The sequence below is a fragment of the Symphalangus syndactylus genome, chromosome 9, assembly GCF_028878055.3.
Source record: "Symphalangus syndactylus isolate Jambi chromosome 9, NHGRI_mSymSyn1-v2.1_pri, whole genome shotgun sequence".
NCBI lineage: Eukaryota > Metazoa > Chordata > Mammalia > Primates > Hylobatidae > Symphalangus > Symphalangus syndactylus.
In genome coordinates, this window is record NC_072431.2 from 38,191,632 (window position 1) to 39,306,303 (window position 1,114,672).

The 1,114,672-nt window shown below is 35.9% G+C and overlaps 5 protein-coding genes and 2 long non-coding RNA genes across 16 annotated transcripts; 5 read left to right on the forward strand and 2 right to left on the reverse strand.

Annotated features, from left to right (window-relative positions):
- The first annotated feature begins 22,119 nt into the window (after window positions 1–22,119).
- Window positions 22,120–26,588, forward strand: LOC129490540 (uncharacterized). Its single transcript, XR_008660281.1, has 3 exons — window positions 22,120–22,228; window positions 22,569–22,697; window positions 26,449–26,588. It is a non-coding gene; the product is annotated as an uncharacterized lncRNA (long non-coding RNA).
- Window positions 26,589–345,541: 318,953 nt separating this feature from the next.
- KCNH7 (potassium voltage-gated channel subfamily H member 7) lies at window positions 345,542–821,478 on the forward strand. 3 transcript variants are annotated; one of them, XM_055291948.2, is made up of 16 exons: window positions 345,543–345,907; window positions 347,581–347,811; window positions 653,871–654,026; window positions 672,768–673,196; window positions 677,995–678,015; window positions 685,987–686,201; window positions 743,041–743,466; window positions 753,869–754,268; window positions 765,970–766,169; window positions 789,339–789,591; window positions 792,790–792,995; window positions 795,252–795,348; window positions 805,088–805,339; window positions 809,996–810,164; window positions 816,805–816,997; window positions 818,373–821,478. In XM_055291948.2, the coding sequence occupies exons 1-16, from the start codon at window positions 345,832–345,834 to the stop codon at window positions 818,637–818,639; spliced, it is 3,591 nt and encodes a 1,196-aa protein (XP_055147923.1). In that variant the 5' UTR covers window positions 345,543–345,831; the 3' UTR covers window positions 818,640–821,478. The 3 variants fall into 3 exon arrangements, with proteins under 3 accessions (XP_055147925.1, XP_055147923.1, XP_055147924.1); XM_055291949.2 differs by having other exon boundaries at window positions 345,544–345,907; window positions 789,348–789,591; XM_055291950.2 differs by lacking the exons at window positions 677,995–678,015; window positions 789,339–789,591; window positions 792,790–792,995; ... (3 more) ...; window positions 816,805–816,997; window positions 818,373–821,478 and having other exon boundaries at window positions 345,542–345,907; window positions 765,970–766,315.
- Window positions 388,153–415,094, reverse strand: LOC129489425 (uncharacterized). 4 transcript variants are annotated; one of them, XR_008659979.2, is made up of 7 exons: window positions 414,935–415,094; window positions 412,138–412,198; window positions 411,836–411,978; window positions 411,417–411,556; window positions 399,414–399,551; window positions 398,995–399,158; window positions 388,153–388,761 (listed from the first exon to the last, which is right to left on the reverse strand). It is a non-coding gene; the product is annotated as an uncharacterized lncRNA (long non-coding RNA). The 4 variants fall into 4 exon arrangements; XR_008659978.2 differs by having other exon boundaries at window positions 399,414–399,554; XR_008659982.2 differs by lacking the exons at window positions 411,417–411,556; window positions 411,836–411,978.
- Window positions 821,479–827,873: 6,395 nt separating the features above from the next.
- On the reverse strand, window positions 827,874–871,690 carry GCA (grancalcin). 4 transcript variants are annotated; one of them, XM_063609470.1, is made up of 9 exons: window positions 871,558–871,592; window positions 871,058–871,152; window positions 844,559–844,726; window positions 838,402–838,471; window positions 834,346–834,389; window positions 833,922–834,069; window positions 831,667–831,780; window positions 831,266–831,324; window positions 827,874–830,289 (listed from the first exon to the last, which is right to left on the reverse strand). In XM_063609470.1, the coding sequence occupies exons 3-9, from the start codon at window positions 844,694–844,696 to the stop codon at window positions 830,263–830,265; spliced, it is 600 nt and encodes a 199-aa protein (XP_063465540.1). In that variant the 5' UTR covers window positions 844,697–844,726; window positions 871,058–871,152; window positions 871,558–871,592; the 3' UTR covers window positions 827,874–830,262. The 4 variants fall into 4 exon arrangements, with proteins under 4 accessions (XP_063465540.1, XP_063465539.1, XP_055147929.1 ...); XM_063609469.1 differs by lacking the exon at window positions 871,558–871,592 and adding an exon at window positions 871,354–871,446; XM_055291954.2 differs by lacking the exon at window positions 871,058–871,152 and having other exon boundaries at window positions 871,214–871,690.
- Window positions 871,661–924,272, forward strand: IFIH1 (interferon induced with helicase C domain 1). Its single transcript, XM_055291951.2, has 16 exons — window positions 871,661–872,592; window positions 879,423–879,591; window positions 883,798–883,944; window positions 896,967–897,071; window positions 902,261–902,481; window positions 908,369–908,579; window positions 909,410–909,627; window positions 910,840–910,956; window positions 912,618–912,741; window positions 913,278–913,556; window positions 914,024–914,283; window positions 917,065–917,214; window positions 918,626–918,787; window positions 923,074–923,264; window positions 923,782–923,872; window positions 923,972–924,272. Exons 1-16 carry the CDS (start codon window positions 872,140–872,142, stop codon window positions 924,149–924,151), a joined length of 3,078 nt encoding a protein of 1,025 aa, XP_055147926.1. The 5' UTR covers window positions 871,661–872,139; the 3' UTR covers window positions 924,152–924,272.
- Window positions 924,273–949,682: 25,410 nt separating this feature from the next.
- FAP (fibroblast activation protein alpha) lies at window positions 949,683–1,022,564 on the forward strand. Of its 2 annotated transcripts, XM_055291952.2 has the most exons (26): window positions 949,683–949,877; window positions 950,207–950,291; window positions 966,540–966,638; window positions 967,571–967,665; window positions 968,608–968,682; window positions 969,493–969,545; window positions 973,251–973,323; window positions 973,994–974,114; window positions 975,034–975,188; window positions 977,179–977,282; window positions 979,103–979,238; window positions 983,158–983,202; window positions 990,062–990,166; window positions 990,265–990,335; window positions 992,590–992,643; window positions 994,341–994,465; window positions 998,473–998,520; window positions 1,003,456–1,003,554; window positions 1,004,036–1,004,105; window positions 1,004,839–1,005,033; window positions 1,009,760–1,009,814; window positions 1,018,283–1,018,382; window positions 1,019,461–1,019,525; window positions 1,020,027–1,020,099; window positions 1,020,362–1,020,435; window positions 1,022,172–1,022,564. In XM_055291952.2, exons 1-26 carry the CDS (start codon window positions 949,872–949,874, stop codon window positions 1,022,271–1,022,273), a joined length of 2,283 nt encoding a protein of 760 aa, XP_055147927.1. In that variant the 5' UTR covers window positions 949,683–949,871; the 3' UTR covers window positions 1,022,274–1,022,564. The 2 variants fall into 2 exon arrangements, with proteins under 2 accessions (XP_055147927.1, XP_055147928.1); XM_055291953.2 differs by lacking the exon at window positions 968,608–968,682 and having other exon boundaries at window positions 949,689–949,877.
- An 18,913-nt stretch (window positions 1,022,565–1,041,477) lies between these two features.
- GCG (glucagon) lies at window positions 1,041,478–1,051,187 on the forward strand. The gene is made up of 6 exons (XM_055291956.2): window positions 1,041,478–1,041,637; window positions 1,044,608–1,044,708; window positions 1,046,276–1,046,437; window positions 1,048,097–1,048,234; window positions 1,049,906–1,050,049; window positions 1,050,698–1,051,187. Exons 2-6 carry the CDS (start codon window positions 1,044,617–1,044,619, stop codon window positions 1,050,702–1,050,704), a joined length of 543 nt encoding a protein of 180 aa, XP_055147931.1. The 5' UTR covers window positions 1,041,478–1,041,637; window positions 1,044,608–1,044,616; the 3' UTR covers window positions 1,050,705–1,051,187.
- Window positions 1,051,188–1,114,672: the final 63,485 nt, after the last annotated feature.

The window sequence follows — 1,114,672 nt, forward strand, 5'->3', positions numbered from 1 at the left end:
ATACAATGGAATACTATTCAACCTTAAAAAAGGGAGACCCTGCTCTCTGTCACAACATAGATGGGCCTGGAAAACATTATGGTAAGTGAAATAAGCAAGACACAGAAAGAAAAATGTTGCATTATCTTACTCACATGTGGAAAAAAAAAAAAATATATATATATATATATTTTTTTTTTTTCTTTTTTTTGAGACGGAGTCTTGCTCTGTCACCCAGGCTGGAGTGCAGTGGCATGATCACGGCTCACTGCAAGCTCCACCTCCTGGGTTCATGCCATTCTCCTGCCTCAGCCTCCTGAGTAGCTGGGACTACAGGCACCCGCCACCATGCCCGGCTAATTTTTTGTATTTTTAGTAGAGACAGGGTTTCACCATGTTAGCCAGGATGGTCTTGATCTCCTGACCTCGTGATCCGCCTGCCTCGGCCTCCCAAAGTGCTGGGATTACAGGCTTGAGCCACCGCACCTGGCTCAGAAAATGTATATTTTTTTAAAGACCATTTACACAGAGAGAATGAAACAGTGGTTACCATGGAATGGGAGGAGCATTTGGGAAGAAATGGGAAAATGCTGGGTAAAGAATAACAAAAGGAAGATATGTACAATGAACAAGTTTGAAAATCTAGCACAAGGACTAAAGTATTGTATTAGGGATTTTTGTTAAATAAGTAGATTTTAGCTGCTCTCAATACAAAAAAGAGAACTATGTGAGATGACAGATATGTTTGTTTCACTATAATAACCATTTTACTATTTATATGTATCCCATAACATCACATTTGTAAAACCCAAATAGACAAACTAAGATTTCCTAACAAGAAAAGAACCATAAGCTAACAAATAGGTGTTTTTTCAAGCTTCTAAGTTTGTGATAATTTATAATACGGCAATAGATAATTAATATGAACACTATAAAATAAAACTCTCAGAATGTGGTATATTATTATTTAAGTAAAATGAAGTTTAATATTTTTCCAAAAAATTTAAAAATAGCCTTACAATGAATTTAAGCAGAATTTTAAAATATTCTAAGTTAATGATTATTTAAGTTAAACAGACTTAGAATTTAAAAATATTTAAATTAACATTTACTAAATTGTTAAATAGTTCAAAACATGCCAGGTTGATGTGCTTTTGTCAATTAAGCTATATGTTAGAATTTAATGTGAGAAACTTACTACTTTAAGTTGACAAACAGAAAAAGATAAAATACCCCAAACAGCAAACTGAGTATAAAGCCACATTAGGAAAATGGCCAGGTGACTAAAAAAGGTAAAAGTTTTAGAAATTAATACATGAAAAGAGAGCAAGATCTAAAATACACGAAGCAATAATACAGTGCGTATAAAAGTAAGGAAGATCATTCTTTAACAGTCTCCACAGTTAGACATCTTTTCTACTACACAGAATTAAAAAAAAAATGAAACAGAAAAACACATGTACAAATAAAAGAGATTATTGCATTGTCTGTTTATTAGTTTTGTGTTTTGTTGTTGTTGTTTGTTTTAAAACACACTTTTGTAGCACTCAGTATGAACCAGGCATTAGCCAATAGCTAGATGTTTTGCAAAATCAACTTATATGACCTTTAATATCACCCTATCAAAGAAACATTAATATTACTCCTGAGGCTCAGAGCAAGTAACAATTTGCTCAAGATCACATAGCAGTAAATGGGTGGGATTCAAACCCAGGCTGGCTGATTCCAGAGTAAGTGCATGGAACCACTATTATATTAGTAGCTCAACTTCTTCGTTTATATATATAGCCCCACCTATTTTTATATTTTCAGGTTGCTGCAAATAAATAGCATATCTGCTATATATACTATCTATCTATGTAACATCTATCTAATATTCAACTGAACTCCAATTTAAGCCAACATGAATTGCATGCAGTTCCTTTTGGAATGTAGTTTTTCCCAAAAATTTTCCCTAAGAAGAGAGAAACACATCTTATAATTCAGTTCTCACAAAGTCTGTTTGGAGAAGGCGAACAAGCCAGAAATAATTGTCACCAATGTTAGTTTTGAGTTATTAGATGTTACCTATAATCTATATAATTTTTTTAAATGAGTCAAATACACGTTAACTCTTTATACCTGGAACTAAAACCTACTGATTGTGTTATTAATAGATTATACATCACTTTATAAAGCAAGATAGTGACTGATTACATTGTGGAGATCATAGATTATTAAGATACATTACTGAAAAAACAAACAGGCAAAAGTAACATCTACTACTACGACAAAATCTGAACTTTCCTAGTGTTATGAAAATGGGTACTTGTAACTTGGGACAAAAGTTCCGGTGACAGTATCATATATTGATTCAAAAACTGTCAGTATAATATATCAAAAAGTCAAGGTAAATCTTCCTGGGAAATCTTTCTAGATGACAAAGATATGACTCAATTGATAAAAAAGAAACTGCATACTAAGTATTTAAATAAAATTATTTCATGGAATATGGGAGTGGAAAATGTTCCTATCTTAAAATATAATTTTCTGTAATATGTACCATTAGTTCAATAATTAAATTTTTGAAAGAAACACTGTACATGGACATCTGACTTTTGAATCTATAATGTTAAAAGTTTACATCCAAAACTTTTCAGGTGTATATGTGCTAATTATGCAGTTTTTTATATAAATTTGAGTGTGTATTATCTTAAATATTCTGCATTTACTAGTTGAACTATTATCCGTAGTTGCTGTCCTCATTGTTTGAACAGCATAAATGAAATTAGGAGGCTCATTCCACTAGATTTGTATCTAATTCTGCATTTTGTTGAGTACTGTTAAATGGCAATATTGACTCTTACGCTCTGCCTTTAAACATACTTATGTTTAAAACTTGCATAATATATGTGTACTTTTATTTGCATCAGTTTATAAGTATTTCATTATTTTAAAAAATTTTTGCATATATATAATATACGTGTACATTTGTGTGTGTGTGGCATGTGTGTCAGCATTAATAGTCTTACACTATTGGAAAATTGGGCTTATGCATTTATTCCCTGAACTTGCGTCAAGTACTAAATATATGTATTACACCACATGCTTGATATGATTGGAAAACACAAAATATTCTTGAGGGAAGAAGAGGCTGCATTAATTAGAGATCATGCCTTGTAAGTAATAGTCTATCATTAAATATTTTCTGATTATTTCATCATGTAAGTGTAGTTCTTATAAATGTGCCACAAGATGTAGGCTCATATGCTGGTGGAATAAGGGTTTAGTCTTATTCAAAAAGCTGGGCCTTGTGGAGAAATTTAAAGAAACTGATTGACACCAGTGAACAATGGCCTGGGTTGGGGGAATGACATAGTAAGTGTTAGGAAAAGGGCCTTATAACTGACAGGAATTCTCATAATATTTTTAAAGAACAGATAATGGGACTTGCCTGGGTAGACAAATGAGAAATAGTAGCTGTGTGTTTTATGTGTGCACATGAGTGCATGCACACCAGTGCCTTGAAATTAAGATAGGGTTGGAGTTAAGTATCGTAAGAATTTACATTTAAACTAATGCTTAAAAAGATGTCCACTGAAGATATCTGATTGAAAGAAAATACTCGATCAAAATAATGGCAACATGAAAATGGGCTATAAGTAAAAAGATTCTTATAATAGTGTGTATGAGAAACTAAAGCAGCGAGAAATCAGATTCTAGGCAAATCATGATGGGGAGATAGCTATGTCAGTAGAGGAGAGGAGCCTTTTCATTATATGATGAAAGAATACAGCAAGTTGTCTCTCTTGGAGAAAAGTGGTAACCATATATGTATTAAGTTGTCAATACAGTACAGTACCTAGGGGTTTTGTATAACTAATTATATAAAAATACCCATTGTGAGCTCAAAATTTGCATTTTTCTTTAAACTAAGAAAATAGTTCCATTCCCCATCTCATTACTAGATTTGTAAAAACAAAAACAAAAACAAAAACCCTAAAGGCAAAATTAAGAAGGCTGGATTATATAAATCATCAGTCTTGGAGAAATAAGAGAGAAAATGCTTAAACACAGACTTCCTCGTAAGAGACTGGTCCACAGTGCCACCTTGTGTTGATGACTCAGTTCTTCTGTTTTGTGTTTTGCATTGATTTCAAAACCTAATATTTCTTCCTTGTGCCAAATGACATGCAGAAGAAGTATGGGTTATTTTGTCCTAATTTCAAATTAGTCAACTGAAGTACTGAAATATGAAAGAAAAAAGTATTTAAAATAATTCTTGTTTCCTAGCTGTTTTGTTCACTTTGTTGCAAATTAATGCACTTTTTCCCTACTAGAATGTGGTTAATCTATTCATACCATGAAAAGTGGTATTGGGAACAGATGGATTCTGTACTGAATCTAAGGGTAAAGCCAAACAAAATATGATGTTTTGAAGTAATTGTAATCAAAGATGGTAAATGACTATGGTGTGCACATTCTAATATAACACTGAAGTTAATTTGTATTGAGAAGTTTATATATTTTTGTATTTATTATTAAATGGGTAGAAATGATGGATGTTTTAATGAAAAAAATTGTGAATTCAATTTTTTGAGAATCAGTGAAATAGAAACTGATCATATCTAAATTTCAAGTCTTTTTATTATCTCTAAGCCTTTATTATTTAAACTAATAGGTGATTACAGTTTCCACCAGTCAAATTGGATCACCTTCTATTATTCCCTGGAAAGCTAGTAGAAAAAATGCTTAGGGAAGAATATTTAGATAATAAAATACAAGCCCTATTTCTAAAGCTACTATCCAGAATTTACTTAAGCTCTACGTGTCTCAGGATGCTTTGGATTGAATATTTTTTCTCTGTAGAAAATCATAGTATCCGTTTTTCCCTATCCTGTCTTATTTCAATGGCTGATTCATTTATGGGAAAATAAGCTTAAATTGGCTTTCTGTATTTTTCCTTTTCCTCCTGTTAAATAACCTTTATGTCCTTAAGTATAGCCTGACATTTAATTAGAAAATTAACATAGCATGTGTAATCTATCTCCAGTGTAGTTTACCAATATACTAGGCCTATCACTAAAATGAAAGTAAATCCCTCAGATTTTAACTTATTCAAATTAGTATAACTTTTTAATTCAAAACTTAGCTATACTAACATATATCTGGAGTCTTTATTGTAATGAAACAAAAGATTTAGTGTATTTGGTTATATATGCCATATGTATATATAATTTTATATATTTATAATTATATGTAAATTTTAATATGTTTTTCAAGTGTATGTATAATTTATATATATATAACATATGTATAACTCTACTAAAAACTGTATTTCATATAGTGGTGTTATGTGCTGATAATGATATTATGAGTTCTGTATACTCACTACTATGCATAATGAGATTCAAGTATTCAAAAGTAATTAACTACAAGCAAATTATCTACCTAATAAGGATAATTTTAGTTTCTATATAAATTTTACTATAGGCAGCCTTCTTCCCTTCTAGCACTCAGTCAAAAAATTTTTTATTTCCAGAATTTGAGTATATTAATTAAAATTTCCTCCTCCTATGACCAATTCAACAGTATGCTTAATTATTGTCAGAGAATCTCGATTTTTATAAAAGCACATTTCTTAAATGACAAACAAGAAATTTGTCACTAACAATTATTCAGAATGTCATGTCTTTCCTTTTCATCATAAATACTGTCTTTTGCAGAATGCGTATTTTTGGCTATTTGAGGTGCATTATTTTTAGAGGAAAAGCTGTTCAACAGATTAAGAGAATCTGAGCTAGCCAGTGGAGAAGTTAACTACATAAGTCCACTACACCTAATTATAAAAGATGAAGGTTTTAAAATTTGCATAATTGCAACTGTTGGTAGGGGTCGCTAACATATTTGCATTATCTACTTATGTTCCACACCAACACTTTAAAGCACCACTTTTAAAAAAGTCAGCTATGTCAGATGCTTATAGGTGTCAGAACATCATAACCTACAATGCAGGCAATGCCTTTTTCTACATACACCCCTGGGTTCCAATGGCTTTCTAAAATCAATTTCTACATTTTGATACTATTCCATCTTCTAACTTTTAAAAACAAAGTCTTTCTATCCATATCTGCATGTAGCAAGAGAAATGCATAATGACTAAATCAAGTCCCAAGTATTCATTTATGCCTTTTACAAATAATCATTCCATTAGCTGTAGTTCATAATAATTAATATTTACAAAGATCGCATTCACACAGTGAAAGTGCACAGGTAGTCAAGAATAGGGGTTGGTATTCATCGTAAGGGCCTTTATACTTTGGAGGCTAAAAGAATACCTAGATCTTAGGAAAACGGATATCAAATATCCTTTTGTAACTGCCTACTGTTTAAATGTCTAAATAATATCTGAAATAATTGAATTTAAAAATGGAAAGGTGGATTAATAAATCAGTGTTGAAAATTTGCTAAGAAAAATAGTGATGATAATAGCTATCATTAATTTGGTGGCTTCTATGTTCAAGGTCCAAGCACCTTCCACATATTATTTCTAATTCTCATTAAAGCCCAGCAAGGTAGATTTTTTTTAATCCCTATTTTATAGGAGAAGAATCTAAAGCTCAGAGAAGTTCTATAAGTTGCCCAAGAGGTTATAGAAATTAAACATGAATTTATACAGACTTTTTATGACTCTATGGCCTGTGGTTTTTCCACCATTCCATACTGCTCTCTTCCCGTAAAATTGTAACTATAGTTTATGAATAACACCTTCATGACAGAACCTTAATAATCTAGTTAATACGATAGATCATTGCTCTAACTTTTTTTTGCCAGTAAAGATTATGAGTTGTCCCCAAAATAGCATCAAGTGCATTTCACTTATTTCCTCGCTTACTCAGCTAATACTGACTCCTGGCACTGTACAACATGCTACTATAACCATAGTGAGAGTATCAAGAAGTGAACAGAGGCCTAGAATATCATAACAAAACAGTAAACATTATGATACCAGTGGTAAAAAATAGGTGACTGTATAGGTGACTTTAGAACTTTCTTCATAAAAATGAGCAAACCAAAAAAAAAAAAAATCAAATAAGAATTTAGAGGAAAATGCTGTGGTACAGAAAGTGTAAACCAGTGTTCTGAGGCCTGGCAAATTGCTAAAATGCATTACAACGACAAGCCAAAGCATTCTTACCCTCTACATTACTGGGCCTGCTACTTTTATCATGTCCTGCGGTAGATTTACATGCGACATTAATGATGCAATATTGTGTATGAGTATTTGGAGCACAGTTTTTGATATTAGGAGGTTTCTAAAAGAGAATATTTTAATTCTAGTTTGTAAAAGAAAATGTGTCGTTCTTGGCCTGCTCAATGTTTAGTCAGGTATAAAGACTTAGAGAAACAATTAAGAAAGGAAGATGATTTTTAAAAAAGAAAGAAAGAAAAAGGCATTTTATTTCCACAATGAGTCATGCTTTGTAGAGTCACTGTCTGGGGAGTCAAATGGTCATTTTTTTTTTTTTTTTTTACTATACAATACAAATGTAACTAGGAGTTAATTTATTCAGTCATAATGCTATATTCGTAAAAAAAAGCATTTGCTTACAAATCAAGTATGACAAGAAGATACATTTCCTCTAATTAAAATTGCTTGTGGTATGTTGGCAATTTCCAATAATCAAGATTGCCACAGGAAGTAAGGTTGTTTTAGCTGGCTCCTGGTGAACGCATCCATTTACTTCGCACTTACAGTAAATATAGAGATATTTTACTTACATTGCCCAGGTTTCCTTCAGTTTCTGTTCTCCTGAGGTAAATTCTAAGCCCCGCATTTTCTGTAACTTGATTCCCAAGCATTTTCCAGGAAAAAAAAGTATCAATGAGCTGCTGGTTTTATTGCTAACTCCTTTATGATAGTATAAAGCATTTCATCATTTTCAGCTTTTTCAGTCATAGAAGCAAAAAGAAAGTAAATAAATAGATTCCCTTTTCCATAAAGATAGAATACCACTATTTCATATAATACAATCTATGCTCAGATTTTTCTGAGTGAGCATCAGAAACGTGTATGTGTGTGTGCATGCGTGTTTGGGCTCACATATGTGTGTAGCATGTTTACTGTCATATCTTCATCTTGATAATAACATAGTGTACGGCTTCGCATGAGAATTTCTTCTTCCTGCAGATTTTGATTTGCTAGTTTTTGAACTCTTGATAAATTTGGTGACACTGTGGCTGATCCACTTTATCCCTGCTTTGTTTGGGTATGGTCTTGCTCTCTGAGGCACCACTTCCCCATTCCCATTGACTTCAGGAAAGGTTCATTAGGCCTGATCTCTCTCAGCCTTTTTTCTTCCTCCCCTTTCTTCTCTCTTCTCCACGCTGGACTCTGGGGCTCTTTATTCCTCAGGTCCCCTGTAGGTTAAGCCTAAGCTCTTATCCTCTCTTCCCTTTAACTCACAGTCAGCATTGGCATCTGTATTCAGTAACCCTCCATATGAATAAATAAAAGCAGGTACCAGCCTCCCAAATCTCCAGGTCTGGCTGGACAAACAGCTTGAGATGCAGCTCCTGTCACAGTTTCGTGTCACCTTGGAGCAAAAAACTTCCCAAGGCTTTTGAGATACATCTGACAGTAACTTTAATTCCCCAGTGTTTAAGTTTTCCAGACTCCTACAAACCCTCTATAAAACCTACAAATAATTAATATCTAAAGAAAGCCAATTTATGGACCTAGATGTCACATCAAGGCAGAAGGAATGAACATATATGTGCATGGGATAATTAAGGGTTTCTTTATGCTTTTCAAAAGGTCTGATCTGTTGGTAGACAACGAGGGTCTGAGCCACTTTGAGCAGTTGAGTAATTTGCATTTGCCAAGAGTTTTCACTCCCTACTCTGTATATAAATGATTCTTGTTCTTTTTAGATATTCTGCCTTTTTCAAAGAGTATGCTCCTTCGAAAATATTTCAAAATGATTGCAGTCTGAAAACAAATCTTGTGGTGGGTAGGGCTAGTACTCTTATTTCTTCTGAGGTTTGGCTCTTTCTTTTGTTTTTATACATAAGGTTTAAACAAAGTTCAACCATTCATATTGTTAGTTCGCAAAACATTATCGTCCTTGGTATATTTAAGTCCCCTATATTGGTGAATTGGTTGGTTGGTAATTTTTTGTTTTGTTTTGTTTTTGTTTTAGTTTTTTTTTTTTTTTTTGAGATGGGGTCTTGCTCTGTCACCCAGGCTGGAGTGTAGTGGTGCAGTTTTGGCTCACTGAAACCTCCTCCTCCTGGGTTCAAGCAATTCTCTTGCCTCAGCCTCCTCACCATGCCTGGCTAATTTTTATATTTTTAGAAGAGACGGGGTTTCACCATGTTGACCAGGCTGGTCTCGAACCCCTGACCTCAAGTGATCTGCCCGCCTTGGCCTCCCAAAGTGCTGGGATTATAGGCATGAGCCACCATGGCTGGCCGATTTGTTTATCTTTTAAAAATTCCATTTTATCCCTGTTCCTCAATCCCATTTACCACTCTCTGAATGAGCAACCATTTAAATGTGTAGCTATTTATTATATTGTGTTCTTGGTAGGTGGATATTGACTTACGTGGATATATTTTAACATCAGTGATGTTGTTAGGTAACTTTCCATTTTCTACTTTTATCCACCATGTTTTTAGTACCCATTTTAGGTTTTAGGTATACAGCTCATTGACTGTTTTTAACTGCTGCATAATTATCATGTTGTATACCTATCACACTTTATCTATCTGTTAGAGTTCTGAGCTTCAACTTCTGAGTAAACAAAAACAGACAAATATCCTAAAGATTTTTTTTTTGCTTTTTACTTAGACTTTTTGTTTTCTTTTTGGTGTCTATGCTGATGCTGTGAGAAGGGGGATATAATGACTTAATGATGGAAAGAAAAGGAGAAATAATACCATCAGTATGAGTCATTTAGGATAAACAGGATTAAGTCTTGGGTGTTTGTGATTCAATATTGTATAGCAATAGAGTCTGCAGGTTTATATCTGTTCAGACTTCCTGGGTGCTAATCCTGGCATATCTACTTACCATTGACTGACTACTTACCAACTAGTAACCTTAGATTAAGTTACTTAAACCTTTGAGTATCAGTTTCTTATCAGTAATATGAATTTTAAAAATACACATCTTAATGTCATAATGCCACAATTTAATACTATAACTTAATGCCTTAACTGGTCATATGACCCTACTCAACACTAGGAGGCCAAAAAATGAAATCTCATTAAGTGCCTAGAAGTTGCAGAGCCTGAAATATTCAGTGAACATCCTTAATGACTACCATATGCCTCACATGGTTGCTGTAAGAATTAAGGGGTTTATTTCTTATCCCGTGGTTAGTACAGTACCTACAACACAGTAGACACTGAAAAAAATATTAGCAGTTATTTTACAGTTCTTAATAAGACATAAAAGACCTTTCATGCTTTCCAACACTCTCCACTTAAACATTGTGTTCTATTACTTTCCAGGCCTCCCTTTTCCCCACATGCGACAAGACAAATATGCCAACACTTTCATCATGTTTCAGATGAACAGTACTCCGCAGTAATACCTTGATCTTCATTTTATTTCTTTCGCCTCTCCTAGCCATTGACTCCTTGCCTGTCCTGCCATTATAATTACATCTTGACCATTGGATCTACGTGCCCTACTGATCTTGATGACAATTCACTCACAGATGTCTTTATTATGACTTTCTTTATATGCTTTATCACACAAATAAAATTATTGTCCAAGCTAGCACATTTTTAAGAGTGAAAGGAGAGCAATAAGTAAAAACCAGGGCTGTGTCAGGGAAACTGGGAGGGATAGTCACACTACTTTCTCCATTTCAGCAATAAATTAATGGGTGTTTTAATAGCATCCTGTGTCCTCCTTATTCTATAGGGAGTTAGTTTATCAGAGTAATCTTTGCCCTGAGGATTTTCTCATTTTTTTAGACACCTTGAGAATCATTTTTCTTGAGCTCCCTCTCCTTACTTCCTCCTTCCTCCAAAGTTAGTAAATTTCTTTATGTTCCCACAGCCACAGGGGTATACTTCAAGTTGTATGGAAATTATTTATTTACACATCTAGCTCCATTGTAAAGTTATGAGGTCCTTGAATTCAGGTATCTCATTTCATTCATCTTTGTATCCCCAAGAACTTGCAGAATCCTGACACATGGTAGGCAATCAATGTTTGTTGCATGGATGAATGCGGTCCCAGAAATGTAATACCTTAATTAAGAGAACCAAATCTTTAGTGGGTTTGGGAAGTGGGTATTTCAAGCATTGTGGCAGGACAGCTGGAGACAGATTTTGAGGAAGAAGGTATTTGTATATTGTCCTAAGATTTCATGTTAATCAACTTTCTTGTTTACATTTGAATCCTGGTTCAAATTCATTTGTAGCATTTGGAATCACTAGTTTATAAGAATTACAGTGTTCTAAAACTATATAGGATAATTTGAGATGTTTTTGAGCTGCAAATGTTTTAATACTATTAATAATAATCATATAAATCTTTAGAGGACTGAAGCCTTATAAATAGCTGGCATTTTTTAATTGAACAAAATCTCCTAACTCTGCCACTGATTGAATTGAGTGGGCTTCTGAAAAGAGTCTTCCCCAAAAAGAGTGGTGGCAAAACTTTTAAAAAGGTCAAAATTTGCGTTAACACTTGTAATTCTCATTGGGATCCACTTTCTCTATTTTATGCTCCCTTTTTTTCGCCTACCCAAGGCTCTTCATTATTTCAAGAGCCTCCTCATTTGGTTTCCCTAACCCTAGTCTCTGATACCTCCAATCCATGCATTCATCTACAGTCATGTGGCTAGTGACTGCAAAACAGTAATTAGATCATATGACTTCCCTCTTCAAAATTAGCAATGTTATTATTATAATTATTATCAAAAATAAAATAGCAGTGTATCCATTTAAATTCTTCATTAATTAGTTCTAATTTACCTTCCTAGAATAGACTCTTACTGCTACCCATCATAATCTTTGCCCTAGAGTCACACAACTTCCTGAATGTAACATGTTCGGTCACAGTTGTGTATCTTTTGTATATATTCTTCCTTCCCTCCTCCCTCATCCTACTGAAAAAAAAAAATCCCCAACATCTCAATTTTTCAATCCCCAATTTAAACGGCACTCTCTCCTCTCATTCTATTTCCATAGTTTTACAATTTTATCTTAATTTAGCTTTTACATTTCCAATGGATTTTAAGGTTCTTAAAAATAACTTATGTCTTTTTTTAATATTTACCTCTTCCAGCTTTGACTTAAACTCCTGCAAATTTTAGTCAATGACTTTTAAATTGTAATTGAATTAAATTTAATTGAAATAATTGTTCTGTAATAATGTATTAGACCTCCAACTTTGGGGAAAAAAGATAGTTTTTAAAAGTACTGATTTTTAGGAGTGAACTGGACTTTCACAAGTTACTTACCTTTCTCAAATTATTATACCTAAGCTCATATTTGAAGGCTGAGGATATTATTTGTTGTTTCTTGATTTCATATCCTTTACATCAACAGTTATGAAAGGTAAAAATGGAATATGCTTTATAAAAACAGAAAAAGGTACTTTGCAAGATATACACAATGAACATGAACACAAAATTGTTAATATTGGCTGAGGCTAAAATCTCTAATAATTTACTGTAAGGTGATGCATAATGACTCTAATAGTGACATCTGGTGGTTCACAGGGAACATTACATTAATACATCAATTTTAACCTCTAAACATGTTTCTATTTTAGTAAGACAGTTGTCTTTGTTCCTGTAAATTGGTCCTAATCATTTAGATATTTGTTTCATCCCTTACAGAGAAAATTAATATTATGTTATAGATTTTGTTCTAAAATATGCACAAGTCTTAAATTTGTATTTTCAGTTTGGAAAAGTAAGCTAAATTGCAGATCTGAGTTCTTTTTACACCTGAAAAATGCAGGAGGTGGCAGAATGCATTTTTTGCACCTGTAATCCATATCACTTTAACCTTGAATTCAACTTGCCCTAAACAACACTGGCCCCTGAGAATGTATGTGCTATAATCTATCCTTTCTACATGGATGTGAATCATTATGATATAAGAAAGCTCAGAAGACTGGAGTTCTCAACATTCTCTATTACTACTGAATTGTATGACCCTGAGTCAGTCATTTAACTCCTTGGGTCTCGATTTTCTCATCTGAAATATTTAGATTAGATATTCTCCATCTTGAAAATTCTTAATGATAAGGACTTAATAGACGGTGATGGTTAATTACAATGACATAGCTCTTCTCTGATATTTGGCTTTTGGTGCATAGAAGATAGGTACTTTTTTAACGATAATAAGGATTCTTTAAATTCATATTCAGTATTCAGATAACATCCATTACCAGAGCATCCAATGGGATAGCTCAAGAATCCCAGGACCACTGGCAAGGAGCCAAAGCTATTACAGTCACAATTGTGAATAAATTAGAAACAGCTTAGGCTTGGCTCCTCACACTCAAGAATGGACTGAATGTACCTGCTGCTGTATCCCCATTCAGTGATTTCCGAAGCCTGTTAAAAACTAGAATCATTAGAATCATCCGGACATTTGTTAAATCTATGTCTCTCATGCTCCCCTACGCCTATGGAAGGGAGATGACTGGAATCCACAATTTTAATAAGCTCCCCTGGTGATAATGATGGTTATCCTGGTTTGGGTACTACTTACTAACACAACTTAGAAACCACATAGATTCAAATAGAAAGGGATACTGATACCATAAAGCTGATGAAAGATTAAGTCTTTAAAGCCAGGACTTGAAAACCCAAGTGTCTACAGAGACCACACAAGTAACTTAAATTTAAAAATTAGCCAAGTAGGCATTAAGCAGAACTCTGGAGAGCATGCCCCATGCAAAGTAGGTAGCCTTTAATTAGCTGTAGTGGTTGTTGCCAGAAGGGGAAGCTTCCTAGGGTTGCCCTGTGCTTTGTAAAGGGAAGATGAAAATAGGATTCTTATGTGGAATCTCTAATCTGAAGGAGTTGGAACCAATTCAATGCAACTAAATGAAACACATTTGTGGGCTTCACATTTTTGTTCTCTATTTTAGATCCAATTCCTATTTGTCCCCTTTAAATCACACTTCACTTTTTCAGTTCCACTGCATTTTTCAATCTAATGCATCTAATCAGCTAGATGAACATACAGACTACACTATAGAGAATGGCTATTCCATCTTTTCTATTGTCATATCCTTTCAAATTATCTTAAAGTTTGTTTAAACTTTGTCTCATCCTTAAAGCATTTTGGAGCTTTATTCTCCAAACATTTTCAAACATACTCTTTCTAGGCACTACTCCCAAACATCTTTTCCTTTTCCATTTATTTAACAAATATTATTATAGGTATTATTCATTTTCACAAAGTAATATCTAGTAGAGGCTTTAGCTTAAATAGGTGGAGATAAACTATGATTCCAATAATAACTTTCATTAATAAAGTGTATCATATATAATTAGTCTCCACATATATTTAAATGTGGAAAACTCATTATTTACTCATTATTAGAGCCTTTGACTTCCTTGACATTACTTGATTAAAGGCAAAAAAAATTTCTGTATCTCTCTTCACTCTAAAGTAAGAGTCAGAATTTTAAAAAGATAAAAACAAAAGGACTTTTTCTCAATAGGAAATTAGAAAAGAGCCCTTACTATGAGGTGATCTCCTGAGCCTCAATCCTAAGGCAGCATAATAAGAAGACCTCTAGGGAAGGTGGCAATGAAGAAATTTAAATAGAAATCCAAATATTTTCATAAAATAAACACAACAACTTATGCTAGAAAGGAGTTTTATTAACTGGTCAAAGGTAGCTAACCAACAGATTAGATATGGCTTTTGGTTTTTGCTGGGTTTTGTTCATGATGAGTAGTAGAATGACGCTTCTAGGTGATGGAGAGAGATCTCAATGTCCACTGCAGAAACAAATAGGAAAAATAAAAGCACATGGCTCTAGCAGAAGATACAAAATAGTAGTATGAAGATTGAGGCATACTAAAGCACTATTAATTATCTCCACATATTCAAACTGGTCATCTAAAGGAACTTGGGGATTTATCATAACCTGGAATGCATCCAAAAGCCACTATTTCAGAATATATGACATATCACCAGGACTCATATCATTGTAAAATGATATGACTCGATTAATTCGAATGGAGATAAAAGATATCTAAATTTTATGTCCTATAATAAGCATCATTATATGACACATTAGTAGAATTTATGGAGGGTGATGATTTATTGAACATTAGCTATGATCACGGCCTTAGCCTTATATGGGATATTGGAGAAAGAATAAATATAAACACAAAAGATCTTCTCCACTCTAGGATATCTAAAACTCCAAAGAATACAAAGTACTAGTAGAAAAACACTTCATAACAAGGTAAGATTTTGAATAAATTGTGTATTTTAATGAGAACCGGGTCCATTGAGTTTTAAGGAAATAAAGAATTGGAGAGCAGTGGCAATAGTTAGGGAAATTAAATATGCTCTTTTAATTTGTCATCTTAACTATCTTTGAGCCTTCTGAGTAATTCAATCATTTATTCATTTAACAAACATTTGTTGAGTGCTACTCTGCATTTTTATTAAAAGGTAATGCATTCATGTGGCTCAGAAAGTTTTTTAAAAGGATATATCAAGAAGTCTCACTATTATCCCATCCCTAACTACTCTCATAAGAGATGATTTTTATTAATTTATTTCTCTCTTTTCTAGTATGTTTAGGCAAGTGCAAGAAAATATTAACTTGATTTAGTATTTTAATCCTTTTGTATACAAAAGGTAGCATATTATGCAAATTGGTTTTTACCTTACTTTTAGTATTAAAAGAGTTTCTTATAAAACTGAATAGTAGGCTAGTCATGGTGGCTCATGCCTAGAATCCCAGCACTTTGGGAGGCTGAGGCAGGAGGATCTCTTGAGGCCAGAAGTTCAAGACCAGCCTGGGCATCATAGCAAGATTACATCTCCACAAAAAAAATTTTTTTAATTGCTTGGTATAGGACGGGTGCAGTGGCTCACACCTGTAATCCCAGCACTTTGGGAGGCCAAGGTGTGTGGATCACGAGGTCAGGAGATTGAGACCATCCTGGCTAACACAGTGAAACCCCTTCTCTACTAAAAATACAAAAAATTAGCCTGGCATGGTGGTGGGTGCCTGTATTCCCAGCTACTCAGGAGGCTGAGGCAGGAGAATGGCGTGAACCTGGGAGGCAGAGCTTGCAGTGAGCCGAGATGGTGCCACGGCACTCCAGCCTGGGTGACAGAGTGAGACTCCGTCTCAAAAAAAAAAAAAAAAAATTGCTTGGTGTAGTGGCACACACTCGTAGTCCTAGCTACTCTGGAGGCTAGGGTAGGAGGATCTCTTGAGCCAAGGAGTTCAAGGTTGCAGTGAGCCATGATCACACCACTGCACTCTAGCCTGGACAACAGAGTGAGACCCCGTCTCAAAAAAAAAGAAAAAAAAAAAAGAAAGCTCTTGGCCAGGTGCGGTGACTCGCACCTGTAATCCCAGCACTTTGGGAGGCCAAAGTGGGCATATCACTTGAGGCCAGGAGTTCGAGACCAGCTGGTCAACATGGTTAAACCCCGTCTCTACTAAAAATACAAAAATTAGCCAGACACGGTGGTGCCTGCCTGTAATCCCAGCTACTGGGGTGGCTGAGGCATGAGAATCACTTGAACCCGGGAGGTGGAGGTTGCCGTGAGCTGAAATTGCACCATACACTCCAGCCTGGACAACATAGTGAGACTCTGTCTCAAAAGAAAAATCCTCAAAAAACAAAACAGAAAATAAGACCTGAATAGTATTCAACTAAGTGGCTGTACCATTGTTTAACCCATCCTCTGTGGGTGGATACAGATTATATCCCATTTCTTACTATTATTAATAATATCAACAGTACTAACCTTTTGCAATAATAATTTTGTAGAAAACTGTTTGTTCATATATTTTGTCTTACCAAACTCCCTCAATAGATTCTAATATTCTAAAAATACTTGTGCAAATTCTTACCGGTTCAAGGGAAAAGATGATGGGAGTGTGGAGCATAAGGTAATAAGAGAAGACAGGAGAGATGACAGAAGAAAGAGTTACAAGAGTAGGCAGGCACTGCTCTGAATGCTATTTTAGGGATGTTATTCCCCTTCCTTCTCACAGGAGCTATAGTTCCAAAAGTAAAATAGTTTCTTATCAATCAACTGTATAAACAAAAAAACCTACCTTTGCTGTCTATAAAATATAAAGAAAAGTAATTAAAAGGAGTGAACATACAAAATTCAGGAGAGGTACTAATTGCTTCAGAAGTCTTAAACAAGACATACACACACACATATATATATGCATATATACAACATATGTGAATAAAAATATTATGTCATATATAATTGCATACATGTGTATGTACAGAATTTTTAAACTTTTGATATGTTTTATTGCTCTTGGTAACAGCCCCTAATATAAAACCCAGCATGAAGTATCCTCCATTTCCTTTGAAGCAATTTTAAGAAACCCTAATATAACTGATCTTCAGAGAGAGATAACAATCTTTGGCTATCCATACCTCAACACTGTAATTTTTTTACTAGTAATAACCATCTTTTCTATCTTAATCTCTTGTTGGTTGTGGATCATTACACAGTCAAATCGTTAGCTGAATCATGTCATGTCCCATGGAGTTTTATCATGTTTAAATTTTCAAAACTTGACTTCATGTAGGAAAATGAAAGGTATTTTTTTAAAAAACCAAAGCCCAGGTTCTTCCCAAGCTCTGACAGCTTGAAAGGAACTCCAACAGAGAAACAGAAGCAAAATGAAAACTCCTGGAGCCTTAGCCCGCCCATACAAGACTCTAATTGGCAGCCTTCATAGAGAATTTGTCTGTCATTCAAGTGCTATATACTCTTCTATTTCCTGATTAACTTTGAAAACACAGACATTGCCTGGTACAATAATTTGTCTTAAAATTTTAATAACATGACATTGATATTTTACAAAATTTAGCATTTAATGTGATGGAATTTTAACACATACTCATTATATTTTTTATTACCTTTTACTAACACTGTTGTTTAAATACCTACTTTAGACCTAGTTCTTTTGCAAATGAGATCATGCGCATGATATTTTAATTATGGCTCATTTAGGAAATTATTTTTTTAATGTCTCTAATTTAAATGTAAAATATTTCAAAGCTCTTCTGTGTAATATGGGTACATAACAGAGCAGACCTGACACACACTTTGGGAAACTTGTGAGATTCCTTGCTAATTGAAAAAAAAAAAGAATGCTACTGCTTCAGAAGAGCTGAAAGAACTTTAAAATTATCTGGTTTTAAAATCCTCTACCCTTGTGAGGGATCGATATTATTTTGAAGAATATGTGACTTCTGAAAGCTCAGAGTCCGTGGTAGAGCTCAAAATAGAACCAATGAATCTTGACTCTCAATTTGTGTCTCTAGCTAACCACATTAACTGGACAATTTTCTTTCATCTGTGTATTATTAATAACATAATATCCTGTGACACAACAGACTAATTGCCTCTTTGGAGAATTACCTTAGAGTTATGTGGGACACGTTTTTAAAGAACACATTATGTGCATAGATGTATAACTTATGGACTATCCTATAATTAAATAATTGCTGGATATTTAGATGAGAGTTTTCCCTTCTAGTAGTCTTAGTTTTATAAATAGGTATGGGGCACTTAGAACAATGATACATCTTAAATTTATGCAGTAGTTTTTTTCTTCTTCTTCTTCTTCTTCTTCTTCAGGAAACTCCAGTACCCAGATAGCTAATAAAAAGGAAGATGATGTTCACATCCTATCTTTATTTTAGACTTGGTTTAACTGAGGTATGGACTGAATAAGTAACCATTTCTGGATCCAGAGGAAATTAATATTAAACAAGACTGTGAATTCAGGATATTTGACTTCAAATCAAGATCAATGTATTCTCACAACTTATATGCATTTTGGTTAGTGTTATTACTGTTAGGTATTGAAGTAACAAATTCATTACATTTTACTACATTTCAAACTCTTAGTGGTGGTTATAATGTGTTGCTAGGGTTGGGTTTTTTTTTTTTTTTCTGTTTCATTTCTTCTATACCTTAAATAAAAGTTTTTCTCTAGGAAAAACCTTGAACTTCTTCCCTTCTGTTACAAACTCCCATGACTTTAATTGTTGCTTACAGGAAGCTCATTTCTACATATATAGAACTAGTTTAACCTTACTCCTGAGATTTACTTGCCTTCTAGTCATTTCCTCATTGGTAGCTTAAAATCAACATGTTTTAAGCTCTCCTTTGCTTTTTACTCTTGAAGGTATCGGGCCCACATGTCTTCAGTATCTACCCTGTGACCCCATATGGATAAATAGCCTTTCCTTTTCCACATTTTCTTATAATCACAACTATATATGTATATTATTTCAGTTAAGTTGCAAGCTCATTGTGAACAGGGTCTTATTCATCTATATTGTCCTAGTACAACAGCCCAGTATAGCACCTGGAAGATGCTCAATAAGTTTTTGGTGAATGAATTAATGAATGATTGATCATTGGTTAAAGGCCTGGTAAACTTTCAAGGTACATGAGATGAAAGGAAATCTGTTTTGAGCAAGAAAAATAATGTAAGTTTTGCTTTTTACAAAATTGCCAGAGAATAAAATGTTAAAATCTAGTATGTTAAATACTGGAACACCGTTGTAACCTGTATCATTATCATGTGGTTTGAGGATATGATTTTAATAAAATTATATTATCTTGATGGTTCAGCTTTGACAATAGGTGTTTGTTAGTTTCTTAAAGTCAGACTTATAAAGAGATGTCATTCCATTAAAGTTTATGTTATGAAAGTGTTAGGTGTTTATAATTATGAAGGAAATACAATCGAGACAAAAGTATTTCAGATCAAATGGGATTTGATTATCCATTAATGCTAAATGGGAGGTTCATGACCTGAGCCTAATGGGCCCTTTACAAGTTGTAGTGGACAATTAAGCGACTCAGCAGTGAAACTGACATTGAGGAGCAGATTTTGCCTGCCAGCCGCTCTCAGGGTTTGGATTTCACTGGATCATGTTCTGAAAGGTCAGCACTGGCCAGATGACCAGTCCAGAACTGCAGATGGCAATGTAGTCACCTGACCACTCTGGGGCTCCCCAACCTGCTGCACAGGCTCAAGTTCACTGAAAGGTCATGGCAGGCCCTGTGTCACTACTCAAGAATAACATAATTCTGGGGTACTCTTTCTTCTATGTTATAAATATACGAAATAAAATAAATACTTTTGGTCTCCCAGCCAAAGATTAAAAGCATGACACTTGTAATAATTGCAAGGTAACATTTCAGCCTATAGTGAGCACCTCAATTTGGGGCATCATTCTTAAAAGGAATATTCATATTTTATAAATGAAACCGCATTTAAATACTCACCAGAAACTTGGGAGACATACACCAGCATTAAAGTCCAATTATACCAATTACAGACTGTATGTCCTTAAGCCAGTCATGTCATCTCCTTCAACCTCAGTTCTATCTTCAACTATAAACTGGAGAAGATAGTATTGTACCTATCCTGCTCTGCCAACTTCAGAGAGTTGAGAAGCACAACGCCTAAGTCATTGACACACTGGTGATAAACACATATGCTATCCATTTTCTTTCTGCTTGAATAAGTGTTTTTGTATAAATTTCCAGATAAAAAAAGTGAAAAAATATTTAAAAAATTAAAACTATGTCAGTAGAGTTAGTAAGTAGTTAAAATTTTATTTGTTGACCCTTAACTCTTTTAAAAGGAGACCCAAAGGAGAGAAAAGTGACCTAAAAACATATCTGGTCAATGATTCTTTTGTTTAAATGTTGCCCAATGTAGCAGAAAATTGATACTCTCTTTAACTTTGAATATTTTAACTCTCAGGCTCAGAATTAAGAAATATTTGTTTAAGCATGGCTTAGAACTATTGTATTATTTATGCTCAAATAGCATTAAGAAACATCTTAATGATAGTAGCGTGAATTGGAGATATCCAAAACTGAATTGAAAGTAGGGCAGAAATAAATTGGGGCATAGTATTAAATTACAATTGTACATAGGATTCAATCAAATATCTTTCTAGCTCTGTTATTCTCTGATCAGACAGCTTAGTTGTACTGTAACTGCCACTGCTTCAGCAGAGTGTTTAATTTGCCCACAGGCCAGGCCTGTAAACATTACTCACTCAAGGTAGGTGAAACGAGATTATGCTCATAGGTAGTAGAAGTACCTATATACAAAAGTGAGAAAAAGCTGAGCTCACGGTTGGTTCTGGAATTGTAAACAATTAGTTTTTTCTTGTAAAGCCTTTTAAGAATAATCAGAAATAAATTGCAGATTTGGAAAACAATCCCTACAACCCCTAGAATGAATTTGCAGAGTCCACAAATGTTGGAAATAAACAAATAGTTACTCTTGGAGGCCAGATTTTAACTTATTTGTTTTAAATTATTATGCCCAAAGAAGTTCTGAAAATATTTTAACTTAGAACAAATGTGAAAAATAATTTTTAATATCTAGGTTTGAGAAAATTTTCACCAAACAGACATCAAATTTGTATTGGTGCTTTTGAATATTTGCTGCATCAGCTTAGAGAACACAGGCATCTGTCTACAGCAAATGCAGTCTTCTCTGAAAGTTCTCAGGAAAAACAATCAAGAACACAATAGAAAGGAGAATGGATGTACAGTCCTTCAAGCCTCTGGTTGGCTTAGCTTGGTTTCAGGTCCTGGGAAACGGAGAGAATGCTGATTTGCCTGGTTGCTATAGATCAAAGGGACAAGCAGAGTGCCTTACCCGGTTGCTCGTGCCCAAGTAAACACTTCTGGTTCCTTGGAGCAGAAGCAAGCAGACAACAAATAGATCAGTTGTCTCCTAGAAACTGTAGAGTTAGAATTTTTACCTCGTTTTTGAGAAAACAAGAACAAAGCAAGTTTTGCAGCATGCAAGAAAAGAATACAGACTTAGAAATAGACAGTTGTGGATATTCCTCTAAGTGTCCCCTTTCAGTGCGTGGGCAGTTAACATTCTAAGGAACCTCTGTTCTTTGTGTAGCACCTGCTTTCCTATTGCCTTCTAAAAACTATGTCCACACATATGAGACTAAAACTTTCCTCTCTTGGGTGTCTCCTATGTGGACTGGAGGTGAGATTTGGTGTTCCTATGTTTCCTGCCCGGCCACCTCCCCAAGTATGGCTCCCACATACACCCCTCACCACTCATCTACTGTTTTCACCTTCATAACTGTCCCCAGTATCTCAGTCACCATGAATTCTTGCCATAAGGGATCTGTTGGGGCAGCTGGTGGGGACAAACTGTACTGCCTAACTCTTCTATTCTTTGCTCCTCAGGGACACTTCAATTAGAAAAGGTACGCTCTATGTGCCTAAAACTGCTCCTACGCAGACCACTCTAGAAATGTTTGAAACATATGCAAATATGTCACTCCTCTCCCTCTCTGAAGCCAACCCTCATTTTCTTCCAGCTTCGGTGTCTGCACAGTTCCACACGAGCCAAGCCCGGCTTGCAGGGTCAAGCTGTCTTTTCATAGTGGGAAAAAGCTGATGAAAATCCTTCACACAGAGGTGTTAAGAGCTTAATGATGAACACTCCCGTGAGTATCTTCATTTTGAAAGAGACTGCCTGGAGAGGTTATTGATTTACACAGAGAAATAGATTTCTAATCCTGGAATTTCATCAGGAGAAGGGAAGAAATTCACTTGGGTGAGGAACAAAATCATTTTTTTGGAATAACTTCAGAAATTAAACAGAAGCAGACATCTAATTTATCCTCTGGTAAGGTGTCCCCAATTATGGCAGTGCCTTTGACTCATAAGAAGTTATAACCTTTGATAGAGAATATGAAGGAGAAGAGAAAGGAACCAGTGGAGAAGGAAAACTAGAGATATATACTAAGTACAACTTTACAGCAGAATAATGGGAATAAAATTCTACAATGCCTACCCCTGTAAGGAAATGCATTTCTAGGCAATATTTGGATTAATTTGGCATAGTTCTTTAAGAGTGGAGTTTGGCAACTGAACTATATTAAATTTAATATGTATTAGCACAACATAAAAACAAAAAAACCACTAAGCTGCAGAATTAATATAATCAACTATGGCATCCTTCTCTTCAATGTACTTCCATGGATTGTGAAATTTTAAGAAATCTCATCTATCATGGACTATGACTCAAACAAAACAAAACAAAACCCAGAGCAAACTAGGACAAGATTAGATCACTGTCATTGGATATCAAAATGACATGAAAAACCAGCCACCTCATATCCAGATGAACAACTACAGGATGAATAAACAAGAAATAACATGATGATACTTATTTCAATAATGATAGTAATGATCACACAGCACTATTCTAAGTCCTTACATTATCAGGACAATTCTATGAGGTACATGCTAATAGCATTTTAGAGATAAGGGAAAGCAGGCACAGAAAGTTGATGGAGTTACCCAGGACTCTACAAATAGCAAGAGGCACAGCCAATACAAGAAAACCTTTGGTGTATTCTGAGGCTATGTATATTAGCATTTCAATGGAAGTTTGTCCTCAACTTTTGCTGGGCTTTTGAATCCGTCTTTAATCCATTCCTTGTTTCAGTGCTGTGGTAGTTCCTGATGACACAGCCCAAACAGTGACACACCCTCACAATATTTGCAAATCCTGCAAAATAATACTTCAGAGGGAGAAAGGACCAGTTGATTTTGGTATTTAAACTAATGGAAGGTGATTCCTTCAACAAGCAAATAAATAAATTGCCATTTTTTAACATTAAACAATGGCAACCACACTACTTAAAATTCTTGGTTTTGAAGTTTGGAAGACACACTGGAGATAAACTTATTCTTCACCTAAGTAAACAATTTTTCAAAAAGTAGCTTTAAGTGGCATTAACCATTGCGTCATTTAGTGATTTTTGATATAGTTAACTTAATCCAGGTTACTGAGATGGCTGATTTTAAATGGGCAATTTTGTCACTTTTTGTTGTTGTTAACTTTCATCCTTTCGATGAACTTTAGCTTTTACCTGGACGTTCCAGAATCATCATTTTTCTTCAGTGAGAATAAACACTGGACCCTTAGGTAGCTGTTCCCTCTTTCCTGTATCCCCTCTCATCTTTATTGTTATCCTTCACCGAAGAAGGAAAGCCTAAGCTTGTTGTTTAGGGATAAGTAATTATTTTCTTTTCTTATTTTGTTTTTCTTAAGTGTTTCATTTCCAGGACCAAAAAAAAAAAAAAAATTATGGGTTAAGATGCTTAGTTACTAAATGTTTGACTTCTTTTCCTACAATCAACTCCATAGTTCTAGAATTACTTATTGATTTTACTCATTATATTTAGTATAAAATTGCGTATAGATAAAATATATACATAGACTTATATTGACATAATTGTACGAATGTATGTGTATCTGTGTATGTGTCTGTGTGTGTATGTATATATTTACCCCTTCTCCTGGCACCTATCCTAGGCCTAGTGCTACCTGTGATGTATTAAAAAGCCTAGATTTTGAAGTCAAAGTTAGCTCCAATTCCTAGTGGATGGGTACCTTGGTACAAGTTATTTGTCCTCTTGACATTCTTGTTTCTTCTTATGAATATTAATAGTAGTAATTATTTTTCGTAGCTGTTTTAAGGATAACGTATTTGTGTGATTGCGTAAGGAGTCTAGCACAATGCCGGGCATGTAAGTGCTTAATAAATGTTACTTTTATTATATTTACCTGGACTATAGTAGGTGGTTAAAAATATTTTACTAGTGTTATTATTATCTATATCTTACTAGTCCCAATGTGTCTCACTACTATAGCAATATTGCTTCGTAACTACCAACACATAACTCCATTTTTTAAATAGAAAAATAGACAATATGTAATATACTTGTGAGGATTATGCAAGATGATCCATATATAGCTGTTGCATAAGGTCCTCAATAAGTATGTATATTATTATGGCTTTGATTGTCAACATAATTGTTGTACAAAGCTTGCTCTGAACATTTTTCCCTAGCTGCTCTAGCTTCTTAATTAGGCTTCGATCTTCATTTCTAAGCAAAATATAAAACCACTTATGATGTAGAAATCTGCCTATATTATCATTTGTGGCTTTGGCCAAGTCATTTATCATCCATAAGGCTCAGTTTCTCAATCCTGGAATGAAGTGTCTAAATGAGGTCTTGAATGTACTTTTCATCAATTTCATGCAGGAGTCATTTTCTTGAATCTGCTGTGTGAGTGAAAGCCATCAGACAACCACCGTTGGCCACAAAAGCATGTGATCAGTGCTTTCATTTAAAACTCTAAAGGGAAATAATCCAATCTGTAAACTTGTAAGATAGGCACATAATACCTGAAAGTCAAATACTAAATATTCCTACTTTAAATACAGTTTTTGTTTGTTTGTTTGTGTTTTTGAGACGGAGTCTTGCTGTTTCCCAGGCTGGAGTGCAGTGGCACGATCTCGGTTCACTGCAAGCTCCGCCTCCCGGGTTCACGCCATTCTCCTGCCTCGGCCTCCCGAGTAGCTGGGACTACAGGCACCCGCCACCATTTAAATACAGTTTTTAAACCACTATATTTTGCCTATTTCTTAATTTGGCCACCTGGTACAAAATCAAGATAAAGGACAGGGCATATGTTACTTAGAGAGTGAGAATCTCAGTGTAAGTCATTTGTTTTCTTAATGTCATTGCAAATTTTTACAATGTCAGCCTAGACCTTATTATGTGAAACCACAGAGAATCACAGACATAATCTGATGAGCCTTAATGCAATAGAGTTTTGTCAAAAAATCTATTTGTCGAGTAAAAGGCATTGCGTTAGTTGTCTTAATATATGGTGTATAGTGACATCTATAGGAGACTGTGTGTAATGGATGGCATTCATTTAAAATAGAGATTCTATGGGTGTGGTAAGCTTTTAGTGTGAGGAAAGTGCATTCAATGGAAACAGGAAAATATAAATTCAGCATTAACACTTAAAGTGCATAAGATCTCCCTTAAGAATTAAAGATGCCCAGAACATATTCCATAAAAGAAATAGCTTCAAATGACTGGGAAAATTGATGGAGAAGAGAACAATTTCCATGGTAACAATATAATGGGAATTTTTTTTTTAAGGAAGAGTAAAGTAAAAAACAGAAATATAAGTGAGTGCCAGAAAGGAGACTACACCTGGCAGCAAGTAATGGGGTAGAAATAGCTCTTTTTTTCAAATATCTGAGTAAAAACTATTTAATTCTCTGTATCAATAACAATAATAAAACAATTGTGGTTATAATTATAGTTACGTCTTGTGCTATGCCATATCAATTAAATTTCCCAACTAACATCATTGTGTCACAGACATGCCTGAAAAGCTCGAGGCCACATAGCATGGACAGAAGAGCTGTGGACTGGTGGTGAGGGGTGTGATTCCAAATCCCAGGGCTGCTAAACTATGGTCTACCGACCATAGTTATTTTATCCACAAAATGAGAAGGGATGACAAGGTAATTTCAAAGGCTAAATCCAGTTCTAAATTTTCCGACTGTAAATTTAAAGTAGTGATGACTTTCTTTTTTAATGATTCCATGATTAGTGGTTAACTTGATGTGCAACCTTTTACAAAGCACTTAACCTCTCTGTGCCATGGTTTTCTAACTTTTAATTGCAGTGTGTGGACTAGATGATCTCTAAATTGTCATCTCTAAAATATATATGATTACTCTAAAATACTGTACACCATATTCCTAACACTAGTTTGATCCCTGAGTGAGTTAAAATTCTACCTTTGGGTGGAATTACGAGAATCAGTGAAATCCCAAGCATATGAGTAAAAGGGCTACTTATATCCAACATGGATTTATCTCTAAACATATTTGTATGAGCTGCAAGAGTGTATTTGGGTTCTTTAAAATCTATACACCCACAGTACCTCTACTGTGGTTTGGTTTGTTATTGAGGACAGCAACAGAAAATGTAGTGTGCCTCCCCAGGGGTCATCCCCTCCCCAACCTCACTCCATGGCATTCAACAGATGAAGTGATCTAAATTTTTTAGTTCAACTCCCTGTTTCTTCCAAAAGCCTTTGTAGTTTAAGCTGAGCCTCATTAAGGGACTGCCTAAGGTTTTGAAACATAATTAAATAAGTATTTCCTATACTTGTTCTGGAAAGAGACTCTTCAGTATCGCAAATCTATATTCAAACTTCATTATACACATTCAGAAGAAAGCTACAGGTTACTAGATTTCTTCATATTCAACAAAAGAGAAGCTTTTTCCTGATGTTTTGTCTTGAAGCCAAGCTTACAATCCTCTTAGTAGTAAAGACCAGTTTTATTGGGTACATACCATATGCCAAGAATGATATTAAAACTTCAGGTGCGGAATTTCATTTAATCTTTATAATCCACTGAAGGATTTATAATCTTTTCATAAATGAAGAAAATACAGCCTTAAAAGTTTAACTTATTAAGTTTAAAACTGAATTAAAGTATCTTGAACTCAGACTTGGTCTGTCTCTTGGTTTGTGTGTGTGTGTGTGTGTGTGTGTGTGTGTGTATATACAGCACACACATATGTACATACACAGGTCTAGTTTAATTGGTTCCTATCATCATTATTAAAGGTTCATCTTTCTTATCTACTTGTATTACGAGCTCATAATCAATGGCATATTTAGAATCTGAATATTAGAAGAGTGTAGTTAAGTTTAGAGCTAACAAATAGTTTTATTTTCTATTAGTCCCATGTTATTTCAAAGCAAATTCTTAGCATCACAGCATTTCATCCGTGCAGATTTCACAATATGTGACTAAAATATAAGGAATTTTGTATAATGCTATAACAATACATTTATCACATGTACTCCAAAAACAATAATTTCAGTGAAATATTCAATCAATGTTTTTTGAAATACAATTGAAAGTTAGAAATTATTTTGAACTAAATTAAATTTAAAATATTATATATCAAAACTTGTGAGGAACAGCTAAAATAGCCCTGAGATAAAATCAATTCAATTCAACATATTATCAGAGAAAAGAAGAAATATATGATCATCTCTACAGATGCAGAGAAAATAAAATTTGACACCCATTTGTAATAAAAATTCTTTGCAAGTGAGGAATGCAAAAGAACTTTCTTAATCTGATAAAGAATGCCTTTTAAAAGCTACATCTTTAAAAAATATTATAATTAAAATAATATAATTAATATTATAATTAATGATAAATTTATTGAAAGATTTTCCATAGAGATCAAGAACAAGAGAAGGATGCATGCTATCACTGCCTGCAGAAAACATTGTACTAAAATCCCAGCAACTAAAGAAATCAAGAAAAAAAAGAAAGAGAAAAAGAAACAAAAAAGAAGTCAAGAACAAAAGACATTAGTTCACAAAGCAAGAAATTAGTTTTGCAGATGACATCTTTGTGTATGCGGAACATCCAGACTCTTTGGCAGAGTAGCTAGATGTAGCAAAGTGACTATATATAAGGTAAATATACAAAAATTAATTGCATTTCTAAATGCTAGCAATAGGCATATGGAAAGTGAAAATTTGTCAGTAATATAAAAAAGTGAAACAAGGAAAAATTCAACTAAAGTTTGCAAGACATCGAATCTACACATATTAACAAGATAAATTAAAGAAGTTCTATATAGATGGAGAGATATATGATGCTCACGGATTGGAACTCTCACTACCAACTCTCAACTCTCATATATCAACTATTTCCAACTTGTTCCATGGATAAAAGCCATTTCCAATAAAAAATACAGAATTGTGTGTGTGTGTGTGTGTGTGTGTAAAACTGACAGGTTGCTTCTACATTTCTACAAAAACTCAAAGGCAATTAAAAAACGACCATATTGTATTGGTTATTAAGATAAGCCCTTTTTACAAAGCAATGATAATTAAAATACTGGGAAATTGATGCAAAGATAGACAAACGCTGAATAGAACAAAATGAAGTGCAAAACACATTTATTTATTTATGATTTTAAGAAAATGACTTTGCAGAGAAGTGGGGAAAGAGTGGTCTTTTCAATAAAACTGTGCTGGGAAATGGAATATCCATAGAAGAAAGAAAAAGGAATTTTGCTGTCTACCTTAAAATGTATACACATACCCACACACACACATACACACACACACATTCCAGGTGGATCATAAATCTAATTGTGAAGGGTGAAAAATATAATATTTTTTGAAAAAAACAGGATTACATACAACATTACGTACAGTAATGCTTAAATATGTCCACTAATAGACAAATAATGTTTGTAGCAGTCCTGTAGGTGGTAGCCTAAAAAATGAAGAAATCTAGTTGTCTATCTATGGTAAAGTGTGCAAATATTTTGTGGCATATGTATAAAAGGAAATATTCTACTGCAATGAGATTTAACAAGCCAAAACTATAATTAACAACATGTATGAATACCACAAACATAAAGCTGAGCAAAATAAGCCAGATACAAAAGAATGCATACTGTATGATTCCATATATGTAAAGTTCACAAATAGACACAAATGTATCTATACAGTGTTAGAAGTTAGGATAGTGGCTACTGTATGGGGTTTAATGATTGGAAGGAGTTGCAAAGGGGTTTTGGCATGCTAATAATGCACTGTTTCTTGATCTGGATACTGGTTACACAGGCATGTTAATTTTGTAAAAATCTATCAAGCTACATTCTTATGACTTTTTTACTTTTTCAGGTCTATTCCTTCCATAAAATTACTTTTAAAAGTCTGAGGAGAAAGTTACGAAAGAATTAATAACATATCCTAGAACTAAGAAATATGTGTTTCCAAGATAAACAGAACAATAAATGATCTAGGTCAATGAATAAAAATAGAAGCACATTAAGGCAGATCATCATGAAAATTAGAATAAAAGGGAGAAAAAATCAAAAGCTATATGGAAGAGAAAAATTACATAAAACCATCAGAAATCATTGGCACTGGACATCCAGAGAGCAGCACAGAAAATCTAAAAAATAATAAAGCAATGTCTTTAAAACATTAAGAGTAAATGATGCTCAGTCTACCCTTCTATACCTAGCTAAATTAGCAAACATTAGGAAAAAGTAATTTTGAAATTAAGAGAGTTCTCAAAATTTTTACTTTCAATATGCCTTTACTTAGAAGTCACTAGATATGGTGCTCCATAAAATGAAGAAATAAACTATGTATGGCAAATTTTCCAAAGCAGGTCACCAAAGTATTTTCTATTTTATGTGCTCTCTGCAATACGAACTTCCCACTCCTTCATCAAGAGTCAGAATCTATTTCTATACCCACTTCAATCTGACAACCTCTGTTACTGCTTTGACTAATAAAATATTATATAAGTGAAGCATGACAGCTCCATGAATGACCTTTAACTGGTCTGGCAGCTGCCACTTCAGAAACCATCTGTCATGTAAGAAGGGCTCAGACCACCATGCTGTGAGGAGACGAAGCTACAGGGAAGACAATGGAGAATGGCAAACTATGTGGAATGTAGGAAAGGCCAGGGGACATTGCAGTAATCAATATAAGAGTGAAGAAACCATTTTGGATGTAGAACATTAAGCCCAAGCTATTTCGGTTGGCACTGGGTACACCACAGACAAATTTCTTAGTAAAGCCCTTCCTTAATACTTGACCTTCAAAATAGGGAAAAAAGGAAATATTTATTTTAATCCATTATGTTTAGAAATGGTTTGTTTTGCAGTAATAGATTATCAGATCACTTAGAAGGATAAATACGGAAATCCAAAACTCAATGCAAGAGAAGGGAGAGATGAATGGTCACTTTCGAGGAAGATGATGAAGTGGGGACTTTGAAGAAAGCTGCTCAAACAGCATCTAGTTCTAGAGGGCAAGACTCTAAGAAGAAAATCTAATAAATTTTAAAAGGGTATATTTGTATGTATTCAGATGAGACTTTTAATACTTTCTGAGAAAATTTGGGGTTATCTCAGAGTCACGCAGAAAAATAAAGCACATGTTAATTCAGGAATAAATAAAGTGTGTAAAAAGGAATGTAACAACATCTAAATTCTTATTTTAGATGTTAGTTACATAATTATTAAAATGTAGGTGAAATTACATAATGCAAAATGAAAATTTTAGGAAGTCAATGTAGACACTTAGAAAGCAAATTTATGTGTTTATATGTTTGGTGGACGAGAGGCCTTGGAGGTTTTGTGGGAGAGTTAAATTCTTGTCTACCTATAAGAAATACCAGAATAAATTGGTTGTATAGAATTTTGAAGGTAAATACAAGAAGAAATAGCTGAAACAGTTCAAAGTATTTGTCTCATGAAAATGGAAGTTAGGGATAGAAGGAAATCAGGAAATAAAATAATCTTTTTCATATTACTAAACAAATATACACGTTCCTTTGATAAATTTGTTTATCCTAAAATCAAGGAAAAGATACAACAAGCAAATAGTAACCAAAAGAAAGAAATATTTTTGATAAAAAACAAAAAATCATGATATACCAGTATAAGAAAAAAGTGTGTCAACCATATCTAAAAATTTAAAGTAAATATAAATAATATTTTGCTCCAAAAATAAAGCAAAATTTGATAGAACATCTAGCAGAAACATAGAAATCAACAAATACAGTGGGGGAATTTGATATACTCCATCTCATGCTAAGATTGATGATACAGACATAAGCAAATATATGGAAGATTAAAGTGCATTTAAACATAAGCTAAAATTAATTTTTATAGACTTTACATTAGATTATATATTATTTTGATGCATACACAAAATATTGACAAAATTGATTTATACTAAATATTAAATTTAAAAGAATATGATAGAGGTTCACACACACACACACACACACACACACACACAGACAAGACAAGGCCTGACAATTTCAACTGGTAAAACTGCGAAGATCCACTTTTAGGGGCTGAATGACTGCCATTTTGTTTAGGAACTAAATCTAGATTGCAGCGAAAGGGCTTTATGTTCTGCAGTTCTATTCTGAAGAAGGTGGAGCAGAAAGCCCCTAACTCATCAGATCCAGGATGGGATGAGAAACAGTGTTACAATAGCCTTCCATGGCAGATAAAGAGGTAAGTGGGAGATGGCCTCACAGCAACTCCTTAGGGGTCTCCCACACTCTCAAGTCTGGTGATACCATAAGATGTGCTGCCAAGATTCAGATAAACTGTATTTCAAGCTTTTGCCTAGCGAATACATTAAAGGTCACCAGGGTGAGCCATTCCCCTACAACTATGTATTCTGTGAAAAATGAAGTAAGAATCAAAAGCAATACAAAATATCATGTATTTGAACACTTAAAAATAATATCTTTGAGATAAGAAACACTTCATGAGGGAAATAATGACTTATAGCCCAAAGCCAAATTTTTGAATTTTAGTTAAAGCAGTATTTTTAAAAAGCAAAGAAAAACTTCAAGTACATCTACCAGAAAACAGGAAACAATAAAAATATGATATGAGCTAAATATTTTACTCATAAATATTGAAAAGGACAATGAAAATAAACCCAAAGAAATAAAAAAGAAAAAATATTTCTATATATAACCATTTCATTTACACTAAATAAAACACGAATTCTTAATGATATCTCCAAAATGAATCCATTACTATGTAGATCAATCCCCTCCTAATCTGTAAATAGTGAGAAATCTGGTTCAACAAAAGTGAAAAATCTGGTTCTCACGGTTCCCCATTCATTTACTAAATTGTTCAATTCCAATATCCTGGTATAGCAGTTTCAGAATTATTAACCTGTATTCCCATAGGAAACAACTTTATCAACTAGATTATAATACTAATGTGCAATACCTTTTAGTCTTGTAGGCTCTATTCATACTAGATATCTATATATTTGTAGATATGTACATATGTAGAGATTAGTACACTGACATATAATTTTTTGCTCTGTCAGCTGATAGGGCCTAAAAGAAATGACACTCAGTCATAACAGACATACCTAGAGTCCATATCTTGTTTTCTAATACCATTCTCCAATCAAAGGGACTAGGGATAGGGGTGGAAAGTATACAAGATGAACCTAGAGAATCTCGTAGTACCAGAAAGTTTAAAAAGTGCTAAAAACAAATAACAAAATGATGTTTCACATTGATGAGGGTATGTCAAAAGGGCACAGAAGCCAACTGAAAGCACACCCAATTGGCAAAGCTGAAACAACTGGAACAGCAAAATAAAGTAGATTATATCCCAAAGCGTGAAATCCATATTTATGAGTCAAATACTACTCAGAGAAAAGTGGTTTGGGTTGCTTCCCACAACCAATCAGACTGATTGCAGAACACCACTTCGTTTACATGGGGTGAAAAACAAGTGGCCAATGGGAAACCTCTAGAGGGTGTTTGGACCCAAGAAGATTCTGTATTGGGGGCCGTTGAGTGGCTGCTTGGCCCAGTCCCATCCTGTGGAGTGTACTTTCACTGTCAATAAATCTCTGCTTTCGTTGCTCCATTCTTTCCTTGCTTTGCCGTGTGTTTTGCCCAATTCTTTGTCCAAAACTTCAAGAACCTGGATAATTTGCAGTCAAGACCCTCTACTGGTAATAATATAAGAGATATGACATCACAAATAAGTGAAGCAAGGCTAGATTTTCTTATGGATAATGATGGAAACATTTTCCTTACTACATGGAGAAAAGTGGTTTGGGATGCTTAATTTATGCCATTTTTTTACAACTCCAAGTGGACTAAAGACTTCAATTTAAAAGGTAAACTATAAAGCTATTAGAATCATATTTGGAATTACCTTCTAATGATGTGGAGGATTAAGATGTCTCAAACAAACAGAAAATATAATGTGAAAAGTTATGGGTTTACCTACATTAAAAGTAGTGCTTTTTCCAGTACAAACACACAGAGATTGAGAGAAAATGTGTGCAATACTCCAAATCAGCAGAGTATCATTTGGCATAGGCAAACAAATTCTCAAATCAACGAGAAAATTATAGGAAACTCAGAAAACAATGGGCAAGAGGTAGAAATCTTAATTTGCAGGTGAAGCCAAGCTGGTTGACATATATTTGAAGATATGCTCAGGCTCATTAGTAATCAGAGAAAACAAGAATACTACTTTCATACTGGCAAAAAATTAGAAGTTATTTTTAACCAAGTGTTGGTGCCAAGAACTGTTGATGAGAGTGTCAATTGATGTAGCCATACATACAATGTTGTGGCTGTTATTACTCTCTCTCTCTCTCTTCCCCGTTCCCCTACACTTTCACTCTCCAACAACCAAACCTACGTTAGATGTGTACTATTTGCCAGGATATAATTGCCATTCTCATGGTGCTTATATTCTGCTAGGGATACATAGATCTACAAGATCCCCTAATAAGCATATTAGAGTTGGGATTTGGTTGTGCGTAAAGAGAAAAAAAATGAAATTAAATAAAACATAGGAAAAGCTTTTCATTGACCTAAGTGATAGTGCACTGTAAACTATCCAGAACAAACACAAACAAACAAACAAACAAAGAATCCCATCACTGTGAGTCTGGGCTTGGCATTTGTAATGTATCATGAGACTTAAACAACATTTTAAAATGTTAGGAGATAAGGGTACCCAGGAAACATTATTATTCAGTCAGTACACTGAGGCAACATCCATTAAAAGTGGAAAAATCAAACAGTCTGGTTGTTGCCAAGTAAAAGAAGTTTAGAAATTTAGGTCTAATGGCTCTGAATGATGGGAGCATCCCAAGATAAGCTACCCAAGACAGCATCTCTGCGTCTGTTACAACCAAAAGAATCTCATCAATAAAATCAGGTACCTACTACAGTTATGCAGAAAAATATCATGTTTTATCATCAGAGATATATTTCCCCCCCCAAATCAAACTTTTTCTATGCTTGGTGTACAGAAAAAAATAAAGATTATCAGTAGCTCAAAGTGTCCTGTCTTCCCAGGATGTACCCACAAAGAAGATTGGAGATAAAAACCCTCCCACTAGGCAGAATCTGGAGCAGCCACATTTGCAGACCCAGGAATTCACTTTCAGGACAGTGACTGAATAAACGGATGCACCTGAAAATTTGTTGGTCTTTTTATATGCCTTTAAATTCTGTGTTCTAGTATATAAGGTATATTCTAGTCTCATTACTGATGTGGGTTTCTTTCCCAGAGTTTCTGTCTTTATTCTCTTTCTGTAAATAATCATGTTTATTACAATCATCCTGTATTAGAATGATTGAATTTTAATTAAGAGTTTGATAGTAAGACCTTTTAGTATATCCAGTCCAAAAAAAATTGGAAGAGGAATGGATATAACTGGAAGATAGTATACTCTAAGAAATGTTGCTCCTTCATTTCTCAAACCTTTGAGTTGTGTCTTGGATATGAATAAGTTTGAAGAGTTAGAGTTGTAATCTGTTTTAGACACATATTTTAAATACTATAAATGTGTGTAGGTGGGTATGAATGCCAGGCAAAAAAAAGTATAAAATATACTAGAAATTCCAAATACATACCCCACCAATTGCCTTTGGTGTGGGAACTGAGTTGGTATTCAGAGTTGCCTCTCCAGGACTGAGTGTGAGGAAGGTTCTTTGCAAAGGTGATGTGGACAAAGGGACAATAAGATTGTCAGGTAATCTGGCTCAGGTTAGTTCCCATGTCAGTTCTAATCCAATAAGATGAATCAATGAGGTTCTCTTTTTCAAGAAATGTAACAGGTTGTCATTTAATCAATTAATCGTAAGATCTGAACTGTTCATTTTCTAAGCCCTTTATTTTAGCTAACGTTTGTGGTTTAAAAAAAATTTTATAACCAAATAAACACTTGAAAAAAACAGGACTGGAAAATGTGTCACTGAGTACTATTATCAGAAGCTCTTTACTTGCTTCCTGTTAAGGTCATGGTGCTCCGAAAACTCTTTTTGTTGTTGTCGTTCAAATTAACTAACCCTCTTTTTCTTCTTAAACCTTTGGTAATGGTATCTGTTATGCTATGTTACACCTTACATTTTTACAAATGAAGGAATTACAAAGAGCACACATTCTGAAAAATATTTAATAGAAGTCAAGTTAAATAATTGTGTTCTTTTTAGTAAAGGCAGTTAATGAAATGATTAACCAATGACCCCCTGTTATTTATTCCTTACATACATCAACTTACATATTAGAAAAGGATCTTTTTCAAAGCACATGAAATATTTTTTAATAAATAAAATATAAAGATGACTGCCTTTGAAACACTGCTAAAATATGTCAAAATAGTTAAAGAATTTATCAGATAAAAATACGCTATTGAATAGAACAGTAATGAATAAAGACTAGAATTTAGTTGTGGAGTGAGGAACTGAGAGAGAAAAACATACAGTTATGTGCTGAATAATGACATTTTGGTCAATGATGAACTGCATATATGATGATTGTCCCATAAAATTATAATGGAGCTGAAACAAATCCTATTACCTAGCAACACTATAGCCTTAGTAAAGTTGTAGTACAATGCGTTACTCAATTGTTTGTGTTGATGCTGAGGTAAACAAACCTACTGAGCTGACAGTAATATAAGAGTATAGCAATGCAATTATGTACAGTAGGTAACACTGATAATAATAATAAACTTTGTTACTGGTTTATGCACTTACTATACTATACTTTTTATCATTATTTTAGTGTGCATTCCTTCTATTTATATAACAATGGTTAATGGTAGAACAGCCTCATGCAGGTTCTTCAGGAAATATTCTAGAAGAAGGCATTGTTATCATAAGAGATGAGAGCTCCATGCCTGTTATTGCCCCTGAAGACCTTCCAGTGGGACAAAGTACGGGGGTGAAAGACAGTGACATTGATAATTCTACTCCTGTGTCGCCTAATATGTGTGTTTTTGCCTTCATCTTTAAGAAAAGTTTTAAAAAGTAAAAAATTTAAAGATTAAAAATTGTAAAATTAGAAAAAAATCATGTGGAATAAAGATAGAAAGAAAATATTGTTTTGTACAGCTAAACAATGTGTTTGTGTTTTAACCTAAGCATTCCTATAAGGGTTGAAATGTTTTTTAAAAAGATAAAAAATTTACAGACCAAAAAAGTTACAGTAAACTAAGTTTAACTTATTAAAGAAATAATTTTTAAAATAAATTTAGTGTAGCCTAATATAAGTGTAGTGTTTATAAAGTCTACAGCAGTGTATACTAATGTCCTGGTTCTTCACATTCACTCACCATCACTCACTGACTCATCCAGACCAGCTTCCAGTTCTTTCAGCTCCATTCATGATAAGTGCCTTATATAGACATACCAATTTTTATCTGTTATACAATATTTTCACTGTACTTTTTCTATGTTTAGATACACAAATACTGTTGTGTTAAATGGCCTACAGTAGTCATAGTAACCTGCTTTACAGATTTGTAACTTGAACTCATCCGCTCACCTCGGCCTCCCAAAGTGCTGGGATTACAGGCGTGAGCCACCAAGCCAGGATTTTTTTTTCTTTTTTTGAGACGGAGTCTTGCTCTGTCACTCAGGCTGGAGTGCAGTGGCACAATCCGCCCGCTTTGGCCTTCCAAAGTGCTGAGATTACAGGCTTGAGCCACCGTGCCCAGCCAGTTCACTGAATTCTTGGAGCCTCTGGCTGCTGGTTGAATTTGGACAAAGGGAGGCAGAAGATGGGAGGCAGTGAGGTGGAGGAATTTATTTCCTAGGCTGCCTTTCAGCTCAGCCACGGTCAAGTTGGGGTATGTGGTAGACTATAACATCTAGGTTTGTGTAAGAATACTTTTATGGTATTTGCACAATGATAAAATCGTATGCACTTCCAAGAATGTATTCACATCATTAAGCAATGCATGTTTGCAGTTGCTTCAGACATTTCTTCTGTTTCTTTCTCTTTTTCTTCTTTTTCTGGTATTCCCACTTTGTGCATGTTATGCCTTTTGTTGTCCCACAGTTTGGATATTTCTGTTTTGATTTTTTCATTATTTTCTCTTTTTTTTTTTTTTCCAGTTTTCCAAGTTCTGTTGATATATCCTCAAACCTAGGATTCTTTTCTTATTCATGGCCAGTCTACTAATGAACCCATCAAAAGCATTCTTCTTTCTGTTATAATGTTTTTGATCTCTTGCATTTCTTTTTATTCTTTGAGTTTCCATTCCTGTTTATATTACTCATCTGTTCTTGCAGGTTGTCTACTTATTCCATGAGATCCCTTAGCATATTAGTCACAGTTGTTTTATAACTATGGTCTGATAATTCCAACCTCTCTGCCATAGCTAGGTCTGATTCTGATGGTTGCTCTGCCTTGCTTCAAAACTGTGGTTTTTGCCTTTGAGTATGCCTTGTAATTTTTTGTCAAAAGGTAGACAGGGTGTATTGGGTAAAAGTAACCCTGGTGAACAGATCTTTAGTGATGTAGTGGTAAGGTGTGCAGGGAGGGGAAGCATTATTTGAGTCTGTCTTTTAGCCAGCCTGTGCCCCTTGGCTATGCATTTCACAAGCGCTCTTAGCTTGTTTTGCTAGTGCAGGATTGCTACAGGGGGACTGGAGTTGGATATTTCTCTTTCTCCATGTTAGTTAGCCACAATGTTTGGGCTCTGATAAAATAGTTTCTCCTGAGGCCAGGCCTTATTAAGGAGAACTGAATGCTCTGAGGTATTTCAAAGTGATTGTTTTCCCCTTCTCCTTCTAGAAGCCTGAGAGGGTTTTGCTCTGATCTTCACAGTGAGACCTGGTAGAGTTAAAACTTACAAAAGTATGACCTCCCCCACTGTATTAGTCTGTTCACACATAGCTATAAAGAACTACCTGAGACTGGGTAATTTATAAAGAAAAGAGGTTTAATTGGCTCACGTTTCCACAGGCTATACAGGAAGCATGGCTGCAGAGGCCTCAGGAAACACAATTATGGCAGAAAGCAAAGGAGAAGCAGGCTTGTCTTCACAGGGCCAGAGCAGAAGGAAGATGAGAGACAGGGGAGGTGAGACACACTTCTAAACTATGAGATGTCATAATAGATAACTCACTCACTATCACAAGAATAGCACCAAACAGGAGATTAGCCCCCATGATCCAATCACTTCCCACCAGGCCCCACCTACAGTTTTGGAGATTACCATTTCACATGAGATTTGGGTGGGGACACAGACCCAAACCATATCACCCACCTTCCCATGACTGGGTCCTTCTGGAGCACTTATCTCTCAGGCGCTCTACTTTAGGCTTCCAAAGCAACTTACCAATTACAGTTCAGGTTTTCCTACCCCAGTACTTGTTCTAGCGGAGGGTTCTGCTTATGGCCATTAAGTTGTGATTTTCTCTTTGTACCTATCTTGCTAATTTTGGGGGGTAGTGGTTTGCTCTGTAATCATACTTCTCTGATGGATCTAAAATGAGTTGTTGATTTCTTTAGTCTGTTCAGCTTTTTATATGTTAGGATGCAGTAATGACTTGTAAGCTCCTTATGCCCCATAACAGAACCTGGAAATTCTAAATCTATAAGCTTTATTTTTTTTTTCTTACATCTGACTTTGTAATAGAATTTAACTAGTCTCTTGAAATTAGTTGGATATTCCATCATCCTTTTTGCATCTTCTGTTTGCTGGAACAAGTTTATAAGGAGTGATAAGTAGTAAGTATGTGTTCCTTAAATGTTTGGTAAAAAGTACCTGCAAAATAGTCGGGGTCTGGGGTCTTATGCAATTTTTAAATATTGTTCCAGGTTATATTTCCATATAACAATTAAATTATTTGAGGTTTTGTTTTTTTGTGCTCAGCCATCATAAATCATTTTCAGTACCATACAGACACACACACATACGCAAAACCTCTGGGGCTTTGCACTTGTTATTTCTCTTTTTGGAGTACTCTTCTTTTCATACATTTTGCCAGCTAACGCTTACTATTCATTAGTTTTCTTTGATACTTTGCCTGCAATCAATAGCTTCTACCAGATGGTAGTGGTCATATATTATAGAGAACCATGCCTTCCAGAAAGCCTTGACCTCAGTCAGATCAGATTTGTATGCTATATAGAATCCTTCTCTTTTCTCAAGGCTCTTATCACACAATATTGTCATTCCCTGTAGATTCATCAGTATGTTCCACTAGTTCATAATCTCCTTGAAGGCAAGAGTTGTATCACTTCTTGATTCCTAATAGATTGACATATATTAAGTCCTTAACGTATTTGTAAAATAAAACATTCTGTACAACTAACTAGGTTATGGTGTTAAAGTGCAAGTGGTTGTTTTCTCCATACCTTTGCTTGATACTGACATTTGTGAAATTTTAATTGTTCAGTGTACACTTTAAGCAGATAACCACTACCATCTGGTGGCAATTACATGAATTACAGTCAATAACCTGAGTATGTTTCAAGCCGGTAGTTCTCACGTTGGGGAATGGGAAACCAGACCAGCAGAGGTGGGTAACAAATGTGTTTCTCAAGTACTTAAAAGGTCAAATTAGCTCATTATTTTCAAAACATTATGGGCATATTCAGTGATAACTCCATAATCACATATTTTACTTGCAAGCACATGGTTCAAATATTCTTTAAAGATATTTTATTAAATAGACATTTATTTTGTTGTATTTTTCAACTGTATTGACTTATCATTATGAAATCTTTTTTAATCTCTAGTTATTCTCCTTAAGTTTTACTTTAATATTAATAGAGCTACACTACTTTCTTTCAATTATTTTTTATATGGTATATCTTTTTCTATCAATCATTTTACTTTCAACTGATCTGTATCCTTATATTTGTAGTTTGTGACTATCCCTCTACCTGTTTCACTGGCTCCGTCTTATGTGTCAGGCAGTCTTCTAGAAGTGGTCATACTTATCTTCTCTAAGGCCATTCAAGACTGTTACTTTGCAATGCCAATGGGCCTCTAGTAGATACCTCTTGTCTTCATCAATGGGTGACATCATGCTCTCCTAGTTTAATACTAACCTGTGACACTCAAGGATGTATATACTTTGTGCAAACGGATTGCTCTTTTTGTTCTGCATGTGGACTCTTGCTTATCTTCCCTGCTTATCTACCCATAGACACCCTATTTCCCCGGCCATCAGTACCCATGAACTTCCTAGACCTCATTTATGAATTGAGTTTGGGTCAAAAATGTGTCTTTAGGGCTGTTGCTTGGAATCCTTATTACAAGCCAAATGCTGAGGTGAAGCTGGGGACTTGAGTCCTTCTCCAATAAGGGAGAGAAAAGGATGTCTTGTGACACATCCATATAGCTGGTGGCTATAATGATGCTTGCTAGGATTTGGGTGTGTGGTGCTTGGCCTTGGTTAGCTCCCTTGGTATTACTTTCCCAAAAAGAAAACCTCCCAGTGATGGGCATCCTATTTATTGCTATCACCTGGCAGGATTTGCAGGATAATTGCTCAGAGTTAGAATATTGATCCTGATTTCTACATTACCCATCCCTTTTGTTCTTTCTGAACTGTAGCTGGAGATTGTTGATAGGTTCACAGGAGCGAGCAGGGTTAGTCTAAAAATGTAGGCAAAAACTTAAAAACAACTAGTGAGTTTAGAATTTAATGACAGATGTATGATAAGTTGTAAAACATGATTTCTGTCTCTCCAGTACTCATTTTTATTAAAAAAAATCATGATAGGATTGAGTTGTTTGCAAAATGGACTTTAGTCTTATACTTGGCCTAATTATTGGCATAAAGTTCAGCAAGATTAACTATTTCTACATCGGCCTTTTAGATTGGCTTTGATGTAACTCTGTTCTACAATAAATCTCAGATAAGACCTTTTAAAGCCCAGCCCAGCCATGGGTTTCCATCCTCAAATACCAGTGAGTTGGGTGATCCTTTTCGTTTAAGGTCCCAAGATAAACTTGGAGTTCCTGGACCTGTGAGAAAGTGACATCCTTTACTGACCACAGGTCAGGAAACTTGTGTGGGGACTGTGTAGGTAAGGGTATGAGGCCAGTCTCTTCACAGGGCTTTTATTAGCCCTGCAAGACCAGTTTCTCCAATTGTGTCCTGCTGCAAAAGAAAATGGATTCTTATCACACTGATGCAAACATCTATATTGCCATAAGAATACTCACAGGTAGTTTCAAATTCTAGAGGAACCAGGCAGAGAGAAACAAACATGCTCCAAACCTTGTTCACAGAAGAATACCTTACTCAATTGTTAAAGGCCATAAATAGTTCAAAAAAGTTTCCTTGACTGAAAAACAAAATAAGGATCAGCAATATGCCAAGCAAAAGTTAAAAAGTTTGCTTCAGATTTCTGAGTTCTGCCCATTTAGTTCTTGTTTTGCTTGATTGTTGGGAACAGGCCCCCAAATCTGGCCATAAACTGGCCCCAAAACTGGCCATAAACAAGATCTCTGCAGCACTGTGACATGTTCGTGATGGTCATGACACCCACACGGAAGGTTATGGGTTTACTGGAATGAGGGCAAGGAACACCTGGCCCACCCAGGGCAGAAAACCGCTTAAGGCGTTCCTAAGACACAAACAATAGCATGAGCGATCTGAGCCTTAAGGACATGTTCCTGCTGCAGGTAACTAGCCAGAGCCCCTCCCTTTGTTTTGGCCCATCCTTTTGTTTCCCATAAGGAATGCTTTTAGTTAACCTATAATCTATAGAAACAATGCTTATCACTGGCTTGCTGTCAATAAATATGTGGGTAAAACTCTGTTCTTGGCTCTCAGGTCTGAAGGCTGTCAGCCCCGATTTCCCACTCCACACTCTATATTTCTGTGTGTGTGTCTTTAATTCCTCTAGAGCCGCTGGGTTAGGGTCTCCATGACCAAGCTGGTCTCGGCACTTGATATTTGTGAACATTTTAGCTCTTCATGGGTCTTGTACATTTTCCTTTGTCATTTTCCAATGTCACAATCTCCAAAGTTATCAGAAACCTGTATTTAAGAGCACCTGTTACAATTCTATTGTATCTTATTATAAATCATCTTTTGAAAAAGATTAAAATAAGACAACAATTGCCTGTGAATGGCAAAATGTCCAAGGTAGTTACAGTTAGAAACACACTTGACCAAGAAGTTTGGTTATCTCCACGGTTTATGATAACTTAACATAACAACCTTAATTACGATTGATAGTATATACTTAGACATCAGAGTTTTAGAAATCCCATACAATTTTGGAACACATATTAGTATTACTCATAAAAAATATAACCTAAGAAGACTGAATATCATTTTGGCAATCCCATGTACCTAAACATGTCAAATAATCCTCTTTACTTCTTTTCTAGATGTCTCAGTGGTCCTCTGATCTATAAAAAAAGCCAAGCATCAGGAAGGACAATTTTGAAACTAAAGTTAGATTAGGGGAAGGCTGCTTGATATGCTCGAAGTTTAAAACACTTGATATTATGAAATAGAATTCCATATTACCATAGATATTTGGCCAAAATAATGACTCAGAAATTTTAAATAAGAACCTTTTATAAAATAAAAATAAAAACCTTTTATAACCCTTTACAAATTTTGCCTAAGAGCAGGTTAGCACCTTAAGAATACCTTGTTGTACCTTACATTTTAATGCTTAATTTATGGAAAACCCATATAATACCTTTGTGAGTTTAGTTAATTGTTCACACAGAGAACCTCTTCTGCAAGATTAATTTCCACAGTCCTTCCACCACTTGTTCAAACCTTCAGCTTTATCCTAATTTAAAACAATCCTTTAACCTTAGGCAAAAAATTACATTTCTGTGCATTCTTACAACCTTTTACAAAAAACCCCCCACATTTTACTGTTCTTACACAACTTGCATATAAGTCTATTTCCAGTAGTCTCAATTACATGTTATAATGGCAACTCCTAGTAATTATTAACTTTAATGTAAAACCTGGTAAATTGTTTTAATTGTGTGGTAGGTGCAGCCATGGTTTGACTCCCAGCATAATTAAGGGCGTGTGTGTTCCATATGTACCCTGGCCTTAACAATTGTGGAGCTGGCAAGTTAAATACTTCTCAAAATCCAAAAAGCCGTTTATAACCTCAAAATATTTAGCAAACCTTACATAGAACCTGCATAATTTAGTCAACTTATTTACACTTTGATGACATCTGCCTTTTGCCAATAATCTTTAAGGCTGTTTTTATTCCTCAAAAATTAAAGTCACATGAACTGAAAGGTACAACAGCTTTTATCTTCCCTTTAAAAAATATTTGATCCAAGTGCTTGTCTTTCTTTAGGCCAAATTAATTAGAGTTCTTTTTACAGACATCACACACACACATATAACTACACACACAGGCAGGATAAAACCCATTCCACTGGTGGTGTGCTTTAAGATACAGGGCTAGGAAAACATGCAGATATCAAGCCAGAAAGGAACTCATTCCCTAAGGCAGGATTGCTAAGCAAAGCCTTGCCATGGAGTTACAGGCCACGCCCCCAGGATGTAAAATAAGATGGAGGCCTGCAGAGAAGTTTGCTATGAACCATACAGACATGCAAAGCACACTAGATTGGCTACAGCTTAAGACCAGCCTCACAAATCCTTTTTCACAATTAAAACTTTTCAGAGAATATAAACAGTGATCCTTATCGCTTCTAGCCTAGTAAAATACCTTCCAAATGGAAAAGAAACTAAAAGTTACCTGCTGATGTTGTAGGGAAAAGGATGCCTGGGGAAACAATGTCTTATTCTTACACAACTGGTTCCTCTACCAGGGAGAAAAGCTTAATTACTGTCCAATGAAGTTGAACCCCTTGGCTGGTGAAAGGCATGGACACGTGGCATTCCCCACCCCCAGCCAGGAGTGGAGGTGGAGTGAGGAGCCATCGCTCACCCATCCAGCCTGAAACAAGGAGAAAAAGGCCATGGAAAAGCCCCTGATCCTGAGAGTGACAGGGGTGGGGGCATGGTTTCCCCTACCCTCAGAAGTCCAAGGATTAAAAGGCTTAGAAGTGACAGTGAAAGGTTTTGAGTTCCCATTTTACTCACTCCTTCTAAGCCCCATGTTGGGTGCCAAAGATATTGCAGGACTTTTTCCTTAGTTCAGTTAAGAGCTGGGTTCTTGTCAAATGGCCAGAGATTGGGTTCACAGACAATTTGAAGGGTGAGAATAATGGAATTTATTGGGAAAAAAGAAAAAAAAAAAGGAAACAGGGACCCTCTGCAAAACCAGGGTCCTGCTAGTGTGCTTCCCACCTGGCAGGTTGAATTCCAGATTCTACCCAGGAAGAAGAGGGACCATGTTCCTCCCCCACTGCAAATGGCATGAACTTCTGTGGCTCCACTACAGTGTGCACTCCTCCCAGTGCACAGGCTAGTTGGAGTTTCTCTAGGGACCCCTTCCCACCAGGCCATCTCTTTATCAGAATTACATATGCATATATAATTTTAGTTATTAGTTGTAATGCCTTCTTTTATCAAAGCTTTTACCATTCTTAGAAAGAGGGTTCAGGTAACTAGCAGTAGGGATGGGTCCTGGGAATAATTTCTCTTTATACGACTGTTTTTTTCTGACTCTTAATGTTCCATCAGGGGCAGCACCGACGGCTTTAGACCAATGCAAGAATATGTGTATTTATAAGATGCCCACTGAATACTCTCTCTCTCTCTCTCTCTCTCACACACACACACACACACACACACTTTGGCACTCAGTTATCAAAACTTCAATTTTAAAATTTGTTGATAAAGAATACTGTGTTTCCCAACAGTAGTAGATAAATGAGGTCTTAGCTCTTCAAATAGCATAACTATTGACATATGATCACCAGCTTTGTACTTAAAATGGCATGAACTTTTTTTATAGGCCAAAACTACAGTTAACTATATTTTCTCTTCTTGAAGCATTATTGTAGGTGATACTGTATATGTGTAATCAAATATACTATGTATATACAATATGTTACATATTATATTATAAAATGCTTGCAAATGGCTAAAATATGACTAACTCCTCCTTTTCCTTATTTTGGTTTTTGATCACTATCAATTAATCTCAGGACCTGAGTTATAATTTCACAAGAATTTGAACTTTATTTTTCTGCAGAGAGTCACATGATTCGTAAGTATGAATCTTATCTATCATTTCATATTATTTCTTAATTTGTTGTTTTACCCTTAGCATTTACCAAAAACTATAATTTACATCCCCTGTATTATCCTATCATCTTTCTACATACCATCTTCTTCATTTAGAAAAGACATAAATTTGTTTGGAGTTATTAAAAAAGTAAATAATGATCATGGAAAAACTTTGAGGTCATAAGCGAATACTTCTCTGAGAAACGTATGTTTGACCTAGATTGAAAGTTTGCTCTATAAAAAAATGTGCCTTTATTCTTGTGCTCTGTTAATATTGCATTACTATAAAAAGTTAGACTAACAAAATCCCAGCAGAATATGTACATTGCAGCAGTTACTAAAGTAACCCTTTAAAGTTCTCTAAATAGAAAAAATTTAAAATATATTATTTGAGGGCAGATAAGTCTGTCCCAAGGCTTTCTAAGAGTATTTTTGTGTCAGCAATAAAAGACGGTAAGGAAAACATCCTGGATCTACACTGAGTCTGCGTCACAGGTACATAATTGACTGATACAAAAGAAAATAAAACAGCATAGGATAAAATCCTTCTAAAGTCCCTTTTAGGTGCCCACAAGGAAGAGTGGCCTCAAGGAGGACTAAAAATGAGGAAATTAAACTATACTGTCATATTCATCCCTTAGGGTAAATTCACTACCGAGATAGAAAGAGGCTGGGAATAATTTGCTCACTATATAAACCTTTCTACTCAAACTTTATCTTTCCTCTTGGGTGACCTTTGAAACTATAGATTTATTATATAAGAGCCTGAAATGCACATAGGAAAAATTTCTGAACAACATTAAATTACCATTTATTTGAGCAGTATAAAGTATCCCAATATATATTATTTAAAGAGACAGCCACTGGATGTCATTGTAATGCCATGAAAATAAAAGTTTCATAAATATTACTTTTATTCTTTACATTTGATAGCATTAAACATAGTTCAGTCTATATTATTGAAAACATCATCAAATATATGCGTTCTTTTGTTTATTGGTGACAGTGATAAGATATTCACTAATGGATTTAGATACCTTATTTATTTTGTACTTTTTCTGTTTTATTAGTCAAATAAGTAGAATGAAATACTTTATGACTTTTCTATTAGTATACTTTGAGTATTTTAGGCAAAATTTGTTTTAATAACATGAATGAGCATTTTCTTAACTAAGACATCATGATTCAGTAGAATCAGAGAAATAATGAAGACTTGGGGTCTGGCCCATGGGTTGCTTTAGTTTTTCTTAGGGCTATGGGAGATAAATGATTTACGAGGACTTCCGGCATGCTGGGCACTCATTTGAGGCATTAAGATATTGCATTTGCCAATAAAATTGGTCCCCTATACTACTTAGGGCATCTCATTCAAAGTACCATTCGTTCGGAAAAGCTCCTGATGGGTTTCCACCGTTTAAGCCAAATTTAATAACTCAAATGGAATCAGTCTCTTTACCATCCAGTTCTAAAGTCGGTCTCTGACAAAAGTACCAATGAAAGGAAGGTTTGGATGAGATCATCCTTATTCTATTTGAGGTCAGACCAAACAGCTTAGGAATTTAGGAAGGTAACTTATCCTATGTCTGGCATCTCTATCTTTTATAAGAATCCATAACAACTCTATTATTTATCTAAACAGATTTATAAAAATAAATTCAATGAAATCAGGGTTCTGCCAAGATTTTGTGTAAATAAATGGGCCCCATGGTCAAAATTTAAAAATCAAGTATACCCTGTGAAACTTTTGGAACTTTATAATGAGCTTTATAATATTAACAGCCCTGAGAAGGCCTATAGTAAAGAACTCTATCTACATATGTTTAATATATATTTATTGCATTTTAATTTCTATCATAATTCATCAGATCTAACATGTCATCTATCATGATGTGTCTTTATTGTTAGATTTTTTAAAGAAACAAACTCCATATTAAATGCACACGCACAATTATTAACAACCATAATATTTAATTATTCCTAGACTTAAACAGCACTTTTTTCTTCAACAGAAATATCTAAGTTTTAGTCTAGACCTTTTTCACATTCTGAATCAAAGACTCATTTGTAAGCTTTTTCCTACAACATGATATCATTTTATCAAGTTCATTTCTGTGCACCTTATCAAAGATTGATGTTTTGGGGTTACTTTGAGTCATTTTTTCTACCAAATTCTCATTCTGCAAGCGTTGGTGAATACTTGTCCTTTTAGTCTTACCATAAGCACCAGAAGAAAAAAAATGAAGATCACTATAGGTTTCATAACATTTCCTTAGACAACTAGTTCTCAAACTTCAGCATGTATTAGATACACCTAGAGGTCTTGTTAAAATATAGATTTCTGAACCCCACCTCCAGAGTCTGATTCAGAAGATCTTGAGAAATGAAGAATTTGTATTTCTATCAGGTTCCCAGGTGATGATAATGCTGTGTTCTAGGGACCATGCTTTGAGTACCACTGACTTAGATCTTCTCTAAATGATACGTTTAAGCATCAAGGGTTCAGTGTGGCTAGCCATGCTATCAACAATAACAGTTATGTAATAGAATTTTCTGCTAAACTTATTTTTAGTTGATAAGATTAATTGATTGTCCATGGAACTCATTCCAAATTTATGGATTGTGTTGACTAGAGATATTTTGTATAACTATTTGAGAAGAAATTTATTGTGCAAAAATCTTACATTCACTTTTTATGAAAACATAATTATATATTAGAGAAAGGTATTTCATAATTCTATGTAATATTGGTTTTAAATTGATACAATGTGGCAGGAGCACCAAGGCACCAAGTAAAGCACTTCTTTGCAAAACCAGTGCTTTTTAATTAATTAATTTAATTAGTTACCTTTAACAGCATTAAAATTGATAGTATAATTTTGAGGCATATTTGAGTCACACTTTGTCTATTATTTGATTAAGTTAGCTTCATTTTTTCCTCATTGAATCACTGAAAGTCATACAGCATCTCCAAGAAGTTAATCTTTAAAAGATGGAAATTTTTCACCTGACTGATACTTCTTCATGATGCACAAAATGGATCATAATTTCTTTTAGCTTTGAGAATTCCATGATTTAGTTATAAAGATTTGGCAATGTCTACTGTTGTTAATTACATTGCCTAGTATGTGACAAGCAAATATTTTGGATATATCTGAATAAAAAAAGAAACAACTTTATTTATTCATAGCTTGCATCGTGAAGTTCTGAAAATCTCTTGGTTATTTCTTCACAAGAAAACATAGAAATGTAGTCTTTTCTCCAGTGATTGGTGTTTAAATCTTATAGCTGTTATTTCAATGTTATTTTTTGTTTCATAATTTAATTGTAGTGACAACATTAATATGACATTTTAAATGACTTTGGAGAATACACGTGTAAACATAAACTGATAGATAAGATTTTATCAATGCTGAAACTGTTTCTATAAACTTTATAAAATCAACCAGGGAAGAAGGGAGAGGGAAACAAGAAAATAAGCCAAGCTTGCAGCACATTCAGCATTCATCATTAGGCCAGCTTGCTCTCTGGCCTGCTTTCTCAAGTTGTTTTCTGCCTGTTGCCTCCAAATCACATAGAACCTGTTACAAGATTATACTCCCTCTTAACTACTCTACAGATAACATCTTAAGCATTGTGAAATGTTAAGTTTTCCACTGAAGATATTCTTTCAAGGTCCTGCCTGCCAATAAAACTACTGATGCCAGCTGGTCCAAAGAACTCCATGAAGATCTGACTCACTAAAGAATGCAGTTTCCAATCCTGATGATTTCATCCCCCTTATCCCAAGCAGTCAATAACTCCTACTTTCCAGCCTCTTGTCCTCCATGATCCCCTCAAAAACTCTAGCCCAAAACTCCCCGGGAGATGGATTTGAGGATTCCTCCTGTTTGCTCACTCAGCCAACTCTGCAATCATTAAACTCTTTCTCTGCTGCAAATCCTGCTGTTGCAATGTATTTGTCTGTTACTGCACAGCAGGCATATGAACCTGCTGATCCTGTAACAACACTAGTAACTCAATGTAGGTGACAATCTAGTCATATTCCTTTTATGCACATCTGACACTCTGTAGGCATAAGTAAAGGCAATAACACATCTTTCCCATCTGTCAAGAGACTGGCTGAAAAGATGTGAGAAAATGTATATGCATGTATCTAGTATCGAGAAAATATGGTATTTGAAGAACAGAGAAATAATTATTAAACTGGTGGAAGTCATTATTAAAATCTCAAGAATTGTTAAGTAGTTTCTGTGTACTCTATTGCCTTTTTGCTTCATGTCTTTATAGAACAGAAATTATGAGGCAGTTTCTACTGTTGCCAGGACTATTCAGTGTGGAGTTTCTCTATAAATATAAACTGCCTCCCTTTCTTTATCTAACCTGGGTTTAAAATTATCCCAAAGAATTTGTTTTAGGAAATAAAAAATGATAATAAAACATTTCAGAGCCTAAGTGACATGACATAGGAGATATAAATTGTAATGCTTTTCTACTCCTTAGTTTCCATACAGACAAGTAAGTGGTATACAGGTTGTACCTATATAAAAAGGTACAATATATGTATAATATAGGCAGTATTCTATATTAAAAGGATACAAGAAAATTGAAGAATCACTGTATAGAAGACACAATAAAATGAACAAAGATGTGTAAGTAAACTTGAAACTTAGTAACAGAAAGGACTGTCGAAATCATAGAATCTAAACTCTTTTACAAAAGAGAAATTTCAAATCCGGAGAGGTTACCTGAGTTTTCCAAAAGATGGTTAGTGGTCACGGATCATAAATATCAAAAAGATAGTGACAAAAACAGGATTAGAACAAGACTTTTCTACTAAACATTCTAAAGGAATGTTTAAGATGATATGTAAGTCTCATTAACAGTTTCTATTCATAGTTGATCATGGATTTCAAATATAGACTTTCCCCAAGCCTTTCTCTATAATTTCTTTTCCTTCTGTTGCCTTCTGCATATCACCCATTCCCTGAGTTATCTACTTTTTTCCTCTGAAGCACCTGCATTCCTCATGGAGAAGAGACAATTCCCCAGGCAGGAAAATTGGTGGTCAGGTGGGAAGCACAGCTGCTTATGAAATGAATAAAGAAGAAGATAGGAGTTTGGGGGAGTGGGCATAGGAGAGAAGTCACAGGAGTGTAATTTGACAATGTTGGACTCAAATGTTCAAGCTTCTCCCTAAAGAGTCAGTGGTCACCCAATTCCTAAAGGAGGTATCTCAAAAATCCTTTGCACTTTAACATCTTATTCATCTCATACACATACATATGTGTGTATGGGTGTGGGTGCTTTTTTTCTTCCCTCAACCTGCAAAATTATAAATTCCCTAGAGTTGTAAAGGAACTTGGAATCTTCAGCATGGTATTGGACACATAGCAGATATTCTATAAATTACTTGTTGATTGGTTGGTTTATAATTTTATGTGCATGTTTGATGTTCTCAGATTTGGAATTGTAGATCCATCCTAATTAATTGTCTGAATTAAAAACATTCTATTCACTAGTTCACTTATTCATTGTTAAGTGCTTATTATGTGCCAGGCAAGTGCTGTGCTAAAACCTTGAAGCTGCAAAGATTTTACTGCCTCTACTATATCCCTCCACCACCACAACTAATGAAACTGTTGCTGCTGCTGTTGCTAAGAAAAATGATAATAAAGATGAAGGCAATGATTACTAACATTTGTTGAGTGCTTACTTTCTCTCAGACATTGTGCTAAGTGCTTTACACATATAATCCTTAGAGCAAATATAGGAAGTAGCTACTGTTATTATTTTTGTTCCATTGTTGAGAAAACTGAAGCTTATTGTCCAGCATCACATTGCTCATAGCTGACACATCTAGGGTTAGGTATCACATCTGGGGTTAAGCAAGTCATCTGGGTGGACTGCAAGCAGTTCAGCTCCAGAGCCACTTATGATAGAGGGAGCATCTCTACCCTCTAGGACCTCACAATATGGAGCAGGAGAATAGTAGATGACTGGCTGTGATGTGTCAATTATAATTTTTAAATTAAGTGCAGTGAATGCACAAAGACTGACATGCTGAGTGGTCTTCTAGAGAAGTTATGGAGTCTTCATAGAGCAGGTAAATTATGACATAGGTCTAACAGGAATTCTTAGCTTATTTTTTATATAGTACCTTTTGTAGTCTGATAAACTTTTCACAGACAATATTTTTAAATGCATGAAATAAAATACACAGAAAACTATATGGAAATATAGATATTTATAAAATAAAACAAAATTTTTATGTAGAAATAACTGTTTCTTCATTAATGAATTAAATAACAAGATCTCATGATGACTCTAATAATTATGCTAACTCAAAAAAGTAATGAACCTAAATGTTTTTGATATATCTACAAAAACTGTGACCTGTTATGAAAATACCTAATTTCTGTTGGTGACAAAGTCATATGTTCTGCTGATAACACAGAGGCTTGCAGCCTACAGATAATTTTTAAATATACCCTAAATTTCAGTTAGAGGGTAGCAAAAGTAAACATATTTTTCCCTTCCCCATTCAAAAATATATTGAATTATATTCATGGTCTATCTGAGGTCCATGGGCCTCAGGATAAGAACCCATGGAAAAATGAGGAGGCATTTATGACATGGACAAAGAAGGTATAACCTGCCATGCTGATGTGGAAAATGCTACTTTAAGGGTTATCTTGAGTTTAATCACAAAGTCCACACTCAACGAATAAGCAACAGATTATTACTTTCACACTATGAACTGTAAGAACAGCCTGCTGAGAAGCACCATTAATTGACTGAATATTAAAGCAGGTTTGCTCTACAAATTTTGTTCCTCTTTCACTACATCCAACTTAGAATTTACATGATCTTTCCAGCACTATCCTGCTGATTTCAGTGTCTTAAGAGTTTTATTTTCAAGGTAAACATTTGGTTCAATGAAAACATAGTTTCTACTTAAGTAGCTTCCAGAGTAGGGGTAAGTAAACCCAACATGTACTCATCAAAGTAGTCCCCAGTCACACTGGGACCAGCATTTTGGCAGATGACTGAGAGGGAGGATTCAGTGAATATCCAATTTGGGGCCTAGGAAACATATCGGAAGGGCTGATAAAAGATAAGAATGAAGAAAGGAAGGGGTTCTTGGTCACTCTTTGAAGGTAGGGTGGCCATTGGAATGTACTGGACATCACTGAAACAGAATGTTCACATACTTGCTTTCCATCCAGCCCCTGCTGCCAGGCTTCAGTGTGTGCTGGAAAGTTTCTCATAGCACATGCAAAGGCTCCAAGTAGTTCATTAAAGCTTCTCACCTCTTCCTTGCTCACCCTCATCTTTGGAGGTGTAAATTAGAGAGGCAGATGTACAATCTGGGAAGTTTTCCAGCTATATATATAGAACGTGGAATGTTCAGCACTGTGGGTGTTGAGCAGAGTTTTTCAGTCTGTCACACACCCAGACTCAGTGCCAAGGAAACCCCCCAAATGGCCCCTGAGTGCTTGGTTCTAGAACAAAATAGCAACCCCTTAAAGGACAGGCCACATTTTGCATATTCTTTTTATTGTATAATAAGTAACTGTAGAATATATTAGGGGAAAAGAGGTTTCCTATTGAAGTCTGGGAAGCTCTGAGTAATCTGGCCAGATGATATCTATTAGGAGAAATATTAAAGGGTTCCTTTATTGTAATTGGTAGAAAATTGCCCCAAGAAAAATATTGGATACCAGAAGGCTGAAATGGCATAAGAGTATACTTACTCATATTTGAAAAGTACTTTCCGGTTTGAAAAGTGCTTTAGTATATTTTGTTTCATATTATCCTTACAAAGTTTGGTAGAAAATCAGACTCAGATTGAGTAGGTCAGTCAATGTCATGAAGATATGTCATGGTAAACTTAGGTCTCAAGCTCTTCATTCAAGGAACTACTCAATAACTACATTTGTTAAGAAAATACACAGGGAGAAAAATAGAACTCTATAATCACCAAATTTTCTCCACTATTTCCCAAATAAAGGAATCATCTGAGAAATAGAAATAGTCAAGTATGAATGGAGATTAAGGGAAGCCTCATCAAGAAAAATTGTTCCTATGGGTGGTTTTAATGCATAGAGATCTGCATAATTGAGTTGCTTTAGTCTTTGCTACTCTAAAATTATCTGGTCTTCTTTTACTCTAAATTGTAGAGTCAGGCTCCACTGATAGAAAAAAAGAGCTCTCTTTTTAAAATTCCTCAATTAGATAATTCTGAGATGATTTCTGCATGGCTTTTCAGAAGCTTACAATAGGAATGAGGGCCAATTGCTTCCTGTGATGACCGTTGCAAGAATCCACCCTTTTAATTACCTTCCTTTCTTTCCATTTCGCTCTTTTTCATCTCTTCTCTTCTCTGAGGTCAGTTCCAAAATAAGCCAGTCGTATACGGGCACTTGTTTCAAGCTCTGCTTTGTAGGGAAAGCCTAGGTTAAAACACAGAGAACTGTAGGTCTTTGTTTTATGTAACCTAAATTTCTCTGTTGGCTCTATGTTTTTTAAAAAAATTATGTTACTTTATACTATAAACTCCAAACATTAATGGTTGAACCAAAACACCTTAAGAAAAAAGTGAACGCCGTATGCTTCCCACTTTGAAGGAAGCTGGAGTCAATGTAGCCTGTTTCAATTGCTCACAAACCATACCACAAAGTTTCAAGACCATATTCAAGTGTTATGTTCTGCCCATCTCCCATAATTAGAGCTCTGAGCAGAAAAAAAAAAAATGAAAACACCTTCTGCCCTGCAAGTTTTCCCAGCATAGATTCAGCCTTAAGGCAGATTTCCTTTCAATTTTGTAGGCCCCCAACTGAGGACTCTGCTAATATGCTCTATTCTATTTTTATCAAAAAATTCAGCTTGCCTTTCTTAGCATGATCCATTCCAAGTGAATGTGCTTGGAATTCCTGGTCTCTTTTGATTTTTCTCTGGTAGCAGAACACATGTAAGCATTGTTCCTGACAGCCACATTGCCACAGGCACCTCCTTATCTCACATTCTGCATTCATCAAGAAGAAATGCCTTCTGCCTACTTTACTGGTCCATTCTGCGTTGGCTTTGGAAATGATGACCACAGTGCTTCCAATGAACTGAACACTTCTGACTTAATCTAAGGAAAAAGTAAACTTCCAAACTCCTCACTCTGTATTTAAATAGTGGCCAGTTAACTGACATTTTTCAAAAATGTAGTAAAAAGTCATATGATTGACTTGCATTGTGACATTATTCACAAAAATTTGGGGAGGGGTCATTTAGCTCCTGCCTCCATTCATCTGCTCCTGAGGAAATAACTGTGGCAAAGTTTTGATTTTAAACATGATACCAATCTGTGGGAAGTGCACAAAAGCATTGGCTATTATATTTTGTTGTCTACTGTTAAGCCTCATTTAATTGTTTAAGTTCAGCATAAGGACATTCTATTTTAATGCCATGGTTGAACTCAAGAACACAAATAAATATTTGACAAACATGGTGCGCTACTGCAAAGTCCCAATAGTTGATATATTTTAAAAATTAGACAAGCATGAAATATGATTAGGTGATCATCTTTAGGTGTTTCCACATGTCAGAAGTAAATAAAACCATTCTGCATCTTATTTTTTAATGATGTGAAATGACAGGTTTTGTGGATTATATTTAGGTCAGGTATAACCATATATACTATTTCCATTTAAACACAAATTATCTTGAAAAAATTTTGCTGTTTTTTAAAGTGACCACTAGATGGTATGCAAATACTCTTTCTTCAGTTCTGGTTCTACTGTTTTTAGATTTTTAGAACATGAGATGTACCTTGTGTATGTGATGTTCTGATTTAACTTTGTTCTTGTCCTTGCAATGGGGAATAGGAGGAGGAGACATTGCTTAGATTAGGTATTTTTAATTAAGTATAGTCAACACTACAGAACCAATTTTATTTCCCTACATGTTGAAGATGTTATTTTGACTTTTAAAATTTTACATTTTTCGTATAATTTTCCCAGTATACTCAAGAATTAGTTATTAAACAATAACACTTAAAAATTGGCTGCAATTAGCTAATGTATTTCAAACTTAGAAGTCCTCTTGACTTGATTAACTAAAAATATTTTACATTGGGGTTTTAAAAATTGCTTAGAGGTTTACAAAACTACATGATTACCAAATATAAATGCCACCTCTACTCTGCAAAAAAAAAAATAATAAATGTTTTGTATGTAAACTAGAGAATACTTTTAATAGCTAAAAGTAATTCCCAAGTTAGCCTATGAAATATATGTATTTTCATGTATGTGAAAATGCTCAATGTCCCTCTGTCTAACTGAAATTTTGATTTTTTTTGTTTTGTTTTGTTTTTGAGATAGAGTCTCACTCTGTCACCCAGGCTGGAGTGCTGTGGCACAATCTCGGCTCACTGCAACCTCTGCCTTCCTGGTTCAAGTGATTCTCCTGCCTCACCCTCCTGAGTAGCTGGGATTATAGGCACCTGCCACCATGCCCAGCTTATTTTTGTATTTTTAGTAGCGACGGAGTTTCATCATATTGGCCAGGTTGATCTTGAGCTCTTGACCTCAAGAGATCCATCTCTCTTGGCCTCCCAAAGTTTTGGGATTACAGGTGTAAGCCACCAGGCCTGGCCTGAAATTTTGATTTCTTTTCCCCAACTAATCAATGAAATTGATGGGTTATGTCTTAATCCATTTAGTGCTGCTATAATGGAATACAAGACATTGGGTAATTTACAATGAATAGAAATTGATTTGACTCATGATTATTGAGGATTGGAAGTCCAAGATTGAAGGTCTCTGACATCTGGTGAGGTCTTTCTTGCTGTGACATAACATGGTAGAAGGTATCACAGGTATGAGAGGGAATGTGAGAGAGGGTCAAACTCACTTTTATAATAAACCCACTCCTTGGAGAATGACATTAATCCATTCATGAGAGCAGGGCCCTCATGATCTAATCACCTCTTAAAGGTTCTACTTCTCAATGCTGCTACACTGGAAAATAAATTTCCAACACATTTTGGGGACACATTCAAAACATAGCAAATTACTATCTCCCACGAGGTAATGCCATCCACTGTTGTACGGTAGTCTCCCCTATCCATAGGGAATATGTTCCAAGAACCCACAGGGATACCTGAAACCACGAACAGTACCAAACTCTATATATTCTATGATTTTTCAATCTGATTATCCACAGCCACTAAGTGACTAACAGGTGGGTAGCATATACAGTATAGATAGGCTGGGCAAAGGGATGATTCACATCTTGGATGGGATGGAGTGGGTTGGTGTGGGGATTTCACCACACTACTCAGAACAGTACACAATTGAAAACATGAATTTTTTATTTCCGGAATTTTTTACCTATTATTTTTGGACCACAGTTAACTGCAGGTAACTGACAGCACGAAAAGCAAAACTGTGGCTGAAGAGACACTACTGTACAGCAAATCGATGGTGAGCCTAAGTCATTCCAAAACCAACTGCTATCTGAAGTATCATGCAACACTACCTCCCATAATTAGACAGTTTATATCCATCATTCCCACTTTATTATTCCTCCTGTAAAGCAGGAGAAGTTTTGGGCAGCAGTCACCTGCCTATGGTCCCAGTCTATGGCCTCCAGGTGGCAGCAGTCATGCTCCTGTCATTCTTCTGCATGAGGGTTAATAAAATATCAGCAAAGCATAGCGGGGAAAGTGAAGATGACATGGATGGTCACGGGTATCCCTGACTTAAGTGCATATGCATTAATTGAACAATATCCTTGAATATGCAATATAGTTACATGTATTAGTGCAATTTCAGGGACAACACCATATTTAGTTACATTATTTAGCTGTTTATATAAGCACATATGCCTATACAACTATACACAACTATATATGTATGCACACTATGAATGTAAAAGGTAACTTACATACATAACCAAATAAATAGTAAGGAAACTCCTTAAATCCTAAATTATCTAAATTTTCCCGATTACCCATTCTCAGGTAATTGAGACTTCATCATCAGCCTGAACTTCATGTTCATCTACGTGATTCTTCTTTTTACCACATTTTTTCTAAATTCTTGGCCTTGTAATTTCATACTTGCTTTCTCTGTTCTTGTTCTGGGTCACAAAGTAATCTCAGAAGGAGATAGACAAACGTGGATTTCTCGCCTTACAGAGACCAACTCAATGGCAGTCCTCCTGCTTGTGAATTTATTGCTGAATCCCCCAAAGTAATTCTATCCATTGCCTAATTTCCAGCTTCTCTTATTCCACACAGATACACTATTTATGAGCTCACCTTTGGCTTCATTGAAAAGATGGAATCTCTTGGATCTTTTCTTCTTAACCTGATATTTTATTTTCTGAAAAATAATTGCAAGGGAATGTGTGCTGATCTTTATAACCCATAATCAAGTAACTTTTCATCCCATCATTTCCTGACACCTGAGAGCTTTGCTCTGTATTGTTTATGTTGAGCCACTCCTTCTACTTTAATACATGGTATTTTTTTTTATCTTAATAGACAACAACCAGAAAACAAACTCCAAAGAATCCTTCCTTTTCTCTGCTAGACTTGCCCCCGGTTATCAACTTTTATCTTTTATTTCACTGAAACCATGTCAATATGTCCAGCATTTTTCTTCCCATTTTTATGAACTATGACTTCTGCAATTTTACATCTGACACCCCTCTTCTAAAAAATGCTGGTTTTAAATTTCCAGCACTCCATTTATAGCCACCTCTCCTGGCACTTTGACTGGACCTCTGGTCTCTTAGTTTGTTGACCAAGCTTTCCTTTGTGGAACCTCTCTTGTGGTGTGGACTGTATGGATCACTAACCTGATATTCCTCCAATCATTTTGATACCATGTTTATTTTAGGTCTCTTGCATTTCCATTTTCTTCCTAATTATAGATATTTCTCAGGTCTCATTTCATTACTGAACCTTTGCTTTTCCATTTATTTTCCGCTTATTTACTTATTCGTTCACCCATTCCTTTTATACAGCTATCAGTTTATCCATACCACCACTAAGTATGACATATTGTATTGGGATATGGCTCTACAGGGTAAAGATTACTATAGAAGAGCTGAGTGGCAAGCGTTGAAAGAATGCTAACATTGGGAAATAACCATTTGACAACAGCATACAATTGTATACATAAACCACATAATCATAACAAAGATTAGTTTAGGCAAGAATCATCAATGGACATTAACTCTAGAAGGAAATTTTGGTGAGGTACAAGATATTTGCATTGTCTTAAAATGTCTCCTAACATATTGGTTAATAGTTGCAAAGGAAATTATAGGGATCATAGAATAGAGAAATTAAACATCACTTTGAGTGATAAAATCAACATCAGAAAATGAGACGTTGTCTCCCTGCATGCATTATGCCCTGATAAAATATGACTTAAGCATTTGGACTTCAGCTTCCTCATCAATAAATTGAAGATGTGTCTTGTGAATTCAAGAACACAGCTTGGTGCCTGAATTATAGAAAACATTCAATAAATGTTAATTGCTCCATTTCAAGTCTTCTCTAACATGACTTTATACATTTCATACATTTAATCCCATTGTTCCTCAGTATGTTTTCTTCGCCCAAATCCCATGTGTGTTTCTTTTCCTTAACTAGATTGGCAGCTAGCATTTAGCATTGTGTCTGGCATAGAATAGATGCTGATGCATATTTTTTTATTGCCATTGGTTTTTGATTACTTATGTACCATGTTTTGTCTGGCCAAGTGAAGGAGAAAGGACTCTTCTAATTTATACTAAATCCGTTGCTATAGATACCACATTTTCCTCTAGGTTTTCATTTTCTTACTTCTTTCTATGATAATCAGCAAATTATTTTCATCACATCTCTTTTTACCTTGATTTAGCTAACCACACAAATAACAAGAAATGTAATAATTTAATAGAAAAACAATCTAAATGTAAAGCTTAAAAACAATTGCCCTTATAATAAAGTTTACCATCCAAAACTAATATTGGAAGACATATTCATAGATTATGCTTTGAAGCATAATGTAACAATGTTTTAAAGTAGAGGTTTTATCCAATTGTGGCTAAAGAAATGAATTGCTAAGACTATGCGATGCAATTTAATTAAGTAGTTTTAAATCTCATCTGTTACATTAATATTGCATTGGCAAATACGTTTACTGATTACACAGAGAAATAAGGTAACTATAGATTTTAAACTACAATTATTTTCCATTGTGTCTAAGAAATAATTAAGCTATTAAGTTTGAGTGCATGACTCATTTTAATTATGCTCCCTCAGAACTTCATTATTTACGTTAAAAATCATCTGTCAAATTTAGATTTTTTGATTCGGAGAACAAAAATATGGTTTTCATTTGTTATTTAATATATTTAGCATACAGTTTGTGCTCATTAGAGCATATTGTAATTTGTCTATATTATAACATGAAACGAGGGAAATGAATATTGATTCAATACAAATAAAGTGAATGAGAGTCAATTTAATATTTTGAGTGATTTTCACAATCACTGCTTAGTAATTTAGTAATCTTTTTTCATTAATTGTGTAGCTCAGATTAAATTTTTAAGCTTTCTTTTTAGATAAACTTAATAAATGTATTGAGGTAATACATGTTTCATAAATTAACTACTTGTTCTTCAGTTTGAGAAATCGAATGCTTGCAATAGAACCTTAATTCTTTGCATATAGAAAATCAAAGCAATATTTTCATTTGGTTTAAAAAATTTGAAAAAGAAATTAGTTTTATGGCATCATAATCCATGGCACTTTTGTAGCTTGTTAAATGCATGGTAGTGTTGAATTCTTGAGATAAAAAGCAATGACTAACAAATAGCTCACCTTTATTTAGTCCTTTTTTCATAGTATTTAAAGCCACAGTGCCATAAGACAACACCTAGGGATATAACACCAATCTTCATCTAACTTATTTGTGAGTAATTTTCAATATCTATCAAATAATGAATAAAAAGAAGTGAGAATAAAGGAAATATTTTGTTCTAAAATCTATATGCATAATATTAATAACCTCTGTCAAATTTTACTAGATGAACAGCATCTTGTATACACTAATTTTCATCTTAACTCTATGAACTCCATTTGACAAATTAAAAAATAGTCCTATATTAACTTGTTAAGAGAAAAACTTTGGAAAAATTAAACATGGCAGTTTGTTTGAGCAAAGTATGATTTATGAATTGGGCAGCAATTAGAACCAAGAGAAGTTCAGAACGTTCTGCCCAGCATTGTGGGCAGGCAGTGTTTATAGACAGAAAAAGAAAGTTATACAGAAACTCAGCTTAATTGGTTACAGTGTAGAATTTGCCTTACAGGAACTTCTTCTAGTCAGTTGGCAGCCTATGAATGATTGAAGCTCAGCTGTGATTGGTTGAGACTCAGCTACTTGTTACAAGAATATACTAAGTGGAGTTCAGTTTGCTTATATACTAAGTTAGGTTGGAGTTCACCATGTAAGAATTCAAAGCACAGAGGAAGTTTTAGGCTAAATTTAATTTTATTTAACAATCTCCACATCCAAAGGTTAAATAACCTGGCCAAAGTTATGAGGCAAGTGCAGGCAGAACTAGAATTTAAAAATAGGCCAGTCTGGGTTTATAGTCTGTGCTTTTAGCCACTATGCATACTGTCTTCATAGGCATGATTATATTTAAGTGTAAAGACCAACCAAGTTTTAGTCTCTACTTTTTTCCTTTGATCATGGCTATATTCTACATTCATCTCACTAGAAACCTAAGAAATATATAACTTTTCAAATCATGTATTATCTTTTAACATTCCATTTTATAGAAATAAATTATTTGGATGCCAAGCTTTAAAATACCTGAAATCATTTTAACCTGATTTTCATTTTTCTGATGAAGGCTGGAAAATGTTTAAAGTGGGAACGGTAACATCTACCATCAAAGATTATTGTAAGGATTGAGGTGAGTAAGACGCCACGGAAGTTATGTGTAAAAAATTACAAAGTGTGCTTTATGAACGTGAGCAATATTTTTACTTTTCTCTGTGTGTTTTATGAGTGTTCATAATAATGACATAGTTACGACTAGAAAAAGGAGATTCAACTTTCGACTAACTAGTACCACAAATAAATTCCTAAGAATGGTGCAATAAAAAGATCTGTTTTCCCCCTTGAGTATGGGGGAGATATGAGTTATTTAAGGAATTTCAACTGGTACTCTGATACACTAGCTGGTTTAGCTCCTCTGCAGAAATAGTATTTCATGCTTTTTAACAATTCTTAACAATATTGGGTAGAACCTAAGTTTTTTTGTATGTGTGTGCATGTCCCTTATTTTGAAAGATATATATATATAATGTGTGGTTGTGTGTATATTAGATGAATTAGGTGCTTGCCCACCTGCCATAATAAATAAAAACTTGAGGGGTAACTGGATCATAGATACTTTTTCCTGAGATATATATATCTATATATATACACACACACACACACATATGTCAGAAATATATATATATATATTTTATATACTGCCACTCTTTTCACATAGAATGGCCTCTTTAGACAAGAATAAAAGTCATACTTTAACATTTTTTCAACAAGCACTAATTCTACCACCTGCACATCTGGTATCTAAAGCATAAAAATCTCCCTCTAATTACATGGAATATTAGCACTTCAGACATGTGTACAGAATTCAATCATGAATTAATTGTAATTTAATACTTGCCAGATGTTCACTTGAGAGAGCTAATGTTTAAGAGATGACGTAGAGATTCATTAAGTACTCATTCCTCTGAGTTAACTAACTTCCCTCGTTTCTCCATCCTGAGTTAGGCCACAAGGAAGCAATATTGATTTTCCTTACCATCTCATAAGATACTTCAAAGTCAGGAAATGAGACCACATCTCATATGTAGCCACTTCCAGCAGATCATTCCTCTTCTGTTGTAAAAACAGTTTTCCACCCTGACATGTAAACAGCTTGATAGTCATCACTCCCATCCTTACAACAAGGAAAAATTGAAAACGAACAACTCTTCTTGGATCCCTCAGATAAGTGGGATTCCAGGAAAACCATTGCCCCAAAACAGTAGAGATAGTCAAAGAAGTACAGTTTACCAGAAGGCAGAAGCTGGTGTAGACAGTGATTGGTAGGAATAATTAACAGAATTGACAAAAATGCTACAGGTGAACTAGCGTCAGAGTTAAAACCCCTGGAAGGCCCCACACTTTTATTATTTTTACCCCCAGGAACACTACCAGGTTTTTGTGGTGAAGATTAGAGAAAAAGCTTCCTATATGTTAGGCACTGGAAGGGGAAACACAACCACTTAAAAATACACCTAGAGCATTCTGCTCTCTTTAACAAAGATTGCTCTCAACTGAAACTACTATACTAGAGCCTCATCTGACCTGGGAGAAGGGCAATAAGCCAACTCTCAGCCCACTGGGCTTCCTGTCTCACATAAGTGGAGAAATAAAAAGGCTATGAGACTCTTCTGATGGTCACAACCCAGGGTCTCTGTTCCCCTAAACCCCCAAATGGAGATTTAATTATAGGATTATAGAATGCTTTCCTTCCCCAGCACTTCGCACACTGTCAGGGCTGTGGAATTATATAATAGCAGTAGATTACATCTTATAGTCTTTATATATATATATATTTTTTATTATACTTTAAGTTCTAGGGTACACGTGAACAACATGCAGATTTGTTACATATGCGCATACATGTGCCAAGTTGGTGTGCTGCACCCACCAACTTGTCATTTACATTAGGTATATCTCCTAATGCTATCCCTCCCCCCTCCCCCCCAACCCTACAACAGTCCCCAGTGTGTGATATTCCCCTTCCTGTGTTCAAGTGTTCTCATTGTTCAATTCCCACCTATGAGTGAGAACATGCGGTGTTTGGTTTTAGTCCTTGCGATAGTTTGCTGAGAATGATGGTTTCCAGCTTCATCCATGTCCCTACAAAGGGCATGAACTCATCCTTTTTTATGGCTGCATAGTATTCCATGGTGTATATGTGCCACATTTTCTTAATCCAATCTCTCTTTGATGGACATTTGGGTTGGTTCCAAGTCTTTGCTATTGTGAATAGTGCTGCAATAAACATACATGTGCATGTGTCTTTATAGCAGCATGATTTATAATCCTTTGGGTATATACCCAGTAATGGGATGGCTGGGTCAAATGGCATTTCTAGTTCTAGATCGCTGAGGAATCACCACACTGTCTTCCACAATGGTTGAACTAGTTTACAGTCCCACCAACAGTGTAAAAGTGTTCCTATTTCTCCACATCCCCTCCAGCACCTGTTGTTTCCTGACTTTTTAATGATCACCATTCTAACTGGTGTGAGATGGTATCTCATTATGGTTTTGACTGGCATTTCTCTGATGGCCAGTGATGATGATCATTTTTTCATGTGTCTGTCGGCTGCATAAATGTCTTCTTTTGAGAAGTGTCTGTTCATATCCTTCACCCACTTGTTGATGGGGTTGTTTTTTTCTTGTAAATTTGTTTGAGTTCATTGTAGATTCCGGATATTAGCCCTTTGTCACATGAGTAGATTGCAAAAATTTTCTCCCATTCTGTAGGTTGCCTGTTCACTGATGGTAGTTTCTTTTGCTGTGCAGAAACTCAATCTTTGACAAACCTGACAAAAACAAGAAATGGGGAAAGGATTCCCTATTCAACAAATGGTGCTGGGAAAACTGGCTAGCCATATGTATAAAGCTGAAACTGGATCCCTTCCTTACACCTTATACAAAAATTAATTCAAGATGGATTAAAGACTTAAATGTTAGACCTAAAACCATAAAAACCCTAGAAGAAAACCTAGGCAATACCATTCAGGACATAGGTATGGGCAAGGACTTCATGTCTAAAACACCAAAAGCAATGGCAACAAAAGCCAAAATTGACATCTTACAGTCTTGTAAGGCACAGGTTCTTTTTAAGAAGTGGTTTCTAGGGAAACCAAATTACAACAGGGTAAACAAAAGAATAAGAACACTAGAAGAAATTGAAACCTCTGACTCATGCAGCAACAGTAAACAAAATACAGTTTAACCCCTAGCCAGAAAAACTAAAAGCCTATTTACTTCAGTTCCTATTACCCAATATATCATGTCCAACATTCAACAAAAAATTACAAGGCAAGGACAAGCAGAGTCTGAAGAAACAAAGCAAACATCAGAACCAGACTCAGATATAGCAGAGACTTGGCCATTACCAGAATAGAAATTTTAAATAAGTATGTTTAATATACTAAGGACTTCAATGGAAAAAATGACACACAAGCAAAATTGTAACACTTTTGGTCTCTACCTGCAACACAGTCCTTAGCATTGTCTAGCAATCTTTCTGTGTTTCCCTACTTTGCTCCCTTTTTTTGCATTCTTCAGAGATGCCATTTTACTATTCTCAAATATCAGGCACTGAATCTTTCTTTTGTTTATAGCATTAACACCAGATTTAATAAAGAAAACAGAAGCTGTCGCACAATCACTTGACTTCCTATTGGGAAACTATTCAGAACATGGACTCCAGAGTCAGACCTATGTTCAAATCCTAGCCCTACTAAGCATATGGCCTTGGCCTTGGGGAGGTAACAACCTTTCTGAATGAGTTTTAGCTTCTATATAATAATAAAGATAATAAATTTTTTCTTCATTGAATTATTTTGAGGATTAAATGAACATGCATTTTAAATATTCAAAATAGTGCTTAGTACATAGTAGATCCTCATTAAATAGTATAAATTAAAATTATTGTGATTGTCACTGTTGTTTATGCCATCCATTTCTATAAGCCCGACTTCTTCAATATTTGTTCCCTTCTATTTTAAAGGAAAAGGTATCCTTCTTGGTACAACATGAAAAGCTCATCCTTTCACCTATATTTTTTATTCTATTCCCTCCTGCCTTTCAGTTGCTCATTTCTAGTTTCAATTACTTTTAAGTCCCGTTATCCAGTATCTTTCCTACTTATTTCTTCCTACCTCTTTCTCATCATCATTTAAGTATGCTTAATTCTGTCCACCTTAAAGGCAAAGGAAATGAATTCCATTTTCACTAGTGGCTTATATCCAACAAACTCTCCTAGAGACAACTATTATAAACTGTAGAAACACACAAAAATAACTGTGTGATGGCCCTAAAAATGACAAACATCAGAGAGAACTGGAAAAGATTCAATCCTTGAAAGAAGAAAAACAGACTGGGTGAGATTTACACTTATAGGGCTTTTCTCCTGAAGGCACTCCAGAGTCCCAGTGTCATGAGTGGCTAGGACTTAAGTAGAAATCTGAAGCCGTGTGCTTGAGAAGTAGAAGGGTAGAAGGCAGTGCTACAAGGGTGGTTGGAAACTGAGAGTCGAAATTTTCAAAAGGACAGATCCACAAAATGGGAAGCCCCAATGGGTATATAAGCTCCCCTGAAATATGAATTCTTCCAGGGCTGCAAAAATCCCAAGGGAAAAAAATTCAAAAACAAACAGCTACAAGGTTAAAAGAGTTGAATAGAGATTTCACCTGTTGCCCATTTCAGGGAAAAAGAGTTGGAATCCTGACAAAGCAGAAGCACTTGATAAACAACTGTGTATTGAAACTCCAGGAAAGCTACTTTAGGAGTGAAGACTGCATCTTGGACTAAAATAGTCTCCCTAGGACAGAAGAAAAACAAACAAACAAACAAACAAAACAAAATAGACCCACTCTTGCAAAGCTTACAGTCAAGCCTGCAGGTTTCCTGTCTGGCAATTACTGAGTAGATTTTATTGAATTAACTCTTCCAAAGATAACAACTTCTATATAAAACTCCAAACCAAACAAATAGATAACCTACCTGAAGGCACTGAATTACTAAAAACAGGCAGAAAACTGCAGGGATGTAGGCCCTTGGAAGAAGGGATCACACTGGATAGATTTTCCATTTTTCACAGCTTTACTGAAAATAGGTTGGACTTACCACAGGGACAGCCAAGCATAGAGAAAAACATCTTTAGTCTTACTTGCTCAAAGAAAGAGAAAGTAAAGGTATGGACACTCACAACAGCTGAAGTGAGACAGTGACAGCCCCAAGTTATCTCTGACCTCTGAACGGATCTCTGTCTGGTCACCGAATGACACACTGATAGGTCAGACTGCAAGTGACCTAGCAGTAACACAAAGAGCTACACATGGATTTCAGCTATCACCCACGTTAAAGAAAACAGAGCTTGTAAGTTTTAGGCTGGCCAATTTCTACTCACAATTTCTGGTATGTTAAGCAAATCATATTGTGAGCAGTTTAAAACTAGTTCTGTCCCTGCATAAATAGGATGTAGATTATCCTATAGCAAAAACTGCTAAGTAGTTAAGAATAAACACAAATTACAGTTTATACGTCTGCTTATTGTGAGCCATTATTATAATAAAAAATTAAAACCCTGAAGGGAATAGGTAAGAATCCAGAATCTGTACAATATATAATTTTTTTATGCTTAGGATACAATCCAAAATTATCAGGCATATTAATAAATATAAAAACATGACCCATAATCAAGAGAAAAGGCAATCAGTGGAGACCAAACTCAAGATAATCTAACTGTTATAATTACCAAATAAGGATTTTAAATTACTTACTATAACTGACCTCAAGGAAATATAAAGTAATAAATCAATTGGAAATCTCAGAGATATAGAAATTATAAAAAAATTGCAATTCAATAATATAATAAATATCTCAGTAAAAGATAGCAAAAGCTTTAAATAGGAAGTTTATGCAAGACGTTCTATAATTGGCAAAAATCATATTAAAATATGTTCATTATTACTAGTTATCTTCAATGTAAATTTAAACTACATTGAGATACCGCTTCACACCCACTGGAATAGCTAAAGTAAAGCCTGAGTATACCAACTATTGAAGAGGATTTGAAGCAAGTAGAACTTGCCTATACTGTAAAATGTTAATCATTTTGAAAGTTTAGCATTATCTTTTAACCTTAAACATATGCCTAACCTTTGACCTGGTAACTACCTAGGTATTTACCTAGGAGGAAAGATGGGCACTATTTTTCTTCATAGTGTACAAATAGCAAAGTCAATCTAAATATCCAGCAACAAGAGAATGGATAAACAAATGTGATGAATGAAACTCCATCCAGTATGAAAAAGCACAGACTATGGTATCTCAATAATATGGGTAATTCTCAGATACATTTAGCTAAGTGAAAGAAACCAGATCTAAAGGACTTCATAATATATAATTCCATTTATATGGAGTTCAAGCACAAACAAAACTAAACCATGGTGAAGTCAGAAGACTAGTTATCTTTAGTGTCACAGGTAATGAGTAGCTGGGTCAGCGTCACAGTCAGTAAAGGAATTTACCATGACAGTTGTATGTAAAGAAAGGCAGATATATTAGAGAAAGTATGAAATATGTTGTAAGGGTGCAACAGGCTGATCAGCAAGAGAGGAGCCGACTGCAAGGAGACAAAGGCTTGCTGGGGATTTTATAGGATGGTGCTTGTGCTGGAGAGAGCTACATGCAGTACTGATAATACCAAGCTAACTTGCATTTTTCTATCAGGGTCTGCTGATAAGCTGGGCTCAGGAAGATTGCAAGTCATTTGCAAGGGAGGGCTATGTGTCCTGGACCATGAAAAAAAGGCAGACTTACATAAAGCAGATATGCTTTCTCTTTTTGCTTTCCCCTCCTTGCCAAGACTGATTCTTTATCCCTTTAGGACTCCACTTTAGGAGATAGATTTGACTAGAAATGGTCATTAAGGAACTTAGGATGATGAAAATATTCAGTATCTCAATTGTGGTGGTGGTTATATGGATGTGTACCTTTGTACAACTCAATGCTCAAAACTTATTCTTTAATTAAGCAAATAAATTATACCTCAATTTTAAAAAATTTAAAAAAAATGTTTGTTCTTACATAAATACTGGCTAGCATGCTATCTGCAATCCATTCCCTGACATTGCCACATCCAATGCACAACTTCTGGAAATCTTCTGTGCTCTTTCTCTGCTCTGTCAGAACATATTAATATTCAGGCTCTCATTTTCTCTCATATGGCTTATTGAATTATCTTTTAATTAAGATCTCTGAAATGTAACTGAAGTTAGCTTTTTAAAATGCAAAATTGATAACATCACATTATTACTTAACAATTGATCTTAAGCTAAATCTCAAACTCCTTTCTGGGTTTTATAAGTGTCTTTATGTTCAGTCTGTGTCCCACCTCCATTTTTTACAATTTACCCACTAGAATATTTAGTCCCAGACATTAGAAATGTTTTCTGTTCAATTTCAAATCTTTATCTAGCTTTAAATTCCTCATATATGCTTATCCTTTGACATGAAGCAATCCTATTTTCCTCAACCTGACTAATTCCTACTCAATCATCTGGTCTCAGCCTAATTAACCTTTTGTTCTAGGAAGCTGTTCCCAACAACGTATTCTGTTCAGGGCATAAATGTTCTCAAAAATACCTATGCCTTTCAAACTATATTTAGTTACTCGTTTATTTGTCTATTTTTCTTACTAACTCCAAATATGTTATTTTAAGGATTATGTCTGTCATGTTAGGATTGCATTTACAACACCTACAACGATTTCTGGTCCATGGAAGAACTTCAATAAATATATAATTATTACTCAGTGATTGATTAAATAAATGAATGATGAATGAAATAAAAAATCAGTGAGTAATATTCTTGGCCTTGTTTTAAAAGAGGAACTACATAAAGTAGGCATTTAGAGAACAGTTGAAGATCATCTACAAAAGTACAGCCAAAAGTTTCATTCATAAATGTCTCATTGCTGCTTAAGTGTGCCACCTTTTGTATTGGCTGTTTTTAGAAACCTCTGACTGATAAGCAACATAGTCTTAACAATTTCTAATGAATTCTGGTAGATTGCACAAATAAGACTGTGGGTAAGTTTCTGTTCTTGCATAAAAAGGATATAAGTTCTGCTATAACAAACCGCTAAGTAGTTAAATAGTTAAACATAAAAATAAGAATAAAAGGTAACGGTTTATAAGTAGACTTTCCAGAGAAAACTCAAGGAAAGCAACATAGTTATTCGAAGAAAATTTCCAGCAGAAAATTTGGGATTTAATCCATGGCACCTCTCAAGCATCACAAGAATGCATACAAATCTAATGATAACTAGGTAAATTATTTCTCCTAATTTTATTGCTCTGTTACAGTCTATATTTGTTAAATCCTCATTCTTTCCCAGGTTAATACCTGGCAAACCCATCAGATATGAAAACATTTGAGTGAATAATAGAACTTTTAAAATAAAAAAGTGAGTTGTTTTCATTTTTTGTTTATTTTCTTTAGTACTAGGTGATAATGCTATTAGCTAGCATTTACCAAGTGGTTACTGCTTATCAGATAATGTTCAGTTACTGATCACTGACAGATTTTGTTCCACCTTATTGAAAAATAAGTGAGAAAAATGAATGATGGATAGATATTTATAACATAATATCAAGAAAAATAGCAGATTATAAAAAACAGTATATTTCTGATAATTTAAGATTATAGGTATACTGTGTGTGTGTGTGTGTGTGTGTGTGTGTGTGTGTGTAAAAAAAAGCTAAGCAAATTACTCACCAAAATGATGACAATGATTATAGCTGCATGGTGAGATTTCCAGTGACTCTTATTTTAAAAATTTATTTATTGTGTTTTCAGTGGGCATTTAATGATGAGCACACATTATTTCAATTATAAGTAACAATTTCTTCCTTCTCACATATTTTCACTTTGGAAAAATTAAAAGAAATATTATACATTTAGTCTTATTTATTAATCTTATATCTACTTCTATGTCCATAAACAGAAACCTGTTACTTCAAGCTTTATAAATTTAGGATATTTTTCTGTATGTTCTACGCCTGAGCCATATTTTACCAGAATCAGAGTGAGTGGGAATGGCTCACTGAAAGACAAATGAATAACGTTAAAGGGAATAAATTGTAGTTGTGTCTCGGCTCCTGTTTTTTCTACTTAGTATATAGCTAAGCAAATTAGTTTAGTTTTTAAATATATGAGCCCCACTAGAGTTAAGAACATAATCACCAAATACATTTATTTACTCTTACAAGTTTAAATGTACGTGAGAACTTATTGAAAAAGAATTTCTCATGAACTATATGAAAACCCCAGAGTATTAGAGACAAGAATTTCCCACTATTCAGACAATATAAAATTATTCCATCCCAATTCCACTTGATATATATATATCAACGTGCTACACACTTTAAACAACTGGATCTCTTGAGAACTCTATCAAGAGAACAGCACCAAAGGAAGATATCCACCCCCATGATTTGATTGCCCCCCACCAGGCCCTACCTCCAACATTAGGGTTACAATTCAACTTGCGATTTGGGTGGGGACACAAATCCAAACCATATCACTTGGAATAAACTCTCTTGACATTGATAATTCATTATTTCATATAATTTTTCCAGAATAATGGGTCAAGAAGGTTGTGATAAGTGTTTTATTCTACCGTTTATTCTTTGAATGAACACAGAAGGCCTTCTTTAGAAATGACTAATGACAAGAAGGAAAGTTTTATTTGATACTTATCAAGAATCAACTGAATAAAAAGTTTTCTGATTTTTCCACCACATATAAATACTTAATGCCTCCTAAATTGTTATTCAAAAGGAATGAGGGGGGGAAATTATAAATTTGATTTACAATTCGGGGTAATAAAATGTTCTCCTTTGACAAACTTTCTCCAAATTGGTCTAAGGATTACAATTTGCATCCTTTACTAATCACATTATACCATGAATTAAAATTAAACCACTGCATACTTAATATAAGAGCCTTATTATAGTACCATTTAATTTATCTCTTTCCTATTCTTTGTACTATTTTGTCACAAATTTTATTTCTACATGTTTCAAATACCACACTTTATTTTATAATTAAGCAATCAATTTAAAGAATTTAAGAAATGATAAGATTATTATTTTATATTTATCTGCATATTTACCACTATAAATGCTCATCATTTCTTCCTATATAAAAGAATTTCCATCTGGAGTTATTTACTTTCTGCCTGAAGAACTTTCTTTAGCAATGTTTTTGTGTATGTCTGCTGCAACAAATTCTATCAACTTTTGTTTACCTGAAAAATGTCTTTCTTTCACCTTAAATCTTTAAAGACACATTTCCTGGACACAGATTCTTTCTTTCAGAATTTTTAGAGTATTATTCCATTATTCCATTGTCTTCTGATTTATGTTGTTTCTTAAGAGAGGTCAGTTATAAATCTCTTTGCAGTTCCACTACCTATAATTTTTTTGACCGCTATGGTTGCTTTCATAATTTTTTTCTATTTATCAGTAGTTTGACTACGATTTTCCTATGTGCATTTTCTTCTTTATTTAAGCTGTTCGGGATTCACCAAGTGTCCTGCATCTGTAGGTTGCTCTTTTTAAATCAAATTTGGAAAAAATGTTAGTCAATATCTCTTCAAAAATTTTTTCCTGCACCTTTTCTTTATTCTCCTTTGGGGACTCTAATTACACATGTTATACTACTTGATATTGCCATAATGGACATGGAGGCTTTATTCTATTTTTCAGTCAGCTTTCTATTTGTACTTTAGTTCGGAAAATTTCTGATGACTTATTTTCAAGTTTACAAATGCCTTCTGTTTTGTGCAATCTGTTGTTAATTATAAGCAATGAATTTTATTTCAGAGATCGTGTTTTTCAGTTTATGGTTTCCATTTTTCCTTCTTTATAATTTTATGGTTCTTCTGAAATTTTCCATTGCTTCCCTAATTTTCCCATCTTTTTCTATATCTTTAACATATTTATCATAATTATGTTCAAGTTCTTACTGGTAATTTCAATATTTAGGTCATAAGTGAGTTTGTCTCTAGTGAACTGTAATCACATATCTGATTTTTAAGTTTACATTGTGCATTGTAGGGACTTGGGAATCTGTTATCTTCTGAAAAGTGCTGTATTTTTACAGGAAATCAGCTAAGTTACTGGCAGTTTACTTGATATTTTAAAAGATTATCTTTAGGCTTTCTTAGAATGGAGAATTTTGCTTTTTCTTTGAGTCTTACGGCAAAGTGTTTTGTCTTTGTATGCAACCTTTACTCCTAAGATGTAACCCTTATATTGTTTCAACAGAGATCTTGGGATATTTACCAATTTCCTCAAAATGGTGAAATTCTCACTGTAATCCTGTTTCTCCAGCAGTGGACAGCTACTAATACTCAGTACAACTCTTCTAGAGTTTTACATGTTTTCCCCAAATGGGCTTATTGATGTCTTGTTTTGTGCATGTACAGTTTAGGGGGTCATCCAACAATTTGAGAGGGATTAATATGCAGTATCTGTGGTACTATTCTTTCTGAGATTTTATCCTCTAATCCCATTGTCTGCCTCCTTAGACTGTTAGTGGCTTTCTTCTTGAGTTCTATCAAAGGTATGTCATATAAACTGGGTGTTTCCTCAAGGAAAAACCATATCAACGGGAATCTCACCCAGAGTGAGATGAAATCCCTCGTTTGTGTGTTTTTATTACTCTTTTTAAAAAATTATTTGTATTCAATATTTTGTCCATAGTATATAATTGTTATCAGCAGGTGGGTTATTTCATTTATAAGCTAAAAGCTCCCTTCACTTTTATTTGCTTGATTTGCAAATTATTAGTGAACTAGAAATTATTGAAATATTTTACTAAAATTAAGTTCATTTAAATGCAAAGTATCTCTTAATTACGTGCATCTTGGCACAACAAGTGAATAAGAGCTTCAGAAATTAGGTATGTCATTATATTAAAGTATATCAGGCATTATGCAATGGGCACACTACTGTTTACACAAACAGATTATTGAAAGATGACAATCAAGAATCTCAAGTCATCTTGATCCAAGTATTTGCTGAAGTTGCCAACATGTTTTCTGATGTTTATTAGTATTACTCTTGCATTTTACTCCGTATAATTTAAATTGTTTACATTGATTTGCTTAAGGCAATACTATGTGTCTTGGGAAAGATCTATATTCAACATAAATAATGATCTTTAAGAACACCTCACATTCACAAAATAATCCACAGTTTGCAAACAAAACAAAATTCACATATTTTTACACAATTTAATTTTCTTAACCACTGCCGGAGGCCATGGGAGCCCACCTTTTGCATCAGTGTGACCTAGATGTGAGACATGGAGTCAAAGGAGATCATTTCAGAGCTTTAAGATTTGGCTACCCCACTGGATTTTGGACTTGCATGGGGCCTGTAGCCCCTTCGTTTTGACCAATTTTTCTCATTTGGAATAGTTGTATTTACCTAATGCTGGTACTCGCATTGTATCTAGGAAGTAATGAACTCGCTTTTGATTTTACAGGCTCAGAGGCAAAAGACACTTGCCTTGTCTCACATGAGACTTTGGATTTGTACTTTTAGGTTAATGCTGGAATGAATTAAGACTTTGGGTTACAGCTGGAAAGCATGATTGGTTTTGAAATATGAGGACATGAGATTTGGGAGGGTCCAGGGGCAGAATTATATGGTTTGGCTCTGTGTCCCCACCCAAATTTCACCCTGAATTGTAATAATCCCTACTTGTAGTGGGAGAGACACAGGGGGAGGTAATTGAATCATGGGGATGGGTTTTTCCCATGCTGTTCTCTTGATAGTGAACAAGTCTCATGAGATCTGATGGTTTGATAAAGGGGTGTTCCCCTGCACAAGCTTTTTCTTGCTGGACACCAAGTAAGATCTCTTTGCCCTTCCTTCATTTTCCTCCATGATTGTGAGGCCTCTCCAGCCATGTGGAAATGTGAGTCAATTAAAGCCTCTTTCCTTTATAAATTACCCAGTCTCAGGTATCTCTTTATTAGCAGCATGAGAATGAACTAATACAACCACTCTGTGATAGCATGTCAGACTCTTTCCATCTTATAGATTAAAAATTAGAATCTTAAGTTATGGTGACTTTCCAGATAAAACACAGATACAGATAGTACGTGATGGAACCAGACCCTGGACACAGATATTCTACTCCTGGTAAAATTTTCTTTCCACTAATTCATAGTAATCTCAACATTTGGGTTCCACTTCGTTCTGCTTTGGATCTAAATGTTTTTCTTGGTGCAAGTCAAATACCTTGTATTACCTTTGATATAACAGAGTAACACAGGATATTTGATGGTACCTTAGAGTTGGAGCTTGGAATAACAGATGAGAAAATAGAATTTATAAAGCATTAAGAGACACATAGACTGACACAGCTTGGACTATAATTTGGGTGTCTTAAGTCTACTAAATATTACACTGCATCATTCTTGGCATAGTGGGAAGAAATAAGATCTGGTTCATTGTTTTCTACTATTCACATTTATATTTTACACCTTAATTAACTTAAAGCTTAATAAAATAATTCGTTTCCACTTTTGTAGGACAAATTTATAGGAAAAAAAGCAAAAGCAAATGAATGCATTTTTTAAAGTAAATGGTAGACTCAAGTCTGTCTGTCTTAGCCTTCGATGTTTTATATAAGGCCTGAAGACAAATTTTAAAAGTGTATTTGCCAGCAGCCTTTTATCTCTACAACCTAGAACTAGATAGACTGCTATTTATTCTCTGAGGCTATGGGTAGGGGTGGGGTGGGGGAACAGGAGATAAACATCATTCAAGTCTTTTATCTGCAGAGCTCATTTGTTTAACCCCACTTTGAAATTAAACTATTCTTTTTAAACATGTAGCTCTGAAAATAAGATACCAGCCTCTTAATCTCTATGCAATATACCATATTTTATTATTATATATATTATTGATTATTATCCTTCCATGTGATTTTTTTAAGTTGAATTGGATCTAAAGAAATTGCTGCCTGAGTGTCTATTTGGCTTCTCCCTCCTCTATACAATTGCACCATTACTTTGATTGTTAGATGTCCTATGCAGAAATTGAAGCTGCTTCTGAAAAGCTCTTGCCTTGCTAGTCAAGCTGAAGATGTATGATTGTAGAGAGAGTTCCTTAAAGAACTTATATGTGATTCTTGTTACTAGGAAACTATATTCCTAGATTAAAAATCTCTTTCATATAGCCACAGCTCAATATAGGCACAGATAGATACGTTATATATACATATGCATGTGCATTTCCAAAACTTTGCACATACATAAAACCAAGTTAAAATAGAAATAGCATTACAGAGATACAATTTCTACAACTATAGTTAAATCAAAAAGTTGTATACTTTTATAGTTGCATCAAAAGTTTGATATGTCAAACAAGCACATAATTAATCCTAGATATTTTATTACTGACTTTAGAAATACACAAAATGGAAATTTAAAGGATAAAACCAGCTAAATTGAAATCTTCCCAGTTTTAAGCTTTTCTGTATTGGAAATATGTGTGGAGGGTAATGAAGGGAGGCATCTGGTTAAATTGTCAGAGCTGAATTTAGATATATTACAAGATTTATAAATATGCTTTCTCTTAAGAGAGTAAGAAAGACATGTATATCAAGGTCATCAGTTTCTTTGGACTTAAAGAGCACTAGAGACCATGCAGTTAAATTATCTTTTTATTCCTGCATTTTTTTTCTTTTCTCCTAAGCAGAATTACCATGTAATATTCTTGTATTTTTGATAAAATTACAAAAAGCTGCCCTTTGCAAATTGATATAGTGGTAAAGTACATCCATCAAGTATTATTTTCCAAAAATTTGTACTGGTGTGCTCTTCTTGCAGATTAAGACTGAATACAGAGTAATACAAAAAGGAGGATTATTTTGACCCAGTGGCCAGCAGGACTGTGAAGCTTCTTGGGATACTAGAAAAGCTTCAGGAATGGGAACTGTCTTACACAGCAGAATGGCTACCAGCTTTACTGCATTTAGAGGAAGTATACTAGACTGGAAGTGATGTTTAATTCTGCCAGATTTAATATGTCAGATCACACATTCTAAGTCCTGAAGGTGATTGAGAGACTTCATCATGGCATCTTTTTAAGTCATGAGGGTTCCAAATGGTATTCTATACATATATGTGGTTCCTGTCCCCAGCACACTATACAACAAAAAGTATCATAGACAGATCTCAAACAATTTAGAGGTTTATTTTGCCAAGGTTAAGGACATGTCCAGAAAAAAGAAACAAATTCATGGGAACAACCTGTGGTCTGTGCCTTTTTTCAAAGATGATTTTGAGAGCTTCAGTATTTAAAGGGGTAAAGTGGGTTGGAGAGGAAGGAGGGAGAGTATGGTCACGTTACTGAATCCACATGTTGCAAGAGAAAAGGAGCACGTGAGGGAATAGTCAAATACGTATTAGTAAATTGGCACTTTAGATAAGGTAAAGTGAACATAGAGCAGCTACCTGTGTTGATATCTAGCCTTTTATCTGTAGCAATCTACTTAGGAACAAAGTGAAAGGCAGTTTCTTACATAATCCAGCTTTCAGCTTTTTTTTTTGTCTCCTGGCATAGCAAACTGGGGTCTGAGAATTTATTTTCCTTTCACAACACATACTCTTAAACAGAAATGACAAATATTCAGAAAAGTTAGTTTTATGAAAGTCAGTATGTAGTTGCTATGGTCTGAATGTTTATGTTCGCCTAAAATTCGTATGTTTAAATCCTAACCTCCAAGATGATGGTATTAGGAGGTAAGACCTTTTGGGAGGTGATCAGGTCAGGAAGGCGGAACCCCCAGGAAAGAAGCTCCAGAGAGCTGCCTTGCTCATTTTGCCATGTGAAGATGCAGTGAGAAAGGCACCATCTATGATAAAATGGGACCTAAGTAGACACTGAATCTGTTGGTGCCTTGATCCTGGAATTGACAGCCTCCAGAGCTGTAAGATGCAAATTTCTGATGCTGAGAATCTACTCAGTGGATAGTACTCTGTAACAGCCTCTTGAATGGACTAAGACAGCATTCGATAGATGGTGAGCAAAATACAAACTGTTGTGGAATATGAAAATTTGGGTCCCTTACTAAAGTATTTCTGTGCCCTTGTAAGGATGACAAAGGGAAAAGTTTTAGTGAGGAAGTGAATTGGAATTATGAATTCAGGAAGTATGGGTAGTTGAAGCAGGTCAGATAGTATAAAGGAAAGAAATATGAGGAAAAGTTGCTGAAGGAGTGCTAAAAAATCACAAAATCTTGAAGTTTCCAATGTAGATTATATTTAATCAATCACAGCTCTCAGATTTTACAGATCTGCATATTGTAAACCAGAAATTGATTGGTCGAGCTCCTAAGATGTAATTTTGACAGAACTACAACTACATCTTTATTCTCTTGATTCTCATTCCAGATTTTTTCCAATATGCTGTACTGAACTCATACTGTGTTCCCATAGACTCTTACACAATTTCATTATTATTTCTCTCATTACTGGGAAGCAGAATAACCGTATTTCATCCAGCTTCTAGGCATAAACAGATAGAAGCACCCGGATCCAGAGATAAAGGACTTTCTTCAAGAGAATGTCTGGACTTTAGATGGATTCTGGAAACAGAATCTCTGGCAATAAAGTTGTTGGGTTGAACACATCTACAAAATTATATAATTTTGGCTGAAAATGAAAAACGAAGTAATTCAGCATTTGAAAAATATTAACTCATTTAATATAACTCACTTGTTCATTTTTTTCCTTTCAGGGTAAAGAAGTAAATTAAAGGAATTGAGACACTGATAAAATGACAAGCAAATTTGTATATCACCTTCTAAGACTAAGACATCTTTTAGGTGTTTCTGAAAAGTTCTTACACAGAAATTATTTGATTGGACTAAATCACCCACTAAAAAATTAAACCTGCATGGGAGATATATACATTTATAAAATCAGGCAGGAAATGTAGTTATGTTATATTTAGATTGTAGCTGGCTTCAACGCTGCTTCCTGGATTCATCACGTGTGACTGGTGGACATTGAGAAGGTTATCCCTTTTAGGAAAACAATCTACCTTTGCCAAATATTAACCAGGAAAAGATTTATATGGCTTAAATGACCATCTTGGCACTTTGAAATTTGAAAAACAGCACTTCTAGTAAGAAAAGTTATTATATGGGGTTTTCCCTTTTTAAAACATTTTATTCTTTTGATGTAAGTTGATTATAACACAAAATTGAGAAGCAAGAAGATGGATAACTTCGACTAAAATAAAAATCATTCCACATAAAATCACTATAACAATTATAAAGGCAGATTTCCAAAATATGAGAGAGAACACTTGAACTATGCACTACAAATTAATGTATCATATCCCTAATATATGAAAGACTCTTTAAAAACAAGGCTAAAAGGCTGGGTGCGGTGGCTCACGCCTGTAATCCCAGCACTTTGGGAGGCTGAGGCGGGCAGATCATGAGGTTAGGAGTTCAAGACCAGCCTGGCCCATATGGTGAAACTCTGTCTCTACTAAAAATACAAAAATTAGCCAGGCGTGGTGGCGGGTGCCTGTAGTCCCGGCTACTCAGGAGGCTGAGGCAGAAGAATCGCTTGAACCTGGGAGGTGGAGGTTGGAGGTTGCAGTGAGCTGAGATCACGCCACTGCACTCCAGCCTGGGCGACAGAGTGACACTCCATCCAAAAAAAAAAAAAAATTTAGAAAACTGAGCAATTATCATGAATAAAGATTTCCCACAGAAATTACACAAATGGCCTTTGAACTCATAAAAAGATGCTCAATTTTACTCATTATAAGAGAAACATAAAATAAAATTAACTGCTTGATATTATTTATCATCTATCAGATTGGCAAAAATTCAAGTGTGACAAGACTCTTGCTGAAGTCATACAGCACCAGGCACTCTTAAATATTGCTGATGGAATACAAAAATACAACAGCATTGTAAAGAACTTCCCAATAGCTTAAAAAAAAAAAAAAAAAAAAAACACTGATATGAAGTTACTCTCTCACACCCAGTAATCCCACCTCTAAAGATTTACTCTTAAAATACATCTCCAAGAAAATCAAACAAAGCAAAAATTCACCCAGATAATTATTGCAGCAATATGTCTAATAGCAAAATATATGAAAAAAAGTTCTTTATAGGAAATTTGTTGAATAAACTAGGCTAAACACACATGAATGGACAACTACACAACTATGTAATAAAATGAGCATGATCTTCATGAATTAATATTGCATAATCTCTAGGATGTATTGTGAAGTGAAAAAAACCCATTGGGAAAATATGCTTAATACAAAACCTGTGTTTAAGTGTGAATGGGTATAAAATATGTATTTACATATATTTTTTTAAGATCTTATTTTTTAAAGAAAGAAAGAGAAAGTGTCAATCAGAATCTAAAGAAAATGGTTACACAGAGTGAGTGACGGGTATTGAGTGAAGAAAAAGGGTTGAGAGTGGGACTCTTCCAATATGTTTTTACTTTGAAACTATGTCAATAATTTACATATTTAAAAAATAAAGCAAGAGGAATGCAAATGAAGCAAGTATCAACATGAAAAACAAATAGAAAGAAAGGAATATATCACTGTAGCATTGATAGCATAATTATGTCGAAGAATTAATGCACTTATTCTAAAGTGGACTTTGTTCACTTTGGAACAGAGTGCTCTGAGGGGACATCCTCGATGGGATATACTCTAAGGAAAAGACAAAAACCAAGAGAAAATGCGGAAAAATTCTAAAAGTTACATAGTAGTTTTGATGTTGATAGTGGTAGGCATAGTGATTTCAAAACTATTTTTATGCAGTGTAGAATTGAACAAAGAAAGGAACATATTGATGCTATTGGGAAGTAGGTTCTCGTTATGGGAGAAGTGACATGAAAATATGAAATAGGAATGGAGATAAAGAGCCTTGTGATGGCCGGGCGCAGTGGCTCACGCCTGTAATCCCAGCACTTTGGGAGGCCAAAGTGGATGAATCACAAGGTCAGGAGTTCGAGACCAGCCTAGCTAATATGGGGAAACCCCGTCTCTACTAAAAATACAAAAAAAAATTAGCCGGGCGTGGTGGCACACACCTGTAATCCCAACTACTCAGGAGCCTGAGGCAGGAGAATTGCTTGAACCTGGGAGGCGGAGGTTGCAGTGAGCAAAGATCACGCCACTGTACTCCAGCCTGGGCAACAGAGGGAAACTCCACCTCAAAAAAAAAAAAAAAAAAAAAAAAGAAAGAAAGCCTTGTGATGTAGGAGAGTATTAGAAGTATCAGTACAGTCATGCTTCAGTATCCACAGGAGATTGCTTCCAGGACACTGCAGATACCAAATTCCATAGATGCTCAAGTCCCTTATATAAAATGGAGTAGTATTTGCATATTACCTATGCAAATCCTCCCATATACTTTAAATAATTTCTCAATTATTTTGAATACCCAATAAAATGTAGTCGTTATGTGAAGTTGTTACACTGTATTTTTATTTCATTTTTATGTAATAAAAAATTATTTTGTGTTGCATGTTTTAGAAAAATATTCTTTCTGTGATTAGTTGCATCCACAGATGCAGAACCTGAGGTATGAAGGACCAACTGTATAGCCTCTTAGTTAAAAAAAAGTCTCTCTCTTTATCTATCTAGGCATTTCTTAACAATGTCCACTGACAGAACCTAGACTTCTAGCAGCTATAAAGTGTTCAGATCTTTTAAAAATATATTTTATTCCCCACTAAAAATCACCAAGCCTTCTTAAAGAAATGACTACAGGTGGGGCAGGAAAAAGTATAAGTTGGGAGCATGCCAGAAAGAAGATAAAAGGACTCCAAAACACAAGGAGATATGAAAAGAACACAGGAGCCAACTTAAGAGAGCATGCACTGGCCAAATTTGGCACAACTGGAGTATCAAAATGAACAAAAACCGTGAATGGTTTTATAACTCATTCAGTAAAAGAATCCATGAGTTTATATATTTTTTAAAAGTTAAGAAAGTAGAAAAAGGGAAGTTATACTTTACAGAATGTCAATCTGTATAGGACTGATAGAAATATAGGACTGATAAAAATATAGTATCACCATAGTATTAATTAATTCAGCAACAATCACCAATGGATGGTAAAACTATTGCACAAAAGATTTTTGTGGAACAGGATTCACACAGTCTCAAGTGTTTTTCCACAGACTACTTGGAAATTTCAAAGAAAACATACTTTAATAGTTCAACCATTTGTAAGATAGTGTGGCAATTCCTCGAGGATCTAGACTCAGAAATACCATTTGACCCAGCAATCCCATTACTGGGTATATACCCAAAGGATTACAAATCATTCTACTATGAAGACACAAACACATGTATGTTTATTGCAGCTCTATTTACAATAGCAAAGACTTGGAACCAACTCAAATGCCCATCAATGATAGACTGGGTAAAGAAAATGTGGCACATATACACCATGGAATACTATGCAGCCATAAAAAAGAATGAGTTCACATCCTTTGCAGGGCCATGGATGAAGCTGGAAACCATCATCCTCAGCAAACTAACACAGACGAGAAAACCAAACACTGCATGTTCTCACTCATAAGTGGAGCTGAACAATGAGAACACATGGACACAGGGAGGGGAACATCACACACCAGGGCCTGTTGAAGGGTTGGAGGAAAGGGGGAGGGAGAGCATTAGCACAAACATCTAATGCATACAGAGCTTAAAACCTAGATAACATGTTGATAGGTGCAGCAAACCACCATGGCACATGTATACCTATGTAACAAACCTGCACGTTCAGCACATGTATCCCAGAACTTAAGGTAAAATAAAATTTAAAAAAAAAGAATAATGAAATCTGGGAGATGCCACACTGACCAAGGAATCAAGTTTGGCATTGCCAAAAATTTGGCACGCTGACTTATGAGCCTCACAATGTGATGTATTGGGAAGGAGGCAATATCACTTGCATAGTTTTCCTGCCAAAAATGTTAACATGAATCTAATCAAGAAAAAGTAACCCAAAATTAGAAAATTAAAATTAAAAGATTTTTACAAAACAATTGTGACAGGATGTTAGAAATGTCAATGTTATGAAAGATTACAAAAAAGAGAAATGGTCTAGATTATACATAACTAAAGAGCCATAACAATTAAATGCAGTGTGTGATCCTTAACTGGATCATGGAATAAAAAAAATTAGAAAATAAAGCATTATTGGGACAATCAGGAAAATCTGAATATAAACTTCTTTTCAACTTCAGCCAAATTAACCTTCTATAGATTGAAATTAATTTAAATGAAGTATCTAAGAACTTGTGTTAGGAAGGAAGGATGTTCTACTTTGGCATTACCAACAACAGAATATATTTTATGTAAAACTCATGAAAACATAACTAGTGATTTTGCTGAATTGAAAATAAAAAATATATATTTAATAGAATATATATGTGATAATGTAAACATTCACTTTGAAGAGTACAAAAGAATTCAAAAAAAAAAAAGAAAAAGTGCATCAATCTCTTTCCCAGAATAATTCTTCTTTGTATTTCAGTGTGTATTGTTTCAATCTTTTTTCTAAGCTTATTTTATTTTTATACATAATTTGGCTTTTCTGTACACTATTTAGCACAATGCCATTTCCAAATATCTTAAAATATTATGCTATAACCCCGTTTTTACAGGCACAATAGTATTTTATGATATGAATCTAAATCTGTATGGCTTTAATTATTTTCTAGATTGGTTTAGCAAGAAAGTTCTAAGCTTAAGTTCACTTTTTCAGGAGATATAATGTCTTCTCCTAGGTTCTGGTGCATATATCTGTAAATGAAAGGGAGCCTGCAGTTAGACAAAATAATTTAAAACCCAGGAAATGTCTTTTCATAAAGTAAATACAGTCAGCAGACATAACACACTAACAATCTTACATTTGACTTGATTGCTTTTCTATGTAAAAATATTTAGAGCCTGGATCTCATTAGTTAGAGACATAGAACAACAAATGAAAATGTGGCTTGAAATAATACGTATGTAAGTGCTTGACTTTGTGGCTTCTGAGCTTCTTCTGCTAGAAAAAATAAGGAAAGTTCTCAATGTGGGTAATTGGAGACATAGCTTAGGGACTGCAAAAGAACAGGGGTAACTAGCAAAGACAGTCTCTTAGACTCAACTTGGGACTGGGCTCCTGTACAAAAGATCCCCACACCTCAGACGTGGCTCTGACAGATCCCTCTCTCACCTCTGATACCTCTGTATCATAGATTGTTTTCTGGCTTCTGAAATGAGGCTCTGTCTCCTTACACCTTACGTACATAGTGCTCATGTACTCTCGCACTTCGTGCTGAACAATTTCATACTGCAGAGGAGTTTTTATTTCTCTAGTAACTAGATAAGTATCATTTTTTTGATATATATGCAAACTTATACATGAATCAATCTCACTCCAGATCTATAATTGCCAAAAAAGACCCAAAAGCGAAAAACAACCTTTTAAAAATAATAAATGACTTGAAATAACTAAGCTTACCTTGTTATATACTCAACACATTGACTTTGAAAATATTTGGACGTTAAAACCCGTATTTTTCTGTGTATGGGTGTAAACAACATGCTCTTCTTGTATATTATAGGAAACTCAGAGCAGAGCTCTATATTTGTATTCAGGCAGCCAGCAAGACAGAATTCAAGCATTAATATACGTATATATTTTTACATTTTAACTTAATTAACTATAAAATAAGCCCACAGTAACTATTTTCTCTGTATTTTTCTCAGGCTTATGCCCCACATCCGTCTAACATAGGGATAAACAGTTCTGCCCAATAGTTGGCCTCATTAGTTATTGCTGCATCACTTTCAGCTGGTACAGTGATGGCTGGCTGCCTGCCAAAGGGCAATATTCCTTCTCCGCAGTCTCTCTCATTCTCTCATTAGCTGCATGTGAAATTGTCACGTATTTCTTTTTTTTTTTTTTTTTTTTGAGACAGAGTCTCGCTCTGTCGCCCAGGCTGGAGTGCAGTGGTGCGATCTCGGCTCACTGTAAGCTCCCCCTCCCGGGTTCACTCCATTCTCCTGCCTCAGCCTCCGGAGTAGCTGGGACTACAGGCGCCCGCCACCACGCCCGGCTAATTTTTTGTATTTTTAGTAGAGACGGGGTTTCACCATGTTGGCCAGGATGGTCTCGATTTCTTGGCCTCGTGATCCACCCGCGTCGGCCTCCCAAAGTGCTGGGAATACAGGCGTGAGCCACCGCGCCTGGCCATTGTCACATATATTTCTGTAAGAAGACTTTTTCCGTGAGAACCTAATTCATTCGATATTATATCTAGCCTGAAATTCTGCCTATCACATGCTTCTGTGTGTTTCAAGATACTTTATTTTTATCTTGTCCCTTTTTGTGCCCTTTCAGCATTTATGGTTTGCCTTTCTCTGTAGCAAGGCGGTTAGGAAAAGCTAATGGCTAAAAAGAAAGAGCCATTCAGAGATAAGAGCCATTCAGAGATAAGACCCTCATGAATTACTGGGATGACTATTTCTCCTGCTTTGTCAAATATTTACATAGCAGCTTGTAAATGAGCATTGTTCAGTTGGTGTTATTTCCATTGGCACCAAAGGTCAACATTTCTTTAATAGATTCTTTTTAAATATATGTTTACACTCACAGTGCTGATTTTGATTTCTGTCTATTCATCATCTCAAAATGGTGCAACAATGTAGTTTTGATAATCTGTAAAAAGTCCTACCAGACTCTAATCATAATTCCGTCCATGTAAGTGGCAGACTCTCCTGAGCCACACTCTACCAATCTTATTCCTTGAAAACAGTTTGCCAAATTGAGCTACACGCTGAGGAAATATGAATTACGTTTAGACTTTCTTAGGGTGGGATGATGAAAAGGATTTACCAAATTCTGTGAAAAATTGTATTGTCACTACATTTTGAAATGTATTTGATTTGAGCCTATTTCTTACGTTTTAGGAAGAAGCCAGATTCTTACACTCCATTTTTCCATGTCTTCTTTAGTCTAAAGGACAAACCCTGAAGTCACAGATTAGTAACCTTAAGAATATTTGAGATATTCACTATCACTGCTGTTTGGTGAAAATAAGAGGAAATGGGTAGATATGGTCATTGGCACCATAACTCCAGACAACCACAAATCACAGCAAGGGACCAAATGGTTAAATCTAAAATAATTTGCAGAATTTTTCTTCTGCCTATAATCTATGTGAAGACAGACAAATTCCCTTGTCTTTAATTGCCACTGGAAATATTTTTTCTAGTACATTCTCTAATGATGAAGTAACCCATGGAGGTTCTCAGTATCATGCAAATATCTCATTCTATTTTTCAGAATTTGAACTTGTCACACCAAGAGAATCCAGAGTAGCTAAACACCCTCTACCCTATTGTCTACAGCTATACTCTACAAGAAGTGAAGTTGTACTACTTAAAATAATATGCTGTGGAATTCTGAAAACCAGTAAGTTTCAAAGCTGGAATAATTTTTACTCTGGTGGCTGTTGAAATGGCCAACAGGGAAAGCTCTGGGGCCGATCAGCTGCAGCCAAGAAAGACAGGAGCAGATTATTTCCTTCAGCACACAGTACAGAGTCAAAATGCTGATCTCACCAAGCCAACATAAAAGGTGTGAATAAAGAAACCTTCATTATAAAACTTAGCAATCATAAATCTCCTAGTGTTCAGAGTTTGGGTGAGCTCATTTCCATTATGCTTTCTCTTTCCAGTCATCTCTGATGAAATTACATATTCCTTCTATTCTTTTTGCGGTTATCCTTAGGGTTTTAGCAGGTATGTTGAACTAAGTTTAAAGTTAATTATTATTTCTACCTGACTGAACAATACAGGGAACATTTAATTATTTAACCTGAAAATTACCTTCTATTTTAATATGATCCATTTCTGATATTTATTTTTTCTCTCTATTTTTATCACCACAAATAAATCACTTATTTTTATTGAGTCAATTTTAATGTAGATTTACCTACATGTTTGCAAAATGTTTGCATACTTTTCTGTCTTGCATCTCAAATTTCATTCTCAAATATTTTTTTCTTGAAGTATACGTTTTAGAAGTTTCTTTAACGTGGTTCTAATTGAAGGTAAACTCTCTTAATTTTGTTAGGTTGGGGCAAAAGTAATTGTGGTTTTGCCACTAATAGTAATGTCCTTAACTATGTCCTTATTTTTACCTTTATTTTATTTTGTGTTTACAGTCCTATATGTTACAGTTATTTTCTTTTAGCAGATTGAAGAGGTTGTTCTACTACCATCTGGCTTCTATAGTTGAGAAGTTGTTTGTAAGTCTAAATGCTGATTGCAGGCTGTCTTTTCTCTTTGATAACTAAAGACATGGACTTTTAGATTCAGGATTCTCAGCAAAATCCAAGTAGGAAAAAAAATGAATGCACTGGACACGTCATGGTGACATTGTATCACTTCAAAGACAGAGTATCTTAAAAGTTATCAAAAATGTTCAGCTATTATTTCTTCTAGTATTTTCTTTCAAGCATTCTATTTTGTCCTTCTAGAATTCTGCAGGTGAGATGCATTCAATGTTCTAATTCTGATTGCTTAAAATTTCATGTTTTCTATTCTTTTGATTCCCTAGACTTCCATTTAATAGTGTACTAATTATCTTCAGTGTATTTATACCTGATGTTTGTGTGATCCAATTTTAGTTATTGTTTGCCTATTATAGATATTATATTTGTGTTTTTATTTGGTTTAATAGCTATCTCCTCTTTAAAATTCTCTCATTCATTGCTCGCTTAAGTCCCATTCTATTTTAAACACGTTACTTATAGTCTCCATCTTTCTATAATTGGAAATATTTGTAGAGCTAATGCTGTGGATGATTTCTGCTGACTCTTACTCCAGTGACTGATTTCTTTGTGTGCTGGATTATTTGGGATTATGAGCTCATATTCAGTTATCCTTTTTTGAACTAAGAGTGAATTGAGGAGCCAGGCAAAATGGCTCATGCCTGTAATCCTATCACTTTGGGAGGCCGAGGTGGGTGGATCACTTGAGGTTAGGAGTTTGAGACCAGCCTGGCCAACATGGCGAAAACCAGTCTCTACTAAAAATACAAAAATTAGCTGGGCATGGTGGCAGGTGCCTGTAATCCTAGCTACTCGGAAAGCTGAGGCAGGAAAATCGTTTGAACCTGGGAGGCAGAGGTTGCAGTGGGCCGAGATGGAGCCACTGCACCACTTCAGCCTGGGTGAAAAGGCAAGACTCCGTCTCAAAAAAAAAAAAAAAAAAAAAAAAAAAAAAAAAAAAAAAAAAGTGAATTGAGGTATGTCCTTCTAAACATGATCTGTCTTTGATACTGCCAGATACCTAAAACCACATGTCCTGGGACTCACGAGTAGTGTAAATTCAGGTATAAAACTGTGTGAAGAAACCACTGGCTATGAATTCTCAGGGGGCAGAATTTTTCTTCTGCCTGTAATCTATGCGAAGATAGACAAATTCTCTTGTCATCTTTAATTGCCACTAGGAATATTTTTTCTAGTACATCCTCTAGTGATGAAGTAACCCATGGAGGTTCTCCGTTTCATGCAAATATCTCATTCCATTTCATCGTATTGTATGGCCCGGGCCTGTTTTCTTTCTATCATGAGGGCAGTTACTGCTTCAGTTTTAGTTTTCCTTAACTCTTTCAGATTCTTTTCTGTTTTCACATTCTCTCTATTAGGACATTTTTTAAATATATTTCAAAAGTTTAACTAGTCATTTTAAAGGATGTTTGTATTATTTTATTAAGAATTTTTGTTTAACCAAAAAATTCAGGTTTTGTAATTCATCCTTAGCCAGAAATTGGTTATTTTTCTTCCAATGTGATCCAAAAGACTAATGAAGGTAAACATTAAAAATGTGGATTATAATCTTAAATCCATCACTGGTACTCTGAATTTTCATGTTTATGAGCAATTAGCAATATGTCTGAACTTATTTTCCTATTTAATGAATGTAATTTTACTGCCTTATTTAATCCAGATTCTGAGGAATTTTAATATGCCAAAAAATATTCAAGTCTGACCACTACTATGAATTATTTGAGGTATATTTTGGTATGAGGTATAGATAATAATATACATGAGTTGTTGACATAGTAAGACTTAAAAGGTAGCGTTCAGAAAATAGGAATGATAAGCCCCAAATTAAGCATATTCATTTTGTGTTAGTATACATTTGATACTTGTCATTATGTATTAGTCTGTTTTCATGCTGCTGATAAAGACATACCCAAAACTGAACAAAAAGAGGTTTAATTGGACTTACAGTTCCACATGGCTGGGGAGGCCTCAGAATCATGTCAGGAGGTGAAAGGCACTCCTTACGTAGCAGCAGCAAGAGAAAAATAAGAAAGAAGCAAAGGTGGAAACCTCTGATAAACCCATCAGATCTCGTGGGACTTATTCACTATCATGAGAATCGAACGGGAAAGACCAGCCCACATGATTCAATTACCTCTCCCTTGGTCCCTCCCACAACATGTGGGAATTCTGAGAGATAAAATTCTAGTTGAGATTTGGGTGGGGACACAGGCAAACCACATCACATTACTTGCAAACCTTTCTTTTTTTAACAACAAGAAAGTAAACCTGAACTTAAAGCCTTATGTAGTAGATAGCAATAACTACCTATAGATTTAAAAGCATTATTTCTGTGTTATTGCATATATTTAAAAGTTGTCTTTTACTTATAACAATTTTACCATTTTCTAATAGTGCAAGCATTTATGTATTTGAGTTTAGAAAGTAAATCAATTTAAAGAGATTATTAAGAAAATAAATATATGTGAGTTGTTGACATAGCAAGACTTGAAAAGTAGTGTTCAGAAAATAGGAATGATGAGTCCCCAATTAAGTATATTCTCTGAGGTACTAGTTAATCAGTAACCATAGATTTGGTTTTTACAAACTCCTTAGTTTGCTTCTTATGTTATAAACAAATTATTTTATGAGGCTAGAGGTAGAAAATTGGAAGAGAGTTATGCTTACAGAATAAGGTTCAAAGTACAATCTAGGTCTTAGTAGTATGAAGATCAACCTAGTCAAGGTAAACAAATTTGATTATAATTAGTTAGCACTCTATCTTAATAAAACAATACAAAAAACTCAAACTACCTCTAAAAGCTTAAAAATCAAATTAGAATTCAGCAAGGGAACAAATTTAAAAAAATAAATTATCTAGAGAAGTGACTGTTAAACCATCATATCAGAACACCTGAGGAATGCATTGATTGACTAGTTCACAACTACTGACTGTTTGACTATTCAATAGTCAATAGTTCACAACTATTGACTGATAAACAATTGACTTATTGATTCTAACTGCCTATGGCCCACTCTGAATACTGAATTGGAAGTTTTAGTGGTGGGTCCTCTTAAAAACGGATTGGAAGCAACTTATTGTAGTCTAGTACTTTAACAATATATTCCTGGCAATATTTCTTATCTAATAAATTTGACTATGTATAGATAGTATATATTATTTATTCAATAGCAAAATGTATGTTATATTTATACTTTAAAGAAAAGAGCAAAGAAATAGGCAATTCAGAATATAATTTTAGATATAATGCATATATATATGTCAAAATTTATTTCTTTTCTTGGTTAATAATATTAAAATATGCTATGATAGATCTATTTTATTTTGCTCTCCTTGTTATGTTACTGTCTATATATTGACTAAGTTCTCTAAGAAACTTACTTGAAACTATCTTCTCATGTTGTTCAAAGGCCAGTTGTCTCACATTTCCCTGTTATTATGGCTCATTATGCTTCCATCACCTACAACTAAGTTATTCTCTCTGGGCCTCAGTTTCAACATCTATAAATAAAATGGAGGTAATATTTTTATCCTCGTTATAAATAATGGATATTATAATATTAAGTTGGTGCAAAAGTAATTGTGGGTTTTGTCATTAAAATTAATGACCTAATATTATACTGCTGATTCATATAGTAAGAGATCTCTCAGTTTTGGAAGATGCCTTTAGATTGATATGAAACTTTTTTAGCACTAGTGGAAATATATTAGTTTCATTTTCCTCAGAAACAAGTGTTTTAAATTTCAAAACTATAAGAAAAGAAAGTTGTTTCCCTTGCTTGAAAATGGGCCGGGCGCGGTGGCTCACGCTTGTAATCCCAGCACTTTGGGAGGCCGAGGCGGGCGGATCACGAGGTCAGGAGATCGAGACCACGGTGAAACCCCGTCTCTACTAAAAATACAAAAAATTAGCCGGGCGCGGTGGCGGGCGCCTGTAGTCCCAGCTACTCGGAGAGGCTGAGGCAGGAGAATGGCGTGAACCCGGGAGGCGGAGCTTGCAGTGAGCCGAGATTGCGCCACTGCACTCCAGCCTGGGCGACAGAGCGAGACTCCATCTCAAAAAAAAAAAAAAAAAAAAAAAAAGAAGAAAATGACAAAATTGTTACCATCTAACTAAGAATGTGATACCTTACATAAGTTTCTTTTAAGCAGCAACTTGAGGATATGTTAGTAAAACATAGCTGAATTTTTACCAGGTTAATATTTTGAAATAACATTGCAAGATCATTACAATTTCTTTGTCAGATATTCCATGAGCTGATTTTAATCTGTAATGACTGAATATTCCATACTAGTATTATTTCCAATTGGTTATTTGAATATACTTTATTGGTGATCAATGGTATCATCAATAAAAAGAAAAATCCCTTCAAATATAAACAAAAGAAAATGTGAGAATTTTGAAATGAAAATATATTGAGATGGCATTGAAAAAAGATGGGATGACTAATTGAATGAAAAAGTATATATCATACAGTGACAAGAGAATATCATAAAATTACCTACGATAACAAATAATTTCTCAAATGTAATGAACTCCAATGTTAGGTTAGATCTAATACTTATCAATAATTATAAACTGATTAGATTATGTCAAGGTTACTCATCTTATATATCATTTGCTTTGAACTTCTTTAGAAGATACTATTGTTTGAGATATTTTTAAAGAATACATTAATAATTTTTCATAAATTTCTTTTAAGTCAATTAAAAGAAAATCCACACACACCACCACCAACAACAAAAACAATAAATCTGAATACTACACTTTGTTAATTTTAAGAATTTGAAAACCCTATAGTTGTAATTTTGTAAAGACTCTAAGCTGTGAGAAGTTTTCCTGCTAGTAATTCTTTTACTATTTCTGATCCTAAATTACTTCCAAATATTCTTGAACAAATATTATGGTTAAGGAGGCATGACAAAAGCATATGTGATAGTAATGGGTTATATTTTCACACTGACAGATGAGAATATTTGCACATAACAGGAACAAAATATGTTCTAGGGAATCCTAGTGCATTAGACTTTTGGATTAAAAATTTAACATATTAGAAGCAGGTATATTTTGTCATAACTGCAAAAGCAAAGAAGATGTGATATAAGAAAGTAGAATCAATGGCCAGAAAAATCAGTTAGTTTTCCTGCTTCATTAACGGAAAATAGAACTAAATTGCAGTTTTGAATAGGTCATCTTTGACAAGCACTAGGAAATCATGAACAGCATGGGGGAGAAAAGAGCTTGCCAAGACTGTGCTGCTGGCCACCACGTGAGATTTAGGGACAACTCATTACTGCTTTGAAACCTATCAGATCTAGGAATGAAGAGGACGTGGAACAACATCAGCTTTACCATGGAATCCCAGTGAAACACTTGTCGAAGCAAGATAACATATAGCGCTCTTTCACCATTAAGTGCGTGTATGTGCATTTACATATATGCTATATATATGCCTAAAATATTTTTAATCACAAACACAAAAAAGGGAAGGCTGTCCAAAATCAACATAAATTTAAAAGTGAATAAGACAGGGCCAGGAGCAATGGCTCATGCCCGTAATCCCAGAACTTTGAGAGGCTGAGGCGGGCAGATCACTTGAGGTCAGGAATTCGAGACAGCCTGGCCAACATGGTGAAAACCCATCTCTATTAAAAATACAAAAATTAGTCAAGGTGTGGTGGGGTGCACCTGTACTCCCAGCTACTTGGGAGGCTGAGGCAGGAGAATCCCTCCAACCAGGGAGGTGGAGGTTGCAGTGAGCTGTGATCATCCCACTGCACTCCAGTTTGGGTGAAAGAGTGAGACTGCCTCTCAGGGAAAAAAAAAAAAAAAGTAAATAGGACAGAGGAATTGCTCAAAAATTGGGTTGGTTGACTGAAAATTGTGACTTTATTATTACTAGTGCTTTCTACATGTACTAAAAGGAGAACATGGCATTACACAATATATAATCTCATGAGATGGAAGCCTTGAACCTGACCTAATGTTTTTGTCTAACTCATCTCATGAGAAGAGAGAAAATAAAGACAGAGGAGAAATTAAATGTGATAATTCACATCTACTCCATTAGACCTCATGTCACAACTTTTGAATGTATTCCAGAGTTGCATATACTTTCAAGATTCTTATGATTATAAAATAGATTGTAATAGTCATTCCACCACAAAGCCAACATGTGAACACTTCTGGCGATTTTTTTAAACCCCCGCCTTTATAAAAAATAATGAAGTAGGTCTATATAACATGAAAAGTAAACCTTACTATTGATTTATTTTTTCTTATTTGTATTTTGTTCTTAGGTGCAAGAAGGCAAGTTTTAAAAAGGCAGTGATTACTTGTGCTGACATTAAACTAGGGAAGCAATGAAAACTGGAAATTCTCTGAAATTGGTTGAGTACAACAAATAACTATTTTTAAAGCCCTACCTGAAGGCACACACTCTGATTTCAGTAGTGTTTTCAGACAATACCTTTAGGATCTAAGATCTTGCCTTCATATTTCAGATTAAAAAGTAAAAAAAAATCAAATAATGGCTTTTTGTTGAATTCTGCCAAAGTTGTTTCAACTGTCAAGAGACAAAATTACAACAAATTTAGTTATAGATTTAATTGACTTTTATTCGTAATTCATGAATCATGCAGCCTCTATTCTACAAAATATTATGACTATAAGGAGTATAATACCAAGAGTTTGAAGTGTGCTTCTCAGCCAGAGTGCTCAGGAACCAAATCAACTAAAATTAAATAGACTAAAAAAGCCAGATTAGGATTTACCTGCTTTAACCAAGTAGCTTGTTTGTTAATTTTTGCAGCTGAGTCACTACAATACTTGATGTATTCATCCACGTGCAACAAAAATATTAGCAACTGCAAGACTCCTTTCTATTCAGCTAGTAGGTAGCAAGTCTATTATCAAGCATCCCAAGGCTGGGTTAAATTGAAACGGGCAGTGAGAACATGTGGGTCTAGAAGTCTAATGCTATGTAAAGAGATCATTCACATAATTTGAAGCAGTTGCTTTAAAGCTGTTGCTAACATGAGCCACTAAGTGAACTGGAGGATCTCTTAGGTCATAAACGATTTGGGTTTGATATGAATGATCCAACACTCCGTCAAGTTTCCCACAGAAGCTATTGATTGTGAAATTCTAATTATAACATCATCTTGCCAAGTGAAAGAGGTAGGCATAAGCCAGAAAAAATTAAGGGACTAAGAGTCTCATTATGATGTGGAGTCTTGTTCTGATATCTTGGGTACAGCTGTCCAGAGTGAAGTCATCAACTTCTTATCCTGGTTTGCAGTTTCAGTGTCTCTGGTCATGGCACTGGGCATTTGTGAAGTCTGAGTGGCCCACACATCTGGCCTGAGAAAATTCTCTTGAAATTTACATTGAATTTTCAAGATCTAGCTTATGGAGCTTCTGGAATAGAAGTTCTGGTTAGCAATTCCATGGCACAACATTAGTTTGGAGGAAGCTAAAAGACTTCAGGATTCAGTCCAGTTTCTGCAGGTAGATTTCAAAAACCCAAAAACAATGAACAGGGTTACAATCTAATAATGGAGTTACTGTTTTTCCTCTGAAATACAATTGTTTTCTCTACAATTACCCCCATTTCTACCAAAGATAATCAAAGTAAGATGAATTTGTTTGCAAAGTAAGTTTAGCCTCATCAGACTTGGCCTGGTTATTTACATAAATGCGGTAAGAATAGTAATTGACCACATGGGCTCTTTTAAAGTACATTTTGCTGGAACTTTTGATAAGGAATATCAGATTAGACTTTTAAAATCCCCTTAGAGCAAAGATGCCAAAGCAAGGCCGACTTCAGACTTTACCTGCTGTAGCTATAGACACATATAGGACACACACAAATATGGCATTCCAGTCAATGTCTTGATAGCATAACCAGTATTTCCAATTCTATCCTATTATAAAAAGATAGTAGATTCTTTTTTTGTTGTTGTGTTTTTGAGATGGAGTCTTGCTCTGTCGCCCAGGCTGGAGTGCAGTGGTGCCATCTCGGCTCACTGCAAGCTCCATCTCCCGGGTTCACGTCATTCTCCTGCCTCAGCCTTCTGAGTAGCTGGGACTACAGGCGCCTGCCACCACACGGCTGGCTAATTTTTTTTTTTTTTTTTTTTTTGTATTTTTAGTAGAGACGGGGTTTCCACCGTGTTAGCCAGGATGGTCTCGATCTCTTGACCTCATGATTCTCCCGCCTCAACCTCCTAAAGTGCTGGGATTACAGGCTTGAGCCACCGCGCCCGGCCAAAGATAGTAGATTCTTATCAAGCAAGGCAAATAACTATGTTACCATAAAAACACAAGACTACTCACAAGTAGTTTCTGAATTTTAGAGGGGATCAGGTAGAAAGAAAGAAAAATGCTTGCATTTTTGTTCACAAAAGTGTACTTTACCCAATTGCTGAAAGCTATAGATAGCTAAAAAAAAAAAAAAAAAAAAAAAAAAAAAAACTTTAAATTTGGAAAATAAAACCGTTAAAGAACCAAAAAGATTCACATAAAAAGTCATAAAATAATTACCCTTTTCAGATCATCTGGTTCCATGCAATACATTTTTGTTTTGCTTCATATAGGTTAGCAGTTTCATGAAGCTATCTCTTCACTAGAGTTCTAGAAATTCTTACTCAGTCCAATGGAATGATCTTAAAGCCGTAAGAAATCTGTATTCCAAAGTACTTGTCAAAGTTTTTACCATAAATCTCCTTGAAAAAGATATAATTTTGAACTCTAACTTATTGCAAATGTTTTTAGAGAAGACTCAAAGTGATAACTGTAGAGGACAAAGACAATGTTCATGGTTAAAATATGAGAATTATAACCAGCAATTTAGAAGGAAATTTTATTATTTTTGTGGCGTACAGCATTTTAACAAAGAAAATTGTGACATAAGAGTTTTCTGGAAATTTCATACAATTTTAAAAACACATACCTATAACATACTCATAACTTGAAGGTTTAGCATTACTTATTTGACAATGGTTCCCATATAATTTAACATTAAGAAAGCGGAATTATTTTAATATTTCTCTCGTACAAGGTAAGAAACACATTATCCAAAATTTTCCAGGGACTCAACCTAAAAATTACAAAGTTAATTCAAGCTCAAAAAGACTACTTGGAATTTGATTTTTGGAAGTTTGTAAAAAATATCAAACATTTAAAACCCTTGATCAAATAGGATCACAGGTCACTGTGAAATATTAATTTAACCAGACTAACAATTACAAGGTCAGGCATGGTGGCTCATATCTGTAATCTTGCACTTTGGGAAGCCAAGGCAGGAGGATCACTTGAGCCCAGGAGTTTGAGACCAGCCTGGGTCACATGGTGAGACCTTGTCTCTGTGAAATTGTTTTTTTAAATTAGTCATGGGTGATGGTACATCCCTGTTGTCCCAGCTATTCGAGAGGCTGAAGCAGGAGGATTTTTTGAGCACAGGAGGTGAAGGCTACAGTGAACTGAATTCACATCACTGTACTCCAACCTGGGTGACAGAGACCTTGTCTCTAAAAAAGTAAATAATAAAACAATTAACAAGACTTTAAAAGGCAAATACAAACAGTTACATAGTTGTAAATAAAAAACTTTACCTCTTTAATAGAGAGGACCCTATTTTTTTAAGCAATCAAAGACCTACTGAAAAACAACATGAAGCACAGGGAATCATCTTGATAAAACATAGAATCCCTGTTTTCTAGGAGAATTGTCTAAAATTTCCTATGCTAATTGCCTATTTCTTATTAAGAACAGAGCAAGAATCCAAGAAAACCTTGTTGTTTTAACAGAGAGGACCAAATTGTAGTTTTGTATCAGTCTCATTTTGGAATTAATGCTCCACACTTACACACACAAATTAGCAAGGTGTGGTGGCTACTGCCTGTAGTCCTAGCTAGTTGGAAACTGAGGTGTGAGGATTGCTTGATCCCAAGAATTCGAGGCTGCAGTGAGCTGTGATTGCACCACTGCACTCCAGCTGGGGCAAAAGAGTAAAACCATGTCTCATTAACTAAGTAAATAAATAAATAATCCACCATAATATAACTTTAAGATTTATAGTTACTGAAAAAGTTTTAAAATGATACAAAAATTTTCCTTAGAAACTTTTATTCTATTTACACTCACCTAATTTACTTGATCTTAACAATTGTGTTGGTATTGCTCATGGAAAACAGTTGGCCATTATCTTGTTATTTTTTGACAAATCAGGTAAGTATCAAAAATCACAGTGTCAATTAAACTAAAAAGAGTTTTTTCCTTGTTTTTTACATCCATGACTGACATGAACCAAGCAATTTATTTTCATCATGCATTCTGCTCTTAAGTTGGATTTATAGTTTTATAAGCTTAAACATCTAGGAAATAACAAGCTTGTTTGACTAATTACTCTAGGTTAAAAAAAGCATGTTTGCCATTGAATTAGTGCTGACAAATTTGAATACATTTGTTTGTATTTTATCAAATCTTATAACTAGCTTTATTTACCAAAGACTACCAGAGATCACATGAACTAAAAGTCATTTTAGTTTCTATTTGAGAGAATATTTGATTTAAGCACTTTCTTTTCTAAGCCAGTTAAATAGAGTCCTTTACAAATTTTGGCAACATCAGCTGAGTCAGAAAAATATCGTATGTACCTAACGTACTTACATATACAGACATACAAAAACATACAGACAAAAACAGGTCTTACAGCTTTAAGATATTTGATTTGTCAGTTTCCAAATAGTATCCTTCCCCTTTTCAGAGTATAAATCTTTCAATTACCTCTACCATTGTCCCAAGCAATTCTTAGCCAGCGAACCTTAAATTTATACTTCCAAAGGGATGACTCTTAATTGAAAAGTTTATACCTAACAGGCATGCAGAAAGAATGCATGTATTTTTCGAGAAAGAGTTTAGGACATGTTACGTATTATTAGGAGTCAATTTTACAGAGGCTGTAGAATAAATATTAAATCTGAATGTCTCCTAAGCTCCTCTGTGTGGACAGAATTTCTAATTTCTGCTAAAATTATATATGATACATTTTCCTTTAGTTTGGTCTTGAGGTTTCTGTCTGGAAAGTGGCTATAAACTCTAGCCCTGCCCTGATGGGCCTATCAGGATAGTCACTCCCTAGGAGAGCCCTCACAGGAAGGAGACTTAGGTTCGGATATGTCAGTTTGGTGAGACACAAAGGATCGAAATGAAAGTTAAGGCCAGGTGCGGTGGCTTACACCTATAATCCCAGCACTTTGGGAGGTTGAGGCGAGGGGATCACAAGGTCAGGCGTTCAATGCCAGCCTGGCCAATATGGTGAAACCCCATCTCTACTAAAAGTACAAAAATTAGCCAGTGTGGTGGTATGCACCTGTAGTCCCAGCTACTTGGGAGGCTGAGGCAGAAGACTTGCTTGAACCTGGAACCTGGGAGGCAGAGATTGCAGTGAGCCGAGATTATGCCACTGCCTGACAGCCTGGGTGACAGAGCGAGACTGTCTCAAAAGAAAAAAAAGTTAAAAGCCAGACATAGTGGTATGTTCTTGTAATCCTAGCTACTCCAGAGGCTGAAGTCGAAAGGTTGCTTTAGCTCAGGAGTTTGAGGCGAGTCAGAGTAACAGCAAGTTACTCTGTCTCCTAAGCTCATCTGTCTCAAAAAAAAAAGTTATAAACAGTCACTATGAGATTTTAGAAGGATGTACTCAATTAGATAGGTAGGTCTTCAATTCAGCTCTTGTTTCTTAACTGGATTAGTGATTTCTTGGTGGAGCCCATTAACAAATAGAGCTGACAAAGCATTTTCTATGCTTGGACTCAGCATGGATAGTACCGAAGAAGCAAACCTACTTGATAAACACTTTTTACGTTCTAGGTGGCATAGCAACTAAGTGCAAAGGTTGATAGATTCGATTTTTGTCCTACCAATTAGTTGCTTAAGCTTTTCAGTTTTCTTTTGCAAAGCATCATTTAAAAGAGGCAATACAAATTTTTGAAATCTTAGAAGTTTCTGCACATCAACAGGCATTCCCTGGATGGGCCCAATTTTGAACCCCTCATTTTTAAATGCACTTTTTAAAGTACAGTGTTGTTCATCTGGTATGTTCCACATGATGGTGATTATAATTCTAAGTTATCTTTAGTAAGATTTTACCATTTTTGTTAGTATTTGCAGCTTCCAGGGCCTAATAGGTATACACATTGTGAAAGGCAGGCATACTCAGAAGGTGGAGTACTCAGTTCTTTAGAAATTAAAAATCCCATTTTTATGTTGAATCTTGGCTCTGTCAGAGCCCAGAAAAAAAGCCCAAGAGAGAAATGCTACAGAGTTGGGTTGTATAATGCTTTCGCAGTGCACCTTCTTGCATAAACATTTTCTTGATGCTGGCAGGTGCTATCCTGTTGTGTCCAGTTTATCTTTTCACAATAATCTCACTTTTTGGTGGTAGGTTGCTCTAATAGCTTTTAAGGGCCTGAACTGTGTCCACTAGTCAAGTTGTGACTTTGGCTGTGAGTTCTCTTTAACCAACTTAGCCAATGATTCCCCCTACCTAAGCAAGAAAAAAAGCAAAGAGGATAGAACGCAAATTCCTGCAAATTGTAAAAGCCAGAGTTCACACCCCTCACAGCGATCCTCTTACTGCAGCTGCTATCAGTTACCTTGAAAACTGCAGCTCTTGCCAGTGACTTGTTAGCCACCACAGACTCAAAGCTTTGTACTGTCTCACAGAACAAACTAACCCTTGGTACTCACCCTAAGGTAATACTCTCTCTCTCATAGTAAAAACTAACCCTGGATTTGAAAGCCAAAAAGATCTGGGAACTCAATGCAAAAAGAGCAGATTCTGTTCTGAGAGGGATTTACAGCCTTCAGGGCTCTATGAGGAAGACAAGAGGCCCTCTTCTGCATTTCTCTTGGGGTCTTAAAAGTCACCAGCAGTGTTCTTTGGGTCTCTTTGTCACCAGAACTATCAGATGACAAAATTACAAGGAATTTAGTTACATCTTGAGTTGGCTTTTATTCATGATTCATGAATCATGAAGCCTCCATTCTACAAAATAGGATGTGAGCTCCCTCTGGGCCGTAACAGAACCGTGGGTTTTGTAAGGTGGAAACAAGAAAACAGAACAATTGAAAGATGTCTCACTGATTAACATCAGGCTACTTCAGGTTACTTTTTTTTAAAGGTTAAAGCAGAGGAGATTTCCTTATACTGACTCGGGTAAACTGGAATATCCTGTTTTCAGAAAACAGGAAATTGGTCTGTTTGGGGATCTATCTGCTTCCTTAAAGCTTCAGTTTGATTATGTGGCATTTAGCATAAATATCTTCATTTTGATTTGTTTCTGGTCTGTTGGGCATAGTGCAAGAGTTCAGCCCCAAGCAATGACCTCCCATAAGATTCGTGTAACACAACTTTAACACTTTTTGAATTATGTAACTATACATATTAACTTAAATGAGTACTACTGAGTAAAAAGAGGCAATAATTATATTTTATCTTCAATCACCCTTGATAGAAAATGGGTTAAAGATCCTTCTCAGTTATTTTTATTCCTTATATCTACTGCTCATTTGAAGGAACAGAAAACATTCTAGCTAACTTTAAAGCATTTACACAGTAATTGGAGAAAGATTTACACTTTTGTAAATGGGTTCTTTTTGCCCATTGCCCAGATAGAGCTGATTTATCAAGACAGAGAAATTTCAGTAGAGAAATAGTTTAATACATGGAGAGCCAGCTAAACTAATAACCAGAATTTTAATATTACTGAAATCAACCTCCCTGGAACTTTGGAAGCTAGCATTTTTTGAAGGACAGTTTGGCAAATAGAGGGCTAGGAAATGTGCTGGAGTGATCAGACCCAACACCAGGTCGTGGGGGTAACGAGGTCTGGTGGAGTTAAAAGATTGAGAAAAAGACAGTTTGAGAGAGAAAGCTGGAAACAGACGGCCATCGCGATTGTAGAGGCTGCGAAGGCCCCGCGCGCTGGGAGCCCACGCTATTTATTGGTAATCCAACAAAGAAACAGGTGATGAGAATGTGGAGGTCAAAGGGGCAGGCACATGATCTACAGCTGTATTGGTAATCCAACAAAGAAACAGGTGGTGAGAATGTGGAGGTCAAAAGGGCAGGCACATGATCTACAGCTGTATTGGTAATCCAACAAAGAAACAGGTGGTGAGAATGTGGAGGTCAAAAGGGCAGGCACATAATCTACAGCTGTAATGGTTTAGCGTTTAAAAAAAACATGTTCTGCTACTTGAGATAGTGGAGAGCAGGTTCTTTTAACTCAAAACAATCAATCCTGGGAGAGCAAGGAGCAAGGAGCCAGCAAGTCTAGACACATTCCAGAACCACGAGCCCCGGATTCTATCCAAGCCACGAGGTATTTTATGTCCTGGGCTTAGATTATGGGGTGTCAGGGTAGCCTTCCAACCTTTATCACAGAGCTTGGTGTTCCAGAGGGCACAGGGGCTTTAGACCCTGGATCCTGGATGTGTTCCTAGACTCTTTTACGTTATGTCAGACATACAAGCCCTTCCTCAGCTTCTCCCAACACTCAGCTTTTCCCAACAGAAATGAGTGCTGCTGACTGGTTGAGAATGTAGTCCTAGGGGTGTGGAAATTGGTTTTTGTGCACCATGTCCGCTTCTGAATGGGGGCCATTAGAGGAGTTGCTGGTCTAGGTGGGGCCATCTGGCCATCAGAAATACAAAAGTCTGAAAAGATATCTCAAAAGGCCAATCTTAGGTTCCACAAAAGTGATGTTATTTGCAGGAATAATAAAGGAAGTTGCAAACCTTGTGACCTCTGAAATAATGGCTGGTGATCATTTAACTACTATTCTTAGGAGAATTCAGGCCCTTTTCCTTCTGTAAAACTGGTAGCCTTAGTTTTACAAAGGTAGTTTAGTCTTTGGAAGGGCTATTATCATTTAAACTATAAATTTCTCTCATAGTTAGATTGGCTCATGTCCAGGAATGACCAAGGGCAGTTTGGAGGTCAAAGGCAAGATGGAGTTGGTTAGATCAGATCTCTCACTGTCATAGTTTTCTCACTATTATAACTTTTGCAAAGACTATTTTAATTCCCCTTTTGGGGTTCACCACACATTATTTTTAAGGTATGAGCTATGGAGATGGGAAAAGGCCAATCACTGCTCTAACTTCTTCCTGCTGACAGGGGAATATTTGGGATAGGGGTTGGCTCCAGGGTAAGAGGAGTGAAACTGCTTCATAGCTGTCTGTGTGTATTCATGGGTGCCTGGCTGAGGATTAATAGTCAGACTATAAGACAGTGAGTGCTAATATAATGAGTGAAAGTCCTAGTTTTAGATGTCCTTGTAGAATTGATCTGAAGCCCTGAGGGATCGTGGTGAATAGCCCCAAGAACCAATCTGACTTGGGATCACTAGCAGATTGAGATTTGGGCTAGAGGTTGTTTGAAAGACAAATTGAGATAAACAGGAAATAGTAAGTTTAAATATTCCATCCCATATTTTTTATTCTGTTTTTAGTTCTGATAATAGATCAGTTCAATTAAACAGTTTTGCCCCATTCCAGGAGGTAGCATTGCAGATGGGCTAGGCGTTTCTATGCAATGAAGGCAAATAGATTTTTAATAAGATGCATTTCTATTGAAATAGAAGAAAAACAATGGTTAATGTTGGGCATACGTTTTCCAGATGCTAGACTCAAAGCATCTTTAGTTATAGAGGAGGAAGGCAGTGGCAATCTGACACATTTTTTTTCACCTGAATTACAAGGAACAAGCTTCATTTTGCAAGGCCTCAGGAAAAAGGTAACAGTAATTTCATTAGTCCAAGTCAGCAAAATGAAAGAAAAATTTGAAAGCATTAGTTTGGGAACTTCTAGTCCAGAAAGAATTGAGGATTCAGTCCAAATTCCAGAAAATAATAAATACTCAAAAACAATGCATAAGGCTAGAATCTAACAAGTGTACTGTTTGTTTTCTTTAAACATAATTTTTCTTTCTCCAATCCATTCTTTTACTAAAGACAAACCATAACAGATAAAAAAATGTGCATAGTAAGTAATAGTCTTATTATACTTGGCCTGATTATTTGCATGAAATGAAGCAAGAATAATTATTTGTCACATAGGCTTTTTTTTTTTTTTAATTTGCTTTGCTGGAACTTTTTTTTCCATAAGAAATTTTATATTAGACTCTTTAAAGCCTCAAGCCCAGTCATGGGTTTATTTGTGCCAACAATACTTATATGAATTGGATAAATTCCTCTCCTCTGGAGGTCCCAAGATTACTTGGGGTTCCTGGGCCTATCAGAAGGTGACATTCTTTACTTAGTACAGGTCAGGGACTCTGTACAGGATCTGCATAGACAAGGTATAAGACCAAGTTCCTAAGGGGCTATTGTCAGCTCTGTAAGTCAACTTTGATTCCTTAAAGCAATCTATTTATATCTGAAAGCATGTCATTCCAGTCAAAGTCTTGGTAAAATAACCAATGCCTCTAATTCTGTCCTGTTACAAAAGAAAACAGATTCTTACTTTACTTTTGCAAATAAATATCTTGCCATAAGTTAAGAATACTCACAAATGATTTTCAAATTCTGTATAAATCAGGGAGATAAATAAATATGCTCCAAACTTTCCTCGAGTACTTTACTCAATGATTAAAAGTTATAAATAGCTAAAAAGAAAAAAGATTTCTTAACTTTGAAAAACAAAACAAAAATAATCAGTAATGTATAAGCAAAAACTCAGAAAGAGTTCAGTCACTGCAATTAACCATTATTTTGCCCAATATTGGGCCAGCAGTCCTTATGAATACATTGGCTTTCTAGAAGAGTCCTGGTGTTGTGTTTTTTTTCTCTTTCTCTATTTCAATGGCACAATCTCCAAAGTTATTAGATACCTATATTCAAGAGTTCCTGCTAGAGTCCTATAATTGATTATAAACCTCCTTTTGAAAAGGATCAAAATAAGACATAATTGACTGTGGATGACCAAAGTCTTGAGATATCCACAGATAAAGATGCAATGAAAAAAGAAATCTTGTAATCTCTGTGGCACAGTCATTTAAGATAGCAATCAAAATTATTACTGATAACATATACTGAGATAGAATTATAGGAATCTTATATAATTTTGGAACACATACTAATAACATTTATATGAATATAACTCAAAGTTAAACATAATTTTTATATTTGACAATGCTTCTTGCATAATTTTAATATGCTAAATAAACTGAATATGTCTCCTTTGAACCCCAAGAGATCTAATACTTAAAAAATTAGTGAGGTCAAAAAAAGAATTAAGAATTTGATTTTAGAAAGTTTGTCAAATATCAAAGGTTTAAACACTTATCACAAAACAGAATCCAGGTAACTATAAGTCCAAAATGATAATTTAAAGTTTTTAAATGCAAAAAAGCAATACTTGTGGACACAGGGGAGACTCAGCTTTCCAAAAAACAAGACCCAATAAAGACAGCATGAGGCCACTGAATCTGTCTCTTCTTTCTCCTATAGTGTATTTGAAAAGCAAATAAAAAAAAGTTTACTATCTTTTAAAATTACGTGAACATCTTGTTTAAAAGAGAAAGCTGAATTTTACCTTCGCATTAGGCACCATTAGTTAAACTCAGTTCTTAATAATGTCTTATAAACAGGTCTATTCAATCTCAATCAGTTTGAACATAAGGTAAGATTTTCATAAGCCTTTTATAAGCCTTTACAATTTCCTGTTAAACAGAAGATTAATGCTCTTAAAAACCCTGTTATTCAGAAAGATAGGTGTAGATTCTGGCCCTGCATCAGTGTGTTCTTTTTTTAATGTTCAATTTGTAGAAAAACTAAATAATACACATTTAATTTTAGCCAACTTGCTCACACATAGAATTTTTTAAGCCAATTAATTAGAGCTCTTTCATGTATTTTGGTAGTGAAATATCACACATACAACACATATAAATGTAGACAGAAGCAGATCTGGTAGGGTGATAAGGTTCTTCATTTGCCAGTTTTTAAGTTTCTCTTTCTCATTTTAGACTTTCAGTTTATTACCTGTTCCCCGCGCTAAACAGTAGTCATCCAGGCAATTCCAAATTTGCATGTTTAAAGGGATAATGCTTAAGTAAAACAAAATAAAGAATTTACTTTTTATTTTAAAATGACATGAGTAAAAGTTCCCTTCAGATGGCCAGGAAAAGCAGACATATGGATATATTGTTACCTATGGATATATTGTTAAAGACCTGATTCTTGATTGGATTATTGGCTTTAGGGTGGAACCTTTTAAGGAACAGAGCCAGGAAAGCATGCAATTACCAGGGCTTAATAAGCAGGCACAGCTGGAAGGCAAAACAGATCTCTAAAATCGAGGATCCCATTTACACATCTAATCCTGTGTCCTCAAAAGAGGAAAATTCCATGGAACAGGAGAGTGCAATGCTTCCATAGTGTATTTTATTGTAAGGACATTTCCCCAAGGCTGCTGGGCAAACAAACACCAATTAGCCCACCCTGTAATCAGCCCATTCCTCATACCATACATTCCAGGTGTCTAACAGCATGCTTTTTTCATTTAAATGCACAAGAAAGGAGTATCACCCTGTAGTAATAATCACTCACTGTAAGCAATTGCTATTAGCAATTTTAAAACGTGTATTTCTTATGTAACTGTTATACCTGAAGATTAAATTTTCTCATAATGTAAAATAATTTTTGGTCCCCCCAAATTTCAAAAACACTAGATACAAGAGGAAGGAGGGACAGACAGGGAAACTGAAAAAACAGAATTCAGTTGACCAAGAAGTTTTTACAGAGAGAGAATGGGGGATTTATACCAATATATTTCACATATGGCTCAAATATCAGCCTTTATTAATTTTATTTTTAACTAAAGAGCTCTCAAAAAAATCCTTTATTTTCTTATCAGAGTTTAGCTAGGACAAACAGCTGATATTTCTGGTTTTTAACTTTACTAAAGATAAGCTCCCAGGTGAAAACAATTTTAAGCTTTAGTTAAGGTTATGACTTAACCAGAGGTATATGAGATAGTTTCAGAGAGATGGCAAGTAGTTTTAACAAGATTTAGAATTGCCCCAAGGGTAGCTCAGAGAAAAGAAAATTTGGGACAGGAAATCAAAAGCTGTTCATGGGGGAAAATGTAATGAATAAATGGCAAAACTCTCGTAAGTACTAAATCTGAAAGGACTCTGATATGGTTTGGCTGTGTCTCCACCCAAATCTGCTCTTGAATTCCCACATATTGTGGGAGGGACCCTGTGGGATGTAACTGGATCATGGGGCCAGGTCTTTCCCTCCTGGTGGTGGATGGGTCTCATAAGATCTGATAGTATTATAAGGGGGAGTTCCCCTGCGCAAGCTTTTTCTTTGTCTTCTGCCATCCATGTAAGAGGTGACTTGATCTTTCTTGCCTTTCAGACGATTGTGAGACCTCCCCAGCCATGTGGAAATGAAAGTCCAATAAACCTCTTTCTTTCGTAAATTGCCCAGTCTTGGGTATGTCTTTATCAGAATGTGAAAACAGACTAATACAGACTGATTTCCTAAACTGCAAATAGAATGCTGGCTGCCATTATAACAAGGCAAAGGTATAGCTACTGAGCTATACCATTGGCATTTACCATTACTCTTCCCAGAAGGAGTGTAGGACAGCCATTTTCGAGTGTACAAAGGATTTTTAACTGCCCAAAAGAATTCTCAAGACTAGCCATGACATGAACCTCAAAACTCCTGCCCTCTGGATGGCAGAGACCAAGAGAGAGTACCCCTACATGATTACAAACTCAAGTTTTCAAGGACATAAAACAAGATAAAAGGGAAATCTCATTTGGTTTTGTTTTTAGTTTCAGGGACCTACAGCAAAGTTTGTAATTGACTCACTTGAGCAGCGGGCTTATAGGAGTCCTAGGCCTGCATTCTACCCTGTGGTATCCCTCTTCATGACAACAACACAGAAAGACAAATTTATAGCACAAAGTACACCAGATTCACTACAGCCTAAGACTAGTCTCACAAATCCTTTTTCCTGTTAATCAAAACCTTGTACGGGAGACAAACAATGACTTTTAGCATTAATTCATCCCATTTACACAGATAATGAAAGGCCAGAACCCTGACTGGTAAGAAATTCTTACCCTTCAGCTAGCATGACAGGTTTCTGGGTTTCCTTTCTGTGAATGCCTTGGTGACTGTGTTCACTGTACCATAGATGTGGGGGCCCAGGTGTATTACCAAAAAAAAAAAAAATTCTTTCCTATTTCATGGAATCATAAGCAAAAGCCTCTCAATTTTGCAAGATGCAGCCCAACAGGCTTTATGTGGGAACTGATTAATATTTCTTATTTCAGCCAGAACAAAACACATATGACAAAACACAGTCACCAGTTACCCCACTCAGTGTCCAAGTATTTACCTGGTAAGGCTCAAATTTTGATCCATTGGCCCTTGTCATCTTTGATCCACTCAAAGTGGAGTGACATGGCCTCTGACCAGAAGTTTCAACAGGTGTTCTCTGGGTAAAATGGAAGAGTATATGGTCACCCTAAGTTAGACCTGTTGAACTAACTTCAGGACTTACCAAATGGGATCAACCAAATTAGGATGCAAACCAAGATTCCAGACCAAATTCTAAAATAGAAGAGCCTCTCAACAGGTTCCCTATTCTCCATTCAATTGGGGAGAAATCTCCCAAAACTGAGATTCTTTCTATAGTCCAGGGAGAGCTTAACAGTCACCATGACAGAGATACAGGACCAGCCAGTCCCTATGACAGGGTTACAGTACCTCTAGAGAGGCCAACAGAACAGAATAAGAAAGGGTATCTTGGCAGTACTGGGAATACTGGCCAAACCAAGTTACAAGATGCTTCCTGGACTATTTCTTCATTGCAGCTGAGTCTATGCACTACGGTTCAACAGTGCCCCACCTATACAGACAGTGCCAAAGACAGCCCTTAGTCCAAGAGAACTAGGGGGATGCTTGGGCTGGCCTCTGGATCTGTCACATGAAGGACTGCCAAACTGCAGGCAGGTAGCCACAAGGACTATCCCAGACAAACCCTTAAATTTGTAATCATCCAGTGGGTTCTTCCTGTCCATTGCACAAACAATTCACTGAAGCCATGGCATTGCAATAAAGAGAGTTTAATTGATGCAAGTCTGGCCATGCCACGTGGGAGATGAAGTTATTACTCAAATCGATCTCCCACAAAATTCAGTTGTTAGGGTTTTTCAAGGATAGTTTGGAGGGCAGGGGCCTAGGGGAATGAGTGTTGCTGATTGGTTGGGGATGCAATCATGGATGTGTGGAAAATGGTCCTGATGTGCTGAGTTGAATTCTGAGTGGGGACCACAGGAGCAGTTGAGACAAGAGTCATGGGTCTCGGTGGAGCCATCAGGTTGTCAGAAATGCAAAAGCCTGAAAGGATATCTTAAAAGGTCAATCTTGGGTCCTACAAGAGTGAACTCGGTAAGCTGCAAATATTGTGACCTCTGGAGTAATGGTTGGTAATAATTTAACTATGTCCACATCTCAGAGAGTGAGAATTCAGTTCCTATCATCCTCCTTACCTGGTGACCTCTCATTAACTTTACCAAGGCAGTTTAGCTTTTATAAAGGGCTATTGTCATTTAAAATATAAAGAAAATTTCTCCCAGAGTTAGCTTGGCCAATGCCCAGGAATGACCAAGGGCAGTTTGGAGGATAAAGGCAGAATTAAGTTAGTTAGATCAGCTCTTTCACTTTCATAATTTTTTCACTGTTACAATTTTTGCAAAGGCAGTTTCAGCAAGGAGCCAAGCCAATATCATCAAGACATGTATGCAATCAGTCCCAGCTCATGCAGTATACACACAAGATAGAGGAAAAAGAAAATGATTTTTATATTTTGGAAAGGTGAGATGTGAACTCCATGGGGATGGCATAAAGTGTTAATTTAAGGACAAATGGGAAAAGGACTTGATAGGGACATGGAAGAGAGCAAACATAATTTAGACTAAGAAGATCAGCCTCATTTGGTGGCTGTTAGCATTCTAACTAAAAGTTGAGAAAATGGGTGTACAAAGAATTTAGGGAATTTGCCTGAGATCACATGCTTTGCCAGGAACCAAAGTTTTGCTCAGCGAAGAATATGAATAAATATGAATAGGAGGTGCAGAGCCTCTTCTCAAAATTCGTTCCTGCAACCGATTCCTATTTCTCAGTAGACTTTCATTCTGGCATCCTTTATTTCCACTTTTCAATATTTTTTTCTTTTTCTTTTATTTTGCATTCTTGAATTTTCTCAAAATAAGATTTTCATCCTTAACTTGATTTCAGAGTTCTCTAGCTGCTACCTGGGAAACAACAAAAATACCTTTTCCCCTACTGAGCTTTCGGTATCTGCCTCATTCAAAGATTTTTCTATGAAAATTAAGAACAAAGGGCAAGTGAAGATCTGCAGAGGAAGCTTGGCTGGCTAATTACCATTTCAAAGAAATCTGATGGGAGGTTTTTTTTCCAAGTTAATTGCTCAACTGTTTAACAGCCTGTAACCATGGCAGTTTACACACATTTTAGAACCATAGAAATTGCTCACTGCCTTTAGAACCCTTCCTCTTTTTGTCTCAATCTTTTCCAAGCACCTCTCCTTTACTTTACTAGTCTTTCAATTATCTACCTGTATCTTTTAACCTCTCTTGATAATAGTTCCCTTTTCTTACATTTTGTCCTACTCGTTTCCCCACTCAAAAAATGCAATGTATATTGTTAGTGTAGTTAAAAATATCTATTGTACTTACTAAAAAACATTAAGTGATCATTTAAAAATTTTTATACTGGTTTCTTACCTTTTTACCTCTCAGAAGGGATAATTTATCTATATGAATTTTCCTTGAAACTCCACTTGTTCAATTCCATCTCTCTTATTTTCAGTATTTCACTTCCCTACAAAGAAAAAAAAATCTTACTTCCTTCTCTCCCTGCTTTATGAACTATATTTGGGATTTTTTCGTACAAAGAAATGCATGAGTACTAAAAAAGTAGCTCCCTTTCCCACCACACACACACACACACACACACACACAAACTTTAAATGTTGATTCTGAACTTCTACTTGTATTTCAAAAGTTTAGAAAACACTATTTTATCTGCATCTTTTCCATCAAGTAAATAATTATTTGGCGTTCTGTTTTTCCCCAATTATAAATCATTGATTCCATGTCATACTGTATACGTACTCAAAAAGCAGTCACATAATTTGTCATTTAATTACCAGTAATTGGTAAAGAAAGCACAAGATTGATTCATTGCAAAACTTCTCAGAGCTTTTAATGTAGTACTATGCATTATGAATTATCTTTCATTTTATTCCCTTCATAGCATCTTATAATAGAACTAGTGTTTCATAAACACACTTTGGAAAACATCATTGTATTTTCATATATTTGTTTATAGGTTATGTAATATAAACAAATATAACTGTATTTTTCTTTGACTATATAATTTTTTTTTTAAAGATTCTATTAAGGCTGTGTAAGAAAAATAAGATACTGAATTCAAACCAAGAAGTACAGTATTGATATTCTGGTGTGACCTAGAAGTACCTCGGAGAATTTATTCTAGGTTTCATGCTCCCTTGGTTCTTATGTTAAGAGATAAAATATAGATTTGAGTTATTAATATAAACAGAGCTGACACACTAACAAAAATAGAACTTAAAATGGTCCATACCTATTTTTCCAAGACACCTTGAAAGGAAATTTTACCTGATAAAAATAAGTTTTCAATTTAGAAATTAAAAATAGTGGCAGTGGTTTATTAATAATTTGTATATTTGACTTTCAAGTTTGACAGTTATCTTAAAGACACCAATGTCTTTTTCCCAAAATGGAATTAAAATCTGACAACTATGTGTTCTTGGTTTAAACACAGATATACAAAGGCATACACAAGGATTACGGCAAGATTGCTTTACTGCCTTCTGCTAACTCTGCATCAACAGGAAACGAAAGCTTTTCAACTTCGTAAGGTAATTTGAAAAGCCAGAAAAATTATGTTGAAATAGGATTTTTCTAATCCATGAGTTGCTGATGATAAATTATGATTTACTTTTAGGCACTCTGTTTGGGTGGTCATTTAGTTTTACTAATGGTTTGAAGGAAATTGTGGTTTTCCAACTAGACTCTAGTTGTGTACTGAGGGGTAAACAGAGTTTGAATAAATAGGTTTGCCATCTTTCAAATCAGTTTAAGCTTCCTCTTGAGAGTGGGACTGTGCTCATAGTTTTCCAGCTCAGAATTGTCAACCTATGTTTAAAGTGTCTCTTGCCAAAACTGATTAATGTATCCTAACCTTCAGAAAAAAAAAAAAACAAAAAACTTAAGCATTGTAGATCTTGGGATGCTGACTTAATGTTTTGAAACTTCAACACCGGTAAGATCTTTGTAACAAAAACAGAATCAAGCCTTCTTCAAAGGGCTTCAAAGGGCATTATGGTAAAATCTGCACAGACCTTCCAAGGTGGAAATTAGAAAATTAATAGAGGTGACCTTGGGTTCAAGGTACTATATTTCTGTTTTCTTTTTTGCTCCTCTTCCAGCTCCTACTGGGAAATTCCACACAGAGATGTTAATAAAAATTCCACTAGAACTTGTTTCAATCTTTTCATGAAGACCCATGAGTGAAAAAATGAGTGTGTGACCTATAGTTTGAAAACTAAGCCAATGATAGAGTTGCTATCTTAGAGCAAAAACCAAGGGTGGAAAAGTTTGTTAATGTTGTTTTATCACTTGATACCAACACTGATATTACATCACAGTTTTATATCTATGGAGTCCAGGATTGTATATGCTTTATTTTCTTTTCCACACCTCCTCACAAGTCATTTCAACAGAGGCATACAGTATTAGTCCTATTGCAAGAGAGGTCACCTTGTGCCAGGGAGTTCAGAGAGAAACTGGTCCTGCGCCATTCCAGATTTAGCAAGAAGATCCCACTGAGCACAGACATTTGGTCTACACAATTGCCAGAGTCCCCAGCTTTGTTATAGAAACTTGTGAAAACATGTTTCACTGTCCACCACCGCAATGGCCAAGTACCCTTGAGCATCTCTAGGTCCTGTGTTTAACTGAAGTTCTTCCCAGCAAAGCACCTACTCCCTTCACATGCAAAATTCTAGTGATATCCATGCAATGTAATCTGGCTGCAGTGGAGACACAGTCTCTAATGCAGCATGAGTTCAGCCCAGAATATAAAAACTGGTACTTCTACCAGAAATAAGGGATTCCTTTGACAATAGTATCTTGGAATAGCTGCTTAACTATGCCTTCTTGAAAATGTGCTTCAAGTTTGCTTTCAATGAGAAGAAATACATGATAATAAGTATCAAATGGTAATGAGACTGCTTTGCAGAGAATGATATAAGGAATGTACTATAAAAGTCTGATTTAGAGATAATGAATCAGGAGACTACAAAATGAATCCCACAAATAGAATTACTTTGTTCAGCCAGCTTGTCTTGCTTTGAGTTAGTTTCTAACATTTAAAACAAAATAGGGCGTGGTTTACTCAAAGATCCAATTCCCGCTGTTTCTTAAAATCAGAAAACCTGGCAATAGTAGGTCTACTATTGGTATTGGAGTGTTATAGGGTTACAGAGAAGACTTTCAATTATCAATTATAGGTTTTAAATTTACCCTGGCTTTTAAAGGAACAGGGTACACTTTTTTCTTTACTACATCCATATCTCTTTCTCTTTGACTTCTTCTTTGTCTCTCTCTTTCTGACTCCCTCTTTGTGTCTTCCTCTCTTTGACTTTCTGTGTCTTTCTTTCTCTCTCTGACACCCTCTTTGTCTCACTCTTCCTCTCTCTCTCTCTGACTTTGTCTCTTTCTCTTTCCCGTCTGCTAGTCTTTCCCTGCCTCTGCCAGCCGCTTATGCTGCTGTTCTCCCCCATCCTTCTTCTTTTGATGGCTTCGGCTGTGTAAGACTGCCACCTCCTTGGGTTTTTGCACTGCGTGCGGTAACTCCATGGTTTCCTTGTGGTATTTAATTGGGGTTCCCCCAGAGGTTAGGAACTCCCTTTCTTTCCATATTGCAGCATGGGCATGTAGGATTGGATAAGCATACTTGCTATCTGTATACACATTTATTCTTTTTCCCTTTCCCAGTTCTAAGGCTTGGGTAAGTGCCACTAGTTCTCGTAACTGGGTGCTGGTCCCTGGGGGAAGAGGCTTACTTTCAAGTAGGGTTACATCACTAACTATGGCATAACCTGCCCTTTGTATCCTATTCTCCACAAGTGAACTTCCATGGGTATATAGGTTAAGGTCAGGATTGGCTAAGGGGACTTCTAAGAGATCACCTCGGGCGGCATAAGTCTGGACTATAATTTGTTGACAATTATGCTTGATTGGTTCTCTGTCCTCTGAGAGAAAAATGGCAGGGTTGAGGCCCGCACACGTGTGTATTTGAAGCACTGGTCCCTCAAGGAGTAGCACCTGGTATCTAAGTAGGCAGTTGTCTGATAACCATAAACTTCCTTTGGCACCTAGTATGCCAGTTACATCATGAGTAGTCCAGACACTGAGATCCTTTCCTTGTATTATTTTGATAGTCTCTGACACTAAGACAGCCACCGCCACAACTACCTGTAAACAGTGAGGCCAGCCTTTTGCTACTACATCAATTTCCTTACTTAGGTATGTCACTGGTTGTGGGGTTGTCCTACAAGTCTGAGTAAGGACACCAAGAGCGATTCCTGCTCTCTTTGTGAAGTATAAAGAAAAGTTCTATCCTGTGTGAAGGCTTAAGGCTGGAGCTTGAGTTTGTTCCTTCCAATGCCCAGACTTCAGGGTTGAGTCACTCCTCAGGCAGGGGACAACAAATGGGTAATTTATTCCCCATATTCATGTAGATAACAGCTCCAGCTTTGGCTAATATATCCCTCCCTAATAAGGGTGTGGGACTTTCAGGCATAACAAGAAAGGCATGTGAAAAAAGCAAAGTCTCTCAATTACAACTGAGGAGGTGGGAGAAATACCTGGTTACAGGCTGTACCAGGATTCCTCGGATGGTAACAGACCTTGAGGACAGTCAACCAGGACAGGAGATTAACACTGAGAAGACTGTGCCAGTGTCCAGGAGGAAGTCAATTTCCTGGCCCTCAATGGTTAAACCTACCCGGGGCTCATTGAGGGTGATGACAGGAGCTGGTGCTTGCCCTGGGCACCCTCAGTCCTGTTGTTGGATCGTCTGATTGGGGGCTTCTGGCCCAGAGAACCTTTGACCTCTGGAGCAGTGCGCCTTCCGGTGATTGCCTCAGCATAGCGGACGTGGGCGAGGGGGCAGCTTGTTTCTCATTGGACAATCTTTTTAAAGTGTCCTAATAAACCACACTGATAACAAGCCCTACCAGGTGATTGGCCTGCTCCATTTTCTGTCCTCTCTGAACCACCAACATTTGTTTGTCTGAGGGCCATGACTAAGGCTGTGGCCTTTCTCTGCTCTCACTTTCCCTTTTGAGCCTGTTCCTCTTGGTCCCTAGTACAGAACACCGAGGTTGCCAGTTTTAATCATGCCTCCAGATTTTGTTCAGGGCCCAGGGCTTGCTTTTGGAGCTTTCTCCTGATATCTGTGGCTGATTGGATAATAAACTTATCTTTTAGAATCAGTTGGCCCTCTAGTGAGTCGGATGACAGTGGAGTATATTTTCTTAAGGCCTCCCGTAGCCACACAAGGAAGGCAGAAGGATTTTCTTCCTTTCCCTGAGTTATGGTGGACATCATTGAATAATTCATGGGCTTTTTCCTAATTCTCCTTAGTCCTTCTAGAACACAGGTCAACAGATGTTTACGATTCCAGTCCCCATGATCTGAGTCGAGGTCCCAGTGGGGATCCATACTGGAGATGGCTTGCTGACTGGTAGGGAATTTGTCCCTTTCTTCAGCTGTCATTCTATCATTTACTTAACTAAGATACCAGGTATCTCCAAACTCGGCTGTAGCTAAAGCTGCTTTCTTTTCATTAAAGGCCAGGGTTTGATCTAACAATAGCATGACATCTCTCCAAGTGACAGCGAATGTTTGCCCTAGACCCTGTAGGACATCTGTGTACCTATCAGGATCATCTGAAAACTTCCCCAGGTCTGCCTTGATCTGCTTTAAATCAGAGAGGGAAAAGGGGACATTTACCGGGGTTGGGCCAAATTCTCCTCCCCCTACAGCTTGAAGGGGACATAACTGACAGCCCAGGGCTTTTGTGGTCCTTTGGAGATTTCTTTGCTTATTTCCTTCTGGGCAGGGGAGATTAGAGGAGGCTTATCATTAATAGGAAGGGGAGCTATAGGGAGGCTAGGATATGGGGGTAAGCTGAGAGGTCCTCCTGTGGGATGTAAATTACAAGTTTTGCATAGTTGTGTATTTTCCTTCAACAAAAAGAAAACTTGGACATAAGGTATTCCACTCCATTTGCCTTCCCTCTTATAGAAAAGGTCAAGCTGCAGGATAGTATTGTAATTTATATTTCCTTCAGGTGGCCATTTTTCCCCAACAGAGAGAGAATACTGGGGCCAAGCCATAGTGCAGAAAAAAATGAGCCGCCTCTTTTTCAGGGTTTGTAGGTCAAATTGGTCCCAATGGCTTAGGATGCATTTTAAGGGTGAGCCTGTTGATGCTTGAGTGTTTCCTATCTGAAAGACAAAACCGCCCACGGTTTTGGTTTGTTTCTCCCCCTGCCTAAGAACCCGCAACTGTCCCTGGACCCTGCTGATCAGAATAGTTGTGCTCACCGACACAGCAGCAGAAACACTAATAGTCCTCCTAGACCACAAGGAGGACCAAGGAATGTCAGATTTTGTGGCCCTTGCCGATGCATTCTCGAAAACCTGCACCCTCGCCTGTCCTCCTAGACCACAAAGAGGACCGAGAAAAATCGGACTTAGTGGCCTTACTGATGCATTCTTGAAAACCTGTTAGAGTCCTAAGCATTCTCCTGTTAGTATTGGGACTTTACTTGTGTCCTATAAAGATGTTATGCCCCAAAATGAAGTGGAGGGCCATACCCTGAGGGAGGGACGAGATCTCCAGATTTGGAAGAGTGATGCCTTTTGTCCTCAATTTTTTTTGTCCTCACATAATTTTTGCTAAATTTTTAAATTTAAGAGCACTATGTTTGTTACATGATACACAGAGAAAGGACCTTGTCCTTCTCTAAATTTGTCTAAATTTTTGTTAAACCCCGGGTAGGTTTAACCATTGAGGGCCAGGAAATTGACTTCCTCCTGGACACTGGCAGACTTCTCAGTGTTAATCTGAATAAGAATAAGAAGGATATCATTTCTGAAGCTCCCAATATCCTAGCTTCCGGAATAGATTTTGTTAGGCCTGCTAGTCTGAGGAAGGATCCTAAAATTCCAGATAAGATACTCCCTGGCCCCAACGGGGCTTTGGGCAAAAATTATGTCTTTCTGATTGGTGAGCCAGGGTGCCTAAAGAAAGTAACAGAGTACTGGAGTTTATACTAGAAATCATTCTTATAGGAGAAACCAGAAAAGCACCAGAGACAGGGAGTGGTTTTTAGAAGTGGCACTAGCCTCAGAGAAGAGAGGCCAGAAGAAGTTTGTCTGACAAGCATTAGGACCCAGGAGGCAAGGGTCAGGATAGATAGAATAGAGAGTCTCGCTTGAGTGACAAGACTTTGAGAGTTCCGTTTTTGGCCGCAGGGTCAACCAAGTTGTTGTCGGGACCCCGGAGCTGAATGGCTTTCCTTTCTGTCAACCCTTGGCTCAGCCCAGAAGTACAGGAAAAGCAGAAGCTTGTTCCAGGCAAACCATGCTCCCAACTCCAAAGAGTCGGGGGTTACTAGAGAGCCCTTTCCCAGAAAGCCTGACACTTGTGTCTTTAGTCTGGCGGCCGCACTAGTTGCTATTAACTGGCTGACAGGTGCCTGGTATTTGGCCCCCAAATTCTAAGGAAAAATAGGACAGAACAGCAAGCAAAAAGGGTCCGATGGTGCTCACCGCTTGGTGATAGTCAATAGTTCCTTCATGGTCACCAAAATGTGTCCTGAATTGGTTCCTTCCAGTGGGTTCTTGGTCTCACTGACTTCAAGAATGAAGCTGCGGACTCTTGCGGTGACTGTTACAGTTCTTAAAGGTGGTGTGTCCGGAGTTTGTTCCTTCAGGTGTTCAGATGTGCCTGGAGTTTCTTCCTTCCGGTGGGATTGTGGTCTTGCTTGACTTCAGGAGTGAAGCCGCAGACCTTCTCAGTGAGTGTTACAGCTCTTAAAGGTGGCACGTCCAGAGTTGTTTGTTCCTCCTGGTGGGTTCGTGGTCTCGCTGACTTCAGGAGTGAAGCCACAGACCTTCACAGTGAGTGTTACAGCTCATAAACGTAGTGCGGACCCAAAGAGTGAGCAGCAGCAAGATTTATTGTGAAGAGCGAAAGAACAAAGCTTCCATGGTGTGGAAGTGGACCTGAGCAGGTTGCCGCTGCTGGCTTGGGTGGCCAGCTTTTATTCCTTTATTTGGCACTGCCCATGTCCTGCTGATTGGTCCATTTTACAAAGTGCTGATTGGTACATTTTACAGAGTGCTGATTGGTGCGTTTACAATCCTTTAGCTAGAGACAGAGGACTGATTGGTGCATTTACAATCCTTTAGCTAGACAGAAAAGTTCTCCAAGTCCCCATCTGACCCAGAAGCCCAGCTGGCTTCACCTCTCATTAACTCTTTCATTTCTTACAAAATCACTGAAAAGTATGAAAAGTAGATCTTACTGTTCCTTTTAGTAGACTCAAAAAATAAAAATGGGTTTTTTCCAAGGACAAATAAGTAATTTGAAAAGCCATGAGAAGAACTTTGGTTTATTTCCTACAAATAAAAAAATTTTGTAATGTGTTATTGAAATACCTAAGTTATCAGCAATTGAGTAAATATCGTTATACAGAGGTATAGTCATTAACAGTCTAAGTTCTAAAATTAACAGATTTGACTTACTACTCTGGGTGTGTTGCTTAACAGCTCTGAGGCCTTGGGTAATCTAATTTTTTTCATTGTTCTTTTATTTCTTTCATTTTAAAAATAATTATAGTTATAATATTATTATGAAAATATATGAGATAATACCTGTTAAGTACTTACAATAGTGGCTGGCCCACAATAGGAATTCAATAAATAATACTTAAAATTATATTAAGATTCATAGGGAGACAGGTAAAGTATCTGAATTTACCTACCTGGCTAAAAGAGTTATTTGGCCATTTTAATGTAATTTTCTCTGTCTAATGTAATTAATAGTTTGTAAGGGAAAAAAATGGCCAATGTAGAATTTAAATTGGCCGCTTAAAAAGTTGAATGTGCTTATGCAAAGGGCTCCTAAAAGATGTCAGAATGATACTTGAAAAAATTGCTTTGGATTCTAGTATTTTTTTGCTTAACACTTAAACATTTGTGCTTATTTATTGACAGAATATTTTTAATCCTTGAAGTGCTCTCAAGCACAGCAGTTCATTTCACAATTCACATTGAGTATGGAATCATTCTGTACTGATGCTGTCTCCTTTATAATTGTGACATATTTTGGGAATCTGTTGAACAGTTGCCACCCTCCTTTTAGATTGTTGACTGGCTTTTGTTCACCCTCCTGTCCTTAATAGTTCCTAGAATTCTCTTACTGGATAATGAGAAACAGGTGTACACGAGTCAAAACTCATTAAGATGAAAACCAATCAAGGTCGTTTCTCTTTGTACCATGTAACAAACATAGTGCTCTTACATTCAAATAAGTATAAATGTTAATTTGTTGCTTATTGTTAATTCAAAATGGAACCTGATAACAAAATTGCAATACTATTGATTTTCACTCTATACACTACACCCTTACAAACACAACTAAACTGTATGTGCTACACACCACATCACTCACACACTTCTCAAGTTACAATTGTACAGGTGACTGTAAGTCACTTTTCATTGTACTCATTGAATATTCTATCTTTTTTTAACTATCTTTCATATTATAGGATTTCATACAAAATATTACTATTTCATATTCAGTTATTCAAAACATCTCAGTCAAATTGATACTTTCAGTCTTGGCTTAATTAAAGCTCTTAGGATTTAGGTAAACGCATCCGGTTTGGAAGGTATTATTTGTTTGTTTGCTTGCTTATACTTTATTTGTGTGGATTTCTTTGCAAAAAATTTTAAGAACACCTCAAAACTTTGTAAGTATTAAGAACTATTTACAAAGGTGAAGCCAAAAATTCTTTTTCTTTAAAATGATCATCTTAGGAAGGAAATAAAATTTTATTTAAACCTGTAGGTTCTTTCAAATTCAGAGATTATAATTATACAGCAAAAGAAAAGGTAAACTATAATATCCTCTTCCAATAAGAGTGCTAATGTATTTTCATTGCTCTTTTAACTTACTTAATACTTTATCCTTTATTGTGCCTCCCTTTTCATATGACAAAATTTTATTGAAGATTCTGATGGCTATTTTTATAGATTTTATCTCTATCAAATTGTTTTTCAGCTACTAATAATGTTGAAATTAGTTTCATAAATACATTGGTCTCATAAGTGTATACATGTGTTGTGATCTTGCCAATATTTTATACAAAATGAAAGTCCATAGTCAATATATTTTTCATAAAAAGACTAGCATAGTAAACAATTTCTTAAAATTTTTAATGTTAATCAAGTAAGTTACAAGATATTTATGCCTATTACAAAATATAAATATGTATGTTTTATTATTTTATAAAAAGAACCCAATGACACATGATTAAATTATTACATATTGTGCTCTTTGTTTATAGACTTTTTTACTACAAAGCTAGTATAATGGAAAGTAGATAAATGAAAGGTATTATGGAAAAATATTAATAACCAGAAATAGAAATTAGACAGAAATTAAAGAAATAAGCAACAGATCCTTATTAATTGACTCCTTATATGAAAGTATAATGTAAGTTGCTGGAGAAAAATAAAAGAACCTTTATAAATATTAAGTTTTCAAAAAATCTTTTTTCAGATACACTTTATTAACTATATTACTTACAGTAGTACCTCACTATTTGTGAAAATACAAATAAAAAACAAAATACGAATAACTGAACTATCATAAGCTGACACTGTCAGTTATGTTTATATACATAGTCATTTGTTTTTTGAAGTTATATATAATTATTTCTAATCTTCATTTACTTCATTTAAAACCTATTTTTAAAAGAAAGAGTGCCCAGTTTTTTGTTCAAATGTTAAGAAATTTGCCTATGCCCACAATTGATAACGAGAACCTAGAAAGTTTTCATTATTGGGAAAGATGGACATCCATGCAGAGTTCAAGTATAAAAACAGTAAAGGCAGTATTTTTACTCCACAAGAAAAGTTTATGACTCATTTCATAGATTCACACATTCTAACTATATTCATTCTTATCTCTATATATAAACTGGTATTTAGAACATTCATCTATCTAATCACTTCTTGGCCTTTTGGTTAAGACCAAGTATAGAGAATTTGTTTATATATATCTATGTCCTTAACAACATGTAAACACAAACACAATGTACATATACACATACACATAAATAGAAAAATACCTGAAAGGACATATAATAAATTAACTCTGAAGAGAGATGAGAAATCATTGGGGTAGGCAGTGTGCAGAGGACTTACAGCTTTTTGCTATATTTATTTTTATCGAGGGATTTCATGAGAATGAATATTCATGTTTGACTTTAAAAAGAAATTAATTAAAAATGCTCAATATTTTGAATTTATAATATATAATATATAACATATTATTCATGAGTTTAAGAGTAAGAGGATTTCATGATTAAAAATGTGTACAGACAAGACATTTTTAATTGAATACTTATTAGACACTTTAAAAAGTTGTAGGTTTGGCCGGGCGCGGTGGCTCACGCTTGTAATCCCAGCACTTTGGGAGGCCGAGGCGGGCGGATCACGAGGTCAGGAGATTGAGACCATGGTGAAACCCCGTCTCTACTAAAAATACAAAAAATTAGCCGGGCGTGGTGGCGGGCGCCTGTAGTCCCAGCTACTCGGAGAGGCTGAGGCAGGAGAATGGCGTGAACCCGGGAGGCGGAGCTTGCAGTGAGCCGAGATTGCGCCACTGCACTCCAGCCTGGGCGACAGAGCGAGACTCCGTCTCAAAAAAAAAAAAAAAAAAAAAAAAGTTGTAGGTTTTCCAAGTGCACTTTACAATAATCACAGATTTCTCTCACTGTGATAGGTACAATATCTTTGAAAAAGACCTCTATCTGTGTTAACAGAGTTCTGTTTCAGGTTTTCAATTCAGGAAAAAATGAAAGCAATTCTTCTCAAGCTTTATTCTTTTTTAAATGGGGACCTTTTAAAAATCCAGATACTGATTCAGTAGATTGGGGATAAAGCCTGCATTTTTGAAAGCTAGCAGATGATGTTTTTTTCTGCTAAGGATGCCTAAAATTATCTACAAAATACTCAAAATATAAAAATTGAAATTTTAATTAACTAAAAGTTATAGCAAATTGATAGATTCATGTTTACAAGTTTCCAGGTTAATTAGATTTGCTGTTTTCATCTTAATGGTTGCCCTAGTGCTATAATGTCTAAATGGCCATGGAAGCATGTTATATCAAAGATTATTTGGCTGTCATGGTAGGTTTCATTCAGGGTTCATTAGCTGCAAGTAAGTGAAGCAGGCAGTTGTTTGGAAGGGAACAAGGTAGTTCACAAAATGTGAGAAAAAAAACAAATCATTGAATCATTGAGCTTAGAAATGACAGGTTGAAGGCAGCTGTTAATATATGGGACGAAGAAACTGTCAGTCTCTTCTGGATGTTATGATGGTAGGTCTTTTTGACATTGGTCATTCATCCTTTCAGTTCCAAGTTGAGTGCATCTAATGACCCCAACTTGGATCTTCCAAAGCAAAATGAGGGTGCTGTTAATAGAAGAAAAATGAGTAGAAAATGGGTGGGAAAACGATAGAGGCCTACAGTGTCATGATATACAGAATAATCTATTTACCAGGTAACTGGAAAGGTAACTAGACCAAAGTACTACAAATCATCTCATAAATGCCCCAAGGTGTGTGTGTGTGTGTGTGTGAGCACATTCAATAATTTTTCCCACAGGACAATTACAATTTATGAAATAATTATGAAAGCATATTTGGATTTATGGAGTAGTTCTATCAGATTGATTTTTAAATGCCTTTTTTTGCATTTCAATATCTCTAAAATTCAGATGTATTTTACTATTTTACAGCTTATGACATTTTAGCATTGGACATTTTAGCACTGATTGGAAGCATTTCCTCTAGTGACACAAAAAGTGATGATGGACCTCACAATTGATGGCATTGTATATTTTATGAAATATGATAGTGATGTGATAAAGCACGATGGTTGTGCTTTATAAATATTGATGGCCATGATGTTAGAAATGGTAATGATTATATACTAGCCTGAAGCAGTTAGCTTGTTGCAGGGTACAAATGCAAATAATTAAATTAATTTTACCAGTGTAATTTGAAACATCACACTTGTGAAATTTTGTTATCCAAATTATTTCATGAAATTCAAGGAAGATATACAACTATCTGACTTATATGACAAAATGCATTTTCTTCTTTTAAACAAAAATTGTAAAGTGGAATAGGCAATACATTCCCCAGTGAGAAATAAGCATCTGTGCAGCCCAAGTTTTTGAGATAGCCTAGGAATTCAAATGAATTACTACTTTTTCCTCATAAAATCTGTGGATAAAAGTTTGCAGATATAAATTTTGGGACTAGGAAAAAATGTATTATTAAGAAAAACAAATAAATAGTTTAGACTACTCAAATTCATGGCAGACTCAATTGATAAAGACATTTATCACTTGATCCAGAAATATCTTTAAGTTCCAATGGCTTACATAGAGTCGTGACATCATTAGGAGGATACTTGTTTTTGGTTATTACCTCTCCATACAATATCTGCTGAGATGATCCACTAGCTCTCATTGTTATTTGCAATCGATCCAGTCTCAGCCACACGGGAACATGTTTGCTCCTATTTCTCCACTGGGTTCCATGGGAATTTCTGAGATTGTAATAGTTCCATTTGCCTAGACACCCCCAAGTAGCCATTTTTACTCTACTCTCCTGTGCCATGGTAACATGAGAACACTTGCCTCCTATCAGATCCCTAAGCATGAAATGGGACATAGGCCTTTTCTACTATCATGTCTCTAAGTTTATCTGGAGTAGTTCTATTGATCACTTCTTCAGCACAAGGGGCAGGCATAGGGTCCTTTCTCAGCAGCTCTTACCAGTTTCTAACATTCTTACTACTTTCTTTGTTGCAGCAGATTTTATCTTTTGTAGGGTAGAAAAACTACCTATAGTTCTATCACCCCAGTTCAAATAATGATGCCCCTTTTTGTTTTCTTATGGAATTTGTTATGATCTCTCTCTCATATATATTAAACATAGTAGTGATAGTAAACAATTTTGCTTTCACCACTAAACTTTACATTCACAGTATGGGGTCCTCTAATTTTCTATTAGATAGCACATTATCAAGTTAAGGTTTCTTTTTTTATTTCTGACATTGTATTTTTAAAAATATCTAAAATTCTTTATGCTGGTTTTCTCTTTAGATAAATTTAATTACTTGAAGTTTCCTTAATGTTGAGTTATTTTTGCATTCTTAGGACAAATCCTACTTGGTTACAATGCAACCTGTTAGTATTCTGTTGGAGTCAATTTATAATATTTTATCTAGGACCTTTATATCCATATTTATAAGTAATATTGGTCTACTTTTCTTTTTCCTTCATTAAGTTTATATTTTTTTGTTTTAGCTTAGTATTGTTATCAATATTCTTCATATAAGAAATATGTGTCACTACTAAATAACAAATAAATAGTTGTTTTATGGGGGCTATTTTAATTAACCAAATAATTTGTCATATATACATATATACACACACATACATGTATATGTATATAAATATACATAAGAAGGTTATTAATCTTCTTTTTTGGGGGCCCTCTAGATACCAAATTCCTTTGCTTTGTGTACAACTTCAATCAACTGATTCTAATATATTTTTACCTTGCACTTGAACTCTACATTATTTTAATAACAGATATGTCACCAGTGTTGCCACTAAGACATTTTACATATTATTGTTCAAGTAATCTTCCCAAATCTCATCATTGCCACGTTTTGTTTCCTTTTCAAAATTTTCATTCTAATACTCATTTGTAAATATTGTGTTTTAATGAAGTAAGAGGTTAGATAAATTTATTTTTTGATGTTTATAATAACAGTAAAATATGCTAAAACTAAGCATGGTTTAGACATACCCTAATTCTGAATGTACTTTAGAATCTATTAGAACAAAGAATTTTCACTAAATAATTTGTATGATTACTGTAAAAATAGGGTGGGAGGAATTTTATGGTTCAGGATTCTAGATAAAACAATTTTATCTCAGTGTTCAAGAAAATAGTCAGATATAAAGTAACAATAATATATTTTTCACTATATAAACATATGTAGTATTTGCATTAAAGAGTTTTAAAAAGCAAATATTGTCAGTTGTAACTTATAAAAAAGTGTATATTTGTCATTCATCCAAAATCTGGAGTGCTTTAGTTTATATGTGATCTTGAGAAAATTAAATAAATCTTGGCTAAATACAGAGCTCAAGTTCCTTTGATGCTGCTGAATGTCTTCTGTCTTTGCAGAATGCACAATTTTCATTCATCTTAGGAAAAGATCACACATACACATACACACATGCATGTGCATATAGTAATATATAATCACATAAATTATATCTAAGTATATGCATTCATATGTATAAATTAATATAAATATACATGTAAATAAATATGACACATGATTATTAATAAATGCATTATATTAAGGTCAAGGAACAAATCGTTCAAATGCAAAAAGTGATGGAACCACAGTGGCACATAAAATTTCCAAAATATGTATTGTACAATGTACTTGAAACATGAAACAGCACGCATTTCCAGCATCAGAAAAATATACCAAAAACTCCCTGGTTGAATCTATTTTGGTCTGTAGACTGAATTCTTATTTATAAACCAAAGTAGCTAAGTTTAGTAATTCTTTCTACTCTGTTAAGAGCTGTAAATCAACACTCTTAGAATAAAATTTTCTCACTGTAACATGTTTAATATTCATTTTTAAGTTATCATATTCAGATGTAACCTGATCTCTTTTAGACAAAACCTAGATTCTCAATCTCAACCACTGCCTTATACCTTTCATCTGTGTTAACTCCAAGAATTGGCACACAACTCTAGGCTATGGATGTGGGGCTCAAAAGTACTTCCGGAATTAAATTTTCATACAGATTGTTGGAATATGTGCTTGAAATAAAAATTAAGTGAAATTAGACAAAGAAAATATAGTTTTTAGAAACAAGAATCTGTATAGTGAAATTCACACCTTATATAATCATGCAATTTTTTTGTTGTATTGAAAAGGGGAATATGAAAGAAAGGGCATTCCAGGCAAGAAGAGCTTAAGGAAGGCAAAAAAGTTGAATTTAATGTGTTCATCTTGTGCCCAGAGACTGGCATTGTCCCTGATACAAAGTAGCTGCAAGATAAATATTTATTAAATGTGTCAAATTAGGGTTGCACTGGTAAATAATCTTGCTTTTCTGTATAAAGAGCCTGTAACACCAAGTCTAATATATGCAAAAACACTCAGGAGACTTAACTATTGAGTTTCCAAATTTTTTTTTAGAAACTCTCATTTGTGTTTCCTGCCCCAATCTTAAAATCTGTAAGTTCCCTAATTATTTTCTTTTACTTCTCCTGTTCCAAACTGTTATTTTTGAATCCTTCTGCATCTGTTTAATTATAGCATATCATACATCTAATACTCTTGTTGAGGTATACCTGCAACCTCTTGAGTCTCACAATCCAAGCGTGCCTCTATTTCCATAGGCATCGATGAACAGACCATTTATTAGCTTGTAGTCAACAAACTGGTTCCACTCAGCTGACTCTTTTCTTCTCAGGCTTTTACCTATATGATATATCTATAATATTTCTGCCGTACAGTGGATATATTTCTCAAGAATCTTGTTAGTAACTTAAATTCATTCAAGATTTAATAAATAGATTTAATATTGTATACTCTCCTATCTCTTATACTTCCCACAATATAATTTTAGTTTAAAAAGTCTAACCAAAAACATAATACTTATATAAATCTAGCATAATATGTACAGGATCTATATAAGCAAAACTAAAAAGCTTTAATAAAAGAAATAAAAAAAGAACCAAATAAATGGAGAAATATTCCATGTTCATGGATAGGAAGATTCAATATTGTCAGTTATTCCTAACTTGACCTATAGACTCAAAACAATACAACAAAATCCCAGCAAATTATTTTGTAAGTATAGAAAAACTGATTTAAAAGTTCATATGAAGAAACAAAAGACCCAGGACAGCCAGCACAGTATTGAAGGGCAGGAACAAAGTTGGAAGACTGATGCTACCTGACTTTAAGACTTACTATAAAGCTATAGTCATAAAGATAGTGTAGTATTGGCAGTAGAATAGACAAATAGATCAATGGAACAGAAACAGAATAGGGAACCCAGAAATGGACCCACATAAATATAGTCAACTGATCTCTTACAAGGAAGCAAAGGCAATACAATAGGGAAACACTACTCTTTTCAACAAATGGTGCCCAAACAACTGGATATCATATGCAAAACATAAAATAAAATAAACTTAGAAACAGACCTTATACCTTTCACAGAAAAAAGTCTCAAAATGGATTACAGACCTAAATGTAAAACCAAAACTATAAAACTCCTAAAAGATAACATAGGCGAAAATCGAGATAACCTTGGGTTTAGCAATGACTTTTCAGACAAAAACTTAATCTACGAAGAAAAATTAATAAGCTAGACTTCATTGACATTAAAAATTTTGAATCTGCAAAAATAACTGAAGAGAATAAAAAGGCAAGCCAAAGACTGAAGAGAACATTTGCAAAAGACATATTTGATAAAAGGCTGTTATTAAAAACATACAAGGGACTCTTTTTTTTGAGACGGAGTCTCACTCTGTCACCAGGCTGGACTGCAGTGGTGCGATCTCAGCTCACTGCAACCTCCGACTTCCTGGTTCAAGCAATTCTGCTGCCTCAGCCTCCTGAGTAGCTGGGATTACAGGCATGCGCCACCACACTCAGCTAATTTTTGTATTTTGAGTAGAGACAGGGTTTCACCATGTTGGCCAGGATGGTGTCGATCTCCTGAACTCTTAAAACTCAATACTAGGAACACAAACAATACAATATACAAATAAGCTGAAGATCTTCACAGTCATCTCACTAAAAAAGACACATAGTTAGCAAATAAGGCTATGAAAATATGCTCCACATTATATGTCATCAGGCAAATGCAAATTAAAACACAGTGAGATAACACTACACACCTTTATAATGGCTGAATTTAGCACTAAGTACACTAAAGATATGGAGCAACAAGGACTCTCATTCATTACTGGTGGGAATTCAAAATGGTACAGCCACTTTGGAAGGCAGCTTGTCAGTTTCTTATAAAAGTAAACATACTCTTATATGATCTAATAATCATGCTCCTTGTTATCGACTCAAAGCAGTTGAAAACTTATGCCCACACAAAAAGCTGCATATGGATGTTTATAGCAGCTTTATTTATAAATATCAAAACTTTGAAGTAACCGGGATGTCTTTCATTCCTTTTTTTTTTTTTTTTTAACTTTAAGTTCTGGGATACATGTGCAGAACGTGCAAGTTTGTTACATAGGCATTCATGTACCATGGCGATTTGCTGTACCTATTAACACGTCATCTAGGTTTTAAGCCCTGCATCCATTAGGTATTTGTCCGAATGCTCTCCCTCCCCTCGCCCCCCAGCCCCTGACAGTCCCCAGTGTGTGTTGTTCCCCTCCCTGTGTCCATGTGTTCTCATTGTTCAACTCCCACTTATGAGTGAGAACATGTGGTGTTTGGTTTACTGTTCCTGTGTTAGTTTGATGAGAATGATGGTTTCCACAGGATGTCTTTCAACAGTGAGTGGATAAAAAAACTAGGGTACATCTGGTTAATGGGGTATTATTCAGCACTGAAAAGAAATGAGCTATCAAGCCATAAAAAAAGACATGAAGGAAACTTAAATGCATATTACTAAGTGAAATAAGCCAGTGTGAAAAGGCATACTATATAATTCTAAGTGTATGACATTCTAGAAAAGGCAAACTACAGAGACAGTAAAATCATCAGTGTTCGCCAGATGATGAATAGGTGGAGCACAGAAGATTTTGGGGGCAGTGGAAGTACTCTTTATGACACTGTAATTATGGATATGTGTCATTATAAATTTGTTCAAACCTATGGAATGACCACTAAGAGTAAATGCTAATGTAAACTATGGACTTTCCAAGACAATGATGTGTCAGTGTAGATTCATCAGTTGCAACAAATGTACCACTCTGGAGAGGGATGTTAATAGTGAGGAAGGCTATGCATGTGTAATGAGGGGATATATGGGAAATCTCTGTGCCTTTCACTCAATTTTGCTGTGAACTTACTACTGCTCTAAAAATAAAATCTAATTAAAAATGAATGAGAAGTAATTTGATATTTGCTATTATTCAAATAAAATATGAAAAATATAATCAAAAATTTTTTTCTAGCTAAAGTCTGTCCCTTTTCTTATTTTCTGCATACTGAGCACATACTGAACACTACCTCTTTGCCTTTATAAAAAGAGGGACGTTGGTATTTCTCCTTCTACATTTGAGCTTCACTGACCTTTTTTTAAATTATTGGTTTGTATTAGTGGCTAAAGCCTAGTTAGCTCTGTGGCCTCATAATAATCCCAATAAAAGCAAATGGCTTTTTGCAGCACATGATTATGTGTTCTAATTAATTCAGTGATTATTTTTATGTTAGTCAGGATAACTTTGACCTTTGCATTTCATTTTTTAGTACTATGACTTTAAACAAAATGTTTCCACAAAAGTTGAAGAGTATAGTAGACACATTTTAAATTCTTAATGACATTATGGTGAGGAAATACAGCAAGAACCATCTTCATATTAAATGAAGAAAAGTTAGGATTAACAAAGCAGGGCATTTTATCAAAAGCCATTGCAGACCAAGGTGGGAGGGTTGCTTGAGCTCAGAATTTCAAGACCAGCCTGGGCAACATAGTGAGACCTCGTCTCTACAAAAAATTTGGCCGGGCATAGTAGCTCACACCTGTAATCCTAGCACTTTGGGAGGCTGAGGCGGGTGGATCACGAGGTCAAGAGATTGAGACTATCCTGGCTAACACGGTGAAACCCCGTCTCTACTAAAAATACAAAAAGTTAGCCAGGCATGGTGGCGGGTGCCTGTAGTCCCAGCTAATCGGGAGGCTGAGGCAGGAGAATGGTGTGAACCCAGGAGACAGAGCTTGCAGTGAGCCGAGATGGCACCACTGCACTCCAGCCTGGGCGACAGAGCGAGACTCCATCTCAAAAATAAATAAATAAATAAAAAATTAAAAAATTAGCTAGGGTGATGGAGTGTTCCTGTAGTCCTAGCTACTTGGGAGGCTGAGGCAGATGGATCGTTTGAGCCCAGGAGGTCAAGATTGCAGTGAGCTGTGATCTTGCCACTGCACTCCAGCCTGGGTGACACAACAGGACCCTGTCTCAAAAAAACACAAAAACAAACAAACGAAAAAAGCCATTTAATTGATGCCATATTAAAAAAAGAATATATAATTTACTCTGAACATTTGTGGCCAAACTTCTGTTTCTCAAATACAACAATATCACACCACATGAATAGAAAATTAATCATAAATTCAGATTATAGAGGATTTAAATCTCGAAATAACGCAAGTGGAATTCTAAGTAGCATCTGTTCCCACCCACATCCTCTTCTGGTTTTCTTTCCCGAAAGTGTAAGGAAGTGGTGATTGAGGACATTCAGCAATGTTCTTATGTGCTCTACCTCCAAACTCAAGGTTTAAATTGACTTTGTGATGTGAACTACATTGCTTGTAAGGAACTGGCTATATTCTATAGTTCAAAACTCCCTAAATAAAAATAGTTCTTATGCAAAGTTTCAAAAAAATTGAATATAAAATGCAGCAATAATTTCTTATGGTAACCTTTGTAACAAAGTTTTACCAAGTATGACTTTGTATATTTTTATTATCTGTTTGCCTTTAAATTATGGTCTATTCATTTTTGTTTTCTATTGCAGGGTTTTTTAAATTTGCATATTATACAGGAGATGATCTGGGCTCATTCATATTTAGCACCCCATGACCTACAAAACAGTAACAACAAAGCATTTAGCTGATGTTATTGCATACAATTTTCACTTCTTTTTAATATTTATTGCCTTTCTGCACTAGTCACTGTGGTGCATACCGCTCTCATAGATGTTAGAAAGCATCACATGTGTGAACCATTGCCAGTGCTGCAACTAATAAAAATTAGTATCCATGTGCAGTCTGCTGTGCTTGTCTCTGCCTAATACAGTTCCCTCCTTTCCCTGGCCAGCAAGAAAAACAGGTTTAGATATTAATGGATAAATTTCTTGGGGTTCCATGGAGATAGAAAGTGAAAGGTGATGTTCTTTTTATTACTGCACTGTTAAGTACAAGCTTACCCAAAACTAGAAGGTCTATGTGTCAGTACCAAAGATAACATTCCTAGTTCTCGCTGCTTCCTCGGGGGTTTTACAATAGACTCACGTAAGCTTAAGAGTGGGATGTTGCCTTCTGTGGCCAGCAACTTATTCCTGTACATAAGAATATAGACTGGGGTCCAAATCCAGACTGTCACACATAGCACCATCTTCCTTCTTTATCTTTCTCCTCCTTATTTCTTATTTCTACCACTATTTCCATTATCTTCTCTCAGAACTTGTAAAAAGTAACAGAATCTGGAATTTTCCAGTAGGAGGTAATATGATAGACATTTCTCTAATTGGAGGATACTGAAGTTAAACTTGGCCCAAAGGGCTTTCATGTTAAACAGCTTCTGCGGTGTCTCAGAGCTGCAAGTGTCCAATTGTATCTACTTATTTATTTTGATTGTATTAGCTTCTATTCTACACAATACTTTTTAAGTAACATTTAAGGTCATTTATCTTTTGGTTAAGTAGTCAGGAAGCAAGAGAGAGAAGAAGGAGCATCTAATGTTCTTTTCCTACTTTATCACATTCTTCTGATAGCATCAGAATCACCGTGTCAGTCATAATAAACACCCGATAGCCCAAGATTCAGATTATTTATTGCAACCCTCCCTGGGAAAAGTGTGTGTGTGTGTGTGTGTGTGTGTGTGTGTACTGTGTATTCCCAAAAAGGAGGTTTTAACCAATAATAAAAACCCAACAGGGTATGATGGCAAAGATCCAAATTGAGACATTTAAGTAATCATGAAAGTGCAACTGTGAATTTCAATATCCACCTGAGAAAGCCCCCTTTTGTCTTCATGGTTACATTACACTAGAACAAAGAAGGTATCCATAATTAATGTACTGGGTTAAAAAAAAATACCACTATGAAATAGGAGTAAAATATTGTTATCAAAAGATCTCAGATTTCAAAGCATTTGCCAGTTTTTCTTTTATATTAAATACTTACATTCTTCTTTTGTCATGATCCATATTTTTAACAATGATTCTTGTTTTTTTTTAAAAAAAAGTATTAATTTTTCAGGAAATTTATCTTTTTTAGACTTTAGATACTAAAAATGGAGAGGTTTGTTGAGATATTTTTGGTATTATTGACCACATTCAGATGGAAATGACCTACAAAGTACTGTTTTTTCCCCATTTCTGCTCTTAGCTGTATCTAAAAGAAGAGCTGTGCAAACAAAATAAAAGTTAGTGCAGCTTATGTTTCAACCAGAGTTAATGTTTATTGGGTAGTTGCAGTGTGCTAGATACTATTCCAGGCATTTTATGCTTATTAATTTTATAATTCTAATAATAACCCTAGTAAGTTATTTTAATTCTCTAAGTGATTTATATTGGTGGCAATTTATTTTTTTATTTTTTTATTTTTTGAGACAGAGTTTTGCTCTTTCGCCCAGGCTGGAGTACGGTGGTGTGATCTTGGCTCACTGCAACCTCCACCCTTTGGTTTCGAGCAATTCTCCTGCCTCAGCCTCTTGAGTAGCTGGGATTAGAGGTGCCTGTCACCACGCCCAGCTAATTTCTGTATTTTTAGTAGAGACGGGGTTTCACCATGTTGGCCATGCTGGTTTCAAACTCCTGACCTAATGATCCACATGCCTCGGCCTCCCAAAGTGCTGGGATTACAGGTGTGAGCCACTGTGCCGGGCCTATATTGGTGGCAATTTATATAAATCCTTATTCAATCCAAACTAGTTCACTTTTTCAGTAGCAAAACTCCACCATGCATTGTCTTTAAATGCTATAATAATTATAAATTCAAAACATCCATGCCAAAATGAGAATATCAAGTTAAAATTTGGCATAGTGAATAAAGACATGGTAATATTATGATTACAAATCGTTTTCAGTAGTTCTTCCTTTAGAATTTCCCTGAAGGTTAATGACAAATACAATCTTTATTGCTCACTGGCAGGAGGCTATCTTAATCCATGAGCTGATTATTTTGGTCCTGATAAATAAAAAATGCAGTCCCTAAGTAAGAGTTCATTTAAACAGAGACTGAATATACTTAAGAAATTGACAATTAGTCTTTATTACTTTTAGTGTGTTTAGAATCTATCCTTACTTTATAAGTTCTACTGCTACATGTTTTTTTCTTTGTTGTTGTTTTGTTTGATTTTTTGTTTTTTGTTTGAGTCGGAGTTTCACTGTTGTTGCCCAGGCCGGAGTGCGATGGCACAATCTCGGCTCACTGCAACCTCAGCCTCCCAGGTTCAGGCAATTCTCCTGTGTCAGCCTCCTGAGTAGCTGGGACTACAGGGATGTGCCACCACACCCGGCTAATTTTTGTATTTTTTTAATAGAGGCGGGGTTTCACCATGTTCGTCAGGCTGGTCTCGAACTCATGTGCTCAAATGATCCGCCTGCCTTGGCCTCCCAAGGTGCTGGGATTATAGGCGTGAGCCACTGCGTACTGCTACTTTTTTTTTATTGTGAGTTATTTCACCAACCTGAACAATTACTGCTCCATCTCTTACTTCCACTCTTTTAATCCTACAATAGAGACTCTATTTGGGTCCTGAAACTGTCATTTTCTTGCTTAAAACTTCCCCTGAGCAATTTTCCATGTATGGAGGATAGTGGCAGCCACCGGAATCTGAATCTGTTCATATAACTTTCTAAAAAACTGCAATATCAACCATGAACACCCATAAAATTACTATTGGCCATGCTTTAGGAATTACTAGGGGACAGAGAATGCCAGGAGCTTCTAATTATTTGTAAGCAGAAAAATAAAAACCAAATTCCATCAAAGCTCTCATGACTGGTAAACGTCTGTATATATTGAGAGTAAGGAAGAGGAAACATAAAAGCTTCTGTGAAAATGAAGACTGGAAGAGAATATTTAGATAAAAGACAAAATCACTTTCAGAAAGAGAAATTATGATAGAGAGTACCAAAATGCCAAGCACAAGTCAAGGAATTGGTCATTCTAAACATTAGCTGCTGCACTGGGGGTCAAAAGTAAGCAGATCTGGAGGTATTAGCTTTTGGAATGCATTTCTTCTGGAGGGAGAATGTGAAAAATAGACAAGGGGCAGAAGTGAAAAGAAAGAAGTAAAAGAATAATTGAAAGTTAAGGCTCCCACAGAAACAAAAGACAACATGACAAACCATCTCTCCCCTCTTCCTGCCACCATCACTACCATCAGCAACATCATTAACTTTGTAAATGCATTTATTATACTGGTATAAGTGGGCAGTATTCCTGAGCTAGGAAACATTGTCAACGAAAGGCTAAGGATCGCAAAAAATAAACCAATTCAACACAAAAATACTGCAAAAAGTACACAGAAAATTCAAATAAAATATATCCTGAGATGAGTATTCTCTCCAAAAATGTCAATAAGGAAGCAGAACACTGTAGCAAACACTCCCAAATGAATTAAGTATTTGTCAACAAATATTTATTTATATTTTTTAAAATGCATTGAATCAGAAATTTTAAAAAAATAGCAAAAAGAACAAAACACAGGAAACAATGCAAAGAGAGTCAATCAAATTTAGAAAAGAAGTTAAAGACAAAATTAACCAGAAAATAGAAAATGAAGAAGAAATTAGAACGTGCCCAAGGGAGCACATATTAAGATAAAAATTTAATAAGGGAGATTGAAGAAAGGCAGGAAATTAACCAAGAGGGTACATTTGAGATTTTTAAGAAAGAGAAAAATGTTAGGGAGAAAGTAGATAAAATGGAAGACTGGGACAAAATAAAAATAAAATCCAGACCATGGTATTATATAATCAAAGTTCATAGAAAATAAAAACAGAAAGAACAGAAGTAATATTTAAATGTGGAAGCCAAGAAAACTATCTGGAAAGAAAAGGTAACCTAAATCTGTGTTCTGAGAGGGTCTAAATTGTACCTGGGAGAACAATCCAAAACAAATGACTGAGAAATATTCTAGAAAAACAATTACATTTTCAGGAAAATAATCACCAGTTTCTCTAAGCAAAAATAATCAAGTTACCTATAATGGGAAGAAAACTAGTTTTATGTCAATCAGTCTTCTTAAGAGCAACATACAACACAAAGCAACTGGGGAAGCCACATTTACAAATATTTAACAAGTGATAAAGTTAACCAAGGTTTTTATATGCAGACAAGCTGTCAAAGTATCAAGACTGGAGAGAAACAGTTTTAGCTTTGCAAGAACCCAAGGCACATTGTATACATGGGTCATTCATGAAGAATCTACTAGAGGATGAGTTCAAGCAACCAAGGCATTCTGAGGAAACCATGGTGAATTGATTGCTTGTGATTATTTAATATATTCAATTGTAAATCAAAGACTAAAACAAGGATAGGGAGATGGGTGAGAGAATAGTTTATAAGTGTTACATGTTCTGAGAATGTGGAAAGAAGTCAATAAAAATGAGAGGAGAAGAGAGGAAGAAGGGGAAATTTGAAAAACGTAATTGTTGTATATGAGTGTCCCTGCATACCATTTAAAACTGACAGACTAGATTGTAAAGGGTTATTAAGAAAAAGGAAAATGAAGGGCACTAGAACAGGTAGAAATTACTAGAACAAAGTAGGATCTTTCTGAAAATCCCAATGAAGTAATAAAAACGATTTTATTACACATAATATAAATAGTATGTGATACACATATCAATTATAGCATAAAATATGTCAGAATTGAATCTAAATGTCACTGATAACATTAAAGACAAATGAGCAAGGATGTCTTCTCCCACCACTCCTATTCTACACTATACTAGAATTTCTAGCTAGTGCAACAAGACAAGAAAAGGAAACAAAAGGTATACAGCATGGATAGGAGGAAATAAAACTGCTTTTATTTGCAGACACAATGATTCTCTATGTGGAAACTACTACTATTGAAGAATATGTATATTTAAAATCTACTGGAGCTAATAAGTGACTATGGTGGATAGCAGGATACGAGATCATATATAAAATCAACTGATTTCCTATGAAAATTTATTGAAAACCTGAAACTTAAAATTTAACAAATATCCATTTGCAATGGCACCAGAAAATCAAACACTTAGATGTAAATCTAACAAAGTATGTGCAAAATTTAGATAAGAAAATTGCTAAACATGGCTGAAAGAAATTCAAGATGACATAAATGAATAGAGAGATATTGTGTGCTGACAAATTGGAAGGCTCAATATAGTAAAGATGTCAATTCTTTCCAACTTAATCTATAGATTCAATGTAATCCCAATCAAAATTCTAGCAAGCTATTTTTGTCAATATTGACAAACTTGATTCTAAAGTTTATATGGAAAGGCAAAAAGCATGCAATTCTATTCAACATAATATTCTTTGTTCATTAGTTACCATGCTTTTGTTTTTAAAAGGTTATTTTTGTTCTTAATTCCAGACTTTTAAATTGTTAAAAACATGTCATTAATATCTCTGCAAAAGTGGAATGGTTCATGAAAAATTACCTTGGAAACCAAACTCAAGCATAACACCATGGGATCAACTTTTGCCACTCTTAAGGAGATTAGCAGTAAGTTGTTTATATGGATTGCTTCGGGATTCCATTTTAAATTTTTACCATACTATACCCTGAAGGATTACACATGCCTGGTGGCAAGCACGCTGAGTGTGTACAATTTGATTCACTCCTTTGCTCAGATGTTCAGTACACATCATGGGAATATATAAATTGAAAACCACAATTCTCCTCTTGCTGAACATAACAGACTTATCATTACTGATGATTCTTTTCACTCAGGGTTCTGTCCCCACTGAAATCTTTGAGACAGCTAATCAATGGCTGAGTGCCATTTGAAAATCCAATACGATCCCCAAGGAAGGTATAGCACTGTGTTTTCTTTTCATAGCAAACGAAACATGTAAAAAACCTGGCACCTACTTCATTTGACTTCTTATAGGAGGAAAGGCCTGTTTAGAAAATATGGACTACAAATCTAGAGAGAAATAAATAAATAAAAGAAGTAGACCTCTTATATTACAAAATTTTCCAAAGTCATAGTAGATCTCTACGGAACAAAGTTAGAAAGTTAAATATCATGATGGGACTAAAGAATTAGGTGACAATTTGTTAAAACAAAACCAAACCCAAGCAATTCATTGGTTTAGTCTGGTAACATAGTCTGCAAAATGAGAGGATTAGAGTTCTGTTCTTACCTAATCCTGCACATGTGTTGATTAGCCAAGACTCAGGGACTCTGCTATTACTCATCATTATACTTGCCTAACAGAAAGGCTCTTAGGTTTTCATTTACTGTACATCACAATCACCTGCAGAATTTGTTAAAATCACAGATGCTCAAATGTTACCCCAAACTTACTATATTGGGATCTCTGGGGGATTGGTCATTTATATTTTGAACTAGCTTCCCAGGTGATTTTGATGCTCACCTTGTCTTATCACATGGAAGACTCTCTAATAAGGAGCATGGAAGGAACTTACTATTGATTATTCATTGTCAGTGTCCAATACGTAAAGAACCTAGTGGCTTTGCTGCAACTGTACATCTCTGCCATCATTTTCTTGGCACTTTACTTTGGATTAATATACCTGTTCTATAGTGGCAAAGGAGGGAATGAGAGATAAAATAAAAATTTATTTATTCTGAAAGGTTTTGGCAAAAGGTTTTGTGAAAAATACAGAAGGGCATAAATGTTAAGATTACTTGAGGATATTGTTATCTATACACATGGTATCTGCAATAGAATTGGTTCTATTGTCTTGGATCCTAAGTAGACCCTTAAATAGATTCAAAAATCATATTACTTGAAAGTTAGCAGCAGTCTCAGAAATTATCTCAATCACCTCGGTTTCCTGATACAGAATCAGAATAATTTTTTTTTTTACTTTCAAACAGGCTTTCATTTTACTTAATAAATACTTCAAATAAATACAAGTCAGCAATATAATGTAGGGCTGTTGTTGTATAATTAATAAGCATAATGCATACATGAAGTCTTTTTTACATTCTGCCAACCTTATAAAATAGGTTGTAAAATGTATTTGGTATTGAGCCAACCAGTTTGAGATAAAAGGAAAACTCTGAGGAACAGTATGCAAAGAGGGATGTTGAAAAAAAGTGAGAAAAGTTGGGCATGGTGGCTCACACCTGTAATACCAGCACTTTGGGAGGCTGAGGTGAATGAATAATGTGAGGTCAGGAGTTCAAGACCAGCCTGGCCAACATGGTGAAACCCCAGCTCTACTAAAAATACAAAAAAATTAGCCAGGCATGGTGGTGGGCACCTGTAATCCCAGCCACTTTGGAGGCTGAGGCAGGAAAATCTCTGGAACCTGGGAAGTGGAGGTTGCAGTGAGCCGAGATCATGCCACTGCACTCCAGCCTGGGTGACAACAACAAGACTCTATCTCAAAAAAAAAAAGAAAAGAAGTGAGAAAAAAAGGAACGCAAAGGGTTTATAAGGATCATTATACAGGGGGAGGAAAGTGTATTTTCTTTCGATTGTAAATAATATGAAGGATGTGTTTTAAATTGCTTCAGGAAAGGTTGACCCTAACTGCTACTTGCAGTTTCCCTAAACTAAGTACACTATATCATGCTTCTGTCTCTTTGCAAATGCTATTTCTTCTTCTTGGTATGCCTTTTTTTTTCTTTTGCAAGTCTTTCTTGACTTCACCTACCAAAGTTTTCCTTCTCTTGGCTTGTAATAGATTACATCATCATTGTTCCTGTGTTTTGCTTCTGTATCTCCTCCCAGGCAGAAATCATATTTTATTCACCTTTAATTCCCCATTCTATCCCAGTGTCTTGAAAATACTGATGTTTGTTGAAAGAGTGAAAAGTTAAATGAAAAAAAAACTCTTGATTAAAGAGTTATAGGTTAAAAAAAATAAGTCATTGAGGGGAAAAAAGTGAAAATTCTGACCAAAATTGGTCAGAAGGTGAATGCATAAAGCCTCAAACTTACAGAGGAGGCAATGGGCATGTGGTGGCCACCAGAAGATTCTGTTTTTATTAGACCTTTCACTTTACCTGTGAGCACAGAATCTGGGGCCAGACTCCTCCTAATGATACTTTCTGTTGCAGTTCCTGCAAGACTGAATGACAAAAGGTATAAGGTGCAGTCTCTTATATCAGAGCAGCAGCTTCATAGCCTGCAACCAGAAAGCCTGAAATAATAAATACTGGCTTTACAACTAGGAGAGGTCAACTCCCTCACAGAATCTATCATAATATATAGAGACGAAAACATTCTGCATTTTATCTTAACCACAGTTTCACAAAATTTACAGGGCATAAACTTCATCTGAGGAACTTGTAAACCCAGATTCCCAAGGCAATTGATTCCAAAGGTATTGGGAACCATTCGGGAATCTTCAATTTAACTAGTGTCCTGTGATTCTAATGTGTTTAGCCCTTGAAATCACTGTACTATGTTAGCTACGGTGAACACTTTTTTGCTAATTACCTGAAAAAAAGCCTGGGCACTTACCCAAATAAATAAAAATGATTTAAAATATGTTTAGCTTCTATGGAATTCATCAAGTAATTCAGAAACTATATTAATTCCTATTTTGTACAAGGTAGAGGCACATGATGTAGTGGTTCAGAGACTGTGGTCTGGATTCTTACCATGTGGTTGGGTAACAGCATTTTTGGGAAAGATACTTAAATGTCTCACATCTCAATTCCCCCCACCTTTTTTTAAAGAATGGGAATAATAAAAGTACTTACAGAGCAGCCACAAGGATAAAATGTGATAATGCATATTAAGTGCTTAGTATTGTGTCATGCTCCCAGGGTAAGTTTAATAAAGGTTGGCAGTTGTGATGATGATCTAACTTATAATTTTGAAGAATAGATAATTGGGATAGAAAAAAAGAAAAACTATATATAGATATCTATGTTATGACAAGAGCAATGGTTTGAGCAAGGTATATGATGTCAATTTTATAAAACAAGTAGAGATAAAATTCTGTGGCACTCCAGAAATGAAAATACTGTATGCAGTTGTGGGGTAGGAGCTCTGGGAAGGCACCGTGGTTGAAATTCCACTCAATTTGGGTCCTGAAGGACCAGTAAACTATGAGTGTATATACAAGGGAGAAAAGCATAAACTAAGGTTTGAAAACATTGAAGCATACAGTGTGTATGGGTGTAAGAGTGGTTCTATTTTGCTTCATCAGGGGAGTAAGAAATAAAATTAAAATGTAACATGAGTCTGAATAAACTAGCAAGTGAAGGCCTTTGCTTATTTGATGACTTTTTCTACACAGGTGTGTCTAACAAACAGAGCAGCAGACACTTTTATTTCCAGCTTGAGAAGCGGTCTCAGGGGTGATAACTGGAATGTCAATATCACTGCCTTTTCAAAACGCAATGAGTCAATTGGAGTTGAGAAAAGAGGTCTCTATTAGTCACAGATAAATATTCAACCAAGCCTGTCACATGAACCTAACAAGAGAGGAGGTGCCAGCAGTAGTGAACAGATGCAGCCTTTTAATTCTATGATCCTCAGTCTTTTCCAAAAGGGAACATTGGAAAAATTATAGTATATTATAGTAGATAGAACTGATGGGAACTGACACAGCCTTTGGTAACAAGCAACACAGTGTCAGTATGGGCACCTGGGACCCATCTTGGCTCTAGCATTAACCCCTTCTGTGTTTTGGGGGAGATTCTAAAGCCTTAAAGCAACTTTCCTTCCAGGGCTGTGACTCCCAGCTACATTGAAAGGAAAGTTATTCCTATAAAAATGCCTCAAATCCTTGCATTAGGACAGTGATTAAGAGATACTTCTATTGGCAAAGATATATTAAATTGGTACTATGTTTTTAGACATAATGTAAAAATATATTACTCTCTTAATTCCAGCAGTGTTGAAGAAATTGAAACTGAGGTTTTGAAATTTGCAAAGAAGTAGTAATATACAAAATCCACGGAGTATCAAGTTACTAAGTACTTACAATAAAGATTTTCTAATTATATAATGTGCTTGCTTTTTTTTCCCTTCAGGAAAATTATATAATAAAAAAAATTGTGGAGCAGAGTTTGGATGTCATAAAAATATCCCAGGGACTGTTGGCTTTTTTTCTATATTAACAACTCATATACTTAAATTATGTACATATATAGATATATATGTTTAAAATATGTATTTAAAATGTATACATACAAATATACATGCTTTAAACATATATGTATGTGTTTAATTCAACAAGGCAAATGTTCACAGGATTTCTCTGAAGGTATTTTCATTACAATGTGTTAGTGTGTTATCAGAAGAATATCTAACCTCATTAGGAATCCAGAATTATGCATGCTATGCATTTATCAAAAAAGGAATGTTTTCCAGAATGCCATATTGAATAAACAACCTCAAATGATTTCTACGCTATGAAAGGAATGAGCTGGCCTCATGTGAAGTACTGGCCACATTATTATTTCTGAAGGTGATATTAACGTACTGAATGCAAGGAACATGGTATGTTGAATGATCTTTAGATTTCATTACAACAATCTTAAACTCTGACAAATTTGCTGACTACTTTAATGGATAGCTTAATTGATTTTTCTAATAACCCATCCTTTATACTTTCAAAATGTATACATCAATTATTGACAGCATTATCAGAATGACAAAATGACAATACAGTTTCATCACATAGATGCCACTTTAAAAAGATACACCATCTACTTAATTCAAAAATCACCACTAGAAGCAGGCACTAGTTTGAGTCTGAATAATGGTATCATGAGCCTAGGAACAAATACAGGGGGTAATTTCAGTAAACATCTAATTCAGTCTTTAATATAAAATAGTGAAAGGGAAGCTGAATATCTCAGAAAAGAGGAATCTCAAATGAGTTTATTGGTGTGGATTTGAATTATTTAATGAATCCTGTGATTTTGTTATTACTAATGTTTATACAGAGAACAGGCATTTAGTATGAAAGCAGTTGGGCAGCCAACATATTAGTAATACTTTAAAAATTACCATTTATGTTCTAGAACATTACTTATTGAAGACTTCTTTATTTAAGAACACTTTGTATACATAAATAATTTCTTTTTTTATTTTTCCTTTGAGACAGGGTCTCACTCTGTTACCCAGGCTGGAGTGCAGTGGCACAATCACAGCTCACTTAACCCTTGACCCCCCAGGCTGAAGTGATCCTTCCATCTCAGCTTTCCGAGTAGCTGGGACCTCAGGCACACACCACCATACTCAGCTTATTTTTATTTCTTATTTTTTATAGAGAAAAGCTCTCACCATGTTGTCCAGGCTGGTCTGGAACCCCTGGGATCAAGCAATCATCTCACCTCTGCCTCCCAAAGTGCTAGGATTACAGCCATGAGCCACTGTGCCTGGCTGAAATTTTAATTGTTAAAATGTACAGCTTGTAGAAGAAATGTATGCCTCTCTAAAATAAGCTTTGGAAAATTTCAACTTTTTTTTAAAGTAATATCTACTTCTAGTCTGATAGCAAAACATCATAAATGTGGCTTCTTGCAAATTTACACACTTTGGGGACTCCAGTTGAAAAAACTGATGTTATTCTTGCCCTTTATTTCCACCAAGACTCAATCCTCAGAGCTTGAGGACACAGCTTATGGTTTATTTGTAATAGTAATTAAGTGCCACTATTTGGCGTATTGTTTTATTCTGTGTCTGGACATGCTCTATTTATCAAAAACATATTTAGATTACAGGGTGTATTAGTCAGGGTTTCCTAGAGGGATGGAACTTATAGGATATCTATATATATATTTGGGGATTTATTAAGTATTAACTTACACAATCACAAGTTCCCACAATAGGCCATCTGCAAGCTTGAGGATCAAAGAGAGCCAGTCCGAATCTCAAAACTGAAGAACTTGAAGTCTGATGTTTGAAGGCAGGAAGTGTTCAGCATGGGAGAAAGATGTAGGCTGGGAGGCTAGGCCAGTCTCTCCTTTTCACCTCTTCCTGCCTGCTTTATATTTGCTGGCAGCTGATTAGGTGGTGTCCACCCAGATTAAGGGTGGGTCTGTCTTCCCCAGTCCACTGACTCAAATGTTTATCCCCTTTGGCAACACCTTCATAGACACACCCAGGATCAATACTTTGTGGCCTTCAATCCAATCAAGTTGACACACAGTATTAACCATCACAAAGGGTGAAATAATTTATAAGGCATAGAACAGTTTCACAAAGATTTGGTACATAGTTACTGTGTGTCAAAAATTGTTTACTTGAATTTTTTTTGACAGGTACTGTTCAAGAATTTTAAGCAGAGAAATTAACGTGGATGTTGTATGAGAGATGAATTGAGGCAATGGGCCCCTTTAAGAAGGTGATGCCAAGGTTCAGGAGGGAAATGTCCAATCTTTACTTTGGCTATGAGAAGGATGATGACAAAGGGGTAGAATTAAAGAAATATGTAATAAATATTTAGAATTATGCCTTTTACTTCCAGTGATTGCTTACATGTATGTGATGGAGATAACCAAGGGAAAGGAAAGGATTGAGAGTGATTCTCAGATTTTTAGCATAGATTGGGATGGTTGATGCCTTCACCAGATAAGATAAAGAATACGGGAAAAGTTATTGATTAGAGACACAGGAATATGATGAGTTAAGCTTTGGGCATGTTACTTTAGAGTTTCTTCAAGAAATGCAGTTAGAGCCAGCTATCCAGCAGACATATGAATGTCTGAAGCACAAGGAAATTTCAAGGCTGGATATAGGAATTCATCTGGGATTGATAGATGGTAGTAGAGTGAATGAAGTTACATTAGGAGAGAGGAAGGAGAAAGAATAAAAATAATTTGAGGGCAAAAACTTAAAAGGAATATTAATAGAATAAAAAGGTATTATAAAGCAAACTTTCTCAGAAAGGTAGAAGAAGAACAACAATAAAAAAATGGTTTCCTGAAGCTAAGGAGTTTTATGGATAACCAACCTCAGTGTTCACCTAAAATACCAGCTTTATGAGAGCAAGGTGCTTGCCTTACTTGTTCATTGTTAATCCCCAGCACTGGAAGTCATGTTGGGACCCTAATAGACACTCAATAAACCTTAAATACATGGGACAAACAGTGGTATAATACAGCACAGAGTTTTATTCAAATAAACACTAAAAAATAGCATTCATGAAATGAGGACATTGGCAAAAGCAATTTTAAAGAAATGGTGGGAGCAAAAATCAAACTACAAGAGAGGGTTAAACATTACAAACACTGACAGATGACGTTCTTAAAAAATTTTGTATATAAAAGAAAGTAAGAGGATGGCAGTTTTTAAGATAAAAAAAGCTTTAGGAGACAGATTATCAAAAAGGAAGACTCTTCTAAATATCAGCACATAAAGGATTGGAATCAAGTCATACTAAGGTGGAGCACAGCAAGGATAATTCCATCACTAGACTGTAACTGTTTAGTATCAGGGACAATGTCTCATCCTGCTATCTTCTTCCTAGAGGTTCTGACCTGAAGCAGGTGCTCAAATTCAATGTGCTTGCTGAATCAACTACATCTAACTACTCCAAAGTAAAACCTGTTTTGTACTTCCCCTCCCACTTCTCACCTCTGAGTTGGTCCTAGTCCCACACTCAAAGGAAAAATGATTGGAAATAAAGAGTGTGTTAATACCATCAGCAGATGGGGGCTTAATTATGCTCTAGTCCTGGGATCTCTGAGGAAATAGTGTGAAACCATTGCTCCTTATTATAGAGATTAATTCTCACTCATCTAGAGATCAGATTTGTTATACAGCACTTGAAAATTTTTTAATAAGATTTAAAGGATTTGACGCAAATACTAAAACCTGATATTGACAAAATACGTATTTTAGAGCTAAAGTACTTCTTAGTCCAAATAAAAGTTTGTTCCTATAGATACAATAAAATTACTTTTATACACTTGCCTATATACTGGAATATAATAATATTAATATTATTTTACACCTGGAATTCTTTTCTGTTTCCTTTCTCCTTCCTTCCTGTGCTCCATCATTTCTCTTAGAATGGATATACATGGAAGCTGGATGTTTTGGATTTAGGTGATTATATTCTGGTTTTGTTTTATGTTTCTCTCTTACCTCTACACAGCTGGTTTACAGTGTTTGGGTACATTCTTCAGTATCTGTAATGCTTTGACAAAAACCTAGTTGTAGGTAGACTGTTATATAAGTTACTGCTGCTTTGCAGACTGTGAGCATTTGGAGCTCTGTCACTGACAGTTGCAGATATTGGGAGCTATTTTATCTAGATTTACAGGATGTCTCAGCGGATCTTTAATCTGATGTAATTGTGCCAAAATAACCTGATGCCATGCATGTACAATATGCCTGTGCTAAAAATTCCCACAAAAATTTTGGATGCGTAACCTCACAGGCTAAGTAACTGGGATCTGCTATTTTAAAAACAGAACTAATGTGATAGTGTTTGTTGTTTTCAAATAGCAAAGAGTATATTATCACTAAATATGCTCAACTGCTCAACATCCCTTGCATAATAATGTGTTATGCTAAGACTTCTGTAAAAAATATCAATATAACATATAGCTTAAAGTGTTTTTCCCCATGGTCATGAAAGTAGAGCCCCTACTGCCTATTTGAAAGTTCATTTGTGATGGGTAACTACTTACACTCTCTCAAGACCTATTTTTGACCAAAAAAAAAAAACAAAGAGCGTATGGCCTTTATGGTATAATCAGCTTAAAACCTGCTATACAGACCAAATAATTAGCTATAAAAGGGTGAAAAGCATAAGACCTGGTTTGTGTCAATGTTTCTCAAACCTTCATGTGCCTAAAACTCACATGAGGCTTATAAAATTGCAACTTTATGGCTTCTGTCTCAGACGTACTGAAAGAGAATCTCTGGGTGGGGAGGCTTAACTAGGAAATTTTAGTAATCACCTTTGGTGAGTTTTGTGTCAGTGTCCCTAGGCCACACTTCTATATACACTGTATACAGAAATTTTAGAAATTTCTGTGATTCAATGCCAGATTTTTTTTTTTTAATTTTTAAATTTTAGTTGGTTTTCACATTTTTTCAGCTTCTATTCACGTAAGAAGGTGGCATGGGATTATAAATAGAACATGATGAGTCTGGAAACGTAGACAGGGTAAAAGTGAAGAGAAGAGAAAGGGTTGTGCTTTTCCATTTCCTCTTTAGACAGGGCCTGATGATAAGCAGGATTCCTGCTCATCAAACAAAGCACCCATTGGAGGCAACTGACCAGTGAATTGAGGGGAATTAGGTCATTCCCTGGGCAGATGAATTTGCTATCTGAATTATCTGGGGAACCGACCTGATTTTCTTCTTTGTCTTGTCCATGGAGACTTGGCCTAAATTTACCCTCACTGCATGTAAACGAAGTAGGATTAGTGGCCAGACACATCCAGACGGTCTAGGGTGTTCTTAGCACAGTTGAATTACTCTTTCATTAGCCTCAACACCATGTTAAATTGAATTTTGATAACTCTTTAGTTATTATGAAGTCTATATATCCATTTGAGCCTCAAAGAAGTACAGGAAAGGATTTTAGTGCAACATTACAGCTAAAAAAAAAAAAAAAAACCAAATCCCAGAAAAATCTAACCATTAGTTTTTTGGAAGACTCAGGTTTACTGACATATTACAGAGAGTTTTATCTTTGATTGTGTTTTGGTTTCTTTTTTTCTTGAGAAAGATTACTACATAATTATCAGTATTAATATGAATCCTAAGTCTCAGGATATTTTTAGTTGCAAGTCACAGAAAATCACCCCAATCTGGCCTAAACAATAAAGGCAATTTATTGGCTCCTGGTCATATAGCTAGTGTTGCTAGTAAAACCAGCAATGCTGGTACAACTAGTACTGTAAACAAATGCTACCATAACTAATATTGCTTAACATGAGAATTGATCTTGGTGCTCAAGTAAGGACCTGGTATTTTTCTCATATTTCCTCACCCAACTTACCATTGTTGACTCCATTCTTCATTTCCTTCTAATCCAGCAGGAAAGATAAAACTTTTTGCACTTCTCCCTGCCAACAGCTGGATGAAAATCTCATTAGCCTGATTTAGCTCATATGCCCAGTTTTGGGGGTGGGGGTAGAATTAATGCTGTGAGGATTGGTTTAAGTGAAACAAGGTTTACACTTGAAGGTGAAGTACTAAGAAACACAGTGTTGAGTGAGAAGAAGCTTCATAGGGGTCAGAAAAATTTGACTTGTTAAAATTCTGATTTCGACGTCCCAATATTCTTTACTCTTGGTTTTAAAAATATTTGCAAATTGGTTTCATTCTTCCCATCTTTTTCAGGTACCCTAATCAGTCACAGATTCAGTCTCTTTACATAATCTCATATTTCTGCGAGTTTTTTTCCCTTCCTTTTCAGTCTTTTTTCTCTATTCTTGTCTGTCTGTCTTATTTCAGAGGGACAGACTTCACGCTCTGAGATTCTTTTCCCCACTTGGTCTATTCTGCTGTTAATACTTGTGATTGAATTGTGAAGCTGCTGAGGTGTGTTTTTCAGCTCTGTCAGGTCGGTCACATTTCTATCTATACTGGCTATTTTGGCTGTTCAGCTCCTGCATTGTTTTATCATGATTTTTAGCTTCCTTGCATTGGGTTACAACGCGCTCCTTTAGTTCGGTGAAGTTCATTTTTAATCCACATTCTGAAGCCTACTTCTGTCATTTCAGCCATCTCAGCCTTAGCCCAGTTCCAAACCCTTGCTGGAGAGGTGTCGCAGTCATTTGGAGGAAAGTGGGCACTCTGACTTTTTGAGTTTTCAGCATTTTTGTGCTGATTCCTTCTCATCTTTGTGCTGATTCCTTCTCATCTTTGTGGGCTTCTCTACCTTCAATCTTTGAGGTTGCTGCCATTTGGATGGGGTTTTTGTGTTTTTTTTTCTTTTACAAAAATGAACTCAAGATGGAGTAAAGAATTAAATATAAAACCTTAAACTATAAAAACCTCAGAAGAAAGCCTAGGCAATACCATTCAGGACTTAGACATGGGCAAGGATTTCATGACAAAGATGCTAAAAGCAATTACAACGAAACAAAAACTGACAAATGAGATTTAATTAAACTAAAGAGCTTCTGCACAGCAAAAGAAACTGTGAACAGATAACCTACAAAAAGGGAGAAAACTTTTGCAATCTATGCACGTGACAAAGGTCTAATATTCAGCATTTATAAGGAACTTAAAGTTACAAAATAAAACCATTAAAAAGTGGGCAAAGGACATGAAAGGACACTTCTCAAAAGAAGACAGACATGTGGCCAACAATTCCATGAAAAAAAAGCTCAACATAACTGATCGTTAGATAAATGCAAATCAAAACCACAATGAGATACCATCTCACACCAAAAGTCAAAAAATAACAGACGCTGGTGAGCTTGTGGAGAAAAAGGAATGATTTTACACTGTTGGTGGGAGTGTAAATTCATTCAACCATTGTGGAAGAAAGTGTGGTGATTTCTCAAAGACTTAAAAAAACAGAACTACCATTCAACCCAGCAATCTCATTCTGAGCATATACCCAAAGGAAGGTAAATCATTCTATTATGAAGACACATGCTTGTGTATGTTTATTACAGCACTATTCACAAGAGCAAAGACATGGAATCAACTTAAATGCCCATCAATGATAGACTGGATAAAGAAAATGTGGCACATATAGACAATGGAATACTATGCAGTCATAAAAAGAACAAGATCATGTCCTTTGCAGGGACATGGGTGGTGCTAGAGGTCATTATCTCTAGCAAACTAATGCAGGAACAGAAAACTAAATACCACATGTTCTCACATATAAGTGGAAGCTGAATGAGAACACCTGAACACATAAAGGGGAACAATGCACACTGGGGCCTACTGGAGGGCAGAGGGTTGGGGAAGAGAGAGAATCAGGAAAAATAACTAATGGATGCCAGGCATAATACCTGGGTGATAAAATAATCTGTACAACAAACCCCCATGACACACATTTACATATTAACAAATCTACAAATCCTGCACATGTACCCCTGAACTTAAAGTTAAAATATATACATGTATATTAACTTTTAACTTACAGGTTCTATTGTATTCCTCATTCTGGCCAGCATTCCAGCAAAGCTTTACTTTTGATAATGAAGAGTACTTGGATAGACGGTGTACATGATTCAGTATAATCTGTTTTTCAATTTCAATGTGAAATCAGATAATCTAGAGTTCATGCTGTACAAGTAAATCTTAAATCAGTGATCTTCTGAGGACATGGGGGCTCCTTCTATGGGTTTATTCAAGCCCTGCCCTCAAAATCTTTACTGGGAGTAAGAAAGCCTCTTTGAAAGAGCATTGGCAATAATTACTAGAAACACAATAAAATTGTATCAGTAGAAGAAAAATATGGAAGGAGAAGACAAATTAGGAGGAAATTTTTATGGTTTCCCCTTAGAAATTTGTATCAAAAGAGCTCTCTAAAGTTTAGGAAGATTAGGTTATTTCAAGAGAAACCTTTTTAGTTGTAAGAACAACATAACTTTATACAGAAAAAGTAAGCATTAAAGCACTATTATTCAATGAACAAATATTTCTTAAACAACTCTATGCAAAGGATTTATTTAGGCATCCTGTTTGATTACTACAGAGGATAGATTTTGTTTATAAGGTTTCAGTTTTGTTTGTTATATGTGTGGATTGAATAGCTTCTAATCTCCAACTTTTCTTAGAAGGATATTGATTCACCTTTTGAAAATCACAGCTATTTAACTCACAGTTTATGTGACTGGGGCATATTGACTTTACTGCCATTCTAAGGATAAGCACATGACCATCCTCTCAGTCAAGAATAGAATTTTATATCTCCTTTCCAGACAAATTGGTTCATAGATTTACCCAAGTTAGATCTATGGCAGTCTTTTCAGGCAACTTTGCTGAAACTGTTAAGAAAGAGGCGTTGTTATTACTTTTTACCTGAACTACTAAGATACGGTCATCAAGCTTCTGGGGGTCACCACTGGGTAGAGTACCAGCTTGGAAATATAACCAACATGGAAGAGAGCAGAGCTGAGAGATGCAAAGGGAGATCTAGCCTTGATAATAATATCCAAGCAGCTGTTCTTCTCAGTGTCCAAAACTATGCTGTATACTTTTCAGTCAGGTGAGCCAGTACATTCTCTTTCTTGCTTAAACTAGTTTGTTTTGTGTTACTTAGACAACTAAAAGTATGAATTAACATAGTTGCCAATGCTACATTTATAAAGGTAAGCCCTTCCATTTAAACTATCAAATAATTAAATAATTAATAAGTATAGAATATAAATAGAATGCAGCAAGTTATACTACACACTATGTTAAATAGAAAGTTTTTATAAGTAGTAGAAATTTTTTTAAGGGATAGACCCAGTTTGTATGCAGTTTGCCCAGTAGATACCATAGCCCTCTCTTATGACAAATAGTCTGAGAATTCAGCCCCCTAATAGAAAGACTAATACAGAAAGAGCATCTTTGCAAATTAATGTTGTTTTTGAATGAAATATGCCTAGTTCTTAAAAGAAGTTACTCTTGGGTCAAGAAATTTTAGAAAGAGATGACCCCAGGCACACTTACAATTTAATTTTACCTTAAGGGATTAAGTATGGAATTTTGAAGTCATAGATTTTTGGTCTAGCATGTTTGTTAGGTGACTTTGTTTGTGATATTTGGAAAGTGCAAACCACAGAATAACAGTGTTTTAATAACTCCTGAAATAAATGGCATGGTATAAAACCATAAAACAGTGACAAATTGTGCACTCTTAGTTTGGGTCCAAATATGAAAAATCATTCTTTTTTCTTATTGAGGTAAAATTTATATATAGTAAATTTTTTAAAATTTAAAAAGCCAAAGTGTACATTTTGATGAGTTATGATAAATGTTTACATCATAGTACAACCACACTGGTAAACTACTGACAATTTCCATTACCAAGATAGTATTCTGGTATAAGACTCCAGTCAACCATCATTTCCATAGACAGCACCTTTCTGAGTTTTTTTTTTTTTCGATGACTGTAGATGATTTGTCTTGTTTAACATCATATAAATGAAATCATAGAGTGTTTACTCTTGCATCTTGTTCCATTTGTTCCATGTAACACTTAAGGGATTTATCTGTGTTTTGAGTGTATTAGTAATTTTTTTTAAATCAACTTTTTGGGGTATAGTTTACATAAAATCATATTTAACAATTTCAGGTGCATAATTCAACAATTTTTAACAAGTACATATATATATATATATATATATATATATATGTAGTTATGTAATCACCACCCAAACTATGATCCATTATGCATGACATTTCCCACATCTCCTCACCCTCCCCCCAACCACCTGTCCCTATTAAACCATCATCTGCTTTCTGTCACTATAGCTTTGTGTATTTTATGCTTTTATATAAATGGAGTCATACATTATGTGGTATTTATGTCTAGTTTCTTATATTTGGAATAATGCTTTTAAAATTTGTTCACTTTGAAATTTAGTAGTTTGCTCCTTTTCGTTGTTGAGAATTGTTCATTGTATTTCATTACATGGATACAATATGATTTGTTTATCCATGGGCCAATTGATGATTATTTTAGTCTTTTCCCAATTTAGGACTATTGAGAATAAAGTTGCTATGAACACTAAAGGACAAGCCTTTTATGGGCATTTATGTTCATTTAGTTACTTACACAATTAGCTAGGACTTGTATTGCTAAGTTCTATGATAGATGTATATTTGTCTTTACAAGGAAATGCTAATACATGTTCCAATGTTGTCTGTACTATTTTGCATTGCTGCTAGCAATGTCTGAGTTTCAGGTGCTCTACAGTGTCACTAGTACTTGGAATTTTCTGTTGTTTGTGTGTATGTGTATAGTTTTTTGTTTGTTTTTGTTCATTTGTTTGTTTTGTTTTGGACATTCTAATAACTGTGATATGCTATTCCATGTTTTTAATTTGCATTTCCCTAGTTACATGATGTTGAACATTTTTTCATGTTATTATTTGCTTATCATAAAACCTGTTTAGTAAAATAACTGTTAAAATATCTTGCCTATTTATATATTTTTAAGTTACTTTTTGTCTTTTTTATATATTGTAAATATAAGTCATTTATGAGATACATGTTTGCAAATATCTTTTTCATATCTGTAGATTGCTGTTTCATTTTCTTAACAGTATATTATATTTTGAAGAGCAAAATATCTTAATTTTGCTTAAGCCCAATTTTTTACGTTTTATGGTTCATACTTTAGTATACCATCTAGGAAATATTTGTCTAATCTAATTTTCTTCCTTTTTTCTAGAAGTATTATTCATTAGCTCTTACATTTAAGTTTGTTTATTATTTTTATTCAAAATTTATAATGGTGTAGGGTAAGATGCGAGGGATGTTTTGCGTATGGTTATTCAATTGTTCTAACACAATTTGTTGAAAAGACAATTGCATTAGTCTCCTATTGCTGCTGGACAAATGATCAGAAACTTAGTGACTTAAGATAATGGAAATGTATTATAGTTCTGGAGGTCAGAATGCCAAAATTAATGTCACTGAGCTAAAGGCAAGATGTCAGGAAGACTGGTTTCTTCTGAAGTTTCTAGGGGAGAATCCTTCCCTTGCCTTTTCCAGCTTCTAGAGGTTTTCTGCATTCCTTGGTTTTTGGCCTATTCCTCCATCTTCAGTGTCAGCAGAATAACATTGTCACTAATCCTTCACTGACTCTGATATGATCATCACATTGCCTTCTTGTTTTGAACCTCCTGCTTCCCTCTTCTAAAGACCTATGTAATTATATTGTCTACCTAGATAATTATACAGGAGGCCTACACTGCAAATCAAGATCTTTAATAGCATCAGCAAAGTTCCTTTGCCATATAAGGTAACATCTTTACAGGTTTAGAGGATTAGGACATGCACATCTTTGGTGGGATGGGGGAGGATTATCCACTCAATCACAGCAATAATTTTACTTACTGAGTTACTTTTGCTGAAAATCAATTGACCGTAGATGTATGAGTTTGTTTCTGGATGCTCTATTCTGATCCATTGACCTGTGTGTCTAGCCTTCAGCCAATATCACACTGTCTTCATTATTATAGCCTGATAGGAATTCTTAAATCCATGTAGTGTGAGTCTTTCAACTCTGTTCTACTTTTTCCAACATCTTTTGGCTGATTTAGATCCCCTGCATTTACATAAACATTTAAAATTAGTATTTCAACGTCTATACCAAAACTTATATAACAGTTTGAGGTGCTGACAGCTTAGCAATAGTAGATTTTCTAATTAACAAAGATGGTGTGTATGTGTATATATATATCATATATATGATAGGACATCATATATCATATATATCATATATACATATATATACACACACTATCTAATATATCTATATCTATCTATTCATTTTGATCTTCTGTAACTTCTTCATCAATTTCTTGTAGACTCCAGTGCTTGTTCTTGCATATTTTTTTAAGTTTATCCCTATGTATTTCATATATTTTATTATATTAAAGTGGCACACAAATACATGCAAATTAAACAACTTACTTATGAATAACTCCTGAAGGGTAAACACTGAAATTAAGGAATTAATACAAAATTATTTGAAGGTAATGACAATAGGGACACAACTTACCAAAATCTCTGTGGTGTAGTCAAAGCAGTGTTAAGAGGAAAGTTTATAGCCCTAATGCCTTCTTCAAGAAGTTAAAAAGATATCAAATTAACGATCTAACTTTGCACCTAAAGGAACTAGGAAAAAAAGGACAAACCAACTCCAAAGCTAGCAGAAGAAAATAAATAACTAAAATTTGAGAAGCACTTAATAAAATTGAGATGTAAAAATCCATACAAAAATCAATAAAACCGGAAGTTTTTCCTTAACAAAATAAGATTGACAGATCCCTGGCTAGATTAACAAGAAAGAGAAGATCCAAATAAGCACAATCTAAATGACAAAGGTGATAATACAACTGATCTTGCAGAAATACAAAAGATTCTCAGAGACTACTGTGAACAATTCTATGAATACAAATTAGAAAATGTAGAAGAAATGGATAAATCCCTGGAAGCACACAATCTCCCAAGATTGAATCAGGGTAATAATGACCTTATAAAATGAGTTGAAAAATGTTCATTTCTATTTTCTGAAATGGGCTAGTATAAAATTAGTGTTTATTAAATATTAAGCATAACTTTTATATGTATTAGGAAACCAAAAGTATAAGCATAACTTTTATATGTACTATCAAACAAAAAAATATGTACGACTTGCTTTACTGTGATATTTGCTTTATTGCAGTGGTCTGAAACCCAGCCTTCAGGATCTCCATGGTATGCTGTAGTTGAAATTTACTGTGAGTAGATCTCAAGCATTCTCACAAGAAGAAGAAAGGTAAATATGTGAGGGAATGATATGTTAATTAGTTTAATAGTGGTAATTATTTTACCATGTACACATCTATCAAAACATCTAATCGTATTTCCTAAATATATACAATTTTTATTTGTCAATCATACCTCAATAAAGCTGGAAAAAAAAACAGGCAAAATTCCGCTTTTCACAGTATGCATTTTAGTATGAGAGCCAGATAATCAATAAGATTAATTAAGTAAAATAGTTAATATGTTAGATAATGGCATGTAACAAAGAGAAAATATTAAAAAGGGGGAATATTCATGTCCCCCAGATGAGGATACCTGTGACATTTTAAAAGGGAGATTAGGCCGGGCATGGTAGCTCATGCCTGTAATCCCAGCACTTTGGGAGGCGGAGGCGGGTGGATCACCAGGTCAGGAGATCGAGACCATCTTGGCTAACACGGTGAAACCCCGTCTCTACTAAAAATACAAAAAAATTAGCCGGGCGCGGTGGCAGACGCCTGTAGTCCCAGCTACTCAGGAGGCTGAGGCAGGAAAATGGCGTGAACCTGGGAGGCTGAGCTTGCAGTGAGCTGAGATTGCGCCACTGCACTCCAGCCTGGGCGACTGAGCGAGACTCCGTCTCAAAAAAATAATTAAAAAAAGAGCTTAGGCAAAGCTTAGCTGAAGTGATTTTGTGGTGAGGACCCAAGGAAAGTGAAATTGTTATGCGGATATTTGGTTAAAGAGAATTGCGGGAACAAATAACATTGGGCTAAAGTTCTAAAGTAAAAATGTCAGGTGTATTCAAAGAATAGTAAGGAGGTGAGTGTAAGTAGAGCAGTGAGATTGATCAGTAAATCTCCCCAGAAAGTTACTGAAGGACCAGGACCCTGCTACTTCAGGGTAAGAATTCAGGTTGCTAAAAATAAAAATGAAGAAATAAATAAGCAAATAACAACTAATGATAGTCATCACACAAGAAATATGCTTTAAAAAAATAAAGCAAAGGCAAAGCTGGAACTCTTTTAATAGAAGAGAGAACTACAGGATCTGAACAATCAAATCAGTCAAAGCAGATCATCTTACATCAGTACCATTGTAGGCAGTAATAAAGAGATGCACATCTAAATGTTGAAATACAATGTGGCATTGACAGAAATACAACTGCAATGAGAGATTTTAAAATTGTATTGATCAAAGGCTGAATAGGTGGATAAATCGGAACATTTCGAGCAATATAGTTAATAAAAATTAATTAGTAGATGTGATCTCATTCCATTATGATTCTAAGAGACACGAAACCTAACTCAAAATAACTGCTCCCTCAAGATAGATCTGGCTTCAGAGTATGCTGACCTAAGCACTTAGAGAGGATGTCTACAGAATCCATTCTCATCAACTCTTTGCTCTGCTGTCTGCGTCGCGGTGAGGTATCCACATGACGATAAAACACCTGATTCTTATGCTACAGAAGACAGCCATGTTTTGCCCTCAGGACCCTCCTCTGATTGGGTCACAAGGGTATATAGCAGAATATGTGATGAGCTGTGTAGTCAGGCCTGAGTCAAGTATTTCTCTGTGAAAGGGAAAATGATCCACACTAAGATTCTGCACTAGCCTGAGATTGTAGGAGAAATTGGTTCCCCCAGAAGACAATTGGATTCTCTTACCAATAAAAATAGAAATGAACCCTAAATGTTAAAATGCAGCAAATTCTACTCACTGGCTCCATGACTTGTCTCTGGCCAACTTCAACCACTCTCCACCTTGCTCTGGTAACCTGGTCTCCTTTCTATTGCTGAACAGGTCATACTTATTCTTACCTTGCTGATTGCACTTACTGTTACTTCTGCCCAGGATGTACCCTTACAATTCCAACTGGCTACCTCCTTCTCAATCTTTGGTTCTTGGTTTGGACCTTCTCTCACCTGTTCTCCATCCTTTACTGTTCTTATTTTGCAATATACAGCTCTATATATTTACTTAATAGGATGCAAAGCAATCTGAAAATTTATTTATTTGTTCATTATCTGTACCTCTATTACTCATGTTTTGAAAATCACAGAACTGCGCTTCCTTGTTCACGGAAATAGCCCCAGCACTTATAGCAGTTCTTTGTTCATTAGCTTGATAAATCCTTGTTCAGTTAACACTTTATATTCTGAAAGAATAAAATTTAGGTGTCTTTGGAATATTTCTAATAATAATGATACTGAGTTTTAATCTAAAAAGAAAACTTTGAAATATCCTGTAATCTGATTTTCACAATTGAAAAATCCTTTTATATTCCTTGGTCAAATAGAAAACTGCATTTGTTTCCTAGAACTGTAGTATTAAAATACTACAAACTGGGCACCTTAAACAGCAGAAATGAATTGTCTCTCATTTCTGGAGTCTAAGGGACTGAGATCAAAGTGTCAGCAGTGTTGGTTCCTTCTGAGAAGAACTATGAAGGAGAGGATCCGTGTTTCTCTCCTAGATTATGGTGGTTCACTAGCAATTTTCAGCATTTCTTGGTTGTAGACACACCACCCTGATCTCTGCCTTCATGCTCATGTGGCTTTCTTCCTATGTGCATGTCTGTCTCTTCACATGACTTTTTTTTATAAGACTACCCATCATATTGAATTAGGCATCTACCCTACTCCAACAGGACCTCACCCAAACTAATTACACCTGCAATGACTCTATTCCCCAATCAGGTTATATTCTAAGATCATGAAAATTAGGATATCAGTGTATACATTTGAGGGGAACACATTCAACTCATGACATAAACCAACATTACAATTTCAGATAATTCAGAAGGAAACCTTACTTTATCAGAAAAATGTGAAAATTGGCTAAAGTAGTACCTGTCAATTCTTAACCTTTAATTACATGATCATGAAATGGATAATTAAAATAAATGAGGTAAATATTCAATTTGATAAGTTAACCAAAGGTGATGAAAACTATTAAAGAGTAGAAAAATTACAGAAATATGAACTGTGAAATTATGAAATGTGAAAAAATAAAGAGTAAAATTAATATATAAATTAAAACTTTTAGTTAAAAAATATATAACAATCTGAAAAGTCTAATCAAGGTGAAATATAGATGATACAAATAAAATAAGCAAGAGATGTAACAAGAAATGTATGTAGGAGATTGCAAAAGTATAATTGTATATTTTACATAATTATTCATAGAAATTTTTAATGGGATAAAAGGAAAAAAATTTTGTAATTGTACATGTAATACATCAAATATGTGTTTATACCATAGTACATATACATATTTATATAGAATATATTTGTACTGTGTATATATCTGTGTGTATGCATATATATATATACATAGAGGGAGAGAGAGAGAGAGAAAACCTAAGCAGATAATAAAACGGTAGTATTTTAGAAATCAGATACCAATTCAAAATTAGTGCCTAAGCCTTGACATTTTTACACATATTTAAACTTTACAATAGCAACTAATTCCAGTGCTATTTAATTTGTTCATATACAAATAAGTGTGAAAAGTTGTTTATTTCATAACTTGATTGTCTATGTTAAATTGAATATCACATAAAAAACATTTCAAAAATAAACTATTACTAACAAGCGACATGATCACCTATTTAGAAACCTAAGCAATTTAGATTAATAAGAGAGTTCTGTAACTTCCTCTGAACACATCAATATCAAAAAAATTATTAACATTTGTCATAATAACAATGACCTACTGGAATATACAGAAAACATACAGTAGTAACAAATTCTAAAGATAAATTGTGGGAAACATATTAAAATATATATATATTTTAACTTTTAAGTTCAGAGGTACAAGTGCAGGTTTGTTACATAGGTAAATGTGTGTCATGGGGGTTTGTTTTACAGATTATTTCATCACCCAGGTATTAAGCCTAATGTCCATTTGTTATTTTTCCTGATCATCTTCCTCCTACCCTCTGCCCTCCAGTAGGCCCCAGTGTGCATTTTTCCCCTTATGTGTCCATATTTTCTCATCATTTAGCTCCCACTTATACATGAGAACATGCAGTATTTGTTTTTCTGTTCCTGCATTAGTTTGCTAAGGATAATGGCCTCCAGCTCCATCCATGTCCCTGCAAAGGACATAATCTCATTATTTTTAATGGCTAAATACGTAGCGTATTTGTACCACATTTTCTTTATCCAGTCTCTCATTAATGGGCATTTAGGTTGATTCTATGTCTTTGCTATTGAAAATAGCACTGCAATGAACATACACATGCCTGTGTCTTTATAATAGAATGATTTCTATTCCTTTGGGTATATACCCAGAATGGGATTGCTGGGTCGAATGGTATTTCTGTCTTTAGGTCCTTGAGCAATCGCCACACTGTCTTCCACAATGGTTGAACTAATTTACACTTCCACCAACAGTGTGTAAGCATTCCTTTTCCTCTACAACCTCACCAGCATCTGTTATTTTTTGACTTTTTAGTAATAGCCATTCTGACTGGTATAAGATGCAGTTTGGATTTGCATTTATCTAAAATCAAAACTACAATGAGATAGCATCTCACACCAGTCAGAATGGCTATTATAAAGTCAAAAAATAACATGTTGGTAAGGCTGTGGAGAAAAGGGAATGGTTATATACCACCGGTGTGAATGTAAATTAGTTCAGCCATTGTGGAAAGCAGTGTGACAATTTCTCAAATAACTTAAAACAGAAGTACCATTCAACCCAGCTGTTTCGTTATTGGGTATATACCCAAAGAAATAGAAATCGTTCTACCACGGAGACACATGCACACATATGTTCACCTCAGCACTATTCACAGCAGCAGAGTTATGGAATCAACCTAAATGCCCATCAATGGTAGACTGGATAAAGAAAAGGTACTCCATATACACCATGGAACATTATGCAGCCATAAAAATGAAGGAGACTGTGTCTTTTGCAGCGACATGGATTGAGCTGGAAGCCATGAGAAGCAAACTAATGAAAGAAGAGAAGCTGAAATACTTTATGTTCTCACTTGTAAGTGGGAGTTAAACATTAAGTACACATGAACACAAAGAAAGGAACAGCAGACACAGGGACCTACTTGAGGGTGGAAGATGGGAGGAGAGAGGGGATCAAATAACTATTTGTTACTATGTTTATTACCTAGGTGAAAAAACAATCTGTACACCCAACCCGTGTGATGAACAGTTTACCAGTGTAACAAACCTGCCCATGTACCTCTGAATGTAAGCTAAAAGTTTAAAAAACTAACAAATAATATAAATAAAAAAGTAATAATTAAAAAAAGAAATATACAAATGATGCTTTCCAGAACTCAAAGACAGAAGAGTTAAAAGTGACAGGTACACAGAGTGCCTGGCACAATGAATGAAATAACACACACAAAGATTTGATATTAAACATTCAAGAAACCTGGGAAATATAAGATCCTAAAAAGCTTCTGAAGGAGAAGGTGAAGTTGTATATGAAATATCAGATATTAGAATGACACCAGACTTCTCAACAGTAAAATACCAGAAGATGATGGATAAACATCTTCAAAATTTTTGTTAAAAATTTTATTCCAGAATTTCCAATGAATTCAAACATATTAATTAAGTATGGGGAAATAATAAGCATGTTTTTGAACATGCAACATGCACAAAATTTACTTTCCATACACTTTTTCTGATTGTAAGAGATGTTTTGTCTTTTTGAAGCATTTAGAAAGAGGAAGCAATCAATACCGAGAAACAGAAAATCACACACGGGAAAGTGACGAAGGGCAGCACGGAATGATGGGGAAGGCAGGTCATAAGAAAATAGCCCCAAAATAGACTTACAGAGCAGGCAGTGCATATTGGAGCAGGGCAGGAGACTTCAGTGGTGTGTCTCCAAGAGTATGAAATTGAAAGAAAATCTGATGTGTTTGAAAATACTGAGATGGTTTTTAACCAAGTTAACTAAGTTAAAAATAAGTTTAAATGTGTGAAAAAGTACAAAAAAGAAATAGGAAAGCTCAATCATGAAGTGTTCACACAGTCATAATATGGCCCCTGACTATTGTCTTAGCCAATAATTTTGAATTTTCTGCACTAAGAAAATGTGGGAATAAAAGGGGAAGAGGACGTGTTTATTAGGGAGGAGAGAAAGAATGGGAATGGAGCTGGTGGTAAAAACTTTTTCTTTTCTCTTTTATGCCTTGAAAAACTATTTTTTTATGTGCAAAGCAAAAATTAAACTAAAACATTGAAGAGAAATAGACTGTTGTGAATAGCTGAGAAATGTTTCTCAAAAGTAATGTAATGAAGGAGAACTCACCCAGCTGTGTTAAAGCACATTAAAAAGCTATAATAATGAGTGTGGTATCAGTTAAGAATCAGAAAACATATAGCAAAGGCAATATATGTGCTCAAAATCACACACACACACACACACACAGAGAGAGAGAGAGAGAGACAGAGAGAGCAATATCAAATAGTAAAAAAATGATATGGGGGAAGTCGGGTATTTAGAAAAAAGCTTCAATCAAGGAAATAAACTTTACTGGGCCAAAGCAAACCTGCAATTGAGGATACGTCACAAGGGAGGTAAAGTAGGCACATTTTAAAGGTAAATTTTGCATTTAGAAACCAAAGACACATCCCAAATTACAACAGGTATTATTGAAGCAAATCAGGATATGAAAACTTGATCTGAAGCCAACAAGATATTACTGGTGTTAACAAGTCATAAGAGGAATGAAATAAGCCATGTCATATTATACAGGGCCCACAACCTCACCTGTGAGGAAAGAGTTAAGGATTCCAAGCAGATCTGAACACATACAGTATAGCAAAATAAAACCAGCATGTAGTAGAACAAATGTAAAATAAATAAATAGATAGCAATGTAAAATAAAATTTTGGCAAGTATTTGACCTCTCACAGTGGAAAGAACTTCTAAACCACTAAGCAATGGAAGAAATCAACGACTAATAAATTAGCTCTTTCAATAAAATTCACATCGATTCCTCTTTAATGCACATTATAGATAAAAGAAAAACCCAAATGAAAATTTGCAATCAATATGTCAATGGTTCGTATGAATGTAATATTTAAAGAGGTCATCGAGATCAATGACAACAAATACAGTTATAAATAATAACAGAATAAAGATAATACTGATAACCAAAAAATTCACAGAAAATAAAATGTGAATGACCAGTAGATGTGGAGGAAAATGTTCAACTTAAATACTAATAAAAATATACCTTTCATCATTTCAATAAAAGTTCCTACTCAGCACTGAGAAATTTGGAAGACATTCATTCTTACATACTTCTGGAAAGATGTTTATAAAAATCTCAGAACTGTTTTGGAACATTATAAAGAATATGTATAATGTTTATGCCCTTCTGATCAGTCTAATTCTTAAGAACATATCCCTGTGATAGTTAAAAATGCAGACACCATTTTGTGTAAAACATGCTTCTAAGGTGGTATTACCTTGAATAGTCCAAATTAACAAAAATCTAAATGTTAAACAGTAAAGCAACATTTTAAAACATTGTATAAAAGAATATTAAAATTGGAATAATTATAATCTGTTTACAAAGATTTTAATGCCATAATTTAATAAGTATAAAAGTAAGATATAAAAATATATTTTCATCAAAAATAGGGATAATAAAAAATGTTGACAAGAATGTGGAGAAATTGGAAGCCTTATCCATTGCTGATGAATATGAAATGGTACGGCTGATTTAAAAGTGTTTGGCAGTGCTTCAGAGATTTACCATATGACACAGCAATTCCACTTTTATGTATATAAGAAAGAATTGAAAACATAGAGTCACACAAAAATTTGTACATAAATGTTATTAATAATAGAATTAGTCCTAATAAGCAAAAGCAGAAACAACCCAAATGTCCATCAGCTGATAAGCAAATGTAGTATATCCATACAAGGGACTATTATTCAGCCATTGCAGGAAACTGCCTATACGTGTTACCTCATCATGAACCTTGAGAACACTTCACTAAGTGAAAGAAGCCAGACACAAAAGGCTGCTTATTGCATGATTCCTTTTATATGAATGAACAGGCAAATCTAGAGATAGAAAGATTAGTAGTTGCTAGGGGCTGGCAGAGGGGGAAAATGGAGAGTGACTACTAATGGTACAGAGTCTCCTTTTGGGTGACGCAATGTTGTGGAGTTAGGCAATGGTGATGGTTACACAAATTTGTGAATATACTGAAAACTCCTGAATTTTATACTTTAAAAGAGTAGATTTTGTCATATTTAAAGAGTAGAAAATATATACTAAAACAACAATTTCAATGATATAAAATCTATATCAATAAAGTAGAAAAAATATTATAATAACAACCAAATTGTTGATGACGGATATTTCTAGATCTTAGAATTTTGTATTGTCTCAGTCTTTTTCACACAGTTTTATAGTTTCCAAATTTTCTATGAAGAACACAGGTCTCTAAGTCAGAAAAGTTCAAATCAGAAATATGCTAATTATTAAGTCTGTGATCTTGGGCATATTCATAAGTTCTTTGAACTTTAATTCTCTATCAATGAAATTAGGAAAATTATGGTATATACATCATAGAAGAGGTAGAGTGTTATAAATCTTACTTGAGATATTGTGATATGCATATATACAGAGATACATATCTGAAGTATATATATCTGAGTTGCTTAATCCATTTTATGTGTTTTATAATCAGAAAATAGTTGTTTTCTTTTAAAAAGCATTTTATCTTAATTTTGTGACCTCATATGAGTTTGTGCCTTGACTTCAGTTTCTATATGTGAAAAATGTGAGTCTATGATTAGATGTTTACTAAGAACCTCTATGCTCTAAGGTTCTACGATTCTAAGGTAGTCATGATAGAAATTACCTCTTTATAAGTAGATATCTTAACATCTGGGCTTAATACAAAATAATGAAGGAAAGAATTAACCACTAATAAACAGCTGCAGAGGCATGGATGTTAGAACACAATGGCCACACCCAGCATTTATTGTGGAGTTTTGGGTGCTAGAACCTGCCCCTAGAACATGAAATTTAAAAGCTGGAGAAGAAACTAGTTAAAATACGCTAAAAAGATAATCAACTAATATTTCTCAAGCATACCTGAAGTCCCCTTGGAAAAGCAGCTTCTTGGAAGTAAACAGTGCTCTGCAGCTCCCAGAAAGGGTAGAGAGAGATCCGGCTCCCCATTTCTTTTCATTGAACATGTTAAGAGAGATTTATTTTAAGTTCTTCTTCCTGGCTTCCATGAGAAAGAATTTTTTTCTCAGCATACTATTCACTTCTCTTGGTCATTGGAAAGGTGAGATAAGTTAACTGACTGGCAAATTTGAGGCAATCAACCAGGCATGCTTGGCTTACCCCTGCCTTTCTGCTCTTGAGAGCAAGCTATCTGCTGCAGAGACACTCACTCCATTAAGGTTACAAGAGCGTCACCTCTTTGGGAGGCAGCCTAGGCTGATGATCCAGAGTTGCCAGCAACCTGTAGGGTAGAAGAGGTGAGTATAGTAGTCTACCAAACAAATCTAATACCATGCAGTAATCTGTTCACTGTCAGTATCTAAGGCAGTACATTTTTTCCCTTTGTTATCATTCTTTTGCTTTAGTTTTCTTTTCTTTTCTTTCTTTCTTTTTTTTTTTTAATCAGACCTGGGTAGGAAAGAACAGGGCTATTTACAGAGGATAATTTCTTAGAAATCCAAGTAAGGAAACCTCTGGAATGTCCTGGGGAAGAAGAGATATGTAGAGAATACTGGAGGGAAGCAGGTGATGAAGAAAGAGGGGAAGCACAGTCTAATCCACCTCTGCACACCACTTGACTCACCATCTCAAAGTCACTTTATTATCAATCAAGAGAGGTAGAAAACACTTGGAACAGTCAGCAGAGTGTTTAATAAGGAAGCCACGTTAAGTTGGCTGTACAAACATCCAAACAAATGAGGCCTCACTTTGGATTTGAAGACTTTTAATACACTTAGGAGCTATATCCTCAGGCTTGGTTAGCAAGAACACTGACCTTTATTTTCTTATACTTACTTAGTAAAGGAAGGAAAAATTATGGAGTTTTTCACCAATAAGAAATGTTAAAAGAAGTATGTATATGTTTACCTCAAACTTAAAACCTGAATGAGACTGGAAAGTCACGGTCTTATTTGCTTATTTCCTTTCTTGTTTTATTTTTATATTGATGTCTTCATACATCTAGAAACAGAGGAAAGTTTCACTGTTCAATAAAAGCAGATAATAAAATATATCTTATGATAAGGCATAATTTTTAAGCCTGTCCTTTGTCTTTAATTCTCAAAAGTCTACTGATGTGTAGAAATTTCATTGGCAGATATATTTGTTAATTTTTTTAAATGACAGTTAAAACTGTGTAACAAGGATTTAGGCTTGCTTATGAGATAATGAGTTTCTTGTCCTTTCAAAAAGCCAAACAGAAGCTGAATTAATAATCGTTTGGAAGAAAGGATAATAATTTCCAACCCAATGCTTAACAGGCACCCTGATCTCTTTCTGTCTTTCTGATTTTTAAAACTTGAATTTATAACATTTCAGCATTTCTTCTTTAATCATTGCCTAACAATACTAAATAACAATCAATTTGCTTCATCTGTCAAGCCAACACTTTTCAGAATTTTTCTCTTTTCCTAATTTCCACTTTTGGAAAACCCTTTCTTTGTATATATGACAGTCCAGTCTTTCCTTTATACGTTAAGAACTTTCACTTTATTTATGACTATTTGATATATTTTATCTGAGTACTCCAGTCTTTTCTTTGTAAGATGGTTTTACCATTTGAAAATAATTCATTTTAAGGTATACCAATAGTCATGAGCTCACAGCATCATACTATAAAAACACTGAACAGAGGATCAGGCAAGATGGCCGAATAGGAACAGCTCTGGTCTGCAGCTCCCAGGGAGACCAGTGCAGAAGGTGGGTGATTTCTGCATTTCCAACTGAGCTACCCAGTTCATTTCACTGGGACTGGTTAGACAGTGGGTACAGCCCACAGAGGGCAAGCAGAAGCAGGGTGGGGCATTGCCTCACCCGGGAAATGCAAGGGGCTGGGGCCCTCCCTCCTCTAGCCAAGGAAAGCTGTGAGGGACGGTGCTGTTGGCCCAGATACCAGGCTTTTCCCGCGGTTTTTGCAACCTGCAGATCAGGAGATTCCTTTGTGTGCCTACGCCACCAGGGTCCTGGGTTTCAGGCACAAAAATGGGTGGCTATTTTGGCAGACATCGAGCTAGCCACAGGATGTTTTCTTTTTTTCCTTCATACCCCAGCGGTGCCTGGAACCCCAGCCAGACAGAACCATTCACTCCCCTGGAAAGGGGGCTGAAGCCAGGGAGCCAAGTGATCTCATTCAGCAGGTCCCACTCCCAGGGAGCCCAGCAAACTAAGAACCACTGGCTTTAAATTCTCACTGCCAGCACAGCAGTCTGAAGTTGACCTGGGATGCTCTAGCTTGGTGTGGGGAGGGGCATCCGCCATTACTGAGGCTTAAGTAGGCAGTTTTCCCCTCACAGTATTAAGGAAGTGGCCAAGAGCTTCGGACTGTGTGGAAGTCATCTCAGCACAGCAAAAGTGGCTGGGGCACAACTGCCTCTCTAGATTCTTCCGCACTGGGCAGGCCATCTCTGAAAGAAAGGCAGCAGTCCCAGTCGGGGGCTTATAGATAAAACTCCCATCTCCCTGGGACAGAGCACCTGGGGGAGGGGGTGGTGTGGGCGCAGCTTCAGCAGACTTAAACCTTCCTGCCTGCCAGCTCTGTAGAGAGCAGTGGATCTCCCAGCACAGCACTAGAGCTCGGCTAAGGGACAGACTGCCTCCTCAAGTGGGTCCCTGACCCTTGTGCCTCCTGACTGAGAGACACCTCCCAGCAGGGGTTGACAGACACCTCATGCAGGAGAGCTCCAGCTGGCATCTGGTGGGTGCCCCTCTGGGATGAAGCTTCCAGAGGAAGGAATAGGCAGCAATCCTTGCTGTTCTGCAGCCTCTGCTGGTGATACCCAGGCAAACAGCATCTAGAATGGACTTCCAGCAGACGTGCAGAAGAGGGGCCTGTTAGAAGGAAAACTAACAAACAGAAAGCAATAACATCAACATCAACAAAAAGGATGCCCACTCAAAAACCCCATCCAAAAGTCATAAGCATCAAAGACCAAAGGTAGATAAGTTCATGAAGATGAGGAAAAAACAGCACAAAAATGCTGAAAATTACAAAAACCAGAATGCCTCTTCTCCTCCAAATGATTGCAACTCCTCTCCCGCAAGGGTGCAAAACTGGACGGAGAATGAGTTTGACGAATTGACAGAAGTAGAGGCTTCAGAAGGTAGGTAATAATAAACTCCTCTGAGCTAAAGGAGCATGTTCCAACCCCATTCAAGGAAGCTAAGAACCTTGATAAAAGTTTAAAGGAACTGCTAACTAGAATAACCAGTTTAGAAAAGCACATAACTGACCTGATGGGGGTGAAAAACACAGCATGAGAACTTCTTGAAGCATACACAAGAATCAATAGCCAAATCTATCAAGCAGAAGAAAGAATATGAGAGATTGAAAATTAACTTAATGAAATAAAGCGTGAAGACAAGATTAGAGAAAAAAGAATGAAAAGGAATGAACAAAGCCTCTAAGAAATATGGTACTATGTGAAAGGAGCAAACCTGCAATTGAATGGTGTACCTGAAAGTGACAGGGAGAATGGAACCAAGTTGGAAAACACTCTTCAGGATATTATGCAGGAGAACTTCCCAAACTAGCAAGACAGGCCAACTTGCAAATTCAGGAAATACAGAGAACACCACTAAGATTCTCAAGAAGAGCAACCCCAAGACAGATAATCATCAGATTCTCCAAGGTTGAAACAAAGGAAAAAATGCTAAGGGCAGCCACAGAGAAAGGTCAGGTTACCCACAAAGGGAAGCCCATCAGACTAACAGCAGATCCCTCTGCAGAAACCCTACAAGCCAGAAAAGAGTGGGGGCCAATATTCAACATTCTTAAAGAAAATAATTTTCAAACCAGAATTTCATATCTAGCCAAACTAAGCTTCATAAGTGAAGGAGAAATAAAATCCTTTACATACAAGCAAATGCTGAAGGATTTTGTCACCACCAGGCCTGCCTTATAAGAGCTCCTGAAGGAAGCACTAAATATGGAAAGGAAAAACCAGTACTAGCCACTGCAAAAACATACCAAATTGTAAAGACCATCAATGCTATGAAGAAACTGCATCAACTGATGTGCAAAATAACCAGCTAGCATCATAATGGCAGGATGAAATTCACACATAACAATATTAACCTTAAATGTAAATGGACTAAATTCCCCAATTAAAAGACAAAGACTGGCAAATTGGATAAAGAATCAAAACCCATCAGTGTGCTGTATTCATGAGACCCATCTCACATGCAAAGACACATATAGGCTTAAAATAAAGGGATGGAGGACTATTTACCAAGCAAATAGAAAGCAAATAAAGCAGGGATTGCAATCCTAGTCTCTGCTAAAACAGACTTTAAACCAACAAAGATCAAAAAGCACAAAGAAGGAGATTACATAATGGTAAAGGGATCAATGCAACAAGAAGAGCTAACTATCCTAAATATATATGCACCCAATACAGGAGCACCCAGATTCATAAAGCAAGTTCTTAGAGACCTACAAAGAGATTTTAGACTCTCACATAGTATTAGTAGGAGATTTTAAGATTCTCCTGTGCCGAGACCAGCTCAGTTGGGGAGACTCTAACCCAGCGGTGCTAGAGGAATTAAAGACACACACACAGAAATATAGAGGTGTGAAGTGGGAAATTAGGGGTTACACAGGCTTCAGGGCTGAAAGCCACAAACAGAGATTTACCCACATATTTATTAACAGCAAACCAGTCATTAGCATTGTTTTTGTAGATATTAAATGAACTAAAAGTATCCCTTATGGGAAACGAAGGGATGGGCCGAATTAAAGGAATAGGTTGTGCTAGTTAACTGCAGCGGGAGCGTGTCCTTAAGGCACAGATTGCTCATGCTATTGTTTGTGGCTTAAGAATGCCTTCAAGTGGTTTTCCGCCCTGGGCGAGCCAGGTGTTCCTTGCCTTCATTCCCCTAAGCCCACAACTTTCCAGCTTGGGTGTTAGGGCCATTATGAACATGTTACAGTGCTGCAGAGATTTTGTTTATGGCCAGTTTTGGGGCCAGTTTATGGCCAGATTTTGGGGGACCTGCTCCCAACACCCCATCAATATTAGACAGATCAACGAGACCAAAAATTGACAAGGATATTCAGGACTTGCACTCAGTTCTGGACCAAGCAGACCTAATTAACATCTACAGAACTCTCAACCCGAAATCAACAGCATATACATTATTCTCAGCTCCACATAGCACTTATTCTAAAATTGACCACATAATTGGAAGCAAAACACCCCTCAGCAAATGCAAAAGAATGGAAATCATAACAAACAGTCTCTTAGACCACAGTGCAATCAAATTAGAACTCAGCATTAAGAAATGCACTGAAAACCGCAGAACTACATTGAAACTGAACAGCCTGCTCCTGAATGACTACTGGGTAAATACCAAAATTAAGGCAGAAATCAGGAAGTTCTTTGAAACCAATGAGAACAAAGACACAACATACCAGAATCTCTGGTACATAGCTAAAGCAGTGTTTAGAGGGAAATTTATAGCATGAAATTCCCAAATCAGAAAGTGGGAAAGATATAAAATCAACACCCTAACACCACAATTAAAAGAACTAGAGAAGCAAGAGCAAACAAAGTCAAAAGTTAGCAGAAGACAAGAAATAACTAAGATCGGAGCAGAACCGAAGGGGATAGAGACACCAAAAACAGTGCAAAAAAATCAATGAATCCAGGTTTTTTTTTGAAAAGATTAACAAAATATATAGACCACTAGCCAGACTAATAAAGAAGAAAAGAAAGAAGACTCAAATAGACACAATAACAAATGGTAAAGGGGATATCACCACTGATCCCACAGAAATACAAACTACCATCAGAGAATACTATAAACACCTCTACACAAATAAACTAGAAGATCTAGAAGAAATGGATAAATTCCTGGACACATGCACCCTCCCAAGACTAAACCAGGAAGAGTTTGAATCCCTGAATAGACCAATAACAAGTTCTGAAATTGAGGCAGTTATTAATAGCCTACCAAGAAAATAAAGCTCAGGACCAGACGCATTCACAGCTGAATTCTACCAGAGGTACAAAGAGGAGCTGCTACCATTACCATTCCTTCTGAAACTATTCCAAACAATAGAAAAAGAGGGACTCCTCCCTAACTCATTTTTTGAGGCCGGCATCATCCTAATACCAAAAGCTGTTAGAGACACACCAAAAAAAGAAAACTTCAGGCCAATATCCCTGATGAACATCCACACAAAAATCCTCAATAAAATACTGGCAAACCAAATTCAGCAGCATATCAGAAAGCTTATTCACCATGATCAAGTTGGCTTCATCCCTGGGATGCAAGGCTGGTTCAACATATGCAAATCAATTAATGTAATCCATCACATAAATAAAACCAATGATAAAACCACATGATTATCTCAATAGATGCAGAAAAGGCTTTTGAATAAAATTCAACACCCCTTCATGCTAAAAACCCTCAGTAAACTAGGTATTGATGGAACATATCTCAAAATAATAAGAGCCATTTATGACAAACCCATAGCCAATATCATACTAAATGGGCAAAAACTGGCAGCATTCACTTTGAAAACCAGTGCAAGACAAGGGTGCTGTCTCTCACCACTCCTATTCAACATAGTATTGGAAGTTATGGCCAGAGCAATCAGGCAAGAGGAAGAAATAAAGGGTATTCAAATAGGAAAAGAGGCAGCCAAATTGTCTCTGTTAGTAGATGACATAATTGTATATTTAGAAAACCTCATTGTCTCAGCCCCAAATCTCCTTAAGCTGATAAGCAACTTCAGCAAAATCTCAGGATAAAAATCAATGTGCAAAAATCGCAAGCATTCCTATACACCAGTAATAGTGAAATCATGAGTGAACTCTCATTCACAATTGCTACAAAGAGAATAAAATACCTAGGAGTACAACTTACAAGGGACATGAAGGACGTCTTCAAGGAGAACTACAAACCAGTGCTCAAGAAAATCAGAGAGGACACAAACAAATGGAAAAACATTCTATGCTCATGGATAGGAAGAATCAATATTGTGGAAATTGTCATACTGCCCAAAGTAATGTATAGATTCAATGCTATTCCCATTAAGCTACCATTGACTTTCTTCACAGAATTAGAAAAAACTACTTTAAATTTCATATGGAACCAAAAAGAGCCCATATAGCCAAGACAATTCTAAGCAAAAAGAACAAAGCTGGAGGCATCACGCTACCTGACTTCAAACTATGCTGCAAGTCTACAGTAACCAAAACAGCATGGTACTGGTACTAAAACAGATATATAGACCAATGGAACAGAACAGAGGCCTCAGAAATGACACCACACATCTACAACCATCTGATCTTTGACAAACCTGACAAAAACAAGCAATGGGGAAAGGATTCCTTACATAATAAAATTGTGCTGGGAAAACTGGCTAGCCATATGCAGAAAACTGAAATTGGACCCCTTCCTTACACCTTATGTAAATATTAACTCGAGATGGATTAAATACTTAAATGTAAGACCTAAAACCAGAAAAACCCTAGAAGAAAACCTAGGCAATACCATTCAGGACATAGGCATGGGCAAAGACTTCATGGCTTAAACACTGAAAGCAATTGCAACAAAAGCCAAAATTGACAAGTGGGATCTAGTTAAACTAAAGATCTCCTGCACAGCAAAAGAAACTATTGTCAGAGTGAACAAGCAACCTACAGAATGGGTGAAAACTTTTTCAATCTATTCATCTGACAAGGGGCTAATATCCAGTATCTACAAGGATCTTAAACCAGTTTACAAGAAAAAAACAAACAACTCCGTTAAAAAGTGGACGAAGGATATGAACAGATACTTCTCAAAAGAAGACATTTATGCAGCCAACAAAAGTGAAAAAAAGCTCATCATCACCAGTCATTAGAGATATGCCAATCAAAACCACAATGAGATACCATCTCACACCAGTTAGAATGGCAAACATCAAAAAGCCTGGAAACAGATGCTGGCAAGGATGTGGAGGAATAGGAACGCTTTTACACTGTTGGTAGTAGTGTAAATTAGTTCAACCATTGTGGAAGACAGTGTGGCAATTCCTTTGGGTATATACCCATTACTGGATATATAGAAACTGTCATTCTCAGCAAACTAATACAGTTACAGAAAACCAAACACCATATGTTCTCACTCATAAGTGAGAGTTGAACAATGAGAACACATGGACACAGGGAGGGGAACATCAAACACCAGGCCTGTCAAGGCATGGGGGGAAAGGGGAGGGATAGCCTTAAGACAAATACCTAATGCATACAGGGCTTAAAACATAGATGACGGGTTGATGGGTGCACCAAACCACCTGTCACATGTATACGTAGGTAACCTGCATGTTGTGCACATGTATCCCAGAACCTAAAGTATGATAATAATAATAATAAAGTGAACAAATTATGTAAGTCAATAGTGCTTTGGTCTACACCAGTGCTGGAAAACGTACAGAAAAAAATGCTGTCACTCCTAGTTCCTTGAGCACTCATCCATCACTCTCTTTTGAAACAGAAAAGGCCCTTGACATCCTATTCAACATAGCACAGCCAGGAAGCAATGCCAATAGAGTCGATTTGGCTTGTTATCAAGAGTTGAAATCTAATTGCAATCTAGAGTGTTCACCGCTATGCCAAACATCTAGTCGTGTAATATTTTTTTAAATTAACCATTGTTGACATTGCCTCTACCACATAGCCTCTTGAAAGTTTCAACAAATTTACAGGATTTGAACAAAATAATGGATGTGGCTCTGTCTCTGGCAAGCAGCACTTGCCAAGTAGATGATAACAAATGATATGCACCTCTGTGCCCAATAACTATGAATTGCATAAACTTCACCCCTCTAAATCCAAGGAAGCTACAGCTTTACAATTTCATATTTGCCTGTTGTATTTGCATGAAAAATATTTAATGACTATATGAATGCAGCTCAAAATTAACAGCTGCTATGGGACAGACAAGCAACAGAAATAGGTAATATAACTAAAGCATAATCAATCAAACTTTTCAATTGTATAATTTTATTAATGCAATTTATATTATTTAAACAGCAAAGTTATTTTTAGGTGTCTAAGATAACATACAATTCATGTGCTAATTACCCCAAAGTACAAAACAGAATTAGATGATTGGTCACTTACATGCACAACAAGATACAAGAAACAAAAACAACTACAATGCTATGTGCAACATATTGTAATAAGAGTTCAAGAAGATACAAATTATTGAAAGCTGTAAATATATTTCAGAAGAAGCAGCAATAAGAAAAAATAAATACTAAAGAAGATGAGGAGCTGACATTACAATTCCTCAAAAAGAGGTCGTAGCTGGATGATATACACCTTTATTTACTTGAAGCATGCCTTCTCTCTCTGTTTTTCACACCAGTAGGTGCAAAGGAATACCAGGAAATCCAATATATTCCACCTGATTGACAAGCAAGGGGGAAATATTTGACAGTAAACAGAATTTGAAAAGAAGACTTGTGCCTAGAAGGCAATTGAAGGCCAGTAATTGAATCCACTCAGAAAGTGTGATAAATTATAAAGAAGGCCAGTAGCAAAATAATTACTTGTGAAATTGAAATAATAGGCTGGGAGAATGGAGGGTGGGTGGAGAGAAGAGAGAGATGAGAAAGAGGGGTGGGAGATAACAAGGGCATGGGATGAAGAGATTAGAAAAATATGCACACATGAATGTACATTGTAGAAAAATAATTATTTTTTTTTGAGAGTCTCACTCTGTCTCTCAGGCTGGAGTGCAGTGGCATAATCTCGGCTCACTGCAACCTCAACCTCCCAGGCTCAAGTGATTCTACCATCTCAGCCTCCAGAGTAGCCGGAACTACAGGCATGAACCACCATGCCCACCTAACTTTTGTATTTTTTTGTACAGGCAGGATTTTGCCATGTTGCCCAGGCTGGTCTTGAATTCCTGGGCTCAAGCAATCTGTCTGCCTCGGCCTCCCAAAGTTCTCTGACTCCCAAAGTCCCATACAGAGAGATAATGTCCAAAATAGCTGATCAAACTGAGCAATCCTGAAAACCTCTTAGCCAGCACCATTCTGAGTTAGCATTAGTATTTTCATTGTATTATATCTAGACCAGTGGTTAGAAGCTGGAGGGATGACTTTTAAATAGTAGCTAAATATTTTAGAAAAATATCTAAAAAATTTAAATCTGTCAGGAGTAAACATATTTAAGATAAAGAAAAAATTCAAACAAAATTTTATGTATAACCGATCAATTATAATCATTTTTTCTTAGATGTAATATGCTTTCAAACTTGTATTGCATATTTCTGGTCTACTTGGTAAACAAGTCTAGGTTGAAAAAATAAAATATGCATACAGATTTCCTTAATAAGGTATAATAGCTTAAAAGACCATAATTGTGCACATAATGTTTGCCTTTAAAAGAAGCGTTTAATTGTATAAAATTATTTTTCCATAAAATTACTTTTACTTATTTCAGAGTCAGCCTTTTCATTTACAAGCACAATAAGAAGGGGAGAGCTTATGAACAAAGGCCCAAGCTTAGGAAAGAGAATAGGTAGGGCACAATATGGGCAGAGCAGAAAAATTCAGTGTTTACACTGAGATGCTCATTAATTAATTCTTTGAACATAATTGTATTTCTATTTAATACATTTTGCTAGAACAAACTTTCATAGAGCTATCTGTAAGGAAGACTTAATTTTAATTTTTGAAATTATGTGTGAAAGCAAAAGAAAATTGTCCTAAAATTATGAGTACAAATTTTGCTTTAGGAAATTGAGCCTTCTCGGTGAAGGTGAACTACTGATTACTCTACTTTTTGACAGGTAAAGCTGTTTGCAAGAATTTTTCAGTTTCAGGAGAATTTTAAAGAACAGAAAATGACATATGTGGACACCAATAGTTTCTCATGAATATCCTCTGAACATATCCTTATATGGTTTACTAGTGCAGCTGCACACAGTGATCATTGCCTGACATTTTATTATTAATAGAATAATTCTACCAGCCATAAGAAGGAAAATCTTATTTTTTCACAGAATGTGATAAAACATTTAAAAGTTTTATATTATTTATTCTTCCTTTGAAGTCTTAGATACAGTAACTGAAATGATTCCATGTAGCAGTAGAATTAGGAAACTTTATGTGAGACTTAATCTAAAAATAAGATTTTAGCATGTTACTATAAAGCCAAATTTTATGTTGCTTTGACTTTTTCTGTTTCTATCAACTTAGTTTACACTTGGTTTGAACTACCTGACATTCCTAACATTTGTTCAAATAAAAACAAAACCAGATTGCTGAAACTCAAGAACCTACTGAAAGGCACTTTCCATATACCATCTAAGAAATCAGTATATCACTATCATATATATTTTCCTCTGTCATCTTATCATTCTTTAGTTGGTAGTTTTTCCTTGCTCACAAATATAAATTGAGAGGGTTTTGATTTGGTTATGGTAGAGTAGCTTTTACTGGTATAACCTATTCTCTCTTGGACAAGAAAAATAAATTCTGAATAAAGTTTTTAAAAATAAATATTTTAAGACATGCAGGATTAAATAAATACAGGCATAAAATTAAGAGGCATTAAATCTTAAAAGTGAGTTCCACATTTCTACTACAATCCACTTCAATCCATATAGTACAGGGTGACTAGAACTCTAGCAGAAAACTGATCAGCGTCTCAGTGCCTTGAGGTCTCAGAGGACAGAGTTTGAGACCATCGCAGCTGCTAGAAATTCAGGGTGAAAATTCTGGAAATTAAGAGGACACAGAAGGGATAGCCCCCAAATCTGTGTATAATCATTCTGAAATTATTAACCATTTCCTAAACTGCATGGATGGAGAAGACTGTAATGGTAATAGTGTAAAACATCAAATAAAAGACTGAATGACCTAGGCAAATATCTCAGTTTCCTCACACTAAAGGAAGATGAAAGTTTGAATTCATGTTCTTCTCAGTGAAACGCCAGAAGACAGCATTTTCAGAATATAGATGATGTAGCAGGACTAAAGCATTTATCTTGAACAAAGAACAAACCCAAAACAAATCTCTCCTAATAAAATATAAAGTCAAGCCCCCATAGTCCATAGTTAACAATCAATGCTTTAACTGTCTGAAAAACAAAAATCACTCTTCAGAGAAAATTAACAGAATCCAGAGTTTCTACAAAGTGCCATCTACTTTGTCCAGTTTACAATAAAAGTTACTAGATATAGGAAGAAGTGGGGGGAGAAACTAATATTTAAGAGAAAAACAGCCAATAAAAATGGATTCTAAGGTAGCTCATATGTTGAAATTTCCAGATAAGGACTTCATAGCAGCTATTTAAAAACATATTTAAGATGCAAATGAAAATATTATCAAAATGAGTGGTTATATGGAGAATCTGATCATAGAAATAAGAAATTAAAAGAAGCAAACCAGAAATTTAAGAATTTAGAAGTACAATATATAAAATAAATTTACTAAAATTGATAAACAGACTTTTGGAGATAATGATCATTGTGTGTGGTATTTACAAATTATCCAATCTTAAAAACAGAGATTAAAAACAACAAAAAAACAAAAGAGCTTCACTGATCTGTAACAGAAGATCAAGTGGTCTATCACGTGTAATTGGATTCCCAAAGGGACCAGAGAAAGAAAATGGGGTAGAAAAAGTATTTGAAGTTATAGGGTTGAAAACTTTTGAAGTATGGAAAGTAACAGAAACTTCTAAAAGCACAGCAAATACAAGGCACAATAGCACATATAAGACCACATCTAGATACAAATATTAAAAATGCTGATAACCAAAAATAAAGAGGTAATATATATAGTCAAACTGTTGAAAACCAAAAATAAGAATATCATAAAATTAGTCAGAAAAATGTATATTACAAAGATAGATATAAATATCTGGACATTTTTTATACATAAAGATATAGCTAGAGATAAGAGAAAGAGAGAGAGGAGAGAGTGTGTTTTGAGATGTTATCAGTTCTACTTCCCCCATAGTCTTATGTTGAAGACCCAACCCCTAGTACCTCAAAAGTGACTGTATTTGGAGTTAGTGTCTTTAAACAGGTTATTAAGCAAAATGAAACTATTAGCTTGGGCGCTTATTCAGTCTGACTGATGTCCTTATAAGAAGAGGAAATATGGACACATGGACACCAGACATGTGCATGCACAGAGGAAAGACATTTTAAGACACAACAAGAAGGCAGCCATCTATAAGCTAGGAAAAGGGGCTTCAGAAGAAACCAAACCTGATGATACCTTGATCATATGTTTTAGCCTCTAGAACTGTAAGAAAATAAATTTTTAAGTCACCTAGTCTGTGGTACTTTGTTATGACAGCTCTAGAAAACTTGAAGATGATATAGATAGATAGATGATAGATAGATAGATAGATAGATAGATAATAGATAGATAGATAATAGAGTGAACATATGAGGGGCTTCAAAAAGTTTATGGAAAATGCATATTATGCAAACACTATGCATACATTTCAAATATTTCTCTATCAAAATAAACTCATACAAATGTTATAACATATCTGAACAGGGTCTAGTTTGAGGCACTAAAAGGGATAAGACATCTACTTGAAGATAGCCCCTGTCAGAGCAACATATTTTGCTAAAATTGACAACAAAAAATATCAAATTTATAAAGAATGGTGACATCACTGATGTATTATGAAAAATGTATGGTGATAATGCCACAAAGAAATCATCAGTTTACAAATGGATAACTCATTTTAGAAAGGGACAAGATGATGTTGAAGATGAAACTCACAGCAGCCGACCATCCACATCAATTTTTGATGAAAAAATTAATGTTATTTATGCCCTAATTGAAGAGAGCAATGATTAACAGCAGAAACGATACCCATTACCATAGACATCTCAGTTGATTCCACTTACAGGATTCTGACTGAAAAATTAAAGTTCAGTAAATTTTCCACTTGATGAGTACCAAAACTGTTGTGTCCAGATCAGCTGCAGACAACAGCAGATCTTTGAATGGAAATTTTAAACAAGTGGGATCAAGATTCTGTAACATTTCTCAGAGGAATTGTAACAGGAGATGAAATATGGCTTTACTAGCATAATCCTGAAGACAAAGCACAATCAAAGCAACAGTAACAAGCAGTGGAAGTGATTTGGTAAAAGCAAAAGCATACCAGTCAAAAACAAGGGTCACGAAAACAGTTTCTTGGGATGCTCAAGGCACTTTGCAGGTTGAATTTATACAAAGCATGAAATTGACAAATCAGAAATAAATTAAATAAAATAAAGATACCTGGAAATTTTCTAAATATTTGGAAATTAAAGAAAATATTTTTAAAGAACCCACAGTTGAAAAATAACTCACAAGGCAAATTATAATGAAAATGAAAATATCACATACCAAAATTTGAATCACACAAATTATCTGCATTGCTTTCAGATAATTTTATAGCATTAAATTAAATCCTCATTTTAGAAAAGAAAAAAGTCTCAAAGCAGTTATTTAAACTTTAAAGAAATTTTTAAAAACTCAAGCTAAATGCAAAGTAAGTAGAAGGAAGGGGATGATTATACAAATAGAAATCAATCAAACGTAAAATGAAGTTGAAAACCAAAAAAGTAGAGAAAATCAATGAATGTAAAATCTGGCTTATTGAAATTACCAATAACTTGATAAATATCTGGCTAGATTCATCATAAGAGAGGAAAACAAATTACCAATAATAGAAATAAAATTGTGGGTATCACAGCAGCCATTAAATAATAATAAGGCAATGTTTTGAAAAATATCATGGCAATAAGTTTGGCTACTTACATGAAATATACAAATCCTTTTGACAGGTATAAACTCCCAAAACTGAATAAAAAAGAAATAGAAAACCTATTAACCTATCTCTCCCATTCTGCTATCCCCCAACCCTGGTGACAACCATTCTACTCCCTGTTGTTATGAGTTCAACTTGTTTTTTAGATTCCACATTTTAGATTCCACATTTTTTAGATTCCAACCTATTTAAAGATAAAAACTTTTATCTTAAAAAAACTGATTTATAATTAATGACTTTCCGATAAAATAATCTTCAACAAAATGGCAAATTTTATTAATCATTTAAGAAATAATATAAAGGAACCACTATCTTTTGGCAGCTTATATAGGGTCTTCCCTTGATGTTGATGTCTACTAATTGACCAGAGTGGTTGTTGCTGAAGGATGAAGTCACTGTGACAGTTCCTTAAAATATGGCAACAATAAAGTTTGCTGAATCTACTGATATTTCCTCTCATGAAAGATTTCTGTTTCTGCTGTTTGATACCATTTTACCCACGGTAGAATTTGTTTTAAAATCAATCCTTTCAAACTCTATCACTGCTTTATCAGCTAAGTTTATGTAATATTCTATATTCTTTATTGTCATTGCAACAAGTTCACAGCATCTTCACCAGGAGTAGAGTCCATCTCAAGAAAATATTTTCTTTGCTCATCCATAAGAAGTAACTCCTCATCCATTCAAGTTTTATTATGAGGTTGAAGCAATTTAGTCACATCCTCAGGCTCTGCTTCTAATTCTAGCTTTCTTTCTATTTCTAGTACATCTGCAGTTATTTCTTCTACTGAAGTCTTTAACCACTCAAAGTCATCCATGAGGGCTGGAATCATCTTCTTCCCAACTCCTGTTAATATTGATATTTTTATCTCCTCCCATGAATTATGAATATTCTTAATGGCATCTAGATGGTCAACCCTTTCCAGAAAGTTTTCAATTTATTTTGCCTAAATTTATCAGAGGAATCACTGTCTTATAGAAGCTATGGTCTTATGAAATGTATTTATTAAATAAAATTTGAAAGTCAAAATTACTCTCATATATGGGCTGCAGAAATGATGCTGTGTAAGCAGGCATAAAAACAGCATTAATCTCCTGTACATCTCCATCAGAGCTCTTGAGTGACTAGGTGCATTGCCAATAAGCAGTAATATTTTTGAAAGGAATTATCTTCTAAGTAGTAGATCTCAACAGTTGACTTAAAATATTCAGTAAACCATGCTGTTAACAGATGTGCTGTCATCCGTTTTCTCTTCTATTTTCAGAGCACAGGCAGAGTAGATTGAGCATAACTCTTAAGGGCCCTATGATTTTTGGAATGGTAAATGAGCACTGGCTTCAACTTAAAGTCACCAGCTATATTAGCCCCAACAAGCGGATGTCCTCTTGTTTGAAGAGGACAGCCTGTCCTCTTGTTTGAAGCTTTGAAGCTAGGCATTGACTTAGTCTAGCTACTAAAACCCTAGATGGCATCTTCTTCTAATATAAGGCTGTTCTGTCTACATTGAAAATATGTTGTTTAGTGTAGCCACCTTCATCGATGAACTTAGCTAGGTCTTTTGGATAATTTGCTATAGCTTCTACATAAGCACTTGCTGAACTTTTATGTTATATAGACACCTTCCTCCTTTAAGCTTCATGAATAAACTTTTGCTCACTTCAATCTTTTCTTCTACAACTTCCTTATTTCTCTCAGCCTTCACGGAATTGAGGAGGGTTAGGGTTGCTTTGGATTAGGCTTTGGCTTAAGGGAATATTATAGCTGGTTTGATCTTCTATCCAGACCACTCAAACTTTCTCCATACCAGAAACAAGCCTCTTTTGCTCTCATATTATTCCTGTGTTCACTGGGGTAGCACTTTTAATTCCCTTCAGGAACTCCTTTGCATTCACAACTTGCCTAATTGTTTAGTGCAAGAGGTCTCACTTTTGGCCTGTCTCCGCTTTTGACAGGCCTTCTCACCAAGCTTCATCATTTTTAGCTTTTGATTTAAAGTGAGAGTTGTCTTCCTTTCACTTGAACACTTAGAGGCCTTTGTAGGGTTATTAACTGGCCTAATTTCAATATTGTTTTGTCTCAGAAAATTGAGAGGCCTGAGGAGAGGGAAAGAGATTAGAGAACAGCTAGTGGGTGAAGCAGTCAGAGCACATGCAACATTATCGACTAAGTTCGTTGTCTCATATGGGTGCAGCTTGTGGTGCCCCAGAACGACTACAATAATAACATCAAAGATCATTGATAACAGATCATCATAACAGATAAAATAAAATAATAAAACAATGCGAAGTATTGTGAGAATTACCAAAATGTGGCGTGGAGACACAAAGTGAGCACATGCTATTGGAAAAATGGTGCCAATAGACTTGATTGACATTACTTCAATTTACAAAAATTACAATATTCTGTGATGCACAATAAAATGAATTGCAATAAAATAAGGTATGACTGTATACGTGATTATTAACTATAGTTATTATGGGGTACATTAGGTCTCCAGTACTTATTTTGTACCCTTTGGCCAGTATCTCTCCCATTCTGCTATCCCCCAACCCTGGTGACAACCATTCTACTCCCTGTTGTTATGAGTTTGACTTTTTTTTTTAGATTCCACATGTAAGTGAGATCATGTAGTATTTGTCTCTCTGTGTCAGGGTTACTTATCTAGCATACAGTCTTCAAGGTTCATCTGTATTTTTCCAAATGGCAGGATTTCTTTCTTCTTTAAGGCTGAATAATATTCCATTGTGTCTATATATCACATTTTCTTTATCCATTCTTCTGTCAATGAACATTTAGGTTGTTTTCGTATCTTGGCTACTGTAAATAACGCTGCAATGAACATAAAAGTGCAAATATTATTTTGAAACAGTGATTTTATTTCCTTTAGGTACATACCCAGAAGTGAGATTCCTCAATCATATGGTGGTTCTATTTTTAATTTTTGGAGAACTTCCATACTGTTTTCCATAAAGGATGTACCAATTTGTATTCCCACCAACAGTGTTCAAGTATTACAATTTCTCCACATCCTTGGCAACACTTATTATCTTTTTACTTGCTGATGATAACCATCCTAACATGTGAAGTGATATTTCACTGTGGTTTTTGTTTGGATTTCTCTGGTGATGAGTCTCGTTGAGCATCTTTTTATTTACGCATTGGCCACTTGTATGTCTAGTTTGGAAAACTGTCTATGTTGGTCCTTCACTCATTTTTTAATTGGGTTACTCATTTTGCTATTGAGTTGAGTTCTTTATGTATTTTGGGTATTAACCATTATCAGACATATAATTAAAATATTTACTCTCATTACATAGGCTGCCTTTTTTATTGTTATTTCCCTTTTCTGTGCAAAAATGTTTTAGTTTGATGAAGCCCCACTTATTTATTTTTACTTTTCTCACCTCTGCTTTTGGTATAAAACCGCAAAAATCATAGCCAAGACCAATGTCAAAGACTTTGTCTTGTATATTCTTCTTCTGGCAGTTTTACAGTTCTGGTCTTAAGATTAAGTCTTTAATACATTTTTAGTTTACTTTTATGTCTGACTTAAGAGTCCAATTTAATTTTTTTTTTGAGATAGAGTCTTGCTCTGTTGCCAGGCTGGAGTGCAATGGCATGATTTTGGCTCACTGCAACCTCTGCGTCCCGGGTTCAAGTGATTCTCCTGCCTCAGCCTCCTTAGTAGCTGGGATTACAGGTGCCCACCACCACGCCTAGCTGATTTTTGTATTTTTAGTAAAGACAGGGTTTCACTGTATTGGCCAGGCTGGTCTTGAACTCCTGACCTTGTGATTCACCTGCCTTGGCCTCCCAAAGTGCTGGGATTACAACCATGAGCCACTGTGCCCAGTCTAATTTTTATTTTTATTTTTGCATGTGGATATCCAGTTTTCCCAAAGCCATTTATTGAAGAGTCTATTCTTGTCCTGTTGTGTATTTTTGGCACCTTTGTTGATAGTTAACCATATATGCGTGGATTTATTTCTGAACTCTCTATTCTGTTTCATTGGTCTATGTGTCTGCTTTTATGGCAGTACCATGCTATTTTGATTAGTATAGGTTTGTAATATTTTTTGAAATCAGGAATTGTGATACCTCCAGCTTTGTTCTTTTTGCTCGAGGTTGCTTTAGCTATTCAGTGATTTTGTGGTTTCATATGAATTCTAGAATTATTTTTTTCTGAAAAACAGTCTTTGGAATTTTGATAGGGACTGAATTGAATCTGTAGATCATTTATTAATTCTTCCAATCTGTGAATGTGAGAATCTGTCCATTTATTTGTGTCTTTAATTTCTTTCCTCAGTTTTTTATCGTTCTCAGTGTACAGATATTTCACCTTCTTGGATTTATTTCTGTTTTGTTTGTTTTTTGATGCTATCGTAAATTAGATTATCAGTTTTTTTGAATAGCTCATTGTTAGTGTATAGAAATGCAACTGACTTTTGTATGTTGATTCTGTATCCTTTAACTTTACTGAATTTATTAGTTCTAATAGTTTTTTGGTGTTTTATTAACATCTCTACACTCAGAATCTAAAATATTGCCTAGCATATACTAGGTACTCACTAACAGTCATTGAATGAATTGAAGAACAAAATCCATTATTTAAAACTGTAATATTTAGTTTTGCCATGTGTCTCTCCCATTTGATGTTTTCGTCCTCCTTTTCTACATGGCTTATTTTTGTTTTCTTATTAACTTCTGAAGTTATTTCAGTTAGTCATGTGTTTTTAATTACATAAATGCTTTCTTTAAACCTTTTCCATGATATTTGTAAACCAATATTACACTATGATATATGAAGACTAAGATAAAACCCTTGTTTCAATACCTCCCAAATGTGTGACTTTAGGCAAGTTTCCTAACCTCTCTGTTTCTTAGTTTGCTTACCTGCAAAGCAGGAATTATAACATTACCCATTGATTGGCTGTGAGAATTAAATTAGTATATATGTGCACTCCTTGGCACACTATAAGCAACATTCAGTTGATAGAAATTATAATTATTACTATGATTATCATAAAATCATAAAAATAAGTAATAAACTAATAACTTCTTCCTCATTCTTATGGAAGACCCGAGTGTCGTTTTTTGCCTAATACTGTTTTCCCTTCTTTTGTTAATTTAATCCACAAATATAAACCTATTTTCCTTCTTGTTTGATTTAATAAATGTATTGTTTTACAAATAGTTAACTGAGCACAGTATTAGGCAATACGCTAAAGCAAAGTAGACATGATCCTGAGTTTAGTGGGAAAAGATGTAGTGAAGAAGTCAGTACAAAAAAACAAATAAGTATATACATGAAACTTACAAAAAATGTTCTAATTATAACAAACATTGTGCTATGATAGAAAATATCAGAAGGGACTTTAAAGTTGCCACATAAGCCTCTCCAAGGTAACATGATGGAAATTGAGAGCTAAGGGATGGGAAAGGCCAGGAATATTGGCAGTAGCAAAGCAGGTGGACTGGAAGTTTCCATGCAGAGGTGCTCACAAGACTGCCCATTTTAATCTTCCAAAATTCATGAGCATACATATGATTATCTTTTTATTAACTTTGCTTCCAAGAGCTTCAACTCTAAATTTTTAGACTAAATTTATCTTAGATAAAAGGGTTTAATGCTATTATTTCTTCTAGATTATCTTCTTAATTTCTATTTTTGTAGGTCACATTATCCTGAATCTAAGTTAAGGTTCTCATTTTGTTCCTTTATTTTTAATTTTTTTTTTCTTTTTGTCCCTTTGAATTTGAGGAAATTCCTTTAGCTCGATTTCCTTAGCAATTTGATTTTCTGCAGCATTCACAGTCTCAATTTTTAAAAATACAACAATTCTGTTTTAAATTCACTTAAAATTCCCCATAAGGTCAAATAACCCCATATTTATGACTACTTGTTTGTAACTCAAATAGTCTCTTTTGTACCTTATTGAGAACACAAATATTGTGTTTCTAATGTGTTTTCTTATTCTTTTTTTAAAATAGCTGTTTTAATGAATATGCACTTCTATGTCTTTAAATAAGTCACTCTTTTTTGAACTACAGAATCTTTTAAAAGATCTGATAGTTTTTTCTTTCAATGGGAACTTTCGGATTATTCAGTATTGGCTGGTCATTAGACAGAATCAAATAGCTCAGTGGCTGTCTCTGGCCCTAGGTAAAGGATATTTGGTCAAGTTCTGTTTATAATTATCTCTCTTTACACAAAGAAAAATGAGACCAAGTATGGACTTGAACATGGGAAATTTCCTAAAAATACTTTAACAATGATATTGGCTGGGAAGAGAAAAACTAATACCATACAAAATCTGTTTTGTTTCATATATTGGATAGTTTTGATGTAAAACATATAATGAATCTGATTATTTTGCATTGGTCAATAAGTCTTGATTCTAAAATTGTCTTTATTTTTACTATTTTATTAAACTTCTTGTTTCCTTTTCTGCATGGATCTTAGGGGGAAATAACCCAACAAAGGGAAATTCTGATATATTTTGAATAGTCCTATGCATAGAAACAGAAAGTAGATTAGTAGTTGCCAGAGCATGGGGGAGGCGGCAATGGGGCATGGTGGTATAATAGGTATGGGGTTTCCTTTTGGGGTGATAAGAATGTTTTGGAACTAGATAGTGCTGATGATTTCACAGCATTGCAAATGTACTAAATGCCATGAAATTGTATACTTTAACGTAGTTAATTTTTATGCTATGTAAACCACAATTTTAGAAAAAGGATCTCCCTACCAAAAAAAGCAATTCATTTTTCTTAAGTAACAGACTTGATGCTAGTATATAATAAAATGTTTTTAAATTTTTTCCTGATAGACAAAAACACAAGGAAAGTATAAAAGGCCAAATCCTGAAACAAAAAGATGCAGTTATGACCAGCACAGTGTTCTCAGTTGGAGGAGGCACCTTTTTGTCTGGTATTATCCACCTCCAAAACACATAAAATGGATTAACAGAAATACAAATTCCCATAAGTAAGATACCTGCTTGAATAAGAGCAGAATAGGAAATGCAGCAGTCTCTTCTCCATAGCATGTATTTAGTGCTAAGTAGAAATAACTAAGAGTCCTTGACTGTCTGATGGTGGCATCAACTTCTTTCCTATCTGAAATAGAAGATAATCGTTTTGCTTTCAAGGAAGAGCTCTACTGTGTTTCAAGACCACAAGGAGGACGGGCTCTTCCTGTGTTTCCACTGCTTCAGTAGTCCATTTCCTGTTGGAGTTAAGTTGGTGGCCTTAGGATGGAGCATTCGTAGGTTATTGCGAAGTTATTAAGTTTCTTTATATCAACAGAGTCTCCTCAAAAATCTAGCAGACTTTTATAATACTTATTTACTGGACTAATAACTGTCACCGAGATCTTAACTACACTGAATTTGATGTTATCCCCACATCTAACCTTTTGTTTAATGCACTCTACCTTGAATCCAATAAATAATAGCCATTAATCAGATTTCACTCTTAATCAAATCTGTTCATTGTTTGGTGAAGAATGCCTAATAAAAGGACCATATAATAGGCTTTGGTCTCACTCTCAACAATTATATTTTCTGCAGAATCATTTATATCCTAATTCTCTGAAGGCACTAGCTACATATCGAGGATAGAGAAATTGTTTTAGAAACCTTGGAAAGCGTGATACAAAGGGGCTTTGTCTGCTTAGAAGGCCTATTACAGACAAAACTCCTTTCTTAACACTGCATTTTCCATCCTTTCTCCTCTCAGATCAAATTTCTTTAGGTTAAATTTCTCTCTGTTGTGTAGTCCCTTGCTAAAACCTACATGATAAAATCAACTCAAACAAACATTTTGAAATGTTTATATGATTTTTTCCTAATTCTGTCTCTTGCCCTCTAGGAGACCTATTATGCTAGGAAGAAAGCAAAAGTGGTCGGGGGTGGGGATAGTAATGACTATTGATCAAACAGCCAGCAAAGTCTGCCAGATTCAGGGCTTAATAAATGTTTATTGAATTATTTTGCTTGGATTTATAGTTGCTACTGACAATTCCTAATATGAAGAATGTTTTGTCATTTTAGAAATCTTTCATTAGCTGTTTTTTTCTCCCTGTTGATAAATAATCCTGCATTAATCTACTTAGACTGCTATACAATATTCCACAGACTGGGTGGCTTAGACAACAGAAATTTGTTTTTTCATCATTAAGGTTGCTAGAGTCAAAGATCAAGGTATCAGCAGGGCTGGTTTCTGGCTGTGTCCTTACTGGCTTGCAGATGGCTGTCTTCTTGCTATGTCCTCCCATGGCATTTTCTTGGTGTGCACAAGTATACACACACACATAAACACACAAACACACACACACACACACACACACACACACAGATGTGGTATGTTTTTTCCTTCCTCTTCTAACAACACCAGCCTATTTGATTTGGGTCCCACCCTTATGACTTTATGTAACACTACCTACCTCCTTAAAAGTCCTATCTCCAAATACAGTCACATTCACAGGTTAAGACTTCAACATATATATTTTGAGAGACATAATTTAGCCCATAACATTCTGTCTTCTGGCCCCCTGAAATTTTTGTTTTTCTCAGATACAAACTACATTCACTGTGACCCAAGAGCCCCCAAAGTCTTCACCCACTCCAGTGTCAATTTCAAGTCCAAATTCTTGTCTAAATATCATTTAAATCACGAATGAGTGAGACTCGAGGCATGAATCACCCTCAGGCGAACTTCCTTTCCAGGTCTGAACCTTTGAAACCAGACAAGATATGCGCTTCCAAAATAGAATGTTGGGACAGACATAGTTTAGACATTCCCGCTCCAAAAAGGAGAAATTGAAAGGAAGAAAAGGGTAATGGATCCAAAGGAAGTTCAAAACCTAGAAAGAAAAAATTTTATTAACTATTACAGCTTGAGAATAATCCTCTTTGATTGGATGCTCTGCCCCCAGGGCCCACTGGGGCAGCAATATCACTTGTATGGCCCTGGGTGACAATTCTCTCCCTTGGCTCTGCATCCTGGCCTGCCTTTCAGCTCCGTGGGGTGGCCCTGCCCCAGAGGCACTGGGTGGTAGCATCTTAGCCCAGTGAAATGAAAGAGGAAACAACCTCTTCCTTGTGCCCATGGTGGGAGTGGCAGGCCTGACATCTCTGAATTGCCTTCAAGGTCATTCTTCTCTTCTCATGGAGGATAACATTGGATAGCTGTATTGTTTTATCCTGTAGAATTTCAGAATTCTGAAACCTTTCTTTCATTCCATCACATTTTCTCTGTCCCTGTTATTCTGGCAGTGTTTCTGGTGGTATAATCTCATTTCTATTTCTGGCTTCAGCTGAGATGGCTGATCAAAAGCACAAGTAATCTTTCTATGGAGTGATTTCCAGGGCTGCCCTTGATGTTTTCTCCAGGAAATGCTTTTTGTTATGTTTTGCAATATGGGTAAGCTGAGAATGTTCAAATCCTTGAGTTCTGGTTTCTTTTTACTTAATGATTCTTTCAATTTATATCTCTCCTCTTACATTTTACTATAAGCAGTAAGAGAAACCAGGCCACAACTTCAACACTTTGCTTAGAAATCTCCTCTGATAAATATCCAGTGTTATCACTCACAAGTGCACTAGAACATTATTCAGCCAAGTTCTTTATCACTTTATAAGACAGATCACCGTTCCTCCAGTTTCCAATAACAAGTTCCTCATTTCCATGTGAGACCGCACCAAAAGCATCTTTAATATTCACATTTCTATGAACCTTCTGTTTGCCATGGTATATGTGTCCTCTAACATGATATAACTTTCTCTACAGCTCTCCTCTTTTCTTCCTGAGCCCTCATTAGAATGCCCTTTAAAATTTAGAATTCTAACATCAGTCCCTTCGAGAAAATCTAGGATTTTTCTAGCATGCATCTGAAAACTCTTTTCAGGCTCTGGCCATCACCTAGTTAGTTCCAAAGCCACTTCCACATTATTAGGTATTTGTTACAGCAATACTTCATTCCTTGTACCAAAATTTGTATTCGTCCACTTAGGCTGCCATAACACAATACCATATTTTGGGTGGCTTAAACAATACAAATGTATTTTTTCACAGGTCTTGGTGACAAGTCCAAGATCAAGGTGCCAGCAGTGTTGGTTTCTGGTACTGCCTTTTTTCGTGGCTTGTAGACAGCCACCTTCTGTCTGTCTCCTTATATGGTCTTTCCTCTGTGCATGCATGGTGGGTAGGGACAGAGACAGAGAGAGAGAAGAAAAGAGAAAAAGAGAAATCTGGTATCTCATCATGTTCTTATAAGGAAAGTAGTCCTATCAGATTAGGGTCCTGTGATGGTTAATACTGAGTGTCAACTTGTTTGGATTGAAGGATGCAAAGTATTGATCCCAGGTGTGTCTGTGAGGTTGTTGCCAAAGGAGATTAACATTTGAGTCAGTGGGCTGGGAAAGGCAGACCCACCCTTAATCTGGATGGGCACCATCATATCAGCTGCCAGCATGGCTAGAATATAAAGCAGGCAGAAAAATGTCAAAAGGCTAGACTGGCTTAGCCTCCCAGCCTGCATCTTTCTCCCATGCTGGATGCCTCCTGCCCTCTAACATGGGACTCCAAGTTCTTCAGCTTTGGGACCTTGACTGACTTCTTTGCTCCTCAGCTTGCAGATGGCCTATTGTGGGACCTTGTAATGAGTTAATACTACTTGATAAGCTCTCCTGTATATATATCTATTAGATCTGTCCCTCTAGAGAGCCCTGACTAATACAGTTTCCATCCTTATGATTTCATTTAACTTTCCTCCATAAAGTCATTATCTCCAAATAAAGGCACATTGGTGATTAGAGTTTCAACATATGAATTTTGGAGGTACACAATCCTATCCATCAGAACACATTTTAAGCAACATTCTAATAATAACCATATTTCTTTTGGAATATCAGTTGCTCTCACTATGAAAAACATATTACCACTTATAGGTCAGAGCCATTGCTCACTAGTGTTGATCAGATGGAAAATCCTTTGGCAGGAAAGTTTACTAAATAAAGTAAAATTATTATAGAATATATTTTGTTAGAGAGCTGGAAAAGTATGATCATGTGATTATTGCACTTGAAAATGTATGTTGTTAGAAGTAAAGTATACCAAATTGGTAGTCTGAGTAAAAGAAGTCTTGGTAACATATACAAAGACCAAGAGATAGTGGAAAAAACTATAAAGACTCTGCAATATTGTAACCATGAAAATGAAGCATTCTGGGGGCCAGTACTACATCTGATCAAATGAGATAAAAGTCTCAACTAAGAATGGACCAGGCTAGTTTCATTCATGGTTGCCTTGGAGAGTGGGCCTCTTTACACAGGTGCATTTGTTTCAAGTGCCTAATGCATTCCAGGAACTGAAGATACAGCAGAAAATAAGACAAAGAAGTGGAGGAGATGCTGGTGATACCACATCTCTTATATCCTCAGCCAGTGACAGTGGAGGCCAATTTCTATGCAGGCTGACAGCTTTCCACTCAGGTACTTTTGCTTCCCAGTCTAACCTTTAGGCTTTCTTCAGGACTCATGAAGCTGTTTGTCTCACACAATGGGCAGTGCAGCAGTGTTGCAAATTCAGCATTCTCAGGACAAATGCCCTCACTTGGAAAATTCTGAGGTACAGTCAGTTCTGCTATAATGTTTGTTTTGAAGAGATGTATTAGTTTCAATGTAATAGAGATATTAAGAAAAAATTTAAATATGACCCAAATTTTGTGTTTGATTATGCGTGGATTCTTCCATAAAAAACATTAACTTAGGGGTTGGGAAACTCTGGCTCACCGCCTTGTAAAGAAGGTTTTACTGGAGCACAGACACATCAATTTTTTTTTCTTTGGTTCTTTTCTGTGACAGAGTCCATATGTTGCACAATACTGAAAATATTTACTATTGCTCGTTTAAGGAAAAGATTGATCATCTCTGATTTAGATAAATACAGAAAACAGCATATAGTTGGCCTAAGCCACATAAAAACACCAAAATGCACATCTGCACACACCTCAACATCTACCAGTGACCTCAGGGCACTTCACGTGTTATGAGTCACACTCAGCCAACCCTGGTGTTAACAGCTGTCCATCAGCTTTTGCCTAACTCTTCTTTCACCACTTTGCTATAACTCATCAACTACAACCCTTCCAAAATGCCCTTCCATATGCAAATGTCAGACCTTCTTCAGTATAAAGCACTGTATTTATTATAGATGTTATGCATTTCTTAACCACTTATCACATGTGAAATTATGCTACCATTTTTAAGGATTGTATCTTTTTTCTGTGTGACTGATACCATTTTTTAGTGTTGCACTCCAACTCCATTTCTCCCACAAGCCTTGTGGTTTCTACTGGATGATTTTGTATGGCAGTAATTGTTTTTAGAAACTCATATGCACTATTATAGCAGAACTGACAAAACTTTCTACATTCTGTTTCTCAAAAGTTCATCAGGGAAATTGAGCCCCAACTGGCCAATCAGGAACTTCCTCATTAACAGATATATTAATTGGCTTTGCCCTCTTCCCTGTCTCACTTATCCCACTCTCTCATTTGTGCTTGCTATCATGTCTCACATAATACTTACTTCCCAGTCCTTGTTTCCCCAGGCTCTAATTTTGGGGGGACACTAAAAAACAAGTTTCTGCCCTCATGGAGCATAAACCCCAATTTAGAAGAAAAACCATAATCAATTAAATGAGTGAAAAAATGCATAACAAACAAGCAAGACAAATACAGATTATAATAAGTGTTATGTAGGAAACAAACAAGGAGGTGAGAGGAAGAAAAATTGGGGAAGACTACTTTATAAAGGATTTAGGGAAAGTGTTTCTGAGGAGCAGCATTTGCATTGAAACATACGGGGCGAAAGCAAGCCCACTGGGGAAAATGCTAATGCTCTTATAATGAGAAAAACTAGGGGGAAATCACTGGATGCAAAAGGACAAGAGTGGTAAATAATAATATATTAGTACTTTAGGATGTGTTGGGCATTGTACCAGTCATAATTTCTCCCACTAGTATAGCAGCAATCAGTATAAACACACTGTCTAAATAAAGCCGTGTTATACTAAATATATACAAAGGACCACAGTGTGGAAGACTGAAGTTCATTCTTAGCATTTGTGAGTTGGCATAGGTGGGTAGAAACTGTAGCAACTTACAGCCTCAATTGCTCTCTCTGCCTTTTAATGCTATGAAAGTGGAATTTTCAGAAAATGATAAGGAGCAACAAGTAGAATAAGAGATGAACAAGCATGGCATAAAAATACAATATATGATACAGATAAAGCATCTTAAATAACCTTGGGAATCTTCAAGTTCCCAGTAGTGGGCTCTCAAAGAATAGTGGTGGTGATGACTTTGACATTGACATTGGCATTTATGGCAGAGAGTGGTGATAATCATGGCACTGATTGATGGTCAATCATCAGTGCAGAAACAATAAAATATAACCTCAACCATTATAATTCTTGACAATGTAGAAGATACACACAATTTTAGGATTCTTTTAAGACTGGTTCTTAAAACTTATGGTATCTCAAAAAGAAAGAAACAGAAGGAAGAAAGGACAAGTCAAGGAAAATGACATTGCTGCATGTCCACCTATCATCACTCTTAGTCATCTTTTATATGTTACTCTACTTATTCTCACAATAACCATATGCAGTAATTACTATTTCCCCAATTTATAAACAGGCAAAATGAATCTTGAAAAGTTTATCTAATTTGCCCAAGTTTGCATTGTTCATTCAAAGCATTATGCTTTATGCTAATAAAGAAAAAAATAAGTTACTATTACAGGCTGAACAGGTATGGACAATTTTAGGGAGAAGAAAAAAAGGGAATAAATGAATGTCGGACTTGAGTTTAAGACTTCATTTAGAAAAGGTTGGAAAGGAGACAAGACAGGAAAGGTGCGGTGAGATGTGAGGTCTCCTCATTCTATTATGTTGTCTTAAGCAATAGAGTCATTGTCGTGGATCATCACCTCTAGCAAGATACACAGTATTGGCTTACTGTCAGTAATTAAACATTTGTGCTGTCTTTGAAGAATTTTATGAACACAGTAGGGAAGCCAAACTAATTTAATTGTTTTGCTAATTGCTAATTAGCCTCAGTATAAGGGCAGGTGTTTGCATCTGTATAATTAGGAAGAGAGCCAGAATATCATTTGTAAGAAATCCTGCACTAAAAATTTGAAAAGTGACAACAATGTCAGTTGACAAAGTGTCTATACAATAAGGCAGGTGGTTTGCAATTTTTTAAATTTAAAAAGAGGATTAAGATGCAATGTGTTTTCCTTTTCACTCTTCAGAAAGTATACTGATACATATTCTTTTTTCTTTTATTTTTTTGCACATTTAGGAACGAAGTTGCAAATGGTTCAATGAAGATTGCTTAATACAATGGAGTATAGAATTAAATAAAGGGAAACCCATTTTTGGCAATGGGTTTGCCCCATTCTCCACCTTTATTTCTTCCTTTTAATTTTAATTTATCTTTCCTCAAATTTGAGTCTCCATTCTCTTTTAGATCCTTGTTCTTATTTATATTATACTATACTCTTTTACTATACTTTTAGTTTACTCTTAAAATCAACGAATGCTCTATGACAATAGGAATTCTGTGTGTCATAAATGCCATTTGAATTTCTTTCATATTCTGCTAGAAAGACAAAAATCCTGTTAATGACAGAATGTACTGTTGCTCAAGCAGGTTAATCAAGATTTCAAGAACATTAGGGAAATTGCCATAAATGTATACTGTGTTATAATATTATTTTTCCCCATAGCTTTGTTTCATTAGTATGCAGGAAGTGACGATGTTAATCTTTATGTGAGCCATGCACTTCTGGAAGACTGTTAAGACAGTTAAGAAATCCTCCTACCATTTTCTTTTCTGAAATCTCCTCACTATTTTGTTTCAAGAAATGGCTAACCTAACCACAAAGGACATTCTTTCTCTCTCATATTCCAAAACAAAAAACAAACAAACAAAAAAAACAACACTCTCCTTAACCCCCACCTTTCTTCAATGACTCAGATTTGAGTCATCTCTGTTCTTCAGTACTCCCATCAGACTTGATAATTATTTTCTTGTTTACCTGACTCTCTATAACTGTTCTTTATTAATGAACATTTTCTCTATCGCAATAGCCTGAATAAAATTATCTCCTTAACTGTCCCACATCTTTTTTCTTTAATGAAGGTTGAAAGAATTGGAAGAAATATTTGAATTTATACTTGACAAAGGCTTTCATCACACCCATTTTTCTTTTTATTTTATTTTATTATTATACTTTAGGTTTTAGGGTACATGTGCACAATGTGCAGGTTTGTTACATATGTATCCATTTTTCTTTGCCCTTTAGGTAACCAGGTGGCTGGAGAGCATAGCACATAGCCACAAACTGGTCCCTTATGCAAACTTGGCACAAATAAGGCTACCTAAGGCACAGAAGACTGCATTGCAGTTCATCACCACCAAGTGGTATGAATTGAATATAACAGGATGATCTTCTACTCCAAATATCTTAATCCAACCTTGCTGTTATAAACTCATAAACCTATCAAAAACAATGATGTGAAGCTTTTAGTTCAGTTCATGAACACACTGAATGCTCTATAAGTGTCAGTAATTTTTACTGTTGCTAACCAAGTGCTCATAGTTTCTTTCAGTAAATTAAACATTCATTTCTCTGGCTTACAGGCCTTCCGCATCTAAGATGTTCACTAGTAAATGTGAGTACTCCTGGAATGGGTGACATTTTTATCCATTACTGGAAAAGCTCCTGATTAGCACAAATTACATTAAAAGAAGGACGTAAAGCATTCTCTTTAGTAAGGGATTGTCAAGACAGGAGAAGGCACCACAAACAAACAAATTATATATTCATAAGTTGGCCTTATATTGGTCACTCAAGGTCATTGCTTCATCCTAGAGTTTCATGTTATTGTTGACAAGATCACAAATTTATACTTTATAGTCTGATGTGCCCAGAAAAATACCTTGCTCATTTCTGCTGATTTATTTAACCTTCCTTAAGAGCATCCCATCACCACATTACATATACATCCATCCAAAACAGAAAAAAATTCTACATAAATGTAGTTCAGTCTGGTAAACACAATTCAATTTGATATTTTAGTCTATTTTGTTTCAAGTCAAAACAAATCTTGAAGATTTTTCCTTTTTTCTCCCTACTGCTTTCCTAGGTAGATTTTAGATAAAATGAAAACTAGGGGGTTATATGACGTATCTGAAGAAAGTGGAGAACGAATGCTGGGCCTTTAATTCACTTTGTGCCTTTGAATGTTCCATGGCAAATGCTGTGGTATGGTTAGTCCGGGCTACTCTCCGGACTGGTGATTGCTGAGGTGAGGTTGGCCCTATTCAGCCATTAAAGTCTTCTAAGGACCACTCATCCTTGGTCAGAAAGTCCTCACACTTGGTGGCTGCTTTGTCCTCCTCCAGGCCTCTGCAGTCTCACCAACTTTCTCAGTTTCTCTGTGGCTCTTCAACCAAGGCACACAGGAACACCTGAATTCCTCATGCTTCACACAGGGCTTGGAACCCAGAAACATCTCAAAAGATTTTTCTAGGCATTTCCTTGTGGCAGTGCTGTGCAATACTGCCACATCATAATACATGCAACTGTGTTGGACTATGTTTAGTTTGCGGCCTTCCCAGGAAAATAGGCCACTCACTAGTGTCAATGATTTCTTTTTTTATTATTATTATACTTTAAGTTTTAGGGTACATGTGCACAACGTGCAGGTTTGTTACATATGTATACAGGTTTGTTACATATGTATACATGTGCCATATTGGTGTGCTGCACCCATTAACTCGTCATTTAACATTAGGTATATCTCCTAATGCTATCCCTCCCCGCTCCCCCCACCCCACAACAGGTCCCAGCGTGTGATGTTCCCCTTCCTGTGTCCATGTGTTCTCATTGTTCAATTCCCACCTATGAGTGAGAACACGTGGTGTTTGGTTTTTTGTCCTTGTGATAGTTTGCTGAGAATGATGGTTTCCAGCTTCATCCATGTCCCTACAAAGGACATGAACTCATCATTTCTTATGGCTGCATAGTATTCCATGGTGTATATGTGCCACATTTTCTTAATCCAGTCTATCGTTGTTGGACATTTGGGTTGGTTCCAAGTCTTTGCTATTGTGAATAGTGCCACAATAAACATAGGTGTGCATGTGTCTTTATAGCAGCATGATTTATAATCCTTTTGGTATATACCCAGTAATGGGATGGCTGGGTCAAATGGCATTTCTAGTTCTAGATCCCTCAGGAATCGCCACACTGACTTCCACAATGGTTGAACTAGTTTACAGTCCCACCAACAGTGTAAAAGTGTTCCTATTTCTCCACATCCTCTCCAGCACCTGTTGTTTCCTGACTTTCTAATGATGGCCATTCTAACTGGTGTGAGATGGTATCTCATTGTGGTTTTGATTTGCATTTCTCTGATGGCCAATTTTGATTTGCATTTCTCTGATGGCCAGTGATGATGAGCATTTTTTCATGTGTCTTTTGGCTGAATAAATGTCTTCTTTTGAGAAGTGTCTGTTCATATCCTTCGCCCAGTTGTTGATGGGGTTGTTTTTTTCTTGTAAATTTGTTTGAGTTCATTGTAGATTCTGGATATTAGCCCTTTGTTGGATGAGTAGATTGCAAAAATTTTCTCCCATTCTGTAGGTTGCCTGTTCACTCTGATGGTAGTTTCTTTTGCTATGCAGAAACTCTTTAGTTTAATTGATCCCATTTGTCAATTTTGGCTTTTGTTGCCATTGCTTTTGGTGTTTTAGACATGAAGTCCTTGCCCATGCCTATGTCCTGAATGGTATTGCCTAGGTTTTCTTCTAGGGTTTTTATGGTTTTAGGTCTAACATTTAAGTCTTTAACCCATCTTGAATTAATTTTAGTATAAGGTGTAAGGAAGGGATCCAGTTTCAGCTTTCCACATATGGCTAGCCAGTTTTCCCAGCACCATTTTGTAAATAGGGAATCCTTTCCCCATTGCTTGTTTTTGTCAGGTTTGTCAAAGATCAGATAGTTGTAGATATGTGGCATTATTTCTGAGGGCTCTGCTCTGTTCCATTGGTCTATATCTCTGTTTTGGTACCAGTACCATGCTGTTTTGGTTACTGCAGCCTTGTAGTATAGTTTGAAGTCAGGTAGTATAATGCCTCCAGCTTTGTTCTTTTGGCTTAGGATTGACTTGGCAATGTGGGCTCTTTTTTGGTTCCATATGAACTTTAAAGTAGTTTTTTTCCAATTCTGTGAAGAAAGTCATTGGTAGCTTGATGGGGATGGTATTGAATCTATGAATTACCTTGGGCAGTATGGCCATTTTCACAATATTGATTCTTTCTACCCATGAGCATGGAATGTTCTTCCATTTGTTTGTATCCTCTTTTATTTCATTTAGCAGTGGTTTGTAGTTCTCCTTGAAGAGGTCCTTCACATCCCTTGTAAGTTGGATTCCTAGGTATTTTATTCTCTTTGAAGCAATTGTGAATGGGAGTTCACTCATGATTTGGCTCTCTGTTTGTCTGTTACTGGTGTATAAGAATGCTTGTGATTTTTGCACACTGATTTTCTATCCTGAGACTTTGCTGAAGTTGCTTATCAGCTTAAGAGATTTTGGGCTGAGATGATGGGGTTTTCTAGATATACAATCATGTCATCTGCAAACAGGGACAATTTGACTTCCTCTTTTCCTAATTGAATACCCTTTATTTCCTTCTCCTGTCTGATTGCCCTTGCCAGAACTTCCAACACTATGTTGAATAGGAGTAGTGAGAGAGGGCATCCCTGTGTTGTGCCAGTTTTCAAAGGGAATGCTTCCAGTTTCTGCCCATTCAGTATGATATTGGCTGTGGGTTTCTCATAGATAGCTCTTATTATTTTGAGATATGTCCCATCAATACCTAATTTATTGAGAGTTTTTAGCATGAAGGGTTGTTGAATTTTGTCAAAGGCCTTTTCTGCATCTACTGAGATAATCATGTGGTTTTTGTCATTGGTTCTATTTATATGCTGGATTATGTTTATTGATTTGCATATGTTCAACCAGCCTTGCATCCCAGGGATGAAACCCACTTGATCATGGTGGATAAGCTTTTTGATGTGCTGCTGGATTCGGTTTGCCGGTATTTTATTGAGGATTTTTGCATCGATGTTCATCAGGGATATTGGTCTAAAATTCTCTTTTTTTGTTGTGTCTCTTCCAGGCTTTGGTATCGGGATGATGCTGGCCTCATAAAATGAGTTAGGGAGGATTCCCTCTTTTTCTATTTATTGGAATAGTTTCAGAAGTAATGGTACCAGCTCCTCCTTGTACCTCTGGTAGAATTTAGCTGTGAATCCATCTGGTCCTGGACTTTTTTTGGTTTGTAAGCTATTAATTATTGCCTCAATTTTAGAGCCTTTTATTGGTCTATTCAGAGATTCAACTTCTTCCTGGTTTAGTGTCAATGATTTCTAGTCCTGCACTCATTCGATGGTGTTTCTCCTATTCTGTTTTTCACACCTTTCATTTCTCACCTTTACAGACAGAAAGCAAGACACACGGGTGCCTCATCTTTCTACATTGTTCACATGTCTGTCTTTTTTGCCACCACACATTGGAGCCACAATAGGTGAAATTTCTTTATTATTTGCCATTCCATTCAAGGCAGAAAGGGCTAATATTCGCCTCCATGCTTTCTACTGGCACAGTGGATTGTAAGGACTTCAAGAGATGCTGCTGGCCAGAACAAATGGGCATCTCCAGGAAAACTGGCATGAGTAGAAAACCAGAGAGGCTGCCCCCCAAATGTTCTGTATGAGACCTGTGGTATTTTATATTACTTTCTGCAGTAGAGGAGACACAAAAATAATTGAAGTTTCCCAGCAGGACAACTAAATGAGGGTTCTTCACTGACCTGCACTGACTTTAACTAGGTTAAAGAAAATAAAGAAATAAGATATTCTTGCAAACTTTAATTTGTGGACCACTTGCATCTGCTACATAATGCTGTTCTTCTCTCAGAATAAGTTCAGAATTTCTGATGATTTGCTTAATATTCACATGGGCTAATGTTATGAATTTAGAAATTGATAGCTTTCTATCTATAACAAATTTTTTCCCTCTCAAAGCACAATTTGAGTAAATGTAAACCTTGTATGCTTTGCGTAAACTGTAATAGCTATTTATTCCTCCGAAGGAAATTGAACTTTTGTAATTTATTTTACTCAAAATATCTTTGAGTTTCCCCATCGTCCTTTGCTATGACAAGTATATCATATTTTTAATAGTTGTGGCTTTTAAGAATTTGAGAATTTTAGAGACAAGACATACTCAACTCACACATTAATGCTTTATGCTGTGAAAATTTCTAAATCAATAAACATTTTAGAAGAAAAAAATCAATACTGCCCAAACTCCAGTGAGCAGGAAATGCCCTTGTGTTTTAGATAAGTGCTGAAGACCTGTGAGGAGACCCAAAATTGGATGGATTTTGTTGTTTGGCTTTGTGATACAGCGTGATTCACCATGCTATATTCCCAACATCCCCCTTTGCAGGAACCTCTGCCTCCAGAAATAGGTCGTAATCTTCAAATGGATATGTTCACTGTGTGATGCCTGAGGGACATCTGGGGTCATCTGCTTAAGGCTATGAGGAAACAACTACAAATACAACATATTAAAGGTGATTTGTAGACTGATGATTTTTTTTTGTTTACTACGCCCATTCTCTAGAAAAGTATGGCATTTTACCTAATCCCGAAAAAAAAAAAAAAAAATGGAACCTCTGAGGTACTGGAGTTCTAATTTCTCAGCAGCGGACAAGATGAAGGCCCACCACTGAATCTCTACTAAGTTTAATTCAATTCAATAAATACATAAATAAGACATTTATTGCAAATCTAACTTAAAATGGTAGTATAACAATACTGTAACTTGGTAGGTAATGGGGTATAAATATATTCCCAGTAGGTGTAACCCTAAAAAATCATATTTCAGGCCATAAATAGTGACTTATGCCTGTAATCTTTGCACTTTTGAGGGCCAACACAGGAGGGTCATGTTAGGCCAGCAGTTCAAGACCAACCTGGGCAACATAGTGAGACTCTATCTCTACAGTAATAATAGTAACAATAACAGTAAATTAGCCAGGAGTGGTGGTGCAGTACCTGTAGTCCTTGCTACTTGGGAGGCTGAGATGGGAAGATCACCTGAGCCCAGGAGTTCAAAGCTGCAGTAAGCTCCATGGTACTCCAGCCTGGGTGACAGAACAAGACCCTATCTAAAAACAGTCATATTTCATCAGATATTAATATAATATTTTCATATTTTATTTACTTTAGAATCAATTGTTTTTAAAGTTAGACATCCCTAACTTCCCAAGCCAATGTTGCCGCATATGTCCATTTCAGTTATAATTAGGATCAGCTGGGTTCCACATGTATTTCTCCTTATCACCTGCTATGGACTGAATTGTGGCCTCTCCCTCTGCAAATTCATATGTTGAAGCCCTAAACTTCAATGTGACTGTATTTGGAGATAGGGCTTTTAGGAGGTAACTTAAGTTAAATGAAGTCATCAGGGCAAGGTCCTAATTCAATAGGATTGTTGGCCTTATAAGAGGAGGAAGAGAAAGAGCACTCTCTCCTCTCTCTCTCCAAGCATATAAACCAAGGAAAGGCTATGTGAGTGTGCAATGAGAAGGTGACCATCTGCCAGTTAGGAACAGGGCCCTATCAGAACCCAACCACATTACTACAGGGATCTTGGACTTCTAGCCTAAAAATCTAAAAGAAAATAAGTAAATAATAAATACTAACATTTTCTGTGGTTTAGGCCACCCAGTCTATGGTATTTTGTTATGGCAGCCCAAGCTGACTACCTCCATCCCCACTGCTTTTCAAGGTCATTCCTGAAAGTGGTGGTACTGCAGCTACCATTCATTTTAAGCTGGCACCATATGCCATGTTGACTCATTAGTAAACCAGGCTTGAGCTCCTTCATAGTCTCTCAGCTTGCCATTTGAGATGCTTCTCCCTGCTCCATGGGACCATGTGAGTGGGCTGGAGGTTGGATTCTTGTGCACCTTGGTGAGTGATACATAGGTTGGACCATCTGCTCATGCAGCTTACTTGCTCTGATCCTCTTCAAGCTCAAATCTGATGTACCATTTCCACCTTCTGATGATGGACTGCTGATGGGCCTGTTCACCTTTGTGGTTTGATGGGTCCAACAAAGATCATCTCATTTAAAGGAAGTTCTAGACACACAGTCATTTGGTACAGAGTCAGTGGTCAAGCATTCCTCTCCTATAAGGACCCAGCAACATGCCAGGAGCTGTTTTTTGAAAAAGTGCAACATTATCCACTGTGAATGGCATGGCTTTGCTTCAGCATCTCAGAAGTCTGCATTGCTAGTAACTTGGGCTTGTCATAAATTCCACACTGAATCTTTTCCCATCACTTATATTTCCAGTATTATAGGATCTTCCAGATGTTATGGCCCAAGAGAAAATCTGGGCCTTCTGTGCTGCCCTTTCCTACTCAAGATCCCACTCAACACTGGCAGCCTTCCATATCACACAGTATGGAGGCTGAAGCAATATTCCTAGGGTTGAAATGTGTTGACTCCAGAACTTGAAGAGGCCTACCAGGTTCTGTGCCTCCTTCTCTGTAATAGAGGATGTAAGATGCAGCAATTTGTCTTTTACTTTGGAGGGAATAACCTGACATGCTCTCTACCATGGATCTTCTAACATTTTTAACTAAATGGAAAGTCTCTGAATCTCTCAACTGTCCTAGGGCTTAATCTCTACTCATTTAATACATGTGTCTTACCAAGTCCTCCCATGTTCTAACCTCTTCATGCTCATTCTGTTTTGATCACCATGATGTCCTAAGTGAAATGATGATGTCAATGATTATCAAAGAAATGCCACATTTGGCAGAATGTCCAAAAGGTACAGATCTCTTCAAACTATATTATGAAAGATAATGTAAACCTTGGGCAAAACTGTAAAATGAATATTTTTTTCCATTCCATGTGAATTCAAATTATTTCTTTTCCTATTTTCTGAGTACAGGCTTGACACCTATAAAAGGAGTGAGGGAAGAAAGAGGAGTATATCAGGAGAGCTTCAGACTGAATTGGAATTGAAAATCTAGGCTAACATAATGAGGAGTCTTCAGAAAAGGTTTTCCTGGAGGAGTTCCATGCCAGTCAAAAATGGCTGGCTCTGGAAGTTCTGCCATTGTCAGTCATTGCTCTAAGCAGCCTAAGGGAAGCATGACCATGGTGTGGCTGTAATGGTGGATTAAAAGTGCACTGAAAACTCAGCCAGTTATGCTCTCTGCAGCAAATTCTCTTGAAGAGAGATTCAAGCAGTGCAAAGCCATTGGTACTAAGAACAGAAGAAAATATTGTTTGTTATCATTGCTCTCCTTATAAAGATCATTATTATTAGACTAGTTTCACTCTCACTTCTTTAGATCATCCCTCCAGGTGAAAAACAAACAAACATTTCTAACAGATGCTCATCCTCACTTCCCTAAATAAATGTTGAAAAAAATACATAAAGAATATGAATCAAAAGGGATATCAAATTATTATTCTGCCCAGGGTATTTGCAATCCAACCCTGTGAATATTTGTCTTCTGCCACTTTCTCTTGAGCCTCTCATCATCACATCCTTGCTTTTGTGCTGACGTATGTTGGTTGGTGGGTATGTGATATTTTAGGTAGCTGCATGCAGCAGTTTGATCATTTTCTTTATTCAATTATGAGAACATCGTTCATCTGTTAGGTATCAGGTTTGAGCTTACATCTGATTTCCAAAGGTGTAAAAATCAACCTTTTTAGCATGCAAGCTGACAAAATAACTATCTAACTGGAGATATGCCATCCTAAAAAGATTCCTTGTTTTGGCAGAAATATAAAAGTTTTGTGATTCAAAGCAAAAAAAAAAAAAATGTCACCAACTGCCTGGGGATGCTTTGGCACCTTAATGTATATGTTTTCCCACATCAAAAATATTTTTAATAGTATTTAATCTTGTTCTTGGAATTTTAATGAGAAAATATTATCTAGTAAAAACAAGACATTTTTTCTGCTAATTTTTCATTTTGAATGTGCTATATGCTAATAGTCTATTTGATACACAATGCAAATTCTTCTTAAATTTGTGGCTGTTCACTTTGATAGAGCAGTCCGTATGGTTATTGTTTTGATCATATCACTTTATTTACAAACTACCTCTCACATCTATTGTCTTTAAACTAATCTAAGCATCTGTCTGTAGTGTTTTTCACTGTTTACTGTTTCTTCCATATATAGTTTTATCAATCTGTGAAAATCCTAGTTTGTCTTTTGCTGTTTTTTTTTTCTGAGATAAATTTTCTCTTTCATTCATAATATTGTAGAAATCATCAAACAGATACTTTGTTTAACATAGATAGTAAAGTATATCAAGCTTTCTTCATTGTTATACAAATCAAATTAGCAATATTAACATGTATGTATATTGTGATTTATTATCACAACAATAAATCACAATATGCATACATGTTAGTATTGTTTGTTTGGCAGTGAATGACACTCTTTTAAGAAACTACTTAGACTCCTGAAGAAATGTAAAAGTACTATTGCATTTCAATTCAAGTAACATGACTGGAAGCTAATTCCCATACTATGTGTTGGAGAGAAAGATTTGTCCTATTTAAGATGGAGAACAAATATATCTCCTGAGGAAATTGTCTATAGATAAAATCTCTACTTCTATTCCCATTTACTCTTCATCTCAATCCATCCAAGTTTTTTCTCTACCATTCAAGTTGATTACCTTGTCAAAGCCACAAATGTTTTCCCAATCCAGTGAGCATTTATCAGTTTTTATTTCACTGATTAGACTTAGATTGCCATAGTTGAACACACCTCTTTTCTGACTTACTTTTCTATCTTGGCTTCCATGATGTTAGTTAGATGTAATTGTTGTTTTTTTCTTTTTTACCTCCCTAGCCATTGTAACTTGATCTTCATTTCTGGTTCATCAGGACATACTGCAATTTTCAATGAGGACTAATTTTGTCTTTCCTACCTTGTCATAGTGGACAGCTATTGCCGCGTAATAAACAACTATAAAATCTCAGCGGCATGCAATAATAAGCATTGTTTCTTACATGTCTGTGGGTTGGCTGAAGTGGCTCTGCTGATCTTGGCTGGGCTTTCTCATACGTCCATACAATGGGGGTAGATTGGACCAGGTAGATATTGCTGGGTAGTTTTGCTTGAAGCTGAAAAAAGTTGGCTGATCTACCAGTCAGCCAGGTGGCTCTGTTTCATATGTCTCTTATCCTTCTTGCACTAGTGGGCTGGGCACAGCATGTCCTTATCATGGAGATGGCAGACATGCCATGAAACCAGCCAAACAAAATTTGCAATGTTTGCAAAGATCATTCAGAATTAGCACACTGCCTTTTCCATTCATAATCCATTGATCAAAGAAAGTTACGTTGAGTCTAAAGTCAAAAGGCATGGAGATACACTCCTCTTTTAGAGTAAGAAAATGCATTTTTACATGGCAAAGGATGTCGATATTAGAGTGAAAAATTGGAGCTAGTAGCTCAATCCACCACATTGACCTAACTCACCATATTGCTCATCTTTAGTTCTTCAGATAGGTTATTTTTTCCCATATCAGGATTATTACACATAATATACACTCTTTTTGCAGTACTCTTCCTTATTTGCCTGACTGGCTCTTATGGAACATTCGTTTCCTCACAAATATATTTTCCAACCATTATAAAAAAAATCAGCTGTCATCTCTCATGCAACGCATCACAGCATCCTATTGTTTCCTTAGAGCAGTCAACGTATAGTATTCTATATATTATTTTATTTGTTTGTTAACTGTTCCACCATTCAGAATTCAAACTTCAAAAAAGTAGAGAGTATGTGTGCTATGTTCACCATTGAATTCTCAACACCTAGCATAAGGTCTTGCATATAATGTTCAATCAATAAATATTTGTCGAATAAATAAAATGATAAAAAGATTAGGCTATGTGTTTTTCTTCCAAAAATTATAAAAAATAGGTAGAGTCAAAAGCATTATATTTAGCTCTTTGTGTTCTACAAATTTATTTGTTGTGGATGAAAGGGGAACACCAGGACAATAGCTTTAAAATAGTGAATTATTATTACTCATCTTTTTAAAAATTCAGTTTTATTTTCAATTCAGAAAGTCTATTACTCTTAGAAAAATGTTGCTTTCTATCCCACAGTGGTGTAGCATCATAAAAACAAAGAGATCAGCTAGGACATTATTGCTGTGGTACAGATGAGATGGTGACTTGGAGTTGACTGGAAAACCAGAAACAGGAGAAGGTTTTGGAGGAATATAATGAGTTCTACCTTGGGCATAGAAAGTTTAAAAGATGTATGAATGAACATTTGAATGGAGATACTAGCAGGCTAGAGAAAGAAATTTGTTAAATGGAGTAACTGTGGCCAAGGGAGTGGGTAACATTATCTCTAGGAAATAAGCAAAGAGTGAGAATCAAAGAGGTCCTAGAACTTTGCCCCAAAGAGCTCTGACAATTAAAGCTTGGCTAAAGGAGTTGAAATCAGGCATAAAAATGAGAAGGGGGCGATTACAGAGGGGCAAGAATACTATGCCATCACACACCACAATGGAAGAAAATGTTTTCTGAAGGAGAAAATAGTTAACGATTTTGACCACTGTTGAGAGGGTAAGATGTGGAAGCAATAGTATCCACTGAATATGTACATATAGAAGACCTACTTTACGTGATCAAGAGCAGTTCAGAGGTGTTCTTTTGGTGGAAGCTAGAATGGAGCAGACTAGAGATTAAATACAGGCAAGAAATAAAGTCAGGAGATGTAGATGACTCTTAAGAAGTTTTTGAAGGAAGTGGGAGAAGTATAAATATAAAATTATTATGACATACGAGTCTTCTATTTCTCCTGGAATATCAATTATTTTTCCTTCATTACATGAGGTAGTCAAATATCTAGATATAAAATAGCTAACCATTAGGTTTGAATCTTAACCCCACAAATTACTAATTATTTTAATTATTTTATTTAACTTTTAAAGCCTCAGTTCCTCATATATAAATAGGGATAATAGTATCTAATTTACTGGGGTCCTTAAGTGTCAAAGAAATGGTTAATGAGAATGTGATTGGCATAGAGAAGATGCTTAGTAAATATTTGATCTTGAAAGGGTAAATTTTAGAACTAAGAAACAAAGCACACTTCACACTGAGGTCCTTTTAAGATATTAAAAAAAAAACTAATTCCTTTTCCTGTTTTTAACTTTGGTGCTTTGCTTCTACAGCTCGTTTTGCTCTTCTGCCATATTATCTTCATTTTCTTCTCTTTTTTCCTTGCTTCATTATTATTCATGCTATCAAGATTTGGAAATACTTTATGCTGTTTTTTTCTGCCTTTGACTTTCTAATTGCCTGAACCTCTCTCTCATCCACCCAGCACTTAATTCTTGACAAATAACATTCTTACTCTGAATATCCTTACTCTGAGCTGCAATTATGTATGTGGATGACTTCTCGAACTACAATTCCTTCCCTGACACCCCAAACTCAATGGGCATGGTACCCTACTTCTTGGGGGACAATTAATATTAAAAATGAAACAAAAAGGTTTAGTAGCTTAACTCTTTCAGAGCAGATCGTTCTTCTGCATGAAGCACTTACACATATAACACCATTTTTTCCTTATAATCAGCCTATGAGGTATATATTCGTATTATGCTCATTTTATAGATGAGAAAACTAAAGCACAGAAAGGTTGAGAAACTTGCCCAAATACACAATTACTAAATGATGGAACCACTATATCTGCAGTCTATAGACCTTTGGTCTAATTCTAAAATCTAAAAGTTCTAAGACCCAAACATTTTTGTAACGTCTTTTCTGGCAATAGAAACTTGCCCTTAAAGTGATTTAGTCCAGGAAATTAAGATGGGAGTTATATCAAAGGAACAATTTGTTTGGACATGGAGACCCACACATGTTTGCAGGCAGCAGGAAAGGTGTTCATGGAAAAAAATATGTTATTTTGACAAACATATTTTAGCATATTTTTATATTGCACACTATGCTAACCTCTGAGTTTATTGCAATGAACTCAACACAGATTCTGGCCTCGTGGAATCTATATTCTGTAGAGGAAGGATCCTTGACAGAACAAGATCTCAGAGGAAGCAGGAGATGGGAGGTAAACAGTGTGGAGCAAATAGCGAGCCCGGTGGATTGGAATGTTCATGATCTGATTCCTATGTAAGGGAATTTTGAGGGATCACATAAAGGGATTAGCCTTGCTAGGAAGGAAGAAGTAAATGGGAAAAATGTTGAAGGCTTTTCAGATTTCTAAGTTATTATGGATATATAATAGTTTATAAGTTTAAGAGGTACATGTGAAGACATACAATGTGTAATGATTTAATCAGTGTCATTAGGGTATCCATCACCTTAAGCACTTGTCATTTCTTTGTGTTAGGAACACTTTAACTTCACTCCTCTAGTTAATTTGAAATACATAATAAATTATTGTTTGCTAAATTTGCCCCTATTGTGCTACCGAACACTAAATTGTGTTCCTTCCATCTAATTGTGCTTTTGAGTTTTGAGGTATAGTGACATGAAGACAAGGTAGGTTACACCAGGATACCTTAACTTTTCATTGAAGTAGGAGTAAGGTGTGAAAGTGTGCCTCATGCCTTTGATTTCTCTGCAGTTGTGTCTCCATGTTCCTACATGGTGTCCACTCTAGCTAGTGTCTCCCAAATGCAACAAGCACCTATCTCCTAGCCTTTCTCATTTCTCTGAAGTGCATTCCCACTCCTCTAAATATATTAAGGTCTCCTTTTCCTACAAGCCATCTAGAGTCAGTGTAGACTTCTCATAGAAGAACTTCTATGAATTCCTGTTGCCATCTGTAGCAGTGTAGGTATAACATACTCATTAAGAACACAAATTCTGGGGCCAGATACCTGGGTTTATATCAGTTCTACATCTTAATGTGGGATTTTTGCAAAAGTTAGTTAAGCTTTCTAAACTTCAATTCTAAATTGCAGATGACAGTAATATCTACCTCATAGGCACATTTGTCACATGGTAAGTATTCATTAAATGTTAACATTTATTGTTTATTACCTACTCCACGCATGCACTCAGCATATGTTACCCATATAGTTATTTTTCTTATATATATCTCTCTCTATATATATTTAGATATGTATACATATATACATACGTATACATACATGCACACATATGGGTTCTCTTCTTACTTGAAAGCAAGGGTTGAATCTTAACTGCTCAACTCCATCTATCCAAAGACAGCTGGCTGGTCACTTAAAAAATGCATAAATGATAACATAACATTTTACCATTGCATACTTTCTGTTTTGAGTCCCAGGTCAAGCCATCCCTCTTAATGTATCTTACACAGTATCTCAAGAACTGTGTTCCACATTATTGCTTTGATGGATTATTAGTAGCCTCAGAGAAAAAAGTAATGTTGTGATAAGAAAAAAATTGAGCTTAGTGTTCAAATACCTCTGTTTTGGAGTTTGTCAAACTCAGTACCATGGAAATTTAGACCTAAAAAATGATTTGTTTGGGGGTTTGTCCTGTATGTTGCAGGATACTGAGTAGTATCCCAGGCCTCTACAAACCAGATGCCAATATTGTCCTTTTCCCAGTTGTGAAAACCAAAAATGTCTCCTCTGGACATTAGCAAATGCCCCCCTGGAGGGCAGAATTGCCCCTAGTTGACAACTGCTGATGTAACTACAGTTCTATTTATACTTGAGCTTTGTCGTTTTTTAGCTACATGCAATTTTGGGTAGGTCAGCTTACTACTGTAAGCCTTGAATACTTTATTTGTAAAATGTATATAATATTAGCTACCACATAGAAATGTTACAAAGACTAAATGAGATATTGTATTGCAGTATCTGGTATACAGTATATCCATAATACAATTTGTTAATCTAAATTTCAGAAGTCTCCATTGATTATCCACTCACAACAAGAGAAAATGTTAAAAATTCATCCAAAGGATGAAAAAGACCATGCCCGTTTCTAACTCTCAACTTCTATCCGATGCTAACATCAGTTTCCACTTGATTTGACCCATGTTTGCTGCAGAGCTAAAATTGGCACTGTTTTAAGTAATCTTCATGCACCACCTGTCTCCTCTAGCAACTCAAACTTAAAGAGCAGCAAGTCAGAAGTGGAGGGGAAAACAAGACACAACCACCAAAACACACTAGCAGCCAGCAGTAGGACGGGATTTTGTAGCGAAAGAGAAGTGAATTCTTTGTCTCTAAAGTATACAGCACGCTGCCTGGGTGACTTCACAGCATTCAAGTATTGAGACCAAACTTAAAGAATATTATTCTTGATATATGAAAAATAGTATGCCTTAATCGGGTAAATTAATCATTATTATTAAAGTAGAATATTAAATATTCCCATTATAGCTCAGGAGATTCATGAAATAGCTGTCCACATAGAATGAAATTATTCTTAAAAAGTTGTTTGATTCAGAACAGAAATTATATCTGTTCATGTTATTGAAACTATAAATAAAATATTGTAATACTAAAATAATAGTGAATGCTTTAAAATGTGAAACCACATTATATATGTCAAAGGGTACAGACGGGGTCCTTTCCTAAAGGATGTTATATCTCTTAGGCTTAATAAAAATTTGATTGACTGACATGCTACAGAATTGAGCTGTTCTGTTTAACTTGGATTTTTTTTCTTGGCTTTGACTTTGCAAAAAAAAAAAATCTCCAAATTGTTGTAAATATATTTTTGTACATTTTTCTATCTTAAGCAAAGCAACCTGAGACTTTCCTTGCTAACACAGAATCCTAAAATGCTTCAGGGATCTACATTCTCATGAAGAATGAATAATGAGGTAGAACTCACTGAAATGAATATTTACTGGCCCAAAGGAAATATTTAGAAAATTGTTTTTAATATTAGCCTTCTGGGACTCATTTTTTTCTTATATTTGTCTCTGCTTGATAGAAAGCCAAGCCCAAAAGTAGCTAGATGACTTAAATTTTACTATAGTAAATTGATTGTATCAGAAAACATAATTGAGGATCACTAAGGGTCTTAATGAGGTCATGCATCTCTGAGCTGACATTAAAATATTTGTTTACTTACTATAATTAGCCATAAATTACCAGAAACTCTTTTAAAAATGTACAATATACTGTTTTTAACTCTCCTTCCCTCCCTCCCTCCCTTCATTCCATTTCCCTCCCTCCCTCCCTCCCTCCCTCCCTTCCTTCCTTCCTTCCTTCCTTCCTTCCTTCCTTCCTTCCTTCGTTCCTTCCTTCCTTCCCAGTGTCAAAAGCATTATTTGATTATATAAGCTGTTCCAGAGGGCAAATTTGATCAACATGGATACACAGTATGTTACCACAGACCTAGCCACCTCTAGGAAGCGATTTATCTCATCGATAAAAAATAATGACTTTGACACTAAATGTGTTATAGCCATATTGTTATAGACAATGTTATACTCACTAGTCATCTAGCCATCATTATAATTCACCTTAGAATTATAACTCAGTCATAAACTGCCATACAAATAATTTGAATCTATTTTCTTTTGCATTGCTTCCCCTACACCTGCCGTTTTTGAGTATAGAAGAATATAGAAGAGAGAAAAAATTTTATTTTCTTTTTGCTCATAGATTGTCACCATGATTCTACCTTACATATATGCATATATGTACACCAACACACACAAATAATCATACATAATCTGCCACCTTACCCACATGCTGATTTGTTAGATAAGGATTTGTGAAATCAGGTTTTTAACTTTTTTTTTGCTATTTGTTAAAATGAGTTTTTATTGCTCTGATGGAAAACTTTACTTAATTGAAAAGGCACAGTTTTTGCCCATGTGTGACTAGAAAATAGCTTTCATCCTATGTGATCTAATTATTTGTGATAAGTTTTCTCTTTTTATTTCAACTATTCATTACTTTTATTTACTTTTTACTTACTAATAACCTTATTGCTTCACTGATGTTGCTCTTAAACTTGAATTTCATTGACCTTTTGTGTGAGAAACAAAAGATAAATTATTTTGCTTGGTTTTTCTATTCTAACTCCATTTTATGAAATTAAAAGGAAAACTTGTTCAGAATGTATATCATAGACTTAAATGATACATTAAATAGGAATGGAATGCACTTATCCTCTCTTATGATTACTCCATAGTTAAAATGCATTCAGTTTGTACCCATATTAAATTATAACTATGGTAAATATTGGAAAACCTACATACACTTTAATTATACTATATACACAAACACACACACAAAGATATGATGAAAATTCTAACTTAAGGAATTGTACATTCTACACATCCTGTATATAGCTTTATATATTTATATTTGTAGTTTGTAGTTTTTGCTATATTTCATATATTTTAAATACTTTTCACATGATTTTCATCTCAAAACATTTTCTTCCTGCTTGATGAAGGAAACTAAACACAGTTTGGTTAAAGAACATATCTGAAGTCACATAATTAGTCAGCGTTCAACATGAAACTAGAAACTGAGGCTTCTGATTTCTAATCTAGCAACATTCCCACTCCATATATTGCTGAGTGGGGTGTTGTAATTCCCCTGAGGGCAAAACTCATGAAATTGGCTTGTTTAAACCCAGTTAGGTACATTGGAAATATTCGATAGTATAAGACTGACATAGAACATTATTAACTTAAATTTCATTTTGTACATATTTTTCTAAGCAACACAGGCAAGCAAATTTCCTTTTACTACTGTATACTATTTTGGGGGATTTAAAATCTGTTTTGCCTCTTTATTCACTTCACCTGCCTTCTCACCACATCTTTCCCTTCACTATTGCTTGACCTTTATCTAGGAAGATTTCCCAGTTTAGGGTGTGTGTGTGTGTGTGTGTGTGTGTCACTCGCAGCTGTCTGTATGCACATGTTCCTTTTTTGTTTATCATTATATACTCCATCCCAGATTCTGTTTTTCGGTGGAGTGCTTCATAAATTGTTGTCGGCCGGGCGCGGTGGCTCACGCTTATAATCCCAGCACTTTGGGAGGCCGAGGCGGGTGGATCACGAGGTCAGGAGATCGAGACCATGGTGAAACCCTGTCTCTACTAAAAATACAAAAAAAAAAAAAATTAGCCGAGAGTGGTGGCGGGCGCCTGTAGTCCCAGCTACTCGGAGAGGCTGAGGCAGGAGAATGGCGTGAACCCAGGAGGTGGACCTTGCAGTGAGCCGAGATTGCGCCACTGCACTCCAGCCTGGGCGACAGAGCGAGACTCCGTCTCAAAAAATAAATAAATAAATAAATAATAAAAAATAAATAAATAAATAAATTTAATGTTCGCATTAAAGCTCTTTACAGATAAAATACCGCATACAAGAATGACTGCCACAAAACAGGTAGATGGGGTGGCTAATTACACATCTTTGCATTTATGATCTCCCTCAAGGAAAAATAAAATATGTGTGAGTTTAGAAAACACAGACAAGGTGAATACAAAATGCTTACTGTTTTGAGACAGATGTCAGTGAATGAACTCAACTCAGGAATAGCTACAAAATATTCAAAATGCTATTGTGCTGGGAAAGCAGATCTAATGTGCCCATGCACAACTGCCTGCAAAAAAGTGCTTCATATACAAATAGGCTATTGTTTCTTTATATTAGATATAAACTTGAGTAATTTGAAATGGGAGCCAGAAATACAGACTTGATCTTGACAATTGAAAGGGTAAACAAAGCTAAAATTTGAAGGTAAAAATATTTTTCTTCTATTTCACTTAGTGAGACCAAATAGAATTTTCATAAGTTATTGAACAAACGCTAAAGTCTATGGAAAATATCACTTAGCCTCTCCAACTTGTTATATAATATTCAAAAACAAAGCTGCACTAATTGTGTTCTTGAGCTGCTCCTGAACCACTGTGGTGACTCTTCCTAGTTTTATTTCAGTTATAGAAGCCACATATCATTGGGATTCAGAGAAGAGCGGTGGACATCTGAATCTCTTTGAATCATATTATTTCAGGTTAGTGATTTTAGCCGTGATATTAACATGCTAGGGATTTTAGTTTTAATAAGCCACCACAAATTACATTCAGTTTTGCTAGCATGGCTAATATTTTATTAAAACTGATGTCCTGTTAAATGGCTGGAGAACTTGTTGGCTATATGAAAGAAATATATTACATTTATTTCTTGGTTCTTAATGTAGTCAGTACACTGGTGAGCTGCTAAATCTTGCCTAATCTCTCTGTAAAACACAAATAGTCACCTTATAAACAATGCTATTGACACACCCAACTAGGAATATCTGGTGTTCGCAAAAGGTTTCCAAGGTAGTTCTCCAGCAGTTTGTGGGGTTTTTTTGCTCTTATCTGGTTTACTTTCTAGTGACTTGAATTGAAGGAGGAAAATGAAAAACTGGCCACCAAAGATGTCACAACTTAGTCTTTGGAAATAAAACCAATATGACATCTAATTTCAAGGAATATAAAGTAGTACTTCTATTTAAAGCCTGACAAGTATGAGCAAGGTAATACTCTTTTAGCTACAGTCTTGGGATGGACTGTGGAAAGCAAAGGAGAAATAAGGAAATTATTCCATATTACAATAAAACATTTCATTTGCTGTTTTCAAGTTGCTTGCTTCCTATTAGAGTAACCATAGTATCAAGGTTTGCTGTAATCATGGGAGTCTAGTAGATCAGCCTGATCCCCCCAAGTGATGCCCGAAGTGATGAGTTATCTAAATTTTGATAAGTCAATTTAACAACAATTTAGGGAACATCTAATTGGTGACAAGCTCTTGGTAGGAGCTCACAGCCAGAGCTTCTGTTGGCTCAGTGACACCATAATAAGGGAAACTCATGCCACACGGGAAGGACTTGCTTTAAATGTAGTAGGTAAACTTTTGTGTATTGGCATGGCCTTCATCCAGCCTGAATTACAGAAACTAATGAGCTAGAAGTTCTTTTGATCTGCCAAGATCTTCGTTCTACATAAACCATACTGATTACAAAAGTTGGGAGCCATCCTTATAGGGAACTGGGGAATTCCTACTTCTCATTAGGAGCTACATCTTCTTGGTGATTTGCATCATTGTTTCATATATTATTTATACTATTTGTTTGTAGTCTGATGGTAAACCAAAGTGTAAGCTATTTATGTCAAATATGATTCCTCATTTTAATGGATATTCTGAATGGAATAGATTTTGTGTGAGACTGGCTCACATCTTGCTAGGTGATCCTGAAGATGCAAGAGCATGTATATTCTAAGTAATATATTCACCACTGTGTGACTATACCACATGCATAGGTGGTGAAGAACTTAATATATGATATTTGCTGTTCGGTTTAAATTTAAAGATTTTATTTTGGTCAATTAAATGAAAGAATCAAACATCTTTTTCCATTAAATTAACTGACCTCAATTGGCCATACAATTAATTACATGTGAATGTCAAATATAGGAGTCCTATGTATACACAGGCTGAGCAACCACAATCTGAAAATTTAATTCTAAAATGCTCCAAAATCTGAAATTTGCTCTCACAAGTGGAAAATTTCACATCTGACCTCCTGTGATGGGTCATAATCAAAACTAAGTCACAACTTTGTTTCGTGCAAAAATTATTATAAATATTATATAAAATTTCCTTCAGGTTATTTGTACAAGTTGCGTATGAAAACTAAATAAATGTTGTGTTTAGACTTGAGCCTTATCCCTAAGACATCTCATTAGATATGTGAAAACATTTCAAAACTTGATAAAATCCAAAATCTGAAACACTTCTTATCTAAGCATTTTGGATAAGGGATAGATTGATTCCCTTATCAGAAACCTATATAGATGACTCAAAGCTTTCCCTTTGTATTCTATATAATTTTTTTCCCTTAAAGTCGTGTAGAATCAAGATACTATAGAAAATAAAGCTCTTCTGGTTCATAAATTTTCTATTTTGATTGCATATTGTATTTAACAAATAGAAGTTTTTGTATGCACACTATTTTTTAAAATCTCATTATTGAATATTTTAACCTACAAATTATTTTTTTTAAAAAGAAAGTTAATGTAGTACATGCATAGCTGGTGAGGGAGAAAATGTCCCAATGCTTCTATCTATTCTCATTGAATCTGGCATAAAAGAGTTAAATTATTTGCCCAAGATAACAAAGAGGCCACTAACCAACTTTAGAGTATTACCAAAAATTCTCCCAAAGTATTCTTCCGTACATATTCTCTTTGTTAACTAGTAAGAATACCTTCACCACCATATTTGAAAAACTTTTGTTATCCAAAGGTTGAAAAACAAATTTGACAAAGACAGGGAATGCCACATCTGAAGCATTGTCATGACCAAGAATAATTACATCCCTTTCTTCAAGATAAATTACAATTTACCTAGATAGATGTATTAGTTACAGTAAATATTTGTATCTCTTTAGGTAAAATACTTCCCATGTATTTGAGGTAAGGGAATACTAAAAGGTAAAACCTAGTCATATCCATTATATAGATGTCCCAAGAAAATTTAAAACTCTAAGAAGAAATTCAGAAATTTAGAAAGTCTATTATATTTTTAAATACTTAAAGCAATATTTATAGTTGATTTCCTATCAAATTTGAAATTCTCTTTTCTATAGTTCTGGGGATATTTGGGGGCAATTATTTTATGTAAGCAGATGTTTTGTTTGTTAAATGTCTACCTTCCATTTACCTTAGGGCACTCACTGCTAATTTATCTGGAATCTTTGTGCACAAAGAGAATTTATCTTGATGAAAGGGATGCAGTTAGCCTTGGTCATGACAATGTTTCAGATGTGGCATTCCCTTTGGGCAGATACACTCTCATGGGCACAGTGCTCAGTGATCTGAACACTGGCTGAATTTGAGTCTTTCCTTAGAAGCCCAGCTGGCAGTTTTGTGCAGTGTCCAGTGTGCACAATGTCCCCGAGTTCACTCTCTGTTCTATGTTTATTGTGTACATTCTCACTTTTTAATAAAAGCTCTCCTTCAGTTTATTAATCTTGTCCTTTTGTAAGAGATACCTGCTAACCAATAGATTTTTTTGCCTTTAGATTTCATTTTTTTCAGCCAAGATTCCAGCTTTAAACATTCTTGAATTTATAAAAAACAACAGTAGCAAACAGTCAAAACTAAACTCCATCAAAGATAACTTTGCAAAATGTGAAAATTTAAAGAGAAGAAAAATGCAGAAATCATCAGCAAGACCAAACAACTGTGAATTTTAAGAGTTTTAGTTTAAATTCAATCCCATGAGGGCACTATGAAATATTTATATTTTAATGTCCCCAAAGTAGTTTAATCTGATCTACCAAGTCAGAGCTACAGCATGATGCTGTGTCCCAGGGTCAGGCAATGTGCTGAACTCAGCAGGATAGGGCCCAGCTTCCAGTGCTAACATATGTCTTACAGACTGTGGTGAAAAGGTTGTAAGTTAAAAAAATCCCTCAACTCTCAGCAACGGAACTCTTCTAGAAATGTTCAAGAATTTTCTGTTTAGATTTCTGGATATATTATTTCTTAATTGATATTTTGAGTAGAAGAAGCAATATTTACAGAATTGCTACACACACACACACAAAACCAAGTTATTAACCTATTAAAAATTTTGAGACATCATTAATAATTAAAGCTATACAATTGCTTCAAAAATTACGTATTATTAATAAATAGTGGTGAAAACAGTTTGTTAAGATCGGTGAGAAGATGGTGCAAATCAATCTTAATTGATTTATCTGTTACTCAGAATAACACCATGATAAATAATTATCACCTAAACCCAATGAGTTGTACCATTTCCTTTAAGGTGATATTTGTGACATATTATCAGTGTGCACGACTTAAAAGCTTACATATGTTTTTCCCATCCGTGTAATCTAATCAAAGGTGCAAAGCCTGGATCTATGCCAGTATAAACCTTCCTTGTTACACAGTTGCAGCCGCATGGTCCATCTGGAGTTTCTGGTCTGCTTGATGTCACATGACAGATCCTACTGGCATGGAAGATGAAAGGATGTTCAGGCCACGTGTCTGGGGATGACAGTTTTCTTTGTGATGAACCCCAGAGTCACAGCTTGTTAAATAAGCCTGTAACAGTGATAAAAGACAAAGCCATCAGTTTGTAGCAGAATATGGCCTATCTTCCCATGACAAACTATGCTATCTCTTCTCACATACAGACATCTCATAAACCATTCCCACAAGTGGCGGTCAGAAATAGTGTCTGAAGGCAGCCCTACAAGAGTGTAATAGATTGCTGCTTATCTTTGAGCAAATGAATGGAAAAAATACCTGGAGTGCACAGCGCAGTTCTCTTAGCCTCATGGATGAAAGTGACTTTCTATTTAGAACATATTGCATGATGGACCTATTTCACATAACATTAAACTCCTGAGCAGTGACATAAAGATGACTATGAGATACCTGCTTCCAAAGGCATGCAAATTTTGAACTCGTCCTACTGTTCAATAAGTCCATAGGTTCAATTTACAAGGCTGCTTCTGTTTATTCAGAAACAATATGTCTATGAACCAAACAATTATGAAAACAGTAATAACAGCTACCATTTAGTGTTTACAATGTGCTAGGCATAGTGCTGATTACATAATATATACTGTCAAAATTCTCACAACACAGATATTACCTAGACATAACTGGATGTATCATTTCCTTTCAAGCAATGGCATTATTATACCCATTCTGCAGATGAGGAAACAGAGGCCCAAAGAAATAATTTTCCCAGGCCACTCAATAGGTGAATCCGAGGTTGGAATGTGAGAATCCTGATTGATCATTTCCACTCTATCAGAATAGTAACAAATGTAGTGGGAAATATTATTAAAATGGATGGATGAAAAATGTAAGGACTATAATCTTGGACACTTTATTTTGGGGTTATGCCTAAATTCATCAATGATTTAAACCAGGGCAGAAGTTGAAATAGTTAGGTCCAGTTATATTAGTATGTCAGAGCATGATATTCTTCCAGATGTCTTGCTGATGTGGGGCAATTCGCAAAAGAGAAACCAGTAGTTTAACATTTGATCATTCCTTCCCTTTATTTCTTTTTTCTTCTTCCCAATTTCCTAGTTTCTCTCTACCTATCTTACTGTTTAGATCCCATTTCTTTTCATCTGATTCTCTCATACCTTAGCCTGTCCATAGTTCCTTTGAATTTTCGTGTCTTCTCTTCCTGATGAGTCATTTTATATACATATGCACACACATTCTGGCATTAGGTTCTATTTAATCATATGATGTTTTCGTATAGTTCAATAATTGCTTTGTGAATGTAAATTTTGGCTTTTCACTCTGCCTAACAAATTTCTTGAGAATGTAAATGGGTCAAATACTTCTCCGTATTTATATCAGACTTTGTAAAGTCCTGGACAACTAGAAGCTCAGTGAATGCTTATCCAATTGAAGTGCTTTTCTCTGCTAATGCTTTCAAAGACCAAAAAGGATATGAAACCCCTAATGCTAAGAAATAATAATACCTGCCAAATCCAAATTCTGAATAAGCTTTTCAGTAGCAATAGAAGCTTGCTTTGAAAAAAAAAAAGACTTTCTCCAGTACACTAAAATTGAAAAAAAATGCTTTCTATCCTGTGGTTCTTACTATACTGAGGGGACTGGCTAAACAATATCGCTATTTTGGTTTTAATGGCCACCTTAATTTTAAGTGCTAATGATGGGATTTTAATAGAATTTACAGACACATTAGAATGCAATATTCGTACTTACAGATAGTTTTAATTATGAAATTATAAAATGAGCAAGTTTGAGAGTAAAATTGAACTTAAATATCACTAATTAACTAAACTGATTCTCAAATCTGCGTTCGCATTTGAATCCACTAAGATGTGCACACATGTATGTACACACACACACACATGTGCCATCTCCATAAATTACTAAGGTGGAATTTAAAGTGCTAAGACATTTAAAAAATATTCTCAAGTGATTCCGATGTGCATTCAGAGAAAGTAAATGACCTAGTTTAACCATTGTTTGTTCTAGTATTTCTTCCATAACATCTCTTCCCAGAAATAAGTAACCTATTTCCTTAATACTTTCAATGACAGAGCAGTGTCAGAGCATTTAATGACTCTCATGAACTGAAAGACTGGAGGTCACTTGCAAAATACATTATTTACAATCAGGAAGAGCAGCTCCCTTCTGATTATAACATACAAGGCTATTAAATTTCAAAATCAGTGTCCTTTACAATTCAAAATTATAAAACATATAATACAAAACATGCCTTTTAAACCAATGTTTTTTCCCACTGAAGTCTTTGTGTTCTTGTTGATAAAAGTAGGGGAATCAGGTTGAAAATAGTTGGAGAGAGGTAGGAGAAAGATTCTTAAGGAGAAAGTAATGGAAAAAGGAGAACAGGAAATTATCCTGGAAAAAGAATAATTACCTTTTAGTATTTAGGCAATTTGGCCAAAAACTGTGCTTAATTTTTGGCTGTCAGCTTTAAATCACAGAAGAACAACAGTAGAGATCAGATTGTACACGTATGGATGCATGTGTTGTTTACATTCAAGGACATTGGCAGGCTTGATAGAATAATATCAAAACCCACTATCAGATAAAATCACCTCATGTTTATGGAACATTTATTATATGAAAGACACTGTTAGAATAAGTGCTTGGCAAAAGCAGGACTAGCCAGTATGTGGAGGATCTGGCAAAATTAGGCAGGCTTGTTAAAGTGGGCCAGTCAGTTTTTAAAGAGTCCAGACGTTACCAATAGATGGAGATAGAGATAGAAAACTATCAGTGAGGAAAATAGAGCAATGAACAATGATTCTTAGTGGGATGTGAGCCTGGCCTTCTGAAATAGGAGAATAACACAGTTGTTAGAAAATAATTGCACAAGTAGGAAGATAAACTTCTATATAAGTTGATAATATTAAACTAGTGATTTTGGCCTCTAGCTTCTCCCAGACTAAAAACCATATTATTATCACCAAATTGAAGTTTAAAGATAGGGTGAGAACAAAGATATTTCAAGTGGTGGTATATGAATTTCAGCTGTAGTTATTTGACGTTTACAAGGAAATGGGGCCAAGAAGATCATTGTAGACTCTACGCTAGATACAATTGAAACTATATTTAGGTATCTTCTGCCCTCTAACAGACAAACACCTAAGAATATGGTAAGAAATAATAAACATAAAGTTCAAATATAATAATAGAAGAGGTGTCACAAGATAATAGAAGATTAACTGCACGATAATGAGTTGTTCATATAATAACAGCATTAAGACCACCAATATACAGATCCCATCCATCTGAAGAGCTTGGGAAATCTGGAGGAGAAGAACTTTGCAAATGGGTGTAAGGCAATGCTCCAGGGGAGAACCATTCTGTCATTAATGCTTAGGGGCAGGATCTTAAGACAGTTTCAATTAATAATTTATTTGATAGAAATGGAATTTTTGGCAAGGATAGGTTGGCTTAGGTGTTTAAACACATGCTGAGTAGTTTGGGTTTTATTTTATAAACAATGGGGACCCATGGAAGATTTTTACAGAGGACAGTTATTTGTGATCAAAACAGTGCTTTTAAAAAAATTGATAGTTCATATTGAATAGATTGGAGAGAAGAGAAATTGCAGAGCTGAAGACTCATTGTGAAATCATCATAGTAAAGTACACATAAGGCAATAAGGGTCTGAATGGGAGTCATGGCAGTAGGAACAGAAAGAAAGGGTCTGATGCAATAGTTTTTCTAAAGAAAGAACTGAGAAGATGTAGCAACTACTTCATATTAACTTTGTACTTTAATCATTCAACTGTAATCAGAAGTCTCAAATGAATCAATTTGGTGAAACATTAGCTCAGTTGAAATGTGTGACAATTTACTACTTAAAAGGTCACAAAAGTCAAACCTGAAAAGCTTCTTATTTGGATACAATTATTCAAACACCATTTGGAAACAGCACTTCACTCATACTCTGCCTACCAAAATTTAGCCAGTCCCCTCAATTAAGCCTTTTCATCTGTGGAACTTATCCAAGCCAACAATGTTCCTTGGCCTCTGATGTCCTTTCCAAATCATATCTGACAGGGAGAGAACCCTCTGTCTGCACTGAAGACAGAAAATGACATTAAACTCTACAGCAATGCAGATTCATTATCATTTAAAAGGATTTTAAAAACACAGAGGTTATGAATTTGACCATATAAAAGCTCCATTTAGCTTTTTGGTATTTAAGGTGATGCTGTAGACAGAGATCAGCTATGAAGAGGGCAAAAACAATAACAACAACAACAAAAAAAACCTCGAAAGTTCTTAAAACATTCTAAAAAGCTAAGAAAGAAACAATGTTACAACTGGATTTTTATATAGTTAAATAGTTTAAGCATATTGTGTTTGATAGGTAATAGTTAAATAATCCAAACGTTACCACCTGAAATGCATGAACTTTGGAGGAGTCTACCTCCTACATATCTCTTGAAGATCTATCGTCACATGATGTTGCAGTCTTCATTTTTGTCCTTTTTCTTTTGTATTCTTTGAAAAGCCCCAGGTACAGAAGGTGATACATTTAACTCTCTTATTCTTTGTCAGTGATATATTCTGTAATTTGTGCTATATAGAACATTCTGGGATGATACAGTTATCTCCAGCACATCCTAAAATGATAATACTTCACAGAATCATGACATTTTAAATATGGAAAAGATTTTGGAAATTATATAGCCAACCTCCTACTCAGGATAGAAATACCTTCTTTGACAAGGATATCCCTGACAGAAATTATCACCCAGACTGCGAATGCTTTGCAAGTATTCCATTCTAAATCTTCTACTAAAAAAAAAAAAAAACAAAAAAAAAAACAACAAAAAAACACTTCCTATATCTTTATCCAAGGCATTTGTAAAATTGTTGAACAAAGCAAAGACGAATGCTGCTTCCATAGCCTCAGTGTATTCATTCATTCTCATGCTGCTATAAAGAACTGCCTGAGACTGGGTAATTTATAAAGGAAAGCAGTTTAATTAACTCACAGTTCTGCAGGGCTGGGGAGGCCTCAGGAAACTTGCAATCATGGTGGAAAATGAAGCAAACACATCCTTCTTCACATGGCAGCAGGAAGGAGAATAATGACAACAGAGCGAAGGGGGAAGCCCCTTATAAAACCATCAGATGTTGTGAGAACTTACTATTATAAGAATAACATAGGGAAGACGGCCCCCATGATTCAGTTACCTCCCACTGGGTCCTTCCTGCGACATGTGGGGATTATGGGAACTAAAACTCAAGATAAGATTTGGGTGGGGACACAGCCAAACCATATCACCCAGAGACCTATTAGAAATATCACTATTCCTTGTTTATTTATCTATCTATTTATTTATTTATTTATTTAATTTTACTTTAAGTTCAGGGATATGAGTGCAGAACGTGTACGTTTTACATATATATATATATATGTTATGGTGGTTTGCTGCACCTATCAATCAGTCATCTAGGTTTTAAGCCCCACATGCATTGGCTATTTTTCCTAATGCTCTCCCTCCCCTTGCCTCCCTACTCCCTGACTGGCCCCGATGTGTGTTGTTCTTCTCTCTGTGTTCATGTGTTCTCATTGTTCAACTCTCACTTATGAATGAGAGCATGTTATGTTTGGTTTTCTGTTCCTGTGTTAGTTTGCTGAGGATGACGGCTTCTAGCTTTATCCACATCCCTGCAAAGGACATTATCTCATTCCTTTTCATGGCTGCATAGTATTCCATGGTGTGTATGTACCACATTTTCTTTATCCAGTCTATAACTGATGGGCATTTGGGTTGGGGTTGGTTCCATGTCTTTGCTATTGTAAATAGTGCTGTAATAAACATGCGTGTGCTTGTGTCTTTTTAGTACAATAATTACATTCCTTTGGTTATATATGCAGTAATGGGATTGCTGGGTCAAATGGTATTTCTGGTTCTAGATCTTTGAGGAATTGCCACATTGTCTTCTACAATGGTTGAACTAATTTACACTCCCACCAACAGTGTAAAAGCGTATCTATTTCTCCACATCCTCACCTAAATCTATTGTTTCTTGGCCTTTTAATAATCATTATTCTGACTGGCATAAGATGGTATCTCATTGTGGTTTTGATTTGCATTTGTCTAATGATCAGTGATATTGAGCTTTTTTTCATATGTTTGTTGGCTGTGTAAATGTCATCTTTTGAGAAGTGTCTGTTCTTATCCTTTGCCCACTTTTTGATGGTTTTTTTTTCTTGTAAATTTGTTTAAGTTCCTTGTAGTTTCTGGATATTAGACCTTTGTCAGATGGATAGATTAGACAATTTTCCCTGATTCTGTAGGTTGTCTTTTCACTCCGATGCTAGTTTCTTTTGCTGTGCAGAAGCTCTTTAGTTTAATTAGATCCTATTTGTCAATTTTGGCTTCTACTGCAATTGCTTTTGGCATTTTAGTCATGAAGCTTTTGCCCATGCCTATGTCCTGAATGGTATTGCCTAGGCTTCCCTCTAAGGTTTTTATGGTTTTGGGTCTTATGTTTAAATCTTTAGTCCATCTTGAGTTAATTTTTGTATAAGGTGTAAGGAAGGGGTCCAGTTTCAGTTTTCTGTGTATGGCTAGCCAGCTTTCCCAGCACCATTTATTACACAGGGAATCCTTTCCCAATTGCTTGTTTTGTCAGGTTTGTCAAAGATCAGATAGGTGTAGATGTGTGGTGTTATTTCTGAGGTCTAAAGTCTGTTCCATTGGTCTATATGTCTGTTTGGCCCAGTACCATGCTGTTTTGGTTACTGTAGCCTTGTAGTATAGTTTGAAGTCAGGTAGCATGATGCCTCTAGCTTTGTTCTTTTTGTTTAGGATTGTCTTGGCTATAGAGGCTCTTTTTTGGTTCCATACGAAATTTGAAGTAGATTTTTCTAATTCTGTGAAGAATGTCAATGGTAGTTTCATGGAAATAGCATTGAATCTATAAATTACTTTGGGCAGTATGGTCATTTTTACTATATTGATTCTTCCTATCTATCAGGAAGGAATTTATTTTTCCATTTGTTTGTGTCTTCTCTTATTTTCTTGAGCAGTAGTTTGTAGCTATCCTTGAAGAGGTCCTTCACATCCCTTGTTAGCTGTATTCCTAGGCATTTTATTCTGTTTGTAGTAATTGTGAATGGGAGTTTATTCATGATTTGGCTCTCTGTTTGTCTATTGTTGATGTATAGGAAGCTTGTGATTTTTGCACATTGATTTTGTATCCTGAGACTTTGCTGAAGTTGCTTATCAGCTTAAGGAGTTCTTGGGCTAAGACAATGGAGTTTTCTAAATATAGAATTATGTTGTCCACAAATGGAGACAATTTGACTTCTTGTTTTCCTATTTGAATACCCTTTATTTCTTTCTTTTGCCTGATTACCCTGGCCAGAACTTCCAATATTATGTTGAATAGGAGTGGTGGGAGTATTCCTTGCTTTTGTATTTGATCTCATGTCATCATTTTGTCCACAATGACACAAGAGATTATAAGACTTATTAGATACTTTAGAAGCAAATGCATTTCCAAGGAGAAAAGTCTAGGCATTGCATCTAGGGCAGTCTCATATACCAGAGAGAATCCACTTAATAGGGCATGACTTGTTCTTTGTAACTCCATGATGCCTTCTAGTCATCAGCACTTTAATTTCAAAGTACTTACAAATTATCTATTCAATAATTTATTCTGGATTTCTTTCGGGGCTCAATGTTAAAATCACAAGAATGTATATTTATAGTGTAATTTATTGATTCATCCAGTTTGACAAACAGTCATTAAGCACCTACTATATGCCAGGTGTGAGCATATGTTTAGTGCTGTGATGGCACATATGTTCTCTACATTCCAGTCTAATGGGGGAAATATGAAAAAAAACCCCGACAATTTCAATGCACTCTGGTAACGGATAAGAAAGGAGAAATAGATTTGGGGAAGCATATCAGAAAGTCATTTGGTGAGGTTAAGTTTTCCAGAAGATTTTAGATCTTAGTTGAGAAATAATCCATGAAGTGAAGTTAGGTAAAAGCAGGGATAGTCAACATGGAAGAATCTGCATGTTTGGAGGTCCCAGTGACAGAATTTCAGTTCAGCAAATAAGGTTAGCAAAGGATGTAGAGGAGATTATTAGGCTAAGTTGGAGAAAAGGTGGTGTGGAGGCTGCAGTAAGAAATAAGAGTAGGAGGAAACTATTGAGAGGAGCCTTAACATCCAAGGAATACAGTGTGTGTGTGCACGCGTGTGTGTGTGTGCACGTGCGTGTGCGTGTGTTTGTTTAAAAGAGAAATAGCAACCAAAGATAGAAGAAAAAACAGAAAAATGTGCTGGCAAGAATGCCGAAGAAACACATTTTCCAAGAAAGAGAGATGAGTTTATTAAGCTATATGTACTTTGTGAAATCAAGCAGGGTAAGGTTGGGATGTTTTTATTGGATCTAGCAACAGACTGGTTCCTGGCACCCTCGTGTGAACAGTACCAGTGGAGTTGGAAACGCCAAATCCAAGTTGCTATGAACTGAGAAGTGACTGCAAGGGGAGAAAGTAGGCACAGTAATTACAGAGAACCTAAAGGATAAATTTACTGTAAAGAGGAAGGATGAAGACAAGGCTGTAGCTAGAAACACATCTCAAGGGAAAACTTTTAAGTATGAAAATGTTAAAAATTGAAAATATTTAAATCTAGACTAGGCACAGAAAAAGAAAAAATAACTTATTAACCTGAAGAGTTGGAAGAAAATAAGATCAAGATAAAATGGAGAAATTCACTCTAGACAACAGATGAGACACCACTTTTATTTTAAAAGGAAAAAGAGAAAAAATATGAATGCAGATTCAGGGAAGTCAGTAAGTTTGGTGATAGCTATAGGAAATGAGAATGCTTATCTCATCTCTTCTACTTTGTCTATAAGATCATGAACTGAGATGGAGACAGATGTTAAATCAAATGTTTAAAGAATGAAGCTGCTGCAATGAGGAGACCTGGAGGATAGAATACCTTGCTTTCCAATTTGCTTGAAATATTGACAAACAATAAATTATTGAGAAACTGTAAAAGTATTATCTAGTGGCACTGGGCATGAGTTAAAACATTTATATGCCCACAGAAAAAGAAATTTTTCTACAACCCAGAGTAATAACTTACTTGAATTTTTTACTTCTTTCTTTCGATTCATTCATTTTGTAAGTATTTTTAAATAAGTGGTCATTATTGTGAAGAAAATTGGGAGGGTACAAAAAAAAGATCACATAAGAATTGAACTATAAGGAAGATTTTTTCCCATAAGAAGAATAGATATGAATATGATTATGATTTGTGAAAAATATTATAAAGGCCTTAAGACTCTCAGCATAAACTTAGTTTCAGTATTTAATGATAACTATGGGAATTATACTTATTATTCTCAATTTATCATATACTTATGGATATAAGAAACTAGCAGCAATTCTTCTGAGGTGATAGGCCAGTTAAGAAGAGTTAAAAAGGGAGTTTCAGAAGAATGCATATCCAAATCTCTGTCTGGGAGCCGTGTACAATTGTTAAAAGCTTCCAAGAGATCAGGATGTATTACCTCCTGCCCAGGCACAAATGCGCATTTTTTGAGGATTTAAAGTTTTCTCAGCTAAATAAAAAAAGGTTATACTGAGATATTTCTTTGTTCCTGGGTCTAGCTCTCTGATAATGAAGGCCTCATTTTTGGATTTAGTGAGTGAATAAGATTTGGAGTTTCCTGAATATTATTTCTTCCATGAGTTCCCAAACTAAAATGTATGCTTAATTACAAATATCTTAGTGATTATTATATAACAAAACTATTTTTTTCCATTTATTATGGTTACAAATATTTCTAGTATTCAGGTTAGTTTCTGGGTAGAATGGGGAAAGTAATTTGAATTTTATATTAAAAATGCACGATGAGCTTATATTTATGTAAGCTAAAGAAACAGTTAAGGACAGAATACAACTAAACCTAACTGGGTGGTTGTTTTGCATATGAAACGAAAATCTTAGTTCCAAGTTGCAAACTGCCTTGAATTTAATAAGCACAAAGATGTATCTACCACATATAAGATCATGTAGCCTTGTTAATCCACTATAACCATAGTGGATAGAGTTAATCCACCCTAACAAAAGTGAAGGATAGAATGCTGCTGAAATGTTTGATTTGAATAAGAAGAGAACTCTCCAATAAAGATACTGTTGTAGCAGAAGCTGGAGGAGGGTATAGTAGGAGAAGAGGTTTAGCCTTGGAGTTGCAAACAGTAAGTACTTAGCAGAAGGTTCCTGTGTTCTAGAAAGATGCTGTGTTGCAAACATAAGTATTTAGGATTAAATGGCCAAAGAGTTCTATACCTGCCAAAGATTTCTATACTTGCTGTGGTTGCATATAAGCATAAAGAAAATGTCCAGACAGATTTTCAGTGTTACCTTCTAGGTAACAAAACAAAGCAAATCCATAATTTCCAGTACAATTATCAACTAACAAAAGTGACCCTGCTTCTACCTATGGCCTTTTCCATTTTCTCTTTTTCTTTCTTTCCTTTATTTATTTATTTACTTATTTTGCTTTCTTTTATCCTTTCAGTAGTCCAATACTATCAGTCATGGCTACCAGATCTACCAAGTCTATTTAGTTTGTACCATGTAATTTATGACAAAAGACAAGACCAAAAATATTGGGCACATAAATACACATAAATATCTATACATGTAAAATAAAATAATATGACAAATAAATTTAGATGATGAATTATGAAGTAAAAAATCACTTAGAAAATATACCTTTCATTCACAACACTAACAAAAACATAATCGATCTTGGAGTGAACATATTAATACTATAGATTTACAGTAAAATAAAACACTTTACTAAGGTACATAAAAGAAAACTGGAATATATGGTAGTTACCAAATAAATGTTATTGAATTGGAAATTTCATAAGTATAAAAATGTTAATACCCCATAAATTAAAAGTTGAATAAAGTATTGAATTCCAATCAAAGTATTAGTTGTGGTATTTTTGATTTTTTTAAAAAACAATTTTTCCCTTTATACTCAAAATGTTCTTGGATATTTATGGTAAATAAATTTTAGAATTATTTATGAAATAACAAAGCAAATGGGCATGGTGGCTCACACCTGTAATCCCAGCACTTTGGGAGGCCAAGGCGGGTAGATCACTTGAGGTCAGGAATTTGAGACCAGTCTGGCCAACCTGTTGAAACCCCGTCTCTACTAAAAATATTAAAACTAGCCAGGTGTGGTGGTGCACACCTGTAACCCCAGCTACTCAGGAGGCTGAGACAGGAGAATAACTTGAACCTGGGAGGCGGAGATTGTAGTGAGCTGAGATCACGCCACTGCACTCCAGCCTGGGTCACAGGGAGACTCTGTCTCAAAAAAAAAAAAAAAAATCAAATGATCAATTGACTTGGTAAAAATTATGCAAGGCCCATAAATATAGAATGTAAATAAAAATAAAATGGCCAAAGGACATATGTAATTTCTATAATATAGAATGTAAATTTAAACTATATATTTTTCTCTTCATGTTAGCATTTTTTAAAGTTAGAATATCTTGTGTCAGTGAGACTGAGAGAAAATAGTAGTCTTCTATACTACTGTTACAAACATACAGTTATAAATAATAAAATCCTAATTAAAAAGGAAGAATAAGTACTGGTATTCTATTCCACAGTAGGGTAACTATAGTCAGCAGTAAGATAGCACATATCTCAAAATAGATGGAAGAGAGAATTTTGAATGGTCCCACCACAGAAAAAGACAAACGATTGAGGTTATGGATACGCTAATTGTCCTGATTTGGTCAGTACATAATATATACATGTTTTGAAACATCACAATGTACCCCATAACTACGCACAATTATGTCAATTAAAAATGAAAATAATTTTAATAATGAATAAATAACAAAATATTTCATCTGTAATGCTGTGCCTACTCACTCTCTTTTTTGCTACAACCATCCAACTTGTAGAAATGTATCTGAAAGAAATAATTGAGTGACAACCCAAAGATATATTTATAAACATATTCTTTGGAGTACACCACTTCACACAGGATAAGCTATAAAAAAAACATTTTAATTGACTAATAAACGTTCGCGAAAGACTGAAAAATTATGAATAACATTACAATAAAGCCTTAGAAAGGAATATACTGTAGCTTCATTTATTGATATGCAGACAGGGTCATAATTTATTGATAAATGAAATAAGACAAAGAAGAACAAAGGAAAGCAGCCACTTCGTATTTCATGTTTATGACCACTAGTGCAATTGATAGATAGCACTGAGGAGGCAAGGTAGTGTGGCAGAGTCAGACATACCTGAATCCGATGGCAGAGTCAGACATACCTGAGTACGATCCCAGTTCTGCCACTCACAGGCTGTGTGATGAAGATAAAGTTACTTAACTGTCTAAAACTGTCTATTTCTCACCCTTGAAATGGGATACAAATGCCTGTTACTTCAGATTCTTGTGAGAACAACTGTGATAATGTATGTAAAGCACATAGCTTTTTCTACACATGGAAGTTAATCACTGACAAAGGGAGTTACAAGAAAAAAGAGATATAAATTCATAATATATTTATGTAATACGAAAATTAAATATTTCTGTATGTATATGTCTATAGACTGCTTCAACAGAATATGTTTTTTATTTTATATTCTGTTCAAATGTCTTTTAAAATTGCAAAATGTTTATTATTTCCAGGACTGCTGGAAAAGTAGCTAAGTTTCAGTATATATAATTTTTGTATGTATATGGAAACATTTCAATGAATGATAATCTGGGAAAAAATAAAATTCTCAAATATTTAATTTTATCTGCAGTCTCCCCAATCGGCGTACACGTGGCCACACACACGAACACATACAAAACAGTGTTGTGTTTATTTATTCTTATGCTCCACATTGTTTACTATTTTACAAGCAGGTTCTCCAAATTTTCAAGCATACCCTCACAATAGCATTCATTACATGTCAAATTCATGAGCTGCTTTGGAGATACAAAAATATAGAATACGACTCAAGACTGATTGCCTCAGGACAGGTGTATTATTGCCGGCTCTTCCATTCCATTTCTCTGTGTTCTTGGCAGAGATGCTTACTTAATATAGCAGCCTGGGACTGTTTGGATATTTCAACACAAACCTCAGTTTAGTGTCTTACAAAGTACACTGATACCAAAGTCACACATAGCAGTGATACAAATTAATTACACTGTTCTCAAGAGTGCCAAACACAGGGTAATGTGGGAGGAAGGCTATTTGAAGGAGAACTCTAAACTCAAAGACAACCACAAGTAGGTTGAATACTCCTGTTCTCACTTCCCGAAGAGGGCATCAACATTTCTCTAAACTCCACTATTTTAAAGTCTTTCTGCAGCTTGTTGTATTTTAATCGAGAAACAATGCAATCCAGGTATGAGTACCACATCTCACTTATATTTGCTTCAAATAAAGAATTTATGTACAATCTTTGAAGATACAAATGGAAATAAAAAGCAAAAGTGATTTTGAGTTGACACAAAATGTTCTTAAATTTCTTACTAGCCAACCTATACTACTTCTTAGAAAATTTGGCAGGCTTAAAATTTCTAAAACTGGACCTTCAGACCATGTTATCCAGGATAAATAAGCCCTTCCAAATTGCTCTAATCCTTTCAAGACTGAAATGTAAGCAAAGTGCTGCTCTATTTCCAGTGCAGAGGTGGAGTTGCTCTGGGTTTTGGTTCTCTTAGGAAGTCAGTCATATGGCCGGTAATTCTTGCCATGGCTTTTGTGTTGCACTAGCTACATCGAAAATTCTCCTGGCTTGTGGAACTCCAGAATATAAGACTAATGATCTGTGGAACTGAGCAGGGTTGGTGAGAAAAATCACAGCAGGATATACCAGGATGTTTAGTGTACTTTTCTAGCACTTGTATTGTGTGGAGTGGTAAGAAACAAAAGTCATTTTGCATTTTAGTGGAACTTCTCTTGAAGAGAGTGCATGCTGTCCCAGCCTTAGGCACCAGAATTAGAAGTCTTCAGTGATCTCTGGGAGACCAAATATCTCTCTTAGAGAGAAAAAAGAAATTATCAGGATGGCATTATATTAGCATTTCAGGTTTGGAAAGTGATCTGCCATTCTTTATATGAGTTGTTTCTCACTGTAATTTGGGGGTTCATGAACTTGGTATAGATTGATGCATGACATGCAAAATACCACTGTGAAAAGGGCTATAGCAAAGCTAGGATCTTCTGGATTCTAAATTGAGGTTATATAATAACTGAGGAATAATAGGAAGAAGTGTATTTAAAGCATAAACATTCACATTTAAAAATGGAAGTAGCTTGTTTCCTGAATTGCAAGTGATATGGATCCTCTTTGAAGATATTGATGATCTGGAGCTAACTCTCTACCCCCAAAATCATTTATGTTGAGACTTGAAACATCTTGCACATATTTTGAGCTTAGTAGTAGTTGTATTATATCAGTTCTAGATATGAGTTAATTTTTTTTTCTTTTCCTTTTTTTTATTATTATACTTTAAGTTTTAGGGTACATGTGCACAATGTGCAGGTTTGTTACATATGTATCCATGTGCCATGTTGTTTTGCTGCACCCATTAACTCGTCATTTAGCATTAGGTATATCTCCTAATGCTGTCCCTCCCCCCTTCCCCCACCCCACAACAGTCCCCGGAGTGTGATGTTCCCCTTCCTGTGTCCATGAGTTCTCATTGTTCAGTTCCCACCTATGAGTGAGAACATGTGGTGTTTGGTTTTTTGTCCTTGCGATAGTTTACTGAGAATGATGGTTTCCAGCTTCATCCATGTCCCTACAAAGGACATGAACTCATCATTTTTTATGGCTGCATAGTATTCCATGGTGTATATGTGCCACATTTTCTTAATCCAGTCTATCGTTGTTGGACATTTGGGTTGGTTGCAACTCTTTGCTATTGTGAATAGTGCCACAATAAACATACATGTGCATGTGTATTTATAGCAGCATGATTTATAGTCCTTTGGGTATATACCCAGTAATGGGATGGCTGGGTCAAATGGTATTTCTAGTTCTAGATCCCTGAGGAATCGCCACACTGACTTCCACAATGGTTGAACTAGTTTACAGTCCCACCAACAGTGTAAAAGTGTTCCTATTTCTCCACATCCTCTCCAGCACCTGTTGTTTCCTGACTTTTTAATGATGGCCATTCTAACTGGTGTGAGATGGTATCTCACTGTGGTTTTGATTTGCATTTCTCTGATGGCCAGTGATGATGAGCATTTTTTCATATGTTTTTTGGCTGCATAAATGTCTTCTTTTGAGAAGTGTCTGTTCATGTCCTTCACCCACTTTTTGATGGGGTTGTTTGTTTTTTTCTTGTAAATTTGTTTGAGTTCATTGTAGATTCTGGATATTAGCCCTTTGTCAGATGAGTAGATTGCAAAAATTTTCTCGCATTCTGTAGGTTGCCTGTTCACTCTGATGGTAGTTTCTTTTGCTGTGCAGAAACTCTTTAGTTTAATTAGATCCCATTTGTCAATTTTGGCTTTTGTTGCCATTGCTTTTGGTGTTTTAGACATGAAGTCCTTGCCCATGCCTATGCCCTGAATGGTATTGGCTAGGTTTTCTTGTAGGATTTTAATGGTTTTAGGTCTAACATTTAAGTCTTTAATCCATCTTGAATTAATTTTTGTATAAGGTGTAAGGAAGGGATCCAGTTTCAGCTTTCTACATATGGCTAGCCAGTTTTCCCAGCACCATTTATTAAATAGGGAATCCTTTCCCCATTTCTTGTTTTTGTCAGGTTTGTCAAAGATCAGATAGTTGTAGATATGTGGCATTATTTCTGATGGCTCTGTTCTGTTCCATTGATCTATGTCTCTGCTGTGGTACCAGTACCATGCTGTTTTGGTTACTGTAGCCTTGTAGTATAGTTTGAAGTTGGGTAGCGTGATGCATCCAGCTTTGTTCTTTTGGCTTAGGATTGACTTGGCAATGCGGGCTCTTTTTTGGTTCCATATGAACTTTAAAGTAGTTTTTTCCAATTCTGTGAAGAAAGTCATTGGTAGCTTGATGGGGATGGCATTGAATCTATAAATTACCCTGGGCAGTATGGCCATTTTCACGATATTGATTTTTCCAACCCATGAGCATGGAATGTTCTTCCATTTGTTTGTATCCTCTTTTATTTCATTGAGCAGTGGTTTGTAGTTCTCCTTGAAGAGGTCCTTCACATCCCTTGTAAGTTGGATTCCTAGGTATTTTATTCTCTTTGAAGCAATTGTGAATGGGAGTTCACTCGTGATTTGGCTCTCTGTTTGTCTGTGATTGGTATACAAGAATGCTTGTGATTTTTGTACATTGATTTTGTATCCTGAGACTTTGCTGAAGTTGCTAATCAGCTTACGGAGATTTTAGGCTGAGACAGTGGGGTTTTCTAGATATACAATCATGTCATCTGCAAACAGGGACAATTTGACTTCCTCTTTTCCTAATTGAAAACCCTTTATTTCCTTCTCCTGCCTGATTGCCCTGGCCAGAACTTCCAGCACTATGTTGAATAGGAGTGGTGAGAGAGGGCATCCCTGTCTTGTGCCAGTTTTCAAAGGGAATGCTTCCAGTTTTTGCCCATTCAGTATGATATTGGTTGTGGGTTTGTCATAGATAGCTCTTATTATTTTGAGATACGTCCCATCAATACCTAATTTATTGAGAATTTTTAGCATGAAGTGTTGTTGAATTTTGTCAAAGGCCTTTTCTGCATCTATTGAGATAATCATGTGGTTTTTGTCTTTGGTTCTGTTTATATGCTGGATTACATTTATTGATTTGTGTATATTGAACCAGCCTTGCGTCCCAGGGATGAAGCCCACTTGATCATGGTGTATAAGCTTTTTGATGTGTTGCTGGATTTGGTTTGCCAGTATTTTATTGAGGATTTTTGCATCAATGTTCATCAAGGATATTGGTCTGAAATTCTCTTTTTTGGTTATGTCTCTGCCAGGCTTTGGTATCAGGACAATGCTGGCTTCATAAAATGTGTTAGGGAGGATTCCCTCTTTTTCTATCAATTGGAATAGTTTCAGAAGGAATGGTACCAGTTCCTCCTTGTACCTCTGGTAGAATTCAGCTGTGAATCCATCAGGTCCTGGACTCTTTTTGGTTGGTAAGCTATTGATTATTGCCACAATTTCAGAGCCCGTTATTGGTCTATTCAGAGATTCAACTTCTTCCTGGTTTAGTCTTGGGAGGGTGTATTTGTCAAGGAATTTATCCATTTCTTCTAGATTTTCTAGTTTATTTGTATAGAGGTGTTTGTAGTATTCTCTGATGGTAGATTGTAATTTACAGATCAACTATTCTAGCCTCCCAGTATAACATTTGGAGAAACTAAGTGAAATAACTTGCACAACCATATACCCACCAAGTGTCCAGATTGAGAATAGAATCTAGAGATATTCTTTTACTATAAAAAGTGGTCAGGAAGACAGATTTAAAGAGCCAAGTGAAATTTTCCTAAATATATAAACACACACACACACACACACACACACAGTAGGCAGAATAATGGCCCCCAAATATATTTGCATCATAATTCCTAGAACTTGGAGCCTGTGATTATGTTAACTTCTGTGGCAAAAGAGACTTTTCAGATGTGCTTAAAGTTAAGGACCTTGAGATGGGAGATCATCACAGATTATTCAGGTGAGTACAGTCTCATCATATGAATCCTTAAAAGTGGAGAAACTTTCTTGGCTATGTAGTCAGACATATAATGACAGAAAATGGAAGACAGCTGCTAGATTTGAAGATGAAGAAAGAGACCTATGAGCTAAAACTGTGGACAAAATTGAGAAGCTGAAAAAGACAAGAAAAGGGTTCTCCCCTAGAGTCTGCAGAAAGACACACAACCCAGTGAGACACAAGTCAAACATCTGACCTACAGAACTGCAAGATAATAACTTTATGTTGTTTCAGGACATTATGTTTGTAGTAATTTGTTATAGCCACAATAGAAAGCTAATACTATCTATTTATCTATCTATATATAGACATATAGTATATTATATACATTATTATATATATGTATAAATGTTTAATGATTTATAATACATATAGGAAGAGGTGTCCAAATTATAACTGAACTGGTCAGTGAATTATCCCAAATTGCTCACACATGTATAAGCACCAGCCAGATCAAAAAAGATATTACGAGCGCACCAGAAGCCTCCTTCATGCCCCATTCCAGTCACTATGCTGTTACCCAGAGTAACCATTATTATCACTTCTGACAGCACAGGTTAATTGTTCCTATTTTGAACTTGAAATGCATGGAGCCATATAGTATGCACTCTTTTGTATCTGTCTTCTTCTAATCAACATTATGTTTCTTAGATTCATATGTATTGTACTTGTAGTTGGTTCATTCTCATTTTTTGATAAAATTCCATTCATCAATATACTACAGTTTACTTATCCCTTCAACATTCAGGAAATATGGCAATTATCAGTTCGGAATTATTAGAAATAGCACTGCCTTAGGCATTTTTTGCATGTCTTTAGTGAATATATATCCATATTTCTGTTACATCTCTACTTTGGAATGGAATTTCTGAGTCATAGGATATGAGTACATTCCATTTTAGTGTATGCTATCAGTTTTTCAAAGTTTTTGAACCCATTGGCACTCCTCCCATCAGTATATGGGAATTCTAATGCAGTATATCCTTTCCAACACTTGTTGCTTATACTCTTTTATATTGTATTTATTCTTTAGTTGTGGTATTGCATTGTGATTTTAATTTGTATTCTTTTATTATGAAGATGTAGTTTACTGTTTCTAACATAACTAGGTATCTAATTTTATCAAATTATTTTTCTGCTTCTACTGAGATGATTATAAGATGAGCAGAAGATGGCAACAGGGCTCCCAACTCACTGAGTTGTTTTTATCCTTTTTTTTCAGATTAGCTCTGGGCAAGATTTTATAATGCAAGCCGAAACAACAAAGTTTCTTCTACCTCAACCCTCATGGGCCATATTTCTGATTGCAGTAGTGATTACATTTGATCAGGATTTTAAGTTCTAGAGTTTTCATTACAGAGCTAGAAAACAGCTTTGAGATCAATGCTGGAGGACACTGAGTGAGTGGTATGAATAAATTATGCAGTGGTGTATTGGCAAATATACACTACTGAATATACAGAATTTAATATTAAGGTATTGTGGCTAGCTTTTCAAATACCACTGCTAGAATATCATTAATTCTGTTACAGGCTATTTTTCAAAATAAGAGTCATCATTTTATTTACATTAACATTTTATAAACTGTATACCTAAATGGTGTGCTTCAGGGAACTAGCTGATTGCCTTTGGGACCCAGAGAGCTACTGTTACCCAAACTGAAAAGATAAATTGATTAGTAGCATAGTGGGCTTTTTCACACAACCCTGAAACTTGAGGGATTTTAAGCATAGCCAGAAGGAGAATATTCAGCTGAACAACTTAACAGTCAGATTCAGTGAGATAAATTTGATGTTGCTATCAGGGCAACTGACTTCTGTGTATATTTTATTTTTCTTTTTTCATTGTATCCTCAGCTTGCAGAGAAAGAAAGCATGGGGGAGACCCACAAAATATATTTTCCAAATCAATCAGAAAGAGCTACTTCTTTAGAATATTATTAGCTTGTCTCCCATGCAATCTACAGCTATTAAAGTCTTTTAAAATCACTTTTCAATTAAAAGGGTTAGATGAAACTGGGAAGTATCAAAACCCACTCTTCCCTGGCCCTCTATCCATATTTAAACTATTTCAGACAAATAAAAACGTTATTTTATTTTAGAACCCATGAACTCTTTGCCAATATTTATTGTTGAGGAAGATGGCACAGAGGACAGTAATGTCTAGGAATTTATTGGAAGTAGATATATCTTGCCAATGAGGCAAGGTGTCCCAGAGGAGTTGGGCTTGAATTGCACTTTTAAAAACTTATAACAACTGGACAGTCAGAGGAGATGAAAAATTATAATTTATTTTATTACAGTGATCACAAACAATATCAGTATATCAGACTGTGTATTTCATACAAAGGGATTAGTGAAATGTTAAATAACTGAAAATTGGCTGGGCATGGTGGCTCACACCTGTAATCCAGAACTTTGGAAGGCTGAGGCAGGCAGATCACTTGAGGTTAAGAGTCTGAGACCAGCTTGGGCAACATGGTGAAACCTTGTCTCTACTAAAAATACAAAAATTAGCCAGGTGTGGAGGCTGATGCAGGAGAAATACTTGAACCTGGGAGGTAGAGGTTGCAGTGAGCTGAGAGCACCCCACTGCACTCCAGCCTGGGTGACACAGTGAGACTCTGTCTCAAAAACAAAAACAAACCTGAAGAATATTTTCCCTCCTTGCTGGCATTAAAAATCAAAATGAAGAACGATGTATGGAGAATTCCACTTCTAAGTAAAATGGAGTAATTTGCAGGAAGCTAACACTTTTAATGTGAACACCTAGAAAACCAGATAAATTATAAAAATCATATTTTTAAAGGTTTCAGAGAGCTGTGGATACAAGAAGGATTAGACAAACTACAGTTTTAGAGAAAAGCTCAGAAAAAAATATTCAGAGGTGAGCTCAAGATTTGTAGATGCCTTTTCCCTGGGAGAATGTGATGATTTGTAGTATGATATGGAACCCGAGGACTTGGGTTTTCTTCCTAAAGAGAAGCAATGGGAAGGAACAAATAAACAAATAGAGCTTTTACCAGTCATCCAGGGCTGGAGACTTAAGCAGCCTCAAACCCATGACCAATTTTTCTCATAAGAATATATCTTGGCCGGGTGCGGTGGCTCACGCTTGTAATCCCAGCACTTTGGGAGGCCGAGGCGGGCGGATCACGAGGTCAGGAGATCGAGACCACGGTGAAACCCCGTCTCTACTAAAAATACAAAAAATTAGCCGGGCGTGGTGGCGGGTGCCTGTAGTCCCAGCTACTCGGAGAGGCTGAGGCAGGAGAATGGCATGAACCCGGGAGGCGGAGTTTGCAGTGAGCCGAGATTGCGCCACTGCACTCCAGCCTGGGTGACAGAGCAAGACTCCGTCTCAAAAAAAAAAAAAAAAAAAAAAAAAAAAAAAAAAAAAAAGAATATATCTTAACTTATAGATGGGCAGTGTGAGTGCTTAAAAGAACCAACCTGTAAATTTTAGAAAATTAGAGCAAAAATGTTGAAGTATCTCTGTGAGAGAAAAGGTCCATAAAAACACAATTTTTGAGAGCTCTGGAGAGAGTGGTGAACGGATACTGAGAAGCTACCATTTGCTTTTCTTTCTGGGGATATTTGTCTATTCTGAATAAAGCTAGAGATAGAATTAAGCCTGGCCCCATGGCAGAGAGTTTTTGGAGAACTAAGAAACAAGCAGGAATTCTGGCAGTCAAACTCTTTCTCAGGATGTTTGGCATTGAAAAGCTGCACAAGACAAGACTAAACTGAAAATCTCTGAAAGCAGGGAAGAAATTCCTACATTCTCTCAGAGGTCAGAGACAGATGCTTTCCAGGCCCTCAATTATATGAGCTAGGTGTGGCATACTCTAGAAATAGGGACAAAGCAGAAATAAACTGAGTCTCAACTTCAGTGCAGTTTTGACCTAGCTCCATTTCTGATTGGATAAAATTGATCACTCGGCATATTTCCTTTGCCTAGCACCTCTCTAGTGAAAAGCAGCATCTATAACCTGAACCTTTATGGTTTTTGTGTACAGTGTTTATCATTACATAAAAAAAATTAGATATGCAGAGAAATAGGACCACATGATCAGTAACCAAAAGAAAAAAGAGACAGTAGTATTAGAAAAAAATGTAAAAATTGGTATCATATGAAGGAGTTCAATATACTAGAATAATAAAATGAGTATTGTAGAAACAAAAACACAATATCTGGGATTTTTTTTTTTTTTTGAGACGGAGTCTCGCTCTGTCGCCCAGGCTGGAGTGCAGTGGCGCGATCTCGGCTCAATGCAAGCTCTGCCTCCCAGGTTCACACCGTTCTCCTGCCTCAGCCTCTCGAGTAACTGGGACTACAGGCGCCCACCACCACACCCGGCTAATTTTTTTTTGTATTTTTAGTAGAGACAGGGTTTCACCATGTTAGCCAGGATGGTCTTGATCTCCTGACCTCGTGATCCACCTGCCTTGGCCTCCCAAAGTGCTGGGATTACAGGCATGATCCACCATGCCAGGCCAATATCTGGGATTTAAAAACCATTGAGTATTTTTTCACTGACATTAGGACAGAGTAGAAATTTCCCAAACAATTCAACTCAAAGAGGACTTAACCAGGCAACATTATAATCAAATTGTCAAAAATCAAAGGCAAAGAGAGAATTTTGAAAACATCAAGGGAAAAGAGATATGTTATATACAACAGAACTTTAATTAGACTATCAGTGAATTTCTCAGCAGAAACCTTGCAGGCCAGGAGACAGACAGTTGGATGAGATATTCAAAATGCCAGGAGAAAAATTAAAATCTTATCAACTCAAAATTGTTTACCTAATAAATCTGATCTTTTTAAAAAAACTATTTTAGGCTCATGGGCACATATGCACTTTGTTTTATAGGTAAATTTGTGTCACAGGAGTTTGTTGTACAGGTTATTTTGTCAACCCAGTACTAAGCCTAGTACACAATGGTAATTTTATCTGCTCCTCTCCCTCCTCCCACCCTCCACCCTCAGGTTAAATACAAAAATTAGCCGGGCGTCACGGTGCACACCTGTAATCCCAGCTACTTGGGAGGCTGAGGCACGAGAATAACTTGAACCTGGGAGGCAGAGATTGCAGTGAGCTGAGATCGTGCCACTGCACTCTAGCCTGGGCAACAGAGCAAGACTCCATCTCAAAACAAAACAAAACAAAAAACAAACAACAAACAAAAACACCCACAAAACTTATGAAATGCAGCAAAAGCAGTTTCCAGAGGAAAGGTTATAGTGCTAAATGCCTACATTAAGAAAAAGGAAAGATCTCAAACTATCTAATGTTACACCTCAGTAAACTAGAACAAGAACAAACAAATCCCAAGTTTTGCAAAAGGAAATAAATTACAAAGATTAGAAGAAAAACTAGTGAACTATAGAACAAAAAATGACTAGAAAAGATCAAAGAAACTGAGAACTGTTTTTGAAAAAATAAACCAAGTTGAAAAGCCATTAGCTATACTAACCAAGAAACAAAGAGAACACTCAAATTAATAAAATCAGAAAGTTAAAAGGAGACATTACCTGATAATGTCTAATACCATAATGTCTGATATTTATGATACCACAGAAATGCAAAAGATGATAAGAGAATACTATGAACAAGTATACACCAACAAACTGTATAAACTAGAAAAAATGGATAATTCTTAGAAACCTACAAACTTTCAAGACTGCATCACAAATAGAAAATCTGAACAAATCAATAATAAGTAAGAAGATTAAATCAGTAATGAAAATATCCCAGTAAAGAAAACCCAGGACCAGATTGCTTCACTAGCAAAGTCTACCAAACATTTAAAGAAATAACACCAATCTTTCTCAACTTCTTACAAAAAATTGAAGAGAAGTGAACACTTTCAAACACATTTTATGAGGCCAGAATTACCCTGATACCAAAGCCAGATGAGGACAGTAAAGAAAAGTGAATTACAGCCCAACATCCCTGATAAACACAGATGCAAAAAATTGTTTTTTATGTTTATCAGGGATATCAGGCAAACTGAAGTCAACATCACGTTAAAACAATCACCCAGCAGGAAGAATTTCATTCCTAGCTGGCTCTCCCACTGGCTGAATATAAAGTGGTCTGGGGCCAGAATAAATTTGAGTGGCCGTCAGGCTACTTGGACTACAATGCTTCAGCGAGACCTGGAGGTTTGTCTGCATCACACAGTGCATTTGGGGTGCATGTGACCCAGTGTGACACCAACTACGAAGGCCAAGTAGTGCCTGCATCACATCTTCCCCAACTCCAGGCAGTCAAGCTGGAGGAGAGATTCCTTTTGTTTGGGGAAAGAAGAGGGGAAAGTACAGAAGACTTTGTCTTGCAACTTGGATACCAGCTCAGAACAGTAAAATTAAGCAGAAATAGGATTCCTGAAGCACCCACTTAGAGGAATTAGTTTCTACATGGCATTTCTAGACTCACTCTTGGCCAGAAGGGAATCCACCGCCCTGAAGGAAAGAATGCAAATTAGTACAACCACAATGGAGAACAATAGGTAGGCTCCTGAAAAAGCTAAAAATAGAACTACCATATGATCCAGCAATTTCATGGCTGGGTATATTGCCTAAAGAAAGGAAATTAGTATATTGAAGATATATCTGCAGTTTTATGTTTATGGCAGCACTAGCCACAGTACCACCACCAGTACCATCCAGGCATCGCACTGGGTTGCACCTGAAGCCAGTGTGGTACTGGGTCTTGTCCAAGGCCTGTGGCAACTACTGCCTGACTATTGCTAACATGTATTCAAGGACAGAAGGCTTTTTATTCAGCTGGTGGTGAATCCTGCTGCGACTAGCCACAGTAGCCAAGAACTAAAGAACATGGAGAAAATTATCAGAAATTTGTTCTTATTTAATTTTAATAAAACTGAAAAAACTCTTAGGAAGACTAATTTTTTAAAAAGCAAACACAAATTACCTATGTTAGGAATATTAGAGATGACATAAGTATAAATTATTTTAATATTAAAACTATAACAATTGAATATGAGAAATTTTAAACCAATAAATTTGAAAATTTGAATGAAATAAAAACGTTCTCTGAAAACTCAACTTACCAAATGGACTTAATAATAAATTAAAAATCTGAGTGATTTGAAATCTCATGAAGAAATGAATTCAATTTAAGAAATCTTCCCACAATGAACATTTCAAACTATAATAGATTAACCTGTGCATTCTTCCAAACACCAATATTACACAAAATCTACCAGATAATAAAGATGGTACACTTTCTACCTATTTGTATGGAGATTACATTACCGTGATGCCAAATCCCTACAGGAACAGGAAAAGAAAAGAAATTTACTGGCCAATATCTTCATCAATCTAGTTCAAAATCCTAAGTAAAACACCAGACAATAGAATCCAGTGATTAAAAAAGCAATATTCCAAGACTAAGCCGTTTACTTCAGAAAACCAAGGGTATTTTTACACTTGTAAGTCTATCAGTGTAATACACAGAATCTGCTCATCAGCATAGATGGAATTTATCCTTCTGAACCACGTGCTCCAAATATTAAAAGAAAAGGAATGCCTTTGATAAGATGAGCAAGTGCTGGTGTTTAACCAAGATGCGACATTTAGAAATGCACTAATGATGGAAAGTTTTTTTTTTTTTTTTTTTGGAGACGGATTCTTGCTGTGTCGCCCAGGCTAGAGTGCAGTGGCACAATCTCGGCTCACTGCAAGCTTCACCTCCCGGGTTAGCGCCATTCTTCTGCCTCAGCCTCCCGAGTAGCTGGAACTACAGGCGCCCGCCACCAGGCCCAGCTAAGTTTTTTGTATTTTTAGTAGAGACAAGGTTTCACTGTATTAGCCAAGATGGTCTCCATCTCCTGACCTCACGATCCGCCTGCCTCGGCCTCCCAAAGTGCTGGGATTACAGGCTTGAGCCACTGCGCCCGGGTGGAAAATTTTTAAAAATTCTCTTTAAAACGACGTTAATTTAGTATCAGTAACAGCCTTGGGACAACAGAAGTGAAGAAAGCTTCATAGAATGTTTCATTATCCATTGTTAAGTGCTTAGAAAGACAAGAGTTAGCTCTGGGATTCATGAGAATATTACAACTTTCTAACAAGATATGAGGCATGATTGTGATATTTTCATAAACAAAAATAAAAACAAAATATTCCAAGGAAACCACTGAAGTATGTCTGGTTAAACTCTTCTTGGAAAATATCTTATGAGTAAAACTCAGCACCTTCTCAGGCTTCCGACTCTACAGTGGGGTTGGCTAGAAATAAAGGAATATCATACTTTGCTTTTGAAAGGCAGAAAAATACTAGTTTTCCATTTTATTTGACTTAAAAATCTCCATCATATGTATTTAAGAACTAAGGTTGCCAATAATGTCAGTCCTTTTATTAATATTAATTTACATGTGTATTTATAATATACAAACTTTTATGAGAATATCTAAAGGATCAAGCACAAAAACAGGCAAGACTCCATAGGCTGATACAAATTTATTGAGGTTAACCCAAGAAAAATAAACTACAGATATAATAAATATTCACAAACCTGAAAGGACACTTTAGCAATAAAACATATAGTGTCTGAGTTTAATTAATTCCTAACATGTTACAGTATTTTCCTCAAGGGCAGGAAACACAGTTTGGTAATCTTGAAGTCATCTCATTGGTAAACATTATGTTTGGAACTATAATCCAGGTAATTGTGTCAATCAAGGTTAAACCAGAGAGGCAGAATTAGTAGGAGATACACATTGAGAGATCTATTGCAAGGAAGTGGTTTACACCATTCTGATGACTGGCTAAGAATATCTGAAGTTTGTAGAGCAGGGCATCAGGAAGGGCAGGCTGGAACTTTCAGGCACAGAGTGAAGCTACTGTTCACAAAATGTCTTCTTCTTTAGCAAAGCCTCACCTCTGCTCTTAACTTTTCAACTAATTGAATCAGGTTCATCTAAAATAACCTCCATCACTTTAAGTCAGCTGATTATGGATTTAAATCACATCTACAAAATCTACAAAACATCTTTAAAACAACATGATTTGTATTCAATAGAATAACTGGGGACTATAGCCTAATCAAATTGACACACCAAAAAGACAATCACAGTAATATATATGTTGAAACAGGAGGGTTTCCTGATTCCCCTCCCAGGATGTGAGACAAGGGTGTGGCTCGGCTGCTTGGTTGCCCCACAGCTCAAACCCCTAGCGGGAGCATGCAGACACCCAGGTGCAGAGGCCGGGGTGAGCGCTTTTGGGATCTCGCCCCACGGCCGGCATCTAGGGGTGGGTGTCTGCAACTCCCAAAGCCCAAGTGGGCATGTGTTACAAAGCTCTTTCAGATTTGCCGTCTGCAGACGACTTGTGTGTTAATCAGCTCAGTGGACCCTCTTCCTTACCGCAAGGGTAGAGGGCCAGTGTGACAGTCTTCTGTATCTCGAGCTCCTGCCGAGCGTCTCCCAAGAATCACATCACTCCCAGGCTCAAAGGATGAGTGCAAGGTTTTCTTGAGTGGTGGAGGTGGCTCTCAGCAAGATGGATGGGGAGCCAGAAGTGGGGATGGAGAGGGAAAGTAGTCTTCCCCTGGAGTTGGGCTGCCCAGTGGCTGTTCTCCGACCACCCCTGGCCAAACTCCCCGCAGAGTTCAGATGTCCCTCCTCTTCTCCCTTTCTCTGCCACCTCCTTCCACCACCGCTGGTCTGCTGGTCTGCTGGTTTCGACAGACATTCAGCTGCCTGTGTGTGTGCCTGCTAAGGTCTCGGGTTTATATGGGGGCACAACTGGGGGACACGGCAGGCCAAAAAAATTTTGAGGCTGGAAAACAGAAATGCCTGTCCTCATTTAGCGCTGCAGGTCTTCAGGCTTAAGGGTGGGGCCTTTGCTGGGTAACCGCCCTCTTTTACCCAGTATTTCTGTCTCCTATCCATATCATTTGAATTTAAGTATTGGTTGACTTCATCAAATCCCAAAGAGTGCTGAAGATTACTCAATTGAAATTCAAGTCCTGCTTTCTTGAAAAATCAGAGAATCAAATTAAGTTAGAGAAAGCTTAAATTTTTCTTACTGTAAATGTTTGTGTCAATCTTTATAAACACATATAATGGTGAAGAGAAAGTATTTCTGCATATAGTTTTCTATAACAAAGTGCAATTGAGCATGCATTTCTACTATCCCTCTTCCAAAAAATATTAAAATAAGAAAAAATAATTTTGAAGAAACTTCCAATATACTTGTCAATGATGAATAGCTTTAACACTGATATCCCTATGTATTGATACATTAACAGAGAATTAGAGGAGTTGTTATCATAATCCTTAATAAGTATGGTAAAACCATTGAACTATAGGAAGATAGAGAGGATTCTTATAAATATATACCATGTAAAAATACACCATGGAGTATCTACAACAGTTTAGAACAAATGGAGCAACTTTAATTCTTTTCTTCTGGCCTTATGATTGGCATTGTTTACAATTATGTGGTTTGCTCTTGGTGACAGCATAACAAGAAAGGCAACTAAAGATTATGGTAAAAGGAGTTATTAGTGTCTTAAAATTTATCTAAGTACAATTGACCTTATTTTCTTCTAAAATTGTAATATATATTATATATAAAATATATATATTTATTCAGGTATTCACTGCTACAGTCAGAATATGTATCAGTTCCATCTCCCCAAAAAACACTCTTGGACTTCTTACTTGTAATCAAGCCCCCTCTGTATGCTTAATTCCAGGCAACCATTGATTTATTCCCTATCCCTATAGTTTTACTTTTTAAAAGTATTTCAAATTGATGGAACATTCTGAGACTGTCTTCATTCAACATAATATTTTTGACATACATCCCTGTTATTGTGTCAATAGTATCAATAGTATTTTTTCCTTTTGGTTACTGAGAGTATTTAATTACATGGATGTACTGTGATTTGTTTATCCATTCTCCAAGGAATGACATTTGGATTGCTTAGAGGTTTTGGCAGTTATAAATAAAGACACTATAAACATTTGTGTGCATGCATTTGTGTGAACATATGTTTAAATTTCTATATGTGGAATACCTAGAATGGGGATTGCTGGATTGTATGGTAAAGATATGTTTCTCTTCACAAGAACCTGCCAAACTATTTTATGGAATGACAGCACAATTTTGCATTCCAACTGGCAATGCGTGAGAGTTCTAGTTGCCCCACATCCTTGCCAACTTTTGGTATTGTTAGGTTTTCTTTTTGTTGTTGTTGTTGTCATTAACGGTTTTAGTCATTCTTATAGCCTTGTAGTGATATCTCATTGTGGCTTTGGTTTGCATTTCTCAAATGGCTAACAATGTTAAGTTTTTCATATGGTTATTATCTATCTGTATATCTTCTCTGGTAAAGTATCTGTTCAGATATTTTGCCTGTTTTTTAATTGAGTTAGTTGTTTTATTATTGCTGAATTTTGAGGCTTCTTATGAATTATAGTACTTTCTCCTATGTGACTTCTCAGTTAATTAATAATTTCCTTCACATGAAAAAAGTTTTTCTAATATTGACGAAATCCTAATTTATCAATATTTTTCTTTAACCAATCATGCTTTTGGTGTCATATCTAATAACTTCTTAACACGTGGTTATGAAAATTTTCTTTTTATCAGGAAGTTTTATAGTTTTACAATTTGTATTTAGTTATTTGGTCTATTTTAATTTTTCTATAAGGTGTGAGGTTGAGGTTCATTTTTTTCTTTATAAATGGATGTCTAATTGTTTCAATACCATTTGTTTATTGAAACAAATGGTAAGATTGTTTTTGCTGTATTGAATTGCCTGTGGGCCTTTGTCAAAATTAATTTGTCATGCTTTGTTGGAGGAAGGGTTCTTTTCTGGAAACACTATTAATTTTTTTTTGTTTGTCCATATTACATCCTAAATACTAAAGCTTTATAAAAAGTCTTAAATTAGTGTGAGTTCTCCAAATTCCTTTTTTCCAAAACTTTTTACTATTCTAGCTATTTTGACATTTTCTATAAATTTTAGAATATTCTTTTCTCTGAATAAAAAATTCATTTTGAGATTTGTATGATAACATAGATCAATTTGGGGAGAATTGACATCTTAAATAGATTGAGTCTTCCAATCTGTATTATATATATCATCTTTAAATTCTTTTATTAGCATTTTGTCATTTTCAGTATACAGATTCTGTTTTAAAATATGCATATTTGTAAACCTTTTGGAGCCATTGTAATGGACATTTAAAAAAGTAGTTTCTAATTGTTCATTACTAGTAAATGGAAATATGACTGAGTTTTTTATGGTGAGCTCATATCCTATGACTTGCTAAGCTCACTTATTAGCTCTAGACCTTTTTTTTCTGTAAATTCCTTTAGATATTATCCATAGGCAATTGTTATCTGCAAGTAGAAACAATGTTATTCTTTCTTTCCAATGAATTTCTTTTATATATTTTTTACTGCCCTTATTACAGTTTCTGGAATATATACTACAATGTGGGATAGGAGTGGTTAGAAAAGTGGCAAGGACTTAATCCTGGCCATGTTCCCAATCTTACGAGGAAAAAAAACCATCTTTTCTCATTAAGCCTGATGATACCTGTTGGGGTTTTTGTGTAGATTATTGTTATCAATTAAAAGATGTTCACTGGTATTCTTAGTTGACTGAGAGTTTTGCTCCTTAATAGAGATTGAATTTTATCAAAAATTTTTGCATCAATTAACATCATTTGCTTTCTACTTTTTAAATTAATATTTGAATATTAAACCAGCCTTGCATTCCTAGGATAAGCCCACTTCATGTGGTGTATTATTTATCTTCTTTACCACTTCTGTGAAACTTTTCACTTCACAAGATCCATGCTTTCCAGCCCTCTGGCAAGAAAGCCAGGGTTTTATTTTCCCTACTCTGTTGCATACTTGGAATGACTGTGGCTGCCTTAGAGGCCAACCAATAAGAGGATGGGGAGAGAGGGAGGGAGGGAGGCAGAGAGAGAGAGGGAGAGAAAGAGAGAGAGAGAGAGAGAGAATATGAATTGAGATTTTGTGATTCTTTTCACACTCTTGGAACCAAAATTCCTCTGGACAGAGAGAAGGGCTCACCTCCCTTACAGTTGTAATTACCTGTCTGAATGTTGATGCCATTGCCTCCTCTACTGCCTGGGACTGGAAGAGGAGAGAATGGATGAAATGAAAGTACAAATATTTCCTTAACTCTCTCTTACCTGTTAGGGATTTCTTTCCCACTCCTCAAATAAGAAACAGAGACTTTCCTATGGCACCTTTTCTGAATGCACTTAGTGAGCATGGGTCTTAAGCTTCCTTTGAGTCCAGCCTCGGAACTAGTGGAAAGTATAAAATAAAGTGAGAAGTCTCCATTTTGTTGCTACATGAAATTCTGGCACTTTTGCCCAATTCCACCTTCTGCCATTTATTTTCCAGAGTCCTCAGAGAGCTTCTTCATGCATTCTATCTAGAAGTTTTAGGTGCATTCAGTGGGAGTATGCTAACTTCATCTTATTCAATACTGGAACTAATATAGATTTTTTTAGGTAAACATAGTAAATGAAATAAATATCCTTCATGCCGTGGATAGAATATACTTACTGCTAATGTTTTACCTTAAAATGCATTTTTATTTGACGTAGCTAAGATGGTTAATTCTTCTGCATAATTGGACTGTACAGTTTATTAATTAGCAAATTTCAGTCCTCAGAAATTACAGTAGAAAAAATGCATACCATAGATTTTTAAATAAAAAACCAAACAGATCTATAGACTACATATATAATAAAAAGCTAACTACTTTATAGTTTAATGGTTTGAAAATAATAGTATTTCCCTAAATTCTCATTAATAACACATTTGTTATTGGGATCAGCTTTTTGAATCTATCATTAGATACAGTTCATTATGTGGCCTTGCATTATCCACACTTGTAATCATCCACACTTGCTTAGCACAACTTATTCTTAGCAAGGTTGGAGCTTTTGCATTTTTTTCATCTAAGTGCTTTAGGTGGGATAGCAGGGTGATGGTGGGAAAAAAAGCAATGTGCTTGATGCATGAGCAAATACACTGACTTGAGTTTTCCTATTGAAAGGAGTTATCTCTCATCTGGCACCTTTTAGCTAAAAATATCTGATGTTTGTTTTGACTATTATCTCTGTTGCTGAACCCTGAGTTAAAAAAAAAAGTTACACATCTATAACTGAGGATTTCTAGGTTCCTGGATACTAAAGACTAACTGAAGAATTATTTGGCATACCTTTGCCTAAAATGCCTATGGCCAGAATTTCTTAGAGGGCAGTCAGCACAAAGAGTATGAGACAGACAAGCCAGAGCAACTGGGTTCTAGATCCAGTTTTCCCTAAAGCATTGCCTTATATAGGGGTTTGGGTTTTTCACACTAAAACACCCATTGTCTCACTTAGTCTACCCAACCCTGCTGTAGTATTTTCCCCATTTTAGGGATAAGAAACAAAGGCCAAAGCAGTTAAGATCTACTCTGTTAATCTGCTAATCTTAGATTCTTCTCACTTGAATGCTACTAGCCAGGAAACAGTTTGTTGATCTGTAAACTCAATTTTTCCAAGGCCTTTTCAAGTATGATTGTGTCACATTTATACATTTTAGAAACCTATAAACCATAATATGTTACTTTACAAATGACACCTTAGTAAAATGCATTATTTTTGGCAGTTCACCAATCTACATATGTCTCAGATTCTGTCAGTGAAATACAAAGCATTCCTTTTGACCACACTCCACTAAATAAGTACTGGCTGTGGATCATAGAAGCATATGTGACACATGATTAATATGATTAATAACATATGATTCATATGATTAATTAATTACATGATTGCTTATTGTCTTTACAGAATTATTTAATTGGAAAATTGTGATCTATTTTAAAAGCTATTAAATTTATTGGATTACAACCACCCGTCCAAATCCCTCTCAATCTAACTTGTCTCACTAACATACACATTCAATAGAATGGCAAAAATATGAATAGACAATTCATTGAAGAGGAAATGTATTTAGACAAGATAGAGGGTAGAAGATAGGTAGATAGATAGATAGATAGATAGATAGATGATAAGTAAATACATACTTAGCCTCGGTAATAGCCAAGTAAATACAAATTTAAATGAGACACCACTTTACAAACATATGGTAAAGATATATGGAAATGGGAAACTTCATATACTGGATTATGTTAATATTCTTAAAACCCTTTATAGAGTCTCTGGCATATGGTAAGAATTTAAAATTGCTTGTTAAAACTCAATCAAATAATTAAATAATTAAACTGCTAGTGAAAGTGTGAATTGTTTCAAACCTTATAGAAAGTTATCTGGAAATACCTATAAATATTAAAAGTTAACTTCTGAATGAACATTGCTACTTTTGGCTAATAATTTACAGCAATAAAAGCACCAGCACATAAGAATATAGGTAGAAGACATTTATTTCAACAAAAATACTGAAAGTAAAGTGAATATTCAGTAGCAGGGGAACACTGAATAATTTTATCAGCCAGAGTCAAAGAGAACAGAGAAGTCATGATCATTTGAAGAGGGTTTATCCATAAAGGAAGTATTTTAAAAATATAATTAGTATGTAGGGAAACCACAAGTGTTACTTCAATGACCAAAGTTTAGTAGCATTGGAGTTGCTACCCTCCCTAAGTCCAAAGAGAGGAACCTGTGCAAAGTTCAGAAGAAAGTAGAGGAGAGGGCCCAGGTGCAGTGGCTCACACCTGTAATCCCAGGACTTTGACAGGCCGAAGTGGGTGGATCACCTGAGGTCAGGAATTCAAGACCAGTCTGGCCAACAGGGCAAAAACCCATTTCTAGCAAAATTACAACAATTAACCAGGGGTTGTGGTGCGCTACTCGGGAGACTGCGGCAAGATAATCGCTTGAACCCGGGAGGTGGAGGTTTCAGTGAACCACTGGACTCCACCTGGGTGACTGAGCTCTGTTAAAAAAAGAAAGAAAAGAAAAGAAAAGAGGAGAGGAGGGGAGGGGAGGGGAGAGAAGAGGAGAGGAGAGGAGAGGGAAAGACTTCCTTGAGAGGAGAAAGTGGCATTCGGCTGAAAAACACTCAAGATGAGCCTGACTTGCACGAAGGTAGCCAGGGAATAAATATGCTGTCCTCACCTTTTTCTCCTCTTGTCAATCTCTTATTTGCCAACCCAACCAGAGAGCAAGGGAAACCATGGGAGTTTGCCTCCGGAGAGCAGCATAGAGGTGAGTGGCAAGCAGATCTGGGTAGTCAAGCAGAAGGTATCCAGAATGATATTAAGATTCCATGGACACTGTGGAATAATACACAGCTGCTAAAAAGATGAATTGATATGGATGACTATACATGATACATATTCAGGAAAAAAACTGAAGTGTAGAGTTTTAAATATTATTTTTTAAAAAATAATTATCTGTATGTATGTACACGTGTCTGTATATATTTATGTATAAACCTATGTTTTGTATTATTCTATGACATGGTCAGTCAATTATGGCCAGGAAAGGAGGGTCAGGGAATAAAAACAGTTTCTTATATTCATAGGTCCTGTAGACAGGAGGCACTGCACACCACACAGAGGTGCATGGAAAAGACACCAGGGTAGTCGGGTGCAAGAAGACAGGAACAACAACAGGAAGGTTCAGGCCACTGCCTTTACTGAGGTTTCCACGGTAAAGGCAAAGCAGGCAGGGTGAACAGTTTAGGATTGACGAATTTGCATAATTTTGGTGGGCTTTGACTAGAGGGGTTATCTCAAGTTGCTTGGTACCTGGCTCTGAATAATTAAAGTAGAGGAATATTGTATCCTTGGGTGGTTGGACCACACAGAGGCAATATGGCCCTAACTGGTCAGTTTGTTTATTAAAGTCATGCTCCTGGCTGGGCCCTTTGTGGTCTTTAAGAATTAGCTAACCCTTGTGGGGCAGTCTGTCTTCAGCCAGAAAAGTTTTTTTTAAGAGGTCAAAACATCATACTATAGAGAAAATGAATATTTACAGTACAAATATATATACACATACAATCATGTATATATTGTATATAAGTATGTATATATAGTGTTTGTGCAAAAAGTGATATTAGGAAGAGTGTTTTTCACATTGACTTGAATACACTGGATATTTGGTGTGAATGTGAAAGGTGTGGAAGAAAGGCAGATATAGGGTTAGAGAAGGAAGGAGATTGTTACTTCTCCTTTATGCCTACATCCTTAGAGTTCCTACAGAGTGCATTCACTTGTTATTTAAAAATCTAAGAGTTTAATGCCATGAGAAAAACAGGAAAGAAAAGAAACTTTAAGACATTGCGTCTATGAGCTAAAATATAAAAGTGTAGTCCAAGTCTCTCCAGCATTTCTTTTCTTCCTGAAGAAAATAAACACCCAGTGAAAATTTGATGGGTCTTGGTGAGTGTAAAGTCACTTTTCTAGAGTTCTTTTGTGTGTATACCTTGTTTTTTCTAAGTGATTCACAAGTACCACTCTATCTTGGAGGAATGATGTAACAAGTGTTCAGGAGACACCATGAGCACTACTTCTTAAGCGAGAGCGATTCTGGAGAACCTGAGTGGATTAAAACACACACACACACACACACACACACACTCACGCATACTGTCTTACTCATACGCATAATCTGCTCCTGAGATAACCTCTATTTAAGTTTCATTAAATCATTTACCATTCTAGAAAATATTGACTATTATGTGAAAAATATACTTTTTGTGAAAGAACATAATATTGAAAGATAAGTAAGTTTTGCAAAATTACATACTGAACGTATTAAAATAATTTTAAAACACCTTTAAAATAACTACTTTAAACCATTAAGATATAAGTAAAGTCTATTCTCCTATGTTCCCAGCAGAGTTTAACCTTTATCTTATAAATATAGATGTTCCATGTAGATGGAAATTCCTGAGGACTGTAATATCTGGGAACTAATATTTTTCCTTTAGGCTGCAGGAGTGTACAATCTTTTGGCTTCCCTGGGCCACACTGGAAAAAGAATTGTCTTGTGCCACAGATAAAATATACTAATGATAGGTACTGAGCTAAAAAAAAAATCGCAAAAAATCTCATATTGTTTTAACGAAGTTGATGAATTTGTGTGGGGCCGCATTCAAAGTCTTCCTAGGCTGCATGCGGCCCATGGGCCGCAGGTTGGACAGAATATGAGATCAATAGCTTTTCAAAACTCATCTTGGAAGCCATTATCCTTAGCACACTAACACAGAAACTGAAAAACAAATACTGCCTGTTCTCACTTATAAGTGGGAGCTAAATGATGAGAACACATGGACACATATAGGGGAACAACACACACTGGGGCCTTTCAAATGGTGGATGTTGAGAGGAAAGAGAGGATCAGGAAAAATCACTAATGGATACTAGGCTTAATACATGGGTGATGAAATAAGCTGTACAACAAACCCCCATGACACATTTACTTATGTAAGAAACCTGCACTTGTACCCCTGAACTTAAAAAAAAGAGATATGAGTGCCTATACATACTATGAATTCATTTGTGCTGCTTCCATCTTAAATGAGAAATATTGAGAAAATGTTAATACCATTAGAAGAGTAATGGATTAGAGGAGTAATGGAGTAAGAAACCAAACTGCTTCTTAAGGATTTCAAAATCCAACTGTAATTTAAAGTCTAAAAGGAATGGTGACCTTTATTTACTTGTGCTTGAAAAACAGCTTCCCAATCCTCAACCACAAGTAATTACAGTCATGCATTGCTTAACAACGTGGGTATGTTCTGAGAAATGCATCCTTAGACAATTTCCTCATTGTCCAAATATCAAAGAGTATACTTACACAAACCTTGATGGTATAGCCTACTACAAACCTAGGCTATATGGCATAATCTATTGCTTCTAGGCTACAAACCTGTACAGCAAGTTACTATATTGAGTACTATAGGCAATAGTAACACAATGGTAAGTATTTGTGAATTAAACATATGTAGATATAGAAAGGATACCGTAAACATGTTAAATAAAAGATTTTTTTAAATGGTATACTTGTATAGGGCACTTACCATTAATAGGGCTTGCAGAACTGAAAGTTGCTCTGGGTGAGTCAGCGAGTGAATGGTAAGTGAACGTGAAGGCAAAGGACATTACACCACTGTAGACTTTATAAACACTGTACACTTAGGCAACACTAAATTTATTTTTAAAACTTCCATCTTCAATAATAAATTAGTCTTAGCTTACTGTAACTTTTTTACTTCATAAACTTTTAATTTTTTAACTTTTTGCTTTTAATAATAACAGCATAAAACAATGTATAACTCTACAAAACTATGTTCTATCCTTATAAGCGTTTGTTTTTAATTTTTTTTTTCTTTTTAAACTTTTTTTTTGTTAAAAATGGAGACACAAACACATTAGCCTAGGCCTATACAGGGTCAAGACCAAGATGTCACTAGGAGATAGGAACTTTTCAGCTCCATTAAAATCTTATGGGACCATCATCATATATGCAGTCCATTGCTGACCCAAAACATCATTATGTGGTGCATAAATGTAGATGCTTACTCTCTGCTCAGTCCCAGTTTTGGATAAGCACTGTTAGTAGTATAAACATTCCCTTTCATCTGCAATGCCCAAGTTTCTGCGTAGCTTGCATTAATATTCAATAGTCTAAGGGATTCTTGTGAGTGAACTATTGAGAAAATATGGATTTTTCTCTTCCTATGCAAATGATATTTGTAATTTGAAGATCAAGCAGAAGTTTTCACTAGGGCTTATATCTGATTTTAAACTACCAGGTGTGTGAAATACAGCAGGTATTTATTTTAGTGTTTCTATGTAGTCTGAAATACTTTAGAAATATAAGATGTCTTAAAGATTTTGATACCGTTAAGAGTACTTTGCATGTTCACGGTAGGTGATTAGCAACACAGATGAAGTGGCTGAAGATGGCTTCAATAAAGATAGATTGCTCATAATTCACATAAACTAATTTAGCTTTGTAATACAAGTAGGGAAAAAAGACTGTGCAGATAAATGAACCTTCAAAAAACAAGATACCACTTCTATGTTTCTCTCATATCAGCCTCATGACTGGAATTTAAATGGAGCAAAGCATACTGGGATCTGACCTACTTTTGAAACAGGGAAACATAATAATCATTTGTAGGCAACTGTACAATGAGGGAATTCAATGAGGCCCTTCCTTCAGCAGCAACTTATCTCAAAGTCAGAAAGTTATACTTTAAGTCTGGAATGTTGGTTAAATGTTAATCTGGTAATAATTTCTATTTCTTCTGGTCAATTGGGATTCCCTAAATACTTGTGAATTTTTATTGTTTACTGGAGTATTTTGTATAACTCCACCCCCGTTATTCACAGATACCCATGTTTATAACACGTTTTCTATTTTTAAAGTATTTTCAAATGTCATTGACTTTCAAATATTACCTTTCACAATGCAACTTGCTGATCTTATTTAAAAACACATGCCAGACTTGGACTTGCTACAGATAACACGCTACACTGGCACAGCTGTTTCATCAGCCTTACCTGGGATCATTTTCAAAATTCCAGGGCAAAGCAGGAGTCTCACAACTAAATGCCTGGAATATTTCCAGTCTCACAGCGCTGAGTCAGTATGACACACAGACAGTGAGTCAAAGCCACATTAGGTTCTCAGGTCTAGAAGATACCAAACAACTGGTGCTCTCTCTGTTCTCTCTTCCTCTCTCTGTCTTTCTCTCTCTCACGTTGAAGGAAATATGGAAACTTTTACATTACGGGCCCAGAGTCTATTGGGAAGAGTACTAAGAGAGCCAAGCTGTATGTGCGAGCTCTGGGTAGGAACATAAGTCACACTGGGATCTTTCCAGGCATGGATGCAAATGTGGAGTGTGTCGCCCATCATTAGTATCAACTTCAGACGCGAAAGGTGGCAATTATATAGCTGATTTTTAAAAAGAAAAACATGTGTAGCAAAGAATTGATAAAAGGATATTAAAATGTAACTCTCCTATTTTAACTCATAGGATCGGAGCCTGGAGTTTAGGACGTTTTGTTCATACTTAAGCAATGGACTTATGTACATTAATGTGGGGAAAAACTGCATCAGGTTTAAATTTTGATGATATAAAATACATAATCTACCAGACTGAAATTATACCCTTGACGTTCCAGAATTATAACTTGAGCTAAAAAGATCATTACTAGTGAAATCAGAATGTTGTTTATAATCACAAATTCAATATAGGAAGCTACACATCAGTAACACTGAAATAGCTAATCTCATAATTGCTTACTCTGTTTTAGGAATTCATCTTCGTACTTCTGGGTGACTGAAAGCAGTGGTATAGGAGGAGGTTCATAAAAGTATATGAAAGGTCTTACAACAAAGAACAAACAGGTGATTGTTACTGGAAAACTTGTATAAGCATGTCCAAGTTTGAAAATTGTAATGTCTTCCCATACCTTCAATCACCAACATTTGAGCACATAGAAAGCTTTCATTCTGGTAGAAAATAGAACAGAAAGTAAAAGAGAACAGTAAGGAGCTAAGTGCATAAGTAACCAGTAGAGAAAAGCAAAGACCATGGCTATTTTGTGATGCTGGGGAAGGCAGGACAAATTACCACCAGATGATATGACAAACCTCTTGTGAAATATGCTGCTAGAGAACACTTACAGGTTAATATCACAGGAAGGGTGCTAGTAAAAGAGTCTTTACCTGAAGAAAATAATTTCAACTCTTTTCTAAGTACTTATTGCTCACAGTCTATTTTCTTCTTTATTCCTATGGTGTGTCTAGTAAAGAGATTATACCAGGCAACAATTTTTAACAGTGTCATGTCACACAGCGTGTTTGCAGGTTGGAGCCTACTGAATATACTTATTGACTAGTGCTAAATTTTTAATGGTAGTCCATGATTTAATAATGACCTATACAGGTCCCTGCTGCCTCTCAATGTTACTGATTTTCCCTCACTGTCACTGGCTCTCTTCCACTCCCCCATACTGTGTTAGCTCTTGGGGAAAAAAAATCGCTATCATTAGGGAGCCTGTGGATTCAAAACAAAGGAAGACACAAAGATGTGAAAAGGCAATAAAATATTACATATATATATATATAGTGTGTGTGTGTGTGAAATATATTTTAGGAGAAGCAGAGTTTTATACTCTTAGACTGGGCTGATAGGCCCACTCTGTGACCCACTGCCAAATCTAACTTCTTCATATGCTTGCTGGCTGAATTTTTCACTTAACTTCATATTGGGTCAAGAGTTCAAAGGCCTCTTGTTGGGTTCCAAGAATTAGCATGAGTGTTTTAATAACTATTGAGTGACTGATAAGTAACGAGCTCTGTGATAGACATGTATTCTCACAACTACCCTGTGAGCTATAATAATATTAATCCAATTTAAAATAGAGGGGAGCAAAAGCTCAGAAAAAAGGATTAAGTAATTTACCAAGACAAGGGTGATGGAGCCAAAATTCAGATATGTCGAACCCCAGAGAATATCTCTGCTGCTTCTTCTGCTATTCCACATTGCCTCTGCAATGTTACCAGCACTTTATATTTTAATGTGATTTAACTCAATCTGGAGCCATTCATTCATCTGGATTCAACAAACACTTGTCGAGCACTGTGTGGAGTACTATTTTACTTCCTGAAGCCTCGCTGAGATGAGCGCACTGAGGAATTTGAGTTTGGTGTGGGAGTGGGTTAAGTGGCTGCATGTTGATTATTTAGCATAAGCATAGGTGGGCAATACCTGAGAAAGGTCCCTAAGGACTTCATGGACTAAGAATTAGAAAATAAACTAGATAATGGAGAGTAAGAAGGTACTAATGACTAATTTTACATCTTTTAAAAGCATCACCAGGTTTGATAGCTTTTAAATTGTCAACCTGGCTAAGTTGAACTACATTTCCCTAAATTCCTTGTATGTTCCTGGTTAAAGTAGGTACCAACAAATATTTTAGGAGAGATTTTGAGGGCAAGTGAAGCAGCACCCATTTTGTCTTTATGCTCAGGTCAAGGCAGGCACTTTTGTAGCTTATGCATGTTGTCACTACTCTGCTTGCTCACATTATGCCAGTAGGAGTCCTAGCCAAGCTGCACTGCCTCACCTTCCCTGACTCTCCTTTAGGTTCTCTGACTTCTGGGCCAGGGCATGTTTAACTCCATGACGAAGGGTACCAGCTTCTCCTGGAGGACAGCCACTTCCTCAAGGTTGGAGGCAGTTCCCCTCTGTCCTCGTAAGTTTACAATCACCTCCTGCTCATTGGTTCCGGATTGTCCCAGTGCTCCGCCACTTCATATCCATCTTCCCTTCGCAACTGTCTGTGCCTATTGTATTTCAAGTTCCAGCACCAGACACAGAAGAAATGGTCTGAGACTGTTTAATCAGCTTCCACAATTGTGTGAAGTCAAATTGTGTCCGGAATTGGTGGGTTCTTGGTCTCACTGACTTCAAGAATGAAGCTGCGGACCCTCTCAGTGAGTGTTACAGTTCTTAAAGGCGGCGTATCCGGAGTTTATTCCTTCTGGTGTTCGGATGTGTTCGGAGTTTCTTCCTTCTGGTGGGTTCGTGGTCTCGCCTGCTCAGGAGTGAAGCTGCGGACCTCCGTGGTGAGTGTTACAGCTTTTAAGGCGGCGCGTCTGGAGTTATTCGTTCCTCCTGGTGGGTTTGTGGTCTTGCTGGCTTCAGGAGTGAAGCTGCAGACCTTCGCGGTGAGTGTTACAGCTCATAAAGGCAGTGTGGACCCAAAGAATGAGCAACAGCAAGATTTATTGCAAAGAGCTTAAGAACAAAGGCTCCACAGTGTGGAAAGGGACCGGAGCGGGTTGCCACTGCTGACTCGGGCAGCCTGCTTTTATTCTCTTATCTGGCCCCACCCACATCCTGCTGATTGGTAGAGCCGAGTGGTCTGTTTTGACAGGGTGTTGATTGGTGCGTTTACGATCCCTGAGCTAGACACAAAGGTTCTCCACATCCCCATCAGATTAGCTAGATGCAGAGTGTCCACACAAAGGTTCTCCAAGTCCCCACCAGAGTAGCTAGATACAGGGTGTCGATTGCTGCATTCACAAACCTTGAGCTAAACACAGGGTGCTGATTGGTGTGTTTACAAACCTTGAGCTAGATACAGAGTGCCTATTGGTGTATTTGCAATCCCTGAGCTAGACACAAAGGTTCTCCACCTCCCCACCAGACTCAGGAGCCCCGCTGGCCTCACCCAGTGGATCCTGCACCGGTGCCGCAGGTGGAGCTGCCTGCCAGTCCCGCGCCGTGCGCCCGCACTCCTCAGCCCTTGCGTAGTCGATGGGACTGGGCGCCATGGAGCAGGGGGCAGCGCTCGTCGGGGAGGCTGCGGCCGCACAGGAGCCCACGTTGGAGGGGAGGCTCAGGCATGGCGGGCTGCAGGTCCCGAGCGCTGCCCCGCGGGGAGGCAGCTAAGGCCCGATGAGCGCAGCGCCGGTGGGCCGGCACTGCTGGGGGACCAAGTGCACACTCCGCAGCCGCTGGCCCGGGTGCTAAGCCTCTCATTGCCCGGGGTCGGCAGGGCCTGCCGGCTGCTCCGAGTGCGGGGCCCGCCCAGCCTACGCCCACCCGGAACTCCAGCTGGCCGGCAAGCGCCGCGCGCAGCCCCTGTTCCCGCTCGCGCCTCTCCCTCCACACCTCCCGGCAAGCTGAGGGAGCCGGCCCTGGCCTTGGTCAGCCCAGAAAGGCGCTCCCCCAGTGCAGCGGCGGACTGAAGGGCTCCTCAAGTGCCGCCAAAGTGGGAGCCCAGGCAGAGGAGGCCCGAGAGCGAGCGAGGGCTGTGAGTACTGCCAGCATGCTGTCACCTCTCAAAATTCCTATACTAAACCTTGCTTCTCTGATAGTATCCTAATAGGTGAGGAAGGGAGAGATCTAGATGTTTTCCGTCCCACTTTCTAGACCACATGACCTACCTGTATCTAATACTCGTTCAACATCAAATGTTTATGTTCCCCAGAGACTGCATGCCTCTTTTCTCCTTGGTTCATTTGGTCTCCCTAAACCACCTCCTACAGTCCATGTTTTCAACTACCTCTAAGAGCCACTATAAACTAAAACTACCACTCAGTATCGGTAGGTTGAATTTGTCTTGCAAGCTTCAATCCTGTATATCCAATTGCCTATTGAACATGCCCACTTAGATGTTTGCACTACATACAAACATTTAATTTGTTCAGAATCAAAGTTATTATTGCTCACCCCATCCTCTGAAAAAAAAAACAAACCACAAATGAACTGAAAGATAAGCAAGCAGCCCTCTTCTCCCAATGATTTTTCTTGTTAGAATGACCATCCATCTAGTGGTCAAGCTAAAATGCCAGTTTCCTTTCATACCTCGCTATTCTCCACACCTAATCACTCAGCCATACGTTTTCTAAACATCTATCAAATCCATTCACATTTTTCCAAGCCACCCATTCTCCAAGATTTATCTGTTATTAAATGTGCATCTTGTAAGACATACAAAATACATATATTTGCTGTATACATTATATATAATAACTATTTGCAATATGTACTTTGTATATATTTACATATATGAGCTCATGTTATGCATACTTTTCTGAAACTTGCTTTTTCACTTAATTTTTGTAAACAGTCTTTTTAACTATTGAAAAGTATTATGTGTCATGAGAGTACCATTATTTATTTAAATTATGGAACTAATAGGCACATGTGGTTTAAATGCATGCAGAAATCTATGAAATAGAGAGTAAAATCTACCATTTTTCATGGTTTCCTTTCTATTCTGCTGTTGCTGCCACTGCTAAAAGTTTATTACACTGGTCACACTGAGTTTAATATAACAACTTTAAATCTTGTGCTATACTTCTATTTTTTGATTTGTCAACATTAAACAGTAACTACTTCCTTCAATAAAGTTTGAGAATTCGCTGTAGTTAGACTAGTGTCCATGACCCTGCTACAAATTCAACATTTTTTACTGATTTAGTTTTATTTTTTTTTGTGTAGTAATTTCAACTTTAAACTAAACCATATTTTTATGGCTTTATGTCTTCTTTTATCAACTTTTAACATTATCTACTGAGTCTCCTGTATGAAAGATGAGCTAATGATTAACACACTGGCTTTTTCTCCATCTTATTTTTTCTGTTCCATGCCTCAGCTTCCATCATCTCTATCATGATTTTGGCAACATCAAGATTAATAATATTGATCAGTATATTCAGGTACATCACTCCACTTAAATTTACTCTCCTTTATTTGTAGGTTTTTAAATAAAGGCTGAAAACCAATAAATAACATTTTTATATCCACATTTAACTACTATTTACTGTAGAATCAAATAAGATATATGGGTCATAAAAAGAGCAATAAAACCCTATGTAACTGAAGCTTATAAATGGCAAATGGCTAATGGCTTCTGTTGTTGTTTTATTTTTTTCTTCCCAGAGTCCTTCACTTTTTCTAGGTCATATTCAAATTTTTCTTATGTCCTATGTAATACTTCCTTGGATTACCAGGAGCATCTGCAGCTGGAGAACTTAAGTTCATTATTTATTGCAGCTGGAAACTGTAGGGAAGCATCTCACTCACTAAGGAGTGTTAGAATGAACCTACTATTGGATTTATAATTATTTTACATGATTCGGGAGAGTTTAAGTAAGTAGGGCTTTCTTTAAATTGTATGCTCTCAGGTAGTGAAGTAATTCTGTGATCGGATGTCCTAGTAAATCTATCTAGAAGGAGAGAACATTAAATAAAGGTTAAAGATATAATTGATAAGGAAAAAACTGGCACTCTTACTAGACGAGATAGGAAGATGCTGGTCACATTTGTGGTTTGAAAAATATTCATGTTTTGTCTGTGTTCAGACATGATTACGTAGTAGTCTTTATTTCTCTTATTTCATCATGGTCACAGAGTGAACTTGTCTCATCTTGATATTCTATGAAACTGCTTATGTTCAACAGGAAAAACCAAGGCCTATCTGTGAGTGCTAGGACCAGCACCAAGACTTAACTACTACCAGGCCACCTGTTCCAGAATGCTGATTTTGGGCTGCTATTTATCTATCTATCTATCTATCTATCTATCCATCCATTAATATCTATCTAATCTTCTATCTATTGTCTGTCCATATATTGCTTTCACCCTTGAACAACACAAGTTTGAACTGTTTGGGTCTCCTTTTGCATGGATTTTCTTTCACCTCTGCCACCCATGGGACAGTAACACTAAGCCTTCCTCTTTCTCCTTTGTCTTAGCCTACTTAATTTGAAGACAATAAGAATGAAGACCTTTATGATGATATACTTCCACTTAATAAATATTAAATGTTTTCTATTCCTTATGATTTTCTTAATAGTTTTTCTCTAGCTTACTTTATTGTAACAGTACAGTATATAATACATATAACGTGCAAAATATGTGTTAATTGACTATACCATTGGTTAGACTTCTTGTTAACAGAAAGCTATTCATAAAAGTTTTGAAAAATAAAAAGTGATATTCAGATTTTTTACTGCATGGGGGTCAGTGTCCATAACCCCCATGTTATTCAAGGGTCAGCTATATATTATGTATACCTTGTATAAAATCTTACATATATACATATATATGTATGTACAGGTATATACATAATCTTATATATATAATCCTATACATATAAAATCTTACACATATTCCTATACGTGCATAACATGTGGTTTTTGTATATGTGTTTGTGTATATATAGATACATATAAACACATATGTACATATACATATATATGTGAGGATACCAGTGGTTTCTAACTTGAGGTGATTTTGATCCCCTGCCTTTACCAGACAATGATGCTGCTAAATATCCCACAAGGCACTTGATAAATTTTTACAATAAAGAATTATCTGACCCAAAGTGTCCATAGTGCCAAAATTGAGAAACTCTAATATGCACATATATATGTGTGTGTATATGCATATCAAATCATATATGTACATACATATTCTTACATATAAACATATATGTGTATGTGTGTGCTTAATAGATTAGAAATTTTCTGAGTTCCTCCATATCCCCTAATTTTTATTTTTTTCTCAAAATTTGTTTACATATAGAATTATAGGCTTAAAATTAGAAAACATGACTCCACTGTCTTCTATTATTCATTATTGCTGATGAAACTAAGGTAAATATGATATGTTTCTTAATATTTTTTTACTCTCCCTTTTCTCTCTTGTGATCTTTCAGGGTTTATCTACATGTCTGTCTTTTTGTAATTTTTCTCATTAATTCTGTAGGCCCTTTCAACCTAAACATTTGTACTATATATATTATACTATAATATTAGTTTTGAAAATTTTCTATTAATTTTTAAATGTTTTTTCTTCTCCATTATTTCTGTTAACTACACATTCTGAGTCTATCTTCCACATATTATAACCTTTCTCATATACTTTCTTATACTTTACCTTTTTATCGTGTAGTCTAGGAAACTTATTTTATTCCTGATCACATATTTGCTCTTCAGCCATTTTTATAGTATCAATCAGAAAATTCATTATTTTTGTTCTCAAAAATGATATTTTAATTTTAAAGAACTTTTTGTCATTCTTTATTTTATCATGACAGCCTGGTTTTGTTTTAAAAATGCAGTATCATTTGAAAATCTCTAAAGCTATTAAGTATATATTTTAATTATCTTTTTTCTCAGATGATTTGTTTCCTAGGCAGTCTTATTATTGTTAACACCCATGGTGCTGATTGTCCTCAACTCTCTTGTTAGTCTTGATTGCCTATTCATAATTAATTGAATGACTAGATTGATTAATACAGGCAGGGAGCCTGGAGACCCACACAGTTGCCAAAACAAGAAGTGACTCTTGAGGTGAAGTGGGATAAATTCTTTCCCTCAGGGGCAGATTATAATTTCTAGTTTTCCCCGGTCCTATCTGCTGTGGCAGTTAGGACTTGTCCAAAGCTCCAGGGTGCTTTTCTCTTAGGACTTCAAACTCTTCCCAGACAGACCAGAGACTTTCTGTAATTTGCTCCAGTGTTTTACCTTGAGAGCAAATCTTTTCTTACCAGTCCTTCTGTTTGGCTGTGGGAGGAAGGAAAGGCTTACTCTCTGGGCTGTTTTGTATTCAATCATTTAATGACTTTTTCTATGGCCCCAAGGCCCACTTCTGCTCTTTGAATTTGTTGGCTTTTATTTGGGACTCCTTTAGGAATAATTTGAGGAAACAACTCATTAAGTATACCTTGGGCTGGTGTCTCCAGGGCCTCTCTAGATGTTTGAGCAGGTTAAACCCTGCATAAGTCTATGCAAATTGAGCCCCTAGAGTTATACAGTACACAGCTTGAAAAACATAGCTCTGGTATTTCATCTGCTGTGACTTCACTGCCAATCTTTATCTAGCTCCCAAAATGTCTGCAAATGCTTACCATTGTGGTTTCCCAATGATCTCACTGTTTTATTCTCTTGAAATATTATGTAAGTATTCAATACGATCTTGGAAGGAAGAAAAAAATAGTAGTACTGGCTAATGACTTGAACCAGAAACTGTATACTATATTTAGTAGTATATTTTCCTCCTGATATTACCTATAATTGGACTATGTCCCCTGCATATTATCTCACCAAAACCCATAGAAGGGAGAAACAATAAAGCTTAACACAATAGGTATATATAAATTTTTCAATGTTATTTATGAAAAACTATGGCTTATCCAGAGTTAACACAAAAATCACAGAGATTTTTTGGAAACTATGTTTGTATCAGCCTCTGATACTTTAAACAAAGAAACATAATAAAGGTGCATGTATATAAGTGAGAGTCATGAGGATAGAAGTTATTATTTTTTAAATAATATTTACATGTCTGTATGTTTCTCTATTTAAAACTTTCAGCTATGTAAATATGATTTAACAAAAAAATGATTAGACATTCTTGAAACTTCTAGTCTAAGAGGGAAGAAAACAGAGTTAAAAGGGAAAAAATAAAAGACTTATTATTGACTGTTTCTTCCTTTCCTATTCTAACGAATGGTATAGTCAGTTGTGGCTTTACCTTAATATGTGTCCACCAAGGATAAACAATGTGTCGCAGTTTCCCCAAGAAGCAGAATCTGAGATGGAGACTAGCACGCCATATATTTATGAGGGGGTGCTGTTAGGATCAATGCCTATGAAAGGAAGAAAAAGAAAGTGCGGAAAGCATAATTGAACAAGGCTGTATTCCCAAACAAAACCTCAGCCCACCCCACTGGAAGCTCCAGAACTCATCTGGTGTTTAAGAGATCTCTCAAATTAGGATGAAGGAGCTTGGCTGTTATATTCCCAAATTGACCAGACATTGAGTGTAGGCACACCCTAAAAAGGTGTGACTTGACTAAGGCAACTTTCTTCCGAGGATAACCCCCTAAAAAGCTCATAATTGAGGGCTATCTTATGCTATTCCTCCTAACAGTTAGGGAAATAAATACTTTATTCCTGAAGGGGGATATGGGCAGTACAACCTCATACATCAACCACAGCTCACTCTATCACTTGGATTCACTTCTTATAGGTTCTGGGAACATCTTTATTCTCTAGATATAAAGTGGGGGGGGGGGGCATTAATAGGAAGAAGGTTAGTGGGACAAACCAGCCCAAATACCAGGTCACAGTATCATACAAGGAAATGTTTCTTGAAGGCTACAAATCTCCAGAATACTAGGGGTCTGCATGAGATTCTCCCACTAGGGGCTTGCCATAAAATCTGTATGGCATTCTTTCCAGTCACTCATAGCTCCAAAACCACAGGGCCTTCCAAGTCATATAACCCAACCCAAGCAGCAAGATTGCCTGCACTGAAGCCTGGAATTACTGCAGAGCCTCCTCCTGCTCTGGAGCCTGTTGTGGGTGTGACTGACTGGGGCTGGTGTCACAGGAGGTAAAAGAATTTGCCAAGACGGTTGTGGGTAAAGAAGACAGATTTATTAGAGGAAGTATGACGATACCTTGCAAGAAAGCAACAGGCAGCACAGCATAGAAGGGGCTGACTGCAAAGAGTCAGGGGCTGCAGGGACACTTTATAGGATCGTGCTGCTGGGGCTCCATGCAAAGCTAGGTAGCTGTGCCAGCAAGTTGATTAACTGACTCTCAGAACAATTGTTCTCCCCTACCCAGGGCCCCTTCCTTGTTGTTGCTTACTTATTAGGACTCCACATTCTCACCCCCCCCATCCCAACTGACACAACAACAATGACAAATCTTTGACATTGGGGTGGAGGTCTCATCTTCCAACTGCTTCCTGCTGGCCTCGGACATAGAATTGACCCTACCTATGGTTACTGGTCTATCAGGAGACGCTGTGTGTTACTGTTACTGCCCTAGAATGTGGGACTTATGATATTGGATCTTGGTGGAGGAAGGGGTTCATCAGAGAGGGAGAACATGTCAGGGCAAAACTGGTGTCCAGCTGAATCCAGGGGAGATTTGTAAAGATATCAGACATCATTGGGGAGATACTGACATCCTGTTCACATCATCATTTGAAGTTGAAACTGCCGAATTCTAGAAGACACAAATTTGACAAGTAAGTTACTGGAAAATGATATCCAGGGTTGGGATGTTGGGGGTAACGTGACGGAGAAGGAGCAGTTGGAGTAGGTGTAATTGAATATGAAGGTGGTTTGTCAAGGGAAGGTGTGGCCTCAGCTGGTTCATCTGGTTGGGGAGGACAGAAGAGAGTAAAAGAAGGTTCGTCCAAAATGTTAGAAGAGCAAGTGAGGCCAAAAAATTTGGCCAAGCACATCAGCAGGTTTGGCAGAGATCAGGAGCCCCAGAGTCATGAAAGCCTGGATGTAAGGAACTTCAGACCATTTAAAAGAATTGTGACAGAAAAGGCCAAGCTGCAGAATAGTGTTTGGGGCAAGGGTCCTGCCTGGAGGCCAAGAGGATTCCTGACCTGGAAGGTTATAAAGTGGTCATGCTGTATTACACAAGAAAATTAGATGTTTCTTTTTGACAGTCTGAGGGTCAGATTTATCCCAAAGCTTTAAAACGCAGCCCAGCAACGAGTCTGAAGGAATGGAGGGGCTTTGTCCTATGATGGGACTGGGAAACAATGTCCACTGGGAACATGAACTGCAATTTATCTCAGGGCGTCCCGCCAAGGAAAGGGGGTTCCACTTTTGTCCACTGAGGGATCCACTTTCCAAAGGGGCATCCAACCTATTGGAAAGGATCTCCCGGCACTAGGGCCTTGCGCTGGATGAACACTGGGTGAGCGACCCCAGGTCAGTCCAGTACAAATTATGCAGGGCTCTCAATCCAGGTATTGTGGGGGGCACGGAAATGCTGAAGGACGACTCATCCTCCCGGCGCTATTGGGGATCACCTGGCTTAAGATGTCCGAAGCAAGGTGGCTGGCTGTCTTCATGTGGGAACTTAATGAGAAAAAGAGGGGGCCTGAGTCCCCCCAAACGTGTAGATTCGCCCCGGTCGAACTTCCACTGCCAGTCACGCTGCACACAGGAACTGGGGACTTTTGACCAGTAAGGATAGGAGAGAGCCTTTCTCCCTCCCTGGCAAGGCAGCCACACCTGTTCACCTCCTGGTCTTCAGGCTACACCAGGTGCCATCAATTGCCAGAGGGATATTAGGGTTTGTCCTCCAGAAGACTGAAAATGAAAGCCAAACTCTAAACTCTCACCTGATGGGGTGGCAGCCATCAGAAGTCTTCATAATGAGACCTTCTGGTTCAACAGGAAGTGGCCCTGGCTGGGGACCTTCACTTGTCTCCGTGCTTGAACGCTGTCCACTGGGAAGCTGGAGTTGGAGAAGAGGAAAGGGGGAAAGTAGGGGAGGAGTCCCCTAGCAGTCCCTGTATGCGCCACCATAATGTCATGGGTGCAACTGGCTGCGACCAGCGTCGCGAGTGGTAAAATAATTTACCAAGACAGTCATGGGTAAAGAAGGGAGAACTATTAGAGAAAGTATGAAGATACCTTGGGAGAAAGCAGCAGGCATAACAGCAGAGAAGGGGCTGTCTGCAAGAGGCAGGGGCTGGAGGAAAGTTTTATGGGGTCGTGCTCCTGGGGCTACCTGCAGAACGTTGTAATTTTGCCAGGGGGTTGTTTGTGATTAGCCATTCCTAAGAACAATTGTTCTCCCACACCTGGACCCCTTCCTTGTTGCTGCTTACTTGTCTTATTAGGACTCCACAGAAACACTCAAAGCTGCCAGCCTTTCAGGCCACTAGGTATATTCCTAGGTGTAAAACATGTTGACTCCAGGTCTATCAGCCATTGTGTTTCACCCTTCATGGTGGGACTCACAAAGTATGATGTTATCCTTTACTTTGCATAGAATGTCCTGGCATAATGGACCTCTAAAATTTTCATTAACATGATAGGACCCTGAATTTTTGTAGAGTTTATTGCTCAAAACGTGGAGTACATGTGGCTTACCAAGATTTCCATCATGCTAGCTATTTCTTGCTCAGTCCAATTATAATAATGCCATTTATATAATAATGGAGCAATATGATATTCTGTGAGATGTCCAGGCAGCCTGGATTCCTTCAAACTATGTTATGACAGAAGACAGAATAGCTACCAGAGCCATCAAGCAAAGCTGTAAATATATTGTTTTCTGTTCCTTTTTCTCTAATAAAGATACAAAAGACAACGTTCACCAGATCAAATCAATGGTCACTTATCAAGTTTCTGAGGCCATGTTACTCCATTCTAGCAAATATACCACATCTGACATCATAGCAATAATTGGGGCTACTGTTTTCTTGAATTTACAGTAATCTATGCTCCAACATTTGTCCACTATATTTTGTTTTGTTTTTCAGAGGAAAGGCTTCTATATTCGATGAAGATACAGTGATGACCACCAGCCCTGCATCTATTAAGTATTTAAAGGTGAGGCTAATTTCTGTCACTCCCTAAGAACGAGATATTGTGTTTTATTTACTCTTGACTAGGGGTATGGATAGAGCATTTCCAGAGATTTCCACTTAGTTTCAATTGCTCATACACCACAGGCCAAGAATCCAGTATATGGGATGGCACCAACTAGCAAATATAACTGTTATACATTTGGGGACTCTGGAAATGACTATTGGGTGAGCCTATACATCTGGTGGACCCATTGGGAATTATTCCTGGGCCAGGACGCCATTTATTTTATATTCTCATATGATTGCACCATAACAGGGTAGCCATGAAACTCTTCAGGTCTCAGGGTTTCATATCATCTCAGCCTTGTGTCCAACATTCCTTAAAATGTTCAGCTATTTTTCTTTTTCTACTACAGTTACCTGAGTAAATACTGAAGGCCCCTTTGGGAAAAGACTTGGCAGTTAATCATAGCCAGGTACAATTGCTGTGGCTTTGTGGAGCCCTTTCACCTGGTGACTCAGACTTTTCTTCGATTAATTTGAGGTCCAAAATATGGCTCTGAAATGGAAACTGACTAGGTCATCTTGGCTTTTTATCAGTATATTTGCAGTAACCCTCAGATTCTGATTATTTATCTTTGGTGTTAAAGATGGAGTGATATACTTTTTGGCTACCTACCTAGGGTTACTCCTGGGATACTCTGTTCTATTAACCACCTCCATAATACTGAGTTGGGCTTCCTTGGCCTCTTGGCTTAATTTGAGTCTTAATTATTGCCAGGGCGATTATGACCATGTCCCTTCTGAAGGTTAACAGCTACCATCTGGCCTCTCTTGTTTTAGGTCCTGTTATCCCCATTGCTATTAGTCGTCTTAGTTCTGTACTGGTATTTCTCACTCACCTGGCCTAGAGACAAGGGCGATAAACTTCTCAGTAATACCAGGTCCAGTCTCACCAGCATATTCATTATTGTTTCAGTAAATGCTGTATCCTACTGTGCTTCCACACCCCCATAAATTAGAAATGTCAATGGGCTTTCCAACCATATATTATATGTTTAACATACCCATATCTCTGAGGCTTTTATCTCTTCTTCTACCATCTGCCTTGACAGTTCCAAAATTGCCACCTCAGTTAGAATGGGCCATCTAAGCGGCATGCTACTAGGTGGCATTCTAGCTATGCATTCACATCATCTTCCAGGGCTCTTTCCTGAGTGATTAATTCTGATTCTTTGAAGAGTATTATCCAGGTTTATGTTCTACCCTCCCGCCTTGGGCCAGCATCCTCAGAGCGCAGTCCCAGGCATACTCTCCCACCTCATAGAAATTCATGTTGATCAGGTCTTAATGTCCCTTAGAGGTGTAATTCCTTTTGTCCCTTATTAGGCCTGGTACATTCCTACCTAGGTGATTATAAATTTTTGCCTAAATTATTTTCCTGATGGCCAAGGAGGTCGAGGGTCAGGGAGAGAAGGTTAATACTGAAGGAGGAATACCTGTTATGTTTTAGGAAAGAGGCCTCTATATTTTGTTTAGACAAAGGAGGTTGCTAACCCTTAGTGAGATTAATTGGAACTTCTGTAAACTGAGAGGATTGAGGGGGCGCTGGAGATTCAAGATGTCTAGATGTCATTTCAGGTATCTCCATTCCAGATGTCAATATCTCATTCTTTCCCCATGAAGAATTTACCTTGTCATGACACATCTGCCTTGGTGGGGAATTTAACCTTACTTTGGAGCTTGGCTACTCCTATAATTCAGTTCTAGGCCTGGTCCTCAGCCTTTCTCTACTCTCTTGCTATTCAAGATGGGAGTTTCTTTGTATGCTGCCAAGGAGGGCCTCTGGCTTTCACATTTGGCTTTTATGGCTGATTAATCACTTTTAGCTTATTATCTTCTACCAGAATATTGATAGAACTTAGCAATAGCAACCCAAGTCCAATATCCTTGAAATCACCATACCTCCCATAATTCTCAAATGCCTAATGCATTGCACGAGCTAATGCTATCCCTTCCACATTATGCCATCCCAGTTTGCCACTGATAAAAGTTTTAATAATTCGTTGCTACCTTATGCTCAGGGGCTATTTGTGCTCACCTACTACCAATAATGGGATTCTCAATTTCATCTCCAGGAAAGGGCAGGTGATCCAGCTTTAAAATCCCATTCCATGTCTGGTTTCTCTGACCCCACTGGAGTAACAGGGAGTTTTATCTCTGGAAAGCAAACTCTGGGCTACAGATTACTATGTATGAAGAGGGTTTTTTGTTGGTTTGTTTTTTGTTTGTTTGTTTCTGAAACGGATTCTTGCTGTGTCACCCAGGCTGGAGTGCAGTTGAGCAGGGTCTCGGCTCCCTGTAGCCTCCGACTCGTGGGTTCCAGAGATTCTTCTGCCTCAGCCTCTAGAGTAGCTGGGATTACAGGCATGTGCCACCACGTCCGGCTAATTTTTGTATTTTTTTTTAATTTATTTTATTTTTTTTTAGTAGAGATGGGGTTTTGCCACGTTGGCCAGGCTGGTCTCAAACTCCTGACTGCAGGTGATCCACCCACCTCAGCCTCCGAAAGTGCTAGGATTACAGGCATGAGCCACCGTGCCTGGCCAGGAGAGATTTATTAAGGAATTTCCTTGGGATCAACATTTGCAGAGGGAGGAGCATAAAACAAAAGGTGATTAGGCAGAGGGAGACCTTAAGCTGGGATGAAGTCCTGACACATGCCTAAACTGGTACCATGGGAAGTTCTGGAAATGTAATGGTCCATGAGAGTGATATCAAGTTGGGACAAGGAGATCTTTTTTATCCACTTGTTAATAAGTCTTTGTATGCAAGCTCCTTCTGGAAGGAAGCTTAAAGTTGAATGAAGCAATTTCATTCAGCTAAGGCAACTCTCAAAGAGAACTGACATCTAAAGGCATTGTCCAAGAGTGAGAAATAAATCTTTCACTCTGAAGGGTGATCTGAATGACACATCATAGCATCCACTGCATGAGGTGATACATTTCAGCTGGAGATACATCTTTCAAATTGAGAATGGAAACAAACAAAAAAAGTGACGAAATAATGTAAATAGTTCTTATTGTTGTTGGTTTTTAAATGTGACTAGGAGAGGAAAATCATTTAAAGAAGGACACTCATCTGTTATTCGCCTATTTCTTGAAACACAACTTATTGAGCAAAAAATCTTGCATTTTAAGTATCAGTGGGATTTAGATGTAAATAAGAGAAAAAGCTCTACACTCATGAAGATTATACCCTACAGAAGGGGTCAGATAGTAAATACATTAGCAAATATGTATGGCAATTTCAGTAATAATCATATTTTAGTTTGATAATTTAGTACATTTTATTGGGCACCAGCTTCATGCATATACTAAGTACTATACAGAATAGAGAAAAGTGTATATTTTGTTATTATCCTCAGTTACAATCTTACTGGGGCAATCAGAGAGGCAAATAGGAAATTTGCAAACTGAAAATGAATGTGTAATTGAGGTTCAGATAAATAAACCAAATAATAACTGCTATGTGTTGTTTCTAAAGTATAATCATAAGTCCACCAGAGTCAGAATCACTTGTAAATTTTGTTAAAAACAAAAATTCTGTGGGCTCACCATTGATTTACTGAATCCAAATATCTAGAATGGGGCCTGAAAATGTGCATTTTACAAGCATTGCAAGTAATTTTAATATAATGTTATGTTTGAGAGACATATGTAAAAAATGGAAACTCAGAATGGATTCAAATAATTGCCAATTGGCAGAATTCAAGAGATATCCATGGAGCCACAAGCATTGAGAAGAACCATGAAAATAGATGGAATTTATATCAGTGAAGATGGGAGAATATGTTTTGGATAGGGGGAATTGAATCCTAGGAATGAATAAATGAGCAAAGGATATTTAAGAGATTTTGAATAGATCATACAGATTATAATGTTGTACAAACGAGAAACATAGGAAATGAAGTTAGAAATACATGTGTATCAGGTAGTGGAAAGCTTTGAATTCCAGACTTAGAAATTTTTACTTTATTCTGAAAGCAATGGAAAGTATTTATTTATGCCAAGGGAGAGTGTTTATATAGGCAAAGTTTTGTGAACATTAACCTGGCTGTGGTGAGTAGGGTAAATTGAAATGAAGAGACACTGTAAACAAGATGTCAGTAAAGAGACCATTGAGATAGTGCAGGTATGATATGAACAGCCTAGATTTATGTAGTGGAAGTGGAAGAGGTAGATGGATGTAAGGAAGACTGCAGAAACAATACTTCATACATGTTTTCATTTGCTTCTTTAAAAAAGTGAAAGCTGATAGTTACTTATTATCCCAAAGTATGCACCGAAGTGTAAATAAGATAAATATCGGATTTGATAAATGATAACTGTAATGCATGTCATGTGCCTTGTCTAGTCACATAGGGAACTGATGTTCAAAGAATGCCAGGCCTAGCACTAACTATTCTCATATGGCACAAACCTGTGCTCTTGTGAAAGGGTAATTGAGTATAGTTAGGAATTCTGGGTTCAAGTACCAGCAAGGTCTTGCTTTTTGTTTGGCTGTTGCTTTCTTCTGGAGTATGCAAAATGGCTCTAAGGTCCTTCTTAAGTTCTGAGATTCTAAGAAATGAAAAGCTAATAGGTATTATAATAGCTATCCTATACATAAATATGCACCATATTCCATAAAAAACAGTGAGCCCCTCTTCCAGGAAGAGATAATTCCCTTCTTTTCACATAAAGTTTTTTTTTATTCCTTTATTTGTACTGTTTTCAGTATACAGTATGCATTTGAGGTTAAAGGAATTTTTTTAAAACTTTTAGAACTAAGTCTTGTTCTATGAAAGAAGATAAACAATGTGGTATAACAAAGATTAGAACTGGCCATCTTATATTTGCCTATACTTGTAGAAGTACTTGTAGAAATCATTTTTAAAATCCTGTTTCTAAGAAAAAAAAGACACAGAAGCATGAAGATGAACCTCTAAGGCAGGGAAACTGTAGAACCCTCATCTCTGTATATTGAGTTTAAAGACCAAGAAATATGATTGGGAAATGTCTTTTGTGTCATCTATGAAGAGAAGTATAAGCTGGCTTAGGTCAGACTTGCCTTATTGAAATTCATATACTGCAAAGACAAGTGTTTTTAAGTTTGGAAAAAAAATGCTTCTCTCATCTTCAGTTTAAAATAAGACAACCTGCTTTCTGTGAAAAAAAATATTTCCAGAAAACAAAAGAAAGTTTGGGAGGTGTAGGGAAATGTGTTCCTGGTGGTTTAGCTTTAGGCAATCATTTCTAGTCAAGCATATTTTTCTTTATCAATATTTATAGACAATCTGTAACAAAAAAGCAACTTAAAAATAAATCATATTTATTTAGTAATACCAATGATCACTATGAAAAGTTTTGGTGTCAACAAGGATTTATTTCAAAATAGATTTGTCTTATACTAACAAGTATCCTGTTATAAAATATTGTATAATTTTAATCGATTAAATTTGTGATTCATATTTTAAAAAGTGATTACTTTTATGAAAATATAGTAGCAAATTTTTCAAGTATATTAAAATGATATTCAATATTCTAACTTGTATTTTATACTTTTTTAAGGTTTATGTTTGTTGAATTTATAAATATAGTGTTGAATCTTGGGTATTGAATTGGCTTCCTGGAATTTATCTAAGTTGATTATCCCTTATGTTGTGTACCAGCGTATGATATAAGCCCCACCAGAACAAAAAAAAGTGCATATAGCTCTTTCTGTTAATTTATTTTTTATAACCTAACATCATTTGTCTTGTTTCAGATCAGTCGGAAGATTTTTAGAATGAGTGTTATTTTTACACTTTTCTTCTTCAAAATTTTTTGCACCTTTACGTGCTTAAATGATCATAAGTTCAAGATATAATCAATATGAAATAAGATAAAGTATATGGGATATATAATTTTGTAGTCAGAGTTGTCTTTTAAACTCACTCTAACAGGACTAATTGGCAGAGACCGAGATGGGGGAAAGCCAGGTCTGTTGTGATCTCTTTGCAGTTCTCTTCCTACAATGGTGCCTCCCAGCCAATGCCCACATGTAGGAAGAGAACTGCAAAGAGATCACAGAGTCATTCCAGGGGGAGCCAAAGGCATTCAGGAATGAGAAGCAGGATTTAGGTGAGGAGCCCTTCGGTTTCCTCTGGGATATCTTAAAGGTAGCATAAGATCTTTGTCACTGGGAGACAGATTTTCAAATCTTGAAATTTATAGTTTCCCATGCTATTTCCTCCAGATCTGCTTAGGAAGAATTAGTCTCCATCAACATTCTTTTGCAAAGAGAAAGGGAAAAATGGTCTAAGACAGAGATTTTAACAACAAGTCAAGAAGGTTTGAATTTAGAAGGTATGTATCAGAACTAAATATTCCCATTAACTCCATAACTGTGAAAAGCAATTCCTAACAGAAGAATGCAAGATGTCAGAGGATTTGTTGAATAACTTCAAATTTTCATATCATGCTTGCTTAATTTTCTAGTAATGTTCATTTCCAAAAAATATTTGAAAGAGTGGTGGAAGGGGAGCAGAAAGTTATATTCATTCCGTATATTTTTATCAGTTCAAGCCGAAGAACCATAGGAAAGTGATAGTTAATAGCAGGAAATCTGGGTCAGATATAAATGCATGATGATAAAGACCTGAATGTGTTTGAATTACGGCATTCAGAATAGATATTGGGAAATGGTTGCTGAATTATCATCTTGCTTTTGCAGAAGTTTTGTCTCAACTTGAGAGCTTAATTTTATAAATACTATGCTGCAAATTCCAAAGTGTTATTTTACTGCATTGACTTAATTAGCAAAATAAGGCAATGATAGGTCAGATGAACAGAGAAAAAAATATTCACAGCCACTTATTATTATAACTTTGGTTACTTCTGTTTTCCTTCCTTAGCTTCCAGCGCAGTATGGTTTACTATATGTGGAATTGCATGTCTTGATTTTATTTTGTTGAGTTTTATCTATGTTTAGTAAAAAAGTTCTTCCAGCCTAGCAAGCAAGTGCTGGGTAAACATGTATAGCCTGTAACATGGATCCTTGAGGCATGACCAGCAGATTGGCTTAAAACCTATAGAGTGAAATTGAAATTCCATGTTCCAATTGCTGAGACAAGTATAACACAGTGTATTTCACCTGTGGATACAAAATTCATTTGTTTCAGCCACTTGTCTCAAATAAAACAACCAGGTTTTGTTGCCTATAAGATCCATAGTAAGCGGCCGGGCGCGGTGGCTCACGCTTGTAATCCCAGCACTTTGGGAGGCCGAGGCGGGCGGATCACGAGGTCGGGAGATCGAGACCACGGTGAAACCCTGTCTCTACTAAAAATACAAAAAATTAGCCGGGCGTGGTGGCGGGCGCCTGTAGTCCCAGCTACTCGGAGAGGCTGAGGCAGGAGAATGGCGTGAACCCGGGAGGCGGAGCTTGCAGTGAGCCGAGATTGCGCCACCGCACTCCAGCCTGGGCGACAGAGCGAGACTCCGTCTCAAAAAAAAAAAAAAAAAAAAAAAGATCCATAGTAAGCATATTGCCACTCCTTAACTGGTTTAAGGGTTAACTAGGCTGGCTTTTCCCAGTTCATCCCCTAACACCTCTGCCCCAAAGCAATGTCCAAAATTCTGGAAGGTGGGGAAGCATGCATATGTGTAATACATCATCACTGCTAGGAAAACCAGTCAAAACACAGGTGATGATGGCCTGGCAATGACACCTTTTCATTGGTAGTGTCACATATTTAGCTTACTACTCTGATTTCTATGACTTTTTGTCTCCTATATTTGAATATTAAACGGAGTCTGATAATACAACAAAGAAAGAAAGGGCAGTAGCCCAACTAATCAAATGAGCTTTTCTCCAATTCTGGCTTTCAAGAAAAAAATACAATCAATTTTGAGTTTTTGTTCTTTAGTTTAAAAAAAAATAAAATCCTTGTGGATAGGGATGATGTCTTACATTTAGAATGTCATTAACATTTGCTCTTACAATTACCATGGCAGAAAAAGAAAGGTACAGTCAGGCCTTGGGTATACTTTTGAAGGAGTCAAATTTACCTCCAGGACTTTCTACCTCTCCACCAGCATCCCTCATAGATCATATGGAATACACTCCCCAGATTCTGAGAAGTGTATCCTAGGTCCCTCCTTCCTAGATCCTAGGGATTGCTGGAATTACTGAAACCCAAAGACCCATGCAAGCCATCCAATCAAAGTTAAAGCCCTCATAACATCCCTTTTTCCATCTCCTACCCCACCTCTTCCTAACCAGCCTATACCTTTGCACTAGGAACTACATCAAATTATAATTTCCAAAAGATCAAAGACTTTGGATCTCATGCTTATAATTTTATCTTCCATCTAGTATCTATAAGCAGATCAATATATCTTTGAATAAATAAATGATCCATTCATTGCAGCTGACTTCTGCTAATCATTAGAATAAACATTTCTGCTTCAGATCATTTCAAGCAACATCTCAAATGTGATCATAAACGCAATTACATTTCCTTTAGGCCATCTCTGGAAAAGAGTCAGCTGAATCATGGCCTGAATCCTCTAGTGGAAATTAAAGCAGCATTTACAGGTTTGCTTGACTTGTTTTTCTTTTTTGCAAAACAGTTTCACGTTTTGATGACATTTGCTACCAACAGAATGGAACCTAGCTTTGAGTTTTCATCTTTCTCATTTATCCAGAACTATTTATTTATATACTTCTGTGGGCACTTTGATTGTTTTACTGTGTTATTAAGCTTTTCAAATAGTATAATTAAAACACACAAACTACATATATTTCCTTTAATGTTTAAGACATTACCATCACAAATAAAAGCAATTTGGGATCTGAAAGGGCTTTCGGGGCTTTCGGTAATTTAGCAATTGTTGCCTCTTGCCTGTGGACTATTAAATACCTAACTCAACAAGGATGAATGATTTGAGATGTGATTTCAGAATATTACCATGATGATACAATTGCTCCCTTGTATTTACTTAAGCCTGGGTAAAAATGGCCGAGGGATATTTACAAACAATAATAGTTTCCGTATTGTGAAATGTCTCCAATTTCCTGCCTTCCACTTTGATTATTTATAAAAGGCTTATTTTGTCATTGTGTGGTAGATAGTAAATCTAATGGCTTAAAAATTAGTTTGAAATTAATAGGAGCAGCATCAGAAAAGTCCTCCATGATGTTTTTACGGGGAGATAAATACATGCTTCATGAGAGTTGGTGATTAATTAAATGTAGGAATAAGCTGTGAGAGTACATTAGTTTCCTAGGTCTGCTATAACAAAAGGCCACACAAACTGGGTGGCTTAAAACAATAGAAATTTATTATCTGACAGTTTTGGAGTCTGTAAGTCTGGAATCAAGGTATCAGCAGGGCCACAGTCCCTCTGAGACTCTGGGTAAAATCCTTCTTTGTCTCTTCCTAGCTCCTGATGTTGGCCATCAATCCTTGGCATTCCTTTTCTTTGGTGTCATCACTTCTGTATCTATCTCTGACATTACATGGCATTCTCCCTGTGTGTCTCTGTCCATATTTTCCTCTTGTTATGAGGACACCAGTCATATTGAATTGGAGCCCATTCTGATGACTGTACCTTACTTCTGCAAACACTCTAGTTTCAAATAAGGTCACATTCTAAGGTACTGTGAGGTAGGATTACAACATTTATTTGGGGGGACATAACCCATAGTAAGGAGTTCAAGAAAGATTTAAAATATTCATCTTGGACTATTGGCATGCTGGTTAGGCCAGTGATGGAAACTAAGATTATAGGAAGAAGATGAATGAGAGAAAGCTTGGGAAAAAAAAAAAAAAAACAGTTTATGGGAACTATTCTCAGCTATATTAATTGTGCTTACCCGAGGAAACCACATAGAACAAGAAGAAGATGTCAGTACCTTGTAGGTGAATAGCATTTTAATGAGCAAGAGAAGATAGAAAAAGAAGCCAAGCAAGAATGGGCAGAATCTTGAGAGAAAATTTAGGGAGATGTGTAATAAATTAAAAGACAATAAAATTTCAAAGAGAAGAGTGATCAATAGTTCTAAGTTGTTTGTTTCACCTGGAAGGAAATCTTAAAAATCAACAGTTTTGTTCCTTACATATAATGGATCAGAAACTGATATGCATTTCAATTTAAAAAATAACGAAAAACACTGCATATATGCTGAAGCCATAGCTAGTCAATAATTCAACATTAAGCTGAGCAAATTCCTTATTTTACTATCACCATGGAGGTTCCCTTGATTGTTTAATATGAGATGGCCAGAATGCAAAAAAATGATGCCAGCTCTGTTTGTAGGTGTTTGCGAATGTGTTAGCTGCTATGTGATAAGTCCACAACAGCCTGGTCAAGCCCAGACACAGACAAACCAGCCCCCTGCCTCGGCCTGCTCTGTGGCCGTCATCAGCAGTGATGAGTACTTGCAGATCGCATCAGAACAGAGACCAGATAATTATATTCATGAGATGAGTTGGCCCTGTAATTATTATTTAAGTTGCTAACAAGTCCTAAGATTGCAATTACAACCTAGAAGTTCCTGGGTTTTGATCTTTTAATGAGTTACATTTAGAAGGTCAAAGTCATTACACGTTAGGAACAAAGGCCATTCAGTAACCCTCCCACCACCTATGCTACTTTACAAATTAAATCTGGAACTTTTTTTGGCTTTTTGCCTTAAATTATTAATAATCAAAGCGTTGCAACTCACTGTGTGGCATCCTATTTGTAGTGAAGTAGTGGAGTGTAGTGGAAAAAGAGCTAGACTGGGAGGTGGCATTCTGGGTTATGGTTCTGGCTTTTCCAGTAGTTTCCTACATAAACATGAGCTGATGACTTACCTTCAGGAGCTCTAGTTTTCCTTATTTGTAAAAATAGTGGTTTGGAACATGCTTATAAATAAAACATTCAAAAATTGTGTTAGTCTACTCAGACTGCCATAAGAAAACACTACAGACTGGGTGGCTTAAACCAGTGGTAGCCCTCAACATTTTTGGCACCAGGGAGCAGTTTCATGGAGGACAGTTTTTCCACCAGTGGCGAGGGGATGGTTTCAGGATGAAACCATTTCACCTCTGATCATCAGGCATCGGATTCTTATAAGGAGTGTGCAACCTAGCTCCTATGCATGTGCAATTCACAATAGGGTTCACTTTTATGAGAATCTAATGCCCTTGCTGACCTGACAGGAAGCAGGGCTCAGGTGATAATGCTGTCTTGCCTAACGCTGCTCACCTCCTGCTGTGCAGCAGGGATCCTAACAGGTCAAGGACCAGTCCATCCTTGGGTTGGGGAAACCTGGCTTAAACAACAGAAATTTATTTTTTTCCCACAGTTCTGGAGGCTAGAAGTCAAGTTTGGGGTGCCAGCAGTGTATGTGTCTGGTGAGGGCTTTATTCCTGGCTTGGTTGTGGCTTCCTTCTCACTGTGTCCTCACATCACGGAGAGAGGAAGCGAGCAAGCCCTTCTTAGAAGGGCACCAGTCCCATCATGAGGATCCCACCCCCATGACTTCATCTAACCTAATTATCTCCTGAAGACCCTATCTCCAAATACCATCACATTGGGGGTTAAGAGTTTCAACATATTAATTTTGAGGGGCACAATTCAGTCCACACCAAGGATTCAAATCTGTAAGAAACAGAATCATTCTTATGCTGAGATCGAATATATTTTCAAGGTATTAAGGGAAATAATGTCAACCTTTATGCCTAACAGGAACTGATCATTCCCAGAGAGATCTGATATACTTTTACATTCACATGAGCTATTACAGCAATTTTAAGGCTACTTCTAGGCAAAGAAGTGAAAGATAATATTTTGCATCGACATAGTGGCTTTTAAATTTAAGAACCTAAAGCCACTTTAAAAATTTAATGGGAAGTTATGACCAGGAGAGCAAGTTTTAAATGGTTTGCTGAAAAAAGCATTATGTCTTACGGTCACAGTTAGCAAAATAAAAACATAAAATTTCCCAGTTCTGTTTTTGTAGGAGTTTAAAAAAAGAAATGCAAAAATCTTGTTAATCAATATGAACTAGGTTATACTAGCCAGAAGGAACAAAAAAAGTGTTTGAAGAGAAAAAGAAATAACTGAGTAGTACATTTAATAGTATATCCTATCAATAGTTAACATCAAGAAATTGTTTCCATCAAAGCAATCATGGAATTTTGGACTATGATAAATAATTAAAATCATGCATTCATTCAATTTTAAATGATTTATTCATATATTCTATATGCCAAGTACTGTTTTGGGTGCTGGGGATAGGAAAGTGAACAAGCATATCAATCTCTGATCTCATAAAGATATTCCAATGGGATGTGATAAGAATAAATGAATAAATAAATGATAGAAGATATTTCAGAGAATTACAAATGCTTTTAAAGAAATGTACTACAGCAATGTAGTGAAGAATGACTGCTGATGTGGGTGAAATGTTTCATTATAGGGGTGGTATATTTGCTGAATTACAAAAGGTAAGAATGAACCAATGTAGTAGGCAAAATTACACCCCCTTAAAAGATATCTGTCACCTAATTACTGAAACCTGTAAATACGTTACTATACATGGCAAAAGGGACTTTCTAAATGTAATTAAATTTGAAATATCTTGTTTCATTTATCTGCTCATTTATTATCTTGCCCCACTGGGATGTAATCTTTTGAGAGCAGAGATTATAGTGAATATTTGGATGGGCCAAATATAATCAGATGAATCCTTAAAAGTGTAGGAGGAAGGCTAAGTGGATCAGAGAGATGAGACATGACAAGGAATCTATCTTTCATTGATGACTTTGAAAATGGAGGAAAAGGGTCAGGAACAGTGCAATACAGCAGCCCCTAGAGGCCAAGAATAGCTCTCAGCTCACAGCCAGCAAGAAAATTGGACCTCAGTTGAATTTTGCCAACTACCCAAATATCAGGAAATTAATTTCCCCTCAGTAACTCCAGAAAGGCAGCCTGCTGATGCCTTAATTTTAGTCAGATGAGACTTGTATCACACTTAAAATGTACAGAATTGTAAGATGATAAGTTTAGATGTTTTAAGTCACTAGGACGGTGATATGACATTGTTACAGAAGCAATAGAAAATCAATACAACCACATTTGTTGAGATGATGATGTGATTTTTGTTTTTAATTCTGTTTATGTGGCGTATCACATTTATTGACTTGTGTATGTTAAACCATCCCTGCATCCTTGGTATGAAACCCACTTGATCATCATGAATTATCATTTTGATATGTTGTTGGATTTCGTTAGCTAGTATTTTGTTAAAGATTTTAGAAACTATGTTCCCCAGGAATATTGGTCTGTAGTTTCCTTTTTTGGTTATGTCCTTTCCTAGTTTTGGTATTAGGGTGATACTGGCTTTTATGATTAAAACTCTCAGCAAAATCAGCCTACAAGGGACATACCTCAATATAATAAAAGCCATCTATGACAAACACACAGCCAAAATAATATTGAATGAGGAAAAGTTGAAAGCATTCCCTCTGAGAACTGGAACAAGACAAGGGTCCCCACTCTCACCACTCCTCTTCAACTCAGTACTGGAAGTCCTAGCCAGAGCAGTCAGACAAGAGAAAGAAATAAAGGGCATACAAATTGATAAAAAGGATGTCAAAATTTGTTGTTTGCTGATGATATGATTTTTTACCTAGAAAACCCTAAAGACTCCTTCAGAAAGCACCTCGAACTGATCACATAATTCAGCAAAGTTTCTGGATACAAAATTAATGTACACAAATTAGTAGCTCCTCTATACACCAACAACAACCAAGCTGAAAATCAAATCAAGAACTCAACCCCTTTTACAACAGCTGCAAAAAAATAAAATAAAATACTTAGGAATATACCTAACCAAGAAGGTGAAAGACCTCTACAAGAAAAACTACAAAACACTGCTGAAAGAAATCATAGATGACACAAACGAATGGAAACACATCCCATGCTCATGGGTGGGTAGAATCAATATTGCAAAAATGACTATACTGCCAAAAGCAATCTATAAATTCAATGCAATTCCCATAAAAATACCACAGTCATTATTCACAGAATTAGAAAAAGCAATTCTAAAATTCATATGGAACCAAAAAAGAGCCCACATAGCCAAAGCAAGACTGAGCAAAAAGAACAAATCTGGAGGCATCACATTACCTGATTTCAAGCTATACTATAAGGCCACAGTCACCAAAACAGCATGGTACTGCTATGAAAATAGGCACATAGACCAATGGAACAGAGTAGAGAACCCAGAAATAAACCCGAACGCTTATAGTGAACTGATCTTTGACAAAGCAAACAAAAACATAAAGTGGGGAAAGGACACCCTTTTCAACAAATGGTGCTGTGATAATTGGCTAGCCACATGTAGGAAAATAAAACTGGATCCTCATTTCTCACCTTATACAAAAATCAACTCAAGATGTATTAAGGACTTAAATCTAAGACCTGAAATTATAAAAATTCTAGAAGATAACATTGGAAAAACCCTTCTAGACATTGGTTTAGTCAATGATTTCAATAAGCAAGAACCCAAAAGCAAATGCAATAGAAACAAAGATAAATAACTGGGACTTAATTAAACGAAAGAGATTTTGCATGGCAAAAGGAACAGTCAGTAGAGTAAACAGACAACCAGCAGAGTGGAAGAAAATTTCACAATCTCTAGATCTGACAAAGGACTAATATCTAGAATCTACAATGAACTCAAACAAATTAGCAAGAAAAAAAAATCCCATCAAAAAGTGGGCTAAAGCCATGAACAGGCAAGTCTCAAAAGAAGATACACAAATGGCCAATAAACATATGAAAAAATGCTCAACATCATTAATGATCAGGGAAATGCAAATAAAAACCACAATGTGATACCACCTTACTCCTGCAAGAATGGCCATAATCAAAAAATCAAAAAATACTAGATTTTGGCATGGGTGCATTGAACAGGGAATACTTCTACACTGCTGGTGGGAATGTAAACTGGTACAACCACTATGGAAAACAGTGTGAATATTCCTTAAAGAATTAAAAGTAGAACTACTGTTTGATCCAGCAATCCCGCTACTGGGTATCTACCCAGAGGAAAAGAAGTCATTACACAAAAAAGATAATTGCACATGCATGTTTATAGCAGCACAATTTGCAATTGCAAAAATGTAGAACCAACTGAAATGCCCATCAATCAACCAGTGGATAAAGAAACTGTTTTATATATATATATACACACACATATATATATACACACATATATATACACACATATATATACACATATATATACACATACACACACATATAGATACACCTATATATACATATATACATATATATGATGGAATACTACTCAGCTATAAAAAATAATCAATTTGTGGCATTTGCAGTGACCTAAATGAGATTGGAGATAATTTATCTAAGTGAAGTAACTCAGGAATGGAAAACCAAACATTGTATGTTCTCACTTATAAGTGGGAGTTAAGCTATGAGGTTGCAAAAGCATAAGAATGACACAATGGATTTTGGGGACTCAGGGGAAAAGAGTGGGAAGGGGGTGAGGGATAAAATAGGGTGCAGTGTATACTCCTTGGGTGATGGGTGCACCAAAATCTCACAAATCACCAGTAAAGAACTTACTCATGTAACCAAACACCACCTGTTCCCAAATAACCTATGGAAATAAAACAAAAACTCAGAGCTGGTGGTTTGGAGTCAGGAGGTCAGTGAAGGAAAACAAAAACAATGATGACTCATGATTTTGCTTTATGGAATTGGTTGGTTGATAGAGCTATTTATTTTTATGAGGGAAACAAGAGAGGGAAATATAGCCTCCATTGACTATTGATGATAATCAGTCAGGAAGATGGAATCTCAAACATAAATTTACCAAAGGTAATCTGGGAATATTTGCATTTCATATTTATTTCTGAGGGAACATGGGAGTCTTTTCTATCACTGTCTCCAGCAGTTTAGAACATTTATTCAAGTGTGAGTTCCATATAACTCAACTTAATCCCTTTAGGCATTCTTGTCAATACAGCAACCAGAGCCCATATGCAGCCCATATGCTGTGAATACTTTTTGCCCCTAGCAGCTGTGGAGTTTATTTTACTTAGGGATGTCGTATACTAGTGTTTCCCCACCCCCCAAGGGTCTTATCTTTAGATATCCTATTGTTAGGATAAAAACTAAACCAACCAGACTGGTTTTAAAAGTAAAATTTTCAACTATGGTGTCTGAGAAGAACTAAAAATGACAATTATAATAGTTATAATTTATTGAGATCTTATTATATAACAAGCATTGAGCTAAGTATTTTATACTCTACTTTTAATCTGAGGTAGATACTACTTTTAACTTATTTTTATATGCAATACTGACATTCAGAAAAGTTAAGTAACTTGAGGTCACATAACTAGCAAAAGATGGAGCTATGAATGGAACACAGGTTTGCAATTCTTTACATTTCACATGTAAAATCCCCACACTAAACACTTTCTCTTCCCTGAGATCTTCCTTCTAAATGCCTAAGATTCTACCATTTTATGTAATGGACATTTTCACACTCACATACATACTACCTCAATGGGTAACATAACAAACCTTTAAGGAAAATTAGCTGCCATCCAGCCAATTCTGTTTATGTTTCCATTTCTTTCTGATGAGAAAAGTGAAGTTTAGAAGGTCTAATACATTTTTCAAAGGTCGTAGAACTATAATTTATAGTTCCTGGGATTTGGTTCTAATTCTAAATTTCAATCTCAGTTTTCTACTTTTATTCCTCTAACATAAAAAGTAATAAAATATAAAGTATTTATTCAAAAACCATGACTTAGTCTCTATTATATGTAGGCCGTATTCTAAGAACTTGAATGTAATCTATCAAAAAATCTAATTTCTGAGACTTCTGCTTCTCACCATGATGGAATAATTGTTGCCAGACTTATTCTCCTGCTGTAAATAATACAAAACAGAACAAAATATAGGAGTACACTGTTTGAGAGATTGAATATCAAGGAGTGCAGCACTATAATTCTTTGGATTGGAGAAATACACAAATTGGGTCCCAAGTTCTTCTCACTTTCTTCCTGGAAGAATTTTCTGGACCACAGCATAGGGAAGATGAGCCCAAGGAGAATGCAGAGGTCCTAGTAAGATGAGGAATAAAATATCTGAGTTTGGACTCCCTGAAGTGTCTGTAATTTGTGGCATAGGGCAATCAATGGTGAGGAAGGAGCAGTGCAGGATGGAAGGAGAAGCCTTCTGATGGTTCTCCTGTGGCCCTGGATGGGGGCTGGGTTGTGCATGAGCATGACAAAACTCCATGAAGCTCGCAGGGAGCAGATGCTGTGCACATGAATCTAAATGTTGCTATTGGAGATCACACAAGGCTGAGGCTGCTGAAATTCTGGCCCAGCCCAAGTTTAGAGTCCTCACTGAGTACTTTGGGTATTCAGTTGAGACCCTAGAAAGGCTAGACTTTAGAAATAAGGACTCCTTGGAGGAAAGGTGATATCCCAGGACTAAGGACAAAACTGAAATAGCCCTGAAAATTTTTTTAAAAAAGGAAACCTGACAATTTTAAGGACATCTCCTGTAACTTATCTATATGCCAGAGCAAAACACTGTAACTACTCTAGAAAACAACACAGAAAAGACAGTATAGCAACACTATTTAAACTGCCTACGGTATACAGCTACAATCTCCAGTATTAAATTTTAAAAATTACTAGATATATGAAGATATAGAAAATATGACAAATAATTATGAATAAAGGGCAATAAAGACTGAGAGATAATCCAAGTCTGATAATTCAGACAGTAACTTAATAACATGTTCAAGGACTTAAAGGAAAAAACTAGATCATGTGAAAAGGTACATGCTCTTAGCAGAGAAGTAGAAATTATATAAACAAGAAGAGGAAACTCTACAATAGAAAGCTAAAACATTAGAAAAGAAAAATCCAACAGATGGACTAACCAACAGATTGGATACTAGAGGGGAAAAAAAGGATCAGTGAACTTGAAGACCAACTATTATTTAGAATGAAGAACATAGCAAAGGAACACATACAAATGGCAAAAAGGTATATGAAAAGGTGCTCACCATATTGATCGGCAGAGAAATGCTAATCAAAAGTACAATGAGACATCATCTCACCCAAGTTAAAATGGCTTTTACCTAAAAGATGGGCAATAACAAATACTGACAAGGACTTGGAGAAAAGGGAACACTCATGCACTGTTGATGGGAATATAAACTAGTACAGCCACTGTGGAGATGAATACGGAAGTTCTTCAAAAAACTAAAAATAGAACTACAATATGATGCAGCAATCTGATAGGCGTATACTCCAAAGAAAGGAGATCAGTATCTTGAAGAGATATCTGCACTTCCATTTTTATTGCAACACTAGTCACAGTAGCTAAGATTTGGAAGCAGCCTAACTGTCCATCAGGAGAAGAGTGGATGAAGAAAATGTGGTACTCATACACAATGGTGCATTATTCAGCCGTTAAAGAATGAGATCCTGTCATTTGCACCAACATGGATGGAACTGAAGGAATTTATGTTAAGTGAAATAAATCTGGAACAGAAACACAAACTTGGCCTGTTCTCACTGATTTGTGGGACCTAAAAATTAAAACAATTGAACTCATAGAGACAGAGAATAGAATGATGATTACCAGAGGCTGGAAAAGGTAGTGGGTGGGAGGGGGAGGGAACTGGGGCTAGTTAGTAGTTAGAAAAATATAGTTAGGTGGAATGAATAAGATCTTCTGTTTGATAGCACAATGAGGAGACTAGAGTCAACAATAATTTATTGTACATTTAAAAATAACTAAAAGAATATAACCAGAATGTTGGTAATACAAAGAAATGATAAATGCTTGAGGTGATGGATACTCTATTTACCTTGATGTGATTACTATGTATTGTATGTCTGTATTAGAATATCTCTTGTACCACATAAATATATACACCTACTATGTATCCATAAAAATTGTAAATGCAAACAAAAAGAGAGCACAGAGAAAGATGGTTTCACCTCTGGAATGGCAGCTGTGGAGCTCCACGGACTCACTCCTTACCTAGACAACCATAACTAGTGAAAATCGTTATCTAAAGGAAACAACTATTATTTTAAAAGTCTCTAAACTTTGTCCTATGGATGTATGAAAAATACAGACACACGTATTCAGGAAAATCTACTAAGTCTCAGGAAGAACTGTGAGAGTCTGCAGAACATGAGCCACAACCTGCTTCCTCCCTAATCCCACCTCAGTGTGGTAGAAGCTTCACTATGTGTGAGTGTGGAAAAGGAGATGGGGGTCTCCCTGTTCTTCCAAATCCTAATCATCGGCTAGTTGGTTTACCAGAGAGAACCAGGAAAAAGGAAGAGTTACTACTAGGATAAGAAAAAATTCACTATGACTGGCCTCAAAAACCACCTTTGCAAAGGGGCCTGAATTTAATGGAATCTGACTGTGGAGCATTTTGTGTCCATGGGCATTGTTGAAAACAATAGAGCAATCGCGTGGAAATTGGTGGAACCTAGAAGTGGGTGTAATACCAATAGAAGCAGAAAGTTTAACAGAAAATCCAGGAAACGAGATAGTCAAAAAGAGCCTTTTAAAAGTACTGTCATCCCAGGATAACTTCATAGTAAAAATTTATATTTCTTCTTTTTTATTCTGTTAACTAAGTTTTAAAGTAAGTGTCTAAAACAATATGCATATAATTGAATTTCAGGGCCTATAACATATAGAAACGTAATATGTTTGAAAATAAATGCACAAGGAGGAGATGGGGAGGTGAATGAAATAACATCAGATGGTAACTTGAATCCATATGAACAAATTAGAAGAATTATAAATGTTAAATAAGAATGTAACCTACAAAAACTCTAAGATATATACTCAATCTCCTTTTCAGTCTCTTTATAAAAGATATAAAATTATTTTGTTAAAGTTTACAAAATTGCAGTTAGATAGGAGAAATAAGTTCTAGTGTTCTGTAGTATGGTATGATGACTATGGTTAACAGAAATACGTAATTTCAAATAGCTAGAAGGATGATGTTGAATGTTTCCAACAGAAAGAAATAATAATATGATAATAATACTTGAGAAAATGAATATGCTAATTCCCTGATCTGATTACTATATATGTATGGCAACATCATTATGTACCCCATGAATATGTACAATTATTATGCATCAAATTTAAAAAAATAGAAACTTTTTTAAAGTAGAAAAAAGATATAAAATAATATAAAGTAATAATTATAATGATGCACTAGTTGTAAAATATGTCGACATAATACATATGACGATAACAGCACCAAATGAGTAAGAAGGAAAAGTTCTGTATAGGAGTAACATTCCTATACCTCACTGGAAAGAAGTCATTTGAAATCTGAAGTAAATTTTAGTAAGTTATGATGGATATGGTAAGCCCTAAGACAATTATTTTTTTATGTAGTGAAAAAAATAATTAAAGGAATTAAAATGTTACACTGGAAAATATTCACTTAATGTAAAAGAAAGCAGTAAATGAAGAACAGATAAACAATAGATGTAAAACACATAGAAAACAAAATTAAAATGGCAGTTATAAATACAAATATATGAATAATAAGTTCAAATGTGAAAAGATTCAAACATTTAATTAAAATGCAAAGATGGACAGACTAGATTTTAAAAAAACAATATTCTACTATAGGTTATCTACAAGAGTCACATTTAGGATTCAAAGATGCAAATACATGGAAAGTAAAAAGATACAAAAAAGTATATGATGCAGCAACAATCAAAAGATAGCTGTGATGGCTACACTAAAAATAGACAAAAGAGACTTGCAAACAGAGAATAATGCTAGAGATAAAGAGAATGAAGAAAAAGGATTAATCTATTGGAAATATGAAACAATTATAAACATATATGCACCTCACAACTGAGCCCAAAAATACATAAAGCAAAAACTGACAGAACTTAAAAATTGATAATTCAACAATTATCAATTGATATCAATTGAGAAATTGATAATTCAACAACAATAGTTGGAAACCTTAATACTCCATTTTTAATAATAGATAGAACATTTAAGCAGAAGATAAATAGGGAAATATGGTCTTTATTATTACAAAGCTTGCTCTTTAACTAAATGTGAAGAAACAGCTAACTGAATGTAACCTGGGTCTTTAATCAAATAATCCAAGTTTCAGAGTTAATAAAGCCTGAATAAATGTGTTTTTAGAGTTGGTTCTAAACAAAACTAAGGTAATTTTTCTTTCTGCCATAGTTGAATTTGACCAAAGTGTAAAGGCTTTATGATGGTCATAAAATATTTCAAATTGTTTTGATGTTTGAAGAGATGCATGCATCTTCCCATGTTGTCTTTGGTCTTTAAAAAAATAACAATAGTGGCCTGGCATGGCGGCTCACATCTGTAATCCCAGCACTTTGGGGAGGCTGAGGCAGGTGGATCATGAGGTCAAGAGATTGAGACCATCCTGGCAAATATGGTGAAACCCTGTCTCTACTAAAAATACAAAAATTAGCTGGGCATGGTGGTGCACGCCTGTAGTCCCAGCTACTCAAGCAGCTGAGGCAGGAGAATCGCTTGAACCCAGGAGGCGGAGGTTGCAGTGAGCTGAGATCACACCACTGCACTCCAGCCTGGCAAAAATTAACAAAATTTTAAAAATGGTTTTTTAAAAAAATTAAAACAAACAATAGCAACAGAATGAACTATACAGATATATACTGACCACACAAACAATCAATATTACTTTGGGGCAATTTAATTAAATGACAACCATGCTAACATTTTCTCTCCTAATTATAATTATTCTATAATGTTTATATAGCATAGTTATTTAAAAATTTAGTGAAAATTGGCTGGGCGCAGTGGCTCATGCCTGTAATCCCAGCACTTTGGGAGGCCGAGGCAGGCAGATCACTTGATGTCAGGAGCTCGAGAACAGCCTGGACAACATGGTGAAACCCTGTCTCTACCAAAAATACAAAAATTAGCTGGGCATAGGGGCGCACACCTGTAATCCCAGCTACTCAGGAGGCTGAGGCAGGAGGATTCCTTGAACCTGGCAGGCAGAGTTTGCAGTGAGCCAAGATTGCGCCATTGCACTCCAGCCTGGGCAACAAGAGCAAAACTCCATCTAAAAAGAAAAAAAATTTAATGAAAATTATGCACTCTTTTAGTTAAAACACACACACACAGACACACACACACACACACACACCCCTGAACACGAAATCTTCACATAATTTCAGAGTGTGTAGCAAACACTGAAGCCTAACCTTAGACTTCAGATTAAGAATCTAAAAGTTAAAACCATATAGAGATGAAACAGCTGCTATGTATGATGTGAATTACTCTGCACACAAAGTCAGCTTAATAACTGAAGCCAAGTGTTCTCAATTTTTATAAACTATACATAATACTTTACCTCTAAAGACAAATTTGGTTTTATTTCAAAATGATATTTTTATATTTACAAAAAAACTTTTCACAATTTTGTTATGTAGAGATGAAGAAAAATTGCGATTTTTCATCTTGAACTGTCAAGGCCAGTTACTATCAAACACATATGTTGGCCTGGCACAGTGGCGCACACCTGTAACCCCAGCACTCTGGGGACCAAGGCGGGCGGATCACGAGGTCAAGAGATCAAGACCACCCTGGCCAACATGGTGAAACCCCATCTCCACTAAAAATACAAAAATTAGCTGGGCATGGTGGCACACACCTGTAGTCCCAGCTACCCGGGAGGCTGAGGCAGAAGAATCACTTGAACCCAGGAGGTGGAGTTTTCAGTGAGCCGAGATGATGCCACTGCACACTAGCCTGGTGACAGAGCAAGACTCCATCAAAACAAAAAAAACACATTTGTTGCAAAAAACCCACAAAACTAGTATAATTTGTATACCCAATGATTGGAATATTCATAAATTTATAAAATATATATGTGTGTGTACATGTTTGTGTATGTGTATATATAAAATACCTAAATATATGTATATATAATATATAAATATATGTATATTTATATATATATAACCATGCTAGATTAGATGAGGTGGGGAAATAAATGCTGATTAAAACTAGAATTATCTTCTGTCTCTTGGATCTTAAAATACAGTGATAGAAGTAGATATTAATCAAAAGCTTGTTCAAATAATAACTGAATTGAAGAAGCATGATGCTATAAGAAGAACCTATAATGGGGAAACTTGACATAATCTGAGAGTTCAAGAACGACATCCTTTTGAAAAGAAAAGTAGCAATTCAGCTGTGATATGAAAAATAGAGAAGCTACATAGGTGAATGGGGAAGGAAAACATATTTCACAAGAAGCAAATTATCATATGAATATTCTATGGCTGGAAGAAATATGAAACTGAAATGTTTCCTATATTACATGTATTTCCTCTCTCATATATATGTGTTCATGTTATACGTATTTCTTCTCTCTCGTGTGTTTGAGTATACATATGCACACACATAGATGTATGTGTGTATACATATACATATATGTACACTTATATACGTATAAAATTCTAGACTTTAAAAAATACCAGTAAATACTTGGCTTCATCATGATGTAAAGAATTAAGTAGAGCAGCTAGAAATTATCAGGCACTTAAGCTAAAAACAGATACATATATATGCACTGTATATATATGTATAACACTGTGTGTATATAACACTGATGTGTTATTAATTATTAGTGTCCCTTTTATTCTCAAAAGTGTGTATGTTTAGACAACGAATGGCATGGCAACCTACACATCTTCTGAGCATGTGGGAACCTTTACAAGCCTGAGTCTTTTATTGCTAAGATTCTTTTTAGCTATGAATATTATTGCAATCGTTTTGATAATCAGCAATTTCTGGCTATTTCTATTTCCTTTTAAATTCAAAAGTGGTTTATTCTTTTGAATACTGTGCATGCATTCATTGCAAATATGTTCATTGACGGTGATTCTACTGTCTAAAGAGGAGTAAACTACCCTGTCATGTTTTTTCATGTGTTCATACATGGATTTCCAGCATATATTATTGTCAATTGACATTTAATATATTAAATGATCATCTTATTATTAACAAACTGGACCTTAGTGATTCATTCAGTGATATTCTGAATCCTATTTATTTATTTATTTTGCCATTTCATACTAAAATGTGAGAAATTACATAGTAACCTTGTGTGTTGTCTCACTGCCACCTGGTGGCAAGAGTATAGAAAAGGCAGCAAAGCAAAGGTGGATGACTGACCAAGTGAAGGTCATTTCCCGTAGCATGCAAATCACATTACCCAGACTTCTTTCAAACACCTAGTGGAAGCATTTTTCATATCTATGTCTTGGCTCTTTCAATAAACTATAGGGAGAGCCCTAAAAATTACAAGAAATGAAATTATCAATGATTAATCAGTATATCGTTAGTGAGGAAAATGTGAAATAGTGAGATGCTGAAAAGATCTGCTTCAAAGTATAACTTTGAAATGCTTTAAGAATTTTTTAATTTTATTGATAAACTTTCTTTAAAACTGTCATTTTCTGTGGCTTTAATCTTCTCAGTTAAAGGAAATCAAGCAGACTAATCTTTGAAAATATAATAAATAAATTTTTGCTATCAAATAGATATGACTCATGACCTCCCTTCTGGTTTAAGTGATTTTTCAAACTAAAATCTCCAAGATAGAAGTATCTGTTTCTAGCTTAAGTGTCTGGTTTTTATTTCTAGCTGCTCTATTTATATAATTCTTTACATCGTGATACAGCCAAGTATTTTTCAAAGTCTAGAAATTTTATTTTATCCTCTCAAATAATACGTATTTAAGAAAATAATAATGCTTAATATCACTTTCACTCTTGCTGTTCAAGTTTTTCTAATTCATTATGCATTTAGTGAATGAATCTCATGGAATAACAGTGTTGACTTCTGTCATCTACTTTTTCTATTTGAGGGATTTCTCATTTCAGGCTTCCAGGTATGTCAAAGTTGTGCATATGTGTCTATTTAAGTTATCTTATTTAAGTTATTCATATATATTACAATGTATTTCTATATTGGAACTAGTTGAGTCCATGTATATATATTTAGTATCAAATTAGTGCTTTACATTTGTACTAAGTTTCTTCATATGTTGTACTGCATCTGGCTCTGAAAAAAAAAACTATTGTGAAGGAAGAAGGGAGGAAAACAGGACTAATTATTCCTATCTCATGAATAAGAAAATAAAAACAGAAATTGACTGAAGGAAGAGTAGTTGAACCTAAGAATTCTGGTTCCAACACCAGCACTTTTTTCACTACATCACAAGAATGGGACAATCCGTTCTTTCTTTTTGAATGTCCACCAAAGTCTCACACACTTAAGGGAGTTTGGCACACTTCTAAACAGACACTCCCAAGGTGGTGTGATAGAGTGAAGAAGCCTCACCTTCAGTTTTACTAGGTGTGTGGCATGGCCTCAGCTGAAAAATTAGAATTATAACACATTTCTCTTCAGTTTCATAAGAGGATTAGAGTTAATTTATGCAAAGCTCCTAGCACCATTTCTGGAATATTGTAGATGTTTAAAAATAGCTATTATCATTAAAGAGAAAACATGAAGCTAACAAGATTCTTGTGGATCATCAGACTTAGGCTGAAGATAGGTCTTCTTTGATAAACTAAACTGGCATTTCAATACCTGAAATGTACTGCTAGATATTACTCCTACATTGTTAGTCCATCCGTGGTTCTGTTTGACGCCTAGCAATGACTGTTTTGCTGCCATACTAACACGGACTGGGAAGAATGCATAAATGTTATCAATGATTGCAAATCTACTTCACTTATCTAGAGCCGCATATGGTTAGTTTGGTCCCATCCAGCCTGTCCATGAGGGCCTGTCTTATTCCTAGCACTGTGCAAGAGAGGTTTCATAAACAGGGAAATAAAAGCCACAACTGTACCAAAATGAATATATCTAGCTAATATAGGAGAAAAGAAATTGCACATGCAACAAATAAAAATTCAACCTTACATAATCATTCCTAAATATGGGGTGTGCATATGTGTGCACATATGTGTGTATGTGTGTGTGTGTTTTAATGAAACAAAGCATAAATGCCCTGATCATACAAGCAAAAAAATGCTATGTAACCCATATCTCTACAGACAAGTAAAGTGAGTGGGTTTGGCCAGGACTCAGAAGTGAGAAGACACTGCTATGTGCCAAGAGAATCTAACCATTTCAGTGTCTAAGAAAAGCATGTTAGAGAGGACAGTAAATGGCCTGGAGAGAAAAACAGGAAGTGTCACCTAGTAACCACTTTACAGTAGCATGATGAGGCCAAAATGTCCTCAAGATAGCAATGCCTTATGCAAAAATATGGGAAAGAGTCTTAGAAGAAAAGGCCGCTATGCTGGGAGCCAATGTTTTAGGAAAAAGGTTTCAGAGTAAAAAAGAAGCATGTACCTCACAGATGTAAAAGAATCTTATAAAAATAAGTAAAAGTCGTTTTTGAAAATCTAGGCACAGTTTAATATAATGAAAATAAACTATATATTTCTATGCAAATAACAAAATGGTATATATTTTATTCAGTACATTTATAACTCTCATAAACAGATATAACTATCTTTAAGCAAATATATAGAATTTACAAGAAATAATTTTGGAGATAACTCTTTTTTTAACAAAATAAATCACTGGGTATTTCCTTTACAAAGAAGATTCCACTTATGCATTTAAGTTATGATTTAATTTTTAAAAGATGATGATAAACAACTAGGGTTATGGTCTACAGTAAATGGTATAGCATAGTCTTAGGCAGGAAAAGTATAATAAAATAAAACTGTACACTCAGACTGTGGTTTTAAGTATCACAGAAATTCAAGTATTATAATGGATGGTCTATAAGTTAAGCAAGGAAATTGACTTACTAAAAAGAGAATATAATGTATCTCAAGGATAATAGAAAAATGAATAAAGTGAAAAGATTCAGTCTTTAGGAACCTGAGTCATCAAATATTGAATTTTCTAACTATGACTCTTCTATGGTTCCACAATAAAGAGATGGGAGTACTCAGTTCTTACTCAAAATTGATTTTCAGAGAAAAACAAACCACCAGAAGATTGAATGGTTATCTCTATAGTCTAGTTATAGTGAACAAAGCATTCAGACAGGAAGTGAACAAATCTGTGAGAAAAAAGGACACCTAATTGTAACACCCCAGAACTACTTGAAGAATGACAGAATGTACAACTAAAAATTAACTCATGGAATAGCTGTATGACTTTAATGAATGGTTCATATTTTTGAGGACAAAGCATGCATGTATGTGTGTGTCTGCATTTCTTCTATAACTGTGATTTTCTGCCTTGGCTTCACATTATAATCACGGGTCACTTGAGAAGCTTTTTATAAAGAGAGATGTTTGTACCTTGTTCTAAAACAATTAATTTGAATATCTGGAAGTAGGACGTGTCCATTTTTTAAAAGTTCTCCAGATGAAAACATGGTGCAGCCACAATTAACAATCACCAATATTCACAATAATTAACACTAAATCAGCCTATATGTGCCAGGTACTCTTTATATGATTCATTCATATTCTCTCATTTAATCCTCATAACAACGCTGTTGAGCTAATATGCTTTATTTCCATTTACAAATGAGCAAACTGACATTTTAGAGAGGTTAAGTAACTTTCTAAAGTTACGGTGATTGGAAAAGAGAAAAAAAGGGATTATCTGATTTTAGGAGCTCGCAGTCTACTTCTATTACCAAATCTACGAATTCATTCAATTATTCTTTCAACTGTTCATTTATTGCACAATCATGTATTGAGTACTTATCATGTAATAGAATTTGGAAATACAGACAAATAGAACATGGCCTACATCTTTGGGGGAATTCATTCCTAGAATATTCCTAGCTTTTATGCCTGGAATGTAGCTGAGATGACTGGTCTCCTTATGCCTCTCTTGTATATTTTTCCCATCTGTATTTAGCAGCTCTTCAGATTGAAATTTTACAGCAGTTGTACAAAGAAATTTTAAACTGGTGTATGTGCAGCATTCTCTATTTGGACCTTATAATTCCAAAACTACAGTGGGCTGTTGGCTGGCCAATAACTAATACAAAGTTGGGGTTTAACGAGTTAATTGCCCTTCCAAAAAAAGTGTATTTGGCACCTGTCTCTTGGACATATTTGCTAACATTTATATCCACAGTACCTCGCACAGTTATTACCTAGCATATAATAAATAGTAAATAATTTTATTTAATTGAAGTAAATCAAGCTGACTTGGAATTATACCTCAAGATACCAATCCGAGCTACTAAAGGATTCATAGTTTTAGATCTCTCCTTTTTTCTTTTAATAGGCTTAAACATTCTATTCCCAGACTTATGATAGTGGTACTAGACTACTAGACCTAGGTATTCTGATGCATTTAAGTAACTCATTAAAATAATTTTATCTTTTAAATTCTTGATAGGTAAAGGCCTTATTTAGAAAAACGACATGCTTCTTTTATGTCCTCTGCTGGGATCTATTTATTCTCCTGATTTGATCCACATTTGAAAAGTTGCTGGGATGAGAGGCTTATGAGAGTGCCATGTACCCTCCTGAATCTTTCATTTAATATAAAGCAGTTATTAATGGAATTAAACATTAAACTGATTCCACAAAATTAAACTAAGCAAGGCCATCATTTGGTGGTCAAGGTTTCTTACCTTAAGGATTATATATACAATTACAGGAGAGACTTTGGGCAATGGACACTTTAAACTGTGGAATAGAAAAAACTGTAGTCAAATCTCTGGTGTAAGAGGATAAATGCATCCCCACAGAACGGTGCACGAACTCTTGGGACTCAAATGCCAAATTTTGAGTTCTGTCGAGAACTATCAGTTAGGCATTCTCTCCAAACAAAAACTGAAAGAGAATAATCTCCCTTTCATAAAGTAGTACTTTTTATGTCATCTTCCCTAGAATCCAGGGGGGAAAGGATTCTAAAAGGAAACTTCACCTTTTATATTTGCATAAAAATGACAATTTTGGTTTTTACAAAGCAAGACGTGAGTAAAGGATAAAAAAAATATAATCTAATCTATTCTTATTTGTGCATACTTTTTTTGAGCAGCTTGTGTCATCGGTGAAAAGCTGTCAGAACTCTCAGATCTGATAGCAAGGGCTGGCCACAAGCCTTAATCAGCAATGAACCGGCCAGCACATTCAATTTTAATTAAGTCCCTATGCCAGGAAAGAAGGCTTTGGAGGAAAACAGGCTTTAGAGGTGCCATGTGTTCATGAAGTTGTTCTATATTCACAGAACTATTTGAAATAATTGCAGCTGGTGTGGACATTAACTGACCAGTTAAAAGAATGTTATCACTTGACTCCTGCCAAACATTTGACATGACTACAAAATGATCTTTGAATTATGCACACCTTTCTGACTGCTCATTCTCCTGGGACATGAGGAGACTTTCTTCCAGAATTGATCTCTCTCTTGAATTCAGACCAGCATTTCCTCTTTCAGTTTCCTGTCACAAGTAATAAATAAAAAATAAACCATTCCATTCTTTTTGCAAAAACACCAAGGGCAGAGGTAATGTTTTTACCCCAACTCCAAAGGGGCTGGAGGAGGCCAATTACAGCTGTCGAAGGCAAGCTGGACTCTGTCCTTGCCGATAATAAGATCTGCCCGAAACTCACCATCTGTACCTTCATAGCACCAGTTGCTATCAAATTACATTTTCCATAAAGAAATTAAAGAAAAATCGAATCACACACCATATGTAGATCCATCTCCCCTGGTGTTATTTACATTTGCCTTTTCCATTATGATTATTAGGAGAAAGGACACTTGTGACTTGCTGTACTAAGTAAGGTATGGCTGGATGAGGAACTTTATGCCAGTAATGCTACCTTTACTAGTTACCTTAGAAATAGGGGGACATAGCTTCATTGAGCCATTTCTCCTAATTCTGGAGTGTGGAAGAAAATTGTTAGAAAAAAAGAGAAAAGAAAGAAAAACACATGCAAATTTGGAGTCTTACCACAAATATTTCCCTTCTGATCCAACAGTGGGTGCTTTGGATAAAGAACAAACCTGGAAAGCAATAGATTTTACTAGTAGTATGGCCCTGAAAGTGTTCAGAAAATTTATTTCTTAGCTGTAAGACTGTGGTTTATAGTACAATGAGAGGAAGGAGAGGCAAGCATTTACATCGAGAGAGTGCTTAAAATCAAGACTAATTTCTTCATTGTTGTTCTGCCTCTGGTTTACAGATCTTTAACCTCTCGGTACATTGGCTCTTTTCCCTAGGTATATTAACAAGCTATAATTCCTTCCATCTTTAAAAAAAAATACATCCATCAGGTCACTTCAGGCCTCTGCTCAGCTACTGTATTATATCTCTCCTTACCTTCATCATTATGGCTTTGAAAATCCACTTCCTCACTTCTCATCAGCACCTCAGATCACTGCAATCTTCCTCTTCTCTCTCCAGTATTCCATTGAAGTGGAACATCCCCAATACAACGCACACATTTTAGCTATTATATTCTCTGCTTTACTAATATTTTACTATTCCTTTTTTTTTTAACCTGGCCATATTCACTGCCTCTTTAATATTCTTTTCTGGTTTCCCTTCAACCTGTGTGGTCTCTCCTTCCCAGTGCCTCAAGTCCATCCTTTTTTCTCATCCCCACAGTGTGACATTAATGCAGGACCTTATCATATTATTTCAAAAGTACCCTTTCACTGGTTTGCTGAACTTTCAATAATTATATCTTTTTGTTTCCTGTCTTAACGCTTTGTAATAACACTCATTTATTCTCCCTTGCCTCATTAGAACCTCACAATGGTCATTAGAATAAACCCAAACTTCCTATCATATGTCCTGTTGATGACTCCCCAGATTCCTCTGACTCTCATCCACAGAGAAGAAGCCATACCAAATTGTTTGCTAACTATTCTATTCCATGTTTTGGTAAAGTCCTTATTCCACTATTTTATCTGGCTAACTCCTACCCATATTTCATGAAATATTTTAAATCTTATCTCCTTAGAAAATCAACCCAGACACCATATGCAAATAGCCCAACCTCCCCCTCTTCATTACTTTCATTGTACCCTGTGTATGCCTCCATAGTCACTTATTGCCCTGTTTTGCTGTGGTCTGTATTTTGGCACTAGACTCATCTTCCAGTAATGAACCATGTTTTTAATTAATGTACTCTTCAGTATTTATAACAGTGCTACATATTAGTCACTAATATCAAGTTAGAAGAAAGGAATGGAGGAGGAGAGGAAGAAAGGAAGGGAGGAAGGAAGGGAAGGAGGAAAAGAGGGAGGAATAGACATATATATTACTATGCCAGACCAGCATCCATCCATCCATCCATCCATCCATCCATCCATCCATCCATCCACTCATCCAACCTTTTTGTAGTAGTTTTCCTAAGGACCACCCTTTCCTACTCAGTACATGTGATTCAGGTAGAGGTAATTTCACACTTGGCTTCAAGGGTGCCATACGGATTTTGAAAATATAAGTATTAACATGGCCTGCCAATTCTGAATGCAGATACTTTGAAAGCTCAGATATCTCAGAGATAGAAAATATTTTATGCATGTTTTCCAAAAATATGTTATATTAGAAGTTAAGTACACCGTTAGCATACATAACAACAATGCTAAAATGTCTACTAACTATCCAGCAGGGTTATATCTCAGGAGTCTAATCTAAGAATGAAAGCATTAATTTAAATGATGCTTAAACTCGTTTAACCATGCAAATAAGTCCTTGAATTCAAGTTTACATTCTGTTTGTAAAAACTTCCTTGAATTATGTCTACATTATCTTTATGCACATCATATATGTTGAAATTCTTTCATTGTCTCAGTCACAAAATCCTTCCTCTGAGATGTCCCAGGTATTTCACATTGCCTCTCCTTCTTATGTTTCTTATATCCACCATCACTTTCCTTTTCCTTCTCTGTGGTGCCAGCTCTTGGAAAAAAAAATCAGGGAATACCTCAGATCTTCACATTCTTTACCCATCAACACAGAGGTGGCAAGTTGGCAAAATCACTAACTTCCTCCAGCCCACAGATTTATTTTTCACTAGCCAACTTATAATAATTTGAGAATTTAACATAAAAGCTGAATTTTCAGCTTCCTTTTAAAAAAAAATTTCTAACAGATCTAGAGCACCAGTTTTTCCAACTATTGTGGGTTAGATGGTGCTCCCCATAAGGGTTCATTGAAGTCTTAACCCTCAGTAGCTATAAATAAACATAGTCTGCCCCCTTTAGAAGGGGCTTGTGATCTACAGTTCAGGGAGCTCAAGATGCTCTTTGTCACCCCTAGGGTTTCTTAGTCATCAAAGCTAAATGTCATTTGCCATTTGTCTTCTGCCACTCAGCCAATCTCCCTCACTCACATTATATCTTTGGTCCCTGTAAGACTTTCAGTTTGTAATATTTTACTATTTGTATATTAATACATTCATTTTTTCAGTTTTGTGTTTTGTTTAATACTACTCTCAACAATGTCATTTGCTACTGCTGCTTTTCTTTGTGTAGTTGTTGGCATTTTGGAAATTGATTTCATCCTGAGTAAAAGGGAGAGAAATACCTATGTTTTCACCTAGATATTGGTATTTTATACTGGATAATTCTTTATTTGAAGGATTGTCCTGTGCCTTGTATAATAATTAGTGGCATCTCAGGCTTCTTCTCACTAGATGCCAGAAGCACCTTCCATAGTTGTGACAATGAAAAATGACTCCAGACAATGTCAAATTTTCTAGCAGGGGAAGATCCTACAACAAAATCTTCCCAACAGAGAGCCACCATCTTAGGTTATTTTTCCTATCCATGCTCAAAGAGAAAGAGTAGTACACTATAACAAATGTTTCAAAATAACAAATGTCTCCTAGAAAGTAATTCACAAGGGTTCATTTTTGTCTTGTCACTTATTTCTGTACATCTAGCTGTAAGAATTCTCTTTCTTTATGACAAAAAGTGTTAGGTGTGTCCCAGTAACTTTTTGGCTATTCTGCCTTAATAGTAATAACATTAATATTAATTAGGACATTGCCATACCGATAAAATGTTTTGTTCCCCAGCTGATTGTGGCCAATGAGAATATGTGGATAGGTGTTGGCCAATGACGTATGAGTGGGAGTGCTACGTAAAACATTAGAAAGTGCCATTAAACAAAGGGCTTACAAATATTCAGTTCTTTTTTGCTTCCTGCTACCTGAAATTTGAATGTAATGATTGGAGTGCTGGCAGCCATCCTGAGACAATTCACTAAAAATAGAGGAAACACAAATTAGGAGTCTGGGTCCCTGAAACAGAGGATCTGCCATATTACTTCAGAATTGCCTCCTTTAAGAGTTCAACTTAAAAAAAAAAATACACCACTTTTATTTCAGGTTTCCTGACACATGGAACACAGTCTACCTCTAGTTAATACATAGTTCATTCTAATTCTACAAAGCTTTTTCAAAGTTTGCTTAACAATAATTTGTACTATTTCAATATTTGCTCATACATAGCTCTATTTAAAGTTTATAAATTGTCAAAGTATTTTTTGTTATATGTTAAAGACAGTATATACCTTGTGAGAGTATGGTTGGATCAGGGCTAATGTATACAAAACACCCAAGACATTGCCTGTGTGATGGGTGTTGCTACAGTCATGAGGATAATTATAAAAATTGTGATTATCATTAGATTTGAGAATGTCTTCATTTAGCATTTCTATCATCGAAGGAAAGGATTCTAAAAGTCTTGAAAATATCTCATTTGGGAGTCTAGGAATGAAACATATGTTTGACTTACCTATCTTCTTCTGTGTCATATTAAATATATTAAAACCAAAACTTATATCTGAACTCTGAATGCCTATTGGCATCACCAATGATATTTTAAAACTTATAGATGCTTCTGGACCACTCCAAGAGATTCTGATTTAATTATTATGGGGCACAGCCTAAACATTTAGAATTTTTAGAGCTCCCCGGTTAATCAAAATTCACAGCAGAGTTTGAGAATCACTGCTTTAAACAACATTAAGAACAGCCACTTTTTTACTGCTTGCTATAGTTGTCAGAGACCAGGGGGCTGGCATTGGAAATGGATGAGCAAACTGTAGCTCACCAGGTTGCCTGAGCACTTATCAAAATAACTAGATTTTCCTCTTTTTTTTTCATCATATTCTTCTCTTCTGATTTTTTTTCTCATTTTTATCAGTCATTTATTGGCAATTCTAAAATAGAAAAGGGATTTACCATGTAATCTTAAAAAACTATATATGAGCCTTCCAGGTAACAGTTGAAAAGAGGAGAATATCAGAATGACTTGGCATTAGAGTGGCTTCCTCTGACATTGTTAGTCACAATTGCCTTGACTTTTGACCCATTGCCTTTCTTATCATTAGCATTAAACATTGTCATCACCTCTAATTTTTTTTAATACACACAAAAAATGTAAGTTTATTTCTGAGGAAAATTCTAATGTCACAGAACAATGGCAGAATAAATTTTTAAGAGCAAGATATATTGCTGAATCCACAATGGGATTTTATTCTATTCTAAGCAATGTTTTTCATTTTAAATTTTTTTATACTCTTCTCACCTCTTTTTTAATATATACTTTAAGTGTTACGTTACATGTGCAGAATGTACGGTTTTGTTACATAGGTATACATGGTGGTTTGCTGCACCCATCAACCCGTCACCTACATTAGTTATTTCTCCTAATGTTATCACTCCTGTAGCCTCCCACTCCCCACAGGCCCCAGTGTGTGATGATCCCCTTCCTGTGACCATGTGTTCTCATTGTTCAGCTCCCACTTATGAGTGAGAACATGCAGTGTTTGGTCTTCTGATCTTATGATAGTTTGTTGAGAATTATGATTCCCAGCTTCATCCATGTCAGTGCAAAGGACATGAACTCATCCTTTTTTTTATGACTGCATAGCATTCCATGGTGTATATGTGCCACGTTTTCTTAATCCAGTCTATCACTGATGGACATTTGGGTTGGTTCCAAGTCTTTGCTATTGTAAATAGTGCTGCAATAAACATACATTTGCATGTGTCTTTTTCATAAAATGATTTATAATCCTTTGGGTATATGCCCAGTAATTGGATTGCTGGGTCAAATGGTATTTCTAATTCTAGATACTTGAGGAATCACCACACTGTCTTCCAAAATGGTTGACCTAATTTACACTCCCACCAACAGTGTAAAAGCATTCCTATTTTTCCACAACCTCTGCAGCATCTGTTGTTTTCTGACTTTTTAATAATTGCCATTCTAACTGGCATGAGATGGTATCTCATTGTGGTTTTGATTTGCATTTCTGTAATGACCAGTGATGATGAGCATTTTTTCATATGTCTGTTGGCTGCATAAATGTCTTCTTTTGAGAAGTGTCTGTTCATACCCTTTGCCCATTTTTTGATGGGGTTGTTGGCTTTTTTCTTGTAAAATTGTTTAAGTTCTTTGTAGATTCTGGATATTAGACCTTTGTCAGATGGATAGATTGCAAAAATTTTCTCCCATTCTGTAGGTTGCCTGTTCACTCTGATGATAGTTTATTTTGCTGTGGAGAAGCTTTTTAGTTTAATTGGATCCCATTTGTCAGTTTTGGCTTTTGTTGCCATTGCTTATGATGTTTTAGATATAAAGTCTTTGCCCATGCCTATGTCCTGAATGGTATTGTCCAGGTTTTCTTCTAGGATTTTTATGGTCCTAGGTCTTACGTTTAAGTCTTTGATCCATCCTGAGCTGATTTTTGTATAAGGTGTAAGGAAGGGGTCCAGTTTTAGTTTTCTGCATAAGGCTAGCCAGTTTTCCCAACACCATTTATTAAATAGGGTATCTTTTCCCCATTGCTTGTGTGTGTCAGGTTTGTCAAAGATCAGATGGTGATAGATGTGTGGTGTTATTTCTGAGGCCTCCATTCCATTCCATTGGTCTATATATCTGTTTTGGTACCAGTACCATGCTGTTTTGGTTATTGTAGCCTTGTAGTGAAGTTTGAAGTCAGGTAGTATGATGCCTCCAGCTTTGTTCTTCTTGCCCGGGATTGTCTTGGCTATGCTGGCTCTTTTTTGGTTCCATATGAAAGTTTAAAGTATTTTTTTCCAATTCTGTGAAGAAAGTCAGTGGTAGTTTGATGGAAATAGCATTGAATCTATAAATTACTTTGGGCAGTTAGGCCATTTTCATGATATTGATTCTTCCTATCCATGAGCATGGAATGTTTTTCCATTTGTTTGTGTCCTCTCTTATTTCCTTGAGCAGTGGTTATGTTTTTGCACACTAAATTGAAGGGCAGATAGGGAAACAGAACAAAATGAAATTACCATTTTTATGTACCTTGAAAACTGACTTATAACAAGTTACAGGATGAGATAAAGCCATAGAGAATAAAGGGATAATACTCTTTTTTTTTTTTTTTAGCAAGTTGAGTTTTGAAGGAGATGGTGTACTATTTTGATAAATAATTTTCTCAACAAGAAAGAGATATTGGGAAATATCTAGTGATTTTTAAAAAATACAGTACAGTTTGTAACAAATAAAAATTCAATATTTATGCATGGAAGTTGGTTTTATAATACAATCCCCAACTTACAATGATTTGACTCAAAACATTCATAGTTTATGATGGTGTGAAAGCAATATGCATTTAGTAGAAACCATACTTCAAGTACCCATAAAACCATTCTGTTATTCACTTTCACTACAGTATTCAATGAATTAATTAAATTAAATAAATGATATATTCAACCTTATTATAAAATAGGCTTCATGATAGGTGACTTTGCCCCACTGTAAGTTAAGGTAAGTGATCTGCACACACTTAAGGTAGGCTAGGCTAAGCTGTGATGTTCAGGAGGTTAGGTGTATTAAAGGCATTTTTAACTTACAATGTTGTCCACTCACAATGGGTTTATTGGGATAAAACTTCACTGTAGTCAAGGAGCATATGTACACAGAAACCATATTAGTGCTTACCCCAAGTGTATATTATGATCTAGGATTTAAAAGAAAGCATTAAGTATGCCCAACTGCTGATGTCAAACAGGTTTGGAAGTGGTTCAGCCTTAATAATAGAAAATGGAATTTGAAAATTGAGCACAAACATTTTTGTTTAATTAGGTCAAGAGTGATATTCCTTTAACTTGGTTGTAAATACATTTTTAACTTTTTCTTGGGAAATCTTTATAGAAAGTGAATTAAGTGAGTTTGTATAGTCCCATGATTTATAAAAAAAGAAACATCGACATCCATGTTATCATCCTCACAGGTTAAGAAAAAAGAATACTGTCAGAACCTAAAGCCTTTTCATGCCAATTCTCAATCTCTGCCCATCCCTCCTGCAAAAGGCAACCATGAGCCTGAATTTTAGAGTAAATATTTCTTTACTTTTCTTTATAGATTAATTAATTATGCATGTATCCATAAGCACTGAAATTAGTTCTTTCTGACTTACAAAATTTATTGTATATTTATAATTTCTATAAATGTATGTAAATTTTATATAAGTAAAACTATAAAATAGGTATTCTTTGAGGTCCAGTCTCTTTCACTCTACATTATGTTTGTGAGATTCATTCATATGATTTCCTATAGGTGTAGTTCATTTAGTATTGATGGTATATATGATTCCATTTTGGTAATATGCCACATTTTATTTATCTATTTTACCCTTAATACATATTTGAATTGTTTTTAGTTTGAGAATATAATAAATAAGACCCGTATGAACATTCTTTACATGACTTTTAGAGCATCCAATGGGGGTTGATGTGACAGTTGAGGGGGCTGACATTTAGGAAGCTATTAAGATGACTAATCGATGGGCAGCTAACAAAAATATCACTTAATTTATATAAGAATGAATGTCCAGGAGACTGAGAACAGCTCCTATAAATGAGAAGTCCTCATTTCTTACGCTGTTTCTGCACGTCAGCTAGTTCTGAGAAGCCAAATTCATTGGCCAGAAGAAAAGCTGGGTCCTCATGGATGGACCCCAGTAATACAATGGCAAGTATATTTAGTAAAAATTACCTGAGTCCTTTCTCAAAGGAACATATATAAATTTACTCAGGTTACCATCCATTGAAAAAAGAGTCATTCTCAAACATTTTGAGAAGTTTTGGTCACAGGTTCAAAGTTGACATTGGTACTCAGGGGCCTGAAGCATCATCATGGTCCACTGATTAGAGGTTTATATGGGGCAGTTAATAAGTACAGTCATCACTCAGTATCCAAGGGGATTGGTTCCAGGATGCCCTGTGGATTTCAGAATTCATGGATGCTCAAGTCCCATGTATAAAATGCTGTAGTATTTGTATATAATGTATATATGTCTTCCTGTATATTTTAAATCATCTCTAGATTACTTTTAGTACCTAATACAACGTAAATGCTATGTAAATAGTTGTTATACTGTATTGTTTAGAGAGTAATGATAAAGTCTGTACATGTTCGGTACTGTACATGTTCAGTATAGACTCAAACACCCATTTTTTGAGACCAGAATCTCACTGTGTTTACTAGGCTGTCCTCAAGCAATCCTCCCACGTCAGCCTCTTGAGTAGCTGGGATTACAGGCAGATGCGACCACACCTGGCCATTTTTTTCTCCCTGAATATTTTCAATCTGAAGTTGATCAAATACATGGATGTGGAACTCATGAATATAGAGGGCTGACTGTACTGTCCTAACCCAGACACAGCTTACAGTGGTTTAATTGTGTTCAGAGACTGAACTGCAGATCATTTCCTGGGTTTCTGAGTATATAATCATAAACCACTTCACATGATAATTGGCAGAGCCATAACAGTAGTTTCTTGGCCTATGGGGTATGAGAGTGGTTATAAGTAATAAATTCAAAGCAGAAGCTCCTGAAACTGCCAACACCCCTCCCCTGTTAAAATAATGAATCAAAACACTATCCATTCCAGAAAGAATGAGAGATTAGTGTCACCTTTTTTATTTTTCATTCATTTATATATTTTTAATTTTTTCTTTAGATTTTTGTGGGTACATAGTAGGTGTATATATTTATGGGGTACCTGAGATGTTTTGATATAGACATGCAATGGGAAATAATCACATTGTGTAGAATGGGGCATCCATCCCTTCAAGCATTTACCCTTTTGTGTTACAAACAATCAAATTATACTTTTTTAGTTATTTTATGATGTACCATTAAGTTATTATTTACTATAGTCACCCTGCTGTGCTATCAAATATTAGGTCTTATTCATTCTTTCTATTTTTTGTACACATTAATCTTCCCCACCTCCCTGCCAGCCCCCCACTACCTTTCCCAGCCTCTGATAGCTATCGTTCTACTCCATTTCCATGAGTTCAGTTGTTTTGATTTTTAGATCCCATAAATAAGTGAGAACATGTGATGTTTGTCTTTCTGTGCCTGGTTTATTTCATTTAACATAATGATCTCCAGTTCCATACATGTTGTTGCAAATGACAGGATCTCATTCTTTTTATGGCTAAATAGTACTCCATTGTGTGTACTTACCATATTTTTTTAAATCCATTCATCTGTTGATGGACACTTGGGCTGCTTCCAAATCTTAGCTTTTGTGATTAGTGCTGCAACAAACATGGGAGTGCAGATACCTCTTCAATGTACTGATTTCCTTTTTTTGGTTATACACTTAGTAGTGGGATTGCTGGATCATGTGGTAGCTCTATTTTTCGTTTTTTGCAGAACCTCCAAACTGTTCTCCATAGTGGTTGTACTAATTTACATTCCCACCAACAGTATACAACAGTTCCCATTTCTCCATATGCTAACCAGTATTTGTTATTACCTGTCTTTTGGATATAAGCCACCTTAATTGGGGTGAGATGATATCTCATTGTAGTTTTGATTTGCATTTCTCTGATGATCAATGATGTTGACCACCTTTGCATAGGTCTGTTTGCCATTTGTATGTCTTCCTTTGAGAAATGTCTACTCAAATCTTTTGCCCATTTTTGATCAGGTTATTAGATTTTTATCTAATAAAATTCAAATTTGTCTAATAAATTAGATTTTATTATTTTATTTAAGAAAATATCTAATTTATTTGAGCTCCTAATATATTCTGGTTATTAATTCAGTGTCAGATAGGTAGTTTGCAAATATTTTCTCCCATTTTGTGGGTTGTCTCTTCGCTTTGTTAATTGCATCATTTGCTGTGCAGAAGCTTTTTAACATGAAGTGGTCCCATTTGTCCGTTTATGCTTTGGTTGCCTGTGTTTGTAGGGTATTGCTCAAGAAATTTTTGCCAGACCAACATCCTGAGATTTTCCCTAAGATTTTCTTGTAGTCATTTCATAGTTTGGTCTTAGATTTAAGTCTTTAGGGCTTAGATTTAAGCCTTTAATCCATTTTGATTTGATTTTTGTATATGGCGAGAGGAATCTAGTTTTATTCTTCTGCATATGGATATCCAGTTTTCCCAGCACGATATATTGAGAAGACTGTCTTGTCCCTGGTGTATGTTCTTGGCACCTTTGTAAAAATCAGTTCATTGTAGGCGTGTGGATTTGTTTCTGTGTTCCCTCTTCAGTTTCATTGATCTATGTGTCTGTTTTTATGACTGTACCATGCTGTTTTGATGACTGTAGCTCTGTATTATAATTTGAAGTCAGATAATATAATTCTTCCAGTTTTGTTCTTATTGCTTAGGACAGACAGCTTTGCCTGTTCTGGGTCTTTTGTGGTTCTATATAAATTTGGGGGTAGTTATTTTCTATTTCAGTGAAGAATGTTATTGGTATTTTCATAGGGATTGCATAAAATTTATAGCTTGTTTTGGGTAGTGTGAACATTTTAACAGTATTGATTCTTTAAATCCATGAATGTGGAATACTTTTCCTTTTTTGGTGTCCTCTTCAATTTCTTTCATCAGTGTTTTATAATTTTCATTATAGAGATCTTTCACTTCTTGGTTAATTTCTAAGTATTTAATTTAATTTATGACTATTGTAAATGGTATTACTTTTTTATTCTTTTTCACATTGTTCACTATTGGCATTAGAAATGCTCCTAATGTTTGAATGTTGATTTTGTATCCTGCAACTTTGCTGAATTTGTTTGTCAGTTCTAATAGCTTTTTGTGATGTCTTTAGGATTTTCCAAATATAAAATCATTTGATCTGCAAACAAGGATAATTTGACTTCTTCCATTCCAATTTGGATGCCCTTTATTTCTTTCTCTTGTCTGATTGCTCTAGCTAGGACTTCCAGTATCATATTGAATAACAGTGATGACAGTGTATATCCTTGTAATATTCCAGATCTTAGAGGAAAGGCTCTCAGTTTTTTCCCATTTAGTATACTAGCTGTGGGTCTGTCTTATATGGCTTTTATCATGTTGCAGTATGTTATGTCTATACCCAGTATTTTTAGGGTTTTTGTCATGAAGAGATGTTGAATTTTATCAAGTTCTTTTCAATATCAATTGAAAAAGTCATATAGTTTTATCCTTCATTCTGTTGATATGTTGTACCATATTGATTGATTTGTATATGTTGAATCATCCTTTCATCCCAGGGGTAAATACCACCTGGTCATGATGAATAATCTTTCTATTCTATTGTTAAATTTGGTTTGCTAGTATTTTGTTGAGGTTTTTTGCATCAATATTCATAATAGATATTGGCCTGTAGTTTTCTTTTGTTGATGTGTGCTTCTCCAGTTTTGGTATCAGGGTAATACTGGCCTTGTATAATGAATTTGGAAGTATTACTTCCTCTATTTTTCGAAATAGTTTGAGTAGGATTGGTATTAACTCTTCTATAAATATTTGGTAGAATTTAGTGGTGAAACCATCCTGGGCTTTTTTTTTTTTTTTTTTTCTGGGAGACTTTTATTACAGCTCTAATCTTGCTGCTTGTTACTGGTCTGCTCAGGTTTCGGATTTATTCCTGGTTCCATCTTGGTAGATTGTATGTGTCTAGGAATTTGTTCATTTCTTCTAGATTTTCCAGTGTATTGACATACAGTTGCTCATAGCAGTCACTAATGATCCTTTGAATTTCTGCAATATCAGTTGTAATGTCTCCTTTTTCATTTCTAATTTTATTTGTTTTTGTCTTCTCTCTTTTTTTCTTGGTCTGGCTAAAGGTTTGTCAATTTTGTTTAACTTTTCAAAAAATCAACTTTTTGTTTTATTGATCTTTTGTATTGTTTTCTTCATTTCAATTTCATTTATTTCTGCTCTGAACGTTATTATTTCTTTTCTTCTATTTTTGGGGTTTGTTTGCTCTTGCTTTCCTATTCTTTAGAATGCATCATTAGATTGCTTATTTGAAGTTTTTCCTCTTTTTGATGTAGGCACTTACAGCTATAAAATTCCCTTTGAGTACTGCTTTTACTGTTTCCCACAGGTTTTGGTATATTTTGTTTCCATTATCATTTGTTTCAAGAAATTTTTAAATTCTTAATTTCATCCTTGAGCTACTGGACATTCAGAAGCATATTGTTTAATTTCCATGTATTTGTATAGTTTCCAAAATTGCTTATTGTTAATTTCTAGCTGTATTCCATTGTGTTTAGAAAAGATACTTGATATTATTTCAGTATTTTGAATGTGTTGAGACTTGTCTTGTGACCTAACATATGGTCTATGTAGTCTATCCTTGAGAATTATTCATGTGCTGAGGAAAAAAAAATATGTATTCTGCAGCTGTTGAATGAAATATTCTGTAAATACTTTTTAGATCTATTTGGTCTATAGTGCAGATTAAGTCTGATTTTTTTTATGTTGATTTTATATCTGGAAGATTCTGTCCAATGCTGACAATAGGGTGTTGAAGTCTCTAGCTATTATTGTATTGGGGCCTGTCTCTCTCTTTAACTCAATAATATTTGCTTTATATTTCTGGGTGCTCCAGTGTTGGGTGCATATATATTTAAAACTATATAATCTTGCTTAATTGACTCCTTTATCATTGTATAGTGACCTTCTTTGTCTCTTCTTACAGTTTTTGTCTTGAAATCTATTTTCTGTAATTATAGCTACTCCTACTCTTTTTTGGTTTCTGTTAGTATGGAATACCTTTTATCATCTCTTTATTTTCAGTTTACTTCTGTCTTCATAGGTGAAATTTGTTTCCTGTAGGGAACAAATCAGTAGGTCTTATTTTTTTCATCCATTCAGTCACTCTATATCTTTTGATTGGAGAATTTGGTTTATTTACATTCAATGTTATTATCAGTGAGTAAGGAATCACCTTACTCATGGTAGTGATACTGCCATTTTTTGTTGTTTGTTTGTTTTCTGGTTGTTTTGTGATCTTCTCTTCCTTCTTTCTTCCTGTCTTCCTTTAGTAAAGATGATTTTCTCTGTTGATATTATTTAGTTTCTTGATTTTTATTTTTTGTATATTTGTTGTATAATTTTGGTTTGAGGTTACTGTGGGGCTTGCAAGTACTGTCATATAGCTCATTATTTTAACCTGATAGCAACTTAACACTCTTTGCATAAACAAAGAAACCAGCAAAAAGAAAACTAATAAACACTCTATGCCTTAACTGTTTCCCTCTGCTTCTTAACCTCTTGTTGTTTCTACTATGTCTTGAAAAGTTGTTATACTTATTATTCCGATTGGTTCACTGTTTAGTCTTTCTACTTAGAATAAGAGTAGGTTATACATGACAGTTACTATATTTTGTGTCTTTCTGTGTACATACTATTACCAGTTTTATACCTTCTGATGATTTCTTATTGCTCACTGATATGGTTTGACTGTGTCCTCACCCAAATCTCATCTTGAGTTGTACTCCCATAATTCCCAGGTGTTGTGGGAGGGACCTGATGGGAGATAATTTGAATCCTGGGGCAGTTTCCTCCATACTGTTCTTGTGGTAGTGAATAAGTCTCACGAGAGCTGATGGTTTTATCAGGGGTTTCTGCTTTTGCATCTTTCTCATTTTCTCTTGCTGCTGCCATGTAAGATGTGACTTTTGTCTCCTGCCATGATTTTGAGGCCTTCCTATCCATGTGGAACTGTTAAGTCCAATTAAACCTTTTCTCTCCCCAGTCTCGGGTATGTCTTTATCAGCAGCTTGAAGATGGACTAATACACTCACTAACATCCTATTCTTTCTAATTTAAGTACTCCTGTTAGCATTTCTTGTAGGACAGGTCTGGTGTTGAAATCCCCCTCAGCTTTTGTTTGTCTTGGAAAGTATTTCTTCTTCATCTTTGAAGGATATTTTCATCAGATATACAGTTCTAGGGTAAAAGAGTTTTTTCCTTTAGCACTTTAAATATGTTATGCCCCTCTCTCATGACCCATAAGATTGCCACTGAAAAGTCTGCTGTAGACATAATGGAGTTTCATTGTATGTTATTTGTTTCTTTTATCTTGCTGTTTTAGAATCCTTTCATTTTTCTTGATCTTTGGGGGTTTGATTATTAAATGCCTTGAGGTAGTCTTTTTTGGGTTAAACGTGCGTGGTGTTCTATAACTTTCTTGTACATGGATGTTGATCTCTTTCTCTAGGTTTGGGAAGTTCTCTGTTATTACCTCTCTGAATAAACTTTCTATCCTTATCCCTTTATTTACATCCTCTTCAGGGCCAATAATTCTTAGATTTGTCCTTCCAAGACTGTTTTCTAGATACTGTAGGCATGGGTCATTGTTTCTTTTTTTTTATTTTTTTCACTTGTCTCCTCTGTGTATTTTCAAATAACCTGTCTTCGAGCTCACTAATTCTTTCTTCTGCTTGATCAATTCTGCTATTAAAGTACTCTGATAGAGTCTTCAGTATGCCAATTGCATTTTTCAGCTCCAGAATTTCTGCTTAATCCTTTTTAATTATTTCAATCTCTTCATTAGATTTATCTTATATAATTCTGATTTCCTTCTCTGTGTTATCTTGAATTTCTTTGGGTTTCTTCAACACAGATATTTTGAATTCTCTGTCTGAAAGTTCACATATCTCTGTTTCCCAAGATTTGGTTTCTGGTGCCTTATTTAGTTCATTTGGTAAGGTCATGTTTTCCTGGATATTGCTGGTGCTAGTAGATGTTCTTCAGTGTCTGGCCATTGAAGAGATAGATATTTATTGTAGTCTTCATGGTCTGTGCTTGTTTGTACCCATCCTTCTTGGGAAGACATTCCAGATATTTGAAAGGACTTGAGTATTGTGACCTAAGCTGTGTCTGATTTAAGGGGCACCCCAAGCCCAGTAATGTTGTATTTTTTGCAGAGTCATTGAATACTGCCTTGATGGTCTTGGACAAGATCTGGGAGAATTCTCTGGATTACCAGGCAGAGACTCTTGTTCTCTTCCTTTACTTTCTCCCAAACAAATGGGATCTCTCCCTTTGTTCTGAGCCACCTAAAGCTGAGAGTGAAGTAACATAAGTATCCCTGTGGCCACCACCACTATGACTGTACTGAGTCAGACATGAAGCTGCACAGTATTGGTCTCACCTAAGGCCTGCTGCTGTATTCACTCCCTGGCTTCTGCCTATGTCTGCTCAAGGTCCTGGGACTCTACAATCTGCAGGCAGAAAAGCCAGCCAGACTGTGTTCTTTCCTTCAAGGCAATAAGTTCCTCCCACGCCCCAGATGGGTCCAGGGGCACCATCTGGAAGTCAGGGACTAGAGTCAAAAACCTCAGAAATCTACCTGGTGTTCCATTGTACTGTGGCTGGGCTGCACTCAAACCACAGGAGGCAAACCTTCTCACTCTTCCCTTCCCTTTACAAAAACAGAAGAGTCTCACTCCATAGCCACCATTACCACAGGCCATGAGGAGTACTGACAGACTACCACCAATGTTCTTTTAAGTTCTAAGGGCTTTTAAGTCAGCTTGTGGTGAATGCTGCCTAGCCTGAGACTCACCCTTCAGGGCAATAGGCTCCCCTCTGACCCAGGGAAGGTCCAGAAATACTATCCAAGAGTCAAGTCCTGGAATTAAGGGCCCTAAGAGCCCACTTGGGCCTCTACCCTCCTGTGACCTTGTTGGTACCTAAGATGCAGGACAAAGTATCATTTACTTTTCCCTGTGCTTTTCTGAAGCATGATCAGTTTTGCCTCTAAGCCACGAAAGTTGATAATGTGTTGAATCTCTCCTGAAGACAGCAAGTCTCAGAGGCTTACCCGAGGCCCCTGACGTAGTACCTGGGTATCACTGCTGGTTATTCAGGACCCAAGGGTTCTTCAGTTACCAGATGATGAGTGCTGCCAAGACTGGATAATTTTCTTAAAGGCAGCAAGTTTCCATCTGGCCCAGAGTGTGTTTAGAAATGTTGTCTGGGAGCTAAGGCCTGTAACTGGGGCCTCACAGCTCTGACTGTTGTATCCTGCTGTGGCTGAGCTAGTATCCAAAATGCAAGACAAAGTCCTCATCACTCTTCCCTCTCCTCTCCTCAAGAGCCTTGAGGTATTCAGCCTGGGCTTAGGGAAGGGGTGATGCCAGCACTCCATTAGCCACCCCAACTGATGTCTCAGTAGGTCACATGCCCCTACAGTCCACTGTCTTTTGGCCCAGTTCAGCACTAGGACTTACCTAAGAGTTGCAGTCCTTACAGCCTAGACTGCCTTTCGAGTTTACTTAGAGACCCATAGCACCCTAGCCCTCAGTGGTGAGGTTTACAGGAACTCAAGTTCCCACTGCTGGGATCCGTGATTCCCCTCTGGCTAGGGTGGACATCAGCTGAGTTTGATCTGATTTCCTTTTCTACCCTAACAGGACAGAGCTGAAATCAATGCCTCACAATGACTGTTCTCTCCCTCCCTCAGTGCCCAGAGATGCTTTCCACGCCACAGCCACCACTTCCAAGGGGTGGGGGAGGAGTGTTGTCAATGAGTCAAGACTGTATTTTTTTATATCTCTTCAGTGCCTCTTTAAGTGATGAAGTTAAAACCAGGGCACTATGAGTGCTCACCTAATTTTTGGTGCTTATGAAGATGTTTTATTTGTTTAGATAGTTGTTAAATTGGTATCCTAGCAGGGAAGACAATCTGTGGAGCCTTCTATTCCAACATCTTTCTCTACCTCCTAGTGTCACTTTTAAAGATCTAAAGGAAGCAATGATAATGGCACCCATCCTCTACCATTTAATTTACCAATCTGACTCCTATAAAACCAGACAAATCCAGGGTGATATAATAGGCTACTTCCAATTTGACCAATTAGTAGCCTGTTTGCAACTCTGGTGTCCTATGTGGTATCTTATCTAGAATAGAGTAACATAGTTTTAGGTACACAGCCAGTGATCTGGCAAATGCATTCTTTTTTATGTCAGTGGGGTATAAGAGTCAGAAATACTTCACATTCACATAAAATGGATAAAGTATATATTTATTATCTCACACAAGCATTATGTTAATTCCCTCAATCTCTGTCATAATATAATACTGAGAGACCTGAATTACTTATATATTACACATGATATTTGGTATACCATATTAATAATATTGATTACTCGAATCAATTGATTACTCGATCAAACGAATAAATAGTAAAAAATACATTGGGGGCTTTGGTACAATATATGAGGTTCTGCCCCTTTGGACATACCACCTAGCAGATCTTCTGATAGTAGAGCTATCTCTGATGAGAAAAAAAATACTATGTAGAGATTGTGGCAAGTTCCAGTAGGAAAATTACATAGACCCCTGAGGTTCTACAGAAAAGTTAATGATACGTGTTTCTGAAAACTACACATCAATCAAAAAACAGCCCCTGATGTGACACTGGGCTTTCATAGAGATGGAGTTCCTGACCAGGAGCCATCAAACAATCACGCAAGTCATCTTGAACTGACTCATGTCAGACACATCAAGTCATAAAATCAGGTGCACCTAGCATCAATTCATCATCAGGTGGAAGTTATACATAATGAATCTTGTGGAAGGAAAATATCTTGGGCCCCTTCAAGCTGGGAACCACTCTGGACAAAATTGGCCTCCCATTCTATTCAAAGTCATCCCTCTGCTCACAGAGATAGATGCATATTCTGATTGCCTCCTTTGGAAAGACTTATCAGAATCTCAAAAGAATGCAACTATCTGTCTCTCACCTACCTGTGACATGAAAGCCCCCAGGGAGGTTGGGGGAAATTTCTTTGAGTTGTCTCTACCTGTCTGGATGGAGCTAATGTATTTCTTACATACATCAATTGGTGTCTTATGTCTCCCTAAAATGTATAAAACCAAGTTGTGCCCCAACCACCTTGGGCACATGTTTTCAGGATTTCCTGAGGCTGGGTCATGGGTGTGTCCTCAACCTTGGCAAAATAAACTTTCTAAATGAACTGAGACCTGTCTCAGATTTTCTGGGTTCACAATGTTACAGAAGCAGAGAAACTACACTAGCAGGGGATCCAGACTATCATGCCTTATACCACTAGATATGATTTGGCTGTATCCCCACCCAAATCTCATCTTTACTTGTAGTTCCCATAATACCCATGTTTTGTGGGAGGAACCCAGTGGGAGGTAATTGAATCATGGGGGTGGTTACTCCCGTGCCGTTCTCGTGATAGTGAATTCTTATGAGATCTGATGGTTTTATAAGGAGATTTTCCCCCTTTGCTTGGCACTCATTCTTTCTCCTGCTTCCCTGTGAAGAGATGCCTTTTGCCATGATTGTAAGTTTCCTGCAGCCTCCCTAGCCATGCAGAGCCATGAGTCAATTAAACCTCTTTTATTTATGAATTATCTGGACTTGGGTATTTTTTCATAGCAGCATGAGAATGGATTAGTACGGTAAATTGATACTGCAGAGAGTGGGATAAAGATATCTGAAAATGTGGAAGCAACAACTTTGGAACTGAGTAACCGGCAGAGGTTGGAACAGTTTGAAGGGCTCAGAAGAAGACAGGAAGATGTGAGAAAGTTTGGAACTTCCTAGAGACTTGTTGAATGGTTTTGACCAAAATACTAATAGTGATATGGACAATGAATTCCAGGCTGAGCTGGACTCAAATGGAGATGAGGAACTTTTTGGGAACTGGAGTAAAGGTCACTCTTGCTATGTTTTAGCAATGAGAATGGCAGGGTTTTACCCCTGCCCTAGAGATCTGTGGAACTTTGAACTTAGGAGAGATGATTTCTAGAAGAAATTTCTAAGCAGCAAAACATTCAGGAGGTGATGGAACATAAAAGTTTGGAAAATTTGCAGCCTGACCATATGATAAAAAAGAAAAACCCATTTTCTGGGAAGAATTTCAAGCTGCTGCAGAAATTTGCATAATTAACGAGGAGCCAAATACTAATCACCAAGACAATGGTGAAAATGTCTCCTGGGTATGTCAGAGACCTTCATGGCAGCCCCTCCCATCAAAGGCCTGGAGGCCTAGAAGGGAAAAATGGCTTCCTGGGCTGGGTCCAGGGTCTCCCTGCTGTGTGTAGCCTCAGGACTTGGTGCCCTGTGCCCCAGCCACTCCAGCGATGGCTAAAAGGGGCCAAGGTACAGCTCAGGCTATTGCATCAGAGGGCGCAGGCCCCAAGCCTTGGCAGCTTCCACATGGTGTTGGTCCTGCAGGTGCACAGAAGCCAAGAATTGAGGTTTGGGAACCTTTGCCTAGATTTCAGAGGATGTAATGAAATGCCTGGATGTCCAGGCAGAAGTTTGCTGCAGGGGCCGAGCAGAGATTCTCATGGAGAGGTTCTCCTGGACAACCTCTGCTAGGGCAGTGTAAAGGGGAAATATGGGGTCAGAACCCCCACACAGACACCCCATTGGGGCACTGCCTAGAGGAGCTGTGAGAAGAGGGCCACCATCCTCCAGACCCCAGAATAGTAGATCCACTGACTTCTTGAACTGTGTACCTGGAAAAGCCACAGACACTCAATGCCAGCTCATAAAAGCAGCCAGGAGTGGGGCTGTACTCTGCAGAGCCACAGGGGCAGAGCTGCCCAAGGCCATGGGAGCCTACCACTTGCATCAGCATGACCTAGATGTGAGACATGGAGTCAAAGGAGATCATTTTGGAACTTTAAGGTTTAATGACTGCTCTCTTGGATTTCAGACTTGCGTGGGGCCTGTAGCCCCTTTGTTTTGGCCAATTTCTCCCATTTGGAATGGCTGTATTTAAACAATGACTGTACCCCCATTGTATCTAGGAAGTAAATAACTTGTTTTTGATTTTACAGGTTCATAGGTGGAAGGAACTTGCCTTGTCTCCGATGAGACTTTGGACTTGGACTTTGGGGTTAATGCTGGAATTAATTAAGGCTTTGGGGAACTGTTGGAAGGGCATGATTGTGTTTTGAAATGTAAAGACTTGAGATTTGGGAGTAGCCAAGGATGGAATGATAAGGCTTGGCTCTGTGTCCCCACTCAAATCTCACCTTGATTTATAATAATCCCCACATGTCAAGGGCAGGACCAGATGGAGATAATTGAACCTTTGGTGTATTTTTCTCCATGCTGTTCTCCTGATAGTGAGTGAGTTCACACAGGATATGATGATTTTATAAGTGTCTGGCATTTTCCCTGATGGCACTTCTCACTCCTGCTGCCAGGTGAAGAAGGACATGTTTGCTTCCCCTTGTGCCATGATTGTAAGTTTCCTGAGGCCTTCCCAGCCATGTGGAACTGTGAGTCAATTAAGCCTCTTTTCTTTTTAAATACAGGCTGGTATTTCTTCATAGCAGCATGAGAATGGACCAATATAGTTGCTTATCAACCACTTTGAGAAGAGCAGTGACCATTGGTGGAGAGATACAGCCAGCCCTAGTTGACCTTGCAAGAGAATAAATACTTTGGTCTCACTCTCTGGTTGGTTCACTCATTAATAAACTTAATCAGAATCATAGGGCACGGGAATGCTGTTCATGTAGTCCATTTGGTTCAGCCTCCTAGGGCAAAGCACAGGGTGGAAAATATTGGATAATGGATTCATAGGGACAGAGTAAGGACTTTAGTATCATTCATAGCACTCATAGGTCCTGGCAGGATTATATGAATACTATATAAACATACACTTTATAAATACTTGGTAATTATATTTAGTTTAATATTTAAAAAGAAGCAATGTGATTGTGTTAGTTAATTAAATAAATATTTATTACCACCTACCATGTGATAAGCATGCTTATTCAAGTCCTGAGGATACAGTGGTAAACAATGCAAACAATGAAAAAAACCCTGCTTTGCGAAGATTACATATGTCATATAGCAAGCATATATGACAGAGCTGTAAAAGAATTTGTTATATGTAAAAGATTCATTTAAATAGATTTCAAATCTAATAACAAAATCCTTTATGTGTTTATTAATTTACAAAGGTCACTTGAAAAAAATAAATAATAAATTTCTTTAAAAGTTATATATGGTATTTTTAAAGTTTAATGTAAAAACAAACGTAGTAAATTGTTTAAAATGTTGTTTCATGTTTGTCCAAATCCCCATTGTGTTTTCTTAATAGTAGGTGAACATGTATAGATTTCTGTCTATATATGAGAGCCCTCGGCCATAAAGCCCAAATGAATGTGAGTGAATTTTTATGCAAATAAATTCCAAAGATGCAGCGTACTCCAGTTTTCAGCGAACTTCCAGCTTAGTTTAGCCCCCTGCATTACATCATTAATAAGTATTTTCTGGGGGTGGGGAAGGCTGGGAAAATTAGGTACTAAATCTTTCAATTTTAGTATTCAACATACTCTGTAGGTAGTTCTGTGACAGACCAACGGCTTTAACAGGGGTTGTAACATTTTTTAAGGGTTAAATATGAGAAGTGCATTAATTTCATTCTCATTTCAAAGCACTAATTTTCGGTGCCATAAAGAGTACCTCCAAAGGCTCCTTTTATCAAACCTAATTAACTCTCAGTTTCCCTGTAAGTTTCCCTAAATCCTTTTCATCAAGGTATCCAAGGTCAGTAGATAGTTACTATTCAAAATATTCAGCATTCAGAATTAAAAGATACTTAAGGACTTAGAATGAGTCTTAATGGACAAGATCTCAGGCATAGATATTTATTATCAATTATTTTCAGATAGCTTATTATTATCATATATCAACTACATACATAGAACTATGTTGGGTATTGTGGGCAGCGGAGAGATATATAGGTAATAGGAAATGTCCTTAAGAAGTTTCTAATCCAATTCTGGAAGAAATGTAGGTGAAATAACTATAACTCAAGACAAAATGAAATTCTGAGGCATCTAAACATTGAAATTTAAGAAGATAACCAACCATACATAAACAAAAAATGCTTCAATGGGAAGTAACAAATATTTAATCTGATCCCTATATAATGAAGTTTTGTTTGTTTTTGTTTCTTTGTCTAAGATGGGAGAAGATAACATTTCAGGAGGAGAAAATAGCACAACGGAAAAGCAGATATTATACAGTATAGGGGCCTTTGATCATCCAAGTTTTTGTGTAGACAAATAAATGTTTGGTTTTATCCATTAGCAAAAGACTTTGAGGAACATTTCCATAACCACTTCCTTCTACTGCATCTGAAGATTTTTATATCATTTGCAGCCAGGGTAATTACATTTAGTTAAATCTTCTTAAAAGATCATAGGTTAAAAGATCAATGATTTCAAATAAATAAATGTAATTGATAGTTTGATGAAATATGAAATAGAAACTATTTAAAAAATTGTAAAACCTTCGCCTCTCTCTACTCATCAGAATTCTATTAATTCTTCATGGACTTATTTCTCTATCTTTATGTCACAATTTTATTCTTATTATTTTGTGTTTTTATAGCCATTTGTGTATGTTCCCGGGACAAATAACCATATATTAATTTTAGAATTTAGTACCCAAATGATATTGGTTTATCTTGAAATAATAAATTATGTATCAAGCAATAAAATTATATAACAATTTCATTTTCCTTTACCCCTTGAATACCCAAAAACATAAAGTGAATTTTAATGATCAATCATAGGTAGTACATTAAGCTACATAATGTCTATTAAATGAAGTCTCCTTTCATTTAGATGCACATTTGTAAACTGTACATATGTTATAATATGTATTTACATGCAGCATATATTTTAACACCATTACTCTATTTAATGGAGTCTTTCTTCAAACATGTCAGAAAATATAAATAACAAGTTACTTAAAATTTTATTTATATTTTAAAATATACTGCTTCATGTGAAATATCCTAATACAAGAATATCTCCCATTAATAATCTGTGCACATTTATGAACTACTTTTTCCCAAATAATGTAGTTAAAACTTATGACTCTACTAAATAAACTATTAAAACAAAGAAGTTGAAGCAGAGCAAGCTATTTGTTAGAAAGAACAGCTTTGTAAAAATTATTTTAAAAATATAGTAATATGCTACCGAGTTATTCTCTTCCAGCAATCTGCCATAGAGATATGCAAATGTTTTATAAGTCTAATGGAATCTTTATCACTGAAAAAGTAATGGCTCTTAATGCTACACAGCTAAACAATAAAAGATGCTTATGTACAATTACAGATGGCCAAACGTTTGCATCAGTATATTTGTATCAACAATAAAATTATATAGCATTACATATATATATAATTATATCTATTTTTCTGTTCCCAAGTTATAGTTACATTTCCTGATTAGAGAATTATGGCCTGTGTTCAACTCAGCATGATCGAAAAAGTAGCAAAATGTTGGTCATATCAACAGCCACCATATGACGGACCCTTGACTGATAAACTTTTGATGCTGAGTTTTGGTGAGAATAGTAGGGGGTCATTATGCTATGCTTGTATGATATAGAAAGAATGAAAGAAAGTGAAACTCTTTGGAAATCATAATCTAGGTAAGAAGTAGTCTTATTTATATGTGTTGGGGGTAGCATGATTTGAGAGACATTAGAAAAATAGAGTTTTCTCCAAATGATTTCCTAGTATATTTCTTAAATTTTGCTTTTAGCAGTCATGTTTTTGATTTAAACATTGGAAATATATGGTCAGAATATTGGGTTACTAAACATGTTTGTTTCTGTCAAAGTATTTTGGGGAGGAGTTATGTGAGAAAGAGTATGGAATGAGGATATTTTATTGCCTGAGCATAAGACCTTTGCATTTGAGAGAGGAAGAAAACTCTGTGGAACAATTTCAGATATCAAGTAAACCTTGTTAAAGTAACTAGCCACTTTCCAGTTGAGGGTGGCTGTGATGCATAGTTCTGACCAAGAGTCATAAAAGAACGTTTGCTAGGTGGGAATTCTGAGAATATGAAGATTTTCCTGAATTTTAAAAAAGGAGACATATTCAGCTTGTATATCATTTTCTGCCCTTTTGCCCCCCCTTTTTTTCTTCTTGCCTTATGTCACCTTGTCTGGAATTGGAAGCCTGGAAATACAGTAGCTATTTTGCAGCCAGGAAGCAACAAACATGAGCAAGAGAATCAAGCAGAAGATAGAATAACTCTGTGTCTCTAATGGCATATGCTTGAGCTGTCTGGTCCAGGACTAACAAAGACTCTTACGGCTTAAGACTCACAGACTTTCTGAGTCAAGTATGTTAGTGTAGAGTTTTGGGTTGCTTGCAGTCAAGTACAATACTAAAAGATACGCTTCCAAGTACACCATAAAAGGAACTCCCTCCTCTACCACTTAATCTTGTATCAGTGCCAAAGCCGATGAGATAACCTGAACTTTTCTAGGTTATCTCAGCTGACAATGCCAATATTAATTGCTTAATACAGGCACCAATGTTGAAAGTCTTTATAATGATGCTAGATTCTGGAACTATGCTGAATTATTATTACAGAAACTTACTCAAAAAATACCACACATGAACCCAATGCCCAAGGTGGTTTGTTTCACTGACTATTTAAGCAATTGTTTAGACAGGGGTGTTCAATCTTTTGGCTTCCCTGGGCCACATTGGAAGAATTGTCTTGGGCCACACATAACATACACTAACACTAATGATAGCTGAAGAGCTTAAAAAATTGCCAAAAAGTCTCATAATGTTTTAAGAAAGTGTACAAATTTGTGTTGGGCCACATTCAAAGCCTTCCTGGGCCACATGCGGCCCATGAGCCCCTGGTTGGACCAGCTTAGTTTAGAACAAAGGATTTCTATTGGTATAATGCCTCTTTTCTCCTAGTCTTATGTTCAGCATGTTTCATAATGTAGTGTCTGCCAGGCGAAGGTATAAGAAACCCCATTTTGAGCCATAATGGTGAATGACAAAATGTCATGAAACAAAAGTGAAAAGAATTGAAAGAGGAATTTCTGGCCTGAATTCATTTTTTAGATTATAGTTGATAGCATAACAAGAAATGATAGTGACAAATGATCTGCCAGGGAAAATGATCCAGTATTATTTGCTGCTATGTGACATTATGCTTTGAAATACTAATTCAGATAAAACATGGTAAGAAATTAAATCTTCAAAAGTACAATAGGAAGAATGTATGTCGTTGATCAGCATTATTTCTAATGCTTAATTCTATCCAGAGCTAATAATATTAATAACTAATTCAAGGGAAGGCAGACACCACAGTTTTGTTATTCGGGTTAATTCCATTTATAAAACACATTAAGAATATTCAGCAAAAGAATTTAATGCAGAAGGCTTGAAATAAAATATTAGGGTGACACCATTTTATAATTATATTTTGACCAAGAAGAGGCAGAATATTTAGTTAGCACAAATTACAGAAAGATAAATGAAAATTTATCTTTGAAAAGATTAAATATGTCCTCACGGGTAAAAACATCTCAAAGAATTTCAAGATCCAAGTGCTGTAAACCATTGCTAAAATGTGCTTGAAAGTGCAGTATGGCTTAGATATGCAGTGCTGGTTAAAAAGAAACATTCAAATTAGTGATCCAATTTAGAAATTTAACAGATTTAGAAGAAGGAGTATGTTTTAGCAGTTAGGAAGGGCATGAGATTTTTGTATTAGTTACAAGGCTGGGAAATGAACTGAACTGAACTCATTTTTGTGACCCAAAGCAAATCTCCTCTGGATCTCAATTTTCTTAGATATAAAACAGAGCTGAGAGAGACAACAGTGTTATTCCCTCACCTGTCTCCCTCTGTGAGCACAAAGTCCCCTTTAAAGTCAGTACAGAGAAGGTTGAAGAGGAAAAGGCACTAAAAACAAATAGGAATGCACATGCAGTTGCATGTATAAGTCCTGGGTTTTGCTGTTACCATCAGTAACAACCACTTGCCAGTATGATTATCTCTGATATATAGTCAAGCACAAGGTATTTGATTGCAAATACATATTTCCATTTAGCAGTTTCAAGATGGGATTTGTTTTGTATTGAAAATAAGCATGCTGCTTTACTCTGTATACATATTTATTCTTCTTTGTAATGTCATTAAAATGAATGTCAGTTTGTGGGAAATTATTTCTGACTCCTTTACACTACCAAGCATATGCTGTGATTGTAATCAACTTGAATGAAGCATATCTATGTTTATTTAGGAGTAGTTTTTTTAATGGTTCTTGGAAATTAGGTAGTTATTTCCTGTCATGTGAGATGGGGGTGTTGGTGTGGATTTGGGGTGGTGCTGTTTTAATTGGTTATTAGACTGTGTAGGCCGTCTTCCACAAAAGTTATGGTGGGCTCATGGTTACGTTAATTTCTTCCTTCCTTTCTCTTTCCTTCTTTCTACTTCCTTCCTTCATTTTGATCTTTCCTTCTTTCCACTATTTCTTCTTTTTTCCTTTCATTCAAACTTCCTTTACTTTTTTCTTTATCCTTATCTTTCCCTTTATGTCTGCCTTTTTCTCTTCCTCCTTCCATTCCATCTTTCTTTCCTTGCTTCCTTCATTTTATCCTTCCTCTTTCTATTTTTCTCTCTTTTCATTTTCTCTCTCATTCATCCCCATTGCCTCCTATTTTTCCTTCCCTCTCATCTGCCATAACTTCCTTCCAATCATCCATCCTGCTTAGTTTTCTTCCTTCTTTGCATCCACCTTGCCTCCCTTCCATCCATCCATTCATATATTCACGAGGTTTGCTTTTCTTTCTTCTTTCATTAAACAACATTTATTGGACCCTGCTGTGTGCCAGATGGCAACTCAATATAAGGAATACTGAAATAAATAACACATGGTCTCCAAGGAACTGGAAGTGTGTCTAAAAGAAAGAGAGAGAAAATCTAAAACATCTTAGTAAAATCATACAGAGGACTATGGAGAAAGAGGTATGGCTGGGAATAATGAGGTTTGTGCACAATCTTCAATTTCTACCCTCTAGCCTAACATTTGCAGACCACTTCGGGTGTCTAGTGCAGCCAATAAGCCCTCTCTTCCATAGTGATACATTGGGATAGAAGTTATCTCAACCATTAAAAACTGCCCTCTTGTCTCTGACACACAGTGTCAGCAGATCTCTGTTTTTTCTTTCAATAATAGTCCATAATAATGTCATAAGAAAATTCATTCCAAAGAACCCTTGGATTAGACAAGCACCAGAGATTACCTGCCTGGGTTTCTCAATGCCTGCTCTTCCCCCCAACTCCACCCCCAAAAAGACTATTGGCCGGACTAGCCCTTGGTTTGGATCCTGGGAATCGATCTCTGAGTCCTTGGAACACCCTGCTTGATAAGAGTGTTTTTTTGTGCCTGAGGCCTTTGATGATTCTGTATCAGTTTGACATCTGGGGATCTAGAGCCTGAAAAGCTGATGTCAGTCACACAAGTACTGCACACCTCTCTTACTCATCTCCAATTAAAACCTTAAGCACCAAGTCTTGGGTAAGCTTCCCTGGCAGGCAAAATTTCACATGTGTGATAATACATCATTTCTGGGAAAATCAATCCTGTCTAAGTATGGCTTCACTGGGAGATAACATCTGGAATCTTACACTTGGATTCTCCTGAACTTCACTTATGTACCTTTCCTTTTGATGATATTAGTCTTTACTCTTCACTGTAATAAACTATAACAATATTGTGAGTCCTATGAGTCATTCTAGTGATCAATAAACCTGAGGGTGTTATTGGGGACCCCCAACATACCAAGAGATGCCTACCCATTTTCCTGTACTTTCTACAGTCCACACATTGTGCTATAGTTATAAACGTGACATCATTGGGAGAAACCAGTGAAAGTATAAAAGATCACTATGTATTGTTTCTTATAACTACATGTGGGCCGATAATGATCTCAAGATAATTTTATTTTATTTTTTATTATACTTTAAGTTCTAGGATACATGTGTACAACGTGCAGGTTTGATACATAGGTATACATGTGCCATGTTGGTGTGCTGCACCCATCAACTCATCATTTACATTAGGTATTTCTCCTAATGCTATCCCTCCTCCAGCCCTCACCCACCGACAGGCCCTAGTGTGTGATGTTCCCCACCCTGTGTCCAAGTGTTCTCATTGCTCAATTCTCACCTATGAGTGAGAACATGTGGTGTTTGGTTTTCTGTCTTTGTGATAGTTTGTTGAGAAGGATGGTTTCCAGCTTCATCCATGTCCATGCAAAGGACATGAACTCATCCTTTTTTATGGCTGCATAGTATTCCATTGTGCCACATTTTCTTAATCCAGTCTATCATTGATGGACATTTGTGTTGGTTCCAAGTCTTTGCTATTGTGAGTAGAACAGAGCCCTCAGAAATAACACCACACATCTACAACCATCTGATCTTTGACAAACCTGACAAAAACAAGAAATGGGGAAAGGATTCTCTATTTAATAAATGCCACTGGGAAAACTGGCTAGCCATATGTAGAAAGCTGAAACTGGATCCTTTTCTTACACCTTATACAAAAATTAATTCAAGATGGATTAAAGACTTAAATGTTAGATCTAAAACCATAAAAAACCCAGAAGAAAACCTAGGCAATACCATTCAGGACATAGGCATGGGCAAAGACTTCATGACTAAAACACCAAAAGCAATGGCAACGAAGCCAACATAGACAAATGGGATCTAATTAAACTAAAGAGCTTCTGCACAGGAAAGGAAACTACCATAGAGTGAACAGGCAACCTACAGAATGGGAGAAAATTTTTGCAATCTACCCATCTGACAAAGGGCTTATATCCAGAATCTACAAATAACTCAAACAAATTTACAAGAAAAAACCAAACAACCCTATCAAAAAGTGGGCAAAGGATATGAACAGACCCTCTTCAAAAGAAGACATTTTTGCAGCCAACAGACACATGAAAAAATGCTCATCATCGCTGGTCATCAGAAAAATGCAAATCAAACCACAATGAGATACCATCTCACACCAGTTAGAATGGCAATCATTAAAAAGTCAGGAAACAGCAGATGCTGGAGAGGATGTGGAGAAACAAGAATGCTTTTACACTGTTGGTGGGACTGTAAATTAGTTCAACCATTGTGGAAGACAGTGTGGTGATTCCTCAAGGATATAGAACTAGAAATACCATTTGACCCAGCAATCCCATTACTGTGTATATACCCAAAGGCTAAAACATTTTTTAAACCCTTATTTTAATTGTACCCTTAAAGTGATTATATTTTATTTCATATGAATTATACCTCAATAGAATTGATTTTTTTAAGTTCTAAATTACTTTATTACAAGACCCTAGTCCTTGACCTTTTTATAGTAGTCTGAAATATTTATGTATCTCATCCTGATAAGATTTTGTACAACTAAATCAACTTTTCATGATTTTCCACTTAGGTTGAATGTTTTCCCCAGCAAGGCTCCTCAGTCTCTCACAAATAGTCTTTTGTAAGGTAGCCCCATTATTTTATAAGAAGTACCTGAACATGCAGTAAAATCAGTTAGATACAAACTAGAATGCCTCCTTCAAAATAAAAGATAAATTTAATAGCCCCTACTCAACCAACTCAAAATGTATTTATCAAGTACTTTTTTAATGCATGCCAGGAATTGCAGAAACTAATAAATTATTACAAAACAACATCCATGCTTTTGCAGACCTTACCATAGTTCTGCCACATGCTAGCTATGCAATCTTGGTTGAGTTTCTTAACCCTTTTCACCTTTAGTTTTCACATCTGTAAAATAGCGAAAATAAAACTACTTACCTCATAAGTTATAAAGCTTAAATGATTTTTAAAGTTTTATATAGCAATGCAAAGAAAATGACCTCATGGCTGGCAAAAAGTAAATATACCTGGGGATTCATGAGAAGATAGTAAAAGAATGATTAAAGGAGTCCCAGAATTATAAAGATGGTAGGATTTGAGTTACATGTGGAGAAATGAGGTGGTACAGGAAATAAAAAACGTGAATAACAAGGGAGAATGTCTCGCACTGGACTATATAAGGAAGTGAATCTGTTAATATATGGTTGTGGTGGGAGATGAGGATGGATAGGTGAAGTATGCAATTGTAGAGGCTTTGAATAATAAGTAGAACTTAGATTTTATTCAAGAAGTAATAAAAACTATAAATAGTTTCCAATATGGGTACAATTAAAATTTGATGTTTTCAAGATTATGAGTGTGATATTAATTAGGATGCTTTAGAGTGATAATATTCTTTGGAAAAAAGGGAAAGAATTTAGGAGACTACTTTGATGATCCAAAAATGAGGCAATAAAAGTCTGAAACCTTTAAGATTGGATCCAAAAAATACAGTGAAGGCAGATAAACTAAATATGTCATTTAGTAGAATAATTTAACCTAACACATTATTGAATTAATGGCAACAATATGATCTGGTGATGCTTTCTTTAATGAAGGGAGTGTATGTTGATTTGATGACTAGTTAATAGGCTGTATTATACGTCTTATTTCTCCTCAACTTTAATGTTTTTTTTTTCCTCAGGAACTCATTATTAGTGACAATGTATTAAACATACATTGTTATTTTTTACTAAATTTGTTACATAATAATTTTCAGACTGCTCACCATTTAGCCAATGAAAAATACATACTATTTTAGGTTTATGAAACATGCAAAGTTTTATATATAAGATGATATTTTATGAGTTGCAAAGCTTCAATATATCTCCTGTTTTCAGTTTCATTTCTACACCCAGATAAATGTAATCACCACAATTCTGATGTAAAACACTTGCACCATCCCCCAATATTTCCTGTCTTTTCTGTATTTAATTTACTTCTTCGTTCTCTAGCTGTTGACAACCACCAACCTACTTTCTACTAGTATACTTTTGCCTTTTTAAAAGGAATATTATTTAAATGGAATCACATAGTTCGTACTTTCTTATGACTAACCTACTTAGCATAACGCCTTAGAGGTTCACACACATTGTCAAGTGTATCAGTATAGTTTTTCCATTTTATTCAATTGTGTGAATAAACCACAATTCTTTTATTTCATTTGCTAGTTATTGGACGTTTGGATAATTTCCAATTTGGGATTAATATGAACAACGTTTCCATAAAGGTTAACATACAAGTCTTTCTATAGACATATGCTGGGTCATATGACAAAATATATACTTAACCTTATAAATCTTTGTAAGAAACTTTGTAAATGTTGTAAGAAACTTCTTTCAATAGTGGTTGTACCATTCTTTATTGCTACCAGCAATTTATGAAAATTTCAGCTGTTCCACATCCTCATCAACACTTGGTATAGTCGAACATATTTTTCATTAGTCATTCTATTGGTGGTAAAGTGGTTCTGCTTTGTGGTTTTGATTAGTGTTTTCCTAGTAAGAAAAAAATGTTGACCATATTTTCAAGTACTTATTACCATTCTTATGTCTTCTTAATTATTTTTTGGCTTTATTAAGGTATAATTGATGAATAGGAATTGTATAGATTTAGTCTACAGCTTGATGTTTTGACATATGTTTACATTGTCATGTGATTAGCACAAGCAAGCCAATTGATATATCCATCACCTCACATAGTTATTTCTTTCTATCTTCCCTCTTTCCTTCCATCCTTCTTTCCTGAGAACTCTTAAGATCTATCCGCTTAGCAAATCTTCTTTAATATAGTGTCTATTCCAATATATCACTCATGAAATTAATTTTTGTTGTCTTATCATTGACTTTCAAGCAGGCTTAATTTTCTGAATACAGGTTCTGTATTGGACAGATGCTTTGCAAATAGTTTCCCGCAATCTTTGCCTTGCTGTTGTATTTTTTTAACGGAATAAAAGATTCAATTATATTGAATTCCAAATTATCATTTTTTTCTTTTATAATATGGGAATTTTTTGTGTAGTCTTTTGATTCGATTATGCTTTCTTCTAGAAATTTTATACCTTTAGTTCTTATATTTAGGGTTATCATGTATTTTGAGATAAATTTGTATATGGTGGTAACATAAGGGTTGAGGTGTCTCATTTTATTTCATATGGCTTCCAATTGCTCTAGCATCAATTATTACTGAAGAGCATTACTTCTCCATTGAATTACCTAGGCTCATTTATTGAAAATCATTGTTTATTACTCATATATGTCTGGGTCTACTTTTGAACTCTTCCTTTGCTTCCATTATCTATATTTCTATTTTTACACAATGCCACATGGTCTTGATTAATGTAGCTCTATGCTGAGTATTGAAATCAGATAATGTAAGTCCTCCCACTTCTCTTTTAACATTCATTGTTAAGTATACATTAATTTTTTGGACCATTTAATTTTGTATAAATTTTTTATAAATTTTATATGAATTTTGTAATTGGCTGGTTAATTTCTTTAATAAATCGTTTGGATTTTCATTATAATTATATTGAATCAATAGACCAGTTATAGGGATAATTGAAATTTTAACAATATTAAGTCTTTAGATCTATGAACATTATATATCTTTCTATTTGTTTATGTCTCTAATTTCCCTCAGCAATGTTTAATAACATTTTGTGTATAAGCTTTTTTTATTATTTTTTAAATGCATCCCTGTGGATTTCTACAATTTTAAGCTATTTTAAATGGTGTTGCATTTAAGTTTTTATTTCTAAATATTAATTGCTAGCATATAAAAATACAACTGATTTTTAAAATTCTCCTTGTATAAGGTTGAAAAAGCTAATTATTATCCATAATGTTATTTTGTGTGAATTCATTAGAAATTCCTGTAATAACAATCATTTAATCTATTAATAAGGACAGTTTTAGTTCTTAATATTCAATGTGTATGTTTTATTTATTTTTCCTACCTTATTACACTGGTAACAACCTCCAATGGAATACTGAATAAAAGTTGTCTGTGGATATTTTTGCTTTGTTCCTGATCTTAGAGAGGAAAAATTTAGTTTTTTTATAGTTAAATGTGATTTTGAAAGCAACTTTTCATAGGTGCCCTTTGTCACATTGAGGAAAATTCCCTGACACTTCTAGCTTAACAGAGCATTTTTAAAATGATAAATTTATATTCAATATTACTTTTATTTTGGGCATGTATTAAGAAGATCATATGTGTGTGTATATATATTTATATGTATTTGTGAATATATATATGTGTGTGTGGTGTGTATGTATACATATACATCTTTTTCTGTCAATATGGTGAATTACATTGATTTTTAAATGTTAAATTGTCTTTACATTCTTCAAACTCCATTCAGTTTTCTAAATTTTAGGGAGAAGAGGGATGCATCTATGTTTATAAAAATATTACTATAAGATTTATTTTCTTATAATTTATTCATCTGGTTTTAGTGTCTGATTACTACTCTTGTGATTGTGTATTTTCCATCTTATAATTAGTTTGCTTAAAATTAGTATTATTCTTTAAATTTCTGGAATAAAGACATCTGCAACTAGAATTTATTTTTAGGAATGTTTTAATGACAATTTATATTTCTTCAGTAATTATAGGGCTATTCAGGCTACCTACTTCTTGAGGAAATTGTCTTAATTTATGTATTTCAATGACGTGTACTTTATCTAAGTTGGCAAATTTGTTGGCATAAGTTTTTCATAAATTTTAAAATTATTTTTCAAATGACTGTAGGATCTGAACCATTGATGCCTGTTTTATTGCTGATACAGTTAATTTGTGTTTCTCCTCTTTTTCCCCCTAATCTATCTGGCTAGAGGTTTATTAATTGTATTGATTCTTTCAATGAGCCAGTTACTGTTTTCACTGACTTTCTCTATAGGTTTTGTTTAATATTTCTGCTCTTATCTTTATTATTTGATATTGTCCTCTTTGTGCACATTTTTTGGGGATTTTGTTTTGCTGTTCTTTTTTTTTAAGTTCCCTAAATGGGAAGCTTAGATTATTGAATTGACAGATTTGGGTTTTTTTTAAGCATTTAATGCTATAAATGTCCTGTTTAGTCCTGTTTTATTTTCATCTCACCAACTCTCATATGTCACATTTTTCTTTTTCAAAAAGTTTAAATTATCTTCTAATTTTACTTGTTATTTCTACCAGAAATACAGAGAGAGAGAGAGAGAGATTTATATATCAATATATAAAAAAATCTATTGCAAGAAAAAGGAATTGGTTCACATGATTGTGATGGCTGGCTTAGCAACTCCTACTTCTGTAGCACAGGCAGTCAAGAAGATAGGCTGGAACTCTTAAGCACAAGCTGAAGCTGTAGTCCACAAAATGATTTTTTTTCCAGAGAAGCCTAATTCTACTTTTAGAGATTTACAACTGAAGGTCCATCTTTGTTATATAGAATGATTTTCCTTACTTAAACTGACTATAGACTTTAATTACAGCTACCAAATATCTTCACAGCAATACCTTGATTAGTGTTTGATTGAATAACTTGGAACTATAGCCTAACCAAGTTAATACACTAACAGCCTGCCTTAGTCCATTTATGCTGCTATAACAAAATACCACAGACAATAATTTATAAAGAGTATAGATTTATTGCCCACAATTATGAGGCTGGGAAGTCCAAGATCAAGGTGCCAGCAGGTTCGATGTCTGGTGATGGCCTAATCTGTGTTTTCAAGATGGTGCCTTGAATGCTGTGTTCTGACATGGTGGAAGGAAAGGAAGCACAAAAGGGACTACCTAGTTGCCCTCCACACTTTTATAAGGTTCTAATCAAATCCATAATGGCAGAGCCCTCATGGCTTAATCACCTCCTCAAGGCCCCACCTCACATTGAGAATTAAATTCCAACATGAATTTTGGAAGGGACACAAACATTCAAACCACTTATCATCACATTGACTCAGTTTTAAGATAAAAGTACATTTTAAAATTTCTCAATATTTGGGGATTTTTATATATCTTTCTTTTTGCTTTCTAATTTAGTTCCATTTAGTAGGAAAACATACTTTTTATGATTTTTTTTTACATTTATAGACTTTATGTTATTGATTTTTTATCTTGGTAATTTTTCCATAACTACTTAAAACAAATGTGATTTCTGTTATCCTTTGGTGAAGTGTTCTATAAATGTAAAACAGCTTTAATTTTTTGTTAATTTTCCATATCCTCACTGAAATCTGGTCTACACGTTTGATATGGCTTGGCTGTATCCCCACCCAGATCTCATCTTGTGCCTGGAATTGTAATCCCCATAATCCCCACATGTCTAGAGAGAGACCTGGTAGGAGGTGATTGGATCATGGGGGTTGTTACTCCTATGCTGCCCTCATGATAGTGAGTGAGTTGTCACAAGATCTGATGGTTTTATAAGGTGCTCTTCCCCCTTCGCTCCTCATTATTTTCTCCCCTACCACCTTGTGAAGGTCCTTGCTGCCTCTTCACCTTCTGCTACATGGAACTGGGAAGGCCTCAGGAAACTTACACCTCTTTCCTCAATAAGTTACTCAGTCTCCGGTAGTATTTTTATAGCAGTGTGAGAACATACTAACACAGTAAATTGGTACCAGGAGTGGGGCACTGCTATAAAGATACTTGAAAATGTGAAAGCAATGTTGGCACTGGGTATCAGGCAGAGGTTGGAACAGTTTAGAGGGCTGAGAAGAAGACAGGAAGATGGGGGAAAGCTTGGAGTGATATAAACAACAAAGTCCAGGCTGAGATCTCTCAGATGGAAATGAGGAACTTATTGGGAACTGGAGCAAGGGTCACTCTTGCTATGCTTTAGCAAAGAGACTGGTGGCATTCTGCCCCTGCCCTAGAGATCTGTGGAACTTTGAATGTGAGAGAGATGATTTAGGATATCTGGCAGAAGAAATTTCTAAGCAGCAAAGCATCCAGGAGGTGACAGATCATAAAAGTTTGAAAAATTTGCAGCCTGACCATGTGATAGAAAGAAAAACCCACTTTCTGGAGAGAAATTCAAGCCTGCTGCAGAAATTTGCATAAGTAACAAGAAGCCAAATGTTAATAGCCAAGACAATGGGAAAAATGTCTCCAGAGCATGTCAGAGACCTTCATGGAAACCCCTCCCACTACAGGCCCGGAGGCCTAGGAGAAAAAATTGGTTTCTTGGGCCTGGCACAGGGACCCAGTTGCTGTGTGCAGCCTAGAGACTTGGTCCCCTGCATCCCAGAAGCTGGGGCAAAAAGGACCCAGGTATAGCTTGGGTTGTTGCTTCACATGGTGCAGTCTCCAAGCCTTGGTGACTAACGTGGTGCTGGGCCTGTGGGTGCACAGAATTCAAGAAATGAAGTTTAGTAAACCACCTAGATTTCAGAGGATGTATGGAAATGCCTGGATGTCCAGGCAGAAATCTGCTGCAGTGGTGTAACCCTCATGGAGAACCTCTGCTTGGGTGGTGTGGAAGGGAAATGAGGGGTTGGAGCCTCTCACATAGAGTCCCCACTGGGGCACTGCCTAGTGGAGCTGTGAGAAGAGGGCCACCATCCTCCACATCTCAGAATGGTAGATCCAGCAACAGCTTGTACAGTGTGCCTGGAAAAGCTGCAGAAACTCAGTACTAGCCTCTGAAAGCAGCCAAGAGGGGAGTTGTACCCTGCAAAGCTATAGAAGCAGAGCTACCCAAGGCTGTGAAAGCCCACCTCTTGCATCAGAATAAGCTGGATGTGAGACATGAAGTCAAAGGAGATTATCTTAGGGCTTTGAGATTTAATGACTGCCCCTCTGGATTCTGGACTTGCATAGGGCCTGTAGCCCCTTTGTTTTGGCCAATTTCTCCCATTTGGAATGGGAGGTATTATCCAATGTCTGCATCTCCATTGTATCTTGGAAGTAACTAACTTGATTTTGATTTTATAGGCTCATAGGCAGAAGGGATTTGCCTGGTCTCAGATGAGAATTTGGACTTGGACTTTTGAATGAATGATGGAATGAGTTAAGACTTTTGGGGGAGTGTTGGGAAGGCATGAATGGTTTTGAAAATTTGCCTTTTGTCAGGTGAGACTTTGAAATTGGACTTTTGCGTTAATGCTGGAAAGAGTTAAGACTTTGGGGGACTGTTGGGAAGGCATGATTGATTTTGAAATGTGAGGATATCAGATTTGTGAGGGGCCAGGGGTGGAATGGTATGGTTTGGCTGTGTCCCCACCCAAATCTTATCCTGAATTGTAAACCCCATAATCCCAACATGTCTAGGGAGAGACCTGATAGGAGGTGATTGGATCACAGGGGCAGTTCACCCATGCTGTTCTCATGATAGTGAGATCTCATCAGATCTGATGAGATCTGATGGTTTTATAAGGGGCTGTCATGAGAGCCCCTTATCTCATGAGATCTGATGGTTTTTTAAGCGGCTCTTCCTTCTTTGTTCCTTGTTCTTCTCTCTCCTGCTACCATATGAAGAAGGTACTTGCTTCCCCTTCACCTTCTGCCATGATTGTGTTCTGAGGCCTTCCCAGCCATGTGGAATTGTGAGTCAATTAAACCTCTTTCCTTTATAAATTAGCCAGTCTCAGTAGTATCTATATAGCCATGTGACAATGGACTAATACAATGTTCTATCTTTTATTGACAGACAAGTGTTAAAATTTCTAACTATAATGATAGATTTATTACCTTTTTCGTTCTCTCAAAATTTTGTTTAAAAATTTTTTAATGACCCATTTTAATGAGACCTAATTTACATATCATAAAAGTTATCTTTTTAAGTTGTACAACTCAATGGGTTTTATTAGTAATTATGCATCACTTAACAATACAAATGTATTGTGAAAAATACATTGTTAGGTGATTTCATAATTGTGTGAACATCATAGGATATACTTACACAAACCCAGATGGTATAGCCTATGACAACATAGGCTATATGGTATAGACTATTGCTTTTAGGCTACAAATCTATACAGCATGTTATTTTTTTGAATACTGTAGGAAATTATAGCACAATGGTAAGTATTAATATTTGTGTATCTAAGCATGAAAAGGTACAGTAAAAATATAATATTACATTATTTTGTGAACACAGGCATATATGTAGTCCTTCACTGACCAAAATGTAGTTATGAGGCATGACTGTATACATTCACAGATTTGATCAATATCACCACAATCTAATATTAGAACATTTCCATCACTCCAAAAATAAGCCTCATACTCATTAGAGGTTACTCCCCATTCCTACCTCTACTAGCCCCTGGCGACCGCTAATCTATTTTATGTCTATAGGGATTTGCCTATTCTGGGCATGTCACAAAAATTGAATCATACAATATGTGGTTTTATGTGTCTAGTTTCTTTCACATACTATAATGGTTTCAATGTTCATTCATGTTGTAGTATGTATTAGTATTTTATTCTTTCTATGTCCTAGTAATATCCACTGTATGAATATATAACATCTATTAGTTACTGATTCATGCGTGTTAAAATTCCATTAGAAGAGAATACACATTTATGACTGTCATATCCTCTTGAAAGATTAATGTCTCTATCATTACAAAATGTCCCTCATTATCCCTGATAATTGTTCTAGTTCTTCAATCTACTTTGTCTAATATTAATATAACAACTCCAGTTTTTTAAAAAATAAGAGTTTGCATGTTAAACTTTTTCTCACAATTTGACTTTAAACTTATTTTCATCTTTTATTTAAAATTGATTTCTTATGGACAACTGATAGAGGGTCTTGATTTTAGGGTGAAAAACTCTGCCTTTTAAATAGAACATTTAGATTAATTACCTTTAATATAATTATTATTTCTCAATATAATTATGGTTGAGTTAAATCTACTACATAGGTTTTTTTTTTGTCCTATCTGTTTTGATTTCTTTTTTCTTCTTTTGCATTTGTTTGGATTTTTTTATGATCCTTTTTTAACTCTACTATTAGTCCATTCGTGATACATCTTTATTGATTTGTATCATGGTTTCCTTAGTTTATAAAATACATTTTAGAATATTACACTGTAAGTTCAAATAATATACTGCTTCACATCTATTTTAAGAAACTTGCAAGTGTGTACTTTTAGTTCCCCCTCAATATTATTATGCACCTCACAATTCACTACTTAGTTTTATTTTAAACATTCAAATATCTTTTAAAATATCTTTAAAATTTTGGGAAAAAAATTTATTTTACCCACAGATATACCATTTTTTGTGGTCTTCATTGCTTTGGATTAATCCAGTTTTTCTTTTGGATTGATTTTCCTTCTTTTTCTAAATTAACACTAATTTTATTATAGGTCTGTTGTTAATTAATTCTCTTGGCTTTGTTTGTCTGAAATATTCTTTATTTCACCTTAATTTGTGAATGATAAATTTTACTGCATAGTAAATTCTAGATTGACAGCTGATAGATATTTCTTTTGTTTTTGTTTTATTATTCCATGCATGTTGCTGAATTACATTATTACTGTAATAGATTCTGATAAAAATTCTTCATTATATGGACTATGTCCTTTTTTTAACTTGTTGTTTTTAAGACTTTTTATGTCTATTGCAAGTCATCATTAATTTGATTATGATATGTCTTGTTGTGACTTCATTTTTCTTCTGTTTGGGCTTTGTTGAACTTTGTGGATCTCTGATTTCAAATTTTCTATTATAGTTTGAAAGTATTTAGAATTACTTTTGAAACAATTTCCCTTTCTGACTCATTTTTTCCCCTGGAGCCCCAATTATATGTTTGTTTGACCACTTAATGTTGTCCCACAGGTGACAAATGCTGTTCTTTCTTTGACCAGTTCTTTTCTCTCTGTGTTTTGTTTTGAAGATTTTCTATTGCTATGTATTCAGTTTCACTGAATTTTTGTTTTAGTGTCTAGTTACTCTTACTCTCATCCAATGCATTTTTTCTTGGATTCTATATTTATGATATCTACATGTTTGATTTGAATCTTTTTTATATCTTCCATTTTTTTCTTTATCACATTTGTGTTTTCCTCTACCTTTTTGTACATATGTAGTATACTTACAATAACTTTGTAATGTCCTTGTCTACTAGTTCAAAAACATCTGTGTCCTTTCTGGTCTGTTTCTATTCATTGATTTTTCTCCTGGTTATGGATTAGGCTTTGCTACTTTGTCTCATGCCTGATAATGTTTAGTTGGTTGCTGGACTTTGTTAATTGTATGTCATGTGATGCTTGATTTTGTTATATTCTTTTAAATATTGTTGATCTTTTCTCTAGGACAAAATTAGCATACCAGTATAATTCTTTTTAGATTTGTTTTTGAGTTTGACAGAGAAGCTTTACTTAAGTTATCATTTCATGCCTCCATTAATGCAGTATGTTTCTGAAGACCCTAAATAGTGTCCTATGTATACGTAGGTTATTCACTTTAGGTGGTGAGAATAGCAACTAATTCCAGATATGTGTGAGCTTTGCTAATTGTTATGTCAATATTTTCCTTAGTTTCTTCCCCTAGTCTTGGGTGGTTTCCTTGCACACTTGTGCAAATCAATACTCAGACAGACTTGCACTGACCCTATGAAGATATCTAGACCTCTGTTTCTGTGCAGCTCCCTCTGTTGAGAACTTTGTCTTCTCAATTCAGTCCATTGAGTTCTGTTTAGTTTCTTACTCCATGCACTGTGGTCTGGAAGAAGCTTTTAGCCAGTAATATGTGTAAATAGTAGGCTATATCTTGGTTTTGCTCTTCTTTCAGGAAATATTCTCTTGTACTTCTTGTTATTCAATATCTGAGCACTTAGATTTCTCTATTTTGTCCAATTATACAATTGTTAAAGGTGAGGCATTAAACCCTGACTCCATTATTTTATCATGAGCAGATAGATGTAGAACCCCAAAATATGACTTCCAAATTATTTAAGTCTGGAAAAAAGCTAATTCTCTGTGTACAGATTTATCTGAATACTAAATATAGACTTTCTGTAATGAAATTAAACCTATCCACAGATCGAGGCAATTTAACCATCACATTAAAAAAAAAAGCAACTGTGCATTTTGTCCAGAAAAGAAACAATGCAATTTGGTGTAACTTGAAATCTCAATATCTATATTACCTATATCTATATGTATCTATTTCTCTATATACACATATACATATTTCCACAAGGTGCAAAGACCAATCAAGTTAGACTTAATACCATAAATTCATTAATTTGCATAATTGAAAAGTAGATAGGCCAGCCAAAACAATACAACAATTTTAAGGTCTACCGATGTAAAAGTGTTTCGTATACCCTCTTAGCCTTCAATAAAGCTATATGCAACAAAGCTCATTTTTGACCCATGTGCTAAATTACTTATTAAATTTAGTAAATAAATCATCTTATAAAACAGCCTGACTCATGCACTCTATGAAATTTTCGCCTAGAATACCTATATATTTTTTCATTTTAACAAGCATACATTTATAGGTATATATGTGTATTTTTTCATAAAATATAATAGTTTTGTTAGGTTCCTAGCTATCTTATGTGTCAATTATTGATGAATGTATGATATTAACAACACACACGGACAGATTATTTTCTGCAGGAATATTCATTTTTAGGAAAAGGACTGCCAATAACTTATTCCTTACAGGGAAGAATTTATTCTTCTACTAAGATTCACATATTATCAATAAAATTAGCCAAATCCGATACATTTGGATAAAAATTTACATGTAGAATATGTTGTCACAAAGTATCTGAGGTAAAGTGACTAGTTGGATTAAAACTAACATATAAAGTAAGGCATAAGAAAGGTATCTAACTTTTCTGAAGTAAAATTCAATTTTCTAACTACATGTGCTTATGTTAATATATTAGGAACAGTCATTGGTATTAGTTTATGTTGCCTGAATGAGCATGATTCACCTATTCTATACCTTATTCTCATGCCCCCTCCCCCACAAAACACTAGGATACCCTTAATCTAAATTCGTTAAATACTATATGTTAATGTAAATGTTATTAATTTACTGATTTTCAAAATGTAGAACACTTATATTGTAGGATACATGTTACTTAATATTCACTATATACAAGATTTTGTCCTAATCACTGTATATGTATTTTCCTACTTCACACAAAATTGAATGTTGGGAATTGTTATGCTCATTTTAGAAATAAAGTTATGAGCAAAATAGCTGAATTATCTTCATTTTTTTCTCCTAAAAATGGCAATCTTTTTTTTTTTTTTTTTTTTTTTTGAGACGGAGTCTCGCTCTGTCGCCCAGGTTAGAGTGCAGTGGCGCAATCTCGGCTCACTGCAAGCTCCGCCTCCCGGGTTCACGCCATTCTCCTGCCTCAGCCTCTCCGAGTAGCTGGGACTACAGGCGCCCGCCACCACGCCCGGCTAATTTTTTTTTTTTTTTTGTATTTTTAGTAGGGACGGGGTTTCACCGTGGTGTCGATCTCCTGACCTCGTGATCCGCCCGCCTCGGCCTCCCAAAGTGCTGGGATTACAAGCGTGAGCCACCGCGCCCGGCCAAAAATGGCAATCTTAACACCAGGTTTCTTTCTTGCACTTGCCACTATTCTATGCTGCACAGAAATACTGTTGTTTTAATAAATGGCCTCAAAATTTCTGCCTCTTCTGAGATTCTAAAGCTACATTATGATAATACAAGCTGAAATTTTCCTGACTTGTAACTGTAAAGTCAGATGTTTCTTCAGTTAAATGTGACCCAGTTAGTAGAATAATACCCAGGATCCCCATACAAGGCTACATTAAAACAGCCATTAAAATGCTGCAATAGGCCTGGCATAATGGTTCATGCCTATAATCCTAGCATTCTGAGAGGCCAAGAGGGACAGATCACTTGAATCCAGGAGTTTCAGACCAGCCTATGCAACTAGGCGGAAGCCCATCTCTAATTTTTTTTTTTTTTTTTAATTAGCCGGGCACAGTGACCTGTACCTATAGTCTCAGCTAATCAAGAGGGTGAGGTTGGAGGATCACTTGGTCACCAAGGGGTGTGAGGCTGTAGTGAGCTATATCACGCCACTGCAATACAGCTTGGACGGCAGAACCAGACTCCATCTATAGAAAAAGCTTAAATAGTCCGGGCGCGGTGGCTCGCGCCTGTAATCCCAGCACTTTGGGACACCCAGGAGGGCAGATGATGAGGTCAGGAGATCGAGGCCATCCTGGCTAACACGGTGAAACCCCGTCTCTACTAAAAATACAAAAAATTAGCCAGGCGTGGTGGCGGGCGCCTGTAGTCCCAGCTACTCAGGAGGCTGCGGCAGGAGAATGGCGTGAACCCAGGAGGCGGAGCTTGCAGTGAGCCGAGATCGTGCCACTGCACTCCAGCCTGGGTGACAGAGTGAGACACCGTCTCAAAGAAAAAAAAAAAAAGGATTAAATAAATGAGAAAAATAAAAATGTGCACTGTGGTCATCAGATCATTAAACTAGTTCTGCTAAATTGAGAAAACTTTACATTAATTTCATCGATTTATATTCTGCAGCATCTCAAAAATGTGAAACATATCACATTATTTAATTTGATATTAAAAAGTTTCTATTCTATACCAATATATGAATGCCACTTAAATATCCCATAGTAATGGTTGCAATAATATATGCTGCTTGAATGATTTCTGATGTAGGTTTCTTAAGCAGAGTTTCATTCATTCTGTGAGCTTCTATGGAAAATTTTGTGTGTGTAAAATTTATTGAGTTGTTATTATGTGGTAGGCATTTAAAATATTTTTACATATGTAAATACTAAATGACTTAATTTTAAAGTAATATGGATAATTAGGTAATTTTAAGAATATATCCATCTATCCTGCATCCTTGCCTATAAGTAGATTGTATTGAGTGTTAAGCTGTATACATGATAGGATTTCAACGTTGAATTTTATGTGCTTGGTTCAATATTTGGACTTCCAAAAGGGTCCAAAAATACTAAAAAGTTGTCAAACTGGGTCTCCACACAAAATACAAAGTTAGGTTTTATAGAGAGTGGAGTGGGGGAGGATGATTTTCCAGCCAACAAGTAGTCATGATTACCATCCACTGGTTTTATTCTATTATTGGCCAAATATAGATTAATATACTTTCTCCACTGTTCCAATGTATAATGTATGAACACGATTACTGGGGTAATTTAGAAACAGGATGCCTTTAATCTTCACTCAGTCAATCAGTTACAATACATAGGTTATAAAATGTTCTATGATTTTATACTGAATCCTTAATAGAACTAATTTTGGAGTTAAATGAGATTGGGAAAAGTGTAAAGCCCACAGAGCTCACACATGTGTAACAAAGACAACGGAACTTTAACTATTGCATATTTAATTAACCAACCTGAACAAACAGAGACCACTCTGAAAGTTGTAAAGAAAGAGAGAATACTTCAGGGAGCAGAAAGCCACTTTTTCTCTTGAAGAAGGAAAGTGGAATTCAAGAGTTTCCAGAATCAATATCCTATGAAAGTTAGTTTCAGACTTATAATTAGAGACATTATGCACAGTTACCTTCTGCATGTCAATATATCTTGTCATGTGACAGATAAACTTTGTGCTTCCAGCTATATTTGAAAATGCGTATTACTTTAAAGCAGTGTTCATTCACTGAATTTATGTGTAATTTTTAAAAAGTTTAGCTATATGACCTTTATATAACTTATTGTTATTATGGTGTGAAATCCTAATTAAAATACAACTTTATACGTGAAACTTTAATTACAATCTACAGAATATGCAGTTTCTTCATTTTTTTTTCTGGAGTTCTTGATACATTTTGGGAGGAAGGTGAACTTGGGTTTAGTTAAGACTCTAAATAGAGAAGAAATGTGTTTTAGAAATGGGTGTAAAAAGCCTCTGTATTTCTTTGGGTATTTGGTGAAGAAGAGTGGTGCATGTGGATACATTAGGGCTACTTGCCTGAGTTTGTAGTTCTGTTGTCTGTGGCTGGTTGTAGGCAGAGAAGAGTAGCCAACTGCTGAGTCAGATCCAGAACCATGGATAGCTCCACACGTTCAGCACCTGGGAGAGAAAATCTTGTCTCCCAAGCACAGCTGCAGCTAGCGAACAGTATGACAGAATGATCTACTTATATATTTTTTTCAGGAGAAAATAAAACCATACACTAGCGATGTATGGCTTTTTATATTCCCACAGAGGCAACCGTAAAGACTCCAGGAAGCTCAAGCTACTAGAAGAGCCTAGAGGTTGTCATTGGCTGCTTATTTTTAAAGTAAACCTTATTAGCCATAAAATTCAACATTCCTAGCAACGTCTTCCGTTTGATTTATTTTCATTACTTTGATATTAAAGAGGAAGAATTACTTCGGTTCTTGCTTTTGTTTAGATTTGGGGGGTTATGGTTTTGGAACATAAAAGTTGTTATGCTTACTTCCTGGTTATTGCAACCCACCTGATTCACCTTCCTAAACTAACCCTGCTTCTCGGCCCTTCTCAGTTCCACTCTCATTATTTCACTTAAGATTTGAAGCTGTAACTGAGAAAATAAGAACCCAGCTGACTCAAGGCACAGGCATAGCAGGCTAATGAGCTGCAAGAACCCCCCAAATTCTATCATGCAACTGCATGTGTTGACAGGAATTTCTGGACCTTTATGTCCAGCAGGGAATGAGAGATTCGTCTGTGTTCTGCTTGAGTAGATTGAAGTCTTAGCAAATTCCATTTAGAGAAAGGGGAGTGGAGAGGGGCTATTAGGTTAAAGGGGGAGGGTGGGGGTGAGATAACAAAAATAAAGGAAAAAGAATCAAGAAAAACAAGAAAAACAGATTCAAAAACACGCTTTCCTGGCACAGCTTGTCGTATGTATTTTCCTAAGTCTCCAGGAGGACTATTTGAACAGAAGTGTATGTATACCCTGAGATTCCCACGCTGGCAGCCTTTGAGAAGCGAGAAGGAAGAGGGGTCTATTCCGCCCCTTGAACCCTTTTCTATCCTATATGAGATGGCTCCTTAGAGATGGTGGAGGAGAGCAGAATGTGGCTAGTGTGTTCCGGAGATGAGTGGCATCGGAGGTCACAGCCAAGGCTGGTAACTCTTAGCCCCACCCACCTTTTGTTCCTTCCCCCTGGCGCTCAGCCTCACCTATTTCAAACTCTTTCCTTGTTTTGTACTAGTCGCTCGCAATCTTTGGCCTTCTCATCTTTGGCCGTCTCATCTTTCTCGCAGCCTACGGCACCTGGAGACCAAATCAACCCCCAATCTTGCAACCTTCCAGGGACTCAGGCAGAAACTGGGCATGCTCAGCGGCAGGGGCAGCTTTCAGTCTTTCCCGAGGCGCGGCTCAGCGCTGGGCAGGGACCCGCGTGCCAATTCAGTTCGGGCTTTGGCACCCACCTCCGCCGAACCCAGGGATCCAAGCTGCACCCTGAGGCTAAATCTGCACCCTTAGGTGGTTCATTCTCAATCTTCAACCTGCTGAGCGCCAACAGAGCTTACAAATATTCCTCATTAAGAAACTGTTTTCCCACCTGTGTTTTCCTTGCAGCTAAGGGTGCTTTAGCGACTGCGGCGTGAGGAGCTCAGGGACGGAGCCCTGTGGCTGGTGGCCGTAGAGATCACCTTCCCAGAGTAGCTGTTTGTCACTGAGTTTTGGAGATTTCTTGGCTGGCTTCCGCTAAAGCACGCTTGAGTAATCCGAGCTGTGGCGGTGCCCAAGCTATCAGGATAAAGGGAGCGTGTGTGTGTGTGTGTGTGTGTGTGTGTGTGTGTGTGTGTGTGTGTGTGTTAGGGGGAGAGGGCGGGGATAGAAACGTCAACCCCCCGACCCCCAGCCTCCTTTTCTCTCTCTCCTTCCTGCAAAAGCGGCACAAGTCTTCCCTCCCCCCTCAGCCATTCCTTACTGCTCTGGGCAACCGCCAGGTTAAACCCATTTGCACTGGGAAATTGGCGCTGTTTGGGAGAAGAGAAACAGATCGATTGCCCTTGTGACTCCCCGCCCCCTTCCCACCCCACCCCCACCGCTCCCTCCCTCCTTCCCTCCCCCGCCACCTCCCCTCACCCCGCCTCCTTCCCGTTCCCCACCCCCAAACCCTCTCACCCGCGGCAGTCCGGTGCGAGGCCCCCTCCGGAAGGTGAGGGGAATGGATTGGACTCCGGTGGGGAAAGCGGGTGTCTAGAAGTGGTGCTAATGGGAAGAGAATTCTGGTTTCAAAAGAGGATGCTCTGCCACAAAGAGCGGCTCGCGCGCTGGCCTGGGCTCTAGCCGAGGAGAGATCCCGGGAGAACTCCAGAGCTCCGGGGGAGCGCTCCTCGGAAGACCGGGGCCAACATGCCTGTGCGCAGGGGGCATGTGGCACCACAAAATACATTTCTGGGGACCATCATTCGGAAATTTGAAGGGCAAAGTAAGTTCATTTGTTCTCTTCTCTCGCCCTCGCTTTCTGCCTTGATAGTGCACTTGGCGTCCACCGCTTCCAAGCTGGGGAGACCGGCAACTCCAGGCTCTGTCAAGTTAAGAGGCTATGAAACCGAGCCAGGAGGTTCGAATGGCAGCGGGAGTGTTCTTCTGATATTAATTTTGATTTACATTTTAGATTACGGTCTCCATTATAGGAGGCAATTTGATCCTTCTCTACCACTGCTCCATTATCTGCCTTGCTACTTAATGTCCTACTATTCTACTATCTTAAAGGGAACGTGCTAAGATAACATGGGTTTATATTTTGAGGCTGTTTTACTGTAGAGTTTTTGAAAGTCGGAAGCAGAGCAGACCATACTATTCGAACAAGAGAATGTAAATGGTAGTAGCGATGTAAATGGCTATGCAAACTATATTTTACCTTGGTTAAACTGCAAGGCAGTGGTATGACAAGGATGCTTGCTTGCTATTAGTTTATAGAAGCTAAAGTTTGTATTGAATCAATGCAAATATATCCTAAGCAGGATAATTTGGAAAAGCAGTATCTCATCTGTGCTGGTTCCCTATGCAAATGGCTCATTATTCAAAATAACATTTCTGTTCTTTTATTATCCCTTTAAAATTTCCATCTAGAAATTTAAAAACTGAAGTGTAATAAGTAAATCCCACAAAGACTGAATGCACAGAAATTTAGTGTTCTCATGTGGACTAAATATAGGGAATAAATTGTTGCTATATAAATATATTAATTTCAAATCCTGTGTTTGTTAACTTATCTTCTATCTTTTCTTAAAACTATATTAATACATTTGTATGCCATACATTTTGCTGTTATTTCAGCACTACATTTAGTGATGTGAGGATCTGGTACCTTGCGTACAAAATAAACTTGTATATCCTGCTTCACAATCTCTCTGGAAATAGTAAATACAATCTGTGATATAAATTAATAAGATCTTTATATTAAGAATTCCTGCTACTACACAAAACATCAAGGATCTCCCAAAGTAAAAGTAAAAAGGGTTATCATAATATTTACTGTGTGTGTGTAAATATTTTTGTTTTGGAAAATATGTATTATGAAAAGGTGAACCTTTGCCTTATTGAATTGCTATTAAATATGAAGTAGTTTCATTACTAAAGCTAGTTGCCTTTGTTTTTAACACGATGTGTGTAACATGCCTAAGAGAGATAGAGAGAAGCCAAAGAATAATAACTACTTTGAGAAAGTTGTATTCAAAGGGCCAAGGTTGAAATGAGAAATCTGACAACTACAGAATGTTTCACTGTTTGACGTTGAAAATATTTACACTACAATTAAATGACATTCTGAAAATATCAATGGGCAGCTGCTTGTCTGAGTGTCCACTAGGAACCCCCGCAGTTCCAGGGCTTGAGAACTAGACTATTTGGGAAATTCTATTCTTGCAATTTTAAGAGTGTTTTCTTAATACTTTCTGTTAAAATTACTTAGGATCATTAATCTCACATTTAAAGTTTGTGGGGTTTCTTGTGTTTTCTTTTTTCATAAGGGCTGGGGAGATTAGTAATTTGGGGAAGCACCTGCATTTCAGAGCTCTTATGCAACAAATTGCCTCAGTGTTACGGAGAATATTGTGGAAGCTTTTTCAAAGATGCCATACTGTCTTCTTATTACAGATAAAAAATTTATCATTGCAAATGCCAGAGTGCAGAACTGTGCCATCATTTATTGCAACGATGGGTTCTGTGAGATGACTGGTTTCTCCAGGCCAGATGTCATGCAAAAGCCATGCACCTGCGACTTTCTCCATGGACCTGAGACCAAGAGGCATGATATTGCCCAAATTGCCCAGGCATTGCTGGGGTCAGAAGAGAGAAAAGTGGAGGTCACCTACTATCACAAAAATGGTAAAATTCCTCTATTTAGGATTCCTTCTATTTGATCCCATTGAAAAGAAATTTTGACTATTTAAAGTTCATATGCAAAGAAGCCCAAAATGTTCAATTGTAGATATATGCTTTGCTTATAGTATTTTGGGATCCAACATGTATGGGTATTCTGATTAGTGGTCTGGTAGAAACAATTTTTTCTTTGAATAAGGGTACTGTAATCTCTTCAAAATTACAGTAACATAATGTTACTGAGGTTAAAAATGCTACAAATCAGTCTTAGATGCTCCTTTCTTTAAGGAATTAGAGAAAGATCAACAATGTACTGCTTGCATTGGTATGCATTTGGTAGGTGAGAAATACAGATACGGTGTTATTTGTTTGAACTTTAAAATACTCCACAAAGCAAATTTATGTTGAAAACTGTATCTAAAACTAAAACTATTACAGTTATGTCTCTTGGCTCTTTAGCTTTAGTTGATAGGCAACACCTCTTGTTTCTTTTGCTCCTTCTTACAACATTAAGGATGATAAATAGGAACTTTTGCATTGATCCAGTCAACCTGTGCATATTCAAACAATAAAGGCTGTTTATGTAGTCAAGATTTGTCCTAAAATAAGAAATGTAGAAAAAATTATGATACTGTGGAGTTATTAGTATTGATTTTTATAACTACAGCAAATCTGGCATCTTAAACTTAAGGTCATACCTCACCTTCAAGGGCAACACCTCCTGTCAAACTTGCTATGAGAGCCATAAGACTTAGACATAATAGTTCTCTTAAAAAATTACACATGTAATAGATAGGCATGCCTTAAATACGCAATATATACGTAAATGAACTCACATATATAAATACTCAGATATGCCCATTTTAAGGTGTATATATAGATATATATTCCCGATTATCTATCTATCTATCTATATATATCTATATCTATATATCTATACATAATGATATTTGACTAGGGCTTAAAAGTAAAATTACTTTAAAAACTTGAATTTTGTAGTTAATTTTGTTGATATTTCATCATCATCTATTTCTTTTTATTCCACTAACAGAAATTACTGAGGCAGAGGGGTAGCTGTTCAGATTTTTAGAAAACTCTTAAGCTTTTGATAAATATGTAATGTGCCATAGCCTATATCATATAATGACTCATCATTTGGTATACTAGAGACAAAAAAAGACAGCAGGAGAAAGGTTTCAGTCTTACTCTTATTTTCTTATAATTCAATGTACAATGTACAATTTTTAATTACTACATTTTCCTTAACATGAACTTGAGTGGTTACAAAACATTACTAAAAACAGGTTTGTATAACTTTGTAGTAACCTGCAATGAAAGCAATTGTATAGTTATCAAACAGATAGAAATTGTTTTTAAAGTTCTTCCCATGTTTCTCTTACTTTTCAATCAGTAGTGTTGGCATACTAGAAATAGCCTAATTGTTCTGTTGTCTTGAAAACATTTATTGGATTGAGCTCTCACTACCCAAATGTAACTCATGTCTTGTGAGTATCTGATGCCAACAATCTGGACGTTTGGAATAATTTGAATGTCTGACATTTTTTTCCTATTGAATATTTATTATGATGCCAACACAGTCTATATTGTGGTAACTTCAGTGAATGTTGGTCCATCTTTGGTCATTATGTTTTCTAGACCATTTCAGGGATTTTTCCAACTCATAGAATTTAAGTATGACATTAATCTGGATTGCCCAAATTGCTCAGATACTAGGTATATCTTTCAGAGTGTTTTCAAGTAGAAGTTATCTATTACACCACAAGTGGCGTGATGATGTTTTGAAAGTTGTGCAATGTGGGTGTGTAAAATGATCTCAAAACACTTTAAAACAGAAATTTAATAAGAATCACAAATATGATTAATTCCTATTAAATTATTGAATTTTCTGTATTGAACATATTAGTATATTGACAAATACAAATATTTCTATTTGAATGATTTTTTTGGTTATATGCATTAAAACTCCCCTGTTTTCAGAAAAGGACTTTTGATTTGGAGGATTGTTTAGGTATAAAGAAATTAATCTTTGGTAAACATTTTGATTCTGTTGACTTCATTTTCAGATGTAACTCAGTCTTCAAGGATTTGAATATCTTTAGTGTTAACTAGAAAATCTACCTATTTTGCTTTAATTGATATGGAAAACATGAGATAATGGGCCAAGCATTTTCTTTTTATTTAATATTTTAAGAAATATAGTAGTTTGAATGACCTTTTTAAATCGTGATGACACAGTCATACTTGTTTGCTTTGAATGTAATAAACTTGTGTTTTGGCTGCTAGTTCAGATACCTTGGATAGAATCTTCAGTGCATCTTGGTTTTATTTATATGACAACTACAAAATCAGTTAGAGCTTACGAGATACAAATTCTTGGATAGTCTCATCTCTTAGAGATAAGACTACTGCCAGCTACTCTACATTTACAAAAGCAGGAAGGAGGAAAATCACCAACATATTTGTTGGTTTGTTTCTCAAAGTTTCCGTAATTCATTATTATTGATGCCATTGACTTTTGAATTTCTTGATTTCTTAACTGTATACAGTAAATGCTTCTTTTGCTTATTCTTTATTTAGCATTTCACAAGAATATGAAGAGTGATATAATAAGCCCAATGAACAAATTAACAAAAAGTTGATATATTCTGTTTCCATTTCTTCCATTTGCTCTTACTGGAGGAGGAAAAATACGACCGAGGCATTTTTTTGGAAAGCTTGTTCGCTAAAGTGGCCCAGAGGCTTTATAAGCAATTTAAACCCGTGATCTATGCAATGAGTTCACATTGATGCAGTTCATGGTGAACTGCATGATCGTCATTTTGAAACACCACTTCCTACTATGCTTCTGTATGTGGTTGTGCTAGGCACAATTGAACTTGCTGTTTATCAGAATATCAATTTTTAAAAACCTAGCTATTTGCAGCAGGAATATTTGACAGCTCTTCCTTTGAGGATTCTATTTTACAGTTTAAGTCATTATTGCATAAATCATCCTTGGCAGCTGTGAAGTATTGCTTGAGGTGATAAAGCTGTAAATCTTTTGACATAAAACTCTAATTATACAAAACTATAATTATGCTATGACTTATATAAGGATGGGCATGTATTTTAATAGCATAATACATTCATTTAAAAACACTTTTCAGCAACAAAGATTAAAAAATAGCAAAGACTTCAGTTATTAACTAGTTCATAGTTTTAGATGATGCAAGTGGAAAGGAAACAGAAAAAAAAGTTTAGTTAGCCCCCACAACTAAGTTTATCCCTCATCTGGTTTGGAGTACATCACGGAACAGAGCTAGCTAGTTTAAGTGCTAAACCCCTTCAGGCATATTTAGAAATGTGACTTTGACCTTAAATTATCAAGCAACTTTAAACATTTGAAAAAACAAAGTAAATTTCTCCAGGAAAAATAAACGTCTTTACTCAGTAGGAAAGGATGACTTATATTATTTTTTGAGGTCAGAGCATTCCTGTATTTTTGCCATTATGCTTTCATACACACTATGGTAACAATTTTGCTAACAGATCAGAAATGTATAGTGCTACTTATCTTCATGCTGCTTTTAAAGAACTGAAGAATGATAAGGGACTGAGGGAAGTCCTTGCCTAATCCAGTCAGATATCAGTAGAAAGTTTCAGAGGTAGAGTTTGATTAAGTAAACTCAGAAGAGGTCTTGGTTTGATAGCATTGAATTTACTATGTCTGAAAATTGTGTGGAAAGACCTAGAAAAAGCTGTGTTTTTGTGAATCAAGGTGAAGATGTATATTGAGTGCCTCCTCTCTCTCATGTAATGTACCAGGCACTATAAGAACAGTAGGAAGAGATACAAAGAAAGATGCAATCTGATCTCTGCTTCCAGGACATTTGTATTACAGAATGACTAATATTCATTTCCATCTTCTAAATCTCAGCTGTTTTTATAAAATTATTTTTAATGGAAAAAGAGTATTTGGACTATGGGGTTGTTAATTGCATACAGAACCTGCAAAATTTATTATTAATTGCTATTTTCCTTCTATTCCCCAGATTTAAAATAAACGTGCTTATGTGTATCTTCTTTTCACCATTGTCATGTATACGTAATAATGTATTAAAGAAGCAATGAAGTTTAGTTAAAATTTTATTAGTACAAACAGAAATTTCACAAAATTTCATAATAGCTTTATATAAGTTATATGGCATGTAAAACATTCAGCTCTCTTAATTCTTGGATTGTGTAGAAGAGATACAGATGGTAGCTTTTTAGACAAGAACAAAAATATATTTTATGTGTGTGTAATTCAAGCAATGAGAAAGATTTTCAGAGCATATCTTGCCTAGAGTTTGCTTGGGTGTTCATTTTAACTTTCTGTTTATACATTTTTACATTCTATTCAATAGACTATTGCAACAACAGTAATCCTAAAATTCATTTTCTCTTATGTGCCTAAATTTTATATCATCTCACGGACTTTGAATATTATCCAGAATTCAAATTTGATCAGTTGTAATTGTTGATAAAATAGGCATTCTCAAGAAATGCTCTTCCCCACAATTTGAAAACTATTTCAGTATTGTCCTAAGTGAAACCAAATGTCCTAAAACTGGCTGAGCTTTGTTTATCAGTTACTTTTCACCATTCACCAACGTCATACCTCTAAGAAGCTCTGGTGCCAACAAGAAGCCATGTTGTCTGCCAGCTTGAGAGAGAACTTCTTAGTTATTTTCACACCCAAGGGGCTTGAGAACAGGTCAGTTTAGGTCTGAAGGAACAGGATAAGTTTAACAGGAGAAACTTGCTTCTACTGGCTTCCAAAGGTTTTGGTTGGTTGGTTGGTTGGTTGGTTTTGGTTTTGTTGCTGTTGTTGTTTGGTATAAATAATCTCTGAATCCATTGCTGGCAATCTGGCCTGCCAGGAGAGTCACCGGTTAGTTGAGCCACAGGGAAGTAACAGTTGGGGTATGAAGTTTTGAGGTGTCACCATTCATCTGGGATCTATACTAGAAACTTTGGTGTCATTTTCCATTTTTCTCCATCCCTCAGCTCCCTAAACCCAACTGGTCACCAAATCCTTTCAATCTTTACGTGAGAAATATCTCTCAAATAGCATTGAGAGATATTTGAAGTGGTCTGATTAAAGCCTGCTGTCCTTCCGAAGCATTCAAGTTTCTAGTTTCTCTCCTCCAATCCATCCTCTATATACTGGGAGAGAGCTATTCCCAAAACATGAATCACCTATGCTGGTGGCTTATTAGTGCCAAGAATCACTGAAAGTAAATTTTATATATTAAATAGTGGATACAACCATCTCATAAAATATATATTCTTATTATCTCCATTTTGTGGAAATAACACTGAGGCCAAGAGAGACTGAATAATTTGCCAAATTGCACATAGCTCATACATAGTGGAGTCTGAGCCCTTAACAACTTTGTCTTACTGCTGCTCGATGTACCTATATCAGACCTCAGCTTGAAAACTTGTTTTCAGTCATTAAACCAGGATACTGGCTGGCTTCAGAATTGAATTCACTTGGGATTTCAAGTATGGTGTTGTCTTAGTCTTTTCCTGCTCTGATAACAAAATACCTTAGAGTGGGTAACTTATTAACAATAGAGATTTATTTCTCACAGTTTTGGAGGCTGGGAAGCCCAAGATCAAGGCATCAGCAGATTCTGGGACTGGTGAATGCTGGCTCTTTGCTTTCAAGATGGCACTTTGTTGCTGTGGCCTCACATGGCAGAATGCAGAGGGCTAAAAGGGGTAGTCAGCTCTCTGAAGCCTCTTAAAGGCATTAATCCCATTCAGGAGAGTGGAGCCCATATGACTTAATCACATCCCAAAAGTCTACACTTCTCACTACTCTCATGTTGGGGTTGAAGTTGCAACGTATGAATTTTGAAGGAACACATACATTCAAACCATCATAGGTATGTTTAGAGAAATCCAGCTGGATTCCCAGCTCTGATAACAACTAGATGAACTTGTTGGAGTTTACCTTCTTCATGCCTCAGTTTTCTTTACTGATAACTATTTGGAGAATATAATCTATGTTGTTAGGCTTATTGAGTGGGTTGCATGCAATAAAGAATGCAGCATTATTTCTGGCATGGTTTCCATAATGTGTTCAATAAATATCAATTAGTTGAATATATTGCTACCTTAATTTCCCCCACAAATCTTAAGATCCAGTCATACTTGATTGCTCAGAGTTTCTTAAAGAAGTAACATATTTTTCTTCTACTAGGCTGTGTTTAATCTTTAGAAGTTATTCTTTACATGTAATGAATATTTCAAAGACTTTCTAAATGGATTGTCCTTCCCTCAGCTTCTTACCCTAAAGAAACCATCATCGTCCTTTCAAAGACAGATCAAAAGACTTCTCTGTGAAGTCCTTCCTGATGTTCCCACTATCTGCACCTCTGTCTCCTCATAGCACTTGGTTCTAGACTCCAGGGTAGCCTCTGAAGTGTGCTCCTTGTTATTTTGCATTATTGTAGTTAATTTAGTCTATTTTTAGCTTATTCAGAGAAAACATCAAGTCTTATTAATTTCTGTGTCCAGGATATATGAAAGGGTAACTAGTACAAAGTGAGCACTGTTAGTATTTACTTAAAGAATGAAGAGAAGATGAAAAATGGTACCATGCAGTTAGAAAAAAAAGAAACAGATAAAGTTAATAAGATCTGGGGGAATGTGTGTTATAGGAAAAGTGTAATGCTTTGACTTTTTTTCATTTTCTTAAGAACACTTCTAAAATATTAAAAACAATTTTTACCATAATTTTATTAATGGCCATATGTTTTGTTTAGTAATCTAAGATATTAAATCACCTTTATAGCCTGAAACTATATGAATATGAATAGCTAGAAAAATATTTAGTGAACAGTTAGAATCTACTCACCAGAAATTATTAACCTGTTACCTAAGTGTCACTCACTTGCTACCCCACCAATGACTTACTAGTGTCTCCAACAATCTCTAATAGCCCAAACCAGAGTTTTCTTCTGTTCTTTTCTAACTTGATTTCATTGCTGTGGTTGACACAATTATACAACCAACTGAATATGTTACACACTCTACTGGCATTTTATATCTAGTGCAACTCTTTATCCCTCCATGTTTTCTTGAAAATTCTTAATCAGTAATGAAGCTTGATTTCAGAGTTATACGATAATGGCAGTTGAAAATGTAAAATGATAAAGTTAGGTTATTAATCATTAATTATTATAATTGCCAAATGAATATTTTCTGTCTCTTTACTGTGCTCTCTGCATTTAGCAATAGTACTGAACTACCAAGAAGCAATAGAGTCAGGTAGCTATAAGGCACTAATTATAGTAGTGAGGAAATACGTCTTATTACTGAACAATTAAGAAAGTTAATGGGTTATGAGAAAACAGAATTCCAGGTTCTCATGACTGTGACTGAATATTCCATAATCTCTGCCTCATCCTCCTTTAATTTACATGAAATATCTAATTAAGAAAAGCAATGGGCTCTTTCCATGATAGCCTGAATCATGGCTGAGGCGTCTTCTATGACTTTTCCCAAGTTAAAGTAGGCCTGCTTGTGTGCAAACTTGTCCTTTTCATGATTCCCACTGTTTTGTAGAATGTCTCACACTACTTTTTACTCAGAAAATGGGTAAAAACAGCTGTGGCTGGTGCTCAGTGGGCAGGAATTCAAGGGAGGAGTGAGAGAGGACTGTGGGTACATTTCTGCCTTTAGTTGGCTCATTTTGTAAATGATCTCAAACTAGACTGTGCCGGGCAGAACGTGTGAGGTTCCCTGAGCCACATGGCTTTTGCTTACCTGCACTTTCTTTCCAGGTGAGTCAGAATACAGTGTAACAGCAAGTGGACTTTCACCATTGTGGGTTTCATTGTTTCCTTTTTCTGTTTTTATTTTGTTCCTTCTCTCTTTTTTTGAGATCTTTAGAAGTGTTTTTATTTATCATTCTTTCTTAATTTTGATAGGATATTAATTCTTTTGCATTTTTTGAAATATTGGTTTTGAGAAAAATGTAATAACTGCATGAGTTCAAGACAAGTTAAAATGTCTGTTGCCCATCATATAGATTATTGTCCTTTAGCATTAAAACACTCTTCTTACTTATATTCAGTGAAGTCTGTATCAATGACTTAAGATGATGGGCATGATGATAAAAATTAAAATACAAACTAGTGGTGGTTTTATAACAAGTAACAAAGAACAAGTAATAAATAAAAATCTATTTGTGCTAAAAAAGATCACATGTTGTAACACAATCTTAAGGTATTTGCATATACTAAGATTATATCTTGGACAAAATCAATGTTAGAGCTATGCAAGGTTGCATGGTGTGTGAATACTTTTTAATAAATTTTCTGTTTACCTCTTAGCTAAATCCATTAAAATTTCTTCTGGGTTTGCTAAAAAGTCTATATACACTATCTGTTTTCTTTAATAATAATAGTAATCATTTGATCTTTAGCTGTACATTTATTCAAGGGGTTTACATGCAACAGATGTGCTCTTCAGATTTTAATTTCTGTGGTTGTATGCAGTGGACACCAGCCCTCTACTCAGTATAGATCTTCTCCCAAAGGTCTAACATTGAGTTCCAACTCAGTGACTGGTTCTTCATATAAATTGCTTTAAGTGATTTTCATGACAGCTTTGGGAGCAGACATTATCCCATTTTACAGATAAGTTAAATTGAGGTTCAGAGAAGTTAAGTACTAATGATCACAGAGCAATGTGGAAGTGTGGTTTACAATTTACATTTACCTATGCTTGCAAACTCTACACATTGCCTCCAATGATACACCTCTTAAACCTCAACCTACTCTATTCTGTATTTCCTAGTTCCAGTTCTCAACCATAGATTCTATTGATTATCCAAGGATTAAATCTGATTAACTTAATTCACATCAAAGAGTGAATAAAGCATGGCATTTTGCATTTTTAACAGAACTTTATCAATCAAAATGAATCTCAGGCAGATTGTTAGATTTTAGTAGAATGAGGATAGCTAGTATATGCTTATAATCTGCATCGTTTTAAATGGCATTCTCTTTTACTCTTAAAATGTCCCAGTTTGGGACTATATATTATCTGACTGACTTAGATTTTGGGGGCATTTTTGGTTAAGGGCCCCTCAGTTACTATATGTCTAGTCTTTATCCACAAAGTCAGGAAGAAAATTCATGGAGTATTGTGATTCAGTAGCAGGGACATACATGGTATCCTTTTCCCCTCTCCTTCCCACAAGAAAGTTTTATTTCCTGCAAGATTATGTGATGTAACAAAATTCACCACTAGTATTTTAAAAGGAAAGCATAAATATACTGTGTGGAGAGCATCTGGTTTATTTAAAATGCCTCCAATTTTCTACATCTTGAGCCAAATGTCAGACTCACTTCCTGTTACACAGCCTACTATCTTGTTTCCCTGAGCTCCTCCTAAAGGCTGTCATCCTCAGGACTCCTCCCTATAACCACTGGGTTTCTTCTTCCTGAGATAGCCTTAGTGTCCCCTCCCTGAACCCTTCATCAACTCTCCTGCACTTTTAAGCAAATTCTGTATGGCTTCAATCTCAGCTAATTTCTAAGGTCTCTAAGTCCCTCCAGCAGCCTTCTCCACATTTCTCATGTGTTTTCCTTTTCTCTATTGGAACACTTATGAAATTGTGTTGTAGTAATTTGTTTCTATGTCTGTCTTTCCCACTCTATGTTGAACATTTTGAACGGACTTATTAAGGCAGTTATTAAAAAGTAGAAGAAATGGTGGGAGAGCAAAGAACAGACTTACAAGAACCCGGCAATACACCCATTTACAGATGAGTATCTGTGAAAGCTGTCAGAGTCTGGAAAGATATTCATTCATTCATTCACCATCTTGTGTTCATCATTTTGCTGCTATGAGAATGGTGAAAATCAATAACTAACGTTGTTTATTAACTGAGAAATTAATTATTAACTTGCTGCCATATGGTTTACGTATTATAAAGCAATTTATTCTAATACTTAATAACCTGTAACTCATTATAAAAAGACATAACAAATGATTCTTCTTAGTTAGCCTAGAAGGGAAAAGGTGAATGGTCAGAAGAGTTCAGATAGATCCCTGATGCCAACACAGTTGACTGATTCTGATGGAACATCCACAAATTCAGTAAAAGGAAAAATATCTCTACATGTTCTTATAATAATATATGCATGTTTACAAACATCCCAGCCCTCCCTGGATCTCCTCAGTTAAATACACATGACAAAATACTTACAAAACCTTGCAATTGTGCTGATGTATTTTTCTGCTTTCTCTACACATTGGAAGCAGCTTCATACATACACTGGTCTCACAACACATTTAATTGTTTTTTCCAAACCTTGGGTCATGGGTTGAGATTGTAAGGCCTGTATGATATCAGAAGACACTTCATCAGTCACATCCTGATACAGGATTTCAGCACTTCAACAAGGACTTATATCTCTGCTCTCTCTCTGTCTCTGTCAAAGTGATTTAACCTCACTGTTGAAAAATTAGAAAATACAGAGAGAAAATAGAAAAAAACCATAATCTTAATACTAAGAGATATCCACTGTTATAATGATGGCTTGTAGTGCAGCTGTAATTTTTCTACACAAATACACACATGTGAGCATTCATGCATGTTTTTAACAAGACCAGGACAGCCCTATATATATCACAGCTTGTAGCTTGTTTTCCTCACTGAGAAATTTCTGCTGAACATGCATTTTTTTTAATGATTACATAAAATTTTTACACAGGCCATAATTGTTTTAATATCCACAGAATATTACCAACAATTATTACTTAATAATAATTGAGCACTTGACTATTTCTAACTTTTTACTGTTGTACAAATGTACCAAAAGTCTGTTCAACCATCTTGACCACCTGTACTTTTTTCCTTACTAAATACTCCTAGAAGTATAATTACTGCATAACAGTATGTCTGTCTTAAAACTTTTGATACTTCTTATCAAAGTATAACTCCAAAAAGATATAGACTTAACTGCACATTTTATGTGTCCAATAAAACTTGGCATTCTTTTTAATTTTTGTTGATCCAGTAGAAAGAGTACCTTATTTTCTGATCACTAAATGTAATCCAATTCAATTTTTGTTGAAATTTGTTGAATTTTGTAATTCGAATTTTATTGAAAAATACATGTAGAAAATATTTAAGGCAATTTATTTTCCTATTAGAAAAACATGCTAAGTATTTTGAAACTTAGGGAGCAATGAGGATCTCTTGAATAGCTGAGTATCCTCGCTGGATGCCCCACTTCACACCAGCTTCACTATTTTAAAAACTGATCTTCACATTCACATTTTCGTTTCAGTAATTTGCTGGCATTTTTCCAAACCTCAGATTCAGAAACTGATACCAAGTCTTTACTATTTAAATAATTACTATTTAAAAGTTCAAACACTCCTTGAACTTTTGCTCCTTTCTATGTGGAATAAGTTGGATTTTAAGTTATTTTCAGTATTTCTTATATATTTAAACATTTCTTATTCATTATCTAAATATACCACGATGAAAATTATAACTAATGAAAGAGCTTTTCTTCAGTAGTTTTTATTTGAATATATGTATATACATTCAGATTATACTCTCTCTCTCTCTCTCTCTCTCTCTCTATATATATATATATATATATATAGTTTTGCTGAGATGCAAAGTGATGGCCAGGAAAGTTAGCAAAGTCATAATAAATAAACAATCTTCTAGGATATCATGTAACAGAAGTGAAATTCACTTATGAAATGCCACTTATAGTGACATCAAATGCTCAAAATTACATATGATATGTGAGGAAAGATATAAGCAACATAATTATAACACAGTATTAGATAAACTGCTAAATTTATTCCAATATAATATTATTGAAATGAATGCAGGGAAAGAGTATTCTCTTCCTAGGCTGCCTTACTTAACCAAGACATGCAGAGCTCTGGTAATCTGATCTTTCTACCTGTGACTCAATTGTCAGGTCTTCCCTCCAGGTGTTCTTTATAATGAATGTCGCTTAACCAAGGCTCAGTAGGATTTATGGATTCCCAGATTGCTGTTCTCAGAATTTGCCCCCCAATGAAGGACTACACAAAAATGCCATTAATGATGCACAACCTCAACTGTCCTATTAGCTGGCATCTATTCATTCGAAAATCGCAGAACTTGTTTCTTTGCAGGTCATGTTTCCAGAGTAAGCAGAAGGTGTCCTAGTGAAATGTCATACCCACCAACATTCTTTATTTTAAATATACTCACTGTGTATAGTGTGAGTTACACAATATTTTGTCTTAATTACTGGCTCCCTCAATAACTTCAATGATGAATTTTTTCTCTGAAGAATACTTCATCTCAAAGAGTTAATACTTTTTGTTATTAATCTAAACTTTTTGAAAATATGAAGAATGCCGATTACAGCCTTTAAATCTTTACCAAGTAAGATTTTATAATATCATTCGTGATTCTTCTTCAATATTAGAAAATAAAACAATGTTGGCAGAGCTAATGCTCTGCTACAGAAATGAAAATTAATTTCGAGTGTAAAAGAGTAAAGTATTTTCATAGGTACTTTTTATATGGCAATTAAAAAATAACTGGTAACATCTGAATTTTCTTTTCCAGAAGGTAATTAGAGATTTTAGTTAGACTATTGGCATTTAAAAATCTATAAATTTAAAATATAAAGAATGAAGATGAAGCCTGCTCTTTTAACCACTTTAGTTGCATGGTGAAATTCCTGGAAAAGACAAAAGAAATCTCAGGCATTGAATTTTCATTCCAGCAGAAGTTATGTGTGCTAACTTCTGTTAAAGATTCCAAGAAACATGGACTAAAAAAGACCAGAGACTTTTTCTAAAAGTAATGACATTATTATACTATGAAGTGTAATAAAGACTATGTTATAATATAACCAGACAGGGCCTTCTTGCCACTAATCTTGTTGTTCTAGAAATGGAATAATCAACCCCTCCTCATTACCATACCCACTTAACTATAACTCAAGGCAGAAATCAGATCCTGGAATTTTTAAATTTTTGTTGATTTTAGTTTCTTTATTTACATTCATGCACACTAGTATCTTGCTAATTATTTCAAGGATTGGGCTAAATTATTCTGTGGCAACATATGAGATTCTATAATTAGAGATAATTAATAGAGTATGGTTTGGACATTTTAAATAATATTACTAATAAGTATCATTGAGCACTTACAATGTGATTATACTCTTCTAGAATCTTTTTTTCCCATTTTTAGCATATCCGAAGACATAGATATTTTATTGTTCTCATTTTACAAATTGAAAAGATGAAGTTCAATAACTTCCTCAACACTACAAAAGTAGTACATAGCAGCTACCATCTGAGTGCAGACTGTCTTCTTTTAGAGCCTGTGTGCTCAGCACTCTACTGTACCACCTCGCCCATCTCCTGTTCACGTAGATACAGTGACACACTCAGTACACACATATGTGGAGTCAGGTCTCCCCTTGATGCAAAGTGTGAAATGTTTCTGGATTTTAGGCATTTAAATGTTTTAATCTTGGAGGCTTGTAATCCTCTTTCCTTAAATGCAATTAAACATCTGCCTCCAGCTGTACAGGAGTGCGGGCTTGTGCCTTTGACACCTCAATCCTATTCTCCTTTAGAAGCAACAGGCATTATAATGCCTGTGTTTCCCATGCACTGTAAGGTTTAAAAACCATTGCTATATGATGATCTGATTAATATGGCTTCTGGAGGGTTTTAGAAATAATTTAAATTCACCTCTGTTTCCCACAATTCCTTGCACAGAGTAGCTGCTCAATAAATAGTTTCTTTAAATAATTGAATGAATTGAAACATTAGACACATTCTCTTAACCAAGTTTCCATTTGATCTATTAGTTACTTCTTTGATAAAGTGAAAGTAGTTCCTTACCTGTTTGAAAGGGATGTTAAGGAGGGAGCATAGTCTAGTGTTTCATATTGTGAACACTGGAGTCATGTTGCCTAGGTCTAAATTTGGAACATACACATTGTGTGGTATGTTACCTTTCTGCCCTGTCCTCACTTTCTTCATCAGTGGAATGGGAAATATGATTATAATAGAACCTATCTTATTCAGCTTTGTGAGGACTGTGTTTACATTTGTAAAAGCACTTAAAACAGCTCCAGGTACCCAGTAAATGCAATAGAAGTGCTAAATAAAATAATAAAAAAATGTGATAAGGAATCGGGTTTAAAATACATATTAAGTTGATATGCCTATTAAGTATCATGCTCAAAATGAAGTTTGCACCCACATCTGTGGCTGAGTAAAATAATGTAAAATGAATTTTGACATCATAGGTCAAAGAAGAAATTAGCAGTTTTTGAAAATTTAAAATGTAAAATTTTAGGGGCTTTATTATGGAGATTATGGCCTCAATCAAATTCTGGATAATTTAATTTGTTTTTAATTTTGAACACTGAAACTCACTTTGGGTGTGGCTATATTGAAAATATCAGCAGTTTGGACAACTTGGACTCCCAGTTTCTCTGTGTACAGCTGTCTTTCAGCTATATTACAACAATTTCAGTAATGGTGTTTCAGAAACCACTGTGTCTGAAAGTAAAAGTTCCTCAATTCACACAGTGACGTGTAAACTCAGTCCAACCCTCCACTCCCCAGGATTTAGTGAGAACCAAGATAAACTGTATTCAAAGTAAAGATGTAAAAATAATTGTAAGCCCATCTTTTGAAGAAAGTATGTAGATGTAAATGTCCAAATATAAGCACCACAGTTAAGGTGATCATATGATTTATTATCCAAAGCAAGATTCTTTTTAAAGTGAAGAAAGTTTTTACAAATTGTATCAAGAGGCTAGGAAAAAACCAGGACTGTTCCAGGCAAACTGGATATGTAGACACTCTGAATACAAACTATAGCTGACATTTTTCAAAATGTATGCCATTCTACAGTACAGAGTTTTCATGAACATTTTTTAGGCTTTCCAAACCAGTGAGTTTAAAAATGTAGCCACTCATTCTTGTGATGCCTAAAATGTTTACTGTGTAGACAAAGACAGTATCTTGCAATCTGGAGAAATGAGTCAGAATTCCTCTAAAGAATAAATGGCACCTTCTGACCTCTTTCAAATAAGACTGCCAACCAATCCCTCTGTAAATTCCATGTTGAAGTTTCTTAGTAAAGAGAATTAACCTTAACCATTTTGTGAACCATAGTAAGTCATGAGCACAGCAATGGACTAAAGGTAAAAAGATTGAGTTCATTGTTGAATGGCAACAGTCCCTTACAGGATATCTTTGACTTTGTAAAGGATGTTTATCTTGGAATCTGTTAAAGTGTGGGTGTGGATAAGGTATGCGTAGAGCCATTTTTTTCTTTCTGGACTCTCCATTAGGCCTTACTCATATATGTTAGTCTATTTGTAATCCAGTGATAAAATTAGCCTTGTATTGTGTGTAACCTTTGTTGTCTAAAAGATGTTTATTAAGTAGGAGGGACACCCCTGAAAAAGCTGGGGCTGCTAGCATTAAAGCAGCAAGTTATTAACATTCTAATAAAACAATAAAGAATAATGAATTAATTCAGATTTGTAATATAAAGTAAATTCGTTAATTCTTATGTGTTTAAGTAGAAAATTATGTCTTCAAATTCAAGAGAAAAGTGCAGATACCAAAAAATCAAAATTAAGGAATAAGAAATTATTTCTCAGAGGAAAGTTAAAGGAAAGTGATATAGCTGGTATACTAATATTTGTATTTTTGCAGCTCTAATACAAACATAAGGGAAATTATCTTTGTGAAAATTGAGTTTGTAAACAAATTTAGCTTTTGCAGAGTTACAATTCAAGAAAGAAAGAAAGAAAGAAAAGGAAAATGAGTTAGCCACTATATATCTTCTCCTTTCCCTTCCCTTGCCTTGCAGATTCAACTAACTTTTTCTTTTAAATTACTCTTGAATGTTGAGGTCATTGTATGTGATGACATAGTACCAAAAAGATGCAGGCAAAGTCAATAGAGGTATAAGGAATTATACCTTTCACACCTAATTGCCTATTTTCCTGTTGACTTATGGTGTACCTTTCACTTTGTATTTGCTTAGTAAAAGTTTATGGAATAGGCCGTGCGTGGTGGCTCACACCTGTAATCCCAGCACTTTGGGAGGCCGAGGCAGGCAGATCACGAGGTCAGGAGATGGAGGCCATCCTCGCTAACACAGTGAAAGCCCGTCTCTACTGAAAACATACACACACACACACACACACACACACACACACACACACACACACACACACACACACACATTAGCAGGGCGCGGTGCTGGGCGCCTGTCATCCCAGCTACTCCTGAGGCTGAGGCAGGAGAATGGCGTGAACCCAGGAGGCGGAGCTTGCAGTGAGCCGAGGTAGCGCCACTGCACTCCAGCCTGGGTGACAGAGCGAGACTCCATCTCAAAAAAAAAAAAAAAAGTTTATGGAATAAATACCCGAATTGATAAACTAAGATGATACAAAAACCAAAACAAACATCCAAAAAACAGCAAATAGGCTTTCATTTGGAACTATTTTCAGTTTAGCCTTTGTGAATATTATTAGAAAAGAATAGCACATTATACTCTTAGTTTAGGAGCCATTTATTCTTGTTCACTACTCTGCCTTTTCCCCTACCTCTTTATTCCAGGGAAATATTGTCCTGCCTCCAACTAAGCATAACAAGCCAAAGAGTGTAGAAATCCTTAGCAACTCAAAAGAAAATCTGTCTTTCAAGTGGCAACCAGATTAGCATGGTTCTTCCTAAATTACAGGAAGGAATGATCCATATACCTAACTTTACTACTATCATTTTAATTAAAATTTCTGTTTCAAAAAATACTCTGACCTACAGAAGAGTTGCAAACATATTACAATAAACCCTCCTATAACCTTCAAGTAGATTCAGCTATTCTTTATAAGTTGTCTCATTTGCTTTAGGGTTCTGAACATTTTGTCTGTGTCATCTAAGTATATATACATTGCTATTTTGTATCTACTTATATATTTTGCTGGGCCATTTGAATTTATTTGTGCACATACAGACCATTTTTAAATGCTTCAATATTTTATCTTCTAATAATAAGGAAATTAATATAACCACAACTTAATTATTCAGGCAATGTTACACTGATACAATACTATTATCTAATAGACTCTATAAATTTTTCCAATTTCCTCATATTGTCCTTTATATCATTTGTTTTTAACAGTTCAGGATTAAAGCAGTATCATACTGTAGTTTGTTCTCATGTCTCTTTAGTCTCCTTTAATCTGGATTACTTATGCGTCTCTTCTTGTCTTTCATGACATTGATATTCTTTAAGGGTACAGGTTCACTGTTTTGTAGAATGTTCAATTTGGATTTGTTTGATGAATCCTCTTGATGTGATTTAATCTGATTTTTGTCACGTTTAATAAATAAGTAATGTGTCCTACTTTGAGCATCACTAGAAGCACTTGATGCTGGTTTGCCCCGTAATTGGTGGGGTTAACTATGGCCACTTGTCATGCCATATTTTACATGTTGTGAAAAAAACTTGAAAAATGAAATTTAACAATACCCTGTACATAGCACCAATAGAATAAGTTTGACAAAAATGTGCAAGACTTATATCATAAAATAATCATAAACATAGCTAAGAGAAGTTAAAGGAGAAAGTCCATATTCATGAATTAGAACTTGAAATATTGAAAAGATGTCCAGTCTTCCCAAATTGATCTGCAATCCTTGCCAAAATTATAGCAGACTAAAGGTGATTCAAAAATTTGTATACAGATGGAAAGAATCTAGAATAACCCAAAGAAACATGGAAAAGAACACAATTTGAAGACTCAAAGCACCTCATTTTAAGAATTACTGTAAAGCCATAGTAATGATAACAGTTTGGTATCAGCATAATATAAATAAATAATAATCAATGGGACAGGATAAGTCCAAAAATAGATCCACACATATATGATTTAATTTTTGACAAAGCGCCAAAGTAAGTCTTTTCAACAAATTAGCTAGATTAACTGGAAAATATATGAGAATAAATAAATATTGACCCCTGCATTATACTGTGTACAAAAATTAATTTGATTTAGATTACATACCTAAATATAAAAGCTAAAATTATAAATTTCTGAGATATAAACAAAAATATCTTTATAACTGTGAGCAAGTAAATATTTCAAAGAAAGAATACAAAAGGCACTAACCATAAGAATAAAAATAATGAATATGACATCATCAAAATTAAAAACTGATGCACTTCAAAGCATTCCATTAAGAAAATAAAAACTGTATATATGTATATACACAGTTTCCATTAAGAAAATAAAAACTGATACAGACTGACAGATAATATTTAATACACTTATTTGACAAAGAAATTGTTTTCTACAGGTATGTGCATATATATTAAATATGTCCATATCTCTCTATATATACATATATGTGTGTGTCTACAATCAGTAATGAAAAGACAACCCAAATAAAAACAGGTGTCAGAGACTTATGTAGACACTCCACCAAGGAAAGATACACAATGGGCAATAGGCACATGAAAATGGAAGTGTAATTTAAAATTAGGATGCTATTAGCACCCACTAGAATAGGTAAAATTAAAAAGACTGAGAACACCAAATGTTGGTGAAGATGTGGAGCAATGGAGACTCATGTATTGCCAGTGAGATTAAAAAATGACATAAACATTTGAAATACTGTTTACTGTTTCATTATAAAGGTAAATAGACATCTATATGGTCCAGCAATTTCTCTTCTAGGTCTGTATCTAAGAAAAATGAAAATATATGTCCACAAATGATTTATATGAAATATTTATAGTGGTTTTCATTTATAATAGCCTAAATCTGGAAACAACCTAAAAGTCTATCATCAGCAGGTTAATAGATAAATTAAGTTGTGGTGTAGCCAGACAATGGTACACCAATCAATAATAAACAAAAATAAACTATTGATATAAAAAATGCATGATTTCCAAAAACATGTTGAGCAAAAAATGCCAGAAACAAAAGAATGCGCATTGCGTATCTCTAATTACATAAAGCTCAAGATTAGGCAAAACTAAACTATGGTGATATAAATCAAAAGAGTAGTTGCCTCTAGGACAGGGGGGTTAAGGATTGACTAGAAGAGAACACACAAGAATTTGGGGGAATGAAGGCATATTCTACATCTTGATTGGGTATTGATTACTTGAGTCTATGCATTGGTTCAAATCTAGCACATTGTATAAATTTGCATTTCACTGTCTATGAACTTTCACTCCATAAGGTCACTGTTTGCTTTCGGGGCCAGATTATTTTTTCTATAACCACATGATCATTACCCAGACCTAGTAAGACAAATAAATGCGTATAAAGGAAAATACATTCTTGAAATTCTGGGCTTTTACGTTTATGAATAGGAAAATTGGCTTGTATTTAACATTCTGTTAGTTGAATTTTCATTATAGCAGTGTACAATTCATTTCTGTATTTTTTAAAAAAATTTTCAACATTGAAAGATACTAGAAATATCGTGATATACTAGCCAGGATTTATTTTCATGATTTAGGAAATCAGGGCTACTCATACTGATAAGCCATTTGTTTAGTTTATTTTTCCTAGTTTTCCTTTCAGATTTTACCAACATCTCAAACAAACTAAATATATTGTTACACGTTGGCATATTTACTATCCACACTTATTTCTTATGACCGTGGTGAATCAGAATTTTTAATCCAGTATTTCATTCTCTTAAATCTATATCTAAACTAATTGCATTTAATTCTTTCCTATGTTAGGAAGTGATGTATCAAGTTTTGTTTAGGGGCATTATTTTTATTCTTAAGTGGCAAATAGATTTCAGTAGTCTCTGAGCCCTTCAGAGTAGCGTGCTTCCTATTGATTTCTGTTTGTACTTTTCCAGATTCTATTATGGGAAAGGGCAGAAATGACCATTTTAATGAAAGTCAATTTTTCTTTGATACAGATTTCAACTAAAACAAAAACACATGGTCAGTGAAGAAAGGAAACTGAAATGATAGGAATGTAAGGCAGATTTCTTTCTTTCTTTGTTTTTTTTTTTTTTTTTGAGATGGAGTTTCACTCTTGTTGCCCAGGCTGGAGTGCAATGGCGCGATCTTGGCTCACCTCCACCTCCACCTCCTGGATTCAAGTGATTCTCCTGCCTCAGCCTCCTGCGTAGCTGGGATTACAGGCATGCACCACCACAACCGGCTAATTTTGGGTTTTTAGTAGAGATGGGTTTCTCCATGTTGACCAGGCTGGTCTCGAACTCCCGACCTCAGGTGATCTGCCCGCCTTGGCCTCCCAAAGTGCTGGGGTTATAGGTGTGAGCCACTGCACCCTGCCGTAAGGCAGATTTCTAAGTAAATTTTTTTAAACTGGAGGATGAGGTTGTGAGGAAATCTAATTATGTAATACAAAAGATACATGTGTGCTACTTATGTGGACAGATGGATTCTTTTTCACCATAATCCTGAAATTTAGATGTCAGAACTTTGTTGGAAGACTGAAAGAAAGCATGTTTAAGTGTATGGTTAAACTGGGATTAATATGGCTGTGCCCAAGAGATGGTACTGGTTGTATTTATAAATACGTTTTAAAAGAAAAGTTGATTTGTGGCTGCTAGAGCTGAGACAAGCATATCTGAGATGCACAATTAACATTTTATTGACTTTTGAGACTGACATAAAGTGTCTTCCTCAGTGTCTGTCTGCCCCTTGCTTTCCAGTCTGCATAACCCATCAGGGCTTCCTGACCCAGGTTTTATTGTTTCTCACTTTCTTTTATTCTTTATGTTTAATAGCTTCAAAATCAATTCAAAATCACACCTAAAACCTACTGCACATACAGTTGCATTACTTCGTAAGATTTTTATAATGACAGAATGTTTACTCGTAAGGAGTCCTTGAACTGCATCCTAAATATTGTGTTATGAGATAAGCCAATATAGCTTATTGAACACATATTTATGTTTTTGTGGGAAAAAACATGTCTCATTTTTTAATATTACTCTGATTACTTATATCTATTTGTAATCTTTAAAGCTTCCCTAGTTTCAATAAAAGGCCAAGTTTTAATAACTCTTTTCTTCCTATTATAAACTGAACCAGAATATTTAGAATAAGTTGAGGGGTAAAACATATCTTCTCCTTTATACTGAACATTAGATTAAGATGTGTGGTCTTTAAATTTGAAATGTTTGAAGAGGTTACTTATTCTATGAAAAAAATATGACTCTCGGAGTAAAAAGACAAAGTTCATATTTGTTATTTAGTTATTGGGGGAGGCAAAGTAACAGACAAATGCAGAGGCAGAAAAAAGGGGAGGAGGAATTCAAATGTAGGAAAACAAAACTCTGAGGTGTAAGGAAAATAAGTATGTGGACTTAGAGTGGAGAGTGAGTAGATAGGAAAACTGGTTCAAATTTTCCTAATGACAGACTTAGTAGAAGCCTTGGAATAATAGAATAATATTTAAAAAGCAGTAACAACAACAACAAAAAGACTGCTGCTCACTCCCTCCAAAAGAGAGCATGCCAATGAAATCTCTGACAAGCATAAGTTCAAGAGGGTTATCTGAAGCTAGACACCATGATCGTAGAAGGATGAGTTCCTCGGTGTGAAGAATATTTATTCCTTGGATCTGTTTACTGTTCTATTTGGAGCTGAGGCGAGAGTGATGAATAATTGATAGCAGGACACCCTAATAGTCTCTGTAACAAAGGCAGAAGTGCTGGAATTCATTACATCTTATGGTGTGAGAACCATATATTGACAGTTACACAGATGAAAGAGCTCCCACTCTGTAGATAACAAGTCTTTGTTCCAAACAACAGATTTACTTTTCCAGAAGTAGAAGCGAAGGCTTGAGGCCTCTTTTGCCTTCCACACCTTGTCTCTTTGATGAAGTAACTAGATTAAGCCTCATGGAAAACAAGATGATAACAATAATGGCATTTCCATCCTTGAGTCAATTGAAAACAATATTATCTAAAGATGAAACGCTGCAGAATCACAAAATTTTAAGATGATAAGGAATTAGAATCATCTATTATGTTTTCTAGGAAGTGTGCCAATGGTTTCTGGCCCAGAGTAGCTGCCTCCCAAATGCCACCTGACTAACCAACTTTCCTGCAAACCTACTTGTATATCTGCCACTTTTCCTCCCTTTTCTCCCTCCTACTTCGTCCCCTCCCTCTTTTCTTTCAACAGCCTTTATTTTGTAAATGCCGAAACCAAGGCCAAGCAATTGCCCAAGGTCACTTGGCATCAGAACCAGGATCCACATTGTCCAATTTCCAGGTTTCTGCATTTCAAATTCTTGATTAAAAATCAGAATGTATTAATGGAATGATTCACTTTTTTTTTTTTACTGTAGACATATTATTATAGCAGACTTTAGTTTATTTGTCTCAATATCAGCTAGTCAAAGAAAAAAGCTTTGACATTTTTATGAACTATCATGTTCACTTAGAGGTTTCTTAGTAAATGAAGTTTAGAAGTTAGTAGTCTTGGAAGTAAGTGTCAATATAACTGACAATACAATTCACTGGAACTCATTTCTTCTAATCCTAAATAAAGCTAGGGCATGGTTTATTAAATATTTCTGTGATATTTAGTGTGTAAAAATGTAAAAGAGAATACAAATATTAAAAGGAAGTTTTCCTAATGACAGACTTAGTAGAAATTTGAGTGAATTGTTAAATTTGTAAAGCTGTGTGAGCAGTGGTTGATAGTGGATAAAAAAAATCATTAAATCCCTCTGTGGTTTTATAGCTTTCTCCATCAATAACTGGGAGAGAATGAATGATGAAGGTAAGGTGCTAACCCAAAGATTTCAGAAGTTTCACCAAGTTTTAATGAGCCTCACCAATCACCCCTGATGGCAGTCTGGTATTTTACAGCTCCTCTAATAAAGTTTTCTTCCCTAGTTTTCAGTGACCACCACTGTGTACACAAATACAGAGGAGTGTACCTGATTGAGGAATGTATCTGATTCTGGCAGGCGGAAGAGTACACATTTGGCATTCTTTTTTATCCATGATTGTCTCACCTTTCTTTGAACAGAAGGTTAAAGTGGGTTGACCATTCCTGGGCCTGCTTGGGTTCTGGAGAGAAGTAATCTAATGTTAACTAGACACACACATTTTCTGACTTAGCCTCTCACCTTCAACATTTCCAATCCCCTGTCTCCATAGTCTTTATTCTATCTGACTTTGAACATGCAAATATATTTCCTAAATTTCAGAGGGAGAATAGAGAGGTTTATTATCTTCCTGATGGTTACTCTGATTCCTGTCCCCTCCTTTCCATGTAAAAATTCTTAACAACTTTTTAAATCTTCTCCTTGCATTTGCTCACCATTCTTCATCCTCAAGTTCCAGGAATCTTTGAGTTCTAGCCATCCCAGTGAAACTGCACTTTGAAAGATCACCAGTTACTCCAAGGTCATCTAGTCCTTCCTGAAATACACTCTGGTCAACTCTCTCTTCTTAGCTTTCTTGATAATGCAATGTCCTTTTCCTCCATTGCTTTTTTGATTCTCACTTCCTACTGTATTTGAATCTCAATTCTTTTATTATTATTGATTTCTCATCTTTACTTTGACTTCTCAAACGTTACCTGTAGAACTGTCTCTTCATTCATAGTGAAGTACTTTATATCCTAATGTCTAAAGGTTATTTCAGCTTCACTGCAAGATTAACTTGGCTAAAACCATATTTGTCTTCTCCTTGGAATAATCCTCACCTTAAACTGGTCCCAAAAAGTCCCATTCCTCTTGGCATATAGGATCAGGGGCTTCATGTCCTTTCTAATTTATTCCTTGCCTTCCTCCTTTACTTAGGTAATTATCATCCTGTGGGTTTGTGCTCTGAAAAGCCAGTCTCTACTTTTGCTTTCTTTCTATCCACAACCCTTGATCTAGATCCTCATCACTCACTAGATTACTGCACCAGACTCCTGGTTGTCCCTGCAGATGCCAGTCTCTGCATCCCTCAGTTTTCTTGTATTAATATTTAACTGCTAGTCTAATATCTCACTTTGGCCGTGTTTTTTCACTGTGTCACTTTTCCTCGAATATTTAGGGGCCTCTCTTTTCTTTCTGCTTCCTGTCTAAATTCTCTGCTGTGGTGTTAAGTTTCCAGATATCCCATACATTACCTCTAGTCTGCACCCTGATATTTATCAAGCTTTTGAAACCATGACCAGATAAAATATATTTTATATTTCAATTTAGTGTGTGTGCACATGTGCTCACACACACACACACGTGTGCTGTACACTCACATAATTGAAACAATTTTTCTAAAGCAATCTTTACACTATAATTTATTCTATTTCTTTGAAAAGATAAAGTACATGAGCCCCCATATTGAATTCCTGTCATGAGCCCATGGTTTGAAGAGGCCAAACTTATCTAATTTTTTTATCCCTTTATACTTCACCCCATCCACTTTGTCCAGAAGAGTCTACACCTGCCCTGTAAGCATGCAGTTCTAGTTTCTGAGTTTTCAGTCATATTTTTCTAGTTCAAGTTTCTTCTAATCATGAAGACTTCTCTGCCAACTTTAGCTCTTAAAAATACCCAATTCCTCCAAAGGACAATTGTGCTATGCACGATGACCCCTAATCCTCTGCTGATTTTGAAATGGTTTTGTAATAGTAAATTGTGTCTTTTCTATCTAGTTTATAAACTCATTGAGAATAGCCCTGTGTTTCCTATTTCTCAAACTGCCAGATTTATGTGACGAAACAAAAATAACTTAGTTTCCAAGGCCTAGATACAAACCCTCGCTTTAATATTTTTGAGTCATGTGATGTTGGGTAAAATCCTTAGTTGTAAAATAGGAACCCTAAAACTTGTATCAAAAAATTGCCAGAAGGAGGAAACTAGATGGCTCATGGAAACCTTTGGCAAACACGATACCTAATGAGTGTTTGGTGTTAAATATACTTTCTCTGGCATGTAACCTTTTCATAATGTTGTTTAGCTTTCTTTCTATTTGTTTATAATATTTTCAAATACAATCCATTATCCAGTCCTCTTTATTGTACTTTTCTGATTATTCCAATTACTTGCTAGACAGATTTTTTAAAATTTATGTTTAAATAAAATCTAATGAAGAATAAATGGAAAAGTATGCATGCCTTCAGGTTCCTGTCTTACTTTGTAGTATTCAATTCATGACTCTAATGTTCTAGAGGGCAAAGGGACATAAGATCAGCATCTATATTGTATTTACTTTGTAGAAAAGCCATTCATCATAAGAGTTGCTGCCACCAAATCTGAAGGCTCATTATGTCAAATTGAATTCATTTAAAATGTGTTATTTAAAAACAGAAAAATTTCTGAAATAAAAAGGGAAATATTTTGTGCTAACTTCTCATTTTTGGGGGGAGCGGCCTTTACCATAATTAGTTTTTTGACCAATTATAATGTGATATGCTTTTTTATTTAATTTACAAAGAGAAGGTTTGTATTTTAAGATAAACTAGGACACTAAGTTTTAGAGGCACATATTGCATCAGATTTTAGAACTAAATTTAAATTCATTTTTAACATTCTGCACTGTGATATATGCAGATTAAAAAGACAGTGACACACATAAAATCATGTCTGTTAAGCATTTTAAAATTTAAAAAATAGTTTTTTACTCACCAAGTCTCCCAAGAGGGGTACTTTCTGGCATAAATTATCTAACATCAGTTAGATGGCATAAGGTAATGAGGACTGAGAGCAAATGTAAAGGCTAAAGACAGGTGAGAAATGCAAATAAAAATATAAACATAACTTTCCTATTAATATTAGCGGACCTCTTCTCAAACCAAATGTAGTACAAAACACTTCTCTTTCCTATTTCATTTGGTTTCTATTATGTGTGTTGCATGTATCCTACGATGTGATGCCAAATTTCTGACAGAATTTCTGCTGACACCCAGTCCTTATCTTCATTCACTTGTTCACTTTTCTCCCCACTTCAGAAGTGTATCCCCGGTGTAATAAACTTATTTTGTATGTGTAAAGTATAACTTATATTGTTTTCAATTTATTTGATTATAAAATGAATATCATATTATAGATGTTATTTGATCATAAATGTATATTATATTAAGAATAGGCGAGAACATATGATTACAAAAGACTTCTGTAATCTTTAAATCAATAGCGACCAAAATTATAAAAACTTTTACAAATCAAATAAGTGAGTTAATGTTATTCTAGTGTCAGAGTACTTCTGCTTCTGTCAGTAGTATGGAAAATTTGAAAATTATCTTTTGCTTATATATTTACTACCTTTAGAATACCTAGAAATGTTTATGTGAAATGAAAAAGTTATACTTGTGTTATCCTTGACCTAAAAGAAAGATATTTTATAAAACTTTAATTCTTACAAGATCCAGTGGTCTTATGCTCCCCAAATATATTTCTAGCAAAATGTATTTCTGATATTTCAAGTCTGACATTTATTTTTTACTAAAATGCACAATGATAGTTATTACGGGAATCAAAACTACTGAATAAAGCTTTACCTTCAGTGAGGTAAGGTTACATATCAATAAAGCTTGGATATTACTCTAGGAGGAAGACGCAGAACAATAATTTCTAAAATGTCATCCTGGTATTTATTAGTGTTGCAAGTTCAAAAAATGACATCTTCTGAATAATCTAAATCTTCATAAATTCACATCAAAAGAAACAAGAAGCTGAAGAATGTTAACAGACCTATGACTTAAACTGATAATACGATTTTAATGTTTTTATTCAGATTCCCTCAAGAAAAGAGTGAGGGCAGTTGCTAGGTAAATTTTTGTCTTCAACTTTCTGTCTTCTACAATACAGGGTTTAATAATGTCTTAATTCTATATCACGATATATATTTAATGTTATATTGTCAATGAAAATAATTATCTTCAGTCAAACCAACTCTCAGTTGAAGAATCTTGATAATGACTCCATCTAAATTGTGACTCAGATTTCTGTCTGTAAAATTCAATTTTTAATAAGTTAGAAAAGTCTATCAGTGGTTACTGACTAATCACAAATGTGTATGGAACAGTCTTTACCCTCCAAACCCTGAAGCTTGCAGAGAAACACTGGACTGTACAAGTTAGAGCTAACATGATTACTTATCCCATCCAAAATTCAGCAGCAGCTGACTGTTTTGCACCTGGAACCCTTCTCCCTTTTGTTTTCTATTGTGCAGCTTCTTGTATTTAGAGACTGAAAACTAATTCTAAAATTTCTTTATGAAAAATATAATTAGTATTCTTTTATTATATGTATGTATATCTTTAATATATATATGCACACACAGATTGCATATGCATGTGTGCATATGGTACATTCCAAAATGGAAGTAAACTGAACAAATAGAGTATCAAGATGGTGATTCATATTTTCAAACTCCCTTAAAGTTTGTACTCCATTGTTGAATTTCATCTTTACCTAGTCTTAACATGTGAATTGACAGTTTTTAAATTTAAAAATTAATAAATCATTTAAAAGTTAATACAAATTTAGTAAAAACAATTTGAACTGACTATATAGTATGTAGTCAAAAGTAACTCTTTCTTCTGTCCCTTTGAAGCTCAGTTCTGATCCACAGAGATGAACTCCTTTGTGACAACTCCTGGTGAATTTCCTCCATACTAAAAATTTTGTGGGGTAGAGACTGTCACCATAGATCCAGAACCTTGTGCAGTGTCTGGCATTTATGGAACGGTTGGCCTTCCTATCCCCAGGTTCTGCCTCCACAGAGTCAACTAACTATGGATCAAAAATATGTTTTAAAAACAATAAAAATTAATGCAAATTGAAAAATACAGTGTAACAACTATTTACATAGCATTACTTTGCATTAGGTTTCATAAGTAATCTAGGGATGACTTAAAGAATACAGGAGATGTGAGTAGGTTATATGCAAATATCATGCCATTTTATATATCAGACTTGAGCATCCATGGATTTTGGTATCCACAGGGGCTCCAATCCCTGTACCAGGCATTCAAGGAATATTTGCAGAAAAAAAGAACAGATAAATAGATGAAAAGATGGCTGGGCGTGGTGGCTCACGCCTGTAATCCCAGCACTTTGGGAGGCTGAGGTGGGTGGATCATGAGGTCAGAAGTTCGAGACCAGCCTGGCAAATATAGTGAAACCCCGTTCTCTACTAAAAATACAAAAATTAGCTGGGTTTGGTGGTGCGTGCCTGTAGTCCCAGCTGCTCGGGAGGCTGAGGCAGGAGAATCGCTTGAACCTGGGCGGCAGAGGTTGCAGTGAGCCGAGATCACCCCACTGCATTCCAGCCTGGGCAACAGAGCAAGACTCTGTCTCAAAAAAAAAAAAAAATGGATGAAAAGATTATAAATAGTATGTAATTTCAAGGCTCATGGTTTATAAACTATTGAAAAATCACTTTTCCACTTCATGTCATTATTTTTCAGTGTGCAGAGGGATGTTAGACTGTTTTTCAAATACAAAAACGCCACAAACTTGTATCAGAATCTCTACTGCCTATTAAAATTAACTCTTAGAGGTAAATATTTTTAGAGTTTTGTCTTGTTGGGTCGTTTTTTGTTTTCTGAGACAGAGTCTTGCTCTGTTGCCTAGGCTGGAGGGCAGTGGCACCATATCAGCTCATTGCAAACTCCGCCTCCTGAGTTCAAGTGATTCTCATACCTCAGCCTCTTCAGTAGCTGGGACTACAGTTGCACAGCACCACACCTGGCTAATTTTTTTTTTTTTTTTTTTTGTATTTTTAGTGGAGATGGTTTTCACCACGTTTGGCCAGGCTGGTCTTGAACTCCTGATCTCAAGTGATCCACCTGCCTTGGCCTCCCAAAGTGCTGGGATTACAGGCTTGAGCCACCACACCTAGTCTTGTTTTTTGTTTGTTTGTTTTTGTTTTTTGCGAAAGAGTATCTAGTGGTCATCAATTGCAAGTTGATATTACAGTTTCTTGTTTTCTATTTCAGTAGTATTTTTATTATTCTACTTTCTATTTCTATACTATAGTCTCTATTTCTGTTGTTAGAGTTCCTTATTTTAATGATTTCCAACATAACTGTTCAAATGCATAGATTATGTACTAATCTATATAATGGTCAAAGCAGCTAGTTTTTGTTATACTTTCAGTTAATCTAGTTACAAATTATCTTTTTTTTTTTTTTTTTAAAAAATCCCTGTTTGACCTAATAAAAAAACAAAAACAAAAACAAAAAATCACTACTCCTTACTTCCACAACTTCAGATTTACTGAAACCACAAATTCCATTTAAATTTCCAGTATTGCTAGTGGTGTGAATGCCTAATGTAATACTGAGTTATCATTGCCAGATTAGAATAATTTTTATTGTCTGAGACTACTAATATTTCTTCTATTGCTGAATTTAAGAGAATACCCTAAAGCACAATGTAAATTGTAACACTGAGTAGCAGAATTTGAGGGCTAGAAGGCCAAATCATTTTCTGTTTTTTTAACTGTAATGACAGCTATTGGTAACTGCCTGCTCTCTACCCAGAAATTATGGAGATAAGGAAATCTATGAATTATAGTAACAGTGTGTGTTAGTTATCATTCAAAGGCATTTACTATTTTCTGGCATCACAGAACAGAGCACATAGTAAAAACTCAATAAATTGTAATTTATAAATAGTATTTTATTATCTTCATCCAAAAGCTCCTCTTTTAAGGTGATGTATGGAGAGCAAAACTGTTATTCCTAAAATTGAGTTAGCTAAGCTAAGCTTAAAATTTATTTTATTATATTTTTCAATTTTTAAAATTTCAATAGCTTTTAAGGTACAAGTGGTTTTCAGTTACATGGAATTATATAGCAGTGAATCTGAGATCTTAGTGCACCTATTACCCAAGTAGTGTATATTGTATCCAATATATAGTTTTTTACCCCACATCTCCCTCCCACCGTGCTCCCTTCTTAGTCTCCAAAGTCCATTATATCACTCTGTATGTCTTTGTGTACTCAAAACTTAACTCCCACTTATAAGTGAGAACATACGGTATTTGGTTTTCCATTCCTGAGTTACTTCACTCAGAATAATGGCCTCCAACTCCATCCAAGTTGCTGTAAAAGACATTATTTCACTCCTTTTTTATGTCTGAGTAGTATTCTATGCTGTATACATACCACATTTTCTTTTTCCACTCATTGATTGATGGGCACTGAACTTGGTTCCATATCTTTGCAATTTCGAATTGTGCTGCAACAAACATACATGTATATGTCTTTTTCTTATAATTTCTTATTTTCATTTGGATAGATATCCAGTAATGGAATTGCTGGATTGAATGGTAAATCTACTTTTAGATCTTTGAGGAATCTCCATACTGTTTTCCATAGAGGTTATCCTAATTTACATTCCCACCAGCAATGTATAATCATTCTCCTTTTACCATATCTACACCAACATCTATTGTTTTTTGACTCCTTAATAATGGCCATTCTTGTAGGAGGAAGGTGGTATCTCATTGTGGTTTTAATTTGCATTTCCCTGATGATAAGTGATATTGAGCATTTTTTCATACGTTTGTTGGCCATCTGTATATCTTCTTCTGAGAAATGTCTATTTGTGTTCTTTGCTCACTTTTTGATGGGATTTTTTTTTCTTGCTGATTTTTTTGAGTTCCTTATAGATTCTGGATACTAGTCCTTTGTCAGATGCATAGTTTGCAAATATTTTCTCCCATTCTTGGGTTGTCTGTTTACTCTGATAATTATTTCTTTTGCTGTGCAGGAACTTTTTAGTTTAATTGGGTACCATTTATTTATTTTTATTTTTGTTGCATTTGCTTTGGGGGCTTTAGTCATGATTTCTTTGCCTAGGTCAGTGTCCAGGAGAGTTTTTCCAAGGTTATCTTCTATAATTTTACAGTTTCAAGACTTAGATTTAAGTCTTTGATCAAGCTTGAGTTGATTTTTGTATAGATTGAGAGATAGGGATCCAGTTTCATTCTTCTTCATGTAGCTAGCCAGTTTTCTCAGCACCATTTATTAAATAGGATGTCCTTTCCCCAACTTATGTTTGTCGATAAGTTAGTTATAAGAATTTGGCTTTATTTCCAAATGCTCTATTCTGTTCCATTGGTTTATGTGTCTATATCAGTAAGATGTTATTTTGGTAAGTATGGCCTTGTAGTATAACTTGAAGTCCAGTAATGAGGTGCTTCCAGATGTGTTCTTTTTGCTTAGGATTATTTTGGCTATTTGGTCTCTTTCTTTTTGGTTCCATATGAATTTTAAGACATTTTTTCTAATTATGAAAAATGATATTTGTATTTTGATGGGAATTGCATTGACTCTGTAGATGGTTTTGGGCAGTATGGCCATTTTCACAATATTGATTCTTCTAATCCATGAGCATGGGATGTGTTTCCATTTGTTTGTGTCATCTATGAATTCTTTCAGCAGTGCTTTGTAGTTCTACTTGTACAGATCTTTCATCTCTTTGGTTAAGTACATTCCTAGGTTGTTTTTTGTTTGTTTATTTTGTTTTGTTTTGTTGCAGCTATTGTAAAAGAGATTAAGTTCTTCATTTGATTCTCAGCTTGGTCATTGTTGGTATATAGCAGTGCTGTTGATTTGTGTATATTGATTTTGTAATCTGAGACTTTACTGAAATTCATTGATCAAATCTAGAAGTCTTTTGGAGGCATCTGTAGGGTTTTCTAGGTATATCATCAGCAAACAGTGATAGTTTGATGACTTCTCTTCCTATATGGATGCCCTTAATTTCTCTTACCTGACTGCTCTCTAGAACTTCCAGTACTATGTTGAATAGAAGTGGTGAAAGTGGGCATCCTTGTCTTGTTTCTGTTCTTAGGGAGAATGGTTAGAATGATTTTATACATCTGTATAGTTCCTTGAGACAGTGAATTAGAAAATTTCATATTTGTGAATTGAGGTATACTTAATGTTTTTGCTCATCAACTACCCATTCTCACATTCATAGAAATAGCATTATTCTAATTTTACTAATGGTGTCAGATATACTTTTACTTTCAAAAGTGAAATTAAGTTAATTTGATTTTACAATACTTTGGAGTACATTTCTTGATTTTTTTTTAGACAATTGGAAACACTCAGGCATGTCATAATGATCAAGAATAGTATACAGAATGTGTCATTGTCCACAGGTCCTGTAAGTAAAAAATGCAAACAGAAGAAAAGGGGGCACTGATCATCTGAAGTGAAGTTTCAGATAAACTCCAAGTTTCAATAAATGTTCCTCTTCCTTTTTTATGCAAAATATTGTACTGTGAATTATATACCAAAGTAAAAACTATTTGCTACAGTCACTCAGATTCCAGGGGTGATTCTTTCATTAGAATGAAATATGTGCCAATAATTTTGACTGCCAGATCATTAGCCTATGAATAATGACTTTTACAAAGTAAAGTTCTATATTATCTCATGATACAGTAAAGAGCGTTTAGGCTACTCCACAGGCAAAAATGAATCATTTAGGAGCTGTGTTACCTTGGGGAGATTATATACTCTAAGTGTCGCTTTCCTCATCTGTAAAATAGGGATGATAAAGTTCTGTGACTGAAGAGTTAAATCCAATGTTATAACACAATTAAAATATTTCACAGAAGTATTTAGTAGATCAACAAAAATGCCTACAAGTTTATTGTAAACATGATTAGTTTATCATTGGCAGCTAATCCAGAATTACTTTCAAACTAATACTTTTTCTTTTGTCTATTGCTAGTTTAATCAAAGTTAATTCCTCACTTATGGAAATTGAACTAAATTGGAATACATTTTAAATAATTAAAATATCCCCTTCTGAAGGAGTCTATCAAGAAGCTTAGAGTAAATAATTTTGTCTGTGAATAAATTGGTGATCTCACTGGTGATTGAATTGTAACAATTATTTTTAGTAGAGCTAGGATAACATTTTGTTCTCAAAATAGAAATCTTGGGGAAACCTCCTGACAAAAGAAATGGATTGATGCTATGGTTAAATGTATAGAGTTGGGGCTGCCTTTTGGGATGATCTCCTACCCATATGTAGCTATGAGACATGTGAAATGAATATCCCATTAGTATCATTGAGAAGCTGAATTTTTAAATTTTCTATTATCTAAATTAAAATTAAATAAATAATCTGAAGCATAAAATATGTTTGTGTTAAAAATTATTATTTTTCTTAGACATCTTAATTTGAACCACTAAAAATTTGGCTTCTGAATTGAGATGTTCTTTACGTATCAAATGGACACTGCATTTTAAAGATTTAGTACAAAAATGTAATATATCCCATTAATAATTACTGTATATTGTTACATGTTGCAATGTTATTCTTGTGGATTTATTGAATTAAATATATTGTTATAATTTATTTTGTTTCTTTTTACATTTTTGCTATAGCTACCAGAAAATTAAAATTATACTTGCAGCACACATTTCATTTTTATTGGATAACACTGGTATAGAGTGATTGCTGGAGTAAAATTACTCAATTCTGAGTTAAAATACCCCACTGAGAATTAATTGCAGGCCTCATGTAAGTCAAGTCAGACTTAGAATATGACCTGAGAGAGAAGGTAGCTTTTGGCAGAAGTTTAACAAAAGTCGTCTGCTCTTAAAGATTCTAATTCAGAAGCTAATGTGGAGTTTAGTCCTAACAACTAGTATTTAAAACTGTTCATCAGCTAGAGTACTACTAACCACTTTGACTAATAGCTTAGGTTTTTCCCAGCCCATTTGAGTATTGGGAAACTTTGATAATATTTGATAATATTGGGAAGTTATCAGTCTTTTCTTTGAAAAGAAACTGGAAAGTTATTAAAATAACAGGGAAGTTCTCAAACCAGTTCCAGAACCAACACCATCTGCATCACCTACTAAACTTACTACAAATGCAAATTTTCCAACCTCACACAAGAGCTACTGAATCTCAAACTCTGGGGACGAGGTCCAGGAATCTGTGGCTTAAGATTCCTAGGTGATTCTGATGCACACTAAAGTTTGTGAACCACTATATTGGAATATATCATATTCTTGCTAACTGATGAATAAGATTTGTTCCAATAGACTGAGATTTTAGTAAGTGAACAGGTATTTAGTCAATAACAAACTCCAGGGCCATAATGAAGTACTGAGGCTGTAAGGAACTCACTGAAGCACAAGCATGGCTCCCTCTTCCAACAACTTCTTGCATTAAATCATTAGTATTCAGGCAGAACTCTAGATGGGGATTTTCCTTGTGTAGGGTTTCATTATTATTAATTGAGTTCTTAATGGAGTTTATTGCTTAGCATTCTCAAATAACTTCTGTTTTATTGTGATACAAGAAAGTCTAATCCGCCGCAATGCTTTTACTTTTCGTAATGGCACAGAAGAATTGCTGAATGTGATATTAGCTTAAATGCATCCCACTATCCTTCATCTATTTGTAATGAAAAATGATTCTGTTGCCTTTTGAGAACATCAGAATGATTATGTAACATTTTGTGGTGCTGAATTATTTTAGATATGACATTCTTAGTAAGGAAAAAAAAATGGTGCTTCAAGAAATTACTTCCAAAAATGGTAAAAAGGAATTTGAGAAAAAAGAAATTACTTCAGAATCTTACTAATTTTTTATTCCAACTTTTGCTTGTGTAAATTAAAAATAGACAATTGTTGAGAATTGCTATTCCTGCTGTTAATTTCGGCACCCTAAATATTTATGTGTAAATATTTAGGTTAAGAAGGGAAATATTTATGCTTGAAAAAGCTTGTCTTTTTCCTATTTAAATACCCACTAATATCTTTGTTCCATTATTAATTATGTTTTAGAATAGCATTATTTTACTTTATCAAATATGCACTTGTTTTCTAAGTAGTTCTACCCTCTTTGCGTTAGTTCAGAATACATCAAATAATTTTTTCTTCTTTTAAAAATAGAGAACCCTTGTGTTTACCCTTGCATAAATATAAAAACGGCTTTAAAAAACATGAATTTTACGTAAAATGTGAAATAAATGTCAATATTTGTATGTAGCATTTATCCTTTCTTACAAGGAGAGAAAAGCCAGCAAGAGATTTCTGATAACTACCATCACCTTAAAGTCTGTTTTTCTAAATACTACCCCTTGACACCCAATAAAAAACTATAAAACAAATAGGATAAGACTACAAGAACACAGGATTACTTTTAGTGCTCTAAAGGTAGGAGTTCTGCAACATCATAAGGGTGTCAAAGGCCTAGCACGTTGGCATTTGCCATTCATGGTCAACATTGATGATTATTGTATTTTAGCATTCAAAGCACAAGGAATAATAAAAGCCATACAAGTTTTTATTTTCATTAGTTTTAACAAGTGATATTCTTGTACACGTGCCTGAATAATGCCTTTTTAAAAACTTAGTAATCATGCATCATGTGAGTGGGTAATAAGGAAACAATATTCTTTACCACGAGAGTGGGCTAAACACTTCAAAGGACACTTCATGAAACATTTGGAATTAGAGCTTGAGGAATCGTGACGTTACTGTTTTAATCAAAGCTTTTAAGTTGGAGATGATGGATGAAAAAAACAGACAGATTACCATAGGTGATAATAGTATACTCAATAAAAATGTAAAAATACTGACATTGTACAAGACTTTCAGTAAAAAGACCTGGCAAATCCCCACGTATTAGTGGGGATTTAAAATATGAAAAAGAAAAGCTTTCTTTTTTAACGTAAATATTTCCCATCTCAATTTAAATATTTACACTTAAATATTTAGGGTGCTGAAATCGCGGCAGCAATAGCAATTCTCACTTACATTCATTTTCTACAATGCTACACCTGGTTATTTTTCTATCCGGATTTAAGTTCCTTCACCATAAGTCCTTCTTTCTTTTTTGGAAGGCTCAGTGGATGCCCTATGATCTGCCCCTGGAATATCCAGTTTGTTGTGGTAGAAGGTTGATAAGAAATCTTTTATCTTATAAAAGATAAAATGTATATATTTATATTTTCTTGTATTCAACAGCTTTGAATTGGTGCACCCAATTCTGAGTAGCTCTCTCTGTGTGTGTGTGTGTGTGTGTGTGTGTATGTGTGTAAAACAAAGTACTTTATAATGCAAAGTCCCTTTCTTACACTTCCATAAGCACTGGTAAGACAGCAATACAGAAATACAGAAAAGACAAGTGTATAATTGATGATGCCCTGGACTTTCTAAGGCTTTGAAATGCGAACCAGGAACGCAAATTGTTTTACCAAAAATGAAAATGTCCTTTCGCATGACAGCAGTCTGTTCCAGTTGCACCTGTGTTTTGCTATGATTTGCAAATTGATTGGAATTTTGCCCTTGGTATTCTTTTAGCCTAAAAATGTTCTAGAATTTGAAAAGTCGGGGGCAGCTTGATCATATATGTACTGTTAAATCTGATTTTAGGTAAATTCTAATTTTATGAATATTGTTTTTTGAACAGAACAATTTGAGAAAATGAGGATTACTTATAAATATTTATAATGATCGTAAAACAGTCTTCTAAATATTAAAGATCTGAGTTGTAATGATTGATATATTAATATTTACCTTATCTTTAAAAAATATTGGTTGATTATTACCTATGCTTCATGTGGTTCCACAATGAATATATTACTGTTTAGCAAAGATGTATGCAGTTCAATAGTAAAATATTTTTCCAAAAATTTAAAGAAGAAATTTAAATTAAATAGAAAATTTAGGGAGAAAAAATTAAACACAATATAGGGACCATTCAGACCCCATCATTGCTATATTGGAGCATTGAATTTGGCAATGAATTTTTTCACAGATTAAGGAAAATGTAGAAAGGGCCATTTAAAAAGGAGAAAACATCTGTTTCTCACGGGAAGCAAAGCTTTGCCTACTACTTAAAAAAATAAAAGATAATTCTCAAGTGGCGCTTCACACAGAAGGTTTTTGGTAATAGACACAAAACTGACCCTACCCAAACACTGCTCACCAAGAATATACTAGAATTAATCATAAATGGCCATTTAGAGTTTGTCTAGAAGTGTTGCACAGTAGTTAGCCAATCCAAAATGTACAGTATGTGAGATGACACTGGTTGTCTGGTCTTTTGCAGTGGATTTGTAACTGCTTTTTATTGTCTGTCTCCGTTATTGAATTGAGAACTCTTTATAGGTGGGGGTCGCTTTTCATTCATAGTGTTGTGCCTAGTTTGCACTATACACTTGATAAGGAAAACAGTTAGTGTAAAAATTGTTAAAGGTCTCTATCAAAACAGTCTAAGGTGCATTTCACTATAACTGAAACTTTTTAAGATATAGTTTTAAGGCAGTATTTTAAAAAACATTTTGAAAGGTAGATTTATGAATACTGCTTCTTTTTAGAAGGTGACAGAATCAAACACAAACATGAGGTGTTCAATAAATATTGCTGACTATATTGATTTGAGCCAAAATTTCACCAATAATGCATTTGGACTGAATGTGTAACTAATATTCTTGGACTAGGAAAACAAAGTTCTTAGAAAATGAATCTTAGAAGTTTGTTTAAGATTCTGTCACCTAATATGTAGAAAATGTATTGAAGGTTTTGAAATATCTGTGTATAATTTTCTAAAATTCATGTGTATCTCTTAAGAATCCTACCATATTAATACCAGTTGTAATGTAGGTCAGAGATGTGGCAAAGATTTTCTTATATGAATTTTTTTCAAAAGTATTAGCTCTGTAATTCTTCTTTCAGAAATTCTCTGGGACAGCAAATTCACAAGGATTAAAATGTAAATTTTAAAAAGCCTTACTGCAAACTACTTTCATTTTCTTCTTAAAATACTCTGCTTCTAAGAAGGATGCTTCTACTAAGGAAAACAGGAAAGTGGTAAAAGTGATCTATAACTGTGTATATTTACACGGGACACAGAAGGAGATAGCTTTTTACCTTTGTTTTTCATTCACTGAAAGCAGATAAATGTATATTTACTTAAGGATGGCTTGAAGTCATGTTACAACTTCTATTATTATTCTCGTCATTGTCCACATTTTTCTTAATTTTATCAAGTGCGGAAAGAGAAAAACAGAAATAGTCTTCCTTTTAATTTAGAAATGGGACACTATAAGCATACGCAACAACTCAAAATTGCAGTTTCTTAATGTTATGTACTTGATTAATTTGTATGAATTCATGCCATATTTCTCTGAACTTTGCTGAATTGCCGGGTATATGACTTGGCTTGTATCTCCAGTTATAAGCCTTGGTATAGTCAGGCCTGACTAGGGCAGAATGGAGAACTTGCTTCTGGCTTACAGCCCTCCTAAGGGCACCATGCAGGTTAGTGCTGCCCATGATGCTCTGGCATTTGGAGATCTGCACACACAACCTCATTACCCCACCTTTAACATCTATGTCACAGATCAAGGGTTTGCAAACCATGATCCATAAGCCAAATAGTCCAAAGATTTATTTACTATAGTTATATTTTGTTCTTAGAATTTTAAAATTTAAATGCCCTTGTCTCTGTATTCTGCTATAATTCTGGTCCAACTAGTCCTTGTTTTCCTATCCAGTCCATGACACTCATTTATAATAATAACTTGGTTCCTAAAGATATATGAATTTTTCATTCCTATGATCACTCCTGTTTTCTGTCAAGTAATGTTAGATTTCTCTGTTCAAATATGAAATGTTGATATCCTAAAAGCTATTAATAAGTAGATCAGTTCTCTCAGGTGACTTGAGTGTTTTCAGCAAGAATCACCAATGCAATAATCCAGAGATATTAAATAAATGACTGACTGCTCAAACATTGTTGGCTTGACAGAGCATCATGTTGAGAAGATTTCTGAGACCAAACCCAAATACACAATGAAAGACTGCAGTCATTGGTGGCCATAAGACACGAGAGACAGGAGTTGTCAAACTTCTGTAGTCCCAATAGATGAGGATTTACCATATTATGCCTTGTAACAAAGTGAGTTTTGTACTTGTTGTATTGCCCCACCATCCTTCAACCAGATTGTACTTCTTCTAGATGGACCTGCATCTTAAATCTACGTATCCTTGTGACACTTATTTCAGAGCTTTACAAATGGAAGGTTATCCATATAATTGGAACTGTGCCAGATCAGAACAGGAGATGTTTTCTGAGACCCTCGTTTCTGCTGCAACATTACACAAAAAAGGGTTTAGAATTAAAAAAAAAAAAAAGATTAACCAAAAACAGGTTCTTAAAAAGTCCTAGGTGTGGCCAACAAGCAAATATGAATGCCACCTATTTTATTGTAGCTACATTTCTGTAGTCGCTGGTGCATAGGAGTTGTGATTACTTGTTCATATATGCACCATGTTAAACATAATACAGAAGATGCTCCACATAGTTGCTGTTACTAAGGAACCACAGACAGTGCCTGCCCTTTGAAATATTTTCCTGATAAGAAATGTGTAATGATATCACATATTTTGCACTTTTTAAGACAAGGTGGGGGCCGGGCGTGGTGGCTCACACTTGTAATCCCAGCACTTTGGGAGGCCGAGGCAGGCGGATCACGAGGTCAGGAGATCGAGACCACGGTGAAACCCCGTCTCTACTAAAAATACAAAAAATTAGCCGGGCATGGTGGCGGGCGCCTGTAGTCTCAGCTACCCGGAGAGGCTGAGGCAGGAGAATGGCGTGAACCCGGGAGGCGGAGCTTGCAGCGAGCCGAGATCGCGCCACTGTACTCCAGCCTGGGAGACTCCGTTTCAAAAAAAAGACAAGGTGGGTAGGGCATAACCATAGAACAATTGTATCACCTGAATTACATGAGGAAAGAACCTCTAAACTAGTTATCGTTAGTGAAGTGCGTAAGCGCACTAAGCTTACCTGAGGCAGGTAGTTGAGCATCTCGCTACATGCTGAACCCAACAGACACTGGTGCCTTCAGTTTCAATGAGCAGGTTTTTTTTTTTCTTGGAAACAGTGTTTGTAAACAGTGTGGCTTGCAGTCTTTTATGTGCTGGGTTTCGTCCTGATCCCTTACATGCATTATCACATTCAATCTTGTCAAGAGACCTTTGAGTTTCAGATTGTGGAAGCCATTTTACGGATAAGAAAAATGAGGTCTATAGAAACGAAGTAAATTTCCCAATGTCATGCAGTTGTTCAATGGTAGACATGAAATTCAGACACAGGCCTCTGATTCCAGTTTCCATGCTGTTTCTTTGTAGTCATCCATTGTGTATGTAAACAACTTTTCATTTAAACAAGATGCAAATAATATTGGTATAAAACAAATGTATTCTAGAATTTCAACTTTTCTGTTCATTTGTTCCTTGAGCCTGGTTTTTCTCATCTTCAGGTTTATATTTTAAGGTGACATCTTATACTGTGGTTTTCTTTGTTTACTTTTGTATTTCCCTTCACTTCACAGGAGTAAGATACCCAACATCGGACTGTAATTCTGTGTACAGAGGATGTCCATGACCCTATCCTCCTAGACTTGTTTATAGGGAGAATACAGGATGCTTTCCTCTCTGAATGTAAAAATAGAACCAGTCAGAGCAAGGTGTTCACAATTATCTTAAATTATTTATTGAATCCTACGTATGTGTACTCATATTTGGGATGTAGCTGAAGATAAGATGAAGAGAAATGGTCCCTGATTTCGAGAGAAGGTTTTCTTACATACTTCAGTATAATCAGAGGAGTCTTTGGTGTTAGAATCTGAATGCAGGCAAAGACTTCCTTTATAGCTTCAACATTCTTCTCGTTTCACAGGATTGGAACTATAGATTTTCAAAGCTAATGGTCAGTGACTATCAAAGTATGGATCCTGAAGATGGGGCTCAAGAGCTGCTAGGAGTCAATGGAGAGTGCCCACAGGACAGACTTCACCATACTTTAACCAGAGAAGATACATTTGAATTGAATGTCCTTTAAAAAGAGGGTGTCCCTGAAATGGAAAAAAAAAAAAATTGAACACTATTATAGCCTAGATTCCTCATTTGTTGCTGACCCTTCCTTCCATACCATTTTCTCTCCCCTTTCACCATAACACTCCCCTGAAAGTACAAAGTCTTCAACAGTTTTATTCCAATTTATCTGCTGAATTTGGTAATGATAAAGGAAGATTTTAATAGAAAGCAATTGCATTGCCTAATTACTGAATCATAGAACATTAAATCATTGACAATATGCAAGGCAAACTTCAATATACAATTAATTAATGAGTCTGCTTGTATCTATGAAATGAGATACCTAAGAATATAGATTTTGTGGATACTTATTCATTTTAAAGATATTAAAAACTAAAGCATATTCTTAACTACTGACCAACTGGGCAAATAGTTAAGAGTGCAATGAATATCTTGAAATTAAAAAAATGTAGTATAATTTCCTTAGCCTTGATATGTATTTTACTCAAGGTCATGAATCAGAACTTTTAAAACTAATACAATTGAAGGATATCAAGAAATATAATTGATGTGCTTCTATACATATTAATAAGGTCATTTTTTCCATGTCAAATTCTTCTGAGTCTTAAGCTATGTTATAATTTGAAGTTAGGCTTTTTTGGAAGGCATTATCATATATTACTAATGGGAATGCATAAATTATACAATAAAAATTGGCTTAGTAAGCCTAATTAATAGAGCAACTTCAAGTAATTCAATCGAGTAAAACTTGTCTGAGACTTTCTTTTACTATATGAGCAATAGGAATAGATTTTAGAGTATAAGTGTCTTTAAGAACATATGTATAAGAGAAAAAGAGAAAGAGTAAACATTAAAAGGACAGTGATTGTTAAGTATTTGCAGAAGTTATTCTGGCAGTTAATGTATAAGTACTAAGTGAATATACAGAAACCACAGCTCTAATAGTTTCTCCAATGTTTTAGCATCTTTTTCTAGCCCAGGACTGAGTTGAGTTGTTTTTAGGAGAAAAGCGTTGATGCCATCTGCAGCACACCTATAGATCATAGGCAAGAACAAGAAGTAGATTGCATGCTCAGTTATCAGGTATACAATACATCTGATTTAGTTCCTGGCATGTAAATGATCAGCTCCCTCATTCCTTTTCCTTTCTTCCTTCCTTCCTTCCTTCCTTCCTTCCTTCCTTCCTTCCTTCCTTCCTTCCTTCCCTCCCTCCCTCCCTCCTTCCCTCCCTCTCTCCCTCCTGCCCTTCCTTCCATCCTTCCTTCTTTGTTTTCCTTTCATGTTTTGACTTTACTATCAAGTTCTAGCCAGTATGCATACTATTTTTTTTAAGTTCTGAAAATATTCTTGCAAATTTCTAAAGGAGAAACATGTAAATTTTATTTATTTTTTCAGCTTTCCTGAGGAATAATTGACAAGTAAATATTGTATATATGTAAGATGTGAGATGTGATGTATTGATACATGTATACATTGTGAAGTAATCACCACAATCAATTAACATACCTACTACCTCACAGAGTTACCTTTTTTTGTGGTGAGAACATTTAAGATCTATTCTCTTAGCAAATTTCAAGTACACAACACAGCACTGTTAACAACAGTTCCATGCTGTACATTAGATTTGCATGTAAGGCAAAATTAACTCTAAGTTAAAAAATAAATAGAAAATAAAAAATAGATCTCCAGAGCTTTTCTCTCCTGAATAATTGAAACTTTCTACCATTTGACCAACATCACTCCATTCCTCCCAATCCCTGTTCCCTGACAACCACTATTCTACTCTCTGCTTCTATGAACTTGATTTTTTTTTAGATAATTATTACATTGAATCTGTAGATAGCTTTGAATGGACATTTTAACAATATTAACTTTCCAATCCATGAACGTGGGATATCTTTCCATTTATCTGTGTTTTATAGTTTTCAGTATATAGATCTTTTTACCCCTTTGGTTAAATTTATTTCTAAATTTTTTTGATGTTATTATAAAATGGATTGATTTCTTAATCTTTTTTTTTTACTTTTAAGTTGAGGGGTACATGTGCAGGTTTGCTATATAGGTAAACTTGTGTCATCGGGTTTTATTGTACAAATTATTTCATCATCCAGCCTAGTACACATTAGTTATTTTTGCTGATCCCCTCCCTCCTCCTACCCCACAGCCTCCAATAGGTCCCAGTGTGTGTTGTTCCCCTCTGGGTGTCCATGTGTTCCCATAATTTAGCTCCCACTTATAAGTGAGAACACATGGTATTTAGTTTTCTGTTCCTGTGCTAGTTTGCTAAGGATAATGGCCTCCAGCTCCACCCATGTCCTTGCAAAGTACATGATCTCATTCCTTTTTATGGCTGCATAGTATTCCATGGTGTATATGTACCACACTGGGTAAATAATAAAATTAAGGCAGAATCAAAAAGTGGTTCGAAACTAATGAGAACAAAGATACAACATACCAGAATCTCTGGGACACAGCTAAGGCAGTATTAAGAGGGAAATTTATAAGATTAAATTCCCATATCAAAAAGTTAGAAAGCTCTCAAGTTAACAACCTAACATCACAACTGAAAGAACTAGAGAACTAAGAGCAAACAAATCCCAAAGCTAGTAGAACACAAGAAATAACCAAAATCAGAGCTGAATTGAAGGAGATTGAGACACACACACACACAAACACACACACAAACACACACACACACCATTCAAAAGATTAACAAATCCAGGAGCTGGGTTTTTTTTTGAGAAAAAAAAAATAAACAAACTCCTTGTTAGACTAATAAAGAAGAAAAGAGAGAAGATTCAAATAAACGCAAAGGGGATCAGAAACAACAAGGGGGACATTACCACTGACCCTATAGAAATATAAGCAACCACCAGAGAATATTATAAATACCTCTATGCACATAAACTAGAAAATCTAGAAGAAAGGGATAATTTCCTGGACACATATATGCTCCAAGACTGAGCCAGGAAGAAATTGAATCCCTAACAGACCAATAATGAGCTCTGAAATTGAGTCAGTATTAAATAGCCTACTAACCAAAAAAAGCCAGGGCCAGATGGATTCACAGATGAATTCTGCCAGATGTATGAAGAAGAGCTGGCACTATTCCTGCTGAAACTATTCCAAAAAAATTGAGGAGGAGGGACTCCTCCCTAACTCATTCTATGACCCAGCATCATTGTGATACCAAAACCTGGCATAAATACAACAAAAAAGAAAACTTCAGGCCAATATCCTTGATGAACATTGATGCAAAAATCCTCAACAAAATACTGGCAAACCAAATCCAGCAGCACATCAACAAGCTTATCCACCATGATCAAATAGGCTTTATGCCTGGGATGCAAGGTTGGTTCAACATAACCAAATCAATAAATGTGATTCATCACATAAACAGAACTGAAGACACAAACCACATGATTATCTCAATAGATACAGAAAAGACTTTCAGTAAAATTCAGCACCCTTCATGTTAAAAAAAACTCGATAAATTAGGTACTGAAGGAATATACTTCAATATAATAAGAGCCATCTATGGCAAACCCACATTCAGCATCATACTGAATGGACAAAAACTGGAAGTATTCCCCCTGAAAACTGGCACAAGACAGGGATGCCCTCTCTCACCAATCCTATTCAACATAGCATTGGAAGTCCTGGCTAGGGCAATCAGACAAGGGAAAGAAATAAAGGACATCCAAATAGGAGGAGAAGTCAAACTATCCCTGTTTGCAGATGACATGATCCAATATCTAGAAAACCCCATAGTCTCAGCCCAAAAGCTTCTTAAGCTGATAAGCGACTTCAGCAAGGTCTCGGGATACAAAATCAATGTGCAAAAATCACTAGCATTCCTATACACCAACAGTCAAGCTGAGAGCCAAATCAGGAATGTAATCTCATTCACAATTGCCACAAAAAGAACAAAATACTAGGAATACAGATAAGTAGGGAGGTGAAAGATCCCTACAAGGAGAACCACAAAACACTGCTCAAAGAAATCAGAGGTGACACAAACAAATAGAAAAACATTTTGTGCTCATGGATAAGAAGAAACAATATTGTAAAAATGGCCATACTGCCCAAAGCAATTTAGAAATTCAATAGTATTCCTATTAAACTACCATTGACATTCTTCACAGAACTAGAAAAAAACTATTTTTAAAATTCATATGGAATAACAACAACAAAAAGCCCAAATAGACAAAGCAATCCTAAGCAAAAAGAACAAAGATGAAGGCATCATGCTACCTGCCTTAATTTCTTTTCTGGATAGTTTGTTGTTAATGTATTGAAATGCAACTGATTTTTGTCTGTTGACTTTTTTATTCTGAAGCTTCACTAAATTAGGTTTTAACAGATTTGTTGGTATAGTCTTTAGGGTGTTCTTTACATAAGATAATGCCGTCTGCGAGTAGAGACAATTTAACTTCTTCCCTTCAAATGTAGATGCTTTTTATTTCTTTTCCTTGCCTAATATTTCCAGCTAAGATTTCCAGTACTATGTTGAATACCAAGTGGTGAGAATGGGCATCCTGGTCTTAGAGAAAAAGTTTTCAGCATTTTGCCATTGAGTATGATTTCAACTGTAGATATGTCATATACGGCCTTTTTAATGTTGAAATACATTTTTTCTTTAATTTGTTGAGTTTTTATTATGAAAGAGTTGTGAATTGTGTCAAATGCTTTTTATGCATATATTAAGATGATCATATGATTTTTATCCTTCATTCTGTTAGTGAAGTGTATCACTATTTTTGATTTGTGTATGTTGAGCCATCCTTTCCTCCCAAGCATAAATCTCACTTTCCTATGATGAATGATCCTCTTAATATGCTGTTCACTCACTTTGCTAGTATTTTGGTGAGGATTTTTGCATCTATGTTTATTGGGGATATTGGCTTATAATCTTTTCTTGTAGTGTCCTTGTCTGGCTTTGGTATCAAGATAGTGCTGACCTTGTAAAATGAGTTTGTATTTTCTCTTTAATTTTTTGGAAGAGTTTGAGAAGAATTTGTATTAATTTGTTTCAGAGGTTTGGTAGAATTCACCAGAGAAGTCATTAGTTTCTGCATTTTTCTTTGGTGAGAGATTTGTGATTACTGCTTCAACTTTATTTCTTCTTATTAGTTATTATTCTATTTTAATTTTCTTTTTCTTTATGATTCAGACTTAGTAGGTGTGTCTTTCTAGAAACTTACCCATTTCTTCTTGGTTATTCAATTTGTTGGTGAATTATTATACAAATAGTATCCTGTAATTCTTTATATTCCTGTGATATCAGTGGTTATGCTTCCTTTTTCATTTATGATTTTATTTAAGTCATCTCTTTTTTCTTAATCTAGTTAAAGTTTTGTCAATGTTGTTTATTTTCTTAAAAAAAAACTCCTATTTTTATTGATCTTCTCTATTGTTCTCTAGTCTTTGTTTTATCTCTGTTCTAGTATAGTTTGATTTTTTCTGTTAATGTTTGGCTTAATTTTGTTTTGGTGTTTTCTTCTAATTCCTTAAGGTGTAAAGTTAGGTTGCTTATTTGAGATCTTTTCTTAACGTAGGTGTTCATTGCTGTAAAATTACCTCTTAGAACTGGTTTTGCTATGTCCCATAAGATTTGATATGTTGTGTTTCATTTTTGTCTCAAGATATTTTTCTCTTTTGCTTTCTTCTCTGATTTATTGGATCTTCAGGAGTATGTTGTTTAATTCCAACATTTTAAAAAAATTTTCTAATTTTCTTCCTGTTATTGTTTTCTAATTTCATACCATTCTGTTCATGAAAGATCCTAGACATTATTTCAACCTTCTTAAATTTGGTAAGCCTTGTTTTGTGGCCTAATCTATGATCCTGGATAACATTCTATATGTGCTTGAGAAGAACGTGTATTCTGCTGTGGTTGAATGGAATGGTTTATATATGTCCATTAGGTTCATTTGGTCTATAGTGTTGTTCAAGCCCAATGTTTACTCATTGATTTTTCTACCCGGATGATCTGTTTATTGTTGAAAGTGGGTTATTAAAGTCTTCTACTATTACTGTGTTGCTGTTTACTTCTCCCTTCAGTTATGTCAATTTTTGCTTTATATACTTAGGTGCTTCAACAGATACTGTATATCTGTTAGCAAATGATGGTGGCCATATTAATTTTAATAGTCTTGTCTTTTAACTTTTATATTAAAGTCAAACGTGATCTACACACCACCATCACAGTATTATAATATTCTGAATTTGATTATGTTCTTATTTACTGTGAGTTTAATATTTTCATGTTGTTTGTCTGCTTTTGTTTCAATTGGCAGAAGTCACTTTAGCATTTTTGTAAGGTAACTATAGTCATTAACTCCCTCAGTCTTTGTTTGGGAAAGTATCTCTCATTTTTGAGGAAACCTTTGCTAGATGCAATATTCTCAGTTGACAGTTTTGGATTTTTTGTTTGTTTGTTTTTACCAGTACCTGACTATATCATCCCATCATCTTCTGGCATCAAGGTTTCTGCTGAGAAATCTTCTGATAGTCTTCTTGTGGTTTCCTTGTATGTTATAGGTTGCTTTTCTATTGCTAATTTATAATCCTCTCTTTGTCTTTGACTTTTGAGAATTTGACTGTAATATGTCTCAGTGACTATCTCTTTATGTTTGATCTATTTGGGGTATTTTACATTTTATGAATGTAGATATTCATGTCCTTCTCCATATTTAGAGTTTTCTGTCATTATTTCTTTTAAGAATCCCTCTATTTTTTTTTTTTAGTTTGTTTACTCTTGGACTTAAACAATACATAATTGGTTCACTTGATGGTCTCCCATAAGCCCTGCAGGCTTTCTTCCCTCTTTTTCTTTATTTCTTTTTATTTTTGTTTCTCCAATTAGGTCATTTCAAATGACCTGTCTTTGAGTTTGCTAATTCTTTCTTCTGCTGATTATCAGGTCTCCTACTGAAGCTCTTTAAAGAATTTTAAATCTTATCTACTGTGTTCTTCAGCTCCAGAATTTTTGATTGGTTCTTTTATATGGTTTCTGTCTCTTTGTTGAACTTTTAATTTTGTTTTTTATTGTTCTCCTTATTTTTATTTCAGGTAGTGGTGTTCTCTTGTAGCTTATTGAACTTCTTTAAAATGATTACACATGGTTCTCAACTTATGATGGGGTTATGTCCTGGTAAAACTATCATAAGTCAAAACTTGCACTTAATATCTCAATCAATTGTAAAGTAAAAAAATCATAAGTCAACCATCCTAAGTCAGAGACTGTTTGTATTTTTAATTTTTTGCCACACAGTATGGATTTTCATTTCTTTAGGATAGGCTATGGATGCTTTATTTTTTTTTGTTTGTTGGTGTCATGATTCTGTGATTATAAGCGATCCTTTTGGTCTCTCCTTGGTATCTGACCATTTGAAGAATTAGGGTCCTCCTCTGCTCTTTACATACTGTGTTTGGCAAAGAAAGCACTTCACCAGTCAGCTTTTCCAAAGATTCTAGGTAGATAGGCTGAAGTGTCTGCAGATAACCTTGCTGCTAGAGTCCTTAGGCGGCTGGCCTGGTGCCTAGGTCAGCAGGCACGTTGGCCTGGAGCCTTGGTTCACTGGAGTAGGCCTGGAACTAGAGTCATTGTGGGTGGTCCTGGAGCCTGTGAGTCTGTGGGTCTGTGGATGCCAGCCTGCCACCAGGGTCTACTGAGATGGACCTGGAAACTGAGTATATAGCATCTGAATTGATGTTATCTGGGCCTTGAGTCTGAGTCAGTGGGGGCCGGGCTGATCCTGGGCCAGGCCTGCTGCCTTGATCCGTGGGAAAGACTTGATCATGAGTCTGTGGAACTAGCCAGGCACTGCAGTCTACTGTGGTAGTGCTGGTACCTGAGTACAGAGGGATGGGCCTGATGTCTGTGTTTATGTGTGTGGAACTGGGTCCAAGATCCATGAGTACCAGCCTCAAGCCTGAATTCATGGATGCCAGCCTGGTACTCAGGGCCACAGAGGCTGGCCTGGCACTGGGTTGGTCCTGGATCTTGGGGCTATAGGAGCCAGCCTAGAGCCTGGAGCCACTGAGTCTGGTGTTGCACTGGAGTGGGCCTAGAGCCTGGGTTCGTGGTGCCAGCCTAGAACCTGGGACTGCAGGAGCCAGCTTGACACTAAGGTGTGCCTGGAGCCTGAGTCTGTGGAGTGAGCTTGAGTTCTGGGTCTGTGGGCACTGACCTGGGGTCTGAATCCATGGAGGATATCCTACACATGGAGCCTAAATCCTCAGGTGCCAGCCTGGAGACTGGGACTGCCCAGGCCAGCTTGAAACTAGGGTAAGCCTACTGCTTGGGTCTGCAGGGCCTAGCCTGGCACCAGGGTTAACTGGAGAAGGCCTGATACTGGGGTTCACTATGAAGTCATTGCTCAATCCATTCTTCTCTCCACATGCTAAGGATATCGTTCTCCATGTTGTGCTGCATGGTTTTGGGGGAAGGTTGATGCAGGTAATATAAAACTGTCCTCCTTACCATCTGCTGTGCATCTTTTCTTATTCTTGTGCTTCACTCAAGTGCTGTAATCTTTCACCTGCATTCCTTAGAGCATGGGAAGGTATTTTCAGGTGTGAATGGTTGTTCAAATGGATATTTTTGTGAAGGGAAATTCCTATTCTACCATGTTGCTGATGATACCCCTCTTCTTATTTATTTATTTTTAAATCATGCAGCTTAAAATGCTGAACGTCTGGATACCTCCCCAAATTAACATAGGTCATGTTCAGTAAATTTAAGCATGCTTGTGTTAGACAGCAGCTTACATTTAGAATTTTTTTAATTGAAGACATAATTTAAAAATACTTTTCTTTAAATACACTGAAACTTTTTGAAACATTTTCAAAGATATTACACCAACATTTATTTAAACAGAATCTATAAAAATCGTACGCATTTTAAAATGTTTTGTTTATAATAGAAGTACAAGCTCAAAAAGTCACATTCCCAGGGTCCAATATCTGGCTTTGTGACTTGCTTATTGTGTGGCTTTGGACAATTGGCTTACCTCTCTGCATGTTCTTTTATCTGTAGGATGGGGGTAATTGTAGCTACATGACGGAGTTTAAGTAAGGAGGGGTTGACATATGTCAAGCTCATGAAACAGTACCTGACACACAGTAAGTGTTCCAAGAATGTTGGCTCATACTATTTTTTTTTTTTTTTTTGAGACCGATTCTCACTCTATTGCCCAGGCTGGAGTGCAGTGGTGTGATCTCGGCTCACTGCAACTTCCACTTCCCTCGTTCAAGCAATTCCCCTGCCTCAGACCCCCGAGTAGCTGGGATTACAGGCACATACCACCATGCTAAGGTGATTTTTTTGCATTTTTAGTAGAGCTGGGATTTCACCATGTTGGTCAGGCTGGTCTTGAACTCCTGACCTTGTGATCTGCCTAGCTCCGCCTCCCAAAGTACTGGGATTAGAGGCATGAGCCACCACGCCCAGCCCATACTACTAGTTTTAACTCAAGTTTGTCAAACCATTGAAAGGGGGAGTTTATTAAATAATTTGAAAAATTAACAGTCTAATAAGAGTGGTGCAGTTACAATTCAGTGTCCATTCTCAGGAGATGCTAAATAGCACTGGTCGTAGACTCTTGCCTGAAAAAGTTGCCCCCAAAAACCGCACAATCAAAACAGCCAACAAGCAACAACAACAAAAAACAAAAATGCACCCCCAACTGCAAACAAACAAAAAACATAAAACAGTTCCACAGGCAGCCTGATATGGAGTAATGGTGCAAAACAGGAGAAAATAAAATCCAAAACACAGAAAGCCTTCCTTTTTAATTCACTCATTTGAATATTTAAAGCAAGTTAGATTTGAGTGACTGCAAAAAAAAAATGCAAGGAAGAAAATCAAGACAGCCCAATAGTAGCAAATTATTATAAAAAAGTAAAGTCAGTGAAATATTGTAAAACTTCCGATGTAAAATATTAAGTGGTCATGATATAGTAACACTAATACTTAGCAAGAACTATGATAGAATAGAAAGAAACAAATAGAAAAGTAAGAGCTTTATTAAAGTGTTATATTTAAGACTGTCAATCTTAAGAACAGACATTGCTAACTGGTGTATTTAGCTAAATGCGATTCATATCTGTCAAAAAGACTGATGTCTCTTGGTTTATCCTGTTTGATGACAGGCTAATATTTTCTTTCAAAAGTGAAATATATGTATAGTTAACAACATTTTAAGTTGATTCTTAAAACTAAATTGGAAATAGTACGGACCTACCTTTGAATAGAACAGACCATCCTTATTGGGCTCATGTCAGCTATTACTGGCAGATTGAGAGTTCCAGTTGTTAGAGGTCTAAGGAATTATGACTCCCTCCAAAACAGCTCCATCACTGCTCCCGTTTCCTCATCCTTCATACTCTCGTGGTCTGGTCATAATTGCTCTGCAGGTTAACCAGCAGTTAAAAAGCATTACAACCCCTGCTAGTGTAGAATTAACTCTATCATAAATTAAATGTTTCTAAAATATTATTGTGGCTAGTATGGGATAATTTTGTCAAAGATTCCTTTTACCACTAAATATTTGCTGAAATTATCCAAAACAGTGTGTATCCAAAGTAGTACTACCTTCTAAGATCTTTAGGAAAGGAAGGGAATCTAACACTCATGTAATATCTTACTCCATTTGATCCTTACTGCAATTCTGTAGGTGAAGTATATCTTGCTTTATTTGCGGATGAAGACAATGAAACTCAGAGAGACATTTGTCCAAATTTGCCAAGTTTGCAGGTGGTGGTTCTTGAACCTGGAGTTCTCTGGCTTAAGCTCTTTCCACTACTTGGTGAAATTAGGGAAAAAAAAGAAAATTTAACATAAAACCACTTAACACGAAGTTAATTCTTCAGTGCTCACATCAATGGCTATATAGTGATAGGTGAGTTAATACATCTCTGGTAAGGATTAAATAATAAAATATTGGGGTCAGTATTATTATTTCTATACCTAACATGACAGAGGTTGAAGGAAGGAACACTAGTGGTCAAGATGCCAGGGTCCACACTGTAAATCAGCCAGCTACTGTCTCTGAGGAAGTGGTCGAATTATTTAACCTGTTGGAGCCTCCATGTTATATAAAAGCAGCCTGAAGGATGGTCATGAAGATTAAACAAAACAATGTAATAGGGAATCTTGAACGTATATGAGCTCAATAAATCATTGCTGACTTTGAAACAATAGTATTAGGTAGCATAAATTTTTTTCATTTTTCGTTTGCTGAAGACTTCCACTGCTCTTCTACAGGCAGTCTGTATTTTACAAAATCCAAATACTATATTATAAAAAATATATAAATTCAGACTAAACGGGAGTTCTGCATAAATGAAAGTCATGAGAATTCTTGAAACTTGTTTTTTTAAAGGATATCAATATATATTTTATTCAGACATCTAGTTATTGGCTCTTTGAACTGCAACTAGAGTGGACTCAATATATTTAGAAAGGAGAAATCCTGAAGTCAGGAATCACCAGAGAATAAGCAGACATTTTTTTACATTTCAGATTGAAACATCCAGAAATATTCTCTTTAATATAGGTTTCTTATGTTCGAAGCTCAGGTATTAAAGATGGAAACTATGTTGAGTTTTAATGACATCTTTTTGTATTCATCATCTTAGAGATGTTGTCTCTAGAGGATACTGCTAAAAGGATTGGCAAAATAAATTTAAGAGAGAATATTTAATCAGTCTAGTCTCACGTTGTCTTTCCTTCAGAGAGTGTTTGCTGAGGCATCAGACTAGCAAATATATCTTTGTCAACATCTGCTCTCATTTTCCAAATTGACAGCATTCGGAAGCAGAAGTTGGGATTAAATGTTATTCTTAAACCTTGGATCAAGCTATAAAACCACATTCCGTCTGCTACAGAAAAGCCTTCCTGAAAACATCTCAAAACATTGTTGGCCTGAGCCAAACATGTCCTACAAAGGATGTAAGTTTGTTTTCCAATTTTCCAAACTTGCCAATATTTTCCAAGTTTATCAAATGTTGAAGCAAATGGATGTTTTTCTGCAAATGCACTATTTCAGGCAGGTCCGAGCAGGAGGAGTCACTAATGAGTGTCATGGGATAAGGAATTTATTATCACAATTATATCTTACACAGCTGTGTAAGAAGACATGAAAATTAAGTCCAACTATTATTATAGTTGGATTGTCAGAAAAGCAATCTAAGAAACCAAGCAGATCCAGCTACCAGGTGGGTCTACCAAGGAAAGCTTGTAGAGACGTCTGTAGGAAACTGTTGTTTCTGATATGTTATTACCTTTATGGCTCCACAGTGAAGCACTTTGTGGTGGCCCTAGCCACTGTTGGATAACAGAAAGATGCTGGATGCATAGTGGAGAAGAGTTAGGACAGGCTAGGACCCACCAGGTTTCTCTGCATCTGTCCATCACAGCGTCTGACTGTGACGACCCTCAGAGACTAATTGCTATTCAACTGCTCCACTTTCACTTCCCATATCTCACATATGTTCCTCTTACTGTCAACTTATAATAATTTGAAGGGAAGGAGATTTGAGGAAACATGATATCCAGCTTAACCAAATATACAGTGCTCCATCCTACAGGCTATTGATGCCTGTCCCATGGATGGCCTCGGTGAGGATGCTTCATTGTCCCTTTGAAGCTGTTTAACTTTATTGTCAGAATAGTGCAACAGAAACATGCTCAGAATCATTGCTTTTCTTGGTACTCAGATGTTTTCTCTTCTTCATTAAATCTCTCTGGTGGCTCTGTTTCTATCCTCATTATTAAAGCCAAAGCTCTTACAATGACCCACAGAGTTTGAAGGTTGAACTCTTTATTTGGTCTCTGGTCTTGTCTCCCAATCTTTTCTCTCTCCTTCACTCAGCTCCAGCCACACTGTCCTTCTCATTGTTCCTTGAAAATGTCAGATATGCTCTGCTGTAGTGCCTGTGCACTTGCTGTTCCTGGAATGCCTTTCTCCAAAATAGCCACATGACTCATTCCATCACCTCTTTCTGGTCTTTCTTCAAATGTCGACTTCTCAGAAAAGCCTTTCATGACAAATTTTATTTAAAACTGTGCCCCTTACTTTCTCTTCACCCTTCCTGTTTTATTTTTTTCCATTGTCCTTTTCATTATCTACCTACAATATATTACATATGTATTTTGTGTGCTATCTTTTCTCACATACTAGAACGTAATTTCAGTAAGCACAGAGAATTTCATCTGTTTTGTTTACTGCCATGTATGGCATATGAGGGTGGACAAAAGCCAGTAGCAATGTTACAAATATGTGTTGAATGTATTTAATAAAATAGAGTTACAAAATCATTTGATCTATTTATAAGAATTATGCATGGGTTTTGTGTCATGAATGCAAGGTCTAATTTTAAATGCCTTATTTCAAAATTAATAACACTAGAAAAAGCTAAATTTCAGTCAGTTTTTCATTCTGATTTTCATCTCACTAGTGAGGAGACCTGCAATGTAACGAAATATTCATTGAATTTATCCAGCTTCATAATTTCTTTTGTGCAGGGTATTGAAATAGCCAGTCACTAAAGCAAATTTTCTCAGACATTTTAAGCAACTTGTTCTCTGCTTGAAGGCTTGAATTAGTCATTTTCTAACCGACCCCCTGAAATATTAAGGATTGAGCTTAGCGACTTAAGGGAAAGACAGTCTAAAACCAAGTATCTAGATTTATTTGCTGATTTCTTACATGTCAATATGTAGACACTAATCTTTAAGTACCCCATGCTCAAAAAAGTATAATATATGTAATGAAATCCAAAAACACCTTTGCTTACTTACCACATCACTGCTCTCTCCCCTGTTACTACTTTCATTTTTTTTTCCACTTTCAATCTAATTTTTACCTTCCTCATTCTCTTCCACTAGGTGTATTTGTTTTCATTCTCTTAGATTATCAGAATATGCATAAAGTTGAAAGCCAGTAAACATAGGGATTTGGTTAATAAACATAGGGATTTGGTTAATAAACATAGGGATTTAATAAACATGTAAATGAATGTTAATAAACAATCTGAATTCAGTCTCTGGCCTTATTGCTTACTGCAGCCTGACATTGTGAATTCTTTTTATTTCTCTTAGTTTCATCTGTTAAACTAAAAAAAAAATTCATAGTAATAGATGCTATCAAATGAGGCTTTTATGAGGATGAGATGAGCTAATACATAAAAAACATTTAGCACAATGCTGAAGACAAAATGCACACTAAATTCATGTTATTATCAATATCATTATTTATAAGTGTAAATATACACTTGGTATATAATACTTCAAACCTCTGGTTCTCAGTTTCCTCAGAAATATAATTAAAAATTAAACTAGAGTATCTTTAATCTCCATTTCAGCTATAAAATTCTGAGTCTATAATATATAGATTGGGTATGTAAATAGCCATATTTGGATATATAAAATAGGATATAATCTCTAGTGAATTATCTCTTAAACAATGATGGTGATTTAACATTATATCATTTTACCAGTTTATTACAGTCTTTCTATGTGACAGCTGTTCCAACCTTAAAAGGGATCAAATCATATTCTAAACAGTACACTTTTTGAATTGAGTAATTTTTGTTTAGAAACCAGTCAAAATAATGTCTACTACAAGTAATCTCATACTTATAAGTACATTCTACCCTAAAAGTTGTTGAGTCAATTGTTTGGAACTCTAACACATTTTACACAAAACTAACTTTACATAAGGTTAGACATGGGGGCTGTGTGTCTCCATGCTTGAGAAAAAATTAGTTCAATTAGGAAAATATAAGAGGGTAAATAAAAATGATTTTGCAGAGTCTAAAAGCTGTGTTTGGACATTGTCACGAAACTTAGGGCACTGGGTTGTTATCTCTAATGATATTTTCTGCCCCTACCCTTAGAACTCAAGGATTCTGTTTCTAGATATGGATTGTACAACTACCCTAGCACTGACTGGCACACTGTTATTCAGTGTATCATTTTTTGTAGTGGTAGTAAATGATTAGGAAAAAATCCCTACAAATGCTTCAGTAGAGAATGTGTTGCATAAATGACGCAATCATGCAGTAAAATACAATGCAGCCCTTAAAAAAGAATGAGGTATACTTTTGTGTACTTACCTGAAAACATCACTAAGATATATCATCATGGAAATGAAAGGAGATACAGAAAGGTTTGAGTAATAGGCTATAGTTTTTTTGTGGAGGAAAATAATCTTTATGTATGTGTCTGTGGATTACTACTGACTATTGTTACCTTTAAGGAAGGGAATTACCTTTCTGACAACAAGGAAGAGAGAAAAGAAGAATTTTGTTCTTCTTTATCAAATTCATAATTCATAAGCAAATGATTTAACTTTGTATTTTCCACCTCTTTGAATCCATTTGCACCACTAGCATTCTTGCTATATCAGTTGATCATGCATTAGAAAGTTTTTGTTAAAACTCAATTGCAACAGAGTGAAGGAGAAAACACACATGTACCTTGAGGAAGTGGAGGCAATTGAGAGGGGGAAATGTAAGAGGATTTTAAAGGATGTCTGGACACGTGCAAGAGAGAGATTAATTAAAGCGAGATAATTACTGTGTCCAGTGGTTATGTACAATGACACAGAGTTGAACAAAATTATTCTGAGAGGGAAGAGACCATGAGGGAGCACGGTTGGCTCAGACAGTGTTCTACCACCAGGTGGCGTTATCAACCCAAGACAGCTTGGATGCTATTATAAGCGGGGTACCAAAGGGAGGGTAAAAATGAAATAGCTTTTGGATTAAAAAGTGGAAAGAAGTGTGTGAGCAACTATTCAGAAGTTATAGCAAGAAGTATATATAACGACTTAGCTCTTACAAGATAGGAAAAAAGTATAATATTGTGTGCACATGTATAAAAAGATGCATATAAATTTTTAAGGGCCGGACGTGGTGGCTCACACTTGTAATTCTAGCACTTTGGGAGGCTGAGGCAGGTGGATCACAAGGTCAAGAGATCGAGACCATCCTGGCCAACATGGTGAAATCCCATCTCTACTAAAAATACAAAAATTAGCTGGGCGTGGTGGCACACGCCTGTAGTCCCAGCTACTCAGGAGGCTGAGGTGAGAGAATCATTTGAACCTGGGAGGTGGAGGTTGCAGTGAGCCAAGATTGTGCCACTGCACTCCAGCCTGGGCAGTAGAGAGAGACTCTGTCTCAAAAAAAAAAAAATTTAGACTGGCTTAAATGCTGTTGTTTTTCTTATGAAAGCTCTCTTACAACTTTTGGAAAAAATATTTTTCGCCATAAATTTTGCCAACAAAACAAAGCAAATTAAACTGAATATTATAACAATTGATATAAGTAATTAAAATTACAATAAAGTTTTTTTTTTGGATTTCACTAAAATTGTGTTTGAATGATCTAGGCAGATGAACCCCTCAGAAAGACAAAAAAAAAAAAAGAATTGATTCCTCTCCACTGAAGGGTGTAGACTCAATGGGTCAATAATTGGCCAAGTAGTAAATACGTATAACTCAATGAATAAATGAATAAATTTACTGTAAGTAGACACAGGTCAGTTCTGTTTCAGAATATCATGCCAGGCAGTGATGTCTGATAGCATGTACATTAGCTTAAGACGAAAATATCTAAAATATCAGTTTCATAATGAGGCAAATGTGAATCACACCCATTTATTCTCTATCAACTCTTTTTGTGTGATTTAATAATTGTAAAAAGTATTAAAATCACATGATAAAATATACCTTTTGATATTTATTGCATATAGTGAAGAAACTTGTGAAATTATTTATTCAAGAACATTCAATGCTTATCTACCGTGTGCCAGGTTCTGTGCAGCCACTGATAATAAGATCAAGAAAAATATACATAGTTCTGCCCCTCATAGTGTAGAGTAATGAGAAAATAAAGCATTTAGATTTAGACTTGTCTGGTAACCCAAGACGCTGTTTATAGATTGCATTTCTTGACAGTTTAATGAGTTTCTCTAATTCTCCATTTATTCAAAATATATTTATGGAGAATCCCCCATCTGCCTACCACAGTTTAAGATGGTGGACAAACAGAAATGAATAAAACAGGTAAAAATCCTTGACCTTAAGAGACTTACATATCAATTTCTTTATCAGATAAATAACATAGTATCAATTTCATTGTAACAAAGATTAAATGAAAAATTGTACATATAAAGCACTGAGATTAGTTCTAGAAAATAAGTTGACTTGCAATAAAGAGAAATTCCCATTTTCCTTTGATTTATGGCTCTTTAGACAATTTTTTCTACAAAGCCTCATTTTGTTAGAAAGAAGGATCTCTGTTTTTCCCATCTTTGTATTCAAAATAGGAACCTAAAGTTTATTGAATTGCTATTATTTGGGGAATCATTGATTTACCACACACATGCCAAAAAGGGTCACCATATTGGATAAAGTTAGCCTTTTTAAAAAAACAAATGATAATAACCAGTCTTATAAGTTATGTAAAATCTGCTTCAACTTATTATATTCAATGTGATAATGCAATTACTGTTAGTTCAACTTATATCAATAGTTTACCTTGTTTCACACAAAGGACCAAATAAAGTATATAGTATTCTCTTTCTTATGGCGTAGTCAGAGTCCTGTATTTTAACCTTGATTGAAATCTTGGCCCTGTTACTTGCCATAAGGCTGTTGGTAAGTGCTTCACTTTGCTGAGTCTTTCTGTTTTCTTCTTTGTATAATGAGGATGATGAAAACCTCACAAGGTTGTTAGGAGAATAAAATGAGATACTGTAATACAGTGAGTATATGTAAAGCACTTAGCATAGTGCTTGGCTTATATAGGAGATGCTCAACATATATCAGTCTCCTCAACTTCAATATTTACTCTTACACTTTTACTACCATAAGTAGAGAGTACAGTCAGCACTCTGTATCAGTGGGTTCTGCATCCATGGATTCAACCAACTGCAGATCAAAAATATTGACAATAAAAGGCATGATTGTGTCTGTAGTAAACATGTACAGACTTTTTGCTCTTGTCATCATTCCCTAAGCAATACCATATAACAACTATTGATATGGCATTTACATTATATTCGGTATTATAACTAATGTAGAGATGGTTTAAACAGCAGGATATGTATAGGTTATGTGTAAATGTTTCGTCATTTAATAAAGAACTTGAGCGTGCTTGGATTTTGGTTATCTGTGGGGGTTCCTGGAACCAATCTTCCATGTATACCGAGTGATGTCTGTACTATACTGGTGGTACTTGTTAAACAGCAGAATAATCCTAGGGATTCCAGGAAACCTTTTGGGAATTTTGGAACACTTCTCTCGGAGTTTCTATTGATGTTAAATCACAGCCTTTATGTACTAGTCAAAGATGGTGAGTGGGCACTGAACTCCAAGTACCAACTCTAGTAACAGAGAATTGAGAACAGAGAAAGAGTGAAGAAGAACTAAAAGTTGTTAGAGGGCTTGTATATGAAACTTCCTATAGTCTAAGAAAACTGGTCTCATGACCAATCTCTACCCAAGCCAGAAAGTTACTTCATGTTCATCTTCTCTACATTACTCCAGTTAAAACTCCATGGGGAATAAGAAGCAGAAATATACCTAATATCTCAGGTAAAAATGAGTGGGAGGAGAGCAGATATTATAAAGATATGAGAGTAAATCTCATTGCCTTTTAAGATTATGGAATGCAGTACAGTCAGGTCCCCTGGAAGGGAAATTAGGAATCATAAAGTCTTAGACTGAGCTACTGTCTCTTTTAGAGACTACATGGTCTGAAGCTCTTTCCTCGCTTCTGTCTCCCAATGCATCTCCTTAATAGTTCCTCTTTCTCCTTTCTCTCTTTCTTTCTCTTGTCCTCTCTCTTCCCTTCCTTTCTCCACTGCATCTTTCTCCTCTTTTTTTCTCTGTCTCCACCAACATTTTTTGACTTATATTTGGCCCAAAATACAGTCTTCAAATCAATGTCTTTTCAGCTGAACACTCAAAAGATAACCAATTCAGTCTTGCACTATTTTAACTACACTTATCAGAGAGAAACTGATTTGGTCCAGATCATTTGTATTGGCCAATGATTGGCCTCCCTGGACTTGAAGATGAGCACATGGGGTTGTGTACATGTAATACTTACATGAAGCCTCCCCTCCAGAGGCTACATGTAGGTAAAGCAGATTCACTAGGAAGGGATCATTTATATTCCTAGCACCACGCAATAGATCTAGAATGTAGTATGTGCTTGATAAATACCTGCTAAATAAATGAGAGAACAGTATATTCATAGCTTATTTTTGTAAATGTGTAGTTTTTTCATACTTCACTTGCTTTACTAATAATTGACAGCCAATATGTGTGGAGTGCTTATGAGCAAGATGTTGTTTGATGCACATTCCATGTATTCACTCTGTAATCCTCACAATATTCCTATGAGAAAATCAGGCATGGATTGCTTAAATAACTTGCCCAAGTTTACATAGCTAGTAAAGAGCAGAGCCAAGGCATGTGCCTAGGCACTTTAACACTGGCATCCACACTGTTGGCCTGTATGCTAAGTCCACTCTCAACATGCACTTTATTCTAAACGATATAAAGCAAGTCTATATTCCCTTATGCCACTATGGATATTTTAGCATTTTGTAGTAGTTATTATTAAAAATAAGAGAATGAAATTGTATAGCAGCAACTTAATGGACATCAAGGAGGTCAAAGAGTTTTCTGGTACACAGTGCAAATGAATGCCTAAAGAGTATAATCATCTTGGTCCTAAAAATCTATTAGTTTTTTCCCTTTTCTTTGCATTCTCTGGTTATATAGTTCTACATTCTTTCCTTTTATAATCAGTTTTTTCCTTTGATTATTCATTTTATCCATATCCATTTGACTTTTAAATGTGATGGCTACTCTTTTAAAAGCATCATTTACACTCAATTTCTATTCCGTAGCCCCAAACCACAATTCATCAATGCCGCCTCAAAGTGTAACATGTGAGTAGAAAGGGAAGCATGGTAGACAATAAGAGGACAGTCTTTTGTGCAACAAAGAATGAGTCACAATGGCAGTGTAATTTCTAAAATTCAAATACATTATGTATAATACAAAGATAATGAAATGAAAAGTACAATATAGTACAAATTAAAACTAGACTCGCTGTTAAAGAAACACAGACTAACACAATCAGATTTTTTTTTACTAAACTAGTTCTTTTTTTTGAAAAGATAATATTCACTGATACAGAGAAGGCATACAGTAGGAGAGTAGTGTATTTCTAGCAAACAATATGGTTATATGTATTAAGAGCTTTCAAATGTTCATTTACTCTCTTTCAAAAATTGTATTCAAAAAAATTATTTCAAGGTTCACATAAATTTATGTACAGTGCTGCTCATCACTATTTTATTTATACAAATTAATGCCTTGTGATTTAAATGATCAATGAGAGAATATTAAATTACAGATTGTACATATAAAATATTGTGCTACTATTAAAGTGTCTATAGAAAATTAATATCTTTATTAATTGCCCTTGAAGTGATGCCTATAAAATTATTCCAGGAAACAAGTGTGGATGCATACACATTCGTAAACAAAGGAGACTCAAAAGAAAGACACCAAAATATTTATAATCATTATTTCAGTGTGGTAGAATTATACACTAGTTTTCTTTTTTATACATTTTGATATTCAGAATTTTATGTGATAAGAAGCTTGTTTTGAGGGCAATATTCTTCCCTGAATTTATAGTTAAAGAAATTTATTTACTGATGACTTCTTACCACACACAAGCCCAGAACATCCACATGCCGGTTCATCTTGGGAACAGGCTTGCTCTTGGTACATTTGGCCCAAAATGTTATGGCTCTAAGTTAGAAGAAACCTACAGTTACCCACCCTCCACACAGGATAAGAGTTGTAAAATACGATCAAATACCACCATTCTGATAATCCCACTCCCAGAATGAAATTCTTTGCATGAGCAACATAGACATGAATGTGTCTATTCAATTCCTTCTTTCTCTCCCTTCCCTGTTGAGGATATAAGATCGCTCCACTTCTGACCCATGTTTTGCTAATCATTATAAAAGCAAGTAATAAAATCAATGAGGTGAAGAAAATAAAAAGTTTAAATAATACAAGTTTAAATGACTCAAGTTTAAAATACGCTTAAAGTGAAAATAAACGTTAAGAATATATTTTAAATAATAATTTATAAGAAGGACATTAACATAAATGTAGAAAGTTTCTTTTCCTGATCTGAAAGGCTTTATATGAATTTTCTTAGATTTGTATTTCATGGTATAACCCTTGAACTTACTCTCCCAAAAAAGAAATCACTAATCCGTGACACTGGAGCTCTGAAGTTCGATTAAAATACCACCTCAAATTATTTTCTTTAACAAACAATGATTTTATTACCAGAAAAAAATCATAACATATAAAGTTTGAGTGTTGAAAATAAATTGTCACAACTGGTGAAAGCAGTGATAAAACTATTTTGTGTGTTTGTAATTTTAAGAGAAAGTCAATCCCGTTTATCATATCATTTTATTTTTATTTAAAACAATGGATAATAATAAGGTTGTAAACATTTATGAAATACTGATCTTCCTCAGAAAAGGTTTATCCTAAGTACTGTTTTTTGATAACACTGCTTACGATAAGCTAAAGTTTGATGCCAGCTACAAAATGACAGGTTATTTCATAGGTTTTAAAAATGTTGAGTTTTACACTTTTTTTGTTTTTGCTTTTGTAGGTTTTTGTTTTTGTGTCTTGATGTGCTTTTTGTTTCATTTTGTGAGTCATAAGTTAACACTATTTTTATTTGCTCTTCTTTTGTTGTCATTTGCTGACACATTTAGTTAAAGTTGGCAAGACATAAATTTTCTGTGTTTTATTTTTTTAGACAGTCTCACTCTGTTGCCAAGGAGGCTGGAGTGCAGCGGCGCAATCTCGGCTCACTGCAACCTCCACCTCCTGGGTTCGAGCGATTCTCATGCCTCAGCCTCCCAAGTAGTTAGGACTGCAGGTGCATGCCACCATGCCCGGCTAATTTTTGTATTTTTAGTAGAGACAGGGTTTCACTATATTGGCCAGGCTGGTCTCAAACTCCTGGTTTTACGTTATCAGCCTGCCTCGGCCTCCCAAAGTGCTGAGATTACAGGCATGAACTACTATGCCCGGCCTCTATTCCTTTGATATTGGAGGACAGATTATGTCTATCATTTGACAGTTACAAATTATCTTGTTTAAGGAAATACAGCCATGTTTTGCTCTAGGAAGAATTCTGACATGGTATAAAAATTAAACAACTACAGTTCTACAAAATATGTTTAAAGATCACTGTCATGATTGAGGTGAACTTATCATTTGAGGTGAAACTTTGCAACAATTGGGTACTTGGGAAAAGATAGGTGAAAAGCTTCAAGGAGAGAGATTAGGTTAGCCATGTGTAGGATTTTTCCCTTTTATGGAAAAAGTGGAAACTAGTCCTTTTTGTTTTTCTTCTCTGAATTATATATGTCTATTTCCTCCACTGTATAAGATTCTCAAACACAGGGATGATATCGTATTCACATTGGTACACATTAAATGAATGTTTAATGCATTGAATTTGTTGAAGTTGGAGAAAGAAAGAGGGAGCAAAATGCTAGAGATAGAAAAGCTAAACTTATATTTACTTTAACTGTATTCCTAATTGGCTTCCACTATTGATTCTGTGTGTTCAAATGGGGCTTTCAGTATCTTAAGTTTAAAATAGATTGATGTGTTTCCAAATATATCTGAGCTGGCTGATCTGGTGGTCGCTTGACTTTAACACCTGTGGCCAATGGAAAAAGGGAGAAAAAGGAAGAGACTCAATAAATACTCCAGCAGGAGAAAATGTACAATACTGAATTAATTGGAGCAAAAAGAAATGTTTAACTTACAGAGTTATTGTTATGGGGATTGAATGTGATAATATATGTTGTCTTTTTTAGAGATCATTTGGATAAAAGAACCTGAAAACTGTTTACTAGTACAAATAAATAGGGATATATTTTAGAGGGTACAGGAAAATTCCTTAATGACTATTCAAAAATAAAAAAGTATAGCTTACCTCATAAAAAATTAAAAAGTCTACATTACTCTCTTTATCTCCTTCTCTCTCCCTGGGATCTCATGGTCTGTCATCAACTCATTTCTCTAAATGTCTGTGCCATTCTTAATGATGTTTTTGGCCCAGGATAACAGAAAATCTAACTACAAGAGGGTTATACAACATGAGAGTCATCATCTTATATAACAAAATGTTTGGAGGTAGAACAGATTCAGCAGTGGTAATTCAACAGATCAACTATGGCATGATGGATCCAGGTTCTTCTTATCTTTATACTTTTCTGCCTTAGCCTGTAGGCTTACCTGTTAAGCTGGTGACTTCAATCGCCGTCAGATAAATACCTCGGTCTCATGCGTCAGTTGCCTTGAGAAAGAAAAATGGATTGTGTTATTTCACGCATGTTTCTTTTTAAGAGCAAATACTATCCATTAGGTGTACTCTAGCAATAATTTTATTTGTGAACTACATAGTATTATAACAATAATTTAAAGCTATTTATAAAGATTTCAAATGGAGGTAGTCTAAAGATATAAAAATATGACATCAGATAAAAGGCTAGGAAAAAAATCCAACTTTCACTCTGAGACTTTATTAATAATAGATGAAAAAGTCGTAGGCAGTCACATGTAAATTGTTTAAATTTGTAGAAATTTTACTCATTTGGAATACTTTTCATATTAAAGTTTATTATAGCTGTTATAGTAATTCTAAATTAAATAAATAACATATCAAAAAATCTAGTAAATGCAATAAAAATGTATAAAAGTAAGAATGACGCAAATCCAAATGTAAATTTCAGAGAAAGGGGCAACCAGGTCTACCTTAACATGGAGGGAGGAAACAGGAAAGTTTCATGGCTAAAGTGATATTTGACCTCTAGAAGTTGGGATAGAGGAAAGCTACACAAAGGAGGGAAACAGAGTAAGTGTAGACTCACAAAAGCCAAGTGGCAAATACATGAATAATATTATGGAATCATGAGAAATTTCATTTCATAAGAGCAATGAAAATAACAATAACATCTAGAGTGGATTTTGACCATGAAGTGCCCTGAGAGTCAAGCTACGAAGTTTTAGTTTTGCAATTAGAAGCCAGAAACCATAAAATATTTCAAGGAACCAGTAATGTGCTTCAGAAAAAGGAAATGGTCTGCAGAATGTTGGGGAAATTGGAGATCTGTAGACACTACAATAGGCCAAGTAAGAATTCGTGATTATCTCAACCAGAGGTGAATGAGAATGAAAATGAGAGCTCCAATCCATGAGATTGTACCAAGTTGTGGAGGTATAAAACATAACCATCACCTGGATAGGAAGAAAAGGCAAGTCTAAGATTTTTGGAGCAGACCTTAGAAACTAGAAGAAAGGGAATGCTTTTACGAGAAATATGACAATGAGGAGAAATTTTTTAGGAAGATGTGATGAATTGTTCAGATCTCGGTCCAGTGCAATTGAGATAATTAGTGGGACATTAGTTGCAAATATTTGGGAAATTCAAGTCTGGAGCCTGAAAGAAAATTCAAGAGTATATTTAGAAATATAGATGTCTTCAACATATTGATAATACACAAGAACATAAGAGGAAGAGAAGAGGTGAAAATGAAGATTCATGAGATGAAAAACAAAACATTACTTTCTCATAATGTGTATTATTCTATCCGAATCATATAATAGTCACAGTTTCAGCATGAATTTCTGTCGTCTTAATTGATTTTTCAAAGCCATATCTCAAAGACATTAGTATCATTGTTTCACAGTTTGTGAAACGGATGCTCAAAGAGGTTAGACATTTGCCCCAAAGCATACAATCTGAAAGCTTGGAACACTTGTGCTTGGCTTTAGACTGTAAATCTCATCTTTAATATTTTATAGTTAACTGAAATAAGTATAAATATAAAACCTTTGGATTTGAAATATTATTTAAAGAAGCAAAATAAATATGTGTATATATTATATCCAAGAGTAATGTTCAGGAACTCTATATTTTAATTAAATTATTTAAACATCTCTACCATTCTCTAAATTCCTTCAAACTTTGAATATCAAAATAAGTTTATTCAGATTTTATAAAGTAAAGGGATGAGTGGATTGATGTGAGAATTATTAGGCAAATATGTAATCAAATTTCCACATACTCAGTCTTAAGATGTAGCACCTGTGAGTAGCTGCAGTTGCCAAATTAAACCAGCCAATTGTTTCATTAATGTTACTAAAAATTTAAAGTTTAAAAGCTCCTAGTTGGACAAATGGTGAATTAATTTAAATTTTAAATCAAGAGCATCGCTTTGCTTTTATATTGTACTTTTCTAAAAATCCCAAAGGGTTAAAAACATGATTATACACCTATGTTCAAGATTAATTTGTTTATAAGGACAGCTGTGCCTTCTGATTTGCTTATTTGCATCCTAAGTTTGCATGTTTACAAAATTTGACTGTTCAACCTGCAGATGCCGTTTTTAATGTTTTGCTTCAAAGCTTTTAACCCCTAGAGTTTCTATTTTATTCCATGTTATTTATATATATACATATGCATATATGTGCACATATGCATGTATTTTATAACCTAACATATATATGTATGCATAATATATATAAACTATATATAGAATATGTGTCTACATAAGCTATAGTATATACAATTCAGTTGGTAGGTAGTCTGTTCCTTAAAATAAAACTGTATTTTTCTCGACCTTTTCCTTGGAGATGGCCTTTCCTTAGTATAGTCTATAGAAGGCTGTTATAAGCTGGTTGCAATAGCAGTATGTGTGAAAGAGGACTGTAAATTCAGTGAATATTATTAGTTTATGAATATTCATTAAATTTGTTTGTATGCAGCAATTCAACTTTGTAAATGGTTGCAGCCAAAAAAAGCTCTAATTAGAGGAATTAATTAGTATTTGGAAAGGTATACAGGGATTAGTGGGCATTTTGAAGAGGTATTTTTTTCCTCCTGTTGAGAAAAATACCTTCTAGGGAGCTTGCAATACAATTTGTGTGCATATCAGGTAGAAATAAATGAGCGTTTCAAGTTTTAAGGCCACAAGAGAGTGGAGGTCTGTTGTTCAAGCTAGCACAAGATACTTTGTAGATCACAGAATACCTTGGTCTTTTCTTGTCGGAATTCACCATCTTTTAAAAGATCTTGTTACTCACCAACCTTCAAATGCCACATTTAACCCTACTATAAAGTTAAACCCAGTTAAAAAAGAATAATCTGAAAATGGAAACTATTTTCCATGTCAGAGTGGTGCTTCTTTGCCTCTGTTACCTCCATAATATCCCTGCCACCAGCAACCAAAAGGAAGCAGCTGTTCTGAATATGTACAAACAAAAGAAGCTGTTACTATAGCAACCATAGAATCCTGTGGAAAAGCTCTCCCTTTAACACTAGCCAACCTCTCTTCTTTACCCCTCCTTCTTTTCCTTTCCTGCGCCAGCACAGACTGCCCTTGGACAGAAACGATACTTGGTGATTCGACATGGGGAACCAGAGCAAACACTACAGCCTGCATTTACACTTTCCAAGAGCTGGAAGACTTGCTCCTGGCTAAATCCTATGAAAAGGCTGCAGAACCTGACAACACTTACGAAGCACTTTGTTCCTTGATTCCCAAACCTTCCTTTATCGTCCTTTAAAAAAATGCTACTGGCTTCTCTCATTCATAACTTGATGAAGTAATGATATCTCTTTTACCTCTGCCTTGTTAGTTTTTCTCTATCCTATATCCGTGTTCATGAGCCAAATGTGGCATTGCTTAATTAAGTCTGTGGATTTTGCTGATTCCAGAGTTGGTGTTGAATTGGATGGAAGATAGGGCAGTTTTGACTTCGGAGGTAAATGGATGATGCTAGATGATCGATGCTGTTGGGTTTTTTCCCTCCATGTGGTAAAACATAAAGGCACAATTTATAAAAATTAAACCCAGCTTCAGAAAATCTGTCCAAAACGATTACAATTTGAGGCCTTTCATTCCTATTTTAATGTTTCCTCAAAGTTGTGTTTTGATTAATCAATAACATCTTTCACTTATTTTTTATGTCCTTTGATAGTCAGCCTTCAATTTACTAATTGCTTGTACTCCCAAATTAGTCTTTAAGTCAATCATTTAGGAACTTAAATTTGTTTTAAGTCAGTAATTTAAAACGTGGAACATATTTTCTTGTGGATACTATCCACTAACTACTCTGCTAACCCAAAACATGGCTGACTATCTTGCTAACACAAATCAATTTATTTCATATTTCTCATAAATATTTTATCTTTGCTTGTGATGAAATTGTTTAATTTCAAAAGCATCACAAGCAGATTAAAATATTGTAGGATACTATTTGAGTTTCTCAATTTACAACATGGCACTTTATAAATAAGTCTTGTGATTCAACAATAACCTGAATGATGCTTTCTAACTGGGGCTAACCCTGGTAAAATTTGTTCATATTAATTTAAAATCCTGAATTAAAAACTAAGACATGGGTAATTGTCCTATTGATTATTAAATGTGTTTTAATACTTTCATTAAAAACAATATGAAGTATTCGCCCATGAATATACAGGTCAATGGGATATGATAAAACTGAGAAAGAGGCCCACTTATTTATGCAGTTATAGTATATAATAAATACAGCCTTCTGTAGCTGTGGGAAAAGGTTGAGTTAATTATTAATGATGTGGGCACCATTTTAGCAGAATCTGGGGGAAAAAACAGATGTATGCTTTAAATTTTACATCATAATTAATTCCAAATAGATGAGTTAAATATAAACAGTGAAACTCCAATAGCAGTAAAACTATGGGAGAAAGATAATGAGAGCACTGAAAAACCTCTTTCCACCTCTCAAGTTCAGGAAAAATAAAATGATTATATTTGGTGTTGATAAGGATGTGAGGACCAAGCTTTCATTTATTGTTTGTGGAAATATAAATTGGTAAAATTTCTATGAAGGTAAATTCTGATATAACTTTAAAATTTTTAAATGTATATACTGCTTGTTTTTTTATTTTTTAAATGTGCATACTCTTTAACTGAGTAAATTCACTTCTAGAAATGTGTCCTACAGGTACAGTTAAACATACTAGGAATGACAGGAGTATGTACATGGTTATTCATTGCAGCAAAATATTAGAAATACCATTTATGCCCATGAATATGATATGGGTTAAATAAATTATTTTACATTCATTTTATAGGTAAATATGCTGCCATTATGAGTGAGAGATTGAGACAGAGAGAAAGGATGCTCTTCATAAGCTCTTTATAAACTTATACGGAATAATCTCAAAGATAAATTGTTAAATTTTTTTAAAGCCAGAAAGGAACAATGTACAGAGCATTCTACTCTTTGTGTAGAAATAAAAATGATGTGTGTTTATGTGCGTGTGTGTGTGTGTGTGGGTGTGTAATGTGCTTAGAACATCTTTGGAAGGACACACAGAGCACAGATTCACTAGAAGCATCAAAACATCTCTGGAGAAGTAGCTCAGTTTCTGCATTACAGCTGGGAAAGAGACTTCATTTTATAACTTTTGTGTATGTTGAATTTTTACGATATTGCCCATACAAAAATCACTGGATGTAAAATGGTCTGAAAATGGTTGCTTTCTAATCTGTGCTGCTCAAATGTTTGGCAGAAAACTGGAAGACAACCGCATAGATGTAAAGAAAAATGATGACTAAAATAAATAGGAATCAAACAAACCGTTCTCCACTAATCAAGCTTTTTTGTTTTGTTTTGTTGTTGAGGAACTCCTTGATCTTCTGATCACTTCTGGAATTTAGACTTGTCAAAAAATATTGTGACAACAAAGGGGTGCTAGACAGACTTGAAACGTTAACAAAAGGGACTCTATTCCCATGTTTTAGACCTTCTTTTCACTGATAACTAGGTCTTTCACAAATTCACAAGCCCTTTCCTGTAGTTGGATTTTTGTTTTGTTAGCTTTTGCTTAACCTGTTGTTTCATGTCAAGGTACATATGCCAAATGTGAGCAACACTGACAAGTGCTGAAATTGAACTTTCCTGATCAATAAGGGGCACAGGTAATTTCAAGCCTTCTTTCCTTTGACACACACACACACACACACACACACAAAACACACACACACACATTTAAAAAGAAAATGAAGTATACAGGAAAGCAAAAACATTAAATGTTTTTTAGTAGTTAAAGTGGAGAAAGGGAGAAAATGAGTATGAATAGCAGAGCATTTGTTTTAAAACAAAAAAAAAAGTTCTGCAATCCCAGCTACTCAGGAAGCTGAGGCAGGAGGATGGCTTGAGGCTAGGGGTTTGAGACCAGCCTGGGCAACATAGTGAGACCCTATGTCTAAAAACAAATTATGTAAAAATTAGCTGGCTTGGTGGGGCATGGTCCCCGACACTTGGGAGGCTGAGGCAGGAGGATCATTTGAGCCCAAGAGTACAAGGCTGCCGTGAGCTATGATTGTACCACTGCACTCCAGCAGCCTGGGTAACAGAGTGAGACCCTATTTCAAAAAGAAAAATATGGAGAATTTTGTTATCAAGGTGAAGTAAAATTCATTCATTTATTGTATTTTGATCATATTCATTCTTCACACTTCACAAAATACAATAAATAAAATTCATTCATTTATTGTATTTTGATCATATTCATTCTTCACATTGAGCCAGCTCCATGAAAGACAGTAATATGACCACTTAAATTTGTAGTTATCACCCCTTCTATTAAATTCAATAAACATTTTTTGTTATCTTTTACAAACACTGCTTGTTAGAAGAACAGTGTGGTGTCAACATAGTAAGACATACGCACCTCTAGTCCCTATGAAGAAAACCTTCAAGCACATAGCAAAGGACCTACCTATATTAGAAGCCCCACAGAATTGAAAGAATTGAAATCCATCGAGAAGAGTTGTTGCAGAGAGCAAGATTCAAAGTGTGAACACTTATCCTTGTCAGTCAGGGTTCTCACTCTTAAACACAATGTCAGAAGTAAGCTGATGGTTATATTTAATATTTAGGCAAGAAGATACATGTGTATGCATTTTTGGACTTGTACACATACCAGGATTCAATAAAGTATCATCTGTTAGTGGAGTTTTGACATTTACATCTTCATTTCATTTTCCTTTTTCTGCACCCTGCAATCAGGCTTTCTTTTTCTTCCACCTTGTTCCCTGAAGAGTAAGTTTATGTTGAATGTTGATGTTAGTAGCAGCTTGATCTTCTGTTTTGTGCCTTCTTGTATTCTTTTTCCTCCTTCCTTACCCTTCTCCTGGTTATATCCAATACAATAAAGTCAGTGTAGATATTCATGTCAGCATTGTGACATTTTAATATTTTTAAAATTTGGTTTTATATCTCTGATGTTTATATGGCTATATATGTCTAACAATTTAAAAATATAACAGCTTTAAAAAATTATGTTGGCTAACCAAAATATGTTGGCTGAGCTCTCTTTGCCTATTTAAAGTAAATTTATTTTGGCTAGAGTAAATATATGTATGATGCTTCATAACATACTAAAATATCATGAATTTGGGAAAATAAATTTAAAGTTGAAACTGCATCTGCTTAAATATATTTATGTTTACGTTGGATATTTTTACAAATGTCTTTAGCTTTTTAAAAATAACTCATGAATTGATTTTTTTAGGCATCTATATCTAAGCTTACATTGTTTATTCCCTGTCAGTTTTGATCTGGCTTTTATACTTGAAGTAATCTGTAAAGAGAGTGATTATTTATGCTTGGACATAATTCTGCTGGAAAAATAAGTCTATTCTATACATTTTAAAGAGGATTTATGTATCATTTTGCATTTCTAGTAGTTTCTAATAATGATCTAGAATAACATTGCTAGATTACACTAGATTTGATCATCTTTAACAATCTTTAGATAATTGGGAAATTATACTGTCTATAAAATATTATGAAGGAGGCTACATGGAGAGAAGGCATATTTCCTTGGAAATGATTTCATTCTTAATACATATATAAAATATGACCACCTTGTGCTTTGAATTTTTATGATCATGCTAGCCATAAAATCAAAGCATCATGGCTTCTTGTAGCTGCTGCTATTTCTCTTTTATAAAATGAAACTTTCAGAGACATCATACTGACTATTCATTTTCTACTTCCTGATTTGCAGTGCTCTGACATGAGATTTCCATGAAACCTTAAGGAATCGTACAGTTATAGTAATACACTATTGGGAAATATGTACCTATTTTTACATGAAATATATAAGCAAGAGAAAAGCCAAATATTTGGACAGAAAGAAATACTAAAGAGGAACTTTAAAAACACTGCCTACTGATGTAAAATCTTTCCTTAGGGCAGATAAAAAAAAAAAAACCCTCACAAACACACATTTCACACACATAGACTCCTCTAGCATCTTTATTAAATTCCTCACATCGATTTGTTATGGTATTTGTCACATTGTTTACACAAAGGCAAAAGAGCTAAATTTTTTAATCTCCGGAGGCTACTATAGTAGTTGACACATAGTAGGCACCAGATGAAAGAACGAATAAGCATAAGTACTATAAAAAACAAAACACATACACACACACACACAGACACACACACACACACACACTGAAAATGCCTTCCTTCCAGATTAATTTTCTACTAGGTATTCCACCCAACTAAGACAGCATTACTAGCCCTCTAACTTCCCCTGGTCATTCGTTTCTCTTAACACAATTCCTATACCCCATTTCTCTCCCTGCAATTTGGTTGAATGTTTACTCTCTACGGATGCATCAAGCTCTGGCCATCCTATTTTCTAACAATTTTGGAACTTTACTGATCCTTTTAAGTATCAGCATGGTGACAGAAACTAGAAAGAAGCACACTGTGTAACTTGCAGTGAGTAATTGGCAGTTTTAGATAGTGAAAGTCAACTGCATGTGGGTGCTATTTGCAATTAACAAACTATATCTACTTGGTATATCGTAAGTGGGAAGCAAATGGCATAGTAATAATTGATACAAATGGATATAGATACAGGACTTTTGGGTTCAAAACTCATCAATTGAATGATTTTAAAAATGTTTTAAATAACCTTTGTAGTGTTTACTGAGTACTCAGAATGGTGCTTAATGAATCATGGCTCCTGTCTTAAAGGAGCATACATTCATTTATGAAACTAAATTTATACAGTTGAGACAAAGTTATAGAAATTTCAAGAAATTAGTCAGTTGGATGGAATCTTGGGGCATGATTGCTGAAATAAATGCTTATAGAAAAGTGGACAAAAATTAGAAGAGATAATCATAGTAGCAGTGATGGATCTCATAATCTCTATTCTAGCCATTGTATTATAAAATGCTTTCAAGATGACTTGATGAATGTGTTATTTTACTGGCTGAAGGTTCTTCCTCTTCAGTTTTAAAGAACTGCTTAAATAATTGTTTCTTAATTTCATAGAATATATTGATTACTTATTCTAGATGAAGCACAGATTAAGACTCATACCTCCCATGTTTACCTATACCTTTACAGTTTCCTAAGCATATTTACATTATTTATATAATTTTATGTCTCACAACAATTTTTTAAGGTGGGCAGACAGGAGTTATTATAATTATATAAAAATGAATATGAGGCATATACTGACACTATGACTAAAATCCAATTTTTATGCCTCCTCCAAAAATTCTTCAGATTCTCCCATTAAGGAGCTCAGACTTTCAAAACACAAACACCTGAGACATATAGACTGAGTTCTAAATGAGTGAAGTATACAATGCTGCTGGCGTTGAGAGGAACACCCCCAGTCACCCGCTAAAGTTTGTGCCACAGGGTGGTCTTTATCAATTTCACATCTGGTAATTAGATCAGAATGGATCTAAAATCCACAGTCTTTCTTCCCACTGCTCTCAAAATCATAATTCTTCTCTCCACATCTCCTTCATTCGCCCTCCCTGTCCCCAGTGTTAGGCTCTCTTTCCTTCCAACAAGATCTTTCATTAGCTCAAGTTATTTCCTGACAAGATGTTATAACAAAAGCCTGTATATATATATATATGTGTGTGTGTGTGTATATATGTCTATATATATCTGTGTATATATATGTATATATATATATACACATATACACACATATGTATATATATAATATATATGTTATTTCTTGATCCCTTTGAAATAAATTGTACATTGTGCAGAAAAAAAAAAAACAAAAAAGTCATGAAAAAGGAAAGAAGATCTCTAGTCAGGGAAAATAAAATGAGTAGTTGGAGAAAAGCAGTGGAGAGAAAGACAAGATCTAGAGAAACGAGAAGGAAGCAGAAAGAAAGGGAGCCTTTGTATTCTTGAAAGTCAAAGAGAACAACACTGAATGTTGGCTTCTCAATTCCTCCGCCCATTCCTGAGGGACTTGCCTTTACTATCTTTCCCTTCTTTGGAGATTCAGCAACTCAACTCAAATTAGCTTAAGAGAGAAAAAAGTTGAGACTTATTAGGAGAATGGGAAATATCAGAATTAAAGGAATATTTAACAGTCAAACTCTAGGAAGGGGAGAGGTTCTGGCATAGCTGAGAAGCAGCTGGATCTATAGACTCAAATACCACCATCCACTCTTATCGAATCCCTCATCTGTGCTTCTCTTTGTATGATGCACCTCACACTCTCAGGCAGATTTCTTCCCACTGTTAGAAAGTGATAGGTAAACATTGCCAAATGAAAATTAGACTGCCTGACTTAGATAAGAACACTATGACTTAGTTGCACTAAGAATTGGACATTGACTCTAACCTACAGTTTCCTCACCTGTGACATGTGGTGTATAATGATAGAGTTGCTATTAAATGTTTAAAGTGCTTAGTAGAATGTCTGAACTTAATAAATGTGGACCGTTGTTGCTGTAATCGAATCAGATATTTTGACTTTGGGGAACTTTTTTTCATAGTGCTGTCACCAGACAGAGACTCTCTTTCTTTAATTACAGTTTGAAAACAACTTGAACAACTTGAGAAAGCCTCTGATAATCTCATCATATGTTCAGGTTGTAAGGACATAGGGACATTGAAACTCCAAGCTTGAAGTCAGAAGAAGAAAGATATTTCCAGAGGAAAAGGTGGAAATGTTGCTAAGCCAACCAAGCAATAGATACTTACCGTAGATATCAGCAAAATCTATTCAATGCCTACAATAGAACTCCCTCACTTAAGCTTCCTTGAGTAGCTTTCTAGTCAATTCCTTGATATAGACAGGGATATAAATGTAGGGGGAAACGTGGATGAAGCAAAAATATTAACATTCAATATGTGTCATATGACCAAAAGAGAATTGTGTTACTAGTTTTTACAGAATTATAAAAACAAGCTTATTTTTGCCATAATTTATCAACCTGACTCTTAGGTAGAACATTTTGAAAAGGCATTCATAAACTTAGAAATCACAGCCAAGCAACTAGAATGATAGAGCAATTGTAATTAGTTGCTATTCTACACGTAAATAATGTATTGTTCATAAGTGAAAGAATAATACCTGGTGCGGATCTTTCTAAGGAAGTTTTGTTAGAATGCATTATCTATAGAAATCTTAAGTGTGCTGTTCAAAAGACCATATTTAGGTATTCAATAAAGCATATATTTTAGAGGGAAAATCATTTTAGAGCAGATGCTGCAATGAAATAAAATATTGAAGCCAAGCTTATTTGTATGCATACCAACACTAAACATTTCTGGTGTAATTAGGTTTAAAGACAAGTGATTCACTACTTTTGATCGCATTAAGAATACTAGTATATGGCTCAGAAGATACTATTTAGAGGAGTAATGAGAAGGGGACCATTAATGTTACTTCACTCAATAAAAATTTATAGTATTTTGGACTTTTAACGATAACTAAGTGATTATACTCTTAAAACCTACAAGGCATGGACATGAAGAGGATACAGAATTATTGCATGGGTCCCCTAAATTTACAGGAGAAATAAGCATATCTGAAGATTGAATAAATAACATGTCTTGCACACATGGTGATTTTTTTCAAATACAAGGAGAAGTTTATTGAGATTTATAAAAATGTAAATTAATTTAAAATATTTTCTGAATAATGGTTTGTGACAACTAATTTCCTGTTTAACCAATGTATGTCAGAGCAAAGTATTGTTTTTCTACTTGAGACTTTTAAAAAAAAATTCTGCAAGGTGGTTACTAAACTAGAAAATGTTTGAATCCCCTGCGTTAGATTTCCACTGAACATGTCACGTTTCAAACTATGTCAAAGTGTTTTTGAAGATAAATAAGTATTCTAGCTAGCTATCATAAGCTACACAAATTCATAGCATTAAGAAATTATGTGCCACATACCGTACACTTGGTTAACATAGTGAAAATACTAAGGCTTTTCCACTTAAGTGGCGTTATTATCTTTCATTTTCAGTAAACACACTCTATGCAAAGTTATTACATATTCTTCAGAACTTTGTATCTTTTGAATGTTTTAATAAGTGGGACTCTGAAGGCAATTTTTGGCAATTTTTGCAAAGTTGAGAACCATTAGTGGGAGCAAATACACATTATCATCTAGAAAGTAATTACTTATTAATTTTTGACATTTACATTGTTTCAAAAATTCTCTCATTTTAAAAATTCCAAAAGTTTTTGTTCTCTGGAGTTTTTTTCTTTTCCTTTTCTTTCCTCTCTTCCTCTGTTCTTTTTTCCTTCCTGCCTTGCTGCCTGCCTGTCCTCATGTTCTTCCTTCTTTCCCTCCCTCCCTCTCTCCTTCATTTGGTCCTCAATCTAATCACACCTAGCTTGCAACTGATTTCCAATCAACATCAGCGATAGATCTAAGAGCAATCATTGTGACATGCCCTTACTATTCTTGAGTTGTAGAGACCCCAGGAAATTGTAGAGACCTCGTTCAAGAAATTGGGCTGAGAAACCTTGATAGGGTTAATCCATTGTGATCACCACTGAAAATGCACCGTGATTTGCCCTAGGGATCTGCTTGAAAGATGACCTTTCTGCTGTCAAGTTTACTTCCTCAGTGCTGGGCTAAGCTATTCTCCCCAGACTCCAATGATAACATGCAGCTGTTAGTCCCTAGGCGAGGTGCCACTTCTTAGGACCTGTGTGAGGCAAGGTTGCAGGTCTCCACCACTAACAGAGGACAATCCAATTTACTTCTCTGGCTTGGGCCTCTTGCCTTTCAATCCAGAAGTCCCAAGGTCTCTAGTCTATTCTTTATGTAGGGTACAGTTAACTATTCCCTTCACAGATCTACATTTTTATAAACAAAAAATTGTTACTCCTGGAGGTGAAAGAAACCCAGGCCCAATCTTTAGCTACCCATCTGGGAAAGAGTGGAAAGTACCTCTCCTTCTTTCGTGAGGAGTCAAAAATTTCTCAGGTCATTCTTTAACAAGGAATTTTCATTAGATCAACCAATTACACTATATTTTAATATTATTTATATCATCCTTTGTTTCCTCAAATAATAATCGATTTTTCCTTCATATTTCCTTGGCCTCAAAATGTGAACCCTTAAATGTCCTCCTGTGCATAGCAAATCATGAGACTTCAAACCTTAGCTAAAAGGCAGTAAAGTTGTTATTGCTTATTTGCTTTTAATTTTTATTGAAACTTGTGTAAATTGACTCACACTTTAAGTAGACAAGGCAAACCTATAAGAGGATTCAATGGTAAAGCTTTTGGAGTAGGAAATAATTTCTACTGAATGTAATGCTTTATCAGATTTGCTTGATTATATACTGGTTTCTAAAAACAATACAACTATGGGTATATACAAATACGTATATATATATGTATATGTAGATACGTAAATGTATATGTATATATATGTGTATATATACATATATATGTATATATACTTATAGTTATATTGTTTATATACATATAAACAATATATGTGTGTATGTATACACACACACATACAAACACACATACATACAAACTTTAAGTTACTTTTTAAAGCGAGAGTTTCTTCAACATTTTTGGCTTTCTGTTTATACAAAAAATAAATGATGTTTCAGTTTGACTAAAGAATATATCCTCCAATAACGATATAGCCTGGCTGCTTATACTGGGTCCTGCCCAATGTTTATATCTGCCCAGGATCTCAGGGAACTCTCATCCCCTCCAGAGAACTTTCCCTGACTTTCCTCTCAGTTCAAGGTCTAGGTCTCATGTTTTTCCTAGAACAAACTCATTAAACACATCCACTTTTTCTTCAACATATATTTACTCAGCTCTTGCTATGTTTTAGCGACAGCAGATCCCATGGAAACAACAGAGAAGAAATAAGTTGTTTTTACTTTTCTTCTCGTAACTGGTGTTAGACCATATCTGCAAATAAAATCTCCTTTAAGAGTTGATATAAACCTACTATTACTCATAGTACTCACTCCAGCTTTGGTTCTGCCCAAGTACAGTGAGCTTATTGAGAATAATAAGTTGTGCATGGTAGTAACTCATATGAATTGGATGGCTGTGCATATGAAAATATGGCACTCAATGGCAGTCTTTATTGAAAAAACTAGATAACTTGACCATAATTGTCCCAAGAAACAAGACATTCATCTGCAATTTACTTGCACTCACTAAGCATGCCCTAGTTATTGTCTTGTGAGAAATCCAAGGCCTGATATGATGTGCTCCCAGGATAGAGGCGTAAATTTTTTTTTCATGTCATTCTCTATAGCATGATTATGAACTTGAAGAAATAAGTATCTGTGCATGGCGGTTCCTTTATCTAGAAATTTTGGTAACTGAGATACCTTTGTGGTCAAACGTTTCTAAGGATATACATATTTTTTAATGGGGATTACAGGGAGAAATGGCTAACCGTATAATCATTCTTGGGAGATTTTGTTTTGTTTTGTATTTCTCACCAGATTTGAATTTTGGCAAAAAAGCTATATTATTTCATCAGGAATCTGATTAAGACTGCAATTTTGAAAAGGGAAAAACTCATTAAATAGACTAATGGAGGAACCTGAAGGGTAGTCAGTAAAAGCAGCTGCTTTTTCAATACATGTTGGGAGATCTGTCTGGGAGCCTTTCTTCCAAATGATACTATTTCAATCATGCCTAACATTTAAATCTCTAAACACTGATATTCCCATTTTAATTTTAGCTGGCACCAGAAGGAAATGGTAAAACAGCAGATGATTACCTCAGTACTTTATTCCACATTTTTTAACAGCTTTACAGATTCAAATAAAAATAATAATCTAAAAATGAAAAATGCACAACTAAAATTAAACATAGAAAAAATATTTTTAAACTAAGAGATTTTTTTTCCTTGTAACCTCCCAAATGGTGGAAAGTAAATTTCACAGTGAGATGTACACAGGACTTAATTTTACCACGGTTATATTTTGATGACCAACTTAGGCTTTAAAAAATGGATATAGATTCAGGCCCTATTAATTTAAATTTTGTGATTATTTATCTAAAGGATTAATTGATGTCTGTTTTTGAATTTGTGTCATCTAAAAGCAAATCTCACTTTAGAAACACCCTGTCTATAAGTTAAATTTCCCTTTAAAGCGAATCTTCTAAATCTTTTAATTTAGTTTAATTAGCAATTTCAGGGCCAGGCACAGTGGCTCATACCTATAATCCCAGCACTTTGGGAGGCCAAGGCAAGAGGATGGCTTGAGCCCAGGAGCTTTAGACTATCTTGGGCAACATAGACCTCATCTTTCTTTTTTTTTTTTTTGGCACTATTCTTTTTTATTATTATTAGTATTATTATACTTTAAGTTTTAGGGTACATGTGCACAATGTGCAAGTTTGTTACATATGTATCCATGTGCCATGTTGGTGCGCTGCACCCATTAACTCGTCATTCAGCATTAGGTGTATCTCCTAATGCTGTCCCTCCCCCCTCCCCCCACCCCACAGCGGTCCCGGGAGTGTGATGTTCCCCTTCCTGTGTTCAAGTGTTCTCATTGTTCAATTCCCACCTACGAGTGAGAACATGCAGTGTTTGGTTTTTTGTCCTTGCGATAGTTTACTGAGAATTATGGTTTCCAGTTTCATCCATGTCCCTACAAAGGACATGAACTCATCATTTTTTGTGGCTGCATAGTATTCCATGGTGTATATGTGCCACATTTTCTTAATCCAGTCTATCGTTGTTGGACATTTGGGTTGGTTCCAAGTCTTTGCTATTGTGAATAGTGCCGCAATAAACATATGTGTGCATGTGTCTTTATAGCAGCATGATTTATAGTCCTTTGGGTATATACCCAGTAATGGGATGGCTGGGTCAAATGGTATTTCTAGTTCTAGATCCCTGAGGAATCGCCACACTGACTTCCACAATGGTTGAACTAGTTTACAGTCCCACCAACAGTGTAAAAGTGTTCCTATTTCTCCACATCCTCTCCAGCACCTGTTGTTTCTTGACTTTTTAATGATGGCCATTCTAACTGGTGTGAGATGGTATCTCATTGTGGTTTTGATTTTCATTTCTCTGATGGCCAGTTTTGATTTGCATTTCTCTGATGGCCAGTGATGATGAGCATTTTTTCATGTGTCTTTTGGCTGAATAAATGTCTTCTTTTGAGAAGTGTCTGTTCATATCCTTCGCCCAGTTGTTGATGGGGTTGTTTGTTTTTTTCTTGTAAATTTGTTTGAGTTCATAGTAGATTCTGGATATTAGCCCTTTGTCAGATGAGTAGATTGCAAAAATTTTCTCCCATTTTTTAGGTTGCCCGCTCACTCTGATGGTAGTTTCTTTTGCTGTGCAGAGCTCTTTAGTTTAATTAGATCCCATTTGTCAATTTTGGCTTTTGTTGCCATTGCTTTTTGTGTTTTAGACATGAAGTCCTTGCCCATGCCTATGTCCTGAATGATATTGCCTAGGTTTTCTTCTAGGGTTTTTCTGGTTTTAGGTCTAACATGTAAGTCGTTAATCCATCTTGAATTAATTTTTGTATAAGGTGTAAGGAAGGGATCCAGTTTCAGCTTTCTCCATATGGCTAGCCAGTTTTCCCAGCACCATTTATTAAATAGGGAATACTTTCCCCATTGCTTGTTTTTGTCAGGTTTTTCAAAGATCAGATAGTTGTAGATATGTGGCATTATTTCTGAGGGCTCTGTTCTGATCCATTGATCTATGTCTCTGTTGTGGTACCAGTGCCATGCTGTTTTGGTTACTGTAGCCTTGTAGTATAGTTTGAAGTCAGGTAGCGTGATGCCTCCAGCTTTGTTCTTTTGGCTTAGGATTGACTTGGTGATGCGGGCTCTTTTTCGGTTCCATATGAACTTTAAAGTATTTTTTTCCAATTCTGTGAAGAAAGTCATTGGTAGCTTGATGGGGATGGCATTGAATCTATAAATTACTTTAGGCAGTATAGCCATCTTCATGATATTGATTCTTCCAACCCATGAGCATGAAATGTTCTTCCATTTGTTTGTATCCTCTTTTATTTCATTGAGCAGTGGTTTGTAGTTCTCCTTGAAGAGGTCTTTCACGTCCCTTGTAAGTTGGATTCCTAGGTATTTGATTCTCTTTGAAGCAATTGTGAATGGGAGTTCACTGATGATTTGGCTCTCTGTTTGTCTCTGATTGGTGTACAAGAATGCTTGTGATTTTTGTACATTGATTTTGTATCCTGAGACTTTGCTGAAATTGCTTATCAGCTTAAGGAGATTTTGGGCTGAGACAATGGGGTTTTCTAGATATACAATCATATCATCTGCAAACAGGGACAATTTGACTTCCTCTTTTCCTAATTGAATACCCTTTATTTCCTTCTCCTGCCTGATTGCCCTGGCCAGAACTTCCAGCACTATGTTGAATAGGAGTGGTGAGAGAGGGCATCCCTGTCTTGTGCCAGTTTTCAAAGGGAATGCTTCCAGTTTTTGCCCATTCAGTATGATATTGGCTGTAGACCTCATCTTTCTAAAAAATAAACAAAAATTAACCAGGCATGGTGGCAGGTCCCTGTAGTCCCAGCTATTCAGGAAGCTGAGGTGGAAGGATCCCCTGAGCCTGAGAGTTCAAGGCTGCAGTGAGCTGAATGTGCCACTGCACTGCCTGGGTGACAGAGCGAGATTCTGTCTCTAAAGTAGAAATAAAAACAAGTTTAAATGGAAGCAAAAGAGTTGAAATTTTCCTCAGATATAATATAAAATAATTGGGAGAAGTGTCACATCAACAGCATTAATGAAGAGTCTAATATATGGCAGAATTTGTTCTAGGTCCTGGGTATAGCACCCATTCCAGTCATAGAGTTTACATTCAAACCTAGGACCTTAACTAGAATTGTAACATTGGTACATCATTCAACCTCTTTTGGTTGTTTCTGCAAGTAAGACTGACCTCTTGTTTAGCTCATACTATTAAAATATTGCTTTAATTTGAATGAAAAATTTATACAATTATATCAGTCTCTTGATGTTTACTGAATAATAAAACTAATATGTCTTTTTTATGTTTATTTTATAACTCACTTATGATGATTAAGTTATGAAAACTCAAAAACAGAATTTTAGTCAACATAGAGTAGAACCCTTGAAATGTGAAACATTGAATTAAAAATATCACTTGTTTCTCTTTATTTCTCTTAACTTAGTATTTTGATAATACTAAGATCTTAATATACCTAATTCAACCACAATAAAGCAGATATAAATAAGACTATCTCTCTGGTTGAGCATACACCACTTCTAGATTTCTTCCTCATTTTACTTTAGATGTACCAAGTATATGCCAATGATTTTTTTTTTTTCCAAAATATATGTTGACTACAGCTCATCTCCCAGGTTCTACCCTCAGCCCCCTTCAGTCTATTCCCCACAGGAGCCAGAGGGATCCCCTGAAGATATAAAAAGTATGATGTTGCTACCTCAAATACCCCCCAAAGCCTTCTCCTCACTTAAGAACAAAATCCCGGGCACGACATGGTGGCTCAGAGTATTTCATGTCATAACATACATAATATGGTAAATGTTTTCATAATTCAATAATGAAACAATAGTATCTGTCTAAATATTTCTGTATTGGATTGCAATTGTTATCATACTTTAAAGTAGGTATACTGTACTTCCTTCAACTTATGTTTTGCTAAGAGCTATTCAATGTGAACATCTTTAAAATAAAGTCCATGATCACACAGTGTCACACAAGGATTCTAACTAAACACTCCTGAGTGAAACATGCAGGTAAACAAACTACATTAAATAAAGAAAATTGATAAACTTTTAGATTTTGTTTTCTTTTGTTTTGTTTTTGAGATGGAGTCTTGCTCTGTTGCCCAGTCTGGAGTGCAATGACATGATCTCAGCTCACCACAACCTCTGCCACCTGGGTTCAAGCGATTTTCCTGCCTCAATCTCCCAAGTAGCTTTAGTAGAGATAGAGTTTCTCCATGTTGGTCAGGCTGGTATAGATCTTCTGACCTCAGGTAATCCACCCGCCTCAGCCTCCCAAAGTGCTAGGATTACAGGCGTGAGCCACTGTGCCTGGCCGTTTTTTTTTTTTTTTTTTTTTTAATGTAACAAGTACATATTTTAATGTCAACCATATAGAAAAGATCCTCTGTTCTAAAGAAATAAAATAAATTCTTTTAGAAAAAGTGTTAATTTTTGTTGCTGTTGTTCTAGAGAAAAAAGTGTCAGAGAATCTTAAATAGGAAAAATGCTATAAAGTAGGAAGCTTTGTATTTCTGGGAAGAGTGTTATTGTGGCAGTTATTAGATTCACAACAGAATAGTAGATTCCAGCCCAGTGTAGACTTAGTGACAGGAAATTCATATATTTATTTTAGACCAAAATTAATTCCTTGCAAAGTGACTCTTGTTCTAAGCACTCCACAAAAGCTGCTTTCTCAACAGTCTCCAAAAGTTTGCTAAGTCCTAAACACAGTGGCTTCTTCATAATTCATTTTTTTCTTTGCATTTTATTGCTTTGGATAAAAGGACATTACTTCCTGCTGGTTTTACTTTTCTCCATCTCCTTTTCTAGCTGATTTTTAAAACCCATCTCTTAAATCTCATACTCTCTTAAAAGTCAATGTAAGTTCCCCAAGTTTCTGTTCCTGGACTTGCTCCTATGGTCTTCTTTCAACAATTGCATTTTTTTTCCCTGTAATTTATAAATGTACAGACCCAACCCTGGTTTTTTACCTGCTACCTGGATGTCTCCACATTGAAATCCTACTAATACCTCAATCTCTCTTCCTGCTGAAAACCGCACTAGTTATTTTAACTATTTTCTTTCAAATCTTTTGCTTGCTCATTCATTAATTTAATTTTTGTTAGAAATCTTAATTTTATTTTTACAATTTTTATACCCTCCCTATTCCTTCTTATAAAAGTAATTGCCAAAGTTGTCGATTCACTCTCTGTCATGTCTTTCTTTTTCGTTCTCTTTCCATTTTTCCTTTTCTCATTTCTACTACTCTTGTATAGTTTCAGACTGCTGCCTCTTGATCTATTGCAGTAATCTCCTTTCTCCCCTCTCTGTTTTCAGTTTCTTCCTTCTCAAATTCACCCTTTGTTATTACGAAAGTCATTGTGTTGGTTTGGCATTATGCACTCTGGGAAATAAAAGGCTATTTCTAAGGATATTATAGTGGAAGTAACAAATATCATCATCATTTAATAAACTATATTATTCTCTTGTATTTGGATAGTGTTTTATCTTGTTCAAAATGCTTTTATATTCATAATTCATATACATTATTGTAAATATTAAAATATTGTTATAATATTTAATCAAGCTTAAAATGGGAAAATATAAATGATCAACTTATAAACCATGTGAGCTACTAATCTGCAAATAGATCCTTTACAACTTGACTACTTACCAATTATGAGTTTTTAAGAGAAAGAGAAAGCAAAAAGAGTAATTAAACAGGAAAGGGAAATAATTCTTGAACCTAAGTCATTCATCTAGGAAATCTTACTAGCAAAGAAGGGTGAGCAGCTTGTTCCAAACTAATCTAAATATTATAAAATGAAATAATCCTATCTGTGGCAACTCCTCTAGGATCCCAACTGAGAGATTACAGAATTAAAGTTTTTAGTTCCAACAGAACTGACTCCAACTAACATAAACAAGAAATTATTGAAAAAAAATATGAGGCATTCTCCAACCTGAGTTGTTGGATTCACTTTAGCACCACCATTAGGATAGAATAGAACACTGAGAATTTTCAGCCTCTTTGCCATCTGCTCAGAATTTTTTCTCATGATTCAGATTCCAGAGAGCGGGCATCTGAATGGCCCGGTTTAAGTCCTAATTCATAATCTATCTCATAAGCTTCTGTGAAATTATAAGGTATATTTTAAATATAGAAAATAATTATGCCAAAATTGTGTATGCATCCATTTCTGTAGGAGATTGAAATTATATGTGAGTATCTTCCACATCAAACTAGGCCAAATTAAACAAGCAAAAAAATAGTGCGAGGAATATTTGGGATGACAGAAGAGAATAAATATCAAAACTACCCAGCAAATGTTATCCATTCTCACGATTAGCAAATGAGTAAGAAACAAAGATAGGGTCAAATTATAAGCAATTTTAAAATTTAGGGTTTCCTCTTAATTTTTAAATTATTTTTGATGAAGTTCAAATATTTTCTTTAGGAATCAAACTAGGATTGATTATTATTACTCAGGGGTTCTTTCTTTCTTTCTTTCTTTCTTTCTTTTTCTTTTTCTGAGATGGAGTCTTGCTCTTTTGCCTAGGCTGGAGTGCAATGGCGCGATCTCGGCTCACTGCAACCTCTGCCTCCTGGGTTCAAGCAATTCTACTTGTCTCAGCCTCCTGAATAGCTGGGATTACAAGCACACACCATCACACCTGGCTAATTTTTGTTGTTTTAGTAGAGATGGGGTTTCACCATGTTGTCCAGGCTGGTCTTGAACTCCTGACCTCAAGTGATCTGCCTGCCTCGGCCTCCCAAAGTGCTAGGATTACAGGTGTGAGCCACTGCACCTGGCAGGGGTTCTTAATCTTCTGTTGTGCCGTGTGTGCCTCTTTGACATTCTGGTGAAGGCTTTCAAGCCAAACTTAGAATAAATTTTTAAATCCAAAAAAGAAATTCATAGGAAATGAATTGATTTAATTAAATAAATAGTTAAATGATTTTCAAAATATGATATTATATTTATGAAACATAAATAAGTTTGCTTCTTCGGTAACACATTAAATAAGAAAATCTAAGGTAATGATTTCAAAGAAATGACATGTATCAGTAATGGTTTGGGATATCTACAACATTGTAGTTGATATAAAGCTGTTTATTTTCTATTGGCAACAAAGTGGTAGAAATTTTTAATGTTCTTCAGCTAAAAATTTTTTCCTTCCAAATTAATGGACCCACTGAACCACAGTTAAGTCTCTGACCTAGGCTAATTTCAAAGTATGACCCTGTCTGAACATAGAAAAAGTATTTAGATGACTTCTGCTTATTTTATCCCTATGTTTTCACCTGAAAAATTACTTTTATTTAAACATTGATGAGAAAATCATTAGACAAAAATAAGGAAGTCATTAACTGCCTTGTATTTTAAAAAAAATGCAAGCTACATAGTGGAAAACAAGCAAATACTTGAGAAAACAAACAAAATATTTTTTCTTGAAAATCACTAGAAATTTTATTCTAGGGTTAAAAATGTTATTTTCTTCTTTCTGCTGGAAAATTCAGTGAGTTATAGAGGTACATTCTTTTTAATATTTTTGAGATAATATTTCATATCATGAATTATTTGTACAATCAACCTTCATCTTAGGCAAATATAACATCAGTTAAATAGAATAATGTTTACTGTGATGTACAAAATACAAATTATGGCAAAAAGGTGACAGTAGGAGAAAAGCTAGTGTGGAATTTAATATAAGCAGAAAAAGGTAAATTAGTAAATTACTTCTTTAATTTATTGTATTTGCCCTTTTGAAACAACATTCTTCTAGTAGAACAATGTATAATAATATAGTACTTTGGTGAAAAATAACTTTGCTTTATAAAGCACAGCCTGAATTTCTACTTTTATTTTAATCCATTCTTGGAAAAACATCAATAACTTCCTCTTAAGGGAAAGGTTAAATATAATGTTATATGAGATAAGAAACCCAAGATATCCAGAAATCTGATCAGCCTAAGTATCACACCAATGGACTCCTATGCTGAGACCATGCTATGCTTGTAAGAGTGCTGGGGGAAGAATCATGCTCAGGAAGGCCGGGCGTGGTGGCTCAAGCCTGTAACCCTAGCACTTTGGGAGGCCTAGGTGGGCGGATCATGAGGTCGGGAGTTCGAGACCATCCTGGCCAACATAGTGAAACCCTGTCTCTACTAAAAATACAAAAAAATTAGCAGGGCGTGGTGGCGGGCGCCTGTAGTCCCAGCTACTCGGAAGACAGGCAGGAGAATGGCGTGAACCCGGGAGGCGGAGTTTGCAGTGAGCCGAGATGGTGCCACTGCACTCCAGCCTGGGGGACAGAACCAGACTCTGTCTCAAAAAAAAAAAAAAAAAAAAAAAGAATCATGCTCAGGAAATAGTTGGTTGTTGTTGTCTCGGTTTTTTTAACTTGGCTTAGAAGTTGAATATAAGGGAACTAGTCTTGGCAAATTCAGAAGGGGAAAAAAAGCCAGTTAAATTTTAAAACTGGAGAATTGAAAATAAGTATTTATTATAATATGAAAAATGAAGTACAGATATTCAATGAGGTTTCTTCAGATACTGGATTTTCCATATAAATATTGAGAGGCATAACTTTCTTCCCCTCTTGTTCCCATGTGTGAGAATTTGAACAAAAATAATTCCAAGGCGACACATTCTTCCATGCACCCAAAAAACCTGAGTCAAACACAATTTAAATACTTTTGAAAATTACATAAATCAAACTGTCTTACAATGTTAAATATATCTATTAACTTACCCTTTAACTTTTATAAATGGCTTAATGTAATTCTTACACCTCTGTAAATTATCTGTATAATAGGTGTATCATGTAAGTTCATTAATTAAATATAACCTTAACTTGGAAAATGTTTTATAATTTATATTAATTCTTTTGCACACACTTTATGGGTTATGTTAATTATCTGAATCCTAAAACCATTTTATTCATTTTAACATGAAGCTGATGCAGTTCTAAAATCATGTTATTCTTTAAGTCTATCCAGAATTGCTAAGTCTTTTATTTCTTTTACTACACAGTATACGCTAAAATTTATCCAGTTTTTTTTTTTTTTTTAATTTTTGCTCCCATGATTTTCTTCTTCTCTGTGAGACTAAAAGTTAAGTTCTAGGGCCTTCTCTGTGCTTTCTGTCTCCCTTCAGGGCACAGCAAAGCTGTTGTTGACTTTCTCTGTAAGTCATTAATCCATTGCTACCTTCTTGATAGGCACCACCTTGAAGCCAACACCGATGTGTGTTCTGTGGACTCCTTGGCTTTGCAAAGGCTGATTTTCTGTCACAAATGATTTTAAAGTTTTCATCCTTATCTCATCTATGTTAATGTGTTGAATCCAGAGTTGTCATTCCTTTTAATTAATCTGATTAAACTTCCTAGGCTATATAAGTCCCCAGTGTAAGTTTTATGTTTGAAATCAGAGAAGCCCCACTTTCCAGGTCTTTTCAGGTTGTTAGTAGAATAAAATTAAGTTTACTCATTAAAAAGATTTACCTATTCCTATTATAGAATTTATTTCATTTTACCTTCATGCTTTACCCAACTCTTAGCAGGAATGTTCTTTTCCTTTCATTCAATTCTTATTATCATCTTTAAATTTTAATCATTTCTATGCTATGCATTCTTTTAACACCCATAAAGATGTCCTATACTCTATGAATTTGCCCTTGAAATATATTGCTTTTGGTATTATCTATCATGTTCTTCCTGCCCAACTATAATTCAAGTGTGTTGGAGATTGACTAACTTGAGGATTGGCTAACTCCTTCAATCTTTGGTCAAACGTCAGCTACTTAACATAATTTACAATTTAAAATTATTTGTTACCCCCTTCCCTAACACTTGTCATTGCCACATTCCTGAACCCCTTAGTCTGCTGAATATTTTACACATTACTTCCATAACATGTTATATAATTTACTTATGTATTATTTTTATTATGTTGTTGTTTACAGCCTGAATTAGAACATAAGCCCCACAAGAGCAGAGATTTTTGTTTATTTTGATCACTAATGTATTCTGTGACTCTAGAAGAGTATCTAATATTTAATTTGTGCTCCAGAAATGGTTACTGAATGAATGGTATCTATTTTCTGCTTTGTATCCCATTTCCATGTTCCTTAACATTTAGTGCAGTGTGTTTAAAAACAAGGCGATCAAAAGTCCTAACTGGGTAGATCTCCAGTCAAAAGAAAGAGCAAAAGAGAGAGAAAGAAAGAAAGGAAAGCAGAGGAAAAGAGAAGAAAGGGGCAGAAAATGGAGGGGAGGGGAGGGGAGGCAAAGGAAGGGAAAAAGGAAAGAAATATAACCACTTTGTTCTCAGTCCTAAAAGTTTAGAACATGTACTTGCTTCTGAAAACTCTTCAGAGAAATTCTCAGGAACTGAGATATTGTCTTCTGTGCTTTTCAGTGCAAAAGAGAGGAAGGAAGGAAGGAAGGAAGGAAGGAAGGAAGGAAGGAAGGAGGGGAGAGGAGGGGAGGGGAGGGGAGGGGAAAGGATTAAAGATATGTCTGTTAGGTTTGGCTCTGTGGAATATTGCTTTGTTAGTTTCACATCTCCTTTGTTCGTGGTCATCATCTCCATAATCTTTAGAGTCATTGGAAAGTTATTACAGAAGAGAACAGCAACTTGTAAACTAATATCAGAAGATTCATTCCATTCTGTCTGGCAAACTTAAATTTTGGCAGAAAAAACAATTATAAGGAAGGGAAATAATGTCTATTAGCCAGCTGAATCAGCTGAATCAATAAGACTACTACATTTAGATAATCTTAATGCACTAGGAGTCTTCTATTTTCATTTCATCTTTAGTGCCTTGGCATAGGTATTTTATATTCCACAGGTACACACACAAAAAATTGTTCATCAAACAGCTTGACTAGGCACTGAAAAATGAGAAACTAAATGAATCTAGATAAGGGCATAAAAACTTAGTCCATCTCATCTCAGTGAAAGAACTATTGTTCTAGATGAAAAATACGTGAAACACGAAAAATTCAACCTGGATATCACTTGGTAGCATATGGAATTTTAAAACGACAGTGAAGACACTTAAGACACATACACAGAAGCCATTAAGAAAACCCTATGGTACGAAGAGTTCTATATTGTGTTCTGGGTACCCCACAGGATTTCCCCAAGGGCTATGAAATAATGAAGTCCCAAGAGTATTTGCATTTCCCTTGTGCAAGTAAGTCTACATAAACCATGTTTAGTGTTTAGTGCTTTTTAAAGACTTTTCATTGTAAAATACTCTTATTTATCTCCAAAGATTATAATTTCAAAGTTCACCATTAGCTTTGACGCTCAGGTAACCATTTCTGTAAACCATAAAGGGGCTGTAAACCATAAAGGGGCTGCCAAGAAAGCCAAGAATAAAAAATCAGAATAAGTATTTGCTCCTAGTGAAGGTAGACACTTTATAGACATTTGTGCATCTTCTTTCTGGACCACTGTAGAAAGTACTGTAAGTAGTTCTTATGAGACACTGGGTTGTGATATGAAACATTTTTCCTTTAAAAAATGTTATATAAGTATTGGGTGCATATGAGTATCGAGAATCCCATTCTACAATAGAAGTCATAACATCAAACTACCTGGTTAGTTTTGCTAGCCTTCATTCGCAGTATGCTCCATTTTATAGGAAGCCTTTAAATTCAATTTATCTGGTAGAGTGATTTCAATTAGCAAGCCAGTCTACCCTCTTGAACTAGACTATTGGGTGGAATATTGAGTTCAGTTCTGCCTACACATTCGCTGTCACTCCACAAAATCCCAGCTGTTCAACTCACACCCAACTAGAATGTACAAACAACACTTTTTAAACACATCAACAAGAAGCAATAAAAACATAACCACTTGTTCTCAGTGGTAAAAGTATAGAATATGTACTTGCTTCTGAAAACACTTGGAAATAATTCCCAAGAAATGAGATACTGCCTTCTGTCCTTTTCAGTGCTAACGGATCAAAGTTCTTGATGATTTCTTTTATTATTTTTAACTCTCACTGTTGTTAAACCCTCAAAACCTAACCCCCATTTAAATAAAGCTTCTTTTTAAGATTCACAGTTTTCTTACTCATTCAACTGCTGTTCACACCAGATGGCTTTTTTGCTACCATATTTTTAAGACTTTTTTTCTTATCTCTTCATCCAGCTCCTTCTCCATTCAATGGAATACCCAGTCTGCTACAGTCTGGAGTTGAAGTTTAAAATTCTGAAAATCAATGCATTAAGAATATTTTATAGGCAGTTTTTGTGTCTTTATCCAACAAAGTGATTAAGAATTTTCATGCTTTTTTCTTCTTTGCTACTTTGACTCCTTTATCACTTTCATGTGGACAGAAAAATCTAGATTTTTAATTATCAGTAGCTAAAAGGATCTTTTAAAACTTCATGGTAATCCAAGAAAGATGAAGACAAGAATCTCTGCTAGGCTTTTTTCCCCTTTTATTTCATCCTGACAATTTTGAGAGGCTACATGGACAACTCAAGTTTTAATTTTTACAATGCCATCATTTAAATTTCCTGTGATAATTATACTATCCATAAGTTTTCTTTGCAGAAATAAAAATAGGTAAAGATGATTTACTCATAGTATGCACCATATTTACTGTGTGAATTTATTGACATTTTATCTGATTTTGAATTTCCATGTCTGATTTAGGTTTACAGCAGATTTCATTAAACTTTCAGAACCTTAGCGATTTCATGAAATTTGAATTTTGAACAGATCTGGGCTGTTCAAGTGTGATTTATTATGTCAGGGAAAAAGAAGTGTAAAGTTTGGCAGTGTGAGATGAGTTTTGAGTTTGAGTTTTCTGGTTAATTTAAGCCAGAATCTCAGAGAAAACCTCTAGGTACAAGAACCCACAGGAACTGTAGCTGAATTCACTATAAATATTTTAAAGATAAAAATACTTTCTGACCTCTGACTTAAATTCTTTTTTATATATTAACACTCAAAACATTACTGTCCAAATCATTCATCTTTTTACAGGCTGTAATGACAAATTACTATTTGAATATCTTACATTTTACTGTAGCATTATTAAGAATGATTCTGCTGCAATCCACACTGAATTTTGCAATTATTAAACCCATTTTCCACAATATTCATTTCCATATTTATATCAAAGTTCCAGCTTGAAAATCTAAAAACCAATATATCAAAAGAAAGTGAGGTTAAAGGAAAATAATTGTTTTATACTTATTTTTAAAGATATTCAAATATAGGGACTACAACAGTGACATTTTACCTTAGATTTATAATAAATAAAGTTTATTAGTTTCATTTTGCAAATTCTTCATATGTAAAAATAATAGTCTTTATAAAGCTACATCAGTTTCCGTATCAATATGTTAGCTGAGCTGGGAGGTAGCAAACTTTGGCTTAGAAAAAAAAAGCGTGCAACACACTGAAGTAAGGGCTCCTTAATACTTTTTTTTTTTTTTAATCTAAACATCAACTGGGAAAAGGCAGAAAGATTTTTTTAAAAGGAAAAAAATCTAAGACATAGAGAATTGTAGAGATGTTTTATCTAATACATGCTTAGAATAAATTATATATTAATTTTTTTAAATTTTGGTTTTCTTAAATTATGATTAAACAAAAACACTTCAAAAGTAGAAAGTGGTATACTGCCATATATTTTTATACTACTGTATTTAATATCAAGTTTGTCCTATTGGAAAATGTTTTCTGTGGTGACTATTGATTTTTCCAAGAAAATTTATTAAAGAAAGGCAATAGAAGTCATGCTTACTATTTCTTGTTTAAAGGAAATTGTTACTGAAATTATCTGATAGGATTTTTATTTTCAAACTAAAAGAAAATCTAGATTAGAAGGCTTAACCTACATCACTTCCTAGATATTCTATGTAATGTTCTTTGTCATTTATTTGCTCTAAATAACGGGTTCTTCAGTTTAAAAAAAAAAAAAAGCCTTCAGGTAAAGACATTTATTTTGTCAACCTGCAGCTATAAAACCTAGATCAAATGCAGTAAACGAGTAGAGGTAAGTGAGCCTCTTTTAAGGTAAATGAAGCTTAAAACAGAATTGAGATTGAATTGACAAATGGCTATGTCAAATTGCTTCATATTTCATGATTGTCGACCAGACCCCTCTTTATGCTCTCTCTGTCTCTAATGGGCTAGAAGCTCTACTAGTCAAGTTCACAAAAAGTCAAGGAGTAATATAAGGATAGTCTCAAATTTCAGTGTTTGAATGTCTTCTAGGTATGAAGTATCTTAGATAATTTTGGCTGCCTGAGTATCAGTAGGTAGATAGGCAAAAACCAATGAGCATGTCTCCAACTTCTCTTGTAAAGTGTTTGTTTACTTGTATGTGGGAAACAGCCAAAAAGTTAAGTGGTGTCTGAGTATCAGCAGGACTGACACACCAATCTTGTTTCTGGAATCACAGGTTAGAGTTGTAATTAAAAGTTCTGTAGGCTGGGTGCGGTGGCTCACGCGGGTAATCCCAGCACTTTGGGAGGCCGAGGCGGGCGGATCACGAGGTCAGGAGATCAAGACCATCCTGGCTAACACGGTGAAACCCCGTCTCTACTAAAAATACAAAAAATTAGCCGGGCGCGGTGGCGGGCACCTGTAGTCCCAGCTACTCAGGAGGCTGAGGCAGGAGAATGGCGTGAACTCGGGAGGCGAAGCTTGCAGTGAGCTGAGATCGTGCCACTGCATTCCAGCCTGGGCGACAGAGCGAGTCTCTGCCTCAAAAAAAAAAAAAAAAAAAAAAAAAAAAAAGTTCTGTGAATTGGAATAAAACTCCATGTGTAGAACTAAACGGTCAGGACACAGTGAATGAGGAATGTAATATTGAGAACTGGGTGAAACTGTGAATACATGCCTGGTAGGGAAGCTTGTTTACCTGGGGAGAACTTAATTACAATGCATACAAGGAAAAATAACAGAACCATGAGGGAAAAGAAAGCCTGTTGCTTAATCTTAAAAGATTTTATTGACAGCAATTATACATTTTAGAGAAATTATCAAAAATTAACATTTGTTTCATGCAATAAAAATGCTATCAAGTTCTCCTTGATGATGAGTATTTTGGGACAATTTTTATTGCATTTAACAAGGTGGGCCTTTATCGCCTTTAAAATCCTCTGATTTGAGACGTAAGTAGTCAGGCATGTTTGTCAGATTTTCCATAATCTGACAAATGGATATTTTTGCAAGGATGATTTCTTTCCTATTTCTTTATTAATTGTTCTACCTCCCTAATGATTTCCGGGTCATCAGCATTTTCAGGGTATGGCAAATCCATGCATTATGTGGGATTTGAAGTAGAAAAATAGTCCTTCCCTTGGTGTCTGTAAAATATCTTGAAATAAATCCATTTCACCAGAACCTAAATGAATGTGAAATTTGCTAGATAATTTTGTCAAGGTGGTTATTCCCTTTTACCCACTAGTATTATATATGAAAAAATATTTTAAAATATATTATTTCTCTTTAGATGCATTTCTTGATAATGTGTCATAATTCTTATTCTGTGATTAAGGTTTTTATGAGTAACCAAGGAACTGGCATTCTAGAGTGGCATAATTTAAATTATGAGGACATCTTTTTAATCAGTCTTTCTTATTTTTATTATATTTGTTGTCATTGTTGACAATTTGCTCTAGACTACTGAAATTTTATCTTTTAACAATGTCCATTGATTTACAGAGCCACTGCATTGAAACATTTTATATACCTCTAATTTTTAATACCAGAAATATGATAAATCTGGTATTCTATGTTCCGCGACCCTACATTTTGATTCCAGTTCTTAACCAAGTTTTACTTCTGTTAGTAAGTTGGTGTTCTGTAAGTTTTTCATTTTTTCTTTGGTAACATTCTACATTATCTAATATAATTTGGACTTTGAAAATAGCCTCTGGTTTGTCACTTGTATTTAGTCTTAAATGCATTCATCTTTTATTTTCTCTTTCTTTCCTCCCTTTTTTACTTAATGTTACCACTTAGAAATTGCTCTTTCTGAAGCTTTTTTACAATTAATAATTTATTCATTTTTTTGAACAAATGCACAAGGTACACAATTCAAAATGCTAAAAACGGTATGCAAAAAGGCTCTCACCTCTGGCCATTCAGTTCCACTTGCCAGAAGTTAACATGGTAACCAGTTACAGAGAGAGATGCAGATGGTAGACTCTGTCATACAGAGGTATATAGCAACTAACGGGAGAGAGTGGGTTGAGAGGGAAAGCAATGAAATAAGAAGCAGCAGCAACTAGTGAGAGACTCACAGAAGGGAAGCCTGAGCACCAAATATGACTGACAATTAGAGTTTATGCTGGGTCCCCATAGCCTGTGTCAGGTTACTGAAAGCAAAGAATAACCTTCTAGTTTACCTAAAACCTGAATGTATTACTTCTGAAACAGTTCTTATTCTTCTGTACTTTGTATCTTGATTTAAAACAAAAGAAAACAAACAAAAAAAATCCTTCCACTACCTGAATTGGAGCATGTCTCTAATTCTTGTCACAAGAGCTGTTAACATATGTCACAAGCAAGATATGTATCTTTGCTAAACTTCAAGAGTACCATCTATATCATAGGGAGGTCTCTTGCTCTCTTCGTTCTTCTCTTCTGTAGCAGAAAGTTAATGCTTTAATGCAGAGTGAAAAGGATAAGTCCTAAAATGAAAATATCTGTACTGTTTTAATCATACAGTTAGTTGAATTGCAGATAATTTGCCTAACATGTTATTATGTTTTCTCTGAATAAATACTTTTAAAACTTTTAGTTCTCAAGAGAAAAAAAAATATAAAGCATTCAATTTCTATTAAGGAATGAAATATAAAAAGTATAATGTGTAAAAACATAGATATCAGAATGGATTAAATATGCTAAATATATTTATATCAACAGTAGATTCAAGTGAACATTTAACTTCTAATAATAAGAAAAAGTATTTTATTTTATAGCCAATGAAGAAACAAAAGGAAAAATTAAGAAAGGAAGTGAGGGGAAGCCCATTTTACAACCACTGCATTAACAAATATAAAATCAAAGAGAAAAAAATAAATTAAAAGATAAATTAAACCAACTCTTCATGTCATTCTTATCACACCCATTGTTCTGGATCATTTTCAGGTCACCTGGATCTTAACTATCCATACCACCCCTACTTCTGGGTTCTTTCATTCCTTAAAACTGTGTGTGTTTCTGGTAGAATCAACAAGGCACATATCTAGAGATGTGGTCTTCAGGTGCAGAACTTTTGATGTCTTAATTTGTACCTAAAATCATCTCCTGCTCTTAAAGACATTTGTTATTCTCTATGCAAGCTTTGGAACAGTGATTATCCCACATCAAGTGATAAAATAAATATATTTTCAAAACAAAGTATGAAGAAATCCAGCCATTCTCTGCATCTATAAATCTATTCACAGGAAACAAGACGACCTTAAAGAAAATAAATTATATTAACTGCAAGAATACAAGACTTTTTAACATTTAAAAAGTTTCAGTATCTTATATATATCTCACATTGCTTCGTAAAAATGACTGTATATTTTGTAAAGGGTTCTAATGATGTATGAAAGTACCTTGAGAAATATAGTGTTTTATAAAACTCTACTAAACATAAAATATCATTATGTTTATGTTTTGAACTGCTAGTTATTCATATTTCTTAAGAGGGAAATATTAAACATTATAAAAGCTGACATGTTCATACTTGACATGTAGAACCTGCAATCAATTACCAGGTTGTTGACTAAAATGGAATTACAAAAATTTATGAGCGTACTGGTAAAACAGTTGTGATAGATGGATAAGATATTTAATATGTGGCATATAGCATATAACATCAAATCATATATAATACAATGGTATATAACATTGTATAGTATAATAATGTAAAATATATATAACAACTCTATTACAAAATGCTTTTGCTCTCATTTTTTGCTTTGCTTTTTAATTTAACATGAAAATAACATGTTAATATGTATAATGCTAGCATATCACTATGCCATGGTATAAAACTAAATACCCCTCTCCAAAGCATGGCTTTAATTTTACATTGAGAAGACTAGGTTAAGTTGTATGTGGATCTGCATAACCAGTTAGTCAATTATCATGTATTTCTGAAGCCTATATCATAGCAAGATTTTCGAATCAAGATTCATAGAGAACTCCTAATAAGCACTAGGAAAAATCCAAGTCCCTGAGATGACAACAAACCCACATGCAGAAAACTAGCAAACCCAGAAAGTCCGCAAAAGTACTTCAGAGGTACACAGTGACCATAAGAGCTATAGCATTTCCAATGACTTGGCAGGGCCTGGAATGGTAATGGTAAGAGGAAAGGAAATTGCAGTTGAGGGACTAGACAAAGTCACTCAGATGGAAAGAGCAGAAAGTTCAAGGGGTGTTATTAGATGGCATTCCCTGATGTAGAGTGGAAGGTAGCTGTTGAAGAGCTGGCCAGGAATTAAGAGAACTTGGACCTGCTGTAAGATTGACAGGCTGAGTACACCAGTCTCAGGATTCTAATTTGATTTCTATTGAGACATCATTACCGTCGTTGAGCACAGTATGACTGTAATAAAGTTTTCTGTATTCCGTGCCTTTCTCTTTAATTCAATATACTCTTGAGTCTCGCCTGCAGACACAAACTCACTTCCCTCCAGTCTTTGAGGCAGGTCCCTACCCACCCACTCCATCTCGTGCTGATTGGAAGCCACCTGAGTTACCAGACTTGTCAGTGCCTGTTGTGCCTGGAAGAAGCCGTGGGATCACTTTGGCCTTTCACTCACAATGCTTCCTAACTCCTAGACAATACCTGCTTTATTAGCTGCCTAATGCCTCAGGTTTACCTAAGACTAGGACATGCTCCAGACCCATTTTTGTATTAAGTCTTTGCCTCCTTTGAATATTTGACTCCTACTTTTACTTCACCCCACCTTATTCCAACACATACATACCTGGTGTCCACCTCCTGGCTCGGGTCCTGACACAAGAGGATGGTTTTACCTGAATAATGATGGCTTCACATTATCATCTTTCACTGAATCATCAGTGCTTTTAAGTACCAGGCATGGAACTAGAACCACCCCAGGTACTGACATGTCACACGTGTCTGTTACTTCTGACATAGTGGCCTCTTGGGACACTGGTCTGTGAACTACTTGGCTGCTCTTATTTGGATTAGTTCCTGCAATCCAATTAATTCTCCCCATTTGCAGTGCTTTAATGAGTAATAATTTGGACTCAATCAATACCCAGCCCTGCTCACTCATGTACGGCCATCCTAATATCCGTATCTCAGAGATGTGTCTATTCTCATTAGGTCTGAATGATCATATCTTTCGATGTGGCTATTGACCTTGTATTTCTCGTAGTAGAATCAGATAGGAGGAATATTTTGGGGCCTGGGACGCCAACCACCCCTATGGCCAGACCAAGCTACATGGAAATATTTTGAGGAGACCCTCCCAAAGATCAGGTCTCACTCAGGAGCATGCCTGGCCTGGGATGCCTCACTGCAGGTCCCGGCCTCTGAGGGAGACAGAAAAATCCTGGGGAGGTTCACCTGATGACTGGGCCCCATGTAGGACCTGGAGCAACATATTCCAGTGGCCAGCAACAGCTCAGCATGGTTCCCACTGGTGTGGATATGGAAGCAGTTGGTAGAGGTGCAAAACCAGCAGGTAGAAAAAAACATGGTGCCCCAGTGATAAGGCAGAAACAAAGACATTCGGGTGGGGTGTCTGGCAATGTGTCAGATGAGGTATCTAAGAATCCATGGCAACAACAGTCAGAAATGAGTGTAGACAGTTGACATCAGGAATAACATCAGCTGGGAGGTAGTCCTTGGCCATTTAGCAGGAATTTGAAGCATGGTGTTCCTAGCCCTCAAGACTAGGGTGAATATAGTGAGAAGGAAAGTTAGAGTAAGAGTAGAACAGGCATACAAGGGAGGTTTTGAGAAGAGTAATTGAAAATGGGCACCAAGGCAGAAGCTCATTTATAAGATATGGGGCACACAGGGGGTGTCTGAGGCCCCTAAAGAAGATGGGCATCAGTATTTCAGAAGGGCCTGAATGACAGTAGGCAAGGGGAACTCAGGAGAAGTTGAGCTCCCGCACAGGTTGTGATTAGTACACCGAAGAAGAAGCAGAGCAGGTGTGTCAGAGTGGGGATCCAGTGCGGAAGGATCATGAACTAGAAATTAGGCTGAGCCTGACTTAGACTTCATGAAAATGATGCCCTGCCTATAAAAAACATACACTTGCAACAGAGTTTAGCATGGATATGGGTGGAGGCATGTAGGCAATTTTATTGTCGAGCTCTTGAGAGATTCCAATTACGATGTATTAAATGCTGTTTTATATTTATTTCTTTTATTTATCCTCCAAGGAGCCCAGATGAAGTAGGTGTTAGCCTAACTTTAGGGATTAATCTCAGTAAGGATAAGAAATTGCTTAACAGCCAGACAGATACCAGAATAAAGGACAAACACATTGACTTTTTTTTTTTTTTTTTGAGCTTTTGTCCAATGTGCTCTATCAGCATCAACTCAGTTCCAGTGTTTCCTGTGGGTCTCTTGTTTTCTGGGAAGAAGTAGGTCAGATTAGGCAACATTCAATATGAAGCTGTACCTCCTGACTGAGTCTGAAAGCCTCCATCAGCAAGTTCTGGAGAACCCTGATTAAATGAAAACCACCAAGGTGAACTTGTCTTTTGAAAAATGTCAAATTAGGGCAGTGACTATCTTAATGTATAAGGGCTGTGCTCCTCTGTGCTGAAGAACTCTGGCAGAGACTTCTTGGTAGTCAACAAGGGTAGGTCATTAAGACCTTACTCAATGGCAGTTATACACAGAGGGAGTAGGGCCTTTGCAAACAAGGAGTAACAGGACACTCGTGTATATACATACACACATACATATACGCACACACACAAATCATCAGAACATGACCAATGACTTGACTATTAGCTTTGGATTAGAATTTTTAAAAGAAACTTGCACAGAGAGATTCTATCTTGTTGTAGCAAAAAGTAGAGCTGTTCTTTTTTCACAACTTTTTTTTTTTTTGATATGAAGTCTTGCTCTGTCTCCTGCCCAGGCTGGAGTGCAGTGGTGTGATCTCAGTTCACTGCAACCTCCGCCTCCCGTTTCACGTGATTCTCCTGCCTCAGCCTCCAGAGTAGCTGGGGTTATAGGCATGCGCCACCATACGTGGCTAATTTTTGTATTTTTAGTGGAGATGGGGTTTCACCATGTTAGCCAGGTTGCTCTCCAACTCCTGACCTCAAGTGATCCACCCACCTCTACCTCCCAAAGTTCTGGGATTACAGGCGTGAGCTACCACACCCGGCCTTTCACAACTATTTTCAAATGCCAGGCTGTATCATCCTGTGCTTGGCCCACTTTACCTTACAGCAGGGGACTGTAGTTAATAGTGGAGAAACCAAAATGGTTTTGGACTCAGTAACATTTCATAGTGTGTTTGTGATTTACTTTGAACATTATTATTCTTGTCTAGTAGTCATTAATATAAATTTCCTGAAATACAATATGTGATTTGGAAGGCCTTATTTTAGTATTCATGCATCTATATTCCTTATGAAGGGTCTTATTTATTTCAATATATATAGCTAAAGTTCTATATTTTATCTTGCACCCAAATGATGGAAGAACCTTGACTCTTACCTCAGATACTTCTGAGAATGCTTGGAACACTGGAATACTCTCACTGTCACTGTGCCTTTGTCTCCATGTCTCCTGTCCTCCTTCGGAAAACACAAGGCTCCCTCTGGCCTTGTGTTTTGCAAGGCTACTCTCTCTCTTCTGATCTATACGCATGAACAGGGTCCTCTCTGAACCCATTAGCAGCTGCTTCTCTTAGAGCTTACAAGCCCTTACCTACTGCTCTTGGCCCCCGTTTAACTCAAGGCAGAGAAAGCCAACTCATACAGACCAAGAAGATCACTAGCCCCAGAGGTGCTTGGAACTACCCTTTCTGTAAGCAGGTGGAAATGGGCTTCATGCTTCACTGAGAAGTTGTACACATGGTCCTCTCAGAGTTTAGTAGAAGATCACTATCTTGGTCTTTTTCGAGATTTTCTTTCTCTCTTAGTTAGCATTTGGAGTGTGTTATTTCCAGAACCATAGTCCTTACTTGGTTTTTGTTTATTTTAGATGCCTTGATCTATGAATATAATTGGGTAATAAAAAGAATATACTTCCCCAGTAAAGCTACTTTAGTTGCTGAATCCTCAGGAGAAATAGTTATTTTTTTAAGGGTTTAATTGCTAGTCATTGTGCAGAACCACAGTAAAGATAACTACATAATCTTACAGAAGCGGCCTTACGGTGGGTTCATTTTCTTTAGAAAGCTCCATTGCCTCTTGCTGTCATTCTTTAAATTCTGAGGGTACTGCTTGATGCTCCCTATCTTCCTCTGATTAACCATTACAATAGCCCAACACTCATTTGTCCTTCCGTGACTTTGGTTACCTCATAAATTACAGCAATCCCTGTTATTAGAAGGCATCACATCACCTATAATAGGTGAGCTGTATGAATGTCCCTTAGCCACAAATGAATCATTTACCTTTGGGGTAATTTCCAATCAGCAACATCATCCTCAAACTATAATCTCTCACCTTTGCTTTATAAAAGCAAATCACCTTCTGTCATTTCTTATACAAAACACTTTTCCTTAAAAGGCACTATTTTGATGTATATCATATCTGATGGGAATCACAAAGGCATCAACATCCATAGGTTCCCAGATTTTTGAAGCTCCTATGTAATGAGTGAAAAATTTAGAGTTCTTAAAATAATACATGCAAACACATAACTTTAATTTCAGTTATTTTTCTATAATCACATTTGATTTTGATTATGGGATTCCATTCTATTCAAAAAGAAACTCATTGCATGAAAAGTTTTCTTAGTCCAAACAGGATTTTTAGTTAGTATGGCAATCCTTCTCTCCTCCTTGCAGGTTTGCCAATGGACTCAGGGAGAAAGACCTAGTTCTGAATCCTCACCATCTGACCGGGTTGGCATCAGTTAACAGGAAGAGCATACACTGATTTTTTATTATATGTATTATTATTCATCATCAACATCAGTTCCACCAGACATGATCTAAACTGTCCATTCCATTCATAGTCAAGTCATTGGCCCATACAAGTACTTCAACATTCAATTATCTTGACCATGAGGCTCTGCTGGCCTTCTCTCAGCTAACTCTAAGCCCTTCTCAAGGAGCATATTATGTGTGTAAAATTGTCACAGCTTGACAGGCTGTTCTTGCCCATTACTCAGAAAAGCCAGTGCACTGAGAACAGCAAGTATTGTAATAAACAAAGAGTTTAATAATCGCATGGCCACCTGAGTGAAGGATAAGAGGTATTTCTCAAATCTGCCTCCCTAAGAATTTGGAGATTAGGCTTTTTAAGGGTAATTTGGTAAGCAGAAGGCTGAGGAACTGGGGAACTAAAATATTTGGCTGGGGATGAAATCACAGAAATGTCTAAACTGTCTTAGCACAGTTTGAGCCACTTCCCAGGAGGAGGTTTCAGGACAAGGTGGAAGGTTTACCAAAATGTTAAATCGCAAAATACCTCAAAGGCCAATTCTTTCATGTTTGCAATAGTGACATTATCTATAGGAGTAGTTGGGTAAGTTATAAATCTTGTCACTTCTGGTTATGTGACTCTGGTGCCATAAGCAACTTATAGGAAGGCAAGCAAAGCAATGGCAGGTTATTTTTTAACTATGCTTATTCTTTAGCAGGATTCAAGCTCCTATTATAATTTTAACCTTGTCATGTGAATGTGGCTTCACTCTCCGAACAAGGAGAGGGTTCAATTTTCTTTGCCTCAGAGTTTATGAAGTGAATTCCTCTCATAGCTATCTTGGCCTTCGTACTAGACTAAGCAAAAACCAATTCAGCTTCTGAGATTAGAAGCAAGATGGAGTCATTCATGTTAGATTTCTCTCATTACTTATAATTCTCCAAAGGCAGTTTCAAAGTGATTGGTGAGCAGTGTGTCTTGCATGTCTAGACAGATCATAGCTATTGCTTACTTTTTCACATCCTGTGAAACTTACTATAAGCCTTGTCGTGTCCCAGGGAGGAAGAGACAGGTTCTGTTGGCTTTTAGATCACCAGATTACTAGGCTTGGATGCAAGGCAGAATAAGAAACAGGATTCAAAATTTCTTTTCAAAGAGTCCCATCAACATCTAAGTTTATTGCTTTCATTTGTGATTCCTTTCCTTTAACACCACTCTCTCCAGTCCCTATTTTCATATGTTAAAAGGATTGGCAAGAAAAATCACTGTCAAGTAATCATATGTTTTTCTATGACTATGCTTTATGATATAAACTTCATGTACTGAGTCCTACTGAGCTCTGGCTTTTAATATTTAAAGCCATGGTTTTGAATTTAAAAACAAAATGCTCTCCAGTGATTTATGCCATGAGTTTGAAAAGTCCATTTTGAAACACAAAGCACTCAATTTTTGTTTAAAAATCTGTCCCTAAGGCAAGGAGTGCCACACTATCTTTCCAGGAGGAAGGGCTTTCATGTTGAAGAGAATCATGGTGGAAAAAAACAGCATAATATTTCAAAATACATCCCATTATATATGGGCAGGAAAAATGCAATATCGACAAAAAGTGAGAGTTGACACCATGTCGCTTTAGTGCTTGCAGATGAAGACATTTCATAAAATTAACATCTATGACCACTGTAATTTCTCATTAAAAAAATTGTTATAAAAACATAAAAAAATCATAATCTAAAAACAAAGCATGGTTCTCTAAATTGTTAATTCTTTTACAGACAATATGCAGCATTATAAAAAAAGAGAAAGCCACCATATTTTCCTATTCATAGTGTTTATCTTTGTCCTAGGAGGGAAAAAAAAATTTTATCATGTGAGATCCCAGATTCATGAAGGAATTACTATTTCTACTCAAAAATGCTACCATATTATTATGTAGAACTTTTTGAATAAGACTTCCTAGAATCCACAACTTAACAATGGAATGAGTTGAGAAAGAAAAAAACATAAATTTTGGACCAAAAAATAAATCCATTCAAATTATAATCACTGTCAGTTATTTAAATTTCTGAGTCTCAATTTACTTATTTGAAAACTGGGGAAAGCAGTAACTATACATTTAAGTAATGCTGGTGGTTTAAATGAGGTGAAGTATGAAAAATACTTGGTACATGGTGAGACTTCAGTTAATATTAATTTACATTCAATTTACTCTAGATGACAAACTAAGGAGGAAATATTTATACCATTTTATATAACAAGTGGATATTTCTATCTTGCTCTATTCACTTCCCTTTCTTAAAAAAAAAATCAGGTTCAGATCACTGGATCAAATGCTCCTTCTTTTTAGGCAGACAGGAGATTGCTGCTGATGTCTGACAAAATAAAATGCCAAAGGAGCTGAAAAGATGCATGGGTTAGCTTAGGCTAAGTTCTGCTGTGATGGAAAATGTTACCAAAGTCTCAGAGGCTCACAATGACAATCACTTACTTTTGGCTCATGCTACGTGCACATCATGAGTCTGTTTCAGCACTGCTTTGTATTATCTTTGTTCTGAGAATAGACTAAAAGATCATCCCCCATCTGGGGAAATCCTGATCCCTTGGCTGAGGGAAAAATACAGAAGGCAGATCCACATGATGGCTCTTACTGCTTCTGCTTAGATGTGGTATATTTCCCAGTTCATTGGCCAAAGCAAGTTATGTGGCCAAGCTTGATGTCAATGAGTTGGGCAGAAACAATCCTGCAATAGGGAGGGGTTTAACAAATATTTTGAACCATAATGTAATCTACATAGGCAAAAGTAATGAGTTTAAATAAGACAAGATATAGACAATAGAGAATCTGGGAACGATCAATGCTAACTACTCAGCTCCAGTTTATTTGCTTTCACACAGGATTGGCAACCCAATCACCAAACCTGTTTTTTCAAAGAAGTTGGGAGCTGATGATTGTCAATTCATAGCTCTGAGAGCCAAGCCCACCTCCTGGAAGGTCCTGGCCCCAGAGCTCTAATACCATGTGTAGTGTAAGAGTATATATCAGGTCTGAAAGTAATGGACTCCCACTGTTGCTAAATATGCCAGATTTTCGAGACAAGCTGTAAATCTGGAATTTTATATAAAATATTTGTATCTCAAATGTTATCAATGAATTCAAGTATTTTAAAACAAAGTGCCAGATTAACAAAACATTGTTTCAGGCAAAATCTGGCTCACTGACCACAGTTTCTGAATAATGATGGAGGTGTAGAAAGAGATACCCACACTTTCCTGAAGCAGCAGCTTACAAGTGGGAGAAATTTCTATTTCTAACAGGCATAACAACAGTACCCGAAACCTGTAAAGAGCTACTGCCCATATCTCATCATGCTATTCAAACCTCACAGTAATCCTTTGAGGCAGATATTAAAAATTATAATTTTACTGTTACAAATGAGGATATTGAGGTTGAAAGAAGCAGTGACTTGCTGATGTGAGCGCACCTTATAATTGAAAATGCAGACCACAGGATTCTCAGTTCTATTGTCCTTCCATTGTACCTTGCATTCAGTTTAGTTCTACCTACCAGATCCCTAATATGTGACTTTTAAAACACTCACTCTTTATCTTTAACCAGTAACTGGATAAATGTGAAGCACTCCTTATCCATATGAACATATTAACTCTAAGGTAGTATACCTTTTGAAGAAAGAGATCAAAGAAGAAGATGTCTATATATTGGGTACCTGCTTAACTTACTTTCAGTTTCCTTTACTATATAAAACCTTTTGGTTTCACAGGTCCTTGATCATTGGTGGCATTCTCATTCACAGTCTGCATCAGAGCCTGTCACATCATGAGTCAAATGTCCCCTTAACTACTAATATCAGCTCAGGAGATACCTTGCTACAGAAAAGGGAGTAGAGTATTGCCATCCTCTTCACACGTAGTCCCTCTAAATGGTCCTAGAATTTGCCCACTGCCAGTGCATCTTGCTCCCTACACCACTATGGAGCAGTGATATCCCTATGGCCGCAGAGGAGAGCAAGGTTTCCTCAGATAGCCCCTTCAACATCTGCCTAATGTCTGTAGCTGCTTACTGTTAGCTTACTTTGCCATTTAGCTGAAAACTCAAGTGCCTTAATTCTGCCAACTTTATCTGCCAGGAGTTAACAGTTCAATTTTCTAAGCCCACAGGCTTCTTATATTTATATTTTTGTAATTAGTAAATATTTCAAACACAGAAAGTAATATAATTGACATCCGTATACCTACCATCCAGCTTTATTAAATTTAACTTTTGCTGCAATTAGTTCAATTTTTAAATACTCCCTCTAATTGTATTCCTCTGCCCTCTATAAACTTATAACCTTTTTCAGAAGTAATCTGCAACCCTAAATTTAGTATAGATCATTTTCATAAATATGTGCTTTCATTCATAGCAGATATCCATAAAAATAAGGTATCATATTGCATGTTTTATAAAATATTATAAAATAACTCTACTTTCTGCACTGTGTACTTCTTGATCACTATTCGTTTATTCACCCAAATTGATACCTGTAGCACAAGTTCATTTATTTTAATTACTGTATAGGAGTCAATAGAATGAATATACAAGGATTGCTTAGTCAATGTTCTGTTTATGGGCATGTAGGTTTTCTTTTTTATCTTTTATTTTCTTTTAGTTCAATATTTCAAACAAAGTTATAGAATCAGTTCCTTATGCACATGTGCAAAAATTTTTTCGTGTATATCAATTAGAAGTGGAATTGCTGTACTATAAATTTTACTAAATATTGAAAAATTACTCTCAGAAGGAGTGCTACAGATTTACTGATTTTACTGACTGGTTGTAAAATCATATTGCTTCACAGCCTCAGCAATACTTGTTCAGTATTACAGGTGTACAATTATATGTATTACAGGTGTACAATTGTGCAGGTGTACAATTATATGTCATTAGTGAGTTTGAACTTTTTTTTTTTTTTTTTTTTGAGACGGAGTCTGTCTCTGTCGCCCAGGCTGGAGTGCAGTGGCGCAATCTCGGCTCACTGCAAGCTCCGCCTCCCGGGTTCACGCCATTCTCCTGCCTCAGCCTCTCCGAGTAGCTGGGACTACAAGCGCCCGCCACCACGCCCGGCTAATTTTTTGTATTTTTAGTAGAGACGGGGTTTCACCGTGGTCTCAATCTCCTGACCTCGTGATCCGCCCGCCTCGGCCTCCCAAAGTGCTGGGATTACAAGCGTGAGCCACCGCGCCCGGCCCTTTTTGTATATATATATACATTTTTGTGTGTATATATACACACATCTTTTTATATATATATAACTTGTTCTTTTGTATATATATATATATATATATACACACAAACACACATATATGTATATACATACACACACATATATGTATGTATGTATGCAGGACATGAATCCTTTAAGAGTCAAAATGCATTGCAGAAGGTCTTCTCAGTCTCTACTTTATTTTTTCCATGTTACTTGCGATTTTGTTTTCTTTTTCTGATAGAGATGTTTCTGCTGTTGTCAGTTTTCCCCAATTGTTTCTCTTACATTTTACATTTCATTTAAGAAATCCTTTTGCTCTGATAAAGTTTTTTTCCCTTATACTTTGTTATATATTTTAATTTTCATATTAGGTCAATAATTCACCGCAATTCAAGTTTGTGTATAGTATAAGGATAGATCCAATTTTAGTTTAGCTTGCCTGCCTGCCTTTTTTGTTTTCTTTCTGCTTTCTTTTCTTCTTTGTCTCATCACTTTTAATTTTGTTGTAGGTTTTTGTATACACGTTCATGAATAATACTGGAACATATTTTCCTTTTTTCCACTGATATTGTTTTGTTTTTATATCAAGTTTATACTGGAATGATTAGGTGAATCAGTGAGTTTCTTGATTTCTAGTGTCTGCTATGCTTTATGTAAGATTGGTAAAAATTGCCTGTCACACCACATGAGTATTATTGGCCAGTTTTGGAGGGAGGATATTTGGAAAGGAACAGTTTTTAACCTATTACTTCCATGGTCTTAATTGTCATTTGTTATTCAGGTTTGTAATCTATTTTCTTGTTAGTAATATTAAAATATCAATGTTGAAATTTATAATAGTATTCTTTAATGATTTATTAAATTGCTTGTCTTTAGTTTTGAGTCTTTCACTTCTATTTGTGCATTTCCTAGTTTTGTTGATTCCCCATTTAGGAAATACAGTTTCATAACAAAGTAACTAGTATGTAATTTTTAATTAATCTTGCTTGAAATTTCTTTTACTTATAAACCTGAGAATTCATGTTTCACGAGAATTCATGTTTCACAAAAATTCTGGGAAACCCTCGATCATAAGCATTTTCAATATTGACTCTTCTCCATTCTACTTATTCTTTCTAGTATTCTTACTAGATATATTTTGGATCCATGGTTCTTAATTTCTCTTTAATATTTTTCATCTTTTTTTCATTCAACATCTTCTAGTTTTCTAATTTGGCCATGTCTAATATGATGTTTAAACCATTCTTTATTTTTTTTACTTTTATTACTGTAATATAATTTTCACACATGGTATTTACATATTTTTAAAAATCAACCTGTTCAAATTAACTTGTTCTTTTTTATGTTTTCAATTATTTCTTATTCTATATGTGATATAATTAAAGCTACTTATTTTATAGACTTGATTTTGTTGCTAAATAGTAAAAACATATGATCATCTCAGGAGACGAAGAAAAAAAATTTTCACAAAATAATTCAACACACACCCAGCATAAAAATCAACCAATAGAACAGTAACCATATTTGTAGAAAACTGCCAGTAAAACAGTATTTTCTCAAACTTTAGGACACCTTAAAATACAGCTTATTAATAACATCAAACCTCATGAAGAAAGACTGAATACTCCCCCCCAAAATGAAAATAAAGCAAGAATGTCCACTCTTATTACTTATAGTCAGCATTTTACTGAAGGCACTATCTAGTTTAAAAAGCATGGAAAAGAAATTAAAAGTATGCAGGTTGGAAAGTAAGAAGTAAGATTGTCTGTATATACAAATGATAAAAAAGTTACTAGAACTAATAAATGAGGTTACCAAATCTGTTGAAACCAGATCAATTTTCAAATATCAATTGACAAGCAGATTCTAAGATGTACATGGGAATAGAAAAGATGTAGCATAACTAAAATAACTATGGAAAAATAAAAAAAAAGAAAAACAAAATTGGGGGACATATATTACTTGAATTCAAATTTGACTAAAAAGTCAAAATAGGGTATATTCAAAGAAAATTAGCTGGGCGTGGTGGCGGGCGCCTGTAGTCCCAGCTACTCAGGAGGCTGAGGCAGGAGAATGGCGGGAACCTGGGAGGCGGAGCTTGCAGTGAGCCGAGATTGCGCCACTGCACTCCAGCCTGGGCAACAGAGCGAGACTCCGTCTCAAAAAAAAAAAAAAAGAAAAGGGTATATGAGAATATTGACAAAATGACAATAATATAGATCGATGAAACAGTATAGAGTTGAGAGACAGATGTACATATATATGGTCAATTCATTTTTGACAAAAGCGCCAAGGTAATGTAATGGGGGAAGGATAGTCTTTTAAACAAATGACACTGTAACAGTTACGTATCTTTATTTAAAAAAATAAAAAAAAAAACTTGAACCTTACTTCACATCATGTACACAAACTAACTCAAAACAGATCATTGATCTAAATATAACAGGTAAAACTATAAATTTTACATGAAATCTTGGAGAAATTTCCATACTTTTGCATTAAGCAAAGATATTCAAAATAAGACCAAAATTACCATGAATTTTAAAATAATATTTGATAACTTGGTTTCATCAAAGTTTTTTGTTTTGTTTTGTTTTGAGATGGAGTTTCACTCTTGTTGCCCAGGCTGGAGTACAATGGCGCAATCTTGGCTCACCACAACCTCTCCCTCCTGGGTTCAAGCCATTCTCCTGCCTCAGCCTTGCGAGTAGCTGGGATTACAGGCGTGCACCTCCACCCCCGGCTAATTTTGTAGTTTTAGTAGAGACAGGGTTTCTCCATGTTGGTCAGGCTGGTCTCGAACTCCTGACCTCAGGTGATCCGCTTGCCTTGGTCTCCCAAAGTGCTGGGATTACAGGCATAAGCCACCGCGCCCAGCCTCATCAAAGTTTTAAACTTCTGCTCTTCTGAAAGACACTATCAAGAAAATAAAAAGGTAAGACACCTACTGGGAGAAATATTTGGAAAATATATTTCTAATAAAACTTGAACCCAAAATATATAAAGAAAATATAAAAAACACCTCTCAAACAGCTTCATTTTACAGACAAAATCTTTGTAGAGACATTTCACCAAAAAAGAATACAAATGGTAAAACAGCACATAAAAAATTTATCAAGATCTTTAGTCATTAGAGAAATTCAACTTGAAATCACAGTGATAAACCACTACTTTTCTTTTAGAATGCCTAATTTAAAAAAAAAGCTGCTCAAGTCCAAATGTTGGAAAGTCAGTGTATCAGCTAGAGCTGTCATATACTGCTGATGAAAATGGAAAAAAGGGAGTTTTTAAAATAAAATTAATTATTCACATATCATATGACCCAGAAATTCCTCTCCTGGGTATTCTCCCAAGAGAAATGAAAACATATGCACTCATGAACATATATATATATATATATGTATGTATATATATATGTATGTATATATATATGTATATATATGTGTATATATGTATATATATGTGTATATATATATATGCACATTCAATATATGTATGTTGTTTACAGTGGGCAGCTTTTACATATATTTTGCTAAATTTATCCCCAAAAAATCCTTTCATACATTGGTGCTAAAATTTCAATTTTTGTTCATTCCTGGTATTAAGAAATCCAACTGATATTTGGAAATTGATCTTGGTTTCAACATATATCTATACTCACAGATATATGAATTGTTATAGTGAATATATTAATAGCCAAAACCTTGGAAACAGCCCAGGTGTTCATCAACAAGAAAGTATGTAAACAAACTGTTCTATATCCATAAAATGGAATACTATTCAGCTACCAAAACGAGACAGTAACAACATGGATGAATCCCAAAAACATCCTGCTGAGGGAATAGAGGAGAAAAAATATTACTCTATAAATAATATTCAGTAGTATTCTATGTATATGGAATTCTTTAAAAAGTGAAACTATAGTAACAGAAAGTACATCAATGAACGTCTGGGACTATGGGTAGAGTGGGGTGAGGAAGATCAACTACAAAATGATGTAAGGGAAATTGCATGGTGATGATTTTTTATATTGATTATGTAGAGTTTAAACCTATGTCAAAACTGTAACAAATGGGTCAATATTATTCCATGTTAATTATATTTTATTAACATGAATTTTAAAAACAGAAATAATTTTGTTATACATCTCTATTATGTTGTGCCCTGAGACAAAAAATATCTTAATAAAAAATCTCAAACGGTTTTATATAAGCATATTTTATCAGTAACATCACTATTGTTATTCTAAGAATTTTGTATGTATACACAGTAGACAGCATAAAAGCTGTTAAGCTGTCCTTGGAAACCAGGACTTTTGGAGTAGATTATGGGAGAAACAGACATAGATAGGTATGTTTAAGTAAAAACTCTGTAGTGCTAAATTTGAATAAAAAGTATCTGTATGAATGCATGTTATTTTGATCTTTAAAGAAAAACAACCCTATCTCTGTCTACTGAAAAACAAGTCCTAAAAGTAAAAACTGATTCAGCAGCAGTGATAAGCCCCCTCCCCAATATTTAGATTGTCATTCTTATGTACCACTTCCCATTAGATTGAATCAGTGTTCCTTGGGAAAATACCTGTCCACTCAGGTCTAGGGTGGCAAATGAACATAGAGCCCAGAATGTTGTATCAGAAAGTAAGGAAACTATTAAAGCCATTAAGAACATGTCAAAAGATACTGAAACCAATTGAAAAGGCTTCCACGCACCAAAAATAGGGCAATTTGACCATAAAAAAGAATAATAGGCCAGGCGCCGTGTCTCATGCCTGTTATTTCAGCACTTGACAAGGCCGAGGTGGGCGGGTCACTTGAGGTTAGGAGTTCAAGACCAGACTGGCCAACATGGTGAAACCTGGTCTTTACTAAAAATACAAAAATTAGCTGGACGTGGTGGCGGGCACCTGTAATCCCAGCTTCTAGGAGGCTGAGGGAGGAGAATCACTTGAATCCAGGAGTCGGGGGTTACAGTGAGCCGAGATCGCGCCACTGCACTCCAGTCTGGGAGACAGGGCAAGACTCCATCTCAAAAATAATAATAGTAATAATAATAACCTCCAAGATTAAAACCCTTGAAATATGTATATGAGTTTATAATAATACTTGTAAAAAATTCATTGTTACCCTTCAAGGAAACCAACTCATTCTTTTTAAAATTGGCAAGTAAAGGGAAATAAACACTTACCTTATTTGGTATCTGAGGATAACAATCAGCAAAACTTAAACTGCAGAAAACCCTACAGAACAAATGACCCAGTTTAAAATACTGTTTAAAATATATAAAAAGAAGGAAAAATAGAGGGAGGCTAAGTGTATAGATCAAAATTAAAGATGAAAATTTATAGGTAAAAATCTATTGATCAAAAGAGACAAGGTATGTTTCTACTAAATGCAATGAGTGGACTAGTGTCCCAATTCAAACAATTTTTTAAAAATCAGAAATTTTTGTATTGATTGACTAATATTTAAAAGCATGATAATAGAATTGTGACTATGCATTTGTTTTAAAAGAAAATATTCTTTTAGAAATACATGCTGAAATATGTGCAGATGAAATGATATGGTATCTGGAATTTGCTATGAAAAATCTGAAGCATGGGGGATGTAGGTAAGGGTGAAAATGAAAGTTATCTATGAGTTGATAATTATGTAAGCTGTTTGCTACATGGGGTGTTTTTACTCTATTTTCTCTTATTGTGAATAGATTCAAAATTTTCCACAACAAAAAAGTTTCATAATGTCCCTCTGGGCAAAATCACTTGTGGAAGAAAACAGACAAGACCTAAATAAGAGTGATTAAAGAAACAAAACAAAATAAAACAAAAGCTTGCCTTCTCCCTTTTGATGGTCTTATTCATGAATAACTTCCCAGTGCTTCTATTATTCTAGTATAGTGAGAAGAGATTGAGTAAGACAAGATAATTAAACTTCAGATAATATAGAGTACCTTTGGTAAAAAGACTGCATGAAAGTTGTATGAACATATTCTGAACGTATCTTCCAGAATGCTTGCAGTTACCCTATGATTAACGATTTTTGGTTATAATTATGTATTTTAAAAGAGAAATTCTGCCCTAAAGAATATTCACTATAAAATGTAAGCAGACATGGTGATAAATGTTTCTTTTTACAATTTAAACATAATTTGCAAAAAAAATTAAGGAAGACTTTTTTGTTAATGTGATATTATTTATACTGTTTATTAAACAGTTGCAATAGGAATATGGTTAATTGCATATAATCAAAGTGAATATAAAGTATAGAAATGAATATTAAAAATAACAAATTTGTGTTTGCATTATTCAAATTCAAATTTGTAACTAAATCTTATCCAAAATATTTGAAATAATCTTCTTTGATTCTAAACACAATTGAATTGAGAAAACCACAGTTATAGCTAAAATTTGACTTATGAACTTTCTTTTTCAAATTACAGAAATATTCATCAGCAAGCTGTTGGCTGATGTGACCTTAGCTTTACAGAAGACATTCCAAAAATAAAACACACTTCAGTGAGTCATGAGAAAAAGTATTTTTCAGGGATACTGCATAGGATTTAAGGAAGTAACCTTTTCCTTTGATGCAGTAAGTTGCTATAACATCTATTTGACTATACCGTAGTCCTTTCTTAGCCATGGTTTTATTTCCTCTGGTTTCAGTTATCCACAGTCAACCATGGTTTGAAAATAGGTGAGTATAGTACAGTACAAGATATTTTGAGAGAGAGAGGAAGAGACAGACCACTTTTCTATAAATTTTACTACAGTATATTCTTATGATTATTCTATTTTGTTATTAGTTATTGTTAATATTTTACTGTGCCTAATTTATAAATTCAACTTTATCGTAGGTATGTATGTATAGGAAAAATATATAGAAAGAATTGGTACTTTCTGTGGTTTTGAGTGTTCATTAAGGGTCTCAGAACATATTCCCGGCAGATAATTGGAGGCTACTGTATTCATTGTTAAGACTATGAGGTGCACACACACACACACACAGAGTAGGTTTAATTATGTTAACAGGTCTAGCAAATTAACTATCCTTCTAAACTAAAAAGATATTAGACAGGCTGAAGTTGTACTTCATTATTACCTGTTACTCCAAAGTTGTTGTTTTGCTCTAACTCCTTTTCTAAATTCACAACATAAACTACAGGTATTAGAAAACTTTTCATTCTAACTCTTTCAACCAATAATTTTATTGTCAAATTCATCTTCCCAGGAAAACATAACAATAACCTATATTTGAAACCGTGTATATTGGTCCTTAGTTATGATTGTAGCCTTCATAGTTCTGGCCCCAAAAATAAGGTATTAATGTGCTTTTATATACTGTATACTTTTTAAAAGAATTCCTCACCACCTGTGGGTAACAAGATATTTGAAATTATTTTTTCATAACTATACTTTTACCTCTTACATTTGGGCTTTAAATATATTTGAATTTCCCTCATATATGTACAAAAAAAGAAACTGAAGTATAAAGATTGAAAAGTTGATCAACATTGGGATTTATAAACAGTGTGACTCTATAGAAAAATGAATAGAATTAACAATTAGAGTTAGTAGGATAGGTTAGCAAAGTTGCTAAAGTTAAACTGAACAAAAATAATTGGTAGCCCCCTGCCTTCATCATTGGGTGGTACATTCCAAGATTTATCCTGATTGTCATGTATGGCAGGGATTCCTTCTTCTTTCTGGCTGAATAATATTTCTTTGTATGTGTATACCACATTTTCTTTATTCATTCATCTGTTACTGCATATCCCTTCAATTGGCAATGTACGTGCACAACTCCAGAGAAGAAACATGCACAAGAGAGGATTTGAGAGGCCTGTGGAGTTTCTGTCTGGGCTGATAGGTGGGGGTTTTCTCCTGTAAAAGACTAGTTCATGAAGACTGGGAAAGGTGGCAGTTTTTACTAACATGCATATAACAATATAGAGACTTAAGGGAAATGAAGAAACAGGTAAATTATGGCCCAAAAAAGGAACAGATATATCTCCAAAAACTAACACTAATGAAGAGATATATAATTTACCTAAATTATATATAAATAAAATAGCATATTTATGGCAGATAAATTAAAGTATCTTCCATAAAGATGCTCAACAAGGTCAACAGGATACCAAGGTCAGCATAAATACACTGAGAATTTTAACAGAAATTATATGAAAATATACCAAACAGAATTTTTGGATCTGAAGAATGCAATAACTGAATTGAAACATTCACTAGAAGAGTTCAGCATCAGACTAGATTAGGTTAAAAAAAAAGTCAGCAAATTTGAAGACAGATCATTGGAAATTACTCAGAGAAGCAAAAAAAAAAGAGAAAGAAAAAAAAGAATGAATGAAAAGGATTGAAGAAAGCGTGATGATGAGTTTATGGGACATAATCAATGGGCCAATATACACATTATGTGAGTTCCAGAACAAAAGTGAAAGAAAGGGCCAAAAACTTATTCAAAAAAATAATAACTGAAAACTTCCCACATCTGGTGAAGGAAATAGATATTCACATCTAGGAAGTTCAACATATCACAAGTAAGATGAACCCAAATGGTCTACACTGAGACATGTTATTATCAAACTGTAAAAAGGCAGATGAAAAATTCTGAAAACTCCAAGAGAAAAATGACTTGTCACATATTAAGACATCCTCATAAGGCTATCAGTGGATTTCTCAACAAAAGTTGCTTCCCTTTAAAAAAAAAATCTACTATTTTCTCATTATCTTCTTCTGCCTTCTGTTATAGTACATCAATTTGATTTTCTTATTCAGTAAATTATTATTTGGATTTTTTCATCTTGTACTTTTCTGGTCTACTTTAATATGCATTTCACATTACATTGTTTATTCCTCTAGTTATTCTTGAATATTTTTAATGACTTCTTGTTCTTACTTCATCAGTATATCTTCCTTAAACTATCTGAGTACATTTACTATGTTATTTTTAATGTTTTGAATTTTCTTTTCTAATAATTTTAGTTCATTTAGTAAGAAGTGTCTATATGTTTCTTTCATCCCATGTGCTTATGCTCCCTTAGTGGTATCGACTATTACACTAGTAATACATACTAGTGAAATGTTGAATGCTGACCCCTAGAGTCATCATAAAGAAGAATGTCATGATTAGACTTTATATATGGCAAAAATAAAAGTGTTCAATATTATGATTTTTCTGTAAAGATTTTAACATAATCACCTTCTACTGTTTCTTTTATTTTAATTATGTATAATTACTTTGTAGGACTTAAAGTTATTCTGCCATCATTTTTCCTTCATTGAAACATTAAACATAGCTCTGATTTTCTTTTTTAAATAAAGATAATCAGATACTTATTTGAAATTCTTATTTTTTATAATACCTGAAATTTTTTAATTTCAGTAAATGAGACTTCAGGCCCTCAAATTGTCTTTGAATTTGGTGTAAAAAATTTACTTAGAGCACTTGAGAAACAAAATAATGAAAGCGTACTAATTACATGTTATTGTATTTGGCCAGTAAGAAAGAATGGCTAAGGCAACCAAAAGGTTAATCCAAGCATAACCATGCATGTATTACACAATTGTTCTCACCTTCCATATTGAACGTTGACATCAAGTAATATAAGACTGCTGATCAGAGGAAGTGACCTGAGGGACAAAATAGGCTGCAATGTGACTGGAAGAAGAATCTTAGTGTCTGCATCTTTTAGTATCTTTCACTTATTTAGATATTGGGGTAAAAATTAAAAAGTTGTGTCTTCTTTTCTGATTTCAGATGTCTTTCCACACATGTAGTGGCATTCTGCTACCAGCATGGCTGACCCACAATAGCTGATTTTTAAATCTTTAGGAATTTTGTAATGAAGTTGTTAAAAATCATTTAAAACTATTATTAAAATTAAAGCCATTTTCAAATGTCAGCCAATATTAAAAATTAGCTTCTATATACTTACAAATAAATTATATTCAAAGCAACTCGTCACTTCCTTATTAGTTTACTGAATTTTACTATCATCTATGCTCTTGAGGTTATTTGCATCTATTTTCTGAATGGTAGAAATGCCACACAATGATGTGCTGCTGTGCATCTCTTCTCAGTTTCACATTCTGCAGCATCAGAAGCTGGTAGCTTGAAATGAGTCATAGTGTTAGTATCTATACCTCAGAAATCTGCAAGTACTTCACCTCAGGATTTGATTTATTGTTTTGTAGATAATCTAAATTTAAGAAAATGATAGAGAAAATGCTAATAAGGCAAATTACAAATAAAAGTGTGTAGAGCCTGTAGTGGTTATGTTGTGATTAGCACAAAAAAATGAGGAAATATTCTTCTAGTATTCACAAACTATTATCTAACTCAACAAAGGAGTCACTCATGTCGAAGACAAACAACTGAGGTTTCTACACATACCACAATTGCTTCACTTGCATCTTATTCATTATCATAAGTGAAAATATCAACCAACAATCAGGTCGGATTACACTAATTCATGAATTGCAACCATTTTGGCTATAGATACCAGGATTCAGCAAAATTCAACTGAAGAATTATGTGAGAATTAATGGACTATATGAAACTTACAACAGAGTATTTTATATATTGTTATTATTTTTAAATTGTGTGCTATACAACCTTTATATCAGTAAAAGTCATAGTAAACCTGTATATGTATAAATGGATATACATATGTAGATTTTTTAAAAAATATAGCTGGCTTTTAAACACCTGTGAGCACACCACTACCACTGTGCACATGGATTAAGTCTCAGATAACTCCAAACATCCATTTAACTTCTCACATCATGGTTCATCCTTTGGTTCATTGTCTCTCTCCCTTTTTCTCTCTGTCCCTCTCTCTCTTTCTCTTTTTTTTTTCTTTAATCACACATCACTAGATGGTGAAGGACATGAGAGTACCCAGGAAGGAAGGCTTATAAAGAATTTGTGATTTTAGTTGATCTCTTACACTTGACAGAGAAAGAAATCTGCACCTCAAATCTTCTTCACTAGGGCTGTACGAAGACCAGCATTTCAGCAAACAGTTGCTGTAGAGATGCAAATCCAGTTGGATTCAGTGTGAAGTGTGCAAGTAAAAATACTTGATTCGTGGACTTCCTGATAAAACCTATCTCAAGGCAGCAATAAAGGCTATGTATGACCATTGTCTCAATACTTGCAAAAATAACAGAAACTTAGATTGAGATTGGGGACTTTTCTTGGCCATAGCTAACAGCTCCTAGTATTTTAAATATAATTAAACATAACCACAAATGAAGAGTGTATTATAAATAAGATTGCAGGGAACTATTTAAACAAAGACTCTTAACATGAGGGGTAAGTCTGCATGGCAAATTCATGTAGACCTTTTCTGTCTTAGGAGAGGTTATTATTTTGTTTATTTGTTTGTTTTTTCTTCAGTCTGAGGATGTTGATTGAAAATTGCTAACAATTTGAAATAGCGAGTAGGTTGAAGTCATGTTTTTGTATTTAGTAACCAGCCCACATATTCCTATTTAAAAACAAGTTTGCAAAAATTAGGGTTTTCACTCCATCTGTTTAAAACTGGTGTTTGCCTAGTCTGGAAGTTCTTTTTTAATATCATAAAATAAAATATTTCTCACTAAAACATGACAAAAACTTTATTACTAAGAAATCAGAGCTATTCTGTGGAGATTTGGAAAGAAAAAATAAGCCAGTTCACTTTAGAACAAATCCTCTCATAGTTACCCTTTGTTAGTATTTTGACATTTCTACCTTTTAGAATACAAGTTAGGATTTATTACATGTCATTCAGCAAGAATAAACAAATGAAAAAACCCTGCAGCTAATAAATTCAGCATACCTGTAATGAAAATACATGCTGGTATCCCATGTTTTATGCAGATTTACTACATTTTCCTTAAAAGAATGGATTAAGTATAGATATTCACTGTATACAATATTTTACAATAAGGTTCTTTGAAATAGCAAGCTCTCACTAATGAGCTGAATAAAAGAATACCTAGGATGGAAGGAACTGTAGTGAGTAGGCCTACATTCACATTGTCACTACTAGAAACTAAGGCTCTGTTATCTTGTCTGAAACGTACAGCTAGTATTTATATACATATATACCCAATTGGGGACAAGAGCTTGTGTCACCTAACTTCCCTTCTTTCAGAGAGAATAAAATTATCAGTGGACTGGAAGAGAGATGGGAAATTTTGTTTCCAAATTCTTTTCTGCATCTGAAAATTTTTAACTCTGACTCTTAAAATTGGGTAGCCATACAACATGTCAGAAACATATCCACTGGGCAAAATGAAGTTTACTCACTTACCTAGTGAACATTACTTTATAGAGAACAACTAAAAAGGTATCCATATGCAGAATCAGAGACGTTTGAAATTAAACGATATGTGGAGACTAGAGAAGAAATGTTTTATTCTAAACTTTGTATGTTAACGATACACATGGATTGATACTTTTTAAACATAAAATATATCATAATATAAATATCAAAATGAGTGTTGTTTCATTCAATAGCATGGCTCTTGTTATACTATGACACTCATAACCCAATTTTGAAAGTTCTTCCAGAGCCACTTTACGAGCCATCAGTGAAAAGGAGAGTCTCATTATGTTTCAGTTCCAACACATTTTTGATGAAGAATGTGTAAGCTCTGCTTTGTTCATACCATGTTCTCTACAGTGGGCTTTAAATGATTTCTGGCTATTTCCAAAACCAAGTCTACTCTCAGAGAGATAAAGCACATTCAATGTGAAATGTATTAATGTTATGTTACATTTTCACAAGCTCTTAAGATAATTATAAAAAGTTGCAAGAAATGTGTTTAGACAAGGATGGTCATTGGAGTCAGTGCACCACCTGCCGATAGGTTGATTTTGAGATGAAAACACTACTTGGAAGTTACAGCCTGATATGTTAAAAAATGTCTACGGCCATACTACCTTGAATGCATCCAATCTCATCTGATATGTTAAAAAATCATGTCACATTTTAGTTACTCAGTAAATTCAGTTAAATGTGGCATGAGATTTCAAAATCAAATATAGGTGTCCAGAGTTTTTAGGGCTTCTTCTAGATGTCAGCTAAGGAATTTTATTCTTTAGGGACTGTTTTTATAATTGTCCTTTTCAAGTAATACTGAATTCATTTCAATAATCAGCCTTTATCTCATTCATTCATTCACTCAAGTGTTAGGAATACAGCTGTGGAAAAACAGGCGCTTATTCTCCAGTGAAAGAAACTGAAAATAAATATGTGGTGACTAATATAAAGTCAGGGTAAGAAGAGCTATGAGGAAAAATTAAGCAAAAGAAGGATGTGTTAAGGAATGCCAATTTAATCAAGAAAGTCCTCTTTGAGAAGCTGACAAGTGATCATATATCTAAGTGCAGATAGTGGAAATGTGTTCCTACCAGAAGGAACAATTGCATAGATTCTGAAGACTTTGAAAAATGACAAGGTGCAAATTGAGGCCAAAGAGCAGTGAGCAGGGAACTGGTGATAAGAGAGATGGACCTTTCCTTAGCATGGTGTTTGGAAAGTAATAAAAGGCACAGTACCTGGGGTCAGATCATTTGGATCTACATGCTAGCTTTATTGAATATTATCTGTGTACAATTTACCTAACCTCTGCATGTTTTGGATCCCCACCTGCCAAATGGGGAAAGCAGTAGTAACGTCTCATAGATGCCCCAATTAAATAACATGCATGGCACTTTACATGTTGCGTCAAAGATGACATATTAGATGAAGAAAGAGTGGAGACATGAAGTAGTATCTTTTTTAAAAAGAACATTGTCTGTTCACATATTAAAATGGGAAACCTTATAAAGATTTAACCTTTTAGTTCTACCTCATAGTTAGGGCTTCCCATGCAGTTATTTCTTTCAACCCTCTCTGCAACAGCTGCCATTTATTTACATTTAGGTTTAGCTGCCTTTCTTTAAAGCAATACTCCTTCTACCCAAGATCATAATAAAAAAGACAACTTAACGTTTTAATAATTTTTTCTATAATCACAGAAGTATTAAATGTTCGCTAAAGAAATTTTTCACAACCAGAATTATAAATATAAGAAAATAATATACATCATGGCTGTAATCACAGAATACCTTCCAAGATCATTACATATTAGTGAATTGAACTATTTCCAGAGATTTAATATTGTGGTAAATGTTTGATCATATTTTATGGCCACAGTTTGAATCATATTGGTCTGCTCCAAAATTTGTACTCCTTCTTCACATAAACTTACAGCGTAAAATACTCTGGGTATAAGAATGCAAAAGAGCTTTTGAAAAGGGCTTAATAGTCAATGATATCTTCACTTATTGAGAAAGCCCTAATAAATGATAATATAAAACACTTTACTGTAGCACGTAAGTACAATACTATATTAGCTGGATAAAGTTTTATTACAAGATTGTGCTAATGTAAAGCACTCAGCAATCTAGGAAACAGAGATGAAAGAACACATATAATCTATCTTCTGTTTAACAGACAAGAATACTGAGACTCAGAGAAAATGTTATCTGTTTAAAAGTCACAGAAGACAAAACAGTGAATTTTTAAAATACCAAGCCTAATTCAGTGCCTTTTTAGTTTTTGAGAACAAATTTTTACAGAATGAATATCAATCACGTGACTAGATGTCAAAAAAACTTAGAACATTAATTTTGGGGTGGGGTTTTCTTTGTGTGCCAATCTGCAGCCATGAACTACAAGAGCCTTGTTTCACTAAAGGCTATGACCAATCAGAATTTTGAGAAGAAGATTTCTTTTGATAGTAAGTAAGATAATATCATAGAAAAGGACTTGAAGTATGGAAATCCACTATTTTAAACCTATTTTGTATAGATAGATATTCTATTTTGGAACTTTTAGAATAAGAAGCCCAGAAATGAAGGAAAAGTAAGGAATAATAAAATTTTTAATTTGTTTTAAAAATTACTAAGATTTGTTAAAGTACCTTCCGAAGTGTGCGCACACACGCATACACACACACACACACACAGACACAAAGACATGCTCCCAGATGCAAAGATCTACACTGTAAACATATCAGAACAACCCAAATTAATCTATACATTTAACATAATTTTAATCAAAATTAATTCTAAACATACTTCCTATACTTTCCACTTAAAGTTTTAATTTTGAGATAATTGTAGCTTTCTGTGCAGCTTTAAGAAATAAAACAGAGACATATATGTACCCTTTATCTAATTCCCCCCATGGGAACAACTTGCAAAACTATAGTACAATATCACAACCAGGATATTGACAATCATTTTCCAAGACACTGCTTCTGTCACGATTACTGACATACCACTGGCCCAGCAAATAACATGGCTCAATTTAGAGTATAGGGCAAGATAATTTACTCCAACATCTTGTTCAAAGAAGCTACAAAGTCTTGGTGAAGGGCACAGATACAGGGAGAGCTGATGATCTGGGGACATTATGGGATCAGTCCACCATACCAACTGATACAGTTTGGATATTTGTCCCCACCCAATACTCCTGTTAAATTGTATTACCTGATGCTGGAGGAGGGTCCTGGTGGGAGATGTTTGGATCATGGGGGTGGGTCCCTTATAGATTGGTACTGTCTTCGTGATAGTGAGCCCTCTCAAGATCTGGTCATTTAAAACTGTGTGGCACTTACCCACTTCTTTGCTCCTGCTTTTGCCATGTGAAATGCCTATTCCCACTTCACTTTCTGCCATGATTGTAAGCTCCCTGAGGCTTCCCCAGAAACAGATGCTTCCTGTACAGCTTGCAGAACCATGAGCTAATTAAGCCTCTGTTTTAAAATAAATTACCCACTCTCAGGTATTTCTTTATAGCAATCCACAATGGCCTAATATAGCAACTTATGGTATTGCTGTGAGGATGAAATAGTGTACTTCAAAGCCCTTAGTATGATACATTTTACACATTTTGTTATTGTAGATATTCTCATTATTAGCATGCCATTTATAACAAAGCTGTTTTTACTAACCTATAGCTTTAGAACAGAGGTCAGCAAAGTTTGGCCCCTGGGATACACCTGGTCCACTATCTCTTTACATAGCCCATAAGAATAGGTGTACATTTTTAAACGATTGAAGAAAGAATTAAAATTTAAGGATAATATTTTGTATCATGGAAATTTTATAAAATCTAAATTTCAGTGTCCATAAAGTTTCACTGAACACAGCCATCCTCAGTTTACACATTGTCTAGACTGCTTTTCCACACCAATGGCAGAACTGAGTAATTGCAAGAAGAGCTATGTGGACTGCATTGCCTAAAATATTTACTACCTGGTCCTTTACAGAGAAAGTTTGCCAACCCCCTGTTTCAGAATATTTATGTGGAGCTCCTTAGGTTTTAAACAGACATTTTTAAAGAAGTCTAGCCTGGTTATTGAGTCATTTCTCTAAGATCCTTCAGTGAATATTTGAAAGGGTTAGGAGCATTATTATATGTGACTTTGACTAGAAATATTGTTAATGTACCTGCTTTGTCAGCTTAATACATACCTTATTTTCCTCCCTCGCAGCTCTTTTGTTTTAATATTTCAACTTCGCTCTGGCTGGCTATCCCTGTACTCCTTGCAGCCCAGGTTTGGACCATTAACTGATATGAGTCTTAGTGGCTAGTTGTTGCCTGCAAAATTTTCCTAGACAAAAAGTCCAGTCCTGGAAGCATGTGTCAATTCTCCTTCCTGTTGGAGGCCACAAAAACTATTAATATAACCCCCAGGCTGGAGTCTGCTGGCTCTGACCTAACTATTTAGGTTCAAGCTAGACATAATCCTGCAGAAAGAGTGGATAATAACTAGTAAAAGGAATAGCCTGGCACAGAACTCAGATATTCCGACTACAACTATTAGAATAATACTACATTGGCTAGGCACGGTGGCTCACGCCTGTAATCCCAGCACTTTGGGAGGCTGAGGCGGTGGATCACCTGATGTCAGGAGTTTGAGACCAGCCTGGCCAACATGGTGAAACCCCATCTCTACTAAAAATACAAAAATTAGCTGGACATGGTGGCGGGCGCCTGTAATTCCAGCTACTGGGGAGGCTGAGTCAGGAGAATCACTTGAACCCGGGAGGCAGAGGTTGCAGTGAGCTGAGATCATGCCGTTGTATTCCAGCCTGGGTGACAAGGGCAAAACTCTGCCTGAAAAAACAAAACAAACAAACAAAAAACAAAAGAAAAACAACAACAATAATACATTACTCTGTATGTGTGGTTCATTAGATGTTTAACTCACATTTTCAAATTCATCCTTATTTTTTAACTAAAATAATTTTTTAATAAAATAATTAAGCATGTCATAATTAAAAATCTACCCTCAAGCATACCACTATGCTTATATATACTCCTTTCAGTTTTGAACTGCTTTCAGTTATCAATATATTTAATTTTATGGCTAGTCACTAAACTAGGCTGAGCACTTTTACGTAATTCTTCATAATCAAGTGTAAACATAAGCCTCATCTTTTTATCTTTCTTAATGTTAAAATAAATTTCTAGGTATTCAGTACAGTTTGGGATCAAAATACTATCAATTTTGCCCACAGGTACAAGCCACAAGACATGTCCTATGTCCATCAGATATTTTATGGCTCAAACAGCAGTTTTATTAACACTTCTTTGTCTCAGAATTTGCCTTCTCAGTTGAGATGCTCTCTCTTTCTGTCTCAACTGGTGAAACAAAGAATCTGCATCCCTGTCGTCTCTTGCAGTAAATACCTTGTCTGTGTCTGCTTTTTCCAATCATAAGTAATTGTCAGGAGTCTGAGACCAGCCTGGCCAACAGACCAGCCTGGTGAAGCCCTGTCTCTACTAAAAATACAAAGATTAGCTGGGTATGGTGGTGAGTGCCTGTAAGCCCAGCTACTCAGGAGGCTGAGGCAGGAGAATAATTTAAACCCAGGGATTCGTCCTGAATCAGTTATTTGAACTCTGTACACATCTTTCCCTTTACATGACTAAAAACGAGAGTGATTACAGCCAGGTAGCTACAACTTCCAAAACAGCATCCAACTGGCATTTTACAATCAAATGTAAACACTTTCCTTTTACTTTAAATGAAGTAGGAAGAACTTTTCTTCTGCCTAGTAAAGCTCAGTAAACTGCTCTGACAAGTGGCTTGGAAAGTGAAAGCTGAAATTGGCTTCTATACTTTTTAAGTGGTCATCTAAATGATACGTGTTGAAAACTGATAGCAAGTAAGTTGCTAAAATAACAGTATTAAAGTATTCATATACTAAAAAGGACACTATACATATTTTAGAAAGTATACATTAACCTATTTGAAGAACATTTTGAGACCAAATTGTTCATTTAATCTGTCATCTTCCTTTGTTTTAAAATCACTCTGAGAGCTGTCTGTTTCAAACTCTCATTATTTTAAGCCATTCTGAGTTTAGACGAATAACTGTATCTGAACCATTCTCCCCTTATGCAGCAGAAAGTCAGCTATTTATTCATGAAAAACTAGAAGAGAAAGTGGAAGGGGTTTCAGAGTAGGACTCTTGGAGAGCCCTCTGCCAGTGCCAGAGAACAACTTTATTGAGTTAGGTAGAGATGAACTTTGGGGCTTGTGATAAAGTAAAACAGGAGATACTTTCACAAAGAGAACCAACAGGTGTGCTCAGAACTGCAGAGAAAAAAAAAGTGTGCATCACAGGGACAATTTCCTGTGATTCTCAAAAATCTGCTTTTGTTCAGCTGACATTAAACTTCTTCACTTTGTTTTTCAATTCTAAAGATGCCAAGAATTCACTGGCTAAAAATATGAGAGGAAAAACCATGCTACATTTCAAAATTTAGCCACTTTAAGTGCCGTTAAAGAGTCTTGTACTTGAGGGCAAAGCACACTTTGATCAAAGCACTTGGGTCCTGTTGTGAAGCTTTGAAGAGAAAATGCAACATCCTAAGCGCATAACAATGAAAAAGGGAAAAAGACAGATGGGAAGAGAAGACCAAGAAACTGCTCTCCTTTTGTCATCGTCTCCCTCTTTATCCTTTCATATCCATTGCCCTTAGCATTTTTTTTGTTTGTTTTGTCTGTTTGGGCCCCTTCCCTTTTCCTTTTTTTCCCTGCCCTTCTGAAGGTAATAGCTATTGTAAACCTGCTTCACTGTAGGAACTGAGGCTTCTACTGCTTTCTCCTCCTTTTAGAAGAACAAGAAAACAGTTACTGTGTGACGCATTCAGAACTTACTCTGGTTGTCGACTTCTAAGTTGAGAGCATATTTTACCCTTTCCAACTTTTGAGTTATGTTAACTGCTAAAGAGTAACATGACTTGTGGGCATTAAGAAAACGTCCTCCAAGGTTGAACGGGCACACAATAGCTCAAAGTTATTCTTATAATGAAAAAAATAAGAACTAAATTTCCTTTGAAATCTATTACTGAAAATGCAGGATGAAGATGGAGGTGGGGTACTACTTGTGATTTTTTTTGAGCAACGCACGTTGCAGAAGCCTTTCAAATGTATAACCTGTTTCCCAAAGGACCAGCCGTTTCTCTCTCCCATTTATATTTTATCAAGGTGTTGCTGGTCAGAGACTGTTTTCAAGTGCCTTCCTGGCAAAGCCAGAGACTAATAGATTAATGGTGGTAATAGCAGCCTCAGTGAAAGACTTCTAAAAATACAGTACCTTTCAAAATCTCTGCTGATACAAAGGCCCGATGATAACATCTAGATTATTGCTCTAGGAATATTTTCAGCCCAGAGGGCATGCACTGAATAAAACAGGGGCAAGACTATCATGTAATCTACATTTCCCCTTAATAACTCTGGCCCCTGGCCTTGTGGTTTTCACATATCATTTCAAAGACTTTCCTATTATTTTTAGACAAATATTTTTTTCAGACACATGGAAATGTATTATAAAAAGTATAATGGTTATTTTAAACATCTTATAGGTAAGTTTTTTTTTCTGTAGTTGTGGAGTTGAAGTGACATTGAAGAGGATCATGATATGAATCCAAAGCAAAACTGCAAAATGGCAGTTTGTAGGCCATAACACATCTGTTCTGCTTGACCTGTAATATATTAGAAGAATTTGAGTCGACTTTTAAAATCTATAAATTTCCCATTAAAAAGTCAGGGTGCCCAGCTTCTCCTGAAAACTTGGAAGATCTGGTTGCACTAAACCTACATTCAGAAACAGCAAAAATGAACCAAAGCTACGTAGCAGCAGCTGCTAACAGTCAGCTCTGGCCGATGTTCCCTGGAATCCCTGATACTTATTGCATCTTTACACAGTCCATGTGTTACATACCTGCTGTCCTCCTACTGCATTCATGTGTACAACTTTCCCTGAAGGCTTTTGAGTTTGTGATCCTCATTCCAACCAAACACTAAAATTAGAATGTGTCTTCTCCTAAATATTAATAGACAATAGTGCTAACTTGCTTGCACTTTCTGAGTGTGTGTGTAAACACACAGGTTTCTGATGACTCATTGTGCAATTCTGCTGCACAGTGTACTCAGCTTCTCCGCAGGGCCAGCGCCAAAGGACAAACAATAAATAGGCTTGGGTCATTAGCAGATCAATGGAAACAAAAATAGAAGTTCTAAAAAAAAATCTAAAAATAAGCTTATCTAATTTTATTATACATGCATGTTTTATAGTTTACAGCTTAGCATTGTTTTTGTTTCAAATTATTATGGCATTCCCCACACTCATTTTAGTGCTACAGGGTCTATAAAAGATTTGTCTGGCTAATTCTGAGCAACTGGCTTTCAAAGCCCCTCTTGAGTCTTGGAGATAATTTTGGGTGTCAGATTTATTTCATACGATACGGAGCAAAGCTATCTTAACATCTGACCATCTCTGCTCACATTATTGGCAAGTCTTTGGCTGTCACCTTGGAAAACAAATTTATTTCCACTTGTTCTTTTCTTTTTTCTTATCTGTCTTGTTTGATGCTCATTCATGTGCGGAAGGGTGGGTTCCCTTCAATATCTACTCTTATCCTTTCAACGTCTATTGTTAAACTACCAAGCTGTATATCTTCATAATTTCGGTGACAATATACAATTTTAAGGACATGGTACGTACTGGGCAGTCCGCAAGGGTACAGGTTATAAGTTTGACAAATATTCAGGGAGGGAAGTTATTTCTAAAGGTTAATGAAGATAAGGAGTTCTTAGGGAGGGCTTGAGTAGAGCATTTGCAGAGGCAATTATGGCTAACAAGTCAAGAGAAAGGAATTCTGAACACAGTAAGAAAAACAAAGGCTTAAAGATAGAGTTTGCCTTGGGTTATTGGGAAAAGTATGAACAGATCTGTTTGGTTGGAGTAAAATTTTACAAAAGAAGAGAGGGACAGAATGTAGTGGACCTTGAATTCCAAGTTTAGAAGTTCAAAGTTTATTCTACATAGATAAGAAATAGCTACAGAGGGCTCAGACCACCATCTTATGTGAGCAATTAAGAACCTCTGCCTTATTAAACCACTGTTATAGAAGATCACCCATCTTATTTTTCAGTTGTTTTAGGGGAAGGAAAACTGTTAATGCCCACTGGATTGAGAAGTTTGGTTTCCAGGGATTTGCTCAATCATCAAAAATAAGGAATGAGCTTCTGGATCTAGAGATTCTCAGCACTTCACTGTCACATTATTGTTCTATATTTTCTTAAGCTGATACTTGTATCATGCCTACTCTGAGCTAAATACTGTTTTAAATACTTTGTCTTAAATTTCATTTTTAATCACTCTCAAAATATCTTTTTTCTCCAGGACTAAAATGAACTTTATTTAATTATCACAATAAACCTAGGAGATAGGTACTAATACCGTCTCTATTTTGCAGATGATAAAATTAAAGCATGTTTGGAACCTTAGGGCATATTAGGGTTACAACAACTTTTCAGTGGTGAGCATGCTACTGCCCCCCTTCTCTCCATCATGAAGTCTAACCTTGATTCTTTCTTTTGTATAATTCCCTAAATAGTAGCACTAACAAGATAAGAGCAATCATTTATTGAGTGCCTACCTCGTACTTCTCTACTATGTGTTGGTACCAGTATTAGGTGATTCCAAAGATATATTCACTTTTTCTACATCATAGCTGTGTCATCTGGTATTCTGCAACTCTGATTTTCCCTGTCTCTGTGACATCCACAGTGTTCTTTCTCTAGTCTTTCTCCAGGATGACAGGGTGTGTATGTAATGTTGATTCCTCTACAGATGCATATTATATATTTGTCATCAAATTCTCACTACTTGTAACCATTCTACTTATCTCTAGTGGTTCTCTTTGGCACTTTGTTGAACAATGATTCCAATCTTTAATCCTCCCAGAAGCCCCCGTTTCACCCCTAAATCCTTTCACTTAGAAAATGGCCTTAGAGAAGATGAGCTTCCTGAACTTCATTCTTGTCACAGTAAAAAATTCTCACCTATCTCACTCCCTCCTTTGATCCTGTCTTAAAAGATGAAGTGTTCCCCTAGAGAGGAAACTAATTGCTCTACTTACACCTCTAGGCCTGTGTCCCTCAATACTTTCAGGACTTTGATCTTCAATGCTTTCATTTTTAAAAATTCTTTTTTCTTTCTCTAGTCCCTACCTCATATTCCCTGGCCTACAAATAAACCCACCTTAGCTTTACTAAACCAAGACATCCTCTGGGCCCTGACAGTAATCTAGCTGCTATCTCAAGTCTTTCATTCCTTTGTCTTAAGGACCCCCATCCTGACCTTGCCAATATTTTGTATATTTATTTGACAATATATTGTTGAGTACCTACTATATGCTAAGAACTATTCCACAGTCTGGAAAATTCACAGTAAACAAAATAAAATTCTTTGTCACTATGGGTATTACGTGGTAGAAGGGAGATAAATAATATATTAAATAAATAAGAAAATATTTTACTATGGAAATTAAGAGAGCCACCAAGAAAAGTAGGGTAGGCAAGAGAAATGGGAAGTAGATGGGGAGGTTATAATTTTAGGAAGATCAGAGAGGGAGGAATCACTGAGAAGGAAATATTTGAATAAAGTTTAGATGAAAATGAGAAAGCAAACTTCATGGATATCTGGGAAGAAAAGAAAGCAAGTGCAGAGGCACTGGGACTGAAGAGTATCTGCTTATTCTAGAAACCACCAGGAGGTCAGTCTGACCAGAACTGATCAAATGGGGGAAACGTAGTAGTAGGTGATGTCAGATGTGTCCAGTGATGTCTCTTTTCCGCTTCTACTGTATCCTTCCCTACCTTGCATTTTTTGAGGATATTAATACTTCTTTATATCAGAGCTATTTATATACATTTCCTACATCCTTATTTGAATTTCGTCTTCCTTACTGTAGTATTTAATCTTGTTCATGGTTGTATCACTCACAGATACCACCTTTGTTCTTTTGATACAATAGATGTGCTTGATCAATGTTTCTTTAACATAATTAAATTATATAAATGATGACATTAAAAATGAAGCATTTCTTTAAAAACATATTTAAAATTATTTTAGTTAATTTTTTTCAGATACAGCTGAGTGCTAGCTACATAGTTTATGATAGAAACTATCTAGTTCGTATCCTCCAGTTGTAAATAGAATGATATCTATTAGTCAATTTGGCCATTACCAACTGATGTCAATGCTTTCTATCTTAAAGGTTAATGATCCTAGTTCTTTTTACCTTTTATTAAAATTTATGAATTCTGTTTGCTCTTTCAAATCTAAAGAAGTGTCAGATCTTCCTGAATTAACCTCAAATTTATAGCTAAGATTTTTTTAAAAAAACTAAACAAAAATGGAATCAATTAGATGCTTTATAGTTACACCAATTTGTGTTGTCTTTCTTTACTTTCCAAATCCACAGAGAATAAATGATGTTCTTTGAATGTAAAATCTCTTGAGGGAAAAAAAATGGACTGTCACAAGATGTGTTAATAAGTTGTGTTCTTGGGCTTGAGTGAATGCATATTCTAGTGTGCTGTTAAAGAACACCATGAAACTGGAGATGCCCCTTGGCTTTCAGAAATAGAAAGCTCCCCGCTCCAATTGTACTCATTAAGGTTCTCAGTTACACACGTTGTAATAAATAAAGTGTTAGTTTAAATGACCAGACCAACCTCTAACTGTAGTTATGGCCTTTTTAAGTATGAGAGGCAATTTTAACATTATTATTTTCTATGTGGACCAGCATTATGCCAAGCTTCTTCCCTCCTACAGGCAGCTGCATTTCAGAGGTGGTGCCATGACTGCCCTGTGGGTGAAGGCAATTAGAGGCAAATAATTTATCAAGAGCTCTGTAAGCTTCTGAAATAAAAAACATGTTACAGAAGTACCAGTTAGTATATTTTTGGTGGAGTTTGAACATCTTTGATTATGTCAAATGGTAAGATATTAAGAGTAAAAACATTGTTTTACTTTTATCTGAGCTCCTGACTGGGCTCTGCCATTTGCTAACTGTGACCTTGTGGGGTTACCTAATGCCTGTGACCTTCAGTCTTCTCATCTGTAAAATAGGGAAAATAAGGTCCCTCTTATAGAGTTGTTATGAGATTGTAATAAGGCACATAAAGTACATAGTGGGCAGTATATGGAAACGGTTCAAATCATCATTATCAATAACAACAGCATCATCATTCATATCATAAGCATGATCATTGACTTACTAAAGTCATTTTTATGGAGATTATAGATTTTCTCCAGTTTTTTACTTTTGGAAAAGTTATTAGTTCTTAAGTTTTCTGTAGGTTAAAAGGGGGAACTTTAAATAAGTCTCCAAGGTTTACTAGTTTGGCTAAGCCATCCTAACTGCAACGAAGTACCACGGTCTCCAGCACAGCTCCCTTAGTCCGCCTGTCTTTGTGTAATGGAGCACAAAAGATTGTACATTTAGCAGAGCACTCTGCTGTGACTTGAAAGTGTACCTCTGTGGGCATGCACAGCAGAAGCTCATCTGAAACATCAGGAACTTTGAAATGTGAAGTCTGACTTTTAAATCAAGTACATTTGTGTAGAATGTGTTTTCTTTCTGATATTCTAATTTTATTGAATCATGAATACTCTGGCTGGAAGCATGAGCTGACAGTTGATTTAGGGTGTTTTCACTTAATTTTTAAGTCATTTTTTTGGTCTTTTCCAAATTGGTTCCCAAAGTTCATTGATGAGAAAAATATTTTGCTGACTTCATTACCAAGTATCAACTTTCTGCTGGATCCTCTCAGCAAGGATTTAGATGGGTAAAGTCTATCTGAAACTACTTGAAATCTGAAACTACTTGAGTTGGGTCTTGTCAGTCATTCATAACATAGAATAGTCCATTTTATCAGCTCAAGGATAACAATAAGTATCATTACTGGACAAATCCATGAAGACCAGCTTAACACCTTTTCATAATTTCCACTGTAATGAACATACATCAGAGGAGACACAAAAGACCTATATGCAGACATAATTAACAAATAAGAAATAAGGCAAATGACTTGAATCTACCTCACAATTTCAATGCCTTGAAAAGACAAATGTTATATAATGTTATAGCCTTTCCATAAACTCAAGATTTAGAAATTGTATCTGAGTAGGACCCTAGCAATAATAAAATTGCCATTACACCTTACAGTTGCACAAGGTTGCTACTTTTTAAATACTTTAAAATATACCATTCCATACCTGCTTTCACTTAAACAGATAGTATCTCTAGTTTCTAGATTAAGAAATAAAACTAAAGAATGTGCTTATGGTTCCAATAAAACCCCATGACAGAATATGCAATGTGGTCTACAGGTAAATTCTATACGTTGTATATCATTTTAAACTATCAGTTTAATTTGATGTAAGTTTCCAAGTTGTTATGAAATATTTTGCATCAGTTTTTCTTTTATAGTATGATAACGATTTCCACATAGCTGAAATTTGTAAAAAATATAAGATAATAGACGTGAATTATGATTTACAAAAATGCGCCCAATTCATAATGACAACAATCACTAAAAGTGCTAAAAAAAACTTAATTCATTTAAGTTTTATCCATCTTAATTTTGTCAAAGCACAGATTTTCAAAAATATGAGACTCTTGAAATTCCCCTGAATTACTTCTTCCTATCTCAGACTACTTCCGATTAAGAGGGCAGAGAAAAAACATTCATGTAGGTTTCTGATGTCTTTGCATACTCTTCCTGACCATATAGCCATTTTGTCTTCAATCACTGGAGATGCCAAGTGGAGGTCATGGTTTTGGAGACAGATGGCTAACAATCAGGCTCAAAGCAGCAGGGAACCTGGAAAAGGAGATGGAAAGAAATTGGCTTCCCCATTGCCCAGTAGGGTTCTTTTTGTATTGTATCTTCTGAAGCTGGAAAGAGAAATTCTAGCTGGATAAAGCTGTGGATTTTTGAACCACATATTTAAAAATAATAGCTCTTCAAAAAGACAAAAGTTTCTGAATTTTAGCACTTACTTTCACCTTGAACCAAAGCATAAAACTCATAAAATAGATGCTGTAATTTCTATACAATCAAATGTTGTGTTTCAAGTCAGTTTAAACTCATGGGAGGAAAAAATAATATTCATGTCTTTTCCTAAGATTTCAATAATTGAATTGCCTATCTAATTGACTTTGTTGTTGTTGTTGTTGAACATATTAAAGTAAGAATAATGATTTGCCATCATTTTGCACCTTTTAATTTTTCAATCTATTAACATTGGCCCACTCTGGAACAGGTACATTTCTCCGGGGGAACTAAAACATAGGAAATATGTGATTTACTCAAGCTCAAACATAATTTCAGTGGCTGGGGAGGCATAACAGAATATCTAAAACATATTTCTACTCTGGGAAATATTACCCAATCTCATATGAAAAGTTCACATATAGTTATTTGCCAATATTATAGTTTTCACTGTAACCCTTTAAAATGTGTAGCAGAATTCACAATATTACTATAAACACACCTCTTGTACCTTTATTTTTTATGTTAGTAAAAAGTTTTATATTATTCTTCTCTCTACTCTTTTCCAAGAAACTCATATATAATTTTTGAACAGTTGGCAGGTGGTTTGATTGATCAAAGCATCTTCTGTTTCTGCCATTTTGTTGAGATCATATATTGTGTCTCAGAAGTGCTAGAAGATCTAACTGTATCATCAGTATTTCAGATGGCTTCTGTTATTCTCCTAGTACTGTGATGACTATGGTATAGGGGATGCCTGTCTAGAAAAAGTCAATGTTAGTTCTCAGTTGAATTGCGAAGTAGTTAAACTTAAGTTTTATGCTTCTGTATTTTTTAATCAGTTTTAAAATGCCTGCCCCCTTAAAAGAGATTAGCTATCAAGTAGACATTTTATATAATGTTTAACATTCTCTGTGTTTAAGCACATGTGTCATTTGAAATTGGTTTCTTACTGAAATGCAAACATTTATGAAATAATAGACATTTTATACATTCATCAAACCATTTCTTGTTCTGACATTTTTTTATTTCTGCTGGTTGTATTATCTAAAGTATACATTCTTAAGTCCTTGAAGTCATGGACTCTATCCCTTTGAGGAAATAAAATTAAAAATTAAGAGTTGAGACATGAGTGTTATACCCTATTATACCATTAAACCTAGGGGTGAATTTGAACCCGGGATCTAGCTTTTATGGGTCATTACCTATTTGACCTTAGATATATTGCTTAAGCTCACTGTAATTTAGGTGTCTCAAATACAAAGTGGAGATAATAATGGTAGGCACTTCATGGGTTTTTTGGGGCATCTAATTAGATATTGCCTATTGTGTGGCATATCTATTATTAACTATTATGATTTACCTCAAAATACTATACTTATTTAAATATCAAAACTACTCATTCTTTTAAATGTGTATCACATCCAGCATTAAAAATAAATCATTTATTCAACCCTGGTGATAATCCAGGTCTTTGTGGCCTTCCTGAACTACTGCTATAACAGCACTCTTTACACAAGCGTTTATTGTGTTCTTACCAAGACCTAGTGCACTTGGGGAGCCCTGTATTTTCAAAGATAAGTCAAACACTGTTCCTAAGGAAACATTCAGCCTGATTAGGAAGAAAGAAAATATTCAGAGATTTATAATTACTATGACCAGAGAAGATGAAGAAAGGTTACCTGGAAGAGGTAAACTTCAAGTGAGAATTTAGAGAACAAATAGAAACTCACTTGATAAAATCAAGAGTTAGGAGAAGGATCCCCAGGAAGAGAGATCAGCTTTTATTAAGGACCAGAGTGCTAAGAGAGAAAGGAGAATTAAAGATGCACTGCTTTAAATGCATGAATAATAATTTAACTGGGAATTTGACTTCTTTTTCTTAAAATATTGGAACACATGTCTTAAATTCTTTCCTATCACATCTACAGTGCACTATTTGACAGACAATATATCATGGGATAATTGTTGCAATTATTTTTAGATAATTTTAAGCAATTTAAGCAAATGATGAGTAATAACATTTGAGACACAGTAATTCCATTGACTGTATTAAAATGATAACACATTATATTGAAGGTGAGAACCAGTAGTCTCTACCTTATATCTTTTATTTGACAGAACATATTGATATCATACAACTTATTTTACTACTGTGGTTTATCTATGCATAATATGATGTAATAGCCTCAGATTTTCAATACTGTAGCAGAAAGGAGGGAGCTACCAAATAGAGATCTAGCTTTGTCTGATTTCTAAAGAGAATATTGTGCTTATCACAATCAGTAATAATGATAATACTATACTGAATATTTTTTATCATTCTTGCTGATTATTATTTCTCCTTGTTCTTGCTTTACTTTAAAAGAGTCTAATATTTTGGAATTTTTTTTTTCTCCATGCATTTCCCTCTAGAAAATTGAAATTGACTGAACTATATAATGCTAATGAGTACCTGAGCACCAACATAGAAATTTTTTTTTCTTTTTTTTTGAGATGGCGTCTCACTCTGTCACCCAGCCTGGAGTATAGTGGCGTGATCTTGGCTCTCTGCAACCTCTGCCTCCCGAGTTCATGCAATTTTCCTGCCTCAGCCTCCCAAGTAGCTGGGACTACAGGCACGCACCACCATGCCCTGCTCATTTTTGTATTTTTAGTAGATGAGGTTTCACCACGCTGACCAGGTTGGTCTCAAACTCCTCACTTTGTGATCAGCTCGTCTTGCCCTCCCAAAGTGCTGGGATGACAGACGCGAGCCACCACGCCCAGCCCAACATAGAATTTGTAATTTGCTCTTAAATGTTTATAAAGTTAAACTCTAACCCTTAAGCCTCATTTTAAATTGTCTAGTGACTGGCTTTTAGAAGTATTTTAAGGTGTGAAGAGATTACAATTTTGAATACAATGTGTTATATGCCCCCCTGCTCCCCAAATAGCCATTTCTGTCATATCTGTTCCCTTCTGTCAACTTCATTATTTTTGTACACTTGGAACTGAAAATAGGAAGTAAAATTATTTTTAAAAATAGAGAAATACTATATAAATGGATTTGAACTGAGATAAATTTTTGAAAGTGGTCTGTGTGTAATGAGGACTTCTAAGAGAAAATAGATTATGATTTTATATATATATACATATATACATATATTTGCTAAATATGATAATTCTCCAGGTAATTCATCAATGATGCATGATTAGCAAACTTTTTATTATGCGTGTTCCACAGTAAAAATATTTCACACTGGATAAACTATAAATAAAAACTAAACCACAGAAATGACAGTATCTTAATTATTTATATCTGACAATATCGAAAATAGCTTTATTTTTCTTGTTCCCAGTGACTTCTTTGGAATCATTATATTTGACAGTGTCCTTAGTAACAATTCATTGATTGTACTATAGTAGTTCTGAAGGGGCCAGGGATACAATATGATTGTCCCTCCTTATAAACAGCATCTGATTATGTGAAAAACTGTCGGTTGCGTTAGTTATGAAACCAGTGCCCTGGCATACAGGGCAAACACAAGAATAATTCCATCTCTAAAGAACAATCCCAAAGCCTTAAAGAGAGCAACCAATATTTAACTATTTTAATAAGCCAAAACTCTGATTTTTAAAGACACCAAAACAGATTTGTTGTATCATGTTCATCCAGGGGAAAAGAAATCTAAATGAATGAGCAACAATCTTCCAATTTGTTTAAAGCTTTTGACAGACTCAAAAAAGAAACAGATTCTTAAATGTTAAGGAAAAAACTGAGAGCAACAGTTTTTAAACCTCTGACACAATCACTAAGAAACAGATTCTGTTAGCTTCAAAGAAGTTGGAAATGATCTTTATTTTTCAAATATGCTGACAGTCATGAAGTAATGGATTTTTTTAAAAGAAGAGAATCCTCGCAAACATTTACATTTTTTTCATGTAGAATTCTAGATTGGTTGTCTCGTAGAGCAAGGCATGGCAATCTCATCATATTTAAGTCAGTCCCCTTTTCTTTCCCATACGTACCAAAAAGATACATTTCAAATCATGATCTTTACCGAGTGGAAACTTTCCCACTGAAATGAAAGCAGAGAAGCTGGCCCAAGGGGATCTCTCTGACTTTCCAGTCACGAGGTCAGTCAGCTTGCAGCATGAACAGGGATTCAGAATAGCATCTCGTGGTTCCACAGCAAAATCATAAATGATGAAAAGTGTTTGCTTTTGGTCTTTTCCTACAGTGGTACTCAGAATGTCTCTTCTCGTCTCCTCCCTTTGTCTGGGGCTCTGGGGGGTTATGTGCCCCCTCATGCCTAGTAGCCTCAACTTTTGACACATTTCTTATGTCCTGAATGCCTTTATTTATTAATGAGGAGCACTCAAAATTTTCCTGAAAAGGAAAGGAAATACACGAAGATTTAAGTTTGTGTTTCTTTCCATTGCTTCTAGAATCGTACTACAGAGGTCACTGCCAACTTGAAATTCTGGTCATAGTCAGAAGGTATCATGGCTGTTTTTAATGAAAAAACAAGTAATTTTCCTCTTTTCTTCATTTCCTAGGTCACGTTTCCTAGGTGCTATTTGCTCTCCTTTATTTCCCCATCACTTATTTATTTCAGAAAACAAGGAGTGGAGGGAGAGGGAGGGCATTATCTTAAAGATGTAGAACTTAATGGTTCTTTCCATGATGTTCAAAGTGTGGCCGCCCATTTTCTTTAGAACATTATGAGAAAGAAAGCTGTGTTCACCAGGAACAGGAAAAACTGTGGTTTAAGTTATTCGAGATGATTATTGATGATCCATTTGTCAGTTAGCATTTACTAAGTTAAAAGCAAATAAAAGACATGCTATTAACTTTCAAGCTTATCACAAAGGTAACAAATTTGTAAAAACATACATATTTGACAAGAAGTTCAATATGAAGTAAAGAACCCATTACTGCACATTCTGCACATGTAACCCAGAACTTAAAGCATAACAACAACAAAAAAAAAAACACATTACCTAGTAGTGTAGGTTATAGAGTACTGTACACATATCCAATACATTTCTACTGTATCTTTTCGATTAAAATAAATTTATTGGGGAATGAGGATATAATGAAGTTTAAAACTGCAAATACACATAATGAAATACTATTCAGCCATCAAAAAAAGGAAATCCTGTCACCTGTGCTAACACAGATGAACCTGGAGGACATTCGGTGAAATAAGACAAGCACAGAAAGACAAATACCATGTGATCTCACTTATATGTGGTGGTTACCAGGGATTGGAGTTGGAATAATTGGGGAAATGTTATTCAAAGGATACAGAATTTCAGTTACATAAGAGGAATAAGTTCAAGAGATCTATTGTACAACATGGTGACGGGGGTTCATAACAACGTATTGTATCCTTGAAAATTGCTAAGAGAATAGATTTTAAGTTTTTCACCACAAAAAATGATAAGCATGTGAGGTAATGCATATGTTAATTGTCTCAATTTAGCCATTTATAATATGTATACATATCAAATAACATATACATGATAAAGATATATAATTTTTATTTGTCAATTTAATAAAACTGCAAATATGCCTGACCAAAGAAAATATTTTCCCACACAAGTAACTATTTCAGAATTAAATCTACTCTGTCACAAAACATAAACTTGAGAAAATAATAACAGGTAAATTAGAGTAATTATAACATAGGGGGTATTTTAAATGCACTAAATATTTTAGGTGCATTTTCTCATTTATCTCCATGGTAGTCCCATGATGTTTATCTTATGGTCTCCATTTTACAGATGAAGAAATTGAGGCTCATTGAGGAGATCTGAGAAGATAAAGTAATTTTTCCTCTAAGTAAATGTAGAACCTAGGAATGAATTACAGGTCTGTTTGATGTGAAGTGGTGCTCTTTCTAATATCCAATTCTTTGAGTTTTGCTCAAACACAGATTCTTAGAGGTCTCTAATTTGTAGCTATTATAAAAGGAATGGAAATTTTATATGAAATACAAATCTTTTTTTTAAAAAATGGCATATTAATAAGCCTGAGAAAAACTCATGCAATGGAGGTTAAAAAAAAAATAAAGACGGTGATTAAAGTTATCCTACAAAACAAAAAATATATATATTCACTGACCCAGAGAAAACAGTCACAGGCAGAGGAATGATTAAAAGGGAAATTTAGTGCTTGTAAGTTGTCATGGCTTTCAATACACAATTGTATATGCTAGGGTACATAACATTTCCAGACAGAGGCATTAATTTAACAGGATAAAACACTTTCTCATTGGTATCAGTAGTATTCCATTCATATGTATAAAATCTTATCTTCTTGCAAAACTTAAATGTTTTACGGGTTTGAAGTAAAAACAGAATAGCAGACTCAAGGTTGAGGAGAAGTAATTAGAGAAAAGATGAACTAGAGTCTGTGAATTTTAGTCTTCCTGTATCAATATGTGAATGTTGAATCCAGTTTGTATGTGCTCTGAAACTATGAGAGTAGTGGGGCAGCATTAATTTTAGGAATAGCAAAATCTCACACTCAAACTATTTGAAGTCCAATTTGGGAAATTAAATATTCTTATGTTTTCAGAAATTGAGGCAAATAACATGCAGTGTTTTTTTCTTTTAGATAGAAAGGCAGAAATTAGGGATTAAAACTAGAAATAGGAGGAATTAAGATGAGGCAACTGAGGTAAACAGAAGCTAGTTGTCCACTCCTTAAGTCACTTTAGCAATAATCTGGTTGTTATTGTTATTATTATTTTGGAATATTAATAAATAAAGCACTTATACAGAAAATCATGCAAAACAAATGTTTAGCATTATGAGTTGTTATAAGACAGACATTCTTCTATTTCTACCTAAGCTGAGAAATACGGGCTATCACTTGCCCCAGAAGCCCTTCCCAGGCCCTCTGCCAATCTCAATCCCTTCTCTCCCTTCTCTTTCCTCCCCACAAAATAACAATTACCCTGACTTTAATATTATCAATTAGAATTTCTTTTTGGAGTTCTCATCCCATTTTGTATACTTAGACACCATAGTTTATTTAGCCTCGCCCATTCTTTATCAATTTAAAATGTGTTTAAAATTATTTCAATCTACAGGTTGGCCCTCGATCCCTTATTTTTCTTATACTTGATTGGCACAAGTACTCAGGGCTTTTGATCTGTAGAGTTCCCAGTGTGCATTTTGCTGATTGCACACTTTTGGTACAATGCAACATGATTCTCTGTACTCTGTGTTTCCTGCAAGGTGGCAGATGGATTCAGACTGGATCAAACTCAGTTCTACCCTTCTGGCAAAATTATGGGTGATGGTGTATTCTTTTCTCAGGAGGGCTATAATATCACATTACCTCTCTTTTGTGATGTTAACATTCATTGGTGCTCAGTACCTAGACCTATACATTTATGGGTGGTTACAAACTTCTAGTATTTATTTTTTATTTATTAATGGAAATAGTTTTATAAAGAGACCCCATCCATCAGTTTATACAGAAAGATTAAATAAATGGAAATAACTAATACAAAATATTTGATTTCTTTCCATTTATTTACCAGTTTTCAAGACAAAATGATTTCCTGTCATCATCCAAAGACCAGTTAGAGTTTTAAAATATAATTATGAGTTCATAAATTTAAACATATTTGGAAGGTTTCAATAAGTGCAATTATTATTCTCATTGAAGCTCAAACAGTCCCGCTTTTGGCAGAGGAAGCATTTTTACTTTGGTTCCTGAGTGTTTTTTCATACAATTTGACCAGTTATTGCTAGCTTTTTCAATAACTGATATGATAAGATTACTCAGACTCATTTATGTTGACCTTGTTCTAAACGTAGAATCAATCTTTTTTTTTTTGAAGAAGCCCTAGGATCTTTTTGTGGAAAAGGCCACAGTTCAAGTGCAAAAGATGCTCATGTTAGTGCAGTGGTCTTTGTCTCTAGACTTCTTCAATAGACAGCATTAGGAACTACAACTGTAAAAATAAAATACCTCATGTATTTCTACCCAATTCATATCAGGACTCCAGGAATTACTATGGTCATTATTGAAGCTCTTCTTTATTTTCCACAGCAAAAATTCTAGTTTCGAAGGACTTGGGATGATAGAATTACAGCAACCTGAAATTACTTATTTATTTTATACCACATTACACACGTAACAGATGCAGAATAACAATACTACTTATCCTACTTCCAACATAATTACTAAAAACATTCATAAAATATTTTTACATAGTAAATCTCCAGTTCTATCCGCCATTTACATTTTTATAATGTAGATAAATAATACTATATCTACATTATCTAAGTACTTAGATGTTTGATTTACCTTTTTACTGTCACTAAGCCTTAGTTTTACAAGTAAGCAAAGCCTTAGTTTTACAAGTAAGTTTAATGATCACCTTATCACTTATTTCTACACCTTCATTAGTCATTTAACTTATCTGAAGCTCCTTGCCTGGTAGATTCCTTAAGAAAAGCTTATGCAAACAATATTTCTTTATTTGAAATTGGTCTTTACGAGTTTTTAGGAATAGTTAGGGTTCAGGATTTCTTTTCTAACTACATGGAGCTTCTTTTTTGTTGTTTTCTTGAAATGATCCAAAATATAAGGTGGTTTGCTTTCCAAGATTTCATGAAGTTGTTCCTTTACCCCACTTTTATATGGACATTCTCTCTCCTTCATCTCTGTTGTCAATATCCAGTTGGATTTGACTCTCCTCCAATAATTTTCCCTTGGTGTGGGGTCCCGGCGTGTCAGATTCAAGAGCTACAGGGCCTAAACGGCTGCTGCCCCTTCTGCTTTGAAGATATATCTGGCTTGGATCTGTTGCTCCACTCACCATTATACCAGGCAAAACCATCCCCAGATTCAACTGCTATTCTTAAGCTGACCTTTTGTGTAGTTCAGTGAAAACTTATAGAACATTTTGGGATTCTCAGGGTCATCAGATGCCCAGTGACTTTCCTCAGCACAGAGACTCAAATAATCCGTGGGCCTATGGCTGGCAGTGGTTTATCGTCAGAATCTTGCATTTTGGAGTTCACAGAAATATCTTGTCACCCAGTTTTGTTGCAAATGTTGTCTATGGGTTTTTGGTTTTGCTATCCTGTTAATCTGCCCATCTTTATGTTGGGATTTGGGCAAATTTGAAAACTATGTGCTGCTGCAGCCGTTACCACCCTCCCTAAATCCAATAACTGGTTACTATTGAGTAGAGACATAAAAATATTCTGGTTAACAGCATATAGAAAATTAATATATTTAACATAGAAAACCCAACCAATACGTTTCCAACTTGCCTCCTTAGGAAAATCATGATACTTTACTCCTTAAAATATCATTAGTATCCAAAAACCACTGCGAAATAAGAATAGCTAGATTTAGTAAAAATCTTCTCCACTAATTGAGAAAACAATGACCTTAAAAGTACAGGTTTCTAGCCCTGGTGCAGTGGCTCACACCTGCAATCCCAGCACTTTCTCACACCTGTAATCACAGCACGTTGGGAGGCCGAGGCAGGTGGATCACGATGTCAGGAGTTCAAGATCAGCCTGGCCAATATGATGAAGCCCCGTCTCTACTAAAAATACAAAAATTAGCTGGCATGGTGGCAGTTACCTGTGGTCCCAGCTACTCAGGAGGCTGAGACAGTAGAATCGCTTGAACCCAGGAGGCAGAGGTTTCAGTGACCCGAGATCATGCCACTGCACTCTGGCCTGGCCAACAGAGCGAGATTCCGTCTCAAAAAAAAGTACAAGTTTCTTTTAACTCTAAGCTAGCTGGAAGTTGTATTTCAGGCAATCTTCTGGCTGTGAGGAGTGCTTCCCTACCTCCTCTTAGTAGTTTTGCCAAAGCTTTTCCTCCATTCCTGGAAGGAGCATGAACTAATGAGATAACCTCTGATTATGAATCCTCACTCCCAGAGAATGTGGCATCAGATTTCTGAGTGAGGGGCTTGAAGAATCATAACAGCCCAGATTCCTCATATGAGGATCACACACACACACACACACACACACACACACACTTTCACACATACCCACACGCACCAGATGGTTCTCTGAGTGTTTAATATTGCAAAGATCTATGAATGCCCACTGCCTCTCTGCCAGAGTAAAATAGAACTATTTAAAGCTGAGCTGTTAGGGTAGAGGAGAACAGTCTGAGTTTGGAGTTAAAGTTTTAATGATCTATTACAGATATCTTTCTCAATGACATTGGATGCCTTTTTTTGTAGTAGTTGTAAAAGCCCAACCTCCTAACTACAGAAGGATGTTCATTATTTCCCAAATTCTGAAGCACGGGTGAGAGTTCTTTATAATATTTATGTTATGTAAATTACTGAATGATAAGAGATTTAAAACTGGTGGTTAATTATAGTTCTTCAAGAATGTTTTCAGAATGAGAATACATATCATTAAAATATGTAGATACTTGTTAATAGCTAGATTTATACTTGTATAATACCTTTCTTTAAGGGACTTTGAAAACACTATCTCATCAATCTTCAAGGCTTTTTTCATTAAATTGTTAAATCACTGTACCATTTAAATTTAACAACAATAGAATACTGTTTCTTCTATCCATAGTATATTAATTGACTCTTTATTATCTGTAATCTCCTCTGAGATAGAGGCCAGTCTTCCTTTTTTTCTATATTTGTTAACATGAGAAAAGTTTCATATTTGTGTTCAGCTTATATTGACACATTTTTCAGAGATTTGGAAATTATCCTCATTCTTTTCAGTCATTAAATAATACATACCATCTTATTTTATAAGGTTTGACCACATGTTCACGAGCTCCTGCCTCTTGGCCAACTTTCTTCCCAAGAGAAATATTGCCAGAACCTCCTGAGACATCCAGCCATCAGTGGTTTCTAGGTATTACAGATGCATGTGTGCTGGATGTGATCATTTTTTTTGTGTGTGGTCAATTTACTCAAGAGCTCCTTTGTAATGAAGAATCAGAGTTAAGCCAAAGGGCTCAGGGATGTGTTTTTCAATGAGCAGTTTTAACAAGTGAAAGACCTCTAACAAATAGTGCATGAAGATAACTATTTAGAGAATCCCTTTCTCCCAAAACATCTTCTTTTTTTCCCATTTATTCAGTATATATATGTGGACTACTCAACATTATTATCTGTGTGGATAAAATCCAAATTTTCCTTTTTACAAATTTACCTTTTTACAAACTAAGCAAAATAAATGACCATGCAGTTTTCCTTTATTTACTTTAGTTTTTTTTTTTTGTCTGGATTATTTAGAAGGTGTATTTGGAATCCCAGCATTAACTTCTATGTCTCTCCCTTTACACTCTCTCTTGCTGGATTACTCTTGGTGTACTGGCTACCTTATGATGCTTACTTTTATTGGATTTCATTTATTTTGAAGTGGCTTTTAAGATCTCCCATGCGGCCCCAAATTCTTGAACACTAGTATTTGTTTTATTTTCCAGTGTTTGAAAATAAAGCACAAATATGAACTTTTCTCAACCCTTATCAGCTCACCTCAAGTACTGCTTTTTTCCTGCATGGTGTTGTGCCGTCCTATACTCTAAAATATCAACAGAGGAAAAAAATCCAATTATCTACACTTTTTTCTACCTACTGGGTTGTCAGTAGAAAAATACGGCAGTGAAAGTCTGTTTCTCGCTGTCACACAGACTTTTCAAATTTAGTATACTGTCTTTTTACTGAAGTACTCACACACTTTAGCTGACATTCCAGATGCAGAAGTGTGTTTGTGTATGGTGTGTATGAGTGTGCATGTGTGTATATCAAGAAATTTTATTCAGACAAGTCTGGTATGGATTCTAAGATCCACAATTCGTTGTACTCATGGTGGGTAAGAGATCATCCTGGCCAACATGGTGAAACCCTGTCTCTACTAAAAATACAAAAAGTTAGCTTGTGTGGTGGCGTGTGCCTATTGTCCTAGCTACTTGAGAGGCTGAGGCACAAGAATCGCTTGAACCCAAGAGGTGGATGTTGCAGTGAGCCAAGATTGCACTACTCACTGCACTCCAGACTGGGCTGCAGAGCTAGACTCTATCTCCAAAAAAAACAAACAAAAAAACACTCAATGTTGTTTGCATGAACATTAATTTCCCTTACACAATGCCAATGTCATTGTCTTAATGATAAGTAGATGCAGGTTATCATATTTGCAGAACTAAACACAGTTGATCACATGGTATCAATAGATCAGCAGCAGTAGAAATCACAGGGGAAAAATGTAAGTTTTTAATTTAAGCTATGAAGAGACAATTACCAAATCTTAACCTCAGGGACATCGATGTTTGATGTCTTCCTCAAAGGTCAGAATTGTTTCACAATCTTTCAATTGACTGATATCATCATTTAAAAATTAATTAGTAGTAACAGCAATATTTGACTTAAAATGTGACATAATCTGCCAAATTATGTGCAAGTAGTCTTGGTTTGCTATTCAATTGCGGGGTGTGTTGAGGAAATGTAGAATCAAGGAACAGTTTTTAGCCTTATTTCAATGGAATTTTAAATTATGCCTCATATACTTGTGGAAAATATAACCTCTTAGCCTGTTATTTTCATGAGTAGTGATGACCTAACTAATCATAATACTCATGAATTTACAATAACAGACTGACCACAGCTATAAACTTATTATTACAAAAAGTATCTCTTGTTTTTCCTATAATTCATCATTTTAAAGAATTTGCTACTATAAAATTTTTCATAAGAGAAGTGAGTTAGCAGAAATCACTCTTACCCTACCTGCTGAACAATGTCTCTTTGATCAGTTCTCAAATTGAGTTTATAGGTAAAAATTCACTCAAACAAAAGTCTCCAAAAAAATTTACAAGGTTACAAAAAAATTTAGCTATTGACTTAGAGCAATAATAAATGGCATATAAAGCCTAAAACATAAATAGGAATGGAGTCCATGAAGTTAAATCATAACAGTGGTCCTAGAAAAATATATTCAAAACAATTCAGAGGAAACCACCACTCTGTCTTCTCTATGAATTTGGCATATCAACATGTTTTCTAGTATAGTTAAAGTGTATAGTCATTTAATCTCAAATGTAATATTTAGAGCTATACCTGTTTAGAGAGATGTCTGTTTAATATTTAGAGAGCTATCTGATTGTTGTTATCGTTGTTTAATTTAGTAGTCTGTCCCTATCATTCATGGATGGAAATAGCCCTACTGAGTAGAGTCTGTGGCCAGGAAGCAAACAAATTCCTCCCTATCTTTATTAACACTGAGAAGTGGAACAAAAGATAATTGGAACTGACCTGATATTTACCTAATAAGAACGCAGGGTTCTGACCAAGAATTTCCAGCACATGGGATAGTGCTGAAAATTATATAAGCCATACGCTTCCCCTGTAGAAATAAAAAGTGAACTTTTCTGTGTAAGTTTTCTCTCCCTAAATAAAGGTGTTGTTAACACGCCAATTATCTGAGAACATAATATTGACCAAATTCTACTGTATAAGGACAGACATTGCTTCCCTTCCTTTTCTTCTCCCTTGTTGGATTGTATAAAGAAAAGTCCCAGGATGCCAATAGAAAGCAAAGATTCTTCAGAGAGCCATTGCTTATAAATAAGGTAGTAATGCTTCTCTTACTCATACTCCTTACCCTCTTTACTCTCCTCAAGTATTTTTTAATCTAAAAGGCATGTTGAGATGTTTATACATTTCCTCTATAAAACAGAATTTCTAGAAATAATTTAATTGTATACTAAATAGTGCATCTACAATCCCAGATAAATGAATGATGGGTAAAACCAGTATTTCCTTTACTTCAGTCAATATGGTCCTGAAAGGCACTAAAAACTTTTTTTTAACTTTTATTTTAAGTTAATGGGTACAAGTGCAGGTTTGTTACATAGGTAAATTTGTGTCATGGGGGTTTGTTGTACAGATTATTTCATTACCTAGGTATTAAGCCTAGTACCCATTAGTTATTTTTCCTGATTCTCTTCCTCCTTCCACTTTCCACCCTCTGAAAGGTCAGCGTGTGTTGTTCCCCACTATGTGTCCAAGTATCCTCATCATTTAGCTCCCACTTATAAGTGAGAATATGTAGTATTTGGTTTTCTGTCCCTGTGTCAGTTTGCTAAGGATAATAGCCTCCAGCTCCATCTATGTCCCTTCAAAGAACATGATCTCATTTTTTATGGTTGCATGTTATTCCATGGTGTATATGTACCACATTTTCTTTATCCAGTCTATCATTGATGAGCATTTGAATTGATTCCTTGTCTTTGCTATTGGGAATAGTGCTGCAATGAACATAATGCATGCATGTGTCATTAGTATTAATAATAGAATGATTTATCTTCCTTTGGGTATATACCCAGTAATGGGATTGCTAGATTGAATGGCATTTCTGTTATTTGGGCTTCTCTCTTATCAAGTAGCACCACTGGAATGTTAACAATATATTTTCTGCTGGAAAAGCAAACATAATGCCTAGAACTAAAACTCAATATCTGCAATATGCAAAGTTCAGTTAAATCTGCTTATATTAAACATTGAAGAATGTTTAACTTAATTAAATATTTTATTAAACATTAATTAAATAAAATGTTTTATATTAAAATGTGAGGCCTAAATACATTTTCACAGAAAAAAAGATAAGCAGATTTAACTAAAGCTTGCATATTGTAGTTATTGAGTTATTGTAGGCATTGTTTGCTTTTTCAGCAGAAAACATATTTTTAACATTCCTATGCTACTGAATGAGAGACATCTAAATAACCATAATAATTAAATTTGGCTGGGCAAGGTGGCTCATGCCTGTAATCCCAGCACTTTGGGCGGCCGAGGCAGGTGGATCACCTGAGATCAAGAGTTTGAAACCTGCCTAGTCAACATGGTGAAACCCCATCTCTACTAAAAATACCAAAAATCAGCCAGGCCTGGTGGTGGGCGCGTGTAATCCCAGCTACTTGGGAAGCTGAGACAGGAGAATTGCTTGAACTTGGGAGGTGTAGGTTGCAGTGAGCCGAGATCGTGCCATTACCCTCCAGCCTGCAACAAGAGTGAAACTCCATCTCAAATAATAATATAATAATAATTATTAAATTTAATACAATGATGAAATACTGTCTTCAGCCTTTAGTATCATGGGAGTATAATAGATACTATTTATTGAAGATGTATGATGTGCCAGACAGTGACTTGGGCAATTGGGGAACATTATTGCCTTTTTACTTAGATTTACAACTCTGTCAAGGTAGGGGGAAATAAGTCCCTTTAACAGATAAGAAAATTGAGGCTCAAAAGTTACCCAGCAAATAAGCGACAGAAAAGGGATTCATTCCAGATCATTCTGCCTCCATATATTGGCTCTTTGTACTATAGCGGCTTATAAAACTCTGGGAGACAAGACCATACACCCACCTGTTAAATGACAATGAAACACAGCATGTCATTAAATGGCAGTGCAGACAGCAGAGACCAAAAAAGGAAAAAAAAAAAAAAAAAAAAGAATGGGGGCAGGAGAGGTTATTCTTAAAGAGATAACACAGAATCAGAGAATTATATTAAAAATACCTATACCACAGTGATTTTTATGCAGATCTCATTCTAGGAGTCATTCAGTGGCTTGAATCGAGGACAAAGTTCAGTGTGAATTCCATTTGCAACTCGAAAGCAGATTGCAATGTTATGATTTCTGATCAAACTAAAAGAGACTACTGTGTTCTCATGCGCCAGCCACATGATTACAAATCTTAACCTTTTTGTGTTCCCTATTTGTTGAGGCTATGGAATCTCTGTATGCAGTCTTTAGCGCCCAACTGGGAGTGACACAAGAGAATTCTAGGCATAGTGTACAACTAACTATGCAGTTATGGAAATGTGCCAGTAGAACTTTATGGGTGAAAAACTGGAATCCATGAATCTATCTCCTAACATTAAATTTGACAAAAGGAGGTGAACATATGTTCAGGAATAAATATGACAGGAGACAGTTTGTGTTTTTTCCTGAGGTAACTATATCTACATGTTTCAAATTCTTAACAGCTAAAGGATGAGTTGAACCAGATTATTTAATAAATCATAACTCCATTGGAAAACTGTAAATTGACTTTAAATGGAGTGTCTTAGATAGAGTTAGCCCTGCATTCCTCTCATGCAATAAAATAGGCTGGTTAAATCTACATGCCTCCTAATTGCATAATGATTTTTAATTTTATTCTCATAACTTTAATATTGGTCCTACATATTAGAAATTATCACTAGTAAATTTGCTTTTTAATTGTTTTACCATGCAGTGAAATATGCTTTGGTTGAAAATTTCTTGATTAAATGCCTGATAACATTAACTTGCATTGTACATACACATAGTTTTTATTTACTAGAAAGGCTTGTGAGCCATGTTACTTAGAAACTCATCTTTTGAATGTACTTTTGTTAGAGAAAATCAGTCTAGTGATGTTCGCACAGAAAAAAAAAGCTGATATTTAAATTAATGTACCCTTAATCTTGACCCATGGCTCAGCTGTCAAAATAGTGGGTCTTTGCTAGTGGTGTGCTAATAAATATCTAATAAGCGATTTTCTAATGGGCGGGGGAGTTGTGATTTGTAGCATTTGCCAACTTTTGTGGTATAAATATTTCCAACATAGCTGATCTGAAGCTACGAAGGTGACTCTGAATGTAGAGTTGGGAAAAATTGCATAGTCATAGGCCTTATTTCCTGTTAAATAATTTCTACTGTACAGATTCATAGGCATGCATAACCCAAAGGCATAGATAATAATAAAATGTTGTCCAATAATTAGAAAGTACTATTTTTGTAGTTTTGTTACCTTTCTAAAAAGTATAATCTAATTTTAAATGTACACAATTTAATTATTAAAAATAGTTATGTTTAGCCACTGTCCTGCAAAAGTCCCGAAAATTCTTTCTTGAGAGCCAGTGTGAACTAGTCTGAACCAGAGTTAGCCAGGTCCAGGAGGCCATTGTTACTGAGCACATTTTCTCCATGACTACATGGCAATGCAGATTGTCAAGGCTGTGAATGTGAGGGAGTGAGGCACGAAGATGGCACTGTGGAGAATATGACCCGAGGCTGACCAAGCAAAATCAATGTCAAGGCTGAGGGTGTTACCATCCGTATTTTTCCTAATGGGAATTTTTATTACTGAGGAAAGATAGAGGGGCACTCGCTTTTTGGTGTGTTGCTGCTTATGATGCCCTTTACAAATCTAGAGAGGGAGTCCTGGGGACTGTTAGCAGCCACAACTCCTCTTTGATAGAAATACTTTCTTCTAAAAATAACCCTGTCCCATACTGAACATGGGCTTTACTGGGGATCTGGAGTATTCAGACAAACAGAAAATTGTTCATCTTCAGTGAAGCAGTTGTTGAAACCTCATGTGCAGCAGCTCGCATGCCAGGCAGACTGATGACCCTCAAGAATTTTTTTGACCTTGGTAGGTTTGTCTGTGAAACTGGTTCAGGCCTAAAAGGCACAGGCACATTTATAAAAGGAAAGAATATAGAAGAATATACACAATTACAGAAAGGATTAGGGAAGCATTTCAAAGGAGACAAGTAGAGATCCACAGTTCTCTTAAGGCATGCAACTTTATTCAGATATTTAGATGAACCCCTGCCAGACTCTCTCTAAAGCCTGAACTAATTTGCATATTTTGTAGACTCACATTTGTAAAACATGATCCTCATTGTCTCACTGGGTACCCCTTATGACCAAACCATGACAAACATCTATACCATTACTTGCCAAGTTTGGTAATGTTATCTCTGATAATAAATAGAATATAGTTTGCACTGGCTAGTCTTGGCTGATAAAATTACTTTTATTTGTTTGGGAAATTAGCAAAAACTCAGGATTGGAAATGAATTGGTACATTCACTTCTCTGCTTGGCTGAGAAGTTAACTACTTTGGAATTTGATTTGCTTTGTTTTGTTTTTAACACCCAGCTAAAAAAGAAAGCAAATGTTTTTTAATTTGGGCTTTTGAATTGGGAGATTGCAGTTAATGAATTAGTGCTTAACTCCTCAGAAAAGAGAAGTATATAGGATGACAGCAAAATCTTATGAGAAACGTTTTATGCCCATCAGATGGTAATGCCATTGCCCTACCATACACTAAACTTTTCTTAATAGCTGATGAATACACTTTCCCACTTTATATCTCAATCCCCTTGACCTGGTTGACTTATTCCATTAAAACTGTCTTGTGGTCTGGACAGTAATATTAGAGAATAACTGTTTCTCGTTTTGGGTGAGATATCTATTTTATCGCTCTGTCTTCTTTGTTCTATCTTTCCTGACTGAGTAACAATCAATCATTATTAAGGTTTAGGTAAATTGAGTTTTTTCATGTCCTATTTAATTTACTTTTCTCTGATTTTTAGTTGTGTATCTTTCTTTCTGTTCTGTAGGCCAGGACCTGACACATTTCTTCCTGAATGACTACCATAGCTTCTCAGATATATTGCTAACTTCCCACTCTGGCTTTTTTTTTTTTCCTAATACATCTGAAATATTCCTCACACCAGGCACTTCTATCACTGCTGTAAAAGTAATATATCCATTCACTTGTCTGTTCCTTTGCTTCAGTTTTCAGAACTCTACCAAATCTCCCAGCACCACCTCAGGTATACTAAGATTATTTGGAATGGGATTTCATCACAGAGCCATTGCCAATAATCCAATTGTTTCCTTCCGAGCATGTGTAACAAGTCATCCTCTTGCTATACAATCCGTCGCTAGAATATATTCAGTCGGGATTTTATTGGATATTACCTTGTACTATAACAATGTTCTGATTGTACAGGTTATCTCTTAAGTAATAATGCTAAGTTCCCGGAACGTGTGGTCTAAAAATATCTTTTTTTTTTTTTATTATACTTTAAGTTCAGGGATACATGTCCAGGACGTGCAGGTTTGTTACATAGGTATACATGTGCCATGGTGGTTTGCTGCACCCATCAACCTGTTATCTACATTAGGTATTTCTCCTAATGCTATCCCTCCCCTAGTTCCCTAGCCCCTAACAGGCCCCGGTGTGTGATGTTCCCTTCCCTGTGTCCATGTGTTCTCATTATTCAACTCCCACTTATGAGTAAGAATATGTGGTGTTTGGTTTTCTGTTCCTGTGTTAGTTTGCTGAGAATGATGGTTTCCACCTTTATCCATGTCCCTGCAAAGGACATGAACTCATCCTTTTTTATGGCTGCATAGTATTCCATGGTGTATATATGCCACATTTTCTTTATCCAGTCTATCATTGATGGGCATTTGGGTTGGTTCCAAGTCTTTGCCATTGTGAACAGTGCTGCAATTAACATACGTGTGCATATGTCTTTCTAGTAGAATGATTTATAATCCTTTGGGGATATACCCAGTAATGGGATTGCTGGGTCAAATGGTATTTCTGGTTCTAGATCCTTGAGGAATCGCCCCACTGTCTTCCACAATGGTTGAACTAATTTACACTCCCACCAACATTGTAAAAGCATTCCTATTTCCCCACATCCTCTCCAGCATCTGTTGTTTCCTGACTTTCTAATGATCACCATTCTAACTGGCATGAGATGGCATCTCATTGTGGTTTTGATTTGCATTTCTCTAATGACCAGTGATGATGAGCTTTTTTTCATATGTTTGTTGGCCACATAAATGTCTTCTTTCAAGAAGTATCTGTTCATACCCTTGGCCCACATTTTGATGGAGTTGGTTTTTTCTGGTAAATTTGTTTAAGTTCTTTCTAGATTCTGGTTATTAGCCCTTTGTCAGATGGGTAGATTGCAAAAATTTTCTCCTATTCTGTAGGTTGCCTGTTCACTCTGATGATAGTTTCTTTTGCTGTACAGAAGATCTTTAGTTTAATTAGATGTCATTTGTCAATTTTGGCTTTTGTTGCCATTGCTTTTGGTGTTTTAGTCATGAAGACTTTGCCCATGCCTATATCTTGAATGGTATTGCCTAGGTTTTCTTCTAGGGTTTTTATGGTTTTAGGTCTTAAGTTTAAGGTTTAATCCATCTTGAGTTAATTTTTGTATAAGGTGTAAGGAAGAGGGGTCCAGTTTCAGCTTTCTACACATGGCTAGCCAGTTTTCTCAATACCATTTATTAAATAGGGAATCTTTTCCCCATTGCTTGTTTTTGTCAGGTTTGTCAAAGAGCAGATGGTTGTAGATGTGTGGCATTATTTCTGAGGCCTCTGTTCTGTTCCATTGGCCTGTATCTCTGTTTTGGTACCAGTACCATGCTGTTTTGGTTACTGTTGTCTTGTAGTACTGTAGTTAGAAGTCAGGTAGTGTGATGCCTCCAGATTTGTTCTTTTTGCTTAGGATTGTCTTGGCTATACAGGTTCTTTTTTGGTTCCATATGAAATTTAAAGTAGTTTTTTCTAATTCTGTGAAGAAAGTCAATGGTAGCTTGATGGGGATAGCATTGAATTTATAAATTACTTTGGGCATTCAAAAATATCTTTTTATATTGATTGTATTGTGGAATAATTTTCCAGGCACCCAACAAGTACTAAAAATTAATTGTTGATACCAGAAAATGCTATGATTGAATTTGAGAAACATGATGTCTAAATAAATTTAGACATACAGGGAAGGTCTTTCTATTTTAGGAAATTAGACAGTTTCCTAATGTGACCCAATGTCTCTTATTAGAAATGTCTCCACTTTCTTTTTTTTTTTTTTTGAGACGGAGTCTTGCTCTGTCGCCTGGGCTGGAGTGCAGTAGCGCAATCTCGGCTCACTGCAAGCTCCGCCTCCCGGGTTCACACCATTCTCCTGCCTCAGCCTCTCCGAGTAGCTGCGACTACAGGTGCCCGCCACCATGCCTGGCTAATTTTTTGTATTTTTAGTAGAGACAGGGTTTCACCGTGGTCTCTATCTCCCGACCTCGTGATCCGCCCGCCTCGGCCTCCCAAGGTGCTGGGATTACAAGCGTGAGCCACCGTGCCCGGCCTAGAAATGTCTCCACTTTCTTTCACCTTTGTGAATTCAGACATTCCGGAGCAGTTTCCTTGAAAGTTTGAGCTGAAGAGTCACCTAATTTCCCTATCTCAATGCCTTCATTTCAAAAGTAAGGAAATTATAGGTGATTAATCCAAAGCTTATTTTCACCACTAAAATACTGTAACTTTCAAGTAGAAATTTTTCTAAATGAGGAATTTTTAACTCATAGATCTAAATATACTAAGTTAATTTTAAAAATATCTAAACTCTCTGAATAGGAAATTCTATTCTTTGTTACTGAATAAGAGATGTACATTTAAGAAACTGGATATTCTGATTTGCTACACAAAGAGATATAAATCTCTATCTACTTAAATATAATGTGTCTCTAAGCAAATAAATAGACATTATCACCTTCTCATGCCCTGCAATAAAGAGTTCTGGTTCATTTAGCAGTAAAAGCATTTCTGTATTACACTTTCTGCTACAATGCTTGAAATTTTTAGTCTTGCTTCAGCACTTCCTATTTCAATATCATCTTCTCTACCTATTTTTGATCCATACCCTTGGGAAGAAGAAATAAAAAAAATTAGACTATCCTATATTAAGCAAGCCAAATTCAGTGCCAGAACACTATAAAAAATCTTTCTTGAGTTCAGTTGTAATGACTGAGAAAGCATTTATTCTCTGGGTTTTTTCTGGACCAACATTTAGGAAATTAAGATTCTCCATGGTTATATATAAATGTTGTGATATTGATCATTACAGATACAGATAGGTCTCTTTGTACATTTTTAAACTTAGTTTCAAGGTCTATACAATTTGCTATTTTCTCTTTGATTACAAAGGCGATTACTGTGTATTTAAAATTTAAATTAGAGAAAGCATAAAGAAAGTAAAATCATGTATAACCCAACTACACAGAATAACCATGGATAACATTTGGTGGGACATTCTTTCAGTATTTTATGGTATAATACCTATGTCTTTTGAAAAATAAATAAATGCCACTTTATCAACCTATAGCTGTTGCCACAAATTCTGAAATAAGAGTATCTAAACTATGACTTTGTTGTATTAGATATGAGTACTATTTCGTTATAAAGTTTCCCAAATTTTTATAGTCTCTCTCTCTCTCTCTCTCTCTCTCTGTCTCTGTCTCTCAGGACAACTAGACTTATTAATGAATCAGTTCTTACAATTGGTAGAAAGTGAGTGATGTCAACAGCAAGTCTTTATGGTTCTGACTTTGAGAGACAGATTTACATTGCTCTGCATATCACATGTATATATTACCATTCTGGACTCCCATTTCTGAGAATAGTACCTGGCACCTATGGACATTCAGATACATATTTTTTTCAATGAATGGATGAATTTTGAATTGGAAAGAAAGGAGGTCTGGCTCTTCCATTCTGGCTTCATGAAGTTTCTGTGCATTGGAGTAGGTACTGCATTCCAAGATCTGATCCATCATTTAACAGAGTCAATAATAGCTTTATGACTTTACCTTTGTTAACTAATCATGAAAATAAATTCATTTTACCCAGTCTCTAAAAGGAGTAAACTACTTTTGAAAAAAACATAGAAAAAATTAATTTCCTGTAGTAGTAGCAAATGACAAGTGTCAAAGAGTTAAGATTTTCAGAAATTCCTTTATCTCTCATGACTTTTGTTTTATAAGGCACTGTCTTCCAAATGCATATAGGAAAGTTAATTAATAGGAGGATTCCTTTTAAAGTAAAAAAAAAATCATCACAGACCCCAAGTCTTGACTTGAACTCTCTTTATGTTATTTAAAGATGTATGTACTTAAAACTAGTTGCAAGCTACTCTTATGCTTGTAGCCAACATTTAATTTTAAAATCTAAGTTTAAATTGGCTCCAAACAAACTATAAAACCTGTAACATTTCAATTAGCAACATTAATGAGGTGATTTTTTGGGTCCAAATTCATCCAACATGAAGAGTATGAATATTGTACTGACTGCTAAGGCATGAGTTTTTGGGTAGGGCTGAAGTGGAAGTCTGTACCTTTTTCTATTTTCTCTTAAATTGATTTAGTTATTGAAATATACATAGAGAATGGTGCATAGTTCATAAGCATATGGCTTTCTGAATTATCACAAATGAACACCTCGTGTAATCATCACCAGAACAAAAAGGAGAATATCACCATAAGCCCTAACGTTTCCCTGGTGCCTCAATTCAATCACCACTCTCATCCTTCTTCCTAAAGTTCACCCAGGAATAGTTTGTGTGTGGTATATTTGTACTACTGCATTCCGCATCACTACTTAACATATACTGCTTTTCTTTTTTTAACTACAGTAAAAGCTTTATTTTTATAGCTCTCTACAGTCCATTACTGGAATACGAATATTTTACACTTACTATCACTTTATTTTTATTTTGCCTCTGTTTTTTTAATAGATATGAATTCATTTTCACAAATTAAAAATTCTCAGAAATGAGTAATAAAGTTTCCCATAATCCTATGCCGTAGAGATAATCAGCATGTAAAAGACTACTGATGTCTTACTTTCCTTAAGTTTTCTAAAAATTGTTTTTAACGATTAAATAAAAAGGATTTTATATCTACAAAACAATATATGTGATATACATTAGCACGATAACCCTCAGTCACGCTCTACTCGGCAGCCTGAGAGGCTAAACTATACCAATTCCAAAGCCCTGTGGGTGTTTTCCTGATCTCATCTCCTAACTCCCCTTCTTTGGAGTATTAGCTCTTCAATTTTTATGGACATTTTATAAAGTAGACACTAGTATTACAGGCACTTAAAAGTGAGTAAAGGAAGGCTTAGAAGATCTAATAACTGACAGCCACACAGCCAATAAGTGAACCAAACCCAAGACCCTGACTCCAGAACTCAGACTTCTAATGATATGTATTTACATTTCTGTTAGTATAATGGCAGCTTCCCATTAGATTATAAGTTCCGGGAGAGTAGAACACAGATGTGTCTTGTTCACTGCTGTAACCCCTAGTTACTGGAACTGAGTCTACATCTAATGAGTAGATGAGTAGATGGACTGGGGCTGATTATTTATTTACATATACATTTTGTAAACATTCAGCTATTGCTATGGGAAAAACAAAACAAAACATAAAAAGACTTGAGTTTCTCCTGTGTTGTATATGCACATCACATATACCTAACTCCTTTTCTTTCTCCATGAGTCCTATTCACTCATTCTTGCCCAGCAACTGTGTCATTTCTTTCTGCTTTTTCATGTGACTCAGTTTGTATGTTGCTCTTCACCATGTCTTCCCTGCCTTCTCTTCCTCTTCAAGACTTCCAGACTGCTTTGACTCGGGTGAAAATATTGTTAGAGGGAGGGTGGCCCACTACGTGATCATACCCACCATTCTACTCTTCTCTGGGAATAATCATGGTACTGTTCTAGTAAAAATTGCTTCTTTTTCTGCTTTTGTCCTTCAAAGTGAATCAGCACAAAATATTGAGACTGCAATGTTAGATACTGTAAACCCTTAAAATTGCAAAACATCAATTAGTCACATGTTGCCATTCTTTATATAAAAGATGCCATATTCTTTATTGATTTAGTTTCTGCAGCAGATTTAAATATGGCATGTGTTCCACTTTTATAAGACAAAACTTTTTTTATTGCCTTAAATTTGTAAATTCCAAAGACATTACAAACTTTAAATACATTTTTAGAAAGGTTCTTCAAAAGCACATTAATTCAAATTCAGAAAGATGCTTCAGAAGGCCAAGTAAAACAGAAATGTGGGGTGTAGAAATAAATTAAGCATAATACATTAATTAACACAAAGCTGAACCCTGCCTTGGTTTTCACCCTGAAAGACAGATAATTAAAAGCAACACTGTAAAGCATTTTTCATATGACTCTCAGGTTAATGAATGGATGAGAAATAAGATAATGATATAAAGGAAAACTTGAATGTGAAACTCATAACAAAAAAGCAAGATGTGCATACTTTCATGTTGTTATTCTGTATTTAACTCTCTAAATTGATCCTATATTTCAAACAACTGCTCAGAGTGCTTCAGTAATTAGCACATCAGGGATGCATTAGTATAGAATAATAGTCTTAACTTTAGGAGTTTTTAAAGCTTTAATAATCCCTCTTCCCAAAAGCATAACATGCAAATAATTTAAATTAAAACAATATATCTCAATCATCTACCAATGCACTCTACTATATTATTAAAAACACACAAACATATAAGCCTACTCATGCGAACCTGAAAATATTAGAATATTAAAATTGTTGAACAGTTCTCTGGGATGACTGAAGATATGAATAGATGATAGCAACCCTTTCTGCTCTAACTATACAAGCAAGATTGCTGTTCTAAGAAAGTATTGTTTGTCAATCTTATTTCGTGGGGGCTCTTCTATTTCCTTACATCTCAGGGACTTATAATCAATTTGGCTAAAAAGAGTCACTCTGTTTCTGAAATCTTGCATTCCAGGATAACATGCTGCTCTTTCCAGTTTCACACCTGTGACCTGTTATTTCAAATTTTGCCTCAGCATTAATTTACATTTCTGAAAGTTCATATTGGAATCTAAATCTCCTGGACTCAAATATCCTGCAAAGGCATTGGTGACAATTGTGTATATTTGAAACTCTTTGGTCAATTTTAGTATAAATGTGTAATCCTGATCTTTATTCAATCTCAAGGCAACAGACTTTTCTCACTCTACCTTTGGATAAACATCCTATGTAAGGCAAATATTTTCCCCATTCCCTAAACATGCTCAATACCTCCTAGGAAAATATGACCAATCACAAGAACTTTGGAAGAGTTCCTGGGCTGTGATCAATAGGAAATTAGGACACCTGATTCAAACATATGTATCCAAATCTGTTAATCATAAGGGTTAAAGAAGTTTCTTACTCTCATGAACTCTAAAGCAAAATCCACACAGAAAAAGACCCCAGAATATTCATTTGAGTTTGATATGTTCTCTAATGTTGTCAGTGAAGCCATAATTCTTAGGGTGTCCTCTTTCTCAGATTATTCTGAGATTATTGGTAGACTTTATACAAGGCCCTTCTATCCAATATGTGTGGAGTCACTATGAGGAGATTTTTATTAGACATAAAATATTTTTATTGTTGATGAAAATCTTTGATCAGCTATCGGTTGTTCCTTTGGTTGGATTTGGAGCTCCATCTAATTCAGGGATATCATCATTCCTTAGCAATGTTATCAATGCTTCAAACTCAAGTCAATTTAATGTTATAATAAGAGTAGCTATCATGTATTGAGCTTGTACAACATGTCATATTCTCTCCTGGGTAATTTACATATATAGTTTCTTACTCTCACAGGAGAAATTTTGTTAAGAAAGTGCCACATTAGGAAAATTCTCAGCCATCATGTGATCTAGAAGATAGGCATCTGTCAATATTTCATACACACACACACAGACACATACACATACGTGTATATATGTGTACATACATATACACATATATTAATTAAATGATTACAATGCTTTATACTTGTTTAACACTTGCATATTTGCAAAGATCCTTTTAATTGCAGTGTTTTAATTTATTCTCAAAATAACTTGATAACAATCCAATAGAAAAAAATGAGCAGGAAACCTTAAGCTGGCACTTTAAAAAGAGACTATTCAAATGGACAATAAATGAATAGATACTTACTGGGACAAAGCAAATTAAAGCCAAAAAGTGATACAACTACACATCCACTGGGATGGCTAAAATATCAAATATTTGTAAGAATGTGAAGCAACTAAGATTCCACAAACTACTTGATGTGACTGTAAATTGATAAACCCGGGTTGGAAAGATGTTTGACAGAATCTACTAAGCTAAACACCCGTGTACCGTATGACTCAGTAATTCCACTGAAATGCATAATATGTTTGCCAAAAGAAATTACAAGAGTGTTTATACAAGCATTATTCATAATGACCCTGAATTGGAAACTACATATGCTCATCTAGAGTACAATAGATAAACATGTTATAGTATACTGTGGAATATTATATGGCAATAAGAATGAACAAACTACAACTCCATGCGCAGCATTGATGGCTCTCTCAAATGTAATGCTGAATAAAAGAAGCAGGCACAAAAGAGTATCTGAGGGATGGGGTCTTGAATGAGGTATGAAGGATGCTTCTTCAGTGTTGATGGCACTCTCTTTCTTAATTTGGCTGTTGATAAAATAGATATATTCATTTTGTAAAAAATTCACTAGGTTATGTGTGACAATTGGCTGACTCTTCTGTGTGATACACTTTAATAAAATGTTTAAAAAAATGTGATGACACTGGCAAAATGAGTATGATTCAATGAACGAATTAATGGCCAAACAATAAAACAAACATTTTTGAGGTATATATTCCCAGATCTCTATATTTTCTGCTATTTAATCTGTTCAAAAATTACTAGCACTATGGATTTGCTGTGATTGCTGTCCTTTAAAATAATCATTTGATATTCAGTTAATTAAATTGCTTAAAACAATTACACAAGTTAAGGGATTATTGATATTAATCAGCACAAAATAAAAAACTAATTTATTATTAGTTTAACTAATTTAAACTAATTCCTTAAAAAAATCATTTCTGTATTTAAGCCAAGTTAGCAAATATTTTTTTCATAAATGATATCCTAGTAAACTCCTAGATATGACTAATATTTCCCAGGGAAGCATTAAGCATGCAAAACAAGAAAGTGAGTATGATTCTATCACAAAATGGACCCTTATGTGGTAGTACAGAATAGAGAAAGCTTTTCTGTGAAGTTACACTGGGGGACTTCATTTTTATTTCAAATTTTAAAACCATGACTGTAGTAACTATTGGAGCTCTCCAAGGTACTTCTGTTTGCACCATTTAGTTTTGAATTTCTTTAAAAATTGCCTCAAAAGTTCCAGAGGATGTCAACTCTGACAGTTGAGCATCTCCTAGGCATTGAAATAGAAATTGAAAATGCCTTGTTTGCTAGGGAAGGTTCAATTGGTTCTTTCTATTTTGTCCCTTTCCAGATACTGTTTTAATGCAACTATGTCAATGGAAGTAGAGGAATTGGAATGTTTGGTATTTGTCTTGATTGGTTCCCTAAGTTCTGAATCCCAAATGCTAAAAAGTTTGTAATTATTTCAGAAACAGATAAGAACATGAACTATACCTGTTTTACCATAACGTTGCTATCTGTTTAAACCCAACAGAAATTTGGAGGTGCCGTCAATGAGATTTACCAAGAGATTACTTCATAGCTTTCATTGTTATCTTTAAAACCTTAACAAACTTTTTTTAGATACTAACATGCTTTCCTGTAAGTGAAGCAGGGCCTTACAGGTAAATCTGCCTGCCTGCATGGAAGACAGCCTTTTAGCAGAATCACTATTACAACGTATTCAAGCAGTGTGTCTGCTTTTAGGCATTCAAGTTAATTTAAATTTTGAAGAGAGGGCGTTTAGGAAAGGACATGAGAGTTAAATACAGGAAGATTCAGCACTGCCTTCTTATCTAACAATCTCTGTCCAGATAGCATATTTCTAATTTTGAAATGCTATTACCTATGTATTTAATATAGTAATTGAATTCCAGCAGTAAACATACATACAACTTCATAGAATCTTAAATGATTTGTATACACTGTTAATTCTAAGACTTTGCATACCACCTTCATGATTTTTGCCATACAAAATTTTGCTTATTTTTTGAATTTCAGTAAAATAATTAACATGTATAAAATAGTATTTTCATATGTAAGTTACAGAAAATATCCAAGTATCCACTACTCAGCTTAAGTAGTCCTCCCTAACTGATGTACTTCTGTGTTTATAATAATTCTCATTTCTAAAAAAGTAATAAGATATCAGTAAACCATGTGGTTACATTTGTATGGTTTTTTTTTTTTTTTTTTTTTTTTTTTGAGACGGAGTCTCGCTCTGTCGCCCAGGCTGGAGTGCAGTGGCGCAATCTCGGCTCACTGCAAGCTCCACCTCCCGGGTTCACGCCATTCTCCTGCCTCAGCCTCTCGGAGTAGCTGGGACTACAGGCACCCGCCACCACGCCTGGCTAATTTTTTGTATTTTTAGTAGAGACGGGGTTTCACCGTGGTCTCGATCTCCTGACCTCGTGATCTGCCCGCCTCGGCCTCCCAAAGTGCTGGGATTACAAGCGTGAGCCACCGCGCCCGGCCTACATTTGTATGGTTTTGAATTACGTATCAGTGGTAATATATTGTATCTTACTTTGTACCTGCATATTTTTCACTCAAATGACTACTGTTAGATTTATCTTGTATTGATGTGTGTATCCATAGTGTATTCATTTTTACTCTGAAGTGAAATACCTTTGTATGGATATACTACAATTTATCCAATATTCTTTAATATACATTTATTGTTTCTAGTTTTCTTTTTGCTGTTGCAAACAATCCTGTAGGCTTTAATTTTACTAAGTAATTCAAAATTATTTTTCCAAGTAATTGTATCAATTTATTTTCTTCAGGAGTCTATGGGCTTCCTTTAAATCCACATATTATCAATGCTTGATGCTATTTGGCTTCTTAATTTGGGGTCTACTTAATGAATATAAAATGCTAACACATTTGAGCTCTGATTTGCATTTCATTTCCTAATAATTGTGCTGATCATCTCTTAATATTTTAGTGTATCATATATAATATATTATTTGTTTGTTATGTTTTTGTTTTTCCATCCCTAAGTAGAACCGAAACAAATATATCTTGTTCTATAAAATATCTGTTCATTTTTCCTATTTTATTAGGCTGTTTATTGTAGTCTTAATTATTTGTTAGTTATTTGCTATAAATACCTTTTTCCAATTTGTAGTTTGTCATTATAAATTTCTTGAGTTGTGTTTTGATGAATAAAAGGTGTGTATTACAAGGTAATCATATTGATCAATACTTTCTTTCATGATTAATGCGTTTGAAGTCTTCATTAATAAATCTTTCCTTATTGCAAGGTCATAAAGATATTTTCCAAATTATCTTCTAAAACTTTTACAGTTTGACTTTCATGTGTGATCTTTAATCTACCTAGAATTGATTTTTCAGTGTGCTTTGAAGTATATATAGATGTTTTTCCGAGTAAAATGGTCTCTCTTTTTATGCACTGATGTGCTGTGCCTTTTCTGTTCTATAGCCATTTTTCTTATGTATGGAAATGTTTCTGTAATTTCTATTTTGTTGAATTGCTCTACTTGTTTATATCTCTGCTATATCATCTCTTTTAATTATTATAGCCTTGACATGAATATTGATATCTCTTGGATAGGTCACCTAAATTTATTCTTTTTTTAAATCAGTGTTCAAGTCATTCATAGGCTTTTTCATTTCTATAAAAAACTAAGAATCAGCTTTTTAATTTCATAAACACTTGCTAGGGTTTTATTGTACTTACATGGATTCTGTGGTTCAATTTAGGGAGAAGTAGCATAATGAAGATATTGACTTTTTCTATTCAGGAATGTGGATATCGTTCCATTTACTCAGATCTTCTTAAATGCCTTTCATTAAAATTTAAAATCTTTTTCCATAAAGGTTTCACATGCCTCTTATTAGATTATACTTAATTACTCAATAATTCTGCCACTATCATTTTTGCTACATTCTCTAACACTTTTATCTCTGGCATATATAAATGCGGTTGAATTTTATATTAATATGTACTCAGCAAATATACTAAACTCTTATTAATTCTAAAAATTTATCATTCCACCTTCCTTGTATATAAGTGTGTCATCTGCAGATTCTTCTTTTTCAATTCATGTTCATTTTTCCTTCACCTTGCTGTGTAGGCTAGATTATATTTACTAGCAATGATGATTGTGGACATTTTTTCTTGTTTCCAATCTTTAAGATAAAATTTACATTTTATCACTAAAAAATTGTTAAGTACTTATGTAAGTATGTTTTGTTGTTTTGGTTTGGTATTTTGGCAGATAGCATTAAGGAATTTTCTTCATTTTCTAATTTGTTAATTTCTTTTGTAAAAAAATGCAAGTAGATGTTAAATTTTAATAATTTTTTGCTCTATTGAAGATTATCACAAGGTTTTGCTGCTTTAATTTGTTTTGCTGCAGTAACCAAGAATCCAGTGTCTTGGTGCCTTCCAACAAAAACACTCATTTATTCCTCATGTTACATGATTGTTGTGTGTCAAATATATATGGATTGAGCTCCAAATTTCTCCCCTTTCCAGGGGCCATACTGAATGAGCAACCCCTAACTGGGACATTCTACTCCCCTGGCAGAAAGCAAAAGTGCAAGGGAGAAAACCAAATCATGCAACTGGACATGGTGTGTTCTATTTCTTCACACTCTATCAGCCAAAGTAAATCACTTAGCCAAATCCCAGACCCCGGGATTAAGAAGCATGACAGGGTAGGGAAAGAAGGAATTATTGTGACTAGATAATACAATCTGATATGTGGTGGATTCTACTAATTGATTTCTTAATGTTAAAATAACATTTCTGGGATTAACCTGACTGATAATGTTGTTTCACCCTTTTCATACATTGCTAGATATGATTTGCTATATTTTATTTAAAACCATTGCACATATATCCATGAGTGATACTGATCTCTATTTTTTCTTTCTACTACTGCCCTTCTCTCCTTTTGGCATCATTACAATTGTAGTCTAGAAAAAGTGAATATTTATATAATCCTTTATAGAATACTCTGATAGAATTTGCAAATATTGCAAATATCAGTTATTTTAAAGTTTGGTAGAATTGTTTGTAAACATTCTTGGTTGCATGTGGAACTATTATAAAGTATTGATACAACCTTTTAATTATTATCATCTTTTCCTCCATTTTTTCTTAAATCAATTTAGACAAGCTACATTTTACTAGGAATTAGTCCAGTGCATCTAAATTTGCACTTTATTCTCAAAATGTTGTTTGGTTTATTGTCTTGTTATTTAGACTATCACATCATTAAATTTGAGCTGTTTTTCTTTCTTACTTTTGTTTATTTGTGTGTTCTTTTATTCTTTAAATATTAGAATTTGCCTATTTTATTATTTTATTTTAAAGAATATTTGGGCTTACTTTTAAATATCATATTTTAATATTCTGTGTAACAATTCATCATATGCCTGGTAAGGAGAATTTAAGTTAATAAAAATAAAAAACTTAGAACAATGCTCAGCATACAGTAATCACTATGTGGGTGTCAGCTAATACTATTATTTCTATTTTTTCTGCTCTTCATTTCATTAACATTTATTATTATTTTGTACATTCTTAAGTTTGTTGCTGAGTTTATTCATCTTGTTCAAAGAAATAAAAATATTTAGTGTTATTATACTCCCTCTAAATATTACTTTAGCCGTATTCCACACGGTTTTAACTATTTTTGTTATTGGTCATTTTCAAGTATTTTTATTTTTTATTTTATTTATTTATTTATTTATTTTACTAAAAAGTAAACCTTAATGTCGAAAGTGCAAACTTGGGGAAGACAGAAAAGATCACACACAAGGCTGTCACTTCACACTTGGAAGGTTGCACAGCGGCCGGGCAGAGGCGCTCCTCACTTCCCAGACAGGGCGGTGGCCGGGCAGAGGCGCTCCTCACTTCCCAGACGGTTGGGTGGCCGGGCAGAGGCGCTCCTCACTTCCCAGACGGTTGGGTGGCCGGGCAGAGGCGCTCCTCACTTCCCAGACAGTTGGCGGCCTGTCAGAGACGCTCCTCACTTCCCAGACGGGGTGGCCGAGCAGATGCGCTCCTCACTTCCCAGACGGGGCGGTGGCCAGGCCGTTTTCAAGTATTTTTAAAGTTTCATTATTGTTTCTTCTTTGAGCCATGAGTTACATTTCCAAGTCTGTTTCTAAAATTTTCAAGTATTTGATCATCTTCAAGTTGTTTCTTTACTAATGATTGTTAACAGAATCATTGTGATCAGAAAATATGGTGTACATAAACTCAGTCTCTTGAAATTTGCTAAAAGTTACTTTATGCCTATTATTTAGTCACCTTCTCTAAATATTTCATGTAGATATTTGCAATGTTTTATATATTTCATTAAATCAAGCTTGTTATTTTTGTTTGTCAAATGTTTTGTCTAAATATTTTTGTCTGCTTGAAGTATCAATACTGTGTATGAAAATCTCCCACAATGTTAATGAATTGATCAGTTTTTTTCTTGTGGTTCTGTCAATCTTTGCTTTATGTTTATTGAAGTATATGTTAGTGACATGTCATTAGTTACATATAATTTTTTCCTTATACTTCAGTAAATTTCCGCTTTATGTTTATTGTGCTATCTAATTACTACATGTATGTTTATAGTTGTTTAAAGTGAATTAAATTTTAATCTTATATTTTGAACAATTAATCTCCAGTTTCTCTAGTATCTTTAGATATTGTTTCATGTCTTAAACCTATATTATTTGTAATAATACAGCTATATCAGCTTTCCTTAGATTCAATTTACTTGGTCCTTCTTTTTTTTATTAGAGCATATTTATTTCTTCTTTTCTCTTTTTGAAAATTTTTATAGATTTAGGAGGTACAGTTGTGCATGTCATGCAGTTATGTTACATAGATATATTGCATAGTGGTGAAGTTTGGGTTTTTAGTGTACCTACAACCCAAATAGAGAACATTGTACCAAATAGGTAGGTAGTATGTCATCCATCAGTCCCCTCTCACTCTCCCATCTTTTGGAGTTGCCAGCGTCTGTTATTTCACTTTGTATGTCCATGTATACTCGTTGGTTAGCTCTCACAAATAAGAACATGTAGTTTTTGACTTTGTGTTTCTGAGTCATTTCACTTAGGACTACGTCCTCCAGTTCTATGCATGTTGCTGCAAAAAAAAAACAAAAAAAAACATGATTTCATTTTTTTAATGGCTGAATAGTAATCCATGGTATATATATTCCACATTTTTCATCCAATTATCCATTGGTGGACACTTAGGTTGATTCCATGATTTTGGTATTGTGAATAGTACTGCAATAAACATATTAGTCTAGGTGTCTTTTTGATAAAATCATTTCTTTCCTTTTGGGTAGATATCCAGTAGAAATGATGGTTCTCTTTTTTGTTTTAAGAGATATTTCCATGCTGTTTTCCATAGATGTGCTAATTTACATTTCCACCAATAGGGTATAAATGTTCCCTTTTCTCTGCATCCTCACCAACATCTGTTGTTTTTTGGCTTTTTAATAATAATCGTTCTGACTGGTATAAGATGGTATCTCATTGTGGTTTTAAATTGCATTTCTCTGGTGATTAATGATGTTGAGCATTGTTTTCATATGTTTCTTGGCCACTTACATGTCTTCTTTTGAAAATTTTGTATACTCTTTTACTTTAACTTGTATTTTCACTTCTTAGTCTGATAATCTTTGTCTTTAAGTAAAATTTATCATGATTACTGTTTTATTTCTTTCACCTTATTTTATGCTTTTGATTTTGTCCACCTTTTTGGAAATTTTTTTCCACCTTGTGTTTTTTAAATTAGGGTTTTTTTGGTCTTATTTCATTTTTTTCTACATTAATATTTAGCAAAACTAATCATTACAGGTTATCCTAGGAAATGTAGCCTATATAGCTCGTTTGACAAAGTACCAATCTTATCACTATCTCACCTGCTTCCTTAACAATAACAGGGCAATGGAAATGTAATTACCTCCCAATTTATATCCTATTATTTTCTAGTAATTTAAATCTATTATTTACCTTTCAATTGTTTATACAGTCAATATTTTTCTTTTTTTTTTTTTTTTTTTTGGCAGAGTTTGCTCTTGTTGCCCAGGCTGGAGTGTAGTGGTGTGATCTCAGCTCACTGCAACTCCACCTCTGGGGTTTAAGCGACTCTCTCGCCTCAGACTCCCGAGTAGCTAAGACTACAGGCATGTGCCAACAAGCCCAGCTAATTTTTGTATTTTTAGTAGAGGTGGGGTTTTGCCGTGTTGGCCAGGCTGGTCTCAAACTCCTGACCTCAGGTGATCTGCCTGTCTCAGTCTCCCAAAGTGCTGCGATTACAGGCATGAGCTACCATGCCTGACCAACTGGATACCTTTTCTAATAATCCCTTCTTGCATTTGCATTTCAAACATTCTTTTGGGAGTCATTTTTCTTCTTTTGTTTGTTTGTTTTGAGACTGAGTTTCGCTCTTGTCGCCCAGGCTGGAGTACAGTGGCACAACCTCCTGCTCACTACAACCTCCACCTCCTGGGTTCAAGTGATTCTCCTGCCTCGGCCTCCCAAGTAGCTGGGATTACAGGCACGCTCCACCACACCTGGCTAATTTTTGTATTTTTAGTAGAGACGGGGTTTCACCATGTTGGCCAGGCTGCTCTTGAACTCCCGACCTCAGGTTATCTGCCCACCTTGGCCTCTCAAAGTGCTGGGATTACAGGTGTGAGCCACCGCTCCCAGCCTTCTTTCTTAACCACATACTTTAGACATTACCTCAGCACTGTTGACATTTGGGACCAGACAATTCTTTGGGTTGGGGGCTGTCCTATACAATACAGGATGTTTAGCAGCATTCCTGACCTCTACTCACTAGATGCTAATAACTCCAGTTATTATGATCAGAAATGTTCCAGATGTTGCCAAATATTCTCATATTCTCTGAATGAGGGGTACAAACAGGTGTACCAAAAATTACTCCTGTGTGGGAACCACTGCTTTAAAAGTGTCCTTGTTATTAAACTCTGTCTTGTTCTTTTGAGAGCAATAGCGAAATAGAAACCTTTCCGAAAAATTGTATCCCTCCTAGATTTACAATTCTGTGTTGAGAGTTGTTTTCTCTCAGCAATTTGAAGATTCATTCCACTAATTTTTGGCTTCTGTTGTTTCTTTTGAAATACTGTTATTCCTTTGAAGCTAATATGTCTTATTTAACTTGTCTTTGGTGTCCTGCAGTTTTTCAATGATGTGTCTAAGTTACATCATTTTATTAACGAATGTAAGTAAGTCTACATTTTATTTGCTCTACATTGGATTCATTTTTACTTTTGAGTTTAAACAGTCACATCTTTCAATGTTTTTAGAAAACTCTGAAATATCTTTAAAAATCTAAAAAAATCTAAATAATCCCTTTAATTATTTTCTACTTATTTTTCTCTATGACCCTTTACTTGATATCTACCTGAACATATATTATAACTTCTCACTCTATCCTCTATAATTCTTAAACTCTTTCAGATTTTAAATCTTTCTGACCATCAAGGCTGCCTTTTAGTTACATTTCTTATGTCTACCCTCTAATTTTTAAAATTATCTTTAGCTGCATTATCTGCTATTGAACACGTCCATTAAGTTTTTAATTTCAAGTATTACATTTCTAATTTCCATAAGACTGTTCTTTTCCAAATTCGTCAGCCATTTTAAAGTTTCTAAATCTTTGTATGTACTTATGATGGTTTTTACATTTGTAAGCAAAATAATTATAGTTGTCTCATAGTTTTTGTCAGGTCATCCCAATACTTAAAATATTTGAAATTGTAAAGCTTCTGTCCTTTTTTTCCCTACTGCCCTTCATTCATGATACCTTATTCTTGTGTGTGTTTTGTGAATGTGGGCTCATAGTCAATATAACTTTATCAAGGAGAACATTATGAGCCCTTCTTGGAAGATTTATTTTCTTTTCCAAAGAGAAGTAGTTCCTGCATACGTCAAGCCCTAGGGAAAGCTAGGTGAAACCCTGTATCACTTTTGTTCTGTACTTGGCATTTTACAGATGGCTCAGGTAACTTAATTTGAGTCACAACTCTACATCAGTGATGGCTTGTGACTTTTAGTTCTCATGAAAACTCTTGTCCTTCCTCTACCTGGTAACAAGCTAAAGGAAAAAATATTTACTGTGTACTTCTGTTGAGTGTAGTTTACTGGAAGCATAGTCTCTTGAGGCTCTAAGTTTCAAGTTGTCATATTTTCAAAGTTTGGCAAACTCTAGACTTTATGTCTTGTTATCTACACAGTGAGCAAATGTTCAAATTTAAGCCCACCATAAACATGGGTTGGTAGATGACCTCAGGGTATCTGTCAAGTTCAGATAATAGTTACCTTCCTAGATTTTTCCTTTCACTTATTTTGGCTTCCTGGTATTTTTCCTACTTTCTTGACATCTCAGCAATAAAATTAAAAATATCTTAAAAGAATTCAATAAGAGCTTTTAGTAATTTTGAAGAATGAACATTAATCACAGTTTTTCTGATATACTGTTGAAAATGGAAATCAATTTTATATGCTTTTTAAAAACTAGCTTATATAAATAAACTGAAGCCTAACAATGCTATCTACTTTAATCATCCAATAAATATTTATTGAACATATACAACATTCTACTCACTGTTTTAAGCATTTAACGTATCATGTGACAGAACAGAATTCATGCCTTCGATGAACTTAGTATATTCTAGTGGGAGGAAATAAAACAACAAACACAAAACAAGTACATAAAAAGAGTAGCTTTGGACACCAATGAGTGCCATGAAGCAAATAAAGTAAGGTGATGTAGTGGAGTTATCTGAGACAAGGGACCTGATTTATCTAGGAATTGGAACCAGTAGATCTGAAGAAGTAACATATTAGTGAAACCTGAATAATGAGCACTAGACACTCATTCAAAGGGGAAGGGTATTCCAAACAGAAGGAACAGCAATTGCAAAAGTTCTGAGATACTTATTAGTTTGAGTGTTTGAGGAAAGAAATATAGCAGTGTAACTAATTGTAGAAGATGAAGAGATGAGTAGAGGAATATATGATCAGAGGTAAAGGCACAGGACAAGTAAAGTATATAGGCCACGGTGAGGGATTTGGATATTTTAATAAGTTGAATGTGGAACCACTGGAGTGCTTTATACGTGGGAGAAGCATGATCTGCTTTACACTTCTGGGAAATCCACCTAGCTGATGCATGAAGAATGGTTGGAGTCCGGGCATGGTGGCTCACGCCTGTAATTCTAGCACTTCAGGAGACTGAGGCAGGAGGATCACTGGAATCCAGGAGTTTGAGAATAGCCTAGGCAAAGTAGTGAGACACCCTATCTCTGTGAAAAATAAGAAAAATTAGCTGGGCATTGTGGTGTACACCTACAGTCCCAGCTACTCAGGAGGCTGATGTTGGAGGATCGCTTGAGCCCAGGAGGTCGAGGATACAGTGGGCCATGATTGTGCCACTGCACTCCAGCCTGGGTGATGGAGTGAGACCATGACTCCAAAAAAAAAAAAAAAAAAGAAAAAGAAAAAAGAATAGACTAGAAGGTATGGTTCTGCCAAAAGAGTGGAATGGGTAAGGTTTTGAGAGAAAATATGCAAATAAGAAATGATGGTATTCAACAAGAAAGTCAGAGGACATGGCAGTGACTAAAGATCAAAATAAATGAAAAGATAATTTTTAATGACCAGAGGAACTAAAAGGCCAGGGTTGGGGTGGACAGTGGAAATCTCCAAGAACATTGGCAGAGATGTCAGCAGCTAGTTGCTGACATCATCCATAAATGATATAACATGATCAAGAAGTTAGCAAATGACAATAAAAAGAAGAAAAGGATGGTAAAATTTGATAGGGTGCTTTAAAGGAGTTGTTTTTTAAGGAGGAAAGGGTAGAGACAGGAGCAGCAGTGGACAAATAAAACACTTATTATAGCCACAGGTCCTAAAGGCACATGGGGTGTGGGAGAAAAAGAAAAGAAAAAGCACCCTAGGTTTTATTTGAACGTATCAGGGAAACAATAGTCTCAGGAGAGATCAAATTTTCACTAAGAGTATGGAAGTGAAGAAAATCATAGAAGAGTTTGAAGATAGAAGGACATATTCTTTGGATGCAATGAGAATTCTCAAAGGTATTGTGAAATGGTTTAGGAAGGAAGTTGTGGGGAGGGGCAAGGGGCAGAATTTATTAGGGATTGTATGGAGTATTTGGAATATTTGGAAGATGATAATTAATAAGATGTTAGAGAATCCAAGAAGGTTGAGCTTCTAGCGCTGTTGGAAGTGAACAGAAGTGTGAGGCATGATGACATTAGTGCTGAAAATTAGGGCATATAGAAGTGACTGCAAACCGAGGGATAACTGGCCTCCCTATTTGGTTTAAGTTCAGTTGCCTTCTAGAGCACAAGGTAATGTAGGATCTAAACTCCTAAACTCATTCTAAGCAATAATTTTCATGAAAGGATGTCCTTGGTGTGGTAATTCTTGTTATTCTTTTAATCTACACTAAAATAAAGAATAAAATTATAAAAATGAAAAAAATGTTTTTCTCTATACCCTTTAATCTCTATCAGTGTTATATGTGTACCATGCTGTGCAAAATACTAATTTTCACATACATTATCACATTCGTGAATGCTTTGAAGCAGCAAATTTGATGAGACTGAGGAAGAATAAGGAGGCTAGTTAGAGTTGGAGAGGAAAAAATATGCAAAGAAGCGAAGAGGACTGCCTGCATATTTTAATTGAATTGAATTAGACTAAAGAAAATTAATCACAGCATAGGATCCATGTAGCAAAACACTTGATTATTAAATCATTGGATAATTAGTAGTAGAGCGTGATCAAGATTTTCTTAGTAACAACCCAAAAATTAGTTGCTTATACAAGATAGCAGGTTAGGGACAGTCTCTCTTTTTCTAGTTTGCAACAGTTTCTATTAGTATTTAGAAAATTTTTCTATCGTCAGTTTTTTAGAGAGGTATTAGAAAAAGAACTCCATTTACTAAATGACAAATTTAGTTTTTCTGGTAATTTCACATTTTTGGTGCCAAACATAACTTTTTATCAAAATACATAAATAATAAATATGTTAATGAGCTCTATTTAAAATTTTGTGTTCTTAGAGGTCTAGGTAAGTTTTTAAAATCTCAGTTATAAACAAGCTCATTCTTATTTGTAGACCATCCAAAATCCTCTACTGTGACTTTGGATTTATTCAATATACCCATAATAAAAATGAGGATTTTGTTTGCTTTTTACACTCAATAGTGATAAGACAGTAAAAGAATACAAATTGCAATTTGACATGACTTGTGTGATAGAAGATTAAATTATCTATGTTCTTACAGAATTTATAAAAAGAAATGAGAAATGTAGATCAGAATACATATCAAAATTGTGAGCAAAATCCAAAGAATTTTTTTTCGCTTTTCATAATGCTTTTATAGGAATAGAAGCACACTTTCAAAGTTAATAATAAATGATTAAAAATGAGTTGAGTATGACTAGTTAAGAAAGAAATAGAGAAAGACCAAGAGTGATATTCAAAATACTTAACATCTGCACATCTGAAATAGCCATAGCTGGGACCTGATGTAAACAAGCTTTAGCCCTGTAATAGTGATATGTCCTTTGTGAAGGGCTGGGAAGCCAGATCAGCCATAAGAAGAGCACTTGGGGAACTTAATGCTGAATCTTTTCTGTTAAATACTTTGACTGGTAAATACTTTTTTTCAATATTTAACAATCAGTATGTATATCTACCGTATACCAACTGAAAACAATATTGCCCATCCCTACCTAATACTTCTATATAAAAGGACATCATATATTGCATATGGAATAACTAATACCTTATACAAACTCCAATTTATTACTTGTAATCTACGATATTTCAATTACTTTCTCTGTCTCTCCTTCCTCTTCTCACCAAGTCTCATGAAGCAGTGTAGTGCAGCAAGAACAGGATGCAATTAGAATTAGATTTTGATTCACATCCCAATTTCACTATCAACTAATTGTGGATCAGTGGGCAAATTATTTAACTTCTTTACCATTCAATTCCATCTTCTGTTAAATGAGGCTTGTGAGTTTTAGAGACAAAGAATAAAAGACACCCAGCATAGTACCTGCTGTATGACAGTTACCTAATAAATGGTAACTGTTGCTACTGCTTTGAGAATTGGGAAGAAATTGCTAACACAATTCTTCACCTGGAGTTTTATCCAGGATTAGGCTTTTGGATGTCCAAGAATCCTCTAAAATTAAAAGTAAAAGAGGTTATATGTGCACATATGCACTTCTCTGGAGAAAGTGTCAATAACATTTGTAAAGTTCTTAAAGGGTGTCTTGAATTTAAAACAGTTGGAAAGAAAAGGTGAAGACAAATTGGCAGAAAGAGGAGGGGTAATAACATGGAAAAAGAAAGAAATGAAGATCGGGGGAAAGATGGCAACTAAACAGAGGAACCAATGTGGAGAATTTGCAGAGAATGCAGACTATAGCATTGACATGGTCTTGGAAAGAAAGTTGAGTTGGTAGAAATAAGTAGATGAGGTCAGCTAAAAATCAATGAATCCAGACAGAAAATGTTGCAGATTTGTAATGGTTTCTGCAGTAAGGCAGTGATTCTTAACAAATTCCTGGGAAGCTATTATATTTTAAATCGCTTCTGTTTCATCTTTCCTTGATACTCAAAACCATTTACATAGCTCAATTTATTGTAATGTGTGTTTTACATTGATATTTCTATCCCGTTTTGAGACATCCAAGCCATTTCATCACTGTGATATTATCATATTGTCTGATGCTACTTATTCTCAATACTAATATTAGGGTTTGATGAAGCTTATTCAGAATGCGTTTCCCTACACAGGTTAAATGTTTAGATTTGCATCTCAATTTCTATTCACTCTGACAGCTGATCATTTTATTATCTTGAAAATTTTCAGAATGGGGAAACAGTTAATGATGGCTTTCTCAAAGAACAAACTAATCAGCACTACACAAAAAAGGAGAATTTAGTGATAATCAGAATCATGTGTTACTCTGAGAGGAAAGTGAAAAAGAGAAATTCAACTTGAATTTATTGTCATTAGTAAGTCATCAAGAATTATCATAAAAATATATCCTAAAATAAAGCTAAATATGAAAAAGAAACAAATGTTGATGAAACCATAACAAGAAAAATTTCTGAAATGTAAAATTTTTTTCTCAAACACATAAAGGGAAAATGTGAGTGTTGAAATTAATATTGGAGAATACAGTGTCTTAAAATGCATATTCAACAGACATCTGCCATGTTTCTACTCTGTGCCAGGCACAAAACTTATAGCAATCATATTGTCACTTCACAATAACGCAATTACTGATTTTACAGATGAATTACCCATGGCTACACAACCTTAATAACAACTAGGTTTACCAAGAACCTATCATGTGCTTACACTTCTCATTGATTGTCTTTCATCCTAATAACCACCACGTAAGAGAAGCCTTACTTTTATATCCCTATTCTCACCTGTTAAATAAGGCCAAGATAAATAATTGGCTTATATAGCTGGAAAGGCATCAGAGGAGTAAGAAGAACCCAAGTCTTTTGACCTCAAATTCAGTGCTTTTTATGCTATTTCATATTTATTCATTTACTTATTCTCAGAACAAATATTTATTGTGTACCTAATATTTGCCAGGCATTTATTAAAAGCTATGCACACAATCATGGTGAATAAACATTCTTATTCCTTATTCTAATGGAGTTTATACACTTTTATTTGAAACCAGTTGTAAACAAGCAAGCAAACAAGGGCTATAAAGAAGAGTACAGTTTACTGAGATCAAAGAAAGGAGGGTGATCACAGAGGACCTCTAAAGGAACTAGCTGTAAAGAGAGAACTTTCATATGTTCCTGTCAGACAGAAGATGTGCAAAGACTCTGAAATAGCAGACAGACTAGATTTGCTAATTTCTAATGAACACAACAATCAAAGACTTTTTTGGCACACAGGATAAAACTGTGTTTTTACATAGAGAGATCATATAAATTGATTGACTAGTATTTCAGGTATCTGTCTATAATGTGATTTGCCTAAAACAAGCTTATTTGAAAACAGAAGCATATATATTTCACAAATATATGTGAAATCCACAATAGTGTATAAGTAGTGTGTTCAATGAATGCATTTTACTGTCATCAATACTACATGGAAAATCAGAATTTTAGTGCAATCTGATTTCCTTTTCTTTTTTTTTTTTTTTTTTTGAGACAGAGTCTCGCCCTGTCGCCGAGGCTGGAGTGCAGTGATGCGATTGTGGCTCACTGCAACCTCCGCCTCCAGGGTTCAAGCGATTCTCCTGCCTCAGCCTCCCGAGTAGCTGGGACTATAGGCATGTGCCACCATGCCCGGCTAATTTTTGTAGTTTTTAGTAGAGACGGGGTTTCACCATCTTGACCAGGCTGGTCTTGAACTCCTGACTTCATGATCCACCCACCTGTGCCTCCCGAAGTGCTGGGATTACAGGTGTGAGCCACCACACCTGGCTTAATTTTCTTTAAAATTGAAAAAAAGCATCATACAACAATAATATGAGAGATTGGAATTGCTCCCTTATTAAAAAAAAATCAGGACTTGTTATAACGTCTGCAGACTCTGAAAAAGAGATGATGCAATAGTTCTTTGGAAACATCTCTCAGTGTCATTGGATCACTCTTTCTTCTTATTTCCTTTTCTAAATGTGTAGTATCTCCTTCTCAATATTACATGACCTTTATCCCATGAAGTTTATGATATTTTCATTACCTAAAATAGCTTCTTACTGAGACATTTTTGATGTATTAGAATTCACAGATCCCTGTCTATACCACAGATATTGAGCCTCCAAGGTATCAACAATATCAACAACTGACACACCTCATTCGGATATGGGGAAACGTTTAGGGTTTTTACATCTTACAGACACTTTCATAAATAATCTTCTATTACATACAATGACCTTTCATGTTCATAAATATAAATAACACTGTCAAAAAATTAAATATTCCCAACCATATTTATTTTTTCACTGTATTTTGTTAAAGATACAATACCCCACTTTCTGTTTAACATCTGTTTTATCTCTTATAAACTTTCTTTCTTGCTATGATCTTTCTTCCACACTGAATTCTCTACCTTTCCAAATTCCTGTTGAAAACAGGAATGAACTATTTTGGTAACCTTCTGCAAATTTGAGGGATAACAATTGATTTTACTTTTCCTAACAGGTAAAGACCCAAAGAGTTAGCATTGACAGAGCACTTCTCTATAGGCAGGCAGGAGGTAGCAACTAAACTATAACATTGTACGCTTAGGGCACTGGAATTGCAGTGTTGTCACATTGAATGTTGCATTGGAATGTATCATTCTTCAAAACATTTTGAAAATAATTTTAATTTGTGATAGTTTCTTCAAAATAATAATAAATCAAATATTTAAAAAGTTACTGTAAGATAGATTCCTTGTCAAATAAAGGACTATCTTATTGTACAGAACTTTTTGTTAACAATCACTGGTAGGCGTGGTATAGAGGAGACAATACTGGGGTCTACTGGTATCTAATAAATTAAGTCTTTTTCTCAGTCCCACCTTGAAGTAGCTGTATGATAAACAGTTTAACTTCTCATGGTGTTTATTTCAACATATACAGTTTTAAAGGTTGTGATAGATTTAACACATTGTAATATTTCAAGCATGTGTTTTTTTTTTGTTTGACAGTGTATAAAAAATAACTGAATTAATTTCTAAACTGAAAAATTAGAAGTCTTTGAACAAATCTAACAGGCAGAAATTCCGGGAAGGTATAGTTGAAATCAACAGCAGCATTAACCAATTGAATATAATCAATGTCTACAGAATACTTATTCAACAACAGCAGAATACACATTCTTCTAAAGCTCACATGGGACACTCACCAGAATAGAACACATTCTATGCCATTAAGCATACTTTCAGATTTAAAACAGAAGGAATGATACAATGTATGCTTTCAGATCACAAAGAAATTAAACTGGAAATTAATGACAGAAAGATAACTGAAAGATCCTCAAGTACTTGAGGATTAAATAATACATGGGTCAAACAAGAAATTTTAAGAGAAATTAAAAATACTTTGAACTAAATGGAAATTAAAACAGAACTTGTCATAATGTGTGGGATGCAGAGAATGCAGTACTTAGAGGGAAATGTGTAGCATTGAATGCTTATATTAGAAAAGAAGAAATAAGTAAAATCAATAATCTAATTATCCATCTTAGGAAACCAGAAAAGAAGAGCAAATGAAATCCAAAGTAAGCCTAAAAAAAGATATAATGAAATTAGAGTGGAAATCAATGAAATGAAAATAGGAAATTAATAGAGAAAAACCAATGAAACCAAAAGCTGGTTTTTTAAAGTGAGCAATACAGTTGATAACCCTCTAGCCAGGCTAACTAAATAAAAACAGAGAAAACACAAATTATTAATATCAGAAATGAAAGAGGAGACATCACTACACATTCCTTGGATATTAAAAAGGAAATAATCTTCCAAAAGATAAAATACCTGGCCTAGATGAGTTCAGTGGTGAGTTCTACCAGAAATTTAAGGAAGAAATTATAACAATTCTCTATAATCTCTTCAAGAAGATAGAAGTAGCAGGGATACCTTCTAACATTCTATGAAGCTGTCATTACCCTAATACTAAAACCGGATGAAGATATTACAAGAAAAAAAAAAACTAGAGACCAATATCTTTTATGAATATAGATAAAAAATACTTCAACAAAATATTATCAAATTCAATTCAACAATGTATAAAAAGAATTACATGTCACTACTGGCCAGGCACAGTGGCTCACGCCTGTAATCCCAGCACTTTGGAAGGCTGAGGTGGGCTGGATCACTTGAGGTCAGGAGTTTGATACCAGCCTGGCCAATACAGTGAAACCCCATCTCTACTAAAAACACAAAAATTAGCTGGGTGTGGTGGCGCATGCCTGTAATCCCAGGTACTCACGAGGCTGAGGCAGGAGAATTGCTTGAACCTGGGAAGTGAAGGTTGCAGCGAGCCAAGATTGTGCTACTGCATTCCAGCCTGGGTGACAAAGCAAGACTGAGTCTCAAAAAAAAAAAAAAAAAAAAAAAAATTACATGCCACTATCAAGTAGACTGTATTCCAGTGTGCAATATGCAAGGCTACTTTAACATTTGAAAATCAATTAATGGAACCTATCACATCAACAAGCTAAAAAAGAAAAGTTAAATGATCAAATCAACAGATACAGAGAAAGCATTTGTAAAAATCTGTCACTTGCTCATGACAAAAACTCTCACCAAACTAGCAATAGAAGGTAACTTCCTCAACTTGATGAACATCTAAAATTATCTAAAGCTGCCATTATACTTAATTGCAAGAAACTAGTAGTTGTTCCCTCTAAGATTAGGAACAAGGCAAGGGTGTCTCCTCATGTCATTCTTTTTTGACGTGTACTGGAAATCCTAACTAATGCAACAAGACAAGAAAAGGAAATAAAAGCTTTAAAATTGGGAAGGAAGAAATAAAACTCTCTTTGCAGATGACATTATTGTCTGTGTAGAGCATTCAAAAGAATTAACTAAAAAATACTCCTGGAACTAATAAGCAATTATAGTAAGGTTGTAAAATACAAGGCTAATGTACAAAAGTTAATCACTTTCCTATGTACCAAGAATAAATGATTGGAATTTGAAATTTAAAATATAATGCTATTTACATTAACACCACAAAAATGAAATGCTTAGATATAAATCTAACAAAACATATACAACCTCTACATGAGGAAAACTATAAAACTCTGACAAAAGAAATCAAAGAGGAGCTAAATAAATGAAGAGAAACCCCATGTTCATAGAGAGGAAGATTGTCCAACTTGATCTGTGAAACTAACACAATATTAATCAAAATTCCAGCAAGTTATTTGTTGATATAAATATCAACAAACTAATTCTAAAGTTTATATGGAAAAGTAAAAGACCCAGGACATCATATTCAATATTAAAGGAGAAGACGAAAGTCCTAAGACTGACATTTACCCAACTTTAAGACATACTGTAAGGGTATAGTAATCAAGACTGTGATATTGACAAAAGAATAAACAAACAGATCCATGCAATGAAATAGAGAACTCAGAATTAGACCCATTCAAATATGGTCACCTATCCTTTAACAGAGGAGCAAAAACAATATGATGGAGAAAAACATTGCCTTTTCAACAAATGATGCCAGACAAACTGGATGTCCACACTAAAACAAACAAAACAAAGCAAACAACAAAAAAACTGAGCCTGTACCAGTAAATTTGGCGTCTGGTAAGCACCCCCTTCCTGATTTATAGTTGGCCGTCTTCCTGTGTGCTCCCATGGCAGAAGGAATGAGGGTGCTCTCCAGGGTATCATTTATATAGGCAATATTCTAATTCCTGAGAGCCCCACCCTCATCACCTAATCACCTACAAAAATCCCCAAACCCTGATACCGTAACATTGGGGGTTATTATTATTTCAACTTATATATTTGTAGGAATGCCACAAACTTCTAGTCTATAATGCCAGAGCCATCTAGAATTTGTTATTTGTTATCTTCTGTGAGTTTTATAGTTTGCCTTTTATATTTAGTTCTGTGATTCATTTTGAATTAATTATTGTTAAGATTGTAAACCTAAATGAGAATGGAAAATGATACAGTCACTTTGGAAGACAGTTTGGCAGTTTCTAACATACACTTACATATATCCAGCAATCACACATTTTGGTATATACCCAAATGAGTTGAAAACATATGTCCACACAGAAACCTGTACACAGTTGTTTATAGCATCTTTATTCATAATTGCCAAAACTTGAAGCAGACAAAATATTTTTATGTAGGTAAATGGATAAATAAACTGTAGTGCATCTGTGTGATGGAATATTATTCAGCAATAAAAAGCTGAAAAAATAAATAGCAATAAAAAGCTATTCAGCCATGAAAAGACATGGTTTAAGAAGGTACTTAAATGCATATTACTAAGTGAAAACACCTATTTGAAAAGATTACATGCTGTGAGATGTCAACTGTAAGACGTTCTGGAAAAGGAAAAATCATGAAGAAAGTCAAACAATCAGTGGTTGCAAAGGGCTCAGGGAAAGGGGGAAGATGAATAGAGTGGAGAACAGAGGTTATTTAGTGCAGTGAAACTATTCTCTACGGAACTATAGTGGTGGATACATTTCATCACAGCTTTTCAAAACCTGCAAAGTGTACACACACTAAGAGTGAACACTAACAGTAAACTATGGACTTTGGATGATGATACTACATCAGTGTAGGTTCATCCATTATAACAAATGTACCAATCTGGTGCAGGGTGTGGATAGTGGAGGAGGCTGTACTTGTGTGACGGGAGAGAGTATGTGGGAAATCTCTGTACGTTCTGCTCCATTTTGTTGTGAATCTAAAACTGCTCTAAATAATGAAGTATATTTAAGTGGCAGTTTTGCCTAAGAATACCATTTTCTAGCAGCAATCTACTAAAGCTGCCTTAGCACCTTTAAAGGAGACATGCTTTCTAAATTGCCATGGTCCCTATTTAGCACATTTCTCATTTTTCTTACTGTAGTCATTTGAATTTGCAATGCTTGAGCTTGCAATAGTCAGTATTTCTTTTAAACTAAATCTAGCCAAACAAATCTCTGCATTTTTCCATTGTATTTTTCTACTCTCCTTTGAAGCTCCACAGCAAATATGCCACAAAATTAATCATTGATGCAATATGCTTATATTGCAAAACTTTGTATTCTACCGTATGACCAAAACTTTGTTTTCTACCATATCATCAAACATGTCAACCAAAATGTAGTGTCCTAATAACATACCCTGGGTGCAGTCTCATAGAAGCGGAAAGGAGAATAGTTACTTTGCTACTTTTATGCTCATCTCTCCTTTCTCATCATTTTCACTAAATCAGCGTAATGCCTTTTCATGCTTCCTCATATTCTCTATATGCTTTCGATTTACCATTTATTTTCTTACAAAAATGATCAATAAGAAAGTTAGGGGAAGTCAAGGAGATAGAGCAACAGAAAACTGAATTTGAGACACATTTCTATACCCTTACTCCTCATGTATCATGTTGTGCATGTGTGTGTGTATATATACATACCACTATTTTATGGTCTTTACAGACTTTATGATCTATATAGTCTTTTTATAGAATGTTTAGAAGACTAACATGAAGGTTGTATAGAAACAAGTCAGTGGATTTATTGTTTGTGCTTCTGTTTCTCTAGAAAAATAGGCATCATTTTTTTACTTCCAAGACGGTATTTACAACAGACTAGCTATCCACACAGATCTTTCAAATTTCAAAAGAGAACATTTAAAATATGTTTGACTTTCATATTTTACAAAATTTATATACAGTACAATGGAATCTTTTTGAAGGGCTTGACACATAAAGTAAAATGATGAGTTCATGTCCTTTGTAGGGACATGGATGAAACTGGAAACCATAATTCTCAGTAAACTATCGCAAGGACAAAAAACCAAACACCGCATGTTCTCACTCATAGGTGGGAACTGAACAGTGAGAACTCATGGACACAGGAAGGGGAACATCACACTCCGAGGACTGTTGTGGGGTTGGGGGAGGGAGGAGGGACAGCATTAGGAGATATACCTAATGCTAAATGACGAGTTAATGGGTGCAGCACACCAACATGGCACATGGATACATATGTAACAAACCTGCACATTGTGCACATGTACCCTAAAACCTAAAGTATAATAATAATAATAAAAATTTAAGTGATTGTAGATGTACATAGTTGTATCTTTTTTAAATGTATTATACTGTTGTTATTTGTGCCAAATAGTTGATCAGGGAGCTGTTCCTATGAGAGATATATACTAGAGATGTCATCGTTATTATCATTATTAAAGGCAAGTATTTTTGAGAACTATCGATGTGTCAGGAACTATGCTACGAATTGATATGCTATCTCAAAATATGACCGCAATAATTCTATGAGCCAGATATTATTATCCTCATTTTGCAGAAGAAGCTTTAGATTGTCCAAGATTTCACAACAAACAAATGGCAGAGCTGGGATTAAAACCTTGATCTGTCTGACTTTGAATCTCGATGCTTTAAAAATATTAAAATTTCATCAATATCATTAAAAATATTTATTACATTGAAAAGAGGAATAATAAACTTTTTAATTGATCAATTTTTTAAATTGATAAAATGCATATGTGTATAAAATTATATAAATTCATTATGTAAATGATGTTTTGAAATACATATACATTAGGGAATGACTAACTCTAGCTAATTAACATATGCATTACTTCACATACCTATTTTTTCTTGTGAGAACACAAAATCTACTCTCTTAGCAATTTTCAACAATAAAATAAATTATTATTAACTGTAGTCACCTAATTGTACAATAGATGTCTTCAATTTATTCCTCCTGTCTAACTGAAATTTTGTATCTTTGATCAACATCTCCTAAGCCTGCTCCTCCCCTTCCCCTGTCCCTGGTAAACACCATTCTGCTCTCTGCTTCTATGAGTTCAACCTTCTTATATTCCACACATAATTGAGACCATGTAGTATTTGTCTTTCTGTGCCTGACTTATTTCATTTAATATAATGTCCTCCAGGCTTATCCATTTGTTGCAAATGACAAGAATTTCCTTCAATTTAAGGCTGAATAGTATTCCATTGTGTATATATGCCACATTCTCTTTACCCATTCATCTATTGATCCCATATATTGGCTATTGTGAATAATGCTCAGTGACCATGGGAGTGCAGATATCTGTTTGACATACTGATTTCATTTCTGTTGGATATATACACAGGAGTGAAATTGCTAGATCATATGGTCATTCTACTTTTAGTTGTTTGAAGAACTTCCATACTATTTTTTATAATGGTTGTACCAATGTACATAACCACCAATAGTGTGCAAGGATTTCCTTTTCTCCCCATTCTTACCAACACTTATTATCTTTCATCGTTTTTATAAAAACCATTTTAATAGGTAGGAGGTGGTGTCTCATGTGGGTTTAATTTGCCTTTCTCTGATGATTAGTGATGTTGAACATTTTTTCATATACCTGTTGCCCATTTCTATGTATTTTTTTGAGTAATTTCTATTCAGATCCTCTTCCCATTTTGAAATGATTGGATTATTTACTTGCTGTTGAGTTGTTTGAGCTCCTTATATATTTTGAATATTAAATACATATCAGATGTATGGTTTGTAAATATTCTTTCCTATTCCATAGGTCTCTTCACTCTAACGATTGTTTCCTTTGTTATGTATAAGCTTTTTTTTGGATTTCATCTATTTTTCTATTTTTGCTTTTGTTTGTGTTTTTAGGGTCATTTCAAAAAAAAAAATCATTGCTCACACTAAGGTCATGGAGCTTTTTTCCTATGTTTTATTCCAGTAGTTCTAGAGTTTCAGATCTTAGAACTAAGTCTTTAATACATTTTGAATTGGTTTTTGTATATGGTGTTGATTTAAGGGTCTAATTTTATTCTTCTGCATGTGGATGGCCAGTTGTACCAACATAATTTATTGAAGAGACTGTTCTTTCTTCATTGTATGTTTTTGGCACTTTTGTGCCAATTGACCATAAATGTGTGGGTTTATTTCTGGGCTCTCTATTCTGTTCCATTGGTCCATGTATCTGTTTTTAGGTCAGTACCTTGCTATTTCTGTCACTATAGCTTTGCTGTATATTTGGAAGTCAAGTAGTGTGATGCCTCCAACTTTTTTCTTTTTACTCAAGATACCTTCCGCTATTTGGGCTCTTCTGTAGTTCCATACAAATTGTAGGGTTTTTTTTCCACTTCTGTGAAAAATGTCATTAGAATTTTGATAGAGATTGCATTGACCCTATATATTTCTATTGATTTATGTCTTCAGTTTCTTTCATCAATGTTTTATAGATTCCAGTATACAGATCTTTCACCTCCTTGGTTAAATTTATTTATTGAAGCTATTGTAAGTGAGATTGTTTTCTTGATTTCTTTTCTGGATAGTTCATTGTTCATGTATAGAACTGCTACTGATTTTTGTATGTTGATTTTTGTATACTACAACTTTGCTGAGTTAATTTATTAGTTCTAATAGTTTTTTAGTGAAATATAAAATCATGTCCTTTGCAAACAAGACAAGTTAATTTCATCCATTCCAAGTTGGATGCTTTTTGTTTCTTTCTCTTGCCTAATTTATCTGACTAGGACTTCCAGTACCATACTTAATAGAAATGTCAATCAATAATTTCTGTTGAGTTCATCACAGTATCTGTATAAATACAATAAACAACAGCAATATGTAGTTAGGTGGCATAGTTTTACTAGGTTCAACATCATACATTCTAAATTGAGAGCTTAGTCAGGCTTTTCCCTTAAGCCTCAGTTTCCCCCAAGTGAAATGGAATTATAACTCTGGGTTTCCATGAGGATTAGATGAGAAAAAGTAAGGCCTTTGGCATAAAGTAAGGCCTTACCACTCAATGGTATCTGCAGCTACATTAATTCAAAAAATGAAGAAAGGTGCTATCTAGATTCAGATTGCTCGACATCCATCTATCTTCATTCAAACAATCTACAGCTTTTAAAGACTTTTAAAAATGTGTATGCTTTTTAGAGAAAAGCAGCTTTTTATAAATATTTGTTGTTATGAAAGTGTCAAAATTGGAACTTGTATTTATAAAGTATCTAAAGTGCACTATTACTGTACAATAGGAGTCCCCAGCCCCCGGGGCCATGGACCGGTAGCAGTCCGTGGCCTGTTAGGAACTGGGCCACACAGCAGGACAGCTAGAGATGAGTGGTAGATGAGCGACCATTACCGCCTGAGCTCTGCATGTGTCAGATCAGTGGTGGCATTAGATTCTCATAGGAGCGTGAAACCTCTTGTGGACTGCACATGTAAGGGATCCAGGTTGTGTGCTCCTTATGAGAGGATCTAACTAATGCCCAATGATTTGAGATGATCTGAGGTGGAACAGTTTCATCCTGAAACCATTCCCCACACTACCCCTCTCCCCACACTCTCCACCACCCCGTCCAAGTCTTTCTAACACTGGTTAGAAATGTTGTGGGCTACTGCTGCATAATTGTTTTTCAAAATATCTCATGTAATCATCATAAAAGTCTTGCTAAATGGTATTATTATTATTCCCATTTTCAGGAAGATAAGTTAAAGTCTTCAAAAGGTTAGATTTTTCCCAAGAATACACTGCTAATGTGTAGTTTTGAACATACCAGTTTAGAGTATTAAGTCTCAGCTCTTTCCCCCATATCACAAACTCAAATTTCACTGCTTTGTAATTTTCCTAATTAAAATGAAAAATAACTATGAAGTTTGTGGGAAACAAAACATTTTTCTTTAAGATCTTGTTTTACAAATTTACAGGAGAATAAAACATTAAAAAGTGAACAAAGATCATGAAAGACTTCTCAAAAGAAGACATATTTGTTGCCAAGAAGCATATAAAAAAAAAGCTCAACATCACTGATCATTAGAGAAATGCAAATCAAAACCACAATGAGATACCATCTCGCACCAGTCAGAATGACTATTATTAAAAAGCCAAAAAGTAGCAGATGCTGGTGAGGATGCAAAGAACAGGGAACACTTCTACCCTTTTGGTGGGAGTGTAAATTAACTCAACCATTGTAGAAAGCAGTATGACAATTCCTCAAAGAGCTAAAAGCAGAACTACCACTTGACCCAGCAATCCCATTACTGAGCATATAACCAGAGGAATATAAATCATTCTACTGTAAACACCCATGCACATGAATGTTCATTGCAGCCCTCTTCACAATAGCAAAGACATGGAATCAACACAAATTCCCTTCAATGACAGATTGGATAAAGAAAGTGTAGAACATATACACCATGGAATACTATTCATCCATCAAAAAAAAAAGATTATGTATTTTGCAGATAGAGCTGGAGGCTATTATCCTTAGCAAACTAACACAGGAACAGAAAGCCAGGTATCATATGTTCTCACTTATAAGTGGGAGCTAAATGATGATAACTCAGGAACACAAAGAAGGGAACAACAGACACTGAGGTCTACTTGGGGGTGTGGTGGGAGGAGGGAGAGGAGTGGAAAAGATAACTATTGGGTACTGGGCTTAATGCCTGGTTGATGAAATAATTTGTACCAGAAACCCCCATGACACAAATTTACCTATGTAGCAAACCTTCACATGTACTGCTGAACCTAAAATAAAAGTTTTATTTTTTAAATCCTGTTTCAAAAATTATGCACTAAGATACTTCTCTCTTACATGTTATAGTATCCATATTTCAGAATTAATCTTGGACATGCATACAGAACATTTTACCAATAAAAAATGGTCAGTATACCTTTGGGCAATGTTAGTCCTTCATAAGTGTTTCAAAAACTTAGCAGTCCTCTTTTATATGAAAGCATGCATTTTTCAAGACAGTAAGTAATTATTCATGTTTTTCAATATGCTATCTCTGAATGCTACTACTCAGGGTGTGATTCTTCTCAGAGTTCTGGAGGGTAGAGTGTGGCTTTAGTTATACGTACCTACCTGCTGACAGAGCCTCAGTGAGTTCACAGGCTCTTCTGTTTATTTACTCAGTCACTTACTGAATATTGGTGGAATGCCTCTTATGTATCAGATATTATATGGGAGAATGAGTAAAAAAGCATACACAACCCTTGCTGTGGTAGAGCTGAACGTCTAGTAGGCGAGGCCGACATCACATAAACAGTCACACTGATAAGATGAAAATTGGCAACTGAGTTAGTTTCCATGAGGGAGAATTACCCAGTGCTGCGAGAGTACCTGACAGGAGAATTTAACCTTTTCAGGAAGGTCAGAGATGGCTTTGCTGAAGAGGTGACATTTGAACCTAGGCGAGGAATGAATAAGACTTGATCTAATGAAGAGGAAAGTAAAATTTCCCCTCATGGTAGCAGCATATGCCAAAATTTCTTGCTAGCTTCTTTCATACTTTTGTAGATACCATATATTGAAACATAGCCCTCAAGAATATTTCTGAACACCTGGATCCTAAATTATGTAAAATATTCACTATAGAATTACAAATGAACTACCAAAATCATAAGTTTTTGGTTCATACATATCTTCACACACAAAAAAATCATTTTAACTATACAATCATAGAAACAATTATGAAGCATTTTTATTGACATATGAGGTAACTTTATTACATTATTTTTGACCATGGAGAAGTGTGCAAAAGCTTTAGCCATGCTGAATTTTCTAAAGACCTTCCAAATTACTACTATGTGCCAGGAATTATTCTAGGCTTAAGTGATTCTAAGAAATATAAGATAATGCCCGTGTGCTGCCAGCCCACAATCAAACTAAAGACCTATAATAGCAATGGGCTAAATAGCATGTAATATGTAAAAGGTCAAACTCTGTAGCGTAAGTGCTGTAAGAACGTAAAGCTGGAAGCAACTTTTTTTCTTCAGTCTTTACTGCATTCCTTTGCTTTACCTAATGGCCCAATGTATTAGGAATATATTAACTGTCTTATATGAGTAAGCATGCTATCAAATAACCTTGTGTCATTACAATAAAGATATATTGTTATTGCTGCTTAGTTGTGTATATGAAGGTAAATGTAGCTATGTTTAATTATGCTGTTACTGACCCAGCAAAGAGAGATTGAAGAATTCCTTTTAACTTAGAGTAAATGTTCTGAGTTGAAAATAACCTCTGAAAATTCCACTTTGTCTCTCTCCCTCTCTCTCTGGTACCAGTATACAATGGCAACAGATCACAGAAGTCTTTCAGTGCAGAAATGGGAGATCAAGACCCATTTCTACAGGATTTGTTCTCAGGTTCTGCCATTGTCGTATTGAGATCTCATGAGAAATCTCTAAGAGTCAGCACACAGAACAAGAGAACACATGCTGTACTATTATATACAGGCAACGTGACTTATCAGGAGAGAGTTAATATTTAAATAACTTCAAAATAATAAGTAAATATTAAAAATTCATTGAATACAAAATAGCACTAGACAGTTGTTATTACAGATCTAAAGGTAAAAATCACTTTCAAATGTTTGGCATACTTTTATTCTCTAACAATTTACCATTTGTGTAGAGTTAAGCTTCTCTCAAAACAAAAAGCCTTGTGACATAATTATTCTGATATAATCTTAAGGAAATCTTCAGCATACAAAAAAAGGTTTTGGTGCGTTTTATTTCAAAACCCATTCATGCATAACAAAGAACATGCTCTTTCTCTGAGGTTTCCTGTTGAATAGATTAGAGGAAGAAAATACTTAGGTGAATTTATTTAATAATTGATAGTGGAAATAGAGTCTTAATGAAATTTCCATCTTCCTGAAACATGAACTCTGTATTTATTACTTCTGTTATTACCTAATACTGATGCGTGCAGTTACCTGACATAACTGTAACTCCTAATAGCAATATAAAGTATCTGCTGTGAAAATTTTTGTTAAAAACTTACCTCTCTCCATTAATTTCAACTACAACTGTATTAGTATTGAAGAGAAAATTCTTATAATGGAATCATATATTCTTGCTTAACACATTTTAATTTAAATGAGTATTTGTTTTTCAGCTTCAGAGACTGATCACTATTACCACCAATAGTATTTCATTGAAACAGACAGTGGCTCTTGTGGGGTTTTTGGTAGAATTACACAAATTCAAAACCATGACCCTAAAAGTGGTTAAATTTACACTTTTAAAAAATAAAATTTATAAAATAATCAACATAGAATCATAACATTTTAAAAACATCTCCAAATACTAGGGCCACTACTTCTCCAAACCTTTTTATTTTACGTCTGAAGATATTCAACCCTAAAAGAAATGAACTTCAATTGCCTTGCCTAATGTTTAGAGCCCCTAAATCAGCGACTATCAGAAATCATTAGTGTCTTTACCAGCCTGTCATCCCAACAAAGTAGCAACTTAACATGGCAGAGAAGTGGTCATCTGGCATCTGCTGGAGCCAATAACAGGGAGCCCCAAATTGCTTTCAAACTGTCCGTTACGTTTTTGAACAAAGCTCTTTGTAACTTTCATTTATTTGTCTCTATTCTGCCCTCGATGATAACTAATTATTTTCTCTCATCTACAACTATCTTTCAACTCTGATTACAGCTCTCATGGCCCTTTGAGACTCTTCTCTCTTGAACCTCTTAATTTTTTCACTCGTTTGTCATATGAACTTTGCCTCAAACTTTAAATCTTCTGTTGTATCTTGCTTCGAGATTCTATTCTAGCAATTTCCCTTCCAGAATGTCATATCAAGAATGGAAGACTATATTGATCTTATTATGATCTCATTGGATAGTATGGAGCCCAGAGGTCCAATCACCATTATTTGTGTGGCACTAAAATTTTGGAAACTGAGACTAAAATTGCACTATGTTATTTTAGTATTATCTTATTTGCAACATTTTGTTGTAGCTGATTTTGAACAGATTTACTCTAAAGGTTGATTTATTAATAATACCCACATTACAAACATATTTTATAAAAATTTATTTACTACATTTTTTTCCTGTGGATTTGAGGTATTTCCAACGTTCTAGAAAGGATAAATTTAGGAAAAGTAACTAATTATCTATTTTGCAGATTGTAGTACTTTAATATAATTGAAAACATTCTATAGCAATGTCTAAAGTAGTAATTATGAGATTTCCTCAGTCCAGGGAAACAAAGCCTCTGTAAGGGCAAGATTATTGGAGCTCGTTTCCTAATAAGTAAGTCAGACATTAGCTGGAGGCATCTCTAAGGCTGTTAAGCAGTCGTTAACATTATGCAAAAACCCAGCTGCCGTGAAGAAACCATACATTTCTAAACAAAATGCCAATATTTATGAGCAGCTTATTTGGGAATTTCTGCTGTCTCTTCATCAGGGATTTTTTGTTTATGCCAATAGGAAACATTAAGTAATTGCTGACGTTATTCCAGGAGCCATGCCAAGTTCTCCATAGTATTATATCTTCTATTTCTTCTATGTTCTGAGTTATATAGCATTATTATACCCATTTTAAAGATTAGGAAAATAAAGTTTATAAAAACATTTTGCTGAAGATCATACTTCTAGTTAGCGACAAAGATAGAACTTGAACTAGGTATGACTGATACCCAATGTCTTAACTACTTTGTTATCAATCCACCATTACTTGGCTAATTAATTTAAAAAATCTTGCTCCTAGCATTGATAAGGCTCAAAGATGTAAATGTAGTTAACAAATACTAGGTATAAAATAATATTAATGATCCTAAACTTCTGACCCCAAGACTTAGGGCTCTTTTGACATTGACATGCTAAAGAGACCCCAGGTTTCTAAAGCACAGTATCATATTTAGCTCTAATTGGATTACATATTTTGGAATTGCAGAGGCCTCAACATATAGTTTGGTATCTCTATATATCTTCTTCCCTTAACTTAAGCTGAAGCATCTCGAACTTTCCCACATAAATATTCCTAATAGCAAAAGAGAAGGAAAATGTATCCTTGCCATGTAATAGATGAGAAGTTCCTGGTACAATCTATGTATTTCTTGGAAGTTTTGATTTGTAACTTAAAAATTATGCAGTTTATACCTTACTGCATGATAGATGATTGTTTTCTTTTTGGGATTTTTTTCCCCAAATCTTTTTAACAAAATTAAAGCTTTGAAAGGAAGCACTATGTGATTTTATTTTTCTTTTAATGCTCTGGTTACCATCGTGTACCCATAAGACATGCACACCTCAGTTTAAGAATATGAGTGGTAAAAGATTCATTCAAAATTCATTAATTAATTTCTTATTCTTTCATTCATTTTAAAATATTTAAATACTTGCTTTATACAAAGACAATACAGTTAGGATACATACAAAAATAATACATAATATCTTTGTGTGAAAAACCTCAAAATCGTATCTAAGGAGTCAGTGTAGCAAATAACTATAAAAGTTACTGAGCCTCTAGTAAGAAATACTTTTGCAACAAGTCCTAATAGCTATTAAGAAAATATTAAAACTTTCTTTTTTTTTTTTTTTTTTGTGACAGAGTCTCGCTCTGTCGCCCAGGCTGGAGTTCAGTGGCGCAATCTCGGCTCACTGCAAGCTCCGCCTCCCGGGTTCACGCCATTCTCCTGCCTCAGCCTCTCCGAGTAGCTGGGACTACAGGCGCCTGCCACCACGCCTGGCTAATTTTTTTGTATTTTTAGTAGAGACGGGGTTTCACCATGGTCTCGATCGTCTGACCTCGTGATCCGCCTGCCTCGGCCTCCCAAAGTGCTGGGATTACAAGCGTGAGCCACCGCGCCCGGCCAAAACTTTCTCTTTATATAGCTGTGCATTCAAAACCCATATGGCCTATATTGCCACGACAGATGTAAATACCTATTTCTCAATTGCTGTCTCATTTAGAGCAATTTTTTTCTTTGAGCACATTTCCTATGGACAGCTCTATAGAAAAGTAGTTGCTGCAAACAGCAGGCCAAGTGAAACCTCTCTGTCGTTACAACATTTCGTGTATTTATTTGAAATATTCGACTCTGGACTCCAACATCTCTTAGTTATAATATTATTATATTTTCCACATTACAGCCTCTTTCCTGATAACAATTTGTTTGTTATTGACATCTAGTACTTCTATTTTATCAATATTAAACAGTTTCACTGTTCTCATATTCATTTTTATTGTTATCTTTTGAGACAGAGTCTTGCTCTGTCACACAGGCTGGAGTGCAGTAGCACGATCTCAGCTCACTGCAACCTCTGCCTCTTGGGTTCAAGCAATTCTCCTACTTCAGCCTCCCAAGTAGCTGGGATTACAGGCACCCACCTCCATGCCAAGCTAATTTTTGTATATTTAGTAGAGATGGAGTTTTGCCATGTTGGCCAGGTTGGTCTTGAACTCCTGACCTCAAGTGATCGACTCCGCTTAGCCTCCCAAAGTGCTGGGATTACAGGCGTTAACCACTGCATCCAGTCCACTGTTCTCATATTCAACTAGCCTCCCTTTTTGCAGTGTTCTTACCCATCTTCAACATCCTATCATAGGATTTTAGTATCATTGTCTATGTAGATTCCAATATATTGTTAATATTTCTTTTGTGGTTTGTCTGAGTCATTTCACATGATTCAGCTATTTTTACTTTTGAAGCTTTTATTTATATATATATATATATATTTTTTTTTTTTTTTTTTTTTTGAGACAGAGTCTTGCTCTGTCGCCCAGGCTGGGGTGCAGTGGCGCGATCTTGGCTCACTGCAAGCCCTGCCTCCTGGGTTCAAGTGATTCTCATGCCTCAACCTCCAGAGTAGCTGAGACTACAGGCACCTGCCACCACGCCAGGCTAATTTTTGTATTTTTTGTAGAGACAGGGTTTTGCCATGTTGGCCAGGCTGGTCTCGAACTCCTGACCTCAAGTGATCTGCCTGCCTCAGCCTCCCAAAGTGCTGGATTATAGGTGAGAGCCATTGTGCCTGACCACACTTTTGAAGCTTTTAAACATAAGATTTATATATTCTCAAAAGTATACAAATCATTAACCCATCATAAATATGGATATTTTATGTACTATTACATTACAAATATATAAAACATATTAATAGTGTGTACTGGAATTAGAGGCCCAGTTTTAGCAATATGTAGTAAATACAAGTCAGCGAGGCATAGAGATTTTATAAACATTCACTCCCTACCTGTCACCTATGAATATTAACATGTATTAACCGTTATAACATTCAAATGATCCTTGTATGTTTAATTGTTCATTGTCAAGAATGGCATGTGAAAACAATGTCCAGCCAAAACCTGGAGAATCATGTCTGAGCATTTTATATGTAGACATAAGCAAATGTGAAATGAGTGCTTAAAATGGTTATAAGACATCTACTGGAAACTTAAAAGAAGACTCTTTCCCCACCTCATGTCCCACCACCCAGAAAAATTTAGGTAAGCTCTTGAAGAAGGTAGCATTTGAACTGGTCTTAAGTCAAGAGTGAGCAAATTTTTTTTGGGGGGGGTGGTAAAGGCCTAGATAGTAAATATTTAAGACTCTATAGGCCAAGAGACAAAATCATAAAAAAACAGGTGGAAACCTGGATTTGGCTGTGGGCCACAGTTTGTTGACCCCTGACTTAAAAAGTAAGATATGGATTGGAGGGAAAAGAATATTCTAGTCTGAGAAAAAGCATAAGCAAAAGCACAGAGATGTGTATTCATGGAATGCGAACAGGCACATGGAGAAAGTAGAGAGAGAGAAAACTGGAAATGTATTGTAGGCTACATCATGGAGAGCTTAACATGATGTGGTTGATATGGTTTGGCTCTTTGTCCCCACCCAAATCTCAGGTCAAATTGTAATATCCACGTGTTGAAGGAAGGACTGGGTGGGAGGTGATTGAATCATGGGGGCGGACTTCCCCTTTCCTGTCCTCATGATAGTGAGTTACTTCTCAGGAGATCTGGTTGTTTGGAAGTGTGTGGCACTTCCCTCTTTGCTTTCACTCTTTCCTCCCACCATGTGAAGATGTGCTTGCTTCCCCTTTGCCTTCCACCATGATTGTAGGTTTCCTGATGCCTCCCAACCATGCTTCCTGTATAGCCTGCAGAACTGTGAGTCAATTAAACCTCTTTTCTTCATAAATTACTCAGTCTCTAGGCAATACTATTCAGGACATAGGCATGGGTAAGGACTTCATGTCTAAAACACCAAAAGCAATGGCAACAAAAGCCAAAATTGACAAATGGGATCTAATTAAACTAAAGAGCTTCTGCACAGCAAAAGAAACTACCATCAGAGTGAACAGGCAACCTACAAAATGGGAGAAAATTTTCGCAACCTACTCATCTGACAAAGGGCTAATATCCAGAATCTACAATAAACTCAAACAAATTTACAAGAAAAAAACAACCCCATCAAAAAGTGGGCGAAGGACTTGAACAGACACTTCTCAAAAGAAGACATTTATGCAGCCAAAAAACACATGAAAAAATGCTCATCATCACTGGCCATCAGAGAAATGCAAATCAAAACCACAGTGAGATACCATCTCACACCAGTTAGAATGGCCATCATTAAAAAGTCAGGAAACAACAGGTGCTGGAGAGGATGTGGAGAAATAGAAACACTTTTACACTGTTGGTGGGACTGTAAACTAGTTCAACCATTGTGGAAGTCAGTGTGGCGATTCCTCAGGGATCTAGAACTAGAAATACCATTTGACCCAGCCATCCCATTACTGGGTATATACCCAAAGGACTATAAATCATGCTGCTATAAAGACACATGAACACGTATGTTTATTGCGGCACTATTCACAATAGCAAAGAGTTGGAACCAACCCAAATGTCCAACAACGATAGACTGGATTAAGAAAATGTGGCACATATACACCATGGAATACTATGCAGCCACAAAAAATGGTGAGTTCATGTCCTTTGTAGGGACATGGATGAAACTGGAAAAATCATTCTCAGTAAACTATCTCAAGGACAAAAAACCAAACACTGCATCTTCTCACTCATAGGTGGGAATTGAACAATGAGAACTCATGGACACAGGAAGGGGAACATCACACTCCGGGGACTGTTGTGGGGTGGGGGGAGGGGGGAAGGACAGCATTAGGAGATATACCTAATGCTAAATGAGGAGTTAATGGGTGCAGCAAACCAACATGGCACATGGATACATATGTAAGAAACCTGCACATTGTGCACATGTACCCTAAAACCTAAAGTATAATAATAAAAAATAAAAAAATAAAATAAATTACTCAGTCTCAGGTAGTTGTTTATAGCAGTGTAAGAATGGACTACTACAGTGTTAAAGTTTAGTTAATGAAAAAATACTGCAGGTTTATAATAGGTAATTCATTAGTAGCATTTACTGATCACTTATTATAAACCAGTATTTTGTAGAATTTGACTCCAGATCCTATATTCTAACTCCTATTACTTATCTTTACGAACATCATTAATTCACTAATTGTTTATTTAGTACCCACCACAGGCAAACTAGGGATATGACAATACATACAACATAGTTCTTATTCCCTAGTTGTTTAGGGATTTTTGGATCACAAAGGGATATGTATTAGTCTGTTATCACACTGCTAATAGAGACATACTCAAGACTGGGTAATTTATAATAGAAAGAGGTTTGATTGACTCAGTTCAATATGGCTGGGGAGGCCTCTCAATCATGGTGGAAGGCAAATGAGGAGCAAAGTCATGTCTTACATGGTGGGAGGCAAGAGAGCTCATGTTAGGGAACTTTCATTTATAAAACCATGAGATCTCATGAGACTTATTTACTACCAGGAGAACAGTATGGGGGAAACCACCTTCATGATTCAATTATCTCCACCTGGCCCTGCCCTTGACATGCGGGGCTTATTACCATTCAAGGTGATATTTGGTTGGGCACACAGCCAACCATATTAGGATATAAACATAAAGAATCTGTAAATGTGGCCACACAAATTTAGGGATGACCCCCATAGTTTTTAAACAATTAATCATACATACTGTGAAAGCCCCATATGTAATAGGGGCTAGTTGCTTTTTACTGTAGCTATTAAGTATAACTATTCCCACAAAACACACTGGAACACATACACACCAACACAAAAAAAAAACACGTCTGAGCCCTGGTTGAGTTAGTTTAGGAGATTGCGGCAACCCCGGGCAACTGTAAATCTCTTAGCAGTTTGGGCTATGAACTACTTAACTAATTAACATGGCACCCATGCCATTAGGTGGACACATAAGCTAAGATTCTCTATCTTTTCTTTTTGGAGCCAGCAACCTCATGGCCCTGGGAAGCCCACATTGAAGCCCCTCTGTATTTATTGGTACTACTGACCGACTTTAGACAAAGTCTGTATGTATTTGTTTTCTATTGCTGGGGAATGAATTACCACAAGGTTACCAGATCAGGTTAAAACAATACCCATATATTATCTCATAGTTCTGTAAGTTAGAAGGCTGGATGGACTCAGCTGGGTTTTTTGCTCAAAGTTCACAAGGCTAAAATTAAGATGTCACCCAGCCTGGGATCTTTCCTGGAGGCTTTGGAGAAGAATCCTTTTCCAAGCTTATTCAGGTTGTTGGCAGACTCCAGTCCCTTGCAATTGTGTATCTGATGTCCCTTTTTCTTTGATTGCTGTCATCTGAGGGCTGCTGTCTGCTCCTAGAAATCACCCACATTTCTTCTCTTATGGTCCCCTTTGTCTTCAAACTGGAAACAGCCCATCAATTCCTTCTTAGAGTTTGAATCTCTCTGCTTTCCCTTTCAGTCACCAATTAGAGGACGCTTTCTGCTTTTGAGTGCTCATGTCATAAAATAAGCTCATTTAATAAACTTCTCATCTTAAGATCAGCTATGCCATGCAACATAACACAATCACAAGAGTGGTATCTCATTATATTTCAGGTTTTGGAGATGACAGCTGACATCTTTGAGGGAAGGGGCCATTCTGTAGTGTGGAGTGGAAACCAATGGAGAATAGAAATAGAAAGCAGTAAAAGAATAGGAAGAGAGGACAACATAGGTTATAGGCTCTGAAATGCATAATATACCAGATAAATTCATCTTCCTCTATTATAGTGTGATGGATCACATTGATGTATGAGAAGCAGATGCAACAGTGTTGTGTTTTAGTAAGGCCTTATACTCTGTTCTACGTGGGCATTCTCAGTTCTCATATATACAGATAAAACATAAATATATTTGCAAATATAAAGAGCTTATTGGAACTCTCTTCTTGTTTTTCCTGGCTTGAATCCTCAAAACATGGTATGTTTTGCTGTATACACTGAGTTGACAAAACTTGTATAATTTGACCACATGGATTGTATATCTTTTCAAGCCCCTATAGATTTCACGGTGTTTGGAAACCACTCATTTATGCCTTTGTAGAATTAGATGGGCAAATAACTGTGACTGGCTTATCAACGGGGGAAAAGGGTGATTCGCATAGATCGAGACATGCGTTACATGAGAAGTTCAAATTCTCTCACTGGACAGCAATGTAAAAACTTTCCCAGGAAAACATACACTCTCTGGGTGTTACCAGAAACTCTCAGTGTGACCTCATTTGGGAAAGAGGACAGAGAGCTGGAAGAAATGGACACTGTTGTACATTCTACCCATGCTCAATGCATAATGAAAAATAATGAATTGACTTATCCTCTTTTGCAAAGGAAGTCAGTCTCTAGGAAAGTAGAGGAGAAATATACATGGTTTATAACCTAAAAAAATGTAGATAAAGTTTCCCAAGATTTCACAAATCTGAAGAGCAATGTCTTCTTTAATTTTAACATTTATAGAGATGATAGAGTTCAACACATTCTAAATTTGCAAATGACCTCAGATCAGCATTGTACCTCTGTTCCATGGTGAATTTTTTCTTTAAAAATTACATTTTATAATAGGCCAGGTGTGGTGGCTCAAGCCTGTAATCCCAGCACTTTGGGAGGCCAAAGCAGGTGGATCACAAGGTCAAGAGATGGAGATCATCCTGGCCAAGATAGTGAAATTCCATCTCTACTAAAAGTATAAAAATTAGCTGGGTGTGGTGGCACGTGCCTCTAGTCCCAGCTACTCAGGAGGCTGAGGCAAGAGAATCACTTGAATCCAGGAGGCAGAGGTTGCAGTGAGCCGAGATCATGCCACTGCACTCCAGCCTGGTGACAGAGCAAAACTCTGTTAAAAAAAAAAAAAAAAAATGCTTCAATAAATATAAACTCAAATGAGGCAGAGGTGAAACAAAGTAGTGCCATGGGGATTTTTTAAAACATAAATCTTCTCAAACATACACTGATTTTGGTAAAACAGAGTAGAAAAGTTGTACTTATTGTAGAGAAACACTAGTTAAATATAAGTAGGCAAAATGGTAATGATTTTTAGAAATTTATATATACACACACACATATATTGACTAAATTTTATTCACAAGATTGTTATTTTCTAAGGTCAAATAACCCTGGTTAAATAGGCATTCTGCATATTTTGCAGTGTTAGCGATTTAATGAAGCAGTGCATTAAATATAGTCTTCACTTGCTGTAAGGAGGTTTAAAGGTTTTTGGAGAAGATAAACTAAAATAATTAAAGAAAAAAATAGGACTTCTGAGGAAAGCAATTAGTGTCATTTTGTTTGGAAAAGACAAAGCAAAAAGGTTTCTTCCCCTAGGTATGTGACACATTAGTACAAAAAAAGAATTTTATTCTAAATTGTGACTGCTTAACTAAAAGTTATTATTAGAATGAATGGCTATTATCTCTTACTATCGAAGTATTGATAGATAAAAGCTTTTATTTGTACTTTGGATAAATCCTAATGTTGGTCAGATTTCAAACCATTGAAGTACCTCTTTGGTTATATTCAAGACAGAATGGCTTAGCTCACCATTTTGGACAGAAAGAATTGTAGATACGTTGTGACAGAAACTAAGGGAGCTTTTTCACTGATAAAAATAAATAGACCCGGGCCGGGCGCGGTGGCTCACGCTTGTAATCCCAGCACTTCGGGAGGCCGAGGCCGGCGGATCACGAGGTCAGGAGATCGAGACCACGGTGAAACCCCATCTCTACTAAAAAAATACAAAAAATTAGCCGGGCGTGGTGGCAGGCGCCTGTAGTCCCAGCTACTCGGAGAGGCTGAGGCAGGAGAATGGCGTGAACCCGGGAGGCGGAGCTTGCAGTGAGCCGAGGTTGCGCCACTGCACTCCAGCCTGGGCGACAGAGCGAGACTCCGTCTCAAAAATAAATAAATAAATAAATAAATAAATAAATAAATCCAATGTATAACGCTACTGGGTTTTTTTGTGGGGTGGGATCATTAGTCACTTTTAACTATTTTACGTGGACAACTTTACTAAAAAAAAAACCTTAATGTACTAAAAAGACACACCACTATCAGTAGTTTCCTCTCATTTAAATCACTTCTTACTTGCTAATTTCCTTTCAGAGAAACAGGTTATTTGTTGATACTGAGTGGGTCATTGTAAAAAGCACAGATGCAGCGCAGTCTTTTTCTCAAGTCCATTTGTTTTTCTGAATTTGCCCAAAGGACTTCCTTTTACCATGGACAGATGATGTGAGGGGCGGGGGTAGGAGGGAAAAGCAGATAAGAAAGAAACATACCACAGAAAAGATAGTTAAGTGGAAAAGAGCAGTATGGTGGTGACCCCAAGCCCATAAATTGAAGAACCACGGTGTTTGCCCACTAAATAACTAGTTAGAACTTTCATTATAATGTTCCCTTTATCCCCTGAGTGTCAGTCACTATTTTTAAAGGTCCAGACAACTCTTACCTACTAATATATCAGTCTGCTCCATTAATCATTTTTCTTTTTTCTTTTTTCTTTTTTTTTTGAGATAGAGTCTTGCTCTGTCACCAGGCTGGAGTGCAGTGGCATGATCTCGGCTCACTGCACCCTCCACCTCCCCAGTTCAAGCGATTCTCCTGCCTCAGCCTCCTGAGTATCTGGGACTACAGGTGTGCGCCGCCATGCCCAGATAATTTTTTGTATTTTAGTAGAGATGGAGTTTCACCGTGTTGGCCAGGATGGTCTTGATTTCCTGACCTCGTGATCCACCAGCCTCAGCCTCCCAAAGTGCTGGGATTACAGGTGTGAGCCACCTCGCCCTGTGGTTAATCATTCTTCTTTAAACAATTAAATCCATTTTACTTTTTCCATAATGTAAATGCAATTTCATTTCAGCTATAAATTTTCACAGATACTTTTCCTAATATTTATACTTTGATTTACTGTGTAATTAGAGTAAAAAAATATGCTGAGAGGTTTTGTTTTTTGTTTTTTGGTTTTTTGGTTTGTTTTTGTTTTTTTGTTTGTTTGTTTTTGCAAATAGGTTCTGATAAATTCCTCAGTGTCCTAGCTAAAAAAAAATCAATAGTCTGAATGGTCATCACCTGGGACTGCTCTGAGCCAGTCTGCTGCCCTGCTTGATACAAAAAGTTTGGAAAGTGAACAGCTTTAGCATTATTTGATAAAAATTACCATAAAACACTGGAAGGGCAATTCTTAGAGTCATTAAAATATTTCAAAGGAAGAAATTCTATTAAGTCCGGATTTCTCTAAGTAATAGCTTGGGCTGTGTAGTTTCAAGCTTCAATTACATGAATATTTCTATTTTATCTCCATTGCACTCCATAAAATATTCTTAAAATTCTCAAACTATATGCATTCTTTCATCTTACATTTCCCCTAGTGTCCATAATTTGACCAGTATGTTACGCCTGGTTAAACTGTTTCAGCATAAAATTAAATACAGATGGAAATCTGTGGTATTTTCCTTAGCATTTGTCTGGTTACTTAGTGCTTCCTCCAGCCTCCTGGCTATCCACTCTCCATTCTACAGGAATAGCAAGAACACAGCTGCATGCTGATGTGGATTTTGAGTTAGGCAAGTGTCACTGCAGCCCTAAAGCACATCTGTGGCTTCCAACAGACGTGTACAGGTGTTTCTGCTGCCAGGTGTTCTCTTGCTCCTAGGAGCCACGACAGTGTGATGTAAATGAAAGAAGCCCTATAACAGCAGAAATGGTCCTCCATGAATCATTCAACTATTCACAACAGTACATTTCTCCAAGAGCCCACAATGTATGCTATGCCTTTTCCTGTGGAAGTACTATGGATAGCTAAATTGAGAATCTTTCTGTTAAGTAACTCAGAAATATGTGCAATATGCCTCCTGCACATAAGACCTTGTAATAGGGTCATGGTACATACAGAGACAAGATTCAGAGACAAAAATTAACTTAAGGTCTGTACAACTCATATGTTAAATTTTAAGAAAAGCATGTGCAAATGAAAATTTAAAATAATAAATATTAAATGACAAGACAATGATGTAAAGGCAGTGTTTTAGCTCAGTGCCTAACAAATGGGATAATCAATACATATTTATTGTTGTAATTAATATACTAGCTGAGTTGTGATTACAAATTGAGTGCCTTAAGAGTCCAGACAGAAGCCATCACTGTGAAGTATTTAATTGTGCAAAAATAGCTAAGGCTTGAGATCCTGAATTTAACCACAGCAAAAACTCTCATACTCTATACTTATCTATTGGAATTTATTGGGCTGAAGAGTCTTTAGTTTCATTTGAAATATGTCCTCTGAGTGGCCAGATCATTGTCCTGCTTCTTTATGAACAAACAAAATAAAATAACCATTGGGGCTCCATTGAAACTGAAATGGCTAAGAAAGACCTTCCAGTTATTAAATGTATCTAAATTCCTCAGACTCTATGTCATATTTTTAAATTAAGCTTTTTATTCTGGGATAATTATAAAAAATTCAGTTGTAAGAAATAATGTAGAGAGATTCTGTTTCCACCAATGATAACATTTTGCAAAACTAGTTTCCACCAATGATAACATTTTGCAAAACTATACTACAAGATAGCAGCCAGGATATTATCATCGATGTAATCAAGATACAAAACATTTCCCTCACAACTAGTTTGCCCGTATAATCACTTCCCAACCCCTTCCTTAATCCCTGACCTCTAGCCTGTTCTTCACTTCTGTAATTCTGTCACTTCAAGAATGTTATGTAAGAGGAATCATATACTATGCAATCTTTTTTTTTTTTTTTTTTTTAATACAGAGACAGTCTCACTATGTTGAGGAGGCTGGTCTTGAACTCCTGATCTGATCTCAAGGGTTCCTCCCATCTCAGCCTCCCAAAGTGCTGGGATTATAGGTGTGAGCCATGGCACCTGGCATAGGAATCACATACAATGTAATCTTTTAGTAGTGGCTTTTTTCAGTCAGCTTAATTTTCTGGATATTAACTCAGGTTTTTGCATGTATCAGTAGTTCATTTTATTGTTGAGTAGTATTCCATGATACACATGTACCATAGTTTGTATAACTGTTCATCTGTTGAAGGTAATCTCTATTATTTATGGGACTTGGCTATTATAAATAGAGCTACCACAAACATTCATGTACAGGTTTCATGTGAGCATAAGTTCCAGGACTGTAATTGCTGGGTCATGTGGTACTTCTGCATTGAGGTTTTAAAGCAATTGTCAAACTGATTTCCGGAATGGGTGTATCATTATACTTTCCCACCAGCTATGTCCAAATGATCTAGTTTTTCTAACCCCCACCAGCATTTGGTTTTATCAATATTTTTCAGTTTAGCCATTGTGAGAGATGTACGGTGATATCTCATTTTGGATTTAATTTGTACTTCCCTAATGGCTAATGAGGTGGAACGTTTTCTCATGCCATTATTTGCCGTCCGAATATCCTTTTCAGTGAAACATCTCTTCATGACTTTTATCTATTTTCTAGTTGGCTTCTTTGTTTCTTTCACTGGTGAGCTTTGAGAGGTCTTTACATATTCTAGATACCAGTCCTTTACTGGGTATGTTATTGTGAATATTTTCTCCCACACTATATCTTGTCCTTTTTGCAGTAAAAAGTTTTGATATTGACAAAGTCCAAATTGTGGATTTTTCCTTCTATGTATCATCTTTTGGGTGTCAAGTCTAAGAATTATTGCCTATTCTAGATCATGAAGATTTTCTTCCATGTTTGGTTCTAAAAGTTTTGTAGACGTACATTTTACATTTAAGCCTGTGATACATTTTGAGTTAATTTTTGCACAGGGTTTGAGACTTGGGTCAAATTTCATTTTTTTTAATGTGTGGATGGGATGTCCAATTGCTCCCGCTTCATTTGTTGAAAAAGATATCCTTCTTCCACTGAATCTTTTATATAACTTAAAAAAATAGGCAGGCATATTTATGTGGGTCTATTTCTAGGTACTCTGTAATATTGCATGGATCTATGCATCTATGCTTCCACTAATAACATGCAATCTTGATTAGTGTAGCTATGTTATAAGTCTCGAAATCATATAGGCTAATTACTTCCATTTTAATCTTTTTCAAATTGCTCTAAAACTATTCTACTTCCTTTGCTTTCCAATATAAAAATTCATGCAATATTGTCTATATCTACATAAAAAATATTTTCCTGGGATCTTGATAAGAGTTGTGTTAAACCTGTATAGCAATTTGGGGAGAATTGAAATCATTACTGTTGAGTTTTCTAATCCATGAACATACTTTGTCATTACATTTATTTAAATATTTGATTTTTTAAAATCAGCATCGTGTAGTTTCCGGCACAGAGGTGCTATACATGTTTGTTAGATTGACACCTAAGTAATCTTGGTGGTGATTGGAAATGGTGTTACATTTTTAATTTTGGCTCATGGTTAGTATATAGAAATATAATGGGGCTTTGGTATATTTATCCTGTGCCCTTACTGAACTCATTTATTAGTTCAGGAGGGATTTTTGGCAGATTCCTTAGGATTTTTGTACTCGATCAATCATGTGAACTACAAATAGGAGCAGTTTTATTTCATCCTTTCCAATCTGGATGCTTGTGCTTCCTTTTCTTGCCTTATTACACTAGAATTTCTAGCACTGTGTTCAATAAGAGTTGTGAGATTGGACATTTTTACCTTGTTCCTAGTCTTAGGGGAAAGATATTCAATCTTTCAGACTCTCTGATACTGTAATTTTGTCATTATGGTTAGCTATTATGTCAGCTATTTTAATGCTTTTTTAAATTTCCATAATAGGCCAGGTAAAGACTATACTGAAAAACCTTGTAATGTGCTACTTGTATGCATGAGCTTTGGGGTTAGTCAGAACTAGCCGTGATTCCTCACTCGATCCATTTCTAGTAGTGTTACCTTGGGCAAGTTTCTTAAGCTCTCTAAGTCTCAGTTTCTTTATCTGCAAAATGGTACAGTGCATTCATTCATTCATCCAATAAATTTAAATGTAATATTTTTAAAGAATTGATAATAAAAGTGCCTACTTATCTCACACAACTGTGAGGATTGAATGAGATAATGCTAGTAAAATGATTAGCACAAGGTAATAATTTAAATTTTAGCTATCATCACTGTTACTGTTAGATAAAATAGTGTCGAATGAAAGATTCTCCTGTAAGAATGTATTTAGTTGTTCTCAACTGGGTTAAAAAGAATGATCTTTCTCCAACAGCAAGGGATGTTTGTTAATGTCTGGAGATATATTCGGTTGCCACAGCTGGTGGTAGGGGGAAGTGTGCTATTAATATCTAATAGGGAGAGACCAAGGATTGTGCTACGCATCCTACAATGCACAAGACAGCATCCCCCATAACAAAGAATTATGAGTAAGGTTCAAATGATAATAGTGCCAAGTTTGGCAAACCTGATTTATATGCATAGATGTCTGTGAGTGAATATGTTAAAAATAGCTTGCAGTTCACCAGTGAATTTCCATTTCCTGTTTAATGCTTGGACTAAACCTACTTTCTCTAGGACCTCTTATTGATTGGTCTCCCCCAGTTTAGAACCGCTCTTAGTCTGGTAGGCTTTCAATTATATATTAATTTATACTTAATGATCTGAGTTGGGTCGCCAGCCAGAGAATAAATGTTTGCACACAGAAATTTCATATTCTTTGGAAATAACTAACTCCATTTTTCTAGTACATATTCCTGATGGTCATCAAATACATTTAATAACGCTTCTTTTGACTTTGATTTTTTGATCTTAGATGCTGGTTACTTTTTAAGCTCTTGCTCTTTATTACTATTTCATCAAGCGTTCAGAGTTAATGATGTGACATTTTGTTTATCAATAAGGTTCAGTAACAGTGCTAGAAATTTTCTCTTCTGCTTTCAAAATGCAGAAATTTAATTTGTTATAACCCTAAGCCATTAATATTTTCTGTTAAAAGTACTCCAAACAGCAATGCATATAAAATGACCTCATATTGATATTCAAATCAACATTTGAAAAACTGACTTAAAAAATCAGTATAAAAAATGCAACTGATGATTAAGTATAAATCCTTTCCCAAGGGCACCAATCTAAGGCAGAATATAATTTTATGTGCCTCCAGTGACTGTTTTGTCTTCTTGTGAGGTTTGTCATTGATCATAAGCACTTTTATAGCACAATCTTCAGTATTTGAAGGTAAAGCTAGAAATGTCCAAGGAGTACCTCCAGATCATGTTGCAACTATCACCTCAATGTCAAAAACAATCTAGCCAAGAACTTCATCCTCAAGTATTACACTATAGCTAGAGTGTGCTTCCCATTCAATGATAAACTGTGAGGGGTGCATCCTATTTAAAAAATGCTCCTCCATAGGCTTGCCATTGAGTCTGAATTCCCTCAACCATGGTAACCCCTTTGAATTAAAATGTCATTTCTCACATGATACTATCAAAAGATAATTCAAACACAAGCACTAAGAGATGCAACACACTACAACTTTTCATCAACTTACATGTAAACCAACATGTTAATGTCTGGATCTGAAGGAGCTAATGAATCACAGCAATCTCTTCTCTATCTTCCCAAGATCAGATAGAGATCAGCACATCAATTTTCTTTGTTTGTTTTTTTAATAAAAGTTGTATATATTTATGATATACAACATGATATTTTGATATATGTCTACATCATGGAATGACTAAATAAAGCTAATTATCAAAAGTGTTGCCTCATATAGTTGTTTTATTGTGAGAGCACTTAAAATCTACTCTCAGCATTATTAAGTATACAATATGTTGTTTCTAACTGTTGTCACCACGATGTACGATACAGCTCCTAAACTCATTTCTTCTAAGTGAAATGTTTTATCCTTTGACTAATATATCAGTTGATAACATATGAGCTCTCTAATTAGTTAAATGGATTAGAGAACAAGGCTTAGATGTTTGGCCACTTGGAACTATCGGGTATGTTTCTTCCACTAATGCAAGATGATCCAGGGGATAGTCTGCCAAGCAGATACCTACATGGAAAGTTGTAAGGGGAATCACTGCCTTCCTCCACAGGCCCTGGCAAAGGAAAGAAGAACAGGTCACATAGGGAAGGATTAAGTGTTATGGAAAGAGACTAGAAATGTGGAAATTCTCTACATGAAAACAAGAGGATGGAATTCCCTTAACCATTAACATGGAAAGTGGCACTATCAACTTTCAGAGATGAGAAAAAGAGGTGCAAGAAGGCACATTTTGATGTAGGCAAAGTCGTGGGGGATTGTGAGGAGTAAAGAAGAAAGAAAAACCCAATATTGAATTTTCTCGATTGAGCCTCTAATGAATTCCTTTAAAGGGACTCCTATAAGATTCCATAGTTTGAAAGAATGGTGGGGAGGGTGGTGGCAAGCAGCCAAGTGGTCCTAGATTAAGTGAAGAAATAGATTGAATAACCGCAAAGGGTTGACAGTAAAACTGTAAATGACAAAGCAAGATCTATTACTCAGTAAAATGTATCAGGCTAGCCTTGCAGAGCAACATCAAAACTTGGGCCATTGGAGGAAAATAGAATAAATAGCTTTGTTTTCTACGCTGAAGGGATTTATAGGTTAATCCAGTGATATTATTTGCTTCCATCCATGTTAATGAAATATATTGCTTCCATTTGTGTGAAAAAAAATACCTAAAAGCAACCGATTATGATCAGTTTATTAAAATGTGCACTTGTGATGTGACATGAAGTATGTGATGACTATGTCATGTCAATGAACTTTTATGTTCAGTTTTTGGTTTGGAATTAAAATGCTGGTGCTTTGAATCATCCAGACCTGGCAACAAAAAAGAAAATTTTATCTAGACAGTGAAAAAATAAGAGCATAAGAAACTAGCCAAGGCTGATTTTGCATGGATTAGGAAACACAAAGAGAGTCCAACTGCTAGCAGGAAGCAGTAATCGACACGACATTGGCTGTCTGGTTGACAGCACTTGGCAACAGCTACAATGACTGTCTTACAAACAGAATGATCCAGGTAAATGCTGGGCAACATTCAACAACAAATCTTTTCTCAGAAGAAGACGAATGTTTTAGATACATATAATAATTTCTTCTTTTCTGTTTCTATATTTGACTGAGATTCTAATTTACTCTTGATTTTATAGTGCTAATTTTAGGCTTTCTTCATGAAATAATACCACCCCACAAAATCTTGTTGCCAAATGGAAAAAAAATGTGCTAAATAAATACTTTATTTGAACATAAATTTGGGAGGATACATTTTATGCATAGATTCTAAAATACCTGAAACCAAAGTAGGTGTCAAAAAGGAAGCTCTAATGAAATGGACATGGGCTCTTCCAAGAGAGGTAAAGTGAGCTTTTGATGTATTTCGTAAAGTGAGAAAAAGAATTATTCGTAAGAGAGAGCCCACTAAGGAGGCATATTTGATAGCTTTTTCTGGCAGCAAGATGTTTCCAAAAATCCCTCTGGCTTGTGGATGAAAACTCATAGGGAATTTGAGCTTTCTTGTGTGAGAAAACAACAGGGTTTTCAGCAGCTTCTCATAAGTTAAAAATTTCAAATGTTTAATAGCAAAGAACTGCACTCTCACTGAAAATTTGTCAGTGGTCATTTTGCACAAGATAAAATGGAGAAACATTCTAGGTCAAGATTTTGTCTTTTTCATTAGGCAACAAAGACAAAGAAGAGGTGAATAGATCACAACCAACATAGTTATTATTCAAAAGGAATTAGCAGGAATTGTGATTCAGATATGTGCACGGCAGCAATTTTAGGCCTGCGTGGGTGGGTGTAAAATCAGCACTGAGATTTGCAAAACTTTAAAGCCAAAAATCTGGACTAAACACATAGATTCTTGAGGCAATAGATAATTCAGAGCACCCCAGATCGATCTGGAATAAGCAATGATTACACAACCTGAAATAGGCAACAATTCTATAGGGAAAGAGAACAGAAAAAGTATAGTAATATCTTGGGGACCTATTATTATTACTATTTATTATTATTCCCAAGAATGGCAACTTCATTTCATTTCTCTGCCACTGGATTTTGAAAAACTTAAAGAAAGAAACTGTGTCTTACCTATTTTATATCCCAATGTCTAGCTCATATCCTGGCATACATTAAATATTTGCTGAGAAAATGAAATTATAAAGCAACTGCAGAATATGACCTCTGGGTCAGACATGCTAAATCAGCACTGTCCAATAGAAATTTCTGTAATGACAAAACATTTTTACACTGTCCAATATGGTAACTACTAGCCACATGTAGCTATTAAGCAGTTGAAATATGGCTGGTATAACAGAAGAACTGCATAATTAATTTTATTTAATTTGAATTAAGTAAAATGTAAAATTAAGAATTAAGTAGCCACATGTGATAGGTTGGTAGGAAGATTAATGGCAATATTCTTAGTTCCTGTTGCAACACTTACACATAAAAGACAGAAAATTGTAGCTGATACTACTGTAGTTATTGCTAGGATAAGATAATATGCTAATTGCTGTGAAGATATTGAAAGATATAGTTAAGTACCAATATTTTTTCTGCCCTTTGTCAATATGTCCCCTGTCAATATGTCATCCTAGATGCTGATATAAGGATGGCATGCCCTTCTACCAGGACCTGTGTGCTTTCAAGGTCTCTCTGTGTTACCTATGCAAAGAAAGAGAACCCTGTGTTACCTATATTTTCATAATCCTAGCACACAGACTGGTATTTAATAGTATTTAATAGTACTTTAAAATGATTACCGAATTTAAATGATATAAAAATATAGTCTTTACTGCTGCTGCTAAAGGAAAACAATGTCCTTATAGTACACAGCAATGAGTAACAACCATGAGTAGAAGATATGATGAACAGAAAACATTCCATTAACCATAGTAACATTAATTTCCCACACAACTCATTTGTTACACACACAGATAAATACATATTCTAGGAAAATATTTAACAATAAATGGGAAGGATCTATGCAAAGAAAATTGTCAAACTTATATAAATTATTCAATATGTACAAAGATTTCAGTTAATGCAAAGGCATGCCTTATTCCTGGATGAAAAAATTCAATGCTGGAGAGAAGTGTAATTCTTTTGAATGGCTTGTGGTGAATTTCCAGGATATTTTTGAAAAATAACAATAATGAGATTGCCCTATCAAGTATTAAATTATAAAGCTGAAATAAGTAAGAAAATGTAATATAGGTACAAGAATAGACACGTAGTATGTGGAATAAAATGGATGCATTCAAAATGGCCCCTAGTAAAATAAGTTAACATAGAAAAAGGATCACCTGCAAAAAATCAGTTTACCATTTCTATTTGTGCTGTATTCCAAAAATAAATTCTAGATGGATTAAGGGTTTATATAAAATGACACCAAGAAATAAGACGAAAATATTATCTGATGGGTGTAGGGAAGGCATACTAAACTTTAAAAAAAGTAAATCACATCAATAACAACTAACAGTTATACATCTACAGAATCTTTCAACTTTTTATCATCATTAACGTATGAACAAAATTAAATTATACACCATAAACTGTGAAAAAAGATTTCATAAGCACAAAGAAAGGGAAATTCATAGAGTACTACAGTTAGGAATTCTTTACCTTGGTTTAAATGGTGGCTGGGGCACATATAACTATACAACCTTAGCCTGATTATTTCAGCCAGGTTTATTTTTCTTATCTTTAAAAGGAAAATTTGAAATAATATATACCTTACAGGTTTAACATGACAAATGTGAAAATGTATAAAACCCCCATGTGTTACCTGAAACATAGTAAAATAATAAATGATACGATAGGCTAAAAACAAAAAGGAGTTAAGATCCTAGTTATATAGCTATATGAATTTTAAATATTAATATTAATTTCTTTTTGATCTGAAACTTGCAAATACTTTTCCAAGGCAGTTACTTACTGTGACCTTTATTTCTCTTGTATTTTGGAAAAGTCTTTCATTTTTATTTAGCCAAATCTACCAAATTTTTTCCTCCAACTTCTGGGTTTCACATTTTATTTAGAAAGTCTTTCGCTCCTTTACAACTTCCTCCATCTGATTATAAAAACATTCTCCTGTATTTTTATCTAATATTTGAATATTCAATTCATATAAAATTTGTTAGGGCAGAGTACTATATATGATCTAATTTTGTTTCATTTTAGATGGTTAGCTGATTGTCACAAGACCATTTAATAGTCTATCCCTTCTTCAGGTTTTTAAATAAAGCTTATTCAACATATATTTATATTTATTTATAGGTCTTTTTCTGAAATTGATTCTTTTCCATTGATCGATTATGGAATCCTCAGCCAACCTCCCTGTTATAATTACAACAGATTAATATTTTGATCTCTTTTTAGACACTGTTCTTTATTGAAAGTTTCTTTCTAATATTGAATATTTTCTTTTTCATCTGAATTGTAAAATCAACTTATCAGGGTCTATAAATACAATCTTGAGAGTTTCATAAAAATATTTTAAGTTTATAGATTATTTCAAGGGATATCCTATGAAACTGAGATTTTTAAATCCTAAAATTTGATATACTTCTGTAATTATTGAGTTGTTTTCAGCACCACACAAACAGTTAAACTTGCAGCTTTCTCCATCTAGGCATACACCTTCCTTTATAAGTTCATTCTCAAGTATTTTATGCAGTGTTGTTGCTATTACCAGTGATAGTATTTTTCCATTAAATTTTCTAATTGGGTATTCCTGCTTTATGGAAAAGCTATTGAGTTTGTTAAGCTTACCATCTTGCTGAATCATTTTACGTCTTTCAATAGTTTTCAGTTGATTAATGTGGATTTGCCTATTAGGTAACCTTATCTCCAAATACTGACAGCTTTGTTCCTTCCTCTGCAACATTTATACATTCATTTTTTTATCTTCCTTTTTCTATAAATGAGTAAGACCTACATATGATGTTCTCTAGTAGTTTTCTCCCTTACATTTAGTAGCAGGACTGTTTCTAATGTTTAACCATTAGGAATGATTCTTTTTGGCATGGGTTTCTGGTAGATAATCTTCATTAAATTTTTGGAGTTAATTCATAACATTTTAAAAAAGAATTTCTTGCCAAGCTTTAATATTTCTTGTGTCAAACTACATTTACATTCTTCTTAATCCTCTGTTAGTTTCTCTACTCTCCCTGACTTCAAATTCTTCCTTCTCAGTAAGCTATTAATTTATTTCTGTGATTCATTATGATCTGGTGTTGTTTCTCACATTTACTTTTTAATATTTTTTTCTATGATGTTTCAGATATTTTTGAGTGTTATAACTATATTTACCAACTCAGATAAAATGTAATAAACTTATATTATTCTATGATTTTAGCAATAACCTTCTTCTTCACAGATTTTTCTGTAATTCAGTATTTTAAACAAAATCCTATAAATTAAAATTAAGAAATAATAGTGTATGAATTTATTTCAACTTTACTCCAAGAGTTAAATACAGAATCTATCCATTGATAAGAAACAGTTCAGATACATTTTTTTCCTCCAAATTTTTACCATGTCTTAACCACCCCTGTTACACACAATCATCACAGGGAGATCTGCTCTGATCAAAAAATACCCAGAGACATAGGGAAAAAATGTAATTTGCCTCAACGTACAGAAATAAAAATGTAAAATGTAAATGTAAAGATTCAATAATACAGTGGTATTCCAAGTAGGGGTAGAGGGCAAGCATCTCATCAGGTGAAAGTGCAGCAGAACCCTGTTACAACACAATAAGTGGCAGCCTACAAAATTCAATTGCCTAAAATGCAGTTATTGGAGATAAATGAAATACCAGGACAAACCTGCTCAGCTTGCAAGCCTGGTGTTCTTGAAATCCAGCTATGAAATCTCACTCTGCCCAGGTCCAGCTGCAGTTGACACTAACCTAGTAGTGGTCTTTCACTCTGGGTTTAATATGAATGGTGGTGGTTCTAGGGCCTGTGACAGATAGGGAACCTCAGAACCACAGCAGCCATGCCAGGACTCTCCCAGTTACCTGGAACCTGATCGGGGAGATTAGACTGGCAGAACACCAAGACAGAGTTGCTGATATGTTCCCAACTTTTACCCTCTCCCATTAAGATTAAAACTTTAGCCCACCTCCATCCTTAATGGGAGACCTTATTTTTTAAAGGTTATTTTCTCACAGGTGCTATTTTCCCTGGCTGACCCAACCTTTAGACCTGCTTAGAGTATATTTAATGCACTACATTAATATTGCTAATCTGTGTTTAATCATTGCTTTTACTTTGAACAACATCTATTAATATACTCAAAAAGGATACTTTGTACTCAGTGTTTTTATTGTCTAATTTTAAACCACTGCCTGAAACAACTATCTTTTTAGGAAGAAAGATATCATAATTGCTAAAGCCAGTGTCTTCACCTGTATCTATAATGACATTATATTTTTTTCACTTTTCTTGCATCTTTTTTTTTCATGTTTTTTTAATGTTAGTTTTTATTCCTCTTCCTCCCGCGTCTATTGGTTGTAGATGTTCCTGAGGGTCTTGTCTTTAGTGTACTTCTCCCATCTAACTCCATATCTTTTCCTAGATAATCTCATCTAGCTTCATATTTTCATGTCATAACAACGAGTGTAATTCCCAGAATTCCATTTTGAACTTTTATGCTCCTCTAAGCTCTAGATCCACAGATCCTATGGCTATTGTTTATCTATTGATAGGACCTTGTGGAGAATTCAAATTCAATATTTGCAAAACTTAACTCAGTTTTACATATATCTGAGTTTTTAATCACCTTGAGTTATTTTCATGCCTATGGGATGACCTTTTCAGGCCCTAAGTCTTGTAGTTTTTTGATTGCCTTAATTCCATGGAGCTTCATATCCATTTCATTTAGGTAAGTTACTCCATGATCAATATTCAGATGTTGTCATCACTTGGACATTTTCTGCCTCTGAAAACTGAAATACAAATTAATTATTTCAGTCAGTAAAATCAACTCAATCCAAATTTCTTCATTTACTTCCAATTATAATGTAATCTTTTTGGGGTAAATCTAAATTCTAGTATCGTTATGTCTGTCACTATTAGTAATTCAATGTCCTGTCTCTAAAGATTCATTTCAAACAGTGTTGTGATGGTAAACATTTGATAATCAGCTCACAGAAAAGAAAACCCCTGATCTATAGCATTTGCTCATTTCTGGAGTGTAAATACTCCTACCGTAGCCAATTTCAAGCTACTAACATGATGTCACTGAATGTGGTATTGGGAAAAACTGTGCACTGTTGGCTTTGGAGAGCTTGTGTGAGCAAAGATGACTCCAGCACCATCACCATTCATATTAAACCCAGAGTAAAAGACCACTAGTAGGTTAATGTCAACTGCTGCTGGACCTGGGCAGAGTGAGGTTTCTTAGCTGAATTTCAAGAACACTAGGCTGGCAAGCTGAGCCAGTTTGTCCTGGTATTTCATTTATCTCCAGCAATTGTATTTTAGCCCACTTCATTGCATCTACACTTCCTTTTCCTCTATATCCTGCCTCATGACAGATTCTAAACCCCATCAGGTCCTACATTTTCACTTCCTCTGACAGCGATGGTGGGGGAAGAAATGGCAATGGGAATGGTGGGGGATATAATGGCTAGGAAAGGAAGCTGCTGGCTCTGTTATGCAATTCTCTGAGTTTCCACTAAAATGCCTCAATCATAGTCTGCCGTGCCAGTGATCCAATGGAAGCATAACTACTTGGGACCACTCACCAGGGCCCCACATGAGGGTATTTCCCTTATTCAGCAGCCCACTAGTGAGGTAGGAAAGTCAGCGTTGGCCTGTGGGGGAGACTCCTATTTCCACCACATCACCACACAGTTCCTGGCTTTACAGAAAACTTGTGTGTATGTGTTGGTGGTGTGGGTGGGGGTGGCATTGATTGATTCTGGCCTTGTCCCAATCTTCTATGCTATAGTGCCATATTCCTACTGCCCTTATGCCTTGCCCCAAGAGTGATGATAATCCTATGTGTTCTGTCATTCATGAACTGGAGGTCCAAAGTGTATACTGGTCCTCATGTTCAGAAAAACCTACAATCTGCTGTGAGAGAGGAGTCTCTCTAGGAATAAAGTGGCACACATACACCACGGAATACTAGCCAGCCATTAAAAATATAAACAAGATCATGTACTTTGCAGGGACATAGGTGAAGCTGGAGGCCATTATCCTTAGCAAACTAACACAGCAACAACAACAAAAAAAACAAATACTGCATGTTCTTACGTATAAGTGGGAGCTAAATGTTGAGACCACATGGGCACATAGAGGGGAACAACACACACTGGGGCCTATTGAAGGACAGAATATGGGATGAAGGAGAGGATCAGGAAAAATAATTAATGGCTACTAGGCTTAATACCTGGGTGATGAAATAGTCTGTACTACAAACCCCCATGACACAAGTTTATCTATGAAACAAACCCGCATATGTACCCCTGAGTAAAAGTTAAAAAAGAAAAGATTTCTCAAGGAGAGAAGATGAGCATTCCTCACCCCACATAGAGAAAGGACAGTGTGGAAAGGATGGAGTAAGGCATCAGAAACTAAGGCATCAGAAAACCTCTTTGGCCTGAAGACCTTTGCTTGTGTCTGGTTAATACTAATTTCTTCCAGGAGCAAGGAAAGGATGAAATTTCCTTGTTCTATGGATCAGTAAATCTAATTTCCTTTTTCCATGTGTTCATTTTAGGGCATATTTCAAAGTAGGAGAAGAATTATCTTTCTCCAGTACCATGCTATTTTAAAAACCTTCATTTATAATGCAATTTATGCCAGTTGAAAGAAAACAATGTATTTTCCTCTTAATACCAATACTCTCATGAAAAGATTCTATCTAGATAAATAGATACACACATATTCCTCTACTATACTTCCAAGTGTTCTTGGTTTTATAAAAACTGTAATTCATCATTCTTTATTTTTATTCAATTTTATGTTTTCAGTAGGGGCAACAAAGACAAAACTTTCTTAAATTTTATAGTCAATAAATCTGTCCTTCTTCTGACCAGCAACTTCTAAGTGCCCATTCAGCACAGGTCACTGCAATACTATTAGGCTAAAGGAAAAATAAAGATATAGTTTCCTTCTTAAAGATTTTAATCACTAGAAAAATTTGAATGTGGACTATGTCAATCACTCAGTTAGGCAAGTCTGTCCTGGCAATCAATGTAGTGACAGATGTCATGGCCAGATTACTCCAGAGTCCAAGCCAACCACTGAGCCACCACAAGTTCCTTAGTGATTCCAAGTCAAATGTATTAAAGTTCTCATTGTATAAGTTATGAAATATGAAAATCACTCATAGTCTCACATCCTTCAGTTTTTACTTCATTCAAGAATATTTAGCCATGGATTTTAAATAATTCCTATTGACTATGAACTATGTGTTATCTTAGTATTTATTATGCATAAGCAAATTAAAATTTTCAGTTATCTCAAATGCTTTGCCTGAATGCATGTTTAGGAACATAGTTTATTTAAGAAAATAAATATTAATTTTGCTTCAGTATCCATGGATTCAATTTTTTCATATATTTAACTATGGCATTGATAAGTTAATGTTCACCTGGGTCAGAGATGCTATTTTCACAATCTCAACCTCTTTGTTATACCAGTTATAATACAGACAGATGGGGAATTCATTGGCCAATCACAGACTTCTCCAATAGCTGCTGCTGTCTGAATCTGGAAGCCCTAAGTAAATCTAGCCTGCAATGCACTCTTGATGTTCTTAGGTGCTGGAGAAATTGAATTCCCCAGTGCTGAATGCCTCTAGCAAAATGTGAGAGGACAGACTTCAGTTTCCCCACAGATGTAATCCACATGGCTAAAAAGCCTGTCTTAAGACTACAAGGGAATTCATTCACTAATTAACAAATAGTTTTATTGGAGTGCATTCTATAAGCATGATCTTACAAATTGCCACGATGTAGAAACTCAGTGACAACATGTTTTTAAAATTCTTATCTTTGATTGGTACCACAGCGTAAGACAGACAACTCGCTCCTGGGGTTTTGGAGAAATAATTCAGCAGAATAATTGAAGTTCCATCAGCTTAGTTACCCTCTATTTCCTATAACAATAATTGTCCTTTTAACTAATTACCTTTAATGTATACACCTTGTGGTTACACAGGCTAAGTTATTAATTTTCATGTTTTAAAAACCCTGTGTTACCTAGATATTTAATAATTCTCCCATAATGAATATAGTTGATCTTCTCTACGCAGTGATAGCACCTATTCCTAATGCCAGTGCTGCTAGCCTACAATTCAGATAAATTGGCTCAGATTTTATGACTGAATTTGTTTTGTTACAGCATCCATGACTCATCAAACTTTAAAAAAATTACCATATATCAGGCATGGCAGTCATTTATTTTTGCAGGTAAAATAAACTTTGTATCTTCAATCACAGGAAATAAATCAGTGTACTTCATGACCTTCAGAATTCCAGTTTTCTCTCATGTTAAACTTCCTGTTTTCTACCAAGTAGCAGCATCTTCCATTTTCAAAAATTTGTTTTATGATTATTTCTAGTATTGGATATATTTTATGAGATTTTCAACATGACTTAAAATGGCTATAAGATATTGTGTTTACCTAAGGCCTTCATCATTCAAATATGCCAGTTTTCAGTAGGTATTCTGTGTCTAAATATTTATTGTCTTAATTAACAAATCGCCTGTTTGCTGACATTTTTCTCACATTGTTTTTCCTACAGTTAGTGTTTTGTATTTGAGAGTGCAACTGAAACTGCATACCATAAAAATAGTATATATTTATTGAAAATTGAGCTAAACAATTACATATTAATATAAATAAAATTTCCCCACATCTACAGTACTCCATGATCTATAGCAACTACAGCCAAAGCTGAACCATAGTTTAACTAGCTGCCCCTAAGTCCTAGCTCTGTGGCAATATCACACTGAAGTGAACTCCATTTGATGGACACAATTATGTACTTTTTTTTTTTTTTTACATTTTCAAACACATACTAGGATTCCCAAAGCAAGATTTCTTAGAAGTCTCTCCCCCAGGTGACCAAAGACTCTCTTCTCTCACGTCACACACATCTCAATCTATATCTTTTCATTTCACTCCTCCCCTAATTTTCTTAATTATTTCCTGTTATTATAGCTTCTTCTCTTTCTAATGTAAATTATACAAGGTAATCCCCAACGCTGCAGCTCTTTCTACCCATTATCCTACCTGCATAACAAATACTAGAAAGCTAGGCAACAAAACTCTGTGAGGTGACGTGGAGTTGTGAAGACTCTTACACTGAAATTTTTCTTTGTGCTTACCCAATTCTATTTTTTAAATCTTGCAACGACTACAAAGCATCTTTTTCTTTAAAATGGGATCTTGCTGCCTGGGCCCTGATGCTGCCTAAAGCAGCTGTACCCCTAAAATGCTTCCTACCCTGCTAGTCTGTTCACCCCCTACTAGCTCCTACTTAACTCAAGTAAGAAAATAATAACAGGAAACATGTGTTGAAGACTGACTGCATACTGGGTAAAGTCCTAAGTGCTTTACCTGCATTCACTCAATACTCACAATAACTCTGTGAGGCCAGGGCTTTTCCTTTTCTTCTTTTATAGATTAAAAAGTAGAAGCCCCAAGAGGTTAAGTATATTGCCCCAGCTCATAGGATAGTGTAAGTAACAGAGCCACGATTTGAACTTAGAAATTTAGAGTTAAGAGTGCACTTTCGCTCGGCACCGTGGCTCATGCCTGTAACCCCAGCATTTGGGAAGCCGAGGCAGGTGGATAACTTGAGGTTGGGAGTTCAGGACCAACCTGACCAACATGGAAAAACCCCATCTCTACTAAAAATACAAAATTAGCCAGGTGTGGTTGTGCATGCCTGTAATCCCAGCTACTCAGGAGGCTGAGGCAGGAGAATCGCTTGAACCTGGGAGGTGGAGGTGGAGGTGAGCCTAGATTGCAGCATTGCCCTCCTGCTTGGGCAACAAGAGCGAAACTCCATTTCAAAAAAAAAAAAACCAAAGTGCACATTTAACCACCATGCTACTTGAAACCACCTGAAACTCCCTTTGGTGGCGTAATATGAATCACTGCACAACTGCCAATGGAATTAGAGGTTAGAGGTTAGGAGACAGCTTTATATATTGGTAAAGGAGATGACTGGGCTATAATGTAAGGAGTTACTAAAAATGATTAAAGTTTCTCATTCTGGAAAGATGTATATGATAGCAGCCCATAAAATCGCAGATGATATAGCTAAAATGAGTAAGGATGTGTCTATTATATTTTGGAATACTAGAATTTGAATAGAACTTTGGAAATTTACAGAGGTGAGAGTGTGTAATAAAAGAAGGGCATTGCCTGGTGGTTAATGATAGCAGACCAGGTTTTATACCATGCATTTCTAGGCATTATTGTTTCCCATTTTTCAGATGGGAAAAGGATTTCAATGAGTTAAGAATTCAAATCTTAGCTTTTATGATCAGCCCTTTCTCCTAATCCATGTTATATAGTAGTCTCCTCTTATCCATGGGGGATACAATCTAAGACTTTTAGTGGATGCATGAAACTGTGGATAGGCCTGAACACCATCTATACTGTTTTTCCCCTTCCTCTTGTGTTGATATGAGAAAATAAAATGATTACACATGAGATGAAATTAGGTGAATGATGTAGGCATTGTGACTTAGTGTTAGGCTACTATTGTTCTGAGGATAGGTTAGGAGGATGACCACCTGCTTCAGGTGATCCTGGGTCATTGAGTCATGATGATATTGCTGGTTGACTGTCAGGAGCAGACCATGCCCCTGACAAACGGAGGAGGTGGGCAGGCAGTGTATAGAGTTTGTATACCCCGGACAAAAGGATGACTCACATTTGGGGCAAGACAGAGCAGGACGGCATGAGATATTGTCATGCTACCCAGAATGGTGTACAGTTTAAAACGTTTTAATTGATTATTTCTGGTTCTTTCCATTTAATATTTTCAGAGTGTGGTTAACTGCAGGTAATAAACTGAGGAAAACAAAACTGCAAATAAGGGGGGGGGACTACTGTACTACCTCTCAAACACTCCTCAAATTATTGAGTCAAAAGATAATGATATTGGCTAAGATATATCATGTGTACCGGGGCATTCACTGCTCAAAGAATTTTACAAAGGTTAGCTCATTTCATATTCATCACAGGTACATAAGGTAGTATTGTTCCCATTTTACAGGAAACTGAGATATAGAAAAGTTGCATAACTTGTACAAGGTGACATAATTCATTCACAGAAGTGGGCTTTGAACTCAAGCAGCATAGCCCTAGAATCCGTGCTCTAAATCTCTGCACTGAAACACCTTGAGAGGAACTTTAATTACATCAGTGTTTTTCAATGTGTGTCCATGATATTAATAGACCACATATAAAAAGCAGTTCTACAGTCAAATGAGTTTATTTTTGTTGAATTATAAAATTCTTTTATATGAAAATGTGTAATGTAAATCTTACCAAAGTATACATTATTACTGTTAGGTGAAACCATATGAAATTACTAATACTAAACCACTTTAGACTTAAAAATGACAACAAAAGGCAAGTTGCAATATGTAGTATCTCTAGGCAAATGGTTTTTTGAAATATAAACATTTTAGAAATGCTTGGAGTAAAGCTGTTAGTGACTGACAAATGTTTGCTTCTAAGGAAACCCAGAGGTAAGGAAAGAAGATATCTTCAACTTTTCTAGATTAATGTTATGGAAAATCACCAGGCCCTAGTAGAATCACTGCATTTGAAAAACAGAATTCAGATAATCCATAAAATTCTGAAAACCACCTTGTGACTGTTTTTGAGCATAAAAACTGTCTAAATTCTACGCATCTCAACCATGAATAATGTAGGAATATTTCTGAAATAAAAATTTACTTCCTTTTTTCTATCTTTGGGCTAATTGGGTTCATAGAATAGAAATATGAAATATTTCATACTGCCTCTTTGTTTTACAGAATAGAAGTCTATAGAAAAACAACCACAAAATTTCATGAAACAGGATGCATGAGAGGCAAAGCCAATACTCATAGCACAAATTTCATGCCAGTATCTCTTATTTATTTCCTAGTCACATCCCCTAATAGTTTTTTATTCTTTGGGCATTTGTAATCAGGACTTTTTATTCTTAGGAGATTTACTACCAGGTTTTACGACCAGTTGCAACTGGCCTTTTAGTGGCACATACATAAATATAAATTAGAAAATTTAGCATTGCATTTCACGACTCTAGGTATTAAGAGACACAAGTTTGGACCTAGAAGAAAATTCAGAGATCAATTCATTCTTTCACCCCATCCCCAATAAAGGACAAAATTGAAACCAAGGGAAGTACTGCCAAGTATCCTTTGGCATATGGCTACTTAACTATAACTATTCTGTGTTAAGAGGAAACTAATTTAAATCCATTTGATGACTGCCAGCCTTGAAGGACCTATTTAGTGATACTTGCTATTTACTTCTAATAAAAAAAGAACAAAATAGTTATGTTAGACCCAAAGAAACCATTCTGTTCTGTACATCCCATTGTGATCAGGTGGCTAATATCCTTTTCCTTTTCCCTCACTGCTCGCAAAAGCAAAGCCTCCATATCATCATATGAAGGGATGGTACTGACGCAGTTTTGATACTCCCTCCCATGAAGTTTTATGTGAATGCAGAGCTGATCATTCTCATCAGCAAGGCACAGCTCCTCTGGGCAGCCAACACAGGAGTATTGTATATTTGATAACTATGCATGAGAATGGCAGTTAATTCTTTAGGAGTTTAATTTAAGCCTTTCTGCAGTTTCTAAAAGTAAGTAGGAGAATGAATAGAACAGAATGTTCTCATTTTGCAGAAATAGAATAGCAAACTATATATCAAGAGAGAAATTAGACTGAATATTCTTTAAAAAGACACATGAGAAGTGGCAAAAGGAAACTACCCTTTAATAGAAATTTCATCTTTTGTTATTTTGGTTAATTTTCTCATAAAAGAAATGTTTGTAGTATGCATGCAACTAATGATGATACAGAGAATCATGCAAACTGATCATTTAACAAATGTAACTAAATAAACCTGTTTCAGTTTTGCTAAAACAATAGTCAGTGGTTACTTTGTATAGTGAACAATCTTCCACATAAAATAAGGTGTTATATAAAAAGTTCAGCCTCTGGAGAACTATAACCAGCGAATAACACTTAATCTTTTTGCTTTTTCTATACATATACACACTGGCACAGACTAGGTACTGAATATATACTTACTGAATTTATTTAAAGCCTGTGACTTAAATATATATGCATGTAATAATTCTATGTGGTTTTATTCAACCACTCAGCAAGTGGTACATAATCAATTGTCGTGAAAAATGGATGAAGCATAAATTATTTTCAAAACCCCAGAGAAGTACGTATAGGATTACAGTATCTGTTCAAAGGTTCCAGCCCTCTTTCTCTTCCCCATGTTAGAACACAGGGAGTGACAATATTGAGTGTGGCAGAGAAAAGGAGTGTTATCAGTTGAGAAGCAAGTCATTGCATTGTGGCTCCTCATTTGCCAGCAGGGGCATGTCTTCAGTAATCCCCATGCCATAGGTCACTGTTACATATTTTCTGTCTTAAAAAAAAAAAAAAAAAAAAAAAAGATGATGATACCCAGATTGTGAAGCAGAGGAAAAACAAACAAGCAAAAAAATCACACAATAAAATTAAAGAATTGCCATATAGAAGCCACAATGTTTAAAATTAGTAATATCCTGGGTATAGACAACTAAGAAAATTGCTTAACCAAATGAATATAAACACACCATAAGAAGGTGTGAAATGAAAGAGAGGATGGGACAAGGTAATTTGATGGAGGCATTTGGAAGTCAGGGAAAGAGGTTTGGGTCATTTATGTTTACAGTGACCATATGTCCCGATTTACTGGGGCAGTCCCAGCTTATGCCTTTCATCCCAGCATAATAACAGAATTCCTGTTTCTCAGATGTGTCCCAGTTCGGATAATCTGTCACACTTATGCTAGGTATTAGAGATTTCCCGCATTATGGAGCAAAGGAATTATGTGACAGAGCATCTGTAATAGGAAGATTATTCTATGATTTCTTGGCACCTAAAAAAAGATGCAAGAAAAATTGTAAGGAGGCTTTGCCATTTCTATCTACCTGAACTGACTGTTATTTGGTGATCAGAAGACAAATAATGAGGAGAATCTGTGAGACCTCATAAAAAAGATAATTGGCAGAATTTAGAAATGATTTACAATAAAATATGATGGATGAAAGATTTCAAAACTACGTAGATATAAGTTGTAAATTTGAGGGGCTTGGGGAAATGACATTGTCAATAACAGGGATGAAATGTTGGAAGAAGACTTTTAAAGAGACCATGATCTAAAATATTATTTTCAGGGGTCAAAAAAGGCAATCCAATGAAGTTATGACATGCTCCAATGCCCCAGAAATAAAGGTCTAAAGAAGCAGAAAATACACTCTTGAAATCACCAGCATATAGGTGGTTTTGCATGGATCTTACAATTTCTGGACCAAGATGACATTTGAATCTCTAAAAGGGACCTTTGAGATCATGGGGTTCAACACCTTAACTATAGAATTTTATATACATACATATATATATGAAAAATTTCTCTCTATATAAAGAGATTTTCCTCTCTCTCTATATATATTAATATATAAAAGAAAAGGATACATAACAAAAATATATATATATGTATCTCTATATATATATGTTTCTCTACCTATCGGTAGTAGATTTTTTTATTATCCATTCTTTTATATATATATATATATATACACACATATTCTCTCTCTCAAACATATATATGTATATACTGTGTATAGTGAGTCTGAGAACAGCACAGGTCTCTTATTCCCAGTATGTTGGACTTAGCTCTTCATTATAATTTAGCTGCTTCCTTAGAACACCTTGTAAAATCTCAAAAGCTTAAAGGTCAATAAGTATTATACTGAATCTAAATATTTATGCAAATATCTTATGTCCTTTTAAAAATAAGGTATACAAATAAAAGTTGATTAATAAATAATAGATTGTCAAGCTTTCTGCTCTGGAGCAAGGTCTTGTAGAAGAAGATGAGTTTAATCACTATGGAGCAACCTTCGGGATCTGGAGATTAATTTGCAATTGTCAACAAGGTATTTAGTTTTCAGCAAACACTTAAGAGAACAGATAATTTTTTTCACCATTGATAGATATATATATATTGGCTTATTTATAACAAAGGATCTCATTGGGAGAAAGATATAATTTTCTTCTGTTTTGTTTTCAGGTTGTGCTGTCACAGAGGAAATCATTACTAGATTAGCTGTCATCTGACATTGATTTTGGAAGATTTTCTAGAGGGAGAGAGACTAGGAAAGGGATTTGGCTTTTTTCTTTTTCTTTTTTTTTTTTTTTTTTTTTAACAATTAAGTGTCCTGGACCAGGGGGCCAATTCTTATTGTTCCATACGTGGGGAGAATTATAAAAGATGTAACTACGTCTAAAGAACTTTTCAGTATTACCCTAGGTCTTTTGCCCTGACTGGCCACTGAATATACCCAATTAATAAAATTTTGATATTTTCTGATCTTGTACTCACCTCTCTTAGTATCTATTCAAGCCTTTTTTATTTTTGGGAACACATCTTAAAGTGAACTGTATCATATTTCTTAAGATGTGTTACTTTTTCTTAGTTAGTAACCATGCTTTCCATGGTTAGTGGCTGAATAGCTTAGCACAGCTCTGACACACAATTGATGAAAAGTAATTGAACGAATGAATAAATGAATGGATAGGCAGATGAGTTGAACATTCAGTGGAAACTGTCCAAGATAATAATTTTCTTACGGGCACCAACTTTTTTACTTCACCTCTTTGTCTCTGAGTCTAGAGGAGTAATTTGCCCAAGCCAAAATTTTAACAAGTATTTGCTAAAAGAATGAATCAAACAAGCATGAATAAATATGCAAATGAGCCATAGCAACACTGCTTAGTCTAATGTTTCCTAATCTAGCTAATTTATTCTTCTGCATCCCCATTTAATTAATCGATATGATGGCATGTCTTAAAATTAGTTTGTTGTGTCGGACAGTTTTCCACACCTTCTCTAGTGTATATCAAAAATCAGAGACATTTATTAAGCTAATTCGTTTATTTTGAAGGAAGATTCACTTGATCCATCCATTTATTTACATCCACAACAATAAACATAAATTTGTAGAGATCACAAGTAATGAAAAATAAGACACAAAAATGTTTTAACCAAATATGGCAGTTTATAAAATATTAAAGTTTCAAATGTATAATAGTTTATTTCATTTTGCCAAAGTAAAATTGGATATAGTTTTATTTTCAAATCAGTACTTGAGGGTTTTTTTTAAACTAGTGATTTCTGTGTGTACATTTAAATTAAAGTTCTATGTAAGCACGTATGTGTGTCCTCTTAAATGGTCTTTAAGATGCAGATTTTCTAATAATTAGCTCATTTAATGATACTTTAGGATCCATGTTGTAAAATTCAGTATCAAGGATTACCAAAATAATTTGATTTTATCTTTCCTAACCATAATAATACTGTCTGAAAGTATTATTTCTGGTATTTCTCATTTACAAAATAAAGAGGCCTGAGACTAAATCACAAGAGAAAGGGATAGATAAAACTCTTCAAGCTGCAATAATCTATGATGACATCACTTTATAGTCATTTTACTATTATTATGCAGTATTTATTTAGAAAACCTAACCAGTCTTTTTTTCTTCATTTCTCTGCTTGAGAGGATAAATTAATAATATACATCTCTTTACTAAAGCTAGGTTTAACTGGAAATATTATTATTCATTTCTTCTGTAATTTTGTGTTAATTATAAAAATAAACATAAATGTTAAAAACTCCCTAAATTTTAAGTTTATGTTTATCAGGGTAAAAAAAAATCCCCAAAATCATAAGTACTCATTTCTATGATTTATGGAAGAGCTTTAAAGAGAAACAAGAAATTAGAAAAAAAGTATTCTAAATGGCACATCATTTTAATGAAGGTAGAAGATTATTCCCCCTATTTAGAAATTTGATTTCGTAGTCATTATTACAGGTTTTATTTAGATCCAATTCACAAATTACAAAATATTTTGATTTTTTTGTACATTAGTAACCCGTTTAATCCCTTAGAAACGTTACACTAATATCGGTTGCCAGACAATTTTTCTCCAAACAATTTCTGTGTATCTGATTTGAGATAAGCAACCATGGTCTCCAGAATCCTAACTCATGCTCAGCTTTATATATATAACTGTTTTTGTGTTTTTCTGTGTCACCCATTATTCCTCTAATGTCTGACCCAATCCAATCTCTCTTGGAGACATGTTGCTTTGCTTTTCTAAATTCTATTTTTTTTTTTTTTTTTTTTTTTTTGAGGTGGAGTCTCGCTCTGTCACCCAGGCTGGAGTGCAGTGGTGCGATCTCAGCTCACTGCAAGCTCCGCCTCCTGGGTTCAGGCCATTCACCAGCCACAGCCTCCTGAGTAGCTGGGACTACAGGTGCCCGCCACCACGCCTGGCTAATTTTTTGTATTTTTAGAGAGACGGGGTTTCATCATGTTAGCCAGGAAGGTCTGGATCGCCTGACCTCGTGATCTCTCCACCTCGGCCTCCCAAAGTGCTGGGATTACAGGCGTGAGCCACCGCGCCCAGCCTGCTTTTCTAAATTCTTGAAGCCAACTGATAACCTGCCCAAGATCTTCATCTCAGCTGTGCTTCTTCATTAACTTTGGCTACTCTATTCACGTTGTTAAATGACTTACTGTATCTCAGATCCACCAGTACCCTCCCCAGCCTTAAATTTTACTTTTCTAGGTCTATGACATGACTTGATGTAAGTAGACTCTGAGCCATCTACACTTGATGTATGCAGAGCCTGAGAGAGAGAGAGAGAGAACGATTATACACGAACTAAGATACGCCATAGGCATAAATGGGATGACTGAAGGCTCCTCTTTAAAATGAATTTCTTTACTTTCAAGCAAGAAAGTAAGTGGCATTTTGGAGAAAAAAATAGGGTACATCTTTAAGTAGAAATAAATTTTCTTTGTAATATAAATTGTACAAATGCTTTCTATCATTATACATTTTCCCCATGTCACAGAGAAATCCCAGGATGGAAGCAAACTCTAATGACTTTTATAGAATTTGCATTTCTCTGCTACTTGTTTTTCATCCTGCTGCCCAACCCAAGTTTCAACGTGGTGTAAAGAAGTTTAGGATGAGACCAATGACAAATTTTATAAAAGGACAAAGAGTCTAGGACAGTCAATGGTGCAGGAAAACTGGAAGGGAATTTAAACACCATACATCTGACCCACTCACTCTACAGATGAGGAACCAAGACCCAGAAAGTTAAAAGTGATACTTGGCCAAAGATGAACAACTCCAGGTTACATCTCCAACCACCCCCAACATGGCACATTAATTGTGTGATTTATTTTTCTTTAACTTTAAAGATTTAGTATTCCCAAGTCTCATCTCCCAAAACTCAGTGTCCAGATGAGGAAAGCTATGTCATCCACTGCATTTTCAACCTTTATAGACATTACAATGTTAGGGACATAGGTTTATTTAATACATATGAATTAGACGGAGTTGAAGGTCACTCTTTTATCCCATGAGTCATAAACTGAACTTTGGAAATGGAGATCAGACTGATGAGAAAAAAAAAATCTGGACTGATGGGTCATGCCTGTCATAACCTGTACACAATCAGAATCTTTGGTATTTTAAAATAAACGTGCTTGATTTCCACTCCAGCAACACTTTCGATTTGAAGGCAGTTTACAAAACCGTAGGGTAGAAACTCATCTCAGCAATTTTCCTATCTCTAATTTCATAACTTCTAATTTAGTGGGAAATAGGACATCATTTTGTTAATTACTTGAAAACTAACTTATAAGCAATCCAGGAGAAAAGTCATACTTTTCTTGCCAGTGTATTAGGGTATGGATCGTTAGTACGTTTCTGCATGTGCATTCATAATTGTAATTACTTTCATAAACACTGTTCCAGAGCTAGGACATTTTGCTGATCACAATTAAAAAAAAAAAATAGAGTAAAACAATGGGAGAGTTTCATACCCTCATTGTTTTACCACCTTAACAATAAATAAAAATGACTCTAAATTACTCTGCATTGAAAGAATGTTGCATAAATAATAAGTAATTATAATTAAAAGTAACAATAGATAATACTTTCTATGTGTATACTGTGTAATATGATTCTTAAGACAAGTTTATGACTTGCATTGCTACCTACCATTTGAGAACCCTAATAAATTTTTTAAGCCTCAGGAGAATCTTACAAAGAATGCACAAGCCACCCTGACCACTGAGGCAAATCTTAGCTAGATTTAAGTTGTTAATTGAATCCCTTGACCAATATATTTTTAATGTGTTTTCCTTTATGTAAATAGTCAACAGAAAACAGTGATTGCCTATTTATTTACAATGGACATATTTGTAGACAATGTTTGAAGTGCTAAATAAGAAAATGAAAAGCATATAGTAGTTACTCTTGGTTTACAATGTGGGAGGCACAGCAGTTTTCTATGCTTATTAGAATCTACATGTGAAATCGCCCGTGATTGGCTACAGGCTCCCTGCACACTGATGCCTAGAAAACACTTCGTGCAGAGGTAGTACTCAGGGCAAGGTGTTCGAGTGAACGAAAACCACAAGTGATATACCTATGCTAGCTTGAAATATTAAAAGCACACAATTTGAAGTTCTGTGGAGTGAAAACCCAAATTCTTCAAGTATATTAGAGAATGGCAGATCTGAATGATGGCTTACATTTAAACAATATTGCTATAATCCTAAGCTCTCAATTTATGAAATACTTTATGAATTTATCTTTTTCTTTGTAAATAATGAAATATTTTAAACATGCAAAAATGATATAATGAATATAATGAACACACTTGAACTTTCTACTCAGCTGAAGAAATATGAGTACAAATATAGTTCAATAGCCCTATCCAATAGCATTTTCTTCCCTTCTCACCACCTAGAAAAAGTAACTATCCTAAATGTTGTGCTTTTCCTTCCTGTCATGTTTTATACTTCACTACAAATATATATATAATATGTAGTATATAATATATAAATATATATAAATATATATGCATTCCTCAGGAAAGCATAGCATCATTTTATATTATAAAATACTATCATATGACATGTATTCTGAAAATCAATTTTTCTATCCTATTATGTTTTTAATATTTATCCACTTTGATAAATCTGATATATGTAGTTTTAATTTATTCATTCACATCACTAAATATTATTGGATGTATGAATATTCCACATTTTACTTAAAATGTTTTTTGGTTGAGAGACATTTAGCTAGTTTCTTTTGTTTCATTTTGTTTACAGTAACAAACAGTGCTACTCTGATTATTCTGGTACATTTATCTTTATGCATGTGTTTAAGACTTTCCATACAGCAATGCTACTCAAAGTGTGGTTCGTGGACAAGTGTCAGTCTCTCATTGGTTAGTTATCTATGACGAAGTAAATACAACCACCAAGAGTAAGCGTGTGAAAACTTTTATAGCAATTTGGCATTGCTACAACATCCATGTATGTGATTTTTTATTTTGCAAAATTATGGTTTTGTAGTAGATTGGGCACTTTAAAAGGTTTTTATAACCACAGATAGCTTAAGACATACTGCTCTAGTTTACATACTTTGGAACAGAATTGCTTTGTTACGGGTATGTACAAGTTAATCTTTAAGTTATTGCCAATTATTCTTCAAAATAGTTGTGCTGACTTAGACTCCCACTAGAAGTGGGTAAGAGGCTCGGTTTCTTTGTACTCTGCTTATTTGGCTTTCTCTGTTTATTAAAAAAAAAAAAAAAAACTTTCTCTTTGGGGAAGGATTATTTAAGTTTCTACTTCATTTTTCCATTCTAGTAGAATTTAAACACTGTTTCTGTCCTGTTAGAGATAATCCTCCAAAAATGCAGCATGCATATTTGTCTACGATTACCCTCTCCCTTCTTACATGTTATTTTTATCCAGTATATTTCTCCAATCTCATTTTTCGCCCTTCAAGTGAATAGTTATTATTGTTTTATACCATCCGTGATTGTCTTGGATTACCTAAATTTTAATCAGATGAGTTTTTTGTTTGTTTGTTTGTTTTGCCCCAATACATTTTGAGCAATACCTTTAGAGAAAAAAAAATAGTTTGAAATATAGAAAATAACAGTGTATTTTTGAAAGAGAGTCATAATTTTAAAAAGGAGTTTTAGAAACAAAAATTAATGACAATTAAAATGTAAATTTCGACGAAAAGCTTAAGTAACAGGCTGCAACAACAGGCTTCGGTGATAATTTTATTCTTAGTAACTAAGATATTTTTTGTGGGTTAGAATTTTTTCATTTGCCTGAGGATTTGTTAAAGCAAATTCTTAGTGTTTTGATTAAAATATATATTCTTCCTTTGAATAAAATTCTATGTGACAGTATTTTCTTTTCACAGATTGAAGAATTGTTCTACTGTCTCCTGACTTCTATTGATGCTATCAATATGTTGATAGTCACTCTAATTACAGTCTTTTGGAGAAAATCTACCTTTCTTTCAGGCTGCTATTGAAATATTCTTTTTGTACTTAGTGTTCTTCAGTCTCACTATGATATGATACCTCTGACTGTGGATTCCTTTGTATTTACTTGATTGAAATATATTAGCCTCCCTCAATCTGAGTATCCTTGCTTTTCCATTCTGGAAGGCATATGTGGTTATTTTCTCTCTACTTTCTGTCATTATATAGAATATTTTTTACCAGAAGCCCAAGTAAATACATATTAAATCTTCTTATTCTACCCTCTAAGTTCCTTAAACTCTGTCATATTTTTCATTTTGTGTCTCTGTACTAAATTCAGGATAATTCTTTCAAAACATATTACTAATTTATTAGTGATCCTTTCAGCTGGAGACTGGTGCAGCCTGTTAAGGTTTCCATTGGATTTTCCCTTTTAATTATTATTTTTATTTCTATAAATGCTTTTTACTTCAAAAAAAGTGTTCTTTTCCATGTTTCAATCTACTTTTCTCTAAATGTTTCAAATGTATGTATGTACATTATATACTCAGTCACTAAATTATATAGTATTCTTGTGGATCTAATTTTAGTTAATCACTTTGCTGATTCTTCTTCATATATTTTTTAATTATGGACTTTGAGTTTATGATTAGAAGGGCCTTATCTCTGGAAATCCTAAGATATGTCATTTCCTTTTGCCAGATGTTCCCGTATAGTATCAATCAATATCAATTACTTATGGTAATTTATATTTGGGGTCTCCTAGACCACCTAGAGAGTTCAAATTTGAACTTTAAGCCTATGTGAATATAGGCTAATCCTTTGTAAGCATCAAAAATGTGTAATTTTTAGAGGAGATGTTTTCTCCGACTCAAGCTCAGATCAAGATAGATGAGTTTACTTGTTTTTTCAAGTCCGCCTTTCACCAAGGATCTAATCCTTTAGGGATTTTGACTTTATGTGGTACCTGCTGATATAAACTTACATAACCATTAATATTCAATCCTCTTAATTGCCAAGATTGGCAAACTCTTGCAAAGAAGCCATGATGCCTACATCACCTTTCCTTCCGTATTTTAGTGCATTTTTCGTATTGATTCCTGCTCATTTCTCATCCATTTTTGGAAACTCACTTCTGAGTCTAAAATTAATGTTTGCTATATTGTATCTGATGTTTCTAGGTCTTTTGCATTCATAGGGCTTTTCAAATTATTTGATATACCATAATGCTGAAAATAGAAGTGAAATTCTATCCTTTATATTGGTCATATGCTGTGTGATCCGGACTATTCCAAACATCTGTCCTTCCTGCAATGACTTTCTCCATTTTCCTAAGTCCAATCCATAAATTAAGACAACTCAATTTCTGCCTCTTTTGGAGACTCCCTTGACTATCCCACCCTAAACTGGACTGTCATATGGGATAAGAGTCAGATATCAGTCTAGCAGTAATATCTAGATTTCTACTCAGTTGCTGGTGTCTCAGGGGAGAAAATGGGTGCTACTCTTCCTCAGTGTATAGCTGGTACATTGTGAGGTAAAATTGCAGGTTTAACTCACAACATGCTCAAATATGCAAAAACAAAAAATAAAAACTCTTTTTACTCTTATTATTAATGCTGTCTCTTCCCATAGCCTCACGGACTTCTCAGTTTTAGAACAGTAAATTAACACCTAATCCATTCGGTTCTTTTTTAGATCTGTTGCTTCAATTAATCCCTCTAAGTAATGTTCACTCTGTCTAGTAAAACAACATCTCTTAATATTTTATATTTCTTAGCTCATTATCGTATTCAAAGTACTTCCTTAGAATGGCATCTGAGTATCGGAGAGCAGAGTGTATCTTACACAAACTTGTCCCAGAAGGCAAAAGTCAAAGTCTAGAGGTGTGATGCTATCTGGCTACTTATGTCACGGAATAAGATCTCTTGTTCACCTCATTTCTGCTTGTCCTGCTAGAACTCTTTGATAATGAATAAGGCCCGTGTAATTCAAGATCCTTTTTCTTTTGACTTTGGCTAGGGAATACTGTGTCATTGCCATAATCAGCATTTGCTCCTCTGCATGGTGGTCCACACCAACGCCACCCAGCTGGCCCCACGGTGGGCCCCCTGGCTCTAACATTTGCACCCTTGCCAAGTGTGTCTGAAAATGGTTTGGAAAAGTTAAACCACATGACATGCCTGAGAACTGCCTGAAGTTTTCTGTGCCTATAAATTTACTCTCGTATGCTGTACCTTTAATTGGTGAGGGACAGTGTGGCTTTTTCTCAGTGTCCCTACGGGGAGCAGGATCTGAGTCCTCCTGTCCTCATTAATCTAACACATCTTCCCATTTTGGCCAACAATTGTGTTTGTTTTCACTGAACCTGGCTTTCACGTTTATTGTCTTACAGAACAGTCCTTTTTGGGATATCATTTAATACCTTCTATGACAAATCCTAATTTTCTCCACATTCTTCTCTCCCAACCATGGGGAAAGTAGGGTAAAGGTCCAGTACATAGAGAGGCGAAAAAGAAAACACATTACTAATTTTCAGAATATTAACCCAGTTATAATTTCAATACCTTAGCAGAGATGAGATAAATGAAGATAAAAATAGCTAAATCATCAGTCCTATGCCTATCCTCCTATTAAGTAGATTATGATTTTGCTTACATAATATTGGCAGAAAACCAGGGCTAGGAAATTGGAAAATATTTTAATAAATTGTGCGTCACATGTAAGTTAATAAAATTACGGAATCTTTGTCTTCAGAAATGCACATACAAATACAATGTTCTAACTACTCTTATTTTCTGGCTCAATGGCAGAATAGCCTAGCATGTAGTGAATTGAAATGATGTTCCTAAGTCCTAGGCCTTGGGAGAACAGCACTTAATAGTAGCTGTTTCTTGAAGATGGTGTGGAAAGCTAGACCTAGGTGGAAGAAAAAAAAACCTCATTTAGCTGTTCTCTAAAGGAACTGTGGTACATCAAATTAAAACGTAAATGACTCCCCAGGCATTCAGGTGAGGCTTGCCTGCCCATTCTCCATAACCTCTCAGGTTATATTGCTATAAGGTACTTTTTCAAAAAGTTAAGAACAATGCCCCAGTATGATGTTGAATGAATATACCACATTCTCTTGACCTTATTTCCAACTTTGGGTAATGTGTGACTGTGTCTCTTTTCCAACTCATTCTGAGGTTCAATTTAACCCAGCTGTGTTATATAAAAGTGCTGGTGAGAGAAAGAGACACACAGTAAATGTAATCTTCCCCGAGCTCCCTATTCTCCTAAAGATAGCTTAGAATCTGAACCCTCCTAGAGATGGCCCGATTTGGGCCTAAATTAGACTTAATTTAGATTTGGATTCAGACTCTTCCTGACCATAATCTGCTGGCAGGTTTGTCCCAGGACCAGACCAGTCCCCAGAGCCTTACAGCACTGTTAGACCCTTTTCCTGCCCCTCCACCCATTCAAATCATTGACTCTTCAGGAGTCACTGTTATTAGTGTATCAGTCTCTTTTGGGAGCCTCTCCACTCCCCAGTTTCCCCTCCCTTTCTTCTACTTTCTGCCAACTCTCCCTTCAAAAAGGAGGAAAAAGCACTAAGAAGTTTGCCTTAACTTCATTTATGCTCTCTTAGCACTTTCTCCCGTAACTAACTCATCTTGCCTCTGGGCCAAAATACCTAAAATACTTTCACAGTGAAATCTAAAAGCAATATCAATAAAAAGGTTGGACTAAATGATCTCTGAGGGCCCTCCTGGAAATGAGTTCTGTGACTTCATATAAGGACAACAGCACAAGGGAATAATCTACTACAGTCCTTTAAAAAATCCTATAAGTACTGAAAATCCTTACGTATGAAATGCTGAGTGGGGACAGGCTCAAAAAAAAAAAAAAGAAAAGAAGAAAAATTCATTCTCTAGTCTCAACAACCCTATTACCTCATTATGAAGTGTAGAAGACCTCCATGCAAGATAAGTTAAATAATATTTGAGAAATCATTTTTTTCATTTATGATAAGGGAACTGTTAGTCTTGTGGGGCTTTACTTATAGATGAAGTAAACAATTACAAAGGGACACATGGGGAACGTAGAGGATACTTTGGATTTATGTAGGAAAAGTACCCAACCACATCCCATAGGAGAAGGCAGAAATGTCTTTTTGGAAAATGTGATGTCTCAGCAAACCCTTGAAAACTGTGTGAAGAGTGTGTGTGTGTTGGGGGGGTGGGGGTGTCTGTGTTTTGTACTTGTTTGGTAGAGCCATTATCAAATTGAATCAGAGGGGGATAATGGTCTGTTATTATAAGTGTTATTCAAAGGCAATAGAACTTGTAATGGTCCAGAAGTTGGTGAAACAGCACCTCCTTTTCAGGCAACTAATAGTACTTCAGTCTGGCTGGAAAGCAACTAAGTAGCAATATAAAACCATACAGTAATGTACAGTTCAAGTGATGCCATAGAAAATAAGTGAATTGCCAGGTGTATGAGGTAGACAGAATGCTGTGGCTTCATTAGTTAAATAACAAGTTACTAGAAATGAGTTACACTAACACACGTGGAGAGGATAGGATGACAAGCTATTCCTAGTACAGTTAACAATGTGATTAAAGGCAGAGTTAGAAGAATGCATGGAACCTTCAGCGGATGATAGGTGGGACCGTTTGACAAAAGTCAGGATATGAATAGAGATTCACTGGACAAAATTTGCCACCTCCAAATATACCTTTCTCCTAATGCTAAATAAAAAGAAAAATTTTGATAACTCCACAAAGTGATCCCCACTTGCCCACCAAGAGGGAGAGGAAATTATACTAACTTAGAAAATCAGAGAAATGGCTTCTGAGTACAGAACTGTGCCCACATTATGCCCAGCTATGGTCCAGATGAGAAACGCCCAGGTTATACCCCGGAGTTTTGTATGGTTCTTTGTAGTATGAGCTAAGCCTACTAAAGAAAATTTTGTTTGGAGTTAAAAGTACTGAATTATATTGCTGATAGCTAATCATGCTATCAAACCCTCCCACAGAATCTCTCTCTGATCTGGGCCATACCAGTATCCCACTGGCTGAACTATCTGTTGTAGTGCCCCGTGTGTGGATATGGTAAACACATAGGAGTCAGGTTTTATATTTAGAACATGACTCCTTTGTAAACATACCCCAGTCCAAGTACACCCCCAGCTACTACATTTGGGAACCAGCATAATAGAATGACACTGTCTAAGAAATATAAATTAAATTTGGAATGTTTATTAGGTCTAGAAATATTTAAAATAATAAGTCAGATTTTGTAAATTAAGAAAACTCATAAGACAGTGATGTCAATATTTTTGTAATTCTTTAACTATATTTATATCTTCAAGCTGGCTGAATTAGTTAGATTTGGAGGTGCCCAAAGTATAATTTATTTTGGTAAAATCTAGTACTTTAAAATTGTATATTTTTATGTAAAGATATATAAAATGTAGAATATTAGCTATTATACATTCAGAAAATAATTTGTATAACTTATAATGTGCTTGGAATTTTCATTCAACTTAAGTATGCAATTGTTATTGAAATATTAACGGTTAATAAAGATTATTTTACATAGCTTTAATGATTACTTGTTAATTTCTCTGTGATAAAAATGAAACACTAGGTAATAATTCACAATATTTTTCAAAACATGTTCTTAATCTTTCAAAATTTAGCAACTATGCAAGCAATAAGCCATTTTTCTCAATTTTCAAAATCCCTGTTTTCCTAATTATAAAATGAATGTTCATTGGCAAAGATATGAAAAAAATCTAAATTTTTAGTCCCACCACCATCAAATAATCACTATTCATAGTTTCATATATTCATTTCTAGACTTTTTTTTTTTTTTTGAGACTGAGTCTCGCCCTGTCGTCCAGGCTGGAGTGCAGTGGGACAATCTTGGCTTGCTGCAACCTCCACCTGCTGGTTTCAAGCAATTCTCCTGCCTCAGCCTCCAAAGTAGCTGAGACTACAGGTGTGCACCACCATGCTCGGCCATTTTTTTTTTTTTTTTTTTTTGTATTTTTAGTAGAGATGGGGTTTCACCATATTGGCCAGGCTGGTCTCAAACTCCTGACCTCGTGATCTGCCTGCCTTGGCCTCCCAGAGTGCTGAGATTACAGACGTGAGCCACTGTGCCCGGCCTCTAATATTATTTTTAATCTTTCTCCACTTTAAAAATTAGTGTTATAATATATACATGTTTTTATATGGACATTATTTTGAAAATTAGTCCAAGTCAATATGTACTCTCAAAAAATGATTTTAGTGATAATATAACATTCCAAACTATAAACATAATAATTTAGTTGCTCTTTGAATGCTATAAAATTTAAGCTGTTTCTCGCTTTTATCTTAATAAAAATGGCATTTTGATGGCTATCTTTGTTTATATATTTTGTTTAAGATGCTGATTATTTCAATGACACAGATTTCTAGAACTATTGAATCAAAATATGACTTTCAAAATGATCTTGTCACATTTCTTCTCAAGATATTTTGTTTGCTTGCTTTGGAACCAAGTTAAAGTTTATAAGCCTGAACACTGTTTATCTTGCTCATCTTCATAGGCAGAAAATAGTCATCTGCTCAAATTCTCATTTATATGATACATAGTGAGGTGGAAGGATTTTCACATTTATAAGCCATTTGTATTGCTTCTATTAACTATTCCTTATTTTACTGTCTTTCCAATTAATTGAATAGAACTTAGGATTTAAAACAGCGAGTTGAATAAAATAATTTAAGAAACAATGACAGTAAGTGTCACCTTGTAACTGAATGAATACTTAAAAATTAATCAACTTTTCATTTACTGCTGGTTAAATCAATGATGATTTTAATTAATACAATAAATTCAGGGTTTTTTGGTTTAAGTTTGGCTTTGACTTTTGAGTTCCTAAACCAGCCTTCTCACTGAAGATTTGTACATTGTCACAGTTTTCTTTCACTTACTCATACTCTTTGTTTCTCCCAGGCTACAGACTCAAATATATTACTTAGTAGCAGACAAAAATTCTGGAAAAAAAAAATTCATGGGCCACAGAAATGAATCCTTAGCAATAGAATTTAAGGGGAGATTTATTTATGCACAAAGGAATTATCTTCCACTATGTAATCAGCCACTGCTTATAAAATCTGTCCAAACAAGAAATATTTTTGTTAAAATTAAAATAAATAAATAATGTATATGTATATTTGGAGTTTACTAGACGGTATGCAATACATACACCCAATATACTAACATAAAAATACAAAAAGTCGTGGCATATTGGAGTAAATATTAAATAATTATTCTGCATCTTATTTGTAGTAAGCCATAGGTGGAAAGTCAGTCTTTTTAACTTGTAAAAGTTGTGGAAAATTTATTTCTGACTTCGTAATGGGTCTATTTCAATGCTAAGAAAAGCAAATTATCAAGCTCAATAATAGAGATGGTGCAAGCTTTCAAGGGGAAAGGGTCAATGCTGAAAAATGAAACTTTAAGCAACTGGAATATCTTCTTATATTTAGAATATTTTCCATCAGCAAAATGATAGTTGTGGAATTCACATTGAAGCAGAATTTTAGAGCTCACATCTATCACCTTCCAGGCATCTAGAAATCAAAACAAGAAAAGTCTTTCAAAAGAGTGGAGGTTTTACTTTTTCCTAGCAGTTTGAAAAATAAAAATGCATTCAGTATTCCTTTCCCAAAAATTTTAGTTGCGATTCTCCAGGTATCTGTTTATTGCTGGCCACTGGACCATTATAAAAGTCTGATAGCTGCTAAAACAAGAATCCTAATCAGATTTAACAAATCTTCTCTGAAATGATTTATCTTGTCAAAGCTACAGAGGAAGCTAAATTGAAAAGCAAAATTAATCTTCCTTTCTAAAGGTGAACTCTAGCATAACATGTAGTCTGTGACAGTAATTAATGCTGTTTTAGCTTTCTTTCCACGCTCAGCCCAAGAAACCTAGTAGTAATTTAGGTAAGTGGAAAACCTGTATTGAACTTCATTCATTTCCACTATACAGGATGAAGAAAGATTGGCATGTCTGCACACTTTCAATCGCTCCTAAAGAAGCTTCTAAAAAACATTTCCTCTTCACAATTCTCATTTCAGGTTCATGTAAGAGTAGATATTTTTCTATTTTCCAGTGGGGAGAAAAATGATTGTCTATCACCTCAATAATTTATAATCTAATTGATGAGATTTTTAGGACTCATTTATGAAATAATTAATAAGCATTTGAAGTTATTTTCCCTAATGTACTACTAGTTTTGAATACAAATAGATGAAATACAATATTTTTAGCTGTTTAACAGTACTCACTTTTGTATACTAAAAAATTCCAGTTTTTAATATTTCTTTCTTCTTTTGAACATAGACTTTTCTTGCTTTGCAGGTCAGTGGGATTGTTCTTTTCCTCTTTTCTATGGCAAGAAAAATGTCAGCTAAGGCCTTAGCATGAAAAAAGGGAGCAGGGGATGGATATGACAAATTTAGAAAAATTAAAATCAAAAGGCTAAATAGAGTTGAAGTAAGACAACAATGAGGAAGAGGAAGACCTCCAGATTAGCTCCTCTGTTTCTATTAATCACTAGGTATCTAAGGACACTTGCATCAAGATAGGAAATACAGAAAGAGGACGAGATTTAGAAGGGAAAACAAAGAGCTCAGTTGGGGTATATTGCCTATAAAGTATGTGTGGAATGGGAAATCTGATATGCAAATAGTAGCTTAAGAATGAAATCAGAGCTTAAGAAATTGATCTGGGAATCCTTAATACATAAGAGGTCATTGAAACCATGGGATTGGGTGGGAATACCTAAGTAGAATGGCAATAGTCTATAAATCTATGCTAGTTTTCCAAATGGAAAATTATTGAATTTTTCTTAATTTTAGAACTCCTCAACAATCCATTATTGAACCATATTGAACATTGGGCTAAATAATAAAAGCAAAAAGAGTAGAATTTCTAGAATATTCATATCTACTTCTTACTACCTTCTTTTTCATCAGAGAAGCAACTTAACCATGTGTAAGCAACATAATTTTATTCCTTAAAGAAATAATGAAGCCAACAGCCATAATTAGGGATAATGTGTAGTTTTTTCCTAAAACAATTTAATTTCAGATAGAATTCCTAGTATAAAACAGAATTTTCTCTAGCTAAGTTAGTAAACTCTCTTTTTGAATGTGTTTGCTAGTAACATATTTTTATGTCAATCGAAGAGCAATTAAAACACCATGTTTCCTTAGTAATTGAAGTTGCAGTACATTACAGATTGAGATTTTATTTTTAAGGTGTATATTTAAACACAAGTATTTGTCTACCATCTATAACAAATGAAAACAATACTGCAAATATTTTATATGTCTTTAAATGTAATACTAGTAAAGTTTATTAAGGTATAGTAAGCTAGCCTTTGAATTTTGGAACTAAATCTTTCCATTCTTGGAGGAGAATACACTGAGGACAGTGTTCAAGCAAATATCACATACAAAATGGGAAACAAAGTAGTTTAAAGTAGATAGGATATTTTCTGAAAGCTGGTAGTTTAATTATTTCTTGTTTCTTTTCCTTTTATGTCTAGTTCTCTGGGCTATGCTTCTTTCTGGGCTCAAGTGATCCTCCCATCTCAGCCTCCTGAGTAGCTGGGATAAGAGGTGTGTGCCACCATACCCAGCTTTTACTTGTTTTTTAGAAACTGTTCTATTTCGTGAAGAAAGCAGGAATCGTATTTTCACAACAACTTTTTGCACCTTTCAATAAAATTTTGAAAATATACAACAGAAATACTTTGCCATATAATAAAACTACAGTATTTATATGGAACCAAAAACAATCTTTCAAAACTGAACAAATGAGAATGAGGGAACATTAATACTGTCACAGAAAACAGATTTTTTTAATTAAAAATAAATTATAAAAGCCACCATATTCTATTTTATTGGGTCATACCTTCTTGCAATCTATATATCTATCTCATAGATTACCTTCTTGCAATCTATATATCTCAAGGTCTAATTATAATCTGGCATACATGTTGTACCAGCAATATCTATAGTTCACTTTATCTGTATTTTTGAGTCCTAGAACTCAGGATAAATGAAAACTAATGACCCCACACCTCAAAAATCACAGAATTGTTGCCAAAACTCAATCTCCAACTCATAATCTTCACCTGTTTGGTTCTGAAAGTATCTCCTTAGTATGATGCTGCACTAGTCCAACCCTGTGTAGTCTCTGCTGTGGTTCCAAACTAAACTCAATGTTATTCTGCAGAAACACTACCAAAAAAAAAAAAAATCCTCCAGCTCGTCCTCCTCCTCCTCCTCCTCCCTCTTCTCCCCCTCCCCTTCCTCCCCCTCCTCCCCCTCCTCCTCCTCTCCCTCCTCCCCCTCCTCCACCTCCTCCCCCCTCCCCCATCCTCCCCCGCCTCCTCCTCTTCCTCACATTTTTACATCTTAATTCTGAAAGACTGACTCAATCCCTTTGTCTTATGACATTTTGTAATATCTAGAATGGCTTTTGATATTTTCAGCTTTTACCTTTACTGCTTATTTCCCCTTTACTGGCCTCTGTTTATTCATTGATACAAAACCACAATTCAATATAATATGAAATGATCATAGGAGTTATAAAAACTTCAGAAAAAAATGAATAACTAGTATTGGAATATTATAAAGTTGTTAGGGAGGTTCTTTTGAGAAAGAGTGTTAGCAGAGACCTGAATAAAGTGAAGCAGTGATTCCCGTGAAGGTCTAGGCAGAGGAAACAGATGTGCAAAGGCCCTGTGATGGCAGCGATTGACTTGGCATATTTAGGAAGAGAGAGGTGGCTCAATTTCAGTGAGTGAGAAAATGAGAAGAAAACAAAGTTTAAAAAGTAGCAGAGGCCAAATTAGTTAAGGTTTTGTAGGCTGTGGAGAGAACTTAATATTTAGCACCTTCCTCAGATCTCTAACCTTGGTGGAATTTCAAACATGGTTTGGATTTTCCCATCAGCCACCATGCCTCAGACTTTCTTGGATGAACTTGTTAAACAACCTTCCACTTCATCTAGGCCCTGAAGCTGGATACCTTCTGCCTCTCATCTGTTGTGGTTTGGCTCTCACTCCGGAGACACCTATTGCAAATTTCTTTCTAGGCCCCCAACTCACCTCTAACCAAACTTACTGGATCTTTTTCCTCACCCATTTGAAAGTATGTAGTAAAATAGAATTAAATTGCATTTTATCACAAAATATCCTAATAGATTCTCCTATGTGGGTCCTCTCCAACTCTGACTCCACCTCCCTCTTCTGCAAGGACCCTAATACCCAAAAGGACATTTCAACTTCCAGTTCCTATCCCAGCGAGACTCATAGCATTCAAATTCTTATGTCTGGTTTATAACATTTTGTAATAATTTCTTTTTATCTCACAACTAAACTACTTTCACTTTTATTCTTAAAATTGACATTAATCCATTTGTCAGAGAACATAAATGGAAATGCTACAAACTGTTCATCCTTTATAAAGGTTAATAAGGTACATGTCATGAAAAGGTTATTAGGAAAAATTAAGTGCAGTCCATGTTTATCACATGAAAGGGAGCATCTGAACTCACGTGTTTACAATATTTAATGTAACTTTCTAAGATAAAGCGTTCCAGAGTTCTTAACTTTGATCAGCCATGCCTGAGTACCTCGTTTAGTACACAGATAATTGTATGGATTATTAACCTTCAAAGAAGACAAGTTACAATTAACTTACCATTGATAGTCGAAGCAAAATGTTAAAGAGATTAATTTTATAGTTTGTTAGGGAACATGACATTTAACTACAAATTGAATAATGGCAAAATCATTAAAGGTTATTTGTGTCCTCATTTAGAAGTTCCATCTGAGAAATATTAAAAACACCAAAGTAAGCAAAAAAAAAAAAAAAAAAAGTACTTTTTTTAAATTTGGGAAGTCAGAACAGATAAAATATATTCAGATGATTATTGGCAAACGAATTTGGAGCCAAATGCCCAGAACCTTGACTGGTGAATTTCAAGCTTCATCTTAAATGAAGGAACTTTCAGTCTGCTGATGGCATTTGCCCCTGTTATCTATAAACCACTGACCACTGGTAGGCCTCAGACTTTCATAAACTGGAGCATCATGAACCATACATTAACCAATCATATTCTTCTCCAACTAGCTAGGGGAACAAAACTTCAGCTAGGTATTGTTCTCCCAAGAGTATTGATATGAACAATATGAGTTACCCTTTTTTCCCCTTTCCTTTTGGCTAAGTTCTTGTTGAATCTTAGGGCAAAAAAGAACTTTAAAAATAATATAGTGCAAGGATAATAAATAGCATTTTTTCTCCTGTTCTTTTCTCCCCACGGGAGACATCACTACTCCATGGAATGTCCTTTCCCATGAAGCATAGAATGCATCTCAAAATTTCTAGTAGAGCATTTAAGGCATCCACTTCCAATCAACTGGTACTCCAGGTAAAAATTACCTGTCATACCTGATCTAGTCAAATTTCCATTTTACAGTTAAAAAAACAGGGACCCAGAACTACTTGCAACTGGGTTAGAGACACAGCCTGTAACCCTGAAATGGAGTTTGTCAGTATTGGAAGTGTTAATTCATGCAACAAGTAAAACTTCCATCTTATTTGCCCCATATTCCAAGTTTCTGAACCGAAATGTGTATGTAGATCTGTTTAATACAGAGCTGACTTTGAAAGGCTCACTTCTTTAACATTTCTACTGTACACAAAATATTAGAGCATTTAGGGGCTTGTCACTGAAACCAATTCTTTTCATATCAACAAGATAAAATGTTCCTAAATACTGAGAGACTTGCTGCTGTTTAGAAAATCACAAGACCTGTAAAACTGTGGCAGAGACAAAATTGTCTGGCCCCAAATTATCTGTTTTTTTTCATGAGTGAATGTCAAAGTGGGGTGCCATAATTTGTGAAGTACCCTAAAGGAAGATGCTGGACCTATCGGTGATCGCCTTCCTGGAGCTGCTTGGTCTCATTTAATTGAATGAGCTCCCTATTTATTTTCCTCTAAGCCCCGGTGTAGAGAATAAGGCCATCACCAGAAGGTAAAAATAACATAATGTACACCTTTTGCCCCTAAGCTCATAACAGGTGGTATTCTGCAGAGATTAGTCCTGGGTGCATTTAACATCTCTGTATGTGATTGATTACAAGCTAGAGAGAGTGGTCATTAAGTTTGCCACGTACATCACATCATCAGGATGAGTGAGCACCTTGAAAGACAGGACTAGAATTAAAAATGACCTTAACTGCTTGAAAAATGATTACAAGCAAATGAAATTGAGTTCCCCACAATCAACTATGCAGCAAAATACTAAGTAGACCTCCAACTGCACAAATTCAAGTTTGAAATGGATGAGTTGAGCCCAGTGCTGGTTGTTACCTAGTGAATTGTAATCTGTACTTTGGTTGATATGGCTTCACTGATTAGAAAGTTAGTATAATTCTGTATTGTACAATTAAGAAAAGTAGAGTAATTTGGACTTTATAAAATGTACAATGTAATTTTTGTGAAACATAGTATATAATTTTGTTAATAAACCAATGAAAAAGTAGATTAATCATTAAGTAACATTTCCAAAGTAAGCTATGAGATACATAAATTAGAAATAATGAAAACCCTAAAAAAAATAGAGACCAGATGTAGATAGAAATAATAAATAATTACAAGAGTAGGAAATATAAAAAGTTAGGAAGCATTAATAAAACAATTTGGAAATTTTGGAATACAAAGCTTTTCACTATCAAAAGGAATGAAAATAATATATATTAAATAGTATCATAGAGAATTTAGGTCACAAAAAAAACAAATGCTCTTGAATGCTATAAATTCTAATTTGATTTCACAACATTATTTCATAGACGAAAGGTTACGCTGTTAACTTACAGCTTTGCCTGGATCCAAAAGTGCAGAAGACCCAGAATAATGTCATCTTGTAAGGGGAAATACTTATATGAAGTGTAAATTCCCACGCTGAAGAAAGGCTAATTTCTGAGAATTGTTTGATCACATGAGCTTTCTTTTTCTTTTTTTTTCTTTTTATTATTTATTTATTTATTTATTTTTTTATTTTTTGAGACAGAGTCTTGCTCGATTGCCCAGGCTAGAGTGCAGTGACACGATCTTGGCTCACTGCAACCTCCACCTCCCGGGTTCGAGTGATTTCCGGCTAATTTTTGTATTTTTAGTAGAGACGGGGTTTCACCATGTTGGCCAGGCTTGTCTTGAACTCCTGACCCCAAGTGATCCACCCACCTTGGCCTCCCAAAGTGCTAAGATTACAGGCATGAGCCACTGTGCCCAGCCCTCACATAAGCTTTCAAAGCAATTACAAATTTACTGTTTCAACTATTATGAAATTATAATATTTTCTCAAAATCTCCCTCAAAACTCTTTCATAAAATCTAGAATCTTTAATATTAGTTCATATAGAACACCACAAAGAATGTGTGACATTCCTTTATAATGCTTGTATTCCATAAAATCTTCCTTGTGTAAAGCAATAAAAACTTGTGTGAAACCTTTTATACTATATATGAAACTTTAATGCTAGAAAGAACTTTTGACCTAATCTCAGTAAACAATTTCATTTGGCATATTCAATATAACAATGGCTTTTATAGTTATAAATACAGGAGTGATGGTTACACAGTACTCTGCAGTGTGCAATAACATTTTTAATTGACCAAATTACTCAGTATTGGGTCTTTTAAATTAGTTTAAGTGCGCATAAAGTACATATCCCAGATGCTAGTTTATAGATGCTGCTATGATTTTAAAATACTGCTTTTCTTAAATACCTAGAGGGGATTTTTTTTGCCACATATAACACTAAAATAATTTTTATTGACTTTTTGTGAACGTAGATATTTATCATTTGTATCACTTATCCTTCAAATTAGTCTTTGTATAATTTAAGGGGTTTTTCTCACTTGTGTTCTTAATTTCCTGACAAGGTCTCTTTTTTGCAAGATTTCACCCCGTTACTATAGCCTAGCTTACTTACAAAAGAAAAACTAGATGGTAACATCCACATTAACTTCATAGGCATTGAAAATCAATTATTCAAAGTCTCTTCAGAACCCACTTAGAGTTTGAACACCTTAACTTGTGTGTAAAGTGTTGGCTTCGGCAGCTTCTCCTTTAAAATGAGAGAAATTTTTCTATCTCTGTTATCAGCTCTCTCTAAGGTGGGGGTAAAAAAGGAAATAAACAAGAGTATAAATGCAGGTAAAGGGGAAGCAAAATGACAAGAGATTGGCCGGGAATACTGGGATTTAGGGGTAGAAAGATTCGCTGGGAAATAGTGTACAAACAGAACTCATACTTAGATTTCATAATTTACATACTTGATTCAGTACATATTCAAAAATACTCCATGTTTCAATTTGTAGAAAAAAATTAAGTTTTCAAAATGTTGTTTTAAATTTCATTCTTATTTTTAGTTGACAATAATTGCATATACTTATGGGATACAATGAAATGTTCCAATGCATGTATACATTGTGGAATGAGAAAATCAGGTCAATGAACTTATTCATCACCTTACATACTTTTCATTTCTTTGCTGTGAGAACATTTAAAATCCATTCTTTTAGCAACTTTGAAATACACAGGACATTGTTATTAATTATAGTCACGTTGCTGTGCAATAGATCGCCAGAATTTATTCCTCCTAACTAAAATTTTGCACCTTTTGGCCAACATTCCCCACGGACGCTGCCATTTACACCTTCGTACCTCCCCAGCCTCTGATAACCACCATTCTACTCTCTACTTCTACAAGTTTGAATTTTTAGATTCCACATGTAAGTGAGATCATGTGATATTTGTCTTTCTTGCCTGGATTATTTCCTTTAGCATAATGTTCTTTAAGTTCATCCATGTTGTCACAAATGACAGAATTTTGTTTCTGTTTAGGGCTAAACAGTATTTCATTGTGTGTATATACCACATTTTTAATCAATTGATCTGTGGAGCATTTAGGTTGTTTCCTTATCTTAGCTGTTGTAAATAATGCTGCCATGAACATGGGAGGACAGATATCTCTATGGTATATTGATTTCAATTCATTTGGATGTATCACCCAGAAGTGGGACTGCTGGATGACATGGTAATTCTATTATTTTCTTATGAACTTCCACAATGTTTTCTAAAATGGATGTACTAATTTACATTCTGACCAACAGTGTACAAGGCTCAGACTTTTGTCCACATCCTCACAAACGCTTATTTTACATCTTTTTGAATAAGTGATATGTCATTGAGATTTTATTTTGTATTTCCCTGATAGTAGTGTTAAGCATGTTTTGATATTCCTATTGGCCACTTGTATGTGTTCTTTTGAGTAATGTTTATTCAGGTTCTCTGCCTGGTTATAATTGGGGTATTTGTTTTCTTTTCTTTTTTTATTGTACTTTAAGTTTTAGGGTATATGTGCACAATGTGCAGGTTTGTTACATATGTATCCATGTGCCATGTTGGTGTGCCGCACCCATTAACTCATCATTTAGCATTAGGTGTATCTCCTAATGCTATCCCTCCCCCCTCCCCCGACCCCACAACAGTCCCCGGAGTGTGATGTTCCCCTTCCTGTGTCCATGTGTTCTCACTGTTCAGTTCCCACCTATGAGTGAGAACATGCAGTGTTTGGTTTTTTGTCCTAGTGATAGTTTACTGAGAATGATGATTTCCAGTTTCATCCATGTCCCTACAAAGAACATGAACTCATCATTTTTTGTGTCTGCATAGTATTCCATGGTGTATATGTGCCACATTTTCTTAATCCAGTCTATCGTTGTTGTTGGACATTTGGGTTGGTTCCAAGTCTTTGCTATTGTGAATAGTGCCGCAATAAACATATGTGTACATGTGTCTTTATAGCAGCATGATTTATAGTCCTTTGGGTATATACCCAGTAATGGGATGGCTGGGTCAAATGGTATTTCTAGTTCTAGATCCCTGAGGAATCACCACACTGACTTCCACAATGGTTGAACTAGTTTACAGTCCCACCAACAGTGTAAAAGTGTTCCTATTTCTCCACATCCTCTCCAGCACCTGTTGTTTCCTGACTTTTTAATGATGGCCATTCTAACTGGTGTGAGATGGTATCTCACTGTGGTTTTGATTTGCATTTCTCTGATGGCCAGTGATGATGAGCACTTTTTCATGTGTTTTTTGGCTGCATAAATGTCTTCTTTTGAGAAGTGTCTGTTCATGTCCTTCGCCCACTTGTTGATGGGGTTGTTTGTTTTTTTCTTGTAAATTTGTTTGAGTTCATTGTAGGTTCTGGATATTAGCCCTTTGTCAGATGAGTAGGTTGCAAAAATTTTCTCCCATTTTGTAGTTTGCCTGTTCACTCTGATGGTAGTTTCTTTTGCTGTGCAGAAGCTCTTTAGTTTAATTAGATCCCATTTGTCAATTTTGGCTTTTGTTGCCATTACTTTTGGTGTTTTAGACATGAAGTCCTTGCCCATGCCTATGTCCTGAATGGTAATGCCTAGATTTTCTTCTAGGGTTTTTATGGTTTTAGGTCTAACATGTAAGTCTTTAATCCATCTTGAATTAATTTTTGTATAAGGTGTAAGGAAGGGATCCAGTTTCAGCTTTCTACATATGGCTAGACAGTTTTCCCAGCACCGTTTATTAAATAGGGAATCCTTTCCCCATTTCTTGTTTTTGTCAGGTTTTTCAAAGATCAGATAGTTGTAGATATGTGGCGTTATTTCTGAGGGCTCTTTTCTGTTCCATTGATCTATATCTCTGTTTTAGTACCAGTACCATGCTGTTTTGGTTACTGTAGCCTTGTAGTATAGTTTGAAGTCAGGTAGCGTGATGCCTCCAGCTTTGTTTTCTTGCTGTTGAGTTGTTTGAGTTCCTTGTATATTTTGGATACTAACCCCTTATCAGATGTACAGTTTGCAAATATTTTCTCCCATTCCATAGATCGTCTCTTCGCTCTATTGATTGTTTCCTTTGCTGGGCATAAGCTTTGTAGCTGGATGTAATCTCATTTGTCTATTTTTGGTCTTGTTGTCTGTGTTTTTGGGGTCTTATGCAAGAGATTATTGACCAGATCAAAGTCATTTAGATTTTCCCCTATATTTTCTCCTAGAAGTTTATAGTTTCAGGCCTTACACTTAAGGCTTTAATTCATTTTGGGTGATTCTTGTATAAGAGGTGACATAGTGGTCCAGTTTCATTATTGTGCATGTAGAGAGCCAGTTTTTCCAACCACATTTACTAAAGAGACTTTCCTTTTTCCCTTGTGTGTTCTTGGCACCTTTGTCAAAAAAATCAATTGACCATAGCTACGTAAGTTTATTTCTGGGCTGTCTGTCTTATTCCATTAGTTGATTTGTCTGTTGTTTTGCCGGTACCATGCTGCTTTGGTAATATGTTTTGAAATCAGGTAGTGCAATGCCTTCAGTTTGTCCTTTTGCTCTAGATTTGCTGTGGCTATCTGGGTCTTTTGTAGTTCCACTTAGAATTCTCTGTCTGTGAAGAAAGTCATTGGAGTTTTGATAGGGGTTGCATTGAATCTATAGATCCGTTTGGATAATATGGACATTTTAACAATATTAATTCTTCTAATCAAAGGACACAGAATTTCTTTCCTCTTGTTTTTTCATCTTCAACTTCTTTCATCAATTTATTTTTATAGTTTTCAGTATACAGATATTTAACCTGCTTAGTTAACCTTACCACTTAGTATTTTATTTTTTATGCTATTATAAATGTGATTGTTTTCTTAATTATTTTTTAGAAGTTCATTGTTAATGTATAAAAATGCAATTGATTTATTGATTTTGTAATCTGTGATTTTACTCAATTTATTTCTCTGTTCTAACATTCCGTGGTAGAGTATTTAGGGGTTTTCTATATATAAGATCATAACATCAGCAAACAGAGATAATATCACTTTTTCCTTTTGTGTTTGGATGCCTTGTATTTCTTTTTCTTGACTAATTGCTCAGGCTAGGACTTCCAGCACAATGTGAATAGAAGTGGTGAGTGAATATCCTTGCCCTGTTCCTGATCTTAGGGGAAAAGTTTTCAACTTTTCACCATTAAGTATGATGTCAACTGTAGGCTTGTCATATATGGCCTGTATTGTGTTGAGAAACTTTCCTTCTATACCTATTTTGTTGAGAGATTTTATCATGAAGGGATGTTGAATTTTGTTCAATGCTTTTTCTGCATTTATTATGATGTTCATATGGTTTTTGTCCTTCATTTTGTTAATATGATGAATCATATTGGTATGGTTCAGATGTGTTCCCACCTGAAATCTCACATTGAACTGCAATCCCCATAATCCCCACTTGTCAACGGTGGGATCAGGTGGAGGTACTTGTATTATGGGGGCAGTTTACCCCATGCTGTGCTTGTGACAGTGAGTGAGTCTCACAAGATCTGATGGTTTTACAAACATTTCTGGCATTTCCCCTGCTTGCACTTACTCCATTCTGGCACCCTGTGAAAAAGGTGCTTGCTTCTGTTTGCCTTCTGCCATGATTATAAGTTTCCTGAGGCCTCCCCACCAAGTAACTTCTTTCATTATGAATCAATTAAACCTCTTTCGTTTAGAAATTACCCAGTCAATTGATTATATGAGTCAATAAAACTTCTTTCCTTTAGAAATTAGCCAGTCTTGGGTATTTCTTTGTAGCAGTGTGAGAATGGGCTAATACACACATTCATTGATTTACATATGTTCAACCATCCTTGCATCCCTGGGATAAATCCCACTTGATCATGGTGAATGATCTTTTTACAATATTGTTGAATATGGTTTGCTAGTGTAATTGTCTCTTGGTATCTATGGGGGATTGGTTCTGGAATCCCTCATGGATACCAAAGTCCACAGATACTCAAGTTTCTTATATAAAATGGTGTAGTATTTGCATATAACCTATATATATCCTCCAGTATACTTTAAGTCATCTCTAGATTAATTTCAATGTAAATACCATGTAAATTGTTGTTATATTGTATTGTTCAGGGAATAAGGACAAGAAAAGCCTGTACATGTTCAATATAGACACAGCACAGCCATCTTCTTTTCTCAAATTATTTATAATATAGAGTTTATTGACTCTATGGATGTGGAACCCACAGATATGAAAGGCTAACTGTGTTTTTTTATGACTGTTATATCTTTATTCATCAGAGATATTGGCCTATATTTTTCTTTCCCTCTAGTATTCTCAACTAACTGTGTTATTACAGTAATGCTGGCCTGGTAAAATTAATGTGGAAGTAGTCTCTGTTTTAAACTTTTCTAAATGTAAATTTAGGTTAGCTATAATCTCTTTTCCTTGCCCTCAACTCAAAGCCCCTTCCCACAAGAAACTTTGCTTGGGTTGGCCAGGCACGATGGCTCACGCTTGTAATCCCAGCACTTTGAGAGGCCGAGGCGGGCGGATCACGAGGTCAGGAGATCGACACCACGGTGAAACCCCGTCTCTACTAAAAACACAAAAAATTAGCCGGACGTGGTGATGGGCACCTGTAGTCCCAGCTACTCGGAGAGGCTGAGGCAGGAGAATGGCGTGAACCCGGGAGGCAGAGCTTGCGGTGAGCCGAGATCGCGCCACTGCACTCCAGCCTGGGTGACAGAGCGAGACTCTGTCTGAAAAAAAAAAAAAAAAAAAGAAACTTTGCTTGGGTTGGGGATGGGGATGGGGAGAGTAGGAAATGAGAGAGAGAGAAAGAGACTGACAAAGACTGAAAGTAGTTAAAGCAATTGTATAAAGCCAATGGTTCCAAAGGAATACTTACTGGTTATAAACTAGCATGCCTGTGAGGTAAACTAGAATGTTCTTTTAAAGACGCTTGAAAGGATATGCCCTCACCTTCCCCAAATTCTGAAGGCCTTCATCAAAATTTCAAGTTTAATTTGGAAGGTCTAATTTGAAACTATGCTATGAAACCAAAGAAAACTGTTCCCAGATGAATGAAGACCTGGTCCCAAAAGGTCATGGAAGGTAGCACTCCCTGCACAAAGTGATGCTACTAATGCCATCCTTTATACAAAGGATAAGCCAGTCAACTGCAAGACAGGAAAGATAACACTAGAATGAGGATATGCAACATTTGAAAGTGAGAAATATGAGTCCAAAAATGCTTCAATGAGCATTTCCTTTGAGTCCCATGTCAGTGCTCAAAAAGTTTTAAAATTTTGTCAGCATTTTGGATTAGGGATACTCAAGCTGTAGAAACAAAAATGGTAAGGAAATCATCTTCATTTTCATTTAGAAATGAGTTTTGCAAAATACAAAATGTCAAATAGGTACATGGCAGTATTATTTTTGTGATTAATTATCAAGGCTGAAGATTTGGCCTGAAAGCAGGAAAAAAAACATGAATAAAACATATTATCACATATGAGAAGTGGCGATTCTTATTACTGCCTAGACTATTCCAACTTCAATAACCAAAGAACAATATTGAAGATGGCATTTCAGAATTATATACTGTGTCTTTTATGGAAGGAAAAAAAAATGTGGCTACCTACAAATGTTAAATTGGGTCACATTTTTGCTAAGATTTGACTAGGACTAGACTAAGATTGACTCTGCTTACTGTGAGCATTTGGAAATGTTTAATATCCCTACTCTTCAAGAGAGCCATCACTTTTTAATAATACAGAACACCTGTCACTTCTATCTGCCTATATTATTATCCCCACTATACAGGGGAGGAAAAGTGGAGCTATTTGATTGAAGCAAAGCAAATTCTTAAACATAACTTCCACTACTTATGCCAGAGATCAGAAAATTAAGGCCCATGGGCCATATTCAGCCCACAGGCCTGCCCCTTGTTTTTTATATACCCTCGAACTAAGAATGTTATTAATATTTTGAAAGAGTTGCCAAAAATATGATTATGAAGTGATAGAGACCTTGTGTGGCTTGTAAGTCCTAAAACATTTTTATTATTTGGCCCTTGACAGAGATATAAATGATATAGTTCCTTTAAAATATATCGGCCGGGCGCGGTGTCTCACACCTGTAATCCCAGCACTTTGGGAGGCCAAGGCGGGCAGATCACGATGTCAGAAAATCGAGACCATCCTGGCTAACACAGTGAAACCCCGTCTCTACTAAAAACACAAAAAATTAGCCGGGCGAGATGGCGGGCGCCTGTAGTCCCAGCTACTCGGGAGGCTGAGGCAGGAGAATGGCGTGAACCCCCGGGGGGCGGAGCCTGCAGTGAGCCGAGATCGCGCCACTGCACTCCAGCCTGGGCGACAGCGAGACTCTGTCTCAAAAAAAATAAATAAATAAATAAATAAATAAAATAAAATAAAATATAACTTTGATGGTTGATTATGAATAATTTAAATGATTTAAATAAAAATAGAATGTATCTATCTGAACCTAGAAAATAGAAATAGGCTGCAGATACTCATTCCATTCACAAAGTGCTGTGATACACTTCTGATGTAGATTAGTGGATGTCAAAACTACATCAATATTTCGATAACAAGAACAAATACACGTTTCTATTTGTAAACACGGCCAGCTCAACAGAAACTAAGTTGATAAGGCCAATCTTTGCCAGTATAGTTAATAAATAGGAGTCATAAATAAAAACTTTATATATTTATTTTAACATCATTATGCTAACCCAGATATATGAATAAAGTAGTGCTAAATTCTCTGGTAAGTAAACAAAGGCTCTGAGGGTCCCTGGAGGGAGAGATTGTAAGCATTAGCTGCAGCCAATTTTTGCAGCTTGCATTTTGGCTTCTTTGAGCCAGATCACCTAAGCCCTGACACCTGTTCATGCTGCTAAATTTCTAAGCCTGCCCATAGCCTATAGCCAAGAGTCCATTTTCTCAAAGTGCTTCAGGTTTTGTGGTTAAAAGAGTCATGTGGAAGCCCTCATAAAATAAGTGTGCCCTTTGCTTTTCCATCCTCCCCCATACACGTCTGGGGACTATATTTACTAGGCTGGACCCTTCAGTACTTAAGGATGTCTCTCTGACTCTGGTGGCCTCCACCCCTTTCCTTGGCGATGTATTAAATACTTACAACCACATCAGCCTCCTTGCCTTAATATAACTCTGATGCTGGTTGCAGATTGTGGGTGAAACCTTTATCTATCAGGAGACTAGGAATAGATCAGGAAACTCAGCACAACTCTGAATTAAGTAACCTTTCAGCTGTGGGAGACTTGAATCACCCCACCAACCTAGTAGACTATTCTTAACTGTTTCTTTGTCTATATTTTTGTTAAATTGAAAAAGATAAGACTGCCTCCCCTTCTCGCTTTTCTGGTCAATTTAGTAGAAGGGAAAATAAAAGAGGATTGAACTTCCATCCATTCTGCATGAGACTTTCGTGATTACTTCAACATTTAAAGTCTAAAAATTTTTCTCAGAAAGTTACTAACTGGACATATATAACCAGCTGCCTGCAAGCACCAGAGCTAGGAATGTAATCTCCAAGAGGAAGAAAAGGAAGTGCTAACAGGAAGAACCAGTGTGTTGACTCTTGAGTAGAAAAATACATCAATAATGAGGATTAAATTTTAAAAACACAGAAAAAAATTATTTGCTACTTCTAAAATAAGAACATATTTCAATCATTATTTTAATTTTAATAACAAAAATATTCTATAGACTTTTTGTGGCAGTCAAATACATACAGCTACCCATTTTTGACATAGTAGCATGATGAAACTATATGACCTATGTCACCCCATGACTCACTGAGAGTTAAAGTTACTCATTTAGCTATTTACAAGCCACTGCATGCAAATTAATTGCACCACTATGAGGGTACTTGCTATTTATCTTATCCCTTGCATGGGGTCTGGTTTTTTGTGAGTATGTGTTTGTGTTCTCCACAAAATATGTCACTGTTTAATTCTAGGGGATAAAAGCTGGAATTCTGGAATAGGAATAGTTAGAAGTGACTCTAGCTTGTTGTTTTTATAAAAATAAATAACCATTGAGCTCTTTTTATATGCTTGTAATATGCTGGGCACAGTTATAAGCGCTGAGGAGAAAAATGTGAAGGAGAGTCTGTGCACTGTTGAAATCACATTCTATTGTGATAAGACACACAAAAAATAAAGAAAAATAAAAGAAATGCATAAAAATAAAAGAAATGTGGTATAGATAATAAATTGGGTGATGTATAAGTAAGATAACCTTGTTGAGAAAGGTGAAGTGGTTGCTCAAGGAAGATTTCTCTGGGAAGAGAGTTTAGCTGAGCCCTACAGGTGGAGAGGGAGACAGCCAATGAAGAGCTGGGGAAATGCAGTCAGAAAGGAAGAACAGCAAATCCCCAAGGGCATTGGGAGTGAGTATATCCCAGGAACAGAAAATTTATTGTAGCTGAAACACTGAGTGGTAGGAGATGATGTCAAATGGTAGGCAAGGGCCAGGCCATGGTGCTTATATGGACAAGAGTTTGAATTTTATTCTTGGTATATTGGGAAGCCCTTGGAGGACATTAATGACATGCTCTAATTTACATATTTAAAAATTACTCTAACAGATGTGCGTGGAAATAGGTTAAAAGAAAGGAAGAGAAGAGGTGGAGACTATTACAGTCACGCAGGCTACAGATGTCACTCACTAGGGTAATGGAGTAGAAATGGAGATCAGTGGATGGGCTTGTTACATATTTTAGAGTTCTAACTTAGAAGACTTGCTGCTGATAGATTGGACCAGGGACTTTGTGCTGATAATTTGGGAAAATAATAAACAATAACTCTAAAGTATTTGTCTTGAGCATGAGGAAGACTAGAGAATATGGCTTTTCATTTATTTCCCTTTGCTATTATTCTGGGTCTAGGTCCCCTGTGATATGCTCTGTGTCACCTTTCAGTCCAGGTCAAGTTAGGTATGATCCATCAAGATGCCCATCACTTTAATCTCATTCCTTTGTTAGAGCTAAAATGTGAATCTCAATGACCCTTTCTGTTTTTGTCTCCAATTGCAGTTTTTAAAATACTTGCTCTAGCTCTTTCCTATTTGCAGTGATTGCACTTGCTCAAGCTTCAGGAGGTGCGGCTCTCCTCCCACTCAGATGCACTCGGATAAATGCCTAGTACAAGGTGTCTTCTTTCCTGTCCTGCTGTGGTTGGGAACTTTCTAAAACTCTGATTTAGGTGAGACAAAACTATTTTCAGGTGTATTTCTACATAAAAGACTCTAAAAACCAATTATTTTCCAGCTTCCATATTCTAAAATGGTATATATCCTTTCCCTCTTCTGCCCCTGACTTGCACCCAGAGTTACTCACTTAGAGCTCAACTAGCATTTTGTCCCTTAACAAATCCTTTCTGAATTGAATTAAAATAATCTAGTTTTCCACATACCATGCATGGTTTTCTTTTTTGTGGATTTTATTTTCTTAAGTTCATTCTTCAATATGTCAGTTCTTACCTTAATATACTGATTTTAACAAGAACATAACTGTTTAAGGGAACATATGTACCAATGGATATTCCACACCTAAATAATACAGTTAGTAGCAGACATAGTACTTTCAAAATCATCATTACTTGTCACTTTTTGTATTAGAAGCCACCCAAGTATAGAATCTGAAAATTTGGTGTCTTCTTATGTTAAATACGTGGTTTTATTTTGAAACTCATTTTATCAGTGGACTCTTTCCTCGGATAGAATCCTATGTGGGATTCCAATCCCTGGTACATGAAATGCATGATGAAGCTGCTCTGCTGGGGGAGTGGAGGCGCCACCCTTTCAACCCCTTCTGTGCATCCTATGATTATGCTTGAGATATTTATCCATGTGAGAGTTTGTGCTCTACAAAATGCACTTGAAAACCTCAGGATTAAAAAATTATTCAATTTCTGTTTCTTTAAAACATCTGATTTGGGAACTCTTTTATTTGTTCTACTTTTTGTGACTATAATTCACTAATCCTGATAATGAGACACACACACACACACACAAACACACCTCTCATTCCTAGGATCGTGGCAATGCATCTAAGCTAGCAAGAAGAATGTTCTTTTCTCTGCCTCTTGCTAAACATTGAAGAGACTGCCTTCTACAGAAGTGGAGTTTTGTTCAGTAAATAGTGAGGCCAGCTTTCTAGACCTTTCTCACTGCTCTCCCGATTCACACAGTTTATGGCCTGCACTGGGAGTCGTTCGGTCTACAAAGCCCCAGAGTGCCATGGCTGCACTGCCACTCTGCATTCGAAATTCTAGTTGCATTTCTTCTACATCAGCCTTGTGAGGTAAAAGTGGGCGTGAAATATTTAGCACAGATTCAAAAATGAAGAATTTAGACCACATTTTGGGAGCCACCTTAACTACCCAGATTATCTACTCATGAAAATGTGGTTGGGATGAGGCAGGGTGTCAGGGCTCCTGGTTAGCCAGGCTGTGCTCCTTGAGGATAGTAACCCAGTCCTAGGATTGCACCCACCATTGGAGGGAGAGGAAAGAGGGTAGGTGGGCTAATGACAATACCATTACTGGATTTTGTTAAAGAACACAAAATTACAGCTAGATAGGAGGAACACCTTCTAATGTTCTATACCACTGCAGGATGACTATAGTTAACAATGATGTATTATATAGTTTCAAATAGCTAGACGGAAGATATCACATGTTCCCAACATGAAGAAATGATAAATGTTGAGATGACAGATAATTACTCTGATCTGATTACTATACATTATATTTGTCAAAACATCACTATGTACCCCATAAATATGTACAATTATGTGTCATTAAAAATAAAATTTTAAACTATACAAAATACTTTAAAACGAATCTAGAATATACCAAGTAAAGACTGGATTAAGAGGGACAAATTTGATTTCAACAAGAGGTTCATAAATTGATTACACGCATCTCCACCTGACAAACACCCAAGTTTTGTTTTTGAGGGGGTATAAGGAAAAGACCATAGTAATAATAACATAGTAAAATAGTAATCGGTTAATAGTAAAAAAGTAATAAACATTTACATCTGCTTTACATTATATCTAATAATGAAGCTACTAGAATCTGTATCAAACAGAACGTATTACATGAAGATAACATAAAAATTGAATTTTTTTTCAGAAAAATAACTAAAGAAAGATTTGTGCTGTTTCTTAATCTTTTCCCTAACTTTTCTTCTAATATCATTATGTGCGCAGCACTCAGAGGTGTGAAGGTCAGAAGTGGAGTCATCGTTGTCCTTGCCTCTTTTCTCGTGGTAGGTTGTGGCAGTGCTTTAGTTGTCTACATTCCGTGGTCTTTCAGCAGCTAGTTCAGTGCAGGAGCGATGGGAGGAAGGAGGCATGGGATTGCCAATGCCACTAGTATTCCTATTCAATAGCATGACTGGCTTTCATTTCTTGGCAGCAATTAGAGATATAAGGCTGTTTCCTGGGAAATGCCCTGTTTGGTATAAGCAGTAGAACTTGTAGGTATGTCGGCTGTTATCCTGTATTCTTATAGATACTGACTCATTATGTGTTCTTAGGGTGTGAAAAAACAGAGCTAAATGAATTTGGTTTCTTGTGGATACAAAGGCAAAGCAAATGAAAGTTGACACACATTGTGGTAAGAAGTAAATGTTTGACTATTCCATAGATAGAACCATTCACTACAAGGCAAAAAGAGAGATGCTTTTTTTTATTGCTTTTTACCATTGCACATGCTAGTGTCTTTTCTGGAAAAAAATGGGAAAAGGAAATGATATAAACCAAAATAGACTCATAAAACACAGAGAGGGTTGGGATGACACAATGTGCTTGCGTGTGTATGTGTGTGTAACTAAATATAAAAGTGTTTTTTCTGCTGCTTCTGCTATCTTATATTTTTGTAAAAATTCTAAATGCTATAAGGACAAAGGCTTCACAATAAAATTTATACTAACAACAATCTCAGCAATTTCTGCAACATGAACTCTGTATTAGTTCTTCCACAGCAAGCTGTGAGAGATCTAGGAAGTTATTGTGAGTTGATGTCATAGAGACTGGGGGAAGAAAATCTATATTCTAAAGGAAACCTCATTGAACTGTATTCTAAAAGTTTTGTTTGAGTCCAATATTCCCATGACAATTTCCCAGAAAAATAACATCTGAACCTTGTCATACCTACCCAAATAAAAGATGTAGTCAATGTGTTTGATGAAATATACACAAGTTTTCCTAATGGGACTGGCAGGTCATTCATAAATATGAAGTAAATGGCATAATAAACAAGCAGAAAATTAAATTCATAAATTACAGGCAAAAACATTAAGCTATACCATGACAGAATTCATGTATATGAATTCGTTTAATACTAAGTTTTGCTTACAAGTAACATTTAATCAGTAGAATTAGTGATGGAAAAACAAGCAGCTATTTCTTCTGTAGGAAAAAAATATATGTGTGCAGTGTATAAATCAGGGCTTAAATTGGACATGGAGTCTTGACTAAATTTTGGTCATGACGATGATAGAAGTATGCAAAAAAGGTATACTATGGCTAACTTTACATGTAAAGTTGACATAAATATTTCTTATTTTCATTTTTAAATTTTAATGGGTTTTATGGCATAGTGAAAAGTATTTATTCTAATAAATTCATACATTTTGCACTATTTCTAATTTTATAATAAACTTACAACTTTTAATTTGTGTTGATTATAAATTCAACATTGTATTTCTAGGAGAAAAAAGGAAAGAAACCATTATCATTATATCAGTTATTTACTGCATCAGTTAATCGGGCATTTCAAACTTTCTCAAATTTAGTGGCTTAAAACAAAAACCATTTATTTGCTCATGATTCTGCAATTTGGGCTCTGATCAGCTGGGTAACTCTGGCTGGACTCACCTGGCATCACTCCCAGGGTTGCAGTCATCAGATTTTGAGGGGAGATGGGCTGTCTAAGATGGCTCCACTAATAGATTTGAGGGCTCAGCTGGGATGGCCGGGATGGCCAGGGAGCCTGGGCCTTTCTCCCCACATGGTTCTGGTGCTCTCAAAGTTCCAAAGGGCAAAATAGAAGCTATAAGGAAGGTCTTTTGAGGTCTCATCTCAAAAGTTGCACAGTGTCACTTCCTGCACATTCTATTAGTCAAAGCAAGATGCAAGATCAGCCCAGATTCAAGGAGAGTGGGATTAGAGAGAGACACCAGCCCTCGAGGGTAAAGCAGTGATGTCACATTGTAAATGAGCCTATAGATGCATATAAAGATGGAAGAATTTATGGCCACATTTAATAATCTGTCACAATCAGCAAACTAAGAGGATATTACTTTGATGAACTGATAGTAATCTAATCATAAATATATAGGAAGAAAATCAGAAAATTTAATTTTTTTAAAAGGAAAGTTTTATTATGTGAAAATCCATTTTAGGGTTTGATAAACGCTTTAAGGTATTGTGAGATTCTGGACAAAACATTCTATGGCTTTATGAGTTCACACATTTATTGCATTTCTGTATAATATATATTATTTATTCATTTTAAATAAATATAGATAAGACTTGTCAACATGATCAACTCCAACACAATTCTTATTTGCCTTAATATTAATCTAATAGTGCTCTTGAAAAGTTCTTACTCTAAGCTTGGGTCAATGAAATATGATATATAAAACTGGGCATTATTTAATTTTTTATTCAAGTCTGTCTTTTTAAAAATTAATGATTTATACTGTTGTGTCTATTTATACTGGATAGAAACTATCATTTGGTTATGTAAGTTATTTTAGAAATGCTTTATCAATCATTATCAGAAGATTAATTTAAATTTTATTTCCTTTCAAAATCTCTGTATTATTAGAATAAAAATCTATACATGATTAGATGTATCCTAGTTTGGAAAGAGTAGGTCTTTAGATTTACTACATTTTTAAAACTTGTACATGTTCCATTTTATTACGTTTTATTGAACAGACACAAGTATTCAACTGTTGCTTTCTGCAAATAAATTTGCTAGTTGTAGGGCAGAAGAAGTGAGACTGGAAGAGATACAAAGGTGAATAAAAAGATCCTGACAGAAAGAGTTTACAACTACAGCAGAAAGATCTAAGCACACAAAAAATGCAACGATGTTAGGAAAATAGAAATCAAGAAACATATGGGTTTCAGAGTAGTCCTATTTACGTTTCCAGATTAACCACTTTTAAAAGTACTGGTTGAGGAGAACAAAATGAGAGGGGAAACAGCAAGGAGAGAGCCTACACCCAGCAGTTCCATCCATATCATCTGGGAACTCGGAACCCAGGCCGGCTGCAGGAGCCTATTCTCCACTCTTGCCCAGAAGTGAGGTGTTGATTAGTATTCAGTTGCACTCTGACAGCGCATCTTTTTACAAGGCATTTTCATAAACACCCATATTCTCAGTAAGTCCTACAAAACTTAGTGAGACAGGTAGAGCTCTTGCTTTACAGATTAAAAAAAAAAAAGCTGGGGATTGAATCAGGGAAAATGACTTGCCCAGAGCCAAAAAAAAAAAAAAAAAAAAAATTAAAATGAGAATGAATTAGGACAAAACTTAGACCTCATGCTCATCCCATGACTTCTTTCTTTCTACATGGAGTAAGTTTAAGTTAGAAGCATAATCAGTGGGAAAAAGCGTAATCTTGCAACAGCAGTGCCTCTGAGCTCTAATGCTGTGAAACTTGAGATTTAGATTCCCCAGTTATAATAGGTTCCCAGTGAGGTGATGTATGTAAAGACCAAAGAGTGAGTTCTCCCTGGCATAGCTTCTCAAATACTTCCACCCCAACCTTCCATAGCTTTAGGATTTATACCTCACCATCAATGTTCCCTGTTTTGTAACAAGAGTCTTTTGATATTTCAAGAGCTAAACCACTTTAGGTGGTACCTGGGGTCCACCTTCTTGGCTCCCAAGTTTGAGATATTATCCCAATTTGAGATATTGGTACATTTCTCAAACTAATACCTGAGGTTCTTGAAAGTTCAAGGACATATTCTTGGGGATTAGATAATGCTCTATAATAATTATTTAACCATATTGAAACTGCTAATAAAAATAAAATGGAAATGGACATAAGATATAGATGATGTTTCCCTCCCATGAGAATTTCACAAGTTTGGGTGTGTGAAAGGATGTAAAACAAAATGTAAATTACATCATCACACAGCATGTGGTATTAGAGGCCTATACACCTGTATCCACAGTTCTAAATGCAATAAGTAGTTTTAAAATGCAGTAAGCATGTATTTAAGTAAGAGCGATTCCACATGCCTTAAGTAACTATAAATGCAAAGTGTGACCTGTATGGACATAAAATTATTTACAGCTTTTATCTATATATTTTACTGTGAACATGTATACATTCATATGTTTTGATGCATAGATATCAATGTGCTTGATTATTGGGTACTGCCCTTTCTAAAATCTGAAAGCCTTTGAAATCTGAAATAGATCTTGCCCCAATGTTTTTAGAAGATATGTATAGATCCATATAGGTGTGATTACTACAAAATAATCTGCATCAGTGGCCAGTGCCCTGTTTGCTCTTTTAAGGACAGCTTTATGAAGACATTAGTGCCCTATTCTTACTGCTGGTGTTTTCTTTCCAGCCAGGTAACACCAATCATAATATTAAATACTGTTACTCATTTCCATTGTGTGGTTTTTGTTGCATTAAATTTGTAAATGCATTAGGATTATAAATCTATTAGGAACTGTGAACATTTGAAATTAATTCTGAATTTTGTCTTTGCACATATTTTACATACTTTTACAGTAAAATTATTATAGGTCAGCCCTGGAAGAATTTGGAGTTTTTTTCTTTGCTTGTTTAAAAATAGATGTATTGGTCGTATTTAAGAAACTTTCTTTGCCATTATACTTAATAACTGAAACAAGGATAACAATGTGATAGTTTAGTGAATTTCAACTTGTTTAAGCTTTGTTATATTGACAAAATAACCCTGGAGAAAGTGTAGTTATATAGTAAAAGATGACTCTGATATCCTGCTGTGTATCAGGAAGAACAATTTTTATTACTTGTACATGCTCTGAAAGTATGTCTAAATTTTCCTCTTTATGGAAAGCATGATGAAAATCTCAGTCTCCTTACTATTGGAAATCTGTATCTTCTCTTTGCTACTAACCATCTGCTCCCCTACCTGAAGTATCTGTAGATTCTGATAAATAAAAATTTCCCTAAATATATCATAACCAATTACAGTTTACAGCTATTAGTCAAGCAGCCTTGTTTAAATAGTGGAGGTTTTCTAAAGCTTCAAAAATACAACCAGGGATGCAATTTTGAAATTTAGCATTTACCACAGAAGTTGCCTCCATTGTTTATGCTAAAAGTAGATTTAAAATGTCTCACTCTCACTAATCAACTAAAATATAACGTTTAAAATGCTACTCAGCATGGGAAGATTTATGAGCAAGCAATTATATCAATCTCTCATTTGTTTATGATTTTACTTTCTAGATACAGGTGTGCTCTAATATCCAAAGCAATGATCATAGAAAAATCAGGTTCAATCTCCTTATCTGGGTAGGAAAGTGAGGTTGGAGAGGTTTCCTATGTTGTGGAAGATCACACAGCTAATTAGTGTTGGAGTCAGTTCTCTTCCTCCCAGTCCAATTGTTTGAACAGTTTTGTTATCACTTGAAATGCTGTGTTGTAGATCTAAGGAGGATGTGACCTTATCTGCCCCAAAGTTTGCAAATCAATCGTCTCACAGTGCCAAGGCAAATAGGGCAAGCCCAGGGACAAACAGCATGACTCAGCCAGGCCCCCTTCAACAGGGCTGGCTTCAAAGCTGAGTCATGAAAAATTAGATTGCAGAGTCAAAGCGCTGTATGTTCCTGGCCTTGTCCTACAACTAAAAGGGCAGGAAGTCTCAACCAAGTCATGAAATAGGAGAGTTTCTGTAAGGAAACTTTCTGCCAGTTCTAAAGTGGTTACTTTGTGTTTTATCGCTGCTACTCCTTACTAGTAAAGGGTTAAATGCTAGAATATCACTCCATATAAAAGAGTATGGGATAATGCCTCCTGGGCTTGTTTATATCGTAATGAAGGACTCCAGAAAACCCTCTTCAATCCTAAGAAAGAATGGCAGGTTGTGGTTAATGTTTTTGGGCAGCAAATCTCAGCTTAACATCACCCAAAATCAAACTAGGTGGACAGCTAAGTCCAAATGGAGTCTTACATCCTATTCCAGCAGGGATAATCTTGACCTTTTAGAATCACCTCTCTCTAAATCTCAAACTGCACGGGGAAGTATTGTTCAGCCATGCTTATCCAGCCCTGTCTAAATCGCCCTTCAGTTTATCCAGCCTATTTTGCTTTGCAAGCTGGCTTGTACTTGGAGATCTCCCCAGGTCTTCCTGCAGACACTGAGCTTATCATCTTCAAATGAGAAGTTTGAGGGGGAGTGCAACTCAGCAGTTTATCCTTTTACCATGAGTATCTCATCACTACTTTTTCTTTCTTTGGGTGGGTGGGTCCCTTTGTAGCAACAAGATTTCAGGCATCTTTCTGGATTATTGCAGTTTTCGTAACTGTAAATCAAACCAATTTTCAATAAACTAAGATATATGACATTGTAATTTTACTCCTGGCATTTGGTATCACATTTTTCCCAATAAGTGCAAATATTACCCAATGAAATAAATATTAATTTTCAATCAGTCTAGTGACCTAACAGGATAACATTATATAAAAAAATTTGCATCTTGGGTAAGAAAAACTGCATTTAAATACACTTTTTAAAAAAATCTTAAAAGAATTGCAGTTAAACAAGGTAATTTTCCATGGTTAGAAAGGACAAGCAGGGGATATAACCTCCAATGCCTCTTCTTATAATAAGGTAATAAGCTCTCACCTCCAAAGGAATGTGCCCCAAATACCTTGGTAATGGATATAATAAAACAATGACTCTATTCTTGCTCAGCTGTTATAGTAGTGATTGTTATATTGTTCAGCCATTCATATACTTCATGCAGTTCTGAAAATAGCTATCCATTGTTGTTTGATTTATTAAATTCTGTTCCATCACTTACGGATACAAAAGTGCAATTATTAGCAAAGTAAGTTGTGCAATATGCAATGCTTGGATTGGAATTAAAAAAAAACCAGTTTTTAACATTTGGGTCTATCTGCCTGTTGGTTTCAGTCTGTCACAAATAGAGAAAGCAACCACTATTATTTGAAATTAAAATGGAAATTCTGCTCAGAAATCAGGGAGATATCCAGGGATCTATCAAATTTCAGTTGCCCGAAGCCTGCCACCATTACCCACTATGGCCGCTTCCATTCTTCAAAACTTGGGAAAATCGTGTTGCTGTATATCCTCTCTCTGAGTTTTAATTATGGGAAAGCAGTGCCAATAAATACTTCATTGACCATCCTTGTGTGCAGCTAATATATTTTTTAAATTCTACCACATTTCAAAATGTTTCGTTCATTTCACTCCTTTCTCTATATCCTCTTGACATCCTGGGAGCATTTCTATCTAGGAATTATGAAGGTTTCTCTCTATATGTTCCTCAGTTCCCACAGGGATGCTCTCCTTGAGTTTGTATCCTCTATTTCCTACCCCAAACCAAGCACTCTTCTCAACCTCCCTGACTCTGCTCTGCTAAAAGAGGTTCTCCAATGACATCTGTTGGATCTGTTCTCCTATCCAGTCCTCTTTCTCTTAACCCAAATAATTCACTGCTCATCCAGGACACATGATATTCAGAGGGAACCTCCTTTCTACGACAACACATGGAGATCTTGTCATTTTAAAATGTTGGATTGAGTTGCATTAAACAAAATTGAAGTGAATTAAATTGACTTGAATGCCATGGAATGGACTAAGTATTACAAGATTGAGTGGAATAGGGTAATTTTGTGCTGTGTCCTTCCTCTTTGAAGCCTCCCCTGTTCATATTCTTATAGTGAGCCCAATGTTTACTTCTTGGGGTGATAATTTCTTCTATGTTTTGGCTTTTATTTACACACTTGTACTTACAAAATGAATCATAAAATATATCTTCCTGAAGGATATGTACTGGGTCTTATTCACTTCTTGTTACTTTGTAGGCCCTCAGAAAAATCTTCTTTTCTTTGGTCTGGGAACCAACTTACATCATTTCTAAGTGATGGACGTGTGCTGTGAACCATAAATAATGTAAACAAGTTAGCACTGCCAGAGGACAAGGGTTCAGTTAGAAAGACCTTCCTGACTGTGAGCTATGATGCCTTTAGCACAAGCTCAAAAAGGTCATAGAGTTGCATTCTCTGCATATTTTCCAGAGAATAGCCTGGAGTACATGTGACCTGATCTATAGTCAAGCCCATTTTGGATGAAGGTAGAGAACTACTATAGGAACTAGCAACAGCTATTCAGGAGGGTGTCACCATTATTTTTTTCAATCCAAGAAAACAAGTTATACTTCTCCATTAAAGGTCATTTTAAAATAATGAGCAGAGTGTTTCAGAAATGAGAAATCATTGCTTCTATGTAACTCTTTTTCCCCACAGTTCCAGTAGTCAGCCTTTCTGAAAAAAAAAAGTGTTTTCTATCTTTGATTACTCTATCTACTCTGCCTGTCTTGGCTAGGGTTCATCATTTAACCAACTGCTTCTGTTGCCATTACAAGAAATGTAGACTTTCGGGAAGGCTTGTTACATTTCAGAAGTGCCCACCCTGTTCAATAAATGGTACTTTCATCTGTCCCCTTTTGCTGCAGGGGCAGTTTATCTGCCAATATCCCTGGAATTGCTCCCTGTTTCACTGCACCAAGGATGAGAGGCCCTACAGATTTTTTGTCCTGAAATCTGTATGTCAAACACTAGGGAGGTTAACGAGTCTCCAACCTACTCACTGAAACTGAGGAAAACAGAAGTTTCATATTGACATAGCCGAGGATCAAGAAGGATATTACCTCCTTGGAAAAATGATTACAGTGGCTCTTTCCATACACTTCCATCAGCCAAGATGTGCTGCATCTCCCTCTACAGGAACCAAAGTTGAATAAGCCTGCATTTTACTGATGCTCCTTTTCTATTTCCCAGGAGAGACTAAAAAGTGGCTCAGCCTACAAAGGAGCCAAGGGACCACTTTAGCATGACCCTGATTCTTGAGGAAAGACGAGCTTCATCTGCAGGTGTAGTGAAGTCTCCCTTCTGGCCCCATTCTCTGCTCAGTCGATATAAGTAAGAAATGCCTTGGCTTGCTGCTCAAATTATTTATATGACTCAAGGATCCACAGAGCCCTCATAAGCCTCGTAAATGAGCTCAGAAAAAAAAAAAACTGACAAATTTTTCTTCATGCTAAGCCTGAATTTCACTAACACATAGAATTATTTTATGATCCAATCAGTCCAAGTGTAGGTGTTTCAGTAGATAGGTAGACATAACATACAGTTGATTTCCTTGCCACAGATTAAAAAACTCATAAATCTGAATGAAAACTAATTTTTGTTTTTAGTAGGACTGAAAATAATAATAATAATATTGGTAATAATGATTACAATTTGGTAGGATTTTCCTCATAAGATGTTCATTTTCCCAATGATAGCAAAGGATGCTTATCAAGGGAAATAGGTCCCACTTCTACACTCAGGAATTACTTTTCTCCTTTGCATTTGTAAATGGATATACCCACAACTTCAGTTTCTATGCCACGAATAAGCATGATCTCTCCAGGTGCCACCTTCCAGTTAGCCCAGGGCAAAACACTAAAGTGGACAAAGTACTCCAGTTTTCTGTTTTTCTTTTTCACTGTCATCTAAGCTTCAGCCCTGGCTTCCTAAGGTTCCAGTGTCATGCTCTACACCCATCTGCCCTGCTTGAGCACTGAACTGACCTTCATAGAACAGTGAGCCCAAAGCTGGGGGTCAGAAGCCTTGGCCATGTCACTAGCTGGTTTGTCATGCGTTAGATGTGTCACCGGTTTCTCTCTATGGAGTGGAAATAATATCTACTTTACCAGGACATGATAAGGACTGACATTATATATGTGGAAACATGTTTGAAAGCTGTAAAGCACAAAATAAATATAAATATTTAAACCCCCTGAAATAACTTATGGTAACTGCCTGGTTCAATAGATATGAATTTGCTAAAAAAATTATTTTTAATAAATGTTACTTTCATTTCCCCCTCTTTGGTATTGTCTCAGCTAGTGTTGAAGGACCCACTGTCTCTCTCACATTAGAAACAATTTCTGTGTAAAACGTCCCAAATCACTAAGGGCACATTTGACTTACGTATGCATTGTAGCATAGGGGCTTGTCTCAATAGTCTTTGGAATCCAATACTAGCAGGAGAATCATGGATTTTGGAATTAGGCATACTTGGAATTACGTCTCAGCTCAGTCACTTAGAAATTCTATGACCTTGGGCAGGTAACTTAATCTCCTTAGGCTCTGTTTCTTCAACTGTAAAACGGAAATAACAATGCCTATGTGGAAGGAGCCTGACACTAGTAAATAAAATATATAAAATAGTTTTCATTCATTTAATTTGGAACTTGTGGAAAATTCTAGCAAACAATAGTCTTGTAAATAAAACTGTACTTAGTGTGGAGTAAGCAAGTTCACTCTATGGAGAAAGAAATAAATGAAGTGATTTTATGTTGGCATAGTCTTTTGAAGTTTGTGAAGTACTCTCCCTTGGATCTTCCTCATCTAGGTTGGTATGACTCTGTGAGGAAAGGAACAGGTTGTATTCTCTCAGTTATGCAGAATTAACTGAAATTAGATTATGTGCCTTGGCTAAAGTTGCAGAAGAAAATCATAGGAATGGGGAAGCTAAGTCTGGTGCTAAGAGCCTCAAATTAAATAATTTCGATCCAAGATCTTCCATTATTTTCTCAATTAAAGGCCAGTTTCTGTAACGAGTTTCCAAATCTCTTCGGGTTCCTCAATAGATGATTTCCCTGATTTCTTCCCCTACCTATGAATAGATGATAGATAGATAGATAGATAGATAGATAGATAGATAGATAGATAGATGATAGATAGATAGATAGATGATAGATAGATAGATAGATAGATAGATAGATAGATAGACAGACAGATAGATCTATCTGTTAATGCTTTGATGTGGCCTTAAGTGAGGGAGAGTAAAAAGAGAAATTTCAGGGAAAGCTGGGTGTGTTGACTCATGCCTGTAATTCCAGCACTTTCGAAGGCCAATGCAGGAGGATTACTTGAGGCCAGAAGTTCAGGAACAGTCTGAACAACAGAGCAAGACCCAGTATCTACAAAAAGAAAATAATTTAAAATTATCTGGACATGGTGGTGTGCACCTATAGTCCCAGCTACTCAGAAGGTTGAGGCAAGAGGATGGATCACTTGAGCCCAAGAGTTCAAGGCTGCAGTGAGCTATGATCACTCCACTGCACTCCAGCCCGGGCAACAGAGCAAGATCCTGTCTCCAATAAATAAATAAATAAATAAATAAATAAATAAATAAATAAGAAAAAGAAAAGAAATTGCAGGAAGAGTTTATAATAAAGTACCCTAGCTGAGCTTCTGTTCTTCATAGTTCTAACAGATCTAATTAAAAACTTACCTTTCCTTTCTTTCTGTCACCTCTTTTCTCTTCACTTCTTTCTTTTATTACAAGACTCTTGGTTATCATTAGAGTCTTTGCTAGCTCTAAAAGTGTATGTTTTCCCACTTTTTTTTCTTCGTACCCTCTTGTAAACAGGAAAACAAAAAACAAAAAACCTAAAACACTAGAAATATTTTGTTGTTTGGACTCTTTTGAGGGGGAAAAGTGCAAGAAACATTGAGGAAAAATAAATTTAAATGAGAGAAAATGTTAGGATTAGGTAAAAAAGAAGGAGTGGCTAATTTCATTAGCTGTCTCAAGTTTTCTGCCTTAAAAGAAAACATTCCATTAAGGAATGGGTCCCATTCCAAGTATTTCTCTGACTTTTTAAATCGTGGCATAGTAGAATTGGGAGACGTTTTATCTCTTTCCTTCTCACGATCTCCAAAACTCTGATTTTACAGATGAGAAAATGAAAGCTAGAAAGGTGATATGACAGGCAAAGTTGCAAAGAAGTTAAGGGAGCTGCAATTATTCGTCTTTTGAATCAGGAATTTCTAATTCTTAGCCTCAAATAGTGTCAAAGAAAAAAGTTTAACAAACCAAATATTAGTAAAATCACAGTTAGAAAATTTATGAGAGGATCTGAATTCTTCACATCAATTAAAAATACATACGAGTTACTTGATATGCAGCCATGATCTTGCTTTATGCAAAGATTAGATGTTGCTGTTAAAAAAAATGCACTTTTGCCAAACTCAGACCTCTTCAGTGCCCATGGATTCACTTCTAAATCAAACCCAAATTATGTGGTTCTCAAAGTTGTACGTGGAAAAACCCCATTTTCTTCAAGTGAGTCAGCTGTCTGAAAGATTATTCATAATGTTTCCAGGACTGAAATAATAAATTGTTTGGTTTAATTTTACAGCTACATGGCAAACTGCGAAATTAAATTGCAAAATGTCTCTGTGAGCTAATTTTAAATTTTTAAAACTAACCTACAACTGACATAAACATAATCCCCTTAGTTCCAAGTCAATATATGGTTTTTCTGGTTAATTCACAAATAGATGCTCTTGTTTTAAAAAGGCAATGCAGTTACATGCAGAAGAACTGAGCAGATAATAGTGGCCAGAACCTGAAATTTTATGTGTTCCCTGGGAAAGTCAGTCTCTAGGGTTATCAAGTGCAGCTGTTGGTGCTGGTAGAAATATAACATAGTAGGATATAACATTCAGGAAACATGGGGGTAAACAAGAGCCAGCTAGCCAGGACAGCATTTGAAATTGGGCGATCCAACAGAAGTTAAGGGGGTGACTCAACTGGCAGCAAAGCAGAATGTCAGGAATTGCAGGCAGGCAGGTGGGAAGGGAGCCCCAGGCAAATCTGTATACAAGTAAGAGTCCCAGACATTAGAAAGAGGCAGACTAACTTCCACAATGGTTGAACTAGTTTACAGTCCCACCAACAGTGTAAAAGTGTTCCTATTTCTCCACATCCTCTCCAGCACCTGTTGTTTCCTGATTTTTTAATGATGGCCATTCTAACTGGTGTGAGATGGTATCTCACTGTGGTTTTGATTTGCATTTCTCTGATGGCCAGTGATGAGGAGCATTTCTTCATGTGTTTTTTGGCTGCATAAATGTCTTCTTTTGAGAAGTGTCTGTTCATGTCCTCTGCCCACTTTTTGATGGGGTTGTTTGTTTTTTTCTTGTAAATTTGTTTGAGTTCATTGTAGATTCTGGATATTAGCCCTTTGTCAGATGAGTAGGTTGCAAAAATTTTCTCCCATTGTGTAAGTTGCCTGTTCACTCTGATGATAGTTTCTTTTGCTGTGCAGAAGCTCTTTAGTTTAATGAGATCCCATTTGTCGATTTTGGCTTTTGTTGCCATTGCTTTTGGTGTTTTAGACATGAAGTCCTTGCCCACGCCTATGTCCTGAATGGTATTGCCTAGGTTTTCTTGTAGGATTTTAATGGTTTTAGGTCTAACATATAAGTCTTTAATCCATCTTGAATTAATTTTTGTATAAGGTGTAAGGAAGGGATCCAGTTGCAGCTTTCTACATATGGCTAGCCAGATTTCCCAGCACCATTTATTAAATAGGGAATCCTTTCCCCATTTCTTGTTTTTGTCAGGTTTGTCAAAGATCAGATAGTTGTAGCTATGCGGCATCATTTCTGAGGGTCTCTGTTCTGTTCCATTGATCTATGTCTCTGTTGTGGTACCAGTACCATGCTGTTTTGGTTACTGTAGCCTGAAATACCATTTGACCCAGCCATCCTACTACTGGGTATATACCCAAAGGACTATAAATCATGCTGCTATAAAGACACATGCACACGTATGTTTATTGCGGCACTATTCACAATAGCAAAGAGTTGGAACCAACCCAAATGTCCAACAACGATAGACTGGATTAAAAAAATGTGGCACATATACACCATGGAATACTATGCAGCCATAAAAAATGATGAGTTCGTGTCCTTTGTAGGGACATGGATGAAACTGGAAAACATCATTCTCAGTAAACTATCGCAAGGACAAAAAACCAAACACCGCATGTTCTCACTCATAGGTGGGAATTGAACAATGAGAACTCATGGACACAGGAAGGGGAACATCACGCTCCGGGGACTGTTGTGGGGTGAGGGGAGGGGGGAGGGACAGCATTAGGAGATACACCTAATGCTAAATGACGAGTTAATGGGTGCAGGAAATCAACATGGCACATGGATACATATGTAACAAACCTGCACATTGTGCACATGTACCCTAAAACCCTAAAGTATAATAAAAAAAAAAAAAAAAGAAAGAGGCAGACTAAAGTCCGTGTGGAAGAATATTCTAGAGGAGCAAGTTCCAAGGCTGGGATTCAGACAAGAAAGCAAGAGTAGGGTAAATGCAGGAAGAGAAACATGACTGAGGAATAAGGCAGAAGGCCAATTATTCTACTTGATCTACAAGGTCAGGGTCAGACTAGCAGCAGATGTGATTTGATCCTGTGTCCCCAAATAGAAGGCTTTACACGCTCTAAACCCTCCCATGCATAGTCAAATTCCCAGTTCTAGATCCCGGCTCAGCCTGCCTGCCAAGTGACTTAGCTAGAGAAGAGGGGGATGGGGCTGTGCAGAGGCAAGACCTGGTAAGAATTCTGTAATTTTTCCACAATTACTGAAACATTGAAGGAGTAAAAGCCTCACATGCCCAACACTTCCACTAGCATTTTATACCATATGCCAAGGATAGCTCATGCAATATTTAGTATTCTCATCTACCTGAGCATTTAGCATTCCACCTGAAATACATGTGATCCTAAGAAGCAACAATAGTTAATGTTTTACTTCTGTTACACAACTTGATAATACTGTGTAGAGGAAAGAATGTGCAACTGAATCTCCAAAGGCAACCTTTGTGTCATGGGCCTGCTGGGACTGACTGTGGCTTCTCTGCCACCACCCAGCTTTGCTCTTGTCATGTGTAGTCTGGCACGATGAGCTCACAGGCTCCTTTCAGCTCCAGTTTTCTAAATTTTTATTCCAAACTCCAAGGGATGAACACTACTAAAGAACCCAAGGATTGTTCTTCTAGAAAGTGCCAGTGGCATTCATAACATTGAATACTTACATGAAAACCCGAAAACTCTTTTGTCTCTAAGCAGTTTCAGAAAGTAATTACAGTCTATTAAGTAAATAGCTTACATTTCAAGTGCACTTATGCAACTGTATTAAGAGACCGTAATAAAGAACTATTACAGTTCTACTGAGCCAACTAACAGGTATATAATTGAGTTTTTGTTCTTCTATTTTTTTTTTTTTACAAAGAAGAGAAAATTAATACTTTAAAAAATACTAAAGTTTAAAAGAGACTATTAAAGCCCTAAAATAATGAGTTGAGACAGGCTTGTCTGTCAACTTGAAGAATGGCTAAAGAAAAGTCAGAATGTATAGCCCAAGCTCTCCCAAGCAGTCACATTTGCATTGTATTAAACACTTATGTTTATTAATCTTCAGTGTACAGTATGTACTTTGCAGTGTCCAGTGAAAAATATAAACATCCATGCCTTAGAGATGCAAAATACACCTATGTTGTATAAATTCGTTCAATGGATATTCAGTGAATTATGTGATTTTAGATAATTAAATACTAATATTTAACACAAATTTCAAACTCTAAAAAATTACCTACTTAAAAGATTTGATGATAATTTGGATAAATTAAGAATTATGATTCAAAATTTGTTTATTCTGTTCTTTTCATAACATATTCATGATTTTTATGGCAACCTGTCCTCACAGGCATTTTTTTCCTGGTAGCTATATGCCATAATGTCCTTGCATAGGTATTAAACTGTGATTCAAATATCTCTGCATTTTCCTTAAAAAGTTGAAAATTAGAAGCTCCCTGCCAGTTGAATGTATAATAATATTTTGTAAAGCAGTCAAGTATACCATATTGAACATAACAACATATTGGATAAATTTTCCAAAGCAGTACCTAGAGTAATTATGTTATTCTTAATTTAGATGTATGCAACATAAACACACACAAAAAAAAGGTGGCTGAAATACTTTTGCCTACCTGGCAAAAATAATAATGTTCTCTACAGGTATATTAAAATAATACATATCTTATGAATCTGTTAAATATGTAATTAATAAACTCTTTGTAAATTTCCAAGCAATGTAATTGCATAGCTTGCTATTTTCTAAGGTATTTCAGCTTAAATCTTTATGCCTGATCTTCATTTATTTTAATTACGCTATTAGTATTACTTTTATTACATCAAACTTTTCATTCATTTTTGTTTATCTTTCATCAGGAAATGTTTAATAGTTTCTCTTCTTCAGCCCTTGAGTGGTTAGACACTGTCATAGTAAAGAAGAATGAGCTACTATTCTTACCCTTGATGTTCTCACACTCAGTCATGACTTGATTTTGTAATTCCTCCATCTCTTATCATAATTTCCCTTTTGACTTTTCTACACATGATCCTATTTAAATTTTTAAGTTAATTTGCATAAAGTTTTTTCCCACACATTTCACAACATTTCTTGAGGAAATTCATTTCAGGGTATATTGAGATCAAGTATAAAATTATTAGGCCATATTTGTAATTTCATGACCATTTTTTACAGAAAGCAAAGTCATAGCATCTTTTAAAATTATTTATATCATACATTTATGTTATACATGCAATATCTGAGAAAAAATATAAAGTTACTATATAAAGCTTAAAAAGTTTGCATTCTTTTTACTAGACCTCTAGCTAGACTTCTTTCTTTTATATATTTCTTACATATCTTTTGTATTTCCTCTTTGTTTCTACTCCAACAGCTCTAACTTCATCCTTTGGTTCATAAATACCATTGATTGCTGGTCATGCAATTCAACAATAAATGTTTAACAAAGAAAAAATGTGTATTAATATGTCACTCAACTTTACCTCATTTTAATATTTGTATATTTAATCAACTGGAAATAAAAATTATACAAATTACAGTCACACGTTGCTTAATTATGAGGATATTTTCTGAGAAACGTGTCATTAGGTGATTTCATCCAAATGCAAATATTACAGAGTATACTTACACAAATCTAGAAGGTACAGCCTACTATACACCTAAGCTATATGGTATAGCTCCTACATTACAAACCTGTACAGCATGTTACTCTACTGATATGGTTTGGCTTTGTGTCCGTACCCAAATCTCATCTTGAATTGTAATCCCATAATCGCTATGTGTCAAGGGAGGGACCTGGGGGAGCTAATTGAATCATGGGGGTGGTTCCCCCCATGCTGTTCTCGTGATAGTGAGTGAGTCACACAGGATCTGATGGCTTTATGAGAGTCTGGCATTTTCCGTGCTTGCATTCATCCCTTCTTCTGCTGCCATGGGAAGAAGGACATGTTTGCTCCCCTTTCCACCATGATTGTAAGTTTCCTGAGGCCATGCTGAACTGTGAGTCAATTAAAACTTTTTTATTTACAAATTACCCAGGCTCGGGTATGTCTTTATTAGCAGTGTGAGAATGGACTAATACGTCTTCTGCATACTGTACGTAATTGTGAAACAATGGTAAGTATTTGTGTATCTAAACATAGAAAAGGTGCAGTAAAAATACAGTATTATAATCTTATGGGACCACCATCCTATATATAGTCTTTCATTGATGGAAACATTGTTATGTGGTGTATGACAGTATTTAACACCTTTAAGGTCTTAAAATAAATGACTCATTGTTTCATACATATATTTGTATAATCCAAATTATTCTTGTTATTTGAAAATTATTTATTGAGCACTTACTGTGTGCCAGGCACTATTCTAGCCAGTGAATAAAACAGGGAAAAAACACTCTTATAAAGCCTGCAGTCTAGAAAAGAAAGATAATACAAATCAATATACAAAACTTTTAAGGTATATGCTTTTATATCATTTCCTGCCATAATCACTTGGATGCTCTACTGAAGCCATACTTGCTTTTTTACTGTTGGGGGAAAAATACAAATTGAAAATGACTTGCCACCCATGAAGCACACTTCCTAGCAAGGGTACAGACAATCAACATATATGATAGTGGTAACATCCAGTATTCTCACTTTTACTCAGCTCCAGCCCCCAATTTCGTATGAGTGTTTACCTTGTTAGCCTCACCAAATGGCTTCTGGACTGTCATTTTCTGAAAGGAAGGCAGGAAGAAACGAGAGTAAAAAAGAGGGATCTCCTTTGTTCTTAATGCTTTGTAAATTTCAATTTTTTATTAGAGGGTCATTTGGAAGATAGAGTATAAAGAGTTATGTTGGAATATCATATCTACTAAAGTGATCATTTTATAATTATCATCTTCTTTCTGCTAAAGAATGACCATATTCATATTTATTCTAATATTGTCTTTGGAGAAAACTCAACAATGATATCTTCTTACTTTTTCAGTTATCTTATTTTCTTGTGTGTGTTGAGTTTATGCCATATACAGGTATACTAACAGGCCTGCCTTTCTTCAGTGAAAAATTGCACTGTTGTCACATATTAATAGACTTTATCCTTTGAATACATGAATCCTTCCATCCCACCCAGCTGATCAAATCCTTCTATTTTTTTAAGACTGGGCTCGACTGACACTCACCCATCCAGGTGGAATGGTTTCACTTTTCCTTTGGATACTCCTGTGTTCAGTATATAATTTTCTCATAGCTGCTGATACAAAAATCTGATATTTAGTTATTTACAAATCTTGATCTCTACCTGACCATCACCTTTGCTAATCAGAATGGAAGCCCTACAATGGCAATTACTCTGTCTTGTCTTTGTAGCTTCAAGCAAAAACTACCTGGTCTTTACTAGGTACTTAATAAATGTGGTCCTTATTAGGTACTTAATAAGTGTTTTCTGATTAAATGAATAATGAATCAATGAATAAATGTTGTCTACATGAGATGGTAAATTGACTATCTCTTATTTTTCTCTCTTGCACTTAATAATCATATTTTCAAGACAACTCATTTGATTTAAGCAGGTAGTTTGTGATTGCAGGATAGACCACATGGAACTGAGTCTGTGAGCTAAGTCTCATTCTAACGTTCTTATAAATAAATGAGATGTACATGGTTACAAAGCATTTATTGAACACCTGCGAGTCCCAAAATATTATGCTATCCCCAGATAATATTGGATTGAAAAGCGACCACGCTTTACACAAAAACAGATTTGATAAAAGATGTTAAGCCCAGTTAAGTGTCCTGGATATGAGGCTGGTAAACTCCATGAATTATGATGGAAAGGGGAAGCACAGAATAATAAACAACAGATGCTTTTTTTGAGGAGGAGGAAAGGGTTGGTGCTGGTAGATTCCCCAAAAGGCAGTGGCCTCTTAGGTGAATATCTTTGAAATCTTTCAGTGCCCCACTATGAGCATTAACGTGGCAGGTCATGGTTCCCAGATAGATGAACGGAACTTGTAAGATATCTTAAAACATAAAATAATATGTCATATTTCTTAAGTATTTAGTATACAAAGTACCTTATAGCTATTATATTATTTATCTTCACAAAAAACTCCTTTGTCATCATTGTGTTTATGGATTAAAAAAACAAAGAGTCAGTAATTTGTCCAAGGTCACATACTTCAAAATAAAGTTAATATTTGAAAGCAAGCACACTTACACCAAGTTGTTAGTACATTCCTGGCCACTAACCTGCTCTCAAAATATATCAGGAAAACTTTTCAGATGGTGAAACTTTATGAATAAAGTTTATAAATAGTTTATAAATCAATAAACCTTATAAATAAAGCTTCACATCCTTTGTAATAATCTTGGGAGACCAAGAGATGACATCAGACTCACAATGTCCTTGTACGTATTTAATGACGGAAACAAGTCTTCATTTTATAGCATCAGGATAACTAAGCACCATTCAACAAGTGACTGTTTAATGGGACAGGTTGAGATCTTTCATACAGAAAAATAATGCTTACTTTTTCTTTCCGTCTTATTTTACCATTCAGTAAAAACTGTCATCCTTTGGTGCTTCTTATCTAGATATTTTTGTATGCCCCTAATTTTCCCAATATTTATGTGTAAAATATGTGTTCCAGTAAGAGTATATACTAAATAATTAGAATTTATTTAAATAGATTATGTTATCTAACTTACGTAAATGGAGATTTTCCTAGGACTAGTTAAGTTTTTTTTCTCAAGCAAAATACTGTATTTGCATTGTTGCTAAATAAGTGATGATCAGGAAATAAATATTTTATGTTAATCAAGTCTAAATGTTGTGTAAAAAATACCTATATGGGGAAAAAAAAGGCATACCATGGCAACTGAAGAAGGTTGAAAATAATTACTCCTTCCTAGGGACAATATTCAGACTCAGTAGGAGGCATTTTGCCAGCCCAGCAGATGGACATATTGAAGCCCCTACTTATTGGTATGAAATATTAATAGTGAGGGCATGAGTCCAGCCTGAAAACATAAAAACAAATTACTTTGGAGGTTAAGGGGATATACCATTACTAATCCATCTCGAGCTGAATTAGCCTTTAAATATAAAAATGGCTCACATTTTTATATTTATGTCTATCTAGCCCAACATTAGAGTTATTTTTAACCAAGTGGGGTTTTGGAGAGACTATAAAAAAATTATGATTTTCCAAGTTCATGAAATGTGAAATAAGCAGTTTGATGCAGAAGAAGATATAGTGACACGAATATGCTAAAAGTGAACAGAATGTGGATCTAGCCTTTTATGAACTTTAGAGGTAGAACCATGTAGTAATTTTACAGATGCAAAAATATTATGTTGTACTTCCTTAATCCTAAACCAATAATCCTTCTCATCCTTGATGTTACAAAGAATTAGTGGTCAAGGTTATGCATAAAATGTTCTGCAATATGGGAAAATAATAAGGGATAATAACCAGTATTAATGTCTCTAAATTTACCACAGAGAGTCTTCCCAAGGTTTTCCAAGAAAGAAAAGCAGAACAGATCAATTATATAAGCAATTTTAGGGGTGAGTGAATTATCTTTCACCTCTCTGGACCCCAATTTCCTCAGGGGGATGTGGCTTGCTTTACGTTGACAGAGGTAAGAAGATTCATTGAGAAGAATTCTGCAAATGTAACATTCCCTTTCAAGGTCTACGCTAACGCTTTTAACTGGGACTCAGCACCTGTGAAATCTCTGCCTTGTTTCTTAACCTTTGTCAAGTCATTTAAACTCTCTAGGTCATATCTATAAATCAGACAGAAGAAATAGGTCTTAACCGTGCTATCCAGGGATTCTAGCAGGAGATTTTTTTAATAATAAATATTAATGGAGGGGTGGAAATAGAGATGGAAAAACAGGATCAAAGGAGCAACATATTCAGTGACTTAAAAAAATTATATGTGGTGAGAAGTGTTCTAAAGTAAACTGTATGTGGGGAGAAGCACACAGAAAAAATGAAATATATATATTTTAAGGTTTAAAAGAAAATAATTTTGAATTGTACCAGTTTATTGCTATTAAAGAATGAATGACCAATGAAGACATTATTGTAGATAACAACTTTTTAAGCCCCTGAGAAGAAGAGCTGTGAGTTTTATTGGGAAAATATATTTCTTAAATAATGCCACAATAAATCATTGCTGTACACACCAGGTGCAAGGAAATGCTAAGGAGGAAGAGAAAGAACTAGAAATTAATGTTCTTTGTAAGATGACAGATTGTCAGATTTAGATGCTGTCTATACCTAAAAGGAGACAATGCCATGAAGTCACTTCTTAATATCTAGTAGGATTTCATTTTAGAACTAATTGCATGCTTTCACCCAACAGCCAACATGCTGTGTTTTCTTAGTTTACACTTTGTAAATTTTGAGCTTAGTTTTCACTTCTATTTTCAAAGATTAGTAGGTAAGTAGTCATATTGGACAATTCAAGGTCAAACACAAGAAACTGAATCTTTGCAAAGGCATTCTTTATCTGATAGGCTTGCACCCTTTCACTCTAGATTATTATAATCTAGAAAAAGAATAATCATTTTGTATTCTAAGCCATGCAAGCAAAACCACCACTGAGAAGGATGTGTGTGCCTCTGTGTGTGTATGTGTATATAAATTCCTATATTGTGTTAATCAAGAAATACAATATAAGGTAAAGTAATTAAAATGCAACTGCTTGCTTATCTTAAAACCGTTATCAGTTGCTGCTTACTAAATGGTACCATCTATGTGTCTAGTGCTTTTGTATAAGCCATTATATGATTTCATGCTGAAAACCCCCAACAAGGGAGTTAGAATTAATTGAGTAATCAGATGAAGAAAGCAGGTTTCCTCAGTTAGTAGATGGCAGAGCTCAAACTCAAGCCCTTGGCCATTGTCCTTGCCTGGGAGGTACTTATCACTGCACATTTAAACTCAGTGAATGTGCCACGTTTCACTTACTGGCAGTTGCTTGAATTACAAGTGTCAAAAATAATTACCCTATGAAAAGTGACCCTGTGTTTCTGAGTCAGCTAAGAGACGGTTTGAAGAAAGACCAATATCCTACCCTCATCCTCGAACTTTGGCAAAAGTGATAGGTTCTCCACCAGAGCAAGCATTCTTCTCTCCTGTAACTGCCACTTTCACACTGGGCTATGTGACACAAGTGTGGGCACCCAATACAAAAGATGGATTCTAGGAGGAATGAGTTTATGCTAGATCATTTAAACCACACCTTTCTAAAGGCCCAGGAATAGCAAGATGGGCAAGACAAAGAAAGTAACAGACGTTGAAGAGCTGGTTTGCAAGATTCCATCGCTTTATTCACTGGCAAGCTGCTTCTCTTTGGTGGAAGCCACCCTTCTGCTACCTCCTGTCAACACCCTCAGCTTCCTCAAAGCTCAGGTCCAAGTGAGCAGGACCCAGTGAGAGGCAAGTTCACCTCCCATGCTCAGTCATCTGAGCTAAGGACCGAGTACTTTTACCTGGGCGGTCAACAGCAAGAATATCTACTCTCTTATAGTTTGCTTTTGCTACAGCATCTTGGACTCACCCCAAAGCCACTGTGCAACTAGTTCAGAACAGGACACAGGGTGCCCAACCTCCATATTAGGGATCTGCACAGTGTTCACAGTGGCATATACACAGACAGAAGGAGCTGTCAAGCCCACATCCTTACAACTGAAGCCTGTCTCAATTACCTAACTTTTTTTTTCTTTTTTTTTCTTTGAGACGGAGTCTCGCTCTGTCACCCAGGCTGGAGTGCAGTGGCGCAATCTCGGCTCACTGCAAGCTCCGCCTCCCGGGTTCACGCCATTCTCCTGCCTCAGCCTCTCCGAGCAGCTGGGACTACGGGCGCCCGCCACCACGCCCGGCTAATTTTTTTGTAATTTTGGTAGAGGCGGGGTTTCACCATGGTCTCGATCTCCTAACCTCGTGATCCGCCCGCCTCGGCCTCCCAAAGTGCTGGGATTACAAGCGTGAGCCACCGTGCCCGGCTCAATTACCTAACTTTTAAATTATATATGAGCACCATTTCAATAAAAATCATTCATATTATACATCAACCATCAATTTTTATTAAAAAGTGATGTGAAATTTGTATATTGCAAAACAAAGGGAAACTTTACATTTCTTTTAAATTATACTTTAAGTTCTGGGGTACATATGCAGAACATGCAGGTTTGTTACATAGGTATACATGTACCATGGTGGTTTGCTGCACCTATCAACCCATCATCTACATTAGGTATTTCTCCTAATGCTATCCCTCCCCTAGCCCTCCACCCCCCAACAGGCCCTGGTGTGCAATGATCCCCTCCGTGTGTCCATGTGTTCTCATTGATTGACACCCACTCATGAGTGAGAACATGTGGTGTTTGGTTTTCTGTTCTTGTGTTGGTTTGCTGACAGTGATGGTTTCCAGTATCATCCATGTCCCTGCAAAGGACACAGACTCATCCTTTTTTATGGCTGCATAGTATCCCATGGTGTTTATATGCCACATTTTCTTTATTCGGTCTATCATTGATGGGCATTTGGGTTGGTTCCAAGTCTTTGCTACTGTGAACAATGCTGCAATAAACATATGTGTGCATGTGTCTTTATAGTAGAACGCCATCTGAAAGTGGGCAAAGGATATGAACAGACACTTCTCAAAAGAAGACATTTATGCAGCCAACGAACATATGAAAAAAAGCTCATCATCACTGGTCATTAGAGAAATCCAAACAAAACCACAATAGATAACATCTCATGCCAGCTAGAATGGCGATCATTAAAAAGTCAGGAAACAAGAGATGGTGGAGAGGATGTGGAGAAATAGGAACGCTTTTACACTGTTGGTGGGAGTGCAAATTAGTTCAACCATTGTGGAAGACAGTGTGGCAATTCCTCAAGGATCTAGAACTAGAAATACCATTTGACTCAGCAATCCCATTTCTGGGTATATACCCAAAGGATTATAAATTATTCTACTAGAAAGTTTACATTTTCACTTAAAAAACTGGTTTAAAGAAAATGAAATGTTGATTCTTTTCAGCAACAACAGCAACTACGACTGCTTCATAGCAAAAGCAACAGCCACAGCAAAATAGATAAAGAAAGAAAAGAGTTTAAAGGAAAAAAAGGAGCATATGCATCATTAATGTTCAATATAAATTAGATACATAATTATGATCTTGATAGAATATAAACAGAACTTTCAGATTTCAGAGAAATCTACTGAGCAAAACTTTTCATACTATACAATCCAACAGTCAGTAAAAACAACATTTCCAGATAGTAAAAAAAAAAAAAGGTTATTTCATTTCTGTATTTTCAATATGAAGCTGTCTAACTACTATAGTTCTGTATAAGAATAATTCCATTTTGACATCAGACACCCTTGCAGACACTAACATACTGGGAAAATGGCCTTCATACTTTGTTATTTCAAAAAGAGTGAATTATGGAATAAGCCATTGGCTAAAGAGTCACCTTTTAAAGAATTTGATTGCAATCCCATTAATTTTCTGTAACTCTGCAGTACTTTTAAATCACAAGTATTTGTAGTAATAAAATTATATTTATTTTGAATACACAGTTCATGAAAGCACATCAGTTTATGAAAGCACATCAGTTTGATCTGGTGCTCCTTCAATTTCAGCATCTGAAGAATGATAGAGACATTAAAACTATAGGTTCTAAAAATTATCTAATTCATTTTCATACTTGACTGGCATCACTTGTTCAAAGACATAAAACTTTTAACCTTGACTGTTGCACATAGCCTTTTACACACAAGATAGACACAGATTGGGCACGATACATTCTTTTCTGTCCCTCTGTTCCCTTTTTAACCCTGGATGCTAGCCACCCACCTACTTGCTCTGATGTCCAGCTGTCCCTAGCCTAGCTAACTGGGCTCTTCCCTGTCAGCCACTGCCTTTCCTGTCCTCTGAAATGTCCTTGAGTCTAGGATGGTGTGATACATTTGCTCCTGTTCCGATGTTACAGTTAGAAGTTAGCCACTTGCCAGGAGGTAAGAAGAGCTTTTTAGCCCAGACATCTCTAAGCCAGAGCCTTACATTCAGGAAAAAAATTTGAAACGGCAGAAAAACGCTACAGAAATATAACTTCCAGACACAGAGGAAAAACTTGTTTCCTCGGTTAATAAATTTTGTGGCAATGCAATTTGACATTTACTTCATTGAATTCTGGGAACATGATGTTCTGGCTAGTTGCCACGCAAGAATTATTCTTGCAGTTGGCATCCTCTCTACTTTTCGAAGTTTATCCCCAAAGAGAGACAACTTCATCACAGACAAACATATAGGTCAAGTTTATATGTCAGCAAATAAATATTTTGGAAAACTAATACGAATGCCCACTGTGGTTGTTAGTTTCTAAAAATGAGAACATGTTCTACCCTGTTTTGTTACCCAGTAAATTTTTGTGATACAGCTATACATTGTAAACTGTGCTCACATAATTCAGAACTCCATCTATTAAATATTTGTGACAAACATACTTCAGGCACACAGCCACCTCCTCTCTCTTTCCAGTGTTCACATAGACACAACTATAGCTCAGCTATATAGTTCATGCAGACCCATTTTTGTGGACAACCTTACCCCGTCAATGTGAGATATCATTTCATTGGTCTCAGCTCTTTTCTTGTTACATTCTATATTCATATCTGCAGCTTCAGTTGTAAAGAGGTTACAATGAAGTGTGATAAGGGTAATGATCAAAAGAACCAATTAGGGGACTTGGAGATAATATAAAATGATCATGGGTGTCTTGGTTGCATGTTTTGAAGTCATAGAAATGGTAAACTAAGGAAGCTCTTGCTTTTAAGCTTTCTAAAATAAAACAGTTTTGCAAATAATAATATTGGTACTAGGATTAATAGTAGACCTTGAGATCATTTGAGGCAGTTTCTGGCATAATTTAACGCCTTTATCACTAATCCTGCTGTTACTGATCGCAGCTGACTCTCACACTGTTTTTTCTCTGCATGATTTATTAGAATTCTTTGATAAGAGCTCTTTGAACCTGGTCTTGTAATTAAGAGTTCTTTAGAAATTATCTATTATTCTGGAGTATAGTTTCACAAACTCTCTGGCCTCAGATTCTACATCTGTTAATTGAAGAATCTGAATTTGATGAATTCTGCCTAAAAACACTGTAGCAATTTTTATCATATACATTGAAAAATAAAAACTAGATCTAACTGACTCCATACTCTTTCAACTGCACCATATTGTCTTTTTTTTTTTTTTTTTTCTTCAGGCAGAGTCTCACTCTGTCACCCAGGCTGGAGTGCAGCGGCGCGATCTCAGCTCACTGCAAGCTCTGCCTCCCGGGTTCAGGCCATTCTCCTGCCTCAGCCTCCCTAGTAGCTGGGACTACAGGCGCCCGCCACCATGCCCGGCTAATTTTTTGTATTTTTAGTAGAGACGGGGTTTCACTGTGGATGGTCTCGATCTCCTGACCTCGTGATCCACCCACCTTGGCCTCCCAAAGTGCTGGGATTACAGGCATGACCATATTGTCTTTTTAATGTAATAATAATAGTAATAATGCCAAAGAAGGAGTATGAAATAACTTCTATCAAACACCCTCTTTGATTATATTGTACTGTCTCATTTAATATTCCCAACAATTAAACAAGTTGAGCACCATTATTACCATCACCATGTTACTTCTTTTCCGGGTTAAAAGGTCATATAACTTACCCCAAATCACATATCTAGCTTCCATTCCTATATACTGTAGGTTCTCATTTTTTCTTCATTTCTTCTTAAAACAGTTTTGGCAAAAAAAAAAAAAAAAAAACCCATAGAGATAACGCAAAAGAAAGAGGCTGGCCGGGCGCGGTGGCTCACGCCTGTAATCCCAGCACTTTGGGAGGCAGAGGCGGGTGGATCACGAGGTCAGGATGTCGGACCATCCTGGCTAAGATGGTGAAACCCCATCTCTACCAAAAATACAAAAAACTAGCCAGGCATGGTGGCAGGCGCCTGTAGTCCCAGCTACTTGGGAGGCTGAGGCAGGAGAATGGCATGAACCCAGGAGGCAGAGCTTGAAATAAGCCGAGATCGTGCCACTGCACTCCAGCCTGGGCAACAGAGCAAGACTCCATCTCAAAAAAAGAAAAGAAAGAGCCTTGAGGACAGAAAACCCACTTTACTATCTATGTGACTCTAAGGATGTCACATAACTGACTTATTCCTTAGTTTTCTGACCTATAAGATGTTTTATGTAAGCTCAAAGCAGGTAATATATGGGAAAGGGCTTTAGAAATTGCAGGGTACACAGATGTATTACATTACCACACTTATATAGAAAGGATTATCTTCCCTCTTTTGTTTATTAACTTTGAAAATTAACAGAAATTATCAGCAAACTTGTCTTATAATTACACTAGCAATTTCTCTCTGTGGAGTCACTCTTTTACTGCTTACCTTTATCTTTATTCTGCATACCTCTATTCTTTAATCAGCAACTATCAAATAAAAGAGTAACCGAGACAGAAAAATACTTTCAGAAGTGTAAAGTAGCATATTCTGCATTGTTTATAATAATCACTATTACTTGGGGAGATATCACCTGTGGCGACCAGGTCATCTCTTCCCAAGTGATAGTGATTATTATATTCATAATATTCATAAATTTAGCCTTTCCCTGTTAATGATATCATATATTGTTTTCATCAAATATGTTTTGCAAAGACTAGGGGAAAGTTGCTTTTTAATCAACTGCAGCCAGTTGCATTTTCCAAAGACAGCTGCAACAATATCTCCCACCATCTCCCATCTCTTGCCACTGCTCCATCAAGAAGGGAAATCTTTCTCTGTGCCCTTGAATATGAGTAGACCCTGTGGACTCATTGACCAATAAAATACGGAAGAAGTGATGCTGTGCTGGTTGTAGGCTTCAACCTTAATTGGCCCAATAGCTTATGCTTCCTGCGTCTTGGAAAGTTTGCAATTGAACCCCCATTTTTTGATGCTTCTTCTAGAAACTTAGGCATCAGTCTCTGAAAAGCTCAAGCCACTTGGAGAATGCACAAGTAAACATTCCAGTTCATATTGCTGGCTGATACCCCAATCGTCAGCCAGCTATGGCAGCCAGCCATATGAGTGCACTGTCTTGAATGTCCGAAGTCAGCCTTCAGATGACAGCAGCCACAACCAAAATCTAATTGCAAAAACATGGAGGAATCTAAGCTGGAACCACCCAACTCAGAACTTACTTATGGAGCCATGTGAGATAATCACAAATTGTTGCTTTGAGCCACTAAGTGTTGAGGTGGTTTGTTACGCAGCAACAGACAACCAGAACACCACCTGATCTGGTGCAAGACTTTTCCAAATGTAATTGTCGTTCATTCCTTCCTGTGAATCCATTAATAAAATTTGACTGAGACCAGCATGATTTTTAAACTAAATCCTTTAGTAGTTTTCTCATAGTAATGCTGTGTGTTTTTAAAATTCTATAAAGTAGTTTTAAAATGTAGATATATTTCCCTGTGTTTTTGCAATTTACTGTGGAAGTCCGTTCTTCAGAAAAGATGAAATCTGTATGTGAAGACAAAAAAAGATTGTTTTACTCACCTATTTGTGTGAGGATTTTGAGGTTAAATTTGAATTTATGGTAAAAAGATGGATTTTCAAATGTCCATTCTCCTACATTTTAAATAATCATGTCAGATACATTGCAGCCAGTTGTCTGTGACTGGTTTCCTCTTTTTGGGAATCCTTTTGTCCCCAAATGAAGTATGCATTTCCTCTTTTTTGTAATTATAAAAGTAATACATACTAGGTATTAAAAATCCTAGCATAAACTATGATCAAAGTAGGGGTAAGAGTCGTCTGAATAGTCGCATCTCAGCTAGTGTTCAATAACCAGGTGTCACTGGCAAGTTATTTCATCTCTCTGTAATTTGGTTTCATGTATAATACCTATACAATGAAGATAATAATAATAGTTTATAAGATTGCTGTGGAATTACATAAAATAGTAAATACAACGCACTTAGAACACAGCCTGGAATATAAGGTATTCAACAAACATTAGTTTTAATTAATAACAGTTTGATGTGTGTGTTTCCTTCCAGATTCTATTCTAAGCATGCATAATTATATATATATGTGTGTGTGTCATATATATTTAACAAAAAATATAATTATAAATGCTCAGTTTTCAAGTCAATTTTTGAACTATTCACTATATAATGTGGACATGGTTTTATAACAATATGTAGAAATATGTGTCATTAGTTTTTGTAATCACATCATATTCTAATTTATTAATAATATAATATTTGTGAAGAATACGCAGGGTTCTATTTTATTTTTTAAACACTTTGAGCTAGTATAAAACACTGAAATTAACATCTTTATCTACAAAATAAGCAGAAAAACAGGAAAAATGATCCTGTTAAAATATAAGAAGACTTTTACTCAAGTAGATCAGAATATTTTGCTTATCATTATATGGCAAGTATTTTACTGATTCTAAATCTTTATAGACACTAAGAGGCTGCTAATCTAAATACAAATAACAAATACTGATGAAACTAATAAAAAAGACCATAAGAACTAGAAAAACCTAAAATCTAAGGATCCCATGTTATCAGCTCTCTTAAGCAACTTAGTTCAAAAAAACTCTTGAATGTCTATATTAATACTCAACTCAGCTTGTCACAAACAGAACTTTTATTTTTATGACAGGTAAAATTCTAATTAAAAAGTAAATACTAAATTCCAAATATGCACACGTATCTGAAGACAAATTTTGCATAAAGGATGTCAAATCATAGGTTCTAAGAAACTGACTGAAACTGAGGTATATTGGCACATGAAAATTGAGATGACCTAAAGGATGAAATAAAATGTGAAAGAGAGCAGAAACTTATTTAATCAGTGTAAGTCTGGTAAATTTTGCACAACTAGACAAACTTGCCTGTCTTGTCTCTTATCTTCAATCCCTTTAGACAGAATCTTTGAACACTAATAGTGGTAGAGAGGTTTGTCTTGATGGGGGAGAGGAAGGACGGATTTACTTCCAAGAGTTTCCTTAGCCCCTGGTCTTAATTTGCCCTCCAAATAAATATATCATCCTTGCAAAAATATCAGGCTTTCTATGAAAAGACAAATCTGAAGTGTGCTAGCCACCACCTTTCAGCCAGCTGGACATATCTATGCTCATCCATTTGGCAATTCTGGAGCCTCCACAATTGCTAGATGTTTTGGACATTTTTGCACAATATATCTTTTTACATGAAGTCGTTTATACATATAAATGTGTTAACAGAAGCTTTTGATTTGTCAGTGTCATCGTATAAGGTCTTCTTTTTCTAGAAGTGTTACAAAGACACATAAATGAAAGCTATTCCATGTGGTAGGCTGAATAGTGGCCCTGGAAAAAGGTTCATGCCCTAAACCTCAGAACCTGTGAATACGTTACCTAACATAGCAAAATGGACTCTGAAGATCCAGTTAAGTTAAGGATCCTGGGATGGGGAGATTGTACTGATTTATACATATGGGCCCAGTGTAATCATAGGGTCATTATGAAAGGGAGGTAGGAGGGCACAGTCAATGAAGGATATGTGACCCAGAAGAAGGAGGAAGGAAGGAGATGTGATGACAGAAGCTGGGCTCATAGTCAGAGAGACAGATTTAAAGATGCTACATTGCTTGCTTGAAGGTGGAGGAAGGGACCATGAACCAAGAACTGCAGGTGGCCTCTAGAAGCTAGAAAAGGCAAGGAAATGAATTCACTCTTAGGGCCTCCAGAAGGAATGTGGCCCTGCCAATCCAGTTGGTTTTCTAACCTTCAAGCTTTAAACACGCCAGGCTTTAAACTAGTTAATAATAATAATAATAATAATAATAAAGGACAACATTTTTTGGAGCAAATTTTCACCTTTATTACTTAAAAAAAAAAAAGGCTATGATGGAGTTTGTGGTTTATATTTTCCAGAATGATACAGCTTTATCTATTCTATTTGCAGAGTAGAAAAGGTGTTCTCTTTGGTGAGGCTTATTCTTAAGAAGTAAAAAGAGGAGATGAGTCAAACATGCCCAATATGTTGTCTTGATTTTACCAACCGAGTAATTCACACTTTCTCACCAGAGGCATGGGCAGGTGATATTTGTGAGATGATGAATGGGTCTCAACTAGCAGTTATGATTCATTAAAGAGCCACAGGGGTCATTTTCATTGTTCCCTGTAAACATTAGCTTAACATGCTACTGTTGCATGAGCAACTAAATTGATCAAGGCATGGGAGGAAATGTCAGAAAAGTGAAAGAAGAAACATTTCTCAAATAACTAGATTCTAAGATTGTTACCAACGGACCTTCTATTTAGTCATTTTATTGTTTATAACTCAGTATTCAATTCTTTAAATAAAGGACTTATTTATAAAATGTACTACCTAAGAATGTTTGACCTGTTGATCATTTTAGTTGCTCATGTGGGAACCTTGTCTATCATTTATGCATTTCCTGACGTCTGGTTAAGAAGGATAACCATTCACATTCTCTTTTGAGACAATTAACCACATTTTCCACAAACCTTTTGTTTCTAGTTAGTTTCCAACACCCTTCCTGACAATGCTCAGGCATTTTTTCTTTTCTTTTCTTTTTCTTTTTTCTTTTTTTTTTTTTTGAGACAGAGTCTTGCTCTGTTGCCCAGGCTGGAGTGCAGTGGCGCAATCTTGGCTCACTGCAGGCTCCACCTCCCGGGTTCACACCATTCTCCTGCCTCAGCCTCCTGAGTAGCTGGGACTATAGGCACCCGCCACCACACCCGGCTAATTTTTTGTATTTTTAGTAGAGACGAGGTTTCACCGTGTTAGCCAGGAGAGTCTTGATCTCCTGACCTTGTGATCCGCCCGCCTCAGCCTTCCAAAGTGCTGGGATGACATTTATTTTTTGTCTTCTGAACAGTAGCATGTTATGCTAATGTCTACAAGGAATGATGAAAGTGCCCCCTGTGGCTCTTTAGTGAATCATAACTGCTGGTTAAGACCTGTGCATCATCTCACAAATATCAGCTGTATTACTTCCTTAAATGTCTTGCTTAGTGCCCCCACTGAAACATCTACCAGTTCATACAGTCAACATAACTCAATTTCCACACACTGTACTTCCCACAGATCAAACTTTCACTATGTGCACAAACTTCCTATCATTTTACCATTCAATTGCCTGGACTTTTGTAAAATGTCAGATAAAAATTCCAGAAGTCACTTTTGCTGTGTGTTACTCTCCTATTGCTGAATGATAAAATACCACAAATTAGCAGCTTTAAACAACGCTGTTTATCAGTCCATAGTTCTGTAGGTCAGAAGTCGGGCTGGGTGTGACTGGGTTTTCCTCCCAGGGTGTTACAAGGCTGAAATCAAGTTGTGACTGTAGCAGCGGTTCTCATCTGGACTCGGGTCCTCTTCCAAACACACTGGTTAATGGCAGAATCCATTTTCCATGGTCATAAGACTGTGTCCCCACTTTCCTCCTGGCTGTTTATCCATCACTGCTTTCAGCTCCCAGGGGCTTCCCTTCTCATCAGCTGTTCAAAGTGGGTATTTGCTTTCTTCCAGGCCAGCAGGAACACCTTTGATTTCCTCTTCTGTGACCAGCAAGAGAAAAATCTCTGCTTTTAAAAGTCTCCTGTGATTCTAGTAAGCACACCTGGATAATCTCCCTTTCTTAAAGTAAACTGTGCCATATAACATAAACTAATTGTGGGAGTCTAAGTCTTTCATTTCCACAGCCACTGGAATTATTCAGAATCTGTATGACAGAGGAATGAAATCTTGGGGACCACCTTAGAATTTTGCCTGACAAATACTGTTAGTGATTGCTAGCCAGAGAAATGCCCGATTTTCCTGTCTTTTTTTTGCTCTTATTTTTCATTTGGCTCCTTATCTTTGTAAAACTCTATCCAATTGCACTGTCATTCAATGTTTAAAGCCTTCTAAAAACTCTGATAAATATCTGTTAAAATTTTTCAAAAAGTCTAAAAAACTGGTAAAATAAACAGAGTACTGAGAACCAGATATATTTGGGCAAGTGTCAGAATTTCACTTACTAGCTATTAGAGCAGAGCCAGTAAGCAAGGTAGTTATGGAGACTTCTTAGTCCGTTTCCACTGTAAAATTGGGACAGTGATTGCTCCCCTCTAGAACGTCGTCATTGTTTAATGAGTGTATTAACATTCTTACCACAATGGTAGGGCCAGAGTGGTCAACTAACAATTTCTGTCCTTTGTATTATTTCTATTGTCTTTCCATTTTGGTTCTGCTTGGTTTGTATTTAAATGCAAAAAATCTCCAATAGAGGAGTCAGAACAGATTTTGCCTTACAGAAAAATGTTACCTTTCCACCAATACATTATTCTCAATGGGCTTTAGAATCCTCACAATTTGTCACCAATACCAGGAGCTTGCCTGAAATTGAAGTGCTATTATAATCTTTTCTCTCTTAAATGCTTATTATGGGAATCACATGGACCCACATAGGGATCATTAAAATAATAAGTTACATACTTGGGGCACCCACACTATACCTTGAGTACTTTAAGTATTGATTATGGGAGGTGATTTATTTGTAATGTTTTTGTCCAATACATGCAATACATTCTGCTTATATAGCTTGGTTCTAAAACTCTCCCATATCTAGTAGAATAATTTTTAGCAGAATTTCCTCTTTTTCCCTTAGTATATTCTGAGTGATGTGATCATATTTGTTCCCTAGTTCACCTTCTCTGTTTTCTTTTAATCTTCGAGTAATTTCTAATTTTAATGAATGACTTAGAAATTCAAGTGCCCCTCAAATTATTCTTGGCTTTGTTTTTACTTTACAACTGAACTTCAACTCTTGCTAGGTTTTCCAATTCTCTTTCACAATTTCTTCATTTTGAAAAAAAGAAAAAGCCCTAAATTACTGCTTGTTTTTTTCATTCACGAATATAGTTTTGTCACTTAATTGTGCAAGATTTGTGGGCAAGTTATTATCTTGTAAACACATTGTGGTGCTTTTAAATGACTTTGAGGCTTCCCCTGGAATGCTGAGTAATGTTTTTAAAAAGGTTTTAAGCCCATTCTGTCAGTTTTTGCTGTTTCTTTGTTTTACTTTCTGTCATTAAGAACTCGCCTTCTGATGAATACCTGTTAGTTCCCCTCACTTTCACTAAAATTTTGAATTTGATCTTGGCAAATTACCCTTAATTTGTCATTCTTTTGACCACCACATAGAACTAAATCTATTATATTTTATCCTCCTTGAAGTTCTAAGGGAATTTAATCTTGGAAAGTCATTTATCTTCTCCAAATATCTGACACCAACCTTTTTTTCCTGATTAAAATTTCTGCCAATCTATATAGAGACAAATGTAGTGCCTTATTATTATTATTATTATCATCATCTAGCCTAGTTTTGTTATTTTTGCTTTTTCTACCATATTCAGCTAATTCTCATTATCATAGTATCTTGCCACATTTTTATTATTTAAATACAGAATGCCTGCTTACCAAAATTCCATTTACTTTCTTTGTCTGGCAAATAATTTTATCCTGTATGACTCAGGATTCAAACATTTTGAAACACTCAAATTTGGTAATTTGAGGAGAGGTAATGACAGAACTATTCACAAGAACTCAGATAGTGTTTCAGAGAAACACTTAAATGCATGGTGCAGTAGCCCAGGGCTACTAACAGTATAGAGCCACCAGGGGCAAGCAGCAGAAATGAATGACTATGCTGGAACCTTGAGACAGCTATATGCTGAGGGTTGACAGTATCTACAAACTTCAGTGAAAGATGAAACCAACCACAGCAACCCCATAAGATTTGTATCTGGGGAATAAATACTCCAGCATGGCTCTCCTTCCTCTCCAGTTTTTTGGTGGAAATCTCCACTGCTTGAAACCCAACAAGAAGCTAGGAAAATAAGGAAATCCGTGCAGCACCTTCTCTCTATTCTGAGCAGGAAGAGGATAGACAGTGAACATAGAAGGGCAAACTGAGGAAATGCAACAGAAATATGTTACCGTTTATACCACCATCTCAATTCTTTCCTAGAGAAGTTGTGGCTTAGGAGTCGCATATCCCAAATATTTGTGCTTGTTCGATTATTTTCCCTTAAGTTAGGCTCCAAAATAGATACCATTCAATGTCTCTGTATTTTGCCAAGGATTCCACACCACTGTGGCCTCTGAAATTAGTTTGAAAATATCTATGCATTCTCCATGAAGATGCAACTTGATTTCACCTCTCTGGGAAGCCTTCCAGAGAGGTGTACTCCACGCAGAGACTCTGAATATTTGTTGTTTCTTAGGTGCAGTTCTGAGAAGCAGCAGCATCTAAAATATTATCAATGAAACAAATTCACTCTCTTCCTGTCAGCTGAAATTTGGGTACATAGCATTCTTACTATGCTTTCCTAGTGATGTTACAAGATGACAAAATATTGGATCAGACCTTGTTCTTATAAGCATTGATGCTATAATATTATCTGTTTTATTAATCTCTAGCAATTTATAACAACAGTAAAGAAAATGAATCTAGGAAATTAATTCTTATTACGTTTTAATCTCTTTCTTTTCAAATATAACACATGATAGGTCAGCTTTGCTAATGATTTTATATTGTCTGTTATAATCTTACCAGTGTGTTCATTCTATTTTTTTCAGTTCTTCTATACTATTTGAGGGATTATAAAAAGTCTCCACTGACATCAAAAAGTCTCTCCCAGTGGCTTACCATAGTGCCTCAAATTTCCATCTTCAGAGAAACTTTTCTGATATAGGACTTTATCTCAGAAAGTGTTTATTAAGTGGACTTAGCTTACCTAAGAGAGGTAACGTGTTGACACATTCAGTGATCAGCTTCAAAGTCATCAGGCAAAAAGAAGGAACCATTGGTGTTTTGATGAAAGTTCCTGTTTAGAGAAGCTAACGGCTTAACCTTCAGCTGATGGAATTAACCCCAGCTTTTATATCCAACATATTTCTAGTTATGGGTAAAGCCAGAAGAGCATAGAGATTGCCTGTAAAAAATTCTAAAGCTGGAGCTGAGATTTGGTCTGTTATCTGAAAATTAAGCCTCATGCATCTCTGAAGTCAGGAAGTGCTTAAGCAAGACCCTTGGATAAATGTATGGATTGGTAAATTTTCATAAGGGATAAGACTCAGTAAAAGTTCAGAACTAGAGGCAACATCTAGGGAGGTAACTGTAGCTACAGGATAATAGGACCAGAAATAAGGAGAATAGGGTAGGCAGTCAGATGTTCATAAGGGAAATGGTTATACCACAGGCACATTTTCCCCACTCCCCAGTTAATCAATATTGGGCCCTATCTTTCAGTACATAATTTATTGGCTACAGAACTCAAACTTATTCTTTGATATTTTCTTTATGATAATGATAACTCATAATTTTTCAATATACAAGGCAATGTTTTAAGCTTTTTATGGATACTGCTTATTTAATCATCACAGTAACTCCTTAAAGTGGGAAACACTATCATATCCATTTTACACATAGGAAAATTAAGGTGTCAGTGCAGTTAAGTAACTTATTCCAAAATGAAACAATGGGAAGTAGCAGATCCAGGAATTAACTCCTGGCAATTAAAGCAGGCTTTAAGCTTAACCTCTACATTACACAGCCTCTCATGGACACAGGGAACAAACAACCTATCACTCAGATAAATGTGTGCTGCTGGGTGAACAAAATCACATCATCCTAATCCTTCATCCTTCTCTGTGGTCTCAGTGTAGAAATGGACAATAGCAGTCAATACCCTGTTACTTTGAAAAGGTACTAAGCAAGGTCCTGAAGCCTAATATGAGTAAGACAAGAAAGCAACAGTAAATGTAGCCTAGGGAAATTTGAAATGAAACATCGCTCCCTCCTGCAACCACCTTTGGAAGAACACATCTGGGGCAAGAGGAGCCACTGCAAAGCAATCCCTGCCATCAGGTATCTGCTGCAGGTTCCTGCCTCTGGCAGCCTTAGGGAGCAGGGAACATCTGTAGCAGCTACATGCTGCAAGGCCTTGTGTCCAAGCCTGGGAGAAGGGTGTTCCCCACTAAAGCTGGACAATGCTAAACATGACACTGCCAACTGGAAGAAAAAGCCCTATTCTCACTAATTTTCCAGGGTATCGTTTCTACCCATTTATTCTTCTGTAAAAATAGTATAGGCATAAAAAAGTAAAAATAAAAATCCCAAGTTAAAATAGTCCAACAGAATATGAACTTTTGTGAGAAGAGGAGAGGGCTAAAATACCTAGGGAAAAAAATACCTTTACTTTCACCTTTTTCTGCTTCTATATCATTGCTCTTGTGCCTGAATTCCTAAAGAGCCTAATCTTTATCCCACTAAGTTCTCTGTATCTATTGCAGGGGACTCTTACAAGAGGTCTGAGCCACCTTCAATAATTTGTTTGTTGTTTGAAAACACGCCTTTTCCTGTGTTGGCTGCAGTAGAGAATCCTGAAGATATGTGAAGAAGTTGAACCCTGGGACAATATAGACCTTTGTGTGACTTATGTCACTCACATCACCTATTAATAGTTATAAATGAAGGCCTCCCTCTGTTATACAAAGACCTTGGCATGCATTAGACCATCTAGGTCAGAATCCTGACTCTCCTACAGACTAGCCAAGTGACTTGGGGGAAGTTACTTATTCTTTTCATGTCTCAAGTTCCACTTCTATAAAATGGGGATGTTTAGTGGATGTACTTCCTTAGGGTTCTTTTGAGGATTACATAAGACAAAGAATGTAAAGAACACAGCATAATAACTGGCATAGGGCAATTGTTTAATAAAAGTTAGCTATTATCAAAATCAGATGTACTGGGTATGGGAGCAATAAAATTAGTTGTCTTGAAAAAGGGCCACACACCACTCACGTTGCCCTGGAGTCACTGTGTGTCCACATTGCTCATGCTCTCCTTCAGCCTGAGATGCCTCTCCTCCTAATTTCTACTATCACAGTCATGTCAGACCCAGCTTTAAACTATGATTCTTATATGGCTAGGCTTTGAATTGTAATCCCCGGAGAGAGACCTGGTGGGAAGAGATTGGATTATGTGGGTGCTTTGCCCCATGCTCCCCATTCTAGTCTCATGAGAATAAGTGAATTCTCACAAGATCTGATGGTTTTATAAATGGCAGTTTTCCTCCGCTGACACACGTGCTCTCTCACCTGCTTCCCCTTCCACCAAGATTGTAAGTTTCCTGAGGCCTCCCCAGCCATGCAGAACTGTGAGTCAATGAAACCTCCTTTGTTTATAAATTACCCAGTCTCAGATAGTATCTTTATAGCAGGGTGAGAATGGACTAACACAGCTTCCCTCACAAAACCTTTTATATGCCCGAGAGGCATTACTTGTCCTCTCTTCAGACACTCGATCACACCCCCATGAGTGGACTCTTTTTTTTTTTTTAAATAAAAGATCCCTGTTTTTAGTCATGTTTGTAACTCCTACAATTTCTGGTACAGTACCTTGTACACAGTAGTACCTAACCCATTCTTGTTAAATTTTGTTAATCTACAATATATTTTATTCATTCTAAGCTATGAAATAGGCTCACATTATTTGTAACTCCCTGCTCCAAAGCTATAAACATAGAGCACAATGCATGGTTCCTTTTGACAGTCATACGGACATCATGGGCACACCAGGCATATCGCCATTCACAGCCTCAGTTAGAAATGACATCCACACAGGGGGTGGCTGTCCCCAGGATTCTCACTGTGGCTTGACCTTCACAATCGTGTGCACTTACTATGGCAGTATGCAGATTTGCTCATATTCTGAGTAAGCTCAGTCAGTTCAGTGTTGTGTTAAAGCAATTTGACCGAACAAATGGCAGTTTAGTGGGTGGGCCTACTGTAAATACATTTGAGGTTTGATAACATAAATATGTCTGGTGAAAAATAAAATTGGACCAAATGACTAAATATTTGCTTGGGCATAAAAAAACAAAAAGAATTAAAAATTGTCACAAACTTGCTCAAACTTCCTGATCATAAATGTAGACTTGGTTTGCCTGGAGATTGAGTGCAGCACTGCAAATCAGCCTCAGCTTATTTTAACACTCATATTTCCCAATACACTAATTCAATCCACAAAGCTCCAAAATTAAATAGGAACCAGAGCTGAGAAGTGGCTAAGCAGCATAGGGCATCTTAAGAGACTGCCTCTGATTTATGCGTCAGAAAATGTGTGAGAGTTCTTCCTGATTTAAATCACCAAATAATTTATCCACTGTTTATCAAATATAAAACAGAGCTGAACTTTCTTTTCTCAACAATCAAATTTATAAGTATGAAAAGACCCTAACACCTGAGGATAAATGTCAAGAGAGAATGTGTCAATGAAAATGGGTGATAGTCAACAATTAATTAGAAATTCACATATATCCATATTTTGAAAAGGAAGGGAAACAACTCCTGAGGAAACACAGTCAAAAATATTTCCTTGGATATGTCAGAGTTATCTCATAAAATTTCTTGTGCAGAATATTAATAGAGTATGGAATTAGGTCTTTTATGTTATAAAACCTGATCTCTGTCAGGCAGTATGAATTGGTCCTGGGATGTGAAAAACTCTATCATATTTTATTTAGCAATAATCTTTTAACTTAGAACAAGCTTATGAGGAAATCATTGCTCCAAGATATGTAATCAAATATGACAATACTACTTTAACTAGATTCCTGAGATCTCAGACCAGAGCCAATATCAAGCAAATATATCAAATAGGTGACAGTGGCCTTTGGCATTCCCTTTCCTCTCGTGGCCCAGCACTTTGTTCCCTGCAGTTACTCCCTCTCCTTGGGTGACCTGGGTGACCTGTGATATTTACTTTCCTCCCTCTCAGAAGGATGTCTTTGAAATAGGGATGGAGCAGGACACAACTCAGTGTTTCCCAGTGACATTCCAAGGAGCTAGATGTTATCGCAGACTTCTCTAAAATAGGACTTCAGAGTCAAATAAACTTGGAAAATGCTGCATTGGATAAAGTATATTTACTTGTTTTTGCAAAATTTCTCAAAACCTCTATAACACTAACGTGAGCTGAGCGTCTCCTAGAGAAGGATATTTCCTAAATTGGGTTAATTACAGCAAGCCCTTTCCAGTAACATCTGTTAACATCTCACTCTTTGGGTAACACTGATGCAAGGGAAAGAGTGAACGCAGGAGAGGTCTCAGTTCAAACCTTGCTTCTGCTACTTAGTTGAGAAAATTCTCTGAGATAAGGTTTTCTCCTGAGAAACATGTGGCACATAGAAGGCATTCAGAAAACAGTAGTCATGATTTAATTATGTGGTTGTTAATAATTGTAGTAATAATAATATGTAGAGATCCAGGGAGCAAAGTATTCTTAAATACTTTAATTCCCTTATTTTTAAAAAGCCCTAAGCCGATGAAAGGGAGGGTAGAAGGAAAACGATCGTGAGCCAATGTAGGACTGAATAGATTAAAATGAAATGTGGGGCTGGAGACAGGCTGGGCAAATAGATGGTGTCTTGCTGCCTCCCAGTTGGCAGGAGGAGGGAATTATGCCTAAGTTAGGAGTGCAGTGGGGTGGAAATGCACAAGGCTGCGAGAAAGAAGTGGGAAGAGTTCTAATTATCAAGCCATTGCTTATAAAACATAAAAAATATCTTAGAATACACCTGATTTAAAAATCGTGGAATTCAGAGTCTTGGCTTAATGAAGGAATTGGAACCCAAGCATTCTGTCCCAAAACAGAAAGGGCACAAAGTGTTTCAAGACCAAGGGACAGGAGGGACAACATGCATGGCTCACTTTGCCACTGCATAATGGGGATGATAATGGTACTATTGCCATTTTTGTGAGGATCTTAATCATATTAAAGCATGTATAGCCCTCATAACAGTGGCTGGCACACAATAAATGTTAGCTGTTGGCATTACCTTTTTTTCTAAAATGTACTTTCAAATGCTAATCCTGGTACCTAGGCCAGTCCAGAAATAAAGATTGTTTCACACATTTCTACTGCATACCAAATTCCATGGACTAAGGAGCTTGCTGAAAGAAGCTCAGTTCTGTCATAAACGTTACTTGGAGTACAGTGTGCTTTTTAAAGTCAGTGGGACAATCCACAGGGATAAAATAAATACAAGAAATAGACCAAGGGCCTCATCACTGCAAAGGTGAAAAGCAGGCATATTTTAGCTATTACATGATAAAAGGGCCTTCTTCCTACTATGTCCTCACTTCCATTCAAAAATCTACTTGATGTACCTTCTCATCTGGACAAGAGAATTAATCTGATGAGTTCATCTCAAGCTCCTTAAGGGCTGAGTGATTCAACTGCATCATTGAATATCTGGAGGAAGTTTACTCACTTTTTAAAATTGAGAAATTGATTTTTCTCATTCAAGTTGATAATACTAACACTCACTTATTGCTAACATCTTATATGCCAGGCTCCTTGCTAACTACTTTACATGTATTATCTGATTTCACCTTCCCCACAGTATTAAATAGGATACTCTCTCTCCTCCCTTCCTTACTTTATAGATGAGGAATCTGAGCCTTGGAAAGACTAAGTAATTTGTCCAAAGACATTCATTCACTAAATAATAGTAGAGCCAAGTCTGTCCAATTCTAGGGGCTACACAGAGCTGCACATCCAAGAAATTTACTACTCAATATCACTGTCTTCCCCTTATCTGAGTGTTTAAAATTGTTTTAAATAAGAAGTAATTGAAAATAAATTATTCACACTGTTGGCATCTCAGTCATTGTCAATACTGCCACACAGCAGAACATGAATATGACAACCAGGTTTGTGTTCATTAGATTAGTTCTTCATTTTTAAATGACAGGTAAATATATATAATCTCTCCTGGAAATTCTGAAAGGATCATCCCAGTCCCATATTACTCCATCAACTACATCAACAATCTAACAATCTAAGTGCATTCACTATTGTTGTAATTTAATCATGTTGGTGATTGTATTTGTGCGTGTGTGTGTGTATGCGTATGTGTGTGAGAGAGATTATGTGAAGGATGTTTCTTTAGAGCTAATGTATTATCAGATACACTGCCAACTTTTAGCCAGCTCAGTTTTTTGTTTATAATTCTTCTATATACATTATTTTATTTGTTCACATAACTTCCTCCTTTTTGTTTTCAGTAGGCTCCTTTAGTCTTAACCAGGTGACTGGTAAAATGAGACAAATGGGCAAGCATCCTACTGAAGGCCACAGGCCTCCCACATGCAAGTGGGACCCAATCCATCAGGCTAAACAGACTATACATGGCCATTCAGACTGTCTATCCCATTTATTTTTGTTGACATGATTTTGCGTAAGAGTTATAGAATAGTCTTTCTAAATGTGCTTTTGTCTCTTCAGTCAAATAAATAGACCCTATATCTTTTAAACTTATTTCTCTTCTTTAAGACATCACTAATACTACCACGGTCCATGTCTATGTGCTCTGGACACCAAACTACAATTTCATGCTTCAAACAATTTGCTATGTCCCCAACGCCAAAAGACTGAATTTCAAGAACATAGAAGACCATCAAGATATGACCTCCTATCACTCAAGCCCTCCTTTTGAAATACCTCTTCTCTTAGGCTGCGACACACCACAACCTTTTTTTTCTTCAATTTTTATTTTAAGTGCAGGGGTACATGTGCAGAATGTGCAGGTTTTTTACATAGGTAAATGTGTGCCATGGTGGTTTGCTGCACAGATCATTGTATCACCTAGGTATTAAGCCCAGCATTCATTAGCTATTCTGCCTGATATTCCCTCTCCCCGATCCCCCGCCTCTTACAGGCCTCAGTATGTGTTGTTCCCCCACATGTATCTATGTGTTCTCATCATTCTGCTCCCATTTATAAACGAGAACATGCAGTGTTTGGTTTTCTGTTCCTGCATTACTTTGCTGAGGATATTGGCTTCCAACTCTATTCATGTCCCTGAAAAAGACCTGATCTCATTCCTTTTTGGCTGCATAATATTCCATGGTGTGTCTGTACCACATTTTCTTGATCCAGTCTATCACTGATGGGCATTTAGGCTGATTTCACATCTTTGCTATTGAACGCACCACAATCTTGATTATCTTTCCACCTCACTATCTGCTCCTACCCAATCTCTGCTAGTTCTTTATCTTCCCTTCTTCGATTCTTCGGTGCCTCCAGACTCAGGTCACATAGTTTTCCAACTATATTGATTCCCTGTGTGACCTCATCCAGTCCTTATGTGTAATCCATTCTCTAATTGTTCCCAAATTTGTATTCCTAGCTTGGGCCAATCCCTGAACTTAACTTCAGTCTCCTGGATCCAACTACCTTCTCAACATCTCCACTTAGATATCTAATAAACAATTGCAAAGTCAACATGCTGAAAACATATGGATTTACACAATCCCAAAAGCCACCTTCTTCCACAGTCTTCCCCATTTTAATAAATGGTTCCGCTACCAAATTTGTTGTCAACTTGGACCCCTCTCACTATCTTATGTCCCATCCAATATATCAGCAAATCCTATAAGCTCTACCTCAAAACATCCCAAACAGACCCCTCATTACCACCTGCAACAACACCCTGGGCCAAACCACCATCTTGGCTTACCAAGGCTATTGCAATATTTTCCCAATTGGCCTCCCTGCTTCCATCCTGGCCTCCTCTATAAGCTGTTCGTCACAAACACACGTGAAGGAAAGTTTTAAGTCAAATCATGCTAACCCCTGGATAAAACTCTCCAGTGCCTTCCTGTCTAACATAGTGAAAAGCTTCAGATTCATTCTTTGGCCTTCTCCCCAATGGCTTCTGGCTTCTCCCTTGACCTTGCCTACTCTCCCCGCCTTGCCCTGTCCCACAACCACCACACACAGCTCTAGTTACGTTGGCTTCTATGCTGTTCCTCAAAGACATAAGATGCCCTGTGAACACAAAGCACACACAGTACAATAAAACACCTTTAAAGCAGTTCAAAAGGAGGAGTCCCATCATCTTATTGTAAAATGCAACTAGGTGTATGCCACCAACTTATAAAATAAAGTATACTTTTCATAATTATTCAGATTACCTTGAGTTTGCTTGTTCTATGGCTGCAGTCAAAAATCACACACTCTAAAAATTTTATTAAAATTAGCACTGTTCCTCCTAAACAGTCTTTTCCACTTTGGAAATGTTTTCACTCAGGAGAGAAAATGTGGATATGAACCATAGTCTAGCAATATTAGTATATTTGCATGTACAATTTTATAAATAATAGCTAATATTATTGTAAATAATCTGCTTCTTAACAAACACTATTAATTTCATTTGAATATAATATTCATTTAACAAGGTCTGAAATTTTTCTAGATTTGTTTAGAAGTCTTATTTCCACATTATTAGATGTCTATTATTTTTTTCTTCATTGCTTGGTTAGTGTTTGCTGGGTTAGGTTTCCATTGTTCTTGCTCCCAATGTTGCATTCAAGAGAAATACTTAGGAGCACAGAGTGATGACTTCTTAGGGCAATGTCACTTGACCAAAGTAGTATCTTGACAGAACTTAGTTGGAGTTTGTAGAATTATCCAAGCTAAAATATTTTTGTTCTATAAAATATATTCTATTCTTCTCTTCCTCTAAATTCCATGTATCTCCTTTCATTGTCTGCCTTCCAGGAGGCTATGCAAGATTGATGGAGATATTAAATCCCCAAACTTAAAGAGAAAAGCATGTGAATGTGAGTCTTCAGTTGACTTTAGAGGAAACATATTGCTTAATAGAAATGTACAGGAAACAATGATAGTGGGCAGTAAATCCCAGATTAATTACATTTATTTAATATGCTTTAGAGCCAATGCAGATAGTTGAACTTTTATATAAAGCACTATAATTTTATGATTTTTAGTACTAGATGTAAATTTTCAAACACTTGTATTGAAAAACATGATTTTGCTGCTTATTACCAAAAGCAAAATTGCTCTATTACAAGCCTATTAGATCTCTATCCCCACATATTTTATTTCTTGATTTCTCAAACATTTTTTATGTTTTTTATAGTCAACAGTACACCCCAAATGTTGGAAAATTTGAAACTGCTTAAATAACAAATGTGCGAATTCACAGTGATATTCTAAATGATCCAGGAAATGTCTTTTTAAATGGTAAAATCAATATGTATTTTGGTTCATTAGGAAAGTACATAATGACTATTTCTAGCATCTCCTCAGACTCTGTTTAACCAGTGTGTACTGTGATGCCTGGCCTGAAGCACTTCTATTTTTAGTTCTAATAGAACAGTCTTAAATTGCTTGTTTTCTGTTTACTAAAGTCATCCCGTTTGTTACCATGGAAACTATGACAAGTGCTCTAGCTAACTATTTTATTAAATGAATTGGAGACATAGCTGAAGAAGCTGAAGACTGAAGGTGCAGCTTGCCGTTCCTAAGGCATATTTTCCAACATCTGTAAAACTATTGCCACATTTATAGAAAATATGAAATTAGTTATAAATAAAGTTATCCACATTTCAAATTTGGGAAGCTGTCCACATTTGTCTTATAACTAGCACATCTGAATTATAAGGAGCACATAGGCATTCCTAACTTACAAAGAGTCTTTCTAAAAGTATATCTGTCGATCAATTCCTTGGAAATTAGAATATATTTACTCACAGAAACAATTTTATAAATAATTGTTAGATCTCCAGGCCTACTCTCAAAATCCCTTCCCTATGAAGTCCTCGATCTGTAGCAGTCTCCATAATAGCTTTTGTTCTCAGCTCTAGCAGCAGGAGCCAAGATGCAGGATAAGAAGAAAGGAAAGAGTTTTCTTAGGCTGACTTTATTAGAGCTTACATAGGTCACCATTTGGGATACTTGCATCTACTGGCCTTTGCAGATGTTAGGGCTCCCAGAAAGATCCTTCAGCTGTTTGCCTGGCCCCTGTCTCCAGCCTCCAGGGGTCCTGGCACTTACTCACATTTCCCTCTGACGTTTCATGCCAGACTAATCTTGCTCTCAACCTCCCCCCGCCTCTACATTGAATCATCATTCTCCTCAAGATTCAAGGTGGTCTCAGCTAGTTGTGGAAAAAAAAAAAAGCAGTCAAAATGGACGCATTTCCTAAATCAGGGGGGTCCGATCTTTTGGTTTCCCTGGCCCACATTGGTAGAATTGTCTTGGGCCACACATAAAATACAGTAATGCTAACGATAGCTGATGAGCTAAAAAATCATAATAAATAAATAAAATATGCTCAATGTTTTAAGAAAGTTTACAAATTTGTGTTGGGCCACATTCAAAGCCATCCTGGGCCACATGTAGCCCACAGGCCACGGGGTTGGACAAGCTTGTAAATGATTAAGAACACTATCTGAAGTTTTGGCATTTTAAAAATACTTTATTTGTAACTTAAATAGCTGGAACTGAAACAAATTTCAAGCCTGTGAAATTTCCATTACCTTGACTAAAGAGCATATTCAGAGGGTAAAAGTGTGAGGAAACTGCTTGGAGGGAATTCTAGAGGTCAGCTGCCAGGAGTCAGTCAGCAGTCAGTTGATTTAAAAGAAGTCTACTTTTCAAGTGTATGCTCTGAATCTTGGACCTGTGTGTGGGTTTCTGTTGGAAGATGGATGGTGGTGGTTGATTGCAAACTGAGTCATACCTTTGTTTATTTCATTTCCAGATAATTCTAATGAAATATATCTTACTAGCCCTGTAATTTTGCTTTTAGAAGAATATCATCTTGAAGAGTATCATCTCATGAAGAAGATTACTAACACAATAATATAGACAAAACTTTGTTCTTATTTTCTAACAGAATAAAAACCAAACAAAACCATTGTAATTTGGACGTCGTGAATTTTGTACAGAAAAGAACAGAATTACTGTAACATATATAAGAGAGAGTCAATAATTTACTATTTTATGTCCAATAAATTAAAAGAGAAAAAGCACATAAGTTGCTTATTGCTAAAATCAAGATGACATGAGTTACCTTCATTTTTTATACAGCTATATTTTATAGAGATTCAGATTTAATCAAAATTTATAAGAAAATGGTAAGAATTATTTCTAGAAAGTTAAAGAATATATCTTTTTAAAAATTAACTATTATAGGGATGAGTGTGAAAGCAAATAGAATTTGATATTTCTGTTTTTCCACAATGTAGTAACTGAATTTATTTGTAACGTTTTTCTGGAAAAACATATATATTTTAAATGAATATGGTATGCAATAAAATATGAAGTAAAAAAGATCAAATTATTTTTAATATCTGTGATCATTTAAGATACAAATTTCCTTAGGAGTATATTTCCATTTTAATGTTACTTGATAGTTCAGAATGAAGGCATATTTTTAACTAACATTCATTTTTAATCTCCTTAGGGTCCACTTTTATTTGTAACACTCACATAATTCCAGTGAAAAACCAAGAGGGCGTGGCTATGATGTTCATCATTAATTTTGAATATGTGACGGATAATGAAAATGCTGCCACCCCACAGAGGGTAAACCCAATATTACCAGTCAAAACTGTAAACCGTAAGTAAAAGGCAATGTGTACTCAATGCTCTTGATAATTCTGCTACTGTAGTCACTTTAATACAGTCTTCATTTCAATTCAGTTCTCAAAATATCTTTACATTTGAAGTAAAATGATTTGACATGAGTAAGCCATTAGCTCATGTTACCTTTTGGTACCTTCCAAAATTTATTGGCTGCTCTGGAAGCCATTTAACTTGGATATAATTTAATGTATTTAACCAGTCCCCTGACACCTGATGGACATTTAGGTTGTTTTCAAACTTTGTCTGTTACAAATAATGCCAGAATAAATTCTGCTTATGTATTTTCATATGTATGTTATTGGACAAATATATCTTCAGGGTCCTTTAATTGGGATTCCTGGGGCAAGAGTGATGCGTATATAATCTTTTCAGATACTGTCAAATTCTCCTCCACATGCTTTGAACCATTTTACACTACCACCAGCCATGAATTAGCCCTTTTCCCCAAAACTATGCCAACAAAGCGAGTCAGAATCCGTTTTCTTGACAATTGTCATTATCATAAGTGAGAAGTAGTACCTCAATTAGTTTTAGTTTATATTTATTCTATGAGTAAGGTTCATATATTTAAGCACAATGGACATGTCTTTATCAACTATCCATTTCTTTTATACATTTTGGTTGTTTTTTCTCTATCTTGTCAATTTGTAAAGTAAGCTGCAAATACCTTACCTAGAAAATAATGCGTCTTTTATCTTTTTCATAATTTTTGTTATTTAAAGGGTTTTTTGGTAATGTGTCTAAATTTATAACCCTTTCCTTTGTTGCATCTGAGTTTTTGAGACATAATTAGAAAAGCTTTCACCACTCCAAGGTTCTAAATAAATCACTTCCTTTCCCCGGAACTTGTATGATTTCATTTTTTAGGCTCTCTGATGCATTGTAAGCTTATTTTGGTGTATAGTGCAGAGTATACAGTTAATTTATCTTGTTCTCAATGGCTCACTCATTGTTCTAACATTATTTATTAAAAAGTCTATCTTTTTGCCAGTAATTTAAGATGCCACCTTTATTACACACTAAACTTCCATATGTGCTTGACTCTATTCCTGGGTTTTCTATTCTGTTCTGTTGATCTATCTATCCCTCAGAATCATATAGTTTATATATACAATAAATAACTAATATAGCATGATCCCTTATTATTTGATATTAATTTTCAGAAGTTTGAGGTTATTTTTTGATTAATTTTCCACGTGAACTTTAGAAGCAAATTTTCTAGAGCTACAAAAAATTATTTAGTATTTTTATTGGATTCACATTAATTGTATACGTTAACTTGAAGATAATTGATGTCTCTATAATGGTGTAATTCTATTCAAAAATATAGTATGTATTTTTATTTTCTAAGTCTAATTTTTGTGTCTTTCAGGAATGTCTTAAAATTTATTCACTTGTTTACTTTGCTCCTTGGCATGTAACTTTTGTTGTTGCTGCTATTATAAATGGAACTTTTTTCCCATTATATTTTCTTATAAAAGTAACTTTTCTTTCTGAATACATTAATTTTACATCCAACTATCTTAGTGAATTCTTAGTTTACAGTGACTTATACATTGACTTTTATGAATTTTTCAAATATTCTATCACATAAAATAAAAATTGTTTTATATTTCCTTTCCAATTCTTGTACATCTCATAGTTTTCTCTTGTCAAAATGTGCTGGCTATTACCTGTAAGGTATCATTAAAAAGAAATCAACAGTGAACACTACGCCCGGGCTCTGATTGTTGTGCGAGTGCCTTTAATTCAAACGTTCCCCATTAATTGAAATAATGACATGTGAGTTGAGTTGTATGTGCTTTATAATTCTAAGAAAGTTTCCATTGACTTAAATTTTTTAATAATGGGTGCTGAAATTTGTAAAATGCCTTTTTTAGCCTCTGTGGAAATGAGTGTATTATTCTTTTCCTTATTTTTGTAATATATTTTATAAATGAAGTTACTAATATGAACCATTCTTGCATCCCTGGAAGAAGACACATTTGGAGATGTTATATTTCATTTTGTAATATGTTGTTGGGTTCTCTTAATTCATATTAATTTTGCAGTTTGCATCAATATCCAATAGGGAGATTGATCTATAATTTTTGCCTGCATATGTGCAATTTTCTAAGGTGTTGGTATCAGTATTATAATTCCTTCAAAAAACTATTGAGAGTTTCTTCTCCTTTTTGTACGCTATTGAAGCATTTAAATAGTTTGAGGATTATCTAGACTTTAAAAGTTAGGTGCGATTCCCCTGTAAAGTCATCGAGGTACTTATTTGTGGTAATTGTTTGTGAAGTAGCTCCTTGACAAATTTATTTTTCTTCTTTAATAATGGTCTACTCAAATTATCAATCTTAACTAGTTTCAGTTTTGCTAGACGTTATTTCCCTAGAAATTATTTCATGTAAATATTTAAAATTTGTTTTAATAGAACTATGCAAGGTAGTATTTTATTATTTTTTTAAAAAATCATCAGTTCCTATAGTTTTTTTCTGGAAATTTCTCATTTCTTTTATTATTGTTTTCTCCATTTAAAATTGTTGTTTAATCAGTAGCTTTTTCCCCAAAGACCTAACTTTTTATTGGTTTATTCTATTAGTTTTCAGACTCACAAAATTTTGCTTTTATATGCTTAATTCAGTTTTTATCAGCTTACTTTGTTGCCTCTTTTTCATTGCATTGATTTATTGTCATTCTTTCAGTTTTTTGGTATATGATTTTAAGGCTATATATTTTTATATAAGCACTGTGTAAGCTATACCCCATGAATTTAGAAATGTAATATTATTTTTCCTAGAAAATATGCAACTTTTGTTTTCCTAGTTTTTAACTTGAGTTGTTTAATATAGTTTTTAGTTTTCCAGTAGGAAAGGTATTTTTAAAGTATTATTTTTTGTTAAAAACTTCTGGTTTTATTGTCTTACAGTCATAAAATGCTGTTTGTATTATTTCTCTTTTTGTAATTGTCTAAAATTTGCCCATGGTTTATTATTTGATCAATTTTCATGAGTATGTCATATGAATATGAAAAGAAAGTGATATTACAGAATATCAAGCTACAAAAGTTGATATCTACTTTTTAAAACTCTGCCTTATTATTATGCTGTCTTCTATATCCTTACTTGTTTCCTGTCCTCCAGATATGTCTTGGATTTAAGAAAGTGTATTAAAGTCTTCTACTGTTAGAATATTTCTTGGTATTTCTCATTCTATCTCTTGCAATTTCTGTTTTATGAATATTGCTGCTCTTGTTTATTTCATAGATATTCATATTTCATAGATATCCATATATTTTATGTTGTTAGTATAAACTAGCATTTAGCATTACAAAGTATCTCATTTTTGTTTACTAATTTTTCGCCTAAATTCTACTGAATCTTAAATCATGACACTTGAGTCTTTTCTTTTTTCCATTTTCTTGCTGTATTTTAAAGTCATCTTTTAGTCATTTGCCATTGTTTTGGTTGTGTCTTTTTTATACATTGTGCAGTTTTTATGCAATGTGAAGCTTTTCTTTACTGCTTATAAGAAAACGATACTTCTACTTTAATTGATTATAACTACAATAGGTATTTACATTTATTGACGCAATTAATGTATTTGTTTTCTTGGTACTAACACATTCTAGGTTAAATATACTCTCTTGAAGTACTTCATTATGTTATCTTTTCTTTACCCTTTTAAAAACTGGTTTTTGTTGTTGTTTTATTCTGGTTTTGGGGTTTTTTTGGTATTTGGGAAAATTTATATTTTTTCCGACAGTTATCTTTATAAGAAAATGTTATATACTCTCCTTAACTCTTTCCTCTTTTCCTCAGTCAATGTATTTTGGTTCCCTACTTTGAGCAAAAATAAAATTATTATGGCAAAAACCTCAATTATTTTGCACCAACCTAATAGCTTATAATCCTTTTCTTCTGCTTCCCACCATGCAGCTTTTGTCAACAATATTCTATTTCTCAAGGCTCATCTTTTTGCTCCTGAGTATCTTTGGTCTCCTGCCGTTCAGTGTGTCAGTTTAAAATAACATCACTTGACTCTCATCTGTTACCAGTAAGGCACTCAGTGAGCTTATCTAATTTCTTCTCCTCTCCCTCCCATTTTGTTGGGATATGGTATTTTTAGCTTGTCAAGTAGGTAATGTGTATATACTTCTTACTTTTCTTTTGGCCTCAAATTTCTAGTGAAATGTATTCATGACTGTCTTTGTCAGAGATTCCCCAAACACAGCTTCTTAGATGAAGTATATCCCCTTTGGGAAACGTGTGTGGGTAAAATATTTTCAGAGTTCTCTCATGTTTAACATGTTTTTATATCACTTTGACATTTGAAGGACAGCCTAGGTAGATATGACATAGTATTTGGTCCATATTCTATGCTTTGTGACTCTGGTCAATATTGTTTCATTCTTTTCTTACATCAACTGTTGCTGACAAGTAGTCTGACGTCAACCTGCTTGACCGTCCACTGTAAGTGACTCTAGTATCTGGGGTCTTGTGCACTTTTTAAGCCCCTTCTATTGTCTCTCCAGGAACTGGTGCTCATGTTACAGACCTGCTCTTGAGATTTCATACTCAGTGAGAGGCCCTCTTCTGCTGAAGGTGAACTCTGTTTAATAAGTGTTCCATCACTCCAGGGAGACTTCTGTACTCCTCTTTTCTTCATTTAATTTCACCTTGACTCTCTGTTGCAGTGTGCTCTTCTGAGCCAATTATGCTTGTATTAGCAAATTCCCCATCTACATGTAAATAAAAGTCTGTAAGTTGTCTTTCTGTAGTTACTGCATAAGCATGGTTTATGGGTACTTTTATTTGACCCGTCCTTTATTAAATCTCCAAGGTTTATATAGGGGTCCATGAGGATTTGGTAATTTAGATATCTGTCATTATCTATGGGAAGCTGGAAGCCTTATCACAAAACTTTAATATTTGAGAGAGGAAATTGTTATACTATGTATAAATTCCGATAGAAAATGTGCGTATAATGAAAAACATGGTCCCTACAGCCTATTTTGTAAACCTAAGTATAATACCAAATCAAACATACCTCAGCTGATAATTTTTCTTAATAGAAATTTTTCCTTAGGTATGTCTAAATGACAGTACAATATTCTTTTAAAGCAATATTGACACAAATACATTAATGTAATATGATTCTAATATTCTAAATGTTTTTCCCTGAACAATATTACACTTGGAGAAAGCTCTATCAGAATTACTAATTCATCAATCTTCCAGGTGACATATTTAGAAAAAAAAATTGAGCTACCATAAAAAACTGTTCTTACCCCAAAGTCTTGATCCCAAAGTTGATGACCGTTTTGATTTTCTTATACTTTCCACTAACAAATGCAATCATTAATGAGTGATTCCTGGGAGTACACTTCTAATGTCAACCTCTATTTGTCATGAATACCAATAAGGTAATTTGTTTGGATGGTGGATACCTAGTTTAGTTTCTTCACTGTCTTCTCAAATTCTTATATTTTCCCATGGAATAGTTGTCTTTCATGGTCCATCAAATTGGATGGAAGTGAAAAAGGGAGGGTATATCAGCAGCATGGCAGAGAAGGGGACTTTTAAAAAAGATAATGTGTCCATTTAAAACTGAAATGTAAATGGAGAATTGAAACCTTCGTTTCCTAAACGGAAGATAGTCTTTACAGTAGCCTCCAGGATATAATACACAATTTATGCAACTTTATATTGTGATTAAAATAAAGTCTTATGTACAAGTTATAACAAATGCTGTAGAGATTCTGCTTCTTATTTTATGAACATAAGTGGTTTCCCTATGCTTTAGCTGTCACTCATACAGGGAATCACTGGAGAGAGCACAAATATGCAGATAAAATTATTTCCAGAGCATTACAAAGGCCCATTATTTACCACCTGTATATCAGTTTTGATTACACCTTTCTGTCATTATATGACCTAGATTTCCTTTTACTTGCTGTCAGTTTTTGAAGAGTGGATTGTTAAATCAAGCAGAAAAGTTAAAGAGAGACAAATTATGCTTGATACCTTCTGATACTACCCAATTTCTACTTCATATTTTTTCTCATCTTTGGCAAACTCCTGCTGATTTTTTTCTTTGAAGTATAATGTTACTGCCAATGTAAAATAATGATACTGGCTATTCCAAACCTTGTTGTTCCAGTGATAGCCACTTAAAAAAAATAAAGAATAGAAAATTCTGATGCACCTCTTTTAGCAGACACATCTTAACCTTCAAAACTGTAATATTATTACTTCAAAACCTACATTGTAACTACCAGCTTTTGTATCACTTGAAATGATCTGAAATAAAAATATGGTTACAAAGAAGTATACAATGGTATTCACAAAGGCGAATTTTAAACTGGCATTTCCCTTTAACCAATGCTTACTCTCTTACTAAAGTGTTTGTAATTGTGTGTGTGTGTGTGTGCGCGCGCACTAGCGTGTCTCAGAGTGGTAGGATTTCAGTGAGAGTAATAAGAAAAGGGTTGTTGTGTGTTTGGGAAGATGTTACTTTCTGAAAATTTAAATACCTCTATTGAAATAGAGACAAAATAAAGGAAAAGATCTGACATGACTACACAAGAAGCATAGCTTCATACGAAGGGAGGTATTAAATTATGAAGATTAAGTAAAAGAAAAGGAGGGAAATACACAGTAGAAAATATGGATTATAAAAAGGCATCATGATACATTGGGCTCCATACATTCTGAAAACTTAGAGACTTCTTTTATATTGAATTAAATGGTGGATCATTTCTCAGTACAAATACCTAGTTTCAGAGCCAGGAACTCTACACAAGAAAAGTGAGCAGCTTTCTCTCAGAAGACCTAATTTTTCATAAACTTATTCTCTGTAGAAGACATGGAACTAGCCACAGTTAGATGACTTATGTCCCATGAAATGAAGCAAACACAGAAGAAAGTGTTATTTTGATAAATCTTACTATCAAATTGTGATAAGTACTGAATAATTGAGCCAATTAATTGCTACATAATAGATATAAATACAAAATAAAAAATGAAATTGAACAATTTCTCACTGAAGTCTTCTGTAAAAAGTTTGCAATCTAAAAAATGGAAATAATACAGAGTGAAAGAGAAAATTGTGCATTCCCTACCAAGCATAAGGGGCCACATTTAAAGGAGCCAATAGTAATGGAAAAGTGTGTTCTCTTCTTTTCAGCTGTAATACTTTATGATGTAGAATACACGTGAAAAATGGAGGAGAAACAAATTATGCATTCTTGTTTACGTGATTAATGCCCGAGTTTACTGTCATCGAGTATAAGAGGTTTTCACTTTTACTGTTTTAAATAAATTATTTTTTTATTTTAAATTATTGAAAACTATATTTGAATTTCGTATGTCTTCTATAGCATGAATCTAGTATCATACTCTGATTCACACACAGATACATGCACACTTTTGAATTTTCTAAACATTTCTTGAAGGGATTGGGGGAACCTAAATTAAACAAAAATTGGTACTTAAATTGGATTCCCTTCTTTTACATTCCATGTCACCGCATTCCCTTGAGTCTTTCCACCTCTGCAACAGCTATTTCGGTACCATTTGCTTGTTCCTCTTACTCTACTCTTAAAAGCTGTTTGTTTCTCCCCTAGGAGCTGCTTTTAATATTTCTTCCTTCTTAGTCATCTCTATATACCCTGCTTAGGCAAACTCATCCTTTACTTTACAGGGTAAAGACCCTCTCACAAATCAGTATCTCCAGCTCATAACTTTCTTTAGACTTACTTACAACCTCATGTATCCCACTAGACATCTCCTTTGAAGATTTTAGTATTTCTGGGTGATTTAGCATTTCAAGCTAAGAACTGTCTTTCCATCTTCAACTACCATCCATTTCATCCCACCAAAAACTCTTCCTTTTCATACATTATGAATAGAGTCATTATCCAAAGCTCCCAAGCCAGAAACCTGGGCATGATACTAAACTTCTTCTTCTCTGTAATCCTCTTATTCTCCCAACCAAAGGCTAGCCAAGTCTATGAAACACATCTCTTAACTATCTCTCTCATATAGCCCACTATAATTGTCCTATTCAGACCCTCAACACATCTTTCTTGGACTGATATAATAGTCTCATAATTAGTATTCCTGCTTTAAGCTTCTTTTCTTCAGGATTACATGTTATATTGCTGTATATCACATCATAATTCTCCACTGTCTGTATCTTTTACAGTGGTCCTCTCTTGCCTAGAATATGACTCCAAAGCCCTATGCATGCATAATACAATCTACCTATCATGATATAGCTTCTGATACTTCTTCAGCCTAATTTCCCATCACATCCCATATTTTAATGGGGGTTCCTTGAAACTACCATTCACTTTATGCCACCTGATTTGTATCATGTGGTTGTCCCCTCTACTAAAATGCTTTCCTTCTTCTAGCATACCTATTCCAAAGGACTCTTCATCTGTGGAGCATTCTTAACTCACCCACATGGGTCCACGTATTCCTGCCCCTGTGACATCATAATACCTCATACCTGTCTCTACTACCACGTTGGTCATATCTGTTTGCTTAGTAAACAAGTAATATGAATGAAGAAGGCCAGGAGTAAAAATATAGAGAGAAGTGAAGACTGGAAAACTGGAGAACATCTTTATCTTATTCAAAGTGGCCCATAACCCTTCAGCTCTACTTCATGGCACGGACATTTTATTTTCTTCCATATAGACCTAATATTTTGCAAATAATAAGTATCTAATACATATTTGTAGAAGACATAAAAAGTTATTGTTTTCTTTAATAATTAAGCTACTTTTTTCCTCCTGAATGGGCATTACTCAGATTGCCTGCCAGTGGTTCTTCAAGTGTGAGACCATCAATGTCACCTTGCAATGTGTTTGAAGTGCAAGTTCTTGGGCCCTACACCAGAACAACTGATTCAGAAACACAGAAATTCACCAAGCTGTGTTTTAACAAACACTTGAGGTCGTTCTGATGCCCAAGAAAGTTTGAAAACCATGGTCTAGGTTAATGAATGTTTAGAGAGAACTATAAAAATAAATTTTAAGTGAAAATAAATGTAAAAAAAAAACTAAAATTTCTGAAGTATCTTACAGTGTACTTTAAAGTGTACTTTTCATTTAATCTTACTAAGGTACTATAAAGGATATCCATTATCTTTGAAAAGATTAAAATTACACTTTCCAAATCAAAGAGAATTTTACTTTTACGCTTACTAAAATTTTGAATTATTCTAAATGCTTCAACTGAAGCTAAGCCTAACCACACAAAATATAGTTGATAATTTAGGCAATTATCTAGCTAATTTAAACCACTAAAATTTTAGTCATATGCTTTGGACTCAATACTGTAGAGAATTGACACATAAAATACACATTTGCCTCAATAGCTACATTACTCCCTCAAATTTGTATCTCAGTTTTTAGACCTGAAGCTAAGGAACAAAGAAATTTTCCATAGAGCTTGTTTATAAAAGGGCTTTTACAGTGTTTTTACTGTTCTCCACTGGAAATGAAAGTCATTCTTTATTTGGAAGATGAAGAGCTGCAATAGTAATATAGTTTCCCATTCAGTAAGCATTACTATAGAAACAATCTCTTATTCAGATTAATTTAGTTAAAGGTTTTACACTGTAACTAATGTTTACTATTCTCATGTATTTGGAAGTTTCCTCTTTTTAAAGATTAAATTTGATATAGAAAAAGGAAACATGGCATGGTTGCAAAAAAGAAATCTGAGGAAAGTTTAGTCATAGTTGCAATAAATTTTATGTCGTGTGCCCCCCCACCCCCCAGGATTTGAACAAAGTATCTATTTCTAAGATCAAGAAAATTGCTAGTAGGTGAAAATGTTGCAGGAAGTCAGGGACCCGGAACAGAGGGACCAGGGACCCGCTGAAGCCATGGCAGAAGAATATATTTCATGGACATTTATTAGTTGCCCAAATTAATACTTTTATAATTTCTTACGCCTGTCTTTACTGCAATCTCTGAACATAAATTGTGAAGACTTCATGGACACTTATCACTTCCCCAATCAATACCCTTGTGATTTCCTATGCCTGTCTTGTCTTTAATCTCTTAATCCCCTCATCTTCGTAAGCTGAGGAGGATGTATGTCGCCTCAGGACCCTGTGATGATTGTGTTAACTGCAAAAATTGTTTGTAGAGCATGTGTGTTTGAACAATATGAAATCTGGGCACCTTGAAAAAAGAACAGGATAACAGCAACGTTCAGGGAACAAGAGAGATAACCTTAAACTCTGACCACCGGTGAGCCAGGCAAAGCAGAGCCGTATTTCTCTTCTTTCAAAAGCAAATGGGAGAAATATCGCTGAATTCTTTTTCTCAGCAAGGAACATCCCTGAGAAACAGAATGAGTCCCTGAGGGTAGGCCTCTGAAATGGCCGCTTCGGGGGGTGGCCATCTTTTATGGTCAAAGCTGTAGGGATGAAATAAGCCCCAGTCTCCAGTAGCGCTCCCAGGCTTATTAGGACGAGGAAATTCCCACCTAATAAATTTTGGTCAGTCCAGTTGTCTGCTCTCAAGCCCTGTCTCCTGGTAAGATGTTATCAATGACAATAGTGCCGGAAACTTCATTAGCAATTTTAATTTCACCTCAGTCCTGTGGTCCTGTGATCTCACCCTGCCTCCATTTGCCTTGTGATATCTTATTACCTTGTGAAGCATGTGATCTCTGTGACCCACACACTATTTGTACACTCCCTGCCCTTTTGAAAATCATTAATAAAAACTTGCTGGTTTTATGGCTCAGGGGGCATTATGGAACCTGCCAACATGTGATGTCTCCCCTGGACACCCAGCTTTAAAATTTCTCTCTTTTTTACTCTGTCCCTTTATTTCTCAGACCAGCCGACACTTAGGGAAAATAGAAAAGAACCTACGTGAAATATCGGGAGTGAATTTCGCCCAATATCTGGCTGAATTTCCCCAGATAGAATAAAATACATTATTTATTCATTAACAATGGATGTTAATGAATGCCCAAATTGGTATATCCACACCAAAGAGCCCCCATGTGAGTATCATTTGGAAGATTGTGTTACCTAGCAACACCCAATTAGGGACAGTCCCTAGTCATACATACATACAGCATTTGGGTAGCTGGTGTCTGTACCATTTGTTTTTGGAATAGTCCATCAAGAGAGTATCTGTTTATGTGATGACTACATGATCATCCATGCTCAATTTTGGTTAAGATGTTATCACTTTCACAGGACTTGAATGGACTTTTTAATTTGACATTTACAAAAGGAAGAAATCTATCAAAAAGAAAGTATGAGTATTGCATACATTGATTTATTAAGCTGTTATTTTAAGCACATAGAAAATTAATTAGGTGTATATTATGCTGCTGTGTTTGCTTTCATTCCCAATCCCCTCTCACTGAGATATTTTAACCCTAAGAGGCTGAAAGCAGTCCACCATCTTGTCCTGTCTTCTGCCCTATCTCCCTTATCCGAATTCATGTTTCTTGCTTCTTTGCTCATGTGATGACCCAGCCAGATCACAAGCAGTGTCCCTCAGATATCGTCAACATTTGTGAACATATTTATGGGAGTGCTGTTTTGCTGCTGCAGCTCCTATAATTGTTCTCATGCCTTGCTACAGCACTGACTTCCTCCAACCTCCACTTACTGCCTTTAACTCATAACTTACAGATTCCAATTTGGTCCTATCCTCACTGCTCACTATAAGATCTTGCTTTTTCTTTGGTATCTAATACCCTAGGAAATGTCACAGGATTCTTAGTCTTTCATGGCATTACCGATTGGATGGGCTCCTTTAAAGAACCTCATATCTAGCTTCAAGTTTACTAGGTCAGTAGACTCCCTGGTGATCTTTTGTTATCACTGACACCAGGCCTGTGCTGGCTACAGTGGCCCATTTGTCACCCACTAATCAGAGTAGCCACTTGGCCAAAACTGAGTTCACATTGAACGATAATCTTTCCCGGTCTAGCTGCTATCTACATCATTCTTTGACAATATTCTGAGTTGTTCCACCAGCTCATAGGCAACGTCATATACCTTCCTACATGTGTAGGAGTAGGAGTAGGAGAGACTCATGTCCTTGCAGGATCCCTCTATGAAAATTTTCTTCCTAAAAAGAAAAGGCAGCTATGTTAGTCATTATCTCTGTTTATCCCACCAAATTTTTCTTCTCTCTCTGATTCAGGAGTTAAAGTCGTGTTTCTCTGCAAATCCAGGGTTATGTGGTTGGAGAAAATTCTCACACTGATTTTAAGGCTTCAAATTTAATGTCAGGCTTGTAAGTACTCTGACATTAGAAGGATACACAGATACCAATTCACACATCCTTATTTTGTGTGATAATTGCTGATTGTAGGCTTAATTCTGATCATAATTTTTTCAGGCCAAAAGATGGCTATATTTCTCTCTCTGTACTGGACACTGTGGCCCTAAGCCCAGACATCTTCCTTAGGGCTGAGACAGCCCAGCTGCTGGAAATATCAGCTGTTCTGGGTACACTGCTGCCCCTCCCTGGAAATTGTGGTTTAAGGCAGGAAACTACCTTACCCAGCATTATGGCCTTTCCGGTGGTGTGGCTTTAACCAGTGACTGGTAGATATGGATGCAAAGGCCAGGTACCCTGGCTTCAATTTGGCAGAACTCTGAAGGGGCTATCCCTGCATTTGAGCTCCAGGAGGACTGGCCAATTCTTCAGCTCCATTTGAAAATCAGTTTAACTTCCTCCTCTTAATCCTGCCTTTTTAACAGACATAACCCATGAGAGTACTCCCACAATAAGCCTTTTCACAATCCACTTTCAGGAATCCAATCTAAGATACCCTCCCACCACCCCAACCATTTGTGAGGGGACAGATCTCTGCTTATGGCCTTTACAACAAACCTCACTTTACTCCCCATACAGATCCTCTCCTATTTCACCATGGTCTCTAATTTGCTTGGCTACTTGAGCTTAAGTTTCTCTCTACTTTTCAGTCCATAAATCAACCTAGCAGAACTAAGCAGGAATAAACTGCTTCTAATTATATTTAATTGGGTTTTTGCAGTAAAAATATGACATAATCAAGGTTCTAAGAATTTATAGAAATGATGAAAAATTGAGTGAGGGAAATGATTGGAAATTTGCAGTTGTATTGTGAGAAAAATCAATGATTGAAAATAGATGGATAATTTTGCAGAGATTTTTGTTTTTCCACAAGAAAATGATTATTTCTAATATCCCTATATGTAGTCTTAAGTTAGAAGAATAGGTTGAAGTCAAAAGTGAGTGTAATAGTTTTGTTCCAAGCTGTAATAGATGAGAATCAATTCACACAGGAAAGAAGTGGGGAGAGAGAGAGAGAGAGAGAGAAAGAAAGAGAGAGAACATAGTAGCAGCAGATTGGTGAGGTCTTCTCAAACTGGAAAACTTTAGTAAAGCCAATTTCTAAAGCCCCATTACCATGGGAAATAGCTTATAAATGTAGTTGTTATCATTATAATTTTATGAGAAATGTGACTAGCACAAATATGTAAGCAAATAAATTTAAAACTAAAAGGAATATCAAGAGTCAACTAATCTTAGGGGATCTTAAGGGAGGCCAATGTTGAAGGGCTTTGGTTGGAGAAGGGTGAGTTAGTTATTCAACTTCTGAAATCATAAGCAAAATTGTGTGTATGCATTTGTCTACGTTTATTTCAAAGAGAAATCAGGATTTTCATTAGATTCTCATGTAGATATTTATGACCCAAGAAAACACCAAAGCTTGGGTAAAACTAAAACTAGTCAAGGAAACTGCTGTTTTATGTAACCTGACATTAATTTTCTGTATGAATTTGGCAAAATATTTAACATTTTTGCATGTATAGATTAAAGTGATAATTATAGACTTTTCACAGAGAAAGATGATGGGAATATCTATGTTTTCTTGGTTAAGAACTAAGAAGTTGTTAGTTACATATGCCAGGATTGATGAAGATGCAGCCTCTAAATTTATATTCAGCATCTTCACAAAAATGACATGTCCTGAGAAAGACATTATAGTAGTAGTTAATTATAACTACTATAATTATATTCATGTATATTAACAACTATATGCCTTCTTAGATGAAAAGGATGTGTTTAAACAAAATTATAATCATGTAAGTAGTTTACCAGTACTTGTGATTCTTTCTGGAAATGTGTAAAAGCGTGTGCAAAACTTTATTCTGTTTCTCTTATTTCACATTTATTGAGCATTATAGTAAATAGGTTAAATAGTATCTATTTTAATTATTCAAGTTAGAAATCAAATATAATAAAATCTGAAGACTTAATTTACAAGGATGATTTTCAGTGTTAAGATCCATAACAGGATTACACACTCATCTATGTTTTATATTTCATGCCTGAAAGTGCTAGCTAGCATTGAGCAAAATTCTCAATGTGCATTCTTTCCGGATGAACTACAGTTAGACAACTAAATCTGTAATGCAATATAACATGGTCCTATTAACCTAGTGATGCAGAAAAGACCATCTGTACCACACTGGATATGACTAAACTATAGGAATAAACTAAATGCCTATGTAGTAATTAATTTAAGAAAGCCAGTGAATTGTTTTTTAACGGAGTACTGTAAAGTAAATAATGAAAAATTAATAAAAGTAGTCATTGACTTTCAATGCATCATAATAAGCTTGCAGAATTGATTTGTAAACTGCTTTAAAACTCAATTTCATGTGCATTAAAGACTAATCAAATGACTTCAATGCAGTTCACTGATTTTCAGCTTGGCAATTTACTTGAGCATATAAAAGTTATTAGTAGAGATATGTAAGAATGCTTGCAAAACAGTTGTCACGATGCACTGTTACTTAATCTTATTTGCACAGATTGGTTACTCGTATCTTTGTCTTATTAATCTAGAGTTTAATGTTGAATGTACTTGTGGTTTGTCTGTACATTGTCATGTCTTTTACCACAGAGAGAAGTAGTAGAATGATGGTTACCAGAGGATAGGAACGGTAGTAGGGTAGGGAGTGGGGGATAAAGTGGGGATGGGTAATGGGCACCAAAATACAGTTAGATAGAAGGAATTAGGTCTGGTGTTTGGTAGCACTTTAGAGCAACAATAGTTAACAATAATTTATCGAGTATTTCAAAATAACTAAAAGAGTAGAATGGGAATGTTACTGACACAAAAAAATGATAAATGCTTGAGATGATGCACATCCCAATTACACTGATTTGATCATTACAAAATGTATTCTTGCATCAAAAATCACATGCACTTCATAAATATGTACAATTATATATCCATAATAATTAATAATAAAAATGTTTAATTCTTTTGCAATGATTTGTATCACTATTAACTGCTAGACCACAAATGAAAGCTTATAATAATAAATTGGCCTTCTTAAATTCTCAAATTTTCTTTAACAGGTATTTTACATAAACTTTATCAATGAGTTAAATCAAGTAGAGAGGACATGGTATAGAGTTCACCATTTTCCATGAACTATTGAGTTCTACTCAATCAATATTTTTTGTTAAATATCAGTGAGTACAATTCCAGGAGGTTAAGATTCTCTAATTATTATGGCCAGAGCAATTAAATATTCTAGTTTTCCTACAGTCAAAATTGAGCACATTCTGAGTTCAGTTTAGAATCTGTTTGTGAAAATTCATTTACCATGCCAAGTCATTCAGTCAGAGCTTGGACTCCATGGTAAGTAAGCAAAACAGCCTGGGGCCCTGCTCTTCTGAGGCCTATAGTCCAGTCATGGAAAAAACATTAAACAGAAAATCAACAAGTGCATAGTTATTAACTGTGGTGAAAGCTATGAAAGGGGTGGTAACCTGTTCAGAAAGAAGGAAAAGCTTCCCCATGAAATCACTTTGGTGCTAAAATCTAAAGGATAAGCTCAGTAGGTGAAGTAAAAAGGATAAACAGAAAGAAGCCATGAATCTGAAAGAAGCACAGACCTCCAGGGGAATTAAAATTCCATATGACTGGGTTCTAGAGAGCAAAGAACAGAGATGAAGCTGCAGGATGGAGAGTTTTGTCATCCATCCCCAAAGAGAAAGTTATTGGTAGCAGGGGAGGACAGGGGAAGGGTGGAATTGTGCAATAGTTTACAAGATCATATATTAATTTTTCTTTCTTTAGAGATAGGGTCTCTCTCTGTCACTTAGGCTGGGGTGCAGTGGCTCAATCATAGCTCACTGTAGCCTCAAACTCATAGGCTCAATCTATCCTCCCACTGCAGCCTTCTGCTCGGACTACAGGCATACGCCACCATACCTAGTTTTTTGTTTTTTTTTTTTCTGTAGGGACGGGGGTTCTTGCTATGTTGCCCAGATTCACCTCAAATGCCTGACCTCAAGAGATCATTATGCTTTTTCTTCACAAAGTGCTGGCATTACAGGCACAAGCCACTGTGCCATCCTCTGAATTTTTTCAAAGATAAAAATTATTATTTTTAAGGATGGACAATAATGGTACAAATGTGAAGGGTGATAGCATTTTCTTGCAAGAAATTATGTGAACCAGTATAGTAGCTAGGAAATATGTAGGAGCAGTGAAGATGAGACAAATGAAAACAGATATTCAGGAGGTGAAATGAATACAATTAAGGGATTGATATTAATGGAATATTGGGGATGAGTGGAAGAGAGAGAATAGTATCTAGAATGGTCCTCAAGTCTCAGGCTTTTATGACTGGATGGATTGTGATGCCATTCACTAAAAAAAAAAAAAAAAAAAAAAAAAAAAAACCTGGGCTTGGAGGGTCAGATTATGAAACTGGACTTGTTATAAGATTTTAAGGTGTCTTTCAAGTGGAGAGGTTGATGAATCTATTAGATATACAGGTTTGGAACACAGAGGAGAGGTCTAGGCTGGAGATAAATATTTAGGAGTCATTGGACTGAAGACAGAATTGAATATTTGCATGTAGAAAAAAAGCATCCACTGGGAGAGTATACTCAAAATGGAGATATGTTTGTGAGTTTTGAGAGTGTTCTTCCATGTTTTAGAAGCATCTTCAGTGCATTGAGGAAAAGTTCATAGTAAATATATTAAAGATAATGGTATCTATGACATTTAAATAATATAAGAAAGTAGTTAATATTGCAGCCCAAAGATTTAAGTTGACTGACCATAAGGTCAGTGTGTAATTGTAAAGCCACGGATAATGTGGACCTAGACTACTGTGGGGACAATAAAAATGACAATCTTTGCATTTTCTTGTAAATCATACTTAGAGAAGCTTTGGCTCACAGATTATTGTTTGGATGCTTTCTCGTATGTTTTTATGTTCTTTAAGGAGTGGAAGTTTTACTTTATTAGTTTTTTTAGTTTATAAACAAATTCATGCTTGACATAAAAAAAGGTATATAAAGAGGAATGCATACATTATATCTCCCTACTTCCAAACCCACCCACTGAGCTATCAACATTAAAAGTTTGAAGCTTTTATATGAAGAAATAATAAGCTTTTGTTTTTGATGAAAATTATGTGAACACATGGATTTTAAACTTGCTTTTTTTACTTAACATTATATATGAGCAACCTTTTAAAGAATATAATAGGATTCCAAATAATAAAAATGCCATAATTTATTCAGTAATTCTCCTTCTAATGGATAATCCAATTGTTTCTAGTTTTTATGCCTTTGCAATATCCCATATGTGGATTGCTGAGTCAAAATAAATGTATATGTTTTTTTCATTTTAATAGATATTGTCCAAAGACTTTCCAAAGAGTTTGCAGCAATCTGCAATCCCACCACCAAAATGTCAGAATGCTCCCCAGCATTCTTTGCCAGCACTACATGTTATGCTTTCTTTCATTTACTGCAAAATTGAAGACTAGAAAAATTATATCCTCTTGTTTTACTTTGCAGTTTTTACTACTAGTGAGTTTATATACCTAACAATTAAACTTTAATATTTTAATGTTATATTTATTAGTTAATATTTTAATTTTTAACATCAGCTCTTTAAAGTTTATATTTAGTTGTCCTTCTGTGCATCAGCCACTCTGAGATATATAACATTATATGCCATACTATCCAATTTTGGAGCAAAAAAAAAACAGGAAACAGGAAAAAGAAATCTTTACAAGTACAGTACATTGCTCTTTTAAACCAAAAGTCTTTAAGAATTCCAGATGGAATGATAAACCTCTCATACACAGTTGACCCCACTTTTCACACCCAAACTCGACTCACAATATTATTCAATACAAATATTCTAAATATGCAAGATCTATTCTTTACCTCACCTCGCTTCCTTCCTGCCTGCCCCAACACATTAGCCCCCCATCACCCACACACGTACATAGGCTATACTCACTCCTGTGTCTATCCCTGGACTTATGATGCCTTAGGTCATATTTTCTTAAAACTCTGTTCATCCTTCAATTTCTCTAGAAAAGTGGATGTAGAGTGGATGCATGTTTTTATTTTATTAAAGCTAAAAGTCTCCTGTCATCCAAATACTTTTATGTCACTGGTGTGGATCTAATCATCAGAAATATGATAAAATTATTTACTGTTTTCTTGCTACTTATGTCATACTTCACACTGGTCTCAGAGAAGTTTTCCATAATATCCCCTATTCCAACTATAACCATTGATTCATAATTATTTTTACATGGTGTTTAAATATGAGTAAACAATGTCTGTTTTTGTTACAGGATATATCATTTGCCTTATAATAATGCTCTCTCCTGTCTCCACTTATAGGGAAATTTTTCGGGTTCAAATTCCCTGGTCTGAGAGTTCTCACTTACAGAAAGCAGTCCTTACCACAAGAAGACCCCGATGTGGTGGTCATCGATTCATCTAAACACAGTGATGATTCAGTAGCCATGAAGCATTTTAAGTCTCCTACAAAAGAAAGCTGCAGCCCCTCTGAAGCAGATGACACAAAAGCTTTGATACAGCCCAGCAAATGTTCTCCCTTGGTGAATATATCTGGACCTCTTGACCATTCCTCTCCCAAAAGGCAATGGGACCGACTCTACCCTGACATGCTGCAGTCAAGTTCCCAGCTGTCCCATTCCAGATCAAGGGAAAGCTTATGTAGTATACGGAGAGCATCTTCAGTTCATGATATAGAAGGATTCGGCGTCCACCCCAAGAACATATTTAGAGACCGACATGCCAGCGAAGGTATGTTTGATTTTTTTAAAAAATGGAAACATATATATATGGATAATAAATGATTATTTGCATATTGTTTTAAATTTCAACAATAATCTCTACATTAGGGAAAGAAATGTGATTAAAGGCTATTAAAAACCTGAGTCCTACACTCAGAGTTGTTACTGATTTCCTCTTTGAACCATAGTGAGTAATTTAGTGTCTTCTGGCTTCTTTATCTGTATTTCTGAAATAGTATGATAACCATTATCTGCCTACCACATGGAGTGTTAATTAATTAATGCTTATTATAACATGTGCTTAGGTGATGAACACTATCATCTCAAGCATAATTAATTTTGCTGCATTTAGCAAATGATCATGCCCTGGGAAGAAAGAATTTGTGCCATCAGAGGGCTAGTTCATTGACCGACTCTTTCCAAAGGGAGCAGCATAGGAACTGTGATGTACTGAGTGATCAGAAAGCTGTAAGCTGACAGGGGTGCAAGGTACGTAGGAAGAAGGGGAAAAATTTAAAGGGAAAAAAATCTTGAAAGTCCTGATCTCAACCAAAATCAACTTGAAAAGCAAATCAGAATTTATTTCTCCCTGGCCTCTTTATGTTCACATTCTTACATTAGCCAGTAGTGAAATTAAGGATACTTAAAAGGCAATGGCAGAAACAATTTATCATGAACATGGTAATTGATAACATCGGTTAAGTACTTACTGTGTCTGAGGCAATGTAAATGCTTGACACACATTAAGTCTCATTTTACTCTCATAAGAAACCCAAATTAGGAATCATTTTTAAGCCCTATTTAGTAAGTGAGGAAACAGAGGCTTAACTATGTTAAATAAATAACATAAATAACTAGACTAAGGTTACAGAGCTAGTCAGTGTCAGAGCCTGGCTTCAAACGCAGGACTGCCTGTCTCCATAGTCTACAATCAAATCCATGCAATCTTTTTCCTCCCTCACTCCTGCTCCTCCATGAAACCTTGCCATAGGAGGAGTCTGTTGAATCTCTTGACTTTCCCCAAGGAGTCTGAGAATCAATGTTCCTGGCATGGGTACATCAGATCCACTTTTCAGATTCCCATAGATTTGGGTTCTTGAGAGACCTGCTGTCCAGGCTGCTGCTAGTTTTGTCTTTAAAACATTGATTCTTAGTGTGAGGTGTTAGGCACTTTGTCAGCTGATCACACTTATTTTTCCAGCCTTATTTCTAGCCCCAGCAAGACTCCCCTTCCTACTACATACTCTATTCTACACCTGCACAGATATAATTTGCCTTTTCCCAAAAATGTAACATGTTTTCTTGCTTCATTACTTTGTTATGCCTGGAATACTCTTCCCCACTTTGTCTCTCCTTACACTACCACTCAGCAGCAGGGACACATTTCCCCCTTCCCAAACCAAAAGAATTAAATCATTTCACACTCGAGTGTGCAAACCAATATTTACACATAGTGTAGCATGGATTGCATTTTATATTTATTGTGTATTATATGTCTATCATTCTTGTCAGATACGTAAGCAAACAATTATGTTGCTGTGAGCTCCTTCAACATAGACACTCTGGCATAGTGAGCTCTGCACCCTTAGTATCTAGCACAATTATCTACTTCATGGCAGATACTCGATAAATATTGGTGTGACATTGAGAAGACCATGTGATGTTGAGAGGACTGTGCTTGTGAGTTCTGTTTCAAAATCATGCAGATTAGAAAATAATGAGTTTTCTGCTCCATCATACTCTGAAGTTAAATGAAGTCTTAGGAGTAAATCATATAGAGGATCTTTATCTAAAGGACACCATGAAGTAGAGAAGGCAAAAGAGGTGAAAGGAAGAGTTAGCAGGAAAAAGTTCAAAGAAAGATAAATCAATAGCTCAGAAAAAGATACAAGAGCAATTAGCACATCTATTTTAATCTCTGGGCCAAAGAAGGTCAGAGGGAAAAAAGAAAATACAAGCCCAATTCCCAAATTGGATAATCATCTAAGGCCCTATCCCATTTAGTAATGGTAGGCTCAATATTTTCTGACAGAATGAAACTGCTAGAATTTGATATTTGATCAGTGTGTCCTGTGGCTAAACAGCAACAATAAATTAAATATGGTAATTCAAATGACCAGCATATGTTTTAGCTAGTTTAGTTAGTGTAGTCACTTTTAGCAATCATACTGACTTTTCAGAAATTGCCATTTCAGAGATTCCCTAGAGAGATCCTGACTTCTATAATAACAGTGGTATAGTAAAATTCAAAAACAACAAATTTGAAAATCAAACTGATACATAATCAGTGCATTGTACTGACTTAGCCTGTGTTTGGACAGTGGTGCTGAGTAGTTTAGATTAGATTTCTTGATTTAACTTCATTGTTTTTAATTTATATGATATCCATTTAGTGCACAGTTACTGATACAATTATGAGAAAGAATGATTTCATATTTTTGGATTTCTCAGTACAGGTACTATACATAAACATTTGGTGCTAAGATCATCCTCGATTTTTCTCCCTCACCCAAAGTAAGCTGTTTTCAAAAAAAATATTACTTTCTTACAGATTATGCTGGAGTCAACATGTGACTATAGATTGATAAATTCAGAGGGTATTTTATACTTCATCTTTAGAGCAATTTTAGCTACAAAATCACTGATTAGCAAAAAAGAAACTATACTTCCTAAGACTTTATAATTTGGTATATTTTAGCAATAGAGCCGTTGATAAGGAAAGATGGAAAACTTTTATAAGTGATTTTAGTTTTATGAATTCATGTAACTGATTAACAGGTGAAATCATGCACAAGATTTCAAAGTCTGATTGTTTTCTCCTCATTCAAATCAATAAAAATGTTCTCCTGTACAGGCTATCTTCACAGAACTTTAAATATTTTGCAGATATATTAATGAATAATATTTTACCTTATCCTCTCATTTAATCCACATTATCAAGTACCTTAGAACCATACTTTTCAAACCATCTTTGATGAAGAACTAGAATTTTGTTTTCTAATTAATTCATCACTGACCAATACATTTGTGAAGTCAATAAAAATGTACTACTATGAAAATAAAATGTAAAAAATAGACACAAAATATAAACCCCAATTGTTTTACTATTAGATTAATCAGAGATTAAATTACTCTGCCAAACTGCTGCAAAAGATTCTAAATATTTACTCCAATTTCTGTACTTGGCATTGTCATGGAAGAATAACAAGCAGATCTCAGCTAAGACCAGTGCACAAGCCACACTCTGCCTTGGAAGGTCAAAGCTGTAATAACTATATAATGTAATGTTTTATTAGTTTTCTTGGAATTGGTAAATCTTTACATATAATTTTTAGGTTTGATAAGTACAGTTATAATTTATAACTACTTGCAAGCAGTTGTTACTTTACTAATGGTTTTTGGACCCAGCTTCCGATAGAGCACATTCATTCTGAGTAATCAAGATCTCTTCCACTATCTCTATTTGTTTTTTGTGATTCTCTCAAAGAGGAAAGGGAGTTGTCATCTAAGGCCACAGTTTTATTAGTATATCTTTGTCCAATGCAATGTCTACGAGCAATTCAATATATCACACTCTTAGAATTATTTCAGTTGTAAGCTTTAAAATTATTATGATATATCCCAAGATTTTAAATGGGCACGTTGTTAGCATAGATATCAACAAAATGCTGAACAGATTTTTCAAATCTTGGATATGTTTGAATGGTTTTGATATGACAGTGACATTTATTTTAAGCTTGTGTGTTTCATAGCTAGTAAATGCATATTTTGTTAGTGGCAAGTATGCCACATTTAGATAGCTGATCTCAAAATAAATCTGAAAATATTTAATTTAGATTTTAAAAGAGCCCATTTTATTACAAATCAAAATTTTCAATATTCTAGTAATTACACTGAATTCATTGTGACAACATTAATAAAAATGTTTACATTTTTAAAAACAATCTAATCTTTCATTTACTTCTTGCAATTATTTTTGCCTAAGAATGACTCTTTGAGTTACATTTGCTATTTTTAAAATATATATTGAAGAACATTTGGAGAAGGACAGTTAATAAAATTGTGATTCATAATGTAAGTTGGAGCCAGGCAGAGTGGAGCCAGGCAGACTGGTGTGGTTGTAGTCCCAGCTACTAAGGAGGCTCAGGCATGAGGATTCTTGAGCGTAGAAGTTCAAGTCCATCCAGAGAGATATAGCCAGAACTTGTCCTGAAAGGAAGGAAGGAAGGAAGGAAGGAAGGAAGGAAGGAAGGAAGGAAGGAAGGAAGGAGGGAGGGAGGGAGGGAGGGAAGGAAGGAAGGAAGGAAGGAAGGAAGGAAGGAAGGAAGGGACGGAGGGAGGAAGGAACTGTTATCTTAGAAACATTTTCCTTATTAACATACTAGGTTAAATTATATGCAAAAAAACACTTAACATGCAAAATGTGGAGTCTTCCTTTGAGTATAATCTAAGTGATAGTTGAGGAGACACTAAAATTGGCTGTTGACAAGGTTGAAAGTTTTGTCACAACTGCAGCAGCTAGGGAAGTCTATTTCCAAACTGTCATAATTATAAAATCTGTACTTTGGAATCCATTTAAATTGAGATAAATGCTTCACATATTTAAGTAAGAATGTATATTATGACAGATACTATTTAATACATGCATGTTACTTGGTGGAATAGTACACAATGTTAATTTCAATTAAAGAGAAATTTTGCATCATATTCTGATTTCTCCGTTTTTATACAGGTAATTCAGTGTATATAATGTAATTTTAGTCTTCTTTTTATATTTCTCTTTTTTTATCCTTATGTGCTCAAAACAGACAATGGTCGCAATGTCAAAGGTAATGTACAAACTCAAATTTCACCATCTGATGTTCAACGTGCCCCTTTACTTGGCATGTTAACTTGCCTGCTGTATGCCCTGTTCAATGCAACATCTTCATGCTGCCCTTAGCTATTCGGGGTGCCTGGTGGAGACATCATGGCTTGATTTTGCTACAGACATTGTTATTTCTCTGCTGTGTCACCAAAATGATCATGAGCTCCTTTTGCCTGCAAGAATGATAAGCCTAGGTTGACAATGAATACTTCCTAAATATTTAAATCACTTGGAAAAACACAAATATCAAGCTAAATATATTCTGATGTGAGAGACACAAAAGCCTATTTCAGGAAAACAAAAATTTTGTGTGTAAGATTAAATAAGCATCACTTCACTTGTTCCTCTTTTGTTTCCTCAAAACTAGTTTCACGTTCCTGGATGGCAGGGGGTATGGTTTTCAGCTTACTGTAGTAGTAAACTATATATGCATGATAGTTGTTTTCTATTTTTCTCTATTATATTTTAATCATTTTAATTTTGTTCTCTATTAGTCTGAAATCACTGGCATAACCTACAACTACCATAGGGTTATATTTAACTGGGAATACTCTGGATAAATTTGGATTGGGCTGAAAATTTGAAATTCACTTCTGTTTTCTACTATATCATAGTAGATACAAGGATCACAAAATATAATAACCATATTATTATCATCAAATTGAAAACCATTGGGATTTGGTCTTTCAACATAGGCCATGCATGCTGCTGTGGGTGTGCAAATGGTGATTGTGACTTATTTTGTGCATGTGTGTTGCATGAACACGTCTCCACCAGTAACCGTCATTACTTAGAATTCACTGTTTTGACCACTCTCTCCTATATGTCACTGGTACACTGACCACTGTGCAATTTTGTATATTGATTTCTCAATTGCTTCCCTAAAATAATTCAGAGCTGGTGATGGTTATGAATGAATTAATAGCACTAGGGAGCAAAGATGTTTGGTCAGCAACCTAGTGAGATTTGAAAATCAGGGAAATTATGGCAGTATCTCCCCAAACCCACCCCAATTTTATTTTGTAAGCACTTTAAAAGGGTCTATGCAGGTTGACCCCAATAGTGGGATGGGATTTCACCTACATCATTGTTCTTTTTTTTTTTTTCTTTTGACCTGTCCACTGTGATTTCTAAAAGGGAGCAAATTAGTGTCAACTGTGTGTTGTGGTTTGCATTGACATAATTCAGAATGTAACCTCAAGAAGCAGGATACAGATAGTTCTTGCCAACTAGCTTTAGGATTTAACAATTAGCAGTAAATTAGTAGGCATTAATTAATTTTCTAGTGATTTTTAAATGTAGTGCTAAATGAACCTAATTTTTCTCAACAAATAGAAAATTGGACTTGTTTAACTTTCAAACTACTAGTTCACATATATGTCAAAGTACAGCTATTTTATTTTAGTGTCATAAAACAATTCATTTACTCTCCAGCCTTTTTTTCTCAACTCTCTCATTTTTAATAAGAGTCGTCTTTGAATAAAGATATACTTTATTTATTACATAGATTTCAGATTGTACATCAATTTTACGATCACAATTTAAAGTATATGGTAGAATCATCAAAGTCAGAATTTGGCATTACAAATCTCTAAACCATTGTAGAAAGTTTTCACATATTAATACTTAAGAAGTTATATCCCCAAATTGGAGAAAACATTTGCAAACTTAATTAAATCTAATGTAAATTTTCACTCGAAAGTTTTCATTACTTTTTTCAAGCTCTGGTTTTGAAAACTATTAACAATGTTTAAGTGTCTGCCTCTAAGATTTTTCACAAAGCCATTAACATTGCTAATTAGTTACAGGAACCCCCAAGTGTGCACTTTAAATTGTTTTGACTTTGCGTCTATACCAGATATAAATAAAAGACTAAAAATGCAGGTTTCTACACTGCTTTGTGTACAAAATGCATAATTATAATTAATTATTTCAATATTCAACCAAAAAACATTATTTTGGTTGAATTTAATTCTAATTATTTAATTCTGAATTAAATAAATAACTCAGGAAGTGTTGGTAATGTCTTCAACATCATCTGATTTATTCATGTCAGGTGAGGTATTGGCTAAGTACCTTGCAGAGGTGGTACATTTATCTCCAGAGGATGCCATTCTTTAACTTTCTCAGGAAGTCTGTGTTAGTGCCTGCTACACAAAGAGCTAACCTAAATCCTTCTTTCTGATATGTATTTTTTTCTCCTTCATCTATCTCTACTGGACAGAGATACTAGCTGACTACTGCTAATGATGATGCAATATCACAATAAAAAGACAGCAAATTGGTACCCTATCTTTTTCTAAAACTAATTTCCACTTAATCTTCTTAGGATCTATTTCGTTTCCCTTTAATAAATTTTCCTAGCATTCTGACTCCTTAAGCTAACATTTCAAAGTTCTTTGTTAAAAGTGTAAACCATTGTCAAAGAGTGGAAAAGTTATTTCAAATAAATTGCACTTCCTGCATATACATATGTATGTATTATAATTTTTTAACAACTTCTCTAATATGTGAGAGGGGTACCTAATCCTACCTCCATCACTCATATTTTAATTTTTACCTCAAACTTGGTGGCTTTTCTATTTTGCTTTATAAGTCATCAGTAAAAATCTACCTCACTTTCTCTACTTTGTAAATAAGTCGTAATACAATTTTGCCCCTTTAATGCTTCCACCTCCTTGTTATCTCAAGTAGCCCTGCTGCCCTCTGTCATTGGTGTGTTCCATTTCCAGTTAGTCTATGAATCTGTCGTATGACTCTGAAGTAAAACTACTTTCAACGTTTGTTACAGCTTTTATCTCCTCTCTAGCCTATATGACTCATAAACGAAATAAATTAATCTAATACAACTTGTTTCTCATAGGCTGCATTGTCCATTACCCAGTATCTTGTCATCTGATAAGGATTTGCAAATTGATTTTCAATGATAACAGTTTACTCCTGCAAATAATATGTCATGCACTGAAACAGACAATATGAAGAAAAATAATTTGATGATTACTTCTTATGCATCTTTCTAAGTGCTAAATTAGTTGCCTTATACTTATTGACAGTGTTCTTTTACAAAGTTTAATTATTAAACACTGCATTTGCATCTTCTTTCATGTTAAGTTGCTTCAGCAATTTGGGTTTTATTAGACTTTAGCTAAATAAACTCAATGCCCTAAGATATATTGTACAAATACCTGATGATTTAAAAACAACCTTTGTCTGTTTGGTTTCCTCCTTTCCTATCACATTTAGCACTCCAAAATGATTTTTTAAAGTAGCATTTTTTTTTAATCTATCAGATGCCCTTAGCTATATTTCCAGCACTATCTAAAAAAAATATATATTCTCCTTTAGCATCTCATAACTCATGGTAAATTTAAATAGCCTCATCATATAAATTTTAAATATCTTTAAAATTCTTCTCAGTTGTTGCTTTAGCCTCTAGCTTCATGTCTAAATGTAGGTATTTCTTTGTAGTTGGAAATTGGCCTACTTTATGTTTAATCAGACCCTTGAAATATATTAAAGCACTCTCCAGCTGTTGGTTTAGTCTACTTGGTTACCTGTTTTCCACCTTCTCCTAATATATTGAAAAATGTAACCTGGTCATCCATCTTGTAAATGCTTCTCTGAAGAACATCAAGTCCTCTTCTATGCTTTTGCGTTTTACATGACTTTCTATTGAATCTCTTATTTCCCTCTATTTCTCCCCATTCATTTCCTTTAAATTTATTTACTTTGTTTTTCAGGTTATTCTCCTTTCTTTCATTAGAATCCTAAATCCCATCTGTTCATGATCACTCAGTGAGGCTGCCTTTCACCTTTAAATCCTCAACCAAGGCCTCTCTGAATATAGACTTAGGAGGTAGGAAATCCTGCATTCTGGTCCTTTATTCTTATTCTTTTCTGCCCTCATATTCTGTCCGCTTAGGTTTACAATTGGTGAAATAAGGATATTGTTAATACCTACCTTAGTTGAAATGTTGAAATTTTTTTCATTTGCATTTAGATGGGCTTAGAGGAACCTAAGCCAACACTGATCATCTTGAAGACTCTAGAAGTCTTCTGCATTTAAACATCTGCTTTAAAATCAGTAGAAAGAAGCATAATTATCTTTTTTATACAGCATGAAATAAATTTTAAATGCCTTATCTAAGTAGCTTGCACAAGTTATTTTAAGTAATATTTTAAGTTTTGCTGAATTAATTAAAATATAGATTAAAAGAAAATGTGGATTAACTCTTTAAGACTAAGAGCCAAAAAAAAAAAAAAAACTCAGAATAGAGTAAGAGTTTAGAAGGTTTTTCCACCTGCAAATAAGAGAAGCTAAAATAGTGAATGCAATGAAGTTGCAAATTCTGAGGCCAAATTTGAGTATGACATTTTATCAACCAGTTTCTCAATCATATCAGATCCGATGTCTCCTTGTCTCAATAAATATTTCGTTGTACTCACTTTCCAATCCTGAAATGGAACTCAGAGATAATTTAACCTATTTATAAAATATCAACATGATTCCCTAACTGTAATATACAGGAGAAATAAAAGAAAAGCAGTTTACAATAAAATATTTATTTCAATATGTTAGTGTTCAAATATAACTGCACTAGAAAACATAATGCAATAATCAGACATATGAAGAAAACTTGGTTTTAAAAGCATTAAGTACATGAGAAAATATTCCATACAGGTACCAGATAAAATGGTACAGCAGGAGTATAGATGGGCAGCATAATCAAAACCACCATTGGAGTCAAGAATTATATCAGACTTATTTATACATGAATTTTAAAAATGGGAAGTAACTAAAATTTAATTATGATTAGTATACCAATATAAACTGAAGAGAAAATAAGGACGTATGGTATTCTTATAAATGAGCTAGCTCTTGCTTTTAATAGTAGTGTCAAAATGATACCTTCCGTGATATAATGCAATAGTAGTGAATTGCACAGAAGAAAGAAATCCCATTAGATGTCAGGGCATATATTCATCCTCTAATACATAAAAAAGATCCTGCAAACATGCTTTGTTATGTAATGAGAAATCGAAGATGTAATGGAAAATGAAATGACAATTGAGACATTATAGAGGAGTTGTGGCAGATCTCCAGGGAGTTTTGAGAATGAGACTGAAAACCAACAGCCAACCCAAAGACAAATAAATAATTACAAGTGTTTCATTTCTAAGAGACGGGTTCCTTTTCATAGTATCATATCATTTTACATATATAGGAGGATATTTATATAAAATATTTTTGAAGGAACTTTTATTAGTGTGATTTTGGTAATTTTCCGAAAATTTAATAATATTTGGTTCCAACACTGACAAAGAAGACTCAAATCTCTTAGCTTACATATTTGCAAATAACAGATCCAAACACAGATTGTAATCTAAACTCTGAAATTTTCTATTGGCTATTCAAATGCCACAAGGAGTGTAGCTCTAAGTGGCATAATTTTCCAAAATGATGAACAATTTCTGATAATGTTCTGAATAAAACAATATATATTCTTACCTCTACATGGATTATAGCTCTGGAAATTTCAATTTATATTAAAGTCATGGAAAAAAGCACATTGTGGTGTTTATATGTGAAACAGTTGGTTTTAAGGCTCAGTTCATGAATAAACAGGCTTTTCACCTGCATGAATGGCCTTGAGGCATGTAAGGCAATTCTTTAAGGCAGGAGGATTGTGATATTGAAATTCTTTCATAATTGTGACAACAAAAAATGCCCCCACAAATCTCCCCTAGAGTGAAATACTACCATAGTTGAAATCACATACTTATATAAGTGTAGCCAATTCAGTGGAGTTTATTGGAACGGGTCACAAGGGCAATTAAAGTAGATTAACAGTGTCTTTCTGTCTATTAACATTGTAGAATCTGTGATGACATCGATGATCCATGAATTTAGCCAAATTTTAAACCACTCTGTGGACAATTTGCTACAGAAATGCAGCATAGAGAAGGATGATACAGAAAGAGAGTGGAAAGATGAGCTTAAGGGTTTTGAATACAATTTAACTATATATTTGATCTCTGTTACCTATAATCTCTTAATAGCATCCCTGTTAAATAACCTAAGGAGTGAAAATATGACATTAGAGTTGGGGAAAAGACAATATCTAAGAAATCTGAAATCCTAGCATAATTTACAAATTGTAAATATTAAGATATGAAACCTAGAACTCAACTATAGAATGCTGCAGAAAGGGAAACACTATCCTGGTATGCATTACAATAAAATAAATCAGTGATGTGGGCTGGAGCCTTCCAAAACGACCTGAAGAATGGAGTTTTTGTCAGAGAACTATCTGAAGGCTAGATGAATTTGTTGCCACTATTGGCTTTCATTTCTATCTTTGTATAAATAGTAAAGAGAGTTAGGTTCTATATGCAAATGAGAACATACGAGGCAATAAATTCCTGGAGAGCTCATGACATTTTTCTTCTAGATGGACTTGGTCATCGTCATGGATAAGACTCAGGGAGTCAACAGAAATGCAGCTCAAGAAACACAGTATTTGTTAAATACATGAAAATTTATTAATATTACTTCAAACTTTTATAATAAACAAGGGTAAACTTTTATGAACAAGTGTAGTGTGATTTTCCCCCAGAGTGACTATGAACAAAATGATGAGCATTGATTTCTTAGTATTATATCTGACCCAAGTTGATTGATTGTTGTCCAAAATACAAAATCTTTGTCTAATTTTAAAATGTTTATACCTTGCTTGATGCTTAAAGTACATTTTGATCCCGAAAATGGGTTCACTTCATTTTGAACAGGGAAAAAAATAACAGAAGGCAACCATGCCGCCTAACAAGTTTATTGATGCAATTTGTATGTTTTAACCACTTCCTGGGGCACAAAAATAGCGAGCTCACGATTTTTATAAAATTCTCCCTGTTGTTAATTTCTAAGAGCTAAATAACAGTGTATGTAATATTGCTCATTATATAAGATACTTCTCAGAGAATTTCCTGATTCTCCATAAGCAACTGACAACAGAGTCATCCCAAAGGAAGATATAGCTCGTCAGTCTAATCCCTCAACAAAGAAACCAGGAGTCTTGCCACCTTGCCAAGTTATCTTTGTAGGAAAGATTTCGAGAAGTGACTAGGTATTATCAACCTCAGACATGCCCTATTACCTAGCTGCGGTCACTTCTATTATAAGTTATGTTTGCCAGAGCATTCTTCTTATGTGGATTTTATAGCACCCTTTTTTTTCTCAGAAAGTGGTCAAGACTTAAACATAAGTGAAAGAAAAAAAAAAAGGACCTAAAAATCCCACATATGATCCGAGAGTTTTCAATAGAGTACACACATTCACACAGAAATGGCCTTTCACCCTCTGCAGTTTTATCTGTAATTCCTTCATCTGGGTTTAACTCTTTCAGAAGCTCTGTGGAGCATCTCATATAGGTAGTGGAAACATATGAGGAGCCTAGATGGCTTGTCACTCCTCAGTGACACAGAGAGGGGAGTAACACAAATTGAAGCAGGGTATATAATCCATTTGGAAATTTCATGGCCAATATGACTTTAACCATAGGTAAGTCCTTCTTAAATAATCCTCAAATTACAAAATGAAATTTATAAGAAACTTTAAAGGTAGAATTTGACCAATAACAGAGAGTGTAGTTTTTTCTTTTATTCTAGCTTTTAATGAAAGAAACTAATTAACAGCTAAATCTGCCATTTGCTCTCTGGGTACACACTTAGAACCCAGTCTTATTCTCAGATACTCACATGCCATTCCATGTGGCCCAAGGTGACCCTAAGCCCTGTGTCCAGGTATAAGCTGGCTGCATTCAGTCACACTCAAATCAGGATCATATTGGTCAGGAATCATTAGCAGGGCATTCAGAACTCTCTTTCTTCTATATATTCTTATATTACTCTTACAAATACTTTCCACTTTTTTTAGGGCCTTTTAATCATATCAAGTCAAGCCTCCTGGGATCCACATCAGATTCAAACCTCAACAAATACAGCACCATTAACAAGATTCCACAGCTCACTCTGAATTTTTCAGAGGTCAAAACTGAGAAAAAGAATTCATCGCCTCCTTCTTCAGATAAAACCATTATTGCACCCAAGGTTAAGGATCGAACACACAATGTGACCGAGAAAGTGACCCAGGTAGGACACAATTTTCTTATCAATTTCAACTGTTTTAGAGGTTTGTTTCTGCACCATAAAACATGTTCTTTTTCTTATAAATGACTACCAGTAGAGGTAAGACATTTATTTGTACTCCTATTTATCTTGAGATGTTGGGCAACTCTCTAATATAACAGATTAATAAAGTTGTATACTATGATTTTATATATTACAAGACTAAGCAAAAATGGGCTAACATGGCATGGTTGCTCCCACTTTCGTAGAGGTTGTTAACCTGCTATTCGTCATGTTTGGACACTTATCGTTTGGATGCCAACTGTCACATTATTAAAACATGGTTTTTTAATATAATGGATGTGTCTGTTGAAGCTTTAGGGGACTAATTAGGGTTTGCTCTGAACTGTGGTATCCTTTTGCACTTACTCTACTAAATAGAGTCAGATCTAAGTCAGTTAACTTAGGGAAAAGAGCTGTCTGAGATGATGAAAAGTCAGTGGAACACCACATTTTATTGGAACGATATCTAATTGTTTTCAAATAAATACTGCAGCTTGAACTAGGATAAAAAGCTAGCAGGTGTTCTCCTTCAGAAGTAGATAAAAATGATTTCTAGTTATTATATCAATATACCAACCTAAGCAGTACGTAGCTTTTGCTTACAGTGCACTTCCATTGTTGGGAATTCATGACTTTAAAATTTGTCAAGCAAGCGGTTCTTTTACGAACAATTTACTCAGTATATTTGCTTAGGAAATCTTTGCATAAACTCTCTGTAATATAAAGCCAAGCTTGCCCCCATTCTTTATCCCAAGCATTGAAGTTTTTGAATTAATGAAGTTTTTCTGTAATTGTAATCACTACAAACCACACTATAGTACTGTTTCCAGATTATCTCTTATGTGTGAGCTGAAATAGCTATGAAAAGACCATGAGCAAGTTATAAATAGACCTGTGCAGTCTATATTTATTTGAGATGAGAAATTATACATGCCATTCTTGAGAGCATTTTTTCTATATATTTTAATATTTATGTAGTGAAGAGGCTTTCTTTTCTTGGCATTTCACTTTTCTTAACTTATATTTAGTAAAATGGGTAAATGAACAGTTTACTGTTACACACATTGTATTGACATCATTTTGATAGCTTTGTATTTTCCTTTCAATTGTTTTTACTTTAAAAGTTTTATTATTTATACATTCCTACCATTATATGAATATATGGGAATCAAGAGACTTAAGAGGAGACAGAAGAAAAGTTGGAAATATTAGGATCAGGGCCCTGCAAGTGCATAAGGGAATAAAATTTAAAGAGAAGCACAGCATGGCAATGGGGACTGTGGCAAACTGTGTAGTGCAGGCCCCATCTAAAGCAGACAGCTGATATGCAGCTCTAGCTAACTGTGGTTAGGCAGAAATGCTTGGCCAATTAATGAATGCTTGCAAATCTTTCCATTTTAAAAGAGAAGCTGGAAATGCAGAATTTAAGATAACCTCTTTATTTCTTAAAGTTGACAAACTGAAAAATGCTTTGAACTCTTCTTTAGGCTGAACAAAACACATCTTAAGGCCTGTGTGCAGCCATGTGTGATCTCAGCAAGTCTTTCATGTGCTTGGTCCATCACAGAGGCCACCTTATGCTGTCATGTTCAGCAGATCCACTGTGCCAGGAGAATGTGATACACACAGAGATCTGAGAAGCACCTGCTCTGGGGGCTTTCTCAGATAGTGGGACAGGAAACATATATACAAATATCAATAATGAAATGCATGGTAATAAAGAATATTAGGGAGAAAGTTATTCACTATAAGGGAAGAATTTGCAGGGAAGAAAAAGAGACAGGATTAAACACTGAAGCCAGATCTAGAAGGTCACATCAAACTGCGTAGTCAGTAAATTTTAAGAGCATAAATCAGAGTCAAACTGGATTGTGTTTTATTTCAGCCATTTATTGTAGGCCGAATGCAAGTGGCATTTATTGTGTGACATTAAGGCAAATTTCAGGACTGGGAAAACTTACTTCTCAGAGTTGATATAAAAATTAAATAGAAATGTGGAAAGTGTCCATCCTAGTACTAAGTACACAACAAGCAATGTCAGGTCATTATTATGTTTATTAATATTCTTCTATGATCCCCCAACTCTCCTCACCATCTCTGCAAGATCTCTTTATCCCTACATCACGAGGGCCTTAGTAGAACACCTGGCAGAATGGAGTTCATCAAATGTTTTCTGAATAAATGAGTGCATAAATGGATGGAAGAGTTAGCCAAGGGAAGGGATAAGAATTCCAGGTAGAAAAAAACACAAGAACAAAGTTATGAAGGCATTAAAGTCCATATGACTTTTTAGAACAAGTGATTTTCTGAGCCGGTGAGAGGCTAGTCTGGAAAATTTACCTTCAAAATAACACTTTTCTACCTTTTCACATAAGTGCCATGGGGGTCTGAGTAAAATGCAAGAGTTTCCATCAAAAGCTTTGCATTTTTTTGGTCTCACACTTTAAAAGCCCTGTGACTTTCAAATTTAGCTTTGTAATATAACAATATTTGTTTTAACATTTAAAATGTGTTAAAATATTATTATAGACCTAATGTTGTGTCCCCACCAAAATTTATATGTTGAAACGTAATCACCAGCATGATGGCATTTGGAGATGGGACATTTTGAGAATAGGTCATGAGTGTGGAGCTCTCATAAATGGGATTAGTGTCCTTGTAAAAGAGGCCCCAGAGAGCTCCTTGGCCCTCTTCTGCACTGTGAGGTTACAATGAAAAGATGGAGATTATTTATGAACAAGGAAGCAGGCCCTCACCAGGCACTAAATGGGCTGGCAACTTGATCTTGGACTTCACAGCCCCCATAACTGTGGACAATACATTTCTCTTATCTGGGTAAGCTACCCAGTTGATGAGTATTTTATTTTAGCAGCCCAAATGGACTAAGATGACTACTTACCACTGAGTGAATCTGAGGCCCACAGAAAGGCCCCAGAGTTTTCCTAAAGCTTCTTATGCTTCCCACAAATTGTGGAGCGCCCCCCTCCCACTCTCCAAAGTACCCCAATTGGAGAGGTGTGATACAGGCAAAAGCCTTTTTCAAACTGCTGGAAGATCAGAATTTGATCATATTTCATAAAAGTTCTAAGTTCTCTTTTTTTTTACAGTGTAAAAAATACAATGAATAGGAGGAAATTCTGGAGTCAGGTAAAACACTTAAGTTGCTATGGTCCTTGCTAGAAATAATAAGGGATTGAATAAAGGCTGAGACCAGAAACTGGGAAAAAAGGCATCAGTAGGAATGCTTTATCTTCTTTGTAGGGGCGCCTTTTAGCTCTTAGTGACAAACCTTCTAATTGTCCACATGTCAAACCAAACAATGTAGAGATCAAATATCAAGAACTTCCTCCTGCAGGCATAGCCTCTGGAAATTTTATTTAAGCACTTGAAAGCAGAGCTCCTCAATAACTCATTTATAGGATTACATACTTCATTTTGTGTTTGTGAAATTTCCTAATTGCAGCTATCTTTGAAATTTCCGTATTCACTACTTTTAACATCAGTTGTCCTCTAGTCACCAAAAATAACTTAGTAATAACCAAAAGACTTTACTTGTCTTTTTATTTTCTTTTTTAGGCCTGCATGGAGATTCTCTTTGTTAGGAAATTTTCAACATGTTTGCTGTAGGCAGCCAGCAGTATTTCCTTAATCAAATGTTCTTTCTTATTTTATTCACATAATAGATATGTATGATATTTCTTTCTTCAAAAGAAGTCAAGATTTTGCTTATAGATTATTCAGCAATGAATTTTAAACACTCTACAATGCACAAACAATAGAGCAGTCATCAAGAGAAAAGGGCATAGACGAAAAGAATAATCGCTGCTCCTGTTGTCCTGTCTCACCACTTGGATCTTATCTCTATTACACATTAAATTGGAATTAGGCAATTAGTTATTTGCCTCCTCAGTTAGAGTCACCTTCTTCAACGTAGGGACTATGTGGTCATTCATTCATTCATTCGTTGATCATTCATGTATTTGTTTATTCATTCAAAAGCATTTATTGACATGTATTATATATAATATATAATATATATACATTATATACTATATACTATATATTACATATTATTTGTATATATAATATACATATTATGTGTGTATATATAATATACATGTTATATATTATATGTGCTGAATATAATACATATATACATGGTATGTGTATATATATAACATACATATTATATATTATATTGTATATAACATATAATGTATGTCATATATGTATTGTATATACATATAATGTATATCAATATGTATATTATATATAATGTATAATGTATATCCATATATAATGTATGAACACACACAGTGTTAGGTGCTGGGAATTCAGAGTTAAAAGGCAAATCTCTGCCTTTGAGTCTTGAAGGAGGTAGACAAGTACAGTACATTGGCGTTACAGTGCAACGTAAAGTATTTTTCTATGGGTAAACACAGTGTGTGCAGATGGTTCTGAGAGGAAACCTTATCTACTTTGGGAGTTTGGGATAGTATTTGGGGAATATAAACTCTTAAGTGCATTTTGAAGGTGCGAAGTTTCCAAAATAAGGAATAAAAATCTGGAGTGAAACACATGTGGGAATCTCTATGTACCAAAGAATGAATGCAGCATTAGGTGTTTGTATGACCAGTACCTGGTATAATTATATGACACATAGTAGCATCTTAAAAGATTCAAAAATGAACCACTGAGGGTATTGGGTGGAATTAAGCAAGAGTAAGTCTGCAGTCAAAAATCTCCAAAGCAAATGCCTTCCTTCTGAAAACTTTTGTTAGGCAAGACTCCAGTTCTTGCTGTTATTTTGGATCCATAGACCTCTTTTGGCCTTATTGGTCTTCTGGAATGCATCTTGTCATATTTCATTTTGCCATATTTCATCTCACCTTTATTTATTTGGAGAAAAGAGAAAATAATTCTCAGAAGATGTGTGTGTTTTTTTTTTCCTTCACTACAGTCCAGCCAGTAAAGGCTGATGTGCAGTAGTGTACATCTCAGGGAGGCAAGCCCTTGGCTGGCCATTTCTACCAAATTCCAATGGAGTGGTGGAGAGTAAAAAATGAATTGTAAGAAAAGTTGGGCGGAGAACAAAGGTAAGGTCTCCTTTTACCAAGCAATTGCACTTCTCAACTGAAGATCAAATTATTGGCTATATTTGCCCCCTTTTAGATAAAAGTGAACCACACTTTTGCACTATTCTAAGATTTTGTTATTCCTGAGGCTAGTTTAGTTCAAACGTTGTGCCAATTTTTAGGATGAAACATATTATTTTGTTGCCATGTTCAGCTTTGACAAGTTTTGTATTAGACCACTCTCCCTGGATAAGTGTGAATATCCGAATAGTTAAAGAAGATGGTACCATGGATTTCAAATCTTTATTGGCCGTTGTATCAGTCAATACTGTAATAGAATGCAAGTAACAGAAATCCAACTCAAACCACTTTAAGCAAAAAATGAAAGGAAGAGGGGAAGTTTATTGGGCCATATTACTGAAAGGTACAGAGAAAGATCTGCTTTGGGATGAGCTATATACATTTTTGTGTAACAGGTGACATTCTCTCCCTTGCTTCTGTGTTGACTGCACTCCCCACCTAATAGCAGAAAGTTCCCCAGACTCTCCTGTCTCACCTAATGCTCACAGTTAGTAATTTGGGGAGAAGGACCTTCTTTCTTCCAGTGTCCATATTATTCCCAGAAAAAGAAGACTCTTATTGACCATCTTGGGCCATGTGATCATCCTTGTGGAGGAAAAAGCATAGCCCCTTGACTGACAGTCACACCAGAAAAATGCAGAGAGAGAAGCAAGCCTGTAAAGCAGGAGAATCAAACAGCAGTGGCCCATTGCAGAGATGAAGATAGGAATTCAAATTAACATCATTAACCACACACTCGTGCACACCCCCACCCTCCACACACACACACACACACACACACACACACAGAGTCCACATTGGGCGGTGGGTAGATTCTAGAAACACAGAAATATAAAACCTAGTATAGATACTCAAGACATTATAAATTACTTGGAGAAACACTACATAACAGTATATAGCATTTACACATGCTAATTTAATAAATGCTACAAGACCATATTATGAAAGTAACTATAATTTACATTTCCTTTAAACTTAGTATTCATCGAACTATGACCAAATAGTTCTATAAGTTGGCCTTTATTACATAAGAGGAATGTCTGGTGAATTCAGTGGAAACCCATTTTGAGATAATCAGGAAATAAGATGTATGAAGGGACCTTAATGAGCCAGAAGTTATTAATCTGCAGAACAGAAGATGAGAAAAAATTTACTATTAGTCCACAAGTATAATTTTCCCATAGCTTTACTAAGGAAAGTACTCAAGAAAATTAGTTCGGATTTAATCACAAAATAACTTAGGTCATAAGAAAGAAATCTGAATATTAAAAAAGCCATATAATCTTTAAGTCTATGTAGACTTCAGAGCCATAATAGATCCCAATATTTAGGATTCATGTAAGTATATTATTGGCATGGAAATAGAATTACGGTAACTTTCATGATTTCTGACATTGATTGAGCATTTGATATGTGCCAGGCTCAGTGGTAAATAGTTTAGTGGATTATCAATCTATATGACAGCACTGTGAGATTGTGCCTTTATTATCATCTGCATTTCATAGAGGACAAATTAAGCTTAGAGAGAGGAAGCAACTTGCTTAGGTCATATATTAATGATGGACGTAGCCTTCAAACCGAGGTAATCTGATTCCAAAAGTGAAGTTCTCATTCTCTAAAATATATCCTGTTTATGATTCTGTTCTGTTTCCCCATTTGTCCCCTAAATCTCCTCAGGAGTTACTGTGGCAGTTGGACATACTTGTAACATTTGACTGTGACACCAAATGTCCTTCCTAATCTGAATGGTTAGTTAACTTTTCAAAAAGCCTACAAAGCTATCATTGCCATGGAGGTTCATTTCCAGCACAGTCTCTTGTTTAAATTTATATACCATCTACTTTATGCTGATTTCAGATTAGAATAGTGGGATGGGGGTTTTTGTTGGTCATATGCTGCACAGTTACAGAAAAAGCAAAACCACCCTGATATTACTGACTTAAAGAAGAGCTGAAAGATTATGGCCTTTTACTTATATTGAACTTTGTTCATTATGAACAGGTTCATTATCTCTTCATTGTGACTCAGTGTTTCTCAATTTATACTTATTTTTGACATAAATCCAAAACAAGTATTTATGATTTAGTACTTCTTTAGGAATGCAGGCTGATTTGTAATGAAGAAATTTTAATGAAGAAATAACATCAACTTTATCTTATTAGCTAATGTTTAAAATTATTTGTCATCTCAGGCTTAAGAATACAAAGTTTCTCCCATCCAAGTACTAACCAGGACCAACCCTGTTGCATTTCTGAGATCAGATGAGATTGCATGTACTCAGGGTGGTATGGCCGTAGATATTAGTACAAAATATCTTAACTTGTTCTGTAGTTTCCTTCAAATTGGATAAATTTAGTCCTGAATTTCTTCAGTGATAGGATTTGAAAAGTCTTTCAGATACAACAACAAAATGAAAGTGGTTTTATATATGGCAGTACTTTTCAATAATAATTTCATGGTTTTAAAATTATACTTAAGGCAAATTTTCAACAATTATTTGTATAAAGACTCATTGATTCTTCACTCTTGAAATTACTAAAAACAAAATTCACAGTACTGATGCAGGATTTTTTGCTCCTTAGCTCAGCTAGGTCTGGGTTCTTGTCTCATGACCAGGAAAAAGTAGGCACACAGATACTCAAAGAATGAGTGGAGTAGAATTTTTTAAGCAAAAGGAAAGCTCTCAGCAAAGACAGAGGGGTTCTGAAAGTGGGTTCCCGGTTTCCCCCCTTTTCAGTTGAATACAAAGGCTTCTATATATCTAAGCTGAAGGGGCTGGGTTCCATATTTGCATAAGTCGTGAATTCCAAGTGGCTCAGGGCACATGCACGCCCTTAGTCCACTGCAGGCATGCTTAAGAGAACTGTGTAAGTTCTCTTATCTGCACAAAACATCTGGTGTAAGCACTTGTGGAGCTGGTCAGAGGTTCTCTGGGGACACTTTCTTTACTGTCTGACTAAAGAAAGCTAACTACTTTCATTCCCTTCTTCAGGAGTGGAGACCCCCCAACGGCTGTTGGGGAAAGTAGACAATCACCATTCTAAACTGCTTCCTGCTGACAGGGAGTTCTGTTTTGGGAAAGTGGCAGTTAGGGCTCCTCCTGAGGTCTGTTAAAGGGTCCGTGGAAGAATGGCACATCCGTGCATGGTTTCCTTTGCATCGCCATTTGAAGTTTAATGGCCTTTTAGCGATTAGAAGCAATTTGGGTTATCAGAAGCTGTATATCAAAATGAATCAAGGGCGTAAGGACAGCTCCACAATCCCAAGATTGCCGACATGCCCAGATAACTGGGGGCTATAGTTATCCCTGCTAAGATTTGGATGCATGGGGCTTGGCTTTGGTTGACTCCCTTGGTCTTATTTTCCCAAACCAAAAAACCTCCAGGATTTGCAGGATAATTGCCCAGAATTAAAATGTTGATCCAGATTTTTACATTATCTATCCCTTTTGTTTCTTCTGAGCTACAGCTGGATATCACTGGTTGTTTCACAGGAATAAGCAGGATTAGTCTAAAATGTTGGCAAAAACTTGAAAACAACTAATGAGATTAGAATTGAATCACAAGTGTGTGTTAATTTTTGAAACAATTTTTCTCTCTCCAGTCCTCATTTTTGTCAAAAACAAATCATGATAGGACCGAGTTCTTTGTAAGATAAACTTAAGTCTTATACTTGGCTTGATTATCTACATAAAGTACAGCAAGAATAGTTATATTTAACATAGGCTTTAAAATTGACTTTAATAGAACTCTGTTCTACAAGGAATCTCAGATAAGACCTTTTAAAGCCTAGCCCAGCCATGGATTTGTTCTGTGAAATACCTATGATTTGGGTAAATTCCTCTCTTCTTGAGGTCCCCAGAACATAGGGCTCCTGGGCCTGTTGGAAAGTGACATTCTTTACTCACCACAGGTTAGGAACCCTGTACAGGGACTGTTTAGACAAGGTATGAGGCCAAATTTCCTAAGGAGCTTTAATTGGTTCTGCAGGTCAAGCTTGATTCCTTAAAGGGAAGCACATCCTTCCAGTCAAAGCCTTGGTAAAACAACCAGTTTCTCCTACTGTGACCTGTTACAAAAAGAAAATGGATTCTTACTGCACTAATGCAAATAAATATATTGCCATAAGTTAAGAATACTCACAAATAGTTTCAAAATTCTGGAGAAGCCAGGCAGAAAGAAACAAATATGCTCAAAATTTTGTTCACAGGAGTATAGCTTACTCAATTATTTGTTTTTTTGTTTTTGTTTTTTGTTTTTTTTTTTTTGAGACAGAGTCTCACTCTGTCGCCCGGGCTGGAGTGCAGTGGCGCAATCTCGGCTCACTGCAAGCTCCGCCTCCCGGGTTCACGCCATTCTCCTGCCTCAGCCTCTGAGTAGCTGGGACTACAGGCGCCCGCCACCGCGCCCGGCTAATTTTTTGTATTTTTTAGTAGAGACGGGGTTTCACCGTGGTCTCGATCTCCTGACCTCGTGATCCGCCCGCCTCGGCCTCCGAAAGTGCTGGGATTACAAGCGTGAGCCACCACACCCGGCCTGGCTTACTCAATTATTAAAGGCTCTAAATAGTTCAAAATAAATTTCCTTGACTCTGAAAAACAAAACAAGGATCAGCAACATTTTAAGTAAAAAGTTAAATGATTAATTCAGTTTTCTATTAGTTCAGTTCATTCAGTTAACTCTTGTTCTGCTTGATATTCATGAGCATTTCAGCTCTTCATGAGTCCTATATGTTTCCCTCTATTCCAATGTCACAATCTCCAAACATATCAGAAACTTGTGTTTCAGAGCTCCTATCCAAGTCCTATATCTGATTTTAAACCATTTTTCAGAAAGGATCAAAGCAAGACAACAATTGTCTGTGAATGACAAAATGCCCAGGATAGTTACAGTCAAAAACATGATTGACAAAGAAATTTGGTTATTTCTGTAGTTTACGATAGGTTAACATAATAATCTTTGTTATAATTGATAGCATATACTCAGACATTAGAATTTTAGACATCCCATACAATTTTGGAACATATACACTTATTGTTCACTAAAATATAACCTAAAGAAGATAAAACATCACTTTGGAAATAACTAAAAATGTCAAATAATCCTGTTTACCTATCTTTTGGATGCTCCAGGGGCCCTCTCTAGCATCTAAAAGTTAGGGGTCAGGAAAGACAACAATGAAACTGAAGTTTGATTTTGTGAAGCCTACCAAACAGGGTAAAGGTTCACAATACTTGATATTATGAAATAGAATTCCAGATTACCCTAAGTTATTTGTTTAGCCAAAATGATGACTCAAAAATTTTAAGAAAGGCCAAAAACCTTTCCTTATCCTTTACTATTACATGAAAATCTTGTTCAAGAGACAGAAAGCCAAATTTTACCCTTGCATTAGTCTGCTATTAATATCAACCCCAATTTTTAAATGAAACCTTAAACATAATTCTATCTCATCTTAACCAGTTTGACCATGTGGTGAGATTCTTGTAAACCTTTTATAACCCTTTACAAATCTTTGTTAAAGAACAGATCAATACCTTAAGAAAACCTTGTTGTGCTTTTATTTCAATACTCAATTTATGGAAAAACTATATAATACCTTTTTGAAGTTAGTCAATATGTTCCCACACAGAATTTCTTTTGCAAGATTATTTTTTACAAATCTTCCACCATTTGTTTAAACCTTCAGCTTTATATTTTCTATTTCAAAACTATTCTCTAACCCTAAGCAAAAATTTACATTCTCATGCCTTCTTATAATCTTTTACTAAAAACACATTTTACTTTCCTTACACAGCTTGTATATAAATCTATTTTCAGTAGTCTCAATTACATGTTATGATGGCAACTCTTAGCAATTTTTAATTTTAGTGTAAAACTTGGTAAGTTATTTTAATTATGTACTAGGCACAGATAAGTTCTGACTCCAGCATAGTTAGGGACATGGTTAATTCCATATGTCCCTAGGCCTTATCAAATTGCAAAGCAGGCAAGTTGAGCAGTTCTCAAAGGCCAAAGAAGCAGCTTATAACCTTGAAACATTTAGCAAACCTAGTATCTGACCTGCATACTTTAGACCACATATTTACATTTTGAAGACGTTTGTATTTTACCAATAATCTTTAAGACTTTTATTCCTCAAAGATTAAAGTCACATAAACTAAAAGGCATTATAGCCTTTATTTTTCCTTCAAAAAATATTTGATCTAAGTGCTTATTTTTCTTTAAGCCAATTAATTGGAGCTCTATTTCTATATAACTGTCACACATCTAACACATATATTATTACACAGACAGAAGAAGATCCAGTAGTTGAAAGATTTTTCATTTGTCTATCTCCTAATTGGAATTATTGGACTCAGGGTATAGCTTTCCAAGAAGCAGGGCTAGGAAAACATGTAATTTCCAGGGCCAAAAAACAGGCATACCTAGAAGGCAAAAACGGATTTTGAGAGGGATCTATTTGCTTTTAATTCCCGGGGTTCCATGAGGAAAACAAATATTTTTTTTCCCAAAATGGAGTCCGTGGCACCTTCTCTGTTTTTCACCAGGCATCCCAGGCTATCAGAAGTTATCTTAGGGCCTCTGACATGTGCATTAAGAGTGGTAAGACAAAATGGAGAAAAGTAATACAGCTGACTGAGAAAAAAACCTTTTCCAGAAAAAAAAAAAAAAAAAAAACAAGATCCGAGATCCGAGAAGAGAAAAACATAGAGTCCTTTTTAAGAAAATCCTTTTAAATTCCTTATTACCTGACTTTAGCCATGCAAAGCGGCCAATATTTCTGGCTTTTGAGCTTTACCAAAAGTAATCTCACAGGTGAAGCCAATAAGCCTCAACTCAGGTTATGACTTAACCTTAGTGTTCAAGGTGTTCAAGGTATTTTCAGAGGTGGAAAACAGTTTTTCCAAAATCTGGAATCTTTATAGGTAGCTCAGGGAAAGGAAGATTTAAGAAAAGAAGCTAGAAGTTGTTCATGGAGGGGAAGATAATCAGCAAATGATAAAAGTCACAAAGGTATTAACCAGAAAGTACTCATTCCCTAAGCCAGGGTTGATACCAGGTGGCCATTAAAATGGCAGAGACCAAAAGAGAGTACTGCCATGTGGTTACAAGATCAAGCTCCCAAGGACATAAAACAAGATGGAGACTTGCAGCAAAGTTTGTTACTGACCAGTTTGCCAGGCTGGCTTAAACAGCAGGCTTATGGGATCCTAGGTCCACATTCTAGCCTAAAGTACCCCCCTTTTTGACAGAACCATACAGAAAGACACACAAAGCACACCAGATTGGCTACAGCTTAAGACAAGACACAAATCCTTTTTTTCCATTAATCAAAACTTTACAGAGGATATAAGCAGTAATTTTATCATTCATTCAGCTGGTTTGCACAGGGAGAGGGAGGCCAGAAGTCTGTCTAATAAGAACTTTTACCCTTTTCGGGGCATGTCAGGCTTCTGGGTTCCCTTCCCCGAGCTCATTTAAGCTACGCAGTTTAAAGTTTGGGGAAATTAACTTTTCCCCATTTGAGGATGCATCTAAGGGAAGTGTCCTGTAGTACTGTAGTACAGGACACAATTACCCATCCACAAAGAGAGGACAGAGTTCGAGGAAAAAGAAAGCTTTTTTTCCCCAAAGGAGGCATTTGAGAGAAGTACAGACTGAAGATGAATGGCTACCCATCTAGAAAGAGGGGAACAAGGCATCCCTAGTTCCTTTCTCTTCCTAGCAAATTCCAGGGGTACGTGAGGGAGAGAAATAATAGTGTTCCATTCTTTCTTCTGTCCTTATATCCCCGAGTCCTGGCAACCTCGGCAGGGTGCCACCCATGAATGCCTATGCAACTTTTCACCCATGTTAACAGGGAGACCTAGTGGGTGGGAATTATCCACGTTTACCTACACGCAGACTCCTTCCTGCTGTTGGTAACCTTTGAGTTCCCTATACCTTGTCTATGTCGTAGATACTAGCATGACCTCTATCTATGAAATGGGAGGGGGCCTAATTGGCAGGAATCAGTCATGCTAAGGTAAAGCTGTGGAGCTGGGTCCCCCTCAAACAAGGGAGAGGAAAGGGAGTCCTGTGAATTGGGGTCCTGGCCTAGTAAAATGCCTCTCAAAGGAAACAAAAAAACCTCTTGCATAGAAAAGCTGCCATATCCGCAGGGCTGTGTTAACTCCTGGCACTGTGGGAAAAAGAAAAACAAACAGTTTAAGTGCAGGGTGGGGACAATGCCTGGGGGGAAAACCTTTAGCTCTATGCAAATGTGTTTCTCCACCAGGGAGAGAAACTCTTCATCTTTGTACCGTCTTGGCTCAGCCAGAGGAGGAAAGGCTCCACAGGTTCGTGGCAGGACCGGTCAGAGAGTGGGAAACGCTGGCCAACAGGCTGCATGAGGGCCTTGGCCCCCGAGATTGCCTTGGTACCCGGGAAGCAGCCGCAGCTTATTCCTGCCCTGCGTGGTCACTAGACGCAGCATGTGTGTGTGGCAGACACAGCCATGCACCCCAGCTGGGAGGGGAGGTTGCAGCGGGGAGTGCATACCTGTGGCCATTGGGTGGAGCTGGGGGGTGCCTCTAAGAACAGATGGAAGTCACATTATCCTGAATCGTATATCTGATGGCTTGGCCAAATGCTCATTCGACATAGTAATATCTCTGCAGTTTGCAGCAGCACCCTTAAGATTATTTAAAAAGAGGTGCCATGATAGCCCTGAAAAAAAGAAAAAAAATGCTGTAGAAAAGTCTGGATTGGAACAAGGCTGACATTCCCAAGCCCTGAGAGTGATGGGCAGGGGTGTTGTTGGGATCCTATCTAGCATCCTGTCCTCTGTAGCTGCACCATTTATTATTAATTGGCTCACAAGAGGTTTGGTGCTGCATCAGCCTTCAGAAAAAATCTGAGGACTAGAAGTCTCAGAAGTGAAAGTGAAAGGTTTTGGGTCTCATTTACTCACCCTCCAGGCATCCTGTGCGAGCCCCCAAAATGACACAGGATTTTTTGCTCTTTAGCTCGCTAGGTCTGGCTTCTTGTCTTACAACCAGGAAGAAGTAGGCATGTGGACGCTTGAAGAGTGAGTGGAGTAGAATTTATTAAGTGAAAGGAAAGCTCTCAGCAAAAAGAGAAGTCCTGAAAGTAGGTTCCTGGTTGCCCTCCTTTTCAGTTGAATACAAGGGCTTCTATATATCTCAGCTGATGGGGCTGGGTTCCCTGTTTGCATAAGGCCCTAATTCCCGATGGCTCCACCTAATCCCCCTAGTGCACATGTGGCCCCTTAGGCTGCTGCGGGCATGTTTGGGTAATCTTCCTGTGCAAATTCCCTTATCTGCACAAAACATCTGGTGTAAGAACTTGTGGGTGGGTTGGTGGTTCTCCAGGGACCCTCCCCTTACTGTCTGCCTAAAGCAAGCGGCTAACTTCTTTCCATACCTCTAGAGTGTGATTAATGTGTTTTCCTAAACTTCATTTTGTATCTAAACCAACTTATATATCATATAAACCTCAATAAAACTGTATTGAATTCATCTTGAATTGCCAAATAGTGGTAATCACAAAATTCCAGATTAAGTTTGGGATGTAATGCAGGAGTACAAAATTGCTTCTGAATAATTCCAATTTAATAGAACATTAATTTTGCTTCCATTATCTTGTTATTTATAGAATACCAGCAAGCTTGGTTCAGCAAAACAGAAATTCCTATCCAATGTTTTTCCCATATTCTGAGTCTAGTCTATAAACAAAATTTAAATATGCAAATTGAAATGACAATGTATCTGGAAGCTATAAGAATTGTCATTAGGGTAATTATGGATTCAACATTTGTCATTGTTTGCTAAATATAAGTCAAATGTTATGTACTGTGGCTGATATAAAAACATGTAAATAAGATCATTGTCTTCAAGGGCCTTTGATTAAATACAGACTTTGAGTTTTGAGATCTTAGATTATGTTTTCTAGTCTACTCTGGTCAAATAAACATATTCTATTATCTAGTTCAAGCTTGTACAGCCCTCAGCCCATGGGCTGCATGTGGGTCAGGATGGCTTTGAATGTGACCCAAAAAAAATTGTAAACTTTCTTAGAACATTATGAGATTTTTTTTCATTTTTTTAGCTCATCAGCTATAATTAGTGTTAGTGTACTTAATATGTGGCCCAAGACAATTACTCTTCTTCCATTGTGACCCAGAGAAGCCAAAAGATTGGACATCCCTGATTCTAGTCAATGATGAGGAAAAAATAAAAACATTTTACAAGCTATTGACTACTTCAAGCATGTTGTATGCTATGTATATAATAAATATAAAATAAGAGCGTGTGTTTCTTGAAAGGAGAAGTGTGGAATTTTTAATTAAGCAACAAATTAGTTTTCTATTTTTACTAAATGCTATATGCATATCAATACAATCACATAATGACATATATTCTAAATTAAAATGTTATTTCAGTTTAAAATACCGAATTAGCTAGGTGATTAATGTGTGAAAAATCACACTTCTCTGTATTCTAGATGATGAAGGAATAACATATCTATATGAAATCCTGGTAGCCAACTGACTAAGCACCATCGCTTGAAGGGGAAGCATTTATGTGTAATTCTGTTAAAAAGCACCTATTGGGTTTTATATGTTCATTATGCCGGCCGAGGTGTGAGAGCCCCGGCACTGGGAAGTGGTCAACTCATGGGTTGGTAAAAAGAATTACTGGCAATAATATAAGTTTGAAAAGGGAAAGTTTATTAGGAAGGAAGAACACTGCAAAACAGTGCAGTGGGGCACCTCAGTGAGAGGACTGAGTGCTGATTTTTCTTTAGGGATATTTATGGACCTTATGGTGGGAGCGTAGGATTGCAAAATGAGTTTCAGCATGGTATTCCAGAGATGTATAGAAAGTTTTGTTACTTACAAGCTTTCGGGAGGGAAAGAGATCTGGAACAAGATGCCTGCTTTTGATAATGGGAAAGTCAATTACTTCTAATTTTCCCCAGATAAGGAGTTTTACCTCTGGATGGCCTGTTTGACGGTGGTCTTTGCTCCCTTCTAAATTCCTCAGACAAGGAGTTTTTGTATCTGAGGCCTGTTCAATGATCACCAAGTGATTGTTGCTCGTCTCACATCACACATTTTGAAGCTAAAGGAAGAAAAAAAAAATCATATCCTTTAAAAGTTCTGTTGGACAAAAAATCAGGTTGAAAGTAGCTGCTTGAAGTAAAGAAGTAAAATACAAATGGTCAGAAGAGGTAAAATTTAACTTGGCTTGAGTACCTGGTAATAGCCTGGTTGCTTTGGCGACTAAGACCTTGGAAAAATTGTTGATATCTGTTGTCAAGATGGCTCAGGTCTTTCTTCACCAGTTGTTGTCAGTCTTGAGATAAAAGTCAGACCCAGGAACAGAAAAGAAACACAGGGAGAGAGTTTCTCTGCTCCTTTGCCCTCCTGGCCTGAGGGCCGGGACAAACACATAGTTCAAGGTGGGTTGCCTAATGAGAGTGAGCTAAAGCAGTACATACTCCATGTATCACAGAGCAAGAATTAGGCAAAGGACATTTATCACAGAAAAATTCCGTAGCAGACGTGGCATTTTCACACATCCAAGCAGCCTAAGGCCTTGTGAGCTTCATTGACTACAGCTATTCCCTGAGTTAGGAAGTGAATTCCAACTTGGGAACTTATTTAGAAAGAAATCCCATATAAAAAGGTAAAATAACATAAAAGGTCTCATTGATTATCTGGGTGTGAGATTGTGGGTAATACATTTTCCCCCTCTAGCTCTATTTCTCTGTATTTTGCAGATCTCATTTATAATGGAAAAATATGCAGTTAGATAATAAACCCTCTAGAACTCAACTGTTTCTAAAGAGTTCATTAAACAGTTCATCTTCACAGGATTTTAAAATTCAAAGGAACCTTAGATATCATCTTCCTCAGGGTTTCTCAAAATTTCCTGATCAATGTAATCATCTGGAACACACTCTCCCTCTCCCTCCTCCCCACTCACCCCCCACCAAAATTAAATATCTCAGTGGAGCCTGAGAATCTTGAAGTTTTTAAAAACTCCATTCCATTTGTGACCTCTTCTGCCACATTATTAAGATCAGGCAAACTTGGGAAATGTAAATATAGCACAACCTTTTCATTCTGTAGTTGAAGAAGCTCAAAAGATAATCCAGCAAAGACTTGTGTTTTACATTTCTTTAATTGTTATTGCAAGTTATATCTATTTCTGTAGATTTCTTAATGATTAGTTCAGATGTATGTTTTTGTGATATTTTAATCATAAGATTTATGTTAAAAGTGAAGGCATATGAATTTGTATTAACACGGTCATACTGGAGAAACAAACTTACTTTCTTTGGGTAGCTACTGAGACCAGAGGGCAGCTACTGTCATATTGAATGATTGTAGAAGTTCTCTAAGAAAGAAGCTCCCTTTAAAAGAACTTACCCAGGCCAGAGTCCTCTAAACTATCTTCCTTGCAGAATACAGGTCTCCCAAGGATGTCCCAGAAGAAATACTTTCTTAGTTCAAACAGTACCCCTTCCAGAAATTAATGTGAAAAAATAGCATGTTTAAGGTTCTAAAAATTCCTGAATTAAATAAATCTATAAAACATTGATTTACCAATATTTCTCAAACTTTTTTCATGACAGAACCCATTTTAATTATGTTTGTTTGTTGATATTAAACATCCATTGATATTCTGAGGAATTAAGATGGAGTGTGATTTTTTAGGATATACATTTTCATAGATAACTGTGGGCTATTTGTGCAACTCAAACATGAATATGTCAGAAATTTTAAAACTCTTTAAAAGAAAAGCTTGAGATAGGCATGGGGTAATAGTGACTGGATTAGGAATAAGTGTGTAATAGGAATACATTTTTTTTCTCCTTGTTTTAATGAAGCCCACATAGGTTTCTTTTTCAACCATGTCCCAAATATAGAACTTGGCTTTGAGGAACTAAAGAAATGCCTCACATATTTCTTTTTCTACTTTAAATATACCTGTTCCAAGTCCACCTGTGTTTTGAAGCCTATCTTTTAAAAATCATTTAGCTAGAAAGGGAAAAATGTGGGCTGCAGAGTAATGGAGAAAAGAATTAAAGAACCCAAATCTCCCTGCTGGGAGGGAATGTAGTTAAAGCTGATCCCCTACCACATTTATAGTCCAAAGAATTGAAAATGGAGAGCCTTCCTTTTCTGCCTCGTCATCCTAATGAGCTGAGGTTGTTGGTAGTAAGGATGTCACTTTAATGGCCCAGGCAGAGGTGAAGTGGCCTATGGTGTGAGGAGAACCAGAATATAACCGTGGTCTTTTTCACACTTTCTTGGCTCCTCTCTTTTCTGTTGCTCTTCCAGTTCTTTTCTGATGTGGCAGGAAAAATATCACAAAATGGTCTGCAGCCAGGTCTACTTCCTGCCTCCTATTGACCCTTTTTACATTTGAAGTGAAGAGTCAAGCTGACAAATTTCCATGCCATTATCAGGAACACAGTCTTAATTTTCAGGTCAAGGAAATAAAGTTCAGTGAGATTGAGTGAGTTGAGTCAAAAGGGAAAAAATGGATGTAATAGAGAAAAATATTGCTCTATACTGTGCTTTCCTGGTTGACTGGCAGCTGTCAGTTGAGCTGTACAATCCTGTTTCGGGGTGATAAGCTGTCATTTGTAAATTATGCCCATAGCTATATCCATTATTCATGGGTTTGTATTGGAAAATAATGATTTCAGGCCCTTAAATTTTCCTACCTGCAGGCATCTGAATTATTGCTAAAACTGATTGCTGTATTAGTTCTCATACATTCTCTCTTCCTCTCTTTTTCTTACTACCTTCAGAATCTACCAACTCACTTTGTGTTTTCAATAAAGAAAGACTTCTCTTCCCTTCTTATATTTCCTTCTATAGAAATGAATGAAGAGTTTCTGATGTGTAGAGTTTCCTTTAATTTTAGCAACTGGACACTGCAAGTATGAGAGTTCAGTATAAAGTTACCTGACGCAAAAGTATTTTCTAAATAACAAGTATTACTTCTTTCCACTTTATATAACCTATTACTTGAAAACAAGTAAAAACTAAGGCATAAACCTAATGAGTATTAAAAAGAGAAAGACTATTATCACATTTTTATATTTAGATATCAATAATGAATTAAAATAACCCCTCAGCTTGGACTTCTGATTAGTAATTTTAAGATTTTGAATATGTTTCTCATGTAGATTCCCCCAAATTTGTTTGCATTTTGAAAGCAAACTATTATAGATCACTAAGGTAGAGAGGAGAAAAAATTGACATGAAGAAAAGTTGAAGGAATCTCACCTTTGAGGTAATTTTGTTCCATTCTGAATCTTTAAACTTTTTTGTTTGTTTGTTTGTTTAAAATCAGAGAAAACAACGGAGACACAGATTCCTTAGTTCCTGTTTTCTTTTCATGTGTCTTAATCTGTTTCGTGTTGCTCTAAAGGAATACCTGAGGCTGGGTAATTTATTTTAAAAAAATTCATTCGCTCATGATTCTGGATGGCTGGAAAGTTCAAGATTGGGCATCTGCATCTGGTGAGGGCCTCAGGCTGCTTCCACTCGTGATGGAAGGCGAAGAGGAGCCAGCATGCACAGAGATCACATGGCGAGAGAGGAAGCAAGAGAGACACAGGGAAGGTGCCAGGATCTTTTTAACAATCAGCTCTCATGGGAATGAATAGAGCAAGAATTCACTCATTACCATGAGGTTGGCACCAGGCCATTCATGAGGGATCTGTCTCCATGACCCAAACACCTCCCATTAGGCCCCACCTTCAACACTGGGGATCAAATTTCAAAATGAATTTTAGGGGGACAAATATCCAAACTGTAGCACAGTGTAATGATCTTCTGTACGTGTTTAACTGCCAAAAATGAATTGTTGCACATTGTGTGAATAAGTTAGGATGCATCTTGACAGTTGCGGTCTCTCTGGTTTCTTCACCACATTATTATTGTAGCAACTTTGGAGGAAAACTTCCTTAACAGCATATGAAACTGTCTTAAAGCAATTGTTTAAATAGTTTTGAAACTTGTGCTCCTTAGCATACAGGGTGCCGAAAAGGAGAATGGGGACCAAGGAGACAGAGTACTGAGACCTGTACACTTCCCCAGATTCAACGGACCCGCTTCATTTTACGTGGCTTTATATATTGGCTTTCTCTTAAGACTGTGTGTGTGTGTGTGTGTGTGTGTGTGTTGAAAGACTCAACTTGTTTAGGTCAGGCACCCTCAATAAATTTGGTCTAGTTCTGCTATTTATTCTGAGCTTCCCAATACCAAAACTGCTTAGATATTTTCACTGATTCTAGTCATCCAAGTTCTTATTTTTATAGTGGTTTTGAGTTAAGGGAACTTTCCAGAGTCCTACGAATAGTAAACTGCACACCCAAGACTGGAACCCTAATTTCTGGACTCTGACTCCAGTGCTCTTTCCGCTTGGCACTTCCGTTTGAAAGCAAGGCCATTTTAATCCCTGTATCTCTGTTTTTCACCTAAGGTGGATGACTGCCAAAATTTCAACAGCTTTGTAGTCTGACTCCTCCTAGTCTCAATCCTCTTCTCTACAAGACAAATGCTTTAAGAAATACAGGGTTGCTAGCAGAAGTGAGTTTTCCTAACTAGTTAAAACCAAGTAGTTGTACAAGATATTTTTGGAAGATGAAAATTTTACTACCTGACTCAAGAAAATTAACTTCATAGGAAAGCAAATAATTTTTTAACACAGTAACAAAAATTTAGAGGGTTATTACTCATTTGTTCTGAAAATATCCCCAGCAAAAAAGAATCTGATGCTACTTTTGTGCCAACAGGTTCAAATGTAGAATTGATATTATCAAGAAGAAACACAATATTCAATAATATTTTAAAAAAAAGAATACAGTGAACTCCTGTTCCTTAGGAAATTATTTTTATCACTGAAAATTAGGATTTGTAAATGTTGCCAATAATGATAGTTCCACACTGCAGAATCCCTCTTCCATTCTATGTGAAATTGAAATCTGTTTCAAAAGACCATGTAGCGAAACATGGAAATACATGTCCCATGGATGGAGGAAATAGTCTGAAACTTGATTTTGTTAGTATAGCCCGTTATTAACCCACTTCATTCTACGTGATCCTGAAGGGATTATAATGACAAATATTGAAATAATCGGTCTAAGGTAAGATTTTTAAAATATTTCCTATGCATTATTTTAATATATGCACCTCTGTTTCCCAACCAAATGGAATATTAAATTAGCTATTTGGAAATCTATGAAATTCAAAAGTGAAGTTTTAGAATATGTTAAAATCAGGAATATACTTTGCAATTTATCCTGCATTCCACTTTTATTTCTTTAGCTTATGAGGAGTTAATTCCATATTAATAGGGGTCCTTCTTCATTCCCATTCTCCTTCTTGAGAATAAATCCAGAACATAATTACTGATGCATAATAGTTGCAAGAATTTTCAGTTACAGTAAAAAGTAGGTTGCTAATAGCTGCCATATAATTATATTCAGTTGACAGTTGACATTCAGTTTATGTTCCAGAAAATATTAAGAATACACTTTCAGTTTTATATGAAACTTTTCTTTGGTATAGCTATCCAGAAAAATATGGAAAGATTTTGATTAATCTATGAAGATTTGAAGAACCTACTTCTGCAACATTTTCAATTTCCCAAGGTTCTATCGCTCTAGGAAGCAGCAGACATGAATAATATCATTCTCTTCTCTTGCTTTGGCTTAATGCTTAACCTGAGTGACTTGACACACACCTTGATTCTGGTTCAACCAGTAAACTTAATATAACTTTTTTAAAGTACTGGCATTGTTGGCAACAGCTATTCCCAAGTCTTAGAGAGAAAACTTTTATATTGTAACAGGTTAGTTCTTTTATTGTACTATCACCCACATGAACTCACTTAAACATATCCTTTGGAATCAGCTGTTTATCTTTCTGGAAAACAATCATACACACACACACACACACACACACACACACACACACACCACAGAAGACATTTTGGTATTTCCTCCTCACTCCAAAGTGCTCTTTCACTACTTGTGCTTTCCCTCTTCCCTATCACTGTATTCTCACTCCTCATCAGCACATCACATCTGCTCTGGTCAGCCTTCTTTAAACTCCCCTTGTACTACTCATGAAATTTGCTTGCAGCAATTCCTAGACTAGACCTATTGCCATCCTCTTCTCTATATATTAAAGCCTTCTCATTTCTGAGATCCAAATCATCTCCAGGTAAATTTAATAGGCTTCCCAGCTTGCACTGATCTATCCCATCCTTAAACTCAAAGATCACTTAGTCTATTTTTACACAACTAAACAATTTATTTCCATACTGCTTTGTGTTTCTTGCTAGATAGCTAGATGATGATAATGATGGTGATGAAAAAGAAGAAAGAGAAGATGATAATAGATTGATGATAGATGGATGGTAGATAGATAGATAGATAGATAGATAGAGATAACCTGTGTATATATGTGTCTGTATAATGAGTTTATTTCATTTTCTTAACTATGCCTTGAGAGGTAGGATCATAACATCTTTTAAAAATATCTCTCAAAGTACCTAACAGTGCTAACTCATCAATTGGTAACTGGGCTAAATAAACTGCACATTTTATTTAACGCATACAGTACATTCTCAGCATTCATAAGAGAAGGTTGTGATGTCTGATAATACTTCCTTGATGACAGGGAGTAACAATCTCATGTATTCATTCACATGACATTTACTGAGTTTGTACTAAGTTCCAGGCAAGCCAAGTAAGATACATAAAAGTTAATTTTTCTCCTCCTTTTATATACTCTGCACTTGCTCTCTGGTTTTTTACTGATAAGGAAAGAGTCCGGAAATGATGGGGAGACACTGTGCTGGATAGAACATCTTAAATAAGACCATCCTGAACTGAATTGTAAAAGGTTGAGACTCTCTTATTCCATTAGCTTCCAAATGGGAAGATAAGAAAATATCATTTGTATTCAAATTCCCACCCCTATCATTTAATACTGGCAATTTTCTGGACTGTATTGTTTGATTCTTCCTTGTCTTGGATCCTAATTTGTAAAGTAGGCATAATATCTTCTTTGTTGTAGACATTCAATGAAAATTTAGTGTCGTTTCAAAGGCAAAACTGCAAATAATTTTTTTTTGGTCTCCAAATGTATATGGAATGCCTAATCTGAAAAGGATGCTGTTTTACAACTCCGGTTACAGCGGTGACACACCCCTGCCATCTAGTTGAGTGGGAAAAGATAGAATAAGAGAAAATCAAAGTGTGACAAAGTTTATACTGTAATAAATGGGGCAATCTGTGAGCAGAAGGGGGGCACGTAACCCAGTCTGGAGGAGCCAGAAGAAGCAATGTCGACATTAAAACATGAAGGATGCCAGAATGATGTCAGTTGGGCAGAGACTCAGGCAGCGAGTGCAAGGCAGCCACCAAAAGCAGCACAGTGATTTTCAAGCCCAGTGAATAGGGGAGGCAAAGTCCCAGAGGCAGCTGTGGGAAGAGTAGTATGAGACAGCTCCGATCTCTTAACCATCCACTGTTTTCCCACCTCTTTTTCCTTAACCCCCTCACTTCATAACGTCTTGCTCTGTATAAGCTAGACCATTCTCCTAGGCCAGTTTTCCATTCCAAAATATTCCCTTTATATCATGGATGACTACCTGATAAACTGGTCCGATGTTCTCAGGTAATATACAAAATTATAAATAGAGTTTGTTTAGAAATAAATCCCCTCAGGTCCCATCATAATAAAAAGCCATGTTTTCTGAATGCCACCAATTTGATGAGAGTATCTCGTGTAAAAAGCTGCATGAAAAACTGACAGTTTTGTTCTCATTGGGATATATTTGCATCTTGAATGAGAAATTCATTAACTCAAATGAATTTTATTGATGGAAACATGCAGGAGGAAGGTGAGGGATGGCAGGAGAAAGGAGAGATATACTTTAGATTCAGGCCCTCTGGTTTACATCCTCCCAAATTTCCTACAAGTTCACCTTCCTTAGGTACCCTCCCAATCCCATTGCTATAGTCATTTCCCTTTTTTCACCTTCAGAAGCAGTTAGGGGCTCAAACAGCCTTCTGCTGAAGGAGGAGAATGAATGTACAATTGTAAGGAGCTTCCTGTGTTTACTGTAGACTGAATCATTTACAATGTAGTAATCAGCCAGGAAAACCACAAAAAAAATGCATACACCACAAGTGTCTGTTTAAAATTGCAGTATTTCAATAAGGCTTAAATTAAAAAATACAGAATTCTTATAGTAACTAACCTGAACTCCATTTTTTATAGCATAATCTAATGCTTGCCTTCAACTAGAGATTTTCTTTCCTCTCCTAATGTCTTAAAATAGCTTCATTAAACTCTTAAGAAATGATGTTCTTCTTGACAAAATCATGCTTCATGGAATATCAAGTTACATTTGCAATACCTTCAAATGAAATCTAAGATGACATTGTCATGAAGTAGAAATTAAAATAAATTGATCTCTCATCTTGAGGTTCAGCCTGCATTTATTTTCCATTCTAAGAAAGACTAAAAGGCAGGGATTAATGAACTAAAAAAGAGCTTTAAGAGGGATTCTTGGCGATGCTTCTCCAAAGGCATCCTCGGGTAGGTAAAAATATTATTTCTTTTCAGCTTTTTATATCTGATTTCACTCTATACTTCAATCACACAGTCATCTCAACACACACACACACACAATTTCTTAATGTATCTCAAGTTGAATTTAGCTGCCTCTATCTTAGGAGACATCATTTATTGCTTTCTTTTCATCTGATGAGTATGCATATAAATTTCATTTCTAATCTATAAAAATGAAATAAACAAGAAGCAAAATATATATTTAGGACAAATATGATTTATACTTAAATTGTCAAAGCCAATTGCTCATTCAGTTAAGTTTTGAATTGTGCTTTGGGTACTGATCATTTGCTCTCATCAACAAATAAACATGCTTGTTTGAAATCTATAAGAATATATAAAGTTCACAAGCCTTTCATTTCACCAGAAATCTAAACTCTGATATTTCTATGACAAAAATAAAACCTTTCATCAATACACAAGGGTATCCTTTAGCAAATAAATAGTTAGCATTATTTTTTCAGATAAATAATTTGTATTCAACTTATCAATGAATATAAGATATATTCAAAGTATTGAATGACTTTTTTTTAAAAGCCTTTCACATTCTTTTTTTTTCCATTCTCATTACAGGGCTTCATTCTATCAGTCAGAGGTAGAATTTTTCAATAATTGAGTCATTCCCACTGACCTAAATTTAGAGTGCAGTACTGTACCTCTCTCCCCTCCCTCGTGATTTCTGTGAACAGATCTGAAGTTTTAAAATAAAAATTGCCCATATGTTTTATTTGGATCCGTTCTGCTTCCTTCTAAAAAGCACCAGGAAAGCCCAGGGAGTCACAATGATTAAGGACATGTTCTGGAGTTTAACCTGCTCTCTAAAACGGGATGCATTCCAGAGCATAAAAGAAACTCTGAAGTAGGTCAGAAGCTTTAACTGCCTGAGGGCCTACCTTACACAGAAGGCAAGCAGGTGGTTTGAAATTAAATTAGCCAGAAACATCAATGAATCATGATTCTATGGCTTTATATTAGACTGAAAGGTGAGGAAATACAGTGTGCCATAAGGCCTTCAAAACCTCATTGATTTGGACTTCCTAACTTTGAATTTGCATTAATTCAGATGAGGACTTGGTTTGAAATCATTTTGTGCAGTCCCTGAAGTGGGTTGAGGTGATGTGAAGGAGATAATTTGCAAAATGAATGAGAGAAATATCTAGCCTATAAGATTATAGACAAAAAAAAATACTTTCCAGAATAACATTAGAAGAATCACAGAGTAAATATTGTAATTAAAATTGTTCTTATTACACTTACAACATTTTATTCCAAACAAGTATATTAAATCTATGGGATGCTCATCACTGAGGTAACACATGGTGCCTCCTGACCTCAAGCAGATCACAAATACTTGCTGGAAAATCTGCTCGCCCACTTCCACCTGTAACAGTCTATAGTACTATAATGAACAATTAACTGGGAAGAGGTGGGGTACTTGGAATTGGCAATGCAAAATGGACATAGCTTCTTGTAGGAGATACCCAGGTCATTGGGAGCCTTGAGCAGTTAATGCAGCTGTGTGAATACCTTTCCAAGGCCCTGTCTAATGGGCCCTACTTGTGTCTAGTCTGACCTCTATGTTCTACCACTGTACCTAGCCCATTCCCTCAAGGATGTCTTCCTTAACCTGAGTTAAATTCACCCAGTCACACACTTTCACGGTGCCTTCCTTTTATCTTCTATCACACATATCACAATTGAGATGAAATCTTTATTTGTATACTTATTTGTGTCATACCCATTTTGCTCCACTAGTGACTAAGTTCCATGAGGACAGGGGCTGTGTCTTTTTTGTTTCTCATAGTTTTCCCAGTGTCTGTTCAATAAAAGTGGGGTGGGTGGGCAAATGGATGGATGGATGGATGGATGGATGGATGGATGGATGGATGGATGGATAGACGTTTGGGCAGAAGGCTATATAGAAAATGTAGGCATGCATTTCAAGAGGTAAGGTAGAGTCAGAATTCTACCATATCCCCTCCTAAATCAATTATGGCATTTGGCTTTTAAGAGGGGAATAGTATTACATCCAGTAATATGAAATTATTGAAAATAAATATTAGAACAAAATATTTTTGTAGAATTTATAATATGTTTGCTTCTTGTGTGTATAGTATTATTCCCTTTGAAGACAGAAATGACAACCTGCTTTTTTTAGGGCCTGACCGCCAGGAAATAAATAAATAAAACTTCCCTCATATAAAGTCCCTCCTTCTCTATTCTGTCTCTGAAGCCTACAGGAAAGACCCTGTTGACTTTTTTTCTCAAGCAGGCTTGCCTAAGAACTGGAAAGAGAGCCCGAAGGAAGAAGGCAGCTGGTGAAGCTGCCAGGCAGCTTTGGGCTCCAGAAGCCCTGGGTCTTGGCTTTGACTCTTGTGCTCCCTGCCCCTTTGCAGTTGAGCTCTGAGCACTGGTGATGCATGCATTCAGGGCCTTAGTCTCCTGTGGGGTGAGTCCATGTTAGTAAGTGAAAAGATACCATGGCAGGAAAATCTGCAGAATGTCAGCAATGATCGTAAGGCTGTAAGCTTTCAAGATACTGCCTTTAATTGTTACTTACTGCTAGGCAAGAATTTTATACTTCTCTTTCACTCTTGTTCTTCTTACTGCAGTTAGGAAATTTATCTTTAAAAATCAGTTTAACTAGGTGGCCTGAATGGCAACATTTATATTCCTAGCCTAAGCCCTTAGATGCCCTAGTTCCTAATTCCTGAGGTAACTAAGACAAATAAATCTGATGCCCAAGGCTACAACTTCTGCTCATGCATTTTTAATTGTTATTATATAAAAGCTTGTATTTCAAATATGAGACTTAATCATATGCATAACCACTTTTTAACATCTGAGAAGCTGTGTTTCCACTGGAGGTAACAATGGAATCTTAGTTTTCGAAGCTTCAAATTTGCAATTATTCTCAGGAAAGGCCTTCATTCTTCAGTTCATTAGGGAATGACACATGATGTTTTCTGCCATTATTATTTACTAAAGATAGTATAGGATTGACCTCTGTTTTATCAATTAGCTCAAGATTAGTTGTATCTAAAGATGTTTTAAAATATATTTAGTAAAGTATACTAATGAACCTATAATATTAAGGATACAGAGCAAATGACATATAGCTTAGTAAAATGGAAGTAATTTAAAATGAACTGGTAAGAAAATTTCATTAGTTTCAGATTCATAACCTTTATTTTAAATATGTTACATTAAAATATAATACTGCTGTAAAAATTATCTAGTTTCAGCATCTGTCTTCATAAAGAAGTTAAATGATACTTTCAGGATAATGAGTTTTGCTGAATTACTAAATGTATTACGATGCTCTCGAGGTATTCTTATCCAATAGTAATGCCAGGCAAATATTAATATTTTGATACATCCTCTGGTATAATGAATATGTCTTTGAATATTAACACTAGAAGTTTGCTCTATAAAAATTTGCTCTATATAAAGTTTCAGTGTAATTTTGACCAGAAAGTTTAAGGGCATTATTTCAGCAAGTTTCACCAAGAAAGCTGAGGACTGGTAAAATGAATTTCATTAATGGGCGCCAGACTCCTTTAATGAGATGGCACACTTTGGGAGGCTTCATGTGAGTTCTAAATGTTCCGGACAAGGCTTGCAATTTGCTTTGCTGAAGGCACAGAGTGCCCCCAACAAAAGGAGCTTCTCCAGTTGCAGTTTTCTGGGTTAATATATTCTAGGTTGAATCATCTCACCCATTGATTGCTGCCCTGGGAATTTCAGTGTTCATACAAACTAACAAACGTCCACCAGATAAGCACCAGCAATGCCCAGCTGGCTCTTTGTCCCCCATGGGAAATTTTCTCAGTTAGAGCTGGGTAATTGTTTAGCGCAGCTGCTGCAGTTTCAAGGGTGCCAGCTCATCTGAGCCAACTGTATGCACACAGCCCATGACTCGTGAGGCTGAGAAAGTACACACTGCTGGTGGGTGGGTAGGGGCCTTCAAGGACTCCATGTTAAATTTGCCCTCTTCTTTGTCAACTATTTGGGGGATAATACATAGTGAAAGGCAGTTATTTAAGGGGTATAAATATCCTATATCGTGAAAATCAGCTATAGGTGGGCATAATAACCTCATCTTTATTAAAAAGCTTTCACTGTATGTATCTGAACAGTCACTTGGCTGTACTATATGCGTTATAATAACAACTATATTGTAAGATTAGTGGTTTCTTACATACACCCAAATATGGAACTGGCATAATATCCAGAGCAAGGGACAATTTGGGTGGAGACGGGGAAGGCAAGCACTGTTCTCTGGCCTCATGCCACGCTATTTGGCATAGGGCTCAATATCAGATCTTCCAAAATTATTCTAGAAATACCCAAAATATATTTTGTGAGACAACCGATTATTATTGTGAGGCAATTTGAATTTATTAGGGCTTTACTGTCAATTAGACATGGTAATGTCCTCCTGGAAAAATTCTTTTAAGTAGTATTCTGTACATAAATGGCATCTTTAAACAGTGTCATTTGCCACATGTATACCACATGTCTCCAGGGGCTTGTAGTATATATAACAATAAAGTACGAGTTCTTGATAAATTAGTGATCTATTGTTCAGTGACAAATTAACCTAAATCTTAGTGTCTGAAGACAACAAGCCTTTGTTACCGCACAGTTTTTGTGGTTCGAGAATTGAAGAGAAGCTTAGCTAGGTGTTCTCACTCCAGGTCTTCTACAGGGCTGGAAGAACGTGAGCTCACTCTTCTGAGCTCACTTATGTGAGCCTTCCAGCAAGGCTGATTTCCTCCAGAGTAAACATGGCGGCTGGTTTCCTCCAGAGCAACGGCCTAAGAGAGAGTGTGAGAGTGCACACTGTCAGTTATGGCTGCAGTTGTCTCAAAGATCAACAAGGGATGATCTGTTTCTAAGCTTGCTTACTAGGCTGTTGGCTGCCTCAGATGATCCTCTTCTGAGCTTACTTATGTGAGCCTTCCAGCAAGGCTGGTTTCCTCCAGAGAAACCATGGCAGCTGGTTTCCTCCAGAGCAACAGCCTAAGAGAGAGTATGAGAGTGTACACAGACAGAAGCCACAGCCTTTTTATAACTTAACATAGTAATGACATTTTTTCACCTCTGCTGTATTGTATCCATTTGAAGCAAGTCAGTAAGTCCAGCCTACACTCAAGAGGAAGGGATTACATAAAGACATGAATACCAGGAGGCAGAAATCTTAATTCAAGGCATCAGTCTTTCTCTCTGGAATTATAATAGCTACCTCTAATTAGTTTCAGAACCTCCAATTTTGATCTACTCCAGTGAAACTATTTTTGCTATGGCAAAGTGGTCTTTAAAAACTGCTAATCTGATCATGTCATTTAACAACTGGTAACTGTCCTCAAGAGAATGTCTAATCTTCTTATTATGACCCTTTACATACAGTGCATAAAGACAGTATTAAATGGTATTTAAAGTCTTAGGCTCTAAAGCCAAGTTGTCTGGCTTCTAATCCTGGTTCTGTCATGTATCACTTTTATACCCCTGGGAAAGTTTGCTAACCTCATGGAACTTTAATTTCTTCATTGAAACCTGAAATGGTAATAAGAGCTACTTTATAGGATTATTGTGAAAATTCAATGAGATAATTCTTATGCAGCTCTTAGCACAGTGTCTAGGACATAGAAAGACCTTAAGAAGGGTAAGTTATTATTATAATTCCCCATTTTATCTGAGCCAATTTACACCATATTGTGCAACCACAGCAAGCTACAGTACTGTGTCAGTTTTGACCTCTTACAAAGCTGTCTTTATCTGAAGAACTTCCATTTATTCATAAAAACTCAATTCAGAGAGTTAAGTTTTCCTACAGAAAGACTTTATACACACACAAATGCACACACATATGCATACAGTTTTGGACAAAGTGGTTTTCTCTGTACTCCCTCAACTCTATCATGGTGCTCATCACACTGTATCGTCATTTGTTATTTCTCTATGGTCCCTATTAGAATATGACCTCTTCTAAGGAGTCTTTTATTTCTGTATCCACAGAGCCTAGCCCAGTGCCTGGCATATAATAAATATGTCCTTAATGAATGTGGGCAGAATGGTCTAATAAATAAATGATTTGGGAGATTTTTGATGCAGTCTCCTTCTTCATTTATTGATCCTACTTCTGACACCCACTTACTCATTCCCTCACCTCAGGTCCTGATTGCATAAGGATATTTCAACTGTTGCTTTGAAGAGAAAGCTGCCCAAACAAATTGTTTAGATCAAAGAACAAGTTTCTCCTCATATGCAGTTCTAAAGACACAAATTAAATTAAGGTCAATATTTCTTTCTCTGACTTTCTGTTATTTGGGCTTTTGAAATTTACAACTTTGTAATAATTGCTTCACTCACAAGCCAAACTCCTCAGTCGGGCATTTATTTTTTTTCTCTTTCTTTATTTTATGATTCTAGTATTTTTTTATTTTTAATTTTTATTTATTTTTTTATTATACTTTAAGTTCTAGGGTACATGTGCATAACGCGCAGGTTTGTTACATATGCATATGTGTGCCACGTTGGTGTGCTGCACCCATTAACTCGTCATTTACATTAGATACATCTCCCAATGCTATCCCTCCCCTCTCCCCCTACCCCACAACAGGCCTCGGTGTGTGATGTTCCCCTTCCTGTGTCCAAGTGTTCTCATTGTTCAATTCCCACCTATGAGTGAGAACATGCGGTGTTTGGTTTTTTGTCCTGGCGATACTTTGCTAAGAATGATGGTTTCCAGCTTCATCCATGTCCCTACAAAGGACATGAACTCATCCATTTTTATGGTGTTTATATGCCACATTTTCTTAATCCAGTCTATCATTGATGGACATTTGGGTTGGTTCCAAGTCTTTGCTATTGTGAATAGTGCCACAATAAACATACATGTGCATATGTCTTTATAGCAGCATGATTTGTAATCCTTTCGGTATATACCCAGTAATGGGATTGCTGGGTCAAATGGCATTTCTAGTTCTAGATCTTTGAGGAATCGTCACATTGTCTTCCACAATGGTTGAACTAGTTTACAGTCCCACCAACAGTGTATAAGTGTTCCTATTTCTCCACATCCTCTCCAGCACCTGTTGTTTCCTGACTTCTTAATGATCGCCATTCTAACTGGTGTGAGATGGTATCTCATTGTGGTTTTGATTTGCATTTCTCTGATGGCCAGTGATGATGAGCATTTTTTCATGTGTCTGTTGGCTGCATAAATGTCTTCTTTTGAGAAGTGTCTGTTCATATCCTTCACCCACTTGTTGATGGGGTTGTTTGTTTTTTTTCTTGTAAATTTGTTTGAGTTCTTTGTAGATTCTGGATATTAGCCCTTTGTCAGATAAGTAGATTGCAAAAATTTTCTCCCATTCTGTAGGTTGCCTGTTCACTCTGATGGTAGTTTCTTTTGCTGTGCGGAAACTCTTTAGTTTAATTAGATCCCATTTGTCAATTTTGGCTTTTGTTGCCATTGCTTTTGGTGTTTTAGACATGAAGTCCTTGCCCATGCCTATGTCCTGAATGGTATTGCCTAGGTTTTCTTCTAGGGTTTTTAGGGTTTTAGGTCCAACATTTAAGTCTTTAATCCATCTTGAATTAATTTTTGTATAAGGTGTAAGGAAGGGATCCAGTTTCAGCTTTCTACATATGGCTAGCCAGTTTTCCCAGCACCATTTATTGAATAGGGAATCCTTTCCCCATTTCTTGTTTTTTGTCAGGTTTGTCAAAGATCAGATGGCTATAGATGTGTGGTATTATTTCTGAGGGCTCTGTTCTGCTCCATTGGTCTATATCTCTGTTTTGGTACCAGTACCATGCTGTTTTGGTTACTGTAGCCTTGTAGTATAGTGTGAAGTCAGGTAGCATGATGCCTCCAGCTTTGTTCTTTTGGCTTAGGATTGACTTGGCAATGCGGACTCTTTTTTGGTTCCATATGAACTTTAAAGTAGTTTTTTCCAATTCTGTGAAGAAAGTCATTGGTAGCTTGATGGGGATGGCATTGAATCTATAAATTACGTTGGGCAGTATGGCCATTTTCATGATATTATTCTTCCTATCCATGAGCATGTAGTGTTCTTTCATTTGTTTGTGTCGTCTTTTATTTCATTGAGCAGTGGTTTGTAGTTCTCCTTGAAGAGGTCCTTCACATCCCTTGTAAGGTCTTAAAGCTCCACAGAATCTGCTCCGCACAGACCTCTTCACCCACACCATCTCCAAGACTCTTTCTCATTGACTGCTCTCAAACACATGTATACACACACACAAGCACAAGCATACATACACACAAATGCACACATATAGAAACATGCAAATATATACACAGGAAATGAAGTGCATTGGATTCACTTTAGATGCTTGTTAAAATTCAGATTCCTGGGCTTCTCCTAGTCTCAGAGGGCAAAAGCAGGAAATCTACCTTTTAATAAGCTTTCTGGGTAGTCCTTATGCATAAAAAAGGCTTGAGGACCACAGCTGTCACCCCACCGAGCTTTGATAGTAGAATGTACTCGTCTAAAAAGCATATTATTTCCAACTGAAAACAAACAAAAACCAAAAGCACATATCCTTTAAGATTCACTCAACTAGTACCCTTGTCAAAGATCCCTAGATGGCCCACAGTAGTCAATTCCTCCTGCTTCCCTTGTCACATGGTGAATATTATTGGTTTGCATGCAAACTACTTAGGTCAGCCCAAGAGCATCTTGGGTTCAAGGACATCTCTGGCAGTACTTCTGGTACAGAGTCAAAAGCATAGTTGTTCAATTGGTGTTTACTGAAGTGTTAGCTATGGTACTAAAATATGATTTTGCTCTCAAATGTGTTGGTTTATATGAATTGACAAGACTTTACTTTTTATTATAGCATAAAATTTCATAACAGTATTTAGCTATTACATGCCACCTTAACTTTTCAAATGTACTATAACAAAGAATGAAGGCAAAGCACAGCTGCTCAAACCTATAATCCCAGAACTTTGGGAGGCTAAAGCAGGAGAATTGTTTGAGACCAGACTGTGCAACATAGCAAGGTTCCTGCCTCTACAAAATAAAAATTAAAAAATTAGGCAGATGTGGTGGTGTGCACCTGTATTCCTAGCTACTTGGGAAGCTGAGAAGGGAGGGTCACTTGAGCCTGGAACTTCGAGGTTACAGTGAACTATGATCATGCCACTGCACTCCAGCCTGGTCAACAGAGCAAGCTCCTCTCTTTAAAGAAAAAGGAAAGAGGCTGGGTGCGGTGGCTCACACCTATAATCCCAGCACTTTGGGAGGCCTAGGTGGGTGGATCATGAGGTCAGGAGATCGAGACCATCCTGGGAGGTCAGGAGATTGAGACCATCCTGGCTAACACAATGAAATTCTGTTTCTACTAAAAATACAAAAAATTAGTCAGGTATGGTGGCACGTACCTGTAGTCCCAGCTATTTGGAAGGCTGAGGCAGGAGAATCGCTTGAGCCTGGGAGGCGGAGGTTGCAGTGAGCCGAGATCACAACGCTGCACTCCATCCTGAGCAACAGAGTGAGACTCCATCTGAAAAAAAAAAAAAAGGAAAAGAATAAATACCTTGCCCAAGATATAGAAATAGTAAAAGAAAATTAAATTCTTCTGCCAAGATATTTTGTTGATAACCTTGCATAATTTGAGGTAACAACCTGGAAATTAGATCATATGAAAATTTCATTTGTTTTTCTTGATAACTTTATATTCTTTAGTATGAAGACATAAGGTCAGATTGTATTGAGATTTTTATTTAGATCTTGGTATTTCAATTATTTTAATGTTTTAAGAATGCTGCAGAACTTTTCTTCTCTGATTGGAACTTTGAGAGTGTCAGATGCCCAGTAATCAGACTCCTCCATGTTAACATAAACAGGTATCAAACACATAAAAGTGGAGCCACTGCTGAGCCCACCAGTGCCAGGATGACTATTCCCAGATGGAGAGGACAAAGAGAAGTGGGCATTAAAAAAACCTGAGCACTTTGACAGAGTCAGTTCTGTGGTCCAAATGCTTGTATCTCTTCTACATTCCTATGATGAACCCTACTTCCCAGTGTGATGTTATTAAGAGATACAGCCTGTGGGAGGTAATTAGATCATGAGGGTAAGAGCCTTCATGAATGAGATTAATGCCTTGCCTCTTCCACCACCCCAGGATATAACAAGAAGGTGCCATCTGTGAATCAGAAATCAGGCCCTCACCAGATACAGAATCTGCTGTTGCCTTGATCTTGGACTTCTCAGATTCCACAACTGTGAGAAATAAATTCCCATGGTTTATAAGCAACCCAGTCTAGGGCATTTTGTTATAGCAGCCCAAAAGGACTAAGCTCCCGGCACATAAATGTAAGATTTCACCAGCTGATTGAGCATTGTCTGAGTCTGTTTCTGTTGCTATAAACGAATGTCTGAGCCTAGTTAATTTATATATAAAGGTTTACCTGCTTCACAGTTTACAGGCTGTGCAAGAAGCATGGTGCCAGCACCTGCTTCTAAAGGGTGTTCAGGCTGCTTCCACTCATGGTGGAAGGCAAAAGAGAGCCGGTTTGTGCAGACTACAATGCAAGAGAGGAGGCAAGAGAGAGAGGAGGGAATTGCCAGCCTCTTGAACAACCAGCCCTCAGGGAACTAATAGAGGAATAACACACTCATTTCTGTGAGGCAGTGCAAGGCCATTCATGAGGGATCTACCCCATGACCCAAACACCTCCTATTAGGCTTCAGCTCCAATGTTGGGTATCAAATTTCAACAAGAAATTTGGAGGATCATATATCCAAACTATAGCAAGCATGGTGAATTACCTTTAGAACTAAGTTGACACATTGATTTCACAAATCTTAGGTGAAAGAATCACTTCACCTTCTCAGTGACAAGATAACTTCTGCTGACTGAACTCTTTCCTAAAGACAGGCAATTCACACAGCTTTCTAAGCCTCAGACTGTGAAATCCTTCAGGCTGTATGGTTTTTCTTCTAATATCTTGTGAATTCCCAGAACAAAGCCTCCCACTGTCATAGGAAAGAACTAAAATCCATCCTGAAGTCAAACAGAATTATTTGGAAATGACATGCTGGTTATAGCAATCCACTCATTCCCTCAAGAACAGGTATAAGCAAAGGTTGACTACATTGATGCCTCTGTTCATTTGTAAGTGAGTCTTTCTCTTTTAATCATTTCCTATTCTATCTTACATTTAATACATTTGAATCACCTCTCCTCATTTCACATCTTATTTATAAAGTTAGTGTCCAATTAAATTGTTCTTAAATTTACTGACAATTAGATACTTTTGAGTATTTTAGCTGAGTGGCAGTCACTTAAATCCCATTACCTGTCCTCAAATGAAATAAGCAACCAAACAAGTTACCAGTGAAGTAACACTACACAAAATGGCAGCTTCGGATGGCGCTTGCTTTACTCAAGAGATCATCATTCTGCATCTATGACAAATACAACAAACCACAGATATGTGTTTCTGGTACCTGATATGGTTTGGTTGTGTTCCCACCCAAATCTCATCTTGAATTGTTGTTGCCATAATCCCCACATGGTTACCCTCATGCTGTTCTCATGATAGTGGGTGAGTTCTCATGAAATGTGATGGTTTTATAAGGGCTTTTCTCCCTTTGATTGGCACTTCTCCGTCCTGCCACCATGTGTAGAAGGACGTGTTTGCTTCCCCTTACTCCTTGATTGTAAGTTTTCTGAGGCCTCCCTAGCCGTATAGAACTGTGAGTGAATTAAACCTCTTCTCTTTATAAATTACCCAGTCTTGGGCAGTTCTTTATAGCAGCATGAGAATGAACTAATACGGTACCTTTTAAATTTTCTTTCATAATACAATATTGTCAGGCAAGAGTTCCCTAGCATATTTAATATATAGTGTCTCTCTTGTGCCATTTTTAGACTCTAGCTAGCATAGCATACCAGCATAAATATGTGTATTAAGTTTATATACTTATTTGCAACACAGTTATCAATCTTATACCCTGACACTGTTTAAAGTGGCAAGGAAGTAGATGTGGTCAATTAAACAAAGAGAGATAAGGCAGTACACAGATGAGATGTTAAGTCTGATTCCATGCAATACTGGGTAAATTCTGATTATCTTCACGGGTTGACTTTAGTTCAAAACAACATGCTATAAAATGGAATATTGATGATGGAGTTGAAAAGTAATTAATGGTGGGCAGTCTATCATCTGGGAAAATAGATGCCTCCTTTGGATCCATAGCTGCTTAAAAATTCATAGAGAAAAAATAAAAATGGGATAAAGGAGTGCATGACCCCACAGCAGGATGCACCTTTACATGATACTGAGTGGATTTTTTGTAAATGTACAATATTGATATACACAATATTGATATACAGCAGTCAGATTCTGCTTGTAACCTCAACATGTACAATGCACACCATTACTCAGCATGACTCACTGAATTGTCCCTATACAAAACCATATCCTTGCAACTGAAATGATTGATGTGAGGCAGCTTTCACTCTAGCACAGTTAAATTAAACACAAAAGACACTCAGGTAGAAATTTTTGTATGCAGAAACTTGCCATTATTAAGTCCTGTACTGCCACAGCAATTGCCTGTCTAATAAGTGTATAGGGCACATGAATGCTTTTAAAAATACATTTCTATATTGGAAATCTGAATAAAATTTAAACTATTTTAATAGGAAATTTTTTTGATCATAGAGCTTGCATTTAATATCACCAATGCAATGATTACTCTTGACTAGTGGAATAACTTATGGCATAAATAGTGCAGTAACAATTGGAATCTCAGAGTATATGAAGGCTGAAAGGGATATTAGAGATCGCTTAGCTCAACCCACTTATTTTCTACTTGAGATAATTTGTTTCACAGTTCTTCCATATGCTGGTCTCAGAGCAGTGCTTCCTGGTGACACAGATAATACTGTCCACGACAGAATGATAGAGATGAAACAATATAATAAGGTCTTGGTAAAGCTGAATTTGCTTATTTAAAATTATTGCCTTTTATTCCTAGACTTTCCCCTTTCTGATGTTTTATCTCCATATTCTTTTATGAAATGTTCATGGTAGAGAAAAATAGTTGCTTTTCCTAACATTCATAATTTGGTTAAGTAAAAAGTTGGCAACCCTATAATATGCCTTATTTCTTTTTTAATTTTACAAAACTTTGAAATCCAAGGGTTGGGGAACCACCATTTTAGATGCCAACATAGAACAAAGTCCATTGATGTATCTGTATATGAGAGGGTTAAACACATTTATCAGTAAGGCAAAATTAGTAAGAAGGATTATTTATGAAATGAGTTATGTTAAAAGACATTGATTCTGTTTACCAAGTAAAATTTGATGAACCGTCACAAAGGGAGTAATACCTGCCTTTTGTTATTCATATGTGTCTGACAAGAGAGTAAATGCAGCAGTTTTAGCTGTATTTAAACAAAACTGGCATATTTTATCTAACAGTAAGATGTCAAATGCTGTAAGAATAAAGAAATCAAGGAGCCTGGAGCATGGATATAGTTATATTATTACACAATCATTAGGCTAGAGGTTAGAAAGAAAGTGGTAGTTGCCATCAGGAGGCATAAACTGGCTTGATTTCTATTTGTTCTTTGTCACTTGCATAATACTTTTTGTTTCAGTTAGGTATTATGAGATTCATGCCTCCCCCTAGGAGACATGGATAGACATAAAAAATCCTTGTAGTTTTTATCTAAAAATGTCAAAGCTAAAAAAATTTCTCATAAGATATATAGTATAATATCAGCCAAAATGGAATTCAGGACCATTTAGAATCAAGAGAAATTACCTCCTAGGAAGTTACCCTGTGAGATGATGCACAAAAATAGGAAGCTAATGAATCTCTGGTACAAAATTATGCTTCTACATCAAGTCTCTTAAATGAGCAAGAATGCCATATTTATTTCTTTGCATTTATTTCAGATGATTCATGTACCTATTGGTTTAAAATTACTTATGGGATTAGCTACTAAAAGACTTTGGTTGATAGTTGGTTAACAAAAGAAGGAAGTTATATCATTAGTACTTCTGACTAACATTTAGGGATAGCTCTTTCTTGACTATGATAGAATCAGTTTCAGACTTTATTTTAAGATTCATAATGGCTTTCAGTAGAATATATGATTTGTTTTCTCCCTTGGAGAAATATATCATAATTAAAATCTAATATTTTTCTAATTGTTTCTGTGCAGGTTTATTTGGTAACTTTTTAAAAGGGAAATGCTTTTTTTTTTTACTTTTTTGTTATAGTTGTTTTTTTTTATTATTTGAACATGGAAGAGGGATTCTTAGTAATCAGTTTGCCTACAATATTAGGGAGTACTGTATTTCTGAGTCCTAGACAGATATTTTTCAAAGGACCTTTTTTTTTTTTTTTTTTTTATTTTGAGACAGAGTCTCGCTTTGTCGCCCAGGCTGGAGTGCAGTGGTGCAGTCTCGGCTCACTGCAAGCTCCGCCTCCCGGGTTCACGCCATTCTCCTGCCTCAGCCTCTCCGAGTAGCTGGGACTACAGGCGCCCGCCACCACGCCCGGCTAATTTTTTGTATTTTTTAGTAGAGACGGGGTTTCACCGTGGTCTCGATCTCCTGACCTCGTGATCCACCCGCCTCGGCCTCCCAAAGTGCTGGGATTACAAGCGTGAGCCACCGCGCCCGGCCCAAAGGACCTTTTAAATTTAAAACAACAGAGATTAATTTTTCAAATAACCAACTTCATCCTCTTTACATGTTTTTGACCATGTGGGTCACATTTTAGCCATCTAGCGAAAAAAAATAACATATTGACTATTTACTATATGGGCAGCAATGCATGTGGGGTCATTTAAAGTACAGAAAATATGGCAAACATGGTTAAGGCCATCAGGGAGTTTAGAATCTAGTAAACAGCTCTACAACCTAATTTATAATTCCTCTTTTCATAGAGATGAAACAATAAAGCAGAAGTCTGACTTCTGTTAAAACTTTTTTATTGTGGAAGGAAAAAAAAGGGGAAGAAAGGGAAGGAAGGAAGGAGGAAAAGGAGAGAGGGAAGGAGAAAAAAAATAAATGACTTAACACCTGACTGTGTGGAAGACACCTTGTTTTACTTCTGATGGTTCTGTGGAATTGGCCTATAGCTATTCTGGCACTTTCTATTCCTTGCACTTCTGGGTCCCTAATGAAGCTTGTCAGATCTCCAAAAAGAACAAGTCCAGAAGGCAAATGACAGCCTTCCAAGAACCTGTTACTAAAGTGAAAGACTTGAGCAGATTCCTGTGGTTAGAGTCGGGTTTTACAGACTCTTAATTGATTTAGCCATCAGACCTGGTCTGACCAAGTAAGACTCATCAACTACTAATTTGATGGAGATATCACATTTGCTAAGGCTACTTAGTAACTGAATTTACTCAGTCTCTGATAGGAAAATTTAGCAGGAATGAGAAATTAGTATTCCTTTTGTTTAAATTTAATTTTATTTTAAAGTCACAAATAATAATTATATATATTTATGGGATACAATGTGATGTTTTGAAATACATAAACATTGTGGAATGACCAAATCAGGCTAATTCACACATCCATCACCTAGCCAAGCTATTAAAAAGCGAAACACAGGCCTGAGAATTTGCAGACCATACACCTTGCAAATACACAGAAAATCCCTGTAAATAATGAGGAATCATCTAACTGTGCTTCAGGCAAGTTGCCATCCTTGACTTTATTGTGACTATTGTGACTTTAAATACATTCCCTACTAGTGCCACCTGTATTGCTTTAGACTTTGTTTTCTATTTCCTAATCTTACTCTTTTGACTCTCTCTCTCTCTCGTGCTCTCCCTCTCTCTTGCTCTCACTCTACTGATGATTCTAGATGTGTTTGTGATCATATACAAGCATTCAGAGATCCATAGAAATCCAAGCCCTAAGTTAGGGATTTTTAACTTCTTGTAGGTAGTAGATGACTGAAAATTTGATAAAGGACATAAACACATATTCCTAGGGAAATAAACAGCAACCAAACTCTCTAAATTACTTTAAATAACTTCTGGAGCTCAAGCCCACCAGTACATCCCAGGACAATACGATATGGTCGAGTATTATGTGCTTGCTCACATACATACACACACATTTATTTTTCCTCATATCCTGGAATTCCCATGGGTAGTGTTTCTGATTTTTTTCCTTAACATACATTAATCCTTGACCTGTAAATCGTTCAAATATAGTAAGATCATACTAATTCAGTGCAATTGTTTAAACGATGTGAGTTAAGAAAAATAAAATAATTGTACAGTCTCAGAGATCTCCTATATGAATCTTATTTTGCCACATACATCATTTCTACAGGACCCCCGGAAAGTATACTCAAATTTTAAAACTGACAGAGACTCCATAAATACTGACTTTATTTTAAAGAAATGCCATTTCATCACTTGCAGGGAAATAGAGAAAGTCATGCAATCTCTGTCCTCCAACCACCCATCAGATGTTCCATTTTCTTTATGATAGGTATTCCAACCAGATCAACTAAATGTTCCCTAGTTCCAGGATCATTGCTTTTATGAGGACATATGCTATCACTTGCTTAAATGGGGTCCTTTCAAAGTGTTTGACGGCTTTTAAAAAACAGTTGGTTTCCTAAAATACCACTTTGTACGTGGCCCAAAAACCAATAGATATAACTGAGATGTACACAAACAATGAAACATTTTTATCTTACTAACAAACACACATGGCCAACTGGCCTAACCATCTGTCTTTTGCATTGTCTATCGTTGCATAATTGACTTGCTCCAAGGTCACACCAGAGAGCTGGGTTCATTCAATAACTATAATTAGCATTGAATGTTATTTGTAATTTAATTTTGAGCTATTCTGGTTAAATATCCCTAAAAATGTATTATTATGATAGTAATCATCACTTATTGGGTATTTATTGTAAGACAGGGACTATATGTGGAACTATATACATTTGTTATCTTACATAGTTCACAGTTGCCTATGAATTGGATATTGTTGTCCTCATTTTGCTAGTAAGAAAATTGACACTCATGGAGATTTAAAAATGGCCAAGGCAGAGCTGGGATATGTAATAAGGCCCAGAGCCTGTAATAGATCCCAGAGCCTGGTTTCCAGAGCCTGGTGTCTTCAGTAATATTTGACCTATTCTGAATTTCTAATTTTTGTACCTTGTCTTTGTTTTTATTTTGTTGATGTCCATCCATGGCTATCTAGCATTCCTGTTTTGTCCTTCCTGTGTTCTTCACATTTGTGTCCATCCAAACAAGCTGCATTTAGGCTCTAGAAAAAAAGGTAGTTCTACATAATTCTCTATTCTCCATTTGCCACAAGTGATGAGGACTTTATTAAAAGCATTTTGAAAACATCCACACATACCTTTTAAAATATTTTCTTTTTCTCCTGGAAATAGTATGTATACTAGGAAAACAGAGGCTTTATCCCCACAAATAAATGAGTTACATACAGGTATGCTGTTGTATAAGGACACAGGCCCTATAGAACCAAACCTCCTTGGAAAGTTAGCTAACCTGTTTTCACATCTGTAAAGTGAAAGAAACAATAGCACTGCATTATTTTCCTGGGCTTCCATAACAAACTACCATGAACTAGGTGGCTTAAAACAAGATATTTCATCTCTAGCAGTTCTAGAGGATAAAAATTCAACGTCAAGGTGTCAGCAGAGCCATACTGTCTCTCTGAAGGTTCTAGGGGAGAATGTGCTTTATGATGGTCTCTGAGCTTCTGATGTTGTTAGAAATCTTGGTGTTCTTTGGCTTGTGGACACATCACTCCAATTCCTGCCTCCAGCATCACAAAGCATTCTCCCTGTGTTTCTGTCTCTGTATTTCTTCTCTTCTAAAAGACAAGGCACTGATGAACTAAGCTGGAATTCTAATTTCATCCTCTGTATAAAAAAAGTCATCATCCTTCTTATTTTTTTTAAAGCAAAGACTAAAGTGTCATCCATCCTCAATATTTTTTTAGAAGCAAGAACTAAAGTAAGCTGACATAGGGCACCATACGGCAGCTCAGCATCTTCCTAGACATCAGTGGTGGCTGCAGCAGAGTGTGCTTGGTCTTCTTCTCTCGAAGGAAGGAGGTGTTGGAGAAAGCATGTCATTCCCCACAGAAGCATCCCTCCCATTTCCCTTTGGTTTGGTGGCAATGATTCTAAGGACACCCACCTAGACAAAAGGAGCCTGGCTGAGCAAAGTGAGCCTTAGCATATCTGTTTCTTTGCTTTTTTTTTTTTTTTTTTTTTTGACATGGAGTCTCACTCTGTCACCCAGTTTGGAGTGCTGTGGCGCCATCTCAGCTCACTGCAACCTCCACCTCCCGGGTTCAAGCGATTCTCCTGCCCCAGCCTTCCAAGTAGCTGGGACTACAGGCATGTGCCACCACGCCCAGCTAATTTTTGTATTTTTAGTGGAGACGGGGTTTCACCATGTTGGCCAGGATGGTCGCAAGCTCTTGACCTCGTGATCTGCCCACCTCGGCCTCCCAAAGTGGTAGGATTATAGGAGTGAGCCACCGCACCCGGCCTCTTTGCATTTCTTTACCGCTAAATGCCCACCCTTCCTTGCAAAGGCCACCAAACCAATGGGTGAGCTGGTTCACATGATTTTGCAGAACATAGATGTGCTTTACTGGTATTTTATGCATTGATAATTCTATTCATTGTTAACGTCAGTTCTCAATTTGGTGACCCAGCTTTCCTACATTTGGAGGTTCCACTATCCCATTAGACTTAAAGACCTAAGGCCTTGGAAGCTTCTGACTTCATGAGTAGAAGGAATAAGGGAGAGCAAGAAAAGATCCACCTGCTTGTCATAAACTTTGGCCAAGATGTGCTACTAATCAGACCCGTGGCCATACCTGATTGCAAATGGGGCTGAGAACTGTAGTTCTCGACAAGGCAGACACGTTCTAGCAATAACTCTACTTTAGGAATGGAGAACAACAAATTTTGGTGCACAACAGCTGTCTCTATCATAATCTTTTCTCTTGTGAATTTCCTATACTTTTATTTGCATAGCCTCTTTCTCTTTAAGCTACAAACAAGTTCAATAATTTGAGATGCTTACTATATACATTACACATATATACCAGGTACTGTGCTAAGCCCTAGGAATACTGGTTATGCCTTTTTTGTGCTTCTCACATTTTAGTTATTTCTTCATGTATGCTATCTCTTTTTGTACTGTTTTGGAAAATTAATCCACTTTCCAGACCTTCAGCTGTTGCTTCTGCAAGATAAAATCTCTAGCTCCAACAACATGAGAGCTCTATCCCAGACCTCCTTTATATTATTATTATTATTATTATTATTATTATTATTATTATTATTATTTTGAAACAGAATCTCACTTGTCACCCAGGCTGGAATGCAGTGATGCAATCTTGGCTCACTGCAGCCTCAACCTCCTTGGGCTCAAGCAATCCTCCCAGCTCAGACCACCAAGTACGTGAGACCACAGGCACATGCCATCACACCCAACTAATTGTTTTGTATTTTTTGTAGAAACAAAGTCTCACTATGTTGCCCAGGCTCAGACCTTCTAACTGCCTGCTGAACACCTCCTCCTGTTGGCATCTATGCCTCTGCCTCACATCGTCCCAGCCAAACATCTAATTCCCTCTCCCATTTCTCACCTGGTTCCTCTGTCATCTGTGCTTTTGAGAAACATTTGTAAAAGTCTTATTCATGAGCTAGTATGCTAAGTGTTCCTTCTCTTGAATTTTACTTTTTTTCTAAATGAAAGCAACTTTAAGACAAAGATAAAGAAAATAGAGGGAAGGATCCATATGTAGTTTCCAAGAGACAGGTAAGAGAGGAGGGGAGGCAAGGAAACAAGCAATAGACTAGAGACCATCTGGTATCAGCTACACGGTGGGGCCACAAGTCCCTCAAATCCATATGGCATAGGAGCTGCGAGACAAAACCAAGAGGCATTATGTTGCTGGTGGTTGGCTTGGAGTTGAGTTTATGGCTCCGGGAGAAACTATATTTTTTAATATGCATATATTTGAAGTAATTTGTACATATTATAAGTGTTTAAGATATCATTCAACCTATTTCTCTCACATTCTGAGACTCATACATATTTTATGAAGCAGATATTTTTCATATTAGCATATATAGCTAATATACAAAACAAAACACTAAACAACGCTTAGCTGAACCTGAATCTAAATGACTCCAGTTATACAATCATCCCTACTCCACCCAACACACACACACACACACACACGCACGCACACTGCCAAATATCTATTTTAATCTAAGCCTTGCAAAATTATTTAAATACAGAACGCTGCAGTGCTTCTACTACCTAATTTTAATATTTTATTCAATTAAAAATGACTTCCTATGTGACATCTTTGATTTATTGGTGATTCTTTTCCATCTTATAATTTGAATATCTAGGTAATCATCAATGAGATTGCTGGTTTCAGTGATAATTACTCAGGTTTGGCTGTTTGTCACAAATCATATGCTGAAAAGCCTGGGGAGTTTAAGTCCTTCCGGTGCTATATAATCTATCTGATTCATTTTGTTACTGAGTGCTCTTTGTGATAGATACAAATTCAGCTAGCCTATTAGTTAAGTGCAAGTCCCGAGTAAAGGATAAATAACAGATGAGCAGCTTCAACCAACACCTCAGCATGGTGTTTAACAGCTGCCAAAAGTACTGTATAATCTTTTGGAAAGCTTAATTGTTCCCTATTGCACTTTTTGAAAGTGAAGAGTAGTTATTAATCCTGGTGTTCACACAAAATTTTCACAGTCGATCTTCATTGAATAAATAGTGCTGTTTCATATAAAGGTTTTGGTTTTATATAACACTTAACTGTTAGAGGTTAAACAAATAGCAGTGTACTAGCATGAAGAAAAATTGTATTTGGTAAAGAAAACTACATTTTAGGCTGTATTAAACTGTATGCTTAATTAGTGGTTTGAGAAAAGAGAAAATATAAATCTTTCTGGAGGCCATGGAGTTTCCCTTTTTTTAATTCCTTATTTTTTTCCCTCTCTCTTAAAAGAAAATCATTGCAATTGTTCAATTAATCATGTTTTATCTTCCAGAAGTATGTTATTTCTCAAATGTGTGGGAGAAGTTGGCTTTCTTAAGGAAATGTAAGACTGTAGCAGCTTTTTCCTTTTTAGTCATTGGCTTCTTAGAATCCTATTCATGTTGTTAAAACATTTACTTTGTTAATGCTTCATTTTCAGAAAGCATGGCTCCAAAGCACTGTCTTGATTCATTTTAACTTATTTGTGACTTTCAAAGAGATAGGAGTTGACCTTGTAAAAATACATTTGCATTTAGGTCATTAAAATTGAAATTGACCAATTCAAATAATTTAGAGGGAAGCAGAAATAATAATTCTGTAATTCTAAACTCAGTTTTCTGCAAGAAGAAAAAAAAGAGACAATTAACTAAATAACCTATTGTCTTATTAAAAAAGGAAAGAGAGAGAGAGAGGATGGAGGAATATTTAACAAGCAAATGGAAGCAAAAAAAAAAAAAGCAGGGGTTTGCAATCCTAGTCTCTGATAAAACAGACTTTAAACCAACAAAGATCAGAAAAGACAAAGAAAGGCATTACATAATGGTAAAAGGATCAATGCAACGAGAAGACCTAACTGTCCTAAATATATATGCATCCAATAGAGGAGCACGCAGATTCATAAAACAAGTTCTTAAGGACCTACAAAGAGACTTAGGCTCCCTCATGATAATAGTGGGAGACATTAACACCCCACTCTCAATATTAGACAGATCGAGACACAAAATTAACAAGGATATTCAGGACTTGAACTCAGCTCTGGATCAAGTGGACGTAACAGATGTCTACAGAACTCTCCACCCCAAATCAATAGAATATACATTTTTCTCAGTGCCACATGACACTTATTCTAAAATCGACCACATAACTGCAAGTAAAACACTCCTCAGCAAATGCAAAAGAATGGAAATTATATAAAGAATGTATAAATTATAATTTGTATAATGTATAAATTATAATTTCCATTATGTATTATGGAAACTATAACATTATAAAATATAACCACAGTCCAATCAAATTAGAACTCAGGATTAAGAAATTACTCAAAACTGCACAACTACATGGAAATTGAACAACCTGCTCCCGAATGACTCCTGCATAGAGAAAGAAATTAAGGCAGAAATCGAGAAGTTCTTTGAAACCAATGAGAACAAAGAGACAATATACCAGAATCTCTGGGACACAGCTAAAACAGTGTTAGGAGGGAAATTTATAGCACTAAATGCCCACATCAGAAAGCTGGGAAGATCTCAAATCAACACCCTAACATCACAATTAAAAGAACTAGAGAAGCAAGAGCAAACAAATTCAAAAGCTAGCAGAAGACAAGAAATAACTACGATAAGAACAGAACTGAAGGAGATCGAGACACAAAAAACCCTTCAAAAAATCAATGAATTCAGGAGCCAGCTTTTTGAAAGGATTAACAAAATAGATAGACCACTAGCTAGACTAGTAAAGAAGAAAAGAGAAGACTCAAATAGACACAATAAAAAAAATGATAAAGGGGATGTCACCACTGACCCTACAGAAATACAAACCACCATCAGAGAATAATATAAACACTTCTATGCAAATAAACTAGAAAATCTAGAAGAAATGGATAAATTGCTGGACACATACACCCTCCCAAGACTCAACCAGTAAGAAATCAAATCGCTGAATAAACTGATAACAAGATCTGAAATTGAGGCAGTAATTAATAGCCTACCAACCAAAAAAAGCCCAGGACCAGACAGATTTACACCTGAATTCTACCAGAGGTACAAAGAGGAGCTGTTACCATTCCTTCTGAAGCTATTCCAAACAACAGAAAAAGAGGGACTCCTCCCTAACTCATTTTATGAGGCCAGAATCATCCTGATACCAAAACCCAACAGAGACACACACACACAAAAGAGAAAACTTCAGACCAATATCCCTGATGAACATTGATGCGAAAATCCTCTATAAAATACCGGCAAACCAAATCCAGCAGGGCATCAAAAAGTTTATCCACCATGATCAAGTCGGCTTCATCCCTGGGACTCAAGGCTGGTTCAACATATGCAAATCAATAAACATAATCCATTGTGTAAACAGAACCAATGACAAAATTCACATCATCTCAGTAGATGCAGGAAAGGCCTTTGATAAAATTCAACATCCCTACATGTTAAAAACTCTCAATAAACTAGACATTGATGGAACATATCTCAAAATAATAAGAGCTATTTATGACAAACCCATAGCCAATATCATACTGAATAGGCAAATGCAGGCAGCATTCCCTTTGGAAACTGACCCAAGACAAGGATGCCCTCTCTTACCACTCCTATTCAAGATAGTATTGGAAGTTCTGGCCAGGGCAATCAGGCAAGAGAAGGAAATAAAGTGTATTCAAATAGGAAGAGAGGAAGTCAGATTGTCTCTTTTGGCAGATGACATGATTCTGTATTTAGAAAACCCCATCTTCTCAGCTGAAACACTTCTTAAGCTGATAAGCAACTTCAGCAAAGTCTCAGGATACAAAATCAATGTGCAAAAATCACAAGCATTCCTATACACCAACAATAGACAAGCAGAGGGCCAAATCATGAATGAACTTCCGTTCACAATTGCTACGAAGACAATAAAACTTACAAGCGGTGTGAAGGACTTCTTCAAGGAGAACCACTGCTCAAGAAAATAAGAGAGGATACAAACAAATGGAAACACATTCCATGCTCATGGATGGGAAGAATCAATATCATGAAAATGGCCATACCGTCCAAAGTAATTTATAGATTCAATGCTGTTGCCATCAATCTACCATTGACTTTCTTCACCAAAATAGAAAAATCTACTTTAAATTTCATATGGAATCAAAAAAGGGCTGGTATAGCCAAGATAATCCTAAGCAAAAATAACAAAGCTGGAGGCATCACGCAACCTGACTTCAAACTATACTACATGGCTACAGTACCCAAAACAGCATGGTACTTGTACCAAAACAGATATATAGACCAATGTAACAGAACAGAGGCCTCGGAAATATCACCACACATATACAACAACCTGATATTAGACAAACCTGACAAAAGCAATGAGGAAAGGATTCCCTATTTCATAAATAGTGCTGGAGAAACTGGCTAGCCATATGCAGAAAACTGAAACTGGACCCCTTCGATACACCTTATACAAAAATTAACTCAAAATGGATTAAAGACTTAAATGTAAAAACCAACACTGCAAAAACTCTAGAAGAAAACCTAGGCAATACCATTTAGGACATAGGCTTGGGCAAAGACTTCATGACTGAAACACCAAAAGCAATTGCAACAAAAGCCAAAATTTACAAATGTATCTAATTAAACTAAAGAGCTTCTGCACAGAAAAAGAAACTAGCATCAGACTGAACAGGCAACCTACAGAATGGGAGAAAATTTCTCCAATCTACCCATCTGACAAAGGTCTAATATCTAGAATCTACAAGGAACTTAAAATTTACAAGGAAAAAACAACCCCATCAAAAAGTGGGTGAAGGATATGAACAGACATTCTCAAAAGAACACATTTATGTGGCCAAGAAACATATGAAAAAAAGCTCTTCATCACTGATCATTAGAGAAATGCAAATTAAAACCACAGTGAGATACCATCTCATGACAGTCAGAATGACGATTATTAAAAGATCAAGAAACAAAGATGCTGGCAAGGCTGTGGAGAAATAGGAATGCTTTTATACTGTTGGTGGGAGTGTAAATTAGTTCAACCACTGTGGAAGACAGTGTGGCAATTCCTCAAGGATCTAGAACCAGAAATACCATTTGACCCAGCAATCCCATTACTGGGTATATCCCCAAAGGATTATAAATCATTCTACTATAAAGACACATGCACATGTATGTTTATTGCAGCACTATTCACAATAGCAAAGACTTGGAACCAACCCAAATGCCCATCAATGATAGATTGGATAAAGACAATGTAGCACATGTACACCATGGAATACTATGCAGCCATAAAAAAGAATGAGATCATATCCTTTGCAGGGACATGGACGATAATGGAAGCCATCATTCTCAGCAAACTAACACAGGAACAGAAAACCAAACACTGCATGTTCTCACTTATAAGTGGGAGTTGAACAATGAGAACACATGGAGGACACAGGGAGAGGAACAACACACACTCTCACAGAGGCCTGTCAGGGGTGGGGGGCAAGGGGAGGGAGAGCATTAGGACAAATACCTAATGCATGTGGGGCTTAAAACCTAGATGATGGGTTGATAGGTGCAGCAAACCACCATGGTACATGTATACCTATGTAACAAACCTGCACATTCTATACATGTATCCTGGAACTTAAAGTGAAATAAAAATGAAATAAAATAAGAGAGAGAGAGGAAACTTTTAAATTCCTTGAGAGACCAACCATTTCCTAGAAATGAATATTAAAAGAAATATGTAATGCAAATATTTATTAAAATGACATTAAACAATGTAAACATTTAGTGGCAGTTTTGTGAGAAAAATGCAAAAATATACTTCTTATATATTCAATCCAGAATGAAAGCTTGAAGGTTTAATATGTAACTCTAGCAAAGTAAAAGTATTTCAGTAAGAGATCTAAGGTGATGAGTCTCTGAAATGTGGCTGTATTTTAATCTAACTTAATGAGCAGTGTAGCTAAGTATACTCAGAGCAATGGACCTCTGCAGTTAGCATGTCTGACTATCTTGGAACATGATTTTCCCAGCCACCAACTTAACAGAAGCTTGATGTCAAAGAGTTCAAGGTTGGGCAAAATTGGGGTTGTGTGCAGTCTGTATGGCTGAACACAGATCTACATAATATGAACTAGATATGCAGAAGGCAAAGTAAACATTCTGCAGTGTAAACAGGAATCTAAATTTGCCTAATAAGGAACCAACTCAATTCTTACAGAGGTAAGCCTCTATGATGTTTGTAAACCTATTTCTTTTTTCAGTCAGGAAACTCCATTCTTAACTATCTTAGACATTTCTGAATAAGATTCTAGAATTCTTTTCTTAACCTGTTTATTTTAAAAAATGTTAAGTTTATTATAAAAATAGAGATAATAGTAACTATCCATCATCCGGTTTCAATAAAAATCAATATACAGCCAAAATTCAGAACTTCTCTCTCCTTCCTCTCCCCAAACTCTGGATTGTTCTGAGGCAAAGTCCAAATATTATAACATTTCCTTTATAAATATTTCACTCTGTACTCTGAAAAGGTAAAGACTATTTTTAAAAGCACATAACTACAATATCATTTCCGTATCTACAAACAATAATTGTCAATAATTTCTGTGATAGTTTGTCTCCAAGATGACCCTAACTGATTGAATCCTTCCCTTCCACATGCATATCATTTCCCTGTCAAGAGGTAGAGACCATTCCCCTACATTCATGAATCTGGGCTGGCCTGCTTCTGCTTTTCCCAATAGAATATGGCACAAGTGAGGCTATAGAAGTTCTAGACCTTGACCGGAAGAAGCCTGGGAGTTTCCACTTCTTTTGGGAGTGCTGAGCCACCACATCTTACTACCCTGCTTAAGAGACCATAGGAGAGAACATATCTATTTATCCATTGATTGCTCAAACTATCTATCTACATATATAGAGAGAGACCCAGCCATTCCAGCATCTTGGGTGAGCCCAGCCTTCCAACTATCTTCATCGAAGTACTAGACATGTGAATGAAGCCTTCTTGGATTCTCCACACAAGCTCCCCCACCAACTAAATATCACTGAATTACCCCAGTTGACGTTCTGTGGAGAAGAAAAATTGACTAGCCAAGACCTGCCTAAATTTTGGATCCATAGAATCATAAATAACAAAATGACTACTTTAGGTCACTATGTTTTGGTTTGATTTGATACAAAAAATAGATAACTTAAACAATTCTGTAATATTATCAATATTCAGTCAATGTACAGCTTTATCCAATCAGTTTTTAAATATTTTGGATAGAGTTGGTTTGTTTGAACCAGGATTTCAACAGATAACCCTAGAACTCAAAACAATAATGAAAATATTTTATGCATCTGTAAACATTTCCCATTTTACCAACGAATTTTATAAAAAATATCTGATGTTATATGGTAGCTCTGGATAGATAGGTGGTTTTTGCAAAGATTACTATCTACATTACACCAATTTTTTTAAAAAAGAACTAGATCTAGAGATTAAATGGCATATCAGAACAATTGTATCTGGACTTCAAACCCAGATTGTAGAATTTAAGGTCTAGTGCTCTTTCCTTTATTCCAAACACTTCAAAGATTTATATTACCTGATTGGGTCTAATAAGATTTGCTATTATTGGAACCATAAAGAAACAAGTATTTCTCCACTCCTCATCCTTATACCCTGAGATGTATTTATTTCTCAAATATATCCCCTCCTCTCAATTTCTGCCACCTGGTTCCTAGTGTAGGCTTCCATTATTTCCCTCCTGGCATACCAAAGTCCTAATTGATCTCTAAGTATCTGGTCTTGATCCTCTTTCATTGTTCCTCCATTCCATTGCCAGATGCATCTGTCTAAAACCAAATTTGGCCACCTTGATTCCTCTGCCTAATAATATTTAATAATTCTCAAACTGATATCCATAGAAAGAAATGTTCTCAGAAGGCCACAAGTTCTCCTGGAAAATCTTCAAAATTCCTGTATCTTGGTGAAAATTTAAAACAATAAATATAAGAATCTTCTGAATCATTAGGATGATTGCCTAATAACAAAGTACTGCCATCTACCTGACTACAGTAACAATGACTGCATTTGGATTTACCTCACGATGCTAATGCTTGCTATATAAATAAAGCTTTTTGAAGTTGTTTGGCTATTAAAAGTCATGAGGCAATTAAGCAGTCACATAAAACATGCATAATGATGCAGAAGTCAAAAGAACCTGTACCATAACATTTGATACCATACCAGTTTCTACAAATGCATTGTCAAAACACACTCCATTGTTATACATACCAAATTGCAGTGGTTCTGTATCAATGGGCATATTGGAATATAACAAATGAACTCCCAGTACTAAGAGATAATGTGTTTAGATAATCACTTAATGTAGAATTCAATAATGCCCTAAAGTTAAACTTAAGTAAAGAAAAACATTTGTATAGTTTTTAAGTAACACCATTTAAATTGGCTTTTGAAGCCTAATAGGAACAGAGTTCACATTAAGAATCAGGTTAGATTATCTTGATAAGGCAAGTAAATCTTTGAAGTTGGTTAATACTATTCTGACAACATACTTTTTCAAAAAAAGACATTAAGATTAGAATAGAGAAAAATGTTTTATCTATTAGATTAAACCATACACAATAGTCAAATTTCCATCATTTTTTATCTACAGAAATGTCACATATTGAGTTAGTAATGAGAGTTTGAATTCACTAGTTTTATAAATATTTTATTTTCAAGTGTTTTCATTTGTCATTGTATTAGTTTTTTCAGGGCTGCCATAAAAAACTACCACAAGCTGAGTGGCTTAAGACAACAGAAGTTTATTTTCGCACAATTCTGGGGTCTAGAAGTCTGAAATCAAGATATTGGCAAGGTTGTTTCCTTCTGGAGGTTCTGAGGAAAAATATATCCTGTGCCTGTCTCTATTTGAGGTTCTGGTGGCTGTGGACAATCCATAGCATTCCTTGGCTTGCAGCTGTATCTGCTCCCGTGACACATGGCACTCTGCTTGTGTGTCTTTGTGTCTCTGTATCCAAACTTCTCTCTTCTTATAGGGATACCAGTTACTGGATTAAGGCCCACCCCAAACCACTGTGACCTCATCTTAACTTGATTTATATCTACAAAAACCCTCTTTCCAAATAAAGTCACATTCATGGGTACTGGGAATTATGACTTTAACATATCCTTTTAGGGTACACAATTTAACCCACAAGTCATATTAAGAGGTATAAGCATAAGAAGTTCTAATCTGGTTTTATTTTTGAACATATTTATCTAACATTGTAAATAAGAATAATATAAATCCTGCAATAATTGTCTTTCCTTTTAAAAAAGAGCCTGTATATTATTCCTGTATGAGAACGTTGACCCAAAGTACAGAGCCTGAGATCCCTATCCTGTCACATTAGACCTTCAGCAACCTGGAACTGGCCCTCTCCATGGCCATCCTCCATCCTACTTCCCTGGCATTTTATTCTTTAGCAAAATATAAGGCTGCTTACAATTCCCCAACACACAACACATGATTTTATGCTTTCTTACCCTTGTTCATTCTGTCCCCTCTGCTTGTAATATCCTTCCCTTCCCAACTTCCTCATCCCTTAGCTGTGTCCTTTTCTGACTCCTATTAAGTCTCAGTTCAACTGCCGTCTTTTCCCAAAAATCCTCTGTGAAGACCACCCACCTCCTCCATCAGCGCCATCACCAATCCCAGGCCCTGAGTGAAGTGGACCTCAAGGGAACTCCCATTTTCCCACGCATCTGTCTCCAAACAGACTATAAACTCCAAGATCTCAGGGACAGTGTCTTCCCCATCTTTCAGTCTCCAGCTCTTAACACAGTGGTCATCTGAATGTTAAATGAAGGTATGCCTGTGTGCCTGTGTGGGATGGAAAGAGTTTCAGCCACAGTTCCAAGATTGCTGCTTGCATTCTAATTTATACTTCTGTTAAAAGAGGTATTGCAATTGCCCCATGCGGGAGGTTAGTATCAGAAGTTTGTCACCTAAGCAGTGAGCAAACTCACACAAATATATCTGTCATTAAAAGTGACTTATTTTTCCTCTTTGATTGACTACGTGTCCTTTTTATGAAAAACATTTGTGGATTTAAGGATATGGAAAGATCTCAGCAGCTCAAAAATTTTAGTCTTGTTTTGCTGGAGTGCCCTGGGTACACAGGAATCTAATGGAAGAAAGGACTAGAAAGATAGAATGCATCTATATTTTAAATGACTTTAATGACTTTGAAAGCCAAAATAAAGCTGTATATTTTGCTTTCTATATACTGAGTAGTTCTTCTTTTTTAGAAAGGAACATGACGTATTTCATTTTGTACAGACCAAAATGTCACAAACTTGTTCTCTATACTAAGCATAATGGGATCAGAGTTCTATTAATCTGTACTTCTAAAATGACAGATAATTTAATTACTCCCATTTGGATTTTGAAAGTCATATACTTATATATGTGTGTGTATCTTGGACTTTTAATATTTCACAGATAATAAAATCACTTTATTTTCCAGATTGCTCTTTTGCTAATAATTAGCTGTCATCTTTCTCATAATAGCTTAAAATAAAACCCTGTTGTCTCTATAAACTGGCTGGTTCAAATTTACACTGGACTGATTAAGTGGTCAGGTCAGATTCTTTACTATTTTTTTGAAAACTAGTTAAAACAGTTTAGCAGTTATCAAAAAGCAGCTTTGCATATTTTAGCCGAATCTTTAGTTATATTTAAAAGTTGTATCTCACTTGGGGTTATTTAACTTTTAAAGTCCTTTCAAAAATAGGGATGGTAACTCATTATGTGGGGATAAAAAGTTATGAGATATGACAATAAATATAAGATTTAAATTTCAAATACGCCTGACATAATTCATTATTACAGTCAAGTTAAACCAACATGAATAGAATTGCCAAAAACATAGAAATAACACTCTCTGACTAACCAATGGGGGATTACCTGAGATCCATGCTGCAAAGCTGATGATGTATTAATTGTGTTTAGAATAATCTAGTCTATGGACATGTACTAGTGAAATTAACTTTGAAATAGAGCCATTGTATATGTGTGGGATATTCATAGCATTAAATTAGAACCCACGTTTCCCTTTTTAAATGACTCTTTATATGCCATTTGTGGAGCCATTACAAAATTTCAGCTTTTTAAAACCCATATATTAAGGCTTACATTTTACCCAATAAATTACATTTCCTGGGTAGCTAAGTAACCCTTTTGTTTTGACTTTTGTTTTTAAAACTTAGTCTTAAATCGCTAAATCATGGACTTTTCTACTTGGTAGAGACAAAACTGTACTTTAGCTTTCATTTTTTTCGGGTAAACTAAAACTCTAAAAGGTGAACTGTTTTAGTTTATGTGATGCCTTATAAGGAGAATAAATCTTGGAGGTGAAGTACCACTTGGTGTCTAAACATCTTGCAACATTTCCAGGTCAATATTCTGAACATCTCCTTGTAGCATTTTCTTTTTGCAATTCTCTAAATGTGATGGAAGAGTTGGAATGAAAGTGTGTTTGTCCCGGAATATCAAATACTGTCTCAACCTTTTAAGGAAAAGCCTCTTTTGTGTTCATTTTAATCTCATTTGCCTTTTTTCCCCTAATGTTAAAAACAGATTGCAGGTGGGAAATTCTGCTTAATTAAAATTTGAATGAGTCGGGTTTAATTTATCAAGGTTTAATTATAAATTAAATATATGTAAATTAAATGTGACCATGGATCCAAGTAGACTGCTTCTGTTCGTTACAACTAATCCTTTCCTAGATTTGAAAACTGCATTACTAATATATCAAAACCAACTTTGTGATTTTCTAAAAACAGCCATGTATTTTTACATCGGAGAAGTACTATGCTCCAAAGGAAACAGTAACATTCCTCAGTATCTCAGCGGCAATATTTATTATTTTTTCAGTGAAATTCATATTTATCAAGAAATGCCAGTGTGATTTTCTTGAGCCAAATACACTGTATAATATATGTTTATATAGGTTTATTTAATGTATGTGTGTGTTTCATAAATACTTCCAAATTCCATGAATTCTCTCTAATACATTTTACTGTATAATTAGTTCCCTTAATATTTTATAGGTTTACCGGATTAAAAATGGCATATTTATGTAGTGTATGACTTTCTTTCCACATTCAGGTTCTCTCTTTAGGAGCGGATGTCCTGCCTGAATACAAACTGCAGACACCACGCATCAACAAGTTTACGATATTGCACTACAGCCCTTTCAAGGCAGTCTGGGACTGGCTTATCCTGCTGTTGGTCATATACACTGCTATATTTACTCCCTACTCCGCAGCCTTCCTCCTCAATGACAGAGAAGAACAGAAAAGACGAGAATGTGGCTATTCTTGTAGCCCTTTGAATGTGGTAGACTTGATTGTGGATATTATGTTTATCATAGATATTTTAATAAACTTCAGAACAACATATGTAAATCAGAATGAAGAAGTGGTAAGTGATCCCGCCAAAATAGCAATACACTACTTCAAAGGCTGGTTCCTGATTGACATGGTTGCAGCAATTCCTTTTGACTTGCTGATTTTTGGATCAGGTTCTGATGAGGTAAGAACTGCTTAAGATTCTTATTTTCTGAAAGATTGCAATTATAAAAGTGAATCTATTTTAACTGCAAAAAGAATAGTTGCTTTGCAAGCTTCTTGTATCTCACAGATAAAATTCATTTTCAATTGGGGATGCTACAGAATGAAATGAAACCATTTTGCCATTGCAAATCAAATTCTTTCTCTTTTTGCTAAGAGATGCAAAAGATTCTCCATTCTTTATCCACCAAATTAAACTTGGAAACAAGTGGTCCATAGCACACAGAACATTCCCAGGATTTAAAATCTCTACTTATTAACTTCATGGGTGTAAAACTCTCAAATATTAAGTATGTCTCTGTTTTTCTTAATTCATTATTAAGGTTTGAGACAGCAGAGATTTGTTTTTTGTTCAAATTATGTGAAGAGGGCACCTTCTGAAATGTCTTATTCAAAAATTCTTTCTCTTAAATAATATCCAGCTTGGAAAGTTCTTTTTGTGTATCCCAATGCCTAATAAAGTTGGAAACTAAGAAAATACGAGAAGTGTATGTATTGTGCATTTTCTGGATAGAGGGTCCAGAACTTTAATCAGCTCCTCAAAAGACTCTTTGATCTAAAAGAAGTTAAGTTTTCCTGCAGTTCACTTCATCTAATTTCCATTATTTTTACCATTTTAAACTTTCTAGATTCTATAACAGAAAGATTAACAGAATGCTTGAAAGTAGTTCCAAGGGAATAGGTTGAAAAAATCCTCAATATGTTGGATTTTTAAAAATTGTGTCTTTTTCTACATAAGAACCCTGCCCTGCACCAACTTCCTCCTCTCCCCAACAAAGAGGAGACCAACTCCTCTTGGAAGATGGTTGCTTCCTAGCCAATGAAGGCTTTAGAACAAGATAATCCTCCTGGACCAAGGGGGACCAAAACATTTTATTTCTAAATCTATTTATTTGTTAGAAATAAACTCTGATCAAACTATGAGTCATTTAAGAGCAGGGCAATGAAATAATACATTTTTCCTGGGTTCTACAATTTTAAACAAAGTCCCAACCTGACGTTCCTCATCTGTGAAAGGATGATAATAATATTACCTTCTCCTCTTGCTTTTTTTTTCTAATTTGAGACTCTAATGAGATAATACATGTGACTCAGCAAAATACTTTTTTAAAAATCAGCTGTTCTTAATTAGCTGAACTTTTAATATTAGCTACTCCTAACTTTGGGTTTTAACTAAAAGACAGTGAAATACTTCTTTATTAATATATATCTTTGAATTTCTTATAATGGGTGATTCATATCATTACACCAAATAAGCTTATGTTGATGAACAATAAAATAAAACCTCATTCTTTCAAAAGTTAAAATATATGCACCAACAGCAAATATTAGTGATTTGTAGACAAGCTTAGAAGTATAATGGGATAAGTTTTAAGAAGTTTGTGTCTTTTAAATTTTAAAGTCTGAATTTTAAAATGCACTAAAAATTCTGGACATAATCTAAGTGTTACCCCCAAATTAAAATCTAGTACTGCTGCCAATGTGGATCTTAGAACTAGAAGTAACCACAGGAAATTGTCTAGTTCAATCCTCTGCCTATGAAGCTAAAGTACTATTATTCCCATTTTACAGAATGAGACTGTTGAAACCTAGAATTTTTCAGTGATGCACTCAGTCCTATTTTCTGCATTACTCTTAATTACTAATATAATACTTTATTTATTCCAAAATTGTTTGTTGGGTACCCTTCAAAGTGACAGGCACTGTCCTAGGTTTAGAGATTCAGAAGTAAATCAGACAAAGCTTGTGTTGTCCAGGAACTTACATTCTAGAATTGAGAAACAGGGGTAGGGGATGGCAGAGGACAAAAGACCATTAATAAACAAACCAACAAACGCAGTGCAGAAAGTTTTCAGGAAAGAGTAAATGCTGTGATGATAGCAAAGCAGGTGGATGTGATAGAGAATGACCTGGATGGATGGCTAATTTGAATTGGAAATTACAAAAGGCCAGTAAGGAGAGGCCATTTGAGTTGAGACTTGACAGGAAGCAACCATCCACATGAGACCACCGTGCAGAGCATTTCACACAGAAGGAAACACTAGTGCAAATGTCGCATTTGGGGAACAAGTTTGTTATGGTAGAGGAACAGAAAGATGGCTGGTGGCTGCCAGGCTGAACCACACAGTAAGAGGTGGAATGCTAAGGTTTGAGAAGGCAGAGACAGAGACCAAATCACCTAGATATGTGGGATTTCTTACTTATTCTGGCTGCAATGGAGTCTTTGGAACAGGAATGATATTATCCGATGGACATTTTGAAGACTGCAAAGGCTGTCATCTGCAGACTGGAGAGTCAGGCTAGGAGCAGGGAACTAGTTCAGACCACACGTTGTGATGCAGGACAAAACAACAGCTTGATAGCAACAGAAATGAAGAAAAGTAAAGAAATTTGGGATATATTTTGGAGGTGAGCTGCCAAGGCTGGTTGATGGATTAAGTATTGAATGGAAGAGTAGGAGAAAAAGCAGAATTAAGGGTGGTGCAAACTTTTTTTGTTGCTCGTTTATTCTTATTGAAACATTTCTTTGGTGAAGGGCAGGAGGGTTGCTGAAGCAAAATTATAAATGGTAATGCATTTATTCAGATGGAAAAACCTTAGCGAGAAAAAGTGTGTTGTGGGGAAGAAATTCCTGTTTTAGCCCCCTTAAGTTTGTGATGACTATTGGTTATTCAACTACAGGTGACATGTAGGAAGTCAAGCACCCCATGAGCACCTAGAAAAATAATATGTGAGTATAAGAAGAGAAATGAGATCCATTAAATTAAATGTTAGATACAATCCTGACAAAGATTGGTTTGGATTAGCTTCTAAACAAGAACCATGTGTCAGTTTTCTGTGTGGATCTGTTAAGGGTCTGGAGACACATATTTGACAGGTCAAAAATAAAGCCTTAAAACCTACACTTTTTAAAGTGGCAGGGATTTTGTTGTTTAGATATACAAGATCCAGTAGCCATATCTGGGATAAAGAGGAATCCCAGGAGAGGGCTTTCATATGTTCATAGATGAATGTTTCTACACAATAAATGCTTAAGTACATAAATAAATGCATAAGTACATAAATAAACAAATTAAGAGTGATTTTCAACAAATTATAAGAACAGTCATAATTTCTTAATTGCCTAATTTTAAGACACGGTCTCATTCTGTCACCCAAGCTAGAGTGCAGTGGTGTAATCTCAGCTCAGTGCAGCCTCTGCCTCCCGGGCTCAAGTGATCCTCTGCCTCAGCCCCTCGAGGAGCTGGGACTACAGGCAGACGCCACCATACCCAGCTAATTTTCATATTTTTTGGCAGAGAGGGTTTCACTATGTTGCCCAGGCTGATCTCAAACTCCGAGCTCAAGTGATCTGCTTGCCTCAGCCTCCCAAAGTGCTGAAATTACAGGCGTGAGCCAGTGTGCCCGGTCCTAAATGTTTTCTGTCCATCAAAGCATCATAGATGAGCTCAGAAAACATAATTTTGTCAATGTCAATTAAACATTAATATCTTCTTTGCCAATTTCCCTAAATGTTAAGATACTGTAACACTTTTATTTATATTCAACCCTATAAAAAAATCAAATTTTTATCTATATTATGTAATCTATGTAACAGGTGTTAATAAATGCTAAGAGGATATATTGACATATACGATTTTACTAAAGAAGACATGGCACGGCCGGGCGCAGTGGCTCACACCTGTAATCCCAGCACTCTGGTAGGCCAAGACGGGCAGATCACAAGGTCAGGAGATCGAGACCATCCTGGCTAACACGGTGAAACCCCATCTCTACTAAAAATACAAAAAAATTAGCCAGGCGTGGTGGCGGGCGCCTGTAGTCCCAGCTACTCGGGAGGCTGAGGCAGGAGAATGGCGTGAACCTGGGAGGCGGAGCTTGCAGTGAGCAGAGATCGCGCCACTGCACTCCAGCCTGGGCAAAAGAGCGAAACTCCATCTCAAAAAAAAAAAAAAAAAGAGAGAGAAGAAGATATAACTGTTTAATTTTTTTCTTACATGATTACAAATCACCTACAATAACTAGAGGATATTCTATAATGTTAAAAAAACATGTTGAAGAAAATAAATACTGGCAATAACTGGGCTTGCCTATGTCATTAATATCTTCCTGATGATAATGCCATCCAGAGAGACAATAAAAAGATTCTCTATTTCCTAATTTCTGCATCAGCAAACATCATACCACCCATTAGGTCAATCATTGGCAAATTTTCTCTGTATCATTGGTTCAAAGGAATAATGTTATTGGCTCAGTCTCCAGAAAGTTAACTTTTGATTATCCGCCCCATATTTTCCCATATTTAGCTCATCTGTGGCAAATCTTAATTTCAGAGATATTAGCAGCTGAAATCTACAAAACTCTGCTAAATTACATGCTTCATTAACCTCTTACTCCCCAGAAAATTAGGATTCTTGCAATTAATTATTTGCTTCATTGACCCCTTTCCTTTCACACTTTACCGTTATTTTTTCTGAATCCTGAATACAAGCAAAGAAGGCCTTTGAAACTTAAGTAACTACGGTGCTCTTTGAGGGAAAATTCCAATAGAAAAGAGGGATTCTGATCATAATGATATGTTTGATTTATTAGTCTGATAGATGAATTGTGAAATTGATGCAAGGAAAATATTAGCATGTATCTATATGCAAACTCTGAGCATTTTGACAGCTGAACTTGATCTTTATAATAGATATCTTTAGTTTACTTCTAAAACATCCAATATAATCATGTTCAACTTTTAGGAACAAATCACATTTTGCAGACACATATACATATACATGTCTACACATAAAGTTGCTAAGTCTCCTTAGTTTTTGGGAGTTTAGACAGAAGTTTCTATTGGCTTATATTTGGAGCTATTTGTCATGCCTCTAAAAATGTATGGCATGACTTTTAAGAGATATAAGATCCCCAATGGAAAAATTATTTTGCTTTTAGTTGATCATTTGTTCATTTGTATGTGATTGATTGTCTACGTTTTGCTAGAGGTGGCATAAAGTATAACCCTTGGTAAAATATTTCTCAGGACAAGTCAAATTATCATTTAAAAAATATGACATCCTTACTTATTTATTTGTTGTAACATTTGCATACTACTGTTTAGAATCACTTGATGGTCAGTTGTCTGTTACTGTAGAGAAAGCCAAAGCAAGTTCAAATTGCAGAAAAATAAAATGTTAGTTATAAAACAAAACAAAAATAAGTGTCTCAATAATAAAGGTTATTAAATATTGAAATGAGTTTCCCAGTGAAATTGTAAAAATCTCCTCTTTAAAAGCCATACTTTAGAAGTATTCATGAGGTCTGATATAAATGAATTATAATGTAGGTAATTCCCCAAGGTTTTAGACACATTCAAAATATATCTCTTTGATTGTATTAGTAAATGCATCCTTAGAAATATTACAATGATGTAGTTAAGCTGAACAAAGGACTAGAAACTAGTTTCCGATATTGTTGAGATTTATTGGATAAATAATTGAATGATGTATATAAATACCAGAACTTAGAGGGGATTAGCTGAAATGAAATCTAAAGCAAAATATGAGTGTGGAGTAATGAAATTTATTACTTGTGTAGTGCTAACATTTCCCCACTTGCACCCAAATATTTATTGACAAAAAGGACAAATGATGGATTAAGTAGAAAGTTTCAGTGATCATTCAATCAACCCTGCATATGAAACCAAAGATCACATACTTACATATTTTTATTTATAGAAGAATAATTGTATCACTTATTTATAGGCAAAGGTTTTAGAGAGTAAATTTCTGAAATAATATGTTTTAAATATAAGATTTTTAAAAATGTTTACTAAAAAATAAGGTACAATTATTTTTCAAAATTTTTTTAATATTTTTGAACAAAATATTTTTTCTTATTAATGAGTCTCTCTTCGTTTAACTGTAGACAATTTATTCTTGAGTAGAGAGTTGTTTAATACTGACAAGAAGTTACTTATTCTAATTTCAAGCCTTCAAAAAGAATTCCACTGGCATGAAGACAGAATCTTGCCTGATTTATTGTAAAATATCTACAAAAAACAACCACACAGTCTTCTTGAGTCTGGACCTAGTGTCTAACATACATACAAAATTTCATTGTTTAGAATATATATATATATATATATATATATATTTAAATAATGTTTAGTTTAAAAATTAATATACCTAATAAAGGAAACTAACTTTTACCTCAATGTAAGAAGGTATCTAGGGCTTAGTAAACAGTGGATGTGGATGTATTTTTAAAGTTTTGAAACAATGATATTAATCAGCCACCCAGCAAAATGAATAATTGAATTTTTGGAAAAAGAGTTACTTTAGATTAAAAACAATAATATTGACAAGATACATTAAAAATAAAAATCTCACAGAGACTGACTTTACTGTGACATTTTGGAAAAAATAGTTGGAAAATTATTCAATCACAATAAATGAGTTGAGTTCTGAGATAGCATGGGTGCTGGTGGGTGAAGACTTGACTTGTTAAGAGTCCATTATGTCCTCTTTGCTATACTTAGTGGCAGGACTGGAAAACAAAGTGCCTTGCTGCAATGTACTGCAAAATGACTCACCTCTTTTTATATCTTATTTTCATTATGTGTTTGTATTTTATAACAATAACCACCTTTTGCCATCTAGTGAGCTTTTATGCTCTTTTTAGTTGCTTTCAGGAATAACAATAAACAGACAATATTTTTCTAACACCAGTGAAAAGTTTAAGAAATACCATCTAAGAGACAGTTTTTTATCTCTAGTTTTTAAAATTGTGAAAAAATTTATGGATAGTTACATTTATTATATTTTCAAAAATCAAAAAATTGAGATTTCCATAATGTCTGGATATTACATGAAATTAGATGTGCTGGGAGATTATTATGCATTCTGAAAACAATTATACTCAGTCAAATTCTGATCTTAGCACAATATAATAAAGTAGTTGTTGGTCCTGTTTCTCACTTGCAGGTAACATAAAGATGGCCCATTAAACTAAACAATGGGACTAAGGGTTCGTAACAAATTGGCAGGAGAAGATTAATAATTATTAAATCTACTCTCTCTTAGATTTTAATGCAATCACTTCTCTCTATTCTGCAATCTGGGGCAAGACACCTTAAGTTTTTAAAGAAATATTAAAATAATAAGCAAGAAAGAGTTATTACAATCCTAAGCATCATCTACAAGATGTGTTATACACAACTGTAGCTAACAAAGAATGCCCAGGTGTGTTAGCCGCAATTTGATAACAATAGAAGTAAGGCAAGGCATCTGTTACATTGTCAAGCCAGCATATGTTGTTATTCTGGAGTACATGTTACAGAATTACAAGAGAATAGCTTTGACTGTTGAAGTCAGTATTCACTCATCCTTATAATGCAACTGAGAGATATAATTACTACTTAGTAATTTCTTCCCCTTCTCCATCCTTTGTGGCTCTCTCATTACTTCTGCAATTATTTAGCATGAATACTGCCATACATGTTGAAACTTCAACATGTCCCGTATTTCTTAAACTTTCTTTTTCCAGAAATGATGTCACTTGTGTGTTACTATGTACGTTATATTGATTTATCTGCTTAGAGAACTTACTATCATACAGATTTTAACTTCATTTTGATAGAACGCTAGAAGAAACATCAGAGATTTCTTTGGAAGGAAGGCAAAAAGGAAGGTTGCATGCACAGCAGATTTCATTGCTTTTCTTATCAAAACATCATTTTTACTGTACCCTCTTTACAACCAGCAGAGTCATTAGTACTTATTATCACAATATGTTATAAAAACAGCTCATTTATTTTAAAGCTTTTCACTTCATTTAACCAACTCTTTGGAGAATTTTTATTATACTTCATTTATTTTGAGGATTGGAAAGAAATTTTGCTCCAAAACCAAGAAAATTTTAACAATAATTCTCAAATATTTCTGATTTCTTGGGACAAATAAACAGAAAGTAGAATTAAGAGGAAAAATAAACATAGGAAGCTGAACTGTGTAGAAATGGTGAAATGTTGAACCAGGGTGACTCCTACCAGAGTCTGAGCAGTCAGTGTGCCTACATGAAGTCCCTGTCTTTCAACGCCCCTGCGGTTTCTTGAGGGGAGCTGCAAGGCCAGTACGGAAAGGCCCCCACTTGTGATTCCAGATATCTAAGTATTGCATTTAAAAAGGGTGGTAGCTCTTTCAACCCATTTCACAACATAAAGTTCTTGCTTATTGATGGAAAGAAAAATGTAAAGGATGTTTAAATAGAAATACAGAGTTCCTATTTATTGGGTATTATCTATAACTCTGTAAGGTTGGCCTTATTATTTGTATTCACAGATGAAGAAACTACACTTCACATACAGATGAAGTGTAAGATTAAATGAATAACTTATCCAAGGGGACACACAGGTATGGAGGCAGAATTCAAACATAAGTTTGTCTGTTCCAAAGTCCTAGCACATAACTGCTAAGCTAAAATATTGGTAATACATACATTAAGAAAGTTTGCTTTTCTCTCAGGGATCCAGCCAATAATAATTTAAAACCTATATTCATTCATAGGAAGAAATATACTTTTAAATCTATAAAGAAGAAAAAAAATGCAAGCACCTTCATTACACTCTGAAAAACAACTCAGTATTGGAGACAGAGAAGACTCACCTCTCTAAACATCCCCAAATGAGCAGAGACCAGAGTCTAGTTATGATAAATACGTGTCAACTACACAAGTTCCTCTCACCTTTAAAGGGTTCCAGTACTAACAGAGAATAATTCAGGGGAGACTAAGTGATCCCCTTTCCCTTGTGATCACTATGGCACAAAGGAAAAACAAGAAACTGTAGAATACTTATTAGAACATTCTTTTAAAGACAGGGTCTTGCTCTGTTGCCCAGGCTAGAGTGCAATGACACAATAATAGCTCACTGAAATCTCAAATTCCTGGGCTCAAGTGATCCTCCACCTCAGCCTCTAGAATAGCTGGGACCACAGGCATCCACCACCATACCCAGCTAATTTATTTTATTTTATTTTAATTTTTTGTATAGGCCGAGTCTCACTATATTGCCCAGGCTGGTCCCAAATACCTGGGCTCAAGCGATCCTACTGCTTCAGCCTGCCAAAGCACTGGGATTATAGGCACAAGCCACCACACCCAGCCAGAACATTTTAATGAAAAAGTTTTTTTTAATATTTAGTGTTCCTTTGTCATCATCAATATTAATACATAGGGTATGGTAGTTATTCCATGTGCTATTTCTTCCATTAAGATATAGTAGTTGGATGTGCTTTGGGAAATAAGCAGCAATAATGAACAGATAAAACAACTCAATAATTGATTGGTAAACACCATGTAACTATGGAATAATTATATGCCCTGTGAATTATATAGTACTTATAGTTGACATTATTTAGGAAACCTAAGAAATGAACTTGTAATTTGTACTTATCAGATTTGAAGTCCAAACCACCAGTTAAGTATTCTGTTATTATATAGAAGCAGCCTATCATTAGATACCTGGTCAGTAATAATCACCCAATTAGTTACAGATATCATAGCCAAAAGCAAAATGCAATTATAATATCACTGGGACATCAAGAAATAATTTCTCAATTTAGCACACTTAGGAATAAAAAATGCATTTAAATGTAGTGCCTAATTCATGCATGCAATCATCCAATGAGTGTTCCCACAGTTATGGGAAGAAGGGGCTTGACTGGCTCCTTCTCATTATCCAGATGATTTGCAACTCAAATGTCAGCTCCTCAGCAAGGCCCTTCTTGGTCTTCATTTTTAAAGCAGTTTCTACCCCAATCCATGCCTCCAAATACCCTCTATAATATTTGTCTGCCTACTATCATCATGGCACTTTTCTCTCTCTGAAATTATTTGTTTCTTTTTTAAAAATCTCTCTCTCCTCAATAGACTATGATCTTGTTTTCTCTTCATTAGATTAGACACTTTGCCTATTGAATAACTGTCTCTATTAGGAAAGTAACAATGTCTGTTTGTTTAACACTATAATATCAGTGTGTGGCCTTAGTAGGCACACAGTAACATACTAGAATATATGTTGGTGAATGAATGTGTCACTGAGGACTTATGCAAGGCACTCAGAACATAAAACAAGACAGATTCTCTGCCCCATGCCTTGCATGCCACAATACTAAATTAATGTGTCATGCACTTTCAAAGTATTTTCCAAAGCAGGTATCACATAAAAAAAAAGAACTAAGTTTAATACTGAATTTAAATAGGCAGTTATCCTTAATGCTACCATATTGTCTTAACCTGTTTTTGTCCATTTTGCTTCATATGAATGTACTTTGAATTGTTTGCTGACTGTTTCTGACTGTGTACATTTATTTCTACAGACAACAACATTAATTGGTCTTTTGAAGACTGCCCGACTCCTCCGTCTTGTGCGCGTGGCCAGGAAACTGGATCGATATTCAGAATATGGCGCTGCTGTTCTAATGCTCTTAATGTGCATCTTTGCCCTGATTGCTCACTGGCTGGCTTGCATTTGGTATGCGATTGGGAATGTAGAAAGGCCTTATCTGACTGACAAAATCGGATGGTTGGATTCCTTAGGACAACAAATTGGGAAACGTTACAATGACAGTGACTCAAGTTCTGGACCATCCATTAAAGACAAATACGTCACAGCACTTTATTTTACCTTCAGCAGTTTAACCAGTGTAGGATTCGGGAATGTGTCTCCTAACACGAATTCGGAGAAAATCTTTTCAATTTGTGTCATGTTGATTGGCTGTAAGTAGCTTTCTCTTCTGTTGTCTATTAGGATAGAATAGTACCTTGAATTTAATATTTCTACAATATTTAGAGTAAGGCAAAGAAAAAAATTACAGAAAATTGAGGAGATAATGGGATTACATATATGGGTACTGTATTCCATCAAATCTGATTCTCTCTGTGAAGTGGAGACACCAAAAGGTCTTTTGGAACCTTAGGGAACTATGGGCATAAAATTGGAGCAACATGGCTTCAGGAATTGAAACTTGCAGTCCAGTTTTACTGCTATAAAAAGAGTATCTGTAATTTATTACTAATGATTATTTTCCATTTCAAGCTGAGGCTAGATTAGAATGGGAAATACTCATTTATACTGTGATAGATAGATAGATGATAGATAGATAGATAGATAGATAGATAGATAGATAGATAGATAGACATAAAAAATGTTAACCATATATATCATCACAACAATTATTCTGTAAACTAATCTTTCATATACATGTGTATGTGTGTGTATATATATAATACATATATTATATATATGTACATGCAATATACACTTACCTATTTATACATAATATACATGTAATTTTCCCCTGTCATTGACTAAAAATTTCTTTTCCTGTGACATTATGTCAAGACCTAAGTGATTGGTTAATGTCCTGGGCATCATTCATAACAGATATTCTTTGGAATTAAAAAAGTTTTGTTAAAAGATATTTTAATATTAACATGTATTTTTTAATAACACTTTGGAACCACTGAAGGTGAACTTGCTGTTTCCAGGCAGCAATCAGCAAAAGCATAAAAGCATGATGGATTTTTATTTTCATTTTTTTACCATATTTTTAAAAATAATTTCAACTTTTATTTTAGATTCATGGGGTACGTGTGCAGGTCTGTTACATGGGTATATTGTGTGATGCTGAAGTTTGGGGTATGAATGATTCTCATCACCCAGATCATGAGCATAGTACCCAATAGGTAGTTTTTCAGTCCTTGCCCCCATCCCTTTGTCTCACTCTGCTAGTCCCCCATGTCTATTGTTCTCATCTTTATGTCCATGTGTACATAATCCTTAGCCTCCACTTATAAGTGAGATCGTGTGGTATTTGGTTTTCTGTTCCTATATTAATTCACTTAGGATATGGCCTCCAGCTGCATCCATGTTGCTGCAAAGGACATGCTTTTTTTTCCTTTTTTGTGGCTGCATAGTAGTCCATATTGTATATGTACTATGTTTTGTTTATCCAGTTTACTGTTGATGGACATCTAGGTTGATTCCATGTCTTCTTCAATGTGAAAACTGCTGCAGTGAACATATAAGTACATGTGTCTTTTTGGTAGAATGATTTATTTTTCTTCAGATGTATACCCAGTAATGGAATTGTTGGGTCGAATAATAATTCTGTTTTAAGCTGTTTGAGAAATCTTCAAACTGCATTCCACAGTTGCTGAACTAATTTATATTTCCCTCAAGCAATAAATGCTTATATTCCCCAATATAAGCATTCCATTTTCTCCATAGCCTCACCAGCATCTGTTATCCAGATGGTATTTCCTAGGTTTTCTTCTAGGATTCTTATGGTTTGAGATCTTACATTCCAATCTTAAATCCATCTTGATTTAATTTTTGTAGATGGTGAAAGATAGGGGTCCAGTTCAACACTTCTGCATATGGCTAGCCAGCTGTCTCAGCACCATTTATTGAATAGGGAGTCCTTTATACATTGCTTATTTTCATCAACTTTGTTGAAGATCAGATGGCTGTAGGTGTGCAGCTTTATTTCTGGGTTTTCTATTCCATTCTATTGGTCTATGTGTCTGTTTTTGTACCAGTACCATGCTGTTTTGGTTACTGTGGCCTTATAGTATAGTTTGAAGTCGGGTAATGTGATGCCTCCAGCTTTGTTCTTTTTGTTTAGGATTGCTTTGGCCATTCAGGCTCTGTTTCATTTTCTATAAATGTCATAATAGGTTTTTTCTAATTCTATGGAAAATGACATTGGTAGTTCGATAGGAATAGCACTGAATCTGTAAATTGCTTTGGGGAGTACGGCCATTTTAAAAATATTGCCTCTTTCAATTCATGAGCATGGAATGTTTGTCCATTTGTTTGTGTCATCTATGATTTCTTTCAGCAGTGTTTTGTAGGTCTCCTTCTAGAGACCTTTCACCTCCATGGTTAGATGTATTCCTTGCTATTTTATTTTTTGACTATTGTAAACGGGATTGCATTCTTGATTTGGAACATTATTGGTGCATGGAAATGCTACTAATTTTTGTACATTGATTCTGTATCTTGAAACTTTACTGAAGACATTTATCATTTCCAGGACCTTTTTGGTTGTTTATAGGAATAGAATAATATTATCAGCAAAGAGAGATAATTTGACTTCTTTTCCTGTTTGGAGGCCTTTTATTTCCTTCTCTTGCCTCCATGTTCTAGCTAGGACTTCCAGTGCTAAGTTGAATAGGCGTGGTGAGAGTGGGCATCCTTGTGTTGCTCCTGCTTAATGGGAATGTTTCCAGCTTTTTCCCATTCATGATATTAGCTGTGGGTTTGCAATAGATTGCTTTTATTATTTTGAAGTATGATCTTTCAATGCCTAGTTTGTTGAGGGTTTTTAATCAGGAAAATTTTGGATTTTAAGCATGGTTTATTTCTAAAGATTCAAAAAGAACATTATCCTTAGAATGCGTAGAAAGTTGAAAATAGATCCTGACAGTTGATTTTTTAATGTCAACATGATAATAAAATGTGCTTAGATAAATCCCTATTAATGAAATTTAAATAAATTCACCAAGTGTATTGTCTGCTTTATATAAAATGTACTTTTCATAGTTTTAATATTTTTATTTTAGTAGCATTTGTATAAGCAAATAACATTACATTTCAATAACTATTAAGACATTCTACAAATTCAGTCCAAGTCTAGGCTGCAAACACAGAAGTAGCATTGTACCCAGAAAGAAATGGAAGTTGAATCTCCCGGAATAAAATAGAAATATTTATTCCAGAGAGACAGAACACAGAGCAAACACAGTTCCAACCATTTTGTGATTACAACTACTACCAAACACTTTATAGGGGTCATCTGCTTTAGTATCATAGGTATCAAACAAGGAAATAGGTATCAAACAAGGAAATAATTGGTCTTAATTAGACACATATATAGCAGAAATATCTTTTTAAGAAAATAGAACCTATATTTTGAAACTTAGAATTTTTAAGAAAGACTTTTAAAAATACACTTGAGTTTAGCCAGTTCACCACTTAGTAATCCACACCACTTGTGAGGATTAAGTAAAATACGTAGTGCTGTATATCATGTGGATTTTTTTAAATTGAAGACAGCTCAATTCTTTACTTGCTCTACACCTAATCTCCATTCCCTCAATAGGGGAATTTTAGGCAATTTTCTTCCTTTGTCCTTCCTTCCTTCCTTTCTTCTTTCCTTCCTTTTTTTCCTTTTTAATATAGCACTATACTATTTCTATTAATTTATTAGAATAATACATGCTTTCTGCAGATGAATTGTATCTTTCAAGAGAAAAGAAAACACTCTAATCAAATTGGTTACAGTAAGATGCACCCACATTCCACATACTATCATTTATTTGAATATAAGACTTGGTTCTATACACCTTAATCCAAATGGGATTATGTAAAGCTTTATGTCACACAGGAAATACTTTATAGTTACTCCTGGAGTACCGCACCATGACCTATTATGTCATAAATAAAGAAAAGAGTAAAATTAAGACTTGAAATTTGGCAATAATAAGAATACTGAAATTTATGTACCCATTTGATGTATATAGGTGCATGTGCACACGATATTCCCAGTTAAATCTAACTATATTTGACAATGATATGGTTTTATCTATGCACACACTCCTCAGACCCATTAGTGGCCTTATTTTAGCCTGAAAAAAATAAAATAACAAAAAATGTGATAAAAGATTGTATATGTGCTAATTACAAATATTGTGATTATCAGGTTGAACTTTCTCAGCATCCTGTGTTTAACTCTAATCTTTATTCTAAAAGAAAAATTTGAAGCCAAGTTTTAGAAAACAAGGCAATCAACCTCCTATCTTATAACAATATAATTTAAGGAAACTAAAAATAAAACATTAAATACAAATAGTAAATATCTAATGCATATAGATTGGTATATGTATTTTTAAAAGCTGCTATTTGCAAAGACAGTTTTTGTACTGCTGACTGTGTACAGAGTACAGTAACCAGATAATACATTTTAAAAGTGTGTATAATTCAAAATAAAAAAAGGAGGACTGTGAAGTCATTAAATAATTGTAAATATAAGTGGTGCTCATATATTTATACCTTTTTTCTAACATACAGCATAATTTTATATCTTAAATATTATAAATGACATGTATATATTTAATTTTAAAAAACACATAAACCAGAAAAATAAAGGCAAATGTATTCCATTTCTGACCTGCTCGACAAGCATCTTGATTGGGAGAATTTCTTATTTTTGTAGCATGTGAAAAAAAGTTACTGGAGTTCTGCTTCCAGTTATGATGGAGTTACTAAAACCTTATTCTCCTTCTATTAAAAACAAACAGAAAACTGACCAAAATATATAAGGCAATTGTTTTCAGGCACTGGAAAATTAATAGGGAAGTTTGATCCCTGAAAGAAGGAAAGCAAACAATATGGGCCACATGTTATCTTGGCTTTTTGCCTGGAGGCACTTTCTGGACCACAGTGAACACAGAAGGGAGAAATAACCTAAGCAGACCCCGGCGGTCTTACAGAGTTAAGAAAACAAGATCAGACGTCATGGAGGCTAAGTTGCAGCAATTTGCAAGACAGACAACTGGAGAAGTAGTTATGGAAAAGAAAAGCTCTAGAAACCTACATAGGTATCCTTTTGCATCTACTAATGAATACTAAGTCACAAATGCATGGGGTAAAACTCCCCAAAACCCGGCAAAGAAATACCAGAAGTACTATAAGCTAAACAATTTCCAGAGCTCACATAGATGTGGGAGATTTTCAAATTTCAGCCAGCAGAATGGAAAACCCTTATTGAACATCCAGGATATTTGGTAGAAATCTCAGAAAAAAATAGTGCTGTAGTACTAGGGCTAATCTGTCCCCCCAAAAAAGCTTAAACAGCAAGCTTCAAAAGGGAAAAGCAGATCCCCAAGTGGTTTAAATCCTGCAAGAAGATCTAATTTTTTTTAAGACAAAAAATAAGTTACAAGCATTGAAGAAGGTTAAATTTATAGTGCCCAATATCTATTTAAAATTTAAGACCTATTTTAAGACACAGAAAAATGTGACTCTTAACGGGAAAAAAAAAATCAAGTAAAATGGAACCAGAATTTACAAAGATGATGAAGGCAAGCAAAAAAAAATTCTGTTTTTTTAAATAATAGCAGAAATTTTTAAATTTAAATATAATGGCATAAATTTTTCCAAAATTAATGAAAACTATAAACCATATATCCAAGAAGTCCCGTGAATCCCAAACAAGTTAAATATGAATAAAATACACTGGTGCACATCATAATCAAATACTAAATGCTGCTAGAGAAAAAAAGACACATCATATACAAAGGAAAAAGATAATGTTGATAGATTTCTTATAGAACAATGAAAGCCAAAAGACAATGGAACAAAATCCTTATATTGCTAAAAGAAAAACAAAATCTCTCAACATAAGAATCTATGTTTAATTAAACTACTCTTCAAAAATGACAAAACCTGACACAATTCTTCATGAGCAGACTACAAGAAATGATAAAGTTCTTCAAGTGAAGGAAAATTATACCAGATGAAAATTTGGATCAACACAAAGGAATGAAAAACTAGAATTGGTAAATGTGTGAGTAAAAAAAAAAAAAAAGACTTTTCCTTATTTCTAAATGTCCTCAAAAATAATTGACTCCTTAGAGCAAAAAATAATGTCAATGAAGGTGCAGGTTTTATAACGTATGTAGAAGGAGAAATTATGACAATGATAGTACCAAAAAGTGGGAAGAAGAAATAGAAATATATATTGTTGTAAGATTCCTACATCATTCGTGACATGGTATTATGCTATTTAAAGTAGATGTTGACCAATTTAAAATGCATGTTTTAAATCCTACAACTATAGCTAACAAGCCAACAGGAAAGACAAAATGGAATAATAACAAAATAACAAATATAAAATATTGTAGGAAATAAGTAAAAAGGGAAATGCAGGAAACAAATAGCAAGACAGTATATTTAAACCCAAATATATCAATAATTGCATTAAATGTAAATGATCTAAATGCTTTCATTGAAATGGAGAAATTATCAGAAAGCATTTTAAAAAATAAGACTCAACCATCTGCTGTCTAAAGAAAACATAAAGAGTAAAAAAAATTAAAAACGATGTTCATACAAATCCTAATCATAAGAAAATCTGAGGAACAGTATTAACTTCAGACAATGTAGTGATATTAACTTCAGGACAAGTACTGTTACCAAAGATAAAATAGATAAATATAGGAATCCTAAATGTGTATGCACTCAATTACAGAACTTTAAATTACATGAAGGAAAAACTGACGTAACTGAAAGGAGAAATTGACAAATTCACAAGACAAATTCATAATTATAGTTTGCAATGTTAACACTCCTCTCTCACCGTTTTATAGAATAGACCAAATTAATAAAAATATAGAAAACTTAAATAATACTAACAGCTAAACTTGACATATTGACAATTATAAAATACCAGCAGAATACACATTCTTTTCTAGCATGTATGGAACATTTACCAGTAGACAAGCTATATGCTGGGCTACAAAACAAGTCTCAATAAATTTGAAAATGCTAAAATCATACAAAGTATTTATCTGACCATAGAGAAACCGGAAATCAACAATAAAAGAAGGAAGAGGAGAAGGAGCAGGAGAAAAAACTGATAGATGTTTAGAAAGTCCCCGAATGTTTGGAAATAGGTTCCAAATAACTCACAGTTCAAAGAAGAAATCACATGGAAAATTACAAACTATTTTTAACTTAGTGAAAATGAAAATAAAATGTATCGAAACTTGTATAGGGCACCTAAGGCATTTTTTAGTGATAAATCTATAGCTTTAAGTTTTTTTTATTTAAAAAGGAGATATAAAATCAAAAATCTAAGCTTATATTTTAAGAAGCTAGAAAAAAGGCAAGCAAATTAAAACCTAATACAACTGGAAGAAAAGAAACGAGATATAAGAGCAGAAGTCAATAAAAATAGAAAACAAACAAGAGAGAAAGTTAATGGAAGTAATTTTTAAAATCAGTCAAACTGATAAGCCTCCAACTAGACTAAAAGAGAGAACATAAGTTACTGTCCTGTATGAAAGAAAGATAATAACACAAGTCTTATGGACATTAAAAGGATAAGAAAAGAACATTATAAAGAACAATAAACTTGACAATTTAGATCAAATGAAAAAATTATTTGAATTATACACGTTACCAAAACTGAAACAAACAAAAATATCTCTGAACCATAAAATAAAAATTGATAAATTGGATTTCATCAAAATTAATAACTTCTGCTCTTCAAAAAACACCATTAAGAAAAGGAATGGACAAATGGTAGACTGGAAGAAGATATTTTCAATACCGAGATCAAAAAAGGGCTTATATCCAGAATATATCAATAATTCTTACAAATCCATAATAAGAAGACAACTCAATTTAAAAATGGGTAAAGTATTTGAAAAGACAGTTCACAAAATATGTATGAATGACTAATAAAGACATGAAAAGATGTTATTAATCATCAGGAAAATGCACATTAAAACTCTAATGAGATATTACATGTACACACTACAATGGTTAAAATTAAAGACTGATAAAACCAAATGTTGGAGAGGATATGGAACAAATGGTATTTACATACATTGCTGGTGAGAAAGTAAAATGATACAACTTTGAAAAATAGTTTGGCAGTTTCTTATAAAGTTAAGCATACCACATAACTCAGCAATTCCACTCTTAGGTGTTTAAAAGGGAAATGAAAATATATGCCCACACAAAGACTTGTATACAAGTGTTCATGGCAGTTTTATTCGTAATAGCCAAAAACTAGAAACAGCAAGGTTTCCATCAACAGGAGAAGAGATAAACAAACTGTGGTATAGCCATATGATGCAAATCAATTCAGCATTAAAAAAAAAACAGATTACTGATACACACAACAGAATGATTCTCAAAAGCATTATGTTGAGCAAAAGAAGTCAGTCACAAATGTACATAATGAATATGTACATTATAATTCCACTTATATAAAATCCTAGAAAATGCAAACTAATCTGTAATGACATAAAGGAGCTCAGTGGTTGTCTAAGGTCTGAAGTGAGTGGTTGCAAGCAGCCAAAGAACACAAGGAGACTTTTAGAGTGAAGCAAATGTTCTGTATCATGATTGTGTTTACAGGGGTGTATACATTTGTCAAAACTGATTGAACTATACACTTAAAATAGATGCATCTTACGTAAAAATTACACATCAATAAAATTTATTTTATTAAGTTACAGAGTTCTTTAAATTTATGTAGTCGGAATTCAGGTGTATTTGTTTGTCAACATGTTTCAGCTAATATCTTCTGACCAACCAAATATATTAGTATGGTCAGCATATCAGAATTAAGGCGTGGTGTGCTGAAGGAAGTTTTAAGATACCCCTGTTTTATTTCTATAATACCTAAACTAAAGCAAACCACTTGGATGAAAAAAGAACTCCCTATTTTATAAAACTAAAAATACTGGGTTAAGGAGCGATGCCTAGATATCCATAGTCTGTCAACTTGCTTTTGATTGATATTTTTGCCAGTTGGGCATCAACTAAATAATATGTACAGAATATAAGTATTTTATTCTTCTCTCTAGCTTACAACCTCTAGCTCCACTTCCTTCCTAAAAAATAGGAAAAAGATTAATGTCTTTATTATAATTTAAAAAGTCATAATCACAGAATTTCCTAAAAATAAGTATTTCAGGTCACTTTTTTTTTTTTTTTTTTTTTTTTTTTTTTAGATAGGTTCTCTGTCACCCAGGCTGGAGTGAGTGCAGTGGTGCAATCTTGGCTCACTGCAACCTGTGCCTCCCTGGATCAAGCAATTCTCGTGCCTCAGCTTCTGGAATAGCTGGTACTACAGGCGCACACCACCATACCTGGCTAATGTTTGTATTTGTTGTAGAGATGGGGTTTTGCCATGTTGTCCAGACTGGTCTCAAACCTCTGAGCTCAGGTGATCCACCTGCCTCGGCCTCCCAAATTGCTGGGATTACAGGCATGAGCCACCGCGCCTGACCATAAATTAGTCTCTTATCTATTCAACTATGTACTTACAATCTAGATTTTGTTTCATCTTGACAGCTAGTGGGAAATGCTTGTTTATGACCTAAACTAACATTTTGGTTAATTTTGATGGTAGAGATAAAACTCTACCATCCAAATAACATCTAATTTGCTAAAATCTATTTAATAACTAAGAATTTTTCCTGATCTTTCTTGATCATGTAATGGTTAGGTAAAACAGGTGTTTCTTGATCATGTGTGGTTCAGGTAAAACAAATAGCATTGATTTTGTGCCCTCTGATTGAATCTACTTCCTGAGCACAATAGGTGTTTCGGAAACATAGCATCACAGGTAATTGTTTCCCCACTACATTTAGGATGAGTAAAACATATTTTTCACATGAATCTCCTTGGATCACAGGAATCAATTTCTGGCAAATATTGTTAATTCTCTTTTTAAAGAATGATTCATTTACTCAAAAACAATTTAGGCCCACCTTTTCTTCATGTAGAAGATACAATCTAAACATCTGCTCTACCTTACAGAGGATTAATGTCTCTTACACATGCCAATTCAGCCTCACTGGAGATCTCCTGTATTAGTCTGGATGTCCAGAGAAGCAGAACCAAAAGATAGATAGATATTAGATAGACATATATGTTTGAATATAGATAAAGACATAAAGAGATTTATTAGAAGAAATTGGCTCACACGGTTATAGACGCTGAAAAGTCTCAAGATCTATACTCTGTAACTGGGTCTAGACAAGGGAGAGCCAATGATGTGGTTTCAGTCTGAGTCCAAGTGCAAGTCCAAAGGCTGGAGAAGACTGATATTCCAGCTCAGACAGTCAAGCAGAGAGTTCATTCTCCTTTACTTCCCCTTTTTCTTCTATTCAGGCCTTCAGTGAGTTGGATGCAGCCCACCCACAGTGGGGAGGACAATGTGCTTTACTTGTTTACTGACCCAAATTCTAATCTCCTCTGCAAACCCCTCACAGACACACCCAGAATATTTGTGTAACCAAATATCCAGGCACAATGTGGCCCAGTCAAGTTGATATAAAATTAACCACCACATCTCCCCAACTTTCATCCACTTAAATAGATAAAAACAAGGGGTCACTGCTTTCCCTGGGACTTTCTCTTACTTGGGATATCTAAGGTACATAAGGATCTTGATAACCAAGCATGATAAGATAAGCAAACAAGGTAAGGTGGAAAAGCAAGCAAGTACCCAGGAAAACATATTAGTTTAAAACATGGCCAGAATCTGGCCAAAGCCTAATTTGAAAATGATTAAGTGGATTATAGAAGCAATTATTTATAAAATTTCTTTGAGGAAAAAAATGTGTTGTTTGAATTTACTTTAATTAAACACTTCAAATTCTTGTTGCTGCTTTCCCCACCCTGGTGTATAGCTATTCCAGTGGCTTAAACATATGTTACCATATCTCTCAGTTTCTGATAGATGCCCAAAGATCAATATTCAGATTATATGCCGTGATTTGACTTTCTGTACAGAGAATGGCATTTGTTTTTAGAATTATTAGAAATGAATACAAATATGAAAAAGAGAAAGTTCTTAAAGAGCTTATTTTAAATCATGAAGATTTAGTGTAAGAAGCACCAATACAGATATTCTACCTAAATGCTGATTGTGAAGCAAGGGATCTCATAGTGGTTTCTTCCCATAGATGAAAGAACAAAAACGTGTTCTATTTTTTCCCTACAAAAATAAAGCTATGTGAATTTTCTAAGCCAGAGATATGTTTCTTATGCAAAAATACTATGAAAATGAATTGGAATAGGACAAAAACTGTATACAAATTAACACTGTAAGGAAACTGGGTTTCTTAAAAGAATTTGTTATCCCTTAACAAACCTAATGTATTCAAAATAATCTCAAATTTAATAATAGATTTTTATTCTACAAGGTTAGATTTGAGGCTGAAAGGCAGAAATAAGTTACAATTTAAAACTAATATGTTAACTCCAATTCAAAAAGGGTTTTTAAATCCCTAAAAGATGTTTTTGCCTCATATTTTTTTCAAGAAAATGTATTTATGGTGAGCCACGACATGCCTTCTTTTTCAAGTGAAAGGGTTTATTTCAAATGCATTTTCTCCCTAGTCAATGCTCCCAGCTGATATTATAAACAATCTGAGTTTTCACTTTCATTTAGAATCCATGATGAATTTGGATACTTTCCCTCTCCAGCTTTATCACTAAAATTATGAAATGTAAAGCAGTTTTAGTTTAACTTCTTTTTTTCCCCGTGATCCAATAGTAAATCCTCACTAGATTGAGATAATCAAAATCCACATGCTTGATACTCTAACAATATATAACACACCTATGTGCAGTTTCCCCGATAACTTTGTTTTTTATCCAATCCAGCACTAATGTATGCAAGCATTTTTGGGAATGTATCTGCAATTATCCAAAGACTATACTCGGGAACTGCCAGGTACCACATGCAGATGCTGCGAGTAAAAGAGTTCATTCGCTTTCACCAAATCCCCAACCCTCTGAGGCAACGTCTTGAAGAATATTTCCAGCACGCATGGACTTACACCAATGGCATTGATATGAACATGGTATGTATGTCTGTTTTCCAAAATGAAAGTGCCGCAGGCATTATAGTGATAGCCAAAATGGAGTAAAAGCCAGAATCACCAGCTTTGAACCCCTTGCTTTTGTTTTCTTCTCTCGGATGTGTATTTTCTCCCCTGGAGGTAGTCTCTCATACTCAATTCATGGCATTGCATGGTGCTATATCTAGTTATACTGTGTGGCAAAGGCATTATAACATGATGCAAACTGATATAACTGTGTGTAGTAGAGTTCCCACTTCTGGTGAGAGAGAGCATTGCTTTAGCTGGGACTTGGGTTTTTACTGCATGGCCTCATTGCCAACACCCCCCAAAAATAGTTGGATCCAGTTGCAATAACATTTGGCAAGTAAACAGTAATAATTATGATGCCCCCAAACACAGATCCCAGGTTAACACACTTTAAAAGACAGGAAATTGAAAACTTATAGGAGAGGTCAGGGAGCTTAAGTATACATAAGCATTTTATGATAGGAAGTTTCACACTTTTAAGAATATTTTTTTCTATATTTTAAACAATCTACTCTGTGCCCTTTTACCGTACCTGGTTTAATGCGTCTTTCCTTTCAAGGGGAAATATGGATCCCTTCATATTTTTCCTTACCTTTTAAGCAAATTCAACATCAACAATCACCTGTCATAACCTCCCTCCCTGTATCACTGCTCAAAAATCAACACTATTAATAATATTAATGTGGTCCAAAGACCTCTTTTTATTATTAGGAGAATTGCCCACATTCTTTTACCTTGCAATTTGGCTATAAAGGCTGATTGCTAAATAAATTATACAACAAATCCAAATTCTATGACGTATCATAGAGCACCAGAAAAAAAAAAAAAGAATAAAAATATGGTGGCTTCCCATATGGCTACTCCTCCACTGGGCAAGGACCCTGTTTCTAAGAATTTCTCAGAAAATAAAAGCACTCACATTTAATTATGTCAATTGCATGAAACAGCTTTTGTGTAAGTGAGCCTGTACAATTTAAATTGGTACCTTCTGCTTGACCAGTAATATTCTAATGGTGAAAGAAGGGTTCAAAATTAGCAGGAATGGTGCAGAAAGCACTGCAAATATTGCCCAATTTGAAAGTAATATTTATATATGGACAAGTTTATCATAGCTGTGTGTGAAGTATTTGATTGAGAAGGACATGCCATGACAAAAATGTTAATTTGAAGAGCTAATCAAATGAGCACTTTTCACACAAAACTCCATGAGTCATTTCTAATCATTCCAAAGTTCCTTGTGAAAAATTCATTTGTAAATTGAACCCCCAAAGGAACACTTTAATCTCACAAGAAAGAGCACCTACATATTGATCACTTTTCTATATTTCCATCACTGTTATTGTTTAACAAAGGTATCAGCATTCAAAATCTTTTGGGGACTCTCTGCTGCTGGGTTGGCTGAAGCAGTGTCAAGAATTTTTAATCAAAACACGTCACTCATTTTTTGTTGTTCCATACTGCCAGATTATTTCAAAAACAGTAGCAAAACAATTATTTTACCCCCCTCCATGTAACTCTAGTTTTGTGACCATTTTTTGTGATAAAGTCTATTTTGTGACAACTATTTACCTTTCATTGTTTGACTCTATTACCTATGAATATGGTTTATATACCACTTGCCTATTTACAATGTACTTATGAAAGATTTATCTCTTTCCTGTCTGCTTCACACCTTAATAAATGGAATCACAACACCCACCGGTAAGAACAGGAGGTATTTATATCCAATTTAATTCTCGTGTAAATTGTGGAGAACACCCTTGTTATCTGTCAGGTTTAGAGCTTGCTAAATGATTTCCAATGTTAGTTCTGATCTTTTTTGCATGACGTAGCTGAGGAAATACAAAGCAAGAAACGGGGAAGACAACCTGGAAGAGGCCAAGTACAGAATAGAAATCCTTAACTTTAACAACAACTTGACCTCTAACAATATTTATATACAATTTCCCAGTCCCCATAAAAATTCACTTCTCTGCCCCTATCCTGACTCTGGTAAAGGCTATGGGTATACGGTTTGCATTAGATAATTGTCATAAATAAAATGTCATTCTCTTTCATTATCTTCTATTTTCATGATGTAGGTGCTTTTCTTTCCTCTCATCTGCATGCCTGTATTACATCGTCCTGGAGTGTGTGAGCTCTAAACCATGTGCCGCTGAGTCTTGCATGTGGTTTTGAGAGCTTGACTTTGCACGGACTTCTTGTTTGTGTACAGTGTCTACATTTCTCATTTTGTGACTGCAAAGTGAGTAAGCGAACTGCAAGATAACTCTGAACACTCAGCAAATGGAAGATGCTTACTTGTTAAGCACTACTTATGAAACAAAGTTGATTAGAGAAAAAGCAACTGTAGCCTTAGACTATTGAGAGTTTAAAAAAAAAATCAAAATGGATTTTTTTTTACCTCCAAAACCACACTTAAAATCCCTATGTATTGTCAACTAAATTGTAATTTAATCGCAGTTTAAAATCATTCAAATTTATGTATTGTCACACATAAAAGGACATTAAACTTGTATTTTGCATCAGCATTCCATGATTATTTTACATATAACCTTAAATATAATTTCTCACGAAACATTTCAGGTCATTTTCACTGTTCGACCATGTCCAAATGAAGTACAAGATATTCAATCACACTGTATTAATTGACCTAAAATTATTTTTATGAATGAAACCATTTGATTGTTTGATAGACCACAAAAAATAAGAAATAATTGACCTAAAAAGTGTGGCCCTATCCTTTAATCCCAACATCTTTTGCTTTTTGTGTAAAATCTATTGCCAGAATGTTTCAAAACTTAAAGCACTGTGGGAACAAGTATGGATTCCCTTTTAATTGAGCCAAATGGTTCAGAGTACAAAAGGAAATGGGCCGGAATAATGAAGCCAGTGAAAGAATCATGGTGTTTTGTTTTGTTTTGTTTTGTTTTGTTTTTGTTTTTGTTTTTGAGACTGAGTCTTGCTCTATTTCCCAGGCTAGAGTGCAGCAGTGCCATCTAGGCTCACTGCAACTTCCACCTCCTGGGTTCAAGCAATTCTCCTGCCTCAGCCTCCTGAGTAGCTGGGATTACAGGCACACGCCACCACACCTGGCTAGTTTTTGTATTTTTAGTAGAGATAGGCTTTCACCATGTTGGCCAGGATGGTCTCGAACTCCTGATCTCAAGTGATCTGCCGCCTTGGCCTCCCCAAGTGCTGGGATTACAGGTGAAAGCCACCATGCCTGGCCTAGATCATGTTCTTTTGAGTGTGATCTCATATTAGGAATAGTAAAAATCATCTGAAAGATGTGCAGAAGTTAATTCTGGAAAACTCTCTTCCCTTTACCTCCAACATTTTTAGTTAGGAGTGAAGAGATATTTTTTTCAGAGTAGGACCGATAGCATCTCAATGAATTTCTCCAAATCAAAGCTGTCTTCTGATCTAGTCTGAAACTTTCTGAGGTTACCTAACACTGTCTTAGTTACAACACTACCACAGTAATGAAAATCATCTTTTATGTCAGTGTAGAATCAAATGGCCTCACATCACACACAGGAGCCTGGCTTGAATGAAGAAAGACTCCAATGACCATGGTCCATATATCTTTCTGTATGAAGAGAAATAAACTATTTAGGGCAGAGGCTACTCCTAAATTTAATATTATAATTGCATGGAAGAAATACCTGTATGAGCATTTAATGGAGAATTTACTCCTTACCTGAAAATAGCACCTCCTCCCCCACCAAATAATGGCCAAATAATATAAAAAACGCAGAATAGGGATTCAGAAGACCTAAAAAATAACTCTCAGTCTGCCACTACTCTTGAACAAGTCACTTAACCTCTCTGCAACTTCATTAAACTTGTTGTTTTCCAATATTTTTAAAGCACTAGAACTCAAATATGCTAAATGTGCAAAAACATTATTATGGGAGCTTTTCTGCTTGAGGATGGCAATTCTAACCTATTTGCTGCCGATCCCCCAACTCAGGTAATCCAGAAACAGTTTTCATTTATTTTAGTAAGAAAAGGGAATAGCTCTTTTTTTTTTTTTAGCCTGGGGCATTAATGGAGGAAATTTTGAGAGACAGACATAGAAAGTAGTTGGAATAAGGGCCTAGGAAGAGGTATAAACTCTCAGCTGGGTGGATAGGGGATAGGTAAGTTTTTCTTAAAAGCAGGCAGGAAAGAAAAGAGAAAGGGTGAAGGTATTAGCTTGCAGGTTTAGAAGGAAACTTGATAGCACTTCCATTGCATTGTTCAGTTTCCTAGGTCAAGCAGAGACTAGATGAATCCTGAGAAAGGAGGAAGTGCAAGATAGAAGTGTAGCTCAAGACAGGGAGAGCTTTTGGAGCTTTTAACTGAGTTAGCTTAATAGGCTAAAAAAATCTTAGGGTCATAGTGAGATGCTGAGTGACACAACATAGACCTGTAATGGACCCTATGAACAAAGCCAGTTAAAAGTGGAACAGAGAATAATAAAGAATGATATGCTGTTTAATATAAATTTATATTGCTTGGGGCTGATGTGATTTCCAAGGAACATTTTAATGAAAATTTGACTTTCTTTACCTTCACAACTCTTTTAGTTTCTCTATGATATGTCAGAGTAGCTTCACTACTAACACAGAGCTTATCTCTACATCTACTGTCTAACCCTACTCCATCAAAAACTTTGTTACACTCATTCTCTAAACTTATTTAAAAGACTTCTTCTGGGCCAGACCTTTATATTTAGATTGTGGAGTTTTGATACACCATAGCAAAGTATAATGGTGAACTCTTTCAGTTATGTTCAATTCAGCAACTCGGATGAAAACAATCCTTGTGACAACATACCCCATCAGAAATGTAAAAGCAAAATTTGCAAAGTAGCATGGCTTGCCTCCACTGTATTGCTTTCATCTCCCTTACTTTTTTCTAATGATTTTTTGTCTACTGAAGTTGATAAATACAGTCCATGACCTAGACTGATTGTGTATCATACAGCTATAATAAAATTTCAGAAATAAGATGCCCTCATATCCAGATAATCCTCCATGCATTTAAAAGGGGGCATAAAGATTGGCCAAAACCTACATTTAAATGATAATGACCCACAGGACTGGCAACACCTTTTGGTTTTCTATAAATACCTAGTTACCATTTAGGAGTTGAATTAAAATAATAGTTTTGCACAATGCACTTGAAAAGATGTTGTCATCTGCATGTAGATTAGTTGACAGGAATTGCCTGGCTCTGCAGAAACTGGGAATGTACTAAAATTTCACAGTAGCAAGAAGTCTACTACTATGAACGCACAAATTTATCACTCATGATCACCTACTGTAGCCAGCCCCTGAATAGCAGGTGCTTTTAAAAGGCAAAGTTCACTTGCCTTTCCTATTTTACACCAAGGTTACTTATCCTACAGTTCTTCAAAATATCACAAAGAACAAGAAAACACCATCTGGAGCCCGCTGACATGAACAATGTCAAGGTTAAGACAGGCATCTAATGTTTTCAGGTCACAAATGGTACATGTTCATCTTGCACAAGTGATGATGGTCACTTCATCCTGGTCTCCAACCATCATCAAGGAGGACTTATTTACAGTTGGAATGATGCTGCTTCTATGCAAAGTGAGTTCTTCAGTGGTAGGATCTGACTTTTAGCCCATCTTAAGTCAAGAAAAATAATGACAGTGTGCCCTAGAGCTTTCCATATTATAAAAAGGCTACAGAAACATTACACTGAGGTGGTGAACCTACTTTGATGCTTCAGTTTCTCCATTTATTAATAATGTTACTCTTACAGTAGTTAGAAGGTGGAAATGATGTCTCAAATTGTTTTTTGAAATTCTTAAAATAATGTTCCTATTTGAATAGAACTGTAGAGTGGAATTTCTTATGCCGAAGGGTATGATGTCTTTCAAAAAACTTTGGACTGGTAGGAGCATAGGAATAATTCAACTCCATTCAGTTTCAGATCACTTGATAATCAACACAGGTGAAGCCATTAATAAAAAATAGAGATAATCAAAGTTCAGTTATAACAGATTCTTTGGAAATATGATTTTAAGTCTCTTTTCATTCAAAAACTGGAATAACTCAGCATTTCTTAAACCTAATGGAATCAAAGCATCCACAACTTTTTTTCCAAAATAAAAGTCCTATATTTTCTTTAGTAGAAGACATATCCAGTGGACTGGGATTGATGTTATAAATGGATATGAAAATGGTCCACTCAGTATGTCATATTTCATAATCATTATTTTTTTAAAAGTGAAAACATTCAGATGTAGTTCATCTTAGCCCAAATTATCATATAGCCTTAAAGCAGCAATAGCTCAAGAAATTTAGATATATTTTAATTGTTTTTCTCAGTTTAGACATATTGCAATCCATGTGGATGAGTGTGGATGGAAAAAATACATAATCATTACATGTTTCATGCCAGATATACCTAAAAAGAAATCTCCTTTACTTTGCATCTTGGGCTCCTATTATCCAGGTGAGCCACCCCCAGCAGAACTCTACGTTCACCTTAGGGACCATCTCATAAGAGCTTTCTTTATTGGGTTGGGTAAGGGGCATCACCTCTGATGATGCATTTTTAACACTCCAGAGCTATGCTGAATCATTTCCATATATGCTGTCATTCATTCTGCCCTCTCTTCTGTTAATCTTCTTAGATCAGTATGCTGTGCAACCCACACAAAGCTAAAACATGTCTGTGGTTAGGAAAACCTACCATAGTGGGAAAATAAGCCAAAGACTCACACTCCACGCAGGCGAAATTATTTTATTTGGATCATAGAGGTGAATCTCAAGCTATCATCTGATTCTGTGCGGTGAATTGCAAGGTGTGAGTGCTAGGAAAATGTGTTTTCCAAGATAGGGATTTAGCCCAGAGCCTAACTATGATTTTATCTGTTTTGTCTATGAGCTGTTCTTTTTTTTTTTTTTCTAGAGACGGAGTCTCACACTGTTGCTTAGGTTGGAGTGCAGTGGCAAGATCTCAGCTCACTGCAACTTCCACCTCCCGGGTTCAAGCGATTCTCCTGTCTCAGCCTCCACAGTAGCTGGTACTACAGGCGCCCACAACCATGCCCGGCTAATTTTTGTATTTTTAGTAGAGACGGGGTTTCACCATGAGAACTCCTGACCTTGTGATCCGCACTCCTCGGACTCCCAAAGTGGTGGGATTAGAGGCGTGAGCCACTGCGCCCAGCCTATGAGCTATTCTTAATATTTAATAGCAGGCAACACCACACTCAGGTCAGAGTATTATAATAAAGCAATTCCCTTTGACTAGCTATCTAAAGAACAAAGGAGAGTATAATGCCAGAAAAACAGCTACATGGTGCAAAATTTTACAAGCCGGACTTCTAAAAGACAAACAAAAATATATAGGCTGGCCTAGAGTAATCGTAGGTGGAGACATTCTTGGAGTAAAAGCAGAGTGGAAGCATGTAGACAGTGGTCAGAATGAAGAAAAGGACTAGGTTACGTAACATTTATATACCATGCTTTCTAAATATGAGAATAACATTATATGGAAGTTTAAATCTGCACCTTGCTTTATTCCCTTTCCTTTCATTCTCACCCATCTTAGAATACAGAATTGAGATTTATAAATTTTTTTAAAAAAATTGTTATTAAACATTAATGATTGGTTCTCATAAGTTTATGGCTTTTATATTGGCAATTCTTAAAGAGAAAAAAATCTTAACCAATCACTGAAGCAAAGTTAAAGGAAACATTAGGAAGACCTAACTTTTTTCAAATTAAAGTATAGAATCATTGTAAATTATCAAACAGTAAAATAATTTGTTTTACAGTAATTAAAAAGTATTTTATATCTTTTCACTTAGAGACAACACCCCAATATAACATCACCTTGCAACCATACTTGTGGCATATAATATACATACATTTTTTTCTCTTACAGACTTATCATAGCCTAATAAGAATTTGTTTTTAAATTGGGAAGCATCTTCTGTGATGGTGCACATTTCATAGATACGTCAATCTAAAGAAAGAAACTGAAGCAAAATTTATATAGAGAGTTTATTTAGACCAAGGTTGAGGACTTGCAGCTGGGAAACACTGGGAATTGCTCCAGAGAACAAAGGAGAGGCTCAAAGATTTTTTGGTTTTGTTTTGCTGTTTTTTTGTTTTTTTAAAAAAAGGTCAAATCAGGAGAGTGGGCAATTAGAAAAGTTGTTTGTCAGGAACTCTCACTGGTTTACAGAAATAGCATTGGTTAGTGATTAGCTATACTTTGTTAAATATAGGGCATGATTTATGGTATCCAGCATATAGTGTTGTTAGGTCAATTTCTATCACTTGGTGGGACTCTCAGTCTAGAGTCCGGATAGCAGGTGGATTACTTAGCTTAAGGTGGGGAGTAAGACGTGACTGCTCTCACATGTCATTGCCTCTACAGGCCTCATAATTTAAAGGGGCTTGCATTCCTTAGATAAAAAGTTATTTGCCTTCTCATATACACAAATTTTTCTTAAATAAAATTGCAACATCTCTACTTTTTTATGAAAGGGACTTTTTAAATGCAACATTTTCAAGATTTTTTTATACTTCAATTTTTATACTTTACTCATCCCATTATCTATTACCTATGTGTGTAAACTTCCATAACTTTTTATATGCTAATATAATTATACTTATATTTGCATGTATACAGACATATGTATATATTTACACACACATATAGTTGCATAATTTAATCTAAAAAAATTTAATTATGTGCAGGCCGTGTTTCTCCCTTAATAGCTTGTGAAAATACCTCCAACTTGGCTGATACAACTAATTCATTCCTTTTAATCGCACATATATTCCATAGTAGCTTATTTTATATACTGTAACTATATAATACGTAATATAATAATATATAACTACATATTACACTTATACTAATGGTTTCTTCTCTTATATTAATGGCTTCATTGCTGGGCATTCATTTGACTTCTAATTTCGTGCCACTTCAAACAATACTGCAATAAACCCACTTACATATATTTCCCTTACTTATACTTTTATATTTATGGGTAGATTCTCAGATAAGGGATTTTTGAGTTAAAGATTATATGTAATTTTAATTTTAATAGGTATTGTAAGATTACATTCCAAAAATGCTTAACAATTTACATTTCTATCAACAATGTTGGTACTTTTCCCCCTTCCCTTTACTAGCACTGGGTGTTATGGTTCTTTTTAATTTTTGCCAGTTTAATGGATATGTGAAAGTTTGTTTTTACTCTAATGACATTTTCTGAGCTACTGTTAAATGTAAGCACATTTTCATTCATTCATATATACATACACACACATTATTTGGCTTTTTATTCTATGAATTGCCCATTCATAGCATTTTTTGCATATTTCCAATTATCTTTTCCATATTATTTTATTTTATAAGAACGCTTTGTAGATATTAATGCTTTTTATATTGTAATTTGATCCTAATATCTTTTCAATATGTTGGTTTGTTTAAGGACTATTTTGGATACAAAAGCATTGCTGTTTTTTTTTTAATATTATCTAATTGGTGAACTTTTATGATATAGTTCATAGATCCTTTCCTGTTTTAAAAAGGTCCTACTAAACTTTTGGATTATATGGGTAATTTCCTAAATTTTTTATATGATTTGGTATATGATTAGAAAGAATACTCCACAATCTGTTTGAAATCTATTTTTGTAAATGATTTTCTTCACATGAATAGAAAATAGTCGTGGTAGAATTTATTAAATAAGCCCTTCTTTTTTCATTTAATTAAAATAACACCTATGTTACACATTACATCATTGTGTATAATTGGGATACATATCTAGACTCTAAAAGCTGCTCTATTTGTCCACTCAGTGTAGTATAAGAATGGTTTGGCCGGGCACAGTGGCTCACTCCTGTAATTCCAGCACTTTGGGAGGCCAAAGTGGGTGGATCACCTGAGGTCAGGAGTTCGAGACCAGCCTGGCCAACATGGTGAAACCCCATGTACTAAAAATACAAAAATTAGCTGGTCGTGGTGGCAGGTGCCTGCAATCCCAGCTGCCTGGGAGGCTGAGGCAGGAGAACATGCTGAAGCCAGGAGGTGGAGGTTGCAGTGAGCCAAAATCATGCCATTGCACTCCACCCTGGGGGACAAGAGAAAGACTCCATCTAAAAAAAAAAAAATGTTTGTGTTTAGCAGCTTTATATAATATTTTAATATCTGATAAGATAGGTTGACACTTACTAATCTTACTTTGCTCATTTCTCCTGGCTATTTGAGAACCTTTATCCTTCCATAAAAAATATATGACTTTTTAAATTCAGTTACAACTTACTTCATGTTAGGCTTTTGAAATAAACCAAAGATCAGATTGTTAAATATGGCTCCCAAGAGTGAGAAATCATAACCACTGTCAAGATTTACCAATAATTTCAAGGATTAAGGAATTATGAGCACAGGCACGGAGATCTTCCTTGCCATGTCAGTATGAGTTCTGGCTCAGATTTAACGTAGGAGGACTGTAAATGATATATGTGATTATACGACACTTAAACAGAATCTCTTTTGGTCATTAAACAGTTACATTTTATACTCTGGACATTACACAGCTTATATGACATTTTCCAGAAAGTCATGTTCTATTAATGAAAGATTGGCCTGTCATAGGTGATTATTTAGATACATCCTGCTAAAAATACTCCATAAATGGGAACTATTCCACTAATAAATGCCCTTACTGTGTTTGCCAGGAGCAGGTCACTAATGTTTGTCAGTAGCTGGCCATTTTTCTTCTCTGTTATTTCTTGGGAAATATAGAAAACAGATTGTAGGTCTACTCTAACTCTTATTTAAATATAACTTTGGTATTTAAATATTAAGTTGTCATCCATGCTGCACATTAAAATCATCTGAAATATTTTATAATAGTTAAATTAGAATTGCTTAAAGTCTGTGTCAGTATTTTTATAAATCTAATACATAGACAAGGTTGAGAATCACTGGTTTATATCTTAAAAAACAAAATCCAGTTCAATAAGATTTTATCATTTTCTTCTTAAAAAGTTTTACCTTTATTGTTAAATATCTTTATTAATTTTATATAGCATAGTGAGTCAAAGAAAATATATTAAACATTTCCATTTTTACCTGCTTATAGATAATAAAGAATAAAACTATTTATCTTCTATCCAGCCACTTCAGCAAATTCTGATAGGATTTGTTTTTGTTCAGTTTAATTTGTTTACTCTGTAACCAAGTTTTGGGTCAATTTATTTTTCTTTAACAAATTCTGAAGGACTTCTTTTTGATTTGGTTCAATTTGACCTCATTCTGATAGTACTTTATAGTTTGGTTTAATTTGGTTTGTTCTGGTTTGTTTGAATGGTAGGTGGTCCTCTTGAGGATTTAATATTGGATGTTCTAAGCATACAATCATATCAGCAGCAAAAAGAGATAAATTTATTTTCTATTTTTAATAGCAACTACTTATTGGGGTGTTTTTGGTTCAATAGAATTTCCAAAATAATTTTGCAAAAAAGTTTATTTTAATTTTAACATATTAATTAAAAATAACAAAATTATTATTTTAATAAATATCTTAATAGTTGATTTAATTAAAGAAGTGTTAAGACTAATACTACTAAAATATCCTTGCACTCATGAAATGAATCCTACTTGATCATAGATTTTTGTAAATATTTTTAAATTTTTTCTTTCTTCCACTTTTATTTTAGGTTTGGGGGTACCTATGCAGGTTTGTTACATAGGTAAATTGTGTGTCACTGAGGCTTGATGTACAAATGATCCCAAGGTAGTGAACATAGTGCCCAGTGGTACCCTTTCTTACCACTCTTCCTTTTCACCCTCCCTCCTCAAGCAGCCCCAATGTCTATTGTTCCCATCTTTATGTCCATGTGCATTCAATGTCTAGCTGCCACTTATAAGTGAGAACATGTAGTATTTGGTTTCCTGTTCCTGCGTTAGTTTGTTTAGAATAATGGCTTTCAGCTGCATCCATGTTGCTGCAAAGGACATAATTTCATTCTTTTTTATGGTTGCATAGTATTCCATTGCATATATGTACCACATTTTCTTTATCCAGTCCACCTTTATAGGCATCTTGTATTGTTTGGTTTCATGTCTTTGCTACTTTGAATAGTTCTGCAATAAACATACAAGTGCATGTGTCCTTTTGGTAGAATAATTTAATTTCCTTTGAGTATTTGCCCAACAGTGGGACTGCTGGGTTGAATGGAATAGTTCTCTTTTAAGTTCTTTGAGAAATCTCTACATTGCTTTCCATAGTGACTTCACTAATTTACATTTTCCACCAGCAGTGTACAAGTGTTCACTTTTCTCCACAACCTCACCAATATCTACTGTTTTTGGATTTTTTAATAATAGCCATTCTGACTGGTGTGAGATGGTATCTCATTGGAGTTTTGATTTGTATTTCTCTGATAATTATTGATGATAAACATTTTTTCATATGTTTCTTGGCCACTAGTATGCCTTTTTTTGAGAAGTATCTGTTCATGTCCTTTGCCCACTTTTTATTGGAGTTCTTTGTTTTTTGCTTGTTGGTTTGCTTAAGTTCTTTATGGATTCTGGTTATTGGAATTTTATCAGATGCACAGTGTGCAAATATTTTCTCCCATTCTGTAGGTTGTCTATTTACTCTGTTGATAGTTTCTTTTGCTGTGCAGAATCTCATTCATTTAATTAGGTTCCACTTTTCAATTGTGTTCTTGGTTGCAATTGCTTGTGGGGATTTAGTCATCAACTTTTTGACAAGGTTGAAAAGGTATTGGTAATGATATGGCCTGGAATGTCATTTCATAGACTTTCTTCTAGAGTTTTTATTGTTTTTGGGTCTTGTATTTAAGTCTTTAATCCATCTTGAGCTAATTTTTGTTGATGGAAAAACATAAAGGTCCAGTTTTAATCTTCTGCATATGGCTAGCCAGTTATCCAAGCATCATTTATTGAATAAGGAATCCTTTCCTCATTGTTTGTTATTGTCAACTTTGTTGAAAATCAGGTGGCTGTACGTGTGTGGCTTTATTTCTGGTTTCTCTATCCTATTCCATTAGTCTATGTTTGTTTTTGTACCAGTACCACATTGTTTTGGTTACTGTAGCCTTGTAGTATAGTTTGAAGTTGGGTAGTGTGATGCCTCCAGCTTTGTTCTTTTTGCCTCGAATTCTTTTGGCAATGTAGGAGTATTTCTGGTTTCATATGATTTTAGAATAATTTTTTCTAATTCTGTGAAAAATGACTTTGGTACATTGACAGGAATGGCATTGAATCTGTACATTGCTTTGGGCTGTGTGGTCATTTTAACAATATTTATACTTCCTATCCATGAGCATGAAATGTTTTTCAATTTTTTTATGTCATTTTCCATTTCTTCCAGCAGTATTTTGTAATTCTTATTGTAGACAGCTTTCACCTCCTTGAAAGCTGTATTTCTAGATATTTTATTCTTTATGTGGCTGTTGCAAATGAGAGTGCATTCTTTTTTTTTTTTTTTTGACACGGAGTCTAGCTATTTCGCCCAGGCTGGAGTGCAGTGGCGCAATCTCGGCTCACTGCAAGCTCCGCCTCCCAGGTTCACGCCATTCTCCTGCCTCAGCCTCTCTGAGTAGCTGGGACTACGGGCGCCCGCCACTACGCTCGGCTAACTTTTTGTATTTTTAGTAGAGACGGGGTTTCACCGTAGTCTCGATCTCCTGACCTCGTGATCCGCCCGCCTCGGCCTCCCAAAGTGCTGGGATTACAAGCGTGAGCCACCGCGCCCGGCCTGAGATTGCATTCTTAATTTGTCTCTGAACTTGGGTGTTATCAGTGTATAGAAATGCTACTGACTTTTGTACATTGATTTTGTATCCTGAAAGTTTACCAAATTTGTTTATTAAATCTAGAAGTCTTCTGGTGGAGTGTATAGCACTTTCTAGATACAGAATCATATCGTCTGCAAAGAGAGATAGTTTGACTTATTATTTGGATGCCTTTTATTTCTCTTTCTTATCTGATTCCTCTGGGTAGGACTTCTGGTTATAGATTTTTTGGTACATTGTTGTTATTATGGGTTAGTTAATTGTTTAGTATTTCGCATCTATTTTATAATGATATTCATTGGTGGTTATATGCTCTTCAAGTGTTAGAAAGAAATCAGTTGTAAAATCATCTGGTTGTTTCAATAGTGGATCTTTAATCACCTCTTCTACTCTACTTGGTAATTATTTGTTCTACTTCTTCCTTAGTTAATATAATAATTTCCATTTTATCAAGAATTCATGCATGTTATTTAGGCTTCCACAGTTGGACAATTGCACATAAGCTTCTCTTATAAAATATTTAATATTTTCTGTATCAGCCCATGCATCTGCTTTTCTTATTCCTGAACTTGCATATTTTTTCTCTCTCTCTTCTTTCCTTCAGCAGATCTTTGAAAGATTTGTATATTCTATTTGATTTTATGCAAGGAATTAGCCCTTAGCTTGCTACTGTTCTTTTCATTTTCAGCATTTGCCTCCATTAATTCCCTCTTGCTTATTTTTTTGATAACTTTACTATTCTTCACATTTGTATTAAACTATTTTGTTGCTTGAGTCTTTATTTTTGATAATGAAGGCATTGAGTATATATATTTCTTTGAATACAAGTTTTTCTGTGGTTCTGCAGGTATTAAAATGAAATATTATCATTTTTATTGTTTTCTAAATTGTTTCATTTTTTATCAAAAAATTATCATCGAGTATTGTTCTTAATTTCTTAGCACTTAATTGTTTTTCCTTATTTCTTGGATTATAACCAGAGTTTGGTGACCATAAAATTTCTACTTTTCAGATATTTAAGATCCCACACCTAATCTAACAATCTGGTTGCATTTTTCTTAATGACCCACGTTTATAAAAGATTTCTGAAGCATTCATCTTTATTTTCATAGTTGGGATAGGCAGGGTGAGACAGTGCTTTCCTTCTTTACACAAAATTTTATTCTTTTATGTATGATATGATTGAATGATGTAATTCCACTAACAAGTTCAGCTGACACAAATAGGTTTGGAACACACACAGCTGTTTTGTGACTCGAGTGTTAGAAGCAAAAATGTACGTAGATACATTGGTATTTGGAACATTCAGAGTGCCAAGTTAACAGTCAATACATTTTATAGGAGGGGAATTTGTTAGGTAGAGGAAGAGAACTTCCGCTATTTTGAAAGCTTCCAATATTTTACAAAAAGTTGGATAACTACTAATACAGCCATCTGCTATCCCTCAAAAACAATTATTGTCCAGTCTTAAAATTCCTGAGAAACAAATACCCAACTGGTAAAAAATGAAAATATCATCTGTGCTAGATTTCTATCCTTTATTACTTTTCTATAAAACCAAAAAATTAGATGAATGGGAAATATTTTATGTCTAACCTGTTAGCAACTTTAGAAATCCAATTTGATGGACAGCAATGGCAAGTCAAAATGGTTGAAGAAGCCCTGGAGTAAGTTTGGAGTCTTTGTTCTTCTACAAATAAAATTCCTAATGCATTGCCTCTGCTTTCAAATTTGAAAACTGGGGTGATTGCCAATGTATATTCCTCACATAATGTTGACAACTCAATAAAAAATTTGATGCTAAAATACGATACATGATAAATGTTTCCGAAACCGTAAAACTTGATTCAAGTTCGAGATGGTATTTTAAGTACATGTTGGTTTTTAAATTATTCTTTTCATCACCTGGTAGACTGTACCTCCTTTTTCCTTATTTTGTAGGCAAGCTAAGGTCATTTACAATCAATCCATTTGGGAAGAACTATTTGTAGAGCATCCAACAGAATCCACTATGGTTATATTCTGTTCATGCCTTCCCCCACTACCTCTCTCAAATAATTGAGCAGGGGCAAGGAGGAGAGGTCCTGAAACTGCTCCTCAGGATGCAGATCCCTCCTGTTGCCCTTAGAAACCTTAATGGGTTCCAAGTTTTCCCCTGAGACCTCATTTTAGAAATCCGGAGGCACCCTTTTTAAGTCAGCCTTCTGAGGAATTAACACAAGGACTCCAGAGCCTGGGTAACAAGGACATGTGTATGAAAGCAATAAATCCCCTCTGCCTACACATCATCACCCACACTTCTACCCATCCTTGGCCCTGACTTAATTTGGATCGGGATAAAGTTTAAGTTTCCTTCCGAAAGCAGCACAGCATCTCATAGTTATACTGTTAACTGGAGTTAGGAAGGATAATTCTGTTTCATTTTTCAAGGACTCTACACTATCAAAAACTGGTTCGGGATTTACAACATTGTCATCTCTGTCCATGTGTGACAGGTTTGTATTCTGCCCATATTTTTTCCCTAAGGGGTATAAATCATATGCCAAATGTTGAAAAGTTACATGAAGAAAATTAGCTTATTCTCTCAATGCTGATAAATATTCCCACAGTTGTGGATTCCATAATGCTCTGCTTTGACAACAATCTGGCCTTATGTGATGTTTATACAAGAAAATCTTTCCTTATTTTTTCTTCAGCCACATGAAAGTAAAATAAGAAATTAGATGATGAAACAATTTGGGCTTCAAACTAGGCAATACATATTTGTAAGATTAAAACAACTATAAGAATTCACCTATCATGATCAGTGGTTAAAATGGAATATTAAACATGTAATTGCCAAACAAGAAATATGTATGTTTCCTATTTCTCAATGGCTAACCCATAGGAATAAAATGATCTTAATTGACCTAGAAATTACAGAATCCATTAAGTTGGGACATTAGCTTTTACAAACAACAAAAAGCAGGGTTTAGTATCTTACAAGTGCTAAAGATTTTTTAGAAGCTGAATGCTCACATTGAAAACAATAATTTTACCAGAATCAGGAAAGGCTATAAAATATTAAAGCTGTACACTAGGACAGAGATTTTAGTTTTTAATATATTACTCATCTATTTGATAATCATGCTTGAGGTTTAGGGTTTCATAGGGAGTGTTAATTTGTGTTTTAATTAATCCTAATTTGTCAAGATTTAAGTATATTTAATGACCCAGAGAATTTCCCTAGAAAATTTTCTAATGTCAGTTTTCACAGCCGCCAAAGTCATCCATATGATTAATGTGCTATTTAGAAGAGTCATTTGCCACACTCAGACTTCCTAAAGGTACCTTATTCAGCCTGCCTTTGGGAATGCTCCCCTCTGCAACTATATTAAGTGAAATAAATCAAAAACCATTCATTACAACATAGATAAACCTTCTCATACTATCTGGATATGGGGTATCTATTAGAGAATACATTTTGATTCTTTTCAGAAAGTAAATGCAGGAGTTTACAATCCTATGGAAGGAGCCTGGAGAGACTTGCTTTGGCATTTAAAAAAAAAAAGGAACCAGCTCAATTACTGACACTAATCCAAACAGAATCGAGAAAGTATAACCACCATAAGAGTGTTTTGGAACTTGGGCTTAGAAACAGCAAATATTGAATCTTCTACTTTTCATTTGAGGAAAGAGTAATAGTTTATTTTCAATATATTATGAATATTTCAATCCATTTGGCTATCTTTATCAGCAGCCAGGTAAAATTTGATTAAGAAGATGAATATCTATCTTTTCTCCTTGAAAGGTGACAGAAGAGTGACATATAAAATAAGAAAAACAACTTCATTTATTGGGATATTTCTCCGTTCTGACTCCACTGACTGAAGCCCAGGACATATTTCTTTAATTATAATCTGTCACAGGCCTGAGCTAAACTTGTTTTCCATTTGCACTCCAACACATAAAATAGACACTATAATTATTTTACTGGTACAAATTTGTAAGTTTAAATTTAAAGAATTACCTATTAAAAGTTAATAAGACATGTCATTTTGATAAGCACATACATCAGATCAGAAGTTCAGGCTTATATTAACTTTGGCACACATTCATTTTTGCATTCATTACGCGGCACAAGAAAATTTGAATTCACATACTAAATTACAAATATTAACAATATTATAATTGTATGTCATTAAGTGTGTGTCAGCATATATACGTTTTAGAGAAGTTTTACATAAATTTGAATACTTCTCAGTTAATGTCTGGCCATATTTGATAGATGTTTAGTATGAAATACTACTTTCATTTTTTGCTCTCTCTTTGTTTTGTGTGATATCTTTTATGAGTTTTACTCTGATTTAATAATGCTATTTTGTTTTGTTGTTGTTGGGTTATTTGTGTTTAAATGTCTTTAAATTTGGACTCCTCAAGTACTTAACTATAGGATTGATTTAACAATCACAGAAAGCATTTCATATTCACTTAAAAGAACAAATTCTCATTTGTAAGTCACAAAGTGATTTTAAAGTCCCAAAGAGTTGTATTCATATAAATTCAACCAAAGGGTAATTAATACATTTATAAACTATTCCAGTGACCTTATATCATAATAAAGATAAAGGATCTGTAGCAGCCTTGAAAAAATTTTCTGGAACTTGAAATTTTTAAAATCTTTCCCCATACAAGCCAGTATTTGAAAAATGAAATTAGAGCTTTTTATTTGCCTTAAATTAATTCTTACTTTGAGAATTTCTTTGAACAATCATTAGTATTATAAATGTACAATATAAATGTCCAAATCTGACATGAAAGTAGAGTGTGGGAAATTCAGGTTATCCCTGTAATTTTTTGTTTTAATTTGGGCATTTAGAGAAAGGCTTTAAGTCCAGATATATTTTCAGATATGTTTAATTCATTGTTATGCTCCCCTGCTTAGCATAGTGACTAGCATATAGCAGTATATTCAGCTGTTCTTGCATCACTATGAAGAAATACCCAAGACTGGGTAATTTATAAAGAAAAGAAGTTTAACTGGCTTATGGTTCTACAGGCTGTAGAAGCATGGTGCTAGCATCTGCTCAGCTCCTACAGAGGCCTCAGGAACTTACGGTCATGGCAGAAGGTGAAAAGGGAGCAGATATGTCACATGGCAGGAGCAGGAGCAAGAGAGAGAGTGGAGGGAGGTGCTGCACACTTTTAAACAACCAGATTTCATGAGAGCTCACTTGCTATCATGAAGACAGCACCAAACCATGAGGACTCCACCCCCATGACCAAACACCTCACAGCAGGCTTCGTCTCTGACATTATGGATAATATTTCAACATGAGATGGGTGGGACAAATACCCAAACCATATCTAGCAGTTACTTAATAAGCATTTGCTAAAAGAATGATAACTTCTGTTTCAAGCTACAGACCATGAAACTGATTCTGGGTAGTGTTTCTTGGTCTTTAAAATTAGATTGCCTCAATAAAACCATGGCTTCAAAAACACAGTGGAAGGTGATATGTACCTTCAAAGCTTCAAGGCTGGACAATCAAATCAAAGCTGTGTATAGTATAGTGGAAATAGATATAACGATCACCAAATCAGCATGCGTCCTGGTTTGTACTTGTGCAATTGACACAGCAGCTCTTTGTAGCCAGATCTGCCAGGACTGGTAAAATGCCAGTATCTGAGTCATAAATGAGGAGGTCCTATGTCAGAGAGTTTAGCAAGGGAACCAACCCCAAAAACAAACAAACAAAAAAGTGCTATGAACAGGAAGCCAAGAAGGCAATATAGCTGAGGCCAATGAAAAGGGGTGCCCTGGATAAATATTTTCTTAAGCCTACCTCTTATTTCAGACTTTTTTCAATGTACTTCTACCTCTATTCCACTATATCTCCCACTCTTAAATCTCCCTTTTAAAGTCCCTTTGCTTACACAGAACCCAGATCCTAGAGCTGCTAACTTATTTGGGACATTAAAACTATAGAACTAATAAGACATTCAACAACTGACTTAATTTTATTGAGTTTTACTTCAGTGATCTATGTGACTGACTTAAGAAAATTAAGAAAATCTGTTAAGGGCTAACATCATCTGAGAAGTCCTTAACCTAGGCAAGTTCATGCCAACATCTGTGTATCTTCTCCATGTAACAACAGCAGCTCTATGGCACCTCCAACTTGATGTTATCCTTTCCAATGGGTGTCACTTCCAATAGAATGAATGTCGGGGGCAGAGGACAGTTAATGAGAAAAAACTTTCTGAAGCATCCTTAAAGCTCTGTGGGTGATTCTAAAACTATTGGAATTCCGATGACATATCTGTACCTTGATTTTAGTAACTGCCTAATTTCAAAAGGGATTTAGGGCTACTCACAGTGACAACCTAAGTGCAAATACTGCAGGACATATAACAAGCCAGAAACAGGAAACAAGAATTATAGCAAGATGCAAAGAAAAATAATGCTTAAAGTGGTGATGCAATAATGCACAAAACATTTAAACTCTGCTGAGGCAAAACTTAGTGGAGAATACCCTATCAGGCAGACCAAAGAAAAAACACAATGGATTTTTGGCTTTCTATTCCTAACTAAAAAGATTATACTAATTTTTCAGGAACAATAAATTTGGACCAAAAAACAGAGGAAGTCCAAAGTACACTGTCTATTAAAAATCTTTTGTGAATCAAAGGGTTTACACACATTCTTATTTAAATTGTGGCCACAACTCTGTGAAATACATGTTATTAATTTAATTTTCCCAAAAAAAGAAACTGATTTTCAGAGAAGTTAAGTAATTTGACCAAAGTCAAACTAGTAAATGATGGAGCTAGAACTTCGGATCAAGCCTGTCTGATTCCATAGCTCATATAACACATTCAGGGAAATGGAGAATCTCATCTCTATCTCTTCTCTCTCTTCCAACTCAAAGCATGTGTGAATACACATGTATGTATGTGTGCGTGCACGCACACAGACATACACACACACACACACACACACGCAATTTTTCTTCTATACCAAGTTTTACTTAAGGATACTTAAGGGAAAATGCCAGAAATGCAGCTACAGGCTCAGTAGCTCAGTATTCTTATGCTAACTACTATAATCATAGCAATATCTTCCTCATGTGAAATCTAAAATGCCTTTATGTACCTTATGAATCTTAAAAGACAGATGAATATATTTGTTTTGTTACTTGGTGTAATGCTTTATACATCTTTTTCTGCATGGGGTTACTCAGAATTATTCAGAGACCACAGCAGTGGGCTTCAGGGAGGAGAAGTAATTCATATGCAGAGGCCTGTGTAAACTAGGGTATTTTTATTCTATACAACCTCCAAACTGGAGTTGAACTAAATTTGGCCACAACACTCTAAAACGCTGGCCCCCAGGCAAAGTGACCAGCATTTTAGAATGCTGTGTCCAAATTTAGTTCAACTCCAGTTTGGCATCACTTGCCAAAAAGTCCAGTGAAGTGGTTTAAATGGTAGAAGGGATCAGTGACCCAGACAATTGCTTCCATGTGAAAAGCTGAGTTGATATAAGATTCCAACAAAGAGTAGGAAGGGCCTCCAGCACCCAGAGGCAGAAACAGGCACAGACTAGGCAAGTTATCATGTAGGAGAGGTCTTCCATCAAGCAGGGAACCTGGAAGGAGTCCAGTCATGTCGACCAAGCCCAACAGTTACAGTTAAGGGGAGAGATTACAGATGAGTGCCCAGAAACTCTTATCAAAGGGAGGCATATTTTGTTTGGACCTGAGCAAGGAAATACACACTCTTCAGGATGAAAACCTGAGTTGCTGTGGCAGCACTGAGCTGGATGAGCTGTGTCTAACAATTGGCACACTATTTATGAGTAGCTTATTGAAATTATGGCTAAATTCAATATTGCAAAGATTCTCATTCTACGGTACAGAAACAGATTGGTGAAGTGACTTGTACAAGAGTCAACCTGTGGCAAATCCATGACCAGAATTCAGTTCTATCAATTTTCATCTAAAATGCTCCCTGTTCATTTCTGTGAGTGATTCCATACAGTGAAGAAAACAAGAGCAGAAAATCATGACTATTATGCTTCGGGTATCTTATTGGTCCTCTTTATAATATATCAGTCTGACCACTTGCATTACACAGTGATCCTATACACAGTAGGATCCTTGCGCTTACTTGAATATTTAAAAATAGTAATAATTGTACGTTTTTTTCTCATATGATTTAATTTGAAGTTCCTCTGTGAGCCAAATACATTGAAATTGCCTTACAAACAATTCATGGTTACTTTTAGCTATATTGGATGGCATACCAAGGTTGATCCAAAAAGATAGGAAATGCCCAAATTGCATCATTGCACTATAGATTGCACTATATAATGTCCCATTCCTCCACCTCAAAGTGTATTTAAATGAGTCTGCTTGTACTGGTAGGAGAACGTCAACATAAAAATTAAAATCTACATACGCCACCCAAAATAGCAAGACACAGAGAAGCAAGAGTTGAATGTCTTTGAATCATTGTATATTGAGAATTGTATGAAAATAGCAAATCATTTTATTCAGTTCAGATTGAGTAGCAGTTGTCACAAGCTATTGTTTAATCTGTTCAACAAGTTTTAAATTAGCCCCTGAATAGGTTGGCAAAACATTAGCACTTTAGAAGCTTATGTATGCACTGAAAATTCTGGTGCAATTTCCATTTCTGAATATTGGACTACACTTTTAAAGTGTTTTTGCTGTTCTCCTTGCCTTTCTCTATTTTCAGTGCTTATCAAAATATTTAGCATTAATAGTGTGCGTATAAAACATAAATATTCCAAATACAGTAAACTAATAGCACACTCTGGTATATGACATTTACAAATACTATGGTTATTTCAGGGTCAACATTTTTACTAATTATAACTTACATGTATACCAGAAATGGCAACCTAAATTGACTTGAGATTCTTTCAAAAGGTTGATTGTCTTTCTAGTTGTACCACCTTTCATTAGTTACGTCTTATTAATTGTCACATTGCATTATATCTGTGCACAGTATGCCACATAACATATTGCAGGGAAAGAGAAGCAGTGTAAAAAGTTGTAGGCATTATATTTTAATGAGACAGCATTTGTATTGAGTCTGAATGCCTGCAGTTAATTCAGAGAATAAGTATTTGAGTTAAAAATTTTGACATGTTTAGCAAACCAAGTATTCATTAAGGTAGGCGAGGTAGAAGAGTTGTAGGAACTCCTGCGTGGAAATGACTACACCTGCAGTTCTGTGAGCAAGAAATTGACTGTATTTCAGGCGGAGATACCCAGAACACTGGTAGTATGAAACTCTTTCTTTTTTTCTTCAGGTCCTAAAGGGTTTTCCAGAATGCTTACAAGCAGACATTTGTCTACATCTCAATCAGACGTTGCTGCAAAACTGCAAAGCCTTTCGGGGGGCAAGTAAAGGTTGCCTTAGAGCTTTGGCAATGAAGTTCAAGACCACCCATGCACCTCCAGGAGACACCCTCGTTCACTGTGGGGATGTCCTCACTGCACTTTATTTCTTATCCAGAGGTTCCATTGAAATTCTCAAAGATGACATTGTGGTGGCTATTCTGGGTGAGTGTTTTAGAAGTGCATGGTGACAGATTCAGTTATTAGATTGTAATGCATAGTTTAAAATGATTAGGAAAAAAGACTGATGTAAGTATTTATAAGAACAGTGTAAGAGTGGTGGGTAATTTGAAAGCTGTATTTAAAATTCAGTTCAAACCAAATTAACCTTGCAGAAAATATGTTTTCTTAACTGTCTCACTTTTTCTCCAATGTGTAAATGCTTCGATAATTCTCTTCAGTTCTTGGCAGCTACCTAGACATTTAAGGCCAAATCTAGGAAAATAGTAAGCATATTCTTTTTTTATGTTAGAAGATCTTAGCTTCATGCTTGATCCCTCAACACCTTAAAATAAAATATATGTGTTGTAGGAAATACTTGCTAGAATGTGCCAAAACCCTGTCATGAACTGGGTTTATGTTTTGATGAATTTCATTTATTCACTGTGCATTTTTACCTGCCGTGTCTGATTAAATGGAATCATACAGTCCTTAACTAGGTAATTAATATAGACCTATGAACTTAACAACCAGGGATAGAAGTGGTGAAGAGATTAAATTAGTCATAACTTCAACAGGTTTGGGTGCAAAAGAAAGCACATGTTTAATCTGCCTCTTTAAAAATAAATTTAGGCCATGTACACACACCGGGGCCTGTTGTGGGGTGTGGGGAGCGGGGAGGGATAGCATTAGGAGATATACCTAATGTAAATGACGAATTAATGGGTGCAGCACACCAACATGGCACATGTATACATATGTTGTACCCTAGAACTTAAAGTATAATAAAAAAATTTAAAAATTTTAAAAAAATAAAATAATAAATAATAAAAATAAAAATAAATTCAGGCCATGTGAACTTGTAGTACTTCTTTAGAATATTAGGACACTGGGGAGAGCAAGGAAACAGAAAAATCAGTCAATTCTTCTTTTCTCCTACCACATAGCCGGTAGGTTTAAGCCTCACTCTCCCTATGATAACGCCTATCCTTAGTTTCTGTAAAAATTTGCATTTTTCCCCTGTGGATTATCCAGCTCCACTTAAATAATGGGCATGTAATTCAATGATTTTCTGTCACTCAGCTTTTGATGTTTACATATGGTGGTTATCTCCAATAGGACAGGGATGTTGTCAGTTTCCCCCCTGCTGCTGTGTAGAACCAGAGTATGACATGGCACAGAACTCAAATACATGAATAAAGATGCTCAAGTGATTTTCTTATATATTTTGATAGTTTTATTATATTAGTTTTTTTAAATTTCCCAAATTTAGTTTTCTAACCAATAAGCTGACAAAGAATAAACACGTATTCTAAATCATTTTAAGGCCACACAATTAAGTTAGATTTTCACTAAATTTGGCATAGACAGTTTGCTCTGGTATGTTGCCAGGAAAGGAGGATGCTTCATTGCATTTCTGATCTTCAAATCAGCCAGTCCTAGCTTCTACAAGAAGGTAACAAGCTTTCTTGCTTTATTAAGTAGTAATTTTAGAGTGTTGCTAAGACATATCCATGGACTGGCTTGCTCCTGACTCATTTACAGTCATGTTGGTAATTGAAATACAAAGCCCATGATTAATTTAGTTCAGGTCTTTTTTAAAAACAATAATATCTATACTGAGCTACCAAAACTATGAAGAATGTCAGGAAATTACTCTTTTCTGTCCCTACTTCCATATAAGTCAGCCCCTAAATCCCTTACAAATTATGATCATTTATCCTGTTTTTGGAAGGCTGATACGTATTTATTTAAACTGTGGTTAATGTATCCTTTCCAATGTCAATTATTCTTACATAGTTAAGATATGGTGTTTGATTTCTCACTATTGAATTCCTTTGTAAAACAAGAATATTATAGCATTTTTGACTAATTAGTATCTTATTACTTAAAAGTCTTTGATAGCTTCTACAGTGAGGTATACATGAAGTTGTCTACCAAAATCTAAAATAATATACCCACGGAGTTTTTTCTAAAAATGAAAAGAAGCTCCAGGATAGATACAAGAGAGTACTATTTTACATTGCCATTGATTATCTTTAGAAGTTACATAATCAAGTAATATATCAGTATGTATTAAGTATATATACCACAAGTACAATTTTTAAGTTCTTTGATAGTCTGAAACAGAAAAATCTAAGTGGCCATGACATTCAGGGAAATCACTGGAAGGAGGTTAGATACACAGTATCAGGTGTGCAAGAACTTTGACTCTGGAGTCACCATGCATGGGATTTATTTCTGGCTGTTCTCTCCCTCCCTCCACTTCATTCAACTAAGAGGGTGACGTTAGGCTAATCAGTTTATCTCTTTAATGCTCTTTCTGTATTGGTAAAATGTGGATAATTATTAGTAATTCCTTCATGAAGTTATTTTAGGAATAAATTGAGGCAATGCACCTAAGCATTTGACACAGTACCTGGCACCTGCTGGTCCTCAATAAATATTTGTTACTGTTACTGTTGTTCTTATCTTTGGCATGGAATAAGATCTTGAAAAGCAGGTAGTATGTGGCTAGGCAGAGGTGATGGGGAAGGCCTATTAGAAGCTAGACACTGAAATAACCCTAGATTTTACAGAAGAGTAAGAAGGACAAACTTCCCTAACAAAGGCCGTATAACAAAAAGCAGGACTACACATGTTGAGAAAATATAACTAGATTTATTAAGCAATTGGGCATATTTATTAAGGGCAAATTGAAAAGTGGTTATTAGGAAACAAGGTGTGTTCCAATTGTTCCACCAATCCACTAAGTGTTAAAACAGCTCCACCATAACCCCTTGCTCAGCTTCACTTGCAGAGACCATCCCAAGACAGAAAGATCATGAATCTGACTCACTGCAGCCTTTCTCATATTCCTGGATTGAAAAAATCAGAGTACCCCTACCTGAAAGTATCTTTAAAATACTCTATGGCGAGACCCTTTGCTAGCAAAGTGGGGCATACGGGACTGAAGATATGTTTGCTACATTCTAGATGCTTAGCCAAATAACCAAAACAAGGAAATAAAAGGACCAATCACCCTTAGAGACCAATTTCCACTCACCAAACATGGGATGGGCATTTAGTTAAGGTGCTGGAATGTTGCTCCCCAAGTCTGGTTCAGGGATTGATCAATTGTTTAGTGACCCCCTTCTACTTTTAGAATGAAAATATTGAATTTGGATTCCCTTTCCCCCCCTCTTTTTCTTTTTATTTTCTTAGGAAAAAATGATATATTTGGAGAAATGGTTCATCTTTATGCCAAACCTGGAAAGTCTAATGCAGATGTAAGAGCCCTCACATACTGTGACTTGCATAAGATTCAGCGAGAAGACTTGTTAGAGGTTTTGGATATGTATCCTGAGTTTTCTGATCACTTTCTAACAAACCTAGAGTTAACTTTCAACCTAAGGCATGAGAGTGCAAAGGTATATGTTAACTGTTTGCTTATGTTTATATTTCTGACATTTTATTTTATTTTTGAATTGCACAAATATTTCTGAAAAATCAAGCAAAATATTGCAGCAAAACTTCACCAACTCTGAATATTTGGAAGAAAAGAGCAGCTGAATATTAAAATTTCTGAATTATAGGAAAGAAATTTAGCCCAATTGCTTTCCAATATGTTGAATAATTTCAAGTAGTTCAATTAGGTTTGATCTTGTAGAAGCCCTTAGGTGACACACTTGAGTTGAAATAGCCTTTGTTTATAGTGTGCCAATTATTTGCTAGAAATGGGTGATTTTAGGCTGTTGAAAATTGCTTGAGTTTATCTTATACAGAGGTTAGAATATTCTCTCAGCTATTATTTACACTATACATTGGTTATCAATGTCTTCACAACGATAATGAAAAAATTAACCTCATTCAAGTTTAGTTTCCTATCTAATACAATTTCCAAATCACAGAAGTCCAAATTAGTCAGGTTTCACAGTATTGCCAGTTTTAATGGTGCAGAATGAATATGTAGTCTAACGGAAATAATAGTTTAAATAATTGTGTATGTAAGTTAACCTAGAATGAAATTCAAGTGTAGCTGTTATGTTCCTTACTCCTTTCTACTGTGAAAATGTGCCCTTATGAGCTACTACTGTTCTATGGCTATAAAACTTATGTTGTAACCCAAAATGTATTACTAGGTTATTCCTCTTCCATCCCTTTTCCCCCAAAATTTCACAACGCCACTCTAATTCTAAATGCTTTTTTAAATCAGAAATCAAATATTGAGTGATTGATACTTGCCAATGTATTTAAATGCTAACTAATATATTCTCTGGGGAAAAAAACCCCTGAAGTCAATAGTTAGGTAAGAGGGAGTAGATTTAATACTTGCTGTAGTTATAGACATTCCCAAGTACCATGAGAGGCTTAAAAGAGAAAGAGGAATTTTAAGGGCCCCTAGATACCGTTATATCCTGATACACCAGGTCAGATAATTATTTCTTTTTAAAACACTGAAAAGGTTTTTTTAGTTGAAGTAGAAAAAGATTCTAGTTATTAAGAACATATGTTTTTGTAATGGCTTTAATTCAGTAACTTGTCACAATCTCAGTTTTATGTCACCAACCTCATTCTGACTTTGCCTTGAAAAGTAACAAATATCTACCTCTCATAACTTCTTTATATAAAAGTTTAGTCAGTACTCAAATAAACAAGAGCTTCCATTTTTATTTACAAGGTAGACAATATTAGACAGAGTGAACCAGAGAGGGAAGAAGGAGGATCTGGGAGCAAAATAATAAAGGGTTCAAAGTGTAATGTTTATGGAATTTAACCTTATATTTATTATTGTGAAATTTAACCTTACGATAATTACCACGTCCTTTAAACATCATAGAAAATTTTAACTGTTTTATACATTTTTCTTTGCAGTACTATTAGTTATGCAAAGTTCTTTAAATTACTACAATTGACTTTTGAACAACATGGGAATTCAGAACACCAATCCTCGTATAGTTGAAAATCTGCATATAACTTTTGACTCCACAAAAACTTATATGCAGTTTTTGATGGCCTACTATTTATTAGAAGCCTTACTAATAATGTAATCGGTCAACACATATTTTGTATATTTTTATAAAATGTATTCTTACAATAAAGTAAGCTATAGAAAAGAAAATGTTATTAAGAAAATCATAAGGATGAGGACATATATTTACCATTAATTAAGTGGAAGTAGATTATGATAAAGACCATCATCTCATCATCTTCATATTTAATAGGCTGTGGAGGAGGAGGAAGAGGAATGATTGGTCTTGCTGTCTCAGGAGTAGCAGAGGAAAAAGAAAATTCATGTATAAGTGAACCCGCACACTTGAAGCCTGTATTGTTCAAGGGTCACCTGTATTATTCTTATTTTAACTTTACCAAGTTGCATAAAACACATTCCACATAAAGAAATATTTTATCTTTAAATGTTGACATCATTCCTAAACATTTCACATAAATAACTTCTACACTATGATTTCCCCAGCAAATGGTGAAAGTACTAAAAATTATTCTATCTGTGTATTTTATAATTAAGAGACACGTATTAAGCAAGGTATTGTAGCTGTTTGCCTGCAATCTAATAATTAAGTCTCAAGATGGGTGAAGCAATATGAAATAGTAAATAGTTTACTGAATAGTACATTATGTTCTAGTTGAGTAATCTTTCATTTTATCTTCATGTTCCATTAACAAAGGCTGATCTTCTACGATCACAATCCATGAATGATTCGGAAGGAGACAACTGTAAACTACGAAGAAGGAAATTGTCATTTGAAAGTGAAGGAGATAAAGGTGATTCATTCCATTCTTAAAGTTTAAATGTAGAGCATGTGGTAATTAGCCTTCTTACTTAAATGTTCATTTTACTTCTGATTTCAAGAGTATATTTTACTCAGGCTTTAGGAGGGCAGATCCTTTGCTTTATTCAGTAGCTAATGATCTGGTTTCCAGTTTCTGATTGATAGCGCTCAACGATATTATTCAACAAACCTATCTAATATTCACAAGGACATCACAGATTAAGAAATAGAGTTGATTGATTTTTAAAAGACATTCAGGTCAATTCGTTCTGAGCACAGTTTTCTGGAAGGAGGGCTGTCATTTCAGGCCAAGAGCTCAATCCTCTTACATGCCCCACAAGCATGCATGACATGGATGAAGGCCACATTTGTTAGTCCTTCTCATCCTCAGACTCTGTGGCACTTGTCACTTCTTGTTTTCTCCAGGTTTTTCTGCCTCTCTGACTATTCTTTATGCTTTGCTCATATAGTCAACAAATATTCATTTAACATTTCACATTTTCAAGCAGCTACTCAATATTCTGAGAAATAAGCTGTGCAGAACATCCCTCATCTTCCCTAGAGAGGGAGATAGACACACCCTCAAATAGTAGGCTCTGTAACAGGAATAGGTATTCCTCAATGGGAGCCCAGCTGAGTGTACATTTAATTGTTCTTGGCAGATAGGAGAAAGTTTTCCTGAAGAAGCTTTGACTCTTGCCTCATGCTGATCCAACAGACATTCTAGTATTTAGCTTATTTGGCCCCATAGCTGCATCTTTCACTATGACGCAGGTCCCCTCTTTTCCTTGAATATTCTTTTCTTTGCATCTGTAATACTTCAATCTTCCTATTTTCCTCTTACCTTCGTGAACTCCCTGAAGATAATTTCAAGATTATTATCTTCTACACCGGTGTTAATTTGTTAGAGTTTTAAGGCATAGTCCTAGGCTCCTTTTTCTTCTCGTTCTGTATCACACTCTTTCTCTGGGTGATCCCATTTATGCCCATCATTTAAGTATATCCTCACATAGGAGATGTTCATGATTACATGTTAATCCCAGACCACCTGAGCTTCAGTCCCACATATCCAACTGCCTATAAAATCATCTACCTGAAATCTGAAAGGCAGCTCGAACTCAACATTTCCTAAATTGAATTCATGGTGTACCCTGGAAACCTGTCTCCTCTTCAATTCCCATGCGTCTGCAGATGGTGACTCTATTCAATCAATTGTACAAGCCAGATATCTTGGAGCCAATCTTCTCACAACCTCTCCAGCAACTCTGGCAACAAGTCCTATTATTGCTACCTCCAATAAACCTCCATTTAGTCTTCAAATTAGGTCTCCTTTTGGTTAACTTCTCTCCATCTACTTAGCCACAGCTCTGGGCCAAGCTACCATAATCTGCCACCTGGAATACTGAAACAGCCTTCCAACTTGCCTTCCCACATGCAACTTGCCCCTCTCTCATCTATTCCACACTGGACTTCTGTTGATTTTTTTTTCTAAATGCAGCTATGTTTATGTCACCTACATGTTCAAAGCCCTCTAAGGACATCCTGTGCCCTAAATCCTTATTAGGGTGGGTCTTAACTTACCTCTTCAGTCTTATTTCATAATATCCTTCCCTTAACTACTCCCAACACTCCACTCCTTCCCGCATCAGTTCATCTCTTCAGCAGCATTTATTCCAGTTGTACTTCTGGGTTTATTTGCATCATTATTTAATTGATGTTGTCTGCCTCTAGATCATAAGTTCTGTGAAAATGGAAAATATTTGGCCCCCTGTAGTTTTAGTGCTTGCTGCATAGCAGATGCTCAACAAGTATCTGTGGAAAGAATAAATGAAATAGAATTGGAGCATCTTCCTTTTTATTCTTTTCCCTTTTCTTGCCTTCTTATGCCAAGTTCTTTTTTTCACTCTTTTCTCCTCAATGAATCCTCTCTCTAGAAGAGATCATCTACTAGCTTTAGCTTGCTCCACATTTCAATTGAAACAAACTGCCCACTCCTCCATGTACATTGTTTCTGTGGTTTTGCTTATAATATTCCCTTAATTAATTTGCTTCCTTGTCCTCAAAAACACACACACATACACACATGCACACACACACACACACAAGAATTCATACCACACCAGTTTCATCCACTAAAATTACATTTTTTGTCAAAGTCAATCTCCAATGATATATTTAATGTGAATTGCTTCTTGATCTCCTCAAATGTAAAGCTTCTCTTTCTTTTATGAATTCTCAAAGCACTTAATTCTTATAATATTGTCAAAATATGATGGCTACTGGTATATTTTTTTCCTTTACCTTTGCCAAACTGTAGATAACTTTAGCAAAGAATGGTTGATAAATATTTCTTGAATTGGACTAATTATTGATTCCTCTGGCTGACTGTAGAAAAATACACTACTCATAGATAGTTAATAATTTTGTTCTGCAATGTCTTTAATTATTTTCTGGGTGACTTATTCTAAAATCAGAACCACTACTATTAAGCTGTTCTTCCACAGAGTTAATCTAAATCCCTTATCCTGAAGTTCATCTCTTATGTTTATCTTACTGGAAATGAAAAACAGGTTAACAATGTTGTCAATATAATAATGTCCTCCACATAGTTGAAGATTTATTAAATCTCCTTTCAATCTTGTTCAGTTTCCTCATTCTTAAGCTAAATTATCTAATGTTTTTGTCTCCTGATAAGGCCCTGAGAGCAATGTCACAATTTGTACTGTGCTCATGTAACGAGACATTTCTGTTGATTTTGAATACTATGCCTTTAATCACAGGCTTAGTTTATGAGATCAATTTCATATAAAGTGTAGATGCTAAGGGATTTTCTGCCTGCAGCTCTTTGAAGTTTCCTGGTTGTGCCAGTAAGTAACCATGAGTTGGTCAATGTGAAAACACAAGTAACTCCAGTTAACCAGAGCCCGAAAGCCTATTCCAAAGTCTTTAGGAATCCAGGGTGCTGTGGGCAATTATAAAGTTTGCTGAAAGCAATTTAGTCCCTGTCATACAAATCTAATTCTCTTAAGGTGAGCATTCATCATATACTTCTTGATGTAGCATCAATATATAGGAGAAAAATACACACAATATAAAGAACAGAGAACTTTCAGGGGATCATTCATGCTAAACGATTTGTGGATACAGAAACTGAAATCTTCCCTTGAAATGCATTCATTTTTGTAGTGTTAGTTTATTGCTCATATGAAAGGAAATCTTGAAGGCAGGCACTCAAGAGTGCTGTTGCCTGTAAATCAGCAGTGGCATCAAGAACCAGAAAGAAGACTGTGTTTCTGGGCACTAGCAGCAGACAGAGGTTGAGTCCTGGATTGCCACTCCCTACCCACTGAGTGGAGCAATGCAACTTTGCCGGCTTCAATCCACACCTGCCGCCTGCCACTCCACTTCCAATTATGCCTCCCACAAGGTTCTAAAGAGCTCACACTGAACAAGATATAATTTTTCAGTGAAATATGTACAGCCTCTGGAAAGCTGAAAAACAAAATATCTACTTATATTGAATACATAATGAATTTGTTGATGAGGGTGGCTTGTTCCCATGAGCTGTATATTTTTTTTCTAAGGAAAAATCCCACTTCCCTACAGGAGAGACTTGTAAGTGCAGGTAGAAATTTGAGAGCACCTTGTATTTTTAAAGGTATCTTCAAGTAGTTATCTTTTCTTCCTAAAATTCTGGCATGGAGGTGCCCAGGACCTCCCCAATATGACAATGTTCATTGTAGGAAGAATTGCTACAGCTCCTGAGATGGAAGTAGAATATTATTACAGAAAGTGAAGAATAAAAATCAGGCTTCAATGACCTGCTCAGTGGCCACGAGCATTGTTAAGATGGCTGGGCAGAAGAGAAGTAAATGAGAAAAATGCTGAAAAATCGTCTCTATTTACGTGGTCTTAAAAGTTGAACTGTGCCTACTCCAGTGTGAGCCAAATCTATTAAGTCATAGAAGTAATAATTCTTCTAAAATTTTATGTTGTGTACATTGTATAATATACAGGGTATATTTGTAAAATAGCATGTATAATGGCACAAGATATATACATATACATATGTGTATACATAATTTATATATTATAAAATATATAAATATGTGTGTGTGTGTATATATATATATATAGTGCGATTATACACTACACACATACATTTATGTATGTTTACTTACAGGGCTTATAAGACCAAATATTTGCAGTGTTCTGCTCAACCCTTTCTGTTGACAGAAAATACAGTATCAAAGTGGCTATTAATAGCTAATTAGGGGGTGACCTTTTGGCAGAGAATAATCCAATGAGGGCAGCAGTGTAACCAGGCACAAACAATCACCCATTCATTTGACGTCCATTGTCATTGAGTACCCACTGCGTGCTAAGTGCCCTGAGTTTTTTCATGTTTACTTCTACTTTAGTTTCTAAAGTTTGTCTTAACGTTTTAGAGAAAATTCTTCATTGGATAGCAAGGAGATAAATAGAAATTCCCTCTGAATTGTAGCGTCTGCATACTTTCCCTCTTCAATTTTCATTATATTTTCTAGTTAATTTAGCAGAAAAAAGTGTTTCTACAGAATTCTGAAGAAATTATTTTTACTATTTTGTACCAAGTCTTGAGTAGAAAAAAAGAGGACCTGGAAGAGGAAACTTTTTACTCTATTGGTTTTATTGCGTGGAAACGCCTCAAACATTGTGAAAATTAGTTCTTGCTGATGTTATACATTTTAAGAGAAATCCTATTGGTATATTTTTTAACTAAAGCATTGACATCACCTGAGGTCACCTCTCCCAAAACAACAGATTTGGCATTGATTCCTTTGCCTCCCGTTCCTCATCAGAATTCTGCAGAAGTATCTGAACCCACTCTTCCAAATATCCCTTCTCTATACCTTTTCCTACTTCCTTTTCCAAAAGCATAAAGCATAATGTTCATGAATAAAGTCGTCAAGTATCCTCAATTATACAGTACTTGTAAAAATGATTGCGTCAGAAAGAAAATAATTTTTATTAGCAAAAGGGACATTGGCCTGTGAAGTTAAAGAATGCTGAGCTTTTCCTTCCTAACCTGGAAATATTCTTACCCTCTTGATTTCCAAAAGCTAAGAAACAATCCTCAGAGCTCCGAAGACCCTCTTACTTTTGCTAGTAGATTATCACAATATGCTCCATTGTAAAGAACAAACTGCCAAGCATGAAAAACAAAACAAAAAAGACAAACAAAACAAAAAAAGCCACAAGGGTAAAACCTTGAAACAGTGTTAAAGATGTGCCTGTAACAACCGAAGAGATGGAAATCAAGGTGAAAGATTGGACGCAGATGGTTCTGCACGCATGATGACCTACAAGAACCCTTTTCAAGAGATACACACATCCCAAGACTAGGGAAGAAAACTTTACTCATTTCCCTATCCGTATAATTTTATTAAAATGAGCTCTTCAATATATGCTCCACAAGAAAAATCCAATATACCAGAAAATAGAGTGGAAGTGTATTGAACTCATTACATTTTGCATTTCAAAGGATAGCAATAAACACTATCACTTTGTAATACTGGTTTAGTGATTTTCCATTACCATCCAAAAGCCAGTAAGTTTTAAAAGTGTTTCTCCGGGCCGGGCGCGGTGGCTCACGCTTGTAATCCCAGCACTTTGGGAGGCCGAGGCGGGCGGATCACGAGGTCAGGAGATCGAGACCACGGTGAAACCCCGTCTCTACTAAAAATACAAAAAATTAGCCGGGCGTGGTGGCGGGCGCCTGTAGTCCCAGCTACTCGGAGAGGCTGAGGCAGGAGAATGGCGTGAACCCGGGAGGCGGAGCTTGCAGTGAGCCGAGATTGCGCCACTGCCCTCCAGCCTGGGCGACAGAGCGAGACTCCGTCTCAAAAAAAAAAAAAAAAGTGTTTCTCCAAAATAAAATAACTCCTATGAAAATTATTGAAGGGGTAAATGTATTCAGTGATAAACTTATTTTTATAGAATAGTGATAATTCTATTCTGGTTTTATTAGATTATTTAAATATATTGGTATTATACTTTGGTAAGTCTTTGAAATATCTTCTTCAATAACAAAAAATGATTAGCTTTTTGTTATCCATTTTAGTGATCTATAAAAGTATCTTTTGATCTTTTCAAGCTTTATTGAGGTCTGATTGACATGTAAAAGTTCTACATATTTATGGTATACAAAGTGATTTTTTCATATTTGTATACATTATGAAATGATTACAATATTCAAGCTAATTTAACACACTCATCACGCACATAGTTAACTCTGTGTGTGTGTGTGTGTGTGTGTGTTTATGTGGGGAGAATATTTAAAATCTAATCTCTTAGCAACTTCTAAGTATATAATACGTTTACTATAGTTACCATACTGTAGAATAGAGCTCCAGAATTTATTCATTCTGCATATGTGAAACTTTTTACCTTTAAACCAATATCCATCTTCTCCTTATTTTAATTTTTAAAATTGTTAATTTTTGTATTATTTGTATAAAAAATATTCATCTAAGCCCCTTTCAATATCCTTTAGAGCTACAGGAGGCCTAAAGTATGTGATCTTAAATGAAAAAATTTATTTTAGACTCCAATTTTCCAATGTAATAATTTTTTCAAGGCATCTGGCTGGGAATTGCTCAACTTATTTCTTAATTGTCAGCAGTGAGAAATTTAAAACTCAAATGCTGAGAGAGCACCTTAAATGCTTCTCTTTGACCAAAGCTTATGTCTCCCTGTTGGGTTTGACAAATAAAAATGGTAAACTGAGAGGAAGATTCCATAAAAGATGGAGTGAGCACAAATGTTAATTCCAGGTTTTTTGAAAGGAAAGATTTTATATTTATCGTTCTTAAGATAAATGGGTCAGCCATTCCATTAGGACATTTATTCTGTGTTCTTGAATTCATTCTAAACTCAGAGAGACACTCATAAGACAAGTCACAAATGCTTTAGAATTGTGTTCTGTGAAAAAAGGGGAGGAGATGAACTGTCCGCCTAAAGAAACAAGGGAGAAAAAAGGTTTTTCATCTTCTGAATGAGAAGCAAATCTGTGGTTTAATTAAACAGGCAAGACTTTTTCTTTGTATAAAATGATGGTAACAAGAAAGATTATGCAATCAGATAACTGCCCTTAGAATCCTATTTCTACATAGAATATAAATAGAATTAAGAAATAAATAGTACCTGATACTATTTAATATCTATCAAATAATTCAGTTTAACTGGAAAAAGGCAAAAATAGTACAGTCCATCAAAATTTAGAAGTACCTGGAGGCTAATTATAATGCATTTCAGCTGCCCAATTTCATGTACATATTACATCAGCCAATTTTCCAGCCAAAGCCTGAACAGTTTCCATTTTTAATCTACAAATAGATTGTCATTTCAACTTTCATTTTATGTGACAGAAAATGAAGCTTTAATTTATCTAGTATGGAATGGAAAAATGCTGTTTCAGTGGGTTTGTATCAAATAAATTGTTCATATGGCTTGGGTGATAGTCCAGTAGCAACGAATACAGAAATAAAGGTGGGTTTTTTTTCCCTCCTTACCAATGGGGAAAATTCAAGGATATCAAATTTTTTTCTTCTTCCTTTACCTGATTCTGCTTTTACCTGAAATTTTTGCTAAAGAATTCTGTCCTATGTATACGAAGTAATTTTCTCCATTTTACTATACAACTAAATGATAGTAATTCCTCATTGACCACATTTTGTAAACACATGTCCAAGGTGAAATCAGCATGTTATAATTCAACTTAACAATACATGTTAACTGGTGAATCTTGTTCATAAGCATCCAAAATCAAGCCAAAGTTAGTAAACTAAGACTGAAGCCTAGCATGGTAGGTAAAACAGAACATTCTACCATGTGTAAGGATTCCCCAAGACCTCTCCAGCCAAAGATACAAAATGGTTTATTAATTTGTCATGTACATTCATTACAAATATCCATGTTAGCATTATCCAGACTTCGATTGGAGGCATATGAATTAATGGTTAATTCAGCTTGCATTTGATGCTGCTGGAAAACACTCCACAAAATTGTAGAAATGAAAATCATTTTCAAGAAAATAGGAGGCCTGAGCTGATTCAAATATCTCTGGTTCCCAAGTCAGGGAATACAAGAAGGTTTACTTAGGAAGAGCAAACTCGTGCAATTCACTAAGCAGGTATGAGGATAATTTAGAAACGTGAAACTTGCCTTTTTTTCACATTTACTAGCCTAAACTTTATAACTATTACATTTTGAGGAATAAAATGATATGTTCAAAAAGTAGAGAATGTTGATCAAATTTTCAGAGGGCTAAGAGAAGGGAAGAAGTTAAAAACAAAGAAAGTTGGGAAGAAGATGGCAAGATGGAATTTTAGAGGTTTAAGGAGGTCTGTGCCGATGACACTGAAGAGAAAAGGCTTTTTGTAAGAAGATTTGATCCGAATATTTACAACCAATTAGATTAGTGATTGAGTAGGGATATACAAGTAACAGTAAGTAATCAACGATGTCTGTAATGTTGGAGATCGGAAAGGTCCATGGCTTTCTCAGCAATGATGAAATCACTGAGCAAGCGTGAAATCTTAAAGAAAATAAGCAATCTGCATTTGCTAGATTTAACTTTAATTGACAAAACATGAACTCCTCAATAACAATTTCGCATAAAACTGATTTTTAAACTCTATCTGCTTTTACCTTGGGCTGCTTTCTGGCTTTTCATATTTTAAATTGTGATTTAAAAAAATAAAGGGAAAAAGTCTTTGTTGAATTTCTATGCCATATGGGAATTTTTAAAAACAGTTGGAAGTTTCTCTGGCGTGGCCTTCCATCGGTTCATTTGGCCTTCTATAAATAACCAAGTAAGCACACTGAGGCGTAGAGTGGATGGAGACACTGTCTTCACCATTTCTCCAGAAAATGATGTACCTTCTGGCGTTTTGTTGGTTAGTTATTAGCAGAAACCAGATGGAGAATTATACTGTCTCCCCAGGACACTAATAGAAACAAGTTCTGGGATTTGTCTCTTTGAGTTTTTCCTGCTGAAATATGTTCTAACACAACCTTCAGGACTGAAATTATCCTGACATTTCAGTATAAAACAGCCAATATGCACTACCAGCTTTAATGTAATTAGGTAAAACCTACCTTAATTACTGTATTTAAGCTTTATATTCTTTGCATTATGCTACACAACCCAACTTCCTGGAATGCCAAGGCCATTACATCATCAGACTAAGGTTGAAATTCAGCCTGCCAGCCTTTTACTACAAGGAGGCTTCCAATTTTGACCTTTGCAATGCATGAGCAGCTAAAACAGATAATAGGGCATGTAGGTTAAAAACAAACAAATAACAAGTTGCATAGTGGTGATATTTTAAAATTGGGGGACACATTTTCCCTTGTCTTTTTCATTTCCCTAAAGAAAGAGTGTACCAGATTCTCAGAATACAAATAACTGTTGAACGTATAAAAAAGTTTGTAAGTGATCATACAGTTTTCCTCTGAGATATAAACATTATTACTATTGTAAATATTCTTTTAATTTTGAAATGAATAATTTATTTCACTAAGATAATCTAATAACCCTTGAATTTAAAAAATTAAGTACCCAAGTAGCTACATTTTCAATAGGAAAAAGCTAGTTTATATATATAGCTAGGTAGTTTAATATGCATACCGTCTCACATTTAATTATCTGCTATAAAATAACTTTTCTTTGATATATTTTGGCAAAGAAAACAGTACAAATGATCCTGAAGACTCTGCAGATACCATAAGACATTATCAGAGTTCCAAGAGACACTTTGAAGAGAAAAAAAGCAGATCGTCATCTTTCATCTCCTCCATTGATGATGAACAAAAGCCGCTCTTCTCAGGAATAGTAGATTCTTCTCCAGGAATAGGGAAAGCATCTGGGCTCGATTTTGAAGAAACAGTGCCCACCTCAGGAAGAATGCACATAGATAAAAGAAGTCACTTTTGCAAAGGTAATCCAGAGTTAGACATCAGGTGTTCTCTCTTCAGTGCTAATCACAAAATGGTGACTTTTTACAAATTAAGAACTGTACTGACACGTTAGTCTAATTGTTTTCAACTTCATGAAATGTTCACGAAGCGTTCAGATTTCAGATCATCTATGAAGTGTTTGCACTGTTCTAAAACAAGTGGTAATTATTCCCAAACACTTACAGCATGAGAGGTTTTTGTGACCAACCAGACTTAATATAATGTCAGGTAGAAAACTGTGGGAAAGTCTGTTGTAGTAATTTCAATGGGGAGAGAGGACCCATGAATATTTTAAGACAGCTAATCAATTGGTTCCTTATATGTATCTTCTGTACCCATTTCTCACCCCCAACCCTCTAATATTATAGTATGAAGGGCCAATGCAATCACACTATAATACATGCAAGCCAAAATTGAATTTTACAGAGAATATAAGAGTGGAGAAATGCCCTGAAATAAAGTATGGTCTTTATTTTATTTTTATTTTTATTTCCAAAAGGAATACCCAAAAGTACAGATTTTGTTGTAGAAAATGTGCACGAGTTGGGTAATAATGCTTGATTAGTAGATGCAGATTTCATGCTAAAAAATGAGAAATTCAGGAAAATTTAAAGAACTATTACATGGAAGAACAACTATTTTAGCATACCAGAGGCTAGATCTATAGGTCTAGCTAGTAAGTGGTACCAGTAACAACTGCTTGGGTTCCAAGTGTAGCTCTGCCACTTGCTCCCTTTATGTCTTTGGGTAAATGATTTGGCCAAACCCACCAAGACTCAACTTACGCATCTTTAAAGGAGGAATAATATTATCTAACCATTGAGGTTATGGTTATTAAGATAACATGTAAATTACTTTCTCTGAAATAAAATCCCCAAATGTTACTATTTTCTCACAGGTTTTATTTTTCAAGTTTTAATAATTTAATATATCCCTGGATGTATAAAAATATAAAGATTAGGAAGGCATAATAAAGCATCAAAAGAATATTAACAAAAAAGGAAAAATAGGATGTTCTAGGACTGGTAGGATAGCAAAATTAGTACATTAGTACAGAGTAAGTAAATATTACTTATCATCGTTATTCCCAAGTACCATATTCAGCTACAAAGGTTTTATTAAATCTAGGATACTTAGGCTTTTTATTTTTCCAGAGTTGCTTTCCCTGTCTTGTAGCATCCACTTTTTTCATGACCCCACACTGAAGTAAGCTAAGAATATATGGAAGTGTTCTCTGGACAATCTAAAATCTTGATGAAGTGAGTGAAAATAGTACCTCATTTATCACAATGGAAGAATGGAATATTAAATGTGATTACCAAATGTCCCATTTTAGTTATTTATGAAAATGGCTTCTGGGAAGTGCTAAAAATAGAAACAGGTTGTATCATGGAAGTCACAAGTTCTGAAGAGCTTGCTGAACCATCTCTACTTTCTCCAAAGGTCAACATAATGTGAACCTAATAAAAATGCTTGTTGTTTTCCCCTTGAGTTTTAGACTCTTAAGTGGCAAATTATTAAATATATAATTTGGGGATTTTCTGACTTTATAATGACTCTCACTGACAATGAATTCTCATGCCCTTCTTCATATACTTTTCTTTGCTACGTCTTCCAATTATTTTTAATTAGCTTTTCCATAAACACAAAAAATTATATTCTAACAAATGTAGTATCTATATATTCTAATTTTTAAAAATTTACAGGGCAATCCCTATTCAAATAATAATTATCTTGAAAATGTATATCTAAATATGCATGTTGATTGAATTGATGTCATATAGCTTCAATCAGTGTAACACATGGTTAGCCTGGCTAATTAACATCTTTAACCAATGGGGAATTCTAAAACCTCATTCACTGCAAATTTCATTCCTTAATGATTTTTAAGATGACATATTGCATTAATACGCAATGTGTGACTTGTTGCTGCTGCAGTTCAAACTACTAAACCCCCGCAAATTTTAGTTTCACCATCAATAGGAAATTTCACTCACTCATATTCCTAACATTTGTGATGCTGAATCCAACAGAGGAGCACATTTAGGCAAAACTAAAATGAAAAGAGAACAAATTAAATGGACTCTTTTACTACTAAGATTGAGGTCAAAAGTTGACTCTAGGAAAATTATCTACTCAGAACAAAGTGAAAGTTTACTTTCTGTTCATACATTTCCAGAAATGTGTCTTGCAACTATAGCAACATTTTCCAAGGCAACCAAGTGCAGATTCTTTCCGAGCTATATTTAGAAAGTGTCTACAAGGATGTTCATTTGATTACGACCACTAACCAGGATTTCCTCTTTGAACTCCTCATTTTTTATACTGCTGTTTAAACAAACTAATTACGTATCTTCAGATTTTAATTAAAAAGTAAATTATAATCAAGGAAGCCTCTAACAGTATACATTTCATTCATTTCTGATAAGGTAATTATTTTTTCTTGAGCCCTGAAGAAAAAATATAATCCTCCATAATTTATTGCATGTGATTCACCATTGTCATTTAAAAACCAATTTCTTATATATAATTTGGAAAGAAGAGAGCTGTTAAACATAGGCAGAAATTCTGTAAGCTTTCTTGGCACAAAATGTGTGAGCATAACATGTAACTTCAGTCTTATCAGTTCTTGCCTTCTTGAAAGAAAGATTTCTACATTAACTGGCTAGCAGCAGACTAGACAGAGACAAGCATCAGCATCATCAGACCATTTATATAGGTATTCCAGAAGTTTGGTTAGCATTACTGGCCCAATTTTTAAAACCCAGTTTGCTAAGATATTATTGTTTTGCATTTTAAATAGGTTCAAATGTCTGTGAATAACAAATCATACTTCTCAGTGAAAATCTGCAGATAAGTGACTTAAAACTCCAGCAGTATCTTTTTAGGTTCACTTATATTTTACCATCTTTCATAAAATAGCAAAAGAAATTATAAACTGCCACTTTAAATAAGAACAAAAGCCATAGTCAGGAAGAGTCTTTCTGGAATTCATAGCAAGCCCTCTGAGGTCTGTTAGCCATTTCTGCAGAAGAAGGAACTCTGATCCTATATTTTTCTAATGCTGACTTTGGATATGCTAATTCCTTTGTCAAGCCTCACCCTACTGAGGCAGAAATTACAGGCACCTCATTTGAGAAATGTCTTTATATTCAATGATAAAAGATAATGAGTGAGAGGAAAACCATGAAGAAAGAATACAGACATGTCTGTCTTCTACTTGGAGAAAGAGGATGCATTTAAACTACCCTTGGAGAAACTGCAGGAAAGGAAGGAACTTTGAGGAGTCCAATGGTGTTGTTTCCTATTTCTAAAATCATAGCTAATCCTGCCCAATTCAGTTACTTTCTATCCAATTTTTTAAAATAGCCAAGAATTCCATAACTTTACATAATAACTCTTCTCAGTGTTTAATCATAGATACTTGTCAAGTTTTTTTAAGTCTTTCTATCAAACCAAAATCACTTTCTGTAATTCAAATCTCTTTCTATGTGAAAATGAATACCAGCTTTAGATAGTCCTTCCTTCCTCCTAGCCCTCCCAGTGAAGAAAAATGTTTCTCCTTCATCTCCAAAGTCAACTCCCAGCTCCAGTCGTATTTTTTCATGTTTCATTTTCCAACCTGTTAATCATTCTTAGAGGTTAAGTGAGCAGCAAAAACATCTAAAATATAGACAAAAATGAGGGGGAAAGGACATATTTTCCCCCAAATATTGACAGCTTAAAATATAGATTGTAGGGGAAACAGGAAATTAAAAGAAGTTCAGAAAAATGAATCTCTATATGAAAAGTGATCACAACCCTGCTAGACTGAATTCTTCCAGTTCAGGGTCTATAGTCTCCTTTGTCTTTAGTTCCTCCATATTTACCAAAGGGTCTGGTCTGTAATAGACACTTAGAACATTTTAAATAGTAGACCTGAACTAATAGTTTATCTTAACGTAGAGTAACATAGCAATATTTAAAATAAAGAGCCACAAGAAAAACATACTAGAAAGCAATATAATTATGGCAAAGGGCAGCACAGAAGGGACAACAAGAAAGCATTAAAACATGAAACAGTAGCTGGGGACTAGGGGACTTGTAAGATTCTTCCCATTTTTCATGGCTTATGGCTCCTTGGCTCTATTTGAATTGGGTTGGCCAAAGGGAATCGCCCTGAAGATCAGCACTTCCCTAAGGCTCTCTTCTTGGGCTCACTCTAAGTCATAATGTATGCAAGTTATCCTGTGGTAAAGAGCCCTAAAATCTTAAACCGTAGATAATGCGGTGCAAACAACATATGCTGCGTCCTTCCAGATATAAAAGCACAGACTCATTGTTCTCTAATCAGTTTTGGTTCTGCTGTTCTTATCTTCTCCTAGCACCAACAGAAAGAAAACAAAATCCTGAACACTCAGGACCTGCTGCATGTTTTTGTTCACATGGAAACGGATATGGGAGGTAGGGCCAGCAGGGTGAAAGTGGGACTCTGCTACCAATTGGCCGTGGCCCCTGGACACATCACTGAATACTTTCGGTTCTCTGTCTCTCAGGTTATACTCCGATCCTTTCCAGCTTGTCTTGTGGATATCTATGTGTTATTGACGCAAAGGGGTACCTAAGAGGGTTGACATCCATCTTGCTATTTTCCACAGATATCACTGACATGCGAAGCTGGGAACGAGAAAATGCACATCCCCAGCCTGAAGACTCCAGTCCATCCGCACTTCAGCGAGCTGCCTGGGGTATCTCTGAAACCGAAAGCGACCTCACCTACGGGGAAGTGGAACAAAGATTAGATCTGCTCCAGGAACAACTTAACAGGTATATGTAGTGACAGGGCAAAAGGAGAATATAATCCAACCCCTTACATGGGTCCAGTTTTACTCTTTACAAATTCAAAATTCTCCTTGCCATGATCTCATAATTTCCTTATATATTTACTTATTTAAAATAAGACTAGAAGTTGACAGAATAATTTGTGTTGAAAGGAGCATTTATTTAGAACACTTCATACTTCTGGCAGCAAAAGTCCTATTTTTTTCTTTGTCATCCAATTAGTATTTCACCAGCACAGGCTACCTAAGAAAACCCCCTCCTCTCCCCTCAAAATAATTCCTAATTAATTTGTTAACTGACACCCCTGCTCTTTTAATCTTCCTTTACACTTTTTCGGATGTTCCTGATAGCTTAGTTACATGTTAGGGCATTTAAAAAATACTGACAAAGCGATTTAAACTTTTAGTTATTCAGTCAGCTTATCAAAAAGGTAATTGAATTGAAAGTCTCACAGAGTTTCTTGTTTCCTTCACCTTTGATCTAAACCACTTAACATGATGAATAAATCTTAGTTTACGGAGGAGGTAATCCCTTCCCCTAAATCTGCATGGTTTCTTTAAAATTAAAGTGGTCAAAAAGATTGAAAAGAATCTATGAGTGGGCATGACACAGCTGCTTTAGTTGTGTTTCATTTGGGAATTTGTCTTGATCCAATAGTAGCCTTTTAGTTCACCATCAGGCAAGATACTCCAGTAGTCCCAGACAGAAAACTGCACGGACTAAATTAAAATGCTCTAATCACAAGATTTATTAAATCAATTTAAAACACAAGTGAGAGAAGAGGGAAACCATATGGGGCAATTAACACATTTCGAATATGCGCAAGCATGGTACAAGGATTGCACTACCCCAGTTCTGACTTACACAATGTTCGTGCATTTGCCATAATGTAACGAAGTTACCAAGACCGGAGTTGAGGTTTGCAAGCCTGCAGACAAAAATAATCTCCTGTGCCAGTGGCACACACTTGCTCCATAACAAGGATACAAGGTATAGTATACCTGACCTCAGCTGTGGCTTTCCAGCTAGCCAGCTCAACAGTCATGTGTTTCATTAGCCTTTCATAGGTACAGCACACATGGAGCCAGGATGCAATGATACTGGTATCATCAATGGGTGACCACATTTTGGGATAACAGTTGTTTACCTAGAGGTGATCTGAGAATAATTTGTTCTTTCCATCTCTATGTATAAGCAACACTCTTGTTTGTTACATATTTCTATCGTTGATATGGCTGGCAGTTTCTAGCATGCTATTTAATATATCTTATGAATTCTGGATGTTTAACAAGCTGCTTGCCTACTCATCTGTACTTAACACATCTATGAGTTTTGCCTATATCACATAAACTACTGATTTATTCACTATTTATGCTTAAAATTTTGTGTGCATTTTGTCCATGCTGTTTATTGTTGTTGAACACACAAGTGAATGACTGAATGGCAGAAGCAGCAGTGATTTATTCAGCAGAATGCTATCACTGTACTTGCAATTGGTGAGCATAGGGAAAGGTCTTAAGTCTGCTACTTAATGACTTACAGGATTACTGGGTCAAATCATTTAAATTTCCCTCCATTTCCTACTTCGACTCATACCTACCTGTGATGCTACTGTAAGGACTAAAGTAATGTAAATGGGAACTACATATGCTATACAAAATGGAAGTTGTTGTACTTGCAGATAGGTAAAAGTTGATTAACAAGGAACTTCACTTCTATTACTGGTGTTCATTTGAGTATATTCTCCTACTCTACGTATAATTCCTGACTTGGACCTTTCATCGGAACTAAAATTGAGATTTTTAGCATCATCTGGTTGCTCTGTCATGGGTGCCAATCATTGCTGCTAGGATAAGTCAATGATTGCTTAAAACATTTGTTCTAAGGGCACATTTATGATCCATTTGGTGTGCAATCACCCAATAGTAATAAAAATTGTTATTGCTATTTTATTACATTAGTATGTTATTAATACTACATAAAACTTTTCCACAAAATGCAATTAAATCTCTTTTGATGTGTTCCCAATATCAGTATGCGTTTCCTGAAGATGTTTTGAATTGCTGCTGTGAAAGTAGTCAAAATCAAAATGGAGCTGTTAATGTTAGAAAAACCCTGACAAATAGAGCTGGGGAGGGCCAGGAAGAGAGGGATGTATGCCTGATAACAAAAACTATCACAAAGACTCTATAAGATCCACAACCTTGCACAGAGGCTACTGCAACCTAACACAAAACAGACTTCTGCAAGGACATCTGACCAGCAACTGCCTGTCCAATCTCGGACCAGCGTCGCCCTTGATATTGATCTTTGTAGCCAAGGATAATCATTTCAAAACAATTATGTAGTCCTCCTCATTTTTCCTTTAAAAATCTCCATCTTTACTTCTCAGAATGAGGGCATACTTTACTATGGCATGAGTATTCCCATTGTGTTGCATATTCCCATATAAGTATCTTTTCCTTTTAGAGTGCCTCTATTTATTATTTAGGATGACACTACCACTAATACTACATCTCCTTTGACATTTATTTCTAATTATCTCTGATATTTTCACAAACTTTTTTTTTTGGCTTGTTTGGGATTTAAAATCCAAAATATTACATTTTTACTCCACTGCTGTTTTTAACAACCTTTCACCTCCACTTTATTCTAGCAGTTACATGTGTACAAAAAAGTTTGAAGGGGGAAGCTCAACTCAGACTTCTACTTTGCAGAGCAAGAATCCCAGGACACTTTCTGTAGTTGAGTCTACCCTGTTTAGCTTCGGCATTTGTTCAAATGTAGAACTGTGAATTCCTACACCATTTGTCTCATTCAAATACACATGTTAAGTACAAAACACAATAAAAACAAATAAAATGGTCTATCTTGAATGGTCCTTGCTACCACTTCTTTTCTGCTTTAATGACTGATTAACCTATAGATAGGGTTAAAGGTTTACATAAGAAATGTTATTCTATATTTATATATTATGCTTGCAGATACACCTATTTAGGTAAATCATTAAGACTTGATTCTAGAGCAGCGCTTCTCACATTTCAATGTGTATTTGAATCACTTGGAGGTCTTATTAAAATGCAGATTCCAAGTTAATAGGTCTAGTAGGCAGAGATTCCACATTCTAAAAAGCTCCCAGCAATGTCCAGTGTTGCTGATATAAAGACCACAACTTGGCCAGACGTGGTGGCTCACGCCTGTAATCCCAGCACTTTGAAAGGCCGAGGCAGGTGGATCACGAGGTCAGGAGTTCGAGACCAGCCTGGCCAAGATGGTGAAACCCCATCTCTACTAAAAATACAAAAATTAGCCAGGAGTGGTGGCGGGAGCCTGTAATCCCAGCTACTCAGGAGGCTGAGGCAGAGAATTGCTTGAACCTGGAAGGAAGAGGTTGCAGCGAGCCGAGATCACACTACTGCACTCCAGCCTAGGCGACAGAGCAAGACTCCATCTAAAAAAAAAAAAAAAACAAAACCACACTTTGAGTAAGGAATGCCCTAGAACATGTAAAAATTGTTAGTAATGACTCCTTCCATTGCACACAGAGCAATTTATCTGCATGCCTCTAGTATGGCATTGAGCACTTGCTTTGCCTAGTGTTGTGGTTATCTATGCTCCTCCTTCATTTGTCTTTCCTAAGTGGTTAGTTCCTGTTAGCACTGTGAAATCAGATTTCATATTTATTCATTATCATGTTGTTCCCTCACCTTCCTACCTAACATTGTGCCTGCTACATTGTGGGTCTCTGAGGGAATGAATGAAAATACTAACTTCACACAGCTTTATAGTTATGCTGATAGAAGAAAAAGTTCTGAAACTATGTTATTTTCTGTTTTAAATACCAAGCTGGATTTATTTTAAATTCTCTGTAATTCCTCCTGAGTAAAGCAGGCTATTTAGTTTCAGTATAAGAGTCCTCTTTTTTTCTTTTGTTTTTTTTTAGATAGGGTCTGGCTCTGTCCTCTGTCACCCAGGCTAGAGTGCAGTGGTGCGATCTACCAGGCTCAAGCCTTCCTCCCACCTCAGCCTCCTGAATAGCCGGGACCACAGGTGCACACCACCACACCTGGCTAATTATTGAGGATTTTGCCATGCTTCCCAGGCTGGTCTCAAACTCCTGAGGTCAAGTGATCCACCCATCTTGGTATCTCAAAGTGCTGGAATTACAGGCATGAACCATCGTGACTGGCCCAGGAGTCCATTCTTATTAAGCTAACAGACCCTTGTCATAAAACACTGAAATACAACCCTATGCATATAAAAAAACCTATCAGCAAACTGCTGCCCTTTGTTGAACTACCCAAGATATCTAACAACTAGTTAATAAGACAAAATTAAGTATTCCGAATTACTGCAGAAAGGGAGACTGCCATCTGGCCAGAGTCTCAGTGATGTCTCAGAAATATTATACTGAGAAGAACAATTGGAGTCTGGGTATTTCAAAGTGGGGAGCTCATTGGAATTGGGCAAAGTTTATGATATACTTTAGGATTGATGGACACAGTAAGTTGAGGATCTTGAAGCAAGTCTTGATAAATAAAGTTTGTCTGATTAAAAAATTATTTGTTGAGATGAACAGACTACTGTCTCTAATAAGGTGATTTATAAAAATTTCCTGAAGTAGCGAAGTTATTTATTAGTGTAGCCTTATTTTTCGCAAAGTTTTCCAGGAACAAACAACAATGTCATGTTGACAGAGTGGGCTATGCTCTTATCTAAGTTATACTGACACAATCTCTGTCCTTACCCTGCACCAGCCACTTCACCTGCACATGAGCTGTCATGTGCCTGAGTCCCACTCATGGCAGTGGGCTGCAATTACTGGACTTATGGATGCTGAAGCCTTACCTTCCAATAGATTTTTTCCTTATAGAAACTATTCAAATAGGTAGAATCCATGATAATGAGATTTTATTTCTCAGAGACAGCTGCTGTTTGGCAAAGGATTTATATGACAAAAACATCACCATAATTTTTGACTCACTTTTGGATCTTGAATCTCCCTTGTTGATGCAGTTCTTCATCCAGTCTTTCCCCCAAATCCTTTTACATTCAATGTAATAAACATTGTGTAAGCCACTCACAACTGAACGCTGTTAGTAATGGAATATATCTGTACAGAAATATTTATGATAAATCTGAATGTATAATTTTCTCTGGAGGCTCAGAGGAGAAAGTAATTCTGAATGGGGTAAATAAGGAAAGATTTTGGGATACAGATAATATATAAGCTGGGACTTGAAGAGTGAAATGGAAGAAAAATATGTATAACACATAACAGTGAAATAATGGGTCTGCTTAGTTTAGTTGGAAGCACAAAAATTAGATCAGACCTTCAGGTATCAAAAGTAGATAAATAAACCAGTTGATAACTCAATTTTTCCCTTTTCAGAGTGGTTTTGACATTTGCAAAAATGACATTTGCAAAGTCATGTATAATTCATAGCTATTGGTTTAGAAGACACAAAGCTATATGGCTATATTTACTAACTATAGAAAAACTGCAAGAATAATGTGTTATTGTGATGCTTAGAAGGAAGATTTGGAGTGTTAATATCAAAAACTAAAAAAAATAAGATATTTTCTCGTGTTTTCCAGGTTTATTATGTTCTCTATCAAATCAAAAGCTAATTTCTACTTTGAATTCTACAAATATAGCATGAATTTAATTGGACAAAATTAATCCTATGATTTTCCCTTTTTTTGTTTTATTTCCATTTTTTATTCAGAGGCAAAACAGTCAGCACAAATAAGTGAAGAGTTAGAAGAATTTTCTAAAGAGGCATATGGTCCAAATTTTCTGTTCTTATGTCCACAAAATTTCCTCTGTATTTAATGCTGTTGTTAACACATGCAAAGGAGGGGAATTTGACCAATTATATTTTGCTATTTTCTCTTAAATTTTAATTTAAAACGAGAATGAAATTAACAGGCCAGTTGGCTACTTGTGAGCTTTAGGGAAAAAATAGACTGGTATTTTGCAGGCCAGATGGGTCATTAGAAGCAAGTGAAGTCAAGTTTGGTCTGCTTCTTACATACCGAAGGCCATGACATATTTAGAGGGGAAAAGAATTTAACATTTAACAGCATTAAACATTAAAGAAAGAATACAATGAATAATATACAATACTTAATATGAATAGGAAAGAGGTAAGGTTAAAAAGCGTTAATATGAATGTAAAAACACATAAGAAATTATCCTGGGATGCTACAGTTATGAAAGAAATGTGCTACAAATCTATTTTTTAAGAGCAAATAAAATGTTCACAAGAAACTGAGTAAAACCTAATTAAAAAGCAAAGACAATTACTGATTAAAAATAAATTATCAGTGTGTTTTACATTTTGAAATCAATGAAGGTTAGTAAACATGTAGTCTATTTTGTTCATTTGAATTTCTGTTAACTCTTAATATGAACAGGAAAGCAATAGTCTTTATCAGAATCATTAGTGAGACATACACAGTAAGTATCCGTCAGGAAAGAATCTCTGTGCTCCCTCTCCTGTCCTTCTTGTTTAAAACAAGGCCATAATTCTGTTTCTTGGTAGTGCTGAAATTTTTTTAAATGCTCTTGAAATTCTGGACTATTTTAGACTGTCTTTTCCTACTTCTATCTGTTCTGCAGGCTTGAATCCCAAATGACCACTGACATCCAGACCATCTTACAGTTGCTGCAGAAACAAACCACTGTGGTCCCCCCAGCCTACAGTATGGTAACAGCAGGAGCAGAATATCAGAGACCCATCATCCACCTGATGAGAACCAGTCAACCGGCAGCATCCATCAAAACTGACCGAAGTTTCAGCCCTTCCTCACAAGTGAGTGTGGATACCATCCAACCAAGAGTGTCTCTCAAAGTGTGTTTCCAGGGGTCACCTAAATCAGAATCGCTTGGGGTGCTGTGGAAAAGATAGATTTCTGTCCCTATCTCTGTTTCTACTCAATTAGAATTTCTGGAAATGGGCCCTGTAATCTGCATTTTAAACAAGCCCATGCTGATTTTTGTGTTCATTTAAAGTTTGAGAACAATGAAGCTGGAATAATAATTTTAAACATTAGCATTTTTTTAAAGGAAAACCTTTCTTCCAGAATCAACTTGCTTACATTTATATGTGGTAGAGCTTTGAAATCTAAGGAATAGGCTTCCTGGCTCCTAAAAGGGCTTTAGGGAAAAATCTGGGTCCAAAAAGAGCTTCAAAGAAAAATCTGTAATATTCTACAGTGCCAAAGACTGGGAGAGGTCTCAGGAAGGAAGGGGAGGAGAAATAGTAGGCTGGCCAGATTAGACCTGAGGTTCAAATGCCATCAGACTAGTAATCTGGTCTGTACCCCACCCATCACCAGAGATCTCTAAATTTTTTTCGCTTGGATGATAAACATGGTAAGAGAAGCAATTTAAAGAGTCCTTTATCCTGCTTCTGACACCCTCAAAGGGGTCCTTTTGAATTATGTTAATATGAGTAGTCTAGCTTTCCTTGTAATTCTGTTTTGGGAATTAGTCTTAATTAGTTAAACATCATAGTGAAATTGGACCTAAGAACAATGATTTAAATAAAGATTTGTAGAACAATCTCATAAAACTTTTTTAGATGTTTGGGAATTTAATTTAAGATGTTCTGGAAAATGAAACTACACTAATAAGAGAAGGTAATGTGCCAGAAGGAAAATAATGCAATACTTCTAAAAATCTGAAAGTAGAAATTAATTTAACTAGTTTTGAATGACTGGGAAACATGTAAAACCATCTATTTTGTTCTTTGTTTTCAGTGGATTTAGGTAATATTATCTGACCAGGGATGACTGATTTTACTTCCCATCTCCCCATCTTTTCTTTCCTCCTTATACCCTCTTATTCATCAAGTGATCCCATTCCTCATCCCAATTTGTCTTAAATTTTGAATTTAATTCATTTGGAAAACTCAATGTAAAATAATATATACTTTTTTTAAATCTGATTTTCAAAATCTGGTTCCAGGGTTAAATAAAACCTCTTGGAATGGTTGTTTAGGATTATCTATACTGATAAACAATCTCTGATGTCTTGACCCATTTTAGGAGGGAAATGTTGGCTAATATCACTAATCAAATATAGATTAATGAGGAAAGAAAATGCTTAAGTTTTTATTAGTGTAATTTTCAATGACTATCTATCAATGTGAATTATAAAAACTTGTTTTGTTCCTTTTCCATCAGTGTCCTGAATTTCTAGACCTTGAAAAATCTAAACTTAAATCCAAAGAATCCCTTTCAAGTGGGGTGCATCTGAACACAGCTTCAGAAGACAACTTGACTTCACTTTTAAAACAAGACAGTGATCTCTCTTTAGAGCTTCACCTGCGGCAAAGAAAAACTTACCTTCATCCAATTAGGCATCCTTCTTTGCCAGATTCATCCCTAAGCACTGTAGGAATCATGGGTCTTCATAGGCATGTTTCTGATCCTGGTCTTCCAGGGAAATAATCATTTTGTACTATTTACTCCACATACAATGTAAGTGCTTTTAATGGCTGTTTTCCTTTTTCTATTTAAATCCTCTCTACTTGACTCAGGGGCTCACAAGGTACCATTATATGCAAAAGTACTGTATATTTTCCTAAATTGAAGCTTGTAAGGTAAAACTGAGCAGTTAGGATGTAAATATACATAAGAACTTTTGGTTCCAAATGTTAAAACTGCCAGCATCTCACGGCACCTTATTTTTTATTTTTATTTTTAAAATCACATGCATGTTAGGAAACTCCAATTTCTCTTGCATGGAGACTCCTATTTACTGCTTTTACTAAACCAGTACTTTGTTATGAAAATGCCTTCCATGCAAATAAGAAACCAAGGGATAAAACTGTTCATGGATGCAACTCAGATTCAGATGATCCTCAACTCATGGGAATTCCAGGGGGATAAAGGGAACTTAGTCACTTTTGCAAACAGATTCAGGTCCTTCCGTATCAAGAAGTTTAAAGTTAATTACATTCATTCCTCCACACTGGAAGAAAAAATACAAAGTTTGAGTTATAAACCTCTGACAGTATAGGAAGCCATATCCAAAAACTAAACATAGGCCAACATTAATGAGAACAAAGGTCTTTCTATTTAAAATTAGTCACTAATTGCATTTACAAACCATCTAAAGTATTTTCCACTGGCACAATTCCTAGAAGGCTTAAAAACAAATTTCTCTCATTTTGCTTTTTTTCTGGAGGCGGGGGATGGTGTGGTCTGCTTAAGAACTGCTAAACTGTGATCAACACAAACTGATATCCACAGCTTTCTTGTGATTCACATTTTAAAGCAATCCTGAATTTGATCAAAATAGTGGACATACAGCCTGGACAACATGGCAAAACCCCATCTCTACAAAAAATTTTAAAAATTAGCAGGGTGTGGTAATTCACGCCAGTAAACCCAGCTACTTGAGAGGCTGAGGTGGGAGGATGGGTTGAGCTTGGGAGGTCAAGAGTGCAACAGGCCTTGATCACACCACTGCACTCCTGCCTGACAATACAGTAAGACCCTATCTCAAAAAATAAATAAAAAATAGTAGACACAGTTTTCAAAAAATGTGCAATTTCAGCAGGTTTGCATGGCAACACTAGTTTCCCTTAAGTATATGTTATTCCATGTCTAATTCCAGCTGCGGGAAAGCAATGGGCCTAGAAAGAAAATGCACGACCAGCAGTAAAATTGCAGTTGTGTTTAGTTATTCCAACACTTTTGCCAATTGCAAATTAAATAAAAATCTACTATGTATGGATTGGAATAAATATATGTTGACCTCAGAATATCAGAACATACAATGTATCTTTCAATTAAAATATCTTCAACTGTTAGATTTTTTGTGGGGCTCATATGTACCTCATAAAATTGGGGTTAAGAAAAACGGTATAATTTAAGATTCTGATCAGTCAAGTTCTAGTTAAGAAATGTTATTTTTCAATTCAAGTACAATTTTAAAATTATGAACTCTGATCCGTTATATCTTTTCTTGCTGAACAAAAATATCGAAATTTATTGAAAGTTTCTTAGTCCATTAAGAACATTTTATCAGTGCACATTACTAAATGGGTTAACTTCTATCCCTTCAGGATATTGAAACTTTGACACTGATCTCTTAATCAGCTTCAAATGCAAGCTATTTAAATTTGCACTGTTTAAAATGTGATTAAAGTGACCTAGATTGCCCCCTATATATTTTTAAATGGTCACATAAATTGGTAATCCATGTGGAAGGCAATCTGTAAGCAAAAGCATGTTCTTATTCCTGCTTAATTTTTGAAAAACCAAAACACAAATGTTCAAGTGCATTATTCAAAATGACCAGTCAATTCCAATATACACTATTATACAAAAGTGTAATAATTATAACCAGCTTCCCAAACTATTTGGTGTTATGCAGATACAAACTTAGGGGCTAACTGATGCTTTCACTTCCTCACTCAACAAACATTCAATGGGTGCCTAGCAGGGAAGAGAAAGTCCCATAAATGGCTAACTCTGATTCAGAGGACTATTTTGGGATTTTATTTCCATATTGGGACACGTTTTTGCAGCTGCAACAAATTTCATAAGGATTGCCGGCCTAAGTTCAGGAACATTCAGAATGAATTCACCAGAGAATGTTCATTTGTAGGGAGAGAGGATTTGGCAGGTGAGGAATGGAGATCTGATTAGTGAATGCCTCAGCTGCAACATTTGGTATGACATGCATAAAATCCAGCCTCCCACATAAAACTTGTTTATATTTCTTTATGAAACCCGAGCATGAAGAAATAGGAAGATGGGGAATGGTGTGCAAGCATCCAATTTATTTAAATTCTAGCACAACACAAACCTTTTTCTTAATTCCTTGACATAATTGCTTATAGTAAAATCTTAACCCTCAGAGAGTTGGACAGGATTAGGAAGGTCCCTTCCTACAGGATATTAGCTTAAAAAGAGACTGAGCAATATAAAGATGTGATTAGTTGGGCATAAACGTCAGAAGACTCAATGGCTAAAGTGACTTACAGATGACCAAAGCAATTATCTTGATGTACAAAATTCATCCCTTTCCCCAGCCAAAGATCTAATGCCTAAATGTACCATCATCCCCCCTGTTGGCTATTGCAAAAACAGTCTGACCTCTCCATCTAGGGATCATGCCGAGGGCCAGGTTGAACTGCTGCAGCCAATCATAATTGCAATGTAGCAAATGTTTTCCTTCTAGGTAATTAGAAGCACTAGCATAACACCTTTTGCTCTCCTCCTAAAAATAATGTTACCTGGTCCCCTGGCCTAAATAAAATGTCATTTAAAATCCAAAGTTTGTTTGGATCAGATGATCTCCTGCTGTTATTAATTGCTAGGCAAAGTGCTGAAACTTAGACTTATCATTCTCCCCCGTAGGGGAGTCAGATTCTTTAATTAGTTGAGAAAACCAGGAATAAGAAATGATGAAACAATGTTCTCATGGGGTTTTTAAATTAATAATCACTCAGTCAACAAACATAGGAAGGCAGGGGGCAGATTTGGGACAGAATAGTTTCTTAAGTCCATTATAATGTATTGGTCATCAGAGCACAACTATCCTACTCTTCTAGTCAGAAAGTATGGGAAGTAGGTCAGGGCATTTGGGGTCAGGTTTAATATGTTTGTGTAAGAATTGCTTACAAGGTCCTTTTGGAGGTTGAACTTTAGCAATGGTTCCAAAATGACTAGAAAACAAAATGTTCTTATCCAAATGTCATTTTAAAACCCCATCCTATATTGTGTAAGGATAAAATGTATCACCTTATTGGCATATCTAAAATTATTATTATTAAATAACAGTATCATTCCTCTAAATGACTTTAATGATTTAAAAAATATTCTGTAGATCAGTTATTAGAAATGAATTGCAACACTGACATAACCTAACAGAGTGTTTAAATTGCTTACCTATGGCTAAAACCAAAAATAGATAAATATATGTAAATTACTTATCTATAAAATTCAAAATTTTATAAATTATCAAAAAATCGAGTTATATTTTTACAGTAAAACAAATATGTTTCTATCATGTGAGTTCGAAGAGGCACTTGAAGACAGGGTGATACAGGACAGTGGTCCTCAAAGAGTGGTCCTCCAACCAACACTACTAGCATCACCTGGAGACTTGGCAGAAATGCATATTCTTGGCCTCACCCCAGATCTACTAAATCAGAAAATTTAGGGGTGGGACCCAGCAATCATCTTTTAACAAGCCCTCCCTCACGTGATCCTTACACACACTAAAAATTTGAGAATTACCAATGTAGAAGAGCAAGCATAGATTCTGCGTCAGACCAACTTGGGTTCCAATACCAGTTTCTTCATCAATTGTTGTGTGACCTTGAGCAAGTTAACCTCCCCGAGTCTTTTTCTTGAATCTCTAAAAATAAGACAATGGTACCTGTCTCACAGAAGCTTGAGAAAGAAATGAGATAAAATATAGTAAAGTGCCTGGCATATACTAGGTGCTCAAAAAACGCTAAGTTCCTTGTTTCTCATCCAGAAACATGGCATTAAAACAATCAGGAGAACAACTTCCCAAGAGTTAGATTTTGCACAATGTGCATTGTCTCCAACAACATAGCTGTTGCCAAGATGAAAGTTTTTGATTCAGAAAAACCTACATGTAGCTATTGTTTTATCTCTCTTAATTGTATTTTGCACTATTAGGTTTATAGCTTTAAAGTAATACTATTTACAATAATAGTGAGAGTATCAATCTCCTTATTATAAACATATCTACTCTGAATCGATGTTACATGCCAAGTATATAAAAGTAATCTGTCGATCAGTACTATCTACTCTGAATCGATGTTACATGCCAAGTATATAAAAGTAATCTGTCGATCAGTACTACTAGAATGTATTCTATAAAGGCTGGCTCACTGTGGAAGTCCTTCTTTAAATCTATGATATAATCCTTAGATGGATATCTGAAAATACATTTACAAAATACAATTTTGAAAGTATATAATTTTCCATTTTTACAGAAAATATAATTTTACAGTTGCAATGGTTTTCAGACCCCTAGGCCACTCTCTCATTGCACAGATATGTTACACAGTCTTAAACTGGCTAAGCTCTTGTGCGGAACGGTGGAAATGGCAGGGGACTCCATGTGGTAAACCTGAATTCAAATTCTACCTTCTCCATTTATTCTTGGGCCAAACCCAGAGTAAGCCCCAGTATCCAAAATTATAAAAATGGTGGTAGCATCTAACATATCTTGAAGGGGTGTGTTGAGGATCCTCTGAAATATATAAGTAGAAATGCTGTGTAAACCATAAAGCATGTTATTCCTTACAGTAAATCTGTGTGTGACTTGTGCTTCATCATAAAGATAGTGGAAGATGGTGGTAGTGCAGTAGCACTACTTAAGGTCTTCTAAAACACTTTCTGTTGCTCTTTCCTTTACCCAACATGCACATTCATACTGTATAACAAAAACTTATAAAGTCATTTTCACATGCCTCCCAAAGATCTACTTGCTCAGAGCAGGAGAATACCAGTATAGATAGCATCCTTATATTTGTTAAATATTGCTTTTGTCCACCATTCATAAACTTACATATTTGCATTGCAATTGTTTTCTAGCTTTGCAATAGCTCATCCCTCCCTCCCTCATTCCTCAAATGTTCCCAAAGTTTTTTTCTTGTGGTTCTACTTATGATGTGATGTTAAATCACTTTACAAACTAAAAGGATCGTGTTTTAAATGTAAAGTATTAGGTGTTGTGATTGATCAGTGCCCAAGAGTAGAATAACTCATCACATGCATTTGTGGTACAAACACACTTCAGTTAAAGGTCAAATATAGAAAGTTAACAGAAAGACATGAATTATTAATAAGCAAAAGCATGAAAAGAAATTACCGTGAGGCTTATGTATATAAACTATTAAGTGGAGATTGAGAGATGACTAACAAGTTATTTAAAACATGTTATTACTACGAATATATCAAAACATCTATAGAAATGCAATGTTAAGAACACGGAACCATATGATCAATTGACAAATTTCATTGCTCTACCATTCTTGATCAAACTTTTAAATGAGAATAGCAAGATCAAAGAAATACTCCCAATAAAATAGTACTTATTATGAGAAGTGGCAATATTAACATAGTTACTCTTGAAAAGCTAATGTCAAAGATTAGATGAATCCCCTAAATTATAGTCACTACATCTGTGACGTCCATTAATTTATATTTTGAAAGATGTAAAATAATTTGGTATACCTGTGGTTTTAAAGCACTATGTTTAACCTCTATCCTTTGTATTTCCTCTTGTGTATTTTAATGTTTTTATATTGAAAGTAATCACAACTGTCAGCATTTAAACTGTATTATTTATACTGCCATACATTGTTTGGATATATAAGAAATTCCACATTTTCATCATTCTTATTTAGGGGTAAAATTAAAGGATCAGTAATCCTATAATTAACTCCTCCACGTAGTCTCCTCAAATGCCCCTATATTTATAATAGCACTGAAATGATATGGCATCTTTCTTCCAAATGCTATATAAGATTAGAAATAATGAGGAATCTCTAGTTTTTATCTCCTAGCTACCTAGTGATTTCAATTAAAGGCACATTAACGCTTTTTAGCTGAAATTTGCGTTTTATAATTTTGATGGGAAAATGTATTACACCAGAATGTTTACCAGTTAAAGAATAATACATTTCAAAAAAGAATGTGTGTAATCACTTGAAAATGTCAGTCATCTGATACAAAGCAGCTTTCACTTACATCCGGCTAAGTAGTAAGTACCTTGGAATGCTTTAAACAAAATGAAACAATCTACCAAAACACATACTATTTCCTAGTTTTTATGCACATAATGTAGCATGAAATCATAATGCTTTTGAAATATTCTGTGCAGAAATGTTTATTTTTTAGTAAATATTTTCTTCAAAGATTGGTAGGTGGTATTGACAGTGTAATCTACTTGCACAACTAGTTTTGCAATAAGCTTCTACAGATAACTGTAAATAAGAAAAATGTACATTTCATGTAAAAAATGGTTGCAAATTTTTGGTAGCTAAAAGAAGTGTACAAGTTGTATTGAAAATATAGTATATATACATAATTTAAGAATGAAGCATATAATTTCTGATCTATTTATACATGAAAAATTCAATAATTTGTAAAAGAAATTATTTTGGGGAAAAAGAAAGTAAATCTCATTAGCTAAGTAGGATACTTTTACTAGAGAAGCCAACTTTTTCCAACATTTTACTAGGAACAGTACTAGATATAGGCATGGTGGTGCTGATGTTATTTCATGAAATCACATGTTAACAGTGCTACAGTTTTACTGAGTTCCATCAGGACACCAGTAAGATAGATTGAGTGGCAAAAAGCATTAAGTCTAAAATTAAAGAAACATAATACTTCACCTATTATTGCCCGTTAAGACCACAACAGTGATTGACTAAAACATTTATTGTTTACTTAAAATTTCTGATGGATAAACAGGCTTTAACTCACGTGCAAATAACTTTTGTAACATATGTTTGCTTCATTTTTTTTAAACCAAGAATGAAAATATCGGTATTTTCTTTTGCCCAAGTTTCATACTTTCTTAATTCCTTCCCCTGTTGCTTATTATTTCAGGGGAAAAAATATCAAACTACCTTCAAGAAAACTTGTAAATAAAATGTGTTGGCCACAATGTGGCATGTAAGCTAAGGACTATTGAGTCTGTTTAGTGGCTTAGATTTCCCAACCTTCATCTTAAAGGTTTAGAACACCAAGAGAACATTTCCCTTTGACAAATGAAAAACCAAACACAAATAGCAGAAAAAATTGTATTAGTATCTACAATCAAGGCTGATCAGAAAATGAGAATCTAAATATGAAGAAGCTAAATATTTTAGAACTTACCATAAATTATCTCTTGCCATAATATAAATCTGAGAGTACCACAAATAGATAGCTAAGGGAAATTAAATATGCATCCAAAAGTTCAGAAAAATCTTAAAATCATTTGAAAATGGCCTATTATTTTCAAAAAATGAATATTTAATAAGTATGTTTCTGGGATGGTCATACTAGCACTCTTCAGGTTATCCTTTGAAAATTCAGTAATTACAGCAAAATGAAATTTGATTCAATAATACAGTCAACTAGAATGCAAATATCTGTATGCACGTATCTGTACATACTTACATTTTTGTGGTTAAGGGAAAACATTGGGGTACCTCTCACAATATGTCAGAATTAGGACCTAATCACTCCTAAGTGTTCCTGAATATTGCTATTAAATGATGATCTATGCCAATTCTCACTCCATGTAAGCTTTGCAAATTGCCACCATCTCTGATGTTACAGAAGGGGCACATCTAAAAAACATAATTAGCACATAGGGAAACAGCTTCCTCATTCTCTTATTGTATGGCACATCATAGTGACGTAGAAGTGTTGCCAATGTCTACTCACTATTCAGATACATAGAAGCACACCTGAGTCCTGAATACTCGCAAAATAATACACAAAGCTGCATATTACCAAGCTACTTGGATAAAAGGAATGCCAAGTATATAAGACTCTTTCTTTATATGCCAGAAAAACATATTTTTAAAAACATGTAGAAAGAGATATGGCAGGAAATGATTAAAAGCACAGATTTCCCAGCATTCAAATAATGAGCTGATAGTGAGTCAGACAAATTTTTCCTAAGTTTCCCAGTGTTTTGCTGGAAAGTAGTTTTCTGCTCAGAATTCTAAATTACAGGAAAAGTTTAATATATGTACTATATGATGACCTCATTCTAGACTTCAAATTACCTGGGCAGTATTCATTTAAAATCCTGCCTGCACTCATAACTTCTAAATATTTACCAGTTCTAAATATTTTAATTTGTATCATCTAGTATTATGTATAAACTCTAGACATATTCTTGGATGATACTTTAGCATTATGTATTTATTCAAATGTGCTTAATTCACTATGTAAATGATTGAACTGCAACCAAAAAATTGGTATCTTCTAACACAAGTTTCAAAGTAATAAAACACCCATGGTTGCATTTTAAAGCTTATGGGACAGAATATGCCTGCCTGAAAGAAGTCTTGGAATTTACTCATCAGATTTAATTCACCAGATATTAACAAATTTATTTCTATTAATTACCCAGAAAACTAGAAAAGCAGAATAAAATATATCATTTAAGAGTTTGTCAAACGTAAAAAGACAAAGAGCACATTTCCGACAAAGAGTATTAATTTTGTTTGTCCCGTTTAGTAATGCCATAAGATTACAAACAAACTTAATGTCTTATATTTTACTTAAAGAAATAATCACAAATTGATTTTTTGTTATTTTTTTAACTCCACAGACTTTAAACTGTATTAGCAGATTCTACTTTCTTCTAGGGTAAATGCCTTTTTTGGAAATAAATATAACTTGACTACATTTTTTGTTACTTTTTTCTGGATGCATGCGTAAATAGATCAAATGAGAAATCCTTGAAATTACATTTAAAGTGGACCAAATTAAGATTTCCATAGTATTGATTTACCCTTGATGTAATTTAAAATGTGTAAACTGCCACACAGAAGTGCAATACCTGACATTTAATCACTTGGCAGTCTTTTAGATATAGATGAATTACTGCACTGTTATTTGAACTGAAGCATCTCATAATATATATATATATGTAACAGATTTTGTATGATACAAAACTTTACAGCAAGCTATTTGAATGTTTATTAAAAAAATTCTCAAAATGACATGGAGACATGTTTACTGTATAAATAAAAGCACTTATACATTAAGAGTGTACATTATTCAATAATTTACATCTTTGTAAAAGAACTGGGGTGTAAGTTAGTGCAAACTATTATACTATATTAATATTACAGTCATGTTCATCATAAAAATATCAGTTATTTTTAAAGCATTGAAAAAGTGAACTGTATTTCAGTATAAAAATTCTGGTAAAATATTCTCTAGGCCTAATGTTTTTGTTAACATAAGTTTGTCTGTTTAATGTAAAGTGCAGAAGAGTTGCCTGGCAATTAAGTTGGATCGGCATAGAATGTTAGGTTTTGCTAGAGAAAGGGGTTCTGTGGTCAAAAAGTTTGGAAAAAACTGGGTCAAATAAAATTAAACATGACTGATTTTATTAACCTTGGGGTTTCAGACGCTAATATACCTTATCAAGCTTTAGAAAGTGAGAGTTTCTAAATATGTTTGGCCATGGAAGCTCCTTCATAGACCTTCTATGACCAAAAGTCATAAGAACATTTTTAAATGAGAATTGTGTTAAACAGTTCTAATACAGTGTCATCTGGCAGAAACTTACATGAATAATACCATTTGTCATTTTAAAAGTTTTACCTCAACTGTGAGCCTCCAAGTAAGAGAGATAATCATAATTGACCACAGAATAGTTCAGTAACGACCACCTGTATAACCTGGAGGTCAAGATTACAGGTTGCTGAGCCACATCATCACCATTCAATGTCAACGACACATAGTGTTTTTACATTTGCTTTTTCCTACAACACTTCTAATTAGAATTCTGTTTCTTTAATTTACCAGCTCAGTTAATGTCCTCTCACATTATCAAATATATGTCCATAAAAAAGCCAGAGAACAAAATTATGTGTATTACCTATTCACACATTTTTATAAAACTGACCAAGTGAACTTGACAGCAAATTATATAAAATTATCAGTGTCAAGTGACTATGCATTACTTCCTTTCCAGGATTTTTTAAAGTGAAAGCTGATTTAAAATTCTGTAAGTTTATAAAAGGTTTTGTTCAAGATCTTGCCATCTATCCTCCATCCATTAAGAAACATGGGATTTTATAAAATCTATAAATTAATTTGGTCAGCAGTCATAAAATTATGTCACTCACTGTTAGGTTAGAAAATATGCATTTAAAGCATAAGAAAAATATGTAGTTTATTAAATCTTCACTCAGACAGACATGAGGTGTTTGCCAAGAAAGAAATTACATTAATTATAACATCTTATACCAGGGATATTAAACACTGAAGATCTGGTGATCCTACTTCGCATTTTTGGCAGTTTTAGTACCACACAGAAAAGTTGCTGTGGTGCCTACTATGCTCAAAACACCACATTACATAGATGCACTCAAAATACTTACTGGGTTTTTAATGGCAAAGCCACCACTAATGTTAAGGTTGTCAAATAAGTCAAATGTATAATTTCTGAACAATTAGAGTGGTTAATTACTTGTTTATTTTTAACTCGATAAAGAGTTGACATTACATTTAAACAACAATTTAATTAGGACAATATTGAATGTTGACATATCATCAAAAATATACGCCATTTCCAAAAAGTCTAGATTTAGAGCAGGATGCCATTTTAGGTGAACTATGTCTTCACTAATGAAACGGTGCAGAGAGAAATACTATGTTTATTAAGAACTTTTTGCTTAGAGAAGACAATAAAACATATTTAAGAAAAATATATACTACAAAAAATAAAAAAGGAAAAAATAATGCCTTCTGTAGTCTTATTTCACTACAGAGATGGATGACTGGGGAGATAATTTTCTTCTTCATGGACAAAGATCTTTAACTTTTTTTCTCTGATTATTTGATCAAGGAACAAACTATATTACAAACATGGCACAAAATCCAGGCTCTCATTTCTAGCCGACCCTCAAACACCACCAACTACAAACAAAATTTAAAAGTCTAATTTGTAACCTTCAGATAAGTATAAATTAGTTTTTTCTAGGCTTTCATCATTTGGCTTCTTATAAAATCTATCTTGTAAAGTACATTCCTCTAAATTTACATTATTAAAAATTAAGGCTAAGCATTATTTAAATCAATTAATCATACAATATTTTATGACAATATGCACATATTTGTAAAATAACTTTTCCAAAAGCAGTAATACATCAAATTAAAAAAAACCTTTTATTGCTTTGAACTATCTGCTAAAATAAAAACATATAGAAAGGGAAGAGGTTTAACGGGTAGGAAGAACATAGAAAACCCTTAAAAGTTTTAAAGTAGTCCAGTTCACTTCTTCCAAGCAAAAGAATTCACGGCGTCTCTTCAGGTTTAGAATTCTAAATATTCAAATTGCCATAGTGCCCTGCAAAAACTAATACATAAGTAAAATTATTATCTATTAAGAATAAAATGGTTTTTAATTGTTTTTGACTAATTATATTCCAAAGAGCATTTTCTTAAGAGAGAAAAGTTTGTTCCCAAGGCTTATAATTCAAGCCAATAAATATCAGTAATGTTGACCTCGTAACTTCCATCAGTAAATATAAGAAAAACAGGCCGGGCACTGTGGCTCACGCTTGTAATCCCAGCACTTTGGGAGGCCAAGGCGGGTGGATCACGAGGTCAGGAGATCGAGACCACGGTGAAACCCCGTCTCTACTAAAAATACAAAAAATTAGCCGGGCGTGGTGGCGGGTGCCTGTAGTCCCAGCTACTCGGAGAGGCTGAGGCAGGAGAATGGCATGAACCCGGGAAGCGGAGCTTGCAGTGAGCCGAGATTGTGCCACTGCACTCCAGCCTGGGTGACAGAGCGAGACTCCGTCTCAAAAAAAAAAACAAAAACAAAAACAAAAAACAAAAAAAAGAAAAACAAAACAAAAACCCTGAAACATTAAAGCACAGGTAAAATATAACTGTCTTACAGCTTGAATTTTAAAAAACCCTGAATATCAGGTTAATAGTAACCATTTGAAATGAGAAATGAACAGCTTCATAATCTGTCATGGATTAAAATTTTTCCCTCCCTGAGAAAAAATATCACTACAGTAAACTACCCTTTTTAAAAATAATGGTGGTTTTGGCCCTTAAAAGTGATTTGAAAGATCATTTTTTTAAATTCAAAAAACCTGTCATAAAAATTGAAAAGTATATTTACAATTTAACATGAAGTCAAAGTGTTTGGCACCTATACCAATATTAATCTTATATTTGCATTAAGCTGAAAAATATGGAAAAGTATATGGCATACAAAATATATTATTTCCAGTACTGGTACTTGGGGATCACTTAAATTTTTTTACTAAGAACTATCTAGAATGCAGTATAAATATCAAAAGCAGGATACTCACATCGTCATATACGAAATTCGCAGACCCTTGTTGCAAGTGGTCTCTTCTCCTAAAGAAATCTTTAAACAAAAAAATTATATTTTTATTGTAATTTAAAATACATAGTTTCAAATATTTAGTGCCCCCAGGTACAAAAAAAGAATAATTTCATACTCAATTAAATCTTAAGGGATTGAATAGCCCAGGCAACAGAGATATGAAGAAAAACTTCCAAAAATAACATATAACAAGTTTTTATCATTTATATTCCTTAATATTTAAAGCCTTAAAACTAATTAGATTTAACAGTGAATAAAGGTGGAAAACACATATTATTATAAACTTGCTGGAGGAAATGAGACACATTATTCAAGAAAAATAGCTACATAATACTGTACACCTAGTTTTAAAATAGTCAATACCTGTCAATGCTCGAAGCTTCACACAGCAAGCAACATAATCATCAAAGAAAATTCTGCCATTCTTGCTATAACGTTTAACAATAGTAGTTAATGTTTTAGGATTCAACCTATAACCTAAAAAAGAGATAAATTAAAACTTCTAAATGTAAAGAACATAAGAACACTGCAAGATTGCTTTCTCATTAATGAAGTCATAAAATAACTTTCAAAATTCATTCCACAAAAATATAATTAAAAACAAAACATATTAATATTGAAATTGATCAGACAAAGGCTTCACTGTTAATCCTGTTAATCAGTATATAAATATCACAATTCTAACTTTGTAATAAAGTCAAAGCTAAGGAAAAGAAAATAATTCTCTTCTTATGAATTTATCATATATTATTATTTTGAAATAATGTCTAATTTCATGGGTTTTAATGCTTCAATATTTCAATTATGTAACTCTGTATAGTTCTTAAAGAATATAAATGCAAAGATTACTAATGATCTTTGTTATTCAAATGATATTTCCCACTGAACATATTACTTGAAAGTATCTTTTATAACTAAGGGAAATTTGAGGATCAACATGATTACGGGGGAAAAAAAAACAGAAAAACATTCTTTTTTGTCCTGGAATTCTTAGTGTTTCTTCATACACTGTAATAATAATAACAGCTTTCTCACTATTTCACTGATTTCCTTGGTTCTTCTTTCTAGTAGTCCTGTGATGTCCAAAATTTTTGATTTTATACTTATATCAATGAGAAAGAAGTTTTTGATCATTCATTCCCAGTATGTTTAGTTTTAAATTCTATACATGTATTATTGTTTGATTGCTCCCATTTTAAAAAATAAAATCTAAAATTTAAAACGAATAAAATTGAATAAAAACATAAATTAATATATTCTACTTGCTGTACCCTTATAGATGGCCCTATGCATTTAATGAGATGTATACATTTTACTAAGAAGAATGGTAGCCCAGTATTATTGCCCATACATTACTGGATTTGTAGACGTGAACAAATGACACTAATCAATTCAAAGGTGAAACCAACCAAAATAAATGCAACAGGAGAAAATTATACATGTAGCTACAACAGAATGTAATGCAGGAAAGGTATAAATTGAAAGAAGCAGTAAAACATGCAAACTGATATAATTATATGTAAATATATTTTGAACTTCATATTAGAGAGTTATGAGCTAAATGTGGTACTGATAAAATTCCTAGATTTTCCCATAGTATTCTCAGCAAAATAATTTGAATATTTTAAAATATATATGAAGATCTTAAATTTGGATAATCCAGAATACCCTTTTTACATTCCATTGCCTAACTGGAACTCTGGAGGTTTTCTTTTCTGCCAAAGATTATATTAATTTCCCAACATTAGGCTGAATTAAGGTCCAGGTTTAATCCATTAGGTATTAAGAATCTATAATTGAACTATATACGTTTATATGGGCTGGACTGTCCCCACTACTAAATTAAAATGTCTATTTATAAAACAAAACCAAACAAATCACTAATTTGACTTATTTAAATTGCAATTTGAGATAAGTCCACTTCCACTGGTTTCAGATTTTAACTTCCAAAAAATTAATTTTCATACAAATATATTTTGTTTAGAAAAAGAGTGTAAATCACAAGCATAAGAAGAATTCATAAAGCTACTTAAAACTGCATTAACTTTAAGCAAATTAAACTCCATTGCATGTTATCCATTTTGAAAGTACACTAGGGACATCAGCTTATCAGAGGTATGATAAGAATAAAAAGTTATATACTTTTAAATTACTCTAAAATGCAACCTTTTCATCTTGATGTATTTTGGCACCTGCTATGTGTTCTGTACTATCTAAGAAAAAATAGACAAACAAAAACATGGTTTTTACTGCTGAAAAGCTATTTTGTACAGACTTGTGACTGAGGGAGGCAAGCTTTGGCTCCCAATTAGAGATCCTGACAAGTTATAAAAGAATACAATCTAAGTGGTAAGTACTAACAAAGAAATAAATTTAAACACAACAGAAGAAATTCAGAATGTATGCATGTATGGAAGATCATCTTTTGAAAAAAAATCATAAAATGGTTTTGTTGAGGTCTTTGGTCAGAATTTACCTACAATCTTGAAAACAAACAAAGGAACTTGCTGGCGAAAAAATATATCCCTTTATTACTTAGTAAACTGACGCAATTAAGTTCATCTAATCAAAGAACAAAGATGAGCTTTATAGATTCTACAGAATGTTAATGTTCTTACCCATAAGATCAATGGCTTGACGCAACTCATGATGTTCTACTGTGCCACTTCCATCTTGATCAACAGTCATGAAGTTTTCCTTCCAGGCATTAAGAGCTGCCCATAGCTCTTTGAATTCATTAAATCCCATTTTTCCTGTGTGATCTCTCTGATAGTTTTATTAACAAAAATAAATTCTGATACCTGAGTTTATCTGACTCTAAATCATTGACTAAAACATGAGTATGCTTCTGTAGACTTAGCCAAACTCATCATATGAATAGATTTCTGTATAAAAACTAGAAAGCCTAGAATTTAAACAGGATCTTACAAAGTATTTTTAAATTCACTAGTTCACTATGGGCACTGAAATCTAACCACTGGCTTGATAGTCAGAAAGCAATTACTCTTTATTCTAGTATTTTCTATTTCTATTCAAGGATACATCCAACATGGCAATCATAATTCTGCAGGTTTCCAAACTGAAAGCTGTAAAACATATTCAATATTTAAATTAGAGTATGCCCAACTTTATCTATGTAAAATTATGACAATCTCTAGTTTCAAAATAAAACATTTAAAAACTGCCAAAATATATAAAATCACCACAATCAACAAGCTAGTATTGAATGTTAAGCACCCATTGTTTAAAAAAAAATTACTGCCTTCAAAGTACTCACATCTAGTGAGGGGACTAAGGTAATTAAAAGCAATTATAAACTAACTGAAAATTACTGTGACAAAGAAATTTCAGGTATGTAAAGCACTTGGCTTCACCCAAGCCTGGGGAAAAGGAAGACTTCCAGTCTTCATAACACAAATGACAAGTGGAGTTAAAGCAGAAGTTTGACATGTACTCAGAGATCACAAAACTTGAGTTAAAGTATATGGGAGAGAGTGACATATGATGACATCAGAAAGGCAAATGAGGGCCAAATCATGAAACTTTTGAATACTACCCCCAAAAAGTTTGGGCCAATGAAAGCCACTGAAGTGTTTTCAGAAGCAGAAGGGAAATACTTAAATTTCCATTTTAGAAACTTAGTTTACAATGAATAAAATATAAAGTGAGGTGACATTGGAAATAGGTAAGTCCATTGGTAGTTTATTGTAATAGACCAAGTAAGAAAAAATGAGCATCTGAATTGAAGCAACTGGTTTTTCTCGGGGGTTGGGGGGAGAAAAAAGGAAGAAAAAATCAATACAAGCTATCTTAAAACCAGGGGTGATTTGAAATATTAACACTTTCATATTTATAGAACTACAACTGATGAACTATTGATAAAATTCAATTTTTCTAATCCTTTTCTAATTTTTATAATCCAATTACATTCAACTTGTATGCTGACATATCTCAACACTAATTTCATGTCCTGATAAAGAAAATATCATGTTAGTACAGTTTAAACTTACAAAGTATTTAATAGCAGTTCATTAATATGAATGAATAAAAATTTTCAAAATTATTTTATTTTATCCATAACATTTTAACATTTTATAAAAGCAGAAAATTATTTCAGCTAAATTTTAGACCCACTAAAGAAAAAATTATAAAACTTTCCAAGAGTTAAAACTGCTGATTTTGTTTAAATGTTTAATATAGTATCAATGTTAGAATTGTTGTAGTATTTTCAAATTGACAACTCAATAGATACTCAATGTGTTCTTAGTATGAGTAAGGTGGCGTGTGTTACATGATTTCACATAAACATCCTAAGCGTATAATAGTTCCAATTTTAAAAAAGGAAGAAACTGGGACCCAGAAAGGTAGTTCCCCATGTTTACAAAGCTAAGGCTATACAACTATCAGAGTGAGGGGACTACATGAGGAATTTCTGGAATGGTATTTTCCTCTTTTGGGCAAGTAAATAATATCTATTTTGCTTTACAATTAACTTGGCACACATTCATAAAGTGGGAGAATCCGAATTAATGATAATAGATCGCTAAAACTGAATCAGCAAATAAGCAGATCTTCAATCTCAGAATAGGAATGTGTATGTATAAAAAGAAATATTTAGGACAAAGAGTGGAGAGACAGACTTTTCAGGAAAGTTGACAGATTTTTCACTTCCTCCCCATAGCCCATTAGAGTGGAGAGTAAACTGATTAAAGGCATAAAACTTTAGAGAAAAAGAGAATTAGACAGGAAATAAGGGAACAAAATTTTGCAAGTTGAAGAGTTGATGGATGTGAGTTAACCAACCTAGATCTGAGAAAATGGATTCCTGAACTTGTAATGAGAAAAGCTGAGAAGCAACCCTTGGAGAAGAACCCAAATGCCTAAGAATTGGCAGTACTTCTGAAAGTGGGTGTGAAAGTGGAGATAAAAACAGAAGAATTGGCTGAATGTCTACCTAAGGAGCATTCTAAGCCTCATATCCCCTCCCTGCCTCAGTTCAGTTGGATGGATGCTACACCTACTTCCAACCCAGCAGAAGTCTGGAATTTTATTCTCTGGAGAAGTCTCTGAAATGCAAGATACCAGAGCTGAGACAGGGCTATCTTCTAAAAGCAAGGCAATTAAAGGACAATTTACAAAAGATTTGAGAACCCTTCTGAGTCCACCTCTCCTTTCCAGGCAGAAGGTCAACTGAAAACCCAGACCAAAAGGGAATCCCTAAAGATACTGACACCCTGAGTTCCAAGACAAAACTGCCCAGCCAAACCACCATACACTGAAGCCCACAATCAATGCCTAACCACGATCTCAGGGCTTCTAATCAGTATTTTAGTTAAAATATGAGCAAGGCAGTATCATCAGATAACTGAGAAAAGCACCTAACATGAAAGACAACCAAAAACAAACAAAATGAGGAGAAAAAACAATCTGGAAAAAACAAAGGTTATATAGGAAGAAAAAACTTTAAAAATATATTAATAGTCTCAGAGAGATAAGGGACAATATCACTTTCATGAAAATAGAACAGAAGCTCTTGGATTTTAATGAAAAGCAGAAATGAAAGACTCAATAGAAGGTTCAGGAAATAAAGTTCAGGAAAATTCCCAAAAAGTTCAGAAAAAAAAGTGATAGGAGGGAAAAGATGATAAAAGTAGAAAACCCAGTGAAAACAAAAAGCATTCCAAGAAACAGAAAATATCATTGAAGAAAATGTCCGACATCTAAAGCAAAGGAGTTTCCAGGCTGAGAATACCATCTGAGTTCCCCACAAAACACAACTAGGCACTTTACCATCAAATCACAGAATACTAAAGACAAAGATCTCACGTTTCCAGAGAGGAATAACAAATCACACCACATCCAGGCAGGAAAGAGAAAGATAAAGCAACAAGGGACGCTAGAAACAATGGAGCAATACCTTTAAAATTCTACATGAGAATCATTTGTAACCTAGAATTCTATACCTGGCCAATCAATTCTGAAGGTAGAATGAAAGCATTTTTAGATACACAAGCTCTCAAAAATTCATCTCCCATGTATTCTTTTGTTTGTTTGTTTTTGAGACGATGTCTCACTCTGTCACCAGGCTGGAGTGCAGTGGCCCAATCTCAGCTCACTGGAACTTCCGCCTCCCAGGTTCAAGTAATTCTCCTGCCTCAGTCTCCCGAGTAGCTGGGACTACAGGTGCGTGCCACCACGCCCAGCTAATTTTTGTATTTTTAGTAGAGACAGGGTTTCACCATGGTGGCCAGGCTGATCTCGATAACTTAACCTCATGATTCGCCCACCTCAGCCTCCCAAAGTGCTGGGATTGCAGGCATGAGCCACTGCACCTGGCTGTATTTTTTTTTTTTTTTTATTAAGAAGCTACTTAACTATACATTTTACTAAAATAAGATAATGAATTTTTTAAAAGAGGACAAGAAGACATGGAGTAAAAAGGAGATCTAGCCAGCTCCAGAATGATGGTGAAAGAATCCCAGTATGACAGCTACACATAAAAAACAGCATATCCCAGAGTTCTAGGATAATACCTGACAACTACCGATTTCAAGAAAAGCAAAACATTATAAAAAAAGGAAAAGTAATCATGCATTATCATAAGATACAGCTATAAGCAGGATTCAGATAGTAAAAATAAAGACTAACATACCTAACAAAAATTATTATATATTATAACTACATTGGAAGGACAGGAGGATGGGAAATGTCCCTCTGTGGAGTGCAGAGACAGGGGAGAGTTTAAGGTTAAAATAAAGTGAAATCCTCATCTTCCATAGCAGGATATCAATAGATAATCATAAAATCCAAAAATCAATTGTGAAAAATATTCTATCTTGAAATCTGGAGGCAAATTTCAAAAGAATCAGATTTTTAAAAGTTAAGTCTCTATGAGCAGTTAAGGAACAGTTAATGTTGAGGAGACAGGAATGCACAATGAACAGTTATTTTTATAACGAGTTTTACAGTTATCTGACTCCTTAAACTATGTGCATGTATAACTGTGATAATTTTTTAAACATTTTAATTACAGGCACAAAAAAGTAAGAAAATAAATTTCCTATTACAATTTCAACAAAAGGGGAAAAAAGATCTCACGAGAGTAAGTTCCACTAATTCCAGACTGTGTCAAACATCTCTGAAGTTCTTCAGCATCCACTTCACCACCCTGTTTAAAAATAATTATGACCTAATTTAATGTGCAGTTGTGTAAAAGCCTATTAAAATGTCAATTGACTGTTCTAGGCCAATCAAGACATATGCATTCTTTGAAACATTACTCTATAATTAACTACAAAATTCTAGAGATAATTACTGACAATAAAGGCATATTACAAAATATCATACAACAGAAATAATTTCTTCTACTTCTAAAGTATAGCACAATTACCCTGTTCTATAATGGTTCAAAATAATCTCGTAACAGTCATTGTACTTCTATTTTAAACAGTTAGAAAAATGCCTAAAATGTGTTCAGAAAAGTCTCGAAAACATCCCCACTCATGCTGTTTTGGGAGGAAATTATTTATAAGTAATACTGAAGCTTTAACTGGAAGGGGAAAATATATTTTCCCCCACCATTACCCCTAGCAAAATTCTAGAGTCCCCCTGTATCTTGCTGCTATTCTTCTGATTACTGCCCAAACATGTCTTGCCTGAACTTATTACAGAAAATAGTTTTAAAATGCAAACAAGAAATCACAATGGAAATTAAATAGGTTGAGTATTCTCATTATGATTCAGTACCTCATCCTGTTTTCAACAAAAATAAGTAATTCCTTTGGAATACATTGGCACAAATGCAAAACGTCAGCTATGATGAAGGATCAAGGAGGCAAATTTAAAACCTACTCTTCATAAGAGATCCAAGAAACAACAAAACAAAAAACTTTTCTAAACTACTTCTAAGAAATATTATCAGCACTCATATTCTAATGGATTTTTGGCAAAAGAACACCTTACAAAACTGCAGTTGCTCTAATAGAAATTACAAAATATTAAGCAGCATTCTTCTCAATGGACCATACGTATGGCATTACCTAGTCAAGAGTATCTAAGTGCTCCTTTCTCTGTCACACGTATTTTCTGGGAATCTTGCTTACTAAATTTGAAATTCTGTAGTTAGAAACTTATACCTTTAAAAATTAGCCATATTTTTATTTTATTTATTTATTTATTTTTTTTTTTTGAGACGGAGTCTCGCTCTGTCGTCCAGGCTGGAGTGCAGTGGCGCAATCTCAGCTCACTGCAAGCTCCGCCTCCCGGGTTCTCGCCATTCTCCTGCCTCAGCCTCTCCGAGTAGCTGGGACTACAGGCGCCCACCACCACGCCCGGCTAATTTTTTTTTTTTTCTGTATTTTTAGTAGAGACGGGGTTTCACCGTAGTCTCGATCTCCTGACCTTGTGATCCGCCTGCCTCGGCCTCCCAAAGTGCTAGGATTACAAGCGTGAGCCACCGCGCCCGGCCAAAAATTAGCCATATTTTTAGATGAGAGAACAGGTTAGAAAATTTTTCCTCAAATTAAAAGATGGCAGAAGGCCTTTTTGGCACAGGAGCAAGCTATGCAGATACCTGAAGGAAGAGTGTTCTATGCTCCTGCTGTTCTATACAGCAGCCATTAGCCATATGTTCCATTGAGCACTTGAAGTGTGGCTAGTCTGAATTACAATGTTCTGTGTGTATAAAAGACACACTAGATTTCATATATTTAGTAAAAAAAATGTAAAATATAATTGATAATTTTTATGTTTATTAAATGTTGAAATGTTAGGATTTTTATACAATGGGTTAAATAAAGCATTAAAATTAATTTCACTTATTTCTTTTTACTTTTTGAAATAATGCTGTGAGACATTAAAACTATTTATGTGCTTCGCATTTGTGGCTCATCTTATATTTACTTTGGGCAGTGCTGTTCTCAGCAAACAGAACAAGTACAAACTCTTGGTGTTGCAATCATCTTCACCTGTTCACCTCTAGCACATCTTTCCCTACATTCTTATCATTTTCTACATGTCTGTATCTCCCTGGCTACATAGAGATCTTCTGAGTCAGTGTCTGAGTTTCCTTCATCTTTGTATTCCCAGCTGTAGCAGAGTATCTAGTACAAAGAAGGTTAGTTGTTTGGTAGAATGAAGACAACTACCTCTGGTTCTTCACTAAACTGCTGGCATTTCTGACTGTTTGTGACCATGTTCATTTACACTTCAAAATGTTAAAAATATTGGTATTTCTCACTCAAATGTGGATTACATTTAAAAATCTGTACAATGAATGGAACTCTGCTTTACATGTGCTCTTCACAGAATTTTTGAAGTCAGAGAAACAACCATAACAGCTTTGCTGGAAGTTATTCATTGCCATCAGAAAGCATTCTGCTAGTATATCACTTCAGAGATGTTATGAAAATATGTTATCTTAATGACTAACTCACAAATAAGCAATGTCTTCCTAAACTACATGGATAAAATCCAAGTGATACTTTTGGATTTCTTTACCTATAGCTGAAGCTGATAATTAGGCTAACTGTATAAACCCTTAACTGAATTAGGTAGCATTAGTGGTAGAAAGCTGAATGTCCTAATTAAATTACAAGAGCATCAGGTAGAGAATTAAAAATCAATTGCCCTTGGTTAGGCAGCAGATTTTAAAATAATATCCAACTTCAAGTCCTATTTGTTCAGTTACTCAATTTGAGTCTCCACTTACTTATCTATAATACAAAGGTACCTGTGTCATGCCCACATCACAGTTGCTGTGTGGAAAAGTAGAAGCAGTTTGCATACAAAAGTTAAAGTTGTTGGTATTAATTACAGTGATGCACGTGTGTGTATGTGTGAAGACAGAAACCAGAATTTCCCCAAATTAATTGATGATTTAATCCTTACTGTTTACAATACTTCATCCTATAAATAAGAACACTGCAGAAACCTTTAATCAGGTGTTTTTCATAGAGCATTATTAATTATGAGGCCCATCAAAAAAGGATGTGGCTGTAGATGTCAGTTCGGTAGTTAGGTTCCAGGAGCAGTATACCTAAGTCAGATGTTGCACCTGATCTCTCAAAGCTAGGTAGAACTCAACATATGAAAAAACACAGTCTAAATATTTAGACTAAAAGTTGAAAATGGGATAGTTAATTCATCCATTCAAAACATTTAACAAATGTTTATATATTCCTAATATCTATCTGTCAAGTAGGGAAAATATGACCAGAACCTTGTCTTTATGGAGTTTATTTATTCAAAAGCACAGGACTGGGAGATTTAAGGAAAGTATCAAATAGTTCAAACATACCAAATTTATTGCCGACAAAATGCTGAAATAGTTCAGAAGTCAAAAAAAGTTTCCAAATACATGTCCAGTTCATATACTTCAAGTTGTAATTTTATATGATGAATGTATTATATAGTCAAACAGAGATAACAGAATTATTCTCAGTATAATACTACTTATTCCCAGTATAATCCTTTAAAATGGCAATGGTATAATGAGTAGAACAGTTAGGGTACCATTTAGCTGCAAACAGCAGAAAATATTATTGAAGATGCTTAAACCAATAGGGGTTTATTGTTGCATACAACAGGTCTGAGGCTAGGCAGAACAGGGCTGTATGGCAACTTGGACATGTCATCAATCTCTACGTTTTTCCACATTCCCTGTCTATAGGTCTTTATCTCAAGCCTGTTGTCTCAGGGTCACAAGATGGCTGCTGCACCTCCATACCTCAAGTCCCCTTTCCAGGCAGGAAGAATGAAGGGGCAAAAACAGCCACAGCCAAGGCTTGCTCCCAGTAAGGCTTTTTTCATTTGGGGTAGAAAGATTTTCCAAAGATACTGCACTGACATGTCAATGGTCAGTCCTACAGCACATGGCTGCCTTTAGTAGCTACAAAGGTATCTGGGATGGTGATTATTATAGTTCCCCAGCCTCTACTACATAATAAAAGGTAAAAGGGGGTTGTAAATGAAATTGGGGTAGCCAAAACAGAATGTCTGCCACATATATTAATTCGGTGTATATTGTCTATTCCTAGAAAAGCATATTAGACCTAGTGAACACTCAAGGGAATGAATAAAATGTTATTAAAGTTCTATAAAATTCTACCTACATCAATAAATCTTTCTTGACCATTATAAAAGAAAAGAGGTATGGACTACAGCTAAGACTCAAGAGTGAATTTCTGTTTCTGCCCATTAGTCTGGTATTGGAACATCCATTCTGCCAGTTTCTTTACCTTTTCCTAATCTGTTTTATCATCGAGCCTGTCCCAGAACCATCCACAATTTACAAATCTCCTCTTTGATACATTGCCCCAACTCCCTCAAGATGATTTTCATGTAGAACTCTTTTTCCAAATCCTCTCTGGCCCCCAGTCTCCATGCACCAATCCACTGTATTCCATAACCACAGAAGAGCTTTCAACATTCCCCCCAAATTGTTAAACAAGTAAATGAAACATATCAAGAAAAAAAAACACACATCTTAAAAAGATGTTCCCAAATGTTTCATTAACACACACAACTATCTTAGTTCATCACTCTTCTAGTAAGTTTTGTAGACAAAAACACAAATATAGCAGGTGCTGCAATACGTACTAAAGCAGCAAAAAAAAAAAAAAAAAAAAAAGACAAGCTCATTTATTTCAACAATGGGAGATAAACACAAACACACCTTCTTTTCAATCCTTTAATATATCTGGAATTCATGCTACTATATGGTACAGGCTGAAGATTTACATTTACTTTTAGATAAATTGTTAATTATTTCAGGATAGTTAATTCAGGAATCATTCTTTCCCCACTGATACGAAATGCTACCTCTACCATATAATGAATTCACAGGTAAGCTTCTGGGCTCTTCAGTATTATATGTTTCTTTTTACATTAGGACCACACTATCACAATTATTAATAATATATTTATATGATATATTATAATTTAATATTTATTCTCAACAACACAGTATGCAAGACAGATTTTAGAATCATTGCAGCAAGGGCCAAAAAGAAAAAAGAAAAAGAAACCTTTAGGAATTTGACTCAAATAATATTGTATTATTTATCAATTATTTGAAAGACATTGGCATCTTATAATATTGTATTCCTTCCGATCTTGAATATTTACTCAATGCTTCTGTCAAATACAACTAATAACTGATACAAAGGGGTATAATACATATCCTATTTGCTTAATTTTCCTTGAAATTTCACGTGAAAAATATATATAAAATCACTTAGAAAAGAATAAACTGTGGTATAGTGTTACAGTTATGTAGGAGTAAAAGAAAAGCTTCCCTTGACCACAGTATTCACATATCATCAGTAACAACTCACCCACAGAATTCATGTACTTGAACTGGCAGTTTCACACTTCGCTATTGGTCATAATAAAGTCAGTCCTTTAAATAATCACTCAAATTTACTGGAAACAAATAACATCCTAAAACCATACCACATCATAACATACTATTTCCTTTAATTTTTAATTAATAAATCCCAACATGATTATTTTGACAATCTGGAAAATTTACCAGCCACATAAAATCAAAATTACTATAAATGACATAACTTCACCTGTGAAAAAAATGTAATTTCTCAACTTGAATAAATTTATGAGACTCTGAAGTGATTTCCAATCATATTGTTTGACATACTTAGGTTTTAACTGAGATTTTTTTTAAAAAATGGGAGTGAGGCCCAAGTTAGAAATATTGTTCCTTATAATTTTTAAAAATACTTCCTACTTGCCTAAAATTTCCAATACTCATTTTTGCATGCTATAAAAGAATGTGCACGCTTAGCTTTGTGTTATCGATCACTCAGGGAGAGTATGATGCTCCTAAATGTCAAACAGAGTGAAGGAAATAAAAAGATTTAAGTGATAGAAAAATGATAACTCATAAGAAGATATATCTAAGTTTTGATGGGGTGTTTAGTGACTAGTAAGAGGAGCCCCTTGCAGAAGAATTTCAGTAAGGCAAGCATACTAGGTAAGAAAGAATCAGATTTCCCCACTATGAAAAACAATGTTTCCTCTTTTAGTCAAATGAACAATGTATCAAGCATCACATCAACAGGCTTTTAAAATGAAATAATTATGACTATGCTGATCTCTGATCTCAGGAAAAAAATTAGTCTAGATACATATAAAATATAAATTTCATATACATTTTAAATGATACTCTAAATAGCTGACATTTCTCTTAAGCAATAATGTTTAAAGACCTATTTATGCAATAAATTTAGCATCTCACCTGTCCAGCAATAGCATTGAAGTAAGTATACACGGAGTCACCAGCTGAGGAATAAGTGTCTGAATATGCTGGGTACCCAGAGTATCCATCGAGGAGTATAGCTGGGCCTGTTTCTGGCACTGGCTGTCCCATCTGCATTCCTGGCACCTGAATGCTAAAATCTCCAAACTATAATTGTGAAAGGGGAGAAGGTTAGTAATATAAATACTACCTATTATCTATAAAAGTTGGATTAAAAGAAATTATTAGAAGTCCATCAAAAAGTAAACACAGTTACCAAAAGCTTACAATCCTATCACAAAAACTTCTAACTACAAAATGTTAGATGTCCTACATTAAGACACAATTCATCAACATATATTACCCAGCATTAAAAGAAGTGTAAAAGAAAAAAGAAATTTACTAGCCTCTAAGAACTTAATCTAACAGAGGAACATGTACAATTTTAAAAAATGTTTACCAACATCACTGAAGTAAACAAGGAGTAAAACAATGCAAGATTTTACCTAAAGTAAAACTAAGAAGTAAACCCCAAGACACATACTTAGAATATATGTGTAAATACAATGAAATTTTATTAAGTGTCAACATTTACAATATGTTGGGTATTATATTCTTTACAACTATTTAAACTTAAAAACTTTATATGTCAATATAAAATATGGGAAAATGGTATATAGTTTTTCAAAAATCTTTTAAGGGGCAGGAAGCAAAATGTTTAAAGAAACTGCTGTGGTTCTGGTAGTATCCTGAGGGATGAGATAAGAGTTCTGTATGCTGGCCTCTCACTTGTTTCTTTTCAGCCTATTGTGACTTATCACAGTTCATATATGTGGGATTCTCTGATGTTACAGATTATGTGATCTAGTTTTAATTAAAGCCATCACAAAATGGCAATAGTAAAAATTCAGAAACATGCAAAGCAACATGAAAGGCTTGGACATGAAAATATTGTCTAAGCCTTTCCTTACTGACATTATGTAGTAATAATAATAATGATCAATTTTGACTCATTTGAAACTATCAAGAGGACAACTTGAAATACGAATTTATGTAAACCGTGTTTAGGGATGAACATTGTTGGCCAGGGGCCCCAGTTCTCCTCCACATGGGCCCTTTCATATGGCTCTTCCACTTCTTCATAGCATGGCAGTCAGCTTCTAAGAGAGAGAAAGAGAAGCTGCCAGTCCTCTTAAAATATTAAGTCTGGAACTGCCATGGTGCCTTTTCTACTGTATTCTACCAGATGAAGGTGAAACAGGCCCAACCCAGATTGAAGAAAGTGGAGAAATAGTCTGTGCCTTTCGATAAAGGGAATGGTAAAGAATTGGTAACCATCATTAATCTGACCACCAGGTTCTCAAACTACGGGATTGGGGAAAGTTAATGCTGCAAATTGGGCAGAGAAAACAGATTAAAAGTTATTCCTAAAGACAGATTCTTCATCTTTGAATTCATTTTGTATGTTATTTCTTGTGTGAAAATCTAATCTGTTTAAGTTTTCTGTGCTTAAAATGTATTTTTATTATTGAAAACACTGAAGCTTGTATAATACAACATGTAGAAATAAAAACATGTAACAAAGTTTTAGATTGTTTGATTTCCTGTGACCAAAATGAGAAACAAAGAAAAGAAAAAAAAGTCCTTTACATTGAGTTATAATTTTTATTCATATACAGTTAGCAAAAAAAAGAAAATAATACAATTTTTATAAACAATACTTAAGAAAGTAAAACACTATTGGAAATGCATCTCCTACAGAGATAAATCATGCACTTAATTAAAGCATACTATCAAAACAATTAGGTCTAGTAGCTGACATTTTATATTTTATTAAAAGAATATAAGAAACATTAATAAGGTATGAGTTTCCTTTATTTAACATGATTTATAAAGTCTCAACTATCTTATTAATATTCTCCTAGTAAAGAAATCATGTAAGTTTTATCCCAAAATTTTATCCAATGTATCTTAAAATATTTCAATTACATTTTTTAAAATCAGTGCCTCTAATCTATATTGCTTCAGCTATTGAGGGTACTTCTCTTTCCGGCGATTAATAATGAGCATGAGAACAGCTGAAAAGAGATGTTTATTTTAAATTCATGGAAAAGGGTATTTAAATATTCAAAACACATACAGACGTTCTCTTTATTGTGTCATGGAACTCTCCATCAAATTCAAGCACTCTGACAAAAGTGGGTAAGGAAGCACCAAATAATTTGAATGAAAATGTATTACTTTTGCCACCTCACTCTGCCATACATATATGAATTCAGAGCATACCAAGAGGAGTAAATATACACATTTCTAACAGCTTCAACCAAATGAAAATACGTATATGCTAGGGACGTTTTTAAAGACCCACAGGTTTATGCTATCTTGACTAATCTTTGAAGGGGCTTTACTTTCCTTAGGTACTTTAAACTTCCTTCCTAAATTTAAGGACTGAGGAGGCGTAGGCATTACAAAGTGGAAGGTGCCAGAGGGAATTGAGGCAAGTCTTAAGGAAAGCAAATCAATTTTAGGAACAAGTATGTGTGGAAGTTGAGGACCTGGATATTCATATCCTAAAACAACAACAACAACAACAACCACCATGAACTCCCAGGGGTAGGAGTAACTCCTTTGAAGACCACAACCATAGCCCAAAGTCAAGTCCTATGTTAAAACCAGTGAAACACAATTTCTCTTTTTAGGTAAAAAACAAATAGAAAATATATTATATTCTACCCACACCGCAATGGATCAAACTACTGTTAACTCTCTTAACACAGCGTGCCCAACCCACTTTGTAGATCACTGACATCGATACTATAGGTTTGGGTTCCTTTCTGAAAAGAAGAGGCTAGCCACCAGGACTCTACAATTATAACTTGCAACTCCCAAAGGTGATGTAGGATAAAAGTTATAAGAAAGAGTAACCTCCCCCCGCCTGGGGGCGAGGGGGGAGTCTAGAACAGGTTGCCCTTCGTATAACAGTAAAGGAGTTATTTACCGTACACCTTAGTTTATTCATAAGGAACTTAAAGAACAAGAAGTGGTCAGGAAATTCAGAAAGAGGATCCCTAGCAACACTGAGTGGGGGGCGGGGGAGTGATGTACCACAAAAGATTACTGGAACAAGAAGAGGGTGGCTTGTTCCTTCATTCCAGGAAACAAATTTCCAAACACACATTACTCCCTCGGCTCCACCAGGACGCTCCTCAAGGGTCCTCAACGAGACCAGAACACCTGCGGCTCCAAGTCAGCCCAGGATCAATGCTCTCCCAGGCCCTGGCTCCCAACAGCCCTGGAGTCCGGCGCCGCCGAGTACCAGGCGCGGACGCAGGGAGCAGGAGCCAAGGGCGGACCCGGCACGCTGGCACCGCCCCCGGGGAGCTACACCGCGCGAGGGAGAGGGACACGGCCAAGCGGCTGGGACTCACCCCTCCTCCGAATCCCGGGTAGGCCATGACGAGCGGAGCAAGCGTCAACCTCGAGTCGCGTCCGCAGTGCTGGGAGAAAAGCACAGGCGCAGGTGCAGGGAGGCGCAGCTGCAGGTGAGGCTGAAAGGCGCACTACCCGCACAGTTCACTCCTCCGAACCCGCCCCCTTCCGCAGTCCAGCCCCGCCCTGCACGGTTCCGATTGGCTGAGTTCCACACTTTGGAGCCAACTCTGCGGCAGTCCGCCCCTTCCCGCAGCCTAGCCCCACCCATCTCTGCCGTGATTGGCTACACCCCATCGGGAGCCCACCAGTCCCTGCTCGGCTCTTACTGGCTCCCTCAGTTTCTCGCGCGCTCTCCTTCTAAATCCCGAAGAAGCCTTTTCTGCTGCAACTTCCCACCCTTTGTGGAAAGGTCTTCTACAAGCCTTCAACTCTTCAAGTTACTTTTCTTTCTAGAAACCCCAAACCGGCAAGTCTGTGACTTATTTTAACCAGTCCTCCACGCTTTTGAGCTGGACTTCAAAGACCCATCTGTGAATTTCAAAATTTGCAGTTACATTTACTTTTGTATAGTGTTGATGTCACATCAAAACTTTGCAACCAGGACCACACCTGTGGTCCAAGAGGAGCGCTTCTGCGCCAAAACCCACTTGAGGCCACATTGGACGAACAGGTTATTGATTCTGTTTGGTAGATAAATGGTGACCTGAATTGTGACATACGGCAAATAAACAGGATATCTAGTTGAAGATGATTTCCAAATAAATTCTTTTTAGTGTAAGTATGTCCCAGATATTGCACAGGACATGAACATATACTAACAACTTACTTGCTGTTTATACACTGACAATATAGATGGTGTCCTGTATATAATCTGACTCAGCCTTTGGGCAAACTCTTGTTAAATGTTCCATTACTTTGGCTTATTAAGTAATAGCAATGGACAAGTCTGATTTATCTCTGGAACTCAAATGAATTTTGCAGCTCTGCCTTTAAAAGGACAGGGCAGCTGTAGCTTTGGCTTATGAACAAATAAAAAAACCAAATGATATTATTTTGGGTTATCTCTGAAGAACAAGAGAAGGGCTAACACGTTTCTTAAAAATAAGGCTATCAAAAAAATGTTAACTATTCACAAAAGAAATCAGCCTTGCAGAGCTGAGTATCTGTTGTTCAGCTATGCTACAGAAGAGGATGTTGGACCTTGTGAAACAATTCTCAGAGGAAACGGCAGAGGGAAAGGAAGATTGCTGATGTCGAAGCTACTCTTGGGAAAGTGTCTGTTAAGTTCCTTCAATGCTGTAAGAAATACTTAAGCCACTAAGGTTAAATTATTGGCATAAATAGAGGGGAAGGGTAAAACCTACGTGGCAAGAGGGAAAACTGCATGGCTTATGAAGGTATCAAATGATAAAGCTCTAGAAAGAACAAACCATTGCAAAATTTTATTCCAGTGGATTAACTACATATTCAAAGAAATGCTTAGAAAGGATTGAGTGTTTACATTTACAATGTTAGTCTGATTCTATGGTCAAAATTTTTGTGCATCTTGTTTTCATCAAAATAGCCTTATTGATGCAACTGCATTTGTGTAGTTGGGAGTTAAGTCCCCATGGGTTTCTTGCCTTTCTGCACATTTAATTGCAAAGATAGTATTTCCTGCCAGGGCAAAGTTTGGGTACGTTTGCTAGCAGCCTTCTTAGGACTTTCCTAAGCTTGGAGTTCTTCCAGTTGGATAACAAACGCAGTGCACGTGCAGCACCCATCTGGCAGCTCCTCTTCGCCCTGTGGGACTTCAGAACGAGGGGAATCTATGGAAGTATGAAGCTCATGCTGCCTGTTGTGCTTTGAGTAATAAAGTTCTTTGTCTCTGACTCAGGAATCTCACACAATCTGCCAACTTCTATGAAATTGTGGCACTCTACTTGTTTGCTTATAACTAGGGAAAAATATCATATCCTTCATAGTTCCTGCCACTATATCTCTTAACTTAGAGAAAGGGCTACCAAAGAAATTTCCTACCATGAAGATGCAGAGGAGGACTTTGAACAACACAGCATCTCTCTCCCTAAAACTAGGTTTCAAATTATAAATATTCTAGTATAAAAATTCAAATAAGGCCATAGAGTTTTTTTTTAATAATGGTAATGTTAATTTGCCTCCACGAGTCAAGTTAATACTGTATGAACAATAATAGCATTTTATGAAAATGTCATGTATATTTAAAAAATTTGCTTTTAAAATATTTTTAATAAAATCCTTCTTTATTTTATAAAAATACTTCCAGATTGAATATGATGTACCAGGCATTGTGTGTTGTGAAGTGTTATTTCTCAAAACAACTCCATCAGGTATATGTTATTATTCCCATTTTACAAATGTGAAAAGTAAGGTGGAGAATTGTATTTCACTACCCACCACTGCAGTTGCATAGTGACTAGCAAATCTGAGAGCTTTGCTGCAGAATGTGGTTTCTTAAACATTGTACGTCCCCTTTTCTCTCCATCCCCAACCATAGTGCTGTATTTCAGAATATAATAAAATTATCTACACCATAAAAGAAAAAAGGCTTTCAAAGGTTTAAATGGCAGTAGAAAATATAACTAGAGAAATAGCCAAGGAAACGCATTGTTTTGACCAAGATTAGCCAATTTAATTACTTCTCTTACACAGGATACATCTTTTCTGGTGACCATAAAGCTTACAGGATTATGTCTAACTATGGAATTTCTTCTGAATCTTGGTGGCATTGGTCTTATCATAAGTTTAGATAGTCAATTAACCAGCACATTTACCAGTAAAATATAAACAATAAATTAACTGCAGTTCTTTTTCCTCTCTGTTGCCATCTCATTTTCTCTTCCCCACTATATGAATGAGGGAGAGAAAAGAGTCACAGCTCCTCAGCAAATTTCAGTCACAAACCCACAGCCTACTTCCCTCATATAAATCATATATATATAAAATAAATAAGACATACCAGCTAATGGAAACCAACATTAATGGAGTTTATTTTATATCACTAAGAAATTTCATTTAGATAGAACAATTCATTTATTCAATAATTATTTATTGAACATATATAATGTAACACTATTTTAGATGTGGAAAACATACATCAATAGGAGGGGAAGAATGTCCTTGCTTTTTTGGAGCTTACATTCTAGCAGGGAGAACAGACAATAGTAAGTAAAAATGATGAGTAAGTAAATTATAAACCATGTGAGAAGATGATAAATACTATTAAAAAATAAGCAAACCTAAGTCAAGGTTAAGGGGTAGGGAGATGACAGAGTAGGTTGTAGCTCTAAATGGAGTACTTGGGTAGCTTTATTGAAAAGGCAAGATTTGAGCAAAAACTTAGAGGTCATGAATAAGTTAGACATTCAAGAGGTATCTGTAGGAAGAAATTTCCATGAAGAACTAGAGTTAAGGTCCTAAAGCAAAACCCTGCCTGACCTATTTGAAGAATAACAAGGAGGCCTGTGAGCCGGGAATAGATTGAGCAAAAGGGAGAGTAGTTGGAGTGGTTGCAGAGCAGGGACATTGGAGCAGATCATGCAGGGCTTCACAGACCATTTTAAGTACTTTCTTCTATACTCTGGTTGTGATACGGAGCCACTGAAGGGTTTGAAATCTAAGTGGGACATGATACGATTTAGGAAGGCTCACTCTTTCGGCTGTGTTGACAATAGAAGGAGGTTAGTGTAGAAACAAGATCTGTTAGCAATCTGTTGGTAATCTAGAGATGATGGTGACCTACTAGGGTATAGCAGTTGAGATGGTGAGAAGTAGTGAGATAATTATTCTGTTTTTAAGGGATAGCCAGTAGGGTTTACTGGTGTTTTGGATTTGCCCTTAAATGACATGGTGAAGACTGGGGAATGAGCAGTTTGGGATAGTGCCAAATCAAGAATTAATATTGGAGATGTTAAATTTGAGATGCCTGTGATACTAAGTGACTATGTCAGGCTGTTGATCTAAGAGGTTGCCTGGAGTGAACAGCTTCTGGTGAGGGTGCCTACCAACCACTCAGGATTTGTATCTTAACAGACCTTTCTCCACTTGATACACTGAGGACAAGTGGCAAAGAATTTATTTTTAGAGAGGGAGGATTCCTCCAAAATGGCCCTAACAAATTTCTGATGCTGATAATGAAAGTGAAAGGGGCCTAAGAAATTAAGGCCTCTTTGGGCATCATTGATTATAAAAATTAATTAATAATATAAATAGTTTTATGACTTAGAGGATTAAAGGTATAGCCCATTACATATGGAAAATAATTCTGACAACTTCTAAATCCATATAACACTTAAGAAAGTACATACACAGTGTCTGTTAGCTCAGGCTGCCGTAACAAAATACCATAGGCTGTGTGGCTTAAACAAAAGGAATTTATTTCTTACAATTCTGAAGACTAGAAGTCCAAGATCAAGCTGCCCACAGGGTCAGTGCCTGGTGAGGCCTCTCTCCTTGGTTACAGATGGCTGCCTTCTCCCTGTGTCCTCACATGACCTTTGCTTGGTGCATGAGGATAGCAAGAGAGGGGGCAAACTTCCTGGGGTCTCTTTTTATAAGGGCACAGTTCCCATCATGAGGACCCCACTCTCATGACCTCACCTAAACTGAATTATCTCCTAAAGTCTATCTCCAAATATCATCCCATTGGTGATTGGGGTTGCAGCATGCAAATTTGGGGAGGGAAGCATTTCGTTCATAGCACACAAAATCTGAAAGTTGAAAAAGGAGACACCTGATCATAATGTTCACTGTTGTGCTGTCATTTTGATCTCCCCTAGTATTTACCTATTTTATGCTAAAATGTATTCCTTAATTGGATTTCCAATATTCCTTAACATAGATTTCCTTAATTGATCTACATGCAATAATTATCATACTTTTCCAGAAATTATTCATTGTGTTTTCAATATGGAATAATGAAGATATATATGTGTTATTTGCATAAGACATAAAAATATGACAGTATCAAGTGAAGCCATCCAGCAATAATTTTATTTTAAGCCCGAAGTTATTCCTTCAGTATCTTTCTAAGGGTTACTGCCCACCAGTGAGGACAGAAGAAAAATAATAAGCATGCCAAATAAGACAAAAATAAATATTATCTACCATTTATTACCTCAAGCAGCCGCTTGACAAACTGACCTTTCTTCAGCTAAGCTCTCAATAACACAGTTTTCTGTTTTTAATTCTGAAAATACTAGTACTCTTTTGGCAGGAGTACAAAATCTAAAGCAATTTAGTAATAGTGCATTTTAGCATAAAATTGTTAACAAGGCTCTTCAGAAAGCTGACGATTGGTATACTTTCTGCATATATACATCCTCACTTTGATTATTGAGTCTATTAAGCAATTTGGACTCAGTGAAAGCTTCCTGACAAATTATATATATGTAGATAATGTTGATCACAGTATGTGTCCACAACTAATGCTGAATAAGAACAGCAACAGTATGATTAAAATCCTCAATAAAATCATCTACTTTTCAGGTAGGATCAGAAAAATACCTACCTTAAATTTTAAATCCAAGTTGCATGCTTATGAATATCATTTAGATTCTACCTAGATAACATGGGATGATATATATACCCACAAAGCTGTCTCTCTAGAAAGATATAAATTAAACATGTCAATTAAATTCTGTTATGTTGGTGTTTATCCCACTGGTTAGTAACTCGCTTCTGTAATAACATGGGATGATATACCCACAAAGCTGAGTCTCTAGAAATATATAAATTAAATATGTCAATTAAATTCTGTTATGTTGGTGCTTATCCCATTGGTTAGTAACTTGCTTCTGTGTAGTGTCAGTTAAGTTAGAGTAGTCCTGTTACAAAAAATTAAAAATAGTTTCATCAAAAACATAAAAGTGGCAGAATTCTTAAATATATTATTGGCCAACTAAAAGCTGAGATCATCTCATTTCCACATTAATCCTCAGGTGTTTTGTGTATGTGTAAAATAAGAGTGCCCTCCTTCATATTTATGTAAAATTATTGGTGGAAATAAAACCTGGTAATAAAAATTTAAAAATTACAACTTATTATTTTATATAGCACTTGATATTTTTCACAGCTATTTTGCACATTATCACATTTGACTTTCACAACAATCTTGTGAAATAAGTAGCACCAATTACATCTTCAGAGGAAACGTAGTAATAACTTGCATTGTGGATGTAGACACAGGTCAAAGCAGTTGCAAAATATTTTTAAAACAAAACATGAGCTGATTGTTTTTCATGTTCAGGAAATAGCACATAAAATCTGAAAGCTGAAAACAGGAGACCCCTGATCATAGTGTTCACTGTTGTGCTGTCACCTTTCACTACACAATCACCAGTGCTTGTGTAGTTTTGAATGAGTGTGAGAGAATGAAGTCCCATTCTTAGAGCCTTTAATGTTACTTAAAACCTAAGAATCAAGCTATAAAACACTTCATTGCTTGAATTATCCAAAATTAGAAACTGAAGTAAAAGAAAGAGAAAAAAACAGTACTCTCCTGGTACAAAAAGGGGTAAGAATTGTGATAGGTACTAACATAGATGACGACCCATGATCAGTTATGGGTGGGCATAATGAGCCCAATTAATGCACCACCCAAGATCTTCTCAGCTCAGCCTACCTTAAACACTTTCCTTGTTTTCTGTCTTTTAGCCATAAAGCTCAGTTGCTGCTGCTGCCACGTCCACCAGAAAAAAGCAGATGGCACATTCAGACACAGTAATTGAGGGATTGTAATGAAGTCACTATTTACAAAAGTGTTGACATAGGTAAGATAAACCAATCAGGCCTGATACAGTGTCCCAGTGCAAGCAGTGTTGAGGACTCATTACCACCCTTAGGCAGAAGGTGCAAGGCAAGAAAGCAGTTACCAAAACCTGGATAGAATTATTGTATGAAGAGGGTCCCCTGACACATGACTTTTAGTACACGGATGCACCATAATCTGCATTAAGATTAGCCTGGGGAATAAATACCAAAACCTCACTCTTCTCCCTACCTCTGCTTTCCTGCTAGTGCTTCCATTGACTGAATCTGATCAGAAGCTAGAGGAAAAGGGAGCTCATTGATGCAGTCCACAAAGGTTAGCCTCCCCTGGCACAGAGCAATGTAGAGAAGGGTGAAAAGTAGATCTTTATGGGTAGGTGGAAAATGCCAATCACACTGAAGAAAAAGAAATTCCAGAACTTAAATTCCCAACCCTGCCCAAATTAAACAACTCTTCAGTTAGAGTTTCAACCCATGAAATTGTTCTGTAAGGTAAACCAAAAATCCAGATAAATTGCATAAAATAGATATTTATAGAGTAATTACACTGAATGATTAATCAGTACTTAATTAAATCCAAATATTTCACTGAGCAACTAGGCTATATAGAAGACAGAAGGAGAGAGAGAGAGAGACTTAGGTTTTTATTCAACTTCCAGGATTACAGTAAGAACTTGAGCCACTCATTAAGAGAGGCACTATGGCAACCAGCAGAAAAGAAAGGGAGAGGAGACGGGAGGAGAAAGGAGGATGTTACCTAGCAACAGAATCTTTAGGCTAGAGTTTGCTCATAAAGTGTCTAAGAAAATGGTAGTTAGTGATATCAAAAAAACAAAATAAAATGAAAAGAAGATACAAAAAATGTCTGAGTGGGGACATAGAAGCCATTTGAGTATATAGATAACAAAGATCAAATAATTACGTATTTTATTTCCTATGTGAAATGTCTTTCTGTACATTATTTTAAATAAATCTACACATCAATAAATACATGTTTAGAAGGAAACAAAACTAATTTCTGTTGGAAAGCATTGCCTAAAATATAGCTTTTCATGTATCAATTTGAAAAATTAAATTATTATTGAACTCAACTTTCAGCTGTTAACTAAGCAAAACATGTAGCTTCAGGCTATAAGTCTATCATAGTATTACAATAATGAAAAATAATCAGCTGATATTCAGATCTTGAATTTTGATATTTTCCCTCATTAATATTTAGGAAACATCCATGTAGGAAACTACCTATCAGCTAAGCACATTATGCAGATAATAAGTTAATACCAATGTCAGAGTTGGGACAATTTCTCTTTATTAACATTTTATTTTTTTAACTTTGTTAATACTGATTTCATTAATTCACACACACATTCTGATTTCAAGAGACTATGTTAATTGGTTCTAGTCATTATCATTCATGCTAACTCTGGAAGAAACTGCAATAAATAACGGAGGGGTCGATGATTGACTCCAAGTTCGTTTGTTGACAGTATGACATTGGAAATATATAATGCAACTTCTTTAAATCTCAGTTTCTCCTTTGCAAAATGGGGATACTCCCTATTAGAAGACCAATAAGTCCTCTTAATATTACGACAGAAAATCCAACTCAATATATCTAAACAAGAGAATTTATTGGCTCATGTAATTCAAAGTCCTGGGCTAGCTTTAGATTAAGTTTCATCTGGCATATAGACAGTTTCTCCAAGGACCCACATTTCTCCAGCTGTCCCTTCTGCCTCCATTCTTAGGACATAGAGGGAGGCCCCCTCCCAACCCTTAACCCAACCGTAACTCACTGTTACAAATAGCTACAGGGAATTTCCACTTTTATTTCTCTGGTCCCTTTTTTTTTTTTTTTTTTGAGACGGAGTCTCACTCTGTCATTCAGGCTGGAGTGCAGTGGTGTGATCTCAGCTCACTGCAACCTTTACCTCCTGGGTTCAAGCGATTCTCCTGCCTCAGCCTCCCCAGTAGCTGGGATTACAGGTGCCTGCCACCATGTCTGGCTACTTTTTTTTTTTGTATTTTTAGTAGAGACGAGGTTTCACTGTGTTGGCCAGGGTGGTCTTGAACTCCTGACCTTAAGTGATCCACCCACCTTGGCCTCCCAAAGTGCTAAGGTTTCTCTGGTTTTAACTGGGTTCCATGTTCACACTTAATCACTATAGCTAGGGAGTGGGATATGTTGAGTAGGTTAAACTAATAAGTCTCCAGCTCAATAGGTGGGAAAGGGGTCAATCCTACCCAAAGATAGTTTGAGGATGAGGAAATGGGTGGTTTCTCACGAAGAAAATCTAGGAGCAGTTTTACCAAAAACAGAAGGAATGAATACTGAGCAAGAGAAAACAACAGGCCCGCTCATAAACTCATGGAGTTGTGAAGATTAAATGTGGTAAAATATAGAAAGCTCAGGAAAAGCATAGGTATAGATCTTTGTTTTCCTCACATCTCCTAGCACATGGTAGGCATTTGATGTTCATTTATTCACTAAATATGCATTGAGTACCTCCTGTGTGCCAAGCTCTATGCTACTATTGAGGATTCAAAAATAATGAAGACATGTTGCCTGTCCTTGTGAAGCTTATAGCTTACTAGGAATGGCAGATAAGTCAAAATGCAATTGTAACAAAGTGAGATGAGTTCTGTGGCTAGAGGTAAGCTCAGGATGCCATAGAATCACAAAAGAAAGGAGCAGGGAGGTGTAACATAGGCATAGTCATGAAAACAATCCCTATAAACATCCTCAATACATGTTACCTTGTCCCTTACCTATAGATATTTATACCCTTATCCCTGATTCTGTAGCAGACGTATCTTGGGCCCTGAGCAGCTTAATTTTAAATGATTTTTTTCTGAAGATTGGAGAGAACATTAGCAGTAGAGGTAATGAAGTAGAAGGTTATCTTCTCTGCCTTTATAACATGTATTTTAAGTTGAAATTATAGCCATGATTTTACCTCCCTAGTGGGAAATATAGATTATCTCCCTTTTCTGTTAACTGGCAAAAAAAAAAAAATCTATAATTGTACATAGTTACAATTTTGTTTAACTGAATCAGCTTAATTTGTTCCAATGCAGTTAAGATCTCACAGTTAAAGCCCCACAAGGTGGCGGCAGAGGAAACATCATCTGTGAGTCGCAGTGTGGAGAAGTCTCAGGAAGGAAGCAAAGGAAGGCTTTCCCACTTAGACCTTTCTGAGAAAGGCATGGATAAGACGATGTCTAGGATTTGGCCTGGGCTGCTTTGTGCCTGCCACCTCTTCAAAGGAGACACCGTATCATCAAGGTTCCAGAGAATAAGATGAGCCTTAGGCAGTAATTGGCCTCATCTGAGAACTTTGGTCAGCCTCCAGAATTCCTTTTTCGAGTTAAGTTTCAGGCTTTCTCTAGGGTTCACTGTGGGTGTTCCACAATTATTAAATGTTAACATTATGCTTAATTGGTAATTAACAGCATGCAGCACATTTGTGAGCACACAAGCAGTCTGCTCCTGAAATGAATGAAGCATTTCTGAGATGTCTATCAGGGATCACTCACAGTCCATGCTTGCTGCTTTATTTATTTTTCTCTATTAAAAATCATAAATCCTTCATCTTGAAGTATTTTTAAATAGATTATTTGTAGTAACAAAATAATTTGGATCACTTGATAATTTAAAAATCTCTCACATAGTATGAATATGTCCCTTGAGACTCTTGAACTGCCTTTCAGGGAGAAAGGATGAATGAAATGAAATCATCTATGCTAAATAAGTTCTAAAATTTTGAATGAGTTCTAAGGATGAGGAGGGACTCTGCAAGCTCCCCAAAAGTGCTAAATCTATATATCCTCAACACAAATACTCAGATAGATAAATGAAACACACAGCCTATTTATTGAGAATTCAGAGGGAAAAATAGTTATTTAAGGAATAATCAGAAAATATATTTTAATATGCAATATATGTTTACATTATAAAATACGGTATAATTTGTGGTCTTAATAAATAGGTGTCTCATCTCTTCATTACTGGTTTTACTCATCCATTCTTTCATTTGTAACAGTACTAGCATAATATAATTGAAGTCCCTTTCCCACCTTCAACAAAATGGTATACAGGTTCCAGAGCTTGCTCAACTTTTTTAGCATTTGATTCTATGAAAAACTGTTGGTAAAGGAAGCTGCTGACTCTGAATTAATCTTGCTGCTTGTTGGGTGTATATAAATGTGAGGCAGTCTAAGAAAGCCCTGATACCGTATTACTATTTTTGTGCGAATTCTTTGTACGTCATGTTTTGATCCCCCATCAGAGACTTTCAAACGCCTTTCCAAAAATGCATAATCACAAAATATGAACTTTTTTTAAAAAGTGTACTCTTTTTGGAGTACAGATGGGGCCCAGTGATCCGCCCATTGAGCCTCTCTTCATCACATCTTAGGGATGTATCACTAAGTCACATTAAATCTTCTCAGTTTAAATATTAGTCAACTAGGCCATGATAAACTTGCAATAAATGTGACTGTGCATTATTTCTGTGAGGAAGTTGAATTTCCTCACAGTCTCTGTAACTTCCCTCTTCCTTTTCGGTAAAAGTATAAGAAACTCCAGTTACTATAAGCAAGACAGTTTTTTTAATGATCTAGGACTTCTCCTTCAGTCCCTCATTCTCTTTCCTGAACCACAAGTTGAAGGACTGCTATGGGCCTTGTTAGTAGGCATGAGCATGAAGCAAAAATCCTTCGAAGTAATTCTGATTCAGATTTCCTGCACTTGTTACTTTGTCTCCAGTTTAAAGACATTGTGGACTTTTCAGTTGAATTCATATGTAATTTGATTCTTCCAAATATTAGCTAAGGATTTATGCTCTGAAGTGTCCAGGGGGCTACTGCCATGAAGTTATATAAATATATATAATATAGACATTATATAATATATAAATAACATTGTATATTTTATATATATATATTTATATATATGTATATATTTTTTTGAGAAGGAGTCTCACTCTGTCACCCAGGCTGGAGTGCAGTGACACGATCTTGGCTCACTGCAAGCTCCCCCTCCCAGGTTCATGCCATTCTCCTGCCTCAGCCTCCCGAGTAGCTGGGACTACAGGTGCCCGCCACCATGCTCGACTAATTTTTTGTATTTTTCGTAGAGACAGGGTTTATCGTGTTAGCCAGGATGGTCTCGATCTCCTGACATCGTGATCCACCCACCTCGGCCTCCCGAAGTGCTGGGATTACAGGCATGAGCCACCACACCCGGCAGAAGTTGTGTATTTTATATAATGCCTAATAGGTTTTATTTGTTCTAAGCAATTATGTGACAATGCCCAGGCCAATGAATTTAGCAGATGAATGTTCCAGACTACGTGTCCTTTCATAAATTGCTGAAAATATGTGTCCACTTATATCACAGCTTTAGCCAAAATGAATTATGAATGATTCAGGAAGATATCTAAAAAACATAATCCAGTTTCCAAATTCTCCTGCTCAGGCCAGCAAGCTATATATACACAGTTTGTCTCAGTCTGTTAGTTCTGCTACAACAAAATACCTGAGACTGGGTAATATAAAGAAGAGAAATTTATTTCCTCACAGTTCTGAAGGATGGGAAGTCCAAGATCAAGGGCACAGATAGGTTCAGCATCTGGTGAGGTCCCCAGCCTCTGCTTCCAAGATGGTGCCATGAATGCTATTTCTTGACATGGTGGGTCAGAAGGGCAAAATGTGCTCAACCCACTCACTTTTAAAAGGGTGCTAATCCTGCCCACTAGGCCACGGCCCTCATGGTCTAATCTCCTCCTAAAGGCCCCACCTCTTAACACTGTTGCATTGGGGATGGTATTTCAACATAAATATTGAAGGGGACACAATAATTCAAACCATAGGATAGTTGATACTCACTATTCATGGGTTTCATATGTGTGAATTCAGCTACTTGCTGATACTTATTTGTAACCCCCAAATAATCAATACTTGTAGCCCTTTCACAGTCATTTGCAAACATGTGCAGAACAGTGAAACATTTGAATCACATGACGCACAGATTCCTAACTAAGGTCAAACAAGGCAGTACTCTGCCTTCTTGTTTCAGCTCTTATACTATAAATAAGTATCCTTTTTGTAGCATATTTAGTGCCACATGTTTCACATTTTTGTGCTCTTTGTTAGTGGTTTCACTGTTTAAAATGGCCTCCCACCACAGCGCTGAATTGCGGTCTAATATTCCTGAGCACAAAAGAAAATAAGTATGTTAGGTAAGCTCTGTTCAGGTATGAGTCATAGTGCAATTGGTTGTGAATTCAATGTTAATGAATCAACAATATATACTAAATAAAATGTCTTTAAACAGAAATACACGCAAAACAAGTTTATGTATTGATCAGTTGACAAAAATGCGACTGGGGCTCATAGGAACCTAACCCTGCGTTTTCTCTAGAAGCAATGGCCCAGTATTCACTAATTCAGTGCTTATAGTGACTTTTTAGAATATAACTGCCACCAAAAATGAGAACTGATGGTATCCTCAGTTGGCCCTAGGCTAACAGAAGCCCTAATCCCTAGTTCTCACCTCTAACGGAAGAATGAAATTACAAGTGGGTTTGCAAAGAAAAATAACTGACACTAAAGTTCTAACCATGGAGACTGTGAGGCAATGGATAATTTTATACAGGTTTCCATGTAAGTCTAAATGGACATAGGTTCAGAACAACTTCCTAAGTGGTCACTTGGCTCACAAAAAGGGACTGAATTGACCATGTCAGCACTTCCTATTGGAGATATTCTTCAAGGCCAGTGTGTGTATTCGGGTACATAAAACAACTGGAAAGCAAGTTTGTAGCATTCTTTGGGTCATTCTTTTATTTTAATATTCATACAAAATGGTTTGACCTACTGCAGCATTGCCTTACTATTAAAAATCAAAATTATTGGCTATTACTAAAAAGTCAAAAAATAACACATGCTGGCAAGGTTATGGAGAAAAAGGAATGCTTACATACTGTTGGTGGGAGTGTAAATTAGTTCAGCCACTGTGGAAGACAGTGTGGTGATTCCTCCAAGACCTAAAGACAGAAATACCATTTGACCCAGCAATCCTTTATTCCTTTGAGTATATACCCAAAGGAATAAAAATTGTTCTATTGTAAAGACACCTGTGTGCATGCATTCATTGCAGCACTATTCACAATAGCAAAGACATGGAATCAACCAAAATGCCCATCAGTGACAGACTGGATAAAGAAAATATGGTACATATACACCATTGAAAACCATGCAGCCATAAAAAAGAATGAGATCATATCCTTTGCAGGGACATGGATGGAGCTAGAGGCCATTATTCTTAGCAAACTAACACAGGAACAAAAAACTAAATACCGCATGTTCTCACTTATAAGTGGGAGCTAAAGGATGAGAACACATGGGGGAACAACACACGCTGTGACCTATTGGAGAGTGAAGGGTGCGAGGAGGGAAAAGATCATGAAAAATAACTAATGGGTACTAGGCTTAATATCTGGGTGATGAAATAATCTGTACAACAAACCCTCATGACACAAGTTTACCTACGTAATAAACCTGCACATATACCCCTGAACTTAGAAGTTAAAAATAACAATAATTATTATTATAATAAAATAAAAATAAAAAATTTTGATCCCTATCGTTAAAAATATTTGAACATGGACCCCAGTAAATATATGGGTATTCATTTAGAAAATCTTCACATGTACAACTATAATAATTTATCATCAAATACAACAAAAACTAAAAAGGAATGAGATGAACTAATTAAGGTTTTAAAATGTAATTTATATAATTCAGTGCATTGATAATAAAAAAATTTGTAGCTGATAATGCTTATATTTTAAAATCTTAGTTTAACTCTTCATGATTTAGCAGTTCAAAAGTTTGATTCAATTTATCTCAATATTTCAATAATTAATTCTACAGCCTTCCTACTCTCTTACTTTTAAGACTTTTTCAATTATAATATGGATATAGAAGTGCCGGGAAGGGAAGAATGTGGTCCCTTTAAATGACAGGAAAGTGTTAAGTAGAGGAGGGCATGCTCTCTAGCTAGGGCTCCATCCCCATGGACCTAGGTGAGGACAGGCATTTCCTGCCCAAATGTTGCATTTCCCAAGACCACACTGGCCTGCCACGCCCCCATCCTCTGCCTATAAAAGAAACCCTGAGACCGTAGCAGGCAGACATAGAAGGAGCTGGACATCAATAGAAGCACATCAGCAGAAGAGTACATAGGCGGCTGGATGTGGAGAGGAATGCACTGACAGGCACCAGAATGCTGTCAGGCCCCTGACCAGCAGAAGCAGAATGATGTGGAGTTTGGCTGGGATAGTCAGTGTAGAGCCCAGGCCACTGAGAGGCACAGCTCCAGGGGTAAACCTTTCCATTCAATCCCCTTCTGACTTCCCCTAAGCTACCTCCACTCAATAAAACCTTGCGCTCATTCTCCAAGCCCAGGTGTGATTCCGATTCTTCCAGTACACCAAGGCAAGAACCCAAGATACAGAAAGCCCTCTGTCCTTGCAACAAGGTAGAGGGTTTAATCGAGCTGGTTAACACAAGCCATCTATAGACAGCAAAACTAAAAGCAAAACTAAAAGAGTACCCTGTAATACACTCCCACCGGGGCTTCAGGAGCTGTAAATATTCACCGCTAGACACTGCCATGAGGTCAGAGCCCCACAGCCTGCCTGTCTGTATGCTCCCCTAGAGGTTTGAGCAGTGGGGCAACTTTTCCTGTCTCAACTAGGGGCTCACCCGGGATCTTAGAAGGTGAGTGTGAGTGAATGCTAAACTGTCAGGTTTGCCTTTCTTCCAAAACCCTGCCATCTCTCTCTATTTCCTATGAGTAAGAGGCTCTGTTTTCTTTTCTTTTTTGAGACAGGATCTTGCTCTGTCACCCAGGCTGGAGTGCAGTGGCACAATCTTGGCTCACTGCAACCTCCACCTCCCAGGTTCAAGCAATTCTCCTGCCTCAGCCTCCCGAGTAGCTGCGATTACAGGCACATGTCACCATTCTCGGCTAATTTTTTTTTTTTTTTTTTTTTTGGTAGAGACAGGGTTTCACCATGTTGGCCAGGCTGATCTCGAACTCCTGACTTCAGGTGATCCACTCACCTTGGCCTCCCAAAGTGCTGGGATTACAGGTGGAGCCACCATGCCCAGCAAGTGTCTGTTGTCTTTTTGTCACTTTCTCTCTCGCGCAGTTTGAAATGGCTCTCATCTCTTTCTTTATAATGTTAAGTGTTTTGCTACAGGCTGCGTCAATGTTACTAAGTAAAATGAGTATTTGGCCCAGCCACCAAAGGTGCAAATCAGACCAACTGTTCCTAGAGGTGCCAGGTATGTCTCCACCTCGACAGCCACAGGCATGCATGGCTCAGGGAATCTCTGCTTACCCTTTCCCCTCTCAGCTCAGCTGCCTAGGCGTGCCTGCAGCAGGCAAAGGCTGAGCCCAGCAGCCATGACGGGGAGCAGGAGCAAACAGGCAATAGCCAGGACCCTACAGGGTGCTTCTTGCTTACTATGCCAACAGAACCCCCCCGGCCAGGGAATTCAACCTGGTCTGAACTAGGGGAAGGATGGGAAAGATAATTATAAGGATTAAAAGGGCCCACTTGCACTAAGTAAGGGGTTCTTCTCCTAGCATCCCCCCTTTTTTGCCCCTTTTACTGTTTTTCTGTTTTTTTCCTTTTCCAAGTGAGAGGGCTCCCCCTGCCCCCGACAATATTTCTGATAGGGAAATTAGCAGAGGAGCGACCCCTGCTGGCTGATAACTGCAAATTCAGCAGGGCACATTTGAGATACTCTAAACAGATACAAATAGCCTCTAAAATACCTTTTTGGTCCCAAACTCGATTTAAGCTTCAGACTGAGGCCCCAGAAAGAAAAACTGGGCCTAAGGAATCCAAAGCCAGGTGACAGGCACAGTGTAAATGGGCAAAACCAATTCCTGCCAACTAAAACCCACCCCACGGTAGGAGGCCATGGTTCCTGGAATAAACAGGCCCAGGGAACTCAAAGTTTGCCAATAGCAAGGAGAAAGGGAGGCATAGGTGAGGGCAGTTAATTCCCATTCTGCAGGTTTTCCCTACCTCATGGGTACATACCTCATTTGTACCTATGGCTGGCACCTGCAAAGGTCTCTGGGGCTCAGGGATAAGGGGTGGAGAGTGGAGGGAGGATGCTTGCTTTCTCTCTCCATCATATCCTGAGTTTTTTGCTGAAAGAAGGAAAGGAAGGCCGGGTGTGGTGGCTCATGCCTGTAATCCCAGCACTTTGGGAGGCCGAGATCACCTGAGGTCAGGAGTTTGAGACCAGCCTGGCCAACATGGTGAAACCTCGTGTCTACTAAAAATACAAAAAATTAGTTGGGCATGGTGGGGCTTGCCTGTAGTCCCAGCTACTTGGGAGGTGGAGGCAGGAAAATTGCTGGAACCCGGGAGGTGGAGACGACAGTGAACCAAGATCCTGCCATTGCACTCCAGCCTGAGTGACAGAGCAAGACTCCATCTCAAAAAAAAAAAAAAAAAAAAAGAAAGAAAAGAAAAAAGAAAGAAGGGAAATGAGGGATGCCTCTATTCCCTGTCTTTCAGAATGGGCAATCAGTTCTCTTCACCACCCTCAGCTTATACTCCTCTGGAGTGTATGCTGAATCATTGGGACTACTTTGACCCTCAGAATCTGGAGGAAAAATGCCTCATAGCCCTCTGCACAAAAGTTTGGCCAAATTATGATTTACAGGAAGGACTGGCTTGGCCTCTGGAAGGGACCATTCATTTCAATACCATCTGGCAATTGGAAGTTTTCTGTAGACTTGAGGACAGATGGTCTGAGGTCCCATATGTGCAAGCTTTCTATACCTTGTAAGGCAATCCAGACCTTTGCTGACAATGTAGGATTGATCCAACCCTTCTGTTTCCTGTCTCAGGGAAGGCTGCAAGGGGCAAGCCCAGCAAATTAAAGACACGAGTCTCAGAGGCACCCCCAGCAGAGGAGCCAACTCCCTCAAGCCCTGCTCCTCTGGGTCCACCCCAACCTCCCCATCCAGCTTCAGCCTCTCACTTGCCCCCTCCTAGAAATCCTCACCCTAAACAAACCCCAGTCTTACTCTTGCCTCTCTAATAGAGGCCCAGTGAATTTGGGCCCAGTAAGGTCCAGGTCCCCTTCTCCTTACAGGACTTAATGCAAATGAAGGGTGACCTTGGCAAGTTTTCAGATGACCCTGATAGATATATAGAGGCTTTCCAGAATTTGACCTAAATATTTGAACTTTCCTGGAGAGATGTTATGTTACTTTTGAATCAGACCCTGACAGACATTGAGAAACACGCCGTTCAGCAAGTGCAGACAGATTTGGGGATGAGCTTTGTATCACATATAATGTCAGGGAAGGGGGCAAACATTATCCAACCAGAAGAGAAGCAGTACCAATGGATGACCCTAAATGGGATCCCAGTGATGAGATGGGAAACTGGAAGAGGATACACTTTCAGGTGTGCATAATGGAGGGCTTATGTAGGACAGGAATTTGATGAAAATCCCACTGCCTTCCTGGAGAGGCCGTGGTAAAACACACCTCTCTCTCTCTATCTCCTGATTCAGTCAAGGGGCAACTAATCCTAAAGGATAAATTTATTACTCAGGCAGCTCCTGACATCAGGAGGAAGTTGCAGAAATGGGCCCTGGGAGCAGACAGTACATTAGAGGACCTCGTGAAAATGGACACCTTGGTCTTTTATAATAGAGACAGGGAAGCCCGGGAAAGGAAGAGGAAATGCAGGAAAGAAACAGAAGCTTTAGTGGCCACGAGGCAAGCTCACAAACCCCAGAATTCCTAGGGTGCACCTGTTAATTGCTAAGGATACGGCAACAACAGTTAGCTCCCTTCTAAAGTCTAACTGCTCCCATACAAGGTTTAATTTCTTTCATCAGGCTGAAACAGCTTGGGGTACAATGTTGTTGTTGTTAGTATATTTCATTTCTTATCTCTGTAGTCTTTGGCACTAAATTCTTTCCTTGTATAATACACAGTTAACCCATGCATACTTAACCTCATAGAGCTTGTTGTTTTTTTTTTTCTCCCATGCCTAGAAGCCATCAAACTCCAAATGGTCAGACAATCGGAGCCTCGGATGATGGCTCTCCTTTGCTAGGAACCCTCAGATAAACCTGTGGGAGGAGTCTGACTGCCATTTTTACGAAAACAATGCCCCTGTCAGCAGGAAGCAGCTAAAATCTGTCATCGTCCGTATTCTAATGGCAGTTAGTTTTACCTCTTCAGAGGGGATAAATGATATGGAAGTGCTAGGAAGGGAAGCGCATGGTCCCTGTAAATGATACAGAAAGGGGAAAGGGAAGTGCTGGGTAGAGGAGGGTGTGATCCCTAGCTAGGGCTTTACCCTCACGGACCTAGGTGAGGACAGGCACTTCCTGCCAAATGTTGCATTTCCCAAGACCACCGTAGCCTGCCATGCCCCCATCCTGTGCCTATAAAAACCTCCAAGACCCCAGCAGGCAGACATAGAGGCAGCTGGACTCGAGAGGAGCACATCAGTAGAAAAACACATAGGCGGCTGAACGTTGAGAGGAACACAACAAAAGGCACCAGCATGCTGGCAGGCCACCATCTGGAAGAAGTAGAACGTCGCAGAGTGTGGCTGGGGCAGTTGAGGGGAGCCCAGGCCGCTGAGCGGCCTGACTCCAGGGGAAAACCTTTCCACTCCATCCCCTTCTGACTTCCCCTGAGCTACCTCCACTCAATAAAAGCTTGCACTCATTCTCCAAGCCCAGGTGTGATCCAATTCTTCCAGTATACCAAGGCAAGAAGCTGGGATACAGAAAGCCCTCTGTCCTTGAGACAATGTAGAGGGTCTAACTGAGCTTGTTAACACAAGCCACCTATAGACGGCAAAACTAAAAGATCACCCTGTAACACACGCCCACTGAGGCTTCAGAAGCTGTAAACATCCACCCCTAGACACTGCTGTGGGTCGGAGCCCCACAGCCTGCCCATCTGCAGGCTCCCCTAGAGGTTTGAGCAGTGGGGCACTGAAGAAGCGAGCCACAACCCCATCACACACCCTGAGAGGGGGACAAGGGAACTTTTCCCATTTCAATATGAGCAGAAATGATATAAAAATATTTAACAATTTCTATGGGATGGGTATCAAGCAATTAGAATAGCCACTCCCCAATCAAAATGGACACAGACTGGGATATCTAACCCAAACCTCACTGCTAGCTAAATGTCAACCATGATTGCAAGATAAAGACAATGGTAGTCTAGTTACATTTGACTGTAGTTTGCTCTTAAGCATGTATTTTAAAATAAAACAATTACAATCTAGCCTTTGAGGTAAAAGTACTGTTTTAACAAAAACATTTGCAGGTAACTGTTTTTGAAAAGACTTTAAGCTACGGAAGGAGTACTTGAAAAAATGAATGTTCCAAAACTTATCTATTGATACGTGACTTTCATTTTTTGCCAAAACTGCTATGTAGAAAAGTTTTTATATGTGAAAACTTAAAACCAGAATTTTAATTGAATTTGTGAAAGTGATTAGGAAATTATCAAGATTTAGTGATCTTAGCCATAATTTTTTTTCTATTTTAGGCTTACTACTACTTTTGAAATAAAAAGCTATGACAGTATCCTTTTAATAAACTTTCCTGCTAAGTCAGCCTATCAGTTTCAGTTAAACGGCTGAAAGTCTTGCTTAAAGTCTCAGTTAAATGGCTAGCTATTATATAGTGTTTATATGTATGAATATATATATATGTAACTAAATTTTTCCTTTATAAATTGTGCATTCTTTGAAGACTAGCACTGCACCATCTCTTCTTTATTTTTTATATAAGCATAGTGGGCTGGAGTCACATATGGGGCACATAAACATGCCAGGCTGGTGCTAGTGTGTTACAGTCTATCCTTAGAACAAACTTATGACATGATACCAGAATCTTTCCATTTTACAACTGATGTATTTGAGGTGGTTTTTCAAAGCACAGCAATTAAGAAATAGTATTGAGATGTGAACCCAGACAGCCTGAACTCAGAGTCTCTGTGCTTAACCATACCCCACACTGCCAGGTTAAGAGCATCTAACACTTTAAATTACACAAAGCAGGCTCATTATTGATACAAATGAGCAAACAAGTAAAGGAACAGAACAACAGTTCCAGGGTTTCTCACTAAATTAAAATTATTGTCATTTTCTTTGAAAAAGATATTACTGCTATGCATGGTCGTTAAATTGTAGTGGCAGCTCATATTGCTACTACTTTTTAAAAACTCAAATGAAAAGTTGCATAACAATGGGAAAATACATAATTCGGCAGGATCTCCTACCTCAAAAGAGAAAGGAAAAAGAAACTTACATTTGGGAACTGGTGAAGAGGATTAAAATGAAACCTAGTAGAAGAAACTTGACAGAGGAAAACAATTAATTACTCAAGTGAAAAACAGAAAATAAACTAAATCATGATGCAAAAAAATATAGATGAAAAAGGATACATTGTGAGAGATTGTGTCTTGGCTTTTGTTTCCTTAACCTCCTTTCTCCAAAAAGGGTCCTATCAAGACTATGGGAGATTCCTAAAAAAGAAGTCCCTTCCACCCACGCCTAATCCTCATCACTCAGACCTCATCCAGCAGAGTGACTCCTACTTGTGAGAAAATATGAATTGTTATTGTTGGGTATTATGTGATGCTATTAGGGTTAGATGAGGGTGACTATTTGGGAAATCAGCCTGTGAAACTGTAATATACATTATTAACTGGATTTACTATGGTCTTCATGGCATTTATCCTCACCTGGCACATTGCATATTTTTTAGTCATTACTTACCGTCTATGTTTCCACTCCCATTAGAATGTGAACTCCATAAAAGTAGGAACTTTGTTAATTTTATTAACTGCACCTAGATCAGTGCTGGTCGTGTAATAGATACTTAATAAACATTTTAAATGACTGGATGATATAATGAATGATATAATTTGAATGCCAAATATTTAAATATCTTTGGTTTAAATGCTTCTTATTTGAGAAAAGGTCAAATACCAAACATTTGATCCTTTCTCTTCCAGAGCAACAATTAAGTGGTATGAAGAAAATAACATTAACTGGTTCCCCACATTCAGTCAGCAACCCCTTCTCATTCCCCCATGTTTGAAACCAAGAAACAGAAGGATAAGTGCCAGGAAAAAGAATGTTTTTTGGTTTGTTAGTTTGTGCTTTAACATGTTGAATAAAACCTACTGGCAGCTGGGGGATAGGGTATGTTTTTGCAATAGCCTTGAAAGATATTTTCGTAGACCCAATACTTAAAATTAATAATTTGAGTGCTTTTGTAGAAACATCTAATTGGATTATCCTCTATCTGGGTACAAGGTCAACTCCCAAAATTAAGTGAAAAATGAGTAGGGTTCTGTGAAGAAACAGAAAAGAACAGTATAAATCAGGCCTACCTGCAAGCCCAAGGTTTCATTTACTTCAACTTTGAGCGTATTTGACATTATGCCAGCCGCTATGGTCAACTCAAATACAACTCCCAGGAGAGATGTCATCAAGGGCCCACTAGTTGTGAGTAGTGTACTAGATACTATGTAAATATATCCCTTCTTCAAGCAGCTTACAATCCTTCAGGGGTAGAAAAAGGCTTGCTACATAAGATAATTAGAGAATAAAATAAGACACGTTACCATAAAGTGCTCATTTGGATATTTTGTATGCCCCTAGTAAATACTCACCAAGACTCTGTACTTCTATTATCCAGTTCAAAGCACTATCAGGTTTTCCTGGCCTATATAGACTTTATTGAATGTACTTTGCTAACAGATTATTTTTCCTAAATATGTCTCTTTGATAAGCTAAATGATCTCTCCATCCTTTATATAATTCTGGACCATGAGGTTCTAGTTATGATGCGTATGTGCCTACCACCCACAGTCACATGTGGCTACAGAATGCCTTCAGAATGAGTAGTAACCTTAAGGACTCACATTTATGTGGCTTCTGTACTAAAATGAAGCTGCCATTTTTCAGTGTGAATATGTTTTTTTTCTCTCATGACATAGACAAATGTTGATGTTTACTACAAGTCGGTACATTAGTTGCTAATTAAGTTCCTAGCTGCTCCAGCCAAAACTTGCTGTATTGAATCCAAGAAAAGAATGGCAGCTACATCAAAAATAAGTTGTTGGGGGATTTTTTTGTTTTGTTTTATTAAAAGAAAGTTGTATATTAAAGAATGTAGGGAACTTACAAGCTGGGATCTAGGAAACCTTCAGTCTTGGCTTCCTTCTAAGATGAGTTGGTGGTTCAAGTCCATCCACATCTGTTACCAGGTCCTGGTCAAAGCTGCATAAATACCAGCAATCCAAATATGAGGCAGTAAAGTTAACTGTTTATTGTTACTCACTTTTTCGTACCCACCTCCAAATTCCCAGGGAAACAAGTTAGTGTTTGGGAACCCACGAGAGGTCAGGTTTATTTTAGGAAGGACTTCCTCCTGGCTTCTCCACATCTCTGCAAAGATGTCTTCTGAGCTTCATCTCTCACCTGTCCCTTGCAGTCTCACCACCCTCAGCCAGGCCTGCCTGCATTCACCAGCAGAGGGTAACGCCCTATTCACGTCCGGGTCTGTGGCAGTTTCTGTTCACTTCCCCATTGGAAAGTCCCAAACCACATGCTTTTATGCCCTGCACATTTTGGCTTACAAAGGACCTGATTGTTAAGGCAGAACCCGCTGGGAAAACAAAATACCCGCCGGAGGAGCTTTGCTAAAGCGTTGGTCTTGGTGTCAGAGAGAATTCGCTTTCCTTTTCTGTTTCCCGCGGTGTCCTTGACCAAAGGCCTCCTCTCTTCACCCGCCCCTACCGAAAGGTGGCGTCTCCCTGAGGAAACTCCCTCCCCGCCAGGCAGATTACGTTTACAAAGTCCTGAGAAGAGAACCGAAACAGAAACCAAAGTCAGGCAAACTCTATAAGAACTGCCTGACAGAAAGCTGGACTCAAAGCTCCTACTCGAGTGTGCAACCGGATCGCCCTGCTCCGGGACCCCAGGCGCACACCGCAGAGTCCAAAGTGCGGCGCCCGCCGGCCTCACCTGCCTGCCGCGGCCCCGCGCGCCTCCCCGCTGCCCACCTGCTCGCCTGCCCACCTGCCCAGGTGAGACTGCAGCCCCGCGCGCCGGCCGGAGAGCCCTGTGGGGCTCGTTGTCAGGCGAAGAGCGGTAGACCCTGCTTCTCCAAGAGGGCAGCGGACAGCGGCACGCACATCTCACCTGTCCCGCAGAGAACAGCACCATCTGCTTGGGAGAACCCTCTCCCTTCTCTGAGAAAGAAAGATGTCGAATGGGTATTCCACAGACGAGAATTTCCGCTATCTCATCTCGTGCTTCAGGGCCAGAGTGAAAATGTACATCCAGGTGGAGCCTGTGTTGGATTACCTGACCTTTCTGCCTGCAGAGGTGAAGGAGCAGATTCAGAGGACGGTCGCCACCTCCGGGAACATGCAGGCAGCTGAACTGCTGCTGAGCACCTTGGAGAAGGGAGTCTGGCACATTGGTTGGACTGGGGAATTCTTGGAGGGCCTCCGGAGAACGGGCAGCCCTCTGGCCGCCCGCTACATGAACCCTGAGCTCACAGACTTGCCCTCTCCATCGTTTGAGAACGCTCATGATGAATGTCTCCAACTGCTGAACCTCCTTCAGCCCACTCTGGTGGACAAGCTTCTAGTTAGAGACGTCTTGGATAAGTGCATGGAGGAGGAACTGTTGACAATTGAAGACAGAAACCGGGTAGGTGTCTGTTCAGATGGAGCTAGCCTTTTAGGCAGATTTTGCAAAGCAGGCTTCCTTGTGCGTTTGCCCCATTCCAAATGTGCTTGACATCTTTGGGTAAATCTAGTTTCTTCCTTTGAGAAGACAACATCTAGGCACTTTAAGACAGTTTTGAAAATTTAAACACAAAAGAACTACTTTTCTAATCTTTTCACTGAAGTAAAAAGGAGTTAACTTTAGAATCGTAATGTATATTAACAGGTAACATTTATTGAACACTTACTACGTGCAGTTGGTATCATTTTCAAAATGTATTACTACAGTTCATGTTCAGAGTAACCCGCTGAAGCTCCTAATGTTATTAACTCCATTTTACAGATGAGAAACCTGAGGCAGGTTAAATAATTTGTCCAAGGTCTCCCAGGAAAAACAGTGGCAGAGCTAAGAATTTAGCTCGTGATAGTGTTGAATGTTTTTCTTATTTAATGTAGTTCCATGGAGCAGGGGTCAGTAAACTATGGCCCACGGGCTAAATACAGCCTGCTACTGTTTTTTTCAGGCCCACAGGCTAAGAATGGTCTTTAGATTTTTCAATTTTTAATTTTCAGTGTTCATAAAGTTTTATTGGAACACAGTCATGCTCATTTGTTTACATATTGTTTGTGGCTGCTTTTCTACTCCAAAGGCAATTGGATGGAGACTGTGTGCCCTTAAAGCCGAAAATATTTATTAACTGGCATTTTAGAGAAAAAGTTTTCCAATCTTTGCCCTACATTACACATTGTGCCTTTTAGTCTTAGCCCAAATGGGTAAATTGCAATCACACACACACACACACACACACACACACCCCTTTTCCTCTTTCTTTAATCAAAGTTTCAACATTATCTGAGAATCAAAATTTAGAAACAATTCATTGAAAGAATGTGTTGCTAGTTTCAGTTTTTCATGTTAGTGAAGAAACTCGATTTTTCTTAAGGTAGCATTTTGACAGAGCGAATTTTACTGATGACTTTACATTGAATGTCATATGAATTGTTTTTTGATAAGTGAAGATGTACTGCGACGTGTATAAATGCTGACCTGTTTGAATCTGACTTACTCAGGCTCGTAAGTCAAAAATCTTGTTTTGGAAGACATGTAGACAAATAAAGCCATGACTAAAAGTCAAAGGCTTTGTCTACACCACTCTATGATTTTCACGTTCTTTTTTTTCTCTCTCTCTTTTTGGTCCATCCATTGTTTGTATATTCATACAAACTTCAGGCCTTTGATTGATTTGCTATAGCCTATTATGCAATTTAGTCTTTAGTGAATAAAGTTAGTGATCTTTTGTAGACTTGACAGACATAGGGCCTGTCCAAAGACCCAAACATGCATCTAATTTTGATGGCCAGTTTTCCCAACAAGTAAATTACTTTTCACTGTTGTCTGTAATGTTTATGTCATTTTGTGTATTGAGAACCAGCTAGAACGCATTATAGTAGTCCAGCTGGATATGACAAATGTGTACATCACTGTGGCAGAATCTTAATTTGGAAGAAAGTATGCAGCCTTCAAGCCAGCTGGAGATGGAAGATGGCATTTCCAGCCACAGTAGCTGTTAGAAGTCCAGAAGCAACAGAGTCCAGTAACACCACAAAGCTGTTTATGTTTGGTGGGTATGATGTCCCGATTGCCAGCGAAACAGCACTTCTCCCTATTTACTCTAAATACTTCTGCCTATCAGCATCACTTTTGTCTTGCCTGGATTGAATTTCCGCCAGCTAGATTTTATCCAAGTTCTTGATTCTGGCAAGCTTGGAGGAAGCTAGCAGTAATGCAAGGGATTTGACACAAAGAAGATATAGAGTAAAGGGACTTTTGTGTACTGGTAGCAGTTAAGGCCAAAGCAACCCAAATTCTCCCTCTGATTCACATTTCAAAGGAGGCCCCAAAAGACTGAGCAGCTATAAATTTGAGGCTCTCTAGGAAGCAATAGTATCTCTGTGAGAGTCTGGAATAATTTCTGTGTGCATCATTTTACATGTATTATCAGTTCCAAAACTAAGATATGGTGGACAATGAGAAGGAAGCATTATGTTTGGAAGAATAATCTATATTGAAGTGGTGGTCATTGAAGAATGTTTATCTTACAGCGGCAAGGTGTGATAAGACTGTAGAAGGGGAACACATGGATTTGAGGTCCATCTTGGCTTCTTACTATATGTGTTACTTTGGGCCAAATTATTTAAGTTCCCTGATACTACATTTACCCATGAAAATGGACATCATAAAATTTCTCACAGTATTTTAGTCAACATCAAATCAGAAATAGTGTTTATGAAAAAGCTTATAAATCAGAGCTATTTGATATGATAATGGTGTTGACTTTTGTTACCATTCATCTGGTTACATTTCCTTGTAAATTTAAGTTTGAGAGATTGAGGTAAATTCCCCATGTCGCAATTGAGATACACTTCCTAAAGTCCCTAGATTATACTGATTTGAAAAAGAAATTACCTCTTTCATCCCAGAACCTAACCAGGATTAGGTATGGGGTTGGTATTTAATAAGCATTGATTACTTGATTGATAGACTGATTGAATTTATTTCTGAAAGTGTCTGCAATAAGCGCTGAAAACACATGACGTATTGAATTATGTTGCCAAGCGTTACAGAATGGATGAATGATGAAAATAAGATTTCCAAATTTGCTTTTTTGAAGGCTTAAAATAGCATTTAACTAAGTAATCAAGACTTCTATAAAATGGTCTTGTATTTTCATTCTTTTTCTGTTTCCCCATAGACATTTTCTACTTGATCTATTATTTTAATTTAGGATTCCCACCCCATTTCCTAGACCCTGCCCTTGATTACAGCAGGCCTTCTGAAAATGACTTTGGACATCGGTTTGTGTCCAGCAAGTACCCAAAAACTTATTCATTCATTCAGTTTGAATTTATTTAGTGGCATCTTTGTGCCAGATGCCAGGCTAGTGGTGAAAAGATAGGAGAAAAACATAGAGACTGTTTCGTCCTTTAGTGAAGTTGTGTTGTAGTGTTAATTAGTGTTGATAAAAAAATGTCTACTGTAGGCCGGGCACGGTGGCTCACGCCTGTAATCCCAGCACTTTGGGAGGCCGAGGCAGGCAGATCACGAGGTCAGGAGATCGAGACCATCCTGGCTAACACGGTAAAACTCCGTCTCTACTAAAAATACAAAAAAATTAGCCGGGTGTGGTGGTGGGCACCTGTAGTCCCAGCTACTCGGGAGGCTGAGGCAGGAGAATGGCGTGAACCTGGGAGGCGGAGCATGCAGTGAACCAAGATGGCACCACTGCCCTCCAGCCTGGGAGACAGAGCAAGACTCTGTGTCAAAAACAAAAAAGAAAGAAAGAAAGAAAAAAAAGAAAGAAAGAAAGAAAGAGAGAAAGAAAGGGAAAGAAAGAAGAATGTCTACTGTATACAAGGGACTATTCTAAATACTAGAGTTTCAGCAATAAATGTATGCCATTTTATCAATCATTATAATAAAGCTATCCTTAATGGTAAGGGGGTACCCCTGTACTGCCTTGTTCCTCTTTTAGGATGCTAAGTTACAATCTGGCACTGTTACAACTTAGTTATAACTAAGTTACAACTTGGCACACTCATCAGTTTAGGCAGTCATGAACTCTGGGAACGAAAGTGATCATATAAACATTTCCATAGTGTCTTAATAATTAAGCTGAACAGCTAAAGAGAGGCGCATGTTTCATCCCTGGCCGGTTCAGAACACAATGCATCTGTAGTCCTGGAGACTCCACACACCTTCCATTTACACAGGAGAACCAGAGATGCCATGACTAGTCCAGCTAAAAACAGTCTAGTTCTCCCAACGTGAAGTTGAGTACCCAAGTCAATCTCCCCAAGAACATTGTATTGTCTGGCAAATTAGGAAGGATAAGAATTTCATTTGCAAAAAAAAAAGTATGAATAAGAAATTAGCTATGTCAATGTGACAATAAATATTCACTGGGTTAAGACATTAACTTTTTGTGGGAAACTGGTTCTTTAAAATTCTTTATTTTTAACATACAGTTTTTGCTTCCTGATTTACTTTTATCTGAGAGTTGAACTCTGCTGGGTTAAAAAAATCACCATTATATTTAAACAGCTATCTAGGATTATTATAAAGGGAAGAAAACATTTTCATTAAACTGTACAATTGTGTTGGTAAGCCAGTGCTTTATGGAAATGTCATTGGTTTCTTCACTGCTTTCTGTTGCAAAGAAAAAACATATCAAAGAATTGAGAATATGAAAGCATTGAGTTGTATTATCCCCAAATTAATTTTATTTCATATTTCATAAATTAGTTAACAATGTATTAATAGACTACACAGTGAAAACATCCATCCACTTCTAACTTCATAGAGAAAACTTTGAGTGGGGAGGGGCATGGGTGAGAATTGTTTTATAACTTGTTGCAGTCTCAAATCTAAATATTCACCTCCCACGAATTTCTGTAATTGTGTTTACATATTGGGATCTAATATCTTTACAATGTTTTAGGAGAACAGATTAAATTTTTAAAATTATCTAATTGCTTCAGAGGGAGTTGATGTACTTTCCAGCACCAAAACTGAGAAGATTTCTTAAAAATTCAGCATCTTGATGAGGCTGCTAAAATTGCACAGATATATGTAGTTCCAAATTCAAATTGTAAGAATATGTTTAGGAAATAATGACATCATGATCCTTATATGCTTGGACTCAATAACGGCAAAGAAAGCTTCACAAATATGATTCCACAGTAAAAGTCGACTTAATAGAATAGTGGTTAAAGAAAATTTTGTGGGTAGAATATGCCTAGGCATTTTTAATAACAGTATTTGTTGCCTCACTGGTTCTTTTTAAGGAAATCCTTCCTGATTGCTTCAGTCAAATATATTTAAAGCTGATTAAAGGATGGGGTAATAAAATATGAGAATGGCTGAGTTAAAGAAGGCACTGAAACCAGTCTTATTTACATCTATAGCAATTACTTGTTAAATTAGCAGATGATAATAAAGATGTTACAACACCAGGAAGCCAAAGAATTTCCATTAGGATACTAAGAGAGTTAGAAAAAAATGGTAAAAAATGAGCAAAAATCTGCTTAGAAAATGTTGTGGGTGACATGGACTGAATTCACTTGAAATTTACTGAGTTCAAATAGTTATTTTTAACCACTTCTTGCCAGAAAATGAACTTAAAATTGGAGAAAATTATAAGCTGTAATTATAGTTTAAGAAGGCAGGATTCAGCCTCTAAATTCAATTGCCTGGGATCAAATTCTACTTCTGCCACTTCCTGACTTTGTGACCTCAGAGAGGTACCTAAACATCTCTGTGCCTCGGATTTCTGATCTGTAAATGAGTTAATATTGGTACCTATTTCTGGGCTGCTGGGTTAAGTCCCCTAGAACAGCATGCTTAGCTACTAGATGCTAAGATGGAAATATCCCTTGGGCAGAGACCATGCTGTATGTGCTTGTGCAGCTGAGGTGTTTGTAAGGATGACTCTTCCCAATCATCCATAATAATTCTAACACTGAATTAGTTCCGACATTGTTCCAAAAACATTAACAAATTTCTGACATAAAAGGTTATGGAATATATTTATAGAACTAGAAAATACATAAATTTATAGGAAACAACTAAACAATCCAAATTATACATGTGGAAGACTGGCAAATGTTGAAAAAGACTTTTGATAATATCAAAGTCAATATTTCTTGTCTGGGAGGTTGATAGAATCACATGAGATGCTTTACTTTTTCTTTAATATCTGAGTTCCTAACATAGATAAAATAAATCATAATCTTTTAGGGGTGTTTCCTAGACATCAGTATTTTTTAAGGCTTTACGGTTGTTTCTAACATGCAGCTAAGATAGAGGAACTCTGAAATTTCTTTTCAGCTGCCTTGTTTTCCACATACTGTAACTGAGGTCTAGGGAGATGAAGTAAATTGCCTAATGCCACAAAAAGCTAATGATGTCCTGCCTAACTTTTTTCATGTCTAAACATGGCTTGAGTTAATCTTTCCTCCAAATCCTTATTGCTATATTAGGACCTAGGGAAATGCACTGTGACAATGATTACACAAAAGATCCACATTTAAAAGAAATTTACTAGATTAATCTAAAAGAGAAAATAAATGAAGACTAAAGACTCTAATGAATGGATATAAAAATAATTCTGCCCCATATTTCCAAAAAAAATATAAAAATAAATTTCCCGTAACATTAAATAAACACAAATTTGAGAAAAATTGATTATAGTAATAATCAACTGCAAATATTACATAGGAAAGAATATAAATCTGCAGTAGTAATTACTTATTTCATAATGATAATCATGAAGAAAGAAGAATTAGATAAGAAATGTTTGATTTCCCGTTTACAGACTCCATAGATTGAAAAAATATAGCCAGCCCTAGATATACAGAAAGAAATTGGTGAAAATAGACATAACATGGCTGCAGACTAAAGATACTTTCTCTTCTACCCTTTATTCAGGAATGGCTGAGGTAAAATTTATTTTCTAGATGTCAGGTTTGAATAATTCAATAGCTTTTAAAAAAAGATGGTTCATATTTAAAAGGACACTTGGTCCAGAGATTTTTGTTGTTGTTGTCGTTGTTGTTGTTGTTGTTACAGAGATTTTTTTTTCCCTGCCGACTTCAGAATTGCTACAGGTAACATTGCTATTGTCTTCAATGTTTCAATGTAAGCCTTTATTTATACTTATGCTTAATTGCTCAGTTTTTCTAAAGGGTATTTCCTGCTTAAGGTTATTCAGAAGATGTTTGATCTTACTTAATTCTAATTTTCTCTTACAACAGATTGCTGCTGCAGAAAACAATGGAAATGAATCAGGTGTAAGAGAGCTACTAAAAAGGATTGTGCAGAAAGAAAACTGGTTCTCTGCATTTCTGAATGTTCTTCGTCAAACAGGAAACAATGAACTTGTCCAAGAGTTAACAGGCACTGATTGCTCAGAAAGCAATGCAGGTATTTGTAATTTTACTTAGGAAGATTTTTCAAATTCTGCCTAGTGATTCAGAGTTCAATAAAGCAGAAAGACACAATGCTAAACACCAAGATTTTTAAAATCAAAATTTTAAGAGTGGAACATATGTGATATATCATCTATCTTATCACCTTAACAAATGAGGAAATTGATGCCTGGGAAAAGATCAACTGATCAAAGACCATTTTTTTCCAACCAACACTCTTTCTACTACCTTATTTTAAAAACAATATGACTACCAGAAATTTTTATCAAGATTATTTAACATTGAATATACACAAATACGTTGGAAGAAAGTATTTTAGTGGTTATAAAAAATCTGCTGCATATTCTTCTGAACATTTTTATACATTTTAAGCAATGTATTAAGCATGTGATAAGAGGATTGTTTTGTCAATATATCTCAACATTACCTAATGTGAGATTTTTAAAAGCATTCAATAATAGTAATAACATTTTATAGCTCCTTCTCCTACATTATTTGTAAATCTCACTTAAACTGCTATCTTATTTTTCTTTTCGTAGTATGCATCCTATGTTTCCAAAAATATCATATGAAAGACAAATTGAAAGTTAACTCTTAACTAATTATAATCATTGCAGTTTTGTTCTGGTGACCCTAACTAATGAAAACTTTGGTATAAAAAGTGGGGTGCTGCTGTAACAAATACCTAAACATGTGGAAGTGGCTTTGGAACTAGGTAATTGATAGAGACTGTAAGAGTTTTGGGTGAATGGTAGAAATATGAGTGTTAAGGGTGATTCCAGTGAGGTCACAAAAAGAAATGAGAAAAATGTCACTGGAAACCGGAAGAAAGGTGATCCTTGTTATAAAATGGCATAAAACTTGAGCTCCCAAGTGATGGATTTGGATATTTGGCTGAGAAAATTTCTTAGCAAAATGTTGAAGGAGCAGCTTGATTTCTCCTAACTGCTTATAGTAAAATGCAAAAGAAGAGAAGTTAATTGGAGGAGTTGTTATGCAAAAAGGAACCAAAATTTAAATATCTGGAAAATTCTCAGCCTATTCATATTGCAAAAAATGAGAAACTGTGTTATAAAGAGAACAACCAATTGATAACAAGATCATGGGTGCCACTGATGGACTTAATCAGCCATTTCAGCAGAAGGTAGGAATAGAGATATATTACACCAGCAAATACACTTCCAGTTTGAACTGAAGGAGGACAGAATGAGAAAAGGACACTGGACTTTCTGGATTCTACAGAACCAGACCATAGAGCTATCTGGCTGTGAATGTGTACTGTTCTTCAAGGAAAGGAAAGAATGTCCCCAAAAGTGATTCAGAAGTCATCAGGTTTACCACTTCCACCACAGGCCCAGGGGCCAAGGCAGTTTCCTTTTTGGTTTCAAAGGGCAAGCCTGTCTCTCTGGTTTTAGTGAGCCCTCAGGATGACTCTGCCCGTGTCTCAGAAGCAGAACTATCCTCACAGAAAGCTGTGTGGATGGAGCCCTTAGAAAGAGCAGGCTGTCTTGCAGAGCCCTAGAAGTGAACCTGCCATTCCATGGACCTGGAAGGTAGAGCATCAAACCAAACAGAGCTATTCTCAAGCCTTATAAGCCTTAAGATATGATGGAATTTACCTTAATAAGTTTTGGATTTGCTTGGGACCCATCACCCTTGCTTTCTTTCCTGTATCTCCTTTTTGGAATAAGACGTCCATCCTATGCCTGTCCCCCATTGTATTATGGAAAAGAAACATGTAGCTCATCTGGTTTCACAAGTTCACAGCTGGTGATGAATTTGCCTTTTCATGAATCATACCTCCAGTCTCATCCATGTCTGATTTAGACAATGTTTAGGTGAGACTTTTGACTTTAAACTTAGAGTTCATGCTGCAGTGAGTTAAGGCACTTGGGCTGATGAGATGAGACGAATGTATTTTGTATGTAGTAAAGATATGAATTTTGAGAAGCCAATGGTAAAATGCTATGGATGGAATTTTGTCCTCCCAATATTCATATGTTGGAGCCTAATATGACTCTATCTGGAGATAGTGATAGTAGGAGATAATTAAGATTAAATGAGCCAGGCCAAGCATGGTGGCTCATGCCTGTAATCCCAGCACTTTGGGAGGCTGAGATGGGCGGATCACCTGAGGTCAGGAGTTTGAGACCAGCCTGGCCGACATGGCAAAAGTGCATCTCTACTAAAAATACAAAAATTAGCTGGGCATGGTGGCATGCAGCTATAATCCCAGCTACTTGTAAGGCTGAGGCAGAAGAATCACTTGAACCCAGGAGGCGGAGGTTGCAGTGAGCCGAGATCATGCCACTGCACTCTGGCCTGGGTGTCAGAGGAAGACTCCGTCCCAAAAAAAAAAAAAAAAAAAAGATTAAATGAGTCATAAGAACGGGGACCTTAATCTGATAGAATTGTGGCCTTTTTTTTTTTTTTTTTTTGAGACAGAATCTCGCTCTTTTGCCCAGGCCGGAGTGCAGTGGCGCTATCTCGGCTCACTGCAAGCTCCGCCTCCTGGGTTCACGCCATTTTCCTGCCTCAGCCTCGCGAGTAGCTGGGACTACAGGCGCCTGCCACCGCGCCCGGCTAATTTTTTGTATTTTTTTAGTAGAGACGGGGTTTCACCGTGTTAGCCAGGATAGTCTCGATCTCCTGACCTCGCGATCCGCCCGCCTCGGCTTCCGAAAGTGCTGGGATTACAGGCGTGAGCCACAGCGCCCGGCCAATGGCCTTTTAAGAAGAGGAAGAAAGAGAAACATCTGTCTCTTTCTCTCTCTCTCTTAACCGTGTGAGGACGCAGGGAGAACGTGGCCATCTGCAAATTAAGGAGAGAGTCCTCATCAGACATTGACGCTGCTGTCACCTTGATCTTGGACTTCCAGTGCCCAGAACTGTGAGAAAAGAAGTGTCTGTTGCTTAAGCCACTCAGTTGATGGTGTTTTGTTACGGCAGCACAAACAGACTAATGTAGGAGCTTAGACTCTAGGTCCTGATACATATCGGATCCTGATGCTTATCAAATCCTGGCTCCTTCCTTGGATGTGTGACCTTTGGCCGGGTTCTTGACTTCTCTGTGCCTCAGTTTACTCCTCAGTAAAATGGAGATAATAATATTACTTATCACCTCAGTAAAATGGAGACAATAATATTACTTGCCATCTAGGTTTATTCTGAGACTTAAATAACTTAATGTATGTAAAGTATTTATATTGTGAGTGCAAAATAAATTAACTATTATAATAGTCCCTAACGTACTTAATATCTAACTGCAAACATTTCCAAGTTTTCTTCTTGTCCAAAGTCACAACAGTTTTCTTTAGGAAATTTTCCATACAAAGTGGGGCACATTTTCCCTGTGTTCTTTAAGATGAGATAATAAAAAATGATACGTTAGAAAATTTTCCTTATGGCATCAGTCTTCTCTGACAGATTGCAGCTTCATAAAGGCAAAAACTCTTGATTTTCTTTTTAACCCACATAAGCCCTTAATAAAATACCCATTACATGTAGTTGAAGTAAGAAAAGCTGGAAGTGAGGAATGGAGGAAAGAAGAAAAGAAGGGCACAAAATATTTCATTAAATGTTTTTAAAATCCCCAGAAATTCAGAATATATGAATATAGGCTGACATTAAAGCAGATGTACATCTCGTGCAGAACACACAGTGAGGAAACAAAATGGCAAGAGCAAAGCTAAAGAAAACTACCAAATTTGCATTTTCATTAATTCAGCCTTAAATGTAACTTTGTGTCACTGAATAAGTGACTTACTTCCTAAACGTGATGGTCAGACAGGAAATCACTTTTCTTGTGATTAGCATAATCCTTATATTGTTTTTTTAGCTACAGTCCAATCATTATAAAGAACTAATCATTGTGTCCATATTAAAATTAAAAATACCTTGCCATAACAAAAGCACATTCTAAGCCTTTTGAAATATCAACATATTAAAATATATTAAAGCAAATCTCTATTGGGGGCTCTCTATTTTGTTTTCAAAATAACAATAACAGCTATTTATATTGTATAAAATCTTGCATTGTAATACAATTTACATTCTATTCAGAACTTCAAAGTATTAAATATATTCAGGCAACCTCTATTAGGAACCTCTAGTTTGTTTTCAAAATAACAGTAACAGTTATGTATGCTCTACAAAAACTTGTATTGCACTATGATTTGCATTCTAATACTGTTATTCACAGAGATTGAGAATTTATCACAAGTTGATGGTCCTCAAGTGGAAGAGCAACTTCTTTCAACCACAGTTCAGCCAAATCTGGAGAAGGAGGTCTGGGGCATGGAGAATAACTCATCAGAATCATCTTTTGCAGATTCTTCTGTAGTTTCAGGTACTTGAAACACATACGTACTTTAATACAGTAATTACTACTTCCAGAAAAACCAACTTGGCAGAACCAGAGGGAGAAAATGTGGGCATTAAGGTTAGTAAACATTTATATTAAAATAATATTTTTAGAGGAGATTAAATTAAAATAATTCTTGGCCAAAATGCTTTCTAAAACTAATCCAATATCAATGTGTTATAAATATGAACACAACTGCATCTAATTTTAATTTATAAGAAATCCATAGTCATTGTAAGAAAAGTATAAGAATGCCTTATATTTCATGGTTTTCAAAGTACTTATAAATAGATCAGTCAATTTAATTCACCCAAAACCCTGAAAATAAAATAGAGTCATTGCTTTTTTTCTCTGATTTAAACTGGGATGGCTCAGAGAGGTTCAACTGTGTCGTAAAAAATTAAAATCAAAGCTATAAAAAAGAAGATGAACAGATGCTGAACTACAGTTGGCTTGAATTGCATTAACTAATCGGTGAGGACTGAAGACCACTATGTCCACCTTTCTGATACTGAAACAGCCCTGGCAGAAACAAATTATTTAATTATTTTTTCCCTTTCTAATCTGTTCATGATAGGAGAATCCACCTCTCCCCTTCTCTGCCAAAAGGCCTTATTCTGTTTTCCCAAGAAATAGTTGCTTAAAGCCTGTGGTGTGCTGGTAAATGTAACAAGTAGCTCTCTGGGGAAAAGAAAAAGCCCTACTTTGTAGCATTTGCCAGTCTCTGTGGTTTAAATGTTCTCGTTCAGGCTTATTTCAAGCCTCCAACATAAGATCACTGAACACAAAGCTGGGAAGAGCTGTGCAGTGGCACGTCTTTGCACAGCATTCCCACCGTACAGATGCAAAAGACGGAGATAGCCTCCAGATCAAAGATGATAGTTAAATGATTAAGTGATGAGTTTTAAATACTTATTACCTTTGCTTGAAAATAATTTCTTTAATGGTAAGTTTATATAATTTAATTTTTTTAATGGCTATGGTTAAAAACTCAGAAAATTCCTGAAAAGTTACCAGTTAGCTCCTGTGAGCCTGTATAAACTAACTCTAGCACACCGCTGCAAAGTTTATTATTTTTATTTTTTAATTTAATTTAATTATTTAATTTCTGGAGATGGAGTCTCACTCAGTCGTCCAGGCTGGAGTGCAGTGGCATGATCTTGGCTCACTGCATTCTCCACCTCCCGGGTTCAAGTGATTCTCCTGCCTCAGCCTCCCAAGTAGCTGGGATTACGGGCACCCACCACCATGCCCAGCTAATTTTTGTATTTTTAGTAGAGACAGGCTTTCACCGTGTTGGCCAGGATGGTCTCGAACTCCTGACCTCAGGTGATCCCCCTACTTGGCCTCCCAAAGTGCTGGGATTGCAGGCATGAGCCACTCCTCCTGGCCTTGTCATTTTGTACTCAGATAAGTAATATGCATGCATTGCAAGAAATCTGTAATACATAGAAACACACAAAGCAGTCACCAATATTCCCAGAGTATGGATATTACACTTAACATTTGGGCATGTGTGCTTCTGGGCTTTTTACATACCTGAATGTGTATATATAGTGTCATTTCTCTTATGTTCATTAAATATTCTTCTACAGCCTGGTTTTTAATGACTAAATAATGATCCCACCATTTGGATGCAGTATGATTAATTGACCAATTGTTGAACATTTAAATAATGCCTCGATAGTTCTCTTTGTACTTATGTCACAGTTTGCTTTTTAAAAACATATTATATAATTGGAATTTCTGAGTCAAATGATTTATACTATTTTAACACATTTGATACTTAATGTCAAATCTCACTCCAGGAACTTGTACCAATTTACATGTTCTCCAACAGTATGGGATATGAGTGCTTATTTCCCTGAATTCTCTTCTACGAGAATGAATAATATTATCGTGTTCAATCTTTTTTCAATTTGGCTGCTATTAAAAATGGTATTTAGTTATTTGAATTTACATTTTCTTTCATTTCACAAATTCATTCTCTTTGTTTTGTTAATTATCAACACTTTTAAAATTCACTTTTCTATCAGGGTATTCATCTTCTTTTTGCTGACTTATATGAACTGCCTAAGTATATAAGATATCAATTCATTGTCAATAAATAGTGCCAATTTTTTTCATGATTGGCTTGCTTTTTAGCCTGATTGTGGATTTTTCTCTTTTTATTTTTTTAGGGGGGCTGGGGGGCGGGTGGGGACAGGGTCTTGCTCTGCCTCTCTGTCGCCCAGGTTGGAGTACAGTGGCAGGAACACAGCTCACTGCAGCCTTGACCGCCCAGGCGCAAGTGATGCTCCCATCTCAGTCTCCCAAGCAGCTGGCATCACGGGCGTGCGCCACCATACCCAGCTAATTTTTGTATTTTTTATAGAGAATGGGGTTTCACCGTGTTGTCCAGACTTGTCTGGAAACTCCTGGGCCCAAGGAATCCTCCTGCCTTGGCCTCCCAAAGTGCTGGGATTATAGGCTTGAACTGCTGTTTGTTTTTTAATGTAATGTGATTCCACCTTTCTCATTAACTCTGGTGATGCTGCTGCTGCTAATAGCAAAACTTATACAGCATAGTTTTTGTTGTTGTTGTTGCTGTTTTTCATTTGAGCAGCTGCACTTTCCTTTAGAAATCATGATTCTATAGGAATGCCAAAATTCACTATCCGAGTGTGGAGTTTTCATGTTTTAATAAATGTCCTTTACAGGCTACTCGACATCTCTATGAGTTACTGGCCATTTTCTGTAAATCCACACTAGAAAGAAGTGAAGATGGAGCTAATGCTGAGAGATGACCCTGCATCTTAAATGAGGGTTGATCATCAAAGATTACCAGACTAATGCATTGCATTAGCTTGTAGTTAATCTACTCTGAACTTCTAGTGAACAAAATTAAAAGCAAAGTTTTAATTTTTTTTAAATGTTTACTTCTTAGTATAAAACTTAAAGATGTATCTTGTGAAAAAAATCTTAATAATAATATTAGGGGACAGAAAAGGTTTTTGTTTATTTTTTTTTTTCTCTTGGGTTCCTTCCTCTCTATCTCCCTCCTTCCCTTCCCTTCCTTTCACTCTAACTTCCTTCCCTCTCTTCCTTTCACTTCTTTCATTTAACAACTATTTTCCAAACTCCTATCATGTGCCAGGCACCTTGTTGTTGTGTACTGTGAACTAAGGAACATAATAGAAATGGCTTCATGGCCATGGAGCCTAATATGACTCTATCTGAGATTGTGATGGCAAGAGACAATTAAGAGTAAGTGAGTCAGGCCAGGCGTGGTGGCTCACACCTGTAATCCCAGGACTTTGGGAGGATGAGGCGGGTGGATCACCTGAGGTCAGGAGTTCAAGACCAGCCTGACCAACATGGTGAAGCCCTGTCTCTACTAAAAATACAAAAACTTAGCCGAGTATGGTGGCGGGTGCCTGTAATCCCAGCTATTTGGAAGGCTGAGGCAGGAGAATCACTTCAACCCAGGAGGCGGAGGTTGCAGTGAGCCGAGATTGTGCCATTGAACTCCAGCCTGAGCAACAAGAACAACAAAACTCCGTCTCAAAAAAAAAAAAAAAGAAATGGCTTCAGCCCCCATGGAGCTTTCCACCGAGGGAGGTGTCGGCCCAGCAGTAGTAACTGCATAGCTACACTTGTAGTAAGTGCCATGAAAGAACAGTACAGAGTATTAAAATATATAATAGTCTGAGAGCATGTAAGAGTATACAATAAACTGCACAGTAATCCGAGGACCCATCCAATTCACAAACATCTTAATGGTCTTCTAGTCCATAGGTTCTTTAGGATATCTGGATTTCTCATGTGGATTTGAAAGCAGGTTAGTTTAATCCATTCTGGCCCTTTCCAGAGCACTAGCAAAGAGCCACTTATTTATGAAAATGTAGTGTGTTTGCTTCAGACCTTTGCTTTAGACTGCTGCTGTCATTCCAAGTATCTGTTTCCTTGTTATCTTAAGGACTAAGAATTACTGATATGAATGAATTATAAAGTACCATTAGTCCAGAGAAATTATTGAGTTCTTTTGATTGAAGTTTTTGTTGCGGAATTTACTATGGAAGGGTTTTGCCTGCATAGGCATTTTCTGACAGAAGTAACGATCAAGGTAAATGTGAAAGTATTCCATAGCTTCTAGTATGCATTTGTGTAGTTTTGTTTTGTGTATCTTCTTGATATTGATAATGTTTAGTCTTTATTTTGAATTCCATTATATTAGGTTAAAGTTTCAAATAGTTCCCAAGATAGCATTGAAAAAACTTGTCACTTAAGCTGCACACAGTCTGTAAATATGATTTTTTTATGTGTATAAAGAAAAGACTCAAATTATTTATAATTTTAAATTAAGATATTTATAATTATTATTTCTGAACCAGTTTCTCAAATATTTTCTCAGTGCATAGTAGTCTTAGTACATGCAAATATTAATTATTTATAGCTTTAATGCAAGGATTATGTGTGTGTGTGTGTGTGTTTTAGCACCTGTTACTCCTTAACACATCTGATGGATAAGACACACTACCATCAGTAACAGTGGCCCACCTTGAAACTAATTTTAAACACGTATCTCTTTGGCACTAGAGGTGACATATCAGAGTTCTCTAGTGGATTGTTCTAGAGAGTGATTTCATCATATCTCCAAACTTGGGGGTTGATATGTGTCCTTTTTCCTCCTCCCACCTCTGTTTACAAATCAATTGTTTCTCATTTAAAAAGTGGTTAGTAATTAAGATATATCAATTTTTTTATTTGCCCTTTTCCAAATTACCAAAACAATTTCTAAACAAGATTTGAACAGTTCTCAGACTATTAATGGCAATTTAATGCTGGATGCTATAGTTCTGCTTTCTGAAGTCACTGGTCGTCTTATAAGAAGAAGATAACTGCAAAACTTTGGTGTTTCTCTAGATCAGATTTCCCTAGGAAACATCAGAGGGACACAAAGCCTGCTTTCATTTTCTATTAAAAACATTTTAATTATAGCAAATAATTGACTGGGTTATTTTACTTCTATAAGCGTACAGTTAAATTAGTTGTGCAATCAGTCTTTGCTACTGTCGCTTTGTCAAAACAAGTGAATAGTTACTTCACATTAAACTTTTTTATTATACTATTTTAGAAATTAATGCATTACAATAAAATCAAAGAAAATTAAGTGACATTTAAAACTAAGTCAACTTTATTGCATTTGGTATAAACTTTTATGCAGAGTGGAGCAGAAAATCCCCCCAAATAATCATTGTGTTACAGCTGCCCTATTGTGAAAACTAGAAAATGCAAATGCCTCAGATTGGCCAGCAGAGGGCGCCTGTACATTTATAAAGCTAATGGAATTTCACTGTTTCAGCGTGAAAGATTATAATGTAACTGTAGAGTGTGCCATGTGTGAATATACAGTGCGCATGACTGTGCTTGCATGTGTATATTTTGATTTATATATTCGTTCACGTGAAGATTTTAAAATTCCACCCCAGCTAATGAGCTTACCAACCTGCTTGTTTTCAGACTTTAATACCTTCTTTCTCATATTTCCCCATATGTTCCACTCCTTAGGTTTATCCGGTGACATTATGCTTTGGAATATATTGTGGATATATTTTGCATAGATCATGTTCTGTAGGAGGGGTTTAAAAATTGACCTTTATAAAACAGCCTTCTTCTCCCTGGCCCAATCTGTTATAGCACTTTTTTTGTTGTTGTTTTGTTTTGCCTTTTTATAGACTAAAGTCCAATCTTAGATTTGGTCTATACTAATTTCTGTAAAAGTGCCACAAAATTTATCCTTGCACTTGAGGACCAGAATAATGTTCTGTAGCACTAACCTCTAGAAATCTAGAGATTTTTAGAATCTCTAGAAATAAAACCATAGCGTTTGAAACCTAAGTGGAAAAAAAAATAATTGATACAGTAGTTTACAATAAGACTGTTTCAGAATCACTCATGCTATATCAGGACTGGTTTGAAGTAAGAGCACTCCTTTACTTTTTTATTTTTCTAAATTTAGTTATCATTGATTATTGATAACTAGCAGTACTACTGAGGCAATCCAAAAGACAGATATTGATTTGAGCTGAGAGACAGAGAGAGATGCTGATGCTGATACTGATATTGGTACTTGTTAAAGGATTATATAAGTTTGTATTTTATTTGAAACCCAGCATGAGGTATCTGGGTCAGTTATATGGCTTACAGTTGCGTAATAGTTCTAGGAAGATTACCATTCATACCTCAGGAATGGGGACATAGATATTATGACAGAAAGACAGAAAGAAATCTCCCTAGTGTGCAGTTAATACATGTTGGATTTATTTTCATGATATCTGTTTATGACTACAAACGTAAAGCTGTTTTTTTTAGCAGAGTTTTAACAAAAGCAGTGATTTTAACTTAGACTATCAGATCTTCCCTTCACAATTTTAGGATGTGAATGAGGTCAGAAGCCAGAGAATTAGGAAGAAGGAGGTGAGTTGGTCAGATAATATAGTATCATTGAGAGAACCAAGCACTGAGGAATTGCGTTCACTCTCAAAAAGTTTATACTCTAATGCAGGAAACAAGTGACGTGCCTCCACAAAGAAACCATAATCTAGCCATGGTAAAAGAGATGCAAGATCTGTATTACAGGATGAAGAGAGAAGATCTGTAAAAGAAGGAAGACTGATGAGAGAAAGCTTACCAGATGAGGAATATCAGATATTTCATCTGAGCCTTGAGAGCACTATGCTGGATTTGTAAACAGAGGTGCCAGGCAACATTTCAGGTTTCAGGAACATCATGAGCAAAAGCACGGGCACAAGAAAGCTCCAAATGTGTTCAGAGGAACAGTTTGATGAGAGAGGGAGCATTTGTGGAGGAGGGCGGTAGGATTTAAGACTTCTAAGATCAGTGAAAATTAACGAGTTTCTCTAACAGTAATTTTTACAATGCTTTTCCTCACAGACACACTTTTAAAAGTATACCATTTATCATTTGGATAATTATAAAATGCCAGCACAATGCATGTGTGTACAAACATCATCTCAGATAATGATTGTAGGAAAGTCCTTAGGTAGAGGAATATATCTAGCAGAGTGCTGGAAGTGGATCTTACTGGCTCGTAAGACCCCAATGTGCACATCTCTTTCCAGCTCCACACAGGACATCATGCTGGAAATTGGCCACGATGCGAATATTTACACCATGGAAATTGACAAACCTTTTAAAAATCATGTCTCCCCCCACCAAAGAGCCAGTTGTTGAACATTTACCTGGGCACCCTTAATGTATTCATATCTCCCACCATCCTTTCATGTCTGCTTAAGTTTGCTTAACTCCTATAGCCTTTCCTGAAAGGTGCTTACCAGCAAAAGAGGTTTCTAATTCACATTCTACCTTGCCGTCTCCAAACCCTGTTATTGCCAAGATTTACTTCCCATGCGGTTACCTGGCTTCTCACTCTTAACTGACTCTACTCTAGGACTTTCTGCCTCCATTACTGACTGGCAGTGAATGAATGGGTCATTCTGGTGGGTGCTGTTATCCTTGCAACCTGTGCTTTAATAACTACCTTTCTTTATTAGAACCTAAGTGCAAAGGCTAAAGGACATAGATGATACAATCTAAGCCAACCTCATTACACACAATTCAAATTTAATTCTGTTAGAAACATTTCAGCAGTAGAAATTCTATAAACAGGAGCAGAGGAGCTCCATGGATAGCCATGTGGGCCTGTGGCTCTAGGAGAGTGATTTTTCTCTTTGGGGAACTCATTTCCTAGAAGCTTGGATCCAGGAGAGAATATGCAAGGTGGGTGGAGGTGGCTTCTCTCCATTCTGCGGGAACACATGTTCCCTGGCACGGAGAGGAAAATCTGACAGACCAAAATGTGAGTGTGTGTGTGTGTGCGCGCACGCGTGTGTGTGTGTGTAGATCCATATACATAGAGCTGAAAATAAAAGTGATCTATTTCCTCTCAAAAAAAGATTAAGTTATTTCAAAAGAAAAGGAAATATATATTATTAGCAGTATGAGTGTAAGCCCACTTGAGAGGCCCATGCAGTCTTTGTGTGTGTGCCCAAACGTGCACACATTTTTCAAGCTTTCGGGGTAGCTTGGACATTCCAGGCATGAGGATTATGAAACTGGAGGGAAGGTGGGGATCGCTGCAAAGGTGAAGCTAAAATGCATCACAAGGTCAGAACTAGAATAAACATGAAATTACCATGAAAAGTGAAATTGGACTAAAGACCTTGTCACCACTGACTCACAGGAGAACAGGAGCAGTTGGTGCTGTTCTTTCTCAATATGCACAGAGGCCCTTTCCCCTCTCGTTTCCTGCTGTAATGCAAAACCACTTTTCGGGAAAAATAGTGTGTGGCAGACTGAAGCCAAGGGAAAGAAATGAAAGATATTCTGTGGGGTGATAAATGCCTCTAGGCCAAAAATAGGAGAGGCACTACCTGGTAGGAACAGAAGCAAGAATCAATTTGAATTTTACCTAATAAAGCTTAGCTCTTTGAATAAATACCTACTTGTCCACTACTTGCTACTTGCTATGTTAGCTTTTTCCAGCAGAGGGCAGACTTTACATTGAAATAGATCTGAAAAGGCCTTCAACCTCTTGCTTTTTTTTTTTCGGTTTGAATTTTTTTAAAGTTCAATATTTTTGGTTTCTAAATGATTTAAAAATATTTTAAAGTATTTAAGGTCTAGAGTATGTTAAATAAGAAATTTCTTGGATTTCAGTTAATATTTCTGCCTTATTAGCAAAATACTCAAGATGTGATTGCAAAATAAGGCTTTTTTTTCCATGGCTTTTGGGCTGGTCTTAGGCACTTTCTGTCATTGTAGGCAAGACTGTTCTTTTTTGTGTTGTTTACAAAATTACCAAAGAAAATCCTGTCTCTTAACTGGATGGTTATAATTTTCATTCATTTCAATAGCATTTGATATGAATAACTGCTTTTCTTTAACAGTTCAATTACTACCATCTTCTAATCTGTTTCATAGTTAGCTTTGATATTTTCCCTAGAGGAAATGACACCTATATAAAACTTAACTAAACATATTATACAATATAACTTCAATATTCAAAGCCCCTTTAATGAGAATTTAAAATTTGTTTCTCTTCGAGTTTCATTTTCTTGGTCTAACTGAATCATTCTCACAATACGTGAGAAAATAGAGACTACTATCTCTCTACATATATTTTTTAAAACAGGAGGTTAATTCGCTTGTAAGTAGTGGCTAAGTTCAGATCTGGAGACTGATCTGTTGGACTCCAAAGCACAAATTCTTTTCATGGCAAGGCCTGCCTCCAACTGACTCCATGCGATCTACTTATAAAATCATAAACCCAGGACTTTATTCATTAGGACTTAAATCCAGACTGACATAGTTTGAAAAATACAAAGAACAAAACAAGATAAACCTAAATAAATCAATTTCAGAAATTCTTGGCATTTAAACTCAATAGGTTGGTTTAATTTTGGCTTCACGCAAGCACTTTTTTGATCTCGCTTTTTTGGGAGTGTGTGTGTGTGTTTGTGTGTAATATGGTTTTTAAAGTGAATGCAGGAAGAAAATCTCTGGGGAAGGCATTCTCCCTATTATAAGAAATACAATATATTTTCTTTTATTATTAAATTTTACTTACATTTCTATGAAAGCAAAAACGTATATCAAAATGCATAAGAATTTGCTGCCTAGGAAACAAAATTATTTTTATGTGGAGAAACTGAAGATTTATATACCCTTAAAATGACAAAGAAATTGAGCTCTATATATTCGCTTTCATTTTCATAATAATCTGTACAGGATTACTGCAATTAATTTTATGTAACGAGAACAGAGGTGTTCTTTTTATTTGAGTGCAGAAAAAAAGTTTAAAAAGAGGTGTGGACGCTTAAATATAAAGTTAGTGAAAATCTATCAACGAAACCAGAAATGTTAGCAAAGCAAAATCATCTCTCTAAGTTCTTTTCTTGGAAAGATAAGCTCTGTTTCAAGATGGATAGAAAATGTGACAATACAATGAAAATGTCTCTTGCTGTTAAAAAACACCACCGCCACAACTCTTATTTCAGTTAACACTGTGTTTACGAAACTTCACCCAAATCATCAGCCACGCTTAGTGTTAGGGAAAAAAGCACTGGAACACTGGACTTGGATTCAGAAATGAGGATTCTGCCCCACTGTAGCTGTGTAATCTGGATAGATCAGTCAACCTCTCAGCGCCTTGGTTTCTCACCTATGAAACAGGAGATAATATGTATCTACCACATAGAATGTTGAGAGATTAAAATGAAATTTACATTACATCTGTGAAAGCTCTGAGTTCGGTGTCTTCCTGACACATTGCTGATTGGTTTGTTAGATCAAAATAATCCAGATAATAGACTTTATTAATAATACCCTATTTTGGGTAGCAACTTTTAAAACAATTCATCAGTTATTCGTGCACATTGCATAAATAGCTCCCTCCCAAAACTTACGGATGTTAGAACAAAGCTTGGGAGAAATCTTGACTCTACATGTAGACGAAGTAGGTTTAAGATTAAAGTTTAACTGCTAGTGATTAGAAAATGAAGCGGAAATCAAATATAATTTTCATTTCTATTATACTTGGAAAATTTAATGATACAGTCTTAGATTTTAGATATTTGTTAGTATTTTTTCAGTAATTTTGGTGTTCTCTTCAGTTCTCAATATTACATTTAAAACAGCAAATAAAAAGCATGTCAAAATTCACTTTTTTGCCTCAAAAATCTTAGCCTATATTGCTACATCTAGAATTATTCTTGCAATGACATTTTCCCCATCTCATTTTACACCTTGCCTTTTCCTTACAAATCATATTCTCTTTTCATCAGTACATCTGCCCAAAACGCTCTTCTACTTGACAGTTCTATCCTACACTCGCCTCTGAGCTTCTAACGAGACATACCTCTGGGAATTGCAAAGTGCCATATTTTAAATCTCTCAGTGAGATATACAGGTTTTCCCGTGTGATCATAAGGGATTCCTCAAATCTGAGTTTTAGAACTAATCTGTGACAACTGATAAGCACAGTATTTTCACATTAGTATATTTATGTTGTGTTAATATACTTAAACAGTATGTATGTCCATTGAGAATTTTTCTACAAATTTCTTATCAGCTTACTTTTAATTTTTCAGAAAGATATCTTACATATTTGATTGGCATTGGCTGTAATTCTGTTATAGCTCTTAAACTAAATAGGCTCATCCAAATTGGATGGGAGATGTAAATGTCACAGATTCTCAGTGGAATACTAGTCAGCAATAAAAAGGAACAAATCAGTAATACACACAACAACATAGATGAGTCACAATTATTATAAATTAAGTTTTAAAAGACAGACATAAAGGCTACATATTGCATGAATCCATTCATATGACATCCTGGAAAAGGAAAAACTATTGGAACAGAAACCAGATCAGTGGTTGCCACTGGTTGTCTGATCTGGAACAGAAACCAGATTAGATAGCCAGAGGGATTTACTGCAAAGAGGCTTGAGTAGACTTTTGGGGTGCTGGAAATATCTTAATTGTAATGGTAGTTGCATAACTGTATACATATGTCAAACTCTTCAAAGTTGCAAAACTGTATATATTTGTCAAACTTCTCAAACTATAAACATAAAAAGAGTAATCTTTTTAGTAAGTAAATTATATCTTAATATAGCCGACTTGAAAAAATTAACTAGTTAAGGAAAAAGGAAATATTTGCAGTTTTGGGTTGTATATCATCTCTTTTCAGAGAAGTTTTATTAAAACATACTGTGTGTCTATTTTTTCATCCATTTTTATTTTCAGCCCTAAATATGACACTCAGACTAGTTTTAAATAGCTAAGAGCTACCTTGTTAGTGTGTTAAGAGGCTTTAGGATGAAATATTATCTAAGTATAAATATTATAAAATATTTTTAATTATAAGAAGAACATTATCTAATGGAACTCTTATCCTAAGAATATATCATTTCTTGATTTTTATTTCCTTTTCTAATTGCCAGCAATTAAAGTCCTGTGCCAAGAGCTTGTTGCACCTAATATTACTTAAAGGTTATCAAGGGCTGTGATGTAAGTGGGATTAGCCTCATTTTAAAACAAGGGGAACTTGTTAGATTCAGAGCAAAGTGAATAGCAAATTTTGCGAGTTCTTCTGATTCCAAAGCCAATATTAGTAACCACCATTGCTTTATTTTTACCAATTTAACGATAGTTCTGGTACTTGAGGATGAGATTGTGTAAGTGTTGGAAATAAACTGTAAGAAAAGAATTCTTCTCTTGAGGGAAAGAAGGTTTTCAAAAAGAATTGATCCTGAGTTCTGAAAACAGAATGTCGGGATTCATAAATGAAGGGTGTGCACTGCCATCCATCCATATTAACCATAACTCTTTGATAGAGGCTTAATCTAATTATAGTAAAGAAAAACAGTTATTTCCAACCTCACATGAGCTTCTAGTACAACTGTGATGCCAGGCTTTAGTGATATTCTTTTTGAACAAATTCTCTTTGAGATTTTACATTTATGTTTATCTCCAAACTATCATTTTCATAACTGATCAGTAGGTCCAGGTACTTTATTAATTTTTTGTGCTTTATTAATTCCCTATCATTTTAAATGAAAAGAGCTCAAAGGTTTCTATGTACTGCTTTTTGTTTAGAAGACATATCAAACCTAAATATTGTTTTCTTGGGCAACCTTTACATGTAGAAGGGCAATGAAAATTATAAACCCTTAGGAATTTGCTTTAGCTCTCATATTGGATGTGTAGTACTTTAAGTAGGTAATTTGTATTTGAGTCACTACTCAGCAGCTGCTCATCCATAGTGGATTTTTTTTAATGTAGCCTGCCAGAAGCGCTTACCTTTTATTCGTAATTGTCTGGGTGTGCCTTCCCCACTTGAATTGAACTGTATGTACTGTGTGCTGTAGAGGTGTGCAGTTAAAATACGTTTATTCTCAGAAATATTTTAAAAATATTTTAAAATGTTTTCCTTTGCAGAATCAGACACAAGTTTGGCAGAAGGAAGTGTCAGCTGCTTAGATGAAAGTCTTGGACATAACAGCAACATGGGCAGTGATTCAGGCACCATGGGAAGTGATTCAGGTACTGCCTAACTGTTGTGTAAACCTTAAAAAGTGTGAAATAAGACGCCATATAGTGGAAGCATGGGGGCTGTTCATACCCTCCCTAATGTATTTATGCAATTAAAGCAATTCTTTTCTACAGTGAAATAGTTTTGGAACTTTGCCATTCACTTTCTTTAAAAGTGTAACTTACAAAAGTCTTAGAACCAAACTCTCTAATTTTGATCCAGTACATATCTTTTTGGTCTGGCATATGCCACATTCCATATAGTCATGTCATCTATTTTATTTATGGGATCTGTTTCAATTAATTTGACTGCATTTAAATAGACTGTATTCAATTTGGTACATTTATTTACTTCCAAACTCTACTTTTTAAATTAAAATACTTTTTAAATAAAAAATTGATACTATCAATAAGAGAAGTATGATTAACTAGAAATTACATATATAAGTAAAAGAAGTCAAGTTTGTATAAATATCTTTTGAATAGGAGTAGAGTTGGCAAAATATTTCGGTCACTAAATGAAAATTTTACCAGGTTTTTCCCAAATTACTTTCCATATCAGTTGCATATTCCACCAGCAATAAATGAGAGTGCCTCTTCCTAATTCCCCACACCTTCATTAGTACTTCCTGTTATCAGTTTTCCTAATTTGTTAGTCTGATAGATTTCAAATTGTTTCTTTCTTTTCTCTGAGTGTATATTTCCATGATGACTACTAAGCTAAAATGTTAACATTATTAAATGTAGGTGATGGGTTAGTGGGTGTCCATTACATACCTTTCTATATTTGTCTACGTGTTTGAAGTATTTCACAATTAAAATGAACAAATCACAAACAAAAAGAAAATGCTTTGCAAGGGGCCAGCTAAAAAGCATTGGAAAAATGATAAATTAAGAAACAAATTACTTTATTCTTCATTTGTGATTGAGTTGTTTCCCCTAAGAATATATTATATAATTCAGATTATCCTGCATTGTCAGAAGAATTATAAAAATTGATATCCACAAGAGGCCTAAGGCGGCAAAATAGTTTATAGAAAGATTGTCATGAATCCTAAATGCTTTCCAAATTAGATTGTAGCACCTCTTTTTTCATATATCCTTTTATCACAGTGACACTCCTGAATCCCTTAGAACAAATTAGTTTGAGGAAACCCAATTCACCAAATGTCAGTCACAACTTTAATCTTCATTTAAAAGGGTGAATTCATTTTCTGTTCAATTCAGTCAGTGTTTATTGAGTTCTTGCCATGTGCTTATTTCTGTGGATTATATTTGTTTTTTCTATCTTTGTCATAAAATTGTTCAATTTAATAATTAACATTTCTATTACATGCTATGCTAGAACTCAAAATAGATACTCTAGCTAATATTTAACATCATTATAGGTTGCTTTAAGTTTTTGGAGATCATGCTAATTTTCGTTTGTCTAAGTAAGGGCTTTTCAACAATATCCATTCATTCAATAAATATTTAACGTGTACCTTCTATGTGCAGGGCATCTTGCCTATTTAGAGCTGTTAACAAATGTATTTGCTGATTTTTAGTCCTCAGTGTGGCATGAAACACATAATAAATCTGAACGCAATCTACTTTTGAAAAGCAAATACATTTTCAAAGGCAAATACATTTTTGAAGACAAACGCACTTGAAAGAACACCACTTGAAGTTCTAGATGGATCAGTACTTAGGAGCAAAGAATTAGTTTGCCTAGTGGGTAGTCAATTTCTGAAATGGTAAAATTATGAAATTCCTTGCCCACAAGTGCCTGGTATAAGCTAAAATAGAAACCATTTCAAAAGGAAGTTTAGATAAATCGGTGAACTGTTAAACACATATTGAGGCACTGAAAAGTATTACAGAATCTGCAACTGTGTTTTAATCTTTGAAGTTGACATCAAAAGGGACTTCATTCTATATGTCCTTCCTCCTCCTCCAGAGGTCATATATGGGCCATAAGGTGTGACCCAAAACAATAATATTATATTCCTTTGTGGAAGTGTTATGCCATAGTAAACATGATTACCAGTACTTTTAAAGTATAAATATTCTAATTATATTATGAAAGGCTTTTTTTTCTGTTTCCCATTTTCAGAAAGATATATTGCCTCTCAAAAAGTGGCAATGTTTTTGGCAATACACATTGGCCTGATATGTAGAAAGTGTTTCCTTACTATTTCAAGATAATGCCTATTAATATTTGTCCAGCTGGAATGGTGTATTTTTCTGTGGTAACATACTATAGGTAAAGGAATACTTTGTAGATTTCAAACACATGCAGTGACAGACCTTTTCTCTCCAAGAATAACTCAGCTGTCAAAATCAATGTGAGAATGAAATTTGCCACATGGTGTAGTTCCAATAGAATATTATTATTTAAGCCTTATTTGATTTTCTTTTTTGACCATTTATATGGTATAATTTTAAGGTCTTTAATCAATACTTGTTGTAGAGGGAGGGCACAGTGTTATTCAAAGCTTGTGCATATTTTAACTACTATTTTCATTTAATTGATTATGCTTTTCAGAGAAAGCCAAAAACAAACAAACAACAAACAATCAAAAACCCAAACATTTCTTTTATAAAGGAAATTGGCTCCTGGCTCATTGATACCAGCCCAGTTCTCTCCTTCTGCTGACAGAGAAGAGAAAACTCTGTTTTTATTGCTTCTGTGGATAAATTCTTCCATCCCTGTGTCACAGGATGTGATAAGGCAAGAATCAGGCTGAATATTTAGCACTCACCCAGCTTTTATTCTTTGGATGCTAGTCTCACATTGAATCCAACTCTAATTTTTTCCTGTATCCACACTGTGCTTCTTTTTAAACTTAGGGCCACCTATCAAATCTCCTAGTCTTAAATCAAAAATATGGAAGATTACTGAGCTATCTGTCTAACCAGGTATTTTTGTAACAGCGATATAGTGTCCTAGACTCTAAAGTCCTTCAGGACAACTATATTATTGAGAGTGCCTGGCATATAATAGGTGTCCAGTCAATATTGACTGAAGAATAAATTCGTGGTACATGCCTACTTAAGTAGCAGTAAAACCTCATGACTTTGGTTCTGAAGTTATACTGTAAACACAATAGTCCTTTTAACATTCTCACTCTTCTTAAATGTATCAGCTTAATAAATGATTAGAATGTGTGAGTAACATTAATATTTTACTCATTTGATTTGGTTCTGGATTCTCGGGAAAGAGACTTAGGAAATCGCTATATGTTTCTCTTTTTAATATTTCTTATTCAAGGATATAGTAGTAAGCATGAAAAATGGGGGAAATTATTATTAAAATGTACTCTTTTAATAGTTTATTCTGCAACTATTATCAAGGAAGGAGCATTTTATTAGTATTCTTAAAATCTATGCAAAAATGTACCTCAGATGAAATTAAACAAAGAGGATTTATTGCTATATTTTAACAAACTTCCTAGATCAAATAAAAATTTAGCAGTAGTAAATTTTTGGGTCTTTGTTTAGACACTTTATAATGCATCTTCCTTTGCAAATATACTGGCTCTTTTGGAAAAGTTAGATGATAAATTATCTTAATAGAGGTGAAATATCAGGGTTTTGATAGTCTATAAAAGCTACAGAGGAGTAACATTGTTCTTAAATAAATCACAGCCTTACATAAATATAATACAAGATGAATTATTGTAAATATTGTAGAGTTGAAAACAAGCATGGAAACTTATAAAGGTATATTTTAAATGCTGGTGATTTTAAATGAGTTTTTCATAAAAATCATATTGAATGAATCAGCAGATGATCCAATGATAGCTTAAATGTATTGCATCTGTTTTTACTCATCCATACAGAAGGCAAATTTCCTGCCAGGTTAGTAGATGATCCTAAGTGGTATTTGGTGTGAATTTTCCTATCTGTTCAGATAGTACTATCACAACAAGTTAAAACCCACTCAAATAGAATTATCCAGGGGCTGAAATGGAGCCATCAGCAAGTTTTTTGAAGTTAATGGGATTATGTTAGCTTAGTTTTATTGCAATCATTGATAAGAAAATGAAGTTATTTCATGTGTGATGAAATATAGATAAATACTGTTACTTCATTTTTTCTTGTGATTATATAAGGCATAAGATGGGCTTTTAAATTGATATAATATTTATTTTACTTCATTTCACATTATAAGCTATGCATTTTTAGATCTTTTTCCCCTGGTAACATAGGTCAATATGGTCACTTCTAAATAAAATATATTCTATCTAAAACAAGATATATTATAATAATTTTATTTTAATATTCATAAAGTTTATGTTAGGACTTATTTTATCAGTATTTTAAATTTAAAGTCTATGTTAATTGAAAATATTTTCAATATATTATACTTTGGATTTTAGAAAAAGTAGGAATATGTGGAGCCATAAACATAAGGAAGTAATAAAGATAACAATTCACAAAAAAATGGCAAAAGTAGTCATAATTTAGTTTAAACCAACAAAATTATTTTTACCTTTCAAGGAAAACCTACCAATTAAAGGCTAGCATAGGAAGAGTTTTTTCCTCTACTCTCTAAATATCACTTCTGTACAATGTAGTTGCCTCAGATGGAAAAAGGAACTTGAGATAGATAGGGTGTCGTGTGTGTGTGTGTGTGTGTGTGTGTGTGCTTTTTGGTATTTGGTTGCCAGATAAAGTTTCTACAAATGGAAGAAAATAGTATCAGCCATAATACCTTCTTTGCAAAAAAAAAAAAAAAAAAGGAAATACGGAACTGGGAGGACTAATGATTCCAACTTTCTCAGCTCCTCTTGATTTTGTAGGTGGAAGGGCTGAGTGAAACAAGCAAGGCATAATGACTCCACAAAGAAATGGGAAGTCTGATGCCTTAACAACTATACCTGCCAATCCCGCACCACAGCCCTTTCTACAAATTCGCCTTGGCTTCACCCGCTCTGTGAAAACACTCCACCATGTTGCTCCTTCCCAGTCCTCTTAATTAGTTGACTCCCTCTGCGCCCCCACACCCCCAGACTCCTTCTGTGAGAGGGAGCCGGGGTTGTATTCTGCAAATGCAGAGAGCAGACATTCATTGGTACAGAAAAGAGAAAATGAATTGGTTTGGACCACACGTGAAAAGGAGTTTAAAGCACAAGAGGCCTACGTTCAGTTTCAGGCTTCCTAAGCTCTGTTATTTTGTTGTCCCTTCTCTTATTTTTCTTTTCAACCTTCTTCAGATGAAGAGAATGTGGCAGCAAGAGCATCCCCAGAGCCAGAACTCCATCTCAGGCCTTACCAAATGGAAGTTGCCCAGCCAGCCTTGGAAGGGAAGAATATCATCATCTGCCTTCCTACAGGGAGTGGAAAAACCAGAGTGGCCGTTTACATTGCCAAGGATCACTTAGACAAGAAGAAAAAAGCATCTGAGCCTGGAAAAGTTATAGTTCTTGTCAATAAGGTATTCAAAGAACATACAACATTAGTTGATCATTTTCACTGTATTATTCTGAAACTTTTATATGATGGCATTTGTGTAAGTTGGTCATTTTCATTGTATTATTCTGAAACTTTTATATGATGGCATTTGTGTCATTGACTCACACATGTTTAGTTTAATTAAGAGTAATGTCAAAATAAGCTCTTTATTTTATTTTTAATCTTTTTTAAGTATATGTAATATCTAAGTTATAAACCTGAAAATAGAAATTTTCCAATAAAACTAGAACATTATACCAAATGGCTATAACTTATGTAGCCCCAAAACCTAGGAGTTAGTTTTGATTCATCTGCTTCCTTTATTTCCCTTATCTGGTCACAGGTTATATTCACCCAGATATACTTTAAGGTTAACTAGCTAATTTATCATTGCAAATGAATATGAATGACCCCAAAATATCACTGGAATCAAGGATCAAATACTGTTTTTTACTTTCTCTTTAGCTATTGACCCTTAGTCAAAGATGGCAAGTCCTCTTTCTCCAGAATACATATAATGTGGTTTGGAGATAAAATTAAGTGAATGTTTGGTATCTACATCAAGTTAAATAGATTTTAAAATCCTCAAGAAGTATATATATAAGGCCAGGCGCGGTGGCTCAAGCCTGTAATCCCAGCACTTTGGGAGGCCGAGGCGGGCGGATCACGAGGTCAGGAGATCGAGACCATTCTGGCTAACACGGTGAAACCCCGTCTCTACTAAAAATACAAAAAAATTAGCCGGGCGTGTTGGCGGGCGCCTGTAGTCCCAGCTACTCGGGAGGCTGAGGCAGGAGAATGGCGTGAACCCGGGAGGCGGAGCTTGCAGTGAGCCGAGATCGCACCACTGCACTCTAGCCTGGGGGACAGAGCAAGACTCCGTCTCAAAAAAAAATAAAAAATAAATAAAATAAAATATTACATTAAATGCAACTGAAGTTTTCCTTCAATAATTTGTATCTTAGGGTATTTGAAGGCCATCTTTGTAAGTAAATATGTCTGCTTCACCTTAAAACAAAATCTAGTCATTTGAGCTTTATTCAGATAAATGAGTTTATTAATTTATAAATATACAAATTGGGGATATGAATATTTACTATTTTATGGAATAAAAATGAGTATACTTTTCCTTGATCAGGAAGTCTTTTTTCCATTCTTATCTATTCCTTTATAAAAAAAGCAGTAGATTGTAAAACATTCTATTTTTTATTTCTATTATGCTAAAAGTTTTAGTTACATCCTGTTTTTCAGTACTTAGAATCCATGATCTGAATGATTCCTATCATGTAGTTCCAAATGCATTTTGTGTGCATCTGCTAAGTCCAAAGAGCTCTCCTTTATACTTGTATACTCACTATTAAAACACTTATTTCTTTTGCTGGTAATGGTGACACATTCAAATTTGTTTGCCCATAGCCTTGCATATATTCCTTTTGTACAGGATATTATTTTTTTTAATGAAATAGGTTTGAATCCTATTTCTACCTACTGGTAGTTTGAATTAGACAAATTAGTAACTTCTCTAACTTTAATTTCTTTATCTGTGAAATGAACAAAATAACAACTACTCTGCTCTGAAATTTCAGTTGGATAATATATCGCCTAGTAATGACTCTTTCTTTTACTCTTAAATACTAGCTTTCTCCTGCTCCTTTCTCTTCACCTTCATAACTCATGAAACTAAGTAACATAACCAGGGAGGCTCTTAAGTGCCAAATCCAAAGAAAAGAACCAAGTTAACTGGATTCAAAGCTACTTAAACTGATAATTTTGAAACCATTTGAGTATCTGCCATTTTCTCAAACTCAGCCTCACCATCTGCCCTCCCAAAGGCTCCTCTTCCCCATTTACCTGTTTCTTTGTGAGTAATACCACCTCCTCCAAAGCATGCAGCCCCCACACCTAGGAGTTAGTTTTAATTCATCTACTTCCTTTATTTCCCTTATCTGGTCACAGGGACATAGGCTAATAGAGTTGAAAAGGGGCTTCGAGATTCAGCTTTCTTCCTTTGCAGAGTGGTTCTCTCACTTCTGCAGGGTAACTTCCTAATATCAAGGAGGTCCCCCTGTTAACAAGACATCGACACTGTTAGAAAGCCCTATTTGTATTCATCCAAATCTGTTTCTCTGGAATCCCAGAATCACCAGTTAGAGTTCCTTCCTCTGCAACCACACAAAGTCTTAATTCTCCAGCCTAATGACAGCCCTTCACATAGACAAGGCAGCATTATGTGGCTCCTATTTTTTTTTTTTTTTGTCCCTTGGAATAAATGTCCACAGTTCCTTTAACTGTTTTCCATATAACATGGTTTCTAAACCTGTCATCATTCTTAGTGCTTATACTCCTTCAGACATTTTTCTAGGACACTCTTAAATGCGGTGTCCAGAGTTGGGCGAAATACTACAGATAAGATCTTAACAGTGCAGAGCGTAGGAGAGATGAGATGTGACACCCAGCTTATGACCGCATTTGCCTCTGGCATCCACAGACTTATCTGGACCTTGTCATAAACTCAAAATCCTCAGTTCCTTTTTATCTGAAAATCTCTTAACCTAGAACATTCTTAATTTATTTTTGTGCAGTCAGTTTTTGAGCCTAAATTCAAATACTTATTTAACTATTGATCTTTTCAAGTCTCATATTTTTGTATGTGTCTATTGCATCTTCCTTTCTATAATATTCCATTCTCTGCTCAATGCTATATTCTAGCCAGGAATCTTTCATTGCATTGGATCTACGTGATTCTTTGGAATGCACATTTATGGCTATGTTTAAATATTAATTTATCCTCATTAATTATTCACATTCACTGCATTGTTGTGTGGACACCTGGGGACTTGACTCTAATTCCTTATTGCTTTTCTATTGTTTTTCTCCTTAGAATTACTATAAATCCCTCCACTAATTCTTCCATCTATGTCATAATTGTTTACTATACCATCTTTTTGAATTTTAAATTAATTTCAGCTTTAATTATTTTTGACTGAGTCAGAACACCTCTGGCCCAGTAAGTCTACGTAACCTGAATCCTGTGTTTGGCCCAACAACAAGGTATTGTTACCCTCAATCTAGAAAAGAGAAATCCTGTTCTCTAACACCATTTACTTTCATCTCCCTTCCTCCGTCCTTTCCAAAGTTATAGCCTTCAAATGCAGAGAGAAATGAAAACACCACCTGCGTTCCCAGACTTTCCATTTCCTATCTAGGGCTTCAACATCATGAGAGATAAATCCCAGGTTCCTTCAGATGCTGCAATGCAGCCCCATATGATTCAGCAGAAGTGGGTAGCAGTTGGGTTTGATTAGTCTTGGCAGGCACTCTGTCACATCTCAGGAAAAGGCTCCAAGAGGACCACACACCTCCCAATTAGCCATGTCAGACTTGCATCTGGCTTTCTCTGTGTCCTTCAGTAGGAAGTCAACACCACCCAGAGCGAGTATCAGGATTTCCAGCACCTGCTATCTCCTGTGACAACTTCTTTTTGTTCTGTACATCAGAAGGTGCTGCTTCTTTTGAAGATTTTTGACTCACCTTTTATGGGCAGAATTTTGTGGTGCGATGTCACTCCATAATACAGAGATTCTTAATTAAATCATTCAGCATGAGTGTATTTAAAGACAAATCAAATGCAGATCTTGTCCTTAAGAAATACACAGTCTAGAAGAAAGATTAGGGATATATGTTGATAATATGATAATTAATATTTTATTGCACTTTATAAAGCACTCTCAGATATATTATCTCATTAAATCTACACAGCAACCCCATAAGGTAGTCTTCATTATTCTCATTTTTTCCCCATCAGAAAACTGAAGTTCCAAGACTTTAATTGGTAATTCAGGGATCATCCAGCCAAGAAACAGCAGAAATGAGACATGAACTTTTATCTTCTGGGTCCACTGGTCTTCCTTTGCCCCTGCACCCTCCTTCTAGAATAAAAGGATGGGTGAAATGTCATGGAAGTTTTAGTACTGACAATATGGCATCCTCTTTTTCATTTAATTTTCACAACCCTATAATAGGTTAACATTACCTTCATTTTATTAATCTGGAAATTGAGAGCATTAAGATGATTGAGACCTTGTCCAAGGTACACAAGAAGTAAGTGGCTGGAGTAGCTGTTTTCAGGGCTTTCTTCCCTCTGCATCATGCTGTCTCTTTCCACTAAACTTAATTTCCATTCTTTTCCTCAGAAGCCTTCCGTCTTGCATAAATGGAATGGAAAGAATACTTCTAGAAAATGATTCAGGAATGGCTTTGTGGAAGAGAGAGAGAAGAGCAGAGCCATGGCTCTCAAATTTTAAAGGCTTAAATGCCATTAAAGTGAAGGTTTCAAGCCTCTGTCCCCAGAGATGGTCCCTAGATTCAGTAATTCTTGAGTGGGTCTTAGGAGTCTGAATTTTCTAAGCTTCTCAAGTGTTTTTGTAACAGGTAGATCAGAGAGCGTTTACTTTGGAAAAAAAAAAAAAGAACTAAATGAAAGTTTCTCTTCTTACTCTTTCTACCCTTTCCACCTTGTGGTAAGGAAATGTTCTTTCACTCACCAACTTGATTACTGATTTTAAGTCCACTTTGCTTCCTTAGAATTTACGGATTTCATTTTAACTCTTGCCCACCCCTTCTTCCAGCCCCCCAGACATCTACTTTTGGAAGCCTCCATCATTTCCACTAAATAATAATGTAAACCAGTATTCTTCATAAGGTAGGTGTTCCCCTTAGCCGGGGGATCAGCCATTCCTTATTTAACACCTAAGTGGGGCTACCTCAAGTAAAAAGACGAATAATGCAAACCCTACAGACTAGGAGAAAGGTAACCACTGATTGTATTTCCGGTAGAATTATGGAGAGTGAAGAATATAATGGGAATTCTTTGAAGCTTGCCCTTGAAACTCTTCCTGCCAACTTTCTGTTTCCCATATTGTACACTGCTGGGCTTCCATTGCATAAATCTTCCTAGGATATGACCTTCAAGATGGCTTTATATTTTTTCCCCTAATCCAGAAGGTATTTTGAGTGACTAGTAATGTGTAGCATTGAGGTGTCAACCCAGCTACCTTCAGCAGATGTTACAACATACAGAATCAGCTGAAAAGGACCCGAAGTTTCCCTTCTTTTGCCAGGTCTACTTGCGGGTTTGTTCTTGGTCAGCCACCACAGCTATTCCAGCAGCTTATTTCTTCACTTCACATCTGTTCTCCTAGTCAATGCCCTAACTTCTCACTTGTGGTTCCCTGATTCTTCCGGTCCTGTGGGCCTGCTGCTTCTGGTCTAATCCAAAACAAATAACAGGAATAAATCACTTCAACAGTACAACTTGTAGAGATCCTGTAAACTGTTATACTACATGTAAAATACTCTGCTTGATGTTTGCAGCCCTTTATAACCTGGCCCTGCTCTACAAATTTAAAAATGTACTACTTATTCAACCTTAGCTTCAGTTTATCTTTTCACTGACTCATGGCTTACTAGATTCAACTTCCTTCAAATTCCCCTTTTTTGAGTGTTCAGTTGCTTCTTCTCTTAACTGTCACTTGGTGTGTGTTTCTAGCTGAGCATTATTACATTGTGTTGTAATAATTTGTCTTGCTTTGTTTAGTCTTGGTCTGTATGCTCAGCTAGACAGAGTTCCTCAAAGTTGTCAACCATATGTAAACATCTTTGTGTACCAGACATAAATGCCTACACCTAACAAGGGTATAATAAGTGCTTATTGACAGATGAGTGAAAGGAATGATGGGAAAGTTGTTATGCCTGATTCACTGATAATGTAAACACCTCTTTTAATGCTGGATGCTGAACAGGCCTTTGATCAACACTCCTTTGGCTTTGACTAACTTTCTCTCTTTTAAAAAATCTTCCCATTTTTCAAGGTACTGCTAGTTGAACAGCTCTTCCGCAAGGAGTTCAAACCATTTTTGAAGAAATGGTATCGTGTTATTGGATTAAGTGGTGATACCCAACTGAAAATATCATTTCCAGAAGTTGTCAAGTCCTGTGATATTATTATCAGTACAGCTCAAATCCTTGAAAACTCCCTCTTAAACTTGGAAAATGGAGAAGATGCTGGTGTTCAATTGTCAGGTCAGTTTAAGTGTTTATTTTTTTAAAAAAATTAATAGTAATATTAATGATAACAAAGGCTGTATTTGTTAATTTTTTAAATGTTTATAAAAATTAACTTTGGTTTAATTGTCTTTTATTGCTTATGGTTTTATTAAAATCCTTCTACTTCCTGGAGGAAACAGAAAAAGTGGTTTTTAATTAGACCACTTTATTCTGCATAAGAATACCATTATTAAGGCATGCACTCGCTGGACTTTCCATTCATTCTGACAAGTTCCTTTATTTGCTAGTGAATGTTGCTAGATCTGCTTCCCTTTCCCATAGAATAAAAATACAAACCTTGTCTTTTGTGGGGTATATGATGAGAAGGTAGGAGAAAGAATGGGAAAAATGTAAAAATAATTTATAATAACTAAATGCAATGTTAAAACAAGGCAAAATTTTCCCTCTTTAAATAGTGTGATTTTCACTTGATGTAATAAAAATAAAATTCACCAACCTAAAATTAAATATTTTATTAAAGAACAAAAGTATAATCCTGAGATTTGTTTTGTAATAAGCCAGGGTGTGAATTCCACATCTAACGCTTTTTAGCTCTGTAAACTTTCTGAATCTTATTTATTAAAGAAGGAGAATGTCTAACAGGGAGTTTCATGATTAGTATATATGAATGTCTGTGTGTACAGGTGCTAGTATAGTTAGATTTCCCTCTTGAAAACTGAAAGTGGACTGCTCTTGTGTCCTGCCCAAGAGAAGGCATCTCCAACGCAGCTCAATTACTGGTCTAAAGCTATTTTCTCACTGTAGTGTGCTGATATGGATAAATGAACTCTGAATTTTCTTTTAAGACTTTTCCCTCATTATCATTGATGAATGTCATCACACCAACAAAGAAGCAGTGTATAATAACATCATGAGGCGTTATTTGATGCAGAAGTTGAAAAACAATAGACTCAAGAAAGAAAACAAACCAGTGATTCCCCTCCCTCAGATACTGGGACTAACAGCTTCACCTGGTGTTGGAGGGGCCACAAAGCAAGCCAAAGCTGAAGAACACATTTTAAAAGTAAGTCATAATTTTATGTATAACCAATGAAAGCAAAGCTAAAACAAATGCCAGGACTTCTTGGTCTTATTAAATAAGATTGAGTTCAAGTGCTGTGATCATCAGTTAAGTGAAATCTGTTTGCTTTAGTACAATAAATATACTCAGTCTTCTATAAAATACTAATATGCCTTAATAAATATCAATAACACAAAATGATATCATAAAAATGATGGAGAGTGATATAATTAATGGGAAGTTGAGACAACTAGAATGCCTTCTTTTGAACATCTACTCTTATAGTTAAAGTTAATGATCTACCTGATATAGAAATACGCATAAACTATGAAAGTTTCTAGTTGTCACACATAATAAAGTCTTACTCCATGAGTTTCAAAACTGCATGTTTTCTGTCTTTCGTATGTGATTCTAGGAATCTAGGTAATTCAAATTAAAGGGAAATAGGGATATGAAGATCTTTAAAGATGAGCTTGTCATCTGCCCCAAAATGGTAACACCACATACAGTGCTACTGTTAATCTTGAGTGTTAAATAAATCAGAGTAGCCCAAGAAGTATTTTGGTACCAAGGCAATTGCATTTGAATTTTAAGTCCCTTACTTTAAGTTGAATTCAATACAAATTATGTAGAGTAGACACAACATTCAGAGATGCAATTATAGGCTCCAAAATATAATTTGTTACTAGGATTAAGGCCTAATTCCAATCTAATAATCAAGGGACATGACTAAGGATGCTCCCAGCTTTGTATTGCCTGCTTTATGTGTAGAAGAAGGTGGTAGTATGATCCATGGATGTCAAGATGACCTTTGGTATGCCTCATGTAACATGGTTATCTCAAAATCATTCTCTGTCAGCGATGGTAAATTGTTATACTCTTTCCATGTCAGTTTTCCACCTGGAAAATGGAATTTAAGGAATGAATATCAATACATCTTTTTCTCTGTTATTATCCACCAACTTGATTTAGAAGCTCCTTTTTCCTATATTAGGACAAATGTTACTGATTGTGGGTTAATGAGATCCATAATAAAACAATGTTAAAGTGCTATATTTAGCAAGCAATGCTACATATTACTTTCATGAAATTTTATACCACATATTTATGCTACAATTTAATGTTACATATTTTTTACATGAAAAAGAATTCTACACTGAATAAAGTGAAAGGGAAAAATAATTGCATAAATATTGAAAAATGTCTCTTTTCCAGCTATGTGCCAATCTTGATGCATTTACTATTAAAACTGTTAAAGAAAACCTTGATCAACTGAAAAACCAAATACAGGAGCCATGCAAGAAGTTTGCAATTGCAGATGACACCAGAGAAGTATGTGCTTAACGTTTTATATCTATTTGATTGACAATACTACATTCAGTAGAAAGACGGCAAAGGCTATTTTATACTGATCATCTGAAAAATATTATTTAAAAATTTTAGCAAACAAATTTCAGTTTTTTTTTAAATTGATGTTAGGCAGTAAAGCACTACAGTGAATTCTCCCCTCTAATCCTCTTTTAGTTTTCTAATGTACATGAGGAATAGCTCATTCATTGTTTGTACATATGAATTATGAGGGATAGTGGGGGGCCATGGGCAGGGGGATGTATAACTAAGCTGGAGGGGTTATGACAGTTCGTTTTAGCCTTTTTAATTTTCTTCGTGAATTCCAGGATTGATTTTCTGACATTCCACAGAGCCATTTTGTTGCTATCAAATTACATTTGGCAATGATAATGGGAATCCTATCTAATTTGCATACTTGCGTATTTACTTTCTTAGGAAAACAGTGCAATGGTAAAGAAGTGAAATATTTACTTTAATGATGCTTTTCTGATGAATTTTTCGGGAATTATAAAAATAAACTGAGAGTCAATTTGGACATTATGGCCAGTAAATTATGTCAATACTTTATTTTGTAAAATTTAGAAAGCATTACAAATTCTGGCCATATGTACTTGATAATACCATTGAAAATAAGAATGTTGGGATCAAATGATACGAAATATGCACAATAGATAAAACAATGCTTGAAATATAGTAGGCACTAAACCAATGTTAGTAACTAGCCTCCGTATATCTCTTTTTTTTAATTCTGAAAAAGACTGCTATCTACTCCAGCTGCACTAGCACAGTTGAATATATTTTATTCACTTTCCCTTTTTTGTTACTTATTTGGTTTTACTTGATAATTTTAAATGCATATTTCTACTCATAAAGATTTTTAAAACTAAATTTCTCAGGTACATTTTTTAAAAGAATTTGCCATTTTTTAAACTTACTTTTTTTATGTACTTTGAAACATAACATACATACAGAAAAGTACAAATTCATATGTGTACTGATTGCTGAATTTTCGTAAACTGAATACACATATGTATACGAAATCCAAATCAAGAGACAGCACATTGCCGGTACCCCAAAAGCTCCTGGTTCCCCCTTCCAGTCACCATGCCCCAGGAATCACTACTATCTTGACTTCTAAAACAAAAAATGAGTTTTCACTGATTCTGAACTTTATATAAACGGAATCATATAGCATGCACTCCTTTATTTCTGGCTTTTATTCAGACTCTACTTCAACTTTTTATTTTGGTCAAAATAATACTGAAACCAGTTTTACAAAGAAGGAATATTTCTTAAGTTACATTGTAACCTTTCTAAATAATTGTGGCATTAATGCAATATGTGTTTACTAAGTTACCTTGAACATACAAGGTTTATATAATTCATTAACTTTACTTTGGTTAACCATTTAAGTTGGAGATTCCAGCAGAGGCAACAGGGTGTTGGTGTGGGTGTGGCTTGATGGCAGGCTTCAAAGAGAAGCTGACAAAAATAAATGTATAGACAAGTGATGGGACACTAACCTGTTACTTTGTCTAAACGAAGATTCCGAATCAGATTTATTATAGCCTAGAAATTATTCTAACAAAGATAATGTTATTCCTATAACAATAAGAATATATAAGTGTGTACTTTATTTTTAGGATCCATTTAAAGAGAAACTTCTAGAAATAATGACAAGGATTCAAACTTATTGTCAAATGAGTCCGATGTCAGATTTTGGAACTCAACCCTATGAACAATGGGCCATTCAAATGGAAAAAAAAGGTAATTTAGGTTTGGACCTAACACTCAGTTTATCCCATGTTTATGCCAAGATTTCAGATAACTATATCACAGATTCCCCAAAAACTTGAAAGCAAAAGTATTTCCAAATAGAATTTCTGTGTTCTGTGTAGGACAAGCATAATAAACATGTTCTAATTCCTTTTCTAAGGAAAGAGATTCCAATACTATCCAATTTTCTGTTTGTCTCCAGAGTCTTGTATTTATTGTATATTTAAGATATTGAGATAAATATTAGTAGCTCTGTCTCCAAAGGCAAACTCAACTAATACATTTTCATGCCATTTCTCTGTGCATCAGCTACATGTTTTTGCTGAGGCAGAACTCAAGCAGCAAGTCTAGGAGTTGGAAAACTTGCCCTGTTTCAGAGCTCAGGACACATTTTGAGCCCTACATTGCCCATTTTAAAACCAAGGTGAAGCCAGTTTTGGAGTTAGTAACATATATTCAAGTCCATGGCACAATTTTAGGGGGGTTATATGTTTATTATTTCACTTACATAATATATTTTTTCACAGCTGCAAAAGAAGGAAATCGCAAAGAACGTGTTTGTGCAGAACATTTGAGGAAGTACAATGAGGCCCTACAAATTAATGACACAATTCGAATGATAGATGCATATAATCATCTTGAAACTTTCTATAATGAAGAGAAAGATAAGAAGTTTGCAGTCATAGAAGATGATAGTGATGAGGGTGGTGATGATGAGTATTGTGATGGTGATGAAGATGAGGATGATTTAAAGAAACCTTTGAAACTGGATGAAACAGATAGATTTCTCATTACTTTATTTTTTGGTAAGATTCAAAGTAACATATACTGGTGTCATTCATTTAAATTTTCAACGTGAACTTACTGCTTCTCATAAGCTCTCCAGAAAGAGAAATATCTTTTGAAAGAAGAAATCCCACTCAAATTGGAACTATTTCTAATGATATGACCAGATTAGCTACCAGTTGTATGATCACAGTCAGTCATTTGGTCATTCAGTTTTATTGTCAAGACAATTGTAATGAATTTATTTATTAAACCATCCTAATTATTAGATATAGTGCAAGATTGTAGATGAGCCACAATTCATGAAACCTTCTAGTGTAATTCGTTGTATGTTTTACTAATTTATACTTTCAAATAGTTTTTAAATTAATTAGTTTTTAATCAACAAAACTGTATATTTTTTGGTGTACAAAATGTTTGGTATATCTGTACATTGTGGAATGGCTAAATCAAGCTTGTTAACATATCATGTAATTATTTCTTAAAGAAAACAATAAAATGTTGAAAAGGCTGGCTGAAAACCCAGAATATGAAAATGAAAAGCTGACCAAATTAAGAAATACCATAATGGAGCAATATGCTAGGACTGAGGAATCAGCACGAGGAATAATATTTACAAAAACACGACAGAGTGCATATGCGCTTTCCCAGTGGATTACTGAAAATGAAAAATTTGCTGAAGTAGGAGTCAAAGCCCACCATTTGATTGGAGCTGGACACAGCAGTGAGTTCAAACCCATGACACAGGTATAAATATCCTTTTGGACTTCTTTCTCTTCTTTTCTTCTTCTCTTCTCTTCTCTTCTCTTCCCTTCTCTTCTCTTCTCTTCTCTTCTCTGTCTTCTCTTCTCTTCTCTTCTTTTTTTTCAGACGAGGCCTCACTCTGTCACTCAGGCTGAAGAGCAGTGGCATGATCAAGATTCACTGCACCCTTGACCTCCTAGGCTCAAGCAATCCTCCAGCCCCAGCCTCCTGAGCAGCTGGGACTCTAGGTGTGCACCACCACACCCAACTAATTTTTTAATCTTTTTTGTAGAAAAGGTGTCCCACTATGTTGCCCTGGCTTGTCTTAAACTCCTGGGCTCAAGTCATCCTTCTGCCTCTGCCTTCAAAAGTATTGGGATTATAGGCATGAGCCACTGCGCTCAGCCTGGACTTCTTTTCTTATGCTGTTATTACTCTTCTCAAATTGTTTTTAGTCTTTTTCTACCAATCCTCTCACCACCCACAAATACATTTACAGGATAAAACACTTGTTCTTGAAATAAAATCTAAGTCTAATAGCAATCAGATCTGTGGTTTTTCAGGGGTTAAGTGTTGTTTTAGGAGTCATTTTTCCCACATAATAATTGGAAGAACTTTGTAAGTTTCCCTTGCAAAAATGAGTGACATGTAAACTTAACAACAAAGTTCAGGAATGATTGCCATGTAGTATCAAGTGGAAAATTCAAACTCCAACAAAAATGTGTGCATTATAACTAGAACTATGCAAAATATGTTTACATAGAATGAGACCTATAGGGAAACTTGGAAAAACTAAGGAATTTGATACATTAGAGATTTGGGATTCTGATAAGTAGGTTTTCTGTTCCTTTTTAAGGTATTTTGTTTTATTTTGTTTACATGTTGCTTACTGTGGGCATAGTAAAAAACACTTGGTTAAGAAAAAAAGGCACTTGTAGACATTACAAGCATGCATGAAGCAATGATGTCTTGTTAGAGTAAAATATTCTTCTGAGGGCTAAAATCATATTGACCCTGAGTCTTTCTGGACAAATGGATACTTCCTTTCTATTATAGTTATCACTATTCAAGCCAGTGGAGCAAATTAATTCTGTTTCAGGGCTTGCTGGAAAAAAATTCTCGAAATGGTTCACTATAACTCTTTGTATACCCTCTACATGCACTCCTGTGAGCGTTGCCAATACAATTAAGGCCAGAGAAAGTACTGTTTTCCTTGGGTAACAAGTTTGCGTCCTTCTTTTTGATGAGATGTAGTTTGCTTTTTATGTTTTTCTTTTTGCCTTAGCTTCCAGAAAGCTAGCAGGCAAAACTCAAGTTCAGTCTCACAGCCTCCGTGTTGATTCTTATGAGTTCTGTTTTTAAATTTCTATTATATTAACTTTAGCGTTACGACTTTTATTGTAAGCGGGCTAAGCTTCTCTTTAAAAAGAGGTAGAGTGCAAATGAAAAGCCTATGTTCAAGCTACTTTCTGCTCCTTATTCATTTCAAACCTAGGGGCTGTGTGCCAAAATACAGAACATATTCCCTTCCTTCCCCACTCCTTGCATCCTCACCTTGTAAACTGGGGTGGACAAACTCCTTAGCAATGGTGTTAGGCATCTACGTGATGTGACTTGAAGATCTGACACTGTCTGGAATTTGTGTTATTAAAGTTACTCCTTCAAATTAAGACACAGGCATCTTCTGCTAAAATCCAATCCACGGACATGTAAGTTTTTATCGGGAGATGTGAGGGCAGGAGGGAAAAATTTTCAGAGAAGACTCAAGAGGCCTTTCTACAGGGTTCTCCGACAGTTAGGAGTAGGAGTCAAATAAGGACTCACGCTGCCTCTGAGAAGAAAGGGAAGGGGATGGAAGAACATATTTTTGGTCTGGCAGCTTTATTTTTGTTTAATGTATGGGGGCAATAGACAGTGTGGACGTGCACCAAATGCCAACTGGACCAACAGCTTTGATGAGAGTGGTTACGAAAATAAAGCCACATTGTCCATATCAAGCTAGGTTTGTGCTCACTCATTTCTCCCATGTAAGGATGAGAGGGCATATTTTAATTTATTTATATTGACTTTCAAAATTCAGAGTTTTTTCATTTGAAAATACTTTTAATTACAGTTGTATAACCTCTTCTTTCATTTTTATTTATATTGTCTCTTTGAATCGATAATATATTTACCTCATTCAAAATTAATAAGGCACAAGGCACACCACTGACCTCTAGTCTTCCAGCTCCCCTCCCTAGATGCAGCCGATGTTTTCAGTTTCTCTTGTGTCCTTTTAGGAATATTCCATAGCTTCTCACTCAAATGATTCTTAAAGTGACCAAATGCTTATACAGTGTGCATTTTCTCTGTGACTGAAAACAATATATCAAAGCATCTCTGCATCTTATCCTCTAAATATTGAAGATTCTGAAGTTAATGTAGTGGGGAAAAAAGCTCATTTTAGCTTCTGATTGTCATATCCTCTTCTCAACTGACAGCTCCTCCTTTCTTCCTCTGGAGTCGCCCATCAATTTATTTCCTTGGCATAAAATACGGTCTTCCCACCTCCAGACTGGATGATGGAAATATTTTTGTTATTGTGTGGTAATCCCAGATTGGAAATCAAATGTTGTCTCACCATTATGTCTTTGTTCAATGCCAAAAACAGATGGCAACAAATCCATGTATGATCTAATCCTTTGATTTACACTGACCAGTTGCAATTTATTATTTCTTCCTCTAATTAGAAGATTTTAATGTGTTTAGCATCACAAAATTTAATTTATTAAAATGTTTCTACAGAATGAACAAAAAGAAGTCATTAGTAAATTTCGCACTGGAAAAATAAATCTGCTTATCGCTACTACAGTGGCAGAAGAAGGTCTGGATATTAAAGAATGTAACATTGTTATCCGTTATGGTCTTGTCACCAATGAAATAGCCATGGTTCAGGTACATTCAGATACGTCTACTTACTATGTTAATTTTTTATTTGTGTGTTCCTATTTTAATTGCTTTCTTTTAGTTAAACAGCACAAAACATCTTTTTAGTTTTTAAAACAAAGCCTTTTTCCTGTTAAAAGAGCATTTTTAAATGCTGTGTGCTGTTTTCTTTCATATTGCTGTCAATTCATATGATAACCAGATACCTGTTGTATGTTTAAACAACAACTCCTCTTTGGCTATTTCTGTACCCTAAGGCTTTCCAGGACCATGACACTAGCCCCATTTGTAAGAGTCAAAAGCAGCCTCCTCATTCTTAGGATGTCTGTGAGCCCCCAGCTGGACCAGGAATCTAAAGTACACTGTCCCACCAATGTCTGATGAAGTAACATGCCCAAACCTGAGGGAGCCTTGCTGTTTCTGCATATTCTTCCCTTATTCTTTCCAATTTTCTGTATGTTTAGAAGTTTTTATGATAAAATGTTGGTTGGGGGCAGACTTATAAATGAAAAATAAATAAAAGAGTGAGATGTTCTGTTTTCATTCAGATTTCACTTTATCTCTTACCCACCTATGTTAATGGCATTATTGTAACCTTCTGTTGAGTAGGCATAGGTGTTATGCTGATTAATAGATATACTATTCTTCCTATAAAATTAACTAAAGGATTTTTAAAATAATTTAAATTGCATCCTTGAATAAAATGCAAGTCATAGAAGACTAAGATAACCAGACTGCCATCAAATTAGCAAATAATTTTATTTCAGGAGTTTATTTGTAAGTCAGTGATAAACTTAGTAATAAAACTTAGAATACATTTTTCCTTGAGGATAATTTTATAGTTGATAGGCTCCTGGGCCAGGCCACAGAAGTTTCTATTCGTTAAAATATACCTGAATATCAGTTTCTTAAAGAGGCTTGTAGAAAGTTATCACCATGTTAAATATGTTCCCATGGGAAAATGTGCTAAGAATGTAATGTAGGGTGCCAGAAACTGACCTGCCCTCTCATCAGCCCTAGTGTCAAGGTCAGAGATGACCCTTCTCTCCATTCATTCCTCCCAGCTTCCTACCAAGAAAGACGACTCCTCAGTCCAAGTCATTCATCATGGTTCTCATAGTTTGAGAGAGAAGCTCTGAGAGCAAAAAGCCTGGACAGGATGATATTATGTCATTGAGGCCTAACCATCATCACTCTAGAACACTTTTTCTGTATTAAAGCATATTATAAGTTTCAAAGAGCTGACTTACAAAGAATGGATTAATAACTAACTTTACTAACTTTACCCATTTGAAGACTGGCATGCTGAACAACCCAGTATAATTTCATTCTGAGCAATGAGTATCATTCCCAGAAAAAAACCAGGAGGATTTGTATCACAGCGTACCCTTTCATTTACTTGATTTATTTGTGTTTTCAGGCCCGTGGTCGAGCCAGAGCTGATGAGAGCACCTACGTCCTGGTTGCTCACAGCGGTTCAGGAGTTATCGAACGTGAGACAGTTAATGATTTCCGAGAGAAGATGATGTATAAAGCTATACATTGTGTTCAAAATATGAAACCAGAGGAGTATGCTCATAAGGTATTGTTGGCCACCTCTGAATTTGATTTTCGTTTAAAAATGGCGGCGTGTGGTTGCCATTGATATCTCTGTGACTCGTTCTCCAGACAAAAATTGTGCTGAATTATAAGTTTCTGTTTAGTGAACTATGCTTAATCCAGATTCACATGCAGAGAATCAAGATCTATGGTAGGGAGGAAATTATCGGGGAGCCATTGCTCATTCCAGTAAAACCAACCATAAATTTTGATAATATAAATTTAGGGTGCCTTGTTCCAGAAAGACTGCTGCAACTCACTGATTCAATCTAACATGGTTATTTTGGTTTGATCCAATTTGTTTGTAAAGGCACAGTTTTTTCATTTCAGAAATGTAGATGAAGGCCGGGCTCGGTGGCTCACGCTTGTAATCCCAGCACTTTGGGAGGCCGAGGCGGCTGGATCACAAGGTCAGGAGATCGAGACCACGGTGAAACCCCGTCTCTACTAAAAATACAAAAAATTAGCTGGGTGTGGTGGCGGGCGCCTGTAGTCCCAGCTACTCGGAGAGGCTGAGGCAGGAGAATGGCGTGAACCCGGGAGGCGGAGATTGCAGTGAGCTGAGATGGCGCCACCGCACTCCAGCCTGGGCGACAGAGCAAGATTCTGTCTCAAAAAAAAAAAAAAAGAAATGTAGATGAAACGCCTACTGTGTGCCAGGTAACATTATAGGAACAGCCAACAGAGGCAAACAAAACACATAAGACTCCTGCTGCACGAAGTTTATATTTCTAGTGTGTGCCTGGTGAGGTTTGGAGGACAGAAACAGTAAACAAACATTAGAAAACAAGAAATATAATATATCTAGATAAGTAAAGAGAATTAGAATAGGATGATATGAACCAACTGACTAGATGGATACTTTCTTTTTTTGGTAGTTTTTGAAATTCTTTTTTTTTTTTTATTATACTTTAAGTTCTAGGGTACATGTGCACAACGTGCAGGTTTGTTACATATGTATACATGTGCCATGTTGGTGTGCTGTACCCATTAACATGTCATTTACATTAGGTATTTCTCTTAATGCTATCCCTCCCCCCTCCCCCCACCCCATGACAGGCCCTGGTGTGTAATGTTCCCTGCCCTGTGTCCAAGTGTTCTCATTGTTCAATTCCCACCTATGAGTGAGAACATGTGGTGTTTGGTTTTCTGTCCTTGTGATAGTTTGCTCAGAATGACGGTTTTCAGTTTCATCCATGTCCCTACAAAGGACATGAACTCATTCTTTTTTAAGGCTGCATAGACTAGATGGATACTTTCAATTGGGTGCTTGAGGAAGGTCTCTCTTAGAAGGAGTGACACGGAAGCTGCATCTGAATGATAAGAAAATACAGAATATGTCATCTAGCTACATCTCAATTTACTAACACACAGTTATTTGAGTTGTGCAAAGGAATGCAGTGAAGAAAGAATGTATTTCTATAGTATTTCAGGAAATCCCCCATACCACTGAATTAAAAACTGTAACTACTATAATAGCAAACAATCCATTTAGAAGAAAATTCACACCCTTGCATATGGGTGTGAATGTTAGTTTCTTAACATTGGAATTGGCTCTACCTTAAATAGAGTTTCACTAAAGGGATGCTTTCAAATTGGTGTGCATTGCTATTACCAACTCCAAGGTTTCCTGACCGGGTTTCTGCACAGACCTTTATTTTAAAACCCCTTTAAATACAAGGCAAAGCAAATATTTTAGAGTATCAAATCAAACTTTTGTCACCAAATTATGCCACTGGAAAGTTACTGTCTCCCAGTTAATGTCCTAAGAGAATTAATCAACTAGATGTTTACAAAGACTGATGTTTTAAGAGTAGTTTTTTTGGGGTCAACACTAGGACCAATCTCTGGAGTTTAAGGGTCAAACTCTTCCAGATTCTTTAGAATAAGACTCTGTGCCTTTGGGGGCCCCAGAATGGAATATATTTTTAGGTCTCCTTTGGCCAAGAAACCTGCCCTCCCAAAACTACTTCAGGTAGATGAACTTAGAGTAGGAGTGGCAATGGGGAAGGAGGGGTACATGCCACCAGTAATCTGTTCAAAGCCTGTAGAAAACATTGCTACTGGGAAGATGTTTACTTGCTTCTAATTTGAGCATCTTTCTCAACACAATCTTCAGACAACCACTAATGAATGATGAGAATTGACAGATAAGATGAAATCTTTCTTCCATGTCATAAACACAGTTTATGCATAACGGAGCTTCTTAAAATTAAATCAGACTTCTAGGAGCAAGTTTTTCTCTAACAGTAATGTTTCTCTAACATAAGTGTTTTTCTCTAGCATTGATTCAATTTCTTTGCTACATTATTACACTTTATTTGGACTTAGGCTGATTGTAGCTGTGCCTCCTGTATATTTATTATGAGTTCTTTTTTTGTTTGTTTACCCCTCTAGTTACTTCAAATTCCTTTACTATTTCAGAGTTAGTCTTTTAGCTTCTGATGTCCCGATTACAAATCCGTACACTTACCTCGGCTTTATTTTTTTTCTGACTCATTCATACACATTTCTTAATTCCCACATGTATGTGATCCTATAATTACCTTATCAGCTCATTGAACTGTAAATGTCTTATAAAAGTAACCTATTAAAACTTTTAGGGAAAAATATTTCAATGTATTTTTTTGCTATAATTTACATAGGAAATTAATCTTGGTACTTGTCTGATTAATCTATTATATAGCCTCCAAGCTTGCTTGCAAGGTTTTATTCTCTTTTCTATGCTATATATGGCTGCCTTGAAGGGAGATCTAAAATGTAGAGTTAGGAGCCAAAGAGATGGGCTTTGTTCAACTGCACTGATGACTTACTTTTACTGAAAATTTCTCCCTCGGTCTTAAAGAAAACAATTAATTCCTCCATAATTTAATATAAACATATCATCTATGAGAGGTCAGTTTGGAGGTAAATTATTCAAGAACCAGATTTTTCTACCGTGAAGTTGTGTTGGTATAAACACTGGTCAGTCCCTATGTCAACTTTCATATGTTACATAAACTAGATTATTTCCATTATAAAATAAGTGCTGCTGCTAGTCACAGAGCCTAGAATAAAGAGGTTTATGGGCATAGTCTCTCACATAAGGAATCTAGGCAGTATTGGCTCCTTGATGTTATGAGGAATCCAGCCCTTTTCTCTCCGTTTCATGTTGTTATAGCATTGGGCTTTCATTCTCATGGTCGAAGATGGCTTTTAGAATTTCAGCTGCCACATCCTCATTCTAGGCAGGAAGTAAGAAAAGAATGGAAAGGGCGAAAGGTACACATGCCAGCTATCTAATTTTTAAGAAGATTTTCTGAAAATTCCACTCAACAGCTTTTTACATGTCACTGACTGCTGGTTTGGAAATGTAGTCATTTAGCTAGCATATTTCCACCCAGAATAAAATTATGGCTCTGTGAGGAAAAATGGACACTGAATGAAAAACTAGTAGTTTCTGCTACAAATGTGTAAAGAGTAGACTGATTAAGATGGTGAAGGGTCTGAAAATTATAAAGCATGAAAAAGGATTAAATGAATTTGGGTGCTTAGCATAGATTAGAGAAGACTTTAGTAATGTAATAACAGTGTTTAGTAAAGAGATTCTATGTGGAAGGAAGTTTAGACCTATTTTATGGAACAGAATTAAAACAAATGGGTAGGCCGGGGCAGTGGCTCACACCTGTAATCCCAGCAATTTGAGAGGCTGAGACAGGTGGATCACTGAGATCAAGAGTTTGAGACCAGCCTGGGCAACATTGCAAAACTCCATCTCCACTAAAAATACAAAAATTAGCTGAGCATGGTGGCAGGTGCCTGGAATCCCAGCTACTCGGGAGGCTAAGGCAGAAGAATCCCTTGAACCCAGGAGATGGAGGTTGCAGTGACCCGAGATAGTACCACCACACTCCAGCCTGGGCAGCAGAGCAAGACTCCATCTCAATAAATAAATAAATAAATAAATAAATAAATAAATAAATAACAAATGGATAGGCTAGACAGAGAATTTTTGTTGAATATTGCTAAGGACTTTCTCACAATAGAACTTTTCTGAAATGGAATGGGCTACTTTTTGAACACCTGAAGATTACACATTTTCATGGTTACAGGAGATGATTATATACCAAATTCTTTGGGGGGTCATTACCTCATTATTTTTATGTCCTAGACCATGAGCTAAGTGTGTATTTTCACAACTAAGACATCCAAATTTCAGGAGACTTACTTCTATGAAACTGAAAAGAGAAAACAAACCTGAAACCACTAACTATTCCTTTCTCTGTCCAGATTTTGGAATTACAGATGCAAAGTATAATGGAAAAGAAAATGAAAACCAAGAGAAGTATTGCCAAGCATTACAAGAATAACCCATCACTAATAACTTTCCTTTGCAAAAACTGCAGTGTGCTAGCCTGTTCTGGGGAAGATATCCACGTAATTGAGAAAATGCATCATGTCAATATGACCCCAGAATTCAAGTGAGTCCAGAAAGACCCATTTTTAAATTTTTCCACAAGGGGTGAAGCAGGTTGCATTGTAAATGTTCTTTCAAAATAGTGCAAATGAGATTCATTTATTTTACAACTTCCTCTCCTTTAGCCTCTGAATTATATTCCTATTTTAAATGTCTATGTTTTAAATAAACTGCACTGGGGCAGGAAAAGAGAAGTGTAAGAACCAAAGCCATTTTGATCCAAGGCACGTATTTTCGTATGCTCATCATTTGTTCTCAAATTTTTGAACAACTAAAGTCAAGTTAATATAACCAAAAGACTTGAAAGAAGTTATGAAAGGCAACATGCCCCTTGAGAGGTATGTGTAGAAGAGAAGCATTGCCTTAGTTGCCCTAACAAGCCTGGGAAGCAGGAGGGAAGGAAGGAATGCCGTGTAGAATACCACAGGCATGTGGATGAGCTCCAGGTCCAATAACCCATGAACCACACATTGGTATTTTGTCAGTTCTCTGTGATGATTCTTTCTCTTTGATACTTATAGGGAACTTTACATTGTAAGAGAAAACAAAGCACTGCAAAAGAAGTGTGCCGACTATCAAATAAATGGTGAAATCATCTGCAAATGTGGCCAGGTGAGTAAATTGCTATGGGCCAGATTTTACTTTAGTCAACAGGAATGTTTAATTACATGTGCATTTAATTTTCCTCTTGCTCTTGCTTTTGTTTTCCAGGCTTGGGGAACAATGATGGTGCACAAAGGCTTAGATTTGCCTTGTCTCAAAATAAGGAATTTTGTAGTGGTTTTCAAAAATAATTCAACAAAGAAACAATACAAAAAGTGGGTAGAATTACCTATCACATTTCCCAATCTTGACTATTCAGAATGCTGTTTATTTAGTGATGAGGATTAGCACTTGATTGAAGATTCTTTTAAAATACTATCAGTTAAACATTTAATACGATTATGATTAATGTATTCATTATGCTACAGAACTGACATAAGAATCAATAAAATGATTGTTTTACTCTGCATTTAACTCTTTTTAAGAACACAGTATATTATGCATTATCCATCTTATTGTTGGGCAGGGGTAAGGAAAATCTACCAATAATTCTCATTAGTGTGGAGCATTATAGTCCTGTGGAAAGAACGCTGAAGTACAAATGAGAATCCAAAGTACCAGTCTCAGGTCTGTCACTAATTTTCAGAATAAAATTAGGCAAATCAGTTCATCTTTATGAACCAGTCTCCTTATCGATGAAATGGTCATAACATTCTCTGGTTTTACTTTTTATTAATTTTCTATTGCTCTATAACAGATTGCCACAAATGTAGTGGCTTAAAGTAACAATCATTAATATAACACATGTCCTGTTGGTCAGAAGGGCAGGGTTCTCTGCTCAGGGTCTCACAAAATTGAAATTGAGGTGTCAGCCAGACTGTGTTCTCATCTGGAGGCACTGGGGAAAGAATCCACTTCCAAGTTCATTCAGAGTTTTGGCAGAGTTTGTTTCCTTGCAGCTAGCTGTCTGACTAGGATGGCTGTTTTGCTGTCTGTCCACTGGGGATCGCTCTCAGCTCCAGCAATGCCCCTACCACACAGCATGCTCAAGGCTCTTTCCCAGCACAGGTATTTGCTTCTTCATGGTCAGAAGAAGAATCTCTCTCTCAAGTCTGCTCAGATGGAGTCTTAGATAGGTTAACTGTAACCATAGAAGTGACTGTCTCATCATATCCGTAGGTCCTGCCCACACTCACCACAAGGGGATTATTCAGGGAATCACCCCAGCCAGTGGGAGTCGTGGGGACCATCTGAGAGCTTTGCCTCCTACATCACTTGCCCAGTCTTTGCAACTAAATGATATCATAGGAAAGCACTTTAAAATCTATGAAGTACCATTAAAGACTGGTTAAGAAGCAGCATCAAGTAGCTTAAGGCTTCCTTCCTAGGCCTTCCCTTCCACAAACATAACACTATGTTGCATAACTACCTAATGACAGAGTAGTGGCTAAATCCAGGCTGACCATTAATGCCAACAAGATTACTCGTGTCCCTGGACAGCCGTTCACCTCCCACTCTAGGATTCACACTGGAGTTAGCAGGGAGCAGATGCTGAGTGTTGCTAGAGAATAAAGAGAAAAATGTCTGTCTCTGCCCCTCCCAGAACACTACGGACAATTCTCCCAGTAGAAAAGCAGGCTCTTTTGACAAGGAAGAGCCGCATGATTCAGACAGAAGCCACAATTGACCATTTTAACCAAAACTTAGCAAGTCTCACAGATGGCTTGCTCCAAGGGAACAGTTACCTCCTGTGACTAAGAAGAAACAAAATGTTGGAGGGTGTGAAAAGAACATTCTTCTGAAGCTTTGATGGATTAATTGAGTTGATATTACAGTAGTTTTGAATCTTTCCTTGATAATGCCTAATCAGAGATGAATATTAACCAATGAGATATCTTGGGTATACAGGAGGACAAAAGAAGACACGCATAATTGATGGTTTTCTTAAAATACTTTTTTAAACTCCAGCTGACTCCATTTAAAGTATTGCTGTCTTCTAGAATGTTTTGGAAACTATGCAAGAAACCAAATGCATAAAATAGCTAAATGTACTACTGTAACATATGTAGACTGTTTTTGAGGTGTCAACAAATATCAGGTTTTTTCATCTATGTTTTTCAGTAACTTTTTTCAATTAAAAAAGTGTTATTTCTACTTTAAAGTTTTAAAATACATGTTTCAAATAGTGTGAAACTTAATATGTGATGGTACCTGAAAACTTGAACTATGGTGCATATGTTTCATTCAGAAAATAACGATGATTATTGCAGCATTTCAGCTGATTGTTACTGAACAGTTCAATACCCATGATATTTTAGGGTCACTTACAGAATATGTTAGACATCAGCCTGTGAGTTAGAATGCCTGAGTTTTAGTCTCCATAAGACCTTCGGCCAGACCCAGTGGCTCACGCCTGTAATCCCAACACTTTGGGAGGCTGAGACGGATGGATCACTTGAGGTCTGGAGTTCAACACCAGCTGGCCAACATGGTGAAAAGCCATCTCTACTAAAATACAAAAATTAGTGGTAGCAGGCACCTGTAAACCCAGCTAATCAGGAGGCTGAGGCAGAAGAATCGCTTGAACCCAGGAGGCGGAGGTGGTGGTGAGCTGAAATTGTGCCACTGCACTCCAGCCTGAGTGAAAGAAGGAGACTCCGCATCAAAAAAAAGAAAGACCTTCAACCAGTGGGTAACTTTGAGCAACCTTAGTTCACAGTGTTCCCTCTCCTGGCAAATGAGAGATTGGAATAGATAATATCAAAGGTCCCTTACAACTATAGCATCCTCATAGTTCCATGCTTCCGGCCCACTTCCCGCTTTCATTTTGAGACCTTGTCCAATGACTTGTAGTAATATCAACCATGGGCTAAATACCTGCTCAGTACAATACATATTGAAATGTAGCTCATGTATGTTAAAAGGCATTGTAAGGATCTCACAGAACAGGTACCCTGTCTGGAGTCATTTGTCTTAAGGCAGTTTCAAAAGGCCCAAAAGTGTCAGGAAATTATACAACAAGTATTTTCAAACCAAGAGATTATTGGCAGACCTGGTGGATAAGAAATATAAATCATAATCCTAAAAGTTTGATATCATTTCAGACCATATGAAATTAAAATACAGCAACTTAGAGTTTATGTAAATATCTTGAATGTAAGGCATTGATTATGGCAACACAAACATAAATAATAAATGATTTTCCAAAGGATGATTAATTAGTGCATGTCACAGGTAATTGTTGAAAGTGAGTAATGCTATAGATTCCTCTCTGCAATCTAATAGTCCCTACGGCAGAGTGTTATGCCTTAGAGAAAAGAATTCTGGGGTTTTCAATTCAGTTGACCATAAAGCCAAAGAGGACTGGAGTTTCTCTTATTGTTGCTTTTAAGATTTGAGAGACTCTTCCATTTGTTTGTATCCTCTTTTATTTCATTGAGCAGTGGTTTGTAGTTCTCCTTGAAGAGGTCCTTCACATCCCTTGTAAGTTGGATTCCTAGGTATTTTATTCTCTTTGAAGCCATGCTCATGGGTTGGAAGAATCAATATCGTGAAAATGGCCATACTGCCCAAGGTAATTTATAGATTCAATGCCATCCCCATCAAGCTACCAGTGACTTTCTTCACAGAATTGGAAAAAACTACTTTAAAGTTCATATGGAACCAAAAAAGAGCCCGCATCGCCAAGTCAATCCTAAGCCAAAAGAACAAAGCTGGAGGCATCACGCTACCTGACTTTAAACTATACTACAAGGCTACAGTAGCCAAAACAGCATGGTACTGCTACCACAACAGAGACATAGATCAATGGAACAGAACAGAGCCCTCAGAAATGATGCTGCATAGCTACAACTATCTGATCTTTGACAAACCTGACAAAAACAAGAAATGGGGAAAGGATTCCCTATTTAATAAATGGTGCTGGGAAAACTGGCTAGCCATATGTAGAAAGCTGCAACTGGATCCCTTCCTTACACCTTATACAAAAATTAATTCAAGATGGATTAAAGACTTATATGTTAGACCTAAAACCATTAAAATCCTACAAGAAAACCTAGGCAATACCATTCAGGACATAGGCGTGGGCAAGGACTTCATGTCTAAAACACCAAAAGCAATGGTAACAAAAGCCAAAATTGACAAATGGGATCTCATTAAACTAAAGAGCTTCTGCACAGCAAAAGAAACTATCATCCGAGTGAACAGACAACCTACAGAATGGGAGAAAATTTTTGCAACCTACTCATCTGACAAAGGGCTAATATCCAGAATCTACAATGAACTCAAACAAATTTACAAGAAAAAAACAAACAACCCCATCAAAAAGTGGGCAGAGGACATGAACAGACACTTCTCAAAAGAAGACATTTATGCAGCCAAAAAACACATGAAGAAATGCTCCTCATCACTGGCCATCAGAGAAATGCAAATCAAAACCACAGTGAGATACCATCTCACACCAGTTAGATACCATCTCACACCAGTTAGAATGGCCATCATTAAAAAATCTGGAAACAACAGGTGCTGGAGAGGATGTGGAGAAATAGGAACACTTTTACACTGTTGGTGGGACTGTAAACTAGTTCAACCATTGTGGAAGTCAGTGTGGCAATTCCTCAGGGATCTCGAACTAGAAATACCATTTGACCCAGCCATCCCATTACTGGGTATATACCCAAAGGACTATAAATCATGCTGCTATAAAGACACATGCACACGTATGTTTATTGCGGCACTATTCACAATAGCAAAGAGTTGGAACCAACCCAAATGTCCAACAACGATAGACTGGATTAAGAAAATGTGGCACATATACACCATGGAATACTATGCAGCCATAAAAAATGATGAGTTCGTGTCCTTTGTAGGGACATGGATGAAACTGGAAAACATCATTCTCAGTAAACTATCGCAAGGACAAAAAACCAAACACCGCATGTTCTCACTCATAGGTGGGAACTGAACAGTGAGAACTCATGGACACAGGAAGGGGAACATCACACTCCGGGGACTGTTGTGGGGTGGGGGGAGGGGGGAGGGACAGCATTAGGAGATACACCTAATGCTAAATGACGAGTTAATGGGTGCAGGAAATCAGCATGGCACATGGATACATATGTAACAAACCTGCACATTGTGCACATGTACCCTAAAACCCTAAAGTATAATAAAAAAATAAAAAAATAAAAAAACAAAAAAAAAAAACAAAAAAAAAGATTTGAGAGACTCAAACACACATATGTGCCAATGGGGAACAATAATAGAGAGTGATAAAATATTAGCATTGTCCAACTCCAAAATAAACTGCTTATCGGGTATTACTGATACATTCTACCAAATGTTCTTGCTATAGTCTTTTCTGGTCTCCCTTATCCTTTCTCAAATGAGTGCCTCCACACATGGTTAGAAGTTATTCTTTGCCAACTCTTCAGCAGACACCCTTTATGGTCTTCAAACACAAAACCCAAATGTCACTTCCCAGAATCTAGCACGTTCACATTTTCTAAACTGGAATGGACAGAAATGTATGGAAGGTATCGCTTACTCCTCCTATGCATGATAAAATCCTCACTCCCCAAATCTGGCTAACAATTATGTGACTCATAACAATAAAGAAACAAGAAAATTAGTTTATTTCGTTCTAAGACTTATGAAGTTAATTTGAAACTTCCGCATTCGTCAGTTTGTGCATTTCTCCTTAGTCTTACTAGATATACGATTTTATATATTTTATAGGGACAGCCTTTTTACAGGGACAGCAGAGAGTGAGACAAACTTGGGTTAGGATCCTCACTGGCTCTGTGACTTGGGCAAGCCACTTAATCTCTCTGAGACCATAGGGAACCATGGTAATATCAACCTTGAGGGACTATAATGAAAATTTGGATATTTCATGGAACATGTTTAGCTGTTGTCACCTCATAGGGATTAATGTATAGAATATAGGAGCAGGAGTTGCCAGAAGAGTACCAGCAGTTGTAGCAGCCTCAGCTACTACTGTGAAAAACATAGATGAAAAAACCTGATATTTGTTGACACCTCAAAAACAGTCTGCATAAGTTACAGTAGTACAAAATAGAAGCAAAGAGAGCAGTTAGACTAGGCAAGTCTATTGTGTGGACTAGGGTAATGGTATGGCATACTAATAGTGAATTTTAGATCTATGTTTAACGTTTAAGTAGGATATAAACAAGATTGGGGCCCTCTCCACTTCATCGATGGTTAGCTCAAAAGTCTCATCCCAAAAAAGTAAATAGTATCTGTAATGAAACATGGTTGTTATGAATATGCTATTCAGTGTAGCTGGGGGGCAATTTAATGTCCAGATCTTCTATGGACATAACAAAAAGATACATATCATCAATATATAAGTATTACTTTCTAAAAATAGTCTTCTTCCCATAGCCCCATCTAGCATCTGGGCTTTAACTTGGATTTAAAAGTTATTAATTAATAAATAGGGCTCAGCACTTTCCACATCTCACCTTCAAGTATATCTGCAAAGCTTTAAAATGTTGTGGTCAGTGTAACCCAATTGAAGCTGGGCCTCTTTGTGTTTTCTCTCAGCATGGAGTTGTATTTAGAAGAAACTCAACATCAGCGTCTAAATTAATATAAAACCAACTTAAAAGTTTATTCCTGACATGCAAATGAAAAAGTTCCAAAGAGAAATTATATATTATACAATATTTTAAATAAATTATTTTAACTCTGTATTTCCCAAAGAACCATTTATTATAGCATGAACACTACTTATTAGTGTACTTCTCCTTAAAGTTATGTTCCTAAAATCATCATGTGTAGCTCTTTATCTCCCTGGCCCCTTTTCCCAAGGTCTCCCTGATTACTTCTTTTATAATGTAAATCAATATGGTTTTACTATGTTTATTTATTTCCATCACTCTGTTCATTATCCCAGACTTGATGGATGCCTGAACCACAAATGGTTTTTATATCTTAGAAATGGGAATAGAGGGAGGGAGAGTTTCTGTGAATATTTATATTAATATTTTTAGTCCCTACAATATCAGAAAACAACAGTGCCAGTTAACAATTTGTTGACTCTTATCTCCAAATTCAACTTTTTTGTCAGCTCTCTGAAAATGTATCTGGGCCCTTTAAATATTTTTTCTTTGCCTCCTGGCATGATATTAAGCTTTGCAAGTGGGAGGGACTGGAGAGACACTGCAGGAAAAAAGGGTTAGGTTTTGCTTCCTGCTTCTTGTGTGCTTGCTTAGCCAGCTCCTGCAGTGTGGGTGGCTTCTCCAGCATCCAGTTCCTGTAGTCTATGTGGCTTTCTCCAGCAGCAAGCTATTACAGTGCACTGCAGCCAGCAGTGTTCAGTGGCCAGCAACTCTGCTGGCACCTCCTCAAGCAGTTTTGTGTAGAGTGCCTCAAGTGACACCTCTTATGAACAGCTTTCCCTGGCAGCCTAAAGGGAACATTTCCAGCAAGTTCCATTGGCGCCACAGCAACTTCTCCACCATTCAGTGACCCACACCCATGATTGCCTTCTCCAGTAACGCCTTGATCTTGGCCTTGCATGCTCTCTGTCAGGTCTAACGGTGGTGGCTCCTTCATATATCTGCTATTTCTATGTTCTTTAGAATTATTTTTACTTCTTATTAGGTAATCCTCCGTTACTCCAATACTGATATAGTTCATAATTATTTACATCAAACTTTACCTGTTCATATTACTATGTGGTTTCTCCCTTCAGAGTGGACTCAGACTGATTCAATCATAACTAATGAAATATGAGAATTACTTCATAAGAAGTTATAATTTCCAGAGAGCCAATTGCTCTTATGTATGAGCATACAGTTTCACACAGGAAATGACTCAAACACATCTGACCAATTCTCTAACCAAATAATTTAGAAACAGCACAGAATGGATTTTATAACTAGATAGTTTAATTTTCTGAATCCAAACAACCCTTTTGCAATACTAGTAACAGAAACAAAAATTTCTATCTCCTATAAAAGACAATATTACTGAACTTCTTGTTTTTTTAAAAATTGTGTTTAATTTTTTTTTAAGTTCCAGGATACACGTGCGGGATGTGCAGGTTTGTTACACAGGTAAAACGTGTGCCATAGTGGTTTGTTGCATCTATCAACCCATCACCTAGGTATTAAGCCTAGCATGCATTAGCTATTTCTCTGAATGCTCTCCCTCCCCTGCCCCTCTGTTACTGAACTTCTATACCTTCTCCTGTTCAAAACATGCAGATTACCACTGATAAAGGTAAAATAAAACTATAGAGGATATTGAATTCTCAAAACATGATTAGTGGAAAAGGAACCAACTTTTACTAAATATACCATACGTGCCAGGCACTATCTGCAGTGTTGTACACAAATTATTCATTTAAGGATTCCTTATTTTTACGAGACATATTAATGTTCCCTTTAGAATCCCAAAGCAAGCATTGAGTATCTTATAAAGAATCATTGTATTGTGACTTTGAGGACAGAAATCCCTTAGGGAGCTCTGACTTGACCAACGTAGTTAATTCTTTAAAATGACACTTTTCTTTTTATAAAATCTGCCTATTTACATGCAATACAAGTGTTTAGAATCTTATGACCTAAGTAAAAAATGGAGCTTAAAAAAAGCAGGAAGATTTTTTATGTTTTTTTTTTTAAGAAACCGCCAGAACCCACATTTGTAAGTGAATTTTTTTCCCCTCTTGGGAGGTGTATTCAAATTCCAGTTATGCTGAACTTCCTCACTAAGTCTTGGAATGTCTTCAGTTGTAAGCCCTTCTGAGCATATTGACATATTAAATAGATTGACATATTGACATATTAAATAGATTGACATATTGAATAGATAGCTAGCTAGATAGATAGATAGATGGAAAACTAGCTAGATATAGATAAAGATATTAATATAGAGTGAGATATTACATTTGACCCTAGATAATAGTAATAGCATATAACCATTTCATTCACTGGGTTTGGCTCTACATAACTTTTGTCTGTTTTCAAAAATGATATTAATGCAGAAGAGCAGAAATTTGCTAGAAGAAATAAATGAGAAAAAATTGAAGAAAAAAATGCATATTGTACTCTCTGGGCCATTTTATAGGAAATATTCAAAAATCTTTTGAGCAACAAGGGCAGTATTAGACTGTGAAATTTCTACCACACTTTAAAAAAAGTCAATCACTAAGCTGGACATGGTGGCTCACGTCTGTAATCCCAGCACTTTGGGAGGCCGAGGCAGGCAGATCACGAGGTCAAGAGATCGAGACCATCCTGGCCAACATGGTGAAACCCCATCTCTACTAAAAATATAAAAATTAGCTGGGCATGGTGGTGCTTGCCTGTAGTCCCAGCTACTTGGGAGGCTGAGGCAGGAGAATCACTTGAACCTGGGAGATGGAGGTTGCAGTGAGCCAATACCGTGCCACTGCACTCCAACCTGGTGACAGAGAGAGACTCCGTCTCAAAAAAAAAAAAAAAAAAATCAATTACCAACATAAATTTACAATTGCTATATGAACATGTCACTTTTTGTGTCCATCACAAATTGACCCCACATTGTTATTATTATTACCCTCCAGCATAACCTCTCTGATCCTATCAAGTTAGATTTCTTACAGTTTCCCTCTATGCATAAAAATTTTCTCCAGTCCAAAACCATGCAGCATTTTACAGCAAAGTCTCACAACCTCTAATAAATCATCTCTGAGTAAGCCCCATGTTAATCTTCTCTCTTTTATTTTAGCTTCCCTCACGAATCATACTTTTAATCTGTACACACTGGCAAACATTTTTTACATATTACCTTAGACTTGTTTTCTAGTCACTGTATGTATTTTTGCTTTATGTCTCCAACGCATCTAGTAGCCATTGCACTTCTTTGTTCAATATCGGTCTATTTTATATACCCATTCTCCAGTGGATCTACTCACCATTTATTTATCCATCTATTACATAAGAAACAGACATGGCATGTAGCGAATATAAAGGTTAAGCAAGGACTCTGAATGGAGGTGACATTTTAGAGGGTGACTTGGAAAACAAGAAGAGGAAAACAAGAAAAGGACCACTTTAAAGGGTGGAGGGAAGAGGCTTCCCAGACGAAAACAGCTACATAGCATGAGTCCCACGTGAAGAAAGCCTGGAATGTTCAAGGAACTGCAAAAAGGCCAGAGTGGTTGAAGAGTGATGAGTAAGGAAAACGACCTAAAGTGAGGTTGGAAAAAAGGGCAGAGCCAGCTCACACAGGGCCCCATTGGCCACTATCTGGAGCTGGATTTCAGTCTGAAGATAATCAGAAGCCGCTGGAGATTTTCATCCAGAGAGTGACAAGAATTGATATACACTCCAGCTACTCTGACAAATTGGTTGAAAGGGACAAAATAGAAGCAGAGAGAGCAGTTAGGTGGCACTAGGCAAGTCTAATGTGTGGAATAGGGTGATAGTGATGGAATGGACTAGAAAAGAGGCATATTGGTGGCAGATTTGTTGATAGACAGGATATGAGGAAATCAAACAAAAGGAGAAATTGAGGATAAGTCTTATAAAAGTACTGACCTCCCCTTCAGATCTCCGTGAATTTAATATACACAATTAAGTTACGTTAAGTACCTGTTGGGGAAGCCGAGTGAAGGCAACAAGGGAAGGACAGCAATGCTTTCCCTAACAAAGCAAAGAATGGAACATGAGACCCTGGCGGACAGAGCAAGGACTTCAGTAACATTAGTCACCATCTGAGTGACCACAGAAGATCACTTAACCTCTTATGTCTGTTTCCTTCCCTGTGGGCCAGGACAGGAACATTAAGGGTTTGGGCTCTGGAATCAGACTGCCTAGGTTTTTATTCCAGCTCCTTCGCTTACTCTTAGACAAATTGCTTATCTTCATCCCAGTCTGTAAAATGTGAATAATAACAATACCTGTGTCTTGTGTTTATAGTGCAGGTTAAATGAAATAATATGAATAATGCACTTAGAACAGTGCCTGGTGCATAGTAAGCAATAAATGTGTATCACTAGCTGCTGTGAAATGGATTGTTGGGGGTATTAAATGAGAAAATGTTTGCATAGTAGATAAAAAAAATTACAGCTTGCAAAAAAACTAAACTGCCTTTGAGAGAGAGAGAAAGAGAGAGACAGAAAGAGAAACTGTCTTTGCTTTAGAAACCCCTAATGTGTGGATTTATTTTTTAAGATGAGACCTTGTTGTGACTCTACTGGGAATGAATCAAAGAAATAGCTTAACTGTTTTGCACAAAACAGGATCATTTAGAAAGAGCTAGAAAGGAAACAAGAAAATGTTGAAGAAAGACAAAGCCCTTGGAACAGGCAGGAGGCTGGAACCCAAGTGGAAGAAATAACTAGTGGAAATTCCACCATCATTGTCCTAAAACACTAGTAAACCTGCTACTTACTTGGGATGGTGTTATTTGGCATAAGTAGTCAGGGCTTTCTGGTAGGGCAATGTGGAAATGATGAAGGGAGAGCATGCACACACACAAAAAAGTGGACTCCGAGAATTCTGAATAACAAATGTTGAACACATGTTACAGTTACTGGCACAGAGGAAGCATTCAATAAATATTAATTTCCTTTTCCGATTTTAGATATAAAATGTAATCTCTGACCTTGGAGAGTTAACAAATTGGTTGAGAGTCCAATGATTATAGGCATAAAATTATTAGAAAAAAATAAGCATACAACAACAACATGGTATAAAATTATAGGCACTGTAGAGTTTATAAAAGTCAGGAATCAAGAGAAGTTCTGGATTATTTTAGAAAAGATTCTGAATTAGAATAAATAATTCAAATAATGTCTTACATATATGAGGTGTTAGATCCATATTTAATATAATTTAAAGATAGGAAAAGAGTAAGAAGTGTTTTCCAAAAAGAGATAAAGATCAAGAAAGAAGAAGAAAGCCTAATACGTTTTGCTTGTGTACTAGAATGCTATACTGTATCTGGGTTTGATTGGTAACCAATATGAAGTTATTCTTGAGCAGGGAAATGGCATGTTTTAGAAAAGATGACCTACAAGGAGTTAACGGGCTAAATCAAAGATTGAAGAAAAAAGTGGAAGGAAAAAGATCAAGGAAAAAGCTGGTTGCAGTCATTCTGGCTGAGGTTAACAAAAATCTGGATTTGGTCATTGGCAGTGGGAGGGGGAATGGGAGGAATGAGTGGTTCTGGATGATGTTCAAATAAAATCATGAGCTGGGGAAAGCAGGCTAGCATGACATTGATGGCAATAAATAAAATAAATATGAAAGTATAGCACAGTTGGTGATAGAAACAAATGCAAGTAATTTATTTGCATCACCTTATTTTTGCCCTAAATATGACTCACAGTTCTGCTTGGTCATCAACTAGTGCCACATGTAGTCATATTCCTGGCATATGGAATAACTATTTTATTGTACTCAAAAATTTGCTCACTGGGATCCAGCTGTTTCACAGTCTATCCACACTGAGCCATGGCAGATACAATTCTCTTGTCCTGAGGAAAATATTTAAAGCAAGTCAGAATCTCTTTTGAATAGGAATAGAGCAAACCTTTCAACTTCCCAGAGATTCTGGTTCCCTAGAAGGGTGACATAACGAGTCTTGAGTACTTACTGTGCTCATTTCCACTCTGTCAATGAGGGCAAACTAGTGGTATGACCTAGGTGCTATGTTGGTCTCTGTTTTGAACTGAATTTTTTTTTTTATGAACTCCAAATTCGTATATTGAAGTCTTAACTCCCACTGTGATGGTATTTGGAGATGGGTCCCTTGAGAGTTAATTAGGTTTAGATGAGGTAATGAGGTGTGGCCCTTACGAAGGGATTAGTGCCCTTACAAAAGAAGAAACCAGAGATCTCCTCCTGCTCCCCCACCCCTCTACCTTGTGATTATATAGTAGGAAGGTGGCCGTCTGCAGGCCAGGACGAGAGCCCTCACCAGAACCTGACCATGCTGACACCCTGATCTCAGACTTACAGCCTCCAGAACTGTGAGGAGAAAATTAATTTCTGTTGTTCAGGCCACCCAGTCTTTGGCATTTTGCATGGCAGCCTGCGCTAATACAGCCTCTCAATAGCTAAATGAGGAGCCCAAAAGGTTACCAATTTAGAAAGGCCAGGGAAGTGTGTTACTGAGAATGTTACATAACGAGAATGTCCATTATGTTGTTTTTTCCATTTCTACTCTGCTATAGTCTGTGGCCTGAGATAACAACTTTATCAGACTTTAAGATTATCCTGGACCAGCTCTGTCCAATAAAACTATAGTGGGATACACGTAACTAATTTAAAAATTTTTAATAGCTACATTTTAAAAATGTCACAAGAAGTAGGTAAAATTAAATTTAATAACTCAATTCAATATAGTCAAAACATTATAGACACACTACCAATATAAAATTATTAATAAGATAGTTCACATTTTTTTCCTACTAAGTCTTTAAAAATTGTTGTGATGTGCTATTTTACTCTTATAGCACATCTCAATTTGGACATGCCACATTTCAAGTGCTCAATAGATACATGTGGCTAGTGGCTACTGTACCAGATAGTGCAGTTCTAGACATTTCATTTTTTTAAGAAAGACATAGACACAGTTTGTTTAAATATGAAGTCCCATTTTTCTTCTTGAGGGTTATTACCTGGCTTTAAAGTCCCTTATTTTTCTCTTAACTCTTTGAAGTCTTCTCTTTCTGGTTGCGCCCATCTTTATATCATAAAACAATTAATTATAAGACTATGTAATGGACACTGTGGTCCTGCTATGGTTTGAAAGTGTGTGTCCCCTAAAGATTCACATGTTGGAACCTAAGACCCAATGTGATAGTATTAAGAAGGGTCTGTAGGAGGTGATCAGACTATGAGGGCTCTGTCCTCATGAGTGGAATTAGTGCCCTTATAAAAAAGCTTACGGGAGTGAGCTATTAGGCTCCTTTTGCCCTTCCACTCTTTGTCATATGAAGACACAGCAAGAAGGCCCTCACCAGACACCCAAATGTCAGTGCTTTGATCTTGGACTTTGCATCCTTTCGAACTGTGAGAAATAAATTGCTATTGTTTATAAATTACCCAGTCTCTGGTATTTTGTTATAGCAGAGGAATGGACCAAAACAGATTCTTTGTGAAGATTCCCTCTTCAAGGCCAAGGTACTCACCTTCCTGGGGCTATGAATATGGCTGCTGACAGCTCACAGCTGCCTCTCTTGATGAGTATTGTCCTAGGCTGTGGGGAACTACTTCCTCTCAGGCTATGCCCTCTGGAGGGTAGCCTGAAGCCAAATAATGACTGATGAGGGGCATAAGTCTGTTTCATTTACTCCACTTGAGACAACTCTGAAGGGACAGTCCAAATCCTGAAGTCTCTGCAGGGCTGGCTGAGGCCTCCTTTGCCACTGTACTGCAGTTCAGCATTTCACTCTGCCCCATCCTGTTTCCTTCACTTTCCTACAGGTGTCTCTTACTCCTTCCAAAAAAATAAACTGACTCTGTTTGCATCTCTTCATCTCAAAATCTGTTTCCAGGGAACTCAGTTTAAAAGAGAATATAAAGTAGTCTCTTTTTTTTTTTTTTTTACCAAGGCAAGATCATTAGCAGTGTTTGAGGTAAGGGAGGAAAAGCAGAACAAGGCTCTGATTCATTTTTGTGTCTTATACTTCCCCACATGTGAGCAAGGCTAGGACATACTCTGACCCTCTGGCTCTTCATGTCTGTTCATTCCCATTGCCTTTCTTTTCCTATATTTTTCCCAAAGATCAAAGTGACAACTGAGTAAAGGGTATAGTCAAAACTGAGGTTCAGCAACAGCATTGGTGAAAGCATGAGAAACATATCCCCAAATGAAAAAGATATCAATGGCACAATATGGTAGCCCATACATGTATTGACACCATTAAAATACTGTCTTGTCTTTACTTTTCCTGACTCTCCAGGGTTGATCTGCATGGGTAGAGATGCAGAGCAGTTCTGCCATTGACACTAGTAGCTTCATCTTCTAATGCAATCATTGCCTTCATTTTCCTTCTTCTTCCTTAGGGAAATTCCACCCTTCTAGGCTTTATATTTATGAGCTGGTGTCTGTGGGTCTCTGCTTTCCCAGAACACTCTCTTCACTGCCTTAGACTGGTAGTCTAGTCCAGACTAGTAGTCTTTTAACACTTTAAAAGATGGGGTGTGGGGAGATCAAGTCGTCTTTGTCTTAAAACTTGGGCTTGTCTGCTACACAAAGTCCTGCCCATGGTAGTGACAGTCACATAATAGGACAGTAAATTAATGCCTGAACAGATTGTGCAGTTCCACAGAGTCCACCTTCCCCGGCTTTCCTTTCTCCTGCCTACTGCTTCCTCCATCCTTCTTCACAACTCCCTCCCCTGTGACGCTTTCTTCCAGAGGATGAGTCTGGAGGAGGAGGCAGCATGAAAGGGAGAACTTGCTGCATCAGAGTTTGTGCCAATTGGAGGGAAAGCTCAATCCCTCAGCAGCCTGATGGTCCAGATGGCCCCATAGGCTTTGCAGAGCTCAGAGGCCCCCAGACAACTCCTTGTCTACATCAGCTTAGCATTGCCACTAAAATTGATGTTATACCAAGTCATCCCCCAAAAGCATGGTAAATCACTTGTTAAAAAAAGAGTCCCACGGTTTTGGCACATGAACCTCACAAGGATTTTTCGAGATTTCTAGCATTTCCAGAATTTAATCAAATGATTGTTCTTATAATTAATTATAGTATTCTAGTACTATTATATATTTTATAAAAATTACAAATTGCTGAAAAGAATCACAGTGGAACACAGTATTATTAGATTATGCATTCATTCAAATTTCACTAATTAAAATGTCAAAAGGAAGTAGACATGGAGTTCAACTAATTCTCAATTTACTAATCCATAAAACAGATACTTCTCATAAATAGCTGGTAATCTTTCCTCAGTTCTCAGGAAAAATAACTGAATAGCTGCAGTAAACTCTCCTATTACTAGTTCTCCATGTTACAATTTTTTTAAAACCTACAATTTATCTTGAAAGGCACCCTGAAGCAGCAGCACAAGGATTAAAAGACCATTTTTAGATAATAATGGTTAACATCTAATTGTTTAATTAAAAAAAGGAGCTTGACCCTTTCCTGGTAACACCTGGAAATGCTCCCTCTTGGTGTTGTCTAGCTTGGGCCATGGAGGGCCGCAGGACAGCTCCGTATCCTCTCTGTCATTCATTCATTCATTCATTCAGGCAATGATATTGATTAAATACTTATTTTATGCCAAGCATTGTTCCTCAGCTCTTGGGATACATGAGTAAAACAAACAAAAGTACTTGCCCTCATGGAGCTCCATGCAGGTAAAAGAGGCAATAAGCAATAAAAATAATAAATGTTTTAAGATGTTGGATGGTGGTAAGATCTATGGGGGGAAAAGTAAGATCAGAAAAATGGGAAGCTAAGGGGAGCTGATTTTAAATGGGGAATTGGGCCTAATTTAGAAGGTAACATTTGAGCAAGGACTTAGCCCCTTTTGGTAATGTCTTTATTATTTTTTCATCCATAAATCTTATGTTCCTATCATTCTCTTTTTCTTTCCCTGTGCCTTCTACCAGACACATAAGAAACATTATGTATGCATGGGCTTAAAACTACACAGACCTTGAGTCAGGGCCAGTTAATTTTTTCATGATAGCATCTGATTTATATCTGAAAAACCTGAAGCCTGGCCTTACTCATGGTAACAGTATGATATGATGATATGATGTAAGATGTGCTACACAAATTTCTGTCTCCTCCTTTCCTAGTCTCTTTACTGCCTTAAAATCTACTTCCTGAAATAGTTACATAACTTTCCCATCAGCCAGCCATGCTGCCTGAATTCACCACCGTTAAGATATTCATTACTTTAGATTAAAGCATGGCATTTTTAGTGATTCTCTTTTAAAATTCAAACTTGCCATGGGAATAAGACTTTAAAAAAAAATCATTCAAGCTCATGAAAGAAAAAGGCTGCATTTGTGGCATGGCTTCCTCTGATGGGCCAGTGGCCAAACTAGAGGACAGGGAGTCCAGGAAGCCCACAGGGGAGACCAGGCAAGGACTGGAAGGTCCTATACTTGACCCTGGTATTTTTTACTTACACAAAGAAATATGTTCTATAACTTTGTTGGCTAGCTGGCCCTCTCACCCAATTTTATTTTCTCACTGGGATACCATATTTTTTTACCTCTGATGGAATAGCACACCAAGGAAGGGGTATGGTAGGAGTAGAGTCATCTGCCTCAGCAGGAAAAAATGTTCTATCTTGAAAATAGTTTAGAATTTCTGGACATGGTGATAATAAAGAGAAGACCAACTTATAGTGAGAATTACTACTATTTATAAATATACTGTAGACATTGCACTGGTTTTTTTTATCTGCTTCCAGGGCAGACCATGGCACCAAGCCCCACCTTGGTACTCATGGCTCTGAGACACGTATTTCCAGAGTTTTCACTATGTACACAGCTACATAAACATTTCCTTCTTCCCCTCCACAAAAATAAAGTCATATTATATATACTAAGTAACAGATTGTAGACATTTTCCATGTCAACCAATTTAGACCTGCATCATTCATTTTTATGTGTTACATAATTTATTTGTCTAATTTTGTCTGGATGAATCCTTAAATAGTTTTAATTTCTGGATATTGTAAACAAAGTTTCAAAAAATATTCTTGAATTTGCATCTTTGTACATTTATCCAATGTTAACCTTAAAGTACATTCCTAGAGTTAGGTTTGCTGTACCAAAAAATATGCGTAATTTTGACATTTACTCCTAAATTTCCCTCCAGAAAGTTTTCAGTCCTTCTTCTACCACAGGCTGAGTATGAAAGTGCCAGCTTCTCTACAGCCTTGCTACCAGTGTGGTTCTCCAGTCTTTTTAATCTCTGATAATCCAAATTAAAATGATCCTATTTTGATATTTTATTTTGCATTTCTTTGATTCCTGGTAATATTTAACATTTTTAGTTTTATATTTTCACCTTTTGTGAATGTGTGGGTTTGCCTGCATGAACTGCCTGCTTTGGTCCTTTACCCATTTTCATTTTTTTTTTTTGAACTGCACTGTGGAGCAAATGTTCCTAAAAAGGGAAAAAGGCGCCAAGCACAAATTCCATCTATAGTATGAGACTACTTAGGGACAGACCTAATATCTATCACATGAGTTTGTAGACTTATTTTTGAACTTCTGAAATTATATTTAAAAATCATATGGCTTCTGTATTTCTATGAACGTAAGTATTTCCCTTCCTACAATGTGTTCTCAACACCATTTGTTGATGACATGGCAGGGACTGTTAAGTGTACCTCCAATTCTTATTCTGGTCTTCACAGGGCAGATCTCTTCACTATCTGCTTTGGCAGATGAGGACATGGGCTTTCGTGCCCTCTGTCTACCTTACCTACCTTTCTTCACTCTTTTTCACTTCCCGACTTTGGTTACATGTACATTTACTTTTATACTTGTCAAGGTTGACAATTTCTCTGACTATAAAGGTCTCAGTGACTTCTAAAAATTTTAAATCAATAAACAGTTTAAATTACTATGGCTACCTAAGCATTACTCTTGAGCTAACTGGTTTGGTAAGATCACATTTCTTTCCCTGTGGCACCAATTCCCATGCTGTTCAGCAGAGAAGGTACATAGAGATTCTGCTTTTACAGTCCATTTAGTACCTCCAAACATTATTGTGACTAACAGAACTCTTGGTTCCAAATGGTATGAAAAACAACCCAAACTTAGAAAAAAGTTACTTACTCAAGAAAATAGATCTGACTTCAGAAGTGGCTGGAGATAGGAAGTCACACAACATTTGTTGTTAGCATCTGGTCTCGTCATTTGCTCTCTGAGTGATGGCTCTAGTACTTTACTTCTTTATTTTGCTGAAATACACCCTTGAGTTCCTTTCTACAAAAGAATGCTTGGAGTATAAACTCTGAATTATCACACATCTGAAAATCTTTTATTTGGTCTTCATATTTGGCAGTGTCTTAGCTAAGCAGATTCTAGTTTGATTAGCATTTTATTTCAGAACTTTGAAAAATAGATCCATTGTTTTGCAGCATCTGATTGGCAATGACAAGTGTGTGGTCAGTCCAATTCTTGCTTCTTTCACATGATACTTTTTTTTTCCTAAGGAAGAATATAAAATTTTATCTTTATAACCAGTATTATAGAATTTCACAATTACATGTTTAGGTAAAAGTCTTTTCTCATATTTTGTGCTGGACATTTTGTGGGCCCTGAAAAATGTATTTTCTTTTACAGTTTGAGGAAATTCCCTTGCATTCATTCTGTAAGAACCTCTTCCCCTCTGCTTTCTTTGCCTTTTATTCCTCAAACTTCCTGAGTTTATATTTTATGTCTCTTAACATTCCATTATATTATCCAACTTTGCCTTTCTGTTCTGAGAGGCTTCCTCAATTTTATTTCACAAAACCTATTTTGATTTAAATAAATCTTGATGATCATATTTTCAATACATTAGAGCATATTCATCAAGGTTCTTCAGAGAAAAGAACTAATGGGAGATAGATAGGTAGGTAGGTAGATACATAGATAGATAGATAGATAGATAGATAGATAGATAGATAGATAGACAGACAAATGATAGATAGATGTTAGATAGGTAGATAAGAGGAAACTTATTATGGGTTGGCTTATGCAATTATAGAGGTTAAAAGTGGGGAAGGGCCCTGGTGTAAGTTTCAGAGTCAGAAGGTCTGAGAACCAGGATCCTAGGGCAGGACAAGATAGATGTTCCAGCTCAAGAAGAGAGAGAGAATCATCTTTCCTTTGCCCTTTTGTTCTATCTAGACCTTCAATAGATTGGGTGATTTCCACCCACATTGATAAGGACTGATCTTCTTTTCTCGATACTGATTCAAATGCTAATTTCTTTGAGGAACACCCTCAAAGATAAACTCAGAAATAATGTTTTACCCACTATCTGGGCATTCCTTATCCCAGCAAGTTGACACATAAACTTATCTATCACAAAAAGTTTTTTTGAAGGTTACATTTTTTAAACTTGGTCTCTAAATTGTGGCAATATCTTGTTGAATCTCACCGAGAATGCTAATTCAAACTTTTTGTTTGTTTGTTTTTTGAGACGGAGTCTCCCTCTGTCGCCCAGGCTGGAGTGCAGAGGTGAAATCTCCGCTCACTGCAAGCTCCGCCCCCCGTGTTCAAGCCATTCTCTTGCCTCAGCTTCTCCGAGTAGCTGGGACTACAGGTGCCCGCCACCACACCTGGCTAATTTTTTGTGTTTTTAGTAGAGACGGGATTTCACCTTGGTCTCGATCTCCAGACCTCGTGATCCGCCCGCCTCGGCCTCCCAAAGTGCTGGGATTACAGGCGTGAGCCACCGCGCCCGGCCCTAATTCAAACTTTTTAAGAGACTTCTGTTCCCAGAATTATCTCTATGGTCATTTTCAAAATTTATTCATCTTGCTTAAAAAATTGTTTTTTCTTTCATGTTTTGGGGTTTGATTCTTTTTCTTTTTAAAAAATATTATTCTTGTCTACTGATTCTTATTTTTGTTGCAGATTAAGAATGAGGTGAGACTGGAGAGATCCTGGTATACAGTTGGTGGGTTTAAGGATAAAGGTCAGAAAGCCATTAAACTGGAGGACTGGATTGACTTTGGTGCACTGACTCCCATACATGCTCCTAGGATAAATGCTTAGCTGCAGATTTGTTTTTTTGTTTTTTTTTTTTGTTTGTTTGTTTGTTTTTTTTGCATCCAGGGATGAAGAGTCCATGTATGGATTTCCAACCAGTTCTCTTTTTTCAGCCCCATCTCCCTTTCTTACCCTCAGTGGTAAATGCCATCTCAAATATGGAACTGTTTCATGCTTCTGCCAGGCAAAATGATTCCTTTCTAGGTATGGTCCAGGCGGCTGCTATTTCTATTCTGCTTTATCCATTGATGATACTTCTTCAGTCTCTTCATTGTCATGTCAGAATCCTTTTCCTCCTTTACAATCAGCTTAATGGAGTTTCCAAAGGCAAAGAGATCAATGTATATGTTCAGTATGGCATCGTAAACTGGAAATCTCTTCATCTGTTTTATAAAGAATTGGGGATATGACTCAGGATATTTATCCACTGCCCTTAATTATTGCCATAATTTGAGGTGAATTAAGTTCCCAGATGAACATCCCAAAGGATATCTTAGCCTCTCACTGCTTTGCCAACTATATCTCTAAGGACCTTCACTTCTTTCTTCTATCTCAGCTACTTACTTCTGTGACCATACCTTAGGCCTCGTTGTAACTTGAACTGAAATCTTGAATACAACCTGCTGCTATCTGGTAAAAACCTCTTTTATTTACCACCCTATTACTAGTTACTACTAGGACTCATACTTTGAACTCATCAAAATGTCCAGTTTCTTAGCCCATGTATTTTTTCCTTCCATCTTCAACTCCTCCTAGTTCCAGCTGGATCACACATGCCAATCACTGTGCCAATATATACCCTCCTCTGAGAGACCTAAACATGGGTCAATCAAACTGTGTTATAATGTAAGATTATCTGGGTTTATCCCATCCCTACCACTCATAAATTGTGGGACTTCAGGGAAGTTATTTAGATTTTCTGTGCAGCCATGTCCTCATCTGTAAAATGAGGATAATAATAGTATGAATGTTCTGGGGATAAAAGGAGACAGCATGTGCAACTGGTGAGAAAAAACGTCATGATCAATAAAAGTATTCAACATTGACTAGTAGTAGTAATATTCTCTACCTAAAAATGCTAGTGAAAAAACAATATGTGTTAACAAGTTATGTTAGTCTATAGGTGCTTACGCATTCTATTTATACTATTTAAACAGTCTTCTTGTTGGTTAACCACTTCCAAAAGGATGTAGTATTTCCCTATTTAATGACAACGAAGCACTGATTTATCTTCTGAGTCTTTGTGTCCTCAGCACCCAAAGAAATGGGTTGTGTCTCTGTTCTGTTTCTTTTCTAATCCCATTTTGATAGTTAACCCTTTGGGTCTCCAAGGAGCACTTGCCCTAATTATGATAGGATAATGAAACACTGACATCTAATTATAGCATTTATGAAGGTAGTAGATACCAATCACAAACTGGGAGGCATGTGGCTTTATATTCTTCCTTATATAACAATTGTGGTTTTAGAAAAGAGATCAGATTCAAAAAATAGTTTGAGCTATATCATTTCCCACTGATGCTATATTATGCCACTTCTTCCAGATCTATAACTATGTGATAGTTATTTTGAGCTTTGAAGACCTCAGGACTCTTTCTAGCTTGGAACTCAAAAATCTCTTTGATGAAGAGTATTTTGTTGAATCCTTTCATTTAAGCAAGTCCCTGGAGGAAGAGCTTTTAACCCAGGCACTATACAAATAATTATCTGATTAATAGACCCCTATTAAAAAAAACTCTAAACAAACTAATAGTTTGAACACAGTCCTTGTAGAGTGAAATTGTGTTCTTTGGAGATATGTGTAACAAAGTACTTTGAGGATGGGAATATCATTAATATTTTAGCCTTAATTATTTTACCCTCACAACCTTAAAGTGTCCCCCAATAGCAAATCAGTGAAATGCCAATTATAATTAAAAAAAAATATTTATCACTTCGGAATAAAACTTTAGGAAGTATCACAAAGAAGCAATGTAAGGTAGTAACACTGGGTCCTGTTAAAATCTTGGGCAAGTTACCCAGTTTTTCTAGGCTGTTTCCTAATCAGCAAAATGAGTTTTGGTATGGATCAAATGAAATAATGCATTAAATCACTTTGTAGATAACAGTAAACAATAAACGTTTATTGAATCTGAGGAATCAAATGGGTAGGATGTTAGGAGCTTTTAGGCTTTATAGAAGCAAATTTTTACTTTAAAGAGTATAAAATCAGGCTTATGTTTACTGCACTTGTATCCTTATTCCCCTTACTTGTAACTTGTCCTTAAATAATTTGTCATGGCTTTTGGTTAATAAACACATCTCTCTTTCATCTCCCCACCATAAAATAAAAAGATAACATCCTTATGCTCTCAGCATGGTCTTACCTTCAGACTCTAGAAATACACAGCTGGATGTGTTTTCTGGGAAAACATATAAATTAAAATCATTTTTGGCAGATATACATTGGCTACTAATAAATAGTTCTAGTAAGCTCTCCTCCTTATAACCTAAGAATTTATGTTATAGCTCGCTTGTCCAGTGGGCTTACCAGAATGCAGTCATATTCCAAAGTCAGCCTTACAAGGTCCCTCTCTGGAAAGAACTCAGTTGATGAGCCACTACTCTCCTAATTGTTGCCCTTACATTTTTACATGCTAAATCATAATCCTTTCTGGTTTTGTAGCATTTTAATAGACCCAGAGTTGCCTTCCGAGAAAAGTCTCAGTCCTAACAAAGGTCAGAACTAGCAAAGGTTGAACTAAGGATTACATGCATGTGGTATGTGTCCTTTCCAGTCCTCTTCCCAGGTCCATGCAGAAATCACCAACCAGTGAGAATACTCTTTCTACAGAACACAAACGCAGCTTCAGGCTGTTTCTGAACAAGAGCTTTAGGAAGCAAAAGGAAGCAAGTATGTAAGAACGCACCTGCCATGCTTGTACTAGAATGTAAGTTCCTTAAGGGCACAGACTGTGTCTGATTCATTTTTGTTTTCTCAACAAAAATGTTGATTGGGTGTTAACTAATTGTATAAAGCAGGAATAAGAGTCAGTTTCCTAAATGTTTTTAAAAAGTTAACAAAAGTATTTTCATTTTGACTCCAAAGTTAAAAAAAGCTAATAAAGATGTTACAATATTTTAAAAATCCAAATTTTATGAGAGTTCTTGTCTGGATGAAAATTAGAATACATTCACATTATCTCAAACGAATGAACATGTGTGTCTCTATAAAAACAATACCTCCCTAAACCATGAAATCAGATGGAAAAACTCGACATCTTTATTTCTGCAGTCAGTCTCATTTTTCTTAAAACAGTTCAAACTAGTAAGAATTTTCCAGAAGTTACAGCTTGACTCACCCCACCTTCTAAGGAAAAAACAAAAAAACTTAGACATTGTTTCACTCTCATCATTTCCAGCCCTTAGTAATAGTTGCAACTTAAATGTATCTTAAAGCACTCCAACCTCTTCATAGAGCCTATTAAATGAGTATCTTGTGGACACCCACACACAGTCACAGAATCCTAAATGGTGCTCAGACCAGTCACATGTCAGTGCATTCTTAATTACTAGAGCTAATATGCTCTCAGCATGGTCTTTTAATTACACCCTAATAATTTATTATAGTTTCTCTCTACAACGTAAAATCTTGGAAATCACCCACTAAAAAGTGCCTGTGTACTCTGGGGCTTTGGCAGGCTAGGACAGAACCTCTGAGAACACGGTGTGTTCCAGAGAAGACAATCAATCTGAGAGGACTTACACAGAAACAGTTCATTCAGGACCTGGCTGCTGGCTTTTATCTCAGATCTGAGGATTTCACAATCACTTGGAGATACCTACAAGTGTATAGCACACCTTGGACATTACTCTTAATGATTACTTCAGTTTGTAAAGAGATGACTCCACCAACAGCAAAGGAGAGGGCCCAGCCCCAGCCACCAGGAATACAGTTCTCTGCCAGTAAGCTCCTAATGACTCATTTTCCTCAACAGAATTTTCATAAGGCTGGAATTCAGGGAGGGATGTCTGGAGAATGTCTGAAACAAAGTTCACAAGCCACTGTCCTGCTCTTTGCTGGAGAAAGTGTCCCATGGTAGCCAGACAAGTTGACTAAGGCAAACAGCAACATGTTTTGGTAACATTTCCCATTCACCTTTCACGTACAATCCAAGAAAGGTTGCCGTGAAGTGTTTTAATCAGGTTGGGAACATCATAAACTTCCAAAAAAGAAAACCATTAGTGGAAAAATTAAGGACACAGTAGGTTTAACAACTGTGTTTACGTGGAACCACAAAATCTATCCAAGTGAATTGCATTAAAACAGACAGAACACTCCAAGAAACTGTTGTATGTGTATTTTTTTAATTCAGTCAACCATTTTACTAATCTGTCAAGATGACCAATTTCTTTGGAATTATGTAGATTTAGCCAAAATGAAATTGTACATAAGATTTACTTCTCTTTTCAGATGCTTTTTTGTTTATTTTTAAATCTTTATAATTACTAAATGTTCTCCTCTCTCAGAAGATATTCTAAGAGGAAAGCAAAAATACCACTCTTGTAAAGCCATTTCCATTCTTCCAAAGGTCTGCTGGTAAATTATTCTTACTGATCTTTCCATCTTTCTAGCCTGTGCATACACACCTAACCCATACTAAATTTCACCAGATGGCATTTTATTTCTTTAAAGTAAAGCAGCCGTGGGTTTAGACAGTTGAATTTTTAAACTTCTGTATTTACTGAAAGTGCATATGGTGCTATATGGACAAAGAAATTGTGCTGAAAGAAAAACATTTCTGTCTGCAATACCTCATAATCTTCCAGAGGAAAAAAAAGTGCAGTTATATGGTACATTTCTCACAAAATCTTATGTGGCTTCAATGTTCTTCCTCTGTTAAAAAGTAGATATATGTTTAATGTACAGACCTGCAAGTTTCATTATTTTAAATTCATCTTTTAGTGGCAAATAAAAATGTTATGCAAAACCCAATGACTTGCTAAAGCGATCCTTCAGTGAATTCTAGAAGAAAATGCAACATAAACCTGAACTGGTAAAAAAGAAAAAATAAAAACCTCTGTATGTCAACGTAAGCAGATGTTGGTGTAGAATTTACAAGGATGAGAAGGCTATAAAACCTCCCTTGAGTCACTCACAGTTCATTTGAGGGCCAAGAACGCCCCCAAAATCTGTTTCTAATTTTACAGAAATCTTTTGAAACTTGGCACGGTATTCAAAAGTCCGTGGAAAGAAAAAAACCTTGTCCTGGCTTCAGCTTCCAACTACAAAGACAGACTTGGTCCTTTTCAACGGTTTTCACAGATCCAGTGACCCACGCTCTGAAGACAGAATTAGCTAACTTTCAAAAACATCTGGAAAAATGAAGGTTAGTATAAGCAACCTCAAGTATTCTTTAAAAATTAGGGTTGGCTGGATTGAACGTGATCAGAGTTTTCTATTGTTTAGAAGGTGAGAATTTGTACATAAGTATTTACTTCCTGAATGGGTTGGGATTGGAAAATTGTTCTAAATATACTGTAGAAACATTTGTCCTTGCAGAGCTGGAAGAATTCCAGCAATTATAGCCGGATCAGTGGAAAACAATCAAAAGCTTTGTGGGGCGAGAGAAATAGGATTTAGGTGTAAACAAAATCTTGCCATTTCTACTATTTAGCAGGAACTGTGTGTATGCCTAATTCTCTTTATTTTATGTAGACTTGGGTAAAAATCGTATTTGGAGTTGCCACCTCTGCTGTACTTGCCTTATTGGTGATGTGCATTGTCTTACGCCCTTCAAGAGGTAAGAACTTTCTCTGATTTGCTCTATCTGCCTAGAATAGCTTGGAAAATGTACTAATGCAAGATCACAAGTGGTTGAACATTTCCTAAGTGCTTATGTTCCAAAGTAAGTCTGTTATTTCTAAGAAGACATACAAGCTCACAGATATGTTGTTGTGCAAGACCAGAAATACTGAGGAATTTAAGGCATGGGTAGGAAGAGATTTACAGTGTTATTTCAGCAATAGAAAAACCTAAGAACTATGCTGCATCACCCCCACAACCCCCAAAAATATATGCTAAATACAAGCTTTGACAGGCCTTTAGAGACAACATTTTTAACTAACATTGCTTTTCATTATTAGGTTTGTCTCATGGAAAGTAAAAATGAGTAAGAATGGAAAAGTTAAAACAGAATCTATGGACTTTTTTTATTACTAAATAGTCTTTCCAAAAATTTAGGGAGGAAGTTGAGAATACAGATCTCAGGAATAGCTGTATAGAAAAAGCGAAGTTGTTGTTTTAGATGTAGTAGCACTGCACATCAAATTAGAAAACCAAACATTGTTAAGCAAGCATTTTGATCAGTCATAAATTGGATCTTTTTACAAAAAAGGCTTAGATTGACATTGATCTCACTTTGCTAAAAATTGGAAAGTACTATGGGCTGATATCAGAGCTAGTTTAAATATAAAGTAGGACTATGTTGACAGATAATCCAGTGATATTAGGGAAATAGCTTTTTATGAAAATATTTATGAAGAGAAACTCAAGCTTCTGAAATGGAAAAAAAATCCAGTAATAACAGATCTTATGTCTTTGTGTCTAGGAAAGGGGAAAAATTTGTACTAATAAATACTAAAAGTTTATGATAACAAATGTGGGAAATATCTTCGTTAAAAGTTAACTGATAGTAAAGGAAGATTAATAAAATAACTTCAGCTAAACAATGTATGAGTCCTGAATGACTGTTGCTATTAAAAAGAACATAGAAAAATGTTTTGGAAAATTAAAAATAATCTTGAGATTTTCACAGAATTACAAAATAGAATAGGTTAACCCATAAGATGAAGTCAGCTGATACCTTCAGTGTTAATTTCAGTCTTTGTTTCTGTTCTCTGCCAGCATAAGATTGTTCTTAGGCTGTTGAGAGGTATGTAGTGTGTATACATATCTTTCATAAATTTTCATGTTAAAATTGTTTTGAGACCCGTCTCTCAACTCAGTGGTCTTGGGGCCACATTTCCCTCATACTAGCAGTTGTTAGGTAGTGGATTAGTTCATATAGATCCTTTGAATGTTAATTCATTAAAAATTAGCTCCTGATTTTTAAAGAAACTCAACCTTGAAACTGATACTCTGCACCCTCAGAAATAAATGTTCTTGGAACAAAAGTTTGTTAATTTTATAGGGCACTTGCCTCCATGTCCATAGCGAAGGATGAATTTCACTATGGAATTCAAGCTATAATTTCTAATAATACATTATATTTACATATTTACAAATGATGTATGGAGATACACATACACAGATATTTGTGTGATCACATATAATCTCAATCCCTACCCTCTTTCCAAGTTTAGTTATGTATAGCTTACATATAAATATACATTGTACACCATATACAGTATAAAAGTCCTATGTAATTTATAATACAATTATATTTTCAACTAACAGGAAAATTCTAAGAATAAAGTGATTTCTTGATAGGGTGAAATAATCAAATTAAACTCAAGTACTCAGTGAAATTTGAGTTCTCATTCAGAAATAGAAAAATCATAAATAAGGTGAGAACTGTTGCCTTTTGGTTCATTATATCATTCTCTTTCTGTTCTAAATTTGCTGAATAACTTCTTAGAATGTCAGCTAAACAGCTTGTGAATGGCACTAGTCATTCCCCTACCTTCCTGAGCAGGACCCAGGGAAGTCAGTGCCATGGGCAGCCCTGAAGTTAGGCGTGGTGGCCTGCTCCTAATTTTCCTCCTTTCTTCTCACATCTCACTTGTCAATTAATCATCTCCCGTCTGGAGTGCCAGGTCCAGTCCTCACTCTCACATCTGCCCAGTGCCTATGAGAATAGGATCTGAGATGGCAAGGCAGGAAAGGGAAGGAGGAAGGGGTAAAAAGAACAGAGAATTCAAAGCCAAGTGAGCTCCTACTTAGCCTCCTTCTCACACTTCATCAGAAATCCCATTACCTCACATCTGCCTTAGGTGCCCTCGTATCCTCAGCCCAGAATTTTATGCACCAGTGTATGAACTGTCTTCTTCTGAGAAACTTAAAGCCACACTCAGGAAACATTCATTCATTCATTTACATATTAGTGTATTAGTTCTACTAACTCCCTGCCCATCATCATGCCAGTTGCTGAGGATATGGAGGTGCAGCAGTTCTAGAATTCCCTCTGCAAGTTGGGGAGTAAGAATCCAGTGCTTTCTGCACCCAAAGATGCATGGTCAACACCACAGATACCCGAGAAGGATTTTTGTTATTTTACACCAGGTCTAAAGGAAAGAAAAAAGAGAAAGGCTCTTCTATCCCAGGAGAACCAGCCTCAGGATTAAAAGGGTTTAGGAATAATTAAACTGGATTGTAGGAACAAATATGAAATGTAGTAGTGAAATGAGAAAATCCATTTAGCTCACTTACAAAATATTAACTATAAGGAAAAACTTTTTTCAAAACTTGTAAAATACTCCCTTTTTGGTTTTGCCAAAGTGCGAAGCACACATGAATTTCTGCCCCTTACTCCCAGGTTGTCCTTGCCTTCAGCTTACACCCCTTCAACTGACTCCTTTCCTCTCTCCTACCTCCATTCATTTTTTCTTTTGAGGTTTTTCTTCACAAGCATCACTCCTCTTCCTCTGTGAATATGCAACAAGGCTGAGAGTGGAAACTAAGCTCCTTGACTTCCCCTTATTTTTGTTCACCCCAAAGACAAACATACAGACCTTCTTGTTTCAAGAGATTTAACAGAGGTTACAAAAGCAAAAAACTAAAAGTGAAAAGTTACAGAGGTTGTGGAATTTTGCAGGTAAATTCTACACAAACTTGATTCATGATTTATATTTTCTGAATACCTGGACCATTCCTCCTTGGCTTATAGAAAGAAATTGTAGGAACTATTTGACCTTGTTTCAGATTCTTTTGAGTATAGCGTTCCCCACATGGTGATGAACAAATACTCAACAAATGTTAGTTATTATTTTTCTAAAATTTCTAACATGTAGTAAATACTTCATAAATGATAGCCAGAATTTTGTGTCTGTGTTCTCCATTGTTGAGAATATGTACTTCTACACTCAACAATAGCAACTATTCCATTCTGTGTGATGTATTTCAATTTAAAAAATGTCTTAATTCTGAGAGTAGACAGCCTTTATCCCAGAATATAATCCCTGTTCCTATCCCCAACTTTTTTGTTTTTAACCAAAAACAACAAATGTTTCAGAAACTTTTGTGTCTGAGGCACTCATACAGAACATTGATGGCTCTAGGGCAAAAGCAAAACAAAAGGAAAGAAGAAAGATATAAGAAGCTGAAGGGTGGAGGAATGGAGAATAAGGCTGAGTGAGAGTAAAAAAGGGAAGGGTGGGTGGCTGTGTTGGCTTATGGCTGCAATCCCAGAACGTCAGGAGGCCAAGACAGGAGGATTTCTTGAGCCCAGGAGTTTGAGACCAGGCTGGGCAACATGGTGGAACCCTTTCTCTATTAAAAAAAAATACAAAAATTAGCTGGGCGTGGTGGCGTGCACCTGTAGTGCCAGCTATTTAGGAGCCTGAATATCAGAAAAGTGTTTGGGAAGTTCAGGAAACCAAAAGGAAACTGATAAGAGCTATGAGGCCAAAATCATTTAAACAAACGAACAAAGAGAATATGTATATACGTATGTAATTGTGATTCTACATACATACACACATAAATATAATATGTAGTGATTATTTAGCTGAGTCTTGCCTTTTATAATGCATTGAAGAAAATACGTGAAGGCCACAGACAATTTGGATAGAACAGAGATCAGTATTTTTTAAGAAGAAGTATCATTTGGAAAGTCTGAATTTTAGTCAGAAATCCATTGTTGTTGTTATTATTGGTATTACTAATTAGTATTCTATTACTACTGTAACTTCAACAATCACCTTTGGTAAAATAAGATATGTGAGATAAAATCATCTTCAAAGGAGATATGAATATTAGTAGTAAAGTTAAAATATTTTCCCAGGACTAACATTCAGTCTAAGAAACAGATTCCCTCAAACATCTTAAGAGTTTTAAGCTTATTTTTTCACTATTCTTATGGAGAAAATATGGGGAAGTCTAAAAGGTTAAGGAAAAGTTTCAGAAAGTTCATGAATATAAAAGAGCTTTTTAGTCAAGATAAAGAAATCAAGTTTGCAGTTTATAGTTCTCTAATCTGCATGTGAATTTTAAAATCACAGATGAATCTTGGCAAACTCCCTTTGAGTTTTGCCAAATTCTAAATAATTTAAAAAGAAAACCAAATCTTTGTATGGAGAGGCATTTACCTGTCTCAGATTTCCAAAGCAAATTGAGTTACAAATTCGACGAGAACATCCAGTCATAGATATACCTTGAAAACCAGATTCAAAAGTTTGAGCCAGAGGTGTGGAATCAGGACTAAAAGTTTTTAAGAACCACAGCCATAAAATATAGCAATAATTGACAAATGGGATCTAATTAAACTAAAGAGCTTCTGTACAGCAAAAGAAACTAGCATTAGAGTGAACAGGCAACCTATGGAATGAGAGAAAATTTTTCCAATCTCTCCACCTGACAAAGGGTTAATATCCAGAATCTACAAAGAACTTAAACAAATTTACAAGAAAAAAAAAATCCCATCAAGAAGTGGGCAAAGGACATGAACAGACACTTCTCAAAAGAAGACATTTATGCAATCAACAAACATATGAAAAAAAGCTCAACATCACTGGTAATTAGACAAATGCAAATCAAAACCACAATGAGATACCATCTCATGCCAGTTAGAATGGTGATCATTAAAAAGTTAGGAAACAACAGATGCTGGAGAGGATGTGGAGAAATAGGAATGCTTTTACACTGTTGGTGCGAGTATAAATTAGTTCAACCATTGTGGAAGACAGTGTGGAGATTCCTCAAGGATCTAGAACCAGAAATACCATTTGACCCAGCAATCCCATTACTGGGCATATCCCCAAAGGATTATAAATCATTCTACTATAAAGACACATGCATATGCATGTTTATTGCAGCACTGTTCACAATAGCAAAAACTTGCAACCAACCCAAATGCCAATCAATGATAGACTGGATAAAGAAAGTGTGGCACATATACATCATGGAATACTATGCAGCCATGGGACATGCAGGGACATGGATGAAGCTGGAAACCATCATTCTCAGTAAACTGACACAGAAACAGAAAACTGGACACTGCATGTTCTCACTCATAAGTGGGAGTTGAAAAATGAGAACACATGGACACAGAGAGGGGAACATCACACACAGGGGCCTGTTGAGGGGTGGGGGGACTAGGGGAGGGATAGCATTAGGAGAAATACCTAATGTAGATGACGGGTTGTTGGGTGCAGCAAACCACCATGGCACATATAATACCTATGTAACAAACCTGCACATCCTGCAAATGTATCCTAGAACTTAAAGTATAATAAAAAAATTGCAATAATTAATACAGTAGCATGTAATAAAACGACCTCCTCACAGGACAGTTAGTAAAATACTAACCAGTCTCTTTTTAATTTATTTCTCATTGCATAGAGAACCCAGAACTTATTTTTCATTTTCAGTATCCTTTTTAATTGACTAATATGCAGTAAGAATAACTTACAATATTTATTAATATTTATTCCCATTAATAATAAAAACAGTATTAGTATCAAAATTAAAATTTTAAATACAGGTTATGATTTATACTTGGTGGAAAAACAGATATGTTAGGACTTTTTAAGGAACAGGATATAACAATTGTATGTTAAAAAAGAAAACATCAGACAACAGGCTGGGCGTGGTGGTAATTGCAGCACTTTGGGAGGCTGAGATGAGGGATCACTTGAGGCCAGGAGTTCAAGACCAGCCTAGCCAACATGGGGAAACTCCCTCCCTACAAAAACACAGAAATTAGCAGTGGTGGCTGACACCTGTAACCTCTGCTACTCAGGAGGCTGAGGCAGAATTGCCTGAACCTGGGAGACAAGAGGTTGCAGTGAGCCGAGATCGTGCCATTGCACTCCAGCCTGGGCAAGAGAGCAAGACTCTGTCTCCCCGCCACCCCACCAAAAACAAAATCAGAGAACAAATGAAATAGGCACATTGAAATAGGCACATAGAAAGATACTACCAATACTTAAGAAGAAACAGAAAACATGAATGGTGCTACAACACCGAAAAAGATTGAATTAGTCATTTAAAAACTTCCCACAAAAAAAAAAAAAAAATCATAAAAACTTCCTAAGCTCAGATGGCTTCACTGACAAATTCTACCAAACATTTAAAGAATTATTACAAATTCTTCACAAACGTTTTCAAAAAATGAAAGAAAACACTTCCCAACTCATTCTATAAGGTATTACCCGCATTACTATAATGCCAAAACCAAAGATGTCACAAGAAGAGAAAATTATAAATCGATCTCTTATGAATATGGATGCAAAAATTTTCCACAAAATACCAGCATGCCAAATCCAGCAATATATAAAAAGGATTACACACCATGACAAATTGGGATTCAGCCCGAGAATACAAGGTTGGTTTATCATTTGAAAATCAATTAATATAATAAACTTTATTAATAGAAAAAAGGAAAAAAACCTCATAGTCATAATAGATACAGAAAAAGAATTTGACAAAATGCAGCACCCTTTCATGATAAAAACACTTAACGGATTAGGAGTAGGAGGAATTCCCCAACCTTATCAAAGACACCTACAAAAAAAAAAAACCATAGCTAACATCACACTTACAGATGAAAGCTAATGTCACACTGTGTCCAGAATTGGTGCGTTCTTGGTCTCGCTGGCTTCAGGAGTGAAGCTGCAGACCTTCACGGTGAGTGTTACAGCTCATAAAGGCAGTATGGACCCAAAGAGTGAGCAGTAGCAAGACTTATTGCAAATAGCGAAAGAACAAAGCTTCCACGGTGTGGAAGGGGACCCCAGCCGGGTGCCACTGCTGGCTCAGGCAGCCTGCTTTTATTCTCCTATCTGGCCCCACCCACATCCTGCTGATTGGTCCATTTTACAGAGAGCTGATTGCTCTGTTTTACAGAGAGCTGATTGGTCTGTTTTGATAGGGTGCTGATTGGTGCGTTTACAATCCCTGAGCTAGACACAAAAGTTCTCCACCTCCCCACTAGATTAACTAGATACAGAGTGTCGATTGGTGTATTTACAAACCCTGAGCTAGATACAGGGTGCTGATTGGTATGTTCACAAACCTTGAGCTAGACACAGAGAGCTGATTGGTGCACTCACAATCCCTTGGCTAGACACAAAGGTTCTCCAAGTCCCCACTAGCCTAAGGATCCCTGCTGGCCTCACCCAGTGGCTCTCGCACTGGACCCGCAGGTAGAGCTGCCTGCCAGTCCCGCGCCATGCGTCCACACTCCTCAGCCCTTGGGCAGTCGATGGGACCGGGCGCTGTGGAGCAGGGGGCAGCGCTCATTGGGGAGACTCAGGCCCTGCAGGAGCCCACGGCGGAGGGGGAGGGGCGGGGGGATGACAGAGGGTGGGGAGGGGGACGGGGGGCAGGGGAGTGGAGGCGGGGGGGCGGGGGGAAGCAGGGAGACTTAGGCATGGCGGGCTGCAGGTCCCAAGCCTTGCCCCACAGGGAGGCAGCTAAGGCCCGCTGAGAAACAGAGCACAGAGCTGGTGGGCCAGCACTGCTGGACCCGGCGCACCGTCTGCAGCTGCTGGCCTGGGTGCTAAGCCCCTCACTGCCCGGGGCCACTCAGTGTGGGGCCCACCAAGCCCACTCCCACCTGGAACTCTAGCTGGCCTGCAAGCACGGGGTGCAGCCCAGGTTCCCGTCCCTGCCTCTGCCTCCACACCTCCCCGCAAGCCGAGGGAGCCAGCTCCGGCCTTGGCCAGCCCAGAGAAGGGCTCCCACGGTGCAGCGGCGGGCTGAAGGGCTCTTCAAGTGCGGCCAGAATGGGTGCCCAGGCCAAGGAGGCACCCAGAGCGAGCAACGGCTGTGAGGGCTGCCAGCACGCTGTCACCTCTCAACACTGTTTTCCTGCTAAGATCAATAACAGGACTTGATATCCTCTCTCATCGCTTCTGTTCAACATTTTATCAGTGGTTCTAGCCAAGGCAATTAGGCAAGAAAAAAATATATAAAGTATCCAGATTTGAAAGGAAGAAGTAAAACTCTTTCTACTGACAGATAACACAATCTTGTTTGTAGAAATCCTAAGGAATTCACTAAAAAACTATTAGAACTAACAATACAGTTCAGTAGTGTTGCAGGATACAAGATCCATGTATAAAGATCAGTAGTATTTCTATACACTCTCAATGAGCAATCCAAAAAGATCTAAATAAGTGGAAAGACATCCCATGTTTATGGATCATAAAACAATATTTTTAAGATGGCAATACTGCCTAAATTTATGAACAGATTAAATGTAATCTCTATCCAAATCCTGGATAGCTTTCTTTTTTTGCAGAAAGTGACGAGCTGATCCTAAAATTCATACAAAAATGCAAGGGACCCAAAATAGCTAAAACAATATTGAAAAAGAATAATAAACTTAGAGGAATCACACTTCCTTATTTTAAAACTTACTACAAAGCTCCGTAATCAAGACAGTGTGTTACTGGCATAAGGATAGATATATAGATCAATGGAATAGAATTGAGTGTCCAGAAATAAAGCCTTTTACTTAGTTAATTGATTTTTGATGAGGATGCCAAGACAATTCAACGGGAAAAGTCTTTTCAACAAATGATGGTGAAACAATTGGATATCTATGTGCAAAAAAAGATGTTGGACCCAATTCCTCACACCATACACAAAAATTAACTCAAAATGGATCAAAGACTTAACTGTAAGAGCTGAAAACTATAAAACTCTTAAAACATACGGATACGTTTTTATGTTTTTGAGTTAGGCAAATTTTCTAAGATATGACCAAAAATGCAAGAAGCAAAAGAAAACATACATAAATTGGACTTCGTCAAAATTTAACATTTTAGGGTGGCCAAGAATACCATTTAAAGAGTGAAAAGACTACCTAGAAAATGAGAAAAAAATTTACAAATATATATCCAATAAAGGCCATGCATCTAGAATATACAAAGAACTCTGGCAGCTCAATAATAAAAAGATAATTAGCTCCATTAAAAAATGGACAAAGGACAGACATTTTGCTAAGGAAGATATACAAATACAAATGACTAATAAGCACATGAGTGATGCTCAATGCTATCAGTCATTGCAAAATGCAAAACAAAACCACAACAAAATACCAGGAATGAAATTGCAGAGGAGTAATTAGGCATCCGTTAAAGCCTAAAGATTGTGAAATGGCTTGTCCCTGGGGGTGCAGTAGGAATAGAGACAAGCAGTAGACAGGGTTGGCAGGCCTGGGTGTTGGTTAAGGAAGAGGAAGGTCAAGGATCACACCAAAATATTTGTATTGAGAAACTACATGAATGGTAGGTAGTGCCATTTACTTGGAGAAATTTAGAAGAGGAGCACAGAATTTTTTTTCTTAGCATTAAACATATTGATTTTGCTTGTGAGATATGTAAGTGGGGATTTTAAAGAGGAAGTTTAATATACGTGTCTGGAGTTCAAAAGACAATCCAGTGAAAGTCAGGTGTGGTAGTGGGGTCAGGGGGTGGGTCAGCCCAGGGATGTGTAGTAGAAACCTTGGGAGAATGAAATGACCTAGGAAAGTTGCTCTTCCTCCAGTCCCATGTAGCAGCAGAAACAGCCGTGCCAAAATATCAAGTAGAGATTAGAGGAAAATGAGCTGGCAAAGGAGACTGATGTCTTCAAAAATAAACAAGGCTTGCTTTCATCTTCAGGGTCACTAGAGGGTCATTTGCCATTTATGTTCTTACACATTAGGTTGATTAGATCTTATCATCTTTGAAAGCCTTAGTTATCCAGAAAAATAAATGAACCCTAATTAAAATAATGTAACAACAATAAAATAACACACAAATGGGTTATTTTTTAAAAGCCCGGCAAATCCTTTGAATAACTTATGTTGTTCAGTATTGTTCATAGAGAAAACCGTGGAAAATTGCTGTTAGAGCTGAGACATTCTTCAAGTAGGCAGTAATAATAGTAGCAGTAAGTAGTTTTATAATAGCTAGCAACCTATTTGCTTTGAAAAAGCTCAAATTGCCTCACTTTCTCTTAACCTAGGTTTTGAGGTGTAATTATTCTACCTCTTTGTGTGTTGCTTGGTTCTTGCCTATTTTTGTGTTTGTTGTATGTTGTTGTTTTATTATGTGTACACTTACACTTTATAGTATAGTGGCAAAGTATCTGAAACCAGATGCAACTGAATTTAAACCCCAGCTTTTCTATGTATTAGGCAAGTTAGCTCACCTTGCTAATTTTCATTTCCTAATCGTAAAATGGTGTCCACAAAAGTATTTAGCTCAGATGGCTGCTGTGAGGATTTAACAGGACTATACATGTAGAGTACTTGGTACATACAAGAACTTATAAATTATGACACTTTCTATTACTCATTTCAGCCACCTCATGTACTTTTTTTTTAAAGTTGTCAGTCTTGTTCCAATTTGATCATATTAGCTTGTAAATAGTGTATTTCCCATCCTAATATTTCCTGTCCTTGCCCCTGTGGTGCTCACTGCAGAAACAAACAAAACCCAGTGTGATAATTGGAGATGATACCTCCCCACAGGTAGCACCTCTGCAGAGCCAGCAGGAAGATGGGTGTGTTTTCCCTGAGAGCCCTAGTCCCTTTGCTTGGTATGACCTCATATGCATCAATTACAAATCAAGTGCAAAAGTGAGAACAAAAGGACCTGCCAGCCATTTGTATGCCACTTAATTTTCTCATTTGGCTTATGCTGAACATTAGAAATAACATCCAATGTCTCTGCTCTAACACCCATTTCTAATTTTTCAGTACTAGGCAATCAAATGGCAGAAACAGACACAGAAGTCTAATTGAAGCACAACGTTTTAAGAAAGAATTAAGAGAATAGTAAATCATTACTTGCTTGTGAATCATTTCTGTGAATTGTAATTTCTGGGATTCATAATTGAAATAATTTTCAGCTTTGCTTTAATAATTTGAAAATGCAAATAATTTAAAGCATAGTTAATTAGAGTGTTTAAGCAATGTATGAGTAACTATACTAAAGATGGGCCAAAATGAAGTTAAGGGCACTGGCAAAAATTAAGAGCTAATCAAGTAAGTGTTAACATATACAGAGGAGAGATATGCTTTCAGAATTCATGTTTACTTCTGTTCAACCGTTAGAATTTAAAAATTATAGATGTCAAAGCTAATCTTCCAAAATCATCAAATAATTACATTTCATATTAAAACATTATTTGGAAGGGGACATGAAAATTCATTTGTTGATCCAATAATTATTAATGGAATATTTTCTGGGTGACTAGAACATTTAGTGTATTTGGTGCTGTGGAGATATATTTTATACTGATTTACACACAGACACACACATACACAAATTCCAAACACTAGAAAATAATGACCCCAATGCTTTTTCCATAATCTCACTTAAGTCTAGTCTGGGGCAGAATCAATCCCCTTGCCTTTTGTCACTTTTCCAGGTGTGGGAAAGGGAATATACTTAAAGAAGAGTGCATTTGAAGGCAATGAGCAAGGTCACTGAACAGGTGGACAAACATTAAAGGAGGCTATTTACATTCCTTGGAAGCCATGGTCAACACTCAGTTATCTGGAATCTCTTCTCCATGACATACGGATTGCTCTGCAGGCCAGCCGCACCCACCTACCATGAGTTTGTAGTCAAGGAATGATTCCTATAGGCACAGGAGTGCATTGAGCAAAATAGATTCAGTGAAATCATTAAATTGAGATTCTGAACCTTTGCAGAAGAATCATCGAGGAGGCTGGGTAAAAACTGAAACTACCAGGACCCCACCCTCAGAGATTTGGATTCAGTAGGTTTGAGATAAGTACTAGGAATCTGTTTTTTATATAAGCACACTCCAAGGGGCTCCAAGGACCAAATTTTTATAAATATTTAAATGAAGGCAAAAGAGTCTACATATGAAATTTACAACATGTAATAGAGGGTAGAAAGGGCAGATATATTCTCGGGGGAATTATTCAAAACAAGCGAACACAAAATATGTCAGGTTGTTTTTTTTTTTTTTATTCAGCAAATATTTATTGAGCTCCCATGCTATGTCAAGGACTGTCCTAGCAGCTGAACATATAATAGTGAGAAAAATCAATCACTGTTTCTACTTTTATGGGTGGAGACCTATGTCTTATACAATTCTTTGTGACATAAACATAGAGATGAGAAAAAATTCATGTTCAATAAATTTAGATAAATGTTGAGAAAACAAAAACCCATATATACAAAGAATCAAAGCTTGGATTGAAAATTCTAAGTAATCTTTATGTTTTATTCTTATTCTAACATGTGACTTAATGCACCATCTCAAAGGAGACACATTACTTCACTGTGTTTATGAAAACTGTGTTTATGGTCATGTTTAGCAGGAAGAGAAGAATGCCTAATTTAAATTTCTCTGATTATATTGGGGATGAACTTAATGTACTCAGCCTGACATCAACATAATTACACTTTCTAAGCCCTGGATACATGACATATGATATGGTTTACAAAGCTAACGTGAGGTTAGGAGTAATCATCCCAGCCCAATCTGTGCCTGAAATCCATTCCCACATACATGTAGCTGGCTCATCTGGATATGTTATTCATACATCCACTCATCACTTCTTGGGTGATGGTGAGGATTATTCTCATTATGGCAATTAGTAGAACAATTAGTACATGCTTAAAATTGCTTTACAGATTCTTTGAGTCATATGCTACGTTCTCTATATCGATTGTTGGCGTTTATAGCTACTATGCACTCATATAAAATTAATTGCTAACTAGGAAGTAATACGAAACATAGTATCAAGTCCAACCTTCTTGGATAAACTAAATTAGAGGTTTAAAGGAATAAATAATTAATTCTTAGAATCTTTTTGAGAAATCTGATAAGATTAATGATACGAAAAGGAAAATGAGTAGGTATTTAAAAAGTAATTTGAAACTGTTGTTTTTTATGTTTTATTTATTCATTGTACAATATTAGTACAAATTGCACTTATGATTTTAATTGTAACAGTTCAGTTATGGAGCTAGGCAATAGACAAAATGTTCAAGTATAACTGATGAACTTCATTAAACTAGAATAAAAGTAAAGCTTAATTGTATATACTAATAGCCTTGTCTGGAACTGTGTTTCTCAAACTGTGGTTTTAATAGATATTCCGAAGGAAAAATTCCCAGTGGACAAATCTGTTTGGGAAACATTGGTCTAAAATATTTATTTGAAAAATACTGATGAGTCACAATAATGCTGAAAGGTAACATGTATTGACTGCTACCGTGTGCCACACATAGAGCTAGATGTTTTAGTTGAATTATCTAACTTAATTTAGCCTTCTATGAAAATGAAGATTAATTATAGCTATAAATGTCTTATTTAAGCATAATACAAGTAAGGAAAATTATATGCAAAGATGCTTAAATAGGAAAAACTATGTCACCAGCCATAACTGAAGCATTATTTATACTTTTTAAAAAATAACTAAGGTTATATTCATTTATTGAATTAATATAAAAAACATTCTTTAAAAAAATTGTTATCTTGGTATTTACAGTAAATGGACTTAATATGTTTTTAAATTTTCCATCTAGATATTCAGGATTGTATAGGCACAAATTAAATGCATCTCAAATGGAAAATAAGTTCCACTATAAATAGTGTTATAATTTTCCCTTTATTACATTAGAAATGGATTGCAACTTGCTCTTAGGAAAGTTAAAACTGAATTAAATACAATACTTGGCAATTATTTTAATGCTATTGTAGTAAATGGTCTTTTATTCACTGAATGAGAATTACAAAATCAATGGTATGAATTCTACATAATACCATTTCATTAGACAGAAGATATTTCATTACAAATAACTGTATAGTGTACACAACCTTGTTTTGATGCACAGATAATACAGAAAGATAATTATTTAAAAAATAGAATAACAATTCTGTTAAGTATTCAGTGTCTAGTTGCAAAGGGGCTCACCAGCCGCTATTCTTACAGCCATGGAATAAGTTGCCGCAAATTAAGGAAAGAAATAAACTCATGGTCCTAATCAAATGTATGGAGCATACATGCATCAATGTAAATCAGTTAAAACAACAGAAGGTGTTATTATTCCACTTTATTATTTTGCTCTTACTACATACATAGCAGAACATTAATATAACTACGAGGTTAATAGAGCAGGTTGAGTTTCAGATTTCAAAATCTAGCATGGTATAGCTGGAAGAGATTGCCAACACCTTCTAGTCCAGTACCTCATAATATGAGTGAGCAAGCCTAGGCACCAGAGATCTACTTACCAAAAACCATGCAGGGAATTCAGAAAGGGCATACATCGCATCCAGCCAGCCACCCAACCAGCCATCCAGCCATCCAGCCAGCCTTCATTTCATGCATTCATTCGTTCAACAACTATTTATTAGATACCTGTATGTGCTAGACACTTGGGATGTGCTATGAGAAAAACAAGACATGATTCCTGGCCTTATGGTAACTGATTTGATTATACAGAGGGAGGTGGGAAAACATTAATCAAATAATCACTCAAATATACACATGATTACAAACCAAGACAAGTGTTCTAAAAGCAAGGAACATGCTCTATGGAAATTTGTAAAAGGAAACCTGATCTAAACCAGGGGGTCAGAAAGGGCTTCTCAGAGGAAGTATATAGCTTTTGGATTGAGCATTAAAGGAGAGAGACTAGAAAAGGCTGTAGACACCCTACGGGAAGAGTATTTGACGAAAAGAAAGACTGGCTTGTTAGTGTCCAGAAAGTAATGAGAGAGGAGCAAGAAGAGATGGCAGGGTAGACTGCCCCACACCAGCCAGTGTCTGTAGTCCATCCAGATCATCATTTGTGGTCCTTACTGGAAGAGTCATGGAGGGCTACGAGTTTTATAGCAGCATAAAGTTACAGCTCCCATCTTTGACAGTTTTGTTTTCACCTGGGCAAATACCAGATTCATAAATGGCATTCAAGGTATAGGATCTTCCTACCAGTTTTAGTGGCCTGTGGAAGGGTAAGGTGGGAGAGATGGAGAATGGCAATATGGATAAAAAAGGGCACTGGGCTTTGGCTGCCTTATCTGCCTGGTGTATCTGACTGCTTCAGGGTTCTGTAATGAATGTTTGTTCTGAGAATAAGATCATGTTTGAAAAACACAATGGTTTTGAAGTATTCAAATATAGATTGAATTTGTTTGTGGTTTGTGAGCTACATTAGATTAGTTTTTCTACAGAAAACCGTCTACTCTTGGGATTTCTAAGATATTTTATATAGATCAAGGGGTTTTCTTTTCTTTTGGTCTACTTTCTTTTTATAAAAATCCATAGTCAGTGTGAGAAAATTACCTAAATTCATGCCTCCCTTGAGATTTCTGAAGGTAAGGGTTCTGGCCGATCTCATTTGACCAACTGGGATGCTAAAATACACCATTGACAAATCAGTGGAAATCTGAACCAAACCTATGTGAGGAAATACAGTGAACTGCACAAGAGACTGGGATTTTAGCCAAACCTACGTGGTCTGTAATCCCAGCTCTGCAAGGACTAGAGTTGTTGGAACCTCATCTCATCTTCCTTCTGGAAAACCTTGACAACTCTTCACTCCCTGAAGAATCATGCCCCAGCTGCTCTGCATGGCCTTCCTCTGTAATCTTCATCTTCCTCTACAGTTTCCAGCCAGTTTTCCCTTCCAGGCAGTGAAACTACCTCCCTAATTCTTAATTACCCTATCTAAAAAAAAGGAGATACTACTATTGATAATAATAGTTATGATGATAGGAGTTCAACAACCACTTAGCAAATAGCAGATCTTATTATTATATAAGAAAGAACAGATGAAGGCCAGGCTTAGAATTTATTTGAGCTGTTAACCTTCTTTTTAATAAGGATGTGTTTGCTCTTCCCCCAAAGTTCATAACTCTGAAGAAAATACAATGAGAGCACTCACACTGAAGGATATTTTAAATGGAACATTTTCTTATAAAACATTTTTTCCAAACTGGATTTCAGGTAAGTGCATTATTTATCTTTTAGGGGTTTTTAATGTATTTTGTTTGGTTTTTATTTTAGTGCTAATGCATCTCTATAGTAACTAAAGCCGTATCAGCTGAAATGTACAAAAAGAACAATTATGTGAATGATTCAAGTGCTCAAAAAGCGCTTTTGACAAAACCATTCATACTGGATTTGCCCCATAGTAATGAGGCCAATAGGGTTTTAAATAGAAAAGGAAAAGTTGAAAATGCATTGTTGAAATAATTTGAATGTCTGTAATCACTTTTGAGAATGGTAGGTATATTCCTAATTAGGAGAAGTCACAAAAATTTTACCAAAAGAGAAATTCCATTATTAATCTGGATAATCTGGAAAACAGACAAATCTCAATCTGACAATGAACCCTTTAAGGGTCATGAAATTGGTATTTTCATACAGCTTTTCAAAATAGGATGTTATAAAGCATATCTAATCAAATAAATAGTGAGATCAACTAAATAGTCTGTGACATTTTAGTTGAGTATCTTAAGTGTCACTGGACAAAATGGAATTTTTTAATTTTTTCTCTTTAGAAAATAAAATTAGTACAGTGAGTTTTAAGTTGAACCAAACACAACCTAAATGTAATTTATTACTGCAAAAGAAATATACATTTCAAACTAGGTTATCCCCTTTGTAACCCAGAGAAAACAAAATTGTGTTCCTAAGCACCCTGAATCGGCTAAAATAGGGCTGCTGTTTGCAAATGTGGCATCTTCGTGTGAAGTAGAACAAAGCATTCTACCTTCTTCCTCTACCACCAACTTACTATTTTACACATCACAGAGCAATACCGGACAGAGAGGAAAAACAAAGTAGGTCTGTGAAATAGGAGAGGTTTCTTTTGTTAGGAACGTATTTCATGTTAAGAGAGATCATTTAAATTTTGTTTTCTTTCTTGTTTAAAGGACAAGAATATCTTCATCAATCTGCAGATAACAATATAGTACTTTATAATATTGAAACAGGACAATCATATACCATTTTGAGTAATAGAACCATGGTATGTATCCAACATAATCTTCCGCCTCAGAAACCTTTGCCCACTCTTCATTGACCAAGAAACAGAGTTCAAAGTCTTAGCACCTGATCTGGACGCAACTTGCCTTCCCAGCTCCATACTCCAATAGAGTCTTCCCGTTCTGTCTGCTAGTCCCATTAGACTACTGTCTTTGACTTCTTCTAATCACCTAGCATCTTTCCTCCTCTTTGAATATAGTATAGCATAAGACAGGAGTTAAGAACTCAGTCCTTAGTGTCAGGCCAATTGAGGTTCAAATCCTGGCTCAGTCCCTTGCTAGTTGTGAAACCTTAGGTCAGGGGTTTCACTACACCAATCTTACTATGCCTCAGTGTTTTCCTTGGTAAAGTGGGAATAATAACACCTCTTTTGGTTAATAAAATAATTAAATGAAATAACATTTGCAAGTGCTTAGGGCAGTGCCTAACATAGAGTAAGTGCTTAATAAGTGGTAGCTATAAAGTATAGGCACTTAACTGTTCTGTCCCCTGGGCTCCCAGTCCGCCAACTTTCTCCACCCTGAAAAACCTACTAATCTTTTAAAACCAAGTTTAGATAATACTCTCTTTCTCTTTGCAGTCAATAATATTCTCATTTGAATTTAATTATTTCTTTCTTAATAATTTTGCAATGCTATATTGAATCTCTTTTATAGAACATTCTAATTTGTAGTATGTTACTCCTTAACAAGTTTATAAGTTTCTTGAAATCACAAAGTATATACTATCTCTTGCATCCTTCTCCCATAGTATCTAGTAAATTTCTTTGAATTATAGTTAAGTTACACAAATTATTTTTTTCAATTGCATTGAAAGTCTATGTATGTAGGAGTATGTTAATAATATAATATTCTTTTAAAACTACAAATTTACATGGCTCTTTGTTATCTTTTCTGTATTCTAATCAACCTCTTCATAATTTCAGAAAAGTGTGAATGCTTCAAATTACGGCTTATCACCTGATCGGCAATTTATATATCTAGAAAGTGATTATTCAAAGGTATCAACTATTTAATTTGGTTATATCCAATTATATCTCCTACTAATCCACAAGGTGGTTTAAAAAAGTGAGAGAAAGCAAGAGTCTGTCTTTATCTCTAAATATTCAGGCCCTGGTCACCAATAATCTTCAGCAAGACATGTTCCAATCTTATGGAGCTTGTTTGTTTTAAGTGTGAAAGCGCTTTAAGAAACAGAGTCCAAAATAATACTTGCATCATTCATTAACAACAGCATAAACATACTTAACAAGAAAACGAAGAGCTTTGTTCAAGAAGAATTATAAGCTAAATATTCTTATTCTTTTTTTCAGTTATTATTTTTAAGACTATACTCAAAGAAAGGCAAGCAATTTGCAGCAAAAAATACATGTTGAATGAAATTCTCTTTACCCAATTTTAAAGGGTACAATTAGAATGAATTATCCAGGTGCAGGGTAATCCTTATAGGCTGTGGAAATCATTGTGGTTTTACTTCAATACAGGTAAAACATGAAGGGAACATTTCTGGGATAGAGTATGCAAAGATAAGCTTTTTATGTTAGGAAATTTCTTTGGGTATGCTTTTTATGGAGTGAGGGTTGAATCACTGCTGAGATTAGTTCTGGAACTTGCACAAACGGCACAAAAGTCCACAGTAAGACTCTTTAAATGAAGACTCATTTGGAATTGAAACATATTCTTCCTAGTGCCTTGTGAAAGTAGTCCTTTTATAATTCTGAACTTTGAATTGGATGATATATGATTATATATTATTGATACAAGTTTTTTAACAATTGCAATTTGTTTTTTGTCTTTCTTCTTTCTGACAGCTTTGGAGATACTCTTACACAGCAACATATTACATCTATGACCTTAGCAATGGGTAAATCACCTCTGTTTATTAATACGACTTAAATCTAATATCTAGAATGATTTCATTCCAAACTATGATTTGGGGTTAAGAAGACTTTATCTTCTTACTGATCTTTGTTTCCTACTTTTTGGTAATACAGTATATATGTACCCATAAAGCTTACAAAATTCAAGAAAATACTTATATGGGATACCCACCTCTTTATTTGACTAATATTTTGTATTTTTATTTGCAATATAGTTTTGGATTTTCTATTTTTGAAGATCAAATTAAACTTGTGCTATTTGTGGAAAAAACATATATAGGAAGGCACAAAAGCATCCTTGGGAATGAGACACTATTTTTAGGAGAGCAGCTATTTCACTGATGGGAGGAGGAAGGGAGGGAGACAGGTGCAGCATTAGTTGTGTCTGAATATGTACTCCATTAATTGTTTTAAAATTAATTATTATAAAAATGACAAAATTTTAAAATTATTTTTAAAACAGAAAAATATTTGACATGTAAAATACTAAATGTTCTTTTGAAGTTTGTTGGTAGATAAATTGTTAGACAAGCACCATTTTCCGTATATATATAATATATATATATACTGTTTGAAACATTTACCATTTAAAAGAAAAAATTAAATGAATGTGCAGATAGGCGAAGGATTGACGAAGAGAATTTCTGGCAGCAAGAAGAATATGTAAAGGCCTAAAAGGGGGAGGGAGAGCATTGTGCATTTGGGAAATGCAAAGTAGGTCAATTTGTTTGAAATTGAGGGAGGGGCCCACTGACTAGTGGGAGGTGGTGTAAGGTTGGGGAACAGCCAAGGCCAGGAAGCATAGGCCAAATAATAATGAGGAAATCATTAAAATGAGTTTAGAGCTTTCTTTCTGATGACAATAAGGATTCATTCAAGGGTTTTAAATGGAAAATGACATGATCAGATTTGCACTTTAGAAAAATCACCCTGGCTAAGTGTGGACAATGAATTGCCTTAGCTACTCATCTTAATGTGATATCTTCTTTGTTGTTATATAAAAGGGGAAATAATTATATGGCTTGAAGAGGTATTAAAAAAAATCTTCTGGTCTATTTCCCCTTTTGTCTAGCAAGAGCACAAAAATTTTTTAAAAAATTATCTAACTATTTCTTTCAAATGTTCAGAAAAGAATTACTCCGATATACTTAAACTGTCAAATTAAGAAATAGGAACTGCTTCTGAAAGTAGAATCTAAAATCTATCGAATGCATTCTGAGTCCTTCTTGTCTCCGAATCCATATCATCAAAATTTAAGAAATATTTATTGAGCCCCTTCTATGTGAAACACATATAACAATGAGATGCAAATGAGCTTGGGGCGCCAGCTCTACTCTTAAGAAGTGTTTCGATTAGTGAGTGGGAAATCTTAGTCTTTCAGTCCAATTTCTCAAGGCTCTCATCATGTCTTTGTTTTTCTTTTAATCATTTTGAAATTCTTTTGTGAGGCTCGCCAAATTGAACAGCATTCAAAAAGATGATAATCCTAATATTTTAACCATGGATTATATAAACTTTATGGCCTAAAATCTCATTAAATATTTAGATTCTCTGCAGTGAATTTAATCAAACCACTGGTTTTGTTTGTTTCTTTGTTTTTGGCACAACTATCTAGCATTTCAGATTTTTGGGTGGGGGGTGGTGGTCAGGTAAATACAGCATAATTTAGGAAGTGAAGGATGGATGGCAAACTTGTTTGAGATTCTAGGCATCGCTGAATACAACTAGTTTCAAGTCTTTTATATGCCTTTGAAGACTCTATAAAAATCTAGCATAGAGAAAACAAGACAGTACTGGTTTCAAGCTAGGTAGGCAAAACTGAGGAGATGAACGCCTTTGTAAAGCATCCTCCCTCGCCTTTTCTCATACCTTTAGTGACTCAGAAAACAGAAAATGGCAGCTGTGAAGGCTTGAGACATGCGCTGAGATTTTTAGCTTAGTGCTGCCTGTGTGATTGCATAGATAATTCCACTGTATGTAGAAAACTGAGACAATGTTACAGTATCAAAGGTAACATGAGCACTAGCTTGAGAACAAATTGTGAACCAGGTGAAGAATGTCTTCTTTTTTTTTTTTTTTTTCTTTTTTTTGAGACAGGGTCTTGTTCTGTCGCCCAAGCTGGAGTGCAGTGGTGTGATCTCGGCTCACTGCAACCTCCTTCTCCCGGGTTTAAGCAATTCTCCTGCCTCAGCCTCCTAAATAGCTGGGATTACAGGCTTGTGCCACCACTGCTAATTTTTGTGTTTTTGTAGGGACGGGGTTTCTCCATATTGGCCAGGCTGGTCTCGAACTCCAGGCCTCAAGTAATCCGCCGCCCAAAGTGCTTGGATTACTGGCGTGAGCGAGCAGGCCAGGCCTGGGTCAATCTTTTAACTGGGATCTTGCATCCCTTTCAACATATTCCCGATCACCCAGGGGCCTTGTGCTCATGTACTGCCCTCTGGCGGCCAGGACTCTCATTGCAGCACCAATGGTCACTTTCCATGGGAATCACTGTCCCCACTCAAAACTATGCCATGTTCCCTTGTTACTTGCTAGGTCTCATACAGGCATCTAAAAAGTTACATCAAGGCAGTGTGTGTTACATATCTTCACAATTGTCCAAATACTAAAAGAATGGGAAAGGCAGAAATGTCAGGCAAATGTTAGGTCCAGGTTGGAGAGCTTGTTTTGGAGGGGTTGGGCAGGAGTCTTTTTTGAGGCTCTTCAAATTGTGCTTGGGCGGCAGATCTTGCTTTGCTTTCCTACGAAGGCAGTCTTGATGAAACTGCTAATACAATCTTCAAGATGACAAAAGTCAAAAAGTAAGCATGACATCCTACGACTCTGTAACACTTATAAAAGTCTGAATGCATTCTTGCTGAAGAACTACAAAAGCTCCACAACGCAAGTCACTTGAGTGCTTGCAGAGTGACTCTAAGCATCAAAGTGAGAGTTTTGGCCAATAGACTATTTGAAATTTCCCCATGGGTGGAGGACTTTACAAGCTTAAGGCATACTGCCCAGTATACAATCCGTTTTTCAGTTTAGCTTGAGATCAGATGTTCCTTTCCTTTTCTGATTTCAAGTCAGATCCCTGGGGAGATTGTCAAATGGCATCTTATTTTCAAAAATTTGAAATGCATATGCATTCACAGAGATGGGGGTTGTGAATGAGAATGTAGAAGAGCACATACTAAACTTCAGCACAATTATAGAATTTCAGAGCTGGAAGGCACTTCAGTGACCATTTCAGTCTAGTGTGTGCAAATTTTACAATCCCAGGGGTTAAAAGCACTTGAGTTTAATTCAAGGTCTGCCAAGAACTAGCAACGTGGTCTTAAAAAGTTCTATCAGCTCTATAAACCTCATATTTACTTTCTATAAAATGAGAGGATTGTATTAGATAATTTCTAGCGATCTTCTCCACTTTGACAGTCTGTAAGTATTGAATCCATTCACCTCACTCTAAAGGTCAGAAAACTGACACCCAGAAAAGTTAAGTGACTTTTAAGTAACTACTGGAAGAACAGCAATGAACACCTATGTCTCCAGTTCTTCATTCCTGCATTCTTTTCATTAGGTTTGTAGGTGCAGAGGGAATGATCCTTAATTTTCACTGTTTGTTTATTTTTTCTGTTTATTCAAATTATTTTTTTTTTGCATTAAACAGCAAGGTTTGTTGTTTTTCTTTCTTTCTTTCCTTCTAGAGAATTTGTAAGAGGAAATGAGCTTCCTCGTCCAATTCAGTATTTATGCTGGTCGCCTGTTGGGAGTAAATTAGTAAGTGTTTAAATTTTTGAAGTGTTTAATCATGTAAATAAAAGAGGAGCCATTTGATTTTGGCCTTTGTTAAATTTCCCTGCCTGAAAGAAAAAAAAAATACATTCATGACTATTTTAGTGGTTAAAAACGGGAAGAGTTTTGATAAATTGAAACCCATCTGAGAATTCCGCAAAATCTCAAGCTCATGGATAGACTTCTTTAAATATAGCAGTCAAAAACTTTATCCTTATACTCAGCCAGAATGCGTTGTGCCAGAAAGCTCAGGAAAAATATGGTTTTCACAAGTTTCCCAGACTAGCTTCAGACAACATGAAATTTGGTCCAAGCTCTTATTTAAGGACTCTAAATAAAGATTAGATCTGGCTAGCTATTAATATTCAGAGATTTATTCAACTTTCTGTCAATATACATAATTATTTATTTGGGGGTAATGAAACAACTAAGAAAATAATAGGCTTTATTTTTTATTTGATTCAGACTTTAAAATTCATAATTGATGTTAATGTGAGTTGGTTGGATTTTTTGACCTATTAAAATGATATTTTAGTTGTGAATCTTTTTTGTATCTTTATTACCACTCTGTTTAAAGGTATTAGAGGACTAATTAAAACAAATATACAGCCTTCATTTACTTTGTTGTGGAATTTCCCCTTACCACCACTTTTAGGCATATGTCTATCAAAACAATATCTATTTGAAACAAAGACCAGGAGATCCACCTTTTCAAATAACATTTAACGGAAGAGAAAATAAAATATTTAATGGAATTCCAGACTGGGTTTATGAAGGTAAGCTGTATTCCTTTTCTACTGCTAATGCTTTAGGCTTTGAATTTAAAATAATTTCATATATTTAGTAAGATTTAGATGAGTAGTATCTTATTTCCATGAAGGGTAGCACTGCTGAAAATTGTCTCTAGGTTATCAATAGGGCATACGTATTTTAAAAGAACAAATTCTTGTTGTCAGAAAACTGGTAGAATTGATTCTCATTAACATTACTATGAAGTGGTAGTAATGATTTATAATCCAAAAAAGTATATGGTCCTCAGGTGCTGCGTTAGTACATTTTCTCATGTTTACTTTTTCTGTAGAAAAAAAATTTTTTTTTTCAAAACTAAACAACTGTCTATGTTATCTTATGGGAAAATATTTTTACTTTCTGATACTCTGTTGATTTTGTTCTCATTCTAGGTCATGTAGAATTTAGGACTTAACTGGACTTTAAAAAGACTTCTAGTCTCTATCTATCTATGTATCTATCTATCTATCTATCTGTCTATCTAAACTAACTCTGTTTTTGTTTTTTTTTAAATTCTTAGGAGGGAAATGTAACATTCAATGTTTATGTCACTCTCTAGTACGATTACAATTCTTTCTGTTTTGGCTATCTTAGGTGACTAAAAAACCTGAAACTGCCCTGAAAGAAAAAATTAATTATTGCCAACATGTTTATTATTTATTTAAAAAATTACATTTCTGATTAATGTCATTTTCTAACAAGGCTAATTCATGTTTGATATAGAGTGAAAGGTTAAACTATTCCTCTTAACTCAGATTATGTAATTTTTTAATAACCAAAGTATGACATATGTCACATCCACATTAAATAAATTATTTCAGTTGATAAATAGCTATTTAGAAGTATTTACAATGATTTTAAGAGTAAGATGTAATTATAGTTAATATCCTAGTACTTATTTTTCAGAGGAAATGCTTGCTACAAAATACGCTCTCTGGTGGTCTCCTAATGGAAAATTTTTGGCATATGCGGAATTTAATGATACAGATATACCAGTTATTGCCTATTCCTATTATGGTGATGAACAATATCCTAGAACAATAAATATCCCATACCCAAAGGTATGTTGAATACTTTCAGCAGATACTTTCATTTTCCTGGTATCAAAATGAGCAATGATTTACCATGAGTGAAGGTGGGATCAACAAGTTTGGAGAGCTTCTTATCCTTGTGCATTGTAAGGCAAACATTGTACTGTGCTCTATTATTTATGTGGACATCTGTTGCTTTGGACATCTGGTTGTGCTGGATGAAGTAGTCTTTGCAAAATCTACTGCAGAATCTTTGAAAAACATATGGTCTTGATCATGGAGGAAAAACAAGCTTAACTTAATTTTAATTTTTTTCATATTTCATGCTCCAAATTCAGGGTAAAGTTCTGTTTTGCAATTCTCTCTTGAATTCTCATGTAAATGCAAACCAGAATAAGAAATACAAATGCTGAATTTGATGTTCCTGTCAGGTAGAAGCAGGCGTGGGTTATGGTCTTTTCTGGATATACAAGATAGGTTAAATTTGTAAGTCTCAATTTGTCCCTTGAAGGAATTAGACATGGTGTGAGCCCATAGTGTTTGGATATTTAACATTGTAGAGTTGTTATACATTCTTTTTATTCAGTCTCACGTCTGCAGGGAGGAGACCTGAGTGTGCAGTAGGAGAATGGTCAGGTCTCAGTGAAGCAGCATTATATCCTAATTTCAATGTAAAAATGATATCAGAAAAAATGGACTCAAAGTACAAATTCACCTCTTGCACAAGGAATCGGATGAGATTTTAGAATTCACTTTGTTCTTTGGATCCTATTGCTTTTACTTGCCAAGGGGAACATTGTCATGGCTGGACACAGCGGGTCCCTGGGTGACAAAGATGGTTGGGTGTGGCATACACACAAGTGAATTCTAAGCAAGCCAAAGTGGCCATAGAGAAAGAAATAGAATTGCAGACAGTGTAATATTTATGTTAAAAGTCTAAAAGCTGTGTAAAAACTCTAAAAGCTGGAGATGTTTGGGAGAGGCCTCACATTTTGGGGGAACCCAAGATGTAAAAGAACTCAGATCTTTGGGAGGACCTGTGGGAGTAGGAAGAGATGGGGAACCCAGAACTGGAGAGTGACTGACACTGATTGGGAAGTTGGGACCCACATTCTCATATTTCCTTGCGGCTTAAAGTCGCTAAAACATCTGGCATTAGGTGGAGATTTGGGAACATTCCAAAAAACTAAGGGAGTCTCTGATAAACTTGGGAGTGAAACAGGGAGGTCCTAAGAGACGTTGAACAGTTCTTTGGATGAATTCAAACAGCACTGAGTCATTACATACTGTGCACCTACATTTCATGAATTTAAATTTTATTACAACTCCAAGATTCTCTCTTTCTACAGCAAAATAACAGAGGAACTCTAAGAAACTGTCTAGGTATGAGCTATACTGTCATGTAAATTTTAAGCATACAGTAGTATAGAAAGCACAAAACAAGAAAAGTATCTCATGGATACTTCATTTGGAGGTGAAATTTCCTTAACCTTTTGGAGATGGTGGCAGTAATAATACAAGCAGGTAGGAGACTGAGCATTTGGTGATTGTCCTAGACCAAATCATATGGCAAAAGCAAAAAGTGTCTTTCATTTATTTTTCTTTCCATTCTCCTCTCAAATTAATCACCCTCTGAACTCTCCTTGGTATACAGAGATATGATTATTATTATAATTATCCCAATAATAAAAATGAGAGAGATCTGTCTTGGAAATCGGAAAAGAGAATATGTTCACAGAACTGCATTTTCATATCCAAAATTATTTTCCCTATAAATTTTAAAGCTCTCTCATTAGGCAGTTAAAACACCTAGTTTCACTCTGGTTGACACAACATTTGTAATTGCCCTGCAGGTAAAATTGAAATGAAATTCCTTGTCATGTTATAAATAGAATGTATTCCACAGTGATATACATAAGATTGTTCGCTTAGAAAAATATGTCTAAATTCCTAAAGTTTCTTTAAAATATTGGTGATAATTGGAATTTTATAAGCTTATACATCTCAATTTTTTTGGCAGGCTGGAGCTAAGAATCCTGTTGTTCGGATATTTATTGTCGATACCACTTACCCTGTGTATGTAGGTCCCCAGGAAGTGCCTGTTCCAGCAATGATAGCCTCAAGGTAATTCATCTCAGATCCCTCCCAAGTTTCTATCCTGTATTCTAGTGAGTTTATGCTGTGCATGCTAGAAGCAAAAACAAATAAGTAAATGAGAGTTGCACACAAAGCTAAAGACATACACAATTAAAATTGACAAATAAATTTCCTTAATTGGTTTTTCAAAATTAGCCCTTTTATACATATAAACATAACCTCGGTGATCAGTCTAAGTGAAACTTTCCTCAGCTGTGCAGATGTGAACTTGGGACCAACAAGCAGATAGTAAAATTCATGTATGTCCTCACCCTGGCTTCTTCCAAGTTTGGCTGACTTTATCCCAAGCCAGGGTTTGTGGATCTATGTGGATCACATGTGTATGATAAATAAGAGAAGATAAGCTGACCCTCTCCAAAAATCAGCATTTTTCACAATGTAGCAGACTATTCTCATTTATCTGGTTTTAGAATTGCCTAGAGATGAACTGTAGGCAGGCAGGGACGTGAAGGATTCTCACTTCCCCAGCGTGATGCCCTATGTCTGATTGTCTGATTAGTCCAGACTACAGCGACCTTCAGTCAGTCGTCTGTGGTCTTTCTGGTTGAAGTGGCTTAAGGGGAAGAGGTGCCCAGGCCCTGCCTGTTGGGCTTTCTTAACACTTCCCAGTGCCTAGCGGGCCAGTCTTGGGTCTTCCCCTTCTGCTTCATGAAGAATGGCCAAGCTCAAATGACTGATCACTAATAGGGAGAAGAACCCCATGAGAGGCTTCTACTGGGCCTTGCTGAGTCCACTCTTGTGTAATCAAACATGACTTTACATTTTTGAATTATCTGCTATTCCCCACCCTGATCGAGTTGATGAAAACTTGACTCAATACATCATTTTTTTAAAGTGTCATTCTCCACAGGTGGCAAATGAAATGAGCATAACACAGAGTCCAGAGGCTTGTTTGAACAGCTGTAAAATACTAACAATAAAATAGTAGTAGCAAACGTATTCTGAACACTCATCATGTAGCAGACATAGTTCTTAAGCAGTTTAAGCACTCTCAGCCAATCTTACAGCAATCTTTAAAATAGGTAATATTATTATTCTGATTTTATATAAAAATAGAATAGTTAAGTAACTGGCCTAAAGGTATATAACTATTAGGACATAAAGCCAGGATTTGAGCCTGAGGCCCCTTCCAGCTCTGTGATTTCCTTTACAGTGATTTTCCAGAAGTTTGTGATTCATTTTATGTTGATGTTCTCTACCTACTAGTTCATCCTCAGAGTCATGGAATCATTGCTGCCATTCACTGACATCCAGTATGTGCCAAACACTATTTGAGTTATTTTGCATACATCATCTGTGATTTATTCCACAAGGCTGAATTTCAATACCTGACCATAGTCACAGCTAAAACTTAGCTTCCAACATGAATCTGCTGAGAGACAAAGATTATCCTTTTATCACACTTGTCTCTCTCTCAACTAATTATAAGGTGAAAAATGGAGTTTACTTGTGCAAAATGCAAGTTTAATGCTTTTTTTCCCCTCTAGATTGATCAGCAGCTCTGTCATTATGTTTTAAATTCTTTTCTAAAATGTTACAATCCAGAAACAGGGAGAAAACTCACATATGAAATGATTTCATTAGATAAGAAACTCTCATAGATATTTTTTAAGTAAGTAGAGATATTTAAACTTTCTCTCCAGAGAAAGGAACGTTTTGTCTTCCTTACCTATTAAATAAGTAATGTATAACAATGACATATATCCTTTAGAAAACAAAAATTAAGAAATTATTTGTATGTGAAACTGGTTTATGGTTATGACTACCTGTTTCTATTTTATTGGCAGTGATTATTATTTCAGTTGGCTCACGTGGGTTACTGATGAACGAGTATGTTTGCAGTGGCTAAAAAGAGTCCAGAATGTTTCGGTCCTGTCTATATGTGATTTCAGAGAAGACTGGCAGACATGGGATTGTCCAAAGGTAGGGTATATTAAGATCACGGATATGTATTTCTGAAGATCAAGGCACAATAGTGGGGACTCATCCATAGCTAACATTTTATGTTGTAAAGCCAGGATTATTGCATTCAACTTCCAACTGCTTTGCAAAAAAGCACTCAGTATTCATGGGTCCATCATTTTATTAAATAAATAGGATACCTTTTATTTTCTTGAATGACTTAAACCTTGAACTTGAATAGCCAAAAAGAAAAAATGGGACAACATGACATTGGGAAAATCAGATATCTGGTTCTCAATTACAATGGTAAACCAGCCTTTTGAGATTATAACATTGGCAGTCCAATAAAAAGCAAAACAATGCAGATGAAACCATAACATGGGTCTGCTGGATAAATATATATGTTTTAAACAAAAGAACCAGAGAAGAAATGCAAATGGGGCATGTTCTATTCAATGTTAAAAATGAAAAATTCTAAAGGAAATGGATATTACCAAAGGAAAGCCAGATACTCTATTTTTTTTTTTTTTTTTTTTTCCGTTTGATTTGTTTTGTTTTGTTTTGAGATGGCGTCTCACTCTGTCGCCAGGCTGGAGTGCAGTGGCGCTATCTGGACTCACTGCAACCTTCGTCTCCCAGGTTCAAGCGATTCTCCTGCCTCAGTCTCCTGAGTAGCTGGGACTACAGGTGTGCACCACCAGGCCCAGCTAATTTTTTTATTTTTGGTAGACACTGGGTTTCACCATGTTGGCCAGGATGGTCTCAATCTCTTGACCTTGTGATCCGCCCGCCTCAGCCTCCCAAAGTACTGGGATTACAGGCATGAGCCACTGCACCCGGCCCAAATATTTTGATTTTAAAATCAAATGAGAATTACTGAGAATGTGACATAAGATGTTAGATCAAATTATTCTGTTATCTGGTTATCTTAGGACAGTACCCGATATGTACTAATTTTGGGCAGAAAAAGCCTTGAAAACTAAGCACAGATTTATTGTTGAGTTTTAATTGTTTCTGTTACTCAAATGCAAACATAATCTGTTGAATTAATGAGTCAGAAAAACCGCTTAACCAATGTATAAGCTTTAAAAGAAGCCTGTTCTTAATTACTCACATTAGAGTCTAAGAGATACAGAATGTTTTCTTTAAATAGGATATTTGATGGGTACATTTCATGAGTCTTCTAATTATGAAGAAATGTTTCATTAAAACAAATATAGAATAATCATATTTTATAAAGTAAAAAGAAAAGCCCAGAACAATCAAAGTAAATCACTAAATTTCATCTAGAAATTAGGACATTATGTTTTGCAAGAAAAAAGTCATATGAGTCTGTTTGGAAATATATCAGGACTATAATAGTCAACATTACTCAGGCTAAAAATATTTTTTTAAATCACTACTGTGTCTGTGAGAGGCTTGACTAATTTTGATGGAATATGCTAGAAGCGTATTTTTATCTTATATATATTTTGATATACAAAGCAGGATGATTTTGGCTTTAATACAGTATCATAGGCAAAGAAAGGAGAGACTAATCTTGATTATGCTAGTTAATTAGAAACAATTGGTCTGGTTAGTCAGCTTTGGGTGACTATATCTTTAAACTTCTCAATGAATCTAGGTATTAGGGACTATTGCTTTAATTTTATTAGTTTGAACATAATGAGATTTATAATTTAGACACAATTTTTAGCTCCCAAAACTAGGAATTTTAAAACTGTGATTGCTTTGAAATCTGAAATTCTAATTTATCAAAATCTGAGACAACTTTAATCCAAACTGACAGAACATTTAAGATGCTCATTCAATGAGGTGTGGAAGTCCCTGGAATATAAACTTTAGTTTTACAGCCAGAAAACAGTGCTTAAATTTAGACTATCATGTTTGAATAACCTTAGAATTTCTAAACACCTCTGTTTCAAAATAGTTTGATAAATACATGCAACACATTTTGAGATTTGAGAACAACAGTGTTGAATTTCCCAGAAACCATCCTCATGACTGATTGTGTGTGTGTGTGTGTGTGTGCACACTTTGAAAACAATATTTAAGGTTAAGTGACCCAGCAACATTTTATTCATGCTCAGAGTCATGCCCAAAACAAAGAGGCAAAGGAAACTGGCAACAATGACTTGTAATAAAATTATATTAGTGGGATTTATTAAGAAATTTATAGTTAGGGGAAGAAACATCTTTTATATTATGCTTCCTCCTCTGAAAAGGGAATTAAAATTAATTTTACTTTTATGGCTAAAAATAATAAATCCAAAAATTTCACTATTTTTTCCGAGTCTTATCTTACTTGTTCTCTCTGAGGCATTGGTCTGTCCCTGTAACAGAAAATCCAGACTGTGTTCTTAAAATTTGTTATTCCCCTGCCTTTTATGACAGTATACCCTCTCATGGTTCTCCTTCTGCTTCATTGACTGTTCTTTTCCTTTCCAGCTCTTCTTCTGACTTCTCTAGAAATCTTATTATTCTCCAAGTTAATGTATTTGCAAGGTAGGCTAACTGCTATAACAACAATAAAAACCTCCAATAATTCAGTGGGTTAATACAGTAGAAATTTATTGCACATTCATGTAACCATCCAATAGTGAGTCCAGGTAAGTGGGGTATGGTGAGGGTTGGGGAATGGTGTACTCTGCTTCATATAGTCATTCGGGAACCTAGGTGATGGCATTTCTGCTAACTGGCTTCCAACACTATTCCAAAGTTGGTCAAACCTGAGCATCAACATCCAGCTGAGGGATGGAGAAAAGGATGAAGGATAATGTAAGAGAGGCTTTTGTGGGCTAGGCCTAAAAGTAGCATGAGTTATTTCTGTTCACACACCATTGACTAGAACTTATCAAATAACCACGGTCAACTGAAGGAAGGCTGGGAAATACATTTCCTACCCGTATCCCTAGCAAAAAGAGGAAATGGTCTGCTGATTATCCTGCTGTCTGTCTCAACTCTGTACTTAATCACTTTGGGTAATTTTAATCTATACCAGAGCTTTTTGGTATACTTGCCGATAACTCTCAGACTTATTTCTGAGGATTTGAACTTTTCAATATGTGTGGCTTCATTTTCTCTGTTCCATTCTCACTGCCATGAGCTTGATTAGTCTTTATCATTCTTTTCCCAAACATTACAATAGCCTTCCAGTTGGTCTCTCTGCCTCCTTCCCTCTTACCCGCTTCTAGTTTATCCTCTGCATCATGTTCATAATTATATGTTCCAAATTGTGAATTGGAAGACCTTCAAAAGATTTACCAAACAGGAGAAATTGAAACTTCTTAAGGTGCCATAAAGTTTCTCCAAAATCTTGCTCATAAACATGCATTCTCCTTCATCTTCTAACTCTTTCCTGTAGTCACTCTCCACTCAGCCATACTGAACCATCTGTTGGGTGACTAAGCTGGTCTGGTCTCTATGCTATTTATTTTACCTAGAATGTTCTTCTTTTTCTAATTATTTGTCTAGAAAAGTCTATTCATTCTTTTAGGATTACTAAATGTTTGTTCAGCAAATGATCAATTACATTATGCTAAAATATAACCCAGAATAAGATTCAGTGCAAATTTTAAAATTTTAGCTACCTTATAGGACCCAGAAAAGAAAGAATTTAACCTAAGCTCCACTGTTTTACCTACACCACATCAAGTGGATGGTGCTGGGCCTCCATAGATGTTGTGATAATGCCAAGTCACTGCCTCATGGAAGATTTAGACATAATTATTAAGGATCTGCAATAAAATTACCCATGTATATACAACAGTGCTGTTATATGATATTTCTAATATTGTCCTTTTAAACTCAAATTTGGAGTTAGTTGACTAGTAATGGTATACTCTGATCAGGCAGCTTAACTGTTTCCAACTGTCCAGATTATATTTAGGAACAAAATGTTCTCCTAATACTATGTTCGATGTGATCTTTTGTCTTTTAGAGCCAGGAGCATATAGAAGAAAGCAGAACTGGATGGGCTGGTGGAGTATGATTTTGCTATCTTTTTCTTATGTTTTAATGAAACTTAACAGATTCTCAGCTATCAAAGGACTATTTGCAATGTACCCAAACTGGCACTACTTATTTTCATAGAAAAAATAGCAAGGTATAAAACATAGGTAGTGATCTCTTGAGTGATTTTGTGCCAGACAATTTCAATGTCCATCTTTTTAGAATTCTATTGAAAATAACTCATACTCCTCATGTCCCAATTTTAAGTTTGTCAACTGAATCCTTGGTATCTATAACTAATATTACTTTTTAAACAAATACAATATAGATCATTTTTCAGAAGGAAACAAAATCCCTGATCTGTTAAAATCATCTTAATAATTACCAGCCACTTGAATCCCAAAAAATAAATACATTGGGTATCCTTGTAATTTAAAGACAATCTACCTCTTATTAAATTTTATATAACATGTACTAAATTTCATATATGTATACTCCTTCCAGTATTTAAGTAATGATTTGGTATCAAATAGGAAAATGTGTGTTTTGTTATTTGTGATCATTTATATTTGGAAGTTTCGGATAGGTTTATTCAATAATTTATGAGGATTTTTAATGTGAAATGATGCTTGAGGTAAATAGCAATTGTATTTTATATTGTATGTGAAGAATAAAAATTAAGACAAGAGAATAAGTGAAGGTTGGTAGATGCTGCCACTTACCACAAACACATAATTCAATTCAATTAGTATTTGAAGAGGAAAGGCTACTTCTCTAAGATTTGGACGCATTATGCAATGAAAAAGGAAACTCTTAGGACCTGGTTTAACACATTAGCCCATGATCCAAGAAAAAAAAAGTCAGAAATCAATTCTAAGATGATAAATTATATAAAAATTTAAACTTAAATTGTCTGGGAAGAAGATAAATTGTAGAGTGATAATCTTCAAATATTAAAAACTCTTAATTGTACACTTTTCTGGATCCAGTTGATTTTGGCTTACATGCTGTTTAATTTATACTCTGTCTTTAATTAAAGATACTGCAGTTTTATTTATTAACTATGGAATAGTTACTTTATTTATTATGTACAGTAAATGTAAATTACATTCTGAGGTAACAATTTAATAAAGATAAATATGTAATTCAGAAAAAAAAAAACTCCTATTTGAACTCACTTTTCCTACTGTCCTAAATATCACAGGAAAAAAAGAGTAGTATTCAGTGAAAGAAAAGTATTCTCTAAATTTTATGTATTCTTAATCAATCTGAATTGCACCTTTCAGAAAGGTAATTGTTAGACCGGTATTTGAAATTTTGAGGAAAAAAAATTAATCTACCAATTCACTCCCATTACAAATATTTCTAGTAAAGAATGAATGGAAGGAAGAATGCTTGAAAATATTCTTTAGTCATGTTCTCCAAGATGATAATATAACTAGATTTACTATACAGTTATATGAATAATTTGATTTTATAATTATATCAGCAATGATACCAAGAACCGTTTCAAAGACATTATCTTGAGCATCTATAAACATTTATTTTGAAAATGCTGCAGTTTCAAACACTGAAACACTTTAGAATGCATCTTTTGAAAGCTCGTATTTATAAGCATCTTCAGTATCTTAATAATTTAAAAAATCTGTATTGCACTAACCTTGCCTTCCCATCAAATTGAGCTGAATGAATGAATGAATTGCCTGCAAAGCTTTAGAACATTTTTCTTTTTCTTTTTCTTTTTTTTTTTTTTTTTTTTTTAAGACGGAGTCTCACTCTGTTGCCAGGCTGGAGTGCAGTGGCGCGATCTCGGCTCACTGCAAGCTCCGCCTCCCGGGTTCAAGCGATTCTTCTGCCTCAGCCTCCTTAGTAGCCGGGATTACAGGCGCCCGCCATCACGCCCAGCTAATTTTTGTATTTTTAATAGAGACGGGGTTTCACCGCGTTACCAGGATGGTCTCAATCTCTTGACCTCGTAATCCGCCCGCCTCGGCCTCCCAACGTGTTGGGATTACAGGCATGAGCCACTGCCTCCAGTCCAGCTGTAGAACTTTTTAAAAAGTACCCTCAGTGTCAGGAGATCGAGACCATCCTGGCTAACACGGTGAAACCCCGTCTCTACTAAAAATACAAAAAAATTAGCCGGGCATGGTGGCAGGCGCCTGTAGTCCCAGCTACTCGAGAGGCTGAGGCAAGAGAATGGCGTGAACTCGGGAGGCGGAGCTTGCAGTGGGGCGAGATCGCGCCCCTGCACTCTAGCCTGGGAGACAGAGCGAGTCTCAAAAAAAAAAAAAAAAAAAAAAAATGCCCTCAGTGGAGGCACATATGTCTCCTTTGAGAGAAGATGAGGTCCTTACATTAAATAAAAAATCATTCCCAACTAAATGGCATGAGCCACCGCGCCCAGCCCAGCTGTAGAACTTTTTAAGAAAAATACCCTCAGTTGAGGCACATACCTCTCCTTTGGGAGAAGATGAGGTCCTTATATTAAATTAAAACTCCTTCTCGACTAAATCTAGAGAGTAAATGAGTTACTTATCTGGGACATGTGATTTTGTGCCAGATCATTTTAATATTCTTAGTTTTATAATTCTATTGGGAACAACTTATTTTTATGTGCTAATCTCAATCTCTTAACATGTATTCAGTAGTCAGTAAAACTTCTAAATTCCAGAAGAGAAATTATCAAAAATTATTTGCAATGATTGTTTTCAAGAGTAAGTTTACACCCTCCCAAGGCACCTGCTTTAAATGGATTATTAATTAGCTTTTGTAAGTTCTGACATGCCTTTTGAAAAAGTCTGGCCACAATTTTATATAGCCATAACTCATATGTCATAATATATTGTATATTTAATAGCTTCCTTTGACCTATAATGAAACTAGTGACTTAATAAAATTAACCAGAAAAAACCTAGAAATGTATCTGTATTTAGACATTCGTTCAAGTAACATTTATAGGGTCTTTAGATAAAGTATACAGGCTAGTCATATTAGTATAAATTTTAAAAGCTATTTTTGATATGTAGTTTCTTTTGAGTTTGTCAGAGATATTTAAAATGGAAAAAGACTCTCAGAAATCACCTATGAATTAGAAAAGGGAGATTAAATGACTTGCTAAAAGTAACTGATGTGTTAGTTGCAGGCACAGAACTAGAAAATAGGTTTCCTGAGAACTTTACTTACCACTTTTTTCCTCCAGCACTGACACATCCAGTCTCTTAATTTAGGATTAATAACCTAACTTCTTTTTTGGTATTTAATCAGAAAAAATAACAACAAAATTGCTTTTAAAACATGTTTGTTTTGTTTTGTTTTGTTTTGTTTTGCTCTGTAGAGAACAGACAGAAAAGTGAAGAGTTAATTGAAGGAAACTAGTGCTTAATTCCTTAAATTTGGAGAACAAGCACTGAAGGCATCATGCTTAGACTGCAAAGTCACATCAATTATTTTAAAATAATTTAAGCAACACACTACACCTTCTTTAGGCAGCTGGCAAAATCCCTTGGTTCAAAAAAAATGAATTTTCTTCTTGATGCTTGAAAGCTTGTGCTTTTGACTGAATGTGCACTCAGTTTAGGGCATCCGCTTTAGGTCATTTAACAGCTATGGCAAGATATTACATGGCGGTAAATAATCTCACCTTCCAGGTAAAATATTTTAAATGGCTTTGCACTTCATATAGAGATGAGTAATCTATCAGAAAATCTAAGCGTAATAAAGAAACCAGTGTAAGGACCTCATTAAAACTGAGGACAACTTAGTGTGGGTGCTTATCTAGGGTCCAGGTGTGACTTGCAAGAAGCACTTAACTCAGAACACTTTATGGGCCTAGCTCTAGCAAAATGAATGTGGACATATTTCACACTCTCTTTACCTCACCCAAGTTACCTGTTCATCTAAAGCAGCTGTCTTCAATGTGTGCAATGAAAGGGGAGAAGATAACAGTCTTTGCTTATCAGAAATATTCTTCCTGTTTGCCTGATTCTAATATCTTAAAACATAACAGTCTGCCCTGTTTTTTTTTATTTTCAATAAAAATGAGATGGTAAGTTTTAATCTAGAACAAAGCCCCTTAAAAAGTCCCTTAACTAACTGACTGCAGGCTTGCAGACAATTTTTCTTTTTATTGTGCTACCTTAAAAAATGTTGTGACTCAGGTTTTATTTTAGTGATTAAGGCAATGTAGAACCAATTTTTGTGTTTCACAGTGAGGAATAAGAAGGAGACATAGGCCGGGTACAGTGGCTCACACCTTAATCCTAGCACTTTGGGAGGCCAAGGTGGGTGGATCACCTGAGGTCAGGAGTTCAAGACCAGCCTGACCAACATGGTGAAACCTCATCTCTACTAAAAATATAAAACTAGCTGGGCATGGTGGTGCATGCCTGTAATCCCAGCTACTTGGGCGGCTGAGGCAGGAGAATCACTTGTGCCCAGGAGACAAAGGTTGTGATGAGCCAAGACCACACTATTTGCACTCCAGCCTGGGCAACAAGAATGAAACTCCATAAAAAAAAAAAAGGGAGACATTATAAGAGGTTACCAGTAAGTATGTATATTATCATTTAGCTAAGAGGGTGAAACTTCATTCTGAAATGAAAGAAGGATTTTGTTAAAGACTTATAGTAATAAAATATTACCCACAAAATTGCTAATCAGAGTTTCCTGTTCCTGGGCCTCTTGGTTATTAATTTCACTTGGAAGCATTAGTCTCAATATGCAAAATCCTACCAAGGTTGGTCTTATTATTAATGAAACTAATGCAGGAATCATGTAGAGGCAGCTGTTTCTCATTATTCCATTTTTTCATTTTAAAGAACACTTTAGACAAGTTAAAAGTAGTAGAGTTTATTTGAACAAAAACAATTCATAAATCAGGCAGCACTCAGAACCAGAAGAGGTTCTGACAGTTCTGCCCAGCAATGTGAGCAGCCACCTTTTATAGGCCAAACACAGAAGCAAAGTAGATAAACCACTGATTGGCTACACTAGGAGTCGGTCTTATTGGGTCATAGAGTGATGAGCATCTACCTTATTTGGATGTGGTGTGATATGATGGCTGCCTATGATTGGCTGAAACACTTTTGCTGGACTCGTAGTTAGGTTTTAGTTTGTATATATACTAAAGTTGTGTTTCATTACATAGGAACTCAAATTATAGAGACAGCCTCAGGTTAATGGCCTTCTGCTTATTTGATTTAACTGATTTATTGATTCTAGGTAAATGTGGTGAGACTTAGGGCACTGTATTAGTTTCCTAGGGCTACTATAAGTTATGGCAAACTTTGTGGCTTAAAACAACAGAAATTTATTCTCTCACCATTCTGAAAGCTGGAAGTTCGGAAATCATGGTGTCAGCAGAGCCGTGCTCCCTATGAAGGCTCAAGAGAAGAATCCTCCCTGTGTCTTCCAGCGTCTCATGGCTCCTAGAAATCCCTGGGCATTGTTCAGTTTACAGCCGTATCACTTTAATCCCTACTTCTGTCTTCACGTAGTCTTCTTCCCTGTATCTCTCAGTGTCTCTTTGTGTCCTTCCCTCCTATGAGGACACCAGTCATTAGAGTTAGGGCCCTCTTTAATACAGTATGAGCACATCTTTAATTTCTCCCTTGATTACATCTGCAAAGACCCCATTTCCAAAAGGGTCACATTCTGTGGCTCCACGTGGACATGAATTTTTGGAGAACTTAGTCCACTACAGACATCACATCAAATTAGTTGCATTTTAATGTCTCACAATGATAATTATTTCATGAGAAATAACGATCAGTTGTATCAGAAAGGCATCAAATATGGGGTCATCATTAAAGGAGCCAACAGTGACTTCCCCCACTGTCTTCTTGCCCTACAATGGGTCTCCCGTTAGGTCTCACCAGGATAGGTATTTGTAGCTAAAAGATGCTAGCAGCTTTTTGTTGTTGTTGCTTGATGCAGTTCTCATGTGGAGGGACACCAACTAGAGAGAGTTGGCTTTAAATCTGCTCTGCATGACGTAGAGTAGCTTTTTCCTCATGTAATTCTTTTAATGATTTGCCACATTTCACCAAACAATGACCAATGGGGAAAAAAAGTCTGCAAATGTAAGACAAGTCAATTAATTTTTTAATGGGAAAAATATGAAACTATTTTCTAAAATTTGGTGTAAGAACATTTGCAGAATTTCAGTTATATCTATCATTTAGAATGTTGAGGTGTGGCTTGTTCTGTTTCAAGGCACACTAAAGAGCCTAGCATGCCTTAAGTAGTTAAGTGGTTCCCAGCAAGTTCTGCATTTACCTGTCAGAGGTCAAACTAGGGCATTGAGGTCAGTCTGCAGTCGGCTTCCTCTGCTCAAGGAGTAAACGTCCCCCAACATAGGCAATTTTTTTCTCTCAAGTCCAGAAGCCCCTCCTTACCATTAAAAACTGTGGTTAGCAAGCCATGATCTTTTCATCTTTAAAATGTCTTCATTGAATCATTGGTATTAGGTGCTTGGCATCAGACAAATCAAGAATTAAAAGAGGTATAAGTCAATGAGCATCAGACTTTGGTCAAATACCTCATTTTAAGTTTGGTTTGGTTAAATATCAACATTCGTTTGTGATTCTTTTAACTCCGTTTCAAATCGCATAACCTTCAACTTAGAAATTTAATCAAATTAAGCATTGTAAATCCAGGGGTATGCAGTAGCAGCCAAGCAGTGGTCAGAATGTTCAAGTGCCTGTTAGAATCACTACATAAGCTGTTTATCTGAAAGAATGGGATCTCAGATGTGAATGACAGAAGACAGAGGAGGAAAGACATTCTGATTCCTATAACTATGACCATACATCACTTTTATATATTAAAACAAAATCTATGGTTTTAGTTTGGTTTGTCTTTTGAACATAACCTCTGCTAATTTTTTTCAGTTCTTTGTTTCAACACCAGTTTTCAGCTATGATGCCATTTCATACTACAAAATATTTAGTGACAAGGATGGCTACAAACATATTCACTATATCAAAGACACTGTGGTACGTTCCTTCCAAGATTTATCTCCTCAAAGATCATTCACTTGAGGTTGCTCAAATAACGCTCAGTTTCACACAACATAATGTTTGTCTTTTTATAGGAAAATGCTATTCAAATTACAAGTGGCAAGTGGGAGGCCATAAATATATTCAGAGTAACACAGGATTCACTGTAAGTATTGCACGAAGCACGATGCACCATTCAGGTTTTAATTGGCACCGATGGACATAAATGATACTGTACCAACTCTCTTAGTTAAGAAGATTTTTGTTACTCCTTAATTCAGACAGTTGTGAGTTCAGTTATGATTGCACATTTTTAATAACTAGTCAAAATGATTTCCTTTTGGAAAAAAGTCTTCAGTAGGTGATAATTTCTCTTCTGATATTTGGTAGGTAATTATATAAAAAGTATACACATTTTAAGATAATAACTCGTTCTAAAGGCAAATTTTACCCTTCAGCACTTGAAGCAATGAACAAGTTTCAAAATTCTCTGGAGGGCAGCCCATAGATATGGAGCATCTTTTGTAGTGATTCATTGTTATATAAGTTTAACATTATTATTTATAACAACTATCATTTATGGAGCAATTACTGTGTACCAGATACTGTAAAGTAGAAATGATTATCCTAAGTTTGCAGATGAGAAAAGGGATACTCATAAAATTTAATTAACTTGGCCAAAGGCCACAGTTAGTTAGTAGCAGACGAGGATTCAATCCTAAAGCATTAAATCTAAGGCTGTTATTATCAACCTGAACACGGGACTGCTTTCTTACAGTTCTTTCCTCTTCAGTCCATTCTGCATACTATTAAACCATCTTCAAATAATCATTTATGATAAAACTGATCTAATCACAAAAGTATACTTTCTTTCTGTAATTTCTAATACAATCTGCATCTAGGGATCCTCTCTTAGTGCTGAAAATCTGCCAGCTATTAGCTGAAATTCTAGGAGCAAAAAGGTGAGGACCATTAGTCCAGGCTCATGGAATAAAAGCCTGTCAGAAATCTATTACGAATCTTTGGAATTCTTTGAATGGAAGGCAAAGGTGTTTGGACTTTCTTTGGAGCAGCCATTCAAATCACTAGAGTGAAGGGGGTTGACATGTTCAAAACAGGTGGGAGATTCATTTCAGGCATGATGTGTTGAGGAGGTGGGGAAAAACTGAAGCGGAGAGCCCCAGCTCTGGTCATAAGAGGCCTGAAGTAGAATAGTGGCAATGTAATAGATGCTCTGAGGACAAAACTGCACCTCCTTTTTTGTTTGAGTCCTTAGCACTTAGCACAGCGCCTGACCCAGAGGAGTTCAATACACATTCTCTAAATGGAAGAGAGAACAGAGTAGACGGTAAAAACAGATGGAGGCTAAACAGGACTGGCGAAGGGAGACCGTCAGGAAAAAGAGAGAGAAAAGAGACAAACTGGACCCGGCTGCAAGGGTTAGAGAGGGAGACAATCAGGGAAGCTTCCACATAACAAGGAAGTGGCCGGGGGCTGTTGGGGAAAGATCCTGAGTCCTTTATTGGCAGATAGTTTTAGATGATGTGGGGAGGGCAAGGGCAAGGGATGATGGGAGTCATGCAAAGGTAGTAAAGATGCATAGAAAGGTGTTAGTTTAGGAGATAAATTTCGTTCTATGAACGAGTTGTATTCCATTGCTTTTTTCTTCTACTTGGTGCTAATAAGATTTTCATGATACCTAGGACATAGTGAGAACTGGACTGCCTAATTGTCCTGAGAATTCAACCAAACTTTGGTTATCCCAAACTTTTCACATTCGTGGGGGAAAAATAATGACAGTTTCTGATACACAGATGAACATACAGCAGAGTGAAAATCATGTCACGAAACTGAATTTCCCACTTCATGGCTATTTTAAGACAGGTTGGAATCAGAACCTGGATACTTAAGTAACAAGCATATTCTCTTATGACTTGTTTTGCATCTGGCTAAATTGACATGCCCTGTATGTGGTATCCAGTGTGATATCCTCAATTTGTAGCAAACCTGTCTATTGACAGGGCTTCTATAAAATAAATTCAAGGTGTGTCTAGAATCACAGATAAAATTAAATATCATAGTACAGAGAAACAGGTAAACTGTTCTTAATCGTAAAAAAGGCAAGGTATGATATTAATAAAATTTCCCAGTTTATTTTGCATGGCTCATAATGAATCAGAATATAATATACTTATAATAAAAATAGTATTCAGCATAATTTAATCTTCCTCTGATGATTTGGAAGCCAGGATAAATACGCAAAGTTCAGTTATGAACAGCAGTTATTTGTGTACCTAAGCGCCAATTAATAGTTTCATTAGATGAATGCTTACCTATATTGATACTATATTAGTATTAATACTAACAATCCTATTATCACTTATTTATTAATACCTAATACTTTCTGAATATATTTTCAGGTTTTATTCTAGCAATGAATTTGAAGACTACCCTGGAAGAAGAAACATCTACAGGTAATTTATGTCCATTCATTCTGGTATTTCTATATATTGATATTTTAATATAAAAAGTCATCATCCCCAGGAGATGCAAAATATTTTTAAAGTGGGGCACATAATAAAAATCATTTACGAATTGAGAGAAAACATTTGGAGAATGGGTATACCACATCAGTATAAAAAACGCACACTCTCAAAATGTTAGCCAATTCAAAATATTTGTTTTCAAAAGGAAAAAACTAGACATTCTAATGTTCACATGAATACTAAATACTGTTTTGGTACTAAACACTTTAAGTACATATAGAGGTAATTGAGGACATTTCTTTATTTAACACACACTTGTTGAATACCTAGTATGAACCAGGCATTGTTTTTATTCTGATAATATGTGATTTCCTTCACTCTGGCTCACTTTGGCACCACCCATGTCTGTTCCTATATTAGTGTTTAAATTCAGTCCAGTTGTCCCCTTGATGACTGAAATGGTGCCCTCGACAGCCCTTTCTGGATATGGAAAGGAAAGCAATAGTTACTACATGCTGGTAGTCTATTATATGCCAGGCACCTTGTAATCTTACTTACATATGTAATTTCATTTAATTCCTACAGCACTATGAGGCAGGTAATGTTGTTGGAGCCAGGATTTGTACCTGGGCATGCTGATCTCGGAGCCCTTGCTGTTAACTGCCTCCCTAATGTTTCCAAAGTTACACCTGAATAGGGACATATGCTAACATACTAACCCTAACAGAGGAAATAAGAAATTTTCCCTCTGTCATATTCCTCTGTTCCCTCCTGGATCGTGATCTTACTTTATGTGTTAAAAAGAATCACTCTCTGGGTCCAGCAATGTCTCTGGCCTGGCCATCCTCTGCCATGCCTAAGGCAAATTCAGGGACAGTAGCAGAAGAAACTCAGAGGTGGCACAGGAGACCCTGACAGCCACCATGGGGTCCTGACCTGTCCGGACCCTGGCATGACATCCTCTAAACTCCTCCACATGGAATTCTGATTCTGAGGGTGTAGGATAAGGTCCCTGAGTCTGTGTATTGAAACCAGTCACCCTCTTCAGGAACCACACAGATGACTCTGTAGGGTGAGTGTGGGGCCAATGTGGGCAGTGCAGACTGGCTTGTGTAGACTGTGTGGACGGGGGCATTCCCAGCCTGAGCTTCCATGAGCCCAAATTTGCTGCTGAAAGGAATGAAGGCACAGAAGGCACTTAGAACTGTGATTTCTTATTTCCAATTTGCTTATTATTAATTTCCCCATCCTGATATATGGTAAGAACAGGGACTCTTTCTTGGTGATACTGCCAGATTTTCTTTCTATGTTTTGCCATGGGGTGGAAACAGAGAGATAGAAAGATGAAGAACTATGCATTCCCAAGCACTTTGTGAAGTGTAAGAGATGAATGGTTATGGGAAGTGACTACCTCACTGCCATTTGAGGTGTTAGATATTTCTCCCACTCCAGGGAAACCACATAGGGCTTCTTCCTCAAGGTTTGTGCCTATTAAGGCAAAGATGGATCAAAAATCAAGCTACATCAAAATACTGTGATTCCCCTTTACTTTAAATGATATTGGCAACAGAAAAATAGAGTGGGTTTGATGTCAATATGTAAATTAGTCACTTTACATGGAGTAGTACATTTTGATAAATACAATCTCAAAATTTCAGCTTAGTTTTATTTTCATTTCCCTCTAGAATTAGCATTGGAAGCTATCCTCCAAGCAAGAAGTGTGTTACTTGCCATCTAAGGAAAGAAAGGTGCCAATATTACACAGCAAGTTTCAGCGACTACGCCAAGTACTATGCACTTGTCTGCTACGGTAGGTAACGGACCTCACATAAGCACACCATCCCCACAGGCATGGTTGTCATCCTCCTCACCTCTATCTGATCAATTCTTAGCTACACTTAATGAGCATTTGTTATATGTAAGAATCTTATCTTGTGCTTATAGAAAAAAATGAAAGGAAGATAAGAAGGTATTATTATCTTCACTTTTTTGCAACTGACAAAACAGAGCTTTGGGAAACAGGGTAACTTGCCAAAAGGTCCACACTGCAGCTAAGCATCAGCCAGGATTGAAGCAAAGGTCTGTTGCCTCTAAGTCCCATGCTGTTAATCACCACATTCCACAGCACTGAGATTGCGTACAGAGGCAACGTATCAGCTAGCCTTTGCAAGATTTAGGAATAGCAAAAAAAGAGATGTTCTCTGATAAAATGGTTGCTGGACTTTCGGCCCCCTTTGCCCAGAGAAATATCAAACTCTCACAGCCAGGGGAATGAACAATGGCTTGGAAACCTGAGATGCCCACCTTGGAGGTCAATCATTCCTCAAACTGTAGTTTCAATGGGGATAGAAAATGAACCTTTGTCCTTCCTAAATTTGGAAAACATAGTAAGTAATGCATCAAATATAACAAACCATAAGTAATAAAATCTACAAAACATTTCCTGGTTGTTTAGGACATATGTACATTTAATGAATAATTTCTACCCATATAATTTTATTTTATGTGCAACCTTTTATCTATATCTTGAGCATGTGGCAAACAATAAAACAGGTTAGGTTAAGAGGCCAATGTAGATCAGTGAAATACATTGGGGTCTAAGTAGTCATTATAGAGATTTGGAAAACTGACTTGGGAATCTCTGATTCTCCAATCTCTGTCACCTCCCTCCAGCTTATTCCTAATTTGGGGCTGGGAGTTAGAGTAGTTGGAAAAGGTAATACAAAATGTATGCTACCCTCCTGTTTTGGTATCAGCTCCCCTGGTAGGGGTATGTGGCTTAAAGAATAAATGGAATCTTTGACTGCTCGATCTCCCTGTTCAGTTGCAGAGGCCCTGAAGATCCCATAAAGGGAACCAGAATGAAGGCTACCCTAACATGCCACTTCCCTCAGTCCAGCCACCTGGCCCCTGAACCTGAGCTGCAGCTCGTTTGACTATGTGGACATGAATAAGCATTTTAACCCAAATTCTCCCTTCAAGATAGCACAAAGATGTCAGTTTGAAATAACACTTTCATAAAATGTTTGGTCAGTGGCATCTTTGAAATGTCAAGAGATTGTTGTTCATGACCATATGTGCTGATTGTGGTTACTGGCATTTAAAGGTATACATTAAATGTCCCTCTCAAGTTATATGCAACATTTTTCAACCTAAGCTATGTATTTATGCAACATAGATTGAACGCTTACATGCCAGGCACATAGTATCATTGAGCTAACTATACTGAGTCATCTGTTTATCTATCTTTTCCTCCTGGAAGGCAGGGGCTACTTTCCTTTAATCTTTGTATTTCTAAGACCAAGAAGAATGTCTAATACATAATAGACATTCAATGTTTGCGGAATTAACATAGATATGAGGTAACATTGCTGTCCCTTGCAAAGTCTACCAAAAAAACTGGTTTTATGCTGATGCATTTGCTGATGAATGCATCAGTGACACTACATTTACATCTATGCATTTATATGTGTATGCATTCTGCATTTGTATAATGCTTTAATGTTTTTGGAAGGCACTATCTCACATTTTATATTACTTTGTCTTCCTAATATCTACTTGAGACTGTGTGCCCACTAAAGAGATGAAGAATAAAAGCCTAAGCTCTCATCAAAAGTTGGTGGAAGAGTCCTTTCTAGAACTTGAATCGCCTGACTTTTCCACCACTCACTCTTCCTCGGCAGTATGGTAATTTCCCATTTAGCAAAAAATATACTGTGTGGGAAGCATCACATCGTCTGGTGTTTTTGAAGCTCCAGTAAAATGAGTCACTGCGCCATCATAGGAAAAACCTTGAAATCTTTCCCTTCAGGACTAAGAGTAAAGCCTCATTATGTAACTTCAAACTCTCCCGAGGGATGGTTAGTAAGTCCCAGATGATAGGATCAAAACAGGTAAAATTATATCGATGATGCTGATGGAACAAAAGCATGCAAGGTAGGCTTCTCAAGGACTGATGTTTAGGCCACTAGGATCACACCTTCATCCAGTGTCAAATACAGTTAGTCATTTATCTGTCTCGTTTTTTAGGCAAAAAGAAAAAAAAAAGATATGCAAGTTTCCATTATTGAAACTACACACCCATGAACATTCCACAGGGTAGATGCTGGTTGATTAGAGTCTAGAAATTTATATTCATGTCTCATTTCTTTGCATGCTGGCTGAAAATGTAATATGTGTATTTGTCCTTTTTCATAACTTTGATGAAAAACTGGCCAAAATGAAAATCTCTGCAATAACATTCTATAAAATTCTGAGATTCCGCACAGGAACTTTTGGGTCTTGAGGGAGCCTAATAAATACTATCCTTTTTCCTCATTTCCAAATTAGACTAGGATTCAGGCAGGAAACCAAAATATTATCTTTACTTGTAAAGGCTAGTTGGAAAATGTGGTAAAGCTGTGTGGTCTCCCAATATTGCATCCCAGAATTACACTTACACAAATATGGGTATGACAGGGCAGCCACCATCTTCCTCCATGGGGCTTGGCACTGGCACAGGTACAGCACTGAGGAACAGATCAAAAGCATGTTCTCTGCAGGCAGAAAGATGCCAGAAGCAAGACAGAAGGAGCTACTCATACCCAAGTCTTCTCAGAACTCTACAAAAAATTCATTTCTCCTCTGCTTAGCATGAGCCAAGCATGCTACTCTAATGGGTTCCCTCCACGTAGAAGGTAGCATCCTCACCCTATCTGGGCGGGGGTGGGGGGGGTGGCAAATGAACATGTACCACCAAACTCCACATCTGTTGCTTTTAACCTACTGACTGAGCAAATTTATGCTTAAAAGGTATATTTCCAGACATTATTTGATCCTGTATTTCAAGTAAGGAATAATTCGTTTTTAACTATTTGTAGATCTTGCTTAAAATGGCCAGTTTCTGCATGGAGAAGCTGAATGCATGTTGGAATATGTAGTGGACACTGGTGTGCCAGCCAGATCCCTTCATCCCCATCTTCAGGACTAACTGACTCAGTCATTTCTTCAGCTACTGAGAGGGATAGTGGCTGACAACTTACAGTTGAACACGCCCTCCAACCCTACCTCCCCCCACCACACTGGAGTTTCCTCTTCTCCCAGGCCACATCCAATGCTAGGGGGTAAAGCTCCATGCTAGGGGGTAAAGGTCAGCCTTGTTGCCCCATTGGAGACAACTCTACAAGCTATCTAGGGGTCTCTATGTGACAGCAGTGACATCCACCTTCCTTCCCTGCCCTATTCTTCCTCCTCTTCCCCCACAAGTGTGCAGCCCAATACCACCCCCACAAACCTCCTTCCAGGACTGCTTCCCAGGGACCTGCCACAGCATATTTTAAAAGGAAGTATATCCCGTATAGATTTCTGCATGTATTACTCCATGGAAAAAATACTCGGTTTTACCCATCTAAATAAGCTGAACATTGAACCAAGAAGCCAGATTGAAAATACAATCTGGGTACTGGTGAAGGTTGTTTGATAATAAAGACACAGCCAAAACTGGCCCAATACAGCATGACATCTTCCCAGAAGGCCATTTGTCGCTGCAGCTTCTGGGGTGCGTTTGTGTAATTAGATATTAACGATTCAGGATTAGTCTTGGAAAAGTGCACAGGCAAGGCTTCTCTCACAGCTGTTCTTTGAGTGGGCTTTGATCTCATGTATTGTTTAAATGTGACTTAAAAGTGATGTTTTCTTCTCTATGGGGAAAAAAATAGCTGCAGAATTAAAAGATGTACTGGCACTTGACACTAATCACAAATACTACCAGCAGCCCGTCTTGAACACGAATTGTTATTTTAACACTAAGCCATGATTTTGTTTTCATCCTGCACACAGGCCCAGGCATCCCCATTTCCACCCTTCATGATGGACGCACTGATCAAGGTACTCTCTCTTGCATGCTATCTATCTTGTCTCAAGTAATCCTGAACTCTCTGTGATGCTCCGCTAGAGAAAGCAAGCAGTTTCTCCATACCACCAAGGGGAACTGCGATGGAATCCTGTTATCACATCACTTATTATTGCACAGATTTGGATATTATTTGGGTCAAATATGATCCTATGAAATTTAATAATTCTTTGCAGTGAGAACCTGGCATAACACAGATGAGTTATATCAGAGGGTTTAATTCTATCTTCTCCAATCAGCCTTATAAAAAGCACAGATTAGAATTGGGAAAAAACTTAGCACATTCAGTACGATCTTCCTTCCAAAATAGAATCCCTAGGGTGTTTTTTTTTCCTCAGGGGTTGGGGGTAGAGGGTTGTTTGCTTGTGTGTGTGTGTGTGTGTGTGTGTGTGTGTGTGTGGTAACATCCCAAACTGGAAACAAATTCTGCATGTAACTTCTTCAGTTCAGAGCAGAGGGTGACTGTCACGCCAGCTTTTTTTGTTTTAACAGCTACATCACATTGTTGCCACGTATGAACGCCCTGAAATTTGGAGGCTCTTTCCATTTTCAACTGCTATCAAGACAGTCCTCCTCTATCCTGTATTTGTGATATTGGTTCAAAATAGTTCACATCTCAAAGACGACCAGTTTTGCTCGCAGCAGAGTTGTCCAAGTGTCTAATTGCTCTGATACTCTTCCTGCTGGCTCTCCATTATCTTTTGATTTACTATTAAACAACATTACAGGGTTGGAGTTGTTGGAGGCCAGGGACAATGAGGCAGATGCCACTTTCCTCAGCACTCATGCCTGCGATTGTCCCTGGACAGCTTGGGTGACAAGTCAGGAGACTGCCTTGGGATTACTTTGGCTGTCAGCTCAATGGCTCAAGTGTAGATGAAAATAACAAGAAAAAAAAATCAGAATCAATTTGGGAACTCTGGACAGGACAGGCATTGTGATAATGGGACTGTGAATTTAGTTTCATTTTAAGGTTTTTTGAAACCTTGTGTCTAATAAGGAAATACTTTTAAGAATAACAGATTATATTTCTTAATTTGACCATCTCAGTCAGTGAGATTGATTTCAAGTCGACAAGGTTTTGTTTTAATAGAAATCACCATCTGTGTATAATTCTCATTTTATCAAGGCTGCAAAATAATAGCCAGCCTTTCTTTTTCCATAGCATGAATTTCTACTTTCTTGAGATCCTTGTTAGATTCCTGGCAGATCTGTGTACTGATTTCGAAGCCCTATTACTTCACTCACTATTTACAAAATAGGTACACCCTCAGATATGTCAGATGTAATTAAATAAGTACTAACAGAAAAAATAGAATTCAAATTCTTTCAGAGCACAGTTCCACAACTTACCTAATGTGAAATTATTCTCCTATGTTCATTATAAATACAGATTCCCAGGACTTCCCCAAAGATTTTAATGTGGTACGTCTCAAATTATGCTTGGAAATTTGTATTTTTAATAGTAAATGTTCAGCTGCTGTTTTGGAGAAGTGCTGTGTCTCTTATTTACATTGCATTTGGTGTCAGCAATCTCATTCAACAAATATTTATGGAATTTCTACCACATTAAGCCAGGCACTATGCTAGGTCCTGGATCTATCTATAAAATAAAGAGATACTGTGTTAGACGATGTCTTTGTCCTCAAGGAGGTTATAGATGAGTGGGGAATATGAACATGGAAATGGGCAGTTACAATATAGTGGGGTGCGTTCTAAGATAGGGGAACTACAGAAAGCCTGGAAGCACACAGGAAGAGCAGCTCATCTGGGTTTGGGGGGTTAGGAAATGTTTACTAATGATAACTACCACAAACCGGAGACTCATGAATATGAAGTAGGTGATGATGCTATTTGGATGATTGGCTTGATACTAATGGTTTTTTACTGAAATAGAGTAGTCATTGTGGAGATCAGGTTTTGGGAGGATGATGAATTTTGTTTTAAATGTTGAGCTTGAGGCACTGATGAGATATCTAAGTGGAGCTGCTCTGTAGTGACATCATTTTGGATCTGGATGCCAGAAGATCAGTTTGGACTGAAGATAATGATGAAAGTCATTAATTTATGGAGCATGTGGTAACTAAGGCCTTGGAAGTGGATGATATGAGCCAAGTGGACAAAACAAGAGTGAATAGGGTTAGTGGGGAGTGAGCCTACAACAAAACTATGTGGAACATCAACACTTGAGAAATAGAAGGAGAAAAATGAGCCTGGAGAGGAGACCAAGAAGGAACAGAAGGAGGGGGACAAACTTGAGAGTATGGTATTGTGGAAAGCAGGGGAGGAGAAGAGCTCAAGGAGGAGGAAATAATCAGCTGTACCAGATGCTGCAGAGAGTGAGGGAAGACTTGCTCTAAATTAATGGACTTAGCAAGAGGGAGATTGACATTAGCTTGGCCAGAGCCATTTCAGTGGAGCAGTGGAGGTGGAAGCCAGATTAAAGCAAAATTAGGTCTGCATAAGTAAGTTAAAAAAGACAGTATTTCCAGTCGGTCTGAGTGTGATGAGAAGAGGGGATTGGTGGGATGATGGCTGTAAAAGATTGATGTAGGTTTAATTTTGTTTTTGAAAGAGGATAAACATTTGGGTATGAGTGGATGTTGATAGAGGAAATCAGCAGAAAAAATGGAAGGAAAACATAGAGGAGGGAGGTCCCTAAGAAGTTGAGAGAGGTTGAAGATCAGAGACAGGTAAGGGGATTAATCTCTTGTGATGTGATGGGAGATAATAAAGAAATTGTTGGTATAATTGTATGAAAGTTGGAACACAGTGAAGTGGCTTCATTTTCCCTGCAAAGAGGGGGAAGTTTATTTGAAAATAGCAGGTAGTACTTGAACCAGATTCTGTGGGAATCCAGAAGAGCTGGAATTGTCAGGGAGGGCCCAGTTAAAGCTTAGTTGCTTTGGGCACAGAAAATGCTTATTCAAATTAACCAATTCATGACATGCCCTCATTAATCAGCCTTCCCATGGATTCTTCCCATAATTTAATCAGCAATATGGGATTTTAAAACGATTCAAACAGAAATCAAGTATAAGATCCATCACTGTTAAAACTCAATTTCATCACAATGAAGAGCCTACAAATACATGTGGAGCAGATACTACAGGCCAGATACTAGGTGCTGTGTGTGCTTGGTACTGGGTATATAGTGATGGGTGAAAGAAAGTAAAATGTATGGTCTGACCTGTACTCCCCTTTCTAGGTTATGGGTTTTTAATGCACAGCCTTATTGAAAAGCCCAGCTGCCACCTCTCACTCTTCCCACTGCCCCCTGTGAGATTCTGTTTGTGCTCCAAGAGGTGGAAAAATTGCCCACTCACTATCCATAAAAATGCAACTCTGAGCCATAAAAGCATTTAGATTAAATTTTGCATGTCATTAAGTCATGTATCAGAAAAGTTCGATAGCTAAGAATAGAATGAAGAAAGAGTCAAAGCCATAAGCACGTGACAACACCCAGATACTGTCTCCCACTTCCAGTGCTTGTGGTAAAATGATACAAATAGTAATGAGTCAATCAATCAGCCACTCTGTGCGCTTGATCCACACAGGAGTCTCTTTATCCATGGCAGCTCCACAAACAGAATCCACGCAAGAATGAAGGGTTGGCTCTACTGTACTTAGAATTGTGTATTCATTTTACTTTTTTGGTTTTAACTTTTAAGGTGTCACAAATATCTCTTCCCTGATGGATTACCCAAAGTTAATGTGAAATTCATTATGTATCTTATACAAATCATACCCAAAACATCTATACTTGTGCTAAGATTAAATATAACATGTTGGAGCAAAATGCCATGAGTATATGAAAACTGAGAGTTACAAGAGAAGTGGTTTGGCAAACTTAGTATAGTCACAAGCACTCCTCCAGCACTCTGTCTTCAGAGACCACTCTTTCAAAAAGGCATAAAAACAAGAAGTCCATGGACATCTTTCGTAGCAATAAATATACCTCACAAGTCATCCAGCCCCTCTTTTAAAATATAAAGCTAAAACTCCACATATTATTTGAAAGGCTAACTTTTCTCTAGAAGATGCTGATGTCAATCCCAGGTTCAAAATAAAGTCTATAAAAAGCCCTCTATTGCTAGAAACCTATTTGCATGTATTACCAATCTACAGATTCAAGAGATCAATGGATTTGTTCCTTTTCAAATATTAAGGTGTGAAATATAACTGAGCTCGAGTATAAATAGCAGGTTTTAGATTTTTTAAAGATTTAAGACAGAGAAAGAGCATAGTGTGTGTGTGTGTGTGTGTGTGTATACACAACATGTAGTTGTCTTACTCAGATATATCACTATCTTGAGAGAAAGGATCTGAAAGAATAGCATACAACTAATTCAATTTCCAAAAACAGGAGAATATCCTTTATTAATCAAGTACAACAGGAAAGCGTAAGAAAGAAAGATTTTAAAAATCGCAGAAATAATATTTAACTTTACATATTAAAAATTAAAAAACAAATTTTGGAATTACACAATTAATTATTTTAAATTTGAGGCCCCAGCAATCCAGACTGTATTTCCACTACATTTTTTTAAGTATATGATAAAAGAAATATCACCTGCTTAGGTCATGGCTTTAAACTTAAAAACAAAACAGCTTTAGATGGGAAAAAGTTATTGAATAAACATTGTTGCTCCTGTGATTTTTGCTCAAAATGTGTTTTGATGCTATTAGAATTAGTTAAAGACACAGTGATTAAAATGTGATGTCCTTCATAAGCTTATATCTGCTCTAAAGGCTGGATTATAAATACATTCGTCAATATGAAACTTCACTTCTTAAGCAAGCTTTTCACAGTTTCAGTTTCACCCATATTGAAGTCAAAGGAATTTTAAGGAAAAAAAATTGTTTATGGAAATACTATTGATTACAAATGAACATTTAACTTTTTTCAGAAATTAAAATCCTGGAAGAAAACAAGGAATTGGAAAATGCTTTGAAAAATATCCAGCTGCCCAAAGAGGAAATTAAGAAACTTGAAGTAGATGAAATTGGTAAGATCTTTTAAAAACTTCTCATTTATAGATATGAAGCTGAGCAATTTTCTTGCTTTTAAAAAAGCATAGGGTGAATGTTACAGTGCAAATTCTGTGATCTATTAATATTATAGGATTTCATTTAAAATAATCTTACTGTAACAATTCTGTTTTACTAAATATCCTTAATATGTTTGTGAACATGGTTGATCTTATACCTTTTCAATTGCTTCCTTTCCACATTGACATTTTTTTAAAAAGAGCTTATCTAATTTTAATTTTAAGATGTATCCTTCTAGAACAAATAGTAATTCAAGGTTTCTAGTCATTTATACATTTAACACAAAAATTTAATAGAAGTTACTTTTAAATATATCCTAAATTCTTAACAATTTAGTAGTTGAAAATTGATTTTATGGCATATATTGTTATTAAAGACAATAAATTATGCTACTAGTACTGTGGAATGAAGATTTTTCTCCTTTTCTTTTCCTCAAAGCTTTATGGTACAAGATGATTCTTCCTCCTCAATTTGACAGATCAAAGAAGTATCCCTTGCTAATTCAAGTGTATGTAATATTTTCTTTGGTGTAAAAACTATTTACTGAAAATATGTTAGATGAAATACACATTTATGAAATAGAATGAACCATTCTCCTTGGTAACAGTTCCTATTGATGCTGTTTTTATGTATTCTTCAACTAATCAGAGTAAATAAAATATGGCTATTTAAAATAGATTGAGGAAGTTTTGAGATTTTAGCTGGACTTGCTTGCATTTGCTGTGTTAAATTTCCTTTGTATGGCAATTTGCCGAATGTGTCAGAATACCTTTGAGATAGAGAAATTGCAGCCAAAAAAATATTGTAAATCATCTTCACATCTTATGTAATTGAGTTAGAAATGAAATAAAGGAATAGAATACATTTAGTGGAATCACACCCAAAATCAGTGCTGACCTACACACAATTTGCTTAAAACACCATGCATTTTTTTTAGTATATCTTATGTCTGCTTTTAGCAAGTGGCAGGTGGCAGAAATGACGAAAAACCCACACATATTCCTTGAAATGCCAACCCTAGATGTATCCGTTTTGGGGAATAGGAGAGGCTGTGTCCCAAAACAACTTCCTTGTAGCAAACCTCTGGGAAAAGCCTGGACTCCTCTTGATTTTGAGCCAGTTCTAACGCCATTGTTATTTTATCACATAATTGTACTGGAATTACTAGAAGCAATGCTTGGCCAGGATGGGAAATTGAGTTTTACAAAGCAATCAAAGATTCTTTTTTTTTTTTCCTTTAGGTATGGTGGTCCCTGCAGTCAGAGCGTAAGGTCTGTATTTGCTGTTAATTGGATATCTTATCTTGCAAGTAAGGAAGGGATGGTCATTGCCTTGGTAGATGGTCGAGGAACAGCTTTCCAAGGTGACAAACTCCTGTATGCAGTGTATCGAAAACTGGGTGTTTATGAAGTTGAAGACCAGATTGCAGCTGTCAGGTGAGCACCTTCTCATTCAAGCAGATGTCAACATGCAACAAAAGTCATGCAATCACTATTGTGTTTCTCCATTCTTCATGACTTAATTCTTTTTTTTTTTTCTTTTTCTAACTTGGTCTAAAACAATCACTAATCTTAAAGGGGTATTTCTGCCAAATATGAAAAAAAAGTATTTATAGAAGAGAGCTAACGAATGTGTAGAAAAATGATTTCAAGTACTAAATGACAAATACCCTCTTTTGATGTGTTGTCATCCATTCTAATATCTTTTAATTTAGTTCCATTTCTTACAATTGATAGAAAAACTTCGAACTCTAATGATGATCTTCAGGAAAACAAATATCTGAATTTGCTCAAGCATTGTGGATTCTACCTCATAAGTTTAGAAATAGTTCCAGATTTTATCAGCACTACATATTTTTAGATGTTAGGCATTCATTTGTGGTTAAACTAGCTATCAGTAGGCCATGGTAGCATGAAAGTGTTTGCCTGTTTTCGTTTGACAAAAACATAGTCATTTTACACAACAGAAATTATATTATGAAAACATTTAGGGGAAGCACAGATTCATAATCTGATTTCTTCTTCTCAACTATATATATTTTCAACCATGATTTATAGTTCAATCATCTTTTCCTGAAACAGGACTATATAGGCACCAAAACTGTGGCTTTTTTAGAAACACTGTGCAAATAATTCTTGCCATGTCTCTATAGTTGTTGGGTTTTGTTATTATGTTATGAGTAGGTGAAGCTAAGAATAATAGTTTGTAAACTTAAAAGGTAGCAGGCTAATTGCACTCTCAGTCATGAATATATGTGCATGTGCGGAGCTAAAGGTCAAACACTGTTTCACAGGCAAAGAGAAATTTAGAAATTTCTTTAGTACATTTTTTATCTCCTTAATGTCATTAATACTTAATGATGTCACTGCAACATGCAGAACAAAGATTGTATTTAACAGCCAGGAGCCAGGCCTAGACAACACTTTTCTATATTTTTGTCTCTAATCAAAGCAGAAGAGTTTAGACTCACAAGTAATTATTTTTAAAAATAGAAAGGTGTCCATAACCCATACATTTTCAAGTGCTTCTCTCATTCTGGGAACACACAAAATGTTCAATAAAAAACAAAGTCTATCTGAGTACAATATAACAAATTAGTAAGTAGGTTACTAACACTAAAATCTGTAGCTATCACTCAATTTCTGGAAGCTCCCTCTTTCTTATGGATTCAGACTTTTGGCCTTTCAACTATTCACTTGTTTGGAGGAGATAGTTCAAAGAAAAACCCCACTGAGACACCATTTTCTCATATAAAGACTGTAGTGTGCCTTAATGAGAATATTAATGCCATCCACAGAATTGTAGCCTAATTCCATGGGGGACTTCTTTTTAGCACCGTGACTCACATCTATTTGCATTTAAACCATGCAATAAACATCAAGGACATGTAATCCTGGGACTACATGAAAACAGAGATGAGAATTATGCCTCATTTATAATTTATTTAGATCTTTTCCAAAGCTAAAAGAGCTAAAAAGTGGTTTATTTTGGCATTGGTTAAAAAATCATTGTCTTCATCTTCATCATCATCACAAACCACCAGTAACAACAAAATATGTCATTATACTTTTATGTGTTTATTTACCAGAACAAATGCACCATTTGAACCTAAGAAGAAATAGCTTCTTAATATTTTCCTTGGATGAAATGAAATTTTAAACCTGAGCCGTGATATTCAACATACAGGACACAAAGCCATAAATTCTACCTTCTACTGATTTTCGCAGTAGTACCAATTTGTCTTTGGCATTTAGAATTGAAGATGGACTAGGGGTGGTAATTGGATACCTCTACTTTCTCTGAGCCATTTTTAGGATGGAGTCTGAAGAGTCTTCCTGCTATAGGGAAAACATATGTTCACCCATATACTCAGCCATTCAACAACATAGCAAATAGTAATATTAATACATGCCATTACAGTACACTCTGTATAAAATTGTGCAATTTGCAATTTCTGTTTTCAGTGTGCTTACAATCAGGTAAAAGTAAATAAGCCACCTACACTCTGAAGGGACAAAATTGTTGTTAGATCAAACTTTTAGTAAACACCCCAGAGAATATGGGCAGCTGCGTGGCCCCAAGCAAAGTCTATAAACAACAGTGGAGATGACAGCCAGAGCTGGCCTTGGTTTTGCTTGAAATCGTTCTTATGCAACTGTGAAAAGGAAGCCTTATAATCCAATGCTTTGAGAAATCAAAAGCTAAATAGGATAGACTCAGAATAATAATCCTGGGGATGATTCAATATACCTCCTAAGGAAGTGTTTTAGGAATCAGACACTAAATGCCTGACCTGGGGAATTGAGATTATAATACTTCTACTGTAGCCCTTAAGTTTCCTCTCAGAGAATAAAATTTGTCCCCTGAATCTTTTACAAAATGCAATCTGGCTAAGCTTTTGACATACCAAAAGAAAATCGTACGTACATATTTGGAAACAACAGTAAATACTACTCAAGGCCAACAAATAGATTTAAACGAAGCAAAGTAGGGGAAAACAAGAAGTCATATCGTCTTATAACTTCTGTCTATATGAAAGAAAATGCGTCAGAAGAGATGCTTGTGAAGCTGCAGACAAGGGAGACTGGAACCTGCTGTCTTTAGGCATCTCTTCAAATGGTACATATGTGAGACCCTTAAAACTTTGGTGGTTATAAGGGCAACTTTGCTCATTTGGAGTATATTTGGCACTTTTGATATTCCCACAGCTTTAAAATTTGACATAACTTGAGGGTTAGTGGTGGGGAAGAATTACATGAGATTAAATTTTCTATCATGCTTTTATAGATGGTATGAATAAGAATATTTCTAAAATAGGATAATAATTGATCACTACGATTCCAAGTTTACCTTGGCCTCAGGCCATCTTTATGAGAGAAAAGTTATAAAGTTCAATCCAGACTCCAAGATTAGAAAAACATCCTTTTCATTTGTTACTGACATTTTGTTGATATAATCACATTATCAACAGTATTTACAACCCTCTGGGAAACGCTTCAGAATTTGAAGGTGAATTTTATAGTGCCTCATTGGTCTGGAAGTGCTAAGATTATCTAGCTAACCTTTAACCTAGTCCTGCCACATTCAGTGTTAATGTTTCATTTCCATGTTAACTATTGCACTATCATTTCCTGTAAATGTCATCCTTTCAGAATAAACCTAGGAAGAGAGCTGTTAAGAGTTTCCTGTCCCCATGTATCACCTGTTATTTGCTCTTTACCCCAGATGTAAGGTAGTATGATTGTTGGTTTCTGGGAGATCATAAAATCACAAATGGTTTTATGTCTCAGAACTGTCTTCAAGCACTAGTAGCAAGGCTATTTTTTTAAACAAGAAAGTGAACCTTCTCTTCTTTCATTTGGTTTTTGAAGTTTGTGCAAGAATTGCTCAAGTGTCACAATTTGCTGCACATTTTCTCTTCTACATCATGAGCAGCATCCACACAGGTAGCAACTTTCCATTTGCTACTGCATTTCTTCTCTGTAGACTCCTCAGTGTCCTTCAGAATCAGTGTCGGGTAAGCTGTGACTAACGGGGCCTCTTCCCATCTGTTTGTCCCGGGCATTTGCCCAACTTCTCTATGCATCGGAAACGTGCATGTTGAATCAATGCAAGAGCGAAATGGTTGCTGTGAAATCCCTTTAAGAAACTACATTATTCAAGTAATGAAAATCACTCAGTTCTACTTCCAGAGAAGAACTGATGAGAAAGGTCTTTAACAGTAATTGAATGGAACAAGAAGATAGTATTTTTCTGGGACTGTGTGTCTCCTTTGGTCTTCTCCTCTCCTTCCTGTCACTGTTGCATACAGTGGTTTCTGCAATGGCTGATCCAGTTTGCTACATTCCAATCCAGCTGCTGTTTCTCTGAGATTTTCTTGAGTTTTTATCAAACCAATCCCCAGACAAATCACAATTGCTCTAGAACACCAGCCCTCAGGGTAATATGTTAGAAATTAGCTTGAAACCCTCAATTTTGAGAGTTTCCCATGACTTTTTAAACTTTGTCCTTCAGTATAGCCCCTTGCTCCTAAGGAAAGATTTATTTTCAAAATAGTTTTCAAATGGATGCTCTTCTGTGATGGAGCTAAAAAGGAATTATTTCCATATTCTAAAAGACATATGTAATGGCCCCATGCACGATGAATTGAGGATGCCTAAGTATGAAATGGAAGACGGTTGTATATTTCTCCCAAATGTCGCTGAAAATGAAGTGGTGATTATCATTAACAACTCAACAAACAATGTGATAAGAAATTAATATAATTTAAAACAGCAAGAACAAAATCCTTCTTTCCGATAGCTGGGGATTTGGAAATTTGGTCCTGCTCAATACTACTGCTACTTCTTGTGTCACTATGAACCCATCTTTTGGCCTCTCTGAGTCTCAGGTACACCCCCACGATTAGACTACAAGGCCTTACCGCTCTGAGATTACCACTCAATAACTGTACAATAGAGTCTAAGAGAATCCTTTTATCTCTTTGCAGGAAACATGATAATATTATTTTAATTATTTGTAAATGCGGCCTTATTATGCATGTGTTTAAACAAAGAAAATGTAGCGTTTCTATTAAATCTTTGGATTAAATATGGTTGTGTAATGAAGTAAATGTCATGTGTATACACTTAACATTCTAAAAATTTGTTTCTTTTACTTTAGAAAATTCATAGAAATGGGTTTCATTGATGAAAAAAGAATAGCCATATGGGGCTGGGTGAGTTGTTTTATATTTTTTATGCCTGTTATTCAGTTCAGCAATCATCATTTTCTGAAGTGTTCGTTTAGAAGGTTTCTCATGAAATGTTAATGTTGCAACATAATTTAATCTGTCAATGGAAACAGTCAGTTTGGATAATCTGGGCTTCAAAATGGTGGTTTTAAGTGTTTGTTCCTTTTTTTCAATCTTTTCTTCCCTGTACTGTAAGTTAACTCATAATTGACATATTTTTACTTAAGTCTTTGTTACTAGATTATAGCATACTGAACTGAACCATATTCATCAGAGGGTGAATTTCCTTTGTTATTTTAAAGTTAAATATATATCTTTTATTTTATATTTCTATTTTATAAAAATCGGAGCTACAATTTGAAATCACAGGGACTTTCAGAATATAAATTCCTTAGTACCTAGCCTAGCAGTCGTATCTTAGCTGTTTAATTTTGTTTCTTTTTATTTGGCAATCAAATTATTTTAGTAGACCGAATGTTCGTTTGTGCTAACTGGAGAAAAGTACTATTTAGTTTCCTAATTATAGGTCATGGAGATAACTTCTCACATTTGAGGAGCTGTGCATATTTTGAAAATACACATTTAAAGAAAGTGGCAAAACTTATCATTTATGGGCAATGAAGTCACTGGAAAGTTTAGAGAAATACTGGAAAGAGTTTAGATTTGCCCATTATAAATTATGATAATTACCCTTCAAAGAAGATTTCCTGTTTCACTTTTTGGTCTGAATTTGTACATTTGCAAGTCAATTTGCAGCCATTTGTGCCTGGGTTGTTTTTCTTGGCTGTTTTCTCTGAGAGCGGCCCGCACGAGAAGAAGGGAATGAAACCCAATATTGAAGGGAATCTGCAAGATTCAGCTCCACTCAGCTCAGTGACCAGATGAAGAGCTGTTAGGAATTTGAAGAAAGTTGTTACTTCAAGCCATTTGGTCCTTCTTAAAACTATCAAATGTTAAATATCTAAACAGAATGAAATTCAAATGAGTAGAAATAAATGAAATATTTCTATAGTGAAATATTCCAGATAATACCTTCCCTATCATCCATTTTTATAAAGTTTCCTAAAGCAAATCCTTGAAAGATTCTAATTTTGAGTTGAACATGTACATATAATCATTAACATTTCTCTTAGAGTTGGACTTTGCTTTTGCTGCAGGCTTTGAAATAACCATAAAGTAGAACTTTTTATTTTATTTATAGAACATTCTAGGTATTAGTTTGGTAGAAAACCATCTACGTGGGATGATTTTCTAAAAACCCACTCATCACCCAAAAATATATCCCTATCAGCCTGAAATTCTTCAATAATAGATTCTCACCACATCTAGTTGGGCAAATGCCACTGAAATAGTACATTAGAACCCCCATCCCTCAATTGCTTATTCTCCAACATGGTGACGACTGTGAGGTCGACTCTGAGAGCAAATTTGAGCAAAGAAAGTAAGAAATGGGCTGCCACGTGATATAACATCTGAGCAGAAGGAACTAGTATGTGGATAAAGACATTAATAGTATACTGGGTTTTAAAATCAGCTCTTCAGGTTTAAGATGTTTATTAATCCATCTGTCTAATCACTGACTTGTTCATTCTTTCATCTACATAGTCCATTTTCTACAAGGTCTTGTACTAGGTTCCTTAGGGAATGAAAAGATGAGTAAGTCATAGTCCTGGCCCTCTTGTGGGGGAAACAGACAACAAAATAAGCAATGGCTCAGCAATGTTCCAAGTGTTAAGAGAGATGCAACTTGCTATGGAGTACAGGGGGACAAGAGTGGATAATTATGGCTGTGGGAGCTAAGGGAGGATTCCAAAATAAGTTAGCATTTGAGATTGGTGAAGATAGCTGAGGAACAGAGCATTCCAGGCAGAGTGAAAACCACATTGCCCAGGACCTGAGTTAAAGAGCATGGTGCACACGGGGAGACTGAGCTGTCCAGGGATGCCCGAAACTTCAAAAGTCTAAAGTATCTTGAGGAAAGTATAGGAAATGAGTCTGAATAAGCAAGTATACAGATAATAGACAGTCTTTTAGGCCACCTAAAGGAGAGGGATTTGTGCATGCCTGTGACACCTTTCTCTTCATTCTTCTGTGCCTCTATGATTGTTACACCTTTTTTTTTTCTTTTTTCTTTTTTGAGACGGAATTGCTCTCTGTTGCCCAGGCGGGAGTGCAGTGGTGCGATCTCGGCTCACTGCAACCTCTGCCTCCCAGGTTCAAGCGATTCTCCTGCCTCAGCCTCTCGAGTAGCTGGGATTACAGGCACATCCCACCATGCCTGGCTAATATTCCTTTTTTTGTTTTTGCGACAAGATTTTGTCATGTTGCCCAGGCTGGTCTCAAACCCCTAGGCTCAAGCAATTCACTCACCTCAGCTTCCCAAAATGCTGGGATTACAGGCATGAGCTACCGCACCCGGCCTCCATTTATTATTTAAGTATTGGTGTTTTTCTGGGTCTGGATCTCGCCTTGACCCTCATTAGTCTTCCTTTCCTTTGGCAAACCCTTGTGGTGTCAAAGATGATGATGACTTCCAGATCCCTGGCACCAGCACACACCTCTCTTCTGTGCTCCATGTTTCAAATGCCTGCTGATCATCTCTCCCACATGTCACACATGGGCCTCAAACTTAACTTACGCCTAAGGTAAACTTGTTAAAGCCTATTTTAAAACAAGTCTTAATCTTCATTAAGGCTTCTCCACACACTCATTCACCCAAATTAGAAACCTGAGAGCTGTTTTCAACCTCCCCGTTCCTGACTTCAACATTCCATTGATTAGTAAGTTCTGTCAATTCTACCTTTAAACATCAAAGTCTGTTCTCATCATCCCGAACTGACACTGCCTTAGTTTGAGTTTCTCCATTTGTAATTTAAGCCAGAAATTCTCAAACTTTAGCTTGCACAAACATCACCTGGAGAGCTTGTTAAGACACCAGAGAGTCTGTGTCTGTGCTTCTGGGGTGGGGCCCGAGAGTCTGCATTTCCAACAAGACCCCAAGTAATGCTGATGTTTGGGTTACAGACCACAGTTTTCACGCTTCAATTTATTCTAATTGCTTCTTACCTGTCCTCCTGCTTTGGCCTCACAAGCTCCAATGTGGTTAATGAAGTTATCATTCCAAAATAATTTTTACTGTGTGGCTTTTCTGCTTATGTATTTTATAGGACTCTGCATTGCCTGCAACACAAAGCCCAGATACCTTTCCTGGCATGCAAGGCCTTTGGCAATCTGACTCCAGCTTAGCTTTCCAATCTCATCTCTTGCCACTTCTCCCTGTACCTTAAGTAATTTAAATTATGGCTGGGAGTGGTGGGTCATGCCTGTAATCCCAGTACTTTGTGAGACCGAGACAGGCAGATCACAAGGTCAGGAGTTCGAGACCAGCCTGTCCAACATGATGAATCCCCGTCTCTACTAAAAATACAAAACTTAGCCAGGCGTGGTGGCATGCGCCTGTAATCCCAGCTACTCAGGAAGCTGAGGCAGGAGAATTGCTTGAACCCGGGAGGTAGAGGTTGCAGTAAACTGAGATCACACCATTGTACTCGAGCCTGGGCAACAGAGCGAGACTCCATCTCAAAAAAAAAAAAAGATAGATAGATAGATAGATAGATAGATAGAGAGATAGATAGATAGATCTGTGCTTCCTTGTTCCCATGTTTTGCACATGCTATTTCTCGCATCTGCAATGTCCATTCTCTTCTTCCATTCCCCATCTTTTACTCACTCCCAAATGGATAACTTACACTTGCTCTTTAAGATTCAACTTAGATATTATTTTCTTTGTGCTCCAGTAGCTCTTTGAATTTTTCTTATAGGAATTACCATGTTGTGTCTTGTCTGTCTGTTAGTTTCTCCCAAAAGAATGTAAGTTCATCAAAGGAATGGACTGTGTCTCATTTTAGCTTTGTTTCTGAGCCCAAAGCTAGAATTGTGTTTGTTTAGCACAATGCTTGGCCACATCAAGCATCTATGATGTTGTTTAAACTGACTTTAATCCTGTAAATCAATGTCTTCCCTCAAATGTGTCCCACTAGTACCAGGAGATGTTTCAGGAAAATGTCCTATAGTCTAATAATTTGGCAAATCACAAATTCTATGTAATAGAGTATATAGGCTCTAGAAAGACTAGCAAAAAAAAAAAAAAACAAACCTGTCAAGTTTTGTTTAACACAATATTACCAAAAAAGTATTTGATTCCACAATTCCTTATTCCTCCACCATCCCAGAACCTATACTGACAATGTTTTCTATGGACATCAATATTTAAAATGCTCTTGAAGTCAATAGGGCAAGGTATTGGTGTCTTAGAAAGATAATCTTGGCTGCAAAGTGGAGGATAATCTGAGATTTGGGGAGAGGATGGGCCAAGGGGCTAGGAGAGAAGTAATACCAGGGACAGATATCAAAGGCCTGAATTAGTCAGTGAAGTAGCAGTTGGAAGAGGTCATATCTCTGTGTGCTCTTATACAATATAATAAGCAGGGACCTGTGGCAAATTGGAGATGGAAAAGAGAAAGACATTGAAAATTACCATGAGGGTTACTTAGCTCTTATTGCGTTTTGAATTAGGGAAGAATATATGTGTTTCCATGAAGTATTAGACAGTATAGTAGTTTGGGAAATACATCACACCCAACAAAATTTTTTGGAGTCAATTGGTCAATAAGCTCCAAATCCCACATTACTCTCCATTATCGAGTTCAAGAAATGGGGAATAAACCCTTTTATCTTCCCCTTTCATTTTCTGGCTCACATAAAACAAGGCCCATTAGTCCCGGTTTTAGCCCCTTGATAAATATTCACTATGTGCCCACCACAGTGCCTAAGAAGTATCAGTTTATGACAGTGGTTGTTAACGGGGCGATTTTGCTCCTTGGGACATTTGACAACGTCTGGAGGCATTTTTAATTGTCACTCTGGGGGAGTGCTACTGGCATCTAGTGGGTAGAGGCCAGGGATGCTGTTAAACATCCTGCAATACATAGGACAGCCCCCTATAACAAAGAATTATCCATCCCAAACTGTCAATAGTGTCAGAGTTGCAAAACCCTGATATGCAATGAAAACTCAACACAGTTATTCTGACAATTGAAGAGTAGCGAGGGTTTTGCTTAAATTATTAGAATAACAGCCTCATTTCTGGGCTTCGCTTTGTTAATATAGGCCTAGCCAGGTGGTGTTGAATAAGCATTAGTTCATGATTTAATCTTAGTTCCTTTCTCTCCCAGTGACTAATTATAAGTAATTTGAATTGCTATGTGTGATCAACGATGTAAAAGTAGGACAAATGCACCTCTAATGAGACTATATTAGACTCTGAACTTACAGTTTCCCCAAAAGAGGTTGCCCTAAGTATAGGGATACAGAGGAAGGGGCATGGGTTGCTGAGTCAAGTGTCCTGAGTTTGAGTCCCAGCTCTGCTGCTTACTGACTCCATAGCCACTATAAGTTTACTCTGAGCCTCAGTTTCCTTATTGTGAAATGCAGCAATAATTTCCTCACCAAGACACCGTGAGGATTAGACAAAGTAATAGCAAAGTCATATACTCAACAAATATTTATTCTATTCCTGTTGTGTGTCAGGCCATATTTTCAGTGCTGGGCATACATTCATTGACGGGACAGACAAAAATATCTACCCTTATGGAGTTGGGAATGGTTGGAGAGAAAGACAATAAACAAGATAAATAAGTAAAATATAGAGAGTGTTAAATGAAGTTAAGCGCTATGGAAAAAGACAAAACAAGAAAGAGGAATGGTGCAAGTTGGTACAATTTTAAATCAGAACGGCAAAGAAGGCTCATTTGAGGTGACATTTGACTTTGAAGAGGAGAGGAAGTGAGGCATGCCAGTGTCTGTGGAAAGAGCATTCCAAGCAGAAGGTCACAGCATTTGCAAACGTCCTGAGGCCAGATCATGCTTGGAGAGTTCAAAGAACATCAAGAGAGCCAGTGAGCAAGGGGAATAGAAAGGAAGGGGAGAAATGAGGTGGGAGAATGGAGACAGATTGCGTGAGACCATAAAGGCCATTACAATAACCCTGACCACATAAATGTTAGCTAGTTATTATTATTGCCTATAGGTAAAATGTTCCAGTGTGCATTATGCCTCAAATAAGAGTGTTTCGTAAACCCTCCTTCAAAATCCTGTGCCCTTCTAAGAATGTTTTTAAAGATATCCCTCATTTAAACAAAATGGCAAGGCGTCTAAGTGCAAAGGACAAAATTCCAGAATTCTCATGGCCAATCTGCTCTGTGGGTTCTTTTCTTGCAACAGCCACCCACTCTGCCTGGGAGCCCCACTCATGGAGGGGGGGCAGGAAAAAGTCAACTCGGGTTTTCTTTTTTCCCCCTCTTCATTTCTACAATAGGAATAGCTTCTCCAAGCTGCCCGAGAATTTAAAGTACACCTTCTTTTGTTGTGCTGCTGATACAGTCGCTTTTGCTCTTACAAATTCCCAGAGAAAATTTATATTCATTCTGAAAACAGGAAAGTTTTATTTAAATACAACACTATCACCCAATGACTGAATAGATACAGATTAATAATTCCTGAGATTTTCAACAGAAATGTTCAAAAACCTTTTCATGATATGCAAAGGCTCTTATTTTAATCTCAAGTCTCACTTTATTTCCTTCTCTGGGGCAAAGGAAAGGAGAAGCAGGACCCAGTATTTTTATTTGCAGTAAACACACTTTGCCAATAAAATAATAAACGATAATAATTTTTTTCTAAAGGTCTCTGGGTTACTCTGCTCTCATTTGATCTTGAAATTCAGAAGGAAGGAAAGCCTTCCCATTTCAGCAGGAGTTGCTGCAAACCTGCTAATCAAAATAAGTCGTTTTTTAAATTATAAGTGAAAGTTTATACCAGACAGAGAATTTTCACTTGCAATAAGGATTTTCAAACCCAAATGTATCTTCTGTTTTTAAAATATGCTTTTTCCCTATTAAAACATGGTTCAGTTCTCCTCCAAGTATAATAAAAAGGGTCCATGGTACAATCCGAGCCCCCTCTTTTATTCTGTGTTTTGTAGCTAAAGGTCTTCAATACAATTCCCCAGAGCTAAAAACATAAAACTGTAAATTAGTTTGAGAATTCTTCATTTAACTGTTAGATTCAGCAAGATTGTTTAGCTGATTCTCCCATTCCATGCATTTCATGAATTAAAAATAGACCCCTGCCACTGACCTATTACCAGCACCATGTCTGTCTACATCTCTCTCTCTCTTTCTCACACTCTCACTCATTCTCCCTCTCTAAAGAATGACCTTCTCTGGTAAAGATGATATGATCTATCCTGATCTGAGGGAAGTGATTCCCAGAAATCTGTGGTCATAATAAGGTCCTAAAAACACGGTATGGCTTTAGCTGGAGAGTCACGCTGTCCCCTTATGATTTTTAGGGACGTTCTTGCATCAGGGCAAGAATAAACACAGAGAATCACTTCCTAATCTAGTGCACACATTTTTTTTGGTCCATGTCCCAGACAACTGCTTAGTCCACGTTCCCAGGAGAAGCACCTCTCTCACAGCATGTTTGTACAGACCAAATTTGCTTCTCACGAGGCAATGCAACCTTATTTGGATGCCCTGTTCGTTTCTTCATATTTAAGAAAAGGTTCAAATTTCCATGTGACATGGGCAGAGATCTCTTTCTCTTAACAGGATCCCATTTCTGAATCACCTCTTGATTCCTTGGAGAAGAAAATCTATGAGAGATAAACCTACTCCTAACTCTGCAAATTGCATCCTGTTTTGTATTTATTTCCTTTTCCTTAAATTTGCAGGAAGAAATATAAGGTTTTTAAAGACACCGATGACTTTTCCTCCGTTGAGCTGCTATGTCAGAAATCCTTAGAACTTGTACCACTACATCATACACAAACTATGGCCATGTCTTAAATTATCCAAAAAGTTCTTATGGCCTTCCTTTGGTATTCTGTTGTGAAAATAAATAAGTAAATACAAAGATACATGTTCTGTCTCACAGGACTTTTGCAAACTGCGAGGATGTATCTTACATTTAAATTTTGGTAATTTTTTTTTCTGTGCATCTCTTTCAAGTCATCTCTTTCAAGTAAAATCCTGTTTTTGTTCCAGCACGGTCCTAGTTGGAAAGATATAGAGAAAAAAAGGAGAATTTTTTTATTTTTGCAAAAGAAAATTGAAATTCTATCTATCTCTTAAACTGCTCCTACCATGTTTTAAGAGGGTCTGTTCTGATCAGCACACCAAGTATTTCTAATGCATTAGGGATGAAATTACCATTATGTCTGGTCATTTATCTGAAGCTTGCTGCCGAGGATGCAAGATAGACATGTAATCCACCCTTAGCCATATTCTCCAGCTCCCTTCAGTCCGGATTGTGAGTAGAGTTGCTATAAACATAGGGAGGAAAGCTTATGAAAGTAAATCTGAGTCTGACTCATAACAATGTCTCTACAGTCCTATGGAGGATACGTTTCATCACTGGCCCTTGCATCTGGAACTGGTCTTTTCAAATGTGGGATAGCAGTGGCTCCAGTCTCCAGCTGGGAATATTACGGTATGGAAACATTCATGAATGTTACCGTGAAAGCATTTGACATGTAATTACTCTATATTTGATGTTGCTAGAAAAATGGATTATGCAGTAAAATTCACCCCAGCATCACCGGGGAAAATATAATTTATAAACAAAGTTGTTTATATCATTTATTATAAACATGTTGGAACAATCAATGAAATCTCAAGAGTGAGGAAAGCCTCTTCCATAATCCACTATATCTTATTTTCTCCCAGAAACCTTGAGACCCTGCCCAACCAAATCTTTAAAATCAGAGCTAACTCTGTTTTTGCAGGCACACAGCTACAGCATAATTGGCTTTTAAGCACATCTTCTGCACGGTCAGGCCAGAGGCCAAGCAATTCACCTCCATGCCACAGTTAGCAATTGCCAGCTCCATTGCTCCAGAAATCAAAGAAACAAAAACTTTGTTGGAGAAATACTCCTGTTTGTGCCTATTTTTATCATTACATCAATGCAGGATGATTATTTGGAACGAACTCTAATAATTATACAAAATAGCTCTAATAATTATACAAAAATTAGCTTCATCAGATTCTCTCTTCTGTACTGGGGCAGAAATAAACAGTTGTGACTTGTAGGGGATCTTGATTAAGAAAAAAGGTGTGTACATATATGTATATGTGTAGGGGGAATGGATTTGAGGAAAATATTTTCATCCCAGATGAAATAAGACACCAGTAAAAGTCCTAAAGATGGCTGGATTTGTGATTTTCTTTAAAATATATTGAGACCATTCTACAGGTCATTCCTACTACAACATTCTTCCCTAGGAGGGTAGAAGTGAAAAATATTAAGAATAGTCATAGAAAGAAAATGTTTAGACACTCCTGTTTCCATAATCTCTTCCTTCATACTTCTCTAGCTCTATTGAGGCTAATTGCAGAGATGGCACATATTCTTTGAGGCCAACCATTATAGCAAAGTAAAGCAAGAATTTACCTCAAGAGCTCAAGACGGGAAAATTGAGAAACAGTTATTAAACTAGAAGGTCTTGTTGGTTAATGAAATGACATGCATCGCATGCAAACAATGCATATTCTTATATCTTTTATAGCGTCTGTCTACACAGAGAGATTCATGGGTCTCCCAACAAAGGATGATAATCTTGAGCACTATAAAGTAAGTGTTTCCATTTTATTTAGGTTAATAATTAATTTCTAATATGCTAAATAATTTAAAAGCAGTAGTTCAGAATTTACAGTTTTAATTCTGGGTCCCCAAGCAAATATCATCTTTTGTTAATTGCAAAACACATCACTAGAAAGGTTTTTACTCCTTTTGGATTCTGTTCTTTCTTTTCCCATCCTCCCTTCCCTAACCTCTCTTTTCCCAATCTTCCTCCCCACCCCCAACCCCTACACAGCTTGAGCGGGCATCATTTATGCCTAAGGTCTCACTCATATGTAACATATGACACATAAACTTTCAGTTTTTCAAACTAAGAATCAGATGGAAGTAATGCAAATGATGATGAAAATGTGTTGCTCTGACTCTTAAATATTTATCAACCAAAGCAATACATAATTTCAGTATTGGTGCTAAGTCCATTGCACAATGATTTAGCTAGTTTTCTATTAGAACTTGCAGCAACTAAAATGTTAATTTTTTTCTCTTTTCCAGAATTCAACTGTGATGGCAAGAGCAGAATATTTCAGAAATGTAGACTATCTTCTCATCCACGGAACAGCAGATGGTGAGGTTTAAGCAAGACTCTTACACATAAAAATACTGAGCCAGCATCACTTTGTTTAAGAAACATTAAGCATCCTCCTATGCCTATGCTCAGGGTCAGTACCTAAGAGTCAGGGACATTTCCATATCTGAGTGTGATTACTCACTGCTGACAATGTCAAATGCATGACTAGATAATTGTTGGTGTTCATTTCCAGGCAGTACATTGTCACTCTATGCTTTCTGGTATTTAGCAGCACTTTAACTCTCTCTCTTTGTTGCAGATAATGTGCACTTTCAAAACTCAGCACAGATTGCTAAAGCTCTGGTTAATGCACAAGTGGATTTCCAGGCAATGGTACATAATTTTGTTTTGCTCATGTTCATGGCCTTAGACCCTCAAGCTAAAAGGAGGGGTTCATATTTTTATTTTTTTTTAACTTTTAAAATGAAATCTGACAAAGAGGCTGCAGGATAGAGTAGGCAGAACATTAGCAAATGAATCTTGGATCTTTCTTTAACTCCTGAAGGACCTGAGGCAAACCAGATCACCTCTCGTGTTCCCAATTGAGTCATGTAAAATAAAGGAGTTCACAAGATTAAATTATCTTCTTGTTCAAACATCCAGTAGTTCTGAAATCCTGTGTGAATAAGTGCAACTATATGCTTAGAGTCCCTGCAAAACCTGAGCATCCTTAAACAGCTAAAAGATTCTGTTTGTTCAGTAAGAAGCAGTTGCAGAATGTCATCACAAACCTCCAAGGCTCCCTGAAATCATATGGCTCCATTTGGGGTTAGAGAACTTTTCGCCTGTGTATTCTCATCCCCTGGCATACAACCTGGCCTATCACAAATGCTCAGCTTCTTACTGAGTGAATGAATGAATTAGCTAAATGTAAAATCCAGGTTGCTTGAGGAATGAGAAATGGAACCAGAAAAGAAAATAAAGTGAAAGCCAAAGTTGGGGGCGGGGCGGCATTCTTGGTAGCTACCTTTTCCTCTCACAAATGCTCCCTCAATGCTTAAATTGAACAAGAACCCCGAGAAGGAGACCCCCATCTTTTCAACATTTGTTTTAAAAAAGTGTACTGGCTGGGAAGGAAATGGGGGAGGGGGTATAAGAAGAAGTTGGTTAGGGGGTACAAAAGACAGTTAGACAGAAAAAAATAAGTTCTAGTATTTGAAAGTACAGTAGGGAAATTATGGTCAATGATAATTGATTATATAATTCAAAATAGCTGGAAGAGAAGAATTATAATTTTCCCAACATAAAAGGAAATTTGTTTGAGGTGATGGGTATTTCAGTTATCTTGATTTGATCATTATACATTGTATTCAGCTATCAAAATATCACTGTACCCCCAAAAGATACACAACTATTATATATGAAATTTTTAAAAATATACAAAGAGTGAGGTGAGCTTTTTCTGACCTTTTTTATTGTGATCCCCAAAGTAAATTCAACTTAGTAAATATATATTATTACATCGTGATCACTGCTACCTTTATTCAGTGAAAGCAATAATCTTGGTGGCATCCCTCCAAGAGTGAGGTTTAAAGTTATAATACTATCTTTCACTTTTTTAAAATGCTATTTTTAACTCCTATAAAGGGTATTTATGGCTATATATGAATACATTATATTGTGGATTTTCTGCAACAGAGAGGAATTAGATTCACAGGCTGAAAGCCTCATGGAATTTTTGAGCTACAAGGAATTTTAGGGAAAATCAACTCCAACCCCTTTGTTTTTCAAATGAAGAAACCAGACTCCAAAGAAGCAAAATAACAGACCCAATGCATCACTTCTGGTAACTCTGATTCCTGATCCTGATCTTCCAGGATGCTGGATGATGCGAGATCTCAGCCACTGAGATCTAAAATATGTTTAAAGCATGTGAAACAGTAGTGGAGGTTAACAAAAGCTCTTCCTGCTATAAATATTTACATGTAAGCTATTTTATTTATTTGAGTGTTCTTAGATAGAATTTCCCCATAATAGAAAGATTATCGGTCCTGAGAGCACAAAAAAGTCCAAGCTAAATGCATTTTGTGACTGCAGGAATAAAACAAGCTTCTTTCTTTGTGTTTCAGTGGTACTCTGACCAGAACCATGGCTTATCCGGCCTGTCCACGAACCACTTATACACCCACATGACCCACTTCCTAAAGCAGTGTTTCTCTTTGTTGGACTAAAAACGATGCAGATGCAAGCCTGTATCAGAATCTGAAAACTTTATATAAATCCCTCAGACCGTTTGCTTGTTTTATTTTTTATGTTGTAAAATGCTGGTATAAACAAACGAATGTTGTTCTAAAGGCTGTTAAAAAAATGATGAGGACTCAGAAGTTCAAGCTAAATATTGTTTACATTTTCTGGTACTCTGTGAAAGAAGAGAAAAGGGAGTCGTGCATTTTGCTTTGGACACAGTGTTTAATCACCTGTTCGTTTGAAGAAAAATAATAAAGTCAGAAGTTCAAGTGCTATTGTGTTGTCTGTATTCATTGATTTCAGGTTCCAGGTTTTATCACAGAAAGAAGTGTTTGTGCAAAGCAAGTGCATGAATAATATTAGGGTGGTCATGGAGGAGAAGAATCTAGAAGTGGTTTTGGATTTCTGTCATGAGAACTCCAAATACTGGAACCAACAGCTCAGAGTAGGCAAAAGCATTGTTCAGAAAATGCAAGTGAATCACTTTTGAGATGTTTGCACTCTATGCTGTCCCTCCAAGAAATGTTTATTACATTTCTCCCAGAAGATTTCTTCAACATTGCCAAAAGCATTTGATAAAGATAAAGTCAGACTTTTGAATTCAGGCTCCTTTTAAAAAATGCTTCTAATTTGGAAGTGTTCCTATTTTGAATCCATTTTTAGAATTAGTAATGGTAACTGCTTTCAGATTGCTAACCCATAACCAAATCAAACCAAACAAAAATAAATAAATAAGTAAATAAAATGACAACAATAGCTAGAGAGGAAAATTTTATATCTATGAGGTTTTTCTGAGGTTTTAGTTCTACATTATAAAGTTCATTTTGAAAAAAATAGCTGTAAGGCCTACAGTCCTAAAGCAATGCATTGCCAGTTACTACCACCTTCAGTTAGAAACTACTGGTGACCTGCCATCTCTGTGATTGCCTCAGAATTAAAAGATCCATACCAGGTCACCAGAAGATATTTATTGAATGAATGTTGGAAGTATCCACCACACTGCTGTCTAAGGGATTTTTCATTGTGTAACCCCCAGCACTGGATTGCCCTGGGTAATTTCTCCCCATCCCTAGCTTGATACCTTCTTTCCAGTTGCAGGTTGAATCCCCTCATGCCTTATACCCAGAAGAACCAATCCTGGCCTGGAACACTACAGCAGGAAGACCACAAAGAGCACAAATGCAGTCTTCTCTAGAGTTTTCTGACTTATTCCAATTCAGCATTGTTTCCACCTCAGCTTTCAGAAATCATTGCCCCTAACTCAGGCCACATAGCTCCACCTCACACGTCAGGAAGGGATGTTTTGTGGTGGTCAGGAATTCTGGACAACAGCTTCCCAGATTCAGGACTGGCCACAGACCCTCTTTTCTTCCTCCATGCAATGGCTGTTGCCCTGAGGACCAGAGTAAGCTACCACCTTCTCTCTGTGTTCTGCGCACAGCAGCCTCTGAAGCAAGCCCAAGAGATTTTCTCACAGTTTTCTCATCATTCACTCTCTCCATCTAGGGAGAGAAAAATAACCAGTCATTTTCTAATACTCTATCTAGGGATACCACAGGGTCATTACAAATAGAAAGAACAAAAATCCTATTTCTCCAACTTATTTTCTGCCTTTGTGACCTTTGCGAAACTGGATTCTAATATCGATCTGCAGTAAGTGGTCTCCAGCCTCAGGCCTTTGCTCCCACTGCCACAGAGGGAACTGCTGAGACAAAACTAATAGTGTCATTTTCCCACTTAGAACCCTTCGATGATTCTCCATTGCCTAAAAAATAATATTCAAAATCAGCATGACACAGAGAGCCCTTGACGATCTGTCCCCATGCATATTTTCCAAACCCTTTTCCTGACACCAGCTTCTATGGACCCTTAGATTAAAATTAGATAAAATTACAATTCAGCTCTTCAGTCCTACTTGCCACATTTCCCTGCTCAGTGGCCACATGGTTAGTCAGCACCATATTGGACAATGTCGATGTAGAACATTTTCATTATCACAGAAAGTGCTGCTGAACACCCTAGTGCTACCTTAGAGAAAATCTTCCTAATGCTACCCTAGAGAAATCTGCACCACCCTTGTCTTGGAATGTGGCATATCACAGAAACTCACCAATTGTTGAATTAATGAATGCCTTTGTGTTCATGGAAGATTCTGGTTTTCCACATTACTGTTGATGAAGCCTTCCCTGACCCCCTCAGGTAGAATCTCCCAGGTCTTCCTCAAAACTCTAAATATGTTTTCAGTTATTTATTCATTCATTCATTCATTCAACAAACATTTACTGCGTCTGATTGTATATCAAACACTGTGCAAGACTTTGAGGATGTACTAAGAGCAAGGCAGCAACTTGCATGGCAGTTTTTTAAGTGTTCACCTTTCATACAGCTTTATTAGATTCTTATTTTGTCTAGAAAGATAAAAGGTACATGAAGTACAAAAGGGAGAGATTTTAAGTAGAAAATGCCAAGCTAAAAGAAAAATTTAAAAATATCTTGCCTTTTCTATCTGTAAGAAGCTGGAGTATAATAATAATTATCATTTACCACATTTTATTCTTGGATATGAGACATGGAAAAGGGGGTATCCCAATAGCCTAATTAAAGCTGCAAAGTATAATTATCCTTCACACACAACAAACAAGATTTTCATTCATTCATTCACTCATTCAGTGACTGCAATTGCAAGCCACTATTTTAGGTACTGTAGGTAAGACCTCCCCCCAAAAAAAGTCTAGTGGAAGAGGGAAGCCATAAAACAATTAATTTCTAAACATTATTTCAAATTTTAGTCCCACACGGCTGGCCTGAGAGCTATTTTTAAAGGTTTCAAAATTCTAGATGACCATCAAATATTTCTTAGAGTAAATAAGAAAAAAAGAAGCAAGCAAATGAGTATTTGGTTAAATTTAACACGAATGAGAGAACTTTTATTGGAGTTTTAAAAATGTTTTTTAAAACCTACCCTTATTTATAAAATGCATTATTTATTTCCTTAAGAAAACATTTATTGAATACCTATGCCGTGCACAGTAGTATTCTGGGTACTGCAGGGGTTACGAAGATGAATATCTATAACAATTTCTCCATTTCTAGACTGTATCAGTAAAGGCGACTTAACGAATCTGATTTTCCCAACATTTGAGCATTTTTCAGAAACTGACAGATCTTTATGCAAATGTTGTTGCCAAGCTGTTTGTAATGGTGAAATTATACTTTGACAGTAACTCTTTAAAATATATTAAACCCAGCTAAGGTTTTTTTGGAAATGTTGCCAATTAAGTGACTTTAATGAGCTTCTTGATGGTAATGTAATTAAAATTCAGATGTTCTAATTGTAAAAAAAAATAGTTCTGGGAAAGCTAACAGTAAAATAAGCAAATGTAAAATGAATTGGGGCTAATTTAAATGGTGATAATGTGGTCTTCTGAGAAGATTCTACCAAAACAATGCTTTCAATTATGCTGTTTGTAAAGAAGAAAGAAGGCACCTAACAGAGATTTTGAATTTATCCAATAAAGCAGATATTTTGAGTTTATCCAATAAGACAGATTGAAAAATTCTGAACACAGTAAATCATTCTCAGTCTGTGAAGGGGAACTGCTAAAACACTTCCTTGGCATTATGGACAGGTACTTTGGCAATTCGAAGTGGAATAATTTTTAATTCAGGAAGAAATAAGTGCTTAGACCTTACCAAGCTATTCATGGGGAAAACGATCTGGCTTCTAGCATAAGCCTCTAATGACCACCTGCTCAGATTACTGGCATGCAATACTAACATGCTAGTCATAAACACTTCTTTTGACACACAGGTAACATCTTTGGCAAGTTAGAGCAGTCTGATTTTATTCCATTGGTTTCTAATTAATACTCCATTTTTACTTACTTAAAACATTGTATTGACAGTATATATTTTAACAGATACTTGTTGGTTTAGCATTCCATCTTTTACTCTGTGGTTATAGAGAATCAGTATTGTGTGAACAAGAGAGAGGTACAATCAAGGTAAGGCCATGCCCCAATGGCTTGACAACTCATCTTCCCTCTTTCATATTTACTATTTGTTGACAAGCAAAGATAGGAACATCTTTGTTAGTCACTAATTTTTAGGGCCAGGAACTTTTGTCACTGCTACAGCAGGTGAATTTTTGAAATAAGTGTCATAATGAAACAGTAGAATATTAAGAAGTGATTTGTATGTTAAAAAACTACTACCCATTCGCAAAATTAGGCTTGTTATTGAAACATCCTTTTAGATATCTATGAACACAACAGAACATTTTAGATATGTGATAAAATTTCCTTATACCCTACTGGTACTACACTAAATTTCCAAATTTGAGAAATGATCATTAAAAAGTGAAGATGCTTTAATATATACACAAGTGCTTTGTACATCCACAGGAAACAATGCTGCTCTCTAATTTCCTTCAGAAGATTAAAGCAATACTTTGCAATGTTATAAATTTCTTTCTTTCAAATGAAATACAACATAGCTCACTTGTCAATCTTGTAAACAGAACATGTTCACTACGGCTCATTTCAGGGGCAGCACTGTAGTGGGTAAAGGAATGGAGGTTAAAATGAAACTATCTGGTTTGAATCCCAGTTCAGTAATATATAAGCTGTGCAACTTTGGTAAATTTTCATAAGTTATCTCTGTTTCAGTTTCCTCATATATGAAATTGAGATAATAGTGGTTCTTACCCCACGGAATTGATTGTTGTTTTAAAATAGTTATGACTTGTAGAGCAGTGTCTGACATATAGTCTTTTGTAGCTGTTTGTTAGATGCATAAAATGAACTACTTTTTAATGGTTATTTTCAATAAACTAATTCTCAAGAAATTAATAGCCTCAGTCGGAAGCCAATAGTTTCCTTCCCATAACGTGGAATGTAGTATAAGTGTCCTCGATCATTTATACATGAGTCTTTATTTCTAAAACAAGGTGGCGTTTTAGGAATAACCAATATTGAAGTCGTGCATATCCAAGGAAGTTCATCTTCCTTGGTACTTATCTTAAATGAGTTGTTCATCCTTGTATCTCACTCAACACCTGTCTAAGGAGTCTAATATTTGATAGCAGTGATTGAAACACCTTTGAGAAAGACAAACTTCCAGGGCAATGTGTGGTTGAAGGACACGGGCAGTAAATTTACCCACCTTCCTGTGAAGCCTGCAAAGCACCACAGTGGCCTCAGAGCCCCATCCTCTCTGGCCCTATCTCCACCGCTCTCTCATCACCTACCAAAATACAGCCACCCTGGTCTCATCTGTGGATTTTGTGTAGGCCAAACTTATTTCTGTGCTAGGGTCTGGAACATCTTTTCTCAGTTTTTCACTTGGCCGTCTCCTTCTCATTTGGTTTCAGCTCAGGTGTCATTGCCTCAGAGGGAATTTCCCTGATCATTGGATTTCATATTGCTTCCGCCACAGCCATAGGCTTCCAACCACATTATTTAATCTTGTTTCCTTGATAGCACTTAGAAGCATCAGAAATTCTTTGATTTACGTTGGTGCTGGTTGTTCCCTATTTCTCCCATTCAAGTACAAGCTCCCTCTGAGCAGAGAGCTTGTCAATTTTTTTTCACCTCTCTGCCTCCAGGATCTAGACAGTACCTAGAATAACGTAGGAGGACCTCAGTCAATATTTGCTGAATGTATCCTCACATTCTGTGGATGAGAGAGCCCATGAAACTGGAATCCTGATGTGTAATCTGGCAGTGGGTACAGATCATGCCCTTTCTGAAACTTAGTATATAATAGGAACTTGCCGTTGTCCTCCCCAAAGCAAAGAGAAAGAAAAATCCCTGAGCAGCAGGTGTCCCGGTCAGGAGAATAAGGTTAGGGAGGACATGAATTTTAGCCAGAGATCTAAAAGAAGTTTGTCTTTGCAACAAAAATAATTTGGATTAGGAAATGGAAACACAGCCTACTTCACTGTCCTAACTTAGATACTTGCTGCCTCTAGATGAATCACCACCGGGACACTGCAGGCTGAGGAAGTTTGGCACAAATGTTCAGGCTGGAAAATGACAAATAAATATCTGGAATGTGATTGATTACCCTAGCAGCTTTTATTTTAAAAACAACACTAGTTTTTAAAAATATATTTTGCTTAATAAGTATGTTTCAAGTACTAGTGGTTTCTTTTACATTATAAAACAAGGATACCCATGCTTATTCTGTTTCTGTCTCCTGATCAAATTATATGTTCAAACCCTGAAAGTTTGGTTGGTTGGTTTAGTTGGTTCTTTTAAATTCAGATTGTAAACTTGGAGTCATGAAAAATAAATCAGTGAAATATATCTTGTAAAGGTCGTGCATTTTAGATCATATTTTTTAGTTGATCATTCAACATGGGTGAACTGAACTTCCTAGTATCCCATTGATGCAACTGAATGTAGTCCTGTGCACCTGCAAAGTTGCCAAACAGATTCAAGAGAACTGAGTTCTAATTCTTGTAACTCGGGCAAGCACCTTCTCTTCCTGAGATTCAATTACTCCCTGTATGCCACAGGTACTGGGCTAGATCCATGGCTTTCAAATCACATTTTGCAAGCTCTAATAATTCTTCTGTGTCCCTTTAGGGCATAGTGCAAAGCAATTCCTGATCCCTAAATCATCTTCCACAATCAGAGGCCTGTAGATTAAATAATAGGAGTCAATCCTGTGTTTTCATTTACTATTTTCTCCCCTGGATCTCAACATCTGCTGGGATTACCGTGGTTTCTCTCAATATGGAGGTCTCATGGATCTCTTCTGAGGCCAGATTTATGGGATTGGAGTGGGAAATATTTGGTTGGATGGCAACCATAGATTCCTTAGAAACACTGAGGTTGAAGTGTTGTCTCTAACTACTTAGGCAGTAAAAGTGAGGGCAGGGACCCATCATGGCACCTTGTTTGATGGTCATATGAAAAAAGTTTTTTATTTTATTTTATTTTATTTTATTTTATTTTATTTATGAGACAGAGTTTTGCTGTCATCACCCAGGCTGGAGTGCAATGGCATGATCTCGGCTTACTGCAACCTCCGCCTCCTGGGTTCAATCAATTCTCCTGCCTCAGCCTCCCGAGTAGCTGGGATTACAGGCACCCACCACCACGCCCAGCTAATTTTTGTATTTTTAGTAGAGACATGGTTTCACCATGTTGGCCAGGCTGGTCTTGAACTCCTGACCTCAAGTGATCCACCTGCCTCGGCCTCCAAAGTGCTGGGATTACAGGAGTGAGTCACCATGCCCGGAAGTAACATTTACAAAGGGATTGCCATCACCATCACCATCCAACATCTTATTTCATAAAACTTATTTTATATGAGTTAAATTGATAGCCGAAAATCTTGTATTGGATAAATGTAACAGGAGTCTTGGAGTAGAGCTCCCAATCTCAAGAACCACTGAGTCCAGGCAGGTGATCAGAACAAATGAAGCAAACCAAGAAACGGGTAAAGGAGATTCCTGGTAAATTAAGGCTGGGACTCTAATGAGCTGGTGACTGCACTAAAGGGATAACAACTACTGGCTCAAACTGCTGCCACTGGAAATATGGTGTTGCCAGACATTGTGATTTTTGTCAAGAGAAACCAGAAAACTAGATTTTTAAATGTAAATTCCCTCTCAATTTTGAACCCTTGACAACTAATTTATGAGTAAAGGAAACTCATCTGGGTGCCAGATTGGGGCTGTGGGTATCAATTTCTATTTTAAGGAATAATTTGATTGCTTTCTTTTGGATGTGAATCGTATACCAGGTGCACCGTATATATTCTTCCATTTAATTTTTGAAACTCTGTAAATTAGAAATTAAAATATATGTATTTCTGACTAGGAAAATGAGGTTTAAGTTACAGTACTCACCCAAGATTCCATATATCCAGGTCAATTCAATTACTCCCTGTACGCCAACTGAATTGGCACACAGGTTCTGTACCACGGTGGCAGTACCTCTTCTCAGGTATTCTAGAAGAAATATGTGGAATGCCTTTTCAGATAGGTTTGTTACCTATTAATGTCATTAATCAAATAATGAATATATAATGGAGTATAAGTAAACACAACCCTTATAGCAGGTCCTTATAAGCCATTATTAGAATTTAAGTACACATAATGAAGTCACCATTAAGTGACTGCTAAACAAACATTTGAAGGTTGCTTTTGAAGCTGAAGTTTTGTGCCTCCCTCTGTAACTTAATAACTTCTACAGGGTCTACATCTTGTTTCTGGCCCCAGCAAAATTGTGTGTGTGTCCAGACAAGCCAATCAATATGCAGATCCAGTTCATGACTGAACTCTAAATGGCGTTGGCTTTCCAGTCTTCCCATGGCCTCTCCTCCACTCGTTGCTGCTGCTTCTTGATGTCTTCTCACCAATGTGAACCCTGCACTGTGTCTTCCCACACTTGCTCTCCTGCCAGCTTCCACACCATGACCGTGGAACTACAGATGGGGCAGTGTGGTGGGGGACACATGCAAGATATCACACAGGGATGGTCCCCAAATTGGCATCAAGTGTGTCATGCCAACTGCACCCAGGCTGCCAAAGCAGAGGCTCCAGAAATAAGGAACAACGAGTGTGTAAACCTGAGGCTTTATTCCTCTAGATTAAGTCTTTAGAAGAACGAAAAAGTACAATTTAGAAGATTACCGGTAAAATGTCTCTACTAAAAATACAAAAAATAAGCCGGGCGTGGTGGCGGGCGCCTGTAGTCCCAGCTACTCGGAGAGGCTGAGGCAGGAGAATGGCGTGAACCCGGGAGGCGGAGCTTGCAGCGAGCCGAGACTGCGCCACTGCACTCCAGCCTGGGTGACAGAGCGAGACTCCGTCTCGGAAAAAAAAAAAAAAAAAAAAAAAAAAAAATGTCTTTTATGGCCAGGCACAGTGCCTCATGCCTGTAATCCCAGCACTTTGGGAGGCCAAGGCAGGTGGATCACTTGAGATCAGGAGTTCAAGACTAGCCTAGCCAACATAGTGAAACCCCATCTCTACAAAAAAAAAAAAAAAAAAAAAAAAAAAAAATTAGCCGGGCATTGTGGCATGTGCCTGTAATCCCAGCTACTTGGGAGACTGAGGCAGGAGAATCACTCGAACCCGGGAGGTGGAGGTTGTAGTAAGCTGAGATCACGCCATTGCACTCCTGTCTGGGCCACAGAGTGAGACTCTGTCTCAAAAAAAAAAAAAAAAAAAAAACAACCAAAGCCTTTTACGTCTCTCCCCCATTTTTAGTTGCTGGCTATCAATTTATGTTTTCAAAGAGTCACACACGTACCTCCAGGTTGCAAAAGCACATCCAACATATCCGGAGTACTTTCACTATTTACTTTTTCAAGTTACAGTATCAGGAGCCATAAAATATTGTTGACATAATCTTCTTTGATTAAAACGCCGTGCTCAGTGAAACCTGCTGGAGGAAATCCTACTATCAGTTTCTTGATGTACACTTAGAGCCTTCTGCATGTGTTTTTCTCTTAACAAAAATTAGGAATCTATCACTATCAAAGTATTAAAATTTTATAATAAATTTTATAAATAGCAACTCAATATTCAAATCATCCTGTGTCATATTTTCCAGAAAGTAAGTAAAGTCATGGAAACTATGAATGCAGTTATTAAAATTTATAATATATTAAAATGTATAATTTTTATCATTAAAATTTTTTTCTTTTTTACAAAGAACTTCATATACATTATATACATATTTGTATATATGTCTCATAGCTATATATACCTACATATTTACATATATACAAATATAAATTTATTTGTAGAGTTCAGTATCCAGAATATATTAAAAACATGTACAATTCAGCAATAAGAAAACAGACAGCACAATTTCAAAATGGGCAAAGGATTTGAAGAGACATCTCTCCAAAGAAAACATACAAATGTCCAACAAGCACATGAAAGATGCTCAGAATCCTTGGTCATGAGGATAATACCAATCGAAACCACAATGAGGTATAACTTTATGCCGACAAAAATGGCTATAACAATTCCAGAAAAAAACAAAAAATAAATATTGGCAAGAATGTGGAGAAACTGGAACTCTTGTGCATTGCAGGTGGGAAAGTAAAATTCTTCAGCCACTGTGGGAAACACTTTAGCAGCTCCTTAAAAAGTTAAACATAGAATTACCATATAACTCAGCAGTTTCACTCCTACATATATATATATATACTTTAAAGAATTGAAAAGAGGTACTCAAACAAATGCATGTACAAACATGTTCACAGCAGTATTATTCACCATAGTCAAAGAACGGAAATAGCCCAAATGTCCATCAATGGGTGAATGGATGAACAAATTGTAGTATATACATACAGCAGAATAGTATTTCACCATGAAAGTAATGACGTACTGACATATGCTACCACATGGAGGAATCTCTAATGCATTGACCCAAAAAACTATTGTATGATTCAATTTATGTGACATGTTCAGAACACGTAAATCCATAGAGACAGAGTTCAAAGTAGTGGTTGCCACTGGATGCGGGGAGAGAGATGTGAGGAGAAACTTCTTATTGAGTATGGGTTTTTATTTTGAAATTATGGAATTGTTTTGGCACCTAAAAGAGGTGGTGGTTGCACACATGAATGTACTAAATGTCACTTAATCGTTCACTTTAAAAGGATTTATTTTATTATGTAAATGTCACCTCAATAATTTTTTAAAAACTGCTTTTAAAAATTTTATTGGTAATAATTTTCAGAATAAGTAATCTATAATAATTATTGCATTATTCCCAGATCATAGACTAAAGCTTCTGATACAAGAGAATAGACTAGAATAGGCTCTTAGGTGCTTTAGAAAAATCTATTTTGATCCGTTGTTGTTGCCAATAAGAGGAATATTTTTATTCTCAATGAAAGAAAAAAATTAAAATTTAAGTTACACTTATTTTACCCAGTTGTCACTCACACCACTATGTCTCTGTACACAGCACAGAGGAAACCATAGGATTTACCCCACCCCCGCCACTTATTCCAGATCTACATCTTACATCCCATGAGCACTCAAAACACTTAAACCTGTCATATAAGAAAATCCCTTTTCTGACCCCTACATTTTCATCTTTCAGTTTTCTGCTTAGCTGCACTCAGCAGAGCAGCTCTTCCAAGGAGACTTTTTCCAACATCCAGCCTCATCTTGCCTCCTCATTGACGCTCCAATGCAGCCTAGAGGAAACAAAAAGCATAGTCATCGTCTCTCCTCCTTGCCAAGACCTGCCCCACCACTGACCTCTCGATCTTATGCTCCTTTATTGTCCTCACTGAAATCTGCAGCTGTTGAAAAGGATGAAAAAGTCAATCGTGTGACATATCCAAAATTCGTGGATCTGATTCTTAAAAAACAGAATCTCCACTGTCGCTTTGGAAAGCAGTTGGCAGTTCCTCAAAAAGTTAAACATAGAGTTAGCATATAAGCCAGAGATTCTACTCCTAGGTATTTACCCAAGAGAATTAAAAACATAGTCCAGACAAAAATTTGTGCATGAATGTTCCCAGCAGCATTATTCATAATAGCCCCAAAGTGGAAACCACCCAGATGTCCATTACTGATAGATGGGTAAATAACATACAATGGAATCATTTCAACCATAAAAAGGAATGAAGTACTTATTCCTTCTACAACATGGATGAACCTTGAGAAGATTATGCTAAATAAAAGACATTAGACAAAAAAGATGATATGTTGACTGATTCCATTTATATAAAATACACAGAACAGGCAAATGTGTATACAGAGAAAGTAGACCAGTAGTCAAGAGCTGGGAAAGAGGGCAAGGGGGAGTGACTGCTGATGAGTATGGGGTTTCTTTTACGGGTGATGAAAAAGTTCTGAAATTAGATAATGGTAATGGTGACACAGCATTCTGAACATACTAAAAACTACTGAATCATACATTTTTTAAAAACTAAGCCCAAAAATACCTCAATCATCAATTGTTTAGCATTTAGATGTCTTGCTATCTTAGCTATCTGGAAGTTCTGAATAGATTTACACAGCAGTCAAAGCTGATTTGAGGAGATTTTGCAAATCCTCCCAGGACTACTTTGCAAAGCCTTACTCTAGAAAGGTTATAAAGTAGTGGGGTCCTGTATTCGGACCCAGATATGGCTTTAAGCAACTTGGGTGCCTGTTCTAAGCCCCTGTCTTGTTATTTGTAAAATGAAGGCAAAAATATTAAACTCGTTATGCATTTTGAGTATTAGAGAATAATACACTCAGCTTTGCCTTTAGTACATATTCAGGAAATGGTAGTTACTTCTATTCTTAGGCGGCCTGATCCTCCTTTCTGAATTGTAAAAAATACTGGCTCTCATATTATTATTTTTAAATCTGTTGCCTACAATTAAATCTGTATATGAATTCCAGGTGAGAAATCAAAAAAGTAATAAACAAATCAGTGGTTGAAGCTATGTGCTAACCAATGGAAGGAATGACTATTACAATTTACCCTGGGTGTTTAGTCAAATGTGTCTCTGAATTTATAATTTTTACTTGATTCTTTGCATCGGTGTCAACTGTCTTCAACAATACATTTATTAGAACAAGTGCCCATAAAAACATTAGAGGCAAATTGATGCTTAATAAATCAAATACTTTTTTTTTTTTTTTTTTTTTTTTGAGATGGAGTCTCACTCTTTCACCCAGGCTGGAGTGCAGTGGTGCCATCTCGGCTCACTGCAGGCTCCGCCCCCCGGGGTTCACACCATTCTCCTGCCTCAGCCTCCCGCGTAGCTGGGACTACAGGCGCCCGCCACCTCGCCCGGCTAATTTTTTGTATTTTTAGTAGAGACGGGGTTTCACCGTGTTAGCCAGGATGGTCTCGATCTCCTGACTTCGTGATCTGCCCGCCTCGGCCTCCCAAAGTGCTGGGATTACAGGCGTGAGCCACCGCGCCCGCCCAAATCAAATACGTTTTTAAGATATTATTTGCATCACTTTTTTTTCCGCTATGAGTTTTGCCCATTATTTGTGGGGAAAGGATGCAAACAAACTGGGAGGCCGAGGCGGGCAGATCACGAGGTCAGGAGATCGAGGCAATCCTGGCTAACATGGTGAAACCCCGCCTCTACTAAAAATACAAAAAATTTAGCCTGGCGTGGTGGCGGGCGCCTGTAGTCCCAGCTACCTGGGAGGCTGAGGCAGGAGAATGGTGTGAACCCAGGAGGCAGAGCTTGCAGTGAGCTGAGATCACGCCACTGCACTCCAGCCTGGGAGGGAGAGTGAGACTCCGTCTCAAAAATAAATAAATAAATAAATAAATAAATAAATAAATAAATAAATAAGCAAACAAAGGTGTAAACGCCATGATCTTCGACCTCTAGAGTTCTGTTGATAAGTATTTATGGAGGAGAATGCTGGCAATCATGGACTAGACATATAAGAAAAAAAGGGAGACTCTATCTTTCTTCGGCCTTAGAAAGGACTTATGGTTAGTCGACTGTGCTTTATGAGGAGAAAAGAATTTTTATTAAAATGGAAGTGAAAAGTCAGATTTTACAACTTCTGACAACATGGCAACAAAGAAATGATTTACCTTTCAGTAAGAGCCACGACTAGAACACAGATATGAAATACTTCTGGCCATAGAAATGTTTCTGACTGCAGAAATAAATTATTTTGGTCATTTATTGCAAAATGGAAATGTAGAAATTTATTCTCCAGGTTTGAAAAATAAAATAGCCAAACAATGAATTGTAATAAACTAAATAAATCTCTGCTTTAAAATAAGGTAATAGCCTAGATGGCTTTATGAATTATCCTCCCTTCTATGGTTATATCATTTCAATTTTACCAGAAAACTGGGCATATCTTGGTAATGCAACTGATAAAATACAAATTGGCAATACTGAGTAAGTTTCAGGCAGGGGGCAAGTCTTACTACAAGGTATAATGAACAAGAAAATGTATTTATAACTCAGGTTTGCATTCTCCGCATTTTCTTAGTATACAGACTTCAAATTTTAAATTTTCTAATGGCTGAAGTTACTTCCTTTTACAGAAGTCTTTAAAAAATTGCAATGTTTTAATTGGTTCACATTAAAGACTCTTAGAAGCTTGAAGAAAAAAAGTCTTTCCAGATGAGCAAGAGGTTGGATAAATGTAATGACATATGGTTTGTTTTTTATAGCTACAATATGCGAAAAATAGTAGCATAACACATGTATTCAATGATATATATGTATTTATACATATAAATATATATTCTGCTTGTAAATTATGAGATAAGATTCTTTTGTACAAATATGATTTTGTTTTCTTTCTCTTTCTTGTTCCCTTTAGGAATAAAAATAACAACTGAAACTTAGAACAGTTTTAAACATCTCATTATACCAGGGATCTTGCAAAAGATAAAATCAACGAATGCAAAGCCATGATGCCACACAGTCCCCTGCACAGACTTGTGAGCGGGCTGTCTGCAGGGTCTCGGAGCCTCAGGGCAGGAAGACTGTCCGTTGATCTTATTACTGAATCTTCCCCCCCACCCCAGCAGGCTTCCTCAGAATCCTTCCAGATGGATGGGTCATGAACTGATTTTTAAATCTCTCTCAGGAAGGGTATTTCTCACATCCTCTGGCAAACTCAGAACTTCCCCTGGAAGTTCTTCTTTTATTACCCCTGGATCTCTGAGCCCATTAAGTCACTCACAGAGATGTGAAGGACATCTGATTATTGCATTGTATGTATTCAATTTTTAACTTTTCAGATGCTCTTGTTAAATGGCTCTTGATCCTTTTATCTTCAAAGTTAAAACTAATCAATAAAAACTTTTTCCTCAAATGCTATACATAATTTTTCTTTGATCTTTTGAAGGTTCACACCTATTTTCAGAAGACCCTTGTTATGGACCCTTGGATGGTATCTTAATACGCTGTGCTTTTCCTAGGTTAGAGTATTAAATACTGTCCAAGAATAAAAAACAAACCTCAAGCATATCAGGAAAGCTTGACTGGTCACTACTGCAGTTTTATCAGACAGAGCTAGGCAAATCCTAGGGATGGGTATTGAATAACATTGAGAAGAAGGGAGCAGTGATTTTGATTCCATTACCTCTGAGTGGTAGCTTCCTCTCTCTGCCTTCATTGCAGTTGTTTTTCCATTAACTTGGCCCAGGCCTAGGCTACTGTTTTCCATCCAGGCTCTGTTGCCACCATGTGTCTATGAAGTTCACTTATTTTACCTAGCTAATCCTTACTGAAAAGTCTAACTCTTTGGCTTCCAAAGTGATAAATGACCAATTAGTCCTAATGCCCCATCCCCATGATCATTCTATTATGGCTTTAACTTTTTAATATGGGAAATTTCAAACATAAATAAAGTAAGCAGAATCGCAGAGTGAACCCTGTTTATCCATCAGCCAGCATCAACAATTATCAGTATTTTGCCATGGTTGTGTCATCTGTACCTCCACCCACACCTCAGACTTCTTTTTTTTTTTTTTTTTTTTGTAACTATTCTTTTTTTTCCTTTTAGGTAAAATTTACATAAATTAAAAATCACGAATCTTAGCTGTACTATTTTGATAATCGGATAAACCTGGTAACACATACCCTTATCATAATATAGAATATTTCCATCTCCCCAGAAAGTTCCCTCTTAGGCAATCCTCTCCCATCCTCTTCCAAGAAACAACCACAGTTTTGAGATTTTTAACTTCAATTTTGTCTGTTCTTGAACTTCTATAAATGGATTCATACAGTATATAGTTGTTCATGTCCATCTTCTTTTATGCAGCATAATGTCTGCAAAATTTTTCCACATTGCTGCCTGAGTCAGCTGTTGTTTAATTTTTGTTGCTGTATGAATTCTGTATCACAAATTGTTTATTCTTTCTCTTGTTAATGGGTAGTTCAGTTGTTTCCAGTTTTTAAGTATTGTAATAAAGCTTATTTGAACACTTTTTTACAAGTCATTTTGTGGGTATATGTTTTTATTTCTCTTGGATAAAATACCCAGGAGTGGATTGCTAGGTCAAAGGGTAATTGTACATTTGGCTCTAAAGTTTTACCTTTTTCCAAAGTAGTTGCCCTGTCACCCCTTTTTAAATTACATTTTTTTGGTTTGTTTTGAATGGGTAATTCAATCAAATGGTCAAACAATCCAAACCACATAGCAGGTATATAAAAGAAGTATTCTTTGCATCCTGTCCCTGTCCACATGCACCCCACTTATCCACACTGCCTCCTACAGGTAAGCACTTTCATCAGCTTCTTGTCTATTTTAATTTTTTGACGCAATTACGAAAAATAAACATGTATTTCTGCCCCTCTCCCTTCTAAAACAAAAGGTAGCCTACTACATACCCATTCTGCACTTCCCTGTTTTCAACTAACAACTTATCTTGCAGTCTTTCCATATTGGTAAATAGAGAGCGTCCTCATTTTTTTTTTTTCCAAACAGTGCTCTATTGCTGGCCCCTTGGATTGGTTCCTACCTGTTACTCTTCTACTCAACCTTGTACCTACATCATTACATATCTACATAGCAATATATGTGGGATAAATGTTCAGAATAGTGCTTTAGCCTTACTGGGCCAAGAACTATAGGTATTAGTCACTTCAATAAGTATTACCAAACTGCCTTTCAAAGGAGTTAATATTTTGTACTCCCATCAGCAACGCCTGAGAGTTCTCCCTGCCCATAGACTTTCCACCGCAGCGCACTGTGAACCTGGATCTTTGCCATTCTCAACGATTCCTAAGTATTCCGAGCAGCTACAGAAAATAAACACACAATAACCCCACAACGCATGGTTTTGTGTAAATTTTTAAGAATTTCGAGATGGTAAAAGCATTAAGGCAAGCATGAGGTCCTGCATGCAGCTTCATGCAACCGCACAAGTTGTAAATCTGTGGAAATTGTCCTTAGGACTAAACATCATAAAGAAATCATATATGACACCAGTCATAGACATACAGGGCTACCACTTTCCTTGCCTCACATCTAAATCACTGAATAACTGTACTGATGAGAATAGGCCAAGTACAGGCTCATGCCAGAACAGTCATTGGAAGAAGATCTGCAAGTCCAAATTGCACTTGAGTTTTGTCTTAATTTCTGACAATGCGGTGTCCATGAAGAAGCCTGACTTGCCCCTCCTAGAGAGGAGAGCAGGACACAATGCAGTGTGGTTCTTATTGCTTATACATCTTCAGAATGCTTACCCTTATGGTACTGGGAGCCCCAAGAATCAGTGTCGGTGGGCTGGAGATAAAGTCACAGGAAATTTTCCGAAACAACTTAGGATAGTCACTTCTAGAATAATGGAAGCAAGTAGAGTGGAGGGAAAGAAAAATGTTTGGTAGTTAAATATTGGGAGAGGATAATTACTGAAAGGCCAGTGCTATGTTGAAGGTTTTATATATATGATCTGCAGATCTTCCTTCTTAGGGCTGCTCCACAAACAAGTAGAGTCTGATAAGGAAAGAGAGAGACAGAGACAGAGACAGAGAGACAGAAAGAAACATCTGCTCAAATAGACAAATAGACAACGGGAAAAATAGAACTGAATCTGCCAAAACAATTAAAAATATAGCTAATAGTTATGTGAAGATTGTAGCCAGACAGAAAGACAATGTAATCATACATTAAATCAATCCACTCTTTCAAGCTATTACTGTATCTGTAAGAATTACTCTCTAGACTGACCTGAGGCGTGACACCTTTCTCTGCTCTTTCACCCCCTCTGCTGGTAGAGTGCCAAGAAGCAGGTCTCAGATCAAGACACCAGCAGTACCAATGAGGAGATAAAGTGAGGAGGATATTTTATACAGCTGTGCTTCTCAAATTTTAATACGAACACCGATTTCCTTAGGATTTTGTTAAAGTACAGATTTTGATAGGCATGAGATTCTGCATTTCTAGCAAGCTCCCAGATGATGCTGGTCCTTAGATCACACTTTGCAAAGCAAGGCTTTCTAGCACCAATAATCACCAGCACAAAAACCCCTCAATGAGGTCTTCCAGTCTGACTTGAAACTGATCTCTATGGCCTTTAAGTAGCTCTACATTCAAACGTTGGTCACATGCACAAATTGAACAGTTAAGTTCATTTGGAATATTTCTCCAGTTGCCTCAATGATTTACCTCTATACAAATCATCAGTTACATCATGTGGTTGGTTATATTAGAATATTGGAATCTAGTTGGGAAATGTTCTGATGAGTTTGCAATATGGAATAAAATTTTTATTTTAGAAAAGACATCTACCAACCCCTCTCATTTTACAAATAAGGAGGCAGAGGCACAAAGAGAATGTGTGACTTGACCAAGGTCACACAGCTGGTCAATAACAGCAAAACTAAAATCAAATTATGCTGACACTACTTCTTATGCTGTCTGTCCAGACTATTTACCATTTTTCTATTTCTCTACAGTGACCAGAATCATTTCTGCTAAATGTTACAGATCATTAAAGCCTATGTGGCCAGTCACAAAACTCAGGAAAGACGACAACATGCATCTCAACAGTTTTCCTTGTATCTCACTCTTTTGTAACTTAGTACCCCACTCTCTTATCAGTAAAATTAGATTTTAAATTTACATTAGAAGGAAAAAAATACTAGATAATTTCCTATTAGCATCAGCTATCTTAGATGTTTAATCTTCATTTTGCTCCATCCTTTCTGCCTGAATTCCATTTATTAAAACAGGACACATAGGGGTTTAATCAATATCCTTAAATTTTCCACAAACATAACATAAATAAACTCCATGTAGTGAGGAAGAGAGGATTTTTAATACGTATCTTTTGAATGAATGATCATTATTTGGATAAGTGAATGACCGAAGTGATTGTTATATTCAGGTAAATTCATCATGGCTGGGTAGCAAACCAAAGACTTGTAAGAACCTCAAATGAGGCCATGCACAAAACAGGGCTGGCCATGGGCTATGTAATTTCAAGGTCTTTTGTCTTCAACATCAAAATTCACTTTAGAGAACTTAAGTGATTTTCATGCCTGATCGAAAGTGGAGAGTGAATTTCCAAGCTGCTCTTTCCATTCCCAACCAAAAAAAAAAAAAAAAAAAAAAAGATACAAGAGTGCATAAAAAGTTTCCAGGTCTCTAAGGTCTCTCACCCAATATAAGCGTAGAATGCAGATGAGCAAAGTGAGTGGGCGAGGGAAGTCATTTGTAACAAAAACTCATTATTTACAGATGAGAAATTTATATTGTCAGTGTAATATCTGTGAGGCTAAACAGAGCTGGAGAGTATATAAAACCAGTGCGCCTTGGTGCAGAAGTGCAGAGCTTAGGACACAGAGCACATCAAAAGTTCCCAAAGAGGGCTTGCTCTCTCTTCACCTGCTCTGTTCTACAGCACACTGCCGGAAGGTAAGATGATTACAAAATTGTAAATCCTGTTTGGCGGACAGTGAAGTATTTTTGAGGGATCAAAATATTATAAATTAAAATGTTGTTCTTTCATCTTAGACTTTATTACTAATAGTACACAGAGAGGAACTGAGATGGAAAAGGTTATATCAAATGCATTTACGTGTACTTTAATATAGCGAAGCCGCAAAGCGAGTCAGAAAAATAATTACATGCAAAAATATAAAATAGAAAAACAAAGATTCAAATCAATGCACTTGTTACAATACTTAACTGTTATGAGAATTGTATTTTAAAATAATTGGTAACATTTTGAAGAATAAATATTTTTCTTGGACTTGATAGATGTGTATACTACTTTGAACAGAAGGCGTCTTTTAAAGTAAGCAGAAGTGTGTCCATTAGGGAGCCTATAACAGAAATTGCTTTTTACCAATTAAAATCTCTGGTTTTCCAAAAGAGCAAATTAAATATCATCTTTCAAATATTCAAATTTCAGACATCTATCAAAAAATCAAAGTCCATGAAAGCAACTCTTTGTAAATAAAACATAGCGTACTTGGTGCAGAGAACAAGTGTCATCTATTTGGGGGGTTTTCTTTGGATGGATCTGAGTGAAGCCATAGATTAATAACTATTTACTATGTATTGAGGACAAATAGTAATAAAATCTAAAATAGCTACCCTCTGGAATAAAATTTTAATTTGTCTTTTTAGATTAAGCTCCTAGAGACAAAAAACAAATTTACAAAGATCTTCGATGGAGTAAATGATTAAGTGATGTATTTTTCCATACATACTGAAGACCTATTACATAAAATGAGCTAACCAGTTTAAAAAAGGATTTATATGGACTACAATGCCAACATATTTGGGGATAGAATATAATGTCTTCTTTTTTAGGTCTAAGATTAATCTTTCTGTAAGACTTCCTACTTATTGTTACCATACTTTCCTTTAAATTTTAGTGGAAATCTGTAGTTCTTACAAAACTGCAGCCTCTTTTTAGACTACCTAAAGAGGGGGGAAATTAATTGGAAATTATTTTCTTATTGAATAAGATTTTGATACTAAAATGACATAAATCTTTACTTTCTCAGCAATTGTATTCAAACAATTAACTCTATTCTTTTTTTTTTTCACAATTCGGTAGACTTTCACAAACAAATAAGTGAGATTTTTAAAGCCAGTTCTTTCTTCAGAAGAAGTCATTTATTGTTGGCAATATTATTAGACACGGAACGCTCACTTCTTTATGTGGTTTATGGTTGTTCTTTCTTCCATCAGCTCCTGAAGTGGCAGGATACCTCCTGCTCTAAATCTGCCTCAGTGGAACATAATAGGAGATATAGCAAAATGCTTAGGACTTTGGGTGGAATGAGTTTTTTTTGTTTTCAGTCTTGTGAAAGACTAAAAACTTTTACAAGAAACTTTCCAACAGTGGTATAATTTTAAAAAGAAGTGCTTACTTTAGTATTTAAATATTCCTGAAAGCATGGATATAATAATTGACAGTTATAATCAGTAGATACTACCTAAATATATGGCAAGGTTTCCAAAGTCTGCCAACCGGTTAAACTGAAGCATAGCAAAATGTCAAATTGGCAATTTGATGTTGATGAATGAAGAAAGGTGAATATATCATTCCTATTATGTTCCTTTGTCTAATCGTCCATTCAGTGTACAAAAAACTTAATATTTCTAAGAAAAAAGTTACTGCTGCAGGTATTACAGTGTCTATGTTTTAGTGCCAGAGATAGTAAATACAGCTAAGATATTAAGGAAAAGATTGATAGTTTAAAAATGATAATATTTGTAAAATCCTTATTCCAAACCAAATGTCATTTGCTAAAAATACTCATTCAAATTATTTGTGGGTAAGCATAGTCAAACTTGGATTGAAATGCCCGCTTCTCAAAGGAAACAACATTGGGTTTCAAAGTAGCAGAGATCCATGACAAATACAGGACTTGACATTCCCATTCAGAAAATAGAAGCGCTTGCTCTGTGGGGACACTCTGTCCCACATTCATGTTGGTCCCAGTCCCCATCTATACTGCATCGTCACATCCTTAACATACTATGGCTTCACAGGGCATCTGCTTGTGACACAGGGACAAGCAATCAGGTGTATCCTATAACCAAGTCTATGGTGTCACCAGCAGTGAATGACATGTCCTCATCTAAGTCCAATTAGAAAACAACCTGGGGACTTTTATGACTTTAGAAGCAAGCTCTAATTTTCTTTTAGATAGTAATCTCTTAGTTTTTTAGTTGTGATTGTTCACGTTGCCAGAAGCATTAGTTCTTGTTGCAAATTGCTTGTCTTTAAAATGATTTTTTCCCTTTAATTTAGAACAGGTCAAAGCACCCTAAAATACCTCAAATCTGTTGGCCGCTTTATAATTACAAAGTCTAGACCAAGTTACACTATTTAAAATATAAATGAATAATACATCTGAACCGACAGCTGGTATGCCAAGTTGTAGCCTGAGGCTGCTTTAAGATGGTTGAAATGCAGTATAATGTAAATGCTTGGAAGTGAAGGACTATTAATTGAAAGCCAGACTGATAGTGAGGGGGGTGGCATGATGGATAAGGTGCCATTCAGGCTAACCATATGTAGCATATCATCTACAGTGGGTATTTTAAATGTTGATTGTGGACATTTTAATTTCCAGTCTGGAAATGAGCCTTCTAATTATTAAACAGAAGTGTCCCTACATTAATGAAAAAGCGTAATGGTGGAACACATCTTTTGTGTCCTTTTTTGCCTCCAAAAAATCTTGGGAAAAAATATAACCCACTATTTAAAATTAAGCTGAAAATATAATCAGAATAAAACTGATAACACTAGCTTTTTCTTTCTACTTATGTTACTTATCTAGTCAAATCTAGCTAATTTAGCCTGACATGTTTAAAAATGCTTGCCTGCCCCCCTCACCCTACCCCCATTCTGTGTTCTGACAGACAGCAGAAATGAAAAGCATTTACTTTGTGGCTGGATTGTTTGTAATGCTGGTACAAGGCAGCTGGCAACGTTCCCTTCAAGACACAGAGGAGAAATCCAGGTATTAAATCCGTAGTCTCGAACTGACATATCAATATGGTTGGAATAAAGCCTGTGAAAACTATGATTAGTGAATAAGTTCTCAGTAATTTAGAGTAAATATTCTGCACAATGATCAAATGTTTAAAGTATCCTTGTGATAAAAGCAGACTTTGTTGGAGTGTAGATCATAGTATGTGTTTTTTATAATAAAAGGGGAGAGAAATGTTGAAAAACATGTTACATGGGAAATTATAGCTCCTTGAAATCTACGGATGATCCTATTTATCAATTCATTACTCACACACTGCATAATAGATTACTCCAATTATTCACACCAACCTTTTTCTCTTTTTCCCTCCTTTAAAAAATAGCATTATTTCTTCCTAAATGTAAAAGCCATACATGTTCATAATGGAAAGTATGAAAAATATGCAAAAAATATTAAGTACTCAAAATTCCTCTGTCCAAAGAAAGCTATTCAAAGTAAACAAATTTGGTGTATTACTTTCCTGTGTTTTATGTAAACCGTACATAAATATCTCTTGGCTCATTATATGGCTTTGTATCATGCTTAATATCTTAACATTGTATTATTATACCCTTTTATTATATTATTAAACATATCTATTCAACATGATATTTAATGGCTGCATACTATTTCATCTCATAAATGTACAATATTTGTTTAGCTACTTATTTGGGAAGCTTAAGAGGTCTTAAAATTTATTCCACAAAGAATGTTGCAGACATTTTATATACACACTTTCCTACATTTCTTACTATTTTTTGCACATAGGTTTCTAGTTGTAGAAATACTGTGTCAAAGGGTCTGAATGAGTTTAAGCCTTTTACAATATCTTGCCAACTTGCTTTCCAGAAAGTTCATACACATGCACACTCTCATCAGCATTATAGAAATACTCCTCATGATATCCTCCTCACCATTCAATCTTTGCTAATTTCATAGGTAAAAATAGTATCTCGTTTCTGAGTATTAATTACATTGATTATTTCCCATGTATTTACCATGCCAACCAACTGTTGATTAGTGGCATATGGATTATTCATGATACAGTTTCAAATTAGCAAGTGTCTTTTTTCTTGCCTTTCTTTGAACTTTTAGTTGTCTTCCTTCCACTATTAGCCACCATATAACTAGATAATTGTGCTGTTTTCATATTAATATATGCAAAACAAAATTGGGAGCTTAAATCTGCTGCCCAAAGAAATGATTTGGGATTCTTCACTCTTTTAAAATATTCAAGTCACTACTCTCTTCTGTCACTATTAGCATAATCATGAGTAGATTAATTAGTAGAAAAAGATTTGTTTAATCCTATTTCAGAAAAAAAGAAGTCAGTTGAGAAACACGTTTCTAGAATTCAGAATAATAGCGTATGCAACTATACTAAAACGATGGGATTCTCCTGACAAGCTAAGGAAGATCTCTCTAAACTACCTATTGAAATACTCTAGATGCCTGCCTTACTGTTTTATATGGTCTCGTATTTTGTAGTGAAGATGCTTCTCAAGTGAGTCTACTCTTGAGGAGAGATTTATGTTGTACCAATCACTGTTCTTCACAGATCATTCTCAGCTTCCCAGGCGGACCCACTCAGTGATCCTGATCAGATGAATGAGGACAAGCGCCATTCACAGGGCACATTTACCAGTGACTACAGCAAGTATCTGGACTCCAGGCGTGCCCAAGATTTTGTGCAGTGGTTGATGAATACCAAGAGGAACAGGTAAGAGTCTCAACCTGGCTCAAAACTTGCTCATAAATGTATTAAATAGGTCTAAAATTTCTCTTGACATTATTAAGTTCTTATGCTCGTCAAATAGTGCCCATAAGCTCTGATCGTTTTGAAGATATTTAGGATTGGGGATGCTCTCCTTTGTATTATGCCTCCGAATGTCTTAACCCGCACCCCTCTAAACCACTTACCCAACCTCCAGTGTGACATAGACTTTAAATTATTTTCCCAATGGTAGTCCTAGCAATATTTACTTGCTTACTCATTTTCCCTTAGAGTGAAAATTTACTTTTGCAGACCTACGAGGTTACCAATCTAATTTCTACCAAAAGATAGAGCAAATATAACATTCTTTCGTGGGGTTCAAACCCAACATTAAAATTATCCCCCAGCCAAGGGTAAGGAATGGAAACAGATGCATTCCTTTTCTTGTAGAATAAAATCCAAGACATGCATTTAAAATTACAGCCTAGCTGCGCAGCATAGAGAGAGAAGGCAGCAAATAAGAACACAAGCCTATCGTAAGGCATACATTTTAATGTTGGATTTTCTTTGACGAGTGTTGGGTTTTTTGCTGCATCTAGGCTACTGGAGGAAATTATCCGCAAGGGTTTCACAGAGATGGTGGAATTTCACAATTTTTTTGGAGGGTGGCCCACAAGGGGAAGGGAGTTATGCATAGAAAGTAGCTGAAGAAATCAAAAAATCAGGAAAAGGACATAGATTTGTCTGGATAGACTGGAGAAGAGAGAGAGTGAGAGTAAGAAAAGGAGAGAGAGAGAGAGAGAGAAAAAGCAAGCAGGAAGAATAGGAGAAACAGAGTTGCTAATCAAATGTTCTTAAAGTAGAGGGTACAACCACAGGAAGATGGCTATCATGGTCAGGGCAGACACTGGGAGAGGTCCCTGTTAAGCACTACAGTGAAAGGTGAGAAATCACAAATTTATAAAAATGCGAACAACTGTCCTCATTTTCTAGAATGGGAATGCCACAACTTGGTAAATTGATGTAAAGCAATCCTCACACTCGAGCAGTGTTGCCTATGTGTTTAAGATGAGGTGATATGGGGTAATGTGTGCCAGGGAGACTGATAGCAGCTGATGGCTCACCTCCACAGTGCTCTGCACACGCTTGATGTTGATATGGGGTCATCTTCTTTGCTTTCCTTGTTACTAGCAGATCACACATTTTCTTTAATCCATTATCAAGTGGTCCTTTTGGTAACAATTCAAGATGGTCCTTTGCTTTCCCTCAAATCAATTAACTAACTCTGACCCCATACTTACTAATAACAAACAGCTGCCTTGCTTGCAAGTCACATAGCACAGTGGATAGCCTGTATCCATTGAGACTGAAGTCAAAGGTAAGGCAGCTTTAATAACCAATGACATACATAAGCAGGGGATTGCAGATGGGTTTGCTGGGAAGGGAGGGGGAGCTTTAGCCCACCGATTGTTATTAGCTCTCTTCCACCAATTTCAATCCAGAACATTAACGTAGCTTCACGACAAATCCCCTAGCAACCCTCATCTCCTAAACTCCCTAAGCCCTTCTACATAGAATCCTGAACCCAAAGTTGCCACTGCTTATAGGTGAGAACCATATTGCCAAAGAGACAGATCTTCAATTTAACTTTCACATTTCTTTCAGGAATAACATTGCCAAACGTCACGATGAATTTGAGAGACATGCTGAAGGGACCTTTACCAGTGATGTAAGTTCTTATTTGGAAGGCCAAGCTGCCAAGGAATTCATTGCTTGGCTGGTGAAAGGCCGAGGAAGGCGAGAGTAAGTCTGTACATTCTTATTTGACATTTTTTGCCTTGATGCAGAAAATTTAAGACTACAGTTATCTATATATGGATCTGGATTACAGAAGCAATTAGTAGTCTTGCAAAGTAAGGAAATAATTCCTATTGATGAGAAACAGTATATAAAAGTTGAATCCATTTTGATTTTGGTACTAAGTATTAATAATAGAGCCAAACAGGTTACATTTTTATCCCCTTATAGTTGCATTATAATTAGGTATTAAATCTTTGGCCAAACCAGGCCACCTGTGAGAGTAAATAGGATGTTTTTAATAACTACACTGAGACAAATTTAAACTAGGACTGTTCTAGGGGAGCTAGAGATAAGGAAAAAGAAGAAACACTGCTGAAAACTTCAAATATGTAAAGAAAACATGTAATATTTAAAGCTTAACTTTAAACATTTACATATGTGATCAACATATATTTATATGTTAATAAATATTCAGATAAAGATGTGATGAAGACTGAAAGTGACCAAACATAAAATGTTGATAAAATGATATTCGAAGTACAAATAGGTAAAAACATCCATATATTTAACTACATATCCAATTTTGTATGGGGCTGTCATATAGATATCTATTAAATAATCAAAGTTGAAAAACAACTAAGACCATTAATTACTTGCTTGGATCTTAACACAGCCAAACAGACCCCTGAACCATCTCATTTTTTTCTGATTTTTTTGGAGAGACGGAGAATTTATGTTCAACTCTGATTTTTAAATTAGATTAAAAACAAGCTTACCGAAATTTAAAGAGAACTCAAGATGAAAGAGAACTAGCATAATGGTTGGTTTTTAAAACATTAATAATTAAACTTATAAAACCAATGGTAAAATAGTTTCTTACTCTTGATGATATTTTGCAGTGTTTTAAAGGGATACCAAAAATTCTGCAATGGCAAACTAGTGAAAGAGAAAAATCTAATACAGATGAAGCTTTAACCTCTTAATACTGCATTTTGCAAGGCTGTTCCAGCAATCTCTGGGTTTATAGGATATGATATATTTAGTTGAATTACAGACAAATTAATAATCTCAACAATAGTTTCTGTATTGTCAATAAACTAAAATCTTCAAAACAACCTAGAAGACTGAAAAGGGCATGAAATTATGCAGGCTTGGTATTAGATCCCAGCTCTGCTACTTGCTCTTTCCAGTAGTCACTGGTCCACATGGGTTTTTTTTTTTTTTTTTTTTTTTTTTTTGAGACGGAGTCTCGCTCTGTCACCCAGGCTGGAGTGCAGTGGCGCAGTCTCGGCTCACTGCAAGCTCCGCCTCCCGGGTTCACGCCATTCTCCTGCCTCAGCCTCTCCGAGTAGCTGGGACTACAGGCGCCCGCCACCACGCCCGGCTAATTTTTTTTTTTTGTATTTTTAGTAGAGACGGGGTTTCACTGTGGTCTCGATCTCCTGACCTCGTGATCCGCCCGCCTCGGCCTCCCAAAGTGCTGGGATTACAAGCGTGAGCCACCGCGCCCGGCTCCACATGGGTTTTTATCAGGTGTTTCGCAGTATACCCTTTAAAAACAGAATCCTTTACTGTTTCCTCAAGACACTTGTGCATGTTACCAGTAGTAGATAATCTATTATCATTTATTGAAAATGTCTAATCAAACGCTAATTTTAACACATATTTTCTTAGTTTCCCAGAAGAGGTCGCCATTGTTGAAGAACTTGGTCGCAGACATGCTGATGGTTCTTTCTCTGATGAGATGAACACCATTCTTGATAATCTTGCCGCCAGGGACTTTATAAACTGGTTGATTCAGACCAAAATCACTGACAGGTGACTGCTTTTTAGTTAATTCTGAAAACCATCAAACTCTCATAAGTACTGATTGTCATACTGCTGCAAGCTGTTCCCCATGTAGGGGGAAAGTGTATAATCTCTTATTATATAAGATATAATTATGCATGTTTAAGTTATATAAGAGTACATCATTATGTTTGTTTTGTATCATTACAGTTTGTATCTATTTATTCATTTATTCCAGAAACATTTACTGAGTGTCTATTAGAGTCAAGAAGCTAGAAACACAGATAGAAATGAAACATTGGAAATGTTACATCATTCACATATTGTCACATTAAAAATTGCTATGCTGAAATTTTAGCACAAAGGTGAAATGCAGCATATACAATATTACATACTTAATTTAATAAGAAGAGTAGTGAGAACTGGACACCAAAAAATACTTATCTTGATGAAATTTGGTTTTTTAATAATTATTCATAATTGTTTGATAGCTTTGACTTTAGGATAAATAATCTTTAAATGAAAATATTTTAAGAGTCCAAAGGATGGAGGGATTTACGGACAAAGGGATTAATAAACAACTTTTATCAAAATAAATCATTGAAATATTTTCTGGATAAGTTAATGATATAATCTCATTATAGTTATGTTAAATCATTTTCTTTTTTTAATCTCTAGGAAATAACTATATCACTATTCAAGATCATCTTCACAACATCACCTGCTAGCCACGTGGGATGTTTGAAATGTTAAGTCCTGTAAATTTAAGAGGTGTATTCTGAGGCCATATTGCTTTGCATGCCAATAAATAAATTTTCTTTTAGTGTTGTGTAGCCAAAAATTACAAATGGAATAAAGTTTTGTCAAAATATTGCTAAAATATCAGCTTTAAAATATGAAAGTGCTAGATTCTGTTATTTTCTTTTTATTTTGGATGAAGTACCCCAACCTGTTTACATTTAGCGATAAAATTATTTTTCTATGATATAATTTGTAAATGTAAATTATTCCAATCATGACATATCTGCATTATAATAATAGGAGAAGAGAAGAACTGGTAGCCACAGTGGTGAAACTGGAAAGAGAAGTTTCTTCTTGAAACCTTTGTCTTAAAAATACTCAGCTTTCAATGTATCAAAGATACAATTAAATAAAATTTTCAAGCTTCTTTACAGTTGCCTGTTTTCTCTTTATGTCCCCCTTTTTCATGCCCCACTCCTTCCAAGCACCCGTGTTTTCTAAGCTGCAGTCCACAAGTCAAATCTGATGTACAGGCATGACTTCATGCTTCAAATGGCTGCACAGAACTTTTAACATTTTGAACCAACATTGAAAAATCACAACACATGCCCATGCGTGCTCACACACCCCACCTACATAATGGAGACATCAAGGAACTTACTTCTGGCCCACTTCACTTGCATACCGCACCTGCAGGCATTTGAGTTTGCCCATCATGCCTTGTACCCTGTTCTCCTTGTCCTGCAATGGCCAATATCTTGGAACAGTCTGATAGTGATTGCCAAGCCTGAGACTTTTCTTTGCTGTATTTAGCATTGCCAACTCTCTTTCTCTATCTCTATAGTGCTCCCATAGGGTACACTTACCCACCAATAAGATTCTAACGTTTACAGATTACTTACATACTTTGATCAGAGGTAGTGAATTTGAACTAATACCTGTAATGATCACTCTTACTCGTTTACATAGTGATGAGCGTTTGCTGAAATGGAGAGAAATCTTAAGACCAGAATTGTCTAACTAAGGCTACTGCTAGCTGTAGGATCCTGAGCAGGTCACATAAGCTCTCTGTAACTAAGTTCGTCATGTGAAAATATAAAGTCAAAATTGTCCAGTCACCATCATTTCTTAAAGAAGTCTGTGATTATAACTGTTTTTTGCCTTACAATGAGGTTTCAGTAAAAATAGCGTCCTGAAGTATTCATCCTAAAATGATTGTCATGGAGCAGCTCAGGGCAGAAGTTACCGCTGTTATGTGTCAAAATTATGTCTGTCAGCTTCTCCAGAACCAAAACCATCATATCTTCCTCCAAAACATTTCAATGAGGGAGGCTCACAGGCCACAAAAGCATATTCACACATAGGGTTTTTGTTTGTTCATTTCCTTATTTTTTAGGTAGAAGATGGCTATGTTGATAAAGTATTCAATTGGTAAGATCAAAATATAGTATTTTTCATAGTTTTCACTGAAGGAGCTCAAGGCAACTTTCAGATGTTCATGTTGTTTTCTTTTATACAAAGTGTTTCTTTACCACCCCCACACCAATTATCCACAGGTGACCTAAAATGTCCCATTTATAACTAAAATTTGATTTGGAAACTGAATATATACCTCTGTGTGCATGTATGCGTGCATGCGTGTGTGTGTGTGTGTGTGCGCGCGCGTGTGTGTGTGTGTTTTCATGAAACCAAAGTCCAAACCTTGAGAACATCTCAGGACACACACAATGAGGCATCAGCCTTCAGAAAAGGGTGCGCGCATACAAAGGAGAGGAGGTGGTGCACTAAGAAAACTGGCACGTAGCGGAGGTAAATGGAAGGGAGAGCATAAGACAGTGAATGTGAGTCAAGCCCAAAAGAGTGCCAAGGGCCAAAAACAGAAAAGGTAAGTCTGTCCTGAAGTTCAAGAGGCAAACGAAGCGATGTCATTGAAAAAGGAAGCTAAGGAAGTGAGTGAGGAGTCATTCAAGTGTAGAAATTAAGTTAAATATATCAGTTAGGTGTTATGTTTGACTGTGTGCAATATAAACCCAACTACAGAGACTAAACTAATAAAAGGGTTATATGTTTCACAAAATCAGAAGTCCAGAGGTAAGAAGATCAAAGGTAAACATGTCACGGATAGCTCGTGGTCTTTTTCCTTCTGCTCTGCCATCGCTACCAAATGGCTTTCCTCCCATGGTAACTCCAGATTGAAGTGTGACTGCTCCATCTTCAGCTCTTACCTACTTTCCAGGTAAGACACAAAAGGAAAAGGAGAAAGAGAAGAAAGAGAAACAGGAAAAGAAGCTAAAGACAAAAACAAGAAGAAGAAATGTAGGCAAGGAAAATTGACAATCAGGAAGGCGATGTACCAATTTAGAGAAAGCAAAACATTCCCAAAAAATACCCAGCAGATTTTCAATTATGTCTTGTTGGCCAAAAATGTGTCCCATGACCCATCCTGGCTACAAGGGAGACTGGGAAATGTCTCTCAGCTGGATATATTGGATCCCATAGAAAATTCAGGATTCTATTGTAAGAATAAGGGAAAGAATAAATATTATATAGACAATTAAAATTAAAGGGCATATTTCCACAGTCAGAGTTGAAATACCCAGAGCTCACTTTTCTGTTATGTTTGTAGTATGGGGATGTGTTGGCCTGATTTAAGTTCAAGCAGGTTTCCAGAACCTTGGACTCCCTAAGAATGGAATAAAAGTAAAGTATCCAACAAAGAATTATTGAAGAGGCCAGGCGCAGTGGCTCACACCTGTAATCCCAACACTTTAGGAGGTTGAGGTGGGTGGATCATTTGAGGTCAGGAGTTCAAGAACAGCCTGGCCAACAAGGTGAAATGCTGTCTCTACTGAAAATACAAAAATTAGTTGGGCGTGGTGGGCACCTGTAATCCCAGCTACTCAGGAGGCTGAGGCAGGAGAATCGCTTGAACCTGGGAGGCAGAGGTTGCACTGAGCTGAGATCACCCCATTGCACTCCAGCCTGGGCGACAAGAGAGAAACTCTGTCTCAAAAAAAAAAAAAAAAAAAACAGAATTATTGAAGAATATTCAGCATAAAACTTTTATAGCATTTTATATCCTTAATTATAGACAAAGATTAAATAATGAGCATGAAGGAGTAAAGGAATCAAGTTGAATGAACATATAATATTTTGTTAATAGAAAATGAGGAGGTAGATATATTCAAAAATATTCAAAATATATTTTTGAATATAAAACATTATAGGATTCTTGCTGGAGATGTCCTCAAAGTATTTCCATGTGAGTCTAATATGGGACCACAACCTTGATCCTTGAAGAGTGAACCACACAGCAGGTCAGATAGCATCAATATCCACAGGGAAACAGTTACAAAATGCAGAATGTGTGGACCCATCCTAGAGGCCCCATATCAGAATCTACGTTTGAAAAGATCCCCAATTGAATCATATATGCATTGAGGTTGGACATATTCTGGACAGAGTAGCCCCTCAACCTTTCCAGTGTCAACATTTTTGCTACATAGTTTTTGTGCTGTGGGGTGACCTGCTCATTGCAGGCTGTTGGTCAGCATCCTTGGATTATTTGTCATAATCATATGAAAAAAATAATATTCTTTGATAGGTCAAATTAGGAATACTCAAGAGTTTTAAATTGCAATTATTCCATTTCTGCTGAGACTGAGTATACATGATTTGATGGTCTGTTACCCTTTTACTTTCTCTATTGCAAATTTTGCACGTTTTTTGCTTTTATATTCTAGAGTCTGAGTGTTTTTATTCTTTTGATTGCATTGCTTCAAATAAAGAATTAGAGATTTTTCACTAAAAAAAAGAAAAGAAAACCTGCTCTTCCATATGACCTTTCCCCACGTAGCCCTTAACAGGTATTTTAAAAATTCTTCTGCAGCCTCCTGATCTGCAGAAGCTCTCTCATTTACCTGCAAGTTTAACACTTTTCCTGCTGTATCACCTTTTGAAATATACAAGCCAGCACTACCTACAAAGGGTTAACATTTTCTTGACCTTGGGTAATGTGACTATACAGTTCTTTAGCTTTCAACCTTACAGCAGTGCTGTCCATTATGCTTTTATAAATTAGAAGTCATCTCAGGAATCCACAAATTCAGCCGCTTCTTGCACTTACAGACACTGGACAGCACTTCAGCACTACACTTGAGAGTCTTTTTATTTTTTTTTCTTGAGACAGAGTCTTGCTCTGTTACCCAGGCTGGAGTACAGTGGTGTAATCATGGCTCACTGCAAACTTAACTTTCTGGGCCCAAGCGATCCTCCCATCTTAGCCTCTCAAGTAGCAGGGACTACAGGTGTGCACCACCATGCCCGGCTAATTTTGTATTTTTTGTGTTTCCCCATGTTGCCCTGGCTGGTCTCAAACTCCTGGGTTCAAGAGATCTGCCTGCCTCAACCTTCCAAAGTGCTGGGATTACAGGCAAAAGCCACAGCAACCAGCCAGGAGCCATTTTTAAAGACAGAAATTACCAAAGAAAGTACAAAAATGTGAAAAAGTGGTACTGAACTGACTGCTCAAAGGACACTTGTTTATTGTCTGAGAGCTGAAACAATAAGGCAGAGTGTCACCTTTTTTCTAACTCAGCTGGGATTGTGTGCACTGGGGGACTTAAGTTTTTCATCACTCTATACATGTCTGTAAGTAAACATGAAAGTGCTCTGAGTATTGATTTGGGGTTAAAAATAAATTTTAGTGAGTAGGTGAGTTTGCAAATATGGTATCTGTAAATAATGAGGATCAACAGCAGTTCAAACAGAAACCAGAGCAAGGTGGTAGATATAATGCAAAATAGAATAAAACTCAACATATTTTGTTGTAAACTAAATATAAGTGGATTAAATATTCAAATTGAAGACAAAGGTCATCACCTGAGTACAAACATTCAACCAACAATTACAAGAAATATATTATATATATAAAGACATAAAAATCCTTTTGTGTCTTCATTAAAATTAAGATTAATTAAAATAAAAAGATTCTAAAATTTATGACATGTAAATACTAACACAAGAAAACTTATGTGGATGTATTAATATCAGAAAGTAGACTTTTTAAAAACTAGCATTCTACAGATGAAGAGGAGCATTTAAAAATGATAGAAGAATCAATTCACCAGTAACATATAATCATTCTAAATATTTATGCAACAAATAACATAGTTTTAAAAATAGATGAGGTTTAAAATGGCTGAATTTTTTGAAGCTGACAAATCTGTAATTATAGTGGAAGACTTAAACAACTTGTTTAATAGCTGACAGAGAAAACAGAAAAGTCTGTAAGATTCAATAAACACAATCAACAAGATAAACAATATCTATAAATATCATACCCGTTAACAACAAAATGAATATTTTTCAATGTGCACAAATAATATTTACCGAGATTGACTTTATGCTGGATTAAAAAATTTCAACAAATTTCAAAGACTGAAATCATTCAGACTATGCTCTCTAACCACCATGGGATTGAGCTAGAACTCAATAACAGAAGATATCTTAAAATTCACAATTGCTTAAAATTAGACAGTCACTTCTAAATAACCCATGGGTCAAAGAAGAAATCATAGAGAAAATGTAAAAAAATACTTTTGTACCCTATGCTAATGAAGATGCAATAAAATTCAAACTTATGCAGTTTTTAAAGGAAAAGTATTGCTTTACATGCAATGGTAAGAAAGAAAGAACTTTGAAAATCAATAGCAAAACTTCTACCTCAAAAGGTTGGAAACAAAGGGACAGCAAATCTCAGAAAGTAAAAGAAAGAAAATAAAAAAGGGAGAAAATAATAAAGTAGGGAAAATCTATCATAAAAATAAAAAACTGTGTTAGTTATTTGAATAGATTAACAAAATTAATAAATTCTTAGCAAGACTAGTCAAGAAAAAAAAGAAGAAAAATATCACTACATAATAAAGGTGGCATCTCTAAAAATTTTATGGACAACAAAAGGGTAATAAAAATATATTACATACCAATTATATGCCTGATAAATTTGACAGTTAGATGTAATAAAAAATTATTTTAAAAATGTTACTGAAACAGATTAAAAAATATAAAAATTTTAATAGTCCTCTATCTATCATGGAAATTTTATCTGTTATTTTAAAAATCTCGCTGCAAAAAGAGCTCCAGGACCAGATGGCTTTCCAGGTGAATCCTTTTAAACATTTTAGGAAGAAAATATACCAATATCACATAAATTCTTCAAGACATGGGAGGAAGAAAGGGAATACTTCTCAATTTATAAAACCAGGATAACCTTAATACAAAAATCTGACAGATTTTACAAGAAAGAAAAACAACAGACCAATCTAACTCATGAGGATAGATGAAAAATCCTATATAAACATCAAAGAATCAAATCCAGCAATATATAAAAGATATAATACAGTAAGGACAAACAAGGTGTATTCTAGAAATTCTGGGCTAATTTGTAATTTGCAAAACAATTGATGTAATTAACGGAAATAAAAAGGATAAAATTATATGATTGTCTTAATAAATGAAGCAAACACATTTGTGGAAATTCAAAAGCTATTTATGATTTTTAAAACTCTCTGAAGGAAATAATAAAAGTAAAAAAAAAAGGTAGAAAACAAAACAAAAACAATAGCACTAATAAATCAAAATAATTCTCTGAAGAGAAACAATAAAAGAGAAAATTACTAGTCAACCTAAGCAAGGAAAAAAGACACCAACAATACTTAAAATAAAATGAATTGGGAAACAGCCATTGAAAACAGAAAAAATCAAAAAAATTGACTATTGAAAATGCTGAACAAATGTATTTGAAAACCTAGAAGAAATGGGTAAAAGTTTTTACAAAATGTAATTTTTAAAAATTGATGCCAGTGGAAAGTAAAAAATAAACCAATTTACATAGAAGAAATGGAGAAAGGTATCAAAGAGCTACCTCATAAATAGGCACCAGGTCCAGATGGTTTCCCATTTAACCTCTACAAACTCTTAAAGAATGGATAATTATGCTATATAAATTGTTCCAGAGGCCAGAACAAAAAAAAGTTCCAACTCTTTTTATAAACTGAGTATAACATTGATGCCTAAACTTGATAAAGATAAATGGATTAATTTCACTTATGAATATTGATTTTTAAATCTTTTAAAATTCAGAAAAAAAGAATTTAATAGCATATTAAAATTTTTAATAATCCACTATGACCAAATGTAATGTATTCTAAAATTGTCAAGGGTGTTTCAATATTAGAAAATCTATTAATGTAATCTATCATATTAAGAGATCTAAACAGAAACTTTTTATCATTAACTTCACACATACTGCATAGACCTCTGACAAAAATCAACACCTATTCCTCATTAAAAAGTGTCAGTAAATGGAATTAATGCATTATATACTTATATCAAATCAGCATACGGCAGCAGACTAAATGATGTCAAGAACGTGGAATAACTGGACGTCTCATATACTCCTGTTGATGGTATAAAATTGGACCACTGCTTAGGAAAATTGGCAATTTCTTATAAAGTTAAACATACACCTATCCTGTATATATAAACTAATAGAATTATATAAACATCATAAATTGCCATCTATAAGATACTGGTTGAATAAATCAAGTTACATCAACAAAATTGAGAAATACATAGTCATTAAATGATTTGAATAAGAATGTTCTCAGTGGCCTTCATAACAGCCAAAAAAATAGAGACAACCCAAATGTCCATTAACAGAAGACTGAGTAGAAAAGATTGTATATATAAAGTTTAAGAACAGGACAGACTAAGCAATGGTGGTAGAATAGTTTAATGGTTGCCTCTGGGAGAAGAAAGTGTGGAACTGAGTAGAAATGAGAATAAAAGAGTTTTCTGGAGTGATGGAAATGTTCTATTTCTTGATTGGGGTGTGGATAACCTGGGGAACCCCACACATTTATCAAAAGGCAACAAAATTAACACTTAAGACCTGTGCACTTCACGATAGATAACTAAACTATGCCTTAATAAATAAATTTAAATATGCAAACCCTATCGAAATAAAACGAAATAAAACTACAATGAGATAGTAGTTCTAATTCGAAAACCTAACAATACTTTCTGTTGACAAGCCTGTGAGTACATAGAGCCTTCCAAACCGTGAAGACGACCGTGCAAAATGTAATAACTGCTCAGGGAGGGGAATTTGACAGTGTCTGCCAAAATTACTCAGCAGTCTCAGTTCTAGAAATTCACCCTAAAGATGCGCATCCAAACATTCAAAACTACGTATGCACAAGGTTGTTCTTTGCGGGTGTTGATCATCCGTTGTGAAAACCGAGAAACAATCAAAATCGCCATCCATAGGACACTGATTGAATAAATCGAGATGCGTTCACAAAATGGGGAACTATGTAGCAATGAAAAAAAAAGAATGAGTATCAGTTCCTAAAGACAGGTTTGGCTTTTACTAGTATTATTGGTATACTAATTCTGAAATTCCTCCTTCATGTGTGGTGAAGGAGAGAACAAACAAGTAAATATATTGAGCTTGTTAGGAAGTGAGAAGGGAGAAACATACATGGAATAAAAAAGGTGAGAGTAAGTGCTATGTGGATTTGAATAGGTGATATTAATATAAATGTATATTCATGAATATATGTGTATTTGCGTACATACATATACATGAATATATGTCTGTAGATGTGTATGTATAAATATTTAAGTGTGTATATATGTACATATACATACACACACATATATACACAAATGCACACACACTAATTCTGGTTTTAAAATCCCTTTTAAAAAATCAAAGGCTCCTTAAAGAAATGCTTGAATCCTCCAAGATATGTAAAGTACAAGGTGAGTTTGGAATATCTCGTGGTGCCAGAAAACACGGAAGTGCTCAAAGGCCAATGGAGGAGGAGGTACAAATGTGACAATGCTACCAATTGGTGTACCTAGAATGTGAATAGCATATAAGTGTTCACTATACTATTCTTTCAACTTTTGTTCAGGTTTAATTTTTTTCTATAAAAGCTTTTTTATATATATTTATTTATTTATTTATTTATTGAGACGAAGTTTCACTCTTGTCGCCCAGGCTGGAGTGCAATGGCGCGACCTTGGCTCAATGCAACCGTCGCCTCCCAAGTTCAAGTGATTCTCCTGCCTCAGCCTCCTGAATAGCTGGGATTACAGGCACCCACCACCACCCCAGCTAATTTTTGTATTTTTAGTGGAGACGAGGTTTTGCCATGTTGGCCAGGCTGGTCTCAAACTCCTGAGCTAAGGTGATCCATCCGCCTGGGCCTCCCAACATGCTGGGATTACAGGTGTGAGCCACAGTGACCGGACTATAAAAGCTCTTTTAAAAACTATTTATTACCATTGATGATTGCTGAGATACCAACTCATTACTCTAAAAAAGATAGATATAGGAAAAGAAAGAGAAATTTGTTATACTTTTTCTGAACCAATTATTATTCAGAGTAACTAAAAAGTTGGTGAGAGAAAGATTTTTCTATCGAAATCCAGCTAAAAAATAGAAAATAAAATTATAGAATTAGAAAAATCACCATTTTGCAATCTCAAAAAAAAAAAAAAAACGAGTCCAGACAATTATCATGAGAAGATTTTAAAACTATTAGGTGACAAACTGATGTGGAACTGGGTAGTGCATGGATCAAGCTAGCATTACGTGAACCTACTAATTATAACGTGATGTGATAGAACACACCACCCAGAGCTAGTGCTGCCTAAAAACTTGACCTTGAATCTAATGGAAACTCTTAATCTAAATATCGGTTAATAAGGAATATTGAAGAAACTGTGAACTGAATGCAAAATGTGTAATACTCTTTAGGACAAATTATCGAGTTTATCAAATAATTGTAAAAAAGAAAAAAGGAAAGAATCTTTTACAGAATACAAGAGACAGTAAAAATATAGCAATCAAAGGCTGTAGAAAGGCATTGTGTTAAAATTTGGGAAATTTGAAAATGACTTGGGTGTTAAATAATATTATGGAATAATCATTAATTTCTTAGTAAGTAATAATGTCCTGATACAGACTTAATTTAGAGATGAATATTAAGAATTCAAGTGAAATAATATAGAAATTTTTTTCAATTACTCCAGCTCCTTTCCCTCTAATAACAACAACAACAAAAAAAGCAGGGAGGGGGGAATAAATAAAACAATACTGGCAAAATGTTGAAAATTATTGAAGTTGGGTGATGGACGTACAGGAGTTTATTATGCTATCCTTTCTACTTTTGTCTGTGTTTGAAACTTCTTAATTTAAGAAAAACAAAAAAGAAAAAGCTAATAATGGTTTGGCCGAGGATGTAGCAATAGATGTGAGATCAATGGGCAGAATTGAAATACAGCCTGGGGGATAACTAACAGAACAAATTGGATGTGGAAGATGAGCGGTGGGCAGTATTGTGCAGGTAAGACCATTCTCCTGGGAGGGTCAGGGAAGATCCCTGATGTGTAGTATTTGCCAGTTTCCATGATGTAACTACTCCCACCATGGTGATCTCAAACTGAACGTGGATTTAGGAAGAGATGTGCACAACTGCCTCTCCTCAGTAGGTAAGCCCAGTGCCAACATACTCCAGGATTTAAAAAAAAAAAAAAGTGATTAAACAAGGATTAGGCCTAAATTTTTTGTTTCAATGGTTGGGTAGAGTAGCTGAGATCCTACATTAGGTAAGTGAGAGCGCTTGTAAATTGGGATGTTAAAAGTAAATATACACGGGAAGGAGAAAGAAGTCAAATTTCAGAATAGTGGGAGTGCAGGGGACAAGGGGGCACCGGGCACAGGTGCTCCAATCATTACCGTATTTGGAATTTTATATTTTAAGGTTGGTGGTGAGTATATGGGTGTTCATTTAATCATTCTTTTATCTTTATTGATTGATTGACTGATTTGAGACAGGGTCTCACTCTGTCACTCTGATGCCCAGGCTGGAGTGCAGTGGCATGATCTCAGCTCAGTGCAACCTCCAGCTCCCAGGTTCAAGCGATTCTCCCACCTCAGCCTCCCAAGTAGCTGGGACTACAGGCATGCACCACCATGCCCAGCTAATTTTTCTATTTTGTGGCAGAGATGAGATTTCACCATTTTGTCCAGGCTGGTCTTGAACTCCTGACCTCAAGTGACCTGCCTGCTTTGGCCTCCCAAAGTGCTGGGATTACAGGCATGAGCCACTGTGCCTGGCTTAATCATTCTTTATATATTTTTGAATGTCATAGTGTATCATAATAAATTACAAATGAAATAAAAATAAAGAGAAAAAGTAAGAAAGCTATCATGTTTCAAGTTAGTAATAAAATACCCATGAAGACAAAATAATGATAATATTGAGTAGTAATAACTCATTATTTTGAAGCCATAGCTGGTGATTCTGTTTACAATTCTAAAAACTCAGCTCTTCTCACCACCACAAACACTCATGGAAAAATATATGCTCACATAGACTACATTTTATCTACTGGTGTTCAGGTATAGCATAATATTCTGAGAAGTAAGTATTTAGGAGCCCACTAGTCCACATATGTTTCAAAGCTGTCCCCTACATTTCCATGTCTTCAATCTCATTTCAGTTTCTCTCACCATTAAAAATAAAGTTCTTGGCTGGATATGGTGTCTCACGCCTGTAATCCCAGCACTTTGGGAGGCCGAGGCAGATGGATCACTTGAGGTCGGGAGTTTGAGACCAGCCTGGCCAACATGGCAAAACCCTATCTCAACTAAAAATACAAAACATTAGCTGGGCATTGTGGTGGGCACTTGTAATCCCAGCTACTCAGAAGGCTGAGGCAGGAGAATCGCTTGAACCCAGGAGGTAGAGGTAGCAGTGAACCAAGATCATGCCATTGCACTCCAGCCTGGGCAACAAGAGTAAAACTCCATCTCAAAATAATAATAATAATAAAAATAAAATTCTTCCTTTGGCCACCTTAATACTATAGGTGTCTTTTGCTTTGGACTTATATATCTATGTCACCTCCACCTAAGAAGTCACCATTGGTTTCATAAAAACAACAATAGCAACAACAACAAAAAAAACTTAAAAATTAAAGGAAAGTAGCAGTTTGGGGAATGTTTCAGTAATTCAGCTGAAAAATGATAAAGACTCTTAAAGAGGACACCAAAAAGTGGAAAGATATTCCATGTTTAAGGATTGGAAGAATAAATATTGTTAAAATTTCCATACTACCCAAAGCAATCTACAAATTCAACGTAATCTCTCAAAATAGCAATGACATTCTTCACAGAAATAGAAAAAAATTCTAAAATTTATATGGAACTGCAAAAGACCCAGAACAGCCAAAGCTATAATGAGCAAAAAGAGCAAAACTGGAATAATCACATTATCTGACTTCAAATTATACTACAGAGCTGTAGTAACCAAAACAGCATGGTATTGGCTTAAAAATAGACACATAAACCAATGGAACAGAATAGAGAACCCAGAAACAAATCCATACATCTACAGTGAACTCATTTTTAGCAAGGGTGACAAGAACATACATTTGGGAGAAGACAATCTTTTCAACAAATGATGCTGGGAAAACTGTACATCTGTATGCAAAAGAATGAAACTAGATCTCTATCTTCCACCACATCAAAAATTAAATCAAAATGGATTAAGGATTTAAATCTAAGACCAGAAACTATGAAACTACTAAAAGAAAACATTGGGGAAACTCTTCAAAACATTGGTCTGGGCAATGATTTTCTGAGTAATACCCCACAAGCACAGGCAACCAAAGCAAAAATGGACAAATGAGATCACATCAAGTTAAAAACCTTCTTCACAGCAAAGGAGACAATCAACAAAGTTTAGAGGTAACCCACAGAATGGGAGAAAAAATTTGCAAATATTAATCCCATCTGACAAGGGATTAATAACCAAAATATATGAGGAGCCCAAACAACTATCTAGTAAAAATGTCTAGTAATCTGATTTTTAAACGGGCAAAAGATGTGAGTAGACATTTCTCAAAAGAAGACATGCAAATGGCAAGCAGGTGTATGAAAAGGTGTTCGACATCACTGATCATCAGAGAAATGCAGATCAAAACTACAAAGAGGTATAATTTCACCCCAGTTAAAATGGCTTTTATCCAAAAGACAGGCAATAACAAATGCTAGAGAGGATATAGAGAAAAGAGACCCTTGTACACTGTTGGTGGAAATGTAAATTAGTACAAGCACTATGGAGAACAGTTTGGAGGTTCCTCAAAAAACTAAAAATAGAGCTACCATATGATCCAGCTATCCCACTGATGGGTACATACTCAAAAGAAAGGAAATGAGTATATCAAAGAGATTCTGCCCTCCCATGTTTATTGCAGCACTGTTCACAATTGCCAAGATTTGGAAGCATCCTAAGTGTCCATCAACAGATGAATGGATAAAAGAAATGTGGTACATATACACAGGGTACTATTCAGCTGTAAAAACGAATGAGATCCTGTCATTTGCAACAATCTGGATAGAACTGGAGGTCATTATGTTAAGTAAAATAAACCAGGCACAGAAAGACAAACTTCACATGTTCTTACTTATTTGTGTGTGCTAAGAATTAAAACAATTGAACTTATGGAGATAGAGAGTAAAAGGAAGGTTATCAGAGGCTGGGAAGGGCAGTGGAGGAATGAGAGGGGAAGTGGGTTACTGGGTACAAGAGAAAATAGAAAGAATGAATAAGACCTAGTAATTGAGAGTGCAACAGAATTACTATAGTCGAAAATAATTTAACTGCACATTTTAAACTAGCTGAAAGAGTATAATTGAAGTGCTTGCAGTACAAAGGATAAATGCTTGATGTGACAGATATCTCATTTACCCTAATGTGTATCAAAATATCTCATGTACCCCATAAATATACACACCTATAATATACCCACAAAATTATTTTTTTAAAAAAGATGAAGGCTTGAATTAAGAAACCAAGAGTGAGCAGGAGGAGGTAAGTGAAATTACTATTTTATTTTTTTTGAGACAGGGTCTTACTCTGTTGTTGCCCAGGCTGGAGTGCAATGGCACAATCTTGGCTCACTGCAACCTCCACCTCCCAGGCTCAAGCCATCCCCAACCTCAGTCTCCCAAGTAGCTGGGAATATAAGTGCACACCACCACGCCCAGCTAATTTTTCTATTTAATGTAGAGACGAGGTCTCACTATGTTGCCCAGGCTGTTCTTGAACTCCTGGGCTCAAGCGATCCTCCCATCTCAGCCTCCCAAAGTGCTGGGATTCTGTGCCTGACCTAGAATTACTTCTTTTAAGGTAATGAAGATGACATGGATAAAAGAAAGCAGTATAGAGTTACATCCTAGATTTCTGGCTTGACATATAAATTGTGCCATTCACTGAAAGGCAAAAACAGGTCAAAGAGTGAGTTTTAGAGGCTGGAGGGGAAATAGGAGGTTTAGCTTGGGACACATGAAAGATACCAAGTTGACATCTACTCCCACTCCCACCCCACAAGAACCCAAGTTTTTGTGAGACAAGTTTCATGGCCTCACAAAGGAATGATGGGGCAGATTGAATTATAGTGCATTAAGAAGAGACAAGGAAGTAAGGGATGCAGATAACAGTGTAGATCATCGTGGTCTTTTAAGATTTGCCAAGAGGTAGAGGACGGAGGGAAGCTGTCAGATTTATATATCAGGGACATAGGTGTAGCAGTGTGGTTGGAAGAGAGGCAGAAATTGAAGCTGTATCTGCATAGTGTTTACCATGATACTAAGAAAATGTACTAATTGTTCAGTAAAAAGGGAGAGGGAGACGGCTAATTAGCAGAACCAAGGGATGGTTGTTGGCTGGTTAAATATTTGCTGGTCAGTTTAAAATGAGATGACTTGAAAACAAACGTATATATCCTCCCAGCCTCAGCAGACCACATGGAAAGCGTAGTTGGAAAAGGTTAGTATTAAAAATAAAGTTGCACTCTCCTCTCTTCCAAACAGAGAAAACCAAGAAAAGGAAGAGGATCATGGAAGTAAAATAGCATCCCTCCTTGTCTCACATGTCAAATTATGTAGGCAACAAAATTCAACTGAAGAATGACACGATGTCAGAAACTTTCATAGGACAGAAGAATTTAAAGCATACTTTGCTGAAAACTAATTCAGAAGTTTTTCTCCTTAGAAATGATACTTCCCCAGGGAAAGTATAGGTTCCTGCCAAGACAGACAGAGCTTTTGCTTTCCCCACTAATGTTTTTGAGTGATCCCTCTCACTTTTCAACAATTATAATTTTGGTTTTGGTGTTTGAAATCATTTCAATCTGACATCTGGAATAATTACATAGCATTTCTAGGAAACCAGCTTTTTTTTTTCCCAAGAAAATTACATATAGTAACACATCATCCTTGAAAATTCAGTGCTTCAGATTCTTCACAATTTTGGACTCCACTAGAGAAAGTGAGCACAGCACAGTGGCAGGTCATCATGGTAGAGAGAAGATAGACTTTAAAATCAAGCAGGCTGGAGCTTGACTCTCAGCTCCGTTAGCAACTAGCTGCACTGCTGCACTGCTCCAAGCCCCAGTAAAATGGGGCTCGGATAATAATCTCTGCCTTGTGGTTTTGTTGTCACGCTTAAGTGAGATAGCACATTCCAAGCTCAAATATGTGGTACATAGAACCTGTTCAATAAATGGAATCCTCTAGTACATAAATTACTTTAAAACAGTTGATAAGAAGTTAAGGTTATCAATAGTCTAGTAAATAACCACTCATTTTTGATGTGGCTTTGGAAGATGAGAACACAGTATCAAGAAACCTCTGTAAATCAAAAAATGCTCTGTTGAATAAGACCATGAAGTTCAAGACAAGCACAGATTATTATATTAGTAAATTGTATATTTCTTATTGCTGCTGTAACAAATTACCACAAACTTAGCTGCTTAAAACAACACAAATGTGTTGCTTTACATCTCTGCAAATCAGAAACCCAAACAGGTTTCAATGGGCCGCTATCAAGGTGTGGGCAGGTCAGGGCCGTGCTTCTTCCTGGGAGTTCCAGGGAAAAGTCTGTTTCCTTGCCTTTTCCAGCTCCTGCGGCTGCATTGCTTGGCTTGTGGCACCTTCCTCCATCCTCAAAGCCCATCACTCTCATCTCTGCGGCCATCTTTTCTCTCCTACCCAGATCCTCCTGGCATCCGTTTGATAAGGACCCCTGTGATTACATTGGGCCCACCTGAATAATTCCGGATACTCTCCCCATCTCAAGGTTCTTACTCACATCTGCAAAGTCCCTTTTGCCAGGCAAGGTAACATATTCACAGTCCTGGGGACCAGGACACGGACATCTTTGGGGTGGGAAAGCATTACCCAGTCTATCAAAAAAACAAAGGCAAATTACACAGATATGACATGTAGAAAGTAGCAGGTTGACAGTAAAAGGCTTGAAGTTTATTGTGGAACCTAATCTACACCACAAACAAAAAGGAAGTGCTGTGATCTAAACAGCAAATATGATACTGGAGTGAGATAAGACGCAAGCTTTGCTGTTTATTTACAGCTGATTAGGACTTGAGGAGAGCTGCTATTACTAGTTTTATATAATGAGCTATGGGACAAACTCTAAGGAGAAAAAGTATAAATTACAAAAGTAATTGAGGAGGAAAAAAATAAGTCTTCTGAAAAAAATTGAGGAATTGCAACTGCATAGCTTGGGAAGGGAAAAATAGCAGAAATCCAATAATTAATTGCTAGGGTACAGGTGTGGGCCAGAGATAATTAGCAGGAAAGGTTGATCATGTGTTCTCCATGTTCACAGAGAGCTGACAAAAAGAGGAAATGAGCCAAACTGCAGTGAGGAGCTGGGCTTTTAAAAAAGGAAGTTCTTGACCATGAAGATCAGACTACCAAGGGAAGCTGTGTAATCTCCATCCTTAAAGAGCTTTAAAAATAGTATAAACAGCCATCTGCACAAGATGATTTATGCATTGACCTTCAGGAGGCGGGCCCAGATCATCTCATGAAGTCCCTTCCAAGTGTGGGATTCTATGATTTAATCAGTATGTGATTTTTCTCAGCTCTACATTTTGTGAGATAACCAGCAGATGGAAGCCACAAATTCCCCAACATCATACCAAAATCATGGTTCCTCACACTGGTAGGGCCCCGTCAAGCTTGCCAAATTGGCATCCGTTGTAAAAATCATTGAAGGACCCACCTCAAACATTTATTTATCTCCTTGTGGGTGTCTGGACCACCCATGTCCACAACATGCAGATAATCCTTATATCGATTCATGTGCATTTTGCTCTGATTTAGCATAAGAGAAAATTGCATACATTAAAAGCATTTGTCTGGTTGTGAAGCCTGAGACAGCAGCTCTCAAAAATGTTATTAGAGATTTACAGACCCTAGTCTAAGCAGAAATGAGGCTGATTGGACACTTTCCTGAAAAAAAGTTTGCAGCACACTTGGGCTTCAGTTGTTCTCACTTAGATAAAAGACATGGTTCTCTGTATATATTCGTTTGTTTATTGAACAAATATTTGGGCGCAAACTGTATTCTAGATAAAGTACAGAGCATTGGGGGGGTACAACAGTGAGGCAAATACTGTTCTTCCCTCACAGAGCTTAGTGTCTCCTCCAAATAAACAGACCATTTTGATGCCAAGCAATAAAAGCTATAACACAGTTATGAACAAGGTGCTATGGGATAGCATATGAAGAGCAACCAACCCAGTTTTAGGGGACCTAAGAGGATTTTTGGAGGAAATAATGCCTAAGCTGGGATCTGAAGGAAGAATCTGTGCTTCTGGGGGAGGAGGAGTGGTGGAGAAGTATTTCATGGTGAGGGAGCAGTGTGGTGAGAAGCTGGTAGAATGCAGCAGTATGGAAGGTGAGAAGCATTGGAATGTGGCTGGAGCATGGACGACAGACAGGGAGGAGAGAGGGGGGGCTTGGAGAAGGGAGAAAGCAAAGGCAAGCCAGAGATGAGGCTTCAGAGGTCATGAGAGGCCTCAAAAGCCATGCTAAAGAATTTGCACTTGATGTGCAGGTAATGAGCAGCTGTCGAATGATACAGATCAGATTTGTCCTTTCAAAAGATTTATTAGCACACTTTTAAATGTAGAGGACAGAAAAACATTTATATTTGCTTCAGCAAAAGGAAAGGCTTATCTGAGGAATACTGGGAATCCAAGAAATCCAAGGAGTAACTGAGCATCCAAAAGGAGCGAAGCAACAGAGCTAGGGAAGGGGAGCACAGTGGCGCTGCCTCATTCATCGCCCGCTGCTGCTTCTTTGGGCTTCATCCTCTCCACTTGCTCTTTCTGTTTCTCCAGCTTACACTAATGGACACCCAAAGCTTCTGAGTTTTAAGCTCCCAGTCTTGACAATCCAGAGATAGTCTGGCCCAATTCTCTTGTTTCCAAATTCAAAATTCCAAGGAAGAAGACTTATAGGCCCAGCTTTAGTCTAGGAGCTCATCTCTGGACCAAGGAGCTGGGGCCAAGAAGCTCTGTGCATTCCAACAGGGCAGCTGCTGCTGCAGCCACTGAATGGGAAGGAGAGTGCGTTCCCAGAGATGGAAGGCAGGGCTGCTTTCTAGATTAGCCATATATCCTTGCAGCAGCCTCCATGGACTGATGGATGGGAAGACTGGAGGCACAGACCCAGTGTGGAGATGGCTGCGTGTGTATAGCTTGTGCCTGAGGCCAGTTGGGAGATGTGCGGTCTCCACTGAGACCAGGAACTACCCAACCGCTCTGGCCACTGGCCCAGTGCAAGCTCTGGCCCTCCATTAGTCCCCATGGGCCAGAGGACAGGTTGCTCCCCTGGTGTTCTTTATTCAAAACTATAACTGCTGGCAGGCTCTGCTCTCATGTATGAATTTCCAATCAGCATGCTTTTACTCAAATTGTTCTTTTGTTTCATTGTGTTACTAAAAAAAATTCTGACAGGTTGGCATGCTTGTTTATGTGAATGTCTGGAACCGCAATTTCTTGTATGTTCATGCAGGATCACTATATAGGCTACCATTTATAATATTCTCAGAAACAGTCAGTATTTAAAAATATTTTCTTAAATTAGTGCTGAAGTGTGAGGTGTAAACCTTTTTATTAATGAATAATTTACCTCCCTTCAAGTCTCCATCAGGCTTAAATTTCTGCCATTAGACTCTACATAGAACAGTATGTATGCAATTACATGTTGAACCACTAGATGGCACCATACATCTTTTATTCTAATCTCAATAACTTAAATGGGATTTGCGTTTTTGTTTTTGTTTATTGCTTTCCACAGACTTAATGATATTTTCGCAATAGCTATTGAATATTCATTAGTGTCACTACTTATTTGTGATACTGCCTTTAACCATATACTAAATTTTTAAGTGTGCTAGACAATATTTCCTAGGAATTTCATTCCTTTATCTGTCAATCCTTACTACAAAACCATGCTGTTTTAATTATTTTTGTTTTACAATACCTTCTAAAACCTGCTGTCACCAGTATTCATCTTCAATTATGTCTTCGTTTTCAAAATATTTTTTATCCATTAATTTATCCAAATGAAATTTAGATTTATTTAATCAGTTTTTTAAAAAATGTACAATGGCACTTGTATTGGAATTGCTAATAAATTTAACAATAGCAATAACAATAGATATAAGTCAATTTGGAAGGAACTTCCAACTTTGCAGTATTTATTTCCTTCAGCAAAATGAATGCTTTGAAACAGTGATGTAGACATCTGCATATACATAGCTTTTGGCGTGTGTGTGTGTGTGTGTGTGTGTGTGCCTGTGCAGAATAAGGTAATATATAGAGATATAGACAGAAGCATAGTCAAACATACATTATAAAAGATGAAAAAAATGGAGGGGAACCTTTTCACATCTAACTAATTGTAGGTAGATTGGCTAAATGTATTATTATATAATTCAAATGGGATATATTGCTGCATTAAACATAATGATTTCAAATGATATATACAGCATGATAACATATTTGTTTAAAAAATGGAGACAGAAGAAAACAGGTAGTAAGCTAACTCATTCTCTCTGGGAGGTAAAATTATAACTAACTCCCAGTCACTTAATACTTTTCAGAATTTTTTACATTTTCTATAGTGACATGTATTACTTTCATAATCAAAAAAGAAAGGCAAACTTCTAAGCCTTTAAAACTGTTGAGCTTTATGGAAATTTCAAAGATATACCATTTTCTTATACAGATTGATTTATTGCTCAATTTCTCATTCTCTCTGGGAGGTAAAATTATAACTAACTCCTATTCTCTTAATGCTTTTCAGAATTTTCTACATTTTCTACAGTGACATGTATTGCTTTCATAATCAAAAAAGAAAAGCAAACTTCTAAACCTTTAAAACAATTGAGCTTTATTGAAATTTCAAAGATATACCATTTTCTTATATAGATTGATTTATTACTCAATTTTTCATAACAGTTACTAATTCAATAAATATGTCTAGTGATATTCAAAGTAAGGAGAACTTCCATAGCTAGGACAGAAACTTTATGACCTGTGCATGTCCCCTGCTAGAGCCTCAGGGAGTTGATGTTACAACATGTTACAGGTCACACTGGTTAGAAGTGTTCATGCAGGACCCTTCACCTCCACTTCTCTCGATATGTCCAACCTCTCAGCCTTCCCAGTCTCCGCTTTCTAGAAAGTGACAAAAATCAGAGCTTCTTAAACTTTCTGGTCTCAAGGCCCCTCCTAAAAATTGGCTATCCCCAAAGGACTTTTGTTTATGCAGGCTGTATCTATTAACATTTAACATATCCAAAATTAAACAGAAAGTCCTAAATATTCATTTTATTCATTTAAGTTAAAAGAATAGTTCTATTACAAGTTAACATAAATAGTAATTTTTGTGAAAAAGATTGTGTTTTCCAAAACAGAAAAAATAACAAGAAAAATGGCATTGTTTTCAATGACTTAATAGAAGACAGGTGGATTCTCATGTTTGCTTCTGTACTCAGTTTTTGTTATCACATTTTGCTATCATAAGTTATCTAGCCTCTGGAAAACTTCACTGTACACTTCCAAGACAAAAAGAGCAAAAACAGCAAACGACATCTTAGTATCATCAGGAGAATAGTTATGACCTGAAAAAAGGTCTTAGGGAACCCCAGGGGTTCCCAAACCACACTTTGAAACTAATTACTGAGCTGGATTAAACTAACTGAATTATCATCTGTCCACATTCTTTCCTTTTTTTCTTTCTTCTCTAATATTCACGAGCTCAATTAAAACTGAAAAAGAATAATGGTGAGAATAAGAACACTAGCATGAAACATGGTCCCTCATTACCCACTTGCTTGTGTGGAATGACCAGAACTTTTTTTTTTTAGACGGAGTCTCTCTCTATCGCCCAGGCTGGAGTGCAGTGGTATGATCTCGGCCCACTGCAAGCTCCGCCTCCCGGGTTCACGCCATTCTCCTGCCTCAGCCTCCCAAGTAAGCTGGGATACAGGCGCCCTCCACCACGCCCGGCTAATTTTTTTGTATTTTTAGTAGAAACAGGGTTTCACCGTGTTAGCCAGGATGGTCTCCTGACCTCGTGATCCGCCCGCCTCAGCCTCCCAGAGTGCTGGGATTACAGGCGTGAGCCACCGCGCCTGGCCTGACTAGAATATTTTAAGCCAGATCTGTATGCATTATGGAAGTGACTGGGTTTGTTGAGGTCATCTCTACCCTCGTGCCACCATATGTCACCAGCACTTCCTGGTTACTCCTTGTTAATCTTTGGAGATAATTAACTTATGTTTCACTTTGTCTACCCTTAATTCTCCCCTACTTATTAGTGAGTTCAATATCCCTATAGATGATCCTTTCCAATGTCTGTTCTCTCAGTTCCTTGGCCTCCCCACTTCTAGAGATCTTGTTCTCCCGTAACCGTGGCCACTCATTCCCATGGATAAACACTTGTACTTTTACCATAATTGCAAACCCTCCATAATAGCAATTTTAAGTAGCTTACTATTCTGGTCAATAACTGCTATTTTTCAACTCATTCCCTGAACCCCAATTCCAATAGTCCCCCAACCTCACCAACAACTACAATCTGCCTGGAACTCTCTTCCCTAATTAGTCACTTGGCTAAATCCATCCTGCCGTCTTCAGTCTATTGATCCTGCTGGTTTTCCTTGCAGCCTCACTTACTTCCTCATTATCTTGCTTAAATTTCGTGGTCACTCATTATAATCACTCCCTTAAATTTTCCCCCAGCTTCTCTGCCTTACTCTTGTTCATCAAACTCTCTTGGATAAAGCCAAACCCTAGTTAAATTTGACATGCTGCCTACACTGTGACTACACTCACACAAATGAATATATCTAGAGAAAAATCCACTAATGACATCAATATAGATTCATGATCATTAACATTACAAGGGTGATTAACACTGCCTAGCAATTGTACTGTATTTTCCTAGATAATTTACTGTTCTACTCTCCTATGTGGTTATTTCTTACCTTCTCTCTTCTCAGATTCCAACACCTCCTCCTCCAACCTCATTCCCAGCTGATGGCTTTGCTTCCTGTGTAACTAAGAAAACTGAAGCCATCAGAAGACACCCTCCATGTCCTCCCCTGATGCATGTGTGTACACATGTTCCAGCTCTCTTCCTGCGATATAGTTGAGCCATCTGCATTTCTGAAGGCCAGCCCCTCCAATACGGTCCTGGATCCCCTCTGCTCTAACCTACTCAAGTCATTGTTCCAGCCATTTTCTTCTCTCCTGTCTCATCAGTGTATCCTCTCTTTTTCGTCTGTATTGTCTAGTAAAACCTTTCATCATCCTATTGTCTTTGTAGCTAATGCCCATTTTTTTCCTTACCTTAAGAAAAAAAGTAACAAAACAAAACACAGCTCTTTGAAAGAGCTGTTTATCATTGCCTCTAATTTAGCTCTTCCTGCTCTCTGTTGAACCTACTCTAATTGAAATTTATTTAATTTTTCCCCCAATTTGCTCCTATCAAGCTCACCAGTAACTTCCACATTGCTAAATCCAATGCTCAATTCTCAGGCTTCATCTTCCTTGAAAAGAATTTGACATTTGACATAATTTTTCACTCTCTCCCTCTTAAAAACTCTCCTCACCTGGCTTCCAGAATATGTTGCTTCCTTGGGTTTCCTCTGTGTGACAGCTATGAAGGAAGAAAAGAGCAGAGTGTTGGTTGAACTGGAATTGCACAGGTCTCCGTATTCATTAGGAGATTAGGTCAGAAAGAAAAGTAGTTGAAGAGAGAAGGCTCAGGTGGCTCACCTGGGACTGAAACAGAGCGAGAAAATGACCTTTGCATGACGCGACAGGAAGACATTGAGCCTGGTAAGATCATCTCAGTGAGCAGATGGATATTGACATTCAGCACATCAGGTCCTGAAGATCAAGAATCTAAGCAAAAAGCCAAGGGATGCAGTAATGACAGGGAAGGGTAAAGATAAGGGTAATAATATCAAAAATCCCAACTTCAGCATGGAAACCAGATTGTACTAATGCATATATATGTACTACCATGCATATATTTACTGTCTAACTTTTACAAAGTGTTTTCACATCTATTAATTGATTTCTTCACAGTATCCCTAGGCAACACAACTATTGTTATCCTAATTATATAGATGAAGAAACTGAGGCTTGCAGAGGTTAAAACAACTGTCAATGATTATACCAGGAATTTTAACAGAGTTGAGACTAGAAGTCTGATCCAGAAAAATCAAGAAGCAATTCCCAGGCAGTTTCTTTCTGACACAGAAATCCTGGGCAACTGAGTCAGAAGCATCTGATGGCTTGGTCCAGAGAGACCAGAGAATCAGCATCAAATCTTGAGACTGGGTGCCAGGTATGGATGGCACAGGGCTGGGTGGAAATAAGTAGCAACACTGACAAGCCAGCGTCTGTGAAAGGGGCACTTTATGAAGGCCAGGATCCCGGTAGAAGGAGCTGAGCTGAGCTGAAACAAGTAGCTGTAGCAGGTGGGTTCACCTGATTGAGGGGTACAGTGGAGGTAGAGGAAGACAAGTATTATCTGACAATCATCTCAAAGAATAAATGAACCCACAATTCTCTGTGGAAAATCTGATATTTAGTTCCTGGAGTTGTTAGGCCTCCAGCCTAGGGAAGAGGAAAATATTTAATGTTTGATAGCCATTGGAGACTGAGCAAGAGATGGGAAAGATGGATTTTTTCCCTCTTTAACTTAATTCATCATTTGAGGAATTTTAAACATTCCATGGAAAGTGCATAATCCTTACAAAGTAGAGGAATAAACAAGTTATTTCCTTGACTTGCCATTTGTCACTTCTCGTTGGAGCAGGATTTTTGAAATTTCAAGTATAAGAAGTATATTGAACAAGCATGGCCCATTGTGAAATCACAGCACTCCCCTTCACATGTTCAGTGGAGTTAACCTTCCCTTGCCCCAGTTGAACATTCAGGTGCATCCCAGGACTTTTCTAGATACTCTTGGGTGTGTATGTGAGGACAAGAACATCCTACAATCCCTTTAGTAACAAGTGAGTGGAATTCAGTAATCAGAACATCTTACATAACCAGAAACTGAAACTGATTTAGCACTAAACCTTTTCCTGTCCCTGTTCCTTGGCTGCTCCGCTGTGGATGGCTTATTCTCTATTCCTCACCTAGTGCTTTCCCTCCTCCCTTCTGATGCCCTCCCCGCAGCTTGCTAGCCAGTTTCTGGGTTAAGGCCAGAGCTAGAAGAGAGACATGGTAAAGGGCCAGGAAATGTCCTTCTTGTACTGGCTTCGGGCTTTCCAGGCCTGGCAAATGTTTGCAGATGAGTCTTTCTTTCATGGGCACTTTCACAGGCATCCTGTAGGGTCCCTGCTGGGCCCCCGCCCTGCAGTCCTGTCCTGGGTTAATGCATCCTATTATGGGTGGTCCAAGGTAGGTAGGGTGACCAACCATCCCAGCTTGTCCAGGAATATTCCCATTTTAGCCTAAAGGTCCCACATCTTGTGAAACTTCTGAGATCCGGGCAAACCAGAATGGTTAGTCAGGGGTTACTCATGAGTCCTTCTGCAGCGCTTAATTATCTGATATTAACTTCAACTTCTGGCTTCTGGCTCTTCAACCATTTAGGGCCCTTGTACAAATTCATAAAAAACCCACGCTGACTCACTTGCCCAATCACCCCACACATAGCTAGTCCACAGAAAACATTCCTTTGCCTTTGAAATCTGAAGGTATAAGCTCTCCATCCTGCCTGAATTCAATATTTGTGAAAGTCATCTCCACGTGCATAGGCAAAGCAGCTCGCTGGCCTCCTTTCCTCTTTTCTGGAGAGGATTCAGGATTGTCCTGGGCCCATTAGAATAAATTCCTTCCCATCACCTCTGAGAAGGCTTGGCAATGGCCAAGGGGCCTCAAGGGGTACCCAGTCTGGGCTTCTTGGAAAGATGCATATTTTTTGTAGATGTGGTCAAATCTGCTGTCACCCTTATGTTGCATCTGCTGAGCCTACAAATTACAAATTTCCCTAACCATGGAGGCCCCTATCTAGGTCTGTTTTATACGGTGATAATAAATACCTTACTGATTAAATCACCCTTTAAAAACACGAATTTTAGGCTGGGAGCAATGGTTCATACCTGTATTCCCAGCACTTTGGGAAGCCGAGGCGGGCAGATCACTTGAGGTCAGGAGTTTGAGACCAGCCTGGCCAACATGGTGACAACCTCGTCTTTACTAAAAATACAAAAAAAATTAGCTGGGCTTAGTGGTGCTCACTTGTAATCCCAGCTACTCGGGAGGCTGAGGCAGGAGAATCAATCACTTCTGCGAGAAGGAAGTTGCAATGAGCTGAGATCGTGCCACCACACTCCAGGCTGGGCAACAGAGCAAAAACTCTGTCTCAAAAAATAAAGAAAGAAAGAAAACAAAAATGCTAATTTTAATAAAATAAAGCTATTAATTTAAATGAAAAAATAAATACAAACTTTTAATAACACACAAGATTTTTAATAAAAAATAAAGATAATGCCTTATCCTCTTGCCATTACCCTCTTTGACTTTTTACAGCTTAAGTTGCTCCTAACTTCAAGGAAGGTGATTCAAAACTTTCCAAATGAACTCTTGGAGGTCTCCCTTACTAAATATGGGATAAAACTGAATAGAGCAACTGATCTTTCCAAATAAATCATTTCAAAATTCTCCTCTACGTCAACTCTTTCCATTCTGAAAGTAGTTGAGGGGATTCAAGTCATGGAATGTAAATTTCACATACTGTGATCTGGCTTTGGAATATCACATCAATTCTATCTTGGTGTCTCAGTCTCTAACTTTAATTTTAACACTCTATTACACAAGAAACAAAATAAAAACTAACCCAGTAGGTGGCACCTGCAGAAATATATGCAGAGCATGTGTGGCAGATTGTATTTTCCAAAAATGGCCATAGCAATATTTATGTTCCCACATACTCTCCCAGAACCTTGACATCCTTCCATCAAGCAGTGGAATCTATTATCTCCCATTTGAATATGGGACACCTCAATGACTTTCTTCTAACAAATACAATGTAGTAGACGTGATGCTGCCTGACTTCCTAGATGAAGTAAAAGAAGGCAATATAGCTTCTGACTAGTTCCTCTCCCCACCCCCCTTCTATCTTTCTCCTCTCTCTCTCTCTCTCTCTCTGTCTTAATCTGGACCAGTGATAAAATTTGTGGAACCCAGGAGAAAATGAAAATGAGCAGCCTCTTATTCAAAATTAAGACTTTCAAAACAGTGGCAAGCACAGAGCTCTCTTTGGTGCGTGAGTCTTGTGTAACTACACAGGACACAAACCCATGAAGCAAGCCCTGTTTAAGATGCTTATCTTTGAAAATCAGCCACCATATTGAGAGGAAGCCCAGCCCAAATGGAGGAGTTATGTGTAGCTATTCCACTTGACAGCTGCTTAGTCAACTTGGACGGCTCTAACAAAATACCGTAACTGGGTGTCTCAAACAACAAACATTTATTCCTACAGTTCTGGAGGCTGAAATTCCAAGATCATGGTACTAGCAGGGTCAGGTTTTAGTGAGGGATCTCTTATTGGTTTACAGACAGCCACATTTGGCTGTGTCTGCAGATGGTGGAAAGAGGATGAGCTAGCTCTCTGACCTCTTCTTATAAGGGCACTAACCACAGTAATGAGTGTTCCTTGCTCTTGACCTAATGACATGCCAGAGGCTCCACCTCCAAATGCCATCCCACTGTGTATTACATTTGAACATATGAATCTGTGAGAGACACGAACATTCAGTCCACAGGAATAGTCCTAGAAATACTCTCAGCAACAGCCTACTCTCAGAAGCACCCTCCAGACATGTGAGTGAGCAAGCGTTCAGATGATTCCAACCCCAGCCTTTGAGTCTTCTGGATATGGCTCCTGTCCTCATACAAAAAACTGCCCTCCCTGTGCCCTGTCCAAAGAATCCATGAACATAATAAAAGGTTGTTTTGCACCTCTAGATTTGGGGTCATTTGTTACTCAGCCAAGTAGCTAGAATAGTATGACTTAGAGACAGGACTTATGAAGGATATGCAGCCCAGTCACACCTGCTCTGTCTCTGACATGGCAGCATCTCCCACAAGCGTGTCTTCTAATACTATCCGTGTCCTCCCCAATGTTGCTCCAAGTCTCTGGACTACAACCATTACAACACCCTAGCAACAGAACCCAAAACTCTCCCTCTGCAGGCTTCTGCTGCCTGAAGCAGCTGCTGCCTCAGACACCTTTTTGAGTATCCAACCTTCATGGTCCTCCACACGAGGCTGTGCAGCTCCGTGAGGACCACGGAGACCATTCGCTCAATACCACAAGCAACCCTTGAAGTAAAGTCATTGCCAATGAGACAAGTCCCCAACTTCAGATTTGGGGTTACCCTTCCAGCAGCCATACCCATTAAATTGGGAATTTATGTATCATTTACATCAGGGTTTCTATGAAAATGAGTCTGAGGCTCAAACTTCATGGTTTTGAAACTCAACCTTTTCATTGGTTCAGAACCACAATCCAAGCTGTGATCACATACGCTCCATTTGACTTAAATAACTGTTGGGATTCGATGACTCTGTCCTTTCTGCCTGCTTATTTGAGTGACTTTGGAAGCCATATCTCTTGGAATTTAACACACTCAACCCATAGCAAATTAATATGTCATAGCATAGAATTTTGTACTTCTAAAAGAAGTACAAAAATAAAAACTAACTAGAAGGTTAGACATTTTTTAGGTTTTACAAATTATGAAACCATGACCACTAAAAGAAACTCATCCATTATACAAAACGATGTTATGAGTTATTTTGAAAAATATCGGAATGTTCTCAAAGTAAATGGTGTTTTTACCATAGTAAATTTATTCCATGCAACAACTTACTGAATTATTTGCTTTGCTCTTGTTAGTTCCCAAATTCAGCTGTTCCTAAGTGAAGATGCCTTTTTCTCTAAGTTTTCCTTTCAGTCATACATTAGTGCCTGTACCATTTCAAAGCCATGTAAACATTAACTTACATAATACATACTTTTTAAGAACCAAAATGTTCTCAAATTTTGAAAATATTTCTTACATTTCTCTTTGGTATCCAATTGCCAAACAAACTTAAATTCAAATTTCTATCAAACTTGTTTTCTGTATCCAAACCACTCTAATTAAACACACCAAGCATAATAAAAACTAAAATAAAAAATTAAAATAAAATAGCATTGCATCCTTAAAGGATTATGTTGAATTATTAAAAAAAAAAAAATCTGCAGTGTTGTTTTTTCTGTTTTTTTTTTCTCTTTTCTTTTTCCTGACTCATGTCCAAATTAAACCAAGCATGACCATAAAGAAAGGTTATCAAAATACTCAGAGTTCAGGCTCCCTACAGGACCGTTCATACTGCTATAGTATTACAAAGTAGTAATAAAAGTAAGTTATGAGGAAATGTGAATTCCTAGCTAGAAAATCTAAAAACAGGATGTTAAAGAACAATGGAAAGCCACCCTGCCTAGTGGTATATGTACAGTTAGAGAAATTGGCCAACCAAATTCTATTATAAAATAAAGAGAAACAATATCATTTTTAAAGCACTTTGGAATATTTTTACAGTATTTAACTCCAAGCAGACACTCAATTATACATTTGCTAAATAAAATAATACAGATTATCTCATTGTTTTATTCCTCAACAACCTTGCAAAAGGGATAATACTATCACTATTACTCAAGAGAAGTTCTGGAGTTTACAGCTACCATTGTGGCCAATGCTCTTCCAATATTACACATCTGACACTGCATTCACTCTTTCATTCATTCATTCATTCATGCATCCATTCATGAACTCTTCAAAGCCAAACCTGTGATTAGCATATTCAAGGAGAACAGGAGAAAGCAATGCAGTGGGGGAACAGAGACACGTAACCACAGCACAGCATTGCACAATAGTGGTGTAATAGGGATAAACTGCTCTGGGGTCAGACAAGGCTCCCTGGAGCAGCTTGACACTCAGCTGAATCTTTAAAGCGGAGACTAACGATATTGTTTCAGTCCATTTTGTCTAAATCAGCACTTCTCAAACTGCACATGAAGGAACACTAATAGGAGGCTTAATAACAATAAATATTCTGTGGCTGACAGAGTATCCCTATTAGCAGCCGTTGCTCTGGGGTTTGACCTAGTTCTTCATTCATTGCAAATGATTCAGATTGGCCCACTGTTTCACCAAGGAGCCTGCTGGGTTTGACCATTCAGAATTAGCCTGTCATGATCTGGCTCATGCATGCTGTAAGACCCCATAGGTGGCCAGATAACTGAATATTCTGAATTTTAAGACTAAGGGACAAGACTCTGGAGCAGAGGGGACACTGTTCAGACACTGCATCACACCACAAGTCTCACCCTTGCTGCAGCTAATATCTTGGATGGCTTTTCTTAATTGTTTAAAGAGAACTTAAACATTCTTTAGATGGATTTGAGGGTGTGGTAAAGAAAGAATTTATTTTAAAAACAAACTGGAAGTGATAATAAGCTGAATTGCTCTATATTTAAGTAAGAATCCAAACACAACTTATCAAAAGGCCTTTTGAAGTTGTACAAGGCAAAGTCTTCTCTGCTTCAGGGTGAGACCAAGTAGCGCATATTATGGAAAGCCACTCAGCTCCCACAGTTTCTGGGAGAACAGAGAAGAGAGCCCATGGGTTGCCCGTTTAAAGTGAATAATCTGAGCACTGAAATGTTGAAAGCTGAAATCAGAATTAGATTAGTTAGGAAAAAAGTTAAAGTGAGAAAGAGCCTCTCCAGGAATCTCCCATTCTACACAGCAAGTGGCCAGGCCTCCATAACAACCCTGAGAAGAGTGCACCACTTTGTGAATTAGAAATTCGGCAGCAACCTATGTAGGCCCACCTTTTCCAATGTGTTTCATGTCATTTTTATAGAAGTCTCAAGTTGGTGCTTGTAATTTCTACTAAAATTTTCCCTCGGAATGAGATTTGTGTTGATGGGAATTGTTTGTGGGAGTTCTAAGGTTTGCTTATGCTTGCCACATTTCTCAATGTTTGGGGCAAGATGGTACAAGTTCAGAGTGGAAGGGGTGCCCTCTTCAACATGACAGAGCCCATCTCAGGGCCTGCGCTAACATCTAAAGAGACTTTGATATTGAGTGGCATAGAACGTTCTTTATTTTAGGTGATGCGTCAGATGTGCAGAAATCTCCCTGGAAGTTGTGCAGTGTGGTTGTGTGAACACTGAGGCTCCTGCAACAAGAAGTCTGAACAACAAGAAATGGTAATAATTGCTGAGCCTTTGCTCTGCACTGGCCCTTCCTGTAACACATTGCCTATCTCATCAAAGAAGTGGGACTCTCTGAAGAAAGGAAAAATTTCAGCCATTTATGACATTTGGCTCTACTGTGTTTGTACAAATACCAACTCAATGTTTATTGACCCAGTCAGTCCAGTGGAAAATGAAACTGAGAAAAACAAGAAATAACAAACTAGAAAGTGAGTTATTTTCTTAGCATTTTAATTATAAGGAAATTTCACAATTACACGCATATTATTTGAGTGTGCAAGTAATCTTGTAAGTTTATTTACTCATGTAACGAATGTTTTTCAAGTGTTTACAATATACCAAGTACACCAGCCTCATGCCAGGTGCTGAAGACATAGAAGTGAAGCAGTGTTTTGATTTTCTGTTTCTGTGTAACAAACTGCCTCAGAACTCAATGCCTTAAAACTACAATTCATTATGCTCTTTCAGTGAGTTGACTGGACTCAGCTGGACAGTTCCCACTTGGCATTGCTCATGTAGTGACAAAGATATAGTGGTTGGGGCTAGAGGCATATGAAGGCTTGACTGGTCTGGACATCCAAGTTGTTTTGTGCTGTCTAGACCATTTCTCTCTCTCTCTGTCTCTCTCTCTCTCTCTGTGCATATGGCTTACGCACCTGGCCAACTTCGGCTTCCTTAAGCAAGGCAACCTAAGGTAGTCAGATGTCTTCCAAGTTTTTCTGGAGCACAGAGACCAAGCCAGAAGCTGCAAGGCTTCTTACAACCTAGCCCAAAGTCATGCAGCCTGCCTTCCACTGAATTCTATTGACTACACCGGACAAGCCTAGATGCACTGTGGGAGATGACCCAAGGCTATATAGGTAAGTGTGGTTTGTTAAGGGACCATCTTTAGTGACTAACCAGGACAAACAAGCATCACATCTAGCCTCAAGTATTTATAATAGTTAAATAAACATTGGATTCAGAGTTGTAGTCCTGACTACTAGCTTAGGCCTCACCATGTGATTGTCAAAGTGATTATGCATTTAAAAACAAAATAACAAAAACGTAACTAAAATCACTATTGAGGGGGATTTATAAATGTTATATACAACTAAGTACTTAGCAGCAATGAAAAAGTATGCTTTCAGCCAGTTATGGTGGCTCACACCTGTAAGCCTAACACTTTGGGAGGCCAAGGAAAGAGGATCACTTGAGCTCAAGAGTTTGACACCAGCCTGAGCAAAATAGTGAGACCATGTATCTAAAAAACAATCAATAACAAAAACAAAACAAACCAAAAAAAAGAAAACTATGCTTTCAAAGACTCTTTGTAAATGGAAAGTATTCGAGTTAAGTAAACAGCAGACCATGTAACCAGTGTATGTAGAGCATCCCCAACCTTTGCTAAAATACACATGTGTATACACACACAGGTACATGTATAAATACACCCATAGAAACGAGACTAGAAAGAATCCCATGAACATAGGATGTTAAGATGGTTGGGATGTGAGTGATTTTTCGTTCCTTATACTTTTCCAAATTTACTGTAATGAAAATGTATTGCTTTTATAACAAAAATTATGATATATCATATAGCTAACATGTATAACTAACATCCTGAGAAAAAAGGAAAGTGAAGAGTTAATCTTTATACCTATTTCTGGAACTTAAGCTTTCCAAAACTCTACCATAGGAAGATGGCAAATAAGCATGGAATCCTAGTACGATACTTGGTAAAAATGAAGACTTTAAGGTAGACCGTATATTCTAGCTGCTTGTCCTCAATTTAGAAGACATAATTTACACTGAGGCTGAAGTTGGAAGAGTCCTATCCGGACAATAAGTTAAAGCTGATGAATATGTTTTATCATGTGAAATGTACCAAGCTAGTGATAATAACATTGTTTTGCTTGTTTTAGAGCTTTATATAAATAATATCATAGTATTATATTTTGTTTTCTGCCTTTCTACTTATTTTCTCCATAGCACTATTTTATTATCTTTTAAAATGTAGTACTTGATACATACAAAATAACATACTTTTTTTTTTTTTTATTTGAGATGGAGTTGCACCCTGTCACCAGGCTGGAGGGCAGTGGCGTGATCTTGGCTCACTGCAATCTCTGCTTCCCGGGTTCAAGCAATTCTCCTGCCGCAGCCTCCCTAGTACCTAGGACTACAGGCACCCACCACCAAGCCTGGCTAATTTTTGTATTTTTAGTAGAGATGAGGTTTCACCATATTGGTCAGGCTGGTCTCAAACTCCTGACCACAGGTGTTTATATGTAAAAACTATAAAGCATACCAATAAAATAAACCCTTATGAAGTCCACCACCACCGTCAGAATTAAAACATTTTAAATACCTGTCCTCTTCCTAATAGTTGCCCTGACATATATACCATGACAATATTCACAGTAGTATGCACAATTGTAACACAAAACTGAAACCAATACAAATATCCATCAACTAAAGAATAGACAGGGCCGGGGAGGTGGTCATGCCTGTAATCCCAGCACTTTAGGAGGCCGAGGTGGGTGGATCACCTGAGGTTGGGAGTTCGAGACCAACTAAAATACAAAATTAGCTGGGTGTGGTGGCGCATGCCTGTAATCCCAGCTACTCAAGAGGCTGAGGCAGGAGAATTGCTTGAACCCGGGAGGCAGAGGTTGCGGTGAGCCGAGATCGTGCCATTGCACTCCAGCCTGGGCAATAAGAGCGAAACTCTGTCTAAAAAAAAAGGAATAGACAGGTAATCGTAATACATTCACCCAATAGAAGACACATCAGGGAAATGAGTGAACTACAGCTAAACACAGCTGAGTACAGATAAATCTTAGAAACATAATAAGTGGAACAATTAAGCCCTTGAAGGCCATACACTGAGCCTTTGCTCTGTGCTGGCCTCTTCACGTTACTTATTGCCTATGTTGGAAAAGTGGGATTCTCTGATTCCAAAGTACCAAAACTTTGATGGCCATGCCTGAAAATTTGTCCCCACAGCACCTGACCCAGGACACAGTAGGAACCTGCCTCTTGTGCCTCAGCCAGTCCCACAGTTCTTTTCCACAACTCACCTCTCCATTTCAGTCTATTTAGAGTGTCTTTCTGTCTGTTATCTAGGAGATTATTTTTTTGGTTGGTGTTTATTTCAGTGATGAACTTAAAATCAACAAAATATGCACATAATTAGTTTATCAAACAGTTTGAATTGGGAAGGGTTCAAACCTAAAACAGTTTTTTTTTCTCCTCCAATTTGCTGCATTCAATTGTGCTAGGATAAACCTTCCTTACCAGTTACTTTTAGTTTACTTCCAGCCTAATTTATTTTAATCCAGTTAAAACATCGTTCTCATAGAGTTCCCTCCTCTGCCCAGAGCTCATGCTACTTGACCCATGGCCTGAAATCTGAAGGACAGAAAAGGTGTGGTCCTCACTTTCTTTTGATGTCCCCACTGTGTAGATGACTGGGTGGATGGAGGAATAGGAGTTATGTAAAGGGATAATTGAGTCCTGCTTAATAAGTGCTGTCACGTGATTCTCTTTGGGCTACACTTTCTTGATGTGGTAGAAGTCCAGACACTAGCTCTTTGGGGGGACACAGTGCAAATTCACTTTGGGGCACAGTGTGTTCTTGTGGGAGAACCCACTCATCGCATTGTTTTGGGTATAGGATATCTGCCCTGGTTCCACTTATTCCAATCTCTTTATCCAGTTGTACACTAAAGCTGGCTCCTATCAGCCAATGGTTAAATTTTCAGGAATTTTGTGAGCTGGTTGTCAATCCATTGGTAGCTTGAAATCGACCACGGTGAGAAAATTTACGCTACAGAAATTAGCAAAAATTACAACTCTGGTCTACTTTCTTTTTTCTCTTGGAAAGTCAGTTAAACATATACTAGCACTTACTAGAATGTCCATGGCTCTCATCTCCTTTCCCCAGTGACCTAACCCACAGTCTCTTGCAGCTTCATCCAGAGGACAGCCCTTTGGGAAAGGGGTGCTGGCAAGAGGACCGAAGCTTGATTATTGCATAAAGCATTTGAGTGGCTCAGGAAAATCATGCTCACTTCCCACACCAATGGGCAGGAGTGCCCACAATTGCACTGTTGGCTCTTCACACCACCCTGTCATTTCTCTTCAAATTTCTGCTCTTTCTGCTCAGATTAGCATAGTAGCAGTTCAGCAATCAACTACATAAGCAGGCATGTGCTCAGGAAAGAAATATTGACCTCCCCTTCTTCTTCCCTTTAGAGTACCCTCAGTCTCTGGAAACAATTGTCTCAGAGGCCCCTTCCCACTCACAGAGAGAGTCTCATACAAACAGCACTCCAAGGTCTTTTCTCTTTGTTGATTGTCTTGAGGCAGCAGTTCTCAAACTTTTTGGTCTCAGGACTTCTTTGCCATCCTAAGAAATACTGAAGATCTCAAAGAGCTTATGTTTATGTGGGCCATGTCTGTTGAGATCTACTGTGTTAGCAATTAGAACAGAAATTTTAAAAACATAGCCATCATCTCATTTCATGTAAGCCTCTAAAAATCTCCACTGTAAATTCATGAGAGAATGAAAGTGAAAACTGAAAATAATATTTTAGCATAATTACAAAAGTTTTGACCTAATTGGGTCCCCATGTAAAAGTCTCAGGGACCTTTAGAACTCCCCATCAACTGTTGGGAGACAATTCTCCATTAATCTCTCACGTTTCTGTGCACCTTTCAGCATAGGCGCTCACTGTTTTTGATGGAGACTATCTTTTCAAGGATGTTTATGTAGTGAACAACCTTGGGATTGTAGACAATGCTTACCTCCAGAGCAAAGGGCAGGTTTGTTTACTGTCAAATAAAAATAAGATACTGTCTCCCTGTGTGACAAAGTTTATTAAAAAATAGACTATAATACCCGTTATAAAAGATTCTGTTTCCCAAAGCTTGGGGTTCCTCTCCTATAACACAGTCCATTGCATGTGGAGATATCACCTTATACTTTTCATGTTGCTATGTGGGAAATGGACTTTCATGAACTTAGTGCAAAATTGATGGTACTCTGGCTACTGCTATGGTTGTGAATAACAGACTGTTGTCTCCGATACAGGAATCTCATGGCTTCTGCCAGCATCTGTGACTGTGCCAGGCTGACCTACTAGCTTGCAGTAAGATTAAATCTCAGATACTTCATAGTTCTTGACATCTACATTTTGAAAACCGTGTCCTAGAGATTTCTCAATATCTCATAAACATATAAAATGATATTAGTCATGGGCACATTGTGAATGAACCCAAAGGTTTTCTGGGGACTGGTACAAAATTTATTACATTATTTTTATATTATGCCATTATATTATGATAAAACACAATACAATGCTTGAGAGAGGATACTAAATATTGAATTTTTGTAAAACTTCCAAATGAAATTTCTTCAAAATATTCCGTAAGAAATGAAGGGAGCTTGCTTCTTTGAACAGAATCTTTATACCAGATTTTTGAAATGAAGTGCCTCCATGTACTTTCTAAACATGGCTTTTCTAATAATAACTATTAAAATGATAAGTTTCTATAAATACTACATTAATATGCTCATGTTTTAAAAATAAATTATTTTGTTAGGAAAGAATAATGTGCATACAGGAACGGTGAGTAAACCTACTCTGAAGGTCATTGTTCTTGTCACAATTTTCATTTCTATGCATATCCTTCATTGTTTGTTAGAACAATGATTATTATGTACTTCTATACACATCACTGAGAACTAGGATTTGCATAATGCCATTTTGGCTTTTTTATGTATTTTTTAAAGGTAAAACTTATTGAAGTATAATAATCATACAGAAGAGGAGGCAAATTGTAAGTACCTAATAATTTTCACAGAGTGAATACATCCATGTTGCCAGCGGTCAGATATTTTATAAAACTCTCTAGCTGGACATGGAGGCATGTACCTGTAATCCCAGCTACTTGGGAGGCTGAGGCACGAGAATCACTTGAACCTGGGAGAAGGAGGTTCCAGGGAGCTGAGATTATGCCACTGCACTCCAGCCTCCAGCCTGTGTGACAGAGCGAGACTCTGTCTCAAAACTAAAATAAATAAAATAAAATAAAACTCTCATCAGAGCCCACTTGGTACTTGCTTAGTCACTTCTCTCCTCCACAGGGAAACCATTATCCTGACTTTTAACTTCAGATTAGTTATGCCTGAATAAGATTTTTTAAAAGCTTTGTTGAGATATAATTCATATGCTATATAATTTGTCCATTGTGCACTTTAGTGGTTTTTAATATGAGTTTGATATCACAGAGTTATGTAGCCCTAACCACAATCTAATTTTAGGACATTTTCACCATCCCCAAAAGAAAACCCATAGTCATTAGCAGTCACTCCCTGTTCTCCCTCACTGCCCTCCATCAGCCCAGAATGAGATTTTTATTTTTTTTCTAAGACAGAGTCTCACTCAGTTGCCCAAGCTAGAGAGCAACGGCACACTCATAGCTCACTGCAGCCTTGAACTCCCCTGCTCAAGTAATCCTCCCAGCTCAGCCTTGTGAATACCCGGGACTACAGGTATGTACCACCATGCCTAGCTAACTTTAAACAAAAATTTTTTGTGGGGATGGGGCCTCACTATGTTTCCTAGAATGTTCTTGAACTCCTGGCCTTAAGGGATTCTCCCTCTTTGGTGTCCCAAAGCACTGGGATTGCAGGTGTAAACCACTATGCCAGGCCCAGAATAAGATTTTTAAGTCTCTCTTTATATTTTTTGGAATTTGGCATCAATAAAAACTTTATTCTTTTAAGTAGGTAAAAATGTAAATTAATTTATTTACAACTAATCAAATATTTCCAACAGCTAAAATTACAATATAGAATCTGAGAATCTAAAGAATCTAAAAGTCATTTCCTCCTTAATAAATTTAGTATTAAAATTTCCTATGAAAACGTAAATAGACTTCTAAATATTAATAAACTTTTCCATTTTGTATCATCTATTGCTGGGTAACAAGTCATTCCACAATTTAATGGCTTACAACAATCATAAAAAACAAAATAATTAAACAAACTATTATAACAAACAACAAAATAATACAAACTTCGTATCATCTCACAAAGTTTCTGTGGATCAGGACTTTAGGAATGGCTTAGCTGGGCATTTTTGCAGTCCAGTTGTCAGCAGAGGCTGCAAATCATCTGACGGCTTGGGTGGTGACAGTAGGTCTGCCTCCAAGGTAGTTCACTCTCATAGTTGGTGTGGTAGACTGAATAACAGCCACACCAAAGACGTCCCTGTCCTAATCCCCCAAATTTGTTAATATGTTAAAAGGGTTTTTGCAGGTGTGATTATATTAAGATGTTGAGGTAGAAGATCATCCTGAACTATCCATGTGGGCCCAGTGTAAACATGGGGATCCTTTTAAGAGGGAAGCAAGAGGAGTAGGGTGAGTAGTAGAAGATGTGAAGGCAGAAGCAAAAGGTTGGAGCGATACAAGGGAAGAAATAAAGGTGGCCTCAAAAAACTGAAAAAGGCAAGAAAACACATTCTCCCTTCAGAGTCTCCAGAAGCCCTGTCAACCCCTTGACTAGCCTAGTGAGACTGATTTTAGACTTCTGATCCCCAAAACTGTAAGATAATAAATTTGTGTTGTTTTAAGCCACTGAGTTTGTGGTAATTCATTATAGTAGGAAACTAACACAGCTGGTGGGTTGTTGCTGGCTGTGGGCAGGAGGCCTTGGTTTTTTGCCACATGGACATCTCCACAGGGCTTCTTGAATGTTCTCATGACTTAGCAGCTGGTTTTTCCAGAGCAAGGGATTCGAAAGAGCAAGGTGGAGGCTACGGTATCCTTCATGACCTAGTCTTGAATAGAACACTCAATATTGTTTCTGCAATATCCTACTGATTACCCAGTGAGCCTTGTCCACTGTGGAAGGGGACTGTAGGGCATGACTTTGAGGAGACAAGAACCACTAGAGTCCACCTTGGAAGGGAATTACCACACACATTAAGTATTTTAAATCATATTGAAGTTCTAGTTTACAGAACACATTTATGCCTTACAGAGTAGCCACCTTGTCTAGTTTCCATGCCACTAATGAGCACATCAGCCAGAAATGGACAGATATGCAATACAGGTGAACACAGAGACTGGGGCCTTAAGGTCACAGGAGCTCCAGCCTAGCTTTCCTGGCACCCTCTCTTTCCCCTGACTGCTGGCCTTGAGTTGGAGCGATGTTCCTTGGGCACCTATAATCTGAATTCCCACCAGCAGCTCCATGGACTTCAGCATAGTCTGGATCTCAGAAAGAAGACTCTGAAATAAAGGCTTGCATGTAGGTAGTTTATCTGGGAAATTAGTCCAGAGTGCAGGGGTTAGGACCTGGGAGGGTGAAACAAGAAAAAGGGAGAATCAATCAAAGGATGTGTTTACAAACTGGCTGCCATTATGGGTGACTGATGTTCAATCCACAGGACCTTCTGGGTATTCTTCTGAAATGTATCTTAGAATGCTGCCATGTAATGAAAAGGGGAAGCATTGATTCATCAGTTTCCACCTCCTGCATCAGAGATGGCTTTGTAGACGTTCATTTCCCCACACCTCCGGGCTATGCATGCGTGAGTGCCAAGCTGGTCCTCACTGGAACCCAAAGCCATGGCACCTGAGAAGTGTGGGGCAGGAAGCAAGAGGCACATGGGAGGAAAGCTGTCTCAAGGAAAGCTGCTGTCTGGTGGTACCTGAGGGAAGCTGCTAAATCTGTGTGGAACTGTTCACCACAACAGTGGCTGAAGAGGTAGACTGAGGGGATTTGAAGTGATTTGCAAGTGCTGTTCAATATTGGCCCTTAGCCAGAATTAGTGGTTTGCAACTGGCTGGTGAAGGAGATAGATGTCCAGATGGCAGAATGCCACCTTGGTCATGTGACCATGCAGTGTGGTTTGCAGAGTAGCAAGCACTATATGTTTCTCCATGCAGACCTCATTGTTCTTTCTCTTCCATGAGAAAGGAGAAAGCTGTCATTTTGCTCCTTCTTATGTCCTAAATGGTGTACTTAATACCTACTGATGAGATCTTTAAAGTGGGAAATACTTACCACCACATTTGTCCTCAGCTTTTGGTCTTAATTACCATTTTTAAAGTTTAAGGAAAAAATCCTAACTATGATACTGTTAATAAGCCTAAGCGTCTGGGTCATTCAGGTGGTCACCACATTACAAAAAAAAAAGATGCTTTTTAGTGTCCTAAATCTGTATTTGTGTCTAACAAGATAAATTATCACCGACTATGATAGCTTTAACAAGTAGCAAAAAAGCATTTGACCATTTTCTCATCAAGAAACTAAGAGGTGGAGTCTGTGCCCCCTCACTCTAAATCTGGGTAGAGTTGTGGCTCACTGTAACCAGTAGAATACAGCAGAAGTGACATCCTGTGACTTCTGAAGTGAGGATGGAAGACATGAGGCGAGTTCTACTTTGTGAGCTGGGACATTTGGGAGCCAAGTCTGGCTACCCTGAGGGTACGATGCTGAGGAAACTGATGCTGCATGGAAAGGCAAGTGTAGAGGCTTCTGCAACAGTGGCAGCTGAGGTCCCCAGTGACAGTCAGGATCAAAGCACCTCTATTCCCAGCTGAGCCCCAGATACCATGGAGCAAAGACAAGCCATTCCCACTGCACTCAGTCTGAATTCCTGACTCACTGAATCCATAAGCACAATATAGTCGTTGTTTAAGCAGGGTTTTTGAGGGAGACAATAAATTAAATGAAGGTCAAATGACATCACAGCACAATTGTACAGATGGAAGACACACAAAAGTTACAGCAGGGAAAAGACATGGAAGAAGTGAATCATCCTAAAACACAAGGTATTACAGGCATGTTAAACTCCTTTATGAATAATGAACTCAATCATTTTTTGACACATTTATTTCAGCAAAACATCATCCTATGCATTAAGTTAACATTAATTTGGATTTTAGCATTTATATGGTTTTGTTTTTATCTTTTATGTAAGTTAATTTTGGTCCTTCAGTTGTGTAAAAATTATAAGGAAAATGAATTTATATATAACTAGCTAAAACTGACACATACAGGATACACATTACAATAAAAACAATTTAAGTCAATCCTGAAAATGTCTGCGAAAATATTTTCATTGAAAACGTTAACATAATAATTATATTTGAGAAACACCACTTTTTGCTATTATCAGTTACCTTCTGCTTAAAAATTCACCAAAATACCCTATTGCATATATTCTTTATATTAAGTCCAAACAGCCCTTCCAATCCACACCCAAAATCATCTTAGTTTTTTCCTTCCTTTCATCTACTTGCCCTCTGCTCTAGCCCCTGGAGCTTCTCTCCTGTGCCCTCAGGAACTCCTACTCCTCCATAAAGACCCAGCTCAAGTGCCACTTCCTCTGTGAAGTCTTTCTGGAATCCCCACAGGATTTAATGCTCCCACAATGTATCACTTAGGGCCTTGCAGGAAACACACCACACGTTCCAATGGGTAGTTGAAGAACATTACTAGAAAGGCATTGTGACTTCTGAGAAACAGATGTAGGTTGTGGAAGAAGCTGAGGACGCACTCAGTATCCCACCTCACACTTTTACTTTCCTTTTATCTGCTACCAGGGTCCCCACTGGCTGAACCCAACTACAAGCCAAAGGGCAAAGAAATCGTGATGTTTAATTTTATGTGTCAACTTGACTGGGCTAAGGGAGGCCCACATAGCTGGCAAAACCTTATTTCTCACTGTTTTACCAGAAACAGAATAAGAATGTTTCTGGAAGAGATGAGTATTTGAATCAGTAAACCGAATAGAAAAGGTCACCTTCACCAATGCAGCTGGGCATCATCCAATCTGTTGACGGCCACAATAGAACAAAAAGGCAGAGGAAGGAAGAATTTGCTTTCTGCTTAAGCTGGGACTTGCATCTTCTCTTGCCCTTGGACATTGCACTCCTGGTTCTTAGTTCTTCAGAACTTGGACTAGGACTTACTCTGAGAGTTCTCAGGCCTTCGTGTGTGTGTGTGTGTGTGTGTGTGTGTGTATTTATATATGAGAGAGACAGAGTATACATTGCTTTTTTCCATAAAAGTTACGCTGAGTTTGTCTGCCTTCCTGCCTTTTCTTCTACCTCCTCCACCTCTTCTTCTGCCTCTGCCACCTCTGAGACAGCAAGACCAGCTCTTCTTCTTCCTTTTCCTCCTCAGCCTACTCAACATGAAGGCAACAAGGATGAAGACCTTTATGATGATCCACTTCCACTTAATGAAAGTAAGTAATTTTCTCTTCCTTATGATTTTCTTAATAACATTTCCATTTCTCTGGCTTACTTTATCATAAGAATACAGTATATAATACATATAACACACAACATGTGTTAATTGACTGTTTATGTTGTGTTAAGTCTTCCAGTCAACAGTAGACTATTAGTTAAGGTTTTGGGGAGTCAAAAGTTATACATGGATTTTTGACTGTGCAGAGGGTCAGTGCCCCTAACCCCTGCATTCAGGGGTCAACTGCATATCCTATTGGTTCCATTTCTCTAGAGAACTCTGACTAACACAAGAACCCACTGATACGGTCATATAAATCAGCCACCCCAAGGAAAACCACAAAGGTGAGAAGGATGGAGACTGGATACAGGGATGTGAGAGAAAAAAAGTATCCAGACTTTTAACTCATACTTCAATGACATTCTATTGCTGTGACCTGTTTTCATGAGTATTTTTCCACTGGACTATGACCCTGACATTGTTATCTCCCTATTCTCTGCACTTGGCAATGGGTTTGGACTCCTAATTTAGGTCTCCTAAATTAAGGTCTCTTAATTAGCGTTTGTTGAGTTAACGAATTAAGTTAATGAATTAGCAAGAGAATGACATGGATATGCAAAGATGTGTCCTTGAATGTTGCTCAATTTTATCATAATGACTTTTCCTTGTAGTTGGTTTATTTCTATCTGTTGAAATCAAATTCTTTTTTTTCTGTATTAAGTTCTTGCGATTTTTTTTCTAAGCAAAGCAGCTGTTTATATTGTAATTTTATTTGTTTAAATCTTGTTAATGAGATTTTAGTTATTAGGCCAGCTAGAATTACATCTTAAAACAAAGTTTGTTTTAATCTGTTTTATTTTTGCATACATGATTGTGGAGCAATTTTAATTTATAAAATAGGACACGTTTATGGCACATAGTTTTAAATTTTCCCTTCAGTTTTGTACTGATTTTCTAAATTCCTTTACACTATTTGTATGGATCTTGTCAATCAAATCTACTCTGTATAAGAGATTAATAGAGGAATGCTACATGATAAGCTTTCCAGTTTCCTTGAATGATTTTTAGTATTCTGTAACACTTTTTTGTAATTAAGATTTAAATACCCAATCCCTCAAGACTTGCCATACAGAGAGCTGTCAATCAAGAAATTGGCAGGCTCTATGAACTGCATGATGAAGTCTTTATCCCTACTCTCTGATGCCTTCAAGACCAGCTTTTGCGAGCTGATCCTTCATTTCACATGTCTTAGAACTCACTCACACTTCTTATGCTTGGAAATGTAACACACAAAGTGACAACGTAATCCACAGCTAATAAGTTAGCGGCTATAAAAATGAACATCCACATTAACTTGCCAAGCATGGAGAATAGAGGTGTTACACTGTACTCATGTATATATGTCTGCCAGGGCAATAGTACATATGCCTTTGGAGATGCTTCTAAGTTATGCAGAGAAGCCGACAATAATTCTTGAACTTTGTTGTCAGGATCCAGTTTCATTTAAGAGCCAAACCAACAGCATCAAAACACTTGGCCATGATTAGCCACAATCCAGCCGGTGAGAAAAGCATGCAAAACTAGCCACTGGGCGGTAAATTTTGTGGAAATAAAGCTATCTCAGTACACTCTGTTGTGTCCTGGTTTAGGGTATATACTTTCACTGGAAAAATAATAGTAATGAAGAAGTTCTATCTTTTTTTCTGCATGTCTCTTAATTCATTACATAGTGAAATAAAGCAGATAGTTACTATCATTATTTAGAGAAAAAATGTAGTCTAAAATTTATATCATTAGTTACCATGTATAAAAATACAACTCTAATTTATATATTTTATTTCCATTGAAAATATGAAATTGTAAAAGTATTTAGTTGCAATGATATTTAAAATAATGCACTGTAAAATTAAGTAGCAGCCTAAAATTTGAACCCTATGTCATAGAACCTAGCTCTGCCTATTGAAATCTTTTTTTTTGGTGAGGGGGAGGCGGGGGAGGCACCGAGTCTTACTCTGTTGCCCAGGCTGGAGTGCAATGGCATAATCTCAGCTCACTGCAACCTCCACTTCCCAGGTTCAAGCGATACTCCTGCCTCAATTTCCCGAGTAGCTGGGATTACAGGTGCGCACCACCACACCCGGCTAATTTTTGTAATTTCAGTAGAGATGGGGTTTTACCATGTTGGCCAAGCTGGTCTTGAACTCCTGACCTCAGGTGGTCCACCTGCCTTGGCCTTCCAAAGTGCTGAGATTACAGGCATTAGCCACCACACCCGGACTTGAAATCTAATTTTAAGTTTACTTATCCTGTTCAGTAGGATAGGATATTTGACACACAATGCTTTAAACATTTATAAGTTATTGATCTATACATGTAATTTTAATGTATTATATGTATGAATATTGTTTTTAATAAATATAAATTATCTTAATTTTTTCTTCAATATGATTTTTAAAATTATGTAGGCTTATGGTCACATAAATGATGGAGGAGCATCTCAAGCTCACTGACTTGGTGAGCAAGGGTGTGAGTTAAGTGGAAGCAGAGCTGTGCGTTGGAGAGCAGAGGAGCCAGCATCTTTGAGCACTTATTATGGCACACTTTTAACATTGCTTACTTTAGTGCTCACAAGAACCCCACCAGGAGGACATCTTTTATCCCTGTACTGATTTATATTTTGAGATTCAGAAAGATTGGATAAATTACTCAAATTGACAGGGCTGGCAAATTGTAAAGCCAGGTCTAATTAAAAGGGTATTCTTTTTATTATTGCACATAATCATCCAATATACAGAAAGTAAAGCAGACTGTAATCCCTTCAAAAATAGAAGCTCTGCTCAAAGCACTATTGTGTATTTTCTATGCCTGTCCTTATTCACTCATTCATTTGCTCATTCAACAAGCCTGCATTCAGTGACTACTCTGAGCTATGCACTGTGCTAGGCCCTGGGAATAAAATAGTGATATTTGCAGACTGCAGAGGATTGCAGAAAAGCAAAAAGACAATGAAATATAGTGCAGTTAGTGCTCTAGGAGGAGGGGGGTAAAGGTACCAGGGACACTCAGATTTTCCAGATCTAGGAAGACAATTCGGAGGAAGTAGCATCTAAGCAGAAGCTTTACAAACAAATGGGGACTATACAGGTGCAGGCAATTTGGATTGCTCTCAGGGACAGCGTTCCCAAAAGAGGATCCTGAATAAGCAAATGCCTAGAATGAAGGAAAGGTCAGGACCAAGAAGGTGGCAGGGAGTGGAGGCGATGTTGTGGAGGAATTTACAGACATGTTTAAGGGATTGGAAACAACAGAATCCCATTTGCATTTGAGGACAGTGTAACGGAGCAGAGTACAGAGAATTGATGGAGCAGTAGGAAATGAGGCGGGCAAGAATCCTGGAGTCAGCAGGCCAGCTAAGAGAAGTGTTGGTAACCTGCAGTCCTAAGTGGCACTAGGGACTGGGATGCGGGAAGGCCGAGTCTGGCGACTGGATGTGATGGAGGGAGAACGCACTGTAGGCTACTAGGAAGGTTTGTTACGTTCCTCAGAAATGTTGCAAGGAAAACACTGAGACAACTGATACAGCTCAAATTCCATCGCACAGAACTCCACGGGGAAACAATTCTTGTTTTGTTTTTTTCTTTAGATGGAGTCTCACTGTGTCACCCTGGGATTACAGGTGTACACCACCACACCTGGCTAATTTTTGTATTTTTAGTAGAGAAGGGGTTTCACCATGTTAGCCAGGCCGGTCTCGAACTCCTTACCTTAAGTGATCTGCCCACCTCATCCTCCCAAAGTGCTGGGATTACAGGTGTGAATCACCCCACCTGGCCATGAAAACAATTCTAAATGACCACTCCCCAGTGATTAAAATAAAGATTTCTCGTACATGCTAAAGCATAACTCTTCCATTGAAAAAATAAAAACAAAAACTGCAGCATCCAGAGGGAAAATCTCTAGTAATGAAATAATCAAGCGTTTTAAGATGTTTATCTTTGAAGGGGTTGGGGAGTTTCAGTCTGGCACCCTGGGATTGACGGAGGGGAAATCCATTTTTTCTCTTGGATGAAGATACAGTCATTCTATGATTTTGCATTTTCTTGCCTCCCACAGGATGCGATTTACCCCTAGATTAGTGAGCCTGTTAGGTGCCTCCTTATGTTTATGCTGCACCATGCCATGAGCTACTAATTAGTTCCTTTATTAATAAGACTGTCTATGAGATGCACACAGACTGAAGAAGAGCATTCACTGTTTTGGATAATTCAGAGTTGTAAATTATTACTGTACCTGGAACCAAAATATAAACAGGGGAGGGATTGCTCTTGGACATTAGCCAGAACCTTTTCAAAACAAAAATATTTCATATATTTCTTGGAGTTCTCATTATAACAGTCAACCCAAATTATTATCAGCCATATTTCATTAATTTTACATGTTAGCACTTTTCATGTGCAGGGTAGTTTTAATTTTCTTACAGTATTTCTCATTGAAATATTGCAGTGGACTAAATGTCTGTGTTCCCCAAAATTTATGTTGAGACTCTCATCTCAATGTGCTGGTATTTGGAGACGGGACATTTAGGAGGAAAATAGGTCACGTAGGGGGAGCCCCATGAATGGGATTAGTGCCCTTCTAAGAAGAAGCTGGAGAGCTAATCTGCTCCATTTCTGCCACATGATGATACGAGAAGTCCTAGTCTGCAATTTTAAAGAGGACCCTCATCAGAGCTGAAGCATGTGGGCACCCTGACTTCAGATTACCAGCTTCCAGAACTGTGAGAAATAAATTTCCGTAGTTTATAAGCCACCTGGTACATGGTACTTTGTTAGAGCAGCCTGAACTGACTATGACAAATGTATAGTCTCCGGGGAGATAAATGAAGCATTCCTAAACCTCCTCTAAACAGTTTGCCTCTGACTCATAGAACACAGTTAAGAGTTGTTTCATAAAATGTTATCGACTCCAAGGCTTATGGTAAACTAATATAAATACATTCGTTTACATCAGTTACCATAATTATAAGGCTTCTATTTAATTACTGGGTACAAAATAATGTAATTATGTCATCAATGACTGGTTTATTACAGCATGTTATAGCTGTATTTAAAACAGTTTTGAGTTTATCTTCTTAAGTGTACTATGCCACTATTCCAATGTCAATTTTATATTTGACATAATATAGACTGTATTGTTTTATGAACAAACCTTAATGTATTAGGTTGTGTTACATTAAATATTTATTTTCATGGGTCAAAAATGGTCAAGATCACCAGTCTCATATGGTTCAAATCTAATCTTTCCATGTATTTTTAAAATCCCTTTCCATTATCAAGAACCACTGCCACCCAGTCATTAAGTAAAATGCCTAAAGCAAGTAACATCCATATAGTATATATCCCATATGTTATCCCCAATGTCATTTTTTAACTCTCGTTAAAAGTAGTTCACCAATCCCTAAGAATTAACTTCACACAGGGGTGCATAGATAGATTCAAGGTCCAGAAATATGATTGTGTATATGTTTAAGAGTTTATGATTTTCATCATGCTGCTGTAAAGACACATGCACACGTATGTTTTTTGTGGCACTATTCACAATAGCAAAGACTTGGAACCAAACCAAATGTCCAACAATGATAGACTGGATTAAGAAAATGTGGCACATATACACCATGGAATACTAAGCAGCCATAAAAAATAATGAGTTCATGTCCTTTGTAGGGACATGGATGAAGCTGGAAACGATCATTCTCAGCAAACCGTCACAAGGACAACAAACCAAACACTGCATGTTCTCACTCATAGGTGGGAATTGAACAATGAGAACATTTGGACACAGGAAGGGGAACATCACAAATGGGGGCCTGTTGTGGGCTGGGGGGAGGGGGGAGGGATAGCATTAGGAGATATACCTAATGTAAATGACGAGTTAATGGGTGCAGCACACCAACGTGGCAGGTGTATACATAAGTAACAAACCTGCACATTGTGCACGTGTACCCTAGAACTTAAAGTATAATTAAAAAAATATATATATATGTATATAAAGAGTTTATGATTTTCACTAAAAGAATAAAGACTGGTCCCTTTTACAGTAAATTCTGTGTTTGAATAAAACTTCAAAGGGCAATTGCTGAACAGAAATATCCTACTTACTAATCAATGCCTTTCAAAACCAAAGAGAAGAAAACGCTACTGAAAATTGTCCACCAGCAATGCCTTCAATGGAGTGTAGGAAAAAAAACAGGCTCTTCTTGGGAAAATAGGAAGATCCATGAATTTTAATTTGAGAACCTGATTTGTCCAGGTTTTATTTCACTCCCTTCAAAAGTGAGAATACTTTGGTCACTTCTCTCTCAAAGCAGCTGGAAGGCCTGGAGAGGACAGCAGGACCTCAGAGGTAGGGATGCGGGCACACTGGACCCTTGCACTGCCGAGATCCAAGAAGGCAGTCACATCTGCTGAGGACAGAGGTCTCTGAGGGGCTAAGGGATGCCATAATTTGCCTCTATAGCTAGAATACCAGGTGTTTCACAAAATCTTTGGGTAGAAACTCTTGCCGTTTATACCTTTTATGAATTATATTTATATGAAACCCTATACTTGTTTAGCAATAGAAGTAGCTTGAATTTCTAGATTTGTTCTATCCATATGTGCATTCTCAGTCCTTGAAAGCCCTGAGAAAGAAAAAAGAAAGTTTATAAATACAAATTAGACGAGGTAGTCCTTGCCCATAAAGGGTGTATATTCTACTTGGACAGAAAAGATGAAAATACATGAAAGAATTAGAGAATACATCTCCTTACACAATTCCCCTCTTCCCTAAGGGCATTCATTATTACAATACACTTATATAGCACCTCCTTTCCAATAGCCCAAACACCGGCTGTGGAACAAACTGTTGAATAAATACTTGTCACAATCCCCTTTTAACAAGTGAGTCCATCTGGAAAACCAATTCAGGTCCTTCATTCTAATCAAGAACTCTTCTGATTTTGGGATCTACTTTAATCTTTTTATGACACGGCATTACTTCAGAAATTAGGAAAATAAAGCTGGTAAAAAATTATATTAATGACAACTTCATTCTCAGTCATTAAGCGTATCATGTGCCCTTGAGGTAGTGTTTTAGATATTCTCTATGCCTCTTTAGTATTTACAATGTTATTTGCAAAGTGTTGCTCAAAAAAAGACACTGAGGCAGAGCCTGAAGCATCAACTTCCCTAGGTTACAGAACAGTTGGGGCCTCAAGTCCATGTTCCATCTACTACACCAACGTGTCTCTGAAATGTCAGTTACTAGAGAAGCCAGAGAATGGAACATGAGAATTGTTTGCGTGTCCATGAAAGCTTGACCCACCCTTCCCACCCAAAGTTTTCAGTTTCTAGAAAAAATCTACAACAGAATTTTTTAATCTACAGGGAATTTTAAGTGCTCATTTAGAAAAGAAAAATGCACAATACACCAATTCCCCAGGATTTACCGTCACTCCTCCCTCTGCCTGGGTCATATGGAACCAAGGATACTCTTTTATAATGTTTTGCTGAAGCTCAGGCTGTCTTGTCCCTGGTAAAGTTGTCCTCTTCCCCTTGTCTCAGATCCTCAGAGGGCCTCCAGGCCCTGTTGCACATCTCTCTTCTCTGTGAGGCCGGGGACCATCTGCTCACCATCCTTCGAACCAAAGCCCATTCATGCACAGCCATTTGGGCCACTGGAATGTTGACACCCAGTCTTTTCCTCTTCAAACTCAATTGCAATGTATTTTTAGTTGTGTGGATCATATTTTTCAACACTTGAGTCATTTTTGTGTCTCTGCTTATTTTCCTCCTATTTCTCCATGTTGTGTAATATTCCTTTGAGTTATCTTTTCCCAAGGAACTCAAAGAACTTGATGATTCAGCCCTCCACCCACACACCGCGTGAGGCAGGAGACTCTCCCCCTTGCTTTTCTGAGGTACAAAACTGGCTCAGGTACAGCTCTATTTTTCCAGCTGTCAAGCAGCAGCTGACCAGATATTTTTCTACGCACTAAAAATTGACACGCAGCAAAGTGTGCTGTGGTGTGGTAGGGTGAATACAGGGTCTCAGAAGAGCACAAAGGCAAAACAGAATCATGGATCCACAGAGTAGCAAAGACCCTATGCAGAGAGACAAACTTAACAATTTTCATATGTCCAGGGTCCAAGCTAGCTGCTAGAAATAAATGGAATGAAGCCTAATCCCTGCCCATCAGGAAGGAAATGACAAAATGAGTCAGCATTTATTCACTCAGTGAGTCAGTAAACACTTAATAAGCAATTATTATTATGCCAGATATTAGTCTAGGCTCTAGGAGTACATCAGTGAAAAATAGAGACAAAATTCTTGAATATTACTGGATAATAGTAGATAATTATATGGCTCTGGAGTCAGGCCTCATGGGTTCAAATACTTGCTGTGTAATACTGAGAAAAGTATGTACCTCTCTGCACCTCAAGTTCCTCATCTGCAAAGCACGGATGATAAAGGTACCTTACTGCATGGGGCTGTTATGAGGACTAAGCTTACAGGAATGTCCAGCACCTAGCATGGGGTCCATGAATCTTAGCAATTATTACATTAGATAATTGCATTACAGAGTGATGAGTGCTTTGTTAAAAAGCAGTGAGGCACAAGTCCGTTTGAGAGCACACAAGCCATGCACCTTGCTAGGGCAGTGGGTGGGCAAATCTTCTTGGATGAGATGGCACTGGAGTTGCCATCATTGACTAGGACCTTAGCCAAATGAAAAACAAAGGGAACGAACTCCAGGTGGAGGGAATGTTATGTTTGAAGTTTCAAAAGCAAAAGAGAGAGCAAAACAGAGATTGCATTTCAATTCTTAGAAATGAATGCATGTAGCTTAGTGTGTAGGTGGTGGGATGTTGGGGAGGAGCCATGAGAAGGAAGGCTAAGCAGAGACCAGAACAAGATAAGGGATTTGGATTCGATCCTGCAACAGGGGAAGCCACTAGTTTTAAGCAGGAAAGTAATAAAAGCTGCCATGGAGAGAAATGACAAGAGGAGAGGCCAGTTAGACGGGCTGGGCGATGACCTGGTCTGGAAGAGAGGAAGGCCTGAGCAAAGGTGGAAGAGAGACCACAGAGAGATGTGGACAATGAAAAGGGAGATTAGAGAGGTCTGTGTGTGGGGTAAGGAGCGAGCAGGCATCAAGGAGGACTCCTGGGTTTCCGGCTTGGGCCATGTGGTGGGGATACTCTCATGGAGGGCGAGCGTGATGGAGAAGGACCTAATTTGGTGACTAGTGGGTAGGGGAGTGGTGTTGGTAATTATTAACCCTCTCTGGCTAAATTAGATTTAATAAGCCTATGAGTCATCCACGTGGGGACTTTCCAGAGGCTCAGACTCCAGAAGAGAGATCCCAGCTAGAGAAATACAAGCAGAAACCATCAGCATAGAGACACATTTGAAGGGTTGGGAGATGACTCAGTTCTTATCTCATTAAATCTCTGCAACTCTGGAAAGAAGGTTTTTAAAAAACAGCCAAGGGCACATAATAAAGGTTTTTAAAAAACAGCCAAGGGCATATAATTGTATTGCAGACCCAGGCTTGTCTAACCGTAAAGTCTTCGCTCATTTATTTTCTCCCTACGGCCTTGCAGGTGGCCTGGTGAGTGGCTGCAAGGAGCAGCTGTCTCCACGTTGCCAGCTTTGGCACATGGCTGTTTACTCTATCCCAGCACTGGTGTAGTTTCTAGAAATACAAACAATAGAACATGGCTGCCACACTCAAAGCAAGGTCAGAGAGACAGAAACTTAACAGATCATTTTAATAAAATATGCTCAAGGCAGTGAAGGAGATGGGAGCAGGGCACACCTTTGGGACAACTTTTGAGAATTGGGAAGGGCTTCTCAGCCTCAAAAGTCCTGATAAAATGCATATGTCAATCCTGTCAACCTCCATCAAGTCTGTGTATCAGAATAGATGAAGGTTTTCTTTTTTAATAAATTGTATTATGTATATAAAAGGTATACAATATATTATGAGATACATACATATAGTGAAATGGTTACTCTAGTAGAACAAATTAACATATCCTTTCATCTTACATAGTTACCAGTCCCCATCATGGCAAAAGCAGCTATATCTAATCCTTCAGCAGAAATCCTGAATGCAATACACCTGTATTAACTAGTGGCCTCATGTTGTATATTAAATCTTTCAACTTGTTCATCCTACATTTGCTACTTTATGTCCTTTGACCTACATCTCCCCATTTTCTCCCCATCTCCAAACCTGGTCACCACTGTTTTAGTCTCTATCTCTATATGTTGCATGCTGTCACTTATATATGGAATCTTAAAAAAATGAAATAGGTTAGAACAGATGAAGTTTGATAGCAGAGGAAGGGAGGAAGAGGTTGGGCCTTTGGAGGGGGACCGTTTGGAAGGAAATACTACAGAAGGGGATTCTTGGCATAGAAGAGACATTGAAAAAGAGATGACAAGGCCTAGGAGGGAAACAGGGCACTTACAGGATGGAGCCAGGAGGACCACTACACTCTGAACATCAGATCCATAGCCCAGTGGATTAATGTGGCCTCCAGGAATTCTAATCTCCTCCCTCAGCTTCCTCTGAAAAATGCTTATGTGGGGTTGGGGTTGGGGGCAGTAAAGCCTAATTATCTCAGACTTAGTCTTGTGTTGTTTGGCTAGAAAGCTCAGATGGATTAACAACTGTAAACTGGTTTGTAAACTGTAATCCTGGAGATGTTCCTGATTTGTTCAACTTGATATTCCCAGGACGTTTCCTGGCATAGTAACTTCTCAATAGGTATGAGTCATCCTTCAGCTTCTCCTGAGACCACTTTTAGTGTATCTGCCAACATACTAATGCTAATACTGTGGTGGATATATCAGAAAGTCTTAAATATAAATATACAAATATTTCTAATGAAATCCTCAAAAAGTAGACATTTGAGCATGGATGTTTTTTCTGGTCCCCATCAAAGTAAAGCTTTCAACCAGCTCAGTAACAGGGTTTTTATGTGTAGGATTTCTTTTGAAAGACATTGGCTAGGTCTTTTACCAACTTCCTGCATTTCCAAGCATCTTTGACTATTATGGCTACTGTAGTCAAACAGCAGAGACACATCATCTGAATTTTTAAAATAGTGTGGCTGAAAAGGGTGAGATAAATAACGGTAACACAGCCGTAGGGGTGGTTGAAAACAACAGAGACCGGTGAATGAGACATGTTTGTTGCCAAAACACTGGAGTGGAACAATCATTATCAATGGTGTCTTAAATGTGTAAGAACTTCCATGGCTGCATCCCCATTTTGCATTGTGGAAATACATGAAAACCACCCAAATGAGAACAAATAGGGTTATTTTTTCAAGGTTTACTGTATCAAGGGAGTCAGTCACCATCACTTAGCACGTGGCAGAGATTCAAAGGCAGGAAGGGCAGGGGGAAAGATTTATAGAGAAAACAGGAAAGGCTTCAGGTGTGCTCTGATCAAAGCCTGTTGGCATAAGAAACAGGAGTAGGCTAACTAAAAGCAGGACATCTGACGAGATTGATATGGGGAGCATAGAAATCTTTTTCTGGTCCTGAGTTAGAAGCAAAGTTTACAATCCTGACTATCCTGGGCTGATTTCAATAGAGGTTGTGGGGCAGAACCCAATTGTCAGGTACAGTCTGGCCACTGACTGTTTGCATATTCAGTCTCTCAGCATTAAGATTTCAGAGATGAGACTGGGTGTGGTGGCTCATGCCTGTAACCCCAGCACTTTGGGAGGCCAAGGCGGGCAGATCACTTGAGGTCAAGAATTTGACACCAGCCTGGTCAACATGGTGAAACCCTATCTCTACCAAATATACAAAAATTAGCTGGGTGTGGTGGCAGATGCCTGTAATCCCAGCTACTAGGGAGGCTGAGGCAAAGAATCACTTGAACCCGGGAGGTGGAGGTTGCAGTCAGCCAAGATCACACCACTTCACTCAAGCCTGGGCAACAGAGTGAGACTCTGTCTCAAAAAAAAAAAAAAAAAAAAAAAGATTTCAGAAGTGAGCTTTCCCAGAATGAACTCAGTATTTCTATCATGTGCTGGAAGCAGCACTCTAAAAGAGCAGTGATACTCAGCTGATCCTGAGTCACTGACGTGTTCGTGCTGGAAGTGCACGTGTCTCCAGAGCATGCATTCTGAATAAGGGCAATATTGCCCCCAAGGAATGAAAATTGGTTATTGAGGGCAAAAGCATCACTCTCCCTACAAGTGAAGCACAGAATATATATATATATATATACACGTATATATATGAGTATATATATATACACGTATATATATGAGTATATATATACACGTATATATATGAGTATATATATACACGTATATATATGAGTATATATATACACGTATATATATGAGTATATATATACACGTATATATATGAGTATATATATACACGTATATATATGAGTATATATATACACGTATATATATGAGTATATATATACACGTATATATATGAGTATATATATACACGTATATATATGAGTATACATATACACGTATATATATGAGTATATATATACACATATATATGAATATATATACATATATATGTATTCCAGATAGTGCATAAACATAAATACAATATAGTGTATCTGTGGTATTAAAATTTCATGGAGGATGAGTAGGAGAAAAAAAGTTTGAAAAATGCTTGGGTCAGGGAGGTTAGTGTAGAGAATAAATTAAAAAAAAAAAAAAAAAAAAAAAAGAGAAAGAAGCCCCAAGAAACAGCCTGCAGATCCTATGTAAATACTTCCACCCAAAACTGTATTTTTCAGCCGAGAAGCCAAACAGTATCTGACCATTCCCATTGGACTGCATTTGCCTTGTAATTTCTGGTTCTCCAAACATCTTTCCAATTGGTTCTTTTTCTATTTGAGGGACTACAACTATTGTCATTTCTTCTCTCAAAGCATGAGGAATCTCACCAGAATAAAGGTATTATCTGCATACACTGTAGCAAAAGCTACTATGCGGTGTCACTAGGAAGACCCAACTTCCCATGTATTTATTGTTTTCCCTCTTATATCTCCTTTACGAAGAGCAATTCAAGCAGAAACAAAATGCCAGTTCAAAAGAGATATGATATGAGTAGTTAAGTCATACTCTGCCATCTTGCCAAGAAAATGGGGAGTCCTAGATGAATAATTTTAAGTTCTATGTTTAATTCACTAAAATTACATTATAAGCTTTAGATTACTCTGGTTAAAAAAAACTTTACACTGAAAAATGGTTAAGATGGTAAATGTTATTTGTATTTCACCACTATTTTTTAAAAAAGAAATGGATGACAGACATTTTTCACTCTAATCCAATAACAAACATGAACTCTTTTTTCCTTGATTATTGTTATTCACAAATCAGCACACATAAAAATTAGGAGGTCCTCTTACATATGGTTTTCTGATTATGTGATCCACCCCTCAAGAAAAAATAAATGTTCCCTGGCTTGGCAAATTAGCTGTCTCTTTTTGGTATAGTTTGAGGCCTGCCTCCAGCCCTGCTCTTGTCCTTGCTACTGGTCCTTGCTACTTCTTTCCCTAAATCATGGCAACTATAGCACAGCCCCACCACTCCACCCCTGACCCCAATCCCTGTCTTATAAACACATGCTACTGAATGAGTGAAGGATGTGCACACCAGCAAAAGGAAAAATGGCCAATATCCACGCTGACTCCAGATATGCTCTCAGAGTCTGCCATGCTGTTGGCACAACCTGGCCACCCTGTGGACTGCTAACCTGTGCTGGTGCTCCTATTGCCAATGGACATATACTTGCTGTCTTATGAAAGGCTATTCATCTTCCTACTAAAATGGCCAATGTTCATTGTCCCGCCCACACTAAGGACACTGATAGTGTATCTTAAGGAGATGATAGGGCAGACAACGCTGTTAACTATGCAGCCAAAAACAGGCCCCCTGATCCTTTTTCCACCCAATTTATAAACTTGCCTTTATCTTTGGCTGATGTTAATGATCATCAGATGGGACATATAGATACGTGCAGATACAGGATGATTAAGGTTCTAAAAGATAATTGGGATCTACAGTTGCCCTGGGAGCACTATTTTCTAGTGTATTACTTGTAACTCTCACCAAATCTCTGGAGGAAACCAACATTCCTGAGCAAGTTCTCCAAGGTGCACACTTCCCTTGCAGAACTCCAGATAGACTTTATAGATTCACTTCCAGCTTTAGGCTTTTCTTTCTGTTTGGTTATTGTCTGTATGTGTAGTGGGTGGACTGAATGCTATTGGACTAGACGTGCTAACACCACAACAATGGTGAAGAAATGAATAACAGATTATTCCTTGCTTTCGCATCGTTTTATGGACTGAATCAGACTAAGGAACTCATTTTACAGCAGAGATAAACCACTTGCTTGCAAAAACTCTGAGGTATTCACTAAAATTTCATACCCCATACTATCCCCAATCCTGAAGGCAAATCTAGACATTAAATGGACTTTAGGAAAAGTTTTTAGAGAAATTGGACTTAAATTGCCAGAAGCATTACCTCTGTCCCTTGTAAAAATGCAAAATACTCCAAATAGAAGATATGGATTAACCCCTTTTGAAATACTGTTTGGCTACCCTATGCCTATTGGCATCTCTAAAGCTTCCAATTCCTGGGTTGAACAGACTCTATGTGGATTTGAGTAAACAATGTGATGCTGTGTCTAGCTATGTACAGGCACTCACTGATACACTTGGAGCATATCATCATCAGGTAAAAAGGATGTGGCCTCTGCCAACTGACAAGCCTTGCTATCCTTTTCAACCAGGAGACTGTGAGTCCATCAACATTTTTAGAGAAAAGCACACACTGTCATTTCACTGGGAAGGCCCCTATGAAGTACAGCTAAATATCTATGCTGCCATTAAAAGAAAAACCCTCCTGGGTTCACACAAGTGACACTAAACTAGATCCTGATCAGCACTTCCAAGTCAATTGAAAGATCACCCCTACAGGTGACCTTAATATAAGGATTTCCAGGGCTAATTCCCTGGCCCCAGAAGCAGATGGCATTTTTTCAAAGTAGACAGCTTTTCCCAAGACCAGGGATGAAGAAATTTTACTCCCACCTATTTTCTCCCCCTTTTAGGTCTCCCTAATACTCTTCCTTAAACAAACAAACAAGCAAGCATACAAAAATCTTTTTTTTGGTGACAAATGCTTCCCACCCCCATTTGTTGATAGCCTACTTTAAAAGCTGACTGAAGATTGTCTCCCTCTAACTATTCTCCCTCTACTCCTCCACTGTGACCTTTCTTCAAACTGTGTCTCTCTCATTAGCCCTCACTATTTTTCCAACAGGTCAGGCATAGACTCAGCATCCCTTTGTACCAGTCTTCCAAACCCTGGCTCTGATAACTAATCAATCTGACTATTGATTATGTCAACATCTATATTATGCAAAGAAAAACCCTGAACTTATTTTTGTTCCTGCCAGTGCAAGTGTCCAGTGGATCAAGTCTGGAGAATGAATGTATGTCAAGGTATGGCATTCACCACCTAGACAACAACAACACATTATTTTTCCTTTCAGTGAGTCAGTTGGACACAGAGGAATCTCTGTAAGAGCTCGAAGACTGTCCTTGCTCTAGTAAAGTCATTAGAAAGGAATTTTTCCCTCTCCAGTATAAGTAGGGATAAAGCTGGACTTTTCTTAAGTAACATACCAATGAGGCATTGCAGTCAAAGCCTGTGGTTTGATTCCACCCATGGCACCCTTAAGCCTTTCATGAAGGTCATAAGCAGTTCTGACACTGACTCTTACGGTACAAACACTTGCCAAATCACCAGACGTTATATAAACTTCCAGAGTCAGCCTTGTGTAACATGGGGAAACTCATTAGGCTAGCAGACACCAAAGATTACAAATAGATTAATCAAAATTCTAGACTGACTTGGCTTCATAAAATTAAGCCTTATATCTGCCCAAACTGAACTAACGGCCTCCTATATGAGATATTTCACAACCTTTTGCATTCCTATGGACTGACGGAATCCATGGAGGATGGAGATGAGCAGATGTCAATATGCTAGAAGACAAAGTGCAATAAACCCCAACCTGTGGTGTCACATATTCCACTCTGACCTTATTTGTGAACAATACTGGCCTTTTTTCTTGTGTGGTAACAAGGTATATAAAGGATTCCCACCTAGATGGCCCAGGCAATGTGGACTCGGATATTTAACACCTCTGTCTCCAGGTACCCTACTTTAAATGCCAGCCAAATCACACACTTGGGTTCTTTTGTTTTATAAAGTGGTACCACACAAACATACTAGATGTACTATTCAAAACTCAGTTTTATATCACAACTCTAAGTTCTTTTCAATATTGAGAGCTTCTTTCCCAAGCATTGGAGTTTATGAGATTATAAAAGCAATTCTAAATCTTTCCATAGTTATAGAATGAGAGCTCAATATTTCTATGAAAGCATTGAAAGCACTCCAGTCAGAAGCTGATATTTAGTCATTGCTATATTTCAGAATCCCCATGTCCTGGATGCATTGACAAACACTGGAGAAGAACACTGCTTCTGTGTAAATCCTTGGGGACAAATAGAGCCTAATCTGCACCATTTAAAAGACAAGACAAATATTCTTCATCAAATAAATAAGGCTAAACCATTTTATTGGATAGAACTTTTCCCAGGATGAGGAGGCTGGTTTAATGGAGTGTGGGGAACAATGGTTAGATTGGTTGTTTTCTGGTTTGCAAATCCTTTATGACACAGCTACTAACTTGTCATTTCTTTCCACATCCACCATCTCAGCTTTTAATGTTGGAAATGTCTAGTGAAGTTTCAGACAGGGGAAATGAAGGATTGAAGGACATGTCATCCCAAAATATGCCAAATTGGTATATTGACTATTTCAAGTTGAAAGTATTGGGAGAATTGTAGCCTCGGTAAGGGCTAGTTGGCCTGTCTTTTCCTGCTTGTGGCAAGCCATAGATTCCTCTGGGAGGAATATTTCTTGCTGGAGCAAGAAAATAGAAATATTTCTTACTGTGGGAGGAATATTTTCTTACTAGAGCAAGAAAATAGCCCTTGTCAACAGAGACTGGGGATAGGAGGCTGCAATGAACCTGAATAAATATACTTAATGAAGTAGTCCTTATCTTCCAGTAGGTTTACATCCTCCCCTCATATAACTCCTAGTGACTCCCCTAGAAATGTACTGCCCTTAGTCAGATTCCCTTTGTCCTGTGATTTCTTCTCAGATTTGTCATTCTTTGTCTAAAAAGTATGAAAGTATCCTGCTTTGGCCACTTCAGACTTCAATCTCTTATGAAGATCCCCATGTACGTGAAAAACCAAAAACATCGTTTGCTTTTCTCTTGTTAATCTGCCTGATATCAATTTGGTTTCTAGATTCAGCTCTATGGCTGAATCTAGGAGAGCTACATAAGAGCTACAGGAGGGTTGGAGGTGATCTCTGGCTCCCCTACCCTGCCACCACATCTAGCCCATGTTCACAGCTTGGAAAACACTAAGGAAGAGACGTCATTGTAGCTACAGACACTTTGTGAGAATCAGGCTCCATGGGTTTTAAACACTTTCTCTTCATTAAGTCATATTTTTTTTCTTAAGTCAGGGGCTAATATAAGCAAATTCTTCAAATTAAAAAACCAACAGAATATCCAAAGGATACCATCCAAAGAGGAGCACAAAAGTGTCCTTACCCCTTGGCTGGGTTCTAGTCTAAAAGGTAGAAAAAGCACTCCTTTTCGGAGTGCTGAGTGCTAGAAGAACCCCTCATTTGGTTTTACTGATAATTGGGGCAAGGAAAACACCATGACCATAGCTGAGAAACAGTTTTTAGAGTTATATTTTAACAAGAATAAATAAGCATGGTTTACATGCTTGTACAACAATTGCAGAGAGGCACTTACCTAATTAATTTTCTAACACCAAGCGTTTACTGACTCTCCCTCCAATTTAAGTTCTTCCCTTTCTCATTCCATCCAACAGACACTACTGCCTTTTTTTTTTAAATCTGAAGTATAAGTCTGATTGGGTTTCTTTCCCAGGTAAAATTTTAGTGGCTCCTTGGTACATACTGAATATTGAACTTAAGACAAGAATATGTCCATGACCAACTTTCATTTCCCAATACTTCCTAGAATGCTCTATATCCTGGCAAAATGAAAGTAATACATATTCCCTAAAGATCTTCCAGCTTTCTTACTCAAGCCCTTATATGTGTTATCCCTTGGACCTGAAATGTCCTTTCATCTATCAAAATCCATAGGATGATCTAGCTAGCTAGTTGTCATCTATTAATACATATCTCTTGGTAGAAATAAATTTTGTTTACGGTTGGTTCAACCTGGAACACAAGCAGGGTAATCTTCCCAAGTATGGTTGGTAGAGAAAAGAAAATAAAACAGAAACAGTTGGTGAAGATAACCTGGAAGATGTGAGACTTGATCTTCAGTCCAAAGGAGGTGAAATGTGGGGTTTTCACTAAGGCAGCAGGAAGACATTCCCACACAGGTAGAGCAGCGTTCTCTGATTAGGTGGAGGGCAAACGTTCACTGATGAAAGGAACAAATAAGTACCTTTGTATTGTCCTTTACTTATCCTTCAGAACTGAGGGCAAGAAGTAAATCTGTTCCTTTCCCTCCCTGTTCCCCACCACACCTCACCTCCCCACTCTCCACCCTGCCATCTCTCCACATATGAGATCCTATTTCTTTCTGTCTTCTAGTTGCAGCCCCCAAGAACACAGAGAAGGATTTGATCTTAACTTTTCTTCAGTTATCATTTCATTTTTTAATTTATTTCACCAACAGTTACTGACAGCTAATATATTTAAGGCACTTTACTAGGCACTGGAGAGAATGATGGATGAGAAGATAAAGGAATAAAGGGAACGTTTCCAGTCTCCATAAGGAGACAGTTTAGCAAATAATAAGTACTATATGGAGTTGCCTGGTTATGTGGCTCTTTTTTAAGTTCCCCCTCCCTCTATTCATTCTCCACCCTTCTCTTCCCTGCACTGCACAGCCTTGCAGGTTGATCCCTGAATATACATTTGCTATTAGCCAGGCTCCTTAGCCCTCTGTCTTTATTGGGCTCAGCAGATGGGAGGCACCAGCAAGATACTGAAGGGAAAGAAGAGAAAGAGACTGAGGTATTTACTCCTTAAGCTTTTTATCTGCTTTGTTGTGCTACAATCTGGCAATGGCTGTATCCCTCCAAGGCTACAGTTCACCCTAGGTAACCCCAACTCCAGGACTCAGGTTCTCAAAAGGGGATATTGCCATAAACAGTGGCAGGAACAATATGATAGTCAGGGCTTTTGAGTTCTATGGTGGTGGCTCATTTATCATGAGATACTTAAGAATGAAGTCAGTAGGTAGCATTCTAAATTATAGCTTGATTTAAATGATGAAAAGAATTCTAGGTGTGATGGGCAGAAATTTGACTTAGGTTTTCGTAGTAGTAATAAATGGCCTCTCACCAAGTTCTCAGACTCAAACCAGTTAATAGACCCAGAAAACCTTGTTTGAAATGGAGGTCAGATCTTTTTCAGGAGGGACTCTGAAATGCTGTCACAGTACACACCTGACATATGACTTATAGCCAAGTTTGAAAATGCCCCATGAAAAGGGACATTCTCAGACCTCCCTGGAGTTATTAAATATGGGCCCTGGGTTTATGCCAATTTTTATGGAGTTAAAAACATCACTGTTGTCCTGCTTTATGTTAAGTTTCCAATTGCTACAGTAACAAGTTACCATAAACTGAGTGGCTTAAAACAACATAAATCTATTAACTTACAGCTCTAGAAATCAGAGTCTGAAATAGGTCTTCCTGGGCTAAAATCAAGGCATCACCAAGGCCCTGTTCCTTCTGGAGGCTCTAGGGGAGAATCTATTTCTTTGCTTTTCCCAGCTCTTAGCGCCTGCCTACATTTCTTTGCTCATTTAACCCCTGACCCAGGAAGGGACATTAAGGTAGATAGGAAAGACCAAGTTGAAGACCCTGGTACTGCCCCTGCAAAACAATATGGAAAACTAAAAGTAATACTGCATCGCTAAGTGCAGAAATTAGTGCCACTATGTAAAAATCTGAAAGACGCAGAGGTGCTATTTTCCCCATCCCATACTTAATTAACTTTCCCATTTAGCTTGTGCAAAACTAGGATGGATTATGGAAAATAACTCAGTTGCCATTTCAGATGTTTAACTTTACTAAATCAAACAACATGGACATCTGAGCTGTTCACCTGCAAATACTTTTTTCCTTGAGTCAAATTAGTAAGAAGTATCTAAAATAATTTGCCTTCACCTGGAAGGAACAGCAGTATATTTTCACCATCTTATTCCAGGGCTATGTCAACTCTTGCTTTCTGTCATATTAAGATCTCCCAAGACCTTGATCATCTTGCTATCCCACAGACCCACATTAGTCCACTACACTGATGACTATGCTACATGAACTTGATGAACAAGAAGTATCAAGTTCCTTACATGCTTTAGTAAGACAAATGTGGACACGGGGTAGAGAATAAAATCCATGGAAAATTTGTGAAGTTTCAAGGGATTCAGTGGTCTGGAACATGTCAAGCTATCCTTTCTAATGTGAAAGACAAGTCACTACACCTTGTACATCCACCATGAAGAGAAGCACTATTTGCCAGAACTCTTTGGATTTTGGAGACACCATATACTATGCTTGGCTATACTTCTCCAATCATTTACTCAGTAACTTTTAAGGCTGCCTGTTTTGAATGGATCCTGAAGCAAAAGAGGGCTCTGCATGTTTAGGCTATAGTGCAAGTTGTACTTGGATCTTATGACCTAACAAGCACAATACTTATTTAAAATGTATGTGGCAGCCAGAGACACTGTATGAAGCCTCTGACAAGCCCCAGTGAGAGAATCACAGAAGATATATGACTCTTAGAGCAAAGTCGTATACTCTTTGCCAATTTATTAGTTATCTATTGTTGCATAATAAATTACTTCCAAAACCTTAGGGGCCATCTTGGAGGCTGCCTACAATAACCAGTGACAATTCACTACTTAAAAAGCAGCATCTCTCTTGCTACTGGGCTCCTGTAGAGACTGAAAGCATGATCATGGATCAAGTATATTCATTCATTCACTAGGGCTGCTATAACAAATTACCACAAACTTGGTGGCTTAAACAACAGAAATGTATTATCTCTCAGTTCTAGGAGCTATAAGTCCAAAATCAATAGATCACAAGATTGGTTCCTTCTGAGGACTATGAGACAAGAAAGATCCACTGTGATATGGTTTGGCTGTGTCCTCACCCAAATCTCATCTTGAATTGCAGCTCCTATAATTCCCACATGGTGTGAGAGTGACCCAGTGGGAGGTAACTGAGTCATGGGGTACAGGTCTTTCTCGTGCTGTTCTCATGATGGTGAATAAGTCTCATGAGATCTGATGGTTTTATAAAGGGAGTTCCCCTACACAAGCTCTCTTGCCTGCCACCATGTAAAATGTGACTTTGCTCCTCATTTGCCTTCAGCCACGATTGGGAGGCCTCCCCAGACATGTGGAACTGTGAGTCAATTAAGCCTCTTTCCTTTATAAATTACCCAGTCTTGGGTATGTCTTTATTAGCAGTGTGAGAACAGACTAATACAGTAAACTGGTACCAGTAGTGGGGTGCTGCTGTAAAGATACCCAAAAATGTGGAAGAGACTTTGGAACCTGGTAACAGGCAAAGTGATATGGACAATAAAGTCCAGGCTGAGGTGGTCTCATGCAGATGAGGAACTTGTTAAGAACTGGAGCAGTGGTGACTCTTGCTATGTTTTAGCAAAGAGACTGGTGG

Coding starts and splice junctions, on each gene's coding strand:
- GCA (XM_055291954.2), bottom strand. CDS start 871,318: ATGTGGAGAAGCCAGGAGGAAGTCCTTCCTAAAATAAACCTGACCTCT. Junction 834,390..838,401: donor AATTAGTGGAACTTACTCTC/GTGAGATCTTTT, acceptor TATGTTTTACAG/CTTTCAGTTTGGAAACCTGC. Junction 831,781..833,921: donor TCAAGCCATTGATCTTATGG/GTAAGAACATTA, acceptor TCTCTTTTTTAG/GTTATAGGTTGAATCCTAAA.
- KCNH7 (XM_055291948.2), top strand. CDS start 345,832: ATGCCTGTGCGCAGGGGGCATGTGGCACCACAAAATACATTTCTGGGG. Junction 678,016..685,986: donor CAATGGTCGCAATGTCAAAG/GTAATGTACAAA, acceptor CACTTTTTTTAG/GGCCTTTTAATCATATCAAG. Junction 816,998..818,372: donor GTTTCAGCCCTTCCTCACAA/GTGAGTGTGGAT, acceptor CTTTTCCATCAG/TGTCCTGAATTTCTAGACCT.
- GCG (XM_055291956.2), top strand. CDS start 1,044,617: ATGAAAAGCATTTACTTTGTGGCTGGATTGTTTGTAATGCTGGTACAA. Junction 1,046,438..1,048,096: donor ATGAATACCAAGAGGAACAG/GTAAGAGTCTCA, acceptor CATTTCTTTCAG/GAATAACATTGCCAAACGTC. Junction 1,048,235..1,049,905: donor AAAGGCCGAGGAAGGCGAGA/GTAAGTCTGTAC, acceptor ATATTTTCTTAG/TTTCCCAGAAGAGGTCGCCA.
- FAP (XM_055291952.2), top strand. Junction 974,115..975,033: donor TCCAGACTGGGTTTATGAAG/GTAAGCTGTATT, acceptor CTTATTTTTCAG/AGGAAATGCTTGCTACAAAA. Junction 977,283..979,102: donor CCAGCAATGATAGCCTCAAG/GTAATTCATCTC, acceptor TTTTATTGGCAG/TGATTATTATTTCAGTTGGC.
- IFIH1 (XM_055291951.2), top strand. CDS start 872,140: ATGTCGAATGGGTATTCCACAGACGAGAATTTCCGCTATCTCATCTCG. Junction 912,742..913,277: donor CATTCAAATGGAAAAAAAAG/GTAATTTAGGTT, acceptor ATTTTTTCACAG/CTGCAAAAGAAGGAAATCGC. Junction 923,265..923,781: donor AATATGACCCCAGAATTCAA/GTGAGTCCAGAA, acceptor TGATACTTATAG/GGAACTTTACATTGTAAGAG.